The 1,144,345-nt window shown below is 49.9% G+C and overlaps 8 protein-coding genes, 1 long non-coding RNA gene and 2 pseudogenes across 17 annotated transcripts; 7 read left to right on the forward strand and 4 right to left on the reverse strand.

The window, feature by feature from the left end:
- The first annotated feature begins 6,673 nt into the window (after nt 1-6,673).
- Nucleotides 6,674-509,949, forward strand: PRKCE (protein kinase C epsilon). The gene is made up of 15 exons (XM_062209377.1): nt 6,674-7,693; nt 187,757-187,820; nt 313,724-313,883; nt 316,279-316,313; nt 317,894-317,979; nt 319,487-319,616; nt 335,409-335,551; nt 338,058-338,154; nt 340,906-341,102; nt 343,559-343,732; nt 416,115-416,269; nt 478,920-479,058; nt 483,638-483,826; nt 484,477-484,623; nt 506,695-509,949. The coding sequence occupies exons 1-15, from the start codon at nt 7,346-7,348 to the stop codon at nt 506,839-506,841; spliced, it is 2,211 nt and encodes a 736-aa protein (XP_062065361.1). The 5' UTR covers nt 6,674-7,345; the 3' UTR covers nt 506,842-509,949.
- On the reverse strand, nt 459,019-459,612 carry LOC133772949 (small ribosomal subunit protein eS8-like; annotated as a pseudogene).
- Nucleotides 509,950-600,179: 90,230 nt separating the features above from the next.
- Nucleotides 600,180-679,965, forward strand: EPAS1 (endothelial PAS domain protein 1). Its single transcript, XM_062209379.1, has 16 exons — nt 600,180-600,718; nt 644,925-645,115; nt 653,153-653,304; nt 653,706-653,790; nt 656,739-656,857; nt 656,944-657,149; nt 667,111-667,217; nt 672,117-672,264; nt 672,638-672,852; nt 673,748-673,938; nt 674,147-674,257; nt 675,317-675,807; nt 676,439-676,556; nt 676,650-676,761; nt 676,926-677,105; nt 677,794-679,965. Exons 1-16 carry the CDS (start codon nt 600,693-600,695, stop codon nt 677,943-677,945), a joined length of 2,604 nt encoding a protein of 867 aa, XP_062065363.1. The 5' UTR covers nt 600,180-600,692; the 3' UTR covers nt 677,946-679,965.
- A 638-nt stretch (nt 679,966-680,603) lies between these two features.
- LOC133773058 (uncharacterized) lies at nt 680,604-791,524 on the reverse strand. Its single transcript, XR_009867857.1, has 5 exons — nt 791,394-791,524; nt 684,526-684,839; nt 684,084-684,232; nt 681,713-681,815; nt 680,604-681,302 (listed from the first exon to the last, which is right to left on the reverse strand). It is a non-coding gene; the product is annotated as an uncharacterized LOC133773058 (long non-coding RNA).
- Nucleotides 731,903-732,500, forward strand: LOC133772950 (transmembrane protein 126A-like; annotated as a pseudogene).
- On the forward strand, nt 784,380-791,144 carry TMEM247 (transmembrane protein 247). The gene is made up of 4 exons (XM_062210101.1): nt 784,380-784,488; nt 784,975-785,291; nt 788,457-788,645; nt 791,031-791,144. Exons 1-4 carry the CDS (start codon nt 784,380-784,382, stop codon nt 791,142-791,144), a joined length of 729 nt encoding a protein of 242 aa, XP_062066085.1.
- Nucleotides 791,525-815,026: 23,502 nt separating the features above from the next.
- On the reverse strand, nt 815,027-834,299 carry ATP6V1E2 (ATPase H+ transporting V1 subunit E2). 2 transcript variants are annotated; one of them, XM_062209390.1, is made up of 2 exons: nt 834,221-834,299; nt 815,027-815,920 (listed from the first exon to the last, which is right to left on the reverse strand). In XM_062209390.1, the coding sequence occupies exon 2, from the start codon at nt 815,819-815,821 to the stop codon at nt 815,141-815,143; it is 681 nt and encodes a 226-aa protein (XP_062065374.1). In that variant the 5' UTR covers nt 815,822-815,920; nt 834,221-834,299; the 3' UTR covers nt 815,027-815,140. The 2 variants fall into 2 exon arrangements, with proteins under 2 accessions (XP_062065374.1, XP_062065373.1); XM_062209389.1 differs by having other exon boundaries at nt 834,175-834,263.
- A 1,435-nt stretch (nt 834,300-835,734) lies between these two features.
- On the forward strand, nt 835,735-868,454 carry RHOQ (ras homolog family member Q). Its single transcript, XM_062209391.1, has 5 exons — nt 835,735-835,918; nt 836,386-836,444; nt 862,423-862,587; nt 862,841-862,936; nt 866,261-868,454. Exons 1-5 carry the CDS (start codon nt 835,777-835,779, stop codon nt 866,414-866,416), a joined length of 618 nt encoding a protein of 205 aa, XP_062065375.1. The 5' UTR covers nt 835,735-835,776; the 3' UTR covers nt 866,417-868,454.
- Nucleotides 866,779-987,550, reverse strand: PIGF (phosphatidylinositol glycan anchor biosynthesis class F). Of its 5 annotated transcripts, none has more exons than XM_062209384.1 (7): nt 987,464-987,550; nt 986,248-986,573; nt 901,243-901,491; nt 899,041-899,132; nt 897,688-897,804; nt 876,075-876,183; nt 866,779-866,898 (listed from the first exon to the last, which is right to left on the reverse strand). In XM_062209384.1, the coding sequence occupies exons 2-7, from the start codon at nt 986,263-986,265 to the stop codon at nt 866,785-866,787; spliced, it is 699 nt and encodes a 232-aa protein (XP_062065368.1). In that variant the 5' UTR covers nt 986,266-986,573; nt 987,464-987,550; the 3' UTR covers nt 866,779-866,784. The 5 variants fall into 5 exon arrangements, with proteins under 5 accessions (XP_062065368.1, XP_062065369.1, XP_062065371.1 ...); XM_062209385.1 differs by lacking the exon at nt 987,464-987,550 and adding an exon at nt 987,224-987,283; XM_062209387.1 differs by lacking the exons at nt 986,248-986,573; nt 987,464-987,550 and adding exons at nt 902,126-902,221; nt 902,960-903,029.
- Nucleotides 903,203-911,786, forward strand: CRIPT (CXXC repeat containing interactor of PDZ3 domain). The gene is made up of 5 exons (XM_062209393.1): nt 903,203-903,315; nt 905,060-905,125; nt 906,208-906,262; nt 910,306-910,409; nt 910,748-911,786. Exons 1-5 carry the CDS (start codon nt 903,300-903,302, stop codon nt 910,810-910,812), a joined length of 306 nt encoding a protein of 101 aa, XP_062065377.1. The 5' UTR covers nt 903,203-903,299; the 3' UTR covers nt 910,813-911,786.
- Nucleotides 987,551-987,580: 30 nt separating the features above from the next.
- SOCS5 (suppressor of cytokine signaling 5) lies at nt 987,581-1,055,202 on the forward strand. Of its 4 annotated transcripts, none has more exons than XM_062209380.1 (2): nt 987,581-987,688; nt 1,051,025-1,055,202. In XM_062209380.1, the coding sequence occupies exon 2, from the start codon at nt 1,051,037-1,051,039 to the stop codon at nt 1,052,645-1,052,647; it is 1,611 nt and encodes a 536-aa protein (XP_062065364.1). In that variant the 5' UTR covers nt 987,581-987,688; nt 1,051,025-1,051,036; the 3' UTR covers nt 1,052,648-1,055,202. The 4 variants fall into 4 exon arrangements, with proteins under 4 accessions (XP_062065364.1, XP_062065365.1, XP_062065367.1 ...); XM_062209381.1 differs by lacking the exon at nt 987,581-987,688 and adding an exon at nt 987,941-988,026; XM_062209383.1 differs by lacking the exon at nt 987,581-987,688 and adding an exon at nt 988,228-988,309.
- The last annotated feature ends 89,143 nt before the right edge of the window (nt 1,055,203-1,144,345 follow it).

Here is a 1,144,345-nt window from a genome sequence, read left to right on the forward strand (position 1 = left end):
TTCCTGACGCTTTTCCTGCTTGCAGTGTTTGGCGAGCGCAGAGTCGCGCCCTGTGTGTTGCAGGACAGGAGAGAGGAGTCATTCTCACCACCTGGCCGACAGGTGCGTGGCAGGTGTGCGGCCCGGCAGGGTCGCTGCTGGACAGGCAGGCACTCCTAATCCGAGTCCCATCCAGCTCCCCGCTGATGTGCACGCTAGGAGGCAGCAGGTGATGGCTTGGGCCCCTGCACTCACATGGGGGACCTGGATGGCGCTCCTGGCTCCTGGCTCCGGCCTGGCCCAGTCCTGGCTGCTGAGGACACTGGAGGAGTGAAGCAGCAGGATGGAAGATCCCTGCCTACCTTGCTCTGCCTTTCAAATAAAGTGAAAAATAAATAACTTCTTAAAAAAATAAAGACAGGTACCACCAACTATGCTAAATCTAGGGGGAGAGGTAAGGGCTGTAAGAAAGGAGGGCAAGGGCGGGGGGAGCCCAGGGCCTCAGCTGGGGGAAGGAGACCTGGGGAGGGGGCAGTTGGGGGGGAAGCTGAAGGCAGGGAAGCATTTACCACCCTGCATCGCGTGCCAGGGACTTCAGAAAGTGCATGGGAAAATGGAATTAAAAGGTAAGTTCATTTGGGTGCAAGAAATTTTTGAGATCTAGGCATAGATTTTTTTCATGAACTTTTTGAAAATCACTGCATAGACACGGGTCTCAATTTTTTTTTTTTTTGCACCAAAATCAACTTATCCTTTAATCTCCTTTTCCATAAACTTGAAAAAATGTCTATTTTCATCTACTTAAAAGGCAGAGCTTCACAGCCACACAGAGTTAGAGACACACACAGACAGAGAAGGAGAGAGAGAGAGAGAGAGAGAGAGAGAGAGAGAGAGCAAAATGCCTGCAATAGCCAGGAGCCAGGAGCTCCATCCAGGTCTCCGAGGTGGGTGGCAAGGCCCCAGCACTTGAGCCGTCCTCTGCTGCCTCCCAGTGTGCTTTAGCAGGGAGCTGGATCTGAAGTGGGAGCTGGGACCGGAACCCATACTCTGATATGGGATGTGAGTGTCCCAAGTCAGGGCTTAACCGGCCACACCCCAACGCCCGTCCCTTCTGTAAATCTTTTAGAAGAACCTAGTGGACTCTGTGAATTCACACAGTCGTGGTTATACATTTTGTTAGGCTGGAGTGACTGTTACTGGTAATGAAAACAACATCCCAGCCCTCAAGCCCTCGCTTGCTGGCACTGAAAAGTGAATTAGAGGCAGAGAGGGCCTAAGCGACTGTCCAGTCCGATCAGTCATGCTGGTCACTGACCAGATGTCCCCGGGGCACCTGCAGAAACAGCAGCTCCTCCTGGCACAGGTATCGCAGAACTGTCCCCCCGGAGAACACCAACGCACCTGTGCGGCTGTCTGTGTCAGGAGAGAAAAAGTGAAACACACAAGCTGAGGAGCGAGCGGTCTTTTTCTTTTAAAGACTCTCATCGCAAAACGACCTAAGCAAGAACCCTATCAAGCCTGGTCCCCCTGAGAAGGATTGTATTAGTTATTATAGTGTACACTGAGTGTACTTATAAAAATGCCCATCTACAGCAAGTGGGTTTACAGAAATCTTGCTCCCAGGGGATTACAATGTGATTGGCGTTATTGTCGTTACATGGTGTGCAGTGGTTCCAGTGTGACCAGTGCAGGAGGCAGTGGGTTTACCTAGGAGACTGGGGTTTAGGCCTCTATTCTGTGTGTGCTCCTTCGGAAATTCAGTTAACTTCTTTAACTTTCCTCAGGTCACAGAGGCTTTATTTTATTTTATTTTATTTTTTTACAGGCAGAGTGGATAGTGAGAAAGAGACAGAGAGAAAGGTCTTCCTTTTGCCGTTGGTTCACCCTCCAATGACCGCTGCGGCCGGCGCATTGCGCTGATCCGAAGCCAGGAGCCAGGTGCTTGTCCTGGTCTCCCATGCGGGTGCAGGGCCCAAGGACTTGGGCCATCCTCCACTGCCTTCCCGGGCCATAGCAGAGAGCTGGCCTGGAAGAGGGGCAACCGGGATAGAATCCGGCGCCCCGACCGGGACTAGAACCCGGTGTGCCAGCGCCGCAAGGCGGAGGATTAGCCTGTTAAGCCACGGCGCCGGCCAACAGAGGCATTTTATCACAAGAAAACTATGGACACGGCGATCTCCCAGGCCCTGCAGACTATGACTCACACGTGGCTCAGTTCTGTGTCCAAATACCTCCTGGGTGCCGCCCTTGAGGCCCTGAGGGTCCCGTGAGGCTGGGCCTGTGGCAGGGTGTGGGAGCTCTGGTGGCCGGGAGGCGTGAGAGTATGCAGGACTCTCCTAGTCTGCCCGTCTTCTGTGTGCAGTGGCCCAGGGCCAGTGGCGGAGGTTGAACGGTCCCACTCTTTATCGGCTTAGCGTGTGCTACCCCGAATCACCTCCCTGCACCAGTTACTGGACAGCAACACGGATGGCCGTCTCCAGTGCCATTCCCCAAGTAGCAGTGGCCCTTCCCAGCCCGCTGTGGTTGGAGGAGGGGTCACAGGCCAGCATGAGTGATGCTCAGCTTCCACGTGGCCACGGAATCGCCTGGCTGAGCCCCTCCAGCTGTGCTTTAGCTCCTTGCCTAGGACCAGCCATGCTCCGGCACGTGGCTTGGCAGTCGGCCTGCAGGCAGGAATGAACATGGAACAGACGAGGCACCCAGCTCCCAGCCGACCTGCACACACGAACAGTGTGTGTGAGCGAGACCTTTGCTATTTTAACACCGCAGGATTTGGGATGTACTGGCTACAGCAGGACCATCCAGGCCATCTCAGCTACTCAAGGGTCATTGTGTGCCAGCATTTTTGTTTTCCTACTGCTCCAAACGGCATGACACTAAAAATGTGAACTGCAGTAGGAATCGTCCAATTGCTGTTTGTTGTCCTGAGAGCACCTGCTGTAGCGTCAGTACATACAGGTACTTAGTTAAGATCCCTGGGCTGACACATATCTGAAAATCCCAAGAAGCAGCCCGATATCTGAATCCAAGAAGGTGAGGTATGGGATAGTGTTTTCCATAAGGGGCCCAGGAGTATGGGGCTTGGAAGGAGAGGACACCAGGCCATCTCCTTCCCGCATGTTTCTGAGCTCCATGGGGCCACCTCTGACCCCTCTACGTCCATGCAGGTGTAACAGCCGCTTGGCCTCTGAGTCACCAGCAACAGGCCTGGGGCAAAGTAAGCAAGCAGCTGGGAGTCAGCGGAGGGCGGGGCTGGGGCAGGGCTGGTGTCGCCAGGGCTGCAGTACATTCTGCCCTGACCCAGGTGTTGAACTCTGTTCCTGGAGCATGTGTGGAATGTCTGACAGGTGCAGGCCAGGCAGACCTCTGCAGCAGGCCCTTGGCATTCTGCAAAGGGCCATGTGAGCCCAGAGCCCAGTAGCAGGGCCATGAATACTGGCATGCAAGCAAGAATTACTGATTGCTGTTTTACCTTCTAAGCCACCCCTGGACTGGCTTCCATTTGCACTTGAAATGTGGAGCCCCTACCCACCCTGAGTGCACATAAAAGTTTTCCCACCGACAAGATGGCATCCGGCATCTGGCATCTTCACAGTGTGCTTGGGGAAGATCTGTTTTCATCTGGCCGAGTTTGAGAGTATGAAGGTGACAGATTTGTTTCGAAATGAGGAAGCAGTTGGGGCCGGCACTGTGGTGCAGTAGGTTAATCCTCTGCCGGTGGCGCCAGCATCCTGTAAGGACAAAGGTTCTAGTCCTGGCCACTTCTCTTCTGATCCAGCTCTCTGCTGTGGCCTGGGAAAGCAGCAGCAGATGGCCCAAGTGCTTGGGCCCCTGCACCCGCATGGGAGACCAGGAGGAAGCTCCTGGCTTTGGATCAGTGCAGTTCTGGCAATTGTAGCCATTTGGGGAGTGAACCAGCTGAAGGAAGACCTTTCTGTCTTTCTCACTGTAACTCGACCTCTCAAATAAATAAATAAAATATTGAAAGAAAAAAAGCAAGCAAGCAAGCAAGCAGTAAGGATAGGAAACCAGCAATGTGTGTGTGCAGAGTACCAGAGCTCTCCCCTTTATATGAAGAAAAACATTCATTGAACACAAAACGGGTGTTCTGTTTGGCCTCATCTCTTACCATCTGCATCTGCAGAAACCTGTAATAGGAGGGAGCCGGTCCTTGCTCAGCTGCAGACAGCATGGAGGCAGGTGCTGCCTTCCTGGACCCTGACCCAGGCTGCAGGGAGACAGTGTTGGAAGCTGGAAGGTTATGTTTGAGATAGTCGCCGACAGGCAATGGCCTCTACTTCATGTATTTGGCAGTCTTGCCTTGGGGAGGGAAGGGATGGAAATATCACATGCAAAAAGTTCAAGTTCAGTGTGTCCTTAATTCTAAACATATGTCCTGCTTAGTACACTAAAAAGGAGGGATTCAGGTCAATGTTTTTCAATCCAACCTACTTCCATTTGCATGCAAGATAGGCCGCACTCAGAGCCAGCGGAGGGAAGGTGTGCCACAGTAAGTAGACCAGGAGCCCTAACTTCACAAACTTCTCGACTTTCTAGACCTCCAACACGCTTCACAAATGGAGCACCCAGCTCCTATGCGGAGATGCAAGGGGTGCCATGCGCTCAGCAGTTTAAAACATATTTTAGTGCAATACTTAAAATTATTTAAAATGTGCACGGTGTGTCCACTCTGGCTTCTTATATTAACTTAAAAAAAAATATGCATCGCATCAGAGTGCTGAGCTTCTTGGTGCCTTTACCGTTTGTCTCTCAAGAGTCTCTGGGTCACCTCCCTCCCAGGCTGGCCCTGCCTCTCAGTGCATTTGCAGAAGGTGAAACCCCACTTGCTTGCCCCCCAGGAGAAAAAAGCGCAAGAACAACAGATTGGTGGAACCCAGAAGCAGAGGAGGAAAACACTGCAATGAGCAAAAGAGATACAAATTAAACAGCAAAGAACTGATAGGCACGGCCAGCTGGTGGGAGTGGCCACAGTAGGCGCAACTCTGGGAGCCCGAGGTTTTTCATGGGAATGGTCTCTGTAGTCCCTAAGGTTGCATGGGAGTCCCTAGCTGCCCGATCAGCCGGCGGGGCTCCTGGAAACTTCCAGTAAGCGGCTGCAGGCGTCTGCTACCAAAAGGCGATGTCTGCCACGACGGCCTTGGGACTTTTCTGATGGTTTGGGGACCCGTGTGCCACCTGTCCTTGTGCTTCCATTGTTCCACACACTGCCTCCTTCCTCACCTCCAAGCCTTTGAAAGCCTCTACGGCGACAGGCAAATGATAACCTTGTTGCTACCCAGGAAAAAAGGGACTGGGAGGCAGGTTTGAATTTTGCTCTGCACTACCCAGATCACGGCTCGCCGTGATCCCCACGTACCGGACCCCACCAGACACCCAGGCGAGGGCGGTGGTTTCCTTTCCACGCTCGCAGAACGCCCTGGCCCCAGGTGGCGGCTACCCCTGGAGCCCCAAGTCCCAGCTGGGCCGCGCCCCGGCCTCCGCGCTCCCGGCTCCACCCTCCCAGGTTCCCGGTCCCCCGCACGGGCCGTCCCCGCCAGGCCACCCTCCCCGCGCCGACTCCCGCGGAGGACGTCCCTCCCCCGCAGCCCAGAGCCCGGCCCACGTGACCAGTGGCCGCCGCGGCTCCCGGCCAGGGTTGAAAGGTTAGGGAGCTGCCCCCGAGGGCGCGCCCCGCTTCCCGCAGCCCGCGCGGCCGACCCCGGCCCCCGCGGGAGCGCAGACGCGGCCGGCGCACAGCGGAAGAGTCACTTTGGCAAAAGTAAACAGACAACACGGACGGGCCCGGGACGCTGCCAAGCTTTCACTTGTCCAAGAGTTCCCGCAGCTTGTGCAGTCCTGGGTAGGTCCCGAAGCGGGAGGCGTCCCCCCGAGGAGGGGACCACAACGACCGTGCTGCAAACGCACCGCAAGCCGGGCTCGGCGTCCGCCCCTCGGCCGCCGCAGAGTCCCGGGACGCAGGGGCAGCCAGGCCGCTCCGCAGGCCGCTCCTGCCGGCCGCTGCCCGAGCGGGGGCTGGGGCTGGGCCCGGGTCTTCCGGGGCCACCGCTACTTCCCAGCCTGGGCTCCAAGAGACGAGCTGGCCGCAGGGGCTCCGAGGAGTGAGCGGCCGCTCCCGTCCCGGGCCGGGCCACAGGGCCGCTCCAGAGCGCGCGGCCCCGCGCCCCGCTCCGGGCGCTTCCCCCATACCCGACGCGGGGTCCCCGCCCCGCTCCCGGCCCGGGCCGGCTGGCCCGCTCGCTGCCGTCCTGGGCTCGGCTCACTTCCCCGAATTGCTCCCCCAACCGGCAAAACTTTCTATTTCCCCAAGCACTGGTGCGCGCGCGCGCGCGCGCGCGCGTCCATACACACACACACACACACACAGACACGCGCGCACACACACTGACGTCTTTTGCGCATTTCCTGCATTAGAGGAGGCAGCGGCGCTCGCACACCGACCGAGGGAGCAGAGAGCGCGGGGCGGAGCGGACTGGCGGGCCGCGAGCGAGTGGCGGCCCAGAGCGGGGACGCGGGCTGCGGGCGCGCGGGCGCCGGCGCCCGGGAGGTGGGGCCGCGCCGAGTCGCAGTCCGGCCCCGCCGCCGCCGCGCCGCGCACCGCCCGGAGCTGAGCCGGCCTGCGCCCCGAGCCCCAGCGCAGCCGCCCCGGCTCCCGCGCCCGCGCGGATGTGAGATTCCGGGCTCCTGGCGCCTGCTGATAGCCGGCTGCGGCGCGGCGCTGCTTGGCCCGGGAGGCGGCGGCCGGGCTGGCCGTACGGCTCGTGGATTTTTTTCCCCTTCTTCTTCTTTTTTTTTTTTTTTTTTTTAAATTTGGCTCGGAGGAGGACCATTTCCTCTCGACATGCATCCCTCCGGATAGACTGAACATCCCTGGGTCCACCCCCGCCCCGCGCGGTCAGAGGCAGGCGCTGGGTGCACGAAGAGGATCCGGGTTGAAATCTGCGCCCCCGGCTCGCGTCCCCGCCCCGGCCCGGCCCCCCCTCCCCCTCCTGGAGTCGAAATTTCCCGGGATTATGTTTCGGAAAGGTAGGTGAGCGCCGGGCGCGGCGCCCGCTCCGCGCAGCCCGGACCCCGAAGCCGGCCCGGCGGCCAGCAGACAGCCGGCTCGTCTCCTCTGCTGGAGGTGCCGCCGGTGGCTGGGGGGAGAGACTCCGGCACGGACGTTCCCGGCTCTCCCCGTCGTCGCCGTTTTCCGTTAGGAACCCGGCGAGGAAATACATGCCCTCGCTGAGACTCGCCCGCGCCGGGGCGCAGCGCCACAAGGTGTAAGGAGTGTGCGGGGTGGGGCGACAGGGGCCCCGGAGGTCCCCGCCGTCCGTTCTTCACCCCTGCCATCCCCGCCCCGACCATGGTAGTGTTCAATGGCCTGCTGAAGATCAAAATCTGCGAGGCCGTGAGCTTGAAGCCCACAGCCTGGTCGCTGCGCCATGCGGTGGGACCCCGGCCGCAGACTTTCCTGCTCGACCCCTACATTGCCCTCAACGTGGACGACTCGCGCATCGGCCAGACGGCCACCAAGCAGAAGACCAACAGCCCGGCCTGGCACGACGAGTTCGTCACCGATGTGTGCAATGGGCGCAAGATCGAGCTGGCCGTCTTTCACGATGCCCCCATCGGCTACGACGACTTCGTGGCCAACTGCACCATCCAGTTCGAGGAGCTGCTGCAGAATGGGAGCCGCCACTTCGAGGACTGGGTGAGTCCCGGGCCTCCCCGCCCGGGAACCCGGCGTGGGATCCCCGTAATTGCTGGGGGAGAGAGAGAGAGAGAGAGAGAGAGAGAGAGAGAGAGAGAGAGAGAGAGAGAGAAGGAGACAGAGAGGAAGATGAGACTTGGGAAGAGGCTTCAGCCTTCTGCCCGCCGTGTTGCCCTCCAGATGGCAGGGCTGGCCAGAGCTTGCCAGCTGGGAGAGCCCCAGTGCGCTGGTGCTGAAGGCTGGCCGAGGACCTGGCGCGTGGTGGACCGGCCAGTGTGTGATTGTGCGTGGGTGGGTCCCTCCGTCCTTGGAGAGGCACGTGGAGCCTGAGACTGAAGGCTTCTTGCTGGTCCTGGCTTTGTCCTGCGGTAGCCTTCCAGTGAGCACTTGGTTTATTTTTCCCTCTGGGAGAACGCCTGCTTGTTTTTCTGCTCCTGCATGGTGGTCAGCTCATCTTCGGCCAGACAAGGAGAAAAATGTGTTCTCAGGATGTCCCCTCGAGGGTCCCAGACACATGAGCCCAGCTGGTTTTGCCCAGTGCACTGCCCATCCACCTAGAATGAATTATGTTTTAGACATGGTTCTGCTTGTAGGTCTTTGCGAGTCAATGCTTTGCATCTTAAAGTTACATCGTTGCCCTGAGTCGCTGTGCAGTGAAATACTGTTTGCCAAGTCTGAGTTAATTGATTACATTGTCAAAATATTAGGGACTTGGAAATAGGCCTTGTCGATGTACTGTAAACCAAATGCATACCTTGGCCCTCAGACAAGCCGAGAGAAGCAAGCTTGGTTTTGAGCTGTTCTTGGAGAGAAGGTGTTGCGTTAGGAGATGGAATTCTGCATTTTCAGGTTGGTTCTGTGAGTCTGCTCAGAGCAGCTATTGCTGTGGATGTGAACGTTTTCAGGGTGCTTTGGTCTACACACAGAGAGAGGTATCTGACCCTGGTGAGGAGATGGAGAGGAGTCACTTTCTATTGAAAAAGCACTCCGTGAATGCCCCAGGGGTCAGAGGTCGCACCTGACTCACCTTGGGATATCACCTTCCCTCCTTTTTGCAAAGACGTGGAGTTTCAGGGGAAATAGGAAAAAGCCTGTTCTTTTTCTGCTCATGGCTGTGATGTAGTCTGCCTGAAACCATGGTTACGGGGCTCACAGGGAAGCGCCAACAAGTACAACCCTGGGAGATTTGTGGCTTCCACTTTGGGAAGCAGGCAAACCTTCGTGGCATTCCCAGAGAGCTCAGTGGCATCCCGTGGCATCTCACAGGTGCCTGCACCCGAGGCCCCCCCTCATCCCCAGCGGCCTTTCCCTTTGCCATCACTCCTGTAAGTAGTACGTGTTGGGGAAACTGATGGGATTGCTCATTTCATAGCCAGACTTCAACACTAACAGCTATGAGTTTGAAACTTGTTTTTGTTCAGGAAGGGGCAGGGAAAAAAAATCGAAAAGCTAAAACCAGTATCAAGGAGCTGGGGGCCTTCTGCAGAGAGCAGGGGACATGACCAGCCACCCTGCGTCTGTGCACGGAACAGGCAGTGGCTGGAGGCACTGTGTCTGCGCATTGCTGGCAGTGCTTCGTGGGACCCACTGCCCACACTGGGCACATCAGGGTACCCCTACCCCCTTTCATCATGCCCAGTGAAGCATGCCGTGGGAATTACTTGCTTGATTATCCTCTTGTAAGATTCTCAAATTCACATCGGACTTGGCCATAGACCAGATCATCCAGTGCACCGGCAAGTTTTACAGGCAAGGTCATTGAGCTCCAGAGGAGCTGACTGGATATAGCCAAGGTCACATGGCAAACAAAGGTGGATTGAAAGTAGGGTCTCCACCTCCTCTTACCTCCCACTGCAACCCATCTGGCTTCCCGGTCTATTTATTCTCCCTGCAGATTCATGTGCTGTGTCCATGACATTTTTATTGTGCGTGATAACTTCAAGTGCTTTCAAAATCATTATTTCTTTTGCCTGATAGCAAGTGTGAGTTAGGTATGACAGCTATTGCACGTATTTTAAAACTTGAGACACAGAGAAACTCGAAGTCAGAGAATCGAGGAGAGGAGCTGGTGCTTATTACTCATCTGGTATTGTTTTTCCTGGAGAAGGCTGTGGCCACTTGACCCAGAGACCAGCGGCGACTGGGCTGAGTCAGGGCACCTTTTCCATTCCTATCATCCAGGGCACGCCCACCGCATGACACCTGTGGGTAGAATCGGCTGGGCTCAGGCCTCGGTGCTCCTTACCTGGAAGGAACAAAGAGGCACACCCTGTCTTGGGTGTGGCTACCAAATCTGGCCTAAAGTAAGGAGAAGTGGAGGGCACGAAACAGGTGCTTCTACCCCTGCCAGGCAACCTGTCATTCCACTCAAGTTTGGATTCATGGAGCTTCCGTTCTGTGCTAAGCTCCACTGGTTGGAGGTAATTCAGAGGTGAAAAGCCATGGATTACTCTCCAGGGGCTTTCATTTCACTAAGGGAATGACACCAAAGCAGATCCACTTAAGTAACATTTAGATTCCAAATGAGGAGTACCATAAGTGTGTTAAAAGGGTTCAGAAAGGTCATGTATTGAGCAAGCCTGGAGGAATCCTGGAGAGCTCCTAGAAGGAGGCGTGAACTGGGCAAGAAAGAGTAGATAACATTTGAAGAGGAACCCACAAGAGGAGGCAGTGCTTTGGCATGGACACGGCTGGGATAAAGGCAGAGAGTACCTGGGTCAGGGCTGGAGAACACATAGGCAGAGCTGAAACTGAAGGCACCTGATAGAAATTCCCAGGTACCCGAGCTTTCCCAGATTGAAGACTTTTTTTTTCCTAAGGATGACCTGTGCTGTTTACTTGAGATTTTAAAAAAATTGACTCTTATTTTCCACTTAATCCTTTATTAAGCTCCACTCTTGATAATACCACAGGGTTGAGTATTAGAGTTCTGATTTTTCTTTATTCCCAGGGCTCTTAAAAACAAAAAAATTCATCCCAGGTGCCCCTGAACACCGTTTGTGATACAGGGTTCAGGCTTTGGAGACACAGGAGTGGAGAAACTTTCGGAAACTGAGGCGGATCTCAAGAGTTTAAAAGCCAGGCTGAGATAATGATTCTGCTGCTAATGAGAACTATTTCAGCTGTGATGACAAAGAGGGTTGCCTGAGAGAAGGCGCATTACAAAGAGCAGGAGAGATTTCACCGGTGCTTACAGCGGATTCCATTATCACAGGAATAATGTGGCTAGGTTTTCCAAGGACTAGATCCTGATGCCTCTCAGATCTCGGTGTGCACAAGTGTCAGTAGGGGAAGATCTCCAAAGTACGGATCCTCTGGCTTCATGTTCAGGGCTTTGGGTCCTGAGGCATCTGAGCCCTGGGCATCTGCATTGATGGTGAGTTGTCCTAGGGATTCTTGCTTTGAGAAGTGTAGGTTAGGAAGGAAATTGCCAGCAGGGGAGGTGCCAGGTAATTAATGGATCACATTTTCATAACAGAATTGTCTTGCAATTTTATAGGAGAGTGTGCTAATTCCTAAGGCGAGATTGGTAAGGATATGTGTGTGGACCAGAAGTACGGGCAGGCACTGGGGGAGCAGCGGCTGCCTGCGTGCCGGCTGGAGTGGCGTTTGCGTCTGGGAAAAGAGCTCGGGAGAGGGCTTCCAGGGCTGCCTGCAGGTGCCAGCTGGCCGGCCCCTCCGCTGCTGCCTCCTTGCTTCTCACACCAAGCTCAGTTGCCCCTTTGTTCTGCGGCCAGAGCCCTGCAGACATCTTTGGTTTGTGTCCGTCTCCCGGTCTCCTGCTTTATCCTGTAGCAGAGCTGCTCATGGAACAGTGGTGATGAGAGAGAGGTGGCTCCCCAGACAGGCTGTGGGCACAGCTCTGGAGCCAGGCTGCCTGGGTTTGAACACCGTGTCTACTTTTGTGAGCTTCGGTGAACAATGTCACCTTTTTTATGTCTGTGTCTTCCTCTACAAAATGTGGGTGACAGTACAAGTCCCTGTCTATAATGGAATGGGGTTCCTGTGGGGATTAAATGAGTTAATCCGTGTCAAGTGCATAGACCAGAGCTTGGCCCTTAGTAACTGCTTAGTGAGTGATTAACTTCTGCAGTTGTCATGTCGTGTCTCCTATACCTAGCATGGGGCTGGCCCCAGAGAGGTTTCCTACTGAACTAATTATTATGCAGGCCCGGAAGAAGCACATTTTGCATGGGCTGCCAAGTAGTACTCTTCAGCCCTGTGGTCTCATTTGACAAGAAGTTTCCAAAGTGGCCCATGGGCCGGGCTTCTCAAATGAATGGCATATCTGGTGAACCAGGGGAAGGGGCCCAGAGGTGAGGCCCTGGACTGTGGCCCACCAGGATTGTGTAGGGGAAGGTCTTATGACACAAAGGCACAGCTCCCCAAGATGTTTGGCCTCTGGGGTCTCCATGGGAGCCTGGGGCTCTGGTGGTGAGGTTCAACAGGACCCCTGCTGAGCCACACCGTGTGGGGCTGGGCCACAGGTTGCTGTAATTGCCCAAGGGCACGGTGCTATCTTCAGGACACTGGGAATCTCAGAATCTCTAAAGCCTCGGGGTATCCTAGGAGTGAGTGGGAAGGGTTTGCAAAGGAAGAGTGAAAGGCTTGGGAGGGTCTACCACACCCCCTCTGTGGGCAGCTCCTCCTTGACCTTGTCCTCCACAGATCTGCCTGAGCTCCTACATTCCTTGGCATCCAATTCCTTGTTGCTCCCATTGGATGTACTTAGCAGGGGGTTATGTAACAGTTCCCCTGTGGTGCTATCTCACACCGACTCTTGACATTGAGTCTTAGAGTTAGGGCCTGAGGTAATCAGCACCCAGCCTATCTGTGGGCCAGTCCTATCTGTGTGTCCGGACACCAGGCAGAGTTAGGAACATTTGGGGCCCTCAGTGGCTAGAGTCCCAGCCATCGGATGCCTCTTCCACTCACTGTTTTATCCCTTTGGGTGTGTGATGTAGGCTCTTGAAGCCTGCTTCTTCATCTGCAAAATGGGAATGGCTCTTACCTCGCAGAGTTGTGAGAATTAAATAAGGGATCTTTGTAATGCTCTTATCAAAAGCTCTGGCTACGATATATTTCAGAAATTTTATTATTAATACTTGGACATACATCGTATGTGCTCTTGGTTTTAGAATCTTAAATGTATGGTATAGTGAGATATTTCTCTCACTGGCTTGTGAATGTATTCATATGAAAAGTCTTACATAGTCTAAAAATAAATTTAATTTAGTTACACTTCAAAAATAGCCTTTTTGAAAATAATAGGATTATTTGAAATGAGATTATTTTGGGAAGTCTAGGAATTGTGGCCATTGTGGCCAAAGGTTAATTATTTATTGAAGCATATGAGTAATTTGAAATAGGGATATTTGGGAGCTGGTGTTTTAGTTATATCTTGTCAGTTTCATCTGGTTTCTTGAATTTAAATGAATTCCTGATGCTACTGACTCTAAATCCCTCATTTCAGCCCATACCCACCCTTGAACTCCAGAACTCAGATAAAGGTCAGATAAAGGGCCGCCTGCCTTCTCATCATTGCCATCTGACTGTGAAAAGGCATCTCAAACTCAGTGCAGCCAGTGTGGCCTACCCGTTCTCCTCTGCTCAGAAACAGCAACTCTGTCCGTCCACCTACCCGGGCCAAAACCTTCTCATTGTTATACATCTCATATCTAGCGCATCAGCAACATCTGTTGTGTCTGTCTTCAAAATATAGGCCAGAGGCTGGTACTGTGGCACAGTGGATGAAGCTGCTGCCTGCAGTGTGGGCATCCCATATTGGAGTGCCAGTGCAAGTCCTGGGTGCTCTGCTTCTGGTTCAGCTCCCTGCCTGTATGGCAATGCAGCAGGGCAAGGTCCAAGTACTGGCCCCTGCCACCCCTGTGAGAGACCTGGATGGAGTTCCAGGCCCCAGCTTCAACCTGGCCCGGCCCTGGCCATCATGGCCGTCTGGGGGGAGTGAACCAGCAAATGGAAGGTCTCTTTCTCTCTGCTTTTCCCTATTTCTCTGTAACTCTGCCTTTCAAATCAATCAATCTTTACACACACGCATACACACCCTGGCCCAAGTCACTGTCATCTTATTCCAATGGCCTCCTAACTGGCTTCATTTTGCTCCAGTCTGCTCCCAAATCTCTCAGCTAAAAACCCAAGTCCTCACCATAACCCACAAGGCCAACACAGTCACGCGTCCTATTGTGCCCTCTCTGACACTGTCACCTACTCCCCTCCTTGTTCATTCCTCTCCAGCCATATGGGCCCACTGCATACCCTTGAAACATAGCACGCTCTGTCTTCAGCCATTGCACTGGTTCTCCTAGCACTGAGAGGACAGGAACAGACTGTTAGAACTCACTGACATCTCAGCAGAATCAAAGCTCCAGAGGGAAGGTGATTGCGCTCCATACTCCCGTGCTTGCAGGCAGAAGGAACCTGCACCTGCCCCCAAACCCAAGTGCTAAAGTTAGGACCTCCCCTCTCTTGCTCCCTCCTGTCCCTTCCAGCTCACCTTCGAGTCTCAGAGAATAAAAATAAAATATCCAAATGATAAAAGCTGCCTAGAATGTTCCTCCCCAGCTGTGTCCACGGGTCAAGCCTTTACCCAAGTGTCGCATTCTCTGTGCGGCCTTTGCTGGCTGTCTCTGAACCCCCACCCTCTTCGGGGGCTCTGGATGTGTTCCTTGCCAACTCTGGTTGTTTTGGCTCCCTCGCTCTCACCTCTATCCTATATGCTGTTTATCGTTCCTGTTTACTTTTATTGTCTATCTCTAGCACTAGAACAGACATCGTATACTGAGGCTCTTGTTCACCGTCATGCTCCTGGCACTCCAGACAGTGCCTGGCCTGCTGCTGAGTGAATGTATAAACTTAATGAGCTCCAGTCTAGCGGAGGGCTAGGTGCTGGCGACTCAGTGAAGCAGAAGTGATGGGTGGTGGGGCTCCTGCCACTGAGGAACATGAAAGCTTGAAGTGCAGGTGGGTAACCCAGGATGGGGAGCAGTTGAGAGTGGATTTCTTCAACAACCCTGCACCATCAAGAAAAGTGAGGAGGAGAACCAGTGGATGGGAGATCTCTCTGTCTCTCTCTCTCTGTAGCTCTGCCTTTCAAATAAATAAATCAATCTTTTTAAAAAAAAGGAGGAGGAGGGGCCGGTGTCATGGCTCACTTGGTTAATCCTCTGCCTGTGGTGCTGGCATCCCATATGGGTGCCGGGTTCTAGTCCTGGTTGCTCCTCTTCCAGTCTAGTTCTCTGCTGTGGCCCGGGAGTGCAGTGGAGGATGGCCCAAGTGCTTGGGCCCTGCACCCGCATGGGAGACAAAGAAGAAGCACCTGGCTCCTGGCTTTGGATCAGCGCAGCGCCGGCTGTGGCGGCCATTTGGGGAGTGAACCAATGGAAGGAAGACCTTTCTTTCTGTCTCTCTCTCTCTCTCTCACTATCTATAACTCAACCTGTCATATAAATTTATATAAAAAAAAAGGAGGAGGAGGAAGAAGAAAAGGATATTTTATTTTATTAAAATCAGTGAGATTCGCTGAAGATATCTTTATGGGAGAATGCTCTATTGTTTCCATTGACAATTTGCACTAAGCTGAAAAATCTCCCTCCATCAAGTAAGAAGTTTCTCGAAGTAGGAGCTGTGTACCTGTGAGATACCCAGGGCCCGTGTAAGGTGCTCTGGTGAGGGGAGAAGGAAACCTTCTGTGCCCTTCATTTGCAGAGCTTAAAATCAAGTTTCAATTCTCATGAGGATTTTGGAGCTTAAACCCCTTTGTCTTTGGCAGCAAGAAGAGATGAAATGTCAAATTCTGGCACCTGAACTCCCGGAGCTCACTGACACATGTGCAGACCACGCTTCCAGGGGTTTTCACTTCAGCTGAAAGAACTCCAGAGCAGGCCTGCAGTATTTTACATAAATGAACCCTACCCTTGGCAAACGGGCTATCTGTCCCGGTCCCTCAGGGTACATGTGGGCTTGTTAAGTCATTACAGTCTATCGTCATGCTAATCAGCAGGGCTGTACCTGTTTGAAATTTAGTTTTCAGGCAGAAATCGTGTGAAGTGGCCGAAAGTCTGAGCAGTGCTGGGAGCACTGAGAGGACAGGAGCAGACGGTCATAACTCACTGACATTTCAACAGAACGGACACTCCAGAGCAAAGGGTATTACACTCCATACTGCTGTGCTTGGGGGCAGGAACCCACACCTGCCCCCAAACCCAAGTGCTGAACTTAGGACCTCCCCTCTCCTGCTCCCTCCGGTCCCTTCCAGCGCACCTTCAAGTCTCAGACAGGTAGTGGTGAGATAGTGAAAGTCACTTGTGTTTGCTCACTGAGCTCCTGGCCTCCGGGACTAGATCAGACTACTGTGTTATCAGGCTCAAGCAGGGATTGGGAGTCCTGGTCATTATGCTTACTGAGGAAGATCCCTGACTGATTCTGTGCCTGTCTTGCACGAATGGATCTGTTTGTTCTTCCAGTCTGCTCCACCTCTGGGTGCCAGTGCTCTTTCCCCAGGCAGATAGGAGCGTCCCGTGAGCAGGAGGGGCCTCTTTCTCCCCCTCTGCAATCAGAGTAGGAGCCACTGAGGGGGTCCCTGCAGCCCACTCACTCCTGGGTTGCCTGATTGAAAGGCTGCTCCTCTGGGGTGTGTCTTGTGAAGCTCAGCTGGGCCGCATTCTGTCATCCTACCGACTTCAGTTTTGCTCTGATGAGTCCATCGTCTGGAACACTGCTGCAAAGAACCGTGGTGGAACCCATGAAAGATTCTAAACAGTGGACAGAGCTGTGTATGCCTTCGTTGTCTGCCTATAGTTTCATCCATGGAGCAAATATTTACTGAATGCCTTATATACCAGGCACCAGGCCAAGAGCTGGTCCCTGCTCTCCTGGAGCACATAGTGTAGCAAGAAGCACAGTATTAATCTGGGAATAGCATCACTATCCTGGTCTAAAAACATTATCACTGAGAAGCAGGGGTTGCCATAATCTTTTCAGAACCTGGGGACAGCAGAACTTCAATTCCGCAAGGTTGGGTTGGCTAATACTTTGTCCTTTCCCAAGGACTTAGGCTAAGTGGGGAGTTCTATTAACTAGTGGTGTCAGACCTTGGATTCCAGTTTGTGAAATAGGAGTTAGAATAGTCTAGAATTTAGATGTTCTGGATCGTGTTACCGTGACCCAGACTCAGCCATTGGCAGCCTACGGTTTAGGCTCTTGATAGATGTTTGTTGTTCTCCACGAAGCCACGTCTTCTCTCTGCAAAACTGTCAGCTTCCTGCTTGTTCCTCCTTCATCCTTCTTTAGTCCTGTGCTCAAAATCACACAGCTGTTTTTGATAGCTTGCTTCTTTACCTTATGTTCAAGGCCCACATAAATAAAGAAATTTACTTAAAAAAATGAAAGCCTGTCTCTGTATCATCGAACCACTCAAAGGATGTCCTAAAAACAAACACGCAAGCAAGCAGAATTTCTGGAATGCAAGGCCTGTGAATCCATCTCCATCCCTGGCACTGATGAGTATCCCAGCCGTTTCAGGTAGCTGAGAGCCCATCCATCACCCATCAAGGTTGGAGCGCATCATTAACCAGGGTTTGCCAGCTGCCTTTTAGGAAGTGGGAGCCTTACAGTGTTTCCAGGTCTCTGTGATCTCAGAGCTTGGGAGGTATTACAAAGTCCTATGCATGCTGGAGAATTAAAGACAATTAAAGACTTCAAGATGGTCAGTAGCAAAGGGAATTGTGCACCTCTGCATAATTAGGTATTGCCTAAGCACATTTCATCATAGAATGATCTTACTGGGTGAAACCTTAAGAACCTGTGTTTTGTAGATCTGTTTTGAGAAGCGTTATAATTAGATAAAAGAGGAAATGGACTTTCCTCAAGTGAGCCATTTGGGGAATCAAGATTAACACTCTTTTACAAAACAGTGAATCAGAGGAACTGTGGGAATTCACAGGAGAGGAGGTTCCTGCGAGTTCCGATAGAGGCTTCTTGGTAAGATTTTGAGCCAGGCTTGGAAGAAAATGGATCTAAATAGACAGATAAGGGGACCCTTCTAAACTGGGTGATGACAATAAAATATGTTGGAGAAGCAGTTTTTAGCATTTTGGGTTATGAGGAGTGGCAGGAGCCCAGTTCGATTAAAGTAGGACTGCAACCCAAAAATAATTGCTTCATTAAAAAAAATTAAACATCTATCCCAAGAAAGAGAGCAGCAGATAGAATGGGTAGCCATTCATTCATCTGTCCACACTTCAGCCAGCCAGTCAGCCAGCCAGCTGTTCCACACACATATGTACTGAACACAGCCTGTGTTCTAGGAACTTTTCTTGGAGCAAAATGTTGAGCAAAAGCACTCATGATTTTATCGAACTCCTGGCTATCAGGGGAATCTCTCCTGAGGACGCACCTCTGTCTCCTGTGCTGCACTGCCAGCTATTTTTGGTTTATTTCTTGATAGATTGATAAGGATAGAAAATACCTTTGTAGAATCCTTCATGTAATCGAATGGTGGTGGTTTGTCCACATCCATGGATCTAAAAGAGTCGTATGGGCTTTGGAATCAGTTCCGAGTTGGAATTTTAGCGTTATCAGTGTTGTCTGCATGATATCGGGCCAGTGTGTGCCGGTCCCCCATCAGCAAACTGAGAATAATAGTCATCTAGCAGAGTTACTGCAGTTGGAGATGAGAAATGTGAAAGTGCCCGGCTTACAGCAAGTTTCCAATAAATGGTAGCTGGCAGTTATTGGTGGTTATCTGCAATTAATATTTTTGCTAGATACAGGTAAAATTGTACTTCGGTCTGAAGATGTTTGTGATAACCACCTGGGAGGTTCTAGCAAGGTTTTTTCCTGCCTCTCTGAAATGAGCTAGCTACCAGGAGGCATTGGGATTGCTGCCTTCCAGCGCCAGAACTAGAATTCCATGCTTGGCCCTTCTTAGGCAGCTCCTGGCATGGGAAGTGAGAGGAACATGGATTACCTGCCCCCTGGATGACTTCTGCCCCAGTGGGGCAGCATCTGGTGCCTTGTTTCCTCTTGCAATTTTGGAAAGCTGAGAGCATTGTCTTTGGACCTGAACATCACCTGCATTAGCCATGGGCCTCGTACGGAAACTGAAGTTTCAGTCTTCTTCTTTTTTTTTTTTTCTTACAGTCAGTTTTGCCCGGGTCTGTGTGCATCCCGTTTCCTCTGGGCCAAAGCCTCTGAGTTCATTTTCCTACAGTATGTGCCTCTGTGCCCCTAGTGTGTTGCACACCGGTTGTTCCATTGTCCTGGCCTGAATTTGGGCAGCGTCCCGCGGTGCTCCATTTGGAGAGTGAGGTTTGGCTTTTGACCACGATGTCTGGATTGCTTGGGACAAGAAGGATTGAATCGTAGCTAGCCTCCTTGCTGTCTTCTTCCAGAGAACTCTACATTTACTTGTTAATCATCTATTAAGACCCTTGCTCTTTTAGCTTGGAGTTGAGATAACTTTCGCTCAAGTAACAAGCGTACACGTGGCAGATGGCTCATCTGACCATCGCTGAGGAGCAGTTCTCAGACGTTATTTTCCTTCTCATCTTCAGCCAGGCTCACCTACGTCCTTTTCTTCCTTCGAAGGAGCCCACCCAGGAGTGGGAGACCTGCTTCTTCTCTCGTGCAGCTTTGTGACTTTGAGAGAATTCAGTTAGCCTCCTCACACTTCTGTCGTCTCATTTATGCAAAGGGTTAATCCTGTGGAGTGTCGGTGAGGATCAGGGAGGATGCAGGGAGGCGACAGTGCCTGGGCATTGAGCTACCACTTCCAGGCCCTGTTGAGCCACTGAGCGTCTGCAGGGCCACCACTTGTCTTTGGCACCCAAACTCCTTCTTTTGTGTCGTTTGCTGCTCCAGGGCACCTGTCCTGTTCCCTAAGGCTGGTGTTCCCAAGCGGAATACAGCACGCCCAGTTAAAATCAAATTTCAAATAAACTATGAATCCTTTTAAAAAAAAAGATAGGGTAAATATTGCACACTTATGCTATAAAATCATTTATTGTTTATTTGGAATTAAAATGAGCTGAGAAGAGCCCCCTTTTCGGGCTGGCTAACGCTGCTGCCCTGGGCCACTGTTCCCTACCATCCCAATTGTGAAACTTGTCCAGCGATAGATCTGCTCATCTTCTGGCCCCTCTGAGGACAGAGAGGGAAACCTGACCTCTTGTTAAGAGCCTTCCAGAATTAGCTAAAGCCCCTAGAGTCTCGGAGAAGGCTGTCAGCCTTGAGGTCAAGAGTTCATTCCACGCTCTCAGCCTGTCCCACACCATAGGACCCCACACCTCTCCTCCCTGCACGGAGACTGTCAGGGCCGTGGTCACAGGGAGTGCATCACCCTTGGTCGTGACCGCTAAGCTGGATTTAAAAACAGTGTCTTCCTTGTAGAAGAGAATATCTCATTACGCTTCAGGTGCCGAATAGGACGTCACGGTGATAGCTTTAGGACTGGTTTTCTTATCGTTCAGGTCTCCTGGAATCCAGGGGATTTGTTTGAGCTGTGCCTGCATCAGGGCACTGCGAGCCCCTGGGCCTGCAGAACCGAGCCTCGCCGCCTCATCCTGCCAGGCGTTCGGGGCCCTGCAGCTTCCATTCTCCTCCAGGAAGACCCTTCACCTCTGGGCTGGAAATGAGCTTTTGCTTGTTTCTGCCCCACCCCCAACCTTGCTCTGTCCTTTCTTTGTGCTCTGCTTCCCCACACCCCCTTCCTGGCAGGGTCTCACACCCATCCCTCCTCTTTGGGCCACCTTTCCCCAAATCCAGGCTGCAGCTCCTTTGGTCCTTGCATGCACTACAGGGGACTTCAGAAAGTTCATGGATAAGTGGAGTTAAAAGATGAGCTTGTGGCAGGCATTGTGTCTCGGTGGGTTAAGACCCTGCTTGCCATGCCTACATCCCATAAGCAAGTGCCTGGCATTTAGTTCGGCCTCTGCCTCGGCTTCTGTTCCTCCTTCCTGATAGTGCACCCGGGAGGCAGCAGATGATGGCTCCAGTACGGGAGTCCCTGCAACCTGTGTGAGAGACACGGATGGAGCTCTGGGCTCCTGGCTTCAGCCTGAATCAGCCCTGGCTGTTGTGGGCATTTAGGGGAGTGAACCAGTGGATGGAAGACCAATCTTTCTTTCTGTGTCTCTCTGCATTTCAAGTAAATAAAATGGATTATTTTTAAAAAGATTTATTTATTTATTTATTTGAGAGGTAGGGGTAGGAGTAGGGGTAGACGTAGATGTAGACGTAGAGAGAGGTCTTCCATCCGCTGCTTCATTCCCGCAATGGCCACAATGGCCAGAGCTGGTCCGATCCAAAGCCAGGGACTTCCTCTGGGTCTTCCCACGTGGGTGTAGGGGCCCAAGTACTTGGGCCATCTTCCACTGCTTTCCCAGGCCATAGCAGAGAGCTGGATTGGAAGAGGAGCAGCCGGGACTTGAACAAGTGCCCATATGGGATGCTGGCACTGCAGGTGGCAGCTTTACCGGCTATGCCACAGTGCTACCCTATAATGGATTAATTAATAAAAAAGCTCATTTTGGAGAAAATGAATTTTAAAATTCGTGCATAGTTTTTCATAATATGCATCTCCTGTGAACTTGTTGAAGACCCTCATCTTTTCATCCTTTTTAAAGTCATTGATTTCTGGTGTTGAGGGTCTGATACTTCTTGTCTGTTCTCTTGTAGAGATGGGGAGAGGGGGTTCCCCAAGAGTCAAAACTCCTACCTTTTTGTGCTAACATTTAGATATTGCCTTGCACATCATAGATGCTTGATTAGTCAAATAAAAATTTAACACTAAATCATAATATTTATCTAAATAGTAAAGAAGTAGGTATTTGTCTGTAGAAAATTTGTGCTGGGGTGTTTCTCTTCCTGCCATGCCAAAGTAGAATGAAATGTTTAAACAAATTACATACAAACACACACACATACTCCTTTAGGTTCTTATTTTCAAAAAAAGGAAAAGCAAGGGAAGATGCTAACACATTGGGAGGATTTTTATCCTTTACTTCAGCATTTTTAAAAATTAATAAACTTTATTTTTCAGAGTAGTGTTAGATTCATAGGAAAATAGAGCAGAAAGAACAGAGTTCCTATTTGCCCCCCTCCCCTAATATATATATAATTTATTTGAGAGTAAATGGGGAGGGGAGGGTGAAGAGGATGAGTGAGTGAGAGCGAGAGAGAGCGAGAGCGAGAGAGAGAGAGGTTCTCCCATCCATTGCTTCACTTCCCAAATTCTTACAATGGCTACGGCTGGACCCGCTGAAGCTGGGCACTAGAACTCAGTCCTGGTCTGCCATGTGGGTGGCAGGAACCCAATCACTTGAGCCATCGTTAGGTGGAATCAGAGCTGGAGCCGGGAATCCTAGCCAGGTACTCTGAAGTGGGATGAGGGCATCTTAGATGCTGGGCTGAACACCCACTGCTCTATGTCTTTAAGTAAAACAGTGCAGAAGAGAAGAGATGCGGCACCGCCCCAGAGGGCGAAGCAGGTGGCGTTGTGTTTCAGTGCAAGGGCTTTGAGTCGGAAGGCGGGGGTTCCCCCACGGAACCAGCTGTGTGACATTTTCACAAGTTACGCAATGTCTCTTGAGCCTTTATTTCTTCATCTGTTAAACGGAGTCGGTTATAACTATCTAATTATTTGAAGTCAGTAATATGCTACATGTAAAGTGTTTAGAAAAATCTTGTCACATGATAAGCATCACAAATGTTAGTTATTTGCATAATTCCGCTATTATAAAAATGAGTTGTAAGGGCAGGTGTTTGGCATAGCAGATAAGATGCCGCTTGGGGGACCCATATCCTATTTGAGTCCTGGGTGTGCATCCAGTTCCAGCTTCCTGACAGTGTGCACCCTGGCAGGTGGCAGATGATGGTTCAGGCTGTGAAGTCCCTGCAGCCCTCTTGGGAGACCTGGATTGAGTGTGGCTTCCTGGCTTCAGCCTGGCCCAGGCCTGGCTCTGTGGCCGTTTGCAGAGTGAACCAGTGTCAAGGAGTATCTCTGACTCTGTGTCTCTCCCTTTGTCTGGCTGGCCCTCTGCCTTTCAAATAAGCATCACAATATCAAAATGAGCTGTCGGCTCTGTGATTAGGGATGGATCATGTCATGGGAGAGTCCGTTGGATTCAGTCCTTTGCGTCTGAGGTCCCTTGGGGTTAGGGGTTGCCTTTTGCTCTGAGGGCCAGGTCTTAGAGTGTAGTTCTGTGTCCGGAGTTCCGTAGGCCGTGGCTGTGGTTTGCCCACTTTTGGCATTATCGGTCGGTGTGTATTCACAGAGCCCTGCACGCATAGTTTACACGTATTTCTCTTTTTGGTGAACTCAACTCCATCACTGATGAGCTGTGTGAACTTGGGAAGACACATAATCCCTCTGAGCTTTGCTGTCCTCAACTGCGGAACGGAATCAGCCTATTGGCTCTGCTTACCTCAGTGGGTCGTGAGACACATTTAATGTCCCTCTGAAAGGTGTCCCACGGTGTGAGTAACCAGGAGGCCCCGCCTTCGGCTGCAGGGCAGGCGCTGGCATCTCAGAGGTGACAAATGGGGACGCTGGGGCTGGAGTGGCGTGCAGACCTCATCTCGCCAAGTCCCTGATGACCGCAGCAGCTTTTGGGTTTCATAGGCAAACAGTCTGCCCCAGTCTTTCCCATTGTTGGGGCTGAAGCTGTAAGACTGATCTGTGGGTCTTGTTTCTAGGAAACTGGTGTCTTAGAAGCCCGCCCCCTCATGCCGGCAAACGCGTCTCCTTCTCTTGCTTCCCTGTCCCTGCTTGGCTCTTTAAAACTGTGCCTTTATCGCTGCTTATCATATGACTGCACAGACGGCCGTACAGCCAGCTATTTTAAGGGGAACAGGGGGAGGAAGACAGATAAGACAGTGATTCAGAAACGGCAAGCGGAGCCGTGTGGTTGTCCCCTCGTGGGTGGGATGACAGCAGAGTTGTAGGCCGGGGCAGCCTCCTGAGCGCCCGCACAGGCAGCCGGGCCCGGCAGGACGGTGCTGGAAAGCCTGGCCCCGGGAGGGCTGGGCTGAGCTCTGCTGCCCTCCCAGGCGGGGCTGGGAGCCGTGGGGGCTGCGGAGGATGGGTCTCAAGGAACAGAAAAGGGCGCAAGGACCATGTGCAAAGACCGACTGTAGCATTTCAGTGAAACCCGTGGGAAGCTGGGTCTGGCCTGCGTGGTTGCTAGAGGTGCAAATTAGTGACACCATTTTTGGGAAAACAGCATGGCAAGCAGTATCTGTAAAGATTAAAATGTATACGAGGGGACTTCAGGAAGTTTGTGGAGGGGCCCGTGTCGTGGTGTGGTGCAGTGCAGTGCTATATCCCTTATGTACACTGGTTGGAGTCCTGGCTGTTCCACTTCTGATCCAGCTCCCTGTTAATCAGCCTGGGAAAGCAGTGGAAGATGGTCCAAGTCCTTGAGTCCCTGCAACCTATGTGGGAGAACCAAATGGAGTTGTTATGGGCTCCTGGCTTCAGCCTGGCCCAGTCCTGGCCATTGCAGTCATTTGAAAAGTGAACCAGCGTATGGAAGATTTCTCTCTTTCTGTCTCTCCCTCTCTCTCTGTAGCACTGCCTTTCTTTTTTTCTTTTTTTTTTTTGACAGGCAGAGTGGACAGTGAGAGAGAGAGAGAGACAGAGAGAAAGGTCTTCCTTTGCTGTTGGTTCACCCTCCAATGGCCACCATGGCTGGCGTGCTGCGGCCGGCGCACCGCAGTGATCCGATGACAGGAGCCAGGTGCTTCTCCCATGGGGTGCAGGGCCCAAGCACTTGGGCCATCCTCCACTGCACTCCCTGGCCACAGCAGAGAGCTGGCCTGGAAGAGGAACAACCGGAACAGAATCTGGCACCCTGACCGGGACTAGAACCCAGTGTGCTGGCGCTGCAGGCGGAGAATTAGCCTATTGAGCCATGGCGCCCACCTGTAGCACTGCCTTTCAAAGGAATAAATAAATCTCTAAAAAAAGTTTGTAGAAAAGTAAAATTAAAAGTTAGGCTTGTGTTCAAAATTATGAAATCCACTTTTTTCATAATATCTTCATGTTCATGAACTTTTTGAAGACTATTCATATGAATAGATTTCAAAATAAAATATTTTTTCATGTTAGATACACACACACACACATCTATATATATATATATAGAGAGAGAGAGAGAGTGAGAGAGAGAGAGAGAGAGAGAGCGAGCGAGCCAGCGCCTACCTAACTGCTAGTTCACTCCCCAGATATCACAGTGGTTGGGGTGAGACCTGGAGCAAGAGCCAGGAATGCAATCCCACTCTTCCACATGACAGAGTTTACTTGAGTTATTACTGCTGTCTCCCAGGGAGGGCACATCGATGGGAAGCTGCGATTGGGAACTGGAACTGGGAATTGAACCCAGGTACTTCAATGTGGGATGTAGGTGCCTTAAATGCTAGGCTAACTACCCTCTTTGGATTTCAGTTTTTTTGCACTCAAAGCTCATCTTTTAATTCCATGTTCCACAAACTTTTTGAAGTAACCTCATATAATCCAGGTGATCAATTCCATTTTTAGATATAGATATAGATATAGATATGTATATAGATATACTATATCTATATATACTATATATACTATAGTATATACTATATATATAGTATATCTATATACATATCTATATCTATATAGATATACTATATATATGTGTATATATATATATATATACACACACACTCATATGTCTGTATGTATTGTGATATAGTAACATTACTCACCATCCATACACTAGCTTGTCTCTGTTGGCTGAAGGGCGGCCCTGTGGACACTCCCATGCAGTGAGGAAGCTGTGTGCTTTCCCTGATGGGAGTTGGATGTGAGGCAGGTAAGCATCATTTGCCCCTTCTCAAAGTTAAGTCTGTTAACTTGTAGGGTTTGTGTGCGTTTTTTTCCTTTTTGGAGAGGGACAGATGTAAGAGAATAAAGAGAATAAAGGCACATCTTGAGTAGAGCCTTGTTTTCCCACTCTGGGCCAAGGTGCTCCACTGAAAGCATCTTGTGAGGTGGATCTTGAGCAGCAGTTTTCAATATGGAAGTAAACAACGTGGCAATGATCAGAATGCCTGACACGCAGTAAAGGTAAATACTGCTTTGCAAAAACTTCTGTTATAGTTTTATTGATGTGAGTTTAATGATCTTGATTCCCACCACACGTCCCAGTAGAAAACAATTGGAGAAATGCTGCCCTAGGACACAGCGCCTCATCCAGCATAGGTTTAGTGCATACCCGTAAGGTGCAGGTAGGAAAGTGGTGACGGTTTCTGCACTCAGTGAGCTCGCAATTGGCGACTCCAACGGTTCCATAAAGACAGATGTTTTATGGTTCCCCAGGGGAAGGCCAGTTGAGGCTTTGAGGAAGAGGTGGCTTAGACCTGGGCCTTGAAGGACGGGGTGAGGGGTGTCCGGGGGTGGGGGTACACTGGCCTGAAAATCCAGCTTGATTGCTCTCAGTGAAGGAGCCTGTGATGGAGAAGCCTGCAGAAGCGCCCTGAACAGCTGCCACACCTGTGTTCTCCAAGGACGCCTGCCAGTGGCATTTGCCATCAGATAGTGGTTCAGCAAGGTTCCCAGGTTGAACCACAGGGTTCAAGGTTAGAGAGCTCAGTTCATGTCCTGTGATACATGGTGGGGTGCCCTAGCACTAGCTACACTTCTGCCAGCAAAGGAGTGCAGGGTCTTTGGAAGATAAGGCATTCTGGCTTCTCCTCTGAGTGCCTACTCAATGTCAGTGCATTTATTTGATAGTTGTGCTTTTTCTCTTGATTATCCCATTAAAGCTGTATGTTAGTGAATATATGGGTGTATATCCTTATATAAAAAGTATACAACACACCCACACATTTATTCTTTTAAGTATATACATGGCACAAGTGTGTACTCCTTTTTAATTTGATATTTGTGAACAACAAAGACCAAAGGAATTTGAAGTGGTGGCTGAAGCAGACGAACAAGTACTTGGGTCTCTTGGTTTCCAGAAGGGCTATTTACTGCAGGTACATGGAAGTTCCCAAACACACTAGATCCAGGAGACTGGGACCTGGGGCAGAAGTACTGATATTGGTACCACTAACGTTTAACACCATCATACATGTATGCATTTCAGTTACATGAGAAAGGCAAGCAAATGAATCAAAATGCCTTCTTCTCTTATTTTCTTCCTACTTTCCCTTTCCCTTTCCCTCTCCACCCCCTCCTCTCTTACAGGGAAGATCAGATGGGGTAAAAGGCTATGAGACATTTTCCTTTTAATTGGAAGGACATAAAAACTGCTGTCTAACAACAGATGTTCATTAAATCTTCATTAGTAGATCAAAAAATGTGAGCTCAGAAATGCAGTGATTTGCTCAACGTAAAAAATCCAATAGAGAACAGTGAGCTTGATTTTAAGCAAGGTGCCTGTATCACTGCACTGTGCTGCGTCCAGTCCTCCCCATCACATTTCTCTCAGTCATCATCCGTCCCCCATCCATCCATCACCCGTCCATCTGTTTGTCCATCCTGCCTCTCTGCCTGCTTGCCTGCCTGTCAGGTTACTTGTCGAATGATGCCAATACCGCGTGTCTAGAATTTTTAGTAATGGAGGCTTATTTGTTTATTTAGTTTGCTGTTCAAATGCTGACTGAGGTCGGGGCGGTGCATCAGACCACCCCCTGGGCTGACAGAAGCTGAACCCTGTTGCGGGCTGACGGGCTGACGGAACCGTCTGCCTGCCCCTCAGCCACCAGTCTGCATGTCAGGAAGCCGACGAAAGCTGGGATGAGGGGTTTTCTTTGAAGGCTTCCTCTTTTCTTTTGGTGATGTCCTTTCTGTTCCCCCTGCTTCCAGAACTCTCTAGAGAGTGCCAGGATCCATTTCCTTGTGTCGCTCAGTCAGCCTGCTGGGACGGCCAGAGTCTTCCTTTGGAACTGAAGCTCTGTCCTCACAGCAAGTTCCCTCGAACTGTGCTCCACACAACAAAGGAGACTAATAGATCATGCACACTCCAGAGTGCATGCCTTAATCAAGTGAATTGGGAAAGCACTGGATTAAGTTAAGCAAAACACTGACTGGAGGTTAGCAACACTTACTGCTAATTTCCCACAGTTTCTTGGATGGCAATTGAGTGAGTAGTTTCTAAGTTCATTTGAACATGCGGCACTATTTTGGGGCTGGTGCTTCTGTCTCTCACTATCAGTGGGGAAGCACTGCCTTCAACTCTGGCCCCTACTATTTAAAGAAAATACTCGTATCACGTAAGTGGGGTTGTGGGCCAAGGAAGACTCATGTGATGATCGGGAAAGGGCCATTGTTTGGTTTTGTTCCTTTTTTTTTTTTTTTAAACTTTTGCCATAAAGACTAAAATTTAACTTTTTAAAGTAGAATCTCAAGTGTTTTCTTAATAGGTATCTGACTCTAACAGAGAGAGAAAAGCTTGTGTTGAACAGACATATGAAAATAGGAGTGCAACTAGGGCCTTCGCTGGCAAGATTTTCTGAATGATATTCTGGGAGCTCATTCTTGTTCTGTCTTTAGCCAGTGACATTTATAAAGCAAAGGCAACGTTACGGTTCCAGGGACCGTTCATATAGAATGACAGGGGCCCAGGCCACAGGCCCACGGGCCTCCTCCTCCCTGAAGTGGGTCAGAGGCAAGATCACCCAAGCACCATTTAACTCTTGCTTCTTCTCTTCGGAAATCATTAACCCCTTGACAAGCCCCAGTGGTTTGCCATCAGTAGCTCTGGCGTGAAGGCATACGTCAGCATCCCCAGTCCTCGGACCGGTTGGGAAAGGACTGGGAAGAGGCTGTCTGTGCAGAGGTGAGTGTGGTCACGCGGGCGGCCTGGCGGGGAGACGTGGAAAAGGCAAAGCCTGGTTTCAGGTTCTCAGGCTCTGCCTTCCCAAGTGCCTTCACCCAGAGGGTCGCATTCAAGGCCTGGAATTTTCACATGTGACTGACAGGTGGAGATCCAGGTTTCGGGCAGGTCCGCATGGGGACAGGCCCGTTTGCGAGGCCGCAATGCATCGGCACAAACCTTCAGCTGTGGCCAGGGCCCGCCTTGCTCGCGCTGAGGGGACGTCTTGCGAGATGACGTCACGTTTGAAACGCCGTCTGCCCACTCTGTGAGGGATTAGTGCCTTTCTGCTTTAAAGGAAGAAGAGGCCGTAAATTACTGCGGAATGTGAAGGCACTGTCCACAGCACGGATTGGATGCCAAGGAAGAAGAAAACTCTGGCTCCTTTATGGAAAGTCAGATGGAAAAAGGAGATTGCTTCCTGAAAAGGGGCCACAGCTTGAGGTGGGGCGGTGGAGGGCAGGTCTGTAGCGCTCCCTCTCCTGGGCTCCTTGAGGCGATTTGGGAAGTTCTGGGTCTCCTCTTGATTACCTGGAAGACAAAACAAAGCAGGCACCTGGCTATTTGGGAAACGGACAGTAGAAGAGACTCTTTGGTAGCAAGGTTTTTTTTTGTGTGTGTTTTGATTATGTTTATTATCAACCCAGTATCTTTATTTCTGTTTACCTCGGATGGTCCACATCCCAGATTCCGACGCCACGTTCCTCAGATGTCAGAGAGGGGAAGGAAGGGGTGAGGTGGGAGTTTCCGAGGCTGGCAACTGAGGACGACGAAGGCAGGCCAATCCCGGGGACTGGACTTCATCATCGATTACAAACACACAGAACAATCCAGAACATTGTTAAGTTGCAAAACAAAATAGGAACAATATTGAGACGGCACTTTGTAGACAAGGGTATGTGAAAAGCTCTTGGAAAATGGAATTTAAAGATAAGTGTTGTTTGGTGCAAACATTTTTGACATCAGGCGTGGTTTTCTGCAATATGCATTTCCCATGAACTTTGTGAGGACCCTGTGGTGTTCCTCAGACTAGGAAGACCCAGTCCCTTAGCCTCTTGCCCTGTGACTTTGACTTTTTGTTTTTTGTTTTTTGACAAGCAGAGTTAGACAGCGTGAGAGAGAGAGACAGGTCTTCCTTCTGTTGGTTCACCCCCCAAATGGCTGCTATGGCCGGCGCGCTGTGTTGATCCAAAGCCAGGAGCCAGGTGCCTCCTCCTGGTCTCCCATGCGGGTGCAGGGCCCAAGGACTTGGGCCATCCTCCACTGCCTCCCCAGGCCACAGTAGAGAGCTGGCCTGGAAGAGGAGCAACCGGGACAGAATCTGGCACTCCGACCGGGACTAGAACCTGGGGTGCCGGTGCTGCAGGCGGAGGATTAGCCAAGTGAGCTGCGGTGCCGGCTGACGACTTTGACTTTTCTCAGCTTGCTTTCCTTTACAGAGAAAAACAGTGAGGCTCTTTTGAAGTCTGGCTTTCATGCTTTCGCCTGAGCAGTAAGGGCTCTTGCGCCCACTGTAGGGCAGATGAACACTGTTGATTCCATGTCATTTACCTTTTTCAGAATTGGAGTGAATCTAAATGAATCATAACAGTTGCATTTTGTAATTATTCTCCTGGGTATTGGCTAATTTTAAACTGGTCTGACGAGTTTTAAGGTCCACGTGATTGGGGGAAATTCAGCGGTGCATTTCCCAGTTGGATCGCCCCCTTATTTCCTTCCCCCCTTGCCTCTTTGCAGGTGCTGATCTACTTGGCAGGGTTATCTTGAACATCTCAGCCAGGGAGGAGGAGGGGAGGCCGGGAGGGGCTGGGCTGAAGTTCATGCCAGAAAAGTCTAGGCCTCTGCTTATCAGCTGGCACCACGCAGATCTCCCAGACAGGCCTGTGCCCGGGTGGGGAGGCAGCTATCCACCAGGAAGCCTCCAGCTGCTGGGGTGGGGAGGGGAGCTGAGGCTGGAGGAGTACCTGAGCGTCTTCCCTACTTAGGAGCTGCCGTCTCCACTCCAAGCTGTGACGTGAGCTGCTTCAGCCCTGACAGCCATGCCCCCTTATTTATTATTTATTTTTGCCTTGGTTCTACAGTCATGGTGGTTCACGGACACTGGTTGTTGACTTGGTGTTGTGTTTTGTTTGTGTGTTTTGAGAAGTGGTGTACACCCAGAGTGGGGGACCTTGGGGGCCCTGGGAAGTTCAGGGGACGGAGAGATGGCTTCCTTGGAGGTGCCGTGAGCGGCTTGTTAGGAATCTCATGGCTTGTTAGGAGTCCCGTTCTCAAGCTGGAGCCTCCTCCGCGTCTCTGCTGAATGTCATTGACAAACCACAGCTCACCTGTGCTAGCTCCCCAGCCAGCAGGCCAGTGATTGAAGTGTTCCTCTTCAAAAGAGATTTTTCAAAACCCAAGCAAGAGCAACAAAACAATGTGAAACTTTTGAATAACTCCTTAGAGGATACCTTTTCCTCTCCTAACCCGTGTGGTTCGGAATGATATCAGTAAGGATGGCATTTTCACGTTAAAAGGAAAACTAAGTTCAAGACTAGGGTGTGGATAGAGTCTAAGATGGTTCTACAATGATTGCCTGTTGCATTCTTTCTTTCTTAAAAGTAAATATTTATTTACTTATTGAAATGCAGAGGGAGTTTACTCCCCAAAGCCCAAAACAGCTGGGCTTGGGCCAGGCTAAAGCCAGAAGCTGGGAGCTCAATGCAGGTCTCCCACATGAGTGCAAAGACTCCAGTACTTGAACCATCATCTGCTGCCTCTCAGGGTGCGCGTTAGCAGGAGCAGAGGTGGGACTTGAATCCCTCCCTTGAGCCCAGGCTTGCACTCGGGTCTGATGGGAGTGGGCCTCCCAAGCAGCAGCTGAACTGCTGCACAGCAAACACCCGGCCCCCTGTTGCCTGCTTGAGTGGATACACACACGGCTCCCTTGGGAGCAAGGGTTGTTATTCACGCAGAGGAGAGCGGAAGGCTCTGGGCAGGCTCCAAGGGGGCGGCAAGTCCAAACAGCACATGCCCGTCCTTATGTGCTCAGTCATCGACAGCTGGCGTGGGGGAGGTATCCGGCATCTCCATCCTTGCCTTTATCTCTCCTTAGCTTCTAGATCATTCATTCATTCAACAGATCAGAAAGGAGCTCCTGCCAGACATCAAGTGAGGCCCTGAGGACATAAGTAGGACCGTGGTAGGGGAGAACCCTGAGCCTAGAGGGCTGGGATCCAAATTGGTAGACAGATAAGCAAATGGGCAATTATTCTGCCAGGGTAGTTGGGAAAGTTCGAGAAAGTGGAATTGAAAGATAAGCTTGCTTTAATGCAAAAAAAACAAAAAACAAAAAACAAAACAAAACAACAACAACAAAAAACACCCACTAAAGTGAATGCATAGGAAGGGACCACAAAAAGTTTTTAAAAATATATACTATGAGAAAACTATGCATGGATTTCAGATTTTCCCCCAAGATTTATTTATTTGAAATATTTACTTATTTGGAAGAGCAGCTGAGATGCAGAGACAGAGATGGGGATCTTCCATCCATTGTTTATTCCCCCAAAGCTGCAATTCCCAGGTCTGGGCCAGGCCAAAGGCAGAAGCCGGAAAATCCATCTGGGTCTTCCATGTGGGTGGCAGGGGCCCAAGTCCTTAAGCCATCGTTCACTGCCTTCCCCGACATGTTAGCAGGAAGCTGGACCAGAAACAGAGTAGCCAGGACTTGGACCAGCACCCTGTTATAAGATGCTGGCGTTTGAAGGCGGCATTAACCTGCTATACCATAAGGCTGACTCCTCAAAGTTTTTTACACCAAAAATGACCACGCCTGTAATTCCATTTTTCCGTGACCTTTTTGAAGTGCCCTGGTAGAGAGTATAAAGCACTGTCTTGTATGCCATCAGAACTCTTAAAGGGATCCCAGCCTAGATGTGGGGGTTGGGGGGGCTTGTAGAAGGTGACAGCTAAATGGAGACCTGAAAAGAGGAAAAGAGTTTAACGTGACTACAGTGTGCAGGGCGGTGCTGGGTGGGAGTAGGAGGCATGGGGACAAGTAAGATGGCTCTGTCAGCTGCCATCTCCTTCCCACCTCCCCTTCCCTCCTTCCTGCTGCTTGGATCTTGGAACCAGGAGGGCCCCCTTGAGGTGAATAGCAGCAGTTTGGGCTTTATTCTGAAGGTACTGGGGAGCCAGTGAATGGTTTTTAAACAGGAAAATAGCCTGATGAGGTTAACATTTTATCATGTTGGAGAATGAAACAGGGACAGATTAAAAAAAGGGGTGGGGCTCTTATAGTTAGCCGGCTAGAGACGTGGGCTGAAGGCAAGTGCTGTTGACCGAAGTGGGTGCTTGCTTCTTTGGCCACTGCTTTAGATCTGCTTGGGGCAGTTGTGTCACAGAGGCGGCTGTTGAATATGGACAGTGAGGAGGACAAGTGAAAGGTGAATTATTCAGTGGGAAGTGGGAGGAACAAAGCCCCTCTAGGTTTTCCTGCCCCTTCTCCTCCCTCCAAATGTAAATATCCATTTGATTTTTCATGGAACTGAGAACCCAATCATAGAAGTTGGTGGTTTGTCCGCCTACTGATCCTAGGGGAAGCTTTTGTTGTTGTTGTTGTAACAAGGGTGTTTCTGCCCACTGTCTTTTCTCCTTCCTCACCTATTTTTCAGTTTCTTGGGAGCTGATTGTATGTCATATAGAAAGTTGGGGTTTTGCTTTTTAAGATCTTTAATATTCTTCCTGTTTTCAAGGGTATTCAGAATATACAATACAGTTCCTTTGAATGATAGAATGCAAAGTACTTTTAAAGTGATTTTTTTTTTTAATTAAAAGAATAAGAGACCAGCGTTAAGACTTTTGATTTTGTTTGAGCATTTTGACTGGTTGTCATGTGTAATTCTGGTAACGTTAGTAAGGGATCGGGGTTAGAGGATTTCTCCAATGTTGCCTTCCGCAGATTGCAAATGTTTTGAAATGACTGTTGCCAAATTAAAGATGCGTTCGCTCGCTAGGAGATGACCACTCATTTCCAAACGTCTCTCTAGGTGTAAGGGTGTGTAAGATGAGCACACGGGAGTCGGAGCATTAGAGCGACATGTGAGGGTGAGTGCTTAGAAGGTGCGAGAGTAAGGGGAATGTGTTGGGAACCCCTCTTTCCAGATGATTAATTGTCCAGAAGTTTAGCCTGGATTATCTGGGGACTCTCTCATTTCTCTGAGCTTTAACCCAGCTCAGTGGACTCTAAGATTCCCACATGCCATAATGCATTTTAAAATTTCAGAAGGCATGGGATGAGAAATGCAAATTCGGGAATTTGTAAGAGCAAGTGTTTTGGCTGTCTCCATTTCAGTAGCTCCCGTTATCAGGAAGGTTCATCCTCTACAAGGTCTGGACAAGTGGAAAGTTTCTCATTTTCAAGTTAGTTGTTTTTTAATTGGTCATGCAAAAGAAAGACTGACATTGATTTTGAAAGACAAAACATGCCATTGTTTTTTTTTTTTTTTTCCCCCACAAATGCCCAACTTCTACATGGCTGACTGGATATTGTTCAAATTTTCCAAAAGAAAAAAAAGAGAGAAACACCCTTATTTTGGATCCAAAGCCAGTCATGGAAAATTTCATCCTGAAGGGATAATTTTTCATAAATATGCAAGCAGCAAATGGCAATGTGGCTATAATAGCATCTGCCCCTGAACTTCTACAGACAATACCTTGTTGTAAACACTGAACCCGTTGGATCCAGAAGGGAAACACAGCATTGGAAGTTGGGATTGAGAATTATTTCCCATGAAAAGCTGCCCTGGGGAAGGCAAGGGCTCCTCCCTTTCTCTGCACCGCCTTACTTCACATTTTACGGTGTGCCTACCGTGTGGAAGGGGGCGCTGCTCAGGGCAGAGCTGCCCTCCGATTGCAATCCAAATGGGAAAGGCAAGTGCATGTGGATAACCTCAGCCTGCTCCTAATGCGTGTTAGGCGCTTGGTCCAGACGGGAAGAAGTGCAGGTCTGGAGAGGTCGAGCTGATGGGTGCACAGACTGCAAAAGCAGAGCAGCTCTGCTGGGAGCAGCAGGGCTTGGACGATGCGCTCAAGCGTGAGGTGGAGTGGGGTGATTCAGGGAGTGGCTGCACGTGGAATATTCTCACGAGGAGGGTTGTGGGGAGCCGTAAGTGCCAAGAGCAAGGAGCCTGGAGTCTGTGGGTGTGTGGGTGTCTGTGGGGCTCCGCTGTGTATGTGTTGATGACCTCTGCAGGCACTTTGAACTTCCTTCATCTGGATTCCTTCCAGCTAGCATGGAGAGGGCTGGCTCAGCGTGGCTCTTCCAGGTCCAGCCAAAGGTCTGTGCAACGTGAAGGTGAAGTTCTAGTGGAGCAAAGGGCATGAGCAGTTTCTTTTCCAAGCCTAGGCCTTGCTCATGTCTATCCTTTTATTTGGTGCTGGTTGACATGGGAAGTGGTCTAGCATTTCTGTGTATTAGTAGAGCCCTCTGAGATTATAATAATGATTGAGGGAGAGGCAAAGAGAAAAGAATCAGAGATAAAGAAGGGTGTGTTGGGATGAAGGGTGAGGGTGCAGATTCCAGGCTGGCATTCGCAGACCAGCTCTGGCTGTTCTGGAAGCAATAAAAGTGGGTAGGCAAGCCCTGGTGTGGTGGTTTGGCATGGGTGCTATAAACCTGCAGAGGTTACTCACTTGGTTGGAGTGGAATGGTGAGCGCCAGCAAGCATTGGAGGTCTAGCTGCGGATAGTTCTTTCCAAGTCAGGAAGTCCTGGTTTGCTAGAACGAATAGAATGGAAGCACAAGCTCCTCTCATGGGCCCCTCTCTCCGTCCCTGGGAGCGAGAATGGAAAAAGAGAATCATTCCTCTGATAGCCCAAATAGGAGCTGACCCTCTAGGCTCAGACCAATTCTTTGAGTGATAGTTTTATGGTGCCCAGGGTTAAACATTAAAGTTGGACTGTTTACATGCTCAGGACATAGAGAGCCAAACTGGGAAAGGAAGATAAAGACAGGCTGATAAAGCACAGCCGACTTCTGCCGCCAGGCCCAAACTCACTCACTCGCAGATGTATACATCGTGGAGAACCCAGACATGTTGCCTGGGAGGAGTTTTAGGAGAGTAGGGAAACCTTTTAGCAAATGTGCATATTACAGAGACTTTCCAACAGCCTTATACCTTTCAACCAGCAAAGATAAATAAGAAGATATGGTTTGTCTCAAGGTGCTTATAATGAAAACCAGACGGACACACATAAAACAATTAGAGACTTGTCGTAGACGCTCTGAAGTTCTTCCACGCCATATTTGTTCTTCCTTCAGCAGACGTCTGTGGCGTGCGTGCTGTGTGCCCAGCCCTGCACCTGAGGTTCGAGATGTGGAGAGTCCAGTCATTTGGCCCTCACGATCTACAGATGTCACTCACAGGCAGCGCTTTCTCTTGTGGTCCCTGTGGCTACCCTGCATTTGCCTCGCAGCGGGAAGTCACTGTGATTGTGTAGGGTGAGCTAGCTCTCCTCAACTTTAGCTAGGTGGTTTGTAATTGCTGGATGAGAAATGGCCCCATTATAGGTCTCCATAAACTGAGTCATGCGGTTTTCAGAGGGCCTAGGTAGAGACGTTTGGCACGCCTGCAGAGAGGCCGCTCAGCTCTGTTTTGGTGTCAGTGTGTATATGTACACTGAATGCCTCCTTGGACCCTGAGCAATTTCATCTGGAATCATCTTCCAAAATGCATCTGGCTCTGCCAGCTAGTCCTTCCCTGGCCTGTGGGTAAGACCAAAGCCAGGGCTATTTCTTGGTGACACAGCTGGCACGCCCACATGCGTGGACACAAGTGGCCGATGCCTGCGGAATCTCCACAGCAAGGCTGAGAACGTGTCCCTGGTATTTAAAACAGCAGAACGCTTGGTTCTCCTCCAGCGCACGGTCAGCACTCTCGGCTCGTGTACCGTGTGTCATCTGAGTCACTCATTTGGCGCTTGCTACTTCCTGTCTTGGGTTAGTAGTGACTGTGGCATGCGTTCGTTTCTCCTCCCCTGCTGCTGTGCCCCAGTCCTGCAGACACAGGGTTTCTTCCCCTTTCCCCGGCCTCACCAATGCTGTGTATGGGGAGCAGACTTGATTTTGTTTTAATTATGAGATGGTTAAAATGTAAGTATTGTTTATTCACACGTTATAAATTGACTTATTGAGCTTATTAAAAATAGCATTAGGGAGATATCAGTGACATGCAATAAATTGCACATATTTAGAGTGTTTAATCTGATAAGTTTGAACTTGGTAACTTGATATCTTTTTTTTAAATTATGTATTTATTTATTTGAGAGATGGGGCAGTGGTGGCGAGGGGTCCTATCCACTGGTTTGTTCTGCCAATGGCTGCTTAGGCCGAGAGACTGAGCTGGAAGATGAGAAGTCAATCCAGGTCTCCCACGTGGGTGGGAGAAGCGCAAGTACTTGAGCCATTCCCACTGCCTCCCAGGGTCTGCATGAGCCAGAGCCAGAGATTTAACCCAGGTGCTCTAATGTGAGACGTGGGTGTCCTAACCCATGTCTTAACCACCAGACCAAATGCCCACCTCTATAACTTCTTATTTTTTTTAAATGCCATTGAATGGCTATTCCTTTTATATACGTTGCCTTTCTGTGAGTATGAGATAGGAACTTTCAAAATGACACTTGTGGCGGTGATAAGGGGTCAGTTGGCTCCAGGATGACTTTTGGATTCTGGTTTCCTGCCATTGTGAGTTGAGGGGTGTCTGACATGCCGTCTGCACGCAGTAAATCCTGCTCGTTGACCGTCATGTGTGCATAGCTGTGGAGTCTTCATCTCTCTGCCTTTTACAAAAACGAATATTTTACATCTTTTGTTTGTTTAGATTTCAATGGGGAAGTGTTTATAATGGCCTCAGTAACTTAGAGCAGTTTATCCTCTTGACAAATCCAGCCAAGATTTCACTTCCTGAGTGAAGGGATCCTCCTGGCCAAGGCTGGGTTGAAAGGTTCAGTGGGGAAAGTAAGTCGATACACCTACTGCAGCAGGTATCTTTTCCCTCTGATTCTCACAAGGGCTGAGGAGTCCTGCTCTAAGATCATGCAGTACCAGGGCAGGCCGGCTGAGTTTTAATTGATTTTAATTAGCACCCGGAGAGGTTGACTTTAACAATTTGCCCCCCAAGCAGTCGGCCAAGTGGCTCTAGGAAATGTGAGACATCCTTCTTTGCAGTCATCAAAGGGCCCAAACTATTTTCAGATGCAGGCTCTGCAAGTCCTGCCTTTCTCAGAAGTTGGGAGGAAGTGAGATAAGGGGAGAACAACAGGGGAGGAAGGTGCTGAGTCGTGTGCGTTCTGGACTCACCTGTCGGCTTTGTGGGGCAGGGAGAGGGTGCTCATCTTTGCTCTCAAGGCCCTTTGACTTGAGTAGGAGAGAATGAGAGCAGCGGTGTAATCAGGGCTCACTGTTTTCAGGGAGCTGGGGAAGTGTTCCTTGGGAGCAGTATTTGTGGTCATTCCAGAAGCATCTTCCGACCTTGAACAAGTCACGTAAGCTGGAAATGCACACTGATGCCACGAAAGTAAAGTCTGAAAAAACAAGCAGTCCACAGACAGTGTCCAGGGCTCTCTTTCTGGAGCCCCACTCAGCTGGGATCCTGTGTCTGCTGTTAGCTGTGGATGCGCTTGTTTTCCCATCCCCTGGCTGGACACAAGCTTCCCAGGATGGACCATTGGATTTGTAGCCAATTCCCAGCCATTTGTAATGGTGGCAGATAAAAATAATGTGGGAAGCTAAGTACACGATCAACTCAAGGCCTTCTTCACTGGAAGTTTTCAGTCTTCCTTGCCGTTGAACTCCAACAACAGCTTCAGAGTACACTTGGCTTGGGGGTGAGGGAGGGGGAGAGGGAGGGAGGGAGGGAGGGAGAAGCCATGCCAGAGCTGGGCAGCCCTGTGAAGTTTTGAGGGGAACTCTTCATTCCTCTCCTCTCCATGAAATGGTGCCGTAGTCTCTCTCCTTCCACTTGACACCTGCTGTCAGGAGCATCTGCAGGTAGCCGGTTAGAGCCCAGTGTGAATATCAGCCGGTGGCTGCTTTTCTCAGGAAATTTGTCTGGTGAACCTGGGCCTCTTAGGGGAACTGCAAGGCCTCAGCGTCTGTGAAGGAACTCCAAGGAGATGTGGAATAGGCAGACACGACTCTGAGATTGCACTGGGTTGGGGCAGGGGAGTGGGCAGGCCTGCCTCATTTGTGCTCAACGTGAGCACAAAGGGCAGGCTTCAGGCTGGGTTCCCTCACATCTGGCCTGACCCACGGTGGGAAATAGATTCTGCCCTGCAACATGAGGTACACACGTAAGAGCTCAGGGGGCGACGCTTAGTCTTACCACATGAGCAACATCTCATCTATTTAGTAACCTTACTAAATTGATTGCACAACCCGCTGTGGCACATGGCCCATAGGCCAGGCAGGGCCGCTGCTCTGTGCTTCCGGCACCTGGGTGCTTAGGGCAAGTTGGGGCTCAACTTTCGCTCTCCTTTCTCTTGCCAAGTGCAAAACAGACTTGAAGCTGGCTCTGCCTGATATGGGGGTGCTTTCTATGACATGCACGGGGAGTGTTCCACGTGTCGGTGGGTGGAATGCCTGGGATTTGTGTGGCCCGTTTGTGAGGCACAGGTAGGACCATGCAGGAAACACAGAGGGACAGAAGACCCAGCGGGAGGAAGGACACTGCCCTGGCTTTGGCACTGGTTAGATCTGCGTTTCTGGCTTGCTCCTCATGTCTCCTTCCCCTGCACTTTGTGGTCTGAAAATAGGCCAAAAGACCAGGAAGGTGCTGGACGGAAGGAAGCCAAGAAGGACTCACGTGACCTAGGCGCTGGCAGGTGACTCCTAGGTAACCAAGACTTGGCAGAAGGGAAGAGCTGGGTTCCTGTCTGTGCGGGCAAAGAAAGGCAGATCAGTTCTCTATTGAATGTGGCAAATACTTTCACTTAGTTGACCAACAGTTGCTTGTTGAAAACCTTCTCTGTATGTGGACTGAGTCAGTTAGTTTGCTGTCTAAGCAGCTTCTTATAGTCACTGTGCATTAGACACATTTCTCTGCAAAAAAGATGAGATGTGCCATCTGCATGAATGCCCTCATTGGAATTCTGGAATCCTGAGACTTCGCTACTGGCTTGTCACTCTGCATGTATTTCTTTCTTTTTAAAGATTTATTTATTTACTTGAGAGGTAGAGTTACAGACAGAGAGAGAGGTCTTCCACCTACTGGTTCACTCCCCCAAATGGCTGCAATGGTTGGATCTGGGCTGATCTGAAGCCAGGAGCCAGGAGCTTCTTCTGGGTCTCCCACATGGGTGCAGGGGCCCAAGGACTTGGGGCATCTTCTACTGCTTTCCTAGGCCATCAACAATTAGCTGGATTGGAAGTGGAGTGGCTGGGACTCAAACTGGTTCCCATAAGGAATGCTGGTACCCCAGGCAGATGCTTAACCTTCTGTACCACAGTGCTGCCCCCTACATATATTTCTTGAAAGCAGAAGAGATTCAACTACTAGGATTCAAATAATGACCTTGGTGCCAGCAGAGAGTGCCAGGGAGTTAATTAAAGCTAACAAAACAATTGCCAGGTTTCTTAGGGTAAGAAAGATAGTTTTTCCGCCCCTAATGCTGTTGATAGCATTAGCTAAGGTACAGGAATTTCAGCAAATGTGTGTGCTCTACATGGAGTTGGTGTGTGCTCTACATGGAGTTGCACAGGCATGACAAGTCCCTGCTCCCAGGTGCAGGTTTAAGGAGGAGATGAGGCTCACTCATGTGCAAGCATCAGAAAGGGACCCAAGGCCTTCTTCTAAAGTGGTCAGATAGGGTCCCACCCAGTATACACCTGTTAGGATTCAGTGTGTCTACATGCAATGGAAATTCAGATTAGCAATGGCTTAAAGACATGAGATTTTATTTTTTTCAAGGGTAGCAAGTCTTGAACCAGGCTACTATGGTGGTCCGTGACGCCATGAGGCACTCAGGCTCCATACAGCTTTCTCGTCCGTTATCTGTAGAGTGTGGCCCTCATTCACGTGGTCCAGTATGTCTGCCAGCGCTCCGGCTATCAACACATATTACAAGAGAAAGGGGAGAAGGAGAGCATTCTTTTTAGGAATTAAGGAAGGTTGGGAAATATGTATATATTTCCAGGTATTCATGTGCACAGGTGAAAATTGAGAGTCATTTCCAGGGAAAAAGAGAGAATGGATACTGAGGTTGGTATCTAGGCATGTCTCCCCCAGGAACACGGTGCGGCTGGGAGGGGAAGCTTTGTAAGGGCCAGGGATGTGCTTCACGCTTTCCTGGGCAGAGAAGACCCCTCTGCTGTGGCGGATGGGCCTGAGAGGGAGCTCAAGAAGACCCGGTCTAGCAGCGCAGCCCCTGCTCAGTGGCCTGTGGGACTCTGCCCAGCCAAGGGACAAGTCGTAGCTCAGTTAAGAATTCCATAGCTCGGTTATTATTACTTAGCAATTTACGTATGGGAGGCTTGGCAGGAACGATGCAGAGCATCACAGACAGGTGTTCTTGGAAAGGGATCTTAGTCCCTTTGCTCGTATTTGTCCTTCACAAAACCCACGGTGGCTTTGTAAGGAGTGGCAGGTTTTAAAGGAGACGAGGAGGCAAGGAGAAAGCCGGAGGCCTTAGCAGGGAAGTGCAGTTGGAGGTGCCTGCAGAAAAACTTGTCTTTCATTTCTGTTTCACTGGGATCCCAGAGCAGAAATCAGCAATCCGATTTTCTCCCTTTCTCTCTCCCGTAAGGGTTTGCAGAACACAGAGCCAGCAGGGCTGCATGGGCTTTCAAGCACCATGCTGCCGGAAGATCAGGGCTGCTCCCGCTGCCTTGACTGCGCGTGGTCCTGGAGGTGACGGTGCATCGGGACAAAAGCAGTAGGGGTGGGGTGGGCACTTTCAGGCAGCTGGTTAAGCCGCCACTTGGGATGCCCATGTCCCGTGTGGGAGTGCTCGTTTCAGCCCTGGTTGCTCAGCTTCCGGTCCAGCTCTCTGCTACTGTGCAACCTGGTAGGCAGCAGATGATGGCCCAAGTGCTTGGGCCCTGCCACCTATGTGGGAAGCATGGATGCAGCTCTGGGCTCCTGGCTTTGGCGTGGCCCAGCCCTGGCTGTTGGGAGCATTTTCAGAGTGAACCGGGATGGAAGAGCTTTTTTCCCCTGCCACTCCCACTCCCTATTACTTCTTCAAGTAGATAAAAAAAAATTAAAAAATAAAAAAATTTACCCATGTAAAGCAAGAGATGGAATTATTGCTATACTTATATACTATGTTATGTGCTGTTTATTACCAACAATAAGAAAATATAGTGAGGTGGTTTGGCACAGAATTGATATACAAACGTAGCCTTAGAGAAAACAACCAGGGAAAAATTGAATGGCAGTGAAGATCCCATTCATGGTAAGGATAAATGAGAGTGATTAAGATGAACTATCTCTGCCACAATATTGCCTGTGTAAACCATATTTTATGAAGGAACTTCAACCTGTTCATGGAAAATGGAATTAAAAGATAAGTTTATTTTGGTGCAAAAACTTTTAGAAAATTATGCATAGTTTTGTCCTAATAAGAATTCCATGAAGTATTAGAAGACCCCTTGTTTGTATTTGAATAGCATGGGACTGCCACTCGGATAGGCAGAGAAGTCATTAGTACAGAACTCAATCCCAGGCTGGTGCTAATATGCACAGAAGACTTGTCTTCAGAGGCGTCGTCCATCACTGAGACAATGATATGTGATGAATGGTTTGGAATACCTGAGTGGACATCTGTAAAAACAAAAATGAGATCTATACCTTGTTGCTTTCTTTCTTTCTTTCTTTCTTTCTTTCTTTCTTTCTTTCTTTCTTTCTTTCTTTCTTTCTTTTAAAGATTTATTTATTTAGTTAGTTGAAAGGCAGAGTTAGAGAGAGGCAGAGGCAGAGAGGTCTTCTATCTGCTGGTTTATTCCCCACATGGCCACAACAGCCAGAGCTGGGTTGATCTGAACTCACAAGCCAAGAGCTTCTCCCGGGTCTCCCATATGGGTGCAGGGGCCCAAGGATGTGAACCGTCTTCCACTGCTTTCCCAGGCACGTTAGCAGGGAGCTGGATCGGAAGTGAAGCACCCGGGACTCAAACTGGCGCCCACATGGTTTGCTGGCACTGCATATGGTGGCTTTATCTGCTACACCACAGTGCTGGCCCCTATACCTCGCTTCTTATGCCAACATAAATGTCAGATGGGTCAAAACATTAAATATTAAGCTAGTACATAAAAAGAGGATTTTAAAAAACCTTATGGTAATACAGTCTCCCTAGGCATAACACAAACTCTGGAAATCCTAACAAGAAAGACTGATAGTTTAAATAACAGCTTTTTTTTTAAAAACCCACTTTGCATGGAATTGATCCCTGAAACTTCATGGAGCACCATCAGCAAAGTCAAAAGATAACAGTGAACTTAGAATCACAAGTAAAAACCAAAGAACTCACAGCCTTACATGTATAAATTCAGAAGATCAATAACAACGGAAAAATGGGAAAAAGACAAACAGGCTGTTGACAAAAAAAAAAATACAGATGACTCTTAAATATATCAAAAATATTCGACTCCCAAGAAGTTATTATTTAAAAAAAAAAAATCAGAATGGTATTTTTTTTTCTTTTATTTGACAGGTAGAGTTATAGACAGTGAGAGAGAGAGACAGAGAGAAAGGTCTTCCTCCTGTTGGTTCACTCCCCAAATGGCCGCCACGGCTGGTGCTGCGCCGATCCGAAGCCAGGAGCCAGGTGCTTCTTCCTGGTTTCCCATGTGGGTGCAGGGGCCCAAACACTTGGGCCATCTTCTACTGCCCTCCCGGGTTATAGCAGAGAGCTAGACTGGAAGAGGAGCAACCAGGACTAGAACCCAGCACCCGTATGGGATGCCGGCGCCGCAGGCTGAGGATTAACCCAGTGAGCCGTGGTGCCGGCCCCAGAATGGTAAATGTTACAAAAACAAAAACAAAAACAAAAACAAAAACAAAAACAACTATCGCTGAGGGTGGAGGGAAGGGGGAAGCAGGCATTCTTGTCTATTGGAATGTCTTCCATGGTGAGTGCTTTGATGATCAATAAGCAAATGCAAACTACACATACCTGTCCCCTCAGTAATTCCTCTTCGTCCAGCGTTACCCTCCAGGAATATGTATGTGCAGGGACAGGCATGCGAGTGTTTGGTAAAGCAGCTACGTGTCTTCCTGAACTGCATGTTGGGCTTTGCTCATCTGCAGAATGGGAATGATGATTCGAGCTACCTGACCCTTGAACTGGCCGGCAGAGGAGCCTCTCAGAAAATCATGAGAAAAAAGAAAAAAAAAAAAAAAAAAAGGTGTTGTCTAAATTTAGGAGATTGTTCTGTAATTTCAGAAAAAGGAGGGGTCCTGGTGATCAGGTAATAGCCCTGTACTTTGAAATGCCAGCCCAAAGGCAGCCCACGGTGCTGCATATCTGCTGGCTTCTGTACTGGGACATTGAGTGTCCTGTGTGGCCAGGGTGATGGAATTGCTGGCAGCCTCTGTGACCCTGGACCCTGGCAGGTGGAGCATCAGCACCCAGACCATGTGTCCCCTCCACTTCCTCTCCCCCACCACCGAAACCAGCTCTGGGCTCTGGCATTGCCTCTTGGGTGCCAGCAAGCGAGGACCCTTGAGGTTGGACCATGTGACATTCGCACCAACCTGAGTCTGACTCAGATAATGATGCAACCTGTTGCACAGCCCATCTGCATAATTAGAGGTGAGGAAATTGCTGAGAGAGGTCCCTGAGCACTCGGAGTCCAGAAGGAAATATTCTCAATTAATTAATGGGTGGGCAGGCACAACATTTAATATTTAAGTTAATGTTTAAAAATTTGATATTAAAAAATTAAGAATGCCCTGGAGTAGGATGTCTCCACTGTCCAGACAAGGGTGTGTATTACAAGAAGGACAACTGAGATTCATGGGTGTTCAAACTTTGGTTTTTAATGTTATTACAAAAGATACCATGTTAGCATTCCTTCTTTTTGCCCCTGTAGCCCCAACATAAAGTGTAATAAAACAACCATTCTGGGAGCTAATAAACAGCAGAGGCTAGAATTTAGCAAAATGAAGAGAATTCATCTTGGACGAATACATTATGCATATGAAAGAGAGCATCAGTTTTGGCTGTGTTAATGGCAGATGCCTAAACCACCAAATGATTGTGTTGATTTTGTGGGTTTCTGGAAAGAGACCAAGTATTTAGACTCTCCCTGGCTTATGTAATGTGTCAGCTATCGCATTGGTTAAGTCAAGAAGAATAAGGAACAGAGAACAGGACTTGCAGTATGTGGGCTGGGAGAATACCCATTCTCATGAGTTGTTGCGCTCATTTTTATAAATTACAACGACAGTGAGCATACCTTGGTCCATGCACATTAGCCGGAGACATTGTCATATCAGAAGGCTTCTCAATTGCTTGTGTGAGGCATGATTCATTGGTTGTGCATCAACAACACAAAAGTCCATGCCAGCCTTCTGGGAGCTCACGTTTCAAGCAGATAGTGCTGATGTGGCCAGAACATAAAGACACTGGGGAAAATGAGCAGAGTGACGCAGGCACAAGTGAGCCGTCGGCTGCGCCGCGTTTCAGGCCAACCCCTCAAAGAAAAGCTGGGTTAAAGGAGCCGAGTAAGTGAGGGATATTCTGTACGAGAAGAGAGTGATGAAGCACAGCTCTTGTAGCACGTTGGACATAGAATCTCATTTACGAAAACGTCAAGACCAGGTTCCTGCTTACAGGGTATCATATAAGTGAAAGAAAGATCAGTGTTGCTTCGCTGAACCTGGGAGCCGAACCCTGGCATCGAGAACACAAGCACAAGTGAGAAAATGTCGTGGAAGAATAGAAAGGACTGAACCAAGCCGGGGTGGGGTGGGGTGGGAGCACGGCCTCCCCCCGGCTTCAGGCCGGTCTCCCAGCCTTGGCTTCTCCAGGGAGGGAGGTTCTGGATAGGCAGTTTCAAGGTCTCTCTCCTTGTTAAAAATTAGCGATGTAATCTATGCTTTGTGTCTTAAAATGTATTTTATATGTTTATCTAGTTTTGATATTCAAAACACTTTTAATAAATACACATAAGAAAATTTAAATAGGAAAATACAAAGGTTAGAAGTGAGCCCTCCTCTCTCCTTGTTATCATCCCATAAATATTTTATTCATTTTATAGGCAACATGTGTCTGCCTCTTTTGAAAGCAAATAAGATAATCACCATATGTATGATACTACTTTTTTTTTTTTTTTTACCTAATTTTAGAAATTGCTTTCTTAGTTCTTAGACTCCTGTTAATCTACTTTCCAACTTGGGAAGACTCTCCAGTACAGTGATCCCTAAAGAGTTAGTTAGCCTGGTGGTGTTCAGCTAGCTTCTTTTCGCACATGTTCAGTTCCTTCCAAATTTCTGGGACGACCATCTAATATACAAAGGTGTCCAAGATGTCCCGGTAAGAAAAGGTGCTGTGTGGCCGGCGCCGTGGCTTAACAGACTAATCCTCCGCCTTGCGGCGCTGGCACACCGGGTTCTAGTCCCGGTTGGGGCGCCGGATTCTATCCCGGTTGCCCCTCTTCCAGGCCAGCTCTCTGCTATGGCCCGGGAAGGCAGTGGAGGATGGCCCAAGTGCTTGGGCCCTGTACCCGCATGGGAGACCAGGAGAAGCACCTGGCTCCTGGCTTTGGATCAGCGAGATGCGCTGGCCGCAGCGGCCATTGGAGGGTGAACCAACGGCAAAAAGGAAGACCTTTCTCTCTGTCTCTCTCTCTCTCACTATCCACTCTGCCTGTCAAAAAAAAAAAAAAAAAAAAAAAAAGGTGCTGTGAACCGTGTGCTGTTCCTCCCGTTCCTCCCAGGAGGCAGAGCCCCACCTGTTATCACTCGTGGCTGGAGCAAGACAGGGGATGGAGCACGCGTCCCTGTGTCAGCAGGGGCAGGGTCTGGAGCACGCGTCCCTATGTCAGCAGGGGCAGGGGCTGGAGCACGCGTCCCTATGTCAGCAGGGGCAGGGGCTGGAGCATGCACATTTATTCATGGTGTGGACAGGGCTTTGCACGTTCACAGTTTTTTTTTTTTTAGGGATTTATTTTCTCGTTTGCTGGTTCATTCCCCAGATGGCCAGGGTGACCAGCGCTGTACCAGGCCAAAGCCAGGAGCTTCTTCCAGGTCTCCTATGTGGGTGCAGGGGCCCAAGCAATTGGACCATCTTCCCCTGCTTTTCCCAGGCTGTTGACAGGGAGCTGGACTGGATAAACACTATGGACTGGAAGTAGAGCAGCCAAGTCATGAGCTGGTGCCCGTATGGGATGTCGGCGGTGGCGCAGGTGCCAGCTTTACCTGCTATGCTACAATGCCGGCCCCTGCATTCTCAGTTTGACTCTCATGAGGACTGCTGTTGCTACAGATGACTGGGTTGCGGGTAAAGATCCGGTCACACTGGAAGCAAAAACTTCAGCCTCTTTTAAAACAGTATATTCATGTACGAGGTTGTTTGTTTGTTTGTTTTAAAAGTTAAAACAGTATCACTCACAGTTACAGATGAATCCCTTATGGAGAGGGCTGAGTATGCAGCCAGGAGCTGGGAGACAGGCAGTTCATAGAACTAGGAAGGAGAGGGTGAGAGATTTTGCCTCTGTGTCTACAGAGACCAAGTGAAGAGACTGGTGTCCCTGTGGGAGCTGGAGAAGGGAGTCAGTGGCCAGGCAATCGTGGAGCATCCAAGATCTCCTAGCGTCTAGGAACAGTGTAGCCCAGGCTGTCCTGGGTTACCCTGAGATGCATAAAGCACATAACCTTGGGTGCCTGCAAAGCAGGGTCACTGCACATTTATTTTGGAAAGAATTTAAGGTTTAATATTTACCTAAACGCTTCAAGACAGTCAACATGGGAAAGCCTGAAGGTGGACTTCCTTCTCTCGCGGCTTAGTGTTAACTTTCTTTTAAAAGGACACACACGGGGACATCGAGTTGCAGGACTGAGGAGCTAAGAGCCTGGGCCCAGTAGAGGCCTTTGCAGACCAGTGAGCGGGCTCCCTCAGCGGCCAGCCTAGGTGCTTCTCCTTCCAACCCTTGCAGGGTAGCATGAGCCATTTGCCTGTTCACGGCAGGAGTCGTCCTTTTGCTACCCCCACATCTGATTTCCTCACGGGAATAGGCTGGGTGCACCTGTTGCCGGCTGCTGTGTCTCCAGAGAGACTGTGGATTTTCACTGTGACTCATGAGTATTATTTATGGCCACCATACTGGTGGAGACCAACATCCAGACTGAATGACACAAGCTCTGAGTGTTTCCCCTCTGTCCGTCCGTGGATTTTCTGGACAGCTTCCCACACGCTGGTTTTCAGTGTATGTTCAAGAAAGAAACAAGCGCGCCTTGTCCAGCCCCTCCAGCAGCCTTCTCCCCAGGGCTTTCATTCCTAAAAGGCTCTTGGTTCAAGGGTCCGCTTGGTTGAATGGAAAGCGTGGCCGTGGCCGTGGCCATATTGCCATCTTGATAATTATGCTCTGCCTCACTTTGTGTCTGGAGGGAGACATAGTGTTTATCCGTCTGCCCTCCCCACATCCCTTTGAGTGAATCTGATTTATGCTGGCTGCTATTTGAGGTCAATAGCTCAGTGGAACAGCACCCTGTGCTAATGGGGCCAAGGTCACCGCTCTGCGTGGAGGACAGGCTCTTCTGTGTAATGGACAGCAGCGGACCCAACCAGCTGCTTGGCTGGCATTTCTGTGACGTGTGGGCACACCAGGTGAGGAGGGTGCAGGTGGCTTAAAAGTCAGCCCGTCTCTGGATTTCTTGGGAAGCAAAACTCTGCTCTGAGGGGCTGCTGATTGCGCCTCAGAGATTCTCTTAGGACATGGTGGTTTAAACGGGACTACAGCACTTCTGTCTAAGGGATTCGATCGTTTATGTCTTCACTTGTGCTAAAGGGTCCTTCAGGTGTGTGGTGCATTTTTGTTTGGGAAATCTTCAAGGCGTTAATGGGCTTTAAGGACTGTGCCCGCCGAGGGCTGTGCAGACTAAGTGGCACAGTCCCTACTGCTTTGCTCTCCTAGGGCTGCCATAGCTGGGACCCTCAGACAGCATGGCTTATGACAACAGACATTTATTCTCGAGTTCTGGAAGCTACAGGTCTGAGAACAAGGTGTTGACAGGGTTGAGTTCCTTCTAAAACCCCCAGGGCACCTGGCTGTCCCATCCAGGCACTCCCAGGTCTGTGTTAGCACAGCGCTGCCCCAGGCTTTGTCTCTATGGGGCCCGCTGCCCTCCCTTTCTGTCCTGCCTTCTTATGAGGTCAGCCACTCATTGATGTAGGACCCCCCACCCCCACCCCAACACACAACCTCACTTTAACTTGCTTGTGCCGGCATAGACCCTCTTTCCAAATCAGGTCCTGCTCACAGGGACTGGGGGGAGGGCTTTGACACACCTTTCTGGGGGATATAGTGGAACTCATCACCCCTCGTGATCTCAGGAAGCTTCCAATTGCATGGGGAAAGTGATGGAAAGACGGCAGTCAGTGTCCAGAGGCCCAGCGCCAGCCAACACGCGTCCATACTACGGGGCAGAGGCCTGGTGGAGGAGCCTGCCCTGAAGCGTGGGTGGGATTGCAGTTGCAAACAGGAGGGCAGTGAGGGCGCGTTTCAAGCCCAGTGAGTGTGAACAACGTCCCGAAGGTGCCTTTGGTCAGGCCTGGGCAAGGGAGATGCTTCTAGTAGAAATGTGAGGGAGGGGCTGGTGAGCTGGAGGCTGGAGCCAGTTAGGAGACAGTGGAGGGGGCTGGGGCTGGGGCTGCTCAGGAGGTACTGGGCTCGGGGCGGTAGTGACATGAGAAGGGGACAACACACAGCATGAGGAAGTGTGAGGTGGGTCGATGAGGGGGTGGGAGATGGTCCTCAGGCCTCCTGTGGGCTGGCGCACATGGGGCAAGCGCTCAGGAGGAGAGCAGATTTGAAAGGGACAACAGGAGTTTGCTTGTGAGTGTGTGGGGCCCGTGATCATTGTTGCTCTTGGAGTAGGCGCTTGGCACAAAGTTAGGAACTTGAGGTTAGCCTTTGGGAGGACAGGTCAGGGCCAGAGGCAAGGACGTCAGTGTGACAGTGGACACCAAGGGAATGGCTGAAATGACCTCGAGAGAAAGTGGGCAGAAGCAGAAGAGAGGCCAGTGGAGACCCGAAGTGTGGGGAATGCCCAGGCCGGACAGGGGCGGGAGGTGGTGCGGAAAGGCCGGCAGAAGGGGTAAGAAGAAGAGAAGGGTGCACCTCACTGCTGGGTCCTGCCTCACGCCAGCTGGGAGGAGGGAGCATGAGGTGGCACGGACTGGACCAGCGATGTTCCGCCTGAGACTGACAGGAGCAAGCTCTCAGTGAAGTGGCTGGGCTGACTCTGAGCAGCGAGAGGTTGGGGAGCTGTGGAAGGCAGGCAGGCAGGCAGGCAGGGGCGGCTGCCACTCTCCAACAGTTTGGTGAGAAAAGCGACAAGGAATGGGCACCTGAGGAGGCAGGGGAAAGAGCAGGAGGTTTTAGTTCATCAAGGAGCTAGAAAAGAGGGGATAAATAATTGATGAGCCAAGTTCTGGAAAAGACGGCAGGCAGGCTGTGGGATCGATAGCAGGGAGAAAGGATGTTTACCCGAGATTCCCCTGGGGAATCTTGGGAATGATGTCAGGGAGTGCTTGCGTGAAAGGCATTTTCAGCCCACAGAGGGCCACTTTCGACTCTGGGGCCCTCCCTGAAGACTGGAAGGGAGAGTGACCTGTGCACGCAGAGTTTTGTGGCTGTCGATCTGTGTTGGTACCCTGCCAATGTGGGGACTGAGAGCTCACACCTTGGCCCCAAGAGCTGTCCCATGGATTCCTATGGCCCTTCCAGAATTCAGGGATGCCTCTGGAATTCCAGAGGAGAGCAGCGCATCTCATCTAGGAAACAAACGTGCTGTAGAAACGTTGGTCTGCAAAGAACTATCATCCCCACCCCCATCACCATTCAGGGGAAGATTTATGCTTCTCCCCTGCCTCCATCTACGTCTGAATGTCTGTGTCTGGGGAAGGGGGCAGTGGAGTGAGTAGGGGTTAGGGAGCCTGGAGTGCCTGACCTCAAGCTCACAGAGTGTTCAGTGGGTGTCAGAGGCAGCGAGTCAGTCCAGCCCTATGCTAAGTGCTAAGAGGTGTGACAGGGACAACTGCCTTCATGGGATTTAGGGCCTGTGCTAAGGGAGATACAAGACCTGGGAAGTGCATATGTACCTGTGCTGGTTGTATGCTTCAAAAAGGAGAGGCCAAGTCAGCGTTGCCTAGAGAAGTTGAGAAATGTTCATGGAGGACAGGAGAAGGACTTTGAATGGGGGTGGTTGGATGGATGGATAAGAAATGGAATAGTATCCTAGGTAGATGCCCGCATGCCAGAAGCAGTGTAGCATATCCTTGAGGCAATGTAGCTGGCCAGGCCAGAGGGGGAGTGTATCGTGTATCTGGGAATGAACTGTGGTCAGGTAAGATGAACCTGCGTGGTGGAGGGCCCTGCAGGTCCACTGAATGGTGTGCACTTTTAGCTTGAGAAAGGCTGAGAGCTCTGGGGAGAGAAGTGGTCATGTGAGGAATCAGTGCTTTGGAAACAGGGCCGCCTCGCCCTGCGACTTGTGTTTGGTTTTGAAGAGCTGACTGCCTCCTGCGTGATGTGTTCCTTCCCCACGTGGAACTCACACACGAGTTCTTCCTTTCTGCTTTTCCCCTTGGAGCTGGGTGCTTTCCTTAGGGAGCTTGGATCTACTCCTTCAAGCCATGTGGAATGTGGGTTATTGAAAAGTTGGGGGAGAAATTCCCTTCTCTCTTTCCCCTCCCCTGTGGTCTCTTGCCCTTAGCCACTGGGTACCTGTGGCAGCAGCCTCTGTGCACTTTCTCCTACAGTGATGCTAATACACCCTCCACCGCCCAGGCCCAGGCAGCAGATTGCTGACATGGCGGTCTTTCTTTGGCTTGCCTGTGAGGAGATGCTGCGTGTGCCAGACCAGCGCAGCACCGCTTCACAGAACAACTGCCGGTCACCGGGTTCCTTGATGAAATGCCAAAATAGCAGTCCTAGACCATGTGGCATGCGTGTGGGATACAAGGCTCTTGGGGAAGGGGTGGGGAACAGAGGAAAGAAACATATTTGAATGTCAGGCTGACAAGAGTTTATTATACACATCAGTGGTTAAAATAATTACTTTTTACAAAAATTATGAAAAAAGACTTTCTGGGGCCTTGTTAAATACCAGCTGCAGTTCCTTGGGATTGATTTGCTGGGGCCCCACGAGAGGCACCTCGTTCTCCCAGACGCCTTGGGGGATCTCGGCAGGAGGCGGTGGAAGGGTGGCCCTGGGCTTCCTGCCCTGTGTCTTTGCTCTGGTTTCTCCATTTCATACCTGGAGGTTGGTTTTGCTGGTGTCTCTCACCATCATCTTTTTACTTGCTTTCAAAAAGATAGGCCCTTGCAGCTAAGCCAAAGTTAGTGGAGGTCAGAGGAGGCCCGAGGACCTGAGTCCCTGTTTCCCCACCCATCTAGAATCTAACCCAGGGGAGCTGAGAATGGGTGGAACTCTTGCGGCTGTGCAGCATCTTGTTCCAGAATCAGGCCTTTTGTTAGGCTCATTGTAGAGCTCAGAGCGCAGACCCTTGATGGGGCAGGTATGAACCAGGAAGAGAACGAGCAGGGCTGTACTGGTCATGTGACTGGTCACGTGTCCACAGCCCCCATCATGAGTCTCTTGTTCTCCCTGTGGGGCCCTGCACTCCCTGCCTGTTTATTCTGGCCTTCCCTCCCGGTCCCTTCCACCTTGGCTTTTTTGTTTATTTGTTTTTTGACAGGCAGAGAAAGAGAGAGAGAGAAAGGTCTTCCTTTTCCATTGGTTCACCCCCTAAATGGCTGCTACGGCTGGCGCGCTGCGCTGATCCAAAGCCAGGAGCCAGGTGCTTTTCCTGGTATCCCATGTGGATGCAGGGCCCAAGGACCTGGGCCATCCTCCACTGCACTCCCGGGCCACAGCAGAGAGCTGGCCTGGAAGAGGGGCAACCGGGACAGAATCCGGCGCCCCAACTGGGACTAGAACCTGGGGTGCCGGTGCCGCAAGGCGGAGGATTAGCCAAGTGAGCCGCGGTGCCGGCCCACCTTGGCTTTTGTACCTACCAAGGAAGACTACTTTTAGTGCAGAGCCCAAAGCACCATTCATGTCCATGGTAATGTGGGAGATTGTCCCTGGATCAGAATCACCCTGGAGATCACAGGCAGATGCTGTTTTAAGGCTCAGGAAGATGCCTCCAAATAAAGCCACAGGCTCTGTTGTAGCTGGCAGGCCTTGCGTTCTCTATTCGAAGAGCCAAGGATCTACCTGTGAGGACCTGTGCAGGTGAGGAGTGGGGTGCGCCCCCTGCTGGCACTGCCTGGCCTTCCTGCTTGCGCCCAGATTCCGCTTGACTCTGGTCCTGAGGTTTTCTTTGGGCTCTGGAGAGCTTTGGGTTGGCTAATGCCATTTCCCTGTGTGCTTCCTAATGGTGCTCTTGGCCAAAATATGGGTGAAAATCCATTTCATTCTTCATCTAGCCAGGACAGAGAATGACTAAGAAACAAAATTAGAATGGAACTGGAATCCAGAACTTTCCTGACAAAATTGAGGACGGGCAGGGCCAGAGAACAGCCTTCTGTCTTTTTTTTTTTTTTGACAGGCAGAGTGGATAGTGAGAGAGAGAGACAGAGAGAAAGGTCTTCCTTTTTGCCGTTGGTTCACCCTCCAATGGCCGCTGCTGCCGGCGCATCTCGCTGATCCGAAGCCAGGAGCCAGGTGCTTCTCCTGGTCTCCCATGGGGTGCAGGGCCCAAGCACTTGGGCCATCCTCCACTGTCTTCCCGGGCCATAGCAGAGAGCTGGCCTGGAAGAGGGGCAACTGGGATAGAATCCGGCGCCCCAACCGGGACTAGAACCCGGTGTGCCGGCGCCGCAAGGTGGAGGATTAGCCTGTTAAGCCACGGCGCTGGCCCAGTCTTCTGTCTTGACCAAGCACAGACTGGTTGGCCTCCATGGAGGCAGCATCTCCCACTGTGTCACTCCAGCCCCGATGGCCTCACTCCTTAAGCAGTCTCTCTCAGGGGTCATCTTCCCCTGGGCACACTTGTTCCTCACCTGTTCCGTTCTCAGGAGCTGCCTGGAAGTTGCTTCCTGTTTCAGAGCCCTGCTAGTTCGCTCCCCAAATGCCTACGATGGCTAGGACTAGGCCAGGCCAAAACCAAGAGCCTGGAGCTCCATCTGGATCTCCCTCATGAGTGGCAGCAGTGACTTAAGCACTTGGGCCATCGTTGGCTGTCTTCCAGGATGCATTACAGGAGGCTGAGTAGCTAAGACTCAAATGTGTGCTCTGACATGGGACATGGACATCCCAAGTTGCAGCTTAACCTACTGTTCCACAGAGCCCAGCCCCCTCTGTGAGCTCTTTTTGATGAATCAGCACCCAGGTCTTCCTGGAAGTACCTGGAATTTGTCCCTGGATTCTTCTATTGTATATAGGTTACATATCCTCTGTCCAAAGTACTTGGGACCAGAAATGTTTCAGATGTTGGAATTTTTTGGATTTTGGAATATCTGTGTATGTTTTACGAATTGAGCATTCCTAATCCCAAAATCCAAAATCTGAAATGCTCTGAAATCCAACACTCAACTATCAAAAAGTTGCAGATTTCAGAGTATTTAGGATTTTAGGTTTTCGGGTTGGAGATGCTCAACTTGTACATATTTGTTTTGTTTGCTGAAAGACATTGAGAATATTAAAATGAAGATTCTTGCACACATCATTGCTAGCCAGCATGAATGGAAAACAGCCTTTTAGTAGAAGAGAGAGACTGGTCTCCTGCGAGCTGCCAAGCGTGTGTCATCTCCTTGTAGATTTATTTTCGGTTTCCAGGCAGCTACGATTTGCGCGGCCCTCCGTCTGTGCTGCCTTCATTTTCCACAAATGCTCCGCTGGGTGCCCCGTGCAAATGCAGTGTTTGGCTGCAGGTCAGGAAGCATGCGCTGGTTTTGTGGGCAGGCTTCTGGTGAAGTCCTTAAAATCAGGTTTTATGTGTGATGCCCTACTTGATGGATTCACATGAAAATACCCAGATTACCAGGAGGTGCATTGGATGGGATCATTTTCTATCAACATCCCAAATCATGTTTAGAATTCTCTTTAAGCAAAATTAATGTAGCCTGGCTTGATGGAAAACTCAGATCTCTAGTTGGGAGATGTGAGTGAAGGGTAGGGGCTATTTGGGCAGAATGCTCCAGCCAGTGGGGGGATGGCTCCCTGGGGGTGCTGGTGGGGCTGGGGGCAGAAGGGCTTGATTTTGTCCAGCGTCTCTGCTAACGATGTGGAGCACAAGTAAACAGCAAGTTAATGGACTTCCCAGATCTGTGAAATTCGGCAGCTGTTGCAAACAGCAGTGAGCCCAGGGGGAAAAAAATATAAAGGAAGAGGAAAGAGAGGAAGGGGGGGGGGGCAGGGAGGTGATCCATGTGCAGAGGAAACAATAAGGTGAGACCCAGTTTTTCAAATCCTGATTCTTGTACCTTGGCATGGCTGCAAGCACCATGTGGCCCAGGAGCCCATCTGGCCAAATGGCCACGCAGAGGACACCCTGAGGTAGCCAGGGTCAGCCATGCTGGGGGAGTTGTCTGGGATGCTGAGACTGCTTGCTTTGTAGACGCGAGCAGAACGGGTGTTATCAGGTATGGAAGGACCATGTGGTCACCCTCCCTTTTCACAGGATGAACATCCATGCACTTAAAATCTTACCACTAGTAGCAGGTTAAGGTATGTGTATTGTTCAGGGCAAATTATGCCCAGTCAGCCAATTACGAGACCCAAGTACCTGCTGCTGTCCGGGATGCATGTTCTCAGAAAGCTAGAATTGGAAGTGAGCCAGGAACGGAACCTGGGCCCTTCAGTAGTGATGTGGGCAACCCAAGCCGCATCAGAACCACTGTGCCAAATGCCCACTCCTGTTCCTATTTGTGCTAGGCAGCCTTAGTCTTAGGCACAGGGTGTGGCTTACTGTTCCCACCACGTGCTTTTCTTTCCCTCTGCAAGGAAGCTCTGTCTCCAATCCTGCTGCCTGCTCCATTCTCCTTCTGGTCTTAAGGAATTCATCCTTGGCGGGTGGGGGGCTTTCCCTCCTCCCCAGAGGCCTCCGTGCTGACCTCTGCAGCTTCTTGCTATTTGCTTCCCTGTCTACATCTTCTCAGGGCTAAGATGCTGCAGTGTGGGAGCAAATGGGCCTCTTCTGTGCCTTTTCTCATCAACTCCATTGTCCTCAGTTGGTCCTTGGACCTCGCTGATGAGGGGCTGAATGAGTTAGCCATGAGTGACAAAGTGGAGGAGAGAGCGATGGCCAGACAGCCTTCAGTGTGATACCACGAGTCTGTCTGTGTGGGGTAAGGGCTTTCTGGTGGGGACCAGGGACCCATGAGGTTTGCGGCCAGCTCCACGCTGAGTGGATCACTGTAGACACAGCTCTGCCATCCTTACCCACATGCGCACCGTCTTGTCTTAGCAGCGATAGCTATTTAAAGCTGATCCTGAAGGAACCTGTCATGTTGTGTATGGACCTGGAAGTTCTCAGAAGCAGACTGGGGCTGTGTGTGGTACCAGGTAGGGTGGTCGAGGTGTCAGTCTGGCTCCGCAGGAAGTAGTGGCTTTGGCTGGGTCACTGCTGCAGGCTGATGTAGGCAGATGGGACGTGGAGACACCCTCTGGGATCCAGGAAAGCAGCAGGTGGATGCTGCGCCAGTGTCTGGTGGGGGTGAGATGCTCATTGCACACACTGGTGAGGGATGAGGGTAGTGTGAGGAGCTGTGGCAGCCAGGGGGCTTCAGCTCTGCGTCTCCTGTGATTGCCAGGCCTGAGATAGGCTGTCCTAGGGTGGTGGCAGCTGGGCCCAGCCCATGGGAGGTGGAAGGTGTGGGCCCCCTGGGGTGAATGCCTTGGTTACTAAGCAGGCTGCTTGGACTGAGGATGAAACGTGTGTCTGAGTTTGCTTGCACGTAGCTGAGAACTCACCTCTGGGCCCCTCTGGAGAGCCGGGGGCTCTGCTGAGAGGTGGAACACAGTGGTGAGCAGGACAGGAAGACAGTAGAAAGCTCTCTGTCACATCATGCCAAAGGACACGGGACACTGCAGCGGTGGTGATGAGGGAGAGAGCGCTGGTGCGCAGAGGTCCTACAGGCCTGGGAGGTCAGGGCCAGGAGGCTTGGGCTGGATGTGAATGAGGCACAGGAGCAGCTGGGGGGTTGAGGAGAGGGGGGGAAGCTTGGACCAAGGGCACAGCAGAGCATCGTCACTCGTGGATGTGCTGGATTTCTCCAGAACATTCCAGTCTCTGCTTCTGCCTGCCCGAGGGTAATCAGATGAAGCTGAACTTCACTTTGATGAGAACTTGGACGACCCTGAGGTCCACCCTGTCCACGGGTGGGGGCTGTGAGTTGAACCGTGTGGTTTGCACACAGGCTCTGTCCAGGTCTCAGCAGCTGGCTCCATGGCACGTGCGCTCTGGACGCAGGGTCTCTGCAGACGTCATCAATCAAGATGAGCTCATTAGGGTGGCTCCGATCTGAGACGGTTGGGGTTCTTTGTCAAAAGGACGGCTTTGGGCGCGGAGACGAGACAGCCAGGTGTAAATGGTGGTGGGGACTGAAATTGTGATGCCACTAGCCAGAGAATGCCCTGGGCTCCAGACGTTGGAAGAGACAAGGAAGAGTCCTTTGGGAGCCCCCCTAGACTGACCTGTGCTAGGAACCAGTGTCCCTGTCCCTCTGCCTCTGATGAGGTTGCCATGCCTTTCCTCATAGGACAGAGCTTTAAAATGCAGGTGGAGCATGGTGACCGGAAGACCCGCTTACAGGCGAGTGACTGGTGCTTTTCGGGGGGAGGTTTGGATACAAATGCTAACTCACTGAGAAGCTCCTTGAAGGCAGAGGCACCTGGTTCAAAATCTCCAGGACTCCCCCTGCTTGGATGACAGGGATGGACCCTCTGTGTTTGGAACTGATTTTTCTCTGGATTTTCTTTTATTGTCTTAAATAGAAATTGCCACTTGTTCTTATAAACATTCTTAGAATATTTATTTTGTTTTGTTGTTTAAAAGACAATAATTGGGTTTCTGTCATATTCTTTGCAAAACTATCCTCAACTGTGCAGCCTGTTCACTCACAACAACAACAAAAAAATCATAGTTTCTCATCCATATGCTCACAGTGGGTAAAGCTAAAATAGCTTGTTTTCTATTGCTGGTATTAAAATGATGACTATGTCTCCAAATATCAAATGGGTAGAGTAATGCATTTTAAATTCCACTTGGATTAGGAGGCATTATTTCTGACCATAATATTTCATCTGTCCATCTGTCCATGTATCCATCCATCTATCCATCCAGCCAGCCAGCTGGCCAGCATCCATTGAGCGTTTGCTTGGTGCAAAGGCCAGAGACATATGATGACACAACCCTGCACGGAAAATGGCCAAGGAAGTCATGGCAGGAAACAGCTCATAGAATGTGGGGGTGTTAACATTTGAGTTCCGTGTGCTCTCTTCCTTTGTTTTTAGGATTCAGTGTAGGAAAGCAGGTCTGTCTGTGCCTCTTCAGTGCAGTGTATCTCAGGGGAACCCCTGGTTTCATGTGTAGGGTTTGCTCTTGCTGCCTTGGGGATTGCTCATCTTTCATTCTTTCTCTGAACATTCTGTCTCCTCTGTGTCCCGCCCTCCTGGTGAATGGGGGTTGGAGAGGGACAGGAAGGGAGAAGGAAGCTTTCACTTTTGCTTTGTGGTGACTACTCTGGTTGAAGACTAGGTCAGAACTCAAACCCTGAAGTGCCTTTCCTGCACCTACCGTGACGACTTGTGGGCATTTGAGGTTTCCGTAGCCTTGCACTGGGTCATAGTGATGTGGCCTTTGTCACCAGCCTCCCTTGATCCCTAATCCTGACTCTGTCAGTGACCCTCTGGAGCCCTCCCCTTCCGAATTTGAAAATGAGCATCCCAAGAGCAGTCTTGTGGAATTACATGAGGATGGAGTGCCTGCTACTGTGTCCCACACGTGCAGGTGCTGGGTAAGTGGCAGACTCGTCCCGCCCACTCTGATTTTTCCAGAATCACAGGCAGGAGTGAGTCTTTGATAACACAGTTCAGTGTCATATTTTAAGTTTCTCATGAACTCTTATTAAAGGGACATTCAGTTTGTCCAAAGAAGACCAGGGGTCGAGAGGCTGGTCTTGACCTTGCCAGCCAACATGCACTGTGACCTTTGGTGATTCTGGGCCCCTCTTTTTGCACCTATTTTACCATGTGTAAAATGGGACCTGGATGGTCCCCTCTTTTTCCAGGGCAGCTGTGAGCTAGCAAGGCTGAAGTATTTTGAGATGTCTAAAGCTTACAAATGCCAGAGGCTGGCCCTCAGCCCTGTTTGGACATGTTGCCATTAAATTTCAGCTCCTCGTCCAGTATCATTTTGCAGGCATGTCTTTTAACACCATGTCTAATGCATACTTGTCCCTGGATCTGTGGGAGCTTGGCTCTGGGGAACGCTAGAGGTCTGAACTGTGGTTGCACTCTTAGGACATAATTGTATGTGGGGAGAAGCAGCGAGCTCTATTTCACCTGCTGAAAACTCTAGTTACAGAAACAATTGGCCCAGACTTTCCAAAATAAATTCACCTTTGGGCTACATCCAGGAGTGGAAAATTTTAGCTGACAAACGGCTTGTCAGAAAATAGCAACGACTGCAAACTGGGGTGTAGGTGCTTGTGAGAGAAAGCTGGGTATGACCCCTGCCCTCAGGCCCCCGCTGTCCCTCCCAGGCCTCCTTGCCTACAGGTTACAGGCTCAGCAGAAAGAGAAAGGCATGAAAAAAAAAATCTTGGGCATTGGCTGTTTTTTTCCACTGTTGGATAAACCTCCACATTTTGGCTTCTGGAGTCACGGGTGGGCTTGCTTTCATTTTGTGGGTTTGATAGCATTTGGGCAACCATTCCCTGCAGGAATATCCTTTGGCGTGATGGCGCTATAGGTAGCTTTACCAGGCCTAATTCCTACAATCTGCACAGTGTCAAGAAGGTGCTTATTTTCAGATCAAATGCTGCTGACCTGATTAAGCCTTCTGTCTTGCCTGGGAGCCAAGGATAATGAATTTGTCCAGTGCAGTGGCTGGGGGGACCCTGGGGCTTTTTGACCAGGATTCTGAGCCTGGGTGCTGAGCGGGGCTTTGATAAAGCAGCCAGGCTTCAAGTCAGACGTGGGCTCTCGGAGCTCTGTGTCTGGACCCTTGGTTCCCTGGCTCCACACATCACTGCAGCAGATAAAGAGATCCGGGTCCTCAGCAGTTGGCCCCTCAGAGTCGCATTGTTTGAGGATCAGAATCCATTGCTACCGGGGCTTGTGGGGTGGGACAGAAATGTGGCTGGGGGCGCGGGGTAGGATGAGAAGGAGGGGGAGCTCTGGGGGCAGTGGAGTCTGCCCTTGGAAGTGCCGAGTGCTGGCCGGGAGAACGGCGCTTAGTAGCTGCTGCCGGACTTGGCAGCAGAGCTCTGAAGTGCTGTGGTATTGCTCAGGATTGCCCTGCACTCTGCCTGTTCCAGCAGAGGAAATGCACGCCCGTGGTAACGAGGCAGCGTGGCTCCCACAGCGCCCTGGTTTTCCTCCTTCTCCTCTTTCCCTTCTTTTTCCAAATCCCCTCCCCCCCGCCCCGCCCTTGCTTCTGACCTCCTGTGGTTCTGGTAGGTCAGGGTCCTGGAAGCAGTGACCGTCAGCCGGTCCTGAGCGAGGGGTGGCTGGGAAGCCGAGCTCTGCCCCTGCAGGAGCTGGACTACAATCCAGAATGATCCTTGCTCTCCTTCCTGCTTTGAATTAGTTCAGCGTTTGCACACGCCACCCTCCCCGCTGTCTCGTTCTAGCAGTATCTTCTCTCTCCTTTGGCCTGAGGTAGGTTTTTGTATTGACCGAGTGATAGGTTGCTCCTATCACGTGAACAAAGTTCCAGCAGAAGGAGAAATGGGAAACCTTGTTTTCTCTGTGTGAGAGAATCTGAGAGCACTTGCAGGTACCCGTAGGTAAGACTTGATCCGGGCCAGCACTGGGGTATAGTAGGTTAAGCCTCCGCCTACAGTGCTGGCATCCCATATGGGTGCTGATTCAAGACCCGGCTGCTCCTCTTCCAATCCAGCTCTCTGCTGTGGCCTGGGCAAGCAGTAGAAGATGGCCCAAGTCCTTGGGCCCCTGCACCCATGTGGGAGACCTGGAAGAAGCTCCTGGCTCCTGGCTTCAGATTGGCTCAGCTCTGACTATTGCAGCCATCTGGGGAGTGAACCAGCTGATGGAAGACCTCTCTTTCTCTCTCTGTCTCTCCCTCTCTCTGTCTGTAGCTCTGCCTCTCAAATAAAGAAAAAAACTTGATCACCATGAGCAAGGAATGCATCTGGACTTGGTTTTCAGTTACCCAGTGCTTCTCACTCCTTTTTCCTCTGGGGAGGAAGCAGGGCCGAAGGTGGCTAAGTGAGCTGCTCAAGATCCCACTCCGAGTAAGTGATGATAGACACAAACCTACTTCCCCTTGCACAGGGCAGTGGGAAATGGCCTTGACCTTCCGCTGTCACTTGGGAACTAGCTCATTTCTCCAGGGACAGGGTCGGCGCTCACCGCCTCAGGTAATACAGTTCTAAGGTTTTATGATTGCTGGGTTCCTTCCAGGGACAGACACTGCATCTGAGTCTTGGAGAACTGACTTTTGATGACTGCAGTGTAAGTCCCTTGGGGCTCTCTGATGGCTCCTGGCTTCACAGATGTATGGTCCTTGGTTGGAGCAAGTGTCCAGGTCTGTGGGTAGCACAGGCCTGCGGCTCAGTCCTCACCTCTTTGACGTGGAGGCTGCTCATCCAGCCAAGACTGTCATTGTAAGCAAACATCGGATCCCCTGGAGAGGCAGGAAGGGTGAGTGGATAATAACACCTTGTATTCCCCTCTAAAGCTTTCTACTTCTCAGAGCCATCCAAACATTGATTATCTCATTTGAACTTCAGATCAGCCTTTATCATCTCCATTTGACAGATGGGGAGAAGAAATGGAGACCCAGAGCATTTGTCGCTGGCCCGAGGTCACCATGCCAACTTGTGGCTGTTCTCGCCTCTTGCTGTTTGCCCCGTGCTGGCCTCTGCTGGGGGAGGCTTCCTCTGCTCCCGGAAGTCCAGGGTGTGCCCTTCACCTCCACCCCACCATCCCCTGCTTTTGAGGAGCTGCGGTGGGGGAGGGAGAGAGTTTCTCTCGTGGCTTCTCATGTCTGTGGGACACAGTTCGTGACGAATATGAAATAAAATGGAAACAGCGCCTGCTTCCTTCCCACACAGGAGAGCTGAGAGTCTGCCTCTGACGTGAGCGCCGGCCTGGAGGGGGAGGTGGCTCTGGCTGGCCCCTTCTCCCTGGCTCCTGGCTGCCGAGCCAGGAAGTGGACCTGGGAGTGCTAGGCACGAAGCGCCAGTTAGTGAGGCCCTAGTGCTCGTGCAGCACCACTGGGCCTCGTACCCTGCATGTTGTATTCGTGCCCCTTGTCCCCACTTAGTAGACACCGATCAGAAGCTTGCGGTGTGGCAGGCGGCGGGTGAGGGGTGCTGGGTGTGCTGCAGGGGGTGTGCCCAGCTCCCCATCTGCTGCCCAAGTCTGCTCCGTCTTCCTCCCTATGCGTCGTGGACTGGGTGTCATGAACCACGGGGCTCCCTTGAGCATCTCCACGGGCATAGCAAGTTGCTGTCTGGGCTGTGTTCCAGGCCCATGGAGTGCTTGTGAGCACAGCCGTGAGGCCAGTCCTGGCAGAGACAGCCTGTGTGTCCACTAATGCCCATGTCCAGCCAGTCCCTTTCCTTCCCTTATGACCAGGTGTGGCCAGGGGAACCAGGTGTGAAATGTGAGAGGAGTCCACGCCTCTTCTAGGCCAGCCCACAAAGCCTTCTGGGCCAATCAGTGTCCTAGGTAAAGCCCACGCCCCCTCCATCAGCTCAAAGCTGCCAGTCGTGGTGGTCTTGGGGTCCATGGGCTGAAAGCATCAGAGCCTCACTGGGGAAGGAACGTGACTCTCCAAATCCCTGCTTGGAGAGCAGCCTCTCCCATGTTTGACCAAAGCGTACAATTTTGACTCCAGTTGCACTGAGCCACTGATATTTGGGCGATTGATCTGTATCCCAACATGCTGACGTGGGGACGGGGACTCTTGGCTTGATCAGCCACGTGGAATCAGTGGGACTTGTGGCACTTCTTGGGCTGCTCTTCTGGATTAGTGCCCTGGCCTCGAGCCACCGCCAGGTGTGGAAGTGCGGGAGGTGGGGAACTCCAGTTCTCACTTCTGCGAGAGGAGATTGGCCTTGAATACTTGAGAGACTGTCAGAGCTTGGTGGCGGGTGCTGGCCAGGAGCACCCTGGGCTGGGGCCAACACTCGGCAGGCCCTGGCCAGGCCGAGGTAGCAGCCGCTTCCACCAGGCCCACACCTGTGTGCTGGGCTCTCAGCCTCGTTGGGGCAAGGCCAGAAAGCTGATGCAGTGGAAGATGCCCCAGATGGAGCAGCCCTCGCTGTGTTCCCCACCCTGGCTATGTGACCGTGGGCAAGGCTCGCCAGTGGCCTCCACTCTCCCGTACAGCAGCCGGTGTGACTAGATGACCGCGGGTGTGTGTGTGAATTCTGGAAGCATCAGTCTAGATGAGTACAGAAGTCTCTAGCATTCCTGACTTCCAAGGCTCTGGCTCTGCCTTAGTGTAGCTGCTCCAATAGCACTTTGACTTTTCTGGGACCCTAGATCAGAGACTTCCAAGTCTAAACTCTTTTAAAAGGAATAGGAGGGGCCAGCGCTGTGGCGTAGATGGTTAAGCCACCACCTGCAATGCCAGCATCCCGTATGGACTCCAGTTCGTGTCCCTGTTGCTCCACGTCTTACCCAGCTCCATGCTAAGGCATCTGGAAAGCAGCAGAAGATGGCCCAAGTGCTTGGGCCCCAGCACCCACGCGGGAGACCCAGAAGAACTGGCCAGCTCCAGCCACTGTGGCCATTTGGAGAATGAGCCAGGAGTTGAAAGACCTCTCTGTCTCTCCTTCTCTGTCTCTGTAACTCTACCTTTCAAACAAATAAATATATATTTAAAAAAGGAATAGAATAGGAAGCCCCTAGCTCCTACCCTCACTGGTTTGGATATCATGATGACGTCTCCTGGGGAGAGATGTCCCCTGTTTCCCATGGCCCATTTATCATAGTGAATGAACTCGTGCATAGTACACAGCTCTGCCCAGGTGCTGGGAACTTCTCCAAGATTTCTATGTTTTTATTTAGATTTATATATTTATTTGAAAGGCAGAGTTATGGAGAGGCATAGAGAGTGAGAGAGAGGTCTTCCATCCGCTGATTCACTCCCCAAATGGCTGCAATGGCCGGAGCTGAGCTGATCCGAAGCCAAGAGCCAGGAGCTTCTTCCCGGTCTCCTTCATGGGTGCAGGGGCCCAAGGACTTGGGCCATCTTCTACTGTTCACCCAGGCCAAAGCAGAGAGCTGGATCAGAAGTGGAACAGCAGGGATTCGAACCAGTGTCCATATGGGATGCCGGCACTGCAGGCGGCTTTACCCACTATGCCACAGCACCGACCCCACTTTCTATGTCTTAACTCACTGAATCCCTATAACAGCCTGAGGATTTAGGTCTTGTCCTTGTCCTGATATGACAGGTGAGAAAAAACTGAGGCCTGGAGAGTTAAGGACCCTGAGCCACATCTTTCTGGTAAAAGAACAAGCTGGGATTTGAACCCGTGGCTCTAAGCCCATGCCCTGGACCGCGGTGACACACGGCCTCTCGTGAGAGCTCCTCCAGGGCCTCTCATGTGTCCTGCTGTCCTTACCTGGGAATCAAGGTCCTTGATGCTCATGGGTCAGCTGAACCGTGGGGAATTTATTTTCTGTGTTTTCTTCAGGAAAATTTCCTGCACATTTTCCTCCTAGCAGAGCTGTCCATAGACAGGCCCATCCCATTGCCAGGCCCCACGCCAGAACTCCCAGTCCTGAGAAGTGGCGGGAGAAGGCTCTGGACACTGTGGCTCCAGCATGGCCCCCAGTGTGCCTGGGGCCTGGGGATTTACAGCTGCTGCTGCCCAGGCTTGACTGAGATGCCATTGTCTGCTCTCCCTGTTCCTGGCGCCCAGGCCTGCAGACCCCTGTCCCCCAGGGACCGGGCTGTTTTCTTGCTCACTGGACTCAGCCTGACTTGTCTGGGAGCCTAAACTGGGTGCAGGGATCGGGGTGGGGGATGGTGGGGGAGACTTCCCTTCTCGCTGCTGAGGAGTGGGTGGGCAAATCTGCCCGGTTGCCCACTGTTTTCAGCGTTCAGTCTTTGTTCTCTTTCCCTGGTTTTCATACTTGCAGAAGTTAGAGAGTGGGGCAGCCAGTAACACACATGAGCCTGTGGTCACACAAAGCCACGTGCAGCCCATGCACTTATGGCATGTGCAGCTACAGGCAAGGGGCCCGTCCAGTCTGTTACTTTGTTTGTTTGTAGAACAAGGAGGAAGATGAGCACCCGCCTTGTAGAAATTTCACGTAGACCGAAGTAGTAGACAGCAGCTGGAAGGTCCTTGCCACGGTGCTGGCCACATAACAGACAGGGGCTGTGGACTCCATGACTGAGAGCAGGGCCTCGGGCTGTACCATGTGCTACCTGGGTGACCTGATGTGAGTTACTTCGTGTCGTGCTCTATTTCCTTGTCTGTAAAATGGGCATCACAAAGCCCGTATTTCATAGGATGGTGGCAGAGCTGACGTGAATTCCTATTTGGAAGGCGCTCAGAACAACACCTAGTGCCTACAGATGCTACGGATTTGTGTAGGAAAGTATGTGAGCTCTCAGTGTGTGTGGACTGTTGTGTCTGATACCTTTCCATTGCTGCGAATGGCTCCAAAGCAGCCGTGTCAGTGAGGCAGGCCCTGCGTTCTCGCCGCACTTGGCAGGTGACAGGCAGAGTCCCAGTTTCTCCCTACGATCACTCGCCTCACACTGTCATCTTCTCCTCACCGGTGTCTGGACCCCAGGTCTGTCACCTGCCCACCAACCCCCTGTCCTCCCCATACCCGAATCTGATCATCCCATTCCCTGTGTTTAGAAAAGTCCATGCTGTGCGTGGCCTCCAGGAAAGACTCCCCTCTCCTGGCAAGGCCGAGTGGACCCAGCAGATCCCACAGACTTTTGCAGCCCCTTAATGACCTGTCGCAGCTCTGGGGACCGGCACGCGCTGCTTCCTTGGCCTGCAGTGACTGCTTCTTCTCCATCCAGCTAAAATGCCAGCTCCCCCTTGCTCCGATGGATACAGCGGGGCTTCCTCCTCGGGGGTCCCATCTGCTCGGCTCCAGTTCCCTTTGTGGTCTCATCTGTTTAGGAGACAGTTGGCTCCTCCTGCACGCTGCCCTTTCGTTCCGGGGCAGGGACCGCACATCATTTGTCTGTGCTCACCCCACGCGTGGGCCCCCCGCGCCTGGAAGCACATCGGGCATATGGTACATGCTCAGAGACTTTGGATGAGGAGGAACAATGCTTTCATCACTGTCACCTTGCCTCCGGAGTGCCCATCATGACTGTTTAAAACCCTCACCTCTGTTTTTGTCCTGGTCCTGGCCCAGCGTTGTCTTCCCCAGTCTGGCTCGGCTTCCTGGGCCTCGGTTTCTCTGCCTTGTCAATGATCCGCAGTCAAGAAGCTTGGCAAGGGGAAGTGGCTGGAACCGAGCTCTAGACATGCGGAGGGCGTCCTTGTTTTTACACCTCTTGCCCTTGGACTCAGCAGCCAATCACCTTGGCAGATGGGAGCAGCGGCGGGAGAGCACAAGCCCCAGGGTGGCTAACAATGTGTATTTTTCTGTGCCCTACATAGTTGTGTGATGCCTGTTGGCAGTGGATGCCTGAAAAGCCTCATTATGTCTGTGTAGCTACAGGGGAGGGCAGGTTCCCACCGCGCCCCTGCTCCGGAGGGGTCGTCCCGTGCACACTGGTGAACCCTGCTGCATGAAAACCGAGCGTGTGCACACATGTGAACCAACCAGGGAGGAGGTATTAATGCGGTCAAAAGTGGTTCTTTGCGCGAAGAAAGGATCCATTGGCATCCCTTTAAATAGAAACCCAGGAATGTTTACAGGTTGAAAAACCGAAACCTGCATAATAAAGAGCTTGGCAGGCCAGGAAGGAAGAGCGGAGACAAGCTGGAAGCCCTGGTGTCAGTGTCCACTGAGGGCGGATGGCAAATGAAGGTTAAACACCTCTAGAAAAGGGAGTTTTTGGGGCCGACGCTGTGGAGTAGCAGGTAAAGCCGCCGCCTGCAGTGCTGGCATCCCATGGGGGAGTTCGTTTGAGTCCTAGCTGCTCCACTTCTAATCCAGATCTCTGCTCTGGCCTGGGAAGGCCGTGAAAGACGTCCCAAGTCCTTGGGCCCCAGCACCCGCATGGGAGACCCGGAAGAAGCTCCTGGCTCCTGGCTTCGGATCAGCTTAGCTCCGGCTGTTGCGGCCAACTGGGGAGTGAACCAGCGGATGGAAGACCTCTCTCTCTGCCTCTCCTTCTCTCTCTGTGTAACTCTTTCAAATAAATAAATCTTTTTTTTTTTTTTAAAGGGAGTTTTCTGGAAATAGATGTGAACCAGATGACATTCCATTGAGAGGCACCTGTCGCAGAAGTAGCTTTGTGGTTTGCCTAGAGGGACCCCTAAAATAAAAGGACTTTTATTCTATAAAGCATTGGTTTGCAAATATTTGCATCTCTTGAAGTAGTAAAATGCCTCCTCCTCATACCACAACTCCCCCCCCCCCCCCAAAGAGGAGAGGTGATTGACCTGGAGTTACATTCTTTTAATTTTTCTGAGTAAGGATTTGAACAGTAAATTTCCTCCCAGAATTACTTCGTGAACAAACACAGCTTTTTAATTCAATAATTGAATATGCATTTATTGATGGTCAGAGTGCCCCAAGCACTGTGCTAAGTAGTGGCTGGTGTATGGCAGGCCAACGGGCATGGCCCCTGCTCTAATGGGACTTAGTGCAGGGTGGAGGATGGACAGGAAACAAGCCAACACCCGAACACACGCGCACAAAGGGCTTGGAAGAAAAAGCCTGGGGCTGACCTCAAGGTGAGGTGAGGAGGCTTGCTTTCAGGGGAAGACTGCTTTAGAGAGCAGAGTTAAGTGGAGGCACAGATGGAGAGAGCGAGCGGGGCTTGGAAAGAGGCACAGGTGTTCCAGGCAGCAGACGCTGCTTGTGCAAAGGCCCTGAGGCAAGAAAAAACGTGGTGTGCTCAAGGTTGAAAAGCAGCAAAAGTAGGACAGACACATCTCAGAATAGAGAATGGCTCTTTCAAGGAAGTACATTCAGCTTTGTGAAAACTCAGAAGGATGTCTGTGTTTTCTCTCTGCTTCCCTGCCTCATGTTGACTGTGGCCTCATGAAAGACGTCCCTGGCCCAGAACCACTGACCCTGTGATGGGTGGGGGTAGGGGCAGGGATGGGGAGGGTCAAGGTGGATCTCCCCTCACTCAGGGGACGATGGGCCTTGGGCCTGCTGAGCCTGGCCTGCTATCTCGGTGGCGACCTTAGCATCTACGTCCTGTGTTCCTCAGCACCAAGGTAGAGCGGAGGCTGTGGCCCGAGAGTGGCGCTGACTTTCGTGGCTATGGGTAAGCCGGCCATTGGCAGCGTGGGCGTCTCAGCGAGCGAACACCCACAAGGCCTCTCCCTCTGGGCCTTGGGTTTGCAGCCTGCGGGTTCCTCCCTGGGCTTTGTTGCTTTCCCTGATGCCAGGCTGCAATGGTTCCCTGGAAGACGATGAGACCAGGCTTCTCAGAGCTTCTGCATGAGCAGGCAGCTCCGAGCTAGGAGGCGAACGAAGTGCTCATGTCACAGATGTGTCCCCAGCACCGGTTGTATATAGCTATGAGTACAGAGTACAGCAGTCCCCACCTTCAGATGCCCCGAGTCTGTTCTGTGGCATCTTGGGCCTTGGACTGTCCCCAGGTGTATCAATCTTGTCCTCTTCACCAGGCTGAAGCTCTGGTGGGAGGAGGCTTCCTGACCCCCATTTGGAGGCCTTGGCAAAGCACTAGGTGCAAGTGCACCTGGAGTTATGTCCTTGATGGCCGGCGCCTCAGGGAGCTCAGAGTCCTGGAAGACCCGGCTGGCTCTGCTGCCTGACCCCATCAGCTCCTGCTCTCGGCGGAATTCCCCAACCCTTGCCTTCCTCCCTCTCCCATTGTCTTTCATCTTTACGGGGCTTCTGAGAAGCAAGGGACCCCTGTTCATCTCTCCCAAAGGCTTGGCTGCTTCTGGCATTTTCCACGAGTGTCAGTCTACTGTCTCCATAGAAACAGGCAAGTATATTCTAAGGAGTTGAATCCCTTTCAAAAATAAAATCTGCACAGTGAGGGGCTGAGGAAGAGGGGAGTGGGGAAGGTGGGATTGTGCGGGGCACGGGGAGGGGGTGGTTACTGAGGGCCCCCTGCAGGCCTTGTCCCTCCTGAGCCCTTCTGGCCATAGCCCTGGGGTAAAGGCATTGCTGCCACCTTGCTCCAGGTCTCCAGGTCACTGAGCTTCTCAGTGGGGGAGCCAGGGGGGCAGTCGGGGTCTTTTGGGCAGCAGCACCTGCTCTGGCTGCACCATACAGTGGGGCCTCGCTTCCTGAGCCCGTAGGTCCTCCCGCTGGCTACTGGGGACCACTGGCCTGGAGCAGAAGGTGCTGTTTTTCTCAGTGTGGCCCCTGTCATCTTGCCTCTCCCCCAGTTCTAGCTCCTGGCTGTGAGAACAGGGTTGTTTTTTGGCTTCTTGGTGCCTTTGCCCACTCTGCAAGCTTGCCTTTCTTTGGTGGTCGGCAGTCATTTCTTGTCGTTCTGATGGCTGTGGCAGTCTGGGCTCTGATGGTTTGGGACAGGTGGAGCAGTGTTAGTCAAAGGCAAGTTGAAGTCCCCACATCCTCCCTTCTTGCTCTCATCTCAAAGCACGCCAGAGCCCTCCCAGCTACAGAGGTCCAGAGGTCCCTGCTGCTGGGGCTGGGCCCCCATTCTCAGCTCAGTCCTCCCTGGGCCAGGCCTGTTTTAGTTTTTCACTTCCACAGTGACTTTGAGACCTGCAAACCCTTGCTTTCTCTTCCTTGTCTTTCTGCACTTGTCTGTTCTTCAAGCTGCAGGTGTAACAGGGGCCCAGGGAAGACTAGAATCCTTGGCAAAGGTCATTTCTCCAGATTTCATAGATGAAGGCAGGCCCCACGGGGATAGCCAAGGTCCTTGAATGAAAAGGAAGGGGATCCCACGGTGTTGGCCCCATGGTAGGTGGAGCCTGGACAGGGATGACGTAACTGCTGTGAGGGAGGAGCTTAATCCTCTCCTTGCCCGATCACCATGCAGCTTCTCTTGCTTGCTGGTCTTGTATGCTGAATGGGCAGGAGAGTTGCACCTGTCAATTAAGCCGCACTCAGATGCCAGTTCTCATTTCGCAGTCAGTCAACATTTAACTCCCTTTTGCTTATCCATTTTTGTCTACCTGTTTAGCTCTACGTGGGCACGCGTGCTTAAACGCAGGTTTGTATGTCTTTTGGGGAGTTTAGCTTTGCACAAGGAAAGCCCCTAGAGCACAGCACGTGCTTTGTGCACACCCGCAGGTTCTGAAGCACAGTGCTCGCCCTGTTCTGAGTCCTTCATCCATCCTGACCGCAAGGAGAGGGCTGGGGGCTTCTTTCTCAATGGCTGTGTCTGTAACGGTGACGAGGATGTTGAGCCGGCTCAGGTTGTCTGCTTCTGCCCCTTGAGGTGGGGACTTCTGAGGATGAGGCGGCAGCCGACCTGGCTCCTTTCACGCTTGTCATTAATTTTGTGTGTGAATGGTCTTATGTGGCTGTTAACCACGGTGGAGGCTTGGGCAGAGGATGCTGTGATGTCACAGCTTTGCTCTCCGAGTGCCCAGCATTGGTGCCCCAGCTGTATCTCTTGGGCACATTCAAAGAAAGGTCCTTTTGACCTATGAGCAGAGAGGGACCCCCTGGAGAAGCTGATGGCAGGTTACCCAGGATCCTTTTGGGGCGGCATTGATCGTTTTAGTGACTTCATCGGGACTCTCAGCCTTGCAGAGCAAGAGTATGGGTTTGTAGGGCTCCAGCCTTGGCCCTGCTGGTGATTGGACCGGGGAGCTCTATGCGCAGAGGCTGTCTGATACAGTGAAGGCTGCTGAGCCATGACCCAGGCCTCTGCATGCCAGATGCTCACTGTACTCTAGTTGTGACGGTCACACCATCTCAGATGTTATCAAACAGCGCCGCACCTGCCAGGGGGCAAAATGGGCTCCAGTTGCCCATCACTAGGTTAGCACGTGAGGAGAGATGCCAGCTATTTGTGCAGACCTGACGATAACCAAGAGCTTGCAATTGTTGGAGGAAGTTGGTAGGTCCGTTCAGGTTACCAGGAGAGCTGTGTGCTGTGTCAACCAGGATTCAAACCCCAGATCTGGAGGCAGGCTGTGCAGACGGCCCGGCGCTCAGGCTGGAGTCGGAGCCAGGAGCATGAGTCCTGTGAGTCCCTGGTTTCACCCTGAGCTCCCAGGAGCACTGGTTAGTTCTGGGAGCTTTTCATGATTATTTCATACAGAAAGGGTTCTGTGATCAAGAAAGTGTGGGCAACATTGAGTTAAAGGTTAAGCAAATTTCTTTATCTCAGAATTCCTCAGAATCTTTAATATGCACGTGTGGGTTAAGTCTCCTACGGAGTTGATATTCAGTGTTGGCTAAACTTACTAAAACTGGTGGAGCATCTTGACTCTACTGAAAAATCTAAAATTTAACAACAACAAAAAAAAAAGGTTTATTAGCAACAGGTGGGGAGGATCGCGTGCTTGGGGGCATATGTCTTCTTGGCTGTCTTGGTTGATCCCTGTATGTCTACACGCACATCACACATAATATGTGCTGTGCAGAGAGCTGCCTTCTCCCCATCGATTAATCTCAATCAAACCAAATCATGACCCCATAAACTGCCCCTCCCACCCACAAACAAGTGAACAGACCCACATTGTCACTAGGGAGTTCCCACAGGGTTTGTGTGCTGTAGTCCTGCCCCGGGGTCACAGCCCAAGGTAATGGAGTTGAATTCACATGAAAGGCTAGTGATTGGAACGGTGAGAACCTTAGCAAGGTGCTCTGGGTAGAGGAAACCAGCCGGGAGCCTCCCACCCCTCTGGGGAGTTGAGCTAGACGGAGGGGGTTGAGATCCAGTGAAGTGGACACACTCTCATGCCAACCTAGGAGGTTGGCGGAGCTGGCATTCCTCCTGGGAATTTGAGGATTCCCTAATACACCCCACTGGTGGCTTGGGGAGTGATATGGAGAGCCTCTTCTGTGAGTGGGTGAGGGGCACAATGTGAGATACCAGAATCCCGAGAGCGTCAAGTTCATGTCTGAGCTAGAAATCTGTAGTATTTGGGTAGATGGTGGCTTAGAGATGCCCCCTCACCCCGCCCACTAAATGCTGACAGTTCTTGTTCACCAAACACCCTTGCTGCCCACATTCACTTCCAAATGTCTCTCAGAGGGCAGCGCTGTCCTCTGGTGAGACCCCAGCTTGACACATTGATTCATGCATCATTCATTCATTCACCCAGCCATTCGTACAGGTGAGAGGTAAACCTGGCCGTGCAGGTGGGAAGAAGGTTGTTCTGCCTTGTGTAGACCAGCACCTGGCTTGGTGCTGCAGGTCCTAGTTCTCCAAAAACTCCTGAGCTAGGTGGTGTTGGAGGAGCAGTGACCGTGCTGCTTCTAATTGCCTGGCTTTCATAGGAAGTCTGCCCACGCTACTCTTTAGTAATAAGGAAACAGGTTCTGTAACTTGCAGGAGGTCAGCTGGCCAGTTAAGAGGCAGAGCTGAGATTGAGACCCATTTTCAGAGTTCCTGCATTTCCTTGGGGAAGCCAGACACACCCATGGGAGAAGTTAAACAACAATGGAAGTTACATAACCCAGGACACCGGTGCAGTGGATGTCACAGAGCGACATACTATGAAATGCCAGGCGAGACAGAAAACCTAGCTGTGGGAGGAATTCAGAAGGTGGGATTCCCAGAGGAGCGGGGCGAGGGGACCAAGAAGCGGTAGAGGATGCGGTGCTCGAGCCAGACCCTGGAATGATAGGTAGAATCTGATGGACCAAACGTCGTGGCTTCTCGAGAAGCAGATGGGAAGACGGCATCTTCCTTCTCGATGAGTGGTTCTCAAACTTTTAGGTCTCAAGACCAAGACTTGAACTATGTAAATATATGCAGACCCCAGAGAGGTTCTGTTCGTGTGGCTTTATCCATCAATATTTACAACATTAAAATGAAAATGGAGGGATTTTTAAGTTAATTAAAAATAAACCCACTAGGTGGTGGCTTAAAAAGAGCATATTTCTATGAAATAGAACTACGTTTTCCAGGGTGACGGTCTTCAAAGTGTCACATCGCTTTATAGTTTTGCGAATCTTTGTCATGTTCAGCTTGAATTCAGCTGCATTCTCAGATCCGCTTCTGCATTTCGTGCGTTGCAGTATCGTGTGACGTAGCCCCTGTATCCCCCGAGAGAGAGAGAGACAAGAGATGAGTGTTCGTATTATGACGAGAACGTTGACCTTGCAGAACAACTGGAAAGGCTTCAGAGACCCCCTAGAGGATCCAGAACACACTTTGGGGACCAGTGCTGAAATTTAGGTCTAGGCGGAAGAGGTGCTGAGCTGGGGTGGGAATTTGGGTCTTGGTGGTTCTCCCTTGGGAAGCTGGAAGAAGCGGGAGGGCAGAGGCGCATTCTGACCATGTGTGATGGACTCTGGCCTGGGGACAGATCTGCCCTGTTTCCATTTGGAGCTGTAAGCTCACCTGGTGTGTGTAACAAAGGCCTCGCAGGGCTGTCTTCATAGAAACCCAGGAACGCGTTGTAGTGGGTCAGAAGATAAAGGAACAGCCTTTATCTCTGTTTGCTAATGGTGAGAATCACAGAGAGTAGGAGAGGCCGCTTGTGTCTGTGCAGTGCTTTCAGGCCACACGGTGTACACGTGTGATTATTCCACTCCTGCAGCTTCTTGGTAGAGTGCAGTCAATCCTCCCTGTTAAAACAGTGACGGGGAAAGAGGCCCCTGGATCTGGATCCCATGCGTTTCCAAGGTAGTAATAGAGGTGCCTGCCATGAGCCTCGGGAGACTTCCGGGGCCTGAGGTGTAAGTGTTAATTTTTGGCCCAGATGTGCTTCTGGAAGTCTGGGTTCCTGGGTAAGTGACTGTACTTGGAGCTGTGTATTGGGAAGGCACTGCTTCTTTTCCTAACCAGTTTGCCTTGTAGATGGTCATGATTCAGCATTCACACTGCCCACTGTGGGTTTCTGCTGCTCAGAACTGCTCTCCATGAGCTGACCATTGCCACACACATCTGTTCCTGTCTTCCTGCTGTGATGACACGGCCAGCGCCCGCATGCTTTCAGGAGACCCTGCTTTTGGTTCCATGGAGTCTGGTGCCTCCAGCAGCGCTGTGTGGCTGCAGAGCCTGGACCGTGTGCTGGCATCTCAGCCATGTGGTTCTGATCCTCAGCTTGTGTTTTTCTTATAAAGAATATTGCTGATTTCAGGAATCAGATCTGTCCCTGGAGACTCTGGATTCTGCCACTATTGCCTGTCAGTCAGCCATCCTGTCTTCCTAGGTGACACAGAGGTCCTTGTAGGATGACAGCTGGGTAGCGGAAGGGGAATTGGAACTGGATTCCAAGGCTGACTTTGTTGCTTGCTAGCTGGGCGACCTTGGACAAGCCACTTAACCTTCTAGGCCTCACTTTTCTCCTGGGAAACCAGATTAAGAATGTATGCAAAGGCTTAGTGTTGTCAAACTCTGTTTAGTTTAAGATTTGGCCTCAGAGTTCTTGTTAATAGATCTGCCATTTGCTGAACAAATTTCCTGGATAAAGATGTATACCTGGATGCTTGGCATAGTATAGTCCCTCATCTGCCCAAGGTAAAATTAATTTTATTGGACTGGGCATAGTCAATCTTTATAAGGCAACTAGTGCAGTCTTCACTTGAGAAGAAAATTATGTGTATACGAGAATGGTCAACTTACCTGTTTAGACCATGGTTACTTATTCAGCAAGAGCCAAGTGCGAGGTGATACAGGAGATACAGTAGAATCTTCTAGAAGTCCTTTTACGGGAATGAATACATAATGAGGATAGAGCACAAGCAGTGGCAGAATGTTCTGTGGGTCTAACGAGTGTGCAGAAGTGGGAGTGGGCATCAGCCGTGGGACAGACCAGGGAGTGCTGTTAATCAGGGAGGCTTCCAGGAGGAGGGGATTGGAACTCTGCCTTAAAAGATAAGAGGAATTGGAGCAGGAGGGCAGACATTCCAGGTAGCTTAGAGGATTTGACCAAGCTTTTGTGCAACATCTGTTGTTCCACCCGTAAGAGCTGGCTATCATCACTTGAGCCCTGGTGACACCAGTTCCTCGCCACTGTGCTGATCTCCGCTTCTTGGATCCACGGTTGGTTCTTGTATTTTCAGATTATACCAGAGCTCTGGGAAGCCGGGCAGGAAGCTGAAGCCCTTACTGGTTTAAACTCAGCTTGAGGGAGGTGCTGTGTCATCTAAACACCATGCCTACTCTCTGTGGAAGAACATTTTTTAAAGTATGACTTCATCTATTTTTAGAAAGCCTTTTGTATCCCATCAAGGGAGTAAGACGATGGTTGAGAAGCTATTCTATATAAATTAGATGTACTTATCAGTTTGGGCTTTAAAAGGGCAAGGGTCAAGGTTAGGGCAAGGAGAAATCACTCCCGCTTGAGTTTCGGGCAAACTTTTTTTTTTTATAAGCTTCTAGCTGCCCACCTGATCCTGGATGGCCAGAGACTTCTCTGAAGGTTGGTCTAGCAAACCAGTGAATAACAGTGGAAGCAGTGACAGCTGGGGTTAATCACCACCACCCAGACCACGCCCTGCACGCGGTCCTGCTGTGCCTTGCTTTCTCTGATGGAAGTGGCAGTGCTCTTGGTGTCCCCCGGGTTTCACTGGTAATGTCCATGTGACATTTCAGCCTTGCATCTTAGTCACAAACTGCTAGGATGCCCGAGTTGGAAGGAACCTTCATTGTGAATCCTCTTTGTACAGATGGGAACTGAAAACCCAGGATGACTGACAGTCAGTCCAGGTCTCGCTTCACCAGCGCACGATTTTTTTTCTCAGTATCTGGGCTGAATTTCTTTCACCCACACTTGAGGCCTCATCGTAAGTGCTTCCCGTGCATGATGTCATTCATTTTTTTCATAACAATTATACGAGGAAGGTGTTATTATCATGTATCCTTTACCATTAGAGAGATTGAGTCATGTGTTTATTTTCATTTATTTTTAAAGATGTATTTATTTATTTGAAGGGCAGAGTTAGAGAGATAGAGAGATTTTCCATCAACTGGTTCACTTCCCAAATGGCTACAACATCTGAGGCTGGGTGAGCCCGAAACCAGGAGCCTGAACTCCATCCTGGTTTCCCACGTGGGTGGCAGGGGCCTGAGCACTTGGGCCATCTTCAGCTGCTTTCCCAGGTGCATTAGCAGGGAGCTGGATTGGAAGTGGAGCAGCCGGGACTCCATGTGGTGCTTATATAGGATGCTGGCAACCCAGGTGGTGGCCTAACCCCCTGTGCCACAATGTCAGCCCGAGTCATGTGTTCAGATATTGGTGAGTAATGGCACCAGGGTTTGAACTTAGCCCACAGTGGCTCTAGAGCATAGCTCCTAACCAGTAGGCTATGCTGCCCTGGGCTTTCTCAGTTCCTACTCCTTTCCTGACTTCCAACCCTCTCTCACTTCCCCTACCCCACCAGGGATCTCAGTCCCTTTTCACAAGGGTAGAATTCTGACCATGGCTACCACAGTGACTCAGAAGCACCGGCTTCAAAATGAGGAGGTCCAAAGCCGTGTTCAGTATGTTTTTCTTTTCTTTTCTTTTCTTTTCTTTTCTTTTCTTTTCTTTTCTTTTCTTTTCTTTTCTTTTCTTTTCTTTTCTTTTCTTTCTTTCTTTCTTTTTTTTTTTTTAAGATTTATGCATTTATTTGAAAGAGCTACAGAGGCAGGGGAAAGAGAGAGAGGGAGAGAAAGAAATAAGTCTTCCGTCATCTGGTTCACTCCCCAAGTGGCTGTAACAGGCAGAGTGGAGCCAGCCAAAGCCAGGAGCCAGGAGCTCCATCCGCGTCTTCTATAGGAGTGCAAGGACCTAAGCATTTGGCCCATCTTCCATTGCTTTCCCAGGCCGTTAGCAGGGACCTGGCTTGGAAGTACAGCAGCCAGGACTTGAACTGGAGGTTCTGGGTTCAGAAGCTTTATCCTGGGTACTTAAAGAAGCTGATGCCACAAGGGCTGGTTAATTCAGGCAGTGAGGGCAGGGGAGGACACAGTGGTATCTGTTCCTGCACTGGCTTACAGGAGACTCAACAAGAAGAGCAGAGAGAAAGTGAACGGGAAGCGCCATGAAACTGCTCCACTCAATCACCTGTCCTTCCAGGAGGGGTCAGTTGCATCCTTAACACCAAGGAGCAAGAGCCTAATGCTCTTAAGAGACAGCCGGTGTGGACGTGACACGAAGACAGCGTAGGGGCCCCTGCCTGCACCCTCTTCCGGGTGCTTCTGTGGGTCTCCCTTTCATTCTTTTCTTCTGTCTTCCTTCTTCCCTGCCTAGAGCAGTGGCCTGGAGGATGCTACTCAGACCCTGTGAGGCTGTGGTTACCGACCCTTGGCTTATATGAATTTTTGCACAGTATTTAAGGGATCTGGATACTCAGGAATGCAACTGTTTTTGAAACTGTACTAGAGATTCTGAGCCATGCTGAAAGGGCATAATTTTCAAGTTTGAGCAGAAAACAGTCCAGGGGTCTTTGGTTGTCAAATGGATCGGCTTGCCTGCTGACTCTGATTAGGCCACAGTGGGAGCTGGGGGCTGCTCTGGCCCTCCTGTATAGACAGAAGAACTACTTACTGCCTTTGCCTCATGTAGAGAGAGGGCTTGGCAATGGCTTAGGAACCTGCCTCCCTGGAGACCAGGTCCTAGACCCATCTTAGGTCTTACGAGAGGAACAGATCAATCTGGGAGAGAGCTTTGGGCCATGGACATATTTGGCATTTTAAAGGGTATAGGTCAGCATTGTATAGTTTATCTTCACTGAAAAGAATAGGTGCTTCTGAGTCCCCCTGGTTAATTCTGGCTGAGAAGGAGGAAGAGGAATGGAGACCACACCTCAGAGCAGCACTGGGGACGCCGAGCTTGAGGAGCCCGGGGGAGCCTGGAGAAACACAGCATTGCACCTGTCAAGAGCTACTGGTTTCTTTTCTGTCTCTGAAGAGACACTTTTCTCAGGACAGTTTTCAATAAAGAAAATTAACTTCATGTGTTTGCTCCTGAGACACTAGAGACAGAGAATTGTTATTTGCATAGCTTTTTATTTATTTATTTTTATTTTTTAATTTTTTATTTTATTTTTTTATTTTTGACAGGCAGAGTGGACAGTGAGAGAGAGAGAGAGACAGAGAGAAAGGTCTTCATGGGGTGCAGGGCCCGAGCACTTGGGCCATCCTCCACTGCACTCCCAGGCCATAGCAGAGAGCTGGCCTGGAAGAGGGGCAACAGGGACAGAATCCGGCGTCCCGACCGGGACTAGAACCCGGTGTGCTGGCGCTGCTAGGCAGAGGATTAGCCTGTTGAGCCATGGCGCTGGCTTGCATAGCTTTTTAAAAAAAATTTTTTTTTTTTACATTCATGGCACAAGAAAATGATATGCTTCAGATTTACTTAAAAGGAAACCAAGTTCTTGTGGTATGAAAGGTCGAAAAACTGCTTCTCTTCCTCTGTGGGCTCAGACCTAGGTGGCTAAATCCCAAGACAGTTGGGATCAGTGGTAGATACGGGACCTGCCATGGTGCCATCCCGGACAGTGGTGAAGGAAGTTGCTGTGGGAATCTGCCCTGTGGTTCCTGCAGGAAAGCGGTAGCTGGTGGTGCCTGGATACACAACACCACTTCTGCCATCGCAACAAAATCTGCAATCAGAAGACTGAGAGACTTGAAAGATCAGTAGAGGCGCTGTCTTTGAGATGCTGTTAGCCTGTAATAAATGGCTTAATTTATATTTTAAAAAAGGGGAGGAGAAGAAAAAGAAAATCTTGAGGTCAAGTAAATGGAATGTGGAATTAGTAGAAATGTAGGGGTTTTCTAACCAAGGAGAGTGCTCAGGCAGAAGGCAGCTGCTGTGGACAGTTTGGGAACTGGTAAAAAGGTGAGGTATAGGGCCAACTGATTTCTGGGAATAGTTAGCAGTTGCCTTTGTTTTTAGAGAGGAGATAATTATTCCAGTTAGTGTCAGGAGAGCAAAGTGTGGCTTAATTGAGGGGTGCACAGTGTTTGCCTGTGACTGGCATGTGGTGTATTTCTGTGGGTCAGCAGTGGCAGCTGCTTGCTTAAGAGGTAGCCTTCCTCTCACAGTTCAGCCTCCTGGGCCCAGAGCATTCACTTACAAAGAGCAGCCCATTCCTTGTGGTATCTGGTCAATATTTTAGAACCATCAGTTCTGTGACCCATGCAGGCTTGATCCACAGATGTATGGCCTAGGAGAGATGGCCCCCAGAATCAGAGATGGATTACTATGAGAGTAATAAGCATTTATATGGAGAATCTTCATTTGCAGAGTCTGGGAAATGAAGAGAAGTTTCCTTCTTTCTTTTCCTTTCTTATTTTTAAAAGATTTGTTTTATTTATTTGAGAGGCAGAGTTACAGACACACACACACACAGAGTGAGAGAGAGAGAGAGAGAGAGAGAGAGACAGAGAGTGAACCATCTGCTGGTTCACTCCCCAAATGGCTGCAATGGCCAGAGCTGGGGTGATCTGAGGCCAGGAGCCAGGAGCCTCTTCTGGGTCTCCCACTAAGGTGCAGGGGCCTAAGCACTTGGTCCATCTTACATTGTTTTCCCAGGTGCATTAGCAGAGGGCTAGATTGGTAGTGGAGCAGCTGGGACCCGAGCTGGCACCCAAATGGGATGCTGGCATTGCAGGCAGAGACTTAACCTACTACGCCACAGTGGTGGCCCCAGATGTTTCCATCTTGTGGTCTCACATTCATGTTAGGGGTGAGGGACAATCAGAGATGTTGCATGTCTTGGTGACATTCATGTAGTCAGCGAGTGGGAGACCTAAAACTCAGAGGTCTTCTGGACTGCAGGGTTTTCTGCTGCCACACTCAGCCTGACACCTGGATGCAAATTAGGGCTTGGGGATTACCAGTCTACTAACAGTCCGACCAAGTCTACCTTCAGAAAGTCTTTCCTGTCACATGGACCTTGTTATGAATAGGTTAATATGTAGATGTCTTGGAGAAGGGGCACACCGTTTTATCAGTCATTAGACTATCAGAGTCAGTGAAATTTCTGAGAGCCTTACCTGGCACAGGCTGAGACAGTCTGTCATTCCGGAAGAAGAGAGTATGGAGGCCCTGGACACTCTAGGACAGGCACGGGACCCTTATGGGGAGCTGAGGACAGACACGGCTCATGGATGTGGGTTTTGCTGTAGGTGGGCACTGAATACTTCTGACTTCACCATTTACTCAGGATGATCATGTTAAAATACTTGGGTGTGCTGAGATCTTTATATGGCGATGTCAACTCGGGAGTCACCTCTGTGTTCAGAGGACACTAAAGAATCCAACGCAGTGTTACTGGTCATTGTCCATGCTATTTCTTTTTATTGCATTCACCGATGCCCCCCCCGTTTGTATATTGTCCTATGTTTTACAGATTACTTTCAGCAGTGGGAGCGGTGGCAGCAATAATAGTGTTTTTTGATGTCATTTCTCCAGGAGGTATTCTTGGATCCTCCGAATCAGGGTGCATGCACCTCTGTATTTGCTTCTGTGACATCCACGTGCTCCCCCCAGGCAGCCCCCAGCACACTCTGCGGTATTTTCCTGTTTGGCTCCTTCACTCTCTCGGATTCCCCATCCGGACCACACAAATGTGTAGAGTTCTCCCAGGGGTGATACCTAATGTACATCTGTAGCTGACCAGGAGAGAAGTGAATTCACTGTCGCTCCTGGGTGCCCTGGATCAGGGGTTGACAACTTCCTTCTTTCGAGGGCCGGGGAGTATTTTCGGCTCTGTGGGCTATGCAGTCTGTACAAGCAATTCACCTCTACTATGGAGGCAGAAGACCACAGACAATAAAAATAAACGAACTTTTTACAGATGTAGGCAGTGGCTAGGATTTGGCCCTGGGACTGAGGTTGACCTGGCTGAGGAAGTGCTAGACTGATTGCCCGTGAGCTTGGTGAGAGCAGGAGTTCCGATCTACTCACCACCTTCTCCCTGGTGGCTGGTGCATGGTAAGTGGTCAGCAAATGTTAGTTCCTGCTCATTCATTCATTCACTCAGCAAGTATCCATTGAGTGCCTCGTATATTCCAATCATCATTCCAGGGCTTCAGATAGAGCAGTACAGAGAACAGAAACGATCCCTGCCTTCAAGGAGCTTACATTTTAGCAGGGGAAGACAGATAATGGACAAGAAACAGGTGAAGCTGCTGTCTATGATGCTGGTATCACATATGAACACCATTTTTAGTCTTTGCTGCTCCACTTCTGATCCAGCTCCCTGCTGATGCCCATGGGAATGCAGAAGAAGATCCAAGTTCTTGGGCCCCTGCCACCCACATGGGAGAGCTGGATGGAGTTCCAGGCTCCTGGCTTTGACCTGGCTGAGCTCTGACCATCGTGGCCATTTGGGGGAGTAAGCCAATGGATGAAAGATCTCTCTCTCTCTCTCTCCCTTCCTTCTTTCCTTCTTTATTTATTTATTTTACTTGAAAGTCAGAGTTACACAAAGAGAGAAGGAGAGGCAGAGAGAGGTCTTCCACCCACTGATTCACTCCCCAATTGGCCGTAACAGCCGGAGCTGCACCGATCTGAAGCCAGGAGCCAGGAGCTTCGTCTAGTCTCCCACACAGGTGCAGGGGCCCAAGGACTTGGGCCATCTTCTACTGCTTTCCCAGGCCATAGCAGAGAGCTGGATCAGAAATGGAGCAGCCAGGTCTCGAACCCGCACCCATATGGGATGCTACACTGCAGGCGGCGGCTTTACCCACCATGCCACAGTGCTGGCCCCTCACTCTGCCTTTCAAATGAATAAATCTTCCAAAAAAGACCCTAACCATGGGAAATGAAAGGTAATGTACTGTGTGATGAGTTGATAAAGGCCACGGAGAAGGAACTAAAAAGCAAGCACAGGTACTGGGTTGCAGTCTGCCCTAGGTTGGCCAGTGTTGGCCTGGTTGACCAGGTGAGAGCTCAGCAGAGCCTTCAGGGAGGCCCTTGGGTCAGCCACACAGCTGGCCTGAAATGCCCTTTCTCCTTCCTCCGCCATCTCCCTGGCTCAGCCTGCCTGCCGTTCAGCTAAGAGTCTGTTCCCCACAGGAGCACACAGCAGACACCTGGATTCTAGCCGCGACCCTGCCAGTGACCCCAGGGCTCTCTTTCCGCTCTGCTGTGGCATGAAGCTGTTCAGGGCCTGCTGATTTCTGCCTGTTCAGATCGGTGACTTCACTTTGCACCTGTGCTGCGGGCCAGCCAGTGTATAACTTTTATTTTTTTGAGGGGGGTGTGTCTTAGCTTCTTGGAAAACCTTGAAGGCAGGGCCATCCGATCCTCTGTGTGCACGATGTATAGGGCAGAGGGCACAGCATGCGACATGCAGTTGGGGCTGGATGGTGTTGACGAGAAGTATATGGCTTCCATTCTTTGCACTGTGTGGCTAGGAAGTGTGGTCCAGTGACAGACATTGAACTCTGTGTCTCCAGTTGAACCTCACTTTCCCTAACGATTGTAAGCCTGAGCCAGAGTGTTCTTCCGTCTAAATGTGGGCTTACTTGTGTCGCGTGGCTGGAGCTGTGGAAGTGAGCCAAGGTCAGTAGGAGAAGAGGAGGCTTTGTGGTGTGGCTCTGGAATCAGACAAACCCTTGGGGAGGTGAGGCCCTGGGTAGTGTGCACTTGGTTTCCCAGGGCAGTAGGCCTTTGGGCCCTAGCCTCCAGCCCCTGATCTTCCTGGCCTGAGTAGAGGTGGATTCTTTGACGCGTGGACCCCACCAGAGGCCTGAAGCTGGGGGTGCTGTCTGTGGACAGGTTGCCACTAGACCCGCCCCCGCTCCCTGAGACCATTGTACCCTACTGAAGAGTCTGAGGCCCCGCCCCTTCCCCAGGGCAGCCCATGCAGAAAGATCGGTTTATGGGGAGTAAAAAGGCCCCAGCCCCTGCCCCACTAGGCCCTCCTAGCTCAGGCTGAGGCTGAGGCTGTGGCTGTGCGTGCTACGAAGCCCACCTTCTCTGTCCTGATGCCATCCCTCCTGCCGCAGGGGTCAGTCCTGAGGGCGGCCCCCAGGGAGCCTCCTGCACGCACACCTCAGGGTCACAAGGCCTGAAAGCGTCCAGTGGCGGCAGCCTGTGCTGTGGGCAGCTCCTGTGGAGCCCAGGGACGTGACGTGGTCTCAGCACAGTGTGTGGCCCTCTACCATGAAGGGCGAGCCAGTGGCTGTGGCCGCCCTGTCCTGCCACCCCTGTGTCTGCTGTGAATGGTTGGTGTCCTCCTTGAGCAGCTGTCACTTCCATGGGACCCAGTGTCTCAGAACTGCAGGAAGGTGGTTCCGGTTTAAAAGTACTCGCAGAAGCTGTAACACACGTGGTGGTGCTGTTTGGGGTTGAACCCGTGGACTTCAGAATTCCAGCCGTCTCAGCGGGCTTCCGGCGTCCCCGCGAGCCTTGGTCTCCGCGTCTGTGTGCCTCAGCTTCGTCATCTGCCATCCACAGTCATCATAGCCGCTGGCCCCTTCATGGGGTCCTTCTGCAGACGGAACGGCGTGCTGGGGGTGCTTGGCACGAGGCCGCGTGTGTGTTGGCTCTAATCTGGGTGAAAGGGAAGGAGAGGGGCTCAGGGCAGTGGGGAAGTGGCAGGAAAGCAAAGTGTCTGGGGTTTGCAAAGAGAAAACAACCGGAACACGCACACTGTGTGCACCTAATATTAGTTGGGCACCTACTGTGTGCTAGGCACTGTGCCAGGTCTTTCCTTCTGTTGCCCCTGTATTCCTTCCCATATGCACTGGAAATATACACTTTCATTTCTGTTTCACAGATGGTACACTGAGGCTGTGAGACACTAAGCCAGGTCCCCAAGGTCAGAAGGCTGTTATGTGCCAGGCGGGGTTGGAATGCAGGTCTGTGTGACAACAGGGCCTGTCTCCACAGTGCTGTCATAGGCCAGGCTGGAGGGGCATTGGAAGAAATCACTTGCTTCCAGATATATCAGTCTATTAGTCAAATCAGGCCCTGAGAAGCCACCTCCTCCAGGGAGGCTTCCCTGAGTTCCCCTGCCCTAGAACCTGCTCCTTGCTCTCACATCCCTGGTGCTGCCTGTATGTTGGTCACGTTTAGGGCTCCTCTTGGTTTCTGCCAGCTGTTGTGGTCAGCTGTGGGGCTGTCTACCTTCCTCTTTCTGGAGAACAAAGACGGCTGGACCTCTCTCCTCTCGTTGTTCTGTGGGTTCTGCTTCCCCAGTCCCCTCGATTCCTGTGGATAGAATGAACGGATAGGAGCACTGGACAGCGGGGATCAGTGACTGTAGCTCCGGCAGCCCCAGGTGCTTTGGCAATGTGACAGGGACAAGGATCCCTTTAGTGCGGGGTGATCAGGGCAGACTTCACTGAGGAGGTGCACGCCACACCTGAGCTTGGAGGGTGGGAGAAACTGGGGTGGCCAGTGGGGGAAGCTGCCACTCTCTGCTCCTGACTGGAGAGTCACCCATGGTGTGCCTGTCCTGTGCGCCATCATAGCTCTGGCCTGGTCACCGGTAACCGGCTCACGGCATGCGGCAGGGGTCAGCCAGGTCCCCTAGTGGAGTGCGGCTACTACAGCCTCGCCAGCTGAGATCAGATGTCCCTCCTCCACAGCTGGCTTTCAGATGCAGCCCCGACGGGGAGCCGGGTGACAGGCAAGCAAGCATGAATTACCCGGGCCCACGTCCTGGCTGCCGCGCAGGCTGCCAGGCTGCTGGAGCTTGCTCTCATCTTGTCCATAAATCAGGAACTCCCAAACACTCCTGTGGAGCTGTTCCCCACACCCTCCCCTCCCAGCCTGGCGGGCCTAGAACACCCTGTGCTCTTCCCCGCGCGCTCGGGAGACATCAGCTGTCCAGCCCTCTTGCGCAGGCGGACCGAGGAGGCAGGCTGGGAAGTGGTGGCCCCACTCACAAGGTGGGAGACCCAGAGGTCTGTCGCCCCTCCTGGCAGCTGCCTGGAGGGGGTCTTCTTGGCTCTTCCTCCGCCTCTTTCATGGGTGTCTCCTCCCCCGGACTATAGATGCTCCCCCAGTGTCTGCCGTCACTGGGCCTCTTCTCCCTTGACCCATAACAGACGTGAGGGAGTCTTCAAAAAGTTCATGAAAAATGTGCATTAGGAAGAACAGCATGGAGTTCAAATTGTTTTTGCAGCAAAATAAACTTAGCTTTTATTATTTAAAAATTTTTATTTATTTGAAAGGTAGAGAGAGGTCTTTCATCCATTAGTTTACTCCCCCAAATCCCTCAAGGACAGGGAAGGGGCTGGGGCCAAAACCAGGGATCCAGGACTCAATCCACGTCTCCCATATGGGTGGAAGGGTCCTAGCCACTTGATTGGGCACCTGCTGCCTCCTTTGGTACACATTAGCGGGAAGCTGGGTGGGGCGTGAAGCCGGGACTTGAACCCAGGCACTCCGCTATGGGCTGTGGGTGCCCCAAGTGGCGTCTTCGCAGCTGCACCAACTGCTTGCCCCAAGCCTTCCTTTTAATCCCACCTTCCATGAACTTTTTGCAGCCCCCTCGTACAGTGTCAGGATTGAAAGGGCACAGTCCAGCCATGCACGCTCTTCTTCTACTGCCCCCTTGCCTGGTCCCTTCGTTCTGTTGGCAGAGCCCCTCGTGCCCCCACAACAGTGTCCTGCCTCCGTGTGGGTCCTGATGCTCCTCCCCCCACCTGCTGGTATGTGCAATTCCAGTGCTTCTTGGACATCTTTGCCTGGACATCACCCCAGCACCCCAAATCCAGAAATCCTGTTTCCCTTCCCTAACTCCAGTGTCCCTTGCTGGTCACAGCAGGTCTCCTTGGCTCGAACCTCCTGTCTCATTCCTCTCCTTGTCATTCATACCTTCTAGCAAGTTCTATCTGTTGCTTCCTGGCAGCGTCTTGTACCAACATCCTGCTTCCCACCGTCCAGGCACAGGTGCCTGAACTTCTGCCTGGCCTTTTCACTTTCCTCTTAACTGGCCTCTCGGATGCCAATTTCTCCCAGCTCTAGCTTCATCCTACAACTATTAGCAGATTTATAGGTTTAATTATGTTAATTCAAATCACTAATTAACGCAGCCTTAATTACGTTATTTTCCTGCTCAGATCTTTGCAGGTTTTCCCTTTGCTTTAGGATTAAATAATGACTTCTTGCCTGGCAACTGGAGTCTTTTATGGTATTTGCTCAGTCTTTCTGACTTAATTTCTGTGCACCTGTAGTTAGAGCGCAGCCAGAAGAGCTTATTTGAATGAGCTATGCGTTTCCTTCCTCTGTGCCTTTGCTTATGCCTCGCTTTTCCTCGCGTGCCCTTTCTTCTTTTCTGCACTGTCTAAAAGCCCATCCCAATCATGTGTCTGTGAGGCTCTTTTTTTTTCCTGACTTTCGCAGCCAGATGTGCCGTCTCCTTCTTTTGGGCTGTGTTTCTGACGGAGATCTGGCCTGCTAGTCTTTATGTAACCACAGATCCTAGCCTTGTACCTTGTTCTCGGGGCTGGCTGAGTTGTGCTGAACTTGAGAGTCTTCGCAGGCGTCAGTGTGGGTTTCTATGAAGGCCTAACTGCTGCTGATGAGTTGTAGATGCTTCCTTGTCATCTGGGGCATAGCAAATGCTGCGCCTTTGGCCTTAGAGCCATCAGAAATTAAGATGTGACACCTCCTAAAGGTACGGGATTGGGGATCATGTTTCTAAGGACCGAAATAGATGAATTTTATTGTCGTCCATCTGTGTAGTTTACAGAGCCCTATCACAAGGATTTCACAATCCTCGCGGCAACTTCTGAGTAATAGCTTGTCCATGTAGGATTTTTACGAAGCAGTTAAGGGACTCTCCTGGTTCACATACGGGTCCAGGATGGATGGAAGCTTGCTGTCTTTGTTCCTGCAGGCTGCTGTCTTCTGGGTCGCTGTATTCTCAGCCAGCGTCTTCCAAGTCAGGGCGGGCACGGCCAGCAGCAGCTCCAGGCTTAAATTCAGCCGTTACCATTTCAGGGACCTACAAAATGACAAGTGAGAATGTCTTTCTGATAGCCTCGGCAGAAGTCACTGGAGGGTCCGTCTTCGCACTCGTGGCTGTGGCCAAGAAGGCGTGGTGGTCTCATTGCTGGTTGTGGACCTCACTGAGACCCAGAGAAGCTGAGCGTTGGACTCCAGATCCCACTGCGGACTAAAGTGTCTGTCTTCTGCCCAAAGCGTCTGTTCTTTGAATCATGTGAGGTTGTGCTTGGACAGCCAAGGTCTCTCTGCCTCCAAGTGTGAGCACCCCTTAGAGCACAGAGCAGCCTTGGCCATCCACAAAGGTGCAGGTTGTGGCATCACTACACCTGCTTTCCCTTTGTTAAATCCTCTTCTGGCCCGAGGATTCAGCAAATGCCCAAGCCCCTCAAGTTATTTCTCCCCCTCCTCCTTGAAAACCTGACCAGTACTATGTTAAGTGAAAGAAGCCAGAATCAAAAGGCTCTCCTCCGTGTGATGCCATACACGTGACATTCCGGAAAAGGTGAGGCTCTAAGGTTGGAAGATAGACCAGTGGCTTCCAGGATGAGGGTCGGGGAGAGCAGAAGGGGCATGGGGCAGGGGATCTCCGAGGTAACCCTGTTGTGTATCTTGATTGGGTGGCCTCAGGACTGTATGTATGTGTCAGGACCCACAGAACTGTGCACTATGAAGGGCGACTTTTACAGTAGGTGAACTATACCTTAACAAACTCCTTAGATCTTACAGGGCCTGAGTGACAACGGGCTCTGCGTGTTAGTGAAACCTAGAACTGCAGGCTCAGAGAAACTAAGATACCGCCGTCGCTAATATTAAGAACAAAAAACCCACCCAGGACAGAGCAGCAGACTCTGCTCTGCTAGGAAGTGAGAAGCCAGCTCGGAGCTGTGGGGAGCTGACCCAGTGCACCCCAACTCCCCTAGCTAGAGGCTCAGTGTGAGGACTGGGGACTCCTTGGTGAATGTGGGATCTGGGATTGAGGGGGAGGGCTGGGGCATAGCATGGGTGACAGCCCCAGAACTAAGGCTTTGGGAGGAAACGTCCCTGGCGCCCAGCACTCCTGCAAGCCTGGTCTTCCTGTGCCTGCCGAGAGCTTGGCCGGGGGTGGCAGGTGCAGCAGTCTCCGAGTTTAGCCTTCCCCCACCCTTCTCTGCCTCCCCTCTTCCGCCCCCTCCCCCCATCTTTAGGACCCACCAGGAAGCTTCCTGCTGGCGACCCATTGCAAGTCTCCTGGAACAGCCTCAGCCCCAGTAGTCTCCTGGACACTCAGCCTCTTGGATGCCAGTTGCTGGGTTCCCTGTTCTTTCAGACTCCCCCAAGCCCTTTGGAGTGCAGCTCATAGCAGCCTAGGCCTTTGGCTTTCACATGCAGGCCTGATTATTCGCTCTGTATCCCCCAGATGTTTCCATCTCCCCCTGCCCCACTCTAGTTCTACCTGACTTCATCTCCGACCACAGTTGTTAGAGAGCCCAGCAGCGTTGCAATAGGAGGTACTTTATAATAAACAAATTACGCAGCGGTTTCTAAAGGGTTGGTAGCCTTCTGCTCAATAAAAATGTTTACAGACAGGGAAGTAATAAATACTTTGTTGTTAATGTCACATTTTCTGGCTTAAAACATCTGCTTAAAAATATATAGGAGGCACAAGCAATTTTCTGAAATGGCCTCCTTGCAAAAAAAAAAAAATAGTAGCTCACCAATTATCAAAATTAAATGGGGGAAGCTCTGGTGGTGGAAATGAGGCACTAGGAAGCCAGTGCCAGCAATCCCCAACGTGATGGCTTCGCTCTGTGGCTGTGAAGAAGTCGTGATTATAGAGCAGGCTTATGCTAAGCTGCAGGCAAGACCTGGAGCCTGGCAGACCATTGTTTGTTCAGCAACACGAGGATGTTTGTGAAGAGTTGGAAAATCAGATTGAACAACCTGCCCTGGGAGCGAGGCCCGAGCTGACACTGGCTGCAGTAAAGCTTCTTAGAAACATTTCTCTTCTGTTGTTTAGAGCTTGCTTCTGGCGCACACAGCTATGACACTTCCCACCTTTAAAAGCACAAAACACCCTGCCAGTTGGAGGGAGTGAGACAGGGTCTTGGGCCAACGTGGGACAAATACCAAAGTCTTCCTGGGGCCTTTAGCGGCAGGGGAAAAGGCCCTGGTTAGGGCAGACAGAGAGCAAAGGCTCCTCTGAGCAGAGCCAGCAGTGTCCTGGCCGAACATTCAGCTCCACAGGCAGACTTCCTCAGTCAGATGTCAGCTAAGCCCAGCAGATGGGCATGGGTACATTTTGGGCCTGTGCCCAGGCTGGACGGTGTTGCTAAGAGGCTGTGGGCTGTGGTCTCAGAAGGTCAGGTTCAGGGGGTGGCTCGAAGTTAATGCAGCCTGGGATCGGATCGCCTGGGACGGCCGCCAGCAAAGCAGCCACTGTGACCGGAGAAGCTCAGCACAGCCCTGCTGCTGCAGCATGGTCCTGTGGGCTTGGGGAGAGCTCCCTGCAGCCCCGGGGCAGGGTCTCCTGCTTCAAGAAGACCGGAGGCCCCGTACTGCTTGTGTTCTGCTCGGTGCAGAGGGCACCGAGCATCTGTGTTGTGCTGCACGGGTATTAGGAAGACAGGTTTGGGGAAACTGGGAAGGACTTTCCCTCTGCCTGCTCCCAGGTGCTCTCTGTCTCCTTCTCGGAGATCTGGGGGAAGATGCTTCCAAAAGCACAGACAGCAAAAGCAAAAATAAACTAGTGGGACTACATCAGACTAAGACTGCTTCTGCACAGCAAAGGAAACAACACAATGCAAAGGCAACCCACGGCATGGGAGAAAATGTTTGCAAACCATGCCTCTGATAGGGAGTTAAGATACATGTACAAGGAACTCCTACAACTCAGTAGCAACGAACCAACTAACCTGATTAAAATATGGGCAGAGGACCTGAATAGAGATTTTTCCAAAAGAGATGTATGAATGGCCAACAGGTGTAAGACAAGAGTGCTCCGTATCACTCATCATCAAAGAAATTCAAAGCAGAAGCACACCACACCTGTTAAGATGGCCATTATCAAAAATTCAGAAGATAACCTGTGTTGGAGGGATGTGGAGCAAAGGGGACCCTTATACGTTGTTGACAGGGATGTAAAGTGGCACAGCTGTTATGGGAGACGGTATGGAGGCTCCTCAGACTGTTAAAATTAGAACTACTGTGTGATCTAGCAATCGCGCTGCTGGGTGGATGTCCAAAGGAAATGAACTCACAGAGATTCTGAGTTTCTCTATCCATAGCAGTGTTATTCACAATAGCTCGGATGTGGGGACAGCCCAAGTATCTACTGATAGAGGAATGGATAAGGAACATGTGAGATGCACACACACAATGGGATGTGATTCCGCCTAGAAAAGAAGGAAATCCTGCCATTTGTGACAGTAGGGATGAGCGTGGGGGGGGGGGGCATTAGCTAAGTGAAATGAGCTGTTCACCAAACACCCAAATCCCGTGTGATCTCGCCTGGATGGGGAATCTCAGATAGTCCAGCCCTCCGAAACAGAGTAGTATGGCGGTTGCCAGGGGCAGAGGAGTTGGGGGTAAGGGGAGGACGTAGGTCAACGCATTCAGCTATCAGATAAGTAAATTCTGGAGTCCTGATACACAGCGACTGTAATTACTAATAATGTGTACTTGAGCCGGCGCTGGCTCAACAGGCTAATCCTCCGCCTAGCGGCGCCGGCACACCGGGTTCTAGTCCCAGTTGCTCCTCTTCCAGGCCAGCTCTCTGCTATGGCCCGGGAGGGCAGTGGAGGATGGCCCAAGTGCTTGGGCCCTGCACCCACATGGGAGACCAGGAGAAGCACCTGGCTCCTGGCTTTGGATCAGCGCGGCCATTGGAGGGTGAACCAACGGCAAAGGAAGACCTTTCTCTCTGTCTCTCTTTCTCACTGTACACTCTGCCTGTCAAATAATAATAATAATAATAATGTGTACTTGACATTTGTGAAGAAAACATCCTAAATATTATAAAAAATAACCAAGGGGAGCTGAATCTGTTAATTAGCTTGATTGGCGTCATCATTTCCCAGTTGTAGACATGCATCAGAATACGGTAGACACCTTGGATACTGACACTTTGCACTTGTCAGTTATATCTCTCTAAGGTAGGCGCAGCAGCCAGCCAAGGGCAGCCCTCAGAGGCTCAGGCTCCGGAGCCTTCAAGGCTGGACCCGTCCTTTGCTGCCTTTGAAGTTGCCCGGGAGAAAGGAACCGGGAGGAGCTGCTGTAGGAAGTTAGCTCATCCCTTCCCAGGGAGCCAGTTCGGGTTTCTCTTTCAGGCCCCGCCCTGCCTGCCACATCTGTGTACAGTTACTTGCTGTGGGCGTGGGTATTCTCCCCCCATCCCCGACTGCTGCTTTCAAGACCTTGCCCCAAGCAGGAGGTTTTCGAGACTGTGTTTAGTCCGAACAGTTTGAGCAGACTCCACGGAGGGCTGGATTCCGCGCTGGTCCCTACAGCTGTTCTGTCGGCTCCTGGACTGCAGGAATAGGAAGCTGGCCTGGTCAGAGGCTGCCCGCGCGCCAGCATGACCTCATCCCCGGCCTAGGGCAGGGTGCAGGGGCCTGAGTCTGCAGGAAGGAGCCTGACTCCTGGCAGCTAGGTGGATCACGGATTTGACCACTTTTTTTTTTTTTTTTTTTTTTTTTTTTTAGATAGTGCATCTCATAAAAACGTTGCATGGTGAACAGGCAGATAGCTCTGGGTTCAAATCCCGAAACTTCATGTATTGGGTAACCTTGGTTTACTTGCTTTGTGTTTATGATCTTAGTCTCCTTGTTTGCAAAATGGAAATGACAGCAACCACGTGGCTTGTCGTGAGAAATGGTAGAGAGAGTAGGGCCGGGTATGTAGTCTAGGAATCTCGCTCAGTGGTGGTGATCAGGTGATTATTCCCGGTACTGCCTATTGGGGGAGGCCGCAAGCACGGCTTTCCAGAATCTTCTGATAGGAGGCGGTGTTTTTCTCTCAATTCTGGCCACACATCAGAATCACATGAAATTTTAAAAAGTGCGCTTGCCTGTTTTCAAAACATTTTTTTTAAATTAAACATCTTTAACAGAGGTATAAAATCATGCATATTTATGTTTTAATATGTAATGTCTAGTCAGCGTGAACAGAGTTCCTCAAACATTTAGAGTTTCTTTTTAAAAATGTTCTTTTTTTTAAAGGTCTGAAATCCATTTATAGCTTTTTTTTTTTAAAAAAGAAAAGATTTATTTATTTTACTTGAACGTCAGAGTTACACAGAGAAGGAGAGGCAGAGAGAGAGAGAGAGAGGAGTCTTCCATCTGCTGGATCACTCCCCAGTTGGCTACAATGGCTGGAGCTGTGCCGATCTGAAGCCAGGAGCTGGGAGCCAGGAGTCTCTTCTGGGTTTCCCACGTGGGTGCAGGGGCCCAAGGACTGGGGCCATCCTCTACTGCTTTTCCAGGCCATAGCAGAGAGCTGGATCGGAAGTGGAGCAGCTGGGACTTGAACTGGTTCCCATATGGGATGCGGGCACTGCAGGCAGCAGCTTTATCTGCTACGCCACAGCGCCGGCCCCCTAAAAATGTTCTTGTATTTATTTTGTTTATTTATTTGAAAGGCAGAAAGAGATGGAAAGGGAGAGGGGGAGGGAGAGGGAGAGAGAGCTCTCATCTACTGGTTTACTTCCCAAGTGTTCAAGGTGCCCAGGGCTGGGCCAGGCTGGAGCCAGGAGCCAGGAACTCATTGCTGGTCTCCCTGCTACTTGAACCAATTACTGGGACCCTCGCCTGCTGCCTCCCAGGGTCTGTGTTAGTAGGAAACTGAATTGGGAGCAGAGTTGGGACCTGAACCCAGGCACTCTGATATGGGATACTGGTATCCAAAGCTACGTCTTAATGGCCACAACAAATGCCAGCTGGTAGCAGTGTTTTTGTTTTTGTTTTTGTTTTGACAGGCAGAGTTAGACAGTGAGAGAGACAGAGAGAAAGGTCCTTCTTTCATTGTTTCACCCCCCAAATGGTCGCTACAGCTGGCGCACTGCGTTGATCTGAAGCCAGGAGCCCAGGAGCCAGGTGCTTCCTCCTGGTCTCCCAAGCCGGTGCAGGGCCCAAGCTCTTGGGCCATCCTCCACTGCCTTCCCGGGCCACAGCAGAGAGCTGGACTAGAAGAGGAGCAACCAGGACAGAACCGGCGCCCCGACCGGGACTAGAACCTGGGGTGCCGGCTCCGCAGGCGGAGGATTAGCCTAGAGAGCCGTGGCGCCGGCCTTGTAGCAGTGTTTTATGGTGAAAGCACTCAAAATCCTAGCTTCTAGGTTTTGTGAATGCAGAGATGCATGGTTTATATATATAACATTATCTGTAGTCACCTGCTGTGCAATAGGACCTCAGAATTTCTTACCCCTATCTAATTATAGTTTTGTAACCATTAATCAACCCTTCCCCATCCCCTCTCCCACCCTCTCCCCTCCCCAGCCTCTGGTAAATACCATTATGCTTTTAACCTCTGTGAGATGACTTTTTGTTTGTTTGTTTGTTTGAAGACTCCACATATGAGCGAGTGACTTCCAGTCCCCCCCATGCTGGTTTCTGGATCTTGGGTGGTGGTGCCCCATGGTGCCCCAGAGTGTCAATTGCTCAGAGTGCTCAGGCTGACTCCGGTGTCTGACCTAGAGGAGTGGGAGATCTCCCTATGTGTGGGATGTCAGGCAGTGTCGTGGGAGCCGTGGAGGTGGGGGCAGGGAGGGAGTTTTGCCAGGCAGGGAGGACCGTTTACTGGGCCTCTTGAGATCGAGCACATTTTAGAACTGTCCCTGTGTGTCATGGAGGTCCTGGAAGCCACCCCATCCTGCGATTGCTCCTCCTTCCTGCTGCAATGGAGGCAGATGGTGGTGGGCAGGGCCCAGGGGAGGAGGCGGCCTGGGACAGATGCCCTCAGCTCCCTGTGTTCCCGCAGGCCCACCCCACCTTTCTCTGCAGCCCTCCAGAACTGTGCCTGGACTCCCAACCTCCAAGAGCTCTCTCTCCCCATCTGCTGTGTGCTGTTTCCTTTTCTCATCCTTGTTCCAAACAACTTCTCCTCCCCTCGGCCCTACCCAGACACTCCCTGTGCCCTGTGCGGATCTGGCCCCTGGACCTGTCATTCCAGAAAGCTCTCTTGTTGCAACAGATTGAGGTATACAGATTTTGCTTTTTGGTGCTTATGTTGTGCACCTGCTGTCCAGTGGAGCTGGGTATGGTGGTAAAATAATTCTCATCTCACTTAGAATGCCAGCTAATTTTTTTTCCTGGTAGTTAATAGGGTGCCTGGGAGATGGGGGGCTGGCCCTGACCAGCCTTCAAACTTGTCTTCCAAGGATACCATGGACACAGGCAGTGCTTGTAGGCAGCCCTGAGAGTGGACCTCGGATGGGAACATGGTGACAAGGGGAAGGCAGAACCACGCCAGGCTTCATTCTCAGAGCTTCACTTTCTGTGTTTTTTTGTTGAACATCTAACTTTTCCACTGTATTTCCACTCCTTCTAGTTCTGGGTCACTACACTAATTTAAATGGGTGGCCCAAGAGATCATTATAGATGTGGGTTCCAAGCCCATGGACTTTTATCATACTGTTTTCTTTCTTTCATAAATTTGCATGTTGATTATTACATTGTCCCAAGTGCTAGTTTAAAGAAATTGGAGAGGGGGCAGGCACTGTGGTGCAGTGGGTTAAAGCCCTGGCCTAAAGCGCCAGCATCCCATATGGTTGCCGGTTCAAGTCCCAGCTGCTCTTCTTTTGATCCAGCTCTCTGCTATGGCCTAGGAAAGCAGTAGAAGATGACCCAGGTCCTTGGGCCCCTGCACCCGCATGGGAGACCTGGAAGAAACTCCTGTTTTCTGGCTTCAGATCAGCACAGCTTTGGCCATTGCAGCTATCTGGGGAGTGAACCAGCAGATGGAAGACCTCTTTCTCTACATCTCTTTATAACTCTTGTCTTTCAAATAAATAAAATAAATCTTAAAAGGAAAAAAGAAATTGGAGAGTGCTGTGGAGGAAGTTGGGCAGCAGTCCTACATGTGCCTGTCTCTGCTCTCTGAGATGTTCCCTTCTTTCTCCCTGCCCCCTGTCTTCTCCTTTTGTCTCCCAGCTTTCACGTGTGTCCGTAGAGGACGCTCTCAGCCAGCTCCAGTCCTACAGTGTTCACTGTCTCCTATCTATCGATGATTCTCCAGCGCGTCCCCCGCTCCGGCCGTCTCCTCTGATGAGGACTTTGTGGCTGTCGGGGCTCGCAGGCTGCGTGCACATCACACGTCCTCAGCTCGTACGGAGCTTCTCGTTTTCCTCCCTGTAGCTGCTCCTTCTGCAGACTCTTCCTTCTGCAGGGTCGAGGAGTGTGCCTGGCCCGTAACAGTCACTTCATAAATATTAGGGACCCTCAAAAGGTTCATACGAAAGTGAAATTAAAAGATACATGAGATACATTTAGGAGCAGGGGTTCAGACTAGTGGTTAGGACAATTGCCTGTGTCCCATATTGGAGTGTTTGGGCCCGCGTCCTGGTGTTGACCCCTTATTCTGGCTTCCTGCAAATGAAGATCCTGGGAGGCAGCAGGCGATGGCTCAAGTAGTGGGATCCTTGCCTTCCATATAGCTGAAGCTGCCACCTGCGACACTGGCATCTCACATGGGCGCAGGTTCAAGCCCCGGCTGCTCCACTTCCAATCCAGCTGCTTGCTAATGCACCTGGGAACGCAGCAGAAGATAGGCCCCTGCACTCATGTGGGACACCCAGATGAAACTCCTGGCTCCAGCCTTTGAGGCCATCTGGGGAGAGATCCGCGGATGGAAGATCTCTCCCTCTCTCTATCTCTTCCCTTCTTTCTCTCTGTAACACTGCTTTTCAAATAAGTAAAATAAATCTTTAATAAAAAGAAACAATCTGGGAGAGCTGGCCCTGGCCGCAGCTGTTGAGGGCATTTGGGAAGAGGGCTGGCGGATGGGAGGTCTGTCTGCCTGTGTCTGTGTCTCTGTCTCACTCCCTCCCTCTTGAATAAATAATAGAAAAAGAGTTAAGTTTAATTGAGTGTAAAAAGTTTTAAACTCCACGCATAATATTTTCATAATACACATTTTTCCATGAACCTTGGGAAGATGCCTTGTATTTGCAGAATGAGAACTAAGAACATGACGAGCTTGCACATTTATGTTCGGAGTCAGGAAGGATCCAGGCCCAGCGGAGGGAGGGTGGAGAGGAGTCGCTCACCTCCATCTACCTCCAGCTGTGCCTCGGCAGCATGTGGATGGTGCTGCTTTGTCCTCCAGCGTGGGCAGCAGGAGTGAAGGTGAGAAGTGTGCTGTGTCGGTGCAGGACTTTCCCACTGCGCACCCTCTCCATCCCATAGACATCACAGCCAGCTTTTCTCCTCGACTGCTCCACGCATCTCTGTCGTGTCTACCCGGGGAGTTCTCAGTGTGCTCTCCGAGGAGGCAGACTTCCGCATTGTCTCAGAAACGTGTCATTGCATTCTTTCCCTTAAGCCTCCTCTCCTGGCCCCAGGCCTGGACTGCTCTCCTCTCTCCCCAAGGCCCTTCCAGGCTCTTCCTACCTTTCAAGGCCTCCTGCGGAGTCCCCCGCCGTGAGACTGCCTGGGCCACAGGCCTCTCCGAGCTCTCCAAGGCGGACCCGCATTGTTACATCCTGGCTCCTGAGATTGTAACCTCTTGAGGCCAAGACATTTGTTCCTGATTTTCTTGCAACTCCGTACTGCATCGCTTGAAGCAGCTGGGTACTTTCTGTTTTTGCAAATTGAAAAAAAAAAAAAAAAAAAGAGCATGGTAGGGGCCACATATTTAAGACAAAACTTACCTTCGCCATCTTTTTAAAGGCCACTCACATTGTTGTGTGGCTGGTGTCCAGGACTCCGCTGGTTCGTCTTGCAGATCTGGAATTCGGTGCCCTCCTCCGGTCCCTGGAAACTGTGCTTCTCTTTTCTGTCTCTGTGAATGTCGCAACTCCAGGTGCCTCGCAGAAGTGAAAACATCCAACAGTTGTCCTCTGTGACTGGCTTGTTTCATTTTGCACAGTGTCCTAGGGTTCATGCGTGTTGTAACACCTGTCGGGATTCCCTTCTTCTATGAGGCTGGGTAGTATTCTAGTAGGTGTACATACGCATTTTGTTTTTCCTCTCCTTTCTTTATAGGCACGGGGGCTGCTTCCGCTTTTTGAGTTTTATGGAAAATGCTGCCATGAACATGGGGGTACAAATATCTCCTTCAGACCCTGCGTTCCCTTCTTTAGGGCGGAAGTGGAATTGCAGGGTCACATGGTGATTCTATGTTTAATTTTTTTGAGCAGCCGCCATCCTGTTTCCTGTAGCAGCTGAACCGTTTTACATCCCTACCAACAGTGCCCATTTCTTCACATCCTTGCCAACACTTGTTATTTTCTGCCTCCTTTTTTTTTTTTTTTTTCTGGAAAATAGCCACCATTCACATTTCTGTAATGGTTAGTGATATTGAGCATCTTTACGTGTGCTTATTGGCCATTTGTTCTTGGTAGGAATGTCTATTCAAGTCCTTTGTCTAGGCTTTGTTGTTGTTACTGGGTTGTGGGAGTTCTTTATATCCTAGATATTAACCCTTTATCAGCTCTGAGGATGTTTTACAAGTTGATGGAAAAGAAAATCTTTATGCAAAAGCTTTGAGATCCGTGCATGCCTTTTCCATAATGCTCATTTTCCGTATTAGCCTTCTAGCTGATTTGTGGCAGCTGGAACTGTAGATGGGGAACCCGTTGCTAACCACTGCCTGCTGTGGGAGTTTGCCCCTCGGTCCTGCAGTGCTGGCTGGCAGGCCGTCTAAGGGATTTTTCTGATCTGTGGTTATATTTCCCAGCACCAATCTCATGCAGAACTCCCAGCAACCCTGTCAGGTGTGTGACATCACTCCCATTTTATAGGAGAGGAAACTGGGGCTCAGAGACGTCAGCTCATTTGCTGAAGATCTCCCAGCCTCGTCAGTGGCCGCACCAGCACATGGAGCCAAGCCTGTCTGACTCCCCACGCTGCCTCCTGTACCTTCAGGATGCGTGCGAGTGTGTGAGCCAGCCTCACACATGTGTTGCTCATCACGCCTCGCCTCTGGATTTCATTACGGAAACCCCCGTGCCTGGCAGGCAGACTGTTGCCAGCATCCCTGGCTCTGCAGAGTGCCATCTTGCTCTGGCTTGGGACCTCAGCACGACTCACACACCTGCTGTCCCTTTATCCACCCTTCACTGGGAGGGCAGGTAGCCTGGCTTTTCAGTCTCTCGTCTCCACCCCCTTGTTAGTAGTGGAGGTGTTCCCAGAGCTGCTCGCCCACATCAATGCATTGGATTCTGCAGGAAGTTTATACTGGGCAGGCAAGGCTTTGTGCCAGACAGAGGGGGAAGGGAAGGCACAGCCATGCCCTGCAGGAGTTGCCTCTCCAGGTGCTGCACCGAGCAGCAAACACAACTGGGGAACGAGGAGAGACGTTGTTGTGCCCTCAGAAACCAAGGAAGCAGAGCAGTACAGGCTGTCAGGACTCCAGATGGGAGTTTAATGTGTTCTTGAAGCATTGTCTTCAACCCAGCGTGGGTGAGTGCTCAGAAAAGCCAACACGGGACCTGTGTTGTGGTGCAGCGGGTTAAGCTGCCACCTGTAACCCTGGAATTCCATATGAGCACTGGCTCAAGTCCTGGCTGCTCTACTTCATTCCAGCTTCCTGATAATGGGCCTGGGAAAGCTGTAGAAGATGCCCCAAGTGCTTGGGCCCCTGCTACCCATGTGAGAGACCTAATTCCTGGATCCTGGCTTTGGCCTGGCCCAGCCCTGGTAGCTGTTGTGGCCATTTGGAGAGTGAACCAGAGGATGGAGGATTTTTCTCCCTCTCCCTCTCCCTCCCTCCCTCCCCTTTCCCTTCCCCCTCCCCCTCTCCCTCTCCCTTTTTTTCTGTCATTCTGCCTTTCCAATAAATAAATAAATAAATCTTTAAAAAAAGAGAAAAGCCAGCCTATTAAATATCAAGGAAGGATACATGCTACTTGCAGATGGTACAGTACAGCTGCGAGCTAAGAGGCGCAATCCTTGCAGCATGCATTCGTCTAGCCCCGGGACCTCAGTTTACTTGGAAGTTGAATGAGCGTTGTGGGCAGTGGCTTGTAGCTGCACACAGGCTGCAGTTCTGCTCCAGGATTCTACCCCCCAGGTGGATGCCCAAGCTAACCCTACAGGAAATGGTTACCCAAGGGCATCCGCAGCCTCTGAGGGGGATCCTGCCGGACCCCACACGGAGTGGCATTCTCGCAGTGTGGATTGCCCGTGGTAATTATGACACACGTCATGATTAGTAAGTGATGAGTACTTTGTGAACACTCTAATTGCGCAAATGCTATGGAGTTCTGTTACTAGGGAGGCAGCGCGGCTTCCCTGGCGTCTCACCCCCTGCTGACTTGTGTCCCAAGTCTTTGCTCTCCAAAGCCGCCCGAAGCCGCCTCTTCATCGCAGGTGATGCGGGAGACTGGGACGGAGGTTGATAAAGGGAAATCCACCCCAGGGCCTCTGACCCTTGCCCACACGTGGCAATTCTTCTAGAGATATCTGTCGGGGTCAAGAACCGCGTGAAAAGCTCCGGCATATTCTGTGTCAAAGGAAATCTTGCCGACACCATGGCTCACTTGGCTAATCCTCCGCCTGCGGCACCAGCACCCTGGTTGGGGCGCCAGATTCTGTCCCAGTTGCTCCTCTTCCAGTCCAGCTCTCTGCTGTGGCCCGGGAGTGCAGTGGAGGATGGCCCAAGTGCTTGGGCCCTGCACCCCATGGGAGACCCGGAGGAAGCACCTGGCTCCTGCCTTCGGATTGGTATAGCGCGCCAGCCGTAGTGGCCATTTGGGGGGTGAACCAATGGAAAAAGGAAGACCTTTCTCTCTGTCTCTCTCTTTCACTGTCTACTCTGCCTGTCAAAAAAAAAAAAAAAAGTTAAAAAAAAAAAAAGGAAATCTTACTTGCTTGTAGCCTGAGGTCTCAGCGTGGCTGAGTTCTCCAGGCTCTTAGGTACAAGTGCTGAACAATGTATCCTCTTCAGCAACTCCCTTCTGCTCACACCCAGGGGGCTGTAAACTGTGGTCAAATACACATGACATAAGATGCACCATTAGTGATGTGTAGTGCATTCGTGGTGTCGTGCAGCCATCCCTTCTGTCCAGTTCCAGAACATCCCTGTCACATAGTTCCTAGCAAACACTGGTCTTGTCTGTATCGCTAAGGAGTTGCCGACTTTGGGTGTTCGATGAGAAGGAATAGTCCAACACGTGGCTTTGCGTGTGTCCATCAGTCACACTGCTCAGAGTTCCTGCTTTCCAGACTGACCTCTGCAGACCCTCCGCCCTGGTGTGGCGCTGTGCCACAGCCCTGGGAGCTGAGTCTGTCAGAGCCTTGGTTTGGGCCCTCGGCGGGTATTCAGTACGTCTCTTCCTCGGCTTTCACCTCTGTACGATGGGGCTGTAATAGTACCTGCGGCATGGGGTGGTTCTGAGAATTCACTGAGATGGCGCCTGGCAGTCTGCAGAGTAACTGCTTGCATGTGGGAGCTGTTAGCATTGGGCTTAGGATCAGGATGTGTTGGGATACCATGCGTTATGCACATTGGGTGCTGTGATTTGGGCTGGGTCTCCGAGGCCCTTCAGGGGTCCTTCTCTTTCATCCATGCTTGCAGATGGACTGAATGTCGCCACAGCAGTGCTGCTCACTCACCCTTTGTGTTAGGCAACTGCGACTCTCCACCGCCCAGAGCTCACTTTTGCTTCCTTAGCTTTGCATTGAGGGTCCTCTGCATCTGACCTCTCATTCCCTGCACCCCCACCCCACGAGCCTGCTCCCTGGTGCCTGCTGGGCCACCTCCTATTCCCTAGGGCACTGTGCCCTGGCTCACGTGCTTCCCTCTTGGGGGAATGGCTTCCGCTGTCATCATCTGGTAAAACTCTGCTCATTTCTGTCCCTAGACTGTTTCATCCGCCATGGTAGTATGCAGCCACGCTGGCTCGCCATTCAATCATTCCTCCCTCCCTCCCTCCCTCCCTCCCTCCTTCTCTCTCTCTCTCTCTCTTTCTTTCTTTCTAAAGATTTATTTATTTATTTGAAAGGCAGAGAGAGAGAGAGAGAGACTCTTCTATGTGCTGGTTCACCCCCCAAATGGTTGCAATGGTCAGATCTGGGCCAGGCTGAAGGAGCCAGGAGCTTTTTCTGGATCTCCCACATGGGTGCAGGAGCCCAAGCACTTGGGCCATCTTCCATTGCGTCTCCAGGAAATTAGCAGGGAGCTGGATCAGAAGTGGAGCAGCCAGGACTTGAACTGGCGCCCCTATGGGATGCTGGTGCTGCAGGTGGCAGCTTAACCCTTTGTGCCTCAGCACTGGCCCCCACAGTCTGTTCTGAGGATTCACTGACACAGTACATGATTGAGATCCTACAGGGTCAGGGTGCGGATGGTGCTGGTAGTGCAGTACGTTATTATGTGAAGTCTGATCTCACTGTGTGAGGACTGTTGTGTGCACCTGCCTCCCTCGCTGGACTGCAGATGCTTTGAGGTCAGTGCCGCGTCTTGTTCATCTCCATGTCCCCACTGAGGTCTAACATAATGCCCTGCTTGAAGAACAGTTATGTAACTATTCATTAAATTGTGTGAAGATGCTGTTCACCCTTGACCCAGAGAGCTACACAGACATAGATTAGGGGTCTTCAGAAGGTTAATAGAGGCCGGTGCCGTGGCTCAACAGGCTAATCCTCTGCCTTGCGGCGCCGGCACACGGGGTTGTAGTCCCGGTTGGGGCGCCGGATTCTATCCCGGTTGCCCCTCTTCCAGGCCAGCTCTCTGCTATGGCCCAGGAAGGCAGTGGAGGATGGCCCAAGTGCTTGGGCCCTGCACCCGCATGGGAGACCAGGAGAAGCACCTGGCTCCTGGCTTCGGATCAGCGCGATGTGCCGGCCGCAGCGGCCATTGGAGGGTGAACCAACGGCAAAAAGGAAGACCTTTCTGTCTCTCTCTCTCACTATCCACTCTGCCTGTCAAAAAAAAAAAAAAAGGTTAATAGAAAATGCAAATTATCTTTAAATTCCGCTTTTAGCGAATGTTTGAAGTATGCATGTGTGTGCGTGCATGTGTGTGTATACATTTGGCGCTCTGTATCTGTGGATTCCACATTTGTATATTCAGACAACTGTAAATCAAAAGTGTTTGAAAAAAAATGCATCTGTACTGAACACGTGCGGATTTTTCTCTTGTCCTTATTCCCCAAACAATACAATGTGACAACTAGTCACGTGGCATTGCCATTGTATGTGGTATTATAATAGCTATATATAGGGATGACTTGAAGTATTAGAGGGAGCGTAAGTGTAGGTTATATGCAAATATTACACCATTTTACATAAGGGACTTGAGGATCTCTGTATTTTTATATCTGTTGAGGATCTTGGTACCAGTCTCCATTGGATACTGGTGTGTATGTGTGTGTGTGTGTGCGTGTGTATATCACCCAATTGTAATATGTAGTAGATACCCCCAGGCCAGCTTCAGAGACCTGACTTCTTTGATTTGATTAGAGATACCAGCGTGAAACACAGGCACTGTCAGAAACCAAATTAGTACCTGATGCGTCCGCCATTGACCCAGAGTGCTGAGCGTGCACACGTAATCTTCAGCTGGTGTCAGGTACTAATTTGGTTTCTAAACAGCTCCTGTGTCTCACTCTGCTGCCTCTAATGAGGTCAAGGAAGCCAGGTCTCCGAAGGAGAGCCTGTGGAGCATTTAGTGCCAGGTCGCACAGACAGAATTTGATTAATACGTACCTGATTAATGTAATGGACTTACAATAATTACCCAAGCAGCCTCCGCGAAAATAGATTTTTGAAAACACAAGAGAGTGAACATTTCCTGCAACCTACCTCTGATGCCACCCTACACCCTGTCCCCCAAAGCTAACTGCTGTTCAGGCTGCACAGGCCAACAGCCTGTATAATAAGTGCGCTTAGGGGGGCTTGCTGTGTGCTGAGGGGTCCCCCCGATTTCACTCGCAGTTCACATTGTTTCCACCGGGAAGCAGATGTTACCACAAATCCCATTTTATAGAATAGAGACCAATGCACAGAGAAGTTAACTTATTTAAAACTGCAAGGCTTGTATATAGAGCAGCTGAGTTCTAAACCCAGGATCTGTACTCTCAACTCTGGGCTGAGAGCTTGCCTCCACCCTGCCTCCCACACTCACTGAGCCTCCCCCCTCCCCATTATTTAATGAAACAGTCTCAGCATTGGGACCCAGGGAAGTAAGGTTGGCTTCCTCTCTGCGCTCCCTGGTTTATGACGTTGGGACCGTCAGTTCACCTCTCTGAACCTGTGCCCTCATCTGTGACGCTGGGAGCTGAATCCAGCAGTCTGTGCTATTCAGCTAGAACGTTCTGTGATTTTATGAATTAAACACTGGAGCCGAGGCTTGCTTTTCTGCTTTGGCCCTCCCTCCTGTCCTCGCCTCCTGCACCTGCAGGCTTCTTCTCTCTCGTCCCCTGCAGGCAGGAGGTCGAGTTGCCCTGACCCACTTATCGCCCCCACCTCGGTGTGCCTGCAGCTGCCAGCCAGGGCAGCGCGAGCCGTCCCTTGGTGGGGTTTGCTGAGTGGTTGGGACTAAGTGGGTTATGTAAGCCCTTTATAATCTGTTTTCATAGTTTGCATCCTTTGAACTGCAGATGGGGCCCCTGCCATTTGTGGGGCTGCCCTGGGCGCACGCTTTCAGAGGAGGGTCCTGGGAGTCTCTGGTGGCTTCCCCGTGGCTCACGGATTCAATGTGGGGCTGGGTGGTTGCGTTTCTTCCTCCTGCAAGCTTTCCTGGTCAGGGCGCAGGGGCAGGCTGAGTGTCTCTGGGCATGGCGTGTGCACACGTGCCCCTGTGCTGTGTGTGTGTGACAGGCACGTGGTGACATCTGGGTCCCAGCGTCACCTGGAGGTTGGGTACAGAGGATTGCGGGGCCCACCCTTGCAGAGTTTCTGATTGAGTGGCTCTGGCTCAGGTCCCACAGAGTGCATTTCTAGTAAGTCCCGGGCGATGTCGCGGCTGCCGGGATAGGGAATTCCTACAGTTTTATGTCCCTGTAAGTTCTCAACTGAAGGCAAATTAAGCATTTGGGTAAAAATTATTCACTTGACATTGCGAGATACTGAGCCAGCGACTCAGTAGCATGTTGATGTGCACAGCTGTAATGAAGGCCACTCGTCACGTCTGGCGTATATCAGCATGCCCTGAGACCCTGCGGAGGCCGAGCGGTCTGCTTGAGCTGTTGGTTTGCATTTTGCCTTCTCCTTTCTGATCAGACCATCTCCCTGGCCCCGGCTGGTATGCCTGAAGCATTCTTCTCTGCCTTTTTATTAAAATATTCACACCTATAAAAATAGGGAGAGTAGAACAGTGAACTCCCATGTACCCATCATCTAGATTTTTATCATTTTTTGCTTCCTTTTTTTTCTCCTCACAGAAGTATTCTAAAGCCAGTCCCAGACATCCTAGCATTCCAGATATTTTTTGACTGCACCTCTGAAGACAAAAAGACATTTTCTTGCCTAACCACAAAGCCATGATCCTAACTAACACATCCGACAAGTGTTCCCCAGAGTCCTCGAATGCTCACCCCACATTCACCGTTCCACGGTTGTTCGGAAAGCAGTCTTTCCAGTTGAATCAGGAGACAGACCAGGCCCACCTCCATATCGTCTTTGATTGTTAGGTCCCTGTCCCTCCGAATTTGCTTTTTGGATGATGAGCGGGCTATGCATGGGCTGGGGAGAGACGGCCGCTCTCCGGGCCTGGAGCTGCTGAACTCTCACAAAGCAGGGAGAGCAGGCTGCGGCGTGGGATGTGTGTCTGCAGACACCTCGGGTGATTTTGTGTTCTTTGATGGGGAGAGGCACCGAGGCCGGGCATGGCACGTGTGGATCAGTGCGTTGCTTTCCTGCACGAGTGCGTGTCTGTTAGAAGAGTCCACATAGCAGCTAAATTGCTCAGGGGAGGAGAAGCCGTTGTCAGCTTTCGGGATGCCTGAAGCCTGGCCGTGGCTGTGCTCCACTGCTTGCGACACGTGCTGTATTCGGGCTCCCTGGGTTTCTTGTTCACCCTCTGTTCATCAGCCAGGCCTCGTTGAGGCTCCATGGATGGCAGACAGCTCTTGGAGCTCCAGGCTCTGAGAGCTCGCACGCTCACCTAGTCTGCTTGGGTGGCCTGGTTTCTTGCCAGGAGTATGATAAATAAATGTGGATGGGCCGCGCCCGCCCCCTCGCGGCCCTCCCCCCAGTGCTCCTCCTTCCTGTAGGTGTTCCGAACACGTGGCAAGCCTCCAAGTCCACTTTTGCATCCCCATCCAAGGTCCTTCACTGCATTGTAAATGCCACGGTGTACCCGTGGTGGGGCTGACGTGGATGGCAAAGCAGAACTGCTCTGTGTCACGCGGCATCAGCTGTACAGCCATATGGTCCGCCGTGGGGGGCCAGGGGAGGCTGCCAGCCTCGGGCTGGACTAAGGATCGAGGTGTGAGGCTGCCAGGAGGGGAGGACTTTTCTGGACAGGGTCCTGATGGTTAGGGGGCGCCGAGGACTTTCTCTCACTGGTTCAAGTGGGGAAGTGGCACCACTGTGCAGGTGGATGCCCCGTGGCCTGGCTGGGCCTCGGCAGAGAATGGCTGGCGGGGAGGGGGGATGTGCTTGGCCGAGCGCCCCAGGTCACTGTGCCACCTGCGGACCCCTAGGGCCGTGGCTAACAGGTCCCTTTGCACGTCTTTCCTGGTTCTCCCTGTGCTCCTTCAAGCCACCGGCCACGCTGTATCATCGTGGGCTATTGCCTCGGCGTGACCCTCGGGGCAGGGAGGTTAGCATCTTGCCAGGTGGCATACCCAGGAATGGGAGGGAGGAAAAGCATTTTGTAGGGTATTGGGTAGGGCACATGGCACAAAAATAAGTCAGAGGGGACCCCGAGTGCCATGGGCCGCCTGCAGTGTGCCCCAAAGAGGGCCCTTCTCCAGTCATGACTGCTAGAGTGTGCTGCATTGCTGAGAGGCACTTGCTGACCTCCTCTTCCTCACTTTTGCCTGCCTGGCAATGCCAACCAACCCCCTGCTATAGGTAGCTCCGACTTCTTGTAACAGTCCTTAGGTCATTTACAAATATTTCGGCTGTAACCACGTCTAATCCATGATCGATGTGTCCTACGAGGGTGGCGTTTCCACTTGGGTTCTTTTTACCCTGGCCCTGCGCTTTACACACACTAACAGGAACTCCGTACTGCTTGCCCAGTAAAATGCAAAGCGTCTGTGTTTAGTGAGTCTAAGGGAAGTGGCTCCGGGAGAGGCTTTCTTTGAGTTTATAGGAGGGAGAGCCCCCGGCACTGAGGTCCTCAGAAGAACTGTCCTAAAAGTGGTTGAATTGGCTGGCACTTGGAGAATCGGAGGAGGTGGGGGACAGGGGAAGGAGGCGGCTGGGGAGCAGATTCTGGGTTGGGCAGATCTGGGAGACTTTGGGTCCCCACTGCTGGGTATAAGAAGAAGGTCCAGAGACTTAGTTTGGCAGCCCTGGCTTCCGGACATTTGCTAGACACAAGGACTGTAGAGACCGACCACAGGGAAGGGTGGCCACGGAATTTTTAAAACATAATGCTGACTCCAGTTGTTGGTGAGATTGATGGGAATGAGTCAAACATTTGCGTATCAGACGGAGATCCACCCTGTTTCCCGGAGGGTGTTGGAGTGTGACAAAAGCCAGTTTCCAAACACAGACAATGGAGCAGGGGGTGGGAAGACAAAGCAGGTTTTGCCCCCCAGCGTCTCGTGGTTTGGCAATTCTAGGCTGGCTGGCAGAGGATGGGCAAGTTCATAGTTCAGTAGAAAAGGGATGATTGTATGGTCCTTTGGAAAACATTTTTGTCTGTTTCTTTGAACGTTCAACATAAAGCAGCCGTGTGCTCCAGCCGTTCCACTCGTAGGCATTTACCCAAGGTAAATGAGAGTGTTTGTCCATTCAAAGTCTTGTGCGCATATTTTCCTAGCAGCTTAACTTGCAAAGCTGTAGAGTGGAAGCAACCCCAGTGTCCATAGAGAGAACGAATAAGCGAACTGCGGGCTAACCCTTCAGTGGACTGTTATTTAGCAATAAAAAGATGTGCTTGATGGATCTCAAAATAATTATGCCAGACAAATAAGAATATATTCTATATGATTCCACTCACATAAAATTCTACCAGTCGCAAAGTAATCTATAGTGACAGAAGATACAACAGTGGTTGTTTCAGAGTGGAGACTGGGTGCAAGAGGCAGGAGTGGGGGGGTTGGGAGTGAAGAGGAAACTTTTGGGCCGAGAGGGTTGTGATGGTTCCACAGGTGCATGTTTGGTGAAGTTAGCCAAGTCTGTTCTGGAAGTGTGTTCAACTCATTGTGCGTTAATGTCGCCTTGATGAGGTTGTTACAGTTAAATAATAGTGATGACTGAGAGATTCAATGCAGTTCGGTTAAACAAGCCGTTGCTTCTCTCCCTTTGCTTATTTATTTGAGAGGCAGAACAATAGAGAGAGGCAGAGAGAGAGAGAGAGAAAGATCTTCCATCTGCTGGTTCACTCTCCTGGATAGCTGCAATGGCTGGGGCCAGGCCAGGCTGAAGCCAGAAGGATCTGGAACTGCATCCGGGGCCCTCACTGTGTGGCAGGGGCCCAAGCACTTGCGCTATCATCCCCTGCTTTCCCAGTCACTTTAACAGGGAGCTGGATTGGAAGCAGAGCAGCTGGGGCTCAAAATGGCACTCCAGTATGGGATGCTGGTGCTGCTGGCCGTGGCTTAACCCACTGTGTCATGATGTTGGCCCCAAACAGGCCGTTCTTCTTATTACAGCTGTCGCTCAGTCGCCACAGGAGACTGCTTCCAGGATCCCCCCGACACCTCAGTCTTTGGATGCTCAGTTCCTTATACAGAGCAGCATAGGTCGTGTAGTATTAGCACATTATCTATACACAGCCCTCCCCCATATACTTTAAATCAGCTGTGGAGTATTGATAATACCTTAATACAATGTAAATTTTTTCACAAATAATTGTTATACTATTTTGTTTAGGGAGTAAAGTCAAGAAAAAAAAGTCTGTGCGCGGTCGGTTACCCTCCCAGATTTCAGGTCTCTGTGCAAATGTTGCCCCCTCAGACAGGCTTTGCTGACAGCCATATTGAAAATGGCGGCTTCCTCACCGCTGCCCCACCCCTCCCAACCCAGGTAAATATCTGTGTGTTTGCTCATTCCCTCCCTGCCTCCACCTCAGCTATGAGCTCCATAAGCTCCAAGTTGATATGGACTTTGTTTTATCCACTTCTGTATCTCCTGCACCCAGAATGCCCTGAGCTGCAGCAGGTGTTCAACATGTGTGGCCTGGGAGACTTTGCTATGCTGTGGCCTGTGGAGAAGCTCCATCTGCAGCCTCCATCTCCTCACCTGGGACTGTGGAGGCTGCGTGTCTGGAGCTGACGTGAGCGTGTGGGCTTGGGAAGGCTTCCAGGGCCAAGGGGCTGGGCGGGCAGTGGGCGTGGCCAGCAGGACCTCAGGATATGAGCAGAGCCTATGGGGCAGTGGCTGCTTGTACCTGTGGGTGGGTCCCCTGATTGGCAGTAATGGGCGCTCCACTCCAGGCCAGGGTGGCTTCACCTCCACCTGCCACCTCTCAGCCTTTCAGAGCAACTTTATGGAGGTACAATACCGCCACCAAATTATGAGCCTGTTGAAAAGGCACAGTGCGGTGGTTTTTAATGTAGTCATATTTTCTCTCCAGAAAGAAACCCCACACCTGTTCCTTTCACTCTCTTCCCCTGTCGGCCACCAGCCGCCTCTGCTCTGGACAGTTCTCGCCAGTGGAGTCCCATACCATGTGGCCGTGGTCTCACTTGGCATGTTGCACGCACCTGGTGAGGCGGACGAGCAGAGCGCAATTGAGGGGTACAGGGCGGGATTGCTCGAATGTCAGGTACCAGGCTCTGTGCATGAGGAGCCCATTAGGTGGAGGGGTGTGGGGGCTGGAAGAGGAGCTGACACGAGTGTCACAAGAGGAGCCAGAGAGGTGGCTGTGAGCGCCCGAGTCAGCGCAGGGCTGGGCGAGTGCTTGCGGTCCCCCAGCTTCCTGGGCTGCTCGGCCCTCGGGAGGGGCTGGGTGGCTCCCCCCTTACGCCTGAGCCCCCGGAGGAAGCCGGGGTGCAGTGGCTGGGAGCTGCTCAGAGCTCCTGAAGCCCAGCCATTGGTGCCCGCCCTCTGGAGGCCGCGCTCAGCTCCAGTCTGAAATGTCAGTTGTTGCATCTTCGGATGTGAGTGTAGAAGCACCCCGGGTAGGCTCTCCGGAGAAAGACAGAAATAGCTAGTCCGAGCTGGTGAGTAATCTTCTGAAAGCACTCACAGGGCTCTTCCTGGCCGTGCCATTCTGTGCCATTGCTGGTTTGAGTCAGTGCTCCGGAGTCTGGCATTTCGGGTCAGGGGAGGGGTGATGGAACTTCTTAAGGAAATCCTGGGTGACCTGCCCTCCCAGCTTCTGTTCCATGTGATCCACCGAGACCTGGCTGTGGTTTGAGCTCCTGATGTGTGACTGTGGTTAGAGCTTATGGTAAGTACTGAAAGGCTGGTGGGCAGTCCTTGGACCCTGGCCGCAGTGCTGGATAGGAAAGAGGACGCGTTTGAAAAGTGCTACATGAAAGGGCCATGGGAGCTGTTGGAATTAGAAGAGGATGTGATCTCCATGGATGGGGGTGACCAGGGAAGGCTTCCTGGAGGAGGCGGGGTACAGAAAGGTGAAGATAGGAGGGGTGGATGGTTCTGCTTTGACTTTATTCTCAACCGTCTCTGTCTACTAAGTCTAGAGGCATCTTAACTGCCAGCCACCTTAAGCAAGAAAGTTAACAAACATAGAGGCCATGAAAAGGAAAGAAACTGGCTGATGTAGTGGCTCTCAGCGAGCCCTGGGTTCACCCTGCATTCCTTGGCAGCCAGGGTGTTAGGAAAACCAGGTTAGTTACTTGGAGCTCCTGCTCAGAAAGGGACAGTCTAGCAGCCCTTAGGGGAGGCAGAGCTCTTGGCGGCACTGTTCTCTGAAATCGTTTTCTCGTGTGGGAATTTACTTAAAGGACGTGGTGGCGCAATACACCTGGGTCCATCCACTGCAGCCCTTACAACCGTGGCGCGCGGACTCGCAAGCGTGCTGCTGTGAAGGGAGGGCGGCCTGTGGCTCAGCTGGCAAGGTCGGCAGGCCACCTCTGGGGGCTCTGGCTTGTGCAATGAACTCAGAGCCATTGGCTGGCGGTGCAGACGGAGCACAGGTGCCTCAAGCAGTTTCTAGGGCAGAAATCCAGAGGGCAGCCTCCTTGGCCTGGGAGGGCACTCCTGGTGGGAACGGATGCGGGTGCTCCCCGTCCCGGGATCCCACTCTGCACCCTCGAATTTCCTGGCCTGGGTGTCGCGTGCAGTACCGAGTGTCCTGAGTGTCCAGGGCCAATGGACACGCACGTTTGATACCAGCGCCCAGAGCTGGTCTTGTCTCTGTTGCCAGCAGCCCTCGGTGTGTTCTTCCCTGTTCAGTCTTACTGGAGGCCCGAAGCACGTGTTCTGCTCTGACACATTCAACTTAAAAAAAAAAATCAAAGTGCAAAAAGGATCCCATGCTAGCAGCTCAGCTTTTTAAAAAAGATTGGTTTGTTTGATAGGTAGAGTGACCGAGAGAGAGGGAGAAGTGGGGAAGGGTGGAGAGAGAATGGGAGAGAAAGAAGGAGAGGGAGGTTCCATCTGCTGGTTCACTCCCCAAATGTCTGCAATGACCAGGGCTGGGCCAGGCTGAAGCCAGGAGCTCAGAACTCCATCCCAGTCTCCCAGTGGGTGTCAGAGGCCAAGTACGTGGGCCATCACCTTCTGCTTTCCCAGGAGCATTAGCAGGGAGCTGGATCACAAGTGGAGCAATGGGGACTTGAATTGACACTCTGATATGGGGTGCACGTGTCCCAAGCAGTGGCTTAACCCACTGCACCCCAGTGTCTACTCTCGTAGGTGGGTTTGGCATCAGTAGCTGCCACTGGGTGAGTATTTATGCTGAGTAATTTGGCTCCAGGACGTTGATGTCGTCCCCACAAGTACTTCTCCAAGTCTGTGCTGGGCTGCTCTCCCTTTATCAGAGGGCCTGGGCTCGTGGGGATTGCCTATCTGAGGACACGTCCAGCTGGCCTGGCTGTTGGGTGTGCTGGCCCCAAGCTTGGCTTCCAGTGTATCTGGCCGTGGTTCTCCCTCTCTGCTCTCCGGCTTCCTCTCTGGCAGGTCTGTTCCAAGTTTCAGGTCCCTGGCCTCTTGTATGCGATAAGCACTTTGCTGTGTGATTTCTGAGTTCCCACTGGGCCTCGTGCTGCCATGCTCTGCCCCTGGGTCACGCCCTTTCTCACCCTTTCCCCCGAGCCAGTGCTGTTTACCTCCCATCGGGCCCTTCCAAGAATCATAGACGGGAGTCCAGGTCTCCCTGTTTCTCAAGCCAGCGCCCCCTTCAGGACCACCCAGCGAGTTCCTGCCTCCATCTGGGAGGTCCTGCAGAGCTGGGGCTGGTGAGGGCTCAAGCCCAGCCTGGCTTTCCATCCAGCCTCTCCTCTCTGTTCCTTTCTTTGGTTGGTGCGTTCTGCTCAGCCGCTCTCCAGGGCAGTGCCTGCTGCTTGCCAGTGCCATTTTGCTGCAGCAAAAATATTTTAAAAATACAGAAAGTTTTGCACCCTCTGTGATGGAGGAGGGGCAGGGAAGAGGGTGGCCTTTTTGTCAAACTCTTGTACTTCGGAAGCCTTTGGGGCTCTTGCTCGCTCAGCCCCCAGGATTAGTATGCGTTTAGTTCTGTTGGAAGGGATCATGGATCTGGATGTATTGCCAGACAGTTCCGCTCTGCTGAAAGCTGGTGACCGGCTGAATCACGCGGAGGCCTAGGCGGCAGTTCCTGCCTCCATCCCAAGCCCTCTCCTTTGCTCCCAGATGACCCGTGCTGCTTGGGAACAGGGTGGGATGCACTGGGTGGCCTCAAACTCCCATTCTCTGAGGTTTGGAGGCAAGGCTCTTGTTTGTCCTTTGAGACTTTTGAAGGCTAACATTTTCAGTGGCATCCACATGGCCCGTTACGTCTAGCTCTGTCTGGAAGGGCTGGCCCGCGTGGGCGAGGGAGGCGGTTGTGTGAAAGATCCAGTGGGAGGGCCTCTTCCCTGGGCCACCGCAGACGTCTCTATTTCTTCCATTGACTTCTCGGCGACCTGTAGTGAGAACTCATTTTATGCCAGCGCGGTGCTAAGGGCACTCAGTGCATTTGCTCATTGAAGCCGCGAAGCAGCTCACATTACAAATGACATTACAAATGACATAATGTGAGGACCAGGATGAGAAGCCCCTGGGCTGTTGGAAGCCAGCAGCCTGTAGTGCCCAGCTACAGGTGCAGCGGGGAAAGCCCTTTGCTTTTGAGGTGTTCCTTGCTTAGCAAGTGTAGATCCTGGGTGTGCTTTGCCTTGGGCCTATGAGTGGGAGAGCTAAGGGAACCTTTCAACAGAAATCACCAGGGGCCCGTCTGGTGGATGAATGAGGCAGAGCTTGTGGTCAAGGGCAGGGGCTGAAGTGATCTCCTAGCATTCCTCCTTCTAGACCTGGAGCCACCAAGCGCAGGGTGTGTTACGGCTTTGGGCACTGCCCATCTTGCTCCCCGGCTGTCCTCTCCATCTGCATCTCACTCTGATTTCCCTTTTCTCGAAGGTTCTCAGCATTGACATTCAATAACGACTAACCCAGAGCTTGATTCTCCAGGCTCTCTGGACAGCAGCCCCTCCTGCTACTTCTGGTAGCTGGGCCCTTCTGTTGTCTTTCTTTTATTTGAAAGGCAGAGAGAGACAAAGAGAGGTCTCCCATCCTCTGATTCACTCCCCAAATGCCTATAATGACCAGTGTGGGAACAGGCTAAAGCCTGGAGTCTGGAATTCAATCTAGGTTTCTTCCATGGGTGGCAGGGATCCATGTGTTTGAGTCATGACCTGCTGCCTCCCAGGGTGCAGGAACCTGGATGAGAAGTGGAGGAGGCAGGACTTGAACCAGGCACTCTGATTTTGTGATGTTGGCATTCTGTGCAGCATCTTCACTATTACATGTCCATCCCACTCTTTTCTCTTTTGCAGCCCCTTTGCCCAAACTAGGTGAGCCCTGGTGTCAGGGAGGACCCGAGGGATCCTGTGGCTTACTCCCCTTGTTTCTCCAGTGGGGAGAGAGAAGGCTGCCAAGCTTCTACTAAGAGCCTATGAATGAAGGTGGAAGATTTTAGTTCCAAGGAAGAAATGATATGGTTGAAAATAGGACCTTAGCTTTAATGAATTGATTAGATAATTAGCTAAATTAATCTACTTAGAGGTTTCTGTTGCAACCAGGGGTTCAGTCTTTCGGCATGACTCATGTCTACACCTGTGCATGAAAGTTAATATCTGCAGCTCAGCTGTGTAGGGCGAGGGCCTGGCCCCAAAACCCTAATTCTCATCTGAGGCTAAGTAAAAGGGGTAGGGGACAGCAGGTTGCCATTCTCTGAATTTTCCCTTTCCATTTCTTGTGTACTATGAAGTGGAGAAAAAAAAATGTATCTGTTCGTTTAGTAAGTCTAGCTAGAAGTCAGTCCAAATGAATATGTTCATGCCAGAGGCCAAAGGTAGGGGTTATTCATATCTCTGGAGTGGAAAGAAATTGCCATCCATTCTGCTGGAAATGAATTAGACCATAATATTAAATTTATCATATATTAAAAAATGTTTATAACCACCACCACCCCCCATTCTTCGTGATTTAGCCCTTAAATCTTGCAAAATGGTCCGACTTGGATGCCGTCAACACAGAAGGAACTCTGGCCCCTCTCATGCCTGCCTTTGGCATGGACGGGCTGAGGAACCTGGAACCCATTGGAGCCCCAGGCTGTCCTCCCTGTGGCTTTGGCCTGGGACCATCCTAAGTGCCAGGCCCTCCAAACCTGCCCACTCACCAGCAGCTTGTTTTCTGCAGATCTGCAAGCCTGAGCGCAGGAAACGCTGTAGCCTTCGTGTGTTCCTCAGCCGTGCATAACTTGAAGAGAAATTGAGCCATGTGCTTTTGATTAATTTTTACTTAATTCTTCAGTGTTGGCTTTCTTCTTCTTTTTTCAAAAAAAATTTTAAAGAAGAATCCACATGATGATTAAGCCTTCTGGAGAGGTTTTCTTGACAACATAAGTAGTGCGTGTGTTTCCTGAGAGGAGGAGCTGCCGGCCCAAGTCCCTGGCGTGTCCAGGTGTGAACTGCGGCTGGAGTTCTAAGGACAGGCTCCGCTGGGATCTCGTGGGGCATCGGAGCCACAGGGTCTCCATCTGCACGTTGGCCTCCTTCGTGTGTGCTGCTCCTCTCCTGACACTGCTCTGTGCGGTGCACTGCCATCTCTTGGTGCTTGTCTGCAGAGGTCTTCATTCAGTACCACATTTCTCTCCCCAGTGCCGGTGGCCACGTCTCCTAGCTCTTTCCCCTTTTCCCTTTCATTTGGGGGAAAGGGTTGAAGAAAAGAGGTCAAGCTTTTTGGCTGAGGTCCTGATGGTACTGGAAATAGAGCGCTGGACCATTGACTGTCTCTCTCCCCCAACCCCCAATAGGGCCCACAGAAGAGACCACCCAGCAGGATCCTGAGCTGCCCCCAGGGCTCCTTCCCAGAACAGGGCTCTTGGCAGAGTTTGCCTCACAGAACACAGAGCGTTAACGCACAGGAGGGGATCACCCCTTCTTCCTGACACCCGGCCTCCTCCCACTCCCAGCAGAAGCGCGTGCCCACATTTGGGAAAGGGGATGACACTGGGTCGCTGTGGGTAGCAGAAAGAATGGAAAGCTGTGTTACGGTGAACTTGCGAGGTTCCAGCCTGACCCGCGCCCCGTCTCCAGGCGGCACTAAGAAGAAAGCTACAGGAGATTCTGGAGATGGGAGAGATTATTTCGGGAGTCTGGCAAGCCCAGCAGTTGCCTGGTGTTGCTGGCAGGTACCCAAGTTTATCTGTGTTTATGGGGATTTGCAGTGCTGCCTGCACTAGATGGAATCGTGCAGGTCTGTAGACCCTGTAGTCTGTTAAGTTTCCTGCTCATCCCCAAACTTCAGGCCAAGATAATCAACTGGGGGAAGAGAAAGAGGAGGCTGTTTATTAGGCTGAAGGACTTGTCCTCATGTTCTGTGACATTTTTGGTTCTGAGTACTGGGCGGACCTCCATCAGTTCTGAAGGAAGCCAATCTCGCACTTTCTCCCGGCAGTGAGCGAGAAAGCCCTCGGCTGCTTGGAGGTTGGTGCTACTCTCTTCCTCTTCTGCAGCCTGCAGCCCTTCTGTTTCACTGTGGGTGAGGCTGGAGACACTCCTGGAGAACTGATGGAGACCCAGCGAGGGATCAGCATCACAGCAGGACAAGGGGGGAGCCTGTGGTGTGGCTGCCTAATCCACAAAAACCAATCTCCAGGGTGTAATTTCGGAGGCTAGGGCGGCCTGATGGGTAGGGTGTCTTGGTTTGGGTGAGTGGCATATCTGGGGCCTCTGGAATCACACCCTAGTGTTGCCTTACAGTTGCAATCCTCACACTGGGATGAAAGAAAAAGTGACTTCCTGCAGGTGAATTTGGGCAAATGGCTAATCATGTCCTACTTTCTTTGAATTTGCTTCCCATGGAACTGTACTTTTTACTTTGAAGGGATTTAGAAAAATAATGTTCACAAAAATAACATGGAGGCAACAATTTTTTTTTTTTCCAAATACTCTCCTGGAAGGAGGGAGGACAAGAATCCCCCCTCCCTCTTCACTTAATATATTTGTGTTCTCTGTGATTATTGAAATGAAAGGAGCAAGAGATTTAAAAGCTTGCAGAGCAATGTCTCCTTTTAACTGTCTTCTTAATGGGCAATTTTAAGCACTTTCAGTATTTGGCAGAGTGTTTATGCCAGATATAGGCATTATCTCAGCATCCTTGTTATGCTTTATCCAAAAGTCTTGATGCTCCCACCTCTCCTCATTCTAAGGGCATTTATGTGAAAGAGGGTAGGCAGTCAACCAGGATCACACTGCAGTGAGACTCTCTTAAGGAAGACGCCGGCATAGGCCTTGTTTTACTGAAGCCTGTACATCCAGAAGAATTTCAGAATGCACACACTCGGGCTACCAGATGATGCTTTTCCTCTAATCCCTCAAGTTCTCTTAAGGATCATAAAGCAACCTTAGGAGAAACATGTCTCCCCGTAGCAGAACTTCTGTGGACGTGCTGTTGACCCCAGCATGGGTGTGCACTGGGAAGGATCACACGTTGCCTTCCTTCCTGGCTGGTTTTCCTAGAGGAAGACTTGGGGCTCTGTTTTTGGAGTCTGAGGACAGCTCTTCTCCTACCTTTCAAGATGTCAACAGGTGTTTGCCTCCCAGATGATCATGGAATACTAGAAACACCATTGATGAGAACTGGTGGGAAAACATTGGTGGGAATTGTGAATCCGTGTAAAAACATCCCAGAGAGCAAAATGTGGCCCCGCACCTAGCAGAGGCATGAAAATTCCAAGTGCCTGCTCCTGCAGAGGAGCTGTGCCCTGGTAAGAAGCAGGAACGCTGGCCAGGCCTTGTGGATGCGTACCCCAGCCCAGATGCTGGAGGGGGAACCCTGGGCTGGCCAAGCTTTTCCCACCTTTCGCATCCAGATGGTTTCCAATGGGTAAACGTGACCCCTCGGGAAATTTGACAGTCTTGGTAGTGGAAAGAAGTCAAGACAATTAAAGAACCTCAAAAAGCTGTCACATTGCTAAATGTACTTATGGGAATGGTTTTTTCCTTTGCCCTATCCTCGCCTGGCTCTAATTACCTACAGAGACATCTGATTAACTCCAAATGACATGGTCTATGTGTGAGTCCCCAGGGGGTGGGCTTTGGAAGGAAGCCTTTGGAAGCGTATCACGTTTCATTAGTTGGGTCCATTTCATGGCACTCCCCAATCCGGTCGAGAGATGAAAGCCATTTTCGTTTTCCCTCCTCTCTTTCCCCAAAAGCTGAAGACACTGCTAGTTGGCTAAGGGAACTAGCAGGGTAGCAGAGTTAGGAAGGGGCAGTCAGGGCTGGGAGGCGACACCAGGGGCTTCTTTGCCTTCTGCCTGGAGCCCTTCCTGAACAACGGGCTGAGCAGATGAGTGGGAGAACGGACGTCGAGCCGAGTTGCTGGTTTTCCCTCCCTGTTGACTCCAGTCTATGCATCCTTCACAAGCTGTGTGCAGGGAAGTTCATGGCCCCTGGAGTTACCTGTCCCTTCCCTGCGTAGGTACAGCAGTTTAACAGGCGCTTGGCACCTGCTTGTTGATTGCTCTCTCTCACTCTCGGGAGCTGTGTGTCCACCGCACAGCCGGCTGCCGGGGGCCCAGCACTGAAGAGTGACGCCGTATCCAGTTGCCAGGACAGAAGCTATTGATCTTCTGGTTGTTCTGCTGCTGCACCTTCATCTCATCAATACCTGGTTGCTGGGGGCTTTGGCGGATTCGGGGCATTTTTGGCAGCGGGTATTTATTCTCGTGTATTGGTGGGCAGTCAACCCAAGTGTAATGTTCTCTAATCAGATTAGCTCATTTTTAATGATCGGGAGTCTGGCTGGGTCTGTTCTGTGTGGGAGCCAGCGAGGCACAACTATTCCATTGACTGCTTTTGTATGTCTTCAATGAAGGTCTTTTCATCCTCGCCTACCTCGCGCCTAAAAAACTGGGCGTCAAGCTGTGTTTCAAGGCACTCTTTCCTCCCTCCTTTCCTTGGGTACTTTTGTGTTGCCATTTGCTCTTCCACCCTTTCGATTAGGTGTGTGGCTTCGTAGTCCACCCTCTGGCAGGGTTGGGGGGAGCGTGTGCACCTATACACATGCACAGGTATATGCATCCATACATACATTCATCCACACACCTGTACATGCACACACAGGTGTGGGAGTTTCTGTGTGTACATCTGAGTGCTACTGGGCACAGACACCTTCACACACAGTTCCTGGCAAAGGGTCTGTGAGTGGTGACATGGCTGCTGAGCAGCATCTTGGGCCCCAGCGATGTGGAAAATGAGCCGTTATCCATCCAGAGACTACAGCTTGCCCCTCACTGATGCTACGTTTGTTTAACCTGTGGTACAGTATTGTGGAGGGATTTTATTGCCCAAATCTGTAAGTTTTTCTCTTCCACGGGCTTTGGCCAATTTGCCTTTAACATGCATTTTGCACTCTGTGCTTACATAGCCTGGGAAGTGTTGCTTCTTGAGGTCCTAGCTAGGATTCGGATCCATCAGATACATGAGTAGAGTTATGTGTAGGACATTTGGCCTTTGCCTAGCATGTCCTCCTTTCCAAGTCTTCATGCATCAGCACTTTGGATAAAATGGGATGGCATGTGGGGAGGACTGGTCTGAGGACAGATAGGCAGAGACGTGTCCCCAGCCCCAATCTCACCTCACCAGGGTGCAGCAGGCACATGCACATCCTGTCGTCCATCCCGCAGCCACTCGCTCACACATCCCTGGATGCCTAGGGGATGCCTGATGCAGCCATCAGGAGCTTCGGCAAATCCACAGGAGGTCGGCCTGCCATTAGTAACCACCTCCTGTCTCTTTCCCTGCTCTCAGTCAGTGTTAGGCAATGCTAGCACAGTGTCAGTTCTCTCTTGGGGACTGCAGTCCTGTGGGTGGTGTTCTGCTGTCCCCCCCCCCCCCCCATGCAGTTGCTTCTGGCCCCTGGGGTCAAGTGCTAAGCAGTTGGTCCCACCTGGACTCACGGTACACAGGCATCAGGAAGTTTGAAACCCTGCTTCCTCTCGGGAAGCACCGTGCTGGCTGTGGCTTCTTTATTTTAGGGATGTGCTGTCGCCCTTCTATTCCATACACGTGACCCTTGCCTCGGCTTTCCGCGTACAGGCAGATTGCAGCGTGGGATGTCAGTTCTGAGATGTCAGAGACGAGGAGTCCCTTCTGCCTTGGTGCTGGGGTGAGCGGAAGGAAGATTCACCTTGGGCCCCACACTCTGAGTATTGTTGGAGCTTTGTGGTTTGACAGGAGGACCAGGCACAGCTGTGGTCCCACCCCCAAGCCACAAGAGCACCCTGTGATTTAGGCAAGCGGCATTTGTGGCGCGCTTCCCTTCCTAGGTGGATGATGGAATGGAGACAGCGAGAAGCCTGCAGGCCGGCTGGGATGCCAGCTCTGTAGCCCCACCCTCCCTTGTGACCTGCGGGTCGCGGTGCTGGCCCCGTTGACTGCGGAGTATTTCTTCCTTCCTAAAAAATCCAGGCTGCTTCTGGCCACGCGGAGACAATGAGCTCCTTAAGCCAGGGTGAAAAAGACCAAGCAAATCAAAACAAACCAGGGTTTCTGTTCACACTTTTCTTAGGAAGTCATTAAGGAATTATTGCTCTGATTAGTGTGGGTGGAAAATATTTAAGTTGGGTCATTGTTTAGCCGGCCACTTTGGTTGCATTAGGAATCGACTTTTCGAAACTGCTGTCACGTGCCCGCCAAGCATCCTCTTAGCTCTGGGGTGCTAAGGGAGGGTGACCTGGGAGTCCAGTGAGGGCGGGGCGCCCTTGTGTTTAGGGGGCCTGAGGAGTCCGTGCAGAGCTGGGGGTGGGAAGAGGGTGGCGGGTTCAGACGTCTCCTCCCAGGCTGAGATGCTTTCTTGCCCGGGGTTGGCAAAGAGGGCAGCGACCTAGGAGCTGGGAGCTGCAGGGCCTCGGGTCGAAGGCGAAGGGAGAGCAACAAGCAGGCCGTGTTTGCGCAGGGCTGTGGAGCAGACAGAGTCGGTCCCGGTTTTCTGGCAGAGGCTGCCTGCAGCCTGCTGGGAAGAGCCTCTCAGACAAGCTAATGAGAGGTTCCTCCTCCTGCGGGCGCGGCACCTCCCCTCCCTGGCGGGCTGGACACGGGGAACCTGCCGGCCTCGGGTTGACCTCACTCCCCACGGTCCTGTGTCGCTGACAGGGACACGGGCACGGTGCAGCAGCGCCCCACGTGCCATGTGGCCCAGGATTTCCTGCTGCTGCAAGCCGCCGAGCGTGACGCGGACTCAGACCTGGTCATCTTCCCCTTCCTCCTCCTTTGTCTTTCCTTAGAACTTTTGTTCCGGTTTGGTGCTTGCCTAAGACCCAGGGAGGGGTGGTTGTGTGGGTGTGGTCGGGGACAGGGGGGCTGTATGCTCTCAGTGGCAGGCAGGGTGGGTCCTTTCCTTCCCAGAGGCCCCTGGCCCCTCACAGCTCCTGCCGGAAAACACCCCCTAGGGGGTCCCTCATCTGTGCATGCTGCTTGGGGCAGGGACGGTAGAGCAGGCGTGGTTGTTGACACTGGGTCAGACCAGAGCCCTCAACTCCCTGAAAGCAAGTGGGGACTGGGTGTGTGTGTGTGGGTGTGTGTGTGTATGAATGGCAGTCTCAGGCCAGCGCTGTGGCGTAGTCTTCAGTGCCGGCATCCCATATGGGCGCTGGTTCAAGTCCCAGCTGCTCCGCTTCCTAGCCAACTCCCTGCTATGGCCTAGGAAAGCAGTGGAAGATGGCCCATGTCCTGGGGCCCCTGCCACCCACATGGGAGACCCAGAAGAAGCTCCTGGCTCCTGACTTTGGATCGGTGCAGCTCCGGCTGTTGCAGCCATTTGGGGGGTGGATGGCAAATGAAGACGTCTCTCTCTGCCCCTGCCTCTCTGTAACTCTGCCTTTCAAATAAGTAAATAAATCTTTTTTTCCTTTTTTTAAAAAAATGAGTTGCAGTCTTTCCTCATCTCATAATCACTTCCTTCCCCACCTCGGTTCTTGGATGCCATGTGACCACTGGCAGCGGGAGGATGGGAGACCCAGGGAGACAGAGGGGCTGCTTCAGCCAGGTGAAGCAGGCAGCTTGGGTACCAGATTCAGAATCAGCACCAAATTCAGGACTTCTCCTTCCAAAACCAGAGAGAGCAAAGAAAGAAGGTAGGGAGTCAAAGTATCTAAGGGAGAAAGAGAAACAGAGTGATGGGAGAGGGGTGGGAGGTGGCAGAGCCAGGCAGGGGTTTGAGGACTGGGGAGGGGCGGCAGCCTCCTGTCTGCGTCTGAGGGTCACCCGGGGAGGACGTGCAGCGCATCGCCTAGGAAACGCTGACCGTCTCCACTTGTCTGCCATTTCCCCATCACTTCCACAGCTCAGCTGACAATCTTCTGAGCAGTCTGCCTGGGCCTGGGCTCCTTGGGGAGTGTGAGGAGGGCCGGGTTCTCGTGCAGTGAGTTTGCAGCCCATGCCAGGCGACTGTGCTGGGAGGCGTTCCATGACAGCACGCAGGTGTTTGTGCAGCAATGTGAGCTGGGCGTCTGCTGTGTTTGTCCCCACTGAGGGCCACGTCGTGGGCTCTGCGCTGTGAGATGGGAGGGCGGTAGGAATTTAGGTACTGGGGAGGGACTGAAGAGGAGGAGGCAGCAGCACCTCCATTGTTCCTGGCCTGCGAAGGCACTGGTGAAGTGGGCACAGCCGTCCTGCAGCCCCAGGAGTGCCTTGCCACTCTGGCTCACTAGGTGTCTAGGTGTCACTTGCTGTGGCTCCAAAGACTTAGTGCACAAGTTGGGTCACACCACTTCCCCAGGTCTGGCCCTCCAGCCTCTTCTCTTACCTGCAAATCAAGACTTGAATGAGCTGGCTGCCTGGGTCCCTCTCGGCTTTGCATTCTAGAATTCTAAAACAGGATTTTCCCAAGTGGGCAAAGGCCTTGGTCTTGACCGTGCCTTAGAGTAATGAGGAAGAGGAGACCCTCAGTGCTGAGCCTCTGCTTGCCCCAGAACTGCCCAGGACCTGTTTCTCAGGTCCTCTCTCCCCAGGCCACCCAGAGGAGCCTGTCCGGAGGAAGCATCCCGGCTAAGCCCTGGGGTGCTTGTGTCTGAAGCTGTCAGTCTCGGAGAAGGAGAGGAGGGAGGAAGGGCAGGCTGCCTGGGGCTGTCCCGCAACCCCGTGGAGCGGCCTTCAGTGGGCAGCCCTGCTGATGTCCCCCCGTGTGGAGCTGTCTGCTGCCGCCACCCTGCAGCAGCTGCTCGCTGCCACGGCCCATTAGAAATAGAACTCCCGCTCCTGCCATCGGAACAGCGCGGTGCGCCGGCCGCAGCGCGCTACCGCGGCGGCCATTGGAGGGTGAACCAACGGCAAAAGGAAGACCTTTCTCTCTGTCTGTCTCTCACTGTCCACTCTGCCTGTCAAAAAAAAAAAAAAAAAGAAAGAAAGAAAAAGAAATAGAACTCCCACTCCGGCCCCTCCTGCTCTGCTGCCTGGGGTAGGGGTTGAACTGCCAGGGCTGCCCTCATGGGAGGGGCCTGGAGGAAGCCAGAGATGGTCAGCCTGGGAGATCCAGGGCCGTCCTTGGCTGGGGTCACCTCAGATGACAGCCTTGCTTGGGGTCAGCTGTTGGCTCCCAGGCTCCGAGGCGTCCCCTGCTTGGTGGTGGCTTCACACAGCCTCGCAGAAGGGGACTAAATGCTGGCTGGCAGGTGCTGTGTCACACTTTTTTGGCAGCTGCCAGCCTTCCCTCTGTGGAGGTACTCCTGAAATCTGTGTTGAACTGGGCTGTGGAGAAGGCCTGGGTGGGATCCCGCCATGGGTCATAAAAGCAAGCTTGGCACAGCCTCGGGGCTGGAGCACCTGCTTCCCTTCCCTCCGCTCCTGTCTTCTCTCCAGTGTGGAGAGCGCCCCCTTCTCCACCCACGTGCTGTCTGCTGTGGCGAGCTCAGACTGTCAGGAGGCAGGCACAGCACCAAGGGTGCTGCTCTCAAGCCACAGCCCCAGAGAGACAGTCAAGCCTTGGTCTCTGGGGCCACGTGACCTCCAACCCTGCTTCCTGGTAAAGGAATCCAGCTGGGACGCCCGGTCACCCTGACTGTGACAGCCTCCCGGGGGCCCGCCCAGCCTGCCGGGCCCCAGAGCCAAGACACCCGTTCCCATGTGCGTCTGAGCCTTGGCGCTGCTCCTCCCATTCCTGAGGCTGTCTCCAAGCACACGGTATCACGCTGACCCCAGGAAGCGCAGTGACAGCCTCCCGGCTGGGTGTGGTAGAGGAAGTTGTTTTTACTGATGGTAAACAGGATAGTAAAGCAACAATAGCAGCGTGGCCCCTTCTCAGTTATTTACAAGTGGATTCCTCTGCGTTCAGGATGATCTATGGCTTTCTCCTCCCCAAGGTGGGCTTGCCTTGGGGGGGGGGGTCAGCGAGGAGGGAGGAGTGGAGATTTCCAAGTTCTGCACATTCACTTCTGTGCGTGTCCCCTGACTCCTGTGTCTCAGCGGCTCACTCCTGGTGACACGGTTAGCAGTTGTCCTCAGCCAGGCTGCTGGCAGGTCTGTCTCACTGCGGTGGTCACTGTCTTCCTGCTCTGAGCGTGTTCTGTATGTGTAGCCCTGTGCCGACGTGGGGCAGACGTGTGGACGGGTGGACACTGCTCAGACCCTCCCTCAGTCTCCATGCGGTGCTCATGGCCTTGGGGTTCACAAGGCTTCCCCCATGCAAGAACCGATTCATGCCGGCTCCAGGACATGGTGAATGGAAGCGGCCCCAAAGCCCTCCATGCGGTTGTCGTATCTGTTTCTTTTCCTATCTCCCTGCAAGGCAGAGAGGAGGGGAGCAAACTGTTGCACTTGGGAAACAAGTCCAGATTCTGGCCCGTCCTCTCCATGTCCACTGGGTCGATCGGAACCTCTGCCACCTCCCGCCAGGATCATTGTGGTCTTGCCGCATCCCCTGCGGCCTGGGCCTACAGGAACTGGTGATGTAATCAACCCCTGTGCTCAGAATCCCTTCATCGTGGGCAAAAACCAGATCCTTGTAATAGCCCCAGCGGGTCTCCACTCCCGCCCTCTCCTTGCTGACCTCATTTTGTCTTTTCCTCTCCTGACCCTGAGACTCACAAGGGGCAGTTCTGGCTGCGCCACCTGCCTGAACCTCGCCCACCCTCCCTTGTATCTCAGCCTCTCCCTTCAAGGCTTTGCTCCAGTGTCCCCACAAGGAGGCAGGGCCTGAACTCCCTGCTTTCTGCACCACCCGCACTCCCCATCCTGTGCTTCCGTCCACACTGCTTCTCGCGGCCTAACATGCCATCTCATTTGCCGATTGCTGATTGCTCGCGTGGAGGCTTTTCAAGGGGAGTGCTGTTTCTTGTCTCTTGTTCATGGATGCATACTGGGTACCTAGTGCAATGTCTGGCACCTAGGTAGGTACTTTAATTAATATTGATGAATGAAATCTCCTATTAGGGACGTGAGGAGATGTGACTTGAACCCTGGTTTTTACTCCCAAGACAGGGACTTTCCCCCAAGTGTCGTATGTTAGAAGAAAACAATTTTTTTTGAGTGGAATTAAAAGTTAACATAGACCTAGAAAGCAGAGGGAGGGCACTCACTTTGCTACGTATACAGCCGGTGCTAAGCACAGTACGTACACGATCTCATCCAGTCTGCACGTCTCTCCCGGGAGGCGAGGGAGACTGGAAGGATTCACATGGTGCACCCATGGCCCCAGCTCCTGAGGGACAGAGCTGGGTTTAACCCCAGGTCTGCCTGGCCTCCACGCCGCCCTCCTACACCCCCTGGGGAACACAGCACAGCGAGTCTGCTCGTTTGCCCCTCACTTTCCTGCCAGCAGTGTGGGATCCCAGACTTGATGCCGCAGCCAAGTCTCCTGGGTCTGGGGCCGCTCCCCGGTCTTCCTCTCCCTTTCCTCTACAGTCCTGGGTGGCCATGACTGCCTCCATATGGGCACTCATTAGTCACACGCTGGCGTTCACCCAGGCTCCGGCAAACACAAGCCAGGAAGCTGCAGAGAGGCAACCGCAGGCTTTGGCTGGCCACCGCAGGGCCTGTCCGCTGCTGAGCTCTGGCCCCGGGCCCCGCCCCCCGCTGTCCAGCCAGGCTTGGTTGGTTGTCAGTTGTGCAAAGGGAGGTTACAGGGTTGAGCGGTCAAGGTGGACCTGCTGTTGGGGCCTCCTGCGTGCCTCTGCCTGGATGAACACACTCCCATGCAGAGAGACTTCTAGTTGGGGGCCCAGGAAGATACCGGGAAAGCTGAATTCATTTCTGTGATGCAAGGAGTTTCCGTTCCACTCATGGAGATTGGCTATAGTAATTCCATATTACAGATCCCACACATCAGAGGCGTCAATGTGATCCAAGAGCCATGTGCTCTGCACGTTTCTCAGTTGGAAGTTTCGAAGTAAAAGAGCACTATGCAAGTAGATTCATTCTGGTTTTTTAAGATTTTTTAATATTTTATTTATTTGAAAGGCAGAGTTACAGAGAGACGGAAAGAGAGATCTTCTACCTGCTGGTTCACTCCCCAAATGGCTGCGATGGCCAGAACTGTGTCAGGCTGAAGACAAGACTCTAGCTTCTTCCGGGTCTTACATCCGGGTACAGGGGCCTAAGCACTTGGGCCATCCTCCACCGCTTTCTTGGGTGCATTAGCATGGAGCTAGATTGGAAGTGGAGCAGCTGGGTCTTGACCCAGAGCCCAAATAGGATGCCAGTGTTGCAGGCATCAGTTTAAGGCCCTATACTACAACACTGGGCCCATGTAGATGCACTCTTGAAAATTAAGAAGTGAGGAAAGTAAGGCAGAGAGTTAGCCTCCGTGGAGAGAGTGGGGCACACTCCTGACCATCGGTGTTAGGGACATGGAGAGCATCACTGAATTTGAGGGGCCAGGATGCACCCAGCTAGGTCCTGGGTTATGACAGCTCATAGTCGTTGGAAGTAGGTGACCTTCTCAGAGAGGCCAGGCGAAGCCCTCCTGATGGCTGGTAAGAGGAAGGTAATTGGGAGCATTGGGCATGCCTTTCAGAACACTGGGTTCCAGTGAAATGAAGGCTTTGGAAGTTTCTATGGAGACAGGAAGGGATCCCTAAGCATCCAGTGCTAATACAGGGGCATTTCTCATCCCTGCTCACCTCCAGGTGCCAAGGGCCCAGACAGAGCCTCAGGGTCCTGGTGGGTACAGGGAGAGTTGAGGGTGGGTGCTGTGAGTGTAAGTGTGCAAAGGAGCACTAGACAAGAGCCTGGCAGCCCTGAGCCAGTCCTCCTTCCTGCAGGGCTTGGCTGCTCCTTAGCGCTGGAATTCTACAGGTTTATAGTCCTGCCCTGTAGTGTAATTAATTAGACTAGAATTCTGCCCATAAAACAGACAGAAAAAGTGAAGCTTCTGAGAAGAGACAGTTGGGTAGCAACCCTGCCTAAGCTCTCTTTACTGTCTAAGCCATTCCCTTGGCATTTTCCTTGAGGTCAGGGATCAGACAAAATTGTCTGACTCCCCTGCATGGCTCAGCACGTCCCTGTGCTTAAGTGCTGGTTGGCTTGCAGGGGACTGAACCTGCTGTTGTCCGCCCGACAGAGTAAACAACCAGGAACCTGCAGGTGAAGGAGGAAGGGCCATGTCCTAATCGACAGCCCAAGCCAGAATCTACCCGTGTAATCTCGTGGGCTTTTCCTCGAGGGACTTTAATCTTACATTCAGAGTATTTTCTATTAGGTGGTCTGCTTGCAAACGTATTTGCTTTTAATCAGGACCCGCCTGTGAGAAACACTAATTCGGATGATCTAATCACAGCCACAGGAGACTGTGATGCTGCTGCTCTGCCCTCTGCTTCTCCCTCACCCTCCCCCACTCATTATACCTTGATTCTGTTGATAGGAGCCTAAGTGTGGCTCCAGGGCCTGGGAGAAAACCGTCCGAGGAGATCAGCCTCCTGGCCTTGTGTTTCAGGTGGCTGTGGCTCTTCTGTGAATCAGAACAATTCAAGCAAATGCCTCCCAGAGCCTGGAGTGCCAGCCCTCCTTCTGATTTGATGTCTTCTTGGAAAGACCCTAGGCTTAATATGAACACTGTCCTCAGATCACAGAGGAGCTCTTTGGTGTCGTGTGACCTGGTGGGAAGTGTGCAAGGTCTGTGCCTGCAGGGATGGAGCTCCAGGGCCCTCTGGGGCAGCATCCTCAGTATCTTGATGGTGGCAAAGGTGCCATCCCTCAGAGCACCCTTCTGTGAATGTGTCCCGCTTCCATCCAGAGTGAAGGGAGAGAATAAGTGACAGAATGATAAACACAAATCCATTTGTGTGCTTGCCTCAGAGTGGGGGCAGGTAGGGTGATGGCGATGGCACTGGAGAGACGAGCTCTGGGGCCTTGATGCTGTTTTCTTGGTTTTGGGCTGGATGCGCGGCCTGCTTCTTGGAACCCTTCTTGCTGTGTTTTCTAACTCATGCATGTAGAAGTCCATTGTTGTGTATCAGATGTTAAGTAGCATGCTATATGAGAGTATATGAAAACGATCCTGCCAATTTATGGTCAAATACAACAGGGCTAGGATTTCGTTCTGTGCCACTTAGATGAGTGACAGGAGTTCCCAGAATCCTGGTTTGCTCATCTGCAGGATGGTGATTGCAACCTACTGTTGGTAATTCAGTTGACATTTGGGGTATGCATTATTGAGCTGAGTATACGGTATTAGGAGAGCATCAACAGTAGGATTAGGGCAGGCACTTGGGCTAGCGTTTAAGATACCCGTATCTCATATAAGAATCCCTGGGGTCAAGTTCTGGCTCCAGCTCCTGATTCCAGCTGCCTGCTGTTGCACACCTTAGAAGGCCGCAGGTGATCACTCAGGTGTTGAGTCACTGCCACCATGCGGGAGAGCTAGCCTCAGCTTGGCCCAGCCTGGCTGTTAATTGATGTTTGGGGACTGAACCAGTGATGGGAGCTCTGTTTTTCTCTCTGTGTGTGTCTGCCTCTCAAATGATGATGATGATGATGATTAAAAAAACCAGTGTGGCCTAACCCCGATGGAGGAGGTTGTCAGGGAGAACTCTCCTGAGCAGGTAATAAAGTGTGAGGTGGATCTGGATGGATGGCTCGGGTTAAGTAGGCAGAGTCAGCGCCTGGGTTCCTCTCCACTCACACTCTCAGGCTAGCTACATGCCGAGAGGAAACAGGAGAGAAAGGTTCCAGAGGAGCCTGGCATTTCAGAGCGCCAGTGGACTTCAGGGAGCATTCTGCGACCCTTCCTCGCCTCCCTTCACTCTTCCTCACCGTTGCCAGTGAGGGACATGAAGCCCACAAGCTCATGTGACCTGCCCAGGTGCTCCCAGCCGATGAGCAGCGGAACGGGGGCCAGGGCGCTCAGCCACATTTGTCGCTATTGGCTGTGACATGCTCCAGGCACTCTGTGTGCGTGATACTTGATCTGCAGCAAGAGTCCTGCGCAGTAACTGCTGCTATTTCTTGTTACAGAGGAGGAAGCTGAGGCCCAGAGAGCTCACATGTCCCCTCAGAGCCCAGGGCTCAGGGTGGAAGCAGGATCTGCGCGCAGTCTGCCTGCTGCACCCCTATTCCTCATTGCTGCATGGTGCTATTCTCTGAACCATGCCTTGTTCCCAGCCTCCCAAAGCTGTGGTCTCTAGGGAAGGAAAAATGGCAGCAGTCAGCACAGAGGGCAGCCCAGGGGTGCCTGGGATGGTACTGAATATTCATCGCAGGGCAGCGGCGTGCTGGGTGGGCCGTGCAAGAGGGACCTTTGGCAATGGCGAGTCCACTGCTCGTGTGCTTTGTTTTCTTCACTGGTGGCACTGAGGAAGAGGGAGGGTGTGGTGTGTGTGTGTGTGTGTGTGTGGGGGGGGGGGGTTATCAGTGTTCTCTGATGTCCACACTGGGGGCTGGAGTGTAGACCAACTGCTCAGGGTGCTGCCTCTGGATAGGAAAGTTGAGATTTTGTCCGGAGCAGCGGCCACAAAGAAGCGTTGTGTTGCTTCCTGGAGACTGAACCTCCCAAGAGATGGTCCCTGGCTGCTTCGGCTGCAGGAGTCGCTGACGGGGAGATGCTCGTGTCCACGCATCACACTGTTAGTGGTTTTCACATGGGGAAGGTTCAGCCATGGTTTGGCCTTCGGGCAGGTTCTCACTTCCAGCTGGTGGCTCCTCAGTCTTCCCCTGCCCACCATTTATTCCCAACTTTGCTACTCAGTCCTTTACAGAGAGACCCAGGGAGCTCCAGCGGGAGTTCATCCTTGGTGCTAGTGGATGCTCTAAGTGCGTGCATGTCCTCAAGCTAAGTCCTGTTCCTCTATTACTGTTGTTCCTTTGGGTCCTGAGTTTGAGGTGTTTGCTTGCCTCTGCTGATGCCCCTCCCTCCTATTTGCATAAAGGTAAGAAAACAATTCTGCCACCTAGTGGGAGCTCAAAATGTGACCTCCAGAGCCCCTCTCCTGACCCTTGTACAGTGTTCTTCCCGGGGTGCAGATCCAGGTGGATTTGCAGACTGTCTTTCCATTCTCTTAAAACTTGCAGCTGCCTGTCTCAAAGGGACTGTTCTGTGTACATCGGACAGAACCTTTGAAACAGGTGCAGGTTGTTTTCCCTGCTTTTCCCTGTTTCTCATGGCAATCCAGTGAGGTAGGTACCTCTATCCCCATTTTACAGATGAGGAAGCTGAGGCTCAGGAAAGTTAGGTAACTTGAACTTGATTGAGTGCCTAACATGTGCCCAGCTGTGCACTTGGCTACCCCGGTAGTCTGAGCATTGGGCCTGCTGTTAAGAAGGTACCATCCAGCTGCCATGGCAGGGTGCTGTCAGGTCCCGGCCAGTGCAGCTGGGATGTGGGTTACAGGGGAGGGGAACGTTTAGAGGGTGGAGCACCGAGGAGACGCTGGTAATGGGGGTGTCTGTGGGCGAGGAGAGGCCCCACACTGGGTGTCTGGGTGGTGGGGTGGGGTGGGGTAGGACCACCACACAGAGCCTGTGAGCGCTGGGCTGGGGCTACCCCCATTCTGCATCTGTGAACTGAGACAATGATGTGTTTGATGGCAGAGGAATAAAAAAATGAAAATATCCTTCCAATCCTGTCCGTCTCCTCCCTGCGAAACCGGATTAACAGCCAAGTTGACTTGTGATTGTTTTCAGCTTCATGGTGGTATAAAGGTGATGGGCATTCGGTAGCAGCCATCCTTTGAATTCTGTTTTGATCTTTTCCCAGGCTCACCATACGTGGTGCAGTCCTCTTTGGAGAGACTGAATGGCGGCAGTGGGCACAGCTCCCGCCGGCCTTGTGAGCACCAGGTCAATACCGAGTGTGCTGTGGTACGCGGTGGGATGGGTGTTGGAAAGCATTTTTAGCTTAGTGGCATTTCCCGTTCCCAATGGGTTCATCAGGAGGTAACTCCACATAAGCTGAGGAGCATCTCTGCATGCTTCCAAAGAAGCACGCATGCCTGCAAAACTATAGGTGTCTGTGTCCACACACACACGTAAAAATTAATATATGCATATCTAGTGTGATGTATTTTCTTTTTGTTTTTTCTTTCTTTTTTTTTTTTTTTTGACAGGCAGAGTTAGACAGAGAGATAGAGACAGAGAGAAAGGTCTTCCTTTCTGTTGGTTCACCCCCCAAACGGCCGCCACGGCCGGTGTGCTGCAGCCGGCGCGCTGCACCGATCCAAAGTCAGGAGCCAGGTGTTTCCTCCTGGTCTCCCATGCGGGAGCAGGGCCCAAGGACTTGGGCCATCTTCCACTGCCTTCCTGGGCCACAGCAGAGAGCTGGACTGGAAGAGGAGCAACCGGGACAGAATCCGGCGCCCCAACCGGGACTAGAACCTGGTGTGCCGGCGCTGTAGGCGGAGGATTAGCCTAGTGAGCCGCGGCGCCGGCCAAGTGTGATGTATTTTCAATAGGAGTTAACTACTAGCTTATATTTCCTTGTCAAAGATATTCTAACTGAGTCATCTTTTAACTTTAGGAAGAATGTTGACCATGGAAAATTTCAGACCTCCACAAAGATAGAACAGTATAATAAATCCACTCCTCCAGCTTCTGCCAATCTTCTTTGATGTCTACCCCTCGCTGTAGGCTCCCCCAAACTGGCTATTTTCAATAAAGCACCAGATATCACATACTGCATCTGTAAATATGTCTGTGTCTGACTCAAAAGAAAAGGATGCATTTAAAAAATATATAACCAGAATGCCATTATGCATTTAAAAACTGTGAATTCCTCTGTGTCATCAAATATTTAATCAGTGTTCAGAGTTTTGCAATTGTCTTATCAACTGTTTTTAAACAGCACATGTGTTTGAATCATGATTCAGATAATGCATTTGATTGATGCTTTCCAAGTCTATGTGACTCATCGATTTCAATCCCATTCTTCTCTGTTTGTTCCTCGCCACTTTTTTGTTGAAGAAACTACTCATTTACCTTTAAAGTATCTCCCTTATTTGCTGCTTATATTCCCCTGGTGTCTTTTTCTTTTTCCAAAGATTGAGACTTATGTGAAAGTCAGACTGACAGAAGAGGGAAAGACAGAAAAAGAGATCTCTCACTTGCTGGTTCACTCTCTGGCTGCAACGCTGGGTCTGGGCCAGGCTGAAGCCAGGAGCCAGACACTCCATCTGGATCTCTGACATGAATGGCGAGGGCCCAGCTACTTGGACCATCTTCCACTGCCTTCCCGGGTGCCTTAGCAGGGAGCTAACTAGGAAGTAGAGAGTAGAGGAGCCGGGACTCTAACTGGTGCTCTGATACGGGATGCAGGCATTGCCAAGTGGCGGCTTAACCCGAGGCACCACAATGCCAGCACCCCATGGTGTCTTTTGAGCTGTTGGCCTGCCCCTGTGTTTCTGTCATCTGGTTGTGCATCTCAGGGCCATGGGCAGAGTCAGATGTGACTCCTAGGCAGAAGGGCCAGAGCTTCTTGGGGCACCGGCTGAGCGGAGCAGGAGCAGTGGCTTTAGGAAAGGAAGAGACACCTCCCCCGCCTCCCCAAACAGCCCCTTTGGTTTGCTCTCTCTAGATGCAGGTGGGAAACAAGGGGCACCCCCACCTCTGTAAGGCTGGCTGCAGGGGTACTCAGTTGCCGGAGGCGGGAGTTGTTATCTCATCCGAGCCCTGGGAGGGGCCATCTGAGGCCATCTGATGCCAGCAGCTTGTTCTCAGCAAAGTCTTCCTCCTCTCTTCAAGGTTTTCCACTTCCTTCCCTTCTTCCCATCTGCAAATGAAACAGCAAAAACAGCCCCCAGCCAGTTCATTGTCCCTGCTGGAGCCACCAAGACGGCTTAGCTGTCTCAGCTCAGGGCCTGGGAGAATCTGGAGTGTTTGCAGAAACTGCAGTGCTCTTGAAATGCTTCCCACTTGGGATCAGGGACTCCTGCAGAAGAATCACTTCATTCAGAAGTCGAAACGGCTGTCCCCGGATCCCGTCTCCCACCCTCGCTCAGCCACGCTTTTCTTAAGCGATCAGGGCTTTTGGTGAGCTTCCCCTCCCTGCGCCAGGGGGACTGAATGGCATATCTTAGGGAGCGTTTGCTTGCTGGTTCCTAGTCATCAGAGGCTCAGAGCCAGGGCTGCTAGTCACCAGCAGTGAACACGGGGTCCCCACACCAGCACGATACCCAAAACCAGTAGGACTGATAACTGGATTTGCTGTGTAGTTGCCTCTCAGTGAAATTACGCTTTTCTGTAGGCTTCTAGAAATGTTATGTTCCTTGTCATCACTTTGCTGACTTCCCAGGAGTCTGCTGTCTGGGGTACTGCAGAGTGGGGTCACTTCTCTTAGTTCTTAGAATCATCAGCCTTATTGCCAAGAAGAAAACCTGCTTGCGGGAGGTGTTTGGTAAGCGGTTCAGATGTCACTCAGGACACGCGCATCCCACATCACAGTGCCTGGGTTTGCATCCTGCCTCATGTGGTTCCGATCCAACTTCCTGCAGGTGTGCACCCTGGGGGCAGCAGGTGATGGCTCAGGTACTTGGGTCCCTGCCACCTATGAGGGAAACTTGGATTGGGTTCCTGGCTCCTGGCTCCAGCCTGGCCCAGTGCTAGCTGTTGTGGGCATTTGTGGAGTGAACCAGTGGATGGAAGCTCTCCATCTGTTTCTTTGTCTCTCTCTGCCTTTCAAAGGAAATAAAAGCAAATTTAAGAATTAATAAAAATATTTAGAGAAATTAAAAAAGAGAGAGAGAGAGTGAGAACTCCTGGCCCAGTCTCTTTACAGGGAAATCATGAGCTGAACTCCAGACAGATGGCATCCTTCCTTGGAATGGGTAGGTAAGAAATGGAGGTGAAGTTTGAGCTTAGCCTTGGTTCTGTCTGCCTGAGCATTATCAAAATTCTTATTTTTTTATGACTTAGCTGCAGGGAGAAAGCCCATGGGAGGGACAGCCTTCATCCATGCATCTCTCATATCTCTGTTCTCTGGGGCTCCGGGAGACCTCTGTCCTCCCCGGGGCTTCATCAGCCTCCTCCCTCTGTCCTCTTCCCCATCTCCTCCTTCGCACTCTGGTCCAGCAAGTCCTCCTGGGCTTAGCTGCTCACTTCCTGGGAACCTATGTGGATTTTAGAGATCGAACGTAGGTCCTTTCGTGGAAGCAACGAAACAGACCCCAGACAGTCTAAGGTTCAAATCCCGAGTCTTCGCTCGACTGCAGTAATCATCCTGAGCTTCTTTTCCTTTAAAATGGGCTGACACGGTTCGAGACCCGGCTGCTCCACTTCCAGTCCAGCTCTCTACTATGGCCTGGGAAAGCAGTAGAAGATGCCCCAAGTGCTTGGGCCCCTGCATCTGTGGGGGAGACCCGGAGGAAGCTCCTGGCTCCTGGCTTTGGATAGGCCCAACTCTGGCTGTTGCAGCCATGTAGGGAGTGAACCAGAGGATGGAAGACCTCTCTCTCTCTTTCTCTCTCTCTCTCTGCCTCTGCCTCTCTGTAGCTCTGCCTTTCAAATAAATAAATAAACCTTAAAAAAAAAAAAAAAAAGGGCTTACAGTCCCCACCCCGGGATGGCATGGCTGTTCCAGACTGTGCGTCTTCAGCCCGTGACTTACTGCTACATAAATGGTTGCTATTGTTACCGTGGAAAGACGGAGTTGAATCCAGCTTCTAGGGAGAAGGGGCTGGGAGAGAGCCCAGACAGAGGGCCAGTGTTTGCAGGATAATGCACACTTTTGTTTGGCCCTTAGATTGGGAGCCATGGTTGTTTTTCACAAACTATCCACTTGACTTCTTCACAACCTGTGAACTGAGTTGAGATAATCAACTCTCTGTCATATAATCTTTGTTTTCTTGGCTGATTGATTATGTACACATACATCAGGAGGGTCTTCAAAAAGTCTGTGGAAAATGCATAGTCTGAAAACTCTCTGCATGGATTTCAATGTTTGTTGTACTGAAATCAACTGATCTCTCAATTCCATTTTCCACAGACTTTTTGAAATCTGCTCAGACATACACACACAAGTACACACACACACACCCTCCACGGCCAAGGGCAGGGAGTTGGCCCGCCGCTCCCCATGGACTGGCATGTGGTTTCTGGCTGGGCATCGGGAGCCCAGTGAGCCATCGGAGCTGCACGCAGTTCATGAGCCACCTCCCCTCGAATGACCTCCGCAGGTACTTCCTCTTTATTATTTCATTAGTTTTTGTCTCGGCCAATTTTGCTCTTACAGTTTCAAGATAATCAATTTATTTTCATGCGCCTTCCCCATCCAAATTGGATTACAAATATCAATAGCTGTGCACTGGTCCCAGTGGCCAGCCTGCGCTCCCGGGCCGGTGCTGGGCAGCCCGGCCCCTGGGGCGGCTGGGGCTGTTGGTTTTTTTTCAGTGGAAGCTCTATGTGCTGGAATGACTGCCGCCTCTTTTACACACAGCCCTTTCCAAACCCCGCTTTGTCCTCTGGTTGCAGGGCACGGACCTGGGGCTTCCATTAGTTGTGGTAAGAACGCCAGTTCTCTTGGCATCATCCTAACACCTGTCCAGCGGCTAGCCTTTCTACGTGGGTGTACACTCCGCGCTGCCAAGGCTGCACCCTGAAGTTACCTTGCAGATGATCGCAACAGCCAGTGCTGGGCCAGGCTGAAGCCAGGAGCCAGGAGCTTTATCTGAGTCTCCCATGTGGGTGCAGGGGCCCAAGCATTTGGGCCATCTTCTGCTAATTTCCCAGGCACATTATCAGGGAGCTGGATCAGAAGTGGAGGAGCCTGGACATAAACTGGTGCCCATATGGGATGTCGGTGTCACAGGTAGCAGCTTTACCTGCTACACCACCACAACGCCAGCCCCTGAATCTGAATTTCTAGTGGTGAGACTCAACAATCTGTGATAGAAGAGGGACAGAAACAATGGAGATCTGTAAAAAAAAGTGCCACTACTCAAGGTACTCCTGCCTCCACTCATTTCTGCCTTTACCTTCAAGACTCTGCCTTTGAACTTTGTCAGGATCCAGCTGGGAGGTGGTTTGCATTTCATTTCAGTCGCCTACATGCCCAGTGCCCACCCACGACTGCTGTCTCCCCAGTATCTTGTCATCAATGTCAACATAATCCTATGCTTGCCCTCAAGGAGTTCAGGAGCCAGTGGGGGAGCTGAGGTCTGCTCATATTAAAAGAAAAATCAAAATAAGAAGATATTTCAAAAAGTTCATGGAAAAGTGGAATTATGAGATGAAATTCAGTACAAAATTTTTTTTGAAATCCCCATGTAGTTGTTTTTCATAATGCACAGCTCCCATAAACTTTTTGAAGGTCTTTCTGTGCCTGGATTTTAAAAACTTTTTGCCCTCAAGTAATCTCTCAGTTCTACTTTGCACAAAGTTTTGGAAGTACCTTTGCACAAGGCAGAGAAGGCCAAGTGCAAAGTGTGGCATAAGCTTGCATTTTAAAGGAGAGGAGAGGCATTGGCCTTGAGCAGGATCCTGAGAAAGGATGGAGGTGGGATTGGAGGTGGGCAGTTCTATCCCGGCATAGGGAGCCGTGTAGACAAAGGCTCCACTCAGTGATACAGGTGATGTGTGCATCCAGACCTGCCACAGAAGCAGGAAGGCTGGGTTGGTTGTTAAGGTATCTAGGAAAAATATTTCCTTTCGGGGAGTAAAGGATATTCAGATTAATTGGGATTTAGGGGAAAAATTTGGCAAATCACTATTATGATCAGCATCATGTTGAGATTTGCAAAGTCAGAATGTAATTTCCTAATTTGATGTCTACCATTTCATTAGTTCAAAGTGCCCCAAAACGTAGTTATTCACCCACTGAAGGTCTGGAGATGACTTTAGGTAAAGCACAGACTGACAGCCCTCAAGTTAAAAACACACACACACACACACACACTTTTCATTATGATTTCACATGCTTACAGAAGTATAATAAGATCAGAACTTTTATTTAGGAATGGAAAAGCCATCCCCCTGGGCCAGTAATTTGAAGTTCAAGAGCATATAAAACTAACCTACAGTGGGGCTAGTGCTGTGGCGTAGTGGGTAAAGCTGCTGCCTTCAGTGCCAGCATCACATATGGGCACCAGTTCCAGTCTTGGCTGGTCCACTTCTGATCCAGCTCTCTGCTGTGGCCTGGGAAAGCAATAGAAGATGGCCCAAGTCCTTGGGCCCCTGCACCTGCATGGGAGACCTAGAAAAAGGTCTTGGTTCCTGGCTTCGGATCAGAGCAGCTCCAGCAGTTGCGGCCATTTAGGGAGCAAACCAGCAGATGGAAGACACACCTCTCTCTCTCTCTCTCTCTCTCTCTCTCTCTCTCTCTCTCTCTCCCTCCCCCCCCTCCCCGTGTAACTCTCTCAAATAAATAAACAAATCTTTTAAAAAAATCTAAACTATAGGAGGAGAAATCAAATGGTGTTGCCTCTGACAGGGCGGGGAGTGCTTGGCTGGAAGAGGCAGGAGTAGACCTTCTCGGAGGCAGGCATTGTGCGCAGTGGGTTAAGCTGCTGTTGGGAACACCGCATCCTATTTTGGATACCAGTTCAAGGTCCAGCTTCTCGGCCTCCAAACCAAGCTTCCTGCTGATGCATCCTGGGAGCATTGGAAACTTTCTGGGAAAATGATGATGTTCTTTGTCTTTATTGGAGTGTCAGTTACACAAGTGCGTGTGTTTGTCATGCTCATCAAACTGTACACTTCAGACCTGGGTATTATATTGCTTATAATTGTGTCTCAGGAAGTAGAAACTACTCCTTTTCCTTCTTGTCTAGCTTTATTTTTTTCTATTTTTTTTAGATTTATTTATTTGAGAGGTAGAGTTACAGACAGACAGAGAGAGAGACAGAGAGAAAAGTCTTCCATCCACTGGTTCACTCTCCCAGTGGCCGTAACAGCCAGAGCTGAGCCAATCTGAAGCCAGGAGCCTCTTCCAAGTCTCCCATGGGGGTGCAGGGTCCCAGGCACTTGGGCTGTCTTCTGCTGCTTTCTCAGGCCATAGCAGAGAGCTAGAATGGAAGAGGGGCAGCTGGGACTCGAACCAGCGCCCATATGGATGCCAGCGCCACAGGCAGAGGCTTAGCCTACTACACCACAGCGCCGGTCCTCATGGTCTAGCTTTCAGTCCAGATCTCATCAAAGATAAATTCCTGTTAGGGCTCAAGTGTCATTAACATCTAATACATATTTATTTCCTTTTTAGAAGAAAGGCAGAGGGCCCTCGAGTGATATTGTTTTGTTTTCATTGCATTAAAAATAATTGTTTATGGCCAGTGACACTAATTTTTCTAAGTAGTATTATAATGTTTTTTTTTCCTTAGAAATAAAATTACATAAGAAAAAAGCCTCCTCAGGGCTAGCATTATGCAGTGGAAACTGGCAGGGGTTTGAGAAGCGCTGGTGGGAGAGGAGCTGGCCCTCCAGGGTTCCTCTGTGTGGCAGCTGAGAAAACCAGCTGTTTCTACCCAGCATCACTCAGACTTGACTTGTAGTGCTTGGCTGCATTTCCCAAACTCATGGTGACAACTCCACTCAGAGCCAGTGGCATTGAGAGATGGCAGTCAGGGGCAGGGCTTCCGTGGGGGACAGGAGACCAGTCAGTCCAAAGGAAATGGAGCAGATGTATGGTCCTACCTCGAGGCGAAACTCTGACCTGTGCCTCCCAGTGAGATCCAGGTGCCTGGGAGGCCAGCTGTGCTGGAGTAAGCTGGAGAGAACAAGATCTAGATGTTGCACTGATCCCTCTCCCTTGCCTACCTGTCACAAGTGAGGCTCGGGACTTCTGCTGCAGCAATAGGTGATGGCCCAGTGGCTTTGTTGTCACCTGGCAGGTGAGGGTCTTGCAGTCTTGCTGAGCCGTCGTGGGGGCGAACATACATCGCCTTCTCCCCAGGGCCCGGTGGCTTTGCAGAGACACACCCTGGCGGTCCTTATTTAACTGAACAGTGTTGCTGGGACCTGGATTGCAGTCTTCCTGGGATTTCTCTATGCCGGGGCCTGCTCCTTGCCTTCTGGGTCCCAGGGAGCACCATGCTTTCTAGGTTGCTTGTCCACTGTCCCCATGTATTCCTGGCCTGCCCGCATGGCAGAATCCACCCCAAGTTGCCAGCAGGAGTTACAGTGAAGAGACAGTTCAAGTGACAGTTGCTGTTTAACTGCCTCATTCATGGTTCCAAGAAAACTGTGACATCGGTGAAGTTCGTATTCCTTACCCCAACTTCCATTTCTGTCTCCGCCCACTCTGTCTCTGGCTGCTCCTAGTATCTGCTTTCATCCATTTTATCTTTAGGTTCCATCTGCACACTGCCGGATTCACTGCGACAAGATGAGGCAGAAGACAGACCCAAAGCAGCTGGGCCCCACTCCTGGGGACAGGCCAGGCCTTAGGGACACACACGAGCATTATCTTGGCACTGGAGGTTCAATTGGGAAAACAGGGCATTTTAAAGGAGAAATTAGCGGTGGGGACAAGGTGGCAGCCATGCCACCTGGGGTCCCTCACATGCCCAGTGGACTCCCTGTGCTTTCTTTCATTTAAAGATTGAATTATTTATTTTGAAAGTCACAGTTACAGAAAGAGAGGGAGAGACACAGAGAGATCTTCCATCTGCTGGTTCACTCCCCAGATGGCCTCACCAGCCAGTGCTGGGCCAGGCTGAAGTCAGAACACAGGAGCTTCATTCAGGCCTCCCACATGGGTGGTGGGAGACTGAGGACCTGGAGCTTTTCCTGGCACATTAGCAGGGAGCTGGATGGGAAGTGGAGCAGCCAGGACACAAACCAGTGCGCATGTGGGATGCTGGCGATAGAGGGAGGCGGATGGGATAAAGTTGATTAGATTTCTAAGCTGGAAACCATGCCTTCTACCATGTCCCCTGTGTGACCTCACATCCTATCTGGCCCCACCTGTACGCCCACCTGCCTGTCAGAGTACACAACTAGTTCCTCTTTGGGACTAAGAAAAAGGCCCGGAGCACCGTGGGCCCTCGATTGTTCCCCTTGTGCTGGGCGGGCCGGTGGCCTTTGGTTGCCGGCTCTCTGCTTTCCTGCCTGCATGCTTGCTCCACCTCGTGGCTCCTGGCCTGCTCTCTGCCTCCACTTTGCTACCCATGCTGAGCTACCTGTGGCTGCTCATAACCATACGCCTGCTCCACGTGACTCGCTCCCGGCCTGCCCTCTGCCTGGAATGGACCCAACTTAGCTTCTAGACCTCTCTTTCTCCCTTAAATAAAGCCCTCACTCTGCTATGCATTTCTCTCGCTGAATAAAAAGCTTAAAAACTTGCCATGTTGCCTGGTCTATTTGAGCCAGTATTCAGAATTCTTCTCTGAATAAGTGGCAAGACCTCACAGGGTTATTAATATTGAAAATTATTAATATGCTGGTAGAGATCACTGGTGCCACAGCTGGCGGCTTTACCCACCACATCACAGCGCCAGCCCCTCAGGGGTTCCTTTACGTGCCCTCACCTGGTTCTCCATCATCCCAGGTGAGGGAGCCGCCATTATTACCTGCATTTTACAGATGGGGAAACTCACGTAACTTGCAGAAAATCTCGTGGGAATCAGCAGGGCTTGGCCCCCCTGGGGCAGCGTGGTTCCAGGTGTCGCCCAAAGTGGCCTGGCGAGTCCCCTGTGGCTTTGGTTAAAGCCTGGACCCCCCAGCGGTCTCTGCTATAGGCTGTGGTCCTGTGGGTCTAGGAGTCTGCACATGGGGACCCTCAGTGACTCGCACGTGTGGGCAGCTTTAGAACGATCTGCCCTGGACCGGTTGAAGTGAGGCTGCCTCCCTGGCTGGGTGGAGCTGGGTTGCAGCCACAGGCCCTGCTGGGAACTCTGGGCTTCCTGACATGAGTCCCTGGTCACTGGAATACAGCCCAGATGAAGCAGTGTGCCTGAAGTGGGTTTCCAGGCCCAACTCAATAACCAGACTTAGATGGGCTACGGGGTGGATTTGGAGAATGAATAGAATGCCTTAGGTAGAAAGGGAGAGGGGGAGGGGGAGCGAGGTGGGGAAGGGGAGGAGTTGGGGGGAGGAGAGGGGAGGGAGGGTCAGACTAGCAGCTGGGCTCTAGCCCAGTCACCGCGGGGCAGTGTGGCCGCAGAGTAGGACTGAGCCTGCAGGTGCATCTGGGGAGGGGAAGTTCCGCTGTGGGCAGCAGGGCCAGGCCGGCCCTTTCCAAATGGCTTCCTAAGCAGGTGTTTCACTGGGCTCTGTCGGGAAGCAGGGATGACAAGGCAGCCGCGTCCCTGGGAGCAGCCCTCAGCCTCCGATGAAACGTGCTGCTGAGTGAGGGGTACTGAAGAGAGCAAGCATCGCCGCACAGTTCTCAGGCCTTGCTGAGATTGGAGGGGAAGAGAATATGGATGGGGGGGAGGGGGGGCGGGGCTCAGCGGAGGGGAGGAGCTGCAGGATGCGCTGAGCCAAACAAGCGCGTGTGTGTTCCAGCCTCACAGATTTGGACTGTCAAGTTCGCTAATAGGGCCCGTGGTATTTTTAGCCTTGTTATCAGAGCACAGAGCAGGTTTTCAAGGCTTGTAGGATGTATCTATTAAAATAACCTATGTGACTGAGTAGCTGCTCACTGTAACATTTTTTTTCCACTGCAATACAATGAGAGGAAACGGGGCGCAGGAAATGGCCATTATCTGAGGGAACCCGAGGCAGTGCAGCCACTCCGGTATTTACACAGGTCCTGGCCATTGTGCCGCAACCTCGGCGCGCGCCCCCACTCTTTCCTGCTCCTGCTGCATCTTCCGTAGACCTTGAGGCCGGGCGAGGGATGCACTCACGCTCGCTCTGGGAAGCTGATGTGTGAGTGCACCTGGTATCTCTTTGGGTGCCATCCCTGGGACCTTTCATTCAGGGTTGTTGACTCTCTAACCAAGCAGCCCATGGTGTGACTTTGTGGTCCTGGAGGGGGCGGGGCGGGGCGGGAGACAACTGTAGTGCCACAGAGGCCGGAGGCCTGTGCCTGGCTCAGGACCCCCAGAAAAGGCCTCCAGGGCCTCCTGCAGAGGCCTGACCAGCACCCCACGGGGCAGCAGGTGTAGGCTTCAGCCCCTGCAACACGCCCCCCTCCAAGGTACCCTCCCTTGCTGTAGACAGGTGCTAGGTGCTGCTGCCACTCTGGTACAGCATGAGAGCTCTGGCTCCAGCATGCAGGCCCTGAAGGCCTCTCTGGGTGCCAGCCAGCTTTGTCATCCATGGAATGAGGAGAACGATCCTGATGTCCCACGGTGCTGTAAAGGACCAGCTGCCCCTGGATGCTTGGTGGCACAAAGGGAGCCTTCAGGAAATGCTCCTTTGTTGACAACAGTCACTTCCTGTTCCAGTCCCGAACACAAAGCTAGGGAGATGGCCTCTCACACCTCATCACCTCCGCACACCTTCTTGTGGCTCTGACACCAGAGAGTACAGTGGCTGAGTGTGATGTCTGGTACCAGAGGGCAAGGTCCCACTTCCGTCTCTCACTAGCTGTGTGACCGCAGGCCCTCTACTCAACCTCTCTGTGCCTAGGTCTCCTTTCTTACAAAACGGGGTTAAGACACCCTTCTTCCTCCCAGGTTGTGCTGAGGATTAAGTGAGATGGTGCTGACTGTAAACACAGCCATCCTGTGCTGTCCTGAGCACCGATACGTGGATGGCAGAATTCATTTGTTTACCCTTCTCTGCTCCAGGGTAGGTTGGAGCAGGGCACAGGAGAGGTGTTCAGTAAACAGCGTGTCCTGGAAAGCTCCTGGCTGAGCCCGAGAGAACCGGGAGGGGCTCCTCTTCCTTGTTGTTGGACCTGGCTGACTCGGGAACACCCAGGATCCCCAGTCCTCTGTTGTCTGGTTCCTGGGCGGCTGCTCTTCTTTCTCACTTGTTCTCTTCTTCCTGCGTGCTGTGTTCTGTTTGGGTAGCTCGCTCATGGGGGAGGGAAGTCTGAGCGAGGGGGAAGGAAGGAGCAGTTCTACGTGCGTTCCCCCAAGCTCTGCTGTTGGGCAGCCGGGAGCTGACAGGTATTGTAGCTCTCGCTTCTCTGCCTTGAGAATTTCTGAGCAATCTGAGCTTCGGGTTAGCCTGCTCCAGCGGGGCTGAGGTTTGTGTCAAAACGCGGCTCGGCTTACTGACTGTTTCTCTCTGGTGCCCTGGCTTTCAGTTCTGCATAAGCACATGTGGGGCGGCTGGCCAGTTCCAGGTGTGGCCCTGTGTTAACCCTCCGCTGTAACGGAAGCACGACCGTTTGAATGTCCCTGCAGGCCTGTTTGGAAGCAGGATCGCAGCTCCAAGGGAACGTGTGCTGGTGCCGGTCAGGAGCCAGGACAGGGCCTCCCGCTAGCCCATCAGCAGTGTCGCCAGTGAGCCGGGCCCACAGGCTGAGTCGCGAGCTTGCTTCCAGTTGGTTGTGGTTATTGGGACGTGAACAGATCTATTCCATCCAATAGATTTAGATGGAATCCGCAGCAATCCCACATCCCCAGGCCTGACTCCCAAAGAGCATGAAGCTACTGTCCCTTAAACCTTGCCTGATGCTCGCGGGGACCCCGGCGAGAGGCGCCGATGTTTCAGCGCTCCACAAATGAACTTGTTGTCTGGTCACACGGGACCCTTCCGCCGGAGTGCAGCCTCATTGATGTATGAATTACAGCCCTTTTAAGCTCTCTGCTCGCCTTCGTGGCTATTGACGTTTTTAAAACGTGATTTCTCTTGCGGATCCCTTTCAGCAACACATGCGCAGCCCGGGATGAGCCGTTCCGCCAGAGTGGAGTGCAGCACTCTGGAGTGGCGTGCCCTTTGAATAATGCATTGCTCAGGGAGAGATCCGCGGGCTGGGAAAGTGGCAAGTGCGTGGCCAGGGCGGATGGGAAGGAACCGAGCTCTGGGCTGGGTCGCTCCTTTGCTTTGAGGGAGGGCTCGCCCGGCTGGACTGAGGCAAGATGCGTTTTCGTTCCCGCACAGACCCTGCTGCCAGCCCGTTCTGGGATGTGAACGCCCCTGAGGAGACGTGGGCGGTCTCTCTTCATTCCCTGGGCTTTGCTCTTCCTCTTGAGGGCCTCTGACTTGCTGTGTCCCTAACCCCCCCCACCCCCCCACCCCCCACCCCCGACCTCGTGCCAATTTTAGACTAAGATGTAGCCTTCCCTCTTTCTGAGAACTTGGAAACCATAGCGATAGCCATCATGTATCCACCGCCTATGGGATCCTGTAGGGGAGGGACTATTATTGTCCCCTCTGGTTTTTTTTTTTTTTAAGCAAAGGAAGAATCCGAACTTCAAACAAGTAGACATTTCGAGGTCGCAGAGCTAATGAGAGCGGCGTGATTCAGAAACAGTAGTTGTTGGTGGGTTGTTGCTTTGCAAACTCTTTCCTTTCATCCGGATGCCACCTACCCCCACCTGTTTGCGGGGGCCCAGGCAGGGCTGCTGGGTCCCTTACTGGGATTTCCCACGACTGCTCCACCTGTGCTCTAGAGCCAGCCAGGCCCCTGGCCTCCTGATTGCCCCTGGCATGGGTGTGGCTGCTGCCATGGAGCAGGCCTTTCTGGAACCTCTCCCCTGAACAAGCCACGGCACCAGCCCCTTCTGAACTCAGACTCGCTCACTTCTGCTTTGACCTGTGCTCCTCTCCCACCTCCAGGCCCCGTTCTCCCACGAAGCTTAAATGCTTGAACATCCGCTGTTTCCCCAGTCTGTGGCCTGCTGCCTGTTCACGGGGGATCCCCGCCCTGGACCAAAGACCGCACTCAGCTACTTCGCACCACACACACTGGCTCCCTGGGCTCGGAGTGCCTCACCAGGGGGCCTCTTGGTGATTGGCCACTGTGTTCCTTGCCCTTCCTCTCATCACTGCTGGCCAAGGAGCAGACACCAGTTGGACATTGTCATGGGGGCTCCATGCATTTGTCCACTGCAGAGCTGTGTCCCTTTTTATAACATGATACCCCCCCACGGAGGCATGATGGGACTTTTTCAAAACATTCTCAAGCATTCAGACAAGGGGTAAAGGCCAGAAAAGTAAGTGTGGCCCATTGTCTGCAAGCGGTTCTCCATTCTTGGGCTGTGCGGACACTGTGCCCAGGTGTAGTTGGTGACGTCCCCTCGAGCCAGGCTGCCTGCAGTCCCCTGCTTGCCTTCTTACCAGGTGGGTGACCCTGGGTAGGTACTCAGCCCTCTGTGCCTGGATTTCCTCATGTGTTTGCGGAGGCTAAGAGGAATTTTCGCATCTTAGGGACGTCGTGAGATGAATTAATGTATGTCCTGAAAAGAATGCTTGAAACATAGTACATGTCACGTATGCAAGCATTGACTGCTATTATTTTCCTTCTGTTAGCATTTAGCACTGCCAAACTGAAACCACCGCTGAACTTGAACTTCTTGAGAGGAGGCACTGTCTTAATTTAGGCAGTCTCATTCCAAGCAAATGAGCTCACCCTCTTTGGTCTTAGCGTCTCTGTCTGTAAAATGGGGTTAATGTAAATGTCTACCTCATTGGGTAGCTGGGAGGATGAAGGGAATAGGTACGAAGTGCTGAGCACAGCACCTGTTTGGTGTGGGAGATGAGGACCAGCTGTCACTATGCCGTTGTCTCGCCCAGGACTCTGATCCAGAGTGGTGGAGCTGGAGAGGACTTGAGGGGTTTTGAGGCTTTTTTTTTTTTTTTTTTTGACAGGCAGAGTGGACAGTGAGAGAGAGAGACAGAGAGAAAGGTCCTCCTTTTTCCGTTGGTTCACCCCACAATGGCCGCCGCGGTAGCACGCTGGGGCCGGCGCACCGCGCTGATCCGATGGCAGGAGCCAGGTACTTCTCCTGGTCTCCCATGGGGTGCAGGGCCCAAGGACTTGGGCCATCCTCCACTGCACTCCCTGGCCACAGCAGAGGCTTTGTAACTTCACAGATTAAGATCTCCAGGTATCAGGAGATCGTGGAGGGTCACAGAGCTCTGTGACTATTTATTGAAGATACAGGGGTGGGGTGGGGAGAGCAGGCATTTGGTGCAGTGGTTAAGTCACTACTTGGGATGCTTGCGTCTCCTAGTGGAGAGCCTGGCTCAAGGCCCAACTACTTTTAGTCTTTGGGTCCAGCTTCTTGCTAATGTGCATCCTGGGAGGCAGCAGAGGAGGGCTGGCGTGCTTGGGTCTCTGCCACCTACATGGGAGACCTGGATAGGAGTTCCTGGCTCCTGGCTTTGGCTTGGTCCAACCCTGGCTATTACATTTAGAGAATGAAGATAGAAGATCAGTCTCTTTCCCTGTCTCTCTGCCTTTCAAATAAAATCAAAGTAAATCAATTTTACGATTTACAAAAGTAGGGGCCAGCGCTGTGGTGTAGTGAGTAAAGCTGCTGCCTGCAGCGCTGGCATCCCATATGGGTGCTGGTTCGAGTCCTGGCTGCTCTTCTTCCGATCCAGCTCTCTTCTGTGGCCTGGGAAAGCAGTAGAAGATGGCCCAAGTCATTGGGCCCCTGAACCCACATGGGAAACCTGGAGGAAGCCTCTGGCTCCTGGCTTTGAATTGGTACAGCTCTGGCCATTGCAGCTGATTGGGGAGTGAACCAGCGGATGGAAGACTGCTTGCTCTCACTCACACACTCTCTCTCTCTCACTGTCTCTCTCTCTCTCCTTCTCTCTCTGTGTAACTCTGACTTTCAAATAAATAAATAAATCTTTAAAAATAATTTACAGAAGTGCATGAGAGCATGCACCTAGGAATGTCAGACAAGCAGCCTAAGTTAGGGAGGGAACAGGGCTTCTGCGTGGCGCCTGATGCTGTCCACACCACCTGTGACCGCCTCTGGGTAGCAGGCTGGGCCCGTGTTACTAACTCCTGGTCCAGGTGGCGAAACTGCACCAACACTCGTTTTGCCAGCATCAGCTGCCCCATGAGTCCTTACTCCTGCCACATTGCTGAGGCTTCTCTGGCCAACCGCCTCCCAGCGACAGCTGCTGGGGGAGAGAGGGAGCCGCAGATCCCCCAATCTGGACCATGGTTCCTCAGCTCTCTGTGACAGAGCTGACCCCACATGCTGGTTTGCCCAGGGCCGTCCCAGCTCACACCTGTGGAGCCCATCAAGCGAGGCCTCGCGTGCCTGCTCACAGTCACAAGTGTCTGCTCCAGGCCTTGTGCTTTATTTTATAACCTGGCAGGCTTCTCCCAGGCACCGGGCCGAGGCCACCGATCCCTTCCATCTACTTCCATTGCAAAGCAGCCAAGGCCACTGAGGCTCTGGGAGGAGGTGGAGGTGGTCGCAGGACTCCAGCATCTTCCCGGGTTGCAGAGGGCCCTGCAGCCGGGACAGTGGCATTTCGGAACGGGTGGCCGCAGTCCACACACTCAGGAAGGACTGTGTTGTGCTTTGTGGTTTTGTGTTGTTCGACTGGGACCACCTTGGCACTTGATGCCTTCAGCTGCAGTTCTCGTGGGCGCTCTGCCATGATGCAGAATCCTGGGGCACCTCAGCTGGGTGTTAGCTGGCAGGAGAATGCAGATTTCCAACTTGGAGAAACCGGGCACTGGGTTTACTGAGCCCCTTGGTTTATCAAAATCCAGGGCTGTGGGCTTGTTCCCATTTCCTCTTCTAGTTTTCCCTTGAAGCTGCCTCAGGATGAAGAATGGGATAAACCCAAGAGCTGGCTCCTTGGTGTCCTGGGTAGAGAGGCCCCTTAATGAGTATACTCTCTCCTGCCTTGACTCAGTGCCCTGCAAAGTCAGTTGTGCAAATGGAGTCCCTTTAGCCATTGGATTAGGTGAAATTGAGCTTATAAGAGACAGATGGGAGAAATTAAAAAGTAGACTATAAAGAATAGAGAGAGGAATTTACCTCTTTGCGCTGTGAGCTCGTATGTACGATATCCACGTTACAGATGGAGAAGCTGAGGCTCCCAGCAGTGAAGTTATCCAGCGGTGAGTACCAGAGCTGTGATTTGAACTTGGAAGCCGAGCTCTCACCACTGCAATTTGCCACCGCCTGCTGCTCTGGCTCACCCACGTGCCTGCTCCCATTTGTGGACCTAATGCAGGTGCTCATGAGATGTGCGACATTGAGAAGTTAGAAGTCAAACACACTGTTAAACTATGTGCTAGCTCCTACCTTGACAAACACGCCTTCGGAGTGACAAAATAAAACAATTACGTAAAGCCAGAGGTTTCTTTGCTTGATAGCCAGCAGAATATCAGGTTCAAGTTGCACATTCCATGACAGTATTTCTCTTGCTAATTTGCATTGTTTTGATCATAATTGAGTCTTCATTAAGTCAAGAATTTGTGATATTATTTCAAATTGTATGTGGGTCATGCGCAAGTTTGCTTTTGTTGTTTTCAGTTTTTAAAAATGTGTTCTCATTCATTATTGATTTTCAATTTCTTTTTCAGCTCCACTTTGTTTTCTGCTTCTATCATAATTTCAACTCATATTCACTGTCAGTGACATGGTAAAATGTCATTATATTCGAAGTAAATAAAAGTCACGAATATCTTATAGATATGCAAATGGCAGTAGTGTGTAAGAATTCAAATTACTTTGACATTTTCCAAAAAAGTTATTTTTCTCCCAAACTGTTCAAAACTAAATGGCAGATGCCAAGATAATTAATATGTATTGAAAATTTAAATAAAGTTATTTAGGTAAAGCTGAGCATTTTAATTAATTATTTTTTTAAAAGATTTATTTATTTACTTGAAAGTCAGAGTTAACACAGAGAGAGGAGAAGCAGAGAAAGAGAGAGAGAGAGAAAGAGAGAGAGAGAGTCTTTTATCTGCTGGTTCACTCCCCAGATGGCTGCACCGGCCAGGGCTGCACTGATCCGAAGCTAGGAGCCAGGAGCTTCTTCCAAGTCTCCTACATGGGTACAGGGGCCCAAGGACTTGGGCCATCTTCTACTGCTTTCCCATGCTGTAGCAGAGAGCTGGATCGGAAATGGAGCAGCTGGATCTCGAACTGGCGCCCATATGGGATGCCGGCACTGCAGGTGGCAGCTTTACCCGCTATGCCACAGCGCTGGCCCCTGAACATTTTAAATTAACTTTGGAAAAGTTAACTAAATATTGTTCTGTCTTTTTAATGAAAGGAAAGCCAGTCACAGTTTTAGGATTCCAGCCTGTGTTGTTGCCACTGAACAGAAGTGACTCACCTTTGTTGTGCTTTGTCTAGATCTAAGCCTGAACACATTTAACGGTAGTAGGAGTTGAGATTGCAAGATGTGCTGCAGCCGTGCGCAATGCTAATTCTCAGCTGGCACTGAGTTGCAATGCGAAAAGAAGCAAAAAAGTGGTCACGTGGCACTTCTGAGAGCTGTGCTCGGTCGTGCGAGACGTGATTGCATCACTGGTGCCATTCGAAAGGGAGAGATTTTCTCCTCTGCCCTAAGCACTTGGGCTGCGGGTCCTCCGCACACCCCGAAGCAGGGCCCATCTCCACCTTCAGCCTCAAGCCACCTGACATTTGGAGAAGTCATCTGTGGCTTTGAGGACAGGCATAGTGGAGAGATGCCTCCCTGGGCCTGGACTGTGCATGCTGAGCATGGAGGTTGAGGGCGATGGCTTTCACTGTGTCTGGGCTGAGCTATGCATGGTTTTTGTTAAAGTCAACTTTTTTGGTGTTGTGGTGTGTGCAGCTGTCTAAGGCATAGGGCCCAGGGCAGTCTTGGACCCAAGTCTCCGTGCACTTATCCGAGGGACAGACTCAACCACTTCTTGCTCGAGGCAGGGTAGGGAGTCATTAGCAGAACTTGGGTGCTGTCCAAAGCCAGGGCTTTGCAGCAGAGGCAGGATGGAAATTGGAGTCCTGTCACCAGGCTGTAGCTTAGTGGCACACAAGGCAAACCACGCGCGGCTGTATAGCTCTGCTGCTTCCACAAGGCAAGGAAAGACCACGCTGGGACTCCTAGGGGTCTTCAAGAAGTTCATGGAAAAAGTATACGATGGAAAAAATATGCATGGACTCTAAAAGTCCTTTGCACCAAAGTAAAATTATCCATCATTGCATTTTTCCACAAACTTTTTGGCATGTCCTGTGGTCCTGCGGCATGCCCTAGAGAGGGGGAGGCCTGGCACATGGGTCATCCCTGCCAGCGTGGCCAAGCAGGGAGAGATTTGTCCTTTCTTTCTCCAGGCTGTAGAAGGCTGACTTGTGAGAACAGAGCTGCAGGGGTGTGGTAGGGTGGGGGAGACTGGATGCTGTGTTAAAGCAAAAGTGTGAGGTAGAGCTCTGATCTCCCCCACAGTCAGGCCAGGAGGCAGCAGGGGAAGATGGGGGAGGGGAGGGTTTTTCTGATTACAGCGGGAACTAGACAGGAGAGCATGCGCAGGGTGTAAACCGTGAGCAGCTGGGGACTTCTGGGCTGAATCCCCCGACCCCCATGCTCAGGGCTTGGCCTCCAGAGAGCACTGGGATGTGCCATGGGTAACAGGCCCAGGTCAGGCATGGAGGGGCCGCAGCCCAGGCTGATCTAAACTACTTGGCAGGTGCTGGGGGAGTTGGCAGGTTCTAGTAGGGAGTTGGCTGTGGGCTGTGGCAATAGGCACTAAGAATCCTGTCTGGACTGGGGTTTGAGGACAAGCTTCCCTCCCCTAGAAAGACTGGGGGCTGGAGAGAAGGACCAGTTCTTGGCAAAGCTGGGCTGCTGGACAGGGGATCCAGTCCATGCCTTCAGCCCCGTGGGGAGTTTTGATGTGGGCAAGGAGTGCATTCATTTCCCTGCAGGCTCTTGTCATGGACAGTGACATGCATTCCAAGTGCTGACACCTATATGGTGCACAAAGTGATGAAATGTATTTAAAAGGTGAGAAAGCGCGTGTGTGTACACACACACACACACACGGGAAGAAGAGTTCCCCCACACAGAGGAATACCCATGATGAGTGGGCATCAGACTGGCAGGTTGCCTGAAAGGAGAAGGGATGGGGGAGGGGAAGCGGAGAGACAGCACCTGGCAGCCCCTCTGCCCCGGTCTACAGTGGAAGCAAGGGCTCCTCCCAGCCGTTGGTCTCTTTTAGGAGATATGGGGTGGTGCCTAGTGGCCTGAAGCCTCCTGGGGACCATGTGGCACTTTTGCAAACTCCACGTGGAGCTCCATATCCATATTTTCATGGTGTCCCTCCTTCGGTCCCAGATGGGGCCGCTGCATCCTGAGAAAGCCAGCTTTGACGGATAAGGAGGTTAGCATTACGTGGGCGCTTGTGACGTCTAGCTCAGCAGACCTAGCTAGCGGCTCACCTAGCCCGCGTCAGTTTCCTCGGGCTGGGCTGACAGCCGAAGAACAAACTACAGCTCCCACCGTTGAGACTGGGGAAGGAATCTGAGAAGCAGCAGCAGCAGCGAGCTGACTTCCGTCCTTCCACGACAGTGCGTGTCTCTGCCCACTGTGAGGCGCTCCCAGGCAGGTGTGGTGAGCCGCGATTCCAGTTCTTCCCTCCTGGGGGGTGAAAATCCACTGTGGGAGTTCGATTGCAGACCACTCCATTCACTGGAACTAGCGCCGTCGCAGTGCCTGGATCAGGAAAGATTCTTCAGCAGGTCTCAGAAGGTGGGGCAGGGCATCCAGGCGGGGGGCACAGCCTGTGAGAAGCCGAGGGTGGAGCGACAGCGTTGGCACTTCTGGCATGTACAGGCAGTTGAAGGTATGAAGTGGGACGGAGGATGGGGAGAGAGGTGGATAGGGAAGGATCAGCAGGTTTGCTAAGCTTGGGAGGTGACTTCTTGATCTCACTGGTGACCACGGGAGAGTTTCAAGCTGGAGAGTGCCAGGAACACTTAGACTTTAGAAAGACCATCTTTAAGGCCGGCGCCGCAGCTCATTAGGCTAATCCTCCGCCTTGCTGCGCCGGCACACCGGGTTCTAGTCCCGGTTGGGGCACCGGATTCTGTCCCGGTTGCCCCTCTTCCAGGCCAGCTCTTTGCTGTGGCCAGGGAGTGCAGTGGAGGATGGCCCAAGTCCTTGGGCCCTGCACCCCACGGGAGACCAGGAGAAGCACCTGGCTCCTGCCATCTGATCAGTGCGGTGTGCCGGCCGCAGCGGCCATTGGAGGGTGAACCAATGGCAAAGGAAGACCTTTCTCTCTGTCTCTCTCTCTCTCACTGTCCACTCTGCCTGTCAAAAAAAAAGACCATCTTTAGTGCCTCGGTGGAGGTTGGGCTTAATTGTGAATTTTTCAAGGATGAATGTGAAGAGAAGAAGGCCAGAGGAGGGAAACCAGTAGGATGGCTGTTGTAGAATCCAGGCACAAGGTGGGGGGACGGACACCAGAGCTGTGTTCTTTGCCACAGGACGCAGGGGTCCGGAGTGTGTTTGGTGGGTGGAATCCACGAGACTCAGTGACTGACGAGCACTGGGGGAGACGGGGGAGCACGGGGCGGGCCTGGCTTTCCCGCTCCGGTGCCGTTCAAGGCAGCAGGAGTTTGGGGTGAGGTTCTGGTGGGGGCGGACGAGGCCCACTGTCTAGGAGCTTGGTGGAGAGGAAGCCGTAGAGGCTTCTGGGGAACGGCCAGAGGGGGCGTTTGGTGGGGAAGGAGGCCCGGTCCCAGAGAGGACGTGGGTCTGCAGCATCTCTGGGGGGTCGCTGCGGGCAGGTTGCCTCGCCCGAGGCAGGTGACTGTGGGTTTGGGGTACCCAGAACTGAGGGTCCCAGCATTGCTGGGGTCAGTCTTGTACCTCTCCTTTCCTTTTGTGCACAACAGAGCTGATCCTGTCTACCCTCCTGGCTGAGGTTTGAATAAGCAGCGCTTTATTCCACTGAGTCTAAGACAGTTTGCGCCTTTACCGTTCGTGAGGTCCAGGTGTATCTTACAAGGGTAGCCTGTTACGCTGCAGGTAGCCCCGTCTTTTCCTTTCTTTGTGATCCATAAGATAATGGTGTATCCTATCGTGATGCTCTCTTAGATGGACGACTGTAATGAATGTGTGTTTAGTAAATCTCAACAGGATGACCGGGGTCAGGCCTTCCACAAGCCACCTCCCACAGAAGACGAGGCTCTGGCCCCTGGCTTAGTCCTCACAACAACCAACAAAATGCGTGAGGTCACATTCTGAAAACAAACGGAGAGCCCTGTAGAAGGGTCTGCTCAGCCCCACTCGGAACCAGGGAACTGACCCATCTCTAAGAGCAAAGGCTTGAATGCGAAGAGGCTTCCTTTGCTGCTGCCATGGGGACTGGGTCAGTGGCCCTCAAGCCTCAGTGTGAATTCAGGGCATTGGACACAGGTCTTTAAACACACATGGACACAGGTCTTTAAACATACACGCCATGTATACGCTACGGCCTATGAGCGACTTGGGATTTCCATGGCTCCTCTTCAGCATTTTTAGCTACTGACTGGATGACTCACAGCTAGACCTGCTACAGTGCCACCGTGACCATCACCTGCTCACTGAGGAGGGCTCAGGTGTTACACAAACTGTAAACAACCTCATTGGGAGCCCCAAGGCTCTCTGGCCCAGGGTACTTTAGAACGCTCATGGAATATGAGACTAATCATTTATTTTGGTGCAAAAAAATTTTTGAAAGCCAGGCCCACAAAGAGGGCTTCAAAAAAGTTCATGGAAGAATGTGTATTATGAAAAACTATGCATCAATTTCAATTTTTTTGCATAAAAATAAACTTATTTTAATTCCATTGTTCTGTGTACTTTTTGAAGCACCCTCATATGAAAGGTATTAGAAATTGCTTTGTGGACATAGATACGTCTATTTTTTAAGTATAGTAAAAGTAAAATATGAATTGAAAGTTGGTGCTTGATTTCTGAACGACATTTCAAAACAATTTAAAAGGGAAATTCACGATTTAAAATGTCTCAGATATTGATGGAGCATATAAATAAATAGCGTGAGCTTTGAAGAGAAAGGAGACGATTTAGACACGAGAAAATAAGATTTGGTTTGCACCCAGGTATGTGAGTTGTACAAGAAGGTCCGGTCAGTTAGCTATGATCATTCGGCCCCGCAAAGTCATAACTGAAGTTAAATCTCAGGAGAGGAATCTTGGATGACTGCTTTGGGGTCTCTGGCGTGGCGGGAGCTGGTACTACCCCCGAGAGCAGTCAGGTTTCCCGTGTTCGACTCCCACTGGGGTTTTGTCACAGGGGCAGCTCCTGCCCCGTGTGGGCATGGCTTATCCCTGGGAGGGAGCCTGCATTTGTGTTTTCCCCACTGGTGTTATCAGAGGCGGTGGGAAGGGTTTGCTGAGACCCCTTTGGCCCTGCTTGTCACATTTGTCTCCTGAGAGGGGTCGCGGGCATGCTTTTAACTTCAATCACGCCCTGGTCCCCAGCTGTCGGTTGGCCTTTGATATTGACTGATGGCTTGGATTTGGGCGTTCATGGGTTTGTGACCGTCCCCAGCAGTCATGAGTGCTGGCTCCATCACTGTGGGGTATGCTCTATGTAGGTCAGTGGAATAAACGTTTAGTAAATTGTTTCTGAAATGTTTTAGTAACAGAGTGCTTCCCTCCAAAATACTATATACACTATAAATCTAGTCAGTTTTATAAAATGTATTATGCTTTTGGGGAGGATCCCATAAAATAGTCTATCCAAACTGGCAGGGATTCTCTGCAGAGAATGTTGTGTCGTGGGGAAAGCTAAAAGTCAGGATTCTCAGGTCCTTATTCTCACCCCACTGGGGAGAGCTCTGAGCCTGTGGCCATGCATTTGAGCCACGCCTCAGGTTCACTAGCTGGCCCCTTACTGCACGGGGTCCTGGGGTGCTGGGCTGCAACCCCCCACAGCATCCTCCTGGCCAGTGCCTCACTTGTCATGAGTGTTTATGAAGATGCCGGAGCCAGTCGGTGCAAGCTCAATGCCGTGTACGCAAAGCCAAGAGGTGTTAGGGAACGTAGTGGAATGGGGCTCAGCCCTAAGCATCAGCATTCTCTGGAGGAGCTGCTTGCTTGCTTTTCTTAAATGTATTTGAAAGGTAGAGTTACAGAGAGAGTGAGAGGGAGAGGGAGCTTTCATCTGCTGGTTCACAGCCCAAATGGCCACAACAGCCAGGCTGGGACAGGCAAAAGCCAGGAGCCAGGAGCTTCATCCAGGTCTCCCATGTGGGTACTGGGGCCCAAGCACTTGGACCATCCCCCACTGCTTTCCCGGGTTCATTAGCAGGGAGCTGGATTGGAAGTGGAACAGCCAGGACTTGAACTGACGCCTATATAGGATGCCAGTGGCTTAACCCATTATGCCACAGTGCTGGCCCCTGGAAGAGCTTTCAAATATGCCAGTGACTGGGTCCTGCCTGATCTGACTCTGTGGGGAGGACCCCCACTGGGCAGGGCAGGTGAGGAAAGGACACCAGCTCCCACGCTGAGTCCTTGAAGGATGTGGGTGGGGGAAGGGTCAAGCCTTGCTCTGAAATGCGTGTGTAGCCGCGATCATGGAGATGGCCTGCTTGCGGTGGAGGCTGACCTCATGGGGAAGGAACTTGCTTCCAATCAGAAAGTAGCTCTTTCTGGGAGAGGGGAGGGCTTGCTCTTCTTCCTCCCTGGCTGCTGAGTGAGTGTGGAGCCTGAGGGACCGGGCCCGGACAGCGGGCCTGGTTGTGTTGTCGTCAGCATGTCAGAAATCAGAGAGGAGGGCACGTTAGCCCCGGAAGCCCGATAGGGAATCCGATTTGATTGTTTCAAAAGGCTTCTCTGGGTCCGTTGCTGTGGTGCAGCAGATGATCACCCTGGCCTGTAGTGCCGGCATCCCATATGGATGCTGGTTCAGGACCCGGCTGCTCCACTTCTGATCCAGCTCTCTGCTATGGCCTGGGAAAGCAGTAGAAGATGGCCCAAGTGCTGGGGCCCCTGCACCCATGTGGGAGACCCAGAAGAAGCTCCTCGTCCCTGACTTCAGATCGGATCTGCACAGCTCCGGCCGTTGCGGCCAATTGGGGAGTGAACCAGCAGATGGAAGACCTCTTTCTCTCTCTGCCTCTCCTTCTCTCTCTGTGTAACTTTGACTTTCAAATAAATAAATCTTTTTTTTTTTTTTTAAAAGGCTTCTCTATCTGCTTGTTTCTTTGGGGTATGATTTTGTATTAAACCTTTTAAAGACTCAGTTGAATTCATCAACTATTTTTTAAGCATGTTCTGTTTTACACATCAAGAAATGACCCATCTAGAAATCTTTGCTAGAATAGACTGGAGAGATGGAAATAAAGAAGAAAACACACAAAACAAGCTGAACACCCAATGGTTTTCAGATACTGCTGTGAACAGTGATTTCTTCAGTCTCTGCGGGAGTTCTCTTAGACGGTGTTATTATGATCACCGTCTTACAGACAGAAAATGGGGGCATGGAGAGAGGGCAGCTGGCTTGCCCAAGGTCACACTGCTGGATTCACACCCACACTGGCAGCACAGTTTTTTGCTCAGAACCCCTCTTCGCACAGCCTGTGAAGTTCAGGGCTGGTGAGGGATGCTTAGTGTCCCGCTCACTAAGGGACCGTGTGGTATGCAAGCCTGTGTCAGCCCTTGACTTCTCTGTCTCCCTAGGCCATGGTTCCTGGAGGATGGGAGTGATTCCTATGGCACAGGCCCTGGCACCTAAAGATCCTCGTAGAACGAGCATCAGTCGCTGGCACCTTAGCCTAAGTAGTTGTTGAATGCGTTGTCTCCTTTCTCCTATCACAACTTTCCCACTCGACCCAGAAGGAAGTGACCTTTACCGAGGTCAGGTAACCTGCCCACGGTCACCCGGTGTCCCAGCATGTCCTCCTCCACGCTCCTGAGCTCCCTGTTGTCTAACTCAGTAAATGTTTGCAGAGTTGAGCTCCAGGGCTGCTGTGATGCAGGCACTTAGCTGACCTGAAGACTGGCGGCAATGAGACGGGGGCCTTCGTCCCAATAGTTCTTAATCCGCGTGTATGTCATTGAGAAAGTAGATTAGAGGAGAGGTTAGCTTTGGAAGTCCCTGCTGGTGCATCAACGAGATGAACCCCCTGAGCAGAGCAACGCCTGTGAGCTTAAAGCGCACGGAGCAGCATTAGAATTCCAGGCCAGCAGCTCTGCCCCTCCCTCCCCAGCCCGAGCCTGCCTGTCCCAGCTCACCTTCCTTTTCACTTCCTGCTGCACCTGTGCGAGCAGCAGACCTAAGAGACACAGACTCGGGAGATCTTTCTTTTTTAATTTGATTCATTCAATTAATTAATTAACATTTAAAATTATGGTAAAATATACATAGCAAAATTTGTCCTCCTGTCTACTTGATATGTGCATAATCAGTGGCACTAAGTACATTTAGATTCTTGTGCTATCACCACCAGCATCCATCTAGAAAATTCTCGCCTAGCAAAGCTGGAACCCTGTGTCGTTCAGCACTGGCTCTCCACTCCCCCATCCTTGCAGCTGCTGTCGACCTCCCTTCCATGTGATGGCTCTGAGTTCCATGACTCCAGGTGCCCTGGGTAAGTGGCACTGCACAGCGCCTGCCTGTTTGTGCCTGGTGTCTCCCCACTTAGAGCTCTTGTTGCTTCACCCTCAATTATCTTTTATTTATTTTGGACAGGCAGAGTTAGACAGTGAGAGAGAGACAGAGAGAAAGGTCTTCCTTTTTGCCACTGGTTCACCCTCCAATGGCCGCTGCGGCCGGCGCATCGCGCTGATCCGAAGCCAGGAGCCAGGTGCTTCTCCTGGTCTCCCATGCAGGTGCAGGGCCCAAGCACTTGGGCCATCCTCCACTGCCTTCCCAGGCCACAGCAGAGAGCTGGCCTGGAAGAGGAGCAACCGGGACAGAATCGGGCGCCCCAACTGGGACTAGAACCTGGGGTGCCGGTGCTGCAGGCAGAGGATTAGCCAAGTGAGCTGCAGCACCGGCCCACCCTCAATTATCTTCTGGTTGAGGGCAGATAGGGAGAGCCTTGAGGGGTGGGTAAGGAAGTGAGTGTGCAAGGAGGGACCCTGGGTGTGTCGGGGACTAGAGAAGGGAGGACCAGACAAACTCAGATTCCAGGGGCCTGTGAAGGTTGGATCTGTGCTCACCCCTCACAACTTGCTAAGTTGTTGGGTCCCGGAGGCCATACTGCCTGGAGAGCCACAGCAGGGAGGCCTCCCCCAGGCCCACGGGACTGCACTGAGGGAGCTTCCAGGAGCTTCCTGCAGTTCTGGGTAGAAAGAGCAGAGCAGGCTGCTGCATGCAGCCTGGCCTGGGCTGGGGAGCTGGTAGACCTTGGTCCTGAATATTTGGCTCGGCCTTCTGTTCGAGGCCTGGCTGTGAACAGACTTGTCTCTGCCTCAGTTCTGTCTGTGAAACAGGGTGAGCATCCCTCCCCTCAGAGCCATTGTAAGGAGGGATGGCCCCGGTGTGTGGGGCTCTGTGCCTCGCATGCAGCAGGTGCTCAGAGCCCGACGATGGAGTGACCGGAGCTGAGCTTCCCAGACCCAGCATCTTGAAAGGAGACGACAGCTCCAGCCACATGGTGCTTTCTGCTGTCTGTTGGTGGCCAGAATCATGGCTGCTGCTTTCTCTTGAGAAAGCCACGTGTCTCCCACGGAAGTGGGAAGTGGGAGTGTGAAGAGACGTGGGCGGTGGTGGTCAGTGTCTCCCAATCCTGTCTACACAGAGGCTGAAAAGCTGCTTGTAGCAACAGAAAGGAGTAGCGTCCAAATCTCAGAATCCCGACTCCTGGTCCCTTGCCACTTCCCCGGGGGAGGATTCCCGGAGTCCTCGTAGCCCAGCCCAGGGCTCCTCCAGCGGGAGCTCTGGACACGCAGCAGCTGTGTCCCCTGGAAGATGCTTGGCAAGACACATCTGAGCCCCTCCCCCCACCTCAGCTCTCCGGGAACCAGAACCCCTGGGAGAGGGGCAGCCTGAGGTTTCATAAGCCCTGCAGGTGATTGGCATGCAAGCTCCGTGTGAGAGCACTGGGCCCCCTTCCCTGCCGCCATTGCTACTTCTGTCCTCCTACTGCTTGCCGCACCCTCTGCGCTGGCCTCCTTTCTGATGCTGCAAGGGGCGTTTCTACCCCCTGCCTCTTGTCGTGCCACCACCTGCACTGCCTTGTTGTGGGGGCTCATTCTTCCCCCATGGCTGCTCCTGCTGCTTCTGGCCAGCCTGCCCACACACCCCTCCTCCCCCCATCACCTGGAAGCCCTAGGGTCTGACCCTGGTTCTGCCCCTTTCATAGCCAGTTAGCTGGTCTGTACCCCAAGCCAGAGTTGTAAGTGTCTGGTCGGCAGTGGCTCAGTGAGCTGTTTCCCCTTCACATTCCATGTGCGTTTGGCTGTCATGAGCACCCGTGACAGGCACCTGTGAATATGCTGAGAGGATGAAATGACATGTGGCGGGTGGAAAGAACCGTCGAGAACTGCCAGGGGAATAGGGCTGCTGTCATCTTGGATGGTGCCGACGCCATCCACCCTGACAACCAGCAGAAGCTGTGACTCCCTGGAAGCCTGACTTTTCACATCATTAGCGGCAACTCCACAGGTGCTGTTGGAGCGCTGATTAAACAATTATCACCCCTCCCTGGCTTCCTGTTTGTGTACAGGCTGGAGAAGGCCAAAGGCACCCAGGCTGCCAGCCCCTGCCTCTGCGGTGGAGCTAGAAGCTGGGCAGCTGCCCGGATGGGAGGCCCTCCTCTCCCTACCCTCTAGCCCTTCAGCCTGGGGGTGGAGCAGGAGGGAGGATTGTCTCTGCCCCTCGCCTGCTGGACTGAAGACGCTCTCGAGGCTGTGGAGCCTGCTGTGTCCTAGGTAGAGAGCAGCAGACAATCTTACAGCTGCAGCCTTCTAGTCCAGTCTGAGAAGGGGAAGCGAGGGCAAGTACCTCGCTTAGTCCCAATGCTAATGAGGAACAGAGCTGGAGGGGACCGTAGCTCCTCTGGTTCCTTAGCTGAGTGTTCATCCTCTAGCTGCTGCTGGGATTGGCCTGGGAAGCATGAAAATTTGGGGGTCTCTTTAATAGATCCTACCTCTCCCACTGCAAGGCCAGTCTTCTGAATTGCCATGCACCTGCCCAGAGTCCAGCACCTGCCAGTGCCCCTGCGGCCTGACGATGCATGCCCTCTGTGACAGGTGTGGATGTGGGACGACGGGGAAGCTCCCTGAAGGGAAGACCCTTGGGCTGGCGCAGACCAGGGAGGCCACCCTGGTCTGGAAGTGCTGCGAGCATTCATCCAGTCCCCTGTAGTTTGCTGCCCTGAGCCGGGGGGACCAGGTGGGGTAAAAATCTAAGTTTGTGTTAGAGCCTGAAGAATCGAGAACTTTGTGCTGGTTTGTTATGCTGCGGCAGGAATGGTGATTGAATGCCTTCCTAACTCTCTGATATTAATGACCACCTAGAAGGTGGCCTTGAGGACAGCTCCGGGGGACGGAAGGCAGCGTGACAGGTGACTGATGTCTGCCGAGAGCCCTGTGCAGGAGAGCTTGCAGCTGCATGCAGGTGAACTCGCTGCATCTTCTCCTATTGAAGACTTCCGCTGGGAGTCACTCACCGTTCTGCTTGACGCTCACAGCAAACCCAGGTGATAGCCACTTGCAGGAGGTAGATGTGCACTTTTCTTGCATATAAACATCCAGGTAGACTTCCAAGGTGCCGACGGCTCTGCCAGGCCACAGGGCCCGGGCTCCTTCCATCCAGAGGAGGCCTACATCTTGTTCCAGACATTTCTGTTCCAGACAGCGAGAGGGAGAAAAGAATTGTTAAAGAATGATTTTTTTTTTTAAAAAGGTGAAATCATGATTGTCAAATATTTATATATTTATATTTATATATTTATAAATGAAACACACAAGAAAGATTTTTTTTTTTAAATCATGAGTTAATGAGGGAATCAGGAATATGTTACCGCTGGTTCTAAGGAGGACCAAACACACACACCATCAGGGAAGAGGAAGTGAACCTCTAACTCGAGGCGAAGTTGTCCATATCCACTGCATTACGCACTTCATCGCCATTGGGTGTCATTTGCATATTGATGATAGTGCACACTTGTGTTATGAACAGGGCTCTTTCACTCACAGAGCTGTTCAACAGATCACAAAAGATTGCTCTGGAAGGGGCCCCCAGTCATCATTTTTGTCCATTGCAAAGTCTCGCAATTTTTCTGACGAGCTGGAGGGGAAGAGATTGAAGGGAGTACATGTGCTTACCGTGATGGAAAGTTCTTGAACATTGCCACATACGTGTTTGCTTATACCCCATGGCCAGTGTTTAGGTATCTGACTGTACCTAGCTTCAAGAGAGGCTGGGAAGTGTGGTCTTTATAAATTCTGTGACATGGTGGGAGGGTCTGCAGGTGTTGGTGGAAGCCAGCAGCCTGTGCCTCGGCCACCATATCTGTGCAGCGTGTGTTTGCTGGCCAACAGGGAGAGGTGTCAGTGGTGCTCAGGTAACCTGCAGTACATCCTTGGGGTAGACTATCGTGTGGCCTTCAAGGGAGGCAGCTAAGTGCTGACATTAACACCTGCAGGACGAAGTACGTGTGTATTGGAGTGGAAAATGTACCTACGAATATGGTTGTGAAGGCACAGATTCTCCCCACCAGGAAGAGTAGTCTGTGGGTCACTGGAGGCCAGAGAAGAGAAGGAGAGAGAGAGAGAGAGAGAGAGAGAGAGAGAGAGAGAAAGAAGAGAAGAGAAGAGAAGAGAAGAGAAGAGAAGAGAAGAGACGAGACGAGACGAGACGAGACGAGACGAGACTGACTTTACGTTACAATTGTCTCGGGGTTCTTTTTTTGGAATTGGTGCCCTGTTCACGTAACATCATCAAAAACGTAAAATGAAGTAAAGGTCACCATCTCTGAGTGGCTCTAAGGAAAATCCGAGTTGGTCTGAGGCTGGGGAAGGCTGAGGTTTCTACACTGTGGGCGCAGGTTGCCGAATCACGGGCAGAGGCGGCAGGCTTGGGGATGATGAACCCCAGAAGCGAGGCTGGCGCTAGTGAGTCTTTTCCCTGAGTGCCCTTAGGTGATTGTGGAGTTTTGAACCAGGGAGGCTGAGTGTTATTTTAAAACCTTAATCATATTTTAAGATATTTAAAACAAATTTTAAAATGACGGAGGTGCTTCCAGGCATGTTCCTACTTTTGCACACACCCCACTCCCTTTATTCGTGCATGCATGCGTTCATTCTTGTCTGAGGGACCCCACTGCCGGGGAATCTCTTGGCTTTAAGTGGAAAGGAGAGTGAGCAGGGCATTGTGCAGCCTGGGTGGTGGCGTCAGCCTCCTGCCTGACCCGCAGCGTGGCTCTGGGGCCTTCTGCTACCCTGTGTCTGTGAAATGGGTTAACTGGCACTTGTTCCACCTCCCCTGCAGGGGCATCTCCAGGACGCGTGTCTGGGTGGGAGGTAATCCATCAGCAATTACAGACACAAAGCATGATTCAAATGCAAGCACTAGGAGGGAAGGAACCACAAGTCTGGTGCGGGAAATCCCATCCTAGGCGGCAGAAAGCCCATCTGAGCCATGAATGAAACCTGGCAAGCCCAGCGCCGAGCCATTAGCTGGGAAAACCAACACCTGCCGAGCAGGCATGCATGCCAAGCCCTGTGCCGGGACCTCGCAGGGGGGCGGCAGGATGGGCTGGTGGAGAGCCGGCTCATCCCTTTGCCTGGGTGGCCTTGGGTAGCCGGTGCTTTAGCATCCTCTTCTGTACAGCAGGTGTCTGTAGAGCCCGTCTCATGGGCTCGATGTGAGCATTAAATATGTTAATGGACATAAAACACTTACCACATGGGCATCTCACATACGTAAGTGCTCTGAAGTGACAATACCATTATCTAGCTCAGTAGGGTAGGCAAGTTAAATGTGCTACTGATGTTTGAAGCAGTCAGAGCAGGCCCAGAGTGTGGTGAGGTGGAACCACGGACCACGGCAGGAGAAGTGGGACGGTCGGTCAGCAGCTTGTGCTCTGCTGTTGCGTAACTCCCGTCCAGTGATGGAAACCAGCAAACAGAACAGTGTAGCGGGTGAACATTGCAGTTTTGGGTGGACATATTCAAGTTATTAAGCCCTGGCAGGTTAATGAGTACTTTAAGGAAAGTTTTCCATTTGATTTTGAAAAAAAAAAAAAAAGCACAAAGAACAAAAATTGGAAGAACATAGCTATTGAAAAATTCCAGTTCTGGGGTTTCCTGGCCCCACCAGCTGCCTGGGGGATGGGTCTGGTTTGGCTTGGAGGAGTAATTTGCTCTCCGTGTTAACCTCCGGGATGCAGCACTCCAGGGAATTCTACATTGTCTCATCCCGGCCACGAGTCACCAGCCAGGCAGCCTTTCTACCTTCTCCAGGAATCAGCAGGACAGCTGCCTCCCAGGGCCTGGGGTGGGCTGCTGGCTTCTCCTCAAGGACTTCCCTGGCCACGAGTTATTACTGCAGGAAGGGCCTTAAAGTGACTGCATCAGCAGGAAGGTGCCCAGAGGCTCAGTGGCTCCTGGGGTGAGGCAGGGCAGGTGCTAATGACCGGGCTTGTTTCTGAGCAGGGAGGAGACAGGAGAGGGGAAGGAAGCCCCAGTCTCGTCTTTCCCTTGCCTTCCCACCCTGTACCCAGCCCCTGCTAGGATCCACACGGGACGTGAGCTCTAGAGCTGGAGGGAACTTTGGGAGTCACCCCTGCCCTTTCATAAAATCAAAGGCTAGGGGAATGCAAGGGAGTCACTCGGAGACGCTGGCTAAGCCTGGCCCAGCACTCAGGATTTGGGATTCCGGGTCAAGGAGGCCACGTGGTGCAGCAAGTGGGAGAGTGCAGGGGAGTGCAGGGGCTACCTCGTGGCCTATCACAGATGTTCCTCTGTGGGGCATTGTGGGGAGCCCCGAGACACGTAAAATGTCCTTCACAGCCCGTGGAGCATCGTGGAATGTCTGCCCCGGGTCTCTTCTGATGAGCTGAACGTGTGTGGAACGCACAGTAAATTCAAAACCAAGTGCGGTTGGTGTGTGGCCAACACAAGTGGCATCCGTTGACCCTCGTCAGGGCACAGAGCCCCAGAGAGGGCAGGATCATCAGACAAAGCCCTCGGAGGGTGCTGGGTGGAGAAGAGGGGGGATTCTGGGCGGGTGGATTTCCAGTTGCAGTGAGGTCGCAGCTAACATCCTCTCTGTCCGGGCATCGTGATGGGGCTTTGCTGTGACTGGGACCCAAGTGTGGCTTTGGTGCCAGGTTGAGGAGCCCCTTGAAGCCACAGCTGGGGATTGGTGATGGGAATCGATGGATTTGATGGTGAGGGACCCTTGCCCTGGGGGAACTCAGACCCGGGTCACGGGACGGCGCTGTCCCTTGCACACAGCCCTGGGGCTGGCAGGGGGCAGAGGGCCTTCCTGTGTGCAGGTGGCACATGCTGACGGCAGCCCTGGCTCTGTCCAGATCTCCACTTTCATTCCTGGCACCGCTGCTGGGGGTCCGAGTGCACCCCTCCTCCAGTGGCATTTTAGGAATCTTTCTTCTGAAAACCAGGAGGCAAATCACACTCTTGGACAAAATATGTCATGTGTGGAAGTGGGGCGCTGGGTAACCTCGCTTCGCCAGGGGGTTTGGAAAGGCGATGAGGAGCCCTGCTTCTCTGGGCACTGAGCTGCCTGAGAGTATGAGCCAGGCATCTTTTTTTTAAAAAATTTTTGACAGGCAGAGTGGACAGTCAGAGAGAGAGAGACAGAGAGAAAGGTCTTCCTTTACCGTTGGTTCACCCTCCAATGGACACTGCGGTTGGCGCGCTGTGGCTGGAGCACCACGCTGATCTGAAGCCGGGAACCAGGTGCTTCTCCTGGTCTCCCATGGGGTGCAGGGCCCAAGCACTTGGGCCATCCTCCACTGCCTTCCCGAGCCAGGCATCTTGATTCTTGCAGGCCTCGGGCGCATGCAGGAGGTGGCTCCGGCGCCAGGAATATTTACCGTGGCACAGCCGCTGAGGCGTCCTAGCCCTGGACAGTGTCTCGCAGAGTGTTTTATTCTCTCTGGAGGGAGGCGGGAGGGGAGCTTTTCCTTGCACCTTAGCCACAGGCTGCACACGATTGGCCTTGTGGGCCCTGATGAGGAGAAGAGACCCAGGAAGCAGTGTTGGGTCTCCATGCTACGCCCCAGGCTTTTGACTTCTCCAAAAATGACCCAGCAGGGCAGGGCGTTCGCGTGGGTGCTGTGTGCGTTTCTTCTGGGCTCCCGGTTTGAGGTGGTTTGGGCTGCGCTTGCAGACAGATCAGAGGCCCCTGCTGCTACCCTGCTTCATGCAGCCTGGCACCCCCCCACCCCCGCCTCCCCGTGGGAGAGCTGGGCTGTGATATAACTTAGTCCCCAGGCCAGAACCTCATTACTAGCTAAGAAGGTGCTAATCTCCTAAGAGGATTTTGCAGGAAATTTGATCTACCAGTGCCCCCGCCTTCCTGGGTCTCTCTTGTGGTTGAGGGTCGAGAATATGAGTTTTTTTAAAGTAGTATTTATCAAGAAATGTATCTGGCCAAGAGTTGGTTGCAGAGCCAAAGCAAAGTGTGATCCTTGAGCCGTGACCGTGGCGGGCAGGCTGTCTCTCCTTGGTGCAGGCTCAGCTGTGCCTTCCCAGGCTGCCCCCACGGCTCCCTTCTCTCCCTCGGCCCCGCCCCTCATTCTGTTCTTGGCCTCTACTTTGTTGTCCACCTTTAGTCTTCCAACTCTCAGTGCTTTGTCTTTTTCTTTCTGGTTTTTCCCGGGCCCTAGCATTTCTGGGCCAGTGCCTTCAGGGGGCAGATAGCCTAAATAAAAATCCCGAAGGCAGTGGTAGATAGCCACATGTGTTCAGCCAGGCTGGGAGAGGGTTTTATTGATAGAACATTCCAGCAAATACACGGCGTTCTGTGTCTTATTCTTCAGGAAGAACTGGGGGATGTGGCTGAGGAGTGACAGGCAGTTGAAGTAAGAATTCCCGACTACTGGTACTCTACCAGTACAACCAGTAGGTTCCAGTTCTGTCCCCGGCATTGTCCCATTAGATGGCTTTGGTTCAACCATCTTCAAGTCTCAACTTCTCATCAGAAGCGAACGAGCAGTTGTGCGCACCTCACCAGTTCCACACTGACCCTGGCATCGCACATGTAAATGCCACAAAGTACTCGAGGGTGATGAGAGCGTTCATTCCACTTTGTGAACCTGGCAATTAAAGGGAGGCGCGTCTAGGGTGTTGGTGAGGCTCTCACGTCACTGCTTTCTCTTGGTCTGTGAGTACAAGAAGGAAACACCTTGTTTATGGTGGCATTTGTTCCTATGCTTGCTTGTTATCACGCATATTAAAATTCCTGCTATAATGGTGGCCTGGCACTGTGTAATATGAGGATACTTTAAGATGTGTGGAAAATGGCATTAAAAGGTAAGTATTACTTTGGTGCAACAGTTTGCACCCACACTGAAACACAAAGTGTAAATACTGTTTGAGTACTAGTTATAGCATTAATTCATATTGTACAACACATTAAGGACAGAGATCCTATAAGAGGAGTAAGTGCACAGTGACTCCTGTTGTTGACTTAACAAATTGACACTCTTGTTTATGGCGTCAGTAATCACTCTAGACTCTTGTCATGAGTTGCCAAGGCTATGGGACCATCTTGAGTTCGCCTACTCCGATCTTATTTAGACAGGGTCATAGTCAAAGTGGAAGTTCTCTCCTCCCTTCAGAGAAAGGTACCTCCTTCTTTGATGGCCCGTTCTTTCCAGTGGGATCTCACTTGCTATTCCTGTTGGTCCTCCTTTCTCTAATTGGTAAGAGGGTGGGCTGGGGGCCGGCTCTGTGGTGTTGTGGGTTAAAGCCATAGCCTGCAGTACCAGCTGATTCTGTATGGGTATAGGTTCGAGTCCTGGTTGCTCCACTTTCTATCCAGCTTTCTGCTATGGCCTGGGAAAGCAGTGGAGGATGGCCCAAGTGCTTGGGGCCCTGAACCCACATGAGAGACCTGGAAGAAGCTCCTGGCTCCTGGCTTCCACCTGGCACAGCCCCAGCCATTGCAGCCATTTAGGGAGTGAACCAGTGGATGGAAGATCTCTCTTGCTGTCTTTCTTTCTCTTTCTCTGTAACTCTTCCTTTCAAATAAATAAATAAATCTTAAAAAAAAAACAAAACAAAACAGGGTGGGCTGTTCTGAGGCATGAAAGGGGCAGGGGTTAGGTTTAATTCCTTTCAGAGATGTTGGGTGCTATCCAGGAGTTGTTGGGAGGATTCAGGGAATAAAACATGACTTCTACAAGAGAGGGTGACACGTTCACGATTCTGTGACTTTGTCCCTTTTGCTGCAATAGGAATGTCCCGATCATTTTGCACAACCAAGTGGTCTGTAAGGTAAAATTTGCCATCCATCACAGGAAATTTAGGTTCTGTTTTTATTTCCTTGGCATTCCTAGGACGTGTTTCTGGTACATCAGAACATATTTTTCCAAATATTTTGGATGGAAAGCATAAACAAATATCAGTCTTGCAACTCTGTAGATGTCTATCTTTTGGGCTTCCGAAGATGGATGGACTGGCTGCCCCAGCCCTGCTCTGGATCTGGAAGTTGACTTGATAACATGGCTGAGATCAGTGCCCCGCCGGAAGCGCTAGCGAGTAATTCTAAAGATGTTTACTTAGGAAGAGCAGAGCTCTGCTGGGCAAGTGGCTTAGAAGCTGTGCTATGCAGTGAGAACATCTAAAGGGCCCAGCTGACACTTCGGGGTTCGCCTGTCTTCCCTGCTCTCACCCGGAGCTTTTCCCATCTGCCTCGTCTTCTTCCCAGGCCAGCTCTCTGAGCGGACAGTGTGAGCTCAGAACAGAAGAGCCAGCCCGTGTTGGGCTAGAGCCAAGAGTGACTCTGAGGAGCTGGAGCCCCGTGTCGGATCTCTCCCTGCCTGGATCTCTTCTTTGCCCCGCGTCAGCACTCTCCACACGTGTTTCCTAGCGTGTATAATGATAAAAACCTGCACTGACCATCTTCACTTGGCCACCAAGGGTATGGGCTGGCTTGCGAGGATCCAGGGCATTTGCTGGGAGAGAAAGCTGGGAAGGGCTCTTGAGTGCTCGTGTGGATATTTGATATTTCACGTTGGAGGCACAAGGATGAGGAGGAGGTGGAGAGGAAAGGGGGTTTGGAGTGTGGAGTTCCCTGGGACAGAAGCCCTGGGTTGAGAGCGGACCATTTGCTCTCCTGCCTAAGCAGGGGAGAAGGGGATACTAAAACCAGGATGGGGTGAGAAAGAGGTACGCCATCAGCTGAGCTCATCAGACCCTCCCTACACTGCTGCTGTTTGCAGTTTGTGGATTGAGGATGAGGCCTGGAGGAGCACTTGCCATGTCCGTGGGCATGGGCTGCTTAGTGGAACTTGAGTGCAGGCAGCCTGGTTTTCACGTCCACACCCCTATACGTATTGTCATGCCTCTTCCTCTTGTCTGGAGAGCTCAGACTACTGCCTTTCCCCTGGGGTGGTTGTGGAGAACATCACTCTTGGACTCAGGGTCCATAGGGTCGAATCAGCAGGAGTTGAGGGGCTGTTCTGTGCCTCCAAGCCTGTGGCTACAGGGAGGGTGGTCTTCTTCCAGCTCGCTCTGTGCCAGGCCTGCTGGTGGTTAGCTGGTGGTGAGCAGGTGGGTGTGCAGGTTCCCTGGCTGGGCTGAGAGTCTGGTGGATGGGAAGGCAGCACATTCATAGTGGAGGAGGGAGGTGGGAGGGTAAAGGGTTGAGGTCAGGTCTGGACAACACTGCCTGGCAAGCTGGTTTGTGAAATTGTTTGACTTAGAGCCTTGAGAGTCACTGACGAGGGCTTTGAAACCCTGCGCGTGCTGGAAAGCGTGGAATGTGAAGCACGTCCCTAATCATTTTTCCTATGAAGCTTCGCACAGAGCTCTCTGGGTACATGGAGAACAATGGAGGACCTACAGGGTAGCAGTGGCACCAGGAAATAATTGCATCAAGATGGGTTTGGACTGTGTCTGTGCACCGCCCACTGCCTCCCTAATGTATGGATCTGGGCTAGCTGCGTTGCTTTGAGACATAACGGTGAGTTCAGCGGGGGCTGGACGTGACCGCTGGTCTGGGGAGCACTGTGGGACGTGCGTGCGGTACTGGTACGGGTCTAAGATGAGCTCAGCGGTGAAGTGAAGGAGGATGTTTTTCGGTGGATTGGACCACAGAGGTGAATTGCCAACGGGATTTTCCAGCCGAACGTGATAGAAACATCATGGAGCCTGAGTTCGTCTTGGTATTTCATTCTGTAACTCACAAAAGCCTGCTGAGAGCATCTTAGTGTCCAGTCATGTTCCGTGTGCACCTGTAGAGGGAAGGACAGTCCAGGACCAGCAAGGTGTGGATCCGCCCACGTGGGACTCTGGTACTGTTGAGGGGGAGCCGACTCCAGGTGGAGGTGGGCCTGAAAGTTTGGGTTGATTTATTTGGGCTTTTCAGAGGGGGCACTTTGGGAGAAACAAGTTTCTCTGAGGGAGGGCAGAATAAGCAAAGCCTGGGGTAGTGGGAGGGCAATGTGGCTGCAGCATGAGGGTGTGGGAGAACTGGACTTTCAGTTGGGGCTGAGTTTTTGTTTTAAAGATTTACTTATTTTTTATGAGAGAGACAGAGAGAGAGGTCTTCCATCCGCTGGTTCACTCCCCAGGAGCTTCTTCCAGGTCTCGCATGCAGGTGTAGGCGCCCAAGAACTTGGGCCAAACTCCACTGCTTTCCCAGGCACATTAGCAGGGAGCTAGATCATGAATAGAGCAGCTGGGACTCGAACCAGTGCTCATATGGGATGCCAGCACTGCAGGCAGCGGCTTCACCTGTTATGCCACAGCGCTGGCCCATGCTGGGTTTTGAAAGATCTTAAATGCCAGCAAGAGACTTGATGTGTGGCAGAAGGAAGTACGGGCTGAGCATTTTCATTTTGTTATTTGGGAGTGAGGTCCTCAGGAAGCCTTTGAAAGTTTCAAACCCAAAGCGTTTCACACTTGTCAAGTTCTTGGTCATTCTCAACATCCTGCTTCATGCCTGCGTGCTGCACAACTCTGCCCTGCCCTACATGAAGCTAAAGCTGAGGCTCTGAGCACTGGTCCTGATTGTGGAAACCTTAGCAGCCAAACGCAGCAGGAAACTTGGCCTTGGGCCCACTCCCCTGACAATGAGCTGAAGTATTGTGGAGGTGTCCTCCCCTTCAGAAAGCTTGCTTAGGTCTGGTGACAGCTCGTCTGGCCCAGGGGACCACAGCGCCAGCCTCAAGGTCAGGACAGGCAGCCTGGGGCAGGGGAGCTGGGGGAGGCTGCCCTGGGACAGTTCACCCCTTGAAGCACCCAGCGCCCTATGAAAAATCTCATGGGCTATAACGTCATTCCCGTTTTGTAATATTATAAACGGGCTGACTGAGGGCAGGGAGGTACATTTTAAAAGCTTTGTTTCTGTCTAGAGTTCCCGTAGTCAACATTGAGTGTTTAGAAGCTGAAGTCATTATCTCCGCCAGGCTATAGGTGCTGTAGGATACCATGGAGCCTCACGAGTTGGGGCTAAAGAAGGCCACAGATGTTAACGGAACAGCTCCTGGGGGCAGGGCGCTTTGCTAGGCCCTGGACCTGGGGGGCTCCCGGGGAGGCAGTGCCCCTGGGACTTGGACGGTTGTGAGATGGACGAGAGACCTGACAGCCTACGTGATGCTGACACCCGAAGAGTGGCCGAGGGGCTGAGCACTGGAGCCGGGGACCAGGGACCCTAGGACTGAATGCCTGTGAAGCAGCGTGAGGTGGATGTGGAGATCAGCACTGTGGGAGGACTGGCGAGTCTGGCCAGGCCACTGGACACCAGGTCTGGTGCAGAGGATGAGGGCTGCGTGTCAGACTGTGGCTGGATGGTGGTGCTGGGGCCCGAGGCTGCATGGTGGGTGGGTCAGGTCTACATGCTGGGTTGATTGGTGTTGGGGAGAATAAGGGAAGAGCTAGGAGCTGTCAGGACAGAGCCTGCGAGGGGTGCTGCCGGGGGTGGGGATGGAGCCAAAGGCAGGCACGCAGCTCATGAAGAAGAGGCTTAGTGCCTGAGTAGATGTGAGGGACAGGCTTCAGGAAGACGTGGTCATGGCCCAGATAAGATTGCCCACAGAATGTTCTGGCACTTGTCCAGTAGTATCCCCTCACCCCCAGTCTCTGCCTGTTTGTCCCTGGGTCCTTTGTATGTATCTCTGCAGAAATTGTTGGGTCACCTCAGCTTATATCAGTTATCATGTATAGGAAGCATGTTTGTATGTGAGAGGGCAGGGGAGCAACATGTTCCTGTCATCTTCAGAGCAGAGAGAAGTGGTGTTGTAGCTTGCAGAAGGCCCCTGGCACTTGAAGAGCAGCTGGTTTGCAGAGAATGCAACTTGAGTCCACCCTGGAGAGCCGCGCTGAGGGCTCTGGGGAAAAAAGAGAAAGCAGCGCAAATGGCCATGCACAATGGCGCCAGCAGATGAGGCCGGGGGCTGGGGGCTCCACGTCCTGCCTTCAGGGGTAGTGCTGGCTGTGGTCGAGTGTGTGAGCTGTTGGAAGGGGAAGTGAGGGAAACCACCAGCAACTCTCGCCTCTGCAAGGTGGTTTCTTCCTTTGGCCTGGGTTTAACGGATGCCCTGGCAAGCCTCTGGGTTGTGGTTGAGGTGTCCTGGCAACTTAGGCAGTGGTCAGGTGCATTTGGGGCTGGGGGAGGCAAGAGGTGTGAATCGGTGCTCCTCCCTGAATGAGCTGCATAGTCAAGGTCTAAACTCGCCTTCTCCTTTCTGCTCTGGGAGTGCTTGCTTTGTGGCCTGCTGTTTATATGGGGAGACTTGCTTCTTGGCTTTTTGCTAACAACTCTCGTATACAAAACATAAACTCGCAAGAATAATGATCCTTGTCTGTAGAATCAGAATCACAATGGAGTGAGTGTGGCTAAAAGCTAATTGCAGATCTCTTGCTTCTGTACATAGTAGCTTTGCTTGCTAAGGGCTAAGGGTGTATCTTGTGAAACTATGAGGGGCCCAAATTCCCAGGAACTAGGTTGACAGAAATGTGTCCCTCACTGTTATCTTACAGCCATATCTTGGATCTGTTATTGGGTTTGTTATTGTTAACTGTTATCTTACAACCATATTCTGGTTTTCTTTTTATTGTTCACTGCATACCAGGGGCCTGGTTCGAAATTGTGAGCCCTAGTGGACGGAATACAGTAAAAAACTGTGTAACCCGCTGTTGGGGGCTGCACTCTGGTAAGGAGTGTTGGTCCCGAATAATGACCCTTGTCTCCCACGACTGATACGTAATAGCCAAAACAAACCACACGCATAGATAAGGGGTTATCCACAGAGACTTCTTGCTGGGTTCTGCTACTCCCTTCCATGTCACTCATGTCTGTTCGCCTCCCCCTCTGCTTGGGCCGGGGGCCCTGTCTACTGAGGCCGCTCCGCACTGTGTTCCGAGTTGGCAAGGAAGGGAGCTGGCTCCACGAGGGCTCCAAAGATCGAGGTTGACTCCCAGGGCTGTGATTCTCAAAGCAGCTGCCTCAAACCACACACCAGGGCGCTGAGGCTTGTCAACGGGGATGTTGATCCTTTGCTGTTCCTGGGTGAAAAGAAACGGGAGTTGGTTGGAAAACATGTCACACCCAAGAGCTGAGCTGCTGAGTTTACTGTCTCAGACAGGCTTCTGAAACCTTTGGGAAATTAGGACACGTGCCATTCCCCGATAGGTTAATGAGTTAAAGAATCTGAGAGCAACATGACTTTGGGGGAGATGTGCGTGGTGGGCTTTCTCATAATTGACCACTTGGGTACCAGGGTGTGTGTTGCACACCAGGACTGTCACCTCCTAGCAATGAAGTCTGCAGGAGGAGGGAGAGGAGAGGAGGGCAGAAAGGAAGCCGTGGGTCCATTATGTGGCAACATCCTGGCTGCTTTATTTCAGGGCCACCTTCCATCTGCCTGTGACGGCACTTCAGGGGTTCCACTGTCATCCTTTGGCTGCACCTGTTCGTTTCCTAGGCCTGGTCTGACCTCCGAGAGCATGCTCTGTTCTGTTCCTGGCAGCCACAGCAGCATCTGAGATGCACATGCCCTGGGCAGCTGGTTCTGGTCCAGTGCTGGGAACATCTGCGGGCACCGCAGATACCTGCCCAGGGTCACAGCCCCTGGAATGAGTGAGGGCAGGGCACCTGGCTGGGCTGCAGGAGCCTAAACCTTGCACTCACAGCATGTGTCCCTCGCACTGCTGGCTTTTCTTGGCCCTGCTGGGAGACGGGCAGGCTCGTTTCACAGCCTGGGGGCTGCCGCAGTCTGTGTCCTGAGTGGTGCTGACTCCACACATCCAGCTGTCTTGGGGCCCCAGCCAAGCCCAGTGGAGTTTAGCAGGTTTGGCGGTGGTGAGGTAATGTTGAGGCAGCCGCTGGGAACCTGGGAGAATTTGCAGGCTTCAGCAGGATGGTCCTGTTCATCACCCAGTTAGCTCCATAGCCCCCCTACACTCCTGGGAGGTAAGCAGCCTATGAAGCCAGGGCACACATCTTTGTGAAGAAGGGAAGGGTGTGTGATCAGCTCCTCTTCTCAAGGCACATGTCATCTGAATCCTGAACACGGTGTTGAAAACCCCCACCACTGCTGTATCTACATAGGAGTCTCTCTAGAGGGGCTTTTCAGAACAGACGGCTGTGTCCCCACAGGGGCTGAGCTGTGGGAAGGACCCCATCCCCAGGGGAGATCTTTGAGATGACTCTGGAGAGTGGTCCAACTGGGATGTTTAAGTTGACCATTTCTTCCCACCTGCCATCGCTTCTCCTTCTCTTCCTTCTCCTTTTCTTTGCCTTTTGTTGTGAAACATTTCCAGTATATGCATAGATCGAGCACACCAGTGGCCCCCCGTGTCCACCAGCCAATTTGAACAGTCCTTACTGGAACGCTGGTTGATATGTATGCGGTGACCACACCCACTCCATCTGGGTGGTCTCTCTTATTTGCTGTATTGCTGTATGTTGGTGAAGGAAGAGGCTCCTGGACACTGGGAGAGAGATCTGTAGTCTCTTATTCCATACAAGCAGAAGAGCCTACAGTTTAGGTGTGGAAGCCACGCAGAGGTGGTCGGGGAGGTTGGGTGGTGGAACCTGGGGAGAGGCAGTGGAATGTGGCCCCGTTGGGTAGACTGGATGGATTCAGCAGTGGGGTTATCTTTTCACTTTTAGTTTTCACTATTTAACAGGTTACTTATCTACAGGAAAGCCACCAGCTCCGAAGCACTTTTAATCCCCAGGAATGAATGGAGGAAATCTGAGCTTCCATGAACAGCAGCGTATCGGCGTCCTGTGCACCTGGCCTTGGTTCTAAACCATCCCGAGACCCCTCTTCTTAGTGTCACTGGCTGTGTGGGCACCTTGGGCAGAGGGTCCGAGCACTAGCCTTTTGCACTAGTGTTGTCCCGCGAGAGGCCTTGGACTTGGGGTGCCCCGTGCCCCTCCCCATTGCATCCTGATTGGGGCTGGGGTGTTTAGTGGTGGGAGCTGGGACTCTCAAATCTACCACAGCAGCAGCAGCGAGCGAGCAGCAAGGCCTTTATGCTAACTTCAAGCATTAGTCGGGTTTTTCTGCATTTTCTTCTTTTCTGACCACATACACCCCACCTTCCAAGAGGCATGGACAGTGAGTTCCGTGGGGCATGACATCAGTGTTATGACCAGATTCATAAAAATCCATGTGTTTGGGGAGCAGGGAGGGGAGGAAGGTCATGGAGATGCAGAGAGAGCTTAAACCCACAAGGCTCTTGTGAGCTGCGTGTCGGCGTTGGTGTGTCTGTTGGTGGTTTGGGGGCAGGAAGGAGCAAAGTCAGTGTGGACTCCACCCAGGGCCTGTGTCTCTGTGGACATCAGGGCAGGTCTGCCCTCATCTTCCTCGTCTCCGTGTGGCGGAGGCCCGGCTCCACTCATTTCAAGGCTCAGAGTACAGGTCCACACGTCCCTTCTCCAAAACCCTTCTTTCCAGCTTTGTTTGGAACCTCAGCATTTCCCGAGTTTAGAAGGTGAACAGGGTATATATTTTGTATGTTATGTAACACCCCCGGATGATTCTGGGGTAGCCCTTCGTGATTAAACAAATGAATATTTTCATGTCGCAAATAGTAAATATTCACATGGGTGGAGTAAATACACTTGTGTCAGTTTGGGTCAGATTTTGTCACCAAATGATTTTGAACTAAATGTCAAAAACCTTTCCAGTTTTTAGAGCCTTGGATCGTAGACCTGCACCATCCGTCTGCTGGTGACTTAGCGCTTGTGCTAAGACCTTCTCCCAGGCTTTCAGGCTTGTATACCCCATGGCCCCCAGCTCTGTCTTAGGCCTTTCCAGCTTAGCCTGTGCAAACCCTGCCCCTGGTGCCCACTCCCCGCCCTGCTCCGTGCACACTCTTCTGCCCAGCAAGGGCAGTTCCATGTTTGCCCAGGCAGGAGATCTCCATACTGTCATTCACACCTCTCATCATCTCACATGTAATCTCCCAGCAAGTGGATCTACCTTCAGTGTTTCCTGGAGCTGGGTTCCCAATACCTCCACTGCTACTGCCCCTTCCTAGCTACCTCACCACTCGCCCGCCTTCTTCTTCCTCTTCCTCTTCTTCTTCAGGAGTTTTATCTATTTATTTGAGAGGTAGAGTTACAAAGATAGGGAGAGACAGAGAGAGAGAGAGAGAGGGAGAGACAGAGAAAGAGAGGGAGAGACAGAGAGAGAGAGAGAGGGAGAGACAGACAGAGAGAGAGAGAGAGAGGTCTTCCATGTGCTGTTCACTCCCCAAATGACTGTGACTTCCAGAACTGGGCTGATCCAAAGCCAGGAGCCAGGAGCTTCTTCCGGGTCTCCCACATGGGTGCAGGGGCCAAGGACTTGGGCCATCTTTTACTGCCTTCCTAAGCCAGAGCAGAGAGCTGGATTGGAAGAGGAGCAGCTGGGACACAAAACTGGTGCCCATATGGGATGCCAGCATCGCAGGCGGAGGCTTAGCCTACTACACCGCGGCGCTGGCCTCTCTCACCTGCCTTCTAAGTGGTCTCTCTGCTTCCTTGCTAACACATGATTTGCCTGAGGTGGGAGTGACATACCGTCACTGCTCGGTTTACGGTTTGCTAGGGACCAGTGCCAGAGTCCCTGCTGTACTCCACCCCCGACCCGTCCCCAGTGGCTCTCTCACCTGCTGCACTCATGCCAGTCTCCCTCAGCTCCAGGTGAGGACCAAGTCCTCTCCCACGCCCGAGCCTCTGCACTGGATCCTCTCCCTGGCCCCAGATATCCACGAGGCTGGTTCCTTGAAGAATCGGAAAGGCTTTCCTTGATGAGGCTAGATTAATTAACACACAGTCTCCAAACCCAAACTGTGAAACCTGCCTTTTTGCAAATAAGACATGAAACACTCTAAATGAAAACCAACAGACGGTTCAACATGGTGCAAAAGATCCAGTCACAGAAGCCGAGGTTTTCTTGACATCCTCTCTGGGCACTCAGCGAAGCGTTGGCTATTATGAAGAGAGACTTGAATGTCTGAACCTTTATTTTCCTTTGATGTCTTTGAAAGGCTGAGAGCTTTCTTTGGGCTTGAGGAGGAGGTGGTTATTTATTTCAAGCCTTGTCCCTACCCCTTTAATTAATTAATGATTGTAAATGACCCTCAATTGCCCTCACAAACTGGATGTGAACTCATTGAAACCCTCTCATGTGGTTTTTAACACATCATAAGAAGAACTCTTATCTAATGCTTACCCAAAATACCGCGTGGAAATCTAGGGTCCAGGGTAGGAAGGTGCACATATGTGAAGGAGCTGTTACGCCCTGCGTAGTTTGCGTGTTCAGATTCCCCCTTGCTGTGTGCTTCGGGAAGGATCCTCTCTTCTAGTTAAGATGTTGGTGGGGCTTTGGCACACAGAAGTCTAATTTGTGTGTCTAGTTCCATTAGCCTGTTGACTTGTAAAGGCTTGAGATTGATAACGACATAGTAAGTAAGCTTAGAATGTCTAAGGAGAGTTGCCCAGAGAACAGATAGCTCCTACTTTCATATATAACTTGTACCTAAAACCCAACATACTCATTTAATTATGGAAAAAAAGCCAGTGGACTATTCAAACACACTCAGTAGATTACATGTTAAGGCTGGTTCTATCTCCGAAAATGGCAAATTATACCACATTTCTTATTTACAACTTTTTTCCTGTTCAGATACAAAATCTCCGAGGTTCAAAAATTTGATGTTTTCATTCAAAATTCATTGCAGAGTCAACTGATTAATATCCAATTGAGGGTTAAATGTCATTGCTTTGGAAATGTCTACTAAATTCCAGTTTATGTTGAGTGAATTTGAGACATGTGCTTGAGTTTCTTAGAACCAGTCTTTTCTTTCTTAGAGCCATTCTTGTTATTCTTTTGTTGGGAAAAGAAAACAGATTAGAGAATATATTCCAAAGATTACCTGTAGGACACAGAGGGTGGTGTTGGATAGACAGGGGCTGGGCACTCTGGCGTGCTTTCTCATCTTCCTGGTCCAGGAAGTCTGTGTTGTGAGTTTCTCCCATGAAAGGCAGTTTGAAAGTAGCTTTGTATAAAATATAAAAATATGGGCTACATTATACAAGGCTGAAGGAACCCCATCATATAGAGAAAAGATTTGATTAAACTAAGAGATTTTTAAGCTATATTCAAAAATCTATTGGGCAATTGAAGCTTTTCCTTAAACATGCAAGGAATGCAACCAGCTACTCACCACTCAGGATTGGTGATGAGGGTTGAATAGTACTATTACCATTTGACCAGAAAATTGCGCTTTCAAAGACATGCAAATTTGAAATACTTTGTCACATATTTAACTTACATTTTAAGGAACTAGAAATCAGGCTGATTTCTATTTTTTTTTTTTTCAGCTCTGGGCAGTTTGCTGAGGTGCCTGCGTGGCTTGCTTAGCCTCATCATGCCTCAGTTTCCTTACCTGTGAACACGAGGGGATTGAGCTATGCAGTGTTCCCAAAGCAACACCAGATTTGTCTATTTTTCACACAAGAGTTGTAGTGGAAAGTAGAAAAAAGGCAGAAAGTTTAGAAACTATAAATCTGTGAAACAAAGGAGAGAATACAATAGTCCATTCTCCCATAGACACCTTCTCCCCTCTGTGTATGTACCTAGCTCAAGCACATTTTACTTTTGCGAAGTTGAATGGCAGAGTAGTTATTCCTTCTTAATCTCATTTTTCCACTTAATACCATGCAGTGAATATTTTCCATGTTACTAATATAATTCTATAAGGTTTTTTTTGCACAATGGCACGATATCTAATGGTTTGAATATGCAACGTTTTATTAAAAGAGTTTGCTATTATTGAACAACCAGCTTCTGATTTTACTGATCTTAAAAAATACTACAGTGGTCATCTGTGTAGATAAATCTTTCTGCATGTGTGCGATTTGGGATAAATTCCCAGAGTGGAATTTTGAGGGCAAAGGATTTTTGTTATATAATGCCGATCCCCTCTGTCAAATCTGTGCCAATTTAGACTTCATCAGCACTAAGAATCTTTGGGTGGCAGGGACCCAAGTATTTGAGTCATCACCCGCTGCCTTCCAGGGTGTGCATTAGTAGGAAGCTGGAATTAGGGAGCTGAGCCAGGACTCAAACCCATGCACTTTGATAGAGGAAGTGGGCGTTTGAAGCAGTGTCTTAACCACTGCACCAAACACTCATCCCACAAAGTCATCATAAGTACATGCTAATAGTTTTTCAGTTTTGGGGACCAATGGACATCACCAAACATGGAACTTACCTTTGGCTGGAGCACAGGGGTCAGGGTTGTTCACAGACACGGTGCCCCAGGTGCTGAGAGTGGGCAGAGGATGGGGAAGTGCCCGCACTGCCCGTGTCTTCTAGTTGCACCGTGGAGGTCAAAGGGCGTTGCCTGCAGTTGATGGAATGGGAAATGGACATTTTAGATGGCTTTTTTTGTTGCAGTTATACAAAAGAATGGAAAAAGAACTGGAAATTGTGATGTAGAATTATTCTGTGCAGAGGAAAGAAGTTATGAGTGAACTAAATCCTGACCCTATCACAGTGGCCAGGCAAGACAAATGTCTAATAAGAAACCAGGAAATTGAGGTGCCACCATTGTCTTTAGAGATTTCTGTATTGATTTTTGAAAGGCAGAAGGTAGGGGCAGAGAGAGATAGAGGTAGAGATAGAGATAGAGATAGGAATGAGAGAGAGAGACAGAGAGAGAGAGAGAGAGAGAGAGAATATGACTGTCTTCCATCGCTTGTTCACAGCCACAACAGCTCGGGCTGGACCAGGCTGAAGCCAGGAGCCTGGAGCTCCAGCCTGTTCTTCCACATCAGTGGTGAAGGCCCAAATACTTGGGCCATCCTCCACTGCTTTTCCAAGGTACATTAGCAGGGAGCTGGATCAGAAGTGCAGCAGATGGGATTCAAACTGGGCAGCTTGATCCGCGACGCTACAATGCAGGTCCAAGGTACAGACATTTGACTTAGGAGTGTGGCGACATTTGACTTAGGAGTATGGCGATGACCACCAGAAGAACCCAAATACCAGTTATTAAAGTTGGTTCCCTCTGGGCAGTGGTGGTGCAGCAGGCCTGGCACTTCTTGTTACAAGAAGACATGCGGTTTTGATTTCCTTAAACAGAACTCATCACAGTCATTCTGGTTGCATTTTAATAAGCAAACAACATAGAGGGAAAGTCTGACCAATTTCTTAGGCGAAAGAAAAGAAAAAAAGATCTTACCATGGTTTAGTGTTTCTAGGATGCTCCCTACTCTTAAATTTCAGGCTCCTGTAATTTTTATAAAGGCATCCTTTTTTTGACAGGACGTGGCTCCAACTATACATGAGAAGTAATGGCAAATAACACTGGATACATAGAATGTCACAGGAGGAGGATGGTCCTCAGGGGGCACACTTTCTCTGCATCACGTTGGTATTTGATCATGGAGTCTCCCAGCTGGTTTTGCTGAGGGCTCCATGTGCCTTCAACTGTGGGCTCCAGGACAGTGGGGGAGGAGGGCTTGACTTTCATGGCCCTTGTGTCCAAGAAACAGCTCCGTCTTCGTACGCATTCAGTGTGGGCTCCCCGAGCCACTCACACGTGTTCTCTCCGCAGAACTTGCAGCGCACACGCTGCGTGCTGGGCAGTGTGTCAGGCCAAGGGCTGTGGTTGGGAGCACTGGGTGTGGAGTTGGAGAGTCCTGCTCTAATCCACTCTCCATTTCTTCACGTTGAGAGAATGTGAGCAGGTCTTTCAGTCTCTAAGCCTCGGTTTTATCACCCATGAAACTGTTAAGAATGAAGATTTGCCTCTCTCATATACATTCACATGTAGAGGGAGCAATTAAGTGTTTGTTGGAACTATGACTATTATTATGTAGGAAAAGTCTCTCTTCTTGAAAGAGAAGGAGTGGGTAACAGTGAAAATGTCACCAGGGAAAAAGCCGTGACATACTCTCGGTACTGGGTTTGGCACCCTTGGGTGTTCTTTTGGCTTGGGAGAGCCTGTGTGGATACCCTGAGCTGCTTGTTTTGGGGCGCTGTCGGCTCCCTGGGGCCATTTCTGAGCTTGTTGAGAAGAGGCAGCAGGTGCATTGTGGAGCTGGCTCCATGGTGGCCTGTTGAGAGTGAGGACCTGTAGTGTAGGCCTCCAGTCCAGCCAATAGCAGCACTACAAGGGGATGGTGGCTGCCTGTCTGTTGGCTCTGGGTGACAGGAAAACAGCAACATGCCAGCTGGGGTGCAGGTGCCTTCCTGAAGGTGTATCTGGGGACAGAAGCCAGCTGCACTGTGGGGGACTTTTAATTTTTTTTAAAAAGGATATCAACTTGCATTTTGTTACAAGTTAGCTCAGAACATAGCTGTCCGACTCCAATGGGTCCTGAGGGCTTAGGATAGGGGCGAGAATCAGTCCTCTCTCCTGGTTTCTGATCCCCTCTTCCTGGAGTGTCCCTCCCCTGAGCCAGGCCCCATTTCCTGCTAAGACTCCTTCTGGAGATCACCTGTGCAGAGCAGGTGTGTGTGTGTGTGTAAGTGGATGTGCACACTCACCTATTTTATTCACATGGCAGCATAGTATAATAAACACACTGTGCCTGGCTTTTGCCCCTACTTAGTATGTCCCGTTGATAATTGAGTATCAGTGAATTTAGCTCTTATTTAGGGCTTGCACCTGATGTAGCGCAGTTGATTGAAGCAGTCACCTAAGCATGCATGTTTCAGTCATTAAGAGATTGTTGGGGCTGGTGTTGTGACGCAGTGGGGTCAGCTGCCCCCTGGAACGCTGGCATCCCATATGAGTGCCAGTTCAAGTCCTGGTTCCTCTCCTTCCAGTGTGGCTGTGTGGCTCCCTGCTAATCTGCCTGGGAAAGCAGAGTAAGATGGCCCAAGTATTTGGGGCCCCTCTCACCCATGTGGGAGACCTGGACAGAGTTCTGGGCTTGGGGCTTCAGACTGGCCCCACCCCAGCCATTTGTGGCCATTTGGGGCAGTGAACCAGAGGGTGGTTAAACTTCCCCGACTTCCTTCTCTCAATCTGTCCCCCCACGCCATTCTGCCTTTCACACACACACACACACACACATTTAAAGGTGTTCAAGAGAGCTTGGTCTCACGATCTGGCTCTGGATTTGAGACAATGGAGAGCCACGCACGCGAAGGCAGATTTGAATAATCCCGTAGATTCTTGAGCCTACATTCTGGGTGTGTTTTTCTTGCCGTTATTGTATTTTGATCACAGAAGGTGGAAGAGGGAGTCTCAGCTGTGTGCCTGTGAGTGTTTGCATGCGTGGGTGGGCGTGTGAATGTGTCGCCCACGTGGGGAGGTGGGTGTATGTTAGGTTGGGTGACAGATGTGCTCCTGAAAAACTCTGAATGAGTGCTTTTATTTTTAAAACTGGAATCTGAGATTTGAGCTGCTCCAAGGGTGGGAAGCTGAAGTGTTATTTAAAGGAGATGTGTGGAGGAGCCCTTATGGGAGAGGAGGACTTTGGGTTTTTTTTCTCCCCTGTTTTCAAAAACTGCTTCATTGAGGTATGATTGACATAAAATTCAGTGCCTCCTTTTCAAGTGTGTGGCTTGATGGGTCCTGTCAAATGCACACATTCTTGTAACTGCTACCCGCAAGGTAAGCCCCCTGCCCCACTCAGTGTTACTTGCCATACACTGGCCCCCTTCATCCCCAGGAGGTCGCTGGTGGGCTCTTTGTCACTCTGTTCATTTTGCTTGTTCTAGAATGTTCTAGAACATCCCATGCAGGAACTTGCACAGTGTGTGCTCTTTTCCTGTGTCGTCCAGGTTGTTGCTTGGTTCAGTGGTCCATGTGCTTCTGTTGCTGAGTCAGCCTTATTCCGTGGATGTGGCCTGGTTTACTAATTCATTTACCTGCTCCTGAACATTTGGGTTCTTTTCATTTGGGACTGTGAGGAACGAAGCTGCTGTGGACACTGGTGTCCAGGTGGATGGCTTCCCAAGAAAATCATTTCCATAATTCAACTGTGTAGATCCAAGTTTTAAGAAACATATTGAAGTGGTTTAAAATAAGGCAATGCATTCATTGAGCCGACACGTCCACATGTGTCCTTCCCACGCACTGGACAGACAGGGCCCTGCCCTGCAGGGATTTGCACTAAAGGCTGCGTCGGATCTTTGCAGGACAAGGGGTCTGAGAAAGAAGCAATCTTCCTCTCCCCTTTTTTGATGAGCGGAAGTGCTGTCCTAGGCCAGTTGACGGTGGAATCCTGAAAATGTTTGATGTCATGCGTGCCCTCTGCCTGAGTAGTCAGTGCTCTCTACTAACAGGGCAAGCAGCAACTTCCTCCCCAAGTCAAGTCTTTAACTTCATTCGCTGCTAGAAAACCCGCACCAGCAGCTGCCGAAGCCTTCCTTGCCCATGGCCGTGCCTCCGTGCGGTGTGCCCTCCAGACACTGCACCGTGGGGGTATGAGCTGCCTGAGGGCCCCCTACTCTTGGGAGACCTCCGTGCCAGGTGGCTTTGGGGACCGCAGAGTGCTTGCAGGGAGCACGGCCAGCCAGGAAGCAGGTGCGGGACTCGGGCAGCAGGGCTTCTTCTAGGGAGAGAATCCTGAATCTGCTCTCTTTGGCTTCCGCTTCTGCTCCTTCTGTTATCTAGGACAGGTGTGGTGCAAGCCCCTCCTCCTCCTTTCTGACCCTTTCCCTGCCTACCTTGTGCCTTTCTCCAAGCCTTTGTGCCTGAGAACAGCTGGAGAGGGAAACTTAGGTGGGGCAGGTGCGACCTTTGTGGGTGGTGGTCAGCAGTCTCAGGTGGAGGTCGAGCCTGTGGTTAGGAGGAAGCTTTGACTGTGGGACCTGCTTTCACTTGAACCCAGTCACTCATAGAACTCGGGCATGCAGACACCTGCAGATCCAATAGTCACAAAGAAGCAGGAAGCTCTTCTGATTTTGCTCCCCCTGGGCAGGTGGACTGAGAGCCAAGACTGGAGGCTGTGAGTTCGACTCCGTCAGGCACCTGCCAGCTGCCCAGCTCCAGGGGATGCAGTGGCAGAGCCCAGATGTGAGTGGTGCCCCCTGCAGTTGTGCGGCTGTGGACCCAGCCTTGCACACCATGCATTGGCCGCTTGTCTTCCTTACCCTCCGTCTTCTCATCTACAGAATGGCTTAATTGTGAAGAACAAGTGAGGTAACACATGGGAAGGGCTTTGGGAAGGGTTGGGCACCACCCAGAACCTGTCCCCTCCGCTGTGAGTCGTTTTGCTTCTCAATGTTGCTTTTGCAGGGGCTTCTCCAGGGTGGGCTGTTTCCCGGTTGCTTTGTGCTTAATTCAGATGAGTGGAGATGCATGCGAGACCTTCCGCTGGGACGGGGTGGAGCGTGGTGGTGTTAGAGGCATCACTCTGCCTTGGAGGGGTCTCACTCGGGGGAGTTCATCGTGCCTGCAAAGGGCAGTGAGACGGGGCTGTCTCCAGGCTGGAGATGCAGGGGAGGAAGGAGCAGGCACCTTGGACAGGGCTGTCAGGGAACACTCGTGGCCCGGAGGATCTGGGGGCTCAGTCGGGGCCATCTCTCCTGTGCACGCCTGGCAGACCTGGGTGGGGAACCCCTGCTGAAAGCTCCCTGCACCCTGGGTTTCCTTTTTTATTTTTAAATCTGGAAAGTAGGGATATTAAACGCAGGTGTAAGGCATCCAAAACGCTGTCTCAGGCACAGTAGGTGCTCAGAAAATCTGCAGTTCTCTCCCATCCCTTCTCTTGTGAGCACTTCAGGGCTTCTGACGTCTAGCAGTGTAGCCTTCCTTACTCCTGGGTGTCCCCTAGATTGGGGACAGTGCTCTTGCCTTTAGCTATTTATTTAAAAATTTCACTTATTTATGTGAGAGGCAGAGAGGGAAAGAGATTGATTCCATCTGTTGGTTCCCTCTTCAAATACCCGCAGTGGCCAGGGTTGGGCCAAGCCCAAAACTGGGAGCCAGGAACTCAGCCCAGGTCTCCCATGCGGGTGGCAGGAACCCAATCACTTGGGCCATCCCCACTGCCTCCTAGGGTGTGCATCAGCAGGAAGCTGAAGTCAGGAGCCGGAGGTGGGTATTGAACCCAGGCACTCTGACAGGGAACATGGGCATCTGACCTGCTGGGCCGAATTCTGCCCCCTTAGATCTTTGGTTGATATCCTCAACACTGTAAAGTCCTCAGGTCTGCTGGAACAACATGTGATACCAGTTATTATCAATCAGGGTAAGAAAACGCCTTTGTTGTTTGGGGGAGGTTTGTTCTGGGAGAAAGGATGCTGGACTAAGAAGCAGGAGACTGGCGACTTGGATTTTGAAAACAACAGCATCAACAGTGCCCTCTGCGCTGGGCACCACGCTGAGCACTTTGCAGAAATTACCCATGTAACCTCACGCCAGCCGGCATGGCTCCGGAACTGGGAGAAGCTCCATTTCCCTGGCAGGCAACCCGAGCTCAGGGAGCAGAGTTGCCAGTTTCAGGCCACGTAGCCAGTAAGTTCACATGTACTTAGTATCTGCTAAGTGCCAAGTGTTTGCATGTACGTTCCAGGCAACCCGTTTCACAGATGGAGAAGCTGGGGCTTGGGGACAGTGAGGTAACTCAGTGGGTGAGGGACCTCAGCGCAGGTCTGACACCTGACGCTGTAGATGTCTTCCACGCTCTTCAGTTGCCAAAGACATCATAGCTAGAGACTCATAGTCAGCGAACACAGAGAGAGGACCCGGGAAGACTGCTGAGTCAGGGCATGGGGGCCAAGCAGATCTAAGGAACTGGGTTGTACCTGGGACAACTGGGCAGCACCAGAGCGCAGGGGCCGGGGTACAGCACTAACCCTGGGAGTGGCAGGCGGGAGGTGGCAGGCAGGCCTGCCCCTCTGCACGGAGTGCCAGCTGCCTGGTGCTGATGCTGACAGCTTGCAGGGTTGTGTAGGGCCGGGCACCCACACTGCTTCGTCATCCAGGCCATGGGATCATGCTCAGCATTTGGGACTCCACGAATTGGGCCCCGAAGTTGCTCCATACTGCCGCCCCCTCCCCCAGCACCTTTTAGAAATGGTGACCCCTTGACACTGGATACCCACCACCCTCCCTGGAGTCACAGGAACTCCTCTTTTGGCTGGCAGGGGCTCAGCCAGAGCTGCGCAGCGTCCTGCCCAGGCAGGCTGCAAAGCTCTTTGTGGCTTTGGGCGTGCTGAACAGCTTAATTTCTGTGTTTCTCTGGGAAATGCAGTTCACCAGCTCCGAGGCAGCAGTGGGTGCGCAAATGGTTTCTGATTGCTATCTTGAATGTTAATATCCTAATACTTGTTATCGGCCATGACCTGTCCTCCCTGCCCCGAGCTCGCACTGCCCTGCCCGTCTCATTCCTCTGCGGTCTTCCTCTGCTTTTCACAGATAGCATTGTACTTGGCCGCGGAGTCCCCAGTCGTGGGAAATCCTTGACTCTGAGGAAGCGTTTCGTTTTGCCAGCGGGGTTTCGTAGGGATGATCTAATCTCTAAAAGGCATACGTTATTTAAATTCCATGCTTTGGGGCAAGGGGGGCCCTGATATTTTTGAACTTTGGCAGGGACAGGATTCTGGTTTGGCTCCATTCAGTAGAGCCAACTGTTGGTTTTCCTGCTTTTAATTCCTTGCAGGGCTGGGTCAGACTTGTGGTGGGGGTCAGTCCCAGTGGGGAGAACTCTGGAGAACATTTTCTTGACCCAGAAACCTAAAATCGTGGACTCTCAGGGCAGAAGGAATGAGAAAACTCATCTCTTGGAGTCGCCAGGTTGTTACTCGGCTCCCATCTGTTTTCCCGACGTGGAGGGAGCAGTCCCGTGGGGTTCCTGGCAGAGCAGTACAGGTCTGTTCACCGCACCCCTTCTCCCCTGTCCTGGTGGAGAACCTGAGCTTGCTCCCGTGGCCTTCCCGGGAAGGCACTGCAGGTGCCTTGTTGGAGAAGGGGAAGATTTTAGAGAAGGCTGAAGTGCTCAAGCTTCCAAGGCTAAATCTGGAAATGAAGGGATGCTCGTTAGTGGCTCTGGAAGCTGGGCCGTGTGTTGGGGGGTACTGGAGCACCTCCATTCCCCTGGATGTGTCTTTGCCTCCCGAGGAGCATGTGGTACTCATGGTGGCACCCCCTCATCGGCCCCTCTCCGCTGGTTGGAGTGCCATTTTAGCGTGGATCCCATGCCTGCCAGTCTTCTTGGTGCCTTCCGTGGTGGGGTGACTGATACCAAAATAGGCCCTGGAAGTTCTGAACATAGAGGCTTTTCCCACCTCCAGAAATCTGTGCTGGGTGTCTCCTAACAAAGAGTGAGCTGAGGAGTTGAGATTGTGTAGCAGGAGAGAGAGACAGAGACATGGACAATATGCTACAGTTGAGCAGGAGCCATGGTCAGGATGTGTCTGGTGTTTTCTAGAATCCTGGGGGGCAGGGGGTAATCTGATGGGGCGTGTCTGGCAGGGCTTCAGAGAGGAGGCCATAACTAACCTTGACCTTGGCGGAGGCTGTGACCACCAGACTGATTCTTCCCAAGAATTATTTGCTCAATGTGTGTCTGTTCTTTGCTGGGAACGAGAGAAAAGGAAAAAGAAAGGATGGTGGTTCCTGCCTTTAAGACAGTCACAGTTTGCTGGGGAGAGAGCCTGGTGCTTATGAGAGCAGGAACACTGTGCATACACAGCTGGGATTTCGGAGCCAGGGAAAACCAGCAGGCGGATGCGGTGACCCAGGGTCTCCGTCACAGAGGACACGGCGTCAGATCTTGCAGAGACGCCTTCCTGCCAAGACGCCCAGGTCTTCGACTTTGCCCCCATCCCAGGCTTTCGTCAGCCTGGTTCTGCAGAATCAGAATCATCAGCTGGACTTCCAGTGGGGCGGGAGGAATCAGGGTGGAAGGAGATAGTCAATGTGAAGCAGTTAGCGGTATTGACTCCCCTCATAGCCTGATAGAATCCGGGGTTTGCAGAACACCAGTGCAGCCAGTGGACAGCGTGAGCGTGGTGAGCACCACACGTTTCCTGCTTTGCTTGTGTTGCTTCTTGCACCTTGAATGGCTTCCCTTTTTTAGCCCTGAGAGGACTTCCTGGACTGCTCTTGTGCCCCGTGTCAGGCTCAGAAGGAGTCTTGTCCGCTGTTCTCTGTCCCCGTCATTAATCTGGGTTCAGCATGGTTCTCTTTCACTCCCCAGTGAGACTGTAAACACCTCAAGGGCAAGGGTGCTGTTTCATGCTTCTCTGGTTTCCCTGGGGAGCAGTTTGTGTAGGATAAAACACATGTGTTTCTTTAAGATGTCTTGGTGCTGATCTTCGAGCACAGTTTTCCTGTCTGTAAAATGGGATCATACAAGGGTTTTATTTATTTATTGTTTAATTTTCCTTTAATTTGAAAGGCAGGGAGATACAGATATAGATGAACAGATCTTCGATCTGCTGGTTCACTCTCCAAATGCATGCAACAGCCAAACCTAGGAGCTGGGAATTCAGTCCAGGCTTCCCACATGGACGGCAGGGACCCAAGTACTTGGGCCTTCATCACTTGCTGCCTCCCAGGGTGTGCATCAGCGGGAAGATGGAGCAGGGACTGGAACCCAAGCACTTCTGTATGGGATGTGGGTGTTCCAAGCTGGGTCTGGACCACACAAGAGTTTTTAAAAATGTGACAGCATTGACATCTTGGGCTGGGCGAGTCTTTGTTATAGGATCTGTGCTTAGCTGTGGCTTAGCCATGTCTTTGTCCTCCACCCATTAGATGCCAGTAGCAGCATTCTCTCTCCAGTCGTAACAATCAAATATACCTTTAGAGGTCTGTCAAGTGTGCCCTGTGGAACAAAGCTCCCAGCTGCGCTGCCTCCAACCTCCCAGTGCTGCCGCGGAAACACAGGAGGCAGCCTCCGGCAGCGTTCCTGCCCCTCCACTCCCGAATCAGCCAGCACTCGACACTCTTCTAGGTTGCGGGATTGCATGGAGCTGTCTCTCGATTTTAGCAGTCAGGGGTAGAAATCTGGGCCTTTCTGGTTGGCCGCACAATGCACTAACAGAGTTGCTGTCATTTTCTCGATTGCAGATTGATCTGGAGCCAGAAGGAAGAGTGTATGTGATCATCGATCTTTCAGGATCGTCGGGTGAAGGTAGGAGAGCGTGACCTCTTCTCCTTTGTCATCTTCTGGTGACCCTGTGTCTTCCGGGTCTCTCCCTTCTCTCTTTGGCTGGGACGTATTTACAGTGACATTTAATTAATTGGTGTGCTTCAGAGGAAGAGGTTATTTTGAAGATGCATATGCCTGTACCAAAAGGGACCAGCCATCTGTTAATTTTGGTGGAGCAGAGGGAAGATTTTTGAGTGACTTAGCGAGGCCAGTACAACAAGGCGTTTTGGCATGCTGTGTGCACGGCACACTTTGGCGCAGTGGCATCCTCTCCTGGTTGGGGGGGGGGGCTCGTGGGTGTGTTTGGGGGTGAGGGTGGGGGAGGGGGATGCGCTACGGGAAGCAAGCCAAACCAGTTGGTGTAACGGTACTCAGAAGTGACACAGCAAGATGACAGCGTCAGAACCTTGCTTCTGTGGAGCTGGTGTAGAAGTGCTGCCTCCCTTAGCGCGCTGTATTCGGCACGAGCTCTGCTCTTAAGGAGAAACGCTGGGAGGGAGGGAACATCTGCTCCCCACTGGCTGACGGGATGGCAGAAGATCGCCTCCGATACTTGGATTTGCCTTCTCTCACACCATCGTCTTTCGATCCTTTCTTTGCTCACTTAATACCTTTTAAGGGTTTTTGGGTAGTGAGGGCTGAGCAGTCGGGAAGGAAACTAGAAAATAAAACCTTGTCCAAACAGGACTGACATGATGGTGGCTGGTGGAAGCTCTGGAGAAAGTCGGGAATCAGGGCTGAAATGTAGTTATGGGGACCATCTTTCCTCTCCACCTCTTCTCTCTGCCCTCCCCGCCCCCCGCAGGCGGCACAACAGTTGGCTTTAATGGCATGGCAGAGAGTTTAGGAGACCACAGCTGGTTTCTCTTGGCATGGAGGGAAAAAAAATGGAGTTTGGGGGCAGTGTCCCGAGAGAGAGAGAAGAGCAACACTCAGCTCTCCTGGCTGGAAAACTGGGGTCTTTCATAAAATCTCCCTAGAACACTGGGGGTCACATGCACAAAATTATAGCCCAATGCAGAGTCTCTTGTTGAAAAATAGGAGAAGAGATTATGGAAACAAATTCAAAAGGGCTGGTCAAATGATGCACTTGAGTGTGGTGCCTGATTATTTTTATTGAGCTAATTGAGCACCTGTTCTCAACAGGTGTTTGGAAGACTTCAATAATTGTGCCTATGGGGTTCATAATACAGTGCAGCTCCCTTATAACAGATTTCTGTGCTTGGGCCCAGGGTTAAAACTTGAAGCAACCTTCCAGAATTGGTTGCTTACATTTTTCTGCTCTGGATTGCAATTCCATTTTGGCATTTCCAACTTCACTTCTCTGCTCTCAGCTCCGAACAGCCCAGAATAGAACCTCTTGTAGGAGATTTGAGGATTTAAACAATATTTGGTATGAAATGTTTGAGACCTACAAAAGGGCCTAAAGAAAAATAAAAGGAACTCCAGTGTACCCACCACTTAGATCAAGAAATAACGCAACTGGAAAGGTGTAGCCTCATAGATGCTTTTTGCACCACATGTGTTTCAAATGGAGCGTGCTTCAGGTTTTACTTGGGCTCCTGATTGTGGATACTGGTGCAACAGTATCTTGATAGGCAAAACCAGGGCCCCCTTTTCCTTCCATACTCTCTATGCAATGGGATAATTAATTAAATATGTATTTCCTGTGCCAAGATGCTGGGCAACAAACGACAGGCTCAGATCATTCTCTTTTGCTTTGAAAAGATTAATGACTTGCAAAATTATAGAAGGCACCCCTTTTTACATTAGGGGGAAAGGAGATGGACAGTGAATGAATGAATGCATAAATCAGGAGCAATTGATTTTTTTTCTTCCTGCTGCTGTGGCTTATTGCATGTGAATAGCCAAAGCGATTTTCATTGGACCAAATTCTGAATCTTTTTTTTTTATCTCTTTCATCTAAAGAAAATAGAGTTTACTTCAGAAATGCTGACATATGCCAGAAGCCGTAAGTGCTAGCATGTGTTGCTCTGGAGAAAGGAAGGCATCTTTCCACTCTGCGTTTCTTGCTGTTCCTGGACTGGAGAGCCTTTCCCTGCTGGTGGGGAGGACTCTGAGTAGCCTCTTCTAGAAGCTGATCCTGTATTCCCCCTGCGTGGGACATACCTGTTCACACAGTCCTGTGCCTGGCCCTGTGAGAGCTTCCGGCTCAGAGGCGGTTCTGGTTTTGGAAAGGTTGGGAGGTGAAGAGATGACGTAGTGGGTGGGAAACCCCGCCCCCGTCACCTGGCCAGTGTGGGCAGGGCCTGGGGTGAAACAGTGTGGCCACGGCCACCCTCTTGGATTTACACACTGCGGGCATTCACAGATCCTTGCTGAAGATCCCTTTCCCGAGTGCATGCAGCCGACTCTCAGTTCCATGAAAGGGTAGAAAGAGAGTTGAAATGAGGCGTAGCTGGGGTTTCACCGCTCTCCTTTCCTGCCATCAAGCATCTCTTCAGTTCGTCTATGTCGAATGCTCCGGCTTCATCAATGGAAAAAATATATTCATGGAAATTGCACAAACTACAACACATGCAAATTGCGAGGAGCTCAGGGAACGGTGTGGGGGTGAGATGGTGTGAATACACCCTCTTCTTCTAGGATGTGCCAATGGATTCTTTTTCTTGCTAACATACAGTTAGCAAGCCTGGGCTAAAGCAGGAGCTAATGTGATTTCTAGCTGTCTAATAAAATTCCACTGCTTGCATGTCCTGTGCAGGTCACCATAATGGGATTTGACTGGTGTGTGCTTTAGCTAAACCAGGCAACCTAATCCGAGATGTAAGGGGTCAGGCTGGATGACAGTTTAGGTCATTTCCGGTCATGAGATTTGATCTTTGGGTATAATTTGCATAGACATCTGGCGGAGCTCACAGCTGAGTGCTGGCTAATATCTACAGGAAGTAGAAGTTGAAAGCAATGAACTCTTTGGCAGGTACGGTGCAGATATGAGCTACTTTATCCCAAGTAGCGAATCTACTGCGAATGTTCTTGTGTAAACCTCCGATCCCAGGGGCATAGTGTTTTGCTTCTATCATAAAGAGTAGTCACAATGGTTCCTGATAAGCAAGACATGGTTCTGCAGGCTTGCTATGTACTTAAAACATAATTAACCCAGGTAACAGAAGCAAAACTAGTAATTCTCAAGTGTGCAACTGATTGTTTCCTGCTATATCTATTTGTTACTATTTCTTCCTTTGCTGTGACGTAATTTATAAGCTATTTCTTATTCTTTATAATAATTTACCAATGTACCATAAGCCACAGGTGTCTCAGTGAGGGAGGGTGATGACCTGACCTGGGGAGCTCCGGGCCCTGTTCCCCTACCTTCCATCCAGGTGTAGTGCTCATCCAGAGAGTTCTTCGGAGTTTAGACCCACGATGGAAATAGCAAGAACTGGGTCTCACTGGGATGCTTGTATCACAATAAAACACAAAGGCTACAAGATGAACTGCATGAGTTTTGCAACACAGACATCACAAACGTGCAGTTAAGTTTCGGAGGGATTGTGTATCGTGGAAGTGGAAGATAGGGAGCAGGGAGCAGGATCGATACTTGTCTCACTTGCAATACAAAGTGTTTACTCTCCTCCTGGGAATGATGGCAGAGAGAGGGGAAGGAGCATGAGCCCCGGGAGTCCATCAGACCTGGGTCTGAGTTCTGGCTGTGGTGCTTCATAGATTCTATCACATTTGTAGATATGATCACAGCATTTACGACAGGGACTGTGCTAACCCTGCTGTAAGAACAGTGCCTTCGCACGTAGGAGCTGCTCAAAGACCCGAGGGCTGGGAGGTGGTCATAGCTCTGCTCAGTGCCCCATGTCCCCTTTGGAGCAGTGGGCAGAGTATACAGGGAGGCAGTTTGTGGGCAGGTCTCTGATTCTGGCCCGTGGCCCACTCACAAGACTCAAGAACTAGACCAGATAACAGAGAAGCATCTTGTAAGCACAAGATTGGGAATCCCAACATGCTTGGGACAAGAAGTGCTTGGGAATTCTTTGTTCAGATTTTGGAATATTTTCATATGTATAATAAGATACCCTGGGGATGGGACTCACGGGTAAACATGAAATGCATTGGTGTTTCTTATATACTTTCTAGACCTAGCCTGAAAGTAACTTTGCACATTTTTAGTGCACCAGGGCTCCATCACAGGAGGGCGGATGTGTAGTTTTCCACTTGTGGCATGAGGTTAGCAGAGAAAGTTCAGATTTCGGAGCATTTCTGATTGTGGGTTTTAGACCAGCAATGTTCAGTCTTGAGAACAGGGGATCTGGTGCGGGATGTTGAAGAGCTGTGGGGGTGGGCCATGAGATTGCTTTCTGCCTGCTGCAGAACTTTCTACCATGCGTCCCTTTGTCTCTCTCTACCTGTCCCTCAAGGAGGAAATTTCCAGAAGCGCATTCTGCAGGAGCTCTGAGCCACTAGTTTGCGTTCTCATTTGGAAGGGTTGGGAGGTGAAGAGGAGAAACTTCTTGTCAGAACCTGGCTCGCCCATCTCTGCTCAGAGCAGACTGAGAACATGTGGTTCCCATACTCTCACCAGCCCCCTCATAAAAGCCTTCATATGTTTGAAGACACTTATGAAACCTCTCTTCTTCAGGCTGCATCAAGCAAATCCCTTAATGTTTCAGAAGGGATGTTTTAGAAATCTTAACTCTTTATTATAGCTCTCTTCTGGACTTTTTTTTTAGCTTGCACAGGCAGACAGACATAGTGAAACCAGCTTTGCATGGTTCTGGAATGATAATGTTTGTAGGGGTTTTAGCTTTACTGGGTGTGTGGCACTATTACCTTTATGTGGGAGATGGTGAGGTCAGGAGGCCAACTGATGTGCCCAAGGCCAGAAGATTCATTACAAGGACCTGTCGGGTCCAGATCCCAGCCTATGCTCCAGGCCCCTCGTCCAAATCATGGCCCCGGTAGTGAGTTGGCCAACACGGCCATGACTTCCCTGCTTCTCTTTTTATTGTAGTTCTTTTCCTCAGAAATACAAAGCCCAGGTTCTTGGCTTTGGATCCGGAGGTGACCCAGAGAGTCCATTTCATAAGTAAGCAGATCTTTTTCCCATTCTTGTGGGAAGGGAAGCTCTCTTGGTCCCAGTTCAGGACTGATGGGACCCTTCTAAAGCTCTCCGTGCTGAAGATCCATGACAAAGTTCTGGCTTGCAGCTGGACTATTGGAGATCACAGCAGGATGGTGACCCGTCCTCCTCCTTCGCCATGTTAGCTCCATGCTCGAAGAGTCCTGTGTCCAGGACAAGCATCAGAACACTGCCTTCTGGGTTGAAATGAGGTGGCTGGGGCGGGAGGGCAGGGCTTGCTGTTGACACTGCCTCATCCAGTAGGCACTGTAGATCTAGATAGCATCTCTCAGATTCCAGAGCCCTGCAGAAGCTTCGGGAATCCTAGGAATTCTTCTTTCCTTCTAAATTCGTTATTGAATCCAGTGCTTTCTGGTTATCAGACCATTAAAAGGAACCACTTCTTCAACTGAACAGTCATCAGCCATGCACCTCTACCAGTGTGCCTTGCTTGGTGCTGGTGCTGGACCGCGGATGGGAAGTGGACACTTTGTAAGACATGGCCTTTGCCTTCAAGGAGCTCTCTATTGATTAGAATCTAAGACTTCCTGGAAGAAAGCATTGGGAAGTAATGCAAGGCAACATCACAGAGAATGCTCCTTTGGGTGTTTTGGAAGTCCTCCTAGTGGGAATAAATCAGGGCTGGATAACCCAGGAAAACTTCAAGGAGGCAGGGCATGGCCTGGAATGGAACGAGTGGCAGTCTGGATTGGCAGAGAAGCAGGGAGAAGCTGTTCCGAGTACAGCGAGTCATGTTGTCATTGTCAAAGACCATTTGAAGCTCTTGTTTTAGGCATGGCTGGAAGACAGGATAAATTAGAGATGCAGTGTGTGTGTTTCCTAGGAGCACGCAACAGAGATGAGCATCAGGGTTGCAGGCGGAAATGTTCATGCTGTGAAATGCCTAAAATGATTAATCCATGTGCGAAGGTTGAAGCAGAGCCTTCTGGGTATGACTTCATGGTCAGGGCCTCTCTCTCACCCAGACATCCAAGAAGGAGGAGTGTCCTAGGCCAAGTTTGGTCAAGCCCAATTCACTGGGTGGAGGACAGCTTACAACCACAGCACTTATATGTTTAGAAGATCAAGCCCAGGTACAGGAATCCTTTTGTGGTCATTTATTTTTAACATTCTTATTTTTGTCCCTTATAAATCTCAGAGAGTTATGGTCATCACTTGACTGTTATCAGCATTCTCCTTGCTAGCTTTTCCCAGGGATCCCGAAAATCAGGTCAGAAACTTTCACGCTTTCGTTTTGCAAGTTTTTTCCAGCTTCTCATAAGAAATATTACTTGAGAGGTTAAAGGGAGTCCCCGAAGAGGGGACTGAGAAGCCATACCCCAGCTCAAGGTGCTGACCCAGGTCCCTGCAGTGAGATGCCTTAGGCAGCAAGGTTCCAGTCCTGCTCGCGCCATGAGTCCCCCAGACTTGAGTGGACATGTCACATCCTTCAGTAGTTCCTGGCATCCAGAAAACAGTAGAAGAACAAAACCCAGAGGCTCAAGAACATTGTTGTTACAATATACTCCCCAGAGCCCCCCAAACCTCAGCACAACTACTTGCTGCTGCCAATACCCAGACACAGGGAACAGGCCCCTTAGTCTGGCTCCATCATTTGTCCTGCCAGAGTAAGACTTGTTCCTAGAAGTGTTCACATGCATCAGCTGAGACAAGGGAATCAGCTTGAAAACAGCGAGCATCAAGCCCCTTCAAGGAGGAGTTTGTAATGTCACAGAGAGACATCGCTAAAACGCTGGATGAGAAATAAGCCAAGAAGCCCTCATTTCCTTCCAAATAGCCTCGAGATGCACAGCAGTTCCTCTGAAATGAATCATGCGTGGTTAACAACACCAAATGCCAACCATTAGCAGATGAAAAACAGAATTGAGGCCTGAGTGTTTGAGAGCAGAGCTCTTCGCAGTCGCTGCGAGAGCCTCCTTCTGCTCTGCAGTGGTGAGAGCAGACAGATCATTGCTGTTCCTTGTGTGCCTGTGCACTAATGAAGTAATTTAAGAAGCAACAGTCATGTCGCAGCAGTAGCGTATGGAGAAGGGTGGGTGTCCCATGTGGATGCTTAGGAAGTGGGGCTCCTGGCTCCTTGCAACCCTCTTGTTCTGGCCCCATTGTCTTGCTGTGCATCATTTCTGTGTTCCATAAGGAAGATTGTTTTTGGGAAATTCATGTTTGTGGCTCAGATCCCGCTTGGTCAGAGCGGCCTATAATTCAGTCATTTGCTGTTGTCGATGTCCCTGTGATTTGCCTTAAAAGAAAAGGATATTTACATTCATCTAACCTAATTGAGTGAGTTGTCTTTCAGGACCAATTATTCTATTCTTTTATCCAATTGAAATTGCCCAGTGCTGACAGTTTCATTGATTTTCCTTATTACCTGGCTTTGTTGAAACATTCGCATTTTCATGATCAAGTGCCTCACCATCATTAATGGAGCCGCCAACACTGGGGCTTTTATCTTCCTCCTTTATTATAAACCTTTGCTGGGAGCCTGGGCAGGCAGGTGCCCACGTGCACCTGGTGGGAAGGAATGGCTCTGAATTAGCTATTTGGACTCCCATTCACCCCCAGTTTCCTTCCTTGGAAGCATCCTTTATTTTATGTACGAGGCCCTGGGGGTACAGACCTACTGATCAGGAGCTTTCCTCTCCGGAAGTTGGCGCTGTGATGGAAGGAGGCGAGCAACAGACCACTAAGCACGGGAGTGTGTTTGAGCCATTGGATAGCTGTTGGCAGGACAGGGTTCAGGGGACACACTGGGGAGACTCCCTTCCATCAGAGGCTCCTCTTTGAGTGGGCCACCATGAACACGTCCACAGGATTGCTTTACATCCGCACGACAGCCCTGAAATGCTGGGAATGACAGGTGTCCTCTTTCTTGGGTCGAGGAAAAATCCAAACAGAAGATAAAATAAACAGGGGCTAGGAATTGATTTACCTGAACTTGAACTTTTCAAGGATATGTGTGATGCATACTTATTCATTCTTTCATTCATTCATACAGCTGTTGGGTGCCTGCTGTACACTGGTTACTCTGCTCAGGGGTGAGGGCACAGCCATTAACAGTATGCACAGAAATCCTTGCCCAGGTGGGGTGTGCACTCAAGTGAATATGTGTATGTGCCCCTGTGCATGCACGGGCCTCAGCTTTCTCTGCAGTGACCCATTGCATGCTGGGAACAGGGGTTGTGTCTGGGGAAGGGGGAATTGGGGAATAAAGGAATGTGCTTCTCGAGTCTAATTTTGTTTCTCTTTCCCATGTACATATGTGTATGAGCTTAAGAATTACTTAGAAATTAATTTCTAAGAATTACTTAGAAATTTTGAAAAAAGAAAATACTTAGGAATTAGGTGGAAATGTGACCATTCCCATAGGGACAGTGACTTCAGGGACAAAAGTTAGAACAAAAAACCCTGTCTGAATCTATAGAACCAATCATCTAATGGCAGGAAGCTCCAGAATCGTGCTCTCTACTCATTGACTGCTCAGCAGACCCATCCAGTATGTACTTGCATAGACTGATATTAGGGATTTCCTTGGACTGCGCCTCTCCCTGTGGACCGCATGCTCCCGACTCGGAGAGGAGGGTTCGATGCGCGGGACCACTCCCCGGAGTGGGTGGTGAGAGATACCCTCAGTGCAGTAACTCCGCAGAGCACCTCACCTTTGCTTGCACCCTGCACAGTCCCACTGTGGCGTGCTAGCGGCAGCACTGGCCCAAGCTTGGTCATCTCCACAGCTTTCCAGGCTTTCTTGTTTGTTTCCTGACATTGAAAATAACAATGATGGTCTCAGAGGGGAGACACTCTCTGTCACAGCATCTCACCACCATTCCTAGCAGCCACTAGGAGGGCTGAACTCAGGGTGACTGCAGTCCCCTTTCGGGTGTGCTACTGCGTATTACTGGAACCTGCATCTGCGTTCCGGCTCCTTATTGGTTCACTCCTTGCTTGACCCATTCATTCAGCAAGCGTACCGGGAGCCTCTGGTCGGCCAGGCCCCACGCCAAGGATGATGAAGACAGCCCGTGCCCTCTGGGAGCTCCCCAGTGGGAGGCAGCCAGTCAGGGTCACGTGCTGTGCATGCGCCCTGGTGGCCTAGTCTGTATGCAGAGAGGGGATGGCCGTAACGGCTCCATCTAGCTCTCTAGTTCTGGGTCAAAACCGAGAAGTTTGCACATAGCTGGGCACCTGGAAGGGTGACGTGGGAGAGAACCTTTCACAAGGCAGATCTCTGGGCAGAGATGCATTATTCTCTGCCCAGCTGGAGCTGCCAGGTGTGTTTACCACCCCTGTTTCACATGATGGGAGAGGGAGACTTCAAGTGTGCAAGTCTGTGCATCACCCTGGAATCCTGTGCAAATGCAGATTCTGACACCTTGGGCCTGTGTGGGAGCCTGAGGGGCTGGGCTGCTACCCAGCCCCCAGAAGATGCCCGAGCTGCCGGTCTTCAGCCCACGCTTGGAGTCGTGTGGGACTGACCGTAGGACCCGAGATTTTCCCTCTGAGCCGTGCTGCGCAGGCGCCCGTTTCTGTTGAATGGAGAAGTATGAGGACGCTCTGGCTTCTGTCTTCCCGAATCCTCATCACTGAGTTCTTCTTAGAGTCGGGACTTCTGACTCCTTCTCCGGTTAAAATCTTCCCCCTCGCCCTTGCCCTTTCTGCCAGGGAAGGGTGTCGAGAAGATACTCAGCATTAACAGGGAGGCTGGGCAGTGCCCAGGCTATGGTTTCAGCCCTGGCTTCCGTTGTTCTCACGAGGTAAAAATGGATGGCATCGGTGTTCTTCCGAGATGAGCACAAGAACCAATTTATACCAGGAAGACAGAGCACTAAGTAACCCTTCTAAAAGCAACCAGTCAGGATATTGGATTTTTTTTCTTTTTGGTTTTGTATTTGTTTTTCTATAAATACCCTGAAGTATTGAGTGGTGCTTGAATTTGATCCTGCTGTGCTAATTTTCTCCTGGTTCCTGGGGCTTTAATTAAAATCACCCACCTAGGGACATTGCGAGAACTTACCTCTACGTGATCTTTCTCTGAGACAGGAACTTGCACCTGCTTTATATGGAGGGGAAATGCAGAGAGAGAGAGAGAGAGAGTGAGAGTTCTGGATTAAGTGCTGTGTACACTGTAGGGGCATAATTTTTACTTGTTGGATAAATGAAGGCATGACTAAATGAAAATAACAGGAACAAGTGTCACTTTCCAAGCAAACTATTGAGATAAACAAGGTGTTTGGACCGGCTTTGCTTTGGATAACTGGCTGTTCATATTCCAGGGTACAGTTACGTGGGTGGGCGTGGGCCTGAATGTTTAAGCTTTCTGTGCTGGGTACTTATTAGGGGCTTTCTGAGGCCACCGCAGTGCCTCTACACATGCCACAACCCCACTTAGAATACCCTGTCTCCTCCCTGTGCATTCAGCTACTTCTCTACTCATTTAAGGTTTGATTTTTACTTTGCTTCCTCCAGAGAGCCTTCCCACACTGGTCCACCCCACCTGCACCCCCTGCCTCGCGACACTGGATTTGCCCCTGTGGGCCTCTTTGCCTTTATATAACCGTGTCCTCATATGTTTGTATCACGGCCATAGTTAGAATCCAGCTTGTGCCCTGCTGTCCTTTTAAGTCACAGCCATTCAAGCCCAGAAGTTTCTGTAACATGGGCCCAGAGCTTAGAGCCGGCCCCAGGCAGGGAGGCTCCTGGCTAGTCTCCTGATTTGACAGGGCAGAGCTTAGAGTGTCAGTCTGTCCTTCTGACTACACGAAACCAGTAGGGGAGCAGGGGCTCTCTTTGTACTTGCAGCCTCTCAGGTGAGTGGGGAACCACATGTGCCGTCAGACCACCACGACCCAGCATGGAACAGGCTACCTCTAGGGACCCAGGTGAAGTCTCTGGGAGCCTGCTAGTGCACAGCCTTGTCTCTAGCGCTGGGCACGAAGCCCTGGATGAGTTACACCGAATTCAGCATTAAGCGGTCCTTTTATAGAAACCAGCAGCTTGGATTCTGTTCCTGGCCCTGGTACTAACCGGTCCACGGAGGGGGAACAAATCGCTGGGTAATTCTGGCCCTCAGCTGGCTTGCGCTGACAGCATTCATGGGCTGTAACTCAGCACACGCTCAGAATTTTCAATGCTGAGGTTGAAGACTTGCTGAAAATAGGTGTGGGTAAAACTTCTCAATCTCTCTACACTTAGTGCCAGGGAGTCAGACCTGGTTCTTCTTGGCCAGAGAACAGGAGGAGCCTAGGAGTGGGTATGACCTGGTGACTATCTGTTAGAACAGAGTGCCGCCAAGGGGTGTGTATGTGTGTGTGTGTGTGTGCGCGCGCGTGCGCTTGTTCTGTAGTTTCCTAGGGCCACTTTAGGACCAAAGGAATGACAGAGTTACCGCAAGCAGATTCACGCTAGTGTAGTATGTGGGAAAATCCTTGAACAGGCAGACCTTGCCAGCAGTTCAGTGTGCTTGAACAGAAAGTAGAGAATGCATCATTTCTGGAGGTATTCAAATAGAGACTGAATGAGCATTTCAAACTATACTAGAAAAGATTCATACATTAGCCAGAGGGCTGGACTGGATAATTGCAGTGATTTTTCTGATTTTAATCTACAAGTGTTTTCATTCTTCTCAAGGTTTCATAAGATCTGAGTATTTGTAATAAATGACTTCCATAAAAATTATATAAATGGAAACTTAGAAGGCAACTATTTATTTTATTAATAAAAAAATCCAGGGCCAACACTGTAAAAAGGTGGGGAAAATGGAATGTATGAAATAAAAGCAAAAGGCAATAAATAGGACCTCTGCCTCTATTTATAGACTACTTCAACAAGGGTAATTCAAAAGTTCATGGAAAATGCAATTAAAAGATTTTTATAATATGTGTTTTCCATGAAATTTTATACTCTCATATTTCTTGAAAATGTAGGCAAAAATGGAAATCTGAAAACCTGAATCTTACTACTTTTAGCGTAGCAGGTAAGCTGCCGCCTACAGCACTGGCATCCCATATGGTTCGAGTCCTAGCTGCTCTGCTTCTGATCCAGCTCCCTGCTGATGGCCTGGGAAAAGCAGCAGAAGATAGCCCAAGTGCTTGGTCCCCTGCCACCCGTATGGGAGACCTGGATGAAGCTCCTGGCTCCTGGTTTCAGCCTGGCCCAGCCCTGGCTGTTGTGGTCATTTGGGAAGTGAACCCACAGATGGAAGATCTCTCTCTCTCTCTTTCTCTGTATCTCCATCTCTCTTTAACTCTGCTTTCAAATAAATAAAATCTTTAAAAACTTGAATCTTGGGGCAAGCATGTGTCCTAGCACTTAAGACAAATCACATCCACACTGGAGATCCTGGGTTCAATTCCTGATGTTGATTCCTGACTGCAGCTTTCTGCCAGTGCAGACCCTGGGAGGCCGTGGTGGTGGCTTAAGCTGGGTTCCTGCTTTTCACATCGGTTCCCAGCTACTTGTTCCCAGACAAAGATCTTGGCCAGGCAATGACCCAGCCCTGGCCATTGGGTGCAATTGGATTCCCCACCTCCACTCCTCACTCACTCTGCTTCTCAAATAAAAGCAACAACAGCAAATCTGAATCATGGTTCTAAAGGGATAGGGAAGCCATTTGTTTGAATGGGCATTTAATTGTGTGAGCTCCTCCTCTGAAGGCTTTGTATTAAGTGAAAAAATGTCTTGTAACATCAGTATTCACTCCTTAATTTCTCTGTCATGTGGCTATGCATGTGGAGCTTGCTTAAAGAGCAGTCCCATGACCAGTTCACCCATATACAGTAAATTTAAAATAATCACAGATCATTGAAACTACTGTAGTATAACATCCTTAACCACTGGTTTGACAAGGATGTCAAAGTTACAAAACCGTATTTGCAGCAGTGCTGATATACACACGGACATTTCCTCCTATTCTTTCCTCTCTTTTTGCTTCTTACTTGTTAAACTTCTTATGTGGTGAAGTATTAAGTCTTTTTACTATAATGTAATTTTAAGATATGTTATCTCAAAAACTAGAAGCAAGAAAAAAGGAAAGAGAGTGGGAGAAAGAGAGGGGAAGGGAGGGAGGGAATATCATTATGTTCTTAGAATTCTATCTGCAAATCACACTGAATCTGTTAAAAACTAATAAAAAATTAAAATAAGAATATTTTTAAAAAGAGTGGCCCAATGGAGTCAATCTATGGACAGGTCCCTTCGGAAGAAAGGAAGATAGCAACAAAAGCCCCCAACTTGATAGGAACAGCCTTTGCTCATGCTTGTTCCTGTGGGCTGTGAGGTAGGGATTTTCTCCATAAACTTAGGAAAGTGTTGCATAGCAGCCACAGAACTGGGAAGAGATGGAAATTTCTTTGGGAAGGGTTGAGTTCACCTCAACACTAGAAGGGGTTTCCTTTTGTATAGAGACTTTCTCACCATGGTGGGTGATGTTTTGCATAAGTAGACTGGACAATTTGCTGCCTGTATGCAGTGCAGCCCCAGTGAGGCAGCTGGACCTCCCCGCGGCGTTGGCCTGCCTTCCATCTGACGTTGGCTGTTTTGCCTTCAGAGCTTTCACACTGTTGGTGGTTTAAGCTCTCAATGCTCACAAAAAAGGTGAACCCTTCCTTCCTCCAGAACAAGCAAACAAAAGCCAAAGGCAGAAAGGCAAATCTTACAAAGCTAGATGGAAGGCTTTCTTTTTTAAAGCTAATTATGGGGCTGGTGTTTTGGCTTAATGGGTTAAAGCCCTGGCCTGAAGCACCGGCATCCCGCATGGGCACCAGTTCTAGTCCTGGCTGCTCCACGTCCAATCCAGCTCTCTGCTGTGGTTGGGAAAGCACTAGAAGATGGCCCAAGTTTTTGGGCTCCTGCACCCACATGGGGGACCTGGAAGAAGCTCCTGACTTTGGATCAGCTCAGCTCCGGCCATTGTGGCCATCTGGGGAGTGAACCAGCATGGAAGACCTCTCTCTCTGTCTCTACCTCTCTCTGTAACTCTATCAAATAAATAAAAATGAATCTTAAAAAAAAAAGCAGTGTTTATCTTTAAAAAATCAAAGTATTTATTTTGAAAGTCAGATTTACAGAGAGAGAGAGAGAGAGGGAAAGACAGAGACGTATCTTCCATCTGCTGCTTCATTCTCTAGATGGCCGCAGCGGCCAGTGCTGGGCCAGGCTGAAGCCAGGAGCAAGGTCCAGGTCTCCCACGTGGGTGGCAGGGGCCCAAGTACATGGGCCATCTTCCACTGCTTGTTCTAGGCCATAGGCAGGGAGCTGGATCAGAAGAGAAGTAGCCAGGACATGAACCGGTGCCCATATGGGATGTCAGCATAGCAGGCGGCGGCTTTGCCGGCTACGCCACAGTGCCAGCCCCTGGCAGGCTTTCTCGAGTCCTGTGTTTGAAACATGAATAGCCAGGCTTGGTTAGTTCCCCAAGTTTGCATCTGGTGCTTCCTCAAAAGGCAACTGAAAGTCCTAGGGATGAAAGTCGAATGACTGAGTTAAACATTACCATGCGGTACTTGGTGACCATAGAACTAAAATTTTAGTTTTAGAACTAAAAACACTTTAGTTTTATAAAGTCCTCTCATTGGGTCCCATGTTTTGGACACACTCTGTGGCAACATGTCCAGAATTTTGTTCTCTTGAACTTTTTATGGACTTATTAAATTTTCAGTTGGTCGTCTGGGTGGCCTGTCGACCTGCTCTAGAGCTGGGAGGGTTGCAGGGAGACTGCAGATTGGATGCTTTGCTCCATCAGCCTCTCTGCTCTGGAGTGGAGGAGAGCCATCCATCTCATCCTGCTTTCTTAAGCCGTTGCTCTGGTTGTTTTTATAGGATGGGAGGCCAGAATGTATGTAAATGCTTGCACAACTTCTTTCGAGTCCAAGTTCTGTCCACGCAAGGACCGTGTCTCCTTTGATCTCTGCCGCACCTCCAAGGCCTGAGCCAGTGCCAAGACCCAGAGGCACTTAGGAGTTATTTGGGAAACGAATCAGGGTGTCGAGGAGTGACTGTGGCCCATGGTGAAGTGGTGGCGGGGCACAGCTGACTGGCAGGCAGGCAGGAGGCACCCTGGTGCAGTGTTCTTGCTAGCTGGTAGCAGAGCACCCGCGTTTGGCCTGTGTGGTGTCTGAGGGCTCCATGGTCGAAAGTCAAGAACTGCCTGTAATAGGTGGGTTTGGGGTGACCAGGGCCGCTGGCAGGGCAGCCGCAGCTTGGCAGAGAGGCTTCACCTGCTTAATTACAGAGGTCCTTCCCGATGCCTGACCTCTCCCTGCCTGTAATTATGGCCCCTGTGGCCACTTTAGTGCCGGGCCAACTAGAAACACCTAGCTCACCCGGAGAGGGACCTGTTTTGCTTTTATTTTTAATTTTTAAAAACAGAAATCAAACCAAAGCCAAGGGCTTTAGCATTTACTTCCTTTACTGTGGGAGGCCTTTGCCAGGTTTTTTTTTTTTTTTCCTTATAAAATGAACAAATTATCAGTTCTTTATTTGACTTTAGGAAAAAAAAAATACCCTCTGTGATTTGGTTCCCTTCAGTCTGTCCTTTGAGCTTAATTTAAATCAGCCTTGTCCTCTCTCCCACTGGAGAGAGGTTGGTTGGTTCTGGAATTCTGTGTTGGGTCAGGTGCCCTGCCACTGGGACCCCATGAGGATTTTGTCTCCAACCTTTCTCCCCAAAAGGTAGCAACTATCTTGGACTTTGTATTAAGCGTCTTCTTGCATTTCTTTATGGTTTTACTGCAGTTAACACTGGTGAAGTGGGGTGCTGTGCCTGATGACTGCCCTTGGAAGGGAAACGCCCTCAGGGGCGTAATCCACATCACCGGGCTGCATCCGGCCCCCATTTTTATATACAGTACACTTGCTGCATATTTTTTTTGTTATTGGAGCTGCTTTTGTAAATTACTTGGTACCTTATGAAATTAGTGTCTGTTTACTTATTATCTATGGCCCCTTTGGAATGTAAGCTCTTTGGGACAGGAGTTTTATCTGCCTTGTTTATCCTTGGTTTCCTAGCAATGTGGAGTGGCGCCTGGTATAGCGTAGGTGCACAGTGAGACTGCATCAGTGGTGTGAGTGAGTTGTGTGACCATTTGCCATGTAATCACCCAAATGCTGCTTTTAAGGGTTGCTGTTGAAGACTTACGTAGAGTACTGTGGAGTGTATCTCTGGCCTTTTCTTCCCAGCCTGGGTGGGTGGAGCAAGAGGAAGGGACTTGGGAGCAGAGAGCTCAGTTTTTAGACTTTTTAGAGGGGTTGGCCTCCTGGAGGGTGGGTTCCTAGGGCGAGACCACATTTTCCCGGGCAATTTTCTTTGCCCTTCTGTATGGTCGCTGTCAAGTTTGCTGCATTTTCAGACCCTGTTGGCTTTTGCTTTGTTGCTATAGAAACCAGAACTGGTAGTTTGGGGGAACTGTGTGTGCATGTGAGTACCAGGGAGGGGAGTAGTAGAGGTGGTGGCCATGGCCGTGGCTGTGCACAGAGTGAGGACAGTGGAAGATGGTCACCGTGGAAGTCTCTGAAGGACCTGCACATTCAGGTGGTTGCTCTCTTGAGATCGGGGCACACTTGGGGAACAGGCATCCCTTTGTAGGTCTGCAGGGCTCCCCTGGAACATCTGGAGAGCCTCGGCTCCTCACCGTGCCAAAGCTGCTGTGCCCTGGAGACAGAGATCAATGACCTCTTCCTGGTTGCTCCTTAGCCTGTGTCCCAGACAAGTGCTTTTCCGGGAATCAGTGGGCAAGGCAGAGTTCAGATGGTCCTGTGCTGTTACAGTCACACTTTTACTTTTGATAAAAGGGTGGGGGTAGAGAAAGGGCCCCGGTAGAGAGAGCAACAAGGATTTGGCTTTTCAGGAAATCAGAACTCCAGTGGGGAGCCCTGCTTCTTGCTGGGAAAACAGCAGGCCGAGCCATGGCCCGTTGTTAACTGCTCCTTCCTGGTGTTAGGGTCGGGTGGGCGTGAGGCTAGAGATGAGTTTGGTTCTAACCTCCACCGGCAACCCTGGTGAGCCCTGGGAGAGTGTTCTGCAGAGGTGCATGGTGATAGTTAGGTACATAATTTAGAACACGCTGGGTGGTGCTGAACACAGTGAAAGGCACTTACGATATAAGCTCGATTGGGGTGAGTATGCTCTGTCATTACCTGTTCTGCAGGAATGCTTTATAGCCTGTGTGTGGCTGCACATTTACTAGTCATCATATGTGTAAGTGTGCAGTTACACACACATACACACACTAGGGAAAATGTCAAGTAGAAATGCCCTGAACCCATGCCTCTTTGCACTTGGGGCCAGGTTTCCAAGACAAGCTTATCTCTACTGTCACCAGAATCAAAGCTCTTTTATTCTTACCTCCTCATTTTTTTTTAAATTTATTTGACAGAGATTCAGAGAGAAAGAGAGAGAGAGATCTTCTATCTACTATTTCACTCCCTAAATGGCCACAACAGCTAGGGCTGGGCAAGACTAGAGCCAGGAGTCAGGAGCTTCTTGTGGGTCTCCCACGTGTGCCACCTTCTGCTGTTTTCTCAGGCACGTTAGCAGGGATCTGGATCGGAAGTGGAGCAGCCAGGACTTGAACTGGTACCCATATAGGATGCTGGCACTGCAGGCAGAGGCTTAACCTTCTATGCCACAGTGCCGGCCCCAGTTCTTACCTCTTTCTTGCACACTGTTGTTACTCAGTAAATGCCATTGGTGCTGTTGGTGACAATGACACTGGGGTTTCTCTTGACCCAACCATTCTGCTGCAGGTTCACCCCGCTGGTGGTGAATCTGCCCACATACTGCAAAGGCAAACTGCTGTTTGTAAAAAGACAAAATATAAGAAACAAGCTAAGGGATGTGTTCTGCCTTCCGATAATGGAACAATCAACAACCAGTGTAGGTTTTTAAGCTTATTTTTATGCCTGACTGAGGAGAGATGTCCAAAATAACTAAGTAAAAAGGTAAGTTAGAGTAGTACGGCTACTGCAATCCCATTGGTGAAAAGAAAAAAAAGATACACACGCGCACACCCAGAGACTCCGCATCTGTGCACAGACAGTTGTACGTCTGAAAGTGGGAAGAAGGACCAAGGGACTTTCGTTTCATTTTCCGTTCAGCTGACGTTGTTGCCTTGAACATATATTTATTTCATGTTTCTTACTTGGGATTCCTGGTTGTGTTGCTTCCTGCTGTGCTGTGACTACCTCCCCTTCCCCGCAGCAAACAGCTCCTCCTTCTCGGGCCTCACCCCTCCCCAGTGCAGCATGGCCTCCTTCCCTGCACGCACGCACGCACACATGGCTGAGCGGCGCCTTAGGCTTCTCCAGGGTTGTTCCACATCCCAGCCCCTGAGCAGCTGTCCCGAGAGAAGCCATGCACCTGGAAGTGTGCGCCGTTACCAGCCTGTGGCCTCTGAAGGGTAGGGGTCTCAGTGGCCAGCTCTTCCGGCTTCCCGTGTCCCTGGAGCTGGCCTCTGAGCCTCTGGCCTCCACTTCTCCTAGCCCAAAGGCTGCGTCACTGGGACATCTCTTGACAGGTTACCCCACACGTGACAGGGACGGGGTTGTCACATTCGGGGGTGTGGGGACTGCTGGGACAGCACAGGCAGCTTAGTACACAGTCAGCCCTGTCCTGCCCCCAGGCTGTGTGTAGTGCAAATGCAAGCACACACGGCCGCCCCATCATCCCTGCTGCTGCCTCTCGGCTTGGCAGGGGGTGCGTTCGCACTGACAACGCAGCCAGCCTCCTGCCTCAGATCAGAGCACTCTGGCCGAGAACCCCAGACGAAGACAGCCCTTCCTGGTCACTTCTCTTTTCTCTGGTGTGTGCATGCAGCTGGGGCCCGTGGATGTGGCTGGAGGGCCTTGGTGGCGGGGAGAGAAGGCGGCTACACCTGCAGTTGGCCCTGTTACTGTGGGCCTGCTGCCCTTGTTTTTCAGCACATGAGGGGAGCGCAGAGAAAGCCCCCCCCCTCACCTCGGCTGTTCCCTAGGTGCTGAAACTTTGAAGGCCAAAGCAGCATATGAGAGAGGGGGAGCATCTTCTAAACCCCCTCGGTGGCACCAATAGAACAGCCCTTCCTACAGCCACTGTTGGTAGAGGAGCAAGCTGAGGTTCTGCGTGAGCGCTGGCTGGAGAGAAAGCCAGCATCGGCCCGGGGCCCAAGTGCTACCACCACGAGAGTCAGAATCTTTCTTCCCTGCCTGCTCGCCAGCTCAGTGCTGTCTTCAGTGTCAGACCCTTGGCCTAGGGGCCCTGAGCCCTCTGGCTCTGCAGAGTTGTGTCTCTTTTTGCCACTTTCAGGGAGGGAGGCTCGTAGCTTTGCTTCCGTTCTCAGAAGAATTCAAGACCTCAAAGAACCTATGAGCAACTGCTTGGCTGCGACCACGCCACCCTCCTATAACCTTTCTTCTTGTCCCCCTTCCTGGAAATGAAGTGCTTGCCACAACAGACCATCCTAAGCAAGCGTTTTTCACTCGCAGGACATGGTGGTGGAAGTAGCTCTAAGCTGTAAACTCAGGTGTCTTCTCACGGAGAAGGTGCTGAGCCTCAGTGTTGCCTGCTGTGGACGTGTCTGTGAGCGCAGTGATTGGCGTGTTCTTCCAAGGAGTGTGAAGGGTGGAGGGTTTGTGCCTGCCGCGGAGGAGCCCCACTTGCCTTCTTTCTTCTGTTCTCCCCCACCATCTCCGTGCGTTCTAAAGAGATGTCTTGTTTTAGGAATGCTTGTTTGCATGGGAACCTGACACTGGCTTCAGCTTCTCTTTGGTAGCAAAGGGCTTGTTTTTCTGGTCATCGCCCACTGCGGGTGCAGTCTGGAGCTGGGTTCCAGGCTGCAGAGCGGTGGGTCTCAAACCTGAGCCGTGCATCAGGCTCACCTGGAGGCCGGTTAAGCTACAGCCTGGTGAGCCCCACTCCCAGGCTGTGCTTCTGGAGGTCTGGGCTGAGGCCAGGACCGTGGGTCCCAAACAGTGTCCCAAGTAATCACAGACTCTGGGCGGGAGACCAGCCTTGGAGAACCCCTGTCCTCAGGTTTGTCCAACTTTTATGTGCATTTAAGTCACCTGGGAGACCTTGTTCAAGTGCAGATTCTGAATCAGGGACTCTAGTGTGGGCCCCGAGAGCCTCTTCCCAACCAGCTCCCAGGCGAGGCCAGCTCTGCTACTCAGTGGAACGTGCTCCATGGAAAACAAACACCTAAAAGCTGGGGTTCTCAACCCTGGCTACTCAGCTGACTCACACCGGGGGCTTGTGGCAAAATGAGGAGGCGGAGAAAAAGCAGGCAGCCAATCAGAATCTCTGGGGGTGGAGCCTGGCCATAGATCTAGCTCCCCAGTTGATGGGGCTGTAGTTGTGCTGAGTGCATAGGTGAGGCAGAGAGTCTGGGTTTTGAGGTTGTGAGGTTGCCAAAGTCTGCCCTCTATGTAGGTGGAGCGTTACATGATTGAATACTTGACGGACGGGGGTGTGGTTTGAATGGGTCTCCTCCACAATCCTCTTGTTGCCAGTGACATGGCATCAAGTTGGGGGGAGGGAGAGTCTTAGGAGGTGGTGAGGCCAAGAGGGCTCCTCCGTGGGGAGGGAGGGGAAGAAGGCCTTTATGAAAGAGGCTTCCCGCAGCCCTGCCTGCCCGTCCAGGACACAGCAGCACCTCCTGCCCCCAGAGGTGCCACCTTGGAAGCGGAGAGCAGCCCTCGCCAGGACCCCGGGTCTGTGTGTCTCCAGAACCAGTCTCAGGTACGTTGTTTTCATAGCACAGGGGACTAAGTGGCCATTGACTCAGCTGCAGTCTCACGTTTGACTCATTTGGGAAGCTTTGGAAGATAGAGTGAAGCAGTATGTCTGGGACGAGCTTCCCGGTGGGGTGCAGGACCGTGCTGTCCCCTACACAGCTGATGAGCACCTGCAGCCGCTGAAACATGGACAGATGGTTTAAATGCTGAAAATGTAGTCCCCCTGCGACATCCGCCGCTTTCAGGTCCCGTGTGGTCAGAGGCTACCATAGACTCCCACCATGGCAGAACGTGCTTCCGGACGGCACTGGTGTATGGAACGCCCTTGTCTCCCGACGTGGGTCCCTAGGGGTTCATTGTGCTTTATTGTCTACTTTCTAGATCTTTACATTTGTCCATGATAAGATGTTTTAAAAAGTTGCTCAGAACTCCCCTTCAGCTCAGCCCGAGTCCATCAGATGTGGCCCAGCCATCTGCATGGTGTTGGCAGCTCCCCAGGTGTTGCCCATGGTTGTGGCTCCAGGGCCAGTTGAATGGGTGTGTTAGGAACCAGCCACAGCTGTGCTCCTGCCCCGGGTGGCCTTCTCTCCAGTGCAGCGTGCTTGTGTTTTCCTCGTGTGGTTAGTGAGGACGAGGCTCCTGCCCTGCCTTCCTCTCACACGGGCCAGTGAAATCCAAGAGAAGAGGTAAGGAGGCTTGAACAAGCTCACCTGAAGCTCACTGCGTGCAGAGCTCGGGGGCTGTTACCATCCCTTGTGCAAGGCTCCTACGGTGAGGCTGCCAGCATCAGCTCCCAGAAAAACAGCAGGTGCAGTGCGTCGGGACTGGAGGTAAACTGTGTAATTTTTAGCGTAAGTTATGTTCCACACAACGGCTGGGACTTGCATAGAGTAGAAACTTACTTTCTTTAGCAACCTGGACTGGAGGCCTTTTTCCCTGCTGTGGAGACCCTGAGCTTGCTTTCTCCTTTCTTTTCTGTAGCTGCAGATCCAGGGGCTCCTTTCGTAGGGGGGATTTCACGGGGAGCCATTGTTGGGAGGGAGATCCGATCAGAGAGCTGGAGACTAAGCTTTTCTGATACAGTGCAGGACAAGCTTCCCACGTCGCTAGATATTTGGTTTGTTTCCTCACAGGTTTGGAGTTTTCCCTTGTATAGACCTTGCATGTTTTCCGTGAGGTGTGTGTTGTTGTGTCTTTTTGTGCTAATGTGCTTTTAATTTCAAAACTCAGTTGAATATGAGGACACTTCCAAAGAGGTTGGGCAAAGTGGAATTAGCAGTTTATTTGTGTGCGAAAACTTAAAAATCCATGTATAAATTCTGCATATTATGCGTCTTCCCTGAACTTTTTGGAGACCCCTCACATAGGCGAGCAACCCACTCCTGTGTGTCATCCTTGCCAGACAGGGACTGAAGAAGCCCAGCCATCCACCTACCCTCCACCTCCCAGCCTCTGTGGGACAGCCCCTCGGGGGACTACTCTCTGTAGTAGTGTCCCTCCCTAGGGCCAGGTGTCCCAGTGGATCCATGTGACTGCAGCTTTGTGTAAGGACATTGGCTGCCCAGCTTCCCCCTGGAGCCCTGGTTCTCCATCTTGGTTTCTTTCTTTCCTTTTTTTTTTTTTTTGTTGAGGAACAGGTTACTATTTTATTCTTTTTAGTATTTTCTTGTTCTACTTAATACCATTGGTTGAACTCTTTAGTTAACAATTATTCTTAGATATGTAAATTGAACTGAAAATTGATCCCTGTTAAAAATAATAGTGGGAATAAGACAGGGAGGAGATGTACAGTTCAGCACATACTCACTCGGATTTACCCCAGTGGTAGAGTTAGAAACGTGCCATGGGACTCCAAATTCCATTAAGTTGCCATGTACCAATGCCATCTTACTAGTTAAAGTGATCAGTTTAATTTCATAATTGATCATAAAGATAGGATTAAGTGTCAAAGGGATCACATAAATAAGACCAGTGTCTGCTAATAATAATTGATAGAATTAACAAGGAGAGAATGATCCAACATGGGAAGCGGGATACACAGCAGACTCATAGAATGGCAGATGTCCTAAACAGTACTCTGGCCTCAGAATCAGCCCTTAAGGCATTCAGATCTAACTAAAAAGCCCATGAGAGTTTCTCAGGAATGGAAAGCCAAGGCACTGTGGCAAAAAAAAATGACCTAAATGAAAGATCTCTGTAAGTGAGATCCCAGTGAAAAGAAAGGGCCATCAAAGAAGGAGGTACCCTTCTCTGAAGGGAGGAGAGAACTTCCATTTTGATTATGGCCTTATCTAAATAAGGTCAGAGTTTGTGAATTCAAGAGGCCTCCATAGCCTTGGCAGCTCATGACAAGAGCCTCGGGTGATTACTGATGTCATAAGTTAGAGTGTCAATTGTTAAATCAACAACAGGAGTCACTGTGCACTTATAACTCCCCATGTAGGATCTCTGACCTTAATGTGTTGTATTATGCGAATTAATGGTAAAACTATTATTCAAACAGTACTTTATACTTTGTGTGTCTGTGTGGGTGCAATCTGTTGAAATACTTAGTATATACTGTTATATATTAATGTTAGCCGTCGCAAAACACACCAGACACTGGAGTAAGGGAAAGGGTTTTTGGGGAGCACCCTACAGACCGGAGTGAAGGGGTGGTAAAGGAAAAAGAGAGAAATGAGTATAAGAGAGAAACAGAGAGGAGAGGAGAGGAGAGAGGAGAGCAGAGCCAAGAGAGAAGAACCAAGAGCCAAGAGAGCACCTGTTCAGGAACAGGCCCTTTTAAAACTTCACCTGAGGGCGGGCAGGGAAGCAGGAGCATCGAATCCCATTAGGATGGGGGTGGAACCTGGCTCAAGTAGCTGGGCCATGTGGCCACCTGGCTAAAACTGCGCCTGTTTCCTAACATCTCCCCCCCACCCCCATCTTGGTTTCAGACAGAATTACCCAGGACTCTTTACAAAACACTGAGACCTGGCTGGTGTGGGCTGTGTGTAGAGCAGGTGCGGTTTTTAAAGTTCCCCAGGTGATTCTGAGGCTCAGCTTGACTGAAGGTGATCTGCTGAACAGCCCAAACTCCAGAATTTCTTTTCCTGTCCAGAAACAAAACTCCTTTTGGGACACTTTTTCCATCTGTGGTGATGAAGTCCGAAAGGGGCCCCGCATAGGTGACCTTCCACTTGGTCGTGGGGGTTGCTAGATGAGCTCCCCCCGAGCTGTTCTTGTCCTCTGAAGCATGTGCATTTTGAATAATGGATGGAATACTCTGTAGCGTGACCCGATGAAAAGAAGTGCTCACTTGGTGTGCAAGGTGCACCTGGTTTCCTTGGTTTCCTTGACCTGGAAGGCTCTTTACGATGTGGGGAAAAAAATCCATTTGACAGCTGGGTTTCAGAGCTGGTGGAAATGTTTGACAGACACTTTCAAGAATATCTGGCCAACTACTTCAAATATAAAAATCGATAATTGAACACTAATGACTGAGATTCGCTAACAGCTGTGGAGTGACGCGGCGTATGCTAAATGTTAGCTGTCGTTGTTGTCACTGGTGTCAGTCTTACTATACATTCCAACCACGTCCTTCATGGGTGGGGAGGGCATCCAAAGCATCAAGTTCTGTGTCGTCTTTGGAGCTACTGCTAATAATACTGCTAGTAAACGCTAATACCAGGGAAAGTCTCAAAATGCCACAAATGATGAAAAAGACACAAAACCTACCACTTATTTCGCTCCTCTTGTGTGCCAGGCCCTGGGCTGAGCCTTTTGCACAGGCTGCCTGATGGGTTTTCTCTATAACAGCACTAGGTCAGGCAGGGACAATGGTTCTTCCCATTGCCCTAAGCAGAGATTGTGTTGCCTGATGGAACGTACCTGGTAAGCTTGCTTCAGCGCCTCACCTGGGCAGTCCCTCTCCAGGGCCCTGGGCCTGTCCTTTGGGGAAACTCTGTGAGTGTGGGTGACCTGGCCTGTAACAGGAGGCGCTTGGAATAGCGGTTCCCCCGGCGCTCACTTCAGCTGCATCTGGATTCCTTGTCCCTTGAAGAGCCTCCATCTCCACTGACTTGGTGGGTGACCAGGTTGCTAGGGTGTGACTCTGGAGGTGCCTGGATGAAGGGGGACCCAGGGGAAGTGGTCTGACCAACTCTGGAAAGGAAGGCGTCTGGGCTGAGTCAGGTGTTAGCATCACATCCCAGTACTTGAATGATCTGGAGACGTTGAGCTGTTTGAAAAGTAGAATTGGAGAAAAGAACACTTGTCATCCTTAGTCCTCGGTTACATATTTTAACATCAGCTGTTTGATTTGGGCCTTTACACGAGACTGTTTAATAAAAAGCACGTTATGGTTTTTCGCTGTCCTATTTCTCACACCAGACATGTGGAGAACAATCCCCGACCTGTCGTCTCTTGGAAAGCATTTTGGCAGTGAGGAGGCGGGGGAGCCCGTGGTGAGGTGTGGCGTGGAAATTGCGTGCTGTGCAGCTGCAGTTTCTCTTGGTTGCTTCAGCAGTGGCCCCTTGGGCAGGTTTCTTTAGCTGCTCTAAGCCTTGCTTTCTCTTTCTGGCCAGGGTTGAGTTCTGTCCTTGGCTCCACCTGTTGACAGGTGGAGGTCACAGTGAGCACTCACTCAGTGACGACAGGGACCTTGGACCCTTGAGGCTTTAAACCCCAGTGGGGCCAGCGGCATGAGGGGCGGGGTGGGAGAAACAGGATGCCCAGAAGGTGGTGGGTGAATGCCCGTCTCCACCCCTCCCCAGCAGCCTTGGGCCAGCGGCAGGGCCTGGTTGTCAGGGCTCCTGGGGGAGGGGGCTTGTCAAGGCCCCTCCCCCAGGGGCCTTGGCCTTGGCTCTGCTCCCTCCCCAGAGGAGCCTCAGTTGGGCAAGGTGCTGGTTTTGAGATCACTGTGTGCCCTCCCTGCGGGGACAAAGGGAAGCTGGATCAGGGTTGGGCGTGTGGTGCAGAGGGACCCACGTTCTTTGTCCAGAGGGCATTTAAATGGATCGAGCTTTGAACTGCTGGAGATCAAGTGCTCCGGGAAGGCTGTGGTTTCGTCATCTGGCACAGAGGAGAAAACGCCCAGCAATGGCTTCGTTGTCCTGTGCTTCTGCTTTGGGTAGAAACCCTAGCTTGATTTCTGAGTAGCAAGAGTGATGAAGACATTCAGGGGAGGAACAGGTTGGTTTTTCTTTTCCCCAGACTCCTTGAGAGCAGATGATTTAGAAGGAACTCCAGGAGATTAAATGGGATTCAGGTAAACAGCTGAAGGGTTTACATGGGATTAAGTTTTAAAAACGCTGGCCTAGGGGGGCGTTTTCCTTTGCAAAGATGAGGGGGGGCACAAAGCAGCAGCTTTGGAAGCTGAGGGCGGTGAGGACCTGAGGGGTGAAGGGTGGTTTTCTGCACAGCTGCTCCCACGACGGTGCCCAGGGACAGGGGACAGCTCTCTTTCCCACCCACCGGAAGCTTCTCCTTAGTCACTGAGGTGTCTGCTCTCTGGAGCTGGTGGCCAAGTGGAGAAGGGGCAGCAGCCTGAGCACCTTGGGCCAGCCACACCTGTGCCCCATAGAACACCTGCGCTCATTCCAGCAGCGTGGGGAGCACCCACCTGTGGCAGCCACTGCGGTAGCTGCTGGGGCTGTAATGTGAACAGGACGGGCCTGTGTCTGCCCTTGTGGTCATCCTGCTGTATTTTCCTAACTGCCAAGTTGGGAAGAGAGAAAACAGGAGAGGGCGCGTGAATGGCAGTGGGTCAGGGACCCGAGAGACCTTTGGGAAAGGCCTGGAGGGAAATGTGGGTATGGGCGAATGTCAGGCGCAAAGGCCCTGTGTGTGCGGGGAAACCAGTGTGGCTGGGGCTGAGAGAACAAGGAGGCAAAGGGGCAGGAGGCCAGGTTGGAGCCACAGCAGAGCACCCACCCGGGGCTGTGCAGGTTACAGCTAGGACTTGGAGCAGAGGCTGTCCCGATCTGTAAAGAGATCATTCTGGCTGCTGGGTAAGAAGGGAGAGCAGTGGGCAAAGGCCGCAGCAGAGGCTGGTCGGGGCCACTGCCATGACACATCAGGCTGGGGGAATGTGGAGGAGTAGATTTCTGGATGCACCAGAGCAGGTGGAGTTGAATGCTACTGACTGGCTCAAAGAGGGTGGTGAGATACAGGGAGCAATCCAGGATGGCTCCAAGGCGTTGGTTCTAAGCAGCTGGCGGGGTGGCGTTGCTGTGGTTGCTGTCCACTCGGGGGAGATGCGAGGCGTGGGGGTCTGTCTCGGAGCTCAGTCTTGGCTGTGTTGAATTTGAGATGTCTGGGAGATGTGAGAGGCAACTGGCTGTGTGTGGCCATGGTACTCAGAGACTGGTCCCACTGGGGAGTGTGAAGGAGTCCTGAGCACGCAGCGGCCCTGCAGAGCCGGAGGGCCCTTGTGTGGCTGCACACCTGCTCATCTTCTGGGTGAAGGACTGAGACTGGAAACTGAAAGGAAGCATTTAGCAGTCCCCAGGACAACTTGACCTTGCCACCAGCGCCAAGGGCAGGTTCAGCAGGGTATGAACAAGTTGGGATGTTACAGATCTTACATGGTGGCTCATGCGTGGTATGAGCTGCATAATAGTCACGCATAGTAGATCATCAGTACACTGCAACTGAAATAAACTAAAACACAAAACAGGGGTCGTTCCTCAAAGCATCCGCAGCTGCTGCACCCCAGCAATGTTGGGGGGGTCACCCCTCTGGGAAGACTTGGGACTGAACTTACAGAAGCCTGTGTTCCTTCTCCTTTTGTCTAAAACTCAGGCCCTGCCCTTGGCCAGATGTCAGCATTCACCCTTGGCTCCCCGGGCACCTCTGCTTCCAAGCCCCTCCCCTAGGAGGTCAGTGGTCCCACTGTCTGGTCTGCCCGGAGCCTGCATGTCTCTCCGCTCAGTGTCAGTCAGGCGCCTCCCCTGGGCCCTTCTCCCATGATTCCACCCAGCAGTGTCTACCCAGGGCTGCCTGGAACTCCCCGGAACCGAGACTCGTTTCATGTTCCGGGCCTGGGATGAGGTACGCTGTGCTTTCAGTAAAGCTGTTGAAGAAGGCAGAGACACATCGACAGATGCTGCTCTTAACCTTTTTGAGTCTCTATTTTAAAAAATATTTAATGGGGCTGGTGCCGTGGCTCACTTGGTTAATCTTCTGCCTGCGGCACTGGCATCCCATATGGGTGCTGGGTTCTAGTCCCAGTTGCTCCTCTTCCAGTCCAGCTCTCTGCTGTGGCCCGGGAAGGTGGAGGATGGCCCAAGTGCTTGGGCTCCTGCACCCGCGTGGGAGACCAGGGGGAGGCACCTGGCTCCTGGCTTTGGATCGGCACAGTGCCAGCCACTTGGGGAGTGAACCAATGGAAGAAAGACCTTTGTCTCTCTCTTTCACTGTCTGTGACTGTCAAATAAATTAAAAAAAAATTATTTATTTGAAAGGCAGAGTTAGAGAAAGACGGAGAGAGAGTTCTTCTATCTGCTGGTTCACTCCCCAAATGACTGCAACAGCTGGGGCTGGGCCAGGCTGAAGCCAGGAGCTTCTTGCACATCTCTCACATGGGGGCAAGGGGCCCAAGCACCTGGGCCATCTTCCACTGCTTTCCCAGGTACACTGGCAGGGAGCTAGATCAGAAGTGGAGCAGCCGAGACTCAAACCTGCGCGCATGTGGGACGCTAGCACTGCAGGTGGAGGCTTAACCTACTATACCACAGCGCTGGCTCCAACCTTTTTGAGTCTTCCCTGTAAAACAGAGCCAAGTCGTCTACCTCCTAGTGGTCCGAGTGCCTAGAGCCGGGCACCTGCAGCTCCATCACATCACCCTGGAGGGTAGCATCCTACCTAGGCATGCAGCCCTGCCGCCGTGTTGCAGCTCTCACAGTCCTGAGACTTTGGCAGGGGCCCCTTTTCTCCCTGGCCCTGCCTTCCCTGCCCATAAGAGTTTTTGGCCAACATGCAGGATCCCAGATTGCTGGACTGGCTGCTGCCTTTGTCCTGCTGGTGACAAGAGAAGGCGGCGGTAGGGACTTCTGTGTGACAGTGACCTGCCTTGAAATGTGCCTGGCCTCTGGCTTTCTGAGTTTCCCATCATCCTTGGGACCAAGTGAGGGAGGAGACTGCTCACTCAGTCTTGGAGGGAGCTGCCAGTTCCCCCAAGGGTCCTCCTGACATCTAGGCAGTGCCTCTCAGAGCTGTTTTCCCAACTTGTCACTCACCTCTGAGACAGTTTCGATGGCCACCCTGTCTGGGCTCCATGCCTCCTTCCTCTCACTGTCTGGCTTGGAGCTTGGGAGGAGTCACGTCTGGAGGGTGTGGCTGTGGGAGGCGTCACAGATAGAGCGCAGGTGCACCACCTGTTCTGTTTTATTTAAAGAAGCACCTTGACCGCCCCTTGCCTGCAGGTTCTAAATTCCTGGTGATTAATCTGCAGCTGGTGGTTTTCGTGGCGGCGAGCTGCGCGCTGCTGTTTACCGGGGAAAGGCTGCTTAGTTTCTGCTTATTGCTGGCACTGGCTCTCAGATTTCAGAATATGCTACTCAACAGATGGCAACTGGGGATATTTGGGAATTAAGCACCTGGTTCTATTTGTCTGATTCTGGCTTGTTTTAATTTGGGGGTGTAGCTGACCTCTCCTAGGCCTGCATTTCAGGCAGGTAAGAGTAGCTTGTTTTTCTTATTTCAGGGGAAATGGATCCAACAGTAACTATGAAGGGAGTGTTCGTGTGCACATACAAGAGTATTTCAAAAAGTAAAATGGAAGTGAAAGATAAGTTTATTTTGGTGCAAAAAATATTTTGAAATTCATAATTTTTTTCAGAATATGCATTTTCCATCAACTGAAGATCCCTTGTGTGTATACCTACAGGTATTACCTATATACACATGCACGTCCATAACCCCAAACAGGGGTGGCTGGTGTCCCTGGGCCTCTGGGATGCTGAGTGTTGAGCACAGGGGTGTTGGCTGGTGGGGGGACACACAGGCCCTTCAGGCAGCTCGTCCAGGCGAGACCCAGTGCAGAACTGGTGGCGGCAGGTGTCCTTGGCGATGGTGGAGAAAGTCACACATCCGAGCCCCAGCCTCAGCCAGCAGTATTGACACCCACCGCACATCTGTTCTGTCCTAGTTAGCATTTTCATCTGATGCCTCAAGTTGCTATGATCTGAAGCCTACCCATCTGTGTCCACAACCCTGCGGAGAACTCTTCAAGCTGGAGACTGGTTTTGATGTCGCGTACTATGGGGGATGTTAGGGGCTGGCATTGTGGTGCAGCAGGTTAAGCTGCTGCCTGCGATGCCAGCATCCCATATGGGTGCAGGTTTGACTCCTAGGTGCTTCACTTCGAATCCAGCTCCCTGCTCTAATGCACCTGGGAAAGTAGCAGAAGATGGCCCAAATCTTTGGGCCCCTGCACCCACATGGGAGATTCGGCAGAAGCTCCTAGCTTCAGCCCTGGCCATTTTGGCCATTGGGGGAGTGAACCAGTGAATGGAAGATGGACCCCACCACCACCACTGCCCTTGCTGCTCACTGCACCCGTGACTCTGCCTTTCAATTAAATAATTAAATAAATCTTAAAAAAAAAAAAAAAAGAACAAAGGATGTTAGAAACACCAGCATCCAAATCTGGAGAGACCGGGAGATGGGCTGGAGGCTTGGACAGAGGGAGTCTGGCAGATCCCTTTCATACTATCTTCACTTACAGGAGAGGCATTTTATAGGAAACATTTATTTTGTTCTGCTTCAAGTCTGAAGACAGTAAAGACCAGCTGGGTAACAGGTAAGCTCAAGATAGAGGTTTTCCCACCACTAGCTGGCTGCTCTGGGGGTGCTGAGCTCCTCTCCCTGGGAAGGTTCCCATGGTGGCCGCTGCTCCACCTGCAGGGGCTCTCGCAGTGCCTGGCAGGTTGGACTGAAGGAATTTGCAAACTCGTCAAAGACATTTTAGAAAGCAAGTGACCTTGTATCTTTTCCAAGGTCCAGGTGCTGCGTCTTTTTGTATGTTGCACAGTACTAAGCTGATGCCTAGTCCTCAGAGATGCTAAATAGCTGTATATGAATTAATAGCAGATTGGACAGGTTGCGCCACTTCTAAAGAAGCCTGTGCCCAAAATGTTGGGTGACCGTGGCAGGAAGAACCTTCTGTGGGTGCTGAGTGTCCCCACCTGCTCCCCGGATTTTGGTCTCTCCCTCTGGGAAATGGGGAGAAGCCTCACCTCTTTGTACCTCATTGAGGGCCTGCATGGGAGGTAAGAAAATACTACAGTGGCTCAGAAGTCAGCGTGGTTTAACTGGTCTCCCTGCTTCCAGTTTCCCCTTGCTTCATCATCCACAGTCTTGCCTGAGTGGTTTAATGTGCACGTCTCATCAGATCACTCCCGTGTTTAAAATTATTCAGCATCTCCCCACCTGCAAGATACAAATCTGAATTCCTTTATCAGAAGACAACCCCTCTGGGGCCGCCCACTGAAAAGTGACATCCCGTTTCAGAGCACCAGCTGGAGTCTTGATTGTTTGGCTGCTGATCCAGCTCCTTGCTAACATGCCTGAGAAGGCAGAGGAAGATGGCCCAAGTACTTGGCCTCTGCCACCCATATGGGAGACCCAGATGGAGTTCCTGTTGTGGCCATTTGGGGAGTGAACCAGTGAAGGAACACGACATCCCTCCCGCCCTTCTTAAGAAAAAGAAGCAAACCCCTCTGTCATCTGGCCCCTGTGGTCCCTTCCAGGTCATCTCTAAATTATCCTCATCTTAAAATTACATTCTAGGGGCCAGTGTTGTGGTGTGATGGGTAAAGCCGCCACTTGCCACACCAGCATCCTATATGAGTGCCAGTTCATGTCCTAGCTGCTCCACTTCCAATAAAGCTCTCTGCTAATGCACCTGGGAAAGCAGCAAAAGATGATCCAAGTCCTTGGGCCCCTGCACACACGTGGGAGACCTGGAAGAAACTCTTGGCTTCAGATTGGCCCAGCTCTGGCCATTTTGGCCATTTGGGGAGTGAACTGGTAGAGGAAAGATCTCCCCCCTCCCCCCCACCCCCAACAGTAACTGCCTTTCAAATGAAGATAAAATTACACTCCAGCCCCGTTGTTTCCCAAACGGTCCAAGTTGCTTTCTGTTTGCGCTGAGAAGCACTGGTTCCTTGTACGTGTGCTTATCTGTTGTGTGACAGCTTGAGGTTGTCAGTGACGTCATCTGTGTCTCTTCCAACCCCTTGGATAAATTCTGTAACAGTTTGTGACCTGCGCCTGAGTGGACCGGCCCAGCCTCCCCTTCAGGCTCATCTCGGGCCACGTTTCCCTTTCATCTGTACCCCTGACCACACTGACCACCAGGCCGTTCCACCGTCCAGCTGCTGGGCCTTGGCAGATGCTGTTCCCTGGGCCTGGGTAGCTGTTCTCAGCCAGCTTGACAGCTGCTCCTTCTTCATATTTTATCTTATCTCTTGCACACAGCAGGCTTGTAGATTTTGAATAACTCTAGTCTGAGCATCTTTGTCTTTTGGCTATGTGTCTATTGTCTACTTACATTAATGGAAATGGCTTTAAACAGAACCATTCCTTATGAATGCCCTCATCTGTTTCTTTCCTTTCTTGTTGTCTTTTGCACTTGCTTTTGCCCGCGTTCGCTAGCTGGAAAATGGGCATTTCTTCCTGTTCTTTCGATGATTGAGTGCCTTGGTAATTGCTGCTTAAATATATTTGTGCTTCCTTGTAACTTCCGCCTTCTTTGTGGATAATAGGAGGACCTTACCATGGTCTCATTACATTTATTTTCCTGGCACTCATCTTACATGGTGCTAAGAATTTTAACTAAATTAAACACACAGAGTGTAATTACTGTTTTATGTAGCCAATATCTAGGTAGATCACATATTTACCACTGTCTTTGCTCTTTCTTATGCTTCAGACTGTTCATTTGGGATCATTTTCTCCTTTAGAAATTCCTATATTGAAACATGCAATGGAACACTGTTTGAAAACATTTTCAATCACCTTATTCTGGGATGATTATATTTTTTTCTGGTATAGAATGCTAGGTAAGGAGTTGTTTTCTTTCAGTACAGCGAGAGTATCATTCCACTGTCTTATATGATTGTCATTGAGAAGTCAGCTGTCAGTCTGTCACAGTTTTGAAGATTATGTGATTTTTTTTTTTCAGGGTCCCTCAGATTTTTATTTTTGCCTTTGGTGATGCATATTTTCATACTGAAGTGTTTAGGTGTGCCTTTTTCCTTCCTAGGATTTGGTGGGCTTTCATTTTACTTTTGTTTATTTGAGGCAGAGAGATAGAGAACGGAACGCGAGTGCTCCTATCTGCAGGTTCACTCCCCAAATGCCTGCAGTGGCTGGGGCCAGGACCCAATCCAGGTTTTCCATGTGGGTAGCAGGAAACCAGTCACTCCATCTGTCACTGCTACTTCACAGGACCCACGTTAGCAGAAAGCTGGAGGCAGGAGCCAGGTTCCAAGCCCAGGCACTCCCATGTGGGACGCAGGTGTCTTAGCCACTGGGTGGAACGCTGCCCCCCAGCAGCTTAAACTTATATATTGGTGTTTAGAAAATTGTCTCAGATGTTCCTTATACCCATCCTCCCTCTCCCCTGCCCCGGGATCCTGATTAAATGGACTTTGTCTTCTTGGCTGTGTTTTCCATCTTTCACTTTAGGTGGTTCCCTCTGGATAACTACTTCTGACTTCCCCGATCTGTAGTTGCATCTAATGTGATATTAAACTCTTCTAGTCAGTTTTAAATGTTGGTATTTTTCATTCGAGAAGTTCTATTTGATTTTTTTTAGGTGACTAAGTTTTGTGTTCTTGATATATTTTTAAACTTGTGTTCATATACAGATGGATGTATACATATCTTAACATCACCCTCATATATGTGGTTGTTTTTGGTCTGATAATCCCAGCACGTGGAGTTTTGGGTTCTGTTCTAGGGTTTTCAGCTGTTCTTGCTCACAGTGTCTGCTTAGACGTGCTTGCCTTTGGACGGTCCTTGTGCTTGCAGATGTGATTTGGGCTGATTACAACACCTTCCTCCCCTGTTTGCTTCTGCAGGATGCCAAGTCATCCAGACCCACTTTAAACCAAAGCAGGGCTTGAGTCTCCTGCAGTTCACAAATCTGCCTGAGCGTTCATTTCCAGCAAAACCTTATCTTCAGATGTGGGTGGGCCCTTTGGGTCCTGGTGCATGGAGGGAGGTCTCTCACTGTGCTCAGTTGTGGCATGCAGGGTCCTGGGGTGTGCAGGGGGATCTCACTTATGCTCAGGTGTGGAATGCGGGATCCTGGAGTGTGGAGGGAGGTCTCTCACTGTGCTCAGTTGTGGGATGCAGGGTCCTGGGGTGTGGAGGGTGTGGGGTGTGAAGTCTGGGGCGTGGAGGGAGCTCTCTCACAGACCCTGATCTTTTTTATCAAATCTCCTCATCTTAAAAAAAAATCTTCCACACTAAAATTCCACACTAAAATTCTAGGATTAGTAAATACCCACAGGGCAAAGGTGCCGCCCTGGGTTTCCGTTTTTCTTCCATGTCTTTAGTTCTCTGCTCTTTCATCTGCACGCGGATTTGCAGTTATTTGAACAGTGTGGTCTAGCGTTTTGGGGGGGTGGACTTTTAGTGACAGGGTTGGTGCCAGCGACCAGCTCTTCCGTTGCTACAACAGAGGCCTCGTCCAAGCGTCACTTGTCCACGTGCAGGTGAGGCTGAGCCCAGTCTCAATTAGATCTGCCCGCTATAGACCCCTCATCCTGCTTTGTCCCTCAGGACATTTATTTCAGTTTGTCATCTTGCACGTGTTTTTGTGAATCAAACATCGCATTTACTCCCTGGAAGGCTGTGTGAGGTACGTGACTGTAAGTACTCTAGCCCCAGCCCTGGCACAGTGGCTCTCACAGTAGGTGCACGGTCAGCATCCAGACTCCGAATAATGAATGCAGAGAGTGTGCAGATCTGCTGGCACTGGCTGGGTGCAAAGCACTGTGCTCTCGGTTTGGGTATGATCCTCTTGAGGGCCACTTGTCACTTCCATTTTCAGATTGGTAATAAGACCGAGCTATGTAGGATTCAGGACAATGTTTTTGGGAGATTTCTGAGCGTATTTGCCCTTGGGGTTTGTGGCTGGCATCTTCGTGTGCCCACCTCGTCCTGGTCTGTGTGGTGTCAGAGAAGCAGAGCCTCAGAATCGGAAGTCCATGCACACTGCTGTCCATGCACAGCACACTGTGCTGTGGCTTCTGTAGACACCGAAACACAAAGGGTGACACGGATGTTGCCATCGCAATGGACGTATTTTTAAATATCTAAATGGATTTGATTATTTCCAGGCCTCTTTACTATGTTTTTTCTTTTTAAAGATTTTTGTTTTATTTATCTGAAAGACAGTTACAGAGAGAGGTAGAGACGCAGAGAGAGAGAGAGAGAGGTTTTCCATCTGCTGGTTCACTCCACAAATAGCTGCCGCAGCCAGAGCTGAACCAATCTGAATCCAGGAGCCAGGAGCTTCTTCCAGGTCTCCCATGTGGGTGCAGGGGCCCAAGGACTTGGGCCATCCTCTGCTGCTTTCCCAGGCACATTAGCAGGGATCTGGATTGGAAGTGGAGCAGCCAGGACTGGAAGTGGCACCCATGTGGGATGCTGGAGCTGCAGGCCAGGCCTTTAACCTGCTGTGCCACAGCACCAGCCCCTCATTACTATGTTTTCATCATATACAATACAAATATCACTCAAGTACTAAAGTCAAAAATGTACAAATATCGTTATTATTACAATGAAGTCTTTGGCAAATGTGCATGAATTATAATAGAACCCTTTAAAAATGTCTTGAATGTATTTTTATTTATTTGAACGACAGAGGCAGATGGAGAAATTCCATCTGCTAGTCTGCTCCCCAAATGCCAGCAGCAGCCGGGCCTGGGCCAGGCTGAAGCTGGGCGCCTAGAACTCAGTGCAGGGACACGACTGCTTGCGCCATCACCTGCTGCCTCCTGGGATGGGCTTTGGCAGGAAGCAGAGGCAGGGGCAGAGCCTAGATTTGGACCCCGTTGCTCTGCTATGGTAACCAGGGTGTCAAGCACCCACGTCTGGCTCACTCTCCACTAGTGCTCACTGTGTCCCAGGAGCTGTTTTAGCCACGTGGTGTGAATTCACTTGGTTACTGCAGCCTCATTATCTGGGAGGGGCTATCGTCCTCATTTTCAGAGATGAGGAAATAGAGACCCAGCGCTATGGAGTCACCTGCCGGACGTCCCACGGGGGAGGCAGGAGTCCGATGCAGCCCTTCTTGCTCTGATACCTGCTCTTTATCTCACACGTGACCGCTGTTGGCTTTCCGAAGTGGCCCAGGACCGCGTGGAGCTGTGCTGGCGAGCTAGAAGCTGGAAGCTCGGTGGAGCTCAGTGCGCTGTTTTAACAGTAGCCTCGGCAGAGATGGTCCCAACGCTTTCCGCTGGGATTCTGAGTTATTTCCCAAAAAGCTGAGGAGTCGGAGCTGACCGGCTTGAGGGGAAAGGCAGAGCAGGAATCAACATTTTGTAAAGGTTAGAGAGGAAATTAGTATGTCACAGCTGTTTCTGATGTGTCGGTGACTTGTGTCACCCACAGTTCCTCCTGTTTCTTGCTCTCACCACTGACACACGTGACATGGCGGGTAAAGCCGCCGCCTGCAGGGCCGGCATCCCATCTGGGGAGTGAACCAGCAGATGAAAGACCTCTCTCTCTCTCTGCCTTTGCACCTTTCAAATAAATAAATAATTACAAACAATTGACGTACAGAGGCGCTTTCTGAGTTTGGGGCGGGATGCTGTGTCGACACACCTGTGCCTAGGAGCTGGGAGGTCGTGGGGTTTTTGTCTCCTGTCGGATGGCTGTTGTGCTGTGTTGCCGCTTAGCTGCAGAACTCCCTGTACCCGCGTGGTTCAGGGCTCTGCTGCTGCTGTTTGTCTTGTTGGTGAGCCAGCGGCACGCGTGGGCTAGCACAGCATCCCTGCTCTGTTGTTGTTAGCCGCACAGTGGTCTGAGGCAGCGGCCATGGTTGTGGCCTCGCCGGATGAGTTATTCAGTGGTACTGGGGTTGAAGAACACCAGAATAACACAGGACTTGGGTTCAGCTAATCTGGAGAAAAATGGTGTTTGGACAGTCATCACTGCAGGATAGGTGGTCACCGTGGGCTTTTGTTCCAGTCGCTTCTCCTCGTCTTGATATCTGGTGGGCATCTTTCTTTCCTGAACTAACCAGACAATTAGCTTCACTCTCCAACTCCCTGACCCTGGCCACAAAGGGAGGAAAGAAGGAAGAAGAAAGTGAACGGAAAACACACACCAGGGCTGGAGTCAGTGAGCTCCCCTCCTCCTCGGATTTGCCCTGAGCTTTGCCTGGTTGGTGGGCACTGGCACCTCCGAGCACACAGACTCCATGGTGGCTCTGGCTTCTGTCGCCGCCTCCGGCAGGACAAGCCTCCATGGAGGCAAGCAGGCTCCGTTCAGGGGGACTTTGCAGCTGTTGCTACAGCCACCACGCAGGACATGTGAGGCTGTATGTGTGTGTGCCTGGCGTGTATGTGTGTGTGCCTGGAGCCACAGCGGGGAAGCAAGGTGTGGCAGCCCCCAGGCACCGCTCAGATAGTTGGCTCCCTGGGCTTCAGTGTTCGAGATGGGGTGGGCGGAGTCTTTAAACATTCAGATCCACGTTGGAGTCCTTTTCCGGGGGGCAGGTGCTGATTCTCACTCTGCCAGCGTCCCTGGGTATTCATCTGTATGTCCCCGGTGTTTCAACCCCGCCATCTGGGGACTGCCCTACACAGATTGCCCGTGAATACAGCCAGGTGTGAATTCTGATGCTGACGACCCCAGCACTGAGTTTGCCTGGATTGCAGGCTACAGCGCGCTAGAGCAATCTGGAGAGGACTCTGCGGCCGTGACCCTTGGCTGGTCCTGGGGCGTGGGTGAGTGCCCCAGCCAGGCCTGTGCTGCAGCTTCAGCTGCGGCCAGCAGCTACCGCCCTGCAGGAGCCAGGTGTCACATCTAGAGGTGAGCTCCCCTGTGTTAGGGGCCGAGGTTGAGCCGAGCCCCCTCTCTGCATTTGCCACCCTGATTGCCACCGGCCCTGGCTCATCCGTTTTGCTTTTTGGAGGGTGGAGGAGTGAAGTAGCATACATTGTAGCTTTTACACATTTATGGGCCTGCTGTGTTGAAAGTGAGTCCTAGTTCCGCTGAACACTCCAAGCTCCTTAGGATGTAGTAGCAACTCCTTCCCAGTCCTGCAAGAGGGCAGGGGACACTGGCCTCACTTGGGTAATTCTGCGTAACCATTGTGGGACAAGGTGTTGGGGCCATGACCCACGGTGGGGGCATCCCTTCCCCCTAGCCTGGGGCATGCTCAGGCTCGCTTTGGGGACGGGCCCTGGGAATCCGTCCTTGGTAGCTGCTTGCTTCATTGTCAGTGCTTGCAGAGCTGCGGTCTCTGGTTTTTTGGTGGTTTTGTTTCTGTTTTCGTTCTGCAGAGCAGAATTCCTGAGGCTGCTGGAGGCTTCAGGGGCATGGAACTGGTTTTTGGCAAATGCCTTGAGAGCAGGTGGCTTTGCATGTCACAGGCCTTCTCCTTGCCACACAGTTGCTACAGCAGTTATCACCAGGTGTCATAAGCCACAATTATCGTGCACTTGTAGGAGCCTGGAACCACGGGGTTCGAGAAGAAGGGAAAATGTGGAGGGAATTCATTTGAGAGGTTGGGGTGAGAGGATCTGAGTTCAAGTTCTGTGGCTGTGGTGGGGCAACTTAGTTAACCAGAGCTGTTTTCTTCTTGGTAAAGTAGAGATGCTACTATTAGACTCTATTGAAGGGATGCCTTTGATAGTGTGCCCATTTTACTGCTGGGTAGACAAAGACCAGAAGTGACCTGTTCATGTTTCATAGTAGGAAGACAGAATGACGCAGAGGGAGATCCAGGTTCAAGTTTAGGTCCCTGTGCTACAAGCCCTGGGGTCCTGGGCAGGTGGTTGAGTCTCCAGGACATCCATTTCTGCACAGATAAAATGGGAGCAGTGACTGTCCCAGGAAGTCCTGAGCCAATGTGGTGGAGACCAAGGGAGGTAGCACATGCATCGTAAGCCCTGAGGCGAATGTCCCGCCTTTGCAGTTTGTTGGGGACCAAGCAGGCATGTGACCAGCAGGCTCCTCAGAGTTCCTGCTGCAGGGGTTCTTGAAATATTTTTGAAAACATTTTCATGCCAGTTTCTTTTTCTTTCTTTTTTAAAAAAATGTTTATGCATTTGTTTTGAAAGGCCGAGTTATAGAGAGAGAGCAAGAGACACAGATTTTCCATTTTGCTGGTTCATTCCCCAAATGTGCACAATGGCCAGGGCTGGGCCAAGCCAAAGCCAAGGGCCTTCTGGGTCTCCCCGACGTGGGTGCAGGAGCCCAAGCACATGGGCCATCTTCTGCTGCTTTCCCAGGGGCATTAGCAGGGAGCTGGATCGGAAGTGGAGCAGCCGGGACTCGAACTAGTGCCCATGTGGGATGCTGATGTTGCAGGCAGCAGCTTTTCGAGCTATGTCACAATGCTGGACTCCAGTTTTCCTAATTAAAAAGTAATCCATGGTAAAACTGCAACCAGCACAGAGAGCTAAGAGTGAAAGATGCCCCTCCCCTGGCCTGTTCCGCAGAGGCAGCTTCTGTGTCTTTCCAGAATTCTTCTCTGTACCCTTTAGGAGGGTACTTCGGAAAGTTTATGGGAAAAATGGCTACTTATTTTTTAATAAGTTTATTTTGGTGCCAAAAAAAATTTGAACTCCATTTAAGTTTTTCAGTCAGGCATTTTCATAAACTTTTTGAAGTCGCCTTGTGCACATGGGCTCACAGATATATGCATGTCTCATTATAGGAACTGCATGTGCTCTTTCATACACAGACCATAATTTCTTTTTACTAAGACTCCAACCAATAATGATCCAGGTAGTTTCAGTATTTTGGTGGGGTGGGCGGGTGGCTCAGCAGTGAAGTCGGTGTTTGGGACACCCGCATCCCACACTGGAGTACCTGGCTCTTCCTCTTTGGATCCAACCTCCTACTAAGTCACTTGGAAGACAGCAGGTGATGGGCCATGTGCTGGGGTCCCTGCCATCCACATGGGACACCCAGATGGAGTTCTGAGCCCTGGCTTTTGAGGGCACTTGTGGAGTGCACCAATGGATGGACTCTCCCTCCCTGTCTCTCTCTCTCTCTGCCTTTCAAATAAAATGAAAATAAACCAAAACTGAGGAACAATGCCACAGGAGCAGAGATATACAGCCCTCTATCCTGATACCCCTGGATTTAAAATAAATATTGACAGTTGCACCTAGCAGCTCAAAGCTTTCCGAATTATCTCTTTTGCACTTGGAGGAATAAACTTCTCTTCCCAAAGAATTATGTTGTTAATACTGCGGTTTTCCACTACTCCACCCAGTTAAATTTAATCATGCCACGTGACTTCCAAATAAATGATGTGTGTGGAGGAAAGGGACCTGACAAAGCTTCCCTTCTCTGAGCTACTCGGGAGTACGGCAAAGGGCCTGGGACACTTTGTTCACTGGAGTACAGCGAAGCCCTCGCTCCACAGCTCGTTTGCTGGTGTTCTTGGAGGAAGCTACTGCTGACTGGGTTGCAGGGGGTTATGTGTGTCTTTGAAAACATCTTCCGGCACACTAGCACATTCGTTTGTCCACAGGACACCTCACCTCCCTGGGTACCTGTCTCGGTTTGGCGGCATGTGGCCTGGCTGGCTCCTGGGGCAGTGTGTTCATGGCCTAGTGGAATTCCTTTGCCTGTCGTTGGCTGCGTAGTGGATTTAATTCTTAGCTCAAGCAAGCATTTCAAAGGTCCTAACATGGATATTTTGGGGTTGTAACAATTCTTCTGATTTCAGGTGGCTGTATGAAATGGTGTCGGTTATGATTTAAGAAGAAATAAAAACCATGGATTTGCAGGGGTTGAGGACCTTGATTTTTATGTTGACAGGTTGATATGTTTCCAAAATGTCATGTGTAAGGCCATTTACAAAGCTAAATTGTAATTAAACGCAGGGGAGCGCCTTCACAGAAGCCCTGTGGAGCTGTGCGTTTTGGTTTAATGAAGGCTCTTTTGGGGACATAAATCCTAGAGTCAGGTGTGAAAGGCGTGTTGGGCTCAGCTCTCTTCAGGACCTGGCTCCTTCCCACCTCGCTCCCTGCTCAGTGGCCTCCTGCTCCTCCTGCTACTCCTCCAAAGGCCTGCCTGGGCCTCTTGCCAGGGACCCAGCTCTTGCTGGCAGGTGTAACCCCTACCTGCCTGGGCCCCACGTGCTGGGTGACTTCTGCTCTTGGCCCTGGAATGCACAGTGAGTTGATTGTAGAACTGTTCCCAGCCCCGGGAGTGCTGGCTCCTGGTCTGTCACTTGTCTCCGTTCCTAACCCACTCCCCTCTGTACCCCGAGAGCCCCGGGCTCTGGGACCTTTGGCTGGCTGCTGCCTGTTTGACCGCCTCTTCCTGAGAACCCCTGCCCGGTGGCCATCTGCTATCTTTACAGCGCAGCTGGAGAGCGTGTGGAAAGGCCTTACTTCGCATCTGGCTCTTATGGCCGTACTGATTTCTATTGGGTCAGAAACGCAAGAAACAGGGGGGATGCTCATATCAAAACAGAAACAGCAACAGCAAGCGCCTGGAGCAACATAACCACACAGACAGGAAGAGTACCCCAGCCATCTGGTCGGACAGCCCAAGGAGACGGCGGCCGTGCAAAATCTCGACGATGCTGTGGAAGGGAAATGATCTCTCCAGTGCCTTTCCGGGGCTTGGCTGGGATCTAAAGGAGGCATTTCGCTTTCTGTGCCTGGGGCTTTTTATGGGGCTCATAAAGCTTGGTCTCTAAATGCCAACATGCTGAAAAGTCGAGAGTATTAAAGATGTACCCAGTATCTCTCAAAGTGCAAGGAAAGTTTCCTTTTTACTTGCTTCAGATGGCTGGTGCTAGTCATAATATTAGTAGTGATAAATCTCATCCTTTCGTGGAATACTTTTTTTTATTAAGATCTATCAGGTCTACTGTCTTCAGTCTTGACTTTCCAGGAAGTGGCTGATGTCACCGTTCCCGCCTGGCAGAGTAGGCGCTGGCGTTACAGCCCAAGTGTATTGCTCCTTCTCTTGAATTTTGCTGCCTGGGTTTTTCCAAGGTGTCTGCCCACGGGAGCTTTTACTATAAAGTTGCTGCTGCTTAAGAACCTTTAGGCTCCTTGCTGTGGCAGGGGTAGACACCTGAGCTGACCTGGCCCAGGCTGTGTGCTTGGTTACAGAGAGCCAACTTTGCGTGCTGTGCTGCCAGGGTTAGGGTTACAATCAGCTGGTAGGAGGTGCCCCATCTGGATGGAACCTAGACAGTGATAGATGTTTGGACTCTCACGGTCACTGGGATAGGGGACAGGAGAGGTAGAGCACCCTTGTTGGCACCCACCTTGAGTTGGGACATGTGGACCAAGGTTTAGTTGCAGCAAAGAGTCTGCTGTAGAAAAATTTCCGAGGGAGAGATTTATTATAGGGGATTAAATTGCTTAAATTTTCAGGGATTGAGAACGTCTGGCCCATGGGTCGTGTAAGTCCAGCAAAGTCGATTGTCTGGCCCTGCCATGGCAACCACAAGTGGCACTTGAAATTTGACCTGTGGCAGGCCAAGCTTTAAGTTGATAATTTTGTAAGGCCCAGGAGTGATGTCATAAACATCCAAATGGTCTTTAGTAGAAAGAAAAGGATTCCCCACCCCTGACTTAAATGATTAGGCCACCAGGAAGTGCTGCCCTTTCTACAGTCTTGAGGTTGGGGCTTCTGCCCTGAGAGGGTCCCAGTCAGGGAGCCACCTTCTGATGGTTCTGGTCCCAGGCCCTGTCTCCTGCCAGGGGGACGATGCCATCAGCACCCGGCTGATGAGATGGCTATAGAAGAACCAGGCGCCTCCCGGACTCTACTTGCAAAGCAAACAGCAGGTGCTGCTGATGCGTGGTCTCTGCCTCACTCTGGCTCTTCAGATTTCACAAAAACGCATGTGATTGTCCGAACCTAAAACACGTCTAGGACCTGAGCCACGAGGGCTCAGAGAGATGGCAGTTTAGCTGGCACTCAGGATGGGAGGCAGAGTGTGTGGGGGTGCTTCAAAAAGTTTGTGGAAATTGGAATTTAAAGTTTATTTTGATGCAAAAAAATCTGAAATCCAGGGCCAGCATTGTGGCATAGCAGGTAAAGCCATCACCTGTGACCCTTCCTGCTATGGCCTGGGAAAGCAGCAGAAGATGGCCCAAGCACTTGGGCCCCTGCACCCACATAGGAGACCCAGCTGAATCTCTTGACTTGGGCCTGGCTTAGCCTTGGCCATTGTGGCCATCTTGGGAGTGAACCAGAGGATGGAAGATCTGTCTCTCCTTCTTTCTGTAACTCTTTTAGATAAATAATAAATTTTTTAAAAATGTGTTAAAATTGAAATCTATACATATGAGGGGGCTTCACACAGTTTATGGAAGATATATATTATGAAAAAGTGATACGTAGATTTCAAAATTATTCTGCACCAAACTTTATCTTTTAATGTTATTTCTCATGAATGTAAAATTTTAAAGTTCCCGCATATCTTGAAAACCAACTGCCATCTCCCCTGGGGCTCTGTGATCCCTAGAAATGGCCTTGACCTAGAGTCAAGTACAGAAGCCAAAATTGATGAGATAGCCGGAGCGTGGAATGGGCATGGATCGTTTCCTGGTGTGTGTGGATGACCCCAGGGTAGGGCAGTTAAGAGTTAAAAGCAGCAAAGGGTCACAAGTTTGTCCTCTGGCTTCTCCTTAGCTTCTTGGGGGATGAGTGAACTGAAACTGCGGTGTCTCAAGGGGGGGTTCTCAGGAACTCTGCTTTCACTGGATGTTATAAGGGGAAACAACATGCTAAAAAAATTATCCCGACCGCAGAGCCTGTACGATGTCAATGTTGGTCGTGAATCTCTATGTGGAAATGTGCCGTTGCAAGGGTTCCCTAAACTTACTCGACCACAGGAAAGCCTCATTCACAAAAACAACAACTAAGGCAGAAGTAACTTCCCAGCAGGTGTGGGGAGCGCTATTGAAAGAGGAAGCCAGGGAGTCCCACGGAGAAGAGGTCTGCTTTATTTCCAGGGAACCAGCCGCCTTAGCTGGTTCCTCCTCAGTCTGTTCAAGGTGGTAGGATTTCCTTAGTGCCCGTGGCACCCTGCCCTTCCGGATACTGAAAGGGAGATGACCCTGGCCAGGGAGACCAGCCAGTGTGGACAGGAGATTCTGCACGAAGCCTTGTGGCCCTCCGAGGAGGGAGTCCGTGATCAGTGTTATTAATTACTCCAGTAAGAAAGTGTGAATCGGTTGCAGACCAGGTGTCACTTGTGTCGATCGGTTGCAGAGGCAGGCGGTGGTGCAGAGGAGGGCCAGCATGTGGGTCATGGAAGATAAGGACAGCAGCATGAGGGGCAGAGAGTCTAGGAGAGTGTCCTGGACGGGTCCTGCCAGCTGCTCTCTATGCAGCGCATGGGTGCCCCAAGGGAGGAAGAAGGCAGCCTCCCCTTTCGGGGATTTGCAGCCAAAACAATGAAACCTCAGAGATGGTGCTGAAAACAGGCCAGGAGTAAACGCAGCTGGGAGATGTCCTCCAAGAATCAGATGATGAAGAAGAGCACAGAAGATCCCTTCCAGGGGGAGCTCGGGTCAGGCAGCGCATCTCTCATCGATTTTAATCGTCCGTCTTCACCGTTGAATGAAGTTTGTCCATGAGCAGGTGTCAGTCTCACCCAGGTGCTCCTGGAAGTCTCTCTCTGTGCATTTAAATAGGGTCCTGCTGGCTGCTGGGAAAAACACTGGGCTCCGAGCGTGCACCTTCTTCACGCGAGGTGGGGTCCCAGCGGAAGTCAGACATGCCTTATATAGATCGATTCCCAGCTTTTCCCTAGAACGGGAGCTACGGAACCAAACTGGCTGGCTCAGAGGTGGAAGCTACGTCTGCGCAGAGTCGTGGCGTCTTCCAGGCTAAGTTCCCATGGGCTCTGCTGTGCTGAACTTGAAGATGCAGGATTGGCGCCCGCTTCATCTGTGTACGAAGGTCTCTCACTTGCACTCCCCCTCTTGCCGTGCACATCAGCGCGGGGGCTGGACCTGGCCAAGCTGTGTGGCGGGTGGGGAGGGAGGGTGCAGGATCACTGTCCCTTCCCCTTCTGTACTCTATGGGCTCCGATCTCTCAGTGCCGAATCCCTTACTGAAGCGCCCATTTTCCTCTCATAAGCACCTTAATAAGTGGAGCCTTAGCATGATTGCTAAATCCTAGATTTTCCTAATAACTCAGTGCTTGCTCTCTACTCTGGAGCAATGGCTTATCCCACAGTCACCAGGGATTTGAATCCCAATCCTGTTTATGCTTGGAATTTCAAGGATAGCCATTTAATTTTTGTTAGTTACCATGTCACCTTTGTGCGTTTTTATTATGGAAAAATCTCAATATCGAAAGGAAAGAGAGTAGTATAATACACCCCCACCTGCCCCTCCCTAGCTTAAAAAGTTATCTGCTCTGTGTAGACTCGGACTCATCCCTTCCCCTCCCCCCGGGTTATTTTGCAACAGAAGCTGGAATTAACACGCTCTGTCTGTCTGTGTCCCATCTCTGGCCCTTCTCCTCCTCCCTCAGTGCTTTCCCGGTGTTTTATAAACATTGCAACAGTCAAGACTTTTACTCACGTCAGAGGCTGTTTAGATTTTCCTCGAACAAATGCATTCTGGTCACTCTGCAGGTGCACAGAGTGCCCACCTCACACAAGGCACTGTGGAAGGTGGGGGACAGGTTCAGGTAACGTTTGGTTGACTGCGGTGACATGAGGTGACAGAAGTGGATGTAGGTGACGTCAGCCCCTGTCGTTGGTCCTGGGAATGCTGCTAGCAGAAGTGATCTCATGGTTGGTCCTCCGTGTCTCTGCCCGTTCGTGCCATGATGGTTCAGTTGAGCTGGGGGCTTTGGGGCTGAGGGTTTTGAGGAGGGACCTAGGTAAGGGATTGATCTAGTGCTGTTGTCGGTGAGAGTTATCAGTAAGCCGCGGACACAGACTGACTAAGGGAGCCCGCTGGAAGCCCACGGGGTACCAGTGTAGTCACCAGGCTGAGTGTGGCTGGAGAGTGACACGCTGCCAGGCCACAGGAAGCTCAGCCCACGTAGTACCACAAAAGCTGCCACTGTTGCCATCACTGCTGGATGCCACCCCGGGACTGAATCCCACATCACTTCCACGTCCTTGTCCCCCTCCTCCAGTCCCCGAGTCCCGGGTGGGACAGTGTGATCGAGGTGTGGGTCTCACGCCTGAGCTGTGGGAGGCAGGAAAGCATGTCAGACTAAGCTTCTGGGGAAGACCTAGCTCTGGCCTCCCTCTAGGACCCTGCGATGGTGATGCTGCCCACACAGGGAGGAGGTGTCGATGTCCAACACCCGGCGGGTGAGTGTCCACTCTGAATGTCACTGTCCTCTCACGCCGCTCCCTCTCCCTTGTGCTCAGCAGTCACAGGGCCTTTGCTTTCCTTGAAGTCGCCGTTTGCATCTGTTGCTCTGCTTTCGTGTTCCCATGGCAACTGCGGGAGCCCGGGTGGGGCACTGGCAGGTGCCTGGCACTCTCCTGCACAGACTGCGGTGTCTGGTTGCTCTCATCTGCAGTCCCTGCCGCCCAGTGCTGCGGCTCTCATCTCAGCCACGGGAGCAAGGGGCTGCACATCTCCAGGGCCTCCTGTTGCCTGGGAGCTATAGGCTGAGTCCTGACCTTGGCCTGCCTTCCCCAGCTGACACCTGGCCTCCGTGTTCAGCGTATCTGCAGAAGCTCTTCTCTCCAGCTACACGGATCCTCACCCCCCTGCGCTCTGTACTTTGATAGTTCCGTTGTCCAGCAGGGCCTGTCCTGTGCTCACAGCCTCACGGAGCCTCTGTCCTGCTCGCGCTCTGCTCACCTCCCCGGAGAGAGGTCCTCCCTTGCCCTGACTCCTGCAGCTCAGCTGTGCATTGCTCCCCAGGCCATCTCGTGCCTCACGTCCATTCCATTTGGACAGATGGGCTCCTTGGACAACACAGTTCTTGGTGGTTTTTCCTATGAGCCAGCCGGGTGCAGAGCACACCGAAGGGGCTCAACAGGTACTTGATGCTTTCTTTTTCTCCATAGGAGAGAACGGAGAGAAAAAACTAGGAACAGGGAGAGGAAAAGGCAGGGATGCAAATGCATCAGTTGTGACTGGAGTCTAAGCTGGAGTGGGGCGGGCAGGAGGTCAGTTGGGGAACACAGAGCAGTTTAGTTTTTCTCAGTGGGATAAACCAAATGGAGACCTTTTGGCCGTATGAGAGCACTTCCAAACGTTCGGGGGGTGGAGGTGTTTATTTTGGTGCAGAATTTTGAAATCTATCCAGTCTTTTCATAATACGCATTTCCATGAACTTTCTGAAGACCTCTCACAGGCTTGCCTTGTGTGCCTTGAGCACCTGCCTGGCGCAGAGGCAGCTCTGAGTCGCCAGATCCCACGCAGCTTGATTTTCTGGAGACTGCAGCATGAAGATAGGTGGAGACTTCAGAAAGTTCCAGAAAATGGCATTCAAAGGTTATTTTGGTGCAAAAAGTTTTTGAAATCCATGCCTATGAGAGGTGTTCAGAAGGTTCATGAAAAATGTATACTATGAAAAATTATGCATGGATTTCACAAATTTTTCACATCAAAATAAGCTGATCTTCCGCTTCCATTTCCTGTGCACTTCCTGAAGGACCTTTGTATCTCTATAAGGAGAGGTAGGGCGGCATGTGCTTGAGCAAAACGGGCTGCTCAGCGGGAGAGGGACTCGCCCAGCACACACGTGGATAGCAAATGCATCGTCTTGCGGCCAGCTGCAGCCTGGAGCTTGGGTAGGCGTCGGTGCGCTCTTTGCAGAAAGAGCGGCCAGAAGCGTGTCCCGGCCCACTAGCGCAGGGGTTGCCGCTGACTGCTGATTTCCCAAGGAGTCCACCCTGAGGGCCGGCCTGGGCCTCCTGCTCCTTCCCCCCTCAGCGCCTTCAGTTCAGAGGAGCGTTGGAAGGGGTACCCGATTGAGATGTTTTGTGTCCCTCACAGCACTCTGAAAGCCACGTCCACAGCGAAGTTTGAATCAGAAGAAGGAGAAGGGCAGGTCGCACATGGGCATGTTCAGCTGAGGGGTTTAATGGAGGCAAAGGACGTGAGTGGTTTCTTCGGGGGCTTGTGGAGACTGGAGACGCAGAGGGATGGCCTGGGACGATAACAGCCATCTGTCTGGCAGACTCCGTCTGTCCAGCAGAGTCCGCGTGGTCGGGGCTGCTGGGGCGAGGCTGTCCCTGGGGGCCATCCCCTCCCCCTCCTCACAGCCTGGCTCACGTCCTTCTGCTTGGGGCCTGGGGTCCCCCATTCCCACGTCAGCGGCTGTTTTTGTTGAACAGGACTTGATCCCCCTGCAAACACTCACACAAACTGTAGCTTTGTTTTCTTTTTATTTATTTGAGAGATAGAGACATGGCAACACACAGAGGAAGGACAGACAGATGTCTCCCATCTGCAGGTTCACTCCTCAGATACTGACAATGGCTGAGACTGGCCAGGCTTAAGCCAGAAGCTAACTCAACCGAGGTGTTCTACATGAGTGGCAGAGACCCAAGTACTTGGGCCATGGCCTGCTGCCTCCCAGAGTGTACGCTTGCAGGAAGCTGGAATTGGGAGCAGAGCCAGGACTCAGGCCCTCGCACTCCCATAGGAGGTGGGAGCTTCCCAGTGTCTTAACAAGACACCTGCCCCTGTGGGTCTGTTTTCTCATGAACACCAGGTTTCCCCGTGAGCTTCTGAGGATTGGGGCTATTCTGTGTTTTGTGTGTGACCAAGGACTCTTGGCTCTGCGGCAAGCAATGTCGGAGACCTGTTGATAGACTGGGGTTCTAGGGCAATAATGCCAGCCTCTCTTCTTGCAGGCAAGTGACTTCAAGTTTAAGTTTGTTTGCCCATTTGTAGCAGGGATATATATATATATATATATACACACACACACACACACACACACAGCCCAGATTAAACAGGATGTAGTGGGCATTCAGGAAATGCCGTCTTGATCAGCCCTCTTACGCCCAGCAGTGTTGTCACCCAGGGTTGGCGCATAACAGATGTTCAGTACCTGCGTGTCTCTTCATGGAGTAGTTGCTCTTGCAGTTTCGTGAGAGCTCTGATTTTAGCCAGCAAGTACTCAGTACCAGAAATGGCAGGGAGAAGCCTGGAACTTGCTGTATTCAGGGTGATGAAGGAAAGAAGTTGTTTGATAAAGATGAGTTAGGGAGACTGATCACTTTGCTGAGCAATAAATACCAGGTAGAGATATCTTAAGAAGTTTGGAGTCCAATAATGGAACTGATAAAAATTCAGACTAAACGTAAGATGGAGAGGGCTAGATGGAATGCTCTGGAAGTTGGAGCATGTGCTGCGAACACTGCAGAGCTTCCAAGGGTGAGCCAGGGCAGGATGGTGGGAAGGTGGGCTCAGGGGATTGCTTGACCTGGCTGAGCTGCAGTTTCCTTAACTACAATGTGTGCAGTAAACCACCTCATGTTGTCCCTGTGAGGATGGGGTGTGACGGTGTGAGAAACACTGACTGGCACACAGTGGTTCCCTCTCATTCCCCTGCAAAGTAGCAACAATTGTTTGTTTTAAACATGAGTGTAGGGGCCAGCACTGTGGCATAGCAGTTAAGCCACCGCCTGCGATGCCAGCATCCCATATGGGTGCTGGTTTAAGTCTCGGCTGTTCCACTTCTGATCCAGCTCCCTCCTAATGTTCCTGGGAGGATGGCCCAAGTGCTTGGGTCCCTGCCACCCACATGGGTGACCTGGATGAAGCTCCTGGCTCCTGACTTCAGCCTGGGCTAGCCCTGGCTATGGCAGCCATTTGAGGATAAAACCAATGGTGGAAGATCAACGCCCCTCCCCTTTTCTCCCCCCTCTCACCCCCCAACTTCTCTGTTGCTCTGCCTTTCAAATATATAAGTCAGTCGAGAAAAGAAAGTGAGCATGGGGGCCAGACGTGTTTGTTGAGGGCTGGAGTTATAAGGAGTTGGTCTTGGACAGAGTGAGAGGCACACATGTGTCTCCTGAGAAAGGAAGCAGACTTTTCCCAGGCTACGTGGGGTAGGTTGGGCACCTGCAGCCACTGCCTGTAGCAGGTGTACCTTTTGGGAACACACTGACACCCATAGCAATCAGTTCCAATGGCAGTGAGCCTGATGCTGGTTATGTTGACTTTGAGGGGTTTTAGTGAACAGGGAAAGGGATTCTCTGTTTTTAAAAATGAAAGCCTCTACGAGGGGAGGCCCAGCTGTCTCTGTGGACCCTGCCATCTGGCTGGACCCTGGACAAAAAAAGGGATCAATGGTGCAGTTTATAGAAGCAGATCTCAAAGGAATTTAATTGGAGGACACCAAGAAAAAGCCCAATTGGCTCTTTAATGCAACTGGGTAGTGGAAAAATGCTTTTCTGAGTTTGTGAATAAAATAGGACCATTCTGCATCACCTGAGGAAGTTGCTATGGCATACAGGGGAGCTGCATCAGGTTTCATTGAGTCCCTCTGCCCTGTGTGGGGCTGGGGAACCCCAGTGGAAGCGGAGGTGGTCCCTGAGCCGGTATATTAGCAACAGGGGCCTTCTCAGTAAGGGGAGGTGGAACAGGTGTGCAGGAAGTGCTGTGAGGGTCACAGAGGGTAGGTGGGAGGCTGGGCGCTGGCGCTGGGTTCCCAGTGGAGCTGCTGTTAGGGCTGTGATGGAAGCTCACTGCGTGCATCTTCCCAGGAGGAAGATGTCGGCTGGAAAGGGCAGCCCTTCATGACTGCTTGTCTTGGTGTGTGAGTCAGCTGGGGCTGCCGTCCACAGTGAGCTCCGCCTAAGCTGGCCACCATCCCTTTGTGGTGTGAGGAAATCCGGGTCCTGGGTCTCACCTTCACCTTGGCCATGTTGCCTCGTCCCAGTCACCTAGCTTCATGCCAGCCATCAGAGCTCAGGGTAGGCTGGTTAAATAGAAGTAGATGTCCACACTCTTCTGAGGAGTGGTCTGCGCAGCTTCCCCGGGGGAGAATCCGGAAGTCATGGATTGCAATGGCCATGGCCGGCAAGCAGTGTAAGAACCCATTTGCTCCGTTGTCTCCCTGAAAACATTACCTGAGAACGCTCATAACCCGATGTGGGGACAGCCCAGGTGTGTGTCTTTCCTCCATCTTTTTTTCTGGATTCCTGTCCCCTCTCTTCTTATGTCCTGTATGTACATATTTGAATTGGCTTTTCTGGGAGGGCGTAGATAGCATAAGTTACATATTTTGAGTCACTGTGCCTTTATCGAAGTAGTGAAGTACACAAATCCTTGCATTTGAATAGAAAGCGGGGATAATATATGCAGTTGGGAAGTGAGCGTGACCACGTGTAAGCACACATGGATTCATATGTGACCAGAGGTGACCTGCGCACGTGATCTCAGAGCTTCATGAGCAGCTTTCAAAGTGGGAATACAGGTGGAAAAAATGACTACTGATTGCTGGATTAGTGGCATCACTGAACCCAGTCATTGAAATATCTATGTTGAACATGCGTTCTAGAAAACTGTGCGTTCTTCAACTGAACGAAGTATAGGCATTGATGTCGTTTATTTATCCAGCCGTCCCTCGGCCCCTAGGTCCGTCTGTGCCTCTGTGGCCAGCAGTGCTCAGGCTGTCTCAGGGACGGTGATGGGGTTTGATGCCTTTAGGCCTCTGTGGGATGCAGCTTGGTCAGCAGTGTGGGAGGCAGCGCACTGGTGAGGCTGAACTGTGGGCACCCGTCTCGTCCGATGCTAATAGAAATGGGTCATCTCTCTATTTTACGTTTTTATTTTTAAAATTGGAGTTAAGGCTATCTGGGTCGAAGGGCTGCAGGAACAGCTCGTGTTGCGGAACAGCATGCCTTGGAGCATCTTCAGCGGGGAAAGGCACTGTGCCCAAGTGAGCAGCAGGTGCTACGCTTCCTACCACTGCACGCCAGTGACTCCCGTGGCAGACGTGGTCTCTGCCTCCTGCCCTGGTCACTGCTGAGCAGAGGTAAAGGGAGCAGCAGGCCATCTGGGGGCAGGAAGATGGAGAGGAGGTCGCCCGGTGATGTGCGAGGTGAGAGACACACTGTCTTAGCCACCCAGCCGTCTCTCCATTGCTCAGCCCAAAGCTCAGCACAAGAGACAGAATCCTCTGAGCTCACAATCAGCTTTTGGAATAATCACTGCTGGCCACACTGTGCGATGAGAGGGAAAACAGACACAGCTCGAGGATTCTCATGGGTGCAACTGGGCAGCTGGGTGGCAGTCAACTCAGAAGTGCATGCATTCTCTACCCACTGTTTCCCCCTTCTTGTTTTTTTTTTTTTTTTAAGATTTTATTTATTTGAAAGAGTTACAGAGAGAAGTAAGACAGAGAGAAAGAGGGGTCTTCCATCTGCTGGTTCACTCCCCAGAAGACCACAATGGCTGGAGCTGTGCTGATCCAAAGCCAAAAGCCAGGAGCTTCTTCTGGGTCTCCCTCATGGGTGTAGGGGCCCCAAGTACTTAGGCCATCTTCTACTGCTTTCCCAGGCCATAGCAGAGAGCTGGATGGGAAGAAGAGCAGCTAGGACTAGAACCGGTGCCCATAGGGGATGCTGGCGCCACAGGCCAGGGCTTTAACCCGCTGTGCCACAGTGCCGGCCCCTCTCCTTTCAGTTCATGTAGGACACAGTGGGGTAGCACACAGCAGCACATGCGTGGTTCTCTACTGCATGACTGAGATGACAGCTAATGCCCTCCATCTCCTTTTAAAAGAGTTTATTTATTTATGAGGGAGAGGGAGAGGAAGAGGAAAGATCTTCTGTCTGCTAGTTCCTTCCTCAGATTCTTGCAATAGCTGGGGCTGGGCCAGACCAAAGCTGGGAGCCTGGAATTCAACCCAGGCCTCCCATGTCGCTGTCACTTGTGGCCTCCCAACATGAGCATCAGCAGGAAGCTGGAATCAGAAACAGAGTCAGGACTCAAACCCAGGCCCTCTGATATGGGGCGTGGGTATCCCAAGCAGTGGCTTAACCACCGTGTCAAATGCTGTTCCTTTTTTTAAAAAAAAATGAATTTGTGTTCTATTTATTTGAAAGGCAGAGAGACAGAGTGAATCCCCTTTTAAAAAAGAGGAATTGAGGAGCAGCAGTCTGGCGCTGTGGTTAAGCCCCTGCTTGGGATAACAGGACACCATATCAGAGTGCCTAGGGTTGAGTCCTGGCTCTGCTTCTGAGCGCAGCTTCCTGCTAGTGTGCACCCAGGGAGGCAGCAGGTGATGGCGAAGTGCTTGGATCCCTGCTGTTAGCAAGGGAGACCCAGCTTGAGTCCCAGCCTCCTGGCTTCAGCCTCGTCCAACCATGGCAGTTGCAGGTGTTGTGGGGTGAACCAGTGGATGGAAGATTTCTTCCTGTCTGTCTCTCTCTGTATGCATTTCAAATAAAATTAAAAAACAAACATTTATAAAGGGGGGATTTTAAAATATTTTGGTATATATTTTAAATATATTTTGGTATATTTGGTCTGAGTATTCCAAATATTATCATTCTGTATTTAGTGAGTTGAAATAATATACAGTTTTATTGAATGCCAAAAGTAGATTCCAAATAGTATAATAAGCTCATATTTTAAAAGAAAATCTACACACAAGTGGGAAATAGAAGGAAAGTTATGTTAAAATTAGTTATATCTAGATGAAAGTATAGGTAACTTTTAAAAATTATCTTGTTTTCTAACCTATACTTCATATTTTAATAAAATAAACAAGTTTAATTATATATATCATTAAGAGTTTAAGATGCCCACCTTTTAAAAAAATTTTAAAAGACTTATTTATTTGAAAGGCAGAGTTATAAAGAAGCAGAGGCTTAGAGAGACAGAGAGGTCTTCCATCCTCTGGTTCACTCCCCAAATGGCCACAATGGCTGGAGCTGAGCTGATTCAAAGCCAGAAGTCAGAAGCTTCCTCTGGGTCTCTGACACAGGTGCAGGGACCCAAGGACTTGGGCCATCTTTTACTGCTTTCCCAGGCCACAGCAGAGAGCTGGATAGGAAGTGGAGCAGCTGGGACTCAAACTGGTGCCCACATGGGATGCTGGCACTGCAAGTGGCAGCCTGACCTGCTGTGCCACAGCTCTAGCCTCGATGCTCACCTTTCTTAATGTATAAATATTTTTAATAAATAATTTGTTATTTTATTAAAATCATAGATAAAAATAATAGATTTAATGGTATAAATCATTGAGCTTATTTTTAATTTGATCACTTTTTAACAGGTAAATATTCCCTAAATGATAGAAAACTATATTAGAGACATATTGCAATATAACAAAATTATCCCAAAACCTATCTGCTTTAAACAGTAAGCTTTATTTCACACTTTCTGTGGGTCAGGCACTTGGGAAACTTGGCCTTGTCCGTCTGGGTCCTGGGACTCTCAGGGAGTGGCATTCAACCCTCTGGCTGGTACTATAGTCATTGAAGGCTCCCCTGGGGCTGCAGGATTTGGAACTTCCAAGATAACACTCTCCCATGGCTACCAGTGGGGGCCCCAGTTCCCTGCCACGTTAGTCCATGGGCTCACGATGAGGTGGAAGCTCCTGGCCACGGAAGCCGTTTTGGAGTCTGGTCCTCTTCCTGCATCCCAGTGGTGTGTGAAAGCTGACCTATAAGAAGGCGGCTTTGACTGTGATGTAAGCCTCTGCCTGGTAACCCTTAAGGAGCACGGGACTCAGTGTGGAGTGTGGAGGGTCATGGCTTTGCCAGATACCCTAGCAGGTTGTGCTGAGGACCTGACAGACAAATGCAGTGGAAAGGACCCGTGTGTACTGTAGGGCAGCCGGGGGGCTGTCCACTTCCATTCCGGTTGCCACTGGAAAGGAGAAGCAGTGTGGGAGACAGGGAGTGGTGGAAATAGAGGATGGAGCCGAGAGGGGAACCGGGAATCTCTGCTAGCAGGGCAGAGTGTTCTAGTGCTTGCTGTGAGGCAGGGGCAGAGACAGCCAGTCTTCACCGTGAACTTGCATGAGGGCCTCAGGGAGTTCTGTGAAGGACCACTGTCTTGGTCTCTACCGGGACACGGAGGCCTGGGTCACGAGAAAGGCCACAGCTCCCGGGGCAAGATGTCCCAAGGAGACAGCGAGCCCCCATCTTCTGAGCCGGGTCGTTCATCCTTTTACTGTTATGGAACCTGTGTTTCTTCCCAGGTCTGTGTCCAGTCCTGTGCTGGGCAGGAGAGAGACACAGTTCAGTAGGCGGCCACAGCTCCCTCTCCCTGGCATCTGAGTCCCCGGGGACAGACTGACGCGCAAACATTTGGAGTGAAAGAGTGAGCTTTGGCTGGTGGCCGCGTTCTCTAAGCCTGGATTTGAGCTCCAGGAAATAGTTTTCTCAGATGGCCTTATTCTGTCGGAGGTCACAAAGCCCTGAAAATGGTATGTCTTTGGAAATTAGCCCCCCCCCCCCCGCCCTGACATTTATGGACTCTGAGTGCTGGGCAAAGATGAAGTCAGGCAATGGCATTCCCACTTCTCCCTCCTTCCAAGTCTTTTTTTTTTTTTTGGACAGGCAGAGTTTGACAGTGAGAAAGACAGAGAAAGGTCTTCCTTCTGTTGGTTCACCCCCTGAAATGGCCGCTATGGCCTGTGCGCTGTGCTGATCCAAAGCCAGGAGCCAGGTGCTTCTCCTGGTCTCCCATGGGGTGCAGGGCCCAAGGACTAGGGCCATCTTCCACTGTACTCCCGGGCAACAGCAGAGAGCTGGACTGGAAGAGGGGCAACCGGGACAGAATCTGGCACCCCAACCGGGACTAGAACCCAGTGTGCCGGCACCGCAAGGTGGAGGATTAGCCTAGTGAGCCGTGGTGCCAACCTCCTTCCAAGTCTTGGTAGCCAACACCACAGTGTCCAGAGGCCCTCTTCCAGCAGGGGCTGTCGGTCAGTGCTGGACAGAGCAGCTCCTGTGGACTGGGACCGTTTGCACAAGATGTTGCATGGGAAGAGAGCTCCTTGGTGGATTTGCCTTGCTCTTGTTCACTTAGGTTTCTAGTGTGAGACAACTCTAAGCATTCAGAAATAATCCAGATGCCACTATCCCAGGCTGAGCCGTGAAAGCTAAGGGTTCTCTTTCTTTTCCTAGCTCTCTCTGACCTTGACTGTGTGTTATTTGGTAAATCAGATGGGTTCATAGTTTCTTCTCATGTGATCCACCCAACCAGCGTAAGCGACAATGGATGCTTCAGAGAAAGTTTGGTGAAAACAAAAACAGAGCCTTAAAATAAGTGTTGGTGAAGATGTGAGAAACAGAACTGTGTGTGTTGCTAGTGGGCACGAGAGATGGTGCAAGCACTACAGGAAACAATGTGACATTTCCTTGGAAAAAAAAAATGAATTGAATTACCATATGATTCAGCAATTCCAGTGTTGGGTATATACCCCCAAAGAACTGAAGGCAGGGACTGGAATGCATACACAAGAGTGTGTAACGTTCCTGGAAGCATTATCCACAACAGCCCAAAGGCGGGGACAGGTCAGATGGCCTTGAGTACACGGGTGGGTGAACCAGAGGGGACACAGACATGCAGTGGAGCCCTGTTCAGCCTTAAAAGGAGGAAATTCTGATTCTTGCACCTGCTACAACATCGATGAACCGTGAAGGCATTATGCTGAGTGAATTAAGCCGGACACAAACGGAACAAATGTTGTATGAGTCACCTTCCTTTAGGTCCTGGAGTAGGCAGATTCGTGGAGGCAGAAATAGAGTGATGGCTTCCAGGGGCTAGTGGGAGGGGAGACAGTGGAATTATTGTTCAATGAGTACAGAGTCAGAGTTGGTTTAAGAAGCTGCGGAGGTGTGTGGTGTGGTGATGGTGGACTGTGAATGTTTTAAACGCCACAGAATTGTACACCTGAAAATGGTTCTATAGGGCAGGCATTTGGCCTGGTGGTTAAGACACCTGTGTGTACTTTGGGTTCAAGTCCTGGATACAACCCTGACTTCTGCTCTCAATTCTAGTTTCTTGCTAATGCAGACCCCGGGAGGCAGCAGGTGATGGCCCACAGGGCTTTGTCCTGCCACCCAGGTAGGAGACCAGGAGTGCGTTCCTGGCTCCCAGCTTTGGCCCAGCCTTAGGGTTGTAGACATTTATGGAGTGAACCAGCAAATGGGGTCAATCTCATCTTGTCTCATCTCCTCCTCTCTTCTCTCTCTGCTCAAATTAAACGTAAAAAACTTAATAGTGTGGCAAACTATGTGATGTCTATTTTCCCACCATAAAGCAACGTATTTTAAAAATGCAGTTGGTTCACAAATTCATGCTACCAGGCCCCAGTCAAGGCACCGGATATGTCCCTGATGGGAGGCCTGACTGCAGGGCTCTGAGGTTCTTTTCTACGGAGGAGAGGTGAGCAGTGAGTGTTTAACAAACATCTCGGGCAGTGCAGGAGCTGTGAAGCCTCCGGGAAATGCAGAGCCTGGTCATTAACACAGCAGAGAGCTGAGCGCTTGCTCAGGCTGGGGGTGCAGTAGCCAACTGTGGAAGGACCCTGAGAACTGGCCCGGGTTGAGTCCTGAGCGATTAGAAAAGACTGCATCTGGGGCCAGTGCTGTGGCGCAGCAGGTTAATGCCCTGGCCTGAAGTGCTGCCATCCCATATGGGTGATGGTTCGAGTCCTGGCTACTCCACTTCCGATCCAGCTCTCTGCTATGGCCTGGGAAAGCAGTAGAAGATGGCCCAAGTGCTTGGGCTCCTGCTCCGACGGAGACCCGGAGGAAGCTCCTGGCTTGAGATCGGCGCAGCTCTGGCTGTTGTGGCCAATTGGGGAGTGAACCAGTGGATGGAAGACTCTCTCTCTCTCTCTCTCTCTGTAACTCTTTCAAATAAATAAATAAATCTTAAAAAAAAAAAAAAAAAAGGACTGTATCCACCACCCCCTACTGAACATGCTAGGGCTCCATTTTTACCAGAACTCTCCAAAGATTTCTGACACAGAGGGAAATTGCTTCAAAATCTAGAACTTACTACAGTGCGTGCTTGTGAAAAGAAAAATGTCAGTGTTCAGTGTCCTTGTTGGTTGCTTAAGGATTGAGATGGGACACACAGAGCATTTGTGTTTTGGAAAGTTAAAGGTTTTTTTTTAAGTGTTCTCACCCGGGAAATGTATTGGCTGCTTCACAAACTTCTCAGTTTTTTTCCCACAGACTGCATCAGTGAGGTGTGCCATGGGCCTTGGTAGCAAGACTTTTGTAGAAAATAGTTGATTTACAAAAATCAATTTATTACTGATCTTTCTATTACTTGTTATTCCTTAGAAGGAGATTTGAACTATTTCAAATTGGAAACTAAGGGTATTTATTTAAAACTCTGAGTATGAAGTTTGGAGATTTTGTTTTTTAATCAAAAAACTGACTTGGGATGGCAAGCAGCCTGCTGGCCGGAGGAGATGTGTACGTGGCTGACGTTAAGCGTGTTTAGATTCCCCACCGTGTGTGTTCGACTCCCTTGTTGCAGCTCCAGTTTTTCATTTTGAGTCAAAGGTTTGGAGTGGGAGAGCACGGACAGGTTGGTATCGCAGCAGGCTGGCTTCCCGGTGGAGCTCACGGCACAATGTCTATAAAACCCAGCTGTGGCCGGCACTGCGGCTCACTAGGCTAATCCTCTGCCTGCGGCACTGGCACCCTGTGTTCTAGTCCCGGTTGGGGAGTGGATTCTGTCCCAGTTGCTCCTCTTCCAGGCCAGCTCTCTGCTGTGGCCCAGGAGTGCAGTGGAAGATGGCCCAGGTGCTTGGGCCCTGCACCCGCATGGGAGACCGGGAGGAAGCGCAGGACTCCCTGGCCACAGCAGAGAGCTGGCCTGGAAGAGGGGCAACCAGGACAGGATCGGTGCCCCGACCGGGACTAGAACCCGGTGTGCCGGCGCCGCAAGGCGGAGGATTAGCCTAGTGAGCCGCGGCGCCAGCCTGAAATTCTTTCACCCTCAGGAAAGTCTCCAACCTCTCAGGTCCTTCCACCCCCCACCCCCACCCCCGGTTGGAATTGGGTGTTTGGGGGTATAACGAGTTAGGTGACGTGTAGACAAATGCAGCTCAGTAAGCAACTTGAGAGTTAATCTTTCGTCTTTCCCAGTGCGTGCGAGAAGTCAGCTCATGGCTCTTTTAGAGAAGCCATTCTTCTTGCAACCTGCAGTCGCTGGACCCACAGGTGCGTGGACAGGCAAATATACTTCTGTTTGTAAGCATTTGCCAGAGGCCTGCTGGACCACGGCCCATCTTGCACGAAGAGGCTAAGGTTGAGCAGGAGGGAGGCTTGCCCCCAAGAGCTTCAAGTCTGCACAAGGAGCTGAAATCCAGAGAAGGGAAGTAATCACAAAACAGCCAGATCAGAGATCTGGATTAACATCCCAAGGGCATGGGGTGTGGGAGGGGAGATGTACTGTGAATAGTTGCTAAATGAAAAGCCAGAGAAACAAGAAGGAAGCAGTCCCTGTGGACTGGAGATGGCAGGAGAGGGAGATGGCAGGAGAGGGGGCTGGAGGGCTTCCTGGAGGAGGTGGCACTTGAATAAGGCCTTGGGGGCAGACCATGAGTCTGCGGGTCAGGAGTGAGCTAGGAAGACTTCAGAAAAACCCACGTTCCCAGATCTGACTTCAGGAGGAGGAAGGAGGAAGGGGAACTCCAGGGTTGGCTGTGCTGAGGCAGTGTCCCTACGTCTCTCTTGGCTGAAATGATGTCTGTAGGGGCCATAGGTTGAGACGGGGGCGAGCTGATCTCACAGTGGCTTTCTGCAGACGGGAGTGCCCGGCGTGCCCCGTCCTGCTCACCGCACCACGGAGCCAGGCGTCCTGTCCCGGGGAACCCTGCGGGAGTAGAATTCCGAGAGCATAGCCGAGTCGGGGAAATGCTAGCTTAAGTGATGGCAGCTCCGTGTGTGTTTTAGCGCGAGGCTCTGTCGATGGTCATGCCTGCAGTGGTCTGAGCGCCCCAGGGAAGCATCTGGAAGGAAGTCAGAGGGGCTTCACTGGAAGAAACCGGCATTTGAGCAGTGCTTCCCCGGAATCCCAGCCTGGAATAAACCCCGCCCTGGTCGCCTCCCTTCAGACGCGATTCCTCCACCTCCACGCAGACACGAAGCAGGGCTGTCAGAGACTCTGCCTGGCTGCCGTCATTCCTCTCCTCTTGAGACGTGGGGCAGGATTCCGTGTCGCTGGCCTGACCTCCGCTTCCCGCGGGGCTCGGTGAGCGCCAGCCACGGTCGGCTCACAGGAGTCGGGCTGCCGGTCAAACGCAGGACCTGGCAAGACCTGAGTTCCAGCTCAGCTCCGCGAAGTGTTTGAGTATAACTGTGTCTCGGATGTTGCATGAGACGTCCCGAAGAGTTCTCACTTGTTTCTGAGAGAGAGGCTTCCCTGGGCATCTTCTCTGTTCTGAGTCTGGCAGCCCCATCGCAAAATGTCCCAGGAACACACAGACCAGAGAGTGAAGTGGGCCAGGCGGATGGCCCAGCGGGAGGCCCAGTCCTAGGCAGCCCAGAGGCTCCCTGCTGGGAGATGGGTTAATGTGCCCTCCAGCCCACACCTCACCCTGCTCGCTTCCATCGTGGCCTGCTCCCTTTGGGAGAGTTTGTATGTGAGCGCTGTCGCCTGCCTGGTGTTTACCGTGCCTCACCTAAGACAGATATAAGATCCGAAATTCTACCACAGCAGCCTTCCAGCCTTCTGTCGTCTCTTGAAAATGCAGGAAAGCTTTGTTTCCTAGAAAGAAGCCAGCCACACATGAACCTCGAAATCCTGCAAACCCAGAGGCCTGCCAAGTTCCCTGCTGGCGGTGAACGCTGTTGGGACGGCACCGTGGCTGTCCCCGGGGAGGGGGGGAAGATGACCAAACATCTCGTCACTGCTTCCCCTTGGTTGGGGAATTTAGAATGTAACGAGGGACACTGACTTCCTGCACATCTCAAAGCCTTGCCTCTTTGTGCCAACTCCGGCTGAGACAGGCATTGAGGAGAGAGCCGCGTGCTTGGCTGGAGCCCTGCAGGCTCTGCCCCTGTCCCGCCCCACCATGCCCTGCCAAGAAGTGACACGTCCCAGCTCCTGGTTTCCTGCTATCCATGTACTGGCCTGCGAGTGCTGGACGTGGGCTCTGCTCGGGAGGAGACCCCTCTGGGAAAGGTCTCCGGTGCCCTGCTGAGTGGTGGGACCACCCCTCTCCCCTGCCAAGCTGTGCCCTACTTCCCTTTGCCCCAGAAGCCCACCATTCCCCCCAGCCCTGTGAGGGACCCACTGCAGACAGCAGAGGCCTGTGCTGTGGGTGGGTCCTGGGCTAGGAGTCGGGGGACTGCGGGCAGCTGGGCTGTGGGGCCTGTGTGAACCGCAGTATGTGGAGTGGGACAGCCTGTGCTGGTGGTGAGCACTGTACAGGCAGCGGCAGGGGTTCCCCGTCATTTCAGCAGGTGCAGGGACTCTGGCTCTCTGGCCACCAGCAGTGTTCATGGCGCCGGTGGTCTCCCCTGGCAACGGCGGCCCCTTGTTCATTCAGCCGTGCTGGGGGCAGGTGGCAGGCCAGCCCCTTCCCGCTGGCTGGGCCAAACCCTGGGCCAGGAGCATTCCTGATTTAGGCCCAGCCCCACCAAGCGCTTTGCCTCCTCTCCAGAGAGCCGCACCCTGGGAGCTGGTGATGGGAGGAGGGCAGCTCCGAGAGAACGTTCTTGCAGAGGTCAAGTGAACGTTGAATCATGAGTCCATTAGATTCCACAATCAATACTCAGCTTCTAAACATTATGTTTATTGATGAGCTGATTGCTACGAGACTCGTGCTGAGGGAATTGGAATCAATTTTCCTGGGGCCAGATTGGTTGTTGATGGGTCACAGTGGACTGTGGCTTTAACGGTCAGTGAGAAGACATCCTGCCGTTTGGTAGAACAGAGCCGAAGCCTGCAGGAGCCCTGTGTGCTTGCCTGGGAGTCAGGCAGAGCAGGGGCCCTGCTTGGTGGCCCTGCCTTAGGGACAGGTGGGCTGGCCAGGAGCCCTGCTGGAGCCTGTGGTGGCGCAGGGTGAGCAGGGAGAGACAGGCGGGGAGGTGGAGGCTCCAGCAGAAGTGCAGCTGGGGACACAAAGGCTGCTGTGGCCCGTGTAGTCAGTGGGTGAACACCCAGGACCTGACCTGCTTGCCTGGCTTGGTGCGCAGGACTCCGTCGTAGATTGGGTGAGATGGGGCTCCCACTGCTGAAAATAATTTTCTCGAAGGTCTTTAGTCCAAGAGGCTGGCTGGGAGGAAACGTGTGTGTGCATGTGTGTGTGCATGTGTGTGCGTGTGTGCACGTGCACGTGCACATGTGTGCATGCAGAGTGAGAGGGGAGAGCCGTCTGTGCTGATGGTGCACTTTGACCTTCCTCCCCGCCCCCGTGTCCCAAGTGTGACTTGGTATTCTGGTAGCACGCTGGACCCTGGTCTGAGTCATCCTTCACTCCCAGGTGCTTCCTCCCCGACTCTCGCTCTGCTGCCTGTCAGTTATCTGTTGTTTGCCAAAGCTAGGGAGGGGGCACCACGTGGTCATGAAGGCCTGGTCCAAGAGTCTGCACCACCCAAACTGTCGGACGCCTCCTGGTCGTTTGGTTGCTGCTGGGCATGCGGTGCCGAGTCCTGCTCCTAGGACGGGTGCAGCTCTGCTCCAGGCGAGGCGCAGCCAAGGTGCGGGCAACAGGTTTCAGGAGGCAGGAAGTTGAAGGCAATTGGGTGAATTAACCCCCTGCAGATCTCCAGCTGCAGCCTTGCTCTGCGATCTGAAGATTTAAAATTGTGCATTTACTGAAGCAAAATCATGACGCCCGCGGTTAAGCCAAGGCGAGCCTTTTCCACCTGTGGCGCTGGGCACTGCTCAGTTTAATTTGGGGGTAGGGAAGAGTGCAGAGGGTTTCTGGTGTTCTCTGAGCATCTCTGTTGGACTCTTGTGACTCCAGGGTCATCTTGTGCTCCTGCCCTCTGCCCAGCAATGCAACACGCTCCTCCATGCAGGTGCCCAGGCTACGGGGTACGGGCCTTGCTCCGTGCTGCCCGCGGGGCCCGTTCTTGTTGGGAAGCAGCTCTGGGTGTCAGCAGCCCGGCTGCACGTACTAGAGCTGTGAGGCCCCACTGGGCACTTCTGAGTAATTCCCAGACCCTCTTCTGGATATTGGGCACATCTGCCACATGCTGGGCAGGGCTTAGCAGGGTCCCTGCCTGTCATCCTTCCCCAGGAGGCTGCACTGGGCTTCCGCTTGGCAGTGGAGCCCTGAAAGCGTGCTGGGTGAGGCCGAGGGTGCCGGGGTGTAGACCGTGTCCCCCAGGGCATCCTGCGCGTGCTGGGCTGGGTGGTGCCCTGGCAGCTCCAGGTTGGGGAGATGGGAGAAATGAGGGCCACCGCGGGGCCCCTGGCGCATCCTGCTCTGGAGCAGCAGAGGTCAAGTGGCAGGGTGGCCCATGGGGTCGGTTCAGCCGTGAGGGAAGCTGAAGGTCTCAGAGCAGGTGATGGAGAGTGGAAGGGTTTTGCGCAGACCCACGGTTGGCGACAGAGAAACAAAGCAGTCCCCTTGAGTGACCATGGGGAATAAGAGGCGGCATGGCCCGGTGTTAGGAGGTGCTGGAATGTTTGAGACGGCCTTGGGGTCCAGGCCGAGCACAACTCATAGGCCTTCCTCATGCTCTGGGTGCAGCGCCTGGCGCCATCTCCTGTGGGGCTGGGGAAAGGCTGGGCTGACGGATTTGTCCCAGGTAGGGAGGTGGCAGAGGGTGGGGACGCTCGTGTGCAGCTTCCTGAGATGTCCTTCTAGACTCTGTGCGTGGCAGAGGCCGCCTCAAGGGGTGGCTGAGCCTTCTCCCTGGCCACCCTGGCCATTTCTCTCAGAGCCAATCTTTGGGTCTCCCCAGGGAGACAGCAGGAGGCCCAGGTATGCCCTGGGGGCTCCCATCCTGGGCCCAGCAGAGCCAGTCTCCTGGGCAGCTGCCAGCCGATTCCTGGACTTTCTGGGTCTCTGTGACCTCATTCTAGAATGGACCCAATGGGTGTGCCTACTGCATGGCCGTATGCCAGCAAAGGGCTCAGAACAGCGCCTGGCCTCCAGGGGAATAAAACTCCCGTCCAGAACAGTCTCCCACATCCCTTCCAGTGTCCACTTTCTAGGATTCTGTTCATTGGCCTTCCTCAGGTCCCTGAGGCCTGCATTTCTGAGATAGGGAAAGCACCAGAAGCCTCAGATTCTGCAGAGGGCCCATGTCAGGTTAATGGATGAGCAGGGATGGAGGCTAGGCCCCCTGAGCACTTGCCACCTGCACAGGACAAGAATCGACATTCGACTCCCGGGGCTCCTTGCTGTGTTACCACCCTCTGCCTTAGTTTCCCAGTCTTGTCACTGGCCCTGCAGGCCCAGCATGAGGGGAAAGGGGAAGATGATGCAATCACTAAATCCCTCTTTGTGGCTGGGAAGAAACCAGGGCCCAAGTGGCAGCCGGGTCCGCTTTGCTCCCAAGGGCTAAGGACGTGCGGCTGGGTTTGTCCTTTCCACCTCTCTCACCAGCCTGTCTGTGGACCAGGGCTCAGCCTACTGGAAGGGCACTGTATCCACAGCCCTGACAAAGTGGCTGCTGCCCCAGGTTGTCCTGGGTGGAGAGGAGGAGGAAGATGCTGTCGTCTGGGGGATGGGGGCAGGTGCTGGTCTAGCCTCTGAGCTTCTGGCTGAAAACTAGGGCTTCCTGGGTGGTACCCCTGCTCCTTCAACAGGGGCACACATGCAGGATCACGGTGGATGGGAGGGCTCACCCAACGCCCCACCCAGAGCATCCTCACCCCCTCACCAGCCTGACTCCTGGGAGTTCGAGGCTCTGCTTCTCCAGTGTGCATGCCAGCAACCTGGCAGCTATGTTACTGACTCAGCAGGTGCGTGCATGGCCATAGAATCCGTATGGGTTACCAGCTCCCAGTCTTGCCGATCCTGGGGCTTGGGGCCCCTGTCTGAGTAGCGTGGGCCTCTGGGACACACAGGCAGAGCCTGAACGCTCTTCCAGGGAGGAGGCATCGCTTCTGTGAACCACTCCTGTTTTCCTTCTCGCACTCACAGGAACATGTGGAGGGCACTTTCCAAGAGAGCTTTGCTTCGGTTTCCCTGTGCAGGAAGTGTGGCCCTCCAGAGTGGGCAAAACCACTGGAAAAGGAGCAGGCATCCAGTGCCGGGGCCCGACCGCTCCCTCCCTCCCCCTCCCTCTCCCTGAGCCGGGAGTCATCTGTTCCCGCAGCTTTCTACTTAGCACTCTGATTCCTGTGTCCAATCGATTGGCCACTCTCGGTGCCACGTAAAAATGCATGACGGAGCCTTGACCTTGAAGCCAGACAGCCATGGCGACTCCTGTCTTTCACTGTCTTCTTGAACTTAGAACAAGGTTGGCAGAGAAAAACTCCAGACTGTTTTTGCTACAGTAACGTTGTCGTTAGTAATGCAACTTCTTTGCATTAAACCCTGCCTGTCTTAATAATACCATACCATTCCTTCCATCTGTGGATGCGCTGTGTTTTTACAGAGCACTTTCACAGTCATTATCTTATTTGATCCTCGAAACGCCATTATGAGATGAAAGAAGATTACTGTCCCCAGGAAACTGAGGCTGAGATTGGTTTCTGAGCTTGTGGAAGATGGCAAGGCCGTGGGTGACGGAAACGGGGCAGATGCTCAAGTTCTCCTGTGGCTGATGGTGACTGTCGCACAGACTTGCCAGTGCCGAAGGTCGTCATTCGCCCCATCCCAAATGCCACGCTTCCCTACCAAGTAGAACTTTAGTTTTTTTTTAAGATTTATTTATTTGAAAGTCAGAATTACACAGAGAGGAGAGGCAGAGAGGCAGAGAGAGAGAGAGAGAGAGAGAGGGAGAGAGAGAGAGAGAGAGAGAGAGAGGTCTTCCATCTGCTGGTTCACTCCCCAAATGGCCATAACAGCCGGAGCTGGGCCAATCTGAAGCCAGGAGCCAGGAGCTTCTTCCAGGTCTCCCACATGGGTGCAGGGGCTCAAGGACTTGGGCCATCTTCTACTGCTTGCCCAGGCCACAGCAGAGAGCTGGATCAGAAGAGGAGCAGCTGGGACTAGAACCAGCGCCTATATGGGATGCCAGCGCTTCAGGCCAGGACGTTAACCCACTGAGCCACAGCGCTGGCCCCTTTAGTTTTTAAGATTTACATATTCATTTGAAAAGCAGAGTGAGAGAGAGAGGTCAGTCTTCCAGCTGCTGGTTTGTTCGCTAATGGCCACAAGAGCGAGGGCTGGGCCACGTTGAAGCCAGGAGCCAGGCAGGGGCCTAAGGACTTGGGTCATCATCTGTGGCATTCCTAGGTGCATCAGCTGGATTGGAATCGGAGCAGCTGCGGCTTGAACCGGCGGTCAGAGGGGCTGCTGTGGTCGCATGTAGCAGCTTAACCTGCTGTGCCCTAGCCATGGCCCCCGAGTAAAACTTCTGAAATGACAGTGTCCATATAGGTCTTAAAGTGCACAGTTGAGAATGTTCTAAAGTTTCAAAAGGTGTTGAATAAAGTTAACAAAGTCAGCAAAAAATAGAGAACTAAACTATAAAGTGTGTTTTAAATTCTCTCTCTCTCGCTCCCTCCTTCCCCCTCCCTCCTTCCCTTTCCCTCCCTCCCTCCCTCCCTCTCTCTCTCTCTCTCTCTCTCTCTCTCTCTCTCACACACACACACACACACACACACACACACACATATTTGGTGCTTAGCCTTCCTGCTAAGGCTCACATGGCACAGTGAGACGTTTGGCAGAGTCACCAAGGCAGGAGTACGTGGGGCAGCGCTGGCTGGAATGGTTCCTCTGGGTCGTCACACCTGTCTCCTTCCTCTGGGCAGACATTCCAAGCCACTGCCCGTGACAAGGGGGAGGACACGTGGCATCCACAACTTAATTCTCCTCGAACCTTATTGAGGCTCTAATTCTACATGCTGCTTGGGGTTGCCATGGAGACCGTCTACTGCCTTCTCCCTCAAATAGAACCGGAATCACACTCCTGCTTCTCTGCAAGGTAGAAGTGACAGAGTGACATTTGTGTAAATGGCCCCTTCCAGGAAAGGCACCGAGCCCCAGCTGAGTGCCCAGGAACGTGTGCGCAGGGCACCTGGACTCACACTGCAAGGTGCTTAAGGCAGAGCAAAACACCGAAGCATAATGACCCGAGTTCCTTTCGTGGTTAATGAGTCTAGGAACGCCCGTGCTAGATTGCTGTTTAAAAACAATAGATTGTGCACAACTGGAGCCTGATCATACAGGTGTCTGTGGAGGCTGTTGTCCCTGCAGACTCCTTGATCAGGAGTTCCCGGGGGCTGTGTGCAGAGTTCCAGGCCAGGGGTAACTAGGACACGGGAACGGAGCATGGTGAGGAACCTTGAGGGTGCTGAAAGAGGTGCCTGTCCTGGCCTGTTCCAGAATGGCTTGCCATCCAGCAGGGATACGCTTGTGTACACAAATATGCTTCCTCTGTCCCGGTGCTCCATGGGTACCAGCTGGGGTAACCGCGGGCACCTTATGCAGAGGCGGGACAGAGTTCAAATCCTGGCCTTGCCTTCATTACCTTGGGGCCTCGTTGCTTTGCCCCTTGCAGTGAGAGTGTGTCTGTGGCCACACCCAGCACAGGATGAGTGATTTCTTAAAATGTTCTTCCTCCCAGGGATACCTTGCCCAGGCCTGCCGCTCTGCAGGCTTCCCCGCCATTCCTCAAAAACCCGGATGACTGAAGCGCGTGAGCGTGCAGCAGACAGCGTCTGCACCATGCGTCCTGTGCGGTGTGTTCCCTGCTCAGAAACCCTGCGTGCTGCCTGCGAGGCCTCACAGGGCCTCTGGGGAGAGGAGGTCAGAGGCTCCCAAGTGTGGCTGGAAGCAGTCAGGGCTGTCACTTCCAGGAGGCCGTGCTCCCGGGCTGCACGTGCTCCGGCTTCCCCTGAACCCTGGAGGCCAGATGAGAAAGTGCTCCGAAGGAGAATTCCTGCTGAGCCGTGCCAGGAGGCAGAAGGACGCGTGGATGAGGGGCTGCTGCTTGCAGTTTCTGCCAGGCCCTGTGCTGAGGCTTCAGGGACGCCCAGGCCCGAGGATGGCTGATTCCAGGGCGTGACCGTCTTGGGGGCAGTGGGCACAGAGAAGGGAGTTGAATGGGGCCTGCTCCATTCTTCTACTGGTAGCTCTGTTGCTTTGACTTCTCCAGGTTTTCACTTTGTTGTCTGATACGTGTATGGAGTAGCAGTAATTTATTAGGATCCCTATACTTACCTGGTAGGACTCCAGCAAGGTCTTCCATGAGGGTGGCAGGGGCCCAAGGACTTGGGTGGTATTCCTAGATGCATCAGCTGGATTGGAGTCGGGGCAGCTGTGGGCCTGCCAGGGCTGTTAGGATTAACAGTGAGCGTGTGTGCCCTGGTTGCATTTAAATCTCACCACGTGGATGTGTTAAGCACTTACATTTGCTGCTGGCTGGTGGTCTTGCTGTTTACTGTGTGGTTATTGCTGTGGTTTTTATTTAAGAGCACACACTAAAGGAAGATAGAGAATTTCTAGAACTGGGAGGATGAGTGAACGCATCTCACAGACTTGGCCCTAGCTGCGCTCATGGTGCACAGAAGGGCTGTGATGGGCACAGTGGCGGTGGTACTGGCAGGCATCTTTCAGAATGCTCCCATGGTCCCGCTGGAGGTCGCAGGGAAGGTGCTGTCCCACGTCACAGGTGAGATGAGGGCTCGTGTCTTGCTGGAGACCATGGGTAGCTGGCAGCAGAGTGGCCCTGTGTTCTGCTGCCTCTTTAGCTGCAGGGCCTGGGCACTGCCCTGGGAGGGAGCTCCAGGGAGCAAGGAGGATAAGAGAGGATGCAAACCCGGCGTGGCCATCACCCGGGGCCTGCTCCATCTCCAGGTGTGGCGGTGGCCGGCTGCTGGATTTCCTGCCTACCAGGTGGAGGCTGGGGTTCTGCCTCGGGCTGCAGGGTCCCAGTTGTGAGGGCCGAAGCCTTCAGCAAGGGAGGTGTCTTCACAGCTGCTGGCAGCAGAGAAAATTCAGGCGGCTGGAAGGAGCCTTTTGGGACAGCGAGAGCCGGGCTGGACAGGGTGTGCAGAATGGCCTCAGCAAGGCACCTCTGGGGCCAGCGCTGTGGCGTAGTGGACTGAGCCTTCGTCTTTGGCGCCGGAATCCCTGTGGGTGCCAGTTCTAGTCCCGGCTGCTCATCTTCCAATCTGGCTCTCTGCTATAACCTGAGAAAGCAGTTGAAGATGGCCCAAGTCCTTGGGCCCCTCCACTCCCATGGGAGACCTGGAAGAAGCTCCTGGCTTGAGATCGGCCCAGCTCCAGCCATTGCAGCCCTTTGGGGAGTGAACCAGCAGATGGAAGACATCCCCTCTATCTGTAACTCTACCTCTCAAAGAAATAAATAAAATCTTAAACAAACAAACAAACAAACAAACATGATATCATTCACAAATAAGAGCAGTCTGGTAGCTTTAAAAAAAGGCACCTCCGAAGCCTTGTTTGCCAGAAGTCTCCATGGAACAACCAGCGCCCATTCTGGGCCTCCGGTCTCCGCCAGGAGGAGCTCAGGGTCTCTGACCGAGAGTAGATGGCAAAGAAGAGGCTCTGAAAAGAGTCTGCGGGGCGGTGCCTGGCACAGTGGTTAACACGTCCCAGATCGGAGGGCTGGAATTTGGGCCCCTGCTCTCTCCATACTCCCACTTCCTGCAAACACCCCGCCTGGCAGGCAGCAGGTGGGGCTCCGAGTACTCACGTGAGAGACCAACATGGAGTTCCGGGCTCTGGATGGTGGCCTGGCCCGGCCCCAGCTGTTGTGGGCATTTGGCAAATGAACAATTAGATGGTAAATACACATCTGTCCATTGATTTCCATCTCTCCATGCCTTTCACATTAATTAAAAAGAATCTGTGTGAGGTAGGGTTTGCAAATGACGATAGACTTAGATCTGGTATCCAGAAAGGAGCCGTATGAACCTTTGCAGCCACCTGGGGCTGCCGGCTCATCCATACCAGAGCCCAGACTGAATGTCCTGATGAAGCCCACGCCTCCCGGGCTGCTCTGGGGACACAGCAGTGGCAGGTGACTTAGGAGAAATGTCTGGGGTTGGCATGCAGGAGCCACTTTGGGAGGGGACTGGTGCAGGGGCATGATCATGAGGTCTGCTGTAGCCTGCAGATGTGCACAGAGGCGAGGTAGGGTCTTGAACACTTGGAGGAAGGAGAAGGCCCCATCAAGCACGAGGAGGTGCTGGGGAGAAGTGTGCTTCCTTTGGATCACCTGCACAAGCGCGCTCGGCACCGGGAGCTCTGGGTTCTGGTGTCTGCGTGTGAGATGGCTCTCCTTGGAGAGCTGCGTGCAGTCTTGTAGCCTGACCTCAGGTGTGCAGCCCCAGTTTTCAGCACTTGTGGTTGCAAGACCTCCTTCAGCTCAGTAGACCAGTCTTCCTGGCTGGCCGTCCAGCTACCCACTCACAGTTGAGTCACAAACCTGCCTTGGCTGCTGAGGCTGGAACCTGTGTACACCATCCCTGCCATCCAGGAGGCTGGTGCGTGGTCAGGGGGAGGCGCCAGGGCAAAGACGGGCAAGGTATCGTGCTTGCACCACAGGGTTTAGCTGTCAGCCTTGGTGATCCTGGGACTTCCCCGTCAAGGTCAGCTGGCCAAAACATACATGAATGTTCCTCAAGTGCCACAGAGACAAGGATGCCCCACCTGTTCTTGTTCCTTCATGCAGAATTTACCAAGATTTCTTTGTGGCCTATATACTTAATGGAGCCTGGCCCTTTCCTTCCAGAGTGGAAACCATTAGCACTGCCGAGAGCTGTTAGTGGATTCGGCTTTGTCGGCATGGGTAGCACAGCGAAGTTCACTTTCTAGTCCTGAAATAACTTGCTGGTGACTTAGGTCACACCCATGCCTGAGGTCTCATGACAGGTGCTATGAGGGCATTGAGGTGTTCATTATGTAATTAGGGAGATAATAAGCCCATATGTGAATTTGAAAAAAAAGTACAAACCAGGTTGAGAGTGCCTGGGGGCGGGGGGGTTTCCTGTGGCTGAGTCTGGGAACCCCACAGGAAGTGATGAGTTCTGTTTGGCCATGTGGAGTGTTTGGTGCACAATGTCCAGTGGGCTGCTGGCTCCTTGGGTGTGGAGCGCAGTGGAGTGTTTTATGCTGTAGATCTAAATTTGGGGATTGTCAGCATATGGGAAATCCGCAAAGCCAGGGCAGTCCAGGAAGTGTGTGTAGAAAATGTTTGCCAGAAAGGCAAGCTAAGGCCGGAGCCTGAGGAAGCCCCGGATGCCTGGGATGGGCTGAGGAATGAGAACCTCCGGGTCAGAGGGAAGGTGGTCGTCCAGAAGGCGGAAGGCAGATCGGAGGGCTGGAGTCTGCTTCCTAGTCAAAGAGCTTTTTAAGAACAAAGGAAGTAGTGATGTCTGCAGTGTTGAAGAGCGATCAGAATGAGAGCTGAGGAGCACCTGCTGGATCCTGGGGCTCTGGGATGGGGCAGGGTTGAGTTCAAGGCCAAGGCCAGATCCCACTGCATTGTTGGAAAAGGAGGGGCAACAGCGGGGAGCTGTGCAGGGAGAATCCCTTTTCGGGACCACAAAGGGTGGAGTGTGCACAGGCACCCTGCACCCCGGGGAGGGGCTGGTGGTTTTCTGTTTACAGAGGAGACAGCGCCCAGAGAAGTTAGAGTCAGTTGCCCGTTTCTGTGTCATTGTTTTTTTTTTGTTTTTGTTTTTTGACAGGCAGAGTGGATAGTAAGAGAGAGAGACAGAGAGAAAGGTCTTCCTTTTTGCCGTTGGTTCACCCTCCAATGGCCGCTGCGGCCAGCACATCTCGCCGATCCGAAGCCAGGAGCCAGGTGCTTATCCTGGTCTCCCATGCGGGTGCAGGGCCCAAGGACCCGGGCCATAGCAGAGAGCTGGCCTGGAAGAGGGGCAACCGGGATAGAATCCGGCGCCCCAACCGGGACTAGAGCCTGGTGTGCTGGCGCCGCAAGGCGGAGGATTAGCCTGTTAAGCCACGGCGCCGGCCTCTGTGTCACTGTTATAAACAGAAACCCTCACCTCTTCCCAGGAAATGCTATTAAAATGGTTTTCAGAAGTATTGCAAATAGAAAGTGGTAGGGTAGGGACCCAAATCGCAGTAGGCATGGCCCCCAAGTCTAGGTCCCCACACTCAGACATGTGGGTGTCGCCGGGTACCTGAATGGAAATGTGCACTCGAGGCCCTTGTCCCAGACCTCCTGAGTCAGAATTTGCATCTTAGCAAGGTCCCGGCTGCTGGACATGCACGTTGCAGTATAAGCAGCCGGCTCTGTGCCTTCTTCGCTATCATGGTTTTGTAGTCCAGGTATGAGGTCAGGAGACCTGAGTTACCAGGTTAACTGAAGCGTGCATAAGCGGGGAGGAGACTTGCAGCCTCCTCCTTTGGAGCGTGTCCTCAGTTGCCCTTGAAGAGCTGACTTTCCCCAGGAAGGGCTACCGCTGGTCCTGGAGCACTTAACCTGGACACCGGAGCCACAGTCCTCCCTCCCCACGGGGTGCTGGGCCACCCTGAGGTCTGGGCCAGTTTTGCTACACTGTCAATTAACATCCATTTTCTTCCAATAACGGTGCCGATGCAGAGGAAGGAAATACCCTTTCAACCCCTAGCATAATTGAGCCGTGTGGATGAGGCTGATCTTGGCTGCCTCTCCACAGGTCTCTGGGGGGAGATGGCGTGTGTGCGTGGAGATCTTCTCAGATGTTTTGCTTCTAAGAGGTTGGGGAGCTGCCTGCCCATGATGGTTTTTTATTACAGCAACCACCTCTTCACATTCTTGTGTTTTTTGAAGGAGCACTCTCTCGAAGGTTCTAGCTGCCTTCTCCTGTGCAGCGAAAACAACCAAACCACATGCAAAACGCCAAGGGGCTCCGAATCCTGGTTCCTTTTTGTTGCCCTTGTTCTTCTGCTGTAGACACTTTGTTTTTCTCGCCTTTGCTTCCTGTCTGTTGAGTTCTTGGAGGTTATACAAGCATTTCCAAAAGTTCAGTATCTCCCAAAGTGACCCATTAGCGAGTCTTAAAATGGATTTAGTGGGTCTCAACGAACTGTGTGTATAGGAAATATCACCGTGTGGCCTACTCATTAGGGGCGACAGTTGTTTTTGTGAGGCTTTTATTTGCAGTATGTAGCTAGGTGTGCTTCCTGAGTTTCTGTACCATGTTTTTCATACCATGAGTGATGGTCAGAAAGTATGAGAAGGGCAGCTGTTTGACTTGGCGCTTAGGATGCCACTTGAGATGCGCACAAGCCATATCGGAGTGCCTGGGTTCGAGCCCCAGCTCTGCTTCCACTGGGCAGCAGCAGATGATGACTTGTGTTCCAGCCTTGCACATGGGAGACCTGGAGTGAGCTCCCAGCTCCTGGCTTCAGCCTGGCCCAGCCCTGGCTTGGAGGTATTTGGGAAGTAAAGCAGTGGATAGGAAATCTCTGTCTACTCTGCCTTTTGAATAAATTAAATAAAAATCACAAAAAAAAAATGGATGAGAGCCACTGATCCATCTCAGTGATTCCCTACCTATCCACTCATGGAATAATATAAAGAGTGTTTTTTACAATTATCTATTTCCAAGCCAGTTTCCACCCACTGGTTTCAATAATCTGTATTTGAAAGCATTCCCAGAGATTCCAGCCATCAACCATGTGTAAGACCCACTAATCTGGTTCAGGCCCCCATCATTGATATTATTCCTGGCAGGTGATAAATCTTTAGGTGTCAGCCTTCTCTCCTTGTTTGTATCAGGGAGGCGGGTGGATGAAGAACAAGAACTCTGTTCACGTGCTCCCCTCCCCACAGAGCTGAATGCAGCCCCTGCCTTGAGGGGATGCATCATCTTCCTAGAGGCAGCCCCTGGAGGCTGCCCTGCACCCTGCTTGCCCATAACTTTCACCGTCGCGGGCTTTGGTCACTCCCCTAGAGCTCTCTGCAAATAAACCCATCCTGTCTTCCGGACTGACAGCCCTTCAGAGAATGAAAAGCAGCTATTGTGTCTCTCTGAAGCTTTCTTCTTATCCAGCCAAGCAGTTCTGGGGTACGAATCCATCCTTTATTGGTTATGTAGCAACGCCTTTCCTTATCCCACTTGAGCATCTCTGAACTACCCTTTTATCAGAGAGAGAGACAGAGAGCATGCACAAAACTCTAAATATACCGCCAACAGTCTTGTGAACAGGGAGTCTGGCTTCTGCCGCCACAGTGAGGTGACCTGGGGGAGCCACCGCCTGTCCTTGGGCCTCGGGTTCCTCGTTTGTAAGTGAGGCTGCTTGACAGAATGACTCATTTACAAAACTCCAGGTTTGCTAACTGGAAGGCAGGTGTGTGACTCGACAGAACAGATTATTCTTGTTTTTATGTTGAAATCGATGAGGCATGATCAGACAAGGGATTTTGTTTTTAGAGTCCTTCGTTCATCGATGGCAAATTAATCACGTGTTGGTTGTATGGGAAGCAGGGAATAACCACGTGTAACTACCCAGGGGCCCCAGCTTCGGGGGAATCACACACCCATTCCTCGGTAGGGGACTCTGTCTCCCTCCTCCAGACCCTGTCTCTCCTTACTGTCAGCCTCTGTGAGTTTGCGAGGATTGAGCATCTTGGATTTTAGAAAGAAGACATTGTGTTTGTGCTTTCACTATCCCTGAAGTACACAATGATATAAAATAATGGAAGAACCGGGAAGACACTTCTTTGGGCCCAACAAGAGTCTTCGTTTCTCGTTTTGGCTTTAGGTGTAGTTTCTTTTCCTTTTTAACTGTCCAGCCAGAGCATCTCTCGTTAGCCTCTGAACACATCTTTGAGATCTTTGGCATGAAAAAAAGGGTTGAAATAGTCATAAGATGGGGAATTGGCTGTTCTGCATCAGGACTGTAGAATTCAGTAAAGCTCTACTGAACCCTAAAGGACTCAGCCCACATCATTGGAGGTTTAGGTTCCCCTGGGCCTTCCAGGCGCCAAGTCCTTTCCACCTGAAAGGTGAACATAGGACAAAAGAAAAGGCATCGGAGGCTCCTAGGGGTGGATGGGGACTTTGGAATTCCCCAGGGTGTTCACGATCTCCTCCTCCCTCACTGGGCAGAGGTGCAGGTGGGGCCCATTCAGGGCCTTGTTTTGGTGTTAGCTAACTTGGTGCTTGCGCTTGATCTTGCGGGGACAATGGCCAGGGGACGCAGAGAGCAGAGAGCGAGCTCGGGAGGGCGTGTCTCACCATGGGGCGCTTCACAGGATCTGTACCCTCAGAACAGAATTGGCTTGGGGCAATTTAGGGAATTTTTCCAGGGGAGCCGCTACTTCCTGTGAAAAGCAGTAGCACTTGGAGCGTTCAGGGTGGGTCCGGGGCTCCTGGGAGAGACGGCCTCATTGGGAAGGAGCTCTGTAGACACAAGGGCGGTGAAGATCTGGAACACGTTGTGTTGGCCCTTTCTGTGCCTATTGATTTTTCCTTTAAAGTTGGCAAAGATTTAGTGTTCTTAGGACTGAAGAGAGAACTAGTTCTTGTCTTCTGTCTACATTGAAGAAAGCTCTTATTTGACAAAGTCTGCAGTAATGTTTTATTTGGGCAATTTTCTCATCTTCTCAAGTTATTTCTTTAGCTAACTTGACTCTTTGATGCTCTGCTCTCTCTAGGCTGTGCTGCTAAAAGAGCAGAGCCTCCAAACCCAATCAAGCTCCACTGTCGAGTATCTTGTTTTTCATAAGTCAGCACTGCAGGGGAAGTCTCTGCTGCTGCCTATGGAACAGTCCAGGGTCCGCTTCCTTCCCAGCCACAAGCAGGGAGCGCAGGCCCCAGCTCCAGCCACTGTCTAATCTGTAACAGTGCTTACTGTCTTCCCCAAAACTGTAGCTCATTTATTTTTAGTTAGGCTATGATCCTTGCACCAGCGTTGTCAACAATACGTACTTGAGATTAAGGTTCTGCGATGGAACTAACCTTTTGCTAGGACTGAAAAGCGAACCAGATCGGAGTTAGGAAGCCCTCAGGCGTTTGGAGACAAGATGAAGGTGACTGCTGCCAGCTAAGGCCCGTGTGGGCAAACACACATACTTAGATGACAGCCGTAAGGGATCCTGTGGGATTAAGGGCCAGAAAAGGGTTCAGACAATAAGTGCAATGTAAGAGGAAAAAAAAAATCACCATATAAATCATTTGTAGGTTTCTTCAGCTATTTTAAAAGCCAGATGATTCAAATTCAGCCCAAATCCCTGCAGCCTTCATGGTTCTATATAGTAAACCAATCTGTCCACCAGCTGGAAACGGAGGTGTGGACGGGGATTCCTTCTCGTGAGCTGGAGTCCTGCGTGGCAGGCCCGGGGCAGGCTGGAGCGCCGAGCTTGGCCCGGAGTTCAGAAGTGAGGATCCTCAGAGCCTGAACTACTCATGGGAGCATTTCCAATGGCGTTGCAGGGGTTGGGAGGCCTCCCAGCAGCCTCCACTGCCTAAGTTTTGTTCTTTTGCTGCCAAGCAGTTGTTGTCTTCAAGGAGCCTCCTTTGTGAATAGGAACCCGGGAGGGGCCGAGAGAAAGCTGAAGCACAGTGTGCTGCGTGTGGTATGAACACACTCACCCCGGGGGTCGGGGGGAGCGTCTCCAAAGACTAACAGCGTGGCATTTGGATGGAAGAGACTTGAAGGATTTTTTTTCTTTGCCAGGTGTTCTTGAATGGTCTTGTAGAGTTTGTGATGACAATCACCCAATGCATAATATCAAGAGACATCCCAGGCCCCGGGGAGACACACGCCAGCACCCAGGGCGGTGCCGCCTGGATGGGTTGGGCTGGGATGGGCAGAGCCAAGCACAGGAAGGCTTCTGTGGGCTGGTGGGCAGGGCTGTGGCTGGCGGGAGTGTGTGGAAGGAGGGCCGCCTGAGCTGCTTCAGGGGCAGCAAGTGCCCGCTCTGGCACGGCTGGCTTGCCATGGCCGGGACCAGGGTGTCCTAGCTGGGGCTGACCGCCCCCAGCAAGGAGGGTGTCGGGACAGTTGGGCCAGAGACCAGCCCATGTGGGCTTGACAGGGTTGATATAAATCAAAGTTATTACACGGAAACAGCTGGTTTCACTTTAATCTAATTGAAAACAAGACATCAGGGGTGTGGCGACAAGGAGGGGAGGTGGGGTGGACAGCGGGGAAAAGAAAGGACGACTTGGGCTCATGAGATGACACAGTGCAGACTCCCTGCCCAGGGAATAGGAGCAGCAGATGCGCTGTCGGCCGCCGTGGAGAGCTTAGAGAGCTGGGTGTGGGCTGGCCGGGCCCTAGGGAGCCTTGCTTTCCCTAGCATGTGATCTGTGAACCGCTCAGTGATGCGAGCCTGCGCAAAGGTGGGGGCCTTCTGCCTCCGTTCTCTGTCCCACGGCCTCTAAGTCTGTGTTTCTCGTGCCTGCTTGTGAACTTGACTTCTGTGGAGTCCCCCTCGCCTCCCAGAGGGAGCCCCTGCCCGTCCTTGCAGCCTCTCTCCCCTGGGCAAAGCTGGTGCACACAGTGTGCCCAGGGTTGCTTGGCTCATGCCTTGGAGAACATGGAGACGGTCTGGGGTGGGGAAGGCTAACAGGAGACAAAGGCCATGGAAGACTGAGAAAAGCAACCCAAGAGATTACAGGTCACTGTCGTAAGATGCCATCTGTCTGAAACTCTGGGCCTTCTGTGACTCTAGGGTGGAACTGGGGAACGACACAGGGCAGCCCGTGACAAGCATGAGGACCCTGGGACAGACGGAAGCAGAAGGAAGCAGTTGTGAGAAGTTCCTGCAAAGAGGGGAACACACACATGTAGGACATCTTCAATGCTTAGACAGACACAGGTGGGGAAAGGAGATGCCTGGGTGAAGGGGGACACCAGGTCCGGGGGAGCAGGAGCCAGCTGCCCTCAGCCCGGCCCCTCCCTTTGCTGATACACATATCCACCTGCTCTCTTATGTGCAGACAATGAACTAAGGTTCATGTGGGATTACAGGTGGGCTATGATCACAAAATCGAACCATTTCAGCTCAGTGGCTTCCTTTGTGGGGCCGGGTTTTCTGAAGGGTACCCATGGTGTAGTTGTGGTTGCTACTGAGCTGACGTTTCTCTGGGAGGTCAAGGTGAAAGATCCAGGCTGGAGAAGGTGTGAGTGTTCCTGCATGGACTTCACTTGAGGTTATCTCTGGTGCTGGGGGATTGCTGTAGCATGGGTAATTAAAATCCATGGAATTGGTTCAGGGTGCAGCCCAGTAAGACTTACTGCAGAGGAGCTGTCCCTGAGGACCCCTCTGGGTCGGTCTCAGTTGCTTCTCTACCTCCCTCTGCCCCAGTTTCAGCCAAGAGGCTTGTGAGCTGGGCAGTTGGAAAAAGAGACCCCAGCTTCTTGATTCTCTTCTCTACAGCCTGAGCAGCCTTTGCCATGTTCTGTGCATTGGCCCGTTTGACGGCATCTTAGATGAGCCGGCTTGATTTATCACGATATTCATACTGCGGCTCGGCCGGTGCCATGCCTTACTTGGTTAATCCTCCGCCTGCGGTGCCAGCATCCCATCTGGGTGCCGGGTTCTAGTCCCAGTTGCTTCTCTTCCAGTTTAGCTCTCTGCTGTGGCCCGGGAGGGCAGTGGAGGATGGCCCAAGTGCTTGGTCCCTGCACCTGCATGGGAGACCAGGGGGAAGCGCCTGGCTCCTGGCTTCAGCTCGGCGCTGCGCCGGCCATAGCAGCCATTTGGGGAGTGAACCAATGGAAGGAAGACCTTTCTCTCTGTCTCTCTCTCACTGTCTAACTCTGGCAAATAAATAAATAAAAATAAATTTAAAAAAATACTGCAGCTCTGTAGAAAGACACAGCTTCTTCCGGACACACATTTTCTCAACAGCCCCAGGGTGAACAGGTGGCTACTAGTACCTTCTACAGATGAGACCCCCGAGCTGGGTGGTGGTAGCATATGAGCTCCCGCCCAGGTAGCCTGGGCTCAAAGTCCCTGCAGCCTCCCTGCTTCCATAGCTGTGCTTCTCTGTCCCAGAGCTTCTGGGAAACCTTGAACTTCCAAAGAATCTATTACAGTTTTGCGTTCACAAATTCCCATTCGCTTCTGTATTATATTTAGTGTAGTCGAGTGAAAAGGAGTCCTCCTCTGAATTCTTTGTGCCATTGTCCCTTGCTATCCATGAAGGACTGATTCCAAGGCTCCCCGTGGATACCGAACTTGAGGGTGCCCGAGTCCCTTGTATCAAAGGCGGATTATTGGCGTGTAACCCACACACGCACTCTGTGTGTGCTTTAAGCCATCTCTAGGTAACTTACAGTACCTAATACAATGGAAGTGCCATGTGAACACTGGTTATACTGTAGGAAATGGTGACAAGAAAAGCTACTACATGTTCAGAACAGCTTTTTCAAATATTGTCCATCCACAGCTAGTGAATTCGTAGGTGCAGAACTGGTGGGGACAGAGGGCCAACTGTATCGAGCTGTTGGCTACTTGGTATTTCTAAAGCCAGACAGCCCTCACCCCCTCAAGGGGCACAGCATTGAGAACAGGGAGCAGAGGAGTAAGAAGCGAGAGCTTTGGAGTCGCCTGGAGCTGGCTAAGTCCCTCCCCTGGGATTGCAGCCTGTGCCCACTCCACGTCCTGCTTTACCTTCTGCACAGCTGCTGTCTTCGCTCTCCCCTCCCCCCAGCCCTGGAGGGCCTGGTCCCTGCCCGGCAGCAGCTGCCCAAGGGGCGGCCTCCAGCCCAGGCCTGCGCTTAGCACGAGACAGGAGCGGCCCTTTAACAGAGACGTGCGAGTGGATCCTCCAGCCTGTGTTGCTAAGCAGCTGGCTTCGGGTTGCCTGGAGATTATCGTGGAGTTGAAACACGCGGCGCAAACGTGTGTATCTCATCTGGCACCGGGATGCGCTCACAGGCCTAAGCACCCGTAGACCTTTCTCTTGCAGTTCTGACTTTAGGTTAAATCCCTGTAACTTGAGGGGAACATCTTTTGCTATTAGTCATTGCAAATAGCAAGTGCACCAAAGGCCAAGCTCCCATAGCCTTGGGTTCCTAGGGCTTGACTATTCTTTCTTTAGGTTATAAGAGGGGAGCAGTCACCATGCACCTTAGCAAAGAAACAGACGTTGTGTGTTTGTGCTTGGAGTGCAGGGAAGGAAACCTGCTTTGGAGTCATCTTCACAGTGCCTGCTTACTTGCGTGGGGTAAATTACTAAATGGAGGGGTTGCTCGCTGAGTGGCAAGCATTTGCGAAAGCTCCTATACAAGAGGGTGTGACACTACAAGTCTTCTAGAAAATGTAGAAATTGTAGGTCCCTGGGCCCCTGGGCTGATAGGGAGACACACGTACCTCCCTGCTGAAGTTTTGGCTGCTTTCAGAGCTGGAGAGAAGAGCTGGATAATAAGGGAGGATTTAGTCAGACATCCTGCCAACAGGTGTTTGTGTGTCCAGAGCAGTGCCCGCATGGAGAAGCCTTGAGCCCAGCTCCTGGGGCTCAGAATCTGAGGTTTTGAATTCTTCCTCCTGCAAGGAGCAGGTGCTAGGTGGGCTCCATAGGGTTTGTGTCCCTGGCCCATCACTGCCGTTTGGACCCCAGCCCTGGTGGTAGAGCAAGGCCCAGCCAAGTCTTCCTGGCCTTGGCTGTGTGCTTGGCGCTAACTTAGGGGCTGAGGCAGCTATAGAAGCCTTAGACACGTGCTCTCTGCTCGCATACAGTTAGGAGACACAGGTGGACCAGCATAGGAGGCGGGGTGAGGGATGCTGGCTTCTATAGCATGGGCTTTGTGCAATATAGGAGGGCACAGCAGGGGGCTATAACCTCCAGCACAAGGGGCCCCTGGGGAGGTGGGGCGGGGGTGGCCCGGGAGGGTGGTTTCTATGAGCAGGGAGTCTAGGAGAGGACATTCCAGTCTGGGAGACACTAGGGAAGCAAATGGCGAAGTGGCCCTGGCAAGATCAGACAGGAAGAGGGGAGCCCAGGTGATCAGAACAGAGCATTGTTGGACACAGCAGGTGGGGGGGGGAGGGGACATCCGAGGTTTGGAGATAAGGGCAGGACGAAATCAACAGTGACCATGACTTTGGTGCATCCTGGGCTCCATGGAGATACTGACAGCGACCAGTGAGCGACGGCACCCAGCCTGCAGCCCCATTGGCTCTTCTGTGACTTAGCTGCCTGTGGAGCTGTCTGTCACAGGAGCCTTTCCTTGTGGGGGAGGGGGGAGGAGAATGGGCAGAGGAGTTGGCTGTTCACACCTGGCCTGGCCCTTAGGGAAGCCAAGATAGTTGGGAGGGGAGGAAGGGAGTGTTCTTCACCAGCAGGGGGCATTCTCTGGGGGCAGGAGAATGGGGGGTCTGGAAATGCAGGCTCCACTGCCAGACAGAATCCCGGCTCTGCCTTCCTTGAAGTGGGACCCAAGGTTCCTCATTCGCGCACCGGGAAGACGACAGGAGACACCTCTGTCCCTCCTTGAAGGTCAGCACACCTGGAGCGAGGCCAGGGTGCTTGGCGCGCAGAACGCTGCTCTCAGGCCACAGAGAGGCGCTGCTCTCCCATCGCTGCCTGCCTGCTGCTGAGAAAAGTGCTTTTAATCTCCCCTGGTGGTGGCAAAGAGTTCTACAGCAGCAGGTTCGGGGGACAAGCGAGGCTGGCCATGGGGCTTGGGTGAGAGCAGGTGTGGCAGCCATGGGCAAGTTTTCCAAGCCAAGCCCGGGCTGTGCAGACACCAGCAAGGCTCTCCTGGGCCAGCTGGGGCGTGGACAGCTCTGAGTACAGGGGGCCAGCCCGAGAGCCTGTGGCAGCCAGGGCAGGAGGCTGGAGCTCTGGGACAGGCTCAGAGAGGGAGACTGAGGATGGGAGAGACCAGGCCACATGACATCGGACCCAGGGGCAGGGGGTTTGAAAGCTGTCCAGCTGCCTCCAGCATCCATTTGCTGAAGTCTTCAAGGGTGGGGGTGGGGGAGAAACAAAAGGAGCCTCATGTTGGGCAGCCAGGGTTCTTTAAGATTTCAAGTGGCTCAGTTCTGAGAGTGTGCCTCCATGCCTTGCAGGCTGGATATGGAAGCAAAGTGTCCCAATTTCTCACCCATCCCCTCTCCGCACCCTGCGTTTCCATTACTGTCAGTATTTACTGTGTTCCCCCAACACCTTCAGCTGAGCAGTGAACCAGGGGACAGCTCTGCAGCATCAGCTCTGAGACCTCAGAGGCTGACCAGGGACCCCCTGGGTCAAGGCCAACCCCTGCTGTGAGTCAAGTTTGTGGTGGTGATGAGAGAAGGCTGCCGTCCATGAGTGTGGACTGGGGAAACCTGGGCAGATGTGTAGCGACTCTAGGACGTGGGGTAGGACTTACAGGTGTTTGCATAAGTAGATGCACTGTTGGCCCGGATGCAATGGAGTTCAGTGGGGAAGGCTGGACCCTTCGTGGTGAGAGGACTCAGACTTGGGGAAGGCAGTGGACAGAATAGTAGACATCTACCATCCACCAGAGGTTGGGAGTTCCTAAAAGGGTATTTTGCCAATTTCTTCTACATCCCAGGGAACTGGGGACTTGCTTCACACAAATTTGTGTGGTATAAATAACTCAGAAATGCTGAGAAATGACAAGATTGGCGAGCATGAGTTTCCAGCCTTCTGCCCGACAGCTGAGTGCTGGGCATTGCAACGCTATTCTCAGAGACTGGGCTTTTGCAGTCTCCTTTCTCCAGGGTCCTGGCTGGGGTTGGTGGTGCTGGAAGCCGAGGGGGCTGAGTCAATGCTTTGTTTCTGGACAACCTCCACGCATGACCACTTTGTTCAAGGAAAAGCCTGTCACAAATAAGTTTCCATCACATAGCAAGTCAGCAGGGAGCTAGTGAGGGCCCACCTCAGGAACCTTTCTGATGATGAAGATGGTGGTGGTAGCTGGGGAGAGTGGTGCTGAAGAGGAGAGGGGCAGGTGTTTAGTATCGTGGTCAAGAGGCTCACAGCGCATGTGGGAGTGCTTGGGTTCAATATCCAGTGCCTGTTCCTGACTCCAGCTTCCGGCTGTTACAGCAGTCAGGAGAGGGCTACAAGGGAAGAGTTCCCTGGGAAACTTGCTGGTGCTGGGCCTTTTATACACAAAGTGGCTATCTAGACTTAGCCAACCCGGGGAGAAGCAGAATATAGACAACAACCAATCAGAGGGCTAGAATAGCAACCAGTCAGAGGCTGGGATAACAATCGGAGACAAGGACAAAACCTATTAAAGAGGTAGGGTTTGGAACCTTGTCTAGCTTGTTCATGATTTAAAACAAAACAAAAAACCAAAAATCCTAAATGTTGCTCCAGGCAGCCTCTGGGAGGAGGCAAACACCTTGTCTTACAGGGACTGCCCCCTCTTATTCTGACAGGTATCTGACCTGATTGCCTGTTAGCCCATTTGACTCCTTTCACTGCTAATGTGGACCCTGGGAGACAGTGGTGATGGCTGAGGTTTCGGTTGCTGCCACCAGTGGGGAGACCTGGATTGAGTCCCTTGCTCCCAGCTTACGTCCTGTCCCAGCCCTAGCTGTTGCTGGCATTCCAGAAGTCAACCAGTGGATGGAAGCTCTCTATGTTTGTCTTGCCCTCTCTGTGTTTTTGCCTCTTGGATAAATTTTAAAAGGAAAACGGAGACCTTGCAGGTGCATAGTGCTGGCGGAACTCACTGCGCTCGCACACTGGTGATCTTCTTTGACCCTGAAGTGCAGCTGACTTAGAGCTGCTTAGGTGGTGCCCCTGGTGGAAAGGCAGAGGCTGAGGCCCAGAAGGATGTGTAAGCCCGTGCTGGTTGGTTTTTTTTTTTTTTTTGGGGGGGGGGTACTCTCTAAAAATTAAACCAGTGTCTCTTGCCAATGAGTGACATGATGGGCATAGTTAGATGTGTTCACAAATAGCGAGCCAGAGGTACCAAGATTTCTGGAAATGGAAATTTGGGCTGAAAGGTAGGACACAGGGCAGTGAAGGAGTGAAGGTTGGGGGGGGGGGAGCGAGGGAAAGGGAGGGAGCGAGAGAGAGAGTGTTGGGTGGGGAGACTCCATCAGGGAACAGAGATTAGAAAATAAACACAGAGGGGAGGTGTTTGGCCTTGCAGTTGCATCACCACTTGGATGCCTGTATCCCCTGTTGGAGCACCTGGGTTCGAGTCCTGGTTCTGTGCTCCATCCAAGCCCCCTACTGAGCAGACTCTGGGAAGCAGCCGTGATAACTCAGGTTGTTGCCTCCCACGAGGGAAACCTCAGTTGAATCCCTGGCTCTCAGCTTTGGCCTGGCCCAGACCTGGCTATTGCAGGCATTTGGGACATGAACCAATGGATGGAAACTGTACGTGTGTATGAGTGTCAGATGAATAAATAAATGTTTTCAAAGCAAAGATAAAAATATAATTGGCGAAACAGCAGATTTAGTTGGGCTTCCTTGGGGTTGGAACCTAGAGGAGAGAAGGAAACAAATATTCATGGACCTCCTTCAACATGCCAGGCTATGTGTTAAGCATTTGGGATGTTTAACATCCAATTTTATCCTCAGAATCTCCCTGTGAAGCACATATGATTGTGCCCCTATTACACTGTTGCAAACTGGTGCATAAGCACAATGAATACTTTCCTCATGGGAAAGCCAGGTGAATCCCGGCAAAACTGCCCTCGCACCCTAGTGCCTAACCCGAACCAAACGTGTGAAGTGCCAGCCCAGAGCCTTGCAGCCTGGCTCGTGTTCCTTAGTCCTGCAGCTGAGACTTGAAGGTATTGGACAGGGCTTCCTGTCTCCAGCGTTGTAAGCCAGCAGGAAGTCAGATCTGTCTGTAGTTGCGGGTGCTTTGTCCTGCAGTAGATGGGAATACTGCTCTTCCCATTAGATGGGTAAACACATAATTGCTAACTGCTGATGTATGTGGCGGAAAGACTTGGCTTTGTCTGGCTCTGCGATGACTTCTCCATGGTGACTTCAGATAGCCTTTGAGGTGCCCAAGGCTTCATGGAAATGTGTGCTTTCTGGGGTGACTGTTGCCTGTTGCATAACCTTCCCTGGCTGGGAGTCAAACCAGAATCGGGGGCAGGATGGGGCTGATGGAGCTCGGTGTATGGGGACTTGCCCTCAGCAAGCCCAGGACCTGGGAGGGGGTGTCTAGCTTCTGTGAGCTCCTTCAAGCTCTGTGGCAGGACCCAGCACTAAATTCCTTAACCCCCCAGGTTCCCCTCTGCCTCCCTCCAAGGCTGCCTAGGCTCTGGTTCTGTATATGGCTGACTGCCAAGGAACTTGTTTGATGGGAGGAGGTGGCTCAGCCCCCCTCTGCAAACTTGACTTGGGTACGTGATCCTGGGCATGGTTCAATCGTAGGACCAGGCTTTACCTTTGAATGTAGCTTGACATGCATTGTTCCATCACAGCCCTCTCTCGCCCCTGGGTGGTGATCCTGAGACAGATGAGGCTTTTTCCCTAGGCTGGTGAGAGTTGATGCGAGAAGGGGTTAGGTTAGGGCAAGGCTCTTCTCAAGCCCTCTTCATGCTTCTTCCTACCTCCCACTAACAGTGTGAATGGGTGGTTTTTCCTAGAAAGGCCCACGACTCATGCATACAGCACTCATGCGCCATGGTGAGGCCCGTGTGCAGCCACTGCAGCCCCCGAGCACCCCGGAGCCAGCCTGGAGACACCTCTGTGGCTGCCCGGCCCCACCTGCTGCCTGCCTTGCGCAGCTCGTTCTCCTGTGTTTGTTGTAGGCGGAGCAGCCCCAGCCGAGCAGGCTGCAGTTCACTTTGGAAGTGTACGTTCTTTCTGCTTTCCTCTTTTAGAAGGGATGGATTTAGCCCTGGCACGCCAAATACAAACCCTCGCTTCATCTCGAGAGCTCTCTTCCCATCCACCCCTCCTCGGGCAGGCTATTTACAGAGTTGCCATGGTCCGCTCGTCATCCTACCGTGCGGGTCCATCCACCAGTGAGATCAGAGCAGAGAAAGGGCCCCCAGCCAACGAATTTGGGCAGATGAGCCTTATGTAACACGTGCTAAAAATATGTAGCTAATTGGAATGGAAAAGTGAAGAAGGAGCGGGGCTTTAGTCTTAGTAGGAGACACCAAAGAGCAGCCGGGGAGCAATTCCTCCTGGTGGAAGATGCCCGTGTATAAATAATTGTACTCTGGTGTGTACTCTCCATTGCTATGGGCTTCTTCACCATGTTCAGTTCTCACCCATCCCCCTTCGGGACTGGATTTGGCCAGCAGAAACCCAGAAGGGAGCATCAGAGAGAAGCAACAGAGAGCAGCTACCCCCGCAGGGCAGGAGGAGCAGTGTCAGGTGGGAGGCCAGGTGTTTAGATGCTTTAAAAAAAAAAAAAAAAAAAAAGCTCTGACTTCTCCCAAAGCCAGACATTTGGAAACCTGAAGTTATCAAAGGGCTCCTTCTGCCCCGGAAATAGGTTACCATTGGGATTTTTCTGACAGATTCCAAGAATACTGCTTTCTTCCAGCTCCATCCCCAGTGTGGTCCCCACGCCCAGAATCTCCGTCAATTATCTCCCACCCTCCTCTTGCATCTTTACTCCTGGCTTCTCTCCCTCTGCCTACCACGAGCTCACTCCTTCTTTTTAGTGCTGTACTGTGTGTGATCATGTTCACTGCCTTTCACCCATTTCCTACAGAGCATGAGCGCCCAGAGGGCGGGGCCTTGATCAAACCTATCTTAGTGTCTCCCCCCTGCCCTGTGTAGTGCCTGGGCCACGATGGCACCAACTCCTTGCTTGTTGAATGCATGAATCATTCAATGGAGCAATAAATAGACAAACCGGAGGTGGCCTGCTATGGTTTCTGGAAAGTCAAGTGTGAGAAATGAGCCCTCCTCCTATTATTCAGGCTTCTGTCGATCTCCTTTGGCAGTCAGATGACACTTACGTCTAACTCATTTGTCACCTGATTACTGCTCTGTGTGACACTCCACAAATGAGGACACGCAGACTCTAAAGATAGCAGAACAAGATGTCATGAGTGAGTTAGAAATAGAGGAAGGTTAACTGTGGTGATTTGAGAATCAGAAGTTGGTAAGGGATGTGGGAGATGACCTGGCACTAATTACTAGTTTAAAAATGAAGAAATGAAGGCCAGCAATGTCCAGAAAGTTTGCCTGACACTACATGGTTGGCTAGTGGCAGATACAGGACCATCTGAGTGATTGCTCCTGTTGGGTGCTCAGTGAAACCTTCGTGCAAACACAGGCCACATCTGCAAAATCCAGCCTTCCCAAGGCTCTGCCGTGCCCCTGGGTGGTGAGATAGGGGGCATCCCTTGCTCCACCATACGGGGCACCCTTCCTTCCCTACTCAGGCAGCTCCAAGGAGGATCATCACTGCCCACTTTCTAGTTTCAATGTTGGTATGGGGTCTGTGGAGGACGTGGCAGTTGCAATTACCCGTGGTGAATTCTGCCGCCTCACCGTGGGGAACAGATCACTGGCCCTGGATGACCTATGATGCTGAAGTCCACTTCATGCAACAGGTGCCAGTTTGGCTTTTTCCCACTCCAGAGCCTGTGCCTGCAGAAGGGAGTCCAGGGGCCAGATCAGGGGTGCTGGTGTCCATTCCGCCTAGGGACTGCCTCCAGGAAGGGTTGAGGACACAAAGCATGGTGGGGGGTGAGGGTGGGGCAGAGTCCTCCCCCGCCTCTCCTCTGCTCAGGGTCATGTTGCACAAGGATTTAGAAGAAGGCAGCTTATCGTACTTGCTGGGATGCTGTTGGCACACTATTGCATCCCTGACCCCCCAGCCCCTTTCCTTACCTCCACCTCTGTACCCTGGGTCATCCTCACACCAACCCCGTGAAGCCACTACTCTCCCCACTGTGGGATTGCATGGCTGGGATCCACCGTGCTTTAAAGCACAAGCCCTCGGTTGACAATTAAGTTGCCCTTGGATTGCCATTTGGGGATTTCTTCCACCAGTCACTGCACTCACTGGTGACACCTTCATGTCATTGTCATATGGTCCTAGTATGATGGTGTACTGGCGTTAAATGAGTGGTTTTGCTAGTTATGGCCTACCTTGCTCTGTGCTGGGTGCTGGGACTGGTGCTAGAGAACTCTCCCGAGAGTTCCTGCCTTCAGGGAGCTTATAGTTAAGGTTGCACACTCACGAGGCATCTGAAACGAGACTCTGTGTGATTCGATGCCAAGATGAATGAGCTAAGTAGTAAATGCTCCAACGCCACCTTCTAGTGTCATCAGCCCATTGGCCTACGGAGCCCCCCTCCAAGGCAGCTCCCTGAGGGGCACTGATGCGCTCCTTGAAGTGCGTGCCTTGCTTTGCTTCACCGCTGTTCCATTAGGGCGTAACATCCCCACACTCTCGTGTCCTAAGTATTCTGTGATGGATCCATTCCGCAAATGCAACACTGCGTCCGTCCGGCTGCCTTTGTTCATGTCTTTGGTAGAATAATCCAGACCCACCGGGAAACGCGCAGCTGGAAAGCATGGAGCTCGCTGGCTTCCCCCAGGCAAAGAAGCCATGCCAGCAGCTCGCAGAGGAAGGAATGGAGCAAGACCACCCCTCCACCCCCGCCAGTCACTTGACTTCCAAGAGTAGCCTTTCTTGGCTTTAAACTGGAAATAGATGGACTCACACGGTGTATACTCTTGCCTATCTGGTTTCTTCCAGTCAGCGTTGTGTTTCTGAGACTCATCATCCATGTCCTGTGTTGTTGCTTCTTCGCTTGTGTGGCTATGGATTAGGCCATTGTAAGAACACAGCCATCTTATCAACCACGATGAAGCCTCTACTCTCCCTATGCACCTCCATCCCATCATTTCAGTTATATTTTTATCAAAAGTTGCATGCTAATTGCTCTTATTGTAATTACATGACTTTGACAAAATCTTATGAAGCTACTGAGATATGTGTGTGAAAAGAAAAATTTTCTAGGAAAGCTAACACGCATGGGATGGAAAGAGTGGAACTTGAGTTGTTGATAAAATTACTCTTGAATCACAGGCGAGAGAGAAAACAATAAAATACTAGGAGTTGGGTAATAAATCTAAGAAGATCCTGGACATAGATGACTTCATAAATATCTTTTAGTTTCTGCTCTGCTAGAAAGAAATCAAAATTGGAAATCATTAGATGACCCATTATCTAGGAGAGAAAAGCAGAACTCAAAATAGGAGCTATACCTTAAAGACCTTGGCCTTCAGCTGCTGGCAAATCAGCGTACATATTTGTTTTCTGATAACTGTTCTAAGTTTGAATGCCTGCTGCCAGTTAAAATATTTAAAGTACGTTGTCTTCTTTTCCATGATTCTCTGCTTTGCAATGCCTTTTTTATTAACCACTCTTCCACTTACAAATAAGGGAGAGGAAAATGGTCACATCCAGAGTTGCTCTCGAGTGAGGAACTTCTTTGAAGTACTATCTTATCTTAAAAAAAAAAAATCCTAATACTTGAACACTTGCGTTCTAGTCCATGTTTATAAACAAAATAAAAATGTTTTTTCTTCTCCCAAATCTTCAAACAGACTGCAGCTTAACTGAACTCTTCTGTGATAGGAGCCAGCGATCAAAATAACCTTCCCTTCTGTTGCTTCCTGGGTCAGTGCATTCGGATCCCACATTCCCTTTAAAATGGGTCCACCAGTGGCGTTTCGTGCAGCGGCTAAGTAGCCTCTTGGGATGCCTGCGTCCCCTACCAAAGTGCTCCTCCACTTCCCATCCACCTTCCTGAGAGTGAACAGATGATGGCTCAAGTTCCTGGCTCTCTGCTACCTGCATGGGAGACCTAGATTGGGTTCCAGGCTCTTGGCTTCAGCCTGGCCCAGTCCTGGCTGTTGCAGGCATTTAGGGGAGTGAACCAGCAGATAGAAGATCTCTCTGTCTCTCTTCATCTCTCTGCACTTCAAATAAAGTGAAAATAATTAAAAATTAAAATGGTCCCAGAGCCTGGAATGCAGACTTGGCTGGGCCTCATGGTTCCTGCTGCCATTGGGAGTTTGGGGCTGGAATCCTGAGGTTCCCCTTGGTGGGTGAGGAGGTGGCTGCCCATAGGTGGTGAAGGGGACTCCATTGAGAGACCCTGCAGCAGTGGCTGAGTTCATCCTGAAAGCGCCAGGCCTGAAGGCCAAGGACACCGGGGTGACCCCTGGAAAAAAGGGCAATTGCCCTGCAGTGCCTTTCCAGCTCCCCAGGGAAGGAGTTATTTCCCATGGAAATTGTATTCATTCATTCACCTCCCTGTGTAACTCAGTGCCCTGTGCCCCGTGTGGTGTGGGGATCATGCTTAGAGAGGGAAACCTTGGGGCCGGCACCCACTCAGGTCTGGAGTGGCCGAGGGCCATCTGCCCGGGTCTCTGCCTTGGGGATGGTGGCCATGCGAGGACGCATCCTCCAGCAGGCCTGGCCCTTGCCACCTCCTCCACCTCCTCCAGGTTATTTAGGAAGCCAGCGGGAGGCCAGAGCTAAGGTGTTGACTTGGCTGCCCCCGTGTGGCCATGGCGCATGGGTGCAGAAAACACAGCCTGATTTCCCTGACCTTACACCAAGGCAGCCTGCGGCCCCTGCCTCTTTTTGCGTCCCAAGGGGTCCATTTAATTTGAGTTGTGAAGCATAGTTTTGGGGGACCAGTTAACGTTTCTGTTGGGCAGGGGTGGGGAAGCTTTTTTCTGCTAAGGGCCATTTGTGTATTTATCATTCAGGGGCCATACAAAATGATCAACTTAAAAATCAGCTTGCTATAGATTTTTATTGAATTTTGAGTCCCACCTGCAACTGCCTTGGCAGAGCCAGACCCCCGGCCTCCCCACCCCCCACCCCCGGTAGGATGTTCCTCACCCTGATATGGAGGGCCCCCTGCCCTTCTGAGAGACTTCCTGCAGCCCAAGCCTCCGAGGGGTCTGTGTGTTAGAAGAGGCAGGAACAAAGGCTCTGGCTTTGCCTGTCTCTCCGACTGTGAAGCCACAGGAGCAGGCATCTGCCAAGCACCTACTAGAGCAGCCGTGTGGAGTCTCCACCCTCAAGACCAGAGCCCACGCAGACGCAAAGCTTCAGTGGTCAGCTCTGAGCTCCACAGATGTTGGGCCTCCTCCCGTGGCCTGCTCAGGCAGTGATCCCGGATGAAGGGTTGTGCCCAGGGCCTGAGCAAGGTGACCGCCTGGCTCGGAAGTTAAGATTCCACTTCCATCGCAGTTATAGTTTATCTGCTCGTCTAAAACCCTTTCCTTTCGTTTATGGTTTTGTAATGGCACCAACGTAAAAATACCTGTTTGGGGGGTGTTGTCGGAACTGCTGGTGTCCCGGCCCTAGCTGTGTCGTATCCTGGAGGTCATCAGCGACTACTCCCACGGCCTCCTGTGTCGCTGCGTGAGGCCGACCTAAGCCACAGTGTTATGTGTGGGGCTGGAACCTGACCACCCTAATTTTGGGTGGTTTGGTTTTAAAAGGGCATCTCTTAGGTGTATGCCATTGTCCTCATGACACCTGCCATTACTGAGTGCCCTCCGTGTGCCTGGTGCTTTATAACTAGATCCTTCTAAACGCCATCCAAATTCTAGAAGGTAGATCTTCTCCCTTCTTTTAAAGAGGAGGAAACCGAGGCTCAGCCAATGACCACAGGCATCTGGGAGCAGCATGCGGGTGTCACTGGTCCCCAGGTCTGCTCCTGCTTCCGCTGCCACGCTGGCTCCTCTGTGGTGAGACCATTCTATGCTGGATCCTCTGTTAATGGGGTTCAGGCAGCCCCACCCTCTGAGCCCCAGACGTCTCCATCCCCTTATCTCTGATCCTGTTGCATTCTCAGTCCCAGTATGGCCCCAGGAATAAAGAACCACAGACTGTCCACACTCACATGTAACCCTGTGCTTGCAGGACACCGCAGCTCTGTGTCTCCGGGCAGGCTTGGTGGGGTGGCATCTAACCCTTTAGAGAAGTTGTACAAATGTAGAAGCCGGTGTAGATGGCTTGGCTGGGGCGAGGGTGCTCCCTGGCCATCCAGTGTATGTCGTGATTTTCTGAAAACTCCTGTGACTGCTTAGCTCAGCCTCTGGGATTGGGCACCTCCGAGAATCAGAAGTGGTGTTGCTCGCCCGTCAGCCCTCTGAGCAAACAGGCAAAACCTAGCCATGAGCTGGGTGAACCTGACCCTGCCCGCTCCCTCCCACTCTGCAGCTCTCTTTGAGATTCCCACCTTGCTCTCCTGGCTAAGCTCCTGGGGCCCTGGGAACATCTTGGTACTGTCTGCTCACCCTGGTCAATCCTGCGAGCAGTCACTCACGCAGCCAATGCCTCCTGGCCTTCAGTTTGGATTATTTGCCAACTTGTGGAACCCTTCTCCTTTGCCTGCATGCTGCCTTTTCTTGATTATTTGACCATAAGCTCATTGTCTTGTGCCTTATTCAACAACAGGCAGAACAACGTAAACAAGTGTGCCAGTAGGCCCCCATTGAGAGAGCGTGTATTTAGAGAATCATGCCAGCTTGCTTTCTCATTCTCATCTCTCCAACACTGGCCCTGTTTGTGATATATCAGAGTGGAAACCGCTGAGGGCAGAGGCCAGGTCTCCTCAGCCAGTTAGGCCTGGCGGGCACCTCATCCGTTACTCACTGGCAAACATTGAGCCCTCTGCCCTCGTGGAGTCTTGTGGCTGAGTCAACACTCAGGAATCCAGCTCAGTAGGCTCCTTCTGCACTGGCTCCAACTGCACTGGTGTCCCAGTGAAATCCAGCCCGGGGAGGGAGGGGCTGGGCGGTCACTCTCCGGAAAAATGTTTCTTCTGCTGAAAAATGTAAACCATGCAACCAACCCCAAGCAGACCTCTGTAGGTTACCCCCTTGGGAGCCTTGTTCCCAGGGTCCCTTGCAGGCTTCCCCTAGGTGGGTTTGGGAAAGAGAAACGTGATGTAACCAGTGTGGTGGTGGTATAGATCTGAGGTGTATGTCTCGGTAGCACCTGGATACTGACAGCAGACGAGGCTTGTGGAAAGCCAGCACCCCCACCTTCCCTGGGGTGCTGTTTCACTCCCTGACCGGGCCCCCCGTGATGGGGGCTTGGGGCCGATGTCACTTCCCCTTGCCGCTCTTGTATCCGCGCAGCTCTCCTAAACAGGCCTCTCGGACTTCCAAAGCCATGTCACCTAAATGACTCCAGCAGCAGTCAGCTACTGCCCTGGAAGGCGTGCTGGCTGGAGCGTGGCGTGTGGGCATGAGCCAGCCCCTCTCCGTGCAGGACTGGCAGTGAACCATCAGCAACAACTTCCAGAAAGCGCTCTCCCCTGCCACCGAGAGTCTCCTTGCTTACTCATTGTCTTAGAACTCCTCTCTCTGCCTTCCTGCCTTCCTCCTTTTCTCCTGTCCGCCTCCCAGAAACTGGTATCAGCCATGCAAATTGCAGATTGTCTTCATAAGCAAAAGAGAACAGACCACTTCCCAATGCCACATTTGTTCCCAGGGACCCAGCACTAACCCTCAGCAGAGGACTTGTGTCCCTGAGTGGGCTGAGAGACAAAGTTAGGGACAATTGTGGCTCAGAGGGGTGGCCTGCACAGTAGTGTTGATGTGCAGTGGCACACAGTGGGCGAGACGAGCTGCTGGGATTTGGGAAACAGAAAATACACCTTCTCTCTGTATTCACTTTTGTATGTAAGAAATAAAGTGACTTCTCTTTAATATTTAATATGTGGATTGCTAGTGGCACCTGTTTATAATTTATAAGGAAATAAGCATACATATATATTTAAAAACTTGGTAGTATTTGCTGCCATAAATATTTGGAGAACTCTGACTCAGTAGATCCAAGTAGGTCCAAGACATGGGAGCATGAAATTGTATGCCAACTGCAGCCATGGGCGTGCACCTATGCTTGTGTGTGCACACTCACACAGCACACTCGTGCCGGTGCTCCCACTCCCACTTGCTTGTACCGACACGTGCCCCACATTCACCTCCCTCCTGCACCCACATACTCTCAAACACACCCATCATGATTACAAACGGTGTTCCCAGCTGCACAGGTGACTTATGTATTAACCACAAGCAGGGACACATCACCTGGTTAGCACCTTAGGGAGACACTCATGGGGCCCCTTGCTGGCCGACTTAACTCATCTTGATGGCTGGAATTTGACTTGAGCATTGAGAAGCCTGCTCCTAGCAGGTGCACAATGATGGGGCCATAGTGACCAAAGCTGTGATTAACTCTTGGAAGTCAGGTTTTTTGTTGTTGTTGTTTGCGTGTGTGATGGGCAGAGTGGACAGTGAGAGAGAGAGAGAGAAAGGTCTTCCTTTGCCGTTGGTTCACCCTCCAAAGGCCGCCGCGGCTGGCACGCTGTGGCCAGTGTACCGTGCTGATCTGAAGCCAGGAACTAGGTGCTTCTCAGGAGTCAGGGTTTTTTGATGATTAAATGTTTGGGGGTAGACGTTTGGCCTGGCCTTGAAGATGCGAGTCGGGACGCCTGCATCCCACGTCAGAGGGCCTGGGCTGGAGTCCTGGCTCCACTTGTGATTCCAGCTTCCTGCTGATATGCGCCCCGAGGGGCAGCAATCGATGGGTCCAGTCCTGGGGGGTCTGCCACCCAGGTGGGAAGCTTGGATCGAGTTCCTTGCTCTTGGCTTTGGCCTACTCCAGTTCTGGCCATTGTAGGTATCTGGGAAGTGTGCCAATGGATGGAAGCTCTCTGTGTAATCTCTGTCTGCCTCTCATGCAAAAAAAAGTTTAAAAAATAATGCAGTGCATATAACACATTGTAAGTATGATAGTACACATGTGGTAACTTTATATATATGAGAATCTACTTCAAAAAGTTCACTAAAAGTACAATTCTAAGCTTACTTTCATGCAAACATATTTTGGAAATCCATGCATGATCTTTTCCTTCTAGTACATCAAAATTCCCTGTAAACTTCTTTTTTTTTTTGCAATTTATTTTATCTTTTTGAAGGTTTTTATTTCATGAATACAAATTTTCATATGTATAGCTTTTAGGGATATAGTGTTTTTTTCCCCCATTCCTGCCCTCCCACCTATAAACTTCTTTTAATTCAACATCATTTAAATAATGCAACTAACAATGTTACAGTACAACCTTTAACAGTACTGAGCAGTGCTTCAAGGTGCAGAACAGGTTGCCCCCAACTTCCTAGCCTCTTAGACCCTCCCCTGCTGGAAGCTAGCGAGCGCTGAGGTACTCCCTCATATCCTTGGAAGTGTGCACAGTGCCTGTGATTAATAATTATCCCTTATTTCATATGACATCTCGACTGTTACAGCATTTTGTAAATTGCAAATCATTTTAGCCCAAGAGCATGATGGCATCTTGAGGCCGGGACTCAGCCATAAGAGCTCATCGTCGGCAATTTCTGTTTTCAAATACTGTACGCGGTAAATGCTTTTGTTAGATGACACAATCAAATTTACCCTAAGCCAGAACAGCATTCATTCATTGATTCCTCCACTGAGAAAGCAATCGTGCACTTAGCACGGACGGGGCACTTACCCAGCCTATGAAAGGCAGAGCACACAGCATCTCGGCCAGGGACAAGAGTTACTGCAGGGCTGCAGGTGGATGGCCATGGCGCTTCTCCTTGAACTCTGCTAGCCAAGGGCTTAGCCAGAACTTCTGGGGGGTGGGGGAGAGTAACTTCCAAACTGGGCCTTGCAGGCCATTGAGAACTTGGGTCCCAAGAGGAGAAGTGGTTTTCCTACCATGACTCAAGGTTGCTGAGCTTACAGAGGCCAGAATTTCTTCTTTCCAGAGCCTCTGTGTGTGTGTGTGTGTGTTTTCTGAAATGTGTTCCCTTCCTGCCATCTGGGGTGCCTCTGAGGAGGACACAGGAATACGCAGTTCTCACCAGACGCCGGGCTGTCAGAGGTGCTGGCTGGGTTACAGCATCTTCGAGTAAACAGAGCCCTGCCGCAGCCTAGTCATCAGCACAGTTCCCGTTTGCTGAAAGCAGTGGACAGGGGCAGGTCAGGCTGTGTCCGCACAGAGTTAACACAGGAGAGGATGGAGCCACCGCGCGGCACGAGTGGCCTTGCCAAGGCGGCCAGCAGGTGTCCTTCAAGTGGCTGGAGCCAGAAAAGCCCTCCGTTCCCTCTCCTTGCCTTCCCGGCTTTGGAGGCTGAGAACTTGGCTGTGATGTGACTTGTTCGGAGTCCCAGTGGGCGTGATGGCTGAGCTGGGTGTGGAGAGAATGGTGGGGATGTGTTCCGGGGCTCACACAGGGCCACCCCCTGCATATCCTTCCCTGGACTCATGCAACCCAGGGCCCCTGAAGGCTGAATTGGGTGGTGGGTGACTCAGTTCTGCTCTCGGCCCTGCTTCACTGCTGTCGCTCTGTTGAACAGGTTCAGGCTTTCGGATGCTCCTGTGTTCTGCATGTTGTGGGTTGTCCACATGTCTGCTCAATGAGTGCCCCTGACACTGACACAGGAGCTCCGTAGGAGATGCCTTTGAGCCAGGACAGGAGAGACAGTGCAGCTCCGGAGTGGCAGCTACACCCTGCACTGGGATTTTTGCAAATTAGCCTTTCAATTTACAAAACAAAAGCTGAAGTGACCTCACTTAGAAACCTAGGCCATGGAGGTTGGTGAATTCCCCAATAGGCCATTTGCAGTGGACACAGAGAGATGGGGCCCTTGTCTTCCTGCTTCCAATGTTCCCTGTCTGTGATCTCTTCCTCTCCAGTAGGTTCTTCCCCCTCCTTCCTCTTCCATGGTCCATCCTGGTAGGCAGGGAATGGAGCCAGGCACCTGTGCGCTAGGATTAGGCTGTGTTGTGGGGCAAGTTCAGTCTTAGCACAAGACCCACAGCCACAGCGGTCATGGTCATTGTACCGAGCACCTACTGTGTGCCAGATCTTATGGTGAGTGCTTTCCGTGTGTCAGTGCAGTCGCGCCTCACAGTCACCCATAAGGTAGATGCAGTTAGTCACAGGCCGCAGCAAGAGAGGCTGCGTGATAATTCACCTGGCTGGTAAGGGCCAGAACTAGGATCGAGGCATCTGTTGAAGCCAGAGCTCTTCTCTCGAGGAGAGCATTTCTAAACACTCATGGGAAGATTGAACCAAAAGAGAAGTTTGTTTTGTTGCAAAGCATGTTTAAATCCACACATTTTTCACAATGTACATGTTTCACGAACTTTTTGAAAATCTCCCTTATGCATGAATTTCAAATTTGCAGTGCAGGAGACTTTGAATTCCATTTGCCCATGGGCTGGAAGTCATACCCTCATTTGCCATTCAGCCTGTTGAAAGAATGACTTCCTGTGGGGCCGTGCGGGCACTGGGGGGACCACATGGCAAAGGGCTTCTCTGTGTGTCCCTAAACAAGGCACACGAAGGGCATTTGCACCTGTGTGCACGCCTCCGTGGGACGGTGCTGATGAGAGACCACAATGTGCAGTGGATCCAGCGCTCTGTGCATACAAGCGTTGTGTTGGTTAGTGACCAGGGCTGCCTTGGGTCCCACATCTGATTGTGAACATGGCAGAGGCCCTGCCAGAGATCGGATGCGGCAGAATACCAGCCACGGTGGCCTGAGCTTGCAGGTCATCTCCTAAATCCCTGTCACTGGGCTCTGGAGGTCGTTGGTGGCTGTGAGTCACACTTGGTCAACCGTGACTGACCCTGTGTGGAGGCCATGTGGCCCATTTGCTTTCCCGTTTGTTTTCTGGATCACTTCACTCAAAGCTCCTTTCCATTTAAATTTTATGGAAATGATCCAGGTTCTAAATGACCCAAGTCGGAACCTTGGGACCTGCTGGCTCAGCTCTTTCCAGGCTGCACAGGGAAAGCAGGTGCAGCTGAACCATCTGCCTGTCCGAGGGGAGGGCAGCCAGGGCCTGGAGAACAGAGCCTCGGCTGACCCCAGAGATGGGGGTCTCCTGCACTTGTTCAGAGGAGGCCAGTGAGCGATGGGCAGCGTTACCCCGCCAGCCGCTGCCCCCCCTCTTGGCGTGCTCTGTGCTGGAGCCCTGGGAAGCAGACAGCTGTGAGAGGTTACCTGTGGAGTGCCATGGAGCTGGGGAAGGATGCAAGATCATTGGAACCAGACTGTGACAAAGGTGCCAGCATGATTTGCTGGTTTAGCACCTCCCCTGCTTGCCTCCTGGGAGTTCTGTGAAAACAGTTCCAACACAGGGAGGTGGGACCATATTCCAGAACATTCGGAACACTAGGCTGAGTGGAAGAGGCTAGTCACAAACAGCCACATGTCGCATGATTTCGTTTATGTGACATGTTCAGGATAGGCAAGGCCACAGAGACAGGAAATTAACCAGCGATGGCCGCAGGCCAGCAGTGGGAGGGAGTAAGGGATGCCTGTTTGGGGCTGGCGCTGTGTCGTAGCGGGTGAACTAATACCTGTGATGCCAGCATCCCATGTGGGCACCCATTCATGTCCCAGCCACTCACCACTGGTCTAGCTCCCTACTAATGGCCTGGGAAAGCAGTGGATGATGGCTCAAATGCTTGGGCCCCTGCACCCATGTGGGAGACATAAAAGAAGCACCTGGCTCAGCCCTGGCTATTGCAGCCATCTGGGGAGTGAACCAGAACCAGTGGATAGAAGATTCTCTCTCTCCTCCTCTTCCTCCTCCTTTCTCTCTCTCTCTCTCTCTCTCTCTCTCTCTCTCTCTCTCTCTCTCTCTCTCTCTATCTCTCTATCTCTCTATCTCTCTATCTCTCTCCTCTCTTGGGAACTCTGCTTTTCAAATAACAAATTAAAAAAAAATAGAATAAAGGCATGCCTGTTCACGGAGAGGGAGCTTCTTCAGCGGGGGGAATGTTTGTACAACTCTGAATGTCCAAAACCATTGATGCTAAACTTTCCATGTGAACTGTGCGCTCTGTGAATTATGTCCTATTACCTAAAAAGATACCTAACAAATACATGATGCAGATTTTTAAAAAAGAAGTATCAACATTAAAACATTAGAATATGTTTACTTATCATTGGCTCTTGGGCTCCCTGGACCCATCTTTTACTGTGTCTATGTTCTCTGTGCTTTCCTTCAGTTGTCTTTGGAGCCAACAGTTGTCCACTTTGTCCCCAGTCTTTCTCATTTGTGTTCTGCCACTTTGCTGTGTTGTTTCTTGTCCAGCTGGTAGGCAGCCAGGTTTCCATATTTGCTTTGGTGCTACTGATAACAGCCAGTGCTTGGAGAGAGAACAGAATGTAGCAAGTTAGTTAGGGGCAATGGCAATGGGCCTAGAAGATCAAAATTCCGTACTGTGAAATTAACCTATTTTGACCAATAAAGTTGGGCGATGTAACAATGGCTGAGAAGCAGGAGGAAGCTGAGCAATGGGTATGGGAAATCGGCAGTGCCATCTGTATACAGTAATAAACCTCCTTCCCCTCCCCAATCCTGGGCCTGTCACTCATATGAGGGTAATCCAAAAAGTTCCCTCGTGACAAATGGAGTTAAAAGTAGTGGAGCCAGCACCGGGGTGTACTAGGTTATTCCTCTTCCTGTGGCGCCAGCATCCCATATGGGCACCGGTTCTAGTCCTGGTTGCTCCTCTTCCAGTCCAGCTCTCTGCCGTGGCCTGAGAAAGCAGTGGAGGATGGCCCAAGTGCTTGGGCCCCTGTACCTGCATGGGAGACCAGGAGGAAGCACCTGGCTCCTGGCATCAGATTGGCACAGCTCTAGACATTGTGGCCACTTGGGGAGTGAACCAATGGAAGGAAGACCTTTCTGTCTCTCTCTCTCTCTCTCTCTCACTGTCTGTAACTCTGCCTGTCAAATAAATAAATAAAAATCTTTTTTAAAAAAAGTACTTTATTTTGGTGTTATATGAATTTTAAATCCATGCGTAATTTTTCATAATACACATTTCCCATGAACTTTTTGAAGGCCCTTCATATGCATGGAATTACAAATTTTTTGCACCAAAAAAATGCTTTTGACTCCATTTTTCCATGAACTTTTGAAGTCTGCTCATATGCATAAACATTTTCTGTCTAATTGTTAAGCACTGGCTAATAATCACAGCTCTGGGAAAATGCTGAATCTATAAATTGCATCTTTCTCTTCAGAGAGAGAGAGAGAGAGAGAGAGAGAGAGAGATTGATTTCATATCTGCTGGTTCACTCCCTAAATACCAGCCAATAGCTGTAGCTGGGCCAGGCTGAAGCTGGGAGCCAGGAACTCAATCTGGGTTTCCCATGTGGATGGCAGGAACCCAACCAGTTGAGCCACCGCTGCCTCCCAGGGTGTGCATTAACAGGAAGCTGGACTTGGGAGCGGAGCCAGGGCTGGAATCCACACACTTCTGTATGGAATACAAGGGTCCCAAGCACCATCTTAACCGCTAGGCCAAACACCTGCCCCAAATTGAATCTCTCTCTCTTTTTTTGGTTAAGTTTATTTTATTTATTTGAAAGAGTTACAGAGAGAGGTCTTCCATCCGCTGGTTCACTCCCCAAGTGGCTGTAACAGCCAGAGCTGAGCTGAACCGAAACCAGGAACCTGGAGCTTCTTCTGGGTCTCCCACAAAGGTGCAGGGGTCCAAGGACTTGGGCCATCTTCTGCTGCTTTCCCAGGCCATAGCAGAGAGCTGGATCAGAAGAGGAACAGCCAGGACTCAAACTAGTGCCCATATGGGATGCTGGCACTGCAGAATGGGGCTTTAACCCACTGTACCGCAGCACCGAGTCCCCAAATTGCATCTTTCTCAAAGTTGCACTGTGCAAGACAATCACGTGGTGAAGTGCACGTGTCACGTCTTCAGTGCACTGAGGTGAAGTCCTTGCTGTGGCATGTCCCAAACATGCTCGATGATGGCCACACACAGCCTTCAAAAGTGTTGGAAAGATTTCAGACCTAAGTGGAAGAGGGGGACTAACTAGTGACCATCTGGTCGCCTGTACCCTTACTCATGTGCTCCAGAGAGCATTCATTCGCTTTGTTCAAGAAATGGAAATCAGATGTATACAGTGGAAGTCCCTTGTGTGGAGACTTCAGCTCTTCCTCTCTCTGCAGAGGCAGTGTGGCCTCCAGTTGGGGGTTAGCCCCTTCATGTGTGTGTGCGTGTTTTCGAACATGTTTGGTTTGTGAATCTGATTCTATGAAAATGGTCTACTGTGCACACTCTTTGGTAAATCACTTTTCCAAGGAAACATTATGTGTTAATGATTTCTCCGTGCTAGTGTGATAGCGCTGGCTCATTCATTTTAGCTGATACATGAGTTTCTTTGTGTGACGACCTCATGGTTTATATCCATTCCCTTTTTGCTGGGCATTTCAGTTATTTTCTAATGTTAACCACCGTGAGCAGCATTCCAGTGGACACCTTCGTGCATCTCTCTATGGATATGAGCCTACAAGCTTCTCCACACTACATACTTGGGAAGCACCTGCTGGTTACACAGTATGCACCTCACTGATCCTCACGGAATCGCTGTGCATCAGGGCTCTGCTAGTTCGCAGCCCAGCACAGGTGCGCAAGTTTCTTTCAGCCTCACCAACACTTAGAAATACCAGATTTTAATTTTTGCCAGCCAATAAACATAATGGGGCACGCCATTATGGTTCTTAATTTGCATTCCCCTGATTACCTTTAAAGGTACAGAGCCTTTTAGGATTGTAGGCCAGCTTGATGTCCTCCTGAGAAGGAACTGTTCGTATTATTTTTCTTCCTGGTTGTGAGTTTTTCTCTATTTTGTTGGGAGTGTTCGACGTATCCTGTGCAACTGAATCCGAGTCTGTTATCTGTCACAAATACCTCCTGTCACGGCTGGGGCTGGTCGTTATTTATGTATGGTACCTTCTGCTCTGCAGAAGCTTCGTGTGTTAATATGATTATGTTTGGCTTATGCTTTTTGTGTTTTGCTTAATCAGTCTTCTCCTATTTATCATACAACCATTTTCCTATTGACTTTTAAAATAATAGCTTCAGCATTTTGCTTCGTCCCTGGGGTCTACCCTTGCCCCCATTTGACGACCTGTGGACCTAGGATTGTGTTGTGATCGATCCTTGCCTTTTCCGTGAAACCTCCTGTTTCTGATCTCTGCTTTGTTCCTTTGCTTTATCCCCGCCGAGCCACTGTACAGTGTTTTAATTGCTTTCAGCTTCAAAATAAACCTTGATGTCTGATAGAATGGGTTCCATTCTTTATTTCTATTTGTTAATTTTGTTGGCTATTTTTGGCCATTTTTCTTTGAATTCTGGGATCGGCTTCTCAAATTCTAAGTGTTACCTATTGGGACTTAAACTGGAAATGCATTGATTTTTGAATTACTGATTTTTTCAAACGGCTACAGATCTATTCAAGTTGTAAAATTCTTCCTGAGTTTTATGAAGCAAAGCACTTGCCTAAAATAAATCCTTAGAAAATATGTCCCTAATGGCTTTCCTAGAGCACATAACAAAAGAGGGTTTTTGAAACTTTTTTTTTACCGAATGAATTTTTTACTAACACTAAAGCCATTATACACATTGCAGCTGAGCTTACCAAAAACTCTTGCTTAGTTTGAACACTGAGTAAAAACATGACTGCTTTATGGATCAGGAAATTTATTACGCCGTAATGGACATCAGCCAATCTCTGGTCTTCAGATAAGTTTATTCGATGTTCACATTTTATTATGAAAAGGTTTATCTTGAAAATTTCTGGCAGGATTTCAGTTACACTCACTGAGAGTTAATTTATTTCTGCTTCTCACATTCTAATTTTGAGGAGAGCTGATAAAGATGTCACAGTGCATTTGCATGAAGAACTCTGACTGAGTGAGGAGAAAATAGCTTTCAAGGTCATTACCAGGGTTTATTCTCGACTCTGCCCCAGTTTCCCCAGGGATTATCAGATGCCTGATTTGCTGATGTCCCAAGCCAAGCATCTAATAAGCCATGGAGTGAAAAAGATTACACGGAGCATGCAGAGTGTAGAGAGGGCGATGGATTTGGATGTAGACGGTGGGCACAGATCAGTGCGTGCTGTCGGTTCAAGGTGAGAAGTGTTTGGGGACCAGTGACAGCAGCTCATGGACGAGTGGGACAGTTGGCACTCCTGATGACCTCCGAGACCCTGGCTCCTCTGATTCAATGTCCTTGAACTACCAGGCTCATTCCTTTGACTTATCTTTGCCCTCTGGGTGGTACCCAGATTTCCTGCCGTAGGACCGTGTTCGTGTACCACGTGACAGAGAGCCCCAGACGGCATCCTTGCATGTCCTGTGGTGGGGTCTGTCCCTGGTCATGATTGTGAATTGCCCTCCAAGCCTTCCCATAGCTCCACACCCCTGTGTCTAGCCCATCTTTCTAGCCAGGGGTCTCAATGCTGGAGCACCGTCTGGTGCTTGCTGACTGCCGATGACTTCCTGGGGGCTGCTTGAAATGAGATGCCCACGCCTCACCCAAGGGAACTGCACCAGCTTCCCATGTGACTGGCAAGCAGCCAGCTTTGGAACCACTGCTCTAGAAAACTGTACTATAAGGCTTGGGCCGAACCAGGTCAACTAAGGATCATAGAGAATGTTCAGGAAGCAGTTGCCAGTTGCAGTCATCGAAGTATGGCCTCTGTGCTTCCACCATCCCTCCACCAACCCAGCCCTGACATCCTTGCTGAAACTAGATGGGGTTTGTGTGTCCATGGTCTCCTCACCCGAGCCAAGGCTCTTTGGGGCCCTTTGGACAAGGGACCAATCTTAGTTGTTAATCATAGATGTATGCCCTGCTGCCCATAGAGTGAAAGGTCCTACTCTCACTCGGGCCATGCTAGGCCACACAGCACCCACCAAAATGGGAGCCTCCAAGAAGCCAGTGCAACCCTGTGCCAGACGCAAATGTACCAAAGGCTGAGAGCTTTTGTGCAGTGTGCAACCTATCCAACCACTCAGGGTGAGCTTGATTCTCCTATCCCTCATCTTCTGAGTTTGTGCCCTGTCACATCAAAGCACTCATAGAGTGGCTGTAGGACTAAAACTTGGCAGCCTCAGCTGATACAGACTGCCCGAACATCCGAGAACGTTAGAGCAGAAGAGACCTAGAAATGACCTGGTCTGGTATTTCCAACTCGAACAAACAGAAGGCCAGAGAAAAGCTCAGAACTGGGTGGCATGGTGGTGGTGGTGGTGCTGAGTGGAAGAGCCCAGCTCCTGAGCGTTGTGTGCCTGTCATTATCCCATGCTGTTCCTGGACCTCGTGAACTTGCAGGCAAGTCATTGCTGTGCCATTCCTCTCCCTGCCCCTGTAATTGGCTCAACACGGAGAAGAACCTTAGAATTTAAACCAGTAAAACAGCCCTCCTTTTGCTGCAAGTATACTTCTAAAGGCTCATGAAGTACCAGCAGAACTGATTATCAAATACCCCAGGCCCCTATTGGTAAGAGTTTAAAGGGGCATAAAGCAACCTCTATTTTACTTTGAAATGGCTGTGTTAAAAATGTACATTTACCAACTAGTTGAGTTAAGGTGTAATTATTAACATTACCGGAGACGTTTTAGTCACACTTCAAAAGCGTTCGCCCTAGGGATCCCTTCTGGAGCGTTTCATGCCCATTGAAAATTGGGTTTGGTTGATGGAAAGCCCACGGACACGCTGCTTCCCAGGGCCAAACTTTTGGGGGGAAAGTCAGAGCTGTTTCAGTCGTGTCAGACCTTGCAGCACTAGGACCCCGTGAGACAGCCAGTTCCTCACTTAAGGGGCTTCGGAACCACTGGGACGGCACAATGCACTCAGACTAAGTTAGGATGAGAATTTGTTTACGCTGTGTGTTGACTTCACCTGGGAAGCTGTTGTTGTGCACCGGAAGGTCCCACCAAGATAGCCTTTCTTATTGCTGAGCCCTGTTTGAGATAATGGGATTCTCCAATCCCAACAGCTCACAAGTGGCCCTGGGTCCAGGCAAATGCACATTGACAGAACCACCCGGGCGATCTCAGACTGGAAAACTCAGAACCGTCCCATGGAAATTTTTTTTTTTTTTTAAGATTTATTTGAAAGGCAGAGTGATAGAGGGAGAGACAGAGGGAATGCTCTTCCAGCTGCTGGTCCACTCCCCACACGGCCGCAACAGCCAGGGCTGGGCCAGGTTGAAGCCAGGAACCTGGAGCTGTATCCAGGTCTCCCACAGGGTGCAGGGGTCCAAGCCCTTGGACCATCTGCTGTTACTTTTACAGGTGTATTAGCAGGGAGCTGGCTTGGAAGTGGAGCAGCTGGGACTAGAATCAGTGCTTTTATGGGATGCTGATGTCTCAAGCTGCAGCTTAGCCCACTGTTCCATAACACCGGCCCCCCTGTGTAAATTTCAGCTTGAGGAAGATGAGGCAATAGTGAGAGAAGTGATCGATGTAGGGATCACCCGTGTGATTAGTGCCAGAGCCAAGACTTTACCCTTGTGCCTTCCGATTTGAGTAGAACACCCCTGAATGCCCAGCTCCCTCTCTCCCACCTCAAGAGCCCAGCTGAGTTGTGCCCAAAAAAACTTAAAAAGAAAAATGACATTGAACAGAAACCCTTGCTCAGTGTCACAGGCAGCTCTAGCTACACCGTCAGAAGCTGCTGGCTTGATGGATGCCTCCGTCCATTGACATCCCTCCTGGCTGTTAATCCGCTGTGTCACTCACTTGCTCGGCCAGTGTTCCTCCACCCTGGCTGCACGTTAGAACCCCCCGATGAGCTGTAGAAGCAACCGCATTGTCTTGGCTCCACCCCAAGATTGTGCCGCAGTTGCCTGGGTCAGGCCCCCCAGCCTCTGGCTTTTCTCAGCACTCCAGGTGAGTCAGCTGTGCAGCTGGGGTGGAGGGCCAGGGTCATGCAGTGTTAGTTCTAATTATTTCTGGGCACCTGCTGAACCTAGTTTCCCAGGGATGTGGGCGGAGCTCAGAGGGGAAGAGTTTTGCCGGAGAAGAATGGATTCACAGGAGCTGTTTCCTGAGACGCCTGCCCAGTGCACCCCTACTGCCTTTCCCTACTACCATTACTGCAGCAGCATTTTCTAGGGCTCTGTTAGTTCCTGAATGCAGCAAATCTTGCTGTGAAAAACGCCCTCATCCCCAGGTAAAGGGCGGGAGGAGAAAGGACAGCGCGAGCTTCTTGGGGACCTGGGAGCCCAGATCCGGCTGCCAGTGGCTCTCTGTTTTCATTCTGTTGAGAATCTCCTGGGGAGTTTCTCAAACTCCTCTCTAGCACTGCCCCAGGCCCCTTCCTGGAGATGTGTGTGGTAGGGCCCACGCGGTCTGCAGCTCATGAGAGATGAGCTCGCTTGGGTCCCTCCCTGGAGGACACGGGAAGAAACTGTGAACCAGGGCATCTCCTCGTTCCTGGGGTGGTCCTGGGGTGGTGGAGAAATACCCCAGGAGAGGGGCACCCAGGCCCTCCCTCAGCCCCTTCGCCCTGGGGCCAGGCCCCCCCTGCCGCCGCCATAGCCCAGCTTGCAGCAGGTGCTCTGGGGGCGGGCATAGACTGGCACTGTGTTCCTATCAGCCAGCCGCTCCCTTGTGTTCCAGAGTGTTCCTCCCCTGCTGGCCCCGGAGTCCAGCTCCACAGCAGGAGCCGAGAAGCTGACTTCGGGGATTGCTGGGGCTGTGATCTCCCCGTGTGCCCACCAGGGCAGGCTCCTCAGAAGCACTCAGCGGCCTCTGTCCCCGGGCCTGTGGCTGCCATGTGGGAGGGCTGAAGGCCCAGCTGGGGCTTGTTCCCATTTCTCAGTGCAGAATCGCCTGCACATTTGGGTCATCCAGGGGGCTGGAGACAAGCAAGGGTATGGGTCTGCAGGTGTGCTTGGTTCTGGACCCATCAGTGTCCCCTGGGCACTAGTTAGAAATGCAGGTTGCAACGGGAGTCACTGGGTACATGCTCCCCACGTAGGATCTCTGTCCTTAATGTGTTTTACTATGAAACTTAAAAACAACACTACTAGTCGAACAATACCCTATACCTTGTGCGGTTGTGTGGATGCAGCCTGTTGAAATCCTTGCTTAGTATATACTAAGTTGATCTTCAGTATATGAAGGTAATGGAAAATGAAACTCGATGAAGGATGGGATGGGAGAGGGAGCGGGAGTGGGTGCGGGAGAGGGGAAGGCCACGGGAGGGAGGGAGGTTGTGGGGGGGAAGCCACAACAATACAAAAGTTGCACTTTGTAAATTCACATTTATTAAATAAAAAAAAATAACTAACTAACAAACAAACAAAAGAAATGCAGGTTGCAGGCCCCAACCCAGGCCTGCTTCATAGAACCTCTGGGGCACACCCAGCAATCCACTTTTTTTTCTTTCAACAAAAAAGAGTTAAAGATTGATTTGTTTGTTTGGAGGGCAGAACAACAGAGAGAGAGAGAGATCATTTGTTTCCTTGTGCGTTTCGTTGTTTAATCCCTGCATGGCCCCAGCAGCCATGTCTGGGCTGGGCCAAAGTCAGGAGCCAGGAACTCCATCCCGTTTCCCACGAAGGGTGCCAAGCGTTTGGGCCATCACTCACTGCCTCCCAGCATGCTTAGCAGGGAGCTGGATCAGGAGCAGAGCAGCCAGGACTTGAACAGATGCTCTTGCATGACTTCCGGCGTCACAAGCGGCTGCTTTGCCCTCTGTGCCACAGTGCTGGTCCCCCAGCCATCAGCACTAACATCTCCAGGAGATTCGGTTGCACACTCAGGTGTGAGGAATGCTGGCCTAGTGGTTTTGTGCACCTCTCACACTCAATGCTGCGGCATCTGATAGCTGTTTTGTCTACCTGGGGACGTACAGAAGCTCATACCTTCAGGCCAGAAGTAGCAAGCAGTGGCCTTTCAGGAAGTTATTGCTTCAGACAAGTGTCAACTTGCCAAGCCTTTCCAGTGCTCCCCTCTACCGTGGAAGCGGACTCTGGAGACACGGGCTCTTCTTATGGTCCCCGTGACAGCCGGCAAAGGAGGAGACGGTTCTCTGGCCGGTTCTCCGGCTCATTCACCCCCCAAGTCCAGGAGATCATTTTCAGAGGTCTGTCTCTACCCCCGAGGGCTGCTGATTTCCTCATCTCCAAAAGCTCAATATTGTTTCAATGCCAGTTAGACATTTTCCGAAGAAAAGAGCATCTCCTTGTGATCCAATACCTTGTTATCAATATTGCAGTGGGCATTTATCTTTCACTGTAAAATAACCGGACCATGGAATGAAATTTAACGTGCGACTTGGAATACAATGGCATGAAGCTGGCGTGGTGCTCTCCCCGAGTCTGTGCTCCGTGGGATTAAAAGGCTAATTACATTGGCCTTTCAATTTTAATTGAAACAGAAGCATGCGTGAAAACAGAAAACAACCATAGCTGTGCGTGTTTACTCAAGATGCTTGGCCACAGACTTCTCTGGAAGAGAAATGAAATACATAGGATTTGTTTGATTAGTGGTAAAAGGAGGGGTGTGGGAACCCCCCTTTCCCTGTGCTAGGACTTGAAAGGAACCTTGTACTTGGAAACAATTATATGTCAAGAAATGCCTGTGCTTCGTGGGCAACTGTGGGTCCTTTGTGGATTGATACACTGTTTCAACTGGGGATGGCTTTTATTTTGTGAAAAGACATTTTAATGACATCGTATGCGAGGAAAAAAATACAGTGATTTTTGAACTGTAAGTGGATGAATTAGCATTTGCTTGATAGCACGATGTTTCTGGTGCCTATTGTTGTCAATACTTGGGTATTTTGTTCAATTAATAGTGATTCGCCCTGGGCCGTGGGAGTGACTGGGGTAGGGGGTGAGGTGGGTTGCCAGGCGAGCTTCGGGGCTTCTTTTCCCTAAGTAATCTGCAGTCTGGGCGGGAGCAGTGGGAGCAGCACAGCCAGCGCTAGCCCAGTGCATAATTAAGTGTGCTGAGGGTGAATATTAAATTGAACAGGAAAGACTGCGCGTCCCGGGGTAGGTCAGAGAAGGAGCAGATCCCATAGAAGGAGCAGATCCCATGGCGGCGGGCTCCCCTAAGGAAACTTTTCATACAAGAGTTCATTGTCAAGGGTGTGGAAAAGCTGGGAGGGGTTGAGCGGGAGCGGGGAGATGGGAGGGAGAAGCCGGAGGGGAGCAGGACGAGACCAAGCTTTACAGTGAGAAGCAGGAATAGGCGATGTGGCGCCGCTGGGACACCTGCGTCCCATAGCAGAGGGCCTGAGGGCCATCCAGGTTCTGCTTCCTAAGCCAGCTCCTTGCTAAGGCACACCCTGGGCGGCAGCAGGTGACGGTCCAAGTCCTTGGGTCCTTGTCACCCACATGGGAGACCCAAATCAAGTTCCAGATTCCTGGCTCCAGCCTGACCCAGCCCCAGCTGTTGTGAGCATCTGGGGGAACCAGCAGATGGACGACCTCTCTCTCCCTCTCTCCCCCTCTCCCCACCTTTCCTATAAAGCACATACATAGAGGTAGAAGCCGCCAGTGGCGGGACTCGGGTACCCCCAGGTAGCGCAGGTCTGCAGGCACTCCCGCTCCGCTGGGCTCTCAGTGGCAGGCGTTCAGATGCTTCCAGCAAATGTTCCTTCTGAACTGTCCTCAGGGCCACTTTTTGAAGCTTCTTAGCTCTTGACAGGACTGAGGATATAATAGGGCCTTAATTATTTTTATGCTAAAAAAATTAAATTCTTTACATATAATAACCTTTGACCTTTCTGGGTTTAGTTTTGTGAGTTTTGAAAGATACTTGTATGGGACTTGTTCCCATTTCTCAGTGCAGAATCACCTGCACATTTGGGTCATCCAGGAGGTACTCATGTGACCTCTACCACTATTGAAATACAGAACAGCGCCCGGCTGGTGCTGTGGCTCAGCAGGTTAAGCTGATGCTTACATGGCTGGCATCCAGTAAGAGTGCTGGTTCGGGACCTGACTGGTCTGCTTCCCAGCCAGCTCCCTGCTAATGCTCCTGGGCAGGCAGTGGAAGACGGCCCAAGTGCTTGGATCCCTGCCACCCATGTGGGAGACTGGGATGGAGTTCCTGGCTCCTGGCTTTGGCATGGCCCATCCCCAGCTGTTGTAGACATTTGGGGAGTGAACCAGTGGATGCAGGAATGTTTCTCTCTCTCGATCTCTCGATCTCTCTCTCCCCCCTCCCTCCCTCCCTCCTCCCTCTCCTTCACCTCTTTCCTCCCCCCTCCTTCCTCCTCCCTTTCCCCCTCCCTCTTTCCCTCTCTCCCTCCTCCCTCCATCTCCCCTCCCTCTCCTTCTCTCTCTCCTTCCTCCCCCTCCCTCCTCCTCCTCCCTCTCCCTCTCTCTCTGTTGCTCTTTTCAAATCAATCAATCAATCAATCAATCTGTAAAATAGAAGAGTTCCATCCCCTCCCCTCAGTTTCCCATTATCTTTCCTTTTTCATAGTTAGCCCCGTTGCCCACCTACAACCAGTGGTGACGGCGGAATTTTGCTTCTTCCTGAATGTCACTGAGGTGGAATCACACAGCGTATGTGTCTTCTGGAATCGGCTTCCCTTTTTGTCACTTAGCATGGTGCATGGATGTTGCCTGTGTCCATAATTCATTCCTTGCTCTTGCTGAATAAAATTCTCGATGTGGCTCTGTCCCGATTTGTCTGTGTATCCATCTCCTAGTTGGATTCTTTCCAGTTTTTGGAGATTAAAAAGAAAGCTGCTATAAATATTTGCATATAGGTTTTTGTGTGAGCGTGTTTTCCTTTCATTTTAATACATCTGTAGGAGTAGGCTTACTAGACTGCCTCTGCTAAGTGTGTGTTTAATTTTATAAGAAACTGCCAACTGTTTTTTTTTTTTTTAATTTATTTGAAAGGCAGAGTTACAGTGAGGCAGAGAGAGAGAGAGAGAGAGAGAGAGGTCTTCCTTCTGCTGGTTCACTCTCCAAATGGCCACAACAGCTGGAGCTATGCCAAATAGGAGCTAGGAGCCAGGAGCTTCCTCTGGGTCTCCCATGTGGGTGCAAGGGCTCAAGCACTTGGGCCATCTTCTACTGCTTTCCCAGGCCATAGCAGAGAGCTGGATCGGAAGTGGAGCAGCCAGGACTCAAATTGGTGCCCATATGGGATGCCGGCACTGCAGGCAGAGGATTAACCCACTATGCCACAGCGCCGGCCCCAAAACTGCCACCTGTTTTCCAAAGTGGCAGAGTTGTTGTGTATCTGAGCAGCAAAGTGTGGCAGCCCCAGTCACATGGTGTCTTCACCCGCATATCACGTTTTCAGGTTTCATTTCATTCGCCGTTCTAGTGGGCACACAGCAGTACTTCAGTGTTCTTCCTGAAATGCTGTCGACTTGAGCATCTTCTCGTGCGTTTACCTCCGTGGATCTTTCTTGGTGCAATGTCTTTCAGATCTGTCCTCCTGTTTATTGGGTGGCTTTCTCTGAACTCTGAGAGTGGTTTACATATCCTAGATTTCTATTTTGCCAGATATGTGATGTGCACATAACTTTCCCATTTCGAGATTTGTCTTTCCATTTTCTAAACAATGTCTTTCGAGCAGAAGTGACTATTCTGATGAAGTTCAGTTTGTCAATCTTCTCTTATACTCAGGAAGCTTTCAGAGTCAGAGCTAATAGATCTTTTCCTAACCCCAAGGTTACAAAGATTTTCTTGGTTTTCCTCTAGACATTTTACAGTTTTAGGTTTTATATTTTTTGTGTGTGACATTTTGAGTTTATTTTTGTACAAGATGCAAGGTATGGATTTTTGCTTTTCTTTTGCACATGGAGATCCAGTTTTTTTCAGTACCAGTGGTGGAAGAGCTGTCATTTCTCCATTGGATTGTCTTTTTGCCTTTGTTGACAATCAGCTGGACTGGCTATGTGGACAGGTCTGGACTGTTCTGTTGATCTCTCAATCTGTCTGGATTTTTGAAGTGGGCGTGGCAGTCTTTCCAGCTTTCCACATCCTAAGCAGGAACCCAGTGACTTTTGAGTAACTTGGCCACTTGGAGATGACCCAGGTAGGGTGTATGGTGGGGCCTGCATGGTTCTCAGAGCGTCACCCTGCACCTGCAGCATCAGCATCGCCCCAGAGTGTGCGAAACAAATTCCCAGCCCCACTCGGGACCTCCTGACCGCCTCTCTGGGCCTGAATCCAGCTGCGGATGTTTCAACAGGCCGGCCCTCCAGGTAGCTCTGATGCGTGCTGAACTTTGCAAATCACTGTTGGTTGAATTCAGAACTCAATGTGGTGGAATTATGGTCATGCACTAAAACGGGTTCCTCTCCGCTCTAATTCGGTTTTCACAAGCACCATGTGCATGCCTCGGTGAACAAGAGAACCGTTCTCCCTCCTCCCGGCCTTCAAATAATTTCCCCAGAGTTCTCTGGCCATCACACTCCGATGGGAAATAAGGCTTCCTGTGAAGGAGTGAGGGGCCACTTCGGAGATCTAGAAAGGTTTTTCACGTTGGACGTCAACCCACGTGACTGGTGCACGTGGCTCACGGGTCAGTGTCAGCCTTGGCCCAAGGCCTCAGTTTCCCTCCAAGGGGCTCCTCCTGGTTCCTCAGGATACAGCAGCTGGCTTTCCCCAGGGCGACTCGAGAGAAGCTGCCATGTCTTCTCTATGTGAGCATCTCGGCAGGATCCTTTGGGTTACACAAGCAGCAGGCTGTCTCTGTTGTAGGAGGGGCCCACGCGAGGGTGTGAATCCCAGCAGAGGCTGCCCAGGGTCAGCCTGGGGGCTGGCTACCTTATCTCTCACCAACTCTTTCTTATTTCTCCCAGATACCATGAGATTTCTTCTGCCCTCCTTCCCCTAGTAGACCTCGATTCTCACCTGGCTGTTAGAGGTAGCCAGACTTGCTAGAGTTGCAGAGAAGTGGCAGCTTGCTTTGGCCAGGAGCACGGCTGGTTCCTTGCCGAGGATTTTTGTTTAGACCATGTGGTAGGTCTTAACCCCAGCCAAGCCTTTGTGCCTGATCTAAGTTGCTCCTTGAAACAAAGCCTACTGAAAGGCACACAGCTGCCCTCAATGCGAGCAGGGTGCAGATTTCCATGTCAGAGAAGTGCTGCCTTCCATAAATGAAAGACCCAACTCTTGGGCTGCCCTGCAGTCACTTAGGCAGAAAGTGGAGTGTGTGTGTGTGTGTGTGTTTCGGAGGGAAGTTGGGTAACATCAAGCCATTCCTACTACTTCTCCAGGACCTAGGAGTATATTGCTGGCTGAGAGTCCAGCAGGGTCTGTGGCCAACAACATTTCCTCTGGATAAAGGAAAGTTACTCATTTGAGAAATTGGATCTGCACGTTAGCACCAAGAACTAAGCTGATCGGAGCTCCCTGAAGCCTCTGAGGTTTCTTAGGTTCATGAAGCTGGGGGTGGGGCAGAGTGTCCTCTCTTTTTCTCTTGGTGATTTGCATTTCCTCTGCATGGGAGTTTGTGGAGATGCAGCTGACATTTAGCTGAGGTCTCTGCTGGCTGCAGCGCTGTGAGAATAGACGATGATTCTTCCCCTGACAGTCTCAGATCACCATGGAAGACAGCTCAAGGGGAGTCAGGAGTTGGCAAGACCGTAGGCCTGAATAACCAGGGGGCTGGCGGTGTGTTTCCTGGACTTCAGGGCCACCTGGCAAGGGAGAGGTGCCAGCAGCAGGGGGTTCGTGGTGTGCATGCGTGAGTGCATGCGTGATTGCAAGTCGCAGCCTGGGCGTCCTGCGGGAGTCTGGGCTGGGGGTGCACTGCTCTCAGCTATGAAATGCATTATCGCTTTTGAGCGCCTCGTTCTCTCCATGGGCAGAGTTCTGGTCACAGTCTCAGTGGGACATAAAATGTATAGAAAAGGTTTGATTTAAGCAGCCTTTGGAAGGCAGAGGAAAAGGTTTAAGTTGCATCAGAGGGTGGACCACTGCAGCTGCTTCTGTGGAGGGATGTGGGCTTGCTCACTGTGTGCAGCTTCCCAGTGCCCTGCCTGTGAGGCCAGATGGCCTGGGTTAATGGGAGGGAGCATGGTCTGCAGGCGAGGCACTCCGTGGTCAGTAGGAACCCAAGGACTCCATAGAGCTTGTGTTATGTGACAGATCTGTCTTTCTGGGAAGGCATGGGGTTCATTTGCCTGAACTTCCTGACTTGATCCATCTTTACTTCTTTATTTCTTTTTCTCCATCTCCTCTGTTTCCTCTTTCGTTGCCATTTTTAGATGTGGTTTGTGTTTTAGTTAAATTTTTATTTACGTATTTGAGGTGTGGACATACACATACAAACACACACACACACACACACATGAAAGAGAAGCTGTCCACTGATTCTCTCCCCAAATGCCCGCAGAACCCCAGGCCAACCCAGGTCTCCCACGTGAGTGACAGCAGCCCAATCATGTGAGCCATCACCGCTCTCTGCTAGGGTGTGCAGGCAGGAACCTGGAATCACGAGTCAGCACTGGGAATTGAACCCAGGTACTCGAATGTGGGACCTACGTGTCTCAACCATGAGGCTGAACATCTGCTCCCCATTTTCTTCTGTGACCCTCGTGACTCCCCGAAACTCTGCTTCCTCTCCATAAAAGTATTCGCCTGGTCAGCTTCATGGGGACTCTGCCCAGAATTCCAGATCTCTTTGGAAGAGGCCATGTTTCTTCTTTTCAGTTTTAAGATGAGTGAGAGCTCAAGACTACCTTAGCAAAGAAGGAGTTTGGGGAAAACAAAAGTGAGTTTGTTGTGGTGTTTTGGGAACTTGAGCAGGGGCTTGATTTTGAGAGGCTCTGTGGAGCCGGGCCTTAGAGGGATCCTGCTTAGCTGGCTCTGCTCTGGCCTTGTTTCCTTGCTTCCCTAACCCTCTGTTTGCTGCTGCTAGGCTGATGGCAACAGCTAATGCAAACAGCAAGGGAAGGGTGGCCTTTGCTGAAAATGACCCCAGGGGCCAGCACAGTGGCATAGTGGGTAAAGCTACTACCTGTATTGCCGGCATTCCATATGGACGCCGGTTCGAGTCCCAGCTGCTCCACTCCTGTTCCAGCTCTCTGCTATGGCCTGGGAAAGCAGTAGAAGATGGGCCAAGTCCTTGGGCCCCTTCACCCACGTGGAAGACCCAGAAGAAAGAAGCTGGCTTCAGATTGACACAGCTCTGGCTGTTGTGGCAGTCTGGGGAGTGAACCAGCTAGCGGAAGACATTCTCTCTCTCTCTCTCTCTCTCTCTCTCTTTCTCTCTCTTGCTGCTGCTGCCTCTCTGTAGCGAGACATCTCTCTGTAGATGTAGACATGCAGACATGTCTGTAGACATGTCTCTGTAGAGAGACATCTCTCTCTGCCTCTCTGCCTTTCAAATAAATAAATCAGAAAGAAAGAAAATGACCCCAAGCCATTGTGGCTGCAGTGCCTGTTGGCACCGAAAGGTGTGTTATTCATATTGGGAGGGGTGGGGTGCTGATGCTGCGCCCCTGCCCCCACCCCACCCCGGAGGAACACACAGGCACCTTGCTAAGGCCCCCAGTGCATATTTAAGGCAGCCTCTTAGATTGAGGAGCCATGGGCAGAGCCTGACTCCAGGGGACAGCTTCCTGTGACTCACTGGCAGCCGCAGGGACTCTGGCCCTCCCTCGGCCAGTGCCCCACTTGGCAGGGTCCCAGGCCGGGAGCCCTGGGAGCAGTTAGCAGTCTGCCTGCCCTGCGGTTTCCTCCTGGAAGGAGTGATGTTTCCTGGGTGCCAGAGCCTGCAGGGCAGTCCCACTGCACCTGCAGGAGGTCACGGAATGAGTGAGTGAGAGTGAAGGCAGGGGGCCGGCACTTCTCCACGTTCAGGGCGGTGTGTGTGGGGGTGGGGCCTGCTTTCTCCTCTTCCCCCTATTGTCCAGCAGTTGCCATATTTTATCTCAGTTTCTGTCACCCTGTCTGCTCTTCCAGTCCCATCAAGTCCAATGTTCTGCTCTTTTCCTGTCTACAGTCCCCCTCCCCCCATCACTGGACAGAGCGAACGCTCGGTCCGCGGCACAGGATGACAGATTGAGAGAGCAAGGAGAGCAGCACGGGTCTTGATTCGCACACAGTGCCCTTCTGTTTGGGTTGCACAGGAGTAAAGCAGGTGACGCACGTGTCTCCTGTGCAGTGCTTCTGATTCCCATCGTATGGCTCTCTGGAAAGACAGAGAGCTCAAAACCATCTCTCTGAAGGAATGCATCGCCATTTCCTCTTTCCTGTTTTGGACACAAGTTTTCTTTAACGTATTGTGTGAGAACAACATGGAGAACGTATTCTTGGGCATCACATAAATATTTACTCCGTGTTTAAAACTCGCCGTCATGTGGCATTTATTTCACTTGAAAATATTTCCTATGAGAAAAACAGATGATAATAGTTTTTTTTTTTTTTTAAAGGCATGCCTGCTTTGGTTCTCAGTATATAGTTTTGTTTTCCTTCCATAGACCTTACATTTTTTTCTTCTTTTTCTACCAATCTACCAATAAGTTCATAAAGTCAATCAAGAGCACTACTAAATGGGGAAGTTGGGCAAACTCCCCAGAATTTGAGTGGGGCAGGGTCCAACTTGGCTTCTGTTACAACCACCTCCAGCACATTGTCAGCAGTAGCACAGGTCCACGCTCTGTTTTTCTTAAAGATCTATTTATCTATCTGGAAGGCAGAGTTACAGAGAGAAAGAAGTGAGGGGAGGAGAGAGACAGAGAGAGATGGAGAGATCTATCTTCTGTCTGCTGGTTCATTCCCCAAATGGCCACCACAGCTAGTGCTGGGCTAGGCCAAAGCCAGGAGCCAGGAACTCCATCCAGGTCTCTCACGTGGGTGGCAGGGGCTCAAGCACTTGGGCCATTGTCCATTCCTCTCTCAGGCACAGCAGCAGGGAGCTGAGTCAGAAGTAGGGCAGCCAGGACTCCAGCCATTGCCCACACGAGCTGCCAGCATTGTAGCCAGTGGCTAAACCTGCTGTGCCGCGGTGCTGCCCCCGCCCCCGTGCATTATTTTTTGGCACCTGCCTGTTGAGGACCCAATCCAGAATGAGAACAACACTTGCAGGAGTGCGTCAGTCCGTCACTCTGTGGCCAGCAGCAGTTCAGTCCGTGGCAGAGCAATGCCTGGCCCCCAGCATCGATGTTTACTCCCTACCCTCTCAGCAGCCCTCCCATGCAGCTTTGCTCCTGTGGACCTGTGTGTATTTGTCCTGTTCTCATTCCCATCTTGTATAAACAGATACACATTGGAAACGTGTTTCATAGTGGTTTTTTTTTCTCTCTCTCTCTTTAGTTTCTTGATGGCCTCAGCACATCTCCTTCATTAAACTGCTGCATTAACTTCCATGATGTGGATGAGGCGGAATTTAATCCCCTTAGCTTGTTCCTCTGGGTCTCTGAGAGCTGGGGCAGGTGCGTAGCGAGGTGAGCCGTCAGCAGCCAGGAGCAGATTTCCACACACAGCTGGGTTCAGGCAGGACCTGGCCTCTTCCGCCATCCTTGGGGAGCTGTTCCCTGCTAGCTTCCCAACCTTCCACAGAGCGGCTGGTGCACTACGTGGCACCTGGGTTTCTGTGAGAATAACACTACCTCATGGTATTAGAGCGTACATGCATGGTGCTACTTATTGCACATCCTGTTGCCTCCATCTCATCAGGGGGTTGCTTCCAGCACACCCCCCCCCCAAACTCTTTGGATGCTCAGGTCCCATATATAAAGTGGTGTGATACTTACATGTAACCTACAGACATCCCTCCATATACTTTAAATCATCCTGGATTATTTATACCTCTTGCAGTGTAAGCAGTCATTGCATTCTGTTGTTCAGGGGAAAATAACAAGAAAAGCAGTCTGCAGGAGTTTGTGCAGGTGTGATTTTTAAAAGGCATTTTCAACCCATGCTTGTGCAAGTGCAAACGCAGAGCTTGCAACTCCAGAGGGGTGACTGTAGGGGAAGGGCTTCCACAAGTTCATGGAAAATGTGAATTTTGAAGAAACTGTGCCTGGATTTCAGAATTTGTTGCACTGAAGTTAACTTTTCTTTTTTTAAAGGTTTATTTATTTATTTGAGAGAGAGAGAGAGAGAGAGAGAGAGAGAGGTCTTCCATCTGCTGGTTCACTCCCCAAATGGCCACGACAGCTGGAGCCGGACCAATCTGAAGCCAGGAGCTTCCTTCGGGTCTCCCTCGGGGGTGCAGGGGCCTAACGACCTGGGCCATCTTCCACTGCTTTCCCAGTCCACTGGGAATTGGAACAGCTGGGATGCAAGCAGTGGACATGTGGGATGCCGGCACTGCAGGCAGAGGCTTTACCCGCTGCGCCACAGCAGCAGCCCCAATTCCACTTTACCACCAGCTCTTTGATGTGCCATTGTATGTGTCATACTGCCTCTTGCATTTGCAGTTGTACCTTATAACCAGCAGGTGTTTACAGTGGTACTCAGCACGTGGCAGGGGCCGCCTAAATGGTGGCCACTGTTTTTAATGTCCAGTGTTTGCCAGTTATTTAGACAAAGGTGCCAGAATGGTGGCACTATGTTGTGTGGTGAAATTGCCCCGAGGACTAGAATCATCCTTTCTCAGGCTCCAAGATAGGACTCGTCCGAGGCCTTCAACCTTTTCTGTGAGTCGCCGGGTTGCTCACTGCCTGAGTTCTACAGCTTGAGTGTTCCTGGCCCAGATCAACCTTCCTGACAGTTTTCCAAATCTGAAGATGGAGTGTGCTTTCTTGGCCTCCTTGATGGATGGAGCGGGCAGAGTCCAGGGCTGGCAGGTGGCTGGTGGCAGGTGTGTGACATCTGGAGGCAGCAGGACCCCAGCAGGGTGGAGGTAGCAGAGGAGCATCGGGCAGGCAGTGCAGGTGCAGGCTGGGCTGGGAGGCCATTCCACTGTCCCTCAGGAGGGCGGAGCCGTGTTGGTCCTGGGAGGTAAAGAGGGGACAGGGAGGCTTCTGGAAATCAGTGCCATGTGACTCAGGCCACAGCTCTGATGGACACAGTCTGTCTCTGAAAGGATAAAGGAGGCAGAACCTGAGTCCTGGCTGCACTGACCTTAGGAGCAGTGGGCGACATGCTGGTAAACGTGACAGCAGGCCCTGGGAGAAAGTCTGAATTCACAGCGTTTGCAGTTTCTGGTGGAAACTGCAGTGGCCAGGGAGAGATGCTTATCTTGGGCTCGTGCTCGCCACTGCCCCAGTGTCTGCCTGGTGCCAGAGCAAGTTCGAGAGTCATGGTCTGAACTCGCCACTTGTTGGGCAGTAGCGTTTTTCTGTCACCTTTCATCCTGACACCACACTGTTGGCCATCTCAGGGTGTCCTTACATTGAGGGTGGGTCCTGGAGAGCCCCCCTCATTCCATGGGAGGCCTATTGAGGGGAAGGGGTGGCTGCACCAGCAGCAGTAGCCCCCCACCAACCAGGGAGAAACAGCAGCCTCACTTTGTCTTTTGTAGTCACCACACCCGTGGCCGGCATTACAGTGGGTGTGAAGTGGAAGAGGCACCCGAAGGCTCAGGAATTAAGATAAATAATAGTTGAATGCAGCAGTTTCAAAACCAAATTAATGAATGCAATGTCAACATTTTAAATAAAGATACTATCAGGATGACTAACGTTTCCTGTGCCTGCAGCTGGTAATGTGGCTCAGCCCCGCTCCTACCAGCTTTGGATTTCGGCCATTTTATTACCCCTTCTTGGCAGATAAAAAGACAGAATGCCAAAGAAATTAAATGTTCAAGGACACAGAGCAGGTCTAGGATAAAGGCAAAATCTGGTCTCCCAAATCAAGTTTAACCACACTGGCAGAAAGAGGAGGTCAAAAGTGGGAACTCAGAAAAAGAAGACCCCTCACCCCCACCCCCACAGCACACCTGTGCCCTAGACATGGAGGGCTGGTGATTTCCTACAGTCAGAAAAGACTGTGTACCTGAGCTGGCCGCTCCTGCCTGCCCCTGGCGAGCCTGGTCCAGGCAGCGTGGACCCTTGAGTTTGGCAGTTACTGCTTCACCTATCCCAGAAGGAGGTGCCGGCCTACAGCAGTCCATATGTCTGGCCTGTTGGAAATTCCTGGCTAGATATTGTTACATGCAAAGGCGTTCTCAGGATGTTGAGGTTGAGAGTGCCCATGACCTTGTGTGGGGACTGATGTTCAGTGCTGTTGGCTCGCTTCTTGCACAGGAGGAGATGTAGCTGGGAGGGGAGAGGGCATAGAGTTGAGTGCCAGGGGCTGCCTCCCCCTGGATCCCTGTGTAACCCCAAAGGGTAGGGACCAGGTGAGGGTAGATAATAAGGACAAGATGTGAACTCTTTTTGGCTGTTCCTACCTGCCTGCAATCTGTCATGAATTCTGCACGCTGGGGCTGTTAACTATTCATTGGTGTGGGTGGGTGTTTGACACAGTGGTTAAGATGCCCTTGGGAGGCCTGCATCCCGCATCCGGGTGCCTGGGTTGCAATCCCAGCTCTACTTCCAAGTCGAGCGTCCTGCTAATGCACACCCTGGAAGACGGCAGGTGATGGCTCAAGTACTTAAGTCCCTGCCACAAACAGGGGAGATCCAAGCTGAGTTCCTGGCTCCTGACTTCATCCTGGTACGGTAACAGCTGTTACAGGCATCTGGAGAATGAACCAGTGGATGGGGAGATTCTCTGTCTCCCTCTCCCTCCCTAGGACTCCATTACAGATGCGGGTGCACCAAGTGCACCAAACGCCTACTCCTCTTCATCACTTTTAAATTCCTATACATATAATATAGCTGATTACACCATTCTCCTAGGTTAATCAAGTTATTCTGTTGGTTAATATAAGTATGCATTGAGAACATTTATAAATGTACTTAGCTGTAAGTTTCTGTTTAATTGTTAACTTAGGGTTAATTCCTGAGGAATTGCCAGATCAAAGGGTGTGAATCTCTTTGCTATGTATTCTGAAAATGTTAGGTCAGCTGCCATGGCCTCCAGCAGTGAGTGGCTAGATCAGTTTCATAGCAGCCGTGCCAATAGTGGGTAATACCATTTTTAAACACATTTTCTACCTTGTATGAAATGGTATGCCAGACTGCTCTGCCTTGCATTTTAAAAATTCCTATATAGTGAATTTTTGACGTTTCCCATATAAATTCATGTTACTTATACAGTTACCTGTAAGGCTCTTGATCATGGCCATTTAATCATTTAATCCATTTAATTAGTTGGGAAAAAATGATCAGATGAGTCCCAATTATGGAACATTCTGTAAGACAACATAGACTCTTTCTCAATGTGCCATAAAAATGGGAAAATGTGAAATAAACTCTTAGACTAAAGAGGCTGAAGTGATATGGCAACCAAAGGCAATGTGTGAGTTGAGTAGCTCCTGTATTAAAGTTTTTAAAAAATCAAATGATGGACATTTAGGTAATAATCATGGAAATTGGAATATGAGCTGTCCATAGAGGTGGGCATTTGGCACAGTGGTTAAGACACTGCTTTTTGGGGTCCCTGTTGTGGCACAGTAGGTGACACTGCTGTTCGTGACACTGGCGTCCCATACCAGAGTGCCACCTCCAGTCCCAGCTGCTTGGCTTCCCACCCAGCTCTGCTCAGGGGCCTGAGAATACAGCAGGTCATGGTCCAAGTGCTCCTGTCCCTGACAACACGGGGGAGACCAGAAAGCAGCTCCTGGCTGCTGGTTTCAGCCTGGCCCAGTCCTGGCTGAGGCAGCCATTTGGGGAATGAGCCAGAGAATGGAAGATATCTCTCTGTGTCTTCCTCTATCTGACACTTTGCCATTCTAATAAATAAATAAATCTTTGGGGGCACAGAGGTAGACGATACTGCTTGCAATACCTGCGTCTCTTATCAGAGTGCCCAGTTCAAGTCCTGGCTTCTCTGTTTCCAATTCCAGCTTCTGGCTGATACACACCCTGGGAGGCAGAAGATGATGGCCCAAGTAGTTGGGTCCCTGCCACCCACATGGGAGATCCAGCCCTGGCTGTCATAGGCATTTTGGATATGAACCAGCACATGAAAAATTCTCTGTCTGCCTTTGAAATAAAAATGAAAATCATTTTTAAGAAGTTCTTGGGAATGGATATTTAAAAAAAATGTACACCAGAATGAATCTACCTTTTAATTCCATTTTCCACGAACTTTTAAAATACTGTCGTTTTAGGTAATACGTCAGTGGTGAATGTCTTGGCTCTGACACTGTGATTATGTAGGACAACGTCTTGGTTGTTAGGAGATAAAAGCTGAAATAGTTAAGGATGAAGTGTCGTGATGCAGCTTCCAAGTTATTCAGCAAAAGGACATGAGAGTGCTTCATACATTTTATTGAAACATGGAATTCAAAGAGAAATTTCTTTTGGTGCAGATCATTCGTGAAATTCATGAACAGTTTGCTCATAATATGCATTTTACACGAACTTTTTGAAGATTCCTCATATATTTCTATATGGTAAATATATAATATTATATACATTACTATAATGTATTTAATATCACACAAAATGTATTACTCCTACCATTAGAGCTCTGAGTTTTATTTTTTAAATTTATTTTTGGGATAACGTGTAACATAAGATCTATCCTTTTAGCAAATGTTTAACCATATAACGCAGTATTGTTGACTACAGGTACTAGGCAATATGATAGATCCCTAAACCCATTCATTCTGTGTAACTGAAATGTGATACCCTCTGAGTTATACCACCTTTTAAAAAAAGATTTATTTGTTTATTTTGAAAATCAGAGTTACAGAGAGAGAGAGAGGGAGAGAGATCCTCCATCCACTGGTTCTCTCCCCAAATGGTTGCAATGGCCAGTGCTGGGCTGGGCCCGAAGCTAGGAGCCAGGAACTCCTTCTGGGTCTCCCATGTGGGTAGCAGGAACCCAGGTAGTTGGGCCATCTTCTACTGCTTTCCCAGGCCATAGCAGAGAGCTGGGTCAGAAGTGGAGCAGCCAGGACTTGAACCAGTGCCCACATGGGATGCCGGCACTGCAGGCAGCAGCTTTACCCGATGCACCACAGCACTAGCTCCTGACTTACACCACCCTGACTCCCTTCCTTACAACCCTGGCAACCTCTGTTCTACTCTCTGCCTCAGTTCCCCATGTAAGTAGCAGCATGTAGTATTTTCCCTGTGCCTGACTTATCTTACTCATTTCCCCTCCAGGCAGGGGAGGTCCTGGGGAGGGAGCGGCTCCGGAACCGCAAGGCCCCCTCTTCACACCATAGGGGTCACTTTCCTCTCTGCTGGTGGCTGACAGGGCCCTGGATGCTCCAGCCTGGCCCTTGACTTCCTGGTCCAGAGGACTGTGGAATGCAGGAGCCCTGGGCTCCAACCCCACCTCTGTCACCTGCTCTGCAGCTTTGCAGAGGTCTCCTTTGGAGCACGGAGTCTACCTGGGGTCAGGCTCTGCTCCTTTTGTTTGGACATAAAACCCAGCTTGAAAGGCCGTGCGGGTGTGTCCCAGGGGAGGAGTAATGGACACCTTTGGGGGCAGACACAGCCTTGGCACCTGACCCCACCTGTCCCAGAGGAGGCTCACCCCTCCCCCCACTCCCAGTTCAAACAGCTTTGACCCAGCTGTCAGCCACCCTACCGAAAGGTCAGTAGAAAAGGAATGGGGTGGGATCACTTGGCCACCACCTCGTCCTGTTCACTCAGTGTGGCGTGGTGTAGGACGTTTGGTTTTGCTGCTGTAATGGGCTGAGAGTACAGCCCTCAGGGAGGACTCCAGCCACAATCCCAGCAGTGTTCCTGTCAGAAGAGTCGACTCATCTTGTCGCCGTTTTCACCTGGAACAGAGTTCTCCAGCGTGCAAGTGACTAGCTAGTTTGTTTTTTATGGCACCTTCATTGAGATATGATTCACATATCGTACGAGCTACTCATTTCAAGTATACACTCAACAGTTTTTAGTGCAGTCACGTGGGTGTGTGGCCATCACCGCAGTCCGTCTTGGAACCAGCTAATTCATAGATGGAATTACATTGCAGGTGCATCAGGGAACTGCCTTACTACTTAGTGTTCTGTGCTGAATTCTATGAAAGAAGCGGATGGTGTGTTTTACAAGAATTCTCTCCCCACCCCCAGCCCCGCCCGCCATGCCCAGGTCTGGGGTCTTTGAGTTGGACTTCTGTAGACCAAGTTTGTAGCAAGAAGGCGTTCCTGATGAGATTGGATTTTTTCGTTCTCACATTTTTGTCTGCTTACAGAAATAGAACAGCCTAAATATAGATTGAGTGTGGAACAGAAGTGAAAGTTACTCATAGCTGCAACCCTGTGTGGGGATCAGCGTGCTTCTGTCATGTGTGTGTGCACCCCTGGGTGCATCTGTGTGTTTGGATGCCCCGTTTGAACACCCCGGATCTTCTGGAGAGAACTTGGGTAGTGAATCCAGGCTCTTGGGTTGTGGGAAAGGTAGGAGGGGCTGGGTTTGCCCTACTCAGAAGTGGTTGGTGTCAGAGACTTTGAAACAGGAAGGCAGGGCAGGCAGGCTAGGGGCCAGCAAGCAGACCCCCCCCCCCGGGCTGTGGTCTGTGCTCGGGATGCAGTCAGGGGTTTCCAGGGCACCCTCCCAACCAGCAGCAGCCTGTTCGCTTGGGGACTACTTCTGGCTCAAAGCCCAAGCCACACACTTGGTCCCCACTCTGCCTTTTTCCTCTTTCAGCTTTCCTTTCTCTTCCCCTCCCCTCTCTGGACTCATAAGAGTCCCCAGGATTCACCGCTGTTGGGGTCACCCATGTAACCACCACGGCCCAGAACCATGCATTCCAGGAGGCCCGCGGGGAGCAGCCCGCCCCACCCAGGGCTGGCACTGCACTGCTGGGACTTGGGGGCTGCCGTGCTGGGCGCATGAAGCCCTCTTGGCACACTTCAAGCAGTGCTGTGCCCAGCACCTTCCAGGAGCGTGGCAGGAGACCAGGACCTGCCGACTCTGCCCTGGGGGACGCCGCAAGCACACTCAGTTCTTTCTATAATGGGAGCCGCCGTGGAGAGTGCTGGGGGTCTGGCTGTAGGGAACCTGGGCTGTCCCTCGGTGCTGTGTGAACTGGAGAACGTTGGTTTCCCCTCCACTCTGGGTTAGGATCTGAGCTCCACGCTTACCAGCTGTGGTAACAAGAGAGAATAAATCCACCCGCCTCCTTGTGCACACCTGTGCAATGGGGAGACCAGCAGTACGTTCAGGTGGGATTGTTGTGAGGCGTCAGTGAGCGACTGCACACGTCACACTTGGCACAGCACCAGCTGCCCCTGGTGGCAGGTTGGCCATTGTCCTTGGCTGAAGCCAGACGGCCATAGCAGCAAGACGCCAGATCAGGGCTCCAATGAAAGGCAGTTACCTCTCACGGTGCTGCAGGCTGGAAGTCCAAGATCAAATTCAGGCCACCTTCTCGCTGTGAGCTTACTGACGGAGAGCTCAGTCCAGTCTCTTCCTGTTATAGAGGCTGCTCCCCCCACCGTGGGGATGGGTCCCGCCCCGCCCTCTGACCACATCTAAACCTACTCACATCATTCCTGAATATCAGGCAGTGGGGCTGAGGGCTGGGCACATGAAGGGAGGGGAGACGCAGGCACGCAGGCCACAACACTCTCCACGATCATTTTTGTTGTCATCTGTTAGGCCCCTTGTGGGCGTGCTTAGGTTTGCAGCAGCCTCAGAGGTGGAGGGAGGGAAAGACACCCAGGTGCTTTGGTCTCTCGTGGCGGTGGGCCTTGAGCCTTTGGGACACTGTCTCCTTTCACAGTGTCGTGTTTCCCTCTCTTTTGGACCTGTGGGAAAAGTTCCTGATCATCCCAGTCTGGGTGAGAGGGAGAGAGCAGCCGCCTGTGTGGTCGGGGCTATGGTCCCATTAGCAGAGAGGCACTGTCAGAGGCCCAGAGTGCAGAGACCCCATCTGCACGAGGGAGCTGCACTAGGAGACCTTGCGCCTTTTAGCTCCTAGACCTGCAAATGTGCAGTCGGTGCGGGGAAGAATGGGGAAGCCCACAGGCCGCAAAGGCACAGCCTGGGTCTTCCTGCCTGCTGGGGGCTCTCTCTCTGCAGCTGAGTGGTGAGACCCCCATGTCCCTCCAGTAGGAAAGGTGCCTTCCATGGGCCCCACCCCCACCCACAGCAGGTGCAGCGGCTCTCCAGTGGGAGCTTGGAGCTCGTGGGGGAGATGCACTAACCCAGACTGTTTCCTCCTCTGCTCTCATCCCTCCTCAGCACCTAAAGACAATGAAGAGCGCGTGTTCCGGGAGCGCATGCGGCCGAGGAAGCGGCAGGGGGCGGTCAGGCGCAGGGTCCACCAGGTCAACGGCCACAAGTTCATGGCCACCTACCTTCGGCAGCCCACCTACTGCTCCCACTGCAGAGACTTCATCTGGTAAGCCGCTCCCTCCTGGGAACCTCTAGCTGTTGCCGCTCTGGGGTCGGGGAGAATTGGAAACTCCATTTACAAAGTGCTGACATAAGGGAAGTATTGATCGTAAGAGTTCATACTCGATGGGGCTGGATGTTTTCTTCCAGACGAAATCATTATGTTTTAATTTGAAGCCAAGTCGGGATGGCTCTAAAAACGTGCTTTGGTTTAAGCACCAGGGTTTAGAGCACGGTCGCTTGGCGTGGTTCTGACATCCATGTAAAGCTTAAAAGGAGAGCCGCAGTGAGTAGAGAGCCTCGCCGTCTCCGGGCGCTGTCACGGCGCAGAGCCGACACCAAGCCTTCCACGCTTCGATATTGACATGGTTTCCATGAATAAAATATTGTGCAGGAGAGTTCCTGAAATCTTAAACTTTGAGTGGAATCGGTTTCAGCTAAAAATAAATTTTAATGTCTATATCGAAAGCAAATAAAAATCACTGCCATGCACTCTTTCTTCTGTATCTGACGGCTGATTTTTCTGGAAGGCTGAGTGTGTCTGTGGTGTGTGGGAGGAGCAGATGGAGACAATAATCCCTGGTTCCTGGTGCTCTGTACCCAGGGTCAGACCATACTGAAGGAGTGAAGACTTTATAGCCAATAATGATATTGTAATTGTATTTTGTAAAAAGAGTCCATACCTTTCCTAGAGACAGATAAATGATTTAGAAAGGAAATGAGATGTGTCTGGCATTGTTTAAAACCAGCCCTGGGAGGAGGGGAGAGAGGGCGGCAGTAGAGAAGATACAGGGTCAGGCAGGTACAGGTGATTGTGGAGCTGAGGGATGGGTGCGTGAGGGTGCATTGTATTTACCCCTCCACTTTATGTGGATTTGCATTTGTCCCAGTGATGTTAAAGAGCACTCAATTGCCAATATCTGTAGCACAAAGCAGTTTTTAGGAACTGTTCCAATAGTGGTGCTGTTAGGATGCTGAGACCTCAGACCAGTGAGAGAGCCGTGTCGGCTAGAATAGTCAGGAAAGGTTCCCTGGCGGAGGCGGCATTTTTCCTTTCATGATGAGTAGGATTTTGATAGGCAGACAGAAGGGGGTCGTAGGTGTTTTGGGCAGGTGGGGCAGGATACAGAGCACTGGTCTTGGCATTGGAGGACTCTTAATGAATGTCCTCCATTGGTCAGTTTCTTTCTTGGACACTGGAAATATCAAGTTAAATCTTTCAGGTATCCTGTGAGCTGTATAGTATTGACCCTGTTCCACTAATAGTACCAAGGCTCAGAAATGACCAAGAGCCTCGTCTGATGTCCTCCAGCTGGGGGGCGTCAGAGGCGTGTGTCCACCCTGGGCTGGCTCGTGCTTTTCCTGAGATCCCACCAGCCTTCCCGGCATGCTCTGTGAGCTCCTTGAAGGTGCTGTGAGAGTCGCCAACACAATGGGACACAGCAGGGGAGGAGTGAGTGAGGCCAAGTTTCAGTCTAAACCCAGCCAGGGGTGTGTGGATTGGGCTCCGAGGAACCCCTGGCTTCCCCCTGGTGTCCAGGAGTCCCTTGTCTTGTCCTGAGGTATGTGACACCAGTGACCCGCTTGGCATGGACATCTGAGATGACACAGCTCCGAGCAGAGCAACCCGGCGGAGTCAGAAGCTGATGCCCCATTCCCAGCCATGGCCACTTCTCCCCCCCAGCTCTGACTCAGCCATCTGACGCCCATTTTCCACGTTGGGGTCGTCAGTTGAGTGGTCGGGCTTACAGCTTAGGCGAGTCTCCTCAGATCCCATGAAGAACGCCACTGAGTTGGAGGTTTGCTGGGAGGTGGCCTGATAACTTCTGGATCCTCCCGCTGGGCTAGGAGCTGCAGGGGCACCCGCAGCCCAGTTGTCCTTGGCACACACTGGGGATGGGATAGGGCCAGGGTGGTTTGATCTGAGTCCCTGCCGACTTCCAACCTTGCCGCCTGCCCCTCTTCTGGTCAGGAACCCCTAATGGTGGCCTTCACCCAAACTGTAGACCACAGACTGGCCCACAGCCCTTGGTGGTCTCTGACGGGCCCATAGAATCCACCTGCCAGTGTCAGCCCTGTGCTGGGACAGGAGGAATGTCTCTCTTATCCACAAGGAGGGGGATGGTCCACTGATCCAGGCCAGCAGGGAGCGAGCAGGGTCATTTGTGGCTTTCCAGAGCCCTGCTGGAATGACTGTTGGAGTGGGAAACCAAACCCTTAACACTGACCAAACTTTGTATCCAGGCCAAGCAGTGCACTCCGTGGGACTTGGTACAGTGTGGGTAGTGCACAGAATTGGGTGGCTTGGTGTGCTGGTGTTTTTTTGTTGTTGTTGTTGTTGTTGTTGTTGTTTTGACCTAATAGACTTTCATTTTCCTAAAAGGCTGTGTTCTTCCTTTCAGGGGTGTCATAGGAAAGCAGGGATACCAGTGTCAAGGTAAGAGGTATTTTATGAACAAAGTCTTCGGAGGCCCAGGGTGAGGTCCTGATCCTTGATGCTCACAGGAGGCTGTGCTGGGTCCGAGGCCATGTTGTGGGCTTATCCTGCTCTCTGCGTTCCCCAGCCAGGACTCCATGTGTGCATATGGGAGGGGCCTTGCAGGAACCACCTGTCTCCAGTGGTCTTGCAAGCCCAAGCCCCCCCCCCCCCCCCCCCCGGGCTTTTCATGCCAGTTAGAGCAGGTAGCACTTGCCTGCTTCCTGGTGGGACAGACCACTGCAGTGGGATGCTCCTTGAAGCCTTGCAGTGTGGTGAGCCAGATCTGCCTGTTCCATCAGTTCCCTTCCCCCTCTCTCCCTGGCTTGTTTAGGCAGTATTGCTGAAGGAGCCTTGGCAGTTCTCTCTTTTGCTATCTCTGCCCTGGATTCATTAGTTCTTAAAACTTTCAAACTCACTTGAAGGTCTAGAAGATGATTTCCCCCCTCTGTTTAATTGCCTACAAATGCAAGGTCAAGCTGTGAACAAATTGGAGGGTGGAAATTCCCCATGTTCATGATGAGGTTCTCTGTGGTTAGAGTGGGGAGGCCACCCAGCTCCTTGCCAGGCTCTGTCTGACATGGGGCTCACCCCTGGGGGACCTTGGGCAGACGCTGGTGGAGGTTGCTGTGCCTCTGGGTTAGCCTGTGTGCTCAGAGAATGATCTCCTCTGCCACCTGTTGGCCACACTGCCCAGTGACACAGCAGACAACTGTGTGGGCCACCTCCTTGGACATACACAGGTGCCTCCCAAAGCTCATGGAGAAATGGAATTCAAAGATTAGTGGTGGGCATTTGGTGGAGTGGTTAAGATGCTGCTTGGAACTCAGGCATCCCACATCAGAGTACTTGGGTTTGAATTCTGATACTCTGAGAGGCAGTAGCTCGTGGCCCACAGTTGGGTCCTGGCCTCCCATGTGGGAGACCTGGATTACGTACCAAACTCCTGGCTTCAGGCTGGGCCAAACCCAGCCATTATGGATATTTGGGAAGTGAACCAGCAGATGGGTACCTCCCTCCCCCCACCCTTTCTCTAATTAAAAGGTTCTTGTGGTACAAAAAAATTGAAATCTACACATACTTTTTTCATAATATACATTGTCCACAAACTTTTTGAAGGACTCTCGTGTTAAATGTCATGGGAATGTTCAAGTCTGGTATGTCAGATTTTAAAAGAAGACTAGGAACTTCCCTGCCACCTGCTACAGCTCCTCCTCTCATCTCGGCAAGATGCTGAGTGGAACAGGAGCCAAGGGCAGTGCCTTTCGCAGGCTGTGCCCCGCAGGAGGGCTGGGGAGGAAGTGGTTCCCTGGCCTTGGTGTACTGAAGGAAGGAGACTCTGATCAGTAACCAGCACTGGAGAAACCTCCCAGCACCTTTGAATGCCAGTGTCTCACTCTTCCGCAGAGCGCTCGGCATCTGCTCCTCACCGTGTGGGCAAAGTGTTTTTTGAAATAGCTGCCCATGGGGCTTTAGTGAGTGACACAGGGGCCTGACTCCCCACCTCGTCCCTCAGCCTGGCTGTCTTTCTCTGTTTGCAGTTTGCACCTGTGTCGTCCACAAGCGGTGTCACGAGCTCATCATCACGAAGTGTGCTGGGTTAAAGAAACAAGAAACCCCCGATGAGGTGAGTGCTGCAAACGTGGAAAGTCCACACTTCCCTCCCTCGACTGCCGCCTCTGTGGGTCCCAAGAGAACCTGATCTCCCTGATCTCTCAGGGATCCTGTGGCTTTCTTCCTTGTGTTGGTCGCAGATGAGGGGAGTTGCCCAGGGCCTGGTGGCTGGCACACAACATACAGAAAGAGCACAGCTCCCAGTCACTCTCTCAGGATTTGCAAGCCCTTCTGTCCTTCCCTGGAGGGAGCAGTTCCGGAAGGGACCGTGCCATGCAGGCTGGGGGGCCGGAATGCGAATGCACAGCCCCCTGCCCTAAGCTGCGCCCTCCTTCTCCTGTCTGTCCTGCCGTATCGGGCCGTGAAGAGTCTGCAGAGAGCTGTGTGCCCAGATGTGGCCGTGTCCCGAGGAGCAAATTGCCAGGGACTGATGGAGGGGAGCTCCGCCAGTCCCTAGGAGCAGCTATCTCCAGGGCTGGCCTCCTGCCTGCTTTGAGAAGGGCCTGGGTTGTGCACCTGCTCCACTAGAAACATGGGAGTAACAGCCCTGCAAGGTCAAGGTCGCTGGTGCTGACACCCTTGCCGGGTGGAGCCCTTCTGGTTTCCTGCCTCTTCCTGCCCTGTTAGCTCACTGGCTCCAGAATTCTGAGACTCTGAAGGGCACAGGGCTGCTGTCCTCATTTGTCAGCTGAGAAATCCAGGCCCCCACGAAGGAAACCTGCCTGGGACCTCACCAGTGATTTGTGGCAAACCCAGGCCCACACGCCTGGACTGCTGGTCCCACTTCCTCCCCTTCTGCCTTCCCACTTTCTCTTCAGTGCTTTGGATTGCTCAGCAAGGGGCAGTGTGGTGGTTTAAAAGCCGGTGCTCTGGATTCAGCCTCCCGGGGCAGAAGCCTCTTGTCAGCTTGCAGGTGAATTCCTTCAGCCCCATGCCTTTCATTGCCGTACTTGTGAATTTGGGGTCACAGTGGCCCCACTCATGCAGTGTCGTGACGTGTCACTGGCGCATGATTGGCACTAGGCCCTGAGCATCATTAGCGGCCAGCACTCTGTGTTGGCCAGCTTCGTTGTAATTACTGCCTGTCCTGGCAGCACAGTCCCCAGCACACTTCCGGAACCCTGTGTCTGCCAGGGAGCAGCTGAGAGCCTGCGCAGGTGTGGCCTCCTTGTACAAAGCAGCATGGGAAGCCATGGTGATGTCCCAGGAGGTGCAAGTGGAAGGTCTTGTGTGTGTGTGTGTGTGTGTGTGTGTGAGAGAGAGAGAGAGTGTGTGTGTATGTGGTCGTTCAGGGATCTGAAGTCCCAGAGGGACCCTGGGCGAGCAAGCCTGGCCTTGCAGAGCCCGAGTCGGGGCATCAGAGGCAAGGCTGGGCACAGCAGGGAGGTGCAGCCACCGCGTTTCTCAGGACAGCATTCAGGGCCAGGCCTAGGCCGCTGCGCGCTCTCTGTGAGCCCCAGGGCAGTCGGTGTGGGCCGTGAAGGAGCTCTGTGCTGATGTTGCCTTTTGCCGCCCTGCAGGTGGGCTCACAGCGGTTCAGCGTCAACATGCCCCACAAGTTCGGCATCCACAACTACAAGGTCCCCACCTTCTGTGACCACTGCGGGTCCTTGCTCTGGGGCCTCTTGCGGCAGGGCTTGCAGTGTAAAGGTGAGTCACCCCCCAACCCCCGTCCTCCATGCCCTTCCCCCCAAACATCTCTGTTCTCAGAGGGCCTAGGAAGGACATTCTGGATTTAGCCCGGGGTCTGAGCACATGCCCCGGTGCAGCCCTTGTGGCTGACTCTGCCCTTCTCTGAGGAGTTCTGTGTGCACAGACGGCCCAAGGCTGGGTGCATGGAAACACAGAGGAGGAGGAGGAGGAGGAAGGCACTACCCCACCCCCTAGCGATGGTGGGAAGAGCTGAGGCCACTCAAGTCTAGAACTCACTTCAGGAAGACATGCTTTTGGAGTTAGATGTGAAGTGATAGCTAGGGTGGTTCAGAGTTTATTCTTAGAGGGAGCCAGGCTAGTAGGGTTTGAACCTTGACTCTTGAGTCTTGGGTTCCTCCCTCTGTGTGCTGTGTCCCACCTGTGTGCTGTTGGCATAAAGGAGTGGACACAGGGCCATGGGTAGAAGCACCCGGTATGGGAGGATGAGGATATATTCCTAGGCCCTAAGCAAGCGCTCAATGCCTTAAGCTGGTCCCGCCACTCAAAGGGTTTATTGAATGGGCATCACTTAAAAACACTATCTTATGGTTTGTACTGAATGTATTATGAATAAATTTCCATTGTGGAAAAGATTAGAATCCTAAGTAAAGTGTAAGAAAAAAATGCTCTAAAAGATGTGAATAAATTACTCATGGAAGAGATTCCAATGAGAAATTATGAGAACTGGAAGAAAGGGAATGGTTGCCATGGAAACACGGAGGCGAAGCACTTCAAGATGGAGAGGGGTGATTTGGTGGATGTCGTGACTGGATCCGGCTCGGAACCTGGTGATGCCATTCATGGAGATGGGGACCCAGAGGGAATGGGCCCGGAAGCAGAAGTGGTGGTGTCCAGCTGGGGGGTGGGGTATGAACTTGGGATGCTGGCGGGAAATTTACAAGGAGCCGTGCACCCATGGGGACACGCTCATTGAAAGTGAGGGGGACAGATCTAGGCTGTGCATCTCGATTTGGGTCTGAGCCACGCGTAGCAGCAGGAACAGCTGTGAGGCCGATGTCATCCTTCCAGGGGACGACCCCGAGTGGGAAGGGGGAAGAGTCAGAGGTGACACCCGGCAGGCGGTGAGGAGGGGCAGTTACCCGCACCAGAGGATGAGCGTGCGGGCAAGCAGAGCCGCAAGAACAGGGAATTAGAAATAGAAAGTTCGTGGGGAGTGGTGCCGAAGGCTGTTAGGAAGTGGCTCAAGGTGGCATGGGAAAGGTGAGGGATGAGGAGGCCATTCGTGGCCACAGAGGGAGCAGGGGCAGAGGAGGCGCCAGGCCTCCTGGGGAAAGCCACGTGCCCATCCTTGAAGATGGGGCAGGAGCCGGAAAAGCCGGCCTGGGTGCAGACGCGGGTCTGGTGTCAGGGACAGCCATCCGGGGCGATGACTGGGCAGAGCCATCATTTAAGGACCGACTCTGCCGAGGGCTCTGCAGAGAGATTCCCCTTGTCTGCTGAGGTCACAGGTGCTTTTGGAGGTGGAGGGGAGAAGTTGGGGTGTGGGAGGCAGGAGGGGGGCAGCGAAGCTTGGACAGACCTGCAGTGAGGACAGCAGATGCCCTGGCTGGGGATGAGGAAGCGTGGCCTGTTACATGGCCATGTCCCCTGTGACTTTCCCAGCAGCTGCCTCCAGCCAGGGTCAGGGAGCAAAGCCAGCCCAGGCTCCCTGTCGAGTGTTCCCGCTGGCTGAGCATCCTGGAGGGAGCAGGGGAAGTCCCTCTGGGCATTAGGTGAGGTGAGAACCAGAGAGGGAGGAGGGGCGGGCTCAGGATGCCGGAGCCTCTGTCGCAGAAGCGTGATGCGTTTTTTGGAAAGCTGAGCGTGACTGCCGGGAACCACTGCGGCGCCTGCTTTGGAGGAGCCTCTGATGAGGTGATGTCTGGTTTGCAGTAAATATATTAATTATTGATCTTTCTAGGGAATCTAAACGAAGATACCATCATCTCATAAATATTGATATTTTAAGAAAGCAGCCCAGACGTCGCCGCCATGGCCCTGAGTCCCTGGATGACCCTGGGAGAAGGCAGGGCCCAGGGACTGCGCGCTCAGCACTTTGGGCAGGAAATGCTCCTGGCACCTGCTTAGGCAAGGATGCGGAACCGAGGGAGCCGAGAGCACCATGCCTGTTCACGGGGAGCCGGGCCTCACGGGGGCTGCAAGGCCAAGGCTGGTCAGAATTGAGGGTCTCCAGGACCCTGAAGTGATCTGGGTGGGGGTCCCCAAGCAAGCCCCTGTGGAGCTGGAATTTAAAGCTGGGCTGTCTGGTCCCACACCTGTCCCTGACCAGGGCCTTCTCTACCCTTTCGTGCTCAGCAGGGACTCAGCCAGGTTCTCTCCTTTGCTGCACCTGCCTCTGTTTGTCCTGGGCTGGAGCCCTGCACCCCTGCTCCCTGGTGCTGGTTGGAATCAGCCTTTTGGCTGCTGCTGTGTGGCTTCTGCTCTGTTGTAAGTTCCTACTCCTGGGAACGGGTTCCAGGATCTTCGGCAAACTAGGATTTTCAAGTACATGCGACTCTAAGGATGGATCCTGGAGATTGTCCTGGCCACTCTCCTTTGAGCCTCCAGCTGTCCAGGCACGGAAGTGCAAGTGTGTGTATGTGTGTGTGTTCTCCTGGGACTGTCCCTCTTGAAGGAGCTTGACTGCTTCTGCTTTATTGCTGGGAGAACAGAGAGCTGGAAAGATTGAGCCATGTGCAAAAGGGCACTCAACCAGGAGCCTGGGGGCAGGGGTGCAGCCAGCCTCTGGGCTGTGCTTTGCTTGCCCACAGTCACATGGAGACCAGGCCCTTGGAGGATGCTCTCACAGTCGTTGCCTTCCTGAGCTCCGTAACCGAGGGCAGGAAACCACTGGTGCTAAGTGAGCAGGGAAAATACGTCACTCCTCTCCTTTGTCTTAGATTCAGGTGCACGCAGGTTGTGGGCTTCTCGCCGGTCTTGGGGCCACCTGTGACCTCCGAGCACTGTGAACGGCCTAGAAATTGCCATGCAGGGTCCCGGTGCTAGCAGCCCTGGGCGCTGGGCTCTTTGGACCCCTTTTGGTTTTTGCTTTTGTCCCCTTCTCCTGCTCAGTGACCTTATCTGGCACCCTTTCCTGCCAGTCCCTTGTGGGGACAGAAATCCCCCCACAGCTTTTGTTTCCCTCTCTGAAGAAGGTGGTCTTCTCACCTGCCCTGTGGTCTGCCCCGCCCCCAACCCTGTATCTCGGGACTGCCCACGCCCCAGCACAGCTGTTGAAGGCATCAGAGGGCCAGGGGTGACTGAACCAAAAGGCTTCCGGGCTGGCCCTGGGACGCCTGCAGAGGCCTTATTTCTTGGCATCCCCGCCCGCGGAGGTTCCTTTGCACCTGCCTTTGTCCACCAGGACTGCAGTTGCTTCTTGGGGCCGAGGAAGGTGCCTTCCCGCAGGGCCTGCCTTGGAGATTGCTGAAGGATCGATCCCCTTTTAGCTTCCGCTGCTCTCTGCTCTCGCCTAACCACTGCCCTCTGCTGAGGCTGCCAAGTCCTAGGCTGTCGCCTGCTCTCTAGGAAGTCAAGAAGAAAGGGACCCTCCCACCCTGGAGCACTGTGGCTCTAGGGATTGCAGGCTAGGGGCTGGGGAGCTGCCCTGGTCCTGAGTTGCTTCCTGCTGGATGGGGGACGGCATGCAAATCGCCATGCCTGGGCGCCCTCCCCCCCACCTCCGCCCGCCAGCCCGCCCCGCAGCCCTGCTGCTGCTGAGGGCACTCATGACAGAGTGCTCTGAGCTTCGGACCTCAGGGAGTGGCTGCCTGACCCCGCCCTCCCACCTCCTTTCTTTCCTCTCTTCTATCTTTCTGCCCTTCCTTTTAAAAAAGGCTTTTTGGGAACTGGCACTGTGGCGTAGCTGGTAAAGCCACTGCCTGCAGTGCCAGCGTCCCATATGGGCACCAGTTCACGACCAGGCTGCTCCTCTTCTGATCCAGCTCTCTGCTGTGGCCTGGGAAAAGAGTAGAAGATGGCCCAAGTCCTTGCACCCCTGCACCCACGTGGGAGACCTGGAAGAAGCTCCTGGCTCCTGGCTTCAGATTGGCACAGCTCTGGCCATTGCGGCCATCTGGGGAGTGAACCAGCGGATGGAAGATCGATCTCTCTCTCTCTCTCTCCTACCTCTGCCTCTGCCTCTCTGTAACTCTGCCTTTTTCCTGAATAAATAAATCTTTTAAAAAGGCATTTTGGATATTTAAACACAAAAAATTATAGAATTTTTAGTCTTGTCATTTCTGAAAATGTCAGTCCTTTCTTTGTTTTTAACAACTAAACCTGTGGCTGTAACTTCAAATTTTCTTTATCTTTTTATATTTTTTTTCCAAAAAGAATGCAGGTGATACGTGCAAGGTGAAAGATTCCAGTGCAGCTCCAGTGTGCGCCTTTGTATGGCGTCTGTCTTTATGTTCCTCTCTCTGCCATCCCCAGGCCCGACTTCTACCTGAACTCCTGCAGTAACTTTGAGGCCTTGTCCTTGAGGGTGGATGACAGAGGACCTTTGACTGCTGTCTGTTGTTTGTTTCGCCTTCGTTTGCATTGACATTTAATTCTGCACGGTCAGCGAAAGTGCACGCGGTGAGGTTAGGGCTTCATTCACCTATTGGAATCTGCTCTGAGAGCTGTCGGTTGTCACCCAGGCTGCCTAAGAATTACTGATTCCCAGGGAGTCAAATCCATGGAAATCCACGGCGTCCTGGTTTCTGCGAGCCACCAGGAAGACTCCGCAGACAAAGCATTGCGCCTTTTGCAAACCTGTGTGCTACAGCATAGTAAATTACATAGTACAGCAGTGAGTCAGAAGGCGGGCAGGTCTGGGACAGAGAGGCCAGCAGGGCTGGCATGGACTGGAAAGGCTTGGGGGAGAGGGGCTTAAGCTAGACCTTGGTAGGGGGAGGGACCTAGCAGGGGGAGTGGGTGTCGGGTTGAGGCAGGGTGGAAGGGGCAGTCCAGTCTCAGCACTGAGAAGCCACAGAGTGTTCATGGTGGATTTGATGTCCTGTGCAGTAGCATCTGGCGATGCCTGGGTCCCTGCTCTCCGTAGACAGAGAGCATGGCCCACTGGAACCCTTTAGGAGAGCGGACCACTGCCCTGGCTCCCCCTAGGGGTCAGATTCCCTTGACATCCCTAATGTGAGACATCTCGGGCAGCATCCACCGGCTGGAGCCTCTCCTTGGGCATGGCTTTGTCTCTGTTCTCAGAGAGCCGGCTGGCTTTGGAAAGATTTCCAATAGACTGAATCATCTTGCTGCCCACCCTAGCTTTAATCTCAGCCGTGAAAAGGACAGAAACACGGACAGAAAACCGTTTTCCACAGGATGGTCAGATGTATAACAGAAGACGAAAGTCAGTGTGCCTGAGCCCGGATCTGTGCTGCAGCCGCACCCAGCTCGTAGTAGATGCTCAATGGAAGAGTGAGCAGTGTCTGGGTACAAGTAGAATCGTGCCTCTCCTTGTATGGGAGTTCTGGCCAAGTCACTCTGTTTCTCTCCAGCACATCTTCTCCCAGGTGAAGCCAGTGGCAGTGAACAAGAGGCATCCTGGAGAGAGGCGCCGTAGAGGGCAACCCAGGGCTGCCTGACCTTGGCCGTGACGTTCCCCACTGTAATGGGTGGGAGGATGTGGGAGGCTCACACGGCCACTCGGCTGTCGGTGTACCCCAGGTTTCCTTGGGTTCCTAGTGGAACATCCACTTTCCCTTGCTGGTCAGCAGCCCCCAGAGTCACCCCCAGCTTCTGGAGGTGGAGCTATCTCAGCTCCACTTCCTGGGTATGTTCAGACTTGTCACTCCTTAAAGCCCTTGCAAACTCACTGTCTCCTATTAATTCAGTGTAACTGATGTGTCTTTGAGGTTTTATTTTTACATATTTAGACGATTGCATATGTCTCCCAGGGTAAGAGTCTTTAAAAAGCAGAGGATGGAATTTGGCGGTTAAGTAGCAGCTTGGATGCCTGCATCCCTTATTGGCTGTGCCTGGTTCTAGCCCTGGCTCTGCTTCTGACCCAGCGTCTGCTACTGTGCGCCTTGGGGGGAAGCAGGGAAGGCTCAGGTAGGTGGGTTCTTGCTATCCACGTGGGAGACCAGGTTGGGGTTCCAGGCTCTTGGCTTTAGCCTATTTCAACCTTGGCTGATATGGGCATTTGGGGAGTGAGCCAGTGGGTGGCACATTGATCTGTATCTGTCTCTCTGCATTTCAATTAAAATAATTAAATTTCTCAAAATAAGAAATAGCATAAAGCAAAGTCCTCAAAGAAATGCCTTCCTTGTCAGGAAAGACAGAACTGGCATTTTAACACCAGAGGGCGCCAGTGGTTAAATTGTGGGAACAAATCCGTTGCTTTTGCCAGGAAATTCTCTAACTGGGCTCCTGTGTTCTTGTCCTTTCCGTCAGCTCAGAGAGGCAGAAGGTGGCAGGCAGAGCAGGGAAGGCATGAGTGCCAAGGGGCGGCTGTAGGGAATGGGACGGAGTTGCCCGCAGAGTGCTGCTGCTTGGAGTCCTTACTGAGGGTCGTGATAACTCAGTGTAGTCGAATCAGGACCCTGGCCGGGCTGTGGCTGGGCTTTCTTGTTGATTTGTTGTTGTCCGAGAAAGCCACCTGCCCACCCCCACCACTGCACCCTTGCCGAGACCCCACAGAATCCTCGGCTCAGTAGCACCCTGCAAACCTGCACTGGGGGACCCTGCACTGTCCCCACCTCCAGGCCGGTGGCCAGGTTATGCAGGGCAAGAAGAGAATCTGGCCCGTCCTGCCCGATTTTATGCCCAGGAAAAGTCTTTACAGTTGTTTGAATAGAGTTGATATTTTTAAGGACGGTATTCGGTTCCCAGGAAAACTGAGCAGAGGGTTGAGAGAGTTCCATCCAGCCCCTGCCCCTTCTGATGGCTGTGTTCCCCCACCCCCACCACCAGTGTCTCACACTAGAGTTGGACATTTGTTCATTGATGAACCTACACCAACACATGGTTCTCATTCAGAGCCCGTAGTTTTCCTTAAGGTTCACTTTCGGTGCTCTGTGTGCCTGAGTTTGGGTGGGTGTTTAATGGTGTGGCTCCACCATCATGGTGTCAGTGTGGTTTCACTGTCCTGAAAACTCCCTGTCTCGGCCTCGTCACCCTTTGCTCTCTCCTGACCCCCTCAGCCACTGATCCTCACGCTGTTTGTGGTTTTGCCTTTTTTCCAGTGTGATGTAGTTGGAACCACACAGTGTCAGCCTTCCACATGGACCCCTTTCATTAGTAGTATGCATTCATGTTAGTCTATGTCTTTTCATAGTTTAATAGCTCACTTCTTTTTTTAAAAGATTTATTTATTTATTTGAAAGTCAGAGGTACACAGACAGAGGATAGGCAGAGAGAGAGAGAGAAAGAGAGAGAGAGAGATCTTCCATCTGCTGGTTCATTCTTCAGTTGGCTGGAATGGCCCAGGCTGGGCCAAGCTGAAACCAGGAGCTTCTTCCAGGGCTCCCTCATTGGGTACAGGATCCCAAGGACTTGGGCTATCCTCCACTGCCTTCTCAGGCACATTAGCAGGGAGCTGGATGGGAAGTGGAGCAGCCGGGTCTTGAACCAGTGCCCATATGAGATGCCAGTGTCACAGGTGGAGGCTTAACCTTGCTATACCACAGCACCGGCCCCCATGTGCGGGACTTTATGGACATAGTTTTCAACTCACTGGAGTAGTACCAGGAGTGAACTGCTGGGTCACAGGATGAGCTGTGGAAGAATCTGCCCGGGTGCTTTCCAGAGGGGCTGTATTTTGTAGTCTCAGCAGCAGTGGATATGAGTTCTTGTCGCTGCACCTCCTCGCCAGCATTTGTGTTGCCGTGTTCTCTGCTTCAGTCATCCTCGTGGGCGTGTAGTGGTGTCTTGTTCTAATAGGCAGGGCCTGAGTGAGTATGCTGGGGAGCATCTTCCGCACTTATCTGCACCTGCATATCTTCTGTGGTGCTGAGTGTGCTAAGGGCTTTGGCCCGTTTTTAAGTTGGATTGTTCATTTTGTCATTGCCAAGTTTTAAGACTTTTTTTTTTGTCTACTCTGGATAATAGTCCTTTATTAGAAGATTTATCTTCTGTAAATATTTTCTCTCCATCTGTGGCTTGTCTTCTTGTTCTCACTCTCTCTTTTTTTAAAAGGTTTATTTATTTATTTGCAAGTCAGAGTTATACAAAGAGAGGAGGAGAGATTGGGTGGGGGAGGCATCTTCCATCTGCTAGTTCTCTCCCCAATTTACCACAACAGCTGGAGTTGTGCCGATCCGAAGCTAGTAGCCAGGAGCTTCCTCTGGGTCTCCCACATGGGTGCAGGGGCCCAAAGACTTGTGCCATCTTTTACTGCCTTCCCGGATCACAACAGAGAGCTGGATCGGAAGTGGAGAAGCCTGGACGTGAACCAGGACCCATATGGGATGCCAGCACTGCAGGCGGCGGCTTCACCCACCATGCCACAGCGCCGGCCCTGTCTTCTTGTTCTCTTAACAATAACTTTGCGGAGCAGAATGTTAAAATTTTTATGAAGTCCAGCTTACCAGCTCCTTAATGGATCATGTCTTTGGTGTCATATCTAAAAAATTGTCTCCATAGCCGAGGCCACCCAGAGTTTCTCCTATGTTACCTTCTACAATTGGAGTTTTTTGTTTTACATTTAGGTCTCTGATTCCTTTTGAGGTGATTTTTGTGAAGTGTGTACGTTCTGTGTGTCTATTCATTGTGTGTGTGTGTGTGTGTGTGTAGGAGTAACTGCTCCAGCACTATTTGTTGAAAATACAACTTTGGCTTCATTGCATTGCGTTTGCTCCTTTATCAGCGAGCATGTGACCATATTTTTGTGAGTCTGTTTCTGGCCTCTCTGGCCTCTTCCATTGTTCTATGTGCCCTTGAGTTCAGCGATTCCACACTGTCTTGCTTACTGGTGGCTGTCTGGTAGGTCTTGAAGTTGGGGGGTGTCAGTCCTCCGACTTTGCTCTTCTCCTCCAGTATTGTGCTATTTTAGATCTCCTACCTCTCTCTATAAACTGTAGAATTGGATGTAGATATTTACAGAATAACTTGCTGGAATTTTGGTTTCATTGCATTGGTTTTATGGATCACGTTTGGAAGAACCCACATTGTAATATATTTAGTTTTTCTCTACATGAGCAGTTACTTCTGTAGATCAACTTTGGATCCTAAAACCTTGCTGTAGTCACAGGTTCCAGGGTTTCCCCCCCACCCCCTATTCTTTCAAATTTTCTGCCTATATAATTAGGTCATCTGCTAGCTAAGACAACCTTATTTCTTCCTTTGCGTCAGTATACTTTTTATCTTCTCTTTTCCTTTATTTTCTTTTTTTAAAAAGTATTTCTTTATTTGAAAGAGTGACAGAAAGAGAGGATGAGGGAGAATTAGAGAGAAAGAATCTTCCATCCTCCAGTTCACTCCCCAGATGCCCACAACAGCCAGGGTTGGGCCATGCTGAAGCCAGGAGCCAGGAACTCCATCCAGGTCTCCCATATGGATGCATGGCAGGAATCCAAGTACTTGGGCCATCATCTGCTGCTTTCCCAGGCCCCTCAGCAGGAATCTGGATCCTAAGCAGGGAAGCTGAGCCTTGGACCAGCACTTGCAATGTGGCAGTGGCTTAACCTGCTGCACCACACACTGTCCCCTTGTATTTCCTTTCTTTGTCTTACTGTATCAGGACAGCTGGCATAGTGTTGAAAAGGAGTGCTGGGAACAGACATCCTTGACTTTTTCTAATCTAGTTCCATGGCATTAAATATGTGGTCAGCTGTAAGATTTGTTTTAAAAGATTTATGTTGTATTTACTTGAAAGAGTTACAGAGCCCAGAATGCGGGTGAGGAGAGAAAGAAGAGGAGGGGGAAAGGGGAGAGAGGAGAGAGAGGGAGGGAGAGAGAAAGAGAGAGAGAGAGAAGAAAGAAGAAAGATAGAAATTGATCTTCTTGCTTTCACCTTCTGGTTCTTTCCTCAAATGGCTGCAACAGCCAGAGCTGGGCCAGACCAAAGCCAGGAGCCAGGAGCTTCCTGGGTCCCTACTTGGGCCATCCTCTGCTGCTTTCCCAGGCCATCAGCAGGGAGCTGGATTGAAAGTGAAGCAAACTGGCACCCATATAGGATGCCTGCATCGCAGGCAGAGGCTTAATCTGCTGTACCACACGGCTAAGCCCTTCTAGGGTTTTTCTTAAAAAATATTTTTGAATAAGTTGAGAATGTTCCTTTCCTGCCCAGTTGTTGAGGTATTTTATTGTCGATGGGCGTTGGACTTTGTCAAATGTGTTTTCTGTTTCTGTTGATAGGATCATTCGATTTTTCTTTTTTAGTATATTGATATGATTGATTACATCAATTGGTTTTCAAATGTTGACCCAGCCTTATGTGCCTGGGATAAATTTCATTTGGCAGTGATATCTAACTCTGTGTATATATTGTTGGATTCTGTGTGCTGGTGTATTGTTGAGGATGTTGCCTCTGTGTTCACGAGAGGTTTTTTTTTCTTGTAATGTCCTTGGATTGTTTTGGTATTAGGTAATGGTCAACTTATAAAATACATTAGGATATATGAGTATTCTCTGTTTCTAACTTCTGGGAGAGATGATAGCAGATTGGTATAATTTCTTCCTTAAGTGTTTGTTAGAATTCATCATTTGGGTTTGGTGTTTTCTGTTTGGGGGATTTATTAATAATGAATGAATTGTTTTTTTACTAGGGACAGGCTTATTTGTATTATCCATTTCCTGTTGTGTGAATTTTGACTGATTGTGTTTTTCAAGGAATCTGTCCATTTCATGTATGCTATAAAATGTGTGGACATAAATTGTTAATAGTCTTCTTATTGTTCTAATATTCATGGTATCTGTAGTAAAAACCCTTTCACTTTTGATACTTAACAATTTGTGTCCTCCCACCCCACTGTTTTCTGCTAGAGGCTTACTGATTTTATTGATATTTTCAAGGAACCAGGTTCTTATCACTTTTCCCTCATTGAATTTAATTTGCTCTTCTCTTTTTTTTCTCGTTTCCTAAAATGCAAGCTTAGATGATTGAGTTTTAGATTATTTTCTTTCTGCCATATGCATTCAATGCTATATTTCCCTGAAGCACTGCTTTGGCTATGTCTCACTAATTGTGCTAATTTTTTTGAAATTTTAGTTTCAATCAATTGAAAATACTTTAAAATTTCTCTTGGTAGGGACCAGCACTGTGGCTCACTTGGTTAATCCTCCACCTGCGGCACCGGCATCCCATCTGGGTGCCGGGTTCTAGTCCTGGTTGCTCCTCTTCCAGTCTAGCTCTCTGCTGTGGCCCGGGAAGGCAGTGGAGGATGGCCCAAGTGCTTGGGCCCTGCACCTGCATGGGAGACCAGGAGAAGCACCTGGCTCCTGGCTTCGGATCGGCACATCACCAGCTGTGGCAGCCATTTGGGGAATGAACCAGTGGAGGGAGGACCTTTCTCTCTGTCTCTCCCTCTCACTGTCTATAACTCTACCTGTCAAATAAAAAAAAAATTTCTCTTGGTATTTCTTCTTTGATCCATGTATTATTTAGCAGTGTGGCATTTAATCACTAAGTAGTTTGGTTTTTCCAGTTATCTTTTTTTTTTTTAAATTTTTGACTCTTTTTTAAAAGATTTAATTATTTATTTGAAATGAAGAGTTACAGAGAGGCAGAGGCAGAGGCAGAGGCAGAGAGAGAGAGAGAGAGAGAGAGAGAAAGATCTTCCATCTGCTGGTTCACTCCCCAAATGGCTGCAATGGCCGGAGTTGGGCCAATTCAAAGCTAGGAGCCTGGAGCTTCCCCCAGGTCTCCCACATGGTACAGGGGCCCAAGGACTTGGGCCATTTTCTACTGCTTTCCCAGGCTACAGTAGAGAGCTGGATTGGAAGTGGAGCAGCCCGGACACAAACTGGCGCCCATATGGGATGCAGGTGCTGCAGGCTGAGTCTTTACCCGCTATGCCACAGCGCCACCCACCACCCCAGTTATCTTTCTATTATTGATCTCTGATTAAGTCCATTGTGGTTTGAAAGCAGACATTGTTTGATGTCTGTTGTTGTTTTTTTTTTTTTTTTTGACAGGCAGAGTGGACAGTGAGAGAGAGACAGAGAGAAAGGTCTTCCTTTGCCGTTGGTTCACCCTCCAATGGCTGCCGCGGCCGGCGCACCACGCTGATCCGAAGGCAGGAGCCAGGTGCTTATCCTGGTCTCCCATGAGGTGCAGGGCCCAAGCACTTGGGCCATCCTCCACTGCACTCCCTGGCCACAGCAGAGAGCTGGCCTGGAAGAGGGGCAACCGGGACTGAACCGGTGCCCCGACTGGGACTAGAACCTGGTGTGCTGGCGCCGCAAGGCGGAGGATTAGCCTGTTGAGCCGAGGCGCCAGCCGATGTCTATAGTTTTCAGGTGTGGTCTGCCTTGGTGACTGTGTCTGTAACTTTGATAAGAATGTGTATTCTGCTGTTGTGAATGACGTCATCTTCATCTAGTTGACTGATGCTCTGTTGGCTTCAGCTGTTTCTGCCTGCTGGATCTGTTCAGTTCTGGTGCAGGGATGGTAAGGTCTGTAACAGTAATACTCATTTCTTCTTAAAGTTCGTGTATTTTTTATTTCATGTATTTTGATGCTCTGATAAGTGAGTATACATTAAGGTTTGTGTTCTCTTGGAGAACGATAAAGTAGTACATAATTATACATATATATTATATATAAAATGCTGGATATGTTTATGTACACACATAATCATACATAATGCAGTAGATTGTTGGTAGTATTTTGTGCATACGATTTATTATTAGATCAAGTAAGAAAAAGAAGCCTTTATATTATCTTCACTTATTCCTTCTCCAGTGGTCTTCCTTTCTACATGTAGATCCAAAGTGTCTGACCTATATCATCTATCTGATCTTCTATTGTTTGTTGCTAGGCAGGTCTATCTGCTGCCCACAAATCTCCCAGTTTTGTTGTCTGAAGTTTTTATTCTTCCTTCACATTTGGAGGATAATTTTGCAAGGTATGGAATCCCACACTAGTGAGGTTTTTTTCTCTGAACACTTTAAATAGTTCAGTTCATTCTCTTCTTGTTTGCATGGCTTCTGAGGGAACATCAGGCATAATTCTTATCTTTGCTTCTCTGTAGGTATGATGTTTTTTCCTCTGGGTTCTTTCAGGATTTTTCCCCCTCTGTCTTTGAGTTTCCGTTGGTTTGAAAAGGATGTGCTCATGTGGTTTGTTAGGGGGATTTATCCTGGCTAGTGCTCTTTGAGCTTCTCAGAGCATGGTTGGATGTTGGGGAAATCTCAACCACTGTTTCAAGTATGTCCTGTGTTCCCATGTTTCTTTTTCTTCTGGTATTCCTGTTATACACCTTACACCATTTGTGGCCATCCACAGTCCTGGGGTATTGCGTTCGTTGGCTTTGTTCTCTTTGTCTTTGCGTGTTCAGAGTTGTTTCAAGATATCCTTGAGCTTGGAGATCCTTCTGCCACCATGTCTGCTCTGCAGTTCAGCCCATCGAAGACATTCTTCATTTCTTTCACGGTGTTTTTTTCCTCTAGCATTTTCCCCTTGATTCATCATTAGACTTTCCATCTTTCTTACATTGGCCCTTGGTTTTACATGCTCTGAACTTTATCCATTAGCACCTTGAGCATATCAATCATAGCTGTCGAAAGTTTCCAACATCGTTGCACCATCTGAGTCTAGTTCCGATGCTTGTTCTGTCTGTTCAAATTGTGTGTGTGTGTGTGTGTGTGTGGTGGGGTGTTGTTTGTTTAGTACACCTTGCAAATGTTTCTTGATAACGGGACACGATGTACTGGGTGATAGGAACTGTGGTAAGTAGGTCATTACTCATGGTAGTCAGATACGGGGGAGGAGAGGCATTCTGTTTGCTGGTGAGTGGACCCTGTCTGCTGCGGAACTTGTGCCTTTGGACTGTGGATTTCACAAGTGCTTCTCGGTCTTTCCTTGGTCCTGGGTGGGACCGGGTGGCTCCAGGGATCAGGAGTTGAGTGTTTCCCTGCCCCGGTTTGGTTGGGATCTGATGAAACCCCGCTAGTTTATGCTTTTGTAAAACAGTTTCTCTGAAGGGCAGGTTCTATTAAGAGCAGAATGTTTTGGTCTGTTTCCAAAATGCTTCTGGCCCACGTCCTCCCCCTGCTGGAAGCCTGAGGAAGTTTTCCCTGTAGTAAAAGTGAGAAGGCAGTCAAGCTCCTGAAGCTAAACCGCGTGCTGTCTGGACACCCCCATGACTTGGTCCCCCTGGAGTTTCCAATTCTGAGTTGTCTACACTGAGCCTCCCCCCATTCAGGTTTTCCTGCCCCTTTGCTGTTCCTGCCGAGGCTGCTCTGGGGAATTTGTGCTCCAGTAAGTTGTGGTGCTCTGTGTTTGTCTACCTGCCTGTCCGCCTGTCCAGCTGGCCTTGTGACCTCACTTCACTGACGGAGCTCAAAAGAGTTGCTGGTTTTTCAGTTTGTTCGGCCTTTTCTTTCCTTGTTTGAATGATGACGTCTACGATCCTCATCTGCTAGACCAGAAATGGGAGCAGTTGGTGTTTGTCCCTTTCATGTCTTATACCAAGGACAGCTGAAAAATATGGACAAAGCAGGGCTTCCTTTAAAATCCAACTGGAAGTCTGAAAGGAGCCTTAGAAATCCTACCGTGGGCATTCCTCGCTCAGTAACGTCCCAGCATTGCAGTAGAGCAATGGAATGGACTGTGAGCATGGACCCCTTTGGCTCTAGAATCCAAATCAGCCTTTTTTCAAAGAACAGAATTAAGTTCTTCTAGAGCCAAAGTTGTGCTCCCCTAGAGGAAATGTAGTTTTTTAAAAATAGATTTCTTTCTTTAAAAAAAGGTTGATTTTGGGGCTGGTGCTGTGGTGCAATGGGTTAATCCTCTGGGTGCCGATTCTAGTCCCAGCTGCTCCTCTTCCAATCCAGCTCTCTGCTATGGCCTGGGAAAGCATGGAAGATGGCCCAAGTCCTTGGGTGCCTGCACCTTTGTGGGAGACCCAGAAGAAGCTCCTGGCTCCTGGCTTTGGATCGGCGCAGCTCCAGCCATTGTGGCCATTTGGGAAGTGGACCAACGGAAAGAAGATCTTTATCTCTGTCTCTTCCTCTCACTGTCTGTAACTGTACCTCTCAAATAAATAAATAAAACCTTTAAAAAATATTTTTAAAAAGGGGGGGTTGATTTTATTTGAGAGGCAGAATGATAGAGAGAAGAGACAGAGCTTTACTCTCCAAATGTCTGTAATAGCCAGAGAAGTGCCAGACTAAAGCCAGGGACCCAGAACTCCATCTGGGTCTCCTACATGAGTGGCAGAGGCCCAAATGTTTGGGCCATCGTCTGCTGCTTTCCCAGGTGCATTAGCAGGGAACAGCTGAGACTCCCACTGGCAATCCTATATGGCATTCTGACACGACAGGAGATAGCTTAACCCACTGTGCCAGAACACCATCCACCAAGAGAAAATTTAAATCTGATATTTATTTTGACTTAGTTAATATATGTCAAAGGAAGTAACTAGAAACAATGATAATCTCTGGAAGGTGGTTTGAGGGTGGTTTTAGTTCTGTGTGAAGGATGATGGATGATTTTTATTTTTCTATTTTTTTTCTCTGTGTTTTCCACATTATAGCAGACAAGCATATACTATTTTTACAACCAGAAAAAAATAGAGTGGGGGGTGTGTGTTGAATTTCCTAGGCCGTGAACATTTGGATATTTGTCTCCATGTCTCTTTACAGTCTGCAAAATGAATGTTCACCGTCGATGTGAGACCAACGTGGCTCCCAACTGTGGAGTGGACGCCAGAGGAATCGCCAAAGTGCTGGCCGACCTGGGCGTCACTCCGGACAAAATCACCAACAGTGGCCAGAGGAGGAAAAAGGTGACTGCCTTTGGGTGGCGTCCTGGAGCTCTGCAGTGAGGTTATACCATGCCTGGGTTTGAGGCATTTTACTGAAAACAGTGAAAGGCCACCACAAAACACAGCAAAAACTGGAGTAAGGGAGGAGGTTGATTGTCGGGTTGGGGAAACCCAACAGGCCGCCTCCCCGTGCCCGAGAGAACAGCAGCCTGTGCTGGGAGAACAGCTCTTATACAGCTGTGCAGAGGGAAGGACGTGGGAGCAGCGAATCCCGTTAGGGTGGGGGTGGAGCTGACGCTTGTGGTTGGGCCATTTGGTCACCTGACTTCTAGTAAGCCCGGCTGGGTTTAGTATTGAAGCTTATTGTACAAGATGGCAGCAGGGCCAGAGGCTAAGATGGTGCCCGGGGCTTAAGATGGTACCTTAGATAAGATGGCACCATTTCACTAACAGAATGTGACTAACGGAAAAAAAAAAAAAAAAAAAAAAAAGAGGCCGAACAGGTAACATTGAAGGCTCCTTCGTCTCCAAAGGTGGGGGTGACAAGCAAACCTCCAGTGTGGTGTTTCTCAGAGAAACTTAAGCTCCAGAAGAGGACTTGGGAATTCCTTCTAGAAAAATCTTAACGTTAGACAAGGAAATGGGCTTATCTGCTCCAGAGCTGGCATGAAAGCAATGTCAGTGTCTAAACCTCACCGCAGCATCTTTGTAATGAGAACAAATGCATGAAGAGCCGGAATCACATTCTTTTCTAGGGAGGGAGCCAAGAAGATTTGTGATGGTACCAGCACTGAGCTGCCCAGGGGGACGGTTGACGTCCCCACAGCATGAAGCATCCGGGGCTTTCTGTGGGGACCCAGCCCTGTCTCTACCCAGAGGACATTCTGAGTGTTGGTAGCCAGAGGTCCATTGGCTAACATGTGACTTTGGTTTACCAGGGCTGACACATGTGAGATAGAACTGGAGGCACTCGCAGCCTTTCGTTTGAGGGCTCTTGTTTAGCCTTGCTCCAAGACTTAAGAGGACTTTAATGAGTTAGGTTTTGAAAAAGTCAGAACCATGTTAACTGGGCAGGGAATCCTGGTGAGGGTTGAGTGGGAGTGGTCTTTGTTGAGCAGCATCAGATGTTCCGGTGCTCTGTATTGGAAAGCAAGCCAGACTCATGGGGCCTCTACAGCCTCGACTCTTACACTTGGCCCCGAAGAGGCCTGTGTGTCTTAGACCCTGCCCATGTCTTTTTCCTGGAACCTCCCGGAAGAGTCTTCTCCCCTGGATTGGGAAGGGTTGGATTGTGTTCATCCCCTTCTTGTCTCTGGTCCCATAAATAAATCTGCTTCGTGAGGGTTGCAGATACACCTCTGTCCTCCCTGGTTTGGGTAACTCTGAAATTTGGAGATTTGGGTGGCTCGTCTCAGTTCAGTCCCACTGATGGGGATCAGGCTTAAGTTGTTGACCCAAGGCGTTGAACTTGCAGAGTGTCAGTACCCAGGAACACGAGGGCCCCACTGGAGAGGCAAGCTGAGCAAATACTCAGAGGATGACTGGACACCTGTGTGAGCTCCAGAGAGCCTTGGCAGGAGGTGTTTTTTTTTTTTTTTTTTGCCTGCTACAAATAAATTAAGACAGAAACATTCATGGTCATGAAACACTGAACAGAGAACTCCATCTCTGCCCTCTTTGCCGTGTTGCAGGGACTCTGAACCTAGCAGTGAGAACTAGTAATTGAGCTTCATCTGCCCATCTTGCGTGGGAGGCATCCAGCAATAGAAGCCCACAAAGAGATACTCAGGCAGGAGTAGGGTAAAAGGCTAAGGGACTCTAGGCTTGGTATTTGTATTACTGTGCTGCCTCAGGCACAAAAGCTGGTAAAATTTCCAAGTAGTAGCTCGAGTTAATAGGAGAGGATAGAAGACAAGGGCACTGGGGCAGAAGCTGAAAGGTCTCTTACAAGAGCACCAGATTTGCTGCTGCTTTGGCTCCCCTCCTGTGACCCCTTGAACAGACTTTACTGGGTGTGTTCCATTAAAATTTGCCAACAGATACCAACTTATTGAGCATCTATTTCTGCATATTACTTTGTGCAAATCACTTTGTGCAACAAAAGTACTAGATAGAAGTCTTATCTTCAGCACACATATAGTCCACTTAAGTAGAGAGCCCCACACAATATACACACACAGATATTATCAACTGAATAAGATAATGAATAAATGCTCAAGAGCGTCATATTGGGATGAGATAAGGTGCACTGTTTGGATAAGCAGAAGGCAGCTTTGTGCAAGAGCTGGGGCTGAGCTGTACTTGCAAAGGTCACTTGAATTTGGATGGAATGATAATCGAACAAACCGAAGTCTCCTGGTTTTCTTCCCTTGAATCGGTGAACGAAACCCTGAGCCTGTGTTTTCAGATGATCAGTTCAGCTAATGTTACTGTGCACGAGGACTCGTGTAGCTCTTGGGATACTGTCTTGATGCTTGTGACTCCAGGGGCACTCACAACCGTCCCCTCTCCCTCTCTTCCTCTCTAGCTCATCGCTGGTGCCGAGTCCCCACAGCCCGCGTCTGGAAGCTCACCGTCCGAGGAAGATCGGTCCAAGTCAGCACCCACCTCCCCTTGTGACCAGGGTGAGACCCAAAGATTTGCTTCCTTACCTCTGGCCACAGTACATGAGGCCTCTCTGCCTAGGAATGACCTCGGGGGCTGAAGCAGCCAGCGGCACCCGGAGGCCTTCCCACCCCCTTATCCCTGTTGCTGTAGTAGTGGTTCTTGCCCTCTACAAGGCTTTCCTGAAGGCTGGGCTCTCCCTGGCAGTGCCTGCTTGGAATTCCTTCCAGGCAAGGCTCAGAGAGAGCATGTGTGTGATGCCGTTGTGGCTCTTGTGTTGCCTTACCTCTTGCCCTGGCTGCAGGTATAGAGAGGGGCATAGACAGCCCCTTCTCTTCTTACGCCATGCCGGCGTCTGGCCCTCAACCTGCTCACTTGAGTTCATCACCCTCTCCCTTGATTCCACTCATCATTCTCAAAACCCGACCAGGTTGACTTGAGGGATAGGCGGCAGAGGATGTCTCCTACTCTGGACCTTGGGTAGGTGAGCATAGCAAGGTGAAGCAAGAGGAGAACCTGAGAAAGGAGCCAGCAGCGTTAGGCCCGACTCTCCTCCATGGCTCAACAACGTCTCCTTCTAGATATGCCCAAGACTATAAGTTCTACAGGCATACTTTTGGTCATCGTCACCATGATTCTGCAGGTATCTTGGAATGCTGAGGCTAGAGGAATGATACACAGATGCCAGAGCTCCCCTCTGGTGACCGGGACAAACCTCCCTGGGGCTCTCTTCTGTGGCTCAGGGGTGCCTGTCACGGCATAGCAGTAGCCTCTGGATTTTCTGTAGCCCTTCTGTATTCGGGATCCCAGTTTTATGCTCACACTGACTCTCTGTTGCTGCTCCATTTACTGTCCCCAGGTTACAGGGTGGGAGGTTGAAGGTCCAAGAACTGAAAGGGTTTGTCCCAAGGTCAAGAGCTAAATCAGTGGTAAGAGGGGACCTGTGATGCCCCCCACAGCTGAGAGTCCCACTCCTAGGATCTATTCTTAGAACCCTCCCTGGAGGTCATTGCTTGTGGCCCAGCCCTTCTTATGTGGGACTAAGTAGCACAGCCTCAGGGGCCCTGTGCCAACCCTGAGGCCACTCAACAATTGGTCTCAATTCCTTATGCTGCTCTGCTTCCCTTCTGTGTGTCTTTACACAAGCTGTGCTTCATTCCATAGAAGACTTTACCCATTCGAAAGTACCTGATGGTGCACCTGGAACCTCCAAACTTGTAGATGTCATCTCGGTCCTGACTAGGCACGTTCAAATTTCCCATTTCAATGCTGAAATGCTGAGACCTCCAGGAGACAAATAAAGAGACCCCAGGTGATCAAGAGGTGACCAGGGTTTTAGGCCTGGCTCTGGCCCACTGTGCTATGTGGCCTGGGCAGGATACTGTGCCGTCCCCGCCGCCCTCCCCCCCTCCCCCCCCAGTCAGTGCGGCACCAGTGTCTCCCAGAGTGGTGTGAGCACTCCTGCCAAGGAAATCCCTCTTGGCAAGGATGAAGAGCCAACAATAAAGCATTGTTACAAAAAGAATTAAGACAGAGTTTGTCTCTCTTCCACTGGAAGAACACCTAGTCATTTTCTTCCATCTTTGACGTTCCCAGACACCTAAGTTCTGCCTGCTAAAACCTATTTCCTGACCGAGACTTTGAGCTCTATGGTGAGACTGAAGTTTTACTTAGTTAAGAGTGATGTCAGCTGCTGAGTCAGCATGGGGTGTATCCGTAGACTCAGAAGCTGTCCCCACCTCTCTGTCCCCCCACTGCCCCAGCACATCTCTGAGGACCCAGATGCCAGGCCTAGAAAGATCGCCAGATTTCTTGAGTGAGCTCCCATGGGCCCCAGCCCTTCTCAGAAGCGGCTGAAATCGTTCTGTCAAGGGGCACGTGGTCCTGCATGCTTGATTCTGTTCCCAGGGATTAATAGTCTGTGTTCTCCTTCTGTAATCCCAGCCACTCATGAGTATCTTTAACGTGGGATTGCGCTCCTGGTGCCCATTTCTACACAGAAGGGTGCCTGTCTTGGTGAATGAATAGCCAACAAGGAAGCTTCTTCAAACAGACGCGGTCAAAGGATTGTCCAGCATTATCACTCCCAAGTCACTCACATTCTGGAGAGGCACAAAACTGTCTCAAAATTGTGAAACTGCCCCAAGGAATTCCTGCGCCATCAGAGATAAATTTGCAGTGTGTTACTCCAGGAAGCAATTCTTTCGTTAATGATGAACCCATTGCTCACTTTGTCAGATAGTCTTCTGTGGGATGGTGTTTAGGATAACCCCAGCAACGAGGCCGAGTAGAGATCTACAGAAGGCCTGGCTGTTGCAATAACTATCACCAGTGATTACTGTGGTGTCAGTCGCTGCTCAGTTGTTGTTCTAATCTTCAAAAGACATTTGAAAGGGACCTGTTGCCTTTGTGACTATGCAGATTTCCAGAGAAGGGCCGGATTCTTGTGCGACACCTCGAGTGATGAAATAGCTACCAGGCAAAGGGAGCTTGCACCAAGATGGCCAGGTCCAGTGTAAGCAGAAGGTGTGTGTAAGGGCAGGGCCTGTGTGTGTCCTCCTTTGCCAAACGTGGCCCTGCTGTACACCCAGTGCCGATGCAAGCGTGTCGAACAAAGGAAGCAACGCATAAAGGATGCCTCCTTGGGTCTGTTGCTAAGAAGACCCAGAAAGTGGGTGCAGAGCTCCTGGGGCAAATGCTGGGTACTGAGTCCTAATGACAATGGCTCGTGGGTGTGCACTAACTCAATATCCTGTTTCCCTTGGCCCTAGAATTAAAAGAACTTGAAAACAACATCCGGAAGGCCTTGTCATTTGACAACCGAGGGGAGGAACACCGGGCAGCATCATCCACCGACGGCCAGCTGGGGAGCCCCGAGAACGGTGAAGTGCGGCAAGGCCAGGCCAAGCGCTTGGGGCTGGATGAGTTCAACTTCATCAAGGTTTTGGGCAAAGGCAGCTTTGGCAAGGTCTGTGGCACACAGGGGTAGATCTTTTTGACTTTCTCACGCCCTTGGCATGGTCTCATCTGTTTGATCTGAGATTCAGTGAGGGACATTTCATCCTGGTCTGGCTACATTCGCCTTTCTTGGTGAGGGGCAATGGGCCGAGGCCACACAGATGGGAGCCCTGCTTGTGCTGTTAAAATTGCTGATGGATCCCTAGGTAGTCATTTAACCTCTTTGGGATTCGCTTTTGGCAGATGGGTTCGGGAACCGAGTGCAGCGGTGAGAAAGCGCTTACGGGCTTGAAGTGCCCATGATCGGTGATGATATCAGCATGATTCTTTCCTCCTCCAGAGTTCTGTCTGGGGTTCTTTGGTTAGTTCATTATGAAGACTTTGCCAATGAACTCCAGAATCTCTGCCCTCAACAAGCTTAAGGCTCAAAGCAAATCTCAGCAAATTTTCCTTTGGAAACTTGATGTTATTGAACTGGTTTTTCTGGCACCTACAAAATGTTGTTTGTCCTCTACATGGGGCAGAAGGAGAACAGGCAGCTTATGTTTGGGGTCAGGGTCCCATGCCCCAGGGCCATTTTTCCGTGCCCTGCTTCCCACTGAGACAAGCCTGGTGGTGTGAGGTTTGCCTTCCTCTGGGTCAGGGAAGCTTTCATGCTGATCAGCCAGTGGATGATGGCTGGGCAGACTGGAAAAATAATCCCAGTTCCTTTCAGAAAGAAGGTGGAGGGGGCGCAGAGGCCAAGAAGCTGGTTAGCATTGCAGCCAAGAGTCCGTGTTTGCTGCTGGCTCTTCTCCAAGCTGTGCCTGGGAAGCCACAGGGATTGCTTTTCTGGGACCTTTGGAGCAGAGAAGCCCTGCTCTGGGGACCAGGCAGCTCCTGGGAGCCCCATGCCTTTGCAAAAGTTCTGGATTCTAGACAGAAGCCAACCTGCAGGGCAGTCAACTGGTTGAGCTTCCAGCCCACTCCACCCCTCTGGGGGAAGGGCTCTGAGAAGCCCCCAAGGCTCAGGGCCTCATTCCCAGCCACCTCACCTGCCCCTATCTCAGCCTGGGATCAACGGAGTTTCTGGAAATGGCAAGAGCTGAAGCAACCACACACATTCTTTGGAGACTGGCTAAATAAGAAACAGACCCCCATTCTCGGGCATGGCGTGACGTTGGGATGCGAGCAGAACTCGGTTTATTTTGAGCAAGATTCAAGGGACACGAGCAGACTCAGAGTTTCCAGGTTTCCATGCCGTGTAGACAGGAGGGCAGCCGGGATGACTTCAGAGCGCTTTGCAGTGTCTTAGGGAAAGTCACAGCCAGCGGTCAAGCCAGTTTTCAAGTCTCTGTTAGGTGTGGGTGGTGAGACGTCTTCTGGCTGACATCAAGACTCCCCTTAGTATGTTCTTGAGCTGCTCTTTTTTAGCTCTGACAACTTACCTTGGGATGCTGTACTTAGTAGTTAGTTATTTAAAAAGAGAAAAAAGGCTCCTGCATTTGTAGGTTATTGAGTATGAATGTATCAACGCCTAGGAAAACTTTAAGAAAATGGAAATGTTAATTGGCTCACTGGAGAAAGAATCCCATTGTAGCTGTGAAGCTATGGAAGCAATGACAAATGTCCCTGCGTCAGAACCAGTGATTCTACTCCGTGGAAAACAAAAGCGGAAAATTGTAAAACAGACTTAGAAGAACCTTTGCAGAAAGTGAAGGGTTAATATGTTTGTACAGTGCATTTGGACAGCCTTGTAAGAATGTTATAAAACTGCTGGTCTTTAGACAAAGGAGACAAATATTCCACCCAGAAAGAAATACAACTAGAAAGCAAACACTTTAAAAGTGTCACGGCAAGTTATAACCGCATCGAGATAGCACTGTACACCTTGGAAATGAGCAAAACATTTTTAAGTGAAGGCACCCAATGTTGATAGATCAGCACGAAACTAACACGTTTCTGCCACGTTGCTAGTGTACATTGTATTTCTCCTCCTTTTGGAAAATTGGTTAGGAAATGTGCAGAATATTTAACTGTTCAATCTACTTCTGGGAATTTCTATTTTAAGGATATAACACAAAAGTTCAAAATTTTCTGTACACAAATACCTAAGACAATTTATTTATGAATATGTAGTAAGTGGGTAACATGAAGGAAATGACTAAATAAGTTGTGTGGTATTTACTTATTGAGTGTCAGCAGCCATGATAGAGAAATGCTTATAAAATACTAGTTCTGTTAAATCCTATCATGTAAAAGTATATGAGCATGTGGGTAATCACTTAACAAATGTGCGAAGCTGTACCAGACAGTAGAAGGAAACATGTTAGAGTGGACAGTTTTCCTAAACAGTTTTTAATCAGTTATAATATTTAAAATGGAAGGAATTCATTTTTTTTAGAAAGCATGTATGCGGCATTATTCGCATTGCTTCTTTTGGTCCTTTCGTGCTGGGATTGATGGGGCTGTTGTGGTTGGCCGCAGGTCATGCTGGCCGAGCTCAAGGGCAAAGATGAAGTGTACGCCGTGAAGGTCTTAAAGAAGGACGTCATCCTGCAGGACGACGACGTGGACTGCACCATGACGGAGAAGAGGATCTTGGCTCTGGCGCGGAAGCACCCGTACCTAACCCAGCTCTACTGCTGCTTTCAGACCAAGGTGCGTCTAGATAGAAGCTGGTGATCACCAGCTCGGAGCAGCTCTGTAGGAAGGGCAGTACGGTCTCCTGAGTGTCTTAAGTTTCGGTTTCAGAGCCTCTCCATTGCCTCTCCACACTCGGTGAAGTGCAGTGGATTTTCTGCTTGAAAAGACCAGGGGGCATGTGAGGAGCATCCTCTTCTTTGAAGGGCATGGGGTTTTTCCATTGGAGGTTGTGCTTGTGAAGGGAGGAGAAGAGCAGTAGAACTCTGCAAATAGAGCTGGACAAAGCCAAGTAGCTCAGCCCAGGGTGTGCCCTTTGGAAAAACCAACAGATGTGTGGTTAATCCCTATGCTTCTCCTAAGTTTCTGCCCCTTCTCAAATCACTTACCTGCTAAGTTGCTTTTAGGTCACATGAAAAAAGAGGAAAGGCCACCCTAATCGCTTCTAGCTTTGGTTAACGTCAGAGAAGGTACGGGATGTAAACAAATGCTTAAAATTCCACAGTGCAAGACAAACAGGAGCTTGGTGGGGTTTTGATGTTTTGTTTTTTCCAATGTGCCATGTCACTGCCTGGGGACCAGAAGATGGCAGTAAAGAAGCGAAGATCATCTGGGGAGGCTGTGCCCCCGACCTCTGAGTCTCACAACTCATTTGTTGCTTATTCGTAGGACGGAAAGGAAATGCCAACCAACATTCTTCACGAAGCTCTTGTTTTATTAGCCTTTTTGGGGGGAAGGAGAAAAGGTCTCTTAGGCTGCATCTGGATTTGTAGCATTTGGCTTCTTGAGGAAGCAGAAACGACGTCACCTGTGCCTCCTGCCCATCCCCGTCCGGAGCCCCGGGCAGAGCAGGGGCATCCTGGAAGGCGAGTGCTTGCCCTCTGGCAAACTCCTGCCTCCATCGGGGCTGAATTCCGCTTAGATTCCCACGGCTACCCATTTGGTCGTTCAGCAAGTGTTTATACTGGCTTCTTTGTGTGCCTGGTGCTGTATCGGGTGCCGGCGCTGTGTGGTGAGCAAGCCCTCGGAGAGTTTGCGGCTCTCTGGTGCACTGCTGCTCAGAGGGTATTTCTCAGAACCCTAATCCCTGGAGCAGCTGGGAGCACCGGGCATTCTGTGGCCCGTGGTTTGAGACACTGCTGTCTTGACCTCTCACAGAATTTCAACACACATCTGTTTACTGGCCTCCCTGAAGAGACCTGCAGTGGAAAAAAAAAAAAAAAGATAATCTTTGTTTAATCTACTATTTCCCAACACATTTTATCTCAAGACCCCACCACCACAAACACAACACCTACTCCACACGGAGCGATTTTTTTTTTTTTTTTTTTTTTTTTTTTTTTTTGACAGGCAGAGTGGACAGTGAGAGAGAGAGACAGAGAGAAAGGTCTTCCTTTTGCCGTTGGTTCACCCTCCAATGGCCGCCGCGGTAGCGCGCTGCGGCCGGCGCACCGCGCTGTTCCGATGGCAGGAGCCAGGTGCTTCTCCTGGTCTCCCATGGGGTGCAGGACCCAAGCACTTGAGCCATCCTCCACTGCACTCCCTAGCCACAGCAGAGAGCTGGCCTGGAAGAGGGGCAACCGGGACAGAATCCGGCGCCCCAACCGGGACTAGAACCCGGTGTGCCGGCGCCGCAAGGCGGAGGATTAGCCTAGTGAGCCGCGGCGCCGGCCCACACGGAGCGATTTTTTTCCAGCCCTCTGTTCGCACAGGGGAATCAGCAGTATCTTCTGCGAACTCTTGAAATCATTCTACGTAACCTCAAGGACACTTCGATTTTATTGTCTGTGAAACTTTCCTCTGAGGCTCTTGTGTAACGAGGCCTGTCCCTTTTCTGAACAAGCGCAGGGCTTATTAACCATCCTCATTTTGGGTGCGTGTTGTGTAAGACCTAGTATTTATGAGGAGCAGCGTGTGTGTGTCTGTGTACATAGGCAGAGTCCAGCACAGTGTTCCAGGCTGGCGATGAGGTTAGCTTGCCTCTGCTCTCCACGACAGCACAGTCCTAAATGAAGGAGAGAGGTGTTGTGTCCGACTTCTCACTATACTCCATTATTCCAGGTGTCTTGGTCCAGGGCCTCCGACCTCATGGGTGCTCACTATCAGAATCAAAGGCTTTTTTAAGATTTATTTATTTATTCGAGAGGTAGAGTTACAGAGAGGTCTTCCATGTGCTGGTTCACTCCCCAAATGGTTACAATGGCCAGAGCTGGGCCAATCCGAAGCCAAGAGCTTCTTCCAGGTCTCCCACATGGGTGCAGGGGCCCAAGCACTTGGGCCGTCTTCCACTGCTTCCCCAGGCCACAAGCAGAGAGCTGGATCAGAAGAGGAGCGGCAGGGACACAAACTGGCACCCATGTAGGAGCCGGCACTCAGTGGGAGGCATCACCTATAGCACCATGTGCCGGCTCCCATAAGGTTGTTTGTAACCACCCTTGTGCTTTTCTTTTCTCACCAGTAGCAAAAATTGGGTTTAAGAGAAGTCAAAAAGCCTTTTGCTTACAGACTCTCCATATGGACAGAGCCAGGCCTGGCATCTCACCTGGTTCCTGGGGTTCCCAACCTAGTGGGGCCTTGCTCACCTGATGCCACACTGTTGCTCTGTTGTGTCTGGCCCAGAACAGCATCCCCTTGGTGAGGGATCCCCACCCCCCACTTCCGTTCTCACTGTTGGGCAGCTTCCAAGGCAGGGAGACACTCTGGCATTCTTTCTGTGTGCGTGCTGTCAAGAGGGCTGGCACCCGAGGGGCATCCAGTGTGGTTTCGAGGGCCCTGTGGAGCCCCTGCAGTGTGCACGTGGGGCGGTCACAGTTCGAGCTCGGCTTGGTGAATGGGTGAAGGGGGAGAATGAATGGCCTCTGTATGATCCCCCCAAGGCTCAGCTTCCTCCTTGTACAGCAGCTTTGGGTGCACGAAACACTGACGAGTAGCACCGTGGGTTTCTTTTATGACAGAGCTAAGAAGGTTCTTGGGGTCTGGGTTCCTGGAGGGTGAGGGTGGGGAGAGAAGGTACTTCCTTGGCAGCTCACCAATTTATTAATACTTTCTCCCAGGCAGTATCAGGAGTGGCCTTGTACCACCTCGTCTGTGGCACCACTGTTTGGTGGAACACCTTGCTTTACGCAACAGATATGTTTTCATCTAAGCTTTCTGAAACAAATATTTTAATCTCCCTGAAGGACATTGACTTACTAATAAAAAGAACCTTATGAGGAATTATCCTATAAATCCCCAACTTAGCTTTTCAAAAAAATGTGACCTTTCCTAGGATAACCAGTAGTCATGGTTTTAAAGAGATGGGTGCAAGGTGTGACGTTATTAGCAAAAAGAAAGATGATTGTCAAGTGGAAGGGTTTACTGAGTGAGGCATTGGGAGATTATACCAACTTCCACAAGCTAGCAGAGAGTAGACAGTGCTGATTAGTTTTAATCAGAGTGGGGGTATTCAGACCTGAGGACCCAGAGGAGGGTGCTTTTTAGGGGCTAGGAGAAGAAAGGAGCTGAAGTCGAGCTTGGAAGGAGAGGGAGGATTTGGGCAGCATTGGGGTAAAAATGGCAGCCAGGAGGTTTGGTCGCCATCGTTCAGCCTTGCTTGAGTTTCACTTTCCTGAAAACGCGGTTCCTCCGAGCCACCCTGAGCTCATTTTGACTGCGTGGTTAGGAATGCAAAGACCTGACTGCAATCCTATTAAGATTGCTTTCATGCTCATTTAATTATGACACACAGAGTGGCAAGAATGTTAAGACAAGTTTAATTATTTCCAGGTAAGCCTTATTTTTCCATGCATAGGGATACATAGTGCTATTGGAAACATTTTTGGATAACTTCCTGTTCTGGGGCACCCAGCTTTAGGCTGCACACCACCTGTGGGTTGCCCAGCAGGAGGTAGAAGTGTGTGTAGTGAGGGAATTATATCTAATGTGGGGACCAGTGGCAACCATTGTGCAAACCCATTGCATCAGTCATGATGGCCTAGTCATCTGCTCACTGCAGCCCGCAAAATGAGCAGGTTACTGGCAAAGAGTGGTTTGGGCTTTTCTCAACAAGCCTTTCTTGCTCTTTGATCATTCTCCGTGCAATCTGAAAGGAGGAGAAAGCGAATGAAATGACTATAGCTGACCTGCGCTCCCTAGGCCAACAGGTTAAAGCAATAACTTAATAAACCTCAGTGAAAGTCAGCCCCTGTGTTTGACTTGAGTTCCCAGCATGCTGTGTACTCTTTGGGATGCTCACGTTATCTAAACTAAGAAGGAACTCTGAAAACTGTGTTAAACTAACTGTCAACATGTAAGGTTTGGAAGAGACAGTAAGGGATTTGCAGTTCCAGCCACGATGGGGTGGCCTTAATCCTCACAATTATAAAACCATGGACATAATTCTAATTTTGTGAAGATAATGTACGCATCTAAGCTGACACAGCCATAAAGAATGTACTTACTTTTTAAAAGTTTTGTTTGTTTATTGGAAAGGTAGAATAAGGGGTAGGAGTGATAGAGACAGAGAGACAGATAGTATTTCCACCTGCTAGTTCGTTCACAACCAAATGGTTGCAACAGCCAGAGCTGAGTCAGGCTGAAGCCCTAAACCCAGAACTCATCCGGATCTCCCACATGGGTGGCAGGCGCCAAAGCACTTGGACCATTGTCTGCTGCCCTATGAGGCACACCAGCAGGGGGCTGGATCAGAAGTGGGACCAGCCGTGACCCAAACTGGCACTCCTACATGAGGTGCTGCTGCACCTCAATGCCAGCCCCAGAATTCTCTTTTTATATGGATGAGAAATGAAAATTTTAACATCTAAAACTGCCAAATTATTTTAAAAATATTTTTATTTAATTTAAAGACATGGTGAGAGAGAGAGAACGATCTTCTATCTGCTAGTTTACTCCCCAAAGGCCTGCATAGGCCTGGACTGGGCCAAGCTGAAGCCAGGAGCCCAGAAATCCATCCATGTCTCCCATGTGGGTAATGAGGACCCAAGTTCTTGAGCTATCGTCTGCTCCCTCCAGGGTGACATTGGCAGGAATCTGGGTTGGAAACAGAAGTGGGACTCAATCCCAGACCCTCTAATATGGCATATGGGTGCCCCAAGCAATCATTTAACCTGCTGAGCTACAGTGCCTACCCCCAGATGACTTTCAAATATATTGCTTTAAGTTACTCTCAGTAGCACTTAATCTGTTCTCATAAACATAAGGACAAAAATCCATATTTCCTTATACACAGAGAATTCTTTTTTGCTTAAGAGAAAAATCTGGGGCCTGTAATTATTACAATGGGTACATGTACTTATTAGTTATCTACTATAGGCTAGGCACTGTGCTGGATGCTAGGGCTACACAGCTAAAGACATGGCCCCTGTAAACTCAGAGTTAGCGTCTAGTGGGACAGACTACAAACAATGACATTCTACAGCCTGGCTGCCCTTCCAAGGAGCCACATAAGTCATCCATTTAAAACTCTGCAGAAGGCAGTCAGGAAAACTTCCTGGCAGAGGTCGAAGCTAACCTGGACCTTGAAAAAGGAGTGGCATTTGGAAGAGGGTAAGGGCAAAGAGATGGCTGATGAAGCCTAGAAATTATCTCCAAATCTCATTGTCCTTATTTTCCCGAGGCTAGAATTTCCAATTGCTTCTGTGTGCTGTTTCTTCAGAGGAAACGATGAAGGCTGAACCACAGCAAGCAAGAAGAGGAAAAAGTGGGGGCCGCTGGCAAAGAGGGAGAGAAATTCTTGCGTCTGCAAGATCAGATGCTGACGGGCAGGGAAGGATGGGTGGTGCGGTGAGCCCTCTCCTCTGGCCTGAGACACCATTCGAGGTGCTGAAAGGTCATGGGCTTGGTCAAGGTCAGGGCTTAGGTAGAGAAATAACCAGGAATTGGCTCTCCCTGCTTCCTGTTCATCCACTGATGGCGAGGGAGGGGAGAGCCACCAGAGATGGGTTTCTACTTGCTTTTGTGGTCACGGGAAAGAAAATTCCCAGCCATTTTTAGATTCTGTGCATTTGTATGTATGATCCGCATCATGAAACCATCCCCTGCAACTGGACCCCAGAAAACCTGGCTTGAATAATTTCACCCCTGATTTTTCCTCCTTAAAACTGTAGCTCAGCACAGGCATCCCCAACCCCCACCCCGTGGCATTTCCTGCCAGGCCTGGGAAGCCAGGTCCTGGAGGGCCCCGCCGAGAAGGAAGCCGAGGGCCAACTCCTACAGAGGCTCCCTCGGCCAACCTCCCCCACCGCCCTGGGGGAAATGCGGCATGGAAAAATCCTTAAAAAGCAACTGGGGATGGCTTTCCAGTGCCTTTGACTCATCTGTGTGAGCAGGGGAGAGAGGAGGAGGAAGGGTGACAGTGCCCGGGAAAAGTGGCCATGGCAGGAACTCTGATGTTTGTTTTGTTCCGAAGAAGAAGAGCAAACACGAAGGCAAAAAAACAAAGTCAAACACTTTGGCCGCTGGTAGATTATTTGTTAAAAGAGGTGCCTGGCAGATTAAACTTCAGCACCAAGAGCCACCAAATCTGGCACGGGCCTCTTTCCTGTGTGACCACGGTCAGACTGAAGGCCTTGGATGGGCTCAGGCGGGACTTGGGAGTGCCACCCGAGCATAGCTGTTCAGTACCGTGTGGCTTGCTGGGAGTCGCCATGTGGGTCAGACAGCCGCCGGAGAGTTTGTGTGCTTGCCAAGGAAAGATTTCAAATACAGATAGCCTCAGAAATTTTTAACAGAGTTCGGTGTGGTGAGCCCACAGTGGAGGTAACGGGCTTAGTGTTAACGGGAGTTACATCCCAGCCAGCCCCGCCTCCGGCCTCAGTGGCCACGGGCTGCATGGAAGGCCATTTCTCGCCACCCGCCAACCAGCACATCCGAGCAGACCCCGTGGTGTGCACGGTGCTGTGGGGCAGGGGGAGATTCATGGGAGGGTCTTTGGTCAAAGGCCTTGGGGGAATAAACTCCCTTGGGGTGTGGGGCAGGCTGAGCCCCTGTACTAGAGCATTCCATGAGAAGACAGGCTGGGAGCTCCGTCCGCAGGAAGATCACCGATTGCCAGGCCCGAGAGCCAGGCCTCGTGCAGCCAGAGGCCTTCCCCCAGGTCTTGAAGCATGGCGGGACTCATCTGTGGGGTTCACAAGTGCTCGTGTGTCCTGGGACAGACAGGGCCGTGTGTGCACGCACATCGGCTCATAATCTAGACATGGCTGTCTCACGTGACTTCTCTGCGTGAAAGGAACCCTTGCCTATAGCAGAGTCGCTTTTAAGAACGCCTTGACCTTCAGCAGTCACCTCACCTCTTCTAACGACATGAAGTCCATGCAGTCACCAACTCTCTTGTTCTTTTAAAAGCTTTTCATTGTGGTGAAATGCGTGTAAAGTCTGCCATCTTTGCAATTTTTTTCAGTGTCCAGGTCAGTGGTGTCACTCAACCATCCATTGCCATGACGCTTTTCATCTTGCACCAAGTGAAAGTCTATCACATAGCAATTCCCCGTTCTGCCCTCCCACCCCCGGCCCCTGGCAACACCTGTGTTCTACCTCCGAGCCCTTGTGATTTTGGCTAAGTCGCTTGTCTATTTGCAGTCACGTAATATTTGTCTTGTAGCGACTGACTCACCCCATGTAGTATAATGTCCTCAAGGGGTGACGCTGCAGCATGTGCGTTGCTCCTGAGGGTTGAAGACCGTTCCATTCTATGTGGACAGCACGTTTTGCTTCTACATTCACCTGTGGTGGCTGCTTGAATTCCTTCCACGTCTTAGCTACTAGGAATGAACATGGGTCTGCAAATGCCTCTTTGAGGCCCTGCTTTCAATTCTTTTGGCTGCATTACCAGGAATGGGATTCTTGGATCATATAGTAATTCTGTTTTTAGTTTTCTAAGGAACCGACGTAGTATTTTCCATCGTGGCCGGGCCATTTTACGTTCCCACTCACAGTGCACAAAATTTCCAGTTCCTCCACTAGCTCATGAAGGCTTATTGCTTTCTGCTGTTTTAGTGGAAGCCTTGCTGATGGGTTTGAGGCGGTATCTCATTGTTGTTGGCTCCCTTTTACAGATGAGACAACCGAGTGCCTGTGAGCCTTGTCACTTGTTGGTTTTTTTTAAAATAAGATTTTATTTATTTGAGAGGTAGAGTTACAGACAGTGAGAGGGAGTGACAGAGAGAAAAGTCTTCCTTTTGGTTCACTCCCCAAATGGTTGCAACAGCTGGAGCTGGGCCCAATTGAAGCCAGGAGCCTCCTGGAGGTCTCCCATGCAGGTGCAGGGGCCCAAGGGCTTGGACCATCTTCCACTGCCTTCCCAGGCCATAGCAGAGAGCTGGACCAGAGGAGGAGCAGCCGGGACTAGAACTGGCACCCATATGGGACGCCGGCACTGCAGGCAGCGGCTTTACTCACTGTGCCACAGCGCCGGCCCCTTGCCACTTGTTTGTAGCAGAACCTGGACTGAGATCAGCGTTTCCCAGCAGCCTTTACTGTGTGCCCTCCGCCTCTGCCTCCAGCTTCTCCCTCCTGTGCAGGTTCTCGATTTCAAACGTCTCCATCTCCAGCCCCCCTCTCTGAAGTCCACATTTACCATCACAAACATGGAAGAGGGTTGAATGGTGACAACGCTGCGTTTGGACTCAATGAGGTTGGGATTTAAAATAAAATGAATGCCCCTTGAGCTGGCAAGAACAGGAGGCTGTCAGCCTGTTCCTGCTCTCTGACCACCCTAGAGGAGAGTTGAGAAAGGGGCTTGGCACAGGACTTGTATCCAGAGTAGGCTGGATACAAAGGTGAAGGCCTTGCACTTGCCCACTCAGCCATGGTTTGTTGAGCACTTACCACGTGCTGCGCCACAAAGTGTCACAAGGCACCGTGTTGCCTGCAGAGAGGTCCAGCAGCGAGCAGGGTGAGAACGTGAGCAGGGTGAGAACGTGTGCTGACCTCACAGGTGCGTGCTTGTGTCACCACAGTGTGAAGCGTGCTGGCCTCCACCTAGTGACCCTGCCGTTTCAAACGATATTGAATTTTTTTTTTTATCACAAAGGATATTTGTTGCCTGCAGAAAATTCGCAAATTCAGAAAAGGACAAAAAAGACTGTTTCCAACAACCACTCCTAACGTTTTGATGTGTCTACTTCTAGTTTCTTTGAAAAGTAGTAGTCCATTCATACATATGTATTTATAAAATCAGTATACTTCATGGCAAGGTATTCCACCTGGAAACATAGCATAGCCTGCCTTTGTCATTAAATCTCCTTCAACCTGCTGGTAGCTCAGCTTCCGCAGTATCTGAGGGCCTCTAGGAAGGGAGTGTTGTATCTGGTGCTTGCAGATAGTAGCTGAAGCTGTTTGCCCTGCTGCAGTGGCGCCACCTGCCTCGGTTTAAATTTCTCTCTATAGCACAACTATACTGGGAACACCTTGTAAATACTCCACTTGTCAAGAGCGTCCAAAAAACCTGGATTTGAATCTGTTTGATGCTATATGGTCCTCTAGTGGGTGCTTATTCACTACGAGTTTATTTCCCATTCTCCTAACTGATTAAGCTATTTCTTCTGAGCTGTTTTGTGGGGGCATGGCCGTGGCTACAGGGTACATGTTGGCCTTTGTGTGGACACTTGTGTGTGTGTGCACATGTGTGTGTGCACTCGTGTGGGTGCATGGACACACAGAGCCTGGAGGTGCTGTGGCAGATAACTTCTCACCCTTCCTTCTGCCCCATGGGGCAGAGCAGCCCTATTTCCAGCTGCTTCGCCTGTTAGCATCCCAAGTAAGAGAACATTTGAACAAAGGATTTCACTCTGGGGGGAAAAATTTTAAAACACCACTATGTCCACTGAGAATTTGCCAGGACCTTGATGATTTTTTGGCTACCTGTGCATAACTCCAAAAAGTCCATGGAAAATGGGATTAAAAGATAAGTTGGTTCTGGTGCCCAAAATTCTTGAAAGCCACACAATGTTCTCATAGGATGCATTTTCTGTGAATTCTTTTGAAGACCTTTTGTATGCATGAATTTCAAACACTTTTGGTGTCAAAGTAAACTTGTCTTTTGATTCCATCCATTTCTCCAGGAGCTTTTGGAGGTACTCTTATATGCATGCAGGGTTCATTTCCTGAAGTTTTCCCTTACGGATGTGTTCGCATTATTAAAGTGGACACCTTTGTGAGATTGGCGTAGACAAGGAAGTTTGGAAGCAGGCTGGAGACTCCCTCTTCATGTATTCCATGGGCGTGCTGCCTGTAATTTGGTTGGCTCACTAATAAAAGTGCCTTCCGATAGGGAGAGGCACATGTTTAATCTTTGCCTATGATAGAATGGGACTGGGGTTTGACACCACTCCCTTGATCCGGAGACTCTGCTCTGTGCCAGGGCCTTCCTACGCAGCACTGAGATATAACAAGGCCTGGGGCTCTTCTGTTGGCGGAGAGATGGCATCATAAGCATCGAGCAGTGAGTTGGAATAAAGGCATCGTATGATAAAGAGGGAGGGGAGACGTTTATCGAGTGCGTGTTACTTGGCCAGGCTTATTATGCAAGGTGGTTAAGCACTACTGTCATCAATCTCACACGATGCCCACTGGCTATGGAGTGGTTGTGTCTGAACAGAAGGGGGAGCTGCCTGTGGATCAGGATCACACAGAGTTAAATGACAGAGCCGGGATTCGGACCAACCACCTCCACCCTTGTCTCCTGGGGACAAGGAGGCCACTGTGGGACAGGGTGGATGAGAAAGGTGCTCTTTGGGGTGCTGACAGGTGAGGGGAGGGGCAGGGCCCCGCGGCTTTCAGGGGTGGAGCCCTGTATCGGGGAGTGCAGTGCCACGTCATTGCTGCACTGGGAAGTTGTGAGAAAGACGGCATCTGGATGTGCACAGCATGGCTGCTGTGGGTGGCGTTGATCAAAGGGGAAATTGAAAAGCAGAGCTAGCGGCACGGAGGCTGTTTCAGTAACCCAGGGGTCCAGAGGCAGCGGGGAAGAACTTGGGAAGGAAGAAGTGGCCGAGGCCATGCAGTGTTCCTGCTGCATCTGGAAAGGCCAGCCTGCTGCTGAGGATCATACGGGGCTGCTTAATACTCTAGGAAACATCAGTTATGTAGCCCTGACTGATTAGAAATTAGTTACGGGCCTGCACTGTGGTGTAGCAGGTTAAGCTTTCTTATGTGGTGCAAGCATCCCATCTGGGCACCAGTTTGTATCCCAGCTGCTCCTCTTCTGATCCAGCTCCCTGCTAATAGCCTGGGAAAGCAGTGGAAGATGGCTCAAGTCCTTGAGCCTCTGCACCCATGTGGGAGACCTGGAAGAAACTCCTGGCTTCATATTGGCCCAGTTCTGGCTTTTGTGGCCATTTAGAGAGTGAACCAGTGGATGGAGGACCTCTCTCTCTGTTTCTGCCTCTCAAATAAATAAATAAGTCTTTAAAAAAAAAAAAAGAAATGAGAAGTTAGATTGCTGCCAACTGCAGTAAGTGATCTACACACCTCCAAGGTGTCATTTTGCCCACAGCTGAATGGGTACATAAAGGTTCAATTTAAATGAAAAGTTTCACCTTGAAACCTGAGACCAGAGGTCTAAGTTATATAACCTGCTCACCAAACAAAGCCAGCTTCCTCATGGTTGACGTCAGATCGCTCCTCTCTCCCAGTGCCTGCCATCTATTGGATTGCAGGATTTACCCTTTTGGAGTGTATCTATTTGGAGGCTCACGCTGGAATTTGATAGTGGCCTAAGTTGTCTCCATCAGGGCAAGTTGCATGGGGCATCTGGTAGAGAAGCTTCTACCTAATCTGTTGAAGCCATGGGCTGTCCTCGGATGACCTGGACTTGACGTTCTAGTGGCCTCTGCTCGTCCAGATACCCTGCTGGCCTTTCCTGCTCTGACTTTGAAGATCTTGCCAGGTGCAGGGCATAGCCCATCAGACTGTTTGGGTTCATGAGTGCCCTATTGATTTACAGGGAACACGAGATACAATAAAGAGAACATCATGAGTCCAGAAATCCTGCTTCTAGCTCTGGCTTCTGCCACTGATGCTTGCTCTGAAACCTTTCTCTGAGCACTGATTTCCTGATTCATACAAGACGGGGGCAGGAGGGTACCGAGGGGCATTCGGATGACATGAGGTCCCACCAGAATCTGATTCTAAAGATCTGTGAACACGGAGCTACTGCAGATTTGTCCGTTGGCCAACATATGAGTAGACAAGGACAATGACAAATCAATGGGCTGGGCTTCTGTCTCGCATCCCTCTTTCAAAGCTTACTTCAGCTGATGCTCTTGCCCTAACCAAAGCCCATGTGTTCATACGTATCCTTCAGCATCAGGATTTCAAACTCAGACACACTGTCAGTGACTAATGGGCCTACAGCAGAAGATCTAGCAGGAGGTGGTATAGTTTCACACTGTAGTTTTTAGCACATGTCTGGCACACCATGTTTTAGTTTTGTCTTAGCTAGTTAGTAGTTTCAGTAGCCTTTATATAGGAGGGCCCTTAAAAAGTTCATGAAAAATGATTATGATGAAAAAACTATGCATGGATTTGAAATTTTTTGCACCAAAGTAAACTTTTAAAAAAATTTATTTGAAAGGCAGAGTGACACAGAGAGAGGAAGAGATAGAGACGGAGAGATCTTCCATCTGCTGGATCATTCTCAAATGGCTGCAACAGCTGGGGTTAGCCCAGGTCAACGGCAGGAGCCTAGACCTCCATCTGGGCCTTCTATGTGGGTGGCAGAGGCCATCTTCTACTGCTTTCCCATATGCATTAGCGGGGACCTGGATAGGAAATGGAGCAGCTGGGACTTGAACCAGTGCAACCATATGGGATGCTTGTGTCACAGGCAGCAGCTGAACCCATTGTACCACAATACTGGCTCCCAAAATAAACTTTTAATTCCATTTTTCCCATGAACTTTTTGAACTCTGCTCGTAGAGAGACACCAAGCTGGATTAAGAGCTTTGCCATGTTTCTCATGACCTCTTCTGATTAGTTGGCCAACTGTACATGAATTAGAATTGAGAAGCCATTACTGGTAGACTTGACCCCGAAGAGTACTCGTTTCATGGAGAAAAGACTTGAGTCACTGTTTTCTAACCTGCACCCGCATGATCCTTAACTACTGCTGTGGCCCAGCCTCTTTACCTGTGCAGGTAAAGAGTGCTTGGTCAGGAGTACACCACACAAGAAATGACTGAGAATTGCCTCCTTCCCCAGAACAGCCTGTGCCCAGCTAGAAGGCGAATGCTTTGTTGTAGCATTTTGCTTGCTTCACTATAAAATCTGTTCATGGATGCAGTGAGGTACCTGGTTAATGTGAGGGCCAGAGCTTTGGGTGTGGATCCCTGGGAGTTAGGCAGTCCATCCTTCTGACGACTCCACCCATAGCTTAGCCTGGGGCTAGCACAAGTGGGTCATCAGCACAGGCTTCAAGGCTTGGTTCCTCCATGAGATTCCAGTGAACTCTTCCTGGGTGCTCTGCCTCCTGCTGAGGCGGGTGGGTACATCCCCAATTGAGGCTGGGCTCCCTGGTTGAGGCTGGGCTCCCCAGAGATGGAAGAGGAGGTCAGCAGTCCCAGAGGACATCTTGGACCAAACTGCCTCCTTGAGGGTTTATCTTTGGAGGCTGCTGCTTTAGCCCAAAAGGAGACTGGGCTCATCTAGGTGAGCTAGTTATAACTTTACTTCAGTGTCACTGGTAGCAAGTGCAACAACGTGTGCAGAGTACTCATCATAGGCCAGGTTCAGTTTCAAGCATTTTACATATGTTAACGCATTTAATCTTCGCAGTAACCCTACAGGGTAGGACTGTCCTACAAAGAGAGGTCACACAGCTGGAAGTGGCAGAGCCTGGGTTCAAACCAGTTGGTCAGCTTCCAGAAAGGTCATTTTGTCTGAATACCCAAGAGGATTAAGCCTCTAAGGATTGATGAAAATGAACCAAACTCCCGGGAGACCAAAGTCTACATAAAATGGCAATTGGTTGATACATCACAGGGTGGTCAGACCTCCTATGTGTATTGCCCGGGCACTAGGGAGTAACTCTCGGGGGTTGGAATTTTAGGCAACCTGAGTCATTTCAAGAAGGCAATAGAAGGAAGAACAGGCCTTCTGCTGCTTGTTATGAGAACAGTTTTGTAGTGCCAACAGGAAGTTGAAGCATCCGTTTTTTTAGTCCATTGGAGCATTTTGTTTTTACCGTGACATTCCACGGAGAACGCTAAAAAGAATCTTGGACAAAAAGAACTCTGTCAGTCAGTCCCCACGGTATGGCGGGAGGTACAAATTAACTCCTCTGTCGGGTCGACAGGCTGTGCGCTCAGGATTCATCGGCGGTGTGTAATCCGCTTTATCAGGAACACTTGTGTGCAGGTTGCTAGGGAACTGAGCTCATTCTGCAGCTCTGGCGCGCTGAGCTGAGCCCGCTAGCTGGACGGCTGGATGTGGGCCTTGCAGCCTTGTGTGGTCTACAAAAGGAGGGCACAAGGTCCAGTCCAAGGATCAGAGGGGTGGGGGGAAATGATGCTTCTTAGGATTCTGCCGCCTTTCATCCAGCCCATGCCCATTTGTTGTTTGCTTTCTAATTTCCAAATCATAGCTTACCACCTGCTTCCTTTATAAAGGCCTGCCTCATGAAGACTTTCTGGATTCCCCAGTGCTAATGCTAAAAACCAACCCAACCAAAGCCACTCAACCATTAATGTTGAAGTCCTTCCACAGCCTCGTTTACCCAGAATTGCATTTCTTTGGGGGAGCTTGTGAGCACTCTGGGAAGTAATATTTGATGTGCATAAATTGGAGATAAATCTAACTAGAAGGGCGCTGGAAAAAAAAAAAAAAAACAGCCCTTAAAATAAACAGCTTAGGCGTGATTGTTCACCTTGCAAAGCCAACTCTTACTAGCAGACCTTTGTCAAAGAATTCACTCGAAAACTCTCTGGGTCAGGAATTTCCTTTTGGATTTGCCAGCAGGGCATCAGATGGAATAACCAAAATCTGATACATTAAAAACAGTGCAGGATGGGCCGACGCTGTGACACAGCAGGTACCACTGCTGCCTGAGATGCCAGCATCTCATATCGGTGCCCAGTTGAGTCCCAGGCAGCTCCACTTCTGACTCAGCTCTCTGCTAATGCTCCTCGGAAAGCAGTGGACGATGACCCAAGGGCTTGGGCTTCTGCACTCATGTGGGAGACCAGAAGGAAGTTCCTGACTCCTGGCTTTAACCTGGCCCAGCCCTGGCTGTTGCAGCCATTTTGGGAGTGGACCAGCAGATGGAAGGTCTGTCTGTCTGTCTCTCTGTAACTGCCTTTCAAATAAATAAAATGAATCTTAAAAAAAAAAAAGCAGTGCAGGAGCAGGCACCAGCAGATCCCACCTGCTCAGTGGCCCAGCAGTTGGGGCATTCCTGGGAGAGCCAGTGTTTTTTAATGCGTTACTCATCTTCCGCTTAGCACCAGGCATTCCAGGAATAGAAAAGGATACAGAACTTGTCCAGAGACCTTCTGGTCCACCCAGGGAAGTGAGGCTAACATAGGTGATTCTGTGCCAAAGCAATTGAGGCAGAAATTAAGAAAATTGAAGACGGGGAGCTGCAGCAGCCGGCGTCTAAGGCGTCATCATTGCAGTGCTCCCTGAGGGTTCTCTCCTCGCAGGTGCCAAGGCCTTTGTCGTAAGAGTAAGAGCCTTGGGTCCCCCACCCTCACCCTGAGGAGCACAGTGGTGAGAGCCCTTCCTGATCAAGGAGATGGGTTTCATGGGGTCATCGCACGGTGTAGACAGCAACCACCACAGACTGACGTCAATCCCCCCATCTAGCTGCCCAGTCCTGAGTTGATCTGTGCTGCTCTGACCCGCAGACATCTGGAAAAATCAATAACTCAGTCCATCACCATGGGAACGAAAGAGAGCCTGCACCCTCAGCCCTGGGGAGACACTGGAAGTCAGTATCTTGGCAGTGGTCTTGGGAGGAGCATGCTGGGGGCTTCTAGAAGCTTCAAACAACTGTCACTTCTGGCTCAAAAACCTGGGCACCTTGCCAGGCACCTGCGGCCCCGGAAGGCTGGGTTTTGTTCAGCTCTTTCAGCAAATGGCTGCTTCCGTGTGTTGAAGACACCAATGAAGGTGTTCATTGTATCTCCCTTTGGGAGGTGAGCCTAATAGTTTGCAGGATTCTAGCAGTAATGAGGCCACTTGATCCAGACTGTTTTGTTTTGTTTTTTAAGATTGTATTTATTTATTTGAGAGGTAGAGTTACATACAAATGGCTACAGTGGCCAGAGCTGTGCCAATCCAAAGCCAGGAGCTTCTTCCAGGTCTCCCACATGGGTGCAGGGGCCCAAGCGCCTGGACCATCTTCCACTGCTTTCCCAGGCCAAAGCAGAAAGCTGGATCAGAAGAGGAGCAGCCGGGACTAGAACTGGCGCCCATATGGGATGCTGGTGCCTCAGGCAGACAATTAACCTACTGCACCACAGTGCTGGCCCCCAAACAGGCTCTTTTTTTTTTTTTTTTTTTTTTTTGAGAGGCAGAGTTAGAGAGAAAGGTCTTCATTCTGTTGGTTCATCCCGCAAATGGCTGTTACAGCCGGTGCGCTGCGCCGATCCGAAGCCAGGAGCCAGGTGTTTCCTCCTGGTCTCCCACTCTCCAGTGGAGGGTGGGCCATCCTCCACTGCACTCCCAGGCCACAGCAGAGAGCTGGACTGGAAGAGGAGCAACTGGGACAGAATCCGGTGCCCCAACCGGGACTAGAACCCGGGGTGCCAGCGCCACAGGTGGAGGATTAGCCTAGTGAGCCACAGCGCTGGCCAAAACCCCCCTGAATATTTTACAGATCCCCCTGTAGGTGTATTTTACAATAGAGGAGTGAGTAGACACCAAGACTATGCATGTATCTGAGCCATCTGAGATGGTCACAGTTCAAACGATGCCCTCCAGAACGTTCGGATAAATACTGGCTCCGAGGACAATGTCTGCCGAGCACTGTTTTGTCACTGAAGTTCTGCCTTTCCTGTTGTCTTTGGCAGTGAGCTCTGTCTCAAGGACAGGAAGTGTGGCGACTGGTCACATGGTGTGTGGAGCTGGAAGGACGGAGCCTAGTCCCTGAGCTCTACCCAAGTCCAAGGCCAAGATGGGGCTGAAGACTCAGGGTTGCCCGGGGAAATGCCGGCCCGCCTGCAGCCCACCCCAGGAACTGCCCCCAGTGCTGGAGAATTCTTAGCCGGTAGCCTAGTCCCGCCTCACTCAGCACACAGCTTGCATCCGGGGAGGAAGCCTCCTGAGTTCCCAGAGCTTTGATGTTTCTCAGCATTTTTGTTTAGCCACGTTGTAGAACTGAGAAGACATAGTGAGACATTCTATGGGGCGATTTGTATTAGGAAAACCATAGTCATCTTTCCATTTCTCTCTGTAAAGTTAGGTTGCAAATTAAAGCTACTTGTAAGCCGTTGATGTTCCTGTTCCGACCTACCCTCTTGGGTGCACCTGCCCCTTGCTGTCACCTGCCGTCCCCACCGCAGATGACAATCACTTGCTGCCACCTCTAGGAGCTAGCATTTATACAGTGTTTTCTGTAAACCTAACAGCAGCTGGCCTTTTCAAACAATGACCATGGGCTTGTTATGGTTTTAAAGCTCCTTACACAAATTGATTAATCCTTGCCGTGGTCCTAGGAAATTGGTATCCTGAGACACAGAGAGCTAGAGTGACTTCAGTATCACAGGGCTGGGGAGTGGTACGACTGTGATTTGAACGGAGCCAGACTCCGGCCCATCGTCCTGGCCCTCGCCTTCAACTGTGCATGTCATCTCAGATAATGCGCCAACAAGGTCGCAGGTGTCACTCGGTCTCCACGCCTCGGGCAGCTTTATTCCTCCTCCATTTTACAGATCGGTGTGCAGAGGCTCAGAATTTCATTTCAGGTGCCTGTGAACAGCAGAGGGAGCCACAACAATGGCTTGGGGGTGAAGGGCCCAGTGCACACCCGGGGTGCTCATTGCCCCCACACCTCGCCTTGCTCAGGGATGTGAGAAGGCTCGCTTGCATCCCTCAGCCATGGACAGCATGGCTCCTGCCCCAGGAGGCAGGAGCAGGGCCTGGAGCAAGCCTGTTCATGCATTGCTAATTGCCGAAGCCTAGTGGAAAGGGGTTTGTCTTATTATAGGTCTTTTGGTGGGAAAGCTTTTCATACAATGTTGGCTGAGTCGTGAGTCTTAAAGTAAACAACTACATCATCCTGTGCAGAGGGTCAGGAAGAGGAAACTGTAAGAAAATATCAAACTGTGGCTGCTCTTTTTTTTTTTTTTTCTTTTTGGTAAATCTAAGTGGAGGAAATGATGTTTAGGGGGATTTACTGGGGTCCTTGTAATAGGCAGCTCTGTGAACAACGATCCCCTTCCCAGACTGTCTCTGAGCAAATGTTTCCCACAGCAGACTTTGGGCGGAGCTTCCTTCTCTATGATGTAAGGAGGAAAACCCACCCGCAGAACGTGGCTAAAAGATTCTGTAAATCCATTAGAAAGCTCGGCCACATCCCATCAGGAGACGGTGAGGAGCCCTCACTTGCAAAACCTCCAGGCAGCAGGGCCGACTTCGGCCTGAGATTGCCGCATCCCAAGGGTGCGGCTGGCCCGCTGCTGTCTCTGTTGTCTGAGAACCTGGATAGCCAGCAGACTTTGCTGAACCCCCCGGGGGGGATGGCACCACGGAGCCTTCTATGTCAAGAGACACTCAGGACCGGCGCCGCGGCTCAATAGGCTAATCCTCCACCTGCGGCGCTGGCACCCCAGGTTCTAGTCCTGGTCGGAGCGCTGGATTCTGTCCCGGTTGCCCCTCTTCCAGGCCAGCTTTCTGCTGTGGCCAGGGAGTGCAGTGGAGGATGGCCCAGGTCCTTGGGCCCTGCACCTGCATGGGAGACCAGGAAAAGCACCTGGCTCCTGGCTTCGGATCAGCGCAGTGCACTGACCGCAGCACGCCAGCTGCGGCGGCCACTGGAGGGTGAACCAACAGCAAAAGGAAGACCTTTCTCTCTGTCTCTCTGTTTCTCTCACTGTCCACTCTGCCTGTCAAAAAAAAAAAAAAAAAAAAAAAAAAAAGAGACACTCAGAGGCTCCCGCATGTGCTGCAGCTTCTGGGCTCGCCTGCACAGTCGGCATGAGCCCCCTCGTCTCAGGCTCGTGTCCTTTCATGCTTCGATCGCGGACTCTGGGGGGTTTCCTTGCGTCCCCTGACCTCTCCTGTCATCCCAGCAAACCTCAGGGGAGGGGGTCGGGAGGGTGACAGGAATCAACGCTCAGACTTGCGTGGCTCTTTCCACCCCATGCCCACCTGGGCGTAGTGCTGCCCCCATCTGTCGCTGTGACTTCTGACAAGCTATTGCATTTTCCCAGTGTGATCTGGGGAGGGCTAAGAGACGGCCGTGCTAGCTGGAACTTCTCTGAACCTGCTATCTCTTGGGGATGCTGCCACAGGAACCCCTCCCCGCTTCCAATCCACTGTTTCTCCTAGGGGTAGTTTCTGTCTTAAGATCCTTGCCATCATTGTCACCCAAGAATCAGCACATGTTTCCTCCTGAAAATAGTCTTCATTTTGTGTTTCCTTTGGTGATTGGTGGGGAACGTGGGTCTTGCGATTCCTGTATCTATCCTTTATTAGCTGGAAGGCATCCTGTTCTTAAACAGTTTCCTTGAGGGTGAGGTGGCAGGCCCCCTCAGAATGGGACAAGTACTTGCATGGACTTTTCTCAATAACAACCCCCACCCATTGTCGTAGGGCAGCCATATTGATTTCTGTTTTACATGAATCACCGTGGAAAAGTTCCAGTCGTCCCAGAGAGCTTTCCCACGTTCACCACCCCATTCTGAGACTTTGGGCGCCACCCATGGGCCTGTGAAATGAAATGTCAATCTCTTTGTGTTCTTTGTTGGAGCTCAACCTGCCCTCTTGAGTTTCACCGCCCACTTTCTGGAAATTCTAGCGTGTGAATTCCTGCCTGCTCCTTTGGCCTGGGGATGACCCAGCCCCACTTCTCTGGTCAGCTTGACTTCCCACAACCCCTCTTATATCCCACCTCTTCCATGAACCCTTTCATCCGTCCCAGGCCCTCTAGCTGGAGTTCTTTCCACATGGCACCCAGCATATGCCTCTTGATTAGCTGTAGAGTTCTGTGTGCACAAGTGCCTGTGTCCCCAGACCAAGGGTAAGCCTCCTGAGGCAGACACACACGTTCCTACTCCTTCACACCCTTCTCTGGGCACACGTGCACAGGCACGTGCGTGCAGGAAAAGCCCACTTACCCAGAGTGAGCACTCAATGCGTGCATCCTGTGTAGGCAGTGGCGGGGTGGTGAAAGCTAGCTTGATTACATCCATCAAGAATCATTCCTGGAATTCAGACCAGCTGATTTCACAGCTCCCGTCTCATTGCTCATCTATCGTTCTGCTCCGAGAACGTGGCTCTGATGGAACCCTGAATCTCCCACGTGCTCTTCCTGGCCCTGCTGGTGGGTTGCAGCTGGCAAGGGAGAGACCCCAAAGCCGGCCTTAGGCGAGCTCACCTCACAGCTCCTTAGGAGCAGGGATCAGGCCTCCAGTTCTCCGTGGACCTGTTATTTTGTCTGTTGTTTCAAAGCTTCCAGCAAATACCCAGAATGCCAATGAATCGTCGTTTTCTCCCCTCCAAAGTTGGAAAACATCCTTCTCTCCAAGGGTCACCTGGAGAATTCAGTGACAACACGTGTGTATGTGGCTTTGGGCACAGTGCCTGGTATGTAGCGTGTGTGTGACTTTGAAAGGGGCTCATGGGGTCCTTTGTGCCTTATCTTCTCACTTGATCTCCCCTGGGCCACTGAGTGGGGGCTGGCATGGTTTCTTTGACAGATGAGGAAATAGGCATGAATCAGTGATGGGATTTGCTCAATGGCCTATGACTCATGAAGAACTGGGACTGGAGCTGAGCTCTTTCCAGGCCCACCCCAGTGCTCCTCCCCTTCCTGACCGTGTTCATTTTGGGGAGGGGTAGACAGCAGCCAGCCTTTGCCTTTGAAACATCCCATTTCTGCCGGAGAAAACCACCACCTCTGTCTCAAAATGTGCATGGATTTGCTGGCAGGACTTGCCCTTAATTATGATCAGGCCACCTCTTACCCCCAGCCTTCCAGAACCTTCCCATGGCCTGCTTCCAGTTGTACAATTGGTTAAAGGATACTGTGTATTTTTCTTGCATCCCAGTCATCTCAGAAAGTTCCAGAATGACTTGGGAGTTTTTGTTGGCTAGGTTAAAAAATACCCAGGCAATGCTGGGTATGTTGATGCTTGGAATCAGATTGGCTAGGGTGATTTTATGAGAAGCCTTGTAACCCTAGAAGGTCCTAATCAGGAGACTAAGAAAAAGGAATAAGGCATTTTAATCCTCTCCATGATTTCCTTATTAAGAATTACTCTAATTAGTCATGGGTAAAGTTTCAAGGTGTGTGCTTTTGGGGATATGAAAAAAGTTGTATTGCCCAGCCGAGACGTCCACATCGGCAGCGTGCCCATTTTGGGCTGTGAGAATAGAGCTGTTTGCCTAGGATGCAACATGTCCTGGAAGCAGGAAAGTATGCATTGAAGTGGTTGCCTTGTGTGGCTTCTAAAGGTCAAGGTTTCATTTATAGAACTGGACCCATCCATTGGAAGAGAAGGGCCCATTTTCGTCTATAATCGCTGTGACAGGTGTAGAAGCCTGGATTGGAGCTTCCACTCGCGTGTGATGATGGGAAGCCAACATGGAGTGTACATAGTGATTGGTCGTTTGGGGGAAGATTTGAGAACAGACAAGGTGCAGCAAACCTGAGTGTTGGACTTGGGTGGATCTTCATGGACAGCACATCACCACTATGGGGGGAAAGAGGCCTTAAGCAGCCATCGTTCCTCCTCAGTGGGCGTGGTGCGAGGACGTCCCACCAAAGTGCAGAGCCCCTCACCCTGTCTTCTGGTGACCCTTGGACATGGCTCTTGCTCAGTGCTGTTCCTCCCGAGACAGTTCTCAAGCACTAGTGTGAGTTGCATCTCCCAGAGAGCTGGCTAAATGCATATCCAGGTCTCAGCCCTGGAGATGCTGATTCCATAGCCGGGGAGGATTGCCTTTTTTACTGCAAGGTGGTAGTTGACCATACTTGGAGAAATACCGCTTGGTAGTGATGGAGCCACCTATTATTGAAGGGAGTTGGCTTTCAAATCAGGCAGCATATTTCTGCCGCAGCCATTGCCCTAGCCTTGGTGGATTTTAGGAAAGATCTCTGTGCTATGAGCCATATTCTCAGGAAATGTGTGCAGGAAGTGGCGTAGGTGGTGCAGGAGCTGACAGAATCAAGTGCTGGGCTACTGATAGAGTTGGCTGGAGAGTCAAAGCCAGTGGGTGTGAGAGGTGACATTTTATGCACCAGGAGGACTGTAGGGTTTGCACTGATGCCTCGTTGCAGAAAAAGGGATTTTTTTTTTTTTTTTGACAGGCAGAGTGGACAGAGAGAGAGACAGAGAGAAAGGTCTTCCTTTGCCATTGGTTCACCCTCCAATGGCTGCCGCGGCTGGCGTGCTACGGCCAGCGCACTGCGCTGATCCGATGGCAGGAGCCAGATGCTTCTCCTGGTCTCCCATGGGGTGCAGGGCCCAAGCACTTGGGCCATCCTCCACTGCACTCCCTGACCATAGCAGAGAGCTGGACTGGAAGAGGGGTAACTGGGACAGAATCCGGTGCCCCGACCAGGACTAGAACCCGGTGTGCTGGTGCCGCTAGGTGGAGGATTAGCCTGTTGAGCCACGGCGCTGGCCAGAAAGAGGGATTTTTGACGAGAGGAACAAATCCAGGGGGTACCGGTGTGAGGGCTGCCTTGAGCTTGATGGAAGGCATATGTTTCAGTTTAGAAAAAGCCATAGGACCCAATGACATTGGGTAAGGCTCCCTAAAAGCTGAGATTAATGGGCCCAGAACAGACCCCTGCAGCCCACCATCCGCAGGTGAGGTCTTAGCCCAGGCCAACCTGGAGCTGACAAAGAACACTCTGGACTTTCAGAAAATTTGCTCTGAAATAAAGGGTGTCTTGGAGGCATGCCAAGAGCCAAGGTGGTATATGAGAGCTCAGATCCTTCATACTTCTGTCTTAATGCTGCTTGTCGTGTACATGAAAGATTTATACAGCCCTCACTTGTCTGTGAGCCTTATGGGAGCTATCGCCTACTCCCCAGAGTTGGAAAGAGGATTAACCACAGTTGCCTGTTCAAGCACCTGCCAGCACCAGGCCCATGGAAGCATTCAGTAAGCGGCGGCCAGCATGAGGGCTTTCCTCCCTGCTCTTTCCTGGAGGGGTCGCGTGCGTGTGCTTGTGTCTTTGGAATTGTGTTCTTCCTTGGACAGAGTATCCTCCATTCCTGCTCTTAATTTTGCAAACATTGTCTAGAGATTTCTAGCCATGGATCCATTGCAACTTGAGAAATGGCGGGATTACTGCTTCCTTCCCACAGGCCTCCCTCCCTCAGCAGGTGGGCTGACTCCACCACAACTCCGTCTCTATAACCTTCCCCTCCCATGGCCGTGGGCACCCTCTGAGTCTGTGGGCTTAGGAGAGACAGCCTGGCATCCTGGAAAGAACTCAGAGCAAGATGCCAGTCAAGATTCTTCTGCCCAGCCAGGGGGCTTTGGCACGTTAATCTAACCTACCGTGGAAGTTTAGTGGGAAAATGAGAGATGTTACTACCACAGCGCCAGGCACCAATCAACAGTGGCTCGACTCGTTGTCACTCAGGGGATGCAGGCGTTAGCAACCTTGAGGACAATTCGCTTGCTGGCATATTCTGCCCGTATGGAAAAGGGGCCACCTGGTAGCCCTCGTGTGTGTGACCTCTGCAGATCTTGGTGCTGGGAAGTGGACCACACATGGGGATGTGGCCCGAAGCAGCCCAGTCACAGGGGTTGGTCTCTGGAGCTCAGGGTCTCACCCCTTCCACCAGACATGGTCAGGGTGATGGCAGGACCCCTGAGTGAGAACGCTCACAGCCTGCGGCAGCACCCATGCCAGGTTCGCACACACCTGCAGGCCCATGCAGATTCCAGTGCACATGTCTGATTGGATGCTTCTGTAGCAGCGTCAGAATGGACCCGGGCTGGAAGCACCTGAACTCATTCCTCACGGAGAGAACAGGCACAGACCTCCTGTGCAGGCAGCAAGTACAAGGGCCAGGGCTTTGTGGCACTGGACCACAACTTGGGAATTTTCCCCTTGACTCTGAACTCCCAGCCAGGAAGTCATCCTTGAATGAGGTGTCAAGTGGGAGACTACAGTGCCCTTGTGAGCCCGAGCCTGACCTGGCTGGGAGACCGTGGTGCTGGGGCTGGGGTAACGGCTGGGCGTTCGGTCCTTCCCAGTCCCTGCCGCCTCTGCCCGCATGCCATAGCTCCCCTCTTCACTCCAGGGAGTGCTCTCCAAGCCTTGTGGCGGGGGGGAGTGTGTGAACTGCAAAACCAGCCAACGAGGGTCTGAGCCAAAGGAGAGAGATTTGGAATAAATATCATTACACCTCTCTCACATATATGTATGCATATCACATAGATGCTGGACATATACGTGGTAGATGGTAAGGTACATAACGATTGCTATTTGGTATATCATACTTTTTTTAAAGATTTATTTTATTGTATTTATTTGAAAGAGTTACAGAGAGAGGTAGAGAGAGAGAGAGAGAGAGATCTTCCATCTGCTGGTTCACTTTCCCTACCCCCAGGATGGCCACCATGACTGGAGCTGAGCTGATCCAAAGCTAGGAGCCAGTAGCTTCTTCCAAGTCTCCCATGTGGATGCAGGGGTCCAAGGGTTTGAACCATCCCCTGCTGCTTTCCCAGGTGCATTAGCAGGGATCTGAACCAGAAGTGGTACAGCCAGGACTCGAACCAGCGGCCATATGGGATGTCAGCACTTTAGGCCAGGGCTTTAACCCACAGCGCTGGCCCCTATCATGCATTATTAAATATCTATTATATGCACAGCACTTCCCTAAGTGTTGGAGACCCAGTGGTGAATAAAACAGTTGGGAAACATTGTCTCGTAGAGCTTACATCCAAGGAAGGAGACAAGGAATTCAAGGAATGATTTTTGGAAATCTGTGACATATGGTGTGGATAAGAAATGAGTTCAACATAGCAGGAAATGGTGGGAGCCCTGGGAAAGGATGTGTGTGCTCATGTAGAGGGGCTGTGGAAGGCTCCCTGATCACTTAGGGTCGCATTTGCACAGGGTCAGGCAGGATTGTTCAGACACCTGGGGGAAAGTGTCACAGGGAGCGGGGACAGCCTGTGCAAAGGCCCTGAGGCAGGTGTGTGCTGGGCAGTTCTCAGAAACAGTGAGGAGGCCGGCATGTGGGAGGCAGAGTGAGCTGAAGGAAGTCAGGGGAAGATGGGGTCAGAGAGCACTCACCTGACCATCTGGGAGGGAAGGGATGAGATCGTGTGAAAGCTTAGGGGTAGGGGCAGGTGTTTGGCTCCACAGTAAGATGCCCTGCACATGCCTTTGCAGTGCCTGGTCTACTCCCAGTTCCACCTCCCTGTCCCTGCCACCTGCATGGTTGACCTGGATTGAGTTCCTGGCTCCTGACTTTGGCCTGGCCCTGCCCAAAGCTATTGTGGGCAACTGGGGAGTGAGCCAGTGGATGGAAGCTCCCTATGTCTGCCTCTTTCTCTCTTTCTCTGTCTTTATGCCTTTCAAATACATCTTAAAATATGTTTTTAAACTTTTCAGTAGACCTCTAAGACCCTGAGAGGTAGAGGTGGCCTCTGGGCTGGGATGTTCCAGGAAGGCTTCCTGTGAGAGGAGGCATGGAGCCGGTGTAGACACTGCAAGCCAAGTGGATGCACCAGGGTGTCCCTGGCAGGAGATAAGTGAACACAGCCCAGAGGAAGCTTGTATGGGGCATCACTGATGATAAAGCAGGAGCCAGAAGTGGGGACTGTATTTAGAGGTCCTAGGAGGATGGGCAGAGGAGGTCGTGAAAACCCAGTGGGAGCCTGGCTGTCCCACACCCTGTCTCAGCAAGCAGGTGAGCTCAGCTCTAGCCAGTGGGGAAGGATGTCAACTCCCAAGAACTTCCCGGTGGCACGTAGGGCTCAGGCCCCTCCCCCAGCTGTGGCCCAGGGCCCTGGTGTGGAGTGGGCCCCTCCACGTGCTCACTCAGACTCTGCTGTCCCCCTTACAGTAGTGACTATGGCTCTGCCGGGGCACCCCCCCAGCCATAGACGCCTCTCCCCAGCCAGAAGTCTCGGCCGACTGCGAGCGCTCTCCTCTTTGGAACCATGGGATCCCACAGGCGTGGGGTGGGCAGCTTCGCTTACAGCGTTGTGGGTTTCAGGACCATAAGGGCGTTCCCCAGCTGCAGGTGAGGGCCCCCATCCCAGATGCCAGGCCTGTCTGCTGCGACCCCCAGGGCCTGCCCACCTCTTTCCCATGCCGCGTGACCCATGTGTGAGAAAAGCAGGGAGACACTGTTACTCCGTGGCAAGCAAAGAGGGCTTCCCTGCTAATGCCGCTTGGTTTCGTGGTGCGTTATTACATAACTAGGCCGCAGGAGTCCAGATGTCCTGCCAACCCCGGACTGGTGCCTGCATCCCCATGTTGGGAACTCTATCGCTGAGTATGGTTTACCTGGCATTTGTCGGAAGAGGAAAAATCCTCTGGCCGTTCTTTAGCCTGGCAGCCCTGGAGCTGAAGGAGACGGCCGCCGGTGCCCAGGCCTTTTGGAGGGGAGGGCTTTGTGGGGCTGTGGTTCCTTCTGAGGCTGCTCTGCAAGCCACGGAAACTGGCCTGGGCTGCTGTAAGCTCAACAGCGGGTGTGAAGAGGCCCCTGGGAGCCAGGCAGGTGTCATAAAGACAGCAGCATCGCCCTGGCTAATAGGGGCAAGACCACTGGGTTGAGCCACATGAGCGTGGCTTCTGTTTTTCTGAGTGCTGGTTTACTTTGGAGCAGATTACTGAAATTGCTTGAACTGAGTTTCTTCATCTTAACAAAATAAGTGGGGGGCAGTAAGAATGGCCATCTCTTAGGATTGCTTGACAGCTGGGATGCAGGGGTACACGGGCGGGTACCTAGCAGCGTGTTCTAGCTCCAGCTTCCTCCTTTCCTGCGAAGGAGAGTGAGTGGCGAGGTGTAGCACCGACTGGGGGCCCTTTCTCTGTATCGATCTTCTTTATAAGTCATTTATACTTTCGGTGTAATTATTGAGGAGAAAAAAAGGCAAGAGGCTACACAGCATTTAAAATTCTTTTTAAAGACATTCTGGCAGCAAATGCCAAATTATTGCAGTTCCCAGACGATAGCAAATGTTGGGTCTTGGCAACGTGGGATGGGGAATTTTCTGAGTGTGATATTTGAATAAAGAAATCCAAGATCTTATCATTGTGTAATGAAGAGTTGTATAAAAACTGTTTGTCCTCACTGTGTGTTTACTTACCAATGGGCAGGATATTTCGCAGGCCAAAAGTTCAGACTACTGTTCACTCCCAAGTGATGTGTGAACTCAGAATGAACCGGCTTCGGAAAAGGCTCGAGAAATGGGTTGACCACAGATGCACCTGCCTGCCAAACAGTCCCCACACTTGCCCTGGTCTTTTGAGATATGATTTTAAATATCGAGAAAAATGGAACGAAGGCGTAGTGATAACCGCTTCCCTCGCAAACACACAGTCTTAGAGAACTCTTTTTCCAGATACTTCCTCATGACCGGCTTGTTCCATGACCTCAAGCCCTTAGTTCTAGGCACCCTTTGGAATGATGAAATGGAGCTGCTCTTGCAGCTCCAAATAGGGAAAGGAAGAACAACCGAAGGCTTTTGCGGTTTTTACATTTTTTTTTTTTTTACTGCTGATTTCATTTTTCTACTTTGTGCTGTAGCGACCGTGACTGGGTTCCTGTTGGAAACCAGATCTGACTCCTCATGCGTGGTGTGCCGGTAAAGCCGGCAAAGCCGTTGGCACCAGCACACCTGCGGGAACTGCTTTATTGCATGAAATTGATTTCATTCCGTAGGCATCCGAGCTCCGGTGACCGTGCAGTTTCACACATGGGACAAGCACGGTGCTAGGTGGCCGCTGCGGTCTGAATCCCCCTCTGCTGCCGCTCTCCCAGCTGTGCCTGATTGCTGTGCAGCTCTGCTCAGGGCTGCCATTCCTTCCCTGAACAGACAGAACAGCCAGCGACAGTCCCTGCTGGCCTCCTGTGAGGATCACAGGAGCAGGCACAGAGGGAAACCTTCAGGAGCGCGCACGGGCTGCAGGACAAGGCTGCACACTGGGCCTTGCCTTGTCCCTGTCCATCAGCTCCAGCCTGCCTGCCTCCTGCCCAGGCCCTGTGACTCTCTCGTGCTCCTGTCTGTGTCGGCAGAAGTCTCGGGGACCCAGCTGTCAGAGCTGCTGCCATTTTCTTTGCACAATTGCACTTGACCGCTAAGAGCTTCAGGTCCCCACACTAATGTTCCAGAATATGCTGGCCTGTGCCTCTATCTCTGCGGAACATCTTTTGCTGGCTGCATTATTGGTTCACAATTTTTTTTTTTAAATCAACACACACACACACACAGAAAGACAAAACAAAGCGGCTTTGCTCCTAGGGTCTAAGTGAGGGCTCTGGGTTGACTTAGCCTTAGCCTTCCAGAAGCCTGTTCTGGCTAATATCCTTGGAAGTATGTTTCCTCTTATTTTTCCTGTTGTTTATTCCAGAAATAGCTCAGGATGACGGTATTGGCATTTGGGCTGAGGCACCCACGGAGGCCCTGAGGGACCCGCAGGGCTCAGGCCGTAGCTCCCTCCATGGCTTCCTTTCCCCGCTGGCCTGGGAGGAGGAAGTCCACTTGCATCTCAGCCTGCTCTCGTTGCGGTTCTCTGGGGGTCCCTGAAGCCACCTTGTTTTTTATCCTCGTGTTGAATCAACGTGTTTGGGCTCCTGGGCTTGCAGGCCTGGGCCACTTGCACAAGTGCCATCTCCCTCCTCAGAGGGAGGACGCTTAATCTGAGTGACTGTCTTAGAAAACTTAGGTTTCTCAGCTGGGTCCATGGGTGCGTGGCCCAGGCCTGGAAGTGCCCTGAAGCCAGGGCCCGCGTCTCGTGCTTGTCTGTATTCCCAGAACTGAGCGCAGCATCCGGCTCACAGCAGGTGCCTGAGGGATGCTGGGCCTTGAAGGATAATGAGGACTTCAGCGGGTGGAACTTGGGGGCTAGGGGCGTTCCAGGGAGAGGATGAACGTGCAAAAGGTGTGAGGGGTGCAGAGCAGTCGGACTGCACTGTAGTTAGCCACAGGCACTGTTGGGGGCAGACGGGTACAGTGCCCTGAACACCCTAGGACGCACGGTCTATTCTGGCTCCAGGTTAGAATCAGGTGACCACTGGAAAAGCACAGTCCCTCCTGGCCTCACTCAACTCCGTTGGAAAACTGAATCCCTGCTGGGGGAGCTGGGGGAGAGGGCGAGGGCCCCTGCCCAGCACTCCCAGGGTGGCAGAGAGCCCTCCTGGGAGTCCTCGCTTACTGTCAATCTGGAACAATCTGGGGAAAATGGCAGACCTGCCGCTTAAGCTGGAGTGTAGAATTTTTGAATGAACCTAGAGAGAATTGAGAAAAAAAAAAAAATCGCAGACTCAGATGTATTGATAGAGAATTCACTGAAGGTCTAGAAGAGACCAGGGCGGGCAGGCTAAAGCCGTGGGAAGACCTCACCACCCTCCCTTCCCCTTGGTGGTATCCTTCGCACTCTGAAAGTTGCTGAGCTCCCACAAACTGGCAAGCTGACTGGTCTCGATTTTAAATGTAGTTCAGAAGTGACGCGCTTTCTGGGTCACAGTGAAAGCCACCCCACGTGTCGGGAAGGAGGGCTTCGTACGTTAGGGGACCATTGGCATTTGCTGCCTTCACAGCCAAGCATTCCGTTGAATTGTCAAATTCTTACTTTCGGAGCATCACTTCTGTCTCCGGGCAGCCCCGGGTATTCGTTTCGTAAGTAGGTTTGTATCCCGCAGCTCTTCAAGTTCACGGCAGGGGCACGGTCTGGAGCACTTCCCCTGCTGGTGCCAGTAGTTAAGACAATGCGCTTAAACTCATAAACGATTGCCCTCAGTCTTAGACTACTAAGTACACACATGTCCCACAGAAGAATCATAAAGCAGAATTTAAAAAGTAAATGCCGTTCGCTTTTTTCTTCCCTAAGTCATTTTCTGGGGCTTTGGCTTCTTAGGGTACACGCAGTTAACAAGCCATGCTCCTGGGGAACACCTTGGGTTTTAAAAAGAGGAAAAACACACACATCTAATTCCCCGTGGCCTGACTCCGGTCACATCTGTGCTGGCTTCTAGAAAAACAGCAGAACGCCGCACAACGCAGACAGCTGTTGCGTGTGCAGGAGCTATGGGAACCTCAGTGCTGAGTCTTAAATAAACTTCACCAGGATTGGCCCGCGTAGCCGTGAAGGTAGTGGCTTTGGATCTGTATAACCAGGTTGATTGCCAAGTCACAAATAATAGCTTTTTGCTTAACATGGAATGATCAACATGGCACTCGCGTGTTTCCTTGTGAATACCTTTCCCTATGCATCATGCCAGAGCAGAGATCAGCTTACGGGATGTTGTTCAGTCCAATTCAGAGTTCTCTGGACAGGAGGAATTTGCCCTACAACCCCCTCCACTGCCAACACTCGGATGTCGGAAAAGCCAGCCTCCATTTGCACATTTCAGTGTACATACTCTTATTTTCCATTCTAAAAATCCTAGCATGAGCTTTTCTCTTCAGTGGTTAACTTTTAATTACTAAAATGTGCAAGGGTATACTTCTAAAAGTTTATAGAAAATGGAATTAAAGAATTAGTGTATCTGGGACAAAAAACAACAACAACAATGGAAACTCTTGCCGAGTTTTCATAACACGCAGTCTCCATGAGCTTTTCTGCAGCCCCCTCATGCGCCTTGTCTGTCACGGGCTGTAATCCCCCCAGTCTGACTGTCCCCTCTTGAGGAAGACCGTTTTGTCTTTTTGTTTTAAACAGGTGAGTTACAGCCAAACTGCAAGTGTCGGCCCTCGGGAATACAGGCTCGCTGGTATTAGCGTTATCCAACATGTTAATCAACAGTTAATCATGGAAAGGAAAAGTCACGCTCATTAAGGAAGCTGCCGGGTCTGGTGTGTAGTGCGTAGGCCCTCAGCGCGTCGCTGTCAGTGACTCCCGGGCTGAGGGCGTCCCCGGGGGCTCCAACAGCTCACTCTGTGAGCACCCCCCCACCTTCTCTTTCTTCCAGCATCCTTGTCTCAAAAACAAAAAAATGTTGTCACTTCTTATTCTGAAGGAGGTGAAGAAAAATGTTTTTCTTGTTTGTTTACTGTGTAGGTGATTCTGTTCCAAATGTAAGTAAGATCCAGGCCCAGGTGGTTGATGGGTGCACTGAGTTTAGGGGACTGGGGATGACCCACCCGTGCCTCTGCACAGCCAAGGCCTCCCCGGCTCCAGCCCCCACGCCACAAAGTCAATCCTCTGCAGCCCTCGTGGGACGCCTGTTGACGCTCAAGGAGTGGCGTGAGCTGTAAGCCATAGTCTGAAGAAACCTCTCCCAGGCCTGCTCCGTGGGAGATTTCCCTCTGTGATGTAGGTCACCAGGGGTGCAGGCTGGGGCACACTCCCAGCACCCAGCTGGAGGAGACCCTGTCCTCGTCTCCCCAGCCAGGGTCAGGGGCCTGTGGGCTTGCTCACGGTCAGCCTCATGCCCCCAGCGCCATCCTTGTCGGTTCTGCTGTCCCCAGACCTTGCTGCAGCGCTGGTGTTTTGTGTCACATTTTTAGTAGACGAGCGACAGAAAGCCTCAGAAGCCGCGTTGGCCTCTCGGTAGGTGCTGTCCTTCCAAGCTCTTTTAGCACCGAGGTGGTCTCCTGAGGGTCCTTTGTGGAATCCGGCATCCTGAACTCACTGGCAACTTCCCGGCCGAGTTAAACATCCAAGAACAGTGTCTCTGAAGGTGTTCTGTAAATCCGGCTTCTCGCTGGTCCTCGTGCCAAAGTCACACTAGATACAACAGTTGCAGATCTGTACTTTCAGTGACCCACACCCTCTTTCATCAGAATTGTGTCCTTAATCTGTTCTAGGATCCTTGCCATAATCTTATCACTCTAATTATAGCCCCCAAAAATGTGAACTATGTTATATAACTCGGAGCTTGTTTGGACTTCTTATAGACATGCTTACATGGCAAGAAAAATAACTCGCAGCCCAACAGTGAGGGTGAGATTCATCCATGAGGTAGCTATTCCAGTTTTGTTTTGTTTTTAAAGTAACATTGGAAATGCCTGGTCACCTTTTTTTTTTTTTTAATATATTACGTTAACACTTTTCTTTTTGGAGGGCAGCGGCCGGGTCCCCCTGCAGCTAAGAGGGTTGGAAGGTGCTGTGGTATAGAATGCATGCACCTGTCGCACTGAGCGGCGGCTTTCAGAGCAAACCAGGGGTGCTTGGCAGTAGGGATGAGGGTGAGGGGCGGGAGGTGGGTGCATGGGGTAGGGCTTTGGGGCAACAGAGATGATGTGTTAGGGAAAGTCAGATGAGGGAGGGGTTCTATTCTGATATTCCCCTGGGACCCCGTATGGAGCTCCAGATGGGAGGAATCCCGAAGGAGTTTCTCTGTGTCCCTGAATGGCTGTGACCCTGAGCAGTTTGTTCTGAAGAAGTGGGGCTTTGCTATTTTAATACCGGCTTGTGTAAAGGACTCTTCCAGCTTTGAAGGATGAAGAGCTCTCTGCGTGGGTAGAGTCCTCAGTGTCTGGCCTCAGGACGGAGAGGCTCAGACATAGCAGGAGCAGGTGACATCGTGGGCTTTGTCCTTGTTAGGTTTCCCTGCCAGCCACTGTGGACTGGAGGCCAAAGTACCTTTGAAATCCTGATCACCTATTGTGCGAGTTAAATCCTGTATTATGAGTGTAGACTTGGAACTCTGCAGATCCAGGTCTGGAGACAAAGAAGGATGTAAAAGGAGGGCAGGTTGGCGCCTGGTGGATACACAGGAAGTACTGACTGGGTGAATGGGGAGGCCTGGGCTGGGCCCTCAAATTCATACTTAGTGAGGAAGGTTTGGCCACATGAAGTCCGTGAAGGCACCATTGTCTAATACGGTGTGTTGAAGACAGCAGCTATCCATGGACTAAGGGTTGGGATACCCAGGAAGGGCTTGTGAGGACGGCCCAATGGCAGCACTTGGGTTCTCGGAGGTGGGTGGTGGGGGACACTGCAGGCCATGCTGAAGTCTTAAAGGTGGGATGGGAGTAGGGGAGGGATATTATAAGAGATCTTCAAAAAGTACATGGAAAATGCATATTATAAAAAAAGCATGCATAGATTTCAATGTGGTTTTTTTTTTTTTTTGCATCAAAATGAACTTATTTTTTTCCATCAACTTTTGAAGACCCCCTTGTCTATGGGCAGGGTAGGGGTAGGATGAGGGTTAGGAGACACTGAGGACATGCGCTGCCTGAAGGGGTGACGAGAAGCTTGTGGATGCATGGGGTGGGGCCACTCACAGAGGGCTGTGGCTCACACTGTGAGGCTGGCTGTCTCCTCCTGGGTGCTGTGGGGCAGAGTGGCCGTGGAACAGGGCTGTCTGATCCCTCGGGCTGGAGGAGCAAGTGTGGCTGCGTCCGTGGCTTCAGGACTCCACACAGAAAGTGAAGAGCGACGCACAGCGGCATCACCTGGCCCACGTAGGGCAACGCTGAGTGGCTTTCCTTCCACAATGCCTAGGCCAGCTCCGAGATCTTCCACGCAGCTTGTGCTGTTCCCTGACTCAGGGCAGGCCAGAAATGGCTTTGGTTGCACTCATCTGGTACCTGGGGTCTTTTGGTTCAATGGGAGCCCTTAGCTTTTGCCCAGAGACATTCATGTAATTATCACTAGCTGTGATGCAGTCCCGCAGGTGTGCCAGGCTCAAGATTTTCCTACTCTTGCTAAATGACCTTTTTAGGGTCTGTGTCAGTTAGCATTTTCAATGCAAAGTGTTCCACAGCACCTGATACAGCAGGAAGGTGAGGTCCCCACACGCAAAGCTTTAATTTATGCTAATTCCTTGAAAGGTCATTGGCAAATAAATAAATTAGAGCAGGTGCACCTTGCACTCCTTCCCTAGAGACAGCACCATGGATACCAGAGCTGAGGACCTGCTGGACATTCAGGGGCTTTCTCAACAGGAAAATATCCTGGGGAGGTTGTCCTAAAGCTGTCACATCATGGGTTTGTACCTTATGAATCGACATTGTCCTTTATCATGTATGTTGCATAGATTCATTCTGCCATTTTATTTTCCAGAGTAGTATGCATAAAACTACGTATTCATCACTCTCCAGCCAAGTCATAGCAGCATTTTTCCAACTCCAGGTCATGTTGAGTTCATGGATCATGAGATTCTTTTTTACCTTAATGAAACAGAGTAGGATACGGAATGTAGTAAAGATAAGAATTGTATTGGGGCCAGCGCCGCGGCTCACTAGGCTAATCCTCCGCCTTGCGGCACCGGCACACCGGGTTCTAGTCCCGGTCGGGGCGCCGGATTCTGTCCCGGTTGCCCCTCTTCCAGGCCAGCTCTCTGCTGTGGCCAGGGAGTGCAGTGGAGGATGGCCCAAGTACTTGGGCCCTGCACCCCATGGGAGACCAGGAGAAGCACCTGGCTCCTGCCATCGGATCAGTGCAGTGCGCTGGCCGCAGCGCGCCAGCCGCGGCAGCCATTAGAGGGTGAACCAACGGCAAAGGAAGACCTTTCTCTCTGTCTCTTTCTCTCACTGTCCACTCTGCCTGTCAAAAAATAAAAAAAAAAAAATAAATTAAAAAAAATTAAAAAAAAAGAATTGTATTGGAAAACTTAGTTTCGGCTACTGTGTGTGTGTGTGTGTGTGTATACACGTCACATGTATATCACACACATACCCACCTATGTGCAACCCTTCATGGTCTACACATGTGTATTTAATAGGTCATTGGAACTGCATGTTGTGGTCGAAAGGATGAACGTGATAGTAATTTACAGGATGTTTAAAGCAATGTAAGTCGCCTTTATGTACATGATGTTGGCCTCCTGCTGGCTGCCCTCTCTCTCCTGCCTAAGACCGAGATGCTCAGCCTTGTGCTGGGCACAGTGAAGGACTTCTGGGCTCTGCTGAGTAGGGGCTGCGTGTTTCATTCCTTCTTCACGCCTCCTCAGCAGTTTCAAGGGATGTCCATTCCGCTGTAGAAAACAGAGCGCACTAGATTCTAGGTCTTGACCTGCAGGTGGCACCCTGCTAGGGGAAACTGAGTCAGCAGACAAGGGACCAAAATAGCATCCCTAGAGGGCAAAGACAACCCCAGAAGGAGGCCTGGATCACAAGGGACAGCCCAGCCACCACGGGAAGATGGCGGCTGATGGCGAATGGAGTGCTCCCTCCTTCCCGAAAACCTGGTGCCCCCACTCAGCCAGCAGGCTATGGCTGGGATCCCTTCCTGGAGGAAGAATGGGGAGAGAGGGGGGCCCTGCTCCTAAAGGGTCAGCTGCCAGCCTTTGCTCAGGTGCTCCATCTCCTGTCCCACCCTGTCCTGACCTTGTCTGGGCTCCAGGGGTTTCCCATCTCCAGGGCTATGGGTCACTTTTCCCAGCAATTTGTGGTGGTCCCTGGCTCCACAGAACTGTTTCTCTAAGGGTAGGCCTCAGAGCTCTTGCTTCTCATCAGAATCACCTCTTGATGCAGAATTTCTGGACTGAGGTCCAGGTGGTTTTCGCAGGCCTTTGAGGGCAGTTGTCTATGTGTCCAAGTTTGATCATCTCAGCGTCAGGGTATCTTTGCTCTCGTTCATCAGAAAGTTCATGGAAAATGTGTATTATGAAAAACTATGCATGGATGTCAGAATTTTTTTACAGCAGAATAAACTTTTTTTTAAAAAAATATTTATTTGAGAGGCAGAGTTACAGACAGTGAGAGGGAGAAACAGAGAGAAAGGTCTTCCTTCCGTTGGTTTACTCCCCAAATGGCCACAATGGCTGGAGCTGCGCCGATCTGAAGCCAGGAGTCAGGTGCCTCCTCCCAAGTCTCCCACACGGGTACAGGGGCCCAAGGACCTGGGCCATCTCCTACTGCTTTCCCAGGCCACAGCAGAGAGCTGGATTGGAAGAAGAGCAGCTGGGACTGGAACCGGCGCCCAAATGGGATGCTGGTGCCACAGGCAGAGGATTAACCTACTGAGCCACAGCATGGGCCCCAGAATAAACTTTTAATTCCACTCTTTCACAATTTTTTTTTTGACATACCATGTCTTGTGGAGAAGGGGCAATTTTAAGCATACTGCAGTTCTAAAACTAAAACATTCATTTTGGGTTCTTCTTTTCTTGGTCGGTGTTCACACAGCTGGTTGAAATGTTTGTTGTAAGAGTGGCTGCAGCAGCACCACCTTAGGACTGCCCTTGAGGCCTACATGATGGCCAAGACCCTTTAGGAGTGCTCTTGAACTTGTAGCACTTGAGTAGTCGGGGTCTTCTTGAGTGGGGTTCCAGAGGGGCTCCATGTTCTTGCCTTGTTTGCAGTCTGTTCATCGAGGGAACAGTTCAAGAGTGCCCTGTGTGCATTTGGGCACCTGCCAGTTATCGAGCAGTTCTTCAACGCTGACCGAGGGCCAGACCCTGCCCTTTCTGCCTCTCGCCTGGACTCAGCATCAGAGGCTACTCTCAGCCCTTTCTCCTGAAGTGGACGCGTGGTAGGCCAAGAAACGTGGATCTGATCTCCACAAACTGCTTAGGACAGGAACCCTGTGACATTTTTCTTCCTGGAGACCCAGCCTTCCTGGCCACATTTGTCCCTACAGAGAGAAGATTTCAAGGCATGGGATTAAGACTAGGCTGGGCCAGGCAAGCAGATGGCCAAGGCACTCCCTTGTTTACATCCCCTGTTTTCTAAATACTCATCAGCAAAAGGGAACTACAGTCTCTTCTCCAGTCAGTCAAGGAGGTTGATGAGTACAACCGATACCTGGTGATGCAGGTGCCCTTTTATGGAGCAGCGAAGACGTAGCTGGAAGAGAAAGCGAACGTCAAGGAAGACCTTGGCTGAGAGGTTATCACTGCCTCGTGCTGCTATGAGGTCAGCCGATGAGGGCTTGAACCCATGCCTCCTGCGGAACTAGCTGAGCCAGACACCGTGGAGAAGCTCGGCCCTATGAGACGTAGGCTAGGTGTTAAGTGGTGAGGAGCTGTGCATTTCCCCCGCTGTATAGATCAGGACAGACACCCACCGTGTTGACTGCTCATCCCCTCCCCATCACCCAGGTCACTTCCTGGGCTCAGTTCTTGTTGAGTGTGGAAGTCCAGTGACTCAAAAGCAAAAGTTTGCGCGGATGCAAATGTGAGTGCAGAAGTTGTCTTGGCCGTCAGTGTTTCTGCTGATTGCCTGTTTCTCACCTGCATACAGGGAGCTTGTTGACAAGTAGCAAGCAGATCCTGGAAAACTGAAGTAGATTTTAAATATCCATCCTCTCTCTTGGCTTCTCAAGGACCAACAGGATGGCTCATTAAATCAAACAGTGCTTTGAAAATGTGGAGGACAACACACATGTTAATGATAAGTAATCATAAACTCAAATCCTTTTCATTTAACTTACCTATTTTTTTTAAGTGTATTTTTATTTGAAGGGCAGAGTTACAGAGAGAGAAAGAGAGGGAGAGGTCTTCCATCCACTGCTTCACTTCTCAAATGGCTGCAATGGCCAGGGCTGTGCCAAGCCCAATCCAGGGGCAAGGAGCTTCCTCTGGGTCTCCCATGGGGATGCAGGGGCCCAAGCACTTGGACCATCTTCTGCTGCTTTCCCAGGTGCATGGTCAGGGAGCTTGATTAGAAGTAGAGCAGCCGGGACTTGAACCAGCACGCGTGTGGGGTGCTGGCATGTAGGGTGCTTTACCCACTGCGCCACAGCACAGGCCCTGGCTCACCCAGCTCTGCACAGTGGTCGAGAGCTGCACAGATATACACACCTGCCCAGCGTAGAAGCTGTAGTGACTTCCTCACAGGCACATGGGGGGAAGGAGAGTCAAGTACTGTCTGCTTTTGCTGATTAGCTGTAGAACTTTAGCTGTGTGACATCTTTGAGGCTACGTTTCTTCATCTGTGAAATGGAGACCGCACACCTTCCCTGCTTCACCCACAGAGCTGCCTGAGGCTCAGAGGGCAGAATTGGAGACGTCCCAAGGGTATTAATAAACTAGAAAGCTCCCATCTGTGGGTTCCTTTTGCTAATGACCCTCTGCCAGGGATCCTTCATCTCCCGCAGGGACCATGCAGCAGTCACTGGGCTGCTGTCACCTGTGCCCCTCTGCCAGTGAGCCAGTCCTTGGGTCTCAGCCCAGAGGGGCAGGTTTGCCCAGGGGTGAGCGTGTCCAGTTGTCCTCGCTTGACCTTTCTCCACGAGTTAGCCTGATGCAAACCTGGTGTGGTCTTCTCTGTGAAGGGTCTCTGGTCACTTCCCTCTCTGGTCAAGAGGAAGCATGTGAGTTGCGGTGGGAGTGAGGGGACCCGTGTCTGACAAGGGGAGCTTTGTAGGAAGCACGGGGGGCTTGAATGCACCAGGGCAGCTCGGTGAGCCCAGAATGTTCTCCACCTCGTGAAAGCCTGAGCGCCCTGCAAGACCCCACTGATTATGACCTTGCACCCTCCTTACTCCTGCCCAGAGAGAGCGCACTCTGCACTGGTGCACTCCTGCGTGGCAAAAGTCACAGGATGAAAGCTTTGGTCCTGGCCTGTAGCCGGTCTCCCACTGACGCCTGCTGTCCAACAGGCATAGGAGGATTCCCCAGCAGGTTCGTTAAGCAATTCAGCTTAGGCCCCCGGGGCCTTCCTCAGAGACCCCTGGTGGAGACAACCCTGACCTCTGGAGTCAGAGCCGGCAGGGAGGAGAGGAGGCAAGGCTTTTCTTCCTGCTTAACTGAGCTGGGAGTGAGGCTGTCCAGGCCCACCCTTCTGGAATCTTCCTTACCTCCCCTCCCCCTATTTGATTGTCTCTAGGGGCCTCAGGGTTTCTGCTTCCTAACCAATCAGTAATTGAATGGGGTTAGAGACAGAAGCGCCCCCTCCCTGGATTAATGCTGGTTCTGCCCAGTCCTGCCGATGCACACAGCCCCACCTGCTTGCACCTACAGATCCCTTAAGCCTCTGTTGACTAAAAGTGGCCCGAGGGCCGGCAGCAGGGGACAGACCGGCGTGTACCAGATGGGCGCAAAGCCCTTTGCACACATGGTTTGCCATTCCCTGGGAGCCTAGAGCAGAGTCCAGGGCAGCTAGGCTGGGTCACCCTGGAGTTGTTGTGGAGAAGCACCTGCACGTGTCCTACCTACGGCAGGAAACCCTGGCTGGCTCCCTGCAGCTGTGGGGAAGCATCCTCACCTGAGCCCATGGCGGTCGGCCTTGGTGAGGGCCTTCCCCTGTTTTCTCGCCTGTGAATGCTGGTGAGAAAGCCGGCTTGGTCTCCCATCATGGGTTTCCTTCTGCCCGATTGCTCATGCTGCACGTCAGCTTAGCCCCCGTGGACCTCCCATCCAATGCTACGCCATTGCTTCCATGCTGTTTGCATTTCCCCTCCATAGTGACTGAGAGCCTTGAGCCCCTGAGAGGAGCCAGCAGCCCAGGCATCACAGTCAGCACGGCTGGAGGGTGAAGGGTAGCCCAGACGCAGAAGGCTAGCAGGCATAGGCTAGCCCAGCTGCAGAAGGCTAGCAGGCATAGGCTAGCCCAGACCTGCTGGCCCATGGGGGAGCTTAAAGTCTTGCCATGTCCTCCATCGGTTCCCCACAGCTCGCCCCACCGCCAGGGCCCCAGGAGTGGCCGATGCGAGCTCCTGGCCTCCGCCGCACCCCCAGATCTGTAAAGTCATTTCCCTTAAGTCCTGTTTACCTTTCTCCAGAAGCCAGCAAAGCTTGGCAGAGGCACTGCCACCACCATTCGGGCACTGGTGGTTTCTTATGAGCCCTTTGTGATTGTAGAGTTTATAAAACTTAAGTAAACAGGCTTCCTCGTAATCCCCAAGCCGTGAGAAGCCGTCGGAGCGCTTATTTGCTGAGCCGTCCCTGCATGCCTGCCCACGGCACACCTAGGCTCCAGTGGCCCACTTGTTAAAAGGTGTCTAATTTCTGTAATCACTTCAGAGCCTAATGGGTTTACACCACGTGGTTGCCCGGGAGAGAAAGCATTATTTCTCGTCCTTGGCTTCTTTTCCTGCCTCCCTCACCTCCTGTCCCTCCTTGCCTCTCCCTTATAAGCTGAATGGATTATAAAATATCAAGTGTGACCTCTGGGTTGGGAGGGAAAGCAGGCTTTTCTTCCCCCAGCTCTGGCCCCTGGAGAGCTTCCAGAGGTCCCTGGGGGCCATTTGGGGACACTGCTGCCCCTGGCTTACATGGAACGAACATGACTTGGGAGAATCCCCACCCCAGCCCAGTCAGGGGGGCTTATTTTGGATGCACCATCTCTTATTTCCTTCCTTTTGGTCAAAGCCACATCATTTTCTCAAAACAAAACAAACAAGCAACAACACCAAAAACCCGTGGTCTTTCTGGGCGGAAACGTCTCCTAGGCTGTCATCAGGTCTAGTGGATCCCACGCCCGGGCAAGAGTGGTGTCGTGTTGGTGGGGGAAGTGCGCCTTCTCCATGGGCATTGATCTCCCCTAGGCGAGCCCACTGATGAGGACTGGGGGAGATTCCGTGTCCCTCCATGGAACCAAGCCAACACTCCTCGCAACAGTGGTTCCCCAAACATCTTGAACTTTCTGAATCCCGTGTCATTTGATGCTCAAATCTGACCTTCCCAAGTGGAGTCCATGAGTGGGCTCTGGGCAGGTGACAGGGGCTGGTGGTTTCTGGCGGGGCGGGGTGGGGGGCTGCCCTCAGATCTCAGAGTGTACATGGGTGCCAGCACTTTCTCTCCGAGACACAGCTGTTGAGGCTGGGAAGTCACGGCCAGGTCGGGCGTCACCACCTCACTTTTATAGAGGAGGAGACCGAGGGTCAGGGAAGTTACCTGGCCCATGGTGCAGTGGAAAATAGGTCAATTGACAGAGCTACTACGGGAATTAAGTGCTCAGGACTACAGTGAACAGAGGAAGGCGAAGACTTACATACTAAAGAGTCCCTGAGAGGCCGGTGCTGTGGCTCAGTAGGTAAATCCTCCGCCTGTGGCGCCGGCATCCCATATGGGTGCTGGTTCTAGTTCTGGCTGTTCCATTTCCAATCTAGCTCTCTGCTATGGCCTGGGAAAGCAGTAGGAAGATGGCCCAAGTGGTTGGGCCCCTGCACCCATGCGGGAGACCCGGAGGAAGCTCCTGGCTTCTGGCTTCGGATCAGCGCAGCTCTGGCCGTTGCAGCCATGTGGGGAGTGAACCAGCAGACGGAAGACCTTTCTTTCTCTTTCTCCTTCTCACTGTCTGTAACTCTAACTTTCAAATAAATAAATAAAATCTTTAAAAAGAAAAAAGGAGGCCGGCGCTGCGGCTCAATAGGCTAATCCTCCGCCTAGCGGCGCCGGCACACCGGGTTCTAGTCCCGGTTGGGGCACCGGATTCTGTCCCGGTTGCCCCTCTTCCAGGCCAGCTCTCTGCTATGGCCCGGGAGTGCAGTGGAGGATGGCCCAAGTGCTTGGGCCCTGCACCACATGGGAGATCAGGAGAAGCACCTGGCTCCTGCCATCAGATCAGCGCAGTGCGCCGGCCGCAGCGCACCAGCCGCGGCGGCCATTGGAGGGTGAACCAACGGCAAAGGAAGACCTTTCTCTCTGTCTCTCTCTCTCACTGTCCATTCTGCCTGTCAAAAAAAAAAAAAAAAAAAAAAAAAAAAAAAAAAAAAAAAAAAGAAAAAAGGAGTCCCTGAGGGAAATCCAGAAAGACCTGAGTTAATGGAGAACCCGTCCATGTGTGTGCATCAGAAGACTTGGTGTCTGAAAATGGGTCTCGCCCCCAATCAGTCTGTAAGTTCAGCCCAAGCCCTGTTAACGTGTAGCAGGCTTCTGTGCAGCAGTGAACAAGCTGTCCTCAGATTCCTGTGGGAGTGGAAGGACTCAGAGTAGAGATAGCAGCCTTGAAGGACGAAGTTGGAGGACTCACAGTGCCTGATTTCAAAGCCTACCGTAAAGCTACGGCACCCGCAACAGGGTGGTACTGGAGTAAGGACGAGCGGTCTTCAAACATTCATAGGAAAGGGGCACCGTGGAATCCCGTCCACGGACTTCATTGCTTTGGAACAGATAAACTTGTTTTAATTCCATTTGTCCAAAAACTGTTGGAGGAGCCCTGGTGTAGATGAGTGGTGTAGGATGTGACTGGAGCCGGCAGTGAGGCTGTTGCTTTCCAACAAGAGTGCTAAGACCATTTGGTGGGAAAAGGGTGGTTTAGGCTCCCTCTTAGACCATACACAAAAACTAAGTCAAAGGGCATTCAAACCTGCAGGTAGGAGCCTGTCGTGCGACTTCCTGTTATACGGGACATGAACATCAAAGGCTACGGGCCTGAGAGCTTCCAACAACTTGGTGGATGTGGACAGAGAGCGTCGTAAACATGAGCGGGACCCCTGCTCCGAGGAGGCGCTTGTTTGGGATTTCTTAGACATTGGCAGCCTAAGAAATAGGACCTAGAAAAGCCTGAGAAAAGGACCTGACTCTGTTTTAGAGCAACTTACTTTTCAATGAAGAATGACTACTTATTTTTGTAATCATTTATTTTTTTTATAGTTGAGAGGCAGAGAGACAAGGAGAAAAAGAGCTCTCCATCCCTCTGGTTCACTCCCCGAATGCCTCCAGGGCCAGAGTTGGGCCAGGCCAAAGGCAGGTCCCCTGTGGGAGGCAGGGGTCCAGTGACTTGAGTCGTCACGTGCGGCCTTCCCCGGGGTGCCTCAGCAGGAGCTGGAGCTGGGTGGGAGGTGGGCACTCTGGGTTGGGACCAGGGCACCACACCCAGCACCAGCATCTTTAACTGCCAGGCCAGTTGTCCCCCACCCACCCCACCACTGTTTTTTCCATTGTAGTAAAATACCCTTAAAATTACCCCTCTTAACCATTCTAAGTACACAGTTCTGTGGTATTAAACACACTCGTAGTGTTTGTATATTCATATCCATAGCTCTTCTGATCTTGCAAAATGAAAATTAAATACCCGTTAAGCAGTTCCTCTTCACTCCCTTTATTGCCTGGCTACAACCATTCAATGATTGCAACTATTCTAGGTCCTTCATGTAAGTGGGACCATACAGTATTTGTGTCTTTGTGACTGGTTTCTTTTACTTAGCACGATGTCCATAAGGTTCATCCATGTTGTAGCATGTGTCACAATCCCACTTTTGTTTTTTGAAGGCTGAGTAATGTTCCATCGTACACAGATACCCCATTTAGTTTGTTCATCCACTGATGGACACTTGGCCTCCATGTTTTAGCAGCTGTGATTAAAGCTGCTGTGAGCATAGGTGTGCAGATATCTAAGGCCCTGTCTTCAGGTCTTTGGGGTGTATACCGGAAGTGGGGGTGTGGATCCAGTGGAGATTCTGTTTTTAAATTTTTGAGGAGCCACCCTCCTGTTTTCCACAGGGACTGCACTATTTTGCATTTCTCTCAACAAAACAGCCTCTTACCTCCAAGTAGTTCTCATAGCTCCTGACGGGGTAGGAGGACGCTGCCGCCGTCCGTCTTCACGTTTGCTAACGCTCACCTTGGTGCTGCTTGTAAGTCAGGCTGCTTTCCAAGCACTGTACAAATTGTTAGCCCACTGCATTTTCACAGCAGCTTCGGGAGGTGGGTCTGTTATTACTCCTGCTTCTCCCATGAGGAAATCCAGGCAAGAAGTGTTTTTGTGGCTTGCGTCTCGCAAGATGGAGAGTGGATGCCAAGTCAGCCGTCTGGCTGCGGGACTGCCCTCACCTCGCCCACGCCACCTCTTCTCGCTCCGTTGGGTGACTGAGGAAACTGGAGCGCAGGGGCACGAAGTGGCTCCCTCAAGGCTACGCAGCGAGCAAAGTCTGACTCTTCATCTGGCGCTTTTCCTCTGCATCATACAGCCACCCAACCCTGCCCACTGAGAGTGCCTAGCCACACGTCCCACACATCAAGTGTTGGGTAGAGAATTGCAGAAGGAGAAATCTTCAGCCCTGAGGACAGCTGATGTCTGAACACAGCTCACTGTCGCTTCAGCCGTGCACAGCACCCCAGGGGCCGAAGCTGGCCCTAGAAACCCTGCAGCTGAAGCCCACCCCCAGCCCCAGCCCACGCTCTGGCTTCTGTACCTTCTGCTGTGGGACGCCGCCTGCCTGGGACTGCCAGTGCTTCCATAGGCCGTCTGTAGAAGCCTCTCCTCCTCTCTGGGCCAACCTTGGCATTGGCCTTGCCCTGACTTCCCTTCTGCATCCTGGTCCCGCCCGTTGGAGCAAGGCTGAGTCAGTCCAGTTTTAATTTGCACAACTCAGGTGTCTGATCTCCTGGGTCTACCAGAAGCCCACTCTCTAACAGTAGGCCTTAGTTTTCTCATCTGTGAAATGAAAACAAGCTGTTCAGCGGCATGGAATCAGGGGACAGGCGTTTGGTGTAGCAGCCCGTGGACATGCAGCATGGGGCACCTGTATCGCATTTTGGACTGCCTGGGTTCAAGCCCCAGCTCCCCCTCCGATTCCAGCTTCCTGCTAATGTGTGCTCTGGGAGGTAGCAGTGAAGGCTCAAGCACCTGGGTCCCTTCAACCCACATGGGTTGGGTTCAGGCCTCCTGGCTTTGCCATTTCAGGAGTGAACCAGCAGACAGAAGACTTCTCCTCTCCTCTTTTTCCTTCTCCTTCCCTCCCCTCCTTACCCCACCCCACCCCTTTCACCCCCTCCCCCCCAGCCATTCAAATAAAAAATAATATTTTAAAAAATAGAAATATGAAATCAGCTATGCCAGCATAGTGGGAGCTCAGTCACTTGTTCATGGTTCGCACGTTTGTATGTAATTATTATGTTCTGTCTTAATCTTACTTCTTTACTATTAAAATCCATAGCTCAGTAACTATTTTTTCACCACATTTCCTGCCTTGTAGGCCCATTGATTTTATGTTATTTTTCATTTATTTAAAAGGCAGAGAGAGTGAGAGACAAATGAAAAAAGTTCTCCCATTGGCTGGTTCACGTCCCAAATGCCTGCATCAGCAGCTTGGGGTAGGACCAGGCCGAAGCCAGGAGGCAGGGACTTAACCTGGGTCTCCCATGTGGGTGGCAGGGACCTAATTACCAGAGCCATCCCCTGCTACCCCCCAGGGTTCAGAAGCAGGACCGGATGGGAACCCAGGCATTCCATTATGGGATGCGGCATTTCAAGCAGTCTTAACCACTATGCAAATGCCCGCCCCTCCTTACTGTTACATCTCTCTCCTCTCTCTGGGTGCTGTTTATCTTCAGATATCTATCACAAGGACACAAGTCACAGCTGTGCTGGGTCCCTCCATCTGGTCACACCCCCTGGTGTGAGCTAAACCCACGGTTGGGTTCATATGGGATTCTTTTTTCCTGATAGAGGTCTTCTGTTAAGCTGTCTGTCTCTCATCTGAGGATGCTTCCAAAAGTTCATGGCAAATGAATCCTATGAAAAAGCCTTGCATGGATTTCAAAACATTTTTGCATCAAAATAAACTTTTTAAAATATTTATTTTATTTATTTGAAAGAATTACAGAGAGAGGTAGAGCCAGAGAGAGAGAGAGAGAGAGAAAGAGAGGTCTTCCATTCCGCTGGTTCTCTTCCCCGAATGACTGCAATGACCAGAGCTGAGCTGATCCGAAACCAGGAGCCAGGAGCTTCTTCTGGGTCTCCCACGCAAGTGCAGGGGCCCAAGGAGTTGAGCCATCTTCTACTGCTTTCTCAGACCATAGAAGAGAGCTGGATTGGAAGTGGAGCAGCTGGGACCTGAACTGGCACCCATATGGGATGCTGGTGCCACAGACTGGGGCCCTAACCCACTGCTCCACAGTGCTGGCCCCCAAAATAAACTAATTCTGTGTTTCATGAGCTTTTCCTTTGTTATCTGGAGGGACAGTATGATACTTGTGCTAAATTGTCTCATCTTTCCTTTCTCAAAGGGTATTGTGTTGGGGCTGGCATTGTGGTATAATAGGTTAAGCCACTACCTCTAATGCCAACATCACATATGGGCGGCAGTTCAAGCTCCCATCCAGCTCCCTGCTAATGTGCCTGGGAAAGCAGTGGAAGATGGCCCAGGTGCTTGGGCCCTGTACCCATGTGGGAGACTTGGAAGAAGCTCCTGGCTACTGGCTTTGTCCTGGCCCCAGCTCTGGCTATTGCAGCCATTTGGGGAGTCAACCAGAGGATGAAAGAGTCAGTCTCTCTCTCTCTCTCTCTCTCTCTCTCTCTCTCTCTCTCTCACTCTGCCTTCCAAATAAAAGGGGGAAAAAAGGTACTACGTTAAGACAAAACTGGGCAGCAATTAGTGTTTCCAGAGTTTAGGCCATTGCCTTTTAAATCTATTCATTAAGAGCTTTGCTATGTATGAGTAGTTTTTTTTTTTTTTTAAGCTTTATTTATTTACTTACTTTATTTACTTGGAAGGAAGAATGAAAGGGAGGGAGGGAGGGAGGAAGAGAGGGGCCTTTCATCCACTGGTTCACTTCCCAAATGGCCACAATGGCCAGGGCTGGGCCAGGCCAAAGCCAGGACCAGGAGCTTCATCCAGGTCTCCCACATGAGTGCAGGGGCCCAAGCACTGGGGCCATCCCCCACTGCTCTCCCAGATGCATTCCCAGGGAGCTGATTCGGAAGAGGAGCAGCCAGGACTCGAACTGGTGCCCATATGGGATGCCACTATTGCAGGCGGTGGCTTAACCCACTGCGGCACAACACTGGCCCCTAGTAGCTGTTTCTTAAACTAGAAAATATCAGAAGGGTAGCAGGAGACAGAGTGGAGTTCTAGAGCTGGTGGCAGGGCTGAAATGGCCTATGCCCCTCCCTCAAAGATAGCTTCAGCCCTTTTTATTTTTTTAAGTGGCGCCATTCATGATTGCAGCAGTAATGAGAAAACCCAAGGCTCTAAAGCAGAGGCGAGCGCTGCTTCCCTGACTGAGGTGGGACAGGGAGCTGTTTGGTTACCTTGGCTGCAAAAGAAGACCCCCAGTGCTCAGGGGCACGGCTGGCTGGTTCTGGGGCAAGGCCCCCAGGTAGGAGCTTATACAGTAGCCAGGGAGGAGGCAGCCGGGGGAGGGGGCTGCCTGGGCACCTCCCTCTCTGCAGGAGGTCTTGGTGTCTCCACATGGCCTTGGACTTGATCTAGCTCCCGGCATGGTGGCCTCGGACCAGTGAGACTGCTTCTCTGCCTGGCCACCCCTCCCCGCCAGCTAGGGGCTCCTTGCGGCACAGTGTAAAGATGTTGGTGTGAAGGATTGAAACAGGATGGAAACACCAAGACTGTGTGCAAACGCTGCTTTGACTCTGGTGCCTGACTGCAAGGCCTCAGGACAGAGAGAGACGGTTTTGTTTGAGTTAGAGTCTTGTGCTCATGCGTTTGTGGTCCGGTTGGTCTCTCCCCAATCCTGGGCACGAGGAGGTGGCTCCCAGTGTCCCTCGCCCTGGGGCTGTGAGGAGCAAGCAGACCCCTGTGAGAAGAGTGGAGGGGAAACAGTGCAGGGAGGGTTCTCAGCGAGTCTTCCTTGGCCAGCGGAGACACAGGCCACAGAGCTCTCGTCCGCCAACAACGAGTTGAACGCACAGTTCAGATGGAAGCCTCAAGTGTTGCCCTCGTCTTCCAATTCCATTTCCATTGCCTTCACTTTGCAGTTTGCACCCGCAGATAACGGGCGTGCTCGTGTCTTTCTCGGGAGGTGGAGCCAGAGGCACCCTGGGGAAAGCTACTGTGCACCCCCGCTAGGCAAGGCGGCCTGCTGGAGCTCACAGGGGCATCAGGCGAGACAGCAGGGCGCCCCAGGTCTGCCACCGCTGCTGCAGCCTGTGGCCACCTGTCCCGAGCACAGCTGCCCACAGCAGGGCAAACATGACGGCGGCAGTGGCCATGCTGTGCCACTAGGCTACAGCAGGACTGGCTGGGACCTGCGCAGTCATTGTGTGTGGGTGGAATGCAATGTTTCCAGAGAAACTGGCCGCTGCTTCAGGATGCCAAATATTTATTTGACCAAACAAGACTTCAACTAAAGAAGCCCAGCAGTCCGAGTGCTAAATCCCGTAAATTTGGCTTGTGCTCCACAGACGGTGGCAAAGGGGAGGTGACGGCTGTCTCAGATCCCAAAATTATGGTGAAGATGTTCCTGCAAGACCCTCTGTGCATTGCCCAGGGGGAGGAGGGCTGTACCAGTGACCACAGCCAGACAGGCGTTTCCCGGAGGTCTCCTGCTGTGGGTTCAGTCTCATTTATTCTTCTACTTAAAATGATACTGTCAAATAACATAAAACAGGATTGATGACTATTTCTTGTTTGTTTAGATTTTGTTTATTTGTTTGAGAAGTAGAGCTACAGAGAGAGGGAGAGACAGAAAGAGAGGTCTAACATCCACTGGCTCACTCCCCAAATGGCCACAGTGGCCAGAGCTGGGCTGATCTGAAACCAAGGAGCCAGGTGCTTCCTCCTGGTCTCCCATGTGGGTCCAGGGGCCCAAGCACTTGGGCCATCCTCCACTGCTTTCCCAGGTCAGAGAGCTGGATCGGAAGAGGAGCAGCCGGGACACAAACCAACACCCATACAGGATGCTGGTGCCGCAGGCGAAGGTTCAGCCCACTACACCACAGCACCAGTCCCTAATGACTATTTTTTCTTGCATTGTTTTGCTTTGACCGAAAATATTCCCTTGTGCAACTGCTTACGTGCAGAGGAGTCGGCATGGGTCACTTCATCAACCGGAGATGAGTCTTGCCATCCAACTGCTTTGAGTAGCCAGCGCCAGCCTGAGTGATTGGCTGGCCCTCACAGGCCGGGATCTTCTCTGTTCTTTTCCCAGATTTTGAAAACTCCCCTCTGAGGCCACTGCCATTTGGCTTGCCCTTGCCAAGACGAGTGATTTTGCTGATGTTTCCAAGCTGACCTGGAGGGCAGCCCATCACTGAGTTATCCCTGCCTTGCCTCTGCCTCTCAATATTATAGCCCCGTATCTGCTCTGGGCCACTGCTTGCCACTTCCTGTTTGCTCATTGAGTTTATTCCTTTCTTTCTTTAAAGATTTATTTATTTGAGAGAGAGAGAGAGAGAGAGAGAGAGAGAGAGAGAGAGAGGTCTTCTATCCACCGGCTCACTCCCCAAATGGCCACAACAGCTGGAGTTGGGCCGGTCCTGAGCCAGGAGCCAGGAACGTCCTCCAGGTCTCCCTTGTGGAAATTTGGGCCATCTCCCACTGTTTTCCCAGGCACATTAGCATGGAGCTGGATTAGAAGAGGAGCAGTCAGGACTTGAACCAGTGCCCATATGGGATGCTGGTGCTAGAGGTGGTGGCTTTACCCACTGTGCCACAGTGCCAGCCCCAGCATTTAAGTTTTTCTGGATCGAACTAAAAATGCAAGAGATCTTGAACATTTTAGAGATTTGCCAGGGATGTTAATTTTAAAAATTAAAGGGCTAAGGAAAAAATATGAATTGAGTAGACTGAGTGTGAATTATCGTGTATTTTATTAGGAAGCAGCAGAGCGTGCCTTCGGCTCTGACTCCCGTGCTGTTGAGAATGAACAGAAGGCTGGCATGTGTGCCTTTTCTCTAGAAGAGGCACTATTTTAAGTCTGGAATGTGTTCACAGCTGCGCACCTCAGTGATGGTAGCAGACGGCGTGACAGAGGTAGCAAGTTCATTGACAGTCACCCCCAAGGTCAGACAAGTCCTTCCTTCCACGGGCATGGCCTAGACAGCACAAGAGCCTGCAGAGAAGACCCTCTCCAAGGTCTCCTGACACCTGCTGTGCAAGAGCCTTTTGGTGGGCACAGTCAGTGATCCCAGAGCTCACCTGGCCCTGGGCAGCCCACATGCTCCCCAAGACAGAGCTGGTGTCCAGAGGGAAGTGGGTGAGCCCAGAGAGGAAGAAGGCTGTGCCCAGCTCGGGCACTGAGTGACAGTGCTGCAGGGGGAGCAGGGCCCCAGGAGAGCCCCCTGTGCTCCTACAATGCCCCTAGCACTCCCCACCGCTGTCTCGGTGTCTGCTGCTATAGGCAGCAGACAACAGGCCCTCCCTCCTGCTGAGGATGGAGTTTGAGACTTTCAGGGACAAAATCTGGCCCAGAGCTTGGGCTGCTCGTGTGTTCTGGTGACAGTCCACCCTGTGGGTGCTGCCTGGACACTTGTGTCTTGCTCAGTCTGTCAGCCTCTCCGTACAAACCCTGCCCTTCAGGAAGCCAGGGGAAGCTGGCTTGTAAGAACACCCACCTGTGAATCTGAGCTTCCCCAGGGAGTTAGCCACGGAGCACACACTCTGGGGGCTGCATGAAAATGGAGAGTTGGGCAGACTGTGTGCTGTCAGAGCATCTCTCCAATGCAATAATCATCGGTGCTGGATTGACCACTCCTCCCGGCCCTGTCACCTCCAGTATTCTTTTAACTGGGAGTTGAAGATAAAAGCTCTGTTTATTCATGTAGATTTCCCCTGCATTTCGAGCAATGACACACTTATATGGAAGCTGTTCCTTCGTTGTATTAAGCGCATTCTTGGAAATCACAGGAGAAAGCAAAATGGGGAACGCTGACCTTATTTCCCCCTTAGTATTAAGTTCCAGAGCAGCTTGCAGTTAACAACTTTCGCCACTAGAGGGCAGTGAGACTAGGAAAGGCGGTGCTGAGCAGGAGAGGGTGGATGAAACGGGCTGGAGACCTCAAAGGCTTTAGGGTTAACCAGGTGAGCATATGGGCAATGCTCTGGGAGGAGAAATTTTGGAACTGCCTCTGCTCCCAGAATTTTAGTATACTTTCTTTTATATGCAATATCCTAAAAAAAAAAAAGATAAAAAGTCAGGAGCAAATCTGCCTTTCTTTTAAAAATACACACATGTATGTGTTTGGTCCTCCTTGGTGTTTTTGTTTTATTTTAAAATGAAAACAGCTGAAATAATTCCTGAATTGCTTTGGACTTGTGCACACAGACAGAGTCCCAGACTGTCTCTGGCCTGGGCCCTGCAGACCTCCCCGATGGGGGCTGGAGCTCCTCTTTGGAAAATGCTCTCGGGGGCCCTGTGGGGGCAGCTGCAGTTTGTTGTTTGCCTCTGCACTTGACCACGGAAATCAAGCATGCTCCCAGGACATAGAATTCAGCAACTGTGACCATCTTGTGGGGAGAAGCTGGGCTTTGCCTCATGTTTGTAGACAGTCTCAACGGTGGTTCCTTCTCTCCAACGTGGTGACTCCTGCTTGCCTTCGGGTAGCATTTTCCCATCAAACTCATCTAAGATACACGTGATCACATAACCTGGACGGAAGGTGGAATATTGATGTTGAATGGCTGTAGGGACTCCCGGGACAGTCAGCTGTCTCGAGGTGTCAGTCCTGACACCGTTCCTTTGCTGCTGATGTTTTGCTGTCTCTAGCAGCACTCGACGACCCCTCTACTGTAGTAGTCTGATTCCATTGACACCCAACGTGATCTAAATCCATTTACAGAAGAGTTCGCCTGAATTTCACATAATGGCGCATCTGTCAATACTGACTACTTGGCAACCCCCCATCAGTCGACTCCCTTGCACTGACGGTGTCTTTAGATGACGGACAGGGCATCCTTGACAGCTAATGATTAAGTCGCAGCTAAAGGGATTTAGGTATCGGCAGCTGTGACCAGAAGTCATGTCTCACTGAGTGTGCGCTCTCTCCCAAGTTAGATACAAAGAATCGGGGAGATGCAAGGGGGCGTCTTCTGGGAAGGACTCGACTTTGCTTTCAGTGACAGACTGGGAATTGGGCCGTGCCTCGTTGGTCTATAACTGGTAACATGGTGGATTACTAGAGAAGTCAGAGTCGCATTTAGAGAGACATTTGTGGTTCTCTTGGGCTCTCTCTGAGCGCCTTAAGCGTTACAGAATGTTGCTTCTTTCTGCTCATTTTGCACCTGTCCCCTTGGTTGGATCCTTTGCCTGTGGATTTATTCCCCTCCAAGTGTCCATGTGGGGAGCAGAGGTGGGATAGTGGCGGGGGGGACTAATTTTTTTAGCAGTGAGCTGAAGTTTTTTTTACCGATGCTGCCCTTTGCTTTCCCACCAGAGTGTGAAGGGGGAACGTGGTGACTTTCTAACTTGCAAGACCAGGTCTTAAAGTTATTTGATCCTTGTACGTTCTTGAGCCTTCCAAATATTTAATTTAAATCCTTGCATTCAGCAGAGCTGGGATCAGAGACTGAATGGTAGTGATCCCAGCTGCCTGTATTCAAGCAGGAAGAGGAGTAGAGGGAAGGCATGGGGATATAATTCCTGGAGAATTCCAACCTAAAAACCTGCTTCTAAGATAGAGAAAAGGGAGAGATATGGCTGCTCAAGACCCGTACCTGGAAGAATGCTGTTTTCCTTGTGTCCTAGGGTGAGAAGCTCATCTCTGGCCTGCTAAGCAACCCCTCCAGGAATCCCAGTGAGAGCAATGCTTGGGTTTGTCACAGTTTCGAACGTGCTGTTGAAATAGTCTATTTCCCACGCATGAAATAGTCTGTTTCCCACCCAGCGACAGATACTGGTTGCAAAGACTCTCCCTGCCTCCATCCAAACCCCTTCCATCTTCTCTTCTGTCCAGTTAAGCTTCGGAGTTGGGAAAAGGATGCAGCCGTTTTAGCAAAAGACTAGCCAAGAATTATTTGCGTGTGAGATCACAGATCAGCTTAGCCGTAACTACGTTTGGAGAAATTACCGTTCCTATTCTCTCAGAATGCCTTTTGCCTTCCTGTTCTAGAATTCGATACTTCTCATCTTTCTTTGCTTTATCTTCATGGTCACGGCATGATGTCACTACAGGTCAGAAACATAGGTAAAGCATAATTTATCTAGGTTCCAACTGGAAAATTATCCTGAAATATCTTTCGGTTTCCAAACCACAGTGATCACAGGTGCTTTCAGTTGTGTTGCTGATTCCAAGAAAGTGTTTGTACAAGTTTAGAAAAGAGAACAGACCAGTTGATTCATGCTTTAGCTGATGGCATTGTCTCTCTTTTTTTAAGATTTATTTATTTATTTGAAAAGCAGAGTAGCAGAGAGGCAGAGTTAGAGAGAAAGAGTGAGAGGGAGAGAGAGAGGTCTTCCATCCACTGATTCACTTCGCAGATGGCTACAAAGGCTGGAGCTGTGCTGATCTGAAGCCAGGAGCCAGGAGCTTCTTCTTGGTCTCCTATGTGGGTTCAGGGCCCCAAGCACTTGGGCCATCTTCCACTGCTTTCCCGGGCCATAGCGGAGAGCTAGATCAGGAGTGGAGCAGCCAGGACTAGAACCAGCGCCCATATGGGATACTGGTACCACCATAGCACGGGCCCCAGCATTGTCTCTTAAGAAAGATGCACTCTGTTCTTATGTCTATATGGCTGGTAGAAATCTCTCTTAGCTGCTTTCTGGGACCAGATCAGCCTGCTGGCCATGCATGTGTAAAGGCCCAGCATCCGCCCAGTGGCTGCTGTTTTTCATAGACCTTCCCTAGGGCCAGCTGCTGATGGCCCAGCCGCCATTTTGTCTTGAGCATTCTTCTTGAGAGAATGATGGGAGGCTGTGACCTGGAGGAAGGACACGGAAGGGGTGAGCAGATTCATTGCTTTGGGGAGAGACAGGTCCACGCAGTATGAGGCAGAGTGGGAGCATTTATAAACTTCTTTCCTTTTTGCTATGTTTCATTGTGCTCTGTTTTCCCCTGCTTCCAACACACCCATCTAAGTGCTGGCTTGGCTAAGGTCACCTCAAGGAAATGGTGAAGTAACAGGCCTCACTACCTCACTTTATTTATATTTATTCCTCACTTTTTCCCTTTCCTTTCCCTTCCCCAAAATTCATGAATGGAAATAGATAAGCAGAGATTGAATTGGCTGCAACTGTAGGTTGCGTCTTGATTTTTCCAGTTTCCAAGGGACAAGAGCAGGAAACCATCTATTCTGATTAGGAATCCTACACTTAGAGTCATTTAACAACTTCATATTACCCAGGACATTTTGTGCAAATAAATTATGAAAATAAGCTATTTCTAGTGCTTGAGGCACAGTAAGCGGATCTGTATCTCTCTCCTAAGTTTTCCACTCAGACGATCAGCTCGGGGCAGAAGCTTCTCCCCGTGCTCTTAGGCTGCAGGCGACTGTTGTCACTGGCTGACCCTTGGTTGTGAGTACGTGGGAACCCTGTCCTGGGCTTCCCAGGCAGCAGGAGAAAATCTAGTTCAGGGGTAAAGGCTGTCCTTGGGTTTGTGGGAAGCTCCCGCTAATGATTGTCTTGTCAGTGCCGCTGCTTTGACCAGGTTGACAGAGTTTTATCTTCTCCAAACAGAGATATATGGCAAAAGAAAACTAATTTGGGCAATTAGAACGGGTGGTTAATGTGGCTTACGTGGAGTATGTTCATAGAGATAATATTACATTATTTCTGTGTGTGGACAAGGGTTAGAACAGCTAGCAAAGTGTTGCCAGGAGGAACCTCACATGATAACATAAATAAATAAATAAGAGTAACATTAATTTGCACATTTGTGAAGTAGGTGTTTGTGCTATGTTCAAAATGTTTTGTTATCAAATTATTAAAATTTTTTATGCATCTGAATTGGCCTTTCATGGGCCAAACAATGCATTAGTTTATGAGGATCAACTTTCAGCCTGGTTTTCTTCAAGACCTCTCTCTCTGCATCCTGTTTGAACAGGTGCCCGACGGATGGTGTGCACTGTGTTGTGAGCCTTAGTCCTCCATCAGAGTTTGCTTGAATGGAGAAAGAACAGTTCTTAAAGCAGAGGTTTGCAGCCATGAGAAACCTTCTGAAGTGACAGCGGAGAGCTGGCTTTGGCTCCCTGTGGGCGGTTGAGGACACCTGTTAGTACAGCAGCGGGTTTGCGCTGCGGCCTGGCCTGTGCTTGCGTGTGGCATTGTTTGTCTCTTCTACGCATTCAGCCCATATTCAGACTTGGGCCGAGCCTGCGTGTACAGAATGATTTCAAGGTGAACACATCTGGGAGTTCTGAGCGAAAGATAGAGAATGAGCAGGGAGTGTGTCAGAGGCGCACCCCGTGCCCCTCGTGGGTGCTTATGAAATACCTGCTAATGCTCAGCCGGCACTCCTCAAAGTCAAGTGCAGAACTTGCAGTTCGTTTGAAAGTTAGGGTGCAATGGCCGGCGCCGCGGCTCAATATGCTAATCCTCCACCTTGCGGCGCCGGCACACCGGGTTCTAGTCCCAGTCGGGGCGCCGGATTCTGTCCCGGTTGCCCCTCTTCCAGGCCAGCTCTCTGCTGTGGCCCGGGAGTGCAGTGGAGGATGGCCCAAGTGCTTGGGCCCTGCACCGCATGGGAGACCAGGAGAAGCACCTGGCTCCTGCCATCGGATCAGCGCGGTGCGCCGGCCGCGGTGGCCTTTGGAGGGTGAACCAACGGCAAAGGAAGACCTTTCTCTCTGTCTCTCTCTCTCACTGTCCACTCCGCCTGTCAAAAAATAAAATAAAATAAAAATGAAAGTGAGGGTAGAAGTCCAAAATGGAGGGATCAGCCATTCTTGGGAAGCCGTTTCACTTGCTGGTAGTTACTTAACTGTCCCACTAGCTTGGAAACCAAGAATCTGATGCAAGGTCGGGGTACAGTAAAAGTCATATGAGTCTGGAAATAAACCAGGATTCCAGGCATTTGTTTGGTTTCCTGGCATTGGCTGCTTGTAGGTCAGCATTGCAAGAGCATGCACACATTTTGCATCATACTGGGGAGGAGAGCAGGGTTTCCTCATCAGCATTTAGGAACTTCATCTCCAACTAAGGAATTAGTCACAAAGACAACTGAAAATGTTAATTGTTCAGGGGAGACTCTGGTAGACATGTGATTGGTTGGTAGAATTCCCCTCCAGGATTCTTCAAAGAAAGGTCATGAGTAAGGATAACCCATAGCTGGTCTGCATCCCAGGTGACGAGAAGTCGCTGGTGTGGGTGAGTCATTGAGGAATCTGCCATCTAATTTATGAGCATGCCTACTCGAAGTCCAGTAAAGGACTCAGAAAGAGACAGCAGGGGCTGCTCTGGGAACCAAGATGATAAAACAGTGTTGCACTAGGACGTCTAGAACAATGGTGCTCCCCCATCTTCACAGTGCAGTCTTGGCTGAGCAGAACCAAAGTTATCTTAAATATATTGATTGGCTTATTTAATTAATCGGTAATTATTCACAGGGCTGGGGAATCTTTTCTGCCAAAGACCATTTGGATATTTATAAACATAGTTTATGGGTCATATGTAACTATCAACTTAAAAAACTAGCCTGCTATAGATTTATGGAATTCCGAGTCCTGCCTGTGGTTGCCTTGGCGAAGCCAGACCCAGACATTTCATGGGCCTGATATGGCCCACAGGCCTGACATTCCCCACCCCCGATGTATTGGTTGAGAGTTGTATGGCACAGTGAGGGCTTTCAAGGACTGAGACGGTCCAGTTGAAGAAGCAGGGTGCAAACATAAGAGCAAGGTAAAGAGCCATCTCTGTTTTAGCAGAGTTAAGCAGTGGGATAAGGTTGGTGTGTGCAGCGTGTCATCAGAAGGGCAGCCTACAGAGTGCTGGGAATTCAGAATTCCCTGTGGGCTGGCTTCACTTACCAAGGTGTCACACAGCAGGAGCAAGGGGACTAGGAAGCGCTTGATGCGTGGAGAGGAGGGACTTGGAGTGATTGCCAGGATGAGTCAGAAGTGGCCAAGAACAAGGAGTGCTCATGATAGGAAAAGAAATCTCAACTGGGGAGCTATGAGGTGGAGGGGGAGGGGCTTCAGCAAGTCAAGGGAAATGGAACTAAAAGATAATGTGAATGCTTAATGAACTTCTTGAAGCCCTTCCTATCAAATTGAAATTGAGGCCAGATTAGGGGAGATCTTGACCAGTGCTGCTCAGGCTATGGACCCACGACGAGCAGCACTGCTTCACCTAGAAGCTTATTCAACAGGCAGGATCTTGAATCACAACCTAGACCTCCAAATTCAGAATATATGGGTGCTGAGTCTGCGTTTTCACAAAGTGTCCAGGTGGTTCCTCTGCAAAGCACTGTTGATGCTCTCTGGGCTTCGTTAGATCCTTGGAAGCAGAGAGGAAGCATTGAGAGGCAAACCAGGGCATTTGAGACTCTCTTACAGGGTTGCCTCTTCCATCTTCTCTCCCACCTGCCACTCACCACCTGCTAGACGAAACCTATCCAGTTCAAGTCACGTAACTGTGGAAGTTTTAGTCTACATGGGTGTACTCAGAGGTGATTTCTGAAGACTGAGGGCAGGGCTGTCTGGACAACACTGTGCATGCGCTGTGGTATATTTCTGTAAGCAGACATTTTAAAAAGTGTATTCTTCGCAAAAAAGAAAAAGAAAAAACTCAACCATGAGGAAAAGCATCTACATGGTTTATCATTTAAAATATGACTCATTCATGTTTTCTGACCACTAGTTCCTACTGTCGTGAATCAGTTAATTTATCTGACACTTATCAGATTTCCACATTAAAAAGAAATACAAGCTCTTCTAAACCACTAGACCATTTTGATTGGAAAAATTTTCCAAACAATGTTATGTAATCATTAATACAAGTAGCATCCCTGTCAGAATAATAAAATTGGCACAAATTTGAGGCCTTGGCAGAAAAGGGCTTTGATTATTATTTTAGCTTTTCTTGGTGCCTTTGCCATAATAACACCTTGCAGGCTATAAGAAATAGGAGTGCCATTCAACAGTCCCAAAATGGAAGTGTTACAGCAGCTCCAGCAGTTACCTAGACCCTTATTTCTCATCATGCCGCTGCGGTAGCTGGCAGGAATGGAGTTTCTTCTAACCTTCATTTTGTCCAGACTTGAACATGGCATCTGTCACACAGGTCTTGGCATCAGTGCCTCCCTTCCTGCCCAGACCACCTTTCCCGCCTCACAGATCTGCGTTGTAAGGTGGGAGGCCTTTTCCAGAAAGCAGGTCACTGTGAAAAAGATAGGGACACTGTGTTCATTCCCATGTGACTGTGAAGGCCAACGGCCCCGTGCTCGCAGGGAGAAATGTCCTGCTCCCTCAGCAGCGGCACGGTCTGTGCCCTTGGGACTCAAGACCCCCTCTATGAATAAAACCCAGACAGAAGCTCTGTGTGTGTTCTGGAACCGTACCCCATGTTCCCTTAGCTCTATGTACAAAAGTGAGCTTTGTTGGCAGCTATATTGGATGATGTCGAGGGTAACTCCTGGCACCATGGAAAGACCTGGGTTCACATCTCACTGTGGTCCTTGCTTGCTTTGTGGCCTTGCACAAGTCACCGAGTTCCTCCGAGCCTCTGCTTCTTCGTGTCAAACACAGAAGGCTAGTAGCACCTCTCTCAAGAGTTCTGCATCAACCATGATTAGTCTCTACTTGTTGAGATCATGTCTTCACATCTATCTTGGGTAATGACTGTGTAAAGACAAAGGCCAAGATGAAGATAGTTGGGTGCGAACAGCGAGGTGTGACCCTCAGTTTCCAGGTGTGTGGAGATCTCTTGGCTTCATCTTTCTCCTGGACCTGGAGTGCCCAACACCCTACCCTTTCTGATACCCTTTCTCACTTGAGTCTCACTCCCATGGAGCTTTCCTTCACAAATAAGAAAATCCCATCGGTGGTGCTAACTCATCTTTACTGGAATTTGTCTTACCCCCAGCCAGACTGCAGCCTCTTAGAAAGTCCTCTGTAAATACTAACCGACTGATTTGAAACCGGTGCATCACCAAATGCCAAACCCTATCAGCTACTGGATGGAGGCTTTTGAATGCAATAGGAGAACAAAGATTTTCCTGAACAGTTTTATTTTACATGAAAAAGAATCCATTTTAATTCACCATGTGGTAGCTACTGTGTCAATCTCAATGATACAGATGGGGAAACCAGCAGCTCAGTTTGTCAGATGCACACATCCAGTGAGCAGCTGAGCTAGGATTTGAACCTAGGCCATCTGAGTTTGGACTGTTGTACCATACAGATGAGGAGGGGGGTGCAGAAGCTTCTAGAATATTTTTATATACTCACAGAAAGAGGTCCACATGGAAGGAGTGATCACAATGAAATCAGGAGCTGTTTCTGTTTGGGTTCCCAAGCTCCTGTCTGTTTTCCTCCTTTGTGTTGCCAACACATCTACTAAGATCAGATAGATTCCTGCAAGTAGAGAGAGCGGCCTCCCATTTGAATTGGGGGCCCTCGGTCCACACTAGAGCTGCAGCCTTGTCCTGGAACTCTACCTTGCTGTGTCCACATCACACCTTTCCAGGTAGTTAAGAACAAAGGGTGTGCGTTCTGCTTCTACAAGCACCTGTGCCGCTGGCTTAATGTGGGCTACCTGGTGTTGACTGGAGGTTGTGCTCATTTATTGCAAGTAAACACCACCTACAGGAACCCAGCAAGAGCATAACAATGATTCCACAATTCTCCGCAGAGGACGCTGTGCTGCCACATCAAATATTTACAAGTTGATCTCACCACGCTGCTTGACGCTCAGAATAAACCTGGGCAGAAATACGTAGATCAAAGAATTTAGTAATCAAAAAACTCCCTTTCATGCTCTACTTGTCATCAGATGAAGGTGTTAGTGAAGTGGTACGGAAATCCTCTTCGGCGTGCCTGCGACCTCCAGCCTTGCCGCTTAAGATGTAGAACAATGGGACCGTGTGTGTGTGTTGGTGTGTTCTTCCCAAGTTGCCAGTTTCCCCCCGATTAGCACGTTTTAATTTCGGCTTCATTGACGGAATCACAACACGTATGGGGATTTAGCAGAGTGGAGACGTCAGCCACGCTGTCTTGTGGTCACGGCATGGTTTATTTGGTTCAGGGCAGTCATGCATATGAATCCAACAACACATCTGTGGGACTCAAAGGCAGCCACGTGGGGCAAGAACTACGATTCTGTGGTGGGGCCCTGAGTGGAGCTTCAGGGCTCTGAGCTGAATTCCCGTGGCCCTACAGTTGCACAAACACAAGGCAGCACAGTATCAGGTGCACAGTTAAGTCTGGTGACATTGCGGGAATGTCTTGGATAAGCCCAGGGTGGTGATAAGCAAGATGGCCAGAAGCAGGAGACGTGGCCCTGGTGACTCCAGGAGATCCCTCTTGTTGCTGGAGGTCATGGTTTTGATGGGAGTGCACCCTGTCCATCGGTGTGCCAGGCTAGAAGAACACTGAGAAGCCACTGGCCCAAGAATTTATGCTCTAGTGGGATTTACCATCACATCAAAGTATCAGGGGGAGATACAGAACAAAACCCAATATCCTCACCAAACCTTAATGTTAGAAGACACCTGGCATTGGCTTAGTCCATGGATCCCCACCCTTCCCTACATACCTGGGGTGGGGTTAGCCTCAAGGCCCGTTCCCAGGACTCTCTTCCGAGTTAGAAGCTCTGCTGCAGGGCTGGGAATCCAAGTGCTTTCGAGTGGTTGGAAGGATTCCGACATGTATCTGAGCCAACCTCTCAATGAAGAAAGCATGTTTCTCTTGACAACCCCACAAAGTGGTCATCCTGCTGAGGCTGGCAGCCCTCAGGCTGGAAGGAACTCGCCCCAGCACGAGCTCACAAGATGCCGTGTTGGACGGAGGCTCGTGGTTGCCACAAGTCCTTCCTGCCCTGCAATGGAAAGAGCCTTGCTCTGTCTTCTCCCCATGTGTCTGTCTGGCCCCCTTCAAGGGCGCAGGCTGAAGCTACTTCCAGTGTGCAGATCCTCCGAGTGTCTGCAGGGAGGCCGTGTGCAGTTCATGCCTCTCAGTTTGTCCATTCCTTCGTTCAGTCTGCACTGTCAGTCTCTGACCACGGGCACTGCCTCCAGCCTCTCCTCGGAGGTCTTGGCTTCTTCTCCACTCTGTTTTACCTTCCTCTGGGTGAATTCTAGTTTGTCGGTGTCAAATCTAATGCCAGAGTTGGAGCGACCATGCGGTCCAAACAGCGGAGTCCTACCAGAGCCGTTGCTTCCTGCCCTCTAGGCTCTGATCTGAGTCCACTAAAGACTCTGAGAAGAACCAAGGGCCCCAGGGCACACAGGGAAAGCTCTGTGGCTGTGGCAGATCTGGTACGGAAGGACTGTGTGGCTGGACTTACCAGGCACGAGCGGGCCGCAGTGAGTTTGGTATACCTTAGAATGGAGGAGAGGCACTGCTTCTCCAGTGTTCCAGATGGAAAAATGGCATTTCATTGGCTAGCTGGACTGATTGCTGCACAGCCCGAAGTGTGCACATGTTGTCTGCACGCTGAACAGGTTCTCGCTGTGTCACTGCTCTTATCAGTAGGATCCGCTCTGACTCCTACACTGAACCAGATGGATTTGTGGGGTCTTCTGTTTTTCCTTCTTTGTGTGGTGTGACCAACCTAAATATTTCCATCTCAGCCAGTTATGTTTCCTTCCCACAATTGAAAAGAAATATTGATGCACTTTCTTTATTTGGGGTCAGCTTCCTGGCATTTATGTACCTGTAAAACTGTCACAAGCATTTTGCATGGCCTTAGGAAAGAAAAGGGTAAGAAAAGAGCCATTGTGATACAGACAGCTGCCTGTCCAGTGCAGGAGTCAGTTAACTAGCCAGTTGTTTTATATATACAAACTGGAAACCATGTCTTGCTTGCTTTTCACTGAATTGGCTTGCCATTTTAACATAGATGTGGTTACATTCTAATCTCCTGATTGGTTATCAGGATTTCTTTCTGAATAAAATTTAGCAAGTAAGCAAGTAAAGAAAGAAAGGACAAAAACGATAATAGCAGAAGAGCAACAATAATGTGGTTTAAGGACTGACCTGAGTGGGGACTGCAGGTTTCATTTATTTATGTATGTATGTATGTATGTATTTATGACATGCAGAGTGGACGGTGAGAGAGAGAAAGAGACCGAGAGAAAGGTCTTCCTTTGCCATTGGTTCACCCTCCAATGGCCGGCGCACCGCGCTGATCTGAAGGCAGCAGCCAGGTGCTTATCCTGGTCTCCCATGGGGTGCAGGGCCCAAGCACTTGGGCCATCCTCCATTGCACTCCCGGGCCACAGCAGAGAGCTGGCCTGGAAGAGGGGCAACCGGGACAGAATCCAGCGCTCCGACCAGGACTAGAACCTGGTGTGCCGGCACCGCAAGGTGGAGGATTAGCCTATTGAGCCACGGCGCCGGCCTGGACTGCAGGTTTTAAATACAGTGTCCCAGAAATCAGAACTGTAACCTGACCTTGGTAGTGCCTTTTTTTTTTTTTTTTAAACTGACACTTGAAGTGATAAGGTGACAGCTGTTTCTGGAATCAGTTTAGCAGCTTTGTGGGATATTGAGTTCTGTGTGGAATCCATCTCTAGCATCAGTGAGCTGGAGACTGGGGAGTCTCATGCGTGTCTTCTTTCCTGAGCCACATACCTGGAGGAAGGCAGACAGGAGACACGAGAAAGGGATGTTACGAGCACCGTCTGTTGGCTACTTTGTCCTGCCGGGGACACGGGAAGGTATACATGTGGGAAGTAAGCAGAGCTCGCACACTGCGGTTGGCACACTGGGTTGTGGGGAGCAGCCTGAGGTCATGGGAAGAGTGTTGGTAAAGAGCAAAACCATCATGTGGGCTCTGACTGGGTCAGAGAAATGGGGTTAGAATAAGAATATTTTTAGTCCTGTGCTTTAAAAGATTAACAAGGAACATTCCATAGGTCCTTGATGTTGGCTCCAAACAACTGCCTGCTGATGCCAGTGGTCCCCAGTGAACAATTCATAGTTTTTTCTGTTTAAATTATATCTTGGTAGCATCCAAAGGAGATTTTTGGCCTATGCCATCATCTTGCTCAAAACAAGCAGATTAGACTCCGAGTGGGCCACAGCCCAAGCATGGAGCACGAAACAGCTGCAAGCTACCATGCCCCTGAGTCGGGTAGGTCCTGAAGGTTGGGAAGCCTTTCTGCTTCCCTGGAGCCCAGGTGAGCACCAGGGGACAAAGAACAGTGGCCAGGTGCTGTGTCCCACGTGTAGCAGTTGGCGGAGTCAGGGGGTGAAACCAGGAGCAAACCACCATACTGGAGAGTAACAGTTCAGCTCGGACGTCACTGCTGGTCACACAAGGAGGGACAGGAGAGGGTTCCACAAAGCAGCACCAGTGTACTCTGCCGTGGCCAGGTTCCCTGCACGAACCCTCTTGATTGTGTCCTTTTCAAAGAAGAAACTCACGGCATGCCACTCGGGCTTCACATTCAATACGCAGGCATCATGGCAGGCGGTGCTCTCGTGGTCAGCACTACCAAAATGTAGCCTGGTTGGGGGCTGGTCCGTTTGTACTATGTATCACGTGACAGAAACTTCTTTCCCATACGATGCAAAGGACCCCTGTAAAGGAAAGTGCTCTCTGACCGATGAGACCCTCGCTCCTCTCCTTTCCCCTGGCTGTCGCATAGACGATGAGTGCGGGGCAGGGTGGCAGCACTTTGAGGTTGCTGCCTGGGCCAAGTGCAGCTCTAATCAGAACAGGAAATGTTTATTTGAGTTTTATTGGGTGAATCAGTTTGGTGCAGCTTTAGGTCACTTTAAACTTGGGACACTCTGTTTAAGTAATGATAGTTTTAAGAAATGGAAAAAAAATGTGCATATGTACATGAATAATATCTTTTCAATAAACGGTCCGTGATGTGGAATTTTTACTGTTTGGCCAATTCTTATTGAATTAAGTATTTTCCCCAAGAAAAAGAAAGGCTGAAATAGAGTTGACTGTATCCTCCATGGCTTATGAGAGACACTATTAGAAGTGGCCGTGGCTGCATACAATTTGCAACAACACGGATGTAAGTGGAGAATGTTATACTTCGTCACACGGCCACACAGGACAAAGAACTTGATACCACTAATGTGAGGAATCTAAAGCAGACTCCTAGAAGCAGAGAGTAGAATGGTGGCTGCCAGGGACGAGGGGAGAGAGAGTCAGGGTGGTGTTAGTCAATGGGTACCAGGATGAGTAAGTTCTAGATATCTGTTATGTAACACAGTGCCAAGAGTTTACAATGCTGTCTTATGTACTTACACTGTTGCGAGGCAGGTAGATCTTCCATTAAATGTTCTTATCACACACTCAAAAATAACAAAGAGGGTGGAAGGAAACTATTGGAGATGATAGACATATGTGTGGCGTGGGCTGTGGTGATGATGTCACTGGTGTATGTCTATCTCTAAATTCATCGAGTTGTACACATGAAATATGCACAGCCTTTTGTATGTCAATCATATATCGAGAAGGTGGGGTTTTGGAAAATAACAGCATTGTATTTAGAAAAATTTAAAAAAGAGGCTGGCACTGTGGCACAGTGGGTTAAGCCACTGCTTACAGTGCTGGCATCCCATATCAAAGTGCTGCTCTACTTCCCACCCAGCTTCCTGCTAATGCACCTGGGAAGGGGGTGGATGATGGCTCAAGTGCCTGGACCCCACTACCCATGTGGGAGATCCAGATGGAGCTCCTGGCTCCTGGCTTCGGCCTAGTCCAGCCCTGGCTGTTGTAGCCATTTGGGGAGTGAACCAGCAGGTGATCTTGGTGTGTGTCTCTATATCTCTCTCTCTCTCTCTCTCCTTTTCCTCTTCTCTTCTCCCCTCTCCTCCCCTTCCCTTCTTTCTGCCTTTCAAATAAATAAATAAATAAATCTTAAAAAATAGAAAGAAAAACAGCCACATGAAAACACATTTTCTGTTTCCCATACAACTATTGGTGTCAATGGAATTGCCCATTGATGTAGGAATTTCAGAGTTAGCACAATCCTGAATTTGAGAAACTAAGTCATCACATACAAGTAAGGCTTTGAACAACAGGAGGTGGAAGAAGGAAAAGGCCTACAACAAGAAGGGTTGAGAATGCATGAAAATGATTTTTTAACATTATTAGGGTGCTTAATATTACACTGGGAATTTTGTATCACTGGCAGTAATTATTATTCAGGTGAGACTTTCATTCTCTGTGAATTGACAGATAAGTCTCCAGTAAGGAAAAAAAAAAAGATTGTTTCTTCTTGTTTTCTTTTTTTTTTTTTTTTTGACAGGCAGAGTGGACAATGAGAGAGAGAGACAGAGAGAAAGGTCTTCCTTTAGCGTTGGTTCACCCTCCAATGGCCGCTGTGGCCGGCGCACTGCGCGCTAATCCAAAGCCAGAAGCCAGGTGCTTCTCCTGGTCTCCCATGGGGTGCAGGGCCCAAGCACTTGGGCCATCCTCCACTGCACTCCCAGGCCACAGCAGAGAGCTGGCCTGGAAAAGGGGCAACCAGGACAGAATCCGGCGCCCCGACCAGGACTAGAACCAGGGCTGCCGGCGCCACGGGCAGAGGATTAGCCTATTGAGCCGCGGCGCCAGCTTCTTCTTGTTTTCTGTGCTGACCTAACTATAAGAAATCAGCAGGTCTGTGACGCCATTCAACTTCGCCCACGGTGCGCACGTGGTGTGCAGCTTAAGGCCTGGAGAGTCTACTCATTATTTGCTCTTTTTCATTCATTCTAGTGGGGGCTGTGCTTTCTGGGTGGCTTACCATTCAGAAATAGGGAAATCAAATGGGTTTCATTAAGTTTCCCAAAGTGGTTGGCTCTTTCCTTTGGTTCCACCAGGGAAGTGAAATGGCGAGGAAGGTTTTTCATCTTCAGAGGTAATAAAACACTTAGGGCAGTGGGCGTGGGGAAAAGATGGAGTGACTTCAGGTTGCCTTCTTCTAACCCATCTTGAACTCTGCTTCCAGAAGAGTCCTACTTAAAGTCAGCCTTAATGATGCCATTTTACCATTCAAAATATTTCCAGGATTTCCCCTCCCATCTGTGTTCTCAGTGCCACTCCTAGCACCATCCAGGCTATCTCCTTCCTGTCTGTGTTCTGGGTTCGTGTGAGTTGCCTAGGAGGCAAGTTTCTTGCTGGATTCGCCTGCCTTCGTCCTGCCCACATGCAACATTCACTCCTCTCTGTGCCCCTCTGCCCTTCAGGGCTCTGCTAGGAGGCCTTCTCCCATCTCACGTCGTCCACGACTGAAGTGCAGTGTTTGCCCCAATCCAGCTTTATCTCAACCAAGTTCCTACAGCAATGGCCAGTTCCTGCCATGCGTGAGTGCTGTAGGAAATTTAGAGAAACTTTTTATAAGACTGTTTGCTAACAATGATCTTTTATAAATGGCTGTGTTCCAGGCGGTTAGTGTCGAGGAGGCTAAGACAATACAGTCCACATATGTAGGTTTCATAGTCCAGTTCTATCCTGGAGAGTTTAGCGCATGATGATACAGCATTTTATGTTGCTTTCAGTGGTTTCCTAGCACTTGGAAATTGCTGGCACTTAGAAACCAAAGCCATAGCTAATGTTACCCTCTATGTCCCCTCATCACCTGACCAAGGGCTGGGCACCCAGGAAAGGCCTGTTGAGAAATTGGATGATGTAGTCATGCAGGAGAAAAGGCAGTGTTTCAGAGTATGAAACAAGGACCCGTGATTCCCTTGGGTTTGCTGAGGAAATGGTTCGTGCCATCAGCAAAGCAGACAGCCCCAAGTCCAATCTTTTGTTGGACATTCATGCAAAATTTATTTAAAGGTGATAGAATCTTTGCACATATAAACAGCTGGCAAGTGATGGAGAATGTGTGTCCAAACAAACTCGGTTGGCAGGACATGCAGTGCTCCCGGGAGGAAGCCCCTGGCTATCCATCACACCTTGAAAGATGGACAGGGCGGGGCTAGTTTTCCCTTCCAAGGCAGGAAAGGTTAGCGCTCTGGGAAAATGGAGCCCAGTGGGAATTTCAAACCCATGGTGTGGCCTTTCCAGCTTGCAGGTCATTATTAGCTATTCTCACCCTAAATGGCCATGACACATAATCTCTTTCCTAATTTTATTATTCTACTTGCAATCACAAAACCGTAACTTTTTAGACTTTCAGGTGAGATTAAGGGAGGAGGAGATGGAAAAGGCTTTTACAATCTTTGATTACCCCAGAAAACATATTTGCTTACTTGACCAGGAAGTTGGGTTTTGTTTTGTTTTGTTTTCTACCCATGCCAAGAGGGGATTAGTGAGTAGCTGCTGGGTTTGCCAGCTTTCTTTTGATTTCAGTTTATGTAATTAGGCAGTTCCCAGAATGACTCCAGGTTCTAGCTCTGCATCAAAACACACCTCTCAAATGTGTTCAAGGTGAAGGTCAGAAACAACCCCAACTCACTGAACAGAGGGAGAAGGAGTGAAAAACTTAACCTCGCTTTCAAACATCCCTCATATGTAAAAAAGCGTTGGTTATGCTTTGGGGCCCGGTCCACTGAGCTGTAGTGAACAGAAAGCAGGTGGAAACTGGGTTCAACGTGGGCTGCAGCTGGGAGAGCTCAATGAGGTTAACAAGAGACAATGTGTATGGGAAATCGACTCTGGGTTAATTTTGGATTTCTAGCAACCGGAGCCTCATCCACGGTTAGGGTTCAGATATTGGGCTGCGGATACAGGGAGACCCCCTGTGGCTGGCAGGGTTCCAGTGGGCACCACAGGAGGTTTGAGCAGGGGCCTGGCTCAGCTCTAATGCACTAAGCAGGGAGAACTGGCAGGTGGTGGACCATCCTTGGGTTCTGTTTTTGTCTTCTAACCCCCTGGCCATTTTAGCTCCTCTCTCCATGCAGTGCTTGGATTTCAAGGGACCTGGTCATTGGGGCCCTGCCACTCACATGGGAGACCTTGACTGAATTCTTAGCTCTTCCTTTGGTCTGGCCCAGCTTCAGATATTGAGGCATTTGAAGAATCAACCAGCAGATGGAAAGGATCTCTCCTCTCCCTCTCTCTCCCTCTCTCTCCATTCCAAATAAAAATAAATACAGAAAAGGAATTCATTGAATTCCCTTACACACAGAGAGAGAGAGAGCAGTCCAGAATTGCCAGTGGTTTCCTGCCCTCAAGAAGCATACTAGGGGACAGGGTCATAAGTCAGTTACACAGATCAAATCTCCACAGTGCTGAGTGCCGCAGCAGAGAGTGTGGCATGGAGAGGGGGACTTTGGCCTTATCCAAGCGGTCAGGGCCGGCTTCCTAGGAGAAAAGATGGCCTTGCTGAAACCTGCAGATGAGGAGGAATTAACTGGGGAGAGGAGGGAGAAACATTTCAAGCAGAGGGGGCAGCATGAACAAAGGCCCTGGGGCACAGCTGGAATGGAGGCCATTCAGGAGGTCCTGTAGGCCTGAGGTATATTTCTATCACTATCATATGCTACTGTATTATGCATTACTCTCTAAGGAGTTTTCTGTCTATTCCAAGAGTGAGCAGAAACCTTTCAAAGAATTAACAGCATAGTATGAGGAGGAAAGGGGATGAGTGACAGTCGCAGTTCCATTTCAACAGGCCATGGAGCCTGAGATGTGACTGGCTTTTGGAGGCGGGACTGGAATAATGTGGGAGACGTGCATACCAAGGCACGTGTAGGGATCCGCACAAGCCGTGGTAGCTGCTTGGGCTGGGTGGGTGGCGGAGAGGGAGAGAAATAGACGAAGGGAACACGTCCAGGGGCAGCAAGGGCAGAGATTTAGTCACAGGTAAAGGCGCCGCAGCTTGGCGATGGATGCAAGGGTTGAAAGAGGTAGGAAAAATGACTTCCAGGTTTCTGGTTTGTAAAATCGACTGAAGGGTGAGCTGTTGGCCGAAACAGGCAACAGGCAACCCCAGGTGAGAACCAGTTTGCAGGAGAAGACTCTGGATTCACTTTTGAACCTGTTGGCTCTGAGTGCCTTTGAGGCGTGTAGAGGGAGGTCAGCAATGCGGGCAGAGAAGTGGGCCTAGCGCTTGGAGGAGAGTCCAAGTGTGTGCGTCATGGGCGTGGAAGGCACCAGAAACTGTGGGCGTGGATGAGATCACTTGGTGGGCAGAAAGCGAAGTGGGGGGGGGGGGGTTTCGAACCCCGCCTTGTGGGAGTCCAGTGCTTCCTGACTGGGAGAGGAGAAGCCTGCAACAGAAGCACAAAGTATCCTGCAAAACAGAGGGAGAGAATCAGCCCGGGGGAGAGCCACAGGGAAGGAACCTGCTGAGAGCTCAGAAGAAACGAAGTCGGTAAAGAGAACAGCAGCCAGGAAACCATCGGTACCGCTGGTCGTGGCCATCTTCATGGAGCACCGATTGTGAGCCAGGCGTTTTTCAAATAAACCTTTATTTATCTATTTTCATTTCATTTGAAAGGGAGAGAGAGAGAGAGCAAACGAGCGAGCACAAGAGCGCTTCCATCCACTGGTTCATTCTCCAAATGCCCATGACAGCCAGGACTGGGCCAGGCCAAAACCAGGAGCCAGGAACCCCATGGACAGCAGGGACCCAAGTACTAGAGCCATCACCTGCTGCCTCCCAGGTGCCTGTGAGCAGGAAGCTGGAATCAGAAGTGGAACCAGGATTCGAACCAGGCACTTTGATACAGGATGTGGATGTCCCAAGTGATGGCTTAACCACCTTATCCTGCGTCCGCCCCAAAGCAAGGCATTTCTGCATATGCTTCAGTCCTCCTAAGAGTGCAGGTCCTGTTGTTGCAGATGGGAAAACCAAGCTCAAAGAGATGAAGTCATCGGGCTGAGGTCACACAGCCCATAAGTGATGAAGTGGGGCGGGAGTCCCCCTGACCTGAACGCTTCGTGTCCAGTGCTGGTGGCGTAGGAAGCACCCAGGGCCGCGTGGGGGAGGGGATGATTGTATTCTCTTCAACATGGCTAGCAGCTTCCCCTGCTGCCAAGTTCAGGTTCAATGACAGTGAACAGGCGCTCCCGTGGCTCTGATGGTGCGGACTGCTGGACTGGGGCGGCGTGAGGGGACCGATGCAGCTGGACTTGCGAAGGAGGCTTGCCCAGCCGCTCCAGGGCAGGGGTTTCCAAAGTGTGGCCCTGGCCCAGCAGCATCGGGACCACCTGGGAACCTGTGGGAGATGCTGATGTTCAGGCTTCGCCCCAAACCCTCTGAGTCAGAAACTCTGGCCAGGGGCCCAGGAATCCCTGCTCTAAGAAACCTCCATGCCATTCTGACACACACATTGGAGAACCCTGGTTCTTTGGGGGAATCCTCAAGGAGAGAACGAGGCAAACCAGAGTAATTTGTAATTTCTGTGTGGCACCGACACAAAATACCTTGACAGAAACCACATGGATGTGAGTGCCTGGTTCTGAGCCCTGGCTGCACGTTGGGATCACTTGGGGCGTTCTAACGGCTGTGGAGCCTGGCTCCCACATCAGGGGTGCTGATTTCATTGGACGGGGCTTGGCCAGAGCACTTGGGTTTTGGAGTGAGGATCTGAACGGAGGATGGACAAATCCAGGAATTATCAGCAGGATAGCCCATGCTCTCCTGAGTACTCGGCTGTGCTCTGGGGAGAAACTGACAGGCAAAGGGAAGAGAAGCTGGGCCCCGGGCCGTTTGTGCAAACAGCACAGCCACGGTCATTCTGGGGACGATGCAGAGGGAGAAGGCTGCTTGCCTTAGTGGAACAAATTCTTAACTGTGTACTTATGGTCACAGAGCTGCTGCTCTGGTAGGTACACTTCATGAGGAAAGAATCTCCACTGGCAGTGTTTCCTCCGTCTTCGTGAAAGCCAGGTGCTGACCGGCCCGGAAGCATTGCCCGGATGCGTGGAGAACATTGCCTGCCCCTCTCCCCTCTCAGACCTCACCGCTCACTTTGCCAAGCTCCCTCCCCAGCTGATCGGGTCGGGTGGCTGACCCCTCAGCACGTGCACCTTGCTCCCACTCCCACACCATGGCATTTGTTCCTGTCTCTCCCCACCTGCTCTTTCTCACAAGGCCTAGTTCCTTCTAGAATCTTCCACAACCCCCAAGCTCTAAACCCTTTCAGCTCCCTTTCAGCTCTTGAATGCACTCATATCCTATTTTATTTCTATCATTCTGCCTGTTCCCCGTCTCCACCTCTGGATTGTAAGTACCCCAGGGCTGTGATGGATTTAATTCTTAACCCACCACCTAACATCGCATATGCTAGTCACTTAGCAGATAGCAGTCATGACACTGTGCACAAGTGAATTTCAGTCCCCCTGTCCACACGTTGTCATGGATTGTGGACAGGAAGACACCACCTCCCATGACATGTGCCTAGCGCTTGGCCACTCTGAAAGCTGCCTTGAGAGAAGGCTCCACAGAAACCCCGGAAGGAACCACCTCCAGAATCAAGGGGAGCCCTCCTGGATCTCACAGTCTCATTCCTCCATGCCACCGTTTACTACATCCCTATGATGCCACAGCTAATGCCAACGGATGGGGTGGCTTCAAACCCTAGAATTTGATTCTCTCACTGTTATGGAAAGAACTTGACTCTCCTGAGTCACAGTCAAGGTGTCAGCTGGCCATTCTCCTGCAAGGGCTCCTTCCTTCCTCTTGCCACTTCTCGTGGCTCTTGGCATCCGTGGGCTTGCGGATGCCTACCTATAGTCTCTGTCTCGGTGGTCATCTCGCCTCTTGCTTCTCAAATCTCTCTCTGCCTCCCTCTTTTAAGGACACCTATGGCTGCATTTGGTGCCTTCCCTGGTAATCCAGAACATTCTCACATCTCAGCATCTTGTATTGGTAAAATCATTGTATGCCATATAAGGGAACAGTCACACATTCCAGGAACTGGGCCCTGGGTATCTTTCAGAGGATCCCTGTTCAGCCTGACATACATGTAGAGCTAACTGGAACATTCAGAAGGACAGAGTCTTGTCCAAGGTCATACCTCATTAGTGCCAGGCCTCCTTTCACTACACCAGGTGGATGCCCACAGAAGTAAGACAGAGGGGCGGCGCTGTGGCATAGCAGGTAAAGCTGTCACTTGCAACACTGGCATCCCGTGAGAGCACTGGTTCAAGTCCCAGCGGCTCTGCTTTCCATCTAGCACCCTGCTAATGAGCCTGGGAAAGCAGCAGAGGGTGGTCCAAGTACTTGGGTTCCTGTACCCACATGGAAGACCCAGATGAAGCTCCTGGTTTTGGCCTTGCCCGTTGCATCCATTAGGGGAGTGAACCAGCAGATAGAAGATTCTCTCCCTCTCCCTCCTGTATGTGTGTGTATCCTTTTGTCTCTGTAACTCTGCCTTTCAAATAAATAAATGAATCTTAAGAAAAAAAAAGAGTAAGAGAAAAACTGTTAAAATAGCCCTCATATCCTAATGTGTGTGCTTTATTCCTCTTTTCTTTCTGGAGCAGATGCTACCAAGAAAGGTACCTTGTACCAAGGTACAAGTGTACCTTGAGCCTCCAACCTGGACTCCTGGCCACGCGCAGCGGGCTCACCACATGCTGTCCTGTGCAGGCAGCTGCTGTGACGTCATGCTCTTTTCTCCTTTCAGGACCGGCTGTTCTTCGTCATGGAATATGTCAATGGTGGGGACCTCATGTTCCAGATCCAGCGCTCCCGAAAATTCGACGAGCCTCGTTCCCGGTTCTATGCTGCAGAGGTGACGTCAGCCCTCATGTTCCTCCACCAACACGGCGTCATCTACAGGTAGCCTGGCCCCACGTCTGTGTCCTGACACGTGCGCGCATACACACACACACACACACACACGAGAAAGAACTCTCCAGACGTTTGAACTGGTGTTGGCTCCTGCCCCACTGGTCTCTTAGCAACCCGTTTTAGATGGGTTGTTCCGATTTGCTTACAGAGGACTTTTGGGGGGCTGTTTATCGCTGTGAATGTTAATATTCAAATGGCCCCACGAGATTTGACCCGTGGTTTGTGCCAGTTTTGATTTAAAGCTCAAGCATAGTGCTGCAGAGGCTTGGTGCCGAGTGACCTTGGAGCGACCTTCGTTTCTCTCCCTCTCTCCCTCCCCCTGTCCCTCCCCCTGCCTTGGACAGCAGGGCATTCTCTTTTCTTTCCCTCCTGTACCATGAACTTCCTCTCCTCCCCAATCTCTTGCCACTTCCTGAGTTTGTTTGGCTTAGTTGTCTCCAGCGATGGAATCAGGGAAGGAGGAGTTGCTTGGGGTCCGGGGTTTATGACCTGGGAGCGGGGGGGATGGGAACTAAACAATATCCAACAGGAAGTGACTTTTTGTGGATCATCCAGTCCTCTATTACTGCCCAGTCCCGTTCCAAGAAACACACACACACATATACACACACACACCCTCACGCTCATTTTCCAGTAAGGGAGCAGGACTATTTACGCAGGCTCTTCTGTGAGGCCAGGAATTCTGGGAGGAGTAAATATTTATAATTAGCAACAAGGATACTAGAGGTCCTTAAGGTTTTTCAGTGACTGTCAATTTCTTGACTTGATCTTTGTCTCTTCCTTTTTGTTTTTCTTTATTTCTTTTTAAATTGGGTGGAAGAGTAGCTGGCTTATTTTATCCTGGAGTGCAAGGCACTTACCTACGCTCTGCAGAGCTGCCCGAGGGAGCAGTGCCCTGCCTAAACTGTTCTCTAGGGGGTTGGGAGCAACCCCAACCCAGGCTCCCCTTTCTTTCCTTCTGCCTAAAGCAAGGCAAGAATAGCAAGGGTTCCTGCAGCCCACAGAACAAAGCCCCTGGTTCAGAGACCCCTGACTGTGGCTCTCCGCACTGGCAAAGTCCACACTTTGGTCTCCCTGGCCGCATAACGAGCTACCTCAAACGTGGAGGCGTGACTCAACACCCGGTCATTATCTCACAGTTTCCGCGGCTCAGGGCCGCTCTGGTCAGGGTCTCACGAGGCTGTGACCGAGGTGACAGCCAGGCTGTGTTCTCTGCCGAAGCTCGGCCGCTGCCTTCGCGATCACAAGCTTGTTGGCAGAATTCTTTTCCTTGTGGCTTCAGAACTCATGTGGTTTGCATCAAGGCCCGAGGAGGGACAGTCAGTGTTCAAGTCCCCAACCTGGGGGGAAGCCCAGACCCTCCTTTAAAGGAATCCATCAGCCCCACCCACGATGAGGTCCTTGCTGTTGACTCCGACTCACAGAATGAGGAGTCTCCATCCCATTGGTGAACTGCCTGCACGTGATGTCACGTCATCTCGGTAGTGACGTCACATCACCTTTGCCGTAGTGTGCTGCTTAGAGGGAAGTCACAGGTTCCGCTGAGCTAAGGGGAGGCAAGATGGGATTATACCCAGTGTGACTGTCACTGGAGGCCACCTTAGGTTGTGCCTGCTGAAGCCCAGGCCACCTTTCTCTCCTCGCTTTCCCTAACACCTTGTTTTTGACCTCACCGAGGTTCTTAGCTTTCCGTAAGCTCACCTGCTAATTTCCAATTTGATTGTGTTCTTGTCCCCCTCTGCCCCCAGCACCTGATGCAGCACAGCCTACCTGGTCCCATCAGCCAGAGCGAGTCTCCCTCCTTCCGCTTTCCTAGTGAATGCGTTGCAACTGGGGACACCCACTGCTGCACGGCCACTGTTCCCCTTCGTCAGGACTGGGCCCCTATGCGAAGTGCTGCTCTTCTGCTTCTTCCTCTTTAAACCTTCCATCTTCTTTTATTCTTATTCTGTGGTCCCTGCCCAAAGTCAAAATATGGCCACTGGTTTAAAACTCTCACCCCTGTCTCCAGAGCAGTTCGTAGACTAGTTAGCCATAGGCGTTACATAAGAGGGGTCTTGCAAAAGTTCATGGAAAATGCATCTTATGAAAAAACAATGGATTGATTTCATCTCTGCACCAGAATAAGTTTATCTGTTAATTCTATTTTCCATGAACCTATGGATGTACCTCATGTGTGAAAAGACCCATCCAGCCCACGAGGCAGTGTTCTGTGAGGGGTCAGGGACGAGCCGAGAGACCGCCAGTCCTTGAGCTGTCTTTCCTCACCAGCTCACCAGAGTGGGTACAGTCACCTGCATTTTTCCAGCAGGGACACAGTTACACCTGCAGTAGTTTGATCAAGGCTCTATGTGGTGAGTGACACACATAGGAGGTGCAACTGATGGCCCTTCGCGCTGCATTCCCGGTGACACGTCACCCTGCCCCATGACAGCTGTCACCCTGCCTCTTCAAGTCCAGTGCAACTCAGCGTCTTGTTCTAGGCACCTTGCGTTTCTCCTTCTCTCTCACCATGTCCGTGACCACTTCTGCTCCACGGATTTCTGTGAACTGTTCTCTCCTCTCCCCTCTTTTCCTTACCCTTCCCTCCCCTCCCCTCCCCTCACTTCACCTCCCTACTCTCCCCGCCCCTCCTCTCCTCCCCTCTCCTCTCCTATCTCCTCCCTCCTTCTCCCTCTCCCTCTCCCTCTCATCATCTCCCTGACCATTTCTGTATCTTCTTTTCCTGTCCCCCGTTCTGTGAATGCTGGTTTTCCCTAGAGCCTAGGCCCATCACCTGTCTCTATTCTTATGCTAAATATTCTCCCTGGACGGTTTCAAATGACTCCTATGTGCTAGTGTCTCCCGAATCTCTGTATCTAGCTCCCGCGTAACTCCAGAAACAGAGGAGGTCTCCTCCTGAGATGGCTTCCTCTGGAGGCATGATCTTCCAGGCTGCCTTGCCTCCAGTCCTGGCCACGCTGCCGCAGGTTGTCGGCGTGACCCCTTCACTGCCTCACCGCCTCTCCCATCCTCCCCACCCTGCCATCTCTCCACCTCTCTCTCCAGTGCTGCCCAGCCTTCTTCACAAAACACAGACCGACTGTCCCCTGGCCCCTTCTTAGCTTCCTTCAGTAGGCACCAGATAAAGAACAAGCCCTTTTGCAGCCTCATGCTCCCTCCCCTCCTGCCTCCAGCCTCAGTGTTCACATCTACAAAATGGGAATCATAGTTGTACCTATCTCGTGAAGTTGTAGGGATTGCGTAAGTTAATAGGTCAAAATAATTTTGGGTAGTGCCTGCCACAAGTAAATCCTCAATAAATGTTAGTTTAGTCTTATTGTACCTTTTATTGCTATTTATCCAGATATATTGGAAGGACATCAGATCTTTCATCCGCCCAAGGTTCCCAAAGAGGCTCCTGGATTAAATAACATGCATGAGTTCCTACTTGCCTCCCCCTCCCATTCTCCCTCCTGATAAAGTTGAACCTTTTTTTTTTTTCTCGAAGGGAAATTATGAAAGTAGTAGTCATGGGGCAGGCATCGTGGTACAGCACGTTAGGCCGCTGCTGGGATGCCCATGTCCCTGTGGGAGTGCTGTCTGAATTCCAGCTAATCTGCTTCTGATTCATCTTCCTACTAATGCATGCTGGGAGGCAGCCACCCGTTTGGGAGACTTGGATGGAGTTTCTGGCTCACAGCTTCAGCCTGGCCCAGCCCTGGCTGTTGCAGGCATTTGTGGAGTGAACTGGCAGACAAAAGATCTCTTTCTCTCTCTGTCCCTCTCACTCTCTCTCTCACTGTGTGTGTGTATGTGTGTGTGTATCCTATTGCTCTGCCTTTCAAGTAGAGGAAAATACATAAACTTTTTAAAAAAAGCAGGCATCATAGGACAAATGAAAATAGAACCAATAAAGACAGGCCTCAAGTCAGTTGCCCCTTTACCAAGCTCATAGATACCCAAGGGTGAAGCAAACAGTTCCTGGAGAGTCCTTCGAGAAATCTTTGTGTCTGGCTTCCGTGAGTGGAGATAGTACTTGCCTGGTCTCCTTTGTGACAGAGCTTAGGGGAGGTGCTGGAAGCCAGACTGTGGTGGAAGACGTAATTGCAAATAGAGGCTGAGGAGGCACTTTGTTTTTATTTATTTCTTAAGATTTATTTATTTATTTGAAAGGCAGAGTTACAGAGAGGCAGAGAGAGAGAGAGAATCTTTGATCCACTGCTTCACTCCCCAAATGGTCGCAGTGGCTTTAACAGGGCCGATCTGAAGCCAGGAGCCAGGAGCTTCTTCCAGGTATCCCGCGTGGGTGCAGGGGCCCAAGCATTTGGGCCATCTTCCACTGCTTTCCCAGGCCATAGCAGAGAGCTGGATTGGAGGTGGAGCAGCCGGGACTTGAACCGGTGCCCATATGGGATGCTGGCACTGCAGGCGGCAGCTTTACCTCCTACACCACAGTGCCAGCCCCAGCACTGGCACTTTATTTATGTACAGCATTGTGAGTGATGAACATTGTCATTAGGAGCACCGACGTTGGGTCTTCATCCACAGAGGAGGAAACTTACGTTAAGAAGCACTGCTGCTCCTGGAACCCAGGCCTTCCATTCTTTCTGGAGCCATCATTCCCACTCCCAGGGTGCCTGTCCTGAGCTTTCCTCATTCAACATGACATTGATCAAAAGGTAAATGAGAATTCAGAGCAGGGAACAGAGATTTAATCAGAATCTCAGCAAACCTGAGGCTCCAACGTCTCATTCTCTCCATCGCTGGGGACAACCCCCTAAAGGAGGAGTTCCGAAGGGGTTTCCCTGGGAGGGACTGAGACATACATGATGCAGAGGTCTGTAGCTGTGCTCTCCAGGCCAGATCTTCCTGGGACATGCACACCAGGTTGCCAGCTTGCAATCGAAGTGGGAGGTGGATGCTTGGTCTCTGGAACCGCCCTCTGCTGTTGGCACAGTTAGGGATGCCCCGACTGTGTGAATGTCCCCGGTTTAACTTGTGTCTGTAATCAGAAGGTCTCATCTCCTTTCAATGCCTTATCAGCTCATTTAAAGCAAACACAAAGCAGGGGAGGAGATGGCAGGAGGGACCCTGCTTTCTGCCTTGCCTGTCTCCTAGGATCTGGTTCACGGGAAGTTCCTGGGTGCACTTGAGGATCACCTCCCTAAAAGCATTGCTCTCGGCTGTTAGCCTTCTCCCACCTCCTAGAGAATGTGACATTTTAATATAAAACTCCCAGGGATCTGAGGACTGAGTCTCTAATGTGAGGACATCAGCTACCATGGCAGGGATCCCAAGTGAGTGTTCAATCAAGGAGGGCCTCAGAGATTATATAATCCAGCTTTGCTGTTCTACAGATATGGAAACCAAAATTGGGCAGTAACTCACCCAAGTTTCAAGCTTAGATGTTATTTCCATCAAAGCTATATGTATAGATAAAGAGTCGAACAGTCCTACAAGGTGTTCAGAGAAACAAAAAGCCATGTTCGTCCCCCAGTTTTCCCTCTCAAAGCAGCAGCCACTTTAGACTCTTTGATCTGACTCTTTTGGTATGGAGCACTGTATTTCTAAGTCATATTATGTTATTGTTACTTTTTTACAAAATATATTCATTCTGGGCATTATCTCGTGACTTTTCACTATGCAAGATTTAATTTCTTTCCCACCCATTTCCCCACCCCTCTGTCTCATGACATGCACACACCTTTCCCAACTTCCTGGCCTCTCCATGTGTCTTACTGTAATTTGGCCAAATGAATATAGACTGTAGACATTGTTATGACTGTAGTATTCTTTGGGACTAAGTCATGAAGTATACTGTAATTACTTTTCCTTTTTCATACTCATACTTTCTTTTGGTTTGTTTTCCCTGGAGTTAATAATTATCTTTGTTTTCTGTGTGCTTATTGTTAATTCAGCTATGACTCTCCACACATTGTCTGCATGCCTGTGGAGGATGTTTAGATCCTGTTGGTATTCAGTTGGTTTCACATTCTTGGATGGATGAACTTCTCCTGGAGTCTTCTTAAGTATGGGAAGTGAATTTTTGAGACATTCTATTTATGTCTAGAATCCTCTTGATCTTATTCTCAGATCTGGTGAAGAGTTTGGCTGCATGTAGAAGTCTCATTTGATGGCATTGTTCCATTGTCTTCTGACTCCCAGTGTTGCTGGAAAGAAATCTGAAGTCATTTTGACTCTTGACCTGTTGCATGGACCTATTTCATTTTTTCTCAGAAGTGTGTTGAAGCTTTTTGTCTATGTTATTCTAAACTCACCTAATGATGTGGTGTAGGTCTGTTTTCATCCGTTGAATTTTGACCCTGGAGAGATTGTTTGAATTTGGAAAACCAAGTCCTTTACTTACAGAAAATATTGATGAGTTTAATGGTTCCTTGTCTTCTGTTTTATCTTCCTGGAACTTTCACTTGAATATTGTCATTGTAGGTTAATATGGCTGCCCACTTCATTGGGAAACCCTGTCTTTAGACCTTTCTTCTTGGAGTGCTTAGATTATCTTGGGAATACTTTTCCACAGTCCTGCCTGAAGGAAGGAGGAGTGCCTCAGAGGTGCCGAGTGGAGGAAGACAGTGGGAGGACCAGCTTCCAGAGTACAAATGTATTTTTTTTCCTCCTACATTCAGTGCTGTGCTCTGGTGTTACTCCCCACCCGATTCGGAGACCCCTGTTTCTCTTCTCCAGAAGGGAACAGGCTGAAAAGTGTAGAATGAAAGAGAGAATTCAAGTTTATATCTGCTCTTCAACCAAATGTCTATTTTTCTCTCTCTTCACGTCCCCTCATCTCCAGAACTGTTTCAGCTTACGTCTGGGCTTTGTAGAAGGAAGTGGAATTCTGCAGCATGAATTTCTTTTTTCCTGACTTTCCCTGTTGCTGTTTTGGTATTGAACTTTCTCAGCTCTGCTAAGTCAGTTACCACTCATCCATTTGCTTATCAGCTTCTAATATTGTATTACTGTTGTTTATTTCCTTGTTCTCTCCTCTTGTGTGTGTAATTTGGAGAAGGAAAATTAGTTGTGGGTACTTAATACACTCCCTTAATCCAAAAGTTAATAATAACAACAACAACCACAGCAGCATCAACACCAACTCTATGAAGTTTCTACTTTATTATCCACAAGGTTCCTGTTCTTTCCAAATTAAAAAAAAAAAAGCGAGATCTTTCTTTACTGCCACTGTCAGGTCACCCTGTCCCTTTTGCTGCCTATCACAGTTTCACATGGGAAGCAAACTCCTATGTTGAAGCCAGCACTGAATTTAGGGTAAGAGGACTGGGGCTGAATCCAAGGTCTGCTTCATCTCAGTTGTGCTTTTCTGGACAGGATAAATAACTACTTGAAATGTAGTTTCTTCACTGTAGTGTGGATTGTTTTGAAAATTACATGAGAAAACATTTGCAGAAGTGCCAAGTGCAATCCCTGGCCATCAGTGTCAGTTGGATGGAAAGCGAAAGGTTTCGTGGTCAAAAGGTTAATGGACTGAATTCTCTCTCTCTCTCTCTCTCTCTCTCTCTCTCTCTCTCTCTCTCTCCCTCTCCCTCTCTCCCTCTCTCCCTCCCTCCCTCCCTCCCCCTCCCTCCCTCCCTCCCTCCTTCCCTCCCTTCCTTCCTCCCTCTCCCCCTCCCTCCTTCCCTCTCTCCCCCCTTTCCCCTCCCCTCTCCCCCCTTCCATCTCTCTATCTATCTCTATCACACACACACACACACACAGTTTCATAGTTTCTACTTCTTTGTACCTTGAAATGTGACTGTGTTTGGAGATAGGGTCTTTAATGAGGCAGTTAAGGTACAATCAGGTCACATGGATGGACTGTAATCAAACCTGACTGGTATCCTTATAACACAAGGAGATTAGGAAACAGGTAAACACAAAGGGAGGACCATGTGAGGATACCAAGAGAAGATAACCATCAGCAAGCCAAGGAGAGAGGCCATAGACTAAACCAACCATGCCAGCACCTTGCTCTTGGACTTGTAGCCTCTACAGCTGTGAGAAAGCATATTTCTGTTGTTTAGGTCACACAGCCTGTAGCTTTTTGTTATGGCAGTTCCAATAAACTGATGCAGAAGACTCGGGTTCAAGTCCCAATATTGCCACTTGCTAACTCTATAGCCCTGTGCAGATCATCTAATCTCTGAGCCCCTGTTTTCCCAACTGTAAATGGTGCTAATAATAAATTTTAAATAAAATAATGCAATAAAACCTATGGACTTGGCATAAATTGTAAGAGTTAAATAAGTTAATGGGCATAAATGCCTCTGGAGGTGGTTTGGGGGCTCAGCTTAGTGTCTGAGGAGCTGCAGACACACCAATGCGATGGGCACCGTGTTTGGGGGAAGCAGATTGATGGACATGCAAGGCTGTGTCCTTTGTGCATGCTGAGAGCCCAGCTAGGGCAAGACCCCAATCTCAGGAGCACATGATATTACAGAGAAAGAAGCCTATCTGTGGCAATATTCCATTCTTGTCAGCACTGTGGAACTCTAGGACAGGATAAGTAAATGCAGCTTCCCCTCCTTGCCTTCTTATTCTTGGGAGACCAATTGAGGACTCCCCCAAGGATACCAAAAATCCATAGGTATTCAAGCCCTTTTATAATATGGTGTGGTGTTTACATACAGCATACACATGTCCTCCCACCTGCTGTCACTCTTCTCCAGTTACCTATAATGCCTAATACAGTGTGAATGCGGAGTAGTTAAAGCAATCTGCACATGTTCAGTACAGACATGGTTTTTATTTTTATTTTTTTAATTGTAATTAGTTTTTAACATTCTAAGAACATAATGACGTTCTCTTCCTTCCTCCCTGCCCCTTTCCCTCCCACCCTTCTTCCTTCTCCTTGTCTTCTTTTTGTTTTTGGATGACATTTTTTAAATGGACAATAAAAAAAGGCTTAATACTTCACTGAATAAGAAGTTTAACAAATAAAGACAAAAAGACCATGGTTTAGTGGGAATATAGAAAATAGCTATACATAATAATTGAATGGAAAAGTGACCATTTCATCCATATACATCACATTTTAAAGTAATAGGTTATTAAAGCTATAGTAATATAACACTCTTGACCATTGGCTTCACAAAGGTATAAAACAAAGGTTTACGAAACCCTATTTGCAGCTATACTAGTACACCCAGATATTTCTTTATTTTTTCTTCTTTTTGTTTTTTTTAAATTTTAGCCCCCACATTTAAGGCAGAACATCTGTTGTTTTTCTTTCTGGGTCTGACTTATTTCACTCAAAATGCTGTCCTCCACTTGCATCCATTTTGCTGCAAATGGTAGCATTTCATTCTTTTTTAATGCCGAATAATATTCCATTGTGTATATATACCACATTTTCTTTATCCAGTCATCCAGTGGTGGGCACCTTGGTTGATTCCAACTTTTGGCTGTTGTGAACATGCTATAAACATGGTGATGCGTGTATCTCTTTGATAGATTGTGTTTAAGTCTTTTGTGTATATACCCAGTAGTGGACTTGCTGGATCATATGGCAAGGCTATTACTAGTTTTTTAAGAGATCTCCACACTGTCTTCCATGGTGGCTGCACTAATTTATATTCCCACCAACTGTGTGTAAGTGCTCCCCCTTTGTCAACATCCTTACCGGCATTTGTTATTCTCTGTGTCTTGGATTTTAGCCATTCTGACATGGGTGAGGGGATAGCTCATTGTGGTTTTGATTTGCATTTCCCTCATGGCTAGTGATACTGAACATTTTTTCACATATTTGTTGACCATTTGTATTCTTTTGAGGACCATCTATTGAAGTCCTTTGCCCATTTCTCAGCTAGATTGGTTGTTTTTTTGTTGTTTTTTTAAGTTTCTCATATATTTGGAATATTAATCCTTTGTCAGATAGGTGGTTTGCAAATATTTTTCCCATTCTGTTGGTTGTCTCTTCACTCTTAATTATTTCCTTTGCTGTACAAAAGCCTCTGAGTTTAATACAGTCCCGTTTGTTTAGTTTTGTTTTGTTGCCTATGCTTTGGGGGTCTTGTTCAAGGAGTCATCCCACACACAGATGCAGGGTTTCTCCCGTGTTTTCTTCCGGCAGCTTCCTAGTCTCAGGTCTTAAATTTCGGTTTTTGAGCTATCTTGAATTGATTTTTGTATATGGCGAGAGGTATGGATCGGATTGATTCTTCTATGTATGTAAATCTAGTTTTGCCAGTTTTGTTGACTTTCTCCTCCTTTCCAATATTAATGCTTTTCTTTCTCCTCCCTAATCGCTCTCGCTAAAACTTCCAGTATAATATTGAATAAGAGAGGCGAAAGTAGACATCCTTGCCTTGTTGGAGATATGAGGGGAAATACTTTCTGCTTTTCCCCATTCGGTGTGATGCTGGTTGTTGATCTGTCTTATATGGCCTTTATAATTTTGAGAAGAGTTCCTTCTGTACCTAGTTTGTGGAGGGTTTGTATCTTGAAGGGGTGTTGAGTCTTATCAAATGTTTTCTCTGCATCTATTGAGATAACCATAAGGTTTTTGTTCTTCATTCTGTTGATGTGATTTATGATATTTATTGATTTGCAAATGTTGAACCACCCTTGCATTTCTGGGATAAATCCTGCTTGATTGTGATCTATTATCTTTTTGATGTGGTTTTGGATTCGATTTGCTAGTATTGTGTTGAGGTCTTTACATCTCTGTTCATTAAGGATGTAAGTCTATAGTTTTCATGTTGTGTCTTTATTTGGTGTTGGCATCAGTTTGCCGGCCTGATTGAAAAAGAGTTTGGTAGAGCTCCACCCTGTTAATATTCTGGAATAGTTTAAAGAGTGTTGGAGTTACTTCCTCTTTGTATGCTTTGAAGAGTTCAGTAGTAAAGCCATCGGGTCCCAACTTTTCCTTAATGGAAGACTTTTGATTACTGTTTCATTCTCATTGCTTGTCATGGGTCTGTTTAGGTTGTCTACATCTTCTTGATTTAATCTTGGTAGGTTATATGAATCCAGGAATTTATCCACTTCTTTGAGGTTTTCCAGTTTATTGGTATATGAATCTTCAGAATAGTTTCTTATGATCCTTTGTATTTCAGTTGTGTCAGTGGTAATGTCTCCTTTTTCATCTTTAATTTTATTTATTTGAGTTTTTTCTTGTTTTTTTCTTTGTTAGTCTGGTTAGAGGTTTATCTATTCATCTTCTCAAAAGCCCAACTTTTTGTTTTGTTGATATTTTGTATTTTTAGTTTTGATTTCATTAATTTCCACTCTGATCCTTACTATTTCTCGCCTCCTGATGATTTTGGGTTTGTTTTGTTTTTGTTTTTCTAAGTCTTCAAGATGCATCATTAGATCTTTAATTTGAGACATTTCTCTTCTTTTAAAGTAAGCACTTAATGCTATAAAATTACATATTAATACTGCTTTTGCTGTGTCCCACAGGTTTTGATATGTTGTATTTTCATTTTCATTCATTTCAAGAGAGTTCTTTATTTCCTTTTTAATTTCTTCAATGACGCATTGATCATTCAGTGGTGTATTGTTTAATTTCCAAGTATTTATGAGTGTTCTATTGTTCTTGTTGATTTCCAATTTTACTCCTTTATGGACTGGTATGATTTCAGTCTTCTTAAATTTGCTGAGACTTGATTTGTGGTCTATCCTAAAAAATATTCCATGTACTGATGAGAAGAATGTGTATTCTATAACTATTGGGTGAAATGGCCCATAAATGCTTGTTAGGTCCATTTGCTCGATAGTATGCTTCAGGTCTGATGGATCTTTATTGATTTTCTGTCTAGATGACCTGTCCATTGGTGAGAGTGGGGTGTTGAAGTCACCCACTATTATTATATTGGAAGCTATCTCTCCCTTTAGATCTAATAACATTTACTGCATATATCTGGGTGCTCTTGTGCTGGATGCATATATATATATATATATTTATGATTATTATGTCTTCTTGCAGAATAGAACCTTTTATCAAATTAGAATGTCATTCCTTATCTCTTTTTATGTTTTTTGATTTAAAGTCTGTTTTATCTGATATCAGGATAGCTGCCTGCTCAATTTTGGTTTCCGTTTGCCTGGTAGATCTTTTTCCAGCCCTTCACTGTCTGTCTTTGTGAATCTTTATGAAGTGAGTTTCTTATATGCAGCACATGGTTTTTTATCCATCCAAACAACCTAAGTTGTTTGGTTGGTAAATTCACTTCATTAACATTCAAGATCAGTACTGATGGTTAAGAACTGAGACCTGTCATTTGGTTGACTGGATACGGATTTTACTACTCTGTCAGTGGATGTGCTGGTGACATGTGTTCCGTGTTGACTTCTTCTTTTTTTTTTTTTTTTTTTTTTTTTTTTTACAGGCAGAGTGGATAGTGAGAGAGAGAGAGACAGAGACAACCGCCCTTCAGAATTCCATGTGAATTATGCGCTGATGGTGGGGAATTCTCTCAAAATACTTAATTTCTCCACTTTTTTAAAAAAATATTTATTTATTTATTTGAAAGGCAAAGTTACAGAGAGGCAGAGGCAGAGAGAGAGAGAGAGAGAGATCTTCCATGTGCTGGTTCATTCCCCAGATGGCCACAACAGCCGGAGCTAGACTAATCCGAAGCCAGGAGCCAGGAGCTTCCTCTGGGTCTCCCACGTGTGTGCAGGGGCCCAAGCACTTGGGCCATCTTCTACTGCTTTCCCAGGCCATAGCAGAGAGCTGGATTGGAAGTGGAGCAGCCAGGACTCGAACTGGCACCCCTAGGGGATGCCTGCACTGCAGGCAGAGGCTTCACTCACTACACCACAGCACCAGCCCCTCTCCTTCACTTTTAATGGCTAGCTTCGCTGGATACAATATTCTTGGTTGGAAGGTTTTTCTTTTAAGTCCTTGAATATGTCATCCCACTGTCTCCTGGCCTGTAGGGTTTCCACTGAGAAGTCTGATGTTAATCCAATTGGTTTTCCTTTATATGTAACATGACGCTTTTCTCTTGCTGTCTTGCGGATTGTTTCCTTGTATTTAACTGGTGACAGTTTGACGAAAGTATGCCTTGGATGACACCTTTTATGGTTGAGTCTGCTTGGGGTTCTTTGAGCTTCTTGTGCCTGGATGTCCATGACTTTTTTAAGACCTGGAAGGTTTTCAACCATTTTTTAGCAGGTTCTCGATGTCTTTTTCCCTTTTCTTCTCCTTCAAGATACCTATAATACAAATATTTGGTCATTTCATGCTATCCCATATTTCACATAGACTTTCTTCATTCTTGTTCATTCTTTTCTCTTTATTTTTGCCTAAGTAGGTTGTTTCAAATTTCTTGTCATTAATTTCAGAAATTCTTTCTTCCCCTTGGTTATTATGCTGTTAAATTTCTCAATTATGTTTTTATTTCACTGATTGAATATTTCATCTCCAAAATTTCTATTTGGCTCTTCTTGATGAGTTCTGTCTCCTTAGTAATATTTTTATTCATATTACTTATTGATTTCTTTATTTCTTTAATCTGCTTATCTGTATTCTCTTGCACCTTATTGGGTTTCCTTACAGTCATTATTTTGAAATTTATATCTGTCATTTCATAGATTTCTTTCAGTTCTGGAACTAATTCTGGAGGATTATTGTGTTCTGTTGCAGGCACCATGCTAGGCTTGCTTCTTCGTATCTCCTGTGTCCCTACTTTGACATCTGCCCAGGTGGTGTCCTCCTCCTCCTTTATGGAGTAGATTTTATTGGAAAAGAGTTGATGGTTTAACTGGAATGCAGGCTATCATTTGGCTTGTTGCCTTGGTTTTGGTTCTAGGTGATCGCAGGAGTGTAGTCTCTGAGTGATTGCTTTTGTCTTAATGAATGTTAGTTGTGTCTATAAGTAACACAGTGACCTGGAGACACAGTCTGTAAAACATTTTTGACTTGTGGTTGGTTGAAACCATGAGTACAGAACCCATGGGCGCAGAGGGCTGACTGTCCTGCTAAGTGTATGTGAAAGTAACCAGTGGACTGGGAGAGCCCAACAGGTGTCCCTACCTCAGACAGCCATGAAGGCTGACTTTGGTGCCTGGACCTCCTTACTACGGGCCCTGTGCACCCCACCACCTTCACAAACCCCTCACCTACCACCTTCCCCTGCCTAACTTGCTTTAGCGAAGAAGCTGACTTGGGAAATGTGCATTTTAGAAAGGAGAGTTATTCTGTCCCTTCACCCTGTTGTGGAATCGAAGGGCACATTTGTTTGTTAAGTCACTAAATATGAACTTGGAGCGTTCTGGAGCAGTCCCTTGCATCTGGGGCCCAGACTTACGAGAGGGTAAGACCATCTTTACCCCAAACGGATTTGATGCACTTGTTCCTGCTCGAGCAATGTGGGCTGGAATCATCGTGACGTGAAGAAGGGGAGGGGAGAAGGAGAGATCAGAGGCAGAGCTGGCTGGGATGGAGCCAAGTTTACATTCCTCTGCGGAAGCCATGTTATTGCTGACCAGATCAGAAGCAGGATTCTGACTCCCACTGACATTGGAGGTTCAGAGCAAACAGGAAGTTTGGAACCGGAGGGAAATTCCTGATTAAATTTGTTTGAGTGTTTCAGCTTGTAATGTGTGTTCAAAGAAAAACTTATCAGTAACTCTGTGATCTGCTGTTTCTGTGCCTCTCGTGGTACCCGGCCTAGAACGGTGACGCCCGCTGTGTTGGTTAAGAATGTGACTCTGTAAGCTCCGGGCACAAACTCTGCCTCTGCCACTCATTAGACACGTGATCCTGGACAGAGGATTTCTCCAAACCTCAGGTTCTTCATCTGTGAAATGGGGATATGACTGCCTCCACATAGACAGTGGGAGAATCAAATGAGTTAACACTTGGGAAGAAGTTAAAACTGTGCCTGGTACAGAGCCACTGCTCATTAAGTGCTGGCTGATGCACTGTTAATCTGATTCACTTTGTGTCCCTAAACATTCACCAGGACTAAATCCTGCCACTTGCCAGCTGGTGAAAACACCTGGCTGGGTTAGAGTCTTCCAGACAGAGGCTGTCCTAAGGCTTCAGGACCCGTCCCGTGAAGGAGAATTTGGTAACCGCGCCTCGCTTTTATTCTGTGATCATGCAGTGTTCCTTAGAAGATAGGGATCTTAGAGCAATGTATTTAACCATAGCAACTGAATCGTCCCAGCTTTAGTCATGTACTTTTGTTTCTTCAATGCCTTTGGCTAATGATTGAGCTACTAGAAATGGGAATTGTTTTAGCACACAGTCGGTGGGTTTGTCTTGGTAAGCAGAGTCCTGTGTGCACACAGGTCTCTGTGGGCCCTCCCAGTTGGCTGTTTGTTTCAAGATGATTCAAGCCAGAGTGGGGCAGGAAGGGGAGGCACAGGGAGGGCACAGTGAGTGGGAGGCGGTAGGGACCGCTTGTGGTCAGCCTTGCTTCTCTTTCTGGTTCCGGGGGTAACGGCTGAAGGTTTAATACTGCTGGTTGCTGCCTCCTTCTTGCTCCTTGCTCCTGGGTCTCTCCTCCTGCCATTCCTGGCTGATTCAGTCTCGGGAAGCTGGGAGCGGACCACTTAATTCTTCAGAAGCCTATAACAACTGTTATCTGGAGATCATGTCTACATGCTTCTTATTGAAGCCATCCACAAGCTGACCCTCTCACTGGCTGCATCCGTGGGATTTGCACGCGGGCCTTTCTGCTCCACAAGATGACCCCTTCCTGTCTTGCGTTGGAGCTGCTCTCTGAGGCACTTTGGGGCCTTCTCCAGATGTGCTCCTTGGCGGGCCTCTAACACCCATGCATGTGTGATTATTACATAGATTCTGGGCGTTAACAGTCATAACACAAGGTGTTTCCACCACCCCATGCCTTTGTTCAGAGTACCATACCTCTTACTACAATGCCATGCCTTTTCTTTTTTGTTATTTCTTTCTCCTATGACCGTTACACCAGCCACCTTGTTAGAGCTTTTCTCACATAGTAAGGTGACATTTCTTGGTTGAATGAACATATAGTGATCATTCAACTGATAATTATAATATTCTACTGATAATTATAAATTCATACTTCTACCTAGGGGCGCATGAGTTCCTGGCTGACATAATCAAATATACCAAGAAAACATCTCCGGGGAAGTAGGGGAGTTCCCTAAATATATTTAGCCACTGGACACATTTTTCTAATGGACTCCTCTCTAGACCAGCCTTTCCTGGACCTGTGTTCTCTGTGCACTGTCCCATCCCACACATCTTTTTGCTTTTGACAATGTCTGGTTGTTTAATGGCCGTGGTAGAACACTAGGGTCAGAACTCCAATAAGCTGTGCCTTAGCTGGGTGGCCTTGGGTAAATGACTCATCCTCTCTAGCCTCAGTTTCCCTATGCTCACAATATGGTGGCCAGATTACCTGGTCTGGCTCTGTGATCCTAATGTGGTTTGGTCTGAAAATGCCTTGACCAAAATCTGCGAATGAATCTCTGAATGTGCTATCTCATTGTGGCTCCAAATGATAAGAGAATCCAAGTAGTGAGAGGGTCCGGCTATGCACTAGGAGGGTTTAGGACCCATGGTTTGCATGATTCCTTAGTAGATGAGACTTTGTTGGCAGGTGGTCCTGTGCACTGCTCTCTACATATCGAAACATCATCTGTGGATCTCTGCTCCCCATAGGCTGTGGGTCCCCTTCTCTGCCAAGGTCCGTGTTTATCTCTGTGGTGAGCGGAGCTCCCATGAGGGGCTGTAACTGACCATGGGAGCAAGAACTCCTGGCCGAGGGGCTGGGAAGCTTGCTTATAAAGTCCTAGTCCTATCAGGATTGGGCTCCCATGGCCACTCATCTGCACATCACAGAAGCTGGATAGCTCTCTGATGAAGCACCTTCCCTTACAGGAAGTCATCTTAGGCAAACACATTCATCTAAAATGGATTTCTGCTCAGGTTTGCACTTTTGCCTTGAGTAGCAAGCAAGAAAAACAGTCTGGTGTTTGGAGAACAGTGTGGCTAAGCAAATGTTCAGCTACTTGGTCAAAAATAGTTGTCGAGTCCCCTTTAGTATGCCAAGTGTAAGGAAAAGAGGTGACGTCTCTGCCTTCTTGGTGCTTGGAACAGCAGACAATAAAACAAGCAACAGCAATCAACCCTGCAAAGAGGTATTGAGGGAAGCAAGGGACACACTGCTAAGCAAGCACATAGCAGGGAGTACCTTGGCCAGCCAGGGAAAAGTCAGGACGGCTTTAGGGGGAATGGCCTCCCCCAGAGTGGGCCAGGGTAAGACATGAAGAGTGTGCCAGTGAGAGGATGTGCAGAGGCTGTGCTGGGGAGAGAGGGGGCACATCAGAGGGAGTGGGAGCAGAAAGTTCTATTCTATACACCTGCCACTTAGAGCACCAAGGAGGGCCTGGTGAGCAGTGAGTGCTGGCAGAAGGCAGGGGACGAAAGAGTTGTGTTTATGGAGTGTGAGTGTGGACTGATGCAGTCTTGCGTTGTATGGGACTCGTACAACCTACAGGTGGGCACTGTGATAGGCCTGCTTTTAATAAAATTAGAGGTGGACGACAGTGGGAGGTGATCTGTTCCGGTTCCACCCTTTGCAGATGAATAGACTGCGGCTCAGAGGGACTGGGTGACCTGTCCAGGGTCACTCGGTCTCTTGGTGATGCAGACAGAATCAAGAGTCGGGGCTCAGGTGTTTTGACAATGTGTGCTGATTCATTGGCTCCAAAAAAAAAAAAAAAAAAAAAAACCAAGCCTGCTTTGTAGCATTTGCTGATGTCTGTGGTGTACATACACCCCCTGGGTCCAATGGCAAGCTGCCGTGTTTAACACCCAGCTCTTAAAACTGTTGGAGAGGTAGCTGTCTGCTCTTGGGAGCTGCTGTGAGCAGGCAAGGCACTGTGTGTGTCTCGTCCCAGCTCCATGGACAGACACACCATGTTGGGAGTCTGCAGTCAGCCACAGTGGGGTTATATAGTGGTGGATATCAGCAATCAAGGTCCAGGTTTTCCACCCAAGACGCGTCCCAGGACAACACTTGATGTATGCTTCCCACTGACCAACAGTCAGAAACTGCCTGGTGAAGACAAGGGAAAGTTCCCCAGTACACGACCTGCCCACACCGTGTAGCTTTGCATCTCTGATCTGGACGGCCACCTCTGTAGAGTGAGGATGATGGCATAGATAAGCACATTTAGGACACACTGTTGTTTTCCTTCAGACGTTTGAACAACAGTTTTAGGTTTACAGGGAAGTAAAGACAGTGCAGCCAGTCTCCGTCTGCCCCACCCCTGCCTTCCCCCATTTCTGACATCTCACATTGGTCTGGTGTCTTTGCCACCTGATGAACCAGGACTGGCACGTTCGCACGTGGCATTACTCGGGATTCCTGTGTCTTCACTTCATGTCTTCCTCCCCGCTTTTGGTGTTTTGGCCCCAGGAGATCTCATCTGGAATTCATGGTCATGTTCCTCTTAGGGCCTTAGACCTTCCATTTTTGGATAACTGTAGTCCTTTGAGAAGTACTGGCCGAGTATTTTGTACCCCGTCTTTTGGTAGGAAAGTGTCTGGTATTCTCATGCCTAGACTGTGATGATGGGTTTGGTTAGGAAGACCACAGAGAGTACCATGTTCTTTCTTTCTTTTTTTCTTTTTAAAGATTTATTTTATTTCTTTGAAAGAGTTACAGAAAAAAAAAAACTCTGAAAGAGTTACAGAAAGAGTCAGAGTCAGAGAGAGAGAGAGAGAGAGGTCTTCCATCCACTGGTTCACTCCCCAGTTGGCCACCACAGTTGGAGCTGAGTTGATCCAAAGCCAGGAGTCAGGAGCTTCTTCTGGGTCTCCCATGTGGGTGCAGGGGCCCAAGCACTTGGGCCATCTTCCACTGCTTTCCCAGGTCATAGCAGAGAGCTGGATCAGAAGAGGAGCAGCTGGGACTCAAACCAGTGCCCCTATGGGATGCCGGCACTGCAGGTGGCAGCTTTAACCCACTGAACCACAGCGTCAGCCCCGCAAGTGCCCTTCTCATCACTTCACATCGAGAGTACATGCAGGTTTTTCCACTGTAAGATCCCTGTCCTCTCCATGTCCACTCGTTTTTCTTACTGCGTTTGTTCTTTGGAAGGAAGTCACTATTCAAAGCCTGCACTGAAAGTGAGGGGGTTGTTTTTGAGCACTTCTTTCTTTCTGGCACTATAAAATGCTTCAGGCGCATCTTGTGTATGTCTTGCCCCAGTCCTAGAATCAGCCATTTTTCTTCTTAAAAAAAAAAAAAGATATATTTTTTCATTTGAAAGAGCTACAAGGAGAGAGGGAGAAACATAAAAGATCTTCCATTCTGTGGTTCACTCCCCAAGTGGCTACAATGTCCAGAGCTGAGCCAGACTGAAGCTCCATCCGGGTGTCTCGTGGGTGGCAGGGGCCTAAGCACTTGGGACATCTTCCACTGCTTTCCCCAGGCCATTAGCAGGGAGCTGCATCACAAATACAGTCGCTGGGACACAAACTGGTGCCCATGTGGGATGCTAGCATCGCAGGCAGCAGCTTTACCCACTGTACCACAACACAGGTCCAAGAATCCTCCATTTTTCTAAGAGTCCCTGGCTCCTTTTATTGGAAAATGGTAATAGAAGCCAAGATCTGGGTGCCAAGTGTGCTGATGGCTATAGAAATATCATTTCTTTTAGGCCCACTCAAATGACAGAGCAAGGATTCAGATGGGTACTATTCATGTATAACCACATATCTATAAATATTTCTAAAAGAAACAGCCTATGTCTATATTAGACTCAATAGGAGGAGTTCATATTGATATCACTAACTCTAATCTGTTACCATGTGGATTAGTCTAACCCCTTCCCTTTACTTATACGTTAACTTCCACTCTGACAGTAAGAAATCCTGCTTCTACCATCTGCCACCCCTTGTGGAATTGTTCATTTCCATTATACTTGCACAGTGATATCAGAATTATTAACCCATGCTGCCGTGAGAAACAGTATCAGCTCTAATATGGTTCGTCCCTTTTATGTGCGATAGTAGAATTCTGTAGACTACGCAATGTATAAGTGGGGAGAGTGTCCTTGACTCATTTCTGGATGCTGGGAAGGAGGGGGCTTAGTACTTCACAGCATGGCAGAGGGGCAGCTGAGCCTGGGCAAGACAGAAGGCAAGCATGGGGGCGCCAGACTCGTCCTTTTGTTGGGAACCCACTCCCAGGGCCTAAGCACCTCTCACAGCCCCCACCTCTTAGTGCTGTGACACTGGCCATGAAATCTCAGTGTGAGTTTTTTGTTGTTAGTCTATTGTTAGTTGTTAGTCTGCTCAGGCTACCATAGCAAGATGCGACGCTGTGTGGCTGTAAGCAACAGAGATGTGTCTTTCACAGTTCTGGAGGCTGGACGTTGATCAAGGGGCCGGCTAGGCTGGTATCTTCTGAAAGCCGGAGGGGAAGGCTCTGTGCAGTCTCCTCTTCTTGGCGCAGTCGGCTGCCTTCCTGGTGCTCTTCCACACAGGGCTTCCTCTGCATGCTGGCACACCTGGTGTACCTCTTTGTGTCCCAGTGTCCTCTTACAGAGGTGGGACATTGGACTTGACCCCACCCTGATGGCCTTGTTCTTAATCTAACGACCTCTCAAGGCCCTATCGCCAAATTCAGTCATATTCTGAGGCACTCGGGCTCAGGGCTTCAATACCTGACTTTTGGGGGACCACAGTTCAGCCCTTAAGAGGTACAGTGCTTATGCACAGTTTCTTTTGTATACAGTCTTAAAGAGTCCCTTAATTTCCAACGGTACTTAGGTTAGCACCACTCCCTCCATGCCCTTCAAGGAAGATGTTTCACACATTGATAAGAGATTTTGTTCCATTCTTCATGCTGTAAAGTTCTATAGGTTTTGACAAATGCATAGTATGATATATTCAACATTACAGTGTCTTATAGAAAAGTTAGCCTAAAATATCCCCTATGCTCACCCCATTCAACCTTCACTCCTCCCCAAGCCCCTTGTAACCACTTATCTTGTTCCCAACACTGTAATTTTGCCTTTTATAGGATGCCGCATAGCTGGAATAATGTAGTATGTCACCTTTTCAGACTGACTTCTTCCACCTAGAAATATCTGTTTATTTATTTATTTATTATTTTTAAAGATTTATTTTACTTATGTGAAAGAGTTACAGAGAGAGGTAGAGACAGAAATAGACAGAGGAGTCTTCCATCTGCTGGTTCACTCCCCAAATGACTATGATGGCTGGAGCTGAACTGATCCAAAGCCAGGAGCCAGGAGCTTCTTCCTGGTGTCCCACACAGGTGCAGGGGTCCGAGCACTTAGGCCATATTCTGCTTTCCCAGGCCATAGCATAGAGCTGGATTGGAAGAGGAGCAGCCAGGACTTGAACTAGCACCCATAGGGGATGCTGGCTCTGCAGGCTGGGGATATAACCTGCTGTGCCACAGCAGCACCCCTAGAAATATCCATTTAAATATTCACATATCCTTGTCTTTCTGGTGCTTGACAGCTCATTTCTTCTTGTTGCTGAGTAATGTTCCATTTTGTGGGTGTACTCTAGCTTGTTTATCCATTCCCCTCTTGGGGGACATCGTGGTTGCCTTTGCTTTTGGTGACTATGAATTGAGCTGCTATAAATGGTCACAGGCAGATTTGGTATAAACATTTGTACATTTCAAATCAGTTGGGTAAATATCTAGGAAAGTGATTGCTGGATCTAGAGTAGACCAAGTTGAGCTTTGTAAGATATTGACAAACTATCTGGTAGTGGCTGAACCATTGTGCCTTGGCATCAACCGTGAATGAGCATTCCTATTGTACATCCTGTCTACTCATTGGTAATGTTAGCTGGGTTTTTTTTATTTGTTTGGTTTTTGGCTATTCTAGTAGGCACATAGAGGTATCTAAGTATTATTTTAGTTTGCAGTTCCCTAATGACAAAGGATGGTAAGTGTCTTTTCATGCATGTGTCATCTGTATATTTCTTCACTTAGGTGACTTTGTAGGTCTTTTGCCTATTTTCTTTCTCTTTCTCTTTCCCATTTTTTTTCCTCTTTGGAAAATAAGACACAAAGTGAATTAGTCTTATTTATTCAGTTTTTTTAAAAATATTAATTGATTAATTTAAAAGGTGGAGTTACAGAGAAAGGCAGAGTCAGAGAGAGAAATCTCATCCACTGGTTCACTCTCCAGATACTTGCGATGGCATGGCTCAGCCAGGTTGAGCTTCATCTGGGTCTCCCATACGGGTGGCAGGAGCCCGAGCACTTAGCCTGTCTTCTGCTGCTTTTCCCAGGCCATCAGCAGGGAGCTGGATCAGAAATAGAGCACACAGGACGCGAACCAGCACCCACTTGGGATGCCAGCATCACAGACTGTGGCTTTACCCGCTATGCCACAACCCTGGCCCCCTTTTGCCTATTTTCTAATTGTGTTGTTTCTTATTGTTGAGTTTTAAAAGCTCTTTGTATGTTTAATATCTTGAATACAAACTTTTTAAAGATGTACTTGAAAAGCAGAATGACATAGAGATGGAGAGACAGGGAGACATACAGAAAGAGATCATCCTCTGCTTCATTCCTCAAATGGCCACAACAGCTGGGGCCAGGCTAGGCTAAAGCCAGAAGCCCGGAACTCCATCTATGTCTCCCACATGGGTAGCCGGGGCCCAGGTTCTTGAGCTGTCATCCACTGCTTCTCAGGTGCATTCTCAGGGAGCTGGGGCAGAAGTGCAGTGGCTGGATCTCCACCAGCACTACGATAAGGGATGTGACATCCTAAAGGGCAGCTTAACTCTACATCACAACACGCACCCCTGAGTACAAGTCCTTTATCAGATAGGTGTTTTTCAAATGTTTTCTCGCTTGCATTTCCAGAGCACCGGTTCTTAATTTTAATAAAGTATAACTGATCAATTGCTTTCTTTCATGAATTGTGTTTTTGATGTTTTATCTGAAAACTCTCACCAAAACTGAGGTCACCTAGATTTTCTCCTATGTTTTCTTTCTTTAGTTTTGTAGTTTATAAGTCTATGGTCTGTTTTGAGTTAATTTTTATGGAAGGTATAAAGTCTGTGTCCAGGTTCTTTTTTCACTTTTATTGGATAGCCAATTGTTAAAGTACTATTCGCTGAACAGACTATCTTCCCCATTGCACAGCCTCTGCTTTGCTGTCAAAAATCATTTGGTTTTTACCTGTCTGAACCTATTTCCAGGCTGTCTATTTCTGTTTCTCTGATCTTTGTAACACCTCTTTCCTCAATACCATGCCATCTTGATTATGATCACTTTATCTTAAGTCTTAGACTTGAATAGTGTGAGTCTTTCAACTTCGTCTTACTCAGTATCATGTTGGCTCACCTACATCTTTTGCCTTTACAAATAAACTTTAGAATAAGTTTGCTGATTTCCATCAATCAGCTTCATGGGAATTGCATTGGGATAAACTTGAATCTGTAGATTAAGTTGGGGACAATTTACATCTTAACAAGATCAAGCCTTCTAATCCATGGGCATGAAATATCTCTCTGTTTAACCTCCCTTGATTTTTTCATCAGTGGTTTGTAGTTTTTCTGCATATGGATTTTTGTTATATTTATACCTCAGAATTTAATTTTTGTTATATTTATACCTGAGAATTTAATTTTTGTTATATTTATACCGGGGAATTTAATTTTTATGTGGTTATTAAAAATGGCATTTTTCAGTTATTCATTGCTAGTATGTAGGTGTTTACATTTGTATATTAACCTCGTATCTTGCAACTCTTCTATACTTTCTAATTAATTCCAGGAGGTTTTTTACTCTTATTTTTCCCTTTGGTCATTCATAGATGTTGTCTACGAATAAAGACAGTTTTATTCATCCTCAGTCTACATTCCTTACATTTAGTTTTCCTGTCTTGTCACACTAACTTGGACGTCTAGATCAGTGATGACTGGGAGTGGTGGCAGAGGACACTCTTGGTGTGATCTTGGTGGGAAGGCAGCTGGTGTCTCACCATTGAGTAAGGCTTTGTAGATGATCTCCACCTGTAGTCCTAGGTTACCAAGAATGGACTTTGGATTTTTTTTTTTTTTTTTGGACAGGCAGAGTTAGACAGTGAGAGAGAGAGAGAGAGAGAGAGAGAGAGAGAGAGAGAGAGAAGTCTTCCTTTTTCTGTTGGTTCACTCCCCAAGTGGCCGCTACGGCTGGCGTGTTGTGGCCGGCACGCTGCCCAATCTGAAGCCAGGAGCCAGGTGCTTCCTCCTGGTCTCCCATGGGGTGCAGGGCCCAAGGACCTGGGCCATCCTCCACTGCACTCCCGGGCCACAGCAGAGAGCTGGCTTGGAAGTGGAGCGACCGGGACAGAATCCAGTGCCCCGACTGGGACTAGAACCCGGTGTGCTGGCGCCGCAGGCGGAGGATTAGCTTAGTGAGCCACGGTGCCAGCCGGACTTTGGATTTTTACCAGATGTTGTTTCTGCTGTTAATGTAGTGGATTCCATTACATTCAAATGCTGAACTTGCCTTGTATACATAGAAGAATGCCTACTTGGCTGTGAAATATTGCTCTTTAATACATTGTTGGATTTGCTAATTTGTTGAAGGGCCTCTGTATCTACATGCATGAGAGATATTGATGAGTGGTTTTACTTTCTTGTCATGTCTTTGGCCCCACAGAATGAGTTAAGGAGCATACGTTTTGCATCTGGTTTCTGAAACAGAGGAGAACTGATATCATTGCTCCCTTAAATGTTTGTCAGAATTCACTAGTGAAACTACCTGGAACTTATACTTTCTTTGTTGGAGAGTGATTAATTATGGATTTAATTTTTTTAGTCAATAGACATTTATCCTTTCTTTCCTTGTGTGAGTCTTGGTAGTTTGTATCTTTCAAGAAATTGGTCTGTGTCATTTTGTTATCAAATTTGTGAACATAGTGTTGTATGGAAGTATAAAAGTATAATCTTTTCATGTCCATGTAATCAGTAGTGGTGACAACTCTTGCATTTCTTTTTTTTTTTTTTAAGATTTATTTATTTATTGAAAGTCAGAATTACACAGAGAAGGAGAGGGAGAGAGAGAAATGTCTTCCATCTACTGGTTCACTCCCCAATTGGCCGCAACAGCCAGACCTGCACCGATCCGAAGCCAGGAGCCAGGAGCTTCTGCTGGGTCTCCCATTATAGGTGCAGGAGCCCAAGGACTTGGGCCATCTTCTACTGCTTTCCCAGGCTATAGCAGAGAGCTGGTTTGGAAGTGGAGCAGCTGAGACTCGAACTAGCACCCATATGGGATCCTGGCACTGCAGCCTGCAGCTTCACCTGCTATGCCACAACACCGTCCCCAATCTTGTATTTCTAATATTGGCAATTTGTGGTTTTTTTTTTTTTTCTCTTGGTTAGCCTGGCTAAAAATTTATCAATGTTATAAATCTTTTCAAGGAACCAACATTTAGTTTCATTGATTTTTTTTAACACCTTCTACATTTATTTCATTGATTTATGTTTAAAAATTTTTGCTGTCAATGTTTCTGCCTGTGTTAGGTTTAAATTGCTATTCTTTCTCTAGTTTCTTAAGGTAGAAGAAGCTTGACTTAATAGTTTAAAGTCTTCCTTATGCATTCAATTCTATACCTTTCTCTGGAAACACCATTTCCACTTGGTCCTGCTAATTTTGGTAAGTTGGATTTCCATTTTCATTTAGTTCAAAATATATTTAAAATTTTTCCCGAGACTCCCTCCTTACTCATGTCACATTTAGTAGTGTGAGGTTCAATTTCCAAGTATTTCAAGGTTTTCCAGCTATCTTTCTCTTGTTGATTTCTAGTTTAATTCCATTATGGTCTGAGAAAATTCTTTGTCAATTTTCATTATTTGAAATTTAAGGATTTTATTTGGACTTAGATATGATCTATCCTGATGGATGTTCCGTAAATACTTAAGATGAATGACTACTCTGATGTTGTTGGGTATTTTATAAATGTCAGTTAGATCAAGTTGATTGATAGTGCTGGTCCAGTCAACAGTTCTCGATTTTCTGCCTGCTTTGATCTGTCACTGAAAGAGGAGATTGGTGCATTTGGCCTTTAGTTCAGTTAGTTTTTTGGTAACAGTTTTATTGAGATGTAATATGTAACCCATCACCTAACTCTACAATTTACACATATAAAGCATGCAAGACAATGGTTTTTAATGTACTCAGGCAGTAGTGCAACCATCACCACAATCAACTTTAGAATGTCTTTATCACCCATTAAGAAAACTCTGTCCTTTCTATCCATATCCCCTGTCCTGCTGTGCCCTCACCCCTAGCCCTAGGCTACTTCTTATCTACTCTTCCTCTTCATATCAATGGAATCCTATCAGATGTGATCTTTTATGACTAGATTCTTTTATTTAACATAATGTTCTCAAGTTCCATCTGCCTTTTTTGCAGGTTATCAGTATTGTGTTACTGTTTTATTGTTTCATTCTGTGTATATAGCATTTTTTTGTTTGTTTGTTTTTTGGTTTTTTTTGACAGGCAGAGTGGATAGTGAGAGAGAGACAGAGAGAAAGGTCTTCCTTTTTGCCGTTGGTTCACCCTCTACTGGCCGCTGCGGCCAGCGCATCGTGCTGATCCGAAGCCAGGAGCCAGGCGCTTCTCCTGGTCTCCCATGCGGGTGCCATCCTCCACTGCCTTCCCCGGCCATAGCAGAGAGCTGGCCTAGAAGAGGGGCAACCAGGATAGAATCCGGCGCCCCAACCGGGACTAGAACCCGGTGTGCCGGCGCCTCAAGGCAGAGGATTAGCCTGTTAAGCCACGGTGCCGGCCTTGTTTTTCATTCATCAATTGATGGACACTTGCCTTACTCCCAACCTGCTGCTATGAGTGTTGGTGTACGCGTTCTTGAGTAGACACTTGTTTTTATATCTCAGTGTATATAACTAGGAGTCGAATTACTGGGTCAAGTGATGCTGGCTGTGTTATTTTACATTCCGACTAGCAACATATGAGGCCTCCAATGTTTCCAAATCCCTACCAACACTTGTGATTATCTGTTTTCTATATTCCAGTAGATACCTTGTGTATTACACTGTGGTTTGAGCTCTGTCCATTTTGACACGCCTTTGAGGTGCATCCCTACTTAGGATTTGTTGGCCCTTCGAAGAACTGTCCTCCATCCTCATGTAATTCCTTCCCTAACCCTGGCAGCTTTCCTTTTCCTCAGGTCTGCTTTGCCTGAAATTGATAAAAGTACTCCAATTTTTTTTGATTAGTGGTAGAATGGCATTTCCTTCTCCTTCCTTTCCTGTTGAGCTATAAGAATGTTTATATTTAAAATGAGTTTCTTGTAGACGTCATATGGGTGGATCCGGTGGGGATTTTTGGTTTGTTCACCTGGTTTGTTTTTATCCACTCTGGCAAACTCTTTTAATTGGCCTATTTAGACCATTAACATTTAACATGGTATAATTGGATTAATATCTACCTTTTTTATAACTATTTTCTGTTTATTCTTTGTTTCCTTCACTTCCCCCTTTTTCTTTCCATTTTAAACAAAAAAAAATCTGCCAGTTATAATTGTAATGCATCTGATTTCAAGTTTGTTAAAATGTGAAAAAGCATGTTCTAGACTCTAAAACAGATGGTCACAGTTCCTCCCTCATAAGCAGGCCGTGAGGCTTAAGTAGGGCAATGCATTAAAGTACATAATGCATAAAGTATATAAAACATCAGCACATATTAGCAAAAAGACAAAAAGGAGCAGATGCTAGCAAGATTGTGGGGGAAGGGGAATCCTCACACACTGCTGGTGGGAATATTAATTAGTATACCAATTACGGAGAACAATGTGGGGTTCCTTAAAAATCTGGAAATAGATTTACCATGTGACCCAACTGTTACTCCCCTGGGCATACATCCTAAGGAAATGAAATCAGATACGTGCACTCCCTGTGTTCATTGCACTCACAGTTGCCAAGATATGGAGTCAACCTAGGTGTCCGTCAGTAGATGAATGGATAAACAAAAGGTGGCACATATGCACACTGGAGTATTTTTCTGCCATAAAAAATAATGAAGTCCTGACATTTGTGGCAAAGTGGATGGAGCTGGAGAGCATTGTGCTAACTGAAATAAGCCATACATAGAAAGACAAATTCTGACGCTCTCTCTTATAAATGAAAGTTTAAAATTACACATACAGGGGCCAGCACTGTGATATAGCAAGTAAAGGTGCCACCTGCAGAGCCAGCAACGCATATGGGTGCCAGTTCGAGTCCCAGCTGCTCCACTTCCAATCCAGCTCCCTGCTAATGGCCTGGAAAAGCAGTGGAGGATGGCACAAGTCCTTGGGCCCCTGCACCCATGTGGGAAACCTGGATGAAGCTTCTGGCTCCTGGCTTTAGCCTGGCCCAGCCCTGGCTGTTGCAGCCATTTGTGGACCTTTCTCTTTCTGTCTCTCCTGCTCTCCCTCTATAACTCTGCTTTTCAAATAAATAAATAAATCTTGAAAAAAAATTATATACATACACTATCTGAATTTTAAAATAGTGATTGCTAGAAGCTGGGAAGGGTAGGGGAAGAGGGCTGGGAGCAGGTTGGACAAAGGATACTGAAACACAATAGGTGAACTGAACAAGGCCTGGTGTTTTATAGCACAGTATTATAACTATGCTCATGATCATGTAAACACATCCTGTATAAAGACCTGGAAGAGGGGCGGCGCCATGGCTCACTTGGTTAATCCTCCGCCTGTGGTGCCGGCATCCCATATGGGTGCTGGGTTCTAGTCCCAGCTGCTCCTCTTCCAGTCCAGCTCTCTGCTGTGACCCAGGAGGGCAGTGGAAGATGGCCCAAGTGCTTGGGCCCCTGCACCCGCATGGGAGACCAGGAGGAAGCACCTGGCTCCTGGCTTCAGATCAGCACAGGGCCACCTGTGGTGGCCATTTGGGGAGTGAAGCAATGGAGAAAAGACCTTTCTCTCTGTCTCTCTCACTGTCTATAACTCTACTTGTCAAAAAAAAAAAAAACTGGAAGAGAGAAGCTGCTAAGCTCCAAACCCAAAGAAAATACCAGGAAATGGAAAGGCTAGTTTCGTGGTGTGGTCAACTGAAGCTATGTATACGTGTTCAAAAGTTTCACTGTTCCCTTAAAAATGTGCAGGTATTACATGTTAACGCATAGTTTTTTAACAGTGTAGTGAGAATAGTATTTGGCTTGGCAGTGCGCACATACATTAGCCATTATTGTAATTATTATATTAGTCCCACCCAACTACTGTATGGAACTCACAGCTAATCTTGACATCACAACCCCAAGCATCAGCGTTAGGAATAACTACCCTAAATATGAGTACATAGCAAAACAAAGTGCTTCAAAAAGTTCACAGAAGCTGGAAGTAAAAGATAAATTTATTTGGGTGCAAAAGTTTCAACAGCTATACATAGTCTTTCCAGAATCCATATTTTCCATGAACTTTTTGAAGATCCATTATGTGCAAGGATTTCAAATTTTTTTTGTGCCCAAATAAGCTCCACATTTCATTCCATTTTTTACAACCTTTTCTGAAATACCTTCCCGTGGCTCTAGGGCTGCTTTTTGTGTAGTTACTTACTGGAAACTTCTTGTTGCTTAACTGTTCTGTTGTCTACATACAGGACTCTGAAGTCGGACAGCCTCGGGTTGAAATTCCAGACCAGAGATGTCTGATCTTGGGACGGTCCCTTCATCTCTCTTGGTTTCTATTTCCTCACTTGTAAGATGTTTATACTAATACCTTCCTCAAAGAACGTGGCCCAGTCCTAGCAGGTGTCCAGGTCATAGATACTGTTTTGCTTCTTGGTTGTCACCATTCTCTTTCTCTAAACGAGGTGTTCCCAGTGGCTCAGTCTTTCTGTTTGTGCTGGAGACTCTGGGCGGGAGTAGTACTTTAGACATGGGGGAGGCAGAGGCTACATATAGGGATGTGTGCCGTACTTGGAAAACATCTTACAGCACAGAAATGCATCTCTGTAGGTGAGAGTGTTCTGCCATTGACTGGGCAGTGGGAAAGGGGATGGTGTTACTTCCTAGCACGCCCCATGTCCAGGCCATGTCACCCTGGCCAGGCTTAGCTTTTGAATAGAGAGAAACCTGTGTGATGAAGACAGCAGGGACAACAAGACAAGAACCTCCCTTTCTCATTCCCCGTATCAACCTGCAAATCCTGCAGGAGTGCCAGGTGCTTACTCCTGGCTGTTGTGAGAGCCCTAGATGGGTGACTATGCTTCATCTCTGTGGTTTTCAAGAATGTTCTAGATCTTTCTAGTTTATTCATGTTCCTTATTTTTGTCTCCTGCGTTGTTGCTTCTTGAGTCTGTAGTTTGGGCCTAATGGGAATGAATTGCTGCTCTGTCTTCATTCCTCAGAAACAGTTTTAATGTCTGAGCACTCCCAGGCTGGGCCTTTGGACCCAGAAGAACAGGGAGAAGTCCATTTACAGAAGAGTCTGTAGTGCTTGGCTCTGGTTCATAGCTGTGGCGGATATGTGCAGCGCTAGGCCTGCCCTAAGAGGAAATCTGTGTGTCTGTCTGAGTTTCCTGTGGCTGGGGGCTTTGTTGATGGTTTTTCTGAGTCAAGGCTGCAATCTTCCCAGAGGCCGGGCATCGTCTCACCAACAGAACTGGAAACAACATTGACCTCCCAGAGCCCAAGATTTCTAGGAGGATCCAAAACCCTATCCTCCAGAGAGCCCCTTGGCAATGCCTGGGATTCAGTGGAAATTTCAACATGGCATGAATTCCTTTTAAAAACTGCGTGTGTGTGTATGTGTGTGTGTGTAGTAACTTAGAACAATTATCTGGATTGCTAAAGCCAAGAAAAAGGAGAAAAAGGCAGGCTTGGAAAAGAAAGGAAAGCATTTGAGACCTTCACAATATCTGTCAGGATTCCTCTTCCCAAGATGATGCATTCTGGAAGATCCCAGGAAATCCTGTCCCGTTGGCACGGGCTGCTCAGGAAGCACAGAGACAGTTCCGCCAAGGCCGCCCACTCGTCCCGAGTGCCCCTCCCCAAGAGCCGAGCCCCTGGGGAAGAGCCCGCTGCGACTTTCCTCTGGGCTCACACTGTATGGTCCAAGTCTCCGTTCTGGGCACTGGCAGGTTCTGTTTGAATCAGGTGACAAGTCAGACAACTTGTCAGCTATCCACAGCAGAGCAAAGGTTCTGAGCTCACTGGTCACCTTGAACTCTCGCCCCTCAGCCTGGTGTGCTTCCCTAGGGCCCATTCCAGAGGCTGTTTCTCATCTTCCCAGGTTCCAGTGTTGGCTGTTGGCTGGAGTCACAGTGCACACAGGGAAATTCAAATTCCCAGTGGAAGTTCCCACCCGCTCTGTCTTGCCCAGAGATTTGGGCCCCAGGCGCTGGCTGGGAGAACCAACAGAGGGCTGTAATGAACCCAGAAGCCCCATTTCCTCGCGGGCTCCCCAGCACCCTCCAGCAGGGACCCCTTTACTCTCTCAGGGCGAGCTTGTGAGTTGACAGCGTCAGGCCGCGGATGGGCGACACATCCCTGCGTGATGAGGCCAGGTTTTGGAAATATCTCCGAGCATACCAGTACTTGCTTCAAAGCTACCAAGTGCTTTTGGTGGGTTTGTCTGAATTCTAAATCAGTGTTTTAGATGGGAGCAGGGTTTAGAGCTATAATTAGAGCAGGCTTCTTTCCCCTCTGTAATTATCACCCCATGGCAGCCGGGACCCCGGGGAACTGGGCTCTGAGACAGTGTTCCCACCACTTGCCGCCTCTGGAGGACTTTCTTTCACCCCCCTGGAGGATTCCTCATCCCTTTTTTTCCTTTTCAGCAAAATACACACAAACCTGATTCTTTACTATTAGGCCTTTGTGGCTCCTGTCAAGCCAGGGCCTGGAGTCACAGAGGGGAAGCACTTCCTTTGTAATGTTACAGGGCAAGAGGACTGGGAGGAGATGCCCCCAAAGGGGAATGAGCATTTCCCCAGTGGCTTGTGGGGCCTGGGGGTGTGGGCAGGGCAGAGGGGCTGCCTCAGTCTTGCCATGATTCACTTCTGTTGGTCTGGACTTCCTGACTCGATCGTTAGCCCTTGGAGGGGAGGGACCATGGCCTCTCCTGTGTCTTCCAACATGCCTTTGGGGCTGTGTAGGAGGTAAGCATCTGTCAAGGAGGTGACACTGTCCTCCGTGGTGAGGACTGTCAGATGCAACCTGCTTTTCAGAACTTCTCAGTGGTGTGCATAGGGAGGCGGTGGAGGGTACCTGAGCCGGGTGCAGCTACGGTCCACAGGATTCTAACCCAAAAACACCTCCACGATGGTTAACTGTCACCTGGCCACTGTCGTCCTGGTTTCCAGTAAAATAAGATGATCAAGAAACAACGCAAGAGGAGATTGGACAGCTGCCCTAGTGCCTGGTGCTCCTGATTCCTCGGAGCAATTATGAAATGAGGAGAAAACGGGGTTATCCTGAGTTGTACAGCGACTTCAAAAAGCTCATGGAAGAGGAATTCAAAGATAAGCTTCTCGTGGTACAAAAACATTTTGAAATCCATGCAGGTTTTTCATAATGCATATTTTCCATGAACTATTTGAAGACCTTGCCTGTGGGTGTTCCTTCTTCCCTCATGCGGCACCACCCTTACTCTCTGCCCTTAAGTGAAATCAAGGGGGGCCCGTAAAAGGTGGGGGTTTGGTCTGTGCTGACAACAGGACCACCCCCACCGCCCCCACTTGCTTCTTGGTCCACATACTTATTCCCGCTCTCCACTGTGTTGGGCCAAAGATGCTAATTCGATCATCACAAACAATGCTGTTTCTCAGAAGGCTTCTATACAAAGAAAAAAAAAAAAACCTCCTTGAAAGGATGACTGGAGAAAATGGGGAGTAAAAACACTTTGTTCTGAAATTAGGGGAAGGGCATGAGGAGTAGCAAATGAGAAGTGCTCTACAGTGGTGAGGGGTAGAGAGAAAACAACCTGGGAAAGCCGGAAGACTTTTCACTTGGTGAATCTAAAGAATTTGGTGGTGGTTTTTCTTGCTGTTGCTTAAAGGCAAGCCAGCAGTAACCAACCATCTAGGTTGGAATTCATATGAAAAGGAACATGAAACAAAAAAATTTTATCTTTAATAGCCAAGAACCCTATATGGAGTTAAGCTATGAGAAAACCATCAAAAGTGCTGTAAGATCTGCCAGATTCGCTCTTCCAGAAAGGGGTGAGGGCATCAAGGGAGTCTCTCGACTTTGCCATAAGGAAGTAGACTGATTATTTAAAAAAGCAAACAAACCAGAGTTGACGCATCTAAGTGAGTATTGCCATCCCGTCGAAGAGTTTTCTCAGCAGGCTTTATTCTCAGGGCAAAAGCACTGCTTTTTGAAAAATATTTCTGTAATTCCTTCTCAAGGTTTGTGTGTGAATAGTCTGTCATGTGGCTAGTAGCCCTACTTTGCAAGTAAATCTGATTTCTGAAAATCATTTTATATTTAACAAATCCCATATTGAGATAAGGGAGAAAGCTTGATTTTTCTGAGTGACTTTGAAATGGTGGATTCTGAAGGAAATTGTAGATGGGGCTCTGGAGAGCCCAACGTGCAGCCAGCCTAGGTCCTAGGTGCACCTGTGGCTCAGACACCTGGTGGTCCTGGCTCTATCTGTGGATGGTAGTCCAGTTCTTTTTCCCTAAGACCCTCAATTTGCTCATCAAAAACCTGGGATAGTTATAATATCTGCCTCATGTGACTGTTGTGAATATTAAATAAGGCAATGCTTGAAAAACCCTTAGGAAGGGCTTAGTAATTATTTATGATTATCATTCCCTTTTAATACCTTAATGTGGAGCTGGTATGTGGTAGGTAACCCCTAACTACGCATGTATGTCTCTCGCTTGCGAAGCTGAAGTTAGAAGTGAAGTTTCAACTTGAAAGCGCACTTGTATTTGAAGAATGGGGTCATCCAAGGTGATTTCAGAAGGACTCAAAAAGCATTTATAATCCCCAGGCCCATGAAGCGATTCCAGAATGGCATTTGTTTAGCTCTAAGAGTCTGTGAAATCGTGATGGTGGATTACATAAAACAATAGGATTAATATGAACAAGAAAAACATGTTGATAAGTAGCATGAATAATTGAAGAAGAAACCATCAGAGCCAAGTCCCCTTGGAGGAAGAGCTTAGAGGACAGACTGTGGACTCGTCCGCGGGGTTGACTCCTCTGTGGGCTGGATGTTTGAAATGATGACATCATCATGTAATTGACTGTGAGAAGCATCCCCAGGAGGAAACTTCCCCAAACTTGCACCTGCAAAGGGGAGTGGGCACTTGAGAAACTGTGGGACAAGGTAGAGAAACTGCCCAAAGTTGGCCAAGACCTTGTCCCTTATTTGTCACAATCTCAATTTGGTGAAGGTGTTCACAGCTTTTCAGAAGGTTTGAACAGAGAGCTGTGAAACCCCCCCATTGACTGCAACAACCAATGTGATCTGGTATTATAAGCAAAATGTTAAAATTATTTTCAAAGTGCAGAAACACCATAGAGTACACCTTTCGTGGAAAGCTTTCAAGGAACAAAAATTAAAATGGAGATAAAACTAGTATTTGATTGATTAACTTCAGTAAGGAGTCTCATAATGCTCTCTTGTGACCACAGAAGACAAAGGCAGAGGAAATGGATGTAAGTGAAAGCAGAGAGGGGAGATGAGGCATGAGGAAGAAGACCGTGCTGCTGTTCTCGGGATGGGCGTCAGAGCCATGGTCCCTAGCGACGGGCCCGAGTAACTGGGATCTAGAAGTTCAGCATTGACCTCCCCAAAGGCAGAGCAGGAGCATGGACCCCAGGGAGCCTGGGAACCTCTCAGAAAGGCAGACCGCTGACCCAGACCCTCTCATTCCACCAACCTGCAGCAGATGGAGCGAAAGTCTCACTCTGGGACTGGGGAGGCTGAGTGGGATGGGAGGAGAGGGGAAGCCTGGGGACTTGCCCTTGTAGGAGGAGGACTTTTCCTGCCTCTGCTCCTTGCAACCATGGAATCAACACGCCAAAATTAGCAGAGCTAAGTAGGCAGATTTGTGGGTTTACAGGCATAATTGGTCCTGTTTTTCTCTAGTCTTGACCTAACTGGAGTTCACCGGGTATGTAATGGAAAAAAAACAACCCGCTTGATATAAAAATACAGGAAATGCCTGCAGTCACTGCTGATTACAGGAGCAGCTTGCCTTCTGTTATTTTTGTGGAGGGGAAAAAAGGAGGGAGGGGGTTGTTAGGAGTTGAGTTTTTTTCTTTTCTCTCTCTCTCTCTCTTTTTTTTTTTTTTTTTTTTTTTTTTTTCCTTTCCTAAACAGTAGAAGCAGCTTGGGCTACCAGCTCTCTTTAGGACATTCTTTACTCTAGCAACATGATGTCACTTAATCTCAGCAAATGAGGGGGAAGGAAGAAGACGTTTAAATTGGTATCATAAGTGAAATTCCTGTGAGTATCAAATACATTCAGAGGGCTCCCGGGATGACTTACTGGCCTTGGAAGGGCTCTCATTTCTGATCTCTCTGGGCTGAGCAGGGTGCATTTAGTTTATAACATAATGACTCATGTTGCAGGGTGGTTTGCTTTAGGGCTGGGAAAGGTAACACTGTTTCTAGCAATTTATTTCCCAGAAGCCATTGCTGCTTAGTAACTGCAGAGACAACCTCAGCCTTGACTGAGAAACACTTTGTTCCAACGGCTTAGAGAGAGCACACTGGTTCTTAGTGCCATTCATTGAGCGTATCTAAATCTTTTTTATTTTTCCTTTACATCAAGAGTCTCAAATCCTGTTGCTGAAATGTAGATAGAACTACTGAAACCTGTAGTAAGAACGTGTCTCTTAAAATGTCACCTGAGAATTTATTGGACTCTCTGGCTTTCTGTGCATATCACATTGGGGCTTTGCAGTCAGGAGGCCACCCAGGCACCCTTAGGAGATGCTGTGCTCTACCTGCTAAGGCCTGAGCTCCCTTTGTTCATAGGCCCAAGAGATGCTGCTATCCTGGGTGATAGGGACTCAGTTCCCCAGGTTAGCTTAAAAAAAAAAAAAATAAGGAATCTGATTCTTAAGTGGGCAGTGTTGTCTAGGAGGAAAGTGCCGAATCGGGTTTAGACATTCATCAACCGTGGCTGCTGCTCCTCCCTGATGAGAGCAGGTGATGCTGGCACAGGGCTTCCCAATCCCCGGGGGTGACCTTGCTGTGGCCCCCAGGGACATTTAGCACATCTGGGGACATCTGGGGTTGTTGAAACTTGCAGAGGAAAGACAGCAGTAGGTTGGGAGCACCTAAAGGGTGGAGCCCAGCGGTGCTGCTACACATTCTGCAGTGCCCAGGGCAGCGCCCCCAACAAAGCATTGCCCACCCAGCCTCAGCGGCATCCACATTTCGGAGGCTGAGAATCCCTGCTCTAAGCTTCTGTGGCTGTGACTCTGAGGCGTGGGGAGGTGCCGAGTCAGCAGAGCCCTCACTAGGGCTAGCAGGCTTTTGTAGATGTCTCCGTAGTGTTGAGGTACGGCCAGAGTCGCCGATTTTTCAGATCCTGTGGATATCAGATGGAATGGGTGAAGGGGCTGTGAGCTCTTTTGAAGTCAAGAAAAGGTACAAGAGAAAGGCTTCCATCTGTCATCTCATTCCCTTCTGTACTGCTTACCTTCTCAAGTTGTATTGAACTTTAAGGTATCACCAAAAAGATAATCTGTTCCTACTATGAAAACCAGAACGGTCCAAATAGACGCCTCTCTCCTTACTCAGGTGTTATCAGTTTCCCACTGTTTGCAATCCTTATAACTATGTGCCACTTGACCTACATGATCAGAAAGCCTATTAAAAAAAAAAAAAAAACAGCCTAAGCCATAAAATTTATTGTTTAAGAAAGCACAGTATCCTTTGAGATGCTTGACTCTATTCCCAAAATAAAAGCCATTTTTCTACAGATAACCAGTTTCAAACAAAACAGTTATTAAAAAAAAAATCACTTTACTATCATAACTCAGTTTACAGAATACATTCACCTCAGCCACCGTTTAAGCATCTTTTATGTGCAGGTTCATGCCGCTACTGATCTGGTGTTCTTCAGATTGAAAGGATCAAGCATTGACAGGTACAGCATTTTCGTGTCTACCCTGGTGCATCCATTGTCAAGTATACTTTGCATTGTTCATGGCCTCTTGGAGCCAGACTGCCTTGAACATTTTATGACATGATATTAGCCTGAGGAGACACAGTCCCCAAGTTCAGGGATGGACTCCACCCCACACACTGAGAAGAATCTCCTAGTTCTGTTCCCTCTGACTGCAGGAGCTCAGGGCAGTCACTCCCTGCCTTTGACCCACACAGCAGGTGCAAATACCTGTCTTATCTACCCAGCACCACACAGTGGGCCTTGAGATGCTATAGGCACCTATAGGGAATTTTTAGGACCTAGCCTATAGGAATGGCTAAGAAACATTCATGAGAAATTTTGATTTGGGGTGGGAATTTAAACTGAGCAGTTAAGATGCTATTTAAAATGCCCATGTCCCATATCAGAGTACGTGGGATCAATATCCATGGTTTCCAGACTCCAACTTCCTACCTATGCAGCCCCTGGGAGACAGTGGTGATGGCCCAAGTAACTGAGTCCCTGCCACCCACATAGGAGACGAAACTGATTTTCTGGCTCCTTGCTTTAGCCTGGAACATTCTTGACATTTTGGGACTTGGAAGGTGAACCAGTAGTTGGCTCATTTGTGTTCTCTCTCTCTCTCTCTCTCTCTCTCTTTCTTTCTTTCTTTTTCTCTTTCTCTCTCTGCCTCTTAAATAAAAATAAAAAAGAAACCATCTCTCAAATAAATGAGATTGAGGAAAAAGGAGTAGAGGAATGAAGGGAAATAAGAAACCATAATAAAGGAAAATTGAGGTTGTTCATTAACAAAAAAAGTCTGGACTGATACTTATCAATTTCAAAGCACTGAGCCTTTATCCCATTCAGTGAGCACCTTTGGACTGAAAATAGATGGGCCTGCATGACCTCTTGGTTTCATATACCTGAACATGTGCCAGAATGTTCTCATGCACGCCTGTGTACCGGAGCTGGGGTCTGGTCTTGAAACCAGCACAGCACTGTTCTCCTTGCATTCAGCTCACTTGTTGAGAGAGCCTCTCTAGAGCAGGGTTTGCAGACAATTGAAAAGGAACTGAGGAGCCGCTGCTGTGGCATAGCGGGTAAAGTCACTGCCTGTAGTGCTGGCATCCCATATGAGCACCAGTTCGAGACCCAGGCATTCTACTTCCAGTGCAGCTCTCTGCTATGGCCTGGGAAAGCAGTGGAAGATGGGCCCCTGCACTCATGTGGGAGATGCTCCCAGCTCCTGGCTTTGAATTGGCGCAGCTCTGGCTATTGTGATCATCTGGGAGTGAACCAGCAAATGGAAGCTTGCTCGCTCGCACTCGCTCACGCGCGCTCTCTCTCTCTCTCTCTCTCTCTCTCTCTCTCTCTCTTTCTCTCTCCCTCTGCCTCTCTGTAATTATGCCTTTCAAATAACTAAATAAATAAATCTTAAAAAAAAAAAAAAAAAGAACCGATCAGGCCAAGGGAGAAGCCATTTCTGTTCACCTCCCACCCTGGTTTTGTTTTCTTCCTTCCCTCCACCCCTCTTTTCTTGCCCTCTTCCCTTTCTTTCCTTCTTTCCAAAGGAGATACAGTAGGCCTAGAGTAGCATACCATTCTGGGTTCTTGATGAATTTTCACATGAATAGACACTCGTGCAACCCAGGCCAAGATGGAGAGTGTTCCCAGCTCCCCAGCAGGCTCCCCCAGGCCCATTGCAATCAGTGCCACCCCTACTCCCAGAGGAGGCAAGCACCATTCTGACCCTAAAGGCTACGTTCAAGTCTTTTTAAAGCTGACCTTGGATATGAAATTCCCTAAACAGCCCTCACTGTCTTCCTTTGTCCTTTCTCTGATCTAGGTTGAAATATGAAGTGATGCCCTCACTTTGGTAACTGCTAATACCAATTATAGAGGGGTTCACTGGGCTTGGCAAGAAGTGTTTTCTGTAAATTCTCTCTGACCCTCACAAACACAGGCTGTGAGGCAGATAGTGTTGGCTCCATGTTACAGATGAAGAAACTCAGGGTTCCAGTTGTGTGAGGAGGCAAAGGGTTCCAACAGCCAGGGCTCAGAGCTGGCTTAGAACTGGCTGTTTTCTCTCGCGTCCGTAAGCGTTTGCCTGCTTTGTAGTTAGGAGAGTCCCCATGAGCCCAGCTCACCTTTCACATAAAATCGAGTTCTGTCCTTCCTAGTACAGTTTGATAAATGATGCTAGAAAATACTGCCAGACCACTTTGCCATTCACTGTGGCAGTATCGCTGGCCCATGGCCATGGTTTCTGAAGCCTTGCTGGGGTATGTATGCTTAGACTTTATGAAGAGAGTTTACAGAGGCTCTCTAGCAGAACTGTAAATACAAGGAAAGGAGGGCCTTTACAAAGGAAAGCCCTGGGGTCTACACACTGCTTAAAGGAAACGGAGAGTAAAGAGATAAGCAAATCACACACTTGGCTTTAACCGTTACCTCCAATTGTACGACAATAACTAGGAAGTAGGCTGAAATGAAGATCAATGAGATAATGAGAATAAAAGAATTTGGGGGCAGTAGAAAGCGCTGCACAAAAGCAAGGAATGTTATGTTCTGAGGGAACGAATGGCTTGGCCTCTTTACTCTTGCAATCCCTAAGAATTCTGCTCTGTATCCCATAGGTCAAAAGCCAGTGTGGTGGGTTTTACATTCTATTGTATCTTACTCCTTCCTCAACCCTCCTGGGTGTGTGGTATAATGGTCAGTGCCTCTCCAAACAAAAAGAAGTCCAGTTGCCAACAGTAAATGAAGGAAACAAATGTTTGTGTGGCAAGTAACTGACCAAAGGGAAGTGGTATGGTTTGCATGTGGCTTGTCCCTGGAGGGCGTGTGTTCTGGAAGTTGGGACTGTGATGGGGCAGGATTAAGGGGCGCAAAACCTTTAAGACAAGATGGGGGAAATCTTTTTTCTACCGGGGTCATTTGGATACTTACAACATCACTCATGGATCATACAAAAGTATTGATTTAGAAGTTAACCTGTAATAGATGTATTGAATTTCAGGCACCGCCTGTGGTTGCTGTGGTAGGGCCAGACCAAATGATTTCGTAAGCCAGACATTCCCCGCTGCTGTTTTAAGAGGTAGAGCCTGGTAAGAGGTGATTTGGTCACTTGGGGCCACATCCTCAGAAGAGATGGTTCTTCCAGGACCCTGCTTCATTTTCAAGTGAGCCAGACCAGCCCCACTCCACTCTCTGGCTGCTTGTCTTGCCATATAATCGCTCTGTCCTGGACACTCTCCTACCCTCGTGCCAACCATCATGAACTGACACAGCCAGGGGCCCCTCACCGAGCTGGTGACTCACTGAACTTTCACCCTCTAAAGCTCTCAGCATCTTTTGTTTTTGAGTTGCCCAGCCTTGAGTATTTTGTTGTGACCACAAAAAGGAAACTAATACAAGGAGCAAACTCAAGGCAGTGCTGAGTTCAAATGATTAGCAGTTGTCAAGTGATGTCTCCTAGGCATGCGAGTCTGAAAAGTGACTTTAAAATGTTTGCTTATTTACAAAGAGATACTAGTGTGGAACCGTCAGCACTCTTCTTATTTCTACTGTTAATGGCAGTGTTGCTTTCTCAGACACAATGAGGAATGTGAATAGACTTCTATACAAAGTTCCCTTTAAAGAATAGTTCAGTCTAATCAACTGAAATCACTATAAACACGTTCTCTTCTTGGTCAGCTGCCTTGACTCTGCCCTATAACTTTACAGTCATTCCCCAGCAAGAGCCCTCTACGTATGTTAAAAATTATCCTATAAATTCATGGCTCTGCTTGTTTTTAGACTTCTGGTGGAGGGAAGAGATCCCATTCTTTACCCAACACTTCACTTGCTCATCTGTCTTTGACGAAGTAAGTCGTCAGGGACGAGCAGTGACTCTCACAGCTCTCTGATCTGCTATTTCTAGCAAAGATCCCTGCACGGTGAACATGAACCATGGTAGAGGTGGTGGTGCTGTATGGTCACAGGGAATCAAGTAGTGCTAAACAATTAAAAATAATTTCTCCACTAGCAACATCCACTTAATTACTGAGTATGGTGTGTCTTGAAAACAAACTTTATCATACAGTTCAATCTTGGAAAAGGGATATATCACTGTGGCACCAAAAAAGACACTTTGGTAGTCGTTGGCAGTGGTGTCCTGTCTACTTCAGTCAGTCACCAGCACGTTCTCCCTACAGCAGCTTCTCAAGATTTTTTTCACAGTTATAATCAAACTAAATTAAATTCCCGTTTTCCAAAGTTTATAACGAAAGGAAATTGGAATTAATTGATTTGAAATTATATTTAAATATCATAAGAAATGTTTTGGGGAATGGTATTTGGGAAGATGCATTTCTGGTCAGCACTATGGTTTATCCCTTCTTAAGAATGATCGAAATTCTGATCGAGGGGCCGGCACTGTGGCATATTGGGTAAAGCCACCATCTGCAGTGCCAGCATCCCATGTGGGCACCGGTTCAAGTTCTGGCTGCTCCACTTCCAATCCAGCTGTCTGATATGGCCTGGGAAAGCAGTAGAAGATGGCCCAAGTCCTTGGGTTCCTGCACCCATGTGTGAGACATAGAAGAAGCTCCTAATTCCTGGTTTCAGATTGGCCCAGCTCTGGCTGTTGCCTCCATCTGGGGAGTGAACCAACAGGTAGAAGACCTCTCTCTCTCTCTGCCTCTCTGTAACTCTGCCTTTCAAATAAATAAATAAATCTTAAAGTTCTGATAGAAAGGAAAAATAGGTATTGTCCCTGTTATGTGCTTGACAAAAAAGACAGGTTTGTTTCCAACAGGCTGTGTTTCTCTAAAATCTTCTTTATAACCAGCTGATAACACTGGGTTTTTGCAGACATTTTAGGCTATGGTGACTCAAAGTTTGAGATCATGGGGATCAGTTTATCTGGAAAAAAAGAACCTTCTGAAGTTGACATATGGACCAAAGATGGGTTGTCACCTCATGGCTTCCTGCAGACGGTTGAGTGTGTATCATCGTGAGGGGACTGAACTGGCCATCCCCTTCATGTAAGCAAATACAGCTGATTAGAGTTTTTCCACTTTTCAATATCTTTGAATATAGTTCCCTTCTCCTAAATTCACCCATGCCAATAAATACATTAGTTTTTGAAAATTAACAATATAGAGAGACTTAGTGGGTACATAAGGAGGACCCTCTGAGGAAAACAAGTGTTTAGCCTATGATAGTGAGTCATTCATAATTCACTTGAGGATTAAATAAGCATGAAAACCAAATCCATCCCATACACAATCGCTGCAGTACAAAATGGAGTGTGAACCCAAATCCACTCGTTCATGCCTCCATTGTTTCTAAGTGAAGGGCCTGTATAAAGTGATTAGAAGTGACTTGAGACAAGTTAATCTGAGCAAACGGCGTGGCAGACGTAAGCAGCAGGGTTAGCACTGCCAAGCCAGGTACTAACACCCCACCCAGCAGGTTGGTTCTTGTCGTGTGCGTTCAGACAGCGTTGCTTAGTCAGCTTGGCATCAAAGCTATGGCACAGGTAACAAACGCTAAGTTTCCCGAAGAACATTACCGAATGGAACTTTCTTTGGTAATAGTCCAAGGGGCCTGCTGGCTTGGAAGCAGAGGTCTCTCCGGATGGCCTTCAGTCCTTATGTTCATACTTAGTTGCCCAGCAGATATTTACTTACTTATTTCTAACAATAAACACCTTGATTGCACGAGGAAGGACTTATTTACCCTTCCAGGTCTTGATTTTCCCCAGACGGAACTCCAGCTCCTTGCCCTCCAGCACACGGCCATCTGCTTGGCCACGCTGGCCTGGGCTTGATGGAAGGCGTGACAGGAGCTTGCCCTGCTGGTACCACTCCTCCCAAAGACTGTTGATTTGGGCATTCTTTTTCCTTTCATCATATTTCTTCTGCATTTCCTTGATAAGTTTTTGTTTAACATCTCTTCCTCCTTGAGCGTCAGCTTGGACCCCTTCTCGAAGCCCAGGGGCACTGCCCAGGGTGACTCGCACCACTGTCGGTATGGCATGCTGTCAGTAAGCCCCATGCTGTTCTTCCCCAGGGCCTTGGTGCCACCTGCTTATTATCATAGGCATCGTAGACAACATCTGGGATCCTTGTTGTGCAAGCACAGCACTTGGAGCCCCAGGAGAAGTCCCTCCATCCAGCCTCAGGGCATAATGCCTTGTTGCCTCCTCTCCCCAGGATTGTATGTCTGATGCCGACTTCAGTCTTGGCAGCCATGTGGCTGAGCTCCCACTCTGCTTCTTATGGTAGGACTTTCCCTTGCCTGCAGTCTGGTGGTGCTTTTGCATTGGCACGAGTGATGCCCATTGCTCAGCACTGGCCAGAAAGAGCCATGAGATGTTTAAGTGCCTACTGCATCCCGGGGACCGTGCAAGGTGCTGAGGGGATAGAGTGGTGAACCAGGCTTGGTCCCTTTCACCCCTTCCCTCAATGCATAATGGGATCTTTCATATTTTCTCTTGATGAATCCTAGGGCAGGGAAGGTACTCCTTAGGAAGGGTCCAGTTGGCCAATGAACAGAGGGGAAGAGTGTCACAGGCGGAGGGTGCAGGTGCAGGTCATGCAAGAGCCCAAAAAGGAATTTTCATGCCTTTTATTTGATGTTAACTCATACTTCAACATGTATTTCCTATTTGCATGTCAGATTGAAAGCCTTTTCCTGGTCATGCTTCTTTCTCAGACTTCTGTGTCTCCCCATGGCCCTTGCACAGAGCCTGGTGTACTCTGTGTGTACGGGAGGAGTTTGACAGAAGGGAATTCCCAACCCTCTTATCTCGATCCATGCTGGGATCCAGTCGAGGCACAGTCTCTCAGAGTTGTGACAGCTGGGCAGAGCTGAGGCCAGTCAGCAGCGAGGGGAAGAGAGGGGCCAGAGGAGGGGTGGGGTGAGAGGAGGACAGGCTCTGATAGCAAAGAATCACCTCAGTGAGTTCAGTTCGCCTCCTTGGCCCTCTGCCCCTAGAGGAGCTCCCTTGCAGTATAGGTGTTGCTGAGCATCCAGATGTGAGTGAGCACCGTTTTAAACCTCCAGACCCTAACCTAGGGATGGAGGGAAATCACAGAAAGAGAAAGGCTTGCGGGTCAGAAAGCTGACAGGTTGGGGGCTCCCCAAACAACTCCACCACCGGAGTTCCGAGTCTGTTCAGCTTCCAGGTTTGTTCATTTCAAAACCGCTGACCCCTGCCCTTCAATGATTTGTCATTGATATTCTTCTCACATGTCACTAAATTCTTGGATTGATTCCTGCAGGTCTTAATAATCTGCCTAATATTTTCTCTTATTTTGAAGTTGGAGTAGAAACAGCTGTGCAGACTTGTTTTTAAGTAGATGATCATATCCTATGCCAACATCTGCCTCTGACCTCCCAGCCGGTGTCCACGGGTCATGTCTATGTACACTGAGAAGCTAGCATATGCCCTAGTCCTGTCTTGGAGCAGGCAGGCCTAACGCACTTGGCAATGCTGGTCATGCTGCCCTTGACTGCTTTTCTCAGTACTGGTCTCTGCTTCCAGCCAGTACTGTGCACATTGCAGGCGATCGGCAGGTGCATACAGCGAATGTGTGTCAGCCAGCGGGCCCCTTCACTCTCAAATACACTGGCAGAGCCCCAGGATTGCTCCCAGTGTATAAGCCTTTGACCATGCGTGGCCGTCATCACGAGCAATGTGCTGTTGTTGAGGAGCAAGGAGTTCGTAGACTAACCTGGAACTGGGGAATTGGTCGGGGTTTCCAGAAATGAGCATAACTCGGCTAACTTATCCAGAAAAAGAATCTGGTGGAAAGACACGTGGCAGCTCACAGATACAGTCAATGGGAAAATGGAGACCAAGGAGGCTGGACAAAGGCAGGTTTCATAGACATGGGAAACCTCAGCCTGGTCAGCTCACTGTCCCTCACCTGTGTGCCATTGGCTCAGAAATTGCCAGAATGTTAGAATGGCCAACCTGTGGTGTCCACATGTGTCTGCAACTCACACTCTGAGCTGTGCCCCTGTCCATGACAAAAATCTTTTAAGGGGGAAATAAAAATAAAATAAAAGCAACCAGATTCAGCCACCATTCTGAAATTCCTAGGCTGATTATTCAGCTGATACCCTATGTATCTTTCCTCATTCTGGTTTTTCTTTCTGGTTTTTTTTTGTCACTATTGCTTACTACTGTGTTGCTTTCTTACAGTGACACTTGTACTGTAGTTAGTCTTGTTAAAAAAAAAAAGGGAGATATTCTAATCTATTTATATAACAGACCATATCTCCACTGCATGTGAGCGAGGAATAAAGAAACAGATTGTTTGAATGGCACAGTTTGGAAATTGCTCATGAAATAGAATTGGAACTAATATTTGTCAAGCCCCTGTGGTAGACCAGAAACTATTATAAACTGTCCCCTTGTTGTCTCATTTAAGTATTCACAGAAAGCCTTTGAAATGAGTATTCTGATCCCCATTTTGCAGACCAGGAACCTGAGGTTCCACTGATTAAATCACTGTAGTCCCGAATCACTAATAAGAAGGCAGAGTCAGGGTGATCTGCAGCACAGCTCTTTAAGACACATAGTCTCCTGCTCGGTCTTGAGCATCCTAAGTGCCATCATCGAGTGTCCTTGTCTGGGAAAACATTCCCTAATCCTATGTCCTTAATTTTATAACCAGTCATCCAGGCATCCCACAGGCTGAGCACTACAAAACAAGATCAATGAACCAATGAACTATCATGACCAAGAAGTCAAAGCTAGAGAGCTAGACCCCTGAAGGCCTTCTGGGCAGGCAATGCCAGTGATCCTGAAGTGAGACCACCGGCGAGTGCCCAGGCAGTCAGCCTCTCCAGCCCTCCTCTGCCACCTCCGTGAAGAGCAGGCACTGTGGCTGTGGGGCAAATACGGCTAGTGTGGCCAACGTGAGTGTTTCCTACAGGGGTTCACGGTGTCCCAGGCCCTCTTTCTCCACCAGCCAGCCTGGGCACACACAGAGGCTATGGTTGAGAGTTTGCTGCGCAAGGTTGAAATCTTGGTTCTCCACCCTGATGCTAGCTGTGGACTTCTGGGCCAGGTGTTCAGCTTCTCTGGGCCTCAGTTTCTTTCTCTCTAAAATGGGAGTGGTGCCAGTACCCATGGCAGAGAGGTGCTCACTACAGGAGAACGAGATGAGCTCGTCTACATGAGATGCACCAGTAGGTGCTCACCAGGTTCTGTCGTTGAGCGTGGTGTCTTTGTGGCCCTCTCCTCATGTAACATGTGGATGGAGGAAGACAAGCCTTAAAATTCTAACTCCTAAAAATCATCTCACAAAGGCATAGCCTGTTGGAAGGTGCTCAGTACATATTTGTTGAGTAATGCAAAAGAATCAAGACATGGGGCAGAGTTAATCCCAGCCTAAATGCTCGTTGCTCTTTCACTCGTCCTCTCTGTAGAATTTTTTGCTGTATGAGTTGAGTTTCTCTTTCTGCCTCAGGCTGTAAGCTCCATGAGTGTGTAGGGAGCTTCTTTCCATAGTGCCAGGAACAGGGACTACCATCAGGTAGTTGCCCTGTAAATATCTGAATGCATGCATGATGGGTTTTATTTCTACGGAAAGGAACAAGCTGACTAGGAAGCTGTAGGCAGCTTGGGTTCGGGAACCCTCCCGAACCCGGAGCTGACCATCTACCTCTCCTAGCTGGAACCCAAGCCGTCTTCAGGTCTTTGGCTGCAGGCTACCAGCCAGAAGCTGCCTATGCCTGTTCCTTGCCCCAGCACTCGTAGGGCCCAGGGCAGAGCTTTGCTGATTGGCAGCTGCTTAGTTTGATTTTGTAAGACTGGCTGGGGATTGCTGCCACTTAGATTTATGACTTTAATTGTTTTACAGTTTATACTTGTGCCCTGCAGTGATTTTCCATTAAATCAGAACATTTATGTTTTCAAAAAAAGAGCAGGTATGGTTGTGGGTGTATATCTTAATGGCTAATCTCTGGCAATAAAACCTACTTGACAATCACCAACAGATTAGGATATTAGCATTTGTTTAATTATCATCCATTAGGGACTGTAAGCACATGAAAAAATAGTGATTTCTTTCTAGCTTAAAATGACTGGTTTTGCTTTTTAAAATTATTTGTTTATCTTTTTTTATTTGAAAGGCAGAGAAATGGGGATAGAGAGAGAGACCTTCCATCTACTGGTTCACTCCCCCAATACCTGCAACAGCCAGACATAGGCCAGGCCAAAGCAAGAGCCTGGATCTCCATCTGGGTCTCCCACATAGGTGGCAGTGGCCCAACTACTTGAGCCATTAGCTGGTACCTCCAAGGGTACAGATTATCAGGAAGCAGATCCAGGACCTGAGCCAGGCAGTCTGATGTGGGAGGCGGGCATCCCAGACCAAGTCTTCACTACTGCACCAAATGCGTGCTCCTCCGTTTTGTTTTTGTATTCTTTTAAGGTTTCAATAGTTATTGTTTTGGTTGGTGTTGATTCCATTTCTATTCTCAAAAACTACTGGATTGATAAAAATTAATTTCAAAATTGGAAAGAAACCAACACCACTAAGTATAATCATTTTTATTAAACTTACTGATTTTATGGACACTGTATGCACATATATTATACTACACATACACATGGATTATATTAAACATGTAAAAGTACTTATACTGAATATTTGTGACATGTTAATTATACTTTATCACCTATATACTGTAAAACATATATATAAGGCAACATATAACTGCCAACATCTTTTTATATACAGGGTCCTCAAGAAATTTATGAAAAATGCATATAATAAAAAACTGTGTATATTTCAGAAATTTTTTGCACCAAGTATGCATCTTTCAATTCCATTTTTCACAAAGTTTCTGAAGGACCCCTACATATGGTATATATTAATCATAAAGTATACACCACGTTGTATAGGTGCTTTATTTCATGCATATCTCTTATTACCAATAAAAAATACAGTCCTGCACGTCTTAATGACATTTCACTGAGCCACAGAGCACACAGACAACCGTGGCCCCATCAGATGGTATCACCGAGCAGTGTCATAGCCGTCTCCGGCTGGAGGAGTGCATTCTGTGAGCTCTGCTCAGCTACACGGGCTCCTCATAATTCATCTCTCAGAGCACGTCCCTAACAGTAAGTGATCCCTGAGTTGCATAACATGATTAATGTATGTGATGGAGAAACAGAGAAAGAGAGATTGAGAGTTACTGCTGCCTGGGCTCATTCTCAAGCCACATAACCACCTTATTGCATGTATGTTTCATTTTACATATAAAACCAACATGTCTCTCTCAACATCTCTCTCCTATTTATCTATATTACATTAGTCATTGTATACTTTATTCTACATTATGTATGCACTTTATTATGTGTGTCAAGACATGAAATTACAAAAAGTGAGTTCTAGATCTACCTGGCTTTTCTTTGCGATTCCTGACTCAATCTACTAAGGAGAATGAGGGTTCCCACTCAGCTATGGCAGACCAGTGGGTTTCACAATGTGGGAACATGGAAACAGAACCATGGAAACAAGTGGAAGGCTGGGTACTTACTTTTGTCGAAGGGTGGAAGCAGAAGGAACTTCCTTATCATGCCAGCTAACATGGCCAACTTGGAGATTGGTCTGTTCTCCCTCATTCTCTCCCGATTTCTGGAAAGATCTGATAAACCACTTTGCTTCCTCTTGGACACATGGGACATCAGCATGACCAACTCCATCTTGGTCTGGTCTGTCGGGCAGAATGTAGGTGCTTAGTCCAAACCGATGGCCCCCTGTGCGTGTATGTAATAAAGTGAGCAGTATGACTAGCCCAGGGTAGAGATGCAGCTGGACAGAGTTAGTGAGAGTTCCATGCTGGGCACACTCTCACAGCACGTGCTAGCCATGGCCTTCATGTTCAGTGAAGTTCGTCTTTGCCACAACACTTGCTTAAATGAATCCATCACGATTCCTTTATTTCAGAACAGAGTATCTGGAGGACTTTCCTGTCACAGATCTGAACCCGCAGCAAGTCCCATGTTCCTGTTTGTGTCAGAGCCCTTGCTTTCTGGCTGGAAAATGTCCCTTTCGCAGCCCTTGACACTGTCTCCGCCTAATCGGCCGAGTCGTTGGCCTCCTGACTTAGCCCCATGCCAGCTTCATAAACACAGGGACTCTACACGGGGGGGATGGCTGCTTGTTGTGGCCCTCGGGGTAGCTCAAGGCCAGTAAAACTGTACATGTTGAATGTGAGGGTCTGCCGAAGTCGGGGTGTGTACCCCCATGTCTGCAGTGCACTTCTGTGACCTGCACAGTAGTTGCGAGCGACTCAGCTTACAATTGTGAGTGTCACTTGTCCCCAAAGCAGAGGTGGGGTGACCTTTTGTAAGTACCTCTCCCCCAATGAACACAACTTACTGATACTTCATCCGTGGCTGGGGCCACAAAACAGCCTGCTCCTGATAGGAGGAGAGATGCACTGGGAGGCAGCTTGGGTCTCAGCTAAAAGATACCAGGAACAAGGTCTGCTCCCAAAATCGCCCTCCAGTGAAAAGGAAGCATTGACCCAGGGGAGACTCGGAGGCAGGGCTGAGGCAGCGGGAACCTGAGGAGCTAAATCTCTATCCCCTGCCACCAGGATTGGAGAGGTGTGCTGAAGCTGCTACCACCCCGCCACCTCCACGGACCCTCTGGCCTTCTGGACTATCCACGCAGGCTCCCCGGAAGAGGAAGTCTCCACCTTATCTCACTGACCTTGGACAGATGTGACGTAGTTCACAGGGCCTATAGGTTGGGCGGAAGAGGGTTGTTTTTAAGGAGGAAGACGGGCCAGCACCGCAGCTCAATAGGCTAATCCTCCGCCTGCGGCACCGGCACACTGGGTTCTAGTCCCGGTTGGGGCGCTAGATTCTGTCCCAGTTGCCCCTCTTCCAGGCCAGCTCTCTGCTGTGGCCCGGGAGTGCAGTGGAGGATGGCCCAAGTTCTTGGCCCTGCACCCCATGAGAGACCAGGAGGAGGCACCTGGCTCCTGGCTTCGGATGTGCTGGCCGCGGCAGCCATTGGAGGGTGAACCAACAGCAAAGGAAGACCTTTCTCTGTGTCTCTCTCTCTCACTGTCCACTCTGCCTGTCAAAAAAAAAAAAAAAAAAAAAAAAAAAAAGCAGGACGTAAAGACATCCCAGGAGCAACTCAGGTGGGGAGGGCTGGCAGGGCAGCCAGAAGCACCGGGCCTGGTGGAACGGAGGGAGAGAAAGGAGTCAGGAACATGGAGCTGATCTGAGGCCAGGCCAGGGGCCGGGGCAGGCGAAGCTGCTGGACATTCCCTGGCAGGAAGCCTGGCAGCTCATGCAGAACAGGGCACATGGCGCTCCCACGCGTTCCCTGTGCCAGGGGTGTTCCCGTGCGCAAGGTCCTGTCTCCCAGGGTCACTTGCGGAACTGTTGCTTTTTCCCACCCATTGGCCGGGTGGAAATTCACAGTTCTTGCCTTTACTAAAGTCAATCGCTGGGCCGACTTGGGTACCTGATACCCCATGGGACTGCAAAGTCTTTTCTTGAAAATACAACTCCTACGTATCACTAGTTCTTCATGACAGTTCGCAGTGCATAAAAGGGAAAATAATAAATATAAATAAGGGTGAGTGACTCTGCCTGGGCTCTGACCTAGGAAACATGAGCGCTCTTCATTCCCCGCTCACCAGGCCTGGGTAGAGAGCACCCTCTGCCTGGGTGCTTGGATGCCGTGGCCTCCCAAGGCTCTGCACCTGTCTTTCTGGTGCACGTCCTGGCCCCTCCATGTCCTGCTCACAAACCAGTTCGAACTTTCTTCTCTTGCCACACCCTCATCACGTGTGCATGCACCTGCACACACACACACACACAGTGTTATTTTTGCCAACCCAAGCCTTCACAGGCAATCCCCCCATCAGCATGTCCAACTGGAGGCCTCCCGGTTCTGCAGACTCAGCCTGCGGGAGCAGACCTGCTGGGTCGCCCCTGCGCTCACTGCAGATTGTGGAGCTCACCGGTTCATCGTAGGTACTCAGTAGTGCTCTTCCCGAGGGCACCAGGGGCTTCCTGTAGTTCTCCCTGATGAAGAGGAGGCATCTTCTTGGCCTACCTCATCCCCCCAGGCCTGTGCATGCTCCTCACCCACTAATATGTGTCCTGCCAAGGCCCATTCAGAGACTTATAACATCATCTGTGGGCCATACAAAATCATCAACTTAAAAATTAAGCTTATGGCTGGTGCCATGGCTCACTTGGCTAATCCTCTGCCTGCGGCACCGGCACTCCAGGTTCTAGTCCCGGTCGGGGCGCTGGATTCTGTCCCGGTTGCCCCTCTTCCAGGCCAGCTCTCTGCTGTGGCCCAGGAGTGCAGTGGAGGATGGCCCAAGTGCTTGGGCCCTGCACCCCATGGGAGACCAGGAGAAGCACCTGGCTCCTGCCTTCAGATCAGCGCGGTGCACCGTTCGCAGTGCGCTGACCGCAGTGGCCATTGAGGGGTGAACCAACGGCAAAAGGTAGACCTTTCTCTCTGTCTCTCACTGTCCGCTCTGCCTGTCAAAAAAAAAAAAAAAAAAAGAAATTAAGCCTACTATAGATGTTTTGAATTTTGAATCATGCTTTGCTGTTGCCTTGGCAGGACCACTGCTTATAGGGCCCACGGGCCAGAGAGTCCCCACCGCTGCAGGTATATGCCCATCCGCACCTGTGTGGGCACAAGCACAGTCCTGTCCCTTCCTTGCACACATAATGTGCATAGCGAATGCATGCGCGCGCGCACACACACACACACACTCACTCTTCTGATCGGCTGAACAGCCCCACGTGGTCTGAAAGCAAATGCCTTCTGTGGCCAAATTAAACAAATAGAAATGTAAGAGTTCGTTTTTAAGAATAATAAAATCTGTTTTCTCTCCCCCCAGAGGTCACTCTGTTTTCAGCCCCCTGGCCTTGCCCCTGAGGTCTCTGATAGCCTCCAAGTAACTTGGGTGACCCCCACTTTGCAGGGCGACGTGCTTCCCCAACATCCCCTCAGCGTGTGTGGAGCTGCATGTGAGTTCGCTCAGCTCGCTCTCCGGGCTGGGCTGACCTGCCAAGGGCTGACCACTCTCTGAGCACGTGGCTCCCTGTGTGGCTGGACCTGGAAGGTGGCCCCATGCTGGTCTTGGCAGCTGATGGTCTTGGAGAAAGGATCTTGAAGAGTGGTTTCCTGGCCTTCCCGGCCCTGAGCTGGGTTCTGCTGTCCACTTGTGCGAGGCACCCCGCACACCCCACCCCACCTCCACCCCCAAAAGGTTACTCTTGGTCTTTCAGCTGCAGTGGCCCTTTCTGGGATGACACGGTGCTGGCTGGACTTTGAGCTGAAAATTCTTGGGCCCAAATAAGGCGAGACCAGTAGCTATGGCCTTCTAAGGGCAGTGATGATACACTGTTTGTCTTGCTGATGTGGAACTCACCATCCCAAGTGCTCTGGATGTCTGTCCATCCATCCCTTTGGACCCTGGACCCCTCCCGTGAGGTCCTGACGATTGTGTCTTCTTTCTCTTCTATCCTTAGCACCAAAACAGGCTCTGAGTAAATATTGTAGAATAATTACTTAGTAGAGCCGAGCAGACAATACTTGTATTCCCAGTTGCAATGATGCCATTAACTAGACGGTCATGAAAGGGACTTTTGGGAGGCCCTGCCCAGCATTTCATTCTGACAGCCAGTGAACATTGAGTACCAGGCACTTTGCAGGGCCCTGGGGACCACGCTGTGAACATGGAGACGCTGCCCTCGTTCTCATGGAGTTCGTGCGAGGGAAGCCAATAATAGCCAAGGGAATAAATGAGCAAAATAATGGACATTGTGAGCACTGCTATGAAGGAAGTGACCAAGGCGCTGGGGCTGAGATTAAAGGGTTGGGGCAGGCAATGGTGGGGCTGCTTTGGGTAGGGTGGCCTGGCAAGGCATCTTTGAGAAGGCAGAAATCTCAATGGCTAGGAATCTATCGTGTGTGGTTCTTTTTTTCTTTTTTTTTTTTTTAAGATTTATTTATATATTTGAAAGGCAGGCTTAGAGAGGGAGAGACAGAGAGAGAGAGATCTATTTCACTCCCCAAATGGATGCAATGACTGGAGCTGGGCTGAATCAGGCCAAAGCCAGGAGCCAGGAGTGGCAGGGGCCCAAGCATTTGGACCATTTTCTACTGCTTTTTCAGGTGCATTAACTTGGAGCTGGATCCAAAGTGCAGCAGCCTGGACTTGCACTGGCACTCATATGGGATGCCAGCATCGTAGGAGCAGCTTAACCCTCTGTACCACGATGCCAGCCCCTTGGCCTTGATTTTAATAGTTTTCAATTAAAATTGTTTTCATAGACCTTTATGTTATCTGGAAATGTATGTTTAGGCCATCTGATTGCCTGTGGCCACATTCCATGAATTCACCTCCCTTCTGATGTCTTCAAGCATTTCAACAACAGATGGCATCAGGCCTTGTGAGCAGGGATTTTGGACACCCTGCCCTTGTGGAGTGGTCCTTTGTGAAAGACACTCACAGTGGAGCCAGCACCGGGACTTCAGGACAGGAGACAGGAGACACCCAAAGACCCCCAGGCTTCCAGTCTGGACTGTGAGAGGCTGTGGTTGAGAGATGAAGCTGGAGGGCCAGGCTGAAGGAGACCACAAAGGATCTCTCCTGCCATGCTAGGCACCATGTCCCTGGGGTGCCACGGAAGAATGTGAGTGGGAGGAGAGCATTGTCTGGCTTCTGTGTTGTCTAAGAAGCCACGCTGGCCAAGGCTGACTCCTTGTTTGGTGTGCCACAGCCAGGATTGCAAGTGCAAGCTTCATGGGCTCCAAGTACCCCTGCTTTCCAAGATCTTAGATTGGAAGTGTCCTCGGGGGTTGACTCATCTGGCCATCTTTTCTCTCGGTTGAGTGCGATCACGCCCAAGGAAGAAAAGCAGCCATTTCCCTGGCTCCAAGTCGGCCACATCCTTGACTCTGGTCGATTCACTGAACCCTAGTGAAGAACAGGTTGATTTGGCGGCCTGGAGAGGGACGGAGGATTCGGTGTGTCATGATCGTCCCGTGCTGGGGACACAGTCAATGCCTGGTTCCCATCAGCAGGATCAGGATCTATCCAGCAATATTAAGATAAGATTGTGCCTTTATTACTGGATTTTTTTTTTTAAAGTAATCGGACACTCATGTGATCAGATAAGTTATTCTGCAGTAATTCCAAGTCTTAATGCCCAGGTACAGCCCCAGGCTGTTTATTTTGGCCGTCACCCAGGATGCTGTTTGATTGCTGCAGTTTCCAGCTGTGGCTGCAGTGGCTGAGAGTGTGCACCCTCCAGACAAGGGGGCCCTCTGCTCGGCCAGCAGAGCCTCGCTAGCTTATCAGTCCCATCTCCTAAGCGTGTAGAGACTCAGAAACAAACCACCACCACCAGCCCGGCAGCAGCAGCTGTGTCTTGCAGCCCACGAAAGAGCAGGAGTGCGCATGTGATTTTTCATCTTCTTGAGAAACGTCGGCAAGTGGTTGCGAGCATAGAAGCGAGGTCAGCCAGGACCAGCTCTCACTCCCGCATCGCCTGGGTGTCCCGGGCCAGATGAATAACCCCTCACACCTTTTCTCCCTCCAGAAAAGGGGACAACAGTCCCACCAGATTCATAGAGCATTTGTGGGGATGAAAGGAGACATTGAATGTCAGAGACTTAACACTGAGCCCAGCTCTCAAAAGCATTTGGAGATTTTTTTAAAGGAAAGGTAGTTATTATTTTCTTCCTAAATGATTGAATGTTCCTATTGGAAGAGATTTTCCTTGCAGGCTGGCCCCGGATAGAGTCTTGCCACAGACCCTCAGATATCAGCACTGCAGTGGGCAATTTAAAGGTCACTCCTGTTGACCCTGGAACCAAGGAGGCCTTTGGTTGTGAGGCGCAGGTGATGGGGGTTGGCCTCCCCGTTTAGCCTCAGGTGGTCTCTGCAATGGGAGGTGCTGGCCGCCACCACAGAGAATGCTGGGAGAGGAGGGTGCCGCCCGCATCACGCAGGGCATCATGGCTGCCTCCTGAGCATGTTACACTGACAGAGGTGTGTGGCAACATCTGCCAGGAGAGCTTCTCTTCCCATCTGATTAACCGCAGTCATTCACCAGTCTTCGCTATTTGTTCAGAAAACAAGCAGAGTTTCTTCATGACTTCCCCGGGGGCCTAACTCTGTTAACCCAAATCCTTGGCGTCCTGATCTCTTATCTTCATGTCTGCAGCGCTGGGCCCTGAGCTCTGTGGATAGGGACGCCGGGGAAGGAGGGCGTTACAAGCTGAGTGCTGGGCGGTGGGTACGGGGACAGCAGGGTCTCTTGGGGACAATTTTCAAGTCAAGAGGGTATATGTATTTCCCCCATTCTTTCTGATATGTTACAGGGGCCTTGCACGCCAACCCTTTGCTAAAAGTCGTGTGGCTCACCAAGGTAGAACTTTCTGGCCCTTGGAATCTACCACCACATTGGGAAAGTCCCACTGGGAAAGGGTAAATTCAGATGAGATAGCTGAGCAGCACATAGGGGCCAAGAGGATTCCACAGAGGCCCAAGTGCAGGTCCCAGGCCGCCTCACCAGCCTCTGCCTAACCAGGCTGCTCCCCACTCCCACCCAGCCCCAAGTCTTGGGATCGAGATATCTACCACCCAGAGCAGTTCTGGGGAGTGAAGGCGACCCTGTTTGTGCCCCCAGTGTGGAGATCTGGGGTCCTGAGGGCTGTGCTAAGTGTCTGGAAGCTGTTGCCCTGGTCCTGGTTACGCACACCTGTGCAGCTCCACCCTGTCCCTACCTATGCCCTCACCCTTGCTTTCCTCCCTAGGGAACTTTGTGTCCCTGTGAGCCGTGTCATTTCCCAGTCCCCCAGGGAGAGAAATCTATGATTTCCTCACTGGGCTGCAAGAAGTTACAGTGTCTGTGTGTCTATCTCTCATCATCTCATCATTTGTCAGTCTCTCCCATACTTTAAAGTTGCACATGCTTCATAGTTAGCATTCCACAGGAGCTATCTCAGTGACTTGGACGTAAGAAGAACTCATACGCATTTTTTCAAAAATAAACGAGCTGTTAGGAATTCAGGGACTTGTCCCAGCAGGGGATATGCATTTTAAGAAGTGATAGCCAGAGACTCCTGGAGAAGACAGAGAATTTCTGGGGGGCGCTGCCATGTATCAGGCACCGTGCTAGAGCTTCCGCATACGTTACATCATGCGAGATCACGGCTGTATTCTCCCCATAGAACAGATAAGAAGACCGAGTCTCGAAGATACTTTTGGTGGAGCCAGATGTCATCCAGTTAGTAAGTGGCAGAGTTAGCATGCAGATTCAGAACCACGTCACTTCCTTTCTGCATGAGAGAGAGAGAGAGAGAGAGAGAGGATGGGGGAACCCAGAGCACAACAACTAGGCACTGGCAACTCGTGACTTGTGAACCACTTTACAAAGAACCAGATGCAAACACAGCTGCTCCTGGGAGGCAGTGCTTCAAAGTCAAAATACGCATCTCAGATTATTCTAGACACACTGCTCGAGACAGCAGCAGCCGGCGCACTGTCACTGCCTTGGCTAAAAACCCAGCTTGACCTCCCACGGGTCTCGTGCAGCAGACACTGCACTGCTGAGACGTAGGCTTCTTCACACCCTCATTCTCCCTCCGTGTGGACCACTTCCTCCCCCACTTCACAGAAAACCCATTTCAGGGGTCTTGGTCTGCACCCACAAGGCCGCCTCCCTGTCCCTACTCCCACAGTCAGCCTTAGAAATCAAACTTTTGGGCCGGCACCATGGCTTAACAGGCTAATCCTCTACCTTGCGGCACTGGCACACCAGGTTCTAGTCCCAGTCGGGGCGCCGGATTCTGTCCCGGTTGCCCCTCTTCCAGGCCAGCTCTCTGCTATGGCCCAGGAAGGCAGTGGAGGATGGCCCAAGTGCTTGGGCCCTGCACCCGCATGGGAGACCAGGAGAAGCACCTGGCTCCTGCCTTCGGATCAGCACGATGCGCCGGCCGCAGCGGCCATTGGAGGGTGAACCAGCGGCAAAAAGGAAGACCTTTCTCTCTGTCTCTCTGACTATCCACTCTGCCTGTCAAAAAAAAAAAAAATTTAAAAAAAATTTTTAAAAAATTAAAAAAAAAAAAAAAGAAATCAAACTTTTTTGGTTTCCCCTGAAACTACTTGGTCTTATGTTTTGCCCCTCACATAGAACGTTTTCAAGTGTGTTGTTTGGGGCATTTCCTTTCTCGATGCCCTTTGATTTTCTGGAAGAGATCTGTGCTCCTACCCAGGGGAGCCTTGGTTTTACCATCCAGCCTCTAAATCTGTCCGTCCCTGTTGGTGGCCTCTGTGGGCTCCTGCTGGCCACAGAGCCTTCTCTTCTCAGCCTGGAGGAATCTGGGTCCATGCATGAAATCGAGATTTCCAATCCTTGTGTCTTCCATGCCTTAATGAAAAGGTGGTCACCAGCAGTCACCTGGGGTCAGCCCAGTGCTGCCTCTTCACTGTTATGGAGGTACAAGGGTCCCCGAGCAGGATTTAGTCCAAGTTCCTGTCTCAGTATAAGAGATGAAATCAAAGCAGAGACTTAAAGTGCAAGAATGGAGCAGGATTTATTTGATGGGATTCCAGAGATCGTACACACTCAGAAGTGACTGCGGGAAGGGAAGAATCTTGCCCCCTCCAGTTCAGTGTTCCCCTTCGTTGAGTAGAGCACGGTGCCCTTACTGCATATACAAATGGGGTGGAGTTTGGGTGCGGTTCAGTGCACACAATGACCCCCGGGAAGGTTCCATGGCGTCTCCATGTGCAGTTAAGCGTACCTGTGTTATTCATGGCATCTTCTGCTTGGTGGGGGAGACTCGGGTGCATTGTGGGTAAATGGCTGTACTGAATGGGCATGGAATGGGGTAGAATTTTTAGCTGTGCAGAGCTACAGCACAGAGGCTGCTGCAGGAAGCCCCTTAGCTCTTTGTCCCTCGCTAGCTCCCTGTCTAGCCCACATCATTACCAAGGGTGTGACTTCTGGCACCTTACTTGCCTTCTCTGAGCCCATTTCTGCATGCATTGGAAAAAGTGGGTGACGACGCTTGAAAGTTGGTGTGGTCAGGATTGCTGCCTCCCACTGGGCAGAGGGCACCCCAGGCATGTGTATGCTTGCCTTACCACAGGAGCACTGCTCTCAAACCCTCTCTGGCTTAATGATCTGGGCCAGGCAATCCGAGTCTTAAGGTTGGATTAGAGCAGTGGATGTCAGCCCAAGGCCCGTGGGGGATATTTGGCAAAGCCTTGAAATGTTTTTGCTAACACAACTGGAGAAGGGTACTAATAGCATCTAACACATAGAGACCGGGGATGACGCCATACATGAAATGCACAGGACAGCCCCCTTCGACCCTCCAATACACCACACACATGCACAGGGCGAGGTGCAGTCATCCCACTGCCCCAGTGTGTCAGGGTTGAGAAACCATATGCTAGAAAGGCCTGCTTTTCTTCTCCCATATCCTATTTGGCCCTGTGGCACATGAAGGAGGAAGCTGGTTCCGTGGAAGTCTTCGGGCTGGTGGAGAACACAGTGAGATAGCCATCAATGCAGGTGCAAGTGACAAGGCGGAGGACAGGGGAAGTGACAGATGTGGCCATCCTGAGGTCAGGGCAGTCGGATGCTTAGGGTCCCGGAGATTCCATGTCATTGTTCTGGAGGTGCTACTCACCACAGTCCGAGAGAAGTGAGCGAGAAGCAAGAAGTCTGAGAAGGAGATGATGTGGAAAATCCAGAGAATCATCTGGAAAACTCCTTGGTGCCAATCAAGAGATTCAGTAGAGTGACAAGGCACAGAATGACAAGCAGAAACCAATAGCTGGCATGCACGAGGGCACTTGAAAAAGTTCGTGGAAAATGGCATTAAGTTGATTCTGGCTCAAAAAACTTGAAATCCACGCATAGCTTTTTCATCATATGCATTTTCCCTGAACTTTGCGAAGCCACCTCAGGCATATGCAGCCAGATAGAAGATCTCATGGGAGAAATGACCTCATTTACAGAAGGAATTTAAACTATAAAATAATAGCATGGATTATCTAGAAGAGGATTCAGTCACAACTCATCCCTAAACTCTAAACAACAGTGCTTTAAATAAGATCTAAGTTTCTGTCTTTTTCATCTGAAAGTTACCTGGGGGTGGGTGGTGCCGTGTGGGTTCCTAGGGGTTGATCCTTATCTTTCTGGTGGAAGGTAACTGTTAGGACTCCAGGCATTATGTCCTTATTCAGGCAACAGGTAGAGGAAGGGAAGCGAAGGAAGAGAAAGGCTGTGCCTTTTAAGGAGACTTCCACACTAGGATCGGCTACAGTTCAGTCACCTAACCATATGCAGCCCCAAGGCAGACTTTTCATTCCAGTTTATAGCAGCGAGGCAATGTGTGTGTGGTTGGAAAAGAAAAAAATAATGCTTACTGAGAAAGAAAGTAAAAATGAATATAGGGACAAGCAGCAGTGTGCCATAAAATAAAACCAGAAGTGTTCAAATCCATGTGAGAAGACCTTAAAACATCTCTAAAGGAGACAGATAAGACTTGAGAAAGCAGAAAGACAAACAACGTTATTGGATAGGAACACTCAACATTGTAAAAATATCAGTCCTCCCCAAGTTAATTTATAACTTTGAGCATTTTTCCAATAAAAATATCACCAGAATTTGTTTTTTAGCTAAACAAACAATTCTAAAGTTCATATGGAAAGATACATAAGCAAGAATAGGCAGGAAATTTTGAAAAAGAATATGGGCCAACACTCCTGGGTCTAAGTACAGATTATAAGCCTGCAATAATTAAATGAATATAGTTAAAAAAATTATAGAACAGAGAGTACAGAAATACCCAAGTGCTTATGGCGATTCAGTGCCCTTATTTGATAAAGGCAGCATTTCAGCCCATGGGGGAAAGAGGATCCATGGGACAACCCTGGAGCTATCCAGAAACAAGCAAAGTCAGACAGAAACCTCACCTCTTTCATCAGAACAGATTCTAAATGCATCAGAGACTTCTTGTTTATACAATGACAGCATAAAAGTACTTGGAGTGATCTTAGGCAAATGCTTTTACAATTTTGAAATGAATAGAGCCTTTTCAATGAAGACATAAAATGCACTCCCCCCCCAAAAAAAAAAAAAACACACAAAACATCAGTTCAGCTACATAAAAATTAATAGCAACATGACAAAACCACCATAAGCAGTGTCGAAAGTCCAGCACTACTGGGGAAAGTATCTGCTCTTCTTATCCCACATAAATTAATTTCCTAATATGTAAAAAGCTCCTACAAGTCAACAACAATAAAAATGAGAAGCTATCTTTTTTTTAAAAAAAAAAAAAGCACATATGCCTTTTAAATATAGGGGGAAGGTGCTCAAACTTACAGAAAAACTGAAGAATATGGTGAGGCACTGTTCCTTCCCCAGACTGCCAAAACTTGATAACCTACCATGTTGGCAAGAATATGCAGAAGCAAACACTGTCATAAATGGCTGACGGAAGTGTAAATTGTTCAACCCCTAAGGCCGGTTGACAGCCTCCACCAAAAATTCACATTCTTAGAGTATCTGATTCAGAAATATTTCTTGGAAATGTGCAGTTACCTTCACACACGTGCACAATGCCTCAGCTGTTCATAATTGCATAATATGGGCAGCATCCTAAACATCCCCCAGGAAACATGGTGGAATTTTAGACAGCCATAAGCAAGAATCAGGAGAGTTTTTATGTGCCAAGACAGAAAAATTTGAGTGTGGATCAAGGGAAAAGGGAAGGCCTCAAAGAGGGGAAATAATTATGTACTCACATTCTCTTATGTGTGTTAAAATGCGACCAAGGGGCTAGACGAGGATGGGGGTGTTGCAGCCTTGACAGAGTGCCGGTGCTGTCGTTGGCTGTGCCACGCGGGTCTTGGCAAGGCACCTTGGTTACCGGGGCCCGAAGGGTGTTTGAGCCAGCTGCCCCCACACCTGAGCCTCGTGGTGCTGCCCCCATTGGCCAGTGGGCAAGCCAGGTGCCCGGCTTTCTGACTTTGTACATGAAGGCAGTGAATGCCGCCATATTGAACACGCCCTGCCCTCACACACAGCGTCTCATGAGCCCTCCGAGGAGGGCTGTGTCGTCCCAGCTTGGCAGAGAAGACAAGGTGACTTTACCAGAGCCGAGCCACAGTGGTGATGAGAATCCAAGCCGTGTCTCCCTGCTCCCCCACCCCGAGCCGGAGCTGCAGCACTCGGCTGGGTTGGGCTCACTGCCCTCTCCATAGTATGTGAGCGTCTGCTGAGGACAGCACATTTCGTGTGCTTGCTCTTTTCTCAAGGAGCCCCAGCTATAAGTGGAAACGGGGTCATGGATACGAGGCAGGCGGGTCCAAAAGTGCTTCCTGCCTCACCTTTGCACCCAGGCCTGGGTCCCTGGTGATGACTGGAGTTCAAGTGCACACGCCAGCAGGCTTGTGAGCACGGCCCCTCCTGCTCTCTGTGTGCAGCCGAGTGGGCCTTCTTTGCAAGACCTCTCAGCCCAGAGCAGCTGCCGAGGGGGCCCAACACGGGGCGCTCCATCTAAACAGCCTAAGTTCTTCTACGGAGCCAGGCTTGAGGGCTCCGTGCTTGGCGAATCTTTCCTAGAACCCCGTTAGACAGACCTGTGGGACTCCTGGGCACAAGGGAGCTGAGCTGGTTGAGGCCAGCCCAACGGCCCAGCCGTGACTTGCCGCACATAACCAGACTGTGGCCAGTGCCTGCCTTCCTACCCTCAGGCCCTTCCCCGCCGCTCAGCCTGCCTGCGCCTACAAGTCTGGTCTTGCCGATGCTGCAGGCTCGCGCGGGCAGGGCTCCCATTGCTCTCATCACGAATGCCCAGCCCCTCTCCCTGGCACTCTAGTGTCTCCCAAGTTGGTTTCAGCACACCTGGCTTGCCTTCTCTTTACTGGGGCTCACGGCTCCAGCCTCCTCACTACCTTGTACATCAGCTGTGCTGCCTGCCCTCTTTCCTACCCTCTCCCTTCTTGATCCACCTACATCTTACCTTCTGCCCACACTTCCCTTGAGGGTCACTGTCTCCTGGAAGCACTCAGCACCTGCGCCAGCTCTCTGGGAAACACAGCAGCTTGCACAATCATGCAGTCATGCCCCATAAGGTAGCACCTCGTTTCCAGGTGGCTTTGTCCAGTGCAATGCTGATACTAAGCGTCAGCCTGGTCCTCCCAGAAGATCCCAGGGCTAACTCAGAGGATGGTAGGTAAGCTGCTGCTTTCTCTCACAGCAGGGTTTAAAATAGGAATTTCAGCACATAGTAGGGTCTTGGTGCATTGCGACTTTAATCTATGAAACACAGCAGTCTTGATATATTCTTGGGCTCAACAGAATCTCCTCCCTCCAACTGAGGGGAGCAGAGGCACCTTGGAGGTTGAGCATCACAAGAGAGAACCCCTGGTCTAAGACTGGTTTGGGGCAGGTCAAGCCTCCTCCAGGACTCCTGTCTCTGGAGCATTCCCTGGGGTGAGCACAACTGTTCAGTGCGAGAAGACCATACTGGGGCGAGTGAAGCATTCACCATGTGGCCCTGGGCTGTCTTTCAGGGATTTGAAACTGGACAACATCCTTCTGGATGCTGAAGGGCACTGCAAGCTGGCCGACTTCGGGATGTGCAAGGAAGGGATTCTTAATGGCGTGACCACCACCACCTTCTGTGGCACCCCTGACTACATAGCTCCAGAGGTAAGACCCTAGGGCACAGGACCCTGCCCACCAATGCCAGGGCTGGGGCAGGGGTCCAGCCCCCTGCACCGGGGCCATCGAGGGGTTCTGGGGGAAGGCTCTGGAACACCAGGATTGAACCCAGGGAGGAGGAAGGATGGGGAAGCAGATGGCCTGCTGATTCTCCATGAGGAAGTCACAGCAATGGGGGAGAGCATAGGTAAACTGAGAGTAACAGGTACTCCCCAGGTTTTGGACAATGTCCCATCCTAGACCGGAGCCGCCAATAAAACTGGGACCAAGAGAGATCTGTTGACGTATATCATCACTTCTACTTTTTGATAGTCATACTAAAGGCAGGGATCAGCTTGATCGGTTGTAATGTGCCTATGGTGTAGCCAGCAAGGGTTGGCCATGCCAGTGTAGGGGCGATTCTATGCAGTGGGCACTCAGGAAGGAACAGGGAGTGGGAATGACCATGCCTGATCATAAACAAGGATCAGAGATGTTCATCGTGAGTCTTGCGAAGGGGCTGCCTTGGGAACATTGTTTGGATGTTTTGCTCTTTGTCCAGTGTTGGTTTACCTTGTGTTCCTCAAGGTCAGTCTTGCTCAAACCGAGCAAGGTCAGATCACCTGGTGTGCTGTGCGGATTTAAAGCCCTGGCCTTATCATTGATAACTAGCCAGCATGACCTTGACAACTAACCCTAACCATTCAGCCTTGCCCATGGTAGACAGGTCTTAGCACATTCCAATTCCATTTCATCTTAGTGGGCACTGTTTGAGCTCCTGCTAGACACAAAGCAATGGGAGATGAAGAACTGACTGACCTGGGTCTCTGTTTTGAAGGAACTTTCACTTTCCAGGGAGCGACAAGTAAACAAGTAAGCCAACAGAACACGGAGGTATTCAAAACAAGACAGTATCTGCAAGGATCAGGAAGAGCACATGATGAGGGGGTTGAGTTGTGCAGAGTGAGGGCTGGGAGCGGCATTCCTGCAAACACCAGGGAGGTGGGGAACAGGGACAGAGCTGGGAGGCGGCCGGGTATCTCTGGGATCTGGCTCGTCTGGAGGCAGGGCACTTGCGTCTGACCTGACTACTCCCAGAAACCAGCACAAGTCCGATGTGCGTAAAACGGTTTGTTGAATGAGCGAATAAGAACTCGTGACATTCCAATGGGAGCAAAGGCCTGGGGATCGGCAACCTCTTGGCCCTTTTCGGAGTTCAGCAGGGTAGGTAGGGCAGAGTTTCTTACGAATGAGATCAGGACAAGGACGAAGAGATGTGGACTGAGTCCTGTTCCAGGATCTGTGAACCCACGAGCAGCTGCCGTGGGGGAGGGTTCTAGTTGGCCAGGGAGAAGACGGATGGGAAAGTAGAGGGAGGGCTGGCCAGCGGAGAGCCGCCTAGGAGGCTTCAGGGTTCAATGTTTCTGCTACCAGGTTCCCGCAGCAAAAACCCCAGGGACTCAGCCGTCAGGGCAAAATAAAGGAGCAGCCTCTCAATCGGCTCCATAGTTCTCTTCCTCCTGTGTTCCTTGTCATCAGAATGTTCAGTTCCAGTCCCGTTGTGAGTCGGGGCCAGAGTGGAAGCATTGACAGGCCTAGTGTGGTGGTTAAGGACCCCGCCCAAGGCAAGTGTTCACTTTACATGGAGCAAAACTCCCACCCTACCTTCCTGAAAAGCAGTCCACCAACAAGACTCACAGTGGCCCACTGTGCTCTCTGTCTATAAAGAGGCACAGACGCTCGTACTCTGCTCGCGGCCTTCATGGCCACCGTGTGGATTCACCACTGCACTGGAAATGGCACACGGTCCCTCACCTTACTGCAGGCAAGTTGCAGCTGAGAAACGTGCCGCTGCCTTTATCAAGGTCTGCTGGGCACATTCCACGAAATGATGCCTCTAAAGCACTTAGCGCCTGGCCTGGAGCAAGCGCTGGCTAAACGGTGGCTCCGTCCCTGCCAGCGGTGTTGGCTTGTGTAATGAGACGGGGACAGCACCAGCCTGAGAGCCGAGAGCTGAGCCCGGCATGAGCATGCATGCCCCCATGTGGCCTTGATGAAGTCATCGAATGTTCTGGAACCTCAGGTTCCTCATCGTTCCAGTGGGGATCCTGACTCCTGCCCTCTCCACTGCACCAGGATGTGGTGTGTACTCTAATGCGGTGAGAACAGGGCCAAGCTTCAGAACTATAAGCCTGTCCTCAAACAGGAGAGGCGGGCCCGAAACCGGAGATGCTTCCGAGGCCTCGGCTCTGCTGTGGAGCTCTCCTCCCTTGGCTGACCCCCGTGGCACCCACTCCTTTCTCCACGCCCGGCCCCTGCCTTCCTGGGCAGCACCCGACTCCCTGAGGTCCAAGGCCACGCCAGGTGCCCCCGGCAGCGGGCAAAGCCTTGCCCGACTCACCAGCTCCATTGCTGGGAAGGTCACTCACTTGTTTTTTGCAGGGAAACAAGCCTGCAAGGAATTTTACAACAGATGTCACCTCGAACCAAAAGGCTAGGGAAGGGGCCTGGGGCAGTGCAGGCGTATGGTTGCCACGGGGCAATCCAGTCTGAGCACACAGGCTACCTGGGGTCACCTTCTCACCACACCACAGGGGCACAGACCCCAGCTGTCCCACCTCTCTCAGGCTAGAGGGTGGCCACCTTAGCTCCCAGAGTCCGCTGAGTCCAGGTAAGGAGGGAGAACAGCAGTAAGAGACACACCTGCCAGTCAGGTGTTGGAATGGACTGGTCCCACTACGGGACTCAGAAGGCGGCTGGCACCCCCACCTAACAGCGTTTTATACACACATTAGGGAAACAGTTGGCCATGAAAAAAATTAACAAAACTGTGGCAGTGTGTGGCAGAAGTGCCTGCACATCTCAGAAACAGGCAGGGCTCAGAGGATGTGAGAGGACAGGAGGAAGGGCTAGGGGAGTCCAAGAAAGTCTTCTGGAGGAGAAAGGTCATAACCATGACATTGACAGACAGAAATTGGTGGTCCATGCTGAGCCAGCTGGGGTGCTGGGTCTTTGAGAGTGGAGGGAGAGGAGTCACTGACTCTGCGGGACAGTGGAGCTTATAGCCCTGAGTCCATGCACGAACCATCAATCTAGGAGACCAAAGGTTGTCACCAACCAGAACACCAGTCCGTCAGTTAGGGTTGGCTACATCTTCTCGCATTCCTTCGGACTCCAAATGCAGAGGTTTCCTAAACCATGGATGATTTTATTCTTTACAAAGACCTCTAGCTAAGTCTTGTCATTTAATCCTACCTAGCACTTCATGACCTCTAGGAGGATGGTCCGAGTAGACCACATAAGATCCTCTCTTCTCCTACCACCTTGACATCAGAGAAGCGAGCTGGAGTCCTTTCCTGAGCCTGGCAAGTGGCCTGCCCAAGGCATCCTGTGCATTGGCATGGGTCAGCACTGCCCTCGCTTTTGTATCCGTGGTCCGCAGTGGGTGGCCACTTTTAGAACACCTAGTCTGGCCTTGCTTCCCCACTACCCTCTTCACTTTTGGGGATTCTTTCCAGAACTATGGACCTCATGCTGTGCAGTCTCCTGTCCTGGGCGGGGCAGTGCCTAATCCTGCTCTGACTGTCGTCAGGAGCTGGGATGGCCAGCATTTACTTGTCCCTGGAGCCTGACAAACATTGCTGACCTGCCCCCCCCCCCCCCACTTAACTTATGTCATACTTTTTAAGTATAGCTGAAAATGCAAAGCTCTGTACAATTGGAAGATAGTCTTAAATCCAACTTTTCTTCTATCAGATCTGGTATTACATCATTGACTCTACATATTTATACACACACACACACACATACACATGCAAGGGTGCTGTAAAAACATTGTGGAAAAAATGGAATTAAAAGATACATTTGGGCCCCTATTGTGGCACAATAGGTTAAGTCACCACCTGTGACACTGGCATCCCATGTAGGCTCCAGCTTAAGTCCTAGAGGCACCACTTCCAATCCAGCTCCCTGCTAATGCACCAGGGAAGGCAGTAGAGGATGGTCCAAGTACTTGGGCCCCTGCACCCTCTTAGGAGACCTGGACAGGGTTCCAGGCTCCTGGCTGCAGCCCTGCCCAGCCCTGGCCATTGCAGCCATTTGTGGGATGAACCAGTGGATGGAAGACCTCTCTCTCTCTCCCTCTATCTCTGTAACTCTGCCACAGGAAAATTAGGTTAGTTATTTGCTTTCCAAAGCTGCTTCAGCTTCTGGATATCAGAAAGAATTCTTCATGTGCATTGGAGTTCGGAATCAGTACTTAAAACACCTTTTAGTTTAACATGGTCCTAACCTCAAGTTGGGCACTTCTTGTGGTGCTCCAATGGAAAGAGCAGTGTGTCCCCTCTGGAGTGACAGATGTCAATGCCAACGTGGACAAATGGCAGTTGGCGCTCATCAGACTACCCCCCCCAACTCACGTTCACCCACTCGCTGATTTAGACACCCAGCCCTGTAATGGGGGGTTCTGCCCTGTGGGGAAGCCAGCTGAAAATGAGGAGGCCATCCTTCCCCCTGGGGCATCTGTGGCCTGGGGGTGGCTAGAGTGGACCCCTGTGGTAGCTCCTGATACTGTCCATTCTCTACGCAGATCCTGCAGGAGCTAGAATATGGCCCATCGGTGGATTGGTGGGCCCTAGGGGTGCTAATGTACGAGATGATGGCTGGGCAGCCCCCATTTGAGGCGGACAATGAAGACGACCTGTTTGAGTCCATCCTGCACGATGATGTGTTGTACCCCGTCTGGCTCAGCAAGGAGGCCGTCAGCATCCTGAAGGCTGTGAGTGGTCACTGCCCCTCCCTCGAGGCTCTGCTCCCCAGCTCCTCCCCCGACATTCACCCCTACACACACTCACACTCACACTCACGTGAGCACACACATACACACACACACATTTCCTCCCTGGCTTACCTATCTCTGCTCCCCCGGGATCGGAGGAGGCAAGGGTACCCCTGCACTATTCAGGTGCAGTTCAGAGGCTTCTGTGCAGAGACCGGTGCCTGCAGGCTCTCTGACCTGCCCAGTTAATGACCTTGTGTGCGCCACTTATAAGTCAGAGAAAATAACATAACGGTACCTCATGGGAAGGCCCCTGCACCCGCGTGGGAAACTTGTATCAAGCTCCTGGCTCCTGGGTTTGGATCGGCACAGCTCCAGCTGTTGCAGCCATTTAGAGAGTGAACCAGCAGATGGAAGAGCTTTATCTCTGTCTCTTCTTCTCTATGTGTCACTCTGCCTCTTAAATAAGTAAATGAAATCATTAAAAAAAAAAAAAAAGCAGAAGAAGAAAAAAAAGAAAGGAAACGTGTGTATAACACAAACGCAGGCGGGGCGGTGGTGCTGAGGATGAAGCCCCGGCCGCCTCTCCGTGGCCGAGCGGCTCTGCCAGGCCGGTCGGTGACGTCACCGTGTTTTGTTCTGGTTCCCAGTTCATGACCAAGAATCCCCACAAACGCCTGGGCTGTGTGGCGGCCCAGAACGGCGAGGACGCCATCAAACAGCACCCCTTCTTCAAGGAGATCGACTGGGTGCTGCTGGAGCAGAAAAAAATCAAACCACCATTTAAGCCGCGAATTGTAAGTGAAATTGACTTCTACACCGCGGGGCTGGCCGGGCTGTGCGCATGCGCCCAGCGGTGTGGGGGGGGGGGGTGGTCACCGGGACACGTGACCGCCACAGAGCCAGTGGTGGAGACGGACAGGTGCAGCGGGGTGGGGCGCGACTCCCCAGGCTCTGGCTGTTAGAAAGATGGCTCCCGCCTAAAGCAGGACCACAGAGGCCAAGGTTTGTAATCCCAGGGGAACATTTTTTATTCTGATAGAGCTGGATCGAGTCCTTGTTGGCCTGGTGGAGAAATCAGATTGCTTGTAGATCAACAGGTTTGCTTTTTAAATGAGCCGAGTCTAGCCAAGCCTTTGAAGGAGGTGGTGGCGGCAGCGTGGTGTTTACACAGCACGGCGTGGGCGCTCCTGGGAACCCATGGGGACGGCTGCGGTGGCTTCGCGCCCTTTGTCGGCTCCTCCTCCGTGCCCTCCCACCTTTCTCCTGCGCTCAGCCTCGGTATGCGCCTCCTCCCAGGACCGAGGCCGGTCCTGATGCCAGTGGAGCTGAGGCATGGAACCTGGGGTAGGGAAGAGACCAGGGCTGCATTGGGACAGGGATCCCCCCACTGCGGCTGTGGCCGGAGAGTGGTCTGCTGCTGGAAATAAGAGCCTGGAGGAGCCCCGCTCAGAGAGAGAGAGAGAGAGCCAGGGAACACCCCGCCTCGGCTGCCTTGGAGCCCGAAGTGGCAGCCAAGGCCTAGGCTGAGCCGTGGGCGGCAGTGGGCAGGGCGGAGCCGCTGCAGTCTGTGTGCGGCTGTCTTGGAGCCATAAAAACTAACAGCCGAGCCCCTCTCCGCCTCCACGTAGAGAAGAAAAGGCTCCCATGCTTTGTGACTCATCAGAAGGGCCCCATCGACCCCAGGAGTGAGGTTTTGGGGGTGCCAATACTGATTATGCTGTGATTCTTAGAAACGTTCCGTGGTGGGGGTGTGGGGACGCTGAGCTGGTGGGCGTGGTCCAGGCCTCCGCCACGCTGGCGCCTGGGGAGCTGACCAGCTGTGAGTGAACTCAAGTACTTTGTCCTTGACATGCGTGGTGTGCACACTTGTGTCAGGCTAAACTCTGCTCACCTTTCTCGAACATCCCTTGCCCTCCCGCCCACCTCACAACTGTTCTGGGGACTCCAGGCCAAGCCTGCATTGTGGATTCGGTGGATGGAGAGGGCTTGGGGGGCAAGCTCCTTGGGCTGACCATTCCCCCTCACTGCTGGGCTGCTGAATGTGGATGTTGCGGGGCCAGAGAGCCTCTGCACACGGTCTTCAAGGGCTTGATCCTGAGCGCCTGGTGCAGCGTGGGGAGGAGGGCCCCGGAGGTCTAGCAGGAGCGGAGGGAGCTAACCGCTCGGATCTGATTTTCATTTAGATTTGAGATAAATCAATCGGCCCAAAACACAATCAGAAGCAGAGCTAAGTACAGAATCGGTGCAAACAGCAGACAGCCAAGATGCCGAGACAACAAAACTGCTTAAAAGTGGGCGTGGGCTTGGGCTAGGCCGGCGCTGCAGCTCACTAGGCTAATCCTCCCGGCACCCCGGGTTCTAGTTGCGGTTGGGGCGCCGGTTCTGTCCTGGTTGCTCCTCTTCCAGTCCAGCTCTCTGCTGTGGCCCGGGAAGGCAGTGGAGGATGGCCCAGGTTCTTGGGCCCTGCACCCGCATGGGAGACCAGGAGGAAGCACCTAGCTCCTGGCTTTGGATAGGCACAGTGCGCCAGCCACAAAGTGCCAGCCGTAGCGGCCACTTGGGGGGTGAAACAACGGAAAAAGGAAGACCTCTCTCTCTGTCTCTCTCTCTCTCTCTCACTGTCTAACTTTGCCTGTCCAAAAAAAAAAAAAAAAAAAGTGAGCTTGGGCAGCACCAGCTGGCCTGGGACGAGGAGCAGCCCCCTGCAGCTCGGGCCTGGAAAGCCCCCAGTGTGTGGGAAGTGGAGCAAGGGCCTGTGTGGGTGCAGTAAGCCAGGGAGTCTTCACGGAGGCTTGGTTGGAAATGGCACCAAGGAGATTGTGCCCTGTGCAGTCATGGAGGATGGGTTCTGCCTGGCGTGGCGCATGCAGGTGATGAAAGGATGATAGCCACAGGCCTTCCCCAAAGGGGGCTTTACCCAAGCCCGGGGGAGGTGCAAGTTCTGGGTGGGAGCAGCTCTGCGGAGCTCAGGCCTCCCTGGCCCTGCCGGGGCTCCAGCCTTGATTCTGGGACTGAGGGGTGCCTTCTGAGCATTGGCTGCTTCTCCACCCAGGGCAGAGTGGGGGATGGTGCCTGCTGGCCTGCGTGGAGGGGACAGGGGAATCCAGGCACACAGGGAAGAGGAGAAGAGAGAGGAGCAAGCGGAAGGGAGGACAGTCCATGACCTGCTCCTTAAAGCCGCACTCAGCCAGGAGTGTAGGGGCTCTTGCAGGCAGGGGTATGGGGCCCCTGGGGACCAGCAGGAGGAAGCCCTGCTGTGGCTCATGGGCTCAGGTGGAGCTCCACTGCCACCTGGACCCCAAGAGCACAAGGGGACAGCGCTTCCCTTCCTGGGGCCTCTCAGGAGCCCACACCACAGACCCTGCTGGCCTCTTTGGCTGAGGGGCTCAAGTGGGCCTTTAGGTCCGGCTCCCACCCTACCCCCCGCACCCCAGCCAAGAACACATGGCCCAGAAGAAACATAGGGCTGTCCAGGTACTGCTGCCACTTGCAGAACTGTCATCCCCCCATTTCTGACTCCGTGGTGACCCTGGAAACCATTCTCTGTGCTCTCGCTCCTCAGCCCTGCTGGGACCACAGGTTACCCTCCACGCTAGACAGGGCCCAGCCCCAGGGTGTATTGAGTTGGTTTGAAGTCAGGTGCAAGTAGAGAATTAGAACATTGTCCAGAGGACGGAGAAAACAGGAAGCTGACCGCATGCAGGGGCCAGGGAGTGTTCTGCTCTCGCTGCGAGAGCCCCAGGCCCTCAAGACTTAGTCACGTAACCGTCGCAGTACGTCCTTGAGACTCGAGACCTCTCTGCAGAGAAATGTCACAGTGAGAAGGGAAGCAAGAAGCCACATCTTGTTGGCAGCTGGGAAAGGTGCCCCAAGTCTGGCCCTCGGTAGAAAGCTTTCTCCCAGGAAATGTGAATGGTGCCAGCTAGAGTCCTCTGGGAGCTTGTGGGTGGCAGAGATGAACCTGAAGCTGAATTAAAGTCATGGCAGAGATGAATAGCAGGAATGATGGAACATCACAAGCCCATGTGAGGGCACTTGGGGGCTTTTGTGAGCCATCAGCCCCTCTTGCCAAGGTGGGGTTGACCCTGGGCATGAGGGGACCCGCCTGACTCACAGCCCAGCAGTGAGGACCACTGTGTGCTCCATAAAGAGGATCAGCCTTCGCATAGGCCAGAGAGGTGGTTCCCCACGAGGGGTCGGGGCGGGCACCAGGAAGCTGAGCTGTGCCTCTAGGGAAGCAATCTTCTGCTCCTGAGACAGGGAGTTCCATCCTAGCACAGGGCTTGAGGCATCAAAGAATGTGCCTGCACCTCACCCACCTGCCCAGGCCAGCTGGAGAGACAGGGGTCTGACAGAGGGAGGAAGGAGGGCTGATGTAGAACCCAGCGTTGGGGAGAAACAGGACAGAGGGTCACAGCTGCCAGGGGCAGTATGAGGGTCTTGGCTCTTGGGTCCTAGGGAATCCCAGTCAAAGGAAAGAAGACACTTTGTGAGAAGGGATGGGGTTTATGAGCAGATGTCACCAGCCTTGCCATCGTGGTGGCCTCAGCTCGTGTTCAAATAAGCAAGGAAACCAGATGCACACACTCCCCTAATCTGGTAAGACCTAAGACCACCAGGGCAGTGCAGTGAAGCGCCTGGGGTCCCTGAGGAAGCCCCCGGTTTCCTCTGGTGCTAGCTCCACTGGCTGCTGAGCCATGCCCTGCTCACACCAGTAGCTACAGCCCCACGCCTGGGCTGCCCGCAAAGCCGAGGGACGCTGGGGTGTCCTGCCTGTGTGATTCCAGACAGCGCAGGAGTTGGCAGGTGCACCAGGTGAGGCTGGCAGAGACCACACCGTCTAGCCCAGGACTTCCGAAGAGCCCAGACACAGCAGCAGCTTTGCCTGGAGCTCAGACCCAGCCGCCTGGCAGAACCCAACAGGAGCCTGGCAGGCTCCCTGGAGGCGGGTGGTCTCTGAGTCACCCCCGTGGGGCCATGAGGATGCAGCAGAGGGGCTCCCAGGCCTGCCTTCCACCCCGCCCCGACCCCCAGCAAGCCTGGCCCTGCGGAAGGCATTGCTGAGGAGGGAATTGTGCAGATTTGTGGCTGGAATCTGGCCTGAGGTCAGGTTCCGTTGCATACCTCCGCAGGCTGCTGGCCCCGCCAGGCTTTTGCCTTCCTGAGATGTTTGCTGTGTTGAGAGTGCCGCTCCCAGTGCCCGAGCCTCCCCGTCAGCCCTGCCCAGAGTCCCGAGCTGTCAGGAGCACAGCTGGCTCTCCTGATGCCCCTTGGTGCTAGCCCCACCCAGCAGCTCTGCTTCCATGTAGAGTGCGCTCCCGTTGTCCCCCCAGCTCTCCTCTGTGTCCTGCCTCCTCCACGTCCTTGTGCCTCCATGTCCTCCTGCCCCGCCTCTGCCTTTACCCATGCGTGGACTGAATGAGTTTTGCACCAACAATGCACCATCAGCACCAAGCCAAAGCCATCACGTTGTCTTGTGTGCAAGTCCATTTTCTGGGGGTGCCTGGCTTCAGAGCAAGGGTACCCAGAGGGGGAGGTTTGGTGGCAGTGACCTTAGCAGTGGCAGGGTGGGGGGCTGGGAGAGCTGGCAAGGCTAGAGCCAACACCTTTGTTCCTGGAGAAACTCTGCCGGCCTGGAATTCCCTGGTTGATTCCATTGGCAATTGCATCCCAAGAGGCTGGCATTGCCTACTTTCCATCAAAGTGTCACCTTTGGCTTTGGTGTGACTGGTGGGGTGGCTTTCCGTGGGGCCCCCAGCATCCAGAGCCATGTGTGGCATGGTGGAACAGCATCATGTCTTGAATCTTGGAGATACTCAGCTCATTTCTGGCTTCCCTGCTGTGAATGGGTTCCCCTCCCCTCAAAAGCAGTAGGCGCTGAGATTCGGGAGTGGGCGAAGCCAGTGTAGGAGGAGACGGCTGCCTTCTCCACCCCCAGCCCCAGCCCCAGCCCGGCCCCCTGAAACCCAGCTGGCCTGAGACAAAGCCAGAGGCGAGGAGGGAAATGCCGGCCAAGTAAACTTCTCTTTGTGTACGTGTTCTCTCTTTTCAAGTTTGCTTCAGTGTGAATGTCCCTCTTTAAGGTAAGGCCTCAAGAGTGGGGAGTCTGTCCAGGTAGGTGAGCCCTCAGGCCGCTGATGCACATAGAGGTCCTTCCAACTCCATGACCCCACTCCATCCAGCCATCCGCGCTGCATGGCGGGACCCGGCGGGAGGCCTCTCCTGCATGCTCCTGCATGACTGGGCTGTGCTGAGAGAACATCCGGGAAGTGGGCTCGAGACCCTCACACCCTCACCACCTGAGCGGCCTGAGGGGGAGCCCGGCTCAACACGCAGCCCCTTCCCCGGAAGCCAGCCCACCTGCCCAGGGACTGCCAGATGCCGTCCGCAGCCTCCATCCTGGGGGTGGGGGGGCAGGCGAGGGCCCCTCTGTGAGGACCTGTCCTAGACTGTCCTCACCGCAGTGAGCACCCGCAGCATCCGAGGGGCTACAGGATCCCTTGCAGAGCCAGGACTGGAAGGTGTAGGAAACGTGTTTCTGGTAGCTGGCCTTGGGGGTGGCATAGCACAGTGGGAGACGTATTGGCTTGGACCGCACAGAGGCTGGGTTGGGTGGCACTTGCTGGTACAGGGCTAGTCACGTGATCCTGAGACCCATCCCCCCCACCTCACTGCTGGACTTGGCCTCCTTGAGGTCGGAGCAGTAAAATGGGGCCGAGGACACTTGTCCCATAGACGTACAAACAGGACTGGATGTCAAACCTGAGATGCTTTGTGCACCATAGGCCCTCAGTACATCTTGGTTCCTCTCTCTCCATTCACCACCCACACCTCAGCCTGGTAAACCCCTCTTCCTCTTATCTCAAGACTCCAAGATGCTCTTTAGCGTAGGAGGTATGTGAGGGTCAGATCCTGAGCTTTAGAATCATGTGCCAATTTGGACAGTGTGATCTGGGGAGAGTCATCTCTCTGAGCCTCAGTCTGCTGATCCATGCAATGGGAATAATAAATATCTAGGGTCAGTGTTGCTGTGAGGGGTCTGCAAACAGGATTATGTGGATTGATGAGCTCAGTGTGTGACATCCCATGAGCATTCAAGTTGCTGTTGATGCTACTGGTGAGGAGAACCAGAGGCCAGGCTGGGTGGCACCTCTGTGCAGAGGTGCTGGGGGGGCCACCAGTTTGGCCCTGGGGGTGGGCTCAACCAGTCAGGTGGTAACAACCACAGGGCAGAAGAACACAATTCAGAAGTGTGTGGGAACCTGCTGGCACCTAAGTCTTGCACAGCCACTGGTCTGAGCTGGGACAGTACCTAGGGGGCGATAGCCTTGTTGCCGCTTGGGACAGTGCCCCAACTATCCCCATGGTGCCCCCTTTCAATCTGCAAACTTGCTCTCCATTTTTCCTTTTCCTGCCTCCTTCTCAGTAACATTTTTGCTGGGGCCCTGTCCGACAAGGTGCCAGTCACCAACACCGCGACCTCATCTCACCTGGCAGGTACCAAGGTAGCTCCCAGCTAAACGGGCTCAGTGGCACATCTGTGACTCGCTCTAGAGATTTCGCCATCAGAATTCTGACTGCAGGAACAGCCCTGCGACCCCGGGTGGGGGCACTGGCCAGCACTTCATTTTTTGTCCCTTCCACCCCGGGGAAGAGTTTGAGTCCTGGGCAGGGCTGTCTGTCCTGCAGCCAGGAGCGGACGGACAGTGGTCAGAGACAGGGTCGTGAGCGCCAGCATAAAAGCAGGAAGATCCTCCTCCCTTCCCATGGAGAGGCGCAGTCCTCTCGCCTATACCTTCGTTTGAGGAATCTGTGCATCTGGGGACATCATGCGTCCCCTCGGGGTTCCCCCGCCCACGTCAGCCTCCAAGCACAGGGCCCTCGGTCTCCAGGGGGGCATCTGTTGCAGAGGAGAGAAGCTCTGGGGAACCCAGTTTTGCACGTGAGGGCATCCGTGCCCTGTTTCCTTCCTGCTGTTTGTGCTGCAGAGGATGGGAGGTTGGTGACTGAACTGGATTGGCCTGAACTTAACATGCAAACCTTATTCTAGAATTCTAGGACCTCTCAAATGCAAATTAGATTTTTGATGGTTTGATAAGCTTCCCCATCAACCTCAGCCTCTTCAGAGTGAGAAGGCGTGGGCTCGTGCCTGCCAGCCACTCCCGACTCCCCTGCGGGCTTTCCTGGCTGCTCCTCTCTGGGCCCTTCTAAGGGAGCAGAGGTTGGCTGTCGGTGGAGTGCTCCAGCTAGGGATGGAGAAAGGCTGGACAAACGGGAAATAGACCTGCCTGCCTTAAGCAGGGAACTGGGAAATCAGCCCTCCGGAGCAGGGCTTCTTGACAGAGAGAGATGAATTAGAAAATAAACTAGACTTTGGTCTGGGGCATGAGCCAGAGGCTTTGGCCATGCCAGGCTTTTGCAGGCTTCCTGGGGAGGCCTGGCAGACTCGGGCTACAGGCACTCAGGTACCCAGCGTGGAGGTGTTCTGCCCAAGGAGACCGGATACATCTGCTCCAAAATAGGAGACTGGAACTCTGCACTCGCTCTGTGCCATAGGCAGGGGAAGCCCGGGGCAGAGCAGGGCTTTGGCCCCCACTGTTGGTTTCTGTGAGATGCTAAGCAAGTCATCGGGGCTCTCTACTTCCTTCCTGTAAGATGAGGGGTTTAAGAAATCCCTAAGATTTCTTCCTGCCCCTGCTGCTCTGTGAGGACAGGGATTTGTGGGACTTTAAAACCAACTTTATTTCAATATCTCTGTAGATAAAAGTACACCCTGTCAAAGTCCATTTTGGTGTATTTTACAAGTGTGCAGAGGGCAAGTATTTGGCCCAGTGGGTGAGTTGCTGCTTGGTACACCTGCATCTCCCATCAGAATGCCTAGGTTCAAGTCCCAGGCCCCATCCAATTCCGGATTCCTACTAATGCATTCCCTTGGGGGCAGCAGGTGATGCAAGTTGTTGGGTCCCTGCCACCCCCATGGGAGACCCAGATGGAGCTCCTGGTTCCCGGCTTTGATTCGGCCAAGTCCTAGCTGCTGCAGGCATTTGGGGAGTAAACAGGCATTTGGGGGAGCTAATTATTTTTTTAAAATATTTATTTTATTTATTTGAAAGGGTTACAGAGAGAGGTAGAGACAGAGAGAGAGGTCTTCCAACTGCAGGTTCACTCCCCAGATGGCTGCAATGGCTGGAGCTGCGCCAATCCGAAGCCAGGAGCCAGGAACTTTTTCAAGGTCTCTCACATGGGTGCAGGGGCCCAAGAACTTGGGCCACCTTCTATTGCTTTCCCTGACCATAACAGAGAGCTGGATCAGAAGAGGAGCAGCCGGGACTAGAACCAGCACCCATATGGGATGCTGGCACTTCAGGCCAGGACTTTAACCTATTGTACCATAGTGCCAGCCCTATGGGGGAGCTAATTATTAATGTCTATCCCATGTGTCCACCAGTACAAAGAATACATAGAACACCTCATCTTCCATGAAAGTTCCCTGGTGCCCTCAGCCCCACCCCCCGCAGCCCAGGTCTGCTTTCTGTCACTGGGATTTGGGCTCGTCTTTTACAGTGTCTTGTAAGTGGAGCCACGTGCCGTGTGCTCCTTTGTGCCTGGCGTCCTTCACACAGTATCATGCTTTGGAGATTCGGGACTTGTATTTTTGCCTTGTATCATGGAAACTTTGAAACATGCTTACGGGCAGAGAGAAGCGCTGAGTGAATCCCCATGTGTCCATCCACCCGCCCACAATGTGTGGTTAATCTATCAAGGGAGGGACTTTGAGCTGCTTTGTTCACAGGTGTATCCCCAGCAATTAGAACAATTCCTGGCACAGAGCAGATACTCAGTCTATCTTGGTGGACTGAATGAATGAGTTCTGGAGGTCTACAGTGTTTTTCCAAAAGACTTTTTATTCCCAGATGTATGTGTGAATTCTCACCTTTGCATATGCCTAGGGATGGAGGGTGATGAGATTCCACATTGGGAATCCCACACTTGTTGAGTGGCGGGGGAAGGGGGTGACCTTGCACTGACTTGTGGGGCACCTATGGCTCCTGTTAGAATGTTTACAGGTCCTGTTTCAAAGCCAGCAGGCAGCACAGAAGTAAATCCCTGACCAAGAAAAAAAAAATCTCTATCTAGAACATTTTCAGGAAAAGGGTTGGGAGTGGACCAGATTTGAGAGTTTCTTCTTCAGGCACTGAAAATGGAATGGCTCTTGACACCCAAGAGCTGGCAACAGTGACCCAGCTGTGCAAAGCAGATGATAAATGAAAAGGGTTACATGGTTAGAAGCAGGGCACGGCCGGGTTTGCCACCTTTGGCCCACCTGCTTCCAGCAGCAGCCATGGGCTCCTGATGCATCTCCAGGCTTGCCTCCTGCCACTGCATGTCCTGCTGTGTGGGCCCAGCCTGCTGCAGAGCCCAGCTTGGCGAGCTCAGACCTCAGCCAAGCCGCGGCAGGCAGCATACTGTCTCCTCCCAAGGCTTTTGATTCTTGGACAGCAACACACAGTACTTTCTACAGCGTGTTCAGTGCCAGCACCCCTTGGGGCCCCTTGACCCCACTCCAGGGTCTCCTATGTAGTAAATTGTCAAATTGATTTAGTGAGCTGGGTACAGCCAAAAAAAATTAACATAGGCTAAGATAGAATGGAATGGAATACACTGGATGGAAGACAACACAGAACGCATCCCAAATAGTGAAGTGCAGCTTGCTGGCTCTCTTGCGGCGGGTGGGATAGGGAGTATGCAGTAGGTCGTATGTAAAATGTGTTTCCCTCTCTTGCTCAGTGGGCTGTGTCCCACTTCACCCCTGATGTCTAGCAGAGGCCCCCGAAGCCTTGGTGGGGATGGGGTACACTGTGGGGATGAGTTTGTAATAGCATCGCCACCCCTGGCAGAAACCACTGCCCTGGCAGCCTGTGCTGAGCTCAGCACAGATGGCCTCCCCACCTCCCAGAGTCCATGGTAGGAGGCAGAACTCACCCAGGACACCTGCCTCCAGGCCAGACCGAGCCGAATCCAGGTCCTGACTCTGCCTGGCTGGGTGGCCGGGGTGCACCTTGAGCAAGCTGCTTAGCTTCTCAGCCACTGTCCCATCTTCACGAGCAGTGGCACCTGCTTCCCTGGTAGCTGTTATGGTCACATAAATCAGATACCTATGCTGCTAGGCCAGCCCTTGGCCAAGCCTCCCTCTATGAGTGTCATTGTTTTTCCTGCAAGGAACCTGAGGCTGCCCCACGCACTGTGCTGGCTGCAAACACAAAGCAGGTGCCCACCTGGAGCCCACTCTGCTGGCAAGGACATTGCCTGAGCCATCGTTTAGCCCCAGTGGCAAGGAGTGCCATGAAGGAGAAGTACAGGTCAAGGTGCAGGGGAGGCCGGCCTGCAGGGTATAGACCTCAAGAATGGTTCCCAGGCTCATCTGCAGCACTGGAGAGGGAAAGGAACCCACCCTTACTCTCACTTCTGCGCTTGGGGGAGGGGTGCCTGCAGAGGCAAAGGCTGGTGCTCTCTGCTGGCCCCTGGGGACACCAGGGGCTCCATTTGGTCAGCTGGGTGCTGGCACCACTGGGCTGAGCTGGACATGCTGTGGCAGGCCCTCCTCGCCCCCTAGGGCTGCCCACCTCCCCGGAGAGCCAAGACTCAAGGCCCTTCAAGACACCTCCAGGTCCCCTATAAACTGCAGACCAAGCAGCCTCAGTGCGGCCGGCACACACGATGCAGACGCATCCAGGATCACATGGCCCGACATGACTCAGAGCTGGAATTTGTCATTTATGTGGGGGGAGTCTTCAAAAAGTCCATGGGAATGTGTATTGTGAGAAAACCCTGCGTGGACTGCTAGTATTTCTGGGGGACAAAGGAAATGGATTTTCTTTTTCCTTTTTCACAAACTTTGGGATGGCCCCTCGTGTTTAATTTCTCAAGGTCAGAGCCAGAAGTGTGCCTGTGTATGTATTTGGGCAGGCCTGGGGGTGGGGCTGGCCCGGGAGGGTGTGAGGAAGGGGGTAGAAGCCCCACCCAAGAAGTGCCCAGCAATGTCTCCTTTCCTACAAAGATCTAAGAAGTGCAGCCTGCATCCGGGGACTTTTCCCTGGTTTTCTATGAGACACTTGAGCCTTCCCCCAGCGGAGCACCCTGTCGTCACCAAGGCCAGGTCAGATGTCCCGTGCTGGGGACCTCTGTGGTCTGGGTGACTTCAGCAAACAGGGACATGGCAGGGCTTTGTCGTGTGTGGACTCCTCGGACAGAGCCGCCATACCACAGAGAAAGGCTGTGGCGGGATCCAGTCAAGCGAGTGGTTCTTGGTGTGGCTGTGGACTCACCACCTGCTTTGAGAACCTGGCGCAGTGAGCTCGCTCTCCGGGCAGACTCCAGTGTGCCCTCACACACAGCACGCCTCACTCCATTTGTGAGCCCTGAAGACCATGGTCTAGCGCCAGAGGTGGCTGTGTCCTGTGGGCCAAATCCAGCCCACTGCCTGCTTTTCATTCAGCCCATAATGTAGGAATGGCGTTGACTTTGTAAATGGCTGAAGTGGAATATTTTACAACACATGAAAATCAGGCGAAAGGCTGGTGTGTCAGTGTCCGTACATAATAAAGTTTTATTGGGACACAGCCACAGCCATTCATTTACATATGACCCAGGCTGCTTTTCATCTTCAAAGGTGGAGTGCAGTGGTTATGACAGAGAGCTCATGTCTTAGAAAACCTGAGATGTTTACTATCTGGCCTTACACAGAAAAACTTGCCAGCCCTGGTCTAGGAGTAAGAACCCAGGTAGAGATGGCTTGCCTTAAATTCTTTACTGTGACTTAAAATGGTTGAGCCATAGAATGGATGGCTGGATTCATTCCATCCGTCCTGTGTGCGGGCTTCCAGACAAACCTTCCAGTGTTTGCCCTGTGGTGCTGGAAATTCGGAAGCCACTTCCTTATACCAGGGATGCCTGCCCTTTCCCTGCCGGAGAGCCCTGAGGGCTGTGTCCACAGACGAAGCCCAGCTGGCCACGCCCTCGGATGAGAACATTGGCCAGGCATGGAGGAGGTTGCTGTCAGCTCCTAGCTGGAAACTGGGGCTCTTTGCTTTCTCCGGAGTAGCTCTTCAGAGGGAATTGTGACCATCGAGGTCTTCATAGTTTTGCAAACACTAACAAGGGGAAAAGAGGAGGTTGCTTCCATTAAGAGCTGAGCCCACAGCCGTTCACCTGTGCTAGTTACTCAGAGTGCCCGGCGGTCTGAGGGGATTTGGTCCATTTTAAAAAATGGATATGTACAGACTGCCACAGAAAGGTGCGCCACTTCCTCCCGGGGAATCTGGAAAGGAGACTCTCTGATGGGGGGAGGGACATTTCTAGCTGCCTAGAAGCAAATGCTCAGTACTGGGAAAACATCTCCTAGACGGTGGAAGTCACTCCACTAACTAGAGCAGAGGTCACAAGCTAAGGGATTGTGCAGCCTGTTCAGCCAGGAGACCTTCTATCAAAAACAGAAAACAGACAAAAACCCTGAATTCATTGGCACCATTTTAAAAATCAGGAGCTTTAATGTGAAAATGCAGATTGGGGCATTTCTTGGCAATTCAGAAGACAAAGGAGCCCTGGGTCTGTGTCCCTTACAGGCAGCCAGGGCTGGTGAGGCACATACCCCGGCTTGTCTGGCACCACCACTCCTGGTACCTCCAGGCTCCAGCACCGTGCGACTTTGTACACATGCATTCACGGACGCAGCACACAGAGACACACAACATACATAGACACAGCATGAGGGACACACAATGTACACATACACCACACATAGCCAAATACACACAACATGCTCAGCCACACATACATGCAGCACACATACACAGCATAACCACACACATAGCTGCACATCCATACAAGACACATACAACACACACATCCACACATACATGCAACACACATACATGACACATACAGACCCACATAGCCACACATCCATACAAGACACATACAACACACACAGCCACACATACATGCAGCACATGCATCCCTCATTACAGAGAAACGGAAATAGGACATCATAGCCAGCAGTACTAAAAATGAAATCCATTTTTTTCCTATCTTGCCTCATTCCAGAAGGTTTAAAGATGGCCCACCGGGATGTAGAAACTACATACTATAAGGCAATGTCAGTGAACATGAAGAGAAAGCAAGGCCCAAAGGGCTGGGGACCGTTCTTTGGGTGGGCCCTGCACTTGGCTCTCGGCTTTGCGTGAAAGCTGGTTAGTTTCCATCCCATGTGTGGCGCAGACGAAAGCACGCCGCGGGCCACCCCAGGCAGCGGTCATTTCCCTGGGCACTAAGACCATTTGGAAAGGTCTCCCCTGATTCGTCCCAAAGACAGTGCTGTTTGTTGTATACCAGTAGTTGTGAAGGACAAGGGGTCTCCACAAAGTTCGGAGGTTATGTGCACTGTGAAGAAGCCATAAGTGGATTCCTAAGGGTCTTGGCACCTCAATAAGCCTGTCTCTCAGTTCACCTTTTCCATGCGCTGCCTGAAGCAGCCTTGTGTACCGAGGAAGAAGACATGCCCGTGGTTCTCATTTCCTCGGTGCCGTCCACCGCTTTCCCTGCCCGGGTGAGCCATTTCCTTTCTCCCTCCTTACAGACATCTGGGGCAGCTGACTCATGTCCCCATTTTATGGATGAGAAAGGGGAGGAGGGCACAGAAAGGTCACATAATTTGCCCAAGGCCACAAGAAGCAGAAACTGGAAAAACAAGAGCGCAATCCAGGCAGTCAGGCTACAGAGCATGGAGGCCAGCCACCAAGCTCTCCGCCTCTCAGACGGAGAAACCAGCGTGATTGGCCAGTGAGCTCTCAATGCCCAGATTTTATAAAGATCGATGTGGATGGGAAGGAAGGCAGGAACCTGAGAAGCGGTGCCTAGACAGAGCGTGAACTTGAGAGGAGGCAGAATACAGAGCAACCTTAGGCTCCCAAACAGGCTTTCGGACAAAACAAAAAAGCTTCTTTTAAGACTGAAAAGCAAAAGAAGAAAGAAAGAGACTTCCTGATCCTTTATACAAACTCAGCCAGGCTGCCGTCAGAACCGTTCATGGACCATGACAAAAAACAGAGGCCTGCGCCCCAGCCCCCTGGAGGGGAGACTCATGAAGCCTGGGCAAAGCCCAGGTGTCTGTGTAGCTGCACTTTGGGTACATGGCCAGCATTGAGAACCACAGTGCTCATCAGAGACAAAAAGCAAGGCTGTTATTCCATCGCCAACTTTGCCTCAAAGAAAAACATCTAAAAAGTACAAGAATGAGGGCAGAAACCAGTAAGAGGGACCTGAAGCCCAAAAGATGAGAATTAATGAATTACATTTCATACAGCGTGCCTGGGGAGTCCTCAGATCTCATGCCCAGGGCATATCTTGGAGCAGTTAAGCAGCCTCCGGGTGGACCAGCATGGAGGACATGTGAGTCTCCCCTGGAGCTTCCTGTGTGCTCCAGAAGTTGAGAGCTGGCCCAGGGCAACTGTATCTTGGGTATTGAAGAACCAGCTTTGCCTATTGCAGTGAGAGGAGACAGGCAAATAGTCTCCCAGGAAATAGAGAAAACATGGACTTGAGGTGCTTTGGGGTGGCTACTGCTAAAGCAGCTTTCCAGACGTTTTTATGCAGAGTTTTTGGACATTCAGGGAGAAAATGGTGCTCCCTTGCCACCAATTAATTTTATTTCTAGCAGATGAGTGCGGCAGGCATTTGTACCTCCATTATCCTCATGAAGATAATAAAGAGTGACCATGAGTGGTTGATCCTTAAGGGATTTAACAGCCATACCCCCAAAAGTGGGACTTGTCAGCTGTTTATAGAGGAGAGATCAGAGGTGTCCTGAATCAGTATCTTATGCTTGTCTTCATGCAGAGATTAGAAGTATGCCCTTTAAACCAAAGCTGAAGGATGCAAGAGTTGGGTGACAGTATTCCAATGATTTTTGCATGGTGGTTTGGCGTTTACTTGGGCTTTACCCATTTGCTCTTAGAAATTTCCAGAAGCTCAGCATATTTGTTGCTCCCATTTCCTAGATTCTGAGAGGTAAGTTATAGAATCATTTATGGTGCTCTCAACAGGCTAGAAATACATCCCAAAATAAGAAGAAATCAGGGTTAAGTGCAAAGAGTCACATTTGGATTTAGAAAATCAATTCCAGAAAGAAGAGAGTGGGTTTCTGTTCGTTTCCTAGGACTGCAATAGCCAAAGACCACATCTGGGTGGCTTAGAACCTCAGATGTGTGTTGTCTTTCAGTTCTGGAGGCCGGAAGTCTGAACTCGGTGCTGGCAGGCCCTGTTCCCTCTGAACCCTGTAACAGAAGGACCGTCGTCTCCCGCAGCTTCTGGAAGCTCCAGACATTCCTTGGCTCGTGGCCACCTGTGTTGTCACATGGCTTTCCCTCTGTGTTTCTGTCTCTGTGTCCAAGTTCCCCTCGTGGTAGGGACACAGTCTCACTGGATCAGGGCCACCTTAGCGACCTTATCTTTATTTGATGACACCTGCAAAGACCTTGTCTCCAAATAAGGTCCCATTCTGAGGAACTGGGGGTAAGGACTTCACATACCGTGTTTGAGATGCACAGTTCAACAGATAATAGGGTTAAATCAAATGGCTACCACTAGGAGAGCACTGGTGTTTTATTCCCACAGCTATTGAAGAAATAAAACATTGATATTATCTCAGACAGCAAGCTGTTTGAGTTCCCAGCAAGTAGAGTGTAATGCCACTGCACTTGGCATTGTACACTCCCCAGAGTCAGAACTGAGCAGGCCGCTCTGGCCACCACCTTCCAGGAAGGAGGTAGTTGAAAAATAAAAGGTCATCACCAAGGGTTCATGGCAAGATGGGGCCTGCGAAAAGTTCCATGGGCAGCCAGGGCCAGGCAAACACTACATGTTCTGCCCTGCTTTCTAGAAAGGAAATCCAAAAGTACAAATAATCCTCAGCTAAGAAGAGCATGAAGGGTGAGAAGGGGCGAAGGAGTGGGTTTGGAGAAATGTCTAACTTAACTTGCCATTCTGTTCCAGCCCTCATGTTTGCCAGGCAGGGCACCAGGGGTGCACACGTCGGCGTGTCTATACACACACATGCTCTGTGACTTAGAATGTAGGGACTTAATGAGGGGAGGGGCATAGGCAAGCACAGAAAGATCCAGTTAACACTGAGCAAGCACTCTACTTAAACTCTGGCTTTTTCTTTAGAGTGTTATTAGAGGGAGAAAAATCTGACTTAAGGGAGAATATTGATAGTTTAAAGCTAGGAAGGACTTGGGGTTTGACCACTACCATGAATAAAATTAACTTCAAGCGTATGCACATTGTGTGCTGTACACACAGCAGATGCCTCCAGGGCTTGGTGAGTGGAATCTGACACAAACTAAAAGAAGAGGCCAAATTAGGGTGCAGGCAGCATCCCTGGAGCGGGAAGAAGGGGGAGGCCGGATGAGGTTGGCATCAGGGAAGACGTAAGAGGGGGTTGGAGCCTGGGGCAGGACCCCAGGAGCAGCTGGTTTTTCTGGAGGGCATGGAGAGGCGGCGTGTCTGCCCAGATCTGGCCACATCCAGGAGGCAGAGGAGCCTGGCTTGGGGCCCCTGCGCTACCTATGCTTCTGTGTCGCGCCTAGCGGAGGGCAGGGGCGCGCAAGGCGGCCACATGAAAGGCAGCCCTGTGCCCCAGCCTATAAGATCAGGGAGTTTTCTGGGCGCTTGAGAACAAAGTCATCTGTTGATCTCCTGGTAATCAGATAAGGACAGACACAAATCACTGGCTCCTCCGAGAGCTTCTGTTTATGATTTGGGCACAGGGAAGGCTGGGAGAGAATTGCAGTAGCCAGACAGGAAGCCAGCCTGTGGGCTACAGCCTCTCGCCCTGCTGGGGTCCCAACACGGCCCTGTGCAGCGTAGAAGGTGGGCTTTGCTTCTCTGAAACAGTCTCGCAGCCCTGTGCAAGCTCTGCCTCCCCCCACCTCCCCGAAGACCCCAGGAGCGCACCCTCCTCCCCAGCACCAGCCCAGGTCTCAAGTCCAGGACCTTGTTTCTGGAGAGATGCCGAAGGGAGTCGGAATGCAGTGTTCCCCCAACACCAACCACAGGGATCAGGGTCAGACCCACCGAGTCCCTCAGTGCACCCATCTCGATGGAATTTTCCCAAACCTCGGCTGTTTCCATCTTGTACCAGCAGTTAGAGAACCCTCGTGCCCCAAGTGCTGGGGGAAGACAGCCCATTAATTAGGCCTGTTTTGCAGGCCCCCAGGGCTTTGTGATGGGCCGGGCTGTCTCGCTCCAGGCCCTTCATGACTCAGACCTCAGTCTCTCCTCCCTACCCTCCCACCTCCTCTTCCCAGAGGAAAAAAAAATCCCCTCTGGGCAGGACAGCGGCCACTGGCCCCGAGGCCAGGTCACTTCCCTGCCTCTTGATAAAGTAGCAGCAAGAAAGGGGTGTTCATTCATTGCACCCAGCAGGTATCTACTGATTACCTAGCAGGTCCCTGCCTGCTAGGGGTACAGAGGCGCGTTAGAAGAAGCGTTCTGTGTGATAAGTGCGGTAACCAGAGTTAGGAGCCGCTCACAAGAGGCCTTGCTCTCATCCGTCTCAGAGAGGCAGGGAGGGCTTCCTGCAGGAGGAGTCTCTACACCAAGACGGGGAAAGGGAGTGAACGCTGCAGCGAAGGAGGGAAGAGGTGTGGCGGCTTTGCCTGGCGAAGGCTTGGAAGGCGAGAGGAAGCCGGAGAACGTGGAGAGCCGCATGGCTCAGCCCCATCTGGCAGATGAGACTGGGAAGTCGGCAGGGGCCAGAGCCCGAAGGGCCTGAGAAGTACGTGAGGGCGAGGACTCGAGGTTTCATGCCAAGAGCAGTGAGCAGCGAGCAGAAAATCTCCATCGCTGGGAGGCTCGGGCAGGCCCCACTGCGCACCATAGGTCTCATGGACGGTGCTGGGTAACTCAGCCAAGCCATCCCTGACACATGCTCGTGCCACGCAGGTGCTGAGATTCAGAGGCGGGGAAAGAACTCATATTTCTTGGGTGCCAACTCTGTGTCAGAGTATACAGTGAGGCACCTAACAGCTGGCGCCTCATTTAGTCCTCATGGCAGCCTATGGGACCCCAGTCATCACCCCCATTGTACAGATAGAAAGGACGAGGCTCAAAGAGGTTGACCTCACAGTGTCCCATAACCAGGAAGGGACAGTACTAGGGTAAGAGTTCAGCCAGTGACTTTTCTCCTGCTTCGGCGGCCTGCCCTAAATGTAGGCCAAAGGTTGTGGGAAAGGCTTCATGGCGGAGGAGAGAGCTGGCAGGCTGCTCCCTGGAGCACAGGGGCCCCATCAGGCTGAGCATGCGCACTGGAAGTCTGGCGTTCCGGCCCAGGGGGAGCTATGTGGGATGATTGACGCCTGGGAGAAACAGTCTCCCCGAGAGCCTGCTTGCCTGAACCTGCTCTGGGCAGGAGGAAGCTGCTTGTCAAAGAATAAGGTCAATGCGTAAGGATAGACGCTGGCGTCTTCTCCGCATTTGAGGATGCTGGGTGCCTACACGCCTTGATTAGGGGGCGGGGCTACCCAGAGCCTCTGCCGTGACTAGTCCGGTGTTGCACATAGTAGGGGTGCGGGTTGTTGGAACTGGAAAGGGGTAACTGCACTTAAAGCATCCCCAGAAGAGGTGTTCCCACACCCTTTCCCTGGGGTGGAGGTGAAATTGTGCCGGGGGTGGGTGAGCCATGGCTAGAGATTTCTAGAATGCCACGGAGGAGTCTGGGACCCCTGAGAAACCTGGAGCTGAGCTCAGAGCCTTCTGGGGATACCATCTGCAGCTGTCTGGACTGAGCCTGGCTCCTGGGTACACAGTGAGCGGGTTGTGAAATGCAGACATCGCATCCTCACAGCATCTGGCTCCATCCCTGTGCTGGGTTGACCTCAGGAAATGAAGGCAGTTCCCGTGACTCAGATGACCGATAGGTGAAGCACAGACCAGTAAGTACACAGGGAGAAGCGATGCATTGTCCGAGGCTCTTTGCATACGTGCTGCTCCTCAGTAGCGACTGGCAGAGAGGATGCTGGGAAAGACGCCATCCTGCCCCTGGGAACGCCGTGGACCTGGGCATGGCCCATCGTTAGTGAAGTCACCTGTAGGGTTCTCCTCCCCCCATCCCTTTGCTCTCTTCTTGGTGCTGCTGCTACCTCTGGGCCCTTGTGCAGCAGTCCCTGGGGCAGATGGCCCCTGGCAGCCTTCTGGGAGGATCCCCAGTGCTCCCCAAGTTTTTGCCAACATCCCCCCTCCTCCCCTCCCTTTGGAGGGTGCCCTGAACCTCTCCAGTCAGCTAATCCCTCCCTCCGTTGATAGAGATCTTGAGCAGGGGTCACCACACCCTTTCCCGAGGCACCACCCTCCCCTGTGCGTCACTCAGTCTGGGGACGTCTTTGTTGTTCCTCTCTGAAGTCCCTCTCTGCTCAGGGCCTCCCTTTTCCTCCGGCGTGTTCACACTGCAGAAGGACCGATAGCCATGTCCTCCCGCCTCGGGTCATCTTTCCGGAAGTGCTTTGGGTTTTCTGGATCGCCCGTCTGTGCCCCTTCCAAGCTCTCTGAGATCTACTGAACTAAGCAGTTCCAGCCCAGGGAGAAGACGCCCCGCAGGATGCATGGTGCTGAGAGATGGGGGAGATGAACTCATGCCTGCTCCACACCATCAGTCTGAAGCCACATGAAAACTGGCCCCTCTGCCCCGCTCCCCCAACCCACAGTACTGCTGGCTCCTTGACCCACGGCCTCTCCTGCCATGCATGGCAGGCCTTGTTGCCTTTTTCCTTTAGCCGCATGGCTCTACCCAGTGTCTCCTGGTTGAACCTGACTCTCGCCAGGTGTCTCCCCTTCTCTAGGGCCCCCCACACCGTGGGAAGCACCACACTGAGAGCCACTTTGAGTTTGGCCCTGCTCTTTCCTGCTCAGGTGGCTGTGTGCCCCAGCACCAGACCTCTCAGCCATAATTTCCTCCCCTGTAAAACCAGGATCATCACACCTGCCCGTTCCAAGGACCCAATGAGCTTCGAATGAGCATGGAGACGCTTTGTAAACCGTAAGCCAGCTTCTTCACAGACCGTGTTCTTCAGAATTCTGTGGTCAGCGGAGGTGTTCGTGAACTTTCCAAGAGAAAAGCAGTCAAGCCAAGTTTGAGGAAGGCGCGCCTAAACAAAGGGAGCCAGGTGTCCTTACATAGAACTTGTGGTTGCCAGGGTGCCTGGCAAATCTTTAAGAGCAGGATGCAAGTTACAGCTTTGTCCCAAACCATCCTTTGCGTGGACTAGTTATTCACATCTTTTCTGGTTTCCATGGAGTGTAGCATCTATTAGATCCCCCTACAAACAGTAATGCGCATCTTTCCCTACAGTTTGTGCCGACCTCCTGGTCACAAGTCCTGGGCAATCCCAGTTCATCAGGGCCTGAGTGTGCCATCTTCCAGCCCTGTGCTGTGTCTTGGGAGCGGAGAGGGGGCCTCTGCCGCAGGACTACAGCCTTACCGCCCAGCATCCTCACCTGGCTCTGCCCCGAGCACCTTGGCAAATCCATTGTCTTACGTATCCATCTGTCTTTTGTGTTCTTACCGCTGGCTGTGTCCCCGCTTTCCTCCTGCCAAGGTACCTTCCTCCCACCTCTTCCAACACGATGGGAACCCATTCTTCACATCTTAGCCCGAGCCCTGACTCCTCCGTAGAATTTTTCCTACCCAATGAAATGTGCTCTGAATGGGAAAACTCAGCTCCCCAACATAATTGCATGCTCTTAATGGCAAATGGCATTATTTACACTTGCTAACTTTTCTCCAAAAAACCAGGTTTCATTTGTGGTTTGGTTGACTGCTGCCCTTCACTACATCCCTGCTAGCACAGAAGTATTCGCGTTTAGTTTATGTATTTAGGGAGCTCTGGGAGATGCATGTGCAACAGGTGGAATGGATTCCATTCCCTGCTAAACCAGTTCTGTGAAATAGGCAATCCATTGCCCTCCCAGAGATGTAGATATAACACCACGGCACAGCTGTGCTCTGAGGACTTGAACCTCCCACTGGGTAAGGGTCCTTCTGAGCTGCAGAGTCAGCAGTGTATCTTCTGGCTTCATGCAGTGGATGCTAAGGGAAAGGGGGTCTGCTGGAACCCAAGGTGGAGTAAGACAAGGTCCCTGCCTTTAAAAAGCTCTCAGCCAAGACAAAAGCAGAAACACCTTGTGGCAAGTCAGTGTGTTGAGGGTAATAATAGAAAAAAAAAAAAAAATGGGATCCCAAACTAGGGCTGATAGTGAGAGTAGGTGGGGATAGAAGGAAGCATCCCAGGAAACAACCCAGCCCTGGGCCCATCCTCCTGCTCATGGGGGGCGGGGGGGGTCAGAGGAGCAGGCGTGGCAGCAATAGGGGATTCCGTCTCTTGGGGCTTTGCAGAAGAGTGATTCAAGCTTGTCCCTGGGTCACAGGGTGGGAAGACTTGAAGGAGCCAGAACATCCTGGCAGGTGCTAGAAGGGTCTGAGATGGGAGTGTTGCATCCCACTCTGCCCAGATGCATACATGCCTACGTACATATGTACGTACGCACACAGACACACTCACGTGAGTCTATGGGATTCCCACTTCCCTGCTTCTCCATTACCCCCTCACCCCTTCTTCCTTCTCACCTTGACTCATTCTTCCTCTTCTCTGTCACCTCCCGGGCCTGGGGCCATCCATCGTTGCCTCATTGGAACAGCCCCGTGTCTGCTCCCAGTAGCTAGAGGCCCACGTGGGCGCGAGGCGCACTCCCCGTGGGTGGGCCTCAGGTTGGAGACCAGCCGCCACTCAGCCTTTTCTCTTTTCCTCCCACAGAAAACCAAAAGAGACGTCAACAACTTTGACCAAGACTTCACACGGGAAGAGCCGGTCCTCACGCTGGTGGACGAAGCCATCGTGAAGCAGATCAACCAGGAGGAATTCAAAGGCTTCTCCTACTTTGGGGAAGACCTGATGCCCTGAGGGCCGCCCCAGCTGGAGTTTGCTGTGCTGCAGGAAGAAGCCCCCAGAAGATCCCTGTGTTCCAGAGGCTCGGAAGGTCTCAAACTGCTTCTCCTCCCTGGAGCCCCGGCCCCGTGTCCACTCTCTATTTATTGCATCCCCTTCCCCGGCCACCCCTCCCTGTCCACCTGGTGACCAGAAGGCACTCTTGGCGCTTGTCTCTGCAGCCATGCCTACTCACAGTGGGTCAGCACTTGGCCGTGCACACTGCCGCGTGTGACTGTTGCCAAGCCTGGGGCCGCACCTTGGGGTCTCCTGGTGGTAAAAGCAACTTCCGTTCTTTGACCATAAAGAAGAAGAAGAAAGGAAACAAGACGACTCTGGCTCTGCCATGCGACATAGAGTCCCCACCACCTCTCGCCTGTCATCCTTCCTGTGCCTGGCTTGCCATCCCTTCCTTCTGCCCAGGACGAGAGGCTGGTGCTTCTCCCGCACAAGACTGGGCACCGTCCGGGCATCCCTGTGGCGAAGGGAGGTGGGGAGACACACGGGCCGGCTAGCTGTGTGGGTTTGCTCTGGAATGGCTACTCGTCTCTTGCTTTGGTTTCTGCTTCGGAGCATGCCAAAGTCTTGTAAGTGTGTGTCTCGTGGAAAAAAAGAAATTTGATTGTGAACTCTGTTAACATTTGACATGCATATTATCAAGTTTGCTTTCTAACTGGCCGAAAGATGTCAATTCCAATGTGAATATCAGATATTAACAGGTAGATATTAAAGGGCTAATATACAATGAGAAACCATGTGTCCAAGGTTCATGCCAACAGTGCTCCAGTGGCACGTGACGGTCTTAGGAATTGTGAGGAAAGGAAACAAGTCGTGGTCCTCGTGACAACAGTTCCACCTGAACACCAAGGCCGCCGCAGCCATGGCCGCCACCCTGGGGGTCTTGCCAAGCTCACCTCCCACGTTCTCTTCCCAGATTCACCCTCTGTTCTCAGCATCAACGCGACTCGTTCCCTGCAGCAGTGTGTTCTTTTTTGCGCACGTCTACAAAATGGTAGTACTACTGTGTTGTGGTTTTCAAGCATTCAACGTGTAAAGACAAATATGAAATACCTGCTTTCGGAACAGGCAGAATGAGACTCAGCAGGAGTCATGCAGAGGATATCAGGAGCCCAAAGAGCAACTGGAGTAAACACTGACCGTGTGGCAAGATGGACTGGTAGTTTTGTTTCTGGGTGACACGCGGTGGTGACGCATGTGGACACCATTTCCTGGATGTGGCGTTACCTCCTAGAGCCATGTGAATGGTGTTACATTCTTGATTTCCAAGGGTTCTCTATGGCTCTGGGTGTATGTTTCCTGGAGGTCATTGGATCACCTATTTTACTGAGCTGGTTTAGCGGGGAATGGAATCCATTCCACCTGTTGCACGTGGGTCTCCCAGCGCTCCCTAAATATATATACTTGTGAGTGGCAAAGTGGCACGAATGAAGCTTTTTGCCTTTTGTACATTTGAGATTTTTGTATATAGTGTTTGCTGCAAGGCCTGTGGGATTAATTCATTGACTATAGAAGTATCAACTGCTGCATGTTCAGGCATATTATAAAACTTTAGTGTATGAAAGAATAATTATAGGAATGTTCAGGTGCAATACTCTGTATTGGTTCAAGTTACCGAGAGATAAGTGTGTTCCTTTGAGGGGGAGGGGGTCATCTGTACTGTTTATTTCAGTTTGGTTTCTTTTAAAAAATGTACACATAGAGTAAGCTATATAAAATCTTACATATAGCTCTCCTGTGCTCTGTCGTGCCCAGTTAGAGATGACAGAGAGAAAGGAATGCTGTTGATGGGATTTCACAGCTTGAACAGTGACTGTCTCGAGCCCACAGAGAGTTTGCGTCTGTATTTGCATCCGGCTGGTCATAGCCTTTGTTCCTGGTGATGACATTCAGTTCTCGTTTGTTTTTATTTTTAAAAAACTCAGGTGTAATTATTATATGTTCTTATGATAATTGCAACTATTAAATATGCTATATCAGCTCGTGTGTTTGGCATACCAGTGAAGTGATGAAGAACTTTTAGATTAATTTAATTTATCTTCGGTAACTTGACGTACTGGGGAGAGACTTTCTTCCGGAGTTGAGTACAAGCACAGAAACATCTTCTCGGTGGCATCATCTCATTTTTTAGGAAGACATGACAATACTGCCCATCATACTCATGCATAACTACTGCTCGCTCGCTTGCTCTCTCTTCTGCTTCCTGCACCATTATGAACTTTGGACAACCAAGCAGGCTCTAACTGCAATGCCAAAGGGCCTTATCCAAGGGCTTGGTGGTGTTTGCATGGCAGTGGGGGGTGGGGAGGTTGGATCCTTCCTACAGGACAACTGGCATTCTTTGCTGGGAAGTCAAGTAATACATTCCACCTGGCAGCTCCGGACAGCCAGGCAGCCCGGCTCCCCGTTAGCAGCCCCAGCCTGGCTGGCTGGGATGCTTCTGCCGATGTTCTCACATGGGCAGAATCCACTCCAACCTGAATCTGCAGAAAAAGGCTTGTGTGCTCCTTGGATGTTTTCATTTTTCCATTTTCAATAAGGGTTTGGAAGCAGACACAATGTTAAGTTTCTATTTCCTTCTACTCTTCCCACCACTTCTCTCTCTTGTTCTCTTCTTCTCTCTAGTAAAAAAAAAAAAAAAAAAAAAGAGTGCAAAACAATGCCAAAAAAAAAAAAATGAAGGATAGCTGTCCTCCTGTGTTCTCTTATTATGGACTTTGTGAAGTGGAAACCTAATGTTCCCTCCAAAGGTGAAAAACACAATACAGTCTTGCTTTAAAAAAAAAAAAAAAAAAAAAAAAAAAAAAAGAAGGCTAAAAAAATTACCTCTTTTTAAATTATGTGCAAAATAATTCTGGCTAAATATAAAATGTATTCAGTTTTAGGGATTTTTTTTTTGTATTGTGATGCTTTATTTGTACATTTTATTCCTTTCTGGATGTAATTTTAATATCTTGCCATTCATTAGTGTTATTTCATTGTAAACATTATTGTGCCAAATGTACTGTATTCAAAAGGATGTGAATGTGTATTGTTTCAGAACCTAATAAATACAATGATGTTGAATCTCCTCGGTCCCAGTAGGGGTTGTGACCTCCCTCATGAGTGGCAAAGGGCATTCGTGAAGCCTTTTTGCCTTTGCCATGCTACAGAGTCCCAAATTCCAAAGCCTGGATGTGGGTTCAGCTTCCTCCTCGGAAGAGGCGCAAAGCTGCACCCAGCCCTTTTGGCATCCTCCCCTTGTCCACCCCTGCCTGGCCTCTGTGCCTCTGGGGCTGCCAGTCCAAGGGGGATGAAGGAGCCCTGTGCGGTCATGGCCCCGCTGCCTTGGCAGAGAGGGAAACCGCCCTCCCTACTTGGAGCACTGGGAGATAGGTAAGAAAGCAGAAAACCATTGCACCTGCAATTTTGTCTTTCCAAAGGAGCAAATGCAGGACCTCCTTGCCGCTAGGGCCACTCAAGGCTCCTTAGGACTCAGTTCCTGGCCTGTTGCTCAGGCTTTTGGGGTCCAGGACGATTCAGAGGCTGGGAGCCCCTGGCAGGCTGGCTGGTGGGGTGCCCTGCTCAGCCCACTCTCCGGGTTCCCTTCCTGCCATTCCACCCTTATGACCTTGGCTCCTCCAGGCTCTTCCTCTTCTTTCTCCATGTCAGATTGTTCAAGAATGTCTGAAACTCCAAAGTGCCCCTGAAGTGTCAACTGGCCAAGACTCCCTGTCCCCTAAGAGTTATGGAAATGACTGCAGTTTTGCTGTCAGTCATCCTAAGGTGACTAACAGCCTAACTTGTCACCCTGTCAACCCACGAAATCACTTCTTCATCAGCCAGCCACAGGCTTCCATGGAGCATTCCAGAAGCCTCCTGACTCAGCACACCACCTGCCTACCTGGAGGCGTAACTGTGGTCTCCCACTCACCCGAGGAAGAAGGTGCTGTGGTCCTGCAGCTCTCCTGAGATTTCAGCCAGCTGATTGCCGGTGAGGGCACCTCTGAGGACAAGCAAGTTTCCCACCAGTTAGTCTGATCACGAATTTAAATACAGTTCATGAGAAATGCCCAACTCCAAAAAGCAGGGCGTAGAGTGGTGGTGGCCCAGGGGCTTTGGGGCTTGAGAGAGGCAACGGGGTGCTGGTGATGGAGAGGCAGCATTTCAGCTAGAGGCAGAGAGAGGTGCTAGAGGTTGTGCCCATGGTGCCCATGGAGGCTGTGGTTAAGAACAACACCTGAAGTTTGGCTAAGGGAGACCTGAATGCTCTCCCCGTAGACTCTGGGGCGATGGGTCTGCGCTGGCCCAGGACTTTGTAATTAAGTGAGTAAGTAAGTAAATAAATAAAACTTCAATGGCTACAGATCTCTACCTCCCAGGACACCTGAAAGTTTTATTATTAGCATACAGGATGCTAGAAAATGATTTTGTTAAAGAAAACAGGAGGATTTTTAATTAGCATAAAGGCTGTTAGAAATGTGACAACAGCAGTGGTTGAGACATAAGTAGACGGACAAAGATATTTCAAGACAAGTCTCGGCATTTTAAAACACGGGGCATAAAACCCCAGGGAGCCATCGACTTCCCTCGTTGTCAGAGACAGGCGAGTGTAAATCAGGCCTCACACCTTCCCGAATGACTAAACCAGGAAGCAGACGTAAGCTATGGAACAATTAGAACCTTCACTGGGTCTCGTCTGAGCAATAAACTGTGTTAAGTCCTTGGAAAACCTTCAGTGTGCTCTTGACTCATCAGGCGAGTCTGCTGACCCGAGGATGGGTGCACGAAGTGTGGTCCTCACACAAGGAATCGCCATCCAGGTGGGGGAACCGGGATTGACAATCGCAGCTGAGTCGCAAACGCCCAGTCGCTGAAAGACTCCAGACCGAATGGCATGCCCTGGCTCCATGATGCCGTGTGTAAAGCAAACCGTCTCGGCCACTAGGAACCAGGCTAGCGGTGACCCTGTGGCGAGGAGAGGTGGTGATGAGGACAGGCGCTAAGGGCTTCTGGGGTGGGTTCTTGTTGAGCTTTGCTTTCCGAACCCAGGGCTGGAAACAAGTGGGTGCACCTGTGGCAAGCAAACTTTACCTGTACCATCTCTGCACTTTTCTCAATGAGCGTTGTACTTCAGTACCAAAAAAAAAAAAAAAAAAATCAAAAATTACCCAGCACATGCTGTGATCTTTTGCCACAGTTTGAACCTGGCTTGTCCCCTCCGAAACAGACATGGAAATCTGCCAGGTGGTAGTGCTCAGAGGCAGGGCCTTTAAGAGTTGATTGGCTTGTTAACAGGAAGACTGCTTGTCTCTCGGTGATGGGGAGCACAGGAGGGGCTCGTTAGAAAGCGTGCCTGGCCCATGCAGCTTCCGCCGCTGCGCGCACTGGCTCACCCATCCGCCTCTGCCAGACCCCACTGCTCTGCCCTTGGACTGGCGGCCTGCAGAACTGTAAGTAAAGTGAATTTCTGTCCTTTGTAAGTTACCCTTTACAAGTTAGTTCCGGTGTTCTGTTAGGGCAGCAGAAAATGGGCCAGGATGCCTTTGGGTTGCACCCCTGGGGACAGCACCAGCAGCGGGGTCTGGGTGCTGTGTGGGCGGCACCCTGGCTGTCTAACTGCCCCCAGGCTGGAACAGGCCCATGTCACAAACACCCCACAGGACAGAGAGCTTGGACTTCACCGAGCTCCCAGAATGGTGGCCAGACTCCTCCTCTGTGCCTGATTGCTAAGGAGGTCTGGGTGGGCCCTGGACGGAGGCTCAGGTCATTAGGGAGCAGTGGGGCTTCTCTTCTCGACGATATGGAGGTCTGCACAAAAAAACCTGGGGATTAGGCCTCGGGAAACTGACGCAGAGAGTCGGCTTTCTCCTTAGGCAGGTAACTAGAACTTTCTAAACTCATACCTGTCCATATTTGTAAAATGGTGCTCGCAAGACCTGCCCGCTCAGAGCCCCGTTGTGAAACATCACGAGGTAAAAAGTCCCAAGGAGTCCGCAAGATGGATTCCTGCTCCCGGCAGCGCCCTCGTGCCTGCCTGAGCCCTGCGCCGCCTGAACCATGGGGGAGAGTGGCTTGGTGTGCTCAGGACGGCCTCTCTTGTCTCTCCCAAGTGAGTTTCTCCTCATCCTCCAGCCCTCCTGTGCCTCTCACTCCTGGGGACACCTGACACAGCCCAGCCCCCCAGGAAGGACCCCCCATGGGGTAGGAAGGGGGCACAGACAAGGAGATAAGGACTGGCCCTCGCTGAATCACAACCAACAGGAGCCTAGGCAGGCACTGCAGATGACCAGGGGAGTGCAAGGAAAGATGGTAGGTCTGCCTTATCAAGGTAGCTTCCTGGAGGAGGCGGTAGTGAGGGGCAGTGAAGGGCGAGGAGGATGTGGACAGGCGAGGGGCAGGGAAGGGCCTGGGAGGGGGCTCCTGGGGCTTGAGCTCCAGGGCAGCTCTGCAGCAGCCGCTCGCTTCATGAGACTGTCAAGGTCACGGCAGTTGTGGTTGGATGATACTTGCAGGTGGGACGGTGGCCGAGAGACAGCCCACTTCACCAGCCTTTCAGGGGCTGGAGAAGGAGGCACCTTTGTCCTCGTGTATGGAGGAAAAGTTCGGGTTCCACTGCCTCCTCTTCCCCAGTGGGTCAGGCAAAAGCTGCAGGAGACCCAGACCAGCCTCTGTTCTGGGGCCCAGGTGCTGGCTAGCCAATTGCACACTTCACTGCCTCACCAGCGCCCTGCACATAGGAGCAGCAGCCCCCCTTGGCTGCTGGGAGGGGCTCTGGAAAGGCCCCATCCTTGCTTCTGTAGGTTATGAATAATTTAAACTTCCTACGTACTGTCTTCTGTGTCCCAGGCATTGCCCTAGGTACTCCCCATGAGTAGCCTGTTGAAGCCTCCCAAAAATCACACGCAGTAGCCCATTCCATTATCCCCATTTTATAGAAGAGGAAACTGAGGCTCCTAAATTATAGAATTTGGAGTGTCCTGACAATTGCAGGAAGCTTTCCTATTCACATTGCATCCTACAGATGAGGAAACAAAAATTGCTCCAATCGTCAGACCCAGCAACAGGCCAGGTCTGGCTGACCCCTGAGACCCTATAGAAAGTGTGTACACCTGCGGACAGATGACACACAGAACTATTCAGTCACTCATGCCAGCCAGCCAGTCATTAGACACCCTCGAACAACACAGATAAAAGTCCCTGCCCTTAACAGAATGTCCTGCGGGGAGGGGGGAGCTGTCAGGTACTAACAAGCTGTGGCTATGACCCTAAAAGTCACCCTGTGTGTGTTCCCAGACACAGGCAGCCCTCACGTTTACCCAATGGTATCACTGAACATGGGACTAGATTTTCTGAAGTTACGAATCAAGCTCTTTCCAAGTAAAATATACCCCAGCTTTGTCCCTCAGCAAAAATGCCCCTTTATAACAACCTCGAAGGCCAGCTTTGTGTATTGCTGGGAGAGAGAGCACAACTCCAAACCTGAAGCCTGGTTTCCACTGAACGTGGACTGCTCTTGCAGCACCATACTGTTGAAAATTTAAGTCAGGGGCTGCCTGCACTCTGACTCCTGGGAGTCCCAGCTCCCAGGATACAGCTGCTTGGGAGAGCTGACCCTGCCTGCAGGCCCCGCGCCCACCGCCCCACCCCCACATCTGTCTCACTCTATGAGGGCTCCCTGGTCAGCGTGGCCAGGTTCCACCCATGTCCTGGCCTGAGGTGTGCATGCAGTGGGCTCCCTCACCCCGGGAGGATGGACCCAAGCATGAGGTCTGTGCCAGCTCTTGCCAGGGGCCTCTACCTTCCTCTCCCTCCCACCCCGCCCCGCCGGCAGGGACTCAGGATGCTGGGTACTGGGAGGGTGACCCCAGGCTCTCTAAATTGCAGGAGTGGGCAGGGGCGGGGCCCCTTGGAGTTAAATCCAGGACTGCACTGAGGTGGCTGTGTGTGCTGCAGAGAGAAGCGGAGAGGGAGGGGTTGCTAGAGGCTGACGCGTGGCCACGGTTTCCAGGCAGGCTGGACTGAGTGCGTCCCTAACAGAGAGAGTGAGCAAGCAAGGCAGGCCGCTCACGGCGAGCAGCCTGGCGGAACGGGGGCACGCAGGGCCGGCTGAGACGCCCCCAGCCCTCATTTCCTGCTCAAATCGACCGCCCTCAGTCTGGGACCACTGTGTGGTGTTTTTCTGGAACAGAACTGTGCCACTCGATGGTGTAGCTCTTGTCCCATGGGCTCTGAATCCCCAGGGGCCCTGGGGAGCCCTGGTCCCTACGGTCTCTTCCCTCCAGGAATACAGTCACCAGGAGGTCACAGGCCTGGGCTCTGCTCATGCCTGCTATCTGTGTGTGTAGACATCTAGAAATTTCCACAGAATTGCCACTTTGTTGCGCTGCGCAGGAATGGGGGGAGGGCGTAGAAGGAAGGAGGTGCCGGCAGCCACCTCTGCTGGACCCGGGCTCGGGTGAGCTGTGTGAACTTCACCTGATCATTGACTCATGTCTCAGGGGCTCAGCCACTCCCAGGAGGCTTCACCCCACAGGGAAAGACCGGGGCCCATCCCAGGGGACACTGGTCTCGGCGAGGCTAGAGCAGTGACACTGCAGGCAGCACACAGATGACATGTGAGCATGCGAGGGACTGGATGTCCCCTTCCCAGCCTCCCTGGCGGCCCTCCCACTTAGCCAAGGCTGGCCCCTGCAGAGCTCGGGCCAGCAAGGGGTCTCGTCTGGCCAGCAGCGCCTGGCCATCTGGGGCCTTGCTCATGTCCTCCTGCAGATGGCCTGGCGTCCCACTCCCTCACCCTGCCCTGCCCAGGGGAGTTCAGTCTGGGTGGGTGTTGGTGGGAGGGGAGTGGGCCCCAGGGGGACCCTGACAAGCGGAAAGGAGCTGGGGGGGAGAGGCGGAGCAGCAGCAAGTGGGTGGGGCCAAAGAGGAAGTTCTGTGCTCCCACCCAGGGAGACGATCAGAGAGCCTGGAGCAGGAGGGCGGAGGGGCTTCCCTGGGTGGGAAAGAGGCCACGCGGAGGGCAGGGGAGGGCAGTGGCAGCTGCAGGAGCAGCAGCGAGAACATGACTTTCACTCGGGCCCAGGAGGAGGAGCGGGTTGATGGCTGGGGAACAGGTGTGTTTCTGTGCCCCTCTCCCCACTGCGCTGGCTCACAGGGAGCTGAGGACACAACACAGCCAGCGTCTGAGTGCAGATTTGAATCCGGGCCTGCTTGGCTCCAAAGCTCTTTGTGCTGTGCTCTGGTCACAGTCGCCACACAGGTGTTGCTTTCTCTCTCGGGGCAAATTTTACCTGCACGTGAGATGCAAATAAATACAATCGTTTACCACAATCACACTGCTCTCTCTCCAAAGGCTTTGGATGTGACCCCAAAGGCTCAGCTGGGGAACAGGGCCAAAGCATCAGTGGTACTCTTGCCCACCCCCCTGGAGGGGCCTCAAGAGCAGGTCCTCAAGTGCAAGGCAAGCCAGCAGCCTCCACCCCAGACACCCCGCCCACCATCAGAAAAAGCAGCCATCCCTGTGGACTGTTCTAAGCCGGAAGCAGGGGTTCAGTTCATGGGAAAACAGGAAATGCCTCCCAGGGTCTGAGAGCTTTCTAGTTGCTACGCCCCATCAGGGAGGGTCCGCATCTCAGCCAGTCGCTCAGGACAGCCCTAGAAGCAAGACGTCGCCGAGCCCCAGCCCCCGGTGCCATTTAGCAGCTCCTGAGCCGGCGCCGACTCTCCACCCCCACTCAGGACACTGGACTCTTTGGACCAGTGCAAGAGAGCACAGGGTTCCAGGGAAGCTGTCTGGAAGCACCAGAGAAGCACATTAGCTCTGCCCGGAGCAAACCCCGCGCATGCGCTGAGATCGCACCCCCACCCAGCCCCTGGGACGGGTAATGCAAACCATCACCTGCACAGGGCCTAGTTCTTTCACCTGTCCTCTTCCCTGTATCACCCACCGGGGGAAGAGGCAGGTGTGGACAAGTGAGACCCACAGGAGAGCTGGAGTCTGGAATAACTTACATCTGGAATAACTTCTCCGAGAAAGGTCCAAGGACTCCCTGGGTCCTCAAGAGCATTTCATGGGCTACATAGGTATCTAAGGCTGCCTGGTAGATTACCCCCAAACAACACTTGCTTATCTCTTTGTTATCTCCCAGTAAGTCGAAATTCTGGATGTGGCTTAGCCGCATGCCTCAGTTTCTCCAGGCTGTGATCAAAGTGTCGTCTGGGGCTACAGACTCGTCCAAGCCTCGAGTAGGGGAAGCTCGGCTTCCCGGCTCCCGGCTGCAGCTGTTGCCAGGATTCCATCCATCACAGTGGCCTCGGGTCCCCACTGGGCAATGGCCAGCAGCTCCCTCCGTTCCTAGTTGGGCGGCGGTGGGGGCGGAGGGGGATGTTGTCTCAGTAGTACAGCTGGCTTCTCTCAGAGCAAGGGAGCAGGAGAGGGCGCCCTCAAGACAGAGCCACAGCCTGTCTGTAACTTAATCCCCGAGGTGACATACCATCGCTCGTGCTGTGTGTATGAGGGTCTTTGCAAAGCCCGTGGAAAAAGCGTACTATGAAAAAAACTATGCGTGGACTTCAAAATTGTTTTGCCCCAAAATAAACTGATCTTCTAGTTCCATTTTCCCACAAACTATGTGAAGTACTCCCATATTCCTTAGAAGTGAATCACTAGGTCGCCATCCACAAAAGGAGGGGATTCCAGGGAGATGAGCCTTGGAGTGGGGTGGGGGGCGGGGGCATCCTTTGGAGGCATTTTGAAGGCCGTGTCCTGCAGGAGGTCCAGGAAATCTGCTCTTCTCAGCTATATATCTCTGTGTGCTGGGTTTTCTTCATAGACTGTAACCAGACACGCCGTAAGAGTTCATATGGAAGCATATAGGATGCCTTCTATCAAAGTGTGCACAATGCCACCATATTGATTGGTATAATAATCAAAAGGTCTTTGGGGTCCTTATAACTTTTTAAAGTATGAAGGGGTCCTAAGATTTAAAAAAGCAAGCAAGCTTGAGAACCACAGGTCTAATGCTGTCCACAGAGGGCTATTCTGGGCAGGCCTGGGGTGCACACCTGTGAGAAGCAACATGGCAGCCAGCCAAGATCAGAGGCCTAGACCCCTGGGAGAGAGGCGGTCGCAAGGGAGTGAGAGGACGGGCCACCCTGCAACTCTCACTGTTTCTGCAGTTGGCACACACGGTGTCTGAGCAGGTTTGCCTCTTCTGAACCTGTGTGCTGCAAGGCTCCTCTTGCACACGTGTGTGTTGGCAAGAGCACGTGTGTACATGTGCTTTCATGGGGGTGTCTGGGGAGGCACGTGTCAGAGTTGACATATGAGTGCAGATGTGTGTGTGTGCCCAGAAGCCCTGAGGGTGGGTAGGGGCTGGCCAGGAGGTTGCTTGGCATTGTGCCCAAGGAGTGTGTGGTGAGGGGTGGGTGGCACACACCACCTCGGCCAGGGCTGCGCCTCCCCGACATCCCCCCAGCCCTCTGCCCTCAGCTCAGCTCCCAAATATTTTCATCTTCTATGGGAACTTCCTGTTCAACTTCCTGTTGTTCTTGGACTTCTCTAGGGTTTTTTTTTTTTTTTCTTTTTTTAAAGTTGTAATTCTTTAATCTGCCTTTTGAAAAGTTTGCCCAGAGAGGCACTGTGGTCCCCAGTCACTGCTGGGAGAGGGAGAAAAAAAGTCTTGCCAGGGGGGGCCAGCTCCTTGGCTGGGATTAAGGCTTCCAAGAATCGAGCACAGGAGTGAGCTCCCCTTTCCATGGAGGTAAAGGAGAAAAGTGCAGTCTCTCCAAGCCCCAACAAACTCTGCAGAAATGTGCAGTGATCCTGCCTGCTGTGCACCAGGGCAGGGCCGGGCAAAGGCGAGGGGCTCTGGGCAGAGTGCTCTGGGCGTCAGCGAGAACCCGCCTGCCCTGCCCTGCTCCGGAGCCGGTTCCAGGGCACCATGACCCCACGGGCTTTGCCCTGCCACCCTTTTGGTTCCCTCTACCTCTGAAGCTGCCACAGGGAGTACTGTTAACAGAGTTGGGACAGCTTCTTCCACCCGCCTGCACCGTGGAACCACAGCCGGGCCTCGCACCCTCGCTGGTCCTCCTGCTCGCGAAGGGGGTCCTAACCGAGTCTGGTGCCCACTGTATCTCTGCTTGTGCCCTTTGTGAGCCAGCCACTGGCATCGCCATCAGGTGGTTCCCCAGCATTCCCAGGCCGAGGGAAGCGCCCCACCCTTCATGCTTCAGCCCCAGGCTGTCTCCCTGCTGCTCCCAGCCTGCCTTGTTTTGGTACCTTCTGGCTTTCCTGCAGAGCCCAGGCCTTCTCCTCCAGAGTGTCAACTTACTTCCCCCAGCTCCCCACTGCCTGCTAGGTATTCCCGGGAGGCAGGTGCCTGTCAGGGTTCCCACGGTTTCTCTCCCCCACCTGGGCTAGGTCCTTGGTGCCCTGAGGACACTGTTGGGTGTTCTGGTTGTTTCAGCTCCTAGAGGGCTAGTCTCACACCTGCCCCACTGTTACAGCCTCCTGTGCCTTCTCCTGCCTACCCAGACTGACCCAATCTACCTCTGCAGGTGGGAATTTCAGGAACCCTAGGTGGGATGAGGGTAGAGGGTAAAACTTCCTTCAGGCCTTAGGGCGAGCCCTGTCGGGCTGCAAGAGGCCAAAGCTAGACCACTGCCCTCCTCTGGCCGGCCCACAAAGGAATTAGGTCTCCATCAGCTGCTGGTGGCCCAACGCCACCCCACCCCACCCCCACCCTTGACAGATGTGAACTGCCATCATCATTTCCAAATATGTTCAAGTGAAAATGTGAACTTGGACCCTCTCTGTTAGGAAGCCAGCCTGGGGTGGGGATAGGGTGGTGCTCTCTCTGTGATCTCTTTGGCATACCGTGAAACTCTGTGCTCCTGTGGACAGGGGTCCTCAGATTCTAGCTGAGTAACTGCCATGGCTGGGGCCCCCTAGATGTCTGGAGAACTGAGCATGGGTGACTGTGACTCTCTGGGACACTGGGCATGTGTCTTGCCCCAGCCGATTGGAGACACTCAAGCCTGCCTTGTCGGACATAGGGTGCCCAGCTTGGGTGTGTAAAGGACACCTCTCAGCCCAGCCTTGGGGAACTCAGGAAGACCAGCACCAGCCATTTCCTGGAGCTTTGTCCCCACCCCCTGTCCCTGCCTTGGCCAGAGGAGCTTCCTTGGAATCCGTGTTTATGCGGCCTGGATTGTTCCTCTGGGCCCAGCCCAAGCGAGCAGCATTCCTGGAATCTGTTGTTTATTAGCAAGGATAAGAGGACAGGCCACCACTTGTGGTTGCACCATTGCTGCGAGACCTTATCTCTGCCCAGCACCTCTGCCCCGGAGGCTGCTGCCCTGGGAGGCCACTGCAGCCTGGTGCGGGCATCGGAGCTGTAGCCTGTTGATTTTTCCCATCCACCTCCAGAGAATTCTCCTTCCTGGCCCTTCTCTGGAAATTTCCTGCAGGATATCTGAAAGGAACCTGGGTGAGACCAGCCCACCGTGCACCATCCAATTGCATTTGCATCGGTAAAGCACTTCACGCCAGGCCCCACCACCCAAGAGGAGCGATTAAGGTGGGAGATTAAGGCATCCTCTCCCCTTGCAGCCCTCCAAAGAGTGCAGCCAATTCGCCTTTCCCTAAGCCAGTCTCCTGCTCTGGTCATTCCTCGGCCACGTTGCTCGCACCCTCGCACTGGATCTCTGGGACCACCAGCCCCCCCATCAGCAGGACCACCTGGCCCTCCCCTCCCTCATGGAGCTCTGGCTGGGCCCTGCAGCGCTCTCGGGGGCAGCTGTTTCCTGGCCCTGCACTGACTTTCCCAGGCTTGTAAAACGCTTCCTCAACCTTCCTGCTCCTGTGGTACTCTGTCCATCTCGCCACATCGTCACCGTCGCGATCCCTCAACTGGCCTCTCAGCCCTTCCCCTCTGCTTCATATATATATATATATATACACACACACACACACACACATAATATTTATATGTAACTATGTATACAAATTTATATGTAAATATACTTCTAAAGAAGATTTATTTATTTATTTATTTGAAAGGCAGAGACAGAGAGAGAGGTCTTCCATCTACTGGTTCACTCCCCAGATGGCCACAACGGCCGGAGCTGGGCCAATCTGAAACCAGGAGCCAGGAGCTTCTTCCAGATCTCCTACACGGGTGCAGGGGTGCAAGCACTTGGGCCATCCTCTACTGCCTTCCCAGGCCATAGCAGAGAGCTGGATGGGAAGTGGAGCACCTGGGACTTGAACCAGCACCCATAGGGGATGCCGGCACTGCAGGTGGCAGATTTACCCACTACGCCACAGCACTGGCCCATGTATATAAATATATAAATATATTTAACGATTTATATATGTTTAAATATATATATGTAGAGATTTCCATTTGCTGGTTCACTCCCCAAGATGGCCACAACAAGCAGGCTGAAGCCAGGAACCAGGGTGGGTGCAGGGGCCCAAGCAGCTGGGCCATCCTCCACTGCTTTTCCAGACCATAGCAGAGAGCTGCGTCAGAAGTGGAGCAGCTGGGACTCTAACCAGCATCCATTTGGGATGCCAGCACTGCAGTCAGTGGCTTTACCTGCTGCGCCACAGCGCCAGCCCCACCCCTCCACTTCTTAGCTGGTGATTTCTCTCCCCTGAGACTTTCATTCCATGGTCATCTCATCTAAGCCTCTGATCTCCCAGGTCCCTGCCCGCCATGCCTACAACTTTTCTGCTACTCGGCAATCCCCACTCCCATGGTCACCCCATTCCTGTTCAATACCAGCGCCTCTGAAACTCAACCACACTCAACGCCAGTGACCGTAGCACCTCTGAAACTCAACCCCAAGTCTCCCCTCTCCTACCACCATCTTGGAGCCTTCTAGCTAACAAGTTCCAACTTCAGTCCCTCATCCCCATCACTTATTTATTTACTTGACAAGTAGAGTTATAGACAGTGAGAGACAGAGAGGTCTTCCTTCTGTTGGTTCACTCCCCAAATGGCCGCTATGGCTGGCGCTGCGCCGATCCGAAGCCAGGAGCCAGGTGCTTCCTCCTGGTTTCCCACACAGGTGCAGGGCCCGAGCATTTGGGCCATCCTCCACTGCCCTCCCGGGCCACAGCAGAGAGCTGGCCTGGAAGAGGAGCAACCAGGACTAGAACCCGGCACCCATATGGGATGCCAGCACCGCAGGTGGAGGATTAACCAAGTGAGCCACAGCGCTGCCCCTCCCCCCCCCCCCATCACTTTTTCATTATCAGTGCTTCCTGTGTATTCATTCCCTGGACCTCTTTCCCCAGCTAGGATCCCATCCCCTTATAACTACTACCTCTCAGACACGTTCAACTTCCTTAGGACTCAGTTACCTGTAGGGAAAAAGTCTAAGTTTGTTAAACCTCACAGTGTGACCACGCCTATCCCCAACCAACTGCACACTGATCAAGAAAAAGCACAGACTCCAGCCTTCAGGTTCCCCTTTCTGTTCCCGTCCACAAAGCACAGTAGAGGTTTAGCTTTTCCTGATGATCCTTGGATGTTTCCCAAGTCAGTTTTCTCTCCCACTCTGGGAGATGATTAGACAATACCGTCCCCTCCGGTCAGACCTCTGACAACTTACCTTCTTCCTACCTCTTTCAGCTGTTCACCTTACTCCATGCTTTAAGGGACAGATAAGAGCCATAAGTCAAACAGTTCTTCATTCTCCCACCTACAAGACTACCCTGGTAAGGACAACTGGAACAATTTGAATATTAAGTGATTATAGTGGACATTCTTCATTTGAGAGACATACAGGCAGATCTCAGATAGCTTCAACCCTAAGTGTAATGGCAACCATAAGTTTTCAATAAATACCTTTTTTCATGCTACTTTCGAATACTGGCTTCCTCTGAGGTCTGTTATGGTTGTTTTACAAGAAGTGAATATCAGAGTTTAGTGAGTACATTCTCCATATTAACTGCTATCAATAACGCCATGGCGTTAAGTGATCCAGAGACAACTAAAGGATCCTGTAAATCACCAAGAGATTTGGGATCTTATTTGTTATGGTTTCATGAAAGCAACACCTGACTAATATACTTTATAAAATAAATTTGGATTCTTCGCTGCTTTTTCTCTTCTCTGAAGCCATTTGTAGATTTTTCTATCATCCAAAACACAGCTTCCTCGTAAAACCATCTGTGGTTAGTGTCTTGGGAGAAGGCTTTCCGTTACTCATCCACCTTCTTTCACCTTTACAGGTTTGTTTTTAATAACTGTCTTCATGGGCCAATTCTTGCCTTCTGTCAAATTGTTCCAGGAATATATTCATCTCATTCACATTTTGAAATGTTTTAGCATCGTCTTAAGAAGTTTTTACATAAGTGAGGCATCCACAAGGCTCACAGATCAAAGGGTTGAAAGAGTTATAAAATGAGAGCCCCCTTCTGATGGTAGTGGACAAAGTGACTCCACCCCCATCCTTGTGCTAAGCAAGGTTAAAGGAGGAGGATACGCTATTTTGTAAAATCTTCTTTGGAGCTTTGACAGAATACTGGAGTGGAGCAATGTTAGGAGAATCCAGAGAGGGAAGCCTAGTCACTCTAAGCTATGCTTGCCCTGAGTTGATGTGTCTGCATAAACAGCCATGAGCCAGAGCTAAACTCCTGGTCACCTTAGGGAATCCAAGAAAGGAGACAAAAGTCGAAGTCAAGAACTTAGCTGAAGTAGGCACTCAGGGTGAAGAGCTCCTCACTGTATCTTCAGGGCAGGAGGAATTAAAAATAAATACACCAGTTGAATCAGTTCATCCACCAGCTTGTAGCCTCCCTCCCTGTTCATCTGGGGGTCTCAGATAATCTCCTGTCTTCAACTTGGGTTGAAGTGGTCTGAGACAGGTAGTCTGTGCAGGAACCTAGCAGAATGAAGCAAAACTCCATGGTGGAGAAAGGTAGCATCATAACAGGCATAACATTGTTTCTCTAAGTAACTTCTACACCCCACCAGTGTGTGGTCAAAAGTAAGATAGCACACAAGAAAATGAGAGTGAGAACTACAGAAACAACAGGTGACAGAAATAGTCCAGCCATTGTAAGTGGTGAAAAAAAACAGAGTAAGCCAGGAGGAAGAACGAATGACCATTAGAGCAAGAATTAGTGAAATACAAAATATTCAGAAAACAGGAATTCATAAAATTAAATGTAGTTCTTTCAAAAGACTAATAAAATGCATAAATCTTTAGCTAAATCAGTCAAGAATAAAAGCACATAACATTGTGAATAGAAAGGGTACATCATTACACATTCTGTGGATATAAAAATGATAAAGTGATATGAAAGTTTTGTTGATTTAAAAATTAGATGAAATAAATTCATAGAAAAGCACAACTTATGAAAATGCTTGTAAGGAAAAATTGAAATCTTGGAGAATTATGTAATTAGAAAATAAATTAAATCAGCAGTTTAAAGTCTTTGCATGAAGGAAACTCCAAACTATGACTGTCACTGGCGAGTTCTACCTGCTGAGGAATAGATCATTGGAATCTTATACAGATGTTTCCAGAATCCATGAAGAATTATACCCTCCATCTCATTTTGTAAAACTAACAAAATCTTGATAGCAAAACAAAACAAGCATTGTTGGAAAAAGAAAATTACAGGCCCATCTCACATAAAAAATAGACACAAAAGTCCTGAACAAAATCAAAACATACTGAATCCAGGGTTATATAAAGATTTTTAAATATCATAAGCAATATGGGTCTACATTAGCATGTGAGATGATTTCACAGAGTTTGTCGTCCTGGGTGCAGTTGACATTTGGGACCGGGTAATTTGCTGAAGGAGGGGACTAGCCTGCTTATCACAGCAGGTTTCTACAGCATCACTGGCCTCTACTTACTGGATACCCATAGCCCTGCTACCTCCCTTTGGGACAACTAAAAAACGGTGTCCAGATGCAGCCAAATGTCCCCTTACAAATTTGTCCCCAGCTAATCCACTGATTAATATTTAAAAAATCAATCGACAGGGTCATAGTCAAAGTGGACGTTCTCTCCTCCCTTCAGAGAAAGGTACCTCCTTCTTTGATGGCCCTGTTCTTTCCACTGGGATCTCACTCACAGAGATCTTTCATTTAGGTCTTTTTTTTTTTTCCATAGTGTCTTGGCTTTCCATGCCTAAAATACTCTCATGGGCTCTTCAGCCAGATCCAAATGCCTTAAGGGCTGATTCTGAGGCCAGAGTACTATTTAGGACATCTGACATTCTATGAGTCTGCTGTGTATCCTGCTTCCCATGTTGGATCCTTCTCTCCCTTTTTGATTCTATCAGTTAGTATTCGCAGTCTTGTTTATGTGACTCCTTTGACTCTTAGACCTATCAGTGTGATAAATTGTGAACTGAAGTTGATCACTTGGACTAGTGAGATGGCATTGGTACATGCCACCTTGATGGGATTGTATTGGAATCCCCTGGCACATTTCTAACTCCACCATTTGGGGTAAGTCCGATTGAGCATGTCCCAAATTGTACATCTCCTCCCTCTCTTTTTCCCACTCTTATATTTAACAGGGATCACTTTTCAGTTAAAATTTAAACACCTAAGAATAATTGTGTGTTAATTACAGAGTTCAAACAAAGGGAGGAGAGAACTTCCACTTTGACTATGACCCTGTCGGAATAAGATTGAAGTCGGTGAACCCTAAAGGCTTCCATAGCCTTGGCAACTCATGACTAGAGCCTAGGGAGATTACTGACACCATAAACAAGAGTGTCAAATTGTTAAGTCAACAGAGTCACTGTGTACTTACATCTCATGTGGGATCTGTCCTTAATGTGTTGTCCAATGTGAAGTAATGCTATAACTAGTACTGAAACAGTATTTTTACACTTTGTGTTTCTGTGTGAGTGCAAACTGATGAAATCTTTACTTAGTATATACTGAATCGATCTTTGGTATATAAAGATAATTGAAAATGAAAAAAAAAACTTGGTTTTAAATTGGACATTGCATAGAAAATTAATCAATTTTTTAAAAAAAATATCATGTAGGATCTCTGTCCTTAATGTGCTATACATTGTGATTTAATGCTATAACTAGTTCTCCAACAGTATTTTTCACTTTGTGTTGCTATGTGGGTGCAAACTGTTGAAATCTTTACTTAATATATACTAAACTGATCTTCTGTATATAAAGAGAATTGAAAATGAATCTTGATGTGAATGGAAGAGGAGAAGGAGCGGGAAAGGGGAGGGTTGCGGGTGGGAGGGGAGTTATGGGGGGGGGAGACATTGTAATCCATAAGCTGAACTTTGGAAATTTATATTCATTAAATAAAAGTTTAAAAAAGATAAAAAAATAAAAGTAACAGAAAAAAATCAATCGATACAATTCATACTAAGAATTACAGGTTAGACCCATATAATGCAACCAATGCCAAAAAAAATAAGCAATCATTTGTGGTAAAGGTGATTAACCACTGAGACAGACAAGAGGCACACAGAGCACTGCCAAGAGACAGATCTTCTCGAATAGGACCATAAAGACGAGCTGTGAAGTGTGGCAAAGCCAAAACCCTAGAGAGAAGAAAAGCAACCTTTGAAACCAACGGCCCCCAGTTTTTACTGGCAAGATACTCAGAGCGGCCTTCCTCTGCACTCTCGTTGTGCGACACCCAGAGAGATGATCTGCCCTGCACTCGGTGCCATGGCTTCGAGGAGCATCACAGAGTCCTCCTCTGCCCAGCTGTCCAGAGACGCCACTGCAGTGAGGATCTGGGGGAGGTATCACACCAGGCTGCCTGCCTTGCTTCAACACAGCAGGAAGAAACACATCATGGCTACACTGTGTCCCAAGAAGGAGGACTGGGAGTTGGATAACGCTCCCCTTTAGTTGACAATAGCAACTAAACAACAACAGTAACCACCACCCAGTAGATGGGGAAGAGAAGGAAATTCTTCAAGTTTGGCAACACATTATATTCAGCAAGTAAAGTGCTCAAGGCTTTCTCTGAAATTGTGAAGACAGCCTACTATCACCAATCAGTTGCTCTATTTTGCATTGTACCAGGATGTCCTAAGTTGTGCAGTCAGGCAAAGTAGCTGACCAAACAAATAAGAAAAAAGAATGACATAAAGACCAGGAAATGTAGAAAATACAGTACCAAAATAGAGGATTAAGTATGAAATAAATCCAAAACAATCTGCAGATAGAGCTAATCAGAATTTAGCAAACTTTTCCATACAAATTCAGTGTTCAAAAATAAATTTCTATATACCAGCAATAAATAGAAAACTAAATTTTTAAGACTATTTACAATAGAAAATTAAAAAATGAAGAAACATTAGAGAATATTTTTTTTTAATTTTTATTTTTTTGACAGGCAGAGTGGACAGTGAGAGAGAGAGACAGAGAAAAAGGTCTTCCTTTTTGCCGTTGGTTCACCCTCCAATGGCCTCCGCGGTTGGCGTGCTGCGGCCGGCGCACCGCGCTAATCCGATGGCAGGAGCCAGGTGCTTATCCTGGTCTCCCATGGGGTGCAGGGCCCAAGGACTTGGACCATCCTCCATCTGCACTCCCTGGCCACAGCAGAGAGCTGGCCTGGAAGAGGGACAACCAGGACAGAATCGGTGCCCCGACTGGGACTAGTGTGCCGGCGCCGCAAGGCGGAGGATTAGCCTAGTGAGCTGCGGCGCCGGCCTAGAGAATACTTTTTAACATAAAGAAATTAACCATGTTCATCAACTGGAAGATTTAATTCATGCAGTATGGAAAAATCTGAGCCTACCAGTTTTTTTTTTCTTCCTTTACATGTGATTTAATTGTTTTGTATGACTAGCTAAAAACATTTTGGTACTCCTTGTCTGGGGCTGTCTTGACATCTGTGCCTTCATGTTTCAGTTTGTTCTGACATGCAGTGGGTGCTCTTTTAGTATGTAGATGCAAGCTGCCTGTTGCTTAGAGATTTCAACATTTTCCTAAATTCTATTTTCTATCTTCAGATCAGTTAAATATTCCATCCTAATTTTTCTTTTTAGTCATCAGTGACTCTAATTATGTGTATGTCAATTTCCTTTGCCTGTCTTCTCTATAATCCTTTGAAAACTTTTATTTACATTTCAGTTTGGTCACATTGTTTCAAATTTCTGATAAGGTTACTTACTCAGTTTCTGCCACACCTGTTTCCCTTTGTTCCTGTATGAACTTCAGTGTTGTTTCCATGGTGTGTTTTATTTCTCTTTCCTGAGTACCTCTAGCTCCCCATCAACTCCTTATGCTTATCATCTTGTATTAGCCAGTTCTTCATCACTGTAACAAATACCTGAGAGGAGCTACTTGGGAAGGAAGAAGGTTCATTTTGCCTGATGGTTTTGTAGGTTCACAGTCTAAGATCGGATGGCCCCTGGTGAAGCCAGAGGATGGTGGAAGAACAATCACTTGGCAAGCCAAGGAGCAGAGAGACAGGAAGCATGTGCATTCCTCTATGTGGTCTCTTAGAAAGCCATCATGATTTGATCATGGGCTCCACCCTAGCAACTTACTCCAGTTCTGTTACTTCCTAATGGTTTCATCTTCAGACACTATACTTGGATCAAGCCTCCACTCTGCGTCCCTTGGCCTATGACCTTGGGGTTTAAATGTCTACATCACTTCGGTAGGTAAACCATATTCAAATGAAGTTACTTACTTAGATTACTTACTTACTTGAGTTCTTATGTTTCTTCCCTGTGATCTTTTTTCATAAACTTTCTTAGATTTTAATTTATCAATCATAGTAAAGGGTTTTGACATAATTTTCATCCCTCCCATGGCAATATATTGCTGGTGAGTACTTTGCACCTACTTAATGCTGCTGCCCTTTTCCAAGAGAGTTGTACATTCTTGTCCCAGCCACATACAAGAGAAGGTTCATGGAGCCATCCTTGCAGATTATTCTCTACCATCTGCCACCCTGGGGCTGTTACACTGTTCTCTACATATTCCATTGCATTTCTCTCATGTTTCATGCTCCTCCCTATCCTACCCCCAGCTCTCCATTTCTGCCCTGTCCTCAGATCCTGAAACTTGTATTTAACAATACACGGTTATCACTGCAGGGTGAAATTCTGATCATCAGCCGAATGTTTTTGACAGAATGAATTCTTTGAAATCTGCTGTCCCTGAGATGTCTGGATATTATCTGCTGGTCTACGTTATAATTTTCTACCACAGGGTTCTTGCTCAGTTCCTTGCTATTTTCCTTAAATCCCATAAATCTTTATCTCTAGGGGGAAAAATGAAAGTTTCTTACTTTCAGGGTAAGACCCCCTCTGACCTGTCCGAAGCTGCCGACTCCACGCGTCGTCCTCAGGATCTGCTGCTTCCACTCTTGTTTCACCTCCGTGTGTCCTACCCTGTGTGTTTCAGATATCTTTTCCCTACCTTTGCTGAGAACAGAGTGTATGCAATTTTTTCCCCCATGCACCTGGTTGGTTGTGACACTTAGGATGAGAAAGGGGAAATTCTCATGCTACCAGGCTCCTACATTTTGAGACAGTCTATCGACAGTATCTGTCTATCCATCTATCAGCAACTGAGAGTCTGAGTTGAATTCTCTAATTCTAATTTAATACCATAAGGTTGGTTCTAGCCTTCCCCATTTCCTTATTTGTAATTTTTCCCCTGGCATTGGTGAAAGCTGGCTCTCACGACCTATAATTGTATTAGCTTCCTGTTGCTGCTGTAACAAATTACCACAAACTGTGAGGCTCAACAGAACACAAATTCACTACCTGACAGTTCTTAGGTTCTTAGTTATTTTGAGTTGTCCAGGTCAGAACTTTCAGATGCAGTTCTCGTTGGGATATAATCATAGTGCTGGCCAGGCTACGTGACTTTCTGAAGCTCTAGAGGAGAATCTGTTTCCTTGTCTTCACCTTCTAGAAGCTACCTGCATTCCTTGGCTAATCCTCTTCCATCTTCAAGGGCAGCAATGGCAGGTTGAGTCATCGACTGTAATCGCTTCATCGCTTGGGTCTTCTCAGTCTCCTTCCACCTTTAAAGAGTCTCATGACTACATTGTATCCTCTTGAATAATTCTACAGGATGAGTCTCCTGTGCTAAGGCTGGCCGATTGACAACCTTAATTCACCTTTGCTCTGTAGCATAACATACTCACAGATTCTAAGGGTTCGGGAGGGGACATCTTTGGGGAGCCATTATTTTACCTACCACAATAATGTATGCTTGTATTTATTCAATCCAAGTAGAGACAAAGACAATTTCAGAATTGTTAGTCAACATCCTATGAACAAACATGTTTACATAGAAATACGAGAAGATTTGCAAATAGTTCTGTTTCTAACCTTATAGTATCCAGTCAAAATTATTTCCCAAAGTTATTAAAGTTAGTTTCTTCCCCTTGCCATTCAGTGTGACTGTGCTATTCATTGTAACATAGTTGGGCTAATTTTTCACTGTTTGTATTGTATTTGTGCCCCCCCCCCCATTCTGACTGGTTTTAATGAAATTTTTTTATCTTGTTTATTGATGTTCATTTTTGCAAATTGAATGTTGTCAATCTACTCATCATTCATTTGGAGATTATTTGTCTTTCCCATCCAGTATCTCTTAAAATTCCCTGTTATTCTTGATATCCTGCAAATTTGCTATAATACATCTAGGCAAAAGCTTATTTTTCTTTGACCAGCTTTGCATTTATATTTTTGACCTGAGAGCTTCAATCATCCTTCAGTTCTGAAAAACTTTCAGCTCTAATCTCCCAAATATTATTTCTCCATCTTTCCTTCTTTCTAATTTTTAAAAAAATTTCTTTAGGACAGTTTTTGACAATCTCTATCTATCTCAAGTCTCTTAATTGCTCATTAATTTTTTTTAGCTCTTTGCTACCTTTTTCTGTTTGAATTTCAGTGAATTTCACAGTGTTCTCTTCCAGTTGACTATTTCATTAACTGTGTTCTCTGAAATTTACCTTTTGTACTGTTTATCTCATTGCCCAGTTTTTCTCACTTCTGGTATAAATCCACAATAGCTTATCTGAAAGTGTTGGGCCAGATATATTTCAGAAACTTTCAAATTTTAGAATAGTCCGTGTACCATGTAACATCTTCAGCAGGGTTTGGAGTGGCCCATCCTGATCCAATATGTATAATCACGTTCAAGAGGTTACTCTGGAGCAAACCATGTAAAATTTCATGCTGGGTAAGATATAGAAAGATATTAAATAAACTCACATTGGTTCATAGCAGGTTTTTGCACCAAATATGTTTCACTTGAGTCACATTTCATTGTCGAGTGAATGAGAGAATTTTGGTGTTCAGAGTTTCGGAATTGTGGATCTTACTTTGTTTTATATCTACCTGTAGCTGATTTATTTTTGTCTGTATTATATGTTTATAAAATTAATTTCTGTAGTTCTTTGAACATCCAAATATCTTTAAACTGCTTATTAGATTGTCTTAGGAAACAAACAGAAATAAAATGTATTTGGAGGGAGAAGAAAACTTTCCCAAAACATAAAAGTATTATCCTTAACATTCTCAAAGAGGTAAGAGAAAGATCTGCAGTTTTATAAGAAAAATGTTACTTTTAAAGAGTATATTTAAAGGTATATTTAAAGAACAACAACTAGCAAAAAGGAGAATGAGAGATTTTATAAAACAGTTACAGAGAGGTGTAGTAGAATGACTTGGAAATTTTTGAACATTATTTCTTTAAATATTGCTCTTTCCCCCACTCTAACTCCCTTCCCCTTCAGGGATTCCAGTTGCATGTGTGTTGTATAGTCATCGTCTTGCCCCATATCTCACTGCTGATCTTTTCTGTTTTTCCCCACTCTCATTCCTTCTTTCTTTTAGTTCTTCAGTTTGGGAATGTTTGTCTTCATCTCCCACCAAGTCTCCTAAATCTGTCTTCGTGGTATCTAGTCTGTTGTGTAACTTGAGGATAAATCAATTCCTGTGTTCTTCTGAAGAGACTGTACTCCCCACCAAAGCCTGATTTTCTATCCAACTTATCAACTGATTACAACCGGTTCAAGTAACCAAGCTTCTGAATATCAATTAGCAGCAGCCTCACTCGGCGATCTGCTTCTGTACCAAGACCAACCGTGTCCTGAACACAGCGATTTGTAAACTCTGCCAGTACTGAGCTCTACCCTTCCCAAACCTTATACAAAAGCAACTTCATGCTTTCCTCAAAAATACTCTGTCTAGGGCCTGGCACCGTGGCTCACTTGGTTAATCCTCTGCCTGTGGCGCCGGTATCCCATATGGGCACCAGATTCTAGTCCCGGTTGCTCCTCTTCCAGGCCAGCTCTCTGCTGTGGCCCGGGAGGGCAGTGGAGGATGGCCCAAGTGCTTGGGCCCCTGTACCCGCATGGGAGACCAAGAGGAAGTACCTGGCTCCTGGCTTCGGATTGGCGCAGCGCCAGCCGTAGTGACCATTTGGGGAGTGAACCAACGGAAGGAAGATCTTTCTCTCTGTCTTTCCTTCTCACTATCTATATCTCTACCTGTCAAATAAACTAAAAAAATACTCTGTCTTGTAAGTGCAGCACAAGAGGGCCTGGCACTGTGGCGCAGTGGGTTAAGCCACCACCTGCAACAATGGCATCCAATATGGGCACCATTCGAATCCCAGCTGCTCCTCTTCCAATTCTGCTCCCTGCTAATGCACATAAGAGAGCAGGGGAAGATGGCCTGAATACTTGGGGCCCTGCTATCCATCTGGGAGACCTGGAGGGAGTTCCTGGATCCCGGCTTTGGCCTGGCTCAGCCCCAGCCATTGTGGCCATTTGGGAAGTGAACCAGAGCACATTGAGGATTTCACTTTCTCTCTCTGTCTTTAAAATAAATAAATCGATCTTTGAAACAGCATAATATACTCAGCTTTTTGTCCTATTGTAAGTAAAGGCATCTTTTGATAATCCAATCCAGACTTTTAAATTTCAGATATACATTAGGTAGTTATTAGAGGTCAATTATTTTCAGTGATTTTTTTTTCTCTGTTGTAACACATCCTTAGTCATTTATCCATTGTACCTTTGTATTTTTTGTTATATGAATATGGCTATTTACAAATCCTTGTCTGCTAATTCCAGGGACTTTATCTTTCTCTCTCTATTCATATTGACCTTTCTTTCTCTTGATCAAAGCTCCCTTTTCCCTACTTTTTATTTTTGGCAGTATTACTAGGTTTTCAAGGCAAGCTGAACAGTGTAGAAGCTTGGGATTATGGTATCTTTCTCTAAAGTAGGAATCAACAAATCAGAGCACACAGAGCAAAACTGCTGCCTGCTTTTAAAATGAAGACATACTGGAACAATGTCCTATTCGCTAATTTACATATGGTCTGTAAGCTGCTTTCATTTCATAATGGCAGAGTTGAACAGCTCTAATAGAAACTCACAAAGCCCAAAATATTTACTCTCCAAACCTTTATAGAATATTTGTCAAAAGAGTATTGGGGGCTGGCGCTGTGGTGCAGTGGGTTAACTCCCTGGCCTGAAGTGCTGGTATCCCATATGGGTGCCAGTTCTGGTCCCGGCTGCTCCTCTTCCCATCCAGCTCTCTGCTGTGGCCTGGGAAAGCAGAAGACGGTGGCCCAAGTCTTTGGGCCCCTGCACCCACATGGGAGACCTGGAGAAGCTCCTGGCTCCTGGATTCAGATCAGCACAGCTCTGGCCATTGCAACCATCTGGGGAGTGAACCAATGGATGGAAGACACCTCTCTCTGTCTCTACCTCTCTCTAGCTCTGGCTTAGAATAATAATTTTAAGAAAGAGTATTAGGTTTTATTTTGAAAGACAGTTTTTGGGCTGGCACCATGGCGCAGTAGGCTGAGCTTCTGCCTGCCAGACTGGCAACAATTCATATCCTGGCAGCTCCACTTTATTTATATATATATATATATATATATATATATATATACACACATACACATATATATATAATTTATATAAATATATAATTATATATATATATATATATAAGAATTATTTATTTGAAAGGCAGAGTTACAGAGAGGCAGAGACACGAGAGAGAGAGGTCTTACATCTGCTGGCTCACTCCCTCAAATGGCTGCAACAGCTGGAGCAGGCTGATCCAAACCAGGAAACTCCTCTGGGTCTCCCACACAGGTACAGGGTCCCAAGGACCTGGGCCATCCTCCACTGCTTTCCCAGGCCATAGCAGAGAGCTGGCTTGGAAGTGGAGCAGCTGGGATTTGAACCAGTGTCCATACGGGATACTGGCACTGCAGGTGACAGCTTTATCCACTATGCCACAGCACCAACCCTGTGCTCCACGTCTGATCCAGTTCTCTGCTTATGCCTTGGGAAAGCAGTGGAAGATGACCCAAGTGTTTGTCCCCTATACCTTCATGGGAGACCTGGAAGAAGCTCCTCGCTCCTGGCTTCAGATTGGGTCAGTTCTGGCCATTGCGGCCATTTGGGCAGTGAAACAGCAGATGGGAGACCTCTCTCTCTCTCTCTCTCTCTGTGTGTGTGTGTGTGTGTAACTCTACCTCTTAAGTGAACAAATAATCTAAAAAAAAAAAAAGTAAGACTGTTATTACTACTGTGGGTCAACTTGATCTCACTGAGGTTTGATTTTCACTTTCACTAGAGCAGGTCTGCTCAGTTTTGCCTTTTTTAGAGCACAGTTCTTCTAGGATTCGGCTTTCCTGTGATCTCTATTGAATGCCTAGGGTGTTCATCAAAGTTTCTCCACCCAGCCAGGTAGACGCTGCAGTGTCTGCTCACCTCTAGATAATCTCTAAGACTCTGTTCAATTGCTAAGCTCCGCCCTGCAGCTCATTTTTTTAAGGCCTCCTGGGATCTTGGTTGGTGTATGCACCTCTGGAGATTAGGCTACAGATCTAAGGAACCCTCTACACAAATCTCTGAGATTTCTCCTCTGTGGTTTTCTTGTCTTTAGCACTATGCCCCTTCAAACCCCAGCCACCACAGGAGCAGCCCCAAACTCTTATATCTGTGTCCTCCACCCAGCAAGACTTCCTCTCCTTGCTTGGTCTCCACTTCCTTGTACCACCGTTTGGAAGAAAGCCAGAGTAAGCATGGGATTCACTTTACAATGTTTCCCTTTTTTTATGGTTTTCAACATTTTAAAAAATGGACTTTTTTCAGTGTGTGTGTGTATGAGGCGTCCATCTGATGCTGACTACTCCTTCATCATAACCTTAGATGCAAGTATTCAGAGAATAAAGATGAAGGGTAGGTGTTTGGTGTGGCCAGTGAAACACTACTTGGGTTGCCCACATCCCATCTGGAGGGCCTGGGTTCAAGTCCTGGCTCCACTTCTGCTTCCAGCTTCCTGCTAGTGCACACCCTGGGAGGCGGTAAGTGATGGCGCAAACACTTGAGTCCCTGTCACCCACATGGGAGACCTGGATTGAGTTCCTGACTCCTGGCTTTGGTCCGGCCCAGCCCTGTCATCCTATCATAGGCATTTGGGGAATGAATCAGAGAGTGTGAGATTTCTCTCTCCCTCTGTTTCTTAAAAGGAAAATGAAAAGCCTTCAGGAAAGAAAAATGAAGAGACATTGAGATGTTAAATAGGAATATAAAGCAAATTTAAAAATTAAGGAACTAATTTAGGAGATCCAACACTCAATAACTAGAAGTTCCAGAAAGCATTTAGAAAGAGAGTGAGTGAGAGAATGTATTATGCATTGCTAAACAAAATACCCCAATATTTAGTGCCTTAAAACAATAATAAACATTTATGTCTCTTTCAAATTCTGCACCCATTCATGAGTGACTTAGCTCAATAATTTTGGCTCAGGGCTTCTCACAAGGGTCAGCTGGATGTTGGCAAGAGCTGCAGTTTTTTTTTTAAGATTTGACTGTGGCTGGAGATTCAGCTTCCAAGGTGGCTAACTCCCATGACAGGCAGGCTCGTTTTTGTTGGTGGTGGAAGATGTCAGTTCCTCACCATGTAAACTTCTCCGTAGGCTGTCTTGAGAATCTTCATGACATGACACCTGGCTTTTCCCAGGGCGAGTGGTCCAAAAGAAGCAGAAAAGGCTGAACTAACATTCATGACCGGCCTTGGGTGTCCTCCATTGTCACTTTCACCATATCTGTTGGTCATGTGGGTCACCCCTCCCAATGCTGCAGGGGACTACAGAAGATCATGAATTCCAGCAGAAATCACAGGGAAGGGGCAAAAATCATCAAAGCATAACAGAAGAAAATGTCCTAGATGAGAAGCTCATGTGGTTCCAGATCAGTGGGCTCTTTAAGTTTCTAGCACAATGGATGAATATAGACCGTCCTCCAGTGCACATGATGGTGGAATTTCCTAACACAGAAGGTCAGAGAGATGTCTCCTGAAGGATGATATCAGGTGTTACTTTCAAACAGAATCATATGGCCGGTGTGGGCATTTGACCCAGCAGTTAAGACACCCACATCCCACATGAGAGGGCCTGGCCTTCATGCTTGGCTCTGACTCCTGACTCCAGCCTCCTGCTAAGGCAGGCCCTGGGAGGCAGTGGTGATGACTCCAGTGTTTGGGCTCCTGCCACTCACATGGGTGAACTGAACTGAGTTTCCAGCCCCTGATTTCAGCCCTCCAGCACCGTGGACATGTCAGGGATGATTCGGCGATGAGAGCTCCCTCTGTGTGTGTCTCCATGACTCTATTTCTCTGCATTGTGACTTTTGTTTTAAAAATCACTATGATGTCCTATTCCTCAAAGGCAACATTGTGAGACATAAAACGTCATGCAAAGTGATTGAAGGCAGGGGCTATCGCTGTAGCACAGCTGGTAAAGTCACCACTTGCAGTGCCGGCATCTCATATGGGTGCTGGTTTGAGTCCTGGCTGCTCCACTTCCAGTCCAGTTCTCTGCTATGGTCTGGGAAAGCAGTAGAAGATGGCCCAAGTCTTTGGCCCCTGCACATGTGTGGGAAGACCTGGAGGAAGCTCCTGGCTTCGGATTGGCACAGCTCAGGCCATTGCGGCCATTTGGGGACTGAACCAGCGGATAGAAGACCTCTCTCACTCTGCCTCTCCTTCTTTCTCTCTGTAACTCTATCTTTGAAATAAATAAATATTTTTTTAAAATGCATGAAGGCCTAATATAATTAAGTAATATCTTTAAGATTCCGAAGTGGAAAACTATTGTAAACTCACAATTTTATACCCAAGGAAAACCTTTCACCAAGTTTCAGTGCAGGATGAAGACACTTAGATGTGCTGGTTAAAAAAATTATCTTCTGCACACCACTTCTCAGAAACCTTGGGAAAGCAGAGGAATCAGGAAATAAGGAATTCAATACAAGGAAGAAGAGAAGGAAGTCCCCAGAGTGATGCAGGAAGGATTTCCCCAGACAGCAGCCATGTGCCAAGTGCAGAGGGCAAGCAGAACAGCCTCGAGCAGGACAGAAGACTGTTCCACTCGGAGGCAGCATGGCTAGCGCGCCTGCTGCGTTCGAACACACCAAAAGGAGACTCGCATCACAGGGAGAGGGTTTGAGGTTGAAGGAGTGACAAGTGTAGGTACAGGGGCAATGGGAAAGTCCCCCTTTACCCTCTCTTGGCTCCCTGGAATAAACAATGATCAAGCAGAAGGAAACACAGAGGAATTTGTTAACATGCAGAATCACAGGTGTGTGGTTACGACCGCTGAGCAGTATTCGCACACTTGTGCTTGGAGCCCCTTTCTGTGCAGGGGAGGGGGAGAACGGGCAAAGGAGGCCATTTGGAGGACTTGTCAATAATTATCAAGGGAAAGGACAGTTTCGGAGAGTGTCTCTTTGGAATCTGGTGAGCCCGAGGGACAGACGCTATCTTGTGATGAAGTCAGGTGTACTTACATTCCTGTCCTCTCTTCCGAGATAGAGAATGGGATCTCGGGGCAAGGATGGAAGACAACTGTGTTCCTTTAGCATTCCGGTCTCGATGCAGATAAGAGAATTCCAGGGAGATATTTTCCTTTACGTCAAATTGCTTGGCACGCCAAAAATCATATTTTGAAGGTGGCCATCTCTTAGTCCAAATACTTCACAAAGTAAGACCTCGGGAAAGTGAAATAGGTATTAACTTCAGAGAGGGCGCTGTGCAGGAAAGGCGAAACCATCAGTGCCTATTGTGTGTCTCAGCCAGAACTGGCATTTATGAAACCATGAAAATATAAATACAAACTAGTAATTTAAGTACATTATGTCATTATTTTGGGAGGACAGAGGAATGGAAAGTATGGGAGTATATGCTGGGGCAGCTCAGAGTCAAGACATAGCTAAATCCTCATTTACCACAGGGAGAAATCGGTAGAGATCATCTAGAACTGAAAAGGCAATCAGCAGCCAGCAAAACACCCGTGAGTCAAGCTTGGCTGTTGAAACTGTCTGCTGCTCATGAGCAGTCGTTAGCGTAGGGTATGGGGAAAGCAATGCTGCTTTTCACAGGGAGCCTGGGGGGGGGGCTGGGGGGGCTGGGGGGGGGGGCTGGGGGGGCTGGGGGGGCTTCTTTATTCTCCCACCTGTGCCCTGTAAACATTCATCAAAACAACACTAAGTACAAACTATTAAACCTGAGACAAGTAGGGAAGAGGCAGAGTGGCCAATTGTTCTGAACACTGTTGAGCACCCAAAGAAGATGAGAACAGAGAACTGTTCAGTAAAGTTGACAACAGGTGAGTCATGGGGACGGGGAGTACCAGAAGCACAGCCCCCTTAATATTAAAAAAAGATAAAGCAAGAAGAGAAAAGATGCAGCCAAGAGAAAAATAAGTTTAAAAATATGAATAGACACATGAGAAGACTGTTTCATTTATAATTAAATAAAAGCAAAATAAAGCAATATTATTCTGATTTTTGTTACATATTGACAATAAATAAAAAAATGCACTTATCAGTGGCCAAGGGGAGGCAGATTGACAACCTCACACATGGCAAGTGAGAATATAAATTGGAGCAGGTCCCCTTGAGCACTAACTTGGAATGTCTATCAGAATGGATAATGCACCTGCTCATTGAGTGCGTCCTTTTTGGGGATTTTATCCCAAAAGTGTATTCACGCAACTATGAAGTCTGTGTCAAAGATAGTCCTTGGAAACCATGCGAATGCCTGTCAGTACAGAAGGAGCTAAACAAACGATCCCTCTCCTTTCCCTGGAATCCTGCACACATTAAAATGAGCAGCTGCTCTGCCTGGGCTCATAAGAGAGGAAGAGATATAAGTTAAAATTTTTTTGGAATGGTATTTGTAGCAGGGTCATTTGTGCAACCGATGGAGAAAAGTTATGTTTGTAAGGATCTGGCTCCTACTTGATACTCAGTGGAAGTACTTAGCTAATAGCCTTAATATAAGCTGTAACACTGAATGGTGGTCATGATTCCCAGCCAAATGCAAAAATCCAGTGGCTACTGAGGGCTCAGCTGGCTGCAGAGTTGATGACTAATCTGGATGGTGCATTTTCATATATGATTTGCAACAGGTTTTCAAATCATTGATCAACTTAATCTAAGCATAAAATACTATAAATTCATTGAACCTTCTGTTTTTATGTGTTTTAGTATATTTTATTGATTGGGCTTATTTAAAACAGGTTTTCTTTAAAAGTTATGTAATCCTTTGGCTAAAATACAACCCTAGAAAATAATATTCCCCATTTCCTTCTCCAGCTGCCCTGTAGATTCATGACCCAATAAAACCTCAGCAGATTTGTCCTGGACTAGAATTCAGAGACCTGGGTGCCAGTCCTGGCTCAGCGACTCACTCCCTGGCCCGGTGACCTTGACTGGCTCCCTCACGCGCTCTTAGTTCCTCCTCTCAGCTGTCAGGTGGGACACAGTGCCTACCCCATGAGGCCATCGTGAGGAGCAAATGAGCTGACAGGTACAGAAGCTGTTCCTCTGATAATCAGGGAGAACCTCTCAGAAGTCAAGTGTTTCTGCTTTCTGGTCTCACCAACAAAAGGCAAGCTTGGTATTTATTCAATATACTTTGACTGCCTTTCTGGGCCATTCTGCCAGGGGGCTGGTGGTCCACACTGAGTAGGATACAGTCCCTGTTCTCAAAGGATCCACAGTTTGGTAGGGGAGGAGACCAAGAATCACCATGAATGGTGAGAAATGCAATTGAATATTTATGAATAATGAGTGGTGAGAAATACAATTGAATATTTATGAATAATGAGTGGTGGGAAATACAATTGAATATTTATGAATAATGAGTGGCAGGACTCAAAGGAGTAACTGTCTCTGGTTAGGGAAAGTGTCACTGAGGTGTGACGTTTGTATTAAGTCTTAAGAACATGGAAGAATTTTCCAGGTGGAAAATTCATTTCTTCGTTGAACCCAAAAGTTACCCTAACTTGGGACCCATTTCCCACCTATCTTTCTTTATCTAACTTTACCTGTGTTGTGTTAGAACATGAAAAACTGGCTCTGAGCTGCCTGTCCTATTGGAAAATATTTGTGAAAAGATGTTAATAATAGGGTAAGTGTGTTTCCCTCCCCTTGAGTCTGCCAGTACCATGGGTCTCTGCACACAAAGAAATAACTTTTTAGCTCTACAGCTTGTATTAGGGAAAGCACTCAAGTACTTTCTATGGTCACCAGCTGGTGCAAGATTGTGACGAGTGTGACTTTGATTCATTGTCCCAGGAACCATTTCTTTTCATGCTGCAGTTGAGGGATGGAGGGCCTGAATCGCCTGGCCAGCTAGTGGCAAAGCCAGGATTCAAACCGAGGCCAAAATCCTGCGTCTCCATTGGCAGGTTTGTTCTTCCATCAGCCATAGACATGGGCAGCAAAAAGAGCAAAAAGAGCAAAGACTGCTCTTTAAGACAGGAGCTTGGAAAGCTTCGCCGAGGACCTCCAGCCAGCCTTCCTGACTCAGGCCCCAGTGGAGGCTGTTATCCTGAGGTGGAGGGCGAAGCCCTGATGGGCAGTGGGGGAGATATTTTGAGGTAGGGCTGCCTCCCTGCTGTTTTTCAGATCTCATTGTGTGCAGCAGCTGCCCACTGGCCTGATGTCAGCCTGGCCGTGGCTGGTCTTGGGACCCTATAGTCCTGGAAAGCTATTGGGAAGGTACCTTCCCTACTCCCCTACTCTCCTCCCCACGAGGGCAGGTGCATCCTGTCTACCCGGGTCCCCTCCAGGTTAACTCCTCCTCCTGCCCTATTCAAGGACTTGCCAAGGCTGTGAGGGGAGAATTTGCCTCTTTGGTTTGAGACAGCATGTGGGGTGATAAAGAGTAATTTCCTCTTTGATGGACAGCTTGGGGTAGTTCACCAAGAAGAGCCCCTCGTGGGCCACTGACGGAAGAACCCGAGTGATGGTTGCCCAGGAGGCAGTCACTCCCAAATGTGAGATAATGTTGAAACCCATGCCTATTCGCGGGTCTTCAAAGAGTTCTTGAGAAATGCCTATTGTGATGAAACTCTGCATACATTGCAAAACTTTTTGCACCAAAATACATTTACCTTTTAATTCCACTTTGCACTAACTTTTGGGAGTCCCTGTGTGCATATCACCTCTTAAGCTGCTTGGATGTACTCCTCAAAGTCCACTTGTCTTCCTCCGCCCGTCTGTCTGTCTCATCTCTCTCTTGTAGGCCCTTGGGTGTGCTGAAAAGGACTTCAACTGGCTTCCCTCACCCCAGCTCTTCCCTTCTTCTTTTTTTTTTTTTTTTATTTTTGACAGGCAGAGTGGACAGTGAGAGAGAGACAGAGAGAAAGGTCTTCCCTTTGCCATTGGTTCACCCTCCAATGGCCACCGCGGTAGCGCGCTGCGGCCGGCGCACCGCGCTGTTCCGATGGCAGGAGCTTATCCTGGTCTCCCATGGGGTGCAGAGCCCAAACACTTGGGCCATCCTCCACTGCACTCCCTGGCCACAGCAGAGAGCTGGCCTGGAAGAGGGGCAACCGGGACAAGATCGGTGCCCCGACCGGGACTAGAACCCGGTGTGCCGGCGCCGCAAGGCGGAGGATTAGCCTGTTGAGCCACGGTGCCGGCAGCTCTTCCCTTCTAAACTCTTCTTCTCTCCAGCTTATGAATCTCTCCCTCCACGCTTCCTCGCTTCTCTCGGTCCCCACGTCTCCAGCCTCACTGCAAATCTGTGTGCATGGAGGTCCCACCATTCCAAGAAGAGGTTGTTTCACCGCCTCTGTTAAAAAGCAGGCGAGTCGCAGCCTATATGCCAAGAAAAAACAAAGTCATCTTAATTTAACTTTTTCTCTGGACATAGGCCTGTAACTGGAGCAAAAATAGGTCTTCCCACTTCTGGCACTCACACACCACCCTACCCAGGCTGTGAGACAGCTCAGCTGGCAGACACAGCTGCGGGGGCTAGAATCCTGTTACCCAACTCGGGGCCTGTGCCAGGCTGCTGAGTGCCCAGCCAGGCCTCCTAGCCAAGGCCACGGATAGTTCTGAGGCCAAGGGGGCCCTCAGGACATGGCCAAGGGCCTTGCTCACCTGGCCCATGGCTAGTGGGCTGCCTCTTCCCTTTCCCTGTGGGACTTCTGGAAGGGCCAGGCTGTGGGCTGGCTCCATCTGAGCTTATCGCTGTGCCCCGTGATGCCCTACAGCCCAGTCCAGCACCGCTAAATTTATTGGACTAACATTTGAATCAGGGTTTAGAGTTACAGAAAGTTTTTACCTCGCACCAACCTAGTAGAGGAGGTTTTATGGAGTCTTTAGAGATAATGAAACTGAGGCTCATGGAAGTTAATTATCCAGTTGGTCAGAGGTGCAGCTGGTGCTCGGGGCGCTGGCATCCCTGGCCCAAATGCTCCCTAGCCAGATTCCAGGGCCTGGACAGCCCACTCCCCCAGGTGTGTTCTCCCAGTGTGTGTGGCACTGTGAATCTGTATGCTCCCTGTCTACAGGGTGACCCCAGCAGCAGTGTGGACGTGTCGTCTGGAGTGTCCCCACATGTGAGTGTGATGGCCTCTCTGGGGCTGCGAAGAAAAGTGCAGTGAGCTGGGGTCTGACACAGGGTCCTTCTTCCTCCGTCACCACATCCGCCATGGAACTCCCAGCAGTCTGAGAAGCTTACACTTGAACCTGGCCTTTCAGGTCACCACAAACGTATATTGGTGAGGTTAAAGAGGTAGCGTGTATTGACTTACTAGTTTGCTGACCGGATTAATAACTTGGAAATGCTGAAATGTGTTCATGGCGCTGTCACCAGACTTAGGGGTTCCAGGCCCCTCAAACATTACAGATGGGCTTGTTGAGCATGTTTCTCGTGGCTTGGGGGCTGTTTAGTTGTCCTTTTTTATGAAATTCCTTGTCAAGTCTCTTGTGTGTGTTTTTTTTTTCTTTTTAACTGGGTCATCTCAATCCCTTTGGAGGTCTTTGTGCCCCAACCCTTTGGAGACCGTTCTAGACCCAAGAGGAGGGACAGAGTTGCAGCCAGCACTGTCTGTTATGGCTTCATCTCAGCCCACCTGCTTTGCAGTTGAAAATCGGCCTCCTGCCTGGTCCTGGGCCGTCCTTGGCTTTGCCCTGACCTGGAGGCCCAGAAGGCCGCCGCCACAGTCCTGCTGGGCTCGGGCAGGACTCCCAGGTCTGGGAGGGGCTCCATCCTTCTCATCCTTGGCATTTCTCTACACCCTGTGGGTGGGCTTAGGGCTGCCCCTGTAACATCCAGAGGTCCTGGGAAACAGACCGGAGGGAAAGGGCGAGAGACAGCCCCCACCCCACAACCCAAGGAGAAGACGAGCAGGTCTGTGGAATGCTCCCAGCATGGAGCTGTTCTGGTCAAGACTCCATCCCCTTTGACTTCCTGCTAACCCCTAGCTGTCTTAGGATACCCTTGTTACAGGGGGATTTGTGTCCCCCCAACAGATACATTGCAGTCCTAACCTCAGTACCTGGGAATGTGGCTTATCTGAAAATCAGGTATTTGCTGATGTAATCACGTTAAGATGAGGTCATCAGGGCGACCCTAGTCCAACATGCCTTGCATCCCTAAAAGAAATCTGGGTATTGACGCACAGGGAGAATGCCACGTGACAGCAGATGCTGGTGTGGTGTAGCTATCGCAGGTTCCAAAGAGCCCAGGGGCCGCCGACCCCTCAGCTTCGGACCTGAGGCCTCCAGAATTGTGGCAGAAGTTTCTGTTGTGATTTAAGTCGCTTTGGGATTCTTGGTTCTGGCAGTCCTAAAAGTTGACGCCAGCTCCCTTCCCCCACACCCTGCCTCTCCTGGGGGACCAAGAAGAATGGGTACAGACCACGCGCTCCTCCTAGCTGCCTTTACTCTGGGCTCCGGGCCTCAAACTAACCTCCCTACTACCTGCTGACGGGCAGGGGTGGGACCTGGGTCCCTGGAACTGTCTCCTCTCCCTTCTTCCCTCAGCTGCCCCTGGCTAGCTCACCTGTCCCTTCGCGCACAGTCACGCCAGGGCTGAGAGGTCCTAGCAGCCATCCTAAGTGCCCCACCATCTCCTTGTGCCCCTACTCAATCCGCTCTCTCCAAACCTGCCCCTCCTTGCGCTCTCTGCACCCAGGAGTCTGACTGCCTCTTCTCCCCCACTGTGGTTCATTTCACCTCCTTCAGGCCACTGAGGCTAGCCCCATCGCCCACAGCCACTGCCCCAGCCCCCCGGGCCCCCCTCCTGTGGGGTTCAGGAGAGCCCCGTCTGCCGGCCCCTCTCCAGCCTCCCTCACTGCAGCTCCTGATCCCCGTGCTGTGCCTGAGGGATGTCCTGAGCTGCTCAGAGGCTCCCACGTGCCCACTGCCCGTGTGACAGCCCTGGCGCTCAGGCTGCCCTTCCAGGCACTTGCTCCGGGAGGAAGCTGACTACAGAGCAGGTGCCGGCCACTGGCAGAGCTCAGCCACGCAGCCAGACGTCAGGCACCAGCCGGGAAAAGTCACCGAGGGGATCCAGGCAGGCAGCAGCGCCGGGGCTCCTGGAGACTGGGATCCCGGTGGGGCGCAGAGGCTGGGCCACCCCTCACCTCCGTGCGTGTGTGCCCGGCTGTCTCAGAAGTTCTCAGGACTCACTTCTGCTTCACTCTCTGTCCTCTTCCCCTACTCTCGCCAGCAGCCAGCTGCCTTGCCTTCCCTGCCTGTATTGCAAAATCGCCCAGAGAGAGGATGCCTGGGTCCAGTCCATCCCAGCGTTGCTTTGGCCAGAGGGCTCTCGCCGGGGTGAGGCTGGAGCAGGTGCCCTTACTCCACTGAGGGCCAGGAGGACAGGGTCACAAGGTGTCTGGAACTGACTGATGTTCACCGTCAGGCGCTGGGGTAGCACCTGCCGAGGTCCAGTTCTGTGAGCGTTCACCCACATCATCTGGTTGCTTGTGCTGTCCCCTCACCAGGCACCCTCAGCTTTCAAGGCTCAGATCAATGTCACTTCTTTCTTTTCCCTGCCCAGCAGGCCTTCCCTAAACCCCCAGTTCAAATGTGCCCTTCACTCTGGGCCCCTGTTGCTGGTTGCTTATAACTTTTTGTTAGTACAGATTTCCTCCTTTATTTCATGGTTGTGTGTTGGTACCGGCCTGTCTCACTGATTGGGTGAAGACACCATGAAAACCAAGAACTCTTTTAGCTACTTTTGCATACGATCCAAGTGCCTAACACAGAACACTGAATCTAAGACGCTTGCAATAAACACTTGGTGAGGTCAATGAATGAATTAAATGACCTGCAGAAATCAATGAAACAGGTGATCCCCAAGTCATCTTCTATCTCTTCAATGCATCTTAGCATTTTTAAACCCTAAGAACAGAGTTTAAAGCCACGAGGGCTCAGAGACTCCTGCCCCACTCTTTCCTCATCTTACACCAGCTCCCCCTCGGGTGAGCTCTGGACGCCACCCGGGAATCTGCATGGTCATGGTCTGTGTGTGGAGGACCTGCCAGGGCTGCCCGGGATGTGGCCAGCCTGCTGCGGGGGCCTGGGCAGCTCCAGCGTGCTCTGCCTCACGTCCTGGAAGCTTCGCCTGGCCTCTGACTCAGCTCCAGCATCTCAATTTGTGGATGAATGCCCTGGTCCTAGACAGAGAGCCGATTCAGCCCAGCAGGGTTTCTGGAGGGCTCCCAGTAGAGAGGCCAGAACATGGCCAGGGGGCGGCAAAGCTGGGGTGGTGGCCAGTCGCTCCAGCTGCAGCTCAGGGCTGCACTCCGGCCCCCTCCCCACATTCTGCTGGGGCCTCTGTGGTACCCAGCCCTGCAGGGTAAACAGGAGACTGGAATACACCTCGGAGTTCAGCTGCTAATGTCCTCCACTCCCAGCCCTGCCCCTCTCTCCTCCCCACATAAGGTCTAAGAGGGCTGCAGGAGTATGTCGCACTGTGAGGAGTGTGTGTGTGTGTGTGAGTGACACTCCTGACAGCACATGCACATGACGCCTCCCTTTAGGGGTCCCTACACTACACCAGGAACAGCCAGAGTTGCAGAAGGAGTTGAACCCCTTGTTGAGCTCCAAGAACCCCCAGAGATAAGCTTAAATTAAAAAAAAAAAGTAATTGATGTGATTATATCAAAACTTGACTGCATGTGATAAAGGAACATCTAGTAGAAGACACTGCTCAGTTTGGCCATCTTTGACAGTTTGGGTCCAAATCCCCATGCAAGTTCTCGAGGAATTCCATTTATAGCACCACGGAGCAGTGCTTAGGCTTTAAGGATCTTCATCAGAGGCGGCATGGTGAAACTCCATCCTGTGTAAATATAAAACCTCCCCAGCAGCACTGGGTCCCCATGAAGCCCTCCCTCCAGGCACCACCACTCCAGGCCTGCACCTGCAGTATATACTGCACGCTAGGGCAGTGGCAAAGGCAACCATCCAGGGAAGGAGCAAAGGCCTTGAGTCAAGGGGTCGTGGGTTGACCTGTATGGGTGGGACAAGGTGCTGGATCTTTCTCAGGCTCGAGTTCTTTAGCCAGACACTGGGATTCAGCCCACTGTCTCCCCAAGGCTGTTGGAGATCAAGGCCAATTTCATAAGCCAACTTAGATCCTTTGTAGAGGGAGTCTGGACATTAATCTATTGATTAATGTACACATGGAGTTAATACACCAGGTACTAGGCTACCAACTTCCGTTAACCTTCAAGTAAAGGAGTGGGGATTCATTTATGCCCATTCTACAAGTGGAAAAACCGAGGCTCAGAGGAGTTAAGAGCCTTGCCCCAGTCTAACAGAGCACAGTGGAGTTGGTGTCTGCCTCGACACTCCACGCGCACTCTGGGCCACTCTGTCATTCTTCCTGGATGAATACAGCAACTGACAAAAAGGAGCCCTGGCTGACAGCTGCTTGTCAACATGGTCAGCAACGGTGTGCCTTGCAAATGCTGGGCGTGACTATTTCTATCACCTTGTTTGGAGATGTCTCCCCAGCATCACCCTTGGCACTGGCCTTTCCCAGCGCATCCCAGGCTCCCAGGTCCCACAGAGCACTGCACAGCAGCTGCGGGCAAGGAAGTTCCTCCTTCAGATGCAATTTTGGGTTTGCCACTGGCTTTCTGCAAACAATGACAGACAATGTGCTTGGGTGCGCCCCAGCTTCTGCCCTGCAGGGCTCCCCAAAGCACTAACACCTGAAAAGTGGGTACCCTCCACAGGGTCCCTTCTGGTCCTAAGCATGTGGTCCTAGGGCCTCTGTGGGGTTGCTCTCTGCAGAGGGAGGAGTGGAGGAGGGATAGAGGGGAACAGAGAGAATATCTGAGCTGCCTCATCTTTGTCACGTTGCAGTCCTGTGGTGGCTCCTCTCTCTCGGGAGTCCTTTGCCTACCACAGACTTCGCTCCTGTGTCCTGGTGGCATCTCTGCAAGGCCTCAGGAGGAAGGGACGTGGGGAGAGAGGAGAGCAGAGGGCCTAGCCGAGGGAGCTGGGGGAAGTGCCTTGCCTTCTAGACAGAAGACCAACTGCTCAGCTTGACCTTGGTTGGGCCAGGGCCTGGCTCCCTCCCCTGCCAATCGAGCTAATGTCACCTGCCTCCCAGGGTGAGCTGCTCTGAGCCCAGAGGCTCAGATGATCCCAAGGTGGGGGAAGGACCTGGCAACACAGATGCTGAAATTCAACCCAAGGGATCGCTTGAGGAACACAGCAGTACAGAGAAGGGCTCTGACTCACCTAAGGGAGCTCAAGGCCAAGGGCTGGCTTGCTGACCACTGGGCGAGGCTTCTCATGGACACCTGCTGTGACAGCCTGAGACAAAGGACAGACACCCCAGCCCACCCCCAAACCAAAGAGCTCCCAGCCCTGCCATGTGGCCTCAGTGTCTGCACATGGTGTCTATGCAGCAGGGCACAAGCTGAGGGCCCTCTGTGATGGTGAGCGAGCTCTGTCCTACTCCGTGTCCCTCAGCATCTCTGGGCCCGTGGGCTTCTCTGTGTGTATGTGCCCATGACCCAGAGCACCTGCTTTTTAAAAAGCAGCCCAGAATTTATTGTGTCTGTCACTTGGAGACCGGGTGCCTTAGTCTGAGCATTCAGAGGCGCTGTGGTTGTATTGCGGGGTGTGGGTGGGGCGTCCACCCGGGCCTCAGAACCATTGCTGAGGCCATGTCTTGGCCTGGCACTCAGGTCCTCTGCAGCCTGGAGCTCATGCCCCACCCCAGATGGTGTAGACTTGCCAGTGACCTTGGGCTGGTCACCTGCCCCTCTGCGGCTCATTCTTTCAAATGTCAAATGAGCTGTGAAAGTCATTTGCAGAACATAGAGTGAAGGCACAACAGAGAGCTTTCCTGCCCCCTCTTTGTGTCTTTCCTCATGCTGTTGTCCTTGGTTTGGGGGGGAGGTTGCCCTGGCTATGCCAAAGGGACAGGTCCAGAGAGTGCTGCCCCCCCCCCCCCCACCAGCCCCAGTGCCTGAATATGGCCAGCTCGCTTCCTCTGACCTCCAGCTTGGGCTCTGCAGGCTTGCGTAGGAGAGGGTGAGAAAGAAGTGGCCTCCAGGGCCACTGCAGCTTGAGACAAAAATATGTTTCTTCTGGTATGCTCAGAAATCCCATTCCTATAGTGGCCTGAGCTAGGTGGAGCTGACACTCGGAGGGCATATGATATGTGGAGGTCAGGGCTGTGGGCTCTCAGCCTCCCCCCAAATCAGCCACCCCTGCATCCCAGCATCCAAGGCCCCCGAAGGACAACAGTGGGGTCCTGTTCTCTGCCATGCAGCAAATAACCAGGAACACAGCAGTGGGGCATGTGGAGGGGTCTTTGACAGGCATTTCCTGCCCATGGTTGGGGAGCTGGAGTGCCCAGGCTGCTCACACAAGGAAAGGGGCGATCAACTCAGAGACCAGGCCTGGGTGCCAGCAGGGCTATCAGAGGGGACTTCAGAAAAGTGGAACATGGAATTAAAGGGTAGATTTCTTTTGGTGCAAAAAAAATGAGAAGTCATGCTTCCCCTTCTCGCCCCATAGTAGACATTTTCCATGACCTTTTGGAAGAACCCTGGTGTTGAGTTCAGCAGGGATGAGCAGGACTGGGCCAGAGGGGGCTGGGGAGGCAGAGCCAGGCACATGGCCTGGCAGCTCCCCTAGGGGAAGGCTCTGGGACATGGGAGGACCCCAGGGGAGGTGTCCAGCATGACCAGGGTGGTGACATTGCCCACTCAGTGTGTCCGTAGTGGAGAGAGGCCAGGCCCTGGTGTGGACCCTGCCCCGGCACATCGGTATGCACTCCACCTGACCCTCGCACTGACGCCACCCCCTTCCAGATGTGTGCACCTCTCAGGGGCTCAGTGAAACAGGAAGTGACCCTAACCATCCTGCAAAGATCGTTCATCTGCCTGGGGTTTTGTCATTCTTGGGAGGGAGGCAGTGCCCTCGAGAGACACTTCTCAACTTTCTCTGATCTCAGCGAGCTAGAGTGGTGCTGTTTGGCCTCCTTGACGTCTGCCTATCAAAAAGTACCTGCTTTCTCATAAGATAACTGCACACCAGGGACAGGAGAAGGCTGGCTGCCAGGGTGCAGGACAAGGGAAAAGCCGCGTACTCCTCCACGGGTCTAGAGTTTCCGTTGTCCTACACAGGTGGATATTGGGGATAGTTCACAGCACTCAGCGAACTCAGTACTACCAAACTGCACCCTCAGAAATCACCAAGATAGCACGCTGCACTTTATGCCAATTTCACTCCATTGTTTTTTTAATTGGGAGAAAAAAGTTCTTACATGCAGGATTTTGCTCTCTGTTGCGTGGCGTGGGGGAAGTAGGGGATGCTTCGGAAACCTCCAAGCCTCCCAGGAAAGACAGGGTTGTTCTTGATAATGAGACTGCCTCTGGAGAGACAGGTTCGTGCCTCCCTGCCTTCGTGTGTGTGGTCCAGGGCAGTGTGGACAAATGGCCTGGGCCAGGCAGCCGGAGCCACAGTGGCTCGTAAAAGAGGCCAGCCGAAGGCTGGAAGAGCAGGAGCCACTTGCTGTCGGCACTGGTATTTGAATGGAACTTTTGGCTTTGTTCAAATGTCACGGTGTGGTAGTTGGTTTCCCCCAGAGGGAGAGCTCCAAGGAGAGAGTCAGGCGGCAGAGGCACTCACCACCACCTCCCCACTTCCCTGTTCACAGGAAGCCATCACTAAGTACCCCCAGCACTCCTGGGGAGGGGACGGGCTGTCACAGAATTTGTAGACATGTTTTAAAACCATCACAATTATAGCTTTTTGTTTCTTTTAAAAAAAAATATTTATTTGAAAGAGTTATTGAGAGGCAGAGGTAGAGAAAGAGAAAGAGAGAGAGAGGTCTTCCATCTGCTGGTTCACTCCCCAAATGGCTGCAATGGCTGTAGCTGAGCCCATCGGAAGCCAGGAGCCAGGAGCTTCTTCCTGGTCTCCCACGCAGGTGCAGAGACCCAAGGACGTGGGCCATCTTCCACTGCTTTCCCAGGTGACAGCAGAGAGCTGGATCGGAAGAGGAGCAGCCGGGACAGGAACCTGCACCCATATGGGATGCTGGTGCTGCAGGCAGAGGATTAACCTACTGCTCCACAGCGCCCTCCCTGGGTTTTTGTTTCTTTCAACAGTGGACATCTCGAACAAGCCTGGAGAATAGCTTAATAAAGCCCTCTATACCCGTCATCTGGCTTCCAGTGCTGAACACAGGCCAGGATTGATCAGCTGTATTGAGATATAACCGACATGTGGTAAACTACTGATGATCAAGTGCACAACTCAATACATGTAGATGCATGTTTACCTCTGGGGAATCATGTCCACAGTCAAGAAAACGAGCAGATCCATCACCACCCAGAGTTTCCTTGTGACCCTCTGTAGCCTGTGTCTTCTATCCCACGTTATGCCACCCCATATGCAAGCAGCTGTGGATCAGTTTTCTGTCCTTACGAAGTAGCTTACGTTTTCTAGAACAGTATATAAATGACATCATTCAGTGCTCTCTCTGCTGGATTCTTCCACTCAGCTTAATTGTTTGGAAGTCCATTGATGGGGACAGGCACTGTGGCACAGCAAGTTAAGCTGCTGTCTGCAGCACCGGCATCCCGTATGGGTGCCAGTTGGAGTCCCAGCTGCTCCACTTCCAATCCAGCTCCCTGCTAATGCACATAGGAAAGCAGCAGAAGATGGCCTAAGTGTTCGGACACCTGCACCCACTTGGGAGAACTGAAAGATGCTCCTGGCTTCAGCATGGCCCAGCCCTGGCCATTGCATTCATTTAGGGAGTGAACCAGTGGATGGAAGATCATTCTCTCTCTCTCTCCTCCCTCCATCTCTCTATAATTCTGACTTATGAATAAATAAGTGAATCTTTTATAAAAAAAGAAATCCATCTATGTTGCTGTGTCTGTCAAGCGTTCATTCCTTTTCACTGCTGAGTAGTATTCCATCATAGGTCTAAGTTACTATTTAGCTTCTGTTCACCATTGATGGAGATTTGCATTGTTTCCAGTTTGGGATTCTTACAGATAAAGCTATGAGCGTCTTCCTGTACACGTACGATTTCAGTTACTTGGGATAATACCTAGCAGTGGAATGACTGTTGTATATAGTAGAGTATGTTTAACTTTTTTTAAAAGATTTATTTATTTATTTGAAAGTCAGAGTTACACAGAGAAGGAGAGGCAGAGAGAGAGAGAGAGAGAGAGAGAGACAGACAGACAGAGGTCTTCCGTCCGCTGGTTCACTCCCCAGATGGCCACAATGGCTGGAGCTGCATCGACCTGAAGCCAGGAGCCAGGAGCTTCTTCTGGGTCTCCCACGTGTGTGCAGGGGCCCAAGGACTTGGGCCATCTTCTACTGCTTTCCCAGGCCATAGCAGAGAGCTGGATCGGAGCTGGAGCAGCTGGGACTTGAACCGGCATCCATACAGCACTGAGTATGTTTAACTTTGTAGACAACAGTCAAACAATTTGGCAAATGTGTACCTCTTTACATTTCCACCAGCGGAGCTAGTTTTCCACCTCCTCACCAACGCTTGATACATTCAGTCTTTTTCATCTTAGACATACTAAAATTATTGACGGCTTTTCATTAGGATTTTAATTTGCATTTCACTGGTAACTACTGAAGGCGTCTTTTCTATGTGCTTGCTTGCCATCCATTTGCTGTCTCTACAGACATTCTGCACACATTTTTTACAATGGTGTTTCTTTTCCTTTTTTTTAAAATTACTTTTTAAAGTGTTTTATTGAGGTATGATTGATATGCAAAAAGCTGTACTATACATATTTAATGTATACAACTTGAGAAGCTTAGAGGTAAGAATGTATTCATGAAACCATTACCACTGTCTGTGGCATAAGTATATCCATCACTTCCAAAAGTTTCCTACTATCCTCTATGCTTATATTATGATGATTCTTATAGAGCTTTGAAATGTCTTTTAAAGAGATTCTTGATTTTGATGCAATCCAATTTATCTTCTCTTTTTTGAAAACTTTTAAAATGGAGCAAGTTTTTTCATTGCATTTAAGAATTTTTTTAAAAGATTTTTTATTATCTGTTTATTTGAAAGAGTTACACAGAGAGAGAAGGAGAGGCAGAGAGAGAGAGAGAGAGAGAGAGATTTCCATCTGCTGGTTCACTCCCCAACTGGTCGCAGCGGCCAGAGCTGTGCCAATCCGAAGCCAGTAGCCAGGAAATTCTTCCAGGTCTCCCACATGGGTGCAGGGGCCCAAGCACTTGGGCCATCTTCTACTGCTTTCCCAGGCCATAGGAGAGAGCTGGCTTGGAAGTGCAGTATGCAGGACTCGAACTAGTGCCCATATGGGATGCCAGCACTGCAGGCGATGGCTTTACCCACTACACTACAGTGCCAGCCCCTAAGAATTCTTAACTCTCAGTCATAAAGGTTTTCTTCTGGAACTTTTATGGTTTCAGATTTCCATGGAGGTTCAAGACTCATTTTGAGTTGGATTTTGTGTGTGATTCAAAGTTGTTCTTTTTCTTCCACATATGTGCGTATATCAGGTTTTCCAGCACTGCTTGTTGAGAAGACTTACTTCTTCTCCACCTTTGTCAAAAATCAGTTGATTACGTATCTATGGATCTGTTTTTGGACTCTTTAATTTCCCACTAATTTGTCTATCTCTAAACCCAAACACAATATGTTCATTACTGTTACTTTATAATAACGATATGTTTTTAAAAAGTGAGATACAATTCATACAGTAGTTGCCTTGTGAAGCATACAGTTTAGTGGGTTTTGTGTACTGACAGTCATGTGACCCTCACCACTGTCTAGTTCCAGGATGTTCTATCACCCTAAAAACCCCACGATAAGCATTAGAAGTCACCTCCAAGCCCCCAGCCCTTGGCAACCACATGTGTGCACTGTCTCTGGGGTTTACCTCCTGCGGAGTGGTCCTGCCTTACGGCTAACTTCCTTCCTTGCCCCACCCCGCCACTATATACTAGTAACCCTGAACCCAGCGTGCTTCCTTCCTTTGTGCTGCCTTAAATCGTGTTACTCTACCTGTACAACTCCTAAAATGTGCTTTTAGACTTTTAACTGTTGGAACTCTGTGAAAATGTCATACTGCATATGACTAGGAGAGCTTTTATCACTTGATCTTATACTGCCAAGGCTCATTAGTATCATTTTCTATCACTGGAGTGCATTTACTTTAACCATTATGTGCAATTACACCACTTTCAGTGGGTGGAGATCTGGGCCACTTCCAGAATTTTGCTGTTCTGATGGTGCTGCTATGACTACTCTTCCATGGGTTTCCTGAGTGAAAACCCATGCTTACGTCCGACGTTAGGAAGTCCTGCAAAGCCGTGTGCTAGATTTATACTCTCCCCAGCGACACATGGGACACCACATAGATGCAGCTCCACATATTCTAAACACCTGGTACTGTCAAGTTTTTGACGTTTTTTACCGGCTGAATGGGTGTGGCGTTTCCTCCCAGTTGTGTGGTCTTGTTTTGTGATGCTGAGCGTCTCTTCGTGTCCCTGAAAAATCGTGTCCGTTGTCCAGCTGCCTGGCGGGTTGGAGGGCCACCTTCCTCCTGAACGTGGTGGTGCTTGTAGATTCGGATGTGTCCCTGCTGCTAATCCTTGTCAGGTCCAGGTCTTACGGATGTCTTCTCCCAGGGTAAAACGTGCTCGCTTTACTTTCTTCAAATTGTCTCTTGAAAAACAAAAATCCTTAATTTTAATATGGTCAACTTGGTTCATCTTGTAGACTTTAGCCAATGCTTTTGTGTTTTAAGAAACCCTTTTCTTGGCCGGCACCATGGCTCACTAGGCTAATCCTATGCCTGCGGCACCGGCACCCTGGGTTCTAGTCCCAGTTGGGGCACTGGATTCTGTCCTGGTTGGTCCTCTTCCAGTCCAGCTCTCTGCTGTGGCCCGGGAGTGCAGTGGAGGATGGCCCAAGTCCTTGGGCCCTGCACCCGCATGGGAGACCAGGAGGAAGCACCTGGCTCCTGGCTTCAGATCAGCGCAGCGCGCCGGCTGTAGCAGTCATTTGGGGGGTGAACCAACAGAGGGAAGACCTTTCTCTCTTTCTCTCTGTCTCTCTCGAACTCTGCCTGAAGAAAGGAGGGAGGAAGGGAAGGGAAGGGAAGGGAAGGGAAGGGAAGGAAAGGAAGGAAGGAAGGAAGGAAGGAAGGAAGGAAGGAAGGAACCCTTTCCTGCCCCCAAGCATAGAAGCATAGAAGTTATGCACATGTATTTGCTGCTAAGCACATTACGGTTGGGTTCTGGACATTGAAGTCCTTAATCTACGCTTAGCTATGAAGAAGGGATCTGATTCAATCTCTAAGTTGGGGTAACTATTCTTTCTCAGTTTCTGACTAATCCGTCTGTCCCCATGGGCTGTTGCCACGTCATCTGTCACACACCAGAGTCCCATGCTGCATGAATGTGTTTCTAAGTGCTTTGTTCTACCTCACTGACCCAGGCATCTATCTCTGCCTCACCAGGGCACCACACTGTTGTAGCCACAGTGTCTTCAAAGAGGTCTTCATACCAACAGAAGCAGAGCTATTTGGACCCTATAATCCTTAGGATAATTTTCTCAAGTTTCATTAGGGGGGAAAAGGCTCCTAATGGGTTTTTTAGTGGGGTTGCATTTAATTTACGTAACAGATTGGGAAGAAGCAACATCTTTAGGATAATCAGCTTTCCTGTCCTTAAATTTCCAGCTATTTATGCTCCTAAAATATCTCTAAATAACATTCCTTGCTCTTCAATATCTATCGTTAGACTTATTCCTGCATACGTGATATTCTTTGATGCTGTTGTACATGATGTATTTTCTTCAATTATGTTTTCTAGATATTTGCTGCTAGTATACATTATTTATTTCTAGTATATATAAATATGACTGACTTTTGAATATTAATTCTGTATCCAATCACCTCAATTAGCTTTCTAGGCTTTTAGAAAGTTTGTCTCTAATAATCCTAAATTTCACTGTATTGCAAACAGGACTTTTTTTTTTTAAGGTTTGCTTTTTATCCATTTGAAAATCAGAGTGACACAGAGAAGGAGAAACAGGGAAAAAGAGATCCTCCGTCTGCTGGTTGACTCCCAAATGGCTGCAACCACTGGGGCTGGGCCAGGTTGAAGCCAGGAACCTGGAGCTCCATCCGGGTCTCCCACATGGGTGGCAGGGACCCAGGTATTTGGGCCATCTTCTGCTGATTGGTGAACTCATTTCTCTGTTGTAACCAACCTGCCATTTACCCATCTGTTGTGTTCTTCAAATGGTATGTTTCTGCTTGGTTCTACTCATATTCCTACCAGGTTCTTTTTTTATGAGCTTTTCACATGGTTGCCTATTTTGGCTGGGGGCCCACTTTCTCCCAGAGGCACTGGCTACTGACTCAGGCAATAAGTATGGAGTGGGAAGGGCCAGACCCTGGTCCATGAAGATTCCAAAAGACTGAAGAGATGGCAATGAGTAGGCCTAAGCGTGAGAATGCCTCAGCCACCTGACAGCCACAGTGCCCCCCTGGGGCCAACCTGTCCTTTCAGCCGCAGGAAGCGCAGTGCCCAGGGTCCATGATATTTTTGAATGAGCACCCCCCCCAATTTTTTTTATAATTTTGTATTATCAGAAGAAAGAAATGAACCTGATAAAAGCGAGTATATGACACTGAATCTAGCTGGATCAGAGTCAGCATTATATTGGTGTGGTCTTAAAATACAACTTTTCATCTATTTTATAAGGAATCATCTGTTGTATGTCAGGATCTGCTAAACTCATGATATAACTCTGTCCTTACCCTGTAAGACACAGCTGGTCACTGCTCGCTGCACGGCTGGGAAGCCCAGGACTGGTGTGTGGAGAAGAACGTGGCAATGATGTTCACCAGCCCTCGGGGTTGGAAGGAGGTGGGATAGGCAAGGAGGCCCAGTGGTCCGCACCTGTTCAGTCAGCGCTTCTTGCCCAGCTCATACACAGCCCTGATTTTACTTCTAAAGCATCCTAGGTGTGCAGACAGGTCCTGTTTGGGGCAAGGTGCCAACCCTTCCCTTCTCAATTACCCTCAGGGGGAGCTGTGGAAGCACACATGCTTCCAGTCCCAAGCCAAAGCCACCACTGCCCACACAACAAACCAAGACATCTCCTGCCAGCCCAGGGGGTCCACACGGCTTTCTCTCCCATGGGCTCTCATGGGTTATCTTGGGGGAAGAAAACTAGAACTCGTGCTCCTTAAACCTTGAATCTTACTTTGTCACTTGCTTGGCCAAAGAGCCTTCTGATGCTTTGTTATTGGGTGTCTGGATTCTTAACCGACTCACACAGCACAAAGGAGTCTTTCTTGTGTAACCTCTGCTCCAAGTGCATCTCTGCTCCTTCTTCTCAGCTCTTTTCCAAGAAGTACTAACCTGGATGCTCAGCCTTGGGAAGTGCTGGGACCTGGTCCCAGAGAGAAGAACCAGGAGTCACGTGTGTGTAGATTACAGGCACCTGCTGGCCTTTCTCCGCCCAGCTAGGTGGCCAAGTTGGGTTAGCAAATAGGCTGCTTCTTACTGCACAGTCTTAGCCTCAATTACTCCCCTCTACCTTTGGTCTCTTTCATGCTGCCCCAGACAGAAGCTGGTGAGCTCACAGACTTTGTGAGCCTGCAGGGAAGCAGGAAGTCTTCGTCAACGTAGAGTCTAACCTCATCCTTCAACCCGCCTTTTGCCCAAACCCTGCACTAAGTGCAGTTTTGATTCCTATTTGGCTCTGGGTCCATCTAATGGGAACTTTTGGGGGCTGAGAAGAGAAGAAATGATTAACAGGGGAAGAGTCGAGCTTCCAGGGTCCCTGAGCACATGCCATCGACCGCCAAGTGCACCATTTTCCTTGTGCTGACAAAAGTTTCCAGTGCCTCTGGACCGTGTCCTGCCCTGCTATTCCAGCCTTCTTGCCATCTCCCCTGTAACCCTTAGTATTCCTGGCAGACGGGTCCTTCTGGGGTGTCCCCAACACACATATGGCATACATATGTCAAATGAACAAAGGTAAATAGGTAATGTCTCCCCACTTCCTGGATGTCACTCAGGGAAACGAGGTGGTTTAGGCAAAGTCACACGGCTGGACAGCGTGGGCTCTGGGATTGGCATCAGGCTGGCTGGATTCCCAGTCCCTTCTCTCCTCCACAGGGCCAGGCAGAAAGCTTTGCCTGACCTGGCCCCGTTGCCTCCGGAGCGGGAAACCGCAGCTCACAGCCATGGCATGCTCCGGTGCCGACGGCCTGCTCATCTCGCCCACTTACCTACCATCTATCTTCTTTACTAGCGAAGAGTACTGTGGGCATAGTTCTTAGTAAATTAAGCATGAGATGAAATCATTTCTTTAAAGCCCTTTACCTGTCCATTTCCCCGGGGCACCTCTTCGTGAAGTCATTTCTCACATTTTCCGAGTGACTCAGTCTGCATGATGTGCCAGGGGAAGAGAAAGGCTGGAGGAGGAGACAGACAGTGAGAGCTGCTAAAGGCCAGCTGGGGTGCCAGGAAGGAAAGCTACACACACACACACACACACACAGCGAGAGAGCGAGAGCGAGAGAGAGGGAGGCAGAGAGAGGCGGAGAGAGCCTGCTATGGAGGCCCTCTGCCCTGCCAGGCTCTGGCCCCCAAGCACTCTCTTTAGAAATTAGGCTCCTCCTGAGTGACTGCCTTTTGCTGTTCTTTGCTGGGGCAGGAGTCGCATGGCAGAAGAGCGTCTGTGTCCCCAGGGTCCTGGGAAGCAATATGGAAAGACCTAGAAAGGAGAGGGAGGCTGGCGGAAACATGGAGGACTTCATCTGGTGCAGAATACAGGGGGGTCGGACCCCTGGGAGAGAGAAAGCCACCCCATGGTGGGATTTGAGGCCTTCCAGAAGGACAGGGCTACAGAGCTAAAATATGGCCAAGCTCTCCCCACCACTTGATCAAGACTCTGAGAAATCTAGAGCCAACCAGTGAGGAGAACTCAGGAGGAGGGGAGACCACTGGAGCAGGATCAGAACATGAGGCTGGGGGCCCTGTTTTCCAAGTTTGATGGCCCAGATATCCATGGGAGCATCAGTCTCGGGGCTCTCATTGCTTCAGGATCTGCTGCCTGGGCCACAGCTTCCAAACCATGTGTTCTGGGCCCAGCCTCTGAGGACCTCTGCCATGCCACCACGTGTGACCACAGGGCCACAGAGGCCCAGACTCTGCCATGAGCCTCAGTGTAGATGCAACACGTCCAGACCTCAGAGCCACCTGGCCTCCTTAATGACTTGACAAGATCAGAATCCCCGGCCTTGGATGAGGACACCTGGTCCAGCTTCCTGTGTGACCTTAGTCAAGTCACCACCATTTCTGGGCTTCAGCTGTACAGTGAGGAGAGTAGTAATGCCCATGGGAGTTGAGAGGTGTGAATGGAAGGTGCTATGAATGAGCTTCGAAGCCCTCAGAGCTCTCCTGCGCAGCAAGGGTGTTCTCGTCAGAGGAGGCGTTACTGGGCCACTGTGGGGAGGACGCTGTGGTGCTCGGCTTTATGAATGAAGACACATCATTTTGGACTCATTTTGAAAGCATGTTATTTGCTGGGAAAAGAGGGATCATCCCAGTTTGGCCACTTAAAGTGTAGATCAGCAACACTGTCCCCTGTTGGTAAACTTGTGTGGCTGCTGTGCCCACACCCTGGGAGAGTCCCATCTAAGGGGTGGTCAGGCTTGGTGCCCCAGGACCACTCACTCTGGGCATAGCGAGGACAACGGTTAGCTGTGGGCACTCTGGGGCTGCCAATGTAGCCAGTCTGAGGTCAGTGCCCTCTAGGATGGACAGGGCTCTGAGGGAGGTTGGCTGGTCATCCCCAACACATGGATCTGCTGAAGCTTCGCCAAGCTTTCCCACCAACCCCACAGTCCTGGGTAGCCCTGGGCAGCCCTGGCCTCCTCCTCCTGCTCTGCTTTATCTCAGAATGCCTCGAGAGAGTTGTGTAAATCTATGATCTCCTGCAAGGAAACCTCCCCCTCTCCTTATTTCTTAACTCGATTCTAGTTAGCGTCTGGCCCTACGCATCCCCTCTTGTCAGAGCTGCCAGTGGCCACCACCATGGGAATGCTGCAGGATGCTGCCTTCTCAGGCCCAGGCTGCTCTGCCTGCCCGCTGCGGCAGGCCCAGAGGGTCAGCCCACGCTCGCTCCCTCCAGGCACTTCTTCCTCTGCCGTGAGGATCCCTCTTTCTTGGCTTCCCTGTGGCTTCCCTGGCTGCTGCTTCATTCTCTTGAATGTGGGAGGATCTCAGGGCCCAGTCCTTGGCTCCTCCTCTCCCCCATTTTACTCTCTTCTGGTTGAGGCCATCCACTCTGTATTCAGCCATGGACACGCTGATGATCCCCATGCAAACTTCAGACCTTTCCCCTGAATGCCACTCAAAACTTCAATTCCCATCCAAAAGGACCACATGGATGAAATCTCAGATTAAATGTATCTGAAAAACCAGAGTCCTAGTGCCCCCCCCCCATAGTCCCCTATCTCGGCAGCTTCATTTTTCCAGTTACTCAAGCCCAAAGCTTGCACACATTTTAATCCCACCCCCTGTTCTCGAGACGACTCCACCAGCAACTCCTGTCATCTCTACCCGACCATCTCCAACCACTGACAAAGCCACAAGCTGGTCCCGAGTCACCCAGGCTGTACCCAGAGACTGTGACAGCTTCACCACCCCCTCCTTCATATGTCCTTGTTCTCGTCCTCTGATCACAGCAACCAGAGCGATTCTTCATGCTACAAAAGTAGATCATGCTATATATTTGTCAAAATACATAGGATAAGGGCAAGCATTTAGCCCCTGTTTCATATCAGAGTACCTCAGTTCCATTCCCAGCTCTGGCCCCAGATGGCAACTTGGTGCTAATACACACAGGAGGCATTAATGTTTGGATTGGATGGTTGGATTCCTGCCACCCACCCGGGAGCCTTGGATTAAGTCCTGGCTATTGGCTTCAGCTTCAGCCCTGCCCTGGCCATTGTGGGTATATGGGGAGTGAATCATCAGATTGGAAGTCTGTCTGTTAATCTGTCTCTTTGTCTCTCAAATTAATTAATTAATAATTTGTAAAACCACATAAACTATAGAGCAAGAAGAATGAACCCTACTACAGGTGAACTGTGGCCTTAGCTATTGTATCTGCATTGGTTCACCAATCATAACAAATACAAACCTAAAAGCTCTACATATTAAATCTATTATTATTTTTTTTTTTTGGAAAGGATCACATCACTCCTGTGCTCTAAACCCTGCAGAGGCTTCCATATCCCCTTGGAGAGAAGGGGCATAAAGTCCCGACCATGGCCTAAAAGACCTCATGGGGTATGCACCCTATGACCTTGCCTCTCAGCCTCTCCCTCTCCCAGCCGCTTTGCTCTTCCTCAAAGGTAGCATGCACACATGCCTGCTTCCTCCAGTTCAGGACTTAGTGTCCCTCTTCCCATTGCTTGCTATCTCTTCCATCATTTTCCACTCAAAATTAGAAGAACCAAACACCCCAAAGCTTAGATCTGGATCAAATGGCATGCTCTCTACTTCCTCCTCTGATTCAGACACCCCACAGCTCTCAATGGCCAGCAGCATCCTGCATCTGCAGTTAGACTCAACACAGTCAAGCCTTAGTACAATCTTGGGAGCCTGCTTTCTCTGCCCACCACTGCCGCTCAGCTGGTCATAGCATCTGTTTCCCGGGGCGTGAAGGAAATCTTTGGCCCTCTTATACCAGGCCATTTGATGAGGCTGATTCTTGCCGCATTTCTTACAGAACTTCCTTGGGTTTCAGGTACACTGATCACCTTTGCAGTCTGGACACCTGTATGATGACAATGGGCAATTTGGCCTCTGCCCTCCTCCCCCCTGTCTGCCTCTGTGTGTGTACTTTTGGCTTCCTCTGCTAGAATAGAAGTACCCTGGGCACAGGAACTGGGTGCCTTTTGGTTAGAGCTGTATCTCTGGTGCCTGAAAGAGATTTCCTCGTGTAATCCATATGGCTTGATTTGATGAATTAAAGACTTATTAGAACAGACACAGGCATTTGGCCAAGCAGCTAAAATGCTGGTTAAGACAGCTGTGTCCCATAGCAGAATACCTGGGTCTCAGCCCCAGCTCCTGCTTCTGACTCCAGCTTCCTGATACTGCAGACCTTGGGAGCCAACAATGATGGCTCAAGTAATTGAGTTGCTGCCTCCCTGCCCCCAGCACCATGTGGGAGACTCCTGGATTCAGCCCCAGCCCAGCCTCAGCAGTTACTGGTATTTGGTGAATAAACCAGCCGGTGAGAGAGAGATTGCTGTCTATCTGGCTTTCTCTCTCTCTCTCTCCCCCTCTCCCTCTCCCTCTCCCTCTCCCTCTCCCTCTCCCTCTCCCTCTCCCTCTCCCTCTCCCTCTCCTATATTTAAAGCTATATTTATAAGAACAAAAGTTCAAGCCCTTCTACAGAGTCTGCCCCGGATGGGCTCAACAAGCCAGTAGTGCTAGGAGTGGTGTAGCCGGGGCATGCAAGTGGCCCGGTCACTGCAATGATGGAGTTTGACAGAAGGAGCTTCAGCCTCTGTTGCTAAGGATGACCAAGTAACCATGTCACTACAGCTGTGTTGCTCCTAAACAATGAAATATTTTCCAAGTGGCGGGTCAGCCTCCTTGCAATCGGGCTGTTTAGTGCATTTGAGGTTGTTTCCTGTTCTTCTCCATATCCTTTCAAAAACCTCTGATTAGCTGAGTTCCTCCCAGTGTGTCTCCTTATTTGCCCATGGAAGGACAGAGTTAGCACAGGGAGCTGCGTGCCCACATCTAAATTGAATATCCTGATTAACATTGCCTACTTGTCTTCTTGTTTCTTCTCTCGTGACCAACTTCAACTTGACCCAGATATCAGGGAATTGAAAGCAGCAGATGACAATGTTGTCTCAAAATCTTTGATGTTATAAATCATACCTTTCCAAAGCAATCTGTCTTTGTGTCTCTCAGCCTTTTCTTCGGCCCTCTGTCCAACAGTAGAATGATGGCGTTGAAGGCCATGAGTCCTGATGACGCTCAGGTGTAAGGTGTATTTTTTTTTTATTCTAAATGATTCCTTGGAATAAAGAGAATCATTTATTGCCAGATGCTTACAGATGCTATTATGGACAGCAGGTTTTAAGTTGTTCTATTTTTAACAGCAGAGCTGTTGGAAGTGATACATGGGTGCAGGATTTGTCTACCTTGGCAGGGGTGGGGGAGAAAGTATTCATGGGGGTCTCTCCTGAAAGCAGTGCTGCCAGAGTCTCTGGGGGTGCACCCGGGCACCAGGTTTTTTTTTTTTTCTTTAAGAAACTTCCCAGCTGTTTCCCGTGTACAGCTAGCACAGAGAGCCCCTGCCCCTGCCTTGACCTCAACCTTGCTAATTTTATATACTTAGGAAAGTCATTTCTCAGAGTCAGGGTCCAAAGAACTAGAGAAAATCAGCTCTGATTCAGTATTATTCCTGGGGGTGTGATTTCCTTCTCTTCTTACCACCCCATTGTCAGGAAGCCAAGCCACTGGGCCACATGGAGGTGTTAATGACCGATAACGCTTTGTGTGCCGGGAAGCTGGTTAGCTTTCAACCAGGATCTCCCTGCTCTGTACCCAGCAGCCCTGGGGCCTGCCACATCCACACCCGCTTCTCCCCGATCTTGCGGGCGACCAGCTGCTTCCTGTAAGGCCCATCTGGATTCCTGAGAAGAGCACGAGGGCTTCCAGCCATAAAAATAGAGCGTTCCCGAGCCGTCACCAGCCCTGGGTCTGCGCACAGGCAGTGTCCCTTTAATTTGGGGCTGCAATTGGGCAGCTTCAGAGACCAGGACCTTTGAAATATTTATCTGCTTGTTATTTATCTGGGCAGGGTGCAGGGGGGAGGAGGAGAGGTCCTGGGAACTATGCCCAGAGCCGGAGAGAGTATAGCAAAAACATTGCTAAATTTGCTTTAACAACTTCTACTGTACTTTTTTTTTTTATTAGTAACAAATGCTTCTTAGAGAAAAGTTGGAATATAGAAAAAGCGCGGAGGAGAAAACAAGCCATGAGCACACCACCCAGAGATGGCCAGTGTTAGCCGCTTGGCATCTTTCCATGGCGGCGCCTCTGTTAAGCACACGCACGTGCACCATATGTAATTATGCAGAGTGTCGCACCGCTTTCCCCTGAGCATTGCTCGTATATCATGAGCACATTCCTGTGTGATTCCAAGTTCTTTAAAATACAATTTGGAATGGCTCCATGAAACTCCCTCATTTGCTATCTCGCCGGGTATTTAACTAATTGGCTATTGTTGGAGATTTAGGTTATTTCCTAGGTTTTTTTTTTTTATGAAAAATAATTGGACTAGCATTCCTCCACAAATCTGCTCATATTTCTGATGAATTTCAGTCTACGTTTTGACCAGAAAGTCAACAGAGGATAGAGAAAAGTTGTTTTCCATTGAGGTGAAATCCATACAACATAAAATTCCCCATTTTCTCCATGAAAAAGTGTCCTCTCGTGGCATTTAGTACATTTACATTACAATGTTGTGTGGCCATCACTACTGTGGAAGCCCAGTGTATTTTCATCACTCCAGAAAGAAGCTCTGTGCCATCCCAGCAGCACCGCTGGGCTCTGAGCTATGCTTTCTGCCTCTGGAGGGGAGGGGAGTGAGAGATGCAGCTCTAGTTCTCAGGACCCTGACTCACCTTCTGCCTGGACCCATGACTCTTAGAAGGTTCCACAGCCTGCTTCCCCGGGCTCAGAATCCTGGTGGGTAAAAAAAAATTGGGCTCTGGCAACTGAAATGAGCCCCTAGGTGGGGAAATGCAAGACACACAGTAGATATCCTATCATTTAGAATGACTATTACAGATGAAATGGACTTCAGGGAATAATGTCATAAAGTCTACTACACACATGGGGAAGGCAGGGTCCAGAGGAGGAAGGAAATGGGGCCCTCCCAGCGAGGCTGTACCTGAGCTTATGTGTACACTACTCTGTATGCAAGTCCAAATTGTGCTACTACGATCCAAGGTGTCCAATCCACACAGCTGTAGTCCAGTGTGGCTGCACTGGAGTTTATGCCAATAGTAATTTGTATGCATCTTTTTAGATGAACAATGCTATGCTTTTTGTGAAAAAATGCACTCTTCCAGGGCAAGCATTTGGTATAACAGTTAAAATTCTACTTGCAGCACCCACAGCCGTATTGGAATGCTTGGGTTTGAGTCCCAGCTCCGCTTCCAATTCCAGCTTCCTGCTAATACGCAACCTGGGAGGCTACAGTGATGACTCAAGTAGTTGGGTCCCTGCCACTCATATGGCAGAATAAGGCCTGGCCCAGCTCCAGCTATTGTGGGTATTTGGGGAGTGAGCCAGCAGATGGATGATCTCTGTCTCTGTGTCTCTACCTTTCAAATTTATAACGTCAGAGTTACAGAAAGAAAAGGAGAGAGAGGGAGGGAGGGAGGGAGGGAGGGAAGGAGGGAGGGAGGGAGGGAGAGCAAGCGTCCATCCACTGGCTCACTCGCCAGAGCTTTCTTTTAGACAACTCCTGAATCTGGCTACCCTATGCCACGTCTTCAACAGGGCAGTAGTTGGTGCCTCCAGGTGGTCTTGTTCTGCTTTAAAAGGGCCCTGGTTCTTCACTAATGGTGCAGGCCTGGCTCTAGCCCTCACTGGTACACAAGCACTGGACCAGGAAACCCACGATGAAGGAGAATTTTCACATCAGGCTCTATATGGGAGGGAAAGGGCTCCAGAGAAACGCTTGGCCACCTACAGAGGGCCTGGGTTGTCCATGTGGCCAACCAGCCCAGCTGAGCCACGGGCATGGCCATGTCTCCCCTTCCACACAGTGGCTCATTAGGATGGAGCTGAGCCTCCTCCTTCCCTCCAGGGAGCGCCTCAGAGCCCTGTCCTGGCCAAATGAGGGTTTTCTGAAAGCAGAGACCATAGACTTCTACTCTTGAGTTATTTCCAGAGACAGGTATCTGCGAGAGCATGCATCATTGCCAGCAAGCATTCAAGTAACGGTTTAGGAATCTCCACCACACCCACGTCCACAGTGACTCCCCCAATAAGGTGAAGGTGTGTCACTCAGAGTCCTGTGTGCTGTTGGCAGCCAGTCCATCTCCATGGTGCCCATCATCTTGGCCAACCAATCACAAGCCCACACAGGTTGGGACAAGAACAACACCTTATGGCCTTGCAGACAAATATGACACTTAATTGGCTAAGATGAATCTAATTAGGAGACCTATACTTGCCTCACATGACATCATTGTAGTAGGATAATGTCCTTGTTGTTGGGAGAGGAGAAGGAAAAGCCCTGCTCTGGTCTCAGCTGTCACTAGCTCACTCTCCAAAGTTGAGTGAGGAATTTAATCCATCAGAGCTCTCCAATGCCTCATCCATCGGTTGGAGAAAACTTGACCCTGCTTCACAGGCCGCTATGATGAGAGAATAAGATAATGTGCAGGGGGAAGGGGATTGAAAGCTAAGTCCCGAGGCACCACTGGTAAACTGTGCAGGGACTAGAGCTACCCCTGGTCCAGGGCCATCTAGTTCTTTTGTTATTATTGCTCTTGCAATTATCTCTCCTTACTCCGATCTTGTCCTTACTTCCTGATGCTCTCCAAGCAGGCCTGTGAAGATGCAGGCCCCCAAACATACATGGCAAGGCCTTGAACTTGAACCACAGGACTTCCACAGTGGGGCAAGAAAGGGTCTGACTGTCTCTGTAGTCCTGGATAGGTACCAAGAGGCTGGCATCAAGTAGGAGGTCAACTTGTGTTTGTTGAATGAGGAAGTGACTCAGGGATGTGGGTGGGCCCCTGTCTGAGGAGGGCTCAGGTAGAGAAGGGAGGGGCAGGATAGGGACCAGAAGCCAAGTGCAGGGAGGAGAGAGGAAGGGCCGGGGTTTGGGGCTGATGCCCAGAGAGGCCTTCTGGTTTGGACAGCCTTCTCCTCTCACACGCAGGGGTGCAGGAGCCAGCGTGGTCTGTAAGTGACTAATGGTGGCCCGTATTAGGCAGAGTGGAGAAGAGAGACATCTGGAAGTTCCTGCCCCCACTTTCTCTCTGTCGCTTTCCCTCTCTCCCTCCCTCCCTCCCTCCCTCTCTCCTCTCCTGCCCTCCTGAATGATCAAATGAATAATTTAAAAAGTAAAATTGCTCCTTCTAATCCTAACCTTAAATGCTTGAAACAAGAGTTGGGAAGATGGTGCATAAAAATTCAAGCTGTGCGGGTGTGTATGAAGAATCAAGAAATAAGTCCGTTTCCCTCCAAGTCATCCTAGGTCCCCTCCTCCAGGAAGCCAGGACTCCTTCTGATGTGATCCCAGACAGTCCTGTGGCAGCTTTCCTGCCCTTCACCTGTGACTTGAGTTGTGTTCTTGAATCAGTTGTTTTCTTCATTCAACATGAAAATCTCAAGAGCCTATGTGCCAGACACTGTCCAGGGAACCAGACAGGTGAGGACTGGTACCTCGTGGGGCTTTAGATACCTGGAAAAAGAACTTGCCTTATTCATAACCCGTATCAGGGTGTGAAAAGTACAAAGTGGGAAAAGGGAATGGGGAACAGGAGTGTGTATGGAGTGCGGGCTGGGTCACGTAGGGCCTGTCCAAGGGTGGGTCTGAGTGGAGTCCTGAGGAGGTTGAGCAAGTGAGCCCTACGTGATGTAGAGAAAGAGTGGTGCAGGCAGTGTAGGAGCAAAGACCCAGCAGGCAGAGGGCACCAGCAGGCTGGGGCAGAGGGAGACCCAGGCCGAACCTCATCATCCAGCACTGAGAGGCCTTTGCAGTGAGATGGAGATAATTCTCAGTGGGAGAGACAGGACCCGAGTCTTTAACAAGGTCACTTGTGTTGAGAGGTTATAGGGGGACACAAGGAGAGAAGGGAGCAGTCTGGACCAGAGCAGTTGTGGTGTATCTGGGTCGTGAGTCATGGCGAGCGTCCCATAGGCTCCAAGGCAACCCCCCCAGGTCTTGCTGATGAGCAGGGTGCGGATACGACAGAGAAGATGAAGTCAAGGACGATTGCAAAGCTTTAGGGCGATGGTAGGGCGGAGTCTCCACTGACTGAGGTGGAGACAAGAAGGGCTGGTGGGGTTTGGGCTAATTTGGATGTCTCAACGTTGAGAAGTCTCAGCGCTCCAAATAGGGATGTCAGGAAGGCAGTTGGATGAAAACACTGAATTGGAGGAAGTGGTGTAGGCCTAAAATAGAAATTTAAGAGTCATCAAATTTATATAATTTGTATGTGAGTTAGGTCCATGAGGACAAAAATTATGTCTTATTCATTTTTGAGCCCTCTTATAACCTAAAGGTGGCTTACTCACCCATAGCAGGGACTCAATAATGGCTATAGAATATGCAGATGTATCTGTATGTGAAAATAATATCATGATTGATTGATCTGGGGGACAACGGCACCTTGCCCTTCCACACACATGTCCAGACAAAAAAAAAAAAAGCACATGGTTCAGAATGAGCAAACCTAGACAAGAGTCCTCGTTTTGCTGCCTGTAACTGGGCAAGCTTGGGTAAGTTATTAACTTCTCCTAGCTGGTTTCCTTACCTGTTAAATAGGATGTGATCTCAACAATTAGTTCAAAGGGTGACTTTGAAGAATGAGGGAGGTTATACATGTGGAATATGTGAGTACCTTATAACCAGTAGTCATGAGGCCTCAGAATCGGCAGAGGCTGGGAAGGACATGTCTTTCTGCTTCTTGCTGCCTCCTTGTTCATCTAAAGGACTTTGGGTCTTGTAGGGACCCCAGAGAATGAGATTCAGGTTGCAGGGGGCTGGCCTCTGCTTGGCCAGATCCTCCCACTGCTGAAGTGTCGGTTTAATAACTTACTCCCACTCCGTAGGCACTGCCAGGCACTTCTCTGGACAGCCTCAGCCTGGTGGAGTTCCCCCACCACTGCATCTTCCCGTTAGCAATGGCCTCCAAAGTTTCAGTAGCTAAATAACACCGAGGTTGAGTGAGGAAATACTACAGCATTTATTCATATTTACTTTTTTCTTACAATACAAATGAAAATATTTAACATCACTAGTCATTAGGTACATCAACTTACAACCACAATAAGATACCACTATATATCCATTGGAATAGTTTTTAAAAACTTACACCAAAAAAAAAAATCCTAATAATATCAAGAGCTGGTGCAAAGTTGGCACAGTTGGAACTCTTCTGGCTTCCTTGTGGGAATGCAAATGGCCTAGACTCTTTGGAAGTTTGGTAGCTTCATACAGAGTTAGACACAGACTTGACGTATCTTCAGCATCTATTCCTAGGTATTTATCCTAAATAAATGAAAATGTATGTTCACATAAAAGTCTGGGTGTGAATGCTTTTAGTAGCTTTATTCAGAGTTGCCAGAAACTAAGAGGTAACCTAAATGTCCTTGAATAGGCCAAGGGCAAACAGCTGTAGTACATCTCTCCAGTGAATGGAATACTACTGAGAAGTGAAAAGGATCAAAGCACGGATTCCAACCACAATATTGAATGTGTTTTTTAAGTGAAAGGAGCCAGAGTCAAGAGGTACCATATTGTGGATTCCATTTGTATTCTGGAAAAGGCAAAACTATGGGAACAGGAAACTGTCGATCAGTGGTTATTGGGGACTTTGGGAAGAGCTGGTGATGAAGAGGAAATTGAGGGAATTCAGAGGTAATGGTGGTGGTAGATATACTCCTCTATGCATTGGTGAAAACCTACAGAATTACACATTACAGATAGTAAACTTCACAGTATGTAAATTTTTTAAAAAAACCAGTTTGGATGTGGTGTAAACTTAGCATAAGACCTAAACTAGCAAAGGAACCTAAGCACTGTATAAATGAGTAACACTGCCGCACTGCGGGGGGTGTGGGGGGAGGGGAAGTAAAGAGCTGGCAGAGGGAAGCCAGCAGTATTTTGCATGGGTATTGTAAGGTTAAAGAAAAATGAACTCTACACAAATAATGTGGTTAGTTAATGTGTTCCTCACAGGGGTATGCATTAGCAAGTCTCAAAACGGACAAACCCGGATTGAACAATAAATAAATAGAGTTAAGGAGAATGTGGTTTCTCAGCATCTGAGAAGAAAGTTACAAAGAAGGAGAGGAGAAAGGGTAGGATGAGCTCTGTGTTGCTGGACTGAATTCAGAGGCATCGGCTTGAACTTGTGTTTATTTGTAGAAAAATACAAGCAATGTAAGAATACTATTTTATCTTTCTTAACTGTAAAATCACTGACAATTCACAATGTTGTACAACCATCAGCACCATTCGTTTCTAGAACTTTTTTCATCACTGAAATGCCAGCTCTGTAACCTGGGATTAATAGCCCTCCGTTCCCCAACATTCTCACCCCAAATAATCTCGCCCTACTTTCTGTCCCTGCCTATTCTAAGTACCTTTATAAGTAGAATCATACATTTGTCCTGCTGGGCTTTGTTTATTTCACTTAGTATGCTTTCTAGATTCACCCATGTTTGTAGCATGCATCAGAATTCCTTTCCTTTTTAAGGCTGAATAATATTCCACTATATTGCTTTACTGTTCATGTGTCTATGTACATTTTAGCACATATTCAGATACATGGCTACAAGGAATTAATATAGACACATCACTTGTGTATCCCTGTGTTAGTGTACACACGGTCATTCCATTGTATCCACAGAACAAAATCTGGAACCCACAGATACCAAAATCTGCTGATACTTGAGTCCTTTTTATAAAGTATCATTTATATATAATCTATGCACATAATTCAAATATGAGAGGGCTGCAAAAGTTCACAGAAAATGCACATTACCTTTTAATTTCATCTTCCCACAAACTTTTTAAAGTCTCCCCCCACCACATTTAAATAATCTCTATATTACTTATTATACCTAAAATAATGCCTACATATCACTCTAGTCACATAGATTCAGTAAACTACTTGGCACATGGCAAGTTCAAGTTTTGTTTTATGGAACTTTCTTTCTGAAAACATTTCAGCCTGTGGTTGGTTGAATCCACGGACGCAGAGCTTATGGATACAGAGGGCCAACTGCACATATTTCCCATCTCTGCTGAAAGGGCCTAGAAGTAATGGCACTCCTGTAGCAATGAGCACCCCAGCACTCAGATCTTGGTTTCTAAATACCATTTGTCCAATAAACGGACACGGAGCTCTTTGGAGGGCTGGGGCAGGAAAAGTGCAAGGTGACGTTGTAGCATCTGGTGATGCCGGAAAAATGGGAGCATACAGAACGGGCACAGGAGCCAACATGCAGGTGCACCCAGTAGCCAAAACTGGAACAATCTGAGAGAAATAAAAGAGTAGTAATAATGTCAGATTATAGCCATAGAAATATCCATGAATTTATACTGATGTAGCGGAATAATTGAAGAAATAGATAAATGAGAGCAAGAGTACAACTGTGGCTTTCAGAAGAATTCCAATGAATAAATGCAGAAGGAATGAAGGAAATAGGAAAATCGCCCTTGGGATGTCACAGCAATGACCCCTGAAGGCAGGATCCACAGCAGAGACTAAAGCTCACGGGCAGTGCTTGAGGAGGAAGAAGATGTTTTCATAGTCTCAAAGTGCCTTTCCCAAAATATCTGTAAATTACAAAGGTTAAAATCATAGCTGAATACTGGGGAAATCTGGCAGACACCACCTTATCCAACGGATCCAAGTTCACATCACCAGCAGTACAGCATCTGAGCATCCTGTATCCCTGATAGTATACCCAGACAAGGGGACTTTGGCTCTGTGCTATTCTGGCCAAAAATGTATAACCACAACCTAAACATCAGACAACCTCAAACACGCCCGAATTGAGGGCCATTCTATGAAACATCATAGCCATCAGAAGTGAGGAAAAAGAGAAGGTGTAACAGGTTTGACCAAGAAAGCATGGTGATGCAGCAGCTAAATGCAATGTGAGATCATGGCCTGAATTCAAGAACAGTAAAAGGATGTCAGTGGAAAAACTATGACAATCCAAGTAAAGGTTGTACTGTGGTGGATAGTACTATACTAAGGTTACTATTCTGCTTTGATCATTGTCCCATGATTAGGTAAGAGATTTTCATTAGGAGAAACTGGGAGGGGGTATATGGGAAATCTCTGTACAATTTTTGCAAGTTTTCTGTAGGTCTAAAATTACTTCAACATAAAATGTCTTGAATGGAAGGAATAAAATGTGTATTGCCCTCTGTTTTTAAATGTATGCAGTATAGTGACATAGTGCTATGAATATATTGATCTATAAATTAATAAGTAGAGATATATTGGTGGAGTGTGTGCAGACCACTGGTCTTCAACATGAGCAAAAAGTACTACCAATAGGGGGAACAGTCCAGCTGGAGAGACAAAACTAGAGTAATGGTTCCAGGATTGGGGGAAGCGAGAATGGAGACTTTCAGTTTAATGAGTGCAGAGTTGCCATTTCGCAAGAGTTCTGAGGATACTTGGTTGGGAGGGTTGCTCTACAATATAAATGCTTAATGCCACTGAGTGTGTGCACATACAATGGTTAGGATAATAAATTTCACTTTATACATATATTACACAATTTTTAAAAGAATACCAAGGAAGAGGGTGGGGCTTGCAGAGTCTAGTTCTGCCCTATCTTGCTTCTGCATATTTCTTGCAGGTCCATCTTTTCTGTCCATCCAGCACTGGTGTGATTTGGGTCTGGGATGTGCCTTGTTGCGCAAGGCAGAGCCATGGGGCTGGATATCAGTTTGTACTTAGTCCACAGATAGAGAGCAACAGGAGACAAAAAAGATCAGAGCACAGAAAAGGCAAACTTTCTGCTTTTGTTCATTTGGAGGGAGCTACTAACAAGGTTTCCCTGAAGATTATCTTAATCTCCCAGAGACAAGACGGGCCTTCCCTTAGATCTTTGAGGCCTGGCAACTCCAGACTCGGGGTAACCTGGGAGATGCATGCCCGCTCTCCACACTCTTTCCCCACCTCCCTGGTGGGACTCAGCCCTGGCTATGTGTGCCCCTTAGTTCTATGAACTCTTCCTACGGGATGTATGCTCCACTCATCTGTGCTGACGTAAGCTCTCCCCTGTACAGACGACTCTCTGAGGTTAAAAGCCTCAGAGGCATGTTTCTTGCTCATTCCTCACATTTAGCACCGGTTGGCTGCGGGTCCTTCCCTGTGCCATCAGCCCTCTGGGATCTAGACTAATGCCCCAGCTACTTCCTGGAAGATTGTGGTGAGCCGGGGTGCTGGCTCTCATTGCCTTTGCCTAGAAATGAGCCCAGGTCAGTTTTGCACACATTTCATTCACTAAAGCATTATCACCTGGCCACGCATGACTTAAAATAGGAGAGAAATTACAGTCCGGCAGAAGTCCTGCGGTCCTGCAGACTTGACCAGCTGTGGGTCAGACATGTTTGGGAAAAGATGGTCCTGAACACGTACAGTCCATTTTTCTTATGATTCCCCAAGTGATGGAGTATAACAGCTGTTTATTCACACAGCACTGACATCACATTATGTGTTGTGATCTAGAGATGATGTAAGAATACGGGAAGGTTGTATAGTTTAAGATGCACACACACACAAATAAAGATGCCAATGCTGCACCTGTTAGGGACTTGAACATGTGCAGATGTGGGTATCTGAGTGGGGTCCTGGGACCCTCCCACACACCATGCCATGCCATGATTGCATAGTCCTTTTCCAGGAAGATCATTGTGTCATTGGTGCACAGTCCACCCTCTCCATAGACTCCCTAACAACCCCTTCTGCCGCACAGGAGAGACCCCATCCCAACTCCCACTCCCAGCCCAGCCAAAGGCACTCTGCCCCACAGAAAGAACCCCTCAATGCCTCTGCCTATGGGAGGGGAGGTCTCATTACCCAATCCAGGGGATCTGTTATGGGTGCAGAGGTCTCTGATGCTCCCGTTGGAATCGGCTCATTTCTTGTTCAATTCGCACACTCCTTGCAGGGGTCCCCCTGCTCCTTCTGGGACCCCTGTCAAGATGAGCAACCCACAGGGCTGCCTACAGGGGCTCCTGTGACTCACTGGTCTCCCAGAGTTAATCAGCATCTGGTATTGAGTGCCTTCCCAGCCTGTTTTCCCCTCTGCCCTTACTGGGCACCAGCCACTGCAATCCTGGACGACAGGGAGAAATCCCTATCACCTATTTGCATTTTTAAAAGACAACAGCACTAGGGCATTTTCTTTCTGTTTTTCCTTTTAAATAATACAATGTGTTCTTTAAGACTGGCCCCTCAGCAACAGAAAAAGAACGACGTGGGAGAGTGCAGTGAGTGTAGACCTATACAGGTGCATCATTGCTGTGATCTGTCTGGCTGTTGCCTGACTCTATCTAACCACTTATTCCCTTTCTGTCCAAATTCACTTTATTCTTAAAATAGCCAGCTCTCATTGTGCATTTAAAATACGAAATTGTTTTTGCAAAATCCTGACTTTCGGGAGCATTGTTCCTTAGTAAAGCAAAGCTATTGCCTGCATGTTTCTCATGGAATTCCTAGAACTATAGACAATATGGAAATGCAGAATCCTGCACACAACACAATTGGACTATTTGTGACTCACCCAAGACTTGCTTCCCTTTGGGATGGGAGATTTCTGGTAGGGAGAAAACGGATTCATTCATTTGTTCAAAAATATTTGTTTTGTTGAGTGGCTTCTAAGTGCTGAGCACTTTGCTAGAAAAGATTAGCACTCAATACTCCCTGCTGGAAGTTTACCGTGTGGTACAGGCTTACTCCACTAAGCTGTTGGTCGGTGGTCCCTGCCCTCTCCACCCTGCTGTCCACACCTGCCTCCCCTTGGACGCCATCCTTGCAGACAGCACTCTCTCCACCAGCCCCGTGTTCTCCCAGAGAACAGGACTTGGCCCCGAGTGAGACAAATCAATTCGGCACATGGAGCGTCCAAGCTCAGAACTCTGTTTGCTTAAGTTAATCCTTTGTTTTTGTTCAACATTAGCTTCGTATTAAATCAGGGCGGGCCTTAGCTGGCCTGTGAGGGCTGGGAATGGTAACGGCTTGGCAGAGCTGGGCCAAGTTGTGTTCTGGGTACAGAAGCCAGCACTTGGGTTTGTCTAGGTGACCTGGAGCTGTTTTCAGGATCTGGGAGATCTGGGCAGCCATGCTGTGAGGCAGGTGGGACTGGGAAAGGTTGGTCCCTGCTCTCGGGTTCAAGCATGTGCTGCCCCCAAGGGAAGACAAGTCTAATAGTAATAGGGCAAATGCCAATAAACAGAGAAACTGGCAAAACTGACCTCCATTTGATTTCAAGGCCTCTTCTGTGGAGCACTTCGGCAAAGAGGTTGGGAAGACCACCTTTGCCCCTTTGAGAGGCGGATGTCAGGCCTTGACCTTCTACAAGAGCAAGTGGGAGCACACACTCAAGCAGGGTGCCAATGCCTCCACCCCTGCCTTCCCAGAATCCTTCAGGAGGCAGCTGCATCGAGTGTAGAGGTACTGGGTAAATCTAAGCAGCTGATCTGGGACTCAGGTGTGGTTTCTGCTCTTCTTAAGGGATTATTGCTCTAAACATAGCCACCTCTGCAGCTGCAGTTTGGGGTGTTAAGAGGTGATTTATTGAGCCTTGTCCCCAGTGGGGTTTCTGAAGGCTTCCAGGCTTGCGTTCTTGGGGCTATGTTACCTCTACTCACCTTCTTTCTAACGTCTCCCTGCAGAAACACTGCTCCCCCCTCCTGCCCTTTATTCTTACCGAGGTTCCAGGAGACACAAGGTGACTTGACTGTAGCTGAGAATGTAGAAGGCAAGGATCTTGCATTTCTCATTGTGCAAGGAGACTTCAAAAAGTTCAAAGAGTGGCCCACATCGTGGGTTAAGCCTCCACCTGCAATGCCCACATGCCTTATGGGTGCCAGTTCGAGTCCTGGCTGCTCCACTTCCCATCCAGCTCCCTGCTAATGTACCAGGAAGAAGATGGCCCAAGCGCTTGGGCCCCTGCCACCCACATGGGCGACTCAGTTGAAGCTCCTGGCTTCCGCCTGGCCCAGCCCTGGCCATTGTGGCCATCTGAAAACTGAATCAGCAGGTAGAAGATCTCTCTCTGTCTCCCTCTCTCTGCTACTCTGCCTGTCAAATAAATAAATAAATCTATAAAAAAAAACTTTATGGAAAGTGGAACTAAAAACATGAATTGATTTTGGTGCCAAAATTTTTTTGAAATTCATGTAGTGTCTTTCACAATAGGCATTTTCAACAAATTATAAAAAGTTTTTGGCATTAAAATAAACTCATCCTCTAAATTCCATTTTCCACAAACTTTTTGAACTGTCTTGGTGTTCCCAGCCCCTTGCATGGTGCCCAGGACAAAGCAGATGCTCAGAGGTGGCAGAGCGGGATTGAATGCTTCCTCCCTGCCCACCCCGCAGACTTGGTGGCTTCCTACAATGACTGCTTTGGAACTACCTCTCAGCAGGTTCCTGACCAAGAGCCTTGCGCCCACATGGCATCTTCCCTTGCTCAGAAATGAATGACTGGAGGCTCCTTTGCTTTGTTGTTGGCGGGGTGAGCCTCTTCTGACTCCGGTCTGCAGAGGAGCGACTTCTCCGAGTGCTCCCAGGTGCTTGCTCCCTCCACGGGCCCTCGGCACAGGTTTTGGAGGGAGCAGGGCTGGTCAGAAGTGCCTGACAGCAGGTGGGGAGACTGGAAGCTGCTTTGGAGGAGTTAACAGTGAAGGAGCTCCCCTGATGGGGGTGGGGCCTGAAGCCCGGAGGGGGTCTGCTAGGAGTGCTCCTTGGAAGGATCCAGTAGGAGCACTTGGTCTCCAGCAGCTCTGTCCGTAGGAGAGCTGACAGCGTTACCTCCACCTGCTAATTACGGATGGGGAAATACCAGTGTTATGTATTAACCTCCTCCAGGTCCAGAAAGAAACCAGAGAGGCAACGTGAAGAACTGTCTGGAGGCCAGAGGCACACGGTAAGCTGAGTGCCCAGGGCCCAAAGCCCCATTTTGCAGAATGGCTGGGTCTCCAAGTCTGACCCCTGTTGATCTCCCTGCCCAGGGCCTCTTGATAGGCACAGACTCCAGGCTGGCTCCTGGGAGTGGCAGAGTGTTGACACGGTGCTCAGCCCAGGATCAGAATGAGTCAACAGGCAACCCAGATTTGAAACAGCTCCAGGGGCGTTGTGCTGCCGGTTAAGCTGCTCCCTGCAACACCAGCATCCCACATTGGAGCCGTAGTTCGAGACCGGGCCGGACTGCTTCCAATCCAGCTCCCTGTTAATGTGTCTGGGAAAGCACTAGAAGATGGCTCAAGTGCTTGGACCCCTGCCACCCACAGAGATCTGGATGGAGCTCCGGGTTCCTGGCTTCCGCCTTGCCCAGCCCCAGCTGTTGCGGCCATTTGGGTAGTGAACCAGCAGATGAAAAATTGATCTTAATCTCTCTCTCTCCCTCTCTCCCTCTCCCTCTTCCCTTCCCCTCTACCCACCCCCCCACCCCGGTCATTCTGACTTTGAAATAAATAAATCTTTCAGAAACAAACAAACAAAAATAGCCCCAGAGTCAGCCCTTACTCACTGTGGCCACAGCCTCCTGCAGAGAGCTCTGGGCAGAGGGAGAGGCATGGAGGAGACGCCAGGAAATGAGTGGCTCTGGCTCTGGGCGAGGCAGGAGGAGGGGTGATGAGAGATCTCAGGAGGCCGGGGCACCCCAGCACCCAGCCCGTCCAACTCTCTGCAGATGAGGGTTCTGGCCAACACCCATTGTTCAGAGCAGACATTGGCTACAGCTGAATTCTGGGGCCACCGCCTGAAACGGGTACACATGGAGGACCACATGACCTTAAATCAAACAGGCATCTTAAGGATTTTAGGTCGAACTAAACTTTCAGTGTGTGTATTTTCTGAGCCGATGGTGGAAGACTCTTCGCCTCCCTGGGGAGTTAACAATTGACAACATTCATGCAGCAGTGATTGGACAAATATTCCTAAAATCCTGAAATTTCTCAGCCCAATGTGAGCACCAACTTACATAATTCTAAGAGGCCCCTCTGTCTTCACCACACTCTGACCTAGCTGACCAGGAAGCACCTAGTTCTATGCTATTTCATAGCATGTTTAACCCCAAGTCACCACTTCCACGGCTAGTGGATTGATCATTTACCAACCTTTAAACAGCCCATCAAACAAACCTAACCAACCTCTCTGGAATGTGTCAGAGGTATTTTTGAATCTCAGGATTTCAAAGTACCCTTGGGATCATGATTTCCATTGCACAGGCCTGAGCACTGAGAGAACAGAGGGGTCAGGGCCAGGCTCATTTAGCGCATCCTGCAGAGCAGGACTGTATCCAGTAGACAGAGGGAAATGGAAGATCAAAGAGAGACAGCACGTGGGTCAGTTGGGATGGACAAAGGGGGTGTTTATGTCTCTCAGGAGTTTTGTGTCCCTCGACATGGATACGTTGAAGCCCAACCTCCTCCCCACCCTACCCCCATCCTCTGCTGCCATGTAATGAGATCAGCAGCCAGGGCTTTGGGGAGGTGATCAGGTTTTGATGACGTCACGAGGGCAGAGCCCCACCCATGGGGGCATGAGTGCCCTTCCAAGAGGAAAGACTGAGAAATGAGTTGCTGCACTCTGCCTGTCTGTGGCGCTCTGTTATAGCAGCCCCGGGGAAGGCACTGGGGCTGAGTCTACCCTGACCAGGCCTGATCCTATGAGATGTCTCCTTAGGAAAGCAGGGAGGAAGCCCTTGTGAGCTGTGCTTTCCCTGGACTCTAGAATCATATGGGTCTGCTCACTTACGTTTTCTTCTGATGGGAAGAAACTGTCCCTCTCCCTTGGAGACGGCAGTGAATTGCCAGGAGGTGGCACTGGCTGAGACCAGACTGGCTCCAGTTCTCTTGTTTTCTGTTCGCTCAACTCCTCCCTCTGATGTGTATGGCAACAGCCAAGGCCTAGGTCAGAGGCAGATAGTAAAACCTGCAGGAAGCCAAGGAAGGCAGGCTTGCCCCTACCATGAGAAGGGCATGAGGCTCTCTGTGCAGTGAGACAGAGAGACCCTAAGAAAGTGCCTCTGCCTCCCCCCACCCCCACTCTCCCCACATTGCCAGCCCCGCTCCCTGTCTGCCCCACCAAACTCTCCTGGTGCCTTGGTCTCCCGGCAATGGCAGGGCTGGAATCCAGACCATTCATTCATTCAGCAACTCTCCAAGTAGCCATTGTGGGAAAGAAGGTATGAATCCTGCGGCTCTTCTTGTGTTTATTAGCAATCTTCAGGCATTTTAAAGTTACTGACAAGTAAAAAGGATAATACAGCCAGCACCCATGTTGGCCCCACCTAAAATGCAAGCCAAGCTTTTTGCTCACCTGTCTTTCCAATCACTTCCTTCTGCAAGGAATAAACACTGCAGAGAGAGCCGAATGCCCTTGTAGTCATGCCGGATCCTATTGAGACTTATCTGTGTAGCTTTCTTTTTTTACCTAGATTTAAAAGAATAATGTAAGTCTTAAATGGAATAGCAATGCCAGGATGCCATGGTATTTTCAGGGCTTGGGGTCCTGCTTAGGGGGTCTTTGGGATCTGGGAGAGCACTGTTGAAAGGCAGAAGGGTGGCACTGCCCAGTGGCCAGCAGGGACCCTGGGTCGCTCTCTGCTGCAGGCGGGAAAAGGCAGCTTCCCAGAAGACCCCGCCCAGGCTTCCGCTGCAGGCCTTTCCTGCAGGCCATTGTGGCTGGCTGGGAGGACCGCACCAGCCTGGCCTCGCAGGGGATGCATTTCCGGGACGCAGGGCCCCGCAACCTGGCAGGGTGGCCCCTGATGAGGAAGTGTCATTCTCTGAGTGGCACGTTTACCCCAGGCTATGCCAGGTGTCCTGCTGGGCAGAGAGGGTGGGGACCTGCGCTAGGCTGCAGGGGGGAAGGGGACAGGGAACCAGGCCTTGGGGGATTTGCAGCAGAGCCCAGGGCTTCTTATGCACCTGTCACTTCTGCTGTTTTTGTTCTTAAAGATTTATTTATTCACTTGAAAGTGAAAATTGGGGGTGGGGAGAGAGACAGAGATCTTCCATTCTCTGGTTCACTCCCCAGATGGCTGTAACAAGCCAAAGCCAGGAGCCAGGAACTTCTTCCGGGTCTCCCACTTGGGTAGCGGGGGCCAAGCACTGGAACCATCTTTTACTGCTTTCCCAGGTGCATTAGCAGAGAGCTGAGTCAGAAGTGGAGCAGCTGGAACTCGAACCAGTGCCTATACAGGGTGCTAGTGCTGCAGGCTGCAGCTTAACCCACTGCACCACAGGCTGGCCCTAGCTATCACTTCTTAAAACTCTGTGTTGGGCATGGGAGTTATGGAGGTGGATTCTGCCTTCTTTCCTTCCTTCCTCCCTCCCTCCATTCATTCTTGTACTCCACAATTAGTTAATGAGTGCCTAAGTACAGCAGGTGTTGGGGACACAGCTGGGGAACAAACACTAGAAAGGCGCTTGGCCCCCTGGAGCTCACACTCCAGCAGAGAGTGATAGGGTCCTGGAAGGGGATGGAAGGAGGAGCACAGAGTGGGAGAAGCTCACCGTGGGAGGCGGGGACCAGAGTTGCCAAGATGATGCTCGGGGGCCCATTGCCAGGCGCAGCCACAGTGGGAGCCCTCCTGGCACAGCCTGACTACTCCCCGATGGTTTTCTCCCCCCCCCCCCGGCACCCCCAGGCCTCACCTGGACTCCCAGAGCTCAGCGAGGGGAGAAGAGCTCCTGGGGCAGGGCCAGCAGTGACAGTGGCTGCTGAGCTCCAGTGGTTCCTGCCCTCGGCGGGACAACACTCGTACACCGTGGACGCCCACAGGTGTCCCCATCACCTGGCCCCTGCTTGTTCTCCTTTCCCATTTCCCACATCCTGCTCGCACTGTGTCCTGCAGGTTGACGCATGATGTGCGTGTCTGGGTGTACCGAAATGCTGCAGGCCTCGGCACAGGACAGCTCCTGGGATGCGGGGCGTGCTCCCCACACCTGGGTCCACCTGACGAGCCCCTGCTCTTGTGGATTCTGCTCAGTGTCACCTCCTCTGTGGAGCCCTCTCTCACTGCCCCCTGAGCACTCACGTGGCAGGTGTCTGGCTTGTGATGGCTGTACGCTGACATTTCAGCAGCTGGACCAGGTGCTGCTGTCCACCTCTCACACCCCTGTGTCCTCTGCATCTAGCACCTGCCTGGCCTGGAGTAGGTCCTCGATCCAGGCTTTCCAGGTGATGCAGTGAGCAGGGCTCAGCTTCTTTGGTCCCCTGTGGAGGCCTCAGAGGCCTGCACCAGGCAGCACACCCCACTCCCAGCCCCCGCCCACACCCGGCCCATCAGCCTGCTTTTAGCCATGTAGCAGACTTGCTTTTGCAACTGTGGACTCCCAGGACATTGAACTTGCCCTTCCCAGGGCAAGGAACTGGCAGGAAGAAAGGCCCTCATTTTAAACCACAGAATACGGCTGGCTTGGGGGGGGACATTGTTGTCCAAAAGAATAGGCATAGCCACAGCTCCCCCAGACTCCACCCCTGCTCCGGTGCCAGCCTGGGCCGGCCACACAACTCCTGGAAACCCTGGTCAGAAATGTGCTTCCTCTCCCTCCCCCAGGGCCCCTGAGTGCCTCAGCAGTGGAGACCCAGGTTCTTACAAAGAGTGCCTGGGGATGCCTGCTTGGGCACCGCTCTGCTGCCGCCGTGGCCTGCCCAGGCCTCGCCCGATGGCCCTTCAGCACTCTCCTTCTCTCCCCGTTCCCAGCTCCACAGGCCTAACCCGTGCCCCTGCCTCCTCACCTGCAGGGCAGGGCTTGTCTCTGACACACCACCTCACCTCCAATGCCAGCCAGCTCCTACCCACTCCTGCCAAGGTTCAAATCATGAAACTTCTCTTTTCCAAGTCACTTCTTTGCTCAGAAACCTGCAGGGGAGTCTTGTCCAAAGGACGAAATCCAGACACCTGAAGCTGGCGTACTGGTTCCTCTGAAAGTTGGCCCTCACTCCTCTGGGTGCACTTCTTGCATTCCTCACCTTCAACAACCTTGTACTACAGTCTTTTCATTATTCCTCAAATACTGTCCCAGCCCTGGGCTGCACCTGTCCTAGGGCTTCTCTCAGTCCTGCACACCTAGCCACGCCTAACAACCCTTCTACACACCAGGGGGTCAAGCTTGAAGCTATGTGTTCTCTTTGTTCTTTGCACACATTTGTCTTAGTTCTCTGTCCATACAACAGGAGATGTGAGGACCAGACTTGCTTGTATCAGCCTGTGTCTTCTTTTTATTTTTAAAGATCTATTTGTTTTTATTTGAAAGTCAGAGTTACAGGGAGAGAGGGAGAGGCAGAGAGGGAGATTTTTCTATCCGCTGGTTCACTTCCCAGGGCTGGGCCAGGTCAGAGCCAGGAACAAGGAGCTTCATCCAGCTCTCCCACGTGGGTGGCAGGGGCTATTAGAGATGTGAATCAGAAGTGGAGCAGCCAGGACAAAAACTAGCACCTGTATGCGATGCCGGCCTCGCAGACCGCCCTAGCTTTACCTGCTGCACCCCAACTCCGGCCCCTTAGCTTGCATCTTCTGTGTAAAACAGCACCCAGCTCATGGTAGGAGACCCAGTATGGATTTGCTGGGGGAGAACTCAGACCGCCATCCCCACGTGTAGCCAGTCTTGGTCATTCTCTGTTCAGCTCCCATGTCACATGCATGCCTTCTGAGGGGCAGCTGATAACAATACACATGTTGAGGGGTCACAGCCTTCATATGTTTGTCCTCCCAGGGTACACTGCATTGTGAAGGAGCCTGGAAAGAGCATTATGTAAGCGCCACTAAGTGTTAACAGTGCAAGCATTCGGTGAGGCAGGAAGGCTGCTAGCAGGACCTTCTCAGGACCACCTCCCTTCCTGCTTCGCCTGTGTGCTCGCCAGCCCCAGATCGGGGATGGAAGGACGAGAGAGGAACCATGCACAAAGGGACTCGCTTCCCACTCCTTCCCTCCATGCAAACTGCACCTATACTCTATGGAAATAATGTAAAAATGTACAGAGACAATAAAAACCATTCAAGGGTACTTCAAAAGGTTCATAACAATAGAACTCAAAGATGAGTTTACCCTTACCCCAGACAACTGGAAATATGTGCATACAATCATTCCATAACCAAGACATAACCACTGCTTGTGGTTAAGTGTATGTGCTCCAGGTTTTAAGATTTGTTTTAAACATATGTGATAGCATGCTGTCTATACACTTTTCTGTATTTTAAAGAACTTCCTCACTGTTCAACTGCTGTGCACCTGTTATTCTGCCTCTTTGAAATTATCAATAGTGGTTCAATATCATCTTTATACCAACACCCTCTGCTTGATTTCTGATTTCTGTAAAAGATGGATTTGAAGAAGAGAAGACACTGAACCAAACAGTGTGATTATGCTTTTAAATAGTAGTTTTATTTCCTGATTTTTTTTTTGACAGGCAGAGTAGATAGTGAGAGAGAGAGACAGAGAGAAAGGTCTTCCTTTTTGCCGTTGCTTCACCCTCCAATGGCTGCTGTGGCCGGCTCATCGTGCTGATCCGAAGCCAGGAGCCAGGTGCTTCTCCTGGTCTCCCATGCGGGTGCAGGGCCCAAGCACTTGGGCCATCCTCCACTGCACTCCCGGGCCACAGCAGAGAGCTGGCCTGGAAGAGGGGCAACCGGGACAGAATCCAGCGCCCCAACCGAGACTAGAACCCGGTATGCCGGCGCCGCAAGGTGGAGGATTAGCCTGTTAAGCTACGGCGCCGGCCTATTTCCTGATTTTAAAAGTGACATTTGTTTATTGTGAAAAATTGAAAAATAACATCATAACCTTTCAGACTATTGCTTTTAACCTTTTGGGTGTTTATTTTGCTGTTTCTAATGGCATATATATAATACATGTAGATACATACAGATGCATAAAATTGGAATTATACATTATATACGACGTTGCATCCTGCTTATCAGCAAATGTGGCATTGTAATCATATTCTCTGACAATATGGTTGAAAGCACTATATAATTCCGCTTTCAGGATGCCTTGCAACAAATGTCAACGTTCACTTACTCATGGTCATTTAGATTTTTCTTTGCAAAACTTTCCTATTAATAACTCTGCGATGAACATCTACGAATATTAATCTTTGACCCCATCTCTGATTATATCCCGCAAATAGATTCCTAGAAGTGAAATGGCTGAGTTAAAGTGTGTGGGCGCCGTTAGTCTCGTGGCACATTCTCTCCAACAGCATTCTCAATGACTAAGCAGGGACCACCTACCCTTGTCAATGCTCATTAGTGAAGATTAAAAACTATAGCAACTCTTCAGGATTTTAAAAATGTTTTGTTTATTTGAAAGGCACAGTTACATGGAGAGAGAGAGAGAGAAAGAGAGGTCTTCAATCAGCTGGTTCACTCCCTAGATGCCTGCATCCGCCAGGGCTGGGCCAGGCCCAAGCCAGGAACCAGAAGCTCCTTCTGAGTCTCTCACAGGGGTACAGGGCCCAAGCACTTGAGCTATCTTCTGCTGTTTTCCCAGGACATAACAGGGAGCTGGACTGGAAGCAGAGCAGCTGGGACTCAGACCAGCACCCCTAGTGGATGCTAGCGCTGCAGGCAGCAGCTTTCCCAGCTACACCACAATGCTGGTCCTTGGAGTAACTTTTCATAAGCAAAATGTGCTACACTAATTTTCCCCTGTATTATGAAAGATGTTAAATATGTTTTTGAAATATTTCTAACTACGTGCAGTGCATCTTTTGAAATGACCTGTTATGACATCTGCCTCCTTATTTCCTTTGTCTTAGTGTATTTCTTGTTTTAGATGAATGTTTTATACTTCAAACCTGTTGACCCTCTGCTTATTACATTCACTCTTGAAGAATTTTTCAAATAAAGAAAAGTCCCCATTTTTACAGACAAGGAAGCCAAGACTCAATGAGGGAAGTGAATTATCTAAGGTCAGCCAATTGGCAAGTGGTCTTGCTGGGATCTGAACTCTGGGCTGACTGGTTCTGGGGCTCTTGTTCAGGGGAAAAAACAACAAGGAAAGGAGGAAAGGAAACAATAGCAGCAGCTGTGGAAGCCTTAGAGGGAGAACTTGAGGATGTTCTGTAGTGTTCACCTGCAGGAAGAGTTAAGGGCGTGGGTGGAGGAGAAGCAACTACTATCTAGGCCCGTGGGAGCTGGCCTGGTACCAGCTGTGTAGCTTTCTCATCCTTGCTTCCAGGCTTAAGGACACACTCCCACTACCCCCCATCCCTTTCTTTTCTTATTTTTTAAGACTTATTTATTTTTGAAAGGCAGAGTTACAGAGAGGCAGAGGCAGAGAGAGAGAGGTCTTCCATCTGCTGGTTCTCTCCCCAGATGGCCACAATGGCCAGAGATGAGCTGATCCGAAGCCAGGAGCCAGGAGCTTCCGCCAGGTCTCCCACGCAGGTGCAGGAGATAAAGGACTTTTCCCAGGCCATAGCAGAGAGCTGGATCAGAAGTGGAACAGCCAGGACTCAAACCATTGCCCATAAGGGATGCTGGGAGTGCAGGTGGCGGCTTTACCCACTATGCCACAGCACCAGCCCCTCATCTCATCCTTTTTGAAACCTTTCAGCCATTTCCACACATCATGTCCAAGTCTGCCCACATGCAGCTGCACAGCCTCTGCTTTGTCCTCACATGTCTGTTCCCCAGGCTGCAAAGGCACCCTTTGTCATCCCGTGCACTGCTATTCAGGGATGGGAGGGGCCTTGGAGACAACATCCTCAACAGAGTGCAGAACCTGAGGACCTCTTTGATCATCTTTTCTGACCCAATCACTTTATTCCAACCCACAGCCCCTCCTGATGCTTGCTGACTGGCAGGGAACGTAGAGGGACGTGGAGGAACAGGAGATTTGATGGCTGATTTCCTGGAGCAGGTGTTTGGCACAGCAGTTCAGACGCCACTGAACACCTGCATGTCGCAGTGGAGTGCCTGAGTTCAGGTCCCTGCTCTGCTTCTGATTCTAGCTTCCTGCTAGGGCATGCCTGGGAGGCAGCAGGTCACGGCTCAAATCCTCGGGTCCCTGCCATCTGCTTGGAAGACCTAGAATGGATTCCTAGCTCCTGGCTTTGGCCTCTCTGCTCTTCAACTAAGTAAACACATATAAAGGCAACATTGTCGCCAAGTATTTTGTGGGCGTGTGCACCACCTCCTAACCAGTCTCAAAGCCCGGGACTCCCCTGCCCCTCCTCCTTTCTCTTCCCCAGCAAGGACCTGCTCCAGGAGGGGCCCTAGTACATACCTGAGGGTGACTGTGGCCAAGAAGGCTTTAATGCTCTCCACATCCCCCTGGAAAGAAAGAAGGTAAGCAATGCTAGTAGCAGTGAGGGTGATGATGAAGGCGGTGATAGGTCAGTACTTTAACCTGGCTGGGGTCAGCAAGGTCTCCTTCATGGGGGGGGGGGGGAGGTGGCAAAGGAAGCAGGGGAGACGAGAGGGTCCTGGTTATTGGCCTTCTCTTCTCTTTCATGGCTCTGGCTGGGCCTGTCCTCAGGATTCCTGGCTGTTAACAACCCTATAGGAAATGGAGTGAAACTTGCAGATCTGGGAGACTGTGGAAGCAAGGATGGGAGGGTAGAGAGGCTGCAGTGTCCCTGGAGAGAGGGGAATTGGGAGGGTCTGCTAGTTGGAGGAAAATGACTCCCAACAGAACCCTGACTACAAGGGCAGAATGGACAGCACCAGAGGTAGAAGCGTATGGGTAACTCTGAAAAAATAAGCTGTGGTTCTTAATGTCTTTAAAAGATGATTACCAAAATCAGTGACAACACCAGAGTATTCTGGGACTTAGACTCAGGAGTAGGATGTGTGACAACAGCAGAAAAAAGGATGGGCTGGTTAAAGGGAATCACGCTAGTCGCAGTCTTTCTGTGTGAATGCAAGGTAGGTGCTCCCAAGCTAAGGATACATGCTGTTGTCCCCAGAACACACACCTGCAAAAGACAGCAGGGGGACTCAGCCAACAGTGGGCGCCGAGGTGGGCTCCAGTCCAGCTTCACGCTGCCCAGGGGCGGAGTCAGCCAGGATTAAAGTGAAAATAAGATGACCCGGGTCTGGAGGCAAACAACTCAAACACAGGAGGCTGCTCCGAAAACGTCAACCTTCTGCGGCCTCGGCTCCAGAGGAAGAAGGCGGCTCTCCCATCCTTGCCTCTGTCATCAACCCAGAGAGACTGCACGTGGGAGCTGCGATGAAGGCCCCTGTGCTCCGTGGGTTTCTAGAGGGGAGTTCTGATTCCCTTAGCTGACAAGTGATCCTTCGGAGACAGGACTATGACAAAGTAGAGAGGCACCAAGGAGAAGAAGGACAGAGACAGGGGAGGGAAGACAAACGGAAACAGAAGAAAGGAGAAAGGGGCAAAACACAGACACAAAGCTATGGGTTTGCAAGGTGGCCACACCCAGCGTCTGATGGAGATGAAGACAAGGGAATGAGGAAGAAGCCTGGGCAGAGCTCCGTCACCCCCCCCCCCACTTCTCTTACAGAGATAGACAGAGGGGTGCATGAGATTTTCCTTGTCAAGAGAACTCAAAACCTTGATCACATCTCCCAGTCTGCTATTCCTCCCCAAGTCTTCGAGGAGCAGGAGAGCCTGAGACCTCAGCCCCAGCCCCTCCGTCCCTGCTAGCATGGGTGGCAGAGGCCTCAGGGAAGCCAGGGTCTGACCCCACTGGTGAGGTCCAGCAAGCAAGGCAATGGCACTGAGACGGAGGCGTCCAAGACTTGTTAATTGAAACACTGCAGGGCCCTACTGCTATGGCTTAAACAAGATTTGGCTCTTGAACATAGGTAGATGTTGAATTCCTCAAAGTCATAAGTTAATGGCACTAAGAGAGTGGAAACTTAATCCGATTACAGTGTTCAGGAGGTGGGCCTCATGGGACGCCCTGAGGTCACTGCAGGCCATGGCCTCAGAGGGCAGTTCTCACAAGAGGCCTGGTTAGAGAAGCCTGAGTTGGCCCAGCAGCCCTCTTTGCTTCCTAGCTTACCGCGACATCCTTTGTCCATGCACACTGTGCCATTGGCAACCTCCAGTTTCCCCAGGTAGCCGAAGCACGGGGCTCACCGGTCATGGACTGTGAACCTCCAAAACCATCAGCCAAAATAAGCCTCTCTCCTTCATAAGTAGTTTCCCTCGGGTGTTTTGTAATGGTCATGCAAGGCTGACTTGTGCACCTACCCGCATGGTCCCACTAAGGCGTGTGGTGGTAAGGGAAGGTAGAGAAAGACTTGGAAGTTGCAACCAAGGAAGAAGGGAAAATATGGCCACAATTGTGTGGTGCTGGAAATTTCTGACGCCCCAAAGGTCAGGCAGCATGAGCATCTTCAGAATCAGAGAAAGAGGAATCAGCAAATAAGCTGTTGATCTAATTTAGGTATTTTGGTGGACAGATATTTTGGCAAACAGATGGCAAACACATGTTTCTGCAATGTGGATACACTCAGGGTCTTAGATTTGTCAGAAAAAGAGTTACTTTTTTTAAAAAAGATTTCTTTATTTGAAAGGTAGAGTGACAGAAAGAGAGGGAGAGACGGAGTTCTTCCATCCACTGGTTCATTCCTCAAATTGCTGCAACCACCAGGTCTGGGCCAGCCCGAAAGCCAGAACCATGGGTGGCTGGTGTCTGTGAGAAAGGGACGGTGGGTTTGCACCGAGGTTGGAGCGCCCAGTGAAGCTGCTGAGCCAGAGCGGGGTTAACACTACAGGTGTTAATTCAGCAGCCATGCAGGGCAAAGGCGACATCAAGTCAGGGGCGCGGTGCGGGGCAGTCGCTGGTGGGGTGGGTCTGCTGACCAGAGCTGCAGGGCGGGGCGCACCCAGGGCTCAGGAGCACAGGCCTAGGAGGGGGCTGGCTGATCCTGCAGAGCTTGTATAGCCTCCACAGCAGCCTCTGACTGTAATGTCGTGCACGCTGTCCCCGTCATTAATAACCTGTTTCTCCTCACTCTGTCCCCTCGGACTCTGCTTTTCCCTTGCTCTTTTCAGTTCAGTGCAGTACCCATGTATTCCAAAAACCTTTACTGGGGCCGGTGTCATGGCCCAGTGTGTTAAGCTTCCACTGCTGTCACCGGCATCCCATAGCTGAGTGCTGTTCGAGTGCCTCCTGCCCTGCTTCCAAACCAGGTTTCTGTTAAGGTGCCCGGGAGGCAGCAGATGATACCCCATGTGTTTGGGTCCTTATCACCCATGTGGGACTTCCAGATGGAGCTCCTGGCTCCTAGCTTAGGCCTGGCCCAGACCTGTCTGTTGTAGCCATTTGGTGAGTGAACCACCAGATGGAAGATCTCTGTGTGCGTGTGTCTTTCTCTCTGTCTCTCATCTGTTGCTCTGCCTTTCAAATAAATAATCTTTAGAAAATCTTCTTTTGATTACCTGCGATGTGCCAGGTCCCATTCTAGTTACTGGGATGCAGCAGGGACAAAACAAAGCCTTTTCTCCACCAAGCTGACCATCTACGTGGCAGGATTGAGAAGACCTGGGACTCGGGAGGGGCAGGCAGGCTGACAATGTCAGGGGCAGGGGCGGCTTGGGCAGAAGCCTGGAGATGGGGCTGCAGGAAGGCAATATGACATGAGAGGTGGCCGGAGCTGGGGGCAGGTGAGCACCTGGATTGTACTGTATCCTAAAGGTTACAAGCCAGGGAGTGACAAGGCCTCCTGGGAGGGCCTGGGACTCTGATGACTGGCTGCTGCGGAGAGAACAGCCTGTAGCAGTGACAAGAGAAACCCAAACAAAACAAACAATGGAGTAAGAGATAAGAGCCCTGGAGCCCTCTCTACTGTGAGATCCTGGCTACCTCACTCAGTCTGTCTATCTGCAGGGTTATCTCGCTGCGAGCTGCCATTACTAAGATCTAGGCTATTTGTGTCATAGAACCATGGAAGGGATCAGTGTAGACGGTTTAAAAAGTTGCTTTTAAAGAACAAAGGGCCATAATGACAGCAAACACTGCGATTTTGTTCCCTGCTCCTCCGTGTGTTGGACCCTTGCTAAATTCATTCAGCTCAGTGGGGTCTGCGTGCTATTCATCTGCGTTTGTTTCCTCTATGAACGCTGTGGCTTCTGAGTCATCACGCTCATCGTGGCTGGTTAGCTAACTTGGTTAATGAGGCCAGACTCCACTGTGGACCCCCGTGCCAGCAGGGCATATTCTCTCTCTTGCCAAGCCAGGGCCAGCTTGTAATTGGATGTCGCTGACCCCCACCAACCCCTCTGAGAGCAGGGCTCCTTCCCTATGGCTTCCCCACCACTAGGGCAGCCCCTGCCCCATGCAAGGTCTGACAGTAACATCTGGGTTGCTGTTACTGGAGACCACTTCCCAGCCTGACCCTACCATGAGGTATCTCATTTCCCCAAGGCAATGAGGGATGTGGGGTCAACAGAATCCCCTGGGGAGGTGTTCCAGCCATTCCTGTCGTCAGGAGATTGAGAAACAAAGCCTGTGGCACACCGAGAAAGGTCATGGTGCTTAGCGTTCCCCGGCAAGCCTTCACCTGCGCACAGCCTGGCCCCGCGGGCCAGAATCCAGTGGAAGGATGTTTTGCTTAATCACACACATGCACAAAGCGAAAAACAACCGACCAGGCAAAAAAACAAAGATAGAAACAAGCAAACAAAAAAGGTGCAGAGAGAGAAGAATGCAAGAAGCCAGATACCATGCACTCATGCACTGTGGGGGTGATGTGGGTGATGTTTGTGCTCAAACCTCACAGGGTGCTTCTCATGGAACCTATGTACTACGAAAGCACTATGCGTGAGTTCAAAGTATTTTGGCATCAAAATAACCGTATCTTTTCATTCTGTTTTTCCCATGAGTTTTTAAATGTACCCTCATACATCTGTTAAAGCGGGCTGCATCCTTCAAAGGTACTTCTTCTCCATCTTACAGGCAACAAGGTGGACATTAACAGAAGACAGTGGGTCTGCCTGAGGCCCTGAATGAGCTACAGGGCAGTGGGCTATCCAGCCCTCGGCTCCCAGTGGTAGGGCATTTCTTGAGCTTCTCTACTTCTCTCTCAAGAAGCCCAGAGCTCCTGATGCCCTGGAAAGTCCTCAGGCCCGTGGTGATTGAGGTCAAGGTCAGACCTTGGAGCTGGCAGAGCATCCTTCTGCCAGCAAATATCAACGGAGGCCCATGTGAAAGATCTGGCAGGGCAGGCAGGAGGCAGCCACGTCCATGCCTAGCAGAGGGGCGCTACTGGCCACCAGGGAAGGAGCTGACCAGCAGCTCAGGGTGGGCAGAGTCAAGGGCTGTGTTGGGGGCAGGTGGAAGAGGATGATGCTAAGGTTCAGAGGCCACCACGGGGAAGCCAGAGGGGCTGAAGGCTGCCCTTTCTGAGGCCTGGGACTCAGGGACTGGGGTCTCTCTGGAGCACAGAGCACAGCCTGCACTTGCAACCCAAGCCTACCCAAGCAGCTCAGGCACAGAACCTGGACCCCCTTGTTTGTTTCCCTTCAGAGCTAATGCTTGAGTATGGGATGGAGGCTGCCCAGGCCCGGGATGCAGGAACTGGGTGAGGCAGAGAGGGTCTCTGGGAGGTGCCTGGAGAAAAGGGAACATGGGAAGGACCTGGTGGGGCTGGCTTAGAGCAGCGCCCTCTAATGGGTGGGGCTGGGCTGACAGCTCCTCTGGGGGTGACAAGGTGACAGAGAGCAGGGCAAGCAGGCAAGAAGGGAGGGTAGAAAAACCTGCCCTTCCTGTCAGGTGAGCCGCCCTGCCTGCCTCTCTCTCAACACTATTTTAAAAGTATAACCAGGGGCTTGCTGTGCCCCCACCCATCTGCTCAGAGAGGAGGGAGCAAGTTCATCCAAACAGCCCTGCCCTGGCAGGTTGGGGAGGTGAAGCGTGGGTCTCCCCGTACCTCATAGAGTAGCCAACTCAGCAAGGGCAAAGGGCAGGGATGGTGGGCTCTCCTAACACTTAGGGAAAGCTCTGGAATCTCACCATGAACTGATTTGCAAGGATCTGAAATGAACGTTAGGTTTTCAAATGTTCTGAAGTGGCGTTAGCTTCATGTGCAAGATTCTAGTTTTTTTCCATCTCTTCGGAGGCTATTCCATCTTGATTTTTGGAAATCCCTGGTGGTACAAGATACCCCATGGTATTAATGGCGGGAAACTAGTGACCGTTTTTGTAGCACACTTCCTCTAAGGGCTTTTGGTCTCAGTTTGGTCTCAAGAGATCCTGTCCCTGAGCCTGGTGGAGGTGAGGTGGGATTATGCAAATTTCCATCCTGCAGATGCAGAAGCCTTGGCCAGGACTCAAAGCCAGGACTCCAGGCAGAGCTCCACCCCCACCCCCAGGAGGCACCTAGGCCCAGTTGGGGTGGGGGGGGGTGACACAACCCCAGCCCCCAGCCCCATAGCAGCAGCTCACTTGTATTGATCTTAGGTTTGTGTTTTTCCATCCCACGTGGCATTTGCTTCACCTGTGAGGCTAACAGGGTTCTTTTTTTTTTTTTTTTCTTTTTAAGATTTATTTATTTATTTGAAAGGCAGAGTTACAGAGAAGGAGAGGCAGAGAGAGAGAGAGGAAGAGAGAGAGAAAGAAGTCTTCCATCTGCTGGTTCACTCCCCAGATGGCCACAATGGCCGGAGCTGGGCTGATCCAAAGCCAGGAGCCAGGAGCCAAGAGCTTCCTCCTGGTCTCCCATGTGGGTGCAGAGACCCAAGAACTTGAGCCATCTTCTGCTTTCCCAGGCCACAGCAGAGAGCTGGATTGGAAGTGGAGCAGCTGGGACTCGAACCAGTGCCCATATGGGTTCTTTCAACTTGGCAGAAGAAAATGAAGCAGGATCCATTTGTCCCTGGAATCTTTTCTGCCATACTGCACAGCATTCCCAGCCCCCTGGCTCACCCTCAGAGCCTCACTGGCTCTGTTATAGGCCTGAATGACTTAAGGGGCCAGAAACTACTTTGGAGAAGATTGGCTGGCTTGGTTTTCCTCCAGAACCTCACAGACAGTGGGCCAGGCCAGCAGAGAGAAGCATCCCACAAGAACCTTGCAGGAGGCAGCAGCGGGCACAGCCTCCTCACCTGCCACCCTACAGCTAGGGAACTCCAACTATCGAACCCAGCAAGCTCTGCAGAAGCTTCCAGGGAAAAGGAAGAAGTGGAGAGGAGAAAAGGAAGAGAAGAAATAGGTGCCTAGGGTGAGCTTAGTGGAAACTTGCAAGGCCTAGGTCCATTCTCACCAGCTCCAGCTCCAGAGGTTTCCCCTGTGCGGCTGACACCTACGAAGAACCCGGAGTTGGACAATGGGAGGCAGTTTGATTTGCCTTTGACCCTCTTTAACATCTCCAAGATGCTGGGACCACAGCCTCCTGTCTATATTTGCAGGGCCACGCATATCAACCAGTGTCCCTTCCAAGTTCAGTGTGCTTTCCCTAGACTCTAGGAGATTCTAGAACTCACTAGAATTCTGCTCTGATGCGAATGCCTACGATGCAATGCTTTTAGCATAAAGAGAATAAGGATTTGCAAAGACTGGTCTGAACAGGAAAGATGACACTTTCTTCTAAAGGACTTGAAAGAGGGACGGGGGAGCCTGCACAGGTCAAGGACAGCCACGCCGGGCTCCACAGGTGCTCCTTGAGTTGTCTGAGAAATGCTCACCCCTGTGCTTTGGTGTCATCACTGCCTTGACGGTCACTTAATTATTAGGAACAGACCTGGGACAGGAAGGCTGGAACGTGAGGGCCAAATGATAGTCACATCCCACCCACATCCAGCGCAAGGGCTACTGTCATTCTCAAAATGCCCCACCAGGAACCAGCGCAGGTGTTCAGAGCCAGCAACCACCGATGAAGATGGACGATGATGACTGCACGTCCACGAAGGGCCTTCCAGTGGCTTCTGAGCGACCTGCCCTTTGCGTCGAGAGTTAGAAGACTGGCCGCCCACCCTTGGCCCAGACGCTCTTCTTTCTGCTCCTTGACGAGCAAACTCCTGGTCCTATTCCAGGAACCACCTCCGCGTGGGAGTTGTGGCTCCACAGTTAAGCCATCACTTGGGGTGCCCACATTCTCTGTGAAGTGCCTGGTTTGAGTCCTGGCTGCTTCACACTTCTGATCCAGCTTCTTGCCAATGTACCTGGTAGGCACTGGACCAGGATGGTCCAAGTGTTTAGGTTCCTGGCTCCTGGATTTGGCCTGGTCCAGCCCTGTCTGTTGTGGCCATTTGGGGGAGTGTGCCAGCAGGGGGAAGATCTCTCTCTTTGTCTCTCTCTCTCTAATTCTGCCTTTCAAAAGAAATAATTAAAAAAAAAAACAGGAAAACGAATCAATGGAATGAATTAAAGAACCAAATATATGTAATCAAAGGGGATGATGCTCAAGGGCAGTGGCATTTGAGGAGGGAATTTGGAAGGCTGCATTGTGTCAACTCTATTGAATTATTCCTTTTCAAAAGAGCAATCTACACTGGACAGGTAAAATTAGCTTGGAAAGTCTATGGGTCTTTCTAGCACTCTTGTAATTATGGCCTTAATTATTCTTTAAAAACTGGGGCACGGGAGTTTTGCCCTAAAAAGTCTTGTGTGCAATGAACTCTACACTCTGCCTTGGAGTCATCAACTTAGAGCGTCACCACAGGCTTGTTTTTAGGCCAGAAGACATCTCTCCCCCATCAACTACTTTCTAACCAGGATCCTTTTCAATGCAACCTGCTATAGAAATACCCGGAAGGGCTAATCTGCTGCGATATAAAATTAACGGTGAAGCCAGGGCAGGCCAAGACCATTGGCTTGTGTTTTTGCAGTGTCTCCGGCTCATCTTCCTTCCCCTGGGGTCCATCATTGAGTACCCTGGGCACAGCCCAACGTGCAACCCCAGGATTTGTGCACCACAGGGTCAACCCCTCCAGGACAGTGACAGAAAACCCTCAGGGTTTAAAACCTTGAGCATTTACAGACGCATTCTTAGCATTACATCCCTGGTTTAATTCCAAGGGCAAAGACAGAGGTATGCACTCAAGAAACCAGGCATCTGTGGTGAGGTTGCGGTGGAGCCTCTGCCTTGGCTTGGCACCTGGGGAGACACACACACACATGCGTGCACACGGATGTGCACGTGCATTTGGGGGCGTGTCCACATGTGCTGGAGAAGTTGTACTGTACTTCTGCCCTCTGCCACCAATACCTCAGGAGCACCTGGCCTCTGTCCCCAGCACCATGCAGATGTAAAAGATCCTTATGCAGACATGGGAGATCATAAAGGGGCAAACATTTTCCTCCCTCTTTGTCTATTATTTGAGTGCCCATTTTATACCAACTGCCCTGTCAGCTCAGATAGGACCTAGTCCCTACCTAGTACCTCCACCCCCATCCCCAGCTGGCTTCCTGAACCCCCCCCCCCCGGGAAGGAGGGAGAGGGAGTAAAGGGTAGGGAATTCTCTCTCTCATTATGCTAGCATGGGTGCAATTTCCCTTTGATTTTCTCTGGTCATGCCAGTCTTTCCCTCTTTGGGGTCTTTGGTTCCCCGCACACTCCTCTCCTGATCCCCTCCCACCCACTGCAGGCCCCAGGGGGCTGCCCATTTACAATCATCCCTGCCTGCAGTGGCAAACTGCCCCCCCCCATCCAGGTTTCCTTGAAGACACTCTCACAGACAGGATGGCCACAAAAATCTCAGGGCATTATTCCTCTGCTGGGGTCCACATCTGGGCCTAGATGCCGTGCTGCCATGTGCCAATCTATTGCTACGATGACGCAGGCAACAGGGAGGAGCTCCCAGCTGCAGCTTCACTTGGCTGGAACTGGTCACTTCAGCCAGACTCAGCAGCAGGCATCCTCCTGGGTCCCTTGAGCTCTCTGTGCAGGAGCCCGTAAGCCCCAGTCACTGGGCTTCCAGAGGGGACTTGGGAATCTTCCCCTCCTTCACGGCAGGGGAAGAATTGTCCTTGATGTTGAAATCCAACGTCCATTCTCTAGCCTCAATCCATGCGCTCCCTTGAGCTGGGCAGTGGGCTAGAGAAAGCACACAAAGCAGGTTCTGAAGTAAGGGTAGCTGGCACCTGTTTGGGGACTTCAGTTAACACTAGGTAGAAAGAGTCCTGTGTGAATACCTGGTTACAGACCCAAGCCACCCCACGGGATGGGGAGACTCTCTCTAAGCCCCACTCTGCCAGTTACGGTCACCCAGGCTCCAAGGCAGTGTTGCCTGGGGCCCAGGGCCATTATTTTTAGTGACAGAGCAGCTTCAGGCCTTTTTCTCTCCAAGGTGGGGCTGGCATGTCCTTCCTATTGGCCATTCCTCCCACATGGGTGTTATTTTACCGAGGTCACACCCATCAGCCTGGCAGCCAGGACAGTCCGAGCCAGGCTTCTCTGGGCCCTGGCAGAGACAATTCTGCTTGTTCACTCTCTCCACCCTCCTGCCCACCACCACCAAGCTGTTGCCACACCTACTGTTTAGATGACGTGATTTTGCTGTCATATTTCATATTTTTAAAATATGATTTTATATATTTACCAATCTAAAAAGTTTTGAGATAAAAGGGTGGAGGGTCCATGGGGCCTAGCAGTTAAGATGGTGGTTAAGATACCCATGTCCATACCGGAGTAGCTGGGTTTGAATCCTGTCTCCAGCTCCTGATTCCAGCTTCCTGCCAATATGGATCCTGAGAAGCAGTCGATGATAGCTTAAGTACCTGGATCCTTGCCTTCCCTATTGGAGACCTGCACTGAGCTCCCAGCGCCCGGCTTTGACCTTACCAAGTCCCAGCAACTGGAGGCAATTGTAGGAACCAGTGGATGAAATACAAGTTCTCTGTCTGCCCACCCCCATTGTCTGAGTGTATGTGTGGGTGTGTCTCAGATTAATTAATTAAAATTTAGAGAGTATAAAGGATCGTGGCCACATTAAAGGATGCTTTTTGCATTCAAAATCCTTAAGAAGTGAGTGCACACGTACTAATCATCTGGGGAACGCAGCGTGTGCTCAGCTGAACTGTGTGCCCTGGAGGGAAGGCAGCCATGGCACTCCCTTCCACCAATCTGGTGCCTTACCATTTCCTCTTGAGACAGCACAGCAGGGTGGCCATGGGCCAGTGACTCCCTCACTATTGGCTGGATGACAGAGGGATCAACACCCAAGACTTCCATGGGCAAAATGTCTTCCTTTGACCCAGCAATGGAAGAAGCAAGTCTGTAAGTCACTGGGAACCCAATTGTGAAGAATGGAGATGCCGTGATGCTGGTAGACCAGATCCTTCCTAATCAGACGTTCAATAGAAAAAAAAAAAAGTTTGACCCTTTCCTCAATTAATAAAGAAAAGAACAAAAGCCACCCAACTCTTTTCCAAAGAGGACAAGTTCTGGATTTGTGGAGTCAAAAGCCACAATGTTTCAGAGGAGATGTGGCACATGTCTGTACTACGTTAGCACTGCAGGCAGGCACGGGGCATGGTTCTCCGGGCCTGGAGTCCAGTGACAGGGAGTGGGAGAGACCTGGTAGTCACAGAAGGGGTGGTTTGTTGGGATGAAGTAACACACAAGTGTGAGGCAAGGCTGACTCAGGGAACGCTCGCTCAGTAGCGGAGCAGCTCCGGCCTCTGCCAGGTTTTCCGCCTCCCATTCTCTGTGCCCCCAGACCATCTCCAGAGTTCCGTCAGATGAGTGTCACGTGGGATTACGCATGTATAGGAGAGGAAGCAGCGCACTTGTGCCGGCCTGAGAGTCCCTCCTTGAGTTCTGAACCCATGGGGCCTCTCGGTCTCAGCCCATCCAGGTGACCACGTATTGAACGTTGTAAAGTCCTAGTGACACACACTACCTTTTCAGGGTCTCTTCTGTTAAATCCCACCTGTTCCAACCATGGGGTCTGATACTCTCGCTGGACTACTGAGGCCCCCCTTCCATCTGTCTCCCAGATGTCTGCTGTCTACCAAGTTTGTAAGTTACTTAACTTCCTGTCTCTATCCCAACTCCCTAAAGGGTATCCCATTAAAAAAAACCAAAGCACAAAAACAGAGGAAGCTCAAGGCCCTGTCTCGTCCTTGGCTAAAACCAGTAGGCTGGGGTGCCAGCCTGACTTCCCAAGCAGTCCAGTCTAGAGCTGGGAGACAGGTGAGAGATCCGACAGGAAGAGAGATGGCCAGTTTGTTTTCCTTTAAAGCAGCCTGGGAACTTTGATTATCTGTGCCCACTGCTGCCCTCTGTGGCCAAAAATACATGAACGTCTCCAGAGAGTCCCTTCTAAATCTGGAACCCACTCCCCCACTCCCGTGCCCAGCCCCCCTGAGCCCTTTCAAAGCTCTTCTCCTGGAGTTCTCCATGGGCCCTAAACATTAAAATAGGAGACACTCTAGCCAGTGGCTGTGTCTGGCTTACACGGCAGCTCATTCCAGCAAAGGCTGTTGGCTGAATCCTGGAAGAAATCTGAAGAGGTTATGGGGCAGCCCAGCTCTGCTCTAAGCAAGACTGGGCCCAGTCCCTCTGGGAATTGTACACAGCTTTTGGTGAATCTCTCAGACACTGCCAAAACCCTGCACTCTTCAAACTTATTCACTGGAATTCCCACAAAATCTGCCCATTGTTGATCATAGTGGGAGGACCTTTCACTCACAGGGCAAAATCCCAATTAGGAAGACAGAAAGGCCACGGGGAAGGAGTTGTCAGAGTATGGCTGACATGCCCGAGTGACCCTTCACCTCCCCTCTTTCTTGTTCCTACGTCTAAAAACCTAATCTTATCACCTCATCCCTGCTGACACGCTGTCCACCGTCACAGGTGTGGCTCGCGGACTGCCGGGTCTCTGGGCATCAGGAAGCTCCAACATCCCTGCCCCTCCACCCCCCAGTCCCAAGTGAGGAAAGTAAGCTGAAGTTAAGGTGTAACCATGTCTACCAATGAGGATTCCTCATGGAGATAAAATCAATGTGGCCGCTAGGGCTGGCGGGCTCCAGTCACCGGGTAGGAACTCACCCTGGTCCTGAAACCCCCTCCCACTCAGCCCGAAGAAATGGCATTCCTTCCTTGCACTCCTGCCCCCCAAGAGAAGACGACTTGGAAATGTCTGATTTCCAAGTCTGGATGCAGTAGTGCTCAGCGACTCTAAACCACGGGAAATCATCGGGTTTCCACGCCTTCCGACGGCTCTTCCGAAGTATCCTCTCTCCTCTTCCTTGCGCACGAGGAGGAAAATGCCGGGTATGCCTGTCACAGCGCCGAAACAGACCCTCCCCCTCCCCATCGCTTTATGCAGATTATTCCGACACCAAACGTGGCGAGAGGCTCAAGCCAGGTCCGCCACGGTCTCGGGTCCCAGGGCGGACCAGCCCTTTTAAAACTCATAGCTACGAAGCCCATGGGACCTTCCCCGGTATGCGGAAACTAGGGGCTTCCCGTGCCCCTTCCTCAGGGGCTGGTGCCGAATTGCGTAACGCAGGTGCAGAACTGGAGAGCTGCTCAGCGCGGGGCCGAGGCGCGCACCCCAGATGCGCACCTGGGCCCGGCGCCGGGCGCAGGCTGCGTGTGAAGCGCGCTGGGCAGCCCCGAGCTCTAACCACATGCAGGAGTCCTGGGAGCGCCCGGCTCTCAACACCTGTAGCTTCCGCGCTCCTAGGACTGCAATGGAACCCCGGAGACACACGGGCCAAGCCCGAGATCGAGCGACTGAAGGACACGCAGCCAAATCTGTCCCCAAGACCACACTGGGCAGCCAGGCTGACTTCTCCAACGCCGACCTCTCCAGGATCCGCGCGTTGGTGCGGGGGTACAGAGAGCGGGAGGCGGCAGGCCCCACGGCTCCAGGGCCCTCCCCCGCCTAGCCTAGCGCCGTAATCACACAGCCCGGTGCAACCCTGCAAAGCGCTCAGGTGTTGGCCGAGGGGAGGGACGAGTAGGCGCACCCTGAGCCCAATTTCACGGCAGAGTCAGCGTTTGCCAGGCAGGACGCGGCCGCCAGGGTCCTCGGAATGACTGCCCCAGGCTGCGGGGACGGGGATGCGGGAGCGCAGCAGCGCGCAGGGGTTGTGCAAGGCCTGGCGGGCGCGGGACACTCCGCACTCGCGGTCCTGCCCTAGACCCAAGGGCACGGCGGGGTCGGAAGGGCCTCGACGCGGTGGCGCACTCCCGCTCTCCCCCGCGCTTCCGAGGACCGGATCTGCGCTGCCGTTTAGCCCCGCACAAGTTGCGCCTCCCTGGCGGCCAGGGGTCCCATCCCACCTCGGCCTCCCCCAGCCCCGATCTCAAAAACAACTCCCAGGTCGGCGGAGGGAGGAGGCGGGGCGGGCGAGGGCAGGGGGCGGGCCGGGGTCAGGGCAGAGGCGGCGGCCGCGCCTCCCCATTGGCCGGGGCGCAGTGGGCTGCCCGGCGCGCGGCGCGCAGCGCGGCGGGGCGCGGGCGGGCCGGGCGGGGGCGGGGCCTGTCGGCGCGCGCCCGCCCCCGCCCCGCCCCCGCGCCCGCGCCCCTCGCACCGCCCCCGTGCCGGCCGCCCGCTGCAGTTTTAAAGTGGGCCGGCAGCTGCGGGAGCCGCACTTCGGGGAGCGGCCCGCTGCACAACCTCGGCGCTCGCCGCGCTCCGCCCCAACTCTCCTGAGGCGGCCGTACAATCCTCGGCAGTGTCCTGAGACTGTATGGTCATCTCAGCGGCCGCGCCAGCCCGGCCCGGACTCCTGCCAACGCCAGTCGCTTGGGCAACTTCTTTTAGGAAAACCCAGAAAAGCGACTCGTGCTCTAGGGAAGAGGGAACCTGGGATCCCTTCTCGCGGCTGACAACCTCTTCCCACCCCTTTCCCGACCCCGCCTCCGCGTGCAGGTTCCTCCCCGTCACCTCTCTCCACCCCTCGGCCCCGCACCTATCTGGCCGCCCGCAAGTGTCCACCTGACTGCGCGCGGCGCTCGGCACCTGCAACCACTTAGGATCTTTCACTGCGTCCCGGGCCCCAGGAAGCCCCACGAGGACCAGCGCGAAGGCAGCGGCTGCATCCTTCTCTGGCCTGAGGACTCAGGCGCTCGGCGTCTGCGGCGGCCGTGGCGACAATGACAGCTGACAAGGAGAAGAAAAGGTAAGCGGGCGTCAGCGCCAGGGGAGAGCTGGCCCGAAGCCGTGGCCGGACTGCGCGAGCGCTTGGCAGAGGAGTGCGGAAGATCGGCGCGGCTGGTCTTAAAGAGCAGGTGTGCCGAGTAGGGCCGTGGAGCTGTGCTTGCTCAGCGGAGGGTTCTGTGGCCCCACGGAGACGCGGGGCCGCTCGTGCTAGGAGGCCGAGGGCGACGGCCGGCCGCGGAGAAGCGAGGCGCTCCCCGCGGTGTCTTCCAAATCTCTGGTCCCTGTATGCCACCCTGCCGCGGCTAGCAAGTTGAAATGGCCCTGGGGGGATGCCCTCCACTTTATCTGGTCTCACGTGCGAGGGCAGCATCCACGCTTTTCTCTGAACCCTTAGGTCCTTCCAAATGCGTTCCCATGCCCCTGCTGTGCCCCAAGGGGCGGGAGGCAGAGCGCGGCCCCTGGACTGCGCCCCTGACCGAGGAGCAGGGCCCCGCTCGCCAGGAGACTCCCCTCCCCGTCGCCAACCCCCGCCAACGCTTTAGAGAACCCTTTCTCCGGCCCCACACCTTTACCCCTCCAGAAAGTGGGTAGTGGGCTGCACTGCCCTTCGGGGACAGGTGTCTCCGTGTGCGGGGAGGAGGTGACGACACGGGGCGCCCAGGGCAAGTCCGATGTCCGTCTCCCAAGAGGACAGGAAAGGACAGCCACCATCTGCTCTCCTGCGCTCGCGAGCCTCTCGGCACTGGGTGAGAGGCGACTTCGGCCGACTCTCTCGGCCCTCCTGCCCCCTCCCGGCCACTCCCGGCCGAGCCTCTGCGGGCGAGGGCAGGAGCGGCCGCTCAGTCCCGGTACGGCCTCAGCACCCGCGAAGGCGGACGGCTCGCCGCCTAGCTCCCTTCTCCCCATCTCTGTCCCTGGGAACTGCGGCTTTCAGACCCGCGCTCGAGGCGGCGACTGGCCGGCCCGAGCCGCTGGGGACCCGCGACGAGGCGCCAGCGAGGCGGTGCGGGTAGGGGAGGGCTGGCCCGCAGGACTCGGTGCCCGCGTCTATTTGCTGTGGTGCCGACTTCCGCTGCGGGACGCGAGCCAGGAGCCCTGTATCCTGGGGTCGAAAGCGGCGGCTCCCACCTCGGGGCACGATAAGGACTTGATAAAAGTGAGCGAATCGCACCCGTCCTGGCGGGGCGCCCGGCCCTTCGCTCCCAGGTCGCTAGAAAGAGGCGGTAGAGCCCCGCACCCCTTTCCCGGCCACAGCCAGCGTCCCCGGAGACGGTACCAGCACGGTCCTGGGACCCTCGGTGGGGGCATCCCTGGAGCCGTGCGTCTTTTTAGCGCTACAAAACCTGGGCGAGCTCCCGATGCGTCTGGTGAACCCGAGGAAAGTGCCAGTGATGGCTGCGGGACACCGAAACCCAAAGCTCTGGGCAGCCCCTGGGCTAGCGCGCGGGGCTGCGGAGTGGGCAGGGGACTTGTGCGTTTCAGAGCTGCGATGCCGGCCGGCGCCGTCGCCGGATGGCCGTGGCCCGGCAGTCGCTGCTGGGACCGAAGTGTGGAGTGTCCGCGTCTACGCGCTCCTTGGCGCCAGCTCCAGTGCTGTTGTGAATATTAACAGTCGCGTGAAACTCGGAAGCGGGGTAACGCTTGCGACATGCGGGCTGCAGTGCCACCTCGGTTAGCACCGGCCGAGGGGTGAAGGGAGCCAGAATAGGAGCCAGGGCCAAGTTGCGTAATCCCACTGCACAGCCCTGACAAGGGCGGCCGCTTTAAGAACCACTGCGGGGCCGCCTGCGAAAGCCGTGGGGGCCGCTGTGAGGGCTTCAGGCTGTCTGGGGGCCGCCCTGTGTGGCCTGCCTGGGAAGGAGTGGTCCATTTCCCGCTGGGCTGAAAAGGGCTGCCTCCCAGGAGCCTTGTGACGCCAAGGGGCTGAGATCCTCGGATAATCCCGGATCAGAGTCCGGTCGCCAAGCCAGCGCCAGATACAGGCACCTTGTGCTCCGCACTGCCCACGGGTGGAAGGCGAATCAGAGGCATCTGTACCAGAAGTTTTTCAACTGTGCCTCCCCCCCCCCCCCAAACTGAACTTGGTTATTCCTCTTTTCCAGAAAAGTCAGATTCCATCTTTTATCCTACTTTGAAAGGAAAAATATTGCCGGACAGTTTTTCTTTTAATAAATATTTCTTCTGTATCTGCTGTATTTCTGTTGTCTTTCCCAGAAATGCAAGGTGATGCACAAATGATAGAAGTGACAGATTCAGGCATCTGAGTTCCATCTCTTAAACCTTTGCAGAGAGCAAGTGGTGGCTTTAGGACTTTTCTGTGTTGCTGACGGGGATGTTAGAATTACTTCGTCAGGGATTGTGGAAACCGTCTCGTCAAACCTTGCCCTATCTGGACAAAGAAACTGAAACCTAGAGAAGTGAAATGATTTCTCTGCTCACAGGGAAACTTACTTGTGTAAGGATCAGAACCCTGGGTCATTCCTGTCTATTAGGTAGATGTTTCCCCATGGTTCATGAAGGAGGTCCCAGTCCTGAAGTGCCTTGAGACAGGGAAGATGATTCCCAAGTGGTTAGAGTGCCCGTGCTCCCCACACATCTCGTTCAGAGGAGCCGGGCTCCTCGTTATGAAAGCAGGAGTGCTTCTGTTTGCTCCTTGCAGAACAAGGGAAGCAGAGTTGGTACAGTTCCTGTGTCTGTGCACTTTGGGAAGAATGAATTCAGACATGTCCTCCCTTTATTGAAGTTAGAAAAAAACCTTGTGTATAGCTAGACCTCACTATACAAAGCCAGTGCGGGGACCCTTGCGGGGACAGATGGCTGTGGGAAATGGAGAACTCTTCTGCACCTTCTAGATTGGTTCTTGTGCTAGGCCAGTTGACATTTGCTCTTGGGATGAAAATCATGAAATTAATTTTATTTACTTCAAATGTGAATCTCTCCCTGTAGGGTGCTGCTCAACTTTCTAGGAGTTTATTATGTGAAGGGTTCAGAAATAGAAGGAACCAATACAAGTAACAATAGCTGCCTGCTAGTGCTCCAGGATCTTGGCCCTGTGTATTTGAAAATGCATAGTGCTGTCCGTTGTCAGGCTTTCAGCTCTTCAGGAGCTCCATCCAGGGGTGTGTGCTTTTCCATGGTTTTCGCCAGTTGCATCTTACGCCATCTTGATAGTTTCCCTTTCTCTCTTAGCCTAATAAATCTTCCCTTTCACTTTAGTGCCCATCATCGTGGGGCGTGCATAGCAGGTCTGGCTTTTACCGATACTGTAAAGTTAGTGATGTTTGCCCTGAGGGCCCCCATACCCTTTACTCCCAGTCCTACTCCCTCCCATCCCATGCTGCCTGTTGTCATGATGAAAACCAGCTCTGATAGTCACTCCATGATATCCATCAATAAGATGACAGCTGTGTGGGGGACACCTTCTCCTACCTGGGTGATGGGCTGCAGAGAAGACCCTTGCCTGGGAGTTGCTTAGTCTGGGAGGAAGGCGGCCACACGGAGCAGCTTAGTTGAAAGTGCAAGTAGCTGGCAGCTGACTCGGGACTGTTAGGTAGGGATCAAATACTTTGAAATGAAAGATAAGAAACCAGTGCTTTAGGTAGTAAATACACAGCCATTGGAGAGTATTGGGCAGGGGGATAGGGTGCACAGAGACTTGGCTCACTGTGTCCCTGGAATCACAGACAGGCAGAGTAGGTGCTGACCTCCAGCATAAAGATGGGCTTTGAGGAAAGACCCAATGAGGGAGGTCAGTGTTTGGAGATTACAAGTCAGGAAAACATGGAGGATTTGCCAGTATTCCCTTTTGTGAACTTCAATGCCATAGGCAGAAGTGCCCCCAAATTGGCTATTGTATATGTAATACCTTCAATACGCGTATGCTGTGTTAGCACTTTTTGTCCGGATTAGGAGGAGGTATTCAGTACACATGTGTTGTCTTAGTGATTTATATCTGATATCTATTCATATTTGCTTTAGATGAGGGAAATGATTAACAGGAGCACAAGTGCCTGGTTCTGCTGAGGGTAACAGCGGAGACTTCTAGGACTTCAAGAAGATCAAAAAAGGAGAGGGGGCTTTTTTTTTTAAAATTTATTTTATTTATTTGAAAGAATTACAGAGAGAGGTAGAGACAGAGAGAAGAGAGGTCTTCCATCTGCTGGTTCACTCCCCAAGTGGCAGCAATGGCTGGAGCTGAGCTGATCTGAAGCCAGGAGCCAGGAGCTCTTCTTATGGGTCTCCCACATGGGTACCAGGGCCCCAAGGACTTGAGCCATCTGCCTTGCTTTCCCAGGTGCATTAGCAGGGAACTGGACTGGAAGTGGAGCAGCCAGGACTCAAACTGGCATCCATATGGGATGCTGGCGCTGCAGGATGGGGCTTTAACCCGCTGAGCCACAGTACCAGCCCTGGAGGGAGGGGAGACTTCTAACCCAGGCTTTGTGAAAGGGCCATGTGAGGTGGTCCCCGAATCTCTGAAGTTGTGTGTCATGCATTACGTATGTAAGCTCCTCCCCCCTCCCCAAAGCAAGCCTGGTCAGGTCTCAGTTGCCATTCGAAAGTTCTGTGGTCTGGAAAAGGTGAGCCCTTGCTGTTGGATGTCTGATCTGGTGATGGCCTTAGCTTTCATGATTGTCCCAGACAGCTGTGCAGTTCACTGCTAATGTCTCTGCCCGTGTTGGAGAGGGGGCAGGGGGCCGCACCCAGTAAAGCTTCTGTGGTGCAGGCTGACCATGCCTCTACTTGGCTGGCCTCTGCCCACCTGCACATCTGCCCTGAGTCACAGAAGGAAGAGGCGACACATGCCCTGCACAAGGTCAGTTCTGGGGAGATCCACCTTGTTAATGCTTCTTAAAATGGCCGTGAGGATAAACTCATCCTCACATTTCCCGTCAGCCCTGACAGTGGCCGGGAGGGTCTTTTCTGTACAAGTCCTTGATGGAAATCGTACACGGAGTAGGAGGAAGCCAAACTGAACACTGTCTTATTTACGCCCATGTGGTCCTCAAAACTTTACATGGATTAGCTCTTTTAATCCTTATAACAACCCAGTGGCCTCAGCCCTGTTATTATCCCCACTTCACAGATGGGATGGCTGAGCCATAGAAAGGTCCACTGCCCAGGGTCACACGGGTAGGATGGGAGGAGCTGGGACTTGATTGGGCAAAGCAGCCCAGGGTCCTGCGCGGTTAGCCACGACTCCGTACCGCTCTGCCGAACCCCGGATAGCTACAAAGCGTTTCCTATCCTGCCTGCCTTGTGGTAAGCACTCTATAAATGATAGCTGCTTTCGTTGCTGTCTCTGTTATAATTACTTTTCTCTTCTGTGACTCATCACTGGTGTCAAACCTCACACACAGAGAGGGGTTGAAGATCTGAAGGGCAGACTTGGGACTCCTGGAGTTCCTTATTTTTCATGGATGTCCCTCAGCTCTGATGGGAGGTGGTTCTGTGCTGCCCCAAGAAGTTCAAAGCCTTCCACCTCCCACCCTTGGCTGGTGGCAGGACTTCAATAATGTCTTCAGCCTGCAGACTCCATTGTGCAGGAGAACCTGTTAGCAGCTCTTCCTCTGTGGCTTCTGAGGAACCATCTCCAAATCAAGATGCACAGGACTTCCTCTGGCTGTTTTGATCTTTTGAAATCGCAAGCACAGGAAGGAAAGAATGGATGGGGGGATAAGGAATAGCTATGATCATTGCAGGAATAACATGTTCCATTTTTATAGAGCCCTTTCTCTGATGAGCCCTGAGCTTACCAGCTGTCACACTGCTGACCTCGGCACTGTGAACCCAGAAGGCTTTTTGAGTTTTTCCAGTGCTGGGAGACAATTGCGCGGATACCTGTCCTCGTGGGAAGAGAAGCGAACAGTGCTGGTACTGCCATCCCCCAATGCATGTGGTGCCATCCACGGGTGTGGCCATCGGCCGCATCTGTGAGTTTCCAGATGAGGGGCTATTGTCTGGTCCCACTGTTGCAAGCCACAGAACTGGTCAGAAAGCATGACATTAAGAAGAGTGGCGGGGCCCTGTGAGACCCCTGGAGCCAAGGGGACAGGTGCGGAATGGACCAAATGTTATCTACTCCTAAGTGGCCTTGTTTTGTTCTAATTTCTCCAGAAATATTGGTTTGCTTGGCTGCCTTAGGCTGCTTCCAGGGACTTCTTTTACATCAGCAAAAATCTTAGCATATGGCATCACCGCCAGAAGCTTCATGTGTTCCTGAGAGGCACATTTCCCCCCTTTAACATGGAAAGATTCTTCAATTTTAAAGTCACAAGTAATTTACATGAGAGATAATGACTCTAGGGAGCAGGTCTTAGAAAGGGTGGCTCATCAATTGCTCCACTAAAAAAAAAAAAAAAGACATTTATTTACTATGCACCTACATGGCATTGTACAAAGCCATGGAAGTGAATTGCTCCAACTCTCCTTGTATAGACAGACAGGGGATTCCTGTACCCCCTCCCCATGGCATCCTCCAGTGAAAAAGAAAATCAAACCCGGGAGTAGGCGGTTAGGAATCCCAGAGATTGGTGGTTTTATGTGGTTAGGCTGTGGAATCCAGCACATGGTCTGGAAGGCGGATTCTTCCTGTTGCACTCGCGATTGCGATGCTGGAGGTTAGCCCCCACTGCCAGGGTGGCTGCCCGAAAGCTGGGGTGCAGCCAGCAGCAGGCTTGGAAGCCAGTCAGCTCTGCAGAGCTGCACTTGATGTTCACTCTTGTCATCTCATTTTTAGTCAGGTGCCCTGATGTTGGCCTGGGACTGGCGACAGTCAGCTGTTCACTTTCAGCAGGACGACACGTGGGTTTGGGCTGAGAAAGTCCAGAAGCGTTTTATAAATCCTTTAAAATGTACCATCTTCAGTGTGTACACTTTTGATAATGATTACTTTAATCACTATGCTGTGTTGAACCCCTTGATATTTTCTCTTTCTCTCTCTCTCCTGTTCTCTGATGTATCAGTATCAACAAACACTTAAATTTTACTCTTAGTAGCGGGCATTTTCCCACTGTCACCACTTTGCATAAATTTGCCCGGATTGCCCTGGGGAAGAGGCCGGAGGGGAGAAAGCGCCTCCTCTCCAGTGTCTGGGAAATGGAGTTGCTGAAAGAAGCAGCCGGGAGCCTCTGGGGCAAACTCTGCAAGGGGCCCCAGTGCCTCGTGAGGCCAGGCCCCCAGTGTGCCATCCGGGGCTCCTGCTGCATACAAGATAATGAGTCAAGTGACTCAAACTTCAGAGCTCGCTCCTCTCATTATGCATGAGTAATGGCAGCAAATATTTACAGGCCTCCTTCCTACCTTTACAACTTCCTGTTGCTGGAGCACTTTGGAGTATTGGGAAAGACTGTGCTGGAAAAATACGTCACACACAGTTGCAGGAAGGGTGTCTTTAAGCACACAGAAAAAAAAATGGTTGCCTGTTTATGAATTCCATGTGAAAACAACAAAAGGTTATGTTTGGGAGGGGCTGTTTGAGAATTCTGAAATTTGGAACAACATTTTAAACGTTAAATCTGGGCTATCAGCTGTATGAAGAAATGGGACAAATGTTTTCAGAGAGTGTTCTAATATATATTATAATATAATATATAGTATAATATAATATATACAATATAATATATTATAATTAATATAATATAATGTTATAATATATAATATATGCAATATAACAAGGCCATGCAAATGAGTAAAGTAGAACTTTGGGTCCTGATTCAGGCTGGTTGGTAAATGCCCTTTGGTGACCATACAACCTGCAGGATCTTTTTCTGAATGAAAACTGTCGTGCTTAAGAGAACAAACGGGGATCTATCCACTGTGCCATGGGAGAGGTGTCAGGGAGCTAGAGCAGTGGCATTCACTTTACAGAAGATTCCCGAAGAAGTCCCGGGTGTGTTCATTTCCTGCGTATTTGGTTTAAAAAGCACCCTGTGTCATTGCGCTCCCAGCATGTCTCTGTAAACCACTGTACCCTAGCATTTCTTTCTTGTGTTCACAAGAGTCCTCCGAGGCTATTTTAGAATGGCAGCGTTTACTCCAGCCCTGGCTGAGGTCGGCGGAGCTAATTTTGGTGCCCAGGGAGAAGGGAGAGAAAAGTCATCCCGAGCACCAGGAGGGCCTTCTGGTGCCTGGGCTGGGAGCAGCGTGGTGTAACCAGACGCACCACATCTCACCTTTAGAACCTTTATTTGTGTGCTTGCACAACACGTGTTTACCCAGATCGCAAGATAAGGAAAGTATGAAGGTCACATTTTGCTGGTGACAGGGAGCTTCTATAAATGTAACCATATCCTGTGTGGCAAGAGTCTGTCGTTTATCCTATACCTGTGGCTTTGGGGGACACGGGGTGGGTGGGGCACAGGACTCGCGCCCTTTTCAGGGTCTCTGCTTTGTGACTTTTTTGCTGGCACTCTGCTGTCTTGGCTCAGCTGCTGTGGCCCTCCTGTTTGGTGAGGCCCCTTTGTCGTGGGCAGCAAGTCTTCCAAGTCCTCCTTCCCACTCTCTGGGGTCTTCTGGAAATCAGTGGTGCAGGCGTGTGGCTTCTTGGGCCACACGTGGCTGCTGAGATACTTGACCTAGCCTCTTGGGAGAGGAGTGCGCCCTTTTTGGGCCTCCTGGCAGGCTCGCCCTTCCCTGGGACACACTCTCTTTAGGGAGGGAGAAGGACTTCTTTGGTGGGTTTGGGTATTTCCCTGTTGAATCGTAGAGGTTAGCTGGACACTCTGTGAAGACAGGAGTCCTTGTCCCAGTGTCCTTCCCCAGAGCAGCCTGCATGGCAGAGGTTAACCTCACCGAGATGAGGGACCCCAGCCCAGCCCTCTCGCCCCCATCATCCAGCAGGGCTCCTGGGCCCCCAGTGCCTCTTCCCTCTGCCCAGAGGTAGTGTCACAGTGCTCTTTGTCACCTCTTTTCCCTCAACTTGTCCCTCTATTTGGATGCATTTTCTCTCTTCCTACTCATCTAGTTGCTACCCCTTGCAGGAGCCCCCAGCTCCCTAATTTACACTGAGCCCTTGGTGGCAATTCCCACACCAGCCCCTCCCCCACTCTTGGTGCTGTTTGCCAAAGAACCTGATTATATTTCCTTGTTATCTAATGACATTGTATTTGTTCTTGTCTATCCAACAAGATTGCCTGTTGCTCAAGAGCAGGGGTGTCTAATTTTCTCATGTGCCCTGTAACACTTTGCTTTTTTTTTTTTTTTTTTGCTCTGAAATCATGCTTAATTTAAAAAAAATATATCATAGAAAGGATTTGTTGATGTCCTTTGGGTTACCTAGAAAGCCTGCACTGGGGCTCTGCTCTCTCTGGATAGATTTGACCCTTTTACTCATTTCTGTTTTGAGAGAAGGAAAATAAAAGATTTAAGGGACCACAGACAGATCTTGTACTTTTTTATATCAAGTACAAGATCAGGCTAGCATTATGCCAGTACTTCACAGAACATCTTGTACATTAAGCCAAGCCAAACAACAAGACACTCCTGCTTCATTTCAGAGTTTAAAAAACCAGGTGGTAAAAGGAAATCTGTAGAAATGAAATTGACACTTTGAGAAGCAGTAACTTGAACAGCCCCTGTCTTGACTGTCTAGGAACAGATTTTTTTTTTCTTTTCTTCATACTATTTGTTGAACACTTATCATAGAGTTAATCATATGTGTACAAAGTCAACTGAAAATAGATCTCAGTAAAAATTAAGAGAGGGAGGAGGAAGTTTGTAACTGTAAAGCTGTATAGTTCTACATACATTCCTACGGACTTACATCTAAAGGTACAGTTTAAAAACTTGCCATGGGACCCCAAATCTCATTAAGCTGGGTGATAAAAATGTCATCTTAAGTGTTGAAGTGATCATGTGAACTGTTAAAGTGATCATATAGATATAATTAAGTTTTAAAGAGACCATAAAAATAAGATCAAGTGTCCAGCAATAATAATAGAATAAAAAGGAGAAAATTTCCAACATGGGAAGCAGTCCACACAGCATAGAATGACAATCGCTCTAAACAGCATTCTGACCTCAGAATCAGCCTATCTGGTCTGGCTGAAAATCCCATGAGAGCATTTTAGGCATGGAAAGCCAAGACACTGTGGCAAAAAAAAAAATGTCCTACATGAAGAATCTCCGTGAGACCCCAGTGGAAAGGAGTGGCTATCAAACAAGGATGTACTTTTCTCTGAAGGGAGGAGAGAACTTCCACTTTGCATATGGTCTTGTCTAATGCTGTCAGAGACTGTTAATTCAGAGGCTCCCACAGCCATGGCAGCGCACGTCAAGAGCCTCAGGTGATCACTGATATCATAATAAGAGTATTAATTGTTAAATTAACAACAGGAGTCACTGTGCACTTACTTCCCATGTAGGACATCTGTCCTCAATGAGCTGTAAAACTTGTTCTCAGTGTGTGTGTGTGTATGTGCGCACGCAAGTGTGCGCAAATTGTTGAAATCTTTACTTAGTGTAGAGTTGGTCTTCTGTGTATAAAGTTAATTGAAATGAATCTTATTGGAGAATGGGACTGGGAATGGGAAAGAGAGGAGGAGGAAGGGTGGGAGTAGGGGCAGGAGAGCTGGTATGGTGGGGAGAATCAGTATATTCCTAAAGTTGTACTTAAGAAATTTGTACTCATTAAATAAAAGGCTTCTTTGGAGGAAAAAATGATTCAAGAGCTTCTTATTTTTCTGTGTTTTGGAAAACTTTAGTTGTATAATCATAGGTTTTCAAATATTCAATGGAAATTCCCTCTAAAATCTGAGAATCCGGTGCTTCTGAGGTGGCTTTCTTAATTCTCAATTTTAAAACAAGTGAATTCTTTCTAGATCAGCTACAAAGTGGGGAGGCATCATCCAGATATGCTAATATTTTCTCAGTGATCTGGAATTTTCTTAAGGTTGTGTTTCTCCCACTGCCTAAATACACGACTCTCTGCTGGAGTAGGGTGTGGGGGTGGGAGGAGGTGTGATTTGGAGTGCATAATCCTTCTGTGCCTCCAAAGTGATAGGTTGCTTTCTGAACACGTGGTGGTTCATCTGCTGTTCAATTGCAGCTTCTGCTGGGCACACCTCTGCTACCTGGCCAGAGCCCCTTAGGATGGAACCAGAGATGGGGAATGTCTGGCTTGTGGACTGTAGTGAAATCATTTGGTCTGGCCCTGCCAAGACAACCATAGGTGGCACTCGAAATTCAATATATTTATCGTGGGCTAATATTTTTTAAGATTTACTTATTTATTTAAAAGGCAAAGTTACACAGAGAGAGAAGGAAAGGCAGAGAGCGAGAGAGAGAGAGAGATCTTCCATCTGGTGGTTCACTCCCCAGTTGGCCACAATAGCCGTTACTGCGCCGACCTGGAGCCAGGAGCTTCTTCTGGGTCTCCCCCATGGGTGCAGGGACCCAGTGGCTTGGGCCATCTTCCTACTGCTTTCCCAGGCCATAGAAGTGAGCTGGATCGGAAGAGGAGCAACTAGGACTAGAACCGGTGCCCATATGGGATGCCAGCACTGCAGGCAGTGCCTTTACCTGCTATGCCACAGTGCCGGCACCATGGGCTAGTTTTTAAGTTGAAAATTTTGTATGTCCTGCAAATGATGTTATAAATATCCAAATGGCCCTTGGCAGAAAATAGGTTCGGCACCCCTGGACCAAGGAGTCAGCTTTTGCCATCAGTGTGCTCCGCCCCTCCCCTGCAGTAGTGCGCTTTGAGCAGTTGGGTCTCTGAGGGAAAGCGCTTCATCCATTGCTCCCTACATGAGTTCCTACTTCCCCCCTGCACCTTTTGGCAGTCCTCTCACATATCTTAAAATTTGAGGCTTTGGCTGTCTTTTTAGCTGAAAATGGGATGTGTGTGTTTTGTTTCTTTCTTTCTTTTTTTTTTTTTGAATGATTTCTTAGAGAATTATAGAAATGCTCACTTAATAACTTCATTTTCAAATGAAAAGTTGACTAAGACATATTTTCTATATACATTTTATTTCATGAATAAACTTTCAGTTTCTCTGGCAAGCCTTCCCTTCAAGAGTAGGGGGCCAGTCATCTTTTTCTGTATTTTTTTTCCTCAGCACCCAGAACAGAGGTTGACATTGAGGTGCTCAGTAATTATCTGTATGCTGAATAATTCCACGTCAGGAACTCGGGAAGCTGAGTGTGAAGCAAGAATGGAAACACACAGAGAAATTTTGCTCAGATAAATGAACCCATCCTCATTGGCTGCCCATGTGTGTGTACTGAGGGTTGTGGGGATGCTGGCCTCCTCATTGTGTGTAAATGTGGGTTTCCTGCCCCGTTCAGGGACTGTGACACTATGCAGTGAGGTTACAAAGAGGCATTCGATGGACCCCGCACCCAGGGTCCCGAAAATGATTTGTTGAAAGTAATGTAAGATGGTTCATGTTCGTGGATGTTGCCATATCGTCGGGAAGTCAGAACCAGCTCAGATTGAGTGCTGCGCCAACTGTGGAAGCTTGGTAGTAACTGAGAGCGAACAGTTAGAAAGGGGTGGGGCTAGTGTGGACCAGAGGGAAGTTTAATGCAAGAGCTTTGAGACCTAGATCTTTTTTTGTTGTTGTTGTTAAAGATTTATTTTATTTATTTGAAATAGTTACAGAGAGAGGTAGACAGAGAAAGGTCTTCCATCCACTGGTTCACTCCCCAGATGGCCTCAATGGCCAGAGCTGCACCAATCCGAAGCCAGAAGCCAGGAACTTCTTCCAGGTCTCCCACGCTGGTGCAGAGGCCCAAGGACTTGGGCCATCTTCCTACTGCTTTCCCAGGCCACAGCAGAGAGCTGGATCGGAAGAAGACAACTGGGACTAGAACCGGCGCCCATATGGGATGCCAGCACTGCAGGCCAGGACTTTAACCTGCTGTGCCACAGCACCAGCCCTGAGGCCTAGGTCTTGAAGATGGGGTGGATTTGGGTGGGCATATGGGTAAGGGGAAGTCTGGTGGAGGGGAACAGCATGACCAACATCAAGGCAGGAGTGCACAGGGTGTGCCAGCCAGGGCTGGTGGGTGCTCCTTCCAGAGCTGTGTCTAGAGCTCTGCTAGTGGTTGGGAGGTGAGGACATGAAGACCTGAGGACCAGGTCTGGGCTGGCGTGGGGCTTTCCTGCGTCATGTTGTGACAGAGTCTTTGGACTGTTGTGGGGCCGTGGGGCAGGGCCCACCTCTTCTGGGACATGAGGGGCTGCTCCGGGTCAGCACCCTGGCTCTCACATGGTTATCCAGGGTGGAGGGAGGAGGCTGAGTTGTCTTCCACAGTTGGCCTCACAGGCTCCCAGTGCCCTGAGGACGACCGTCATCTATGAGTATGATCGGAGCACTCTGGCACGTCTTCCTCTCCGGCCTGTACCACCCCTCCGGGTAGTAAATGCCGTCTGTGAGCCTCCCAGCATGCAGAGCGGGACCTGGAGGAGGAGAGCGAGGCAGATCCCACACTAGCAGTGCTGGTGCTCATTCTGAGCGCAAAGCCTTCGTCCCCTGCTGACTCCGTGAGGTCGCCCGTTCCATCCCGTCTTCTTTCTCACTCCACATTCTAGATTTTTGAGTCTGATCGTCAAAGAAAGATAGGGCGGCTCCTTGAACACTTCACTGTTTGTAGGACACGAGACAGCCACTTCCATGCCACCCCGAGCCTGTTGTCCATCTCTGCTGCTGATGGTTCATCAGACAGCCTGTGTGCAGGCCTGTGGCCGCGCTGTTCCTCCGTCTTTCCATTTCCTGTCACGTGGTTGCAGTTGTCCCTGGAGCCCTGGCACCCAGTGCTGCCAGAAGAGGGAATTAAAAGGAGACCCCGTTCTTGCCCCCACCCCCAGCAGGTGTAACCTCTCCCCTGGAGGAGTTTAGAAGCACTTACGGTCACAGCTGAGCACTTGTGGCAGGGCCTTGGCCAGAGGTGGGGAATTGCTGGAGATGGTCTGGTGCTGGGGCCAGCCTGGTCCCGGGCTCATTAGCTCACCCTGGCCGGTGGGACCTCGAGGGAGGCCGTGACCCCTGAAAGCCGTTGGCCTGGCATTTGACCTCTCAGTGACAACTGCATGTCTCCCCTCCCAAGCCTTTCCTGTCCGCTGGTGATCAGGGATGACTGAAGAACTGAGAAAGTGCTGCCCGGCTCAGGCAGGGTGGCTCAGGGGTCACCTAGATCTCTGCTCTGTGAGCCGCAGGCCTGGGCTCTGGGCCCCAGAAGGAAAGGCCCTCAGGTGCCAGGTGGCAGTGATTCTTCCTCATCCAGGACTGTGAGAACCAGGGAGGGACCCCAGGGGCCCAAGAGCTCCAGAGCTCACTGCAGCCCAGCTCAGACCGAGGGCTGTCCAGGGCCTGGGCATTCCCTGGGAGGCTGCCCCAGGGACACCCTAAAAACTCCGCTGGCCAGAACATGATGTCTGCCCAAATCTTGCCACGGCTAGAAATCTGAGTCTAGCATCCGCCTTATCACAGCTCCGGGCACGAAAAGGAAGGCGTCCTGAGCAAGGGCCCCTGTGACAGCTGTGAGAGTGCAAAGCTGGGAGCGTGTCTGTCCCTTTGGGTTCATTTTCTGTCCTTTCCAGAGAGAAAAGTCCCTTTGAAAAATCCCAGCTTTTCTCTGCTAAGCCCTAAGGAAGTTTTCTTCCCCGCCTTGGTTAGTGAGATGCTGGGGCCTGGCATCCGGAAGGTGATGTGGTTCGTGGTTGCCAAGCGGCTCCAGGCCTTGGGTCATCCCGGGGACCACAGAACTGCGACAGAAAGCAGTCTGCTGTGAGTGTGGACCCTGACTCCCCCTCTCCCAAACCATCTCTCTGGAGCACGCTTGAAACCATCGTCTGTGTCCAGATCGACCAAGGCCCTGTGACTCTGGGCTTCTGCAGCGCCTTGTGCAGGTTCCACTATTACAAGGGCGATGACGACAATTTAATTCTCCTTGAGTTAGAACCTCAGGGCCAAGGCAGAGAAAGTGTTTGTTTTGGAGAGGGACAAACTTTCACCCACTTGAATTCCTTTGCCTCCAAAATTAGCGGCAGGATGACCACAAGGGTTCTGTGTTTCTTAGCTTTGTCTTGCCTAGGAGATCACAAATGCTCCCAGGGCCACCTTCTCTTCTGTTGTGCCCCTGGCCAAGCCTGCCTTCCCAGGAGGTTCAGAGGCACTCTCAAAAGGCCCTCGGAGTCCGAAGGGCTGTTCTAGATCCTTCTCTGAGTTGTGTGCCGAGAACAGGAGTGTCTGCCTCTCTCCGTGATCACCAGTCCTAAGCAGGGGCTGGACAACTCACTACTTTCTCGGAGTATCATTGTAAGATTGAAATGTGCTGGGGTTAGAGTAAAACTGCATTTAAAAAAAAATCACTTTTGCAACCATTATCTCAATAAAGAGACTTTTGAAAAGTGTCAAGTGCAGACCTTCCAGGCACAGGCATGGGCGAGCGCAGTGCCGCCGTAATTATTAGGCACATTATTTCTCTGCAAGTGATTGGGCACAGCCCAGGGAGCCTCAGGGGACCTGAAAAGCGGGGTCCAGGCCATGGGCCCTGAACGTCCCTCCTGCTGGGTGACTCAGACCATGGGCTCCTGCCCATAAGGGTTCATTCAGGCTTTGAGCCAACCTTGGATTTTTCCCCGTAGCCGGGGATGTGAGGAAATTGTGCCTGATAAAGCCTAGACCGAGGACTGTGTGGCCAGGCAGGAGCCTGGCTCTGCCCGGGAGACCTGGCAGGCCACTCAGCGCTGACTGTGGTCCATCACCTGGAACATCTCTGGAACCTCCTGTGCTTGGGCTAGCTCTTTCCTCTACCTGGCCTCCCAGCCGCCCACGAGGCTGTGCAGCAGACTTCAGCCTGAGGTCCTGGCCTAAATACCACCTCCTCAAGGAAGTCTTTCCTGCCCCCACCCAGGTCGGCTGCCACCAAGCCTTCCCCCACATTGTCATTTATGTGCTCTCAGACCTCCCCTGTGTCCCCCACCTCTGCCCAGTGCCTAGGCCAGTGTTTAGGGCAGTATCTGCCCTTATCAAGTGCATCTTAAATATTTGCTCCATGAAATAATTAGTCCAGGCTTGCTGGCTCTTTGTCCTGGATGTTATCATTTCTTAGATCTATTCAGTGGTTAATTTTCTTCCAAAGCTCTTGATGTAGATTAAAGCAGTTCTTCTTTTTTTTTCTTTCTTTCTTTCTTTTTTTTTTTTTTTTGTCACATTGATGACACAATTGAGGCACAAAAATGTGATGGCCAAGTCAGGGAATGGCAGCGCCTACGTGAACAGACTCCTGCCAGCCGACCCTGGGCTCTCTCTCTTGGCACCTTGCTGTTCTGCCCTGGTGATGTTATTGTTTGTCTTATTTGGCAGTGTTTACACCGGAGGAGTAGGGACCATTGTGTGTTGGTGGCGTCTGGAAATACACAACAGAGTCCCCAGGGAATGCCACTGTCGGCTCTTACCACAATTAGCAATTGTCAGGCCGGGGGCAGTGGCTGGGTGGCTGCCTAGGCAGAGGGGAGTGGGGATGCTCAGAGTACACTGCCCCTCCCCTCCAGCCCTGGCTGGCCCTCTGTTGGGGAAAATGTGCTGTAGGTGTGTGGAGGGGGTGGGGGAGACAGGAAGGAGGAAAGCTACCCAGCTGCATGGCCCCTCTGGGCCTCAGTTGCTCCATCTTCAAAATGGACTGAGTCAGTGGGAAACAGACTGGAGAATCTCGGGGATCCTTGTAGGGTTCCAGGTCCATCCGGAGGTGAATCGCAGGGGGAGCCTCGTCTGACTGCTGTCTCCAGACGCCCCCTTTGGGAAGGCAAGGGGAGGATTAGGGGTGATGAGAAGGGCCTTGTAACTCCCCTCTGCCCTCGGAGGTCATGTTGGAGTGGAGTGGAGCAGGCCGGAAGTTACTGTCGGGCACCGTCACCAAACAGCAGGGGGCCTTGGAAAATTTCACGGAAAATGATGAAAAAGCTCTGCAAGAATTTCAAAAAATGTTTGCACCAAAAGCAGCTTTTCTTCTCCTGCCATTTTTCCATGGCTTTGCTGACAGTGCGCGGGGCTGACATTGACGGGAGATGACTGACAGGATCGACGCGAGGGGACTGCGTGCTGCCATCCCAGGCAGTGGGAGAGGGCCGAGTTGCAAAGCCACGGCCTTGAGAGGCGCCGGCTTGCGATTACTGAATGAAGTCACGCTGTACTGTGGGGCAGAGGTGAGTCACGGAGCCACCGTGCAGAGCTGTTGGGGAGTCACCTTGAACTTGGGCCAAAAGAGCCGAAATAGTGGGAGTTGGGTTTATCTGCCCTGCATCAGGGACACTGCGTTCTGGATGGCCACCCACTGGCCAGAGACACGAGGTGGACGGCTCTGCCTCACAGCCCTGGACAGGCACTGCTGGCCCCGGCCCCGCTGAGCAAAGTCCGCTTGTTCACTGAGTTCACACAGACTCCTTGCCAGGCCTGCCCAGAATCCTGTCTCCTCTGACTTCCTGTGCTCTTGCATAATATTTCCTTACTTCTTGAATGGCTGGCCCCAGCGCAGGGCCCGCTCCCTGATGCCGCCGGACGGAGAACAGGATGTAAAGGGAGGCTGGGGACGTGCGGACATCACCCAGGGGTGCTCTGGGCCCTCATGGGTGAGAGCAGGACGGGCCAGGGTCCTCCAGATTGTTTGGTGAAAGATTTTACCTCCACAGGTGCATACGCTCACACACACACACACACACACACAGCCCCGTGTCCCTGAGTCACCTCGTGGAAAATTATTTTTTTAAGTACCTGTTTTCTTCTGATCATAAAAAAGTATACACATTCCCCCATGAAAAAGGTGTAGTACAGGATGGCATCGAGGTAAAAATAAAAACCAGCAAAATTCCGCCACCTTGAAGTCTAACTACTGTTAACACTCGGGTGGCCACGCTTCCTTCCGTATGGTACATGCCGGTAGTTACAGAGCAGGATCGGCAGTGTGCATTTTGTACAGCAGTGTGAGGGAACCGTGTCTCGCAGCACAGGTGGCTTTAAGAGATGGCTGTGTGAAGTTCCGCGTCCAGATGTCCTGTGTTCAGAGGCCCCTTCGCAGACATGTCCAGGCTCAGAAAGCAAGCTGTTAGCAGCCCGAAGATTATTTTCAAACCTGAAAAGCAGCATCTTTCTTCCATTTCTGACCAGTGTGTGAGCGCGGCTGTCCCAGAAATAACTGCTAAATAAAAGGTTGTGTTCGCACGGAGGCCTTTCTCTAGGCTTAGAATAATTCGCATGATTACATAGGAAGACGGTGCAGCGATGACAGCTCGCGGGGCTGGGCCGGGTCTCACTTTGGGTAGAATGACCTCCCAGCGCAGCCCAAGTGAGTGCTCTGAGCAAGGAGCCGCTGGCTGGTAGAACAAGTCTGTCTGCTGTGGCATTCCCGTACCCAAGATTTTAAATAAGCTCCAGTTAACATTCAATTGGCTATTGCCCTCCCAAAATTCAGTGACACAGTCCCCGCGTTCAAAAAGGCCCCTTTCTTCTGAGTATCGAAAACTTTAAAGCATAGCTATAATATCACCCAGACTTGCTTGTCATTAGATGATTTTTAAAACCAGCAAGTTGGCTGCAGGAGATGCTGTTAGCACAGTGCTTCTCTCCCATCCCTGAAAGTTGTCTGTTCTCAAGGCTCCTGTGAGCTCTTTCTCTTCCCCTGCTGATCCTGGTTGGACCCACAGCCTAGATGTGCAGTGACCTTCAGCAGCGCCGGGGCTCCTGTTCCATTCGGAGCCAGGTGTCTGCAGCGTTTGCTTGTTTTCGTCAAATCGTTTTAAAACTGGGTTGCAGCTCACTTTGATGCCATCAGAAGTTGTCGTAGGAGGCTGGGGGTAATTGCTTGTGGTTGGGAACTGCTTGTTAGGTTTACTTTTGAGTCAGGGTAAATTGTTTCCTAAAGCTCTCTGTTAAAGACCTTGTCGGAATCAAAAAGTGTGATGATGCCGGTGCGTTGAAACATATTTATTTACAAGCTTCCAGGCATATTTTAAACAAAAATGTGCAGCAGAATTGGGCACCAGTCGAATCCAAAGATTTTTACCTTGTTTTGTTTATAGCTGTCTGCTCGCCAGGCCAGTGGTCTATTAGAGCAATTTGCATAATTACAGTTTTCTCCTTCAGGGTATTCATCTCAGACTTCTTTTTCTAGAATCGCTGCCCAGAGTGTTATTCTAACAAATTCCATGACTCTGTATCCCTGAGAACTGAGGGATGAGAATATGAGTTAAGAGGAAATAATCCTTTTTGCCCTGCTTTTCAAAGTTTTCGGTGCCTGGGGATTTAGCCAGTTGATTTTGTGATTGCTTCCTGGCTGGCTCTTTACCTGATTTTGGTGAGGAAATTGCCGTTCATGAACGTCTGGGCAGAGGCTGAATTGTTCCCCAGAATTGGGAGCCGCGGCTTGGGTGAACTTGATACTCCGGTACAGTGACCATGGAGCAGCCGTCGGCATGGCAACTCCTACGTGGAAAAGCGCACGCTGCCTGCAGATGACTTTTGCAGTGCCCAGTGTTAATTTGATAAATGGCTTTTTTAATAGTGGTTTGTGGGCTAATGGAAAGGTTGAAGCGAACCTCCGTTAAGGGAAAGGACGCCGGGGGCTGAGCGGCCGCTGAGAGCTCAGCCCGGCCCGATTGCAGCGGGGCGTCTTTCTCACAGTGTCTGTGCCTGGAGCCCCCTGAGCCGGTTGGCCACTGGAACCATTTTAAGTGTACAGTTCTGTGGCTTTAAGTACATTCACGTTGTAGTGCTGCCGTCACCACTGTCCATCTGCAGAACTTCTTCTTCATTCTAAATTGAGAGTCTGTGCTCATTAAACAATCACCCCCCCCCCATTCTTCCCTTCCCCTCAACCAGCCTCGGGGAACCACAGTTCCGCTCTGTAAATTTGATAGTGGTAGGACCCCATACGAATGGAAACATAAAAATGTTGCCTTTTTGTGTCTGGCTTATTTCAGTGTTCCTCCAGGTTGTAGCAGGGATCTGAATCTCACTCTTTTTAAAGGCTGCATACTGTTCCATGATGTATAAACACATTTGTGTACCCATCCTTCCATCCATGGACGTTTGGGCCATTTTCACCTTCAACTGCGATGAGCTCGAGTGTACAAGCATCCACTTGAGCCCCTGATTTAGTCTTTGGGGGCATGTACCTAGAAGTGGATAACTTCTGAAGCGACTGCCCCGTGTGTGTTCCCACCAGCCAGGAGCAAGGATTCCAGTTTCTCCACATCCTTGCCAATGACAGCCCTCCTGGTGGGTGTGAAGTGGTTTCTCCTGTGGTTCTGATTGGTAGTTCCATGGTGATTAGTGACTCCTTTGTCCCTATAATCATGTTGCCCCATCCACCCCCTTCCCCCAGGGGGATGACCTGTGTGGGGATGGAAATCATTGCCTCCCTGTTTGTACCTGAGAGGCAAACGGGACTGTCAATGCAGAGATATCTGTGAGGAATGTCAAGGGCTGGAGGGGGCAGGAGGGGCAGGAGGCGCCGTCGGACTAGCACGTGGACCGGACAGGCACCCCAGCAGACCTGCTTTCAAAGTTTGTACTGTGGAGCAACAGGTGACACCATTTTACAGAGAGGCCTTTGGGACTGAAGGCACAGCAACCTTTTCTGATGGAGATTGAACTCAGGCAAGCCTGCTGCTGGGCCCGGCCTGTGTGGTCCTTCCTGGTGCAGGGTGAAGCATGGGCCCAAGTATCTGTCCTCCTGGAGTGGCAGCTTCTGCCGTGCAAGCCTAAGCCCATCTTCCCTCCTCTTCCTGGGGAGGAAATCACCCAACAGCTTTGCCAGCCATGGGCTTAGCTCCTTGAACCACCCTAGCATCTCTTCTCCTTCTGAAATAAGGCACAGAGCCCCCTTTCCCCTACCCACCCCTCATGTTTTTAATGGCAGCAGTTTGTATTTTGGCAAGACTGGAAGAGGAATGAGGACTTGTTGAGCACCGGTCCTAAGCCTGGCCCTTTGCTGGTTTCTGTGTAGCAGATGCAAACATCACTACCATCCTTGTAAGGACGTATGCTTTGTATGTGATTCTTGCTCCAGACTTCTGCACACATCAGAACCACCCAGGAGCCTTAGTAAACTTTAGCTCCCAGGGCTCATGCCCAGAGTTTCTTATTCCAGAGGTCTGGAGTGGTGCCTGAGACCTTGTGTTTCTACCAAGCTCCCCGGTGATGCTAACATTGCCGGTCCCTGGACCGCACTGTGAGAACCATTGCTGTTCAGCCCTTTGGAATAGGCATCGTTCCCTTTCACAGAGGAGCAGCTGAGGTAGAGAAAGCCGACACACGTTGGTCTTATGCAGTTTTGAGTGCCAGAGCTCAGATCTGAAGCTGGGGCTTCAGTGCAAAGCCTCTGGTGTTCCCATTAATCAGGACTAGCAGGTGCACAGCACCTGAGTCCCCTCCTCTGGTTCACAGTATTCCTAGCACCTAGAGGTGGCCCTGGAACCCTTCACACACCACTGCTCCCAACAGCCATCACCACCCAGCAGGAGGAGAAAGTTTATCCCTGCACCTCCCTCTGCAGCCTCTCTAAATGGAGATGTTACCAATGAGTCGAGCTGTTAACAGCTGCCCAAACTCCAGTCTGGTCTGCTCAGGAGGGAAGTGCTTGTGGATTGGCAGCTGCGGAAAGCACAGAATTCCCAGACTGTGCTGGACCCTCCTGGGTCAGAAGCAGCGTCTTCACTTAGGACGTGAGCAGCACAGAGCCTTTACCCTTCCCGGAGTTTAAAATCATTTGAAGTTCATCAATGGAGTTTTTAAAGCTGCTATATTTAGCTAGTTCATATCTTGCTATGTTTGGTTCTAAAAATCCCATTACTTGGCATGAAGTTTGGTGGTGGATATAAAGTAGTACTCCGTAAATACTGCTGAGAAAGGTAAGCATAAAGCAGGTTCCAGAAGTGACTGTGCCCACATGCACTGAGGTCTTTTACCAGATGGATGGGAGACACATGCTAGGCTGAACAGAGGGCAACGCTTTGAACGGATGTTGCTTCCCTGTGTCCCAGAGTTACCCACAGGCGTATTTCTTGTGTGTGTTCTTATGAGATACTGTAGAAAACTGGCCCAGCTCATCAAGGGGACAATTTCTTTTGCTCTTGAAGTTGTGAGTGGTGGCACACAGGGGCACTGTGGGTCCCTAGAACACTGGCTTATTGAGGGAAGCTCACAAACTTCATGGGAAACGGAATTAAAAGGTAAGTCGATTTGGGTGCAAATAAATCGAGGATCCGTGTGAGTTTCTTTCATAATATGCATTTGCCGTGAACTTTTTGAAGACCCCTTGTCTGTTTTCCAAAGGGGGTTAACGGAAGCCCAGGCAGAGTTGTCTACTGATCAGGAGTCTTCTCCTCTTATGGCCGTGAGTGATGAAAGGAAACTGACGGAATTGCTTGTGATTCTGCCATCTTCTGAAATATCCCACCACTGTCTTCCACGAGTTTCTGGTCCTCATGTGCATCAACCACACGTGTTTAGTCTGTGGCTCTCTCTTGTCTAATTTGGCATTTGCAGGCAGCCTCCAAACAGGGGCCGGATGTCTCAAGCCGCCTGCAGTACTTAGTAGGGCCTGCATGCAGGAGATGCTCACTGAATAGTCCTCAACCGAAGATTCAAATCTGATTTATGAACATACAGAGCACGGATGTACGTCTGTTGGGGTAAAGGCAGAGGAACCCTGAGGGCAGGCTGGTGTCTGGCCAAACGCGGCGCGCCAACAGGGAGCTGATGCCCAGCCTTGGCTCTGAGATGCTCCACGGTGGGCAAGACTGGGATGAGCTAGTTACAGAGAAAAGTGGTCATCCTCCAGCAGTTTCCAGATGCCACGGCTTTTCCGCAGCGAGCTTTAAAGCCGTGTATTGAAAGCAGTTATGTAAGTAGGAAACCAACTGCACTTTATAAAAGACCCACCAGGAGAGGCAGGGCCCTCTGTCTGGAGCTCTGTGGTTACGCATCAAGGGGAGAGGAGTCCCACACTGGTTAATGCCCCTGCTCAGCAGTCAGCCTCTCAGGCTGCTGAGTCCTAGGCCAGTCCCGTGTGTCTGGAGCAGACTTCTGCTGTACTGTTGGAGTGGGCAGTGCCCCAGGGGCAGATAGGGGCTTTTTGATATCCTGGTGTATCTTGGAGCTCCTTTAATGCTGAAAGAGGAAAAGAAGGGTCCGTTTTTCTGTAGGGGGGCTGAGCTTTTCAGATGGAGCAGGGTGGGGGGGTCCCTGAAGGTCGGGGTCCTGGGAGGAGCCCCCTTCTCTATGTGAAAATGCCATGGGACGGGTTCCCTGTGGCCTGTTTGACCCGGCACTCCCCATGGGCAGTGGTTCTAGATGTCCGAGGTCAGAGTCTGAAACAAGGGTTGTAAAAGCCTGAATTTTATTAGAGGGTTAATGTCCTTTGGGACTTTTTTAAACAGGGTCTTTAAGGAGGGAAGCTCTTTCTTCCCCCTACCCATTGCAGGTGGAAGGAGCTCCCCAAACAGAGTGTAAAGAAAATTCTGCTGATGTGGGTGTTTGCCTGGGGATGAGGATCTGGGAGGGGCACCAGTGGAAAAGTCCTAAAGGCTCGGGGTAAGAATGTCCCCTGGGCAGGTGACACCTGCTGACCTTGCCATTCAGCTAAGAATGCCAGCGAGTAAGATCAGCCAGGAGTAACCACAAGGTAGCCAGTCCATTCTGGCCCGGGTGCTGCCAATGCCAGGCAGCCGTTGGGGAATGAGTGCCATAGCCGTCTCCTCTGGCCCTGCCAGCTGTCACCAGATCTCCTCCGGGATCGCACCCCTGCTTCCAGGCTGCTCTCTGCCCCTCCACAGCTGCTGCGTGGATGAGAAGTTTGGTGAAGAGCTTGGCCTTCTACTGCCATGATGCTTTTCAGAATTCCTGCAGGGACTTTTTGGTTGTGGAAACAAGGACACAAAACAGAGAAGACACAGAAAACTGCTGTATAGTGATTACTAAAAGCGCCACCCCCTTTGCCCCTTGTAAGTCCCTAAGAGAGAGAACCCGTGAGCTGGAGTGATTACTTCCTGCAAAGCCCACTGCCGTCATGGGGCTGCGTGGTTCTTCCTGAGGGCAGCCTTGGCAGAGCCTGGGCACTGCTTTGAGTAAGTGGGGAAAGAGTGACATTCAGCGTGGGATGGAAATGATTCCGTGGTGCTGGGATTAGGGCGGTTCCCAGTGGGCATCTGTAGCCCCTAGGGGTAGCCCAGTTTCCTCTCCTATGTGGATTTGGGGAACCTGGAAACCTTGGCATTGTTGCTGACTCTCCCACCTGCAGGGGACCAACTTAGGCTCCTGGAAGGAGGCGGCCAAGTGGGGCATGTCCAGTCCCCGCTGCCTGATAGCAAGGGAACTATGCCTTCCCAGAGCAGCTTGGGTAGGGGTCCAGGATGAGTTCTTCCGTACAGAGTGGAAGAGTACGGGGGCTACAAACCATGAATGGATGTGGAAAGGAGTGGCTGGAACACCTGCCTGGGGGATGTGCCTTGCATATGACCTCACGGTTGTGCAAGAATTAGGCAACGCTGGGCCTGGGAGAGGCCTTGGCAAGGCATTTGCACTCCTAAAAGATTCTAATCTCCTCCTTGGAGAAAAACAAGTATGAAAAGATGTGCACAGCATTTTGGGAGGGAGAAATTGATTGCCTTCCTGCCTGCTGCGCTTCATCGGTGCTTTCTCAGGGCTTTATCCACTAAGCACTCATTGTAGGGGGGATGCTGGGCTCAAGACCAGAGCATTAAGGAGACACCTTTATCCCTGCCCCCTAGGAGCTACAGCCTAGTGGGGACCAGGCAGGGGTAAGACAGGTGTGCAGATGAGAGTACGTTCCAGGATGTGGAAGTGGGGGAGTGCCTCTGGGGGTTCCAGAGAGTAGAAGCAGCAGGGCTGTTGCTAAGCCTGCAGGTGGTGCAGCCAGGTTGCCTGGGTTGATGTCCTGGACCTCCACTGAGCTCTGGTGTGTTGGATCTGCCACTCATACACTCTCACCGCAGTGCCTGTGTCGGAGGGCAATCCCGAGTGCTCCTAAAGACGGGTCTTAGCTCCAACACCAGGAGGCGGGACCAAGCTGACCCCGAGCCAGTGACTTGGAACCTCCGCACCTCAGTGTCCTCATCTGTGCAATCAAGGCATTAGCAAAGCAAGGCTAACACTTTGTTCTGCGGCACTTTGGTTTCGTGGTGGAGTATGTGTTCAGTATGTGGAGTGCTGTGTGCCCAGCATGGCGCTGGGCGTCACGGAAAAGAGGAGAAGTAAGCAGGTGGTCCCTGCCCTCCGGGAGCTGCAGTCTGAGTGAGAAGGCTGGAGCATCGGTGCATAGTAGGAATTAAACACTCAGTGCTGTGGGTAGAGGGTTTAGAGCTGTCCGGTTATCCAGGAGATTTGAGAGCAACCTCTCTGATCTTTATTTGTTTTAATTTTTTGCTTGACATAAATTGTCTTTGAACATTTGGAAGATTCGCTCGCAATCACTGGGGCAGCAGCAGCCTTCCAGTGGCAGCGCTGTGTTTGGTTTAGTCCATCTCCAGAGACAGCGGGGCTGCCCTCAACACACAGAGCTGTCCAGAGGTACTCCACAACAGGTTACAATAGAATTTGGGTTCATTTTTAAAGATAGATTTATTTTATTTGAAAGAGTTACAGACAAGGAGAGGCAGATGCAAAGAGAGAGAGAGAGGGAGAGAGGTCGTCCATCCACTGGTTCACTCTTCAAATGGCCACAACAGCCAGGGCCAGGCCAGGCTGAAGCCAGGGGCCAGGAGCTTCTAATGGGTCTCCCATGTTGGGGGCAGGGGCCAAGCACTTGGACCATCTTCCACTGCTTTCCCAGGTGCATTAGCAGGGAGCTGGATCGGGAATGGAGCAGCTGGGACTTGAACCGGCGCCCATATGGGATGCCGGCACTACAGGCAATGGCTTAACCTGCTGTGCCACAGCACTGTTCACCAGGGTTGTTTTTTTTTTAAAACAAAGTTGTTATATTCCTGTCTGATATTTAGAACCACAAAGGCTTTAGACAGCAGCTCCGACTTACCACTTGCCAGAATTCTGAAGCTTAGGACATTGGCATGAATATTTAAGTTAAAATTGACCTGCAGAAAAACAGAAGTTACCAATTTGAGATTTAGGGGAGCTAAGTTTATAAAATTCCTTGCCCAGAATAATAGTGTGGGCTGAAATGCTAGGGAGGCCCGCACTGGCTTCCCAGATATTCCTGGATGGTGGTTCTCTGAGCACATTGTGCCTGGCATAGGGTAGGCATAAAAGAAAATCATGGAGACCCCAGTGCTGTGTACTGCTTGGCTGTCACAGCCAGGGTGCTGCCCTGGTAGGGTTTTCAGCCCCACCTCTAGAGGGCGGTGCACAGAGGCGGCACCCCAAGAGTGACTGTGGGTGCTCCCCAGCAATGTTGGAATTGGGGTTCTGGGAGAACTAGGCAGCAGCCCCAAATGTCTCCTATGGCCTGACTGCCTTATGTCTTCAGGGTCCATATACAGACTGGGCTATTGGCAGCCTCAGCTGACACAGGGAAACGAGGGGCCGAAAGAGTGGTCAAGACAGTAAATGAGTTCACCCTGGCCAGGGAGTTGGCAGCACCTTCTGCAACAAGTGAGCCCGGGGTTTGAGTGGGGCCTGGGGAGTGAGTGGAGGCCACTCCTGCAGATAAGACAGGTAGAGGCATCAGGTACCTTCCAATGTCCCGACCGTGCCTCTCCTATTGTCTCAGCACCAGATGTGGAGGCTGGCAGGTCCATGAGGTCTCAGACTTTATCCTGGGGGAGGCATGAGATGGAAATGACCACCAAGGTGCGTGAACTCCCTGGCCTCACTTGACAGCTCCTGCCCATCACCCATGAAGTCAGCCAGGGCCTGCTTATTGGCCAGCTCCCGATGCACTGGTGTCAGCTCAGCATATCACAACCCCACAGAGCCCTCTGCCCAGTTTCCTTCCCAGTACAGACCAGACGGCCTGCTGAGACGTTTTGTCTACACAGGATGCTCAGCGGAGGCACGGGTCCAGTGTTTGCCATCAACCCAGCCCCTTCCACAAGCTCCCACACCAGCAGGGGGAGGACAGAGTGGGCAGGGAGGCAGTGACTCGCCTTCACTGCCCTTCAGAGCAGATCGGAGGTGGGAACGCTCTGAACACACGTCTGCTGCCTAGCGCTTTCCTGGCCACCTTTTCTTTCTGTCCCGGATTCCACCCTTGCCTCAGCCCCCTTCCCCTCTTCCCTTTGGTCATTAAAAAAAAAAAGCTATTTTTTTTCCAAATAAGCAAGATGGACTCAAACTTTGCAACCTCCCAATGTATGAAATAAACATTATTCCTAATGAGGCTCTGGGAAAGTGCTCACCTTTGAACTTGGCCGAGGATTATGGAGGAAAGAAAAAGTCTTAGGAACTTGATCAAGTGCTAGAGCTTGCTGGGGTTTTTAGGTTGAGTTGTGTATTACATTTCTTTTCCATAGTAGGGCCAGTTTGAATAATCTGCCCTGGCCGATCAGGCCATGCCTGAAAGGGGAGTCCTAGGGCTGCTTGCTGACTCTGGTTCAGGGGTTGCCATCTGGGTGCTAGGCAACAGCAGGGTAGGAGGCACCATTTCTAGAATGTTCTTTTCTGAGAACTCATCCCCTTTCTCTGATGGTCCCCACAAAGCAGAAGAGGAACACGGGGGCTCTCTTAGTTTGAGGTAGAGACCCAGAGAAGAACGGGAAGATGCTAGAGGGATGCTGACAGCTAGAAGGTAATACGACTGCATTCTCCAAGACAAACATCTTCCCCCTTGGAGACCAAGCCTGCTCGTTGGCTTGTGTTCATCTCTGTAATACTTCTATGGGAAAAGAAAGACCTTCTTGCAGGCAGAGCATCAGTGGCTCTCTGTCTCGCCTCCCCTGCCTTGTGGGGTATTGCACTCCCTTCCCCGAGCTGTTGCTCATAGCCAATGTTCACCTGTAGGCACGGCGGTGTCTCATTCACAGGATGACGGAGGTCCACCTGAGAGTGTGCACCTGGGACTGCCACGCTCTTTCCCACTGAAGTCCCAGAGCTTCTGCCCAGTGTGTGTCTGAACACACAGGGGCATCAGTAATGTTTTGTTTCCCCTTTTTTGAAACTTTTCCTCCCAGTTTCCATCTTAATGCATTTAACAGGGACAAAATCAAACAAGTTCCCCTACTCCCCGGTGATGACATGAACTTCCCCAGGCACTCCCACTCCCACAGAAATCTGGATAAAAGGCTTCACAGCGTCCAGCAGTGTGGACCGCCAGTTCTGAGCTGTGACAGCTCCACGGGCCAGGCTGCCATCCCCCGCCACACCGTCCGGTCCCTCCACGCGGTACACAGCCCTGCATCAGGGGCTCGGCCTACCTTTTGCTCAGGAACTGTTCAGTGTCACTTCTCATTTAACGTAAGCCACCCTGCAAACAGCAGCTCCCTGGTGGCACTGAGGTTTGTCAGAGGTTCTCTTGAACAAGTGACTTAGCTGTGACCTCAGAAGTCTTGGCTCTGGCGCATAAGGTCTTTGCACCAAAACAGGCTCGGTGCCCACGGAGATAATCACCTCTTGTAATATCCACACAATCATCTCATTGTCAAAGCACAAGCAATGCAGAAATGGAGAAAATGCCACAATGGGGTTGCCCCATGGTTCAGCTCACCCGGGATTCTGCTTCCGGCGGAGGGCACCTTGGGACGCCTCTGGAGACCTGTGCTCCAGCAACCCTCGCCACCTGTTTTTCCTGTCCAACTCCTTTGTCCTTTAAACCTCAACCAGGGAAGCTCTCCATCTCCCTCGTGTCCCCACCGTGGGCTGTAGCATCCCTCTTGCTCCTGACACGTGGCTACTGGCCTCTGCAGAAGCTCCCCATGGCTCAAGACCTGCCAGGAGCCATGGGGTCCTTGCTGGTGTTTGGGCTTTTCTTCAGCTAACAGAGGGTGGCTTTTTAGAGCTCTGGGTGCTTCAGAGCCGGCTTCCCAGTGGCCTGGAGCTGTGGGGCTGGGCAGACTGCCTGGAGGAGAGGGCTTGTCCGAATCTCCAGGGCCATCAGAAGTCTCCCAGGAAACAGGCCATACATCTGATATTTTCCAGATAATTAAGGGAAACAGCAAGGAACTCTCTTCTTGGTTGATCCTGGAGAAAGGAACTTTGTCGTGCAGGATTTGGAGTGTCCCAGCCACAGCAGAGGGGTGAGCTGGGAGAGCCTCTGGTCACATACCCACTACCCCCAGGGCTGCCCGCGTTGCCTAACTTTCTAAGGGGTTTAATTGGGCACGGCAGTACCTCGGGTCTAGGGGGACTTCAGGGTGGCTTTTTCCCCCAGGCTTTAAAGTCTTCCTCCACTGCTGACTCACATGTTAATTATTGCTTTCCACAGAGTTGCACTAACTGCGCTCGCCTGCCTGCGTGTTATACAACTGTGTTATCGGCCAGGGCTCAGGCTGGCTGGCTGCAGTGTCACTGGCCAATCCTTCTGAGCTGTGGGGACAGCGAGCTTCACACATGCACACACACACACACACACAGCCCGCTTAGCAGTGCCACGGAAAAAGTGCTGAGGGTGCTGGACTGCTCAGAGGAAATGGAGTGAGATGCTAAGTCCTTTGACCAAAATCCCCCTGGAAGAGCGACCACACGTCCGTGGTTCCCTGTCACCTGGCAGCATTAATGGACAGAACTGGTGTTTCCAAGAGAAGATCCCAACTTGTTTTCTCCTTGACTGCTGGGCCGGGTAATGCAGTAAAAATGACATTATCACTAATAAAGGCGATTTGCAGAAATCACTGACAGAACCCCAACAGCAGAGATTTGCCATTAGCAGGTTCACCAGATAAGAGCAGCAGCAGGCCTCCGTTAACCCCCTCCTGGCCCGGGCTGTGCAGGCTCAGAGAGCAGACTTCTGTCATTGAAGTTCGCGCTAATGCAGGTGTCTTGTTGCGAAACGTGGGCGGTTCCACACGCCCACTTGCTTCAAAATCCCTCGGGCTGTCAGTCATGGCGTTTCTCGCTTATTTCCCTTTGTTTCACAGGCATGAAACTGTTGGGCAGCATTTCTGGGGGCGGGGCGGTTGGCCCACTTTCTGACCTCTGGGTTGCATCACCAGAGGGGTTGAACCCTGGCCAAACCCTGCCACCCTCCCTGCCGGAAATCTGACTCCAGAAAGGGCACCTACACGTGTGGCATGAGGGCTCTGGGCTGTGGGCGGGGCTGAGGAGGTGGGATCCCGGGCAGAAACCACCCTGGCTTCCGGGGGGGGGGGGGGCGCCGTCCCCACCTGTGTTGGTGGGAGCTGACTGGCAGCTGGCTCACGGAGCACACCACCTGTGACGTGGACAGCAGACCCAGCCTGCTGTGTGCAGACATCCTTATGGTATAAGGGTCTGTTTGCCTCGGACCACAAGGCATCATGGGGGATTAAGTATCCCAGTGGCCAATGCAGATGCCGCCTGTGCATTCTCCACTGGAAAGCGCTACACATCCGAGCTCTGCAGTTCTCTCCTGTGGCTGGTGGGCCGTGGCCGGTCTCCTCTCCATTGCAGCTCACTCCAGCATATCTGGAAGAGCTGTGTGACGTCGTGGCCAGGGCCTGGGATCCCACTTTGCCTGTGTCCTCAGTGGGGGAGACCCTTAGAGCAGGGATAGCAAGATGACGGTCGTGGATAGCGTGGGTTCGTGGTCCAGTGTTGGGGCAGGGGTGTGGAGGATGCACCAGTGTGGGCTGGGTGGGGGTGGCAGCCCTACGCTGGTTCTCTTAGGACAGAGTTTGGAGGGCCAGAAAGGAAGGGACACAGAGCAGCTGGGGGCCTGGTTGAATGGCAGAAAGGGGTGTGGATGGGGGGGGCGGTGGTGCACAGTATGGGCTGCTGGAGCTGTGGATGTAGTGGGAGCACTGCCGTTGTTTTGAAAGGGGTATGACATACTGAACGCGGGTCTGGGGGAGAGGGCAGTGAGCTGGTGAGCTGTCCTCCTTGGCCCGGACTCAGCCCGTGTCCTCCTCCTTCAGGGGCGGAGGGGGCGAGGGGCAGGGGGGAAGCAGCCGGGAGACAGGGACTGAAGTCTCTGGGAAGAAGCAGGAGTGCAGCCTGCGGAGGCTCGTGCGGGCCGTGGGTTTCATCCGCGGGTCACGTGGAATCCTGCTCAGCAGGAATGCCTGGCGAAGGTCTCCGTGGACCTGTGGCAGCCCAGAGGGCTGCTGCCATATTTAGAGCTTCTAACAAGGGCTTCGTTTCCTTGGCTTCAGGGCCAAAAAGAAAAAAAAGGTGGGGGGGGGGGTGTCTCACACTTGCTGTCCAGTGTGGCCAAAGCATGGGGGAGACCAGGGCTGTCTGGAGTGAGGTTCCTGCACTGTTGGCCACCTGGCACCTGAGCCGCTACTTAGTCAGCAAGGCAGGCGAGTCTCCTCTCGGCTCACTTCATCTACTGTCCTGGGTTGGTTAAAGCCCCCTGCCGGGTTTGGCACCTGGTGGGTCCCCAGCGCTATATAATGAATGCATTCCTCTCTGTGTGGCCAGGTGCCTCTGTCCAGCAGCATCTTTGTCCTTGTCATCTCTTCTGCCCTCCCAATCAACTCCCCCATCCCACTTCCCGCACGGAGCCCTCCCAGTCTCCTCCAGCCTCGCACACTTTCTCCTCCCAAACTCCTGCAGCGCTGACCGAGTGACAGCTCAGCCAGTCCTCCAGGATGGAAGCCGCCTCTGCCCTGCACGCTGCCAGCGGTCAGGAGTCGTTGCATGCTGAGTTCCACGGCTCACAGCTCCAGCCCGTGCAGAGGGAACCTGAGACTCTGTTGAACGAGCAGAGGGAGCAAGCAATTCCTGGGGAGCACAGTCCCCCGTCCCCCTCCCCCCCACCGCTGCTCAGCGTTTCTGTCTGAGAGCATGATAGAAATTTGGGGGAAGACCCTTGTGATTTCCTGTGGCTTTTGCTGGCTTCTCTGTGAAGGAATGGATGTAGCTCCCTAAGTGTGCATGGGCACCTCACTGCTTGCAGACAGAGGGAGCAGAGTTGGGAGAAAACATGCGCTTATGCTGTGTCTGAATCAGATCTCACAGAGCTGGACCCAGGGCTGCGGCACAGGCTCCAGATTAGAGCTCTATGTCAAGGACCCCGGGAGAGGGCTCTTTCCTTTCTGCTTTTTCTTTGCTTGGTTTTCTCTTCTCTCTTTCTCTCTCCTCTCTCTCTCTCTCTTTAATAGGGTTGAGGGGAGACCTTTTTTCTGCCAAGGGGCATTTGGGTATTTATAACATCATTCATGGATCATGCTAAAGGATCAACTTAAACATTAGCCTGCTGTAGATTTATTGAATTCCAAGTTCTGCCTGTGGTTGCCTTGGTGGGGCCAGACCACGTGATCTTGTGGCCCTTACACGGCCCACAGGCTGGATGATCCCCACCCCTGGGTAGGGGCTAGGAGCAGGAGAGAGAGTGAGTCAGTGCTTTTTTTCCCCCTCTCTTGCTGCTTTGAAAAACTGTAAACACCAGGCCCCAGCAGTTCTGGCGTCAAATTGGGATTAGTGGGCAGATCCTGGGATGTTTCCCTGTTACATGTGATCGAGCCTCACTCCTGATTAACACACGAGACGAACGGGATTCTCTTTGAAATTGAAGTGTCCGAGATAAGAGAGAGCAGACCCCTAAAGTCATCTTCTTGGCTGGAAAGTGAGATCTGACAACTGTCCTCCGGCGATGGTGCGTTTCCTTTCCTTCCGTTTCATGCAGAATGGCTGACAACACGGCTCCTCCCTCCCGAGTGTGCCCGGCGCTGGCCCCCGCGGCAGCCCGGCTCTGTTTTCCCGTGACACAGGGATTATTTTTGGCGCAGCACGTATTTTCTCTAATGCTGTTACCCACCCCCTCAGTCACCTTTTGAAGAGCAGTGGTTCCGGGGGGCAGCTCCATGTAAACCAGAGGGTGACTGCCAGCCCCTGCCCATGCAGGGAAAGGGGGAGTGGGCGAGGGGAGGGCGGCACCCCTGCCTTGAAGTGAGCAGGCCCTGCCCCTGAAAGAGCTTGCTTTCTCCAGCTCTGTGCACGCCATTCAGTCTCTGCCGGCCGGCCGGAGGACCCAGCCATCCAGAGGTGCCGCTGGGGGCTGCACCTCGGGGACAGCATCTTAATGACTCGGCTTGGCCCGCGTGAGAACAGCCCCATTCAGAGCTGCGTGCTCCCGCGGCCTCTGTCCATAGAGTTCTCTTGTTCACACTGCAGGAGGAAATGGAGATTTGCAAGAAGGAGGCGGCCTTCCCCGGACTTTAACTCTTCCCTGAAGGAAGAGGGCCGCAGAGCGCAGACTCAAATCTCAGCTGGCCCAGCTGCAGCTCCCAGGGGAGGAGCGCGCCCAGGGCTGGGGCTGCAGGCCAAGGCAGCTGCAATCACTTTTTCTTTTCCTCTGTGAGAGGGAAGAGAGGAGCGTCAAGGGCACACTTGGCTTGTCCTTACAGTCAATGAGCAAATATTTACCCAGTTTCCCTGCCCGGGCCCAAGGTCCTGCGAAGGATCCACACAGGTGGAAGACGTGGTGTTTGCACCACCCCCCTCCGCCGCCAGGTACTCAAAGTCCAGTTACAGCAGCAGGACGATTGCCTAGAAAGGCCAGCGAGACTGGCAGGCCAGGGAGTCGTGTGGGCAGGAAATGCCGTGGAGAAGGCATTAAGAAACAGGAAGGGTGCAGTGATACAGCGGGGAGCACATGAAGGAGGAGGGGGTGCAGACCAGGGCTGAGCGAAGGCTCAGGAACACGCATGCTGACATGTGGATTTTAGCAACCTCCAGTGACGGTGGCGTCGGAGCAGCCTCAGCCTTGCTGGCTGACGTTCCCATCGTATCTCTGGTCTCAAGCTCATGGGCCGCCCGCACCTCTCCAATCATGAGGTTGCAGACCGTAAGAATTAGCCTTGTAGGAGAGCTTGAGAGAAATGCAGTCTCAGGCCCTGGCCCAGAACTGCTGCATCAGAAACGGTGTTGTCACAAGGCCCCGGGTGACTCAGTAGAGGCTGAGAGGCACTGGTTTGTGTGACTCCACAGGTAGTTGCCAGCCGCATGAGTTCCGACTCGATTCGATTCATGATAAAATGTGTGTGTGTGTGTGCACCTTTGAGTTTCTCTGATTCAATGGCTCTTCCTTGATGGAAACTTTTATGTTACTGAAGAATTGGCTTCTAATTCTTATGAAAGATCTAGAACAGCGAGAGGCTTGAGGGAATTTGCAGGGCAACAATCATGGAAGTGGTTTCTGTCCCGTGTCTTCAACTCGTAGCCCTTGGTGCTGCTTACATACCCTAGAGGACGCCAGAGGCGCAGGGGGTGGGGTCTCGTTAGGGGGAAATGATCACATGGGCATCTCCTAACTGGGATGTGGAGGGGAGGTCTGCACCTGTGAGGCCTTCCTGGAGGAAATGGACTTGGGGGAGGTGAAGAAAGATGGGGGCGATTTAGACAGAGGGAATGAGAGGTGTCTTCCAGGAGGGCCGTGGGGAGGGACAGCAGCCGGAAGTAAGAGTCAGAGACTAGAGGGGCACAGTCAGCGGCCCCTGCTGCACCTGGAGGTGCTTGCTTCAGGCTGGGGAGTCCCTGTCACATCCCAGGGACGTTTTTCTTTATCTTCCTGCTGTGCAATTGCTGGGTCAGTTTTCTTAGCTGAAGGCAGTGTCACAGGAACAGGATGGTGGCACACATGGAATGGTTTGAGCCAAACCACAGATTGTACTATTGGAAGCTTGTGGGATCCGAAGGGAGAAGGCTGCTCACAGGTAGAAGCCCTAAGGGAAAACCCGAACTCAGATCTGGCAGCAGCTGGGAGGCGGGGAAGTGAAGTGGCCCCAGGGAAGAGGACCTGGTGAGAATGAAGCGCTTCACTGGGGCGTCTGTGGGCTCTGCTACAGAATCTGTAAAAAGATATCTCCCAGCGGAGGAGAACCATGCCAGCGGCTGGCGTGCCAGTGAGGCGCTGGTCTGAGGCGAGAGAGTGGACAGGGAAGCCTTCTCTTTGATGCTTCTGCAGCCGAGAGCGTATGTTCCCCAAAGCTCGTCACGTTAAGTATCCTCCGAGGACTTTACTCCTGCCAGGCACCTGCCCCATGGACCGATCGGTACCTTCCGAATCTGCAAGCAGAGCCTGCTTTGTGGCACTGGGGGGGGGGGGGAGGTTGTCCAGTTGCAATCAGGAGTGTGAGGTTGAAGGTCCAGGGATGGAGGAGTGAGTCTTGCTCTGCCCCGGTGACAGCTGCGCATGCCTCACGTCCTGGGCCACACCGGGAGATGCCGTACCTACCTCTCAGGACTGCTGCAGGAGTAAGCCCCCAGCAGCAGGACAGGAGTTCTTTAGTAACTGAAGAGCACTGCCTGCGGCGCTGGTGGCAGGGCCAGCCGGCTCTCCGCTGCTGAGGTTCACTGGTCCTTGAGCTGGAGTCTGCACAGTGTCAGGAGTCACACCATAGTGGGCATCAGAGGCCACAGAGAGCAGTGGGCAGCAGGCAGGTGTCCCTGCCCCTGCTTGCTTTGTCTCCCTTTTCATGGGTGAAGATGCACACAGTCTTCCCTAAACATCACCGCACTGGGTGTAGTAGGAGGTGGGAGTCCAGGGAATCCCCCAAGTTCAGAGACGTTGGTTGTTCCTCTCCAGGTGTCCTAACCTGGATGTGGCATGAGGAGAGAGCTGGTGTCTGGGTCGGGAAGGAGGGGACACTGCCGCACACCATCCCCAGCCCCTCTCCCGGATCCACAGCTGTCCTGGCGGCAGTGGCCCTGAGGAGGCTGATGCCGGCCGTTCTCACGGTGAGGGCGGCCCGGGAGCCAGCGGCAAGCTGCATACCGGTCATCTTGCATGGTCACACATTTAAAAGCAACATCTGATCCAAAGATCACCATCATATCTAGAACAGCTGAAAACTGGAAACCATACCTGAAAAAATAATATGGAGATAGAAAATGCATTGTGATCCGCCTACAGAATCTGATGTTGCTGGTTATTGTGGGTATTTGGACGGCATTCTTAATAATGTGATGTTAAATAAAAGGAGCTAAGTGAGGATCCACAGATCCACTGACATCTCAACTTGTTTCCTTTGAATCTCTCCATATTTTCAAAGCTGCCTATACCAAATATGCTGTGCTCTTATCTCTAGCGAAGCAATACTGAAGAAGGAAATTGTCAGAAAACACAGGATTGTAAGAGGCATCCGATTCCAGTGCTGGCTGTTCACGTGGCCTTGAAAAAGTCAGATGCCAGGGTTTTGTTCCAGCTCTGTGTATCCCCATTATCTTTCTAGGCCTCAGTTTTCTCCATCTCTAAAGTGGGGATAATGGTGGCTGCTGTTCCTGTCCTACTTTTTGGGGGGGGGTTGATGATTGACTGATTTACAGGTTCACTTACAGTGCACTGCATGAACTGCAATGTGTGATACAAGCGGGAGGGGGTTCATGAGCCCAAACCCCTCCCGGCTCACACTGAGTCTCCCAGGAGCTCTGGAATGAACCAGGCTCTCCCTCTATCTCATCAGCCAAGCTTTAGCTCAGACCCCCAATCCTCTTCCCGCCACTTTGTAGCATATAAACCTCTAGTGTGTAGGGAGGGGCTCTCTCTCTCTGCTGGGTGTTCGCTGGCAGCTCTCTGCTGTGCGTTCACTGGGGAGGGAGCCCCTCCCAGGCTTTAAACTTCTGAATAAGCCTGGTTGGGCTTTGGCTTCATACTCTGTCTCTTCTTTCTTGACAGTACATGAATATGTTCATGAGCCCCATTTGGGCTGTTAACAGCAAAACACATAAAGTGTGTGGCTTAGACACAACAGGGATTTGTTCCTCACAGTCACAGACATTGGAAAGTCCAAGATCACGGTGTTCTGGGTGAGGGCCCACTGTCTGGCTCACAGAGGGTTCCAGGGAGTAGTAGGGGCAAGGGATCTGCCTTGGGTCTCTTTTATAGAAGTACAAATCCCATCAAGACGGTCCCACCCTTGGAACCTAATCACCTTTTGCGAGTTTCACCTTCAAATACTATCTCACTGGGGGTGAGGATTTCAACATACGAATTTGGGGGCAGGGGTGGGGCACAGACATCCAGGTCAGAGCATCTGCTAAGACTTGTGCTTGTGAAGCTAGGCATGACAGTGCGTCATAGCTACTCCACGCACAGCTTTTCCCAGCAGGGTTAGGGACTGCACATGTCCTCAAATTACGTAAGGAGCTGGGTCATCTGGAGCCCCAGATGGGCTGCACGATAATTGAATCTTCTGCTGTCTCCTCCAAGGCTGCCTGGAGCGGAGGAGGCCCACAGATAAGCATCTCCAGTGTGCCCCGAGCAGAATTGACCATTAGAGGGCCAAGCTGGGTGGGCACCAGACATTACTGTCATCCCTGAATGCAGTGCAGACGCTCTGCTCCAGGGACACAGAGTGGCTCAGAGAGCTGGGGGCCCAGCCGCAGAGGAGGGAGGATCTGGAGGTTGAGAGGTGGAGACACTTTCCAGGATTCCTCCTTCAGGGGAGGAGTGAAAGCATCTGCCCCCGTTTGAGACATTCCAGCCCTCGGTCATTGTCCCTCATCCTTGCCCGCTGCTTTAGGACTTTGACAAACCAGCCTGTGTCTCTCAGTCAGGCTGCAACCCAGACCGCACCCCTCATGAGACGTGCGTGTATTCCCGTGCGTGGGCTGGTGCTCCTCGCCCCTCGTCAGGTCTGTCTGAGCTGCCGGCTCCCTCCTGAGTCTGATGGTTTCATCCCTGCTTTTCTGACTGCTCCCATCGGTTCCCTTCCCTCTCCTACGTCACCGTCCCCTGCCGATCACCCCTGCCTTTGGACAGACGTCAGAATGCTTCCAGAACAGGGCCCTGGAACTCAGCCTTCATGTCAGTCGTTTCTGTGCTGTCCTTTGGACTGCCCCGAGAGCCAAGACTGTTCTTTTGAATGTCTTCCATTGTGGCCAGGCCTTATCGTTGGAGAGCACATTGTATTCTTTCAAACAATCACCGCCCATCCACAGCCAAGTCTGATGACCAGAGGGGTAAGCTGGAGCATATTGTTTTAGAGCTGAAAATGAAGTGTGTGCTATGAAGCGGTACACCTGATTTCCCTGTGTGGCCCTGAAGTCACTTCTGAAAGGACCTCCCCAGATAAGCAGAGCTGTGGCCACCACAGCAGAACACAGTTACAGCCTTCTCCAGGGAGGGGCTGTCCTGAAGGGTCTTTTAGGTCACTTCTGTTTCAAGTCTCTGGTGATTTTTGCCTCCTCCTCTCTGTTAGTCCCAGCATCTGGTACAGTGATGGCCACCGCAACACCCAGACAAGTACCTGTTTGGTGTTAACGATAGCGACTCCAAATTTGCTGGACATGGTGAATGTGTACACAGTGCGTGCTAAGGGAGAAGGGGGTGGAGAGGCTCTAGGAGTGAACCTCTATTTCGTTCTTCCATGACTGGTGATCCCAGGCTCGGAAATCTCTGTGTTCATTAACCTCCAGGTGTCTGTAATGCAGGCTAATGTTGTGAGTCCCAGCTCTGCACAAATGGGGCTGAAAACACTGCATGGTTTAAGTACGGGTCCTGTGATTGTTTATGAAATGCACCTCGCTCATCCCACTGCTCAGTGCATGTCAGCTTCCTTTTCCTCCTGCACCATTGAGAAGCAGAATGCACAGCTGTTTGTAGCTCCAAAAATACCCTTCTCCAAATTCCACCAAAAAAAAAAAGTGTTAAAACTGCTTTAGAAGAGTGGATCTCAGCCTTGGCTGTGCAGGAGAATCCCACAGGCAGCCTTAGAACCCGACGCCCAGCCTGCACCCTGAACTTCTTATGTAGAAGTTCCCCTGGGGATAGAGCCCAGGCATCAGGCTCTACCTGCTCCTCTGGGAGTCCAACGAGCACCAAGATCGAGAACCACCAGCTTTGATTCTGCTTTGATTTACCCTACAAAGCCATCAGCTACCTAGGGTGGGGACAGCAGATTCTGGGTGCATTTCTCCCTCCAGGTGGCCCTCATGCAGCAGCCACCTGGCCTCACTGAAGGGTCACTATCTAACCCTCCCCCACCCCACTTGACCTTCATTTCTGCCATTCATAGCCTCTGCAGCCTGGCACAAGCTTAGAATTTCACCACCATCCTAATGCAGGTTGGCTCCAGTGGCTTCAGGGCTGTGTCTCCTGACCTGCCGAAATCCATTCTGCTCTAAGCGGGTTAACCCTGCAGGGCTGTAGACATATGGTCTGGATCCCCCATGGCCACAGGCATCAGGCATGTGAATCCTAACTGTTGTAAAGGGCAAGAGCTCATAACTCAAGAAGCAGCCGATCCCCGTGGTGCTGCTGGAGGCCTCTGGGGCCCAGGGCAGGCTGTTCTCACCTGGAAGCCAGACTCCAAGATCACCTCCACTGAGGGCAGAGCCCTGGGGACATTAACAGTGTGCCTTGGGATCCCCAGGCCACCCTGGCACCAAATGACTCAAAATAACATGAGGGGGCTTTGCACAAAAAGGTTTTTCCTGGTTGAGTGCCAGGATGTATGAGGATAGTTAGAAGTGGTCCTGGAAAATGTACACTATGAGAAAAACTGCATGAATTTCATTTTTTTACACTAAAATGAACTATTTTTCCATAGTTTTTGAAAACTTTTATTTTTTATTAATAAAAAGAGAACATATTTTATGTAGTTCATAGATACAATTCTAATATAATGATACTTCCCCCCTCCTTCCATAAACTTTCTTTTAGAAGATTTGTTTGTTTGAAAGGCAGAGTTACAGAGAGGCAGAGGCAGAGAGAGAGAGAGAGAGAAATAGGTCTTCCACCTGCTGGTTCACTCCCCAGATGACTGCAATGGCTGGAGCTACACTGACACGAAGCCAGGATTCAGGAGCTTCTTCCGGGTCTCCCACGTGGGTGCAGGGGCCCAAGGACTTGGGCCATCTTCTGCTGCTTTCCCAGGCCATTGCAGAGAGCTGGATTGGAAGTGGAGCATCTGGGATTCGAACTGGTGGCCATTTGGGATGCCGGGACTGCAGGTGGTGGCTTTACCTACTATGCCACAGTGCTGATCCCTCCATGAACTTTTTAAAACACAAGTTTACCTTTCTGAGAGGCAGAGAGAGAGAGAATGAGAGAGGTTGACAATTCCCATCCACGGGTTCTTTCCCCCATGTCTGTATCCTGCAGGGCTGAAGCAGGGAGCCAGAAATTCAACCCAGGTCTCCCACATGGGGAGCAGAAACCCAACTACTGGAGCCATCACCTGCTGCCTTCCAGGGTGCACGTTAGAAGGAAGCTAGATTCGGGAACCAGAGCTGGCTGTCAAACCCGGCACTCTAACATCAGACGTGGGCATTTTAACCTAGCTAGGCCAAATGGCCACCCTTCCCTGAGTTTTTTGAATTACCCTTGTATCTGCTGAGCCTTTTGGACAGTCAGTTTTGTTTTATCTTTTGGCTGGCTGCCTGATCCCTAAGTGGTTGCTTCATCTACCTGGGAACAGATGCTTTAGAATATAGGTTTCCAGCTTAGGAGAGTAAGTATAAATTTGTGCACATGAAAATGTCAAAAAGTAAACCAAATGTATCAGAAGCAGCTTGTTTTCCACCTGCACAGGGCTAGACCTCTGCCACACATAGAGAGCTCTGTGGACTCCTGTCTGACCACACCCATCAGAGGCAGCCTGCCGTGTTGGAGGGTGCACCTGCCAAGGCCCCCAGAATTGGGCCCCCTCCTTACCCCTCATGTCCCATTTGAACTCGGATATTGGTTCTTAATCCTACTTCTCAGGTCCCAGGTCATTTCGTGGGGCAGCAGAGCCTCCCTCACCCCCTGCCACACACAGAGAGACGTAGAATCCTTGTTACTGTATTCATTTCAAATCATTGCCTTCCTCTTCCCATACACACATCCAGTGCATGGGAAAATGTCTAACAAGGCGAGGGCCTGTGAGAGCTGTACACTGAGCAGGAGCTCCCTTGCTGCCAGTGGAAAACAACTTGTTCTGGGAGCTAGATTTGAGACAATGTCTTTAGAAATTCATTTCCACTCCCCCAGTCTTTATCTCCTCATCTATGATACCAGGTTAATAGTTCTGATTGCTCAGGGTAGTTGTGAGAATCAAATGAGCGTATATGTTTTAAAAAGTGCTGGCTGAGCTCCTGAACGTGTAAGGGCATTGTTATTAATCCCTGTAGGTTCTGCTGAGATCCTGCCTCCTGAGTCGCCTTCCTCGTCCTTGTTGGTGACACCAACTTGTTTCCTGTCCCAACTCCTGTGGTGTTTGTCACCTGCACCTATGGTTGCTGGAGCCGTTTCAAGTTGTTGAGCCCCTGCCTAGATTGCACGCTCTTGGGGAACAAGGAATGTGCACGCTACTCACTGTCTCGAGCTCAGGAGCCACTTCTGGGCCAGGTGCAGCTTTCTGCTGTGCCCTCTGTGTAGCCAACCTGGTGGGAGCCGGAGGACCACCGCCAAAGACAGGAGGGGAACTGAAAGGAAAACCATCGGAATTTAGAATCAGAAACACAGTTCTGAGCCAATTCCAGTAATTCTGAAAATTTAAGATTTAAGCACTTGTTTCAGAGAAAACAAGGAGTTCTACTAGCATGTAGATTTTAGAATTGTCACTAAAAATACTGATATGTTGTAGTTAATTCTAGGACCCATCTAGGGAGAGAAAAGAAAGGACAAGTATTTTGGGAAATGAGACAACTCATTGACCTTGACAGATTCAGCAGTGTGACACGAGGAACGGGTCAGGGGCTGCCTGCCTGCCTGATGCACACCCCTGTGCCCAGGCCAGGTTCTGTGGCCATGAAGATCGGCTGTTAGGAGCCAAGCCTGGGTGTGGTCAGAGCTCCAGTTAGGCAGAGGAGGAGCCGTGGATATCTGGTGTGACGTCATCTTTGGCGGAGCGCTTTCTGATACTCCCAGCCTTCCCTTTCATCTCATCTGACCCTGATAAGTAAGATCTAAGGTTCCCCATTGTGCAGGTGAGGCCATCAGGGCCTAGAGAATGTGTTCTCCTGTCCCAAACCAGAGATGCACCAGTGTCCAATCATTGAGACGCCGCCACTGCTCCCTTCCAGTCGCCTGCGCTGTTTGTGACTAAGTAATCATGGGGGGAACTGGAGTGCACCCCCAGCAGAGGGGCTGGGGGCGGCTGTGTGTGTGTGTGGCGGGGGGGGGGGCCTGTCCTCATACCTGGTGTTCATGATTCCTGTTCCTCCCTGTTGATAATTAGGTGAAGGCAGTGTTAGTGGTTGCTGCCTGTTCCTCCCAGCGTCCACATCACACAGATAGCTCTGGACTGTGTCAAGGTTAACCAGATAACCTAATTAAGGCCGTGTTAGTCCCAGGGTGCTACTGCTGAAAACAAGGTAGCTAAAATGGAGCTTGCAACTTTTAAACCAAGAGTCTGCCCCAAACCCTCAGTCTTTCTTTTTTCTGATTGTTAGGATGTTGCTATTTCTTTATCATTTGCCAAAGCTTCAGTCCCCTACAGTAAGCAATGAAAAGACTGATGGCCTAGGAAGAGAAGGGTTCTAGCCTTAGCTCTGCTACTAGTGGTAGCTAGATTGCCCTAAGAAAGTAGTTTAACCTGGGTGGTGCTCAGTCACTACCCACCTCACATGGGTGTAAGGATGGACTTGAACAGGGAGCACCTGTGTATCGTGGGACTGCTGCATATTGGCTGCTAATTGACCGTGAGCTCTCCGAGGGTCAATGTGCTTGTGTAGACATTGGCTTTGTGACCTTGGGCAAATGACGTAGTCTGGCTGGGCCTCCATCTTTGCATCTGTAAATTGCGCCAGCAACACCTGCCATGGTGTGTGGTGAAGAGGCTTGTGATGAGGTTATAGAGACGGGCACCAACATAGGCGCCTGGTTGAAGGGACTCAGCAGCGCTCTGCTCTCACGCGCTGTGGCCAGACAGAGCAACACAAGGTACAGACCTACCTGGGTCTTCTTCCCTGCCCCCTTGGCCCTTCCCTCTAAGGGAAGAGGTGGCAAAGGGAAGCTTTGTGCAGGGGAATATTGCCATTGAAGCCACAGCCTGTGGCTCTGTCCTCTACCCCACCACGGCTCCTCTAGATGCCCCTAGTGACCACGTATGTGTTGATGGCACATTTGTTGGTGCTGGAGAATGGAACCCAGCAGCTTTTAAAATCTGGTTCTGAACCAAGGTGTGCCCTGTCCCCATCGCACTCGAGGGACCCCACACACCTGCCCCTGCATCTCCCACGGAGGTCGGGACTCCAGTGCAAATGGAAGGGACTAGGAGAGAAGCTCCCACTACAGATCTGCCTGGAAAAGCTGCCCCTCTGAGGGCAGGGCCCAGGAGAGTGGGGGTACACGTGACGTGGGAGACCCGGGAATGGGGAAGCAGGAATGAAAGGACCAAAAAAAGGGAGACAAGACAAGGAGAGCGAGGACCCTCCTTTCCCCAGTTCCGCTGAAGGCTCTCCCTGGCCCTGCTGACGCCCGAGTATGCACCCTGGACCTACCAGGGAGCTGCACCTCTGTCTTCATGAAGTCAAAGCAGAGCTTCTGCCCCAAACCACGAGGGGTTTGAGAGGTGTCGCCACATTCCGTGACTCCCAGAATACTGACTTTCTGTCCGAGAGCAGGCTGCAAAATAAATGGGCACGAAGCGGGGAGACAGGGCAGAGGGAGGGAGGCAGGTGCGGGATGTGTCCTCTCTCCCTCCCTGCAGCTGCTGAGTGGGAGACAGTCTGTGGCCCCATGTTACACAGCATCTGTGCTCGCTCCCTGGTGTCACTGAGGGGTGGAGCTGTTCTCCCTGGGGCTCTGGGGCGCTCTCCATGTCCACTGTGGAACCTCCCTGGGGCAAGAAGGATGTAAGACCCAGCACTGGGCCTGGCTCTTGCTAAGTGTCTCTTCCCCAGAAAGGGAGCACCGCGAGGCAGTGCCACAGGGCCTTCGGCACAGCCCTGTTGGGTTCCTCAGCCTTCCCTGCCCACCCTCGGACACTCACCCTGTCCCCGGGTACCCCAGGAGCAGGCTGAGGCCTTGCCAGTCAGCCTAACCAGCATGACTCTGCTGAGCACCCCTCACGGGAGGCCCCAGGCTGGAGCCCGTGGGAGCAGGCGAGGCGGTGGGCGGTTGGGAAGACGCCGCACACCTGGAGGCAGCACTGACGGTTGTGCGGCAGCTTGCGCGGGGCTCCCAGCGCAGTTCCAGGAGAGGGTCTGGCTGCACTGTGGGCCAGGGCTGCCTGGACCAGGGGGGTGGGTGCTAAGATGACAGTGACCTCTCAGAGAATGACTGCCTTGCTCCCTGTTTAGGAGCAGCTCGGAGAGGAGGAAGGAGAAGTCCCGCGATGCGGCGAGGTGCCGGCGGAGCAAGGAGACGGAGGTGTTCTACGAGCTGGCCCACGAGCTGCCCCTGCCGCACAGTGTCAGCTCCCACCTGGACAAGGCCTCCATCATGCGGCTGGCCATCAGCTTCCTGCGGACACACAAGCTCCTCAGCTCAGGTGAGGCCTCCCTGGCAGGTTGCAACTCGGGGCCCCTGTTGTACCAGAGGCGGAGGTCTTCCTGCCCGTCCAGCCCGCTCTGAGAAACCTGCCCCTAGTGGTCAGTGGTCCCTTCATGTCCAGCATCTCCTGTCCAGCAGGGGCCTCTGCCGGTGACCCCCAGCCATGGGGTGAGTGAAGGCCAGGACCAAGCAAGAGCAGCTTCTACTGGTTTCCCAGTTCCATTGCCCCTGACCGGGAGACCCCCTAGGCCAAGTAGCCTAAATCGGGGGCAGCATTTTGGTCTTGTCTTCCAGCTCCTTCTGCAGCGTGGCAGAGAAAGGGCTCCCTCTTACCAGCTAGTGAGGCCACTTGGGCTCCAAGTGTGGGTTTCTGCAGCCGTAACGTGGGGTTAACGACGCTGCACAGGGTGTCCGTGTGGCTGGACTGGGATGTGGCCCCCCTGCACACATGCGTAAAGCATCGCGCGCACCCCCACCCCCCCACCCCAGAGCACAGATGCGTTCTTGCCCTCCCCGGGATCTGCAGCCTACAGGTTCACAAAATACTGTTTGTTTTCCTAAGAGAGTGAGCATTCTTCAACAAACCATTTCCTGTTAGTTCTGACCCCAGAGAGGTGGCCCGAGAAGTCTCCCAGTGACAAATCTCGTTGAGTTCCTCAGTCCTGTGGTGCCCCGCCCCATCCCAGGCGGGCAGCATCCACGGGGGTGAGCATGCAGGAGGCTCTGTGGCCCATGTTCAGTTTTCCCGAGTGCACGTGGAGCTCGCAGAAGGGCCCGCTCTGCCATCCTGTGCCGTGGTGGCTGTTCTGGGAGCACGGCCTGGGGGGGGGGGGGGGGCTGGGGGCGGGCGGCTTCAGACCAGCATGTGCTATTCCAGGCCCTGCAGCACAGGAAGGATATGGGAGGAACGCTCCGAGCAAAGCAGACAACAGCTCCTTGGGCCCAGGGGTTACAGGGTGGGCTGTGTTGCAGACCAACGGAGGCCAGGTGTGCAGTCTCTGGAAAGCAGGCGCTCTATAAATACTTCCAAGGACGCAGGGCACGGCAGGGTCATGGTCACAGGTGCCCCAGAAAGGGGGAACAGCCGGCTGGCTGCCTCTTGGGCAGGGCTGGGGCTGCTGCCCCGTAGGAGGAGGGCTGCGAAACCCTTAGAGTGCTCGGTCCCTCTTTCTTTTGAAGGGGCTCGTCTTCCTGGAGATGCCGTGTGGGATGCTGGGGTCATCTTTACGGATAGGCACTAGGGGATCTAATGACTAGGTTGACACCCAGAACCAGGTCCTGTGCTTCCCTCCTATGGTACTTGGAAGTCTGCTCTTAGATATTAAATCCTTTGGGTTAACCATTGCCTCCGTCACCAGCCTTCCCATTCCTTAGTGAGCAGAGAGCCCTTGAAGGGATGTCTACTAATCCTGGGGTGCCTTTCCGACTGCCTTGGAACGTGTAGGGCTCTCATCCTTGTTTCACAGATCAGCTCAGGTTGTTCAGAGTCATCCATGGAGTGTGTGGTCCATCTGCACCCAGAGTTCAAGTCCTCTTGAATGAGATGTGCATGAGATGGACAGAAGATGGCAGGAGCCGTCAGAGGACCTGGACAGAGGAGAACGTCGACCAAGGCAGGGAAGGCAAATGGAGGCCGCTGGGGCTGGCCCTGAGGTCCTCGCCTGCTCAGAGGGCTGTGTCTACACTTCCTGTGGCTGCAGCACCCACGGGCCATGCCCAGCCCCACACGAGCCTGCTCTTCCTTCTCAGTGGTCCCTGGGAGGGAGGCTGAGCCCTCCGGGCACACGTGTGGCTCAGTGGGCCTCCGTGTGCCGGATACCCCCGTGGAGCGAGGCCTGGCAGGCTCACAGTGGGCTGTCACAGGTCCTGGCTCAGGAGCTGCTGAAAGTGACAGACACGAACCGCCTGTCCCGCGGTCATGCTTGGCCACAGGCTGCCCAGAGCCCTCAGCATGGCAGCTCTGGGCGTCTCTGTCCCAAGGAAAGAAGGGGCGGAAAAGGACACAAAGTGTCTGCTTCTGGCCATCTGGCCCCGGTGTCCTTGACGGACAAGCTGTCAGGAGATGAACACAGCGGAGGGGAAGTGGCGGTGGCAGCTCAAGAGCCCCCTTCCTCTGCCTCTCTCCCAGGCTCCTGCCGCCCGCTCTCCAGACTGGCTGTTGAAATGGATTTTCAGAAACTGCATGAGGCAGGCTCTTTAGGGGGAAAAAAAAAAAAAGCAAACACCCCGTAGTTTGTTCTGTGTGGTGCGGGCAGCATGACGGAAACAAGTGCAGGGTTGTGGGCAGCTGGAGCAGCCTTCGGGTCTCAGTGTGGCTGCTCTGCAACCTTGCACACACCTCTCTCCTCGCTGGTTGAGTCGACGTCTCCTCGTCAGCACCCAGGGGACTGCCAGTGCTTGGCCTGCAGGGCTGTGTGAGGGCTGAGACTACGGGAGACCAGGGAGGCCTGCGCCTGTGCTGAGCAAGGGAGCACTTAGAAACAAAAACGATGCGAACAGGCCCACTGACTTCTTGAAGTCACTGTCCGAGAAAACCCAGAGGCCACGCTCCCTGCCCGCGAACTCTGTCAGAACGCAAAGCTGCCCTCGGCTTTCCCAAGCCCAGAGCAGCCCCAGCGTCCCGACTTAAGCCTTGCCAACAGAGGTGGGTGCCAGCCTCGGCGCACTGAGCAATAGGAAATGGCCGGTTGCATACCTCAGCGTTCAAAAGGCTAACAAATACCAGGTTTTGCCTCAGCACAGCTGCTGCTTTACTTAGTAACACGCTGCCCTTTGATTCTCACAGTAGGCCACTCTGTGTGGGAATGTTGGAGAGGAAGCCTCCGGCACTGAGAAAGCCGGGCTGTGGGTCTGGGCGGCCGAGTGAGATCCGTATCGCAGGAAGCCGAGCCAAACAATAGCGTCCCGGCTGGGCCCGGCCCAGGGCTCGCTCTGACGGGAACCTCAGTGGGAACCCCACTCGATGGTCCTCTGGCCAGGGCAGCCAGCGAGGGCCCCAAGTGCAGAATCTGCTCCTGTGCACAGTGCCAAGGGCAAAGTGGGCGTCCCGGCGCTCAGACACGGCGAAATGGGATTTGTCCAGGAGCGCGCCGGAGACCAACGCCCAGCGAGGTTTCTGAAGAGAAATGTCAGGTTTATTTTGGAGTCGCTGGCATTTGCCTGGGGAGAACATCAGCGTTCACAGGAGAGATTATGAGTTCCCGATCGCTAGACCAGGAAGGGAGAGACATGAAAACGTGGGGCGAGCCGTGGTGAAGTCCTTGCTGTGACCTTGCTGGGCAGCAAAGGCGGGGTGCGTGTGCTTTCTGGCGCCCTCTTAGGGCCCCTGCTTCCAGGTTCTTCTCACACACACCTCCTGCCCCGTTTGTCCCAGCCCCTCTCCTAACCCCCTCCGAACCAAGGCCTTTCTCTCCTGTTTGGAAAGAGGCCAACAAGCTGATTGACGCGAGGCCGTCAGGGGCAGCGAGCAGCCGCTGCCTCGGAGGTGCTGACCTTGGTCAGGTTGTTCCCTTCATTAAACCAGAAGCCTGGGCATTGACAGGGTTTCCCTGGCCCAGTCCTGTGCTAGGATCAGAGGTTGCACAGTAATCGCAGAAGGGGGACTGCAGGGCTTCCTGGGAGCCCAGCTAACTCAGATGGGGTCCTACTCCTTCTGCAGGAAGTGGGAGCATGGCCCAAGGCTGCTGGTGGTGGGACTTAAAGGGATGGTGTTGAGAACGATAGCGAAGCAGTATCCGCCTGGCACAGCTGAGCCAGGAAGGCTTAGAGCAGAGCCGGAGCAGCCCTGGAACTTCACAGAGTAGGAAAGAGAGAGACAAAGGTCCATGCTGGGATGAACTGGGAGGCAGCCACCTGGTCTCAGGGACCCAGTTGGGAGGCATCTGCCCTGCCTGCCTGCTCACCCCAGATGCCCAGCTCCTTGTGCCCATGCCCTCCCGCCCCACATGGGTGGTGCTGCCTAAAGGAAATGAGCGATACTCCGGAAAAAGTGCTCCGAAGCTTCAGCCGGTGCATATCCTGGACGTGGAAAGTCATCAAAGCTGTTTACCAGGCCTATTTTGAGCATTGAAGAATCCTGAACTCCCCACGCAGGGCGTATTCCATCCCAGCGGAGTGCCACTGGCCACTGGTTCGCATAAAGCGAGTCTTGGACACTAGACCCTGGGGCAGCTTAGTGATCCCATCAGCAGCCGGCTGAGGCCCCACTGTGGGCTCCTCACTGTAGTCTGCACTCAAGGTTTGTCTCTTTTTATTTTTATTTAATTTTTTATTTTTTTGACAGGCAGAGTTAGACAGAGAGAGAGAGAGAGGCAGAGAGAAAGGTCTTCCTTTTCTGCTGGTTCACCCCCAAATGGCTGCTACGGCCAGCATGCTGCACCGATCCGAAGCCAGGAGCCAGGTGCTTCCTCCTGGTCTCCCATGCAGGTGCAGGGCCCAAGCACTTGGGCCATCCTCCACGGCCTTCCCGGGCCACAGCAGAGAGCTGGACTGGAAGAGGGGCAGCCGGGACAGAATCCAGCACCCTAACAGGGACTAGAACCCGGTGTGCTGGCGCCGCAGGCAGAGAATTAGCCTAGTGAGCCGCGGTGCTGGCCAGAAAATATTTTAAAGCACTTGGGCCATCCTCCACTGCCTTCCCGGGCCACAGCAGAGAGCTGGACTGGAAGAAGAGCAACCGGGACAGAATCCGGCACCCTAACAGGGACTAGAACCCGGTGTGCTGGCGCCGCAGGCAGAGAATTAGCCTAGTGAGCCGCGGTGCTGGCCAGAAAATACTTTAAAGCACTTGGGTCATCCTCCACTGCTTTCCGAGGCACATGAGCAGGGAGCTGAATCAGAAGTGGAGTAGCTGGGACTCGAACTGGCTCCCATCTGGGATGCCGGCACTGCAGGCAGCAGCTTTACCCACTACGCCATAGCGCTGGCCCTGGGGTTTAACTCTTGATTATTGTGCAACCTTCCAGCAGTCTTTGTCACCCCCCACCCCCCACCACCACCACTATCACCACAGGGACTGGTTGTTTTGTGCCTAGCCCAGGGCGCGCACACAGTAGAAGCTGGATAACTATGGAAAGGGTACGTGCATTTGCCCGTATACCTAAGGCTATTCCGATGTGAATGACATGTTAGAAATGTGTCGGGATGTGATGGGAGCCCCTTGGTGATGCCCTGCCTCCTGGCTCTGCAGCATTCACCCTGATTTCCAAGCCAGGATCCCAGGAGCTCCCTGGAGGATAAGCAGATACTGTGGGAGCAAGTAGTGCTGCTGTCTCGTGGTCCCTGGGGCTGGCTGCTGGCTTCCTGGTCCTGCAGCCTCTGACTTCCCTTCCATGGTGCTCGGTTTCCCTTCTAGACCTCTCTCCCTCCCTCTCAGAAGTGGGCTGACGGGCTGGTAGAGCGGATTCCGCTACCTCCTGGGAGCAGGTGTGCTAGGCACAGGGGGACACCAGTTTGGTTGTACTGGAACTGTTCAAAACAGGAAGTGTTCAGCAAAACTATTTCCTCTGGGCCCAGTTAGCCCAAATAGGATTGTTTTTGGACTACTCCAGATTTTGAAGTCAATGTTACCACTGAGATCAAAGAAATAGAAGAGAAAATTGCTCCTCGATAGACCAGAAACCACAGGGCTGCCTCTGCTCATCTAGAGAAGGCAGTCACCGATGGCCTGTGATTTTTAAATGGCGCCCACAACTCTTCCTGCCCACTCCCCAGTAAGTCCACAGTAGACTAATATCCCCAACGTCAGGGTCACTTGTGGGAGTCTGAGTTAAGGCAGGGCTTCTCAGCATGTGCTCCTGGGAGCAACAGCATCTACGTCAAATGCAAGCGTCTCAGAAGGCAGATTCCTTGGGCCACCTGGGTCCCACAGAATGGGACACTCTCGGGGGAGGGCCCTTCCACAGCCTGGCTTCCTGGGGAGTAGCCTGGGCAGTCTCAGCCGTGTCCACACTCAGCTTCAGGTTTGGTGTGATCTTTCCATAAGCGGTCCTGCATTTTTCCTTTGCTCTGGGCCCTGCAAATCGTGCCACCCTGCTGGGCCCAGAAGTCTTGGCTTTCGCCAGTCCTCCGGGTGATTCAGAAGGCTCTGGGCTGAGTCACTGTCTCTTCCACAGCCACTGTGGGACATTGACATTGGCAGCTGCATCACCCACACCTGAACTGGGATTTCTCCGTGAGTCCGGCTGACTAGTTAGCTGAGACAGACCCTCTCAGGGGTCAGCTGGGGGTGCGGTGTAAGGCAGTTCCCATAGGGTCCTCCCCTACATAGGGCTGACTGCCCCGGCCAGGGTGTGAAGAGCAAAGACTTTCCCTCAATTGGTTGTGCCATGTCGCATTAGCAAAACAGAGTGGCCATGGCGATACAGCTCTGTGCTTTGAGGGCCTGTGGAGAAAGAGCCGCAGCTGTGACCCCGGTCCGTGCTCTGATGCCTGGTCCCCAGCGGTGCCATCGAAACCCCTTGGTAGGAACATCTCCTAACGTGGATTTTTTTTTTTTTTTCCTGTTCATCGGGAGTAATGGCAGATAGCCTAGAGCTTCAAGTTAGAGCTTGAGGAAAAGGAAAATGAAATAAACCAGCACCCTTGCAAAAAGGCCCTTGAACCTCACTGCCCAGTGCCCATGCGCCCTGGCCGAGTGGCCCGTACAGCTGGCTACGTTTTGTTCTCCCTAGACTCCTTTAGTTAAAGTGTGTGTTGGCTTTTACAAGGGACACCTCACTTCCTGATCTCTTGTGCTGCAAATCAAGCAGGGTACACTGCTACTGAGGTTTAAACCCCAGAGGACCAAATATAAATATTTATAAGTAAAGGTGTGTTTGGAGTCAAGTAATGGAGGAGGAGGATACAAGAGGGGCTGAAATACATCCTGTTGTCTCAGGATGAAAACCCAGAGCCTGGGCCCCCAAGGCGTTTTGGCTGGACTGTGAGCAACGTCTGTGTTCTGCAGATGGCAGAGGTGTACCTGAGGGGCCCGGGCTCTCAGAGTGTGGGTGGTTTGCCCGCACCGCCCCTGTCCAGTCCGCCCCGGTGCAGTGGCCGCCTCTGTTTTGACCGTCCTGCGTGCCATCGCCAGATTGCCGGCCTTTCGTCTGCCTGCCGTGCCCTTGCTCCTTTGCCTGGGGGCTGAGCCCCTGCAGGCCACTGGGCTGGGAATTAGGATCTCCTCCCTCGGGCCCCACGTGCTGTCGAGAGCCAGCTCAGCCCTGTCAGGCCTGGAGAGCCCTCCTCCTTTCACTGTCCCCAGAGACATCGTCTCCATGAGCCATCTCACATCCCCGGCTTCAGCACGGCTGTTTCTGGTCACCCGGAGGTGACCCCACTCCCCTGACCCCAAAAGCACTTACCATCTGCCTCTCACCTTGGGCACCCAGCTGTGATGCCCTGGGGTTTTTATTTCACTCTGCGTCCCGGGGGGCTGCATGGTCCCTGCCTGGGCTGTGAACGTAGAGATGGCAGAAGGGAGAAACAATTGGCAGTCGTTGGTGCCGTCTACAGCACTTCATGTTATTATTTAATCCCCACAATCCCAAGAGATAGGAATGGCCATTTCCTTTAGCTAATGAGGAAACCGATGTGCAAAGAGGAAGTTCCTTAGCCGAGGTCCCAGCCTGATAGGAGCTGCTCTAGGAGAGTCTGTGTTTGACCTCAGCGCCTGTTAGAGGCTGAGCGTGGCTTCTGGATTCAGTGTCAGGGCTTGCCAGCTCTCCAGCCCTTCCATCCAGGGCCAAAGCCTGCCCTGTAGAATGTAAGAGTCGGACCTGTCTCGTAGGTCTGTGAAGGGAATGAAGCACGCTTAGTGAGTGGTGTTGCTAGGTGTACAGCCCCAGCTAAGATCTTCCTGCTGCTCCAGTGACACTGCCAAGCCCCCGTAAGGTGCCCTCAGTCAGGGCCTGGGGGTTGGCCACGTGGTGGGCACTGTATTTCCAGCAAAGTCCACGCAGTGCCCTTGACCCCTCCCTGCCAGGTGTCTGTCCATGCCAGTCACGTCTGTGTTAACACCACATTCACGCAGGCCGTCCACCCCCTCTCTCTCCAGTGTGCTCAGAAAATGAGTCTGAAGCCGAGGCTGACCAGCAGATGGATAACTTGTACCTGAAAGCCTTGGAGGGCTTCATCGCCGTGGTGACCCAGGATGGCGACATGATCTTCCTGTCGGAAAACATCAGCAAGTTCATGGGACTCACCCAGGTGACAGCCTCCTCCGGGTATTTCACGATGGGAAGGTGTTTCCGTGGTGGGAGGGGTGGCTAGGAATTCGTGGCAGACGCTGGTCACAATCCCCTCGACCTGCTCCCGCACACACCCACCGGGACCCTCGCTGACTCCAGGCCACAAGCCTCGGCACCACACTGCCCGCTCCGTGGCACTGGGTTTGGTGTTGCCCATGGCAGTTATACCTGGATGCCGCTGGACAGTGCTCCAGCTGGATCTATAAGCCACCGCCGTGAATCATGTCCCTGCCTCGTCTGTCGTCCCTCTGGGTGTCTCTGGGTCTGTGAGCGGACCTGATGCGTCCTTCCTGGCTCCAGAGCTGGAGTCTCTTCCTGCGGCATCAGCAATGACAAAGCCTAACTTTGTTTCCAAAACAGGTGGAGCTGACGGGGCACAGCATCTTTGACTTCACCCACCCCTGTGACCACGAGGAGATCCGAGAGAACCTGACTCTCAAAAGTGGTAAAGTCCTGCGTGTCTCCTTCCTTCTTGGCCCATCTGCAGGGGAACGCTGCCTTCCCTTTGCTTGCAAGTGTAGGCAAGACAGCTGATGGCCATTATGACACCCGGGAATCTGACATTGCTAAGACACTGGAACTGGACTGACCACCTTTTGCTGTAGGTGTGCAGTCTATGAGATGACACCGCAGGTGCCGAGAGGGTCCCATGCTCAGAAACAGCTCCTGCTGGCTGCGTGGGATGCCTGGGGTCTCGCTCCACGGCCTGCCTTTGGGCTAGGATGCCGTCTCCAGGAGGTTGCATCAGCTAGGAGCCAGGCATCTCTGCCCAGACCAGTAAACCCGCCTATGCCCAGGCAGCTGTCAGAGCTGTTGGTTCCTGTAGAACAAACCACTCAACACGTAAGGTCGAAACCAACAGTGTCCTTCCGTTCAGGTTTCTGTGTGTTCTGAGGACAGATCTTCGGCTCCTTGTGATGTCAGCTGGCCTGCAGTCCTCTGGGGGCTGGATCAGGCTGGATTGGCAGCCTGTGGCAAGTGGCTGGATCCCGGGATCTGCTCTGGGGCTGGGCGAGCCTTGTGGCTCCTTCACTGCGTGGAGGCTCAGAGCCTCTGCCCCTGCACACACCGTCCTCAGGGTGGCCAGACTTCCTGTGCAGCAGCTCGGGCTCCCCAGAGTGGACACTGCCAGGCCTTCTCAAGACTCAGTCCCGACACTGGCACAGCATCACTTCTACCCCATTTGTTGATTAAAGCAAATTACAGGGCAACCCTGACTTAGCACGGGAGGGTACCACGAAAGGCAGTGGCATGCTTAGGACCACCTGTAGAGAACAGCTACTGTGGGGGCCCTGGGCTGAGTCTGCTGCTCTGGGGATGAGGCCTAGGGCAGGCAGGTGAGATGGAGAAGGGATGTGAAGGGTCTGGCTCCTACCTGGAGGAGAGTCTCACAGCTGCCAGTGGACAAGAGGGTCCACCCTGAACAGAAAGCACTTTGCAGTCACAGTCACAGTGGGGCTCCACAGCTTGTCACCAGGCACATTCAACTCAAGACACAACTGGAGATGTTACCGAGAGACTGGCGTGAGGCCCGGTGGTTCCAAGAGTCCCCTTTGGACCTGAGGGTCTGTCACTGCCCACACCTGGACTTCCTCTGTCGTGTCTGTCATCTGTCCCTGCTGTGGCGTGTGTGCCTTCCCAGCCTAGAGAGCGCAGAAGGGCTTTTGCTAGTCTGCAAAAGCAGACATGTCAGTGGCCTTGCCACCTCCCTTGTCACACAGTGAACCTGCAGGCCATGTCTACACCTGCAAGGTGCAGTGTTACAGCAGCCTCACCTTCCACCACCACCAGCAACAGCCTCCCATCCAGGCCTTCTGCTCTCCCAGCTCGGGGGCCTGGGCCCACCTGGCTCCCAGGGCCCCAGGCCAAAGAGCATCCCCATGAGCTGTTTAATAACCTGAAAGTGTGTGCTGTTCAGAGTGTTTGTTTCTGTGGGCGAGGGGCTGTCCCAGACTTTCTGGATCACTTCCCCAACAGGTGCTTAAAACATGAGAAAACCAAAGCTCTGGGTTCTTCTGTGTCCAGAAACCTGTTAGCCCTGGGGGTCTCGGTCTCAGTGCAGCCGCTGACCACAGACACAGCTCGACTTTGAGGCCTGCACGAAGCACCTCACTTCTCTGGTGGAAATTGACGGTATTGGAGTAGGCGAGGGCTAGGACCCTCCAGCGCCCCAGCGCCGTGATTCACAGCCCAGTGAGCTCTGTGTATCTGAGAACTTTAGATCTGCCGGTCCCTCTATCAGGGCACTCAGGCGTGGTGAGTCAGCAGCTCGTCACCGAGGGTGCCGGCCTGAAGGTGGACTCGGGACCTGGAGGCAAAGGGTTGATGTGGTTTTCTGCGGGCAGATAAGGCAACAAAGCAGACCGTGGAAGGCTTTGAAGGCCAGGCGGAGGGCCTTGAGCTTTAGCCTGTAGACAGCAGGGAGCTAATGGGGGTATCTGAGCAGGGCTGGGGAGATCTGGGAGTTACACGTAGAAAGAACACGCTGATGTCAGAACCCGGAGAAGCTGGAGGTTAGCAAGTTAGGAGACCATAACAGTGCCCCAACCCAGCAGCCGCAGATGACTCCCCAACCCCTGGGCTGTTCCTGGTAATAGGACTCGGCCCCAAGATAGGAGGTACAGAGCACCATATGCAGGCACTACCTGTGAATATTAGAATGGAGAGAAACCTAAGTAAGGAGGGGAGAGATGATTTTACCATTTTCTTTCTTTACAAAGGGGTTTTCTCTCTTTATAAAAGAAAGTGTTAACCTTTCAGTCTGTTACTTGGTGGGCTCCCTTAAGGTGTGTAAGTTTGTTTCTAGGGGGCCACAGTGCTTTTGATGCACCGCTTTTTGGGAATATGTCAATCAGTCAAGGCCTTCTGGAAGTGTAGGTGGGGAAGCTGATGGCTTTCCCGGAGGGAGGAATGTGACTGAAGCAAGAGTCTGGATTGTTCTGTGATGCTAGGCGGGGGCCAGGGATGCTGGTATAGGCAGGACTAGGACATGAACGAGACTCGGCTGGCACTGCACTCACTGCGGTAACTTGCAGTAGTTCTTGCAGCAGAACCCGGCCTGCCCTGGGAGAGATTTGCCGAGATTGCCGCTAATAGGGAAGCGCTTCCTTGCTGCTGCCAAGTGGCCACTGACCATGACCTAGGTGCAGTGGGAAATCAAATGGCAGAGCAGCTCCCACCTCTCAGGAGTGCACGCGCCCTCCCGCTGAGAAGACAGGCTGGAGATGAGAAACCAGTGGTCCATAGGCCAAGGTGGCCCTCAGTGTTCCCGGCAGGCTGCAGGTGCTAAGAGAGCAGAAGTGTGGGGAATACAAGCAGAAAGCTGCCCAGAAAGCTGTAGTGTTGTGAATGTAAGTGTGGAACTAAGGCCGCCTGGCTCCCTTCCCCATCCAGGCTCTGGTTTTGGGAAGAAAAGCAAAGACATGTCCACAGAGCGGGACTTCTTCATGAGGATGAAGTGCACGGTCACCAACAGGGGACGGACTGTCAACCTCAAGTCAGCCACCTGGAAGGTAGGATGGCATCAGGCCAGGGAGGGGCACCGTCTCAGCCCCAGTGCCCTTGGCTGCACGTCTGACCCTCTGTTGCTGGTCCTCAGGTCTTGCACTGCACTGGCCAGGTGAAAGTCTACAACAACTGCCCTCCCCACAGCAGTCTCTGTGGCTACAAGGAGCCCCTGCTCTCCTGCCTCATCATCATGTGTGAACCGATCCAGCACCCATCCCACATGGACATTCCCCTGGACAGCAAGACTTTCCTGAGCCGCCATAGCATGGACATGAAGTTCACCTACTGCGACGACAGGTGGGGCCCGGGTGTGTGTGGTGCACAGGGACGGGGCGCCCTGCACGCGTGTGTGTGCTCGTGCCTGTGTTGAAGGGATGAACCTGGGGCACAGATGTCGTGGGGCCTGGGTCACTCTTTCATTAGAGCCCCCCAGGGGTCCCCAGCCCCATACTTGGTTGGAGTCTTCCATTGACACAGCTGCAGGGCCTGTGTGCAGTGCTGTTCTGGGGGTAGCTCTCCTGTCACCCTTGTCATGTGTGCAGATCTCTCCATGTATGTATCGGGCTCCTAAGGCCATTTGCAGAGCCCTCTGCTGCCCCAGGAGACAAAGGTCAGAGAGATTCCTGCTTCTGATTGCGGGGCAGCCGAGGGCACTGGGTTCTGGCCAGGAGGCTTCCTGGCTTCCCTCATTCTTGTCCATGGCCGGCTGAGCTTTTCTCCCAGCCTGTGCGGCTCCTGTGTGCATCCCCCATGCTGGCCCTTGTCCAGGCTCTTGGATGATGGGAGCTAATGCCAGACCCAACTGGAATTTCTTGAAGCCGCATAACAGTGGCAAGAGCGTGGTCTCTGGGGCCGGCGGCCTAGGTTCAAACCCAGCGTTAAATGTTCCGTGCGGGCTCTGGCCTGCATTCGTGCTTTGTTACAATCATTGGGAGAGGTCGTAGAGCTGTATGGATAAGGTCTGCTGAGGGCTAGCACAGGTGGGGAAGAGGCCTAGGCTGTCACAGGAAGGGGTATTCCAACTGCACCGCAGCTCCTACCTCCTATCCCCGCCCCTGCACTGTCCTGCCTCTGGGGTGGGGGGCAAGGGGGCACGGAGAGGAAGGGGAGGAGACTGATCAGGAGGTAGGCAGAGGAAGTACTGAGCGGCAACCTGTTCGGGGGGAGGGGAAAGCCAGGAGAACAGACCGGGCCTGGGTAGACTGGGCATGGGGTTAGATGCCACCCAGCCCTTCAGGGCTGAGAGCTCCAGGCTGAGCTCAGCTTTGCACAGCAGCTGGAGTCACAGCTCCTGGGCAATTCTCTCTCACCCCGGACTCCTGCCACTGCTCTGTCATCTTCTAGGACTCAGACTCTGAGAGAGCAGGGCCCCCTTCTTAACCGTGGAGATGGGATACTGGCTGCGCCGGCACTTTGAGAAATGCAAACCTTGTATCACCCATGATGCTTCTTGCTCTTGCTTCATCTTAGCCTCCCATCCTGGACCTCTACCCAAAACTCAGTCCCCCCACTAAACCCAGGGCCACGATCACTTCTGGAGGCATCTGGGGGCTGGACCTGGGAGAGGAAGGAGAGCCCACCAGCAAGGAACCACCTTGGCCGCCCACCCTGGCAGGGGACTCCTTGCAGCTCCCACAGGCTCATCTCCCTTTCCTCACCAGTGGACGTCCCCTGGGCACCTGGTTCTTTGTGGGGTGCTGAGTGTCTTGCTGGTGACCTCTCCTCCCTTCTCCCAGGCCCCAGCCACTAAAATGCCCTCAGCAGTGATCTTGAGTTTAGCAGGGATTCTTGGGGGAGGTCAAGGCAGGAGGTAAGAGAGAAGCAATGGCAAGAAGCCTCCTGGGAGTCTCCGTGTTTGGACCTTTCGACATGCTTTCCGGGAGAGGCTCTGACTCCAGCCTGACCTGCTGCTGGCCGGCGGCATGGGCTACCACGTGCGGCACCATTCCAGAACTTTGCCCAGAGTAGCCGCGAGTCATTCCCTCCTCCCAGTTCTGACCACAACAGGGCCAGGACTCAAGGCTGGTGGAGGTAGCGGGTGGTTCTCTGCTCTGAGGTCAGAGGGAGGAAAAGGCACATGTGAGGATGTGGGCCCTCTCGAGCTGATCACCATGGTGGTGGTGGTAATGAGAGAGAAAGCACTTCGGGGCAGACACCAGAGGAAGCCGGTTATGCATAAAGTTATCCGATGAATGTCCTAGGCAAAAAATACGCTTTTGTTCTATGTACCCTCTCAGTAGCCTTCTGAGGGAACCAGGGAAACCCCAGTGTGCAGCTGGCGTAGCACCAGCTAAGGGGTGAGGGGGTGCTCAGGCGACCGTAGCCACACAGCCTGGGTGCAGCCTCAGTGCGGTGGGTGCGGGAAGCTGGACAGAGCACCAGGAGCCAAGCACAGTCGAGTGCAACTCCACAGGCCCTGGAAAGCCCCGCCGTCCTGGAAAATAGCTGTCACCCTGGATAACAGACGGCGGGGGTGGGGTGCAGAAAACCCAGAGAATTCTGGGTTTCAGTGACTATGTCTCGATAAATGGAGGAGAAGCATCCCCCGGAAAGGGTGATGCCGGGTTTTCAGCCCTTCACTATCTTGCACTGGGTGAGTTTCAGGTGATTTTCTGAAAGCACTCAGATTTGGATAAAAGAAGAGGCGGGAAAATACAGAACTGGGGAACCTAAAAATGGCTGGAGAGGAAACATATACAGAAAGGGGAGAGACACCAGGCTCGGTTCTTGCCTGGGTTCAGGACTGGTAAGGAGGTGTAGGCAGGAGCTTAAAGGAACCTGTGACGCAGGGCTCTGTGACCCAGCGCTGGGACAAATGGCTTCTCTGCAGGGCACACTGGACTGGCAGCAGAGTCTTTGAAGAAAGCTCATTCCCCGGCCCCGGCCCTGACTCCAGGGCTGTGGGGGAGATGCAGGAGAGGCGTTCAAAGACAGAGAATGCTGTGCCACACACAAGTCGTGTTGAACCGATTAGCAGATTAGTTGACAAGGGCACGGACATGGCTTAGACAGTTTATGAAGTGACTATTTTAAGTTCTTAATCCCTCGGCGTTGTTTCTCAATTGCTATGATGAAGGTTGAGATGGTTTTGGTTTTGGTGGCTTGTATTGGTTTCCTTCTCTATATTGACATGGGGAGCGTGTGTGTGTGTATGTGTGTGTGTGTCTGTGTCTGCACACAAGCATTTACACACACACACATTCTCTTCATACCCTTCTGAGATAACTGCTTTAAAAATCAACAGCTACGTGTGATAGCACATGGGAGCTGGGGTTCTCCATGTTCATCAAGAATTCTCTGGGTTAATGACTCCTGCCATACATGATGGGCTGGGGTTTCCCACAAAGGGGGCAGTTTTCCCATAAAGGACATGGAAATGAATCTGGGGAAGGCAATTAGAATCCACAGAATCAGTTCTGAGGCTGCTGGATACATCCCTCAGGTACACTGAGGCCGCAGACATAGCCCGGCAAACAAAAAAGAGGTTAGGGTAGAAAAGAGAGGATGGGGAGGAAGAAAGCAGAGAGAGGCGGGGACTCGGCTCCTGAGTCACAGGTTCACAACATCTGCTGAACCCACAACAATGTATTCGGAAGCACAGGAAATCGAGTGAAGGAGTACAGGAGATTCAAAATGCATCTGTCCTCCCTTTACTAAAAGTCAGAGGACCACGTTAAATCCTGTATTCATGATGCTCACATCATGTGGTAAATATCTTCAAAAGTCGGTAATGAGGTCTGTATCTGTCTCATTTATATATACAGGGTGACTGTTCCTTATCCAGAATGCTTGGGACCAGAAGTGTTTCAGAGTTAGATTCTTAACCTTTGGAATGTTGGCATAGATGATACCAGTTAAGCATCCCTAATCGGAAAATAAATACTCCAAAATCTGAGACTTCTTCAGTGTCACATTGGCATGTTCCATATGTAGATGTATATGTATACGTATACGTATATGTATATGTATATGTATATATATGATCGATGGCTCTGAAAGGGAACACAGTTGAATGGACAGGTTAAGAAAAAGAGAGTCCTCTGTATCGCTGTTATTGATGTGCCATCTTCATTGATGACTCAAGCCAAAAGTGTTACTGGTGTCTTAGGATACAGAGAGTAACCAGGCAATCAACTGTAATCACTGAGCATGTAACCCGGTGCCAGAGACTATCATATCAAAGAAGAAAAGATGATTCCTGATCTCTAGGAGTTTAGAGTTTGTGACACAAGCAACTTAATTAAACTACAGTGAATAGTACAACACAGAACATTCCATTCACCCAAAAGGAAGACGGAAATTGGTCCCAAGTAGTTTAACTTCAAAGTTAAAGCTCTTAAGTTCATGTAGAGGTGCCATCTGCTGGCAACAGAGAAAACCTGGAGCAGGACTCCGTCAAGGCTGTAACTCTCGGGGAATCCCACTGCGAACTTTGTTAGTTTCACAAGTCTTCCTGTATCTTAGAAGTAATAAAAATTACGTGGCCAGGAGCAGGATCACTGGAGGTGGGAAAGGTATCACAATTACAGTGAGAGTTTCTAAAAACAAAACAGGTGCATATAATCTTTACAATTAAGGAATTCCGAGGCAATCCTGTTTCCTGACATCAGGAATCACAGTGTAACCAGTTAGGATGCCTGCATTTCAGATTCTATGGAAAAAACTCGTGATGAATTCCTTTTGTACAAAGAAGCTGGGAAAGCAAAGATAGCAAAAATGAGGGAAACATTGAGGATCATAAAGAGAACGCCAATAAAGAAAATCATGGAGAGCCCCCTGGATTGTGAAACACAGACACACACACAGCTGGAAGGCGTTTTGCAAATTGGTAGCAAGAGATTGGATAGTTTCACTGCATACTGAGATAAATTTAATAGATTCTCTTTAATTTTCTTTTTAGGAATGGATGCCATCTTAAATTCAAGGCAATCTTTCAGATTAATATATTAGATGTATTTAATTTCCTATATAGTCAGAATATTCTATTCTTGCAGACGTATATGTGTGCCTTTCTCTTCACATCTTAACTGAGTAGGGTGCTTTTCTTTAGATCCCCGAGTTAGAAAGAAATTTAGGTACCCTCCTTGTCCTTGGTTGCAGGGTTCTGAATTCAGACTTCTTGAGTTTGAGTCCATAAGACTTAGTGCTAACCTGTTGTCCTGCCTAATTTAGGATGCCGAAGAACTCCTGGAGGAAGGAGGTCTACAAATTCTCTTTGGAGTTCGTTCCAAGCTTCAATAGGCCTCACTATTCCAACATTATTCCTTCTACATGATCTGCTTCTCTCTTGCAAAAATTCAAGGCAAGTTGCCTCTTTCTGCTTGGAGGCATCAGGGTGATAAAAGGCAGCCATGGCTTATGGTAGCGCTTGGAGCAGGCTCTGCTCAACATCCAGCCAGGGACACTTTGCTAGGTATAAAATCAGCCCCTGGGTGCCCTGTGACATGTCACATGGACAGGATGTGAAATCGGCTTCCCATTGACTGCACAGCTGCATGTGGGGGTTTCATATAGCTGTAATTCTTAGCTATAATACTCAGAGTTGAGGAAGACACCAGGCTTAACTGGATAAAAATAGATGATGGAGAGTCAAAAAGTTTGTGGAAATGCGGGATTAAAAGATAATTTTGGTGCAAAAACTTTGGAAACCCATGCACAGTTTTATTTTTTAAACAGTATGCATTTTCCATCAACTTCTCATGTGCATGGATTTCAGGGGTTTTTTTTTTGCACCAAAATGCACTTACCACCTTTTAACTCCATTTCCATGAATGTTTTGAAGTGCCCTCATATTAAAATTAGCAGAAGACACTGAAGTCTGAGTTGGTGAAACGTCTGTATATGATGAGGGCATGCGGCACTATCGCTTACACGCTTTGTCACATGGAAGCAAAATGAGGTGACATGAGTGCTGTCTGGGAGAGGCTGTTCCCCGGAGGGTGGCAGGAAGAGCAGCCTCCCATGTAAGTTTTAGTAGCAAATACACTCTTTGGAAAACAAATAGATGTTTCCAAAGCCCTTAACACTTTTATCCTCTGAAATCATTTAAATACTCCCCAGCCATCTTGGTTACGTGATTAGTTCACTTAGCAAATCCTTTATTTGTGTGAGATACAGAAGTGGCCACTGCAGCCAGTCCTTGCTTGCCAAGTCAGGGAGCCTGGCTGCTCTGCCCCCGGGCTGAGGCTGCAACTGGATTTCCTGTGCCCCTGCAGGGGCCAGCACTGATTGGTGGCCACGGAGTAAGCGTCCTCCTCGCTCTCGGCCTTGGCCGCCCGCTGTGAACGGAGCTCCTGCACGTTTGTAAGGGCGAAGGGCAGTTGAGGAGCCAGGAACAACTCATTTTGCATTTTTCTAAGATTGATTTATTTAAAAGGAAGAGTTACAGAAAATGAGGGAGGGAACTCCAACCAAGTCTCCCATGTGGGTGCATGGGGCCAAGCACTTGAGCCATCTTCTGCTGCTTTCCCAGGTGCGTTAGCAGGGAGCTGGATGGGAAGTGGAGCAGCTGGAACCGCTGTCCTTATTGGATGCAGGCAGTGCAGACAGGCCTCTCACTTTGCATGTTGAAGGCCCATCTCACTCCGAGGTCCAGAGCTAAGGGCAGTGTGCACCTTTGCATGGGCTCACACCAACCCCTGGTGCTGTGCGTGTGAGCTTGCTTTCTTCCTCTGCTTCTGCGTGGCTGCCTCTCTCTGTGTCTCTGTTCTTCATTCTTGGTCTGCTGCCTCTTCCACGTTGCTATTACAGAGCAGCCTCTGTCTTGCTTTTTAAAGTCTGGTAAATTAGGTCCTTTTACATTTCTCTCTCCTTTTCCAACAGGACAGCCCGAGTTGACTTTTAAATGTATGGGTGACCCCCTCAAATTGATTTTTCCCCAGTTCTGGGATGGGGGGAGTTGGGGCCTTAATTAGAAAGAAAAAGCGAGTTGACCTGCCCCGGCTGGAGAGAGAGCAGCTGAGACCATCTTCATAGCCTGGCTCCGGGGGCTGGTCCCGGCTGGGCATAAACAAGTGCTGGTTCGTTGACCTCCCCACTGGCGTCTCCAGGCCTGCCCAGGGGGCGAATGACCAGGAGCCTTCAGATGGGACCTCCTGGCTTTGTGAAGTTTGACAGCGCGGACGTTCTGCAATTGTGTCCGGCATATGTGTGTTTCCCAGTTCTTCCAGTGGTCTGTTTAAAGGCATGAAGAACCAGACATTAAATATTTGTTTTAGTTGACAAGATAAATGCAGGCTGCGACTGGGATGAGATCTGGCAGTTCTGAAGTCGGCGGTTTGTTTGTTACTTCCAAGGCAAGCCCATTGTGTGCCTTTGAATGGGTGATACATTAATTAGATAAAAAGCATTTTATTATGAGGCTGATTGTAATATTTACATTGGACATTTTCATTTAGAGATTCTAATCGGCAAAGGAAATTTAATTCCTTCAGGGAGTAGAACCCTGTCTTTCCAGAATGCCTGTAGACCCAATTTTGAGGAGCTGTCCAAACGTCTAGACCTGCCCAGGAAGAGCAGCAGTTTACCTGGCAAGCCAGGGTACCCGTCACTGCCAGCCATCGCCAGCAGGGCCGGCGGGGATCAGGTCACACACTGATCAGAGCTGATCCCCAGGCTAAGGCAGTTCTCTTTTCTTTTTCTTAAACAGTACTTATTTATTTATTTATTTATTTGAAAGGCAGAGTAAGAGAGGGGGAGACCAAGAGGTCTTCTATCTGCTGGTTCACTCCCCAAATAGCCACCACGGCCCACACTGGGCCAGGCCGGAGCCGGGAGCTTCATCCTGGTCTCCCACCTGCCTAGCAGGGGCTCAAGCACTTGGGCCATCTCCCACCACTTTCCCAGGTGCCTTAGCAGGAGCGCTAGGGAGGGAGCAGCAGGGATTCAAACTAACACTCTGATGCGGAATGCGGGCATCGCAAGCAGCTAGACCCGGCAGGAAAGTTGGGGTATGGCCAGCACATCCATCTCCTTGTTGTCCCCTCTCTCCCTCACCTAGCGTGCACTGGGGGCCGGCCCCAGGGTCAGGATGCAGGGAACGTGTCCATTGTGAGTTCAGACCCCTCTGCACAGAGCCCAGTGAGGGGACAAATCCTGTGGCCCCGCGGCTGGCGGCAGAATCGCAGGGAAATCTCTCTTGGGCTGAATCAGCTGAGGCCTAAGCCTCTCAGCCCTGTTGAGCTGCCCCTTGTTTGACGAAGGCTTTGACCTGAGGCTCTCGCCCAGGCCGAGGACCCGCCTCCTTTGCCCACCTCCCAGCCACACTCCTCCCAGAGCGGAGGGCGGACGGGGCATATCTCAAGACGGCTCCCGCCGAGGCTTGTGTGCACCCTAGACATTGCTGTTTCCCAGAGAGAGAGCCTTGGTGCCAGGTTCCTCCACAGAGCAGGGATGGGCAAGGCTGATCTGCTGCTTGGGTATTTAAGCCCCCACTGGAGGCAGTGATCCCCGAGCACAGTGCCTCAGGAGCTAGGATTCCTCGGTGACATTACGCGTGCCTGCTAGGACTTCACGGGGAGATGTGGGTGAGGGCTCCGGGAGAAGTGCTTGGAGAAGAGGCTAGAAGAGAGTCCTAAGACCCTGCTGCCCAGAATGCGTGTGCCCGCTGTGGGCACAGAGGGCGTGGGGCTGGCTGCAGAGGGGTCAGTGGCCAGTGGTGTGGCGGAGGAAGGCTGTGCTCTGCAGGGGAGGTTTTTGGTAGGCAGAGTGCCCTCTGGATGCAGCGGGCACGAGGGAAAACCGACGCTTCAGTAGGGGGAGGCAGGATGGGAGAGTGTCGGGGGCCGGGTAGCCTGACACACATATGCAAGGAGCCCCCTTAACGGGGCAAGAAGATGGGCAGCCCCACTCTGCTTCCTGATTCTGCTTTCCTCTCCTCGCTGTTGCTCCCCAGACGCCACGTCCTCGGGGGCGATGAGCACCTGATGCCCCTGCTCACGGTGACGGGCCCGTGACACAAGGCAGTGAACCACGATACTCGGCCGTGACGGGGGATGGCAGCCATATCGGATGGTTCTTGAGCAGGGAGCCGTTTGTTTCAATGATGCCAGCACACGGCAGAGGTCCCCGGGGGGGTTAAGCGGCTCCTAGTGCCCCCCACGTTTGTGGTGGAATGAAGGAAGGGACGCTGGGGACAGCCAGGCTCTGTCATTTGACAGCTGCAGATCAGAGTGTCGCGTTTCCATGACAGTGAACTTACAGTGCTGCTTCTCTCACCTCCTGCCCTTGTTTCTTTCCTCGAAGTGGGGTGGCCGGGAGGCAGGCAGGTAGGAGCAGCCATGGGAGACACACCTGGTGTTCTTGAGGTACTGGCAGCCCTTGGGTGGGAGTAGCATCCAGGGAAGTGAAGATTTAAGGCCAGGGCTGGCGCCGTGGCTCAATAGGCTAATCCTCCGCCTGCGGCGCCGGCACACTGGGTTCTAGTCCCGGTCGGGGCACCGATCCTGTCCCGGTTGCCCCTCTTCCAGTCCAGCTCTCTGCTGTGGCCCAGGAAGGCAGTGGAGGATGGCCCAAGTGCTTGGGCCCTGTACCGCATGGGAGACCAGGAGAAGCACCTGGCTCCTGGCTTCGGATCAGCACGGTGCGCTGGCTGCAGTGGCCATTGGAGGGTGAACCAATGGAAAAAGGAAGACCTTTCTCTCTGTCTCTCTCTCTCTCACTGTCCACTCTGCCTGTCAAAAAAAAAAAAAAAAAAAGAAAGAAAAAAGAAAGATTTAAGGCCAGGCCAGGCCACCCCTGCCCAGCTCCTGCTCCTACAGTTCTGATGCTGCGTCCCCACCTGGGCCCTCATCCCCCACCCTCTGCTAGCGTGAGCTTGGTCTCGTCAGGAAGAGGCCCGGTCATCATTCCTGCTGTGTCCCTGGACACTCGTGCAGACATTAGGCACCTGTCTGCCCTCCCTCGATCCCCAACCCCATATCTGCAGAACTTAGGCGTCGGACATGGGTGATCGCTGGCTCGTGTTGAGCTGGCGTTTGTGTGTAGCGGGCGCAATGCAGAGGAGGAACCCCCAGAACTCTGCTTTTCCTCCCTCCAGTCCTGACTTGAAGGGCGGGAACAGAGGGGGTCCAGTGGACCCACAGTTGCAGATGAGCACAATGTTTTTCTACTTGGAACCATGGCACGGCCAGGAAGTCTGGACTGTGTTCCTCTGAATGTGTGCATTGGGTGGGTCCTCTAGGTTTACCCCCTCCACCCCCTGCCCATGGGCTCTGCCAAGGTCTTTCTTCCCTTCACGCTGCTCTGGTTTTGTTTTCAGAATCACAGAGCTGATTGGCTATCACCCCGAGGAGCTGCTGGGACGCTCGGCCTACGAGTTCTACCATGCCCTGGACTCTGAGAGCATGACCAAAAGCCACCAGAACCGTGAGTTGCAGGCGTGCCCTGTGCAGCTTCCTGTGGCATCTGGCCTTTGTGGGGTGTCATTGGCGACGTGGAAGGCTGGGTCATCCCAATCCCAGGCCCCCGAGATCGGGTAGAGAACCAAGGCGGCCGCCAGCCTGTGGGACACCTTCATGCAAATAGCAAAGGAACCTCTCCTCCAGGGAGACACGACCCCGCCAAGGCACGCGGCGCGGAGAGTGGAGGGGGAGCTGAATCCCAGGCCCTGTGCTCCGCCTCCACTGTGCACCCTGTGCGCCCGGCAGTCTGGGCAGCAGCTGTGCACTGCCCTGTGGGGAGAGACACAGCACCGCACAGAGCAGCCAGGCCTGTGCTGCTGGTGCAGGTCCACCTGCCTGTGAGGAGGTGGCTAGGGCAGTTCAGGAACAGGCACTTGTGTTAGGCCGGAGAGGGTGGGGTGAACCAAAGGGAAGGTAGCACAGGTGCCCAGCAGCCGTGGGTCTCAAAGAGAACTGTTCCCTGGGCCTCGTACCCAGTGCTGGCGTCGGGGGCAGGGGGGGTTGACTTGGCTCTGTAGCTGGAAAGAAACCTGCGTTATGAATGGCCTCCACAGCAGAGCTGTCCGGGAGACAGACCACCCCCTAAGCTGGCTGCCAGCAGTGTTAGCTCTCTTGAGGAGAGAGTCCTTCTCTGATTGGTTCCTCTGCTTCTGCTGGGTTTTACCAGGTCGTACAATAGGGCCTGTTAATTATATATCTAAGCTGTTCCACTCTGGCAAGACCTAACCTAGACTGAGTCGCATTCAGAGGCTCATGAATGGCGGGAGGGAGGATCAGGGGCATCCATATGCCCATGAACGTGACCCAGCCCTAGCCTGCCCCAGTTCAGAGGTGGCAGGATCTGGCTCCTGCCCTCCCTGGAGGTTCCTTGTGCCTTTGGTGCTCCTGCTGCAAGGACAGGTGGACAGAGCCGTGCAGGCCCTGGGACTCAGGTCTGGGAAAATGTGGTGCTTTTTATGCTGTTTAAGCCTGGGCCACACTTCAAGGTAATTCCTAGCACAACTAGAAACCCCAGGCCTCGCCCCTGCCCCAGTGGAGCTGGGGAAAGCTGCCCGGAGCTCAGTCCTGCACCAGCAAGGGAAAGCTGTGCAGGTTGGAAGTTGGGTGAGCGTCAGTCATCACAGACGGCCCTCTTGCTTGTACCTCTTGGGGTTTCTGCAAACAAAGCTGCAGCCCCACCCTTCTGCCGTCAGGGCCCAGGAGGCGCAGACATGTGGCTGGCCCAGGTGTACTTGTGGGGGACGCTCTGTCTTGGGCTGTGGAAAGCCACCATTTCCAAATGGATGAATAATTCGTACATTGTTGTGAGGGGGAGGGGCCAGTTTCTCTTTGTTGTGCGAGGACATGATGTGCTCTTAGGTTTTTTATGGCCTTTAATCTCATTTTCCTATCTACTGAGTAGCAGAGCCCTCACCGAGGCTGGCATTAACGAGCAGATGATTAGGGAGCTGGTATTAATTATATTCCCCTGACAGAGCAGGCCCTCGCCTGCAATTGCTAGAAATGCAGTTAAAACCTTGGCTTGCCGTGCTGTTTCATCAAAAAGCAGCAGGGTCCCAAGTTTGGTTTGCATCAAGAACCATCTAAATAAGTTAACAGCAGGCACTTGAAATTGTGCAAGGATCATCTTACTGCAGCAGGGGCCCTCGATGGCATGGTCGAAGGGGGATCAGCGTGGCCCCATCGAGGGGGGTGTGATGGCTGGACAGAAGCCTCTGTGAACTTAGTCTTCCCGGTGCAGGTGACAGAGCGCACGTGCCAGGTACTGGTGGCCAGAAGCCCCGCTGTCTCGGCCAGACTCTGCCACTGGTGTCCCGTGTGACGCCAAGCCAGTCACAGCCCCTCTGGCCCTAGTCTCTTGGTCTCAAAAGAAGCTGCTGTGCGTCCTCACTGCGGCACAGGGCTTTGTTAGAAGGAGTAGACCAGGATGATACAGCCACTTTGGAAAATAAGTTGGCAGCTGCTTCTATGGGAAGCATAGTCAAACACGTATTGGATAAATGAAGCATTGGTCTCCTGGCTACACCCAATAAGTGGAAATGCATGTTCGCATGAATTGTAGACAGATGTTGGTGGCAGTGTTATTCACCATCATCAGACTGAACACACACGCACAGCAGCAGGGGATGTCAGACTAAGTGTGGAACATCCTTGTAATGAAATACTACTCAGCAAGGAAAATGAAGGAATGAGGAATACCTACAACAGTGTGACGAGTCTCAGACAAACCTTGACACAGAGTGTCAAGAAGCCAGACGCAAAAGAGCACATACCCTCATCTGACTCCACGTACATGAACACCTGGAGAGGGTCATTTCAATAGAGTCCCAAAGCAGACCAGGGGTTGCCTGGAATCGGGGGTGGCACTGGGAGCTGACTGCCAGGAGGCATAGAGAATTTGAGGGAGTGACAGAAAAGTACTATACCTTCAGGGTGGTGCCAGTTACCTAAGCGTGTACATGTGTTCAAACTCGTTGAACTGTGTGCTTAAAACAGATACGTTTTTATTGAGAACAATTGGCTTTGAGAAATAAATAAATAGGGCTTAGCCCAGGAGTCTGTAATTTAGACTCTACCCCTAGGTGAGAGTCTCCACTGAGGGGTCTTCCAGCCAACCACTGGGTGGTCTCTGCAGATAGAATGTGGGAGTCGTCATGGAGCGCCTTGGTCTCGCGTATTAACTGAAGTCGTGAGAACGCTTTATGTGCCAGGCGCTGTTCTAATTGCCTTGCAGAAATGAATTCATCTTAGGAGACAGTTTGGGACCCTGCAAAGCACCGTACAAATCTAAGTGACGGTAATTCCTACACCTCGCAGGTGATTTTAAGTTTTTACTTTTGAAATTTTATGTTTGAGACATAAAAATTGTTCCTATTTATGGGCACCATATGTATACACTGTGTAATGTTCAAATCAGGGTAAAAGTATCTACTCCCTCAATCACTTATCATTTTTTTTTTTTTTTAGAAAAATACACAGTGTACTGGCATTATCTGTAGTTACCCCACCGTGCAGTAGAACACCAGAATTTCTTACTCCTAACTGTAATGGAGAACCCATTACTCAGCCCCTCCCCCTGCCCTCCCAGCTTCTTCTCACCCCCTTTCTGCTCTCGACTCCTGCGAGAGCAGCACATCTGGACTCTGCTTAGGAGTGACATCACAGAGTCCCTTCTTCCTGGCTTATTCCACTAAACACCCTCCACTCCATGTTGTTGCGAAAGACAAGATTCCAGCCTTTTCGTGCTTGAAGAGTACTCTATTGTGTATGTGTACCACTTTTCTTTCTCCATCCCTCAGCTGATAGACACTTAGGTTGCCTATAGTTCTTGGCTGCTAATTACGTTTTCTGAAGGAGAGTCAAATGTGCCAAGTTAGTCTTCAGTGTAAAAAAGTACAGGCAGCATTAGCACGAGCCGAGCTGGACTCCCCAGCCGTACAGGGCCAGAGGCTGGGGAGGAAGCCCATGAACCTGACAATGGAGGAGACTCTTGGTGTTGGCAGAGAACTTGGGAATTCTCCCGCGTGGCCCTCAGGACGTAACCTACACACATGTAACACACGGGGCCTGGGCACTGTGCAGAGGAGCTTCAGCAAATTCAGAGGAAGTGGACTCAAAGATGTTTATCTTGGTGCAAAAGATGTCTGAGGGCCACGCATAGTGTTTACAATACAATAGGCATACCCATGAATGTGTGAAGACCCCTTCTACATGTCAGTAGCTTTGGGAAGGAGATGGCTTGTCCTCTACAATCCTTGTCAGCGGTAGTCAGCCAGCGTTTGTATACGTGATGGGCCAGGCAGGTGCACTTAGCCCTCAGCGCCGACAGCAGTGGTCTCTGGGTGGCTAATAGTGACCGTGGTTACCACTGGCATTATCAGGAACCCATCTTGCAGAACAGGAAACCAAACCCACGTGGGGCCGTTCCTTTCCCACTCTCCCACCCCGTCTCTCATGCTTCTTCCCAAGTTCCCGAAGTCTGGGGGCTTCTGAGCTCGAGCTCTAAAGAATGAGTTCCCAAGGAATCACGGCAAATGGGCAGTTCAGAGAACACCAGAGGTTCCACTGTTAATCCACTATACAGGATGTATTGATGCCTTTTTAATGGGAGCAGTTGGAGCATTCTAGACAGGTGAAGAGAGCAGGCTGGGACATAGGCCCCCTTCCCCAGTGTTCTCAGACAGGAAAAACAACATTAAATGAATGTTGAGATCAATCTGGAAGAGGGACAAAGCCACTGGCAGGCAGCCCCGCTGGGCAGTCGGGAGGAGGAGGAGGGTGATGGGCTTACCTTGGAGCTGTGCACGCTCCTGGGGCTCTGTCCTTTCTCCACCCCAGCGGTGGGGCAGGGTGACCTGCCTCTGCCCTTGTCGGACGTCATAAACCTTCTATGGCCCCGAAGGTGGCAGGCCTGACAGCTGGCCTGGAATAACTAAGGACATCATTTAAAACACAAAACCAAAACCAGAACCCCTGCATTTGTCCAGAAGCAGGGTGTGGGTGGTAGGGCTGTTGCAGAGGGCAGCCCTGGGGTCGGGCTTTCTCCCAGCTGCTTTGACCCCCCACCACCTGGAGTGGCCCTCAGCGAGGGGCTTCCGCCCATTGAGCCCCATGCAGGAGGAAGGGAGGGAAGGACCTGCTCACGTCTGTGCCCAGAGCAGAGCCAGTCTGGGAGCCCGGACAGCCTCGGCCAAGACATTCAGTCTCTCCCAGCCTCTCTCGCCTTTGTTTAGAGCAGAGAGCAGCCCGCCAGCTCACGTTCCCAGGTCCCTGCTGTCCTGCGGCCAGTCCTCCCTGTCCCCTGCACACGGCTGCTCCACCCCATGGCGTACCCGGAGACCTCATGCTCCGTGTCTTTCCCCAGTGTGTACCAAGGGCCAGGTGGTGAGTGGCCAGTACCGAATGCTCGCCAAGCACGGGGGCTACGTGTGGCTGGAGACACAGGGGACCGTCATCTACAACCCGCGCAACCTGCAGCCCCAGTGCATCATGTGCGTCAACTACGTCCTGAGGTGAGCAGGGGGGCCGGGGGCCCAGCTCATCACCCTGAGGGAGGCAGCCCCGCTGGGGGCTCCTGGCAGCACGAGTCCTCGTGACCAAGGGGGCTGCCTGGGACCTTCTACCCCTCTCCCCTTGTCTGTCATTCATGCCGGGCCTCTGACCCTGACGAGGGGCAGATGGCCCACAGCTGGCACTTAGTAACAAATATTTTCAGAATGGGGAAAAAGGGAAGAGACTCGCTCCCGCTTTCGGGAAAATAGATGTGCCACCCCCGCCTCTTGGCGCCTGGGGAGAAGGCCTCGCTAGGGTGAAATAAAGATCAGCTAAGGAAAAGGATTTTGCTAGAAACGCTGGGCGGTCTGACCGGCTCTCTTGTCCCATCAGCGAGATCGAGAAGAACGACGTGGTGTTCTCCATGGACCAGACTGAGTCCCTGTTCAAGCCCCACCTGATGGCTATGAACAGCATCTTTGACAGCAGCGGCGAGGTGGCTGTGTCTGAGAAGAGCGACTTCCTGTTCACCAAGCTGAAGGAGGAGCCGGAGGAGCTGGCCCAGCTGGCCCCCACGGCTGGCGATGCCATCATCTCTCTGGATTTTGGTGGGTGCTTCTCAGCTGAGCCAGGCCCACGCAGGGGTCTCTGCACGTGCGGGGGAAGTTCTCACCCCAGCCGGCCTCCCCTTAGCCAGACTTAACTGGGCCCCTCCCGGAATCATGGCCATCACTCACTAGTAGGCAGGCTCTGCTGGGCACCAGAGTCCCCCGGGGGGCCCCTGCCTGTAAGTCCTCCCCAAGTTTGCATTCGTCAAATGCTAAACAAGGCCAGATGATGGGTCGCTGCCCTCCTAAAAGCGCTGAGGGTCCAAGCCGAGCGGGAGGGAAAGGCGAGGGACCTGCTTCAAGACACTGTCCCAGAAGGAGGGCGGACCCCCACCCGGGCCTTGAAGGGAAGATTGCCTGTTAGCCGGAGGGGTCATTCCAGAAACACGGGTGGAGAGCAGGTCCAGGCCCAGGAGCAGGTGCTCAGATGCACGACTTCATTAAAGCAGGCACCTGTTCTGCTGGAGTGCTGTGACCCCCTGCTGGTCCCAGCCCCCCCCCCCCCCCCCGCAAGGAGCGACCCTGAACTGTGCTGGGCGGCTCCAATCTGCAGCCCACTGCGGCCATCCCCAGCCCTTGCAGCCATGGCATCCAAGAACCGTGAAGGGCAGCAGGCCCTTGGACAGGACGCCTTGAAATCCTCGTTCTGTGGCAGAGCCAAGGCAAACGGCCCACATCCCCCCTTGTAACTTCCTTGGGTTGTTCTTCGGGGCAGAGTGGCTCCGACTGTGGTCTCTGAAAATGCAAAAGGCACAGCCCCTCATCCCAGCTGAGCCCCAGGGTGCCAAGGGCCCAACCCCAGGCCGACTTCTCCGACCCCTTTGTGCAACTCTTGAGTTTCCTCCCCGGCGGGAGTGGTGTGGGTTGTTCACCAGCCAGGCCCTTGTCTCTGCAGGGAGTCAGAGCTTCGAGGACTCCTCGGCCTACAGCAAGGCCATCCTGCCCCCAGGCCAGCCATGGGCTGCAGAGATGAGGACCCACGGTGCCCTGAGCGAGGCTGGGAGCCTGCCCGCCTTCACCGTGCCGCAGGTGGCCGCCCCGGGGAGCACCACCCCCAGCGCCAGCAGCAGCAGCAGCTGCTCCACAGTGAGTCCCCAGCCCCTCTGTCCCTCGAGTTTGGGTGGGCTCCTACTTCCGGCTGCCGCAGATGCCTAGGGCAGAGTCCGGTCAGCCGCTCGGAGCGGCTCGCTCCTTGGAGAGTCTTGACCTAATGTGCTCAGCTCCTAAGTCACGGGCCCTTGGGTGGAGGGGCCTCTGGGGAGCCGAGTGCCATGTCCTTGACTTGCTCCCTCAGCCCAGCAGCCCTGGAGACTATTACACCGCCCTGGAGGATGACCTGAAGATTGAGATGATCGAGAAGCTCTTTGCCATGGACACAGAGGCAAAGGACCAGTGCAGCGCCCAGGTGGGTGGCCCTGGAGCCCGAGGGGCAGCATGGCAGGGAGGATGCTTCACCGGGGACACAGGACAGTGCAGCCAGTGGTCCCCTCTGCTCCTCCCACATTGAATCCAGCACTTCCACTGTTGATTCTCAACCTGTCTCCCACTTACTTGACTAGCTTTCTTGGAGCACATGAAAACCATAATCCAACACTGAAACCATCCTCGCAGGGAGTCCCACACTGAAAAAGCGTATCCAGAGGTCCAAAGTGTTTCTAACCAGAGAAGGCCGTCCCTCCCTTCACCAGCACCATCACATCGTGGTTTAAGGAACCATTTCTCTGAAATGCATTTGAAGATGACAACTGATTGGGACACTTGCATACCACTTTTTAGGAACATGTCTATCACACAGCCCAATATTCTTGCAAAAACCATGGAAGCGGATGAGGGGGCAGGGTGCGTGTTTCATAAAACCCCAGGGAAGCTCCTCAGCATGGGTCTTTAGCCTACCTGGCACAAAGTCCAGGTATTGCAGCCCTTCTGCCTCCCCCCCTCTCCTATCTGGCTTATTACTCGGAACTAAATCCTAGCCATCTGCTCTAGCTGGGTCACCCACTTTTAATCATCGCCCACATGTGCCTGTGAGCAGTCCCAGTGGCGCACATATGGCACTGGGAAGCTTAGAGGCCATGTCTGAAGTTCCACTACCACTGGGGCTTGGCCATCTACACAAACTGTAAATGAACCCTGGGCATGTGGCAGGGCCCATGCAGGCAATGGGGACACGCTGTCCTGGGCTTGCCAGCAGCCATGGGGTGTACCACAGGCCCAAGCATTGCAGGAGGACAGGGGGGACTGTGAAGAAGGGCTTGAGCAGGTGGAAGGGAGAGAGTAGGCATTGTGGAGTGGTCGGGGGAGGCCACAGCAGCACGGAGACTCGAGGTGCACAGCTGGAAGGCCTCGTGCCCTGGCGTCCCAAGCCTTTGCTGCTGGGTCCACGGCAGCCCTGGAAGTGCTTGCAACAAATGGCTCAGGCAAAGTGCCCAGCTCAGCCTCTCAGCCTGTGTCTGCCCCTCCTTAGACGGACTTCAACGAGCTGGACCTGGAGACGCTGGCGCCCTACATCCCAATGGACGGGGAGGACTTCGAGCTGAGCCCCATCTGCCCCGAGGAGCCCCTCGTGCCCGAGAGCCCGCAGCCCACCCCCCAGCAGTGCTTCAGCACCATGACCACCATCTTCCAGCCGCTGGGCCCCACGGCCGCGCCCAGCCCCTTCCTGCTAGACAAGTACCCACCACCACTCGAGGGCAAGAAGACAGAGCCCGAGCACCACCCCATGTCCTCCATCTTCTTTGATGCTGGGAGCAAGGCAGCCCTGCCTCCGTGCTGTGGCCAGGCCTGCACCCCTCTGTCTTCCATGGGGGGCAGGTCCAACACCCAGTGGCCCCCGGATCCGCCATTACACCTCGGGCCCACAGACTGGCCTGCCGGGAACCAGCACACGGAACCCTTGGGGGCATCGCCTTTGGGACCCCCGGTTGCTGTGCCCAACGTCTCCATGTTCAAGACGAGGTCAGTGGTTGGTGAGGGGTGGGGGTTGGGACCCGGCTACATCAGCAGGAGCCAGGCAGGCACCCTCCTCCCCCACTAGCTCTGGGAGGATAAACTGCACCCTGTGCTCCATCAGCTGCCCCCTCCACAGCTGGACAGGAGTAGCTGGGCAGGGGGCCTTGAACCCTAGTATTTCCCTTAGAACCACCGGGGAGGGTGCATCCCCTGAACCAGAGAACATGGGAAGTTGTGGGAGTGACAGCTTTCTTAGTTCTCTCCTGCAAACCGTGCTTGAGGAAAGCATTGCCTTCCCCTCCCTTCATGCCCCTTCAGGGTTCCCCAACAAGCTTGCTTCAAGGAGTTGAGAGCCCACTGGGAGGTGTGGCACCCAGGTCTGTCTTGGACTTCAGAGTACTCCACTGGGCAGGAGAGGCAGAAGCAGAACAAGCCCTCCTACAGACCTGCGTCCCCTAGCAGGACAGCCTGGCCACAGCTGGCTTGGCAGGTGGTGCATGGGGCTTGAACCATCCAGCCTCTCCCAGAGTCTGGAAGGCAGGTGGAGCTAGGGCTCGGCCCTCCTCTGCAAGTCTTTGCGGAGGCACCGAGAAGCCGGGCCTCCACCCCCTCACCCTGTACCGTCTCTGCCTGGCAGGTCTGCCAAGGGCTTCAGGCCCCAGGGCCCAGACGCGATGAGCCCGGCCGTGGTGGCCCTGTCCAGCAAGCTGAAGCTGAAGCGCCAGCTGGAATACGAGAAGCAAGCCTTCCAGGATGTGAGTGGGGTGGGGGAGACGCATGGGCCGGCCAGGGCTGCGGGGGACTGGGGTGTGGCCATCAACCCCACCCTCTGCCCTTTGCATGACCAGGGGGACCCGCCTGGTGGCAGTGCTTCCCACTTGTGGAAACGGATGAAGAGCCTCCAGGGAGGGGGCTGCCCTCTGATGCCAGACAAGGGACTGGACGCAAACGGCCCCTCAGGTGAGCACGCTGGGGCCCCGAGGGGAGGGCTCCCCCACCACCTCCTGGAGCCTTGGAACGGGGTAGACATCGGGAATCTCCAAGCACCTTCCGGGCAGGAAAGCGGGTGCTGGAGGTGCCCCAGCCTCTGCCCTCATGCTCCACTTTGGCCTCGGGTCTTTCAGATGAGTTCATGCAAACCCCCGCCAGGGTCCTGGGGCAGCCCCTGAGACACCTGCCGCCGCCACCACCACAGCCGCCATCCACCCTGAGCCCTGGGGACAACTGCAGCAGCGGGCTCATCCCGCAGTGTTTCGCCCTCCAGTACCAGGACTACAACCTGCCTTTGGCTCACAAGATGTCAGGTGGGTGCTCGGGAACAGGCGCCCCAGCCCAGGGTCCGAGGCACGGGAGGATGTGCGGGGCGGAGACCTGGAGCCTGGCTGCACCTCACCCCCACCCCGCTAAGGCGGGAGTCCCGCGTTTGGAAGAGCATCAGAGGTTTGCTACTTGCTTTCCTGGAGGGCAGCTCTCCCCAGGACAAGCCCCCTCTGCTTCCTTCCAGAACCTTCATGGTGCCAAGCACAAGCAGTCACTTGGCCACGCCCTGCCCAGGGAGCCTCCTCATGGGGCCTGGCCCCCCCCCCTTTCCACGGCTGCTTCTGTCACACCAGCCCTGGGGAGGGTCGGTACAGGGCGATCTAAGACTCAGAGAACCTAAAGGGGAAACCGCAGACAAGGTTACCCCTAGAATCACGCTGTCCTGCAAACTGAAGCCCATAGGCTGCCAGACACAAGGGCGTGGCCAGGGCAGAGGGGCAGGGAGGAGCTTAAGGTGGCAGCTCCTGGCCCCTTATGAGGCCACCCTTCAGGGGTCTTTCACCTGACTGTACCGCCTCAAGCTGCCCACTGGCATAGAGGGAGCAGCACTCCCTGCCTCCCCCTCTTCCCACGTGTGTGCACCGCAGCCCTGCTGGCCTCCTGCCAATTGAACCCTGTACCAGGGCTTTCCCGCAGGCCCCTGGCAATAGCGCACACCCACCCCTCTTGCAGGCCTGGCAAGCCAGCTGCTCGGGCCCTCGTTTGAGCCCTACCTGCTGCCCGAACTGACCAGATATGACTGTGAGGTGAACGTTCCTGTGCCGGGAAGCTCCACGCTCCTGCAGGGCGGAGACCTGCTCAGGGCCCTGGACCAGGCCACCTGAGCCAGGGCCTCCTGCGGGGCCGGGGCCCAGCCCCGCCGACGCCGTCCCGCAGCTTCCTTCTCTACGGCTGTTTTTGCAACTAGGTATTTCTAACACCAGCACACCTTTTACGAGATGTACTTACCTGGCAGCTTCGCCCAGGTCACCACGCAGTGGCCTTCGAGACGCCCACTCTGCCATCCATCCTTTTTAAAAACACCTTCGTGTTCACCTGCTATGTTTTGCTGTCAAGGAAAACGTTCAGTTTTGTAAGATTTTTGCCTTCCTCCCTCCCCCCACCCCATGACTTCTAATTTATATTCTCCATAGCTGTCTGTCTCCCTCCCACCCCCACCCCGTCTCTACACTAACAGGTTCAGTGGCTGCTCGCGGTCCTCGCAGCGGCTTCATTGGACTCAAAAGGTTTTCTGTTGTTGTTGCCAAAGAGACACAAATGATTTTGCTTTCTGCACTGCCTCCGCGGCTCCCCCCTCCCTCTCAGAGCCCTCCTGTTTTCTTTTTCAAAACTAATCACTTTCTGGGTAAAGTTCAGGCTTTCCGAAGCCAACCCTCTGCTGCGACCCGGAAAACCAGAAATGTGAAGGGTGAACTCGGACGCGTGGTTTCCTACGAAAGTTACCCGGCGCGGCTCTTCCTGACCTCTGCGGGGTTCCCCCTCCATTCTGGCAGATTTTTTAATATTATTATTATTATTATTCAAAAAGCATAACTGAGGTTTTTTAAAAAAAATTTATATCTGGGTGAAGTGTTTCTTATCATATATATGGGTACTTTGTGATATCTTAAAAACTTACAAACGGAACCCGGTTCATACAATCACCATAAGACCTTTTGTAAGCTGTTTTCTCTTTCTCGGTGTTGCCAACACGGCAGGACTGTACGGTAGTGCCACAGGCCTGTACTAACCCTGCTAAAGCTCTCCCCCTGCCTCTCTGTCTCGTTGGCTTTGTGCTCTGCGACAGGCCATAGGGTTCGTGAACCACGTTCGCGGGGTGTTGGCCGCCATGTCCCCTCCCTGTGTGTGTGTGCTGATCACGCCCGCCAGGGTCTGACAGCACGTGCTGGGAGAACACCAACGGAGGGGGCGCGCTGTCACTCCTGAGGTTTTGTGGCTGGCCCTTCAAGTGCACTGAGCTACGTCACTTCCAAAGGCCTTGCATGCAGCATACTAGGGTATTGGCAGAAGTACTACGAAATGGTTTAGATGGGTACTCACGTGAGTCAGGGTTCAGAAATGGTGTAGTGACCTGGTCCACATCCTCCTGGCTCAGGGTTTTGGAGCTGGACTGAGAGAGGGCACCAAAGGGAGGTCAGTGGGTCCTGACCAGCCCCAGCTGGGTACCCCTCCTCCAGCCTGCCGCAGGCAGGCGGCCTTGCAAGGCCTAGGTGCAGCGCCCCCTGCTGGCAAGCAGCAGGCAGCGCTCCAGGGCCAGCCCGAAGCCTCAGGCCCTTGCTGGGGTCTCCTTGTCACAGGAAGTGACGCGTATAGGTAGGAAGCACTGAAAACAGAGTGTTCGCAGAGCACTGTGTAACTCACTGGGGAAGAAGAACACCACCTTTTGGTTTTCAATGCCATCTCTATGGAACTCATCTGTCGTGGGTACAAAGAAGTTGCTAAAAAAAGAAAAAAATGCACACAAAGCTCATCAGACCAAGCATCTGGTAAGCCCAGACAGACTAACTGCCAATCACAGAAAGTAACTTGCAAAAGAAACCTAAGTTAGATGAGGAACAGGCGCACGGCGGCAGAACTTGAAGGGTTCCTGAGAGGTCAGCGCTGGTATTTGATTTCCTATGTGTGTGGCCTCAGCATTAAGGGCATTCTACCCTCGCAGTTGTACTAAGACACTCTGAAAAGTACCCCGAGCTTTGTATTAACCTTATCTGTCAATGTAATGATTTCATGAACATTATTATATTGTCAAATTCCTACTGACAACATTATAACTGTATGGGAGCTTAACTTTATAAAGAAATGTATTTTGACACTGATATCTTATTAAAGTATTCTGATCCTACACTGCTGGTGCCTCTTCCTTCCTGGGCATTTGTCACGGGCTACGCAGTGGAAAGCAAAGTCTTGATTAAATAGTTTACACAAAGTGAACCTTACCACCGATCTTGCCCAGATGTGTGAAGCCAGCTGGCAGGCAGACTGGGAAGGAAGCAAAGACTAGAAGGACTGTCTGGTAACAGCCTAAAGCCTGCAGGTATTTCTCTGTCTGCCCCAGGGCCCTTTCTCATATCCCACAGGGAGCCCCAGGACAAAGAGATCCTGGGGTCTGCCTTCAGGAAGGGCGTGGAGCAGCTTGCGAGAGCCCGTTGCTGGTCTGCGCGTGTCCACTCTGCACCTTCGGGGGAAGGCCCCAACAGGAAGAGGCAGCCAGGCTCTGGCCGTCAGAAGGGCTCAAGCAGGGCTCAAGCAGGGCTCAAGCAGGGCTCAAGCAGGGCCTTCCCAGGGAGCACATGGACGGGAAAAGCAGCCATAACCTCGGCCCGAGACAGGTGGTGAAAGCCCAGAACTGGACACAGGCCTGGGGAGGCCTCTAATTCCCAGTTTGCTTTCCTAAACTGCGTGTGCATTGGACCAGGCCGCTGCCGTCGCGGTGTAATGTGCAGGGTGCGGGGTGGGAGAGACCCGGCCACCTACCTTTGCCCACCATCTTGGAGTGAAAGCTCCCCAAGTGCTTTTCTGAAGCTGTGCTGTGAGTGACACATCTCAGCTTGTCCTTCAGAACACTGGCAAGTTCAAGTCTTAGGCCTGGAAGGGGGCTACCGCAGGACCCCATCAACCTGGGTGGACTTGCATGGTCCACATTGCTATCCCCAGGCAAAACCCCTAGGCTGGCCTTAACCATCCGAAGGCCAGGGATAGGCAGGAGCTCCCAGCTCCTCTGGCTTCCAAGTCCAGTGGGCCAGCAAAGGGGAGCACACGAAGCGTGTTCAGGGAGCTCGGCTTCCCCAGAGCACCCAAATGTGAGGCCTGAGACCCAGGCAAGCCATTGCCGCCCCATGTTTCATCTCTGGCGGTGAGGATCCTGGGTGAAATTCCACTGGTTTCCTGTTTAATGTCCACACCACAGGCGGCTTCAGAGGAGGCCAGCCCCACACGGCCAGGTCTGTAGGGGCAGAGAGCTGCCACGTGCTCAACCACTGCAATTCCACCTGACTCAAACTCCGCTCTCCTTTAGTTGGCAAACCCTGGCCGGGGCTGACACCTTCTCAGCATTGGCCTTGCTTGGCGGCCAGGAGGCCATACCTGCTGGAAAAGGACCAGCGCTGCCCCGTCAGAACCAAGCAGGGCAGAAGTGAGCCGAAGTGAGCCTCACACAGCGTGGTCTCTGCTGCACGTGCCACCTGGGGAGGAGAAAAGCTGGTTTTCCTGGAGCTATGACACAGACCCACCCCCTTTACGACAGATTCACTTGCTTTACGGCATGCAAGACTCAACCACCCAGTCTTCTTCCTTCCGACCCCTCCCTACCCTCTGCTTTTTGGGAAAACAGGACTTCTGCTGGGCGCCCATGCATGCGTGGTCAGATCACAGTGGTACTTGCACCCAAGGCAGGGAGGTCCAGGGTCAGGGAGACATGACCTCAAGCCAACTCCTGGTGCCAAAAGGGGGCCTAGAAATGCCAGAGCCAACCCCATCGCTTATTCTTTCAACCTAAAGCCCACGGAAATGGTGGCTTGGCTGTGGCCATACAGTGAGTGACAGGGCTGGGGCAGAGCCCACATGGGTGACACGGGGCCAGGGCAGGCCTCACCTGAGGTCAGCTCTCAGTTCCAGTTGGTCAGCGTTCAGGCCTCCTTCCCTGCTGCTGCCTCCCGCTTGTCCTTGTGACGTCCCTCAGGGCACTTTCAGTTCTTCTAGAAGGGTCACGATTGCATCATCAGCCTGTTTCTTTAAAATACTCCCCTGAACTCAGCGACCCTGTGGGAACAGCATGGCCTCTCGGCGACCTCTGATGTCTCACTCGGGTCCTTCACTCCCACGCCGAGTCCTCCCAGGACTCCGGAGAAAAGGGTTTGATGTCTATACCCCACCTGCTACATACACAGTGCCCAATCCAGTGACGTCTTGATCCTCTCCCTAAACACCGCAAGCTGGTCCAGCAAGCACTGGGCTGCCTGGTGCGCACGATGGAGGCCCCCAGCCCACCTTTCCCCCCAGGCCCAGCCTTGGAGACTGCTTCCGTGCCCCAGGGGTGCAGTTGTACTTGGCGAAGGGCCCTCATCGTGGGTTCATTGAGCCCAGTAATGGTAAATCAGGGTGGAAAAAGATTTTCTTCTACCCTGAGGCCATTTGGATTTTTATATCATTTGTGGGCCATACAAAATTATCAACTTAAAACTTAGCCTGGGGACAGGCATTGTGCCACAGCAGGTTAAGCCACTGCCTGCCACACGGGCATCCTATATGGGTGCTGGTTCAAGTCCCAGCTGCTCCAGTTCCAATCCAGCTCTCTGGTAATGCTCCTGGGGAAGCAGCAGAGGATGGTCCAAGTCCTTGTGCCCCTGCACCCACATGGGAGACCCAAATGGAGTTCCAAGCTCATGGCTTTGGCCTAGCTCACCTGTTGCAGCCATTTGGGGAGTGAACCAGTAGATGGAAGTACTCTCTCTCCTACTCTCTCTCCTCCCACAACTTTCCCTTTCAAATAAACTTTTAAAATTTTTTTTAAATGAGCCTGCTATAGATATGTTGAATTCTGAGTCCCAACTGTGATTGCCTTGGCAGGGCCAAGCCAAATGATTTTGCAAGCTTCTATGGCCTGTGGGTGGGATGTTCCCTACCCCGAGCTGTAGATGCAGAGGAGTGCTCTGTTGTCTCAGGGTGGACCCCAACCCCCACAGGAGTTTAGAGGAAGCCAGAAGTCAGCACAGGCCTCAGGAGTGGAGCAGCTCCCCACCAGGGCTGGGCTGGAAGAGGATCATAGGAGAGAAGAGAGATGAAAGGCATGGAGCCAGAGTGGGCAGCCCATGCAGGAGACCCTAGGAGCAAGCAGGATAGGGGCTGAGATGGAGGGGGAGGCACACAGGGCAGCCGGGCCATCAGACAGACCTGCATTCAGATCCCAGCTGAGCAACCTCACACAAGCCCCTCAGTGACAGACAACCTGGGTCTGCTCTTCCGTATAATGGGCGTGATCATAGCACCTGCCCCAGAGGGTACCGGCTGGATATGTAAACGTGAGACGCACCAGTAGGCACCTGAAACCTGTGACATGAGAGTGAAGACGGGGCAGAATGGAGGGCCCGAGATAGAGCCCTGGGCCACTCGGGTACCCAGGGGCGGTCAGTGGAGGAGCCAGCCACAGAGGAAGGAGGAACCCTTGGTGTGGAGTCCCACAAACCAAAAGAAGAGGGGCCTTCAGGAACGGGGGAACAGTTAGCTGGGTCACATACGGCACTCAGCAGTGAGACGGGGAGTAAAGCTTTCCAGTGGGATTCGTCAACATGGAGGTCATCCTTGACCCTAACAAGAGCCGCTTTGCTGGGAGTTAAGGGCAGTGTTGCTGTGGATTCGTTCTGAGAGGAGGAGCGCAGTGGGGGCAAGAGGTGCGGAATCACCACACAGATACCTGGAGTTGGGTGAAAGCGGGCCAGAGGCAAGCAGCCCTCAGAGTCGTTTATTTCAGTTGGTACAGCAGCTTATATAGCCGAGGCAGCCAATCCGGTCAAGGGGCGGTTTATGCCCTAACCAATCACAGCCTGTTGCCAGGCAGGCTCCATTGCCAGGTAGGTTTCGAAGCCATTCCTGAGTAACTGATGCTCGCTTGCCAGTGGCCATCTTGGCATGGCCTTCTCATTCCACCACAGGGCGATAGCTTGCCTGGAACGTATCCCAGAGTGCACTGGCTGTGTGGGGCCACAGCAACACAGCAATGCACAGCTCCTTCAGGAAGTCAGCCTGGGAAGGGCAGCAGGGGTGGGGTGCAGAGCTGGAGGAAGACAGGGCTCAGGAGAGTGTGAGTGCGTGTGAATACTTAACACATGTTTAGGACAGATGTAGATTTACAGACAAGCTGCAAGAATTTCATAGCTAACACTTCTATGGCAGGTGTGCCACAAATGATGAATGAAAGTGGGTACATTATCATCGAAAGACTTTCTTCAAACTTCCCTAGTTTTTACCTAATGTCTTTGATGGTTTTCTCTGTCCCAGGACCCAATCCAGGCCACTAGATTGCATCTGGTTGTCACGTCTCCTTAGGCTTCTCAGGGTTTCTGTGTTTTGGATGAACTTGACAGTTTTGAAAAGTGCTGGTTAGGTAGGAAAGGCTCTTCAAAAGAAAGTCAGAGAAAATCCATATTATGGAAAAACTATGCAAGTATTTCAATTTTTTGCACAGAAATAAATGTATCTTTAAATTCCATTTTTTTTTTTTTTTGCTTCTGTGAACTTTCAGAAATAGCCTCATATTTTGTGAAACATCCTTCAGTTTGGGTTTTCCTGATGGTGTTCTGGTTTCAGAGGGGTCACGGGCTGGGGGGAGAGGAAGTCCACAGAGGCCCCATGCATTCTCACAGCATCCTATCAAGGCCACACACAATCACCGGCCCAGTTGACACTAACCTTGGTCACTGGGCTGAGGGGATCTAGGTCCAGTTTGTGCTCTGTGTTTTCGGGACCGTGATTTTCGGAGACGAGTTGTAGGAGTACGCGGGGATGTTTCCCTGGCGGTGGCGGAGGGAGAAGTTGATGGAGGCAGGAGAGGAGGCAGACCTGCAGGGGGGAAGCTGCTGGAAAGGCAGGAGGGCAGGCACGGCGCCCAGCGTGCACAGACGAGGGCAGCTGCACATCTTTCATTCAGGAAGTGGAACTCACTCGGGGGACGTGGTGTGCTATCCCACGTCTGATCACCTCCCTGGTGCTGAACGAGGCAACACCTTTAAGGGACAGAAAGCGAGGGGCAGAGTGAGGTTGGACACAAAGAAGAGTCGGTCATTCTAGAAGGTCGGCCTGGCGGTCAGTCCTGCAAGGACGAGCGAGACCCACGGCCATGAGCTGACCCATTGGTGCAGCCGTGCATCTGTGAGCACATCCTTCTACCCCGAGGGAGGCAGTCTCCCAGGGGCAGTCAGCGAGGAGGGTGCATCCGAGCGAGTTAGGAACATTTTCTTAGAGGGACTTTCAGGATGGGCTGTGCAAACTGTTATTGTGCGAAGGAGAGACAAAGCCAGGAGGTGGGAAGATGGTAGGCGAGGTGGAGGTTCTTATTGAGGGAGCGGTGAGAACAATGCTTAGAGAAAGAGAAGCTGTGGAGAGGGAGGCATTGTTGGGGAGGAACCTTAGCGTGGAGATGTCATGCACGCCACCCACGCAGGCCAGCAGGACCACTTCCAGGCATTGATCCTAAGTGGAGATGCTAAGTTCACACAGAATCTGCACACACATGCTTACAGCAGCAGGAATCGTGGTTGCCAAGAACTGGGAACAACCCTGACGGGGCATCCACACACAGGGGCCCGGTGCTGACCCCGGCACACGCGTGTCTCGAAGGCACTACACTGAGTGCAGGAAGTCAGTGCCCAAGGGCTGCAACTGTATCATTCCACTTATAAGGCATCCCGGGAAAGGCAAAAATACAGGAACAGAGCAGAGCCCACCTCTGCTGGGGGTGGGGGCCAGAGGGAGCTCCCTGCAGGCAGCTCTCTGGCCTGGGGCTGTCTGTGGCCAGGCTGGAGAACCCATGCTCCAGAAGAAGTGAAAAGCACTTCGGGAAAGCAAATGAGAACTTGCTCTCAAAGCAAATTTCAAGATTTCAGAGTGGCAGAAATAAAGTATGTGTGGGGGGAGAGGCAGCGGGGGAGGACTGAGGTGTAAGGGAGCCGGGGCGTGGCCCAGGGTGTCCTGGTGGGTGCCTACTTGGTTCACTGCCTGCTGCAGTCCACACAACTGAAATCCTGCAGGCAAGTGACTGGAGCTCAGAGAAGAAACCAGAATCTAAGACGCAGGGCTGGTGTTGTGGCATAGTGGGTTTAGCTGCTGCCTGTGAGGCCAGTATCCTGCACTGGGTCAAGTCCCAGCTACTCCAGTTCTGATCCAGCTCCCTGCTAATGTGCCAGGGAAAGCAGTGGAAGACAGCCCAAGTGCTTGGGCCTCTGCACTCATGAGGAAGACCCAGATGGAGTTCCAGGCTCCTGGCTTCAGCCTGATCCAGCCATGGCTGCCATGGTCATCTGGGGAGTGAGCCAGCAGACAGAAGATCTCTCTCTTCTTTAAGTCTGCATTTCAGATAAATAAATCTGAAACAAAAATCATAAGATGCAAACAGGAGGTACAGGGAGGAGGCAGCATGCGGAAGCAGCCATGCAAAGCTGGGAGGACACCCTCCACCCTCAGTCCCTGCTCAACACCTGCCCACAGGAGACAGAAACTAGGGGCGTTGGGGGCGTGGACAGCCGGGCTTCAGCTAAGGAACAAGGCAGAGGCAGAATCAGAAAACAGGGGAGGGGCCAGCGCTGTGGTGTAGCAGGTAAAGCCGCCTGCAGTGCCAGCATCCCATGTGGGCACCGGCTCGAGTCCCAGTTGCTCCACTTCCGACCCAGCCCTCTGCTATGGCCTGGGAAAGCAGTATAAGATGGCCCAAGTGCTTGGGCCCCTACACCCATGTAGGAGACCCAGAAGAGGCTCCTGGTTCCTGGCTTCAGGTCTACACAACTCTGGCTGCTGCAGCCATCTGGGGAGTGAACCAGCGATGGAAGACCTCTCTCTCTGCCTCTACCTCTCTGTAACTCTGCCTTTCAAATAAATAAATAAATCTTTAAAAGTAAACAGGGGAGCCTCTCCGAGTCAGTGATGGCAGAGTTCCCAGGAGCACAGTGGCAGGATCGGGAGGGTGGGGATGAGTGGATGTGCAGAACCGTCCGGGACAAGGGCTAGCAGGTGACCGGTGACCCGGAAGGCTTGCTCTGTATGTGACTAGGTAGAGAGTCAGGAGAGGCGGTGCAGCCTCCTGGGGGCCTTTTGGGGGTGGGCACAGCCAGGAGGTACAGACACCTGTCAGGCTTGCCATACCTGTGGAGCTGCCCGGCCCTCCTTGTGTCCTGCAGTCCCCAGGGGCTGTCACACATGTGTGCTCAATTGCACAGTGGTCCCAAGCTTGTCCCTTTCTAACGGCATGCATGAGAGCGGCCAGGGGCAGCTCCCTTGCTCTGTCCGATCTTGGTGTTAAATCCCGTGGGTAGGCCCAGCGCTTGTAGGAGCAGAGAAGGAAGACAGCTGCAGGTGGAGGACCCTTTCAGCCTGGAGCAAAAGCCACTCCCCCGTCCTCATTAGCCTGGTTGAGACGAGGGCAGCCGAGCGTGAACATTGACATCATTTTGGGGGCCTTGCTAGTGAACCAAGGCAGGGCTCCAGCTACGTTTTAGATCTGGGTGAGAATGGTGACTCAGGCTGGGCTAGATCAGCCCGCGCAGGTTCAGGAGCCCAGAGTGTGCATGTCCACTCCTGGGGCTGGCTTAAGGCAGGAAGCACCGGTGGCACTGGCCGCGGTGGGTCACTCCCACTATGCTGCGTGCCTGGGACCAGTGCTGAGCCTCACTGGGCTGGGCCAGGCCCAGGGACTCGCCACGAGCCGCTCACTCTGTTACTGGAGAAAACTGCAAAGCTGGTGGGACATTGCCCTTGCATCCTCTCCCCATCCAGCAGCCCCAGTCAAGACCCCTCCCCAGCCACTCACCCCCTCCTGGGATACTTCTGATAGAGACTGGAGGACCTGGGCTCGCCTCTGCAGCTCTGCAGGCACCAGGGAGCTGGGGAGCTGTGGCTCAATAACGACTCCCATGGGTGAAGGCTCGAATTGCACACAGCCCATCAGGTGAGTAGAGGGCACATTTTCCAAGCAGAGGAAGAGACGGGTGGTCCTGTGAGGCTGACCCCCACCCTCTCACATCCCCCCTGCCAGCATAGGTGTCACTGGGGGTGACTGAGGCGGGGAGAAGCAGGAACACTGTCACAGAACACACAGTGAGGAAACACAGGCAGGCGCCGCTAACTCTGTCCTGGGCCAAGCTCCATCGGCCAAGCTCCATCGGCTCAGCGCCACGGTCCTGGGGACTCACGTGATCCTCGTTATCCGTGTCTGGAGGCCAACAATCCAGTAACGAGCGCCACAGTCACCATGCCAAGGAGGTGCCTTTGTATAGGGCTTCAGAGTTTGTGAAAATTATAGGCTGGTGCTCATTAATGTAATAAAGTAAGAAGGGGCTGGCGCTGTAGCGTAGTGGGTTAAACCACTGCCTGCAACACCGGCATCCCATAAAGGCACCAGTTTGAGTGCCAGCTGCTGTACTTCCAATCCAGTTCCCTGCTAATGGCCTGGGAAAGCAGCAGAAGATGGCCAAGTGCTTGAAGCCCGGCCACCCATGTGGGAGACCCAGATGAAGCGCCTGACTTTGGCCTGGCCCAGCCCTGGCTGTTGTGGCCATCTGGAGAATGAACCAGTGGATGGAAGCTCTCTGTCTATTCCTTTCTCTGTGTAACTCTTTCAAATAAGTAAATGAAATCTTTAAAAAAGAATAGATGCAACCGCACCAAGTACAGCAAGATGCTCACCGCTTGAGAGCTTGCTGGGGACTGAGAATCCCCACAGAACACCTGCTCTACGGCTTCCTTTAGGAACACGTGGCCATTTCTAGGAATGACCTATGGGCACATTACTCACACGCGGAGGCAGTGCTATACGGGGAGGGGCCTGTTAACAGTATGTCCCCAATACGATGTGATAAAAACCACACCTGCCCCCCCCATGGCTCTTCTTCCCCAAAACCTGTCATCGCAGTGTAATCACAAGAAACTATAAAACTATATTAAAGATAGTTTGTTTTTTTAAAATGATGCCAGATAAAGAAATGCAGGGAAAAATGCAGGGAAGAATGCAGAGCGGGGAGAGGGGCCACACTAATGAATGGATTAAGTGGATCTTAAATAATGATAATTGCAGGACTCAAAATTAATGTGGAGTTAAGGTACATGAAAACAATAGCACCATTTTGGATTATGATGGCGGGCTAGGGAGGGCGCTTACTGCTCTAGTCCAGGAGAAGATAGTTTTTTTAAAAAGTGGAGAGAGTGCAGTCTCAGGGAACAGTTAGGGGGAAAATGGCAGAGGAAACTGCACATAAACTAGAGAGACACTGTGGACCTACGTGGAGGGCGTAGACGCTCACAACTCAGGACCCTAGCAGCCAAGAACCTCAGCACCAGCTCTGGAGTGAGATTTTTCCACTGTGCAGCAGCCTAAACCACTGGTGATAAAACTGCGGGAAGAACCTGGTGGGAATCCGGCTTGAAGCCCTGTGGGGGACAGTGTACCTGCCTAACTGTGTGTGGGGGGGAGGGGAGGGGCTTGTTTCTCTCTCCTCAACCACCCTGCACTGGCATCCTGTACCAAGCTGATAGAGGCCAGGCACCATTTTGGACATATGTAACAGCTGTACCAGCTCGTGTCTGGGTGCCCAGCAACCCGTCAAACGGAGATGCCTGAGTCTGGTGGGGAGAACTGACAAGGGGCTGGGTGCTCATGACTGTGGAGGCTTGTGTGCCGGGACTGTGAAAACACTGAGACTACAGGGCTTTGAAAACACGGAGGCTGCACGGGAAGACTCAGGGTGTTGCTGGGACTTTGGGCGTCACTGTGGGAGGCTCCACCTGCTCAGGACTCCCTGATTCCCTTGTGAGGGTCATTGCCACAGAATTTGTGCTCACACTGAGGACTGCACGACCCTTTGCATGGTTCTTAGGGCAGTGCAGATGAATATTATCCCCATTGGCGCTAGTGCCCAGAAACTGGTCTCCTTTGAGGAGAGGAAGTGAACTAAGACTACTCCAACAGAGCAAAACAAACCTCCCCTCAGATGGAAAAAAAAATTTACCACACCCAACCTGGGTGTCACCTTGGACACTCCCTTCACCCTGGAGCGCTGAACAGAGCTCCCTGGCCACATCCACCACACACCTCTAGGTATTCACTGAAAAAGCAGACACTCTACTATCCACAGAGGTATAGTCCAAAAATTAAAGCCATCACAGGGAAAAAACAAAGAAAAGACCTACAAGTATCTCCACAAATGCCAAATAATAAATGCAACAATTCAAGAAACAATAAGGAGGACAACATGATGCCCCCAAAAGAATACAACACTTCAATACTAGAATGTAAAGATAAAGAGATTAAAGAAATTCCAGAAAAGGAATTCAAAAAATTGATTGTAGGCTTACTTACAAGTAATCCATAAACTAATTAAATCCTCAGGGCTGGCACTGTGGTGCAATCGGTTAAAGCCCCAGCCTGCAGTGCCTGCACCCCATATGGGTGCTGTTTCAAGTCCTGGCTGTTCCTCTTCTAATCTAGCTATCTGCTATGGCCTGGGAAAGCAATGGAAGATGGCCCAATTTCTTGGGCCCCTGCACCCATGTGGGAGTCCCAGAAGAAGCTCCTGGCTCCTGGCTTTGGATCACCTCAGCTCTAGCCATTGCAGTCATTTGGGGAGTGAACCAGTGGAATGGAAGACCTCTCTCTCTCTCTCTCTGGCTCTACCTCTCTCTGTAACTCTGTCTTTCCAATAAAGAATATAATTCTTAAAAAAAATCCTCACATGACATGAAAGAAAATTTATCCCACGATATTGAGATCTTAAAGAGAAATCAAAATGAAATCTTGGAAATGAAGATTTCAATAGAACAACAAATGCAGTGGAAAGCCTTAACAACAGAATTGGTGACACAAAAGAAAGAATAACTAACTTAGAAGACAAAACACAGTAAATTTTAGTCAGATGAAAAACAAGAAGAAATTAGAAAACTAAAAAACACTGTTGGTGATCCACAGGATACTATCAAACAACCCAATATACAGGTTTTAGGATTTCCTGAAAGTGTAGAAAGAGAGAAAGGATTAGAAGGCCTTTTTTAGTGAAATAATAATAGAAAACTTCCCTAATTGGGAGAAAGAAAGGGAAATCCAAGTATAGGAAGCACATAGAACTCCTAAGATATGACCAGAAAAGATCTTCACCATGGCACATTGTAGTCAAACTCTCCACAGTAAAACATAAAAAATGTACAACAGAAATGCCAGATTACTTTCAGAGGATCTCCAATTAGACTCACAGCTGACTTTTCATCAGAAACCCTACAGGCTAGGAGATAATGGCAAGATATATTGCAAGTCTTAAGAGAAAAAAAAAACTGTCAACCCAGAATACTGTACCCTGCAAAGCTCTCATTTATGAATGAAGGTGAAATAAAGACCTTCCATAACAAACAGAAATTGAAAAAATTTGTCCAGCCTTGCAAAAGATACTTGAGGATGTGCTACACACAGAAACATGGTCATCACTACAAAAGAAGGTGAAGGAAATTCAAAGTAAAAAATAGGGGTGGTTCCAAGATGGCAGAATAGGGAGGGAGCTTACTGCTCTAGCCCAGAAGAAGATAGTTTTTAAAAAGTAGAGCTAGTGTAGTCTCAGGGAAGAGTTAGAGGAAAAAAAAAAGGCAGAGGAAACTCTACCAAAATTAGAGGGACATGGCCCACGGCTCAGGACTCCAATAGCCGAAAGCCTACGCACCAGCACTGGAAAGTGAGGTGAGACAAAACTTCAGTAGCCCCAGCCACTGGCAAAAAAGTGGCAGGAAGAGCCTAGAGGGAACAAGGCTTGAAGCCCCATGGGGGAACATGTACCAGCCAAACTAGAGGAGAGAAAGAAAAAAAGGATGGTATGGACACGTTTCTCTCTCTCTGATCATCTCAAAAAAGGTGTACAAGCCGACAGAGCGGGCGCCATTTTTGACATATGTAACAGTTGCACCAGCTCGTGTCTGCACCTGGCAATCAGCCAGGCAGAAATTCCTGACTCTGGTGGGGAGAAATAACAGGGGGCTAGGAGCTTATGACTGTGTGAAGCTTCTGAACTGGGACTGTGAAAAAAACAAGCAAACAAACAAACAGAGAGTGTGTGGGAGAACTCATGGTATGGCTGGGACTTTGAGCAGTCTCAGTGGGAGACACCACAAGCTTGGGGGTTCCTGGTTACCTGGTGAGAGACATTGCTGTGGAATCTGAACTTACACTAAGGACTGCACAGATTCTTTGTGTGCTCCTTGGAACAGAGCAGATGAATATTACACCCACTGGGGCCAGCGCTCAAGCACTGGTCTCCATCGAGGAGAAGAGCTCAGCTGAGCAGAATAAACTTCCCTTTTGATTACAAAAAAGAGAGAAGATTTACCATGCCAAATCAATTTAGGCACACCCTTAATCCTAAAGAACTGAACAGAGCTCTCTGGCCACACACACTACAAGCCTCTAGAGATTCACTGAAATTAGACAGTCACAGTCCAACAATAAAAGCCACCACGGTGGAGAAAAAAAAAGAAGAAATCAATGAGTATCCCCACAAATGCAGAACAACAAACGCAACAATCCAAGAAACAAGAATAAGGAAGAGAATATGACGCTCCCAAAAGAACACGACACTTCAATACTAGATTATGAAGATGAGATAGAAGAAATGCAAGAAATGGAACTAAAAAAATTGATCATAACATTACATAGAAGTAATTAAAAGCAAATGCACAAACTACTGAAATCTATGCAGGACATGAAAGAAAATCACTCCCATGAAATTGAAATCTTAAGGAGGAATCAAAATGTAATGAAGAATTCAATAGAACATGAAATTGGGATATTAAAGAGAAATCAAAATGAAATGAAGAATTCAATAGAATAAAAAATGCAGTGGAGAGCCTTAAAAACAGAATCAGTGAGGCAGAAGAGAGAATATCGGACTTAGAAGACAGAGTACAGGAAAGTATACAGTCAAACCAAAGATAAGAAGAGGAAATCAGAAATCTAAAAACACTGTTGGGAATCAATAGGATACTATTAATAAAAAAACACCAACATTTGGGTTCTAGGAGTTCCTGAAGGCATGGAGAGAGAGAAAGGATTAGAAGGCCTTTTTAGTGAAATACTAGCAGAAAACTTCCCAGGTTTGGAGAAGGAGATGCCCAAGTACAGGAAGCACACAGAATTCCCAACAGAAATGACCAGAAAAGATCCTCACCATGACACATTGTAATCAAACTCACAACAGTGAAACATAAGAGAAGATTCTAAAATGTGCAAGAGAGAAACCCAGATTACTTTCAGAGGATCTCCAATTAGACTCACAGCAAACTTCTCATTAGAAACCCCGCAGGCTAGGAGAGAATGGTGAGATATCTCCCAAGTCTTAAGAGAAAAAAAATGTCATCCCAGAATATTATATCCTGCAAAGCTCTCATTAGTGAATGAAGGTGAAATAAAGACCTTTCATAACAAACAGAAATTGAAAGAATTTGTAACCACCCATCCAGCTCTGCAAAAGATGCTTAAAGATGTGTTACACACAGAAACACAGTCATCAGTACAAAAGAAGGTAAAGGAAGAAAATCTCTCAGTTAAAGATCAAAGGAAGTTCAAAGTATAAATTAGGAATATCTTTGGAAAAATGGCAACACAAAGTCATTACTTATCAATAGCCATATTGAATGTAAATGGCCTCAACTCTCCAATTAAAAGGCACAGACTGGCTGAATGGATTAAAGACCAAAACCCATTCATTTGCTGCTTACAAGAAACACGTCTTTCCAACAAAGGAGCATGCAGACTGAAAGTGAAATGTTGGAAAAGATATTCCATGTCAACAGAAACCAAAAGAGAACTGACATAGCCATCTTGTTATCAGACAAAATGGACTTTAACACAAAACTTGTTAAAAGAGACAAAGAAGGGCATTATATGGTAATTAAGGGATCAATTCAACAAGAAGATGTAACTATTATAAACCTATATGCACCTAACTACAGGGCACCTGGCTATTTAAGAGAAATGTTAAGGGATTTAAAGGGAGACTTAGACTCCAATACAATAGTATTGGGGGACTTCAATACTCCACCTTCAGCAATGGACAGATCAACCAGACAGAAAATCAACAAGGAAACAACAGATTTAATCGACACTACAGATCAATGGACGTAACAGATATCTACAGAACTTTTCATCCTACAGCTGTAAGAATACACATTCTTCTCAGCAGTGCATGGAACTTTCTCTAGGATTAACCACATACTAGCCCATAAAGCAAGTCTCACAAATTCAAAAGATTGAAATCATACCATGCATCTTCTCGGACCACAATGGAATGAAGCTGGAAATCAGCAACTCAGGAATCTCGAGAGCATATGCAAACACATGGAGACTGAACAACATGTTCCTGAATGAACAGTGGGTCATACAAGAAATCAAAAGAGAAATCAAAAACTTTCTGGAAGCAAATGATGATAACAACACAACACATCAAAACTTATGGGATACAGCAAAAGCAGTGTTAAGAGGAAAGTTTAAGGAAATAGGTGCCTACATCAAGAAATTGAAAAAGCACCAAATAAATGAGTTATCAATGCATCTCAAGGATCCAGAAAAACTACAGCAAACCAAACCCAAAAATAGTAAGATAAAAGAAATAAATAAATCAACAAAATTGAATAAAAAAATTTACAAAAGATGGGCAAAAGAGCTGGTTTTTTGAAAAAAATAAACAAAGTTGACACACCATTGGCCCAACTAACTAAAAAAATGGAGGGAGAAGACCCAAATCAATAAAATTAGAGAAGAAAAAGGGACTGTTTCAACAGACGCCACAGAAATAAAGAGTCATCAGAAATTACTACAAAGAGTTGTATGCCAACAAACTGGGAAATCTAGCAGAAATAGATAGATTCCTGGACACATACAACCTACACAAATTGAACCATGAAGACACAGAAAACTTAAACAGACCCATAACCAAGACAGAAATTGAATCAATAATAAAGGCCCTCCAAACAAAGAAAAGCCCAGGTCTGTATAGATTCACTGCTGAGTTCTACCAGATATTTGAAGAATAACTAACTCCCATTCTTCTTAAGCTATTCAAAACAATTGAAAGGGAGAGAATCCTCCAAAATTCTTTCTATGAAGCCAGCATTACATTAACACCTAAACCTGAAAAAGATGCAACAGAGAAAGAGAGTTACAAACCAATTTCCCTGATGAACGTAGATACAAAAATCCTAAATAAAATTCTATCCAATTGAATCTAACAATGAATCAGAAAGATCATCCAATCAGACCAAGTGGGATTTATCTCTGGTATGGAGGGATGGTTCAACATTCACAACTTAATGTGATATACCACATTAACAAACTGCTGAACAAAAACCATATGATTATTTAAATAGATGCAAAAAAAGCAATTGATAAAATACAACACCCTTTCATGATGAAAACTCTAAGCAAATTGGGTACAGAAAGAACATTCCTCAACACAATCAAGACAATCTATGACAAACCCATGGCCAGCATCCTATTGAATGGAGAAATGTTGGAAGCATTCCAACTGTGATCTGATAGCAGACAAGGTTGCCCACTCTCACTACTGCTAGTCAATATAGTCCTGGAAGTTTTAGCCAGAGCCATTAGGCAAGGAAAAGAAATCAAAGAGATACAAGTTGGGAAGGAGGAAGTCAAACTATCCCTCTTTGCAGACGATATGACTCTTTATTTAGGGGATCCAAAGAACTCCACTAACAGACTATTGGAATTCATAGAAGAGTTTGGTAAAGTAGCAGGATATAACATCAACACACAAAATGAACTGCCTTTGTATACAGACAATTCGAAGGCTGAAATTGACCTTCTAAGGTCAATACTATTCCCAATAGCTACAAAAAAAATCAAATACCTTGGAATAAATTTACCAAGGATGTCAAAGATTTCTATGATGAGAATTATAAAACATTAAAGAAATATAAGAAAACACTCGAAAAATGGAAAAATCTTGCATGTTCATGAATTGGAAAATCAATATCATCAAAATATTCATTTTTCCAAAAAAAAATATCTACAGATTCAATGCAGTACCAATCAAAATAACAAGGACATTCTTCTCAGATACAGAAAACAGATGTTGAAATTTATATGGAAACACAGGAGACCTCAAATAGCTGATGCAATCTTATACAGCAAAACAAAGCCAGAGGCATCACAATACCACATTTTAAGACATACTACAGGGCAGTTATCATCAAATAGCCTGATACTGGTACAAAAACAGATGGATAAACCAATGGAACAGAATAGAAACTCCAAGCATCTACAACAAACTTATCTTTGACAAAGAAGCTAAAATCAATTTCTGGAGCAAGGACTGTCTCTTTAACAAATAGTGCTGGGAAAACTGGATCTCCACAAGCAAAAGTATGAAGCAAGACCCCTATCTTATACCTTATAGAAAAATCCACTCAAAATGCATTAAAGACCTAGGTCTATGACCCAATACAATCAAATTATTAAGAATATTGAAGAAACCATCTAAGATGTTGGCACAGGCAAAGAGTTCTTGGAAAAGACCCCGGAGGCACAGGCAATCAAACAAAGTGAAGAGGCAACCAACAGAATGGAAAAAATTATTTGCAATCTACACACTGATAAAGTATTAATAACCAGAATATATAAAGAGATCAAGAAATTCAACAACAACAAACAAACTACCTAGTTATTAAATGGGCAATAGACTTAAACAGTCATTTTTCAAAAGAGGAAATCCAAATTGCCAACAGACAAATGAAAAAATGCTCATAATCACTAACTGTCAGGTAAATGCAATTCAAAACCACAATGAGGTTTCACCTCATCCCAGATAGAATGGCTTTCATACAGAAATCAACAAACAACGAATACTGGCAAGGACGTGGGGGAAAAGGTACCCTAATCCACTGTTGGTGGGAATGTAAACTTGCAAAGCCACTATGGAAGACAGTATGGAGATGCCTCAGAAATCTGAGTACAAACCACCCTACTCCTGGGAATTTATGTAAGGGAAATGAAATCAGAATATGAAAGAGTTATGTATACCCCCATGTTCATTATAGCACAATTCACAATAGCTAAGATATAGAATCAACCCAAATGCTTGTCAACTGAAGACTGGATAAAGAAAATATGGATACATATACCACGTAACACTGCACAGTGGTTTAAAAAAAAAAAAAACACAAAATCCAGTCATTTGCAAAAAAAAAAAATGGATGAAACAGGAAAACAGCATATTTAGTGAAATAAGCCAATCCCAAAGGGAGAAATACCACATGTTCTCCCTAACCTGTGAAAACTAATAGAGCACCTAAAAGGCAATCTGCCGAAGTGAAATTGACACTTTCAGAAGCAATGACTTTGAACAGCCCTTGTTTAGACTGCCAAGGGACAGATTTTTTTTTCATACTATTTGTTGAACTCTTTACTTAACATAATTATTCACATAGAGTTATTAATATTGTATAAAGTTAATTGAAAATAGATCTTAGTAAAAAACTGAGATGGAGGAGGAAGGGGATATAAGTGTGGGTGGGAAGGTTAGCATCGTAGGAAGAATCGCCATGTTCCTAAAGTTGTAATTATGAAATATATGAAGTTTGTAACTGTAAAGCAGTACAGTTTTGCATACATTCCTATGGACTTACTTCTAAGCATATAGTTTAAAAACTTGCCATGGGAATCCTAATCCACTTAAGCTGGGTGGTAAAAACATAATTTTAAGTGTTAGAGTGATCATATGGATAGGATTAAGTATTAAAGTGATCATCTAGACTGGAGTAAGAGTTTGGTAATAATAGGTAGACTTTAAAAGGAGCAAATGCTCCAACATGGGAAGCAGTCCATACAGCAGACTCACAGAATAACAATTGCTTTACGTAGCACTCTGGCCTCACAATCAGCTCTAAAGGCATTCTGGTCTAGCTGAAAAGTCCTTGAGAGCATTTCAGGCATGGAAAGCCAAGACACTGTGGCAAAAAGTGACCTATCTTAAGGACCTCTATGGGTGAGACCTCGATGAAAAGACATGGTTATTAAAGAATGTACTTTTCTCTGAAGGGAAGAGAGAACTTCCACTTTGCTTATGGCCTTGTCTAAATACTGACAGGATTTGTGGCCTCAAAAGGTTTCCACAGTCTAGTCAGCTCATGTCAAGAGCCTCATGTGATCACTGAAGTCATAACTAACAGTGTTAATTGTTAAATTAACAATAGAAGTCACTGTGCACTAACTTTCCATGCAGGATCTCTGTCCTCAAAGAGTTGTATTATGAGAGTTAATAGTAAAACTTGTTCTCAAAGATTTACTTCATCTTAGTGTATTAAGTGTAGGATATTCTTATGTTTCATAAGTTATATCTAAGAGCTCACAAAAGATGTATCATTCTTTGTTTCTTCTTTAAAGTTAATTAAGTTTCTAAAAAAAAGTGCTTAAAAATTAAAAATAAAAGAAGTGAAATTGACTTTGTGATGCAATGACTTTGAACAGCCCTTGTCTCAACTATTGGGGAAGAGTTGTGGTTTTTTTTCCCCCCATACAATTTGTTGAACTCTTTACTTAAAAGAGAGTTAATATTCCATGTATAAATTTAACTGAAAATAGATCATAGTAAAAAAAAATAAGATTTGGAATAGGAGAGGGAGGAGAAAGAGGGGTGGGAGTATTGGTGGGAGGGCAGGTATGGCGGGAAGAATCACTATATTCCTAAAGTTGTATTTATGAAATGCATGAAGTTTGTATTCCTTAAATAAAAGGTTTCTTTGGGGAAAAAAGGACAAAATAAAAAAAATTAAAAAGCACCATAGCACCAAAAACGGGAAGGGCAAACAGAGTTTAGTATTTTTTTCATATTACCCATCTAGGAATTGGTAACTGTGCTCAGTTACATTAGACATCAGTTAGTCAAGCAGGCACATTGTAATCACCAGGTAAATCACTAGAAAATCATAATATAACTAATAGAGTAGGGAAATGGAATCTTCAAAAAAATGTGATTATTTCAGAAAAAAAAGTAAGAAAGGAGAAATAAGCATAGGTGTGATGACTAGAAACCAAACAATCAGATGCTGCATTTAAGTATAGCAGTGATTGCATAAAATATAAACAGGTATAAATATATGTATATAAATTTCCATTGAGTTGTTGACAAATTTCCATTGTCAGACCAACCTAAAAATAAAAAGCTAGGCTGCTTACAGAAGTTACGCCTTGAGTAGCTAAGGATATAGACAGGAGAAAGGGCAAAGAATGCTAACGCACTAATATTAACCCCAAAACATGAGTGCAGCACACTGCTATCAAACTGGTAGACTTTAAGGAAGATGAGGTCACCAAGAAAAAGTGCAATATTATTAACAAAAGGGTCAAGGCAAAATAGTGAAGTATTATAATCCTATATCTGTATACACCTAACAACCATCAGGAATTGATACTACCATGAAGAAAAGAAGAAAATCTACAGTTATCACAGGGAATGTTTTAATATACCTCACTCAATCACTGATAAACAAGCAGGAAAAATATAAATGAGGGTCAGGAAAATAAAAAGACAGCTCATACAATGGAAACAAACACTGGCAGCTCATATACAGATTTCTTTTTGGTCTCCAAAGGCGTCACACCCTGACTCACATCGTGAGCCGAAACCATTGTTAGGTAGAAAATGTCTGTAATACACCTAACCTACTGAACAGCAGGGCTTTGCCAAGCCTGCCTTTGAGATGCTCAGAACACCACAGTACCCTCCAGCAAGGCAAAGTCACCTAGCACAAAGCCTACCTTCCAGTAAGGTGCTGAATAGGTTACGTGATTTATTAAAGATCTGCACCTAAAAATCACTGGCAACCCAGTGCACCACCAAGTCTCAGCCATTTCCCTGTGATCCCGTATCTGACAGCAGTGGCTCACATCCACACCATGAGCCTGTATCAGACTGCACAGCGCTGGCCCCGGAAAAATCAAAGCACAACCTACTCAATGAATTTCACACCATTGGCAAATTCAAAAATTGTAAGTAGAGCCATCAAGAGTTGGGGACTGTCTGAAAAGGGACTAATATCAAGAATATATAAACGACAGTTAAAGCACAACAATTAAAAGGAAATTAACTGAATGAACAGTGGGTACAAGATTTGAAAAGATGTTTCTCCAAAGATATATAAACAGCCAACACACACATAAAAGGATGCTCAAATTCAAATGAAAACCACCATGTGATATGACGTCACACACCACTAAGATGACTGAAACCTAAAAGATGAGCTATAAAAAATATTGCTGAGGATGTGGGCAAACTGGAAGCTTCCCCCACTGCTGGTGGGAATCTAAAACAATGTGGTAAATCCTCAAAAAGTTAGAATTACTGTATGATGCTGCAAGCCTACTCCTATGGCCCCAAGAGAACTGAAAACACAGATTCACACAAAGCTTACACAAATATTTGGGAGCTGGTGTTGTGATGCAGCGGCTAAGCCACTACTTATGATGCCAGGATCCCATATGGGGATGCTGAGTTTGACCCCATGCTTTCAATCCATCCCCCTGCTAATGTGCCTGGGAAACCAGAAGATGGTTGAATGAATAAACAAGATGTGGCATATATCCATACAATAGAATACTATTCAGCCATATAAAGTAAGAAAGTGCTGATAGATGCCACCATTTGAATGAACCTCCAAAACATGCTGAGTGAAGTATTTCAGATACAAAAGGTCAGAGATGATATGATTCCACTTTTAAGAAATGTCCAGAAGAAGCAAATCCATAGATACAGGAAGTAAATAATCAGTTGCCAAGGGCTGGAAAAAAGAGAGTTTCTTTTTGGGGTGAAGAAAATATTTTGAAATTACACAGTGGCAATAGTTGCGCAATTTTGTTTTTTGTTTTTTGTTTTTGACAGGTAGAGCTAGACAGTGAGAGAGAGAGAGACAGAGGGGAAAGGTCTTCCTTCTGTTGGTTCACCCACAAAATGGCCGCTACGGCCGGCGCGCTGCACCAATCTGAAGCCAGGAGCCAGGTGCTTCCTCCTGGTCTCCCATGTGGGTGCAGAGCCCAAGCACTTGGGCCATCTTCCACTGCACTCCTGGGCCACAGCAGAGAGTTGGACTGGAAGAGGAGCAACTGGGACAGATCCGGCACCCCAACCAGGACTAGAACCCAGAGTACCAGCGCCGCAGGTGGAGGATTAGCCTAGTGAGCCACAGCGCCAGCCGTTGCGCAATTTTGATATATATACTAATAACCACTGAAGCACACAATTTAAAGGGTGAATATTTTGGCATCTAAATTATATCTCTATTAAAGACAAACTAGTAAGGATACAAAAGATTGAAACACACAATTAAGAAGACCTAATTAATATGTTTTGCACTCAACCACTATGGAATGGACATTTTCTTAGATGAACATGGAGGAATTTCCTAAATCTAGTCATTTACTCAGCCATAGTACCAGTACTACACAACCTGTAACATCAATAAATTTTTTTTTAAAACATTCAGTATATTTCCTGGTCACAGTGAAACTTAGAAATCAATAGCCAAATGTAATTTGAGAATCACCAAATGTCTAATTCAAGCAATACACCTCTAAATAACCCATGGATAAAATATAATATATATATATACATATATGTGTGTGTGTATATATATATATATATATATATAGAGAGAGAGTGTTAATGACAGCACTGTAGCAAAGTTTCTGGGATTCAGCTAAATCCATACTTGAAAGGAAATTCATAGCCTTAAATGGATACCTGAGAGAAGAAGGCAGTATGGAAACCAATGATAGAAGTATTTATGTCGTCCTCTCTTGGAACCACCCCCCTCCCTGTGCCGCTCTGGCAGGAGGTTTCCAACTTGAATAAATCCTACTTTACTTTCACTGCTGGTCCCCGTGATAATTCTTCTTTTGCGTGAGACAAAGAACCGAAACCGTCTCTCCGCTGCCGTTTCCCCGTGACAGTAGCAGCCAGGATTGGGCCAGGCTGAAGCCAGGAGCCCAACACTCAGTCTGGGTCTCTGTCTCTCTTCCTCTGCATCTCTGCCTTTCAAATAAATGAATAAACAACAACAACAAAAATGGGCCCAGCGCTGTGGCGCAGCAGGTTAACACCCTGGCCTGAAGCGCCAGCATCCCAAATGGGTGCCAGTTTGAGACCCAGCTGCGCCACTTCCCTTCCAGCTCTCTGCTATGGCCTGGGAAAGCAGTAGAATATGGCCCAAGTCCTTGGGCTCCTGCACCCGTGTGAGAGACCAGGAAGAAGCTCCCGGCTCCTGGCTCCTGGCTTTGGATCGGCATAGCTGCAGCCATTGTGGCCAATTGGGGAGTGAACCAGCAGATGGAAGACCTCTCTCTCTCTCTCTGCCTCTCCTCTGTGTGTGTAGCTCTGACATTCAAATAAATAAATAAATCTTTTTAAAAAAAGAAGTATTTATGTCAAGAATTTAGAAAACATGACAGAAAGCTAACAAATAATAAATACAAGAAAATTAAATATAAAACAAATCAATAACAAAGAAAAATCAATAAAGCCAAAATTAGTTCCTTGAAGATGTTAATAAAGTAAGTACACAGGGGCTGGCACTGTGGTGTAGCAGGTTAAAGCCCCAGTCTATAGCGCCGGCATCCCTTATGGGTGCTGGGTCAAGTCCCAGCTGCTCCACTTCCTGTCCAGCTCTCTGCTATGGCCCAGGAAAGCAGTGTAAGATGCCCCAAGTGCTTGGGCCCCTGCACCCACGTGGAAGACCAGGAAGAATCTCCTGGCTTCGGATCAACTCAGCTCTAGCCGTTGCTGTCATTTGGGGAGTGAACCAGTGGATGGAAGACCTCTCTCTGGCTCTACCTCTCACTGTAACTCTTTCAAATAAATAAAATAAATCTAAAAAAAAAAAAAAAGACAAGCATATATAACACATTCATCAGGAAAATAAAGGGTAGGCACAAATTAATATCAGGAATTAGAGTTTGTAAAAGAATGTTAGAAATAATTTTTTGCACCCACACAGACACACAAAGTGTAAAAATACTGTTTTAGTACTAGTTATAGCATCACTTCACATTGGACAATACATTAAGGACAGATCCCACATGAGACATATGTACACAGTGACTCCTGTTGTTGATTTAACAATTTGGCACTCTTGTTTATGGCATCAGTAATCTCCCTAGGCTCTAGTCATGAGTTGCCAAGGCTATGGAAGCCTTTAGGGTCCGCCGACTTTGATCTTATTCCGATAGGGTCATAGTCAAAGTGGAAGTTCTCTCCTCCCTTCAGAGAAAAGTACCTCCTTCTTTGATGGCCCCGTTCTTTCCACTGGGATCTTACTCGCAGAGTTCTTTCATTTAGGTCATTTTTTTTTTTTTTTGCCACAGTGTCTTGGCTTGCCATGCCTACAATACTCTCATGGGCTCTTCAGCCAGATCCGTATATACTGAATCGATCTTCTGTATATAAAGATAATTGAAAATGAAAAAAAAAAAAAACCCTGGTGTTAAATTGGAAATTGCATAGAAATTAATCAATTTTTTAAAAATATCATGTAGGATCTCTGTATTTAATGTGCTGTACACTGTTATTTAATGCTATAACTAGTACTCCAACAGTATTTTTTCATTTTGTATTGCTATGTGGGGGCAAACTGTTGAAATCTTTACTTAATATATACTAAACTGATCTTCTGTATATAAAGCGAATTGAAAATGAATCTTGATGTGAATGGAAGGGGAGAGGGAGCAGGAAAGGGGAGGGTTGCGGGTGGGAGGGAAGTTATAGGGGGGGAAACCATTGTAATCCATAAGCTGTACTTTGGAAATTTATATTCATTAAATAAAAGTTAAAAAAAAGAAATAATTTTTTGCTATTAAACTACATGGAATAGATTAACCCATTGAAAAAATCAAAGGTACCAAGAAGGACACAAGCAGAAATGGAAAATGTGACTAGTTCTATGGTTATTAAAGAAATAAATGCTTAAATAAAAATTTCCTACTAAGAAAACTTCAGTCCCAGAAGGCTTCACCCCTAAATTCTCCCAAATGCTTCAGGAACATCGCTCTTTCTCAAATACATTTAGAGGATAGAAAAGGAGGGAACTATGACCTCATTTATGAGTCAGTATACCCTTTATTCCAAAGTTTGACAAACATATAACAAGAAATAAGATGTACAGGAAGCCATTCTCCCTCATTAACATTAGTTCAAATAACTTCAAAAATCATACCAAATCCAGTAACACATGAAAAGGAGCTGGCTCCATTACAGGAATACCAAGTTAGTTTAAGACGGAACAACTGATCTAAGCAATTTACCATATTTACAGGATAAAGGGAAAAAAACTTAATAGATGAAGAAAAGGATGTTTGATAAAATCTGAGTGTATTATTAAAAACAAAAACGCAGCACAGGAGAAACAGAAAGTAGCTTCCTCGGTCTGATGAAAGGTATTTACTGAAAATCTACATCACACTTTGGTGAAATACTAAGAAGTTTCCCCAAGAAAAACAAGAAAAAGGTGCAAACCACCTTCATTTCTGTTTAACGTTAAATGAGATAGGAAAACCAAAGCCAGTTTCTCCTACTCTCTGCACCTGTACTCATTTAATACAACATTTTGTGACACCAGCTATGGGTGAGCTTTTCCTACACATCAACCAAACTGTTCTCCAGACTGGTCGTCCTAGAATTCCAGAAGATACCAGCTGGCCATGCTAGAATTCAACTCAACTCATTTCTGACACTATCTGTAGACAGCATCAGATCCCAGAAGTTGGGGGCCGAGTCACACAAGGCTTCTCCCATCTGTCACCTGTACCTCTGACCAACCAGCTAGAAATCAAAGGTTTCCACAATTCAACTAATTTGCTAGCACAGCTCAGAGAACTCAGGAAACACTTTGCTCTATTACAGAGGATATTACAAAGGACATAGATAAACAGCCAAATGAGAGAGATTCATGGGACAAAGTATGGGGGGCGGGGAGCAGAACTTGTCTCTCCGAGCAGGTCACCCTCCGGGAACCTCCCTGTAATCAGCTATCCTAAGGTTCCCTGCACCCAGACCTGTCGACTCTCGTGGAAGCTCCATTACTCAGGCATAATGCATTAAATCCCTAGCTCAGCTTGGGCCTCTCACTTCTCCCCAGAGGTTGGAGAAGCAGGATGGTTTGAAAGTCCTAACCTGCTACTAACATTTTGATCTTTCTAAGGATCACTCCCCCCCCCCCCAAGCTGTGTAGCCCCCACCCAGATAGTTCGTTAGCAAGCAAAGTCTCTCATTACTCCAGAGATCCCAAGGATTGTAGGAGTTGCCAGGACAGGTAATGAAGATCAGAATATATATTTCACAATCTTACAAGCATTAAACTAGAGGACTTAAGTTGTACAATAAGAAAAATAATGGTATGAAAATCACAAAGGGAGGTAATACTACTCAACCATAAAAAAAATGAAATCCGGTCTTTTGCAACAAAATGGATGCAACTAGAAACCATAATGATTAGTGAAATAAACCAGTCCCAAAAAGACAGATGTTTTCCCTGACCTGTGGTAACTAATAGAGTACAAAAAAATGTAATGTAACTGCACAAAACTCAGATTTTGAGATTTGATTATTGTTTATAGCCCTGTCTACACTGTTGAGGAACTGTGATATTTTTTCTTCTTACTATTTGAATTCTTTACTTACTGGGGGGTAAGCTTACGATTATAAAATAAACTGAGAGTATGTCATTGTAAAAAAAAAAAAAAAAGGAATGGGGGAAGGGGATGGGGAGGGGAGTGGAGAGAAGAAAAAAAGGAAAAAATTGCCACTGGGGGCAGCATTGTGGCACAACAGCTTAAGCCGCTACCTGTGATGCCAGCATTCCACATGAGCCCCTGTTCATACCCAGAGGCTCATTTCTGATCCAGCTCCCTGCTAATGTGCCTAGAAAAGCAGTGGAAGATGGCCCAAGTACTTGGGCACCTGTCACTCACATGGGAGACCTGGTTGGAGTTCCAGGCCCCTGTCTTTGACCTGGCCCAACCCTGGCTGTTGTGGCCATTTGGGGAATGAACCAGTGGATGGCAGAACTCTCTCTCCCACTCTATGTCTCTGCCTCTCTCTAACTTTGCCTATCAAATAAATAAATCTTTTTTAAAACTGTCATTATTTACAATTTACATGATTGCATGTAAAACAAGCAAAAGGACAGTCCTTTCAGTAAATGTTCAGTCAATAGGTTATCCCTGTGGGGAAAAAGTATTCTTGGTTCACACTTTATATTAACTATAAAATTTCCTGCTCTGTTAGAGATCTGAATGTCAAAGATAACACTTCTAGAATGTAATATAAGATAACATCTTCACGACCTCAAAGTAGGCAAGACTTCTTGACTACAAAAACCCTGTCAACAGAATGAGGAATCATATTGTCAATATTGACATCTGACAAAGGACTGGTATTAAGGATATATAAAGAACTCAAGTCAATCAAAGAAGATAGACAATTCAACAACAACAAAACAATGAGCCCAAGTCTTGAACAGAGACTTCACGAGGTACTTATAGCCACGACAATATGAAGTGGTATTCAAACTCGGTCGTCATTAGGAAAATGAAAATTAAAACCACAATGAGAAACTACTTACCTTCCCCCCAGAGAGGCTAAAATGGGAAAAGCCTGTCAATGCCAGGTCCTGGAGAGAACACGCGGTACCTGGGGTTCCCAGACACTGCCAGCGGGAAAGTGGGACATGCGCATGCTCCTCTATTGGGCTGCTCCACTTCTAGGGACGGCTAAAAACCATGAGGCCATTTGCCCTGCAAAAGGCAGTTTTAAAAACATGTGCGGCAGCATTATTTCCAGTGGCTCTAGACTGAAAACAATGCAATGTCCCTCACTAGCAGAACGGACAGCTAAGTCATGGTATATCCTAATGTGGGCTCTGCTCCAGCACTCACAACGAATCCACCACTGCCCCATAGGAGACCCTGGAGGAATTTCATAAATGCTCAGTGTTAGAATCTAGCAACAGAGTATACTATAAAGGTTAGTACAGACTAATCCGTGGTATGAAAAATCAGGTATTGAGCACCTTTGGATAGGAGCGTAAGTAGTGATCAAAGGAGGCTTCTGGGATGTCATTTATCCTCTATTTCTGATCCATAAGTACTTATGCAGATATATTTCAGCTTATGGAAACACATCCAACTGAACACTTAACAATTTGTGTGTTTCTGTATGGATTTTCTACCTCAATAAAATTGTATGAGCTGGAAATAACTTTGAAAAAATATTATTGACTAGGTATGTAGGATGATAGCCACTCTGTAGTAGTGGTGGAAATTAAAAGTGTAAATATCTTTGAAAGGCAATGTGCCCATGTCTATACAAACTGAATAAGCATTTCTATTTCTAGGATGCCTACATATTATATTTCTACATAGTCACAGAGATGAAGTATGAGGATATTCACAGCAGCATGGTTTTTCAGCCTGTTGGAATAAATCATGATGCATTTAAACAATAGAGGATCAACATTGGGGCCAGCACTGTGGCAAGCAGGTAAAGCTGTCACCTGCAGTGCCGGCATCATATATAGGCACCAGTTTGAGTCCCGGCTGCTCCACTTCCCATCCAGCTCTCTGCTATGGCCTGGGAAAGCAGTAGAAGATGACTCAAGTCCTTGGGCTCCTGCACCCATATGGGAGACCCGAAAGAAGCTCCCGGCTCCTGGCTTTGGATTGGCGCAGCTCTGGCTATTGCGGCCAATTGGGGAGTGAACCAGCAGATGGAAGACCTCTCTCTCTCTCTCTCTCTCTCTCTCTCTCTCTCCCTCTCCCTCTCCCTCTCCTTGTCTGTGTAACTCTCTCAAATAAATAAATAAATGGTTTTTTAAAAAAAAAAAACCAACATTAAAAACATATGAACGTCAACCAAATCTGGCCAAGCCCAGGAAGCCATGGTGTGGGTTTACATGTGCAGGAAAGGTTCTAGGAGGGCCTAGAAGGAACTAGCAAGCAGAGGTGGCCTCTTCTGTACCCTCTGAGCTTTGTACCACATCAGAACACAAACTCAGTAATCAAAACATAAGCATGCTCCGTCATGCTGTGGGGTTCACGACAGGCGAGCGTAGCATGAGAGTACGTTTCCTCCCTCGTCCTCAGGTGAGATATCTCTTTGAATCTTCTCTCCATGCTTATTGTGGTGTAACTGAAGCTTGCTAAAAGCTGCACGTACCTACGGTACACAGATTATTTCCAACATAAATACCCCCATAAAACATCACCACAACTAAGAAAGACAATGTCTCTGTCACCCCCAAAAGTTTCCTCGTGCCCTTTTTGTAATTCTTCCCTCCTTCCACCCACATCCCCAGGCAACCAGTGTCCTAAGGAAACTCTTTTTGGAATAAGGAAACCTGGTCCGTGTCATCTACTCAGGCTGATCCTTATTGGACAAGGGTGAGAGGATGAAGAAAAATATCAAGAAAGGAGGGGACATGGTGGTGGAAGCGCAGGACCAGGTACAATGAAAATCAAAGGCAAACAACTTGAGCGCCCTGATGGTATTGAACCCAAGCAGCAAACTCAGGGGAAAGGAATCCTCCTTCCCCTTCTATAATCAAAGGTACTGGGCCTCAGAGAGGTTAGGAGCCTGCTGCAGGTTATACCACAGGGCACCAGTAGCAAAGCTAGAGCCCAGCCTGTCTGTGTCCAAAGTCGGCACTTGATCGGCTAAGGGCATTCCCTCCAGGCCCTGTAGCCACCTGCCAGAATCATCTGGACCCTCCAAGGTCCCCAAGGATAGCCTGGGCTCAGTCGCACTGAGCCCAGCCGTGCATCCTATGGGAGTCTCAGCCACTCCTGTTGTGAAGAAGGGAGCCGGGGGGCCCAGGGGCTGAGAACACAAACTCCCATGTACCCTCAAGATGCAGCCCCACGTGAGCCTGAGCCTAGCGAGCCGGAGCAGCCACCCCAGGCCAAAACACGACAGGCATGGATGTCGCACGTTTGCCAAGTTCCTCACAATGTGCAGATGCTTTCTGTCTGCCCTGACCGCCTCATCACCATGGAGGGAAAGCAGGGGTGAGGAAGTCCCAGATGCAGCTGGGGCCAAGGAACGGGAGGAGAGGGAGCAGAGTTCAAGGGGGATGACTTGGGGAGGGCCGTGGGACATGTGGCCTGGTAACTTAACGAGAAAAAACAACCAGAGGTTTCGCATCTGGACAGGATCATTGTGACATAGCCACACCCAAATGGCTACTATCTGGTGCCAGACAGAATGTTCCAGTGTGCTTTCTGTATCCACAGCAAGTATGGGACAGAGGCTGCAGGGAGCAACTGGAAACAGAACGTGTTACAGGCTCAGTTCCCTCAGGGAGCTGGGGGACAGAGGCAGCCGTGCACATCCAGCTTGGCAAGACAGAAAATGGAAATGAAGACACGCATCCACATCTTGAGTGATCGGCATTGAGTTCACGGGAAATGAGCATTGTGAAAACATCACACGTGGATTTCGACCATTGTTTGCAGCAAAATAAACTTCATGAAAAATCCTTGGACAGACTTCCTGCGGGATGGGGGCACTTGACGGGCAAAGTGGTTCAGGACTCCACTTCACTCTCTGCACGACGGGCTCCTAGTTGGCCTCACACGTAGGTAAGCGTGCTGGGTGCCCTGCCCAGGAGCTGGCACACTGAAGGAGCCCAATAAATGGCAGCCCCACTGCCAGGCCTGCCAAGCCCCTCATCCCAGGCTGCTGACTGAGGGGAGCTCTCTGACGCCTCCAGATGCCCTGCCTGAACCCATCTCCCTTCTCTTGTACGTGCAGTCCCAGGTTCCGGTCATGCGGGACGGGGTCGCCACCAGCTCTGCACTTCGGTTCCCTGTTACTCTTTGTCATTTCAGTTGGGGAGAAAGGGGTCAGTGGTGGCCAAGGGGCTCCCCGATAGTATAGTATCTATTGCCTGTCTGCCCCCTGCCTCCCTGTGGCTAGGCCAGAGCATGAAGACACAACTTTGACCCAAGTCCATGGAGCCTCCTGCTCCCAAGCGTGATCCAGAGCTCTTCCCTAGATGGTGGCCAATGGCGGCTCCTGTTCCACCAGCAAAGCCACCCAAGAGCTGACCAACCACGTTCTCGAGTCTTGGGAGAGGGACAGGAAAGGGAGGCATCCTGGAACAGAGGGCCCCAGCTGGAGGGAGCAAGAAGGAATTCTGCCACAGTCCTACAGAGGGCGCTCACTCCCGGGCTCCTTGGGTTTGTTGTTGTTGTTGTTGTTGTTAATAGGTTTTAAGCACCCACAAGTGCAGAGCACTGTGGGCAGTAGGATGTGAAAATGACAGAACGCCACCTTGCCCTCAAGAGGCTCACAGGAGAAAGCTATGCGACAAAGGTTGCAAAAGAGGAATAGCACTGAGGAGGAAGCATCAGGCCACACCTGGAGAGGCCCTGGGCTTCAGGTGAGGGCAGTGCTGGAAGGGTCCTCCCAAGTCAATGACAAGTTAGGGGCGGATCCCAGGCCCTCCAATGTCCACTCAGTGCTCCAGACAAGGAGGACTCAGAGAGGCCAAGGTGCCCAGGGGCCTTGCCCCATGTCCGCTCCTGTAGGTGGCCTACCGCAAGTGCCCCCACCTTCCTCCTCAGGGGACATCAGGCTGCCTAGCAACCTGATGGGACACATTTATTCCCTGTGTCTTCCATGCTAGGGGCCCTTAATACATGTTGCACAAGATAGTCTGGTTTCACCCACATAGATGTGGAAGCCTTGAGAAATTCAAAGCAGGCTTTTTATATGTTTCAGTATTACTTCGCTAGCCTGGATGGATGGATGGATGAGTAGGTGGGTGGATGTGTGGATAGATGGATGGATGAGTGGTTGGTGGGTGGATGGCTAGAATGTTTCTGGCTGTCTGGAATTATTGATGAACTGTGTACTCAGGCTGGCAAGTCCCCTCATGGCAAACCTGACTTGCTGTCTCTCTCCCCAGAAGATAGCCCTGGGGTTGTGAATGGATCACCTCCCTCTGCCAACCCCCAGCAAACAACAGGACTTCTATGCAGCTACCAAAGCTGGCCGGGCACATCCCCTGCCTTCCTCAGAGTAGCTGAGCAGGTACTGGCCAACAGCCCAGGCCATGCCTGGATAAATGGGACCTTTCCAGTCAGCTGGAATGACAAACGCCGAGAATGTGTCTTTACCAAAGATTGCTGAACACCTCTACTGAGGACACAGATGTGACGAGGCCAGGCCCATCCCAGACCTCACAGGACTCAAAATCCTTTCTGCCTCAGAAACACCAACACAGCCAAATTGATCCAGCCCTGCTGGCCCTGTTAGATGAGGATGGATAGGAAGACAGAGGGGCACGGACGGTGGATGGGCAGGTGAATGGATAGATGAGTGGGTGAGTGGGCATATAGACAGACGGATGGATGGATGGGTAGGAGGGCAGACGGGTGGGTGGATGAGTGGGTGTGCAAGTTGGTGAGTAGATGGATGGATGGGTGGGTTGGTTAGTAGATGGATGGATGGGTAGTTGGGTAGACAGGTTGGTGGGTAGATGATTGGGTGGGCAGGTGGATGGATGAATGGGTGGATGGATGGTTGGACAGATGGATGGATGGACGGATGGGTGGGTGGGTGGGTGGGTAGGTGGAGGGTGGATAGATGGATGGGTGGGCAGGTGGATGGATGAATGAGTGGGTGGGTGGGTAGGTGGGAGGGTGGATAGATGGATGGGTGGGTGGGTGGGTGGGCAGGTGGGTGGGTGAGTGAATGAGTGGATGGGTAGATGGGTGGGTAGGTATATGGATGGATGTGTAGGTGGGTGGGTGGCTAGGTGGATGGGTGGGTGGGTAGATGGGTTGATGGGTGGGTAGGTGGGGGTGGGTGAATGGATGAGTGAGTGGGTGGGTGAGTGAATAGATAGGTGGATGGGTGGATAGATGGTTGGATCTACGAGTGGGTGGGAGGGTTGATGGGTGGATGGATGAGTAGGTGGGTGGGTGGGTAGACAGATGGATGAGTGGTTGGTGGGTGGATGGGTAGGTAGATGAATGGAAGAGTAGGTGGGTGAGTTGGTAAGTGGGTATGTGGCAGGGTGGGTGGGTGGGTGGATGGATGGATGGGTATGTAGGTGGGAGGGTGGATGAATGAGTGGGTGAGTGGATGAGTGGGTAGGTGAGGGGACATAATGAAGAACAGATATTCAGGATCTTGCTGGAGAAAAAAAAAGATGAACACCGAAATGCAGTTTAGGAGACCACCTTGAGAATGATTGTTGCACATGATTGCTGAGCGTTTACCACGACTAGGTCCAAAGTGGAGGCACTGACTCCACAGTTAACTTGCTGTCCCTGTAAGCAACCTAAGCCCCAGAGAGGTTGCCTAACTTGCAAAGACCCCACAGCTGGCATGCGGCGAGGGAGGATTCGAACCAGGCATTGGGGCCCTGGCACTCAGACACCCTGGCCGGCTTCACAGCTCTCTGCAGTGGCTTTCACCTACTTTAAAGGTCTGGATTGAATCAGGTAGGATCATAGGGGAGGTGACAAAGGGACAATAAGATTAAGGGGTCTCCTGGGGTGATACTGCCTGGGCATTTCTTAGCAAATTTAGCATGATCAGAGTCAGGCCTTACGCTGACTGGAAAGTAGACTTAGTCATTGATGCAGAGAGGAAAATACTCATAAAGAACTGATTGACTCTGGTCAAATGCAGAAGTGACCTATAAAAATCCAATGCAAGTGCACTCATTCACCTGGGGAGGGGATATAATGACCAGAAAGCTCTCCTCTGTCCAGGAGTGCCACCCCATAGAGGGGGTGCAGTCCCCATGAGACTGGAGTGGTACTCTAGGACTAGGAGGCGGGTGTAAAATTAAGACACAGGAAGTAGAGGGGGTCTCCCCACAAAACCCAGCTCCCCTCTGTGGTCATGGCCCACCACACCTTGGACTGTGCAATAGGAAACCAACTGAGAACCAAACAACCTGAGCCCGACTTCATTGAGTGTAAAATCTTAGTAGTGAAGGCAGACCATGCATATGTCACCACGAGTGACTGACAGTTATTCCAAGACACACGCACAGCGCTCTTGGAAAGGAAAACCGATAAGCCACATTCCCGAGAATCAGCTCTCCTCTTGTCCTGGAGAGGCCTGTGGGGGCCCCACATTCAGATGGGTCCTCCCCTGTGTCCCCCTAATCCAGACAGCTGACGCAGCCTTGAGCTTCAATAGTTGGCCCTAAGTCACCTTTCCCACCTCACCTTCCGGCTTCCAAGTGCAGGCCTTTCTTCACCTTTGTCCCTGCTTTTGGCCCAGCAGGTGGCTCCATCATTTTGTGCTGGTGTTGTCTCTGCAGGAGCCTGGGCCCAGCCTTATCCTCAAGGCTCCTCGGGCTGCACAGCACAGCTTTGTACTTGCTTTCCTGACCTCCAAGTTGTAGGGCCCAACATCATCCTCCCCCGTCACCAAGTCCAGCATCTGTCTGGCCCAGGTGGTGGGAGCCAGCGTGACACTGGGAGAGGACACTATTTTGCTGTGTAGACGAGTAGGCACCTCCCAACCACCTACAAGGACCCTGGATGACCCATGAAAGCCCCTGGAGTGCCTCCATCATGCTCAGTCATGGCAGACCAAGCAATCACACATTTGGGCAGCTTATTCCTCCAAGCTCTTTGCTCTGCCAAACACAAAAATGAACAGCTCCTAAAGGGCAAGGAGAGAGGAAGCCAAGAGTTTCCGTACTCCCAGTTTAAACCATCCAAGTAAGAGAAATAAGGCCACTGTGCAAATACACAAATTCCTCATTCCCCAGTCAAATATTGATATTTCCCTTAAATGTTCAGCAAAAATACTCATCCTTGGGCAGAGAGAAACTTGTGGTTATTGGACAAAAGCTGGTGTAACTCATTTTACAGACATTAAAATTATGACTTTCAAACAACAGTTACAGATTTAGAGTGACTGTCTGAGCCCAATAGTTATTTTGACATTTCAGAAAATAAATCATCAGATTAGTACATGACCACATTGTGTTGAGGGTACGGTCCAAAACAGTTCTATTTATCATTTTATTTTTGTTGATTTCTAATTATATAATTCAAAATTAAATAGCAGTAGTTATTTATATTTAGGATTTTTTTAAAAAAGATTTATTCATTTTTTTGGAAAGAGTTACAGAGAAAGAGAGGGAGAGACAGAGATATCTTGCATCCACTGGTTGGCTCCCCAGATGGTCACAGTGGCAGGAGCTGGACCAGGCAGAACCCAGGAACTTCTTCCAGGTTTTCCACATGGGTGTTAGGGACCCAAGCAACTGGGCCATCTTCCACTGCTTTCCCAGGCACATTAGCAGGGACCTTGATCAGAAGTGGAGCAGCTGGGACTCAAACCAGCGCCCATATAGGATGCAGGTGCTGCAAGCAGTAGCTTTGCCCAGTACACCACAACACTGGCCCCTATATTTAGGGTTTTTAAATAACCAGTATAAACAAACAAGAAGCAGTGGTAGTCTGGTCTCTGACAGATGATACATAAGATGTGTTCCTAGAATCGTCTTGAATGTTGATGGGATTTATCTCCCAAGAAGCTTTTGATGTGAATCCAGAAAGACCAAACAAAAGACAGCACAGCATAGGTCTTGTGTTTATATTAGCAATTCCATAATTCAGAGGATCTCTTTATTCAACTGTGGCCATAGTGCAGTCGAGAAGCTCAAGTCATAATTGATTCCTGTCCAGAATTCCACACCAAGGACCTCATTTTTAATACACCCACCCAGGGGCTGGTGTTGTGGTATAGGGGGTAAAGCTACAACCTGCACCCCACGTGGGCACCGGTTTGAGTGCCAGCTGCTCCACTTCTGATCTGGCTCCATGCTAATGTCCTGGGAAAGCAAAAGCAGATGGCTCAAGACCTTGGGCCCCTGTACCCACATGGGAGACTTGGAAGAAGCTCCTAGCTCCTGGCTTCAGATCGGCTCAGCTCCAGCCATTGCAACCATTTGGGGAGTGAACCAATGGATGGAAGACCTCTTTCTCAATCTCAACCTCAATCTCAATCTCAATGTCTCTCTCTCTCTCTGCCTCTGCAACTCTGCCTTTCAAATAAATAAATAAATATTGGGGGAAAAAAAAAAACCTCCTGCTCTGACTTCCCTCCAAGGTATAGTGTGGTACAGAAACACCATGCCTGGAATTTGCCTGCAGCTCTTGTAACAGTTGGACTAAGGAGCCCTTTGAGAATGGGTGTTCAGCCAGCCAACCAGCAGATAATCCGGGGGATAGGAAACTGCCTTTTCAGAAAGGGACGAGATGGGGCCAGCACTGTGGCATGGCAGATAAAGCCACCTGCCCATGATGCTGGCTTCCCATATGACACAGGTTTGAGCCCCAGTTGCTCCACTTCCAATACAACTCCCTGCTAGTGCACCTGGGAAAGCAGCAGATGATGACCCAAGCAAATAGGCCCCTGTCACCCACATGGGAGGCTTGCCTGGAGTTCCAGGCTCCCTGCTTTGGCCTGGACCTGGTTGTTGTGGCCAGCTGGAGAGTGAACTAGCAGATGGAAGTTTTCTTTCTTTCCCTCTGAACTCTGATTTTCAAATAAGATAAATAAATCTTTAAAAACACACACCAAAGGAAAAAAAAAGGGATGAGGTTATCACCAGATAGGACCTTACTATAGAGGTGATGAAGGTAAGGCAGGACTGGATCCCGATGTTCTGAGCATCTTAAATGGCTTGAGGGCACTGCATCTGCAAGGTGGAACTTTATGTACTAGCAAGAAAATAGGGACCAATCAGGACAGTCTGTGTTCTGCACAGTATGCAGCAATTGGCCTGGATGTGTAAAGCAGCATGTTAATGGGCTTTGAACTTTGGGAAGCTCAGCTGCTTTTTCCATCATTGGAGAAAGTCTTCCTTAGAAGCCATCTGAACTGCCTACACGGAGAAGCAGAGCGGCTGAGTGGTTAAGTCAGACTCTGGACCAGACAGGATTCAAATCTCAGCTCCATGCTCTACTCACTGTGCCACCCTGGGCATGTAATTTACCTCTCTTTTTCTTTGCAAGATGTGTGACGTAATGCTACCTACTGCATAGATGTTTTATGCGTAGAATAGAGATCCAAAGATCTAGACAGGATCCTCATGAGTTTACAGCTGGGGGAAAAAAATCAATGCACTCATGTGAGGAAATTATCTGATGCTGAGGAAAGGACCACTCAAAGGGGGACAGAAAAGAAGTCACTGGAGCTCAGACAGGGCCGGGAGTTGTTCATGTTCCCGCCGGCCAGAAGGGGAAATCTTGCACTTTGTGACATATCAGGTGGAGCACGCAGAAGGGTATCCCCAAGCAGTGCGGAGACATTCATAGTCCCACAAACTTAACAGCCACGCCTCAATGACATCAACCTATTTCCAAATAACTGCATCACAGAACAAAATTCTAGAATAGCTGTAAGTTTGCACAAATATTCAGTGCCAAAAAAGGTAAAATTCATAATGTCTGGTATCCAATTTAAAAAATACCAGGCATGCAAAGAAACAGGAAAATAAAACCCAAGTGGAGGGTGGGGGAGACAACAGTAGCAAAATAAGAAAATGATAAGTCTCAACAATGTATCTTCTCTGATCACAGTGGAATGAAACTAGAAATCAATGACAAGGGGAATTAAGTCATTGTGCAGATAAAGGAAATTGAATAACATTTTTTTTCAACCAATGGACTAATGAAGAAACCAAAAGGGACAATTAAAAACTTCTTGAAAATAAAATGACATGATATACCAAAACCTATTGCATATTGCAAAAGCAACACCAAAAGGGAAGTTTATAGCAGTAAATGTCTACATTAAAAAATCTAAATATGTCCATGAAATGACTTATTGATACAACTCAGGAAACCACAAAAGAACAAGTCAAATCCAAAATTAGTAGCAAGAAAGTAGCAAAGATCAGAGTAGAAATAAATGAAATAGCTCCCCCCAACAGCTGGTCCTTTGAAAAGATAAATAAAATCAACAAATAGTTAGAAAAACCAACTAAAAAAGAGAGAAGACCCAAACAAATGAAATCAGATGAAAAATCAGACATTACAACTGATGACGCAGAAATACAAAGGATTGCTAGGAACTGTTACGAACTACACACCAATAGCTTAGAAAGCATAGAAGAAATACATACATTTCTGGACACATTTAACCTATGAAAAGTATACCATGAGAACACAAAAAAACTTGAATAGAACATCAACAGGTATTAAGAATCAATAACACAAAGTCTCCCAACAAAGAAATGCTCAGGACAGGATAGATTCGCTACTGCATTTTATCGAATTTTAAAGAAGAACTAATGCAATTTTCTCAAACTATTCCAAAGCATTTAAGGGGAAGCAACCCCTTCCAGGCTCCTTCCATGAGACCCTTATTATCTAACAGCAAAATTAGACAAGAACACTACAAAAGAAAAGACAGACCAATATCCCTAATGAACATGGATGTAAAAATTCTTAAGAAATGATTAACAGACTAAAACCAACAGCATATAAACCATGAAGATCAAAAGGGATTTACCCCAGAGACACAAGGGTGATTCAATATATGCCTATCAATAAATATAGTACACCATGTCAACAGAATGAAGGATGAAAAACACATGATTATCTTAGCAAATATAAAAAAGCATTCTACAAAGTTCAACATTGTTTCAAAATAAGAAGAATCCCTCAAAAATAGATGTTGAAGGACTGCACTCTGATGCAAAAAGGTCTATATATATAATACACCCTCAGCCCACATCATATGGAATGAAGAAAAGCTAAAATCATTTCCTCTAAGATCAGAAACAAGACAAGGATACCGACTATCACCACTCCTATTCAATATCGTACTGGAAGTCTTAGTCAGGCTATGGGACAAGAGGAGTAAAGGGCATTCAAATTGGAAAGGAGGACGTCTGTTTGCAGATGACACAATTCCACATATAGGAAAACCTAAAAACTCCACTGTTAGAAATGATAAATTCAGTAAGGTTACAGGACACAACATCAATATCCAAAATCAGAAGCTTCTTTATACATCAATAGTGAAATTGCTGAGAAAGAAATGAAGAAAACAATGCTATTCACAATAACTACAGAAAACTAAAATAAAATACCTAGGAATAAATTTAATCAAAGGAACTGAATGATCTCTACCATGAAAATCACAAAACATTAGTGAAAAATTTGAAGAGGGCACAAAATACAGGAGGACATCCCATGTTCATAGATTAGAATAACTAATATTGTTAAAATGTTCATACTGCCCAAAGCAATCTACATAGTCAATGCAATTCCTACCAAAATACCAATGGCATCCTTTGCAGAAATGAGAATAAAACACTCCTATAATGTGTATAGAACTGCAAAAGACTCTGAATATCCAAAATTAACCTGGGCAGAAAGAACAAAGTTGAAATCATTACAATATCTGAATTCAAAACATTCTACAAGTGATAATAATCAACAACATATAGTATTGGCTTAAAATCAGACACATACACCAATAGATCAGAATAGGGAACCCAGAAGTAATTTTTTTTATCGCCAACTGATCTCCAACAAAAGAAGCAAGAACATACCTCAGAAAAGTGACAATCTCTTCAAAAAGTAGTGCTGGGAAAACTGGATATACAAATGCAGAAGTTATCTCTAGCCATATAAAAATCAACTCAAAATTATCAAAGACTAAAATGTAGGACCTGAAACTATGAAATTATCAGAGTAAAATATAGGGATATTGGTTTTAGGCAAAGATCTTTTAGGCTATGAGTCCAAAAGCACAGGCAAAATTTGGCAAACATGGTTACATCAAACTAAAAAGGCTTCTGCAAAGAAAATGATCAACAGAGTTAAGAGCCAACATACAAAATGGAAGAGAATGTTTGCAAATTATTCATCTTAAAGGGGATTAACTTACAGATACATAAGGAACTCCAATAACTCAATGGCACAACAACAAAAAATAATTAAAAGTTGTACAAATGGCCTGAATAGAGGCTATCTCACAGGAGGATGTACAAATGGCCAACAAGTCTATGAAAACATGCTCAACATAAATAATCACCAGGACTATGCAAATCGAAACCACAATGAAATATCATCTCACCCCAGTCAGAACGGCTACTATAAAAAGGGGGAAAAAAAAGTTGTCAAGGATGTGAAGAAAAGAGAAAATTTCATATTGTGTTGTGTCATGTTAATTAGTACAGCCACTATGGAGAATAGTATGGAAATACCTCTAGCAAACTAGAAACAGTACTTTCTTATGACCAGAAAGACCACTACTGGGTCTCTATGCAAAAGAACTGAAATCAATGTGAAAGAAATGTCTGCACTTGCGTGTTTCGGTCTAGATTGTACAAAAATGGGTGGTTAAAGACAATGAGGCACATATATACAATGAAACATTAGTCAGCCATACGTAAGAATGAAACTCTGTCTTCGGAGTAATGTGGATGAAATTGAAGGACATTAAGTGAAAAAAGTCAGGCACAGAAAGACAAGTAATGTGCATTCTCACTTACATGTTGGAGAAAAAAAGTTGATCTCAACCAAACAAAGGAAAGACGAGTGGCCACCACAGCCTAAGAAGCTTGTGAGGAAATGGGGGGTGGCGAGAGAAAGGTTAGTGGGTACAGCAGGGCAGCTGGAGCAGAGGAATAACTTCCAATGTGCTATCGCACAGGGGGGGGGGGGGATAACTATGCTGACAACAGTTAGTGGAATATTTTAAAATGACTAGTCAAAAAGATTTTTGAATGTGGACTAACATTGCAGCACAGCAGGTTAAGCTGCGGCTTCCAACACCAGCATCCCATACCAGAGCGTTAGCTTGAGTCCCAGCTGCTCAACTTCTTCTTTCATTTTTATTTATTTATTTGACAGGTAGAGTTACAGACAGTGAGAGAGAGAGAGAGACAGAGAGCAAGGTCTTCCTTTCGTTGGTTCACCCTCCAAATGGCTGCTCTGAAGCCAGTAGCCAGGTGCTTCTTCCTGGTCTCCCACGCGGGTGCAGGGCCTAAGCACTTGGGCCACCCTCCAATGCTTTCCTAGGCCACAGCAGAGAGTTGGACTGGAAGAGGAGCAGCTGGGATTAGAACCAGTGCCCATATGGGATGCTGGAGCTGCAGGCAGAGGATTAACCCTGTGCGCCACAGCACTGGCCCCCCAGCTGCTCAACTTTTAATCCAGCTCCCCGCTAATGCACCTAGGAAAGCAGTAGAAAATGGCCCAAGTGCTCAGACCCTGCCATGCATGTAGGAGACCCAGATGGAGTTCTTGGCTACTGGATTTGGCCTGGTTCAGTCCTGGTCTTAAAGCCATTTGGGAAGTGAACAAGCAGATGGAAGATATTTTCTCCCTCCCTCTCTCTGGGGTTTCTGCCACTCTGCCTTTCAAATAAATGTTTTATGGGATCCACACAGTGGTACAGCAGGTTAAGCTGCTGTCTGCAGTGCTGGCATCCTATATGGGTACCAGTTCAAAGCCCTGGATGCTCTACTTCCAATCCAACTCCCTGCTCAGGGCCTGTGAAAGCAGCAGAGGATGGCCCAAGACCTTGGGGCCCTGCACTCACATGGGAGACCTGGAAGAAGCTCCTGGCTTCAGGACCAGCCTGTCCCAGCCCTGGTCATTGCGGCCATTTGGAGGGTGAACCAGAAGATGGAAGATCTGCCTCTCCTCTCTCTGTAACTCTTCCAAATAAATAAAAGATTTTGAATGGTCTTAACACAAATGAAATGATACCTGTCAGACATGATTTATATGCCAATTACCTTGAGCTGATCATTATATATGGTTTTCATGTACTGTAAGTCACACAGCTCCCTATAAAATATGTATAATTTCTATGTATAAATTAAAAATTAAAATATTAAAAAAGGAAATGACACAAATGATTAAATGCGCAGACAAAAGTTAAAGTCGGGGCAGTGTTGTGGTGCAGTAGGTTAAGCCACTACTGGAGATGCCTTCCTATATGTGCACTAGCTATGGTCCCAGCTGCTCCACTTAGAAACCAGCTCCCTGCTAATGCCCCTGGGAAAGCAACAGAGGATGGCCCAAGTGCTTGGGCCCCTGCACCCATGTGGGAGACCTGGAAGAAGCTCCTGGCTTTGGCCTGGCCCAACCCTGGCCATTTTAGGAGAGAATCAACAGATGGAAGATCTCTGTCTCTCCCTCTCTCTGTAATACTGGCTTTCAAATAAAAATAAATTTTTTTGAAAAAAAAGTTAAAATAGTTAGCATAATTATATTTTCTATGTTCAGGAAGGTAAAGATTGAATATGTTGAGACATGGAAAATGTAAAGAAAAAAAATCCAAACTCAAAAAATAAGTGTTAAGTGTCTGAAATAAAATAGACACTGGAAAGGATAAACAGGAAATTAGACACTTCCATAGAAAAGAATGGGGGGAGGGTGTCGTGGCGCTGTGGCACAGCAGGTTAAAGCCTGCAGTTCTGGCATCCACGTGGGTGCCAGTTCTAGTCCCGACTGCTCCACTTCCAATCTAGCTCAGTCCTCGGGCCCCTGCACCCACGTGGGAGACCCAGAAAAAACTCCTGATTCTTGGCTTTGGATAGGCTCAGCTCCAGCTGTTGTGGCTATGTGAGGAGTGAATCAGCCCATGGAAGACCTACCTCTCTCTCTCCCACACTCCCTCCTCCCCCCTCTCTCTTTCCCCCCTCCCTCTCTTCCTCTCTCTGTAACTGACTTTCAAATAAATAAATCTTTAAAAAACAAAAAAGAAAGAAAGAATGGTGGGGGCCAGCACTGTGACGTGATAGGCTAAGCCTCCACCTGCAGCGCTAGCATCCCATATGGTCACCAGTTCATGTCCAACTGCTCCTCTTGTGATCTAGCTTTCTGCTTATGGCCTGGGAAGGCATTAGAAGATGACCCAAGTGCTTATGTTCCTGCACTTGCATGGGAGATCCAGAAGAAGTTCCTGGCTCCTGGCTTCAAATCAGCTCAGCTTCGGCCACTGTAGCCATTTTGGGGATTGAAGCAGCAGATGGAAGACATACCCCACCCCCAACCACCTGCTTCTCTCTCTCTCCTCCTGCCCCCCCATCTGTAACTCTGCATCTGAAATGAATAAAATCTTGAAAAAAAAAAGAAAGAAAAGAATTGTGAACTTGAAAATATAGCAACAGAAAGTATCCAAAAATGAAAGATTTGGGGTGAGGGGTAGACAGAGCAGAGTATCTGTGAATTTGTGAACAAAATAGATGTAATTGGAGAAAGAGGTGAAATAGAAACATGGGGGAAATGAAGGCCAAAAATTATGTAAATCAGTCCACAGAAACAAAAATAAACTCCAAGCAAAAGAAACATGAAGGACACACAACCATAATTAAATTAAAGAGAGAAATCTTACAGCCGTACAGAGGGAACACTTGCACTATGTACAAAGCAACAAAGAATTTTATCAGAATTTTGATGTCAGCTAGAAATCATGGAGTGAAATCTTACAAATACCGAAGGAGGAGGAATAAACACCTGTCAGCCTAGCAGTCCAGACCCCCCCACCAAAAAAAAAGACAAAATAAGGATTTCAGAGGGGGCCAGCACTGTGGTGCAGCACATAAAGCCACCACTTGTGATGGCTCCAGTCTGGCCCAGCCCCAACTGTCGCGAACATCTGGGGAGTAAACCAATGGATAGAAGATTCTCTCTCTTGTTCTTCCTCTCTAGTCACACTGCCTTTCAAATAAATAAAATAAATCTGAAAAACAAGACTCAAATATAAAAGCTGAAATAATTCAGCAGCAGATGTGTATTAAAACAAAAAATTTAAAGAAAGTCTTTTGGGGAAAAAATCTCAATAGATAAATAAAAAGCACTAGAAACATTAATTTGTGAGTTTGCTATGTTTAGTCTTAAAAGCAGAATTAACTGCTTAAAGTGAAAATAACAGCAAAATGTTATGCCACTTACAGCAAAGATGGAAAATGTATGACAAAAAAAAAAAAAAAAGAGAAGCCAGAAGGGAAGGAAACTGTTGCCAGTTTATTATATCACACAAGAAGCAGTACTAATTGAAGATAGACTACGATGAGTTAAATATGTATATTTAAACCCCAAACAATCACTAAATAGGCAAAGTGTAATAACTATAATCCAACAAAGGAAGTAGTTTTTAAAATAGTCTATAAATTTAAGAGGAAAATCAACCCAAAAAGAGGAAATGGGGAACAAGGAACAAATGAGGTAGACAGATAACAAATAACAAGGTAGTAGATTAACCAAGCCACAGTATTCATAATAGTCAATGTAAATGGTCTAAATACCCTCACTTAAAAGACAGAGAGTGCCATATTGGGTAAAGAAGCAAGACCTAACTGTATGTCTCCTATAAGAAATGTACTTTATCGACAAAGACAGCAGCAGGTTGAAAGTTAAAGGGCAAATGTGCCATGCTAATAAACTCAGAGCAAACCAGGGATGAATACAGACACTTCATATAGGAAAGGGAGGACATCATGCTGCATGTACATAACGGTTTCAAAATGTATAAAACAGAAGATTGTATATGAAATCATAGAATCCAAAGAATAGTCAGAAAGGTCAATATTCTCTGTTCAGGAATTGATAGAACAACAAAATAGTCAAAAAGACACTTCCAATCAGTTTAGTGTGGCTAATATTTATGTAAGTGTTCACCCAGTGACAGAACATACATTATTCTAATGTGAACATAGAATATTTACCTAGATAGACAATATTTTGGGCTATAAAGACAGTATGATATTAAAAGGCTTCAAGTCATATATAAAATATGTTCCCTAACCTCAAAGGAATTATACTAGGAATTAAAAGTATTTAGAAAATATTCAAACACTTAGAAACATGAACCAAGAAAAAGTTTACTGTATATGGGTGAAACTGAACACCTTTCCACTTGATTATTGTTTAAAGCCCTTGCTTATATCCCTGCTGAGCTGTGGTCTTCTTACTTTTTGTTGTTGAACTCTTTAGTCAGTGGAGTATTAAGTCTTTGACTATAATGGAAATTAAAAATATGTTATCTCTAAGATAACAAAATATTAAGTTGAAGAAAAGTCAGAAGTATTTTAACAAGGGAACTAAAAACACAACAAATCAAAATTCATAAGATGCAGTGAAAGGAATGCTTTAACAGAAATTCATAATACTGAAATGTTTTCATTAGAAAACAGGAAAAGTCTCAATTTAGTGATCTCAGCAGTCACATTAAAACAAAGAAAATAATCCTGATGAACTTACAAGTATAAGCAAAATTCCTCAACAAAATAATAGCAAACCAAATTTAATAGCATTTTTGTAAAAAAAAAAAAAATCACTTACCGAATATTCAGACAAGCTGGAGTGGCAAGATGGCGGAATAGGAAGGGAGCAGCACACTGATAGTCCGGGGAGAGACAGGTTAATAAAAGTGGAAATACTGCAGGCTCAAGGAAGAGCAGGGGAAGAAACAGCAGAGGAAACTCTTCCAGAACTAGTGATTCACAGTGGACCTGCATGGAGAGCATGGGAGCCCAAGTTCGGGACACCAGAGCAGAATCAACACACCAGCGCTGGAACGCGAGGTGAGCCGAACCTCAATAGCCCAAGACACCAGCGGGCAAGCGGAAAGAGGAGACTAGAGGGAACGAGGCTTGAAACTCCGTGGGGAAAAGTTCACCAGGCTAACTAGAAGAGAGAGGGAAAAAAAAGTGACCTATATGGACTCGAGTTTCTCTCTCTCTGCTCACCTCTCAAAGGCGAACAAGACAAAGAGCAGGCGCCATTTTGGACATACGTCATAAGCAGGGCGACCTCAGGTCTGCACCGGCCCTGAGCCTAGCAGAAAAACCTGACTCTGGAGGGAGGGGTGAAATAACAGGAGATTAGGATCTAATGAATGTGTGGTGCTAATGAACTGAGACTGTGAAGAAGGAGACGGTGGGGGAGAGAACTAACGGAATTCATGTGAGTGCTCTCTAGAGATGCTACAGTTCGGTAGCCTTGGCAACCCAGTGGGAGACTGCAGGAGAATTTGACCCCACACTGAGGGCAGCAGAGATTCCCTGTGTGGTCCTTGGGAAAGAGCTTCCGATTGCTGGCTCCTGTGGGTATATCATTCGCCTACTAACTACCACCAACTCAGTTCAGCTGTGTGGCATTACTTCCCTTTTGAATCAAAAAAAAAAGAAAGAAAGAAAGAAAGAAAGAGAGATTTACCACGCCTAACCTGGGAGTGTCACCTTTGGCACACCCTCAACCCTGAGGAACCAAACAGAGCTCTCAGGCCACACCCATCTCAAGCCTCTAAGGGTCCACTTAATCTAGAGTCATAGTATAAAAAGAAAAAACACCACAGTGAAGAAACCATAAAATATCTCCAATATGCCAAACGCAAAAACCGAGGTAACAAGAACAAAGAAGACATTATGATGCCCCCAAATGAAAAAGACACCCCAAGATTATGAAGATGATGAGATAGAAGAAATGCAAGAAGCGGATCTCAAAAAATTAATAAGAACATTAAGAAGTTCTCAAAAACAAATTCTTGAACTACAGAAATCCTTCATGGACAAATAGAAAATCTCTCACGTGAAAATGAAATATTAAGGAGGAATCAAAATGAAATGAAACAACTAGTAGAAGAAGAAACTGTGATAGTGACAAGAAATCATAATGAAATGAAGAATTCAATAGATCAAATGACAAACACATTAGAGAGCCTTAAAAACAGAATGGGCAAAGCAGAAGAGAGAATATCGGACTTAGAAGGCAGAGCACATGAAAGTCAAACCAAAGAAAAGAAGAGGAAATTAGAAATCTAAAAAATATCGTTGGGAATCTACAGGATACTATTAAAAAAACCAACATTCGGGTTCTAGGAGTTCCTGAAGGCATGGAGAGAGAGAAAGGATTAGAAGGCATTTTTAGAGAAATACTTGCAGAGAACTTCCCGGGTCTGGAGAAGGACAGAGACATCCTAGTACATGAAGCTCATAGAACCCCTAATAAACATGACCAAAAGAGATCCTCACCACGATATGTTGTAATCAAACTCACCACAGTGAAACATAAAGAAAAGATCCTAAAATGTGCAAGAGAGAAATGTCAGATTACTCTCAGAGGATCTCCAATTAGACTCACAGCAGACTTCTCATCAGAAACCCTACAAGCTAGAAGGGAATGGCGAGACATAGCCCAGGTACTAAGAGAGAAAAACTGCCAGCCCAGAATATTATATCCTGCAAAGCTCTCATTTGTGAATGAAGGTGAAATTAAGACTTTTCATAGCAAACAGAAATTGAAAGAATTTGTTACCACTCGTCCTGCCCTGCAAAAGATGCTTAAAGATGTGTTACACACAGAAACATGGTCATCAATATGAAAGAAGGTAAAGGAAGGAAACCTCACAGCAAAAGATCACAGGAAGCTCAATTTCTCTTTGACATAGAATTAAAATCTGATTCTCTGTTAAAGCAATGTGTTAAAATAATCTATTATGTTCTCTTGATGGCTGTTAAATTCTAATTGTTCAAAAACAGCTGAATTTTCATTAAGAGCTATGGGTTATTTAAATATGTGCTTATTTCCAAAGATTAGAATAATTACCTTGTAACAATGATCAAATTTGGTCTATATTATGTCATGATTTTAAGGAATCTTATTTCAACCAGATATTTTGGATTTTGAGCCTTCTTGGCATTCTTGACAGGCATTCAAAAAATCAAAGTTTCAAACAATCTGGACTCTAAAATTTCCAGTAAATCTTGGACTTTGGTTTTTCCAGTTTGGGCCCAGCTGAAAAAATCGAAGGACCTATGTCTCTCATCTTTAGAGACAACAACTAATCAGGTTATTTGGATTATAATAGAAGTACTGTCAAGATGTGACATGGTACTAAATTTTAAGTTTCTATAATGGAAAATGCTACTAATACAAATGTTTGAGAATTTAAAAGTCTAATGATCTTGTGTTACTAGACATGATAGTTATCTTAATGAGAAAGCCCCAGAGGCCTAAAGGGTTAAATACTTGTAAAATCCTACAGGTGCTTTCAAAAATACTGTGAAGTAAGCAAGTGCCTCTTGTTGGTTGATGAGTTTATAATTTTAAACATGGCAACTTAAAGTCTTTTGTCATCCACAGTTATATATGATTTGCTGCTCATAAAACTAAAGCGTTGTTGGTTCTGTGCTCAGCCGTCCTCCTATAGGTTCCTATGGACTTTTTCCAGCCACTTCTATTGTATTCAGTACTTTGGGATGGCTCTGTAAACAGATGAAGCCAATAATGTATTAACAGTACCAACTGAGAGAAAGTATGGTTAACTGAGGGTACTAAAAACCAAAAGCAATTCAAATCAATTGGCAATTTACAAAAAAGAGTTAAAGATTTTTTTTTGACAGGCAGAGTGGATAGTGAGAGTGAGAGTGAGAGTGAGAGTGAGAGAGAGAGAGAGAGAGAGAGAGAAAGGTCTTCCTTTTTGCCGTTGGTTCACCCCTCAATGGCCGCTGTGGCCAGCACATCGTGCTGATCTGAAGCCAGGAGCCAGGTGCTTCTCCTGGTCTCCCATGCGAATGCAGGGCCCAAGCACTTGGGCCATCCTCCACTGCCTTCCTGGGCCATAGCAGAGAGCTGGCCTGGAAGAGGGGCAACTGGGATAGAATCCGGTGCCCCAACCGGGACTAGAACCCAGTGTGCCGGCGCCGCAAGGCAGAGGATTAGCCTGTTAAGCCACGGTGCCGACCAGAGTTAAAGATTTTAAAAGCTATTATTAAAATTGCTATATTGGTCTATTATGTTATGTTATGTTATATGTGTGTACATATTGTATGTCCACATGGGAAAATTTTATTAAGAGTTTTATTTTAATTGGCTTATAGATAAGATTGTCCATAAATTTAAGCTGCTAAAGTTAATCAAAGCTACATTTTAATTCAAGTGACCTGAATCTCTGTATCATGTTTTATACTTGTTGGTAGAAAGAAACTAAAACCATTTTATATGTTTGTGCTTAAGTTTACTGGTTAAACAAACTACACCATGTTAGATATTTAAGAGGTGTTTCCAAATACATGATTCTTTAAATTTATAGAAGGCATTGGACCTTCTGGTAAATGTTTTCTTAAGTTGTTAACTAATGGTTGAAACTGTTTGCTAAGTATTCATGTGATATTGCTACTGTCAGCAAGCGATCTAGGACTTGCTCCCTCATTTCTCTATTCTAAGCCCAACTTGTTCTTTCATTTCTCTATTCTCTTCAAGGTAGGAAACTAATTCTATTATGAAGGAATCTGTAGGATGCACAATTTAATCTTTAGACCTTATAAAAGAGATGGCTAACATTTTTCTGTAATAGCATAGCCAAAATAAGAGCTTAAATTATAATCTCATAGCTAGATTTACTTCGCCATCAGCGAAGTAAAAAGAAGAAAATTCCTCCCTTTCAGACCAAAGGGAAAGAATTTTAAAGTGAGAATATAATTTTCCTCATGGGCATTGTCTACCTTAGAAAAACTACTACAGAACATGCCTATGACTATAGACTTGTAGTTCAGGCCACCGAAGATTAGAGATGGGACTTGGGCACTCCCTTGACTTGCATCCTCTGGTATGCTTTAACAAAAACCAGGAGTAAAAGAAAACTAGGCATCAGAAGCAATGGGTGGCAGGCCTATTAATGGCTGATCTGTACAGTGATCTGCCCTCAAGGAGACCCAACAGGCCAGTCTACTGCAGTGGCTTTCAATGTGGTAAGCCTGGGCTTCAGCAGAAGTCAACTTGTGAAGAGCCCTGGCAGCTCTGCCAAGAGTTGGATCACTGGAAATGGACCTGCCCTGGAGTCGAAGGATGCCTAGGTCAGAGCCACAGATCTTATTGGCTCTAAGCTGAAAAGCCCTTCACTCAGCCCAATTTCCAAAGTGACCACTGCAGCTGAGGAGACGGCCAAGTAGGGTCAGCAACATTGCAGGCAGAACTATAAATTTCTTGTTAGAGATGCCACCTGCCTTTACCTGGCCAGCTCTCCTCCCGGGCCAGCCAAGTAATGAAAGTCAACAGAGTGCCTTCCCCTAGGAGGTTCACACCTCCCTTAGGATGTACCCCATGTGAAGAGATAGATAGCTCTGGGCCTCTTAACTTACATGGCCTAAAGCCCAACAGATTATTATCAAGCCCCTTCTGTCAGGTTCTATTTGCCTCTCAAACAGAAAACTTAATTGTAGCTTAGCACCTTTCTTAGCTCCTCTAATAATGACTCTGTCCGTTTTCTAGACCCTGTCTAGCGCACTTGGGCCTCATTCCTTTGTAATCATAACCTCTACTCTACCACCAATGGCTTTACTCCCAACCTGTGTGTACTGATGGTCCTCTTCCCCACTTAATGCTGTATAATTGTTCAGACCTGGTTAATGCCACTCTTAGGATCACTGGTTACTATCCTTACCCTGTCTTTTATGACCTTGTCTAAATATGATCAGAGTTGGCGAATTTGGAAGGCTTCCATAGCCTTGGCAACTCATGACGAGAGCCTAGGGTGGTTACTGGCACCATAAACGAGAGTGTCAATTTGTTGGGTCAACAACAGGAGTCACTGTGCACTTGCTCCTCATGTGGGATCTCTGTCCTTAATGTGCTGTACATTGTGATTTAATGCTATAACTAGTACTCCAACAGTATGTTTCACTTTGTGTTTCTATGTGGGTGCAAACTGTTGAAATCTTTACTTAATATATACTAAATTGATCTTCTGTATATAAAGAGAATTGAAAATGAATCTTGATGTGAATGGAAGGGGAGAGGCAGTGGGAGAGGGGAGGGTTGCGGGTGGGAGGGAAGTTATGGGAGGGGGAAGCCATTGTAATCCATAAGCTGTACATTGGAAATTTATATTCATTAAATAAAAGTTAAAATAATTTTTTTTAAAAAAATCACTTACCATGATCAAGATTTATCCCTGGGATGTAAGGATGATTCCACATCCTTAGTCAATAAATGTGATACACCTTGTTAATAAAACAAAGGACAAAAACCACACAATCATCTCTATAGATGCAGAAAAAGCATTTGACAAAACTCAACACCTTTTGTGAATAAAAAATCACTCTCAAGTAATTTAGAAGGAATGTTCCTCAACGCAATTAAAGTCACATTTGACAAACCCACAACTAAAATAATGCATAGTGCAATGCTGAAAGATTTTACTCTAAAATTAGGAACAAGACAAAGATATACTCACTACTTCTCTTCAGCAGAGTACTAAAAGACCTAGCCAGGAAAATTAGGTAAGAAAAAGAAAGAAAAGGAATAAAAATTGGAAAGTTGGAAGTTAAATTGTCCCTGATTGCAATTTTCTCATTTATAGAAAATCCTAGACTCAAAAAAAAGAAAAAAAAAAAAACCTGTTATATTTGATAAATGAAGTCAATAAACTTGCTGGATAAAAAAATCAACATGCAAAAATCAGTAGTATTCCTACACATGAATAAGCTATCAGAAAATAAGAAACTAGAGCCATTTACAAGGGAAAAAATGCTTAGCAGTAAATGTAATCAAGATATAAGATCAATAAAGTGAAAACTATGAAACACTGTGAAAGAAATTGAAAATGACACAAGCAATTTAAAAGATAGCCTATGTTCATGAATTGGAAGACTTAATATTATGATAATGTCCAGGAGCTGGCATTGTAGCACAGGTTAAACTGCTGCTTGCAATGCCAGAATCCCATATCAGAGTACATATCAAGTCCTAGTGCTCTGCTTCTGATCCAGCTTCCTGCTGATAAGCCTGGAAAGGCAGAAGATGGCCCACGTGCTTAGGCCCCTATCACCCACGTTGAAGATCTGGCTCTTGGCTCTGGCTTGGCCCAGACCTGTCTGTTGCGGCTATTTGGAGAGTAAACCAGCAGATGGAAGATCTTTTGTCTCTTTCTCTCTGCTTCCCCCTCTCCATCATTCTTTCAAATAAATCAATCAAAGTCCATAATACTTTAAATGATCTACAGATTCTATGCATTCACTAACAAAATTCCAATGATACTTTTAACAGAAATGAAAAAAGAATTCTAAAAATTAATATTGAATCACCAAAAGACCCTGAGAAGCCAAAGCAATCTTGAGTGAAAATAGCAAAGGTGTAGGTATCACTCTTATTTCAAAATATATTATAAAAGATTATCATCATCAAAACACTATGGGACTGGTGTTAAAAATACACACACACACACAAAGGGAAAAAATGAAACAGTAGAAAACCTAGAAGTAAACCTATACTTTTATGGACAAGTGATTTTCAACAAAGGTGCAAAGAATGTACAATGGAGAAGAACAGTCTTCAATAAATGGCTGGGGAAACTACATATCCACATGTAGAGAAAAGATAGCAAATCCTTCTATCACACCATATACAAAAATCAGATCAAAATTAATTAAGGATTTAAATGTGAAGATCTGAAATTGCAAAACTAGCAGAAGAATAGAGGAGAAGCTTCACAACACCAGTTTGGGTGGTCATTTCTTGTACAGGGCTCCAGAAGCAGGGGCGATGGGACTAACTGCATAAACATGAGGCTCCGTTAAGCTAAACGGCTTCTACATAGCAAAGGACACAGAGTCGAGAGGTGACCCATGCATTAGCAGAAAATGTTTGCAAACCTTACATTTGATAAGAGGCTAATAGGCTCATTATAAAAAGAACTCAACTCAGTAGCAAGAAAAAAAGTTATCTCCATTTAAAAATAAAGGACTTGAATTGACATTTCTCAAAAGATGGCATATGAATTGCCAACATATATATCAAAAAATCCTCAACCTCGCTAATCATCGGGGAGATGTAAATGAAAACAACAAGGAGATAGAGCCTCACACCCATTAGAAGGCTTTTATGCAAAGATTGGTGAGCCATGTGTTGGCTCAAGATGGCCGTGCTGGAGAGTTGAGAAAAGGTTACAGGGTGAGCCTTGGCTGTGGCTGAAGAAGACCAGGGAGGCACTGGCTGCTGGCACAGGGTGAGCACAGGAGCTCAGGATGGGAAGTCATGACCAGATACTGTCAAAGAAAACTTAACAATTTTAGAAATCAGAACCAAAAATTTAACCAACTTCCAGAACCAGAAAGGAATCTACTTCAACACGGACCAACATTTGTTGGAATTAATGCGGCTCTCTGTGGCCTAATAGCAAACAGTCTTTTTCGACGGGTCTTGAATGTGATGCATGCTGGGATAGCTGCTGCTTACCCATGGCAATGGTCCCACTCTTGACGGCACATGTAGCTTACAAAGGTTTTCTAAGTTTTCCTTCGAGCATAGGTGATTTGAATTGTGACACTTGTCCTGTAACACGGAGTGGACTTGGTGGTCTTGTTTTTGGTGGTTTGCACCCTGTTTTTTTGGCCATACCTGTGAATCGTGGCCTAGCAGCCAGGTGTCAGACTGGCTGCCAGAAAGAGGAAACATTGTAACAAACCGGATTAGAATTTCAAAGCCTGTCTACAAAGATGGTATTTCCCATTTTGCTCCAGATTGTTTGATGCATACTTTGGGTCTAGACAATATCAACTACTTATAAAGGCCCTTCAGTTACCTGAACCCGGCTTAAAATTTCACTGATTTTAAGCAAATATATGTACAAAAATAAAATGGTAAAAATAAGCTATATCTAAGATTATGAATATATATATATATATATAAACTGTTATTTATCATGTGAAGTACAATTTTGGAACTTCACCAAAGATTACACAAGGCAAGAAAAGGCTGAACTTCAATAAAGGCTGTCAACTTAAAGAAAAAAAAATGATTGGCAGGGCTGCCGTGGTGGCACAGCGCATTAAGCTGCTGCCTGTGACACCAGTGTCCCATACAAGCAGTGGTTGGAGCATTGGCTGCTCTTCCTCTGATTCAGCTCCCTGTTAATGTGCCTGGAAAAGCAGAAGGCAGCCCCTTGGGCCCACTTCTACCCACATGGAGACCCACATGGAGTTCCAGGCTCCCAGCTTCGGTCTGGCCCAGCCCTGCCTCTTGCAGCCATTTGGGGAGTGGAACAGCAGATGGAAGACTGATTCGTCTGTCTCTCCCCCCCTCTCTCTGTAACTTTGCCTTTCAAATAATATAAATGCATATATAGGTTTATATCAAATAAAAAATATATAGGCATCTATACATAGGCATAGATGTGGAAAAAAGAGAACAGTGGAACGCTATTGGCAGGAATATAAGTCAGTTGAGCCATTTTTGAAAACTTCAAGGGTTTGTTCACAAAACTAAATGGACCTACTATGTGATCCAGCAACCTTATTTCTGTGGGTGTATCCAAAGGAGTTGGAATCAGTATGTCAATAGATATCTGTATTTCTGTGTTCATTTCAGCATTATCCACAATACCCAAGAGATGCAATGCACCCGAGTGTCTGTTCAACAGACAAGTGGCTAAAGAAACACAGTGTATACACCCAAGGGAATGCTATGCAGACTTTAAAAAGAAAAATTCTGTCACTTATAACTACATGGATGAACCTGAAGTAATTTGTGCTAAGTGAAACGTGTCAGGCTCAAAAGACAAACACTGTGTGATCTTACTTATTTGTAGGATCTAAAAAAGTCCGACTCTTAGAAACAGAGTAGAATGGTGTCTACCAGAGGCAGGGGGTGGGCAAGATGGGGAGAGAGGAACTGATGCTCAGAGAGTGCACTTTCAGGTAGAGAGGAAGAGTAAGTTCCGATGATCTGCTGTACGGCATGGTAACAGTAATTAACAATATGTATTGTGTATCTCAAAATTGTTGAAATGAGATTTTAAATGTTTTAATCTCCCCAAAATAATAAGTAGGTAAAGTGATGGATATGTCAATTGGCTTGATTTAATCTTTTTACAATGTATACACATAACACATTTACCCTCTGAATATCTGTGTATTATCAAATTCTTTAATTTAGAAAGAAAATTGAACCAAAGTAAGTACAATAAAAGAAATCAATGAAATAAGGGGGAAAAGAGAAAATCAATGAGATTAGAATCATTTCCTAAAGAAAAATCAATAAAACTTAGCGTATTCTTAGCCAGATCAAGAATAAAAGAGAGAAGATATAAATTTCCAATATCAGGAATGAGAGGTAATTTACAAATTCTAAGCATTAAGGGAATAAATAAAGATTATAATTTTATGCAAGTTAAAAAGCTTTGATGAAATGAATATACTCCTGAAACACTCAAAATACCAGAGCTTGCTTAAGAAGAAATAAGTAAACTGAATAGCTTTGTGCCTTTTAAAGAAAACTCCAGTTTCCTATATCTTCACTGATAAATGCTACCAAACATTTGAATGACAATTCTGCAAAAACTCTTCCCAAAAATTCCAGAGGAAGGGCTATTTCCCAGTTCATTATAGCAATCCAACATCATCCTAATACCAAAATCAAAGACATCCAAATAAAGAAAACCAGGGGTAGATACTCTTCATAAACACAAGTATAAAAATCTTTTTAAAAAATTCCATGGGCAGGCCTTTCCCACTACCACTTGGGACACCCACATCCCATCCTGGAGTGCCTGGGTTCCAGTTCTGGCTCCAGTCCCAGTGCCAGCTTCCTATTGATGTGCACCCTGGGAGATGGCAGATAACAGCACAAGTATCTGAGTCCCTGCCACTCACATAAGAGGCCTGGGCTGAGATCACAACTCTCAATTTCAACATGGTCCGTGCCAAGCCATTGTAAGCCTTTGGGGAGTGAATCATCACCTGGGAACTCTCCATTTATATTCTCTCAAATAAGTAGTTTCTTAAAAAATATTCTTATTGGCATCAAAATATGAAATAATACTAATTTTACAAAATACTAAGAACTAACATGCTGACATGTTGAAAAAATAGAGATATATTGTGTTCATAAACAGAAGATTATTGGTAAGAGGTTAATTCTTCCAAATTGCTCTGTCAATTCAATATAATCCCAGTTAAAATGCCAGCTTTCTTTTTTTGTAGAAATTGGTAAGTTTGTTCTAAGATTAAAATGGTTGCACAAATGGCCTTGAAAATCAGGAGCAAGTTGGAGGAGTTATATAACCCAACTTCAAGAATTATATTTTAGCTTTAATTTGTCTTTTATTTGAAGTCAGAGAGACAGAGATAAAGGAAGAAACAAATCTTCCACCCATTGGTTCATTCCCAAAAATGAACAATTCCCACAACAATGCCCACTGTGTAGAAGCCAGGAGCTGTAAACTCAATCTGAGCCTCCCTCCCATGTGAGTGGCAGAGACTCAAGGACTGGAACCAGCATCTGCTGCCTCCGTGGTGCACACTGGCAAAAAGCTGAAATTGGGAGCAGAGTTGGACTTGAACCCAGGAACTCCAACACGGATGCAGTGTTTAACCTCTCTGTCATATGCCTGCCTTCTCAAGAAATTAACTGAGGTAATAAAGACACTGTCTAAAAAGAATATAGTAAAAATGTAGAAAAACAAAACAATGGTTTAAAATAAATAGACTCAAAGATACAAATGATGTTTGACAAAAATGCAGACAATTGTATGGGAAACGGAGTCTTTTCAACAAATCATGCTGGGACAAGTAGGTATCCACGTATGGAGAGAAAGCACAGCCATCCATCCCGTGCCCCCTGCCACACACTGCACATTGGTTAAAGGACACAGTCGCCCCATCACTGCAGATCCGGGGCTGGGCCCAACAGTTCCTCATCTCACCACCGACCCTCACGACCCAGGGAATCTCTGCCACCCAGCAGAAGGCCAGGACGTGGTATGGGTTTTGCCACTGCCAGCCTCAGATATGGACACTTTTTAGCATGGAAGGAGGACGTAACAAGACACTGACATAAAAGCTCAAGGTAACTAACTGGCCAGACTCAGCAGGAATTCGAAAGAACCTTACATAAAACATTGTTCCTGGTAGTATGAGGGGTCTGTTTTCTTGATTCTTTTGTGTTTCAATCAGTGTTCTGGAATTGGAAACGCCAAACACTGCCGATTTCAGGATTTTGCAATATTAAACCACTCATATTTTTCTTGAGTGTAATATGCATGAAATGTAATTCTACTTCTTCATATTACCAACTACATAGGAAATGAATGCTACAATTATGAAGTTTCTTAGTCACGAAGTTTCACATTCCCACTCATTCATACAGAAGTATTACATTTTTAAATCAGTAGTAAATGTTCCAATTTTTAAAAAGTATTTAGAATTTTCACAGTTCAATTACATTTTGTATTTTGTCTTTATTTTAGTAAATAATTCTGCACAGTTTAGTAGAAATAAAGTTTTTGAAGCATTTGATACTTTATACGAACTAGAAATTTTTTGGTGAAAAAACATTCAAATTTTATATATTTGAGCACTTCTATGTCATTTGAATCCTTTTTCTTTTTTAATGCTTTAGATCTTCAGGAAGGTTTAGTGAAGAAGGAGATGGTCCTAGAATAAAATACAGCAGAGCAGAACTCAGGAAGGACAAAGGTAACAGAGGGGTCAGCGTTGTGGCGCAGCTTCCTGCTAACGAGCCTGGAAAAGCAGAAGGCGGCCTACGCACTTGGGCCCCTGCCACCCACGTGGGAGACCCAGATGCAGTCCTTGGATCCTGTCTGCAGCCTGGCCCAGCCCTGGCTGCTGTGGCCAGAGAGTGAACCAGTGGATGGGAGATCTCCCTCCTCTGCCATTCTTTCAAATAAATAAACAAAATCTTAAAAAAAGAGAAAATACCTAAAAGTGCAGTCATGCTGAACTTTTAAACTCTAGAAGCAATTACAAGGAACAGACTTCTGTCAAACATGAGACAAAAGAGAATTTGAGAAAAAGACATTAGAAAATTTTTAATGAAATTTTAATTCTTGATAAAAAAATGAGCATTAAGATATTCTAAGGAAATCTGCAGTTTCAACAAGTCAGATAAAACTTGCAACTTCATACTAAACAAAGCTGTCAATGGCAATGAAAAAAGAGCCATTCTAATCCACAAGTCATAAGTAAAACTAACCTCTAGCTTTCCCATTACAATCAGAAATCCTGTTCATAAAGTTAGTGTGTTAGATGTGAAAAAAGACACTTGCTCAACTTAACTGTCTACTGGACAGAGATCCTAGGGGCAGCAATCCCAGTCTTTGTACAGCAACAGGATACTCACCAAACCCAACCTGATACGAACCAATGCTTACACGTCCCCACTGGGTAAATATGGAAGAAAATGTAATGCTTCATTTTACAACAAAACTATTTCCAATGGAGAAACTGTAGACAAAACTTTATAATGATTATATGTTTTATAATCAAAATTCAAGTCAGCTTCTACCATGAAAATATTTATGACTAGAAAGACTTGGATTATTGATTAATAAAAAGTTGAATATCAGATGCACAAAAAAATCCATATTATTATTCGAAGTAAAAAAAGCAGCCTCTTGACTGTACTCAATCAGGGGACATGTACACTAATATGATGAGAATTATGTATTCATTATTTTAATCAAGCAAGTTAAGGCTTTTAAAAAAAACTAATGGTACAACATTTAAAGAAAAATATAAGACAGATTTCAAAAAAGAAACAATCACCATCTAAGTTAGAGAATTCAAAATGAGATGTTAACAGGAAATAAGGTTAAAAATATAGAAACTAAGTGCATACAATAAAATGAGAATGAATATTACTTTATTCAACTATATTGTAATAAGGACAAAAATTATATCAAACAACATCATTGCTTTGTATTGATGGACTACAAGAAGGGGAAAACCTGGGGTAAATAAAAAGTACAGGTTTTGTGTTAAGAGGAGAGCTACCCAAACTACTTTTGTTGAAAGAAGAGGAACCGACTTTAAAAGTCGTCGTGAGCAAAGCTTTAGCAATGGCACTGTCTGGCTGGTAAATAAAAAGTATAAGCCAGAATTTTGTCCAAAAATCTAGATGCATTCTTCAAGCTGTATATAGAACACAGTTCGAGTTTGTTTCTAGAAGAAACAGGCCCAATTGTGTTAACAGTTAATGATATTATTCAAGGCAATTCAAAATTATATGCAATTGTATGGATACTTCAAAAAATTCACAAAAAGTATAATTAAAAGATTTGGGTGCAAACAATTTTTGAGATCCATGCACAGTTTTTCATAATACACATTTTCCATTAATGTTTTCAAGAACTCTTATATGTGGAGCATCTTGGTTAAACACACATAAGATTTGATCTCACAGATACCATGGGGCACTGGATGGAAACGTTGAATAAGTTTTCTTAGAATAAGTAGATTCGATTTAGATAAGATATGAAATGTACTAAATGAGTTAAACAAAACAATAGAAGATCCTCAAATAAACAAAGCAATGTGGTATTTGGGGGAAGGTGATGATAATTTTAATTTGCAAATCAGTTATTTGGAATGAATTTTTTCTTGCTATTAATAATGTAGAAAGACCAAAAAACCCAAGAAGGTTGATATTTGGCTCTTATACTTTTAAAAGCATTAAAAACTTTTAAAACTTTTTAGACAAGGTCAAAGTCAAAGAAATTTCATGAGAAAGATGCAAAAAAGGGAGTTTTCAATAAATGAGAAATTTAAAACAGGGAAGCAAAAATATTTGTATAAATTTGAAGGACAGGATTGACATACAAATAAGCCCCCAAATAAGTTGAATTATCTAGTTTCAGACAATTATAGAACAAAAATAGTCTTGACTGAAGGAGATTTGAAAAACAAACAAATGTGGCTCTATGTTTTAATTATAGCATCTAAACACTGGAAAATGTTTTTAAAAACATATTGAAGGGATCTAGATATCACTTTAAATTGTTGGTGATGAGGATTTTTTGTTGAAATACAAGTATTTGGCTCCTTTCTACAATAGCAATTTTTATGTAACTCCATTGCCGTGTTTGTGCTACATATAAGATTCCAAATCAAAGCAATGCTAAGTATTTTGTTGATAACTTTAGTTCTCACTCCTCAAGCTAAGAGAAGTTTTTCCAATTTAAATTGTTTAAAATTAATAATTATATAGACTCATTGCTGCCAATTAATATAAATTGTGTGAAAATCTTGATTAGAAGAACATAATTATTAATTTTTAAGAAGTAAAATAAAATTTTCATCAAAACATTATAGGCCTGTATACAGAATACCTAAGATATGCCAAATAAAAATTATCTCAGATGTTTTATCAATTTTAGCCATACAAAAGCTATAGCTTTCACATATTTGCCAAGTTTGTTGTTACATGTTTATCTTACATTGAAAAATAGAACCATATATCCTAAGTGTGCTATATACATATTGATATACATAAGGGATCCTATGCATATCTTCTATTTGTACTCTTGTCCTAATCTCCCCGGATGTTTAGGGAAGGCCTTCACACAGAGCAAATAGAGCCAGAAGTTGTTTCCTTGAAAATACTAATAAAATTGATCAACTCTAGTGAGACGACTCAAGTAAAAGAGAAAGATCAAATAACCAGCATTATGGATAAAAACGGGGGCACCACTAAAGAGTCCGCAGATGTTCATAACTAAAAGTCACACTTCGTAAGAGATACCTTGAACTGGAACCTAGTTAACTTGAAAGTTTGTATGAAACGGGCAAATTCCTAGAAACAAAAAAGACACCAAGTCTGATAAAAGAAAAAAATAGTAACTGTAAGTTGCCATATTACTTTTAAAGAAATGTAATCTATAAACCCCTCCACCAGGAAATTCTAGGCAAAGATGCTTACAATTGAATCCCACTCTGCATTTAAGGAAGCAACCACAAGTCAGACGTACACAAACTCTCGTGCAGAGCCGAGAGACTGCAAGCTTCAAAACTATGCTAAAATTACATTTACCATTACAGGCTATTTTATGAATAGGTTATCTTAAGGAAGAAAAATCACAGGCCGATCTTATTCTTGAACATAGATGAAAATTTTCTATACAAATGACTGGATGGGTTAATTCATAGACCTAGGAGTTCACTCAGCTTGGCAAAGATTAACTACAGACCTGATTCAGGATCCCCAGAGAGCTAAGATGACTCTGAGAGCCGCTGAAGTTAGGAAAGCCAATGTGCTCGTGGTCCTGGGTCACAGGGGGACTGGAAAAGTGTCAAATTAGTTGCCTTAATCCGATGTCCCCCATCCCTTAACCTCCAGTGCTTCCTCTCATCGGCGTGCCTCAGCACCAGCCCTCAGCCCCCTTCCTCTCCCCTCCTGAGGGCTACACATCACTGATCACATCCTCGTCTGTGTGTGTGCTTTGCTCACCTCCACCATCACAGGCCTCCTGAGCACAGGTACTGCGGCTTGTCCGTGACTCCACATTTCCCACACCCCCTTAGCACCTGAAACTGAGTTTGGTTCAACGCTTACCTTTCTGGTGACCTTAAGTAAAGCCATCGTCCTCCTTTGAGGGCCAAGTCCTATCATTTACAAAATGTTCCCTGCAGTCTCAGCCAACTGTCACAACGCTGGTTCTTTCTGAAGGGTTTGTGTGGCTCTTGGAGAAGACATAATGGAAATTAAAGGCATGAATGCCAAACAGCACACTATCAATTGTTTATGGAAAGGATTAACTACTCACTGGACTAGAACCAAAACTCAAGAGAACAAAGTTAGAATAACGCAGAGGAACAGAAGCGAAGCAGCAGTAGTGAGAGGGCTCAAACCAAAGAACAAAGACCCTCAGCTGGGCAACTCCATTGCAGAAATAGGGGGTCAGTGAGGGCCCCCAGACACCCCTGGAGCTGAAACTCCCTGGGTAGGAGCTCTGGGGCTGGTCGGGGTGCACTGATGAAAAAGCACTTGTGAAAAGTAAAGGTTAGGGGGCTGGCACTGTGGCATAGTAGGTTAAGCTTCCACCAGCATCCCGTTATGGGCACCAGTTCAAGTCCCAGCTGCTCCATTTCCAATCCAGCTCCCTGCTAATGGGTGGGGAAAGCAGTGGATGATGGCCCAAATCCTTGGACCTCTTCACCCACACGGAATACCTGGACGAAGCTGCTGGCTTTGGAGTGGCCCAGCTCCAGCTGTTGTGCCATCTGGGGAGTGAATCAGCGGATGGAGCACTTCTGTTTCTCCCTCTAACTATGCCAGAAAGAAAAGGAAGGGAGGAAGGAAGGAAGGAAGGAAGGAAGGAAGGAAGGAAGGTAGGTAGGTAAAGGTAAAGGTTATGCTGCTCACCCCTTCCGTTCCTTAGCAGTCCCATGGAAATTTAAGGTGAGCTGTGTCATTCTAAATTTTCCATTAACCACATGACTAAATGTCAAAAAGAAACAGATAAAGTTTAATAACATGCATTAATCTATCAAAACTATTAACAAGGTATTTTATGTTCCCTTTCTTACATCAGGTCCTTGAAATTTGTTGTCTATCTTTTATTTTTATTTTTTTTATTTTTATTTTTGACAGGCGGAGTGGACAGTGAGAGAGACAGAGAGAAAGGTCTTCCTTTGACATTGGTTCACCCTCCAATGGCTGTCGCAGCTGGCGCGCTGCGGCCAGCGCACGGCGCTAATCCGAAGGCAGCAGCCAGGCGCTTCTTCCTGGTCTCCCATGTGGGTGCAGGGCCCAAGCACTTGGGCCATCCCCCACTGCCCTCCCAGGCCACAGCAGAGAGCTGGCCTGGAAGAGGAGCAACCAGGACAGAATCCAGCGCCCCGACCGGTGGAGGATTAGCCTAGTGAGCTGCGGCACTGGCCAGGGCATTGGAATTTTTAGGAAGCATCGCAGGTATCAAGCTTTGGCAGGGTTGACAGCCCCCGAAGTAAGGAGTCACTGACTGTGGCCGGGAGTCAGCATGTACTCCAAGTGCAGTGGGGAGGCAAGGAAGGAGGGAGGTGTGACGCAATCCAGTTTCAGGGCTGACCCTTTGCCGAGAATGGACTATAGGCGGAGCAGAAGTAAGGGCCCCAGTTAGAAGAGAACCAGGACACAAGCTGGGCCTAGGACCGACGAGACGAGACCTGCAGGGGGTACAGGGGAATGAAAGCCACGGAGGGGTCCTGGGAGTCCAGGGAACTACAGCAGTCCCAGGTATGTCTACTACTAAAGGACCTACTGTGTGCAGGGCCTGCCCAACGGGGCCCCATCAGCTGTGGCAGCAAGAAAGGTCTCCTCCACTACTCTGTTTCAGATTCTCTAGGGGAGAGCCACTTGCCATAACTGCTTGAGGAAGGGGAGAGGAGAGGCTGGAGGTAAGTATTCTTTAGGAAGGTTGCTTTTACTCAGAGTCTGTGTGTTAAATTGCAAGGTGGGCCGGTGCCGCAGCTCACTTGGCTAATCCTCCACCTGCGGCGCCAGCACCCCAGGTTCTAGTCCCGGTCAGGGCGCTGGATTCTGTCCCGGTTGCTCCTCTTCCAGGCCAGCTCTCTGCTATGGCCCGGGAGTGCAGTGGAGGATGGCCCAGGTCCTTAGGCCCTGCACCTGCATGGGAGACCAGGAAGAAGCACCTAGCTCCTGGCTTCGGATTGGAGCAGCACTGGCCGTGGCAGCCATTTGGAGGGTGAACCAACAGAAGGAAGACCTTTCTCTCTGTCTAACTCTGCCTGTTTAAAAAAAAAAAGAATTGCAAGGTGTACATACTTTGGAGAGATCTCTTTGTTCCCCTTTGGAAATCTCACCCATATATGGGCTTTGAAGTTGACCTGAACCCAATGTCGTCAGCTCCCTTTATTCCCTATGGGCTCGTTGGATGCATTGGAAAGATCCAGGAGTGGGCAGCGGAATCACGCAGGGCCAGTACGGAAATGTTTTAGTAGAGACAGAGAGACTGCGAGGCGGCCACACTCGGCGAGGTGTCAGCTGCTCAGCTCCTTCCTGAGGAGTGGGGCAGGGTGCTGCACGCACAGGGAGAAGCAGCAGGAAACACAGGGCCTCCCACGAGCCTTGGAGTCCCTGTCTGCAGCTGTTTGTGAGAGCCAGCAGGGTGTGTGCCTTCCTGAGCCTGTGCGAGTAACCCTACAGGAGGGAAAAGTCACACATCACCAAATTAAACGTTAAAGTGAATGGAATCTGGAACACTCACAATGTCGGGCAACCATCACCACCTCTGTGGCATTTCCAAATACTCCCACCACGCAGCTCACAAGAAAACCCCACAGCCGTTAAGCACTCTGTCCTCCTCCCGCTGGCCTGGGTGACCACCGAGCTCCCTTCTGTCCCCAAGGATTACCCAAGGACATTTCATGTAAGTAGAGCCACATGAAATGTGACTTCTGTGTCTGGCTTCTTTCATGTTGTCAAGGTTCTTCCATATTGCAGCCTATGGCAATACTTTATTTTTTGCGATACCCCGAATAATATTTTATATGGGGGAAGTTCATAGAAAGAATTAGAAGACACATTTTGATGCAAAAACAACTTGGATCTCCTGTATAGCTTTTCTTAAGATATATTTATTTAATTTGAAAGACAGCATTACAAAGAAAGGGAGAAACAGAGATCTTCCATCCGCTGGTTCACTCCCCCAAAAGGCTGCACTGGCCAGGGCGGGACCAGGCGAAGCCAGGAGCCCAGAACTCCATCCAGGTCTCCCACAAGTGTGCAGGGCCCCGAGTACTTAGGCCATCTTCCATTGCTTTAGGTGATTAGCAGGGGGCTGGATTGGAAGTGGAGCAGCCAGGACTTGACCGGTGCCCATATGGGATGCTGGCATCGCAGGTAACAGCTTAACCTGCTGCACCACAATGCCAGCCCCAATCATGTATAGTCTTTCACAATATGCATTTTCCATTTTCTTTTTGAAGGACTTTCATATACACACATTTTGTTTAGTCACTCACCCACTGATGGACATTTGAGTTGTCTGCATCTTTTGCCTGCTATGACTAGCATTGCTGTGACTGCATGGACAGTTTTAGTTTGCATCTATTTTCAGTCCTTGGAATACATAGGTACACGCCTAGGAGTGGAATTGTTGGGTCATATAGTAAGCCTATATTTCACTTCATGCACAGCCATCAACAATATCTTCTCTTTTCACTTAAAGTTGCACATATTGCATGTCTGTCACTTTCATCCAGAGGAGTCCTTCTGGTATGGGCTCATGTGAGCTTTCTGGTCCACTTGGTAACATACCAATTCCCTTCCAAATGCCTGTCCCAAAACACGACAGCAGCAACAGCAGCGTGACAGTTGCGGGGCCAATCCGATCTCCTCATCCTGTCGCTGCCTGCACTCCACCCTGCCTGCTCTAACCCACTGCTGCTCCCCTCCGCGCTGATCCGGCTTCTCTCCTCTTGGCTCTTCCTGTCCCCATTCATCAATACACCCCATTACCACCCACCCCCTTGTCCTCTCCTTTGACTGTTTACCTGCAGCTCGCTCAAAGTCCTATAATTTCCTCTACCCATGGCCCCAAAGCCCCAGGTACTCATTCCCTCGGGGCACACCTACAGCCCTATTACAGCTTTCCACCCAGTTCCGCTCAGTTCTGTCATTACTGCCTGGTGGTCTGGTAACTTCAGCTCCCAGAGAGAAACTCCTGCACTTCTGTCTCCAGCGGCCTCCAGCATGGTGGGCACCCAGGAAACCTTCTTGAATGACTGGACCGAAGCAACCAACTCTCAGGTGCAATAACCCTCCAACCGTCTCTGGCATAGTGATGGCAAATCTCTGCCCTTCCCAGCCTCTGTCACAGAATGGCATTTTCTGGCCGGCGCCGCGGCTCACTAGGCTAATCCTCCGCCTTGCGGCGCCGGCACACCAGGTTCTAGTCCCGGTCGGGGCACCGAGCCTGTCCCGGTTGCCCCTCTTCCAGGCCAGCTCTCTGCTGTGGCCAGGGAGTGCAGTGGAGGATGGCCCAAGTGCTTGGGCCCTGCACCCCATGGGAGACCAGGAGAAGCACCTGGCTCCTGCCACCGGATCAGCGCAGTGCACCGGCCGCAGCGCGCCTACCGCGGCGGCCATTGGAGGGTGAACCAACGGCAAAGGAAGACCTTTCTCTCTGTCTCTCTCTCTCACTGTCCACTCTGCCTGTCAAAAAAAAAAGAAATGGCATTTTCCAGAGCCTGCCTCACAGGCAGAGGTCTTTTGAGCATCCAGGACACTGCTGGACAGTGCAGCTGCTAGTGGTTGTCCTAAGCCCAACTTGGCACTGGTAGGAGCTGTGTACGAACGAGGACGTCAGCCCTGAGAGACTTGGTAGCTACTGAGCCCAACCTGCAGATGTGGGTTTTGATCCAGACCAATCAGACTCCGAATTCTAGAAGGCTCTCACCACGTGACACTGAAACCACAGTGCACGTGTGGCATATTAGACGCTACACTGGCAACATGGCCAGGAATGATCACATGCGCTCGTTGTTCCTCATACGGAGACTCACACGATTCTTTTGAAAAGCAGCTTGGCAATAAGCATCAAAATCCCAAGACTGACCTTGATGTATCATTGGCAGGAAATCAACTTGATACTATCAACATGTGCATAAAGTATTCACTTCTGTATATTTGTATATATTTGGAGTAACTTAAATGCCCAGCAGTAGGTGACTGATTGAGAAAATGATGGTGCTGGGGCTGGTGCTGTGGCATAGCAGGTAAAGCCGCTGCCTGCAGTGCCGGCATCCCATGTGGGCACCAGATTGAGTCCCGGCTACTCCACTTCCAATCCAGCTCTCTGCTGTGGCCTGGGAAAGCAATAGAAGATGACCCAAGTCCTTGTGCCCCTGTACCCGCTTGGGAGACCTGGAAGAAGCTCCTGGCTTCAGATTGGCCCAGCTCTGGCCGTTGTGGCACTAGAGAGTGAACCAGCAGATCGAAGACCCCTCTCCCTCCCTCCCTCCCTCTCTCCTTCTCTCTCTGTGTAACTCTTTCAAATAAATAAATAAATCTTAAAAAAAAGAGAATGATGGTAACAAGTCAAAGAATATTACTCAGTAGCTTCTCAGCTGGCGATATCTGGCAAAGTAAGGGAACATTTTTGGTGATCTCAGGGCATTTAGTGGGGAGAGGGCCTGGATGCTAGGAAACACCTTACAATGTGTAAGATAAACCCCTCACATGTCAACAATGATAAGTCTGAGAAACTGTTATGCAACAATTGAACATTATTACTATGAGTAACTTATAATTTGCTGTTAAGAGAATCTGAAATTGGTGTCTTCTATGATTGTAATCATGGAACGTTACCTTGCATATGAAATAACACTAGATGCAAACAAAGAAAACTAAAAAAAAAAAAAAAAAGCAACACTAGCAAAAAGTTAAATCTCATTCCTTGAGCATTTTTCTTTAATAGTGTTATATAACTAAGTTTATAACTAAGCAAAAATTGGGAAAAAACTGATGTACAACCATCTACAGCTAGGAGTTAAATATAATCAATACTGTCCAGATGAAACACTATACGTGGCATATTTTCTTGTTTTCAATACTTATGGAAGGAAACAGGCATAATTTTTTTAAAGATTTATTTATTTACTTGAAAGTCAGAGTTACACAGAGAGAAGGAGAGGCAGAGAGAGAGAGAGAGGTCTTCCATTCAATGGTTCACTCCCCAATTGGCTGCAACAGCCAGAGCCGTGCCGATCTGAAGCCAGGAGCCAGGCACTTCTTCTCAGTCTCTCACATGGGTGCAGGGGCCCAAGGACTTGGGCCATCTTCTACTGCTTTCCCAGGCCAGAGCAGAGAGCTGGATGGGAAGTGAAAAGCAGCCGGGACTCCAACCGGTGCCCATCAGGTCAGGGTATTAACCTGCTGCGCCACAGCACCGGCCCTGGCACAATTTTTTCTTTTAAACAAAAACTAGGTAAATAGATCTGGATCAAAAGCAGGACTTTTAGCAAGCCATGTGAATGTCTTATGCATTGCATAGATCAGAACTCCTGAGGTAAGACACAGAAATCAAACTAAAATGAGTTAAAAAAAAAAAAACACCCACATAACTGGTGCATGTGATAGAGAAGAAGAGCTCAAACAATGCCATTTGCTTCTTTGACTCATCTGTTTTTGCTCTCCCTCCTCCCCAGTTACCCACCCAGGCATACAGAGTGTGCCCCTTCTCCCCCACTGCGTACCTCCCCGTGCGATGGGGGACAGGGATTCACAAATGACCCCAGGCTTAACTTCTTTTTAAGTACACTCAGTTATGAGTCCAGACAAAGAGAAAATGATCTCAGCTTCCTTAAAGAAGACTCAATGTAAGGTTTCTGGTTGGCCAGAGACACGCTCATCCCACTGGTCCAATTGCTATGGGCCAAGTACTGTTCATAGAAAACAGCATGGAGTCGACAGGGAACAGAGCTGGGCAGATGAAAACAGCAAATGCCCACCAGTCTCAACATTCAAGTATTTGGAAACATTTAGGTACACAGACCCAAGAGTGAAGTGGGAAGACAGAGCCCAAAGATACAAAATATTTTGGATTTCATATTGTCAAGAAAACACAAGATATTTTGGTTCACTAATTTTTTTCTGAAACAAAAGATAATCATGGAATCATAAAGCCAAAGACGTCCTAGTGTCTGGGTTGAGGGAACGTGAAGTCACAGCTTTTTTGGAAGCCTACAGCATGCGCAGTCCTAATCTAGGCCTTGGCAACCCGGAGACAGGGAAAGCCAGTCCTCCCAGTCCAGCTCAGTCCTCTGCAACACAGTGATGTGAAAATGAGCTCTGGCCTCCAAAATCACTCATTGCACTGGGTCTCAGAAAACATGGACCCTGAGGCCAGTGCTGTGGCACAGCAGGTAAAGCCATCATCTGCCGTACTGGCATCCCACATGGGTGCTGGTTCAACTCCCAATTGCTCCACTTCCAATCCAGCTTCCTGCTAATGTGCCTGAGAAAGCAGCAGAAGATGGGCCAAGTCCTTGGGCCCCTGCACCCACGTGGGAGACCTGGAAGAAGCTCCTAGCTTCAGCCTGGCCCAGCTAGGCCATCACAGCCATAGGGAAATGAACCAGTGGATGGAAGAGCTCTCTGTCTCTGCCTCTCTCTCTCTGTAACTCTGCCTTTCAAATAAATTAAAAAAAAAAAAAAAGATGGACCCAGTGAATACTTTGAAGAAGATATTATTTACAGTAGTGCATTTCAAAACTTTGAGGACAACTCACTAAAAGCCACATTTTATATAACATTCTGTATATATATACAACATATACACAGATAGTACTAAAAGTGTGAGATAAACAAGACTTAGCCTTACTGCACATAATAAGTTCTAACATTTTCTATTTTTTAAGATTTATTTATTTGAAAGGCAGAGTAACAAAGAGACAGAGGAGGAGAGAGAGTGAGAGAGAAAGAGAGAGAGATCTTCCATCTGCTGGTTCATTCCCCAGATGGCCGCCAACTGCCGAAGCTGCGCCGATTCAAAGCCAGGAGCCTCTTCTGGGTTTCCCATGTGGGTGCAGGGGCCCAAGAAGTTGGGCCATCCTCCAGTGCTTTCTCAGGCCACAGCAGAGAGCTGGATTGGAAGTGGAACAGCCAGAACATGAACCAACGCCCATATGGGATGCCAGTGCTGCAGGCTGCGGCTTTACTCACTACGCCACAGCGCCAGTCCCTCTATTTTAGTTTTTAAAAGATATTTTTGTGACCCATTACTCTGATTTCAAGTCAAGACCAACTAAAGGGGGCCAGTGCTGTGGTGCAGCGGGTTGACACTCTGGCCTGAAGCGCCGGCATCCCATATGGGCACCGGTTCTAGTCCCAGCTGCTCCTCTTCAATCCAGCTCTCTGCTGTGGCCTGGGATAGCAGTACAAGATGGCCCAAGTCCTTGGGCCCCTGCACCCACATGGGAAACCCGGAAGAAGCTCCTGACTCCTGGCTTCGGATCGGCACAGCTCCAGCCATTGCAGCCAATTGGGGAGTGAACCAGTGGATGGAAGACCTCTCTCTGTCTCTCTAAGTCTGCTTTCAAATAAATAAAATAAATCTTAAAAAAAAAAAAAAAGACCAACTAAAGGTTTGGACCGGTGATTTGGGACATTCAGTGAGAAAAAGCCCAAGGCTCTCTTAGTCCTGACACGGGGCTGGAGCGTAAAGTTTCCACTGTCAGATTCCCCTTCAGGGACCGAGGCATCTCCAGAAGTCCCTTTCATAGGTAAATCTTAGTCTGAGTAATAAGGAACAATTGAAGCCTGCTGAAGGCTTTTTCCACAGCGTCCCATAGAAAATCCTGCCAGCGACACTGACAGCGCCGGCTGCACAGGGACACCTTGCTGGAGCCTGCGTGTCAGCAGGCAGCAAGAACAGCTGAAACACACACAGTCCTTCCTTCCTAACCGGGTGGAAGGATCTGAGTCTTTGTTCCCTTGTTATAAACTAGATTTAAAACCGCAGAACCTCATAAAATTACTCTATCTGGAGCAAAGCAGGCATCGCCTCGCACGCTGCACTGAGCACAGCCAGGCTCCCAGCAGGAATCTGTGGTTAACGACTTCATCATTCCCAACTCTTGGCTCCCTTTCCTAAGTCCCACCCACTGCCTTGTGATCCAAGTGCCTCCCTACAGATGGGATATACGTTCTGCCCATGTCTATCTCAGCCACGTGACTTGGCTGACAGAGGGGATGTGAATGGAAGTGATGGTGAAAATGCCTTGAGACAATGCAGATGTTTTCTAGGTCTCTCGCACTTTCCATTGACCATGGCTCTACTCCAATTTAGGATTTTCCTTCTGTGTGGGTCTCAAAGGAAAATACACATGGAGCAGCCCCAAGGAGTCCCGGAGTGCTTCACCATCAGCTGTTGGAGTTGGGGGAATGACTTGTTACTGTAGCAAAGCTGACTGCTCCAGAGTCCCACGCTCAGCTAACAAGGACAGCAGAAGAACAGGAAGAGGACGACACATTGCCACACCGGGATGGGGGCAGGGTGGGGGTGGAATACTGGAGTTCATATTGGTGCTGAAAATCCTGATGATGGTTGTGAAAACTGTAAGACCAAAGCCAGGATGTACTTATTGCTCTCTAGATGCTCAACATCGAGTTGCAGTGGAAACACAGACAAGTATCTGATCGACCACAGAATTCAAGGGCCAGGCGAGCTCCAGACCAAAGACCACAGTCATTCTGGGCGTGGAGGGAACTTAAAGGATGTGAAGGGCGGCACTTCGATGCTCAAGAAGAGAGGAAACCACCGTAGGCTGGGCAAAGGGCACCTAGAGCACGGGATGTGAGGATATCACAAAGGGTCACGGCCACGGCCACAGCCAAGACAGACTACCTCGGCTTGAGGATTCCCCAACTCTCCCGGCAGTCGTTCCAGGAACCCCCACCTCCTGGTCAGGACTGTGGAGCACACCGGCCCCTTGTCTCTTGGGTGGGTGAACTAAAATTCACCAATGCAAGCCTGCAAACGGGAGCAGAGCCACAGTGATGTAACGCACAAGACTCTACCAACTCTGCTGTACTCAGAGCAGCTGCTGGGCCTCCCAGACGGGAGGCCGCCGGGCTGTGGGTTCCTGCCAAAGCATGTGTCTGGCTTTGCTTTTGAACCCTATCACCCACGAAGTATGACTAGATTTCTGGTGAACAGGCCTGGACTTTTCATTTCTGGAACACCTCCATGATTTCCTGAGAAAGCTGAAGCTTGCGTCATCCTGAGAATACTGCCCGCAATTGCAAGGGTAAGAAGAGGGTTCCACAACACAGAGAAGCAAACAGTTGCTCAAGTCCATTCCTTAAGGAGAACTCTCCCCCGTGGCTCTCCCCTCTGGAACTCCCCGGGTACTGTGCTGACTTTGACCAACCAGATACTTGGCACAGGTTGGAGTAGGTCGACTTGTCCCGACCTGCTCCTAAATGGATTTGTGGCAGTTAGAGACCCAGGTAGTACGATTAGAGTTTTGCTTCAGTGGAAACAAAGGATGAAGGACAAATGAAGTTAGCAAAAGAAATAAAGCAAGGACTAAGACATTATGCTAGGTAGAGAGACGTCCACAACTTTGATGGCATGCTTCCCCATGGCACATTGAGAGGCTAATGTGGGTTACAAGCTTCCTAGTTATTTTTTTAAAGGTTTATTTATTTATTTGAAAGTCAGAGCTACACAGAGAGAGGAGAGGCAGAGAGAGAGAGAGAGAGATCCTCCATCCAATGGTTCACTCTCCAACTGGTCGCAACGGCCGGAGCTGTGCCTATCCAAAGCCAGGAGTCAGGAGCTTCTTCCAGGTCTCATACACGGGTGTAGGGGCCCAAGGTCTTGGGCCATCCTCCACTGCCTTCCCAGGCCATAGCAGAGAGCTAGATTGGAAGTGGAGCCCATATGGGATGCTGGCGATTCAGGCCAGGGTGTCAACCTGCTGCACCATAGTGCCAGCCCCGTTTTCTAGTTTTTTAAAAGACAATAGGTGCTCAGGTGAAACACTAAAACCAAGGAGAATTTTCTTCCCACTCCAGCACAGTGGGTTGGAATGAATTCCACTTCAGTAAACTGTCCTCCACAGTGAATGCAATAGCAGATCCCAATTCCCTAATTTAAACTGAAGGCACAAGTCAAAATTGGATACATCAAAGTGAATTCTTTGAAAGACCAAGACAATGCATTCCCATTGCTGCAGCCACCTGATGGTCTCCCTTGACCCAAGGATAATGTTTAGAAGACAGAGGAAGAAATGAATGGCTTATTCCCCAAGCAATCCTCCATCCTCCACAAACACTGTTTCTTAAAAATGAGCTTCTGATACGAATAGAGCTGCAGAGCTTGAAGTTATACTATCAGATGAAAGCTTAGCATTCACATCATCTATGGTTCCTATTAAAAGAAGACTGGATCTGCTTGGGTCATAAGCCAAGTTAAGGGATCCAATCAGGATTGGAGTCGGCATGAAAATCCACGGAGCCTCCATGAGTGGCAAAGTTTCCCACAGGAATTAGTGCTTCGCCTTCTCCAACCTGTGCCAAGTTGTCAAAAGCCATGTGTCTGTAGAGCAGCCACTAACATGCTTGTCTAGGAAATGTTCAAAGCAGCCATTTACTGATTGCCCAGGAAGCCCACAGAGTGTTTAACTAAGTGCTCAGGATATCAGATTCTCATTTTAAACCAGTTCACAGGTTTAAAAAAAAAATCACAAAGCCAAACAAACAAGTGACACACAGCGATCACAAAACACAGCATAAATTCAGAGTGCTAACATGAGAAAGAAGTGGGGAGAGGAGGCCAATGAAGAGGTTTGGATGTCACTATGAACTGCTGTCTTTGAAGACATTACTCATCCCCACCAAGTCCTCTGATGATGAGAAAAGAAAGTTCTAAGGAACTCTCCTTTGTTTTCCCCTCTTGCCCCACTGTCTACAGCTCACCAACAAACCAACAAACTCATGGGCTCTGTTTCACTTTTTCCTCCCACACAGCCATCACCCTGGCAGTTTGGTCTCCCAACCACCATGGGCAACTTCAACTGAACCGATGGTAAATCACTTCTAGAAGGCCAGCTCTGATCCCAGGAAACCATGGCGTTGTCCCCACTGGAAGTCCTAACACCCACCTGTCAAGCTAGACTCACCTCTCCGCCATTGCCTCTATTTCATCTGGAGCGATGAACTGGGGACACAATTCAAATTAGCCTTGAGTGTCTCAGAGGGAAACATTTAGTCACTTTTGACTCCCCAGGCCAACTACTAAAGTATGGCACACAGCATGGGAGCTTAATGATAATTGCTACCCTTTAGCTAATAGTTACTTTCTTCAAGGAACTAACTGTAATTGAAGCTTTACATAAATTTTTTCATGCATATATTTGGTCATTCATTCTAACAACATTCCTCAAAAGATATTATCATCCCTATTTTTTTTTCTCTGACAGGCAGAGTAGACAGTGAGAGAAAGAGACAGAGAGAAAGGTCTTCCTTTCCCGTTGGTTCACCCCCCAATGGCTGCTGTGGCCGGCGCACCACGCTGATCCAAAGCCAGGAGCCAGGTGCTTCTCCTGGTCTCCCATGCGGGTGCAGGGCCCAAGCACTTGGGCCATCCTCCACTGCACTCCCGGGCCACAGCAGAGAGCTGTATCATTCCTATTTTTAATATGAGAAGCAAAGATCCAGCCAATGCATTGACCCACCCAAGAATCTAACTGGTAATTAGCAGATTAGACCTAGAGCCCAAAATTGCCTCACACTAACACCTAATTCTTTCCACTGCACTAGGCTTGCTTCCTATCAACACTTCAGGAAAGCTACAAGTTCCTCCAGTGATTGTCATTCCAATGAAGAAGTCATATGTGGACAAACTTTGGCTCACTATAGCACATAACCCATCTAACAAAGTACAGCTATAGTATAGGCCATAAATAGTGAATACTGCATCAGAAAAGTAACTTTGTGAGATAAAATAGAGAGGATTGCTACTCTGGTTAAAAAATTGGGCTAGATTATCTCAACATCAAAAATTTTAAAAATGAAAAAGAATCAGATTCTGAGAAAGGAGTTCAGAGTTGAATTTCAGGTTCCTTTCATTGCAAAAAAAAAAAAATGTACATCAAGTACCTTAATATATTATACACTATGTTTCAGAAGTCAGATAATTTTTTCAAAAATAATTACAGGGAGCTGGCTGTGGTGCAGTGGGTTAAGCCACTGTTTACAGCACCAGCATCCCAAATGGGCACAGGTTTGAGTCCCAGCTGCTCCGCTTCCAATCCACCTCCCTGCTAATGTGATTGGGAAAGTAGTGGAAGATGGCCCAAGTTCTTGGGCCCCTGCACCTACATGGGAGACCCAGAAGAAGCTCCTGGCTCCAATCTGGCCCAACCCTGGCCATTGTGGTAATTTGGGAAGTGAACCAGCAGATGGAAGATCTCTGTCTCTCCCTCTCTCTGTGACTCTGTCTTTCGAGTAAATAAATAAATCTTTAGAAAGAAAAAAAAAATCTTAAAAAAAAAAATATTTGCTGGGGCCAGCGAAACCAGCATCCTAAATGGGTACCAGTTCAAGTTCTGGCTGCTCCACTTCTGATCCAGCTCCCTACTAATGTGCCTGGAAAATCAACAGAAGATAGCCCAAGTACTTGGGCCCCTACATCCATGCGGGAGACCCAGATGAAGCTTCTGGCTTCAGCATGGCCTAGCCCTGGCTGTTGCCGTCATTTGGAGGAATGAACCAGAGGATAAAAAAACTCTTTCTCTCCCTCTGTTTTGTAACTCTGCCTTATAAAATAAATCTTTTTTAAAAAAGAAATGACTGACATGGAAGAAGGATTATTATTTTCAGAAAATGGGGATGGCAAAGAGTTATGCCTGGTACCAAATTAAGGCAGGGAGGTATCCAAACACAGAAAGGTGAGAAAATACAGAGAAAGTTCAGGGAAATAGTGGTATTTCAAAGAAAGTAGTGGGAGAGAGGTAGAAAAAGGCAAATTGAAGCCAGATTAGAGAGAGATTTGAAAATGATTGAGAGATTTATATCTTTCTTGACTACTTTGGGAGCCACTGAAACTTTCCAGGAAAGCATGGTTATTTGTTCATTGCTCTGGCTTAAATAGATCAGTCTGAATCCTCACTAAAACACTGCAAAGAGAATCTAACAATGTGTAAAAATAATTACACAGAATAACCAACTGAAATTCATTCCAAGTATGCAAGGCTCATTCAGCATTTGAAAGACAATCCAATGTAATCCAACACATTGACAAGTAAGAAGTCATATGAAAATATCAATGAATCTAGAACAGCAACTGACAAGATCCAACACTCATTCATGGTTCCAAAAAACTAGGAAAAGCATGGTTCTCAGCAAACTAGGAAGAGAGGAGAACTTTATCAAATTAATGAAAAAAAAATACAGCTAATTTGTATTTAATGGTGCTTTTCCCCCAAAGATTGGGAGGGAAAGGCAAGCATGTCCAATCTCATCACTCCATTTTAACATCATACTGGAAGTCCTAGCTACTTCAATAAGAAATAAAAGGTATTCAAACAGGAAAGGAAAATACGAAACTATATTTATTCCTAGATGACATGATTACTGTGTAAACACATCAGTATGGCACCCACTATAGGAGGGGTTTCCACTAACTTGGTAACAATTGTGAATCAAGAGTATGGACCAGGAGCCAGCATTATGGCACAGTGTGTTAAGCCTCTGCATGCATCATTTGCGTCCCATATTGCAGGGCCAGTTCAAGTCCTGGTTGCTCCACTTCCCATCCAGGTTCCTATCAATGTGCCTGAGAAGGTAGAGAAACGTCACCCAATAACTTGGGCCCCTGCAACCCATGTGGGAGACCAGGATGGAGTCCCTGGCTTGTGGCTTCAGCCTGGCCCATACCAGGCTGTTGCATCCATTTAGGTTGTAAACCAGTAGATGGAAGATCTGTCATTCTGTCATTTTTGCCTTTCAAATAAATGAGTAAATCTTATAAAAAAAAAAAAGGATATGGATCTAATTTGTTAAGCTCTTGCTAGCATAGAGACCTACCGGAGCCCACATAATAAAACAAACCAATAAACAAAGCAAAATTCCCGTGTAAATAATGAAGTTGATGTGAGTTGATATTGATATTTAGGTACCTGAATGATAAGTCCAGGATTCCACTAGATGTCATAGATCAAGCCACACGCTCCGATTAGATCACTGGATTGCACCCCTCCCCTGCCCTCCTCTACCCCAAACTTCTGTTCTGGGAGTGGAAAGGGCATGGTGTGAACTCTGAAGCTGTAGGCTAATAAACTGCTTCATGACAGCAACACGTTTATTGCATCTTCCTTCAGGGTCAGCCCAAGCAAAAAGATCACACCGGGTTCTAGTCCTGGTCGGGGTGCCAGATTCTGTCCCGATTGCTCCTCTTCCAGGCCAGCTCTCTGCTGTGGCCTGGGAGTGCAGTGGAGGGTGGCCGAAGTGCTTGGGCCCTGCACCCCATGGGAGACCAGGAGAAGCACCTGGCTCCTGCCTTCGGATCAGCGCGGTGCACCGGTCACAGCACGACGGCTGCGGCAGCCATTGGAGGGTGAACCAATGGCAAAGGAAGACCTTTCTCTCTGTCTCTCTCTCTCACTGTCCACTCTGCCTGTCAAAAAAAAAAAAAAAAGAAAGAAAGAAAGAAAGAAAGAAACCATAGAGGACAAAAGGGGGTTTTGACAGGTATAGTGTAGTAGAAGGGTTAGAGTCCCATGGACCAACATGAGTTTTCAGTCTTGCACCACTACCTTCAGCCATGGGACAAGCAAGTTTGTTCATCTCTCCAAGCCTGCAGCCTTCTTGCTTTTGCAATGAGAAGAAGAACACTTACCTGAAGGTTGTGAGGATGAAATGAGACAATGCATGTGAACTTGACCAGCTGAAAATGTCTACACAAACCGGCGCCGTGGCTTAACAGGCTAATCCTCCGCCTTGTGGTGCCGGCACACCGGGTTCTAGTCCCCGTCGGGGCACCAGATTCTGTCCTGGTTGCCCCTTTTCCAGGCCAGCTCTCTGCTATGGCCCAGGAAGGCAGTGGAGGATGGCCCAAGTCCTTGGGCCCTGCACCCACATGGAAGACCAGGAGAAGCACCTGGCTCCTGGCTTCGGATCAGCGCGATGCGCCTGCTGCAGCGGCCATTGGAGGGTTAACCAACGGTAAAAAGGAAGACCTTTCTCTCTGTCTCTCTCTCTATCCACTCTGCCTCTCAAAAAAAAAAAAAAAAATGTTTACACAAACACTCCATTTGCTTTACCTATTGGTAAGGCCAGATGGCAAAGCCAACACATGAGAGCCTTGAATGCCCAAAGGAAGCTGAAAGAATCAAGGAAGAAACCCAAGGGCTGGAGAAGACAAGAGAGGCATGTGGGATTGTGGATGAGGTCCAGAGGACTCAGAGCAGAACACAGATAGACGGGAAAGAGGGAAGTTGCTGGCGTAAAGGAGGCATTCAAGAACTGTTGTTGACTGAATAGGTGACGGACTGAATGGAAACACAGAGAAACAAACAACAAATTGGAACATCCAAGAAATACCCTTAACAGACGGTGAGTAGACCAGGGTGCAAAAGTAAAGCTAGTCCTGGACACCGCAGCGGTTTTGTCTAAATGCGCTTTCTCCTTTGGGTGCCCATGTTTTTGCTCAGTCATCTTCTGGAGATGGGCGATTCTGTTCCCCTGACCTTAGAGGGACCATGTATCTAGAGAAACCACACTGCGGCTGGTTTGACCCCTGGTACTATGCTATCTCTCTGACCTATCTGTGACCTGCATGTTTGGGTGAATACATTTCCTGTAGCCCCAGTGGGACAAGACAGCTTTTGCACCTGCTGACATATTTAGACGCACACGTTATCTTAACGGCCACTCTTCTCTCTTGACAACCACATCATCATCTAGATTGCTAAAGTCAGCTTCCTTCATAAACCACAGTGCAAATGATTCTCGTGGGAAAAAAAGTGGGGGGGAGGTGCTTTCAGGTAAGAATAATGTCAGAGGGACAAAGGATTCAGGGTCCTGGAGGAGGTGCAGAGGTAGAGGCTAAGAGCAGGCAGAGAGAGGGTTCGGAGGCTGCAGAAAGAACCCTTGAGTCTCAGCCTCTGGCTGGGATGCTATTGCTAACCTCTCCATGACCTTGGGAAGATCCCATAGACACCTGGACATCACTTCTGTCTTACTTCAAGGCGTTGATGGAAGTGACCTCTAAGAATCCTGCAGCTCCTAAGTTCTAGAACGGCAATTAACGAGTGCCCGTTTCATACGCTCAGAAGAGGCAAGTGAAGCTCAAATCTCCTTTCCTGGTGCCCTCCCCCCACTTCCCCCTGGATCTCTATCGATCCAGGAAGTAGCTGGCACCACCATGAGAGCACCAATGGATAATTACAGCTGGGTTGAGTCGGGAGGTCTGTTTCCTTCTGTTACTTCTACTTGCACATGAAGAAGAAAAAGTCACTAAAAAGGAGGCTTCCTCCCCCCACTGAGGCTCTGAGCAGGATTTGTCATCAAGTTCTAATCTCAGAAATGTTATTATAGGGACTGCACTTTAAACCAGACATTGGCAAACTGGACTCTGCCCCGGAGAGACTGGCCAGAACCTTTCTGGAAAAAGAACAAGTAAGAACAAGGCCAGGGGCAGACACGAGAGACCACGGGGAGCCCACAGGAAGCGGAAATATGGACACAGAGGTTTATTTGATGTTGCTCCTTGGGGCAGACCTGCGAGCCACTGGAGGAAGCTCCAGGAAGGCAGGTGACATCGCAACTAGAAAAACTTGCCCACAACCAGAGCATCCAAAGGCAGCTCATGGGGGGAGTGACCTCTCTGGTTCAGGAATGGTTGTAGCCCAGTTGGACTCAGGCCCATCTGCCAGGAGACCTTGGGATCAGCCAGCAAGCAGGGCAAGCTGGGGCTGAAGGTACTTTCCAAGGCGGAGACTCTGACTCCACCACAGAGTTCACTCCGAAGCTGGGTAACGGCTGGACACTTTCCTTTCTAGCATTTTTGTTTTTAAATTGCTTATTCATATATTGATTGATCGATTTCAAATGCAGGGAGACAGAGACAGAGAGATCTCCCCTATGTGGATTCACTCCCCCAAATGCATGCAACAGCCGGGGCTGGACCAGGCCAAAGCCAGGAACCTGGAACTCAAGCTGGGTCTCCTATGTGAGTAACAGGGACCCAAGTACTGGAGCCAACACTTGATGCCTCCCAGGGTGTGCATTAGCAGGAAGCTGGATCGAAGTAGAGCCAGGACTCCAGCCCAGCTATTCCAGTAGGGGGTGCGGGCATCCCAAGTGGCATCTTAACCTCTGTGCCAAATGCATCACCTGGTTTTGTTTAAAAGTTGCCTGAATCACTGAAAAATGGATGTTTTCCTGTGTGGCTACACGTGACTGCTTTTCCATGGGTCTGCACACAGCAAGGAAGGATGCCCTGGCCTTTGACCTGAAGTTCCCCTGGTTTGTGTCTTCTCCCCATCAGAAGTTCTGTCAGTGTGACCAGGAATGGGAGACTGTAGAGGGAATAGACATCATTGCTTACAGCTTCTAGAAAGCCCATTATCCCTTTAGCAAAGTGGAAGACGCAGATATCTCTGATCCGGGCACTACAGAGAGGAACCTACTCTTCTCTCAGTGTACAGAGAATAAAATACAATACTTGACGCAGCACCTGGGCGGAGCTGCTACAGGGGATTCTGAGCAAACTGCAAAGGACCCAGTAGTACGTACAACCTCAACTGACAGCCAGGAAGGCAGGGAATAACCTGCGATGGTGCACGGTGGTGGCTCTGCGTTTCCACACCCACCTTCTCAATCCTTGCCTTAGCTTTCCTTTCCTAACTCAGTCTCTAATTTGCACCCCAAATATTCCTGTTCAAGAGATCATTCGATTTGCCGTAGCAATACGGTTTCTAATAGGAAATAAACAGAAACAGCCCTGCCCTCCAGCATAAGAGGAATATTTTACTCAACTCTAATGCTCATGCTTGACAACATGAGGCAGCCATGAGCAAGGATCACTTAGAACCCATGAAATAACTGTAACAATGCCAAGAGGAGGTTAACAAAAAGAAAACTGCACAGGGTCAGACATGTGGTACAGTGGCTAAGACATGACTTAGGACACTCACATCCCATGCCAAAGTGCCTGGGTTCGAGTCTTAGCTCTTCTTCTGCTCCAGCTTCCTGCTAACACACCCCCTGGGAGGCAATCAGATGATGGCTCAAGCACTTGGGGCCTGAAGACCCAGTAGGAGATCCAGACTGAATTCTAGGCTCCTGGTTTCTGCCTGGCCCAATCTCTGGCTGTTGTGGGCATCCAGAAAGTGAACCGTGGGTAGAAGATCCCTGTGTCTCTCTGCTTTCCAAATATGACAAATTTTCCAAATAAGTAAACGGCCATACTGTACATCTTCTCAGATGTGCACCCATGGGTGCAACAACTGAATAAGACACATCTGAAGGCAGATAACTGAAATGATCAGGGGAGACTCTTTTGGAAGAACAGGTTCTCCCACTTCCCTCGCTCGCTCCCCATGGGCCTACATTTCCATTTCCATTCATTTCTTAAGGTTGCTTGCCTAGAACGAACTCATGTAAACAAAGTTCTGATCACTTCAGCATCACCCCTTTTACGTTTCCAGCATTACCTCTGGGAGGCCAGTTTCCTCCCCCCGCCCCCCCAGCAGTTGTGTACAAACTGGGGCTGGGTCAGGTAATCTGATTCGCATTAGGAGTTGCTCACTCCAAGGGTTCCACGCATGGGAGAGACGCTTCATTTTCTCAACCCCTCACAAGAAGAGGTATGCCAGCCAGGACATGAATACTGCTTTCAATACCCACCCCAAAACACTGGTACCCCACTTCAGTTGGTGCCCTGACCTTGGTCATCCTTCGGTGGGTAGAAGGTGCAGTTTCTTGTTCACAGCTTCACATCCAACAGACCCTGTGCCCAAGACGGAGGCCCCAGGACAGCCCCTGGAATGGGATCCTAAGTTCAAGTGCTCCGTGGAGTCCCCCTGGCCAAGGTTCTAGGTTCAATCCATGTCTTCTGGTGTCCGCAACTCTGTTTAACAAACATGTGACCATAGGGGGCCTTCCAAATAGTACCCCTCTCGCCGCAACATTCCCGAGTTGCTCCAACCCTAACTGGCCCCACAATCTGACCATTGAAAGGTTCCCTCTCAACGCTTAGAAAGCCTAAAGAACTTCACCTGTGTTGTAGACCAGGGCCTGGGTGTGGCTCTTCTCCAGTCCCCTAGACAGAACAGTCCCAGGGGCCCTGTTCAACCGGTGCAGAGGCCCAAAACTGTTCATATCCCACAGGGCCCATGCTGCCATCTCCCTGTGGGGATCCCCAAAGCTCTTCACAGATGGAGCCACACAGGCCTTTCCAGCCCCTTGCATTCTGAACTCTAGACCCTATCTCTTCTCTAGCTGAGTTTATGAACCTTGTCAGTTTCACTGAAGTTGTGGGACAGTGCAGCGCACAGCGACAGTCACCCTGGGATGGCCTAGTAAACACTGCAGACCAGGATTCGCCCTCACTCAGCTCAAGTCAGTCCTTTCCCAAACTCCAGCCCACACTGGCCCTGCCTCTGGAGGGGTCACCCTCAGAGCACCAGTCATGTGTCTCTGAGTCTCCTCTAACTAGCTCTGTCTCACTTTCATTGGATTGGGAAGCTAGGAGGGGGCGGGTGGGCAGGTTGCCAGGGTGCTGGGTCAAGGCCCAGGGAACCCACCAGCACTGGAAAACACACACAGAGTGCACTCATTAGGAACTTGGGGAATGACGTGGGAACAGAGACATTACCAGACACCCCAACGGGTCCTGCATAATCCAATAGGATCAGCACCATGAGCTTATCTGTAGCACCCATAAGTAACTCGTCACACAAATGCTTCCAGGCATTAGCAGCCGGAACACGGCTGGTGCCTATTCCCACCTACCACTTCTATGAGTCTGATATACAGTCCAAGTCCTCCAGCCACAGAGGGATGCTGAATGCTTAGGAAAACCTTACATGGTACGTGTCTCGGAACCACGAAGGCAGCATGGGTTCCACCTCCATGGCCCCTGCCTTGCGGGTACCCGCAGCTCCTGGACACCCATCGACCCACAGTCCTGGGGCAAAAACCCAGGGCCTCTGTCTCCTCTCCTGTCTCACTCCAGGGCTCCCGTTTCTCTCGCAGCCTAAATCTCATTGTGTCTCATCTCCCACTGTGGCAGCGTCTCCTGCTGACACATTTCTGAGGAATGCAAGGCAGACCTCGGCCCCGCCTCCCTCCAGCTCCCAGCCAGTGGCCACTGGAGCCCAGCAACTCCACTGATGAGGCTGGGACAGACTGCGATGCCCCAAGTTCAAGTCGCTCACAACTCTGGGGGAAACTGCCCCACAGCCATCACACTAGAGCCCCAGCCTCAGCTCTGAAGAACTTCTAGGGGACAGGAGACAGAGACCGGGGAGGGGTGGGGCCTCCTGGTCACCAGGCCCCCTCTGGCCCAGCCTTGGAGTGTCCCTCACAGAAGCACACATCCCCCACCCTCGCAAATACCTGGGGAACATGCAGTTTTCAACAAGGAGGGCAATTTGGCGTGTGCAAGGTGTTCTGCATGTGGATGCGTGAGTGTGCACACTCGCTTGAGAACGTCGGACGAGTTTGGCCTGCTGGAACTCTGCACGTTGGTAAAAATATGACTCCAGTCCACTCTGGGCACACACAAATGCATATCTAACACTGGGGTTATTCATTTCTTCTTGAGTGAAAAAAAAACTTTGTCTTTTTCAACAATTTGTCCATTTAAGTTGTTACGTTCACTAACCGAATAGCTCTCCTTAGGGGCCAGCAATGTGGCATTGTGGGTTAGGCTACCACCCACAATACCGGCATCCCACATGGGCACTGATTTGAGTTCCTGCTGCTCCACTTCTGATCCAGTTCCCTGTTAATGAACCTGGGAAAGCAGATGACCCAAGGACCTGCACCCACGTGAGAGACCCAGAAGAAGCTCCTGGCTTCAGCCTGGTCCAGCTCTGGTCATTGCAGCCATTTGGGGAGTGACCCAGCAGATGGAAGCTCTCTCTCTCCCCTCCCTCTAACTCTGCCTTTCAAATAAATAAAATCTTATTTTACAAATTCCCCTTAATGTGCCCTTATTATCTTAATGGCAGTATCACCTCTCATAGTTGATACCAGTCATTTTTGCTTTCGGTTTTCCCCCAAGGATGCTGAGAGATTTTTCTCCCTCTTCCCTCACAGCCAGCTTTTTTTTCCCTACTGGATCTATGTTATTGTGAAGTGTATTTTACAGCTTTCAACTATTGGGAGATTGTCCAAACATCTTTAATGATTTCTTTTTTAAAAAAAACTTTTATTTAGTAGATATAAATTTCCAAAGTACAGTTTATGGATTACAATGGCTTTTTCCCCCCCATAACTTCCCACCCACCCACAACCCTCCCATCTCCCACTCCCTCTCCCATTCCAATCAATTGAAATCACAGAAGATTTCATATGATTTGGATCCTTATATATGTATCGAGATTTATTTTATGGCTAAGAATGTTCAAGCTTGGGAATTTTCAACATTCAAATAAATGTATAGTTTGCTGTTGCTGGGTGGAGGGATTCTATAAAGTATGTATGTTAGTTCATTGGCAATGCTGTTTGAGTCTCCCATGCTCTTCTTGGTTTTCTGTTCGCTCTGTGGCTCTGCTCCTCCTTGCAGTCCTCTCAGTTCGTTGCTTCTTACATTTTGAAGCTGTTATTAGGTGCACCAGAGTCTACAGCTGTCTGCTTCATGAACTGAGCCCTTTTCCATTATGAAATGATTCTATCTCCAGTAATGGTCACCGTTCTCGTCTAACATCAGCACAGCGACTATAGCTGCTGTGTGTTCTTCATCCTTTTACTTTAAACCTATTTTTAGGGTGCAGATCTTTAGTCACCTTTAAGTGCAATGCTTAAATCTATGCAAAGTTAGTTGTTTGTAGGCAGTATGCAGTTGGGTCTCACTTCTCATTCAACCTGACAGTATCTGCCTCTCCATTTGGGTGCTTGCATTTCTACTTGATGTGGTCACGGAGATGCTCGAGTTTAAACCTACCTTACTGGTGACTACTTGCTATTGTTCTTCCTTTTGAATTATTTCTGGTGACTTTGATATTTCCTTTTATGACCTATCAAGACTGCACAGTGCTGGCACCATGGCTCACTTGGTTAATCCTCCACCTGCGGCACTGTCATCCCATATGGGCGCCAGATTCTGTCCCGGTTGCTCCTCTTCCAGTCCAGCTCTCTGCTGTGGCCCAGGAAGGCAGTGGAGGATGGCCCAAGTACTTGGGCCCTGCACCCACATGGGAGACCAGGAGAAGCACTTGGCTCCTGGCTTTGGATCGGCGCAGCGCCAGCCATAGTGGCCATTTGGGGAGTGAACCGACGGAATGAGAACCTTTCTCTCTGTCTCTCTAACTCTATCTGTCAAATAAATAGTAAAACAAAGACTGCACAGTGGTTGCTGCAGGGTAGATGGGGTGGGTGAAATAGTGTGGCAGTTTATTATCTATAGATCCCCTCTGCCCCCGTTCCCAACCCAGAGCACCTAAATCCCTGATGACTCACTAAGCGCTGGTGATGCTAAGAGCACTTTGCCCATTGACTGTGATCCTCAGAGGTCCCAGCTCCCTCAGGATTTCCCTGGTAATGGGGTGACTCTTGGTGGGCTTCTGGCCATAATCAGAAGCTTGAACTTTCAGCCCCACCCCTCAGACTCCAGGAAGGGGGGAGGAGTTGGCAATTGTGTTAGTGATTGATCATGCCTGGTGATGAAGCCTCCATTTAAAAACCCCTAAAACACACCGTTCATAAAGCATCTGGGCTGAGGTCCACACCCATGTGCCCGCTGCACAGGAGCAGGGGCCCTTCCAGACCTCGTTCCTGGACCTTTCCTTCCGGCCGTTCATATGCATCTTTCCTTGTGCACTGCTGAACACAGCGCTTCCCTGGGATCTGTCAGTCATTCAACCAAGTGACCCAACCCGAGTAGGGGTCCTGGGAACCTCTGCTCTGGAGCCAAGTCCGCAGCTGTGGGCGATCTGGGTGGTATCTGATGTTGAGGGCGATCTTTTCCATCTTCACTTCCCCAAACTTTATTAAAGAAAAAAGTGATGGTAAACCTCTAGAACACAATTTTCTGGGATTTGTCCCATGCAAATGTGACATCTGACTTCCAAACACATGCCCGAAGCGTACATGGTTCCCAGATGTGAAGGTGGGGAGAAGCCGAAATCCTCAAGTGTTCGTCTTTCCACGTTCCCCGGTCTGTGCTCTGTCTTGGCCTGAAAGCTGCCCGGCTCCGTTCATTTTTGTCTGCAGCAGCTGCAGAAGCTGAGCAGCTTCCTAAGAACTGCATCTTCTGTGTCAGAACCAAGAACATGTTTGTGTCAAGAAACAGGAGAGCCCTCTTTTGTTTGATTTGCTTTAGCCACCGGACCCTGTGTCAGGCTGAACCAAAACGCAGACTGTCTTAAGCATTCCCAGGTCATTGTCATGACGCCGAATCTGAAGAAGGTGAGCCCAAGCCATCACACCACCCTTGAAATCGGGATTATTTACTTCCAAATGGATCAGTGGCTCCGCATTTTTAGTTGCATCGTCCACACTTTTTTTTGCATTAACAGGTACTCAGTCCTTGTATTTTTTGGTATTACTTCCATATTCAAGTCTAACAGTTAAACCAAGAAGTCAGTCCATTGCTTGCTGTCTGTCTTGAAAGCACAGTTAACGACTGTAGGATACTTTGCAGAGAACTTGGGCCAGCCACTGCTGCAGATGTTCCTAAACTACCTCTGTCTTCAATCTTAGCATCCAATTTTCCAACCTTCAAGCCAAGCCAAAAGTCTCCATTCTGCGTCATCTTTGCGGTTGGAGCTGGCAGGGCCGTGGTAGTGAAAGTCACCCACTGGTGTTGGAACACGGTCCCGGCTTCTCACTCTGGTGCCCTGGACGTAGCCAGGGGAGGTGAAGCGGTGGCACAGGCACCAGCCAGGCCCTCGTTACCGCTCTGTGTGGATCCAGGATTACTCTCTGGTATCACTTTCCTTTCATAGCTCTCCCGGGAGTGAGCTGGCGAGGAACTATTTCAGGGTTTTTTGGACCAATAAAGCCTTTATTTCACTTGTGCTTTTTAGGATATTGTCCTGGAATAAGACTTCTAGTTTGGCTTTAAAACACACACACACACACACACACAAAACACCCTCAGTACTGGGGCCGGCGCTGTGGCACAGCAGGTAAAACCACTGCACGCAGTGCTGGCATCCCATATGGGTGCCGACTGCTCTACTTCTGATCCAGCTCTCTGCTATGGCCTGGGAAAGCAGCAGAAGATGGCCCAAGTCCTTGGATCCCTGCACCTGCATGGGAGACCTTGAAGAAGCTCTTGGTTCCAGATGGGTGCAGCTCTGGCCACTACAGCCATCTAGGGGGCGTACCAGCAGATGGAAGACCTCTCTCTCTTTGCTTCTGCCTCTCTGTAACTTTGACTTTCAAAGAAATAAAGATCTTTTTAAAAAATACTTCAGTACTCTAAAGTTATTGCTCTGCTGTCTTCTCACTCGGGCTTCCAACGAGAATTCCGCTGTCATTCTTACCTCAATCTCCCTACTGAGGCCCCATTGATTTTCTCTATTTCAGGGGTAGTAAACAGCTGAATTTTAAGGTGTCTTAGTTTAGCTTTTTTCATGTTTCTTGCACTTGAGTTTATTGAGTGTCTGTGGATTTATACTGGTTACTGAATTTGGACTTTTATTTGACATACAAGAGAGAAGGACAGAGCGCATATACACTCCCAATTTGCTGTTTCATGCCCCAAATGCCTATAGTGGCTGGGTCTGAGCCCACTGGTCAATCCATCTCCCACCTGGGGGACAGGAACCCAATTACTTGAGCCCTAACCTGCTGCTTCCCAGGGCCCGTACTGGTGGGAAGCCAGCATCAGGAGTGGAGCCGGGAATTAAGCCCAGGCTCTCCAATATGGGACAGGGTGTTTTAACCTGCACCTTAACTTCTACGCCATTAACTTGCCCCAAATATGGACATTTTTAAGCCATAATTTAAATTTCTTGGTCTCTCTCTATTTTATTTATTTATTTTTTTGACAGGCAGAGTGGACAGTGAGAGAGAGAGACAGAGAGAAAGGTCTTCCTTTGCTGTTGGTTCACTCTCCAATGGCCGCCGCGGCCAGCGCACCTCATTGATCCGAAGGCAGGAGCCAGGTGCTTCTCCTGGTCTCCCATGGAGTGCAGGGCCCAAGGACTTGGGCCATCCTCCACTGCACTCCCGGGCCATAGCAGAGAGCTGGCCTGGAAGAGGGGCAACCGGGACAGAATCCGGTGCCCCTACCAGGACTAGAACCTGGTATGCTGGCGCAAGGTGGAGGATTAGCCTAGTGAGCCGCGGCACTGGCCATCTCCTCTCTTCAGGGATGCCAACTGTATATATAATTGACTACTTGAAGTTTTTTCCAAGTTCACTGATGCTCTGTTCATTTTGTAAGTCCTTCACTACCCCACTGTGAACAATTTCTAATACTGTATCTCGGGCCCATAAGTCCTTTCGGCTGGAATGTCTAATCTGCCGTTAATTCGATCGAGCACATTTTTCATCTCAGATATAAATTGAACTTCTAGAGATGAAAAGTGTATCTTGTTAACTATCTTCCATGTCTCCACTTAATATAATCAATCTGTTCTGCAGTGTTGGGGACAGGAGCTAGAGCCACAATTGTCTTAATCTTTATCTCTAATTATCATGTGCCACTTTACAATTTCAGCTGATTGATGGCGATCCTCATTGTAGGTTATATTCCTTGGTGGTGGTGGGGGTTTTATTACCTGAAAATTTTGGATTGGATGCCAGACATTGTGAATTTTATCTCACTGGGTGCTGAACATTTTATATTCCCGTCATTATTCTTAAGCTTTGTTCTGGGATACAAGTATTTGAAAATATAGATCCTTAATAGGCCTTGATTTTATGCATCAAGGCAGCTTTGCGTCTAGGGTTCATTTTTCCCATTTCCAAAGGGAGGCTCCTGTTTGGTCTGCGCAAAACCCTGTGCGTTGTGAGGGTTTTCAGTCTGGCTGCTGGGACTAAGCATGTTCTCAGCTCCGTGGGGTGGGTGGCCAGTGCTCCCCGTGCCCTCTCAGGGGGCTCTCCCAGGCCTTGGGTTGTCCCTTCACATTCCTTCACTACCAGACCCTCTGCAGAGCTCCAGAATTCCGTGTACCTCCCCTCTCTCCTCTCTCGTCAAACCCAGCCACGGTGGCTTCCCAGACCTAACTCCACCTGCTTCACTCAGGGAGATCAGCAGGCAGCTCCTGGGTTCCCGCTCCCTCGTTGTAGCCCTCATTTTTTTTCCTCCAGGCACTAAACCAGAAATCATCGGCCCCCCGTTTCACTTGATTGTTGTCACGCGGGGATCACTGTCACTTGTAGCTTGATATCAAAATCGCGAGAGCCACTATTTCCCATGTTTTGCCTATGCAAGGCCGGTCCCCTCCCTGATATTCCATATAGGGCAGAGGCGGCACAGGACCAGGGGGGTCATTGTAACACTGCTGACAGTGATAGATGTCCCAGAGTAAAAAACATGGAAGGGAAACAGAAGTTCAGGGCTTTATCCTCTTCCAAGTCACATTAAATTTGTATAAGGGTTTAAGAAGCCAGGAGAAGAATGCATTTATGTATCTTAAGGAAGCCAGCGTGGAAGCACACTGATGTACCGGCAGAGGCAACAGACCGTCACCAAACATCAGGCAACGTGCGACTCAGCACTGCCTACAGAGGAGTGGCTGAGGGTGCCCATCGGCAGGTGAGGGACCTGGGCCCAGCCCCGCCATCACCAGCAGAGCCAAGCCCTGTGGCTGGCCAGGGTATCCTCCCATCAGTAAGAAACTAGGGGCTGGCACCATGGCTCATATAGGCTAATCCTCAGCCTGCGGCACCAGCACCCCGGGTTCTAGTCCCGGTTGGGGTGCCAGATTCTGTCCTGGTTGCCCCTCTTCCAGTCCAGTTCTCTGCTGTGGCCCAGGAGTGCAGTGGAGGATGGCCCAAGTGCTTGGGCCCTGCACCCGCGTGAAAGACCAGGAGGAGGGCCTGGCTCCTACCTTCGGATCAGTGCGGTGCGCCAGCCACAGCGCACCAGCTGCGGCGCCATTGGAGGGTGAACCAACGGTAAGGGAAGACCTTTCTCTCTGTCTCTCTCTCTCTCTCTCACTGTCCAATCTTCCTGTCAAAAAATAAATAAATAAATAAATAAAAGAAACTAGGAACTAGGAACCCAACCTCAGAAGCCACAAGCTACGCAAGTAGAGAGGATAGTACTGTGTTCTGATAACTGCCTTTCTAACCCCAGCAGATTTAAGTATAGAAATGATTAAACGAGGGGCCGGCACTGTGGCGTAGGGGTAAAGCCACCCAGGTTCACGGCCGGGGTGTAGTGGATCTGGGGTTCAAGACCTGGCCTGCAAATGCAGTCTCTGCTCTCCCCCACCGGCCCATGTGTAGCATGATCCCTTGGGGGCGAGTTTTGTTTTCAGAGGATCCCAGCCCCAGCACAAAGGGTGGGCTGGCTAGGAGGCAGCGTCAGGGGGTCCAGCGAGGACATGTCTACAGCAGGCGAGCGACAGCAGGAAGGGCCCGCCGTGACGGGCATTGGGGCTGGGGAGGACTGTCAGAGGGCAGTCGCAGGAGGCTGCTCCGGTGGCTGCCATCAGACAATGGAGAGTCAGAGGTGGCTCTGGCTGAAGCCCAGGAGCTGGGCTGAGCCGGGAAGACCACGGGACAAGGCAGAGAAGAGGCAGGTCTGGGAGAAGGGAGGGATTGGATCCCAGCGCCTGAGAAAGCAGCCGTGGGAGCCCTGGAGAGGGGCAGAGGTCAAGGTTACAATGGGCAGCTAACTATTTAGGGGCACGGACAGTGCTGCGGGCAAGAATAGCGTGAACCAGTTCAAGCCAGAACTAGTTCTTGGCTTGAGCTAGGCCTTGGCTTTGGTTTGCTTGCTACTTCTTCCCGACCTAGGTCTCCAAGGGCTGGGAACTGAAGCTGGCTTTTAGCACCACTCCAAAGAGACACCAACACAGACAACCTCATCAAAGGACACCGACAAAAACATAGCAAGACCCGCTCGCTCAGGGGAGCGACACGGCACTCCTCAAGGCTCACCCCTGTTCTCTGAGGACACCAAAGACCATGAGACGCTGGACCCGCCTTCCAGGGGCAACCGCAGGCCCCTGTCCCTGGCATTCAGACACCTGCCATCCACCTGCAGGCTACGTGGGCCCCTCCACCATGTACGTATTAATGAAACCAGAAGTATCTTCCATAATTCAGTACCTGGTCTTGCCTTGAAGTTGGCCAGATTCTAGAAACTTGGTTATTTCTTCTTTTGTTCACTCGGATCATCAAAGGGACAGCATGCAACCTTTTTTCCCACTGTTTGAGCAGATCCATTACAGTGGTTGGGAAGTGCTGATGGAGTTTATCAAACACAATTACCCCTGCTTGACCCCTTGCTCCCCAGGATGCCTCTCCCAGCCTGGAGAACAGCACTCTGCCTCTGTGCATATTCGAATGGCTTCCCAGGGGTCTTTGAGTGGCATGTAATTACACTTAATTTAATTTTTTGTCATTAGTCCCAAAGGCTTTGATCGGAGGTCTCTGTTATCCTGATACAAGGAAAATAAAGTTCCACCTCAAATTAAATATCTGCCTGTGTCTACAGTTTCTAGTCATCCTGCGGGAAGACTCTGCTGGAGACTTTGGTTTTTATCTCCCCTTTCCTGTGTTTCCTCACACTTGCCAGGTCACCGGGGCCTGAGCCAGCTCGAGTTTCATGGACACTTGTCACTCTCAAGGTCTCAGGAGGGGACACGCCCGGGAATCTAACAGCAATGCTTAGACCTTGAACTTTGGGAACAGGGAGCTCCTGTTGAAACTGCAGAGGAAGGAGAAAGCACCATCCCCCCAGGGGGGTCCAGGCAAGGGACCCCCATGTCACTTACAATGTGGCCAATCTTCCACTTCCAGCCCACAGAATCCCTGCCCTCACAGCGCGCTGCACCTGTCCTCCAAGGCCGACGAGATCGTGGAAGCCAGAGCCCGTAAGTGGACAGCAGCAGGACAGAAGCACGTAAGCAGGACAGACAGCAGCTCGCGGCCACGTGAGCACAGGAGGTCAGCAAGGGGCTTCGGAAAGAGGCCCACCCTGACCGGGCTGGCCCACTTCAGCTTCCGGGTGAACCCCGCCCTAGTGGCTGGACCAGTGTCACATTGTCTCAACTCCCCGTTTTTCAGGGTCTGCCTGGGCCCCTGCATGGGGAGTGGTTCATCTCACACTGCCTTCCTCTCGGCCCAGCCCCTGGTGCCGTCTTGGGAGACTGTTGCCGGTGTGGATGGTAACCACCGCCCCGGCCACCAGGTCCCCAACATTCCCAACCCAGCGACCTTCCTCTTTGCCACTTCCGGCTGCGCATCCCCCACAACACACCTTCCATCTTCCCAGCAGGGAGAACTTTCTCTGCGTTCAGGGTTAACCTCCACACCACGCCCGATCAGCACCCCTTGGTCTCTGACCCCACCTGGCCCCCCAAGTCTGCCGGTGCCTCCCGACTTGACTTGCCCATCCAGCCACACCCTGTAGGGGTTTCCTTCTGTTGTTCTCTGGTTAATCACCTCCTCTCGAACCTCCTCTTGTCTTTCCATCACGTCTGTCCCACCACCAAACTCCTAATCCTGGAATAACCTAAACCCTCACTCGTTACACCAGCACTGCTGAAGCCGATCCTCGCCACGACGCAGGACACTGCCCACAGAGGGACAGCTTCGGCCGCTCCTGCTCACCCTCATTTGCCAGCCCGTGGGGGCTGTTCTGGACGTCTGCATTTGTCCTCAAGTTCCCAACCCAACTTCTTCCTCTCAGTTGTCCCTGATTATTTGATTCTTTAAAGACACACACACACACACACACACACCCTGGAGGCAACCACACCCTGCCATCCTAGCGCTGCACTCTCCAAAACGCAGCCCAGGCCTGTGGCCCAGCACACAAGTTGCCACTTACGATGCCTGGGTTTGAGTCAGCTCCACTTCCAATCCAGCTTCCTGCTAATGCACCCTGGGTGGCGGTGGGGGAAGGTTCAAGTCCTTGGACCCCCACCATCCACACAGGAGACACAGATGGAATTCTGGGCTCCTGGTGTAGCCCTGGCTGTTGCAGACATTTGGGGAAGGAACCAGTAAATAGAAGATTGATCTTTTCTCTGCCTTTCAAATGAAAATGTTTTGCATATTAAATGTGAACCTACAGAGACACACCTCTCAAGCTCCCCACCTAGATAACCAGCCAATCTCAAATTCAACATGTCCACACCTGTTCCCACACCAGATCGGCCAGGCAGTCATTGCAAAGCACTCCCTTTCCCTGGCCCTACACTTGGGAACCATCACCACTCCCCTTGTCCCTGTGCCCTGCCCCCAACACACACACACACACACACACGGCCATCAGCCAGCACAGCCTCCCACAGTCCCCTCTGCGTCTCATCTCACCGCACCGTGCCGTGCCAGGGGGCTCACTCAGGCAGGTGGCTCGCTGGCCGCTGGGTCACCCACAGGGGACCACCTAAACCGCCTGCAGGTGGCAGTACCAGGCTCCCCTCGACCGCTTTATCTCCGCCGCTATCCCACGGGCTGCAGGACCCCTGCATTCCGTGCTGAAGGTGCAGCTCCCGCTCGGGCCTCCAGGCCTCCAGGCGGGTCTTTCCCTCCACCACCGAAGTCCAGCGCTGCCCGTCTGTGTTCACACCTCTCGCTCCTCAAGGCTCAGCTCCCACAACCTTGGCTGACACCCTTCCGGAAACCAGCAGCCGTCGGTGCCGGCGCCCGTGCCCTTGAACGCGACACCCATGGCCTCGTCACGAAGGCAGACCTGCCCCGTGGACCTCCCACAGTGTCCGTGAGGGTCCAGCGGCAGCGAGGGAAAGGTTTACCAAGTGAGGAAACCTCAACCGGACGCCAGCCATTGGGGCGGCTGGAAGCCATCACTAACACGCGAGCACGCGGAACTTTGGAGCGCAGAGGTCGCCACCAGCAGGGGGCGCCAGCGTGGAAACGGACACTCAGACCCCCCGCGGCTTCAACGAGGAGCGGGGCACGCAGGCATCCCCGAGACCCAGGCATGTCAGCCAGGGTTCCAATGCAGGAAACCCAATCCAGCCGGGAGAAGCACCATCGTCAAGGAACTGGGTGCCTGCAGAATGAACCACCGACAGGGCAGGAGAGGGCCCAGGCTAGGCCATCAGCAGTGACCACCAGAATCCCGCCACCCAACTCATCTCCCAAGCTGCCGCCTCTGCTGTCACGGGGATGGCAGGCAATCAGAGCTCAGCGCGCGGCCGTGTTGACACTGCCAGATCTCTGATCCCAGGAGAAATGGTCACTGCCCCAGAAGCACGCTGGCCCCCAGCAAGAGCCGCCAGCACAGCAGGGAGTCGGCCTGCGCTCCACATGGCCTTCCGGGGTGGCGTCTCCCTGAACCTAGAACTCTAGGGGCAGGAACGCACAGGCAGGGCCTGCCGCGGGGGCGGGGTCTGCCACGGGGGCAGGGTCTGCTGCGGGGGCGGGGCCTGCCGCGGGGGCGGGGCGTTGGTCCAAGGCCTCCCCACACTGCAGAAGGGGGCAGATGCCCCGAGGGCTGTGCAGCTGCGCAAGGACCGGTCCCTCTGGGGGCGAGAGTGTGGTTTGGTTGTTTGCTTGTTTTAGGTGAAGATCTGAGCAGTCCCTGGAGAGAAAGCAGTGTTTCCTACATGAACTGCTAAAGGAAATTTCTGGGGGCCAGCGCTGTGGCACAGCGAGCTAAGCCACCACTTGAGACCCCGACATCCTCATTCAAGCACCAGTTTAAGTCCCGGCTGCTCTGCTTCCCATGCAGCTCCCTGCTAATGCGCCTGGGAAAGCAGGAGATGGCCAAAGTGCTCAGGCCCCTGCACCTGCGTGGGAGACGCAGATGGAGCTCCAGGCTCCTGGTGTCAGCCTGGTCCAGCCCTGGCTGTTGCAGCCATTTGGGGAGTGAACCAGCGGATGGAAATTGTGTTTCATTCTCCCTTTCATGTAAGTAAATCTTTTCAAAATAAATAACTAAAGATGTCCACTCTGCCTGTCAAAAAAAATAAAAAATAAAAAAAAAAAAAGATGTCCTGGGTGGGGAACGTTCCAGAGCGGGCCCCAGTGACCTGCCAGTATCTTCAGCGAAAGGCGGCACACAACACCAGGAGAACCACGCTGTGATTCTGCAAGCAACTTTCCATAAAAGGCAAAAGCAACACATGGACCCAGAACCAGGCACCTCCGTGTCCCCATCTCTGTCATTGGACTGTCTGGGCCTCGGGTCAGCCACGGCCAAGCTGCACCGCTCGTGGCCTGGGGTCACCCAGGCAGGGAGCAGGGCTGCCGAGAGCTCTCTGGGAACTTCCATCTGAACAGCCCGAGCTGTATCCGTCCTATCTCAATTCCCCACCAGTCATCCTAAGAAAAAGGGATTGTGCTGCTTCTAAGGGCGTTGGAACGATCGGTCTTGAACCGTCTCTCAGAAGTCGCTTTTTCAAGCCAGCCAGGAGACCATGCAGGGCTCTGCACCAGCCCACTACACCAGGGTTCTGCTTGTGCGAGGGACTTGGAGTGGCCAACTGTGGCCGCCCTGTCCACACAGCAGAGTCTGGGCATTTTCCGGCACTATGCCCCATGGCACCCAGCTCCAGGCCGGGGACCATAGCACAAAGTGAATCTCAGAACAGCGGGCCCAAAACGGGCCGTGAGGTCCACCAGCCAGGCACCCTCACCTTATGGACAGTGGAGGCCGTGAGGGAGGGCGGGGCAGGAGGGGCCAGCAGCGGAGCAGGGATGCCCCCTGCCCACCTCCTCCCGCAGGCTCCCACAACCCTCTTCTGCTGCCCACTCTCCCAGGACTCCCTTGTTAGGCGGCTGCCAGGGCTCTCCTGGGCCATGAAGCAATTCCCAAGAGATCACAACCCCAGGAGAGCCGCAGTAGACAAGCATCTCCATCCCCCACACTAACCACTGGCTGCGCCCTGACACTTGTTCCCCTCCCTGCTATCTATCTCCTCCTACTCAGGCGGGACTCCTGGTCTCCATCCCCACACAGAGGCTCCCGCTGCGGCCCAGTTCCCCACCTGGCCCCCAAGCTGCTGGGCCTGGCTTGGCAGGGAGAGGACACGAGGCCCCCAGGGAAGCAAAGCCCACCCCAGTCGCAGGCCATTGTCACGGGTGAATCTCCTCAAGGCCAAGGTCAGAGTTCAACAGGCCCGCTGCTTCAACCCACTGGCAGCCCATGCAGTCGGTAGAGCCCCTTTGGGAAGCACGAAGAGACCCCGAGACTGGAGCCCCGCCCACGGGGGGCTCTGTTCTCCCCAGCTCATCGTGGGTCCCAGTGAGCAGCCACACAGGACTCAGCCGTGAAGCTGAACTTTCCGCCGGCACCAGGCTTTCCTGGCCAGCCGCCCCATCTGCACGTGGTCCTGGCTCATCACCAAGCAACGTTCTCCAAAGCAACGAGTCAGGTCTTCCAGGTCCTCCGCGCTCCGACCCCTCAGCAAGTCTCTGGTGCTCTCGTGCCCATGCACGGTTTTTGATGAAGCCGGGAAGATGATGCACTGCTTCGTAGGAGTGCCCATGGATTTGTTTTTTGGGGGGCCACTGCTCTCGCCACTCCCTCACCTCTGCCCCCCTGGTCCAGAACGTGCAGCGTGTGAACCTCTCTAGCACGCCTCGCCTTCCAAGCCTGCAGAGACGCTGCCTGTCTTGCATGCGGCCCCTATTTGTCACAGGTGCCACGGGACTGCAGGTGCCACCCCCGATTTCACCAGGGCTGAGCTCCATCTCCCCACAGGAGGAGTCCCCATCCCCAGCTCCTGGAAACCCTGCAACTCCAACGGCAGAGGAGCCCGGACACTGGGAAGGAGGGAGAGATCTGGTGCCACGTGCCACTCACTCACGGTTCAGAGACCCCAAGGAGAAGTAACTCCCTGGTGAGCAACAGCCAGGTCCCCACCCGCCTGCTCAGCCAGAAAAAATCCGGGCAAGCTGTACTGAGAGAGGACCCCCCCCCCCAGGCACCCAGCCCGCACCAGCCAGACGAGCGGCAGAGGGGCAGCCCCGCGCCAGGCGGCAGCAACAGGGGGGCTGAGGGTCCCCAGGAGGCCCGAGGCAGGGGCCCTCTCCGTTACCTCCTGGAGGGCATGTGGCTTTGCAGGAGGCCCACCCGGGTGTCGGGCCATCCAGGGAAACACAGGGGCCAGCCCCAGGCCTTCCAAACAGGGTGCCTTTGTCCCCACTACCGCCCTGGCCCGCAGCCCAGCTCAGCTTCAAGGGAAGGTTGAGGTCACAATGGCCCAGGGGGTGGCTGCAGCCTGAAAACCGCTTTGCACACACGGACAGGGAACCGTTGGTCACCTCCTGCCACGGTGACCCCCGAGCCTCTGGGGGCAGGGGACAGGAAGGGCCGGCCTCCCCTTGGTGATTACGACCGGGTCCGAGCCGGAAGGGTGGGCGGGCGAACTCCCAGAGCGCTCCCTTAGGCCGCAGCCTCTTTGCCATCAGCCCGGGCCAGAAGTCTGGACTGAGCTCTGGGCAGCACACAGACCCGATGCCAACAGGGGCTTCCAGTCAGCTGGCACCAGGAGCCACGGCCCAGGCAGGTGCACTTGGCCAGGCCAGAAGGGCGACGTCCCGAGGCGCCTTTGGGAACTTGGAAAGCTCCTTCCCCGTGAAGCCCCCAGGAACGCCGTTCACGGAGGTTAGGGAGAACAGCGCTGTCAGCACCCCACAGACCCCCTTCCAAAGCTCCCTCTCACAGGGCCCAGCCACACAAGCTGCCTCAGAGGCCAGTCCTAAGCTTCCAGGCGTGTGATGGGCTCTTTTATGAAAAGGCCGGATTCTGCCTGGCCTGGCGCCAGCAAGAGCACTCTTGCTGGCCTCGTGCGCCATCTCCTGGACAGAGGAGGTACTGCGACCAGAAGATCCTGATGGGTCCAGGATTCCGAAGAATCCTATGGAGCACCTGACAGGCAGGGGGATTGAAAAATACCCTTGAACGCCAATAAACCAATGATAGATTTCATTTTCTATCAGAGGGGCGCCTAAAGATATGCACCTTTGTTTGCTTTGGTTTTGTAGTCATTTCCAGTTTGTCTTGCTTCACTCATCACTCAACAAGCATCTAGTTGTGCACCTACTGGGTTCCAGATGCCACACTAGGTGCTAGAGTAGACATAAGTCAGGCAGTCCCTGTTTCCCAGACGGCTGAAGTCTGGAGATGCAGCAACATGGGAACCACACCAGCAGTGTGTGGAGGTGACGGGCACACTACAGAGATGCAGCTTATGCTACAAAGCCCCAAAACAGGAAGTGTGGAGGGGAGCCAAGTGAACCAGAGAAGGTCAAGGTCACGTCTGAAGGTGGTGAGCAGAGAAAATCCGAGGGTGGAGAAGTTCCCAGTCGTGTCCCCCCCCCCTTTCCCGTGTCCTGCTTCTGCACCGAAAATCCCGCCACTAGGGTTCAGAGTCCCCCATACCAGTTCACAGGCAAACACGTCTGGGAAGAGGGGGCCACTGCACCCTGACCAGCCGTCCTCACAGCTCAGTGTGGCTCAGTGGGTGGGAGGCAAGTTTAGGGGAGGAGTGGGGCTGGCAGAGAAGATACTCATGCTAAGTGCTTTCAGCATCTACCAAGCTCAGGCCTGCTGTGGAATGTTCTGGAAGCTGAGACACGTGCCAGCTGCTCCCATACAGCTGGAGGCCCTCCATCCTTGCTGGCAAGTTCAGCTCCCTGTGAGCCACCTGCAGGATCGGACAGCTCCCTGGACTCGGGGCTGCCTCCCTCTAAGCTTCGCCCCAGTCCTGGCGAGTGTCAGCCCCAGTTCCACCCCTGAACACCTGCTCTCATCCTCTTCTTCACCACCAGCCTCCAACCTTGTGCCCCGCCAGACCCTCCCCTCCTCCTGCCCCAGTCTCCCACAAGCCCCTGGCTCTCAGCCCTGCCTTCCTCCAAGGGCCTGGTGTCCTAGCCCAGACCCAAGGATACATGCAGCTGTTTGCTGCCCAGATCACCAAGGCCACCTGCTTGGTGGAAGGAGACTCCAGGGGTCGCCCGCCTGCTTCCTGCCCCCCCTGTCCCAACACCACATGCCCCTCCGGACACGCCTGTTTGCAAACACCCCTCTGCACCTTCAGTCTCCTCCTGGCACCCAGACTTCCCCACAGTGACGGCTGCAGCTCTGCATTGCCACCACGCATTCTCCAAAACAAAACCAAAATACCCCAAAGGTCTTGTGGGCAGGAGCAAGAATACCTGGGAAAACCGGGCTGAGAGCCTCTCAGCAAAGACCAACCGCAACCACAAGGGGGCGGTGTTGGCCAACACCAGCTTTCAGGGCTGCAGGCAGGGGAGGCTGCAGCTCGCCCAGGGAAGGGAGCAGAGTTCTTTAAGGCACTGAGTTTACTTGGTGTTGACTTACACACGGTGGCACAAACCGTGGCCGGTGAAACATCCAAGGAGGCTGCTTTGAGGGAGACCCCAACAATGCCACAGAGGGCACTTGACAGAGACGGTGAGCACTGGGAGCTACAAACGTGTACCCGGAAATACCACACTGCGCCCCCAAAACACAATACAACTTCTAAAGATACATCCAAAAACAGCATACTGCCCATCCATTGTGCGCGGCCCAACGGAGGTACTCACTGTGTCAGTGTTGACTGGCAGGAGAGAGGAAAGGCCAGTGGAGAGCAGTGCCCCCAGCTGCACTGGGAGCCCACCTACCATCAGGAGGGGAGCAATGGTGACTGGTGCCCAGGACCTAGGACCTAGAGCAGATCTGTAATCCCTGGAGGTTTCCAGGACATGCCGAGGTCTTGGCTTAGCTTATGATAGAGCTGGGGCCAGAAGCCCTGGTTGCTCAGCCCTGGTGCAAAGATGCCCCTCACCCCACACTCCACTGGGCACCTCTACAAGTGACCTCAGATGGGCCAGTTGGTAAGCGGTCACTGAGAGCCACGAGGGCCCAGGCTGGCATCCCCAGGCCCCCTCCAGCTCAGAGTGGCCACAGCCCGGGGATTTCCACTGACATGGGCTTTTCCTGGGAACTTTCCTCTCCCTGGAAGCTCCAACTGGTTAGAGCACAGGAGCACCTCAAAATGTTATTTATTTGAAAGGCAGAGAGAGAGAGGTCATCCACCCACTGGCTCAGCTCCCCAAATTCAGATAGGGCCAGGCCAAAGCCAGGAGCCAGGAATTCAATCCGGGTCCCCCACTTGGGTGGCAGGGACCCAGGTACCAGAGTGTGCATTAGCAGGGAGCTGGTTGGAAGCAGAGCAGAGCCTCCGATCCAACCACTCCAACACCTCAGCTTTCTCCAAGGGCACTGTAGCCACAGTTAGGATCTGTTTCTGTCAACCCAGCGTATGAACAGCCATCGGGTTCCAGAGAATTCTAAGTGGGGGGAGAGCAGCTGCATTCAACTAGGCACAGTTCCTTTAGACGGCACAGTTCCCACACCCATCCCGCTGCCACACAAGTGCTTAAAACAGAGCTGCACCTAGTGAGGCTTTGATTTGCTTGCGACTTTGTAAGGAGACAGCCACTGCAGGTTCACCCACCAAGAGACAGAGAAAGAGAGGAGGAAAGTGGGGAGGGAGCGAGCCCTCATCTCTTGGCTGTCGATGCAAAAAGGAGAAGGCACAGCTGCCAACCTTCTGGTCTGCTGTGTCCCTCCCCGTGGCCATCAGGGAGGCCAGCAGGAGTCGACTCACCCCCTACTGGTACCTACTGTGGGCAAGGCAGCGTGCTGTGCCTCCACCGGCCTCTCGCCCAGCAGGAGACAGGAAGCAACACCATTTCTCTCCTTACTGCAAAGCAGCCAGAGAGATGCAAAGCGCAGTTTCCCAGCTGGCAGGAGCTGTCGTAGGAGGAGATGGGGGGGGGGAGGGTTTTCCACGCTGAGGAGAGTGTCAGCAGCAAGCACAGGACATCTAGAAGTGTCCCCTCCCTCTGCTGTACACCCTGCACAGGCAAGAGCTGCACACGCCGGTCCTCGCTATTCCTCCACAGTGGCTGCCACAGGGACATGAGCCTGGAAGGGGCTTGTGAAGTCTTGTTTTGGAGTGAATTTCTCAAAAGGCAGGATACCCCCGGGGCAATGCGGCAGGCGCCTTGAAGGGGAACTGCCTTGCTGAGATGCACCTGCTGTGCCTGCTACTGGATCCGCCCCTACTGGCCTCCTTGTGGTTCTGAAGCTGGGTTCTACCCCTTGTCCCTTGCCAGCCAACGCCAATATTAAGCTCTGCCTGTAGAGGGCGCCAGAGAACCATCACAGCACCAGCGCTTCTCTCCAAGTCTAGGGTGCCTCCCCTTTTTCTTGCTCCTGCAGGGCTGCCATGCTGGGTGGGCACAGGCAGAACAGACCCCAGGCACTCCCTTTCATCGAGTTTCTGCAGCTCCCCAGGTTTCTGAGCTGTGGTTCTCTCCAGTTACTTCCTGGAGAGGTCACCACCCCCCCTCCACTCCCCCACCCCGTGAGTTTTGTGGGCATCCCAGCAGGCTTGCCAACCTTGACCTCAGAGAGACCTCCCACTGAGGTCTCAGAAGTGCACTTCCCTAATGCACCCCTTTCTGTGTTTTTTCAAGTTCCCTCTACCCACTAAGCATTAAGTCCTGGGGGAATTACTGCCTGGCTTCCGTCTCTCGACTGGGCTCTGATGCAACACACACAGCCCAACACACTGCCTCCCGGCAGCTGGCTCCTCCCTCCCTCCCCAGTCTGCCGTCCCCCACATATCCTCGGAGTTATCTCGAGTCCTCTCCTTCTCTTTAAACAGCCCCTTAGCAGCCACGGCTCACTCAGGGAAGCACAAACCATGCCCAAGTGTTTTGAGCAGGAAGGACTTGAGTGCTTAAATTCTGACTTCACCTCTTCCTAGCTGTGTGACTGTGGGGCAGGCAACGTAGCCTCTCTGAACTCACAGGTTGCTCTGAGAACTATAACCTATGAAAAATTCCCAAGGCATGCTAAATAGCTAATGCCCAATAAATAGAAGCCATTATTATTATTAGAATCCTCTAAACGTTGCAGCACACCAAAGTGGCTCAGTTCCCCAAACAGCCTGGAGCTGAGGCCACCAGGAAGACAGGAGGACATTTCGGCAGGACGTCCAGCCCCGGGTGACCGCCTAACTACACGCCGACTTGTTCCCTTTCATGATGCTATCTCCCCTCCCAGAGTTGGAACCCCAAAGACCATCTTAAGGTCTACATAAAATAAACACAAGCGAGGGGGGAGGGGGGGCACTTGTCTCCCATCACAGCGCCCGAGTTCAATACCCGGCTGCACTCCTAACCCCAGCTTCCTGCACATGCCGACTCTGGGAGGCAGCAGGCCATGGCTCAAGTACTGGGTTCCTGCATTGAGTTCCTAGCTCTTGGCTTCAGCCCTGGCCCAACCCCAGCTGTTGCAGGCATTCAGGGGAGACAATTAGAGAATAGGAGTTCTCGCTATCCATCTCTTAGATAAACAAAAGACCAAACAACACACACACACACCGTACAAGGGAGGGAGAAGGGAAACCAGTTCTGGCTCAACCACCACCCTTTGCACAACATAAAGCTCAGCTCTGCGTGACTCACACGCCTCACTTCTCAGGCAACAGTCATCGCACCTGCTTTAAATTACCTCCCAAGGGCATCTGAGACACGAATGAGATCATGCACAGGAGAGCTTGTGCAGGCTGTACCCATACACGGTCTCCCAGCTGGTTCTCGGCCAAGCCCATTCCGAACTCCCTGAATATGCCCATCAGTCTCCAGCATGGTGCCGGCTTCGCCCACTGCCCTTGGAAGGGAAACTGACTCACCAGCACCTGCAGCTGGACAGCCCGAGGCTGCCAGGCCCTGGGCCACAGGACCTCCCTCTTCATCCTCCCGCGCTTCCTAGCTACAGTCAACGGGGCCAGGCTCCCTCCCAACGTCCCAGCTGCCCCGTGGCTGGAATGCAAAGCTGTGTCCTAGGGGAGATGATCCGGGTGCCTCTGATTTTTGCCCTCGTAAAAGCCTGCTGGGAAACTACAGTGACTCAAGTCATCAGGACCAGCGACACAGAATGCAGGGAGAGAGGCCGTGCAGTCAGGGCCACAAGAGACCAGCTGGAGTTACGGCTGAGCTGCCATTGGGAGAAGGCAGAAACCGTGCATTTGTTGAAAATGAGACAGAGAAGTGAGGATGGATGCTGGTGAGAGGCAAGAGGGAGCAGGAGCAGAAAGCCCAGAATCAGCCAAGAGGCAGCCAGGACAAAGTGCACGTGGAAGGCAGCAGCCCTGGCGGCCCAGCCCCACACTTGTCTGGAGTCCAGGGCCGTCCCCACGGGTCTGAGTACCAAACTCAAGCGACAGGGGTTGGTTCCAAGGCCTCCTGTGCTCCTTCCACTGTTGTGAACAGAGCACTCTGCAGGCTGTTGACCTGTTCCCAGGAAGAGGATGAGACACACTTGGGCAGAGGCTGCTTTGGCCACGCCCCCAGCTGAACACAGCCTAGATCAGCCAATCGGCAGGTGCCTGAGCTAAACGAACGTTTATCACTGTGTGACACTGAGATTTCATGGCTGTCTGATATACAGCTGATAGCAACTACCCTTGGCACTTATTAAACATTTCAGTGCTGTGTTCTTATTTTTAAAGATTTATTTGTTTGAAAAGCAGGGTGACAAAGAGAGGGAGGGAGATCATATAGGTACTGTTTCACTCTCCAAATGCCTAGGACAGCCAGGGTGGGAACAAACTGAAGCCAAGAGCCAAGAACTCAATCCAAGTCTGTGATGTGGGTGCAGGGGCCCAAGCACTTGCCCCAGCATCACTGCCCTCCCAGGCGCATTAACAGGAAGCTGGCTCAGGAGTGGAGCAGCTGGGACTAGAACTGGCACTGCAACGCGGGATGACACAGTCCCAAGTGGCAGCTTAACTCACTGTGCCACAACGCCCGCCCCTACGTGGTGCTTTTAAGTGGCTGTCGATTATTTGATCATACATAATTATTCCTTTGGGAGGGTCTCTCCTACTTCAGATCTCCAGATCTGGCAAACAAAAACATAGCATGGTCACTTACATTTAAATTTCAGGAAAGCAAAATAAGGTTTGGTAGAGATAGGTCTTGTGCAATTTTTATAACATGTATGCGATCATTTATCTATCTAAACCTCAGGTTTAACTGGGCTCCTGTATGTTTTCCGGCAGTCCTCTTCCCAGCGCTCGAGGCAGCAGTGAGAGCTCACGTGTTCAGCACTGGCTGTCAGGAGACAGAGGCACCACGCAGGTAAAGGTTTGCAAGGACAACAGGTAGACTGTGAAGACTCGAGGCCCTCCCCAGTGCCACACCCGCCCTTACAATAATGAGGGTTATCATTTGCTTGCTTCCTGTGCAGGCAGAGGGCAGGCTGAACACCACCTCTCACTTTCACATCAAAAGGAGGCAACGTCTACTTCATCATTCCCACTGCCAGAGTGCACGGAGTCAAGGAGTCAAATGTAAAAGAACTTTCCCCTGCTCACACAGCTGGTGAGGGAGGAGCAAAGCTGGAGTTCAAAGTCAACCCCCCCACAGACCCCAGCTACCAAAAATGTTTTGTTGTGGTTTTCCCAAAATGGAGGATGGCCAAATACACTGCCAGCCATCCCATCTCTGCTGTTCCCCCTTCAAACCACTCTGCAGCACACTCCAGAGCACCACCCCAGAGCACGAGCTGGCTAGGGCTACTGAGAAAGTGTTACAGGCGGATGGCTCCAGCCACCTCGGCTCAGTCACACAGTTCTGGAGGCCCCAACAGTAGCTACCTTTATGTCAACTTGCCTGGGTCACAGGATGCCCAGCTACCTGGCTAATGTTATTTCTGGGTGTGTCTTTGAGGATGTTTCTAGAAGAGATGAGCATTTGAATGGGTGGGGTGAGCAAAGCAGCCGGCCCTCCCCCAGTGTAGGTGGACGGTGTCCAATCCACACAAGTCCTAAATGGAACGGAGGCGGAGGAAGGGTGAACCGACACACAAGCTTCTCCCGCCTGGGGACCTGGACTCAGCCTTCCGCTCTCCTGGTTCTTGGGTCTCTGCACTGGAGTTTAGACGGCTGGCACCTCCCGGGGCTCCGGCTTGCAGACGCTAGATTGTGAAATGCAGTCTCCTAAAATGCATAAGCCAGTTCCTTGCACTTCTTCTCATTGTACGTGTCTCCTGTTGGCTCCGTTTCCTAGAGAACCCTAAGGCAAGGCCTTTCTCCCCAGTTTGTAGACAGCTGTCTTCCTAATCCTCCCTCAGGCACGTTTTTGTCCAAATCTGCTCTTCTTAGAAGCACACCGGCTCTGGGGATCAGGGCCCAGCCTAATGCCCTCGTTTTAAAGAGACAATTTACTTGAAAGGCAGAGTGGGATTGGGGGATTGGGTGGGGGGCAGGGGGATGAAATTGTCTTCCCTCTACTTGCTTACTCCCCAAAGGGCCAGGCTGAAGCCAGGAGCCTAGAACTCCACCCTGGTCTCCCAGGATGAGTGGCAGGGACCCAAGCACTTGGGCCATCCTCTGCCACTCCCCAGATGCATTAGCAGGGAGCTGGATCAGAAGAACAGCCAGGACTCAAACCAGATCTCCAACATGGGACGTGGATGTCCCAAGCTGTGCCACAAGGCTCACCCCATGGCCTCATTTTAACACAAAGTCCCTAGCTCCAAACCACTCGGTCTGAGCTGCTACGGGTTAAGACGTCAGCATGTGAACTTGCAGGCTCCCAGCGCGAGCTGTGTCCTCCCCAACTCTGCCTTTACAGAGGACCGGGGAGGGGACTCTGGATTCCAGGTGTGCGTCCTCTTTTCCAGAGAAGGCCTCAGGGGTGGAAAGGGCTCAGCCTGGCCCCTCAGTAACAGCCCCTGTGCCTGTCCCACCCCCTGCCTGCAGGCCCTGGCAACCGGTAGAATGTGGGTTATTATGAGGACACAGGATTGTGACAGTGGCCTGCCTGCAGAACCCGCTGGGGCCGATGTCAGTGCCTCGAAAGATGTCCCCTGGGCCCAGCTGGCAGCACGGGGGCTTCGTGGATGGCAACCGAGAACCGGGAGAACATGGAAGGCCGGGGCGCAGGAGAGAGCTGCCCGGCGATGCCCAAGCTGCCGCAGGGAGAACCCGTCCCTGAGGGGAAGCCCAGGGTCATCGTGGTAAGGGGCCTGTCCTCTCAGGGGAGACAGCCCAGCCTGGGGGTACACGCCCGACGGGCCCTGCACCCCAGCCCCACAACAGGCACCCTGGGGGGCCTTGGTGACACTCGGAAGTCACCCGAGGCCAGCTCGGGCTCACCCAGGACCTCCTCACAGGCAGCCCTTTCCTGCCTCTGCCGTGGGACCGCCCCACCCGGCATCCTGCGGCTGCTGCAGACCCTGTATTTCAGCCTCCCTCTGCAGCGCCCCCAGGAGACCTGGCTGCTCAACCCGTCTCAAAGTTACCTCCAGGGGAACCTGCAAATCACCAGCAGGCAGAGAGCCCCCAACGTGCAGCAGCCACAGGCTTCTGTCCCCCTCCGTTTCCAGTACCTTATAAACCCTCAGGCCCCAACAACCTATGCAGGGGCGCCAGACACCCCAGTGTTTGGGGGTGGGGGACCCCGTGCTGAGTTCTCATAGCCCCTCCCTCACCTCCCTGCCTTGTCCCAGGAGGCAGAGCCCCTGAAGCCAGACTCCTACGACCACCTGGAGGAGACGGCCATTTGCGAAGACGGAGGCTGCCCAGGGCTGCCCCAGGCTGGCCTCACCACCAAGGGCCAGGCGGGTGACGGACCTGAACCCGTGGAGCTGGCCAGGGCCCCGGGGGTGGAGCACAAGACTGAGACAGAGCTGGAGAAGGCGCGCATGGAGTTCGAGCTCACGCGGCTCCGGTACCTACACGCCGAGAACGAGCGGCAGCGGCAGCACGAGCAGGTGATGGAGCGGCTGCAGCAGCAGGCGGCCGCGCGCCCGGTAGGTGGCCCTGCGGACCCCTGGTCTCTGAGGACAGGGGCTGCGGTATCCTGGGGCCGCCAGACGTAGGACGGTCCTGATGCACGGAGCACAGGCCCAGGCTCTTGGGAGTCACGCGGGTTCCCACCCCCACAGCCCTTTCCGGGAAAGGGAGAAACCTTCCACACCGCCTCAGTGGCTCTGTTTGTCCAAACACTCGGTGCCTGGAGCCCAGACATGCGAACCCCCGCAGGCCGACCAAGGACGCTGCTACCTCCCCGCCCCGCAGGGCTAGGGCAGCTCTGTGTGCGCGCGCTGTCTGGCAGTCAAGTGCAACACCAAAAGAGCCATTGCCCCCCAGCCTGTCCTAATGGGGACGAGTGCGCCCCCTGGAGGCGAGGCCGGTGATGTGATGAAAACTGTTCTTGCTCATTGCTGCTAACAAGGTCACACAGCTCTGGGTTACAACCCTGGCCCTCCCTTGTGGAAGCACACCGCTAAGGTGTGGGGCGCTGTGGGGTGTAAGGGAGCGATTGCATGCTGAGCACTCGGCAGCCTGTTAGGTGGGTACCCCATAGATGCCAGCTGCAGCCTCGGGCAGGTGCTCCCGCGCGACCCACTTCTCCCGGTGACGAATGAGCTGTGCTTCCCAGCGATGGTCCGAGTGCCGCTCATTTCTGAGAGGCTTGCCTTCCGTCTTTACCCCAGGCCTTGCTGTAACAGTTGAGGAGGAAGCGACCTCACGCAGACACCACTCAAAGATCTCACTAGGGGGTTACCAGGGCTCCATTCAGGAGCACCTTCCAATTACATTTTACCCCACTCACAGTTCTCCACCTTGGCTAAAAAACTGTCGTGACACACACCGTTGATGGCTTCCCAGCGTTAAGATATTACGCTACCTGTTGCATCTCTCCAACTGACAAGTCATCTTTTTTAAAAAGAAAACGGGGCTCATTTTGCATTTGTTCTCAATGGACAAGTGCTGGCTTCTTAACGATTTTCCCCCTTGCTCACAAAATGCCTGCTTAATTACATACGGAATGATTTCCCTGAGCCAAGTCAAGTCTAACTGGGGTTTTCAGAGTCTACCTCCCCTGACCCCCTTTTTGCAAATCTAAACAATATTCAACTATCTATAAGATTCTGGCACATTTCTTGATGTTTCTGATTCTGTTAAGTTCCATTTCCAGACTGGTTTTTTCTCAATGTCCTGGGATATAGAGGTAGCAAGTTGGGGCCTGAAGCTTCTGAAAGCAGACTGATATAGTACTGTGCCTTCAGTCTGTGTCTCCTCCAACCTTACATGTCTCCCCCTTTGTTAGTTTAAAAATCTTTCGCCTGGCCGGCACCGTGGCTCAACAGGTTAATCCTCCACCTAGCGGTGCCGGCACACCGGGTTCTAGTCCCGGTCGGGGTGCCGGATTCTGTCCCAGTTGCCCCTCTTCCAGGCCAGCTCTCTGCTATGGCCTGGAAGTGCAGAGGAGGATGGCCCAAGTGCTTGGGCCCTGCACCCGCACTGGAGACCAGGAGAAGCACCTGGCTCCTGCCTTCGGATCAGTGCAGCGCCCCGGCCATGGCAGCCATTGGAGGGTGAACCAACGGCAAAGGAAGACCTTTCTCTCTGTCTCTCTCTCTCTCTCACTGTCCACTCTGCCTGTCGAAAAAAAAAAAAGAAAGAAAAATCTTTCTGCTTTCCGGATGGTGTGGAAACACTTGGTGTACAAGAGTGCTTCAAAACGTTTGCAGAGAAGTGGGATAAGATACGCATATGTTGGTGCCCGAAGGCCTGCTGACTTGGTGCGAAGGGTGGAGTGTACCGAGCAGCTGTGGCTGGGGCCGTGCAGGTGCAGCCCCCACGCACGGCATGATCTGACCCGGATTTGCCGAGAGCCTTGTGAGGCTTCCTGGTGCACTCCTCTCTGCTCCCTGCCTTGGGCCCCAAAGAGAGACTGTCTGCATTTTGAAAGTCTCAAGGTCTCACAAGTGCATGTTGTCTGAAGGTTCTAAGTAGACTCCATTAGCACTTCCGACTGCAAACACGGGCAGACGGCACAAGGTAGGGCGAGGCCGTGGGTCTGGAGCCACACGCAGTCTGTGGCTGGGTCCAGCCCTCCATTCCCATGACAGCCTGGGGTTTCTCCCTCGGGTCTCCCACACGCCTGGCCGCATATTTGAAGATGACGTCACTGGAGTCACTTGCTGCCCCTGCCCTCAGTCTCACTTTGTCATCTTTGCATGTTACATGGCAGTTTCAACAATGTGACCTTGACCTTTGCTAATGGTTTACAGTAGGGTTTCACTTTCTGTGCACTTACTAAAAGGTAGAAAGTTGGCTTGACCTTGGGCTTGGAAGCACCCCCCCCCCCTTTCCTGGGGGGTGGTGGATAGACTTCATCATATTGAAAGTACCCCATCAGCGTGTTTAGAACATTTCAGTCCCTGCTTCTGGCTGCTGTCAGAGAATATGGCACAATTTTTTAAAGTATTTTTAAAAAATAAACTATGGCTGATGACTTACATAGTTGTACCAGTTTTTCCCGTACATAGGCATTGGTGCTTTTTACAGTTCAATGAACTATCAGATTCCAATTATGTAGATTCTGGAAAAGAACTGATAGGCAGAATTGGCCGGATAATTCAAGCTGCTTTCCCCCAAGTCCTGTATCTGGAGCACCCAGGGAGGCCCCACCTCTTGGCACCTGTCCCCGGGAGAAACCCAACCTTAGGTCGAAGGACCAAGCCCTCAAGAGCCACTGGGCCATTGACGCCCACACTGCCCAGAAAGCCAGGCAGAGTGGCTGGGCAGGCTTTCCAGAGGGCAGTCCCAGGACCCGGCTCCCAGACCGGGGGACCCTGGAGCCAGGGAGAGACTGACCACACGGGTTCCTCAGGCAGGCAGGGAAGGACACAGAACCAAAGGCGCTGGCCTCACACCCCCAGCCGGAGGGGTGAGGACAGGCTCCAGGAGGAAGTAGCAGCAATCACGAGGTCCCTGCTTCCCATTCCCAGGAGTTTTCCATCCTTTGCCACCTCCCTCCTCTTCCGCAGGATCGCATGAAGTGGGCGCTGTTGCCTTTTCCTTAGGTGCGGACAACAACCTGCCCGAGGGCCGTTGCAGGAAAGGACAGAGCAGAAGTGAGCCCAGCCCTGCCCGGCACCAGCCCTGTCTTCTTTCCCCCACAGTTCCCGGGAGGCCTCCAGGACCTCCTGCTCCCCCAGAACCAGTTCGCCATGCTCCTGTGCTGCTTCATCTTCATCCACATAATCTATGTCACCAAGGAGACGCTCTTCTTCCTCTTCTCCAAGCACTACCTGTTCTGCATTGCTGCCATCTTGCTCTGCTTCATTAAAACGCTGTGGTCCTACTTCCAGGTGCCTTTGTTCTCTCTACCCCTGGGAGCTCCCATGCCGGTGCTATTGGGGTACAATGCAAGCTGGCCCCAGGGCTCCCGGTTCCGGCACACAGTACCCCCCTTCCATCAGGGCCTGTTCTTAGGGGAGGCTCTGGTGCCAGCCGCTGACACCCAGGAAGGAGGGAACACACTCGGGCCCTCGTAGGGAACCGTGGCCTCCCCGTGCACCACCATGCTGTACCCCAGAGATTTCAGCAGGTGGCCGGAGAGGGAGGCATCCATGGAGAGGAGGGGTTGAGAAGGGTCGAGAAAGCCTTACCAGGCTCAGAGTCCTCCACCACGCATGCTCACATTCACATAGGCCATTTCTGGGGTGTGGGCAGACTGGGAGACTTGGGGAATAGACTCCAACCCCACTCCTACAGGAGGTCCCTGTCCTAGTCCCCAGTGTCGGGAACATGCGTATGTGACCTCCCTGGCAAGAGAGACCGAGTTCCTCCAGTGGAGGCCCCGAGTCCTGCACCATCCAGGTGGGCCCACTCTCATCACCAAGGCCCTCATAAGGAGAGGACAGGGTGGGGTGAGGAAGAGCAGGGGAAACCACGGCAGCAGGGCCACGAGGAGCGTGGGCAGCATCTAGCTGCCGGACAAGGCCAGGTACGCGATCTCTGAGAGCGTCCAGAAGGGGCCCAGCGCTGCCACCATCTCAGCCCTCCAAGCTGTACGGCTGGGAGAGTAAATCTGAGCTGTTGCAAGTCGTCAGCGGGTGGCAATCTGGTACAGGGGACACGGGAAGCCAACACAGGCTCCACAAGTCCCCAGCTCTTGCCAATCTGTCAGGATAGCATCACCAGCCACTGATGAGGTTTCGTTTAGCACTGGGCCCAAGCAGAACCGCACACAGCAGCCATGCTGGCTTGGGAACTGCTTCCGGACCCCACCTGGTCCACAGGAAAGATGCTGGTGCCCCAGGGAGCCTGGGACAGGCCTCTCGGGACCTGCCAGGAGGGGATTTCCTCTCGCTACGCCCTAGGACATCCTGTGGGGAGGCAGGCAGCAGAAGAGGGAATAGGAAAAGGGGAATTAAATGTCCTATTTGGCTCAAAGACATTGTCAAGGCTACTTTACTGGAAAAGTGGAAGAAAAACAGGCAGGTACAACCCACCCCTCAAACCCACACACACCTCCGTACCTACCATCCACCAGCCTGAGCACACGGACTCACAGAAACACAGGAAAGCTGGCCCAGAAACACACATGCCCACTCCAGAGATACAAAGCAAATGCAGTTACCCACAACCTCCCCAATACACACCCAGCAACAACCACAAGGAACGCTAGAGGGCTCATCAAGGGGAATAAGATAAAGCCAAGCAGCTGGCAGGTGACACAGGGAAGGAGTCCGACGCCCGCAGTCGCCAGCTCACGGGCGCCCTTCCCAACACACGTCGTCAGCTGTCCTCACCCACCAGCCAAGCATTGATGGCTAGCCATGCACAGGAGACTGGACTCAAGCAACCGCGGGGCAAACCCAATGAAGCTTGGCACAGCTGTGCAATCAATCAAAGCCGTCTTGAACCGTCCTCGTCCCTGGCTAGGGCTCTCCCCTAAGAGCAAGAGGGCGTGTCCGTCTCATTAGGCTCTCTGATGCTCGAGCAAAAAGCTGCCTCGGGACTGCCGTGTCAGAGCACATTATCCTGCCCGTTAGTCCAGGAGCCTTCTCATTTTCCAACCAATTCAATGCACCCACCCCCACGCATGTAACTTGGAAGTAATGAAGCTGTCTTTTCTCATTAAACGTTCAATGAAGGAATTTTTTGTTTGTTCTTGGTGACTTCTATCATCTTATTCGATCTGAGTTTCTTGCATGTGCTGGAGGTGAGAGAGGAGGACATGGGATGGCAGACAGCTCGAGACTCACCTGCTTATGTTGTTACAGCAAATAGAATTGAGAGTTCATAAAACATCCCAAGTGCTGTAAGGTCGTTCAGCCCATGCCCCTGTTGCCAGGTAAAACTGGTTCATTTTCCTTCCCAATCCTCATAGAAAGACCCTGTTAACTCCCTTGAGCGGTTAAGTCAGCGCCTCCTCTCACACAGTTAACCCTGGCCATGAAATCTCCCTCCACCCTCCTAGAAAACAAGTCATAGCCACGCCCCAAATTTAGTGCAGGTGTGTCGGTTCAAATGCAAAGCAAAAACACACAGAGGAGGGCAGAAGATGCGAAGGAGAGGAAAAAGCTGTGGACACCAAGCAGGTGACGAGCCAGCCTACAGGTGCCTCCTGGGCACCCCACTAAATGCTTACAGCGGCTTTGTCCACTAAACCCTGGGAGGTACACGTGGGTGTCCCCCTCATCTCATGGATGACACTGAGGTGCCGGGGGTTATGCCACGGACCCCAGGCCGCTGCGGACCTCAGGGCCGACCCCAAAGCACAAGCTCTTGCCATGCGCTGGAGACTCACCACTTACTGGGAAGTGAAGCGGAACGCACGTGAGAGCGCCAAGAAGCTGTAGGCCAATCAAGGCCTCGTAATGAAGGAGAACGGAGAAGCAGAGCTCCCTGGAGCCCAGGGAGCCAGGGGAAGCCTTCGGGGCCTCCTCCTCCCTCTCACTTCTGGGGCTCCCTTCCCACCTGCACCTTCCCTCCTGTTGGCTGGCACAGAGATGTTCTTTCCGAGGGCCTGGGTTTGAGGGTTGCTTTCCGTTGTAAAGGAAACCAGCCACGGTGAGTTACCCAGACAAAGACAGAGGTTTCTCACCTACCAAGTGGTTTGTGAAGTCCCGCAGGGCCTGGGCAGCTCCTTGTCCCCACCATTCTCGGCTGCCCTGTGTCAACACAGCTGCCATAGCTCCAGAGATCAAGGCCACAACTCCAGGCCTGATCAGCTGCCTTTTACAAGCCATCCAAGAAGCTCCACCCAGAGATCTCTGCTTCCATCGCATTGGTCAGACAAGGTCAAGTGACTACTCACAGCTGCAGGGCCTCTGAGGTGTTAAGTTTTTGCCCGGGAACACTACAGTGGCCTTGAACAAGATCAAAATTCTGCTGGTCGGCGGGGGAAGGAAGGGGGTGAACGAGCAAATAAGTGTGTTCACTGCCCCAGCTAAGGCCCAGCGCCCGCCCCTTTCCCGAGCTGCAGGCCTGAGTCCTGATGGGGTTGGAACAATCGGCTGGAACAGAACTGCAGTCATTTTGGGCCGGGCCCAGCAGTGCACTCTGCCTTAAGGAAGAGCCCCACACACCACATACCACAGCAGGAAGGTCATGGTTTTCCCTGGACACGCGCCTGCAGCCGCTCTGCCTTCGTCTTCCCGACTTCTGCCTGAGGCTCCGTGACCTTCCACCGCCAGGGCAGCAGGAGACAGGCCTGTCTGTGCTGTCAGCAAAGCCGCAGCCCTCCCTGACCCAAGACACCCCCAGCAGAGCCCAGGGGCAGCCACGGAGTGGGGAGGGGAGGGACCTGCGCGCTGCACCGGCTCCACGCTGCTTGCATGCTTGTAGGAGATGGAGGTGCACTTGGCTTTAGCCCGAATGATGAAGCACCAGTGGTGGAGTTCCAGGCTTCAGGGGAGAAAGATGGGAGGGGCCTTCCTGCTCCCCAGGTGGGGCAGGTTCTAACCCTGAGCCCGGGTCCGGATTGCGTCTTGGGGAGGCTGCCGACACCTGCAGGAGGGCAGTGGCAGCAGGCTTGGCTCCAGGGCCGCCACCCTGCCATGGCTGTTTTCTAACCCCACTGTAGCACGCGGCTGCCAGCAAGGCGGTTACGCTGTCCTGGCCCCACTGGGGTGACGGATGGATCCTCTAACTCTGCAGAAACAAAGGACCACAGCCTAGGGTGAGCTTTCATTGACCAAGATGGTATCCAGGGGTGACTTAATCATCTTCAAAGTGCTCCAGCTCATCCTAACAGGCAGCTGGGCTTGGAAAATGGAAATCCCTGCTCCCCGGCAGCAGGCCTGGGCGCCAGCAGCAACAGCATCACCTAAGAAGCCTCTTTGAAGCGCAGCATCCCAGCCCCTCCGCCCCCCGCCCCAGCCCTGGGTCAGGTGCTTTCAGACAGCATCGGGTGACTCAGCTGCACACGGGAGCCTGCTCCCGTGTCAGACTCACATCAGCCTAGCCTTTGGTGTAAAGATGCCACTGTTGACCTGGAGTGTGTTGGGGTAGGGGGAGCCATATAGAAACGGAGGGGGGAGGACAAAGAGTATCAAAGTGTGTTACCCTGGAGGGGCCGGGGGAGCCCCGACCAGCCTCTGGCTCAGGCTGGGGGAGGCAGGAGCTTGCTGAGCAATGCCAGGAAGTGAGGCTGGGGCTGCCCAGCTGCTGCTCCACCCCTGTGCCCTTTCACCAGGCTTTGCTCCGAGCTGCTGAGGAACCAAATGGTTGCACCCAGCACCCCGGGGATCCCCAGAAAGATCTGGACTCCCCCAGGCCGGTGTCAGCCTCTGTCTCTTTTTTTTGATCTGGCTCCTGCGTGTGGCTTTGGGCAACTCTTGCTAATATTCGTTCATTCATTATTTAAAGGGTGCCATTATTCCTTCCGGAAGGTTAAACATGATGAAAAGATGGGATTTTTCCAGAGGACATGGCAGAAAAGCAGAGGTGCCCCCATTTTAAGCCGTTTGGGCCAGGGCTTGCTGCATAATTTAGAGTCTGGCTTGTTTAGACTTAATTAGCCAGAAGAGCAGCAGGTGCAGGGCTGGTAGTCAGCACTTCTAAGCACTCTCCAGGGGCTGGTGGGCCTTTAAGAGCGCAGTTAGGACTTTAGGTTGGCAGACTTCTCTTTTAATATTTATTTATTTATTTATTTGAAAGAGGTACAGAGAGACAGAGACAGAGATCATCCACCTGCTGGTTCACTCCCCACATGGCCGCAATAGCCACTGCTGGACCAAGCCAAAGCCAGGAGCCAGGAGCTTTATCCAGGTCTCGCCCATGGGTGGCAGGAGCTCAGACACTTGCGCTGTGTCCTGCAGCTTTTCCCAGGCGCATTAGCAGGGAGCTGGATAGGGAAGAGGGGCAGCTGGGATGTGAACCAGCAACCATATGGGATGCTGGCACTACAGGCAGCAGCTTTACCCACTGCACCACAGCGCCAGCCCCCAACTTGCAGATTTCTTACACTTTAGCAGGAGGGAAGTGCAGATAGTGTCAGGAAGTAGGCGTTTTTGTTCCTCAAAAAGAGCAATCGGGTGGCATCAGAAGGCCTGGGTTCTAGGGCAGATCTCTGCAAACCGCCACGAGTTGGGACGTCAGCTCCTCGCGGAGTTGTGTGACGGTGCAATCGGGGTGCAAGCGCATGGAACGGGTGGAGCGACACAGAACCCAGGGGCATTAGCAAGAGATGAGCAGAGAGCTGAAGGGATTGCTGGCCTGAATTTCAAGACCCAGGAGAGATAGGGAGGGCTGGTTCCAGAATGTGTGAGGCCTGATGCAAAAGGGCCATGGGTGTGGGGCGGGGTGGGGTGCCTCATTTTCAGCGTATTAAGAATTCCAAGGTGGTGGTGGCAGCGGAGCAGTGAACCAGGGCCCAGTGCCATTGCTCTTGGAGCCAGCCCTGGCGGTGGGTCCAAGGTCTGCTGCCATCCTTCTTAAATCCCACCCGGAAAGAGACTGTCGTTGGTCCCCGCTCCTGCAGGAGGGAGGCGCAGGTCCTTTGCGTATTGAGGGGTTTGGGGTGATGGGCAAGGAGTCCCTCACCTGCCCCCAGCTCTGGAAGCAGAGTCTGGCTGCGCAGGAGGCCGCTTTCAGCATGCAGGTCACGCTCTGGGCCGCCAGCTGCTAATCACGAAGCTGACAGAAGCCCAGGTCTCCAAGTTGGTGGCATTTCCTCTCCCTCCTGGCTTCCGCCCCAGCCCCATTCAGCTGACCGTTTTCCTCTGGACTAGAAAACCCAAAAATAGGAGAAGAAAGCCGTGCTTTAACCCCCCTGAGCCTCTTGTATCAAATGACACAGCCACTTTGCCTGTGACTTGTCATCAAAGGAGCCTTTGTGAGGTCCTGGGCCAGAAAGCCGGCCTTGGAAGACAGCCACCGGGAAGCCGTGCGGCGTGATCTGAGCAAGGGGACCCTCGGTGGAGGAGGGCGCGGGGCCGGTTTCAGGAGCTTCCCTCCACCCCAGCGCCTCATGCTTGCTCCCAGGACTGCTGTCTCCCAGTACCCAGCTCTGAAGAAGGCCAGAGCCGCTAACAGAGCTGCTCTGTGGGCCACCCCATTGCTGGGCAATGACAGGGAGTCCCATGGGTGCTTAGGGAAGAATGAAGAAGCATCGACTAGAACCACACAGTGGGCAGCCCGCGAAAGGCATCTATGGAGGCTTCTGGAAAGGAGGGAACACTGGGGTGGGGCGTGGCGCCCTGCCCATGCCCCTGTGTCACGGCCACACTAGGTAGGGGCACCGTCCCCAGCCCTACTTCTTAATCCACTGGGGCCACACTAATGAAATGCACAGCTTGGGGTCCTGAGACAACCGGCACTTGCTCTATCACAGTGTTGCAGCAGACAATCCAAGGTCAAGGTGTCAGTGGGTGGTTGGCTTTCTTGTGAGGCCCCTTCTCCCCATGTTCTTCTGGATGGAGGCTTCCTTTCTCATCATGTCCTTAAAGGCCCTGTCTCCGAGGGCCCGCGTGCTAGGACCTCAGCCTGTGGGTGGGGAGGGGAGATGCACTTTGGCGTGCCATCCCCACCTTGCAGGGGCGAGCACAGCTTCAGAGCGTCAGGATTCGCCTGAGTGCACACAGCCGGACGGTGGCAGAGACGGAGCACGGCCAGGGGCTGAGAGCTGATGCCGAGGAAACAAAGACACCTGCTCCGCCTTTGCTGGCTGGGCTGTAGGTGAAGTTGCAGCCCTGCCCCGGCCACAGACATGGAGCGAAGCATCCATGTCGTTCACTGGGCCCAGCACACGTCTCTCCACCTGCACGGCTTCAGTGTTTTCTGCTTCTAATCCTACCCTTTTCTTCTAGACAGTCTCTCACTTTCCCCACCAAAGGCTGAGGATGACAACGTCCTTGAGAAGGGACAGGAGGTGTGAGTCCTCACCCACTGCTCACCTGTTCCACACACCTGTCGCCACTTTGAGTGGCAGGAGAGCCATGCTCCAGGGCCCGGAGAGTTTCCTCTGGCCCCCACCCCCCTCCTCTATGAAGTGCCCACAACACAGGTGAGTGAGCGTAACTCACCTAGGGGATCTCCCTCCTAAATCAGCTGTGCCCGATGCCTTTTCGGGAGACCAGCAGGCCAGGGCTCGTCCTGAGACAGGAGCAGGTGCATGAAAGAAGGGCAAGATGATCAGACGAGAAGAACGATCTCAGTCCATTCTTACTGGCTTTCACTTCTGGGAAATGTCTATATCCCCCATCCACAAAGCCCCTGGGAACCCAGCAGGCCAGAGTGAGTGCCTAAAAACTGATGAGATTTGATTGGAAGACTCTGGAAGCACAGAGTGTAAAAAGCTCACCTGCTCTCAACTGTCAGGTTAACTTCAAAGGAATTCCAGGTGACTGCCCTAAACTCGCCACACACATTGTAGGATAACCCTGATTTGCAAAACAAATTAGGGGCCTGTGCTATGGCATAGTGGGTTAAAGCCAGCACCTGTGATGCCAGCACCCCATATGGACGTCGCTTTGAGTCCCGGCTGCCCCACTTCCAGCTAATGTGCCTGGGAAAGCAGCAGAGCATAGCCCAAGTGTCTGGGCCCCTGCCACCCACGGAGGGCACCTGGATGACGCTCTGGGCTCATGATTTTGGTCTGGTCCAGCCCTGGCAGTTGCAGCCATTTGGGGAGTGAACAAGCAGATGGAGGATCTCTCCCTCTCTCTCTCCCTCTCCTCTCTCTCTCCCTCTCCTCTCTCTCTCTGTGTGTGTGTGTGTGTGTGTCTCTCTCTCTGTCTTTCAAGTAAATAAAATAAATCTTTTCAAAAGAAAAAAAGCAAATCAGTTGAGGTGGGGGTTAGAAGCTTGAGTAGCAGGAGAGCTCAGGCAGATGGCTCACCAGGGGGAGGGGGCCAGCATTGCGATGCCGCTGGTTAAGCCAACACCTGAGATGCTGGCGTCCCTATCACAGCACTGTTCTGAGGCCCAGCTGCTCCATCCCCAGTGATGCACCTGGGAAAGCAATGGAAGACGGCTTATATGCCTGGGCCCCTGCATCCATGTGGGAGACCCAGATGCATTTCCTGATTTTTGCTCGGCCCTGGCCCTGCCCCAGCTGTTGTGGCCATTTAGGGAGTGAATCAGCAGATGGAAAATCTTTTTGTCCTCTCTCTGTCATTCTGCCTTTCAAAAAATAAAATCTTGGGGAAAAAAGGGGAGGAGGGGATGCCGGCCAGATACAGCTACAGGAGAGGAGGAGCCAGTGAGGCAGGCAGCCTCTGCTCACCTCCCACCCACCCGCCTTCACGGTGGGAGATGCAAGGGCCAGGTCCCGTTCAAGGGCATCCCGCATGCAGCGTCCTGTGTGATACCTGCCGGGGTTTAAATGTTGGCTTGATTTTCTTGACTCGCTCTATGAACCCAACAAGTCTGCAGGCCTCTAGCTCACAATTCCTGAACTTGAGGTGTTATTTCCTCCATGGGAGGGTCTCCGTTTCACTCAGAGACCCACGAGGGGCAGAGGTTCCTTCAACAGGAGACACTCGGGTGCACAAATAGCAGGTGGCTCACCCCCAGCACCGTCCGAGCAGAAGCTTCTTCCCTTCGGAAACTGCCTCACCTTGAGGTGTTTCAAGAGACGGATTTCTAAATGCATTTCCAATCGGGTTAGAGTGGCAGAAATCTAATTTTCATACAACTTCTTAAAGGAAAATGGGAATTTAGTAAAGCCTGCATCAAGATTAAGGAAAGTGCATGGCCTAGGGGCAGGAAAACGAGGTGGGAGGGAGGTGGAGCTGGATGCCCAGGCTGAGTGAGGTGGGGAGCCAGACAAGACAGGAGGGGCCTAGGGCCCCTGAGGAGCTGTGGAGGGAAGAGGAGGAGGGAGCATCATTAGTTGCCATGGTGATAGAAGAACAAGGAAAGGGGGAGAAAGCGTGAGGACCTCAGGGAAGAGCTACGTTGTTTTGCTGCCTACAGCAAACTCTCTCTTCTCTGTCTGGGCCCCTGGTCTGTAGCTCCTTGGTCTTGATTCTGACTCTGTACAGCCCAGCCGTAAATAAATGACTATGAAATTAAGTCAAGGATACTTGGACCCTAAGCACAGGGTTGCTGAATGAGCACCTGCTTAGGGAGACTCTGGATTTCCAAAAGCCCTCTTGGATTCAAAATATTTTCTCCACCGCCCTGCCATTAAGTCTGCAATTCCTATTAAGGCAGCATTTCTTGGACCAAGGCTTTATTCATTTCCGTTATAAATCTCCATTAGGAGGAACAATAGCTCGGCTATCAGTTTCTAGAACCTCGGGAGGAGGTAATTTATCACACGCAGCTGAGATCTCCGCTTCAGCCCGGGCAGGTCCACGCCCAGGGCCCCGGCACAACTGGGTCTGTGCGATAAATAAGCAGGGGTGTGGGGAAAAGCAGACCCCAGAAGGGGGAGTTCCCAGGACAGTTCCAGTGACCTCTGCCGTAAGTGTCCAGCAGGTAGCTCCCCCGATTTTCTTCTGGGGAGCTCTTTCTTCCAGGTAAGTTGACTTACACTAAAGGGTGGGCCCAGGACAAAGCCCTCGCCCACCAAGAATTCCATCTTGTGGCCAAGACAGTTGGTTCCTTGGTGAATGTCTGACCAATGAATCCGAAACCTGGGACTTTTGCTGGGGAAAGAGAACCTTGCTTTCCCCTGGGGACTATGGTAGTGGAATCCATGTCCAGAGTCCCTGTGGTCATTCTGTTCCACTTGGGAAGAGCAAGCCTGAAAATAAAGCCGATCCTGACAAAAACAGAGCCAGGAGAGAAGAAGACACAGACCCAAGGGCTGGGGGATGGGGGGGGGTGTGAGCTCCTGATGGAATGATCTGAGCCCCTGGATCCCGAAATAAGAGGCATCCCTAAGCTCCATGGCTTCTGCTCTTCCCGTTAGTGTTGTTTTAAATTGGGTTGCTGTCAATGGGACCAGAGATCGGAATCAGGCGAGGGCTTTCCCAGTATACGTACTGGCACTTGGGCTCATGACAGCTGATAGAAGACATATCATGGCGTCAGTTCTCAGCCCATTCATTGGAGAAAGATATGGAAATTAACCTAGACGGGGGAATTTGGGAGCCACTGAGATGAAGCAGAGTTCGTAGGGAAGGGAGCCATTTCCCTAGTTCTTGGGAGAGCACAGCCGTGTTCCAGAACCACAAGGGCATGGGGCATGGATGGAAGTGCCAAGGGAGTGGTGGCAGGAGCTGAGGGGGACACCAAGTGGGAAGTCCACAAACAGCAGTATGCAGGGCACTGCCAGCTCGCAGAGCCCTGTGCCCTTAGGAGAATCCAGGGATCCAGGGAGTGTCTACGAGCAACCCAGATGTCCATCAGCTGATGGGTGGATGAGTGAAGTGTGGTGAAACATTACCCAGCGACAGAGAGGAGTGAGGTGCTGATTACTACCACAGCATGGGTGAGCACAGGAAACGCTATGCCAGCGAAAGAAGCCCTTCACAAAAGCCCGCAGGGTGTGTGGCTCCATTTACACGCACATCGAGAGACAGAGCAGTGATTGACTAGGCCTGGGGGAGCAGGACTTTGGGGTGTCAGTTAAGGCACACAGGATCTCTTTGGGGTTGCTGAAGTCTAAACTCGTGCGCTGTGGCATAGTGAGTTAAAGGTCTAGCCTGCAGCTTTGTCATCTCATATGGGTGCTAATTCGAGTCCCAGCTGCTCCACTTCCGATCCAGCTCTCTGCTATGGCCTAGGAAAGCAGTAGAAAGTGGCCCAAGTGCTTGGGCCCCTGCATCACGTGGGAGACCTGGAAGAAGCTCCTGGCTCCTGGCTTCAGATCAGCCCAGATCTGGCTGTTGCAGCCATCTGGGGAGTGAACCAGCAGATGGAAGACTCTCTCTCTCTCTCTCTCTCTCTCTCTCCCTCTCTCTGTCTCTACCTCTCTGTAACTCTCTCTTTCAAATAAATAAATCTTTAAAAAAATAGTCTAAACTTGATTGTGGTGGTGATTGTACAACTTTATACTAAAATCCATGCAACTATACCCTTCAAATAGGTGGATCGTATCTCAATAAAGCTGTAACAACAACAAAAAGGCTCCTGGGGTTCCTGCCCAGGCTGTGTGTGGTGGGGCGAGGGCAGGGGCCCTGTAGCAGCTGCCGCTCTGGAAAGCAGAGCTGTCCTCAGAATGGGGCAAGAGGTGATGGGGGAGGGGGCAGAGTTAGATAGGGGTGGATGAGCTGGAATTCCTGCCAGCCCTGCATTGTAACTCCGCCCTCTTATCTGTCCATCTACTATGCCCACCTTCCCATGATGCACCTGTCTCATCCAGGACCAGGAAGGAGGAGACACCATGATGGCCACATGGAAGTTAAACGCCCCACGGAGGGACCATGAACATCTCAAAAGGGTTTATGCGCCCTGAACTCTACCCACTTCGTATATTTAATTACGGTGCCACCCCCTGCCTCGTAAGAGAAGGGTCTTCCTGCTCTGGCCTCATCTCCCTCTTCCTCAGAGGTGACTCTGGTCTGCTCATGAAGAGCATCTCCCCGTGGGGCTGCCCACACTCATGTGTGTGTGTGCGTGTGTGTGTGTGTCCTCTCTCTCTTTCAAATAACTCCTGCTCTCACTTGTGCGCTGTATTGTGCCTCTGCTTTGAAACCTTATCTTGGTGGGGGTGAGAACCTGGAATAAAGGTTAAGACACGCAGGCCCATAACAGAGGGACCTTGCTCTGGGCTGGTGTTTCCTGTGGCCTCATCCTTCCCCACGGGACAAGGAGTCTGCAGGAGCCTGTGGACCTGTTGACATCCACCCATGCTCACCCGTCCTCCTAGGCCACCGGCTGGCTGTAAGGGACACCGAGGTCCCCCACCCCAGAGTTTCTTCCCCAAGTCCATGCTCCCTATAGCAGAGTGGCTGGTGAGCAGCTAAGAGGTGAGGCAGGAACATGGCTATGCAGGCTGGAACACCCGTGTCGGGCCCCGCAAAGATAGAGGGAGAGCCGGGGGTGAGAGGACAGGTGTCTCAGTCTGATCTCTGTTGCAGTGACTGAAAACCCGAGACTGGGAAATTGGTCCAGAATGGAACTTTCTTTGGTTCATGGTTCTGGACGCTGGGAAGTCCAAAAGCCTGCTGTCCACTCTGCCCAGCACCTGGCTAGGGCCTTCAGGCTGCACGCTAACATGGCAGAAGGCATCGCACGGTGGGACAGAGCAAGCTGCTGGCTTGGGTCTCTCCATCATCTTACAAAGCAATCAAGGCCAGGGCCAGTGCTGTGGCGTAGTAGGTTAAAGCCCCAGCCTGCAGTGCTGGCATCCCATATAGGTGCCAGTTTGTGTCTTGGCTGCTCTTCTTCTGATCCAGCTCTCTGCTATGGCCTGAGAAAGCAGTGGAAAATGGCCCAAGTGTTTGGGCCCCTGCACCTGTGTGGGAGACCTGGAAAAGCTCCTGGCTCCTGGTTTTGGATCAGCCCAATCTGGCCATTGTGGCCATTTGGGGAGTGAACCAGAGGATGGAAGAACTCTCTCTCTCTCTCTCTCTCTCTCTCTCTCTCTCTCTCTCTCTCTCCCTCTCCCCCTCTCCCTCTTCCTCTCCCTCTCCCTCTCTTTGTAACTCTGCCTCTCAAATAAATAAATCTTTAAAAAAAAAAAAAAGCCACCAATGGACCACAGGGCCCCTCCCATAATCCTAATTACTGCCCAGAGCCCCCCTTCCATATGCCATTAGCACTTACCGCACCTGTGCTTTAGGGCAGGAAGCTCAGTGAAGCCCCATAGCAGGCATGGACCCTGGGAACAGGGGAAGGAGCTGGGAGGGCCCTGCAGCCAGCTCTCCCTCTCCACCACATTCCGGCCTGGCCATCTGAGGAGTGTAAGACTTCAATTCAAACTTGACCTTGCAGCTTACTAGCAGGATTCCCTTGCCGAGACAGAAGGCTGGAACACTGCACAGTTTATTCATGAAAACAAACAATCGCTCTGTATTATAATTGTTCCATATTTAAACCCATTGCCTGTGGGCCTCCCTTGATTTTCTTGTCCTGGGTCCCCACACATATCAGGGCTCACCTTCTGGAAGTTGTCACATTTAAGAGAAAAATCTATCTGGGCTTTTCTTTCTAGCAGATCGTGGTGTGAGGTTTTCCCAGGCTGCATTCACAGACTGGGGAGACACAGGTCATAGATTCCTTGTCCAGGCTAATGAGAAAGCTGACGCTTGGCTGCCTGCAACCTTGACCTTTAATGATTCCTCTCAACAACATCTTCTCAGCTCAGTGCCAAGACTGGGCGTGTAAGGAGGCAGGGTGGGAAGCTGGGGTGGTTCTGGGAGCCACACAAAGGCTCCATAGCCTTCTGACATGTATCCCTCTATACTATACGTAATAGAGTCCAAATGGCCAGGAATTCCTACAGCAGCGCGGGAGAAGCAGCCACGGGCCAGGCTGCCAACAGATGGCAGAGAATCACTTTGTTCTTCCACCTCTCTCCAAAACATCCACAAACCCCCGAGGCTGGAGGGAGGGACGATGGAGACCTGCAAGATATACCAGCTCTGGCCTCCAAGAAGTTTGAGAAATTACCCTGAAAAATGAAGTCATTAAAACACAATTTTTTAAAAAGCCACAATTTAACTTAAGGTGCAATACAAAGTATTTTCAAGACTAAAGATCATCTAACCCAGAGTTTCTTTCTTTCTTTTGAATATTCATTTATTTATTTGAAAGACTGACAGAGAGAGAGAGAGATCTTCCATCCTCTGATTCACTCCCCTGGGCCAGCAGAAGGCACAAGCCCAGGAGCTCCATCTGGGTCTCCCATGTGGGTGCAGGGGCCCAAGCATGTGTGCCATCTTCCACTGCTTTCCCAACTCATTAGCAGGGAGCTGGATCGGAAGTGAAGCAGCTGGGACCCAAACTGGTGCTCCGATCTGGTGAGTTGGTATCACAAGCAGCATCTTAACCAGCTGCACCACAGAGCTGGTCAACCTCAGCACTAGTGATATTTTGGGCCAGATAATTTCCTGCTGTGTGTGCTGGGGAAGCAGGGCATGCTGTCCCGTGCACGGTCAGGTGTCTGCCGCGTTCCTGAACTCTGCGTGCTGGATGCCATAGCAGGCTCCTTGCCCCAGCTGTAGTGACCAAAACCCTGCCCAGGCACTGCCCAAGGTCACCCCTGGTTGAGAGGCCCCCCACTCTAGGCCGGTCCCTGTCTCCCGTGGAGGGAAGAATGCCTGTGACTCTGTACTGCGGGAAGCCACAGAGCGGGAGGTGACAGTGTGCTGCAGGAGCCTGACCTCAGGGAGGAGGTGGTGGCATCTGAACTGGGCTTCTAAGGACAGGGAGGACTTGGCTCCTGGTGAGGACTGCACCGGGGTCGGGGGGAGGGGAGGCGCGGGGGGTGGTGAGGAGGCAGCTGTAAGCAGCAACAGCGGGCCCCATTCAGGCCCAGGCCGTGCAAAGACAAAAGGTGTCCGGCTGAGCAGAGACATGGGTGCTGCAGTGCAGCCCAGCCTCCCCTGGCCCAGCCGTGCCCCCCAGGCACTGGGAGCGTCTGTCCCCTGGAAGAGGACGCTGTGTCTTCGCACAGAGGTGTCTTGTGCTCCCCACCCGCCGGGCTCATGCTGCTGCGGTTGCCCCAAAGAGGGCCTTTTTTGAATGACATAAAGGCGACTCAGAGGCCCCAGGAAGGGTACCCTGGGACGGCAAGGAGGAGCAAGTCAGCAAAGTGGGGGTCGCAGGACTGAGTCCAGCTGACACCTCCCTGCTCCCCTCCTGCCCTTCGGGAGCCCTGCCGGAGAGAATGAGAAGTGGGTTCTGGCAAGAGCTCCAACCAGGGTGAACCAGGAGGAGGCAGGCCCTGACAGGACAGTCTGACCCGGGGCAGACTGGTGGCTGCACGTGTCTGCAGTGACGCAAGAGCCGTCACAGAGAAGGCCACAGCCCGCAGGTCACTCTGCCCGGGGCCCCTTCCCTGCAGCCCCGCCCCCTCGCCACCCTCCTTCTCCTCCCCGCTCAGCAACTGGCCTGTGGCACCCAATGACAGGCACCCTGGGCACATGTCATTTTGTTCATTTCCAAAAGGTGCATGATTTGGCTCGGGTCGTTTTACAAGACTCAAGCAAGTCCTCAGCTTCCACGAGGGCCCTTTGGTGCAGGTGGCCTGGCTGTGCACACGCGTGTGATGGTCCTGCCTTGTTGTCACTGTCACCTTACTCCCGGTTCCTACCCACCGCAAATCTTACCCGGTGCATTGGCTTGGGGGCCAATGCCCAGAGCAATGAAGGAACAACCTAGACCCTTGTGCCGATGTTGAGAACAGGAGGGTGCAAGTCAGGCGGCTTCTGAGTCTGCCTTCACTGAGAGCCGAGGAGACGCAGTGCTGCTCGTCAGCTGCGAGGTGTTTCACCTACCCCTATGATGTTTGGGCTGTAATTCAAAAGGAGTTTGTATCACTCATTGAGTGACATTGCTCTCAAACAAGTCCTTGCATTCCTTTTGGAGGCAAAGAGAGAAGTTTCTGAGCTCAGCTCTTGTAACGATTAAAAAAAAATTCTAGATTTCACGCTGACCCCCGACCCCTCCCAGTAATAAGCAGCATTCATCCAAGGATGTGTGAATTCATGGGGGTGGGGGAGAGTCTCATCTCCTTTAAGAGATGCCTTCCAAATTAAATTTTATTTTTATGCTTCTTTCTTATCTACTGTAATTTATAACAGTATTTGTTCTGATTGTATACTGGTACAAATCCCCAAGCAAAACATTTAGAAAAAAAAAAAAATATTTATTGGGGCCGGCGCTGGGGCGTAACGGCCTGCAATGCTGGCATCCAATATGGGCGCTGGTTCAAGTCCTGGCTGCTCCACTTCCAATCTAGCTCTCTGCTGTGACCTGGGAAAACAGTAGAAGATGGCCCAAGTCCTTGGGCCCCTGCACCTGCATGGGAGACCTGGAAGAAGTTTCTGGATCCTGGCTTTGGATCGGCACAGCTGTGGCCAATTGGGGAGTGAACCAGTGAATGGAAGACCTCTCTCTCTCTCTCTCTATCTTGCCTTGCTGTCTCTCTCTGTGTAACTCTGACTTTCAAATAAATAAATAGATCTTTTTAAAAAAAATTATTTATTTATTTGAAAGGCAGTTACGCACCCATACACAGAGAAAGAGAAAGAGAGAGAGAGAGATCTTCCATTCCCTGGTTCACTCCCCAAATGCTTGCAACAGCCAAGGCAGGGCCACAGTAGAGCCAGGAGCTTCATCCAGGTCTCCCATCTGGGCAAAAGCCCAAGGACTTGGGCCATCTTCCACTGCTTTCCCAGGCGCATTACCAGGGAGGTGGATTGGAAGTGAAGCATCCGGGACTCAAACAAGAGCCTATATGGAATGCTAGCATCGCAGGTGTGGCTTAACCCACTATACCACAATGCCAGCTCCAACAAAATGTCCTTTAATGTCTAGAGTTTATGGTCATAGCAAATGTTTAAAATGAATTCACTTTATATAGTTTTGCTGCAGAGAAGTACAATGGGGGATATATGAAAAACTTTCAATCATAAAAATACACAAGGCTAAAATCCTGAAGGGGAAGCGAAATGGAAATGTAAGTTTAAGTAGGAAAAAAAAAAGAAAGATGAAATGTGTCCAACACGTTCATGTATTTTTAAAAAGGAATGCTGGTGGGATCCACTCGCTCTAGTGTTGCGTTTAGAAACATATTTCAGAGTACTGTAACAGTTTTATTTCAAAATGTCAATATTTGCAATATACAAGAAAGGAGATTCTGTGGAGCCAAATGTTTGAGCCTAAAAATGTATAAAAGGGTGTGCACCAGTTTCCAAAATTCCTTTAGGAGTCTGCAAGAACATTTACAGCACCATGATCAGAGGGCTGGCGCTCCGAGGTGAGTGTGCCTGGAGCGGGTGCAGGATCAAGGCTTGCAATGTCCCTGGGTCTTTAGGGACCCAAGGGTGCCTCAGAGCCAGGGGTGACTCTCCTTGGCGCTGGGCTGGTGGGATAGCAGCCGTGGGCTCCCCACCCCTTCCCCCCCCGGGGGCCAACACTTCCCCTTGCCAGTTTTGTTTGCTTCCTTGTTTTATTTTCAAAGTTCCTCTAAAATCCCAGATGCCCTGACAAATCAGACAGAGCCTTGTTCTGTGCTCTGCCAGCCTGCCTCACCTCTTCCTTCTTCCAGGAAGCGCTCTGAGCCAGCGCCCCCAGCTGCCCTCAGCTGAGGGTCGCTAGGGCCCAGCCCTCACTGTGTCCCCAGCAGCAGGAAGTGGAGCAGCCATAAGCTGCCCGCTGCTAGATGAGAAGCCAGGACTGTAGCCAGAACAGAGCCCCTGGTTGCACTGGGCCAACACTTGCTACTGGCATGGTTACGTTGTCTCTGGCTTCCCAGCTGCGGGAGAAGCTGGGCTCCCTGGGAAGCGGGGAAGAGTTCCCAAGCCCCCAGGTCCCCTTTAAGTAACTTGCCACCCTCTCTTCCCTCCTTCCACTGCCTTTGGGTCCGTCTAGAGTTGTGAGGTCATGCTCAGGCCACGTGACCGCTGGCACATCTGTCAACTGTGATACAATTACTAAGACAGCCGGGGAGCTCATGACATTCAAACCTGCGCTCTCCTCCTCCTCTCCCTCTGCCTCCTGCCAGCTCCTTTCCTACCAAGGGATCGTCTCAAAACTCTACGAATCTGAGAGGAATGCTACAGTTTAAGAAAGGAGGGGCGCAGGGGAAGAAAAGTCCAAGGTTGGGCTGGCTGCTGCAATTGGAAAACCAAGCTTTAAAAATCCTTTCTAGCAAGTGATTTAGTAGATGTAGTAAGAGTCTTTTCAAATGCATTATAATTTAACCTGTTAATTACAGTTCGGTATGCTTGAGTATAAAAGTTATCCAAACAGGGACAAAGGCTCAGGTATGTAAAATTCATTGCCTTATTATTGAAGCTAACAAAATATCTGATGAGACTGACTAAAAGAACAACATGCAGCCCTCCCTCCTTACCCACTGCGAATGGATTCCAGAAGCTCCAGGGACGCCAGTGTCCTCAGCTGTCGGAGCCCCTGCTGGGAAATCCTGTGGATCTGCGCATAACCTGCGCACATCCTGCTGTGCACTCTAAGTCCCCTCTATATTACCCATAGTGCCTAATACAGCACACACAGCTGTTATACTGTATTGTTTGTGGAGTGATTACAAGGGAAAAAGCCTCAGTAAGGACACAATTTAAAATATATATATATTTTTTTTTCAGGGTGGGCATTGTCCCACAGCTTGGGACTCTGCATATCAAAGTGCCTGGGATCAAGGTCTGGCTCCATTTCTTTTTTTTTTTTTTTAAGAATTATTTTATTTGTTTGAAAGACAGAGTTACAGAGAGAGTCTTTAGAGCCAGAGAGAGAGAGGTGGCTGGTTCACTCCCCAAATGACTGCAACGGCCAGAGCTGAGCCGATCCAAAGCCAGGAGCCAGGAGCCAGGAGCCAGGAGCGTCTTCCAGGTCTCCCACATGGGTGCAGAGGCCCAAGGACTTGGGTCATCTTCTATTGCTTTCCCAGGCCATTAGCAGAGAGCTGGATCAGAAGAGGAGCAGCTGGTACTCGAACCAGAGCCCATATGGGATGCCAGCACTGCAGGCTAGGGCTTTAACCTACTGCACCACAGCCCTGGCCCCTGGCTCCATTTCTGATCCAGCTTCTTCCTAACGTGCACTCTGGGAGGCAGCAGATGACGGCTCAGGCACTAGGTCCCTGCCATTCACATAGGAGACCTGGATGGAGCTCCTGGCTCCTGACTTCAACCTGGCCCAACCTGGCTGTAGGGGACATTTGGAGAGTGAACCAGCAGATGGAGGATCTCTCTCTCTCCCTCTTCTCTATAACTCTTATAAATAAATACATACAAACATACATACCTTGAACTTCTCTAACATTTTTCTATTTCAATAAAAATGATTTCACCGAGTTAATAGGCAGTATCAAAATCAGCGTGGAACACGCGGGAACCTCTTTAACCTTTTTCAAGTATTTTCTGTTTTATCTCATTTCACTGCCAAAAGACCTCACCAAAAGTAGGCATTTTTCTCTCGCTTCGCATAAAGGAAAGTTAAGGCACAGCAACAGTGAGTGAGTTACTTAGAGTATACTCGCAAATGAATGCCAACACTGGCACCGGCACTCAGGCTTGTGAGTGTGCCCCACAAGCCACACTGACTCCTGTATTTAAAGGGTGGAGTGGCTCTGCTCTTATTAAGTCCCCAAACACTGGGATCCCAGTGCGGATTCTCTCCAGGGGTGAGCCGGGGGCAGGAAGCTCGCTTTAGTCTTGCTCTTTGTCTTCAGAGGGGGAACGCCTAGGGCCTGAAGCATTCCTGCCACCCTCCCAACCCAGCACCCACACACACAGCCACCCTTGTCCCACAGAGCCGGCTTCCTGGGAACATGCCTTGCCCCTGGAGAGAGAGGCCAGCCAGATCTGGAGTTCACCGGCCCTCACACCCTGCCCAGGACCTCAGTGGGAAGAGCAGAGACCCCCCCCAGAGCCAGGGTGTGCCACAGGCCAGCAGCTAACCAAACCAGTGCCAGGGAGGCAGTCCAGGCAAACAGATCAGCAGAGGTCAAGGACAGGTGATGACCAGGAAGCCAGCTGGACGGCTGGAGGACTGGGGAGACTCACGGAATTGGAACAGAAAGCAAGGGCACTGATGATACAAAGCAAGGAGGGAGAGTTCAGCCCAGATTGGACAATTCTGCTGGCAGGGCAGGGTCTCCCCCAAGGAGAACAGTGGGTGGGGATGCCTGGACAAGGGATCTGCTGACCTGAAGGACTTCTGCCAGTACTGCATCTCGCTGGGGTGGCAACCGTGGACCGTGCTCTAGGTAAGGCACAGGACAGCATGGCCCCCGCATGCTACGTACAGCGGACTTTTCAGGGGAAAAGGGAAGCTTGCCCTGCATAGAGAGCCTTGCCCTGGCCCCAGCCGGCTGCCCCGGCTTTCCTGTGCCTGCAGAGATTTCTCCGGGGCGAGGAAGGCAAGGGTCAGGTGCTGTCTTTCTTTGGGCACCTGACAAAACGTGTGCATGGTAGGATGAAGTTGTATGCCTTCCAGGCCTGCAAGCTCTCCTTGGTTTCCCGTGCCCTTAGAGAAATTCAAATTTCTTAAATGCTCCCCCCCCCCCACCAGCCCCAGCCCGGCCAGATCCAACCCAGTGCTGGCTCTCTGCACCCAGCTCAGCCAAGCCCCTCTGCTCGTCTTTTTGATCCTCAAAGCAGCTTCGCTCTTTCTGCCCGGATGCCCTTGTGGTTCGAGCGTTGCTCTGATCTGAACATTCATGTTACTCCCAGATTCCCAGTGTGCTAGTGTCGGCACACGGGGCTTGGGAGGTGAGTCGAGGTCATCAGGGCTCTGCCTTCCTGAGTGGGATCAGAGGAATGGGGTGGGAATGGGGGTCTTGTTCACCATCTGTGAACATGGAGCCTACCAGGGCCGTGAGCTCCTCCAGACAGCGAATGACAAATTTCTGTTTTTATCAGTTACCCCCATCCAAGCTATTTCGTTACTGCAGCCCGAATGGCATGAGTGTGGGACTTGTGGTTGTCTCTGCCTAGAATGCCTGTCTCACCTCCCAGTCTCCCGCTGTCCGCATGCTGTGTTTGTGGCTGGCTCCTTCTCATCCTTCCATGCAAGTGAGAATTGGGAAGAAGCCCTGCTGTGCAGGGGTCATGGAAGGCCTTGTGGAGCAAATTTCTCCCTAGCACACAGATCAACTCAAAATCCTCCGCTGTCCACTTGGTCAGTGTCCCCTCCCCAGCCCTGACCCTTTCTCCTGGTGCTCCCCGCCAGCCCTATTAGAATACTGCTTTGCAAAGACCATGACCTTGACTGTGCAGTTCACCAGCACCTGACACCTGGAAACCACTCAGTAGATATTTGCAGAATGAATGAATGAATGAAGGGCTCTACTGATTTCAGTGTAACCGCAGGAAACCCAGGGAGCAAAGACAAGAACCTGCAGATACTCCCTGTTGCTCCCCTGACATCAATGGACGCCCAGCCCAGTCTGCTTCTGCTCTCTCCTCTCCTATTCCTCTTGCTTTCCTTCCCCCTCTCCTTGTCTTTTCCGCTGACATTCAGCAGCACCTGTCCCGAGCCAGCCTCGGGCTGGGTGCTGGGTGCTGGATGCCCCCTGCCCACCCACTAGTGCGCCCCAGGGCCCTGAGTTTGCATGGTCTTTTCCTGTCGCCCATAGCACTCCTTCTCTGCAGGCTTTTGCTGTGACCGAGCCCCGGGCTGGAGCACCCTGGGAAGTGAAATGAAGCCCTCGCCAAGGTCCCCGCTGTGGCCATGCCTTGGCTGTCGTACCTGTCCTGCCAGGAGCCAGAGTCCTCACGCTTCCTCAAAACATCACATTTGTCATAAAATGATGACAACCAGTCTTTCTGGGCTTCTCGTTAGTGGTCTCGGGAACCCTATTAGCCGATTACGGCCCTGGGTTGCTTCCTGGCTGCCGCTGGGCTTCAGATTCAAACCCACATTCAGCTCACAAGGCCCCTTTGAGCTGCAAACCTTCTAACATCCCCGGGGCCTGAAACCACTCAGGTGTCGCAGCAGACACGGCAAATCGAACAGCACCCTGGGGGTGCTCGCCTCCCCCCCCCCCCCCCAGTGATGGAAGAATGTACTCAGTGCCATCACTCCCAGAAGGAGGAAGAGGGTATGGGCGGCTGGGCTAAGGGTCCGCCAGCACTGGTCTTGGGGGGTCTCATGCAGTGTCTACAGAAAAGTGGAGTAACCTACTGCCCAACGAAAGCAATGCCGAGCTGCAGGTCAAGACGGCCAGGGACGAGCCAGGAAGTCGGCCGAGTAGCTAAGACAGATACCCACGGCCCACGTTGGATGCCTGGGTCCAGTTCCCGCTCCAGCTCCTGACTGCCTTCCGTTAAAGCAGACCCTGGGTGGCAGGCAGTGATGCGCCCAGTAATCGGGTTCCTGCTACCCACAGGAGAGTCCCTGCTCGTGGCTTCAGCCTCGGCTCAGTCCTGGCCACTGTGGGCATTTGGGCAGTGATCCAACACAGGGGCGTTCTCTGTCTCTCAAATAAATAAAACAAAAATTGTTTTTAGAAGAAGAAGACTTCTGGGAGAGCTGTGAGCCGTGCAGGGAAGTGTGGTGTGGGTGCGACGGGGGAGCGAGGGTTTGTCCGCTGTAGCACAGAGCGTGGCAGGGCAGACATAGGGGGACGGACGGGTACTTCCCGGTGTTGTCAGTCACAGGTGTCATTTGTGAGATCATGAATTGGGAGTGGCACAGGGAAGAACACTACTACAGGGAGCACAGGAAGGGCTCAAAGACCTGAGCGATGTCCCCAGCGAGTCCAACAAGGGACCACGGTTACTCCCCCCTGCCCCAGACTAGGCCTGGGGTAGATGTGCCCCCCGTTTCTGAGATCCTCTGACCCCAGGGTTCTAGAAGCCCTGCAGCCTTTTGTGTCTGCAGGTCTGGGCTCCTTGCCTTCTCACAGGTCCCGCCTTGTGGGCGCAGCTTCGCCTACATCTCTGGCTCTGCAGGCAGCACAGGATGCGCGCTAACGCTGCGCTCCCCTCCACCCAGCTGCCTGCAGACCCAACTCATGGAGGGGGGGTCTAGCCTCTGTGCAGGGCGGGGCCTCCCCTGGGCTCCCCACCTTGCGGGGAGTGAGCCTGCAGCAGCCGCTTGTCATTGTCACCCTGTGTGGAGCCTCTGCTTCGGCAGCCACAGCTTCCCTGGCACCTCGGGAGGAGGTGCTAATGAGGAGAGCGCAGTGGGGAAGGGTTGTGCCTGCCCTTGGCTACAACAGTTTGTTCATTGGGCTTGCAGGGAGGGGGAGCTTACACAAAGAGCCCACCTTGCAGAGGGCAAGGAATGCACCCACCCACCATCACGTCACGTCAGTCAGCCCACAGAAAAGTGCCTGGGCCAAGCACTCCTAATGCAAAGACTCCCAGAGATGCCTGACCCCAGAGGTCAAGCTTCGTGTTGGGGGCCACACACGCATACAGGCAGAGCTGTGGCTCTCCTACAGCTGAGACACCCGAGGAGGAGGACACGGAGCAGGCCCAGGCCCCCAACACAACTTCCTACTTTTGCAAAGCAAAGCCACTCATCCCATTTGTTTTGGGGGGGGGGGGGGATGCCTGCCCAGGAAGGCACTCACTGGACTGAAGTCAGGGGGCAGATCTGGCCTTGGGCTCAGGCCTTTCCCCAGGAGCAGTGAGAAGAGTTTTCTTGTCTAGAATGATCCCTGGAATACAAGGCACACACCATCCCCCTGACCCCCATCTCCTAGAATTGTCCCTTCCTACGGCCAGCTCTGGGCTCTGTGGTCCTCCACATTGCAGGCAGGGCCAGGCCAAGACAGCAGGCAACAGCCACCGACGCTTGTCCAGGCCCTACCACTCGCACCTGCAACTGCAGGCCCCAAGACAGGAAGGCCGCAGGGAAGAAGAAAGACCGGAGGAGCTGCCTCTAAAGAGACAAGAGAAGGAGCCAGGGAGACAAAGCAGCTAAAGGCAGTGCCTGAGCAGCGCTCAGACGGGCAGCCCGAGGCCAGGGACTGTGGCAGGTCAGGGCTTGACGAGCCACTGGCGCGGTGTCGCTGAGGGGTCCAGGTACGTGAGTCAGCTGTGTCACCATAATGACGCCGCTGCGACACCTGAACAAGCAGGAAAGGTTTCTTTGAGGTGCACAGTCCAGACCAGGCAGGCACCATCGGCCTGGGCTCTGGTGATGGCCTCCTGAGATGGTGCAGAGCTTTGGGGGACAGAGGGAGTGCCTGCAGTGGACGGACCACGTGGTGGCTAGGAAGCAGAGAGAACACTTGGGCCCCTCTCGGGCTTTTAGCCAACCCTCTCAATAGACTGCCTCCGAGGGCACGCCCCCAGTGACCGGGGAGACCTGCCACTCAGCCCACCTCCCAACTGGGCCAAGTTCCAGCCTCCTAGTACCATTAACTTGTGACTTTGGGCACCAAGCCTTTAACACGTGGGCCTTCCAGGGGCGGGGGGACGATCATCCAGGTTGATAACAAAACCGTAGCACCTGGCGAGGCTGGAGCCTGAGACCCACCAGGCAGGGAGGTTGGGGAGTAAGGGGTGGGAAGACAGAGACACAGGGCGGCAGCTCCAAGAGAGAAACATCCGGAGAACGCAGAGCAGCTTCCGTGGGACTTAGGGGAAAACTCAGCCCACAGGCACCAGCTACCCTGCCCAGAACACTTTTCACACAACCTACTTGACTGCGCGTTTTATGAAAATGAGCTCCTATCAGGGCTGATAACACACAGAGGCAGACTCACAGGGCCAGAGCAGGTGCAGGCCAAGGGGCTCAGACACTCTTGGTTACAACAGGAAGTGGGATCTAAGCCCCCAGCAGGGGAGGCAATGATGTCCTCTCAGCTGAACGGACGCAAAACTTCTGAGTGGCGCGGGCCACGCCACACACGCGGGCCCTGCTCGTCTTTCCAGTCTCACCGACGACCACTTCCTCCTGACTTCTCACCCTGCACTCCACACGGTTCCTCTGGCACTGGCCGCCCTCCCACACCTCAGGGACTCTGCACTTGCTCTTTCCCTTTAGCCTGGAGCGCCTTCCCCAGCTCAATTACCAATACCCAGGAAACCTGTGACTCTCCCATCCGGTCACCGTGTTTCCCGGTGTCTTCCGTCAGCACCAGACCGGCCTTTGCCACGTGCTCTGCTTATCTGTGACCGCAAGGTCAGGACCAGATAACACTCTTGCCTGTGGCTCAGCTCCCAGTGCAGTGCCTCACTGACCACTGGCCTTCAGAAATGGTCTCTGAGCAACTCAATTCCAAGATCAAAACGGTCTGCACAGAAGATGCCCACCGGGGAGGCTTCCAGCCCACAGAGATCTTGCTTCCTCCAAGAACTTCCCCAGACACCAGCTGACCCAAGAGGACACCTGGGCCTGTGTGGTGGCCCAGCAGGCTGAGCTGCCACTTACAAAGCTGGCATCTCATAGGAGCGCCAGTGGGAGTCCCGGCTGCTCTGCTTCGATCGAGCTCCCTGCTAATGTGCCTGGGAAAGCAGCAGAGGAGGGCCTGAGTACTTGAGTCTCTGCCACCCATGTGGGGAACCTGGAAGGAGTTCCTGGTCCAGCCCTGGATGTTGTGGGCATTTGGGGAGTGAAGCAGCAAATAAGAGATTGCCCTCTCTTTCTCTCTTCTGCAGTCTCTTGACTTTTCATGGTGTTTATTTGCTATTCAATGTCTTCCTAAGTAAGAAAAACTGAAAATGTTAGCTGACTAGGATGAATGCTACCATTCTTTTTATATAGCACAATACCCATATGCTGATGACAGAAATGGCATCATCTGAGTTTCTCGGCTTCTCTAAGAGGATGCCTCCAGCTGGCTGGGAGAGAGGAGCCCGAGTGCACCCAGCCATGCACTGGCCACGAGGCACGGGGATACTCCATGGCATCAAGTCTGATGCCTGTTGCCTTCCCCTGCCCATCAGCTGCCTGGCCTAAGCCCCACGGCTGGGCTGGGATCAGAGGATAGTGGGGCACTGGCTACTGCACAGCACACAGGGGCTCTCTGGGTCTTTAAATCTCCACTCCAGGATGTGATCAGATCTGGCAGGAAACAGTCTCACCCTCCTTGAGTTGCCTACTGTATGTGCCATGGAGTGGCCAGCCTGGGTAGGGACGGCCACCATTATGGCTGGCCCTCAGACTCCTGGGATGCACACACACACACACACATACCCTGTGACCCTCCCCTGCCAGAGGCACAGGGTGTGATGCTCACCGGGTGAGACGGCGAGGACTGGGCCTCAGGGCTCCCAGGAGCTGGCAAGCAAGGGCTTCGGGCGTCACCACCACACAGGAGCCCAGATCCGACCTCTTGATGCATGCACGCTCCAATGTCCCATCAGGGCTTCACTTCCAAAACACACACCCAAAGGTAAAGTCAGGATTTGCAAGGCAGTGGCTCCTGAGCATTAAACTCCAAGTAATGGGCCCTTCTGCGCGTGGACCCCTGTGTGACTGCCCTGGCCCCACGGCCATGAGGTTGGCCCTGTACACATGAGGAAGACCTCTGCTCCTCAAGAAACCACATAAGTGTAGGTGCTTAAGTGAAACCCAACCCATCCCATGCATATTAAAGAAGCCGAGAGCACCCAAAACCGCAGGCCAAGACTGTCCCTCCCATCCCACCCACCAAGGCCAGGCTGACAACGGGCGGCCTCAGTCCCTTCATCCCAGACTGCAGGATGGACCACAAGCCGCGGCACGGACGGATAAACTGGCATCCGATCCCTGAGCGTGCATTTGTGCTTTATTCCAAAGTTCACACTGGATAATGTTCAAACAGCATCTCCTAACAGAAGACAGGACGACATCAGAGTGTCAAAGAGGTTGACACTTGACCTTCGCCTTAGATAAAGAACTTCCTGTTGGCGTTGGCTCCGAACAAGGCCGTTCGTATTTCTGGCATCTGTTCCTGGGCTGACAGATCCAGCCGGCTCTCCAGGGTATTGGACACCTTTATCCTCTGATCGCTGCTGTAAACCTCCACGCCTCCAGCTGCACTCGCGGCCAGGTGGGCCTCTTGATCCAGGCGAACCTCCACAGGTTTTTGGCAGACCATTGCGTACTGGGAGACGGCTTTCTGTACCGCAGCCTGCACCGGCAGCACGTCCTGGGGCCTGCAGCGCACGATCACCACGGGCTCCAACAGGCGGAGCAGGGCTTGCAGCGTGAGCTTATCCAGAAGCCCCTGGTAGACTTGCGGGTCCTCCACAAGCCTGCCAAGTCTCAGCCTCGCATCACTGAGCAATTCTGAGATGAGGTCATCCCGGGCTCTCAGGACCCTCAGCCTGGCCTGATTCCTCAGGGTGGACATCTGGATTTTCTTCTGCTGCTCTATCTGCCTCTCCTTCTTCTCATAGTACTCCATGATCTTCAGCCTCTGGGTCTGCACGAGGCGCCCTTTCTCGATGTTGAACTCTTCCTCGGCCTTGGCGTCTATTTCCTCGGACTTCTCGTTGGCTTCCTGCTCGATGAAAGCCATCATGTGCTTAATCTGTTTCTGCACATCGGCGTCACTCAGGGCCATGGCCGTCCTGCAGAGGACGTGGAGCGAGAGCTGGCGCGCCTCTGCTCCCTTCCGGGTAGGGCAGGCTTTCCGCAGTGTCTCCAGATTCCACTTCCTCAGCTGGGGGTGCACAAGAGGGAGAAAGAGAAAATCAGAGCCCATGGGCAGGGGTCCCGAGGACCACCTAGACACCCCTCGTTTCGCAGGGGCTCAGAGAGGGAAGGCAACTCTCCAAGGCCGTAGAAGAACAGAGGTTTGAAGCCGGGTTCCCTCTCTGCCACACTCACACCATCTCTTTTATCTTCAAATAATAGTGAGGCAGTTAGGACCAACCTGATCCAGGCAGTGATGGCCTAAGGATCAGGTAGCAAGCCAGAAAGATGGCAATACCAAATCAACCCGTAAATGAAAAGTATAGACACATTTTGAGGCTAGAGGACCGGAGAGTCATAAAAAAAAAAAAAAAAAAAAAAAAAAAAAAAAAAAAACCTGTGGCCAGACAGGCTGTCTGGAGGTGGAAGAGTTTCAGAGCTTGCACATTGTGTAAAGAGGTAGAGTACTGCTAGGCAGGGCACAGCGCCTTGCAGAGAGCTGAGAAGTGGGAGAGGTTGACAGCAGTCTTTTCACCGGAGTGGTTTTGAAACCTGAACATAATCCATCTCAATCACCAGTGGAGCCTTTAAAACCCACCCACCCCATACCTAGTCAATCAGAATCTCTACAACAAGGTCTGAGATTCGGAATCTTAAAAAGGCTCCCTGGAGTGCTCGATGAGCTCGGGAAAATGATGCATGGATAAAATGAGAACACCCATAAGGAGGGAGAATATACAGAAGAGAACAAAAGCATGCCTTTGGTCCAGCAGGTAAGTCATCAGCTGGGCTGCCCATCCATATCATAGTGACTGCTCCAAGTCCTGGCTCCTCCACTTCCGATCCAACCTCCTGCTAATGCATAGCCTGGGATGCAGCAAATGATGGCTCAAGACCTTGGGTTCCCACCATCCATGTTAGAGACCCAGATTGAGTTCCGGGCTCCCGGATTCAGCCTGGGCCAGCCTCGGCTGTTGCAGGCATTTGCGGAATGAACCAGTAAATGGAAAACTGATTCTGTCTATCTGTCTCTCTCTCATTCTTTTTATCTTTCAAGTAAAAACTTTGAATATGAAAATGAGCCAAATTTTGGAGCTGAAGAATATCATACCTGAACAGATATTAACGGCAGACTTGATCAGGCAGCAGAAGTTATCAGTGACCCTGAAGACAGGTCATTAGAAATTATCCAAAGGAGGAAAAAAAATGTGAAAAAGAGTGAAGAAAAGACAAAGGACACACAGAATATCATCAAGTGCGCCATTATATACATAATCCAAGACTCAGAGGGAGGAAAGAGAAAAAGACAGGCCACTTTTGAGGAAACATTGGCCACAATCTCCCCAAATCTGGGGTGGAAAGTGTGTGATACACTGCATTAACAGAATGAGGACTGAAAATCAGACCCATAGTTGCAGAAAGGCCTTTGACAACATTCAACACTCTTTCATGACAAAAAAAAAAAAATCAAAAAACTAAGGCTAGAAACTATCTCAACATAATAAAGGCCATATATGGAAATTCGATAACTAACATCTTATTCAATGGAAAAAACTGGAAGGTTTTCCTGTAAGATCAGGAAGAAAGCTAGAATTCTCACTCTTGCCCCTTTTATTCAATGTAATATTGATGTTCTAGTTAGAGCAAATAAGCAAGAAAAGAATTTATATGACATTCAAAAATAAAAAGAAGCATAATGATTTTTTTTTGCAAATTACATGACCTTATATGTAGAGAACCCTAAAGATTCCACCAAAAAAAACCTGCTAGGAGTAATAAGCAAATCCAGCCAAGTGTTAGGTTACAAAATCAATATGCAAAACTTTGTTATGTTTTTTAAAAGGTTTACATATTTATTTGAAAGGCAAAGTTAGAGAGAGAGGGAGAGATTTTCCATCTACTGATTCACTCCCAAAATAGCAGTAATTGTATGCAAAAGAATGAAATTGAGCTGTTATCCTATATAGACACAAAAATCAATTCTTAAATTCTTAGACACGAAACCTGAAAGCCATGAAAGTCCTAAAAGAAAATGTAGGGGGAAAGCTTTCCTAACGTTGGTCTTGGCAATGAGTTCTTGGATATTACAGCAGAGGCACAGACAAGAGAAAGTAAAAATAGGCAAATGGGATAGCATCAAGTTAAGAAGCTTCTGTGGAGGCAAGCAAGACGCAAAGTGAAGGGGTTATCTGTGGGATGGGACAAAGTGCTTGCAAGCCATATATATGACAAGAGGTTACTATCCAGAGGATGTAAGGAACTCCCATAATGCAATGGAACAGCTGACAAAAACCAACAATAACCTGATTAGGAAAATGGGCAAAGGCCCTGAGCGGACATTTTTCCAAAGAAGACACACCGGTGGCCAGCAGGTGCATGGGAAGATGCTCAGCATCTCTATTTGCCGGAGAAATGCCAGCCAAAACCACAGCGAGATATCACCTCACATCTGTTTGGATCATCATTATTCAGAAAAGAAAAAAGAACATAAGAAGTGTTGGTGGGGCCGGTGCTGTGGCATAGCTGGTAAAGCTGCTACCTGCACTACCAGCATCCCAAATGGATGCCGGTTTGAATCCTGGCTGCTCCACTTCTGATCCAGATCTCTGCTATCACCTGGGAAAGCAGTAGAAAATGGCCCAAGTGCTTGGGCCCCTGCACCCGTGTGGGAGACCTGGAAGAAGCTCCTGGCTCCTGGCTATGGATGGGCCCAGCTCCCGCCATTGCGGCCAACTGGGGAGTGAACCAGTGGATGGAAGACCTCTCTCTCTCTCTCTCTGTTTCTGCCTCTCTGTAACTCTGCCTTTCAAATAAATAATAAATCTTTTTAAAAAGATGAAATACCAGTGACTCAGCAATCCCACTTCTGGGTATTTATCCAAAAGAACTGAAAACAAAATCTTTTTTTTTTTTTTTTTGACAGGCAGAGTGGACAGTGAGAGAGAGAGAGACAGAGAGAAAGGTCCTCCTTTTGCCGTTGGTTCACCCTCCAATGGCCACTGCGGCCGGCGCATCGTGCTGATCCGAAGCCAGGAGCCAGGTGCTTCTCCTGGTCTCCCACGCGGGTGCAGGGTCCAAGGACTTGGGCCATCCTCCACTGCCTTCCCAGGCCATAGCAGAGAGCTGGCCTGGAAGAGGGGCAACCGGGACAGAATCTAGTGCTCCGACTAGGACTAGAACCCGGTGTGCCGGCACCGCAAGGCAGAGGATTAGCCTATTGAGCCGCGGCGCCAGCCAAAACAAAATCTAAAAGAGATATTTATGCACCTGTTTCCATCGCATCATTATTCACAATTGCCAACAGATGAAAACCACCTAACAGTTCACGGATGGATGACTAGATGAAGAAAACACGTGGTGCGTACATACGAGGGCGTGTGATTCAGCCTTCAGTAAGAAGAAAGTTCTGTCACATGTTACAGTGTGGGTGCACCCTGAGAACATCATGCTAAGGGAAATAAGCCAGTCCTAGACAAATACTGCAAGAGCACCCTTGCACGAGTTGTCAAACTCATAGCAACAGCAAATGCAAAGATGGTTGCTAGTGGCCAGGCATGGGGGAGCAAGTAGCTGCTGTGCAGTGGGTACAGAGCTCCAGGCACACAGGATGAGAGTGTGCCAGTGATCAAAGTGCGTACAGCTAGCAACACTGTACTTACTATATGCCTTAAAAGGTGCTGAGAAGGGAGATTTGGTGTCATATGTATTTATCACAAAAAAAAAAAAAAAAAGAGGGAAAAGGATCCTGTCCCAGAATGATGTACTAGTATCACACCCTGAGTGTGGTAAAGAAACAAGCCAGGATTGTGACGAAGACCAAAGCTCTTGGGTTTCACCTAACAGCTGCTGCTGGAAGTTAATAAGAACATCATTTAGCCTGTTCCTTCCCCATTATTTTAGGAGGTACTTGGGGGAAAAAAAGCTACAATTATGTCAATAGATCAAAATATTCTCTGCTCCTAAATAAGACAAGTCAATGAGATGGTGGAGTGGGGATGTCCCCAAGGCTCCTCCGTAACTCTGCTGATCACTCTCCTTCTGTGAAAGCAGAGGGGACAAGATGCAGCATGAGCTGGGTTATGTGTGTAGAGGAGAAAACACACCAGACAAACCCTTACCGGCCCCCAGCCTCTGGCCTGCCTTGGCTCTGACGCCGGGAGTGGGTAACAGAATGTGGAACTTGGAGCACGCACTGGAACCTGGCACTGTTGCATCCTTCTTTGTGCAGATGGCCCTCGCAGTCCGACCAGGCGGCTCGAATCCACGGCCAGGCTGTCGCTGGGGGAGGCTGGCCAAGTCTGCCAAGAAGAGGCCAACAGGGACTTTCTTGGCACCTGGGCCGTGGCTGGGGGCTCCCCTTGCACGCCCAGAATCTCAATGAATTTGGCACGTGGTGGACTTCAGGTCGGGGGTGTGCTTGCCTTAATAGATATGTGTGTGTACCCAGACAGCCGGTTTATTGATTTACTAATGAAAAATACAGCTGTCGTGTTGGTGTGTCGCGGTCTCTGTTTTTTGAATTTGGATGGTGCAGGGAGCCAAATCCTATGGTTGTTTGATGAGAAACAAACACAAGCAAAATTCACCAGATGGATACCCACCCCAGGTGCTCCACTGAAGACAGAGGGCACCTCTCTGTGTCCATAACAGGCATTAAGGGAGCATGGCCACCTGCCACGGAGCTGGAAGTCACGTGCTGGTTCTGCACTGACCATTTGTAGGCCCCGTTTCCTCATCTATATAATGGAGATAATGCATCCACATCACGGGATTATCGTGCAGATGAAGTGGGAGAGGTGAGCGTTTAGCACAATGCCGGGCACATCGTTCGTCTTCCCGCCTGGGGTTGTCCTTACCATCATTACTGCGCCTTCTGTCATCTCTGCTCTGCTCTGGTCTCGTTCCTTGTGCAGATCTGATTTCCACTCACTAAAGTGGGAACACATCCCAGGCTTGCTTCCTGTGTGAAACTTGGAGCTCAAGGGACCCACCCTCCTAACACTCCGTGGCACCTTTGCCCACGTCCTTGGTGATGGGAGTAGGATGGAATCGTCTCGCAGCCCATCCCACACCCCTGTCCCGCCCTCGGCAGTGCCCCCTCTCTGCACCCCCACTAAACAGTTAGTACAGGGACTAAAGGCAGCTGCGAGGCGGGGCGGGATTCAGATCAAGGACTGAGCAAGTGTCTCTGCGGGCTCGCGGGTGGCTGTGTAACGTGTCTGGCAGATGTAACTCCCCGCCTGTCTGGGGTGGCGATTACGAGCCCACATAAGCCTGTGGCTCGAGCAAAACAACACAGCAAACCCAGAAATGTGAAACACACGTGTCTGCCCTTGCCTGAGGGCTCAGATCCCCGCACTCCACAGAGGCAGGCGTGTGCTCTGAGCCACGCCCACCCTGCCCTGCCTGCGCTGGGGCTGGGGGCAGCAGGGACAGCTGTCCGAGCCTGATCCCCACCCCCACAGCTAGTCAGTACCATCAGCTCTCTTCAGAGTCCCTCCCCCCACCAACACATCAGCCAAGTCCTGCTTAACATCTTTAGTTCCATCTCTTCTCTCAGCTAAAACGCTTGGCTCTGCTTGCCTGCACAAACTAAACCCCACCCGCATGTCAGGCTTCGCTGAAGTCCTAGCATGTCCTTGGCCCCTACGCTCCTCCTCACTCTTCCCGCAAACAACCACAGCACGGTCTGTCTTCCGGGTACAGTTCAGAGCTGGATTCAGCGCCATTGCTTCTTCCAACTGTTTTGCTTGCTCCAGGAAAGTCCTAGGGAGTGAGATCTCCACTCCCGAGCAGGGGCTGGGTGTGCAGAGGTTCTAACTAAACACGGGTTGATTGGATGAAGGATTTGGAGTTGGAGAGAGGACTTTTAGTTGCCTTTTTTTGTTATTGTGAAATATAATACACATTGGATAAAGTACGTGGAACACAAGTATATGGTTTAATGAGGCAAATGCCCAAGTCAAGAAAAAGGGCACTGCCCATGTCAACCCAGAGAGCCAGTTGAGACACACTGGGTGTGAGGATAGGGGAGCTGATTGCAGCTGAAGTGAGGACGGCCACCCAGGAGCATGGACTCCGGTGGCTCCTGAATGGCCTGCACGGGGTTTGCTCTTACAGACAAAACGAGGGACCAAAGAAGGGGTGACAGCAAGGAGGTGGTTGCAATAACCTTGGTCTATACGAAATACACAGACAGCTGATCAGGGACTGCTTCCCTTGTGTTGTACAGTCCCGGAGACAAACTGCGAGGAGCCGGGATAAGCGCTGCTCGAGGCATTTATCTAAACACCCAAAGGCATCACCTTGCCGGAAGAATGATTTGGTTGCCATTAGACAACCTTGGGGGCCTGGCGGACGTGAGTGAGGCCTCACAGCTCACGCTGCTCTGAGCCAGCGGTTTTAGGAGCCTGTCTTGTCTAACTTCAAATTCCTTCCTCACTGGCTTCCCAGGAGCCCTTCCGTCTGTCCTTGGGGAAGGAGACATTTCAAGCCTGGTCACTTCACAGGCAGGTGCAGGAAGGGCCCCAGAGGAAGCGTGAGTGGGGAGGGTCCCTGCTGGGGACTGCAGCACCCTCGGCACCCTGGCGAGAGGGGACAGCGGCAGGAACACGGAGACACGGGGGCGCAAAATGTGCCTCTCAGCCCGCAGCCCTGCCCAGCTCCTGAAGCGGCTGCCTCTCCATCCAGCTGCGAGCTGGAAGCAAGCTGATGTCAGTCCCGTCTGAGATGGGCTGCCCACCCCTAGCCAAAAAGAAACGGCACCCACCTTGGGCCTCCAGACCCGGGGCGGGGGAGGGGAGGGACTGCAGAGTGAAGAAGGGGCTTTCCAGGGCTTGGGGCATGGGGCAATGTGTGGGGCCCCGAAAGTGGGTGAGGAGACTTAGGAAACCCTTTTGGGGCTCTCAACTATTAAACATTAAACATGCAAGAAGGAAGCATCTCTTTTTCTGTCTTTTGAAAAATATTTGTTGAGCAACCTACTATGTGCCAGGTTCTATGTCGAAACAGAGTCGTGAACAAGGCAGACACAGCCTCCTCTGAAGCCCACGGTGTAGCCGGGGAAGAGGAACCTGCAGGCAGGCGTCGCTGCTGTATGGGATGTTGGAATCGGCAATTTCCAGAAAGCTAAGCCTTGGAAGAGATCCGCTCTGAAAGTGTCTCCTCCCAGCCCCCAGGGCTGTTTTTACCATAGGCAGCCCTGAAGACCCTCAGCCATACAGTGGGCAGTCTGGGATAAACCATCAGTGACAGAACATCTGTCGGAGCAGGGGCTATGAAGTTGCTTAAAAGGACACAAAGCAATTTAGGAAAACTCAAGCAGGAAAAAGGTTTCAGGGCAGATCCGATGGGGCACCTTAACTTGGAAGCAAGTCACCAGGAAAAGGCGGCCAAGCTAGTGGTGTTCGTCAAGGAGAATTTATCCAAACAGACAAAAATCAATCAAGTCTTTGTGGATACCCAACCCACAAGCTGTGCCTTAGCATTTCCAGAGAGGGCCCTGATATAGACATGTGGCATGGTACCTGGCACTCAAAACAGGAGGGGGCCGGCGCCGCGGCTCACTAGGCTAATCCTCCGCCTTGCGGCGCCGGCACACCGGGTTCTAGTCCCGGTTGGGGCACTGATCCTGTCCCGGTTGCCCCTCTTCCAGGCCAGCTCTCTGCTGTGGCCCGGGAGTGCAGTGGAGGATGGCCCAAGTCCTTGGGCCCTGCACCCCATGGGAGACCAGGATAAGCACCTGGCTCCTGCCATCGGATCAGCGCGGTGTGCTGGCCGCAGCACGCCTACCGCGGTGGCCATTGGAGGGTGAACCACCGGCAAAAGGAAGACCTTTCTCTCTGTCTCTCTCTCTCTCTGTCCACTCTGCCTGAAAAAAAAAAAAACAGGAGGGGATTTGGAGGAGAGAGGGCACAGGTGGAGTGGCTGCAGGCTGCCGCTGAGGGCGAGGCCGTGTGGGCAGGGAGTTAGCCAGGCACAGAGGGGTGGGACATGTTCCCCATTGGAGAGAGAGTGAGACAGAGCAGATGGGGAGAACATGTGGGCATGGTGGCCGTGAGGTGGAGGAGGCTGCAGTGGCCACACCTGCAGAGACATTGCGATTCCACTGGGGAAGGCTGCAAAGGTCAGGCCGAGAGCTGGGGCTTTAGGCAAAAGGGCCATCAGAGGCTTCTGAGCAGGGTTGTAAACTGGCCAAACCCTGGTTTAGGACCAGCAGTACAGAGGTGGCAGAAGCAAGGAAGTCCAGCCATAAACCAGATGCCAGAGAGAGACTGGACACGGATGAGGGCTGGCACCAGAGGCATCGGTAATGGAGGAGGAGATGTGGCACAAGACCCAGGTTCTGGTCCTCACAGAGCAGAGCAACCAGCCGGGGTGAAGGGCTGTGTGCTCTGCTCTCCCAGGAACCAGCCTGCGGCACTGGAGAAAGCCAGAGCGAGAGAGTTTCCTGCGCAGGAAAGGAGACCCCCAGGGAGAAGATCAGAGGCCCTGGGAAGCTTCCTTCTGCTTCCGTTGCCAGCAGTCAGGGGCCACACACAGTTTTAATCCAAGAACTCCACCCTGGAAGCTAAGCGGGCTTTGGTCTGGGCTGGAGAAAGCAAAGGCCACAGGGGCAGGCATGTGCTCTCCAGGGGAGAGCTAGGCGGGGAAAGACACATTGCTCCAAAAATAACGTCCACGAAGCTCTCACAGCCTCTCCTTCCACGTCCGCAGGGAGGCCGCTTCGAAGCCGGGCTGTTCTCCCCAGCAGCAACACACTTCCTAGTTGCAGAGTTAAGTTTCCAGGGGAATTCCCCCCCCCCCACTCCCAAAAAGGTCCTTGGGGTCCATATTTTCTTATCTAAAGGGGCAAACACCCCCCAGGCCCAGGCCGTCTCTGCCTTAGAGAAGGTAGACTTGTGGTTTTTCAGAGAAGCTAGAAATCCCATTTAAAGAATAAAGCCCATCTAGCATTTTGGTGTATTTGTGTTAAAATACACATGTAAAACATTGCATTGCCTTGAACTTATTTATGTATGTATTTGTGTATGTGTGTATGTATGTATTTGAGAGACAGACAGAAATAGAGAGGGAGAGAGCTCACATACTCCTGTTCTCTGGTTCACTCCCCATATTCTTGCAACTGGCTGGGGCTGCAGCAGGCCAAAGCTGGGAGCCAGGACCTCAATCCAGGTCTCCCATGTCGGAGGGGAGGGAACCCAATGACTTGAACCATTACCTGCTACCTCCCAGGGGGCACATTATCAGGAAGCTGGCATTGGAAGCAGAGGCCAGGACTGAAACCCGGGTGCTCCAACACAGGATGCAATGGTCCCAACTGGCATTTTAACCAGTAGGCCAAACACCTGCTCCCAAATCTTGCCGTTTTAACCATCTGCATGTGCCCAGCTCTGCAGCATCAAGTATATTCATACTGCTCTGGCAATCTCCCCAACTTTCTCATCTTCCTAAATGGAAACCCTGCCCACTCTCCCCAGACCCCAGCTCTCAGCCACCATCATTCTATTTTCTGTCTCTAGGAATTTGACTAATCTAGCATCTCACGCAACTGGAACCACACAATATTTGTCCTTCTAGAGTTAGAAACGTGCCAGCAGATTCCAATTCAATCCCATCAAGGTGGCATGTACCAACCCCATCTCACTAGTCAAAGTGATCAGTTTCAGTTCCCAATTGATCATAATGAAAGGATTAAGAGTCAAAGGGATCATGTAAACAAGACTAGTGTCTGCTAATACTAACTGAAAGAATTAAAAAGGAGAGAACGATCCAACATGGGAAGTGGGATACACAGCAGACTCATAGAATGGCAGATGTCCTAAACAGCATTCTGGCCTCAGAATCAGCCCTTAAGGCATTTGGATCTGGCTGAAGAGCCCATGAGAGTATTTTAGGCATGGAAAGCCAAGACACTCTAGCAAAAAAACAAAAACAAAACAAAACAAAACAAAAAACCTAAATGAAAGATCTCTGCGAGTGAGATTCCAGTGGAAAGAACGGGCCATCAAAGAAGGAGGTACCTTTCTCTGAAGGGAAGAGAGAACTTCCACTTTGACTATGAACTTGTCTAAATAAGATTGGAGTTGGCGAACTCAAAAGGCTTCCATAGCCTTGGCAACTCATGACAAAAGCCTAGGGTGATTACTGATGCCATAAACAAGAGTGTCAATTGTTAAGTCAACAACAGGAGTCACTGTGCACTTACTCCCCATGTAGGATCTCTGTCCTTAATGTGTTGTACAATGTAAATTAATGCTATAACTAGTACTCAAAAGTACTTTACACTTTGTGTTTCTGTGTGGGTGCAAACTGTTGAAATCTTTACTTAATATATACTAAGTTAATCTTCTGTATATAAAGAGAATTGAAAATGAATCTTGATATGACTGGGATGGGAGAGGGAGCAGGAGATGGGAGGGGTGCGGGTGGGAGGGAAGTTATGGGGGGGTAAAAGCCACTGTAAACCAAAAGCTGTACATTGGAAATTTATATTTATTAAATAAAAGTTAAAAAAATTGTCCTTTTTTCACTGGCTTATTTCACTCAGCATAATGCCTTCAAGGTTTGTCCATGTCCTAGAACTTCCTTCCTTTCTATAGCCGAATGGCATTCCACTGTATAAATACACCACATTTTTAAAAATCCACTCATCCAGCAAGAAAGATCTATCGAGGCTGTTTTCCACCTTTTGGTGAATAATGTTGCCAGAACAGGGGTGTACAAATATCTGTTGAAATGCCTGCTTGCGGGCTGGTGTTGTAGCCTAGCAGGTAAAGCTGCAGCCCGCGACACTAGCATCTCATAGGGGCGCTGGTTTGTGTCCTGGCTGCTCCACTTCTGATCCAGCTCCCTGCTGATGGCCTGGGAAAAGCAGCAGAAGATGGCCCAAGTGTTTGTGCACCCACACCCATGTGGGAGAGCTGGAGGAAGCTCCTAGCTTTAGCCTGGTCCAGCCCTGGCCGTTGCAGCCATCTGGGAAGTGAATCAGCAAACAAGATCTCTTTCTCTACCTCTCTCTCTCCCTTTCTCTCTGTAACTCTGACTTTTAAATAAATAAAACAAGTCTTAAAAAAAAACAAAACAAAACAAAACAAAAAAACAAGAAAATCCTTTTGGGAACATTCGCAGGAATGGAAGTGCTGGACCACATGTGCTGTGGTCTGAGTATTGGTGTCCCCCATGAAGTTCATATGTTGAAACCGAACCTCCATTTCTACAGCGCAAAGATGTGAGGTGGTGAGGTTATTAGGGCAGAGCCCTCATGAATGGGATCAGTGCCCTCTAGGTTAAGTTCAGAACGGTCTGTTTGCCCCTCCCTGGAAAGCGTCCTCCATGGGGAACAGGCCATCGCCACACGCTCAGCTCCTCGGTACCTTGATCGTGGGCTTCCAGTCTACAGAGCTGTGAGACCCCGGGCCAGGGTCTTTTGTCACAGCAGCCGGAATGGCTAGGACAATCACGCTTTGAGCCCCTCCACGCCATTCTGCACAGCAGGTGCCCTATTTTACTGTCACATCAGCAGTGCCCAGGTTTTCCAGTTATCTCCACATCCTTGCCAATGTTTGCTACTTCCTGGCTTTTCGCTGTTCGTTTTCGGCTTTGGTTATAGGCATGCTAATGGGTATGACGCGGTATCTCACTGCTGTTTTGGTTGGTCCTGGCAATCACGTGCTTATCGGTCATTCGCCTGTCTTCTTTGTTCAGTGTCTACACAGGCCCTTTGCCCAGGTTGAAATCAGACTGTTTGATTGTTTGCCGTTGAGCGGTGGGGGTTGTTTATCTTTCTGTGATCCTGAGCACTTGCTCCAGCTTCCGGCCAGGGTACTTAGCAAACAGCCCTGTGAAATGATTCTGCAGCAGCAGACACAAAGCCTAATGGAACGGGAAATCTAGAATTCATTACAGTAGTAAGACTAACTATGGCTTGGTGAACCTTTTTTGGGTTATAGGTATATGCTTATACACATGCATACAAGGATATCTCAAAGAATTCATAGAAAATATGTTTATTTTGCTGCAAAAATTCTGAAATCCATGCATAGTTTTCTCATAATGTCCCTCCTCTGTATGATATTCATACGTGGTGTACAATGAAAAATGCACTTGCTGCTGTGATTCGCAGCACAAAACGCTGGAAAATCATTGCCCTACAAGTTAGCTGGAAACACCCTCCTTAGGGAGCGGTTAAGCCACCATCTATCTTTCTTTTTTAAGATTTATTTATTTATTTATTTATTTATTGAAAAGTAGAGTGATGGAGAGGGAACGACGGAGAAATATATCTTCCATCCACTGGTTCCCTCCCTCAGTGACCACAATTGCTAGAGGTGGTCCAGGCCAAAGCCAGGAGCCTGGAACTCCAACCAAGTGTCCCATGTAGCTGGTAGTAGTCTGAAGACTTGGGCCATCTTCCATTGCTTAATCAGGTGCATTAGCAGGGAGCTGGATCAGAAGTAGAGCGGTGAGGACTCAAACCGGTCCCCGCATGGGATGCCAGTGTTGCAGGCAGTGGCTTAATCTGCTGCGCCATAATGCCAGCCCCAAAGCAACCATCTATTGTGACTTAATAATAATGGATGGTTTTATGCACCCACTCAATCCACTCACCAAAGTATTTGCCTCAAAACCAGGCATCCTCTAAGGTGGGGAAGGGGTGGGTAAGAGCGTTCTGAGAATCTGGCTGCATGGTGCATAAGCAGTGGATATGGCGAACAGTTACTGAGCACTGTGCTGGGTGGGCGGACGGAGCACTCATGGATGAAATTAGTGCCTTTATAAAAGGGCTCCAGAGAGAGAGGTTGACTTATCTCGTTTGCCTTTCTACTACATGAAAACATAGCGTTCATTTCTTCTCTTCCAGAGGACAGAGAGCAGCCCCACCAGACACAGAACTGCCAGACCTCTGACCTTAGGCTTGAGACAGTCGAACTGTGAGAAGGAAATTTCTATTATTTTTAAATTCCCCAGTCTAAGGCACTTTGTTGTCATAGCAGAAACAAACCAAGATAACCTTCAATTGATGCTATACCACTTAACGCATAATGTAAGGGTTTCACAAGAATATACATCTATTTCTGTTTTTCTATCCTATGTTACTGTTGTTATAAATTTTACCTCTACATGTGTTTTAAGGCAGGCAATATATGGTTATTATTTTTGCTTTAAATGGTTAATTATCTTCTATGGAAATTTTTAATGGAGAGAGAAATGTCTCCTGTTTATCCATATATTTGCCGTCTCTGGTTCACTTCATTTCTTTGTATAGATCCAAGTTTCCATCTGCTGTCATGATCTTTCTACTGCCAGAATTTCCTTCAAAATTCCTTGTAGAGTAGCTCCTTTTTAAGCCTTTGTTGTCTGAAGAAAACGCACACACACTTATTTTAACCTTCAGTTCTGAAGGGTAATTTTTGCTAGCTATAGAATTCTAGGTTGGCAATGCTTTCTTTTCTTTCTCTAATCACATACTGTAAAGATGCTATTCCCTTAAGTTCTAGCCTGCATTGTTGTTGATGAGAAATCGGCAATTATTTCTATCTTTGTACCCCTGTGTATGTTGTGTCTCTTCCAGATTTTGTCCCCCCATTTGTTACTGCTTTAGGGATTTAATTATAAAGTGCCATTCTTGATGTGGCTTGCGTGTGTTCATTCTTCTTTGAGTTTGCCAAGCTCCTTGGGTCTGTGAGTTAGTAATTTTCATTAAGTTTGGAACATTTTTGGCTATTATGTCCTCAAGTCATTATCCCCAGTCCCTATTAGGACTCTAACTGTATGTTTTGCATCATTTGATACGGTCTTATAGGTCATTGAGGTTTTGTGTTCCGTTCTCTGTGTGTATGTGCTTTGTTTTCAATAGTTGCTATTGCTAAGTCTTCAGTGTCAAAGATATTTCCTTCTACAATGACCAATCTGCTGTTATGCTCAGATAGTGAGCTATTCATTTCAGGTGTTGTATTTCTAAATGGCAGAAGTTCCATGTGGTTCTTTTTTTGTATCTTTCATTTCCTTCTTCACTGTATTCATGTGTTACGACTTGTATGTATTTTAAATGCCCTTTTAAGTCCTTGTCTGCAAATTTCATTACCTTCATTTCTGAGTTTCTGTCAATTACATTTTCTCTCTCTCTCTTTTTTTTTTTTTGTTACATTTCCCTCCCTATTTGCATGTCCAGTAATTCTTACATTCTGAATTCTACATGCTGAATGGTATCGTCCTTTTAAAGAGGCTGAAATTTGTTTGGCTGGCAGTTATGACAAAAGTGGATGAACTTTTTTTTCTCAGCCACATTGGGGGGATGTCTAGAGTTAACCCTGCTCTAGGGCTAATTTAGCTCTTCTTTTAAGGGGGATTCCACTGAATTCTCTGGACATTCGAGCAGAGCACTTCACACTGGCCAGTTGAGACTCAACATCTCCCAGTCCTATGAGCCCTAGGACTGCATCAGCTCCCAGCTCCCTGGAGGTTTTTTGCCTTGCATTGTGGAGTTTCACCCTAAGCATATGCAACTTAGAACTGTGCAACGGACTCAGAGGAATCCCAGAGGCCATTTTTGCCACTATATGCCCTCCTCTCTGACACTCTGACTTGAAATTCTCCCCAGCTAGCTACTGTACCCAACAAGACCATCCTTCTCTGCTTGGGCTCACGGCGCCAGCACTCAGGAACTCGTACCAGCAGAAAGAGTAGGAGGAGGGATTAGCTCTTTTACCCCTTCTTTCAGTCCTGTGCTATGTGCTGTCCTATATCTGAAAACAGTGGTTTTGCATATTTTATGTAACGTTTGAGTTGCCTACATTAAAAAGGTAAATCTAGTACCCGTTACTTGGCATGGTAGAAGTGGAAATCTTGACTCTCTACATGAAGCACATACAATACCGAGCTCTGCTTCTGCAACCCTTCTCAGGAGGCTGGGCTGCAAGCCAGAGAATCCATCTATGGCTGATTCAACAGACATTGTAAAGGAATCACGAGTAGCCCACTGGATTGTGGGACGGCTAGAGTAGCTGTTCAAGATAGGAACAGTGCCCATCTGCCTCAGGAGCTACTCTGATGAGAAAACCTCTCTGGCACTGTCACCCAACTGCAGTCAAGCCATATGTACAGTGGTCACTTCTACAGTTGACCTTAGCCAAAAGACTGGGATAGGGGTCACTTCTTAACTAAGAACTCCGTTTTACCACCATCATCACCGCCACCTGCCCCGCTGTGCCTCTTCTCACGTTAGGAACTGAACTGTATCCCCAGCACTGAAGCTGCGACTTGCAGGAGGCTGTCCTGCATTGATGTCTAGCTTCACTAGCTCTCAAGTCTGACAAGGAAGGCCAGGGTCCGTAACTTCCAGCTGCTTTGAAGGATACTCTTCTCACCAAGACTTAGAGGGTAAAAAAGCTCTCCAGCCTCAGAACATGGCTTTTTTTTTTTTTTTTTGACAGGCAGAGTGGGCAGTGAGAGAGAGAATCAGGGAGAAAGGTCTTCCTTTTCCTTTGGTTCACCCCCCAATGGCCGTTGTGGCTGGCACGCTGCAGCCGGCGCACCGCGCTGATCCGAAGCCAGGAACCAGATGCCTCTCCTGGTCTCCCATGAGGGTGCAGGGCCCAAGCACTTGGGCCATCCTCCACTGCACTCCCGGGCCACAGCAGAGAGCTGGACTGGAAGAGGAGCAACTGGGACTAGAACCTGGGGTGCTGGCGCCGCAGGTGGAGGCTTAGCCTATTGAGCCACGGCGCTGGCCAGAACAAGGCTCTTACGCGCAGGTGCTCCTCTTCCCTAGAGGAGCACCTGCCCCAGAGAGTGTCGGGTGGTCCTCTGGCACTCTTAGTACAGCTGCACTGAGTACAATCATTAATGTCAGTTCTGGAAGAGGGAGCCTCGTCCAGGCTCCTTTGGAGCTCAGGGAGGAAGCGATCCATGCACTTCCTCTAAGGAAGTGTCCTCTCCACAGTTGAGCAATGGGTGGCAATGCCAGGGTTCACAATGGCTGATCTCCTGACATCCACTACAGCAGAAGACAGTGAGAAAGGAAGATGTCAAAATAGTGTTTAGGGTGCTTGAGCCAAAATCCTCAGAAGCTGGGGCATACTTAGGAGTTTCGGGTAGGCAATGACCATAAAAATGGATCTAGATACATTCTAACTGGAAATGAAAACCAATGAAGCCAGTCTTACTGGCTCTGTCATTCTGATCATCAGGGACCACTGACCTTCAAGAAATGGCTGCGATGTTTACGCCATCAATACCTTAGTCCAAAATCCTTGTATTGTGCAGCGTCCATGACGTCTGAGCCCTGAGAGAGAATGATGCAAGCAGGCAGCTGGGTGGTGTTCGCAGTGGGAAGAGAGGGGAGGAAGGGAAGGCACAGGCGTGGTGCTATGAAGGCAGGCAAGGTGCAGTCAGAGAGGCTCTGGGAGCAAGGAGCCTGCATCTGAAGATGTCGGGCATATGGGTGAGAAAGAAGCAAAGAGGAGTAGGCAGTCCCAGAGCGGAAGGATGCCAATCCTCTTAGCCGCCTTCTAGAAGGAGATTCAGAGAGAGAGCAGGGCTCAGGAGATAGGGTTCAGAGTGAGTGGGACCCCTGGGCTGAAAACCAACTGACGGAGATGTGTAATGAACCTTGGATGTCTCCTGGATCTTCCTCACCTCCCTCTCTCCCCACCACCCCTCTTTCTCATCTCCCTCTCTCATAAAGTTCTTTCTTTCCAGGGTCATGTGGGGGAGGCTGTGGATCTCTGGTATTACAAGGATATAATGGGTAGATCTGCCACCCTCTGTGCAGAAGCCATACAACCTAGTTTGGAGGGGGGCCAATCAGGATGGTCCCAACCCATTGTCACAATGATGGGATAGACAGCAGAGACAGGCCTAAGGTAACAGCCACTTGACATCATGCTGGCCACCATGATGGGCTCCGGGCTGAATTGAGTAGTGTATGGGCCAGATTTCCTGTCCCATGGTACCCTGGGCCCTAGTCTACGGTACACATAATGCCCAGCCTGGGTGGGGTCCTGAGTTTACCTTCTCATGGCTTTCAGAAGCTGGAGGGCTATGGCTGCACCACATGGCTCCCAATTAAAAACAAGCAAGGTCCCCACACCACTCAGCCTGCTCTCTGCCCCTGCCCAACCCCTGCAGGGCTCTAACTTTGCCAGGCATTCCTGTCTTACTCCTGGTAGCTTCCTAAGGTGCAGGCCCAGGCCACGGCTCCCGCAGTGCCCTCCCTCCTCAGCACGCCCAGAGCTGCGGAGGAACGCCGCCACTGCATTCCAGGAGCCTGGGCAGGGTTCTCCAGCACAATGCTGAGCACCCTGGATGGTGATCGGCCGCTCGCACATCGGTTCCTGTCCGCCCTCCCCGGCTCCGGGGACCCTGGCCTGCCAGCTCTTCGCCCCTGCCCAGGAATGAAGCCGGGCAGATAGCGGCTTTCAATCGATGCTTGTTAAATGAAATACTGAAAGGGAACAATGAGGAGGAAGGAGGCGGTAGAGGGAAAAAGAGAAGAAGGCTAAGTAGCAAGTTCCCCGTTCTGGCACAGGCCTGGGTCTGCTTCGGCATCTGCGGTTACAACAAAAGGAAAAAAAGCAAGCAGAGAGCCTCGGCGATGCTTAGAAAGGAAGCTGCTTCCTGCCCCTGCCCTCCCGACTTCTGAGAACTGCCTTTTCCCATTGGAGGTGTTCATTTCTTTGCCCATGGGAAAGTGAGGCTGCTCTTGGGATGCTTCCAGCGTTCATGGGCCCGGGTGGGGGCACCCCAGGTCGCCTCCTCTCCCCATCCCACAGTCCTACTGGGTTGTCACCCCCACACCGGGGCGGGGGGGGGGGGTGTCTGGCAGTCTGTCTGGCTGTGTGGCATTTCTGTGGTCCAGAGAACGAGGTTGCTGTCACCAGTGAAGTCACCCTGCATGATTCATCCCGCACTCGGCCTGAGCTGATATTCCCAGAGCGGCTCCTGGAACTTCCAGAACTGGGAGGCCCTGCCCAACGAGCAAACATTTACAGCGGAGCAGTCTGAGGCCCTGGGAAGGGAAGAGCCACATCTCAGGCAACGCTGCTAAGCGGGGCGGAGCTACGGCCAAATGCAGCCCTCCTAGGCCGAGCGCCCTGCCCCAGGCCCTAACCTCTCGTGACCCACCCCGCCTTTCAGAACAGGAGTCAAGGCCCATGCTGCGAGGACAGGGTGCCGCAGGCCAAGAAAGGGGCAGGTCCCCCTCTCTTCCCCTCTAGGAAGAGCAGAGAAGGCCTTGACCCTGACCCGACTCCTGCCTCCCTCGATGGGTCGTTACTCTACCTTCCAGACTCACTGTCCCATCTAAAGCCGCAGTGCAAACGCTCACACGCAAATGCCACGGGCGGGTCTGGTCCGATGCTCCGTGTCCGTGTCCATCGACAGGGAACTTCCAGGGATCCTGGAAGTCTTCCTGGGAGAGCGGCAGTCGGAGCCGCCGAGGCCTGGGAAGCAAAGGCTGGGGGCCTAACAGTGGGATTTCCCAAGTCGAGCACCGCAGGACCTGGGCTGCTGAGTGGCGGAAGCCTTCGGATGCCCACTTGGCCGCTCCGGGCGTCGGTTCATTCGCCGGCCCCACAGACCTCCAGGCTGCCTCTCACCCTAGCGTTTTCCGCGCGCAACCGACGAAAGGCAACGTTTCTCCCAGGTCAGCAAGATGGAGGTGCGCGCGCGGCGGCCGCGTGGAGGGCAGGCCTGACCCGCAGCGCGGTGTGGGCCAGACAGAGCGGCCGGAGCCGCCGCCCCGACGGCAGGCCGGGTCCTGCAGCGCAGGGCGGGGCGCTTCTCCGGGACCGCTACCCCGTCGGTTCCTTGAAGGGCCGCTCGGGACGGAGAATGGCGCCGGCAGGGGGAGCACAGGTACTGGGCCAGAACCAGCGGGCCTCCCTCTCCTGGCTGGCTGGGGGCGCGTCAGGGGTTCGACTGCTACATTCCCCTTCCCGCCGGCTCCACAGCAAGGGATTCACGCTTGCGGTGCGCAAGGTGTGGGGTGGCGGTGGGGGTGGTAAGCAAGAGAGTCAGGGTCTTTGCTTCCCAGCTCAGGGACCCCACCCCCGCGCTCCGTGAATTTTTCTAAGCCCCTCGGTCTTCCTGATTGCTAGTTTCGTTGCGCATTTAGAAGCCGATAGGATGGCTGCTGCCTTCCGGGTGCAGTTGAAATACAGATGGATAATTCTGCATGACTTAATTGCGTCATCGTTGAAGTCGTCGTGGTTCCCCCAAGAGGCCTCCGCATCTTCTCCCAGCAACCGGGCCTTTGGACGCTTCTGAGCGCTGCGGGCACTTGCGCGAGGAGCCCTGGGCCCCTGCCGAGCGCTCCCCCGGCCCCTCCTCCGCGCCCTCCGCCGGCCGCGCCGGAGTCAGGCTCCCGGGAGCCGGCAGGGCCGCGCGGCGGCGGCGGCGGGGCGCGGGCGCGGAGCCGGCCGGCGCGCTCGCTGGAGGCGCCTGGGCCCGCCCTCCTCGGGCCGAGCCGGGCGGGGAGAGCGCTGGCCCCTCCCCTCCGCCGCCCTCCCCAAAGTTGCCGTCTCCCCCGGGCCCGGACAGTCTTATGATCCAGCGGATCCTCCCGGGGAGGCCGGGCCGGGCAGCGGGCGCGGGCGCGGGCGCCGAGCGGCGGGGGCAGCGGGCGGGCGCGGCGACCCGGGTCGGGGCGGGGATCCGCGCGGCGAGCGCGGCGGCGGCGGCGGCGGCGGCGGCGGCAGCAGCGCCCCGGGCCCGCCGCCCCCTCCCCTCCCGCGAGGGGAGCCGCTGCATGGGGCCGGGGGGGCGACCCAGCTGCGCCGAGCGGCGGCGACGGCGGCGGACCCCCCCGGCGGGCGGCGGCTGAGCCCGGGGCCGAGGCGGGGTCTCCGGGGGGACCATGCCCGGAGGCCGGCCGGCAGCAGCATGGCTCACGGGCCCGGCGCGCTGATGCTCAAGTGCGTGGTGGTGGGCGACGGGGCGGTGGGCAAGACGTGCCTGCTCATGAGCTATGCCAACGACGCCTTCCCGGAGGAGTACGTGCCCACCGTCTTCGACCACTACGCAGGTGAGCCGGGAACTGCTGAGTAAGGGCCGCTCCCGCCGGAACTTTGGAGCAACTTTGGCCGAGCCCCCCTGGGCTCCCCCGAGCCGCTCCCGCCCCTCCCCCGCCGCGCGCGGCCCCGGTGGCCCTGCACCCCTGGGCCCTGCCTCCAGCCGCCCCGCGCCCTTCGGCCCGCGCCCCCCACCCCGCTCGGCGCCCTGGGCCGACCTCCTTGACCTTCCCACCGCCGCCTCCCTCTGGCCCCGGGCTCTGGGGGAGACGTGGCCACGGGACTCGGGAGGAGGGGTGTGGGCAGCTTGGGGGCCACTTCACGGGGAGCCGGGTGCAAGGGGAGAGGGGTGACGTCCCCCGGGGCAGTGCCCACGTGCCCCTGGCCGGCGGGCAGGGGAGGGTCCCGGTGGGGAACAGACTAGCCCCCAGAGTCCAGGTCATTTTGAGCCTCTCTCCCCGCCCCCACTCTGTCCTTGCAGTCAGCGTCACCGTCGGGGGCAAGCAGTACCTCCTGGGACTCTATGACACGGCCGGACAGGTGAGTGGCCTGGGCCTCGGGCCGGCAGCCCTCCCGTGCCCCGATCCCGCGAGCCTGCGAAAGGCCTTGGAGAGTGAAGCTTTGGACGGGAGGGTGTGTCTGCGAGGGGCTCCCTTGGCACCGGGCTTCAGTTCTTTCATCCAGTCAGCAAATTAGGACACAAAAGCGCGCCCAGCCCAGCCCAGCCCACCCGTGTGGGAGCCCCTGGGCTGCGAAAGTTTTCGCCCGTGTGGGTCTTGTGTGGCGCCCGGTGTTGGGTCCCAACTCCTGTTGCAAAGTGGCAGCGGCCAATCCCGAAGCGCCCTTATTTTTAGTTGCAGCTGACCAGGTCTGCCCCTCGCAGCCTCTGCCTGGTCCCTCATTGGTGAGTGGTCGGCCTGCCCGAGGAGCCTGATTGGTGGGGAATGGCATCATCGAAGATGATGGGAAGGCATTTGGTCCTGGTTATGTTTATTACAACATCACTGCACCCTGGGACTCCAGTTGCTGAACACGTCATTTGTGTTAGCAGAGGACCACAGGGAGACAAGCAGAGACAGCAGCCGCCCGGCCACTCCCTGGGGTGAGCAGGGAGGCGTTCCTTGTGAATCTTGGAGGAAGAGGGCGCCCCCCCACCCCTCACTCAGCCCACCCAGGTGACTTTGCCGGGTTTCTCTGGGAGAGACGACTGAGGAGGAAGAAAATGGTACGCGTCTCCCTTCAGCCTCTGGCGACTCTGCAGAGGGGGCCGGCCTTGTCCCTGCCTGTCCAGTCCCAGCTCCACCCTCTTCCCTGGCCACACACGTATTGGTGTTGATGATGAAGTTTTGCAGAATCGGCGCTGGGATCAGAGCGAGGAGTCAGACAGAAGTTTGCACGCTCACGCAGACTGGCTTCCTGGAGGCCATGTGTGCAGCTCGAGGGCTTACGCAGATCCTGTAGTCCCGCTATCTGATGAAGCAAAGGAAAGACAGAACCCTTGTGCAGTGTGCAGTGTGCAGTGTGCAGTGTGCCGGGGGCGTAGCGCGGCACACACCAGGCACCTAGGAAAGGGAGTGCCGTGTCTTAGCTTGCCTGGATGTGGCACTCAGCACTGTGGTACTGGGTGACAGTCTGGGTTGGGTTCTGAGAAACGGCTTGTTGACCAGAGGGGTGCCTTGTGGTGCCGTCTGGGGTCTCAGCTGGCAAGCTGGAGACCTGAGCTCTTGGCGCCTTTCCCCGAAAGGGCCCAGGTTCTGCGCCCCCCAGGGCCTGCCGCTTTGGTTGCCTGCCTTATAGTAGTTGTTACTTCTCCTGCCTTCATCAGGTGTGGAAGCCAAGAGGCAGGAAACCAGCTTCTAAGTGGTATAGTTGATAACCATGAGGTCCACATTAGAGGTTGACCAGAAGGAAGTTTTGTCTGTAATTTTAACTCTCTCACCACCTGCTCCGCTGCAGCCCCTGTGTATATCACCATGGTCGTCTCTGGCCCGTGGGACGATTCCACAGGGTGTGTCATGTGGGTCGTCCTGCCTGCAAACCCAACTAGTATTTCCTGGAGTCCCTTCTGGGTATCAGGCAGGGGGCAGCCACGTGCAAGTGCTACCTGCGTTACTCTGTAAACCACTCTGAGATACGTGGGATCCCATTTTTGTAGAATACGGAACTTGCTCAGAGAAGCTATGCTGCTTACCTGCTGTCACACAGCTGCTGAGAGTGGAGGCGGGTCTAAATCTGCTCCAGTTTGCTGTGGTTATGCGTTATGCTTATAGGCGTTCATGGTCAGCCGCCTCCATGGCTCAGCAGATGGTTCGTGTGCCCATGGACACAGCACCTGGCATGATCACGGCCGACCTTTGAGCCAAGGCCCTATGCCAGCTTTCCCCAGCAGAAAACTCGAATCCCAAGAGTCATGGAGTTGAGCCCACTCAAAACCTGAGCTTTCAGTAGGTCATCATTATTGCTTTCTCCCGTGGAAGGACTGTGAGATGTCTATCAGCTGGGATCAGCCTCTTAGTAAGGCTGGAATGGACTGCTTCTCCCCACTGGTGGGACACCTGCTCTGGTGGCCAAGGTGTGTGTTAGTCCCCTTGGCATGTCTCCCAGCACTTGCACTTTTGCTTTTGATCAGAGTTAGTAATTTAATTCACCTTTCAGCAGTTGAGGGTTTGTTAGTGATGAGCAAACTTAGTAATGATGAGACCCACTGGCAAGTGTTGACCTAATACCATATGTAAGTACCTAGTACTGTGCTGAGCTCCTAGGGAATGCAAAAGAGTAAGCTTAAGACAGGGATCTGCCTCCGCGAATATCAGCGTAGGTAGAAGTGTCTGTTAGGTGTGTCAGGTAGGAGATTCCTGTGTTGTACTTGGTCATTAGGACTGCATGCCGCTATGAATCAGTAACAATAATGTTAAATAAATGCACATCACATATATGTATATACAAATATGTACACAGGTACTTCAAAAAGTTCATGGAAAATGAGGTTTAAAGAAAAGTTTAGGGGTAAGTATTCGGCACAGCAGTTAAAGCTTCTTGGGACAGTTGGATTTCAGAGTCGCTGGGTTTGAATCTCAGCTCCACTTCTGATTCCAACTTCCTGCTAACGTGCACCCAGGGAGGCAGCAGGTGATGGCTCAAGTACTCGGGTCCCTGCCACTCACATGGGAGACCTGCATGGAGTTCCAGGCTTTTGACTTTGGCCTGACCCAGCTCCGACTGTTGTGGGCATTTGGGGAGTGAATCAGCAGCAGGTGTCTTCTCTGCCTTTCATATAAAACGAAGATAAGTGATAAATAAAATAGAGATGTTTATCTTGTACAAAAATTCTGAAATTCACATATAATTTTTTTCTTCATTCTTCATAGTATGTGGAAAATTTTAAACCTGATGGGCAGCCGTGGGGTTAGAACCAAGCAAGTGTGGGTTCAGGTCGCAGGCTCCAGACCTGGGATTCTAGCTGTTCCTTACCTTCTGTGTGATCTATCCCAGATCTATGGAGCTATCCCAGTCTCCACTGCAAGCTTGTAGGCTGGGTTAAATGCTTCCACATGTGTGAAAACAGCTGTTCCCGCCCCACCCCCCCGTTCTCCAGGCATACAAAATATTGCAGTAGATTATCTTGGTGCACCGTGGGGGCGGGGGCACAGGTGGAAGAGGACAATGCACTATGTCTGGAACGAATAGGAATTCTGCAATGCCAGCGCCTAGAGCCTTTTCAGCACAAGTAGGGCCAGCTTTCCTAGCCTACACCTCCCATGAAGTAAGAAAAATCGCCAAGAGTTCCGGGTTGAACGTGAGAAACGCATCCATGTGTACGTTTCCCTGTGGTTCTACTTTCTGGGAGGAAAGAGACTAGGGGGGGCTGGCTGCACTGGAAAGCGCTTCCTTTCTTTCTAAGACGTCCAAGTGGACTCCCAGTGTTCCCACAACAGCAACAGCGGCTCCCTCCGGCTGGGGCCTCTTGGCTTCCTGGTAGACCCTCGTCAAGGTCAAAGCCACAGGCCTAATTTACGTGTTCGGCCAAGGGATGATTACAGTCGGTGACCTTTTGCCTTCCAGGGCAGGCTGCGGTGCACTTGACCTCTGCTGCCGTTAGCAGGGGCGTGGGGAGGGTGCGGAGTGTGGGGCTCAGGCCCGAGCTTTGCTGTGCTGGGGACATCCTCCAGGATCCCCAGCATGCTCAGTGGTGTTGCCTACCCCAGGGGAGGCCTCCTGGTCTCTTGGCCTAGCCCCCGGGTGGTCCAAGGGCAGCAGTGACGTGACGTGACGCTTGGTCTGCCGCGCATTTCGGAGTGGCACTCTGCTCCTGGCAGTGGGCCTTGCGGGGAGCGCAGGCTTCCTGCCTGGCCCTCTGCGCTGCTTCTCACGCTTCTCAGCGTGGGCTCTGCAGCAGCCCCAGTGTCTGCTCAGGGAGGGCCTGGAGAGGCGAGGCTTCCCCTCCCGCCTCCATGCTGTGGGGAGCGCGGGGGAAGTGGGAAGAGCTCTCCCTCTCTGTCCAGACAGGCCAGCAGGGAGCTGCCTGGCAAGCTGCTCTTGAGCTGCAGGCTCCAGGCCGACCTCTTAATCCTTGGCTGGAAGGCAGGACTTGCTGCCCTGGAGAGGGGAGGACGGAAGCCCAGTTTATCTTCAGCCCCAGAGTGCCCGCCCCCGGGAGCATGTGTGCCGGGTTGAGTTAGGGATCCCTGGAGCTGCACACCGGGCTGCCGCCTCGGTGTGTGGAAGTTCCATGTGCATCTTTTGGGCACGCCGTTGCTATTTCTGTCCACTCAGACGCACAAGTTCAGGGATGCGTGCACGAGAGCTATAAATACCCTTTACTCCAATGTCCCTGGGCTGGCTTCTGCAGCCATGATGAGGGAGATTTGTTTCACACTTGACACGGCCCGGCAGCTGCGGGCCCTCTGGGTGCCCAAGCGGTGCTTCCCCTACAGAAGGGAGCCTGTTCCTGTGCGCCGCACCCGAGGCCTGGCGTGATGGGCAGGGGAAGAGGAAGTCGGGAGGGCGTGGACTTCTGGGGACCAGACAGAGAAGTGCTCAGGAAGCAGGGTTTCCCTCGTTGGGAGAGGACCTGCAGGAGACCTTTCGCAGAGGGATGAAGGGATGCCCAGGGGCCCCAGGAGCAGGGGCTGCAACAGGTAGGATGTGGGCACCGAGCAGCCCGGTTTCCCTTAGAAACCTACTGCAGACCTGTGGTCTTAGGCGCATTTTGCTAACCTTTTAGAAATATTTATATCCCTAGCCCACACGGCATCCGTGGGAGTGCTGGTCTCCTCCTGTGCCTGGGAAGGTGGATGGCCCCTGCTACTCCCCAAGGCCCTGGCGCCCCATCCTGGGTTTGTGGGTCCCCCAGGCAGGGACTGCAGCAGGAGGCAGTGCCCAGCAGCTCTGGATGGCCCCTGGCTGTGCCCCAGCCAGGCCCTGCCCCTCCCAGGCCCCTTGATTGATTGGCTTCTCCACTGCAGTGGTGATTCTCCTGAGGTTCGGTGAGATTTCCACTCTTCGGCGCGTGGGAGGCGTGAGTGTGCCAGGTGTGCCGGGATGCCGTCCTGCAACTCTGGGGCGGTGAACAGCCTCATGGGGCCTGAGCCCTGTGTGTGCTACGCTGTAGGAAGGGGCATTGTTTTCCATCTCCCGGGTCACAGGCTTGAAGGAAGAATCGGACTTTTGCAGTTTTGTTGTGGAATTTGGGGTTTCGGGAGATGCAACCTACAGTATTCAAACCAAATGGAGCGATCAGTTTCCAGCCCTGATGGATGCCTGGATCGACAGCGGGGGTACCTCGGAGAGGCCTGACATAGGAGAGCAGTGCAGTTACGAAGAAGCCAAGCTAGCAAGCACCCTGGCTTTTGCATATGTCCCCCCCCCCCCCAAACGTCTTTTCACGCTGGGGCTTGGCTTTGCTCTGAGCAGGCAGGTTGGTGGGGAGCTACATGCTTTGCAGGTTGCGATTCCTCTTTTGGTTTCTGGCCTGTGTGTCTTCCTGCTGAGGGTGCCTGGGGCAGCAGCTCTCCCACCCTGGCCCCAGTGGAGTTCTCTCAGACTGTCTGGTTCTTTGGGGCCCATTGGGCTCTCCCAAAATTCCCTGCGGACCGGGAGGCTGGGTATGTCCTCCACATGTTCAGTGGACATGCATGGGATGGTTGATTCTCAGTGGGCTGTCGGCTCGCTTTCACTTCGAGGCTAAGCAACAGCTAAGGCCATAGCTAAGCCAAGGCTTGGGGCACTGCCCCTTTCCCAGCAGAAATCTCTAAGGCCCACAGAGCACCAGGTGTGCAGGTGTGTGGCAGGCCACCTGTTTTACCCCTCCTCTGGGCCGGGGTCTTTGTGGTCACCAGGGACACATCCCCCAGCGCCGTGTCTCAGGAACAGGCCTTAGTATATTTCTGGGGACCTCTTGCTCCTGATCTCCGTGGGAGAAGGCAGGTTGGCAGTGGAGCGTGTGGGTTTGGGGTTCTCCCGGTGGACTTTGGATCCCAGCTCTGCCTCTTGTAGCCGTGAGACCGTGGACCTCTTTTCCCTCTGTGTGAGAAGGGAGTGGTCTCAACCTTATGAAGGTGGCTGTCAGAATTAGAGATTGTTCATGTAGTGACCCCATGGCTGGGGCCCTCAGTGGCGATGAGGCCCAGGCCTGCTTGGGGGCTGCAGGCCAGATTGGTTCGGTTGTTGTTGATTCAGTTCCTGCTCGGTGTTTTCACCCATTCTGGTGGCTGGGATTGTAGGGGGTGTGGGGGATGGGGTGGAATGGGGTAGGAGGCCACTATAATACTGGGAGTGCTCATCCTGTGAAGCCCAGGGCTGTGTGGCCCCACATCGGACGTGGTGGCAGGGAGGGACTTGGAGGAAGGTCCAGGCATGCAGGAAGAAGCAGGTGGCAGTGGCACACTGGTGGCCAGTGTGAGCCCCCGTTTGGGACTGCCAAGGTCCAACTGCAGCTCTCCACTTCCTAGCTGGGGGCTTGGCCTCCCCAAACCTCAGTTTCCTTATCTGTAAAATGGAACTTACAGTTGTACCTCCGTGTTGGGTTGTTCCAGCTCCCAGCCCAGGAATTTGCTCAGTGTGCAGGGCATGGACTGTCCCTTGCAGCTGGAGCAGTCTCACTTCTGTCACTCACCCCGAGCACCCTGCCTGCCCTGTGCTTGTCTGCACCAGCTGTCTTAGCTTCTCTGTGCGCCGTGAAGTGGAGGTTTGGGGCAGGTCATGGGGCAGGAAGGGCAGGCTTGGGGGCGTCCCCCATACGTCTTTCTGGGCCTCCGGTGCCTGCCATGGTGTCAGTCTAGGGAGCAGGCGTGATAACTGAGTTATGGAGTTTTTCACCCAGTGATTGACAACTCAGTAATTAGAGAGAGGTTGATTTTAGTAGAAGGAGAAGAAGGTGGGGGAAGGGCTGTATTGTTGTCACTGCTCCTTTGCGAACAGCTGATGGGAGCAGTGAGCCGGCTGCTTCTCAGATGCATCTACAGATGCCTGGACTCGCCTGCCCTTGCCCGGCCTAGGTGGACACTGGGGCTTACGGACAGCACACTCAGCAGTGAATGGTGCTTTTGCTGAGTGCATTGCGTGTTGCGTCTGGTACCTGCTGGAGGCCCCGCACCTCCTCCGTAGGTGCAGGAAAGAGGTGGTGTTTGCCTCATTTTGCAGACGCAGGGAGCTAACAGGACTTGCTCCTGGCCACACAGCCCTCTGGGCTCCTCATGTTAAGTTGTTCTGGTCGTCTGGCCCACGGGAGACGCCTCTTTCCTGTGGCATGTATTCCACTGTAGCAGGAACATGTTGTATTCCTCGATGGACGAGTTCAGAGAATGGCTTCCTTACAGGTACCCTGAATGGATGGGGCTGTTGGCAAAGTGGCTTCTGTGAGCACTTTGCTTCCTTCTGAAGTTAAGGTGCTTTGTCAAGTTGTCCGTAAACCACCACGCCTTCTGACAAGGTGGCATCTGCAGCCAGGTTGCTAATGAGTGGTGGAAGACGCTCCACGCCGGCAGGGGCAGCGGGGGGATGTCCTGTGTTGAACTGTAAGGGAACGCTTGGTGTCCGCTCCCTGTCCCTGTGGCTCCCTCTGCAGCCTTGACCTGACATCAGCTTACTGTTAATGGGTCTGCAGGGCAGGGTAGCTTTTGCCTGCAAGTGGCAGGTGCCTCTTCTATCCCAAGGAGCCATGCAGGCCTCTTTCCTCCCTCTAAGAGTTTTCTTGTTTAGGGGAAAGCCTCCTCTTAAAAAATGAGCATCCCTCCTTCACCCGAATATTTCCTGAATAAGCCCCCAAACTGTCACTGCCACCTGCTGCCGCTTGTCTGCCTTCACGGGCCATCCCTCTGTACCCCCCCACTCCACACACGGCTCCCACATCCTCCTGGATGGGCTGTTTTCCACGCTGGCTCTCGAGCCTAGATGAGAACGTGCGTGCAGTCGGTCAGCAAACATTCCCGACATCCAATCTGGGCTGGGGCCTGTGCCAGGGACAGAGGTTACAGGGGGGTCAGGTACAGGCCCTGTCCCCAGGAGCTCACAGAGACGCAGTGAAGGGGTTGGGTCAGGAGTGGGCGGAGGGAGGGCAGCTGGGGGGCCCTGGGGAGATGGACTGCTAATGAGAGCTCAGTTCAGTAAGACTCCCTCCAGGTGGGTTCCAGGGAGAGAAGGGGATCGGGCTGGATGCCGAGCTCTACCGGATGCTCATCCATCAAGGGCTTACACCACTGCCCCGACGCTCAGAGCGAGGTCCTCCAGCCAACATCCGTCTCCCGGGAACCTGGTCGGAATCCCGGCTCAGGTTTCACCCCAGATCTCCGCAGTTGAAAACTCTGGCACTTCCGTGCTTTGATGGCTTCCAGGCTGAGATGTCAGAGCTGCCGGGTCAGTGATGTGCACTTAGGTGGCTCTCAGCCTACCCCTGCACTCCTACCCTATACCCTGAACCCAGCGCGCAACATGGAACTCCCTCTTCCTGATCCCGCGAAACACCACTCCCATACACCCCCATTCCTGATTCTTTGCACGTGGTTGGGACTCTGTATTCGCTGGTGTGAACTGAATTAGTCACTGGGGCTGCCTCCCCAATCCGCCTGGTAGAGGTGGGCCTCGGCACTCTCAGAATTGCATGAAGCATGCTTGGCTCCATCTGCATGCTGTGCCTGGCCTAGGGCTATGCATACAGTCGGCTCCGTGGGTATTCCTTGATGTAGCCTACCGCCAAGCCATCTTCTCTCCTGCACATTAAGCAGCCAGTTAGGAGGCCTGGCTGTCACTGCCCCTGAGCAGATGGCGGGTTAGTGTGTGCTAAGTTCCAAAGCCTCCTCTTGGTACTGAAACTCCCCAGGTGGGCTGGGAAGAGTGGCTGGGGGAAGAGCAAGGGCTGTGGTTCTCAGAGCCCCCCACCCCCGCACCCTGGGCAGGGGTCACTGGTTCCCTGGCTGACCTGGGCTTCCGGTGTGCTTGTCGCCCTCTCCCTCCAGTCATCCACCCACCCCTTTGCATTTTCTCTTTCTTTCATTTGCGCAAACTTGTTCCAGTCTAGAAAAAGCATCCTCTTTCAGATGGGGTAGTGGTTGGGGTTATCCCTGTAAGTGAGCAGGCTCAAGCGTGCCCTGGCTCAGGGCTGCTGCTCAGAGAGGAGAGCCTCCAAGAATTCCGACGTCCAGTCCACTTCCCATCCTCGCACTGCAGTTGGCTGACCGATGGCCGCCTCCCCCCGCCAGCTGGCCCGGGGCTCGCACCTGCTGCCTGCCCTGCGGGGACAGGGAAGGGACTGAAGGTAAGGAGGGCACAGAGGAGGGAGCCAGGTCCCTGCTTCTCAGGAGCCAGCTGCAGGTTTTCTGCTTGGCCACAGAAAGGGAGAGGGTGGCCCCGGGGCTGGGGCCACCTCCACTGTGCCTGCAGCCCCCTGCAGCTTGAGTCTCCAGATTTTCCCTGAGCTAATTGGCTCCGTGCTGTGCGTAAATCTTCACTCCCTACTCGATCGCGGGGTCCCAAGGGGAGACTGCCCATGGCACCGGCACACGGCACCAGTGTGTTGGAATTAGAGGAGGCTGCTGGCGAGATGGCCCCGTGACTGCATCCCCTCTGCATTGGCATTCTCTCAGCTTGTATGACCTGAGCAGAAGTTACCAAGGGGCATTCAGATCCGGTAGATGAGGTTATTTTTTTTAAAGATTTTATTTATTTATTCGAGAGAGTTACAGACAGTGAGAAGGACAGAGAGAAAGGTCTTCCATCTGCTGGTTCACTCTGCGAACGGCCACAACAGCCGGAGCTGCACTGATCTGAAGCCCAGGAGCCAGGAGTTTCTGGGTCTCCCATGTGGGTGCAGGGGCCCAAGCATCTGGGCCATCTTCTACTGCTTTCTCAGGCCATAGCAGAGAGCTGGATCGGAAGAGGAGCAGCTGGGACTTGAACCAGTGTCCATATGGGATGCTGGCTCTGCAGGCAGAGGATTAACCTACTACGCCACAGCGCCTGCCCCATGAGGGTATTTTAACGCATTGCTCTTTTACACGCTGTGGGAGAGGCTGCAGATCTGGATAGACTGTTGGCTGTGGGCAGGTACTGTCTCCAGTGAGCCCAGGCCTGTGGGAGTCCTCTGTGTATGGTTCATGTGTGACGCCTGTGCATCCAGGGTGGCCTGTGGCCCTCTGTGACAAACAGGGAGTCAGGGATGTGGTGGAATGGCCGACAGGCTGTGCTTCTCCTTGACCAGGAGGGAGACCCCGTGCCTTCTGCTGCCCAGATAGGCCTCAGCGTCTAGGCAGGCCGGTGTTAGCGAGAAAGTGATTACTCAGAGGACAAAGCACTTGATAGGCAAATTTCCTTTTCTAAAAGTCAAGATGGAAGTCACAGCATATGTTCATCACCCGCTCCCCAGAGAAACCCCTTGCCCATTAGCAGTCTCTCCCTGTTTCTCCCTCTACCTCCACTAATCTCCATATCTGTGGATTTGCCTCCCGTGGGCATTGCACAGAGATGGAGTCGTGCACACTGTGCCCTCTTGCGTCTGGCCGCTTTCCCGTCTGTGTTCCCGAGGTTCCTCCGTGATGTAGCACGTGTCCACGTTCCATTCCTTTTTATGCCCGAGTACTTCTCTTTCCTTTCTATTTCTGGCACGGCCGTTCCCCCCTCCGCTCTCTGGGAACCCTTCTGGGGGCTCCCAAGCCGGAAGTGAAGCTCATTTCTCGTGCTCCTCGGCCCCTGCTCGGGAAGGGCTGGGGGCTAGTCTCCCCTCTGCCCCTCCCATGCTCTTGTTCTGTCCACGCCTCTGACAAGTGGTGAATGGGACGCATGAGCAGTCAGAAAGCTGCTAGACTACCTGACCACCTGGCCAGGACCTCTCAGACAGACGGGGCTCCCGTGGGGCCACCCAGGTTAAACAGAATTCTATTGGAACCACGTTCACTCGTAAGAGATCCAAGTATAAATGAGGTTACCAAAGGGTTAATCTACGTGGCCCAAGGGGAATAATGGACAAAAGACATAAACCAATAGTTCACAAAAGAAGAAAAGCAGCATCCAATGAAAACATGCTATGGAAAAATATGCAAATAAAGTGGTTTTTTTTCAATTGATCAAATTGGACCAGATGGAAGAAATTGAAACCCGGAAGACAGGAGCAGGAATGCTGCCTGCTCTGTTGTTGGGACCGACGGCCGACTCTCCGAGTTTGGAGGCTGGCTGGGCAGAGACCCTCAGGTCTACAACGATCCATTTCTGTGAATTTATGCCAAGGAGACAATCAGAGCGCACAGATTTACAGAACATGGTATTGTTCCCAGTGTTATTTATGGCAGTGAGGAATTCTAAACACACTGGTATGTGGTATAAAGGGGACTTGTTAAGTCATAGGATGGTGTGTATTAGAATAATAGCAGCCTTTAATATCTGTGCTTTCAACAAATATTTAAAGGAACGTAAAGAGGCTAAGGTTGTGTTCAGTGTGGAAAAAAAGCAGGAGTAAAGCTGTATACGGCGGCGTGACTGCAGCCTTGCAGGACGAGCACACGTCCGATAGGCAGAGGAACACCCAGAACAAAGGAGCCGGTGTTACAGTGGTGCCTGAGGTGGTCTGCAGAATCATTTTAGACATTTCTTCTTTCCACTTTGTTTTGTTCTCCCCCAATTTAAAAAAAAAAAAAACCCTCATTTTGTTTTTGTAAAAGATGTATGTGCAGACGGCTTAAAGAGACAGCAGCCCTATAAGGTCCTAGAGGTCCTCACACTTCCCCTACAGGAGGGTAGGTCCCACTGCCCGGGGACACTGTGCACCTCCCGCCGTGAGCTCAGCTCTCTTTGCCCTGAGCTGCACGGTAGTTTCAGCCTGAGCAGGGGTCCGCGTTCACGTCTATGGGACCGTGTCGTCACTGCTGAGCCGAGTGGTGTCTGAGTGCTCTGCCCTTCTTGCATGGCTTCCTGTTTCTCTGGAGCTAAGATGATCTCGTTCTTTCCTGGCTCAGTCTTCCCTGCGTGTCTGACTGTTTCACCCTCGACTCGTCCCTGCAGGCCACCAGGCGTACCCAGTGTTCTGTCAGTTCCTTCTTCTTGGGGCCAGCCCTGCCGAGCCTGCCAGCCAGCTCAAGGCTGGGCTGGTGCCTCCCCCGCTGCCCAGCCGCGACCCTGGGGTTCCCCGTCATCGGGCTTCTCTTTGTCGCTGTCTCTTCTGGTAGATTCCTGTCTCCAGGCTCTCCTGTCTTCTTGATTTATTTCCTCACCTTGGTGGGAGTGGGCTTCCTGAGAAAAGAGTAATTGTAGGCAATATGTTTGACACTGATTATGTTTAAAAATGTGATTTCCGGGACCAGCCCTGTGGAGCCGTGGGTTAACGCCCTGGCCTGAAGAACCAGCATCCCATATGGATGTTGGTTCGAGACCCGGCTGCTCCATTTCCAATCCAGCTCTCTGCTATGGCCTGGGAAAGCAGTAGAGGATGGCCCAAGTCCTTGGGCCCCTGTACCCATGTGGGTGACCAGGAGGAAGCTCCTGGCTCCTGGCTCCTGATCGGTGCAGCTCCAACTGGGGAGTGAACCAGCAATGGAAGACCTCTCTCTCTCTCTCTGCCTCTCCTCTCTCTGTGTAACTCTGACTTTCAAATCAATAAATAAATCTTTAAAAATTTATAAATAAGTAAATAAAAATGTTATTTCCTTATACCTGATTGAAGGTTAGAAAATAGATTGGAAATTTATATTTTTTTCTTCAGACATTGTCCTGGCTTCTGTTGATGAAATGGAGAAGTGCCATGCCCATCTCATCCTTGTTCCATCATCAGGAGCCTGCTTTTCTTCCCTGGATACTTTGGGGGTCCGCCGCTGTACCCTCATGGGCTTTGGAGTGGGGCGTGGTTGGCCATGGAGGCTTTGCAGTCTGAAAACCCACGTCTTTGGGTTCTGAGGCGTTGTCTCTGTTTGTTCCTTTGATTTCTTCACTTCCTGTCACCCCCATCTTCTGTCACCCTGGAACTTGCAGTATGTGGATCCGGGGTTCCTGGAACGCGCCCGTTTCCTGTCTCTCTCTGCCTTTCTTCCCTTTCCCTGTGCTCTGGGGCGCCTTTCCGGTTGTATCTTCCACCCCCTCTCTTCCGCGTGATTCAGTTTTTAATAACGTGCGGGAGCCTTGCCTGCTCCCTGGGTGTTTGGTTTTAACCACGTCTGGGTTTCGTCTGGTTTGTTTTGCACGGAGCATCTTTTCCAGTCCCCTGCGGTTCTTCTCCATCTTTATTCTTCAGGTAACCCCTCCTGGCCACGAGAGTTGCCCCCAGGCGTGAGAGAAGCCAGAGCCCGCGGGGGACCCTCGGCCTCCCCAGGGGTCAAGGTTTCTCAGTGTGGCCCTGTTGACGTTCACACTGTGGGATGTTCTGCCGTGTCCCTGGCCCTTTCCCACCAGGTGGGGCCCCTCCTCCATGTAGGACAGACAGTGCCAAAGGTGCCACCCTGCCCTCACTGCACCTTTTCCTGGGCATCTGTGAGTCCCAGAGGTGCTCATCTCTCCGCTTGGACTGGTCATGTTCCCGAGGGAGAATTCCCCGCCTTCCTGTCTGAGGGGCCGGTGCAGAGCTGCCAGCGTCCTGGGAGGCAGGTGGGAGTCCCAGTGTGTGGTGTGTGCCCTGGCCATGCGTGTATGGTGTGTACCTTGGCCATGCTTCTTCAGCGTGCGCCATCCAGGTACACAACGTGTGGGCCTTGCATCCCCCCTTTTGGGAGCCCTAGCTCTATCCTCTCCGGAGACACATACGACTCCGTCTTTTGCCGGAGTTGGGGAGACAGTTTACCCTATAGGGAATTGGATTGGGGACTAAACTGTGTCACTGCAGACCCCCGCCCCACAGCTCAGGCCCGGCGGGGGAGGGGACAGGTACCCGGTACATATTCCTCCGGCCACTGCCTCAAGAGTTGGCCCACGATCCACTTGTTCTTTTACCTTTTTTTTTTTTTAAGATTTATTTTATTATTAAAAAGGCAGAGTTATATAGTGAGAGTGGAAGAGACAGAGATCTTCCATCCACTGGTTCACTCCCCAAATGGCTGCAATGGCCGGGGCTTGGCCAGGCCACAGCCAAGAGCCAGGAGCTGCTTCTGAGTTTCTCAGGTGGATGGCAGGGGCCATCTTCCACTGCTATCCCGGGCACAGTGGCAGGGAGCTGGATCGGAAGTGGAGCAGCCAGGTCGTGAACCGCAGCCCCTGTGGGATGTGGCGCTGCAGGCCGGGGCTTTACCTGCTGCGCCGCGGCGCCAGCCCTGCCTTCCGGCTCCTGCAGTGCTGTTCTGTGCTGCCTGCCTTCCTGTTTTATCCTCGTGGCTCTGTGCCCTCCCTTAAAACTTGCCGTCTGTGTTAGAGGGTTTTGGAGAGATCAGAGATAAATGCGTGTGTTTAGTCAGCTGGCATTTAACTGAAGTCCCCCCCCCCCCCCGTTTTTTGTATAATTAGAAACATAAACACGAAGAACCAAGTCACCGTGGTGGATGTGTTTCTTCAGTGCCTGCCTCAAGCTACTTGGGAAAATGAATTCACAACAAACTCTCTTGGCCTCAGGCCTTGGACTAGAGGGGGTGGGGACCCTGGGGTGGGGTGGAGTGGAGGATCTGGGCTTCCTCTGGGTCCCCAGGCCGCACACTGGAAGAACCCTTTCTTCCCGAGCCTGCTGATGTAAGCGCCGGGGAGCGCCGGATGACTCTGGCCGCGCGGTCCCGCTGGGCCAGGCTCACCCGGGGCCGTCTGCACCTGGACTCCTTAGCTAGTGTGTTTTGCAGACAGGCTGAGGCGTGCCGCGTGTGTTCTGGGCTTTCTTGGGTGCGTCTCAGTTGGCCTTGGTCAGATGGGGCTGTGTTCGGGTGCCCCAGTCGTCTCAGTTTAGCCCACACTGAGATGAGTAATAACCTTTACGGCTTGGCTTTAACCCTTGGAAGCCTCAAACGGGAGCCGGGTCCCCGCCGACTGTGTGTGGTCTTGTGGTCCCTTTGCAGATATGAGCTGCAGCACAAGTGTCGGTGACGTGGGGTAGGGCTGGAAGGGGAAGACTCCTCGGTGTGGGGGACTGGGGCAGACAGGGGCGCTGGATAAGACAAGGCACTGCCGGCTAAGGAAAGGGGCACAGAAGGGCTTACCGGGAGGTGGGCGGTGGGTGGGGAGCACAGGACACAGCCTGGGCTCATTGTGGCGGCAGAGAAGGTGGTCATCGGGGAAGCCACAGAGCTGAGTTTGAGGAGGGAGCCCAAGGGGGCTGTGGCTGCCCTGCCCGAGTAGGCTGAGGGCTTCGGACCCTGCAGAGGGTGCCAGGGGTGCAGTGCGGGGAGACTCACAGCATGGACAAGCGTTGGGTGGTGCCCATCTGGCCACGTAGCCCACTGGTCCCTCAGGGTGCACTCGCTCCCTCCCTGCATCCCTTAGCACCTGCTTCCATCACTCATGCTGCCGAGCAGTGGAGTCCTGCTTGGGGCCTGGTGACTCAGTTCATCATAACGATGACCTTATGAGGTAGAAGACGTCATCCAGCCCTTGCTTTGTTTCAGTGATGGGTGAGGAACTAGGCCCAGAGCCTCTGAAGTGACTTATGCAGGGTCACACTCCTGCTTCTGGTGACGTCCCCTGCTGCTGGCGTCTCACTGGGTCACAGGGTGCACGCCTCTGACTTGGAGACCACGCCCCTCACTCCCAGCCTCCCAGGCAGCTGCTCCAGAGTAGTTCCATCATGGCCTGGCCTCGCACCAGAGGGTGCACCTGACTCTTCACTCCCCAGGGCCATTGTTGTGTTTAAACATACTTGAGGTATATCCCTGAGGTCTTTTTTGTTTCCTTGTTTGAAAGTCAGAGTTGGGGAGGGAGGGAGGGAGAGAGAGAGAGAGAAAGATCTTCCACCTGTTGGTTCACTCCCCAAATGGCCACAGCAGCCAGGGCTGAGTCAGGCTAAAGCCAGGAGCCAGGAGCTTCCCCAGGATCTCCCACGTGGTGCAGGGACCTAAGCACTTGGGCCATTTTCTGCTGCTTTCCCATGTGCATTAGCCGAGGGCTGGATTGGAAGAGGAGCCGCAGGGACACGAACAGGAGTCCATGTGGGATGCCGGCGTCATGGGCAGTGGCATTGCCTGCCATGCCACCATGCCGGCCCCTGGTTGAGGTCTTATGTAGGTATTTTAATAGAATACCCACTTCAGCCCTTGCCCTGATTTAAACCAGCAAAATTTCCAAAAGTCGATTTCATCCTCAGTTCTCATTTTCCACCTGCCCCGGATCTGAAGAGTTTTTTCCTCTGGCCCGGATCTGAAGCCCAGGGAAGGGGGCGCGCTCTGGGCGGGCATGGTGTAAACCAGACGGCAGGTGTGCCGAGGGCCTCTCTCCTCAGCACCTCGCATCTTCCAGCCGTGTAAGCACAGGGTCTATTAGTCATCCATCTTACAGGTAAAGGGAACAGGAAGGGGCATAGCCTGCCCCACGCCACCTGCGTTAAACCTGTGCTCCCGCTCGCCACTGCCCAGCTCTGCACGTGACTTGGGGCCACAGGTGTGAGCTGCCTGGAGCCCGAGTATCCTCACAAGTGACGTGGGCGCTGCTCCTTGACACAGGCTAATGGTGAGGGGCCCGTGGGGGGAGTTGGGGCTCATGCGAGAGCAGAACGAGGGACCCTGCTCAGGGCTGTGAAGTTAAGTAAGCTGCCACCGTGCAGCGAGGTTTGTTCCACGCCTGGGACAGCTCCTCTGGGCACTGCATTCAGTACAGAAAGGCCAGGGTGGGAGGGGAGGGGAAGGGAGGAAGGGAAGTAACAAAGCAGGCAGGCACAGAGGCAGGCAGACATGTGCTGTGCTTGGCACTGGGGAAGTGTGCGGCAGTGAGTAATGTGGGGCGGGACCAGTCACTGTCTCCCCAGGGACTTCCTGCTGGGTGCTGTGGGTGGCACCTAGAGACATTTGCATGAGTGTGTGAGTGCACCTGCCACGTCACACCTTCACACACTCGTGGACTCCAGTGTTTCTTTTCGATGGAAGTGAAATGCACACAACGTATGTGTAACCATGGGGAAGTATGCAGTCCAGTGGTATTCGTACAGGCGTCCTGTTGCACCACCCCTACCTCCATCTAGTTCTGGAACATTTCCATGACCCCAGCAGCAAGGGCGTGGTCTTCTCTGTGAGTGTATCCAGGAGTGTATCGGGAGCCACATCAGGCTGCCCTGATCCTGCTGCCTGCCCAGGAGCCTTCCCATCCTCAGCGGGTGGCACCCAGGGTATGTGGCCAGTGGAGCGTGGTTCAAGCAGTCAGGATCCCAGACACGGCTGCCGGTCACAGTGGAATGCCGCCACGCCGCTCGGTGGCTGTTTCTGGCCACGGAGAAAGGCAGCCTTTCAGGCTGGAGCAGGTGCCTGTGCCGCATGGGGTCTTCTCTGGGCTGCCCGGAGCATTCAAAGGACGTGTGTGCATGTGCGTGGCACCCAGACCTCAGCCTGTGGGTGCGCGTGTGGAGAAGCCCCAGGCGGCTGCTTGTGGGGGTGGGGTATGCCAGGCCTGGTACCCACGTCCGCCCCCCTCTCCACAGCCAGTCCTGGGATCAGTGCGGGTTCTGGGCTGAGCTGTCTGGGGGTACCCAGAGACCAAGCTCTGACCCAGGTGGAAAAGGGCCATGGTCTCCATGAGCTGCCGAACTGGGGCCTGTGAGCGGTGAGTCCTTAGACACTGAGGGGCTGAGGAGAGAGAGGACAAGGACCATCAGTAGCAGCAGCAGCGGTACAGGGGGCAGCAGCTCCCTTGTGCAATCTAGGCAATGCCTCTTTCTGATTGGGCAACTCGGGCATATGATGCCTGTTCACAAGCCAATGACTTTGCAGGAAGGTGGGGATTAAAGCTCAGTAATTGGTTGAATCCAGCCAGGGACTCCCTCTGCCATCAAAAATAGGGTCAGAGTCTTGGGGTATGTGTCTGGGTGGAGGAGGGGTGAGTCTCAGGGTTTTGGAAAGGAGGAGGTAGGAGAAGGATGCTTGGTAGGCTATCAACAATCAACAGTGTTGTCCATCCCTAGTAAAATAAATCTCAAGACAATGCCAAAAAGGGCTGTGGTGAAAAATAGTAGCAGGAACTGTATGTTGAGTCTCTGTGTCCGAGGCTGTCCTGTTTAGAGCCCTCGTAATCCAGGCAGGTGGATTAGACCATTGGTGCACCGCAGACAGGCAGCCCAGGTCACAGGTGACAGCAGCCTGCGAAATTAGCCTGTTCCTGCAGAGTCCGGATGCTGATCCAGCCTGCAGCCCTGTAGCTGGGGCGGAGGCGCGGGCTGCAGCCGCGTAAGCCGCCTACCTTCCCAACTTCACCCTCATTCAGTAGGACTTTAACAAGCTGCTACCATAAGCCAGGCTCGGGGGAAAGGGCCTTCCCTACCAGGAAGCCCTGTGCAGGGTCCAGACAAGAAAAGAAGCAGTTTTACAGCCGGGTAGAAGAGGGAGAAGCCGCGGTGATCCTTCGCTCTGGACGAAGTGATTTGTGGCCCAAAGCCTGCAAGCCTGGTAGGAGCCGCCCAGGAGGAGGAGGAGAAGGCCCAGCAGGACTAGCGTGGTGGTCAGCTCAGGGTGTGTGTTGGTTGGGCTGGGGCTGCTGGTGAGGGCCTCTGGACTTCCGGCTCGTGCGGCCTGATCGAGTAGTGAGGTCTTCTACTGAGATGGGGAACACGGCAGGAGCTGCGGAGTGGAGGGAGGAGTGAGTTTGTTTGAGACGTGTTGCATTTGGGATGCTTCTGGCTGAACCGAAGTACACGTAGAAAGCTGGGCCTGGAACTCGAGGCAGAGAGACCGCCCACCCGCTGTGGAACAGCTCCAGCTCGATGTGTCGCGGACTGGCCTCTAGAGTTCTCTCCCTGGCACACTCCTCCACCTCCAGTCTTCCTTGTGAAAGATGCCAGTACTGCACCAGCCAGGACCCGGACTGTTCCTTAGCCCCACACCCAGCCCGTACCGGAGCCTGGATGGGCTGCAGATCTGTCTAGTCACCACTTTGCCACCTGCCCATAGCTGCCGCCGTATTCCCTCCCCTGGACCGCTGTCGGAGCTTGTCTCACCTCGGCAGTGCTGCGGCGTATCTGTGGGACACTTGGGGCACGTGGGAGGTGTTTTTGATTATCGTGATGAATGGGGCAACTCTCCTGGCATGGCTGAGGAGGTTGGTGTGGACCAGGGTGCTGCACAGCCTGTAGAGTGGAGACTTCCCTGGGGCCCCCCAGGTCACCGTCCTCAAAGCAGCCTGTGTTGTCATTTGAAAGCAGCCCGGTCTCACCCTCTGACTGTCCCTCCGATTCCCCTGCCGCACTGGCCTCTAGGGCCATCAGGGGCTGGGAGGGCCTCTCTGCTGCCCTTAGCTTCAGCGCCACCCCTCAGAGAGGGCCTCCCCACTGCCCCGACTGAGCCTGGGCTCCCCGGGGGTCCCCTGTGCTGCCCGGCTCCTTTCCTTCACCGCACCTGTTCCAGGGAGCATTTCTCGTCATTTGTGTCCCGGTTCGTGAAGTGCCTGATTCAGTTCCTCGCCTATGGCCGACCCATCCCCTCCTTATCCTCAAGTGAGCTGTGTAGGTGATGTGTCCCTAGACATATAATTTTAAATCAGCGTAGCATCCTAGCTGTACCGTGAAGGAGAAATGAAAGTGATTCGTCCTAAAAATATTGGAGAATTTAATTCCTCAATTCCCAGGACCATGAAGCCCCTGAAGTTGTAAGGAAGTAGCCAGGTGCCTGTGCCTGTGTGTGGAGTGAATGTTGGTTGATGGAGTTGGGTTTTACTCTTGGCTGGGGTACTAAGAGCCGTAATGTTCTACCATGGAAAGCAATACCTGCGATTTTTTTTTAAAAACAAAGTACAGTCTTTGTCCTTCCATCTGGACTGAGATTACCTTCCTAGGAAATTCACAAAGGTCCCAAAGAAAAGGAAAGCCACCTTGTGCTCGTATAGACAGACAGCAGAGTCGGGTTCATACATGTAACTGTAGAGGGGTTTTTCATGTTGGCCAACGCCTGGCGTTGAAGTCAGCAATCCTGGGGGACCCAGGGCTGTTGCTCACCCAGGCTGGGTGGCCCCCTGTCCCCTCGTCCATTTGACAGGAACACCGCCCACATTTCCAGAAGGCCCTGCAGTTACATGGTGGTTCTGCCCGCCACCTGCTCCTGCATCAGACCCAGAACCCCGGCAGGGCTGGGGCCGTGTATGAGCCGATAGCCCGTCAGCGTGCCATGTGTGCCAGAAGCCAGGCCAGGAGTATCCCCTGTGGAAGCGGGCCTGCCCGTTGCCTCTGGCCCCTGAGTTGCAGGAAGAGGCTGATAATTCTCACTGCAGACAGGTGGCATCTGGGCTGTGAGTCCCTCATGGCTGGGGCCGTGCCCTCCCCGAGGCTGCACTGCCCCTGCGGTTGTGGTTTGTCTGTTTTTGGAAAGCTCCGAACACTTGACCAGCGCTCATTTATCTAACATGTGTGCGCTATATTTACCCTGCCTTCGCAGATGCGGGAAGAAAGCTTGCCCAAGGCCATATTTAGCTGTCTCGGTCCTCGGCCTTGTGGGGTCAGCTTCGATACAACAGAATCCTAAGCCTTGCGGCTCAGCGGGGCGTCTGAGCCCCGTCCCACGTGAAGTCTGTTACCGGGGCGTTGTGCACCGTGCAGCGTGGCCATCTGCGGCTGCTGCTTTCAGAGAGGAGGAAGCGCCGGCGCAGACCATGGCGGCCACAGCGCGCAGGGGCAGGGCCGGTCCTCTCCCTGGGTGGCTTCCTGTTACAACACATGCACTTTTTCTCTCCTTTTTCTCCAGCTGACCTAAACAGGAGTTAACTCAGGAGCAAAAGCAAGGTGCAATGGAGAAGAAGCCCCAGATAGGAGCGACTTGCTCCTCGGTAGTTGGTAAATTATTTGAAAAACTGATTATTTATAGACCAAAATGGATGAACATGACAGTTGCTTGAAGTTAGAAAGTAAACCTTGTATTTCTTTTTTTTTTTTCTAAGATTTATTTTATTTATTTGAAAGAGTTACAGAGAGAGGTAGAGACAGAGAGAGAGGTCTTCTATCCGCTGGTTCACTCCCCAGATGACCACAACGGCCGGAGCTGCGCTGATCTGAAGCCAGGAGCCTCTTCCAGGTCTCCCCCGCGGGTGCAGGGGCCCAAGGATTTGGGCCATCATCCGCTGCTATCCCAGGCCATAGCAGAGAGCTGGATCGGAAGAGAAGCAGCCGGGACTAGAACTGGTGCCCTTGTGGGATGCCGGCGCTTTAGGTCAGGGCTTTAACCTGCTGTGCTACAGCGCCAGCCCCAAACCTTATACTTCAAGAATTCTTCTGATGTGCCCGGGAAAGCAGCACAAGATGGTCCACGTCCTTGGACCCCTGCTATCCCGGATGCTCCTGGCCCAACCCTGGCTGAAAAGGCCATTTGGGGAGGGAACCAGCAGATGGAGGATCTCTCTCTGTGTCATCTGCCTCTCTAATAAATGAAAATCAGATTTGTTTTGGGCCAGTGTTGTGGCGTAGTAGGTAAAGCCACCGGCTGGTTCATGTCTTGGCTGCTCCACTTCCAATCCAGCTCCCTGCTAATGGCCTGGGAAAGCAGCAGAAGATGGCCCTAGTGCTTCGGCCCCTGCACCCACGTGGGAGACCTGGAAGTAGCTTCTGGCTCCTGGCTCCGGCCTGGCCTAGCCTGACCATTGCAGCCATCTGTGAAGTGAACCAGTGTGTAGTAGATCTCTCTCTCTCCTTCTAACTCTTTCAAATACATAAATCTTTTAAAAATTTATTTTAAAAAAATTCTACTAAGATTTAATCAGGCCAGTGACATATAAATATTATTTCACAGCCAAACTGAAGATTGAGAAAAAAAGAAAAGAGCAAATATTTTAAAAACAATGACCTCTTAGGAGTTTGCAGCACCTTTTATATATATATATATATATATATATATTCTATATATATATTTATTTATTATTTGATAGGCAAAGTTGGTGAGGAGGAGAAACAGATCTTCCATCCGCTGGTTCACTCCCCAGATGGCCACAGTGGCCAGAGCCAAGAGCTTCTTCCAGGTCTCTCACGTGGGTGCAGGGGCCCAAGCATTTGGGCCATCTTTTGCTGCTTTCCCAGGTGCATTAGCAGGGAGCTGGATCAGAAGTAGAGCAGCCCAGTCTCAAACCAGAGCTTGTATGGGATGCCAGCGTCACGGGCGGAGGCTTAACCAGTTGCACCACAGCACCAGTCCTGTTCACAGCCATTTTTTAAAAAATCCTTTCTCTTCCCCAAATTTCCTTTAGTCCGCAGTGGGGGAGGTGGCAGGAGCTGGTTGGCAAATTCAGTAAATCCCTCGCTGGTGAATTTCCCAGTAAACTTATCACCGTGTCCCCACTAGTGATGCAACAGCTTCCTTGACAAGCAGATTTTTAAGGCGGTGGAAGGTGGTATTTTCATTTCCCATCGTTAAGTACAAGATGAACCCAGACGTGACTAGCAGGCAACTGTAGAGGCAGCCCCAGCGCTTAGGTTGGGTTGATGACCAGACACGGCATTTCCAGCCGCGCATGCTGGCGGCCACAGGCGCAGCCCCTGGGCGGGTGGGCGTGCTTCCAGAGGCCGGCCGTGCCTATTTTGGGCTGCTCTGTGGAGACAGATGTTTCAGAGGGAGATTGCTGCTGTGTGGGGAAGTGACCCAGGGGCGCTGCTTGCTACGCCACAAAGCCGCGAGTCGTCAGCACCAACCCTGTTGTCAGCCGCTTCAGGAACCTCTTCAGAAGCCATCCTGGACTGTGCAAGGCCGAGGCTTGCCTTGTAGAGCCCTGGTCAGCCGTGGCCCCCACCTTTTGTTCAGCTAGGTTGTTTGGAGGGAAGTGACTGGGTCTCCTGAGTCAGAGACCCCCCCAGGGTTGTTAGAGACCTTTATGTCTTCAGAGCTGGTGGCGCGGGCTCGCTTCGTAGACAGAGAAACCAAGGGCCTGAGAAACGGGCTTATCCAAGGCCACAGCGGTCCAGTATGTTCAAGTCCTGTCCGTTCTCTGAGGCTCAACTCCAATCCCTCTTCTGAAAGGTTTTTCCTTCACGTCCTCTACACTTTGGGTAGCCACCGCACTGTAATCAGAACAATGCGATCACACGCACCTTGTCTCGCGCATCACGAGCTTCCTGCGAGCAGACTTGACACCTGCCAGCCGTCTCCCATCTCACCCCTTGGCCGCGGCAGTGCAGAGAGGCCCGTCCTTACAGGGATGTGTGCATCCTCAGGACATCTCCACGGAGCCCTGCTGCTGCTCCCAGGTGGCCAGCACCCCTGCTGGCCCCGCATGGCAGAGGCGGCCCTGCCCGGTGCCCGCGGCTTTCTGAAAAATAACATGCTTTGGATTTGTACTTTAAAAGACTTTCACAGCCCAGCAGCCTGTGTTTTGCTAACACAGCAGGTGTTAACACTAACGCAGCAGGTCCACCGAAGGGGACAAGAAGAGAGCCGAAGCAGGGAGGCTGCTGGACACGGCTGGCCCCCAGGACGTGGAAAGGGGGCTGTGGCCGGCAGGCATTTGCTGAGATTCGGTGTTGTAACTCGGTCTTGGGTTTGCTCGAGTGTGCCGTGTTCTTCCAGGGTGGAGGGCCTTTGGCGCCACCAGGACACACGTCTGGAAACCCGTGCCTCTCATCCGTAGCCAGTTGGTAAGAAGCCGACGTGTTTGCTGAGCAGCCCAGCGAGCCCGTTGGCCTTGGCTTTGCTGTCAGATCCCTGTCATTGGCGTGCTTCCACACTCCGGAGAATGCTCCAGGGACCCCGCGGCCGCGTTTCAGTACCTCCTTTTTGATCCAAGCACAAATAGAATCAGTCTGTTAATTCGGAGGGCTCCGGAGAGTTGGCTGCGAGGCGTTCTGTCCTTGGAGCAGGGGCAGGTGCTGCACCTGTGTGGGGCCAGCGCCACGCGGCTCCTCCAGGGGGCAGTGTCCATGCCCCCACCGATTATTCCCAATCGGACTTTCCCGCATTGAGCTCACTCAGGAGGCCGGGCAGCCGTATAAGCAGCTTTACTTAATGCCAGAGACGGCATGCACGGGGAACTAATTTTCTAAATTTCCTGTCTGTTTTTAGACTTTAGTTACTCAGCCTGCGTGGCTACTACTCGTCCTCGTAATAACTGCCGTTTGCTGGAAGGAGTTCATCCTGGATGGTTGGGAGGGAGGAAGTTACTTTTCTTTCCCAGGAGTCATAGACTTGCTTGTTTTATTTTATTTATTTTATTTTTATTTTTTATGACCCCAGTTCTCCCCATTCTAATTATTCTAACAAAATCTGCAGTGCAACATGTGCGTAGGAAATTCACGTGCGTGGGTGAATTTCCCTAGGAAGGCCAGGCCCCACTGGCTATGGAAGGTCTGCGTTGGGCAGAGTGTTTGGGTTCCTACTTCGAAGCAATGCTGGAGAACCTTGGATTCGGCTGCTGCCTGGTCCTTGCCATCTCCCACCCCCACCCAGGGGAGGGAGCGCACGGTTCTTTTTCCCTGATAAGGTGGAGTTGCTTGAAAAGTAAAACTCTCATTAAAATTTCAAATTTGGCATTCTTACAGACAGCTCCACTTTCGGGAGTGGGAGGGCCGTGGGGTGCCACGCTGACTGCCTAGTGCCCCAGTTTTCATACGGCCTGCTCTCCTGCTCCTCTGAACACAGCCCCGCCCTCCCGAGGCCTCCCTGCATCGGTGCGTTCTGATGCCAGCACAGACGATTTCATTTCTCGTCCCAGGTGCGTCCCCTCGGTGGTTGGAGGGAGGTAGGAAGCCAGGAAAGGGGAGGCCTCCTGGGGGCCTGTGTGGATTTTGCAGGGAAATGAGTGGGAGAGTCAGGGTCCCAGGGGATAGGGGATCTCCATGGGCAAGTTCTCACATGTGCCTTGGCTGTGTTATCGCTTGAATTCCTCATGACCCCATGGGGTCGTATCCCTGCTTCTATTTCCGTGAGTACTGGCAGGTGAGAAACAGCTGAATGGGTTTTAATGAGAGCACCCATTCCTGGACCATGCTGAGCGCAGCCCTGCCCAGAAGTGTAGGCTGCAGGGCAGGGCGCTAAGATTAAAGCATTTTCTCCCCCTCTCCTAGGAACTTGCAGTTTGAAGTGGACAAAAGAGGACAGGAAGTATATTGAATTGTCTGATTTGCCGGAACGTTGTCTTTTCGTACAGTAGCAAAACAGTCCCCGGGCGTAGAGCTGTTGCGTGGGACATGCGGATGAAGCGGCAGGTTAAGATAACGTGGGGTCTGAAGTGTTCCGGTTTGGAAGGGTCACCAGGGTGGACGGGGCGAGGAGGGGGCAGAACGTGCACGCGTCTTGTAGGGTCTCGCTGGTGTCCGGACGTGTGCACATGTGCAGTGTAGACACCCAGGTGCTTGGAAAAACAGCTGGGCAGATATTCAGGAAAGCATTTGGGCAGCGAAGTGGAAGCTGGAGAGGAAAGCCGGTGGCAGGAGGTGGATTTGCTCTGTATGTTTCTATCTTTACATTTTCACCCGCACACAATCAAGAAAACTGTTAACAAGGAGAGGCAAAGGCCTGGCAGGGCTGCAGAGGTAAGAGCACCCTCCTGATCCCAGCTCCTCCCCGCACCGGCCGCACCTCCCTACACGTGCTGTTTCGCTTCCGTGCCTCAGTTTACTCAAACGGATGCTTGCGTCGCACGATTGTGATGGGGATTCAGCGAGTCCTCTGTGGACGAGCTTCTCTGTACTGGATGCGTCGTAGGCACTGAGTCTACGTCCTTTGTTAGAACGCACGGCGCCTGGCTCCACTCAGCTGTGGGTGGAGCTCCTCACCTCGCAGTCTTCCTGAGGGCACCGTTAGGAACCACAGTGTATCTTCTCGGAGTGCTCCTTGCGCTTGTTCACCATCCTGTCGCGTGTGGTGGCCGGAGCCTCCGGAGTGACACAGACAGACGGGGTCCGCGCTGCTGTGCGTGGAGAGCTCGGGTTCCAGCGGGGGAGCACTGCTGACCTGGAGTGCCTCCTCTGATGTGCAGCCCGCGGGTCAGCCACAGACACACACACGGCAACGCTGGGGTCTTTCTTGCTCCTTAGGAAGACTACGATCGTCTGAGGCCTTTGTCTTATCCAATGACTGACGTCTTCCTCATATGCTTCTCCGTCGTCAACCCAGCCTCGTTTCAGAACGTGAAAGAGGAGTGGGTGCCGGAACTTAAGGAGTATGCGCCAAATGTCCCCTTCTTGTTGATAGGAACTCAGGTATGGCTATGGGGTTCTCGCCATTTGCGTTTTGTGCCCTGTCTTGTTGGGGGGAAGGGGGCTGCTGCCACACAGAGGGACCCCAGGTGTAGCAAATGATGGAAGTGTTTCATCTCCACCGCAAGTTACTGAGTTTTATGCTATTTCTAGAAAGCACAGCGCCCAAAGAAAGCAAGCGGTTGTTTTTGCAAATTCAGTGGTCTCATTCAATCTGTTTTTGGTAATATTATGGGATGTTATTGATCTTTCTTAGATTGATCTCCGGGATGACCCCAAAACGTTAGCAAGACTGAATGATATGAAAGAAAAGCCCATATGTGTGGAACAAGGACAGAAGCTAGCAAAAGAGGTATGGAACGTTCGCGGACTTTGAGAAGCCGAGATGATGCGAGAAGCCGGTATTGTGTGCTTACTGTGTGCCGGGCCCTGTGCTGTGCTCGGCCCGCATTGTCTCCTGTGATCCTTGCGCTGACTCAGCGAGGGAAGGCCAGTCATTTCCCCCATGGTCCAGAGAGAACTGGGTTTGGAGCTGACCAGTGACTTGCCCAAGGTCCTGCAGCTCAGACCAGAGCCGGACGCCAGGGCCCAGGCTGTTACACCTGCGCTACATTGCCAACGGTATTTCCTTAAAAAGTTGCTTACAAAGGTCCTTTCAAACGTCCATGGATAAACGGTGCAAAAAGGTTTTGAAACCCATGCATAGTTTTGGCATGAAACACATCCTCATGAACTTTTCAGCTACCTCTTATATGCATGGATTTCAAAAATATTTTTACACCCAAATCAAGTTAATCTTTTCAGTCCATTTTCCACAGGTTTTTGCAATGCTGCGGTGTAGAAAGACGCGTCAGGAATGGGTGCTGACGGGATGGGCTCAGCCCTACTTCCCCGCTGCTGCGTCTTCAGCCGGGGCTCGCGGCGTTAGGTGGAAGAGGGCCAGAAGATGACGGTTTGAATTTGTGGCAAAAAAAAAAAAAAAAAGATTATGGCCAAGTTTGAAAAGAAATGTGTTGAAATTTCCTCCAGTGTTTTTATGAAAAGAGAACTGAAAGTCTGAGCATTCTGAAAAATGATGTGAGGTGATGCATGCTGTATCTTCTCACTCACAGCTTTCCCTACCCCAAGGCTGGGGGGACGACTTATCCGTCGGCCCTACCGTTACGGAATTCGGTTTTTAAAGTGTTGTGACTTTAGCAGGGCTTTTGTGGAAGCAGCATGTGATCGGGGCTTTCTGGGTGTACTAGGAGGAGGCAGAAGACAGCCAGAAAGCTCTGGGGAGGACACTGCTTCCGAAAGCAGATGTAAATGCCCCGCTGGCAAGTGGCCGTTCCACCTGTTCAGTTTTGTAATTGTGGGGAGAGAAGGAATTTCTAAATGCCCTAAAGGTAAAAGTCGTAAGTGGAAGATAGTGATGATTTAGCTACCTAAAAGTTTCCTATCACTCAAAATGCCAGGAACAAAATGTAGAAGGTGCGTAAACCAATTTGACGAGTGTGGCAAACCAATGGGTAAACATCCTTCGTACACAGGGGCCCCTGGCATGTGGATTAACCAGAAAAAGACAGAGAAATGGCCAAGCAACATTAGTGGGAGTTCCACAGCAGTGGAAATTGCAGATTGCCATCGAGAGGAAATCTGTTCAAGCTCATTTAGTAATCAGATGTCAGTTTAATTTCCACCTAGCAAATTGGCAACAGATGAAAAATGAACCGTAGCCACTGTTCCGAGGGCGCAGGCAAATGGGCGCGCCGCTGTACTGTGCGTTGTTGAATAAAAGCAATCTTGACAGCATGCAAAAGCCTTTAACCTCATGTTCTCATTTGAGCCAGCAATTCTGTATGTGACCATTTATCCCGAGACAATAATTAGGATGTTGGTCAAAGGATATAAAGCTCAGTTAGATGGGAGGAATGGAGTTTTTGAGCAACGTGGCACGGCACAGTGACTACGGTTCAATGACGGTGCATTGTATGTTTCCAAGCTGCTGAGAGTAAATTTCCAGTGCTCGAGCACAAAAGATAATAGGTATTTGAGGCGGCAAATGTGTCGGTGTGATCTAATCATTCCATACTATATCCACATAGCAACACTTTGCACCTTACAAGTATGCGCAGTTGTACTTTGTTGATTTGTAGTAAGAAAAGGAAATTGTTGGGGATGTGCTCAGGGGTGGAGACAGCTCCAGAGGTGCTGCGTTGTTCCTAATGGCAAAAACCCCCTGCACCTGTGAAAACACCTATTGCACTATCTGCTGAGATGTTCAGATCAATTATGTAGTTTCAGGGGAAAAAAAGGAGTTGCAAAACACGATGACCCCATTTCTAGACCTGTCAGCAGGCCCTGAGCACTTTCTTCACTTGCCTTCCTCAGTTGCTCTCCTCCCTCCTCACTTCCCTGGTCCTGAGTGGTGGCGGTGCGGGGCCCCGCATGCAGCTTGGTGGCTGGCTTTCTTCCTGGGGTTGCTTACTCCCTCTGCCTGTGGGAGCTTCCCGGGGTTGTGTGGCTTGAACAGTGTCAGGCTGAAGGCAAATCGATGTCCGGCCTGGACCTTGTCCCTACACTGCCAGATGTGGTTATGCAGCCATTCACCGAGTGGCTGGACATGTCCAGTGCAGGATTCTTAAGTTTCACCCCCAAGGCCTGTCTTCCCAGTTACTCAGGTCTGTCTTCAACGCTGAGCCTTCAGACCACACTCTGCCTCCCAGGAGAAGTTCAGACATCTGGCCTGGATTCACTCCAGCAGCTCCTAAGTCACCTTTCTGCTGCTGTGTCTGGACCCCAGGATGACCTGTTCTCAACCCGGCAGTGTACACTGGGTCAGGGCACTGTTGTGCTCAGTCCTCAGAGTAGCCACCAAGGCCTGGCCCCAGGCCCCTGCCCCTGCCCGCCTCCAGCACTCCGGCCTCCTTGCTGCGCCCTGCGCTGCACTGTCACTCCCTGTGTGGGCATCACCCACTCTCACTGCTCCGAGCTCACTGTGTGACCCTGCTTACCTCCCCCATGGTCCCCCCCAGTGAAGGCTGACCTCCCTCTGAAACACGGTGAGCTAGAGTTGGACAGGGTCCTCATGGCTCCCTGTGTGTTCTCACAGTGGGCCAGGAAAAGTGGGAGTCAACTGTGACCACGGGAGGTGAAGATCCTTCGGGCCCTCCCTGGCCTCACTCCCCGCCACGCCCACTTCCTTACTGCTCCTGTGTGGGCATCTCTGCCTCCCAGGAGCACTACCCCAGCCGTCCCTCACCCTCACCGCCCACCTTGCCCTCCCGCCAGCGTCCCCAGGCATTCCAGGCCCCTTCTTTGGCCTTTCCTCCCTTGCAGGTCCCTCCAGCTGCTTGGCAGTCCCTTCCCGTGTGCCCCTCTCCCCCGGGAGAACCTAAGCCAAAAGTAGGCGCGCACAGCAGCGACTGTGCCTTTTTGTTCAGTCCACTGAAGGGTCTCAGCATCTGACCCCAGCTTGATGTATATAAAGGTACCCAGTGAATGACAAACAGATGGATTCCGCATCTGGACAGTCTACAGGGCTGGCCCCTAGTGTTTCAGCAGTCAGTTCACCCTGCTTCGCTCACTCTCACAGCTCTATTTTAACAATTTTGCGTACGGTGATGTATTTGTGTCACACACCAGTTGTACAGAAAAGGTTTTATAGATCTCTGCTGTCTTTTTTCCCTCGCAGATAGGAGCATGCTGCTATGTGGAATGTTCAGCTTTAACCCAGAAGGGATTGAAGACTGTTTTTGATGAGGCTATCATAGCCATTTTAACTCCAAAGAAACACACAGTAAAAAAAAGAATAGGATCAAGATGTATAAACTGTTGTTTGATCACGTGAGAGCCATCTGCGGTGGCCAAGGGAACTGTCCACTTCTCAGATTGCGTCCGAAATGCCGCAGCTCCACCCAGACCTCTGTAAAGAAGGAAGCGGTTTCATGTCCTCAGAATTCTACAGTTTATTAAGAATGTTTCTTAAATGTCTAAGCAGCAAACAGCATCTGAAGCCACAATCTATTATAAATACTTTATTTCAACTAGAAGATACAATCTCTCAGGGGTTTCATAGTTTAAAAAGCTACAATCACATCATGTTAACTATGTAAAAAAAACAGTGCTGTAAATGGAACTGCTTGGCTTTGACCGTAGACATTTCAGCACAGCCCTTATGGAATCTGCACAAAGAAATATCTTCTCCCTTTGCTCCAATTAATTGTTCTTGTATGTAAGTTGCTTTCTATTCCGGTATATCCAGAGTGGTGACAGAACAAGGCCAGCCACGTAGCCAAAGGTCGCTCCGAGCGTACAGGAGATGGGCCACACCTGTGGAGAGAATGTACGAGATCAAAAAAGAACAACTGTCTTCTTATTACTTGAGCACAAGTTACGTGTATCCTAAATATTTCTATATTAAAGCTTAATGTGCTTTCTTAAAGAATGCCAAAAGTGTAATAAGGTCATACCTGCATTTATCATGAACACTAAAAAATGTACACATTTTAGTTAATGTGCATTCAATTGTATCAAGGCTTCCGCGAATTGTAGATTTAGTTTGCTCCCCAAATTGCATGAGATACAGGCTAAAGTTACAAATTAAAATTCTGGGTCAGAATTTGCCATAATACTGGACTCAATTTAGCTTTCTGAACTAGCTGGTGATTTAAAAAAAAAACAAATCTCATATTGGCTGTATATATGAAATGAAATGGCAAGTGTGTATGCTGACCACAACAAACTTTAATGTCGTTAAAGAGGAAAGATGTAGAATTCAAGCATGTTCACGGAATTTATAACAGAGCAGCTGCTTCCATAAAACTCCTATAACCTTCCAGATATAGTACGGGAACTACAGCAGAAGTTATAGAACTGTAACTTGCGTATCCACACAGACTGTAAGTTAAACATAGTACCGGCTTCCAAACACCCAGTCTTCTCCAGCCGCATTACATCTCACAATATGACATCAAGCCAGAAGTAAACAGTGTTGGTGGATTTCATCCAGATCAGCATGTGTTGGTCGCTTGTAAAAGGCTCCGTGTAGAACCACAGTTGGAGACAAATCTTCCTGTTCATCTGGGAACTCACGCCGTATACTGGAGCCATCTCTGATCTTTGTCTTGGGGGAACGGGCCACACAGCTGTGCAGGGGTGAACCACCTTACTCACGCGTTCTTTTACCTGACCCGGCTTCCTGTTTGGTCTGCTGTGAAGCTCTGCCTTATTCCAGACAATAGTGTTAGACACACTGCATTGAGAACAGCCTAATGCAGTTTAGAGACGTATAATCAAATCCCTAATTTTTCCAGCTTTTCCTACATTTCAACTTGCTGTTGCCTAAATTACGATTTTTTTTAAGTCTTTGGTGAGCTTCTGATAACTTCCATGACTTGAGCTTATAGCTATGTCTCTTGCACAGATTGGGTAATGGAACACTAAACTTTTATACTTGAAAATGATAGCCTTAAGTGCTCCTATCAGTCACAAACCTAGGATGTACCGTCTTGTTGTATGTGAGCTTTGTAGAAATTTTTTAAAATAATGAGCATCATCTTCCCTAGTGAAGGTGGAGAGTCTACTGGATAAATGGTCTGGAGCTTTCTCTCTGAGCTAGACATTGGATATCTTCTTTCTCCCAAGACATGGTGGTTCACATTAAATATCATGGCCTTAAATGTGCTCAAGTGGAATCTTAAATGTAACCTTCCATTTAATTTTGATCTAATATTTTTAGGTAGAATTGACAAAGATTGCATAAACCAATCAACATATTAGCTAAGCTATCCAACATATGGTATAAAGGAATTAAGACAGTAAAGTATTATATATTCCCAAGTTGCCTTTGGGGATTTGATGGGATTTTTTTTTTTCTTTTTCAAATTCACATCTCTGAAACCCTTCACACTTGATTTGCTAGCCAACGAAAGTTAAAACCTAGACTCTGTTCTACTCTAAGAGAAACAGATCAGGAAGCTGGAGACATAAACTGGCATCACCTGTTTCTTGGCAGGCCTCAGTTTCCTCACCTTTCACAAATGGGAGGAAGAACATGATCTCCAGTGTCTCCAGTCAACCCTTAGATTCTCGCCTTTCTTTCACAATAATCATTGTTGGACGTTAACCTTTTGGTTTCACATTCTCAAGATGGTAAAATCATATATTTAGATTATCAGAACTCTAAAGCAAAGATGATTGTATCATCTGAACCTGAGGTGCCTTAGGTACTCTATTGACCTTGATGGGGTTTGGAGTTTCCCATTGCTTATTAAGAGTGTTTCAACTGCTTTGGTTCTTTACTATTTCTGTTTTGCAAAATCCCTTCTGGCCACTTTATCTAAAAACCAAAGATTTGTTTTCTTCATAAGCAGATTGTAGAAAAATTGCCTTATTTGCAGAAGCATGTCTTCATTAAAGGCTTAGGTTTCAAGAGAAATTCAAACTAACCACTGGAATGACTATTTCAAACTAGCGAACTATCTGGGAAATAAAATATCTGATTGACATGAACTTTGCTAGTGAATGCAAATACATTACTTCAAATAAGGTCATGTATGAATGAACTCATAAGAACTTTGTAGTTAATCAGTTTTGCATAAAGAGATTTACCAGTTCTTAAACAATTTTTGGGGCTCCCTGAAATCTTATTTAATACTTTGCTAATAACTTATACCCTTATTCTATCTCAATAGCTACATTTTAGGTTAGTCTGTGTTGCATTATTGTGTTTCCAATAAGCAGAGCTTGGATTAATAGTTTTTGTTATGAATTATCTTAGTTAACTTACTACATACTGCTTCCATTTGACTTTTAATTATTAATTTTCAATACCAAATTAAATACTGGTTTGTTGGTTGTTGCTTTTCAAGTGATTGTTACTTTAACAGTGTCCCTCCTTAACACATGGGGTTACAAATAAAATAATATGCATAGTTCACTATCTATGTAAACCACTGAACTTCTTAGTTTGTATTTAACATTGTATGTGAACATTTGAGAGAATATCTTTCCTGTTTCTTCATGCTTGTGAGTCTCCTTGTCATCGGCCAAGGGTGAGCACCTGCACTCCCTTAACAAGCACACTGTCCAGGTGTTGGGAGAATACTAAACCCTGGGGAACGCCAGCTGGATTCTGTGTGAGTCACTGTCACTTCAGCATTGCTTTGTCCTCACACACACTTTCACAGACGTTCCTTAAACCACCCAACTTCACCTCCAACTGACAGCCAGATCTGAAATCAATGTTTAAAAAGTTTTGTCTAATGCGGGCTTAAGGCTTAGAATCTTTGCTATTTAATGTTATATAAATCCCAAGGAGTCCACGTCATCAGCAGATTAAAATGCTGGACTTTTAAGATTGTTTGCTAGTAGTGGATCCTCCTTTGTACTTAAAATAATATCTGCTTGACTTTCCTGAAATAAAGCAGTCCTTAATTATAACAGGCATTTTTAAAAGATAATTTAATTTTAATTTTATTTAAAAGGCAGAGATCTTCGATCCACTGGCTTGCTCCCCGGGTGCCACAAGCGGGTCTGGGCCAGGTCAAAGCCAAGAGCTCCATTCAGGTCACCGTCACCCACACAAGTGGCCGGGACCCAAGGACTTGCCTCCCAGGGTGCACGTTAGCAGGAAGCTGGACTGGAAATGGAGGAGCTGGGACTGGAACCCATAACTCTCAGAGGAATGCAGGCATTCCAAGTGACAGCTTAACCACTGTTCCCTGAGAGTTTATCTAACGGCAACATTCCTGCTTTATGTAGAGCAAAATTTTTTTAAAAATGGCAAAAGTAGCAGCTCAATAAAGGGAGCTAGCAAGACTGCCTAACGGCGCCGGCACCCCAGGTTCTAGTCCCGGTCGGGGTGCCGGATTCTGTCCCGGTTGCTCCTCTTCCAGTCCAGCTCTCTGCTGTGGCCCGGGAAGGCAGTGGAGGATGGCCCAAGTCCTTGGGCCCTGCACCCGCATGGGAGACCAGAAGCTCCTGATCAGTGCAGCTCACCGGCCATAGTGGTCATTTGGGGGCTGAACCAACAGAAGGAAGACCTTTCTCTCTGTCTCTCTCTCTCTTACTGTCTAACTCTGCCTGTCAAAAAAAAAAAAAAATCAAATTAAAAAAAAAATCATCAAGTAGACAGAATAACCCTTGTTGCGTAAAAATATAATACAACCTAAGTGGGTACAAATGAAAATTACCATGAAAAAGAAACCCTTCTAAAACCTGAGTGGCTGGGAAGGAGAACTATTATCTATTATTGTCTTCTCTCTGCATCAAGTGACTCCTTGTTATGTATCTTCCATCACAAACTCAAAAAGGCCAATATTCTTTAAAAATAATTATGCTGGAAAACGGGTCTTTAAAAAGTTCATGAAAATGTGTACTGTGAAAACTCTGCATGGATTTCAAAAAATTTTGTGCCAAAATAAACACCTCTTATTTCCACTTTGGCATGAACTTTCTGAAGTCCCCTCATGCGTGTGTACAGGAATCAACCTGGCTGCCGTTCTCTGGCTATAGAGCATACTGCTGTGTGTCCTCCACCCACTCTAAGGCCAAGAGGATCTCGGGAGAGTTATACATGGGTCCCAGGCAGAGCTCCTGTCCAAGTCTTGCTACTAGGGCTGGCCCCAATTCATGCAAACAGGTTGGCCTGGCTGGCATTACACTCACAGAGCACAAGCAACGCACATACTGTCACAGGCAGCTTTCAAATCCACAACTGCTTCCTGTCAGCTAAGTGTTCTGTGTGCCCCTCCCTCTTAGAAACATATATCATACCCATACAAATTAATATTTGGGTCTAAAACAAGATAATCCCTTTGGTAAACAGAAATACCAATTAACCTAAAAACATGCAACTCTTCAATCAACCAAATCTATAATCCTACTTTTATCGCTCCTTTCCACAATAATTCATTTAGTTATAATCCTATGATTTCAAATTTCAATATAAGAAATTATCTGCCATCTATGACTTAAGAAAATTCATATATCTGTTTGACACATATTAAATTTTCTCCTGGTAAAACTGGAGAGAAAAATTTTAATACAACAATGTCATATTTATGTGGCATTGGATAGGAATATGTACAAATATTTTTAACAATTTAAAATCTTTGCCGGCACCGCAGCTCAATAGGCTAATCCTCCGCCTTGTAGCGCCGGCACACCGGGTTCTAGTCCCGGTCGGGGCACCGGATTCTATCCCGGTTGCCCCTCTTCCAGGCCAGCTCTCTGCTGTGGCCAGGGAGTGCAGTGGAGGATGGCCCAAGTCCTTGGGCCCTGCACCCCATGGGAGACCAGGATAAACACCTGGCTCCTGCCATTGGATCAGCACGGCGCGCCAACCGCGGCGGCCATTGGAGGGTGAACCAACGGCAAAAAGGAAGACCTTTCTCTCTGTCTCTCTCTCTCACTGTCCACTCTGCCTGTCAAAAAAAAAAAAAAACCTTTAAAATATCAGGTGTTTACAATTCAAAAGTTTCAAAGTCAGTTGATTATAATATTTTACTATTATTAAATCATAAATCAATTTTACTTTTTAAGTTTAAGAACGAAGTATCTTAGAAAAGACCTGATTATCTGGTCTAATTCCTTTCAGAGGTAGTGACATTGAAGTCCATTGTTCAAACACATTTGTGGGGCCTAGGGGCACAAAAGCATTGTATATTAGCTTAAATCATCCTCCCACAGACATATTAAATTATGGCCTAAAATTCAGGCACCACCAGGGTGGTCCTGGCATTTAAAGGAAACAGCAAGGAAAAGAAATGCCATATAATAATTACTTGGGCTATACCAAAGAGACCGAAGCTATGGCCATCTTGAACAAGGAAAGCTATGTTCCAAGTCTCCAGGGATGAAGGGGACCATGTTGCAGTGGGATTCTTGTTTGAGTTCTAAGTCTCTGGCCAGCCAAGTACTTCTGAGCAAGATGTGTTCTCCTCCCCTCCCACACTTTGACTTTCTGGTATATAAAAAGAAATGAAAGTGGTCAGCATTCAGCTACCTGTGTGACAGTGCCAAACCCCATGTGTGGCACACTTATCTGCAAATATTACCCTTTTTGCTGTTATCTCCAAAGTCAGACAGGATTGAATATTATGTGAAATCCAAACAGTCTGAACCAGTGTAACAATTCTAGAGAAACCAAAAAATTAACCATCAGCTCAACTAACTGAAGTGCTGCTGGGCACAAAGAATACAACAGAGACAACACAAATGAGAACTCAACCAATGCAATTTGCATTTTTGGGGAGGAATGCTACAAATATAATCATTAAACCACTTTTATAAGTCACAAATGCCCACAAGGTTATGCAGAAATTGTCAGATGCTGAGCTAAGTATCTTAGAAGGATTTTATAATTTAAGCCTCACCAGCAAGTGGCAAAGCCAGGATTTGAACTCAGTGGTCTGTTACCAGAGCTCTTAATCATCATGCTATCTGAGTACCTAGTAACAAAACATGTGAGTTTAAAAACCTCATGCTCAATTTCCCTTGCTCAGAATAACCAACAACACTTCTTAACAGATCTCTGTCTTAGCCAGTGCCGCGGCTCACTAGGCTAATCCTCCACCTGCGGCGCCGGCACCCCGGGTTCTAGTCCCAGTTGGGGCGCCGGTTCTGTCCCAGTTGCCCCTCTTCCAGGCCAGCTCTCTGCTGTGGCCCGGGAAGGCAGTGGAGGATGGCCCAAGTTCTTGGGCCCTGCACCCACATGGGAGACCAGGAGGAAGCACCTGGCTCCTAGCTTTGGAGTGCAGCGCGCCAGCCATAGCAGCCATTTGGGGGGTGAACCAATGGAAGGAAGACCTTTCTTTCTCTCTCTCCCTCTAACTCTGCCTGTAAAAAAAATAATAAAATAAAAATAAATATTTTCTAACACGACCAGCAACAGAGGGTAGCACCCTACCATATTCTCTTTACCAAATGCCCTGCTGCCTTCTAAAGAGAAAGACTTCCCCCAACTATACAGATTGGGCATTACTTAAAATCATTTAAGATTTATATTAAGGAGAAAAAACTTTTCCACAGAAAAGACATTTTCAAAAAGGCCTTCTAATTCAATGAAGAAATAACTTTTAAAATACAAATATGCTAAAATGTCCCATTATAGAACTCTCATCCTTAACCATCTTTTGCTTGTATTCAGGAACATTATACAAAGTCAAATTTAAGTTCAAGGAAGAGAAAACGGATGAAAACATGTTAACAGTTGATGTGGGATGTTGGGTGTGTGTGCATGTGTGGCCTTAAAGAAAGTATAACTGCTTAACCACACACTCTGGTTTCTCTGACTAGACTATAAATAAAACCAGGCCACAATCCAGAAGTGCTTGCTTTACCAAAAACCTATCAAATATGTATTAGGTTACAAGGCACAGAGAACTAAAAGCCTTTTAAAATAGTTTAGATAATAAAGTTTATGAAGTACTTTCAATCTTGTGAAACTTGGCTTTGGCATAATCTTCATTTTTCAGAAATGCCATATTCTCTCATCTGATTACTGCTTCTCTGGTAGATCTGTCAGTGTCAGGAGCCACACTGAACACTGGTTCTGTGTAGTGAGGGTGATTAGTATACAAATAACAGCAATCAAAAACAAACAGCAACCAGGTTTGCTAAAAACAAAAGCTGAGAGAGAAAAATAAAAACCTCCTCATTTCTCCAGTTGAATAGCACATAGCTGCTAAAAGGCAGATGGACAGATGAGCAGTAGATGAATAAAAATTTTTAATTATAGACCAATTCCATCGTTCCCTTAACAGTGTGCATAATTTAAAAAGATGAAAGTAAACAAGTGAGTCATTAACTTAGAATACTCTAACCCAACAGCAAAGATTGAACAGCCAGTATTATTCCAACTGAATGAAACATTCTTAATGAGACCAACATTTTGTTACATATGTAAATTAGCTAGCTGGAAAAAGTAATTCAAGTGGAATTCTACATTAATCTTAAAAGTCTAATATTGATTTGGTTCCAGCTCACTCTTACTGTAAATAAACACTGAGGTAGAAAAATGAATCAATAGCTGAAAGCCTGTACAAAAGTGAGTAATTGGCTTTTAAATAATTAACATATACATTTTCTGAGCAAACATAAACCCACATTTCATATGCACATCTACTCCCTATGATTCATTTTCTGCTATCTGCATGGTCTCGGAAAACAGAGAACACTGAAATATGTCTAAGACATCAAACTTTTACACTCTAAAATATCCCATCTATTCACACACTGATACATGGAAGATGGCCCAAGTGCTTGGGCCCCCACACCTACATGGGAGACCCAGAAGAAACTCCTTGCTCTTGGCTTTGGATCAGCTCGGCTCCAGTTGTTACGGCCATTTGGGGAGTGAACCAGTGGATGAAGACCTCTCTCTGCCTCTGCCTCTTTGTAACTTTGCCTTTCAACTAAATAAACAAATCTTTTTAAAAAATTTTAGAAAAATCCTTAAAGTTATAGATTCAAAGATGCTAATCATAGTAGTGCTTATTATAGTAATATATTGGCATAATCTAAATGGTCAATAGTGAATTTATTAAACTTTATATTGGCATACTACAATGTCTTTAAAAATCAAAACAAATTATCTACTAGCTCAGTGACCTTGGAAATGTTACTTATCATTTAGGTGTCAGTTTCGCCATCTGTAAAATGGGGATAAAAAGAGTATTTATCTGACAGTACTTTACCAAGCATATTGACTTGACCCCATTATGATAGGAAAGGAAAAATCTGGTATTTACTAGCTTCTTTTGATATCTCATACCTTTATTGCAAAAATTACTGTGCTATATGGTTTTTATTTTTTAAAAAAGATTTATTTATTCATTTATTTGAAAGAGGCAGAGGTAGAGAGAAAGAGAGGTCTTCCAGATGGCTGCCAATGGCTAGAACTGGGCTGATCCAAAGCCAGCAGCCATGAGCTTCCTCCAGGTCTCCTACACAGGTACATGGGCCCAAGGACCTGGGTCATCTTCTACTGCTTCCCAGGCCATAGCAGAGAGCTGGATCGGAAGTGGAGCAGCCGGGATTCAAACTGGTGCCCCTATACAATGCTGGCATTGCAGATGGTGGCTTTACCCGCTATGCCACAGTGCCGGCCCCACTATATGCCTTTTAAGATCAATATTCAATTTGGCCATCAATCAAGTTAAGAAAACATAAATCTAAAACAAAATGACAGTAAACAAGAAAGTTGAAAATAGGGAATTTTGGCACCTTCTCTCTGAATTGTTAAAATTATCTCTAATATATAGCCACAAAATAAGCTTATTTATTCCTACATATATGTAGAAAAATAATGTAAAATAAAAAAGGCAACCTAGATGCTGTGACATTGGAACAAGTCCCAAAGAAGCAGCCTAGAATACAACAACAGAGGGAATCAGTATCTCTCCTTAACTGAACAACAAACAGGATACAGAACAGTTTGCTTCATCAGTTTTGAGATCATTGTACAAACAGGTATCTTGTTGCTTTAAGTAACTAACACCAACCTGCCATGGTCTTCCCCAATCCAAGGGAATAGGAAATGCTCCAAGCCATGCTCCTATAAAGCTAGCAATTGTAGTGATCTGGAGACTATTCTCCCAAATGGATGAAACTCTGTAAAACACAAATATGCATTAGTGGTATACCTGGGTATCTTAGCTGCAGGAGATTAAACAAGCAGTAGCACAAATGCATGTATGTTTTCTGTTCATTTAAAATGAACATCTAAATTTGACAAACAGAAATTTACCATCAACTGTTAACAATTAATTAGTAAGAAGATATAAATGTATTTCCACAATACACATTCAGTACAAGTCAAACAATATGCAAGCACATTTGCAGTGATACCGAAGTCTTCCTACCACTCTTATCAATTCCTGGTTTCCTGTCTCAGAGACTACTACTGTTACCAAACTATTACATATCCTTGCAAAAATATTTTATGCATGTACTAACAGTTTCTTTTTGAAGGATATATGTCTATTTGCATTAAGTGCAATGCACCCATGCATATATCCTCTCAAACAAAACTCCAGTGCATCATGTTATAAATTCAATTTTGGTTTTTTTTCTGTTAACAGCTATAATATTATTATACTGTTTCAGACAGTACTCATTTATTCAACTATTCTTCCTTATGATCCATTTCACTTACATAAACCAACTGTACAAATGGTGCACTAAAAGCACACATCCAAGGCTGGTGTTGTGGCACAGCTGGTTAAGCCACTGTCTGTGACACTGGCATCCCATATGAGTACTGGTTCAAGTTCCAGCTGCTCCACTTTGGATCTAGTTCCTTGCTAATGAGCCTGGGAAAGCAGCCAAATATGACCCAAGTACTTGGGCACCTACCACCCACATAGGAGACCCAGATGGAGTTCCAGGCTGCTGGCTTCCCCCTGGCCCAGTCCCAGTCTTTGTGGCCATTTAGGGAGTAAATCAGCAGATGGAAAATCTAACTCTGCCTCCCAAATAAATAAATACATCATTTTTAAAAAATGGAAGTACACATCCAAGAGTGTAAAGGTGAAAAGACCTGAATCTTCCATTCTCTTAGGAGGTTTGTTTCCTCCTGCCCCTTACATGCAAACTATCACATTTAAGATGAGGCCGGACACAGTACAGTAAAAGCCCCCACAATACAGTAAGCAGGGTCCAAACATTCAATTGCTTAAAAAGCAGAGTAGAGTTACTGTGAAGTTTAGAAAAGCAGCATGTTCTGACTAGAAAACGTTTTGTTGGATGATTCCTCTCATTAGAAATAGGCCAATTATTACACACAAAATGTGTACTGAATTAAGGAATTTCCAAATAAGTCAGTTGGTAAACCAACCTTCTGTCACCTGTCCATTTTACACCCCTACAGGCACAAGGTTAGAGCCTTAGCTTGCTTCTGTTGAGAAGAACTGGGGCTTAGAGCAGTCATTGTATATCCAAGTTTGTATTATTGCTGGCCTTTCCTGTTTTTCTTCTTTTTTTAGATTATTTGAGAGGCAGAGTTACAGAGAGAGGGAGAGACATAGAGATCTTCCATCCACTGGTTCACTCCTCAAATGGCCGTAACAGCCAAAACTGGGCTGATCTGAAGACAAGAGCCAGGAGCTTCTTCTGGGTCTCCCATGTAGGTACTGGGGCCCAAGCACTTGGGCCATCTTTTGCTGCTTTCCCAGGCGCATTAGCAGGGAGCTGGATCACAGGTAGAGCAGTGAGGACTTGAACCCGCTTCGCAAGTGGAGACTTAACCACAGTGCCAGCCCCATCTTTTTAAATTTATATAGTAACTATATTTAGATTTATACAGTAACTATCAATCCAAGTCAGTTTCTTCAACTAGGATTCAACAGAACAGAAATCTGTTCCCATTTTGGAGGGCGAAAACTGGCTGAGTTGAATGTAAAGAGAGAACTGCACTGCTCAGGCAAGTTTAAGGATTTTCTAGGGTAATTTTGGATGATACATGGCTGACAAATGCTGCCCAGCCTCCACTACACACATAGCTCCTATGTTCTGCAGCACAGAAAATGAAGTTCTTGGAGAGACAGTGTGGGAGGGGAAGAATAGAGTTTATTCTGTCAGGGAGAGTTTACCTTCTCTATTTTATGGCAGAGGAGCAAGTTCAGCTGGCTTTAAAAAAAAATAGGTAGTACTAGGTATGGAACTGGAGAACTGGAGAAAAGGTTACACTGCACATAAGAGAACATGGGTAAAAATGGGTGAGATCACAAGGCTGGAAAAGGAGGTTAGCGTTAGGATGTTTTAAAATATCAGATTTATTGAGCCTGGTCAAAACTTATCCTATAATTTTTTTTCCAGCCATACAATTCACTCATTTACAGTTCACAACTCAACGGTTTTTGTACATTCGCAGAGTTGTGCAGCTACCACATCACTCCAAAAAGAAACCTTTTACCCATTAGTAGTGACTTCCTATTTCTTCCCCACCCTACCCCCAAACCTTCCTCAGGCCCAGGCAACCACTAAGCTCTGTCTCTATGGATGTGCCTATTCTGGACATTTCATACAATGGACTCACACAATATGCAGTATTTTTTTTCCCAATCAGCATCATATGTTCAGGGCTCCTCCACATTGTTGCCCGTGTCAGTGCCTGCTGCCTTTTTATGGCTCAATCCTGTTCCCATGGATGAACATTCCACATTTTAGTCACTCAACAGTGGACATTTGAGTTGTTTCAACTTTGTGGCTACTATGAATAATGAAGCCATGGACATTCACGTGCACGTTGCTGTGTGGATGTGCATTTTTATTTCTCAGAAGTGAACTGTTGGGTCATTTGGCAACTCTGTTTAATGATTTAAGGAACTGCCGACAGCTCTCCAAAGTGACTGAACTATTTTAAATTCTCACAAGCGGCATATGAGGGTTCCAATTTTTCCATATCCTAACACTTGTCATTACCTTTCTGGATTATAGCCATTCTAGTGGGTGTGAAATGGTATCTCACTGTAGTAGATTTAGGAAAGTCTTGAGTGTCAAACTAAAGGAGCCATAAAAGGTCCCAAATCAAGGCAGTAAAATGATCAGAACTGTTTCAAAAAGACTAATATGCATTATCACACTTCTGAACTCTATGATCCTTGGGGCAGGATATGGGTCTTCACATTTTTCACTGTTTCAGCACCTTTGTGGCTATCTTATGCTATTAAAATAAAGCATGGGGCCGGTGCTGTGGCCTAGTGGGTAAAGCCGCCACCTGCAGTGCTGGCATCTGATATGGATGCCAGTTCAAGACCTGGCTGCTCCACTTCCGATCCAGCTCTCTGCTCCTGGCTTCGGATCAATCTCTGGCCGTTGCAGCCATTTCAGGAGTGAACCACTGGATGGAAGACCTCTCTCTCCCTCTCCCTCTGCAACTCTGCCTTTCTTTTCTGCCTAAACTCTCCTAAGAATGTTTTTCCTTAGTCTCTTGCTTGAGACTATTATTATTTTGAACTACTCTCTACTTCTCTTACCTTTTAATTCATTTTCCCTATCTCTGCCTTTTTGTTTGACTAAGGGATCTTTTCAACTTTGTCTCTACTTCTGTTCAATTTCTTTGATGCACTATTTTTATTTCCCAAGAGCTTTCTTGTTCTCTAAGCATTTCTTTTGACTGCCTCCTGTTCACACTTATGGATGTAAAAAATGTAATTTTTTGAGAGTTATGATTTTTTAATCTTTGTACTGCCTTTATTTCCACTGAGCTTCTGTTTTCATTTCTGGATTTCATTTGAGGCAGTCCTCAAAGTGGTGATTCTCTATTTTTCCTTCTATTAAAATGTCATCTAGGAAATGTTAGAATGGGCAAACCTAGAGACAGAAAAACCCATCTGTGGTTGCCTGAGCTGTGGATGGGGGAGAACTATGGTAACAGGGAATGACCGCTAAGAGAACAGCTTCTTTTTGGTGTGACGAAATGTCACTGACGTGGACTGTGGTGACAGCTGGATGACCATCTCTACTAAAAACCAATGAGTTACACACTTTAAGTGGGTGAATTTTATGGTGTGCAGTTACAACACAATAAAGCTATCTAAAAATAAGAACAAGGCGAAACACTAAACAAACTGTTGACTTGAGGCTCACTCTGTGTGAGTAGGAAGATTCAACCCACAGGCTGCCCTGAGAAGACCCCCAAATGCCAGTTTTTGTAAGTTTTCTTTTGTATCATTCTCCCCAGAGTGAAATATTTCAGTGTTCTACATAGATGGCGTAAACCTGGTTGCCAGCATGCTGGGTCAAGCCAGGGAAGAGGTGGGGCCGCTTGTCTGGTGCGCAGAATTCCATGTCAGCTTTATTTCCTGAAGAGGCTGCACCAAACAGGCTCAGCACCCAGACACAGCCAGAACAACTGGGCACTTGGAGAATACAATTAGATGTTCTCCACCTCCCTTTCCTCCTCACGTCTTTTCCATTTTGTTCTGCAACCCTAATACCATCAGTTATTTAATTACTTTCTTGATATTGTGAGCCTCTTTAAAGTACAAATCTGAACAATTCCTTCATTTAGGGAAATTGTCTTCTAGTTCGTCCTTTAAAAAAAAAAAAAAAAACAATTGGCCAGCGCCGCAGCTCACTAGGCTAATCCTCCGCCTTGCGGCGCCGGCACACTGGGCTCTAGTCCCGGTCGGGGCACCGATCCTGTCCCGGTTGCCCCTCTTCCAGGCCAGCTCTCTGCTGTGGCCAGGGAGTGCAGTGGAGGATGGCCCAAGTCCTTGGGCCCTGCACCCCATGGGAGACCAGAAGAAGCACCTGGCTCCTGCCATTGGATCAGCGCGGTGCGCTGGCTGCAGCGCGCCAGCCGCGGCGGCCATTGGAGGGTGAACCAACGGCAAAGGAAGACCTTTCTCTCTGTCTCTCTCTCTCACTGTCCACTCTGCCTGTCAAAAAAAAAATTTTTTTTTTAAAAATTACTAATTTTATTTATTTGAAAGGCAGAGCAAAAGGGGATGCACATACAAGAAAAAAACAGAGACCTGAGGGGGTGGCATTCTTTCATCTGTTGGCTCACTCCCCAATTGTCTACAACTGCTGAGGCTGGGCCAGGCCAAAGTCAGCAGCCTAAAAGTCAACCTCCTCTCCTGAGCAGGTGGCAGGGACCCAGGGACTGGAGCCATCACCGGCTGTCTCCCTGGGTGCACATTAGCAGGAAACTGGAATCAGAAGTGACGGCAGGACTTGACCTCAGGCACTCCTACGTGGGATGCAGGTATCCCAAGTGATGGCTTAAACAGCTGTGCCACAAAACCCACCTCGAGTACACCTTTCAATTTTTTCTTCTTGTTTTGCATTTTCGGGGCACTAACTACTCTTAAGTTTGAATCTCTTTTGTCTCTTCTCTATATATTCTTCCTAACACCTTCCCCTACTCCTGTTTAAAAAAACTTTATTTATTTGAAAGGCAGAGTTAGAGAGATTTTTCCATCCACTGGTTCACTGAGCCTAGAACTCTATCTGAATCTCCCCCATGGGTGGCAGGGGTCTAAGTACTTGGGCCATCCTCCATTCCTTTCCCAGGCACATTAGCAAGGAGCTGGATCAGAAGTGGAATAGCCAGGACTCAAACTGGAACTCACACGGAATGCTGGTGCTGCAGGCAGCAACTTTACACTACAACACTGGCTCTTCCTGATTCATTTTTATTTATTTATTTTTTTGACAGGCAGAGTGGAAAGTGAGAGAGAGACAGAGGGAAAGGTCTTCCTTTTCTGTTGGTTCACCCTCTAATGGCCGCTGTGGCTGGCGCACTGCGGCCAGCGCACTGCGCTGATCCGAAGCCAGGAGCCAGGGGCTTTTCCTAGTCTCCCATGCAGGTGCAGGGCCCAAGGACTTGGGCCATCCTCCACTGCACTCCCTGGCCACAGCAGAGAGCTGGACTGGAAGAGGGGCAACCGGGACAGAATCCAGCACCCCGACCAGGACTAGAACCCAGGGTGCTGGCGCCGCAGTGGAGGATTAGCCTATTGAGCCGCAGCGCCGGCCCTGATTCATTTTGATTGGCTCAAACCTTTACACCGTGCTAAAATTTTATTTTCTAACTTGTCTATAATTTTATTTTTTTAAATGATTTATTTATTTACTTGAAAGTCAGAGTTACATAGAGAGAGAAGGAAAGGCAGAGACAGAGAGAGGTCTTCCATCCACTGGTTCACTCCCCAGTCGGCCACAACGGCTGGAGCTGCGCCAATCTGAAGTCAGGAGCTTCTTCTGGGTCTCCAATGTGGGTGCAGGGGCCCAAGGACTTGGGCCATCTTCTACTGCTTTCCCAGGCCATAGCAGAGAGCTGGATCTTCAAAAGTGGAGCAGCCAGGACTCGAGCCGGCGCCCGTACAGGATGCTGGCACTGCAGGCGGCAGCTTTACCCTCTATGTCACAGCGCTGGCCCTATAATTTTATTTTCTAACTTGTCTATATTTCAGTTTCTTGATGTTTCTGTAACAGTGTGGCTAGGATTCTGATCTTATTCAATTAATTCTATAGTTTCTTTCTTTCTTTTTTTTTTTTTTACAGGCAGAGTGGACAGTGAGAGAGAGAGACAGAGAGAAAGGTCTTCCTTTTGCCGTTGGTTCACCCTCCAATGGCCGCCGCGGTAGGCACGCTGTGGCCGGCGCACCACGCTGATCCGAAGGCAGGAGCCAGGTGCTTCTCCTGGTCTCCCATGGGGTGCAGGGCCCAAGGACTTGGGCCATCCTCCACTGCACTCCCTGGCCACAGCAGAGAGCTGGCCTGGAAGAGGGGCAACCGGGACAGGATCGGTGCCCCGACCGGGACTAGAACCTGGTGTGCCGGCGCCGCAAGGCGGAGGATTAGCCTAGTGAGCCGCGGCGCCGGCCCTAATTCTATAGTTTCATTAATTCTGTAATTCCCCAACTTATTTGGTTTCATTATCTCATCTTTACTCTTATTTTACTGAATGTGTATCTTTTGTAGCATATTTCTTTATTTGACAGGCAGAGAGTCAAGAGCTCCTATCTGTTGGTCCATTCCCCAAATTCTCACAACAGCCAGGGCTGGACAAGGCCAAAGCCAGGATCCCTGAACTCCACCAGGGTGTCTCACACGGGTGGCAGGGACCCAACTATGTGAGCCATCACTGCTGCCTCTCCCAAGGCCAGGGTATGCACTAGCAGGAAGCTGGAATCGGAGGGGAGTACCTGCCCTCTTAACGTTTTTCTACGATCATCTGCGTGGAGCACTGTTTTTGTTCCTGGCACAGCACTTCTTCCTAGGCTCGACTGTCTTCTGTATGCTCATTTTGCTTCTCCTGTGGTAGGTTTTGGGACTGCTCTGCCATCTTCCTTCTTACTGCACACACCTCACATGGCCAGGCTGCTGAGGCTGTTTGCACAGATAGGTCGAGCGAGTTAGCTTGAAGATGTCTGGTCATCTCAGCTGTCACCCATCTTTCCTGTCTCAAAGCTGCATTTTGAAGCCTGGATATTATTTTCTATCCAGTTTGCTGCAAAAGGAGGAGGCAGAGGGAAAGACTGAAGGTGGGGGCAGGGTAAGGTAACTGCTATCTCTGGGAATCAATTAGTAGTGTCCAGCTGAAATTTATTAAGTGGTGTTTCTATAAATTCAAACTTTAAAACTTTGTGGCCACAGTTTATGCATTCTATTAGGCACCAGATGAAGTTACTGTCACCCTTGGCAGGTCCCTTGTAGGCAAGAGACCCATGAGATTGATTAAAGAGTAAATAGGCCTGATGGGAAGTGAGGGAAACCAGCAGTCTGTTGAGAGGAATATACAAGAGTACGTCAAAAAGTCTGTGAAAAATGGAATTAAAAGACACCTTTATTCTGGTGCAAAAAGTTTTGAAATCCATGTACAATTTCTTATGAGTTTTCCATGAACTTTTTGAAGATCCCCCTTATTTTCATGGATTTCAAATTTTTTTGCACCAAAATTAATTCATCTTTCAATTCATTTTCCATGAACTTTCTAAAGTAGCCTAGTATATAGAGAGATATACACATTATTAAAATTAGAACTTCAGGTTGACAACTTCTGTTCATCTAGGAATTCTACTCCAGGAATCTTAGCCTACAGAAACTCTTGGCACAAATATAAAAAATTAAATGAAACAAGGATGTTCATAATATTATAATTACAGAAATCTGATAATATTCAATAGGAAATTTTAAAAAATCATGGCATATGGAATACTTACAATGATGATAAATTATTTGATATTTATCTCAGCTCTAATGATTAGACCAAGAAATCACGGTGAACCCAGTCTTACTCCCAAGGATCAGTTTGGGAAAACTAAAGAAGCTGCTGCTACCATCTCACTCCCAGCGTGAGGATAAGAACCAGAAGATCTGTCAGAAGTATGGCCACAGGGCCGGTGCTGTGGTATAGTGGGCTAAGCCTCCTCCTGTGGCCCTATGGGCACTGGTTAGTGTCCCAGCTGCTCCTCTTCTGATCCAATTCTCTGCTACGGCCTGGGAAAGCAGTAGAAGATGGCCTAAATGCTCAGGCCCCTGCAGCCATGCGGTAGCCTGGGAGGAGCTCCCGTTTCTGGCTTCTGATTGGCCTACCTCCAGCCATTGCTGCCGCTTGAGGAGTGAACCAGTGGATGGAAGACCTTTCTGTCTCTCCTCTCTTTTTCTGTAAGTCTACCTCTCAAATAAATCAATCTTTAGAAAAAGAAGAAACAGAAGAATCATGGTCACATGCTTTCAGTGCCCTGACCCATCTGACCTTATTATGTGACATCATCGGTTTCCTTACTGTTAAACAAGTTGAAACTTTGTGTTACTCCTAACACATCAAGATACACTAAGAATACCATGCAAAAAAGAGGGATGATACATACCCACACAGGTAAAGATGTTCATAATATATTAGTAGAAAGAAAGCAAGTTCTAAGGCAGTATCTGGGGCAGTCCTTTAGCATAGCCGTTAAGATGCTGTCTGGGATGCCCACATCCTATATTGGAGACTCAAGCCCTAAATATATATTGGGCTTGAGCCTTGGCTCACCTTCCAATCCCAGCTTCCAGCTAAGGCATAGCCTGGGAGGTGGTGGTAATGGCTCAAGTAGTTGAGGCCCTGCCACGCATGTTGGAGACCCAGATTGGGTTCCTAGTTCCTGCCTTCAGCTTAGCCCAGCACAAGCTTTGGTAAGCATATGGGGAATGAACCACTAGATGAAAGATTTCTGTCTCTGTCTCTCTCTGCTTTTCAAATAAGTAAACAAATATTTTTTTTTTTTTTTTGGACAGGCAGAGTTAGACAGTGAGAGTGAGAGAGAGAGAGAGAGAGAGACAGAGAGAAAGGTCTTCTTCCGTTGATTCATTCCCCAAATGGCTGCTACAGCCAGCATGCTGCACCGATCTGAAGCCAGGAGCCAGGTGCTTCCTCCTGGTCTCCCATGCGGGTGCAGGGCCCAAGCACTTGGGCCATCCTCCACTGTCTTCCCAGGCCACAGCAGAGAGCTGGACTGGAAGAGGAGCAACTGGGACAGAATCCGGCACTAGAACCCGGGATGCCAGCGCCGCAGGTGGAAGATTAGCCTAGTGAGCCACGGCGCCAGCCTAAATAATTTTTTAAAATAGTAATTAATCATTTTGGTCTTAAAATTACAGATATGGGGGCAGGCTCTGTGGTACAGTGGGTTTTGTTGCTGCTTGAGATGCCTGCATCCAATCAGAGTGCTAGTTTGAGTCCTGATTACTCTGCTTTTGATCCAGATCCCTGCTAATGCATCCTGGGAGGTAGCAGATGACAGCTCAAGTGCTTGGGTCCCTGCTATTCATGTGGGAAGCTCAGATGGAGTTCTGGGCTCTTGGCTTTGGCCTGGTTCAGCTATGGCTGTTGTGGGTATTTAGGGAGTGAATCACTGGATTGAGGACCTCTCTTTCTGCCTCTCCCTCTCCCTCTCTCTCCCTCCCTCTCCCTTTCTCTTTCTCTCTGTTGCTCTGTCAAGTAGATGAGAATAAACATTTAAAAAATGACATGTTACATGCACAAGAAATTAGAACATATAAAATCTATTAGTAATCATTGCCTCTGACAAAATTAAGATCCTTAATTTTTTATATGCTATTATTTGAAACTTTAATTTTAAACATGGATTTGTTACATATATATATTTATGTAATGCATATATTACATACAAACACACTCATCTGTAATGTGAAAGCTGGAGTCATTTGTGTCAATCCTAACAAAAGATAAAGCCAGGAGGTTATAAAGGAAGGGTTCTTACACGTGACTGCCTACAGTAACTATTGCAAGACTCTGCCAGGACCACAAGCTTGCACAGAGGTCATCAAAACCTTATTCTAAAAGCACAACCACAAAGACATCTGCCCAGCAACTGTCTGTTCAACCTCAGTCCAGTGTCATGCTGGTTATTAATCACTGCTCCAAAATATCTACGTAATTGTCCTCATCTTTGCTTTTAAGCACATCTTCTTGCCTCACACTCTGAATATGCTCATAGTTTACTATGGCATGCATATTCCTATTGCAATGCTTTGCTATTCCCAAGTAAATATCATTATTCTTTGGAGAACCTCTATAATTTCTTTGAAGTCGATAGCAATAAAAAAAAGATCATGATAAAAAGAAACAAAACAGGTAAGTTCTATTAACTACTTTGTAGCAGCACTGGCATTACTTTATTACCACTGTGTAAGTTTCCATAATGTCACCAAAATTCTACAGTTATTGGATAATTTTTTCCACAGTTAAGAAGCATAAACATATAGTCCATACAGATGAGAAAAGAATAAATGGCTTGCTGTATTACTGTAACCTTGTAACAGTCAATTTTCATGACAATGAGCTCCAAGTACAAACTAGCTACCCTATAATACATTCTATCAAGATTAACCGCGCTGTGGTAAAGCAGCCTCCTGTGATACTAGCATCCCATATGGGTGCCAGTTTGAGTCCTGGATGCTCTATTTCTAATCCAGCTCCCTGCTAATGGCCTAGGAAAAGCAGCAGAAGATGGCCTAAGTGCTTGGGCCCCTGCACTCACATGGAAGACCCAGATGAAGCTCCTGGCTTCAGCTTGGTTCAGCCCTGGCAGTTGTAGCCATTTGAGGAGTGAACCAGCAGATGGAAGATTCTCTCTTTACCTCCCTCTCTCTGTAACTCTGACTTCAAATAAATAAATGTCTTTTTTAGAAAAATTGAATGAATAGACCATTTTGAGTGCTCACTATGTGCCAGACCCAGTATCAGGCACCTGAGGGCAGTTAACAGTAAACACTGGTGGTTTAGATATGTTGTCATTAAAATACTGTTTAAATGAATTTGATTTTTTTAAAAGATTTATTAAAGATCTATTTATTTATTTGAAAGTCAGAGTTACAGAGAGAGGAAGAGACAGAGACAGAGAATCTTGCATCCACTGGTTCATTCCCCAAATGGCTGCAATGGCAGGGGCTGGGCCAGGCTGAAGACAGGAATCAGGAGCTTCTTCTGAGTTTCTCACATGGGTGCAGGCACCCAAGCACTTGGCCATTCTTCACCGATTGCCCAGGCACACCAGCAGGGAGCTGGATTGGAAGTGGGGCAACCAGGTCTTGAACAGGTGCCCATATGGATGTTTCATGTGGCAGCCTAACCTGTTAAACCCTAACACCAACCTCAAATTTGATCTTTTATATCATTTAACTTTTCATCATCATCATCAGAGAGAGAGACAGACAGACAGACAGACGGTAAAACTCCTCCTAGTGGCTAAGCAGATTTTTCCTTTTCCGTTGAATAAATGCCTCTTGGCCAATAAATTTTTGTGCCCATATTACCTCCTTTTTCTATGAATAAATTTTTGGTTCACAATGATTTTTTTTTTCTCCCAATATAAAATCCATTTCAATACAAACATGACACAGAGAGGCCTGATGTCTTTATCTACACAAATTGGTCTAAGTGTGATGCTTTCCTCTGGGCAAAATCACTACAGATTTATATTTATTTCTTTTCAGGAAACTACTTAGTTTACTTAAAGTGATCAGGTCTAACTTACATAATCAAATAACAGCATTTAACTGCTAACACATCCAAAAACAGACTTCAACGAAAACACAGGTGTACAGTAGTCAAATTATTATTCTGCCTTATAAAGAAGTCTATATGTTTTTGTTTTTGTTTTTGACAGGCAGAGTGGAAAGTGAGAGAGAGACAGAGAGAAAGGTCTTCCTTTTTCCGTTGGTTCACCCCTCAATGGCCACTGCGGCCGGCACACTGTGCTGATCCGTAACCAGGAGCCAGGTGTTTCTCCTGGTCTCCCTTGCAGGTGCAGGGCCCAAGCACTTGGGCCATCCTCCACTGGCTTCTCGAGCCACAGCAGAGAGCTGGACTGGAAGAGGAGCAACCGGGACAGAATCCAGCGCCCCGACCGGGACTAGAACCCGGTGTGCTGGTGCCGCAGGCGGAGGATTAGCCTAGTGAGCCATGGTGCCAGCCATCTATATGTTTTTTAAAAATTAAAATTTTAACACCAAGGCAACAGCAAAATGAACTGAAGTAGCACAGATTTTATATATTTAGTATTAAGTATACTCATTATATGTTGACAGACTCTTTTAAGAAACCAAATGACTTTTCTATCTTCAAGTTTCTTTATAACAGCATTCTTTAGTTGTTTTGTTTTGTTTTCCTAGAACAGCTTTACACTTACTTTAAGGAAAATCTTATTAAAACGGTGTCATTGAATTGTGAAGTAACTCTCAATAGTATCAAAATTGATCCTTATTCATGATGTAAATTCTATGCACTTCTTAAAGTTTTTGTGTTCTCAGTCTTCATGATTATCATCTACTCAGTATTAAGTTTTCTATAAATGTGCAAAAACATAAAAATTATATAAAATTATTTTGCTAAAAATAGTAATACTTTTATGTTGACTCTACACTACCACATCATGCCAATTCAAGGTTGGCTTATTCACACTGAACATCGCAATCAGACATAGTTCAATTGAGTCTGCTTTGTATTAAAACACTCTGGTGTGTTTTACAAATGAAATATAGGATGAATACCAAAAGAATTTAAAGCTCAAAAATCTTTAATCAGTACTTCAAGTATTTAAAATCCATTCCTTAAATTATAACTATAGCAATATAAACTTCAAATTAGAACTTTAATTTCTTTTCCAGTTATTGAATATGAAAATATATATTCTTCATATATTTCATATACCCTCCTTAAATAATAATTCTTTGAAATTAAAGTTTGATGGAATACTAATAATGTTAAACTATATATTGAAACTGTATTTCAATATAACATATGACTAACTGTTCTTACAGATATTTCAATAACCGTATCTTTGAATTTTATATTTCTGCATAAAGGTGAATATTTAAGAAGGCCAACTCTAACATTAAGCAAGTTAACTCATCAAATTTTCTTCTAGCTCAATCAGTATCCGACATATTCGCTACACTAAATTCTTGAAAAGTATGATAAAAGTATTGGGAAGAAATTGAATTAACACTAATGTGTGGTGGAGACTTCATGAAGAATTGAGTTTCCCTGTCATGGCAAAGGGCAAATGAACTTCACATGAAATTAACCAAAAAAGGGGCCAGCGCTGCAGTGCCAGCATCCCCTATAGGCGCGGGTTTGTGTCCCTACTGTTCCACTTCTGATCCAGCTCTCTGCTATGGCCTGGGAAAGCAGTGGAAGATGGCTCAAGTCCTTGGGCACGGGAGACCTGTATGAAGCTCCTGGCTCCTGGCTTCAGAATGGCCCAGCTCCAGCTGTTGCATACATTTGGGGAGTGAACCAGCAGATGGAAGACCTCTCCCTCTCTCTCTCTCTGCCTCTCTGTAGCTCTGCCTCTCAAATAAATAAGTAAATCTTCAAAAAAAATTAACTGAAGAAAACAATCACTTCTAATCCATGGTTGTGAAAGTGCTGCACTCTATGATCTGTTATCCAAAAGCAGGAAGAAGGACCAAGAAAACCTACAGTCAGGACTGGCTGTGCACCTATTTGACTTCACTCATTATCTCCCTCAGTTCTGAAAACTATCCTGCAAATTACATGTTACTTATATTCTAGTCATATTACATATTTTTATTATGTAATATATAAATATGTAATTTTATTACATATTACATATCTAGTCATATAACCATGAAGTTAGGAACCTATGGCCACCATACAGAGAAAAAAGGAACCCATTTTCTACCCTCAATTATAATTTCTATACTGTCAGATGATCTAGATTCAAGTCCCAGCCCTAGCACTTACTGGCTATAGAGCTTGAGAAAATCACTTAACCTGTCAGCTTTCTAGTAACTTTCTCTAGAAAAGAGTGATAGTAAGAGTATCTCACCAATTGCTCTGAAAACACTATAACATGAAAATGTTTTAAAAGTTACTGAAGTATCTTTTGTATTAGTAATATCACATCATGGCCTGTGTGATACTAGATTCTACTGTTCTGCATTACAAATGGACTGTTTTTAGCCAAGTACTCTAGAAGCTGAACTGTTCTCCAGCTGCATGATGAAACTTTTAGGACAACCTCTGTTGTCCACTAAGTAGAGGTAGCATCAGAGAATCTAGGAGCCTCTCAATACAGGCCTAACTTTCAATAAGCAAGGAGTAAGACATGTATTAGCAAAATCTAACCTGTTATAATTTTCCATTAACGTTAGAAGTACATTAGTACAGTTCAACTTTCCAAAGACAGCAGAGGGCATTCAGTGGAAACTTTCCTCGCTTTGACTCCTGGGAGACAACCAAGGTTTGTCAGCTTCATATGTGCCCTTCCAAAGACACAGGCACTGTCTACCCTCAGCCCCCACCAATGGGTAACATAAATGGTGATACTTTTGCACCTCATTTTTTTCTACTTAACACAGAGTAAATAACAGATTTTTTTTTTCATGTGTAGTTTTATAGCCATATAGTGTTCCATGATGTGGATTAAATTTAACTCAATTAGGTGCTGGCGTGTGGTACAGCAAGGTAAGCTACCACCTGAGATGCAATGGCTGGAGTCCTGGCTGCTCCACTTCTGATCCAGTTCCCTGCTGACGCACCTGGGAAAGCAGCAGAGGATGACCTGCATACTTGGGGCCCTGCACCCAAGTGGGAGACCCAGCTGGAGTTCTAGGCTCCTAGTTTCAACCTGGCTCAGACTGGCCGTTGTGACTATTTGGAAAGTGAACTAGCAGATGGAAGTCCTCTGTCTCTCTCTCTTTCCCTTTCTCTCCCTCTATAACTCTGCTTTTCAAATAAATAAATAAATAAATTTTAAAAAAAAATTTAACTATATCCCTTACTAAAGGACATCTAGGTTATTTTCAATGGTGAAATGGATAATCTCATATATCCAACATTTGCAGGTATGCAAGTATGTATACCTACTGGATAATATCCTAGAAGCAGAACTGTCAAAGATATGCATTTCCAATTCTTATAGATATAGCTGTCCCTTGGTATCTGAGCGGAATGGGTTTGAGGATCCTCTACAGATACCCACATCCGTGGATATTCAAGTCCCTTATATAAAATAATGTGGCGTTTACATATAACCTATGCATATCCCCCCATAGACTGTAAATCATCTTTAGATGACCTATGATACCCTTTACACTGCAAACTTTGTTACACTGTACCATTTAAGAAATATAAAGAAAAAAAAAATCTGTACCTGTTCAACACAGATGCAATTTTGTAAAAAGTATTTTCAAATCTGCGGTTGGTTGAATACCTGTGGAGTTCACATGTGTGGAGAGCCAACTGTATCACTAACTGCCCTTCAGAGTGCCTGAACCCAGTGACACTTTGTAGAGTTTCAACACCACTGCTGGCTTCTGCTTCCCCAAACCCTTCATGCTATCTATTATCAAACTTACAAATCTCTTTTCAATCTGTTGCTAAAAAATGGTTATCTCCTTCCCTACAATTTTTAGCTTTACTTTTGTTCTGAGAAGGGATAAAGTGCTGACAGGAATGAAAAAAAAAAAATCAGAGGATTTATTCACCAAGATTCAAAAGGTCAACTGTATGATAATTTTTTTTTTTTTTTTACCTAGCAGAAAGCAAAATACAGTTCAGCCTAAAAGTAGAAATAGGGTTAAAACAGGTCCAGAAAGGGGCCAGCGCTGTGGCGTACTAGGTTAAGCCTCTGCCTACAGTGTAGGCATCCCATATGGGCACCAGTTCAAATCCTGGCAGCTCCGCTTCTACCCAGCTCTCTGCTATGGCCTCAGAAAGCAGCAGAAGATGGCCCAAGTGTTTGGGCCCCTGCACGTACATGGGAGACCTGAAAGAAGCTCCTGGCTCCTGGCTTCTGATCAGCCCAGCTCAGACCTTTGCAGCCATTTGGCGAGTGAACCAGTGGATGGAAGACTGACCTTTCTGTCTCTCCCTCTCTTGTCTGTAACCCTGCCTCTCAAATAAATAAATAAGTCTTAAAAAAGTATACATATTCATTTTATGAGAAATTACTCTGAGAAACTAAGGAGAGTTTCTGTTTCCCTTGAGTTTTTTTTTTTAATTTTTATTTAATGAATATAAATTTCCAATGTACAGCTATGGATTACAATGGCTTCCCCCTCCCATAACTTCCCTCCCACCCGCAACCCTCCCCTCTCCCGCTCCCTCTTCCCTTCCATTCACATCAAGATTCATTTTCAATTCTCTTTATATACAGAAGATCAATTTAGTATATATTAAGATTTCAACAGTTTGCACCCACATAGAAACACAAAGTGAAACATACTATTGGAGTACTAGTTATAGCATTAAATCACAATGTACAGCACATTAAGGACAGAGATCCCACATGAGGAGCAAGTGCACAGTGACTCCTGTTGTTGACCCAACAAATTGACACTCTAGTTTATGGCGCCAGTAACCACCCTAGGCTGTCGTCATGAGTTGCCAAGGCTATGGAAGCCTTCCAAGTTTGCCGACTCTGATCATATTTAGACAAGGTCATAAAAGACAGAGTGAGGATAGTAACCAATGATCCTAAGAGTGGCATTAACCAGGTCTGAACAATTATACAGCATTAAGTGGGGAAGAGGACCATCAGTACACACAGGTTGGGAGTAAAGCCATTGGTGGTAGAGTAGAGGTTATGATTACAAAGGAATGAGGCCCAAGTGCACTAGACAGGGTCTAGAACAACGGACAGAGTCATTATTAGAGGAGCTAAGAAAGGTGCTGCCTAAGCTACAATTAAGTTTTCTGATTGAGAGGCAAATAGAACCTGACAGAAGGGGCTTGATAATCTGTTGGGCTTTAGGCTTTGTAAGTTAAGAGGCCCAGACCTATCTATCTCTTCACATGGGGTATATCCTAAGGGAGGTGTGAACTTCCTAGGGGAAGGCACTCTGTTGACTTTCATTACTTAGCTGGCCTGGGAGGAGAGCTGGTCAGGTCAAGGCAGGTGGCATCTCTAACAAGAAATTTACAGTTCTGCCTGCAATGTTGCTGACCCTACTTGGCCGTCCCCTCAGCTGCAGTGGTCACTTTGGAAGTTGGGCTGAGTGAAGGGCTTTTCAGCTTAGAGCCAATAAGAGTTTTAACATTTAATATTTTTTTAAAGATTTTATTTATTTATTTGAGAGGTAGAGTTACAGACAGTGAAAGGGAGAAACAGAGAGAAAGGTCTTCCTTCCATTGGTTCACTCCCCAGATGGCCGCAGTGGCCGGAGCTATGCTGATCCGAAGCCAGGAGCCAGGTGCTTCTTCCCAGTCTCCCACATGGGTGCAGGGGCCCAAGGACCTGGGCCATCCTCCACTGCTTTCCCAGGCCACAGCAGAGAGCTGGATTGGAAGAGCAGCCGCTGGGACTAGTACTGGCGCCCATATGGGATGCAGGCACCGCAGGCGGAGGGCTAACCCACTGCGCCACAGCACCAGCCCAACATTTAATATTTTTCAATTTAAAAATACCAGGAATTTATACAGTCAGGCCTCCTACAATGTTTGTTTTGAAGATTCAAATCTGTAGTAGCTGGATTGCTGTATTGGGGAATGATTCTGTGAGACACACTCAGTGTAAACGCAAACCACTACACCCAGCCACACCACACAGCACAAGAACACACAAAACACAGGTGTCCCTCCAAACTCTGCCAGCCGCGCAGGACAGCAGTACTGCCAGAGAGAAGTCCTAACTAAAGGACACACTGTTCCTTTCCAAGCTGATAAAACTTTCTAAAAGGGATTCTGGTGACGGTTGCCCATATCTTTGAATAGACTAAAAACCATTAAAGCGTACACTTTAAACAAGTAATGTGAATGACAGCTCAATACATTTTGAAAAAGAAAACAATTTTTCTCCCAGCTACCTCTGTTTATCACTGCTGTCATGAGCCACCCACATGTCAACACCCACATGTGGTGTTAACTTTTGGTCAAATCTCAAACATCCACCCTTCACAACTTAATAATACAAGCTGAGCTTCTCTATTCCAAATATCCAAAATTTCAAATGCTCCAAAATCTGAAACCTTTTTAGAATCAACATGATGCCACAGTAGGAAATTCCACACCATGAAATTCTGTTTCATGCATAAAGTTATTAAAAATACCACATAACATTACATCCAGGCTATAAATGGAAGGTGTATATGACATACAAACGAGCTCCATGTTAAAATTTGGATCCCAATCCTCATTACACACACACAACACTCCAAAATCCAATATCTGAAACACTTTTGTCTCAGGCATTCTGTATAAGGGATATGCAACTTGTTACTCAGTAAGAGGCACCTCTGCTTCCAAACGCAAACTGCAGATCTTTTCCAGGGAAAGGGTCATAGCTACTATAATGTGTTTCTTAACCATCTAATGTGTAAAACCACACTGCCATTTTTACTACATTCCTACCTTCTCTTTACGTAGGAGTGTTGAGGCTTTTGAGTGCAATGCCCCAAGCCTACCTTTCCTATGGGCTCTGTGGTTTTTACTGCCCAATTTTGCGTCATGTGTTGATTTCTGGGAACATATATACCACATTATAGCAGAACTAACTGTCAAATAAGGTAATGTCTCTCTCAAATATACCATTATTATTATTAGATACAGAATTCAAAGCTGGAGAAATCATCAATCCCAATCAAAAATATTTTAACCAGTTTTCACTGTTTAATCATTTCTAACTAAATGCTAAAATAAATTAATTCCATCTGGCATACTATGCTAACAACATGGAAAAAAGCTTTTGGCCATCACACTGGTCTTGTTTTCTAGAGACTTTATGAACAGGAGATGCTTCTTAAAAAAACCAATAATAAAGCCGGCGCCGTGGCTTAACAGGCTAATCCTCCGCCTTGCGGCACCGGCACACCGGGTTCTAGTCCCGGTTGGGGCGCCGATCCTGTCCCGGTTGCCCCTCTTCCAGGCCAGCTCTCTGCTGTGGCCAGGGAGTGCAGTGGAGGATGGCCCAAGTGCTTGGGTCCTGCACCCCATGGGAGACCAGGAGAAGCACCTGGCTCCTGCCATCGGAACAGCGCAGTGCGCCGGCCGCAGCGCGCCAACCGCGGCGGCCATTGGAGGGTGAACCAACGGCAAAGGAAGACCTTTCTCTCTGTCTCTTTCTCTCACTATCCACTCTGCCTGTCAAAAAAAAAAAAAAAAACAACCAATAATAAAATTGGGGCCTGCGCTGTGGTGTAGTGGGTAAACCTGCTGCCTGCAGCGCCGGCATCCCATATGGCCGCCGGTTTGAGATCCAGCTACTCTACTTCCAATCCAGCTCTCTGCTATGGCCTGGGAAAGCAGTAGAAGATGGCCCAAATCTTAGGGCCCCTGTACCCACGTGGGAGACCTGGAAGAAGCTCCAGGCTCCTGGCTTAGGATCAGCGCAGCTCTGGCTGTTGCAGCCAAATGGGGAGTGAACCAGTGGATGGAAACCGCCCCCCCACCTTTCTCGCTGCCTCTCCTTCTCTGTGTAACTGATTTTCAAATAAATAAATCTTTTAAAAAACAACATTAATCTCAAAAGATGAATTCTGTTATTTATGAAGCCAACCTATCCAGCACGCATCACCTGCTCTCCATGGGCTGTGCCTTTCCCCATTACACAAAAACACCACTTTCATTTTCGTTTCTATGCTTTCACCTGTTCCCCCGGCACACAAGGTCTTTCCCTTTCTTCTTGGTGTCACCAGATCCTACACTCCTGATCCATGTCTATCACAGATCATCCCCCTCTTCAGCTCCACTCCTAATTGGTCCCCTAGTCCTCTGTGTTCCTACATCACTCGCCATTGGATTTACACAATCTTAGTCTCCTATTTTTTCACTCATTTCCTTCCTTAACCTTGAACATGCATGCTACTCAGGTAAAGAAATCTTACTAAGACTTCAGAATCCACAAAGACCTCAGCATAGCTTAGTGCAGAGTAAGTGCTCCAGAAGTTTCTGCTGATGGGTGATAAACAGAACAAAATTATGGACATCAGGGCTGGCATTAATGGTGCAATGGGTTAAGCCGCTGCCTGCATGCAAACAACTCATATCAGAGGGCTAGTTGGAGCCCCAGCAGGTCTGCTTCAGATCCAGCTCCTTGCTAATGCCTTTGGGAAAGCAATGGAAGATGGCCTAAGAACTCGGGCCTCTGTGGGAGACCCAGATGGAGTTCTAGCTCCTGGCTTTGGCCTGGCCCAGCCCTGGCTGTTATGTTCATTTGGTGAGCAAACCAGTGGATGGAAGATCTCTCCCTCTCTGTCACCTTTCCAAATAAATAAAATAAATCTTTATTTAAGAAAAACACAGACATCAAATAATTTTTTCTTTTTTTTTTTTTAAGACTTATTTATTTGAAAGAGTTAGAGAGAGGTAGAGACAGAGAGAGAAAGATCTTCCATCAGCTGATTCACCCGCAAAGTGGCCTCACAATATAGGGCTGATTCAGACTGAAGTCAGAAGCCATACGATTCCTCCAGTTCTTCCACAAGGATGGCAGGACTCAGACACTTGGGACACGGTCCACTGCTTTTCCCAGGCCATTAGCAGAGAGCTGGAGCTGGACTGGCACTCATAAGGGATGCCAGTGTTGCAGGCAGCAGCTTTACCTACTATGCCACAATGCCAACTCCATGATATGATTTTCTTAGAGATCAACCATTTCTGGTTTTAACTTAACTATGCTGGAAAAATACATGCCTGCTAAGGAAATGAAATCCTATAAAACTAGCACTCTGTTTTCTTACCACAAAGAAAGGCTAAATAAGAAACTGTTGCTACACAAGACATTTTTAGATTATGGACTCCATTTCTAGATTATAAAACATACGTAAGCAATTTTATTTGTGGCAATTTTATCACAGTGCCAAACTGTTTAAGAACAATGGTTTTCAAAGCTTTCTTTTGGTAGCAGAAAATATTTGTTTCCAAACAAGAGGCTAAACAGAATTCTACCATACAGAAAAAAGCAGAGCTGATTTTCATACGGTGGGGAAGGACCTGTAGCTCTGGCTGCATGAGCCCTCTGCAAACCATCTATGCGCTAACCCCGGTCCCCCGCTGCAGGGGCCCCCTCGCTGTACCTGAGAACCAACTGCACTCGGGAAAATCAGCAAACTGCCACAAACAGGAAAACATTCCATTAGTTTTTTTTTTTTTAATTTCAAACATCACTAAAACATAAAATTAGAACTTACCCATTTCTACTGAAAACTCTTAGCCATGCTTTGAGATTTGGTCCCAACAAACATAAACAAGGGACAGTAGTGAAGGTAGACAAAATAACTGCGAACAAAAATGTTTCCAACACCAACCTACGAAGAAAAAAGCTTCATTAATTTTTTACAAAGTGCTGAAGATGTACATTCATATACTTATGTAATCTTAGTTACATAAAAAAAAAATTTCTTTCTATTCTACTTTGAAAGGGAAGGTGAGTTCTAACAAAGTGATGACTATAAATAATTTTCTAGCAAAATGAGAGCCTTGACAAACAATCTAGAAATATATATGGATTTTAACAATTGATTTCATAAGTGTTATAAACCCAAAGATTCATACTGAGACTTCCACTGCAAGGAATTCCATTTCTAGAAATTCATGTTCTCTTTATTAGAGTCTCTACAACTTTCTCTACAACAAGTGGTTCAACTTTAATTTATCTGGAACCACTTGGAGAATTAGATAAATTAAAGATTTGGGAGTCCCATCTCCAGAGTTTCTGATTGAGGCCTTAGAATGTGCATTTTGATCAAAGGCTGATGCTGCTGGTTTGAAGACCATACATTCTGAGAACCATCATTCCAGACACTCATTCTACTGTAAGATTAGACGGAAACTACCAGCCCCATGACCAAGGTTTGTCCTTCCCTGTTTAGAAAATAACCTCTCAGTTTGTGTCTACATACAACTAAGTACAGGCACACGTAACTGTACTTGTACACATAGGTCTTAATGTATCTATCATCACTCATTTCACCATGATAGTTGATCCCTGGTAAACTGAAGTCCACCAATAGATAATAAACATTATGAGAAATATTTATGAATCTGGTTGTAACTGGTTTGAAATTGAACAGTTTTGAAAGTTATTGGGCTAAACTTTACATTTAAACTGTCAACACTGACTTATGAAGTATATAAATACAGAAATCTATTGACTTTCCTTTTAAAGCAAACTTTTTTCAGGAACATCAGAATCACATTTATCAAGAACTGAAATGTGAATCCTAACTAATTGACACATATCATTACAGTAAATTCTCTACAGGCCACACATGTGTTGGTATGGTATCGCACAGTTTCTCTTCTACTTTCCCTCTTCCCAATACGTAACTGGGTAATAGAAGGCTAGGTAACAGACGCTTTTAATGAATAAGTTATTCCACTGTTTTTTAAAAGAATAAACAGAGCTAACAAAGGACAATGATGTTGTCCTTACTTGATTCGTTAAACACATCATAGTTTTTCTCTAACTGCCAAAAATGTCAGCATATTGTTTAATAAATTAGTGTTTTAAAATGTAAATTTGTTAGAAAATTCAAACTTACTCTATTAGCGGTGCTCCATATAGAACAAAAATTACATGAAAGGAGAAACAAGACATAAGAAAGTAGATACAGCATTTCAAAAACCTGGCTACCTGAAAGAGAGATGAATAATTTGAAAATTCAAGAGAATGCCTAAAGGATAAAAGTTCTTCAATTTTATCTACAAATACAACTTGTTCCCATAATGTATGAAACAGCTGAATGTTCTTTGGATTTAGACCTTTGAGTCAGATCACATGCCCTGGGCTCAGTCAGGTATACGGTCCTTGATACAGACTGTAAAAAAACCAAGAGGACAAGGCGATGTGCACACTCCCCTATATTCCACACAAGCAGCCAGCACTGCAGTCAAAAAGGATTTCTGTCTGTGGTATGTATTGGGCTGTGCTAGTAATCAATATTTATGAAATACTTGCTGATAACAGAGTGCTAGGATATAGAAAACTCCACAAATACAGTCATTATGTGACAAGACCTGAAATATCTGCAGAAAGTAGCTACCATTTTTCCCCCATTTTAAAACAAGACTCTTGGGAAAATTACATCAAAAAAGAAAAAAAAAAATCTTCAAGTCATGTTCAAGTTATTCTGACTCACTGAGATAAGATCTAACATCTACAAATAAGCACGTGGGCCTACCCACCTCAGAGCTCAGGAAACTAATTAGAAAATGCACACTGAGTCTTCCTTATCATACAGCAGTAAAAGTTTTTTAAATTACCTAACAGAGTTTACACAGAGTGTTAAATAATGTTAAATAAGGACTTTGTTAAGAGGCAAGTGTTACACTGCAATGACTATTCCAGAAAATTGGCCATGTTCAAAACAAGTTACCATGGATGCCTATCATGAAATTACTAACAAACCCACTAAGTGTCTCTCAGAAATGCAAGAATAAATGAAAATAAACTGCCATGTCTTAGAAGATAAGGATTGGGCTGGCGCCATGGCTCACTTGGTTAATCCTCCGCCTGCGGCGCCAGCATCCCATATGGGTACTGGGTTCTAGTCTTGGTTGCTCCTCTTCCAGTCCAGCTCTCTGCTGTGGCCCAGGAGGGCAGTGGAGGATGGCCCAAGTGCCTGGATCCCTGTTACCCGCATGGGAGACCAGGAAGAAGCACCGGGCTCCTGGCTTCGGACTGGCGCAGCGCCGGCCGTAGCGGCCATTTGGGGGGTGAATCAATGGAAGGAAGACCTTTCTCTCTGTCTCTCTCACTGTCTATAACTCTACCTGTCAAATGAATAAATAAATAAAAAGGATTAAAGATAGCCTGCTACATGTATGTATCTTCAATAGTGGCATACAATGACTACAAGCTCACAACGCTAGATTCCCCAATCAGTTATAAATCCACAGTTAATGCATGGCAAGGATCTATCAAACACTGTGGGCAGCCTTCCAGCATGTAACAGGTTACTGAATCAAAAAAAAATCAGGATCTCTTTACTCACTGTAAATAACTCACAGAGAACTCAATTAATACATTCTTTCATTACGAGAAACACCGGCTCCATCCCCAAACTAGTTAAGAAGAAGTAAGCAGGTGCAGCTAAGCAGGGGCAGGTGCTGTGGCGAAATGGGTTAAAGCCACCACCTGCAATGCCAGCATTCCATATGGGCGTTGATTCCAGTCCCAGCTGCTCCACTTCCAATCCAGCTCCCTGCTGATGCACTTGGGAAAGAAGCAGGGGACGGGCCACGTGCTTGGGTCCCTGCCACCAACATGGGAGACCCAGTTGAAGCGCCTGGCTCCTGGCCCAGTCCTGGCCATTGCAGCCATTTGGGGAGTGAACTAGCAGATAGAAGATCTCTCTCTCTCTCTTTTTGTAACTCTTTCAGATAAATAAAAAAATCTTTAAAAAAATAAAATAAAAAGTAAGACTTGGGGTAGTGCTGTCGTGCAGCAGGTAAAGCTGCCGCCTGTGACACCAGCATCCCATATAGGCGCTGGTTCAAGTCTCAGCTGCTCTACTTCTGGTCCGGCTCCCTGCTAATGGCCTGGGAAAAGCAACAGAAGATGATGCAAGCATCTGGGCCCCTGCCACCCATGCGGGAGACCCAGGTGAAACTCCTGGCTTCAACCTGGCCCAGCACTGGCTGTTGCCACCATCTAGGGATGAAAGACCTTTCTCTCTTCCTCTCCTCTCTGGAACTGTGGCTTTCAAATACATAAATAAATCTTCTAAAAAAATAAACATTACCTTATGTGATGATGAACTTCTCTTGGAGGATACATTTGGTTTCACTACAAAATATAACACTAGATTGACAGCAATTACAGAAACAGAGCAGATGCACAACCACGTCAAGTGTGTTTCCAATATTGAGAAACTTTCCAAAAAGAATGATGGAACAAAGGTGCTCAGGATAATAGAAAACACGCATAAAAGATGGGCATAAAATAGTCTCTTGATATCAGTATTTTTCATGGTGCTTCCTTGGGTGACTCTCTAATGAAAAACAAGAAAAGAAGAATTACATGCCATGACTTTTTCCCATTTTCAACATTTCAATCTCTAAAAATCAGCCATACACAAAGTCAATTTTCGGGGGCACTGTATTGATTCAAAACACAAGAAGATATATATATATATATGTAAATGTACGTGTAAGCTTAACATTTTATCTTAATTTTCTTAATACAGTACAAACATTTCAGAGACTAAAAAGGACCCTTTTACTCATTTCTTAAATACGTGTGGCCGGTTTCTGCCAAGAGCCACATGTTAGGACCAGGTAAGCCACCCATTTTGAAGTCAAAGGTGAAATCCACTGCATGGATTAAATGATCTGCCTCTGTTGCGTACCTTTCTAGAAACCTCACGAATACACTTTGGCTAAAATGTTGGTGTCCCCCCTCAAATAACATCACGATTCACATCTAGCAAATGCCAAGGACACACTGGAATATTCCAGTGGCAGCCTAGGCAACCAAAGAATTCAAAGAGCATTACGCTAAACCTAGGGATCCCTAGACTCTAGCATTTCCAAAATGACTATGTCTGTTACAGGTGCTAGATTCCAATCAAGAATAAAACATGAATGGAGGCAGAAAAAATTTTACTGTCTCATGTATTCAGTTACCTGAGAGCTTATGCATTGTATTGGCAGTGTGGAGTACAGACTTTATTAAATAGTCAACGTGTTACACTGTGAATATTCCACCAAACAGAAACAGCCCTAAAAAAATACATAAAAGCATATGTGGGTGGGGAGAGGATGGAGCTCACTGGCGAATATCTCTTATTTGATTCCCGCGGTCATTTATCAAAGGCAAGTATTTTACTGATTAAACAAGAAAAACAAGTCAAGAGACTTGTTCCAAGGTCCCCAGCGCTACAGACATAAAGGGACACACGAGGGATCCGGTAGAGAACGGACGACAAGCAGGGACAAAGTTTCTCAGACTCTCAGCTGCTTGGGGGTCGGGTAGGGGGAACAGAAATCCATTCTCTCAACAGATCCCCCTTACTTTCTCGGGCCACCCTCGGAATCCCAGCCAGCAGGAGCCAAACTCCAGCGCCTGCTCGAAGAACGAAGGAACCCGGGCAGGTGAAGCGCCTGCCCTTCCCGGCGGGCCCACGAGGACACCTGCCGGGCGCGCCTTCGCGGGGCCACCGCCGGCGACCTCGGCCCGCCCACGCCGACCAGCAGGGCGCCGCCGCCCGCGTCGCGGACTTCATCCGCAGCCCCAGCCCACCCCGGGTCGCTGGGGCTCGGCCCGTCAGCCGGCCAAAGCTGAGGGACGCGGGCAGAACGCGCCTGAGGCGGCGGAGCGCTCCAGCGGGGGAGCCCCTGGGTCCCGCCGAAGGAGGCCCTCCAGAGGCCGGCGGGGGCGCGCAAGCTCGCGGCCACTCGGGCAGCTGGCGGAGGTGGCTTCCACACCTCCCGGAGGAGAACGCAGCCAACGGGGCTTACCTAACTCTCCCGCCCGCGAAGGGAAGGCGAACTACTGCCTCCCACCATCAGGCACAGCGGGCTGCCCCAGCCCTCGCGCAGGCGCAAGCGCGCGGGGCGGAGACCCACGGTCGCACAGCCAATCGCAGAAGGGGATGGGCGGGCAAACGAGGCAGCCCCGCCTACCCGCTGGCGTTCATGCCTCCCGCGGCTTTCCAGGCGTAGGATTGGCGGGAGCGGAGGATTAGGGGCCGGAAGTAGGTTGACGTAGCCCGGAAGGAAAATTCTTCCCAGGCTGTAGTGTTGATGTTTTCAAGCTGCGGCCGCTTCTGGGGTAGGAGGGCGATTCGTCGGCGGAAAGATGGTGTGCGAAAAATGTGAGTTAAGGGGCCGCTTGTGTGGGGAGAGGAGGCTGGGAGAACCTACTCGGACTCTCCTGGGAACTTGGTTTTTCCTTGTCCCACAGGTCTCTAAGTCTAGCCTGTGTTCTCCCACCCTTGCCCTGTGACCCTTCCTGCCCCTCATCTACTGTGTAATCCCGTATATTTTGTCATCAGAATGGCCTTAGTTCTGCACCTTTTTGCCCATTGCCGTCGCCGCCTTCTGGCTCTCGCCTCATCAGTTACGGTTTCTCGACCGCCTCCGTCAGGCTTATAATGGATCTAAAAAGTCATTTCTGTAGCGTGTGGTTGCGAGATCTAGCAATTCCAGACCTCCAATTGAATTTTAATTTAAGATAGACAACGAATACTTTTTTTAGTACTGTAAATACGCCCCATTCGGTTATTTAGGGCATGCCTTACTAAATGGCTTGGTTGCTTATTCTAAATGCACCCCGCATTTTATCGGGTAACCCTAAGTCAGCATCCCATCCTTTGAAAGAAACAGCACCTGAGTGGGAGAGGCTGAAGACCCCCCACGACCTACGAAGAAGTCTCTGCAAGGAGGCATTGCTGGCTTGAGGAAAGTATCTTCCTCTGTGGTTGCTACCCAGTGTTTTTAATTCAAACTCTTAAGATTTGTAGAAAATACAGCCTGTGGACCTACCAAGCTGTTTATGTGTTTAAAAGCAGCTGTCAAGTTCCCAGATCCTCTCCCTCTGGCTCTTCTGTGACAAGAGTTCTACTCCTCTTAATCCTGATTACCGTCTAATGAACATGACCCATTCTGTGGTCATCCCCGTAGTAGATGGACACAGTCTGGACACACAGACCATGAGTTCCCACCAAAGGCAAGCTGCGTGGTGTTCCTTGGTCCCAGATTTCCCATCTGAAAATGAGAACACAACATAAGCCTTGGGTTTTTTTGAGAATTACATGAAATGACATAGGTAATACCTGGTATAAAGGTGCTTTAGTGTGTCCTCTGTCATAACTCACTACTGCGTGACACAGAATTAAACTCTGCTCCATTCTGTGTGGGCCAGAGTGCAACTAATGCCTCCCTCGTTCTGGATACTACCCCATATACCATTGTTGCCTTACATTAAGCTTTAAGAAAATAACTATTAAGACATAATTCACATGCCATGCAATTCATGCACTTTAAGTGTACCATTCACTGGTTTTCAGTATATTCAGAGTTGTGCGGTATCAGCATAGGCTGACCTGTCCATCCCTTCAGAAAGTGCATGATCTTACTTGACACTGACTGTCTGTAACTCTGCTTCATCTTGTACTTAAAGTGGTTTTTGGACTTGTGTGTGTATTTGAGTAAGTTTGAATTAAATATCTTTATATTATGTGCTGGCCCAAATGTCTCTTCTCTTAGGTGTGGTTCTTAAATCTGCAACTTTGGCCTCCCATGTAATTTGTGTTAGTCTGTCACTTGGGATGCTTGTATCCCGGATTAGAGTGTCTGGGTTTTGAGTCCTTGGATGTGAGTCCCAGTTCCACTCCCAACCAGTGAATGGGACACCACCTCCCTCCCCAACCTGCATTTCAAACAAATAAAATAAATTAAAAAAAAAAAATCTTGAATCTCCGTTCACTAGCCTCTACCCCAGCATTAACAGGCTCCCGTTGTAATATGACTGTTGATGACACTGGGAGCCTTGGCACCATGTGGTGTATTTATTAACTAGTAAGTTATAATGCCCCTTTTACTATTTTATTACAACAGGTGAAAAGAAACTTGGTACTGTTATCACTCCGGATACATGGAAGGATGGTGCAAGAAATACCACAGGTATTTTTTTTTTTCTTTTGGAAAACAGAAATTGAAGTAAATACTACCTGTAAATAATATATTTTTACATTTATTTGTAAAATGAGATGTTATGTCCTCAAAGTATCTTGTCTGTAAAGAATATACTGGGTCCCCTAGTGATTTAATATCTTCTATCTAGTTCTCCCAGTTACATGCACAGGTTCCTAATATAGTAAGCAGGAGATAGCAAACCTACTAAATGTTTCAATTGATGACTGTGTCACAGTGTAGAGTCCGAATTTAATTTCCCTTCTCCTCACTTAATCTTTTTTTTTTTTTTTTTTTTTTTTTTTTTTTTTTTTGACAGGCAGAGTGGATAGTGAGAGAGAGAGACAGAGAGAAAGGTCTTCCTTTTTGCCGTTGGTTCACCCTCCAATGGCCACTGTGGCCGGCGCATCGTGCTGATCTGAAGCCAGGAGCCAGGTGCTTCTCCTGGTCTCCCATGCGGGTGCAGGGCCCAAGCACTTGGGCCATCCTCCACTGCCTTCCCGGGCCATAGCAGAGAGCTGGCCTGGAAGAGGGGCAACCGGGCTAGAATCCGGCGCCCTAACCGGGACTAGAACCTGGTGTGCCAGCGCCGCAAGGCAGAGGATTAGCCTGTTAAGCCATGGCGCCAGCCAGTTTTTATCTTCTTGAAAAAAAAAAAAAAAATCACTTAAGCTGTTTTCACTGGGAAGGAAACGAAAGTTGAACTGGACTCAAAGTCTGTGACACCAAAGTAGTAACTTCTAGATCTTATAGTGGATGGAGTAAATGTAGACTCACCCCTAAAGTACTGCTTGCTGTGTGAGTAAGAAAACTGCATCTCACATAAATGTCATTGTTTCCCTAATATTTTCTAAGTAGCATCTCAAAAACTTAGCTATTTCACGAGAATTTAAAATTTTTGATATAGGCTGTTCTAATGGTCCAAAAAAAAAAAAAAAAAGAAAAGAAAAGAAAAAAAGAAAGAAAGAAAAAATAAAAAAAATGGTGGGGGGGTCAAAGGATGAACTTCTAACTGAATTAGTAGGTGTGATGTTAAGTACGTAGAAATAACTTACTGAAATATTTTGATACAGAAAGTGGTGGAAGAAAGCTGAATGAGAATAAAGCTTTGACTTCAAAAAAAGCAAGGTGGGTAAGAGCCTCTGCGGAGCCGTCGTGTAAGTTTTCACTCCTGAGACTAAGTATGCGGGAGTGAATTTACTATTCATCATTGCAGTGATCAAAGCATGAGAGGTCCTGGCAGAGGAAGCCAAGGGATCTGGTGTAACCTGCTGTTTAGCACTGTTCCTTCTCACTGGGTCAGCCTCTGGAGATACCAGTGCCACTGTCTCTATAATTGGACCAGAAGACATGAACTAGCAGATGGGGGGTCTGGGTCTCAATCTTTCCCTCTCTGCCCCTGCCCCCACTTGTCTCTTTGTCTCTCGAGAAGATAAAATGAAAAATCCAGAGACCCTGCCAAAGCCACCTCATTTCCTTGCTCCCTTCCCCTTCATGGCAGTGTTTTCAGAAGGCTTATCCAGACACCGTCCATGTCCTTGAGCCTCATTCTTTCCCTCAGCCACTCCTGTCATTATTTCATCCCCATCACTCGCCTGAAACTCTCTTGTCAAGGTGGTGAGTTACGTTACCTTTCAGATGGATGGCTGCTCCTCTGTTCTTACCTAACCTCTAGTAACTCTGTCTGGCACCCCTTATCCCCTTGGCCTCTGGGGCTCCTCACTGGCTGTTGTTTTTCATTCAGGTACCTTAGGACTTACCCCTAGACTTCTTTTTTCTTATAAATTTATAAAGTCTCCAAAAGTGACTTTAGTGTGTTGAATTTAAATCCAGGCTGTATATTCATGACTCCCAAATGTATCTCTAGTTCTGACCACTCTTCTGAGCTCTAGGTATATATCTGATGGTTGCCTGAGTTACCTAATTTGTCTAACAGGCAACTCTTTCTTCCATCTTTGGATAGTAGGTGGCGCTACTGTCCAGTCCAGGTGTTCAAGCCTGGAAGCTAGCATTCCTCACTGATTGCTCCCTTTCCCCCACTTCCCATACCCAACTGCAAGTATTTATTTATTTTGAAAGAGTTACAGAAAGAGGGAGTGACAGAAAGATCTTTTATCCACTGGTTCACTCCCCAGATGACCACAATGGCCAGCCCTGGGCCAGGCTGAAGCCAGGAACTAGGGGCTTCATCCAGGTCTCCCATGTGGGTGGCAGGTGCCCAAACACTTGAGCCATCCTCTGCTGCTTTCCCAGGCCATAGCAGAGAGCTGGATTGGAAGTGGAGCAGCTGGGACACAAATCAGTGTCTACAGGGGATGCTGGCATCACAAGCAGGGGCTTTACCTCCTACACCACAAAGCCAGCACCCTCCAGATCAGTTATTTTTTACTTAGATACTGTAACAGCATTTCTATCTCCCTGGTTGTCTGGTTTCCTACACCTCACAGTCTCCAGAGTAGTCCTTTAAAAAGGCCATGTAATTCCTTGGCTTAATACCCTCTTTTGTTTTTTGGTTTTTTTTCCACCTCATATGGAACAAAGTCTAAGCACACCTTCGTGTTCTTAGGTTCTCCATGCTAAGAGCTGTGACCCCACCCACTGCTCTGATTCCCTGTTGACCACACTGGCCCTCATTCTTCATTACTGTCATCCCTCTGAAGAGGTTTGTGCACTGCTTCCTAGAGCTCATCCCTCAGAGCTTACTCATCTGGCTCCTTGCTACACTGGTCTCAGCTGAAATGTCAGCTCCTCAGAGACGGCTCCCTCGCCAGCCTCTGAACCAATTCCTCCCTCCCTCCCCTCCTCTCTGGAACACCTAGTGCTGTCGGAGTAGCTTGTTTTATTAAATTGTCTAGTTCCTTACTTCTTGCTTCTAGAATATCGGCTCCATGAGAGCAGGGATGCTGTGTTTCATGTTCATCTCTGGTATTTAGAGTGGTAACTGGCACATAATAGGTACTCAGTATACATTTGCTGCAAGAACAGTGTTTGGTTTGTGACATCATCCCGAAGATTCAAAATAACAAAACCAAGGCTTTTACTGTATATGGTGCCTAGCACATAGTAGGTGCTTATTAAATAATGTTTATAGAGCAGCAGAGCAGGTTGAATCCTCAGTGCAGTGTCACAGTGTATATTCTTGAGGGACTCAAATCATGCTATCTATGATCATTCCGTTTTTTGTTGTTATTTGAACAGATTGTATGGTTTTATACATCCTCAGGGCCTTTTGCTCTCAAACATGCTCAGATATCATTAGAAAGTTGCTGTGATTTTGGGGTACTCTAAGCATCTTGTTTTGGGAAGCATACCACTATATTGCATTGAACCCATGATATTTATAAGGTGCATCGTTACTTTAAGAAAAAAAAAAGGCTTTGCCAATTAGTTGTAAGATTTCCAAGATTAATATGTTCATTTTAGTATGGTAAAGTATGCTTTAAGAAAAAGTAGTTTCCAGACATATAGGTCCGGACAAATTGAATTTATTGGAAGAATTGTATCTCTTATGGGAGTAAAGTGATTTTCTTTTGGGCTTGGGAAAATTACCCTTTGCAAATGGACCACTGTACAATACAAGGGAAAATGCCAGGTGTAGGACAATGCTGGTGTTCAGTGTATGAGGGCTTTACAGATACATCATTTTGGGCCGGCGCCGTGGCTCCCTAGGCTAATCCTCCACCTACAGCGCTGGTACCCCGGGTTCTAGTCCCGGTTGGGGCACCGATCCTGTCCCGGTTGCCCCTCTTCCAGTCCAGCTCTCTGCTGTGGCCCGGAAGTGCAGTGGAGGATGGCTCAGATCCTTGGGCCCTGCACCCCATGGGAGACCAGGAGGAAGCACCTGGCTCCTGGCTTCGGATCGGTGCGACACGCCAGCCGTAGCGGCCACTTGGGGGGGTGAACCAATGGAAAAAGGGAGACCTTTCTCTCTGTCTCTCTCTCTCTGTCTAACTCTGCCTGTCAAAAAATTTAAAAAAAAAAAAAAAAAGAAGAAACATCATTTTGTAGTTAGGGAAGAAGTTTTAAATCAGAATATTGTTACCAATTTCAGGGAGAATATTTCTTTCAAAGTTATTTTGCACTCCAGTCACTGTAAGATGACATTTTTACGTAGTAGAATCTTATTTACCCAAAGGGATTGGGACAGTTAAATAAAATAGTTTATAAGCAGGTAATCCTTTAAAGATGCATATACCTTGTTTTGTTTTAAATCAAGGCACATACTTTGATATATTTAGGCATTGATCATTAATATTGAGAGAAGGCCTTTTCAGTATGAGTCTGCTGACAAGAGTTCTGTATCATTTTCCTTCACAAATCATAACAAGTATTTATATTGTAATTATTTTTTAAAGATTTATTTATTTGAAAGGCGCAGATACAGACAGAGAAGGAGAGAGAGAGAGAGAGATCCTCCATCCACTAATTCACTCCCCAAATGGCCACTGTGGCTGGGGCTGGGCCACGCTGAAGTCAGGAGCCAAGAGCTTCCTCCAGGTTTCCCACATGGGTACAGAGCCCAAGCACTTGGGCCATCTTCCACTGCTTTTCCAGGTGCATTAGCAGGGAGCTGGATTGGAAGTGGAGCAGTTAGGACTCAAACTGCAGCCCATATGGGATGCCAGCACTGCAAGCAGCAGCTTAACCCTGTAGGCCACAGTGCTGGCCCCTATTTTAGTTATCTTTAAAGAGGAGAAAAAACATACTTACAAAGTATGGAATCCTTGCACTTACAATTGTGCCCCAGTTTTGAACACTTGTCTCACACATTCCTGATTCAGTAGTAGTTGGAGTGAGTCACGCTTAGCTGGTGCAAGGATTCCATACTTTGTAAGTAAGCAGTCACGTGGTTTTATGGAGTCAGAGACTTTCATCCGTGTCTGTAATATGTGTATCGCACAAATAAGATGACATGCAGAACTGGTATGAACAGGATTGGGCATAAATACAGTTGTTTCTTTGTAAGCATACAACTTCCATGGAGCGGGGCGGGGGTGGGAGGAGCGTATGACACAGTAGCTGGCCAGAAGGCGGCTGTGCCCTTCAGTTGTAGAGTTTGACAGACGGCCTGGCAAACATGCATTAATCCCAAGTGCTGCCAGAGTGTGGTGATTTATGATGTTTCTGTTGTTTACATTTTGCTCTCTTTTTAAAAAAAAAAAAAACTCTAGGTTTGATCCTTATGGGAAGAATAAATTCTCCACTTGCAGAATTTGTAAAAGTTCTGTGCACCAACCAGGTTCTCATTACTGCCAGGGCTGTGCCTACAAAAAGGGTAAGTTTCTTTTAACACCATTTTTCTATTCATACCAAAACTATTTCATTTACTGCTGATTTGGGTAATAGGAAAGGGGTAGACCAACAATGGACAGTGTATTTTGATGTAAAAAAAACCTTGAAATGCATGCATACTTTCCATAAGCTTTTTTAAGTACCCTTGTTTTAGTTAAATATTCTTTTTTTATAAGCAAAATAGAACTTAAAACATGCTTACAGTTAAAAGTATGTGTTTTCTCTTTTTGGATGCTGTTAAATAGTGTTTTAAGCTTCAAGATTTACTTAAATAGACTAAAAAGTTGATACTATCATTTGTTTATTTATGTTTTGTTTCAGGCATCTGTGCCATGTGTGGAAAAAAGGTTTTGGATACCAAAAACTACAAGCAAACGTCTGTCTAGCTATATTGATGAGGTTTCTGGCTTTCTCTGTAATTTTGCTTTCTGATTTGAATTTTCAAGGGATGACATAGATGTTCAACTTATAAAATAACATGTTTTAAGAGAAGTAATTTACTTTACACTGAGAATGTTGATTGATATTCAGTCCTTAACTCTCAAGAAGTTCTGAACAGCAGCCTGAGTGCTTATTTCCCTCGGGAACATTGTTTTGAACTAGAATCAGTGGCAAAGTTAATGTTAGCAGACCTCCCGGTTCTGTGTGCACTGCTTATTTAACATTATTCATGTAATTCTTATCCCTTCCCTCTATTCATAGATGTTGCAAAACTGGAGCTGGAGCTTAATACTTCACTCTGAACTTGACATCTAGACTTTTAACTCTTTCCTCATTCCCTTATTGTATAGTTCTTGAAGTCAGCAGCCATTTAATTAATTGCAGTTTCATAGAATATTTAAATGCTTGAGGCCATTTGTTTCTGAGTGCTTCCTTGGTAATTTAGTTCTGAACCACATCAGACAAGTTGGATGTGGGGCTTTTTCAAAAATTTGTTCTTTAAGCCAGAGTTCCAGCACCTTCTGTACATGAACAAGAAAAGAAGGAACACCCAAATGTCCCTCTGAATATGCACATACTAAATTTCGGAAAAACACTGAAGACCTTGAGTTCAAGTTGTCATGAGAGCCAGGAGAGCAGTGTTCGTCCATGTTGACATGTGATGAAAATGAATCCCCACTCCTAGGGAAAGCTCTTTGAAGCAAAAACAAACTTCTTTTTTTTATATCTATATATCTCCCTTCCCCCTCCCCCAAAGAAATAAATAGAACAAAGCAAACATCTTGACTCTTTGTGTGTGTGTGCTGCCTTCAGAGATTTAGCATGTCTGCTTCTCAAACCTGCAGCCTATTATAGGTCTCCCTATTTCCTGCTGCAATATGTATGAATACCTACCACTATGAAATTCAGAATACTATAGATGAGGTGATATTATACATAGTATAGCTACTGTTTTGTCTTTAAGTTGCTATAAAAATATTTAAAATTTTAACTTTATAAGTTTTTTCAAATAGTGAATTTTAAAAGTTATTTATTACATTTCTTTTTCATTTTTAAAAAAATTATTTGACAGAAACAGATGGCTCTCGTCCTCTGGTTCACTCCTCAAATGCCCACAACAGCCAGAGCAGTTGGGGCCTAAGCCCAGGAACTAGGAACACCATCTAGTCATGGGTGGCATAACCAGCTGTTTAAGTCATAACCATTGCTTCCAGGGTCTGACTGGGGGATGCTAGAGTGAGAAACCAGAGCTGGGAATCCCACCCATGCACTCCAATATAGGATGCAGTCAGGCATCTTAACCACTTGGCTAAATGCCTGCTCCTCAAATAGTTGTTTGGGATTTTCGATTAAAACCTGCACAAGGATCTCAACAGGACCCCATCAGTGATCGCCCCAGAGCCATTAAAATTGCGTTGACTGATGATAAAAATCTTTCTCAGGGATCAGCTGGCATCTGGACTTGCACAACTCACATGTACAGTCACAACTCAAGTAGCCCCCTTTCATGAATGGACACAATAGTCAGGCCCAGGTTCTCCCATGGAAGTTTTTGTTCATATTATACTTCAAAACAATGCAAGTAATATAAGTCTTGTCAGATAATGTGATTGTCAAAATTTGGGTAGAAGTAGTTACTAAATGGGAAGGAAATCCCCAAAACAAAAATCAACAAATGCTTTTCCAAAGGAAGGCATAAAAACAAGTTATAACAAAATAAGATGGCAGAATTAAGGCTAAACATAACTTTCATCAAAGTAAATGCAAAAGTGAGCTTTTTTATGTTATGTTAAAATCTCAGATTGTATTAAATTATATTTATAAGGTGTGAATTAACTAATGACTACCTAAGCAAGTTTATATATTTGTTCATTAGAATATACAGTCATCAAAACAGAAGGATTACATGTGTGTGCTGCAATTTCTGTATTCGTAGGAAAAACACTAACACTTTTGATACTTTTTCTCTCTGGAATGGAGCTAAGGGTTGAAAGAGAGATTTAGCCCCTTACATCCTTTTGCCAAACTCCCTAATACCTTTTAGCTCTTAATTCCCTTATCTGGGAGAGCATGGAGAGGACTAATAATTTTAGTATCATAATAATAGTAATAAATTTAGTATTTAATAAATAATACTAACAAATTTAGTATCACCTATTTGTTTTGAAAATTCTAAGTAGAAGAAATATATATACACATATACAATTTACATATATACATACATACACATGTATGTGTATATATATACATGTTATATATATGTATTGTTCTGTACTTTGACTTCTTTTTAATGTTTCTCCAATTTTCCCATTTTCTCCAATACATTTTTTCTTGACCCATCTGAATGGATGTTACAGACATTCTACCCTTTCTCCTTTAATACAACATGTATCCTTCATTAAGAACAAGCACACCATCTGGCCCGAGCACAGGAACCGTGCTCAGGAATTTAAGTTTGGTGCAGTCCTTTACAGCCCAATTTCATGTGCTGTTCATTGGTCATTTTTTTTCAGCTACAGAATCCAGTTGAGGATCCTTTTTTATTATTATTAAGGTGACTGTTAAATCTGGAGCAGCTCTTCAGCACTTCTGTCTTTTGTAATACTGATATATTTGAAGAATACATGCAGGAAGAGTGGAATATCCTCACTGTGAGTTGTTCTGGCAGATCCTCTCGGTCAGACATGGCTGTGCAGCGTGGGTAGGAATACTGGACGGCCCCTGACCCTTCACTGGTGATGTGAATTTTGACCACTAGGATAAGATGCCCAGTTTGCCACTGTATAGCTGTTTTCCTTTTGGTGGGTAACATGTTAATAATTCTATTCCTCATCAGATCTACCTGTCCTAGATTCAGCATCCTGTGGTGATTCTTGCCTGAATAAATTTTTACTAGAATGTTAACGAAATTGTGATTTTTTTTTCTAACTCCTCTACTCTTTGTCTAGTAGTTGTCATTCTCCTGTTGGGGTGAGGTTTCCCTTTATCAACGTTGTAGAATAAGTGCTTTCCTCCTGAACCATTTGAGATTTGTTATAGATGTGATGCCTCTTTACCCCACATGCTTAAATCTGTTTCCCAAGAACCAGGATGTTTTCTTACATAAGTGATACAATTATCAAACTCAGAAAACCAACATTAATATGATACAACTGTCTAAGCTCACCATATTTCATTAATTATTTTAATAATGACCTTTATGAGAAAATAAATCCAGCCTGGGATCCAGTACAGGATAACACATTCATTCTCACAACTCTAGTGTCCTTTAAGGAGGAACAGTTCTTCAATAGTCTTTCAAAACTGTCAAGGTCTTGAAACCCTAGGCCAGCTATTTTGTGGAGTGACCCCTGAATTTGGGTTTTCCTGATGTTCCTTCATGATGAGACTGATGAGCTTACGCCTTCTTAGCAGCAATACCACAGAAGTGACGCTGTGTCTGCAGTGCGTGGTGTCAGCTGTCCCATTACATGGATGCTAATTTTGAGCACTTGTTTTAGGTCATGTCTCCTAGATATCTCTGCCTCCTTTTAAAAAGAAAAAAAAAAAAACAAAAACAAAAACAAAAAACTATTTACGTGAAAGTTACTGAGAGGGAGAGGCAGATCTAACCTCTAGTACTCTCCTTAGGTGGCTGCAAAGGCTGGGGGCTGGGCCAGGCCACAGCCAGGAGCCAGGAGCTTCATGTGGATCTCCCACGTGGGTAGCAAGGGCCCAAACACTTGGGCCATCTTCAAATGCTTTTCTCAGGTCATTAGCCGGGGAACTGGGTTGGAAGTGAAGCAGCCAGGACACGAACTGGCACCCAAATGGGATGCTGGCATCACATATACGGCTTTACCAGCTACGCCACAACGCCAGCCCCAATTTCTCCACTTTAAATGTTTTGGGTTTTTTTTGTTTTGTTGTTTGTTTGGGGGGGGGGGGGGGCTAGCACTCGCATAGCAGGTAAAGCTGCTGCCTGCAGTGCCAGCATCCCATATGGGTGCTGGTTTTAAGTCCCGGCTGCTCCACTTCCATTCCAGCTCTCTGCTATGGCCTGGGAAAGCAGTAGAAGATGGCCCAAGTGCTTGAGCCCCTGCACCCGGGTGGGAGATCTGGAAGAAGCTCCTGGCTTCGGATCAGCACAGCTCCAGCAGATGCAGCTATTTGGGGAGTGAACCTGTGGATCGGAAGACCTCTCTCTCCCTGCCTCTGCCTCTCTATAACTCTGCCTTTCAAATAATAAAGCTTTAAAAAAATTTTTCCTGTTGAATTAATAAGCATCTGGTGTAGAGATACTTGAAACTGTATTCTGTTTCTCAACAATCCTTCACACACTAATTTTAGCATCCAGAGATGTTTCTTCACTGAATTAATTGTCACTCTGGTAGGTGCCAAATGTGATTTTTCACATTCTTTCTTTGTTTATTAGGGACCATTCTACGGTAAGGAAAATCTCTTTCTTATTTATATTAGCATTATTAAACCTGTGGATTCCTATATTTTTTAGTCTATTACTATCAGTTTTTATATCTAATTGTGTCAGATTTGAGTAGTGGGAGACCTTTCAAGCTGCTTATTCTTTGAGGAATTCTGTACTTTCCAGCATAGGATGTTTCAAGTTCATATTGATTTTTGTGGGATTTTTCCTCCCATCAAAGCCTTGGAATCAGCCATTTGTCCAGTGATGCTTAGTTTCTTTTAGTGGAGAATAAGAAATGAAGACCTGGAGGTGGGCATCTAGCACAGCCACTTGGGAGGCCAATATCAAGTGCCCTGGGCTTGGGTCCCTGCTCAGCTCTGCACTCCAGCTTCCTGCTAATGTATACCCTGGGAGGCAGCGGTGATGGCTCAAGTAACTGGGACCCAGCACCTACATTTGAGTTGGATAGAGCTCCAGGCTCCTGACTTCAGCCTTGACCTGCCATGGCTCATGTGGGTATTTGGAGAATGAACCAGTGGATGAAGGATTCTCCCTCTCTCTCTTTCTCTCTCTCTCTCTCTCTGTCTTACACGCATGCACGCACACGCATCTGTGTCTTCTGAATTGTCATTGCTTGTAGGCTCCTTGACTAGAAGGAGCTAGGGACTGTGAAGAGACACAGGTTTCACTGCTGTCTCCAGTTCCAGTCCAGCCTCACCATGTTCTTCCTTGCCTTTCCTCTTCCACAGTGAAAACCTTGGCTCCCAACATCACTGTAGTTACTCGTGGCAGAACTCTGAATCTTTTTTATATTGGACACATGTACCTTTTGTAATTAAAAGTGAAAACTCTGAGTGAGCCCCACAGGAGAATTACAGGAGAATGTCATTCATCAGTCAATGAGTACAGCAAAAAAAAGGCTTGGGAACTCCTGTACCACTTACCAAATAAATCTGACAAATGAGCAATGGGACTAGATACTTTTTCTAATTTAGTCAACATTTATTAGATTTCTAAATGGTTTTCATCCCTAAAAATTTTTGCACATAAGAATGTGATACACAACCCGTCAAGTTAGTGTAAAATTGTTAAAGTAAGGTGTAACAATAAGTACAGGAAAATATATTGAAAGGATATTTAAGTAGAGAATCAAAGCAGTGGTTTTAGGGCCAGGCATGGTGGCCCAGGGGTAACGCTGTTGCCAGAGTGCCAGCTACTTTGCTTCCCATCCAGCTCCCTGCTAACACGTGCAGGAAGGCAGCAATTGATGACCCGAGTGCTTGAGTTCCTGCCACACCTATGAGAGATTTGGGTGGAGTTCTGGTCTCCTGGCTTTGGCCTGGCCCAGCCCCAGCTGTTACGGGCATTCAGGGAGTGAACCAGCGTACAGATCTGTGTGTGTGTGTCTGTCAATCTGCCTTTCAAATAAATAAATACAACTCTTTAAATACAACAATATTTAAAAAAAGAAAAACCCAGAACCTCCTAGCACTAATTGTAGTGCCAGGAGACTGGAGATAAAAGGACAGATTTGCAAGCCCTCAGAGAAGGTTTGGCAGAACTCGGCAACTACATGTGGAGCAGATGAGGCCGTGATCTGTGGCAAGTCTGTTAGATGTGGTAGCAGCAGGTCCCTCCACCAGAGGGCAATGATGCTCTTTCTTAGTTATTAATTTGCCATCCTGCTAGAAGATTTGCACTTTGAACACTTTCAAGATCAAATGCTGGGACTTACGTTTCCCACATTGTAAGTAAAATAGAGAAAATTACCACACAACAATCAAAACTCTGGGAAACATTTATATGTGTGTGTGTGTGTAAACATTTATATATAGTAGATACATTATTTAATATCTATAATTAAACTGCCAGTGATAATCCTCACAGGCCAGAAAATACAAATTTTAGAGGGCAGGGTAGCTCACAGCCAGTGCTGAGCTCGGGAGTGTGTGATACTCCCTCAGCATGGAGAGCTTGTGCTTCAAAGGCCATCACATGCTCGGAAGACAGAAACAGACTGCGGCAGGTGAGAGGGTTACATCGCAGATGCACACAGAAAGCTGGGAGCCCTGCACACACCCATTTTAATGGGTTCACTGGGATACCCCCTCACATAGGCACAGAGAAGGATGGGATGCTTTCTTATCTTGGCCTAAGCCCTGCAGAGTGGCGGCAGGGTGAAAACCTCTTCTAAACATCAGTGCAAAGATCCAGAGATAGGAATTTAAAATAGATGAGACACGAGAGGTGAAGGGAAGAGGTCTGACATATATCCCACTCACCAAAAGAAGCTATTCTCTCTTTTGTCTACATTTAAACATTTTTTTGCAGTGAATTTTTTAAAAAGACTTCATTTTTATTTGAAAGGCAGAGTCATAGGGGTTGGGGGAGAGAGCAAGCCAGCTGTGCTTCCATCTGCTGATTCAATCCCCAAAGGGCCACAAAGGATAGGGCTGGGCTAGGCTGAAGCCAGGAGCCTGGAACTCCACATGGGTGGAAGGGGTCTAAGCATTTGGTCCATCTTCCACTGCCCTACCAGGTACATTAGCAGGGAGCTGGGTCAGAGGTGGAGCAGCCAGGACTGGAACTGGTACTCATATGAGATGCCAGTGTCACAGCAGAGGCTAAACCTGTTGTGCCCCCACAGTGAATATTTTAAAAAGTAAATGCAATAGGGCCTGGCACTGTGGCTCAGTGGGTTAACGCCCTGGCCTAAAGCACTGGCATCCAATATGGGCGCTGGTTCTAGTCCCGGCTGCTCCTCTTCCAATCCAGCTCACTCTCTGCTATGGCCTGGGAAAGCAGTAGAAGATGGCCCAAGTCCTTGGGCCCCTGCACACGCGTGGGAGACCCGGAAGAAGCTCCTGGCTCCTGGCTTCGGATTGGCGCAGTTCCGGCCTTTGTGGCCAATTGGGGAATGAACCATCAGATGGAAGACCTCTCTCTCTGCCTCTCCTTTCTCTGTGTAACTCGACTTTCAAATAAATAAATAAATCTTTTAAAAAAAATGCAATAGACATTTTTAGGCAATCAAATGAGTTTACAACCAACAGATACTCACTAAAAGACATTCCAAAAACACTTCAGTAAGATAGAAATGAGCTAAAAAATTTCTGAAATACAGCAAAGAATAGCAACTCCCAATACATGGTAAATATGTAGACCAACATCGATTACACACAATAATAATAATGAATGCATGGGGCTAATGAAGACTCATCTATAACCTAACAGAATACACTTGATCAGATTAAGTGTTCAAGAAGAAGAAGAGCAACAGGCTTTCAACTTGGTCAAGTTAAAAATGTAAATTAAGGGGCTGGCGCTGTGGCATAGCAGGTAAAGCTGCCTCCTGCAGCGCTGGCATCCCAGTTGGGCGCTGGTTCGGTTCGAGTCCCAGCTGATCTTTTTCCCATCCAGCTCTCTGCTAAGGCCTGGGAAAGCAGTAGAAGGTGGCCCAAGTCCTTGGCTCCTTCACCTGAGTGGGAGACTTGGAAGAAGCTCCTGGCTCTGGATCAGCCCAGCTCCGGCCGTGGTGGCCATTTGGGGCATGTACCAGCAGATGGGAGGTTTCTCTCTTGCACTCTGCCTCTTTGTAACTCTGCCTTTCTTTCTTTCTTTTTATTTTTTAAGATTTTATTTATTTTAGAGATAGAGTTACAGACAGTGAGGTGGAGAGACAGAGAAAAGTCTTCCTTCTGTTGGTTCACCCCCCGAAATGGCCGCTACAGCCGGCGCTGCGCCGATCTGAAGCCAGGAGCCAGGTGCTTCTTTCCAGTCTCCCATGCAGGTACAGGGGCCCAAGCATTTGGGCCATCTTCTACTGCTTTTCCAGGCCACAGCAGAGAGCTGGATTGGAAAAGGAACAGCCAGGACTAGAAGCGGCACCCATATGGGATGTCGGTGCCGCAGGTGGAGGATCAACCTATTGCACCACAGTGCTGGCCCCAACTCTGCCTTTCAAATGAATAAACAAATATTTTTAAATGCAGGTTAAAATATATTAAATTACAGTTATAGAATAAAAATAGAATGCAAAACTTCTAAACCAGAGGTACATGAAATGAGGTACTTCCAAAAGAAGTCAAGAAAGGGAAGGGAAAGAAACAAGAGTACAAGAAGGAACAGAGTCCCAGCTGCCCCACTTCTGATCCAGCTCCCTCCTTATGGCCTGGGAAAAGCAGCAGAGGATGGCTGAAGTGCTTGGGCCCCTGCCACCCAAGTGGAAGATGTGGTTGAAGTTCCTGGCTCCTGGCTTTGACCTGTCTTGGCCCTGGTCATTGGCAGTCAATTGGTGAGTGAACCAGTGGATGGAAGATCTCTGTCTCTCCTCTCTAACTCTGGCTTTTAAATAAATAAATATTTAAAAAGAAGAAACACAGTGAAATGGTGTAAGTAAATCCAAATACTTATCAATACAATCATTGTGAATATATTAAATTTTCCAGTTACAGTGGACAAATATTCCAGCCATCAACTACTACTGCATTTATAGGGGAAAGATCAGGAGAGTGTGTGGTGTGTGTGTCAGACAAACACTAACCAAAAGAAAATTTATGTGGTTATATTCATATAGAGAAAATACATCTTAAAAGTATTACTAGAAGTAAAGAAAATCATTACATACTGATAAATGGTTCAAGTCTACAAGAAGATGAAAAATTTTTAATTTATATGCTTCTAATAATATGTAGCTTCAAGATAATATATAAAGCAGAAATTGAAAAAGTGGAGGATTTTGCATGCTTCTTGCAGCAATTGATGGAAGAAGCCAAAAGATAAACATTTAATAAAATTTGAAGAATAAAATTATCAAGCTTAATCTAATGAACATATGTAAAACCTGGATCCAATACACATTCTTCTTAAGCATACAGGAAACAGATTTTTTTTTTTTAAGATTTATTTATTTATTTGAAAGAGTTACAAGGGAGAGGAGAGAGATCTTCCATCTGCTGTTTCACTGCAATGACCAGGGCTGGCCAGGCCGAAGCCAGGAGCCAGGCGTTCCCGGGTCTCCCACGGTGGTGCAGGGGCCCAAGGACTCAGGCTGCCTCCTGCTGTTTCCCAGCACATTAGCAAGGAGCTGGCTGGGAAGTAGAGCAGCCAAGACTGGAACCGGTGCCCATAGGGGACGCTGGCGCTGCAAATGGGAGCTTAACCCACTGCACCACAGCGCCAGCCCCAGGAAACTCTTTTTTAAAAAATTAATCATATACGAAGCCATAAGACTGGTCTCAACAATTTTTGGAAAATTTTTAATTTTTAAAATGTTCATTGTATGTGAAAAGCAGTGAAGCAGATATAGACGGAGATCTTTCATCAGCTGATTCACCTCCCAAATGCTCACATCAGCCAGGGCTGGGCCAGACTGAACCTGGAAGACCAGAACACAATCCGGGTCTCTCACACGGGTGGCAGGAACCCAAGTACTTGAGTCATCATCCGCTACCTCCCGGGATACACATGAGCAGAAAGCTGGATAGGAAGCCTGAACCTGAACCAGGCATTCCAGTGTGGGCGTGTGTGTCCCAAGCAGCCTCTTAACTGCTGGGCCAAATGCCTGTCCCCAGAAATTTTATTTTATTAGCAATAATTATACATGCTGTAGGCTACAGTGTGACGTTTCAATACACATACACAATAACAGGATACTCAACATTTCCCTTTCTTTGACATTACTTTATGATTGGAGTTTTTGAGTTCCCTGCTTCTTTTGCTCATAATATACACAATAGGTTATTGTGAACCAGTCATCCGATACACTAGGTGACACCAGGAACTTGTTCCTTCTCTCTAACTCTGACTCAGTACCCGTTATCTAAACTCCCTCTCTCCCATCCCCACCCTTTGCAGACTCCAGCAATCACTAGATTACTCAGATTGAGGGTTTTTAGCTTTCACATCTAAGTAAGAACATGCAGTAATTGTGTCTCTCTGTCTGGTTTACTTCACTTAACATCATGTCCTCCAGTCCTATCCATTTTGCTGCAGATGATGAAATTTCTTTTTTTTTGATTACCAAATGTCATTTTGTGTATATATAATACATCCATATCTCTTTAGCTGATGATGGACACCTTGGTTGACTCCATTTATTGGCTATTGTGAATAGTGTTGCAACAAGAAAACACAACACACTCAGTTAAGAAATGGGCAAAGAACTTGCACAGGCACTTCTCAAAGAAAGAAATACAAATGGCCAACAAATCTATGAAAAAATGCTCAAAATATCACTAGCCATTAGGGAGATGCAAATCAAAACCACAATGAGATACCACCTCATTAGAATGGCTATTATCAAAAAGAAAATTTTCACAAATTGATATCAGGAAAGCCAATCTCTAACCATATATATTTAGGTTTGAAATTAGTAGCAAAAAGATAACTCTTAAAAAACTATATATTTGTATATTTTAAAAATATTTTTCTAAATACCTAGTGAGTCAAAAAAAAAATCACAATGGAAATTAGGAGATACTGAAAATACTTTATCGGGCCCAGCGCCGTTGCTCAGTTGGCTAATCCTCCTCCTGCAGCACCGGCATCCCCTATGGGCGCCAGATTCTGTCCCAGTTGCTCCTCTTCCAGCTCTCTTCTGTGGCCCGGGAGGGCAGTGGAGGATGGCCCAAGTCCTTGGGCCCTGCACCCACATAGGAAACCAGGAAGAGGCACCTGGCTCCTGGCTTCGGATTGGCACAGCGTCGGCCGCAGCGGCCATTTGGGGGGTGAACCAATGGAAGGAAGACCTTTCTCTCTGTCTCTCTCTCTCACTGTCTGTAACTCTACCTGTCAAATAAATAAATAAAAAATCTTTAAAAAAAAGAAAAGAAAATACTTCATCAAAATTTATGGGATATAGTTAAATGGGATTTAGAGGGAAGTGTACACATTAAATGCTTATATAGAGAAAGAATAAAATCTGATAATTAATGACTCAAGAATCGAACTTAAGTTAGAAAAACAACAAACCCAAAGGGAATAGGAAGAAGAGATTACTAAAGAGAATGGATGAATTTTGTTTTGTGTAAAACAAAAGTTCAACAGAAGAAGTAGAACTCAATAGAGCAAAAAGCTCGTTCCTTGTGAAGAGTAATAAAATTCTGAAACTTCTAGCAAGACTGATTAAAAACAAAGTCAGGAAGAGTCAGTATTAGGAATAAACAATGGGACATAACTATAGATACAGCAGAGATCAAAGACACATGAGAATATTATAAACTATCTTACCCCAATCTATTCGAGAAATTAGATTAAATGGACAGTTTCCTAAAACAGTAGTGATTAAAATTGACCTGAGAATAAATAGAAAATTTTAAATTGAAATATCCTATAACCACTTAAGAAATTTTATCAGGGGGCTGGCATTGTGGCACAGTGGGTTAAGCCACCCCTTGCAACACCAGCATCCCATCAGAGCGCTGGCTTGAGTCCCCACTGATCTGCTTCCAATCCAGCTTGGATAAGGTATCCAAGTCACTTCTGTAAAAAGCTGTAAAATTTTACTGAACATGATAGAATTCAACAGGCTAGTCATAAAATTTATAGAGAAGGGCTAAAGGTGAAAAGACACTTTTAAAAAATAACAAGTCAGAGGGACTTGCTCTACCAAGTATCACTTATTTAAAGCTGGAACATTAAGACCCTGACACAAAGACAGGAACAGAAAGATCAGGAGTAGATGAATGCAAACATTAAAGGTGAGCTGTGCCACAGGCGGCTGTGCTGAGCACTGGGGAAATTCTTCAACAAAGTCTAACCGAATCACCGTCTCTTACTAATCCACACACAAAAAGCAAACTAGGGATTTAGATGTGAAAGGCAAGCACTTAGGGGACAAATCAGAATCAGGCTACCCATTTCAAATTTTACACAGCTCTTCTTGTAGTTTTCAACTTCGTTTTTGCTCTCACAGCTTTCACGTGAAATCCCACCCTCCTTCAGTTCCATTGACTCAAGAGTGTTCCTTGTGAGATTAGACTGTGCTGTGCTCTGTTACAGACAGCTAGGACTGAGAGGTGACCAGAGCGGCTCTCTGTCCTCATGGACATTCATTATAGTGGCTACTAACCAGAGCAGAGACATGGAGCTGAAACCCGAACAATCAGACAGAACTGGACATTTCAAGTTCTTAGGGAACTTGTCCCCGGGACAGCGTGAGAACCAGCTTCATGGAATGATGTGAAGTGTGTCTGCCTTGGGGCTGACAAACGCCCCTGCCTCCTTCATGTCCATTCTTCTCGTACTGCCTAGTCCCACCTCTGCTGAGCTAAGTGACATACTCCCTGCATGGTATTCTGTTTCACTGTCACCAGCTCTATCAATCAAGTACTTAACATTCATGAGCAGTTTTGGCATAAATTAGCACCCTGGCCAGAGTGTGGGAGGGGCAATCAGCCAGTAGTAGAGAGTAGGGAGGGACCCAGGAATTCACATGACTTTTATTCAACCAGTCTTTCTTTTTTTAATTTATTTATTTGGAAGGCAGAGTTACAGAGAGAGAGAAGCAGAAGTCTTCTATCCACTGGTTCACTCCCCAAATGGCCACAACCATCAGGACTAGGCTAGTCAAAGCAGGAGCCTGGAACTTCATGCAGGTCTCCCATGTGGCACTTGGATCAACTTCCACTGCTTCCCCAGGCCGTTAGCAGGGAGCTGGATCAAAAGTGGAGCAGCATCCCTATGGGATGCCGGCACTGCAGGTGGCAGCTTCAGCGGCTATGCCACAACGCCGGCCCCATCAACCAGTCTTTCTTAATTCAACATCCCTATTCTCCCAGCTCCTGTAGGTGCCATCCACTCCCGAGCCTTTTGAGCATTCTGAAAACTGCACGGAATATCTCCCTCAGTTTACTCACCATCAGTTCACACCGTGGCTCCCCGAGTCTGCTGAGTCTACTAGCGCTGGTCTCCCCGCTTTGCACTCTCTGAACTGTGGCTCCTTTTATATCTTCTTTCACTCCCTTTATCCTCAGGGTTTGTGCTACGCACCTCCCACCTCTCAGTATCTTTAACATAGAGTCAGTGGGGGCAATTGAGAAGGATCAACATTTGACACATCTCACCCAGCTAGCTTTTCTCAGAACCTATAATTTTGTCATATTTCTAATGGTCAGGAGACACTGACTGCTCCTTTGGAATGTGGCTCGTTGTGTGGAAAGGAACAGATAAAGCCTTTGTCCTCTTCCCATCCTTTCTCATGCTTTGCCCATGGACAATATTATAATTAGACTTTGGCACAGAGAGGAGATACTCTCATTGAAAAGTGGTGGGGACAAAATTAAGCAAAGGCACAGTGGTAGGAATGAAGAGAGACGGTAACAAAGGATATGGGAGATTAACCTGGTCGAAACTGAAGTTCACATGGAAGGGTCGTGGGAGACAGGAGTAAAATAGATGAGGTGGGACCAGATTGTGAAGGCTGAAACACCGCAGCGAAGGGCTGAGATTGGACCCAGGAGGCAACAGGAAAACATTAAGGATTTTTCTGACAAGTTATTTGATGAAAGCAGATTTTTTAAATTTTTAAATTTTTTTTTAAAGGTCTTCCTTTTCCTTTGGTTCACTCCCCAAATGGCTGCTACGGCTGTTGCGCTGCGGCCAGCGCAACGCACTGATCCGAAGCCAGGAGCCAGGCGCTTCCTCCCAGTCTCCCATGCGGGTGCAGGGTCCAAGTACTTGGGCCATCCTCCACCCCCTTTCCAGGGCCACAGCAGAGAGCTGGACTGGAAGAGGAGCAACCAGGACAGAATCCGGTGCCCCAACCAGGACTAGAACCCGGTGTGCCGGCACTGCAGGTGGAGGATTAGCCTATTGAGCCGAGGCGCTGGCCTGAAAGCAGATTAATGTTAAGAACCCTGACAGCAGGTGGTCAAGGACAGGGAGTGGGAGGAGGTGAAGAACCTTCTAGGAGACTGTGGCTGAAACCGCCAGGTAGCAAGCAGCAATGAAGTGTTAGACCACGGTGGGAGAGCTGAGCATGGGGACAGATCACTGACAAGGAAGGAAAAGTCATTGGCAAGGACATTTCTATGGGATTTGTTGTTTCCAGACAAGATCAAAGTTAAACAGATAACAGGCGAACCTACAGAACCTGTGTTCACGGATGTCAGATCTAAAACTCATTAAGTAAGGTGTTACATAGCAAGAACGTTTTTCTGGAATGCATATGGAGAAGTCAGCCGTTAGTTACCAGTTATTTGAGATAGCACAAGGAAACGGGAAGAGAGGCCTTTACAAATCCAGAGTGGTCTTGCTAGAATGGAAGGAGTCCTGAAGAATAGCTAGCCATCCTGGCCGTGGAGCTGAGGCGATAGGACCCTTCTGGCTGCCTCTCCTGCCACCAACCGCACCTTCCCTTCTGTCCTTCTGTTACAAGAACTGGGGCCCAGTTCCACCTTTCAAAATGGGCACATTACACACGACTGAGTGGCCCCCGGCTGCAGAGCGTCGGCTGGAGGAGAGGGTTGCACAGCAATGCCCGTTCAGCAGGGACCAGGAATATGGCAGGAAAACTAACCTACCCAGCCCCAAATGAAACACTTATGTCAGACAAGCTGGTATCAGGTACAGAATTCCCACGTCACCTCTTAAAGCTACCATCAAGGTCAAAGTGTCAGAAGCCACCAAGTGGCTTCACCTCAAACTGCCGACTCTCCCTGAATCCAGCATCAGGTCTGTTGCCTCCTGAGTCATTGGGCCTCTCTCTCTTTTTTTTTGACAGGCAGAGTGGACAGTGAGAGAAAGAGAGAGAGAGACAGAGAAAAAGGTCTTCCTTTTTCCATTGGTTAACCCCCCCAATGGCCACTACGGCCGGCGTGCTGCGCCAATCCGAAGCCAGGAGCTAGGTGCTTCCTCCTGGTCTCCCATGTGGGTACAGGGCCCAAGGACCTGGGCCATCCTCCACTGCCTTCCTGGGCCATAGCAGAGAGCTGGCCTGGAAGAGGAGCAACCAGGGCAGAACTGGCGCCCCAACCAGGACTAGAACCCCGGGTGCTGGCGCCGCAGGCGGAGGATTAGCCTAGTGAGCCACGGCACTGGCCTATTGGGCCTCTTTTAAAAAATTAATTGATTTATTTGAAAGTCAGAGTTACAGAGAGAGGGAAAGAGTGAGTGAGTGAGAGACAGAGAGAGAGGTATCTTCCATCTGCTGGTTCACTCCCCCAGTGCCTGAAACAGCCAGGGATGGACCAGACAAAAGCCAGTAGCCAGGAACTCCATCCAGTTCTCCCACGTGGGTGGCAGGGGCCCAAATACTTGGGCCATCCTCTTCTGTTTTCCCAGGCACATTAGCAGGGAGCTATATTGGAAGTGGAGCAGCCAGAACTCGAACCAGCATTCTGATATAGGATGCTGGCATCCTGGCAGCTTACCCCACTGCACTGCAATGCCAGTCCCCACCCCCCCAAACCTGGGCTCATTGATGGCACCAGCCAGTCCTCATCCAGGCTTCTTTATGTAATGTTTGTAAACAAAGGGCACAGCTGCGCCGCTGGAATGATGCACCCTCACCACACAGCCCCACAGAAATGAGTCTGCTGCGGAGCTCTGAGGAACTCAGAACTGACGGTTTCTCTACATCCATGCAGTTGTTCAAGATCAAGGGTCAGCAAATGATGGCCCACAGGCCATTTGCCTATTTTTGCATATAACGTGTTATCAGAACATAGCCACGGCCACTCATTACATATTGGATATGGCTGCTTTTGTGCACAGCAGCAGAGTTGCAAACCTAAAACATTGACTACTTGGCTCTTAAAAAAGAGCTTGCAGACCCTTGCTCTAGACAGTTCTAGAAATTCTCCAAGCGCTTGGAAAACCCTTGGCTTCATGTCAAAGATTAATGGTCGCCCAGTAGTGGTACAAGGTTTTCCTGGGCTATTTTTATTGTTTCTTAATTCCTTAATCATTTTACAGATTATATTTAGGACTAGAAGTCATCAGACATCTTTAGAGATTGTTTTACTGGCATAAGCAACAGCACATGTTACTCTACCTTCATGGACTAAAATATTAAGTGGCTTGATCTGGATGATTTTTTGCAGTTTAACACAAATATACTTAGTCTGTTCTGGTTATTTACTCAAGGATTACATTTTCTTGCTACATTCACTTGAGAATAATAGTCTATCATGGTTTCCTGTGTGTCAGCCGTGTTGGGGCCTTCCTCCAGTGCAACTCCCTGGTTTGCTGCTATGACACGGAGCTGGCCTGTAGGTGATGTGGTTGAGGTTCCCCAAACAGGATGTTGATCTTCACTGTCCACAGCTGGATAAACACAGTCCTAGTTCATGGCGTAGTAGGCCAAGGAGCCTCCTACCTTCTCACACGGTCCTTCTTTCATAAACTTCATGTTAACTCGGTTTTTCCATGGATCATTTGCAACAAAACTATTTTTAAGGCACTCACCCCACATTCGTGTGCACATAGCTAGGGCAGGCCATGTGGAACAAATGAGTTTTGGCCAAGAGTTTAATGATAAAAATACACTGCTTGCAAAAGCTCTAATTCAGCACTCTGGTGCCTCCTACATGGTTTTGCCAACAAACTCTTCCCCGCCTGAAATAGGAATCTTTCAAGGCGGCTGCCACTCTCCCTCCAAGGGGCGAGAAGGAAGTCAGTTGGAGCTTTCCCTTTGTAAAGGACCCCCACCCCACATTCCTCCCACAAGCTCCTGATCCAGAAAAGCACCCTCCGGAAACAAAGAAATGGGGTCATCTTGCTGAGGCCAGCAGCAATTAGCACTTTGGAATAAGAAAAGTGCATTCATAAACACCAGAGTTGAAACACATAGCCATCACCACTACTGGAAATTTGGGGCTGGTTCACAGCGAGACCCACTGCTCTCCGGGCCCTCTCCTACTTCAGAGGCTGTCTCACCATTGGCTGACCTGCCACACCTAGCCCTGCCCCCAGAGCTCTGGGGCTCCCTCTCTCTAGTCTCCTTTTCTTTCTTGTCCCACCCAGGAAGCCTTCTCTTATGTCTCAAGGCTTGGCTAAGTGCCCTGCCTTGTATCCCCCACAAACCGGGAAGAGACAGCTTCTCGCCTATCTTTCCTTGAGCTCTTTCCCGCAACTCACCCAATGGCCATGTGGTTTTGTGTTCAATGACACTCTTAAATAAGGCAACTGAGACTAAAATAGGGTTCCTTGCCCCCCAGGACATAGCCCACCATCAGAACACAATGGCTAAAGCCGGCGCCGCGGCTCATTAGGCTAATCTTCTGCCTTGCGGCGCCGGCACACCAGGTTCTAGTCCCGGTCGGGGCACTGATCCTGTCCCGGTTGCCCCTCTTCCAGGCCAGCTCTCTGCTGTGGCCAGGGAGTGCAGTGGAGGATGGCCCAAGTCCTTGGGCCCTGCACCCCATGGGAGACCAGGATAAGCATCTGGCTCCTGCCATCGGAACAGCGTGATGCGCTGGCCGCAGCGCGCTACCGCGGCGGCCATTGGAGGGTGAACCAATGGCAAAAGGAAGACCTTTCTCTCTGTCTCTCTCTCACTGTCCACTCTGCCTGTCAAAAAAAAAAAAAAAAAAAAACACACACACAATGGCTTTGAATGAATGAATGAAGGGACTTTGGATCTGGCTGGGACAGAAGCTGCAGGGTCAGCAGCAGGGAAACTCCAGAGTCTGAATGGAAGTGGGACCTTGAGGGGGCGCCCACAGCATGAGTAGCTGCTCCTCTTTCCTTCCCTGCCTCTCTGGCCCTCCCAAAGTCCTCGGGCTGACGGGCTGAAGTGCCTCCATGTGTGACTGGATGCAGCTCCCATGCTTCACCCAACGCTCAGAAAAGATCCCATAATTTAAACGTTGTTGTGTCCAAAACCCAGGTGCCAGCCTGCAGAGAAGTGTTAAGAGTCTATAGCCAGGGCCAGTGCTGTGGCATAGCCGGTTGACGCCCTGGCCTGGGGCGCTGGTTCTGATCCCGGCTGCTCCTCTTCCGACCCAGCTCCCTGCTATGGCCTGGGAAAGCAGTGGAGGATGGCTCAAGTCCTTGGGCCCCTGCACCCATGTGGGAGACCCGGAGGAGGCTCCTGGCTCCTGGCTTCAGATCAGCACAGCTCTGGCCATTGCGGCCATCTGGGGAGTGAACCATCAGACGGAAGACCTCTCTCTTTCTGCTTCTCTTCTCTCTGTGTAACTCTGACTTTCAAATAAATAAATAAATCTTTTTTTAAAAAAAAGTCCTACATGAAGGATCTCTGTGAGTGAGACCCCAGTGGAAAGAAGGGGCCATCAAAGAGGGATGTACTGTTCTCTGAATGGAGGAGAGAATTTCTACTTTGCTTATGGCCTTGTCTAAATACTGACAGAGAGAGTGTGGATTCCCTCCCGCAGCTTACGCAGCTCATGTCAAGACATCACACATAAGAGTGTTAATTGTTAAATTAACAACAGGAGTCACTGTGCACTTCCCATGCAGGACCTCTATCCTCAATGAGTTGTACTATGAAAATTAACTGAAAAACTTGTTCTTAAACAGTTTGTGTGTGTGTGTGTGTGCAAATTGTTGAAATTTTTACTTAGTATAGAGTAGGTCTTCTGTGTATAAAGTTAACTGACAATGAATCTTAATGGAGAATGGGACTGGGAATGGGAAAGGGAGGAGGGGGAGGGGTGGGAGGGAGGTATGGTGGGAAGAATCACTATATTCCTAAAGCTGTACTTATGAAATTTGTACTCATTAAATAAAAGGTTTCTTTGGGGGAGGGGGGAGAGCCTATAGCAAAAGTGCACCAGTGCTGGGCTTGTGGGGCTTATTTAACTGCCCTATAAAAATTGACTGGTTGCTCCGTATCTGCTTTCGTTTGGGGCCGGCCTCGCTCGCAGGCCCTGGATCCATGAACTTGGCAGGAATCGGTGTATGTGGCAGAAGCGTACTAGTGGATCCCTCAGCCTCTGTTTACCTTCCTGTTCCTTCACCTCATCCAGGCAGGAAGCTTTGGTTTGTGTTCCCTGCCTCAAAGAAGAGACAAGCTAGCAAGTGGCACAGAATTAAGGGTATCTTCCTGCATTTTGGTTTCAGGGAAGAAAAAAGTTTGAGAGGAAGGGGTTGAAGGGGAAAAAAAAAAAGCACTATAGTGGCATAGGAAAAGATACTGAGCTGAAAAGGCAAGGAGAGTAGAAGAGGCGAAGTTCAAGGGCAGGGTGGGAAAGCACGGCCGGCAGGGATGTGGCTGCGTCCTGCGGCCCACTCCCAGGCTCCCCCAGGGACGGCGGCACACCCTCGGGTCTTCTGTGGTCCTTGGGAGCAGAGAAGCCAGCTTCCTTGCAGCCGCACTGGAGCCCCAGGAGGGCAGAAGGACCTCAGAGAAGAAATGGGTGGCACGTGGGTCGCTGCTTCAGGAGACAAGCCAAGGTGTCCTTGCCCCAGTGACACCGAGGCATGTCTGCTGGTGCCCAAGGGGACGGGGAGTAATGGAGGGCTCTCCTGGACCGGATAGGGTCCTGCAAACAGAAAGAAGGCTCCTCAGAACACACGAGTGTGCAAGGATGGCCTCCAGGGCCAGGCCCCTTGCTCCTTCTCCTCCCCTTCCCGCTTCTGCACGCCTCGCATCTGGCACAATTCTCCAGGAAACCCGACACAGCCTCGGGAAAGGACAGGCTAAGTTCTGCAAGTTCACTGACATTCGGTTTCTGACAAATGCAGAGAAAGGGGGACCTGAAACTACAATCAGGCTGCATTTCTGACATCCACGTGTGCGCTACGCAGCACATCGGGTGCTCTCAGCTCCTTGGTATTCGGAGTTAAGGTTCTTCAGGAGGGGAGCAGAGCTTAGTTAACTACTTTAGCATCTGCTTAGCCAGTGCTATGGGTCTAGAAGCCAAATGCTGAGTATACTACCCAACATACGCCATGAAAGCAGAGCCAGGAACTAGGGAAAGCTCTCTGCTGACGGTGAGGTGGCCACATTCTCTGGCCCAAGAATCAAGCCAATGGTCTGAAAAGCATAGCGACTGCGTTCAGCATCAAAAGAAAAATTGTTCCTTCTTAAACTCAAGCATGATAATAGTTTTGTCTTTGGTATCCATTAAGAAAATAAACCACAAAAACTAAAGCATCTTCCATAACATAGAGAGGTAATTTCTTTTATTCATGTAATGATCCCTCTGCGTGTTTGGAAGGTATCGCACAGAGGCCAGGCCCTTTTCCGTCCAACCTGCAGTCAGAACACGCACATGCGTTTGCAGTTTGCCTTGCAGGAGCTCCACCGCTTCCAGGGGACTGAGGGTCGCGTGTTGTGACCAACTAGACCCAACAATCTGAAGCTGATTTTATTCAGAAAACGCAGCTGGTAGGACAACAGCGTCTCGCAGGATGGTCTCTCTGGGTATTCTGATCTGTGGGCTGCTGCAGAAGGAACAGTCGGCTGCAAACCAGATCACTCTTTTTTGTTTGCAAAGGCTTCATACCAGCTGAATCACAGCTTGCTTTGCACTTCTCGTAACACCTTGCAACATCGCAAAATATTTGCTGGAGTTTGTGCAGGGCGGCTGCAGAATGAGTAAACTGGAAAAGAGGCCTTCCTTCCCTCCCACCCTGAGAACACCTTCTGTTCCAGCAGACCGAGAGGCAGCTTGAGATCCTGGATGTCTTCTCTGGATGATGACAATTCTTGGCACCCGAGCCCGGGGCAAGAATGGAAGCAAAGGAAATATGATGGAGTTCTGCAGGTGCCAGGACATAATATTGTCACTTACAGAACCGAATTTATAACTGACTCCACGAAGGTGAGTCACCATGGTAACCAACCCTCAACTTGTACAGCTGGAAGGATAGTGTGGGCTATTTCTCATTGGGACTACATCTTCTGGGTTTATTGAATAACCATCCATGCTGCAACTCCTAGGCAACTAGGCTCACGTAATTCTAGACCATAGAGGGATCTTAGCAACCACTGAGTTCCACCTCCCAGGTTTTTAGACCGGGGACTGAGACTCGGAGCAGTCACACTGCACAGCCAACATGTGTCATCCTTCAGCCCAAGTGGCCTCAGCTTTCTAGTGCTCTTTTCTATATAGCATGTCTTTCTGAACAGGCTCACCCAACGTCCATGCGTGAATTAGAACATTAGATCATAGGCAGAGGGCCACCGTCGCCTCTTACTGAGACGTGATTTCAAGTCCCATCGCTGCGCTGGTGTCTTGGGTGTCTGGCTTTCTCCAATGTTATTACAGATTCCACATTCAACAACTGTCACTTATTCAGAATGATGAACGTGACAACAGTGTGGGGAGGTAGGCAGTGACCAGAGGAGACTTGATCTAGTGTTACGATTTCATCACATAAGACACAGGAATGAGCAACCTGCAAAGAATTAGAATGTACCCAAACTAGAGTGAACATAAGGTAAACTTCCTTTAGTGATTCAAACATTTACTTTTTTAGGATTTTTCAGGGCCCAGTTTCTTCAACAACAGTTCCTGTTGCGTAAGCACATGAAAAGATGCTTCAGATAAGAGCTTGCCTTGCAGTTAATAAATCACCTGGCCAGAGAAAACTCAGTGTTAGGGGTTTCTGCAGGTGCTTCTGGAGAAGACCAGTAGAAGTGTAGGTAGCACCCTCTCCTAAAAGCAACCCGGGATCTAGACTGGAAACTAAACAGTGAAATGAAAGAGCGTGGTTCACTTTAAAAAGACCATGAGGGGGCCGGCACTGTGGCTTAGCTGGTTAAACCGTCGCCTGCAGTGCTGGCATCCCATATGGGCGCCGGTTCAAGACCCGGCTGCTCCACTTCTGATCCAGCTCTCTGTTGTGGCCTGGGAAAGCAGTGGAAGATGGCCCAAGTGCTTGAACCCCTGCACCCACATGGGAGACCTGGAAGAAGCTCCTGGCTCCTGGCTTCGGATTGGTGTAGTTCCGGCCGTTGCAGACAATTGGGGAGCGAACCAGTGGACAGAAGGTCTCTCTCTCTCTCTCTCTCTCTCTCTCTCTCTCTGCTTCTTCTTGCTGTGTAACTCTGACTTTCAAATAAATAAATAAATCTTAAAAAAAAAAAAAAAAAGACCATGAGGACACACCCTGGGTGCGAGCCAGCAAGCCTTTAGACACAAGCCAGAGGGAGTCACCGGGGCTCTTGTTGAGATGCAGATTCAGGAGGCCTGGAGCAAGGTGCTAGGGATGTCCATGCAAGAAGTGTGCTCCGTCTACACCCGGAGTAGAGCGCGAACAGTTTGCCTGCTGCCCCCCGGAATTGTTTTCTGTGAAGGTCGGCCCTTGCAGATCTGTGACCACTTGGGGCTGCAGGAATCCTTCTGGCCCCTGAATTCTGACTCCCCTATTTTACAAAACTTACACATAAAAGACACGTTCCATTCTAAATAGAAAGATAATACGGATATCATCCGCAAGTCACCTAGGTTCTGCTGTGTACTGCCACGGCCCGGCCGCGCATGTCTAATACCCCCAGCCAGACTGTAAGCTCTCTGGTGTTGGCTCAGGCGTCTGTGAGTGAAGAACTACTGCCGACTGACGGATGCCACGACTACTATTTCCTCCCTCCTTAGAACGCTGCGCCCAGCGGCCCACTGAGCTCAAGACTTCAGGGTGTGGTTTAAGACACCTTGGGTGCATTCTGACTCCTAGGCCCCCTGCCCTGTAAGTTGACTTCTTAGAAATTGCATGTGTGGAGAGTTCTAGGTGGGCATCTGATAAAACAACCACCAGTTGAGGGAGGTCGGGGGGGGGGGGGGGGCAGGGGGAGGCCAGGTCGCCGCAGGAAGCAAATCTGCCAGGTACAATAGGCCACTCCAGTATCTTTAGAAAAATTACTTAAAATTTTGGGAATTTGTTTCCTCGTCTGTAAAATGGGATATATTTTTCTGTGTTTTTTGTAAGAGCTACCTTAACCCATTGTAAGTTGCTCAGCAAGAAACTTAACAAAAGGTAGTTGTTGCAATCTATCTGGAAACTGAGTCTAGTTTGAGGAAGGCTGTGGCATAGCTTGCAGGCGGGGCATTTGCGCCACCTAGTGGCTCACTGCTGCCTAAGCGTCCTTACCCACTTCCGTCTTCCTGCGTACCACTCAATGCTCATTTGATTCATCATTCATTTCACTCAACAAGCATTTACTGAAGGCCTACTGTGTGCCAGGTACTAGACCGGCTGCTGAAGCTACAAGAGTGAACAAGAGATACATGGTCCCTGCCTTTAGGGAGTTTGTGGTCATGTGGGAAAGATAGAAATGAATTACCCAAATAAAAGTTGCAGTTAACTTGTGAAAAGCAGCATGAAGAAGGGGTACAACAGGCTCCTGTGAGATTGTAACGAGGATTCCCTAGGGCAAGAAGAGTAGAATTTTCCCAAGAGACCACATCAGGTAGGTAGCAGCCGCCCAAAAGCATCTATTTGGACACATCAGGTGCCTTTTAGGATCAGAGTCCTTCCAGTCCTGGGAAGCTCCGGTCTTGAGCTGGGGCCTCCTCCACCAGTCACTTAGTGTCTATCCCGTCCCACTCTACACAAGGCACTGCAGACCCCAACACTGATTTTCTCATGTTAGCCTCTTTCAGACAATGCTCAGAGAGGTTAAGTCATTTGCACAGACACAAAACGAGATGCCGGAAGCAAGACTCCCCCCCAGATCTTTGTGCCTGCAGACCCATGCTCCTTCTCTTACTCGTGCTCTCATTCCAAGCCCTGAGCTCTCCAATGTGCCCGATGCTGCTGGCCTTTGGCTGAAAGGAAGCCACTAAGAGAAGTGCTTGAGAAGAAGAGAAATGAAGGGAATGGGGAAAACGAAAAAGAACAGATCAGTGGGTCACGTGCAGAGGGCAGAGAGGAAACTGCTGACAGTTCTGCCCCTCCGCTGTGACAGAGGAGCAAGCCCAGGGGATCTCCTCCACCAGCAGAAAACAGCAGCCCCAACAACATCCCCTGTGCGCCTGCGACTTAACGTGCGCTGCAGTGGTGCGGGCACTCACCTGCGGATGAGAGGCCGCTCTCCGGGGGCCACAGGAAGACTAAGGACGCAGCACACCAGGCAGCAAAGCGACACTGGGCCAGGAGACAAATGCGGAACTGAGAAGTTTCCCATCACCAGGGATCACTCAGCTTCCAACCCGGCACATGCCTGGCAAACCACGATGGTGGGTGACCCTAGCAATGGGCCACCCTGGGGGGATCGGATAAACCCATGGAAGACAGGCCAGGCCAGTTACAGAAATGGGGGGGAGGGGGTCCAGTTAAGGGCCTCATCACAGGCCAAAGTGGAAAAGGTGGGACAGAGGGTGGCCTAGTCCCCTCCATAAGAGTCCTTTGCACTCAGTCCTTGGATCACCAACCCAGAGTCAGCCTCTGCTTCCTTACCTGTAAAATGGGCTGAATAACAGCCATCTCCTTTAACAGTATTTGAACTATTTTGGTTAATACGTGGCAAATGCTCAAAGTAATGTTGGACCCTGGATGGATCCCCTCCTCCACAGCTCAGTTTTCCTCTCGGTAAAGTGGAAGTCAGCATTCCTGCTAGAGCTTTCAGAAGCTACAGAACAGGGCACAGTCAGCCAGGAGAGAAGCCACGCCCCGGAAGTCTGTGCTCCCGACTCAAACCCCTGCTTCCCTCCAGCTCTGCCAGTTGTTGTTTATTTACTTACTGAACGGACACTAAGGAGCACTTTGCACCTATTGCTCACTTAATCCTCACTCAATCCTAGGAAGTAGGGGTTGTTGCCCACCCCATTTACCAGACGAGGAGACTGAGGCACAGAGCAGTTGTCACTTGCTCAGCTCACACAAGGAACCAGAGCCTTGGGCAGGCTTGCTGACACGCCCCTTCCCCGAGCTCCGCCCAGCAAAGTGAGGATAATGAACTGCGACACCTACTCCACAGGACCTCGTGCAGATGAGATGAGATCGTCTAGATAAAGCACTGAGCAAAGGCTCTGCGCCTTGGTGAGCACCCATACGTAACATCCGAAGTGATTTACCACTTAACCGGAGTGGTGAGACACACAAGCTTTTAGTATCAAAAACGTATCTGTCAGCTTAAGAAAATGGACAAATATGTAAAGGAAAAAGTCTGCAGTGAGGCGGCTCACATGAAATCCTGGGGGACTTGGGAATGGAGGGGGGCGCGACAGATCCTCTGTGCATGAGAGACCCTGTGGGCCTCAGCAGGAACCAGTGAAGAGGACTTTAAGGATTGACATTTGGCCCCCAAACTCCAGGCGCTGCTTTGCTGAGCTAAAGGGGACCATAATCCGGCCTCGCCTCTGGGGAGGAGCTCTCAGCAGCCCAGAGAGGAGAGCGGGGGTTCCTGGAAAGACTCAGCCCTGGGCAGAGCTGAGCTAAGGCCCCTCAGTGCGGCTCCTGCGTGCCTATTGCTGCCGAAAGCCTGGGCAGGTGCCGCTGTGCCAGATTTCTCCCGTGGCTGCCCCTGTTGAAACTGCTGGTGGGCTGGCAACTTCTCCCTGGCTTCCTCCACTTACAGTCAGCCTTGGCTCCCTGACCTTGGCCCTTTCTCTGCCCTCTTTACTGTGATCGTGCCCCCGATCTCAGCCAAGACATTCCGTTTGCTCCATCAGCCCCAGCTGGGGGCCTTGGGGGCCAGGAAGATTGGCCAGAGATCAGTGAGGTGTGGCACAGCTCTGCTAAGAGATGGCAATGCTACTCACAAGAAGCTCCTGGCAGAGGCCCGGGGACCCAGCCCACAGTCTCCACCAGCCAGGGCCTTCTGCTGCCTTCTGGAAACCAAGTGATAGTTGTAATGAGCAGCAAGCGGAGAAGGAGGCCCCTTCTCCAAGGCAAGCGGCAGGAATGGAAAGCACTCCGCGGTAGGATTGTTCGGCCGAGCCACGATCCCCTTCCTTCTCTCTCGCTTCTTTCAAAGAGACTGGGGCTGTGCTGTCACCCTCAGGGAATTCTTTCAATGGCGCTGCTCGCCTGAAAAATGGGGACTCCATCTCCCCCAGGCACTTGCAGATCTGTGGCTGGACCAGTCAGTGCCTGGCTGGCACGCACATCTCCCCCCTTCATTGCTGCCTTCCTCAAATCAGTGGCAGCTAGTATCTGGCAAAACCCAAATCTGTCCCCTTATCTGGATGTTACATGCTGTCTTGGGCCAGGACCTTGTGTACAGGGGATTTGGACGAGGGTTTTGAGGCCTTGCATTCCAACCCCCACGCCTCGTGTCTTGGGGCTGTCACTGGGCGGCTGCAGAACACAGCTTCCACTAGGAGAGTGGCGCTCGGTGAGGAAAGAGCTGGGAACCCCTACAGTGGACCTACTGCCCAGCGCAGACGTGGCCCCGAGAGACACAGCTAAATCAGCATGCGTGCTGCTAAGGGTTCCAAGAAGAGTCCAAAGTGCACTCAGACCTGAAGGGTGCTCCTCTCGTAGTGGTGTTCAGGTCTGTGTTTCTGTCCTGGGTGGCCGCCCAGTGGTTTCCCACACAGGTAAGCAATGTTCTGTCATATCCCACAGGTCCCACAGGGGATCAGCATGACAACAACCCTTCCCCACTACACACACACACACACACACACACTGCTCCAGGAAGGCCAGATCACAGCGCTCCAGACACAAGTTTCTGTTTCGCAGGCGCGCTGCAGGGGCCTACCTCTTACACTGCCAGCCATCCTTGGTGCGGGAGTGGTAACAAGCAGGTGATGGACACGGGAATCACTAGCCTGGGGCTGGCCTAGGAGGCTGGCAGGCAGACACCCACAGGGCTGCACAGGCCAAGGTGCCTCTCTGGACTCCCACCCCAGGCAGCCCCCACACCTGCTGCATGCACACAGGCCTGCCCTGGGGACTGAGTCCGAATGTCCTGCTTGTCCCAGACCTGTGGGCAGCTGCGCCGTCAGTGCTGGCCTTGCTGAATGTCACTCCCCCCAGCAGCATTCTAAGGAGTCCTCTGCTCTCAGTCACCATCACGTTGCCTCTCTCCAGAGGCCTCTCCTCCCTGTGTTCTCTCTCTCAGAACATAAGGTTTAAAGATAGACTGCCCTGGTTCTCCACAAAGGATTTCCTCGTGTCCAGTCCACATCTCCCAAGAAGCCAGTCTCACTGGGACACAGAGAACGACTCATTGAGTGAGTGCGGAGCACTCCCATGGTCCTCCTCCTTTCTCCTACCAGGCCCCAGCTCCTACACAGGGCAAAGAAAGCACAGTGGCTAAGGGGCTGGGGGTCCCCCTTCCCCAGCCCCTGGAGGGCCACCCCACAGCTGGCTACCAAAACCATGGGAAGGTCCTGTGCTCACCATGCTTCCCCCCGGACAGGCAGGCCCAGCAGAGACAAGCGGGCAGCACTGGCACAGCCTCCCTGCTCCCCTGGACAGCCTGCCCCTGCGGGGAAGAACACTCGTCGGAGACGATGGAATCCGCAGCGGCGTGTGGACGCCTTGAAGTCCCCTGGGCCACACTGAAGGCATCGCCTCACTCCCTGTGTGCAGGTGAGGGGAAGGCTCGCTCGCACGTGTGCACACAAGTACCTACGTAGCACGTATGTATATGGTCTCCCTGGGACCTGCGAGGCCTCTCACACAAAGCCTCCATGGCCTAGGAAACTGTGCTTCTGAACTCGGAGGCCACGGGAGCTTGCCAGTCTTCCCTTGCCGAGTGGAGACTTTTAAGTAGCTGCAGATGAGGTTCTGACCTTGGAACAGACTGGGCAAAGGGGCACGGAGGTGCCGGGGACGTGGGGTTTAGGAGGGAAGCCAGAGCCTGCCCGCTCACTGTCCCTGTCCTTTGCTCCCCAGCACACACACACACGTGTGCACACACAGACTAAAGCAGGACTGTCACCGTGAGCCACAGGGTCAGAGACAGACCCTGGCCCATGCTGTCAAAGCTGGCCACACTGTGCCTGGTTCTCTGTCCAGGAGCGGCCACCAGCTTCAGGGGCAGGAGCCAGGCTGGGTTTTCCTTGGCCCTGATGCCTCCCGCGGCTTGTCCTCTTTGTTCTCGCCCAGGCCCTCCTCGGGCACGCAGCCAAGCAGCTCTGTGCAGTTCAACTAAATTTATGGACATGACTCGGCTTGGCGCCGTGCTCACCAATACGGTCATTCTGGTCCCGGCCTGCTGCAAGCTCTGTGACCTTGGGCTTCAGAGTCTGTTGTTGCTGTACCTCACAGAAGCTGGAATCATGCAAGCAGAACAAGAAGGAGCCCACACTCAAGAAAAAGCCGAGGTTTGTCCTGGGCAGGCGGGAGAAGAAATGTGTGTCTGTGTGTGTTAAGTTAAAAGCAGGTGCTGCGGCTCAGCATTGTGGCACAGCGTGTTACACCACCGCTTGCAGCACTGGTTTGAGTCCCAGCTGCTCCACTTCCAATCCAGCTCCCTGCTAAAGTGCCTAGGAAAGCAGCAGATGATGGCCAAGTCCTTGGGCCCCTTCTACCCAGGTCGGAAACCCAGACGGTGCTCCTAGCTGCCAGCTTCAGCCTGGCCCAAACCGGCTATTGCAGCCATTTGGGGAGTGAACCAGTGGAGGGAAGATCTCTGTCTCTCTGTCTCTCTCTCTCTCTGTCTTTACCCCCTCCCTCTCTCTGATCCTCTGCCTCTCAAATAATTAACTAAATAGTAAATAAATAAATCTTTAAAAAATAAAATAAGGAACGGAAGGCCTCTATCCTGCTCCAACTGCCTTGTCCACTTAACTGACCTCCAGCCCCCATCGGCAGTTTCACCCTCTGTGGTTTCAGTTACCTGTGGTCAGGTGTGGTCTGAAGACATTAGATGGAAAAGTCCAGATACAAGCAACTCATAATTTTCAATAACTTTTATGACAGGGAATTGTTATAATTATTCTGCTGGATTATCAGCTGTTAAGAATCTCTTACTGTGCCTAATTATAAATCACACCTTATCATAGGTAGGTATATATGTGAAAAGAGTGTCAACAGGGTTTGGTACTACCCACAATTCCAGGCGTCCACTGGGAGTCCTGGCACGTCTTCCTCATGGACTATGGGGACCACTGTAGTCCTAACTGCACTGAGGAGAGCTTTTGGTATACTTCATTCCTCTTTGTATTAACATCTGGTTTGTAAGAGACCACCACAGAAACACTGTGGGGACGGGCAGAGGGTGTGGGGGCTTGACATGAGGAAGTACCAGGCTGGGGAAGGACTCTGGGCCTGGGCCCATGTCTGGATGCAGGATCAAGTGGGGTAGGGTTGGTCAGGGCACAGGAACTCGGAAAGGAATACACACCCGTGGGATTGGATAGCTGGGAGACAGAAGAGGAGAAAATGTTTGCCAGGTAGCCGCTGGTGGAACACGTGATTCCACCTGCCGTGTATCACTGTATTGAATCCTAACAACTGTGTGAGGAGGCTGTATCAGCTTGATTGGCAGGTAAGGACTGTGTCCCCAGAAGGCTGCCAGTTGCAGCGGAGGTGGACTGGGGACGGTGGTTCCCCAGACCCTGGCAGAGTCATCAGAGCAGCTCAGTTATTTGCTTTTAACCCGAGGTTCTTAGTGGTGAAGCCTGGATCCCAGCCCAGCTCCCTGTCTCCGGGGCCAGAGAACGCTTCTTCACTTTACTTTACCTATCTGACCCCTGCCTTATCAGCTTCCTAAAAATATTAGACGAAATGGATTATATCTGCAAATGGACATACTCCGTGTGAAGATACTTCAAAACCTTTGTGGAAAATGGAATTCAGAGCTGAATTTGTTTGGGTGCAAACTCATTCTGAAATGCATGCATATTTTTATGGCCACACCCACTTTCCAGGAGCTTTCTGAAGCTCCCTCGTTACACACAACTTCTATATTTGAAGACTAAAGCGAGCACCTGTGAGCCTACCACCCAACTGCAGGTACCCATGCTACTGAGGCCCTGTATGCCCCACCCTAGTTGCAGCCCCAGACCTCCACTCCCAGAGGGACCTGGGAGCTGAAATGGCTGCTGCTGCTTCCTCCACCCTTGCTAGGCTATGCAAGCTCCACTGCTCCTCCAGATCCACTCTCTGATCTCCTCCCCAGGCCTGACGACCTGGACTGCACCAGGGGCCTCCCTGGATCCCTGGCTTCCTGACGGGCGTGGCCAGCGTGAAGCACGGACAGCAGATGCCATCCAGGGTGAGGAGAACGCCGCCGTCAGGGCATTCACAGCCCTGCTCCCTCCCTGCCGGCTCACCCGCTGTCAATTGCTTGCATTCATCTGTGCAGGCCATGGCTCCTGGCAGGCAGCCCTCTCCATATATTTGCCCTCTCCCTGCCCTCACTGGCGCCTTCGGGCCTCGAATGGGAATGCTTCCAGAGGCACTGCTAGCTCTGGGCAGGGCACCATTTCCTGCTGGTTCCCGAACTTGGTGTTTCTCAACCCCGCTAAGTAGCATTTTCACTCTTCATTGTCCCTAATCACGCCCAGTCATGAAATGTTAGTAACACACATATATGTTAAGCTGTTCATACACCGTGCATATCTCTGCATTTTTTTCTGAGGGAAAACAGTGTTGTTGTTGTTTATCTCCCAAGAACCAATTTTCACCCCCGGGGTTGATATCACCCACATTACGAATGTACTAGCTCTTACATTACATGCACATTTTTTAAATGATGGATTTATTTGCAAGGCAGAAAGAGAGAAGAGAGAGACAGAGAGGATGATAGCGCCTACCTACTGCTTCACTCCTCAAACGCTCTCACAGGCTCAGGCCGGGCCAGGCCTAAGCTGCTAGCCCAGATCTCAATCTGGATCTCCCATGTAGGTGGCAGGGACGCAATCACTTGTCCCATCACCTGCCACCTCAAAGGATCTGCATTAGCAGGGACCCGGACAGAGCAGAGCTGGGACGTGAACCCAGCCACTCTGATACAGGACGTAGGCACCTTAACCACTAAACCAAATGCCCACCTGACACACACAGTGTGTGGAGTCTCTTCCTTAATACATTCTCCATGGCCCACTTTGATGTGCCACCCCTTTCTTGCCAAGACATTGATACACATAACAAAATAGTATTTAACACTTACCGTTCATTGTTAAATCGTATATATTTAATAATACACTGTGTCTCTAAACAACCTATTTTTAGCTTTTTCAGTTTTGATCTTTATACAAATGAAGCAACATAATGTATCTTTCTTTATCTTGCTTTCTTCCCTCAGTATCTGTGAGATCTATCCAGGCTGATGCATGGAGTTACTGCTCATTTTTACCGCTGTAGAGCGCTGCACTGAATGAAATACGGACACGTTCTTTCGGTGGTGATGGGCATTTGGGTTGGACGCTCTGGACACATGCCACAGAGCACTCTTGTACTTGGCTCCTGTGTGTGTCTCTAGGATATCTGCTTGGGGGAGAACTGCTGAGTTGTAAGGTGTGCCTATTTTTCCTCCTTACCAGAAAATGCCAAATTTGTTCTCCTGTATACCAATTTACACTCACACTGACAGGGTATGAGAGCACCGGTTACTCCCCAGCCTTTCCAGCATTTGTTATTGTTCAACTTTTTAATTTTAGCCCATCCAGTTGTAGGAAAAAAGGTATCTCATTGTAGGTTTGGCTTTAATTGTGCTTATTATTGATAGGTTGAGTGCATTTTCACTAATTCATTGGTCATTTGTGTATTCTGTGAATGCTGGCTTATCTCTTTTGTTCACTTTCCTGTTGGGGTATTTTGCCTTTTATTATGGACTCACTGGCATCCATATTAGTCCTTTGCCAGTTATATATGCTGCAAGTAATCTTCCCAGACTGTGCTACGTCTGCTCACTCTCTTCACAATGAATTTGTGATAAATAGAAGTTTAAAATTTTAACGTAGAAATTTCGTTAATTATTTCCTTTGTGGTTTATGTCTTTTGTGACTTATATGAAATCTTTTTTTTCTATCCTGGGTTCATAGTTAACTCTGTAGCTTTAAAAGATATTGGGATTGGGTATCTGTTGCGTGGGTTGACACTGCTTGGGAGTACGCATCCCATATTGGAGTGCCTGGGTTCAAGTTCTGCCTTCACTTCAAATTCTGGCTTCCTGCTAATGTGCACCCCACGAGGCAGCAGTTGATGGCTCCAGTCCATGGGAGACCCAGATGGAGTTCCTGGTTCCTGGGTTTGGCCTCGCCCAGACCTGGCTATCACAGGCACTTGGGGGAGTGAACCAGTGGTCTTTCAAATAAAATGAAAACAAATAAAACATTGGTCTTTAAAAGCTAATAAAAGAAACTTAAAACTGTGCCTTTTACACTGAAGTTCTGTCTATGCAGGTGTCCCTTTTGCTTTTCCCTTTGCTTTCGGAAGCCAATCTGCAGCAGCACACACTGAACACCCAATCTTCCCCTTGCTCATCTCTGAGGATTCCTGTCTCACATCCATGGCTGGGGTCTGTCTCTGCTTTCTCCCCCTGCATCAACAACACGTTTTAACTTAGGGATAAGTCTTTAGGGGTGGGCGTTTGGTACAATGGTTAGTACACCACCTGGGACACCCACGTCCCAGTATCAGAGTGCGTGAATACAAGTCCTGGCTCCACTCTGACCCGACTTCCTGCTGATACACACCGGGATGTGTAGCAGGGGATGGTTCAAGGACCTGGGTCCCTTCTACCCCCTCTGGGGACCTGGATTGAATTCCAGCTTCTAGCTTCCACCTGGCCCTGCTCTGGCTGTTGAGGGCATTTGGGAGAAGACCTCTCTGTCTTTCAAATCCATGAAAATAGATAATAAATCCGTGTAGAAGGCAGGGTAAGCCTCTTTCTTCTTTATAAGGATCTTGCTAGAATTTACTCTTGATTCTACCCTGTGAAGCTTTTTAAACATTTTGGCATACTCAAAAAAGAGCACAGTGATCTAAGGCTATCACAGATGGACTAAGCCTTTATCAGAAACCTCCTCTGGGGTGGTTTATTAAGGAACTGGAAACAGGAATGATGGAATTGCTGGATACTGCTCCAGGCTAAGGCAATAAAGTGAAAATGGAAAATGAGGCCAGAGCTGGGGGTTCGGACTCAACAAGGATCAATAACTCTGGAAGGAGACACACCCTGAAGAGCCCTCAACACCAGCCCACGTTCTTCCAAGATGCTGTGAGTGGCTTCAGTACAGATCTATGCTGTGGCTGGAGCTTATTTTGTTTGTTTAAGGTGATACTTACTGAGCACTTGCTGTGGGCCTGGCTTTCTTCTAGGCACTTAAAATGTCTTAACTGACTTAAATGCCCTCCACCACCATCCCAAGTCAACTCAGAGTACACATCTGACTTTTGGGTGAGCAGCTGGCACTGTCCTGAAAGAACTGATCGCTAAGGAAAGGTGAAGAATTCCCTTCGTACAGACCTTCGACAAGCACTGCTCACACTGGGCTTCCCAGCCTTTTCTTTGCGGATTCCGTTCATTTGGTCTGAGTGGGAAAAACACAGAGCCAGGAGGAGCCAGGTGATGTTGTTTAAAATAATCAGGCTGGTGGCAGCCACGGTCCCTCTGTGGAGGCAGGCAGAAAGAAAGTGGGTACTCTAGAGCACTCTGCCCGGAGCAGCCATGACATCCTCCACGGGGCTGTGTGGACAAGGAGGACTTGGCCCCTTGCTCTGAGCCATCGTGTCCGTCACATCAGATGGCAAGCGTGGGCATCGAGGATTTTCCAACAAGAAGGCTGCCGCCACAAACCCTTAGTGGAGCAAGACAGGTTATAAATAGATCTATAAATTTTTTTAGGCAGAAGGCAACAGGCTTAGAGCAGCTATTCTTCCCTTTTGGTTCCCCTCCTTGCATAGCTTTGCCTATGAAATCCCTGCTACCAGGCAGAGCCTTCTGCCCATGAGCCAATCGGCTGCGGCAGCTTCAGGAGAGCCAGGATGGCAAGTGGCTTGCATTAGGACTCCAGGTTGTGACCTTGCCTGCAGAGCAGAATGAATCCTCCTATCTTACCTCTGGCTAACTGGGCAGGAGGTAAAGGAGACATGGATTTATTGTACAATTTGCCACCTGCTGCTGGCATGCTAATGGATCCCTTGCAGAGGCAGGCTCTGATGTTAGTGACAGGCTGAGGAGGAAGAGGTTGGGTGTGGGGTCTCTGCTATGTGCAGCCAAGAGCTGTTCACTGAGCTTTTAACTAGAGATTGGAAGACAGGTCATTTTATTGGCAGCTTTACCTGCTACGCCACAGCACTAGCCCCCACTTGTTTATTGAGTGTGCACCTTTACTTTGTTTAAACCAGGGGTGGGGGCCATTTGGCTATTTTTTTTTTTTTTGACAGGCAGAGTGGACAGTGAGAGAGACAGAGAGAAAGGTCTTCTTTTGCTGTTGGTTCACCCTCCAATGGCCGCCGCAGCTGGCGTGCTGCGGCCGGCGCACCGCGCTGATCCGATGGCAGGAGCCAGGTGCTTCTCCTGGTCTCCCATGGGGTGCAGGGCCCAAGGACCTGGGCCATCCTCCACTGCACTCCCTGGCCACAGCAGAGAGCTGGGCTGGAAGAGGGGCAACTGGGACAGAATCCGGTGCCCTGACCGGGACAAGAACCCAGTGCGCCGGCGCCGCAAGGCGGAAGATTAGCCTGTTGAGCCGCGGCGCCGGCCCCCATTTGGCTATTGATAATCAATTTCTACAGGATCATCGCCTCCAGTGGCTACCCGTTCTTTATGGAGAATGACTCAGTTAACTCTTTCCAGACCATCACTTTCCATATCAAAAGAGACCTGAAAGGCGTTACAGGAGATGTCTCCAATGTATTTCTTCCCCACACTGGAGAAAAACCATTCAACACACTTGTCCTGATAGACACCTTTGTGCTCCATCCCATGGGGCAAATGGAGGCCTGTGGCTAGGCTGAGATAATGCCAAGAGCCATCTGGAGATTTATAACGTCATTTGTGGGCCATACAAAATTATCAACTTAAAAACTAGCCCACCAAAGATTTACTGAATGTTAAGTTCCACCTGCAGTTGCCTCCTCAGGGCACCAGACCCAAGGACTTCACCAGCCTTATAAAGCAGATGTTCCCAACCCCTGCTTTAAATAAATCCTGCTTTCCTATGCACCTTTATGCTTCTACTTCCATTTCTTTCACGTGTGGAGAGAAGAACTTGGAAAAAGTCTAGCCAGGGACCCCACTGTCCACAACCCTGCCAGTGTGAGGACAACACTTTGAAAACCGCTGGTTCAGCCCCATCTCCTGATTTCACACATGAGGAAACCAGAGCCCAGCAGTTAATGAGTATACATGTGCCAGGGCTCACAAGTGGTTACTGGCTGATGCCAGGCTAGAACAAAGACTCCCGGTGCCTTTCCTACCACCTGGGGCTGGGCCATGGCCAGGGTGTCAGAGAGGTGCTATTCCAATAATAAACATGTTATCCCTTACAGCTGAAGAGTACCAGTCTCCACCCTGTTTCCTCTTTCTCTGCCTTCCCCCACCCAACATAACTGGCCGTGCTGGCACAGATCATAAATAGCCTGGCCCAGCTCACTCACCCACCATCTGTGGAGCTCAGAACCAGATCATGTTCCCGTAGTCAGGCATGCACTCCTAAAGGTCCTTGTTGATAAAGGGAACTGGAGATCTGAGGCCTCTGCCATGACTACTAGGCATGTATATGGGCCCAAGCAATAGCTCTGTCCACATACTTAATGTTCACCAGAGACTTTAAACTTGGGTCCTGACATTTCACTGATTATTCCACCTAGAACCTAAGTTTCTTGAGGCTGGTGCTCCACTCTGATTGATCATCCCATGGTGGGAACTGCTCTGTTTGTCCTTACTCCATGGCTCAAATCTCCCATGTGGTGAGAGATCTTCTGACCGCGTCTTGAACTCTTTGGGACTTGACTGGAAACCTCTGGCCCAACCTGGTATGAGATCAAAGCTGAGATTGGCCTTGAGCTATTTGCCTTCAGGTCACAAGGCCAGCTTGTGCACTGGATAATCCTCCAGGCCCATCTCAGCCTAGCCACAGGCCTTTGTGTGCCCCGTGGGATGGAGCACAAAGGTGTCTATCAGGACAAGTGCGCTGAGTGGGTTTTCTCCAGTGTGGGGGAGGAATACACTGGACACATCTCCTGTAACACCTTTCAGGTCTCTTGATATGGAAAGTGAGGTCTGGAAAGAGTTGACTGAATCATTCTGCATAAAGAACTGGGAGCTACTGGAGGTGATGGAGAAAATATAAGACGACATTCTGTAGAAAACCGGAGAAGTTTGAGTTACACAGGAGGAGGCAGGAACCTAGGTGGGGAAAGCAGCCAATAAGAGATCCCTGACACGGAGTGGCCAGAGGGTTTTTCACTGCTCGATTTTAATTTGTCTGTAGTGGGACAATATGACCTCCTCCCTGCTCCAAATCTTTATACACCTATACAGCTTTTGTGGAGGTGCCCTGAGGGTGAGAGAGCAGGGCAATCTACAGAAACGTGGCCTGCTCCACTCACTTCCACTGAGACATGTGTGTAGCTAGCTAGCAGCATCGTCTCTCGGTTCTAGTGAGCAGCAGCTAGGAGTGGGGCTGAAGAAACAAGAAGAAGCACTCAACCCAACTGCCAGGTGGGCAACTAGGTAACACACCTTCGGTTTGCCCAACATATGGAGGACTTCAGAGATAACCCTTAGGTGGTGGAGCTGGGTAATCCTGTTCGTCACTACACTCCAGCCATCTGACAAAACTAGTAGATTCTCTTTCATTTAGATCCAATTAACTTGGAATCTAGGCTCCTTAAGGCAGATATTTTGGGGAATATTTTTCTTATGTGAAGAAACAAATCAGGACTCAAAACAAGGTGGTGGTAAAAGAATGACTGACTCAGTGCTTGTTGCCTACTAAGAAAGTATTCATTGCCCTAGAAAAAATAATTGGCAAAAAATCCACGATTGGTTTGCGAGGATTTATGCTTTTCTAAATACTGGATTTATGGTTTTTAAAGAAAAAAACCCTTAAATCCTCAATCCTTTTTGACAATTTGGTTTGAAGATAGTGCCAACCCTCTCCCTCACTTCTTCTTCCCCTATAGATTTTCTCTCTCATTTCTCCCAAGCAGGCCTTGCTTGGTGTAGAGCTGATGTGGAAAGCCAGGTTACCATTTTTTAAAGCCTCCCAAGACATCTTGGAATGGGATAAACCTTCTTTCTTCTCTTAAACAAGTGTCAATCATCGGGTCTGGCATGGACAGTTGGGATACTCCAGTGCTAGTAAAAGCTGGTTGGGGAAAGGCTTTGCAGTAACCACTCCCCTTCCTTTATTTGTTCCTGGTCCAAAGAGCTGCTGGAATTGTCTCTCAGAGTACACCTTGGTCCTTTTCCTGAGAAAGCCAAACTTGGAAGTGACTAGCAGGCCTAATTGTGCCTCTGTGGAATCCAGATTCTGGAAGGAGACAAAGCAAAGTCTGGAGGCCTCCGACTGGAGAGAGCCTGATGGATTAAATTCAAGCCTCGCACAGGCCCAAAAAGCTGTCAGGATGCCTGGGCAGTGTGGAGCCGATCCGGACGATGCATTCCAGATGGTTCGCCTTCCTTCCTTGGGTTTGGGGCCAGTTGGAGCTCCTGGGCGGTCTCCCAAGGTAGCCCCCCAGAGAGCGCAGGGCAGCTGTCCAGATGAGAAGGACCAAGCAAAGGATGACTGTGGCAGCACAGAGTTAGAGGGAAGGGCCCCCTCCTCTGGGCTGAGCATCTGGATATCATTTTTCAGGCTATTAAAAACACTAACTCTACTCTGCTAAATACAGCCAATTCATAAAAAAAAAATGAAGCACTTGGGGCACAATTCCAAGCCAAGCAGTTGCCCCAAAGTGGATCCAAATAATTTTGAGCTATATATGGTGGAGCTCAGAAAAGGGGTTCCAAAACCTTCTAACAGGTATACAGTCTTCACCTCCCAGCTTCACTGGTTAACAATGACACCACCAACTGCAGAGACTCAAGGGCAAGGCCAGGACTTTGCAACATATTTTACTTTTTCATTCTATTTTAGCTTGTGCAAAATGTACAAGGCAGATGTGCAGGATTTTCCTTCCATGTTTTAGGCTTTCAGGCAAGATTACAGAAAATAAGCATGAGACAGAGAGAAGGGATAAGACGAGCACGTGAAAGGGCAGAAGGGGAACAGGTCCAGCGAGCCACCTGAAAGTTCCCAATGGCCATCACGGTCTGTGACTCTGCTTTGCTCATGTTAGAATTCTTCATGGCGGACAGCATGCCTCTCAGCCTGCAGTCCTGTTTCAGCCATGAGGCTGAATGGTCAGCTAACAGCAGACCCTTCTCCAAGGGAGCTGGCTGAGGAAACAGCAGGGGCCTGTGCCCCATGATTGTCCATGGTGGAATGAGAAAGCAAACTTCCTAGCTTTGAGGAAACCCCGGTTTACCAGGCAGGAGGTGCTAGTGCTTGGGAGTTTCTGGCTTAATAGAAAATAATAACTTCAGAGCAGCAGGTATGAAATGATTCCAAGGGAAAGGAGTCCAGAAATACTGAAAGGACACAGTGAAGGAGTGAACTGAACAGGCTGGACTTATTTGGAAGGGAGAGTCGTTATAAAAGAAAACCCTTGGGGTATAATGGGTTAAGCCGCCACCTGAGATGCCAGCATCCCATATGAGCTCTGGTTGGAGTCCCAGCTGCTCTACTTCCAATCCAGCTCCCTGCTAATGCACAGGGAAAGCAGAAAAAGATGCCCCAAGTGCTCGGGCCCTGCACCCACATGTGAGACCTGGATGGAGTTCCAGACTCCTGGCTTTGTTGGGAGTGAACCAGTGGATGGAAGATCTCTCTCTCTCTCTCTCTCTCTCTAACTCTGCCTTTTAAATTGTTGAAACAAACAATCAGTACATCTTTAGGAAAAAAGAGAGAGAAAAAACCCTTTCCTACCCCGTAGTCACACATGGAGGAAGCCAAGATAACGTCTCTGCCCAACCACTTCAACATCTGTTGCATTGCTTTCAGAACCAGGCTTGAGTGAAAAGATTTCGGACACACATCTAGAAGGTTTGCATCAGATCTGAAATCTTACATATCCAATCAATCCCCCAAAGTGGTCTTACTTGAGGAGTGGAAACATCTTCTATCTATACTTGCCCCTTTCTCCCAATTTGTGGTTCCACTTTCTGTGGCAAATGGTAAATGCTGGCCTGAAAATATTAAATGGAAAATTCCAGAAATAAACAATTCCCAACTTTTAAATTGCATGTTGTGTGGAGTAGCATGATGACATCTCGTGTCATGCTGCTCTGCCCACGGAGTGAACCACACCTTTGTTCTGCCGTTCCACACTGTATATGCTATCTGCCTATTAGTCACGCAGGAATCAGATCGACTGTCCCACTGTCACACTGCTTATATGAGTACATAGGGCTTGGTACTACCAACAGTTTCAGGCACCCACTCCACTACTCTTTTTCTCTCAACTCCATGAACTACCAATGATGATAAAAACATGGTTCCTAAAATTATTAGTATAGTCCACATTGGGGGAAAATAATGACATTCAGGGCCTAAATGTCACCTGTAAATATATCATTTTATAAAAAAAAGCCATTAATAATCAAATACATAAGCCTATATACTGCAAATATGAGGTGCTATGCCTCTCTACACAGCATATCCATGAACTCCTAACTGCACAATCTGTGTCTTTACAAATCACGCAACAGTATTGCCATCCTTGTTAGCCAGAGACCTAAGGTGACCCGGGGCCTCCTGGATGCCTCGGCATGCAAATCTACAACCTCAAGATCCAGACAGACCCTCACTTGTCTTGACAACGGCTTTTCCAGGCTGCCAAACAACTCTCTGCAGTATGCCAAGGTATTATTAATTAGTGTTGATCCTGCTCATGGCAGCTCTTCTCTGAAATATAAGTCCTGGTAAGAACTCTGTGCTGGGCTCTGAGCTGGCTGACTTGGAATCATACCCTTCTCTTCTTTTACTGTAACAGAACACCGACCGACTCTTGAATGCCATAAACAATACATATCTGAAACTCATCTACCTTGTGGTGTTGGAAACACATCACGAGCACCCACCAATCCTTCTGAAATAACATTGTTGTACGTGACAGGTGCGTGAGGAAATGACAGGTGTTTTTTAACCTCCAGATTCTTCTCAAAGGGTGTAGACAACTGTTATTTTACTCCAGGTCTTTACATGGAGTGATGTTAGCTGTCCTTGTCTTGCCCATACCTGGTAACAGAAACACTGCTCCATGGCATGATATTAGGTGCTTTTCCACTGTGGTTGGGCTCCTCTTGTGACTCCTGTTTCCCTATAGCGTGATTCAGCTTGGGTAAAGGAGCCCAAGATTCTCCCAGAGACACCTGAGATGGGCCCCAAATTCCATGGCAACCCAGTTTTCATTTCCTTTCCTGAACTTCCCATTGCTCAACCTAAGACTGAGGCATCAATGTTTGCTTAGAATGCAGATGTCTGGAGAACTACTCTATGATAGAAACTAGAGTCCTTAAAGGACCTTGGGGGTTTGGCCTAGATTTTCTGGTACAACTCACTGCAAAAGGAAAAATAAGCTCGGCCGGCGATGCAGCTCACTAGGCTAATCCTCCGCCTGCAGCACTGGCACCCGGGGTTCTAGTCCCTGTTGGGGTGCCAGATTCTGTCCCAGTTGCTCCTCTTCCAGTCCAGCTCTCTTCTGTGGCCCAGGAAGGCAGTGGAGGATGGCCCAAGTCCTTGGGCCCTGCACCCGCATGCGAGACCAGGAGGAAGCACCTGGCTCCTGGCTTCAGATCGGCGCAGCGCTGGCTGTAGCAGCCATTTGGGGGTGAACCAATGGAAGGAAGACCTTTCTCTCGGTCTCTCTCTCACTAACTCTGCCTGTACAAAAAAAAAAAAAAAGGAAAAATAAGCTCTTCTGGCCACTGACCCATCAGATGGCAATGGCCATGATCAGGAGTGTCAAGGGAAATCCCCAAGAAGATTTCTGTTCCTCCCAGTGGCTTTGGTGACAGTACCACACAGATGGGCCTGTCCACCTGGTAGCCTTCCCACACCCACAGACTATAAACACCAAAAGAAGCCATGGCCACTGGGACCTGAATAAGAGCTACTCAGCAGGCATCTGATCTGATCTGTTAACAAAAAAGAATTTGTCAAACCCAGTCCTTCATCTGGGAACTGTGGAGCTGTTCTGATAGAGTCCAGACTTCGAATCTAAGAGCAGAGGAAAGTTGGCTGAGACACCAAGTTGTGATGGAGGCACTTCCATCCTGCCTAGGCGGGCTGGCTGGCAGGAGACTGGCTCCAGGTAAGTCAGTAGCAGAAGGGGGCTTCTTCCTGCTCAGCATCAGCAACCCATGTCTGATTCATGAGCTGCTGGAGCAAGGGTATGGTATGGAATTTGAAGGACATCAGGGGACTAACGCTATCTGATGACATTCCTGGGGCTCAATGAATTCTTTCATCCAATTGCTGGCTGCCAGGAAGCTTCCTCCTCTGACTTCTCTCTTGGTCCCATGATGGACCCATGGGCCTTTATCTGCCGTTGGACAGCTATTTCCACACTGATTCCATCCATTCTCTGTCTAACAGACTTTGTTGTATTCTTGGTTAACCTAAGTAATCACAATCTGCATGTTTCCCTCCATCTTCTCTTGCCTGTTAGTCGGGAAATTAGATTACCATGAAATCAATACTCTAGGTAGAAGGTACACACGTTTGTTGTTAGCAAAAGTATCTAACTTAAGTTTAATCCATAGCAACTCATGTTGGAGGATGGGGGCAGTAGTTTTCCTTTTCCAAGCATTTTTTTCTAATTATTCACTCTTTTCTTACAAGAGCCAGTCAAATCACCTCTCCCTGACAGCTGGGGACAGAGAGCCTTGTTGTGACTTGCCCAAGGAGTCCAGAGCATTGGTGACAAGGCTGACATCTAGTCTCTTGATTTCCATCCTGGGGTTCTTCTACCAATCTTCCTCGTTTCATTTATCCAGTATAGCAAATAAGATGAAAAAGTGCCTACTACATGTCATGGACAAAGCAGGCTTCAAGTCTTATCTCTCACAGCCCGCCTACAGGAACCATCTGTCCACCCAGACCAAAATAGCATGTGTTTTCCAGCCTCTGTACCTTTGCTCCTGCCCTGGTGCTTGCTTAAACCGCCCTCCTCCGAGTCTCGGCTTTGTGAAATTTAATCATCCTTTAATCCCAAGCTCAACTGTCCTCTCCCTTACAGTGCCTTCCTGACTGTTGCAGCAGGAAGTAATTTCTCTTGCTTGGAATGCAGTAAATGAAAAAGAGCATATTTTGGCACCATCATACCCTGCCTTTGATTATAGTGTTTTGCAGGTGAATTTTATTTCTGCAACTGAACTGTGAGCCTGAAGAAGGAAAACAATTGTGTTTCATGCACCTTTATGTTGCCCTCACCAGAGTCTGGCATATAACGTGGGCTTGCTGCTGTCGAGTCAGCCAATGAGACTGCAGATGAAGGTGTGGCTGCTCCAGAGCCCCGCAATGGCAAGACTTGAATTCAGAACTCCAATATCTGACTTCCATGTTATTTTCTGCCAAGTCATGTGTAAAGTACTGCAGTTTCCATTCTGATTAGCCTCTCTGCAAGCCAACCATGGTTGAAACAAGGCTATTGTGTATGGTATAATCTAACCCAAGGTATACAGAGCTGCTTAGAAAGAACAGAATAGCTTGAACAGTTGGGCTTGAAAAACTGAACTTCCTGTGCGATTGTTGGCTGTCATGAAATGAACAGCCCCTCCCAAAGATGCTGCCTCCTTTTATAAACTCGAATTGGTTCTCACCAGGAGTGGAGAATAAAGTATAGTGGTCTTTAGGGTGTCCTCATGGACCAAAGAGGAGAATGAAGAAGTGACCCACTGTTACCTCCTTTCTTTCTTTCTTTCTTTCTTTTTTTTTTTGACAGGCAGTTAGTGAGAGAGAGAGAGACAGAGAGAAAGGTCTTCCTTTGCCGTTGGTTCACCCTCCAATGGCCACTGTGGCTGGTGCGGTGCGGCCGGCGCACCGTGCTGATCCGATGGCAGGAGCCAGGTGCTTCTCCTGGTCTCCCATGGGGTGCAGGGCCCAAGCACTTGGGCCATCCTCCACTGCACTCCCAGGCCACAGCAGAGAGCTGGCCTGGAAGAGGGGCAACCGGGACAGAATCCGGCGCCCCGACCAAGACTAGAACCCGGTGTGCCGGCGCTGCAAGGCGGAGGATTAGCCTAGTGAGCCGCGGCGCTGGCCTTGTTACCTCCTTTCAATCATGTATTTGCTATCTCCATAAGCATTGACTAAGCATTCTCTGTCCACACTGTGCTGGACGACATACATACAGAAATAACACGAAATCTCTGCCCATATGGATAGCCAATCTAGTGACCAACTATGGCCAGCAAAAAACTTAAATAAAATAAAAATCTTGAAGTTACTAGATAACTGTTTCTCTCTTCTTTTCCTTTTACCTAGAGAGATGAATTAAGGTAGAATTCCAGAAATCATTCCATAAATGAAACGTATATGGAATCTATCTTATAGAGAAATGTAATAAAATAGAGGTTACCAGGAACCTCTCAGGAAGCTGCTTGGGTTGGCAGCAGGAGGCTGAGACTTCCAAGCGGCTGCTCAAGTAACAACATTCACTCCCCTGCCTTTAGAGGAGTGGGGAGTGGTTAACTGCAGAGGTCTTGCTCTGCTGAACAGAGGGTCCAAGTTCTGAGTCAGAGCTCAATCATTCAAGCCAATAAAGAAGAGACTGATCCTGCCCTCTTTATCCTCTTTCCCCTGTACGTGACAGGCTGTCTTGAAATAAATCATAAACACGTATTTAAAGAATATGGGTTTGAAACAATACCAAGTTGGCCTATTAGGACAGCTCTCCGTCTTGCTCTAGGCGTCCCTTATCTGTGTCAATGTACTCATCAAAGAGAATGACCCTCTCCTTGGGCAACAGCAAAACCCACAAGGGAACTCAAGAGTCTTAACCCAGTTTAGCACCCTATAAATTAACATTCTACTGCAAATAGCAACTCATTCTATTCGTTTATTTATTAATTACAATTATCTGCAATGCTCAAATAATTTCTTCATCCAAATGAAAAATGAAAATATTAGGTCAACATCGGTTTTCTGAAGGCAACACCTCTGTGAGGTACAAAAGGGATTCAACAAATCCAGTAGTGACTAAATGCCTACTCACTACCAGGCACTATGCTAGGTACCAGCTGTTACAGTAGGTACAACCTAGTAAGGTTCATTCAAAAGACTATTCCAGGCAGGAGATTGGTGCAATAGTTAAAATGCCACTTGGAATGCCCACATCACATCCTGGAGTGCCTGGGTCTGAGTCCCAGCTCTGCTGATCTACACCCCCGGAGGCAACAGGCAGTAGCTCTAGTGGTTGGGTTCCTGACACCCATGTGTCAAACCCAGATTAAGTTCTTGGCTCCTGGTTTAGGCCTTGCTCAGCCCTGGCTACTTGCTGGCCTATCTCTGTCTCTCATTCTTTATCTCTTTGCCTTTCAAATACAATGAAAATAAATTAAAGAAGACTACTATGATAGACAAATCAAGACATGTCTTTGTGGAAAAATAAAAATAATCTTCAGGACATTAGACCTACAAAGGACATTTACTCAACAGCTCTAACTCCCTTTAACAACTCATTATGAGTACTTTGTTCATGCAATGATCGAAATCCCTACAGTATTTAAGTTGTTCAAGTCTCGAGCACTTCTTGGTATGATGAATTTATAAGAGTACGTAAAATTATCTCTTACATGTTCTTTCAAAGTTCAAGAGATCCTCCTGTTTAGTTTTAGTATTGGATAACTTGGTGAACCATTCCTGATTACACAGCACACAACTTCATATTTTCATAGAATTCAATCACGTTGCTCTCCACTCGTGTTTCTTATCCAGATATTTCCTCACTGTAGGAATTCCTTTACTGCAAATGTAACAAACACCTGTCTGACATATCCCTTGTCTGCTGGTGCATTTTCCTCCTTCCCTTTGCTCTTGTGTATAAACTTCAGCACTCATCCATATGCTCAAAGCAAACAAGCAAGCAAAACAAAATGGAACATAACAGATCCTTCCTTTCCTCCTGCAAACAGCCAACTTCTCCTTATTCCCTACAGGTCCCTGCTTTCTCTTCGACCTATGTCTACTCTTTCACTAAACTTCATTTTCTCTTCTAGCCTGCAGGAGCTCATTTCCAACCTTTTTGTTCACATGATACATGTGAAAAGCAACAAAAACAAAAGAATCTTCATTCTCCATTTAATGTGTTGCTTATGAAATGAGGTGTAAATTAAGTACGTCACTTAATCCAATTAAGTTTTAACAATTAACAATAACTTTTGTGTATGGAATTTAAAAATGTAGCTTCTGACATTCACACTTTACAAATGCCAATAGTAAAATTTGTGTTTAGATACTAACTACTAACTACTTACTTCAAAAGTAGACTCTACAGTATAGGACATGATTTATCATAGTGCCTGTGTACAGGAAATAATACCAAATTCTCAACAGATCTTTGCTCTATTAATTGTATGAACAATAACTCACAGTCCCATAGGTTGTATGTTTTCATGAATAGATTTGATGGAAGTTCAGTTAGTTCTATGAGTGTTTCTGATGGATGGGTAGAAATCATGTAACAGGTAGAGGAGGAATGGGATGAAGTATGTGAGTTTTCGGTTTTTAGGAGGTAACAATCCTCTGAGGCCATCTAGATGATCTGGAGGCTATTATTCTGCAGAATTCATATGAATCTGTAGCAATCTACATCTAATTAAATTAGTGAGCTCTAAAAACTGATGCTGTTTAGTGTTTCACTGATGTATCTTCAAAAAAGGCCATATTATACCCATTCACATAGGAGAGACTTACCAAAACTGACAGTAAAGGGTGCTCCAGTGGGGTCTTTAATCTTTTACTGAATGGGGCCACCCCTCGGGGCTTTTATCTGAGTCTACAGAAATGCCATGGGCCTAGAACTCTGCAAGGAAAGCCTCTACTAAGCTGCATTCCGAGTTTTCTGGTGACAGGTCCAGTGCCAGCTTGGCTGCATGGAAATGTAGGTGGGATCCTCACCTGTACATAATCAGGCCACTGAGTAGGTGGCATCACATTTTGTTTGTTGACAATGGACATCACATTCACAGGGACAGATATTGATCCAAGCTTAAAGAAGAAGGTTGCTGAGTCTAATATTCTCAAATATATAATCAGTCAATGTCTAGGAGCCCATCCACAAATCAGTCTGAAAAGATAAGGCAAATAACAGAGTGTTTTCTCATTATACCTTAAATGACTACACCAACTGACTAGACAATACTATGTCAGTTGCTAATTTTAGAGACCTTGGACTCATTTTTATAATATATGCATAAACTAAATTTGAGGCCTGAAAAAAAATATTTTTTTTTCTGAGAATGTAACTACAAGCCCTTGTCAGAAGCTGCTTATTGTTAGTGAGAAGCCTGTTGAAACAGAGGAATATAATAAAAACCAACTGTCCTTTCCAGCTGACTTGATTTTTGAACAAAGCTGAAGAAACACAGACATGAGACCCGTGGTTTGAGAGATCCCTAAGTAAATTCCTCTAATACATTTGGATCCACACTTGTCCCTATTGAGATCTGCAGTTTCTGCTTCAAAGATGTGATGGCTTATGGAAGGATTCAAACACATCCGCCTCTTGGTTGGGTCCGTGAAAGTTAGCATGCATCCTTGTCTTCCAGCTGCGTTGCACATCTTGACACAGGGTTAAATCAAGATGGTGGAGTAGGAAGGGAGCTTACTGCTCTAGTCTAGGAGAAGATAGTTTTTAAAAAGTGGAGAAAGTGCAGTCTCAGGGAAGAGTTACGGAAAAAATGGCAGAGGAAACTCCACGCAAAATAGAAGGACATGGGGGGCCTACGTGGAGGGTGTGGGCATGCACAAATCAGGACCCCAGCAACCAAGAGCCTCTGTGCCAGTTTTGGAGAGAGGTGAGACCAGACTGCAGCAGCCCAAGCCACTGGCGATAAAGCTGCAGGAAAAGCCTGGAGGGAATCCGGCTTGGAGCCCTGTGGGGGACAGTGTACCTGCCAAACTAGAGAAGGAACGAGGTGGGGGGGGCACGTTTCTCTCTCCCCAGTCACCCTGCAATGATGTCCTGTAACAAGCCGATGCAGAGCGGGTGCCATTTTGGACATACATAACAGCTGTGCCAGCTCGTGTCCATGCTCAGCAACCAGCCATGCAGAGACTCCTGGGCCTGGCGGGGAGAACTGACAGGGGACGGGGGAGTGGGTGGGTGTTCGTTACTGTGGGAGGCTTGTGTGCAGGACTGTGAAAACACTGAGACTGCGGGGCTTTGAAAACACTGAGGCTGCGTGGGAAGACTCAGGGTGTGGCTGGGACTTTGGGCAGTCAGTGTGGGAGGCTCCACATGCTCAGGGCTCCCTGGTTCCCTGGTGAGAGACACTGCAGGGGAATCTGCTTACACTGAGGACAGCACAGATCCTTTGTGTGGTCTTTGTGGAAGTACAGACGAATATTATACCCACTGGGGCTAGCGCCCAGGTACTGGTTTCCTTTGAGGAGAGGAAATGAGCTGAGTCTATGCCAACAGAAGAAAAACCTCCCCTCTGATTAAAAAAAAGAGAGAGATTTACCACACCCAACCTGGGTGTCACCTTTATACCCCCTTCACCCTGGAGCACTGAACAGAGCTCCCTGCCCACACCCACCAGGCCCCCCTAGATATTCCCTAAAAGCAGACACTTCACTAATCCACACAGACATAGTCTAAAGATAAGAGCTGCCACAGCAAAAAAAAAAAAAAAAAAAAAAAAAAAAAAGGAGAAACCAACGAGTATCTCCACAAATGCCGAATAAGTAATGCACCAGTTCAAGAATCAAGAATAAGAAACACAACTCGATGCCCCCGAAAGAATGTAACACTTCAGTACTAGATTGTGAAGATGAGTCTGAAGAAATGCAAGAAATGGAAATCAAAAAATTGATCATAAGATTACATAGAAGTAATCAGAAGCAAATGTACCAACTAATGAAATCCGTACATGATGTGAAAGAAAATTTCTCCCACAAGATTGAGATCTTAAAGAGAAATCAAAATGAAATCCTGGAAATGAAGAATGCAATAGAACAAATAAAAATGCAGTGGAAAGCCTTAACAACAGAATTGGTGAAGCAGAAGAAAGAATGTCCGACTTAGAAGACAAATCGCTGGAAATTATATAGTCAGACAAAAAAACAAGAGGAGGAAATTAGAAAACTAAAAAACACTGTTGGGAATCTATAGGATACTATCAAATGACCCAACATTCAGGTTCTAGGAGTTCCTGAAGGGTGGAAAGAGAGAAAGGATTAGAAGGCCTTTTTAGTGAAATAATACCAGAAAATTTCCCTAATTTGGAGAAAGAAAGGGACATCCAAGTACAGGAAGCACATAGAACTCCTGATAGACATGACCAGAAAAGAGCTTCACCATGACACGTTATAATCAAACTCACCACAGTAAAACATAAAGAAATTATAAAATGTGCACGAGAGAAATACCAGGTTACTTTCAGAGGATCTCCAATTAGACTCACAGCGGACTTCTCATCAGAAACTTTACAGGCTAGGAGAGAATGGTGAGATATATTCCAAGTCTTAAGAGAAAAAAAAACTGTCGACCCAGAATAAGTTTCTTAAAAAAAAATTATGAAATTAACTTCAAGATGCAATGATGATTGGCCTGCGCCTCAGCTCACTAGGCTAATCCTCTGCCTGCGGCACTGGCACACTGGGTTCTAGTCTCGGTTTGGGCGCTGGATTCTGTCCTGGTTGCTCCTCTTCCAGTCCAGCTCTCTGCTGTGGCCCAGGAAGGCAGTGGCAGATGGCCCAAGTGCTTGGGCTCTGCACCTGTACTGGAGACCAGGAGAAGCACCTGGCTCCTGGCTTCAGATCAGCACAGCCTGCCCATAGCGGCCATTTGGGGGGTGAACCAATGGAAGGAAGACCTTTCTCTCTGTGTCTCTCTCTCTCACTGTCTAACTCTGCTTGTTAAAAAATAAAAAATAAATAAAAAAAAATTAAAAAAAAAGATGCAATGATGTTGAACAGCCCTTGTCTCGACTATTGAGGAACATTTTTTGTTTTGTTTTGTTTTTGTTTTGGGGTTTTTATACCGTGAAAATGGTTGAACTCTTTACTTAGCATTGAGTTGGTCTTCTCTATATGAAGTTAACAAAAAATGGATCTTGGTGGAGAATGGGACTGGGAATGGGAGAGGGAGGAGGAGGAGTGGTGGGAGAGTGGGTGGGAGGGCGGGTATGGTGGGAAGGATCACTATATTCCTAAAGTTGTAGTTATGAAATGCATAAAGTCTGTATTCCTTAAATAAAAGATTTCTTTGGGAGGAAAATTTTTAAAAATATTGATGCAGTCCTCATTACACGGAATTTATTTCCAAAGTTTTTTCATACCTAGTCACTTTTGAATCAGAATGAGAATACATGCTATGTAGAGTCTCTTCCTGGGATGTTTACAGTTGTTTTTGTTTTTGCTGTTCAGGAATAGGACAACTTTATTAATTTAAGACAAGTTCACAGAAAGTATGTCATCCTCCCAAACTATTGGGTGCTCTCAATTTTTAAAATAAGAAGAGGACTCTAGGAAAATGGAAGAGAAGGAAGCATCCTTGGCCCAGATCCTTCTAACTAGAGGGACAGGCATTGGGGTACCACTTAAGATGACTACATCCCACATTAGAGTGCTAGTGCGAGTCCCAGTTACTCCACTTCTGATTCAGTTTCCTGCCAGTGTGCCTGGGGGCGGGGGGTGCAGTGGATAATGGCCCAAGTGCTTGGATTCCTGTCACCCACGTGAGAGACCCAAATGGAGTTCCAGACTCCTGGCTTTGGCATGGTCCAGCCCTGGCTATTGTGGGCATTTATGGAGTGAACCAGTAAATCAAAGATCTCTCTCTTCTTTGTCTCCCCTTTTGTCTCATTCTACCTTTCAAATGAATAAACAAATAAAAAATTTTAAAAAGACTAACTAGGGGCTGGCACTGTGGGTTAATACACAGCCTACAGCATTGGCATCCCATATGAGCACTGGTTCAAGTCCTTAGATGCTCCACTTCTAATCCAGCTCCCTGTTAATGTGCCTGGGAAAGCAGTAGAGGATGGCCCAAGTCCTTGGGCCCCTTCACCCACCTAGGAGACCCTGATGAAGCTTTTTGGCTCTTGGTTTAGGCCTGGCCTAGCCCTGGTCACTGCAACCATTTGAGGATTGTACCAGCGGATGGAGGAGCTCTCTCTCTTTGTCTCTCTCTCTCTCTCTCTCTCTCTGTAACTCTGCCTTTCAATAAATAAATAAATCTTTACAAAAATAAATAAAAGTAAAAATAAAAAGACTAACTATGTAGTCAAGCCAAAAATTCTTGAAAATACTTATGATAAAGCTGGGAGACAAAGCATTTCTATAAACTTCAAAGCACCAGCAGAAGGGAAGAGCCCCAAGACCTGCATGCTATCCACATTTATGCAAGAAGTCAAGGGAAAGAGTAATGGTATCTAATAGGTCCAGAAACAGGGAAGCCCCCAAGAGCCAAGAGGTAGTCACTGGAAAGCACCCTGAGCCTACGGAATAACAGCAGTGGAATCCGGACAGACTTTGCCCTTTCCTAGAGAGGATGAGTGCATGGAGCCCACAGGAAGAAACAGCTCAACCCCTGGAACGCTCAAGGCTGAAAAGCCAGGGCATCCTTCCGGGACAGGGCCCCATACTAAGGAGAAGGTCTTGAGAACAGGACCAAAGTAGAGCTGGTTAAGACAACACAGACAGAGGAAGAGAAATTTGAGATTAAAAGGGAGAAAAGAACAGAGTAAGGAAATTTCAGAAAATCAGCTACTTTGTTTCAGAGTTATTTCACAAAAACTACACAACAGGGACCTCTGTGAATTTAGCTTTTCTAACTTCTGAGCCATGCCTTTTAACCAAACCCTGCCTCCTTCTAAAAGTTCAGAAAATAATTTTATGTAGAAATGAACAACAGAAAAGCATCAAGGTTAAATCCCACGCAATCATTATTGGGCAAAAGAGAATAAGAGCTGAATAAAGCAAATTCTCAAATGAGATTAAAACTGCAGCCTACCATTTAAAAATGAAATGGAAAACATTAGGAAAGTTATGTCCCACATGGAAGAATGACATAAATCAAACAGACTTAGAAATATGAATACAGACTTGGGAAAGAATTACAAATAAGAGGAAAAAATTTTTTAGAAATAAAACTAAGAAGAAACACAAGAGCAAATAAATATAACAAATGACACATTAAAATATTTATAAGGTATACAGTAGAAAAATCTAAAAAATCTACATGAAATGAAAAAATTAGAAAGATTACAGGAAAAGTGACAAAATGATGGTAAACAAAGAAGATCCAACATAAAATAATAGGAATCTCTGAAGGAGAAACTCAAAGCAAGAAGACATAACAAATGTTCCTTTAAAAATATTCAAGACACTTTCCTGAAATTAAAATACATATAAAACTACACATAGAGCACACTATGTACCTGAAGATACTGACTCAGAGTAGTGAACGAAGACATATTCTAATAAAATCACCAAATTTCTGGCTGGCGCTATGGTTCAATAGGCTAATCCTCCGGCTGTGGCGCTGGCACTCCGGGTTCTAGTCCTGGTCGGGGTGCTGGATTCTGTCCCGGTTGCTCCTCTTCCAGTCCAGCTCTCTGCTGTAGCCTGGGAAGGCAGTGGAGGATGGCCCAAGTCCTTGGGCCCTGCACCCACATGGGAGACCAGGAGAAGCACCTGGCTCCTGGCTTCAGATTAGTGCAATATACCGGCCACAGAGGCCATTGGGGGGTGAACCAACGGAAAAGGAAGACCTTTCTCTCTGTCTCTCTCTCTCTCTCACTGTCTACTCTGCCTGTCAAAAAAAAAAAAATCACCAAATTTCTAGAAAAAAAGTTCTTTGGGCATATAATTTTTAAAAGTGATTTATAAAGAAAAGAAAATTAGCTTAGCATCAGATGTTTCAACACTATGCCTGAACGAAAAGGAGTGACATATTTATACTACAAGAGAAAAATGTGACCTGAAGATTTTTATATACAGGAAAACTGACTTCCTAGTACAAAGAACACAAACTGTAATCAACATGTAAACACCCAGGGAATATTATTCCGGTGAACCCTATCTGTGAATCTACTAGAAATGACCAAGGACACAGCAATATGAGGAATAGTGGTGAGCATTAAATAACTAGCTACTTGCAGAATTAACAGGGAGCTTGTTTTATATGCAATGACTATATACTTCAACAACATAGATATAGCAAAAATTACTTTTAAAAAATAAAAACAGGTGCAATGAGCAAATAAAAAATAAGTCTTAGAAAATATGTTGTTTGGGATACCACTAGTATTATTTTTCTGAACCTGTTATGTTTATGAAAATCTAGAGTACTAAATTGAAAGTGGAATATCAAAATGAATCCACAGGGAATTTTATCTTTAAAAATAAACATACTTTCTTCTCTAGCCACTGAAAAGGCCTAAAAACTGTTACTAACACAATAGAGATGAGCATACTTAGTGCTATTTCCCATGAAAAGAAACCAGAGTTTGTAGAGAAACGTCATATTTCAGGTCTGGGGCATGTATTGTACAAGGTAAGCCTAGGATATCTATCTGTGTCTTATTGCAAGGAAACTAACAGGGACTACTAAGGTCATATCAAAAAGATCTCAGTACTTGTAGAAGAGGCTCTCACAAGCCAAAGATGGGGCTAATTGATCAGAAATAACAGTTATGGCTTAAAACTCTTAAAATGAGTTGAATACACACATGAATCCATGAGTTCAGGATACTAAAAGAAGAAGTTGTAGGATAATAGAAAACACTCATTGTCTTGAAAGCTGGTAAGTGAATGGAAAGAATCAAGCATTTACTTAGCCTTTCCTATAGGACTTATACCATTGCTTAGACAATTAGTAGCAAGGGGAAGTATCTTTTTACAGAACTATCCCAAAAAGTATATGTAAAAGTAATGATAAAAGTGTGCCCACAACAATGAATAAATCCTCACATTTGAACACCAATGTCTGCTGCAGTCACAAACCAGACATACGTGCCTCTTGCTGCTTCACCCATCATGTTCTTGCCAAAGGGATCACCCTTGCATCTCATCAAGCTTCCAAATCCAGAGGCCAGTTTGCAGGAAACAACAGAGGACAGAGGAACAAGCTGAGCTGCATGTGAGGAAGCAACCAGCAACATCCAGGCTGCAGGAAATTATAGGTCAGGTGCTCTGGATTCTTCAACAAATTGTATATGAAAGAAAAGTTTGATATAGGCCGGCGCCGTGGCTCAACAGGCTAATCCTCCACCTTGCGGCGCCGGCACACCGGGTTCTAGTCCCGGTCGGGGCACCGATCCTGTCCCGGTTGCCCCTTGTCCAGGCCAGCTCTCTGCTGTGGCCAGGGAGTGCAGTGGAGGATGGCCCAAGTGCTTGGGTCCTGCACCCCATGGGAGACCAGGAGAAGCACCTGGCTCCTGCCATCGGAACAGCGCGGGGCGCCGGCCGCAGCGTGCTACCGCAGCGGCCATTGGAGGGTGAACCAACGGCAAAAGGAAGACCTTTCTCTCTGTCTCTCTCTCACTGTCCACTCTGCCTGTCAAAAATTTAAAAAAAAAAAAAAGTTTGATATAGATAGGCATAAAGATATTTGAAAGACAAATCAAAATTTTTTTTTCAAATGGACAAAACAAAATTATAGCAGTTAAGGATGCATACCAGGTGCTAAAATCACACACACAAATAATGAAAAGGAAGACATTTCTAATGAAGCCATCATAATGGTTACTTATGGGAATGAGTTATGAGAAGTTGTGACTGAGTGGAGCCCTGGAAGACCTGTGAGGTAGCAGACACCAGTTCTGTTTTTCACTTATCTGGGTGCTGCTTTATAACACTTCATTATGACCTATATTTGTTTTGTTTGGTTTCCTGTATTTCTAATTTATTATAAAAAGAAACTTTAGAACTAAAACTACATATATCCTTTGGCTTAGCAATTCCACTTGTAGGGATTTATCTGAAACACAAGTGGGAAACAATTTTCTGCCAAGGGCCATTTGGATATTTATAACATCATTCATGGGCCATATAAAATTATCAACTTAAAAATTAGCCTTCTATAGACTTATTGAATTTTGAGTCCCACCTGCAGCTGCCTTGGCAGGGCCAGACCAAACAATTTTATGGGCCTTAAATGACTTATGGAATGGACATTCCCTATGCTTGATCTGTAAGATTAACTCACTCAGATAAGCAAAGTTAGTCATGTCCACTGCAACACAATTTATAACAAGCAAAAAAATAAAATAAAAAATTGAGGGTAGGGGAGGAAGTAAATGTCTCTTAGATAGGCAACTCTTGAATAAACCATAGTACATGCATGCAAAGGAATATTATATAGCCAAAAAAATCAAGACAGGTATAAATGGATTACCAGATACATGACTATAAATAGAAAAAAAAAACAGTAAGGTGTAGATAAATATTTTGATGATAGCATATGTTAAAGAGAAAATAAATACATTTATATTGCTTTGAAAATATTTAAAAGGCTACCTAACAAACTGTTAAACTCATTACCTTCAGAGATAGAGTTGGACTGGGGGTAGGATCAAAGGATGAGAATTTATCTGTTACTTCTTCACTTTTATTCTTTTTTTTAAAAAAAAGGTTTACTTATTTATTTGAAAGGTAGAGTGACAGAGAGAGAGGGAAAAGATTAAGAGAGAGGGAAAGACAAAGAATGAAAGAGATCATTCATCTGCTGGTCATTTCCTAAATGCCTGCAACAGCCAGGGCTGGGGTCAGGCCAAAGGCAGGACCAGAACTCCGTCAGAGTCTCCCATGTGGGTGGCAGGGAGCCAAGTCCTTGGGCCATCACCCAGTGCTTTCCCTGGCACATTAGGAGGAAGTTGGGTCAAAAGCAGAGCAGCTGTGAGTCAATCCAGCACTCAGACATGGACTGTGGGCACCCAAGCTGCAGCTTAGCAGGCTGTGCTACAATACACACCCCTAAACATAACATGTTGTTTATTGTTTATGGTTTTTAAAAATCTCAATTTTTAAGAAGTATGTTGTGGGGCTGGTGCTATGGAGCAGTGGGTTAAAGACCTGGTCTATAGTGCCAGCATCCATATGGGCACCAATTCAAGTCCCAGCTGCTCCACTTCCAATCCAGCTCTCTGCTACGGGAAAGCAATTGAAAATGGCCCAAATCTTTGGGCCCTTGCACTCACGTGGGAGACCTGGAGGAAGCTCCTGGCTCCTGGCTTCAGATCAGTGCAGCTCTGGCCATTGCAGCCATCTGGGGAGTGAACCAGCGGATGGAAGACCTTTTTTTCTCTCTCTGCCTCTGCCTCTGCCTCTCTGTAACTCTGCCTTTCAAATAAATAAATTAATCTTAAATAAAAAATGTTGTTCCTTTACAATCATCTTAAACAATGAATGAAAGGCCAGAGAAAGTAAGATTTGCTAAACGAGAAAATCCATTTTTCTTATATGAGAAAACAGAGCTAGTTTTTCTTGTATTATAAACTCCAAGTAGTTACAAAGTTGGTAACTGACTGGAAGTGCCTTTGGAAATCCCAAGTCCTAAAAATCTCTTCTTTCCCCTCTCCATACAAATGCAAACATTTCTGATGCCTCCCCCTCCTTTGAGTGCCTAGCACATCTAACAGATGAACAATACATATAGCTGAAGTCATTCATTCAATAACCATTTGCTGAATATCTGTATATTCAATGTCAAATTCTATGGTAGGCATGACAGAGTCCTTGCCTTCCTAGAGCCTACATTCCAGTGAAATGCATGAGTGAATACTTCTTCATTGATATTTTACCAGCTAAGATAATCTGGACAACTCAGTAGCACGTGAATCATGTATGTAAATAAAGCCATTTATGAATGAATCCAAGAGCTATGAGGGTACTTCAATGAGTCCCTGGAAAAGTGGGGTTTCCCCACAAACTTTTTGGAGGCCTCTCAAATGAAACAAAGTTTTAGAGAATTTTTTTCCAAATAAGAATATTTTTGACCTTGAAGACACAGTTTATTATTGCTAGGAGATAATAAAACAGGGTGATGTGGCAGCCACCCTTTAAGGTGGCGCCCAGTGATACTACTTCCTGGTATTCACACCTTATAAAATCCCCTCCCCCTGGGTGGCAGCTGGTGCTGGTCCTAGTGACTTGACTCTAATAAATACAGCACTCAGGAGGATGGGACTCTGATAATGAGATTAGCTTATAAAAGACTGACTCCCACCTTCTTGCACACCACTTGGTTCTTCTCTCTCTCTCTCTCTCTCTCTCTCTCTCTCTCTCTCCTCTCTCTCGTCCCTTTTTTTCTCTCACTGGCTGTGAAGGAAACCAGAGCAATACACTGGGAGCTGTGGAGGGGCCCTCCTGTCCCATGGCAATGAACTGGGGCAGCCTCTGGCCAACAACCAGTGAGGAACTGCGCAACAGCCCAAAGTAGGAGACTGACTCTTCAGTCCAACAGCCCCATGGAGGCTGATGGCCTGACTGAGGAGGGAGATAGGTCCCGCCCCAACTGACCCTTGTGCCTTGATTGATGTTTGTAAGAGACCTGAGTGGGAGGGACCAGCTGAACTGCACCTGGATTCCTGATAGACAGAAACAACAATGAATGTTCTGTTGTTCTGAGCTCTAAGCATTGAGGTATTTGTTATTCAGTAACAGGTAACTCCTGTGGGTGACAGAACTACCACTTCCCTTTGGAAGCAGAGCATGGGAGGCAAGAGATTTGCTCCAGATTTGCCCCTGGGAGCGTTACCTGACATATGCAGCCATGCACGAAGCCAGCAAGCCCACTCATCTGCGCTAATGTGCTTCATTTCAACTCCTTTCCAATGAGCTGACCTTGTCTCTGCAGGATATTACTCAAAATGGGCTTTTTAAAAATTTTGATTTTGTTACCTTGTCTGGCAGTGAGTTCTTTCAATCCCATCTTTGATTTGAAACTTTAATTGGAAGGTGACTTAGTTAAGAATCATCCTAAGCTGTGGTTTATCATTTATTTTCTGTACTCCTCTGCTTTTCTCTACATTGCATTCTTTTAACCTCTCTTTACAGTTTTTCTTAAGTCTTCTAGTTTTTGGTTAGAGCATAAGGATCTAGTTGAGTCGGACCCCATATTGTTACCATTTTCAACATTTTTTTTGGCTAGAACTACATTTTTAAAATATTGTAGTCATTTCTCCAACAGCTTGTGCATAACTTCCTTTTCTTTCTTATTTAATTAAGAAAGAAGGAATAAATTCTACATTAAGAAGTGCATTATGTGACTATATTTAGTAGTTTCTACTGGGAGAAGGTTGGATTATTTTTGTGGATCTTTCAGATCACTAAATTCTTTGAAGCAACATAGGTAATCCATATTTAGGAGGCCTTAAATTAGAAGAGGGATTCATTAACACTTCCCCCAGACACACACACAAAGTGATGATTCCTTGACTATATGGAAGAATTTAGAAGGAAGAGAGAAAAGGAAAGAATTTAGATCCCAGTTTACTTTATTTTCCAAATTTTTAAAAAGCTTATCTGGCTGGGAATAAAAAGTGATCCAAAGATTAGTTTGACTGAGTCAAGAACATAGGCTCTCTAAATTATAAAATAGTAATTTTTAAAAAACGCATTACTTTTTCTCTTAAAATATTTAAAGGGAAAAGCAAGCAAGCCACAAGAGGATGGCCGTTACGTCTCCTGCCAAGAAGACACACGAGATGATGTCAGTGCCTCCAGACACCAGAAATGCTGGCAGCCCCTGTACATGGCTTTCCCTTGCACTAAGATTCTGCCCCTTTCCAGTTGCAGCACAACCCTGAACCAACCGAAATGCTCTTCACTCATCAAGCAATAGTAGCAAGGGCAATAAAAACAAGTGCATAAGACATTTTTACCTTTCACCTTGCTTTGTTCTGTTTGCTTTGTCAGCAACTCCAAAAGGATATGGTCCCAGAGGAGGGGACCAAAACCTGGCCCTCCCTTCAGTTAATCGGAGTTGCTTCTCAGACATCACAGAGATGTCCTCCAGGAGGAAAGATACTCTTTTCTCACTGTGAAGAAAATATTTAGGGATCAAGTGAGAAAAAATTATTTAGGGGTTTGGGAGAGGGCACATGATGTTTTTTGAGGTGTCACCAGCCCTTCTCAATGAAGAATGGGGACATGGAGCCCAGGAAGGACTGGTGCGGGGAAACTATGGCAAGGATGGCTGGCAGAAGTCCAGCCTGAGTGCACTCAACCACAAGAAAGCAGATTTCCCATAGTGAGTGAGATGTATTCAGGCTTAGTCTTAATAGAGAAACACAAACTAAACAAACGATGGCCATCTTGCCACCAATGGCTCCTTGGGACTTTTAATATACGGTAATTCAATTGCAACCTGGAAACCCAATTGAATTCATGTTGTTCCTGGGGTACCTTTCGTTCACTCACTGAGAGCGCTGGCAGGGCCAGAGCCTTAGGAAGCACCAGAACATCTGCAGGCCCTCTCCTCATGAGTGCACACCAGCAAGTCTCCAGCTGCCTGGTCCCTTTGGGTTCACCCCGCTGCTATTTTCCAGAAGAAAAGGGGGGAGGGTATCTTTTTTGCTGGGAAAAAATTAATCTTTGGCAAAGACTCAGCCCCCTGGAGTGTGCACAGCAAAGGGTACTGCCAAGAAGCAGGGTGGTGTCCTTGCTGCATCTGGAACCCCAGATCTTTCTAGAGTGGGAAGACACAGCCCTCCTCAGACTCTCTTCTCCGCAATGCGTTTCTCAGAACTAAAGCCCAAGAGTCCCACAACAAACCTCTCCTGAGGACAAGCTAGAATGGGAGGGGAAAAGGGTAAAGTACAGAGATAAAACATGTAAGTCAGTATTTCCAACATTTCTCATAGAGAAGTCACTTCTCAAATTCCCTTCATTTCAGTGTTCAGAGCTTAAAGCGAGGCAACTGAGTCACAGCCACAGTGGCCAAGGGTGCAGTACTACAGTGCCTCTTCGCTTTTTTTAACCTTTGACCTCTGTTCTATCCTAAATCTGCCCCTGTTAATTGGGACTTAAGTCTCTCCGCACCTGGAGTTTTAGACATAGTTGGAAATCTCTTTTAAATATGCTGATCCACTCACAGCTGAATTATCTGTGATAGCAAGAATCCCTCCACTCTGGGGCATACCGTGCAGGATGGAGGATTTGGGGGTAAATCACACTGTATTCCACTTCTCCTGGCTCTTGATGTTTTCACAAGGAAAAATCGGCTTCCCCCCAAAGACTATCTTAAGGAAGGAAGGCAAAGTCCTCTGGATCCAACCCAGGAGGACCACCAAGCATTTGATTTTGATTCTTCCTGTGATGACGATGCATGTGGACTGACTGTTTCAGTAAAGGCAAGTTCATAAGGTTTGGTTAATAAACAAAGGCATAATTAAGTCTTTGGTCTTCGGCAGCATCCACTGACAAGGCCATGTCCTTCTCCCTCCTTGGCATCTCAGCAGAGGGAGTCAGGGGGAATGGTAATGTATCTAACTTTTGGAGTAACCCTTCTGTATCAGTGTGCAAATGACATGTTCCAACCGGCAGTGTACCAGTGCCCCAGGCTGCCTACTCATCTTGTGCATTAGAGGCCTCCTGCGAGCCTGCCTCAAGCTCTTTCTTCCAACAGTGAACTGTGGGAGAACAGGATGTACTGTTTGTAACTGTATAACTCAGGCAGACAATACAGGTATTGGCTAACTTGGTTTGACATTATTGGCTTTTTTCCCCAGCCAACCTGGCCGAAAAGAGCTGGACCACTGTGGGCGCTCCACTGGCCCTTCCATTGATGAGCCATTCCACTGATGAGCAGCAGAACAGCAAAGGGGCTGCATTACTTAGCACGGAGGTCTGGGGTCGTGAGTGGGAAGAAAGGTTTATCATCCCAAAGGTTTATCATTCCAAGTCTGACTGAGCAGTGCTGACGTCATTTCTGTAAAATGATTATCAGTCCCCATTTCCACAAGTCACTCAGCAGGTGAATAGGAACTAAGTTACACTAAGTGACTAAACTGGGCTTCCTCCATTGGGGGTGCAGAGGTGTGGCAATGGTGGGTTGGGGGTGGATACAAACTAGATCTGACTAAAGAAGTGAGGAAAAAATCACCATGGTGTGATTCTTGTGGCTCCTTATACACCCGTCCTCAGGCTGCTGCCTTCTGCCCCACCTTCGCATTCACCATCTCCCTGCAATCACATCACCTTGGAACAGACCTGCCCGAGTCAGCTTTTCATCACGGTAATGTGATGATAAAATATCCAGGGCACCTAAGTGGTATTCAGTCCCCAGTTTTGGAGATTCGAGCATAAGATTGGAAGGCACCATTTGGTCTGGCATCTGGCAGGGGCACCAGAAGGCAATGGCAGGGCACTTAGGAAGGAAAGGTCACATGGCAAGCAGCAAAGCAGAGTGGCTGGACCTGAACTCAGGCTTTCCTAACGACCCTCTCATGAGAACCACCTCCCGAGGGCATGCCCTAAGCAACCTAAAGACCTCCCATTGGCCCCGCCTCCTGAGTCATAACTGGATTAAGCTTCTACCTTCTTCTTCTTCTTTTCTTTTTTTGACAGTGAGAGAGACAGAGAGAAAGGTCTTCACCCCCCAATGGCCGCTCTGGCCGGCGCCAGGAGCCAGGTGCTTCTCCTGGTCTCCCATGCGGGTGCAGGGCCCAAGGACTTGGGCCATCCTCCACTGCCTTCCCAGGCCACAGCAGAGAGCTGGACTGGAAGAGGAGCAACCAGGACAGAATCCAGTGCCCCGACCAGGACTAGAACCTGGGGTGCCGGCGCTGCAGGCGGAGGATTAGCCTATTGAGCCATGGTGCTGGCTGCTTCTATCTTCTTAGTGCAGTAAACTTATGAGGTTTAAAGTCTTGTAGATTTGCGGACCAAATCATACTCAAGCCATGGCACTACAACCCGGCCACTTTCTCCTAGCACTCTGGGCTCCCCCCTCACAGGTTTCCCATGGCCAGCCAGAGGGGGTCAAATGATTTCAGCCTCTATTTCAAGCTGTTCATGGCCCAGTTTTCCAGCTCTCCTCAATTTTCCCCACTCTCATCCATTCCATATCATCCTCTGTGTCTCCTTCCGTCTGTATCTTTTTTTCACCACTCTCTTGCTTGGAGAGAGAACATTTCACGGAGGTGAGGAGACCTTTTCAAATGTTTAGTGTATTTCCTCTAATTACATAAACCCAAAGTAGATAGATATTAGAGTCACAAGAACGTTTGGACAGTATCAAATTTAAATATTGTTTTTCTGTTTCTGGTTACTTGAGCCATATCCAAGCAATTTACAGAAGAAATCTCTTTTTTTTAACACTTATTTATTTATTTGAAAGAGCTACAGAGAGAGAGACATAAAGACTGATCTTCTACCCACTGGTTCACTCCAGAATTGGCCACAATGGCCAGGGCTGGGCTAGTTTGAAGCCAGGAGCGAGGATCTGCATCTTGGTCTCCCACATGGGTGGCAGGGGCCTATGCACTTGTGCCATCTTCCATTGCTTTACCAGGCCATTAGCAGGGATCAGAAATAGAGCAGCCAGGACATGAACTGGCACCCATATGGGATGCTGGCATCACAGGTGGCAGCTTTACCTGCTATGTCACCACACTGGCCCCAGAAGAATTTTTTTTTTTTTTAATTTTTAAGTAAGCTTTGGTTGCTTTGATGTCAGCAACCTTCAATGCTGCTTTTTGCCGGTTTTCTACTTGATAGAAGATGCTTCCACAAGATACACTTTTTTTTTTTTTTTTTGGACAGGCAGAGTGGACAGTGAGAGAGAGAGAGAGACAGAGAGAAAGGTCTTCCTTTTTGCTGTTGGTTCACCCTCCAATGGCTGCCATGGCTGGCGTGCTGCGGCCAGCGCACTGCGCTGATCTGAAGCCAGGAGCCAGGTACTTCTCCTGGTCTCCCATGGGGTGCAGGGCCCAAGCACTTGGGCCATTCTCCACTGCACTCCTGGGCCACAGCAGAGAGCTGGCCTGGAAGAGGGGCAACCGGGATAGAATCCAGCACCCCGACTGGGACTAGAACCCGGTGTGCCGGCGCTGCAAGGTGGAGGATTAGCCTGTTGAGCCACGGCGCTGGCCCACAAGATACACTTTTTAGGGTGGGTATTTTTCTTGGCAGTTAAGCCAATGGTTAAGACACCTGCAGAGAGCTGGCCTGGAAGAGGGGCAACTGGGACAGAATCCGGTGCCCCGACCGGCACTAGAACCTGGTGTGCCGGCACCGCAAGGCGGAGGATTAGCCTAATGAGCCGTGGCGCCAGCCAACATTTTTTTTATATTACATAGCTAGACATTTCTATAGAGTCTGGATCACCAATAGCATTATTTGCATTAAAAATGGGGTCCTTCTAAATTTATCCTTATTATCAGTCACAAGTTATGTTTCCAATGTGCTTTCTAATTCCAACAACTTTCTTTTTGTCTCAGAATTTCTGAATGATTGCTATCATCAGAAATTTATAGAAATTTAAATTGAATAAAATGTTTCAAAACTGAGGTAGGGAGCAGCTATTTAACCTAGCAGTTAAGATGCCTCTGCCCCACATCAGAGCACCCACAATTCTCCTCTCTGGCTCTGGACTTCAGCTTCCTGCCAATGCAGACCCTGGGATGCAGCAGCGATGGCCCAGATACTTGGGTTCCTGCCACGCCTGTGGAAGACCTCGATTGAACTCCCAGGTCCTGGTTCCAGTTCCTACCATTGAAGGCACTGGGGAAGTGAACCAGTGGATGGGAACCCTATCTATCTGTCTGTTTGCCCCCTCTTCTGCCTCTCATATAAATAAATAATAATAAATTTTTAAAATCTCATTAGATATATTTACAAGTATCTCTGTGAAGGAAACACTCTTAGCTGCAACATCTCTTACAAAAAAAAGTTTTTGAATTTTCTGGATACAACAAATAATGATAGATGAAGTATAATTTCACAAGGATAAAAAGTGTTTTGGTGAAACTTTTTTTTAACATAAAATAGGAAATCACAAGAATAACTAGATGAACTTTAAAAATAAAGAATATACATTTCTTTTTAAAAAATTATTTATTTATTTGAAATGTAGGCTGATGAGAGATAACCTTCCACTAGTTCATTCCCCAAATATTGCAATGCCTGAGGCTGTGGCAGGCCAAAGCCAGGAGCCTGTATTTCCACCTGGGTCTCCCACAGGGGTGCAGAGGCCTAAGTACCTGGATCATCTTCCGCTGCCTTCCCAGATGGATTGGAAGCAGAGCAGCCTAGACTCAAACCAGCGCTCACATGGGATGCTGGCATCACAGATATTGGCTTATCTCACTGCACCACAATGCTGGCCCCTGTATGAACTTCCATAGAAATTGTCTTCTAACTTTCCTGAGCAAATAAAATCCATTAAACTTTAGAAAATAAGATATGTTTATTATTCAGTCTCTGGCATTGAGTTCTCTTTATTTCCTTACGGAATTGATTGTGGACTCTACTCTGAAAATATGCTATTTTAAATTGGGTTATCAAAAACGTGATCCTGGTAACACAGCAGAAAAGGCATAGGATTGAGAAACCGGTGGCCTGGCTTTATCCTCAGTATGCCAGCACCAGGTTTGTGACCACAGACAATTGCATCTCTTCAGTACTTTGTCACTCTTTTTTCTCATCCATTCCAACAGGAATAATAAATATCTGCTTTCCTTGCCTCTTAGGCTGTGAGGATCAAATAAGGTCCTGGTTGTTAAATCACTCTGAAACTATAAAATGCTGCACAATTGAAGGCACTATATTCATTATTGCCTCAGTGTTCCTCTCAGATTACATCGCCTCCAGTGCATTATTTAGGAAAAGTACAAACTTGAATGCCATATGGAGTCCTTGTTGACACTGCACATGTTGGTTAATTTTAGATTCTGAAAGAACAAAAGAACAGAAGCACTACCAAGCAAATTAGCCTCTCTTTCGCTTTTTCTTCGAAATCTCCTATTATTCGAAAACCAATCTAAAAATGGCAGTCTAAATAATGTATAAAATTACATCATTCAAAGCATTGAAATTCTGTATATCCAAGCCCTTTTGCAGAAACCGAGTTTATTCCCTCCAAATTACATTGCCAATGAATTTAATGCTATAAGATTTGCTATGGTCATTTTTTTTCCCCTGAGGACCAAGTAGGAAGGATTTAAATCTTAAACTTTAATTTCAAATAACACACAGCCAGGGGAAACATAAACATCTCAGAAGAACCACCAAAAGATATGCAATCCATTTTTGGTGGCCATAGTGTCTCTTGAACTAATGGAAAGTTGAATAAGATAAGCTAACCTTGGGCTCTCATTCTGAAGATCTAGCCCTATATTTATGAGGGAATCTCTTTGCAGAAGAACAGGTGTGACAACTGCTTTTATGGAGCCCTCCCTTTGGGAAGACCTGTCCTGCTCACGTGTGCCATCTGTAAGACATTCTCTTCATCTTGTCAAATCCGCTGCTTACACATGCCTGTGCAAGACGTGTTTCTGTAAAGTATATAGATGGCATCTGTCATTCTATCTTTTGTTTGCATACCACCCACTCACAAAAACTATCCTGGAATAAGCTATGCATTTTGTGTCTTAAACTTCAAAATAAAAAACACGGAAGCATCAAGACACAGAATGCTTCCTAATACAGCATATCCATTAGATGACCTAAAGAATTTTGAAAATGGTTGAGTTTATATTCAGAGCCTATATTCTTAATGACATTTTACAGAGAATAATAATTCTGTCCCAAGACTATTCTCTAAGTCTTAGGGCCTTAAAACATTGACAGAATATAACTCTAAACAGAAATCATTTTCTAGCAGAGGCTATAAATGTTTCACCTACAAAAAACTTGTTCCTCTAAAAGAGGCATAAATTACAAAATATTTAAACTCATGTGTCAGTAACTTACTGAATACAGTATATTTCAAAATGTGTCCTCATGTGGACTAGAAATAATGAAAGTAAATCCAGGGGTGGGTATTTAGCTTAGCAGTTGGGACACTGGTTAGGATGCCTGTGTCCCATTTCGGAGCACCTGGGTTTAAGTTCTGGCTCTGGCTTCTGACTCTACCTTCCTGCTAATGCAGACTCTGGGAGTCAGCAATGAGGACTCGAGTATTTGGGTCTCTGCCACCTACTGGAGAGACCTGGATTGAGTTCCCGGCTCCCAGCTTCAGCCCAGCCCAACCCAGCCCTAAATACGGTGGGCATGTAGGGAGGAAGCCAGTAGGTGGAAGTGCTCTCTGTCTGCCACTATTTCTGTATGTCTTTCTGCATCTCAAATAAAAATAAACAAAATTTTAAAACTTTATAAAAAAAATACATCCAAAGGGCAGGCTTTATGACACTAGTCTTCTTGGGTGCAGTCTAGACTTAGGTTTTTTTAATATTATGAATATTATCAATCACCCCTTATCCTGCTTATGTGCTACCTCTTTTAATACCAAAAAACCTAATACAGGTATAGCTTGATTCCATGTTACTAGCTCTCTCAAACTGGAACAACACTTTATGTCTCCAAATATTTTTCCCACGTGGAGAACTCTGGAGCAGTTCAGATGAACTGCCTGAGCCAGAAATAGATTCAAACAACTTCATTCACTGCTGAAAGTGACCTGGATCTGACCCCCAAAATAAATTGGCTTAATTCCTTCAGGTTGCCATCTGTTCCCTTCCTTCTTTAACTCCACCAGTGGGCTGGGTATAAGCATACAACTGCAAGAGTCCTTGGGGAAGGAGAGAACTCTGGCTTGCTGTTTAGTCCACGGCGTGCAGCAATGGCAGTATTTATCGTATCAACCACAGAGGGGTCTGGGCAGTTAGTGTGGAAATCATTTGAACAACCTGAGTTTAACTGGTCTAATTTTGCTTGAAGATGTTACATCAACTAAAAATCTTCTGGTGGCCAGAAATTTAAAAATTTCATCCAGAGTAGCTTCATCGAAAAGGTAAACTGATGGACTCATGTAACTGAATACTTTAGAACTTCTGGTTCAGGCGAAGAATGAACCAGGGTTGAAAGGGTGTGGCCCATGACCTGACTGCTCTCTCCATTTCTCAACTCCACATCTTCAGTATTGATTCCCACCTTGGGCAAGCTCTCCTCTGTGTACGCAGCATAGACACACGCTACTCTGGGGACTACTTGAACCTAGGATCAAATCCAGAGTTGATTTATTCTAGTGGGTCAGGTATCGATGACTATGATCAGGGGAATGGGATATGTTAGACCTAGGTCACATGTTTCACTCCTGCCAGGAAGGCAGGAGCGAGGAGTGGGGATCTCGCTCCCATGGACCAGAGTAAGGGAGGACCAGAGTCCCCAGAAGAAAATGACTGCATAGTCAGCAGAGCTGCTGTTCTCCAGAGACTCAGGGAACTGGGAGCACAAGTCATTTCCTCAATTTTTTCATCTAAGAAGGAATTCTGGGTAGATCTTAAGGTCACAGTCCAAGTCTTAACAGATAAGAACAAAAAGGGGGGAAGTGGGCAAAGAGGAGATTATGGAAGGTTTAGGTGAGGCACTGTACAAATGGAAGATGGTCTTAAGTAGAACTGGGATGAGATACTCTTCAGTTTGGACAGTTCTACAGTTTGTAGATTCTGTGAATCCTGAGGAAGAGATCCTTGGTGCTAAGAAAAGCTTTCTGAAAGGTTATTTGCTGGCCCTTGCTACCCTCATGTTTTATTTTAAATATTTTCTCATATGCTATAATTAAACAAGGAAAAACCAAAACCCTCTACATACATGGAATGGAACCAAAGAGAAGTTCCATGTGCAAAGACTATTTTTGAATAAAGACAGTAATGTGACTGGAACAGTGTCTTTAAGATGTATGTACCATTTTAAATGGCATCCGTGGAGTGGGTATTTAGCACAGCAGTTAAGTCACTGCTTGGGATGCCTGCATCCTATACCACAGTGCCTGGGTCCAAGCCCTGGCTGTTTCTGATTCTAGCTTCCTGCTAATGTTCACCCTGGGAGGCAGCAGGTAATGGCTCAGGTAGTTGGGTCCCTGCCACCCATATGGAAGGCTTTGATTGAGTTCTGAGCTCCTGGCTTCTTCCTGGCCCAGCCCTGGCTGTTGGGGGCATTTGAGGAGGACAGAAGACCCCCATCTCTCCCTTTCTCTGTCACTTTGCCTTTCAAATAAATGAAAAAAATTTTTTTTGAAAAGGCAGACTTTATCAATTATATGTATTTCTGCATCTCAACATATTCTCCCAGAGATCTCAGGTTAACTAAGTAACTTAGAATTCTTCCATCCTAATCTCATAGGTCTGGAATCTAAGAAATAAGAAAAGGTATTTTGGGGTATATGTGGGGAAACCAGTGTAAAGATAGAATACTAACTCTTCATAGCTGCTTATAAAACACATTTTCAAAAGCCTGCCACTTAATCAAGAGAAAATGAAGAATTACTAAGGGAAAAGAAAAGAGATACTAATAAAAAACGGCCTATCCCAGAACTAGGGTAGCACAAGAGCTGTTTGGAGCAGGGCACACTCACGTGTTCTCAACCCAAACCCATCATCCCTATCTGGGATTTCATTCCAGAGATGCTTCTGGAATTGGGAAAACTCAGTTATTTTCCAAAGTTTGCAATTCATTAACTGGGATATAATCAAACCAACTTTTATTCTACATTTTTTTTCTTTTAAAACATCATGCTGGGCCGGCACTGTGGCTCAACAGGCTAATCCTCCGCCTGTGGCGCCAGTACACTGGGTTCTAGTCCCGGTCGGGGTGCCGGATTCTATCCCGGTTGCCCCTCTTCCAGTCCAGCTCTCTGCTGTGGCCCGGGAGTGCAGTGGAGGATGGCCCAAGTCCTTGGGCCCTGCACCCCATGGGAGACCAGGAGAAGCGCCTGGCTCCTGGCTTCGGATCAGCGCGGTGCGCCGGCCGCAGCGGCCATTGGAGGGTGAACCAATGGCAAAGGAAGACCTTTCTCTCTGTCTCTCTCTCTCTCTCACTGTCCACTCTGCCTGTCAAAAAAAATTTTTTTCAAAAAAATGAAAAAAGAAAACACATCATGCCAATTATTGTTGGTTGCTGCAGAGGCAGTTTAAATATTTTTAAAATTCATTATTGGAAAAAAATACAGATACAATTTATAAGCCAAAAGAATGAGGAACTACTCTGAATGGAATGTGAAAATTAATCCTAGGGAAACTGAAGTTCTGATTTGGAAACCCAGCCACCTCATCTTAGAACATTCCTTTGGGAGATTTTATTAAAGTTTATTAAAGTTTGGGAGACGTGTGCAGACTTGTCCTCAGGATATGCTTGCATACATATGTACCATGTTATTCACAATATTGCTTATACAAATAGCAAAGGCTGGCGACCATCCAAGTATTCATCAATAGGGGAATGGTTAAACAAACTGTGGCATATCCTACAGTCTAACACTCCACAGCGGCTGAAAAGAACTAGGAAGCTCTCTCCGGACTGATAGGAAAGATCTCAAGATACAGTGTTACAGGGGAAAGCCAGACGCAGATCAGGGGCCACAACGTGTTACTCTTAAGAAAGAAGAGGCAGGCTGTTTAAAAAGAAAAAACGTTTCTTCAGCTCAGTTTTGGAGGCTGGAAGTCTAAACGGCATGGCGTAGACCGTGGTGAGGGTCACCTTTGGCTGCATCACCCCATGGCAGGTTGTCTTGGTAGGAGTGCCTGTGGGAGAAAGACCTCACTGGGCTCACTCTTGTAACAACGGGTTCCTGAGAGAACACCCTTGATGGCCAAACAACCTCCCACCAGGCCCCACCTCTTAAAGGTGCACATCAGCTGCCAGAATGGCCACACAGAGCACTGAGCTGCCAATTCGTGAAGTCTTGTAGGAGACTCTCCAACCACATCCAAACCGTGGAACCCAGTTACATCTACCTACCAAGAGCAGGTGGAGGGGCTGGGGGAAAGAAGACTTGTCACTCTACCTTTTCATTTTGTTTTAATTTGTGAAACCTGGGAGTATATCAGCTAAACAAATATCTACTAAAAAGAAAAACCCTCAAGAGAAGTCATTCAGAAGTCACACGTGCAGCAGTTACATCACCTCTTAGGACACCTGCATCCCATACTGGAGTGCCTAGGTCGAGTCCTGGCGCCTCTGCTTCTGATCCAGCTTCCTGCTAATGAACACTAAGGGGAGCAGCAAGTGATGACTCGGGTACTTGGGGCCCTGCCACCCATGTGGGAGACCTGGATGGAGTGACAGGGTCTTTGCTTTGGCTTGGCACAGCCCTGGCTGTTGTAATCATTTGGGAAGTGAACCAGTGGAGAGACGATCTCTCGGCCTGTCTTCCTGTCTCTATCTCTCTCTGCCTTTCAAATAGAATGAAAGTAAATAAAATAATTTTAAAAAACAGTTACTATTAAAACACAAATAACAATTTTGAACCAAAGGCATATCATTGGTAGGGGTTAAGGGCTGCAGCAGAAGCATCCAGCATGCTGATTGCCCATTCTCATTAGCTGAGTACCTTGCCATTGTTCAATATCTTTAGTGCCCTAGCAATTTTTCATATTCTTTTTTCTTCTTAACAAGAAATAATAAATCAGAGATCCTGGCAGATGTTACTGACAATGATTATGCCTCATTTACTTTAAAAGAGTTAAGTCAAAGCTTTACCTAAAGCATTTATTAAAGCTCATGTTCGTAAATGCCAGGAAAGTTCCCTGATTACCTTCCCTAGAGGGTGACACTCCTGGCTCATCTATCTGGCCTGGGCTAGGGGTTCTTGTTGGTGTGCTCCTTGTCACCTGTGCTTACGTGTGTCACTGTGCTAATAGCATGCCATAGAGACTATCAGGGGATGAGGAAGTCTTCCCTTCTAGGCTGTTTTTTAAAAGCAAGGATGGCATCGTATTCACTTAAAAAAAAATTAACTTATTTGAAAAGCAGAGAGACAGAGGCAGACAGAGATAGACAGACAGAGAGCAAGCTCCCAAGTACCCCAACAGCCAGGGCTGGGCCAGGCCAAAGCAAGGAACCTGGAACTCCATCTGGTCTCCTATGTTGGTGTCAGGAGGCCAAGTACTTGAATCATTGCCTGCTGCCTCCTGGGGTGCGCATCAGTGGAAACCTAGAACCAGAAGTAGAGCCAGGATATGCACCCAGGCTCTCCAATATGGGACACAGGCATCTTAATTGCTAGGCCAAAGGCCTTTCCTGAGTGCAAGGTCTTTCTGAGTTTTGTATTCTCAGAGTTTATTTAGCCCTATGTCTGCCATAGAATTCATACTCTGTAAACCAAGCTTTCACCCACCTAATTACTTAGGTTAAATCCAAGGGTCCTCTTTATTTAACGTCTTTTTCTCATGTACTCCATCACATCCATCAGTAAAACCTACTCCTCTTCCCCATCTTCAGCACCAGCCCCCAATCCAGACCACCCCATCTGTAGTCTGGACCACAACGACGGATCTGCCTCTGATCCTCTCTCCCATTGCCCCCAGAAGGCATCCTCCCTGTGCATTTCAAAACAAATGAAACCATATCACATCCTTGCTGAAAACTCTTCAAAGGCTTCCTAACACACTTACAATCAAATGGACACTCTCCCTGACCTTCAAAGCACCATGTAATCCAGCCCCAGTCTGCATCTTTGATTTCAGCTCGCACTGCCACCCTGGCTACCCCTCTCAGTCCCTCACATGGCTTTGCCTGCCCGTGTCCCAGGGCCTCTGCATGTGCTCTTCCATCTGTCTGGAATGCTCTTCCCGGATTGTGGTCTGGTTGTCTCCTAACTAACAGTGCTCGAACGCTGCTTCCTAGGGAGGCCAGCCCTGCCCACGCTGGCACACACAGTAAATCCTTTTTGACTGGCTTGGCCCCCAACTCCTCACTGTAAGTTTTAGGAAGTCCCTCCTTTTCCTCTGTATGCCCAGTGCCTAGAATACGCTTGGGACAAGATAGCTCTAAAACATTCTTTGTTAAGGAATTTGAAAAAAGCATTTAAAATTAATCATGGGTAGTTTATTTCTTTTCCTCAGAGACTTCTTAAAGTGACTATTTAATTACAAAGGCAATCAACAATCACAAAAAGAAATGAGAAATGTCAATAAAAAGAAAAAAGAAATGTCATGATTGATTTTTTAAAGAAACATTGTCGAAAGCAGGCTAAGAAAGTTAATTGAAAGAATAATTGGGAGAATATGATTCTATAAAAAATGGTAACCAATGTCATCAACCAATCTAATTACTCAAAATTTATCAGCAGTTACAGCTCTGTGACTATATCTCATATCTGCATAGTGCAAATCACATTCACAATAGCCTCATGTGACCACCACAAGAGTCCTTTCTTGACATTTTTATGACAATTTCATAAATGAAATAACTGAGGCTCAGAAAGGTTAAAGGTTATGTGCATTGCTTTGGATGGCACAGTGAATGACAAGTGACTTCACTGAAGCCCAGATTTTCTGACGGGGCCCTTCTGTTCTATTTCATTACCATATCTAGTCAATGTGATCAGTGTTGTGTAGATCAATGCGTGGAAGGCTTAGGTGACAGAGAGTACTGCTTTTATGGTAGAGCTGTGGAAACGCTACACTGGGGAAAGATCATTTCAATGGGCCTGTGAAAGATAAAGCAGGGTTTTCACGTGGTGGAGGAGGCACATTTCAAGCAAAGATTTGATGAAAAGCACAGAAAGATGAAACGTGCGCCATGTACTTTATCTAGTAGCGGCAGAGGAGGCCAGAAGTCAAGGTTGGGACAAGATGGTGAAAGATTTCCAGTGCCATTTTGTCTGTAGTTGGGCAGCCCATGAAAGCAGGCGATTCAAATAGTAGGATCTGGATTTTCAGAGGAAAATTTAGAGTGGCAGATTGGTGGATGAATTGGAGCATGAAGAAACAAGGTAGGAGGCTTTTTTTTTTTTTTTTTTTTTTTTTTTTTTTTGCAGTCATGCAAGTGAGATAAGTATCTGAATCAGGATAGCAGAAAAGGAAGGACCCATTAAAGCACGTTTGTCTGAGTTAGAATCATTTATTGACTTGGAAAGGTGAAAGAGAAGGGGGAGAACAGATTATTCTTATAAACTTCTAGTGTGTAAGACTTCCTCAGCTAACTTGGAGAGCTTTGAAAATATGGTATGAGAAAGAAACAGCAGGGAAGGGATGAGACTTCTTCTGGACTTAATATAAAGCATTTGTCATTAGTCATGTTTGGTTTGATGTGCCTATTTATAGCTTGCAGGTAGGTAGATATGTTAAGCAGGTAACTGCAAATATGGGTCTAGAATTTGAAAGCAAAGTTGAAGCTAGAGATCTAGATTTTGAAATCACCAAAATACAAATTGTATTAAAATTTCTACTGAGGCACAAGGGAATTTTTGGGGGTATTGGAGATGTTCCTACATGGGTGTAGGGGCTCAAGGACTTGGGCCATGTTCTGCTGCTTTCCCAGGTGCATTAGCAGGGAGTTGGATTGGAAGAGGAGCAGCTGGGACCAAACTCGAATAGGCATCCATATGGGATGCTGTTGTCGCAGGCTTAACCCGCTATGCCACAATGCTGGCCCTAAGATGTTCTAGTTCTTGGTTATGGTGGTGACATACATAGGCATATATCTTCATATATACTACTTCAAAAGGTTCCTGGCAAATGGAATAAAAAGATAAGTTTATTTTGGTGTGAAAAAGTTTTGAAATCCATGTAGAGTTTTTGCATAATACGCATTTCCAGGAATTTTTCAAAGTATCCTCATGTGTCTCAAAACAGATCAAACTGGTACACTTAAATTGAGTGCATTTTCTCTAATCTTATATCCCTTTTAAAAAACTGTAGATGTGAACTGCAGTGAACTGCCTGGTACAACATCCTAAATACTAAATAAATCACTAACAAATGATCAATTATTTCAGAAAAAAAAGGAAAAGAATGAGGAATCGTTCTGCACACATCAGTTAGGAAGCAGTGATTGGCAGCAGGGAGGCTGCCATGATTTCAGCTGATTCAGAAGCCAATGCTGGATGCACCCGCTGACTGGCTATTTTGGGAGTTCTCTATTCAAAGACTTGCTCCTTTCCCAAACCTCCTCCATCCTCCTTGTACCCTTCCTCAGCCCACGTCTCCCAACCCAGTACCACGTGGGATGACTTCCCCATTTGGAGCAGCTCAGATACTTGAAGAATATAATATGACTCATTGCCGGACAAGAAGTCTTTCCTTATTGATTGATTTTAGGCTCACGGCCAATTTGGCCTCCTCATTTGGCACCATTCCTTCAGCATCACTTCTGAATTGTCCTCTCAGTGCTCAGCTTAAATTCTACTTTGTACAAGAAGCCATTTTAATTTGATAGAAGAGCTGAAATCTGATACCTTTAATCCACTATAAGGATACAATTACCAATTTATACATTCATGTGGGAATCTCGACTCTGCAATTTACTCTTTGTGACCTTGAAGAAGAGGGGGATAATGAAACCCACCTTTTAAGGTGGTACAGATTAAGTCAGAAAGCACAGGTGAACCTGCCAAGTACGGCACTGAGTAGCTGCTTAATAAATGGCAGACTTCCTGTCAACCCTGACAGTGCCTTCTGAATTATTTAGCCTCTAAGTTTCTTGAAAGCAAAAGGGTTCTTTCTTGTGCTTTGTACTCTCATCCTAACACAATGCCGTACACCCCCAGGGGGCATTGTAGAATGATGCTTAGGAAGTGCACAGGTCAAGGATAAACTCCAACAAGATTTATGGGATAAACACGTAAATGCAAAGAGATCATTCTGAGGAGATGAAAGAAAGAAATTCCATTCAGAGGTGATGGCAACGGTCTCTCCTTACACTTCCTCTTTCCATTCATTTAAAATTTTATTTTGCCAAAAAGAGGGAACAGAAAGTCTCATCTTGATGAATGTGGAGCTGTAAGACTATGTGCCAATACACCTGGTATTGATTCATGCCAGCTGGGAGAGGAGCTTGGCTTCTCAGTGTTTTACTCCTGTGGTTTCCTGGGCTGGGCAGCTGGGTGCCTAATAATGATAAAAAACCATAATAATACTTCATAATTATGCACTGCCCTTTGCCAGAACTTGGATTTAATTACAGTGGCTATGACGGAACTGGCAACATCTAGCTCTCTGTTGGGGTGCAATACCCAAGGGCCTGGAAATTCAAAGTGATGTGGCAACTGCAACCTTCTGCAAGGCCTTACCCTGGCAGTTCACCCAGAGTTCCCTGGGTTTAAGCTCATCAACTGAAACAAAGAGTACTTGTCAGCTGTCCACATATTCTTGGCACTCTCGAGTAGTATTTATGAAGCAACTACTACCACATATGGGGCAGAGCATCATGGACTCCCACTGGCCTGAAAGGGACCAAACCAGGTGATCTCATTTCTTATCCTGTGCCTGGCCTCGAGGCACCATGGCCACTTCCCTCAAATTGGTGCTTCCCTGACTTGCCCGTGCTGCTTTGGGCCGGAGGAGGGTATCAGAGCGCCCATCAGTTCATGTACCACTCATTTGGTAAGCACCTTTCTGAGCACTGGAGAGGTACCAGGATGTGTACCCCTGACCTTCAAGAGCTTACCATCTGCATTCAGGCAGCTGTAATACAGGAAAATAAAGATCTAGAAAAGTCCTTGCAGATGAAGGAGGACGAGAACAAGACTCCAGGTGCAGGGGTCAGGACCACCTCCTCCTGCAGAGTAAGAATGGATTAGAAGGAGGGGTGGGGGCAGCAAAGAGCTGGGCAACAACTTGGAGAGGTTCTTACAGGTTTCCCCGTTTCACTGTCTTCATAACACGTTATCCCCACCCGACCCTGAATTATCTCATTTATGAATTTACTCAGCTTGTCTCACCCCTTCAGGTTCCTCGGCAGTTTTGTTCACCACCATATCATGAGCACCTTAAATCGTGCCTGGCATGTTCAGTAAACAACATCTGGCAACATCTAGCAACATCTAGATGTTCAGTAAACAATTGGTCTAAAGAATAAACGATGCAAGTGAGGCAGCGGCACCATACCTGGAGAAGCGTGAGCATTTAGTACATACACGCATAATCAACACATCACAGGGAGAAGGGCTAGGAGATCCGAGAGCCTTGTAGTGGTATAGACGATTACTCCCATTTGAGTGGACGGTGGTATTGTCACAGAAGACAAAGCGCAGGTTTCCCAGACTGCATGGCGCTACAAGTTCCAATTTGGACATGTCATACAAGCAAATGTCCAAAAGGCATGGATCTATGCAGAGCTGGACCTCACTACATGTCCATTGGGCTGTCGAAGCCAGCAGAATGTGCAGAAGGACCATGTGCCCTCGGGGAAGCGGTCAGACACCGTGACTCTCCTAGTGGACAGTGAACAGACAGAGAAAAACCATGTAAGGGCACGTGGTGTCACGGAAAGGGGCGGGGGCAGGGTGTGCGGGGGAGGAGAAAAACCTTCAAGAAGGAAGTGGTCTTCAGGCTGCAGCGTAGGAGGGAAGTAAGATAAAGATGAAAAATGACCCTGGAACTGGGTCACACAGACGGCTTAACAAGAGCGCGTTCAGCGGCCTGCCAGGGGGAGGAATCTAGCCTCTAGCTGAGGCATGGATTTCAGCACAGGATGAGAGCTAGACAGGGTCTCCCCAGCGTTTCCTGGCTTACTGAGTCCGCAGGTGTTGGAACATGATCCTGGGGTGTCCCAGAGTGACGAGGGGACCCCCACGTCAGCGAATGCCCAAAGGTCGGAGGAAAGAGACCGCAGGCACCACCACCCTCCACTGAGCGTCCCTGCCTCTGCCCTTTCAGCCATTGCCCTCCCACACAGAGTGCAGGCAAAGCGGGGGCCAGAGCATGCCTCCCACCGAGTCGTGAGTCACCCGGGTGGCAGCTGGAATGGGAATGGGAAGACTTGAATTACACGAGGTGCCCGCTTTCCTGTGGGTCTTGGAATTTAGTGACTGGGTGGCTCCATGCTGGAGAGAGCTAGGGAGACTCATTCACATTTTCCTACCCGCCACTCACGCCCTCCATTCAGCATTTTCCTCTCCTTCTCCCTACAGAGTTGAAACCACGGACAAAGCTTTCGCCTTTCTCCCACCTCAAGCTGACCTTCCACCCCCAGCCCACCGCTGGCCCTTCTCCGACCACGTGACTCTCCTCAGCCCCCGTGACTCGCCGCCACCGACCCCTCCCCTCGGGCCGCAGCCCGCCTTTCCCCGCCCCCGAGCCCACGTGACAGCCTCTCTCCCACCTGACTGGCTCCTCCCTTTCACCGGGCCGGACTCAGTCGCCGTCGCAGCTGCCCGACTCCAACATGGCAGCCGCGCACCGCGCGCACCCGAGCGGCCGGACCTGCCTGACTCCCCGGCGGCCCCGCTCTCGCTCCCTGCTTCCCTCCTCGGGCCTTCACCTTCCCGCCTCCGGATTGGCCGCTGGGAATCCCGCCCCTCCGAGGCCCCGCCTGTTATTGGTCACGGTAGGCTGCCCTTCAGAGAGGCGTGCCCCCGCCCGCCCCCCGCCCCCCTCCCCGGGAGGTATTTTCCATTCCGGTGGGGGTTGGGGGGAGGGGGGAGGGGAAGAGGGTGACGAGGGGGAGGCGGCCGGGGAAGGGGGTGGGGGCCTGGCGGGGGCATCCGGCGGAGCTGGGGTCCCCGGGCTCCGTCCGGAGGAAGCGAGGCTGCGCTGGCTGGACCCTCGGAGGGGACGGGACGCGCCGGCGGGCGGACTCGCCCAGTCGGTGGTGACTGCGCCGTCCGGGCCCGTCCTGCCTGGCCGCAGGTGCCCTGGATGAGGCCGCCCCGCGCGCCGCGCCCGGTGAGTACCCCCGCAGTCGCGCCCCGCTGGCCGCGGGTAGCCGGGTGCCCGTGCCGGGCGCAGTCCACCTTCGGCCGGCGCCGCCTCCGCACTCCGGGCGGCAGCACCGGCCCTCGGGTCGGGATGGGCCGAGTCGGGAGAGGACGGCGAGCCCACGCCGCGCGTAGTGGGCGCTTGCATTCAGCGAGCTGTCGGTGCATTTCAGTGCAATTGCTCTTCTGGTTGGCGGAACGTCGGGCACCTAAGGAGAAGGGGGTCGTCCCGGGCTATGCGGAAGGCGTCGGTGAGCTTGGTCGCGATGAGTCGCGGGGAGGCCACTGGACGCGAGCAGCAGCTAAAGGGGTGACCGGCCGAGACACTTGGGGCTGTAAGTCCCCGGTGCGGGGGCCCCTCAAGGTCGCCGAGAAAGGACCTGCGGTGGTGGTGGTGGTGGGGCAGAGGGAGGGAGCAGGCGAGCGTGGATGCGGGGAGTGACTGGCGCACCCCCGGGGGCTTAGCCGGAGCTGCTTGGGGCTGCGGAGGCGGCCACTACTTGGGCTCCTGAGGCTCTCGGGGCGCCCGAGTGGTTGTAGCGGAGTGATGGGGAGGCGGTTGCAGGTAGAGAGAGATGCTACAGCGCAGTGTCAAGTACATCTGGGTTTGGTTCTGAACTTTGAAAGCCTTGGGGTTGGGAGTCACGAGGAGGTTTTGACATTTTTCTTTGGCATTTGCTGGACTTGGTCAGTGAGCCTTTATTTCAAGAAGCATGTGTGTGTTGGGTGGTACTTTTTGAAATCGGTTATCGATTGTGTTGGAGATAATCCCGAGTACATCTTGACATTCTTGTGGCAGCCCCTGCATCTGTAGTGGTGTGTTCACTTCTTCCCAGTTAACGTTTAGATTGGACCGAACGATTGTAATTCACTACTGACTTATTCTAGGAGATTAAGAAGTTATTCACATGTCTTCCTTTTGTTTCTTTACAAGGTCATGCACGATTGAACTATAATACTATAGAAGCTTTAAGATATTTTGGCTTCAGGCGTTGAGTTGGGAAGGAGATGCTGGGAAGCTGGCAGCTCTAGAAAGCAGCACTGAATCAGGTTGAGTTCGCTCATAGTTGGGAGTCTTAACGTGAGACACTTAGTCTCGCGTTTACATAACAGTCTTTTGAGAATGGGTTGGGAACAAGAAAAGCACAAGATTAGGCAGTGGTCCAATCTGAGGAGGACCTCCTAGGAGGTCCCTAGGGTCCCAGGTTGTGGCTGTCGACGGAAGAGTAAGCTAAGGTTTGCACAGCTAGATATTTAATCTTACTAATATTTTCTTAGTCATATGTGTTACTAATATCTCACATTTGTTGAGTAATTTACAGTTTACAAAACGAAAAGCCTGTTTGATTGGAGAGGACTTGAACATCGTTTAGGAAAATTTGTGGATCGTGTTTTGCCCTTCAGTGCATCGGTGAGGAGGATGTTAACGTCTCAGCTGGCACCTTCTCAGTGCTCGAATAGCTAACTAATGAAGAATTGTTCTTTCCTTCTTCCTATTGTCCTTGAATTTCACTAATTCGTCCTTAGGGAGAATGTACTGGCATACAAAACAGTAGCCTAAAATATTGAAACCTAACACCTTTTAACATTAAAATGGCTTCTACATTAATCACCTTGAGAACCATGTATGCAAACCAGTGGGCTGGGAGACTTTCCTCGCTCACCTTGTGGAGAGAGGGCTGTTTGCTCTTGTTGCAGAACAGAGGGAAAACCATGCTTCCTGGCTGTGAAGTAGTGGCAATAACTAAACAGAAAGAGAACGGGGAGTGTGGAGGGGTGAGGCACATTGCTCTTAGAGCGGGAAGAGCACCTCACAGAGGTGCTTATTCTGCACATCAGGAAAGCAGCGCCCAGCACGGTTGAAGGCACACAATTGCCGGTTATTGGTGGAGCCAGCATTGGTGGGCAGGTCTCTGGACTTGAGTCCAGGTTTTTTTTTCTACTCTGTCACATTCACATTGTCTACTTTTGCTGAGTATAAATGGTTTTAGGATTATTTGTGATAGTGTTCCCTTCTAAGGATGGAGGACTTTTTTTTTAAGATTGATTTATTTATTTGAAAGTCAGAGTTACACAGAGAGAGAGAGATCTTCCATCCGATGGTTCACTACCCAGTTGGCCGCATAGGCCAGAGCTGCGCTGATCTGAAGCCGGGAGACAGGAGCTTCTTCCAGGTCTCCCATGCAGGTGCAGAGGCCTAAGGACTAGGGCCATCCTCTACTGCTTTCCCAGGCCACAGCAGAGAGCTGGATTGGAAGTGGAGCAGCCAGGACTCGAACTGGCACCCATATGGGATGCCGGCGCTTCAGGCTGGGGCGTTGACCCACTGCGCCACAGTACTGGCCCCCCAGGATGCAGAGCTTTGAATTGATGACTTTCATTCATAAAATGATAGAAAACTGGGTGAGTTTTAAAAGTCTAAAATGATAATGCTGCAATGTTAGTGGAAGTGCTGATAGTTGCCTCTCATTGGAATAAGATAAATATTAGATGAATATTAGATGAACATCTTAGAGTAGGCTAGTATTCTGTAATTTTTAAATTAACAATTAATTGCTTGAAGGATATTAAGAATTCAAAAGGCTCTTACTTTCCAACTGAATTGTCTAAAATTATTTTCAGTTAAGTATGGGGGTTTTATTAAAATGGATTTTAGTACTTTTAAGCAATAATAGAATTATAACTATGACAATAATTTCTATCAAGTTGTAACAGAGAAAGAATTTCTATGTCAGTCAGTTAACATGATCTCAGGAAAGGGGGTTTAACCCCAAGTCTCTAGATTTCCTCATTCGAAAAGTAAGGGTATTATCTTGGTGGTGAAGACTTAACTGCCCAGCACATAGTAGGGGCACAGCGAATGTTAGACACTATTCTCTGGGGTTCATTGGCTGTGAGTAGGTGCTTATATACCCATTTGTTTCCTTGTTGAATGCAGTCAGTTTCTGGCTAAAGACTTATTTAAAGATTATTATTTAAAGATTTATTTATTTATTTTAAAGGCAGCATTACAGAGAGGCAGAGGCAAAAAGGGAGAGAGAGAGGTCTTCCAGCTGCTGGTTCACTCCCCAGATGGGTGCAATGGCTGGAGCTGGGCCAATCTGAAGCCAGGAGCCAGGAGCTTCTTCCAGATTTCCCATGTGGGTGCATCGGCCCAAGCACTTGAGCCATCCTCCACTGCTTTCCCAGGCTATAGCAGAGAGCTGGATCAGAAGTGGAGCAGCTGGGGCTGGACTGATGCCCATATGGGATGCTGGCGCCATGCGGGTCCCATTAAACATGTGACCAAATAGTAGTCTGCCTTAAGGGCCAGTCACTGCAAATGGTGCTCTCATGTTTTGTCTTGTTCACCCTCTGCTTCCGTGGGACTTTCATTAGGTCTGCATGTTGAGTTATAGGGAATGTGTCTGCTTTTCTGAATGTCATAGGAAGTTCAAGTGTCCCCACCAAGTGTGCATCTTTGGCAAGTTTTGAGATGGTTTTTCAGAGGGGTTGCAGATGTAGGAATAGCTCTGAAAAGCTGTCCTGGGCCGAGGGAAATTTCCATCTCTAGAGGAAATCTACGTTAGTGAAGTAGACAGCAGATGCAAACAGGCTCTCCAGGTCCCTTATCGGCCTCATCTGGATCTGAGAAATACCATATGGACGTCCTCACTCAGAGATCGCCGCAGGATGGCACATCATCCTCTGAGGGACGTTACCTGAGGGACTTTAACTGTAGAATGAGGAAAAGACATTTTTCTCAGTGCATTTCCTCCACCTCCCTCCTCTCTCCTGGTACCGTCTCTGCCCTGGTGTCCTGAGCCTCTGTTCCTTTCTGCAGCTCAGAATACAATTTAAACCTCAACCGTCTGGCTCCTCTTAGAGGTCATAGTTTCTGTGGCTCCCACATGCTTGCACAGAAGAAGTGAGTATGTATTTTCTCTTGCTAATCTGTTTTCGGTTTATTTTATAGACTCAAATATTGAATTGAACTTTCATCTCTGCAATGTCATTGGGAGACCCTTATTATGGTTTGTTTTATTATTCTAGAGCCAAAAGATTAATAATTGATTTGCAGATATTCTAGTGAAATACAGTGAGTTCTAGAGGCCTACACGGCAAAGTTAAGTGAGGAAATCAGTAATTTAGAAGGTCTGTGTTTGGTTGCAACTCTTCTGCTAATGAAACTAAGAGGAAATCATTGAACTTTAATTTTTGTATTATGTCACTATTTTGATGACTTCATTAAACTGTGGTAAAATTCAAATAACTCAAGTTTTTAACATACAATTCTCTCATTTTTTTGTTTTGCTTTTTATTATTATTATTTTTATTTGCCAGGTATAGTTATAGACAGTGAGAGAAAGAGAAAAAGGTCTTCCTTCTGTTAGTTCACTCCCCTAATGGCCGCCAGGGGCCAGGTGTTTCCTCCTGGTCTCCCATGTGGGTGCAGGGACCCAAGCACTTGGGCCATCCTCCACTGCCCTCCCGGGCCACAGCAGAGAGCTGGCCTGGAAAAGGAGCAAATGGGTCTAGTACCTGCCGCCCCAATTGGGACTGGAACCCGGGGTGCCAGCGCCACAGGCAGAGGATCAGCCAAGTGAGCCACAGCGCCAGCCCGCAATTCTCTCATTTGTAACACAGGTCCTACTAGTGATGATTGTATGATGTACCAGATTTTTTTTTTAGATTTATTTATTTATTTGAGCGTTGGAGTTATATATAGAGAGAGGCAGAGGCAGAGAGAGAAGTCTTCCATACACTGGTTCATCCCCCACATGGCCACAATGGCCAGGGCTGGGCCAGAATGATGCCAGGAGCCAGGTCTTCATCTAGGTCTCCCATGTGGGTGCAGGGGCCCAAGCACTTGGGACATTCTCTGCTGCTTTCCCAGGCATATTAGCAGGGAGCTGGATCAGAAGTAGAGCAGCCGTCACTCTTACAGGATGCCAGCACTGTGGGTGGCGGCTTAACCTGCTGTATCACAGCACTGGCCCCAATGAACCAGATTCTTTTTTTTAGGTTCAGTGTGCTATTCATTGTGCCACAGAGCCACCTAAAAAAATATTTATTTATTTATTTATTTATTTGAAAGGTAGAGCAACAGGAAGAGGGAGAGACACAGAGAGATCTTCCCTTTGCCGGTTTACTCCCTAAATTGTCCCAACAGCCAATTCTGGGCCAGTCCACAGCTAGGAGCCAGGAACTCCATCCTGGTCTCACAGAGGTGGCAAGAACCCAAGTACTTGGGCCATCTTCCCTTGACTTCCCAGGTGCATTAGCTGGAAGCGGGATTGGAAGTGGAACCTCCAGGACTGGAACTGGCATTCCACATGGGATGCTGGTGTTGAAGCAGCAGCTTAACCTGCTGTGTCACAACTGTGGCCTCCCAGATTGATGATTTTTTTTTTTTTTTTTTTTTTTTTTTTTTTTTTTTAGAGACAGACAACAGACAAAACTTGCATCTGCTGGTTCCCTTCCCAAGTGCCCAGAACAACTGGGGCTGGGCGATAGTCAGCACCTGAGAACACAGTCCAGGTCTCCCATGTGCGTGGCAGGAACCAAATTACTTGAGCCATCACTGCTGGCTCCCCGGGTCTGCGTTGGTGGAGGCAGGAGCTGGAGCTGGGAATTGGACCCAGGCATTCCCCTGTGGTACACAGGTGTCTTAACCACTAGGCTAAACGCCCACTCCTAGCACATGTTTTTGGTGGTGACAGTTTGAGTCATTCCTGATCTCAGAGTCTTAATTGTGTCACTCAAAGAATGGTGGATTTCTTCCCCGTGCTCCTTGGTTCTGTCTTCTCAGGTTCTTCTGGTGCTTTTAGAGCAGCTTTTCTTTCACTCATAGTGGTCACAACTTCAGTTCTCATGCGTCTTTGTGGTCTTTTCCTCTTACAACATCTTGGCCTCCTGTCATGACAAATAACTTCTTATCTGTCACACTGGAGCTTACCATTTTAAAAAATGTATTTTATTTATTTATTTGAAAGGCAGAGGGAGAAAGAGAGAGAGAAAGAAAGCTCTTCCATCTGCTGCTTCACTCCCCACATGGCCACAACAGCCAGGTCTGGCCAGAACAAAGCCAGAAGCCAGGAACTACATCTTGGTCTCCCACATGGGTGACAGAGTCCAAGCACTTGGGCCATCTTCATCTGCCTCCCAGGCTCATTAGCAAGAAGCTAGATAAAAAGTGGAGTAGCTGGGACTCAAATCGACACTCTGATATGGTATGCTTATGTCACAAGCAGTGGTTTAACCCACTGCACCAGAGCATTGCCCCAGAGCTTACCATTTTTTTATTACTCTCTTTTAACATTAATTTCATTTTTGAAAAAGATTTATTTATCTGAAAGGCATAGTGACAGAGAGGCAGAGAGAGAGAGAGAGAGATCTTCCATCCGTTTGTTCACTCCCCAGATGGTTGCTACAGCTGGAGCTACGCTGATCCGAAACCAGGAGCTTCTTTGGGTCTCCCACATGGGTGCAGGGACCCAAGGACTTGAGCCATCTTCTACTGCTTTCCTAGGCTATAGCAGAGAGCTGGATTGGAAGTGGATCTGCTGGTACTTGAACCAGCACCTATATGGGATGCCAGCATTGCAGGTGGTGACTTTACCCACTACACCACAATGCCAGCCCCCATTAATTTCATTTTTAAATGTATCTCAGATAGTTTCTTTTAATTGCCCTTATTTTTAGAGTTTCATTGAAGTAAGTTTATTTTATAGCTGAGGGATTAAAATCAGAAACTAGTTATAGCTCAAAAGCGTCTTTATCATGCCAGTAGCAACCTTACTATTGCTTGCCATCTCAGGCAGGTAGGTTGTTGGTGGTACTTCAGATGATAACGGCATGGGACCAACCAAGAGATGCTGGCAGAGCTAAGACAATACATGGAGCCATCAGAAATTTCTAGGGTCATATTTTTTTTTTCACCAATACATAATTTTAATGACTGAAAAGTGATCAGTTCTGGATCGTCTTTTATTAAGTATTATGAGGATTATAAAATTGTCACAGTTTGTTGAACATTTATTGTATTCATGATATGCTTGAAGGAATTTTGTACAATGTAGACATGTAAATCATCTTACCAGGTCTGTTATAGTCTAGTTTTGTGAATAAATGATTTAGTTAAATATGGTTTTAGGAGACATCAGGAATGCCATATCATATGAAACGATAATCATCCATTACTTGTTTTTAAATTGGATTGGAGTTTTCTTTATATATTTAGGATAATTACGACCATTGTGAATTGTCATGCAGGGTCTGTGGACTCGGTAGATGTACAGTCCATGCACATTTCTCCTTAGCTTCTGGGTGGTTGTTACAGCATGAAGGAAGGAATATATGGTCCAACTTAATAACATTCTTTGTCTGAGTTAGCCAGCTGTCCTACCTTAGGAAGGCTTTAGAATCAGGTCACAGCAGTAGTGATCTTGAAAGGGTAGTTAGACTAGATTTTTCTTTTAAGACTTATTTATTAATGGAAAGGCAGAGTGACATAGAGGCAGAGAGAGAATCTTCCATCCACTCCCCAAATGCCTGTGATAGCCCAGGTGAGGCCAAGCCAAAGTCAGGAGCCAGGAACTCCATCTGGGTTTCCACTGTGGTGGCAGGGACCCAAGTACTTGGGCCATCAACCACTGCCTCTCGTGTGTATTGGCAGGAAGCTGGATCAGAGGCACAGAATCTGGGATGGAACCAGGAACTCTGATGTGGGATGTCCCAAGTGGCACTTAACCCACTGCACCACAGTGCTGGCCCTTGTGTTTTGTCCTGTGCATGTACAGAGTTGGCCACGTGCATCCAGCAGTTTTGAATCAGAATTCAACCAATCACAGATCTACAATACCTGGAAAAAAAAGTGCACAGAATGCGGACAGTTTTTTTTTTCCTTCTCATTATTCCCTAAACAATACAGTATAACCACTATTTACATAACACTTACATTATATGATGCATTATAGTAATGTAGAGCTGGTCAGTGTACAGGAGGCAGTGTGTAGGTTGTGTGTCAACACTGTGCCACTTCACCTTAGGGACTTGTGCATCTGCGATTTTGGTATCCACAAGGGTCCTGAAACTAATCTCCCACAATCCTGAGGGGTGCCTGTGTATTCTAAAGCTAAAGGAGAAACTCACTAACCTTACACAATCTTAGGAGGGTCCACACACTTTGTTAAGGGTTAAATTATGCATGTAGCCAAAGGGGAGCTGGGTTTCTTAATTATTTGGTCTTTGGCTTGGGCTGTTTATGTGAGGCTGCAGTCCATTACCCTTCAGGTGAGCAGTGCTGGGCCCAGTTTTATTTAACATTTTTATAAATGATTTAAAAGATAGACTGGCAGTGAAAGTTGCCAGACTTGCAGCTCTTTGTGCTGTTCCAGGTAGTTAAAAGCCAAGCCAACAAGGAGAGCTACAGGAACATCCTTTGATGAGTTTTCATGTGGCATAGAGAAAGATAATGCATTTAGGAAAAGATTTTCCAAATTATATTTATAGGATGTGGGTTGTGACCCAGGAAGGGAATCCAGAAGTCATGTAGATGACTTCCTTGAAGGCGTTTATTGTAGTAGCTGCAGGGCCAGCAAGTCCAAGAATATGTTGACTGTTGTCGGGCATGGCCCTGAAACCAAGAATGATGTTGTACATGAAAATCATTATAAAAGAGGTTACCGTTTTTTGACTGTTATGTTCCAGGCCAAGTGATTTACAGCCATTCTTTAATTGAATTCACTGAATGATTCTGAAAGATCAGTGGCCTTATCCAATTTTATAGTAGAGGAAATTTGATACAGAGAGTTGAAGTGATGTTCCCCTGGGAGCCAGTCTGTGGTGGAGTGCGGACTAAGACTTCAGTCTCCTGATTATCAGTCCTGAATATTTCCCAGGATATTAGGAATCTCTTAAAACTTCTAATAGTTTAATTTAGGGCCGGTGCTGTGGCATAGCTGGTAAAGCCACTGCCTACAGTTCCTGCATCCCATATGGGTGCTGGTTTGAGACCTGGCTGCTCCACTTCCTATCCAGCTCTCTGCTATGGCCTGGGAAAGCAGTAGAAGATGGCCAAAGTGCTTGAGCCCTTGCGCCCGCGTGGGAGACCCAGAAGAAGCTCCTGGCTCCTGGCTTTGGATCGGCTCAGCTCCAGTCCTGGCAGCCCTCTGGGGAGTGACCCAGTGGCTGGAAGTCTCTCTCTCTGTCTCTGTCTCTGTCTCTCTCCCTCTCTCTCTCTCTCTCTGCCTCTGCCTCTCTGTAACTCTGCCTTTCAAATAAATAAATAAATAAATAAATCTTTTAAAACATAGTTTAATTTAGGGTTTATGGAGTATTCAGGGTACTCCTTGCTCTGGTCTGATTTGAATGTCATTACCACAAGGATGGTCTCTAATACTTTGAGTGGATCTAGAAACATTCCTTAAATTCTTGATTTTTAAGGAAAGCTAGGAGTGTTTTGGTATACAGTTTTACCCTTTGAGATTGGTGATTAACTCTGGCTACCCATAAAACATTTCCCCCGATGAATTTATAAAATGCTGGTTCATTAATAGTTGTCAGTAAAGGTAACCTTCATTAACAGGGAAAATATGGTTTAATGGAAGTCACCAGAGTAGGAATTCAGAGACCTGGATGCTTCTTGTGCTGTGAAGTAGTGATGTGAAAAACATAAGGCATAACCTTCTTCCTGCTCTGGAAGTGCAGGAGCCTGAGCTGTGTCCTGACTGGACAGAGGAACCAGAAATATAATATCTGAATCATTGAGCTTTTAGAACTGCACTTGCACATTGAAATGAAATATAAGAAACAGCAAGGGCACCATTTGCCGTATGCAGACTTTTATATGTATATGCATGCTGTTAAATACTGCTGGATAGCAGATGTGTGTACATACACATACACATAGAATTGTATTCACTGATTTTGGAATCCCCAAAAAATTCAGTTGGAAAGACAAAGTGAATAAATGTATGTGACAATGATTGGTAAAGTTCAAATGCTGTGCCAGTGAGAGTGACAGGACTACTGATATGCTGGGGAGGAGCGGACAAGGAGAATTCAGGGGAAACCGAGGTGGTGGAGGAAGAGGGTCGCGGAAGTGAAGAAGGGAGGTGTTAAAGAGGAAAATGGAATTATCAGTCTTTGTATGTATCGCCAAAAGATGGGTAAGAAGCCTGTAGCTGAAGGATTTTAGCCTTCGTTTACTGTGAGGAAGAAGCCCAGCAGACAGTGGACACATTTTACTCATTTGTCCACGTGGTCTACCCCGACCCTGTTAATAAGGCTGCATAGATAAGCTAGTGGGGAGTGAGCCATATTGTCTGATTGTTTCTTCACTCATTACCTCTGCACAGCCTTAGCAAATGGCTTAAAATGGTGTACGAGTGCTCATGCTAATGAAATAAGCTGGACTGAGTTACTATTTATTGTAGATTATTAAAAATGAAAGGGCATTTGTGTCTAAGGAGAAGGGAGAGATTTGATCTTTGAGTGGGTGCAAAAGAAAATCAAGAAATCAGACAAGAGCAGGTTTATGAGAGCAAAATGCAAAACATCCTAGGAGTTTGGATCACAGGGCCTGGCACTGTGGCACAGCAGGTTAAAGCCCCGGTCTGCAACGCTGGCATCCCATATCGGCACCAGTTTGAGTCCCAGCTGCTTCACTTCCAATCTGGATCACTACTATGACCTAGGAATGCAGTAGAAGGTGGCTCAAGTCCTTGAGCTCCTGCACCTATGTGGAAGACCTGGAAGAAGCTCCTGGCTCCTGGCTTCAGATTGGCATAGCTCCAGCTGATGTAGCCATCTGGGGAGTGAACCAGCGGATGGAAGACCTCTCTCTCTCTCTACCTCTGCCTCTCTGTAACTATGCTTTTCAAATAAATAAATAAATCTTTTTTTTTTAAAAAGAAATTGATCACAGTATTAATAATAAACAGAATAATCCAGAGAAAAATACATTGGAGACGGTTATTCCTCAAATAGTTTTTGAGTCAATAATACAGGTGACAGGGTGAGCATATGGGGCAGCTCTCTCTGGCCTGACATAGGAAGATCACAGCCATTTAAGGCTCTTCCCTCCTTTTGGAGAGAGAGGAAATAGTTTGAATTGAGGAATTTATAATGGGGATGAAACTCACCGATTTCAGAGAGATTAAAGAATTTTGAATGCTCCAGCCTTGGTTAGCGTTTGGGGGTGGTAGAAATTGAGGATGAGTCTGAAGTTCTGGCTTGGCAGAAGAACCAGATGTGCAGGTTTGGTAGAGGGGGAACACTGAGTTTGATTTCAGTTGAGTAATTATGCTTTAGATAAATAAATGACATGACCAAGATAACAGTTGGAAATATGGATCTTGGATAGGAGCTTGGTCAGGTTTATGGATATGATTTGGAAGGCGTATATTTATAATTGAGAATCATGAAGTTAGACAAGTAGCGATCATAATTTTGAAAGGATAGTGCATTCAGAACAAAAACCAACGGCCAACACCAGTACTTGGCTCAAGAGTATAGAGTATAGATGATTTAAAATATTTGTTGGTTGTCCCTTGCCACCCAAAACTCCACTACCTAGCTTTACAAAGAATATATAAAAATATTTACTGTTAGAAACCCAGAAATGTTTTGTTGCCTTTGAAGCAGAGTGTGCCAGTTGAGATTTTCCTTCCTGCCTTGTGCATTCTGTCCAGCCATCCAGTGTGACACAGGGAATTCTTAGACAAATGTGCTTCCTGTTCCTCACCTAGATCTCCTGTTGGAGTCCTTGTTTGCATCCTTGGGCTGGTTAGGTAGTCTGGACAAACCCTGAATTCTGAAGGCTTGTTTCACCTGCTTTAAAGTCTAGTCCAGAGCATCCCTAAGCAACCAGGTCTTTGCCTCTCCCCTTCCTGCCCCTTCAGCCTGTTGGAGCTTAAGGCCCTGGCAACTCAAAAAGGGAAAAGGAAAAAAACAGGAAGGCTGTTAACTTTTCAGTTCTTCCCCAGAGGTCCTGCTCTCCAAACTAGGGGATGGAGTTAGTGAGTCATTAAGATGAGACGTCCAGTCTCAGCAAAATAAGTGCATCTATTAGGAGCAAGATTTTCAAATGCCAAGGGAATTTGGGAAGACTCTGACTTAGGTAGTTTAGCACTTAGTGGAAAAGATGAGTTTTTCATTTAGTTTTAAAGAAGGTAGAAAGACAAGGCTGTGCATTAAAAAATAGGAATAGCACCATTAAGAGGTAGGGAAAACAGTGCCAAGAAAGCAGAGCATTATGGAAGAAAAAGCACAAGATGTCATGAACAGGATTCCGTATCTAAAGCCTGCAGTTTGAGTTGGGATTAATGAGAAATTAGGGTAGTTAGGTAATTGAAGACCAAAATTTAGAGTTGAAATTCCTTGAAGGATATAAGTAGAAAATTGTAAAGAGAAAATTGCAACATAATTTGAATAGCCACTTAGCATTTAAATGACAACTGTTATCTATTGTTTTACATTGTATATAAGGCACTGACAATTTATAATTAATCTGAATCCTTTGATCTTTTTTCTTACTATGTACTTCTGTAACAGTGATCATCAGACTTTTCTGGGTCTGGGAATTCTATGGAATTCTTGTTTAAATACAGATTTCCAGGTCCACACGCCTTTACCCACCCCCAAATTCTGGTTCAGTAAGTTAGGAATGGGGCCTGGTTGATTCTGGTAAATACAGTCCACAGACCAAACTTTGGGAAATATTGTTCTAGAGGATGAGCAGAGAGTAATAAGGTGGAAATTCAATTTTTAGATGCTGTTTCCCTTTCTTATAAAAGGTGGGGATTAATTCACATACAGTGAAATACACAGATAAAAAGCATACGGTTCCATATTTTTGTATCTGTATAATTACAATTTCCCTCACCCCAAAAGACCCTTTGTGCTCCTTCCCATTCAATCCTTTCTGTCTCCTTGTCACAGCTACAACCACTGTCCTTACTTCTTTCACAGTAAGATTAACTGTCTAGGATTTCATGCAGATGAAATCATGCAAGATGTTCTCTTTTGTGTTTGGTTTGTTTGGATCAGTATGATGTCTTCGAGGTTTGTCCATGTTATATGTGATAGTACTTTATTCCTTTTCCTTGCAGGCTAGTATTCCCTTGCGTGGGTGGTGTTACTGTAGAAAGGGTTGTTTGCAGTTTTCAGTCGTTATGGACAAAGCTGCTTTGGACATTCTTGCATATAGGTCTTTTTGTGGCACATGTTTTCTTTTGTCTTGAGTGAATATCTGGAAGTGGGATTGCTAGATTATAGGATAGATGTGTTTGGTTTTTTAAAAATATTTATTTATTTGACAGGCAGAGTTTCAGACAGTGAGAGAGAGAGAGAGACAGAGAGAAAGGTCTTCCTTCCGTTGGTTCACTGTGCAAGTGGCCGCAACAGCCGGAGCTGCGCTGATCGGAAGCCAGGAGCCAGGTGCTTCCTCCTGGTCTCCCATGTGGATGCAGGGGCCCACTGCTTTCCAAGGCTGGACTGGAAGAGGAGCAACCAGGACTAGAACCGGCACACATATGGGATGGCGGCGCCATAGGCGGAGGATTAACCTAGTGCACTACGGCGCCGGCCCCAGTGTGTGTTTAACATAAGGAACTTAAAGAGCAATTTCTGAGTTGGTTTTACCACTTTATGCTTCCCCCAGCAATGTATTCTGAAGGTTCTGTTTGCCCCTTATCTCTACCAGTGTTTGGTCCTACTGGGGTGTCTCATTGTGGTTTGAAATTTGCATTTTGTGGTAACTGTTGCTGTTGAGCACTTTATTGCATGCTTATAGGCCATCTGTGCATCTTCCTTTGTGAAATGTCTGTTCAAGACAGCCAGTTGCCAGTTTGAAAGGGTATTTTTCCATTTTAGTAATAAGTTTTAGGATTTATATACTCATATATTGGATACAAGTTCTTTGTCAGATATATTTATTAAGGATTTTTCTCCCAGTCTGTGACTTGCCTGTTCATTATCTTAAAGATATCTTTTAATGAGATAAAATTTTGAACTTGATTAAGTCTGTTACATTACCAATATTTTCTTCAGTGTTAATGTTTTCTGGGCCGTGTCTTAAGAGCCTTTGCTATTCATAGTTGTGGAGATAGTCTACTGTGTTTTCTTCCAGATGCTTGATAGAGGTAGCTTTTATTTTTAGGTCTGTGTACTAACTCAGATTAATTTTTGTGTATTGGAGTGAGGTAATGGTTGAGTTTAAGTTTTTCACCCATATGGATATAGATAACCAGTTGGTCCAGGATGGTTTGTTAAAAAGACTTTCTTTTCCCCAGTAATGGCTTGGTACCTTCATCAAAGATCAGGTGAATAAATGTGGATCTGTTTCTAGTTCTGTTCTGTTCATTAATCTGTGTATCTTTATGCCATCATTACATTGTCTTAATTAACATAGCTTCATTAATTTTTTTTGAATGTTTGTATTTATTTGAAAGAATTACAGAGAGAGAGAGAGAAAGGGAGAGGTCTTCTTCCATTGCTGGTTCACTCCCCAAATGGCTGCAGTGGCCAAAGCTGAACCCATCTGAGGCCAGGAGCTTCTTCCCCATCTCCCACGTGGGTGCAGGGGCCCAGGGACTTGGGCCATCCTCTGCTGCTTTCCCAGGCACGTTAGCAAGGAGCTGGATCGGAAGTGGAGCAGCCAGGACTAGAACTGGCATTCATCTGGATGCTAGTGCCACAGGCTTGGGCTTTAACCCACTGTGCTACGGTGCTGACCCCCTTTAAGTCTTGAAATAAGGTAATGTTAAGTCCTCCTGTGTGGTTCTTTTTCAAGATTGTTTAGGTTTTTCTAGGTGTTGTGCAACTCCATATAAATTTTAGAGTCAGCTTAACAACATCAACAGAAAAGCCTGCTGAAATTTTAGTTGAGATTGCATGAACGTAGGAATTAGAGAAAATTGACTTCCTAACAATACAATTTTTCAATCTGTGAACATCATATATCTCTACTTTTTTAGTTCTTTAATTTTTTGTCATTTTTTACACTTTTCAACATTAAAGGTTTATACATAATTTATTAAAATTTATACCTAAGTATTTTATGCAGATATATATGGTATTTTTAAGTTTTCATTCTTCATGGTGTGTTGCTAATATATGGAAGTAAAATGAAATTTTATATTTTGGTTTTTATATCTTACAGCCTTGCTAAATTAATCTGTTAGCTCTAGTAGGTTTGTTTTGTTGGTTTTTTGGTAGTTTTCCTGCCAGAGTACTTTCTGTATACATGATCATGTGATCTTGATTTTTGTAAAGATTATTTTACTTGTTTTTTAAAAGCATCAGAATGCCTCTGTTTTCTTGCTTTGGTTCCCTAGTCACGGTCCTCAGGAGAATGTTGAGTAAAGTTGGTGAGAAAGAACATCCCTTGAGACTGATTTTAGGAAAGAAATAATTAGGTCTTGCACAGTTAAATGTTACCTGTAGGTGTTCATAGATACCGTTTTAGTCAGCTTTTTGTCACCTTAACTGAAATACCTGAGAGAAGGTTCATTTTGGCATACACTTTAGGAGGTTCACAGCCTAACTGAGATCATGTGGCCCCATTGGTTTGAAACATCTGGTGGTACTGGAGGATGGTGGAGAGACCATCACTTGGCAAGCCAGGAAACAGGGACCCAAAGAACGCACTCTTTACCCTTTACCCCCATGTAGTGTCTCCTTATAATGGCATCTCTTTTTTTTTGAGGTGGAGTTATGGACAGAGAGGGAGAAACAGTTCCATCCACTGGTTCACTTCCCAAATGGCGACAATGGCAGGAGCTGGGCTGATCTGAAGCCAGGAGCTTATTCTGGGTCTCCCACATGGGTTCAGGGGTCCAAGCACTTAGGCCACCTTCTGGCTGCTTTTCCCAGGCCATTAGCAGGGAGCTGGATTGGAAGTGGAGTAGCAGGGTCTCGAACTGGCTGGCGCCCATATAGGATGCTGGCATTGTAAGTGGCAGTTTTACCTGCTATACCATAACACCAGTCCCTATGTAAGTAGAGTTTTATTGGAGTACAACTAGGATCATGCCAACAAGGAATTTACTGTTTATACTTAATGTAATTATTGTTATAGTTGGATTAAAATGTACTGTTTTCTGTTTGTTCCGTATGTTTGCTGTTTTTTCCCTTGGTTTGCATTTTTTTTAAATGACTCCATTTTATCTTTTCTATTGGTTTATAAGATATCTCTCTTTAAATTTTTTAGTGGTGCAGCCAGTGCCATGGTGCATTGGGTTAATCCTCTGCCAGTGGCGCTGGCATCCCATATGGGCACCAGTTCTAGTCCCGGCTGCTCCTCTTTTGATCCAGCTCTCTGCTATGGCCTGGGAAGCCAGTAGAAGATGGCCCAAGTCCTTGGGCCCCTGCACCCATGTGGGGGACCAAGAGGAGGCTCTTGGCTTCAGATCTGCACAGCTTCAGCTATTGTGACTCTCTGGGGAGTGAACCAGTGGATGGAAGACCTCCCTCTCTGTCTCTACCTCATTCTGTAACTCTTTCAAATAAATTTTAAAAAAAAAAAAAGGAAGTGGAGCAGTCGGGACTAGAACCGGTGCCCATATGGGAAGCTGGTGCTGCAGGCAGAGGCTTTACCCACTATGCCTCTGTGCTGCTGCCCCTCCCTTTAAACAGCATTCATTTGGTGCCAGTTGCTGAAAGTGGGTGATGTAGAAGTCCAGGTTTTCAGTAGCTCAAGGACATTCCACTGTCTTCTTGTTTGTATAGTTTCTGATGAGAAGTTTGTGAGCATTCTTACATTTGTTTCCCTGTATGTATGTGTTTCCCCATTGGCTGCTTTTAACATTTTTTTCTGCATCACTTATAGTCAATAACTTTATTATGATGCCTCTTGGTTTGGTTTTTTTGGGGGTGGGTGAATTTATTGAACTTCTTGGGCCTATAGATGTCTTATTTTCACCAAACTTATACAATTCCTACATCAAAATTTCCATTTCTTAAGTATCTCTTTTCTCCTTACACTCCAATTGTTCATATGTCCAACCACTTAATATTAACTAAGAAGTTACCAAGATTCTGTCCATTTTCTTCCTGTTTCCTTATTTCCTGCAGTTTGGAAACATGTCTGTTGCTGTGTCATCAGTTCACTTTTTCTAAACTTCTTTGTCTGATTTGATGTTATGATTATCCATTTAATTTTTTGTATAAGGTTTTTTTTCCAGTTCTGGAATCTCATTTTATATAGTTCCCACTTCTCTATTGAAATTTTTCTTTTTTGTTCATTATATTCATGTTTTTCATTAAATCTCTGAATTATTTTTGTATTACCTGTTTTTAGTTCTTTGTATTCAGATTCTCTTTATCCCTGCCATTTCTTTGACCTGATTATAGGCTATCATTTCTTGCTTTTTCTTTTCTTTTTTTAAATTAAGATTTATTTATTTATTTATTTGAAAGTGTTACAGAGAGAGGGAGAGACAGAGAGATCTTCATCTGCTGGTTACTCTGCAGATGGCTACAACATCCACGGCTGAGCTAGACTGAAGCCAGGAGCCAGGAGAGTCTTCTAGGTCTCCAACATGAGTAGCAGGGGCCCCAGCGATCAGGCTACCTTCCACCACTTTTCCCAGGCCATTAGCAGAGAGCTGGATCAGAAGTGGAGCAGCCACATCTGGAACTGGCATCCATATGGGAAGCTGGCATTACAGGCAGTGGCTTTACGTGCTATAACCCAACGCCAGGCCTTCTTGCTTTTTCTTTTTCTTTTTTTTTAAATATTTTATTTATTTATTTGAGAGGTAGAGTTACAGACAGTGAGAGAGACAGACAGAGAGGTCTTCCTTCCATTGGTTCAATCCCCAGATGGCTGCAATGGCTGGAGCTGCGCCGATCCAAATCCAGGAGCCAGGTGCTTCTTCCTGGTCTCCCACACAGGTGCAGGAGCCCAAGTACTTGGGCCATCTTCCACTGCTTTCCCAGGCCACAGCAGAGAGCTGGATTGGAAGAGGAGCAGCCGGGACTAGAAATGGCGTCCATATAGGATGCCGGCTCCGCAGGTGGAGGATTAACCTACTGCACCACTGCACCGGCCCCTGCTTTTTCTTAAATCTAGTAATATTAATGGATGTTCTAATGATGAGTGTCTTTGATTTTCGAGGAGGGAGGCATAATCTTTCTTGAGTATTGAGTTTTATTCTCATAGTTTATGGGTCAACTTAATCTTTGTTTTGTTTTCAGGGTTTTTTGGTTTTGAGGTTTTTAGTTGTTTGGGGGCAGTTCCAGAATAGCTTTTAGTAGAGGGCAATTTGGGGCCCACTGTTGAGGCATGCCCCTTGTATTCATCAAGGTTTGGTTACCCCCATTGGTAGGCACTAAACCCTGTTTGCTATATACTCTGTTGAACTGTTTGAGAACTCCGTGGTGTTGGTAATTGTATAGTTCGTGGAGTTACACACCATGCATGTGCAGATGATGTTTAGCCTGATGCTCACAAAGGCCCCTTCTGCAAACTCCTGGAGTGCTTCCCTGTGGTGCTGTACTCAGACCCCACAACTCAGTTCCGACACCTCACCTCGGAAGAACAAAGATTCTAAATTCAGATTTTTTTAAAATGAGATTTCCTATTTATTTATTTATTATTTTTATTTTTAAAATATTTATTTATTGAAAGAGTTACACAGAGAGAGGAGAGGCAGAGAGAGAGAGAGAGAGGTTTTCCATCTGCTGGTTCACTCCCCAATTGGCCACATAGGCAGGAGCTGATCCGAAGCCAGGAGCCAGTAATTTCCTCTGGTCTCCCGTGTGGGTGCAGGGGCCCAAGGATTTGGGCCATCTTCTACTGCTTTCCCAAGCCATAGAAGAGAGCTGGATTGGAAATGGAGCAGCCGGGACTAGAACCAGCGCCCATATGGGATGCTAGCACTGCAGATGGAGGATTAACCTACTGCGCCTTGGCACCACCCCCCATTTTTTTTTTTTAAAGATTTATTTTATTTATTTGAAGGAGTTAGAAATGTAGAACCAGAGAGGTCTTCCACCCGCTGGTTCACTCCTCGAATGACCGCAGTGGTCACGCAATGGCCAGAGCTGAGCTGATCTGAAGCCAGCAGCCAGCAGCTTCTTCTGGGTCTCCCATGTGGGTGCAGGGACCCAAGGACTTGGGCCATCATCTGCTGCTTTCCCAGGCCATAGCAGAGAGCTGGATCAGAAGTGGAGCAGCTGGGATTTGAATCGTACCCTTATGGGATGCCGGCGCTGCAGGCCAGGGCCTGCAGATGTTTTCTGCTGAATACGTGTTGCTTTCATATCAAAGGATTGCAAATCAGCCCCCATAGGTAGGATAGCATCTGTATTCCCCAGATTTATGATAGTGTGCAACAGGAGGTCCAGTCCAGTCCCAGTTAACGCCATCATAACTGAGGGTGGAAGTACAGAGTTTATTTTCATTTTTATCCTTAAAAATCCTTTGTGATTTTTGGTATGTCATACTTGTTAGGCTATAAATTATTTTCAAAAAATAATGCCGGCTTCTAGAGATAATAGAAGGAAATTTTTTAGAATGGAGAAAAAAATAATTCAGAATCTCGAAACCTAGAGTTCATCATAGTTGTCTGAACATCATTCCAGACATACATTATTGCACATATACTCATAGAAGGATAAGTTACTTTTAAAAATGGATATATGCAATTCATGCTGTTTTTAATTAAGAGCACTTAATTTACAGAGGTACGTTTGTTCAACAAAAGCAACATAAGAAACGTTGTTTTACTACAGGTATTTGCTCACTGCAACAGTTATTACTTCCTAAAAGATTTTTCGCCAAGCTTAAGAAATAAATTATAGAAAAAGCCATAAAAGGTTGGAGTCATTATGTCAGACTACATGCTCAGTTTGATCTCTCACATAAAAAGGAATCAAGCACTGGCAGGTACCTGCTGATAGTAGGAACCTACATTGCCACAGCTTTCTAAAGGGCAATTTTGCAATATTCAGAACCCTTAAAATGTTCATAACTTTTGCTCCAAAATTACATTTTTTAGGAATTTTTTAGAAGGAGTAAGAAATGTGAACAAATGTATGTGGTATTTACTTATTACAGTGGTATTTATAATGTTAAAAAACTAGAAGCCTCTTAGAATCATTAAATTTTGCTGTGGCTGTGTAATCATGTAGCATAAAACTATGTTCTCTACAACTTTTGGTTAGTGTACTGATTATAATTTTTAAAATGTTATGTTTAAAAATCCTGAGTTTTAGGATGTTTACAAGTGTGAGACAATGTTTATAATATGGTAAATGAAAATAGTAAGATGATACTTTTGAGTGTCTCTTTTTCTTTAAAGATTTATTTATTTGTTTAAAAGGAAGAGAGAGAGAACCCAGAATTGAACTGGTATTCATATGGTATGCCAACGTTGCGGGCAGTGGCTTAACCCGCCATGCCACAATGACAGCCCCAGTTTATACCTTGATTATGTCTTTCTTTCATTTTTGTACGTACTTTAGATTGAGCTTTACTGAGTATCATCTTTATAAATTTAGAGAGAAATATATCCCTACAGTGTATGTATAACATACACCCTAAACTATTCCTGAACTAAGACAGTTACCCATGTTTCATAGTTAAAATTGTATTTCCATCAAGCACTTCTTTATGTACTTGAAGCGATTTATTGTTGCATTCTTTCTTTCCTCTTTCCCCCCCAAGAGCTGATCTTTAAAAAGTCTTTGTCTTAACTTCCTCTGCCACTGTTACTGCCCACCCCCTTGCAGGTATGGCTGTCCTTTGTTAAGAAAAGAATAGACATAGGAATCATTGGTTTTCTTAATAAAATACTGTAGTTGCCATTTACACCCCTAGCATCTTAAGCATATGGACTTCACGCTCTTCAGGAACTCACAGTGGTGACTCAACTTCCCATATTTTGCTATATATAGAACGTGTTAGAAATCAGGAGCAGCAAGTTCATGTTGCAGAGACAAAGGAGTGTTACACTTCATGAGCAAATGAAGTGTAGAGAACCAGACAGTTCCTCCAGAGAGGCACCACTCACACCAGACTTCAGCGAACCACTTCAGCTTAACAGTCTAGTCTGTTCCTCAGCATTTGTAGATCCAGGAGCCCATTTTGATCAGGAAAATTGATTTCATCCTAAGCAAGCATACAAAAGACTATTAGACCTATTTTTTAAGTTTATATTAAGAAATGGGGCCAGCATTGTGGTGCAATGGGTTAATCCCTGCTTGCGAATCCAGCATCCCATATCAGAGTGCCATTTGAGTCCTGGCTGCTCTGCCTCCAACCCGGCTTCCTGCTAATGCACTGGGAAAAGCTGCAGAAGGTGGCCCTAGTGCTTGAGCCCCTCCCTCTTGGGAAACCCAGATGGTGTTCTTAGCTCCTGGCTTCTGCCTGCCCCAGCCCTACTGTTGTGACTGTTTGGGGAATGAACCAGCAAATGGAAGATCTCTCTCTCCCTATCTCTGTCTCTCTGCCTTTCAAATAAAGAAAGAAACACATCTTTAGAAGGAAGAATAAAGAAACAGTATGTAGCCACGATCATCTGACAGACTGTGTCTTCATTCCAGAGCTGTACCTGTGGAAAGGATGTGCGTGATTATTGGCTCTGCTGATCGGAGCATGTTGTCCTGAAGTCTTGAGATAGAAATTCATTCTTCTTTATTAATTTATATTTAGACTCTGTGAGGCATTCTTTTTTGTTTGTTTAATATTTATTTATTTATTTGAAAGGCAGAGGTACAGAGAGAGGGAGAGGCAGAGAGAGAGAGACAGAGACAGAGACAGAGAGAGGTCTTCCATCTGCTGGTTCCCTCCCCAAATGGCCATAATGGAGCCAGGAGCTTCCCCCAGGTCTCCCATATGAGTGCACTTGGAGCATCCTCTGCTGATCACAGGTGCGTTGGCAGGGAGCTGGGTCAGAAGTAGAGCAGGTGGGACTCAAGCCAGCACCCATTCGGGCTGCCGGCACCACTTGGCAGTGACTTATCCTGATGCACACAGTGCTAGCCCCCTGTGAAGGGTTCTGTAGCGGTGGGCAGGTTATTTCACCTCCTGAGCCTCAGTTTTTTCATGGTTAAAATAGCGGCAGTAACCAGCTACCTCATGGGATGTCATCCCAGTAAGGTGACAGGCACAATGTCTCGCTCTTCCATTCCGTTCAGTAATTGTTAAGATTGTCTGTTTTCTTCCACTTCTGGATTTGTAGTCTGAAACTTAACAGGGAGCACTTGATCTTTTCTTGCTCCCTGAAGACATTGCTGGAAACTCTACAGCTCTTGGTGTTGCAGAGGTACTGATGTTATTTGATTCATAAGATTTTTGTTGGGGCAGGTTGTGGTGCAGCGAGTGGCTGCCCACATCCCATAGCAGAATGCCTGGCTCAAGTCCTAGGTACTCTACGCTTCTAACCCAGCTTCGTGCTAACGTGCCTGGGAAAAGCAGCCAGAAGGTGGCCTAAGTGCTTGGACCCTGGCTACCCACGTGGGAGACCTGGATAGAGTTCCTGGCTCCTGACTTTGGTCTGGCTTAGCTCAGGCTGTTGCAGGCATTTGGGGAGTGAACCAGCAGATGGAAAAATCTTTCTCTGTCACTGTACCTTTCAGATAAATAAATCTTTATTTTTAAAAAAGATTATTATTCTGAGTGATCAACTTTTTAAAGTTTATTTATTCTTTGAAACAGATGAGAGAGCCATCATCCATCCCCTGGTTCACTTCTCAAACGGAGAGAGCGAGAGAGAGAGTCCATCTTCTGATTCACTTCTCAAATAGCCACCATAGGGCTGGGCCAGGAGCCAGGGACTCCATCTGAGTCTCCCAGGTGGATGTAGGGGCCCAAGGGATTGAGCCATTTTCCACCGCTCCCATGTGCATTAGCAGGGAGCTGGATCCGAAGTGGAGCAACCTGGACACATTCATATCGGGTGCTGGTGTTACAGGTGGTGGCTTAACCTGCTGTGCCACAATGCTTGCTCCCTAGTGTTAAATTTATCTGGTAAAGAACTATGAGGAATTTTTGCATGGATTACGTTTTACTGTAAGATACAGCCATTTAAGTATTTTGGACTAAGGTAAGAGTTTCTTTTAGGAATTCAGTAGTGTTTGCTTTTCCAATTTGGGACAATTTGATGTTTCATCTGAAACAAAGAGGTAAAGTCCAGATAACAAATTTAATAAGCTGGGTAAGGTATGTGTTCTGTGGTCAGTATTTCTAAACTGTCATACTTGCAGTTTGTGACGTCCTGGATCTGGTCCAATTTCCTGGGTTTCAGATGAGCTTACTGAGACTCTGAAACCGTAGTGCAGCTGATACATGGTAGGGGGCTGTAGGACCGGGAGGTGCCAAGTGCAGCTGGGGCTAGGACAGTGAAGCCCTTGATATAAGTGGGTGTACTCCAGAGGAGGCCAGGAGAGCAGCCAGCTCCCCCTTTTGGGTGTCAGCTTCCTTTCTTTCTCATGGCTGTGAGAAGGCAGTATTCAATTTAAACAGCGAACTTGCTGTCCCAAGATGCAGACATTCTGACGAGTCCCTTCTAGAAGGAGCCCCTGCCTGCTCCTCCTTTCTTGCTTTGCCAAGTCCAAATCAGAGGCGAATGAACAAATGTCCTTTTTGTGTCAGGTGTCCCGTCAACACTAAGCTCTGGAGAGTGCTTGGGACTCGCCCAAGCCGGTCTCCTGGCTGCAGCAGGTCACGGGGCCTCCCTTCTTCAGACCAGCTTACTCTCTGCGGCGGGAAGAGACTGGTGTGGGAGCCTTGCTGAACAAGGCTTTGACTTCTGTGCAGATGTTATTCCCCAGTGTTCTGCGTGGTACTGTATTACCCACAGATCTGCGTGAAGTCTCTGAGGACCTGTTTCACCTTGCTGGCTCTTTTATATGACCCTTAAGGCTGGGAGTATCTTAAGCATTCGGTAATTGTTGGTTAGTAGGGAAGTATTTGTTTTCAATCTTTGAATCAATCAAGTTGTATTTTTTAACACAATAGAAAAAGCCAGATTTGCTGCCTAAAACTCATATCCCCAAAAGACTTCAGGTTGAGAAGTGATCAGAGCGCTCAGAGCACAACTGTCATTTCAGAGGGACCTATTGCTCCCCCATTAAGTTTCTATTTAATGAGTTAAGAATGGAGAAAAACTAGGGACAGTGAGATGGATCACTTATTTAAATAAATGGCTTTTGGTCATCTGGTTGTGGTGTTGTTTTTAATCACAATCTCAGAAGAGCTATTTCCATGTACTGATTTGCTGTGGGCTTTTCTTTTTTGTGGAGAAAAGAAATATTTCATGCGTTCTTGGGCTGATTGCATTTATAACAGTCAGTATTTGATCCCAGTTAGCAGTCTTCAGAGTGCTTGTTTTTGGTGTCCAGGGGAATGAGGTAAGAAAATCCTGAATGGATTAGTGTGTGTCTGGAGCTGCTGTGAGAAGCAACTGGTACTGTGAGAAGCCGTACTGGTAGTGGACAGCATCGTCCTCTCCAAGACCAAATGAGTATCCAGTGTGAATTCAAACTGATTTGTACGTGCTGTGTTTCTTTAGTCTCAACTTACCTTTTTCACAAGGTGATGTTACATATTTGTGTTTAGTTGATACTAGATATTAATAGCCTGGGTGGTTGGTTGGAGAATATACTTGTTTCTTAGTCTAAGATTTATACCTGTGTTGTATCATAGGTAATATTTAAAAATCTTTTTCCAGTTATATCTTCATTCTCTGATTTCAGGGATACACACATACTGAAAACATATATTTTTGACTTTTTTTTAAAAAAGATTTAGTTTATTGATTTCAAAGGCAGAGTTCCAGAGAGACAGAAACGGAGACAGAGACAGAGAGACAGAAAGAGGTCTTCCATCTGCTGGTTCACTCCACAGAAGGCCACAACAGCAGGGGCTGGGCTAAGCCAAAGGTCTTCCATGTGGGTGCAAAGGCCCAAGCACTTCAGCCATCTTCCATTTTTCCAGGCCATCAGCAGGGAGCTGGATTGGAAGCAGAGCAGCTGGAACTCAAACCAGCACCCATAGGGAGGCCAGCTTTGCAGACAGCAGCTTAATCCATTATGCCACAATGTTAGCCCTTACTTTTGACTTTTGACATTTATTTTCTAATTCTATAAAGAATTAAGAGTTCTGGCCTGCACCGCGGCTCACTTGGCTAATCCTCCGCCTGCGGTGCCGGCACCCTGGGTTCTAGTCCCGGTTGGGGCGCCGGATTCTGTCCCAGTTGCTCCTCTTCCAGGCCAGCTCTCTGCTGTGGCCCAGGAAGGCAGTAGAGGATGGCCCAAGTGCTTGGGCCCTGCACCCGCATGGGAGACCAGGAGGAAGCACCTGGCTCCTGGCTTCGGATCTGCGCAGTGCGCCAGCCATAGCGGCCATTTGGGGGGGTGAACCAACGGAAGGAAGACCTTCCTCTCTGTCTCTCTCTCTCACTGTCCACTCTGCCTGTCAAAAAAAAAACAAAAAAAATTAAGAGTTCTAAGATAATATTTACTATGTACTTTTAAAGTTTTACATTTAAAAAAAAAATCAACACATACCCAAATTACTTGGTACATTGTTTAAAAATTTTAGCTGATGCACAAATCCATATAAGTACTGCTGCAATCAGAATACAAAACAATTCCATGGCTTCGAAAACCTCCACTATACTACCCATTTGCATCACACGCTGAACCCCTGGCTATCCCGTACCAACCCCTGCTGATCACTGATGTCATAAGTGGAAGCATACAGTATGTTTGCTTTCTCTCAGCATAATTCATCCCAGTTGTCACATGTATCAGTGGTTGGTTCCATTTTATCATGCAGTCGTATTCCAGCGTATGACTGTACTACCTTTTGTTTATATATTCACCTATTGAAGGATATTTGGATTAGTTTGAGACAGTTATAGGAAGAACCATTTAACCTTTTATGTGCAAGTTTTTGTGTGAACCCAAGTTCTCATTTCTCTAGAATGATACCAAAGGTTGATATTGTTAACTTTGTAAGAAATTGCTGAACTCTTTTTAAGAATAACCATCCCATTTCATGTCTAACAACATATGGGAGTTCTGGTAGCTTTGCATCTTTACCACAGTTTGGTGTTAACACTGTTTTATCTGTTCTTACATCATCTTGACTCTAATGTGGATTTTCATCATGACTAATAATATTGGAAATCTTTTTGGGGCCGGCGCTGTGGCGTAGCAGTAAAGCCACCACCTGCAGTGCTGGCATCTCATATGGGTGCCAGTTCAAGCCCCAGATGTTCCACTTCCAATTCAGCTCTCTGCTATAGCCTGGGACAGCAGTGGAGGATGGCCCAAGTCCTTGGGCCCCTGCACCCGCATGGAAGATCTGGAAGAAGTTCCTGGCTCCTGGCTTCGGATCGGCGGCCAACTGGGGAGTGAACCATTGGATGGAAGACCTCTGTCTCTCTCTCTGCCTCTCCTCTCTCGTGTAACTCTGACTTTCAAATAAATAAATAAATAAATCTTTTACAAAAATATGCAGAAGCAAGAGGGTTGATTAGAATTCTGTTAAATCAAGTAGGAAGAATTGACATCTTTCCTATATTATCTTCCTGCCCATAAATATGTCTCTAACTTTCCTTTGATTCATTTTATATTGTGGTGGTTTTTTAGCATTCAGCTCTTGTACATATTTTGTTAGATTTATATCTCAGTATGTCACTTTTTCAGAGCTATTATAAGTATTGTTTTAAAAAATCTAGTTTCTAATTGTTCATTGCATCGCTAGTATATAAAAATATGGTTGATTTTTGTGTGTTGACCTGTATTCTGCAACTTTGTAATCTTACTAATTCTGTGAGTTTTTTGGGTGGATTCTATGGGATTTCTGTGCAGACAACATGTATCAAAATAGAGACTGTTTCCTTTCTCATCTCTGTGCTTTTCTGTCCCCTTGCTTTCTCTCACCAGCTGTGTGCAATGCTGAGTAGAAGTGGTGAGAGCAGACATCACTGGCTTGTTCTCAGTCTTGGAGGAAAGCATCCAGGCTCTCACTGTTAAGCTGCAGTTGTGTGCTGCTTGATCCGGGGGCTTGGTGCTCTTTTCCTCCAGTTTCTTAAGGTGGACATTTAGATAATCGCTTTGAGACTTTTTTATTTTTTTGGTTAATGTGAGCTTTTGATACTATAAATTTTCTTCTGGGCATTGCTTAACTGCATCATGCAAATGGTAATATATTTTTATTTTCTTTCCATTTAGAATATTCTCTAATAGCTCTTGAGACTTCCTTTTTGACTTGCAGATTATTTATAAGTATATTGTTTAATTTCCAGATTTTTAGAGGTTTTTCTGTTACTGATTTCAAGTAACAAGTAACAAGTTTAAGTTCATTGTGGTCAGAGAATATAATTGTGTTACTTTGGTTCTTTTAAATTGGCTTTTTTGTGTCTGTAACTAAGGATTGATCTTTGTGAACATCTTGATATTCCTTGCAAAAAAAGTGTACTCTGCTCTCGTTGAGTGACGTGCTCTGTAAATGTCATTTAGATCCAGTTGGTTGGTGGTATTGTTAAGTTCCATATTCTTACTGATTTTGTCAACATAGATTCCTGAGAGAAGGGTGTTGACATTTCCAACTATAATTTTAGATTTGTCTATTTCTACTTCCAGTTCTATCAGTTTTTGTTTCTTGCATTTTGAGGATCTGTTACGTTAGGTGCACATATATGATATGTTTTCTGAAAGAATTGAACCATTTATTATTATGTAATGGAACTTTTTTTTTAATTTGTTTATTTGAAAGGCAGAGATAGAGGAGAGAGAAACAGAGATCTTCTATCCACTGGTCAGTCCCCAGATGGCCGCAAAGGCCAGGGCTGAACCAGGCCAAAGCCAGGAGCCAGGAGCCTCTTCCCAGTCTCCCATGTGGGTGCAGGGACCCAAACACTTGGGTCATCTTCCACTGCTTTTCTAAGCACATATTAGCAGGGAGCTGGATCAGAAGTGGAGCAGCCAGAACTTGAACCAGCGCCCATATGGAATACCAACACCACAGGACAAGGTTTAACCTTCTGTGCCACAGCACTGGCCCTGTAATGGAACTTTTGATCCTGTAATTGCCTTTGTTTTGAAATTAACTTTATTTGATAATTATATAGCTACTCCAGCTATTTCCATGATATCCCTTTTTGATTATTTCTAACCTACCTGTCTCATGAATTTCCTATAGGTGACATATAATTGGATCATTCTTTTTTTTAATATCAAATAATGTTAATCTTTTAATTGGTGTTTTGGGGTCATTTACATTTAATATAATTGCTAGCATGTTTAGATTTAGCTCTGCCATTTTATTACTTGCTCTCTGTTTGTTCTCTTTGTTTATTGTTCCTGTTTTTCCCCTTCCTAAGGGAAGGGATAGTTGAACGACTTTTTTTTTTTTTTTAAGATTTATTTATTTGAACGTCAGAGTTACAGAGAGAGGGGAGAGAGACAGAGACAGAGACAGAGAGAGAGAGAGAGATCTTCCATCTGCTGGTTCACTCCCCAGATGGTCACAATAGCCATAGTTGGATCAGGCCAAAGTCAGGAGCTTCAACTGGTCTCCTCCATGGGTGGCAGGGGCCCAAACACTTGGGCCATTTTCCACTGCTTTTCCTAGGCCATTAGCAAGGAGTTGGATCAGAAGTGGAGCCAGCTGGGACATGAACTGGTATACATTTGGGATGCTGGTGTTGCAGGTGGCAGCTTTACCCACTGTACCACAACGCCAGGCCCAAACTTAGTATTCCATTTTATTTATTGTGAGTTTTAAAAATTTTATCTCATTATAGTGTATGAGAATGTGTGCTTGCATGTGCGTGTGTGAGTTGATTTGCTCTGGAGATTATATAGACTTAAATTTTCATAGTGCACTTAGAATAGATATTTATCCAGTTCTGTGAGATGTAAAAATATTAACAGCATCTGTGCCCCTTTACCTTCCCTCTTTTTATTGTATTATCGTACATATTACACTGACATACATAGAAAACCCTGTCAGACAGTGGTAAGATTTTTGCTTTGAACTGTGAAACATTTTTTGAAGAATTCAAAAGTAGAGTAGTTGATGATGTTTACCCAGATAATTATCATTTCTTTATTCTTCCTTTATTACTCATGTTCCATTTTTCTCATGATATCATGTCCTCTGTTCTAGTAACTCTTTTCCAGCAAATCTGCTGGCAGTGAATTCTGTTAATTTTACCTTCACCTGAGAATATCTATTTCATCCTCATTCATCATCTTCATGCTTTTTTTTTTTTTAGATTTATTTATTTATTTATTTGAAAGAGTTACACAGAGAGAGAAGGAGAGGCGGGGGGGGGGGGTCTTCCATCCACTGGTTCACTCCCTAGTTGGCTACAACAGCTGGAGCTACGCCGATCCCAAGCCAGGAACCAGGAGCTTCTTCTGGATCTCCCACATGGGTGCAGGGGCCCAAGGACTTTGGCCATCTTCTACTGCTTTCCCAGGCGATAGCAGAGAGCTGATTGGAAGTGGAGCAGCTGGGACTCAAACAGGCACCCATATGGGATGCTGGCACTGCAGGCAGCGGCTTTACCTGCTATTCCACAGTGCCAGCCCCACCATCTGTATTCTTAAAGGATATTTTCATTGAATCTAAAATTTTGGATTTGACAGTTCTTTTGTTTCACCCCTTTAAAAATAGACCAATTTTATTTTGGACTCTGTGGTTTCAAGTGAGAAATTCATTCATATTGCAATTTCCCCGTAAATGCATCATTTTTGTTCTTGTGACTTTCAAAATTGAGTGTCTTTAGTTTTAACCAGTGGGTTTATTCGCTTTGATATCTCTGAGTTTCTAGAATCTGACACATGTTGTTTATTTTACCAAATTTGTTTCAGCCATTATTTATTTTTCTCCATTGAATTCTTTCACTTACCTTCCAAGATGACAATGATATGAGTATTAGACACTTCAAAAAGTTTTTAAAGGGGCTGACACTTTGGTGTACACAGTGAAACCTCTGCCTGCCGCACTGGCATCCCGTATTGATTCAAGCTGGTTCAAGTCTTGGCTGCTCCACTTCCAATCCAGCTCCTTGCTAGTGTGCCTGGGAAAGCAGGGGAGGATGGTCCAAGTGAATGGGAGACCTGGCAGAAGCTCCCAGCTCCTGGCTTCAGATCTGTCCAGCTCCAGCCATTGCAGCCATTTAGGGAATAAACCAGCACTGAGAGGTGTCTCTCTCTCTTTCTTTTTCTGTCTCTCTGTTAAAAAAAAAAAAAAGTTTTTAATTTTATTTATTTGAAAAGCAGAGACAGAAAAGCTCCCATCTACGGTTCCATTTCTCAAAAGCCTGCAATGGCCTGGTTGGAGCTGGGAACTCAATCTAGTCTCCATGTAGGTGGTAGAGTCCCTACTACTTGAGCCATTGCCTGCTGTCTCCTAGAGTCTGTAGTGGCAGGAAGCTGATATTGGTGGCCAGAGCTGGGACTCTAACCTGGATGCTCTGAAATGGGATATAGGCCTCTTAGAGATACTGCTTGGCTAAACACCCATCCTGGTAGATAGTTTGATAAATCCCAAAGATCCTTGAGGCTCTGTTCCTTTTTATCTCTCTATATTGTTCGTACTAGATCATTTCTGTCAGTGTATCTTCCAGTTCACTGACTGTTCATCTCTGTTTTGCTAATTAAGCCCATCTAGTGTTTAATTCCAGATATTGTATCTGTCAGTTCTAGAATTTCCATTTGGCTCTACTGTAGTGCACTGCCTGTACAGTTTCAGTTACCTGTGTTCTGCAAATACTAAGTGGAAAAATCCCAGATATAAGTATATATGGAGCCAGCACTGTGGCACAGCAGGTTACAGCCCAGTTCTGCCACTACATCCCATATGGCACCAGTTTGAATCCCAGCTGCTCCACTTCTGATCCAGCTCTTTGCTAATGCACCTGGGAAAGCAGCAGAGGATGGTCCAAGTCCTTGGGCCCCTGCACCCACATGGGAGACTCAGAAGAAGCTCCTGACTCCTGGCTTTGGATTGGCTCAGCTCCAGCCATTTTGGGGAGTGAGCCAGCAGATGGAAGATCTCTGTCTTTGTCTCTCTCTGTAACTCTTTCAAATAAATAAAATAAATCTTTAAAAAAATAATTTGTGAGTTTTAGATTATGTACTATTCTAATGAAATCTCCTGCCTTCTCTCTATTCCACTTGGGGTGTGAATCCTCTGTCCAGCATAGCCAGCTGTGTGTACTGCCCACCCACTAGTCACTTAGTAGTTTTCTCACTTATCAGATCAACTGTTATGGTATCACCGTTCGTGTTCATAAGGTTTGGTACTGTCTGTGATTTTAGACATCCATTAGGGGTCTTGGTATTCCCTGTGGACAAGGGGGACTACTGTATTTCTTGGCTTCTTTGTCTTTGCTGAGACTTCCTATTTGTTTCAAGAGTGTTGTCCCTTCTTGGGATTTTTATAATAGCTGCTTTAAAGTCTTTGTCACATAATTCAACATTGTGTCATCTCAGTGTTGGTGTCTGTTTATTGTCCCATGCAAGTTGAGATTTTACTGTTTCATCACGTGCTAGCTAATTTTGGATTGCATTCTGGACAAAATACTGAGACTCTGGATGTTGCTTATATTCTGTGAAAAATGTTGATACTTGTGTTTTAGCAGTCATTCAAGTCTGGTTGGGTTCAGCCGGTGAGTTGCAGCCAGCTTTCTATGATTGGAGTGTCAGTTTGGTTTTCAAAGCCTGTGGTGCTTTGCTATTTTGGTGTGTCTGTGCACTGCTCATTGGCCAGTTGGAGATAGGTGACTCACTCTCTCTTATTTCAAGTGTCAAAGGTTTTGGTATGCTGTTTAGGTGGAATTTCTTGCCATGTTTGCTCCTAAACTTCGTGAAATTGCTTTTCTGAGCTTCTCTCTCTTGGCAGTTTCTCCTGTACTTTAAACCCCCACTGGGGAGCCCTCTCTCAGTCTTCTAGTGAGAAAGCTGGATCTTTTTCTGCTCCACTCACTCTCCATGATTGCACCCAGCCTCTTGAAACTTGGCTCTCTGGGACTATAGAGAGGAACGTTTCCCTTGGGATTTTAGGTACTGTGAGCACCCAACTCGTAACTGCCAGGAGACCTTCTCCCCTGTTTCTTCAGTCGGGACTGGAGGGCTGCTCCTGGAGCTGTGCTCTGATGCCCACTCCAGGTCTCCTCCATGTCCAGGTGGTGGGATACGGGAGGGGAGCAGAAAGTCAGCTCACACTGTTTCTGATCTTCTCCAGGCTGCCTGCTGCCATTTACTTTTCAGAGTCTTTGCAAAGCTGCTCCTTGCCTCCGTTCAGATTGTATAACTTACTTTTGTAGGAGAGAGGGTGGAGTGTTTTCACTCCATCGTATCCAGCACTGGAACAGTGTGTACTGGTAAGTACAGTGTTCATGTATTCAACCAGCATATGTGGTTATCATCGAGTGTAGGTTTTGTAGCTGTATCCAGTAGGAAAGACAGGATGGAGTGTTTTTATTCCATTTTGGCTGGCACTGGAATGGTGTGCACTAAGTATGGTATTCATTTATTCAGCCAACTTATGTTGCTATTATTTGAGTGCTCACCATGCATTGGGCACTGTACACATGTCATTTTCGTTCTCCGACAACTGTCCTCTTGTTAGCCATGATAAAATCGAGGGGTAAAGCTGTTAAACCAAGTCAAGAGTACATAGATACTAAATGACAAGCAGGGATTTGAACACAGGTATTTCTAACCCCAAAACTGTACTGATTGTCTCTATGCGAGTGGTTCTCAAAGTGTGGTCCAAGGGCCGACATCAGAATTGCCTGGGGACTTGTGCAAAACACCAAATCTCTGGCCCCACCTCAGCTCTGCTAAATCAGACTTGCTGGGATGAGGCCCCGAGATTTGTTTTGACAGGCTTCTGTTACCCTGATGCATGCTGAATTTAAGAACCTCTTCTGTATGCTACACGTCTTCACCAGCGCCAGGTAACGCTGTGTCTTAGCAAAGTAATGTAAGAAGCTAAAGTAACTTTTCAGCATTGTTTGAGACATATGTATGTTTAGGTCTGATTTTTTTTTTACTGAAGTCACTAACATACAGGTGGAAATTCACACTTTTCCATATTACCCAAGACATCAGTAGTTAAAGTATAAATTAAATGAGTTAATATTATATATATATATATTTTACATATATGTGTAAGAAAATCAAACTTAGGTATGGTTTGGGCCAATAAATCAGTTAGCCTCTGGCAATTACAGTTATGTAATCACCTGTATTTTAAATTTCCAGATATTAATATTGCTTGACAAAGATTTCAGGATACTTTTTAAGATTAACTTAGATTAAGATTGAGTTGACTTAAGGTGGCCCATATTTGTAGGATGGATCCTGTTTTAATTTTTTTTCACAAAAGACTATAGCTAAATTTAATTTGTATATTCCTGTAATACATTTTTTGTAAGATTACCAATCAGAAAATAAAATATCGATCACATCTCCAGGGTTGTTTTTAAAGTCAGTGTACAATTCACATTCCTGAAGGGATGTGTAGGTTACTAGGTTAGATTTGTACATATATCTAGATACATAGGTTGGTTTGGAAGGCTGTCTCTCTTCTAGCAAACAAGACTACTTGTGTTCAAATCCCAGCTCTCCTTTTACCAAACTAATTGATGCGGTTGGGGCAGAGCAGATATTATCCTCCACAATGGAGGGCAGAAACAGTTTTCTAGTCTTTACTATTTGTATTAGATTTTAAACCCATCACCCTGTGGTATCAGTATTAAGAAAAGAAAGCTACAATAGACTGAATGTTGTGTTCCTCCTAAAATTCCTATGTTGAAACCTAATCCCTGGCATGATTATATTAGCAAGACTTTGTGGGGCAGCTAGGGTGTGAGGGTAGACCTCAGTCATGGCGCAGTGCCTTTATAAGGGGCTAAAAAGATGAGAGTCCCCTTCCACCACGTAAGATGTCTGTGAGAAGTTGAAGCAATCACTGTTACTATAAATCTACTTCTTGACTTCAAGGACCATTAAGAACCAGATCCTTCAGAGTTACTGTTCCATATGGCGATGAGTCAGGTGAATGTATAACCACCTTCCACAATAGCTAATCTCTGTTAGCTTTATTCTTGCAGTGTGGTGAATCATCATTGGAGAAGTTGAAATCTTAAGGTGCATTCATTGGGAAATAAATACATGGGTCAAAGGCCTCGTTGCCTACTGCATCCCTGTCTTTGCCCCAATTATTTTATAATAAAGAATAACTGTTGTAAGGGATAAGTAAATATCGGGTGAAATTCAGGGGTTAAGAAAATCTGTAACCATATTTTTTCAAGCAGAAGTTATATTTGGGTACAAATGGTTTGAATAACAAGTCTAAATTTAAAAAGCCATATATCCCACTCTTTAAAAAATTAGTGTTTTCTCACATTGTTCCTTAGCAAGTATTTTGATGTGTGTTACAGATCAGTGATAAAACTCATAATCTAGCTGAAAATGCCAAAGACATGCTAAAAATGGAAACAGGACTAAGGGTAAAAACCAAATCGTGCAGTTTCTTCATAAACTCTAGTGGCCCACACTGTAATAAATATTTGTTAAAAGGCTAAAATGCAGTACCTAAATTTAGGGAGGGCTAGAAACAAAAATAATGGAAGCATTGTAACAGTGTTTTTGCTTGTTTGTTTGTTTTAGAATTCCCTGCTCTGTGAAACTAGAGGTTACCACGAATGGGTTGCAGATTCACAGAGGCTATATTCCTCCTCAATAATTTGTTCTTTATTTTCTTACTTTATTTGAGAGGCAGAGAGAGAGGGCATGCTGTCATCTACTCTTCCACTTCCTAAATGTCCGCAGTGGAAGCTGGGAGTCAGGAACCCAGCCCAGGTCTCCCAAGTGGGTGGCAGGGGCCCTAAGACTTTAGCTGTCATTGCTGCCTCCCAGGGTCTCTATTATCAGGAAACTGGAGTCAGGAACTGGAGTCGGGTAGCAAACCCAGTCACTCTGATATGGGACACAGGCGTCTTTTTTTTTTTTTTTTTTTTTAAGGTTTTATTTATTTGAGATGTACAGTTACAGACAGTGAGAGGGGGGAGACAGAGAGAAAAGTCTTTCTTCCACTGGTTCACTCCCCAAATGGCTGCAGTGACTGGAGCTGCACCGATCAGAAGCCAGGAGCCAAGAGCTTTTGGGTGCAGGGGCCCAAACACTCGTGCCATCTTCCACTGCTTTCCTCGCCACAGCAGAGAGCTCGATCAGAAAAGGAGCAGCTGGGACTTGAACTGGTGCCCATATAGGATGCCGGCGCTGTAGGTGGAGGGTTAACCTGCACCACAGCATTGGCCCTGGGACACAGGCATCTTAACTGGTGTCTTCACCACTAGGCCAAAAGTCCACCTCCTGTTTTCTTAATAGGATGTTGGTGGTTGTTTTTTTGTTTTTTTTTTTTTAAATCATAAAACTAAAAATTTGCAAAAAATCATACATGATCATTGCATAAAATAAAAGGACACTAATTGCGTGGGTAGAAATTCAAGCTTCCGAGGCAGGCATTTGGCACTGTGGTTGGAATGCCCAGATCCTGTGTTGGAGTGCTCTGATCGAGTGTCGCCTGCCTCCAGTTGCAGTTTTCTGCTAACGTACACCCTGGGAGGCAGCGGTTGATATCTCAAGAGCTTAGGCCACTGCCACCCATATGGGAGACCTGGATTGAGTCCTGGCTCCTGGCTTCAGCATGGGCCACTCTTGGCTTTTGCAGATATTTGGGGAATGAACCAGCAGATAGAAAATCTTTCTCCTTGGCTTTCTTCTCTCTCTCTCTTTCTCTGCCTTTCAAATAAAATGAAAATAAATACAAAAAGAAAAGAGAGATCTTGGCCTCTCCCCATTTTAAAAACAAAAACTAAAGCCCCTAGTACCCTTTAAGACTGATTTTTCTTTGTCTTTCACTCATATTTAATACCTCTTTTGATAGGGATCAGAGGTCATCAAATACCATGTTCCTACTATAGAAAAGGTCTGCCCAGCTATTTTAAAAAAAGAATTCATTTATTTATTTGAAAGACAAAGTGACAGAGAGGGAGAATAGAGAGAGAAAGATTTTAACCATCCACTGGTTCACTTCCCAAATGGCTTCAATGGCCAGGGCTCTGCCAGGCTGAAGCCAGGAGCCTGGAACTCCATCTGGGTCTCCCACATGCATACAGAGGCTGAAGCACTTGGGCCATCTACTGCTGCTTTCCAAGGCACATTAGCAGGGAGCTGGATTGGAAGTGGAACAGCTGGGACTCAAACCAGAGGCCATATGAGATGTCAGTGTCACAGGTGCAGCTTAGCCCACTACGCCACTGGCCCCTCAGCTGTTGTTTACTAACCTGCATCAGCCATTTGTGAATGAAAGCCATGAGTGTAGACCTAAAATAAGAATGCATTCTCTCATCAGTAGTTACTGCCCTTAGTTTACTCTATAAAGCAGATAGTCTTGTCTTTACCTAATCTATACAGTGCCAGATTACACTTGTCAGCCATGTTCCTTTCCCTTCACTCTAGGAGTCATCATCTTTCCTTCGTGCCCATAGTAGCTTCTCTGATCCTCAGCATGTACTAAAATAACGCTGTGCCTTTTTCTCCTAGAGTGAGCTTTTCTTCTCCCTCACCCCCGTCCTCAACACACCCTGACCCATACACTTTGTGTTCTCACTGTGCCCAATGCCTGCTCTAGAAGCAAGTTAATTTAGTGACAATACTTATTATTATTAGATGTTTGATTTCTAATAACTTGCCTAATGCCTAGAAAATTCTGGTTTGGGGCCTCTGTCCCAGTGGATTCATAGTCAAAATTAGCATTCAGTTCCTTCAGCAAGACTCTCTGGTCAGGCTTTCAAATAATCATCTCTAAACACATATCCAGTGGTTCAAACAGGATTTCATAGATGCTTTCCCATTGATGCCAATTATTTGTTCAGTTTGGCAAAATGGTGAGTCAGGGTCACTAGCCAGTGCAGAGACCAGCGGTAGTCCTCGGTGCCCCGAGCCAAGGCCAGAGCACCAGGGTGCACTGGAGTGCCTGGGCTCGCCTGCCTTTTTGTCTCTGAGAAACATGGATGTAAACATCTTTCCTTCTGTTAGGCGCTTTGGGTATGAGAAGCAATATACGACAGTTCTCTGTCTTTTGAATCTTATTGTACAGATGTAAAGATGAAATTGACATGTCCTAAATAATCTGAAAAAAAGATAAGAAATTATGGTATTAACTGTAATTTAAGAAATCAACAGGGAGACATTAGAACTTGATGTGGATGTTAAAAATAGAATTGAATGTGAGGGATAAAGTGCTAGAGGTGTTTCAGAGGAGGGAGAATGAAGTTTGTTATAAACTGGGGCTAATTAGGGATGGCAGCAAGTGAGTAGCAGGTGCAGGATGTTGTAACTGTTGACTGTTCCTGAAAGGAAGTGAGGCTGGCAAGGCAGGAGAGACTGAGGTGTTGTAGAAATCGAGGAATGTGGCAAAAGAAATCTGGACGCAGTTACTGGCAGTGAGAGTGGAGAAACAAGGTACATTAGAGAGCCATTCTGAAAAAAGAAACTGCTGGAGTAGGTAGCATTAATACAACAGTGCTAAGTGGAGGAAGAGTAAAACACTCTTAAGATCTTTCCAAGAAATTCAGTACAAACATGGTACTGACGTCCCAATTTGAGGTGAAATACTGATTGTAGATATAGTGAGCCTGCACTACGATGACGAATGGTCAAATTGGGACAGACCAGCAGGCTGTTGGAGGATGAAGAATGCACGAGTAGGTGGACTCTACGTGTGCTTCCCTTACACATCCAGTTACACTGGAAGAAAGCGTAGAAACACTTCCTCAGAACTGTGAAGGCAAGACCATGACAAGGGCACTTCAGAAAGTTCGTGGAAAATAAAATTAAAAGCCATGCACATTTCCATGAACTTCTTGAAGACCCTGCACGTTTGTTGCTATGTAAATATAAACACTTGTCAAATCAGAATTTTAAAACTATCCTCCATTATTTCATTTCATCTGAAGGAACTAGGTTAAACAGATGAAATTTATGAGTTACATCCAGGAAACTTGAGTTTTTCTCCCATGCAATTGGATAAGAAAGTAGAATTCCAGTTCCCCTCCGTGGCTGGTAAGATGTAGCACAGGCTTGAGGACGCAGTCTTGGGTGCAGAGCATCTCAAAGTACACAGGTCCTGTGGCAGGGTGGCCTTGTGCCAAGGAGGGTTAGTCCTAAATATTGCAAGTTACCTTACTGAACCAGCGGTTTTTCATATGCAGCTAAATTTTACAGTACTTGGAGGAATCCACCCATATGTAGTGGGAATCTCGTGTTTTCCTTTAGGAGCACTCAGTTGCATTGGCCTTGCCAAATGCTCGTGGCTTTCTCTGTCAGAATGGCTCTTTGTGTAGACACAAAGCATATGGAGTCAAGTAGGAAAAACTCAGCAAAGGCCATGTTCCATTAGTATTGGGTCAGAGATTGTCTTCAGGTGTTACAGCCTCACAGCGGTGATGAAGGGAGTGTGCTTGGAGACACTGGTCTGACTGAGGTGGCCCTCACATGTGTGTGTATGGACATCTGTATCCCATACTCACCCGAGTTTCACTGAGGATACCTGAGCTGCTTACCAGGAGCAATCACTAGTGCCGGTCTGCTTGCTTTGTTCTCTCTCTCGTGTACGTTTCTTTGTTAGCTTTTTATTTTATTGAACAATGAATAAAATGTAAAAGTGCATTTTAATGCATAGTTATGAAGTCTGTTTGCATCCAGATTAAGGACTAGAGCACTGCCGGTGTACCAGAAGCGTTAAGCGTGCTGCATGGCCTTCCTAGTCAGACCCCGTCTGTCCACCCTCACCACACCCCAGATGTAAGCATATTCTTACCTTGGGGAAGATCACTTTTCCTTTCCCCTTACAGTCTTACCACTATGTGTGTTTCTTTAAGTGATGTAGATTAGTTTTCCTCTTTTCTACACACATATACAAGTAAATATGTCAGTATTTGTGCATTTATTTTCATTTCTCTCATCTGTTGCAGATATACAATTCCATTATATCATGGAGTCTTCAAAAGGTTCTTGTAAAATGTGGGATGAAAATACTCATGGATTTCAACATTTTTTGCACCAGAATAAGCTTATCTTTTAATTCCATTTTCCATGAACTTTTTGAACTACCGCTGTGTTCTGCTCTATTTCATAATATTAAAAACAGCTATGACCATTTTTATATATTTTTTTTGTGGTACACATGGGTACTAGTATCTCAAGAGTTTAAATTTAGGAGAATTGCTGGGTCTTAGGAAATCCATATCTTTTTTTTTTTTTAAGAATTATTTATTTATTTGAAAGGCAGAGTTAAAGAGTGGCGGGGCGGGGAAGGGGTAGAGAGAGAGAAAGAGAGAGAGAGGTCTTCCATCCACTGGTTCACTCCCCAGATGGCTGTAACAGGCCGCCTATCCGAAGCCAGGAGCCAGGAACTTCCTCCAGTCTCCCACATGGGTTCAGGGGCCCAAGCACTTGGACCATCTTCTGCTGCTTTCCCAGGCCATAGCAGAGAGCTGGATCGGAAGTGGAGCAGCCAGGACTCGAACTGGCACCCATATGGAATGCTGGCACTGCAGGCTGTGACATTGATAAGCCACAGTGCCAGCCCCAGGAAACTCGTATCTTTAAATTCACAGGATATTGCCAATCTATTTTCCAAAGTAATTATGTCAATTTATATTCTTTTAAAAACTATTTATTTATTTGAAAAACAGAGTAAGGAATAGAGCATTGCAGAGGTGGGGCTGAGGAGAACCGAGATCTTTCATCCACTGGTTCACTCCCCAAATGGCTGCAACAGCCAAATCCAGGCCAGACTGAAGCCAAGAGGTAGGAACTTCATCCAGGTCTCCCCCCTGGGTTGTTGAACTCTTTACTTAACACAGAGTTAATCATGTGTGTATAAAGTTTATTGAAAATAGATCTTAGTAACAAAATAAGAGTGGGAATAGGAGAGGAAGGAGGAAGAGGGGTGGGTACAGGGGTGGGAGGGCAGGTATAGTGGGAAGAATCACCATGTTCCTAAAGTTGTAAGTATGAAGTGTTTGACGCTTGTATGCCTCAAATAAAAGGTTTCTGGGGGGAAAATATTTTTTAAAAAAGAAAATACTGCTTCTTACCTAATGCTTTTGATGAACAGAAAATGTTAATTTAAGTCCTTTTAAAAAATATCTGTTTTCGGCCGGCGCCGCGGCTCAATAGGCTAATCCTCCGCCTTGCGGCACCGGCACACCGGGTTCTAGTCCCGGTCGGGGCATGGATTCTATCTTGGTTGCCCCTCTTCCAGGCCAGCTCTCTGCTATGGCCAGGGAGTGCAGTGGAGGATGGCCCAAGTGCTTGGGCCCTGCACCCGCATGGGAGACCAGGAGAAGCACCTGGCTCCTGCCATCGGATCAGCGTGGTGCACCGGCCGCAGCGCGCCAGCCGCGGCGGCCATTGGAGGGTGAACCAACGGCAAAAGGAAGACCTTTCTCTCTGTCTCTCTCTCACTGTCCACTCTGCCTGTCAAAAAAAAAAAAAAAAAATCTGTTTTCTTTATTTGCAAGGCAGAGTTACAGAAACACAGAAAGGCACAGAGAGAGCTCTTCTATCCACTGATTGACTCCCCAAATGTCTGCAATGGCCAGGGCCATGCCAGGTTAAGGCCAGGAGCCTGCAACTCCATCCAGATCTCCCGCATGGATTGTAGGGGTTCAGGTACTTGGGCCATCTTCCACTGCTTTCCCAGGTGCATAAGCAGGGAGCTGAATTGGAAGCGAAGCAATCAGGACTCCATAAATCAGTGCTCATATGGGATGCCAGTGTCTTAGGTGGTAGCTTAACCAGCTGTGCCACAATGCCAGCTACGAGAAGTTCTAAATTTCAGTGTAATATTATTTAGTATGCTTGTCCAGTAGAGATATGTGGGGGTCCCCCCCCCATAAAAATTGGTAGGAATGGATGTTTGGCTTAGGTCATAAAACACATTAAGAAATCCATATCCCACATTGGAGTTCCTGGGTTTGATTTCCAGCTCCAGCTCTCAATTCCAGCTTCCTGCCAGTGCGACCCTGGGAGGCAACGGGTGACGGCTCAAGTAACTGAGTCCCTGCCACCCACGTGAGAGACCTGGATTGGGCTCTCAGCTTTTTATTCTGGCCTGGCCCAGCCCTGGCTGTTTGCGGGTATTTGGAAAGTTAATCAGAGGATGGGAGCTCGCTCGCTCGCTCACTCTCTCTCTCTCTCCCTCTCAGAAAATTTACAAATCTTTTCTTGGATTATCCTAGTTATTTCATATCACTGATGCTATTATAAATGCTGTGTTTATTTTACATTTTATATTGTTTGTTACTGAAACAGAGTATGGAATAGGACACACAGAAGTATTTTATATATTGTTTTGTATCTACCAATCTTCCAAATTCTTACTTATTCTTATGTATGGATTGTTTTGGATTTCTGGAGTACATGATTACATCATCTGAAAATAATGTCAGTTTTGTTTGTTCCTTTGAAATCTGTAGGGGTAAAGTTAATCAGTGCCTTATATCTTAACTTAGCTTGTTTTGCTGGCTAGTAGTCCTCTTGATTTGTAAGTGGAAGGGATCAGAGTGAACATCCTTGTCATAAGAAACGTATCTCAGTATGTCATTAAGGATGGAGGTAACAGTCGTTTTTTGGAAACACACTTATTGGGTTAAATAATGCTTATTTTTCTGTCCTGGTTTACTTTAGTAAACCAGTTTTCATCCTAAGTGGATGTTGAATCGTATGAAATAGCTTTGCTACATCTAATAAGATTATGACATACTTTTTACTCAGTGTGATAAATTGGGTTGATTTTCTAATGTTAACCCAACTCTGGACTGAGAGCTTAACTCATTTGATCATTTTTGTATACTGTTGGATTCAGCTTGCTGATATTTAAAAGGCTTTTGTCTGTACTGGTCATGGAGATTATTTTGTATTTTTTCTCCTCATGGTGTGTTTTTACTTTGTTACCAGGTTATGTTAACATAATAAAATAAATATTGGAGGAATTTTTATACAGAGCTTGTGTGGATTGGAATTTTCTTTTTTCTCAAATTATCTCAGATTTACCAATGAAGTCACCTGGGCCTAGAGTTTTGTTTTTGTTTCTAGAAAGAATTTGACTACAGATAACTTTGATTGACATCTCTTCCTAGGTCACTTTTTATAGTTTCTTGTTCCTTGAAAGTATTTTCGAGTTTGACTTTTATTGGGTGTGCATAGCAAGCATATTTGTTAAGATCGGGATCTGGTCATGCTGGCATCTGGAATCTCTGTGCGTCTGTTCCTGTGGGCTCTTGCTCTCACCACAGAGGCTGTTGGATGTGTATTTTATGTGACTCTGTTCACTGCTTATTGACCTTACAATTAACTTGTGGGTATTCTTTGAAGTCTAGAATGAAGATGTCTTCCTTCAGAATGAGTTTGTGTTTACTTATGCTGAATTTTCAGGTATGATAGTGTCACTCACCAAAAATATTTTTAAGGAATATCATGGTTTGGAGTTCCCTGGATTACCAACTCTGTGCAAACCCAGACTGCAGTCCTTACCCAGGCTGATCAAATTTCTTAGAGACATAGGCCTTCTCCATCAAACTTTCCTCAGCTTGCTTCTCTTGAGACGTAAATATCCTATCCTCCATCTCCTAGGGGTGGCCTGGGGGTTAGGTTTGGTTATAGTTCAGCCCTTTGGGGTTTCAGTTTGATGTGGGGGGGAATTCCTGTGGACTGTCTACCTTTTGAGGACTGTGTGCCCTGACATTTGTCCCTGTCATCCTGGGAGCCACTGCAAGATATACTCGGCTGAGATCTGCCAGCAGGCACCCTCAGAGCCAGAGTGTCTTAGAGGTGCAGTGTCCCGTTACCTCTCTGGGTTCCCACTTGACCTTAAAATTTGGTCTGGCAGTTTCTCAACATCCTATCAGGTTTTTTTTTTTTAAGGTATTTTGATTTTTTGTTTGGCTTTTGTATCTAGATTTTTAGTTGTTTTCAGCAGCAAGATTGCCCTGAAAATATAATATGTCATTACTGGAAATGGTAGTCCTCTTGATTTTATTTTTCCTGTTTCTCATTCCATCTCCCATTTCCCCTTCAGCCTCCTAGTACTGACTTAGTTTCACAAGCATCCATAAGTTGAGTGAGTGATGTGCACCAAGCATGGCATGAAACAAAGCGCCTGCTTCCTGGAAACTCAGCTCATTGTGGTTTTTGGATTGTGGGGAAACTTGGGGCACCACAGGACAGCGTTCTGCAAACCAGTTCCCAGAGTCTTGGCGGCCCCACACAGTTTGGGAAATAATGTCCAGGAGACCGTCCTCTCTCAGGGAGCTAAACAGAAACCTTTGCTTGTGGAGACCCCTGGGTGTCTTGTAGTGTACTGGAATTCCAGAGAGCACGATGTATGGAATGCTGGGCCGGGAGCTGAAGTGTCAAACATCTCTATGGATTGCATGTTGTCACTGTGTGACTTCAGCTCCTTGCCATTCCCACCGTCATGTCTAAGAGGAACTTTTGCCGAGGGAGTAAACCAAGGCAGCTGTGCTCCTACATTTGGAATGGTCCTGTCTTCCTTGGCTAGAGGTGATGGAACTGGCGTGGACGCCCAAATGAAAGACACTACTCAGAGCTCAGCCGCTGGACGGCGTGGTCCAAATGGAAATTAGCCTCACCTCTGAGGTTCTCGCAGGCTTGCACTTGCTGATTCAGGAAATGTATCTATAGCTCTCCTTTCAAGTTTATGACTGCATATACTTCCCACTCAAGGTAGTGTGGTGCTTCCTGTAAGAACACACGTGTTGCTCTGGATCATAAAACTCACAGAACAATCAGAGATTGGCCATTAAGCACTGGAAGAATTTGAAAAGTCAAGAGAAGTAGATAGGAAGGGCACTTGATAGAGAATTAGAGCGAGATGGGAGAAAGTGACCCCTGTAAGGTAGAAAATACTGTGCCTAGAAGCAGAGGTACCAGCTGGTGCCAGAGGGAAATGAGCTCGCACAGCTGATGCCCAGAGGGTTGCCAAATCTCAGGAATGATCAGAGCTCTAGCGTGAGGTCCCCAGATTCCTGCTACCCCCGCTGCTGCTCCCTAAGGCAGCCCAGCACCAGAGCACAATCTTAGTTCCAGGCTCCTCGAGGCCCAGGCCCACTTACGTTGCTCATTTTGTCCTTGGATTTCTGTGAGGATTCCTCTCTCTCTTGTCACATCCATACTTAAATCAGTGTCCTCCCCCCACCACACACACAACTACCTACCTTCAGGTGTCAGAACCCTGAAACCAGAATTGACTAGTAGATGGGCAAAGTTAACATTTGCATTCATAGGTAACTGATAAGGGTACTGGCATTGTGGTGAGTAGATTAAGCTGCTGCCTGCGACGCCAGCATTGCATATGGGTGATGGTCCAAGTCCCTGCTGTTCCACTTCCTGTCCAACTAATGAGCCTTGGAAATCAGAGGATGATGGCACAAGTGCTTGTGCCACTGCACCCCGTGGGAGACCTGGATGAAGCTCCTGGCTCCTGGTTTCAGCCTGGCCCAGCCCTGGCTGTTGTGGCCTTTTGGGGAGTGAACCAACAGGTGGAAGACCTCTCTCTCTCTGTAACTCTGCCTTTCAAATAAATAAATACATACATACATCTTTAAAAAAGTAACTGATAAGAGTTGAATTCCTGTCATAGCTCTGCTGTTGGATTAGCAAGTAGTGAGCCTTTTGTTTTAACAATGGAATGGCCCCTTTCCTGCTGCTGCTCCCCCTTCTTCCCTCTTTATTATATTTTGGACACGCTCCTCTTCTAAGCTCAGCTGTACGAGTTATTAAATGGCATCTCATAATCTATTTCTGTTGGCTAGCCTATAAATAGTAGCTCCACATACAGAGGAATGCAGATTACTTCTCTTGGCACTCTTAGAAAGAGCGTTTCCTGCTTCCCTCCCCAGGCGTACCACTAATCCCCAGTGCTGTTTGAGAGTCAGGCTGGTTCCAGTGGAGACCTCTGTATTTGCTGGTCCTTTCTCCACCAATTAGGCTCTTCTGCCCCCTTTGCTCTGTTTCTTTGTGTGCCTCTTTACTTCTTCACTGTTGCCAAGCCTTTTCTTTAGAGTTTCAAAAAATAATACTTAATGGGCCGGTGCCATGGCGTAGCAGGTAAAGCTGCCACTGTGGCACTGGCATCTCCATGTGGGTGCCTGTTTGAGTCCCGACTGCTCCACTTCCCATCCAGCTCCCTGCTGATAACACCTGGGAAGGCAGTGGAGGATGGCCCAAGCACTTGGGCCCCTACACACAAGTGAGAGACCTGGAAGAAATTCCTGCTCCTGGCTTCAGATGGGGCCAGCTCCCGCCATGGCAGCCACTTGGGGAGTGAACCAGCGGATGGAAGATCTCACTCTCTCTGTCTCTCGTTCTCTCTAATTCTGCCTTTTAAATAGATAAATAAATCTTTAAAAATATATACTTCATTCTTTAATTCTTGTACATTTTACTTGTAACTTTGGATTTATAATATGAAATTAGATTGATGTTTTTCAAGATCGGCTTCCTTTTCAAATAGCATTTTTTTTTTCCAACTATAAAATTAAGTCCAGTAGAATCTGATGTTTTGGAAAAGAAATACGACTGCAATAATCACACTGTATCCATAATAACCACAGTGGTATTTCCTATCTATAATTTTTTAAAAAAAATATGTGTTTGTGGCCGGCGCCGCGGCTCAATAGGCTAATCCTCTGCCTGCAGCGCCGGCACCCCGGGTGCTAGTCCCAGTCAGGATTCTGTCCCGGTTGTTCCTCTTCCAGTCCAGCTCTCTGCTATGGCCTGGGAAAGCAGTGGAAGATGGCCCAAGTCCCTGGGCCCCTGCACCCGCATGGGAGACCAGGAGAAGCACCTAGCTCCTGGCTTCGGATCAGCGCAGTGCGCTGGCTGCAGTGCGCCAGCCATGGCGGCCATTGGAGGGTGAACCAACGGCAAAGGAAGACCTTTCTCTCTGTCTCTCTCTCTCACTGTCCACTCTGCCTGTCAAAAAATAATAATAATAAAAATATGTGTTTGTATGTATGTGTGTATTGTATATGTGTGTGTATGTGTGTGTTGAGGTCAATTTAAAAATACTGTTTTATAATCATTTTCATTTAATTTTGTAAGCATTTCCAGAATGTTAAATGCTCAGACATGGCTTTTAATGTCTTTGTATTATTCTAGGATATGAAAATACCACTGTTTATTTAACCAGTCCTCTATGAATGGGCCAATACAGATATTACCGATTTTTTGCTAATGTAACTAATGATATGATGACTATCTCTTGTATATACATCTTATGTCTTGTATATAAATCTATATCCCTTATTTCTCTTGTATATAAATCTTTATGCTATGGCATAGGTTAAGCCTCCACCTTCAGTGCCGGCATCCTATATGGGTCCTGGTTCAAGTCCTGGCTGCTCATCTTGTGATCGAGCTCCCTGCTAATGTGACTGGGAAAGCAGTGCAGGATAGCCTAAGTCCTGGGGCCCCTGAGCCCACATGGGAGACCTAGATGAAGCTCCTGACTCCTGGCTTTGGCCTGGCCCAGCTCCAGCCACTGCAGCCATTTGGGTAGTGAACCAGCAGATGGAAGATCTCTGTCTCTGTTTCCTCTCTTTCTATCTCTGCTTTTCAAATACATAAATAAACCTTTGCATCTTTATTTGATTCTTTTCTGGGGATGAATTTCTAATTGTGAAACATTGGATAAAAGGTTATACACAGTTTCATTTTTTTTTTTAAAGATTTATTCATTTATTTGAAAATCAGAGTTACACAGAGAGAGAAGGAGAGGCAGAGAGAGAGAGAGGCCTTCCACCTGCTGGTTCACTCCCCAATTGGCTACAGTGGCCAGAGCTGTGCTGATCTGAAGCCAGGAGCCAGGAGCTTCCTCTGGGTCTCCCACGCAGGTGCAGGGGCCCAGGGACTTGGGCCATCTTCCACTGCTTTCCCAGGCCATAGCAGAGAGCTGGATCGGAAGTTTAGCTGCTGGGTCTCGAACCGGTGCCCTTATGGGATGCTGGCACTGCAGGCGGCGGCTTTACCCACTACACCACAGCACCGGCTCCAAGTTTCATTATTTTAAAATATTTATTTACTTATTTGAAAGAACTTCAGAGACAGAGAGAGAAATCAATCTTCCATTTACTGGTTCACTCCCAAATGGCTGCAATAGCCATGTCTGGACCAGGAAAAACCAGGGGCCAAGAACTCCATCCTGGTTTCCCACGTCAGGAGCAGGGGCCCAAGCATTTGGGCCATCTTTTACTATATTCCCAGGCTTGTTAGCAGGCATCTGTATCAAAAGTGGGGTAGCTGGGAACCAGCACATCTGATGATACGGGATGTGTGGGGTAGCTGGGAACTAGCACATCTGATGATATGGGATGCCAGTGTTGCAAGTGGTGGCTTAATTCACTATTCCACAGTGCGGGCCTCATACACAGTTGTAAAGCTTTGATGCATAGTACTAAATTTCTTTCTTGGAATGTTATGTGGATTTATGTTTTCACATTAGTATGTAAGATGTTACTTTCCCAATATCACATACTGGAGATAGTACCATTAAAATGTGAAACAGGAGCCAGCATTGTAGCCTACAGGGTTAAGCTGTCACCTGCAGTGCCAGCATCCCACATGGGCACCAGTTCTTGTCCTGGATGCTCCACTTCCAGTCCAGCTACCTGCTAATGTACCTGGGAAAGAAGCAGAGGATGCCCCTAGAGCCTGAGTCCCTGCAACCATGTGGGAGACCCAGAAGAAGCTCCTGGCTCCTGGTTCCTGGCTAAAGCCCAGTCCACCCCTGGCTATTGCAGCCATTTGGGAAGTGAACCAGCAGATGGAAGATGTCTCTCTCTCTATTTGACTCTGCCTTTCAAATAAGTAACTATTTTTAATGTGAAAGAAAAACAAATTGACATGAAAAATCATATCACATTTTACTTTGAATGTCTAATAGATTTCAGGAATAACCTTTTTCATACCTAAGGCAACTTCAGAAAAAGCTCATGTATGTAATTAAAAGATAAATTTATTTCAGTGCAAAAATCTGAAATTCATACATTGTTTTTCATAAGTCACTTTTTCTTTTTTAAAGGTTTATTTTATTTGTTTGAAAGGAAGATTTAGAGAGACAGGGAGAGAGAGAGGTCTTCCATCTGCTGGTTCACTCCCCAAATGGCTGCAACAGCTGGGGCTGAGGGTGAAGCAAGGAGCTTCTTCCGTATCTCCCACACAGATGCAGGTGCCCAAGCACTTGAGCCATCCTTGCTGCTTTCCCAGGTGCATTAGCAAGAAGCTGGATTGGAAGTGAAGCAGCTGGGACTCAAACTGGTGTCCATATAGGATGTAGTGCGGGCTTAACCCAGTCTGCCACAGTGCCAACCCTGAGATGCATTTTCCATGGACTTTTGAACACCCTTCGGATTTGTTGGCCAAGGATAAATGTGACTTCTAATTAATATGGGCATTGCCATTGTCTGCTGAGTCATGTGTTTCATCTTTTGTTATAAATTCATTATATTATATTAACACTTTGTCGTATGCTGAAAATGTTTTACCCAGCTTATTACCTTTTTTGTTTGTGGCCTTTTTTTTTTTTTTTTTGATATGTAGAAGTTTTAAATTGTACAGCAGATCTTTCAACCATTTCCTTTTCCTTCCTTCCTTCCTTCCTTCCTTCCTCCCTTCCCTCCCTCCCTTCCTTCCTTCCTTCCAGATGGGGCCACTGCTGTAGCTCAGCGGGTTAAAACCCTGGTCTGCAGTGCTGGCATCCCATGTGGGCACCAGTTCAAGTCCTGGCTGCTCCACTTCCGATCCCACTCCCTGCTATTACGTCTAGGAAAACAGCGGAGGATGGCCCAAGTCCTTGGGCTCCTGCACTCACGTGGGAGATCCGGGAAAACCTCCTGGCTTGAGATCAGCTAAGCTCTGGCCATTGTGTCCATTTGGGAAGTGAACCAGCGATGAAAGACCTCTCTCTCTCTCTCTCTCACTCTCTCTCTCTGTCTTTCAAATAAATAAAATAAATCTTTAAAAAAAAAAAAAGATTTATTTGAGAAGCAGAGTTACAGAGGGAGAGAAGGAGAAACAGAGAGAGAGAGAGCTTCCATCCCCTGGTTCACTCCCCAAATGGCCACAACATCCAGGGCTGGACCAGGCCGAAGCCAGGAGCCAGGAGCTTCATCCAGGTCTCCCACATGGGTGCAGGGGCCCAAGGATTTGGGCTATCCTCTGATGCTTCCCCGGGTGCCTTAGCAGGGAGCTGGATTGGAAGTGGAGCAGCCAGGACTCCCAACAGGAGCCCATATGGGATGCCAGTGCTGCAGGCCGCAGCTTTAACCGCTGAGCCACAGTGCTGACTCTGTCCTTTTGGTTTCTTTCAGTATTCTGCTTAAATGGACCTTACCGTCTCTTCTTTGAGAGGTCATGTGGTTGCTTATATTTGCTAATTTTTTTAAAATGATGGGCTTATCTGTTTATAGCCAGATGAGATTCTCACCAGTTCCTCTTCTGGGAACATTTGAGCCAGCTCTTTCAGATGTGGAAGTATAGAGTTTTTATTTTCAGAATGCTTGAGAGTTGACTGTTTTATTTCTATCTACATACAATAGGAAAAGAAAGATGATTACCAGACCTGTACCTGAATATTTAACATAAAGATTATTGGTTAAGACTTGTAATAAATGACTGGGGAAGGAGCCTCCAAGTGTATCAGAAACTAAAGCGAAGACCTTGCATTTGGATTCCCTGGTAGCAATAGCAGGAAAAAAGGAGGGGTATGATGAGTGATCCTTTTCCATTTTCCGCATACAGGCTACATACTGGCTGCTTTTTCTCTCCAGAGAAGAGTGTTCACAGTACAGAGAGAAATGTTTTGTGGACCTTTACCTGAGGGATGTTGTCTTTGATACTGTTTTTATAGAATATGAAATATGTAAAACCATTTATTTTATGAACTCTTGGTATTATTTTGGCATAATACGAAGTTGTAATTGTGGTCAAGAATTCGCGTTGGAAGCCAGAATAATGCAAGCCACATGTGTGTCCATCTGGTGACGTCGTTTGACAGGGGAGAGAGCATTTGTGGACAGTGTGACATTAGATGAGCTGTTTCAGATAATTTTACCTGATTTTGATTTGTGTATATTTGTGATTTCTAGTTAGTATGTGGAAATACGCCAGCTGTGAAGTGGTTCAACCACATTAGATCCAGGTGTCCAACTGGAAAGTTTGACATTTTATTGTGAAAACCAGTATTGTCGTTTAACAAGAGAGTGAATGATCTCACGTGCAGGTCCCGGGATCACCTGCAGGCAATAGCAGTCGGTTTCTACCTTGCACACTTCACCCAAGTGTAATGGAAGTAAATAGCAAATCTTTCCTTGTTTCCAGTTTGACAGAATGTCGTAAGGATTTGAGTTTTCATGAAACTCAAAACTTCATTATCAAAGAATATTGAGAATCTACCTCTACTTTAAGCCATGTTATTCATCTTTGAAACTGTTTAAACAGACTGCTTTATTTTTATATATTAAAGACTCTCATTTTGGGGCCGGTACTATGGCGTAGTGGGCTACATCCCACTACGTAGTGGCATCCCATATGGACACTGGGTTAAATCCCCCGGCTGCTCCTCTTCTGACCCAGATCTCTGCTATGGCCTGAGAAAGCAGTAGAAAATGGCCCAAGTGCCTGGGCCCCTGCACCTGCGTGGGAGACCCAGAAGAAGCTCTTAGCTCCTGGCTTTGGCCTGGTCTAGTTCTGGCCCTTGCAGGCATTTGGGAGTGGACCAGCAGATGGAAGATCACTCTCTCTGTCTCTCTCCCTTCCTCCCTCCCTCTCCCTCCCTCCCCCCTCCTCTGTAATTCTGACTTCCAAATAAATAAGTAATTCTTACCAAAAACCCTCTCATTTTAAAGCTGTGTTTATGGAAAATAATTATACTTTAAATTGTAAAGGAAGTGTGTGTGTTATGCTTCTGCTAGGTGTTTGTTGCAGCTGGAACTAAACATAATGTTTAAATTGAGCATTAATTCACACCTAATTGAAAACATGACTAGCTATTGAGTATGAAGCTATTTAGATAATTGGGGAGTGGTATGATTGGGATTGGAGTGATAACTGCCATGCTAATGTAGACCTTAGTAACTTGGGTCTGTTTGTGGAATGCTGTGCTTATTTTGAAAATTCTAATATGAAAACACTCACAGCTCTCGACTGTGGGCAAGTTGAGCTGCCGGCAGCCTGAGCCTGGGGGCTTCCCTCAGAGACTTCTGGGGCTCTTTTGGTTGTCTCTACATTTTCAACCATTTAAAATACTAGTTTTCTTTTTCTGAGAGTTGGTTTGGTTTCAGTCTTCAGAAAGACTAAAGCAAAGAAGCAAGTCTGAGAGAAAAACAGAAAACAGCCGTGTGGGGCAGCTGTGCCGGCCCCTGTCCCTGCGTTGTAATGCTGATCATTGGCGGTCTGCTGCTTCTCTCCTACCCTGTTCTTCACGTGAGGAGGAAGCAGCCCTCCACACAAAGCATCCCTTGACTTTTTTCTCTGATGGGCTTGAGATCGGGGGAGGGGGGGGCTGTGTTCTGGAGTCGGAGTGGGGGGAGGTGGAGCATTTAGTTGGCTGTTAGGCTTGGTCTGTGCACACACAGGAGGATGAGGACTGTGCCAGGACCCGAGGGAGGGACCTGATGGGGCTCAGGCAGCCACAGACCCACGTTCTCAGGGCTCACCACCGCGCCCGGTGAACTCCAGCACCGCGAGCCTGCTTTCCCCCTGCCATTTGAATCTTGTGGAGCAGAACTAGAAGCTAGAACTCAGACCAAAGAATTAATTTTAAAGACATTTCCTGTCAGCCTAACTCCTTACCCTTTAAAGTCGTATTTCAATTTCAGTTTCTACATGCTTGTTAGTGCATAGTTACATAATTGCTTTTTGTGCATTGATCTTGTATCCTGCTACCTGCTGAATTCACTTATGTAATTCAGAAGCTTCTGGATTGTGCTTTTATTTTTTTAAGGTTCCTTAGGATTCTCTAAATGGACAGTCATGCCATTTGAAAACAGTGTTCTATTTCCTCTTCCAATTTGTATGCCTGTTCTTCCTTTCTCTTGCCTTTCTTAGCTGATTCTTGCATTCCTTTTGCTCTGGCCATGAGTGAGTTGACATCAGAGTTGCGTCCTAGGCAGAAAAACCAATCTAACAACTCTGGTGTTTGTCTCGTGCGAAGATTTTTGACTGATCCCAACTCTTTAAAGGTTGTAAGCAATTATTGATTTTATTTCTTCTTGAGTCCATTTTGGTAATTTATGTAAATTATTTTTTTCTTAAAATCTAGCCATTTCTTGTAAGTTTTAAAATCTGTTGGCTTGCAGTTTCTGGTAACAGTCTCGAAGCTTCTAGCCCTTTGTTTTCTGTGTCTGTAGAATCCCTTTTTTGTGTCACCCCCTTGTACGTCCAGGCAGTTGGTGGCCCGGGGACCTTGCTTGTGTTTCAAGGTTGCTTTGGTTTTGTCGTACCCTGCTCAGTGTACTTGGACATCACACTTTCTAACCACAGCCCACCCCTTCTAACTTCCAGTTTCTAAGCTGCTGTGCGCTTGGTGTCCAGAAAATAAAGTTTGTTTAAATCGTGGGTCGGTTTAGAGTAAATACACATAGAGCAGGGGCTTAAAGTAGCCTGTGTGGGAGCTTGAACTTGAGTGTAAGAGTCTTCCACATGTGGTACTCCACAAATGTGCGAATCAGTACTTTTTTTTTTTTTTTTTTTTTTTTTTTTTTTGACAGACGGAGTGGACAGTGAGAGAGAGACAGAGAGAAAGGTCTTCCTTTGCCGTTGGTTCACCCTCCAATGGCTGCCACGGCCGGCGCACCGCACTGATCCGAAGGCAGGAGCCAGGTGCTTCTCCTGGTCTCCCATGAGGGTGCAGGGCCCAAGCACTTGGGCCATCCTCCACTGCACTCCCGGGCCACAGCTGCCCCAAATCAGTACTTCTTAAAAATACTCTTCAGGGCCGGCGCCGTGGCTTAACAGGCTAATCCTCCGCCTAGCGGCGCCGGCACACCGGGTTCTAGTCCCGGTTGGGGCGCCGGATTCTATCCCGGTTGCCCCTCTTCCAGGCCAGCTCTCTGCTATGGCCCGGGAAGGCAGTGGAGGATGGCCCAAGTGCTTGGGTCCTGCACCCACATGGGAGACCAGGAGAAGCACCTGGCTCCTGGCTTTGGATCAGCACGATGTGCCAGCCACAGCAGCCATTGGAGGGTGAACCAACGGCAAAAAGGAAGACCTTTCTCTCTGTATCTCTCTCTCTCCCTCACTATCCACTCTGCCTGTCAAAAAATAAATAAATAAATAAATAAAGATTTTTAAAAAATTAAAAAAAAATACTCTTCAGCCTTCTTGTGTCTCAGCTTTGATAGGTGAGATTTTATTTCCATTCTCTTAACAAGCTAAAGGTTTTTGTCTTTTTTTAAAAAAAATAAACTGGTTACATGATAATACATTAAACAAAAATTGAGCTGTGTAATGGTTTCTGGTTGTAGTTGTGCTTCTCTTTATATTTGTTTCCTTACATAACTAAGAAGTATAGTTATCTGCCTTTACCTCTTTTAGTATCCTCCTCAGATATCTTTCTAAAGAATAGTCTAACTTTGAGATAGTAAAGGTATTTTTTTCCTTAGGTGGTAAAGAAACTAGATCAGAAAAAGGGAAGCTGCCCTGAGTTTTTGTCTTTTTTGGATTCATTACAAGCTGTCAAGTTATGTGAAGCCTGTTAGTTTTCTTTAGACCTGCGCTGGACATAGGAGAGAGTAGTGTTTTAAGGTTTATAAATGGATGTTAAATGTATTCTAAGCATTGTAGACAAAAAGTAAAATGAGAGTGTTCTATCAAAAAAAAGTTTGCATTTTCATCTTCAGAGTCCTTATGTTTCTTGTGATCATTTGTTTAGGCTGCTGGAGCTGTGAAGTGGTTATCCTGCCTAGAGAAGGAAGTGGTCCGGGCTCCACTTGTTCACCTGCATGGGGAGCTGAATGTTCTTTGTAAATTATTAGCAAGATCACAGTGAGCACACTGTCACAGAGCTCCCCAGGCAGAGACTCTTTTCTGGTGTTTCGCTTTGTTGGGTTTTTATTTGTTTCTACCTGCCTCTGGATGTGAAAGGAGCTTAGTGCTGGGCCTCCACCCCGGAGCTCTGGAGGCAGTGAGGCCAGTGCTGGTCAGCTGGTTAGCATGCCTAGGAAAGTGGCCTGGGTGGCCTGGCCGCAGGCCTTCCCAGGAGTGGGAGATGAAGAGCAGATTAACTCACCAGGAATCCCTCGCTCGTCATCAAGCAGACTTGTTGCTCCTCACGCTGAATGTACCTGATGGCGAGTTACCCTTCAGGAGAAGGGCGAGTGTTGCTGTCCTTACGTGGAAAGGCCAAGGCGTGGAGCACTACACAGCGAGTGAGTGGTTCACTTTGATTTTAGGTCCTGCTACATCTAAAGCGCGTGTTATTTGTGTTACACCACACAGTTTGCCAGTAATGCTGGCCAGATAAGAAACATTTCAATGAATGATATATTTGTTAGTGTATTACATAAGATGTTTTTTCCATAGAAAATGAAGCATAACTGACTAGGATTTTATGCTTCTCTAGTGTGCAGTATCTGGAGTAAAATTTAAATTGTGGCAGTGTTTTACAGACTGAAAAAGGAGTTTGAAGCCAAAAAAAAAAGGGGGGGGGGCAGTGCTCCTGGGCCTTGTCCAGTCCTGTGCAGATTAGCTATCCTTAGTTTATGTTGTAGATGAGCTGTGGCTTCAGCTGCCAGGGAACATTGGAATCCTCATAGTGTTTCAGAAGTTCCAGTGATTAATACAGCTCGCAGCCTGGCCGGTCTGTGCACAGGAAGAACTGAATGGGAGAGTTCTTTTCAGAAAGAAAGGAAAGGCAAAGATGCTAGCTGCCGCTGGTTACCTGTTTAAAGCCTCTGTCTTTTGAGTGTTTCCTGTGAGCCATAGGCTTTATATACTTTTTTTAATCCTCACATCCAACTCATAAGGTAGATATTATCCTGATTGTACCAAGAGGCTAATTTAGGTTCAGAAAAACAAAGGAATACATTCTGAAGTGGTGAAGCTGGAATTCTGCCTCACCCCAGCCCCCGCGGGTTTGACTCTCTTGCCCATGCCCTTTCACTAAACTGCCCTTAGAAAACTATGGGCAGTATCTTTATGTGGAATTTAGGCCTAGGAGTGGGGCTGGAAGTTAGAATTGTGTGGGTAAAATTTAAGAGATGGAAATTATTTTTTATTAGAAAATTAGTCTTTAATTGTCAGCTGGCCGGTGTGTGTTATTACAGAGTCTGTGAAACATTGTGACTTAGTTTTGCTTTGTATCCCCTTTCTCTTTTGTTCTTCTTTTGGATAGACCAATGTGTACAGTGAGAAATGTAAGAGCTTCTTAAACTTGGTGCCTTGAACTTAGGCATGTGATTTCGGACACATTTGGAACTATCATTTGGTTAAAAGCAGTCTCACCAAACAGAGCTTAGTCATGTGGATCTATTGGTTCCAGTCCTATCAGAACATTTCTGTGCTGTAGGACCTACAGCAGCGGATGGAGGGTCCGTGGGAGACCAGCACTGACACCAGAACACTCCCAGGAGCCCTGTGACCAGGCCGCTTCCTGCAGATTCTTCTGGTCAGAGGATTGCTTCATTATAACAAATGGAATCGGACAGTAGTTTTCTTTTGTGTACAAACATGGGGTTTGTCAGATTCTAATATTAAAAGTTATGCTGGATATAAATAATAATTTGAGACATGCCCCACTTTTTATATAGTCACCAGTTCTTGAAACAATATAGAGATAAAGTATTCTTTGAGGTTTTAAAGGATTGATTAATGACACCATTCAGACTTAGAGTTGTTAACATAACATACGGTTTTAAAATTGATTCAAGAAGAAGTAGAAAAGCTGAATTGGTTAATGATAATGGAAGTCCAGGTTTTTATTAATATGTCAGGTATATCAGTTCCTGCACCTATAAAATTGAGATAATGGTTGCTAGGGTTACTGGGAGAAGTAAAATGCTTATGTCAGTGCCTGGCGCAAGCTTAGCACCCACCAATATATGTTGTCGTCACAGCCACTACCATCATCTTTCTTCTTTTCTTTCAAGATGAAGCTTTTCAGAGGTTTTGCTGTTTCATACCTCACTTCAAAGATCCTTAGATTTATTTATCATTTTAAAAAATGGAACTACTTGAAGTTTTTCTCTTTTATAAGTCTAATCCCATCTCTGACACAGCTAACAGAAAGGAAGGAAGAAAGGGAGGGAGAGAGGAAAATACATTTTACAAAAATAATCAGGGATATTGACACAGACATGAAGAAGTTTTTTAATTGTAAGCGAAGATTATGTATAGCTTTTAGGGAACATATGGAAAGATAGTTGCCAGAATATTAACTGATTATCCCAGGTGGTAGGATTTCAGGTGAGGGTTAGTTTTTTCAATATGCTTATGTAGTGCTCAGTTCTTCTATAATATGCATATATTTCATTTTTATAAGACATAGTTTTCAATGTTATGGTCTAGTGACCATCCGTATACCTTTATCTTTACGCACTTAAGGATTGCTTCTTATTGGTTCCCAAACAATGGAATAGTAGTGTTCGGTGAGTGTACGATCAGATTTTAAAATGTATGCTGTGTCAGGGGCTGGCAAACTGGCTCATGTGCCAAATTTAGATGGCTACAACTTATTTTTGTACAGTTCATTTTTAAATTATTTTAAGATTCAGAGTAAGGGAGCCGGCGCTGTGGCTCACTTGGTTAATCCTCCACCTTGTGGCACCCGCATCCCATATGGGTGCTGGGTTCTAGTCCCGGTTGCTCCTCATCTAGGCCAACTCTCTGCTGTGGCCTGGGAGTGCAGTGGAGGATGGCCCAAGTCCTTGGGTCCTGCACCCGCATGGGAGACCAGGAGAAGCGCCTGGCTCCTGGCTTCAGATCGGCGCAGCGCGCCGGTCATAGCAGCCATTTGGGGGGTGAACCAATGGAAGGAAGACCTTTCTCTCTGTCTCTGTCTCTCTCTAACTCTATCTGTCAAATAAATTTAAAAAAAAATTTTTTTAAATTCAGAGTAATATTTTCTAACAGTAAAAATTATATGAAATTCTAATTTTGCTGACCTAAATAAAGTTTTGTTGACCTGTAGCGATGCTTACTCGTTACAGATCGTCTGTGGCTACATTCAGGTTGTGATGACAGTGTTTAGTAATTGCCACAGAGACCTATGCCCCACAAAATCTAAAATAACTTATTTACTATTTGGCCCTTTGTAAAAATGCTTGCTAAGCCCTGTGTTACATTGGAGAACCCAATTAAGTCACTGTTCTTTTGTTCTTTTTTTAATGCTGTCTTTAGAGTAACCGTCTAGTCTAGAATATGTAACTGCCACTTCAAAGAATAAGAACATTTTGGGGGCCGGTGCCGTGGCACAGTGAGTTAAGCCACTGCTGCCTGCTGTGCCAGCATCCTTTATGGGCGCCGGTTCAAGTCCCGGCTGCTCCACTTCCAGTCCAGCTCTCTTCTAATGTCCCTGGGAAAACAGCAGAAGATGGCCCAAGTCCTTGGGCCCCTGCGCCCACGTGAGAGACCCAGAAGGAGCTCCTGCTCCTGCTTCAGCCCAGTCCAGCCCCGGTGGTTGCAGCCATTCCCCCTCCCCCCCGTGTGTGTGTGTGTGTGTGTGTATGTGTCCGTCCCCTCTCTCTCTGTAACTCTGCCTTTCAAATCAATAAAATAAATCTTAATAAAAAGGAGCATTCTGGTAAATATCACTCAATTATCAAAAAGAAAAACTACCAAATATTTATTTCTCATTTTCTGATTAGTCTAATTTTCAGTTTTGAATTACTCTTTTACCTAAGAGTTACCAGAACTTTTTATTTTCCTTAGATTTTTTGTTTAGTACTTGATTGTTAATTCCCATTGTGGTAAAAACGTAGCCTGTATAGTTTTTAAAATGTTACTGTACATGGTATTGTGTACAGAAAAGATGGTATAAAATTCTAAGTGTAGTCTAAAAATAGTTAAGCATCAGAAACCACGTACCCATCCTGAATGCCTTTCCTGGTTCTCTACCCCTCCGCCACTAACAGGCAGCTCCTCTGTTGTGTATATTTTTGTTATGTATGGAGGTATACTTTTTTTTTTTAAAAAAAAAGATGTATTTATTTTGTTTGAAAGGCAGAGTTAGAGAGAGAGAGAGAGAAATCTTCCATCTGCTGGTTCACTCCCCAAATAACTTCAATGGCCAGAGCTGGGCCAGACCGAAGCCAAGAGCCAAGAGCTTCTTGGTTTCCCACGTGGGTGTAGAGGCCCAAGCACTTGGGCCATCTTCCACTGCTTTCCCAGATTCATTACCAGGGAGCTGGATCAGTAGTAGAGCAAACTGGACTTGAACCATTGCCCATATGGGATGCTGACGCCACAGGTGGAAGTTTAACCTTGTATACCACAGTGCCACCCCCCCTTCATTCATTCAATCATTCATTCATTTATTTTTAAGACTGATTTATTTGAAAGGCAGAGATGCAGAGAGAGAAGGCAAGAGAGAGATATATTCCATCTGCTGATTCAATCCCAAAATGGCCGCGACAGCTGGGCCTGGGCCAGGCCTGAGCCAGGAGCTTCTTCTGGGTCTCCCACATGGGCGCAACAGCCCAAATACTTAGGCCATCTTCCACTGCTTTCCCAGGCACATTAGCAGGGAGCTGGATCAGAAATAGAACAGTCAGGCTTGGAACAAGTGCCCATATGGGGCACTGGCACTGCAGGCAGAGGCTTAACCTTCTACATTGCAGCACCGGCCCTTATTTATTTATTCATTTGAAAGGTACAGTGTGAGAGAGAGGGAAATGCAGAGAGACAGAGACCTTGCAGCTGCTGGTTCATTCCCCCAAATGGCTGTCGGCTGGAGTGGGCCAGGTTGTTACCAGGGGCCAAGAAACTCCATCTGAACCTCCCATGTGGGTGGCCAGGGGTCCAACTTGGACCCCCCCTCCACTGCTTTCTCAGGCACGTGGACAAGGAGCTGGATTTGGTGCAGAACAGCTGGGACCCAGAGTCCTCTGATGGGGAATGTGGGTCATGCGAGGGATGCCATAATCTTCTGCACTGCGGTGCTGCCGTGCCCAACCCTGCCAACATGCACACACGCACACACACACATACACGCACACACATGAACACACACGCACACACGTACACGCACACATATACACATATAAGCACACACCTACATACATGTGCACACATACACACATACACACACATGCATATGTACACACATACACGTACATACATGCACACACATACACGTACACACACGCACACACATACAGTACACTCACACGCACACATACACATGTACATGCACACACATACATGTATATACACACATGCACGTACACACACATGCACACGCACACATATCCCAAGTTTGGGCTTTTAAATAGAACAGGAGTTTAGACTCTTCTGATGCACTGAGTCTAGAATCTTTATAGGTCTTTGCAGGATTTTTTTCTTTTTTTCAGTTTTTGATCTGTTTTCTTACCTACACATAATTCAGCAAGAATATTCACTTCTTGGTTCGACTTCCCACTTCCATGTAGATTAATGAATATTTAATACAATCACATAGTGAATATGGCTTGAACAGGTTTAGAACCCAACATAACTAACTTCGTAAGGCTGGAACTTCACAGTCTGGGTGTGCTTCGATCAGCCTTTTTTGAGTGGGCATGTACATGGGCCACTGTGTTAACATAGTGTGGACATTGCAGTAAGGGTAGCTCTGAGGTGGAAGAACCAGTGCCCTCAGAAAGTAAGGCAGGAACAGTGAAGTGCTGCCCGACTCCTCGCGCCTGTCCTCCTCTACCCAGGCCAGGGCACCGTGGTTCTTGGAGTTGGGAGAAACCTAATCTGAGAGATTCGGTCACAGCTGAAGTTGGGACACCTTTTGAACAACAAGGACTAAGTCACAACCTGAATATTAAGATTCAAACCTCCCTTTTCCCTCTCCACTAGACGGGAGGTTAGAGCATTACACTGAGATAGTGCATACGCCGAAAGACAAAGATAGTGACGTTGGGTTGTTACTATCATATGAAACTCAACCCAGCCAGTTGACAAGTCCCACTCATGCCGATAGAGCTGCTGACCAACACTGTAGTGGTAACGGACAGCCAGGAATCATTAGACACTCGTAGAAAATGAAAAATAGAGGCCTAAGGAAAGAACCAAGCAGAAAAAGAATGCCAAAAAGAAACAAACATCTAGCTGTTGGAAGAAAACATTTTAAAAGCTTATATCTTCCGAAAAATAAAATACTATATCCAAGAAACTAGACTAGGATGCTATTAAAAGTAATGTTTAGAGAACAGGGGAAAAAAGTGTCAGGAAATTGAAATTGTGAAGAAAAAATGGTGACTGCAGTAAGTGTTGGAAAGTGAAGCTAAAGAAATTAACAAAAGTAGAAAAGGAAGAGAAATGCAAAATAGCAGATAACCAGAAGAGGGATCTCAGAGGTCTGGTGCTGTTGGAAAGGACTTGGCAGTGCGGGCAGAGCACGGAGAGGACCCTGCACAGGGAGTGCAGAGGGCCCGCCCTGCGGAGAAGCAGGCGTGGCCACTTCTCAGAAGCTAGAAGCACGACGCATACAGGAGACTGGAGGAGTGAGACAGGACTGCAGTAGCTGCATGAGAAGCTGCAGACAGGGAAGGCTCTTAGAACTCTGAGGGTAAAGTATCCCCAGCCTAGATTTTTATTCTGAAAAAGTGAGCCTCCTGGGGGTGAAGAGCATTCCCAGGAGAGAAGCAGAGTCGCTGGAGTGACGGCGAAGCAGTCACGGGCCAGCATTGTGTAAGCAGTGGCTGACCTTTTTGAGGGTGGTTTTACATTCTGCTAAAGAATTTGAGAAAGAATGCAACAGATACAGAGAAAACAGCAGAAAGGCAATCACTCCAGGAAAATAGCTGTACAAGAAAGGAAAAATGGCTCAACTGTACTTGGTCAAAATGAAAATTAACAGTTTGGCCCAAAAATGAGTGTTAACTGAGAACAGGGAAGGATACGGGGAAATTGATGTTGATGCTATGATTTAAAAACAAACAAACAAAAAACTATCATCTTCCTTAGTATGAAGTCAGTAGATAGTGTCTAGAGCTGAAAAATGAGCATAGTAACATGACCATGCTATCTACAAATGGTGAAGACAGTATCAGCAGAAACAGCTAAAAGAATATAATTTCCTTGAATCCCTTAGGGTGGGAATCAAGGATAGAACAGGGTATGGCAGGCAGTGCTATTTTTTATTAGAATCCTTGAATTAGGTAAAAATAAAAATCAGTCTTAAAGAAATGAGAAGAAAGAAACTAGAAGAGTGAAAGAGAACATCAACAGAATAATGTGGTCACCAGCAGCATGGCGGGAATTAGACTGTATAAGCAGAACAATGCTGTGTGGCCCTGGAGCCAGGAACTCCCATCTGGGTCTCCCATGTGGCACAGTTATCAGCTACTTTCCCCTGGGCATTAGCAGGGCACTGGATTGGAAGTGGAGCAGCCAGACTCACCGAACTGGAGCTCTCATACGGGATCTGGCACGCTGTGCCGCAGTGCTGGCCGGATCTTGTCTTTAGTAGAAGCATACTGTTGGGCACATGCAAGTTTGCATGCTAGTTGGTATCTGTTCTAATAAAAATCTATCAGATGGAACTGCTAGGTCTTATGACACTCTTATCTCAGAATATTCTGCAGCATCTCTCTTGCAAAATCAGCCTTTTTTGAGGCTGACACCACTTGAACTTAACATGCCGTTATCATTTATTATTCTCCTTAAGATTTCAGTTTCTTGCTCATGTTTTATTCTCTGGTTCTCTTAACCCTTGTCAGCTTGTTGGAAATATGAGAATTTGACAAAGGGAATTAGTCAAAATTGTAAAAAGATCAGTTCTTATGACTCTCCCCAGTATAAAAAAATACTCAAGTAGTTTTCCAGTATTGATGCTAAACTGTGAATAATAGTGCATGATAATGTCGTGGTAGGCTAAGCCTCTGCCTGCAGTGCCTGCATCCCATATGGACGCCAGTTCATGTCCTGGATGCTCCTCTTCTGATCCAGCTCTCTACTATGGCCTGGAGAAGCAAGAGAAGATGGCCCAAGTGCTTGGGCCCTTGGACCCATGTGGGAGACATGGAGGAAGCTCCTGACTCCTGACTTCCAATTGGCCCAGCCCTGGCTGTTGTGGCCAACTGGGGAGTGAACCATCGGATGAAAGACCTCTCTCTATCTCTCCCTCTCTGTAACTCTGCCTCTCAAATAAATAAATAAAAATAATTTTAGAGATTTATTTATTTATTTGAAAGAGTTAACACAGAGAGAGAAGGAGAGACAGAGAGAGATCTTCCATCTGCTGGTTCACTCCCCAGTTGTCCACAATGGCCGAGCTGCACCGATCCAAAGCCAGGAGCCAGGAGCTTCCCCTGGGTCTTCCCACGTGGATGCAGGGGTGTTACACAGATATGGCCCTGATTATTTTTGACAGTCAAACACAGATGCATTTCAAGAGTACATAACCTATTTTCCCTTTGTAATACTTGAGGCGTCCTTTGAAAGGACGCACAAATGCCGGTGATGATGAAATCAGGTCGCTGCAAGGGTAGAAGCTGCGCAGTCGCGAGGTCTTGTCTCCTCCACTGGGCCCCACGTGGTGCCTGCGGGGAGAGGCAGCCAGGACTGGCCCGGCTTGCTCTCAGGCAGTGCCCCTTCCGCCTCCCCCAGGCAGTGCCATGCGCCCTGGAGGGGACTGGCTCTGCCTTCTGCGGATGCTCCTCCACGCACGCATTGATGTCCGTTTCCTGTTTTGTCTTTAGGTCTCCTAATCCATGGATAAGGTGGGGAAGATGTGGAATAACTTCAAATACCGCTGTCAGAATCTCTTCGGCCACGAGGGAGCGAGCCGCAGTGACCATGTGGACATGAACTCCAACAGGTGTCTGTCGGTCAAAGAGAAGGGCCTCGGCGCCGGGGAGCCGGCTCCTCAGCAACAGAGCAGCCCCCTGCGGGAAAATGTCGCCTTACAGCTGGGCCTGAGCCCCGCGAAGGGCTCGGCCCGGAGAAGCCAGAACTGTGCCGCGGAGATCCCGCAGATAGTTGAAATAAGCATCGAGAAGGAGAACGAGGCGTGCGCGGCCGCTGGGCCGAGGCTTGCGCGCAGAGATTCCTACTCGCGGCACGCCCCGTGGGGAGGGAAGAAGAAACATTCCTGTTCCACCAAGACCCAGAGCTCGCTGGAGAGCGACAAAAAGGTCGGGCGGACTCGGGGCGGGCTCCCGAGGCGAGAGCGGCGCTGCGGGCTGAGCGCGGGGCACGACGCCGATGGCGTGTCCGGCAGGGCCGTGGGGAGCCGCTCGCTGAGACAGAGGCTGCAGGACACCGTGGGCCTGTGCTTCCCCGTGAGGACGGACCACAAGCAGCCAAAGCCCCTCTTCTCCAACAAAAGGAAGATCCATCTCTCTGAACTCATGCTTGAGAAGTGCCCTTTCCCTGCGGGCTCCGACCTAGCGCAGAAGTGGCACCTGATCAAACAGCACACGGCGCCCGTGAGCCCGCACTCCGCTCTCTTCGATACCTTCGATCCGTCTTTGGTTTCTACAGAAGACGAGGAAGACCGGCTTAGAGAGAGACGACGGCTCAGCATCGAAGAAGGGGTGGACCCCCCTCCCAATGCCCAGATCCACACCTTCGAGGCCACGGCGCAGGTGAATCCGCTGTACAAACTGGGACCAAAGCTAGCTCCCGGGATGGCTGAAGTGAGCGGGGACGGCCCTGCAGCGCCTCAGGCCAGCTGCGACCCAGAAGAGGACACCACCACCCTGTGCTTGCAGTCTCGCAGGCAGAAGCAGCGTCAGGTGTCTGGGGACAGCCATGCCCACGTGAGCAGGCAGGGCGCTTGGAAGGTGCACACCCAGATCGATTACATACACTGCCTCGTGCCCGACCTGCTTCAGATTACAGGGAATCCCTGCTACTGGGGCGTGATGGACCGCTACGAGGCAGAGGCGCTGCTCGAAGGGAAGCCGGAAGGCACGTTCTTGCTCAGGGACTCGGCGCAGGAGGACTACCTCTTCTCCGTGAGCTTCCGCCGCTACAACCGCTCCCTGCACGCCCGCATCGAGCAGTGGAACCACAACTTCAGCTTCGATGCCCACGACCCGTGCGTGTTTCACTCCTCCACTGTAACAGGACTTCTAGAACATTACAAGGATCCCAGCTCCTGCATGTTTTTTGAGCCCTTGCTGACGATCTCCCTCAATAGGACTTTCCCCTTCAGCCTGCAGTACATCTGCCGGGCGGTGATCTGCAGGTGCACCACGTATGATGGCATCGATGGGCTCCCTTTACCGTCCATGTTGCAGGATTTTTTAAAAGAGTATCATTATAAACAGAAAGTTAGGGTCCGCTGGTTAGAACGAGAGCCAGTTAAGGCGAAGTAAGCCCGCCTGCTCCCCCCAGGGCGTTCGCTAGGCCTGCTTCCGTGTGCGTCTCGCAGTAGGGCTGTAGCCAGCGCAGGATCGGTGCCAGGTGCTCCCACACGGTGTGTAGACGTAGTTAGCTTCTGTCAGGTGCCGTCTTCTGTTGCTCAGATAGGCGCGGTGCCTGTTGAAACAGCGGAGGATCCAGCTACAGGTGATCAGTAAGGTTACAGAAACTTTTTGCCGATTTAGCTAACAGGTTGGGTTTTTAATGGCTGTAGTATTTTGAGGGAGGCAACTCTGGGGCATTTGCTATGAAGAATTCTATTTCTTACTGAAGAACAAATTATTAATATTGGATGAGTATTTCAACAGTGTAACTAATGTTTGAAATTATTTTTTCTAAGAGTTTTTCTATAACCTTCCAAAAGTAGTGATGTTTGTAGTTACTATAAGTCAAGCTTTGGAAGTCCAACAAAATTTAAAAAAAATACCTGCCTTCCTTTTAGAAAAAAAAATGCAATTTTCTGGCCACAAGGGCATAGTGCAGTTCACTTAGGTGTTGATGGAGTTAATAGTCAGTCTCCTTTTATCTTCTGCAAAAGGTCCTGCTAAGTAAACCAGGTTTTCTAAGTAGTTATTCTTAAAATTTCAGACTTAGAAAGTTAGTAGTAGAATTTTATTTAAAGGCCCTAGGTATTACTTTTTTGAATGAGTGCTCTAACTTAAAAACAAGCGTTTGGCATAGCTGCCGCAGTGTACTGCATGTGATCCTAAAATTTTAAGTTGACATACGCAGTCTAATATTTGCTTCCTTAAAAAGTTGGATCTTCTCCCATGCCCACGATAAGTTTGTAAACCATGAAGAAAATGAGAGTAGAAGATGCCCAAACAAGTCAGAGAATAGTCACTTCAGTGGTTGCTGGTGTTGAGACTATGGTTAAACTGTAATTAATAATTTGGATGGCAGTATTTATCTCTTTGTTATAAAGTCTCATAGCTGAATTGCTTAAGTATAATTTATAGGATTGCAGTGCAGTTAATTCTTAATGGAAAAATCTGAAACCTACATTGCTGATTGAAAAGGTACTGTACAACCATTGTATCTGTAAATAACTTTACTTAGCACCTTTTCATCACTTAGACTAGTACGTAATACAACTTGAGTGAGCTCCTTTGGAAGTAATACCAAGTTCTAGTGTTTGCTTCTTAGTATCGAACTGAATTTCCAGTTCTGTCCTAGACATTTTGCACTAAAGTAGCCGAGTCCATTTTTGTGTCTTTCTGTTGGTGTGCTCTGGCCACTGGTGAGCGCTCCCTGGCTCCTCGCCAGCCGCTGCAGAGAGGTGTTCTGCGTCCCTCTGGCTGCTGCCAAGGCTACAAGAGAGGAGGCGCAGCTGTATGCAACTCGAACCTTTTGACTGCTGATGTGTGTTTCTGCTTGCCGTGCCTTGTTGGGGCTGCTTCCTTGTGCTAATAAAGTATGTTTGGTGTTCTCCTTGTAGATCTGCTGTTTTATACATTTGCAACAGTTTGTCCTGTACATGGAATGGTTTGGGGGTTTTTAAAATAAGCATTACCTGACAAACTACTATAGTTAATGTGGAGTTACTGTACAGTCTAATACTGACGTATCAGAATAAGCTGAGTCTAAATTTGATGCTCCACAGCTTTCCAGTCATAATCGTGTATGCTGTGGAACAGTGTCTGTAGTTACTGCAAATTACTCTACAGCTGAGGTCATTACCAAAAATTAGCAGAGAAATAATACACCTATTGATTTCTCTACAGTAAGTGAAAAACTGAAGCTACCAATGACGTATCCTAGTCAGTGATTATCTGTAGTGTCCCACTGCATCAGAACCAGGTTAAACAAGGTCTTGTGAACTAATAGTACATCACCATTTATTGGTGGTTTGGGGACCATCGTAATCGATAATAAATGCCCAAAATGTAGAACTTTAACCAAAGACGTGTCCATTTTATCAAAGAATGGGGATTGAGGGGACTTAGAATTTCTGTATTTCTAGTAGAAGTCCCTGAACAACATATACCAAAGTGATTGAGAACTTCATCCAAACCTACTTTAAAGCATTATGTGCAATGAAGTTGTTATGACATAATTATGTTGCATAATTGTTGGGTCCGTTTTCTTGAGCTTATATTGTACCTGGAAAACAAACCTCTTGGGGGAAAAGTTGCCCATGCTGATTTACTGGAAAAGGACTATATATGCAAGCAAGATCGGGTTGGAGAGAGGTCACTTGAAACTCCAAGAAAGCACTTGATGTTTTTATATGCTTGTAGCAAATTGATGTTCTAACTAGTTTTATAGAAAGTATTAATGCTTTTATGTATTTCAGAACTTTCATATGTTACATGGAAATTGTTTTAAATGTGTAACTATATGAGTTCATGTAAGCATGTATACACTGTGCTAAGTCACTTATGTTTCAGTTTGTGTATAATATTAATATGCAACTTCTGGTTTAAATTTTTTTCTTAAAATATTAGTGGCTTACATTTTAAAAAAAGAAAAAATCACCAGCATGAAATTACACATAAATCTATATTCACTGTGTCTTTTTCTGAATCCATTGTAGCAAATTTGTGTGTATGTGGTCCTTTTGAAGTATGTTTTAATACAAACCAGGAAATTCTTTAGAGGTTGGGATATATCTTTATAGTAAAATAATTAACCCAAGGGAAGGTTGGTTTATTAATATCCATTCTCATTCATTCCCTTCTCTCACACACACACACACCCCTCTTCCTCTCCATCTGTGTGTACATGTGTATTTATGTGTGTACACATATACATTTATACATATGTACACACACATATATGGAGCTAATGTTATTTTAGGTAATTTTGTCATCTGATTTTAAATCATTTAGAGTTCTTATTCTATAGGTCCCACTTGAGTATCCTTGTACCTTTAAAATTTTGTTATCTGCACCTAAGGTTTAGCCTTGTGGCTGCAGTCTCCTTTGCAGTAGTCACCTTTATAAACAGAAGTCATCGGTGTTTTCTTTCTTGGTTCAAATAAGTGATTAAGAGTCGTAACTAAATTTTCATTCCTTAGACAAAAATTAAACCCAAATAATAATTCCCCACAAAGCACTCTCTGTTCTTGTCTTTTGAAAACCTTATTCCATAAAAACTGGAATTTGATTTCTAAGCTTTGTTTTACAGCAAAATAGAAGACTTATATAAACTTTTTGTTTGACATTTTGATCTGGTTGCTATTCATTTTCATCCCTAAGCTTTCTTAAAATTTTAATTTTTTAAAAATATTTATTTATTTATTTGAGAGGCAGAGTTACAGAGAGAGGGAAAGAGAGAGGTCTTCCATCATGTGGTTTACTCTCCAAATGGCCATAATGGCCGGAGCTGAGCGGATCCAAAGCCAAGAGCCAGGAGCCTTCTCTGGGTCTCCCACGCAGGTGCAGGGGCCCAAGCACTTGGGCCATCTTCCACTGCATTCCCAGGCCATAGCAGAGAGCTGGATTGGAAGAGGAGCAGCTGGGACACAAAGCAGCACCCATATAGGATGCTGGTGCCATAGGGAGATGCTTAGCCCACTATGCCCCAGCACTGGCCCCTAAAATCCTTATTTTTATACAAACAGCGAGAATTGCCCTTTGCTGGAGGCAGAGCCTGTGAATGCCCTGCCCTCTGTCCTGCTCTTCCTGGGATCACCCAGGTCTGCCTGTGGCTGTGTTAGCAGAGGGCAGGCACTCCAGGTCGTGCTCTTGTCCCACACACCTGCACATACAGTTTTACTGCATGAAATTAGATAAACGTGCATCTAATGCGCTGACATGAGTGAGAAAGTTGCCAAAGAGAACAATCCCGCTTTCGGTGTGTATGTAAAAAAATACCCGCATATGAGACTAGGGTTTCATTTCATGATTTTGCAACAAATGATAACAGAACATGGTTTTTGTTTTTAAGAATTTTAAAAGTTATTTGGAAGAGTTACAGCCAGAGAGAAGTGGAGAGAGAGAGAGAGAGAGAGAGAGAAAGGTCTTCCATCCTCTGGTTCACTCTGCAGCAGCTGGGGCTCGGCCTGCCTAAAGCCAGGAGCCAGGAGCTTCTTTGAGGTCTCTCAGGTGGGAGCAGGGGCCCAAGCCCTTGCTGCTTTCCCAGACACATCAGCAGGGAGCTGGTGTCATAGGCGGCATCTTAACCTGCTATGCCACAACGCCAGTCCCGAACATGACTTTTTAAAAAGGATGCTCGAAGGTTTGGACTGGGATTTGTGTGCGGGGCCGCTGATAAGCTGTGTGGGCTGGTGGAGGACTGGCAAAGCGTGGGTGAGCAGCCCTCCTCGTGCCCGGGAAGCTTGATTGATCAATATGTAGTCTCTTCCAGCTACTCATTCAGCAAATACTCTTGAAGACCCGTGTGCCAGTCACACTCCAGGGAAAGGGTCTATGCTGGGTGCAAAACAAAGCCACTCATATCTAAACCCAAAGGGCAGGATGGCCACAGAGATTAAATCTCTCAAGAGATTAAATATCTCTTGAGAAAAATAATTACAGCAGCATTTATCTAGTGTTCTAGTTTGTCAACTCAAGGTTCTGTATCAGTTTTTGGGTTTTTTGTTTTTTGTGTTTTTTTTGGAAAGGCAGAGACAAAAAGAAATATCCCATTTTCCCAGACACCCATAATAGGCATAACTGGGCCAGGCTGAAGCCAGGAGCCAAGAACACTGTCCAGGTTTCCCTCATGGGTAGCAGGGACCCAGCCATTTGAGCCGTTACCTGCTGCCTGGCAGGGTGTACATTAGCAGGGAGCTGGAAGCTGGAACTTAAACCCCGGCACTCCAGTATGGGATGTGGGTATCACAACTGCTACACCAATGTTCCTCTGTTTAAAAGGAAAAAAATGTATTTGAGAGGCAGAGAAAGAGAATGATTGCTCCCACCTGCTGGTTCATTTTCCCAAATGCTCACAACAGCCTTGGGGTTGAAACTGGGAGCCTGGAACTCAATCCCATGTGACCTACCCACCTGAGCCATCACCTGCTGCCCCGAGGGATGTGTATCAGCAGGAAGCTGGAACTGGGAGCAGAGCTGGGACTCCAGCTCAGGTGCTCTGACATGGAATGCAGTGTCAGACAGCAGCCTAGCAACATGTGATGTTCCCTTGGATGATTTTCCAGGGCATTTTCTGAAGTTAAAAGATCAAATTTTATTTTTTGACAGGTAGAGTTTGAGAGAGAGAGAGAGAAAGAAAGGTCTTCCTTCCGTTGGTTCACCCCCAAATGGCTGCTACGACCGGTGCACTGCGCCGACCCGAAGCCAGGAGCCAGGTGCTTCTTCCTGGTCTCCCATGCGGGTGCAGGGCCCAAGGACCTGGGCCATCCTCCACTGCACTCCTGGGACACAGCAGAGAGCTGGCCTGGAAGAGGAGCAACCGCGACAGAACTGGCACCCCAACTGGGACTAGAACCCAGAGTGCTGGCGCTGCAGGCGGAGGATTAGCCTAGTGAGCCACGGTGCCGGCCAAGATCAAATTTTAATCACGTAGATGATTAAGAGCGAAGGAAATGCAGGCTTGGAGCCACTTTGAAGAGAGTTTCCACACAGACTTGCTCCACACGGAGCTCACCTGTGTCAGCATGGACCTGCATTTCTGGGTCACTTCACTCTGAGGCAGGCCATTCAGCAGTTGGACAAAAGATTGCAAAGGCCCAGTTACTGAGAGTTTTTGAAATAAGATTTCAGTAGGAGGTGAGGTGCCTCATTTCTTGAGTTTATAAACAGTGAAGACACGGGCCAATGAGAATATATGGAAATAGACCAAGTTGTTAAACTAAAAAAACTGGTTGTGTTCCTGATAAGGAAAACAAGAAGTGATGGCAAGTGGAGTCAGTGTGGTTTCGGAAGGTGTCTGAAGTTTGTTTCCTAATAAGAGTTTAATTTAGCGGATTAGGTAGAGAGACCAGGTGCTAGGAGTATGGTGTACTCACAGATGTTCATGAAAAAGTGGAATTAAAAGATTTTTTTCAAAAAAACTTTGAGAAAGAGCTCCCATCTACTGGTTCACTCCCCAGATGCCCACAACAGCCAGGGATGGGCCAAGTGAGGCGGGAGCCAGGGGCTCCATCCAGGTCTCCCATGTGGAAGGCAGGAACCCACCTACCTGAGCTGAGCCGTCACATGCTGGAGCCAGGAGCCAGAGCAGGGTGCTCCGATAGGGAATACAGGCTAACAGCTGTCTTCACTACTAAGCAAAACACTCACGAGATTGTCTTGGTACAAAAAAAAAATCTTGAAATTCATGCATAGTTCTTTGGTGGTAGGCATCTTCCATGAGCCTTTGAAAATCCCTCCTATGCATATATTTCAGAACTCTTCTGTACCAAAACAAACATTTTTAAATTCCACTTTGCAAAAACCTCCTGAAGTGCCCTGGGATGGCAGTAGCAGGTAGCGACTGGAGAGGGGCAGGGTTGAGGAGGGGGAAGCTGCCAACCGCAGCGCGGGCTGGGCTGCACTGCACAGACTGACACCACCCAGGAGGAAGCACGCAGAATGGGCAGTTACCGCAGCGGCTCTGAGACTCTAGCCTGGAGAAGCTGGAGTCAGGAAGTGTGAAGTTTGCGGAGGTCAGGTTAATGGCGCCGCGGTGAACCAGAGGAGCACATCAGAGAAGTTGCCAAAAAAAAATCAGTGCCTCAGTTCGGACCCAGAGAAAGCAAGCAGTTCACTTGCCTGGAAGATTCCTAGTTAAATATGCCAGTTTCTCCAAACGTAAGCAAAGCAGAAAGCCGAACTGTGTCTCCCGTTTAATACAAGCGTGTGTCTTACTTGTTGTTAAGTCAAACTCACCGTATTTAAAACGCTTTTGTAAAGCACATTTGCAAGGCAAAAATAAATAAATAAATAAATGCTGCTGCTAGCCTTACTTACACAGAGAGCACCGGAAACTCGGGTCATATATAAACAGCAGCAAGGCAAGCTTTATTGGACAAAAAAGGGCAGCAAAAATAAGGTTTAAGAGGGAGTCACTGAATTTAATCCCCCAAAATGCAATTGAGGAGGTTTTCTCAATTTTTTTTTTTTTAGTAAGTGTGAAAACTGTGTTGAGTTTTATTGTTTGATAGTACCGGATCTGGAAACACAATATCACAGCCTAACTCTAGGTATTTACTGTCCCTTTACCAAAAACCCAAGATTTTAGAGTATTTTTTTAACAATGTAAATCTGTCATTACACTTAAAAGTTTAATCTTTCTCCTTTTTTTAAAAGATGTATTTATTTATTTGAGAGGTAGAGTTACAGACAGAGAGAGGAAGAGAGAGCGGGTTCTCTCCCCAAATGGCTGCAACGGCCAGAGCTGGGTCGATCCGAAGCCAGGAGCCAGGAGCTTCTTCCGGGTCTCCCACACGGGTGCAGGGGCCCAAAGAATTGAGCCATCTTCTACTGTTTTCCCAGGCCATAGCAGAGAGCTGGATGGGAAGTGGAGCAGCCGGGACACAATACAGAGCCCATATGCAGGGAGAGTTTCATGGCCCCACAGACAAACCATATGTAGCCTGCTGCAGCAGGGGGATTAGCACACAATACCTAAGGTGTACCTGAGCTGCCTGGGTCTCCTCCTCCACTAGTCTTTGATTCCAGGCGTAGAGAGGTCAAGTAACTTGTCCAAGGAGACAGAGAGGAAGAATATCAGCTGGATTTCAAGCAGGCCTGAGGCCCGAGCCTGAACCCTTATCTAGCGTGTTTTTGGGATCCTAATTTTGTCAAGCAAATTAATGTTTCTTCCAGGCCTTTGTTCTCTTTTACAGTGTTTCTAGGTAACAATAGATTGTAAATAATGGGTAAATATAGATTCTAAACCCTTGGCAAATACGTTGAAAGAACAGGCCACTGGGCCACTATGACCTTCTCTGGGGAGCCACCTGGTGCTGCTCTGCCCAGCCCCCAGCACACACACACACACACACACCACCACCACCACGGCCATCTTTCCAGTGCTCCAGCTCACCAGTGCCTTTCCGCCTTCCTCCTAGGAAGATTCTTTCTGTTCCTTACAGCCAGGCTGAAGTGTCGCCTCCTCAGAGCTCCCGCACAGCATTTAAAGGGGCTTCCCTTCCCCGTTCTTCTGTCTGTCTGTCCTGCTTTGTGTTCTGCCTAGTCTTTACTAGGAAGACTTGGACATCTTTTGTTCATCTGGGCTTCCGATGGCTTCCCACTTTGAAGCTAATCTCTGAGACAGAGACCATGTCCGTCTTGTTCACTGTTTTATCTTCAGTGCTGGGATGGTGTTTGGTACAGAATAGGAATTTAGCATTTGTAAATGGGTGAGTGAATTAATAATCCATTTACTTATATTATTGCTCCATTCTGTCGACATAAAAAAATCATAAAAACCTTATTGCATGTCCTTAAAAACAATTTATTTGTTTGAAAGGCCAACCTACAGAGAGAGAGAGAGTGAGTGAGACAAACAGATCTTCCACTGGTTCACTCCCCAAATGGCAGCAATGGTCAGGGCTGGGCCAGGTAAAGCCAGGAACCTGGAACTCCATCTGGGTCTCCCCTGTGGGTGCAGGGATCCAGGTACTTGGATCATCTTCAGCTGCTTTCCCAGTCGCATTAGCAGGAAGCTGGATCCGAAATGGAACAGCCTGGACTTGAACCAGTGATCCTATGAGATACCCATGTGGCAGGCAGTGGCTTAACCATGATGTGGCCCCTGATCTGGATTGTGCTACCTATTTCATTTTGTAGTTGTTTTTCAAAAGGTTAATCTGACATGAACTGTTCTTGCTGAACTCATCCTGGTTCCTGACGATTACCACTTTGTTTTCTGCATCCTCAGAGGCCCAAGTTCCCTGCTCTGCAGCCTGTGAACCCACCTGATGCCCCTTACTTAGGGCCGGGACTCACTTGTCTCTGCTCCATCAGCGTGCTTTGCGTCTTCCCCAACACCTGGTGACTCAACCTTCAGAGATCACGTTTGGAGACTCAGTTCATCGGGAAAAACTCATCCAGGCCAGGAAATGTGAACACATCGATAGTAATTTTATTTCTCCAGAATCTCTTCACCCATTCTGACCACTGATTTCGTCTTCCTAGAATTTGTTCTGCCTTTTTCAGAAAAGGCTGACGTGTGGTAGGAGTTGGGTAACAGTTTTCCCGTCGTCTGGGCACGCGCTTACTGTTTCCTTCTTCGTTGTCTTATGTTTAACGGAAGCTCTAGTTATTCCGGGTTTTAAATCAAAATGCTCTCCTCATGGTGAGATCAGATAACCACACCCATGATTCGGATCCTCTACACAGCGAGAACAGGTAACTGAAATAGTTGCTCTTGAACATCCTGCGCTTTAGATCAGGTCCATGGCTGTAGATGCTAAAAGCACAACTAGGTATGTAAAGGAATACAGGATAAATTTTCACTAAAATCAGACAATTGGAAATAGGCCACATGTGAAACTTGAAAAACATCGTTAAGGAATGTATTTCACCTGAGAAGGAGAAATTGTGTTTTCCACCTGCTTGTCCAGATTCCGGGCCTTACGAGTGCTAAAAGTAAATGAGTACATCTCTGCTTTCCCCCTGGGTTTCTTTTCCCAGCCTTGGGTTCATACCTTGTGTCCAATTTTTTTTTTCCTTTATATGTTAAAGATTTTTTTTAAAAAGATTTATTTACTTATTTGAAAGAGTTACACAGAGAGAGGAGAAGCAGAGAGAGAGGTCTTCCATCTGATGGTTCACTCCCCAATTGGCTGCAACAGCCGGAGCCACGCCAATCCGAAGCCAGGAGCCAGGAGCGTCTTCCAGGTCTCCCACGCGGGTGCAGGGGCCCAAGGACTTGGGCCATCTTCCACTGCTATCCCAGGCCATAGCAGAGAGCTGGATCAAAAGAGGAGCAGCTGGGACTAGAACGGCACCCATATGGGATGCCAGCACTTCAGGCCAGGGTGTTAACCCACTGTGCCACAGCGTCAGCCCCGAAGATTTTTTTTAATTATGCATTTTTTCGAAGTTCTTTATGTAGCTTCTTGTATGATCCAATACAAAAGGGTGTATGCGTTACAAACACAAAAAATGAAATAACATCTTAAACTATTTAGAACTCCAGTAAAAACTAACTGGGAAATAGAGAAGCACTCAAAGCACAGCACGATGTTTTAAATGGGTTGTGCTTAGACTCAGCTCATTGAGCTTGGCCTCTAGTGGACAGGTGCAGTATCACTCTTTCTTCAGTCCTCACTGAATGAGTCAGGAGACCCAGGGGTAGCCCAGTGTTTGTGTTTGAATGAATGCGATGTAGGTAGGGGTACCATGCCCTTTCTTGCAGTGTGGGCACAAAGCTGTCTATCTATCCAGGTAGCTTGGAAAAAAGAGACAAGGAGATACACAGTGTCCTTCCTTGGTGAGTGGAGAAGCGTGGGAACCGTGAACAGAACAAATGTGTGCCGGAAAGCACGCAGGAAGTAGTGCTGTGTGGTTGGAGACTGGCCATGAAACCCAAGGCCCTACAGGACATGGTGCTGGAAGTCGTTTGTTTTCCATGAAAACAAACTAGATACTGACTAAATGCTGTATGGGATTTTATGAGCTCTTAGGCGTTGACGTCGTAGGTTAAGCAACTCGGGTTCAGGTGTGGGGTCTCCCTCTGATGTCATCTTGGTCAAATCACAGTTTCTCTGGATTTGTTTCTTCTTGTTATTAAATAATGAGTAATTGCCTATCTCACAGAATCATATTGTGGAAATCATCTAAAAGAAGAAATGACAGGCAAGGGATTTACAAATTCTGACATTTGGGAAAAACAGACATTTTGTGATTTATGTGTTTGAGCTAATATAAGACAGTGGATTTACTTAATGTTCTTTATCCAACATTTTCCTTTTGAAGAACTCTTAATGTATGCATAGCTGTGTAAGTGCTGTCAGCCTGCTCGGGCTGTGCCTCCGCTCAGCTGCTTACTAACAGGTCTAAGTCCTGGCTCCTCTCGGCCTGGTTTCTCCATCTTCCGACCTCATGGTGGTGTAGAGCTACTACACTGAATAATCTCTGGTGCACAGCACAGAGCACAGCACATAGTGCCCCATAGTGTTTCCACTGAAATGAAGAAAACAACTCAAATTTTTAAGAATCTGGATAAATTTAATACCAAAATGGAGATAATAGAGGAAAAAATAAGTGTATTTGAAGATAGATCATAGGAATTCTCCAGTATGAAAAATAGATGTTAAAATGTGAAAGCATAAACAGAGCCTCAGAAATCTATTCAAGAATACCAAGCAATCTAAAATGTGTGTAACTATCAGGGCAGGTGTGTGGTGAAGTGGATGAAGCCACCACTTGGCAAGCCTGCATCTCTTATTGAAGTACCAGTTCAAGTCCCAGCTCCTCTGCTTCCAATCCAGCTCCTTGCTAATAACCCAGGAAGGCAGCATATGCTAACCCAAGTATCTGCGTCCCTGCCAACCACGTGAGAGGCTGGGATGGACTTCCATGGGCTTGATGTGGCCCGACCCTGGCTGTTGAAGGTGTTTGGGGAGTGAACCAGCAGATAGATTTTTCTCTCACTCTCTCTCTGCCTTTAAAAATAAATAGATCTTCAGAAATAAAAGTAAAAATAAATAAAAATAGGTGTAATTGAAACTCCAGAAGGAGAGGAGACAGAGACCCAGATAGAGGTTAGGCTTCCAGCTTCAGCCTGGCCCAGTTCCAGCCTTGTAGCTGTTTGGGAAGTGAACCAGCAGATGGAAGATCCCTCTCTCTGCCTCTCCCTCTCTCTCTGTAACTTTGCCTTTCAAATAAGTAAAATAAATCTTTAAAAAAGAAAAAAAGAAATCATGAAGGCTGGGGGAGAATAGAATAATTTTGAAGTGCTAAAAGGAAATGGATCAACCCAGAATTCTATACCTGGCAAAAGATACCCTTCAAGAATGAAAGCACAATAAAGACATGTTCAGATAAGGGAAAACGGGAAGAATTTGTCACTAGCACATCTGCACAAAGAAAAGCTAAAGACTTTTGTTTTTGTTTTTTTCAGATAGAGGATAATGATATCAGAATGAACTCAAATCATCAAAACAGATGATCACTGGAAGCAAGAGGTACCCGGGTAACACACGCACACTGCTTCCTTACTTGATTTGACTGCTTTGGCTGTTTAAACAGGACATGGTCACCTTGTGGGCTTCCCAGTGCATGCACATGGGAACCATGTAGCTGCCCTGGCGTGCAGGAGTCCAGCATGGGGACCTGCGGCAGCGGCAAGGGTTTCGGGTGAACTGTCTGTGCTGAGGGATGCCAGAGAGCTGGGAGACATTGCTCGGGGTGTGTTTGTGAGGCTGTTTCTAGATGAGAACAGCAGGTGAACCAGTGGACTGAGAAGGGAGATTGATTGTCCTCGCCAATCCGCGGAAGGCCTGGATACAACAGAAGTGTGCAGGAGGGCGAACTTGCTCTCTCTGCTTGAGCTGGGACGCCAGAGCTCCCGCGTCTCAGGCCTTCCGGCTGGGGTGGGGACTTACACCAACAGTCTCCTGGTTCCCAGGCCATTGGGTTCCGAGTGTGCCCACAGCACCGGCCTCCTGCCTCCACCTGGCAGATGGCAGGTTGCAGGTTGCAGGGGCTTTGCTGCACCTAGGGTCACGGGAGCCACTCTTTCGTCACTGATCTTATGGTGCGTTTCCGTGTATATCGGATTGGTTCTGTCTCCCTGGAGATCTCTGATGGATACACATTTTATGTGAAGTGATGCAACAGCAAGTGAGTTTAGACAGACCATTTAAAGGTGTATATTAAAACCCCTAGAGCAACCATTAAAAATAAAATAATAATGTAAGGAAGTCTACATAAAAGACCACTATGAAATTAAAATAGAATTCTAAAAAAAATATTCAAATAATGAAAAGAATGGGAGGAAAGGAAATATTAAGGAAAAAGAGCCAGAGGGGGGGAAATGGAAAATAATAAAACATAAGCCCAAATCCAAACATATCAATATGTTAATGGAGTAAACACTGCCATTAAAAGGCAGAAATTGGGGCCAGCATTGTGGCACAGCACACCTGTGACACCAGCATCCCTTATGGGTACAGTTTGAGTCCTGGCTGGCCCACTGCCAATCCAGCTCCCATATGCCTGGGAAAGCAGCAGAGAATGGCCCAAGTGCTTGGGTCCCTGCCACCCAGGTGGGAGACCCATATTAAATTCCAGGCTCCTGGCTTCCACCTGGTCCAGCCCTGGCCATTGTGGCCATTTGGGGCATGGGCCAATGGGTGGAAGATCTCTTGGTCTCTCTGTCTGTCTCTCCCTCTCTCTCTAACTCTGCCTTTTGAATAAATAAATAAATATTTTTAAAAATAAACAAAAAGCTAAAATTGTCATAATGGATTTTCTGTTTTAAATAAGAATCAACTATAAACAGTACCCAGGAGACACACTTTAAATACAAAGGCAAACATCGGCTGACAGTAAATAGAAGAAAAACAGATGCAAGAAAACAACACATTTATGAAGCCCCCCCCCCCCCCCCCCCCCCCCCGTCTAGCAGTGGTTTGTAGTTTTCTGCTTTACTTATACCATTGGCAGATTCATTCCTAGGCACATGGTGGTTCTCACACTGTTGTAAATGCTACTGAATCTCAACAAACAGACATTGTGTGGAAACCTGACACCCTTGTCCATGACTCTCCAAGCTACTGGCGAGGTTCACACAGTGTGATGGTTCACATGGGCATGAACTTGACTAGGCTAAGGGATACCTGTGTCCCTCTGGGTGTGCCTGTGAGGCTGTCTCCAGAGGAGGCTGGCATTTAAGTCACAGGGCTGCGGAAGGAGGACCTGTCCCCAGCGTGGGCAGGTGCCATCTAAGCGGCCGAGGGCCCGGCTAGAACAAAAAGAGGATTGCAGCTCCCTCTCCTGCCCTGGGCATCAGAACTGTAGTCCTCTGGCCTGCAGGACTTCAGTCATCGGAGCCCTCCCCCGCTGGGTTCCCAGGCCTTCAGTCTCAGAATGGGGGTTCTCTGTCCCCGGCCCTGGCTCTGAGGCCTTAGGACCTGGACGGAGCCACCGTGCAGCAGCCCACGGTCCCCAGACAGGCTGTCAGAGGACTTCTCAACCTGCATAACCGCGTGAGCCCCTTCCCCTAGTAAATCCCCTCTCATCTATTTTGTAAATATTTATTTATTTATTTGAAAGGCAGAATTAACAGAGAGAGAGAGAGAAAGAGCTGCCTTCCATCCACTGGATCACTCCCCAAATGGCTGCAATGGCCAGAGCTGGACCAATCTGAAGCCAGGAGCCAGGAGCTTCTTCTGAGTCTCCCACGCGGCTGTAAGGGCCCAAGGACCTGGGCCATCTTCCACTGCTTTTCCTAGGCTGTAGCAGAGAGCTGGATCGGAAGTGGCGCAGCCGAGACTCAAACCAGAGCCCATATGGGATGCCAGCACTGCAGGCGGTGACTCCACCCGCTAAGCCACTGTGCCAACCCCTATTATTTATTTATTTATTTATAAAAATGTGTTTGCCGCCTGCTTGTCATTCTATTGGGCCCGTCCCTCTGGGGAAGCTTGGCTAACACAGGCCTTGGAAGCCACGCCTTTTGCTGTGACTGTTCACGCTGGTGGAGCAAGGCTGGTCCCCCTCCTCTGCAAGTGTGTGGCCCCAGCTGAGAATGGGAAGCAGGGTTGACGTGTTGGCCTCTGGCTGCTCTCTGGTGCTTGAGTTTAGATTACACCTCCTTCCTTACCAGCCTGTGCCTGGAGCCCCGCAACCAGGCCCTGTTGCCCAAAGCAGCCGCCAGACCAGCTGCTTTTATCCCGTGAGCACCCCATTGTGACTGAAGAGGGGAAGAGGGGCTGAGGGAAAGGGAGTGGCTCTGCCTTTGCTCTGGGGGCGGGGCCCAGGGTCTCATCTGTGGCTCCTGCACTCCTCTGGGGCCCTGGCCAATGTGGTGTTGGCTGTGGCCCTCCAGAGGTCACCTGCAAGTTCCAAGAACAATTCTTGTACGTTGAGAGGTCTTCCTACCCCTAACACCTGTGACCCTGCCTTTCTCTGGCTCCAGGAGCCTGCTCTGTCCATAGGCAAGTTAGACTGAGTGTTCTGGGGAGTCAGTTCCTTCCAGGGGCACTCGTCAAACACGGGGTTGGGGGGGCGCCAGACTGGGTGGAAAGACCCCAGCTTCCTCGCCTGGGTGGGCTGCCTCCACAGTTCATTGTCACCTGACTCTCAGTGACTCCCTGGAGGGTTGGCCCCTCGGTCACCTATAGCTGCTGCCCAGAGCTCATTAACATAGCCCTTAGTGCCTGCTCCTGCTGTTCGCTCTTGCTTCCAGGAGTCAGCTCCCCCATAAATGACTCACAAATGACCCCAGAGCCTGCTCTTGGGGGCATCATACTGAGGCACATGGCAATCTCACCAAAGGAGCAGGTGTTTGAGCCAGTGGAGCCCATTGGGAAATTAAGGGATCTCTGCTGGAGGGTGGGGAGCCTCAGGGGTGAGGGTTTGAGGTCTGTGGATGGCATCTCAGGCCAGGGGACCGTGCACAAGGCTGGCTGGTGGAGGCTGAGGCTGGAGAGTGGCCTGACTTGGCCTGGGAAGTGTGTGGAAGGAAGAGGGAGGGTGAGGACAGTGAGCATCCAGAGGGTGGCAGGAAAGGCATCCGGGCCAGAACCTTCCTCTGTCAGCAAAGGGAACCACCAGTGCACCACAGAGCAAATGCCAGGGAGGCCACGTTCACCGCGTCGCCTCGGCCAAGGCTTTGAAGGAGTGGAATTGGAAATGCCATTACCGGCTTGCTGTTGGCCTAGCTTTTCTTGTTTCACATTTTTGCCCTGCAGTTTTCATTGTCCTCCTTCCTCAGAGGAGACTGGCCTTCCGTGGGTAATAAAACACGCTCTCCAGGTTAAGTGACATTTCAGCAAGTGTCCTCATTACATTTCTCAGCGTGGCCCTTGCATTTTGTGCTGATAAGACAGCCCCGTGCATCAGCAAGGCCAGCTGTTGGCCCTGCCGTTTCTGAGACGTTGACTGCCCGTGCGTGGTGCCACCCTTCAAGCATGGGGCTGGTGGTGGGGCTCCACTCCTGTGTCAGGACAGTGGGAGCGAAGCCAGCAGAGGTGCCAGCGCTCGGCCGTGGAGTCTGCACGTTCCCACCGTGGTCTGGCCTGGCCCCTGGGGCCACAGACAGCCAGCACCTCATTTCCGCCAGCTCCTGTCCTCTGGGGCTCCCTGCAGCGCTGTCTAATGAAAGAGTTCCACGTCCTCGTTCTTCCTGGCTTGGTGCCTGAGCGGCCATGACCGTGGCATCTGGCCCTCCCTGCAGCGGGCTGACCTTGTGATGTGACCGAGTGAGACAGGCCTGAAGTCCATCTGACCTCTTCAAGCCTGCAAGTGTCCTGCTTTTCCTAGGGTTTACATTTTTTGTAGTCTGCAGCAGCTTCCAGATGTGTTCTTTTGGATGCTAAAGCCCTTGTTAGTCTGTGTGTTAATATGATAAAAGCAGTAAGAATAAAGTGTGATCTCTCTGAGGCTATACGACTAAGGCTGGGCTTCCTGCTTTCCTTGACCTTGGGCGTGGTAAGCTGCTCTGTGACCATGTCAAGTTCAGCCCTGGTAGAAGTCCACGGCCCCCAGGCTGGGCCGCTGCCTGCAGTGCCAGCATCCTATATGAGTGCCAGCTCATGTCCCAGCTGCTCCTCTTCCGAGCCAGCTCTCTGTCTTGGCCTGGGGAAGCAGTAGAAGATGGCCCGAGTCCTTGGGCCCCTGCACCCACGTGGGAGACCTGGAGGAAGCTCCTGGCTCCTGGCTTTGGATCGGCCCAGCTCTGGCTGTTGCGGCCATCTGGGGGGTGAACCAGAGGATAGAAAACCTTTCTCTCTGTCTCTCCCTCTCTCTCTCTCTCTCTCTCTCTCTCTCTGTAACTCTGCCTTTCAAATAAACAAATAAATCTTAAAAAAAAAATTCCATGGTCCCTCCAGCAGTGCTGATGCCTTGACTCAGAGCGTGTTGCTTCCCAGGGGCGGTCACAAGCCAGAGAGTGGTTCCAAACCTTCCTGGCAGGACTGGCTGTGGAGCTGGAAGCAGGGGCTCTGCCCCAACCCACGGCCGACTCGTGGATGGAAAACACAGAATCCCAAGGTGGCCTGAGGTCTCCTGCTTGGCAGGTGAATCGGCGCCCCTGGCTGCCCCTTTGTCACATCCAGCACCCCCAGGCGGTCACCGCCTTGCTTGACCAGCATTTCACTCTGACCTTTTCATCTTCTTCCCAGGAAAGTGAGGACTGCCCATAGCAGATTGCAAAACTCCTCTGCTGGAGTCAGACAGAGGGAGCTCTTTAATGAGAGCCGATTGGGAGTGCTGTCCTGCTGAGCGTGGACCTCGGCGGGGGCAGAGGTGATGTGGGAATTAGAGGCTCTTAATGCTTTCCCAACCCTCAAGCTAGCTGTCGTCCCAGGGAAACTTGCTCTGCAAATTCTCCAACCTCCCAGTTGCGGCTGCACTACCTGGCCTAGAGGGATAGGATAACAGGGTTTCTCTGCACTTGTGATGGGGTACGGTGGGGAGGCCAGCAGAGAAGAGGTGGCCGGCCTCGCCCTCCCACAGCGGCCAGCCCCAGGACACAGCAGCCTGCCTCCTAGCTCAGCTACAACTGACCAGGTCAGGGTGAGCCCCTTGCAAGGCCACGAGCTGTGGCCTGGGACAAAAGGTGACCTAGGCCTCCAAGTTTCCAAGACGCTGTTGACATTTGAAGTGGGAACCAAGGTCAAAGGCTGTGGTGGACGAAGGGGTGAGGAGCAGAGTGAGGCAGGTGATCGCCAAGGTGGCCACATGCAACCTGAGACCTGGGGGAGCCAGAGGTAGAGGCCAGAGAGCGCAGCCGACACCTGCAGAGAAGCCACAGGATCCTGGGGAGGGGGTGTGTGGCTTCCCCATCTCGTCCCACGGCCCGCCAGAGTCAGCTGGGCCAATAGGCTTGTTTAAGAAGTCACCATTCCGCCCACGTAGATCCTCGTTCAAAAACCCCCTTCCTGAGCCAGCTCAAGGGCGAGTGTCTTTCTGAACCCCATCTGTGCATCAAGGTCAGGGTCATTGGCTACTCGAGGACAGTGCTGCATTGTGCAATGTGGCAGCCACCAGGCACGTGTGGCATGCCAGCTCTTGAAATGTGGCTAGCCCTGATGGAGACGTGCTGTGTGTGTAAAATACCTGCAGCATCCTGGAGATTCAAGGCCAAGAAGTAGATCAAGTCCATCAGCTTTAGGTGTCGAGTCCATGTTGGAGTAATGATGTTTTGGATACATCAGGTTAAAGCAAACTCTTAAAACTAATTTCACCCGATTCCTTTCATATTTTAATGAGGCTGCTAGAAAATCTACACTTAGGTATGTGGGTTATGTTATATTTCTTTTGAGCAGTCTTGTTTTGTAATGAAATAACCCCAGAAAGAAAAGTTGCTATTTTAGCAATAACATTCATCAGAGCCAAAACCAAAAAGGAAGCATCGAGGCATCACCACATCGAATCTCTGGCCTCCAGGCATGCTTGAGCCTGGGGGTGGGGGGCAGCTGAAGCGGTCCTTCTTCTACAGCCCCCCCCCCCCCCCGGAGCCCAGGGCAGCCCCTCCCTCCCTCAGGGATGCTCCTCAGCCCCTTGCTTGTGGCTGGGCCAGAGCTGCAGCGAGGCTTCACTGAGAGCATACAGGGACCCTTCCCCACGAGGAGGACCCGACACAGATCCCGCCACCACCACGTAGTCCCACAGTGAACTCACTGACACGCCATGAGGCCTCAAACAACCAAAACCATCCTGGGAGGCCTCATAGGATCCTAGGCCAGGAATTCTCCAGGGCTCCTGGTGCAGCTAACCCAGGCCCTCAGCCATGGCCTGGGGCTCTCTCCATCACTGCCCTCCCCCCTTTATGGCCCTCTCGTGAAGCACCTGCTCCGTCTCTACTCGTCTGGCGGGGAGACGAGTCCCTACAGGGGACAGCGCTGCTCTAGGTCCCACGTCCAGAGGTCCTGGGGAGAGACTTACAGCCAAGCTTGAGATAAACACTGTGGCTGCGAATCAAGCCCCATGAGAATATGACTGCTCCCCCTGGAAACTGCGTGAGAGGAGGAGACGGTCCCAAGAGAATAGGGTGGGGGCCGGCAGACAAAACTAGGAAGTGCCTTGGTAGCCGGTGACTTGCAGCCGAGTCTCTGCTCTACCGTGCGCGCAGAGGACGCTTCCTGGGCCCTCCAGATTTTGCTCACCTACACGCACACTTTGACATCCCCCCCAGCCAGATTTGACCATGAAACAGTCTGCGGAACCCCACACGGGCCTGAGCTGTGCCGTGTGCAGGTGGACCACACGAGCAGCGAGGCAGTGGCTTGAAAGAAAGCAGTCAGCAAATCACAAGCGGTAAAGGGAGCCACTCCACGGCGATGCCACGGACACCTGTTAAAACCACGCACTGTGGGAAGTAGCAGGGACGCGTTTCAGTAAACCTTATGTAACCCGAAACGGGTCCTTCTAGGCCTACCGGCTATTTGCGTGCGCGCGTGGCCATCTGGGCCGAGCTAAGTCACACTGCTTTGGAGTTCATTTCAAAATCCCAGTCATCTGCGTGCCGAAGAGGTGCACTCCCTATGGACTCACAGAAGAAAGCCGCTTTCCTCTGTGCTAGTCATGACTGTGTGGCCCCATCCAGTGACCCGAAGCCCTCTCTCCCTCTGCTCCCTGAGGACCCCCACACCCACCCCGGGCCTCTCTGCTCGCACTGTGTGCATGTGTGCAGGTCGCCCCCAGAGTCTGTCTCTGAAGTCCGAAGAGACAGGCGAAAGTTCAGCTCTGCCGACGACCAGCTCTGCCATCCTTGGAAAGTTTCTTCCTCTCTGGAAAAAAAATTCCAATGATTCTCATGACAGTGCTGTTATACAGATCAAATAAGATTTAGAGCACTTAAGCTGTATCTGGAATATGTTCTTTCTTTTTTAAAAAAAATCTGAAGCACACATGGCAACTTTTTAGATGTTTACTGGCTGAATTTGCTGCATACTTTTCTATGTGCTCGTAATACTTCATTTTCTTAAAAATCATGAAGGCCATGTCAGAAGAACAAGGCCAAACTTGCCCCCTCCACCATTGCCCGCTACAGAAGTGGACAACGATACCCCAAGAGCTGTGATCAGGTATTGGGGAACAGGCAGCACCTGGGAGAGGGCGGGGAGCCCAAGGTTGTCCTAGATTTCTCCCTGGAGACGATTTCTGGGACCGTGTTGCAGGGAGGGGGATCCTGGGTGGGGGGGCACAACGGTCTCACCAAGTAGAGGAGACCAGAGTTTAGGGCGGCTGCAATTGGTATGACAACGTTCTAGAGAGACGGCAGCCATCTGAGAAAACTTCTGGAGTCTGCATGTGGATCCCCGTGAATCTGTTGGTAAGCTGAACAGGTGGAATTCCATGGACTACCAGGGAGACAGAAGTTGAACAATTTCCAGCCATTACATAGGACCACAAGATACAAGATACGAGATACAAGTCACTCAGCAAAGACCATGGAAGGATTGCTGTGCCTTAGAAGAAGGGTTTCCAATGCTGAAAAAAAAATCCTTCAACAGGTCCAGCTCATCTGCCACTACCTTACCCATCTGCCAGAGCAAAGACCAACGTTCCTTGAAGGAACATAACAAAATCCACCATAGAATAAAATGGAAGGAAAGGAAATAAATACAGAAAGTGAAGTCCAAGTTGTCCAGGATCCAAAGAAAAAGCAGAAAAATATGATACATAGCCTGGGAAAAATCAGAAGATAAATACAGATCAAGAAATGGCATAGAGATGATGAAATTAGCCCACAGAAACTTTGATATGGCTTTATAACTGAGTCCAAGCACTGCAAAAAAAAAAAAATATGAACACAATGAGAAGGAAATGCAAGCTATGAAATAACCAGATGGAACTTCAAGAGAGAGATGAAAAGATGGGGCTGGGGTTGTGGCACAGCAGGCCAAGCTGCTGCCTGCAACCCCAGCATCCCACAAGAGCACTGATTCAAGTCCCACCTGCTCCATTCCTGACCCAGCTCCCTGCTAATGCATGTGGGAAAGCAGTGGAAGATGGCTCAAGTGCTTGGGCCCCTGCCATCCACGTGGGAGACCTTAATGGAGTTCCTGCCTCCTGCCTCCTGGCTTTGGCTGGCCCAGCCCCAGCCATGGCAACCACTTTGGGAGTGAACCAGCAGATGGAAGCTCTCTCTCTCTCTCTTGCTCTCTGTGTCTCCTTCTCTCTCTGTAACTCTGTCTTTCAAATAAATAAATAAATATTTAAAAAGAGAGAGAGATGAAAAACAAATAATGGAGAATTTTGCTGAATGAGATGAACAGATTGAACACTACGTTTAAACATTACAGTGAATTTGGGACCACAGCAGTAGAAACAATCCAGACTGAAGGGCAGAAAGAAAACCAGAGGAAACTGACACAGCCCCAGTGGCCAGCGGGACAACATCAAACAAGGCAGCTCTGACGGAATCAGAGTTCTGGGAGACAGCAGGAAAAAAAGTTTGAGGAAATTATGGTCAATTTTCTCCCCCAAGTTTAATGAGAATTATAAATGTATAGATCCAAATCTTATACAAAGAAACAATTGGATCAAATTTCTGAAAAACAGTGGCGAAGAGGACACCTTTAAAGCATCCAGAGACAAGACATTTTGTACAAAGGAAAAAAGGATAAAATTTATGGCAGACTCCTCGTCAGAAACAATGCGATCCAGAAAACAATGGAATGCAGCTTTAGGTGTTGAAAGATAGAAACGTCAACCCAGAATTCCGAATCTAGCGAAATATATCATTTAGAAATGAAGGTGAAATGATGACTTTTGCAGACAAACAAAAGATGAGAGCATTTGTTGCCAGTAGGCCTGGCCTTAAAACATATTAAAGTTCTTCAGGCAGTTGGAAAATGATGGCAGATGGAAACTTGGATCAATACAAAGAAGTGGAGAGATTAAGAAGTAGTAAATATGTGGGCAAAAATAAAAGACCTTCTTTCACACTCATTTAAGTTTTCTTTTAAAAAATAATCATTTACCTGCGGTGCCGGCACACTGGGTTCTAGTCCCGGTTGCTCCTCTTCCAGTCCTGTTCTCTGCTGTGGCCCGAGAAGGCAGTGGAGGATGGCCCAAGTGCTTGGGCCCTGCACCCTCATGGGAGACCAGGAGAAGCACCTGGCTCCTGGCCTTGGATCAGCGTGGTGCGCCGGCCGCAGCGTGCCACCATTGGAGGGTGAACCAACAGAAAAAGGAAGACCTTTCTCTCTGTCTCTCTCTCTCACTGTCCACTCTGCCTGTAAAAAAAAAAAAAAAAAAAAAAAAAAAAAAAAAAAAATCCTCCCTAACTGACATAACAAATAGAAAATCAGTAAATATATAGATTTAACACTACCAACTAACGTGACAGAAATTATATTTATAGGTTACTCCACCTGACAGTAACAGAACACACACTTTTTCAATTATACATGGAATATTTACTAGAATAGACCATATGTTGTCATGGAGAATAAGTCACAAAAAATTAGCAAGAATTCAGAGACTCCTGAGTACTAATACTAACATGAATGCCCATATTAATTTAACATTAAATTAGAAACCAATAACAGAAAGACATGTGTGGGACAACAAGCCATAGTAATTCCATATTGAGCCTCTTTCACTCCATTTCTCTTTCTCTCTCTCTCTCTCTGCCACTTCCTCCTATCTAACTCTACCTTTCAAATAAATAAATAAATCTTAAAAAAAAAAAAGAAATAGAAAATCCGAGTGTCTCTATACCTACACTCTATCTTTCTATAGATATAGATGATACAGTCACACCCATGAATATAGATCATCTTGCCTGTTCTGTACAGAAAAGTCCTTGTTGCAGCTGCACTCTGTTGAATGATCTGCCCAGTGTAGAATCCCATTTGCCGGTTTCCCCCGAAGTCTTTTATTCTTACATGGAGCTTGGTTTTTCATCTTCCTTCCTTCTCAGGGGCCATTACATGCCGCACCAATGCTCAGACACATGTGGAAAATACATGCTTAGAAATTTATGGTCAATCACCTGCTCCCTCACCCCACCCAAAATGCTTAGAAATTTAAAAACATGCTTATAATTACCCATGCATCAAAGAAATCTCAAGGAAGATTGAAACATATTTGAACCAAATAAAAATGAAAATACAGTATTTTAAAGTTTGTCAGATGCAGCAAAGCAGTGTGTGGGATATTTACAGCTTGCAATATTTATATTAGAAGAGAGTTTCAAAATCAACAATCTAAACTTCCAGCCAAAGAACAAAGAAGTGAAGAGTACATTAAACCTAAAATAGGTAAGGTAAAAGAAATAATAACGGCATAGACCAATGCAATGGGAAAAATCAATTAAATGAACTAACAATAGAATAAAATGATTGAAAGCAATTGTTTCTTTGAAAATTGGTAAAATTTAGATAGCCTTAGAAAAAATGACAGATAACAAGAATCAGGAATCTTATAGAAATGAAAAGACAGTACATAAACTAAAAGGATATTAAGGGAACATTATGTACAAATTTAAATGAATTTGACAATGTAGATGAAATGAGTAGATAAATCGGATTCCATAAGAATTAAAATTTTCTGTTCTTCAAAGAATGCTGCTAATGAAATGAGAAAGCAAGCTACAGACTTGGAGGAAATATTTGCTATATATGTACCTTACAATGGACTTGTATCTAAAATATGTAAAAAATTATTGCTACTTAATTAAAAGAAGACAAATACCCAACTTTAAAAGAGGCTAATTATTTTAAATTAATTTTAACTCAGACATTTCGTAAGTGATATAGCAATTACAAATAGGCACTTAAGAAGATACTCAACAGCATTAATTATCAGAAAAATGCAAATTAAACCCACAATGATCATCTAGTACACACTCAATAAAATAGCTAAAATTAAAAAGATCGGCAATTCTAAGTGCTGCATGTAGGCAGGGCAACTTGCACTCTGATAACACTGCTTTGGGGAGCATACAAGGAGAAATCCGCTTTGGGAAACTGTCAGTTTCTTACAAAATCTAACGTACCTTCCCCATATGACTCAGCACTTCCACCACTTGTGCATGTTTATCCAGGAGAGCGAAAACATATGCTCACACAATGACTTACTCACGAGTGTTTATGGGAAATGTCTTCATCATAACCCAAAACTGGGAACAACTTAAATGCTCATCAACAGGTAAAAGGATAAAGCCATTGTGAGGCAGTCTTTCAGTGGACTAGTACTCAGGAACACAAAGGAATGACTCTCACGACATGGGACGGAAACCAGCCAGAGTTGTTAGACATAAAAGACTGCTTCTTGTGGGATTCTATTTGTGTGAACTCGAGACCAGGAAAACCTAAGCCTTGGTGACAGAAAGTAGATCAGTGCCTGGTCGGGAGGGGTGAGGGGGCAGGTTGATTGAGCATCAAAGCACATGAGGATGCTCTCGGGATAAAGGAAATGTGTGTGTTGATTGTGGGGATGACTACGTGGGTGTGTACTTTCATCTGAACTCACTGAATTGTACATTTGAGATAAGTGCATTGTCTCATGCACAAATCAGAACTAAATAGCGCTGACTTTGGGTAAATGAGATAACCTGTGCAAACCCGCAGCACCACTGACAGCACACAACAGGTGCCGAGTGGATGCTTCTCTCCCCCGCCACACCTCTTGGCTTTCCCTGTGCCCCTGTCTTTTCTCCACGCTCTCAACATTGTATACTTCACATCCCTCTGCGTCTCCACCCATCCCGGGGCAGCTTAAATCCTTCCAGCTGAATGCTCCCTCTCCAGAACGGTGCGTGGCCGTGCGTGGATGTGTGTCGCTCCCAACTCGTTTGATGCGTCTGTGTCTGTCCTCACCGCTGAGGCTGAATTCCTCAAGGACCAGGACTGCTTTTGCTCCGCTGAAACTCACCACCGGCTACAATCCGGCCAGGAGGTGTTTCTCATTGTCCGTTGATTGGGATGCAACCTCCAAACTCCACAGGTCTCTCAGCCCAGCCAGCAAGCTCCCAGGGCAGAGTCTGGCCTCGAGACAATAGGGTGGGCCTCAGAGGAAGAGGGCTAGTCCAGCTGCCCTGTCTACACCTCAACCCTGCCTGCTGTAGGCCTGGGCCACTCGGACCAAGTTACTGAGCCAAACCGGGCCCCAGTCTCCACGTCAGTTTCATGGGTGTGATTGTTGGAGTGAGATGAGACAGCAGGGAGTCGAGCACCTGGCTACCATCTGCTGTCCCTGAGAGCCGGCCGAGTGGGTGCAGGACCAGCCCCCGGTTTGGCAGAGGATCCACAGGACTGGTTCCCTTACTCAGACAAAACGTTGACCTGTGGCTTCCCGCCAGTCGTAAATGCATTTCCCCAGGGAGGAGCGGAACACGCCATGTCTCTGGGCTCTGGAGCCCTAACAAAAGCTCGCTGTTCTGCAGCCCCATCCACACATCTGGTTGCACTTACTGCTCTAAAAATGTATCTGTCCTGCCTGCCATGTTCACATTTCAGAACACGGGGCATCCCCGGGGGGAAAAAACCCTCATAAATACCGGGCAATGAAAAAGAGCCCAGACCAGGCTTTACGGCCTCCCACAAGATGAAGATCCGGGGCCTGGAGCCTGGCCCTCTGCGGGCGGCAGGCACCTGGGCAGCGCTGCGTGCCAACGGCTGCCCTGGCGAAGACTTCAGAAAAGAGGACTCAGAAATGAAAGGTTCTTTTAGCTGCCCCAGAAAGCTTCACTTCCCAAGGTGGGAGTTAGAAGAGCGAGGAGAGGCCCAGAATCCAGACCCCAGGGTTTTGCCTGTCTGTTTCTGAATGATGACCTAGAGCATTGTCACTCAGCATCTGGGTCTGTGTGTGCCATTGCGTGCGCCTCCGTTACAGCCGTGACTCTGTGAATAGACGCAGGGAAGAGCGTGTTCCGTGTGTGAACACTTGGACGTGGTCTCAATGCCCAGGACTGTGCCTAAAGTGTAGTCGCTTGCGATAGATGACTATCCCAAGGCTGAAGTCCTCAGCCTCCGTTGAGATAGGATCTTTAGCCTTGACTTCTGTGACACCAGGCAAGCAACCCCACCCCTGAGCTCGCTTCCTCCTTCACAGACGAGAGACGGTGGTGCCTACGTGCGGTGAGGTGAGACGTGGGTGCAGTCCAAAGGGGGCTCCTGCCTGGTGGCCGTCACGGCTTCTGTTGCGCCCACCACAGTTCTGCCTGCAGGTTTTGCAGGGCCCAAGAGAATGTCCCCCTCCTTCTGTCTCCTCCTCCTCCTCCCCCTCCCCCTCCCCCGCCCACTCCCAATATGTGTGTGTGCAGCCTGGAGCTGCACCCAGGGGCCTGTGGTGAGGGTGAGACCCGGGAGAACTGGCCTGTGTTGTAGCAAGGAGGTTAGATCCAGATCAGAGATGAACAGGAGCTGTCAGACCCCGAGAGGACTTATGGAAAGGGATGGAAACCTCTTCCCAGGACATCGTCGGAACACAGCAAAGGCTTTCGGCAGTGTGGGCTGGATCCTGTGCTGGTCCACGAGGAGAGGTGTGGCTGGGACTCCGTGGCCTTTCGCTCGATGGCGTCCACATGCCTTGAACAGGTCAAGGGCACTGTGGTAAGCCAGTGGGCTCAGCCCCACATGGACCTGCAGGTCTCTGGGGTTAAGGAGCTTCAGGAATGCATTCGTGCTGCCCGATGACAGAGTGAGAAGAAGCGGAGCTTTGTCCGGTGCCCTGAGACAGCCCAGCGCGGGCTCTGAAGGAGCGGAGAGGGAAAGGCGTCCAGCAAACTGGCTCCCCGGGAGACTGCCGCATCCGGGCTTCTTCAGGAGCCTCCTTACAACCCTAGAGGCCCACTCGGGACACGTGGAAACCTCGCCAGGGCCCCAGCACAGTCTCACTGGCCAGGTCAGGGGGGCCTAAAACAACCCCCACTGTCCTCATCTCACGTGGCCTTGGCTTGCAAGAAGAGAAAAGGAGTCACACTCTGAGTTGAGGTGAATAGCTTCCCAGGGCCTTCCCCGGACCGGAGACGGTGCCAATCCTCCCTCGGGCTCCAAGCTCACCGCAGGAGCTGCGTCCTTGTTTCCTGTCACGGTTGCTGGAGGTAAAGCTGAGTAGCTGCTCAGATTGAAGTCGGGACAGAGGAGCGGCGGAAATCTGTGTGTGTCTCACCTACTGGGACAGCTGGGGAGATGCAGCGCTGATCCACGGCTGCAAGCTGACGTCATCAGTGAGCCTAAACTGCTGAGCTGAGCTGGGAAGACAGCTCCTCCCGTAGGCCAGTCCCCTTGGGATGAGACATCCTTTCTATGCAGACGTGGAGTTCGTTTGAGGAGGAGGAATGCTGTCCTTGTGGGAGACCCGCGGGAGATCATCTCTGGGTTCTCCCTGGTTCCCAGAGGCAGCACTCCCACAGGTGCCTCCGCAGAGCTCCGTAGCCAGCGGCCCCCGGCCGCCTCCATCTCCCCCGCGTCTTCCCAGGGGCACTCCTCGTGCCTGCTCCTCCTCCCCCACGGAATGACTTCCTCGGCCCTTCTCCTGGGGCCTCTCTGGAATAACTGCTCCACCCAGCGCTTCTGTGCTGACCCAGCTCTGCATTATACTGATGTGCGGTCGTCATGAGTTGTGCTACTCTGGATCTTTCCCCCTGAGCATTGTGAATGTGTAAAAGAAAACATAATTCGTAGGTGTCTCCTAGGGTATTGGGTTCAGTATAAAATAGCTGCTTAAGAAATGCTTCTTGAATAAATGGCCAGAAGGCTGTACTACCCCACTTTAAAAAGTTTATTTATTTATTTGAAAGGCAGAGTTAGAGAGAGAGAGAGAGAGAGAGAGAGAGAGAGAGAAAGAGAGAGATCTTCTATCCACAGGTTCCCTCCTCAGATGGCTGCAAAGACAGGGACTGGGCCAGGCTCAAGGCAGGAGCCAGGAGCTTTATCCAGGTCTCCCATGTGGGTGCAGGGGCCCAAACACTTGAGCCATCCCCTGCTGCTTTCCCAGGTGCATTAGCAGGGAGCTGGATTGGAAGTGCAGCACTCAAACCACCATTCATATGGGATGCTGGCACTGCAAGCCATGGCTTAACCCGCTGCACCATGGTGCCGGCCCCTACCTCATAGGTAAAGATGCACTTTTAAAAAGGCTGTGTCAGGGACCAGCGCTGTGGCACAACAGGTTAAATCCCTGGCCTGCAGTGCCGGCATTCCATAGGGGTGCTGGTTCAAGTTCCGGCTACTCCTCTTCCAATCCAGCTCCCTGCTATTAACCTGGGAAAGCAGTAGAAGATGGCCCAAGTCCTTGGGCCCCTGCACCCATGAGGGAGACCCAGAAGAAACTCCTGGCTCCTGGCTTCAGATCTGCTCAACTCAGCCATCTGGGGAGTGAACCAGCTGATGGAAGACCTCTGTCTCTACCTCTCTCTGTAACTCTGTCTTTCAAATAAATAAAATAAATCTTTAAAAAACAAAGTCTGTGTCAAAGCAGGTGTGTATACTCGACTCTTACACTTTCAGTTGTATCACCGAGGAACCTGGACTTTTCCTGACTTCATGTTTGAATGTTCTAAGGTGGATGAAGGACATTAGAGCTATGCCCCATCCTGCCACCTGTTTGTGTGTGATCTGGAATACAACGCATAACCTTCCTCTATTTCTCTACCTGGGTAGTGGACCACCGTCTGCTCTAATCGTGTCCTAAGCATTAAATGGGACATTTGCAAAGAGCTTTGACAAGTGCTGGATAAATGAAGGAGATTCTTATTCTATGGGGCTCACTTGAGAGTCTTTCAACAAACTATTGATTATCTGCTGCATCAGCTCTTGGGAATGGGAATATAAAAATGATTGAGACCTTGCCCAGGGAAAGCCAGAGTGAGAGAGAGAGATTCAAACAGGACAAGCCTTGGTGGGGGGGTGTGCCACAGAGGGCGAAGAGGAAGGGAAGAGGGGGTATGGAAGGCCATGGCGTTTGTGTTCTTGTCTGTGGTTGGGCAGGGGCGGTGCCTGGCGGCTATGGGAGAAACACTCAGGCTGAGGAGGCTACATCAAGGTGAGGGCGGCAGGACCTGAGCTCTGCTGCTGGAGGGCGGCAGGGGAGAATGGGACAGGGAGGAAGAGAGCACAGGTGGCTGGTGGAGATCCCGAGCTCCTCTGGGACCCTGGCCAGCCAGAGGCACCTGCAAGGACTGAAAGCTGGGTGAACAGGCAGACCGGGCCCTCCAGGGGGCCTGCCACTGTTGGGCAGAACACAGGGCCTGGTCATTCCCACCCTGCAGAGGCAGAGGAAGTCAGGGGGCTCTGGGTCTTGTGGACTGGGGGTGGGCAGGAGGCCCAGGGCCAGATTCTCCTGCTCCCCGAATGCACACGGCTCCCCCTTCCCCGCTGGCCGCCCAGCTCCCCCTCTGCCTCTCCTCCTCTGGGTCCAGCTGCACATCCCTTCCCGGGGGTCCTCCCTGCCTTGGGTCCTCATTACTCATCTTTACGCTGTTGTTGTGTGTTCCTTTCACAGCACCTCGCACAGTCTGTCCTCATTGCTGCTTTCTGGCCTGTCTCTGCCCACTAACATGTCAGTCCTGTAGAGGGTGGACACTTGGTGCCTCGTCCCAAGGTGTCATCAGGGCCTGGCACACAGGACGTGGCATACAGCAGGTGCCGAATAATTGAATCAATGGCCTGGCTGTGCAGCATGACATCAAGAGCAGGACATTTCAACACGCGGCCTCATCCCCGGCTGAGCGTAGGGCCCAACCAACGTGCCCACGGTAGAGACGGAGAAACGGGCAGTACATGGTTACCCAAGGGGAGCCACATTCCATTTCTAGCCCCACCTTGAGAAAGAGCGCCCAGTAGTCCAGTCTGGTCAAGGGACACCAGGCTGGCACAGGAAGGTGTCTTATGGGATCATAGCCAGCTACAGAGTGAGAAGAACAGCTTCAATGGGCAGAATCTGCCATTTCTTTACTTAGCAGTACACAGCTTTCTAAATAACAGATTTAAATAAGTAAGGCAAACTGTGAAAATCCGTGGTTAAAAAGGAAAGGGGAGGGATGGGACTAGAGACCGACAGATGGCTTCCGTGCCTCCCTCTGTGACAGGTGGGACAGAATCCTGCGCACGAACACCTCGGCAAAGGTCCTCTTTCTTGGCACAGGGCCCAGCTTCTGCACCCTGAACCCTGTATATTCAGACTACGGCGTCTGCCCAGAGGATCTCAGGCTCGGCCAGGCCCCAGCGTGGCCCCTCCCCCAAAACGAGGAAACGGAGAGAAAGCCATACGCAATTGGTTAATAGCGAGATCTGACCAAAGGTGGGGGGGAACACTTGAAGTCCTTGGGGTGGCTGCCACCTATGCTGCCTCCCACAGCCCACGGGCCCTCCCCGCATCTGCTCTGGCCCACTCTGCTCCCTGGGAGCCCCGTCTGGTCCACTCCTTGGGTCATGTAGGAGCGTCTGCTGTCCCTAGCCAGACTGCCCCTTCCCCAGCCCTGGAGGGAGAAGCCAGCTGATGCCCTCCAGCACAGCGATGGCCAGTCACAGCGTGCCAAACATGTTCAACATCTGGGGACAAGCTCCGTGGATGGGGTCCTATTTCATTAGCATTTTGCCCCTCATGGGGGTTTCCCAAGGGGCGATACAGGCTGGCTTCCTCATTGGTGGGCACCGAAGGCTGAAAGCCCCATGCTGAGTCAGCACTGAGTCCCCAAGCCATCGGCAGGGCCTACCTGGTGGGGGTGGGTGCTCTCCTGCGACGCCAAAGCTGACCTCCGGGGGGTCTCAGATGACGTGCTGTCCGGCCAGGCGTGGGGCTTACAGTGTGCGGACGGGCATGAAACCCTCACCACCTCTGTGAGGTGGTGTCAGCATCCATTTAATACAGAAGAAAACCAGGACAGAGCAAGGGACAAGAACTTGCCCAAGGTCGCAGAAGTAGTGATGCTGATCTTGTCCAACTGCACGCTTCCTGCTCTAAACCCAGACTAGGCCGCAGAAGTATCACACAGGTCCAGGTGGAACATTCCAGATCATGCTGACCTTGTCTCCTTTTCAGGAGATTCATGGATTGACGTCCACCATCCGCTCCCCCCACCACCTTTTTTTTTAAAAAAAGATTTATTTTATTTATTTGAAAGAGTTACAGAGAGAGGTAAAGACAGAGAGAGAGAGAGAGAGGTCTTCCATCTCCTGATTCACTCCCCAGTTGGCCGCAATGGCCAGAGCTGCGCCCATCCAAAGTCAGGAGCCAGGAGCTTCTTCCGGGTCTCCCAAGTGGACTTGGGCCATCTTCTTTTTTTTTTTTTTTTTTTTTTTATTTTTTTGACAGGCAGAGTGGACAGTGAGAGAGAGACAGAGAGAAAGGTCTTCCTTTTTGCCGTTGGTTCACCCTCCAATGGCTGCCACGGTAGGCGCGCTGCGGCCGGAGCACCGCGCCAATCTGATGGCAGGAGCCAGGTGCTTCTCCTGGTCTCCCATGGGGTGCAGGGCCCAAGGACTTGGGCCATCCTCCACTGCACTCCCAGGCCACAGCAGAGAGCTGGCCTGGAAGAGGGGCAACCAGGACAGGATCGGTGCCCCGACCGGGACTAGAACCCGGTGTGCCGGCACTGCAAGGCGGAGGATTAGCCTAGTGAGCCGCGGCGCCAGCCCTGGGCCATCTTCTACTGCTATCCCAGGCCACAGCAGAGAGCTGGATTGGAAGAGGAGTAGCCAGGATTAGAACCAGTGCTGGGACTAGAACCAGGACTTCAACACCGGCCCCCATCTGCTCCCTTTTTAACTTGTTCATCCGTCTCCTTCTTCCACCTTCTCCTTTTCTTCTTCCAAGCCTGACATACCACTGAGTCTGTTTAATTCATTCTAGCACTCTGAGCCCCAGCTCCCTGAAGGCAACAGATTGAGGGGATGGGGGGGGGGGGGGCAGAGAATGAGGAGTTTGTGTAATAGGACATAAATACACTCACACATGCTCCCTCTGGAAAACTGCAGGTCCTACCCCATCACAGGGACATTCTTGTTTTGCCTTCTCTGTAGTAAGTGGGAAGACGTCTTATTCACGCGTCTCTACCTAGCACGCAACGCAGCCCAGCAGGTGCTCAGCCTGTGCTGAATGAAGCCGTCTGGGCGGGCACTCCGAACACTTCCTGCCATCTTCCGGTGCTCGGTTCACACTCAAACGTCTGGCCCAGGAAGGCAGCCTGTGCGTTTTCTACCCTCATCCTGGACACCCCCAACTCTGTCTCTGGGGCTCACTGTTACTCCTCCCCCCCACCTCCCAGCTACTAGCACCGCCCCCACCCCTCATGCGTAGGAAGGAGGCGACAGCACAAACTTCCCTCTCGGTGAATGGCCGGGCCTGAGTGACAGTGACAAAGCTGAGCATGCTGGAAGGACTCAGGTGTTTTCCTGCAGGGTTCGATTGGACCGGTGCCTGAACAGCTCCTTAAATCTCCCTAGACCGCAAATCAGGGAAGTGCGACGCATGCTTTCGTGCCCACGGTCAGAGGCCAAGTCCAAAGCCTCCTCCCTCAGTGAGCTCACGCCTTGCTTCGCGGCTTCTGCCATCGGATGTGGAGCGGGCACCTCCCTCCCTCCCACGGCCAGCCAGCCGGGCCTGGGGCGCAGGGGAAAGGGAGCTCTCCGTGAGCGTGGCTTGGGCCCCGTGGTGCGGTGCGTGGGCGGGGGCGGGGCGGAGCCGCTTACTGGCACAGTCCACAAACAAGGATTGAGACCATAAAGCCAGGCATTGTGCAAAGCGCTGAGGAAGGAAAAAGGCATTTTTACTTAGACTTTGTACCCCACCTACTTCCAAAGAGAATTCGAAGGTGACTCACAGGGAAAGCCACACAGGCGGCAGGATCACTAAAATAGAACTTAGAAAATCAGATCTGATCCGTGCAAGTGAAGGAAGGAAACCAACGGGCCTGGACCCCTGGGTGCCGAGTCTCCCACTGCACTCTGTGCAGTTTGCAGATGAAGAAGTGAAGGGCACAGAGGCAGGCCCGGGACTGCCTCCTCCATCGCGCCCAGCAGGCCTAGTGCCTTTTCAGGAGCTCATGAGAATGTTTTAAACCTTCCTTTAAAATCACAAGGCGAGGAGCTGGCGCTGTGGCACAGTAAGTTAATCTTCTGCCTGCAGTGCCAGCATCCCATATGGGCGCCAGTTCTAGTCCCGGCTGCTCCTCTGCCTATGGCCTGGGAAAGCAGTAGAAGATGGCCCAAGTCCCTGGCCCTCTGCACCCGCGAGGGAGATGCGGAAGAAACTCCTGATTCCTGCCTTCAGAACGGCCCAGCTCCAGCCATTGCAGCCATCTGGGGAGTGAACCAGCAGATGGAAGACCTGTCTCTCCCTCTCACTGTCTGTAACTACCTCTCAAATAAATAAAAATCTTTTTTAAATAATCACAAGAAGAGTGGCGCATGTTGTGGCTCAGCAGGTAAAGCCACTGCCTGTGAGGCTGGCATCTTGTAAGAGCACCGGTTCAAGTCCTGACTGCCCCAGATCCAGCTCCCTGCTAATGTGCCTGGGAAAACAGCAGAAGATGACCCAAGTGCTTGGGCCTCTGCCATCCACATAGGAGCTCATGGTTTTGGCCTGGCCCAGCCCTAGCCTTTGTGATTATTTGGGGAGTGAACCAGCAAATAGAAGATCCTCTGTGTGTGTGTATGTGTGTGTGTGCCTGTGTCTCCCTCTCTCTGTAACTCTGCCTTTCAAAAAAAATTAAAAATTAGAAGAAGAAAAAGAGCATTTAAGTTAAAGAAAATGCTTTCTTATTCACTATTACTAGATCTTTATACCAACACAACCTAAAATATATTTAATATATTTTATAGAGGAGGGGGCCCACAAATGTCAAAGTGCCAGGCCCCAGGAAGTCATCATGCTGTCCTGGCCACACGCTCAGGTCTGTCCGATTCCCAAGCTACAGGAACAGATGCTGCCATTGAGTGTGACATGCATGGTGGCACTGAGGGTCAAAGAGATGGCTATGAGGTACAGAATGCTCAGTTTCATGGCCGGCACCGTGGCTTAACAGGCTAATCCTCCACCTTGAGGCGCTGGCACACTCGGTTCTAGTCCTGGTTGGGGCGCCAGGTTCTATCCTGGTTGCCCCTCTTCCAGCCCAGCTCTCTGCTATGGCCCGGGAAGGCAGTGGAGGATGGCCCAAGTGCTTGGGCCCTGCACCCCATGGGAGACCTGGAGAAGCACCTGGCTCCTGGCTTTGGATCGGCGAGATGCGCCGGCCGCAGCGGCCATTGGAGGGTGAACCAACGGCAAAAAGGAAGACCTTTTTCTCTGTCTCTCTCTCACTGTCCACTCTGCCTCTCAAAAAAAAAAAAAAAATTCTCGGTTTCATGAAAAGGCTGGGCAGTGGGCACATTCCCTCACTCTACAATGCCAGTGGAGTGGGGGTTATATGGTTTTCAAAATATCTTTATGGGGACGGCTCTGTGGCATATCAGGTAAAGCCACTGCCTGTAGTGCCAGGATCCCATATGGGCGCCAGGTGGACTCCCAGATGCTCCACTTTTGATCCAGCTCTCTGCTATGGCCTGGGAAAGCAGTAGAATATGGATCAAGTCCTTGGGCCCCACACTCACATGGGAAGAGCCGGAGGAGGCTCCTGGCTCCTAGCTTTGAATCAGGGCAGCTCCAGCCGTTGCAGCCATCTGGGGAGTGAACCAGAGGATGGAAGACCTCTCTCTCTCTCTCTCTCTCTCTGCCTCTCCTTCTCTGTGTAACTCTGACTTCAAATAAATAAATAAGTCTTTTAAAAATATATCTTTATAACTATTCCTTCCTACTAGTTCCTTGGTTCACAGGGAGGAGACTATGTTTTGTTCAATCTGGTCAATTTCCAGCCTGTGTTTCTTGAGGAGCTGGATGGAGCTGACTCCGGCAAATCTTGACCTTTCAGAGACTCTCCCTGTGCCTTGAGCCTCAGTGTGCCTGGTGGTTCTGACCACATCCCCCAGCAGGGCAGCCACAGCTGAAGGCCCCGAGACCCTGGATCCCCACGGCTGTCCACTGGGAGGAGCTGCACTAACCTGCTCCCTGATCCCGAGTGATGGGACAGCGCCAACTCGTTTTCTCTCGTGGTCCCTGCCAGCTGCCCTGGTGGCCAGGCCTCTGTCATGCTGCTGGGTCTGTGAACACCTGCTCAGGGGCTGCCTCAGGCATCCCTCCCTGCCGCTCGCTGCCCCACCTCCATGCCACCACCTGCATGCCATCGAGGACCCAGCGTGCCCGGAAGAGGACGTCTCTCGCCTAGACGCTCCATCAAGGACCCAGCACGCCTGGAGGAGGACGTCTCTCGCCCAGACGCTCCCAGTCTCCTTCACACTTCGGTATGCTTCGCAATGTCCCAACCTGCTGGACTGCGCCCCGACCCCTTGGTGGGAGAGGTAACAGAGGGGGTAATGGTAGTGGCAGAGAGGAGCTCTGGTGCCTGAGCTGCCTGTCCTCTCTCTCCCCCTCTGTCTCTCCTTCTCATTGTCTCTCTGGATAGAAGGGGCAGGTTTCCTGGCATCAGCTTCTAAGACCTACTCAGCCAGGTCCAGCTCTTGCAACATGAAAAGAATCAAAGGAATTTGGAAAACCTCTGCTTTCTTAGCAATGACTGGCTGTCCATCTGAGAAGCAAACATTGCTTCAATGGACTAGAAATCCCAGAACAACAGGATTTACAGTGTAAGAAAAGTCATCACAAGGCAATTCCCCAAAGTGTTCAACCCAGTGCAAAGCTCACTAGTTCACCAGGAGAGACCAGCTAGGCTGGTATTCGATTCCAATTCTAGGGAACATTGAACAGCATCGGGAGCACCATCTGAAATGCATATTTTGCAAACCTACTTCCAATAACTTTCTGCTATTTCAACCCCTAATCAAAGCAGGCTAGCACATGTGGCATTTCTCTGGTGAGAGGGGGAGTCGGTTGTGCTGGACCTGGTGGTCTTCCCCTCTGATGCCTCAGACACCCCAGAGGAGATAGCACAGCATAGCATGGTACGCGTTGCTTCTTTCAGGTAGGGTTTTTCTATGGAAGCAAAGCCACTGTCCCTCTCTCTCACCCTGAGGAGGTCAAAGAGAAAAGAGATTTTTCTTTTTTAAAGGGAGGGGGAGTATGGAAACAGCTGACTTCCCAGCCATCCTTTGGCTAAGATCAAGTGTAGATTAATCATGATCAAAATGTGAATCAGAAATCATTTGGGAGTTTGGGGAGGAACCGAGTTTTAGGAGGAAATGACTCAATGTGTATGAAAGGTTGAAGAATAAGAAATCAAACTCCAGAACTGTCTAAGATTCAAGCTCAAGACACAACTATTGAAGATCTGGAAACAGGGCAGGGTTTGGTGTAGGGATTCAGACGCCAGCTGGGACACCTGCATGCCACATCAGAGCACCTGGATTTGAGTCCCGGCTCCACTTCCAACTCTAGATTCCTGCCAATGCACACCGTGGGAGGCAGCAGGTACTGGCTCAAGTACTTGGGTCCCTGCCACACACGTGAGAAACACAGATTGTGTTCCAGTCTCCTGGCTTCAGCCTAGCCAGCACAGTCCTGTCTTTTGCAGGCATTTGAGGAGTGAGCTAACAGATGGAAGTTCTAGATCTCTCTCTCTCTCTCTCCCAAATAAATAAAAATAAATAATCTTTAATGTTCTTAGATTAAAAAACAAATTTGTATACAAATTATGACTCTTACTCTGGACCAGGAGAAAGATTCTAGAATGCTGCGAGTAACTGCCTCAACCCAAAAGAAGATGACCATGACGAAAATCAAGACTTTGCATTGAATGGGAAGGGACTCAAGAAGCTGTCTTATCTAACTCCTGTCTTTGAGATGGAGGACAAAACAAGAATGGCCATTATCACGACTTCTATGAACATTGGACTGGAGGTCCTACACATTTCAATGAAGAATAAAAAAAAAAATCAGGACTGGCACTGGGGAGCAGCTGGCTAACCCACCACCTGTCATGCCGGCATCCCATAAGTTCCCCCGTTTGAGTCCTAGTTGCTCCACTTCCAATCCAGCTCCCTGCTGATGCACCTGGGAAAGCAATGGAAGATAGCCCAAGTGCTTAGGGCCCTGCACCCATGTGGGAAACCCACATAAAGCTCCTGGCTTTAGCCTGGCCCACTCCCAGTCTTTGTGGCCATTTGAGGAGTGAACCAGCAGATGGAAGATATCTCTGTCTCTGTCTCTCTCTCTCTGCAATTCTGACTGTAAAATAAATAATTTTAAAAAAACCTGCAGGCCAAAAATGTGATTATTTAATATATGAACAATAAGCATTGATAAAATGAAATTTAAAAAGTGATCATTTATGCTTGTAACAAAATTAAGTATTTTTGAATTGTTGTAATAAAATTGATGCTAGATTTCTATAAAATTCTTCAGCTAAACGATGCACCAATCAAGGACAGAGGTGTGCTCTGTTCGTGGAGAGAGGGGTTGGCATCGCAGAGCTGTCAGTTTTCCCAAGTGTGTAGCACTCACAGATGGGACGCATCCCCACCCAAGCAGGGACTACAGCATCTTGGTGATTCCGTGCTGGGACCGTGCATTCTGGATTTCGAATGTTCTGTCCTGTGCCCGAGTGATTGTGCTAAGCTGATTTGTCAGCCACAGGGGGCTGCAGTGTCCTTGCGTGGCTCCAGCTCGCAGATTCGTCTTGGTGTTAGGTGACCTTTGCTGAGCACCGAGCAGGTGCTGAGCACGGCTTTGCTGGGGCGCCCCCGCAGTAGTGGGGACGCCGGGAAGGCTCGGCACGCACAGGCCGCTCCGCGCTGCTGCCTCCCACCCCCTCCTCACCAAGGGCATCTTTCAGAGGATTCCGTCGGGGGAGATGGCTTTCCTTCCCTGTCCTTTCTCTGTGCCTGCTTTTCTCCCTTCCTTCATCCTCCTCTTCCTCCTCTCCATCTCTTTCCCCCTCCCTTCCTCTCTCCCTCTCGGCTTCTGTTTCCGCCCCCTCTGTGTCCATCCGTCCCATCCTGGCCCTCCCTTGGTGCTGCTGTCTCTCTCCTCCCCAGTCCCTGCACTGAGCGATCTTGCTGGTCCCGAGTTACACTAAAGAAACTGAAGCGTTTCGCTCTCCTCCCATCCTCTCCCCAGGCTGAGTTCCCCACGGGAGCTTCACCTTCTCCACACACCGTCCCTCCCCCTGAAAGCACACACACCACTCCGAGGGCCTGGGACCTGCTCCACCGGGTGACGGAGCTTCCCGGTAGCCCCAGGCGCCCTGTCCCAAGCTGCGGCCAGGCAGGGGAGCGTTGTTTTCCTTTTAAGTGTTTCCATCCTTAGCTCTGCGAACATCCCCTGCCCCAACTTCCCGGCCCCCACAACAGAAACACAGGTTTTGGCTGCCCTCCTCTTCACCCCAAGAAGGGGCATTAGAAGATGGCTGGCCGCCTGGAATGCGTACAGGCTGGGCTGATTGGGCCTGATTGACAGGACAGAGAGATTGTGGGAGGGTGGGGAGGGGGCTGGAAGAGGCAGCGGCTGTGAGAGCAAGAAGGAGAGATCAGGTTCTAGAATTTTAGACCCGGAGAAGCAGGAGGCAAGTCATCCCCTGAGACCCAACACACAGCCATCCCTTGTTCCGAGGGGGAAACTGAGGCTGCTGCGGCTCAGAACAATTTGTTCTGTCCCAGGCTGGTCATGGGCAGAGCCCAGCGGAGCAGGCAGGTCTCCCACTCCTGCCAACAGCAGCCAGCCCAGCAGCACCCGCCGCCTTGTTCAAGGCAAAGAAAGTTAGCCGTCTTGGCAGCAGAACAAAACCGTGATACCACGATTTACGAGGAATTCCGAGATCTCGTCCAGTTGACAGTCTCGGGAGAATTGCACAAGCCCCTGCTTTTGGGGGGGCAGCATTTAATGAAACGAGCACTTGAGTTGTTCGTTTTGCGTTAAGCACGGCATGAAACGCATCAGGATGGAAGCCAGGGCCCAGCCCTGGGCTGTGTGGTCCCGTGGTCACGAGGTCAGAAGGAGCGAAGGGAAGAGGGGGAGCCACCTTGTGAACTTTGCTGTGTTCACTGTCCCAGCGGCGTTCTCCCAGGGACTGAAAGCGAGGTAGTATTGCCCCCACGTTACAGGTGAGAAAACGGGCTCAGAGACGGCAAGGTAACAGGCCGCAGCCGCCCAGCTGGTGAGGGACAGAGCCAGGATGTAAATGCCAACTTCTGCAGAGAACAACTCTGCAGGAACGGGCAACTAGGCAGGGCCTGGGATCCAGTTCTGCAGTGGAAGCTCACAGCAGGTCCCTAACTACAGACACCCTGGCCAGCTGCTCCAAAGCCACGGCGCCCAGGGCTGCCCAGGAGTCTTTGGTTCTGAGGGTCAGCCAGGCCGCACAGGTGGAGCGCTGGGCTCTGAAAGGGATGCTACCCTGCCAGCCAGCAACCTGGCCTCGCAGCAGGTGGGCCTGTGCATCAGGAAACCCAGCCAGGCACCTGTCTCCAGTGCAGGTGCAGCCAGTGTGGGCCCTGGGGCCAGGCAGACCTGGGGAGGAGTCCTGAGCCTGCCACACTGACTGTGAGAGCTCAGAAAAGTGCCCCCACCTCTCTCAAGTTCAGTTTCCATGCCTGCGAGAGAGAGGGAGGCGCCACAGCTACTCTCAACATCGTCATGGGACCGTAAAGTATTATCCACGTAGCTATGTACTATTAGTCACAACCCACATACACTGAGTGCTGGGCTAATCCTGTGACCCCACATTCCTCGACGCATCCCACAAATAACCCTCCAACGTGCGGCTGCCATCAGCTCCGATTTACCCACAGGGAAACAGAAGCGCAGGAAAGCTCCTCGCTTGCCCGGGTCCCACAGTCAGCAAGCGACATGAGCCCATGGCCACGTGCCCTCCCAGCCCTCTGACATGACTCCGTGCAAGCTGAGTACCGGCCCACAGCAGACACGCAGCAAACGGGGCTCACAACCCCTTCTTTTCCCCTCTAAAATCCCAGATGCTCACACAGCCCTCTGGGATTTGCTTTAGGACTTGCCTACATGGAATTTTCTGGAAGCCGGGAAAAAGCCGGGGGCGGGACCTCCCCTGGTCCAGGCCCCCTCCCCTCCCCCAGCCTTCTTCCTTGTAGGGTTTGGCAGATGCTACTTCACTGGAGGCCTCTTGTGGAGCTGGGAACAATGCAAGTTTACTTTGGCACCGGGGCGAGGGACCGGCCCCCCCTCCTCTGGATGCCTCTGTGGGAACAGGACCGGAGAACGTGGCCCAGGATGCCCCCAGCACCACCAGGGCACGGTCAGGGCCAGGCGCAGGGAGCTCCGAGAAGGAAATGAGGTAAGAGCTGGCTCCCCGCCTCCGACCCATCAGGAGGTGAGCCCCTCCGTGCTGCACGCCCCCTGCAGGCAGAAGCTGGACCAGGGGCAGGCTGATCTCTGACTCCTGTGGGCACCCCCTCCCCTGGGTCTTTGGCTCCCTAGGGGCGAAGATCACAATAAGCATGGCCCTGGGGCCAGTGGGGTGATTAAAGTCCCAGAGGCTCAGAGTCCAAGGAGCAACGGTCACTATTCTGGCCAGCTCCTGCCCTGGCGTGGCTGCAGCTTCAGCCAGTGCTTGTGGGATACTGACCCTGGGGCTGGGCTTGGACCGCCCCAGAATCCTCACATCCTCCTTCCTACGCATGGGAGCGGTGACTGGGAGAGGTGAGGTCACGAAGCGATGGGTCAGTGGTCAAAGCAGGATTTGGGCTCCAAATTGAAGGCCGCGCCCTGGCCTCCTGCACACACGGCAGTGCCTCCCCCTCAACTCCCCAAACAGAAGGTTCACCCAGACTCCACCCGAGCCGCTCTTGTGTTCCTGATGTCTAAGCAAAGTGTCCTCTGCGAGCTTTTCTAAAACCTTATCGCCTCCCCTCTGGGTGCTGGGTGTCCCAAACCCACTGCAAGCCGAGGTCAGAAACCCTGGCCTGTGCCCTCGGCCACTCTTCGGAGGTGACCCGAGAACACTGCCACCCTAAGTACGCTACGGCGGGGGTGCAGGTGCCCTGGAGGGCCCAGTTCCTGCCACTGCCCAGCCATGGCAGCGTGGACACATTCCTGCCATCTCCGCGCGCCCGCCCAAATGGTGGTGATGTGTATCTATTTTGCCCGGTCTTTAGGGGATTGATGAGGGGCCCTGAGGTGCACTTTGCTCAGGGTCTGGGCATAATAAGCTTTCAGTCTGTGGTAAGCAGCGTCATTGCCTTGTCATCAATGTCCCCTACCCTCCCAGCCTCAGCCACCCTTCCATGGGGGGCAGAGTGTGGCTCACTGAGCTGTGGGGCTCTGGCGACTCTGCCTGGGGGCCTGTCTCCTCTGCCTCCTGTCCTTCCACCGGGCCTCCAGGCTGGCTGTTCTCTGCATATGTGTCTTCTTCTGCCCCACCCCGCCACAAACCCTGTTAAGCTAAAGGCACGGTGTCCCTGCCCCATACTGTAAGAGGGGCCTCCTGGCGGAAGCGTGGGCTTCCATCAAAACACGGAAGGCAACGGCAGGGCTTGGAAAATGACACCCCAGGGCATGGTGCTTTGGCACGTTGAGTGCTTGAACCGGGGTCTCTCTGACCTCTCTTGCCCCTGCCTCTCACCCCCACTCCCCTGCTGAAGTACAGGGCCTTCCTCTGAAGGTCCCCTCATGGACAAAGGGGGGGGTTGCTGCAGCAGAAACACAATCATCATGCCCCCCTCCTCCATATCTCACGAAACAAGGAAGGGTGGGCGCTTGGCAGAGCAGTTAAGACACCACTGTGATGTCCACATCCCATATCGAAATGCCTGGGTTTGAGTCCCAGCTCTGCTTCTAATTCCAGCTCCCTGCTAACACGCACCCTGAGTGGCAGCAGGTGATGGCCCAAGTCCTTGGGACCCTACCACCCATGTGGAAGACCAGGATTAAGTTCAGGATTTTTCTGGCCTGTTCACAACCCAGCTGTTGCAGGCATCTGGGAAGTGAACCAACAGATGCGAGTGATCGCTCTTCCACCTTTCCCCCTCCCCTTCCCTCTCCCTCTCCCTCTCTCTGTCCCCCCTCTCCCCTCCCCCTCCCTCTCCCTCTCTCTATCCCCCTCCCTCTCCTTCTCCCCTTTCCCTCTACCTCTCTCTATCCCTCTCCCTCTCCCTTCCCTCTCCCTCTCCCCCCTCCCCCTCCCTCTTCCCTCTCTCTCTCCCTCTACCTCCCCTCTCCTCTGCCTCTGCCTCTCCCTCTTCCTCTCCCCTCTTCCCTCTCCCTCTCTTTTTCTCATTCTATGTGTCTCTACCTCTAAAATAAATAAATATAAACATTTTTTAAAACCAGAGAAGGTTAATTCATAGAAGGAGAGCAAAGGTGCGAGCCTTGCCCCAGGGTCTTTGCCAGGAGTAGCCCTTTCCTCCTCGGAGGGTGGCCGCTTGACGGGCTTTGTCTGCCCAACAAGACAGCCTCTGTCTGCCGCCGGTCTCTCCCCCTCACCCTGCTTTAACCCATCCTCAGCTTCCCCCAGGAACCCAAGCCCCTCTTCCTTCCTGTAGGGCGGAATGCTATTGAAACGTCAACCGTCTGGCCCTTCTTTGACCTCGGATTTCGTGTGATTCCTGTGTGCTTCATGACACAAACTTGCACACCTTTGCTCGTGGTCACCTGCCTATCGTCACTTTATATCAGCAGCCTCGGTAAATCCTCAGAAGGTAGAAGGAGGGTCCTTTTGCACCGCCAATGGAGAGAAACATCTTGCACTGACAATGGAGAGAAACATCTCGGGTTGTGCTGCAGCCGTCTACAACACCGGCCTCTGGTCTGGGCACCGTTTTGAGTCCCCGCTGCTCCACTTCCCATCCAGCTCCCTGCCAATGCACGTGGGAAAGCAGCAGCAGATCAGCCCCATCTCCCATGAGGAAGACCCAGATTAAGCTCCTGGTTCCTGACGTCAGCCTGGCCCAGCCCTAACCATTGCAATCATTGGGGGAATGAACCAGCGATGAAAGGGGTGTGTGTGTGTGTGTGTGTAATTCTGCCTTTCCAATAAATAAATCTTTTAAAAAATAAAAAAGATACATCTTTTGTCTTTTTTTTTTTTCTACTGCATATACCTTGCGGTCGTCTGGAGTCTTCCACGCTTCTTACCGCATAACAAGAATGATTCAAATCCCTCCTCCCGAGGGTGGTAAAAGTCAAAAAAGAGCCGAGGTGGAAGATTAGAGGCTTGCATCTCAACGACAGGCCGGCAGACTGCAGAGCAAGGTGTGCAGGTGCAGAGAGAGCACTGGTGTCCACAGGGGATTCAGAGCCAGTGACCTGGGGGTGGGAGAGAAACAAGAGGGCAAGGGGGTATGCAGGGGAGGGAGGCAGCCCATGCTTCCGTGGGGAGGCTCCTGGTGAATACTGGGGGCATTTTGGCAAGTACTGCACAGACCCAGGAGAAGGGGGCCCAGCAGGCCAGAATTTGTACAGTTCTTAGAAATTTCTAGAAGCACAGTCCACCCTATGGAGTCTTTCCTCGAACAGTCACAACAGCCTGCAAGGTGTGCAAGGTGTTCATCTTCCCAGAGCTCCTCAGTTGCACGCTGTGCTGTGCTGTTCCCATGGGCATCGCACGTTGGCAGGTGGGGAGACGGGGGGCCAAGTGACAGTTAGGTGGGGAGCAGAACCTAGGCCCACAAGCTTGGGCCCCATTTCTGAATTCGAGATCTTGTCCAGGCCACCCCTAGAAGGTAGCAGGGAAGGCAGCAGGTGGAGCCAACCCTGAGGCCGGTGATGGGTGGGTTCAGGAGCTCCAGCTGACCCCATAGCAGGGGAATTAGGGAGCACTTCTGAGGCTAGGAGGGGCCTGAGGAAGGGCGTGGTGTTCCTGGGCAGTGCCTGCTCACGGGGAGGACTCGGCTGAGCATGGGTGGCCAGGGGCAGGTGACAACGTGAATGGGAGGGCTACTCCCCTCCCAGCCCTCTTGGGGGGTGTTCCCGCTGCAATCCCTCGAGTTCTGTGCCTGGGGAACACCCATGTGGGAGCAGCTGGTGCCTTCTCTGTGGCTGCCAGCTTCCCCTCCCCAACGGGCCCTGGCACTGGGCTCCCACCTAGCAGCCGATCGTCCATCTCCAGCTATCTCTCCCAAGGCAGCGGAGAGTCGCAACCCTGAACCTGAGCAGCCTTCTCTTCTGAATCGGGACGAGAGTTAGAGGAAGCTGGAGGTGAAAGGTGCAGCCAGGCGAGCCCAGGGGCTGGCGCCCGGCGAGAGGGAAGGATAGGGAATGTAGTCCCAGCCCAGCAGTCCTGAGGCGGGCAGCCAAGCAGCATGGGTGGGGGAGCCGTAGTTATCAAGGACACATTGGGGGGCCCCTCCCCCCATCCACAGCCGCCAGTAGTGGCACAGCTGACAGTTGCCAGCCCTCCCAGGCACAGTGGCTTCCTCTGCTCTGCCTTGCTCTGTCAGCCCCAGGAAGACAGCCTAGGGCAGACGCCAAGGTGCGAACGGGAAAAGCAAGCTTGGTCCAGGGGCTGACTGAGCGAAGCTCTGATTGACTGCATCGGTAAGACCTCATCTCCTTGAACCCCCAAAGGGCCCTTGTTGGATTTCCATCCTGAAACACAAGACCCCAGGGTAGCGGATGAAGCAGTGGCGCAGGCCAGCTCCCTGGGCTGCGCTTGTCCGGGGAGTCCTGACTTACTTAGCAGGAGAGCAGACCACACCTGCTGTTCCCACCCAGGCCCAGGCTGAAACACTTAACAGTTCCTATTTAGAGCCACGTCTCATTCATCACTGCAGAGCCAACCAGCAATTAAGCCTGATTCATTCAAGCCTGCTGCTGGCTATTTAAAACTTCATCCTGACCTCGGGGACCCTTCGAAACCGGGACTGCTTGTCCTGCCAAAAGCAAAGTCCCGCCCGCCGCGCCCCTGGATCCTGATGCAGGGTGCAGGGTCAGTTCCAGCGGTCCTGGTAGGCACTGCGGTGTGGAGAGAGGGCTCTGGGAGCGACTGGAGGTGCCAGGAGGCAGGAACTGGGCGAAACAGAGAAAAGGCAAAAAGCCCAGGAAGAGATGCGAAGAGCCCCAGGTGTTTGCTTTGGGACCTGAGCCTGCGCGGTGGCCTGGGGCACGTCCCAGCATGAGAACCTGGGCACGAACCTTGACTCTATGACCGGCTAGCCAGTCCTGTGACCTTGGCCAGCGCTCTTGGCCTTTCCCTACATCACTTTCCTCACCAGTAGAGGGGGAATCAGAAAACCCTCTCCTGGAACCCTCTCTCGGGGTGCTTAAAAGATGCCCAAATCTGGTGGCCCCTGCAGAAGCACTTAGAAACCCACCAAACCCCAAAACAGGAATGAATGAGTACAGCAAGTTTGGAACTGGTTCTGGTGCCGTGGGCCAGCCTGGCACATCCCAGCTCCCAGTCATGACGGAAGCCGGGTGCTGCTGTGGTCCCCGGGGCTTATGGAATAGAGCCACCTAGCATCCTATGCAGACAATCACTCCTGCGGGCTCAGGACTAGGTACAGACTGTCATTATTTGGGGGGTCTTCCTGGAGGCAGTGGGTCTGGGGATGCTGGGCAAGAATGAGATAAGCCTAGGGTAGGAGGGAAGCCAAATCCAGCACGGCCACCTAGCGCTGGCAAAGAGCATTTCTCACTCGCAGGTAGAGGTGGGCTAATGCCTTGCCCTGAGACATGTGTCTGTAGGGAGCTGGCTTGAACCTCCGGGCACCAGCAGCCCTGTCCCACCAGCCCCATGCTGCCCCCGCCACAGAGCAGGGAATTCCCTAAGTGGTTTGGGGTCGGTGAGGAAAAAGGGGAAGAGAGACCCTCCCAGAAGGGCCCTTCCCTCCAGCCTTCCTAGTGCCCGCACTTCAGGAGGGAAGAACCAATGCTTAAGGTACAGGCTGGAGGCCCAGTGGTTACAGGGAGAGAAATATGACAGAGGTGGGGCCAGAAGGTTAAGCTGCCTGCGGTGCCGGCATCCCACATGGGCTCCAGTTCAAGTCCCAGCTGCTCTACTCTCAATCCAGCTCCATGCTAAGGGCCTGGTCAAGCAGTGGAAGGTGGCCCAGGTGCGTGGGCCCCTGCACCCACATAGGAGAGCCAGATGGAGCTCCGGGCTTTGGCCCAGACCAGTCCTAGCTCTGGCCATTGCAACCTTTGAGCCAGCAAATGGAAAATCTCTCTCAGTCTCTCTCCCCGCCCCCTTTTCTCTTCCTCTTTCTCTTTCTCCTTCTCTCTCTGCCATTCTGCCTTTCAAGTAGATAAATAAATATTTTTTTCAGGAGACTGGAAGGAAAACACAAAACGTTTTATCAGTTCCTTCTGGATGTAGATCGTCTGTGATTTTATTTTCCTCTCCACCCTTCTCTACACAAAGCGGTATCCCCTCTGCAAACGGAAAGGCAACCAGCGGTGCTTTTGAAAGAGAAGCCTCCCACGCTGTACCAGCAGGAGCCCACATCACATCTGGACTCGCAGAAACTGCTGGGCGGCTGCTTTCTGCTCGCTGAGCCCAGGAACCGTTTCCTGCTGGCCTGGAGCCCCCAGGACCCGCTGTCCTCCCCCGTTGGAGCACACCGTGTCACCTCTGCTGGGGACCGTGGCACATCCCGGGCTGCCCCTCCAGCCCTAGGTGAATGAAGGAACCCTACCTCAGACCCTGGGAGCCAGGAGCCACCCGGGGTGATCTAGGTCCCCACCTCTCCCAGAGACCCCTGGAGGGAGGTGGCTCCAGGTTGGTCTTTCTGCCTCCAGTTGCTGTGGCCGGTGCCACCCTTAGGCAGCACCAACTTCGCTCCCTGCTCCAACAGGTTAGACCCCAGCAAGTGCATAGACATGGCTGGAGAGCAGCAGGCTCCTCCCTGCTCAGAGATTCTGCCCCACACAGGATGTCTGTGGGGAGAGGAGCTGTGTCCTCAAAGCCTCTGGGTTCCATTCCACCCCTCACAACCACAGGCCCCTTCCGGGCAAAGTAAAGAGCCTGTGTCACAGTGTAGGGCGGCCATCCGCCTTGTCACTCCCTTCTGCCCCCTGGCCACTCCTCTGGGTGTTCCTCCTTCTCCAGGGGCTCCCTGAGCCAGGGGCCTGACGCCATGAGCCACACACAGGCTGGGGGCCACCTAACCCAGACTCGCGTGACCACCGTTGGCCCCGCTGTCCTGTCCCCGGGCCCCCTGCTCTGCCCTCCCACACACGGGGTCTCCTGGCAGGGAGGGGAGCTCTTGGTACCACAGAGGGGCAGGATGGGGGCGGAATTGAGGGGTCGGGTAGCCAACGAGAAACCTGTCACGGAGGCTGCAGATGCACCTGCTGGGAGCCGGGGGCCCGATGGGGCGAGGGGACAGGGACTGACCCCTGCTTGGTGGCAGGCAGCAGCCCTCTGAGGCGAGGCCAGTTTGTAGGAAGCTGAGAGCTGAGCTGGTGTCCTCCGCCTTCTCCCTTTCAACGCTTGCCCTCACTTCTGCTCGCATCCGTCTCCGGGGAATCGGTACCCTCACGCCTCTGGCAACCACATGTTTTGGCAAAGCCAGATTTGAAATATCCTCACCCCACAGCAGATCATGTGTCACCGAGCCACAGCTGCCACACTCGTGTGCGCCAGGGTGTCGGGAACAGACGGCGAGGCGGGACAGTGATGAAAGGGGTAGCCCGTGAAGAACAAGACCTCCACCAAAGAACAGAGTGCCCGACACAGGGACAGCAGTGTCCAGGCAGGAGACAGGGTGGGGACTCTGCTCAGAGGCCACCACCTTCACTCACTTGCTCAGACCCCCACCTTCCTGAGGACGCATGGGGACGCCGGGCAGGGGGCGCACACACAGACCTGTGCCCATGCACACATACACACATATGCAAACATACGCACATGTAGACCCACATGCACACACAGATACACACCCAAGCATGTCTGCCTGGCCACTTCTGGACAGGCCCCGGCCCGGGTCCAGAGCCGCACTCCTGCGGTCTAGGGCTCCCATCCTGGGAACGCTGACTCCCCACCCCTGCCCGGCTGCCTGGGCCCCCTGGGCTTTGTTCTCGGGGGAGGGTCTGGCATGGACCTGCCTTGGGAGGGGGGGTGTGATTCACAGCATCTGGCACGGGCAGACCGTGCTCTCCGGGAGGGAGGGAGGAGGGCGGGCAGCCCGGAGCAGGCGGCCTCATTCTGGGGCTGTGATTTCGTCCTTTGCCCCCTCCCTCCAGCCCTTGGCTCTGATCCACCCCCCCTCACAACACGGTTACTGTGAGAGGGGCACTGGAAGCGTGGGGCAGCTCCTCCTTGCTGTCTGGCCCAAAGGCTCAGAGGGGCTCCCCGTCCCCATCTCCCAGTGGTGGGCCTGGCCACACAGGGCCCATCAGATCCACCCCTTTCCAGCTGCACTTGGGGGTCTGCAGCCCTCCCCTCGGCCCTGGTCTCTGATCCCCAGGTGAGGAGATGGCCTGGAGACGGGAAGGCAGCCAGCAGGAGGGTGGGCGACCCTGACGCCCGGTGGGCAGCCCTGGCTCTGGCTCCGGCCAATCCTGCCTCTCCTCGCCGAGCCTGGGGCTGGGCCTGAGCGCGGGCCCTCTGCTGCCGCTGTTCCCTGGCCTGGCCTTTGCCTCGGGCGCACTGGCCACGGCTTCCAGGCCTCGTCTCCCCACATGTCATCCTTGCTTGATGCTCGCCAGGACAAGGCAGGGCACCATTTGGTTTCCATCAATGCAATGGAATCCCGGGTGGCCTTAGCATATGGGTGCCACCATGCTTCTGTGGCCCGCCCTCCTCCAGGGACCTGTGCATCCAGAGGGAGACAGTGGCCCTGGCACATCTCCTACCTGGCTCCTCCAGCCAGCCACTGCCAAGCGCGAGGCCAGAGCAGGAGCCAGGGCAGGTATCTGCTGTGGCTCCCTATGATGAAGCCTCCAGCCCCAGAGTGACAGCATGTGGGGCGGGGCCTTTGGGAAGTGACCAGGCTCAGCTGAGGTCACGGTCCGCCCCCATGGGGTTAGAGCCTTTCTGAGAAGCGGAACAGGCACACGGGAGCAGAGCGCTCTCTCTGCCAGCCCTGGGCGAGCCAGCAAGAAGGCAGCCAGCTGCAAACCCAGGCAGGACGAGAGCCCTCGCAGGATGAACCGGCCGACACCTTGATCTTCCCAGCCTGCATGACTGTGTGGCTGTGCGGAGGAGCTGTCTACGGTTTAATGAAGCTCTCCCCACCCCACCCCGCCTGGGATGTTTTATTCCTGCAGCCCGAGCCGACTCGAACCGTGTCCCACGCCAGTGGGCCTACCTGGGGGAGGAGCAGCAGCCTGGCCAGAATCCAGCCTGCCCTGCCCCGGGGCTGACCCTGCCCTGTGCTCTGCACGCCCTCCCTTTCGCTTTGGTCACCTCTGGCTCCTTCAGGGACATGAACCAGGCACACCCCCCAAGAGGGCTGAGCCTGGATCCATCCACAGAGGCATGGTGGGGGGCGGGGGTGTTCCCGCAAAGGCCCCCGACCAGTGCAGGACACTGATCCTCGGATTCCTGCGGGGGTGGGGGAGGGAGGAGACGGGCCCTGGGGCAGCCCAGGGTCACCTTCCCGTTCTCCCAGTCGCTGTCAAGCACCCCAGGAGCGCCCATGTGCCTTGCCTGTGCCCCCCCAAAGGCTCCCGTCCCTCTGCGCGCATGTTCCTCACCCACACCGCATCCCCTGCCCTCCGAGGGGCCCAGCAGGTGGTGAGTGGCCCGCAGTAGGCACGAGGCAGCAACACCGCCATGGCCGTGCCACGCCCGCCCGAGCCGCGGACTCTGCCACCAAGACAGCCACTTGCCTTTTTCCAGACATCCGAACAGTGCAGGGGCTGGGAGCTGACAACTGACAATGGCTTCCCCCCCCCATCCTCTGAGTGAACCGCAAGGCACGTTGGTGACAGCACACGTTGCCACAGGAGGCAGCTAAGGGACTCTATGTCCACGGCACCGTCACACGAGACGGCCCCGGCTGGTGGCACTCAGAGCCAGCCCACCACCACCCGGCCGCCTGCGTGTCCCTGCCTCCCGACACAGAGCCTCCACCTGGCCAAGACCACTGTTACCTCTCGGGCCGGCCCGAGCCTTGCTCTGGCCAGTCCTCCGCTCCTGCAGATCTTACTTGGTTTCGAAGCCTGGCCCACGTCCGTCTCCACCCAGAAGCCCAGCACTGCCGGTGTGGAACAGGCCTCGTGAGAGCCCCTGTACTCAGCACCATGAAGTGGGACCCTGGAGCCACAGCCTGCTATCTGTCCCTGCACGTCTACTCCCCCTTGGTCCTCAGCACTGGGACCCTCAGACTTCAGTGGGGCCCACGGCAGCCCAGGCACTAGCCCATGTTTTCCAGAGTCAGCACGTGTAGCCTGGTCACGTTCTGGCCGGGGCGGGGGGGTCAGCAGAGTGCCGTTTACGATACTGGGGAAGCATTCCTCAAAGGAGAGGTACCTGTCTTCTGCCATCTTCTCCTACTTCCTGGAAGCTGGAGTTGGAACATGATGGCAGGAGCTCAAGTAGCCAAGTGGGGCCATGAGGTAGATGGCTCGTGTGAGGGTGGCAGAGTGACAAGACCAAGGCACTTGAGACGCTGGCGCCCATGTCATGGCGTTGGTCTGAGGGGACCCACTTCCATCTCGCTTCCGCACCGTTCTGTTGGATGTGCTGTCGTGTTAGCGGCACACTGTCCTAAGTGGCAAAAGCAACAACAAACACATGTTTTTTTGAGCTCTTGCATTGTGCCAAGTCCTGCAATAGCAGGACCTGTAAGCTGCTTTCCACTTGATTTCCGCAGCCACCTTCAAGCCAGGTGTTAAATGCTAATTAATTTGCAAGCTTAGTCTTCCACGTGAGATGTATTGGTTCTTACTACAGACCAGACAGTGGGCAAAGCGTTGGTGACGCAGCAAACCCCTTGTCCTCAAAACACTAATGATCCGGGCATGGGGAAACAGAAATAGCAGTGCAAGGTGACGATGGCAATGCTACTTTAAAGATGCGCTGTTCTTTCATGTTCTATCAAGAAAAATAACGCTGCCTTTCAACTGAATCATGAGGCCTTAAAAATAGCCCCGCATGACACACGCGTGGCCACGCCAACCTCCCATTAGTCTGCCATATTTTATCTATTCCAAGAGATTTCACAATTGCTCTGGCCTGCAGTTGCCTCGCTTGCTACGTGATGGGCCACCCTTTCCAACCACTCTCAGCCACAAAACAGCGTCATCTGTGTCCTCCTCTCCCGCTCCGTACAGCACGCGGCTGTTACTCAGGGAGTCACAGCCCCTGCTCATTCCGTGGGGACCAGTGTTTGCCTCACTGATACCACTTGACGCCCTGGGGCGGAAGTTTGGTGCAGTGGCTAAGATCCGACTTGGGACGCCTGCGTTCCATACGAGAGCCTGGATTTGAACTCTGCCTCTGCTCCGCTTCCAGTGTCCTGCTAACACGCATCCTGGGAGGCAGCCAGTGATGGCTGGAGCCGATGGGTTCCTACCGCCCGCGTGGGAGATCTGGATTGAGTTCCTGGCTCCTGACCCATGCAGTTGGGTCAAGAGATAGACGCACATTACATCGGGAGGGACTTGCTTCCATTCTGTCTCAGCAGCACATAAACTTAACCTTTCTTTAAAAAAAAAAATGTATTTATTTATTTGAAGGGGGGGGAGGGAGAGAGAGAGAAAGAGAGAGAGAGAGAGAGAAATAGAGATCTCCCATGTGCTGGTTCACTCCTCAAATGCCCATAGTGGCTGGGGCTGGGTCAGGATCATTTCCCACTCCAAACCAATGAGGAGCGAGGAGCGTCCAGACTCTAATGGCCAAAGACCCCCTTCTGCCCAGTCAGGGACTTCCTCTCCCTGCACGCATGCTCCGAACAGCCCAATGCAACCCACGTGTGACCTTCCTGGGGTGGTGTAGACAGTATCACAGTTTTGAGTGTGTCATGTGCAAAAAAAAGAAAAAGGAACCAGCAGTGCCCATGCAGTGCAGAACCGCTGGTCAGGTGCAGATTGAGGGTCTACACCCGGGGGAACACATGACGCTGAGTGACCTGCAGGCCGGATGTGGGTCTGAGGGCAGGGTGCTGAGAAGAGGGCACCCCGCCTCCCCAGGACCACGAACACACCCGTCAGTTCCTGCCGGGAGTCCGGGGGCAGAGCCTCCTCCCCAACGCGGTCCCGTGCTGCAGCCCCAGCCCCGGTAAACCTTGTCCGGGCTCCCACAGTCAGGATGCCCAAGGGAGCCGAAGGCCTGGGGCCGGAGACCCCGCTGCTGTTTCACGTCCGTCTCGGCACTCAACAACTCGTCGTTTCTCTGCTGAGCCGTGGCAGCCTTGAAGGCAGCTGAGACGGCAGTCACCCCAGCACACACAGCACCTGAAGGCACACGACACTCGGCCCGAGGTTGTGTGACGACACTCGTGGGCGACCCCGCCCACCAGGGAGCTTCCGACGGAATGCACAGCTCGGCTTCCGCGACATGAAGTCTGATTTTCGAAGATGGGACGGAAGGGGCAGTGCCTGCCTGATGGGTGCGCCTTCTCCTTCTGGGAGGTGAAAATGTTGGGGACCGGACGGTGGTGATGGCGGCCCGACACAGTGACTGTCCTAACGGCCACCGGTTGTGCACTTAAAAATGACTGCACCAGCAAACTAACTGAAGGTCTTGTGTATTTTACCACCATTTTTAAAAGACGCGTCTTAGAACTGATGAAAAGGGAGGTGGCTTTTATTTTTTAATTACTAAGTTTTAAGTGAAAGAAGACAGTGCAAGATGGCTACATCCTGTTTGGCGCCGACTGTATGACCTTCTGGAAAAGGTGGACTCTGGGGACAGTAAAAAGGTCTGTGGTTGGCAGGGGCTGGGGAGACGGGGAGTGAACAGGCAGAGCAGAGCAGACCGAGGGCAGCGACTGTGTGACAGCAGAATGGGGGCTGCCTGTCGTTAGCCTTTGTCCAAACCCTGAGAGCGAACCCATGGACGTGGGGCGACGATGAGGCACCAAAGGGACTCGGCGTGACCGGTGCTCCACGCTGGTGGGAGAGGTGGAGCGTGTGTGGCGCGGGGGTACTTGGGAACCGCTGCACCTTCCTCCCAGTTTTGCTGCAACCTTAAAACTGCTCTAAAAAGCAAAGTCATATACACAATTGCGAAGTTTCAAACACTCCTGTGTTCCACCCATAGTGAATGTCACCCAGCAGGAACCCTGTAACGTAGCTGCTAATCGCTAGCATCTGCTGGCCGCCCAGGCACCTGCTCCCCATCCCCCGGCTCAGCCAGTCCCGCCCTGCTGCTTGTTTGGGAACCGTGAAGTTGCTCCTCAACACTTGGCATCCCAGGCAACACTGAAGCTAGGCGAATTCCACGTGGTTTCCGCAGGAGCTCCTCCAGGGGAAACCACAGCCCCCCAGCTGCAGGCGGGTTTTTGTAAATAAAGATTTACTGGCCCACAGCCGCGCGTATTATGCACCTGGTCTACAGGGGCTTCTGTTGCAATGAAGACCCGAAGACCCAGAGACCCCAAGGGCTCCACAATGCTGCAAGTGTTTATCTGTGTGGAGCCCTGCTGTGGGGCTGAGCCAAAGGCGTCCACAAACACATGCACTTCAAGCTCTCCCAGGAATCAGCCCTCGGGGCAGCTGCTCCAGGAAAGCTCCATGTACTGTGAGAAGTTAAGGAAGGGGGACCATATGGCTCCCTAAAGAAACTGCAGGGCTGTCACAGCAAGGGTTAGCGGAGTGTCCCGGCTGCAGAGAAGGGGAGAGCGGGGGTCCTTCCCGTCCCGGCAGCTCTGACTCACCATGGCCTGGCGGCATTCCTTGCCTGTGGCAGGCCGCCGCCCCCTCTGAGGTCACTGTTGCAAGGTAAGACCTCTGGGACACGCTCTGAAAAACAAACTCTGAGAGCGAGCTGTGTCAGATTCTCTGCCCCATTCCCGTGTCCCCTTCACTTGCCTACATGCCATGCCCTTGGTTGCAAAACTACCTCAAAAAGGTCCTGAGGTTTGCTTGCAGGGCTGGCAGTTGCTGGGAAGGGCAGAGGGAGGGCTTCCTGCCATCTGGGGTGGGCGGGTCGCAGAGGTGTCTGGGTGGGGCCCGTGGGACTGAATGGAGCATCCTCTGGTTCACTCCTCAAATGCCTGCAACAGCCAAGCCTGGGCCAGGCTGAGGCCAGGAGCCTGGAACTCCATCCAGTTCCCCCACCAGGGACCCAAGTACTTGCACCAGCTTCTGCTGTCTTCCCAGGGGCATCAGAGGAAGCTTCCAACGGTGGAAGCAGAGCAGCCCGGGCTTGAACCGGCACTCGGTACGGCATGTGGCATGCCACGAAGCCTGCCCCTGCACCCTTACAAAAGGGCTTACAGGAGGCCACCTGTCCCGTTGGCCACTCTGACTTCCACCATGGGAGGACACAGTGTTGTTGCCATCCGGGGAGCAGGGATCCGGTCCCAGCAGACCCTGGGTCTGCCGCACCTGGATCTCAGACCCCAGGGGCCTAAGAGAATGACTGTGTGTTCTTTTTTAACCCGGAGCGTCAGGTATCCCACTCCAGCAGTGCAAATGGCCCAGCGTACGCACATGCCCACAGTGGCTTAGCCGTTCACCCCGGATGCTCGGGTGCTCGCCTCGGCAGCTCCCACCTCCTGCACCCTGTGAAGCCGGCTGCTGTGAGCACAGGGGCGCAGCAGCTCCTCACCTTCCTGCTCTGCATCCTTGGGAAGGAGAGGCCTTGCCGGGTCCTGAGTACTTTCAGGTTGACCATTTCTGAGAAGCCACTGATCGCGCTGTTTCCCATTCCCACCGCTAGTGCACCAGCGTTCCAGCTCCCACACATCCTGCCCGACGTTGATTTTGTATTTTCTTCATAGTTGCCTTCCACAAGGGTGTGAGATGATTTCTCATTTGCATTTTTCTGATGAGGTGATGTGGAGCATCTTGTCCTGAGTTTGTTGACCGTTTGTATATCATATTTTGAGACATGTCTATTTAAGTGCTTTGCCCATTTTTTCCAGGTTTTTGTTTTTTGTTTGTTTGTTATGGAATAGGATTGAAGTGTGGGGCCAGTGCTGTGGCTCACTTGGTTAATCCTCCACCTGTGGGGCTGGCATCCCATATGGGTGCCGGATTCTGTCCCAGTTGTTCCTCGTCCAGTCCAGCTCTCTGCTGTGGCTTGGGAAAGCAGTGGAGGATGGCCCAAGTGCTTGGGCTCCTGCACCCGCATGGGAGACCAGGAGGAAGCACCCGGCTCCTGCCTTCAGATCAGCGCAGCGCCAGTCGTAGCGGCCATCTGGGGGACGAGCCAGCAGAAGGAAGACCTTTCTCCCTGTCTCTCATTGTCTATAACTCTACCTGTCAAATAAAAAAAAAAAAGTGATGTGAGCAGCCTTCTTTACTTTGTTCCTGGTATCAGAGGAAATGTTTTCATTCACCATTGAACTTGAAGTTGTGGGATTTTCATAAATGACTTTTTCTGGGATCGGTGTTGTAGCATAATGGGTAAAGCTGCCACCTGTGATGCCAGCATCCCATATGGACACTGGTTCGAGTCCCCACTGCTCTACTTCAGATCCAGCTCCCTGCTAATGTGCCTGGGAGAGCAGCAAAAGATGGCCCAAGTACTGGGGCTCCTGCACCCACATCAGCGATCTGGATGAAGCTCTTGACTCCTGGCTTCGGCCTGGCCTGGTGCTGCCCAATGCAGCCACCTGGGGAGTGAACCAGTGGATGGAAGCTCTCTTTCTCTGTCTTTCCCTCTCCATGTTTGCCTCTGTTCAATAGGAATTTTTCTGTCTCATGACCTAGCTGGTCCCTTCTAGAAAATGCCATCTCACAAAACACCACTGTAGTTAGGTAGTCAGCATGTCCAGCCCTTTGCAGTAGCCGGTGTCTCCATTTCATTCCAACTGGCACCTGCTCGCCCTGCCCCCTGAGGAAAGACAAGTCAGCCTCCTCTTTCTCCTTTACCTCCCCTCCTCCTCGCTGTGGCTCCTGGCTGTGCCGGGCAGGCAGAAGGAAGACTGCCTCCCCTGACCAGCACCGTCGCAGCGGCTGCCATGCACCCTGGGCCCGGCCCGCAGTCCACAATGGCTTCACCTGCTGAGGATGCTCCGGGAGCCTGTCTGGAGACCTCTTGCCTGCAAGCCCCGTGTCCTGGGAGGACAAACGCTACAGTGCCCCTCTCCTCCCTGCTTAGCCCATGGGCCTCTCTGGTTTCCTCCAGCTGAAGCCCATCAACCCGCAGGGCAGCCCCTGTGGACAGAACATCCCAAGACACTGCCTCCCCCCCCCCCCCCCGCCAGGGACCCTGCCTTCATTTCCTTAGCAAAGTCCCACAGCCGAGGAGGCGTAAGACCATAGAAACCTATCAGCCTTAGTACCGGAGGGTCCAAGGCAGGAACCCCGCTGTCGGCTTGCCCTTCCTGCCCGCCGTGGGTTACTGCAGTTCCAGTTGCTCTGTGGCTTGTGGCTGCCTCCTTCCAGTCTCTGCCTCTGTCCTCTGCTGCCCTGGCCCTGTGTCTCCACGGCTCCCTCTCTTTTATCAGGATCCCAGCCGCTGGGTTGCAGGTGCACTCGAATCCGGCCCCATCTCATCTCCTGATTACACCTCCACATCCCTCGCAGGTGGCAGGGATGAGGGGGTGAGCGTTTCTCTTTCAGGGGCTCAAGTGAACCCACGGCAGAGTCTCAGCTCTCATCCGTTCCAGTGGGTGCATCCATGTGTTCTCTCTCCCTGAAGACACAGGGGTCTCAGCCTAGCCTCCCGTGGCCGCCGCCCCCGCAGCTCACCCACCAAGCAGCTGCCAGTCATCTCTAGCCCTTCAGATGCGTCAGATGGGAGGCAGACCCCGGGTCCCATCGGGTCAGGTTTCCCTGCGAGAACAGGAGGGAGGAGGCATCCAATGTAGCCTCTCCCCAGAGCTGCTCCCTTCTGCTCCAGCAACCTGAGGCTCGGCCCCAGGGTTTTTCAAGATCCCACTTTTTGAACATTTCCTTGTACAATTTGCATTTTGCTCCAGCGCCGCCTCTGGGTGCTGAAGCCCAAGATTTCAGCCCAAACTCCCATTGGAGCATCCTCTGCTCAGGCCCTGAGAACTGGGACACCCAGCAGCCTTTCTGATGGGTTTCCAACCAGCCGGTCAGGCCTGCGTTGGGGAGAGCCGGGCTCACACTCCGCCTGCCACCGTCACGGCCCCCTGCACGGTGGGGCAGGGAGCCCCACATGCAACATTGCTCCATCCCTGCTATTTGGACGTGTACCAACTGTTTATATTGGCAAGCTTCATTTTCCCCGTCATAAAATGGAGATCACACCCCCCCCCCCAAAAAAAAAAAAGTACAGACTTAATCTCCTGGAGCCACGGTCAGAATTAAATGGGTGGAGTGGAGTAGGACCCAAGTAGAGCAAGTAAATCTCTCTGCTTGAAGACGACGTCTTCATGGCAGCCTCCCGAGCAGTCCAGGGCTTCAGGGGAGGACAGCGTGGGGGTGGTGCCCTTCGAGCCCTCCCCACAGCTGCACGGGCAAGGGGGCACGGCTAAACCCAGGAACAACGTGCAGGGTACAGAGCCACAGGTGGCCCCAGGTCCTCGTCCGATGAGCTTTCAGTGGGGACTTGGAGGAAATCCGTAGTCCTGGTGTGGAATGCCTTCTTGGAGGAGGCGTCCCTTGGGCGGGGTCCTGGGGACCTGGGAGGAGGGCAGGGGAGCGGGGGTGGGGGGTGTGGGGGGGTGTCTGTCCCTGCAGAGCCCCTGCAGAGAAGGCATGTAGAGCAGGAGAGGTGAACAGAACCGCGCATTTGATCCGCTCAGATTCACAGTCAGGGGCAAAGGGACCTAGGGCTGGTGGTCCCCAACCTCAGCTGCTCCTCCGAGCCACTCAGGAGGCTAAAGAAATGCTGATGCTGGGGTGCGGGCGTGTAGCTCAGCAGCCAGGATGCTGGTGCCTGCATTAGAGGACCTGGGTTCAATTCTCAGCTCTGGCTGCTGCCTCCAGCTTCCTGCCAACACAGACCCCGGGGGCGGCAGTGATGGCTCAAGGTGTTGGATCCCTGCCACTCACGTGGGAGACAGCAGCTGAGTTCCTGGCCCCTGGGCTTGACCCTGGCCTACGCCCCAGCATTCGGGGAGTGCACCCACAGATGGGAGATCCGTGTGTATGTGTGTGTGTGTGTGTGTCCCTCCCTCCCAAATACATAATTAAAAAAAAAAAAATGGAGCCAGTGCCGCGGCTCAATAGCCTAATCCTCCGCCTTGCGGTGCTGGCACACCAGGTTCTAGTCCCGGTCGAGGCACCGAATTCTGTCCCGGTTGCCCCTCTTCCAGGCCAGCTCTTTGCTGTGGCCCGGGAAGGCAGTGGAGGATGGCCCAAGTGCTTGGGCCCTGCACCCCATGGGAGACCAGGAGAAGCACCTGGCTCCTGCCTTCGGATCAGCGTGGTACACCGGCTGCAGCGGCCATTGGAGGGTGAACCAATGGCAAAGGAAGACCTTTCTCCCTGTCTCTCTCTCTCACTGTCCACTCTGCCTGTCAAAAAGAAAAAAGAAAAGAAAAGAAAAAGAAAAGAAAAGAAAAACTGATACCTGGGTCTATCCATTGATTTGGGTTTGGAAAAGCACCCCAAGGACTCTTATGTTGAGAACCATTCTAGCTTCTCCATCCTCAGCTTCTATGTGGCTTCTGCTTTAAAAATAATAATAATAATAACAATAGTGATAAAAGTGCTGAAAGGGTTTATTTTTAAATTCCCTACTGCCAGGGTGGGATCATGGTGTCAGATTCCCCACCACCTTTGTCTGCCCCTGGGCACTGCCCACACCTTCTTCCGGCTGCTCCACAAAAGCCAGGCTCAGCTCAATGCTGCTTTCCCCTCCTGGAAACGCCTCCCCCCAGGAGCCTCCCTCCTGACACCGGGCATCTCATTGTAGCCACTTTGCCCTGTGTGGGAGGGCTCTGACTGTGCTCAGATGTCATCAGGTGGCAGAGAATTTTCCAGAAGGTCCAGAGGAGAGCTTCCGAGAGGGCATCGCAGCCAAGGCTGAGTAGGAAGTGTATTGGCCAGGGAGCTGGGAGCCCCCATGCTGAGGCTCCCCTCTGAGTCTGCACATGTGTGAAATGGGGGTGGCCAGGTGACCCCCGAGGCTCCTCCTCACCCTGGCTCTCCGAGGCCTCAGAAGTGGCTTCAGAAGCTGCTCCGAGCTGGGCCCAGCTGGGCCTGCGGTGCGGCTCACCTCCCGGACCCTGCCTCCTGGGGCTCAGCCAAGCCCTGGGTTTCCTGCCTGGCGAGGCTGGGCACAAGGCGCCTTCAGAGACTGGCCGCTTGTCCTGGGGAGCAGGGCGAGGAGGCAGGAGCCTCTCAAAGCCACCACAGAGCTCCGTCTGTGTCCACAGCTGAGGGGGAGTGGACTGACCGGCCCCAGGGGGACTCTACCTTGCCTCTGGATTTTTCCACAGCGTTTCCAGAGCCTTTCACTTGACCCTCAAAACATTCCTTGGCAGTGGGGATGGGTAGGGACAATGAGCTGCATTGCACTCACACAGAGGCTGAGGAGCTGGGTGGGGGGCAGACGTCCGTGCAGTGCCGGGGGCTCCTCTGGTCAGCCTGTCCCAGCCTCCGTCTTCCCACCCACGCTCTTGATGGCCTTGGTCGGCCTGCTCATGCTTTGTGGACTGGGGACTTATAGATACACAACTGGGACTCAGGAGCCAAGTTAGGGCAGAGACTCATGCTGGGCTGGCCAGGGACTGTTCTAGAACATTCTGTACATCAGCTTGTACCATTGTCACAACAACCCTGGTGGGCAGGCATCCCTGGCCCCGTTTTGCAGAGCAACGACTGAAGGGAGAGGGCTCCTACACAGCCGGAGCTCACACTCGTGCTCTGAGCCGGGTCCCTCCCACCGCTCGGCGCTGGCCTCCGGAGGGCCCAGGCCAAGTTCTGATCCTGTGTTGTTGGCCCCCTCCCCAGCTGGATGCAGTCAGACAAGGGACCTCAGGGAGGCCACCACCGGTTGTGAGATCCTCGGGCTTTGAGAGGCTCCCTTCCTCAGAAGACGGGCATGTTTGACAGAGAAATTGGACATGGATGAAGGAGTTAGCAGACTTTTTAGAAACCAAAGGCAAACTATTGAGAGCCTTGGGTATTGACCAAGTCTCTGGGGAGGAGGCTGTCTGTTGTTAAACTTGGACATGATTGATGGAATCACAGAGGAAAGATGAGCAGGTCTGACTGCAGAGAAATGTAGATTTCTCTGGGTTCCAAAACAAACAAACAAAAACACTGAAAAGGGGCAAGTAGGGAAAATATTTGCAGCATTCAAGGTGGGTAAAACGTTAGTTTGGTTTTTATGTATTTGGACTTTCTCTCCTTCCTGAAAATTTTGAGCAAAGGTTACATCACGCGTCCACACACACTGATAGCTACGCACAAATGAGCCTTGTACAGGCAAGGAGCACCATGAAGCAGCTTACCTGAAGCAAGTTCCAATGAGCAACTGCACTTACAGAAAGCGGCCAGCTTCGCCCAAAGCACAGAAACGCACAGGAAATAGACAACAAGCATCTCGGGGCACCCAGGGCTCAGCAGCCGGTGACAAAATCGCCAGCCCCAGCGACGGCCAGGACCTGAGCAGACTGCTCTCGTTCTTAAGGAAAATAGTAGGGGGTGGACATTGAGAACTATGAAAATATTTGCTCTCTTCAGCAGAGTAATTTTACCACTGTTCCTTGAAGCCAAAGATTCTAAAACGGAGCGAGAGTTATGTGCACCAACAACCTCAGTGCAGCATTAAAAAGGGGGGGAGGGGCATGTGAAGATTGAACATGACCTCAGTGTGCCAAGGAGGGAAATGATGACCTTGAGCTTGCTGGCTCCGCTCAAGGGAGTGCAACGCAGACTTCAAAAACAGAAGTTTACAAAGATTTATGGCAAATAAAAATGCCTATTTCAAAATAGAAACTAAAAAAAATCAGGATATATAACTGCAGTATTCATAACATATAACTCATGGTCTGAAAGTGGCCATGTGGAAAAACGCATGCCTTTGAACGTGAGAGGGGCAGGCAGAGCCCAAAGCAGGGGCACAAATGGAGACCACGTGCCAAATGCCTGCATATTAAAAAGTCATAATTCAAGTGAACAAACTGTCAAATAAAACCTTTTATCCTCCTGGCTTGTAAATGAAGAGGCATATTGTAATCCCTGCGGAAACCATTAAGAAACTCACTCAACAAAGATAGTTTAGAAATGAACAAAGAAATTAACATGGCTTGCTATAAGATGGTCAGTTTGCTTGTTTTTAAGATTTATTTATTTCTTTGAAAGGCAGAGTTACAGAGAGAGAGAGAGAGAAGTTACAGAGAGGTCTTCCATCTACTGGTTCATTTCCCAAATGGCCACAACTGCTGGAGCTGGGCAGATCTGAAGCCAGGTGCCAGGAGCCCCATCTGGGTCTCCCATGTGGGTGCAAGGGGCCCAGGCACTTTCCCAGGCATGTTAGCAGGGAGCTGGATTGGAAGTGGAGTGGCCAGGACTTGAACGGTGCCTTTATGGGATGCCAGCACTGTAGACAATGGCTATGCCATAGCACCAGCTCCAAGAAGATCGGTTTTAACACAAAAGAAGGTAATAAGGGAGCAAGTGAGAAACAAAACAGGCATGAGATATATCAAAAACCAATAGCTGGGGCTGGTGCTGTGGTGCAGTGGGTTAACGCCCTAGCCTGAAGCATTGGCATCCCATATGGGCACCGGTTCGAGTCCAGGCTGCTCCACTTCCCTTCCAGCTCTCTGCTGTGGCCTGGGAAAGCAGTAGAAGATGGCCCAAGTCCTTAGGCCCCTGCACCCACTTGGGAGACCCAGAAGAAACTCCTGGCTCCTGGCTTCAATCAGCGCAGCTCCATTCGGTGTGGCCAACTGGGAAGTGAAATGGGATGGAAGGCCGGCACCGCGGCTCAATAGGCTAATCCCCTGCCTGTGGCACCGGCACACTGGGTTCTAGTCCCAGTCGGGGTGCCGGATTCTGTCCTGGCTGCTCCTCTTCCTGTCCAGCTCTCTGCTGTGGCCCAGGAGTGCAGTGGAGGATGGCCCAAGTCAAGTCCTTGGGCCCTGCACCCGCATGGGAGACCAGGAGAAGCACCTGGCTCCTGCCATCGGATCAGCGCTGTGCGCCAGCCGCAGCACGCCGGCCGCGGCGGCCATTGAGGGGGTGAACCAATGGCAAAGGAAGACCTTTCTCTCTGTCTTTCCTCTCTTTGTAACTCTTTCAAATAAATAAATAAAATCTTTTAAAAAATAAAAATATAAATAAACCAATAGCTAAATTACAGCTATAACTCCAGTCATGCCAGTGGACTGCATGTCGCTGAAAACGCACATACTGAAGCTCTAACATGATGGCGTTTATGAACGGGCCCGTCGGGAAGCGGTTAAATTAAGGTGAAGTCATGAGGCTGGGCCCCAGCTAGAAGAGGAAAAGAGACCAAAAGTAGAGTGTCCCACTGCCAACCGGGGCACAGCAGCGGCAAGGCCGCCTTCTGCAAGCTGGGAGAGAGCACTCACCGGGAACTGAATTTCTGGCACCTGGCTCTGCAGCTCCCAGCCTCCTCGATCACGCAGCCTGCACTATCTTCTTACATTGGATCACAGCAGCATAACTCACAATGGCTCCAAACTGGAAATGGCCCAGCTAGGGATCAGCTAATGAATGGGTAAACAACGGCCTGCTAGTGATTAAAAGGAACAGTAGGCGTCCAAGCTTCCACGCGGGTAAACCTCAGAAACACTGTGCTAACAGACACAGAAGACTGCGTGTTACGTGATTCCATGGATATGTCAGCCGTGGCTCCAGCGACTGCCAGGGCTGGCAGTGTCAATGGAAACAATAGAGTTTTGGGGGGGATTAAATATTTTATCCCAAACCGGATTATGTGGATGGACAACTCTGTAAATTTACTAAAAAGACATTGAATTGTAAATTTCAAATGGTGACATGGTACATAAATTATACTTCAGCACAGCTATTTCTTAAATGCCAAAACTAAAAACGCTGTGCTACAAATTTTACCCTCAGGAAACTGAAAAGACATCCTAAAGAATGGAGAAAATAGTTGCAAATCCTGTATCTGATGTGGGGCCTGAACCCTGAATATGTGAAGAACTCTTATAACTCAATACTAAAAAGATAAATAACTCCATATGAAAATGGGCAAAAGGACAAAACAGACATTTCTCCCATGAAGATATGCAAATAACCAATGAACACATGAAAAGATGCTCAGTATCATTAATCATTAGGGAATGCAAATGAAAACCATATGAAACACCACTTGATATTCACAAGGATTAGCATAATAAAAAAGACAGAAAATAACAAGTAGTTAGCAAAGACCTAGACTGGCCACATGCTGCCAGAGGAAACAAGAAAAAAAAGAAATATTTTTTTATGTATAGGTGGCTGTGTCTGGTGCACCAGCAGCATCATGGGAGTTTCTCCCTCAGTTCAGTTCTCTGGTTGGCTCCACTCTGCAAGGGCACTCCCTACGTGGAGGCACAGTGGCTGCTGGCAGCACAGGATCTCATCCTCCCTATCTGACACCCCACAGAGAGTGAATTTTTCCTCTTTTCTATCTTTTCCTTCTAAATCTCCCTCTGCCCACTTCCCCAAGTCCTTCCCAGGCTCCTCTTGGACTGAAGAGTCCTGAGTCCAGTTTGACCAGATCACGCAGTCAGAGAGCGAAAGGTGCTAATTCACCAGGCTGGGACCCCAGGGCCAAGGGAGGAGTGGGGAGGAGGGAGTGGCCCTGTCCAAATCACCTGGGCTGGGGGCAGGGGAAGAAGCTGGGCCCCAGAAGAAAACCGAGGGGCTGGTATCAGAAGGCAAACAGCTGCCACGTGAACTACTGCAGACAGCTCGGGTCCCCCAGCTGCCAGCACCACGCCCACCTCTCACTGTCCCTCCCTGCACGTGCCATGCAGAGGGAACAAGAGCCGGCCATGGCAGCGTTCAGATAAAAACTCTAGAAATCTGGAGGGTGAGGGATTAGCTCCCCATGTGGGAAATCAGGGACCACTCAGGGAGGTGACTTGGAAGGAGGAGTAGTTATGTGGGTAGCAGAGGAGGGCATTCCAGGGAGGGCAGGGCAGTGATATGGCCAAGCGTGTGGAGGAAGCAACCTACACACGGGGCAAAGCTAGTGGCTCCATGTAACCAAGACATGAGCCCAGCGAGAGGAGTTCTGTGTATGTGGTAGGAGACGGAGGTGGGGCTCAGATCACTGAGGGGCTCAGATCGCTGTGGGCCTCACATGCCCTGGATGACCGTCTATAGGAAGCAAGAAACCACTGAAGGTCACACTCATCTCACTGAAAAAGGAAAAAATGAAGACAACCACTTAAGAGACCCCTGGGATGGTCTATGCAAAAACAAAGACAGGGTAGCCATGAGGCCCGCATCCCACATCAGCCGAGCACAGTTTTAAAGCCCTGGTTTTTTGTTTGTTTGTTTATTACTGTTGTAGGCAACAGACCTAACGTTAGCTTGTCAGTTTGTTAGGAAAGTAACACTTAACCTTGACTCTGCACTCGCCCCAGCCCCAACGTGCACGGCAGTGAGCAGCTCGCTCTGGAACCCCACTCTGAGTCGCCTTGCCACAGTTGTTCTCCCCCTCCACAGCAGCCGCCTGGGGCACGGGGAATACGCAGGAGCTGCAGGGCAAGCAAGCTTCTGATGAAGACGTAACACAGGTGTATACGCCGTTCTCATTCCATTCCACTGATGAGAACAAAGTCACATCTAGCTGCAAGGAGGGCTGGGAAATACAGCCTCCAGAGTCAGGGGGAGGTGGGCCATTACTAAAAGGAAGACGAGGAGGCTGGCTCATGGGAGACCACAGCATCTGTCATGCATCACCAGCTGCCTCCAAGAGCTGAGCTCCAGGCCCTGACTCCGTACCTGGGGTAGCTGGAGGCTTAGCTAGATGGGACTACGTCAAGTATCTACTGCTCTGTGGCAAAGCGCCTCAAAAGTTAGTGGCTCAAAGCAACCATTGTATTGCCACACAATTTTGAAAGTGTTTGGCTGGGCTCAGCCAGTGGTTCTTCTGCTGGCCTTGTCCAGGTCACTCCTGCAGCTATTGTCATCTGGTGGTCTGACCAGGGCTGGATGGTCTTAAATGTGCCTGTCACGTGTCCAGCTGTTGACAAGCTCCGGGCTGGGATGCCTCGGCTCTCTGCTCCGAATGGCTAGCTCAGGCCCCTCACATCATGTCCTCAGCATTGCCACAGCCACAGCCACAGCGAAGGGGAACTCTGGGCACAAATGCTTTCCGTCTGCTAATGCTCCATTGGCCAAAATAAGTCCATGGCCAAGCTCATAAGCTCATATTCAAGGAGAGGAGAAATCACTTCACTTCGTGATGGAAGGGAGGCAAAATCGCATTGCAAAGGGACATGAAAGTCGCCAAGGTTACCTTCACCAAGGGTGTCCCACAAAAACCGCAGGCTGAGGCCCCTACGGGACAAGGAATGCCTGTGCTGGTCCTGACCAGGATGTGTGACACCAAGAGAAAGAGTCTGAATGGACCTCCCTCTTGTCGGGGCACTTGGCCCCTCTGCACCTGCAGGGCTGTGAGGAACCAAGCAGTCTGCCCCTCTGGTCAGCTGCAGAGTCTCCCTCGTGGCACCTCTTCCCCTCCCTCTGTCTGCTCACTGGCTTCTCCTGGTAACTAGCTGCACCTGCTTCCTCACAATGTCTGCTGGCTGTAGGTACTCTGCCTGATAGCATATTTAGCCTTCTGCTCTGGTTGCTGCTAGCGCAGGCTCTCCATCTCTCCCAGACCCAGCTTCAGAAACCACAACCCTGACCAGCCCAGCTTGAATGTTCTGTCTAGACCACGGGCAGGTACCCAGCCAGACTTTGGATGGGCTGTCCTGAGCTCAGGTGCCCACATCCCATCTAGTCACTTGGGGAGATGTTTGTGTGGTGGGCTTCATAGGAGGTTAAACAGGGACCTCCAAAAAGATATGTCCATACCCTCACGCCCAGAATTTAGGTGGTCCCTAAACCCAAAGCAAGTGTGCTCATGCAAGACACACAGAGAAGACAGACACAAAGGAGATCATGTGAAGATAGCTGAAAGTTACCCAGCAAGCCGAAGGGTATTTAAAGCAGCAAAGCCCAGCCATCACCCTGATTTCAGAATTCTGGCTGTGAGAACTCTAAAAGAATACATTCCTGTTTGTTTTGTCTTTTAATACTTCTGTGATTACAAAAAAAGGAAATACATCTTAAAAGGAGTGGGCGTTGAGGTACAGCCAATGAAGCCTGCATCCCACAGCAGAGTCAGCTTGAGACCTGGCTGCACCACTTCTGATCCAGCTTCCTACTAACGCGCCTGGGAAGGCGGCAGAGGATGGCTCAAGTGCTTGATCCCCTGCTACCCACGAGGAAGACCTGGATGCAGATCCAGGTTCCTGGCTTAGGCCTGGCCCAGCCCCAGCTCTTGAACCCATTTGGAGAGTGAACCAGTGGATGGCGAAGAGCTCTCTCCTTTCTCTCTCTAGTTCCCACTCTCCCTGTCATTCTGCCTTTCACAGAAATACATAAAACTTTAAATAAAAAATATTTTGTGGTAAACACACATAACAGAACGTTTCTCGTCTTCATACTTACGAATGCAGAATTCAGTGGCATTAACACATCCACAACGCTGCGTGCCCATCACCGATCTCTGCACTCACACAAACTCTGTACCCACTAAGCAGTTACTTTCCTTTCCCCCTCTCCAGTTCCCCAGTCATCTGATTCTACTGGGTATCTCTGTAATTACACTACATGAGCCGCCTCATTTGTGTGGAGCCATGCAATATGTGTCCTTTTGAATCTGGTTCATCTCACCAAATGCAACGTTTTCGGTGTCACAGCATGTGTCAGAATTGCATTGCCTTATAGTGGCTCACCAGTGCTCCCCTGTGTGTGTGTGTCAGCTGAGAGTCCTCCTCCCCCTGGTGATGGCTGGGAGGGTGATCTCCGCCTCTTGTCTATTGTGAATAAAGCTGCCGTGGGCACAGTTCACAGGCATCTGCTTGCATTCCTGTACATGGTTTGCCTGTTCTAGTCCCTGCTTTCAGATTTTTGCCAGGAGTGGAATTGCAGGATTAGAAAGTAATCGTGGGGCCGGCGCTGGGACATGGCAGGTAAAGCCACCACCTGCAGTGCCCGCATCCCACGTGGGTGCCGATTCGAGTCCCAGCTACTCCACTTCCCACCTAGCTCCCTGCTGTGGTCTGGGAAAGCAGTGGAGGATGGCCCAAGTCTTTAGGCCCCCGAACCCATGTGGGAGACCAGAAAGAAGCTTCCAGCTCCTGGCTTCGGATCGGCGCAGCTCTGGCCTTTGCAGCCAACTGGGGAGTGAACCAGCGGATGGAAGACCTCTCTGTCTCTGCCTCTCCTTCTCTCTCTGTGTAACTCTGACTTTCAAATAAATAAATAAATCTTTAAAAAAAACGGAAAGTAATCGTGTGCTTGACATTTGGGCAGTGCCCCAGCTGCTGCACCGCTCTCCATGCTCAGCAGCAGCACCTATGGGTTCCAGCTGCTGTGCGTCACTTGCTACTTCCCAGTTTCATCGGTTTTTGGTCGACTTTTGTTCTCATAGCCCACCTAGTAGGTGTGACATGGTATCCCTCTGGGTTTCGTCCTCTTTTCCCTGGTGACTGATGACATGGAGCGACTTTCCATTGGCCATTGGCCCATCGTTGCAGAAATGTCTCTTCCAGTCCTTTGTCCACGTCGGAATCAGGCGGCTTGGTTTTCTCTGTGCTCTTCTGCTGTCTGTGGTTCTGTGATGTGCTGTCCGTGGTCATCCGTGCCAGCAGTCCTGGGAGGCCAGCCTACTGGGCAGCAGGGCCCCTGGGAGAGGTGACCTCCGCGCGAAGGCTGAGCAGCCGCTCGGGCCCCATCAGCACAGACCATTCTCCCTGCTGACAGGTGCTCCGAGACCCGAGACCTGCAAGCCAAGAGGGCTTGGACCCCAGCCTCTGTCTCTCCTCACTGCTTGCTCCCACGATTCCTGCTGGAGGTTCGGAAGTAAAAGGAGGGAGCAAGACAGAGCAGCTCATCTCTGAAGGAGGAGGAGACCCGAGCAGGTTTAGAGGCAGAAGGTGGAGCCCAGGGGTGGGACGTGGAGAGTCCCATTCTCAGCGCCAAGCACACCGTCTCTGTTCTTGCAAATCAGAGCATCAAGGAGAAGGGGACTAAAAGCGACCTTGAACTTCAGCCCCATCCACTCCATGGATGAGAGATGGGGTGGGGGGTGGGGGTGGCTTACCCAGGGTCCCCAGCAGCTGTTTGGTTCTGAAGTCCAGGCTCTCCTCTCCCCCTGTGTCCAGGACTTCATAGTGTGAACTCTGTAAAGACAACAAGTTTTTAAATCACTTTTTGTTCGTGTCTCAACAAGCTGTAAAATGCCTCTTCCCTTCCCTCTTCCTAAGCCCTTGCCCCTCCTCCCCGGACACTGTGGCTGATGGAAACCTCTTCCCCGCCAAATGCAGCCGAGGGCGTGGGAAAGGCCATTGGGTTGGGCAGACGGGAAGCCAGTGCCCCAAAAGGCAGGCTGGGACTGTGCAGCCAGCACTGGCTGCATCCCCACGCCACCTCTGCGCATCCTCTGCCTCCAGAGGAGAGCCTTACAACCTTCGCAGTCTCCGCTCCCCCGCATGAAGAGGCAAGGTCAAAGATGCGCACAAGCCCTTCCCTGCTGTGGCCCTGGGGGACGTGCGATTGGCCTCAGCTTTCAGGCTGGCTCCCACACGCTGAGCCCGCAGGCTCTGCCATGCATGGTCGCATCCAGAGTCCTGGCACTTCCGGAGGTGGGGTCTGACCGCGGCTCCCCTGGCCGTTCCTAGTGCAGAACTTGTGTCTGCCCCTTGCATCACCCCCTGAGAGCTTGGACTATCTAGAGGGGAGCTGGCATCCCGGCCAGACAGAAGTGCCATGGGAGAGCCTATCCCATCCGCTCAGCCACGCAGAGCCTGGGAGGTCACTGCCCAGTTTCCCAGCTGGAAGCCGGAGGCTAGAAGAGGTCAGGCTGCCCCATTCTCAAGTCGTCCTCTCTCCGCGAGCTCACGCTGCTCCTCTTCATTGAAAGGGAGAAGGAAAGAGAAACAGAGAGGAAGATGTGAGGGGGTGGGCAAAGGAAGAGGTGAGGAGGGACACTTGGGAAAGCAGAGGGGGAGGCGCGGGCCCCACGGCTACATGAGTTGGAGAAACCCTGCCCGTCGCCTCCTGCAGGCTGCTTTTTACCTAACCGCTGTTCACAGCGCCTCACCTGCTCTTTAATCTCGGATTTCTGAGACTCCATAGGAATAGAAGACATAACAACCCTCTGAGTGGAGAATTATCGAGGCTCCCCCAGCAGTGCTCAGAGCCACGTGACCCTGGAGCCCGGATGACCCCAGAGGAGCAGCCCCAGCTCTGAGCTGACAGCCAGCTGATGGAGGGGGAGGGGGTTGAAGTTGTTAGCAGAGATGGGTGGGGTAGGTTCTTTTCTTCGATCAAGAAAGAATTCAGAGGTGAGATGGAGAGGAGTAAAGCTGAATGGAGTGGGGCATCCATCAGAACGGGTGGGCACCGCTCCAGACAGGATCCAAGAGCGAGCGTCGGGCCACTCCGACTGGGGGAAGCAAGGCCGCGTGGTGTAATGAAGAGAATACACCTGACGGGCCAGGTGGGCGGCTCAGGAGAGAGCTGAGTGCTGAGACACAGCCTGTACTCACGCTGGGGCTTCTAAGGGAACGGGGTCCAGGTCTTCTCGCCGTATCTCCTTCCCCTCCTCCCTCTCCTCCAGTCAAAGGGTGCCCTGAGCGTGGCCTGGTGACCTCCTCCCAAGGTTTCACCACTCAGTGCTGTCAGACTGGCGAGCCCACCTGGCACCCGGCAGAGGAGCCTCCCCTAGGGCGCTTTCCCTGGGGGAAGGCTGGGAAGGTTGCCTGGCCCCGTGTTCTCAGGCTGGGGGACCAACCTGGTGCCGAGCAGGGCGGGTTCTCCTGGGGAGCCCCCCCTGGGGGGGAAGGCCGAGACCACCTGTGAGGTTTGCAGTGCGAACGCCTGAGCTGCTTCCCAGGTGTGAGGCCAAGGCTGTTACTTTCCAAAGAAACGTTTGTCTTCCTCAGCACCCCCACACACACACACACATACACATAGTCTAATTTCTTTTTTTTTTTAATTTTTTTAATTTTTTTTATTATTTTTTGACAGGCAGAGTGGACAGTGAGAGAGAGAGACAGAGAGAAAGGTCTTCCTTTGCCGTTGGTTCACCCTCCAATGGCCGCCGCGGTAGCGCGCTGCGGCCGGCGCACCGCGCTGTTCCGATGGCAGGAGCCAGGTGCTTCTCCTGGTCTCCCATGGGGTGCAGAGCCCAAACACTTGGGCCATCCTCCACTGCACTCCCTGGCCACAGCAGAGAGCTGGCCTGGAAGAGGGGCAACCGGGACAGGATCGGTGCCCCGACCGGGACTAGAACCCGGTGTGCCGGCGCCGCAAGGCGGAGATTAGCCTGTTGAGCCACGGCGCCGGCCCATAGTCGAATTTCTAACTTCCACCTAACACGGTCAGGCCGCGGTACCCTCTGCTGCTCCCATGGTACCCTCTGCTGCTCCCTTCCAGACCCTTCTCTCAGACACCCGAGCATCTTATTCCCTCTGCAGGCTCGCCTTCCTGGTTCACGGTGCTCCTCCGGGCTCTGTGAGCTGTGAGAAAGCCCTTCGCTTGATGAGGCGGGGGCAGGGGCCTGCGACCCTCCCGCCGTACCCTGGTTAGCATCCCCCTCTGTGTGCTGTGAGGCCAGGCTGGGTGGGGGTAGGGGTGTTCCAGGGGCACCCGAGAGCTAGTCCAGACCTCATGATAGCCCACACTGTCAGCATGAGGTCCTATACCCCCAACCCCCATTCCGTCCACAGGAAGCCCAGGGTCAGCAGCCCAGCACCCTGCCCTGTCCCTCCCCGCCTGGCAGCCTTGCATCCCCTGGGGCCCCGGCGCCCAGCGAGCCAGCGCCTCACATATGATCACAATTACCACGGGCTTGGCCTGCGCCCAGCCACGCTGTGAGCACATCCAGGCCTGGGCACTGGCCAACTTTCCATCTCAGCAGAAAAATGAAAAGGTTCAAGGGATGCATGTTAATCCCAACCATGCAGGGGAAGGAGTGGGGGGAGGGAGCGGGCCAGCCAAGAGCCTCCTGACCCACGGGCATGGGCCCACTTGTGGCTATAAACCCCACTGCCCCCAGGACTCGGGAAGGAACTCAGCCTGGGGGGTGGTCCCAGGACAGCCACCCCTCCGTATTTGGCTTCACAACCCCCTGCTGGACATAAGGAAACTGAGGCCGGGTGTGTGGGGGTGCAGAGACCCGGCTGGAACACGGGCCAGGAGCAACGTGAGTTTGTTGGCGACTCCCCTGCTTCCTCCGCCCACCGCTGTGTGCAGCGCCCGGTGAGCCATCCAGGGTTCTGGATCCACCCTGGCTGCAGACCTGGGTCCCTCTAGGGAGGGGACTCCGCTGCCCAGCTCCTCCTCATCTCCCAGACTTGGGACATTTGGCTCTCCCCCCTTGCTCATGTGGGAACGCCCGTGTGCAAGCTGGGCTGGGTTCCTTGGGCTCAGGGCAGAGGGGGCATTTGAATGTTTGACCTATGACACACAAGCAACCACACTTTGGGGAGCTTACAACAGGTTAGATAGATGCTTGGAGAGCCACGGATCTCTGCTTTGGGGGCAAAGGAGTTAACGTTTTGCTGGGACTCTACTTAACATCATGTGATCTGCTAAAAATGCTATGGAGGACAGCAGCCATCAGTTAAATATCAGGTGGGGAAGAGCTGAAGCTCTGCTTAACAAGATGTGATCTGCTAAAAACCCTATGGAGGACAGCAACCATCAGTTAAATATCAGATGGGGAAGATCTGGGACTCTAACATGTGATGTGCTAAAAAAAAAAAAAAAGGGAGGACAGCAGCCATCAATTAAATGTCACATGGTGAAGAGCTGTGGCCCCATGAGGAACAATGGACATTTTGATTGCTGGTGTCCCCAAGGGGATGCAATGCCTCGGAAAATGAGGTCTGAGATAAATGTGTTTATTGACATCAGCCCCTAGCCAAGCTGGGGACGGCCCAGGGCCCGCAGCCAGGCATCCGAGCCAGGGTGACAGCAGAGTGCAGCTCTGTGCTGGCTTGGAGAGCCACAAGCTTCCTGGACAGGCTTGGAGGCATGCAGCCCAGGGCCAAGAGCTAGGCCAAGCCTAGGCACCGAGGCTCAGCAAGCAGCCGGGCCTGGGGGACCCCCCAGGCCTCAGGAACTGGGGGGTTTTAGTTCCTCCCCCATCTCCTCTCCATGGGCGCCCCAGCAGATGCCCAGCGGGGGCTGTGGGGGGGGGGCACAGTGGGCAGCTTGTGGAATGAAGCAGTGTTCTCAAAAGGTCATGTCTCTCTCTCTCTCTCTCTCTCTCTCTCTCTCTCTCTCTCTCTCTCTCTCATTCTCTGCTTTCAAAAGGCCCCAGCGAGCACTTTGTACTGCAGCCAAGTTTGCTTTCTCCAAGAACTGAAGAAAGGAAAAACTTTTTCCAGGTCTGATTCTAAAAGGCTGGGAAGAGGTGGAGGAAGCACAGTCCAGGGCGCGGCCACCACGAGCTGCCCACCTGAGCCGTGGCCAGGGCTTGTCCTGGGAAGAACCCACCAGGGGCCTGGGGCAGGTCACTCCATCGGCAGCCCCTGCCCGACACAGACGCGCCCCATGTGCAGACTACCCACGTCCTCGTCGCTGGAGCTGCTCTCCCTTTCTCCCAGGTGATCCTGGTGTGACCTGTGAAGTGGCCAAGAGACTCAAAGGGCCAGGGACTTGGGTGCCCCTGGAATTCTGGGAGAGTAGGCAGGGGAGGGGATTCTCCTCTCATTGCATGACTCGCAATCCTTAAAAGCCTGCATATCCTTCGGGGCCAGCATTGCAGTGTAGCGGGTAAAGCCGCCGGCATCCTATATGGGCGCTAGTTTGAGGCCCCGCTGTTCCATTTCTGATCCAGCTCCCTGCTAATGGCCTGGGACAGCAGTGGGGGGGTGGCCCAAGTGCTTGGGCCCTGCACCCATGTGAGAGACCTGGAAGAAGCTTCTGGCTCCTGGCCTTGCCCCAGCCTTGTGGTCATTTGGGGAGAGAACCCACAGATGGAAGATCTCTGTCTGTCTGCCTGTCTCTGTATGTGTGTGTGTATGTCTCCCTCTTTTTCTCTAACTCTGGCTTTCAAATAAATAAATAAATCTTTTTTAAAAAGTGTCCATGGAAGGGCAGGCCCAGAGCCACGGCCACCCAACAAGTCTTCTTGCCTGCATCGCCACCAGGCACCCACTGAGCAGCGAGCCACTGGGAGTCCCTCTCCATGCAGACTCAGCCAGTCTTCTGCTCTGACAAAGTGGCCCGGGAGTGGGTGCCGGTGTCCCTGCACGTCCTATTTAAAGTGAGTGCTGGTGGGGAGAAGTTTGCCTCATTCTCTCCCCCACCTATCAAAAAGACAATCACCAGGGGCCAGCGCTGTGGCACAGTAGGTTAAGCTGCCACCTGCAGCGGTGTGGGCCCCGCTTCTGATCCAGCTCCCTGCTAATGCACCTGAGGAAGCAGCAGAAGATGGCCCGGGGCCGGCACTGTGGCGCAGTAGGTTAATCCTGCGGCGCCGACATCCCACGTGGGCGCTGGTTCTGGTCCCGGCTGTTCCTCTTCCAGTCCAGCTCTCTGCTGTGGCCTGGGAGAGCAGTGGAGGATGGCCCAAGTGCTTGGGCCCCTGCACCCGTGTGGGAGACCGGGAGGAACCACCTGGCTCCTGGCTTTGGCTTGATCATTGCGGCCATTGGAGAGTGAGCCAGTGAATTGAAGACCTTTCTCTCTTTTTCTGCCTCTCACTGTCTGTAACTCTACCTCTCAAATAAATAAATAAAAATCTTTAAAAAAAAAAAAAAAAAAAAAAAAAGAAGAAGAAGAAGAAGATGGCCCAAGTCCTTGGGCCCCTGCACCCACGTGGGAGACCCAGATGGAGTTCCAGGCTCCTGGCTTCAGCCTGGTGGCCATTTGGGGATTGAACCAGCAGAGGAAGATCTTTCCCTCTCTTTTTCCCTTTCTCTCTATCACTCTGCCTTTCAAATAAATAAATCTTAAAAGCAAAACAAAACAAAAAAAACTATAATCAGCAGTTGCCCAAAGGTGAAGTAGAGGTGGCCTGGGAGCCACAGGGCAGACAGCTCCTGCAGCAGTGGCTGGTCCCCAGGGTCCCCGCAGCCCTGACCAGCCATGAACTCCCCAGCCAGGTCCTGGGAGACCACCCCTGACCCCGCCTCCTTGTTCCAATGGCTGCTCACAGCCCTGACTGCTCCAGATAATATTTTAGGACACTGGAGACAGAGATAAGAAGCAGATGGGAGAAGGCCTGGGAACAGGAGCTGAGCCAGGTGGGAGTGGGCCCCCTGCCGTGGGCAGTGCCAGCACCCAGAGCTGCTGGAGCATGCACTCCCGTGGGGACCTCCACCCTAGCTTGGCCACCGTATGGGTTGGGATCCTGGCCCCTGGTTAGAACACGTGCAGCCCTGTCAGAGCACAGCCTGCAGGCCCCCAAGAACTCACTCCTGCACACCTGTGCAGCTGGGGAGTACAGGAGAGCTGAGCCCGTCCCTGGGCGGGCTTGTGGCTTAGAGCACTCAGTAAGTATCCCTGGGAAGCACGACTTGCCATGCTGCGTCTTCCAGAGCGAGCTGGGATATCTGCTGGGACCAGCGCCCCACAGACGGCATCTCAAAGGCAGAAAGGACATCCAAGGGTCCCTTAGGGTAAACCAAAGGCTTTGGGTAGGTGCTGCTGGCTTGTGCTGGGGGACCTGGGTGAGCTGAGCTCCTAGCCTGTCTGGGTGTTAATAGGAAATTCATCTACCAATACCAACAACCGTAACAACAATGGGAGCCTCCATTTTGCAGGGGAGGGGAGAGTGTTGTCAAGGTTACCTCCAAATTCCCTGGGGTCTCTGAAGACCACCTGGACCAGCCTGGCTGGTTCCCTGCATCCCAGATTCCCTGCAAGGTCAGACTCCCATCCAATCCTTACCCCTCACCTTGAACTCCCACCTCCAAAGACAATCCAGTAGCCCCGCCACAGCTGAGAGCTTGGACGATGAGGGACCCCCTGGTGGCCTGGACAGAGTGAAAGACATCATGCAGCCGCCATCCAGCATAGCCAGTGTTACCTCAGGGCAGAAAACTTGGAAGGAATCCCAGCTCCAGCCAAGGAAAACATGAATCAGGTCTCACTAAGCCAGGTGGCTCCTCTCTCCTGCCTTCCACCCTCACCCCAATCATGGAGCTGATATGCTGCTCGGATAACCCCAAGACCCCACTCCCACATGGCCTACTGCCGGCAGAGACACACGAGCAGGATTCTAGAACCTCAGCCCCGCTGGCCGTCTTGCCTTCTTCCTGCCCTGGCTGTCTCGGGGCCGGGGTTTCTCTCGGGGCGCTGCTCCCTCTGACAGCTCTCTGCCTGGCCATCCTTGGCCGTCCAAGCCTCCACTGTCGCAGGGTCTTCTCCCTTGTGTGTGTCTCTGTATCTCCACACACCCCTCTACTAAGCAGACCAGTCAATGGGTTCCTAGACCATCTACTGGATTACCAGTCAGATCTTATTTCCCAAAGAGAAAATGCACTGAGGCTCGGGGGGATACCCCTCAACCCAGGACGACAGCGCCTTCTGTTTTGTCTCGTCCTGGAGGTCACTCACTGCACAGCCCTCTGCCTTTTGGCGCCCAATATTCTGGTGCAGTCAGCTCTTTGTCCCTTGATTTTCATTTCAGGGGCTTTGGAGAGGGGACCAGAGATACAAAGAGGTGAGATTAATTTAATATTTAATAATTAATTTAATATTTAATTTGTCCCAATATATCCAAAATAGTGCCTTTATTTTATTTTTTTATTTTTTTGCCAGGCAGAGTTAGACACTGAGAGAGAGACACAGAGAGAGTTATAGACAGTGAGAGAGAGACAGAGAGAAAGGTCTTCCTTCCGTTGGTTCACTCCCCTAATGGCCGCTACAGCTGGCGCTGCACCGATCTGAAGCCAGGAGCTGGGTACTTCCTCCCTGTCTCCCATGCGGGTGCAGGAACCCAAGCACTTGGACCATCTTCCACTGCCTTCCCGGGCCACAGCAGAGAGCTGGACTGGAAGAAGAACAACCGGGATAGAACCAGAGCCCCAACCGGGACTAGAACCCTGGGTGCCGGCGCCGCAGGCGGAGGATTAGCCAAGTGAGCCACGGCGCAGGCCTCAAAATAGTGTCCTTTCAACACATATTCAATACAGAAAATTGTTGAGATTTTTACATTCTTAGTCTTCAACATCCCAACTGTGTTTGACCCTTACAGCACCTCCCAATTTAGGGGTTCCCAGCACCCGCTTACTCCTTGATTGGCAGCTCGGGAGGGAGGGCCCTGAGGAGGCCGGCAGGCGGCAGAGGGTGGTCTTTACCGGATGGCCTCTGCACGTCTGGGGTCTGCCCTGAGTATCTTTCATCTCCTGGCAGTGGAGGGAAGGAGCCACGTAAGACAGGCTCGCAGGACTGCTGTCTCAGCCCAGGAGGTCAATTTGTTCATTCGCAAGGAAACCGTGAGCACCTGTTGGCCTCTCGTCCGGACAGGAAGCCCCTCCCTCCCATCCCTGCTCACTCCATGCTTGGACAGCCAGCCCTGGGCACCTGGACTCAGACCAGAGCTGTTGCTTACTGAGTGCGAATGATGGAACAGCTCAGATGACAGCCAGGCGAGGCCCAACTCCCTGCCCATCTCGGGGAGGGGACAGTGCACCCCACCCCACCCCTGTCTCCGCTGTGTGGGACATTAGGGCTGTTCACCTGGCTGCCTGCTCTCGTCTGCACCTCCCTTGCCGACCTGGCTGCTTGGCCCTTAGGTAAGTCAACAGCCGGGCTGGCCTGGGAACCTTCTGTCTCACCTTAGGATGACTTTGCCCTGTCTGCTTCAATGGCTGCGTGTCAGGTTTACCGTCAAAGTCTCAAGGCCTAGACTTGCTGCTCTACAGAGCAATCTCTCATTCTGCTCCCATTGGTCTGCAATTCAGTATTCTCCCGGGCCCGCTCCACATCCTTTGTGTTTTTCTGAGGATGCCAGAGATAACCAGAACCCAGCCCCAGACATGCCCTGTCCCCTGCTCAGGCTCTGCAGCCGGCACGCAGTAGGGGCACAGCGTGCACACTGGGTATGCGTGCTGCAGAGTGGGGCAGGAACATCTTCCCTCTCCGCCTACCTGTCCCCAGGCCCTGGTGACAGTCGTCCTGAGCCAGAGCAGCCAGCTCCCAGGGCTCATCATGTCTGCATTCCGAAGCCAAGAAGGCAAATGAAAGCGAGAAAGAAAGAGACAGAGAGGCACAGGGGATAAGGGGTCTTGCGGGTTGATTCAGAACTACTGCTGGTCCCTTCAAGCTGCAGATCTCACACCCCCCCCCCCCACACACACACACACCCTCACTGTCCAGTCCCCCCCCCCCCCCCGCTAATGGGCGGACCTTGCAGAAAGTGACTCAGCCCTTACGTAAGAGATGGGAAGCTGAAGGGAGCAGCAGCACTGGTGACTCACCGCCTTGAACTTTCCCGTGGGTTACACAGGTTGGCTTAGACAAGTTTTAAAAATGTAGCTTTAACGACTGCCAAAAGGAAAGAATGGTTTGGGAGGCGGATTGGGCTTAGGATCCCATGCCTGGGCCGGAAAGAGGAGCTGTGGTGGACAGGGGGCTGCGAGGAGGCTGGGGGTGGGGGTTGTCGGCCAAGCTCCCTCCTCGTCAGGCCACTGGGCTGCACTTGAGCAGTCGCCACGTTAGCAAGCATCAGCTCCGGGGAACTCCAGGAAGCACCTTGATCCTTGGAAGCGGTGGGCACCCCCGCAGGGCCATCTCTGACTAAAGAGCTACAGGAGGGGTGGATAATTGACAGCGGTTAAGATGCCACTTGGGACTCCTGTATTCCGAGTCTGAGGCCCTGGGTTCAAGTCCTGGCTCTGTTTGCTAATGCGCACACTGGGAGTCCATGATGGCTCAAGTACTTGCATCCCTGTCACTCACGTGGGAGACCAAGATCAAGCTTCGGGCTCCTGGCTTTGACCTCGCCCAGTCCCAACTGTTGCGGGTACTTGGGGGAGTGAACCAGCAGGTGGAAGATCTCTTTCTATCTCTGTCCCTCGGTATCACTGGCTTTCAAATAAATAAAAATAAATATTTTGAGAAAAAAGAGCTCTAGAGGGTGGCATGCAGTGACTTCCAGCCCTGGTCCTAGGCTGGAATCGCCTGAGAGCATCATAAAATCCCAATGCCCAGGGCCCTCCCAGACCCATTGAATCAGAACCTCTGGAGATGGGGCCTGGGCATCAGCATTTCTCGGGCCAGTCGGGGGAATCCCATGTGCAGCTAATGGAGAGAGGCTGAGCTCCAGGGCCAGGGCCATTCCACCCCCGGGGGGAGCTCTGGTTGTTCCTGCTCCCTGATTCTCAGAGTGATCTTAGACCTCCAGATGTAGCCACACGTCTCAGCAGAGGGTCCCCCCTTTTCTTTCTGTCCCGCTACAGAAAGCAGATTCCTGTAGGGAACACTGGGGGCCATGCAGAGCTGACAGGTGGGCAGGTGGGGCGGGCTCTGGGATACAGCAGCCTCGCAAGGAAGAGGCCCCACACCGCCACCACCAATCTTTCTCTCCCACCCACTCCTGCCTGGAAGCCTGAGTCAGAGCATCCCAGCCCAGGCCATGAGGGGATGAAGTCAGAGGCCTCGTGCTGGCCCCTGGGGTCACACCCACCCTTCCTCCACTGTTCCTTTCCTTCTCCCGGAGGCTCAGCGACCCCACCCCACCAGGCTGCCCCCTCCGCCCCAGAGGCCCTCCCACTCCACTTCCACCCAGGTGTCCTCCGCTCACAACATACACAGTCTTCAGGCAGTCCCTGGAGAACGCACCTGCCCCCAGCAGGAAAACCCTCCTGTCAGCCCACAGCTCCGTGGGCGTCCACTCACCTGTGCTCCTGGCGGTGCAGGGAGCAGGTCCTTGGTCCCGAGGGCAGGTGGGAGGTGGGGCAGCAAGCACCTGGGCACAACTTGTCCCTCCAGCCTGGGCCTCACCCTGGATCCCGTAGCCTGGCAGACTTGCTGTGTGTGGCAGCTTGCCGTTGGCAGTGCCTCTCCCACTGCCTCCCTCACTTCCTCACCCTGGTGGCAGAAGTTGGTCTCCCTCCAAGAGATGAAGAAAGGGCGTTGATAACCCAGCGTCTCTGCCTCTCCACACTCAGGGATGTACAGTCTGACTGTGAGGATGTGGGATTTCATGCCCTGTGCCTCCATTTCTCCATCTCTGAAATGGGACAATGAAAGCTCTGAGCAGACGGGTGTGTGGCAAGGACTAAACAAGGCAATGCAAGTAAAGAGCACAATCCTTAGCACCAAGGAAGCACGCCATAGGTGTTGCCATGGTTACGGTGTATGACACGCTGGCAAGCTCACGGGATTCCACATTGGACTATAAATGCCACGTGGGCAGACACCGGGTGCCTCTTCTGTGCTGGGCGCCTACTGGGATTCAGGGAATAGTAGCAGAAACAATAAATGCGCGTGAGCTCTCCTTATGGTGTGATTGTTGCCATTCTCGCTGTATGGCTCTGATGATTGTCACTGCTATTCTCATGGGGTTCTTGGGGTGATGCTGCCAGGTCTGTGGGTACTGCACCCACTCCCTGCCCCTCTCCCCTGTCACGCTGTCCCCAGCCCCGGGGAAGTCCTAGTCATGGCAGAACATCCCGTTGGCCCCCACTGGCCCCTGGGTGCTCAGCAGCCTCCTCTGTGGGCCATTGCAGTCCTGGGAGACCAGACAGCCACACAGTCCTGAGACTCCACGCAGGTCCTGCGCGGGCAGCCAGGAGCCCCGTCCACACCCGGTCAGTCGGGCCAGCATCTCCAGCCACGGGCTGAGTGGTGGCCGTAGTGGGCAGCTGCAGCAAGGACTCAATGTGCTCCCTGGGCTCAGGAAGCACACATGGAGGGGGCCACGCCACGCCACGCCCCCAGCACCCTGTGGAGCTCCTTTACCGGGCCCCTGCTCCTTCGCTCCGTGCCCCTGGGGCAGGTCCCTTGATGGCCAGCAGGCAGGGCCTCCCTGGCTGTGGCTCCAGGCTGCACTGTGCTGAGGACTCAGTGGCTCCTAGGCCTGACCCCAGCAGCTGCAGCCTCACTATTCCCACCTGTCTCTCCCCCCAGGGTCCTGAGCTTGGTTAGGGCAATGGGGGGGGGGGTGCTACTGGGACCTGGGGGTTAGGTCCCTGAGAGGTTGCCCTCGACGGGTGCCTATGACCCTGCAGATCCCATTTGGCACCAGGGGAAATCATCTCAAGCCACTCAAGTGAGAGAACAGGACCACGCACTTCAGCCTCATTTGCCCTAAAGAGAATTGCAAAGGCGGACCTGCGCCCAAGCACCTGCACTCTGTGCTGTCTCTGAAGGGCCCTCAGCTGCCAGCTGGCCAAGCACAGAGCCTCTGAGCCACTTCAGGAGCCAGTCTCCAAAAAGGATAGGAGGGAGCAGGTCCACGGGTCCCCCTGCCCGCATCCAGCCAGCCCAGCTGTCACATCACAGCTGCATGTTGCTACCTCTCCTGTACCAAATAACTCCAAAACAGTTTGACAGTTCTTCCTCTGACCGTGTTTGATTTATGGCTGCAATTACAAGCTCTCCTTCCTACCGTCTGCACCCAACAGATGTCTCTTGCAAGTCAGCAGAGCCGTCGTTCCACTGCCTGCGCCTTCCAAGAGTAGGCCACGAGGACCTGTGCATGCCCACGGGGCGGTGCTGGCCCCACCCTGTCTGGGATGTGGCCAGGTTGGGTGGGAGGTCACTGATCTCTTGTCACGGAGACCCTGAATGGCAGAAAGGACTACTCCCTCCACTCAAAACCCAGCAGGTCCTGCCCGGCTCGGAAAGGACGAGCTACCCGCTTGGCGCCTCCTCCCCAGTGTGGTCTTCACCGTGCACATGAGCAAGGGCCCTGGCCCTGAACGGCCACACCGCCCGGCCGTGTCTGCTAAGTGCTCCAGCTTCTGCCCCTCCTAAGTCAGGGTCTATGGGTGCAGTCCTGGTTCTGCTTCTTGAGCAAGTCACGTGGCTCTGTGTGGCCTGCCTCCTTGTAGGAGAGGAAGAAGATGACTTGGGTCTTACTTCCGGCTGCTCCACCAGCGCTACAGACTGTGGGTGCTTTTTTCCCACAGTTCCAGGGGCTGGGGGTCAGCCCAGCACAGCCAGGTTCCGGTGAGGGCCCTCTTCCGGGCTGCAGCCGGCCGATTTCTCCTTGCATCCTGACACAGTGGAGGAAGAGCGAGCTGGCCGCCTGGCCTCTTCTTAGGAGGGCACTAATACCATTGATGATGGCTTCACCCTCAAGGCCTGGCTCCCTCCCCATCACACTGGGAGTTGGGGTTTGGAGAGGAAATAGGATGTTCTAACGTGGAGTAACCGATGGTCACTGCTCACTGAGCGCCTCATGCCCCGTGCACTGCACAGGTTGTCTCTACCTGGTGCCTCAGTGACCCTCCCAGCCCCTCTGGAAGCCAGCACCCCCATCTTGCAGATGAGCAAACCCAGGGTCAAGGAATGAGAACTGGCCCGAGTCTCTCACCAGGAAGTGGAGGCATGGCCACGGCAACCCAGTCTGAGCTCACACTTCGCCCACCCCACCCCCGACTGCCTCGCAGGATCATTTTAGCTGAGTGATTATTTTTTTCCCAAGGGATTTGTGGGGTTGGGGGTATTCAGAGGTGGGGAAGGGCCTCATCAGTTAGGGCACAGTGCCGCAGTTCCAGAGGCCACCAGACACCACAGGGCCCTCCCCTCCTACCTCTGTAACTGTGTCCTCTGCTCCCCGATACGCCAGGTGCTCCTAGGTAACCTGGTCAAGAGGACGGCCTCCAGGTCACGGCATGGAAAAAGTCCTCTCTGTCCCTTCCCTCCACCTCCCTGACCAACTCGAGGCTGTCCGTGGGCCACTGTGCCAGCGCGGGGCAAGCATTTGGTGCGGAGGTTAAGAGGCCTCTTGGGACACCCACATACCACGTGGGTGTGCCAGGGTTTGAGTCTCGGTTCTGTTTTCCATTCCAGCTTTCTGCTGGTGCATACCTGGAGGGCAGTAGGTGATGGTGCAAGCACTTGGGCCCCTGCCACCCACCTGGGGGACCTGCACTGAGTTCTGGGCTCTTGGCTTCAACCTGGACCAACCCTGGCTATTGCAGGAACTGGAGGGGGAACCAATGGATAGAAGCACTCTGTCACTAGCGCTCACTCTCTCTCTCTGCCTTTCAAATAAAATGAAGATAAAAGATAACTTATAAAATGCTTGGTGTACTAGGGCATGGCCCCTTTCAGGGCCATACCAGGGCCACACCAGAACTTCGCCCAGCCTAGGGCTGGCTCCTCGGCCCTCGTCCTGTTTGCGGAGTCCAGAGAGGAAAGGCCTGGGGACCTTTAAAACTGATGCTGCCCTGTGGGCTCCCTCTCCCACTTGCATCCGCCCAGCCATAGCATCTCACGATTGCCCCTTCTTCACTCTGCCCACGTGCACTCACATTCAACCATGGTGCGCTGGAGCCTGCTCCCCAGCAGCCCACACACTGGGGCCCGGCTGCCTCCTCGCCCTGGCCTTTGTTTGCCAGAGACCTGGCTGCAGGCTTAGGAAAAAGGCTCTTTGGTCCAAGGCTCTGGGACCTGACCAGTTTGGGAGAAAGGCGGCCAAGTGTCATTCCCCAAGTTCGCAGTCAAAACCGCAGCAAGCAGCCAAGTGTCCTATGACTTTGTTTTATCTGCTTTGGGAAGTGGTGTTGAGAGGTTCAGAAAGATTGGAGTGTTCTGGGTCCTCTGATCTAAGTGCCATCTCAATCTCACCATGGAGCTGGAGGGAAAAGAAAGAAGGAAAAGGGGCCAGGCAATGTGGTGCATAGAGTTAAGCCATCCCCCAAGGCTGATACCCCAAATAAGTACTGGTTCAAGTCCCAGCTGCTCCACTTCTGATCCAGCTCCCTGCTTATATGCCTGGGAAAGCAGCGGAAGACGGTCCAAGTGGCTGGGCCCCTGAACCCACATGGGAGACCTGGCTGCTGGTTTCAGCCTGGCCCAGCCCTGGCCATTGCAGCCATTTGGGGAGTGAAACAGGGGGTGGAATCTCTCTCTATCTTCCTTTTTCTCTGTAGCTCTGGCTTTCAAATAAATAAATTTTAAAAATGGGGGAGGGGGGAGAAGGGAGAAACAGGAGGGTGGCTGTGTTCTTGAGCCTTTGGCGATGCATTCGGCCCCTGGGGGGCTGTGGTTGAAAGAACGCGCATGCTCTCAAACGCTTCCTTGGTATGTGGCTGCCAACCCCAAAGGCCTTTAGTTGGCAAGAGCGGCAAATCCAGTACAGACGGAGACACCGGGTCCTGGAGGAGAGCGGAGCAGGAGGGAGCCTGCCCCACAGGCCCCACCATACTCACGGCAGCCACGGCAGCCACGGCAAGGACTAGAAGCAGCTCCTGACAAGCCGCCCTGCATCACGCGGGAGACCTGGGCCTGGCTCCAGACCTTCCAGTCTGGAGGGCCAAGGCCAAGGTGCAGCCGGCCGATGGGAGGGTGGGGCGAGTCCTCGGAGGAAGGTGGAGGTGGGGGACGCAAAGCTGTGAGCGCACGGTGACCGCGCAGCCTCGGGTGATGGTGTGGGCCCGGGTGGGGGCCGACCGGGCGGGGAGAGGGGGTGAGGCGGCCTCCAGGAACGCGCTGTTCTCAGGAAACAGTGGTTCCTGCTGTAAACCTGGCTCCCTGCCTCGGACAAACTTCCTGGTTTCTGAGTGCGCTGCCAACACCCCACCCACCCACCCACCCGCCAGCTCCTTGCCCCTGCAGAGCAGGGAGCAGGGATTCCCCTCCACGAGGACCTACTGTGTGCCAGCCACCTCCCATTCCTGAGTCAGGGCCCTGCGAGCGCCCCTCCTTCTGCCTGCATAGCACATTCAGCTCAGCAGGCCTGGCTCCTTGCTGGTGTCCCCGAGCTCAAGAAAGTGCACCGCCCCCCACCCACACCCACCCCCCCACCGCCAGGGAATCTTGTCCAGAAGAACCCATGTGGCCTCACAGAAGGCAGGGCCAGAGAGCAGATCTGGGAAAGGAATAATTCACTCATGAGGCCATGGAAGTCTTCACTGACGATGGCTCCTAAGCTGGGTTCCAAGGGATGAATAGGAGTTCGACAGCCAGGCAAGGAACCAAAAGACCCTCTGAGCAGGGACAGTACGATGTGCAGACACGCGCAGGTAGGGAAGAACATGGCACAGGGGAGAAGTGCCAGGGCGTGGGGTGGAATGACTGTGAAGAGGAGAGGAGTGGAAGCACCAGGAGACTGAGCTGTGGCCCACAGATCACGAGGCCTCGCTGACCTGGATCTCTCATGGTGGGGGGATCTGCGACCTACCCCTAAGCCTGCTTCTGGGCCCCACTCTGTCTCCCTGCCCCCCGTCTCAGAGGCCCAGCATTCTGTTTCTTGCTGCAGGAATCGAGAAGGAGAGGATCTGGGAGAGAGGAGGGGGCTGCCCGAGTCCTGTGGCTCACCTTGCTGCACCTCCCTTAGCACCTGCTGCTCTCAGCAGAGGGGTAGTTGCGGCAACGTCTGGGGATGTGTGTGGTTGCTGTGACAAGGGTGCTACTGGCACCCACAAGCCGGAAGCCAGGAATCCTGCCGCACAGTCCCAGAGGCACAGGGAGGACCCCCCCACAGCACAGAGCTCTGCTGCAAATGTCAACAAACCCTGCTCCAGACAGGGTTATGGGGTGGCCCTGCCCGCTGAAGCCAGGACACCCCGGAAGGGGTCTCCCAGCGCTGAGTAATTCTGATCCTAGCAAGATCACAGGTGAGCATGAGGCCTGGGGAGGCTGGGACCACCCCAAGGTCCCCCGCGGGCAGGGGCAGGGGCAGGGGCAGGGGCAGGGCCCAGCCTGGAGCTCGCCCACAGCCTCCCAGGCCCGGTTCACTGCATGCCTCCCCTACAGTGCCCCAAGTCCTCTCTGAAGGTCACAGCCTGCCTGGGTTCAGGGCTCCGCACTCCCCCTCGGTGATGCTGTCTTCCTGGGAACTCAGCCTGTCCAGAAGTCTGACCCCATGGGCGTGGTAGCCCCAGGCCCCCCCTTCTCCGGCCTCGATCTGTGTTTTGGCAACTTGTCCTGTCTCCGGGACCTGGTTCTGCGCCACTGGTGCTCCCCTTTTGCGTGTTTGTAGACCAAACAGGGCCTGTGTGCATTGCAGTTTTAATCTCCACACCCCGCCCCCCGGCCCCCTGCCTCCCCAGGCCCATGTCCTGCCCTCCCCCCACCAAACCTCGAAGCCCTGCTCAACGGGCTGCCGGCTGGCCTCTCCTCCCACTCCTGAGCCTGGGGCTGCAGGCCCAGACCGCAGAGTCCACAGCACACAGCCCTGGGCTACTGGACTTGGGGACAGCAGCTCTGCTTCCTGCCCTGTGACCTCGGGCAAGCTCCCTCACCTCTGGGCCCAGTGTCCCTCCATGCCATGAGTGGGGACATGACGGTGGTGGGAACTTGACAGTGGTGGCAAGTTGCGGCTGTGGACGCTGGGGCAGCCACGCCCTGGAGGGCAGTGCGTTGCTGTGCTTGATGTGCAAGCCTCTGTGCCCACCTCCCAGGCCTGAACACCTTGGCCTACCTGGGGGTCCATGTGGTCGTAAAGTCCACCCCTTCCTGCCCAGGTCCCAGGTCAATAGTGCCCACGCCCCACGCAAGGTGTGTTCTGCCAGCAGAAGCCGCTGTGCCCCTTCCCTTCGCAGAGCCCTCACTCTCTGGAAGGTTCTAGGGTCTCCTCTGGGGAGGGTGATGTGGCCTGGCCCACAGAGGCACCCTGTCCAGTGCAGAGCCTGTCTTCATGCCTCTCACTAGCCCACCTCTTCTCTGGGACCCTCACCCTGAGCCCATGTGGGCAGCTTCCCGTCTGCCCGTTCCTGAGCCTGGCGGGGGGTAGGGGTGGCGCTCTGAGGCCAGAGGGGCTGCCTCTGCTCGGGTTCTGATCCTTGTCACTTTTTCTCTGACTGTCCCTGTGCATCTCTCTGCAAGTTCTGTCCCCGGCCACAGGGTCTCACTGGTTGTTATTCACGGCTCTGGGCCCTGATGCTGCAAGTGCAATTGTCTGCCTCCCTCTGTCCCCTACACTGCTACCAAGGCAGATTATCGGGCCATCTTCTCCCACCCACGTAACCATGAGATGCTGTGTCTGGTGCTCCTCCCAGTTCCTGGCCTCCTGTCCACCCTGTTCTGTGCCCTTCCCCCTGGCATAGCAGACCCACTACTCTCCCCTGGCCTGTGGCACCTGCCCTCTCCAGGAAGCTGGTCCCGCAGGAGACCATCCAGGTGACCTCTAGGGGAAGGGACATGTCCAGTCTTTATGCCACTCTCAGAGCCTTGGCCTCAGGTCAATACCTTTCTCTGAAGGGAGGCAAAAACTTTCACTTTGACTATGGCCTTGTCTAAATAGGATCAGAGTTGGCGAACTCAAGAGGCTTCTGTAGCCTTGACAGCTCATGACAAGAGCCTTGGGCAATCACTGATGTCATAAATAAGAGTATCAGTTTTTAAATCAACAACAGAAGTCACTATGCACCTGCTCCCCATGTAGGACCTCTGTCCTTAATGAGTTGTACTATGAGAATTAACGGTAAAACTAGTACTCAAACAATCCTTTATACTTTGTGTCTATGTGGGTGCAAGCTGTTGAAATCTTAGAGTTGGTCTTCTGTATATAACAATAATTAAAAATGAATCTTAATGAAGCATGGGATGGGAGAGGGAGTAGGAGGTGGGACAGGAGTGGGGGTGGGAGGATGGGTATGGGGGGAAGAATCACTATATTTCAAAACCTGTAGCTATGAAACTTATATTTATTAAATAAAATCTTTCTATATAAAAAAAAAAGAAGATGGCCCAAGTGCTTGGGCCCCTGCACTCACGTACAGGAGACCCAGAGGAGGCTCCTGGCTCCTGGCTTCATTCAGATTGGCCCAGTTCTGGCCATTATAGCAATTTGGGGACTGAACCAGTGGATGGAAGACCTCTCTGTCTCTGCCTCTCACTGTCTGTAACTCTACCTGTCAAATAAATAAATAAAATCTTTTAAAGAATAAAAAGGACTGCTGGCTCAGGAACCCAAAATGTCAGGGAGAAGGACTCGGCGGCAGATGCGTAGGCTCTCAGGGCTCAGTGTGCACATTCAGCTTCCACTGTCACCCCCTGGCCGAGCAGCTGTGGAGCTTCCCACGGCCATGGCTGTGAGATGGGGAGCACAGCTCCCTGTGCCGCGGTGGCAGCCCAGCCCCACCCTCTCCCAGACTCATGAGTGACTTCTGACCTCACACGTGGGCATCTGGCCAGTCCAGAACCATGGAAGCCTGCTCTAATATGCGTTAGCATCTTGTGTAACAGAGACCTGGCCCCCAAATGGCAGTCTCCCCACCATCGCCACCACCACCCCGGGGACAGGAATGGAAGGCCCGCCTTCCTTGGGCACACCCCAGGTGAGTCCCGGCTCCCCAGCAGCGTGGCTGCCTCCTGCCTCCCCCAGTGCTTTGGGACATCTGAGCGCTCACAGGGAACGCTTGACCAACACCTGCGGCAGGGGACAGGCATTGTGTCATAGCTGGTCAAGCTGCTACTTGGGACACCGGCGTCCCCTATCAGAGTGCCGAACTTCCAATCCAGCTGCCTGCTGATGGGCCTGAGAAGGTAGCGAATGATGGACCAAGTACTTGCGTGCCTGTCACCCATGTAGAACATCCAAATTGAGCTCCTGCCCCTGGCTTTGGCCTGGCCCAGCCTTGCCATTGCAGACATTTAGAGAGTGAACCATCTCTCTGTCACTCTGCCTTTCAAATAAATAATTCATTTTTTAAAAGAAACCACAAAACTCCTGCAGCAGGAGAAGGAGTTCGAGCCTCAGGAGCAATTTCTCAGATGCAGGGAGCGAGAATGAAGCTGGCAACAAGGACCAGGACAGCCTCTCCCTGCAGTCCCAGGCATGGCCACAGGGCCACGTGATGGGGAAGGAGGGAGAGCCGTGTCCAAGGGATCAGCAATGACCTTGTGCCAAAGGTGTTGGTGCAAAGTGGCCCCAACAGCCCCAGGTCATCTATAACCTTCCAGGGGGAACTTCAGCTCCCCCGAGATGACCCCCACCCCTAACACTACAGTCTTGCTTTGCATAATCCAGATTTAGCCTGGGTCAATGATCCCTTGTTCTGAATGCCCAGCGTGGTGTGCGGCATTGAAATATATCTTTGGGAAACCCGCCCATGAAGTGACCCCCCACCCCGCCCCACTTCCACAGCCAATTTCCAGCTCCGCCCCCTCCTAACAGGATGAGCTGTTCTTCTCCCCCACCCGCCCCCGCCCAGCCCCGATGGGCTCACCTGGGTTGGAGGTGGAGGCCAGACTACGAGACCCTCCATCCGGGCGGATGGAAAGGGATAGCGATGAGACATCTGCTCTGTGCCAGCAGGGCTCTGGGACCGGCGAGGCCCATGAGTCACCGGCGATGAGTCACCACTGCATTGTCTGTGCTGCTGGTCCCCAGGTCCCCGGCGGGAGCAGTCAGGCTCCAAAGGAGACAGCTTTCTCCTCTTGCTTGGGGTGTGTGAGCATGAGCACGTGTGTGTGTGCGTGTGCATGTGCGTGTGCGCCTGCATCCATGCGTGTGCCTGGGAGATAACTGTTTCCGACACAGCTCAGGTAACAATTGCTGTCCTTTAGGCCGGCGCCGCGGCTCACTAGGCTCATCCTCCGCCTTGCGGCGCCGGCACACCGGGTTCTAGTCCCGGTCGGGGCACCGATCCTGTCCCGGTTGCCCCTCTTCCAGCCCAGCTCTCTGCTGTGGCCAGGGAGTGCAGTGGAGGATGGCCCAAGTGCTTGGGCCCTGCACCCCATGGGAAACCAGGATAAGCACCTGGCTCCTGCCATCGGATCGGCGTGGTGCGCCGGCCGCAGCGCGCTACCGCGGCGGCCATTGGAGGGTGAACCAACGGCAAAAAAGGAAGACCTTTCTCTCTGTCTCTCTCTCACTGTCCGCTCTGCCTGTCAAAAAAATAAAAAATAAATAAATAAAAAATTGCTGTCCTTTGATCACAAGCTCGTGCCTCGAAGGTGACAGGGCTGTGGACTGTGTGGCAGCAGCCTGGGGCTGGAATCCTTGTCTCCTTGGTGGCTGCAGGGAGGACCTAGGCCCCATCCACGCAGGAAACCGCCCTCCACCCGCCACTTTATTTGGCCGTGGAGACTTGGGAGCCTCATCCGCACAGTGTCCCCTCTCTGGGACACAGCTTGCAAGGCAGGGAGTGGGCATAAGACACTCAAAACTGCAACTAGGAAGCAAAGTCCAGCCTCGGATTGTCCTCCTCCTGGCCAAAAGCTGTGTAAGGCAGGGGGCTCTGCAGGGCTGTGTTCCCAGCTCCGTGACCTGGAAAGCAAAGACGGCTGTGGAGGGAGCAGAACGAGCAGGCTCCTGGGGGAACCCATGGAGCCCCCCACTCTACCCAGGTTGCCCACCTGCCCTGGGCCTTTGAGACCAGCTCAGGGGTCTCAGGCGCTGCCTCCCTGTCCCGATCGCCTCCCACTCTTTTCACCAGTCACGATGAGGTGGCTTTCAGTTCCCCGCAAGCCTGCCTCCTTAAGGGCAAGCATCGTGGCTCTCTGATTTCTGACACTCAGCTCAGCACAGCACGGAACGGTGACTCTGGGCTGAAGTGTCCGCGCACCCCTGCCCCCCATCCCCCGCACAGTCGGGGGCACAGAGCCAGGCTTGTCTTTGCTCTGGGGGTGGAGAAAGCTGGTTCTCATTCACATGGCTCCCCCCCCCCCCCGACCCTGACCCCGTCCTGGGGAAGCCGAGGCCGGAAGACATCTGTTTTCTGATCCTAGGACATGGCCACTGGGGGAGCACCCCAAGGAGTGAGCAGGCTGGGCGTAGGGGGCCCTGCTTCTGACCTGGAGATGTGTTTGGCTCCCAGGGACTTGAGTTCCCTGCAGTCGGCTGAAGGGGACTTGGTAAGGGATCAAGGGAGTGTCAGACTGGGGCAAGGGTCTCGGAAGCCTTCCAAAGCATTTTCTGCACAAATGTGGAAACAGAAGTTTTTGCAAATCCGAAGCCCCTCAGTACATCCTTTCTTTTGGAAGCTGCCATTTCCGTCCAGCGTTACGTTACGTTACGTTACGTTACACACATTACGGCTGGACTTGCTAGATTGTGTGAGTGATAAATTCACATTCGTTCCCGGCTGGGCCCGTCAGAGTTGCATGCCTGCGCTTTGCTGCTAGCTGTCACACTGATTTGTCATTCCTGCACTGAACATGACACTATGAACGAACGTTCTTGTACCTGCAGTGCGACTCATCAACTCCATGGGAAAAGTTATTTCCAGGAGTGCTGCTGAATCAAAGGGTAGTTTGGATTTGGGGCACAGTACCTCGCGCTGTCCAAGAAAAACCTGTGCATGCAACGCCCCCTCCAGCAGCCCGTCAGAGCACACATGGCCGCCCGCCATCACCAGCGCTGGGCTCAGAAATAGTTCTCTTATTTAGGAAACAGAGGTTTTCTTAATTTAAAAAAAAAAATCATCACAATTGTCTCAGAGAGGGTCTCTGGGAGAGAGACCCACCCTGTGACAGCCTGGGGTAAGAGGGACCCAGGCTGCAGGCAGGTCCTGTGACCTTCCAGGGCCACCAGGGGAGGCTGAGGGCTGACATGTCCCACACAATTCTCCCGCAGCCGGTCACTGACCCGCGAGAGTGTCTCAGGGTGCCTGTGGGTCTCTGCTCCCCCAGGGACTCGTCCTCCCCAACTCAGGCTGTCTCCGGCACTGACCAGCCACCAGCCAGGCCCTGCGGAGGCAGCTGGAACCAACCAGCAGCTGCAGCTGAATGGCCGCACTTCCCCAAATAAGCAGAGGGCAGAAGAGGGAGCAGGACTGTGAGCCAGGAGCAGGCAGGCGGGGGCCAGGTCAGCCCCGGGGTCAGTCCAGGAAAAGTCCCTTGACCAAAGGGGACCATGGGGGACAGGACGGAGGGCAGAGACACCCCCATGCAGCCACGTCCACACACGCACACCAGAGCACGCACTCCTCCTGGGACTTCTGCCGTCCACTTAAGGCTGGGAGGAAACGCAGGCCGTACTGGGAGAAGGGCTGGCTGCACAGAGCAAGCGCTGCACACGTTGCTGGTGACAAGGAAACAGGCCTGGGTTTTTTTGTTGTTGTTTTATTTTTTGAGGTCAGTAATACCCAAGGGAATCAATTCATACTCATTGCATCCTTTGTCCCATTCTTGTGAATTTGTTCCAAAGAAAGAGTTCAGAGGAAGAAAATTGCCCTGGCTCCCTCAAGGCTCGCAGAAGCATCACTTCTGCCCCAGCGAAAGCGGAGCAGCCTACAGGAGCTGAGAAGCAACGGGCAAGTGGTACCCGAGGTTTTATTTCTTTAAAGATAGAGTTACAGAGAGAGAGAGAGGTTGAGAGAGAGAGATCTTCCATTCCACTGGTTCACTCCCCAAATGACCACAATGGCCAAAGATGAGCTGATCTAAAGCCAGGAGCCAGGAGCTTCTCCTGGGTATCCCACATGGGTGCAGGGGCCCAAGGACTTGGGCCATCTTCTA

The sequence above is a fragment of the Lepus europaeus genome, chromosome 13, assembly GCF_033115175.1.
Source record: "Lepus europaeus isolate LE1 chromosome 13, mLepTim1.pri, whole genome shotgun sequence".
NCBI classification, from domain to species: Eukaryota; Metazoa; Chordata; class Mammalia; order Lagomorpha; family Leporidae; genus Lepus; species Lepus europaeus.

Excerpts from the sequence above, each read along its gene's own strand:
- PRKCE (XM_062209377.1), top strand. The coding sequence starts at position 7,346 with ATGGTAGTGTTCAATGGCCTGCTGAAGATCAAAATCTGCGAGGCCGTG. Across the intron at positions 317,980-319,486 it reads AACAAGAAACCCCCGATGAG|GTGGGCTCACAGCGGTTCAG; the intron begins GTGAGTGCTGCA and ends GCCGCCCTGCAG. Across the intron at positions 319,617-335,408 it reads GCAGGGCTTGCAGTGTAAAG|TCTGCAAAATGAATGTTCAC; the intron begins GTGAGTCACCCC and ends GTCTCTTTACAG.
- EPAS1 (XM_062209379.1), top strand. The coding sequence starts at position 600,693 with ATGACAGCTGACAAGGAGAAGAAAAG. Across the intron at positions 672,265-672,637 it reads TGCGTCAACTACGTCCTGAG|CGAGATCGAGAAGAACGACG; the intron begins GTGAGCAGGGGG and ends TTGTCCCATCAG. Across the intron at positions 672,853-673,747 it reads CATCATCTCTCTGGATTTTG|GGAGTCAGAGCTTCGAGGAC; the intron begins GTGGGTGCTTCT and ends TTGTCTCTGCAG.
- TMEM247 (XM_062210101.1), top strand. The coding sequence starts at position 784,380 with ATGGCAACCGAGAACCGGGAGAACATGGAAGGCCGGGGCGCAGGAGAG. Across the intron at positions 784,489-784,974 it reads CCCTGAGGGGAAGCCCAGGG|CTGCCTTGTCCCAGGAGGCA; the intron begins TCATCGTGGTAA and ends TCCCTCACCTCC. Across the intron at positions 788,646-791,030 it reads CGCTGTGGTCCTACTTCCAG|GCCGCTGCGGACCTCAGGGC; the intron begins GTGCCTTTGTTC and ends CACGGACCCCAG.
- ATP6V1E2 (XM_062209390.1), bottom strand. The coding sequence starts at position 815,821 with ATGGCCCTGAGTGACGCCGATGTGCAGAAACAGATTAAGCACATGATG.
- RHOQ (XM_062209391.1), top strand. The coding sequence starts at position 835,777 with ATGGCTCACGGGCCCGGCGCGCTGATGCTCAAGTGCGTGGTGGTGGGC. Across the intron at positions 862,588-862,840 it reads TCTTGTTGATAGGAACTCAG|ATTGATCTCCGGGATGACCC; the intron begins GTATGGCTATGG and ends GATCTTTCTTAG. Across the intron at positions 862,937-866,260 it reads GACAGAAGCTAGCAAAAGAG|ATAGGAGCATGCTGCTATGT; the intron begins GTATGGAACGTT and ends TTTCCCTCGCAG.
- CRIPT (XM_062209393.1), top strand. Across the intron at positions 906,263-910,305 it reads TTGACTTCAAAAAAAGCAAG|GTTTGATCCTTATGGGAAGA; the intron begins GTGGGTAAGAGC and ends AAAAAACTCTAG. Across the intron at positions 910,410-910,747 it reads GGGCTGTGCCTACAAAAAGG|GCATCTGTGCCATGTGTGGA; the intron begins GTAAGTTTCTTT and ends GTTTTGTTTCAG.
- PIGF (XM_062209384.1), bottom strand. Across the intron at positions 899,133-901,242 it reads GAAGTTCATCATCACATAAG|GTAGCCAGGTTTTTGAAATG; the intron begins GTAATGTTTATT and ends TCTCTCTTTCAG. Across the intron at positions 866,899-876,074 it reads ATTGGGGAAGACCATGGCAG|GTGTGGCCCATCTCCTGTAC; the intron begins GTTGGTGTTAGT and ends TTCTCTCCACAG.
- SOCS5 (XM_062209380.1), top strand. The coding sequence starts at position 1,051,037 with ATGGATAAGGTGGGGAAGATGTGGAATAACTTCAAATACCGCTGTCAG.